Source organism: Rhinatrema bivittatum, chromosome 1, assembly GCF_901001135.1.
Source record: "Rhinatrema bivittatum chromosome 1, aRhiBiv1.1, whole genome shotgun sequence".
Taxonomy (NCBI): Eukaryota; Metazoa; Chordata; class Amphibia; order Gymnophiona; family Rhinatrematidae; genus Rhinatrema; species Rhinatrema bivittatum.
Window position 1 is genome coordinate 58,436,027 of NC_042615.1, and position 1,000,946 is coordinate 59,436,972.

Below are 1,000,946 nucleotides of genomic sequence, written 5' to 3' on the forward strand. Positions count from 1 at the left end.
GGGGGAGCTGCCTGACCCTCACTCCTGACTTCCCCCATGTCCCAGCTAGTGAATGGTGTGTGGGTGAGGGGGGGGGGGGAGGATGGTGAAGTCTGAGACAGCTCCCTCCCTGCATTACTAGTGAGAGGCTGGCTTCACAGACAGGGGGGAGCTGCCTGACCCTCACTCCTGACTTCCCCCATGTCCCAGCTAGTGAATGGTGTGTGGGTGAGGGGGGGGGGGAGGATGGTGAAGTCTGAGACAGCTCCCTCCCTGCATTACTAGTGAGAGGCTGGCTTCACAGACAGGGGGGAGCTGCCTGACCCTCACTCCTGACTTCCCCCATGTCCCAGCTAGTGAATGGTGTGTGGGTGAGGGGGGGGGGGAGGATGGTGAAGTCTGAGACAGCTCCCTCCCTGCATTACTAGTGAGAGGCTGGCTTCACAGACAGGGGGGAGCTGCCTGACCCTCACTCCTGACTTCCCCCATGTCCCAGCTAGTGAATGGTGTGTGGGTGAGGGGGGGGGGAGGATGGTGAAGTCTGAGACAGCTCCCTCCCTGCATTACTAGTGAGGGGCTGGCTTCACAGACAGGGGGGAGCTGCCTGACCCTCACTCCTGACTTCCCCCATGTCCCAGCTAGTGAATGGTGTGTGGGTGAGGGGTGGGGGGAGGATGGTGAAGTCTGAGACAGCTCCCTCCCTGCATTACTAGTGAGAGGCTGGCTTCACAGACAGGGGGGAGCTGCCTGACCCTCACTCCTGACTTCCCCCATGTCCCAGCTAGTGAATGGTGTGTGGGTGAGGGGGGGGGGAGGATGGTGAAGTCTGAGACAGCTCCCTCCCTGCATTACTAGTGAGAGGCTGGCTTCACAGACAGGGGGCAGCTGCCTGACCCTCACTCCTGACTTCCCCCATGTCCCAGCTAGTGAATGGTGTGTGGGTGAGGGGGGGGGGGGGAGGATGGTGAAGTCTGAGACAGCTCCCTCCCTGCATTACTAGTGAGAGTCTGGCTTCACAGACAGGGGGGAGCTGCCTGACCCTCACTCCTGACTTCCCCCATGTCCCAGCTAGTGAATGATGTGTGGGTGAGGGGGGGGGGGGAGGATGGTGAAGTCTGAGACAGCTCCCTCCCTGCATTACTAGTGAGAGGCTGGCTTCACAAACAGGGGGGAGCTGCCTGACCCTCACTCCTGACTTCCCCCATGTCCCAGCTAGTGAATGGTGTGTGGGTGAGGGGGGGGGGGGAGGATGGTGAAGTCTGAGACAGCTCCCTCCCTGCATTACTAGTGAGAGGCTGGCTTCGCAGACAGGGGGGAGCTGCCTGACCCTCACTCCTGACTTCCCCCATGTCCCAGCTAGTGAATGGTGTGTGGGTGAGGGGGGGGGGGTGAGGATGGTGAAGTCTGAGACAGCTCCCTCCCTGCATTACTAGTGAGAGGCTGGCTTCACAGACAGGGGGGAGCTGCCTGACCCTCACTCCTGACTTCCCCCATGTCCCAGCTAGTGAATGGTGTGTGGGTGAGGGGGGGGGGAGGATGGTGAAGTCTGAGACAGCTCCCTCCCTGCATTACTAGTGAGAGGCTGGCTTCGCAGACAGGGGGGAGCTGCCTGACCCTCACTCCTGACTTCCCCCATGTCCCAGCTAGTGAATGGTGTGTGGGTTAAGGGGGGGCAGGGAGGATGGTAAAGTCTGAGACAGCTCCCTCCCTGCATTACTAGTGAGAGGCTGGCTTCACAGACAGGGGGGAGCTGCCTGACCCTCACTCCTGACTTCCCCCATGTCCCAGCTAGTGAATGGTGTATGGGTGAGGGGGGGGGAGGATGGTGAAGTCTGAGACAGCTCCCTCCCTGCATTACTAGTGAGAGGCTGGCTTCACAGACAGGGGGGAGCTGCCTGTCCCTCACTCCTGACTTCCCCCATGTCCCAGCTAGTGAATGGTGTGTGGGTGAGGGGGGGGGGGTGGATGATGAAGTCTGAGACAGCTCCCTCCCTGCATTACTAGTGAGAGGCTGGCTTCACAGACAGGGGGGAGCTGCCTGACCCTCACTCCTGACTTCCCCCATGTCCCAGCTAGTGAATGGTGTGTGGGTAAGGGGGGGGGGGGGAGGATGGTGAAGTCTGAGACAGCTCCCTCCCTGCATTACTAGTGAGAGGCTGGCTTCACAGACAGGGGGGAGCTGCCTGACCCTCACTCCTCCGGGGTATTGTGATCTTCCTGCACACAGTGCCCTATCCCTGATACCAGGGGTGTTGTGATCTTCCTGCATGCAGTGCCCTATCCCTATTAATACCAGGAGTGTTGTGATCTTCCTGCATGCAGTGCCCTATCCCTATTAATACCAGGAGTGTTGTGATCTTCCTGCATGCAGTGCCCTATCCCTGATATCGGGATGTGTGCAAGAAGATCACAACACCCCCGGTATCAGGAATAGGGCACTGTGTGCAGGAAGATCACAACACCCCCAGTATCAGGAATAGGGCACTGTGTGCAGGAAGATCACAACACCCCTGGTATTAGGGATAGGGCACTGTGTGCAGGAAGATCACAACACTCCTGGTATTAATAGGGAGAGGGCACTGTGTGCAGGAAGATCACAATACCCCTGGTATCAGGGTTAGGGCACAAGTTCTAGTCACATTGACTGATCACATTACTTGTTTTGTCAAGCTACCAACTGTTTCCATTTCCCATCCCCCATATACTGTCAGTAGGAAACTTGGTAACATGAATAAATAAGAGGGCAGCCAATAGGAATACATATTCATTCCTAAACTGACCTTAACTGACCTGAAAAGTGTCAAATTGTATCATTTTCAGTTAGTGCGCACTAACTCCCAGTTAGTGCGCACTAATCAGAAAAAACGATTTTTAACGATTTTTTAACTAAAAAATCGTGCCTAAGACGATTTTCTTGCCCTGCCACACGATTTCTATCGTTAAGACGATATGGAAAACGATTCACATCCCTACTTACTATAGATGCATTAACATGAATATAAAAACATAAAAATAGCATTCTATGGATACATGAACCTGTGATCTTAGTATACTCTCCCAAAAAGTGACCATCTCTAAGCACGAACAGACACAGGTATAACTCCACTCATTTGTCTTTATCTAACAATCTGAGGGGAAGGAGAACATGTGTGAGAGGAGCAGGCAAGATCTTAATAACATACAGGCCGATTCAGTAAAGTCCGCGGGAGAGCGAACGAACGCCTGCTCTCCCGGCGCGCGCGATTCAGTATACAAATTAGGTGGTGCGGTAGAAACAGGCAAAAGGAGGCGCTAGGGACACTAGCGCGTCCATAGCGCCTCCTTTTAGCCCGGAGCGGCGGCTGTCAGCGGGTTTGACAGCCGATGCTCAATTTTGCCGGCTTCAGTTCTCGAGCCCGCTGACAGCCATGGGCTCGGAAACCGGACGCCGGCAAAATTGAACGTCCGGTTTTCGGCCCGACAGCCGCCGGCTCATTTTAAATTTTTTTTTTAACTTTTTTTATACTTCGGGACCTCCGACTTAATATCGCCATAGGTCCCGGTGCCGGCAGAAACTAGCGCCTACCTTTGGGTAGGCGCTAATTTCTTAAAGTAAAATCTGCGGCTTGGCTGCACATTTTACTTACTGTATTGTGCAGGCATACCTAATAGGGCCATCAACATGTATTGTATCAGCCTGTAAGTTTGTACTTGAGACAATGGAGGGTAAAGTGACTTACCCAAGGTCACAAGGAGCAACAGCAGGACTCAAACCCTGGTCTCCTAGTTCATAGCCCACTGCTCTAACCACTAGGCTACTCCTCCACTATTACCATTGTTGGTTTTTACCACCCCTTGGTGTTTCAATTCGTGACCCCTAGTTTTACAGCTTTTTTTATTCCATTGGGAGAGATTTGATTTTTTGCACATCATTAATTCCTTTCATGTATTTGAAAGTATGTATGGTATCTCCCCTGTCTCTTTTCTCTTCCAGGATATACATATTAAGTTCCTTCAGCCTCATTTTATACAACTTGCAATACAGACTTCATACCATTATGAGCTTCCATTCTGTTCTTATCTTTCTTGAATTGAGGTCTCACCAGTGATCTGTACAAGGGCATTATCACCTCCTTTTACCTGCTGGTTATGCCTCTTTTGATGCAGCTCAGCAACCCTCTGGCCTTAGCTAACTGCCTTGTCACGTTGTTTCGCCACCTTAGATCATCAGACACTATCACTCCAAGGTATCTCTCCCAGTTCATGCTTTCACCCCCCAACACCTACAACTCCTTCAGACTGCAGTACACCAAATGCATGAATCTGCACTTCTTGGCATTGAATCCCAACTGCTAAACCTTCGACCACTTCGCAAGTTTTCCTAGGACACTTCTCATTCTTTCTACTCCTTCAGATGTGTCCACTTTTTGCAGATCTTAGTGTAATCTACAAAAGGACAAGTTTTACCTTCTAATCCACCTGCATTATCACTCACAAAGATTTTGAACAGAACCGGTCCCAGAACAGATCCTTGAGGAACTACACTTATCACTCTTCTTTCTTCAGAATAGGATCCATTTACCACTTACTCACTGACGACTTGTCAGTCAGCCAATTTGTAATTCTTTCCACCACTTTGGGATCCAGTCCCAGGCTTCTCATTTTATTTATGAGTCTCCTATTCTGGACTGTATCAAAAGCCTTGCCGAAATCCAAGTAAATCACATCGAGCTCTCTTCCTTGAACCAGTTCTTTAGTCAATCAATCAAAGAAATTAATCAGATTCATTTGACAGGATCTTCTCCTGGTAAAACCATGCTGTCTTGGATCCTGTAAACTATTGGATTGTAAATAGCTCATGTTTCTTTCCTTCAGCAGTGTCTCCATTAATTTTCCCATCACCATGGAAAGGCTAACCGGCCTGTAGTTTCCAGCCTCCTCCCTGCTATCACTTTTGTGAAGAGGAACCATCACCACCCTTCTCCAGTCCTAAGGCACTACTCCTGTCTCCAAGGATCTATTGAACAGGTCCTTCAAGGGACCCGCCAGCACTTCTCAGAGCTCCCTAAGTATCCTGGGATGAATATCATCCTGCCCCATGGCCTTGTCCACTTTCAATTTGCCTAGTTCAACCCGAACACTCTCCTCTGTAAATGGGGATGTATCTACCCCACTGTCATCCGTACTCTTGCTAGCCAGCAATCGTCTTTCTCCAATATCATCCTTAGAGAAAACTGAAGAATTTGATTAATATTTCTTGTATTTCTTCGCCTTTCTCCACACCTTGCTCATGTCTCCTTTCAATCTTACAATGCCACCTCTGGCCTTCCTCCTTTCTCTGATATCTGAAAAATCTTTTGTCACCATGCTTTGCCTCTTTGGCAATCTTTGCTTCCACTCAAACTTTGCAATCCTGATTTCTTTCCCCGTTTCCTTCAACTTTACCAGATATTCTTCCTTGTGTTCCTCTTCTTGAGTTCCTTTGTACCTTTTGAATGCCAACCTTTTTGCCTTTATTTTCTCAGCCACCACCTTGGAGTACCATATTGGTTTCCTTTCTCCCTTACTTTTATTTTGTTTTTTAAAATAAATGTTGTTTGCCTTTGTTATAGCTCCTTCAGAACCAATGAAGCTTTTTTGCTGCCCTGTACGAAAAATTACTATGCCAAAATGATAAGACAGATGAAGAATACTAAGAGAAATTAGGGAAGCTATTCAAATTTATAGTGCAACAATAATGGGAGATTTCAATTACCCTAATATTAACTGGGTAAATATGTTATATCAGGACATGCTAGAGAAATAAAGTTCCTAGATGTAATAAATGACAGCTTCATGGAGCAATTGGTTCAGGAACTGTCGAGAGAGGGAGCTATTTTAGAACTATTTCTTAGTGGAGTTTGTGAAAGAGGTAAAGGTGATGGGGCTATTTGGAAATAGTGATCATAACATGATCAAATTTGAATTAATGACTGGAAGGGGGACAATGAGTGAATTCCACGGCTCTAGCACTAAACTGTCTAAAGGGAAACTTTGATAAAATGAGAAAACTAGTTAGAAAATAAACTGAAAGATGCAGCTACAAAAGTTAAGACTGTAAAACTGGCATGGACATTATTAAAAAATAACAACTATATTCCCACAATTCAACTACAATATTATAGACGCACAATTTTGACCGTCATAATAGGCATCATCGTATAGTACTGTTAGACTTTATTACTCTGCCTTATGTATAATCATAGGTCAGTCCTGAGTAATTTTTTCAAAATTTTTGGTGTTTGCGCAATGTGACATCCTTCACCATTTAAAATATCAAAATTGCTCTTCAAGCATTCATTAGTGTAATTACTCTGAACTTTGACTTATCTTTAGTTTGAAGAAATCATTCTTTCGCCCTGATGCGGAGCCGTGTTTCAGACAGCAAATTCCTTACTCGTGAGAAATGTTAAAAAAAAAAACACTGAGAATCGCCATGCTGCTCTAATTAAGTAAGCCCTTGACAAAGGACTTTGCTGTCTGAAACACGGCTCCATGTACGGGCGAAAGAATGAATTCTTTAAACTAAAGATAAGTCGAAGTTCAGTGTAATTACACTAATGAATGCTTGAAGAGCAGTTTTGATATTTTAAATGGTGAAGGATGTCACTTTGCGCAAATACAAAAATTTTTTGAAAAAATTACTCAGGACTGACCTATGATTATACATAAGGCAGAGTAATAAAGTCTAACAGTACTATACAATGATGCCTATTATGACGGTCAAAATTGTGCGTCTATAAAATTGTAGTTGAATTGCAGGAATATAGTTGTGATTTGTTTATCTTGAGGTAGAGATCAGCAATTCCCATAAAAAAAAGGGGTCGTTCAGAGCAAAAATATTTAGTACATTGTTAAAAAATACCATCTTAGAAGTATAGTCCAGATGTATTCCACACATAAGAAAGGTGGATGGAAGGCCAAATAATTGCTGGCATGGTTAAAAAGTGAGGTGAAAGAGAATATTTTAGCCAAATGTTCTTCCTCCAAAAATTAGAAGAAGGATCCATCTGAAGAAAATAGGAAAAATCATTAGCATTGGCAAGTTAAATGTAAGACATTGATAAGACAGGCTAAGAGAGAATTTGAAAAGAAGTTGGCTATAGAGGCAAAAACTCATAATAAAAACTTTTTAAAATATATCCAAAGCAGGAAGCCTGTGAGGGAGTTGGTTGGACCGTTAGATGATCAGGGGGTTAAAGGGGTCCTTAGGGAAGATAAGGCTATCACAGAAAGACTAAATGACTTCTTTGCTTCAGTGTTTACTGATTAGGATGTTGAGGAGATAGCCAGAGTGTTATGGAAGAGGACCCTGCATGTCCCTACTGTCAGCTAGCGAGTTGGATGAGGCAGAAGCCCAGCTGAAGCAGAGGCCCACGTTCCCCATAGGTTGAGCCCTCAGATGCTGGAACCAGCAGGTCTTAGGTAGGGGTCTTTGCCAAGGGAAAGAAGATCCGTGGATCAGGTTGAAGCGAGCAGGAGCGTTCGAAGGCTTAGATCCCCCCACCCCCCCAAAATGAGATTTGTGATAATGAAAAGAAGGCATAGTTAAAATGATAATGTGTTATGCTATCACACACAACATTAAATACCCCTCATTTTCATAAACCACATCCAAACTCCTCCCCCTTGAATAAATTTTCAAACTTTCCATTTGCATCACAAGATGCAAAAAATAACACGTGCGTTATGACGTTAATGTGGGTGTTAGGGCCCTAATGCCCGCGATAATGCCCTAACGTGATTTGAAAAATGACCCTGTAGGTTAGACAAGCTCAATAGCAGGTCTAACGTTATCAAGATATCCGAACAGCTAGAACTTATCTAGTTATATTCAGCATTATAGCTGTGCAGCTGAATATCTCTTCTAAGTTATCCGTAAACATAATATCCGGATAAATAAGATAATCAGATATCTTTGAAAATTAGCCCCATACTGCATTGCTCACACACAAAGCACCCATCCCAACCCTGGCTTCTCAAATCTCCCAACCACTATCTTGACATGGTCAATCATGGCCTACGTTCCTTGGTGCCGCTCTCTTCAGTCAGCCAGCAAAGCATGAGAAACCTCACCAGCTATTCACATTTTTTTGGTAGGACAATGGGATCTCTGAGAGCTCCAACTTGTTCCTAGTTCCTTCCTCTTAATCCTTTAACCATAGATCCAGGCGTGCAGGGCTGTGTTTGGCTCACCACAGCTGATCCCAGCCTTATGCCAAGCAATTTAATATATGCAATTTGAGAAATCTGCATTTCCAAAACTAGAGATGACCTCTTGAATTATACAACACTAATGCCTGGAGATCTCAGCGTAGTGTTGGCATTATTTTAGTCCACAGAACATGCTGGTATAGCTTAGCTCCTGATTACTAATGTCATTTTAGTTCTCCCCAGTTACTCACAAAAGTTTAAACAAGCTGGCAGGTGTCTGAACCCAACTGTAGGGACCCATCAGGTATCTAGCATTTACCGCAGATAATACTGGTTTGGTCCGTGATTCATGCGCGCCTACCAAAGGTGCATTAATGGAATGAGCCAGAGAGTGAAAAGAAGCATCAAGAGGCCGGGAGAACGGAAGCTCTCTGTGCAGGCAAGGAGTGAGGATCCTTTCCCAGAGGGGTATAATAAGGGGAATTCTCCTAAAGGTAGTAGAGGTTAAGAATATAAAATATACCATGCTAGGTCTGAAAGTCCGGGTCCAGCATTCTGGCTACTACGTAATGTTCATGGACTTTTCTTCCAGAGACTTAAATCCCTTTAAAATCCAACTATGCTGGATGCATCCTTTGATGAGAAATTACACGGTTTCATTGTGCAATGCACGAGGAAGCAACTTGCTCTGATTTGCTTTAAATCTGCCTCTCACCAGTTAGTTTCGTGGAGTGTCCCCAGTTACCTGTTTCACCCCACTCTGATTTTATCAACCTGTAGCGTATATCCTCTCTTCTTTCTCTTCTCCAAGCCAAAGAGCCCTAACCTTTTTTTTTTTAACCTTTCTACAATCAGTGAGCCATTCTTTTCCCCCTACCTGCTGCACCTGAATGTAACTCACCTTGAGCTACCAATGAAAGGGTGGGAGGTAAATCTGAAAAATAAAATTTTGTTGCCTTCTCTGTACCTTTTCTAGTGCTGCCATTTCTTTCTTGAGATGGGGCAACCAGAACTGCACACAGTACTCAAAGTGCAGTTGCACCATGGACTGATAAAGAGGCATTATGTTATTCTCTGTTTAATTCTCTATTCCTTTCCAAATAATTCCTAACATTCTATATACTTTTTTTTTTTTTTTACCACTACTGCACTCTGAACTACAGATTTCAAAATATCGTACGCAGTGACTCAAAGATCCTTTCCCTAGGCGCCGACTCCTAATATTGATTCCAGCATTGGGTACCAAGAGTTTGGATTCTTTTTCCCTATGAGCATCACTATTCAGACGCCCAGTCCGCCAGTCTTGTAAGATCCTTCTGTAGTTTTCCTCATTGTCCACTCACATTTTAACAGCTTTGAATAATTTTGTATCATCTGTAAATCTGATCACCTCACTCGTTGCTCCCTTTTCCATATCATTTATCAATATGTTAAACAGCACTGCTAGAGGCAGTCCATTTATTCACCTTATCCCACTGGGAAAACTGACCACTTAGTCCTATTTATTTCCTGTCTTATGGCCAGTTTCCAGTCCACAATAGAATATTGACTCCTATTCCCACAACCTTTTCGATTTCCTGAGGAGTCTATTATGAGGGACTTTGTCAAATACCTTCTGAAAACCCAGTCACAATTGAGGTTGATATTCAGCTGCGGTGCGGCTAAATAAGTTAGACTGATACAGCTATCCGGCTAACTTAACAGTGATACTAAGCCAGCTAGCCATTCAAACAGACAACTTTTCAGTTATCCATCTAAATGGCTTTTGAATATCGATCCCCTTTATTGTTCAGCAGACCCTTATCCACATGTTTTATTTTCACCTTCAAAGAAATCTAATAGATTGATAAGGCAAGACTTCCCTTTACAAAAAAAACCATGTTGACTCTTCCCATTAAGCCACGTCTATCCATACAGCCAGTAATTTTGGGTTCTAAGAATAGTTTCTGCCATTATGCCAACGTCCAGCTCACTGATCTAAAGTTTCCCAGATCACCCTGAAGTCCATTTAAAAATTGGTGTTACATTCGATGATTTTGAACGAACATAGGACTGCAGATAATCTAGCTAAGAAGGATTATTTTACAAAACTTTTAAGAGAGTCTATTAATAGGCCGTTGGAATTATTTTCTTTAGTAAAAAGGGCTATGTCATCAAAGAAAAGGAATAATGTAGTAAGTAGACCAAAATGCACTGAGTGAGGTCATTAAATTTTTTTCTGAGAAGGTACAAAGATTGCGAGTGCAAATTACTGAGAGTAAGGCTGCTAAGAGGGAAGATGTGGAGAGGATACAATGGGATAATTTTATATTGATTAGTGAGATGGTAGGATTGGAAGATATATTTTCTCAGCTTAGAGTTTGTGTTGGTCCTTTGGACTCCTGTACATTTCTATTGACTAAGAATAAATATTCAATATTTCTGGATTGTTTACATAAAATACTGAATTTATCTTTGTCTCATGGAATTGTACCAGGTGCTTTAAAGTAAGCTGTGGCTTGTTCAGAAAATGCCTTGGTTACTCCTCAACTGTTGACACATTATCTCCCAATTGGTACTTTGACTAAGATATTAGAAAAGTAGGTTTTGAAACAGTTGCTAAGGGTATTTACGATAAACAATTTGGTTTCCGGAGAAATCATGGTACCGAGACCCTTTTAGTGTCACTTATGGATGATATTTATTATGTGTTAGAATATAAGAAGTCAGAAATTCTGGTGCAATTAGATATTGCATCAGCTTTCAATTGCATCCGCCTTTTATGATAAGCTGCTAGGTAAATTATATGAGTGTGGAGTACACTGTACTCTCTACCTAGTTTGATTGCAGCTAGGTAGAGAGTGCATCAGAGGTACGAACAGCAAAGTTGACATCAGTGAAGATTTTCTGTCATTTGGAGTGATGAAAGGTAAAAGAAGAGTTGATGTGCACAATGTACTTTGCATTTGTACCTCTGACTGTGTATATAAAACTGCCCCCCCAAACCTACCCCCCCCCACCAAATTACTAGTGCCCTCTCTTACAATAGTATAAATAGTAATCTTATATGTGAATCTCTACAGAGGTGATTTCTCCCTCATGTTCTAGGGCCTTAACACTAGCATTAAGGCCCTAACACAAATTTAGCAGTTATTGAAGGCTGACCTGTTCAGAAAGGCTTAGGTTAGGGGAGAATTTTAAGGTTGCAGATGGTTTGGGAAGTGCAATGAGTTTGTGTATTTGTTTATTTTATGGTTTGTGCTATAAACTACTTATGTTAATTTGTAATCTGCATTAAACAATTTGGCTAACCTGGAATAGAAGATGTTGTAAATAAATAAATTGGCCACCCTCCAGGTTCTATGACTGACAGTGGCATCTAGACTGAGGATAGGGCAGGGAAGTCAAAACCCCAGGCACCGGGCTGTGGGGGTGCCTCTCCCCACCAGCACCTTCCCTGCTGCCTGTGGCACCCTCTTTTTCTTTCTCTCTAGCTGCCGATGGCAGCCAGTGACTCAGGGGCAGGAGGTGGAGAAGCGGCAGAAACCGCACAGGTGCACAATAGCACCTGCTGAGGAGCATGGGAGGCTCATTTTACTGCTACAGAAGAGGTCCTTGTCGCCACACCTATGGAGGTATCAGAATTCAAGAAATCATGGGACTAGCAAAGAGGATATCGGAGGGAGAGGAAGGCACTGTAAAGCTAAGCAGAATATGCAGATGAGTCAAATGGTCCTTAGCTGCTGTCATGTTATCAGGCCAATCTAATAAAGCCATGCGGAAAATGAGCGCTCCATGTTGAGTTGCCCGCTTTCCTAACGCACTCCCAGCCACCTCTCCTGGGCACGCGATAGAATATTAAATGAGGGATCGCACTACCAAGGAGGCGCTGGGGACAAATGTGCACCCCTAGGGCCTCCTCGGCAGCGGGCGCCAAGGAGAGGTGGCTGTCAGTCGATTAGGAAAACGGACGCTCAATTTTACGAGCGTCCATTTTCTTAACCTGTGCACAATTTTTTTAAAATTTTATTTTTAAAACTTTTGGTTCCTCCAACTTAATATCGCCACAATATTACGTCGAGCAGGAATTAATTTCTGAGCATATGATTGTGCGGGTCGGGCGCACAATTGTTTTTGGGATCTGGGGAGAATAGCTAATAGCGTCATCAGCATGTATTTGCATGTGATGAGCGCTATTAGTTTCGCGGGGGGGGGGGGGGTGTTGGACGCACGTTTTGGACGCACTAATCCCCTTATGGAATAACGGGTTGTGGACGCGCGTCCCAAACCTGAATCCAACCGTGGGTTGTGTTTAACTATATTAATTAATTTCAACAGATTTGGTACATATCCCAAATTAATATGTACCATAACACCTCTGTAATTAAGATTGATCCCCAGCCTTGTCCCCCTCCCCCATTTCTTCAAAACAAAACAATAGGGTGTATCTAGATAAGGTACATCTTCCTCCCTATTACTCTGGGCAATTAGAAATATACATGTTATTTAAAATCAAACTTCTAGCTCGTGGAGATAGAGACTGTAAATAAAAATATTTTATGCTTCCTTGTCATATCCACTAGCTCTATATATTTCTCCCAACAGGCATGCACTACGTACTAAATTATGGAGTTGTCCAATTCCAGGCGCCTCTCGCAACAACCAATTGTGCAGGATACATTTTGTAGCCAACAGGAGGAGCTTTCTGCACCAGAGTTTAACGAATCTTGCTTTTAAATTTATACCCTTTCAAATCCTCAACTAGAAAAAAGTTTGCATTTCGCACGCTTCGTATCTCTGCACCCCTATCCAAAACGGTTGTATTCGTGAACACTGCCGCAAACCATGACCCAAGGTCCCCGTCTCCTGACAGCACGTCAGACACATACTAGAATCTGTTAATGCACTATGAAATGCCTGGACTTGGGACCCATATCCTCGTAAAATGAATTTAAATTGGGTTTCCCTCAACTATATATTTGGATGGGCCTGTATATGTTTTATGTATGTGATAGGGGCTTTGCAACCTGCACTAAATATTTTCTATTTTGATATCTTTTGGAGATTTTGCATTTTGAGGATCCCCCCCCAGTTTTTGACCTCCCCTTTTTGGGATGGGCTCAGCCTGTTACAAACAGAGATTTGAGTTCAGTTCTTTACAGTTCTGGGTTCTGTTTGAGCTCTGAGCTATTGGTGTTTGCAGAAGAGTTTGCCTGGAGGTGTGGATTTTTGGCAAGCCTCAAGGATCACCTAGCGATTTGGTGATTTTTTTTCCTAGCTACTGTTGAGAAGGCTGTTTTTCCCCTTTGAAAGGGTGGCTGTCTCTAGTGGTCTCAACGTGCAAGCAGTAAATAGTGGGACAGACTGCTGGAGCAGAAGTTATAAATCCAGTGTAGAAGCTTGGGGGTCTGCCCCCTTTTTGCAATTTTCCCATTTTTTTCCCCTATGATTGTGGAAGAGGAGAACTTTTCTACCCTCTGCGGGAAAAGAGCACAAGACACCGATTCAGGCCAAAGACAAACCTATAGGATAAAGAATACCATGGATCAAGTGCATGTAGCCTTGGGGTGATTATCCTTGTGCTTTTATGGGTTGTTGGTTTTTGGGTTTGTTTGGGTTTTGTTTTGTTTTTTTTTGCAATACTGGCGTGGATTCTGTCTTTCAAGATCAAGTAAATTCTTCTCCATTCTGTTGAACTCCATCCTTTGCCTCTCTGCTGTATTATTTTGTGCCTCCTTGTCTACAGAACGCGTCTATCGTGAGTACCAGCTGGGCAGTGTCTGAGAAGCGGGTGAAACTGAGTGAAGGCACTGAGCATCCCCACCCCACACTAAGGACCCAAGAGGTTAACATTTCCTCCCTGCTGGTGCAACCCCGGCATCCCAGGAGTTACAGGAGTAGAAGATTGGCTGAGTGAAGTAGAGATGTGGGGAGTTGCTAGCATCCTGGGAACTGGCTACTTAAACCAGTCTCCTGAATGGTGAGGGGGGTTACCTGTATATCATGAAGAGATCCCATAGGTCTTCAACATTGTTTGTCCCTAGCTTAGGCCATGGGTTAGGATTTAGGAAGGAGAAGTTGGCAGACCACCCCTCCTGACAAGCACTTCCATTGAGGCTGCTGGAATTGATCAGCCAGTCTGTATAAAAGCAGGGAGATGGGAAATCAAGGTGTGGGAGTTTTCAGTTAAGTTTTAAAGAGGAGTGTGCTGTTTTGGAATTCCCCTGTTAAAAATGTAGGCCCCCACAGCCTGGGACATAATGGAAGGGGGACAGGGACATCCCTATGTCAGTGCCCAACCAGTCTGAAAGGGGTTGTCTCAGAAGAGAGCAGGGGCAGACTGCAGGAAAATATCAGCCCGGGCCATTTTTTTCAAAACCAGCCCATTGGGTATCTGACTGCCTCGTGTGTTCTCTGTGTAGTACATGCTTCAACAGCTTCCAAGCTGACCCCTGAAGGTACATCATGTGACCAGAACCTGATAGAATTCAGCCCCAAATCTGCAACATACATTTCCCCCTTTTTCCTAAATAATTAAGTAGTAGAGCATGCACCCCCTAGACCAGGGATGAATAAACTTGAGCTGCATTCCCCTTCCATCCATGCAAATGTTTGGGACGCCACAAGTCTGGTTACATCTCTAAACTCTGGATTCCTTGTCTGCTGTTAATGTCTCTTACCAATCAATCAGCTTTTGAACAAGTTGCCAAGTAATGAGATAACGACAATGCCAGCCACCAAAAAAAGATACACACACACATACTCTGGACCCTCTATCAGCCACAAAGACACACACACACACATATTCTGGACCCTCTATCAGCCACAAAGACACACACACACATACTCTGGACACTCTTATCAGCCACAAAGACACAAATGCACATACTACACACACACATTTTGCTGTTGTGCTGCTGGTTATGTGCTCACACACTGTGTGCCCCTTGTCCCCTCACTTCTGCATAATTATGTAAAGTTCTTGCTGCCAGCTGGTCCCCATGCTGCAGCAGCCCCTCCCTTTCTCAGCACTCCCACTGTCCACCAGACTCATTGAAACAAAACATGCCAACTTCAGTCTTCAGGTAACTATTTGGCTTACAACATATATATTATTTGGTTCAGGACCATAAAAACCTGTCCACAATTCAGATGAGGGTTATTAGTTTTGGGTAATGGGTAAAAGCAATCCATGGGGGGGGGGGGAGGGAGCCAGAATAATAAAGTGCCCGCTCCTGATTTTCATCCCAATTTCATGGTAAACTAGCCACAAAAAGCATCAGACAGCAGGGCTAGAGTAACCTCTGCAGTTAGTTGCAGCCCTAGTGCCCATCCCCAACAATGAAAGCCTTTGAAGAGACAGGCACTGCTTCCGGCTCTTTCCATCTCTGGCGCAGCCACACCACATCCTGCCATCCTCCCATGAGGCTCATGGCCCGCACCCAGTCCCACGGTGGCGTGACTCTTCTTCCGTGGCCATCTCCCTCTCTCGATTAAGACAGGGACCACAAAGCGGGACTGTATAAGCCGCTCATTGCACAACCCATGCTTGAGTCCTCCTCTGTCTCAATCAAGAGAGGGGGCGCGGCCACAGAAGAAGGCAGGAAACCGGGCCCGGGCTAGAGCCAAGGGACCGGCATCACAACAACAGAGGGGGTTTCCTTCGCCATACCATGTCCCTAGGGCAGCAACGAGCAATAGAAGGCAGGCGCTGAGCTGGCTTAGCAGACACCTGCTGGCTTTAAACTACAGAAGCAAAAGCGAACCAAGAGAAAACTGCATCTGTGAGACTTCCACACTGCAACTCCGCTACTCAGCACTAAAAGCGCGGGACATGGCAGAGAGGAGCAAGGCAAGCTGTGCAGGAACACGTGACCAGCCTGACTGACCCACAGGGGCATGCCCGATCCCCCCCCCCCCCCCCCCCTCCATAGGCCAATCCACCCCTGGAAGACAGAGAGCGTTTTGAGTCTTTTTGGTGTGGATCTCTCGGTTCCTGCCTTCGGGAGGATTTTCCCCCCTGCCTGGAGGAGCTCAGGGCAAAGAGCTGGGTTCCCCTGCCTGCACACCAAGAAGGGACAGAAGTGTCTTGTCAGGGGAGTAGAAAGTGGTATTTTTGGAGAAGAGTTTTGTTCCTTTTGGAAGGAATTTCTCCCCTTTTTCCTATTCCTGGAAGAAGGAGCTTAGCAGGACAGTACTTTTGGTTGTTTTGGGCCTCTGTATGAGAGGAGAGACAGGAGACCGAGTACCCCTGCTAGGGACCTGGCTTCCACCCCCTGAAAGTAAAGGGTATTTGTGCCTTGCCATCCTGTGGGGCATTCACATAGAAGACCTGGAATGAGACTGGTTTTCTCATACTTAGATTTTGCGGATAATATAAGAAGATTCCTGTGATTATTTTTGAACATTTCATTGCAGTAAAGAATTTTTTTTGTTTGGGACGGGGTACACGAGTGTCCTGCAAGAACTCGTGAACTGGGAACCGAGCACTGTGTTGAGAGGAGTATTTAACAGTGAGTTCACCCATGAGAAAGAGAGTGTGCCAAATAAAGAAACCATATTTTTCCCTCTGCTATGCCATGGGCCCTTGAGGTTCAGCTTTCCGCACCCCGACTGAGACAATCCATACCCAGGGTTAAAAGCACTGATGCTTGTGAAACTGGGACTTAGCCCCGGGACTGAGTGTGTCCCTACACATCGAATATTTGGGGACTGCTTATATACAGTATCTTTTCCCTGCTCCCTTTTGAGATGAATCGTGGTATTCAAATAATAGCCTTGAGAATCAGAAAGTTACACAGTTCGTACCTCCAGCAGTCAGCTCTCTGGGGCCGATGCAATACGGTGCCCTGAGCCGAGCGCACTGTTAACCTGCAGTCGGACGCGGGTAGAATAGGCGCTTTTCAATCCCCTAATGCAATAAGGGAATTAGTGCATATTTTACGCGCATCCAAAGCGGAGTTAATCTAATAGCACTCATCACATGCAAATGCATGTGAATGAGGCTAATAGGCATTCACTCCTGATGCCAAAAAAAAAAATGTGCGTCTCGGACACACATTTAACTGTCATCTATTAACACCTGCCAGGAGCAGGCGTTAATAGCTGTGTGCATCAAAAAAAGATGAAAAATAAAAGAAATAAAACAAAAATAAAAATTGACAGTCAAACCCATCACAAACCGTTCGCCGCTGAAAACAGACGCCAATAAACCCGGCATTGGTTTTCATGACCAGCGTACGGCAGTCACGAAAACCGATTGGGTTCACGTTAGCAAAGATGTGCTAGGGTTGTGCAAGCCACTCTAGCGCCTGCTTGCTAACGCGACCCCCCTCGTTTAAATATTACATGGCGCCCACCTTGGGGGCGCGTTAAGAAAGCGGTCGCTGACTGTTCAGCGCCCACTTTCTACGCGAGTTTATTGCATCGGCCCCTCTGTTTTCATCTTTCAGTTTGTGTGTGTTTCATCTTATTTAACTAACTAAGGGTAGTTATGGTTAAGTTATGGTCAAATGAAGGCCATCATTGACCCAATGAACGGTTGCTTTGGCAACACAAGGAGCCTCTGTAATGGTATGGGACACTGTCCTATTATGGGCTTATTATGTCTGTCCTCTGCGAGCTTCAGCCAGCTTCTCCCAGACTGCGTCTGCTGTGGCTGAAGATATCACAGCCACAGCAGACGCAATTTCCCATCGTTTCTCTCTCCTTTGGGTTCAGAAGGCTTGGCAGTAGAACGGTGGAGCGCTTGTAATGTTTGTTTAAATGCGGGTTCATCCTTCTGAGGTTTCTCCTCGAGAGAGAAGGCAGTTTCTGCCGAAATCACTTGGGAGAATCTTTGGCCTGTTATCGCTGACTTAAAGAAGGCTGTGCTTCACCGTGCAGCTTTGCTTAAGGAAAAGGTATTGGGATTAGAGAATAAGACAGCGGTCTGGCAGAAATTCATTGAGACTATTTTGGAAAACGTTTCTCCATTAGAGCAACAACTGGAGGATGTTCAAATTTTCAAGGTTTTTGCGGTCACAAGTAATTTAGCCACCACCAAGAGGTTGGAAGCTGTGCAGAATGTTTCAAGAGTTTAAAAAATGTTTGGCCGATTGACTTTTCCAAGACCAGAGCAGTTTCAGGTATGGAGATTTGTAAGAACTAAAGTTCCATACCCAAAGCTGCTTGAATTCTATCAGGGCCAGTGCAAGGCTATTAGGTTCCCTAGGCGGACATTCAATCTCGTGCCCTCCTTCTTTCAAATTTACTTATTGGTGATAGCTCTGGCACAGCCTACCCCTCTCTCGCCCTGTTCAGCATCCACCTCCCACTCTCTTTTCAGCCTCTGCCAAATCTGTATCTCCATCCCCTGTCCCTCTGTCCAGAGTGCCCAGCATTCCTTCTCTCTGTCCCCCCTGTCCAGCACATCTCTCTTTTTCTCTACACTCCCCTATCCAGCATCCTCCTCTTGACAACCCGCTCGGCACAGCAGCATCAACCCAGTCTCTCTGCCCCTTTTGTGCAGTGCCCATGCCTCTCTCTACCCCGTACCTGCTCAGTATCCTCTCTCTTTCTCTCTCTCCACCCTATTGTCACCTGCCCAGCATCCTCTCTCCATAACTCCCTCACCGCTCACATCTACACAGCATCCATTAAAGTAGGTTGGCAACACCTGGAGTTTCCTGAGGTTTTTGTTTCCCCCACCCCTCCAAAACTTTTGGCATCCAAGGTGACTGTTTAGTTCACCTAATTAAAGAACCAACTCAGCACATAGTTAAGCTCTGGAATTCATTGCCAGAGGATGTGGTTACAGTAGTTAGTGTAACTGGGTTTAAAAAAGGTTTGGATAAATTCCTAGAGGATAAGTCCATAAACTGCTATGACGGTAATTAATAAGCAATAGTAACTTGTGATCTATCTAATGTTTGGGTACTTGCCAGGTTCTTATGACTTGGATTGGCCACTGTTGGAAACAGGATGCTGGACTTGATTGGCCCTTGGTCTGACCCAGTATGGCAATTCTCATGTTCTTATTAGCTATTGAATTTTACTTGCATTCCCAAAGTTTTCCTTCTAGGAGCAGAAAAATCTCTTCCACCAATTCAGATTTTGGAATTTTCTGTGGAAGTAGTCACCCAGAGTAGGGTGATTTTATGCGTCCTGGAATCAGACAAGGACTGACTGATAACTTTCCCAAAATCCAACCAAAATGTTGATGGGAGTGAGTCAGGATTTTTCCTGCTGTTTTGAAGTTAACTCATTAAAATGGAAAAAAAAAAGCAGCTTCAAGGAGTTCGTGTGTGAAACATGGCCATCACTGATGGCAGTGACATTTGTTTCTGATATCTTGGGCCTAATTACAATGCATCTAACTGTTCAAAAATTGGAAGAAGGATCCAACAGAAGAAAATAGGATAACGTATAAGCGTTGGCAAGTTAAATGTAAGACATTGATAAGACAGGCTGAGAGAGAATTTGAAAAGAAGTTGGCCATAGAGGCAAAAACTCATAGTATAAACTTTAAAAAATATATTCGAAGCAGAAAGCCTGCAAGGGAGTCAGTTGGACCGTTCGATGATCGAAGGGTTAAAGGGGCACTTAGAGAAGATAAGGCCATCACGGAAAGATTAAATGATTTCTTTGCTTCGGTATTTGCTGAAGAGGATGTTGGGGAGACACCCTTTCCAGAGAAAGTTTTCATGAGTAATGATTCAGATGGACTGAACCAAATCACGGTGAACCTAGAAGATGTGGTAGGCCTGATTGACAAACTGAAGAGTAGTAAATCACCTGGACCGGATGGTATACATCCCAGGGTTCTGAAGGAACTCAAAAATGAAAATTAAGATCTATTAGTAAAAATTTGTAACCTAAAATCATCCATTGTACCTGAAGACTGAACGGTGGCTAATGTAACCCCAATATTTAAAAAGGGCTCCAGGGGCGATCCAGGAAACTACAGACGTTAGCCTGACTTCAGTGTCAGGAAAAATAGTGGAAAGTGTTTTAAAGATCAAAATCACAGAACATATAGAAAGACATGGTTTAATGGAACAAACTCAGCATGGCTTTACCCAAGGCAAGTCTTGCCTCACAAATTTGCTTCACTTTTTTGAAGGAGTTAATAAACATGTAGATAAAGGTGAACCGATAGATGTAGTGTATTTGGATTTTCAGAAGGCATTTAACAGAGTTCCTCATGAGAGGTTTCTAGGAAAACTAAAAAGTCATGGGATAAGTGGCGATGTCCTTTCATGGATTACAAACTGGCTAAAAGACAGGAAACAGAGAGTAGGATTAAATGGGCAATTTTCTCAGTGGTGGGGAGTGGGCAGTGGAATGCCTCAGGGATCTGTACTGGGACCTGTGCTTTTCAATATATTTATAAATGATCTGGAAAGGAATATGATGAGTGAGGTAATCAAATTTGCAGATGATACAAAATTATTCAGAGTAGTTAATTCACAAGCTGATTGTGATAAATTGCCGGAAGACCTTGTGAGACTGGAAAATTGGGCATCCAAAGGGCAGATGAAATTTAATGTGGATAAGTGCAGGTGATGCATATAGGGAAAAATAACCCATGCTATATTTACATGAGGTTAGGTTCCATATTAAGGGCTACTACCCAAAAAAGAGATCTAGGCGTCATAATGGATAACACATTGAAATCGTCGGTTCATTGTGCTGCGGCATTCAAAATTGCAAACAGAATGTTGGGAATTATTAAAAAGGGAATGGTGAATAAAACGGAAAATGTCATAATGCCTCTGTATCTCTCCATGGTGAGACCGCACCTTGAATATTGTGTACAATTCTGGTCGTCGCATCTCAAAAAAGATATAGTTGCGATGGAGAAGGTACAGAGAAGGGCAACCAAAATGATAAAGGGGATGGAACAACTCCCCTATGAGGAAAGATTAAAGAGGTTAGGACTGTTCAACTTGGAGAAGAGACGGCTGATGGGGGATATGATAGAAGTGTTTAAAATCATGAGAGGTCTAGAACGGGTAAATGTGAAACAGTTATTTACTCTTTCGGATAATAGAAGGACTAAGGTGCACTCCATGAAGTTAGCATGTGGCACATTTAAAACTAATCGGAGAAAGTTCTTTTTCACTCAATGCACAGTTAAACTCTGGAATTTGTTGCCAGGGGATGTGATTAGTGCAGTTAGTGTAGCTGGATTTAAAAAAGGATTGGACAAGTTCTTGGTCACTGTTATTACTAGCATCAGTAGCATGGGATAGTCTTAGAGTTTGAGTACTTTCCAGATACTTGTAGCCTTGATTGGCCATTGTTGGAAACAAGATGCTGGGCTTGATGGACCCTTGGTCTGACCCAGTATGACATGTTCTTATCTTATCTAATTACTGTAATAGCAGTTTATAGATTCTCCTCTAGAAACTTATCCAAACCTTTTTTAAACCCAGTTACACCAACTACGGTAACCACTTCCTCTGGCAATGAATTTCAGAGCTTAACTATGCGCTGAGTGAAAAAGAATTTTCTTCAATTTGTTTTAAATGAGCTACTTGCTAACTTCATGGAGTGCCCCCTGGTCCTGCTATTATATGAGAGAGTAAATAACCAATTTACATTAACTTGTTCAAGTCCTTTCATGATTTTGTAGACTTCTATCATATCCCCCCATCAGTCTCTTCCCCAAACTGAACAGTCCTAACTTCTTTAGCCTTTCCTCATAGGGCAGCCAATCTATGCTCCTTATCATTTTGGTCGCCCTTCTTTGCATGTTCTCCAGTGCAGTTATATCCTTTATGAGATGCAGTGACCAGAACTGCAAATAGTATTCAAGGTGTGGTCTCACCATGGAGCGATACAGAGGCATTATGATGATATCCTCCATTTTATTTGCCATTCCCTTCCTAATAATTCCTTGCTTTTTTGATCACCACAGCATGCAAGGTAATCAAAGTGATGTACAAATATAAATGCAACAAAATGTGTCATAAAAGAAATCCAAATATCCTTCAGATACATACAGAAAATTAAAAGATAAAACAGTGCAATCATATATAATTGAACCAATGTAATACAATAGTTACAATAGAATATTATGCTAAAATTAAGCTGTATTAAATGAGCTCCAAAAATCAGTCAGAGACATTTAGAAAATTAAAAAGATAAAAAAGTACAATAGATAATTGAGCCAACATAATAAAATAAGTAATAGTAGAGTAGTAAGCTGAACTAGGCTTTGTTAAATGAGCATGTTAATTAAAACACAAAAATCAACCAAAAAAAATCAGAGATTGTTCAGTGTTCTATATTTAAAATCTCAGCAAGGATGCGTAAGATGCAGAGTGAAAGTCTTAATTAGGCTGGTAGGCTTTTTGAAAAAGCAATGCTTTGAAGGCTTTACTAAATTTAAGATAATCCTTTTTCCAGTCAAATGGACGTGGAAGAGAGTTCCAGAGCTGGGTGGCAAAAAGGGAAAATGAATTTTTCTTGGACTTTCCAGCCCGATTTCTCTGGGTGAAGAAAAAAGTAAGAATTCTTGCTGAGGTGATCGATGGCAGGGGACAGGACGATGGGAGACAATTGGTCAAGCAAGATATGAAGGGGTTCCCTACCAGAGAGCCGTAAAGGCCAGACAACCTTTTTTAAATTGTGCATGCAGTGAAACTGGGAGCCAGTGTGGGTTTTGCGTTAGTTGTCCTTTCCAAAAAAATTAACTTAGCCGCTATATTTTGAACAAGTTGGACTCTCCTAGTCTGATGGGACGAGAGACTATGAAGTAAGGAGTTTCAATAATCAAGATGACTTAAAATAAGTGAACATGTCGGAGGTCTTCAATCATTAACATCTAAAACAGACCTAAGTCAATGAAGAAATCGTAAGAAAAAGTAAGATGTCTGCACCACATTGGAGAGCTCTGCCGAAAAATGTAATGATGAGTCAAACCTGACTCCTGGTGTGGTGATGGATGGGGTTACCTGCTATCAAAGGACAAGGAAGACAATCCTGAGCATCTTTCCTGCTGGGGTTCTTGCAGATGGGCAACTAGGCAAAGCAATCAGAGCAAGGGATGCCCACGTCCCACCAGCTGGGTACGGTTTCCTTGGATTTTCTTTGCCGTCTCCAGAAGTGTAGGAAATACTACAGCAATGCCTTTGTATAGCCCAGCCTTGCCTCAGCCAATGACTATAGAAAACTCTGCCTCCTAAGGGAAATGTTACTTACCTTGCAATTTGGTTGTTATTAATTTATAATTACACTTTACTTCAGTCATATATTATCCACTCTAACACAATTCTCCCAAGTGTTCCTTTTACTCCGCACAAAGTGCAGTCATATAAATAAGGCTGTGAGCAATAGTAGGTTGCAGGTGTATTATAAAGAGCGGCTTTCTAAAACACTCTTTAAGGCCCAAGAATCACTTAGGAAATTGCATGCCGTTTATACAATATACATTTCTTTTCAGCTGTTCAGTTGCTGCAGCAGTGGTAGCTGATTATCTGGCAGTCCCATTAACATGAATGGGATTACTCGCGAGTACTAGACCCATGGCAGTGTCCATGGTTACTTCTATGAATCCAGCGCTGACAGAAAATATCACCTGGTCTCTGCTGTAGCATTCATTCTCGAATCGCACTGGGGGGCAATGTTCAGTGAGCCAGATAGAGGTGCAAGTTATACATGGGAACTAGCTCTTTGAAAATGCACTTAACATGCTAGTACATGTATGCTTTCCTCTTGGAACATGCCTCGAACCTTTTGTTATAAGCACGAGTGGAAAAGTATTTTAAAATAAAATGAAATAAAGAAATGCATAAGTGCTTGCATTCTTTACACATGTGAAGCAGCAGCCTGATAGAGAAATATCAGCAGTGCTGGAGCCATGAACAGGAAAATACGGTGACTGCAGTAAGAAAGCCTAGACTCCTACGGTAGGCCAGAGCTGCCTTAAAGGGGTAGCGTCCTTTTTAAGAACAGATTCAGCAAAAGAGCTGGATCCCAGGAGAGCAGCCCTCTGCTGTTTCCAAAGAAGCTTTAAAGGTAGATTTCAAGAGTGCGCACATTTGCCGGCGCGCGCACACGGACACGCCAATTTTATAACATGCGCACGTTTATGCACGCATGTTATTAAAATAGGCTAGCCATGCATACATGCGTGCACGATTTTATATCAACACATATGCGCACGAATCCCGTCTCAAGTGCGTAAGGGGGAATTTTAATAGGGTACGCGTGGTGCCCAGTTAAGGAGCGGACTTCCTAAACCCCCTACCTAACTTGCTTCCTTTTTACCCTACTAGACCTGACTCCTAAAACCCCACTGACTACCCTTTTTTTTTTTTTTTATTTCACTACTTACACGTTGTCTATAGCAGAAGCAAGTTACATGGTAGAGGGATCCCGGCACACGCTAGAGCGCGTAAGTGACGTCATGGAGCAGTCGCAGCCCGCCCATGCCTCGCCCAGACCAGGCCCATGTCCTGTCGCTTTTTTGTCAAATCTTTTTTTATCCGCGTACTGGGAGATACGCGCGTGGCCGCGAGCCTTTTAAAATCCGCGCGACCGAGTCACATGCGTATGTCCCGGTTTTGCCACGCGTAGGACTTTTAAAATTCGCCCTTTAGTGCAGCCCAGAGTGGAGTGGCACAGATTAAAAAGAATTTGAGCTGCTAATTTATATATCCTTTGTCCCAAATAATTAGAAAAAAAAAAAGAGAGACTGTTCTTGATTTTTGCATAGGTCTGTGTTTTTATTTCCTAGGTCCTGAGATGTTTCTGTGACCAGGAACCCAGTAGCTGGGATTTTATATTTACAGGTGGTGACCTATCCTGCGCCACTCAGAAGACCTCAAGAAGCTGTGAGTTGGTCACCACGTTTGAGTGTGAACCTACCTTTTGAAAAAAAAAATAAAAATCTGAAAAAAATTGAAAAATTGTTTAAAAATAGCGTCCTTGGTTTCATTTCTGTCACTGCTGTTTCCTTTGTAGGTCGGGCGCAGCTGCCCATCTGGTACGTTATAACCGTTTTGTTACAGAAAGATGCCACAGCGGAAGGTGACCCAGCTGAAATAGCAGACCTAACTCTTTATTCTCTCCCCAGGTTGTGGTAGGGATACCTCCAGTATCTTCTAGCCAAAGCCGTGTAAACAGAGGCTAAGAAATTATCATTCCGCCTCCCAGAGGACAAAGAAAGGGGATTTCCCTCCCTGTGGAGGTGGAGGTTCAATGCACATGTGTTGGTAATCATATTTTTAAAAATGGTGAGTGCATTCTCCTCACAACTGGGGAAATATATTTGCCAGCCCTGCCAGCTGTGGCAGGGCTGGCAAATATATTTCAATTGGGTCACTTTCAATCCATATCTGATGAAATATATGGAAGTGTTTTTCTTACTTCATTTTAAGGTGGAAGTCAGCAGGCCAGCATAATAGTGGCTACACCAGGTGTAGAGCCTGCCTGGACCTTGGGATCAGTCCATACAGACAGGAATGCCTGGCAGTCCATGTACATTACAAGTATGGTGATGATGTATTTTTGGAGGTGTGTATTGCAGTGCAATAATTAAGTTCTGCGTGTACAAAACCACTGTCAAATCAGTGCATAAGTCTTGAGATTTTAACCCTAAGAGGGAGGGGGGTGTAACCTGGGCGACTTTCCGGGTTACTATTAAGCCCTGGTAATAGACTTGCAGTGCAGTTAGAGCAAGGAATTAGGGGGAGGATCCATTCTTTGATAGCCCTCCCAGTGGCAGGGCTGAAATGCAGATCCCTTGCAGGAGGCCTTTTAGCAGAGCTCCGCAAAGGACTCTGGGAGCAGTCTAAGCTGTAAGTTAGTGAGAGAGGTTGTAGTTTTTTTTGGCCTACCTGGAGCCTTGGAAACCCTCTAAGACCCTCCAGGGTGGGTTTGGACTACATTGCTATACTCTCCAAATGAGGTACAGAGTGTTTTGTCCAGGGACTGAGTTGGGTTTTGGACCTTTGAGTAAAAGAGCCCAACTAAAGGTCTGGGCCTTTCCAAGGCTCAGGGATTGGAGAACCCTGAGTCGAAGACACCCAGGTTTAAGGAAGACTGGATCCTGAAGGGGTGACGACCTATTGCAGAGGACATCCGGTGTTATCTATTTTGGGGAACAAAGAAGTTATTTTCAAAACCTGCCTCTCTTCCTACCCCTCCCACCAGGATCCTCATCCAGAGAACGGACAATTAACTGTGAGTAAATATCAGATCTAATGGGAGGACACCCATCTGGAGTCTCCGAAACCCTGGGGAGGTAAAGAGAGATTTTGTTGCCAGCTGAGAGGGATTTCCACCCACAAAAGCGGCCTTAACCAAAGGGGACCGCTGCTCCGCCTAGGCCAGGGGAGTGGTTGGATTCCTGGCACAGATAGAGACTGCAAAAACCGTACCCTAACTAGTGGATTTTAAAAGCACTACGTGCGCCAAAACCATGATACACGCACATGACGCGGCCTGGCGCGCACCACATGAATTATGAAAACCACACGAGGACGCACGTATCTCCCGGTACACGCGCAAATTAAAAAGTTCAAGAAAGGGGAGGGGCATGAGTGGGGTCTGGGAGGTGCTTGGGTGGGCTGAGCCTGTTACTTGAAGTGTGCGTGTAAGGATTTACGCGCACCAGCACACGTCGGGGTCCCCTAGCGAGTAACTTTACTTCTGCTACCGTCAGTGAGTAAGTAATAAAATAACAAACACTAGGCTAGTCAGCGGGGTTTTAACTGGAAGACAGATATCCCTCATGCTACTCTGACATGCTGCCATAACTCTTATCCTACACCTTAGGGGTCTTTATTCCACTAAGTATTGCTGCCATAACCCAGACTCTATACCTTGGGGTGTTCTTGCCACCTCTCATGGTGCCATGGTGTGTTGGTGCCACTCGTTGTGCTGCTTTGTCCCTTTATCAGTGCCTGGGGGTTTTTTTTCCTTCCACGTTTTCTGCTGTACTCCTCCTTCATGGTGCCTTAGGATGTTGATGTCACGCTTGGTACCACTTTACCTCTTCTGCTGCCTTCAAGAATTCATGCCACTGTTGTTGGTGCCCTCTTTTGAAGCTTTGCAATGTTCTTTCCATTCTTGTTGTTTCTTTGCTCCTCTGATGGTACCTTGGCGAACTCCTGCCACTGCGGGTTACCCCTTTGCGCCTTTACGGTGCCTTAGGTGATTCATGCCACTTTGGTGCCACAGTCTCACTACCTTGGAGTTCCTTCCCCCTTCTGATGATTTCTTCCCTCAAGTTTCATTAGAATGGATGAGAAAACCTCCATTTTGGAGCCCAAAATGCACCACAGTGCTACCCTCATTGATTTTAATTGTAAATGAATGAATGAACGAATAAAACAAACAAACTTTTTTTTTTTTTTGGTAATGTAATGTTTATTAACAACCATTAATGAACATTTAAGCAAAGAAACATGGATACATGTACAGCTATCATGTGAAGAACACTCCAGTAATGACAGGTAATAAATTGAAGTCAAGTGATGTAACTATGAAAGCATGAGACACTGAGCAAGACTGGAAAATAATAAAGTTAGTGTAACTGACATCCAGAAGTGCGAATCGTCTTATTAATGAGCTCGATCAGTCCCCCCGCCCCCCTGAACCCATCCAGGATCTAAGAAGTGGCTCCAAGCAATTAAAAGTCAGGAAGGGCCTGTGGAGGACTCTGGTGTTGGTGTAAGGGCTTCTTTCCTTCAGGCAAGATACGGGTGCCGGATTCTGTTGTAGCTAAGTAAGTGCTAGTGCCGTTGAGCTGTGATTTTATACATAGTGCTCAAAGCGTCCAGTTTGTTAAATTTGAAACTAAGGAACCAAATGGAGGTGGCTGTACAAAATGAATGAACAAACCAAAAGAATATTTTTTTTCCTCTGCACATCCCTACTGTCAGCCCTGTTCTGGAGAGCAGTTTTAATGCTACAGCAGGGGTGGGCAGTTCCGGTCCGCGAGGGCCGCAAACCAGTCGGGTTTTCAGGATACCCCTAATGAATATGCATGAGAGACACCTGCATACACACTGCCTCAGTTGTATGCAAATCTCTTTCATGCATATTCATTAGGGGTATCCTGCCCTCGAGGACCGGAATTGACCACCCCTGTGCTAGAGGAATCCATGACTTCTGCTGAAACTGCGGTACCACTAAACTTGCTGGGAGTGTCAGACCTATTTAATCAGCTTCCGCCCACCACCACCTTCACCTAGTTTAAACCCTTATCAATGTATGATTTGAACTGTTCAGCTAGGATCCTGCTTCCTTCTCTCAGATACAGGCCCATTGCTATCCTTCCAAGTATTGCGCCAGAACCCAAAAAAAGTCCCACACCCTCTGCTTTACATCAGTTTTTCAGTGCGACATCACCTGTCCTTCCCTCTATATTGCATAATAATAAACACAGCGAACATTTTGTTGGTGAAAATAGCAGGCAAGCTAGTCTTTCTGTATTGCTAGCACGAAAGATTAATGCTCATGGCAGATGACAGCAGCATCCTCGGAATGAAATTTCAGTTCAGATGGTTCTGGATTTGAATGCCTTTTATACCATGCAGTCAGCCCTGGTACTAGTAATAATAAAAAGTAGGTAGTAAAATGTTGCCTTACTGATAAGAGCCTATTTACAAATGACTCTGTTTATCAAAACAAAAAAACGACATTGAGCACTTTTGGGAAGGGAGTATCGAGCTGTAAAAAGGCCATAATGTGATTTGTATGCTGCACTCCTGAAAATTACTTTGAAAACAGGCATACATCATCCCAAAAATAGGTTGCAAGTGAGCAAACTCTACTCCTTATATGCAGAGCCCATAGATAACAATCCCTATCCTTTCCTTCTGCTAAAATGCTGGTTTAGAGAGTGACTGCAGCTCTCCACTTTCTCCCTCCTGGGCTATGACCACCCAAAACAGTTTCTGTTCTCATATTGTAACTCATTTCTTCTCTTTCTTCTTTTCTCCCTCCAACCTCAACCTGGTACAGAAATTAAAGACTTTCCTTTACCTGTTGTGAGTTTAAATTTGCTACCTTTGGAAATTAAATAGACTAGGATTTTATATATTTTGTTGAGTTCAACCTTATCATTGTGTAGCCCTCTGGGGACCTCCAGGAAATCAGGAGCACACAATAATCCTTAGGGACACTGTCTCTCCTATGTCTCTTTTCTCGCTCTCTCTCTAGCACAGTCCCAAACTCTGCAGTAGACTATTAGGGTGCCAGGAATCTTCCAGCAGGGAGGAGGACAAGTCTCTGGGGCCCTAGGCTCATGGAATGGGGACCTTTCCATGGTCTCTCAAATCTTTCATGAATTAGTACTCTCAGCTCAGATGTCCCAGCTTGTGGGCACTTCCTTGTAGAAAAAAGATGTTGCGAGCAGGCTCAAGGCTTGATCATCAGGAGAGCATGAGCCCTTCGACCATGGCACAACCCCAGGGTGAGGCTGTGGGAGGCAAGCGAATCTGGGCACGGGCTGAACAGAAGCTTGAAAATACTTGGAGACTTGGAATACTCGGAGGCTTGGAACACTTGGAGCTCCGCTGAACCTTCACACACCAGAGATGAGACTCAGCAACACAATGCTGATCTCTGGTGTAGCCCTCCAGCTACTCAAAAGCCCTTTCAGACCTGCCACTTAGGAACAGCGTGTGCGTCAGGACAGATGGAGGTCAAGGAAGGAAGATGATTCTGGAAACAAGAACTAGATGAGGGCACAGAAGACTTGAAACTAGGATGAAGGCACAGAAGACTTGAAACTTAGATGAAGGCACAGAACACTTGAAACTTAGACTGAAGGCACTGAAAACTAGGAACTAGACAAAGACTCGGATACTGGTTCAGGTTCAGGATTCAGACTCAGGCTCAAGTTCAGGTTCAAGATTCAGACTCAGGTTCAGGTTCAAGATTCAGGTGCAGATAGAGTCCTGCACCTCAGTGTGCCCTACACAGCCTGTGGGCTGGTCATGGACCATGCCAAATGCGAAGCAGACTCTGGGCTTGGAACATGACGAAGACTTGGCACTGGAAACATGACAAAGACTCTGGGAGAGTCCTGCATCACTGCATACCCTACACAACCCATGGGCTGGTTGCAGATCATGCCAAAGGCAAGGCAGACATAAGAACATAAGAAATTGCCATGCTGGGTCAGACCATGAGTCCATCAAGCCCAGCATCCTGTTTCCAACAGAGGCCAAACCAGGCCACAAGAACCTGGCAATTACCCAAGCACTAAGAAGATCCCATGCTACTGAAGCAATTAATAGCAGTGGCTATTCCCTAAGTAAACTTCATTAATAGCCATTAATAGACAAGGACAGAAGCTGGACAAGGCACTCTAAAGACCAGAAACAGGATTCAGGAAAAAAGGATTCAGGGACTCAGGAACTCAGAACCAGGGACAGAACACCAACTTTTAAAAACAAGGGACTTCCAGAGATTTGACCAGTGAAGCAGGCAGGCCTTGTGCCACAAGACACCCTACACAACCTGCTGTGGGCTGGTCATGGACCATGATACTGACAACACCTGGAGGAGTGGACAAGAGAGAAAACCAGAAAGACGAAGCTTAGAGATGAGGAATAGAACACCAGAAACGGAAGACGCAGAGACCATCAAGAGACCCGAAACATGGAACAAACAAGGTGCAGCTCCAACAATGAACATGAAAGCCTTGAAGAAGCAAAGACTGGAATGCCAAAGACTCCTGGAGAGAGAGTTGGAATAGGACTCCAGGAGCAAGACAACTCCTTGCAAAGGCAAAGAACAGCAGACTGAAGAGCCCTTTTATAGGGCAAGCAAGCTGATGTCATCAGGAAAGGCCGCAGGGCTTTTCCCGCTGCAGGCCCTTTAAATGTTCAATAAGGGCGCACGCAAGCACCTAGGAGAATATCAGCAGGAACTGGAGATGGTGTCGTCAGGGAAGCTCAGGCCGCATTTGATGGCCTCAGAGCAGTAGATGTTCGGGTCACAAGAAGCCGAGCCAAGACGGTTATGCACAGGGCCACAAAGACAACAGGACAGCATCCAGGAAGCCCGTAGCACTCCAGCCCACATTGAGGGCAAGGCGGCATCAGTCGGCAAGGGAGGTGAGTAAGCTGCTCACAGGCCTGTCCCGTGGCGGTATTTACAACAGAAGAAACAGGCATTGTAGTAATGACGTCATTTCATGGAGAGAGTCTGATTGGTCCGATATTCGTTTAAAAGAAAAGCTAAATGTCATGGACCCACTTAAAATGGCAGCCACTTCAAAGGAATAAGGAATCTTTTGGACAGTAAGTCTTTAAACTGTCAGTGTCTTATTCAATTCCGGCTTAATGGTTTAATACAGCATGTTCTTATATTTAGTAGCAGTGCTCTCCCAAGCCCCCGAAGCAGATGGTAATGTCGAAACACTGTCAGTGTCAGGCATACTGCACTAAGCAGGATGCTGCCACTACAGATATCTGAGAAGCATTTCATCTTAGAAAGTGTTAAACAGTTTTACCAGTTTAGTGGGAGATCGTTGGGGAGTAAGTTTTGGACATTAGATTTTCCACAAAGACTTCACTGAGTGATAGTCATATATTAAGACTTTTTATTTGCATTCATATACAAACTTGAAAAATTTACACTATTCCAACATATTAATACAGTACTTATATAAACAAAAGGTTACACCTGAGAGGTGGGCCGGACCCTAATGCTGACGTACTGAACATTTGAGTAAGCCGAGAGGTTATTATTCCCCGTTTTCTTTATTTATGAAGAAACAGGCTTGACAAATGGAGATGGGTGTTCAAAATAACTTTACTGTAACCAAGAAAAATTGTTCAAAGTCTAATTTGCAAAAATAAAGTTCCAGAATCTCTGTACAAAACACCAAATCCAAAGTGCCCGCTCCTTTGTTATTTCATTCTGAATCAGCGTCCCTATAGGATGGGGACACTTGGAAAACCCACATTCCTGGGTGACCAGAAAGTAGGCTCCTGGAAGATGGTCAGATCTCAGTCTCTCAGCTGGTGCTCTGTAATGCTGGGCTTCAGGTGGCAAAGTTCAAAATACTTCCAAAAATACAAAAGTCCTCTCTCCTTCTTAGGGGTGGGGGCAGGAAATTGGTGTCAAAATGGTTTCCTCCCCGTAAAATTGGAACACAATATATTTCTTCACCCTCAACTCTCTCTTCTGAGCAACTGCAAAACCCCACACAACTACTACAGAAGGGCAACAGAGCACTCTATCCCATTGCCCTCAGACAGGGGTGACCACCCTCCTGAACTGGAACAGGTCAAGAAAAACAAAGCTCTCTCCTAAAAAGGTCAAAACGTCTTCACTTTACTCCTCTCTCCAAAGGACAGTCCCTCCTAGGTCCCTGAGGCACTAGCATGAGAAAGGTCCTCGTCCCTATTACATAGGCCGTGAGGCTTAAAAGGGTCCACTAGCAAAAATCTCCTTCTTCGAAAGCACCCTTCGTATGTTCAGCCCGTGTTTTATAGGGAAGCTTGATCAATCCCATCCATCTGAGATGAGGATTGTCTGGAAAGTGCTAGATGTATGCTCTTGGCTAAGTCATGGAGTAGTCTTACTGGTGAGGGAGAGAAGCACTCCTCGCAGTTGGATTGATTTGGGGTAGTATATAGTGCACCCTAATCAGGCCGAGTGCTTTTTTGGGTTCATGTTTTGGTATCCCCTCCTGGTTTTATGTGGTGTCTTCTGGTCACTCAGTCAATATCTCTGCCCTCACCACAAAAGTCAGCATGACCACCTATGCCTTGTAATCACACGTCTAATGAACCTAATAGTCTGCTCCGTAGGTGTCCATCCTGTGCCTGTTTCAGCAGTCTTCCCTTTTAGCTGACCTCTAGGGGGATAGAAGACTTTATCTTCATGACTTTCTCATATTCCCCTCTCCCAGTTATTGTGAAACTTCTCCAAGTCCTCTTTTAAATGCTACCAATGCACAAGTATTTATACCATCCCTGCATTTCGCCAGCAACTTTGTGCTGTATGCCAGAATTGCCAACTCTTCTTCTTTAAGAAAATAAATCTCCTGTTTTACGACCAAAACCCCTCCCCCCCAATTACTTTGTTTCCATTGGGAAAGCTTCATTCCTGTGATCTATTTCAGTGGAAGAGTAATACAGCTTATGACGGGGCGGAGGGGGGCTCTGAATGACTCTGGGAACTGGAATATGGTTGAAAAGCTTTTCACCTCTTTGGGTTACTGGTCTAGATCTGATTTAGGACCCAGAAGCATTACTATCTGAAAGTCATTTGGAAGCATTGCTGGGTTGCGAAAGGGTTTGGACAAGTTCCTGGAGGAAACATCCCTACACAGTTATTAGCCAGGTAGATATGGGAAATCCATTGCTTATACCTGAGAGTGAGCAATAGAAATGGATCTACTCCTTTTGGGATCTGCCAGACTGGTCACTGTCAAGAGGCAGGATGCTAAGCTCGATGGTCCTGTGCTCTGATTCAGCATGGCACTTCTTATGTTCTTAAAGTTATATCCGGATAACTTAACTAGCCCCTCCGTGGCTGAATATCGACCTCTAGGAAAATATCATTATTATAATTTTCTTTCATCAGATCTCTCTCTTAAGAACTTTCAAGTACTAACTTATGTTGTTTGCTTCCATGTTGGTGACATCTCTCTCTAAAGTAAAGTGAACAGGACAAAGATCGGAGAAAACTTAGGGAGCTGCTGACTAAGCTCATAGGAATAGCTCAAACTACATCCCAATGGGAATGCTAAAGTAGTCCCTGATGCTAGAAAGGTATGGTCAAGTTAGAACATGTAATGTCAATCCTTGGTGTGACCTGGAGCCATTTTTTGTTACCATTAAGCCCTGGGATATGCCATTAGTGCAGTTAGTGAAAGAAATAATTAGGGGAGAATCCATGCAATGCAGCCCCTCCCAATGAGAGTGCTGAGATGGATATCCCCCTCCTGTGAGAATCTATAGCAGCTTTCCGCAGAGAGCTCGGGGGGGGGGGCAGAATAATTTCCACTTCTGGAGGAAGGTTGGAGATTTTTGCTTCAGTTGTATTTTTGGCCTACCTGGGGACCTAGGCTCCATCCTGCCTGGGATCCTTCAGGAAGGGTTGTGGGCTCCACTGCTGTGCTCTTCTCCCGAGGTGCAGAATGGTTGTCCTGGGAATATTTTAGAATTTTTGTACTTTAAATGGTAGGAGCCTTGCTGGACACCAGGGCCTTTCATGGACTCAGGGAATGGCGAACCCTGTGTTTGGGAAACCCAGGGATAGGGAGGACCTGCCAACTGAGGTGGTGACCCATTGCAAGGAATAACTCCGGTGTTAGTATTTTTGGAGGGACAAGAAAGACTTTTGGTTAATTGCCCAGCAGGAAGAATTTTGCCCTCCTTCCTATCTGGAACAGGGAAACAGCCCGAGCTGCTGTTTGGACATTGGATCCCACCCATTTGGGATCCCCACAAGAAAAGATCAAGAGTAGAGATCCTGAAGATCTGCTAATGGTGAGTAAGAGTCTATCTACATCTTTGAGGACACCCATCCAGCGTCTTCATCCCCTGGGGAGAGAGAGAGGATTTACTCTCTGTGAATAGGCAGGATTTTTGCCATCTTTGGAAGGAGTTTTCCCCGACCATCTTAGGGTTATCCTGCCCACTGAGACCGCCACTTTTCCTAATCCAGGAGGATGGATGGATCCCTTGCCTGTTCAAAAGATTCCTGCACAGAGAGAGGATAAAAACTGTAACCAAAAAAAAGAAAATCTGTGGTGCTGGATTTATAGTCATTGTGTCATTATTCACCCAAATCTGAACAGTAACGTTTTATTTTGAACACTAAGCAAGGGCATCTTGCATGGTTTTTTGGTGCAAGGCACACAGTGAAGAAATTATCCCCCTCCCAGGGAAATTTCAGGGCCCTGCACTGGGCTCTGAAAGTAAACCTTTCCCCCTAACCCAAAGGATCCACACCCTGGGGAAAGGGGAACAGAAAAGAACAATCCAGGGCTCCTTCCCCAAAGAGTTTATGAATTCTTTTATGGCCCCACCCATGTAGCACAGGGGTGGAATTTCATTGGACAGACACATTTTTTATGCAGAAATAGTTATTCAAATACCATATGTCCTCTCTTGAGTGCAGTACTATAGGATCCCTGCCAAAAAAAAAAAAGGCATCGGGATCCTGCCAGGTACTTGCAATCTGGATAGACCACTGTTGGAAACAGGATACTGGGCTTGATGGATCATTGGTCTGACCCAGTTTGGCAAGTTGCATGTGCTCATGGCTCTTTTGTCTGTGCTTTTTTCTAAAGCGATAGAGAGTGTCATCCACTAGTGCTAATGCTCCTTATCGCCCACAGTCCACTTAGAAAAACATCTCAGAACATGCTGAAATCGCTGGATCCCTCTTAAAATCCAAATGAAGTTGGCATGTGTTTTGCACATAAGTACAAGTGCACTAAAAATGTTTTAGCAAGATCCTTGTTCTGTCTTCTCATGCTCAAGAATGAGTCATATCTCTACGTGGATTTATATTTGGGCATCTTTGAAGATGAAGTGTTGCCTAAACATATTTACAGCGCACGTCTCATATGATATATCAACTGAAAGCAACATGCCAGTAAGCTGCCAACATTACACAACAGAATAACCAAGGGAACAAGAAGCCCTGTAGCATAAGTACGAAATGATTGGGAATAATGTCTTGTGGGATACAGTACACCTTTAAAAGCCAGGCGTACCTAGAAACTACAAAATAGCTGACCAGTGAAAACAAGATTCCTATACTGTAGAGAGCTGGAAAGATTTAGAAGTCTGTAAGATGAAGACCTAAGCCCTTACACTACAGCTCTAAAATAGGCTGGGGACTATCCCAGGAGTGGAAAAATTGTGGTTGCTTAAAATTTGCCTTCTGCAGCTCTGGCCTAGGGCAGTGCTGAGCTGCTAAGAGGCATCACCACTTCTTTGGCCTGAAGGAAGGTAAAAGATTAGAAAAAAAAAGAGGTGAAGGGAGGATAGGGAGCTGCGGGAAGGGTGGAGGAAAGGGAGAGCAAAGTAAAGCAAAAATAAAAAAATAAGAGCAATAAAAAAATAAAAAATAGAATAAGTGTAACCCCCTCCTTCCACTATCTGTCCTGGATAAGAGGGCACCAGGGATGGTTCATTCCATAGCGGAGGAAAGATTCACCTCTAGGTCCTTTGAGTGTATATGTTGGAACCCACAAAACCCTCCTCACATACAAGGACTGCGTTCCAATGAGGTTTTTAACGCAAATAAATGTCTTCAATGGTAACAATTTAAAAATACAGTGCATTTCTGCAGGGAAGGATCTCCCGACTCTATTTACATATCCACAGCATTCAGCTCTCTCCCTGCCCCTCTGCAGGCAAGACTCCAGTCCTTCTGTGCAGGACCTTTTCGGCATGACTCTCCTCTCCTCTCAGTGTGCAGCACTGTGCTGGAACCGGGTTACAGTGACCGGATAAAGTCCATTCTCTCTTCTTTACTCCTAGGATCACAGCAGATCACTGATAGGATGGTAGAGAACGTCTGGTAATCCTAGTATAGAAATCTCCACATTCAGGATCCCTTATAATTCTGTAGGCAAGAGCTTTCTCCCACCCCTCTGGGAAAACTCCTACTCTTTGTTCCTCTAACTTAAGACACGCAGAAATACTTTATGGCAGAGAGCTTTTGCTCTCACCTCCTCACTGAGTCTTTTCTAGGACTCCCGGAACAAGATTCCTCTTCCCACTATAGGAGAAATTCTGCTCCTCCTTCTACCCTAGAGGAACCTTCTAGAACTCTTACTAAACCAGGTCATGCTAAGATAGACTCCGGCTATAACAGGAACATTCCATTAAGGTACATTCACTAAGCAGTGCTTTTAGAAATGGAAGATACCAAAGTCACTTCTTATTCTGGACAGGTCCTGTATTAAGGACATATATATTTAGTGGGGAATCTAAGGGGTCCCTACATAAACAAAAAGAAACACAAAATACAGCAAACGAAAATAACCTCAGCAAAAAAAAAAAGCACCAAATTATTTAAAAAAAACCACAAAAAAAAACCTTTATAATTTTTCCTGGTGCCTAAAAATTTTGGCTGCTGGCCAAATTTTCTAATGTTTTTCCACTACTGGGTTATCCTTCACTCAGAATATATACTCTTGTACCTCTGTATACTTCTCCTAAGAATTTAATGTAACTATTTGTAACTCATTCTAAAATCCTAGGCAAGTTACAATGGACCATCCGTACAAACAAATAATAAAGCAGATATCATGAAATAAAACATTAACATAGCACCTAAATGTCACGCCTTAACCACGCAAAACAGCCTGACTCCAACATCAGCTCGTAGCACACCCTGACCACCTGGCAAATGTTTCAGCAAAGAGAACTGATTTTAAAGTCTTTCTAAAATATTTCAAATCTGGCTCAGCACACACAGGGGCAGGCAACGCTTTTCACATTGATGGGCTTGCCAGGGCAAAGGAACGGGCTCTTGTTTCACATCAGTCCATGACTCTTAGAGAGGGGTTTTCAAGGGGATTCTTACTCTCAGCGCAAAAAAAAAAAAAAAGTCAAGAGGATGCGCAAGAGATTGTCCCTCATGACCCCAAACCAGTTTCCTTTTAATAATCGGAGGTACTGACTAATAAGACCCTCCAAAGAAAGTCAAGTCAGTCAGTGAATCTGAATGAAAAAAGGGCTAATGATATGTAATCATATGTAGCCCCTGCAGTACAGTCTAGGAAACCCTGTGGGTGTGGACACCCTTAATGGGAAAACCCTTACAGTTTATCTGAGCATTCCCTGAAGAGTTCAGGGGCATTGTGATCCCAGAGGGTGAGCTGGAGAGAAGCCGCAGGAGCTAAGCGGCCAGCTTGGAGAGGGTGCATACCATCCAGTTTCCTAGCTGGGCCATATAGTGCTGCTGAGGAGCTTCATGAAGAATAGCCTTGCTTAGTTTGCCACCTTCAGAGCAATTGCTTTAATGATATCCAGAAGTTTGAGCAGGGCAGGGGCCTTTTCTAACTCTGGTACCCCTGAAATCCATGAGGACCCAATAGAAAGTTGCGTTCCATGAGGCAACCTGTAATATAATAATATATATTTATTAATAGGAATATAAGGACAAACATTCAGCCACAAGCATTGCTAATAGACCTTTAACAGATTATGGAAGATGAGATCCCTAACTGTCCTACGGGAGCAGGCAGAAGTAAGCACAGATAATGCCTGAAGACAATGCTCTGGAATTTATTGTACAGATCACTGCTCAAAACAAAGACTGATAACTGTTACACTTATTTTTCTGTGGGAGTTCAATCTACTCAATCAATTTTCTCTTGTAAAAAAAAAAATAAAAGTCAGACAAGTTTGGGAGCCACATCTGTATTTATTAGAATTAAGGGACAGGATTTTATATGTTTGCCACAGAAAGATTTCTACCCTTTACAGTGAACAAGTTCCACCCACGGTCCACTATATTTCTGATATATCGTATATTATTTCTGATTTATATTTCGCTTTTTGGCACTTCAAAGTGGATTACATTCAGGTACTGTAGGTTATTTCTGATAGACCACTGAATAAAAAAAAATAGAGCTGTACATGGAAAACATTTTGGTTCAGTTCAGATTTTTAGTTCTGTTTTGTTTGGATCAGAAACTCGTTTGTTTAGTTAATTTCCATTAAAGCCAAAGAGGAAACCAATATTTATGACTCTAACTTTGCGGTTTTCCACGCAAGTTTTATGAAACAGTAGAGGCAGCAACATCACACAACACCAAGGGTGGCACGGCATGAACATCTCATGACACTGAGAGGGGCAGAGGGCACCAACAGTGGTATCAACAGCCCAAGTCACTTTAAGAGGGACAAACTGACACAAATAGCTGCCACTGTTTGTAGCAAATAGACCACAAATACCCGTGAACACCAAAAGAGGGCAAAAAAGCAGAAACTATGGAATGAACTCCGCTAAACACCAAAAGTGGAGCACAGTGCACCAACAATGGCATGAAAACCCCAAGGCATAGAGGGAGAGGTATGGCATCAAGCACAGTGACATGAACACTCCAAGGCATAGAGTGAGGGATGTGACAGAAGGTGTGACAGCAACACTCCAAGGCATAGAGGGAGGGGTGTGACAGGAAGAAGAGTGACATCAGCACTCCAAGGCATAGAGGGAGGGGTGTGACAGGAAGAAGAGTGACATCAACACTCCAAGGCATAGAGTGAGGGATATGACAGGAAGAAGAGTGACGTCAACACTTCAAGGCATAGAGTGAGGAGTGTGACAGGAAGAAGAATGACATCAGCACTCCAAGGCATAGAGTGAGGGGTGTGACATCAAGCACAGTGACAACAACCCAGGCATAGAGTGAGGGATGTGACAGGAAGAAGAGTGACATCAACATTCCAATGAATAGAGTGAGGGATGTGACATGAAGAAGTGTGACATCAACACCCCAAGGCACAGAGTGAGGGATGTGACAGGAAGAAGAGTGACATCAACTCTCCAAGGCATAGAGTGAGGGATGTGACAGGAAGAAGTGTGACATCAACACTCCAAGGCATAGAGTGAGGGATATGACAGGAAGAAGAGTGACATCAACACTCCAAGGCACAGAGTGAGGGATATGACAGGAAGAAGGGTGACATCAACACTCCAAGGCATTGAGTAAGGGGTGTGACAGGAAGAAGTGTGACATCAACACTCCAAGGCATAGAGTGAGGGATGTGACAGGATTACAAACTGGCTAAAAGACAGGAAACAGAGAGTAGGATTAAATGGACAATTTTCTCAGTGGAAGGGAGTGGGCAGTGGAGTGCCTCAGGGATCTGTATTAGGACCCTTACTTTTCAATATATTTATAACTGATCTAGAAAGAAATACAAGTGAGGTAATCAAATTTGCAGATGATACAAAATTGTTCAGAGTAGTTAAATCACAAGCAGATTGTGATAAATTGCAGGAAGACCTTGTGAGACTGGAAAATTGGGCACCAAAATGGCAGATGAAATTTAATGTGGATAAGTGCAAGGTGATGCATATAGGGAAAAATAACCCATGCCATAGTTACACAATGTTAGGTTCCATATTAGGTGCTACTACCCAAGAAAGAGATCTAGGCGTCATAGTGGATAACACATTGAAATCGTCAGTTCAGTGTGCTGCGGCAGTCAAAAAAGCAAACAGAATGCTGGGAATTATTAGAAAGGGAATGGTGAATAAAACAGAAAATGTCATAATGCCTCTGTATCGCTCCATGGTGAGACCGCACCTTGAATACTGTGTAGAATGCTGGTCGCCGCATCTCAAAAAAGATATAGTTGCGATGGAGAAGGTACAGAGAAGGGCTACCAAAATGATAAGGGGAATGGAACAGCTCTCCTATGAGGAAAGACTAAAGAGGTTAGGCCTTTTCAGCATGGAGAAGAGACAGCTGAGGGGGGATATGATAGAGGTGTTTAAAATCATGAGAGGTCTAGAACGGGTAGATGTGAATCAATTATTTATGCTTTCGGATAATAGAAAGACTAGGGGACATTCCATGAAGTTAGCATGTGGCACATTTAAAACTAATCGGAGAAAGTTCTTTTTCACTCAACGCACAATTAAACTCTGGAATTTGTTGCCAGAGGATGTGGTTAGTGCAGTTAGTATAGCTGTGTTTAAAAAACGATTGGATATGTTCTTGGAGGAGAAGTCCATTACCTGCTATTAAATAAGTTGACTTAGAAATTAGCCACTGCTATTACTAGCAACAGTAACATGGGATAGACTTAGTTTTTGGGTACTTGCCAGGTTCTTATAGCCTGGATTGGCCACTGTTGGAAACAGGATGCTGGGCTTGATGACCCTTGGTCTGACCCAGTATGGCATGTTCTTATGTTCTTATGTAAGAAGTGTGACATCAGCACTCCAAGGCATAGAGTGAGGGGTGTGACAGGAAAAAGAGTGACATCAACACTCCAAGGCATAGAGTGAGGGGTGTGACATCAAGCACATTGGCATGGATACCCCAAGGCACCAAAAGAGGAGTAAAGGGCACCAACAGAGGTATGAACATCCGAAGGCATATACTGAGGGGTAAGAAAGCAGGAAGTGTGCAACACCACAACAGGGCACTAAACCAAGAGTGGCAAGATTGTGAAGCAGGCCAGGCAGGAGAAAAGAAGAGTGGGGTAGTGGAGGAGAAAGTATATTTTCTTTTTTAAATTTTCTGGTTTTCTATTTGGGGCCAAAACTTCCCAGTGGAACCCAGAGAATAGAAAGGTAAAGAAAGCAGGTTAGACGGCAGCAGTGGCATAAGTCACAACAAAACAGCAGGATGCTGAACCAGAAGAAAGGAAGGGAAAAGCAGGAAGAGGCTGGGAAACTTCAAGAGTGCAACTGATAACAAAAACTGAGGCCAAAACGTGTGGGTATTGGTTCAGTTTAGCTGTGCACACAGTCCTCTTACCACTTGCATGGAAATTCAGGGAAACCCAACACCTCAACGAGCAGTACCACTCCACCACAACAAATGCACACCCAACGAAACCAGTGGAGAGAAAATATTTACACGCACTTTCAAGCAGATACAGAAAAACCCGCGGGAGAGCCGGCGAGCGCCCGCTCTCCCGATGCCCGCCCAGGCCACTCTCCTGGGTGTGCGATTCATTAAACCGAGACATGCAAATGAGGTCCCGCTAGGGACACTAGCACATCTCTAGCACCTCCTTTTTGACAGAAACGGCGGCTGTCAGCGGGTTTGACAGCGACGCTCAATTTTTCCGGCGTCGGTTCTCGAGCCCGCTGATAGCCACGGATTCGGAAACCTGACGCCGGCAAAATTGAGCGTCCGGTTTTCGACCCGCGGGCATATTTAAAAAAATTATTTTTTTTTTTTACTTTTGGGGCTCCAACTTAATATCGCTTTGATATTAAGTCGGAGGTGGTACAGAAAAGCAGTTTTTTCTGCTTTTCTGTACACTCCCCCGGTGCTGGCCGAAATTATATTGTGCGGCTTGGCTGCACGTTTTACTTTCTGGATTGCGCAGGTATGACTAATAGGCCCATCAACATGCATTTGCATGTTGCGGGCGCTATTAGTTTTCGGACGGTTTGGGCGCGCGTTTTTGATGCGCTATTATAAGGGGTAATAGCGAGTCGAAAAAGCGCGGCCAACCCCCCCGCCCCCTCCGAAACTAATAGCGCTCGCAACATGCAAGTGAATTTCCATGCAAGTGTATAAGGGGCAAAAATAGCGCGTCGAAAATGCGCGGCCAAACGCGAGCTAACAGTGCGCTCCACCTTCAGTTTCTTTATTCTGGCAACTCCTTATAAGTTCTGCTCAAAGCTTCACTGTCAGGGTTTCAGCTATTCCTTTTTAAGATACTTGGTTATTTTATGTTAATTTTAGTAAGTCTTCTCAGTTAAGCAAAAGCTCACTGTTGACCCCTCTTTCTTGGCAATACTAGATTACATTCACAGAGCTTTCACAAGTAAATTGGGTTTTTTTTCACAGTGTGCGAGGTTTAATAATTTAGTCACACACTATTAATGTACTCTGTCTGCCACTAAACTGTGCTGCTTTAATATTTGCGATGCAGCAGTAAATTTACTTTAACTTCCCTGTCCTTTTCCTTACCTTGACCAGAAATAGCCCACAACCATACCCTCATTCACACTATTCATTCACCCTTTAAACTCTGTTTTGATTGTTCTTTCCCACTTTCATATGTTATTACATTTTTATAAGACCTGTGTGCAGAGCAATGTAACAACAGCACTTTTACACAGTTAATGCTAAGACTTCTCTCTCTCTAGATTCTAAACCTGTCAGTAGCTTCTCAGCATTTCTGGGATCCTTGCTTGCGATGATGTTATAATACTCTCTGCAGGCCTCCCTTGGAGCCCACTCCAGACCTAAGCACTGGAGTAAGCGCACCAGTCTTAGTCATCCCACAGATCTACTCCACTCAGGGGCCCTCCATCAGCCTGTCCTCCAGTCCAACTGGGAGCCCAGCAGGGACTCCTAGCCAGCCCCAGGTAATCATTTTGTTTTGTTTTTATTTAACTGTAGGCACTCTATTTACATTATCACACACTACAAATGTGAATGAAATTGACATCAGATGTGGAACTCCAGCCTACGTCTAGGCTGGAGGAGAAAACCATTGCATATAACAGAAAAAAAAAAAAGTCCAACAAACCGAAGAGACCCCCAAAATATATCACTATCACAAGTCAATCCAAAATATTCAAAAATTCAAAGTAAAAATAATTTGTAATCAAATACCACAGACCTCATAACTGGTAACAATCATAGCACCCGATTGTTAGAAAAACTGCAGAAGTTTTCAGTATAATCACAAGTCTAACGTGGGTTTTATAAAATTATTTATATCTGGTGTTCATAGTGCTCCAAAATAGCAATTCTAAAAGAATAGTTTGAAATGCCCTTATCTTGTTAAAACACAGTTCTTATCTTCAGTGCAGATCTTCCAATGCATCAATATCGAGCATTTATCACCCCACAGTCTCTTTTCCACAGGGGAATATTCACTCCTTCCCACACCACTGCTCCTGTATCTTCCACTTAGATTGGTGTTTATGTCATCACCTGCCAGATCTCTAAAAGAAAATCGCTCACAAACTACAAAATAATTTGTAAATATTTTCATGTAAATATTCCTTTTTGTGATGTTTTTGCAGATATTCCCTTTTGTAATATATTTTTCAGTTGTCTAAAATATTTCTTAGCACATTAGTCTTTTAATCCAATGAACTGCACTCCAAAGATAAATTATACTTAACTTCAATTCAACACTCGAATCCAGTTCAAAAAAGCAGCAGCAATAATTTTCTCCTGGGGACTCCTCTGATCCCCTGACTTCCATCCCTAAAACTGAGCATTAGACCTGGGCCTACCTGGCTGGGCTGAGCCGGATCCAGTCTCTAGGCCCCTCCCCTTCCGTTAAACATGTGCTGAGTCTGGGTACCTCCATTACCAGCCCTCACTCACTCCCTCTTATGATGAATACAAAGAGTAAGGGCAGAAACCAAGCCTACTTGCTCCTGCTCTGGTGCCTAGATGTACCAAAATGGCACTGGCCACCTAGAGGATGGTTGTCAAAGTGGCATCACTTCGGTGTCTGTTTCTGGTGTGGCCTGCACCATTATGTTGTACGGTCGTTGAACGTAACAGCTCAGGCCACACTGGGCGCCAAAATAATATAAATTCAGAGTAATCCTCCAAGTGACTGGCGCCATTTTTTAAAATCCAGGCACCAGGGCATCGCTCCTGCCCTTATCATTCTTTTTATTCAGATCAGCCATAAGAAGGTAAGGGGAGGTGCTGGGGAGAAAGATCCCTGCCTCTGGCACATGTTTATGGAGGGGAGCAGGAGGGGCCCATGGGAGGCCACGGCTAGGCCTGACTCAGCCCAGCTGGGTAGGCTTGAGGAGATCGGAGAGGTTCGGGGAGGCCCAGGCTGGGCAGACCTGAGTCTCAGGTTGGATTTTAGGAGGTGGGAGGAAGATTGGAGGTCCTTGAAAAGGTCCCTTTCTTTAAAAAGTTTGCAATTAAAATTTTGGGGTATTTTCTTAAGAGGCCGTTTTTGGTTCACTCCATTTCGAAAAAACTGAAAATGGCCTCATTTGTTGCATTTTTATTTTTTATTAAAAATTAAAGCACATTTGTAAAACGTTTCTACCAGCTCTGGTACCAGCTGTGAACAATGCGGACTGACAATGTGCCCTGGTGTTGACAATACCCATGCACTAGACACACTGGGGCTGATGCAATAAAACGGCGCAGAAAACGGACACTCGGTGTTGAGCACCCGCTTTCCTAACACATGCTCGAGATTATTTAAATGAGGGGGTCAGGCTTTCAAGGAGGCGCTAGGGACAAATGTACGACGCTAGCGCCGCCTTGTCATTGGGCACCCAGGAGAGATGGTTGTCAGATGGCTGTCAGCAAGTTAGGAAAACGGACGCTCAATTTTATGAGCATCCATTTTCCTAACCTGTGCACGGCCTGAGATTTTCCTGCACCCCTCTATCAGTTCTTGCAGGACACACCTGCTGTCTTCCTTTCCCCTCAGCCTCAGGCCTGTCCTTACTGCCAGGTACTGCGTGCTCAAAGCATTGGATCCTCCGGCAGCCCGCATTGCCTTGATCATATTGCTGCCACTCTATGTAACAAAAAAACAACATTGCCATACTCACCCACCCCCACGTCAGATAGATAGTCCTGGTCCCCCTTGCTATACCCACCCCCATCCCCCAAGTGTCAAAAAGACACTCGTGGCACCCCCTTGCCTTATCCACCCCTCACCCTCACAGCAAAAAAATTAATTAGGGGCCAGGATCCCACCCCCCATCTCCTGACACCCCCCCCCCCCCAACCTTAAATTATACTACAGGCTCCAGCATCAGGGCCGGGGGTACCCCCTAGCACCCCACCCAGTCAGCACCATTTTCCAAAATGGCGCCAACCTGACCTTGCCCCAGCCATGTGACTGGGTTAAGGTCCAGACAGAGCCATGTGTGAAAACATTCAGAAAAAGTCTTAAGGCATTTTTTTCCCTCAAGCATTTGGTGCTTCATGAATATCACCTGTGTCAGCCATTATTTACATCCATATTTAGTGCATGAAAGGTAGAGTGGGACTGGTTATCGAGTCAGGTTTTATTTTTTTTGTTGTGTCTATCATATTAAGCTGTTTTGCTGTTGTATTTAATTTGTTTTATCGGACACTGTATATATGTTAATTTTATGAGTGTTATCTGTAACCCGCCTAGAATGGTAGATGGGCAGGTAACAAATATTGTAAATAAAGTAATAAAATTCCAAACTTGGAGGCATTAATGGCAGAAGCAGAGCTAGATACTGTAACTATCACAGAAACATGATTAAATGTGTCCCATGACTGGCATGTAGACTTATTCGGCTACAGCCTTTTCAAGAGGGAGAGAAAAATTTATGGGCTTGTATTACGCTAATAAAATTGTAATACAGAGAACGTGACATTATTTGAATTACAATTGCAAACCTTAGATAGGACAATACATTAAAATCCTCAGCTCAATGTAAGGCACTGGTCAAAAAGCAAATAAAATATTAGGAATGATCCGTAAAGGAATGAAGAATAAATCAGAGACTATCAGCAGCTTGAGTATTTGTGTGCACTTCTGGTTACCCCCAACTCAAAAAGACATAACAGACAGAAAAAAGGTGACGAAAAGGACAACAAAAATGATAAAGGGGATGGAACGGCCCTTCTATAAAGAGCTAGGGCTCTTTAGCTTGGAAAAGAGGGGACATGATAGAAGCTTATAAAATCATGAGGGGGGTGGAAGTTACGGGTAAATAAAGGATGGTTATTTAACCTTTCAAATAAAACTAAAACAAGGAGACATTCCATGAAACCAATAAGCAGATTTAAAACAAATTGTAGAAAGGACTTTTTCACTCCAAATGGAATCTGTTGCCTCAGGACGTGTTCAAGGTGAATAGCATAGTTGGGGGTTTAAAAGAGGTTTAGGCAAGATGCTGGATGATAAAGTCCATAGAACATATTAGCCAGGTAAACTAAGAAATGCCATCGCTATCCCTGGGATTAACATGAAATAGATCTACTTTTTGAGATCTGCTGCTTCCATGGGACTTGGATTGGGCAAGTCAGAGATAGGATGCTGGGCTGGATGGACCTTGGTCGGACCCAGAACGGCGCTTCTTATGTTCTTATGTACAAGTAAGAAAAATCAAACACTGCACTAGTTTGGAGGTTGTTAAAACAAGTCTTTAACTTGATGTAGGTGAATGATCTACAGTCCATACAGAAACCAAAATAGAATACAGTCCAAGTATCGCAGTCAATGCAAAATATGCACACACTAGGGATTTCTTCTGCTACACTACCCACTCGCAAAGAAGATACCCTTTGGAGATGGATTCTCTCTAGGTTTGTTCCCCCCCTTCTTAGTACCTAAATCGCTTGATGGACTGGAGCACTCTCCTGAACAGATGCAGATGAAGTTCTACTGATTGGTTTTAATCAGCAACTCAGAAGCAGGCTTCCAAAGCCTTCCTGTGACTCCAGCCTGAAACGTCACTCTTCCAACACTTCAAGGAAGTGCAAAGAGTATGGGACTTACTTTCCTTTCACCACTCTTCACCTTTTTTGGTTCTATCACTCTTAGGATCCCTCCTTGAACACCAAAGAAATCTCATTCCTCCCGAAAAGCCTTAGCCACCTTCCCAGGAGGGAAGACTAGATGAGATATCCTGAGCCAAAGGGCACTCATGACTTTTATAAAGCACACTTCTTGAATAACAATTTCCATAGGGGAGAGTTAGTGAATACTAAACACTCCTACTCTCGGACATCATCATCCAGCGACTATGAAAACTCTGATGCATATAGTGTGGGACACTTTAGTGACCCTCTTACATATATATTTTGCATTTTTATATTATGACTGATTTTAGCTAGTGATACAAGGCACTGATGTACTGTTAACCTAGATCCTAGATTACTTGCTGTTTAGACTTTCTGCAGTTTAATGTTAATCCATTATGTCCCAGTGTTCTATTTATAGAATAGCTTCTTAAAAAAATTGGGACATAATGGGTTAATACTTTGATTGCATTATATGTATTGTTTGTATTGTATTTAAGCTTTTTAACTGTATTATATTTTTAACTCTATTGTATTTATGATTAATTAAAATAGTTACCCGTTTTGAGTAAAAATGTGAAGAAGCAGACAATAAGTTGAAACAATAAGACATGTTCTTGTATGGGAATGCAAAATGCTTAGACTATCATAGATTGCATCTGCTATGTAGGGGATATATCTTCTTTTGAATCTGGGCTATGTGATTGAATGTATTAATGCTAGTTCTTTATGTTTAAATGTAGTTGGGGATTTTTTTTTGTTTTGTTTTGTTTTTTTAACTTTTGCAAGGGGTTCCAAAACTGTCCCTTACTGTCAGACCTCAGAGTCTCAACAGAGCTGAGGGTAAGGTCAGAGGAGAGGAGTGGTAGAAGAGGTAGACCCTCCCCAGTGGGAGATTTCAAGAGTTTAACAAAATTCCTGTGCCCTCGTGGTTCAGGGTTCTTCCTCCAAGGGGAGAGGTCGTCTTCGGGGTGATTCTCTGGCCAAGAGAGGTGCTGGAGGGTGGTCTCTAAAAGGCAACGGGACCACCAGTCTTGCTTCCTATCCTGGGAAGGTGACCGGGGCCCAAGGTCAGAGTGCTCAGGCCTACAGGACAGGGGAGGCTTCATCTTGGGGCCCTCAGGGGCTGCAGTCCATGAAATTTCTGAAGATCTAAGGACAAAATCTTTCTGAGAGGATTTCTTCAGGATTGTCAGAGAAAGAGGATTTAGCTTTGTGGGGGGGGGGGGGGGTCAAAGAAATTGTTTTGTTTTGTTTTTCATCGGAGTCAGAGGAAAGTCAGCCTTAGAAGATGACCCAAGAGCTGCTTCCTAAGGGGAAGCATCAGCTCCAGGGTACCTAACTTCTCAAAGTGAGATCCGGATTCCTACTGGACTACAAAGGGAGCTGCATCAGGGGGACGCGCCCAGGGAGGGTATGCACAGGTGTGTAGCCTTGCTATTGACTGTGACATTTGAGCATGCTTAGAAGCAGTCCTGTACATTTTTCCTAATGACTGATGAACAGTCATTAGGAAAAAAGTCAGGGTCCAGCATTGGCGATCGTCTGAATCCAAATCCTCCTCCCCTTCCCTGTTGTTGAAGTGGAGAGCAATGTTGCAGTTGCATCAAAGGAACCAAGGCTAATTGGTTAAGGATGGCAATCTCCATACCCTTTGCTAGGGGTAGTAACTGCCACTCTGTGTAGGTTACCCCATGCACCTATTTCTTCATTTCCATCCTCTAGCCGTTAAGAATCCAGTGTTTTTTCCATGCTGTTTTAAATTCATTTACTGTTTTTGTCCCCACCACCGTCTCCATGAAGAAATATTTCCTGATGTTGGTTCCGAGTTGTCCCCCTGGAATTTCATTTCATGACCTCTAGTTCTACTCTTTCCTTTCCAACAGAAAAAGGTTCAAAGTTCATGCATCAGTAAAACCTTAAAGGAATCTGAATGTCTGTATCATATCTCTCCTGCACGTCCTCTGCTCCAGAGTATACATATACATCAGCCTCTCTTCATAAGACTTCTAATACAGACCTCACACCAGTTTGGTCACCCTTCTTTGGATTGCCTCCGTCCTGTCTCTATCCTTTTTGAGATACGGTCTCCAAAATTGAACATGGTACTTCAGGTGAGGCCTCACCAAGGACCTGTACAAGTGCATCACCACCTCCATTTTCTTACTGGTTATTCCTCTCTCTATGCAGCCCAGCATTCTTCTGGCTTTAGCTATCGCCTTGTCACATTGCTTTACACCACCAGACACTATCACCCCAAGATCCCTCTCCCAGTCCATGCACATCAGGCTTTCACCCCCAGACGTGTGACTCTGCACTTCTTGCCAAATTACTGACCACTCTTCAAGCTTTCTTAAATCACTTTTCATTCTTTCCACTCCTTCAGGCATATCTACTTTGTTGCAGATCTTAGTGTGGCACATATGCCACAGAAAGAATGTGCTGTACAGATTTTATGGTAAAATGCAGGTTTCCTCTTCATGGGAGCCTTGATTGGTGCTGAATAGGGGGTAAACATCTGCAGGAAGGCACAGGATATGCACGGGGCAAGAGGGCAATCTGCAAGCAGCATAGAAATATTCCAGAGCCCTGAGTCAGCTGTGAGTCAGGAGGTGTAACCTGCCTTCTAGACCGACAAGGGGGTACGTCCCCTGAAAGGTTTGGTTATGCAGCAGAGGCGATAAAAGACCCTGACTTTCCCGAGTTAGGGGCTGTTCCAGATTTCAAGGAAAGAGAGTTGAAAGGGGCTGTGATCCTCACCCATGATCTCAGAAGGGAGCAGCAGGAGTGCAGAGATTTTCTCCTAAAAATCCCTAGAGGCTTGAGAGCAGAGGAGAAGGAGTAAAGAGTGCAATACAGCTTGGAAGAACAGAGAGTAAAAGATAAAAACTGCACTTAACTAAAGCAGGAAGTCACCTGAGCCAAGATGCCAAACTGTGCCATAGGGAACTTGTTTTGGGGCTTGGAGAATCCTGAGGCTGTACCAGAGGGATTTTTTCCTTGAGTTGAGCAGGACATTTTGTGAGTAACTATTTTTGCTAACTAAGGGTACTAAGTGTACCAGGCTAGCTTATGCAACGACTAAGGAAAAGAGAAACAAAGTAACCAGGAACTGCTGTGCTGCTGTAAAAGGGAACTGATACTTAAGGAGAGGAGCTGTAAGGAGAAAAGTTAAGATTTCTGGAACTGTGATTTCTGCATCTACCTGAACTGCCACTGCCATTATGTTTGATTCAGAAGATTCTTCTGTAAACTCTCTTATTATTTGGAGCACAACTCGAGTCTGGAGAGTGGTTTATTTATGTGGAGTGTTCTCAGCCTGGCACCGGCCCTGCAGGTTATCATGCCCCCCGCCCCCCAACCTCACGACCCCAGAGATTTATTTCCCCATCTTGGGACAGTAAGCACAATGCTCCCCGAGGCTGGGAAGGTGACCCCTGCCGTACCGGAGGTTACATTAGTATCATCCGCAAATAGACAAACTTTACCTTCTATCCCTTCCGCAATGTCTCTCAGAAAGATATTGAACAGGACCCGTCCCGACACCGATCCCTGTGGCACTCCACTTAACACCATGCTCTCTCTTCAGAGTAGGTTCCATTTACCATCACCCGCTGTCTCCCGTCAGCCGATCAGTTTGTAATCCACACCACCACGTTGACACCCGCTCCCCCCATGCTTCTCATTATATTTATCAGCCTCCTCTGCGGGACCATAACAAAAACCTTGCTGGAATCCAAGTATAGCGCCTTTTCTAGGGGTAGTAACTCCTTTTTCAGGGCACACAACTAATTTATATCTTCTGGGGCTGCTCAGGCTAGCATGTTACATCCCACTCTCAATCCTGGGGGGGGGGGGGGGGAGGAGCTCTCGCTTATGGCCCAGACAATGACAAAAGGTCGCCGGTGTGTGTGCTCTGTATTTTAGGTGCTTCCCATGAGCTGAGACAGGACCAGGTCTGGGTCTTAAATAAAAGGTTTACCGATTGGTAATAATAAATTAAAGTCCCATTATGCAGAAGTGCGAGTTTACATCTGATTGATGGTACATTGGGGGTTTTTTCCTTTGTAGGTAGGTGTCCTTAACTCAGACCTCTGGGTAGTGCCCGTGGAGATTTTAATTGTGCACAACTCTCCCAGCAGCTGTGCGGGAATCCTACTGGAGGTGACCCCAGGTTTACTGGAAAAATACTACTTCCAGAAATCTTCTTCTCCTTGGACACCCTAGCACCTAGGGAGAACATCCGGATGGGATCTCCCGACTCTTGTTCTTCCTTCCTTTAGTTTAGTTGTTCCTTTCATCTTTGATTGTTCTTTTTTTTCTAGGAACTTTTCTTGGGGAAAAATCAGTGGGGGATGAAGCAAGCTCTCCACTCTGAAATCCCAGTGGGGAAAGGGGGGATCCAAAAACCTCCCCACTCTCTTAAAGTCCAAAAAATACTTAAAATCTTAAACTGGACATCCCTTCTGCCTTCACAGTCTCTTGCATCAGGAGCCATCGCTGGTGCTCGCCCACCTAGGGTTTAGCATAGGCTCACAGGCCTTTGGTCCCCCAGCTGAGAGCCCTTTTTCCCCTAAAGGGTATCAGGCTCCGCTATCTCTCAGTAAAATTATAAGAAGGACCCTCAGGGCAGGGCGTGCACTGGGAGGTGTTTACTTCTAAAATAAACTTCTTTGGGTGAAGCTGGGCAGGCCCACCAGAGTGTGGGAAAAAATATATCTTTACCCTCTGACTTCTTCCTCAGACTGAACGCCAAGAGCATTAGCATGGCTGGGCTAACTAGAACTAAGTCATCCAATCTAGAACCTCCAGCTGGGAGAGACGGAAGGGCATGGATGCCTCCTTACAAGGTATGTTCTAAGACAGGGACAGTGACTTCCGATGGCCAGACTGGGAGGGTCTGCCACACAAGTAAATCACATCGAGCGCTCTTCCTTCATCCAGGTCTCTTGTCACCCAATCAAAAAAAAAGCGATCAGATTTGTCTGACAGGACCTTCCCTAGGTGAATCCATGCTGCCTCGGGTCCAGCAACCCCACCAGACTGGGGATAGTTCACTATCTTTTCCTTCAGCAAAGTCTCACTCTCCACTAATTTTCTCACCACCAAGATGAGGCTGACTGGCCTCTAAGTTTGCAGCCTCCTCTCTGCTGCCGCTCTTGTAAGGGGGACCAAAATCACTATTCTCCAGTTCTGCGGCACCATTCCCATTTCCAGGAATCTATTGAACGAGTCAGCATACTCGCCAGCACATCTCCGAGATCCCCCAATATCCTGGGATGTACCTCATCCGGCCCCATGGCCTTGTCCACTTTCAGTTTTTCTAGCTCCTCCCATACATTCTCTTCTGTAAATGCGGTTGCATCTACCCCACTTCCATCCACTCATCATTCACAAGTCCCAGTTCTGATCCCTGTGATACTCTACTAATGACTATTGGTAAAAATGATCAATTAGTCCTAACCCCTGTTTCTAGCATTTTAACCAGTTTCCAGTCCACAATAGAATAACATTGCTTCCTATCTCATGACTTTTCAATTTCCTGAGTAGTTTCATATGGAGGACTTTGTCAAATGTCTTCTGAAAATCCAAATACACTGTATCAACCAGCTCAGACTTCATGTTTATTTACACCTTCAAAAAAAAAATCTATGCCATGCTGACTCTTACCCATTAAGCCATGTCTATCTATATTGCCAGTAATTTTGTTTTTGAGAACAGCTTCTACCATTTTATCCAGCCCTGACGTAAAGCTCACTAGTCTATATAGTAGAGAGATTTTGGGATCTTTACTAGTTGGCCCTAGTCAAAGACTCAGAGAAAGAATGCAGGAGTGGAACAAACCATTGTTTACTGCACCCCTGTGTTGTGATATCAGTGATAGGCCCCTGCATCAAAGTTAGGTATGGCATTTTTAGTTAACAATCGAAGAAAAAGGAGCTTTTTTGGTTTACTAGTTTCTCTTTCCCTTGAGGCCTAGGCCTTACGTTTGTGACTATCTAGGATTGGAAGAGAGAAGACTATTTTACCATTTCATATCCAGCATTTTGGAGAGAAAATCTGCTGTTCCCTCTCATACCTAGTGGACAGACAATGGTGTTTTCATTTGAGTGGCTGAGTATTTTTGCCTTACCAGCTTATACCTAGCACCCAGAGCAGGAGTCACCCCTATGTAGATGGACCCTGGAAGTTTGTCCTTCCCACCATTAAAAATTTGATTGTCTCTTAAGTTTTACTCCTCATATCTGTTGCGACCATGCTGCACTTCGCCATGTTCCCAGAAGGCCTAGGGGCATGCGCGGCCCCGACTCAAGTACCAGCAGTGGTGCGAACCTCAGGGGCGTCCCCCTGAAATGACGTCATACGCTCCAGATATATAAGGTCTTTGAAATCGCTAACGAATCGAGTTACCAAGGGTTACTCTACCTAAGCTACTCTGCCTCCTCGGACTTACCATGGGTACCCGCTCCTCAGGAGCCTCGCTCTCTCTTTGCTTTTCAGGTTGCAGGTTGGAACCGGTACTCGCTCCTCGAGGGCCCATGTTCCTAGACTTGCTTCTGAATACCTCTTTTGCCTGGAAGTCATCGCTGCCTACAACACCAATGAGTTACCATCTCTCTCTCAGAGCTTTCCCTGGAATCAGGTACTCGTTCCTCGAGGGCCTAATTCATTCCAGCTCCTGGGCTGCTTCTAAGAGACTGTTGTGTGAGTGTTACCATCTAGGTTCTATACCTGAACTGCATATCCTGCCTACTCACAATATTCAGTTTCTCTACAGCTCAGCCATCCTGGGATCGCTGTTCCAGTATCTGAAGGACTACAGCCCAGCCGGGCGCTACCTGCTCACTACTGCCACCTCTAGTGGTTCAATATACTGTTTAATAAAAGAATTAGTGTGTGTTTGTCTCCAACTTCTGAGCCTGACCAGTGGTCCCTCTCGGGATCTTCCCCCAGGGGCATGGTCATCTGCCACCAGCCCAAGGATCCACCCATAACTACTCCAAATAAAAACAATATCTTGTATTTAGTTCAGTGTTCATTCTACTACTTTCATTTCATACACCACCTCCAACCATTCTTAAATTCTTATGAACTAAAAATCCTGAGTCATACACTCATTTTCAGTAAACTTGATTACTGTAATGCTCTCATCCATGGTCTTACTGCCCATTCTATTCATCATCTGTAATTAATACAAATTCTGTTGGGGAGGTACCCGTACCAGAGAAGGTTTTCATGGGTAATGATTCAGATTGGCTGAACCAAATCATGGTGAACCGAGAAGATGTGGTAGACCTGATTGACAAACTGAAGAGTAGTAAATCACCTGGACCGGATGGTATACACCCCAGGGTTCTGAAGGAACTAAAAATGAAATTTCAGACCTATTAGTAAAAAATTGTAACCTATCATTAAAATCATCCATTGTACCTGAAGACTAGAGGGTGGCTAATGAAACCCCAATATTTAAAAAGGGCTCCTGGGGTGATCTGGGAAACTACAGACCAGTTAGCCCTACTTCAGGGCCAGGAAAAATAGTGGAAAGTTTTCTAAATATCAAAATCACAAAACATATAGAAAGACATGGTTTAATGGAACAAAGTCAATATGGCTTTACCCAAGGCAAGTCTTGCCTCACAAATCTGCTTCACTTTTTTGGAGTTAATAAACATGTGGATAAAGGTGAACCGGTAGATGGATTTTCAGAAGGCGTTTGTCAAAGTTCCTCATGAGAGGCTTCTAGGAAAAGTAAAAAGTCATGGGATAGGTGGCAATGTCCTTTCGTGGATTATAAACTGGCTAAAAGACAGGAAACAGAGAGTAGGATTAAATGGACAATTTTCTCAGTGGAAGGGAGTGGGCAGTGGAGTGTCTCAGGCATCTGTATTGGGACCCTTACTTTTCAATATATTTATAAATGATCTGGAAAGAAATACGATGAGTGAGGTAATCAAATTTGCAGATGATACAAAATTGTTCAGAGTAGTTAAATCACAAGCAGATTGTGATAAATTGCAGGAAGACCTTGTGAGACTGGAAAATTGGACATTGAAATGGCAGATGAAATAATAATGTGGATAAGTGCAAGGTGATGCATATAGGGAAAAATAACCCATGCTATAGTTACACAATGTTAGGTTCCATATTAGGTGCTACTACCTAAGAAAGAGATCTAGGTGTCATAAAATTATCAGTTCAGTGTGCTGCAGCAGTCAAAAAAGCAAACAGAATGTTGGGAATTATTAGAAAGGGAATGGTGAATAAAACGGAAAATGTCATAATGCCTCTGTATCGCTCCATGATGAGACAGCACCTTGAATACTGTGTACAATTCTGGTCGCCGCATCTCAAAAAAGATATAGTTGCGATGGAGAAGGTACAGAGAAGGGCGACCAAAAGGATGAAACAACTCCCCTATGAGGAAAGACTAAAGAGGTTAGGACTTTTCAGCTTGGAGAAGAGAAGGCTGAGGGGGGATATGATAGAGGTGTTTAAAATCATGAGAGGTCTAGAACGGGTAGATGTGAATCGGTTATTTATGCTTTCGGATAATAGAAAGACTAGGGGGCACTCCATGAAGTTAGCATGTGGCACATTTAAAACTAATCGGAGAAAGTTCTTTTTCACTCAACGCACAATTAAACTCTGGAATTTGTTGCCAGAGGATGTGGTTAGTGCAGTTAGTGTAGCTGCGTTTAAAAAAGAATTGGATAAGTTCTTGGAGGAGAAGTCCATTACCTGCTATTAATTAAATTGACTTAGAAAATAGCAACTTCTATTACTAGCAACAGTAACATGGAATAGACTTAGTTTTGGGGTACTTGCCAGGTTCTTATGGCCTAGATTGGCCACTGTTGGAAACAGGATGCTGGGCTTGATGGACCCTTGGTCTGACCCAGTATGGCATGTTCTTATTGCTAACCTAATTTTTGGTAAACAGATTTGATCAAGTCAACCTCAGTTACAGAAGCTTCACTGGCTCCCTATTTCCTCTCGTGTTCAATTTAAAATTCTCTGTCTCATGTTTAAAACCCTTTGCCATCTAACTCCTACATATTTATGCAATTTAGTAGTACCAGATCAACCTTCAGGAGCTCTCTGTTCATCCCAATTTTAAAATTGCCCTCTCCAAGAGAGATTGTTTTTTTTAAACCTACACATGAAATGAACTTCTTCCATGTCAATTCCTCATTATGGAATGCTCTGCCTATGCTATTATGATTTCAAAAAACTATTTGAAGTTTAGGAAGTAACTTAAAGCCTGGCCATTCTCTAAGATGGATACGCTGGAATTTTTAATCATTTGTGGAATTGCACATGTATGTTGGAAAATACACCAACTGTGTGTAAATATACTCGAGCCCAACTCGCACCCGTGTGTCTTCCATAGGACGTTGTCTTTTATGCCCATATGTCAGCAGATTTTAAAATATGCTCACGTGGTGTACATTCCCAATTTTCTAATTAGTCCACCGGTCTGTCCAGTTAATATTGAGGTCTTTCAGTCCCCTCTAGATCCTGCTTGCTGCCCACTTGACCTGGACCCCTCACCCTGTTCTCTAAGCCTGAAAACTCAATTATCTACAGACTTGCTCCTCATCAAGGGCAGCAGTAAAGTTATGTGGATATCTAGCATATATATCTTGCAGTTTTCAGTTTTAAAATATGGAGTTATGTAAGTCTTGGCCTCGCCCCTTTTCCATACCCTTATTTCTCATGTGCACACGGGTACATACTTGTGTATTTTGCAGCTTTTTAAAATCTGTGTTGCTCACGTGCAGCCCACATACACACGTATGTGGCCATTTTTGCACAAGGAATGCTTTTAAAATCAACCTGTAAGGTTTTTATCTGATATATCTCCTTGGTTTTATTTGATTATGTGTATATGTTATCCTACATATCCTGCTTTTTTATTGTTTGTTTATGACCTATTCTCTTGTTTTATCTTTTATTATATTTTGTTTTAATTGTGAATGTGAATATTGTGAGTTGCCACAGCTTTGGAATGTGTGACCAACAAGTGTTTATAAATAAATAAATAGATAAATATTATATTCATTTGTTTATTTTTATGTTATAAATTTAACCTGTACTATGTTTTATTTGATTGTACATTGCATTGTTTTTATGTTAAGAAATATGATTCATAAAATTAAGCAAAACTAAACTAATATATTAATAAAATAAATAAAATATAATAAAACAAACATACATACATAAACACCCTATAAAAATCCAGACAGACAACCCATGCCTTCCATTCAAACTACACCCAATTATAAATATAATCAGTGAGCTTTAAACTATATCTTTAAAGGCCTGATCAATAAGCATGGTTTTAGCAGCTTTCAAAACCTAAGGAAAGACCTTTCAGCCTTTAATTTGTCTAGAAATGAATTCCACCTGCATGGGCTGGCCACCCAAACAATTGGTCCCTCAATTCAGCAAGTCAAACCTGCTTAGTGGATGGCATATCAAGCAAATTAGGGCTCAGGTAGGCTGAAAGAGGGATGTCAGGCAGGTTGTAGTGGATCCACTGAAAGATCTGTTCAATAAATATTTGAGGACAGAAATGGTTCCATGGGACTGGAGAAGAATGGATGTTGTCCTTCATAAAAATGGTAATTAAGAGGTGATTACTTTCATGGTAGGACAATTAATGGAGTCTCTGCTGAAGGAAAGGATAATAAAGTATCTAGAATCCAATGTTGTCACAGGACTCAAGACAGCATGGTTTTACCAGAGGGAGATCATGTCAAACAAATCTGATTAATTTCTTTGATTGGGTGACTAGATAATAAAATCAAGGACATGGGCTGGATGGATACTTCAATTACAGCAGAGCTTTTAATAATTTACCAGATAGGAGACTCACAAATTAACTGAACAGTTTTGGAGTGGACCCTCAGGTAGTGGACTTGATTAAAAACTGGTTGAGTGATGGACAACAGAGTAAATTGACTTCACAAAGAAGAAATAAGGGTGATTAGTTGAGTACCTCAGGGATCTGCCCTAAGACCAATTATGTACAGTGAGCAATATTGCAGAGGGGTTAGAAGGAAACATTTGCCTTTTTGCAGATGATGCTAAAATGTGCAACAGAGTGAACACACCTGAAGGAGTAGACAGAATGAAAAGTGATCCAAGAAGGCTCAAGGAATGGTCAAGTGCTTAGCAGCTAAGATTCAATGCAAAAAATTTAAAAAAAAATGTATTTAGAGTGCAGAAATCTGAGGGAGCAGTACCTGATGAGATATGATATTACCGGAAAACACAGGAGTGGATCCAGGAGAGCCTCACACTAGGCCAGGGGTGGCGAACTCCAGTGCTCAAGGGCCACAAACAGGCCAGGTTTTCAGGATAACCACAATGACTATGCATGAGATAGGTTTGCATACATTGGAGGCAGAGCATGCAGATCTATCTCATGCATGTTCATTGTGGATATCCTGAAAACCTGGCCTGTTTGTGGCCCTCGAGGACCGGAGTTTGCCACCTGTGCACTAGGCAGTCATAGAACACAGAGGAGTGTGAGAAAAGTTCAAAATCCAAAGGAAATACACTTAATAATTTTAATGATAATTGAATTTCCAATTTATGATCCACAGAGGAAGAAATGATTAATGCTGCACTGTCCAAAGTTCTCAAATAATGGCTTCACACATCTAGTAAATATATCAGAAAACAGTCCCCCATGTTTCGCCAAGTGCTTCTTCGGGAGGCTCATCACTGTAACAAGGGAAAGATATTTATAATGTAAAAAATATTTTCTCTCTAAAAATCCATGCAATAACCCAAAAATAAACAATGCAGCAATACGTACAAGCAAAACAAGGTAAAAACTAAATAACCCTGTACCTGGGAATCTTAGTTATCAAGTGAAGGCAAGAAAGACAAAATTTCCAATTTTAGAGAAAACTATGGGGCAGATTTTTAAAAAGTACGCGAGCGCGTACTTTTGTTCGCACACCCGGCGCAAACAAGAGTACGCCGGATTTTGATAGATACACGTGTAGCCGCGCGTATCTTTTAAAATCCGGGGTCGGTGTGCGCAAGACTGCGCAAAATCGGCAGCCTGTGCGCGCCGAGCCACGCAGCCTGCCTCCGTTCCTTCCGAGACCGCTCCAAAATCGGAGCAGCCTCAGAGGGAACTTTCTTTCCGGTGCCCCCCACCCTCCCTTTCCTTCCCATAACTAACCCACCCCCCCGGCCCTAATTCCCCCCCCCTACTTTTATTGCATGGCACGCCGGCAGCCGGTGCTCCATGTTCCGGTCCGGGGGCTGCGGCCATGCCCCCCGGAACGCCCCGTTGACGCGCCGGCCACGACATGCCGTCCCGACACGCCCCCCCCAGGAAATCCCTGGGACTTGCGCGCACCGGCAGCCTATGCAACATAGGCTCGGTGCACAGAGGGGGAGCTTGGGGCAGGTTTTCGGGGGGTACGCGCGTAATTTATGAGCGTACCCCTTTGAAAATCTGCCCCTATGTAATCTCCAGCTGATTGATTTAAGAAGAGACAAATGTCACAAACCAGTCATGTGATGAGAGGGACCAATAAAGTAAGTTGTAGAAGGCAAAGGGGATTTAACCCATACTAGTGTGTTTATACAGGAAACGGGGAGCTAAATCAGAAGAAACGAGATCATTTGATCTCAAGATTTAGCCGGATGGGTGAAGGGAATGTAATAGAAAAAATCCAGTGCTGTTCTTTCTGTAAGAGTTTCTGATTTAAATTCCTCCCTCTCCCCACCGTCACCCCACTGAGTGGTGATTGCATCGATGGGGAAAAAAACACAAATTCAAGATCTCATGTTGCAATGCTTGCCAATGGGTTACCAGGGCACATTCTCATTAAGACGGCGAATATTACTACAATGTTTGTATATTCATGTTCTAAGTACTCACGACGTTTTGTCTACATAAAGAAGTTTACATGGGCATTGTATCACATAAAAAATTTGTGCCAGGCCACAGAGTGAGATCTGCAATGATATTTAACATGAGTAGTAAGATGAACAAAACAAAATATAGTTAGTGAAAGGGAATATATTATATACAACAATGTCCACACGGTCGATGGTCCAGCTGGTCCGATGTAAATGTATCCACTGATGGTAGAACAGAAGAGACTAAACAATCCCTCAAATTGCACCCTCGATAGAATGCAAATCTGGGCTTTCTGAAAAAATCTTCAGGAGGAGCAAGTTCCTGCCACTAATGATGAATGTTCTTACAAATAAAGTCAACGTGGTTAGAAAACGGAAGGACATAAGTTAATGGGTTAGAAGTGTCCTTAATTCATGGAACAAATAAAAGACCCCAGTTTATATAAAGTGCATGTTTGTATGCTTGTTTTATCACTCAGCGTGGGTAACTCCATTTCAAGAATTAATCCTTCACCAACTGTGGCCTGGATTTATCAAAATGCACTAAATATTGCATGCAATAGGAAAAGGGGTGTGTTTTATGATTGGGGAACCATGTTTAGTAGTTTTAAGCTCCTGCAGAGCCAGCCCAGTTGTCAGGGCCCTTCTACAACCATGGGGTGGGGGGAGCGAGAGAGAGAGACTAGCCATAATGCCCTCACACTACATAGAAATACCTATCTCTATGGGAGGCCCACGTAGTAACTCGAGGTGAGGTTTAGGTAATAGGTATTAGTGTAGGGGTTAGGAGCCACTTTGACATTCAAAGTGAGACGTATGAACGGAACAGTGCTCTCTTGTGAAGATTTGATGATTATTCGGAGTGAGGAAACTCACCCAAAGATGAGATTTGGGCAATGTTCTCTCAGCCTAGCTTGATCGACTCTTTACCTGGGTAACATCAAGCTAGGTTGAGAGAACATTGCCCAAATCTCATCTTTGGGTGAGTTTCCTCACTCTGAAGGTCATCAAATCTTCACAAGAGATCACTGTTCTGTTCCGTACGTCTCACTTTGAATATCAAAGTGGCCCCTAACCCCTATTCTAATACCTGAACCTCACCTCAAGTTACTAGGTGGGCCTCCCATAGAGATAGAAATACCTATCTAGTGTGAGGGCATTTTGGCTAGTCTCTCTCTCTCTTATAGAAGTGCCCTGACAGCTAGGTTGACTCTCCAGGTACTTCAAAGTACTAAAAATGGCATTTGCAAAATTGTGAACCCAGCCCACTTGGTCACAAATCATGCCCCAAACTCCTCCCTTTTTTCTGATTTGCATTGCACCATGCATTATGGTGCTTTCGTAGGCGTTAAAGGCATTTTTGCATGAATTAAAGGAGCTTAACACATGCAAAAATGCCTTATAGAAATTTGATAAATGACCCTGACAGTTTGTTGAATGAAGTCAGAGTGAGATGAACAAACTCGTCATAATCTAAAAAATTGGCTCACTGGTATGCCATTCTGTAGAGATTGAGGATGATGACTGGAATATAACAGAATAGCATTCTGTTCAGTGTCCTTTTTGTAAAGTGAAATTGTGAGTGTGCCCTTCTCAACCCTTACCAGTACCTCTAAAACAATACCTGGCTAATGCTCAGGTGATGTGTGAAATGGAGGTTATAATTCTGAGTGTTTAACCAGTCCAAAATTAAATAAACCTGAATCTCCGTGCCACACCAAATCGGGAAGACGACATCAATGAATCTGAGCCAAGTAATGATAAAGTAGGGGTATGATATTGACATGCACCAACCAGGATAGAGACCTCAAGATGCAGAATTTCTGGTTTTCCCGTGAACTAGAGTAAATGCTGCATAATGTAAACCTGTGGCAGATGCTGTCAGTGTGCAGAAAAGTAGAAACCAGTTAGTTTTAACATGAAGTATCAGGTGATGGGAAAGTTCCTGTGCACCTGCGCAAACTCCACGCACACCATGGAAGGCAACCCCCATCCTTGGTGGAAATGGCTTTTGTGATTTTTGACATATGGAGCGACCGTCCCTTTTTTCTAAGTGATATAGAGTGGCCCTTAGTATTTATATTAATAATAAGTTGATTGGTGTATTGTAGGTGCACAGGAACTTTTCAGTCTCCCTACATAAGGAAATTGATTTTTTTTCTGGTATAAATTAGTGTTCTTTCCTCAAAGCTTAATTTTATATTTGCAGACATTGCAGTAACACAGTCAGAGCTCAGAGGATGCTGCCAGCATTCATGCTTACAGCACTAGTACTAGCTCAATCTGTCAAAAACATCAACTTGTCTTGATAATTTTTTTTCCCTGCTCTGTTGTGGCCTCTTTCGGTCTTATTTCTACCTTCGTACTTATTTTATCCTGTTTATGCTTTCACACTTCTTGTTTTGCAATGGAACGCATATCTTTTTATTACACTTGCTGGCTGTGTTTTTAAAGACCACTCTAACCTGTAGCAGTCGATTGCTTGAGGCGAATTTAACACCTCACAGCTGCATCATTCAGGATGGGAGAGGCAGCCATCCGACATCGTATCCTGAGCACACAGAATAATTCCCATCAGCGGTAAAGTATGAGGACAACTGCAACTCATTCGGCCACATGATCCTGGATGGGAGACGACCTTTGGGTATCACATCCCGAGTGTGCTGAGTTAAAATGCCAGAGTGAAATGAAGGCGGAGACTGAGGAAACTGAAGGGAAGAAAAGCTGCAACACCCATCAGCTCCAGTGAGCATGATTTGGTTTGGAGTTGCTTGTTACCTCTCAACTTCAAGAAGATGTGGCTTCAGAAAGAGTAACATCTAAAGAGTAGTTTCTATGTATTTTAGCAAACCCCAACATGGATATGGAAATCAAATTTAGGTGAAGTTAAAGACTTTAGTTGGTATATTTTTTCCTAATTAGTATACAGCTAAGATAGAAAATTGCCATTCTGTGTTTGTTTCCCGTTGCAGGCCAGGACAGTGAAACAACATAACAGTTTTATTCCTTTACTAGTGCAGGAAAGAAGCGTTGCTGAGAAATTGAGTGATGTATTCTATTTCTTTTCACTACTGGAGGAAGTGAAGAATGGAAGAGTTGTCTTATTTCATGGAGTCTTTATGTAATGGTTTCATTCTTTTCCTCTTGTAGGGTTGAGAGGTACTATATGAGGGGGTGTTGTTTTATGTGTTAAACTAACCAGTTTATATTGCCGCCATGGTGAGAGTGTTCCACAGCCTTGAACTGTGAGGAAGTTCCTCAACAGCCTTGAAGTGAGAGCACATTGTAATCATTCTGTGCCATGAATTCTCTGGGTCATTCCACCGCAAGAGTCCAGCAGCAGGGGTGGATGGAAATATATATCTAGTATTTTGTGCCATTTTGCATTTTACAGATTGTCCAGTGTCTGCTTGGAGGAGAAACATCCATGTTTCAGCATCTCCACTGGGGGGTAGAAGGCCACGGGTAAGAAAGTATCACGATTGTAGAGACTGAGAAGTAAATCCTTTATAGTGGAATTGAAGCCCGGCTCTATATCTTAAGCTTCAATGATGTATCCAGCTCTTGGAGTATAGTAGAGGGAGTGCTTACCAGGCTTTCCTGGTTCAGGGCCCATTGCTCTGACTCCACTCCAGAATGGATTAAATGGATTTTCTGCTCTGCATTGGTCTTCTGCACATGTACTGTACAGGTTGTGTTTTATGTCACAGAACTTAACACGTTTCCGTTTAAGTAGGATGAAGCAATGCCCAAGAATGTGAATGCCTGTATCAGATGTAGATCCTGTTTTGGTTAAGTGCACAACCATTGCAGTAATGGGTTTTATGCTCTTCTAAAGTATTAATTGTTGTTTCTGACGTTAATGTAATGTCATGCAGTTTAATTTATTGTACGTAAATTTGTGACAGAGCCCCAATTTTCCTTTTAAGGGAGAAAGAGTGTAGAGTCCTATGGGGCTTCTACTAAGAGGATTAGTCCATTAGCATAGGCAGAGGGGTGTATGTCACCTGGTTTATAGCTCCCCTATGTGGGCTGCTGCGGTGGTTGCTGCCTGCCTCTACAAAAGACAGAGACCCCTAGTGAGGGTGAATTTAGTTTTGGTGGAAGCATGAATGTTGCTGTTTAGCTCCTGTTTCTTTTCCTTCTGATTTTATTTGAGACAAATATTTCCCATTTTTTGATTCAGTGAAGGATACTAATGGATTTTGATTGACCAGTCTTACGTTATTGAACGGTTCTGAATCAGTCCCTCTGAGAGATGGAGCTATCCACCCACAGTTTGGAAGGAGGCTTGGACTGCAATTTATTAAAAGTTATTATAGTCCACAGCTATCCAGTGCCCAAAAGGAGAAAAGGAATAGTAAAGGAGAAGAGTGGCAGACCACTTGAGATATCCAGAGGATATTCAGGAAAGGAGCTGGAATGCTACCCATCAGGTACAACAAGGACTGAAAGGAACCAGAAGAGTGTGAGATTTGAATACCAAGATATCTGATCAATGCTATTTGTAAACTGGAAACTGAATTTGATCCATCATCTTGCCAGTTCAGAGAACTCCTAGGGAGAAGCTTTAAAACTTCCCCCTTAAGCTGGAAAGGAACCTGGCTGGGAAGTACATTACAGAAGGAACTGCAGAGTCACAGATTTACCCTCAGTAATGCTCGCGTTATGATCTGCGTAAAAAAAAATAAGGACTTGTAAACAGTACATCTTTCCATGTGGCGCAACCTATCCATAAATTTATGTTGGAACCTTATCCTTGTGTCCAGCGTGATTTTACTGCTTACTGTAGAGACGGCGAAAGAACACCTAGGGATTAGGAGAATGCTCTGCCCCCTACAGGGAATCCTGGAGAACCTGGGACTGATGGACAGTATGGGAAGTGATGATAGCTGGAGCCTTTGGACTCCTAGGGGCCTATGCAATAAGGTCGCGTAGAAAGCGGGCACTGAATAGTCAGCGCCCGCTCTCTTAACGCGCCCCCAAGTGGGGTGCCATGCAATATTTAAATTAGGGGGACGCTCGGCTGAGCGCACTGTATTGCATCGGCCCCCTAGAGAGGACCTTAGCCCAGGGGTTACAGATGCATAAGATAAAATGTGCATATATCGGAGACACAGTATATGCAGATTTATCTCATGCGTATCCACTGTGCATATCTTGAAACACGATTAGCTGTGGGGGGGCGCACCAGGACTGGTTTGGCTAGCTCTGGTATGGGAGCATACAGTTCCCTTGGATTCATAATGAGAGGAGTGGCTGGGCAGGAGAAGATTTCAAAAACATTGGAGACATTTTCTTTTTCCCAGTAGAAAAAAAACTACACTAAAAAGTGTGCTCCTAATAATTGTATCTGAAAAGCTAAATTAATTATTTTAAGAATGGTCTGCTGGTGCCACTGCTTTAAAATGTTACACAGAGATTTCCTTCTTGTAACAGCAAGACCTAATCTGTATTTCTTTAATAATAAATTATCCAGTGTTCGTTCCGTTCCACACCATAAAGTGTATTTTATGAGCAAAGCTGTGGGAAGCACAATTTGATTAGACTTACACAAAAACTAAATCTTTTATGCATCCGTTATTTTAGTGGTGAAATCCTGATAGCAAATTGTGTAGTATATAATTTAGGATCATCTATTTAGATAAAGCTCATCAAAAATGCTCAAAAAAAAAAGAGAGAAAGAAACAGAGCTCACAGCAGCAGCATACAATGACCTCCAAAGCCCATGCACACTACTCATTCTCCCTACCCTACTGCATTACCACAGACCATTTCATCTCTTTTTGTATAATTCTCTTTCTATTAAGGATCTCTGTAATTTGCCCCTGCTTTTCTGAATTCTGTTACTATTTTTGCCATCACCTCTTCAAAATATATGTGCTTTGGCTCCTGCAGCCCTCCACTGTGAATTCTGAGCTCACTCGCTTAACACCTGTCCACATAATGCTACAAAATAATTGAGGGACCTGTGAAACTGAGCTGTTCAGACAAGCAAATGCTCTTACGACTAACAGAAATCTCCAGTCTTTAGCCATTATTAAACAGACTTCAAAAAGGGAAGGAGAAGTGGAATGGATCTCAAAAAGAAGAGAAATCACATTTAAAGATGAATTTTAAAAATTGCAGGTGTGAAAATTAGCACATGTGCATACAAACAGTGCATATTTGCTCAAACATACACGTGCAAGAGTGGTGCCTGAATAAATATGCTTGTATAAAAAAAAGGGGCAGACCAGAAGCGAATCAAGGGTGTTTCAAGACGGAGCCAACATTTAAGTGTATAAGGTGCTATTTTAAAATTTGCTAACTATGGCTATAATGGCTGTTACCTGTGCATATGTACACCTGCTAATTATCAGGTGTAATTCCGAATAGGATTCTTTATAGCCAAATACCGATGAGCGAGGGGTCTGGGTAACCTGGGAGCAGTGCAGGTTGAAGAACCAGGGGGGTATTAATGAGCTAGAAATAGACTGGACAAACTGGTGGACTAATTGGTAAAACTGGCAATTTCCTTCATGTGCGCATAGTATAACATTTGAGAATTTACACATGTAAAAGAGGACAAGTGCTAAGAAAATGTGATTTACATTTCCTCATGTAAATACACTCGCATAGCATAGCACAAATACACTCGCATAGCATAGCACAAATACACTCGCATAGCGAGATAAGTAAGATAGCTGGATAAGTCTTTGAATGCTACTTATCAGTCTATGTTTCTTATCCAACTAAGTAGCATTTTTCTTTTATTTATCCGGCTATCATACTTTTAGCTGGATAAGTCTTAAACAGTACTACTTAGCTGGACTTTTGACATCACTTATGTTTAAAATACATGCTACGTATTTTGGATACGCGAACATGTTCTTGGGTAGATTTACACATATTGGGGCAGATTTTCAAAGGGTTACGCGCGTAACCCCTGAAAAGCTGCCCCTTCCACCCCTGCGCGCGCCGAGCCTATCTTGCATAGGCTCGGCGGCGAGCGCAAACCCCGGGGCTTTCCTGGGGGCGTGTCAGGGGCGTGTCGCAGCCGGCACGTCATCAGGGATGTTCCAGGGGCAGGGCAGTGGGCGTGGTTCCAGCCCAGGGGCATTCTGGGGCGTGGCCACGGCCTCCGGCCCAGCCCCCGGACTGGAACATGGCGCGCCGGCAGCTGGCCAGCAGGCGTAACTTGTAAAATAAAGGTGGGGGGGAATTAGTTAGGGCTGGGTGGTGGGGCTGGAAGGAAAGTTCCCTCCGAGGCCGCTCCGATTTTGGAGCGGCCTCGGAGGGAACGGAGGATGGCTGTGCGGCTCAGCGCTATTAGACATGACACGTGAACGAGCTTTCTCAGTCGCAGGTCCACGTCTCTGGAACTCTATCCCAGAAGAAATCAGACTGACACAAAACACAAAAGAATTCAAAAAACAATTGAAAACGTATCTGTTCACAGCTGCCTTTAATATTAGTTAACTCCTTTTTCAGCCATAACTGATTTAAATAATAAGAACTGCTACTGAAATATAACAAAGTTTGGAGAAATTATCAATACGTTATTTAACTGTGTGTTGCATTATGTATGAATAGTATTGTTTTAACTATGCATGTTTCATTGTAAACCACGTCGGCCAGATCCTGCCCATAATGCGGTATATAAAAATTTTAAATAAAAAAAATAAATAAATACTCCGCAGCGTGATAGTCGCAGAGATGTACTCTCACCAATCGATGATAGTTGTAGATCCGGTAGTGGTCCGCAGAGCAGGGTTCGCCGTGAATCCACACAGTAGATGGTAGGCCAGAGAGGTAGATCTGGTGGTGGTTTGCAGAGCGGGATATGCCGTGAATCCACACTGCAGAAGGTGAGAGAGAGAGAGAGAGACAAGCTGGAAAGCAGAGGTACTCACTCTGTAGTAGCAGGTTGAAGGAGAGAGGGACCTCCAGGGATTGGAGACCTGGGACGAGGCAAGGCCCCCGAGGAGTGGGTACCTTCAGGCGTCCTGAGCTGGAAGCAAGGTTAAAACCGGAACGTGGCAAGGCTCCCGAGGAGCGGGTACCTAGGTCGTCCGAGGCAGGAGTACAGAGCGAAGGCGACTGTGGCATGAGCGAAATCAGCAGGATGGGAAGCCTTGCTAACTCGTAGCTGGGTTAGTGAAAGGAGTTTAAATACCCGTAGGTAGTGACGTCATGCAGAGGGGACGCCCCCGAGGTTCCTGCCATGACGCACGTAAAAGGAGGGCCAGCACGCGCGTGCCCTAGATGGTGCCAGAAGGAAAATGGTGAACGCAATCGCCCATGCTGGTCCGAGGACGCCAGGGAGGTCGATGTGCAGAAGCAGAGGCAGCCATCTTACCCACTGGAGCAGAGAAAGGGAGAAAAGAGGTGAGACAGAGAGGGCGCAGCCGTCTGCGACCGACGGGCGCAACCCTTATCTCACAGAACAGAAAAATATCAGTAAACTTAAGATAATAGACAAAAATAAAAGGGCTGCTGGACAGAGAAAACCAGGACTTCTGGTAGAAGTAAGCAGAATTTAAAGAAAGAAATGGGGGAAAAACACCTTTAAAATTGTTTACTAATGTTTATATAAAAAGGAATAATTATAAAAATTAGGCCAATAGGAAATATATGCTGGCCTTACTTCTAGCTTAGAAAAATATTAGTGATGGGCAAGGCCCCTGTCACAACAGCTGGTTTGATTCTCTATGGTCAGTTAAAGTAGAGATGAGTCATTGGGAGAGAGGTTGTGTTTTTTTTTGCCTTCAATCTATTTTTTGTGGCTCATGATCCAGACAGAACCAGAGCAGCCTACCCTTCACAGAGAAGATCAAAAAGTACACTGATTCAGCTCAAAGTAGGAAGGCAAAAATAAAGGCTATTGTGGATAAAGATGCTGCTTCTTTTTTAGTTATTATTCTTCTCACTATTTTTGCCATCTTGTCCAGAATTTTTCTTTCCAAGCTGCAATAAACCGGTTTAAAGTTGAACACCATCAGAAGTTTTTGGCAGTACTTTTCTTGACCTCAGTGAAGTTGTCGAGCCTCCTTCTGCAATGAGTATTCAGTAACTCAGTGGTTCTCAACCTTTTTTTGGCCGGGACACACCTGACAAATGGTTCTCATATGCGTGACACACTGAACATGTGACCATCACGGGGCTAAGTGTAAACATGAACTCTGCATCCACAGGAATCCCCTCAACCCTCAGCAATGAGTGCAGAGCAGATCTAGGGCATAACCTGTACAACTCACCATACAAAAAAAAGATATTCTGGTTCTGATGACATCTCAGTAAAAGCAAAACAAACTCCCTTTACTACCAGGCACAATAGCCTTCCTTATGAAAAGACAGTAATTTACCACTAATGCATATCCTATTGAGAAAACACATCAAATAAGATTGATACAAATGCCTACATGCTAGTAAAACACCTCACTTTGGTCACACACCCAGAACTGACCTTCACCAAGTACAGAAAAAACACAAATTATAAATATGGAGACAGAAACTGGAACGGAAAACCAAAAAAGCCACTCTGCATACAGTGCGAACCTGGAGAAATGGAAAGAGAAATATAGCACCTAACAGACTCAGGATTTGCAATAATGCACACAAACTAACCTGCACAAAGTTACACCTGTATTACGGAACACACGCAAACAGTAACAACCCTATCTAAGAAATACAACTATTAAACCAGGCCCTAAACACTAAAACATTTCCTATTGGGAAAAGAGAATAAGCCAAGCTGCTACAGAGCCCCACACAGAAATCATTGTAAAGTTATACCAAAAATGTTACAAAGCAGCTGCTGAACAGAATAATATTCAATTAAATACTCATAAAAATTATTAAAACATGTCCAAATATCAATAAAATATTTCAAAACAGCAGACATCGCATAATACCCAATAATTAAAATGGCAGTCAATCAAGAAAAATAAATTTAAAAAGCCACCTTTACTTACCTTCTCCAGCAACTCTCCTACTCCTTTCCCTTCCAGGCCAATAGCACTAACCAGAAGCAGCAAGGGCTGCTGAAGCTCTGTCCTCAATCTTCTTCCTTAGCACCCACAACCAGTCACTCACAACACACACACCCCCAAATAGACCCCACGACCAGTCTCGGTCTCTTTCACACCAGTCATCTTCCTGACCAGTTTCTCTCTCTCACACAGAAACACATCACCTCCCTGACCAGTCTCGCTCTCTCAATCACACTCATGTTCTCTTATATACAAGCTCTCAATCACACACAAAAGCTCTTACACCCATTCACACCAGCTCTCACCCAGGCTTCCATTCACACCCCTACACACAAGCTCTCACCCAAGCACCCATTCACACCCAATGACACAAGCTCTCACCCAGGTACCCATTCACACCCACAGACACAAGCTCTCACCCAAGTACCCATTCACACCCACAGACACAAGCTCTCCCCCAGGCACCCATTCACACCCTCACAAGCTCTCCCCCAGGCACCCATTCACACCCTCAGACACAAGCTCTCCCCTAGGCACCCATTCACACCCTCAGACACAAGCTCTCACCCAGGCACCCATTCACACCCACAGACACAAGCTCTCACCCAGGCACCCATTCACACCCACAGACACAAGCTCTCACCCAGGCACCCATTCACACCCTCAGACACAAGCTTTCACCCAGGCACCCATTCACACCCTCAGACACAAGCTCTCACCCAGGCACCCATTCACACCCTCAGACACAAGCTCTCACCCAGGCATTCATTCACACCCTCAGACACAAGCTCTCACCCAGGCCCCCATTCACACCCTCAGACACAAGCTCTCACCCAGGCCCCCATTCACACACAAGCTCTCACCCAGGCCCCCATTCACACACAAGCTCTCACCCAGGCCCCCATTCACACACAGACACACCAGCTCTCACCAAAAATAACTTCTTCCTTCATTGCAGGGATGGGCTGCGGTTCCGCCTTGGCTTTAATCAGGCGGGCCTTCTTTTTTCGGCGCCACGGGGATGGGCGCCTCAGTCAGAGGTCGGGTTTCCTCTTCGTCGCTAGGGGTCGGGTTTTCCTCTTCACCGCTACGGGGCTGGGCTCCCGTAGTGGCCTTGCACCATCGGGGTTGGGTTTTCTCTTCACCGCTACGGGGCTGGGCTCCCGTAGCGGCCTTGCACCATCGGGGTTGGGTTTTCTCTTCACCGCTACGGGGATGGGCTCCCGTAGCGGCCTTGCACCATCGCGGTCGGGTTTTCTCTTCACCGCTACGGGGCTGGGCTCCCGTAGCGGCCTTGCACCATCGCGGTCGGGTTTTCTCTTCACCGCTACGGGGATGGGCTCCCGTAGCGGCCTTGCACCATCGCGGTCGGGTTTTCTCTTCACCGCTACGGGGATGGGCTCCCGTAGCGGCCTTGCACCGTCGGGGTCGGGTTTTCTCTTCACCGCTACGGGGATGGGCTCCCGTAGCGGCCTTGCTTCGTCGGGGTCGGGTTTTCTCTTCACCGCTACGGGGATGGGCTCCCGTAGCGGCCTTGCACCGTCGGGGTCGGGTTTTCTCTTCACCGCTACGGGGATGGGCTCCCATAGCGGCCTTGCTTCGTCGGGGTCCTACACTGCTATTCCTCCCACCCCACTCCCGGGCAGTGCCATGCCTGCCTCACCGGCCAATCAAAGGCTTCCTCCCTTCTTCCTACTACCACTGGCAGGTGGCAGGGAGGAGGCTTCCGATTGGCCTGCGCGGGGGAAGGCAAAATGAAGGAGGCTTCCCATTGGGCAGTGGGGGTAGGAAGAAAGGAAGCTTTCAATTGGACCGCGGGGGCTGGAAAAAGGGAGAAGGAAAGTACAATGGGGCAGTGGGACACCGGGAGACGCGACACACCTGCCGGTGTTTGGCGACACACTGGTGTGTCGCGACACACCGGTTGAGAAGCGCTGGAGTAACTTATTTGATGGGATCATGGTGAGGGAGATTTTGTTGGACTATTCCATGCTGCATTGAGGGGCCCTAGAGGTTTTACCTCCTCTCTGTCATTAGACCCCTGGCACCTTAGGCTGAAGTCTGGTGTCGCAAGCAGTGAGAGAGATCCGGGAGGAAAAAATGTGGCCCTGGGAATATGTTATAGCCTTTCAATTAGGTGGCCGTAAATCAGGAGGAGGTTACACAAAGATGACGCATCCAGGGCTGGCCTTAACCTCGATGGTACCCTGTGTGGTCGAGAGAAATGAAGCCCTCTGCTGGCAGGGGAAATGTCATTCTGTAAAGACAAGGGCATGGCTAGGGATGCCCCTCTTCCACCCTCTGAGATGTAAAGATCCAGGAACACTCCCTGCCCCCTGGAGAGCCACACCGGAGTCCCTGTGAATTGAATGTAATCTTTAATGTGAACTCCACATTCAGACATACTATTAAAAGCGGAGTCCTTTAAGATTTCCACAAATTTGTAAAATCATCACTACAAAGAAACTGAACTCAGCAAGTTTAAAGCAGAGTGTTCTACATAATGGGGTAGATTTTCAAAGGGATATGCGCGTACCCCCCGAAAACCTACCCCCAAACCCCCCCTGCGCGCCCGAGCCTATTTTGCATAGGCTCGGCGGCGCGCGCAAGCCCCGGGATGCGCGTAAGTCCCAGGGCTCACATGGAGGGGCGTGTCGGGGGGCATGCCAGGAGTGATGCGGCATTTCGGGGGCGTGTCGGGAGTGACGGGCGTTTTGGGGGTGTGTCCGGGGGCGTGGTTCTGGCCCGGGGGGCGTTCCGGGGGCGTGACAGCGGCCCCTGGACCAGCCCCTGGACTGGAACATGGAGCGCGGCAGCCGGCCCAGAAGGCGTAACTTTCAGGATAGAGGTAGGGGGGAGGTTTAGATAGGGCCGGGAGGGTGGGTTAGGTAGGGGAAGGGAGGGGAAGGTGAGGGGAGGGCGAAGGAAAGTTCCCTCCGAGGCCGCTCCGATTTCGGAGCGGCCTCGGAGGGAACGGAGGCAGGCTGCGCGGCTCGGCGCACGCAGGCTGCCGATTTTGGGCAGCCTTGCGCGCGCCGACGCCGGATTTTAATGGATACACGCGTATCTATTGAAATCCCGCGTACTCTTGTTCGTGCCTGGTACGTGAACAAAAGTATGCATGTGCGCAGATTTATAAAATCTGCCTCAATATTTTGTGAAAATAGTTGTTATTCCATGCATATTCATACTAATGTGAAAGTTATTTTTTTTTTATCTGATTGCTTCAGTAAAAACTCATCTGTTGCAATTACTTTACTATGTTGAATTCTTTATTGTTACCAGGTCCCTATTCATTGCATGCTCAGAAATAGCAAACACACGGGAGATAGACTGGGTTTGTTCTCCTGTTGAATTTGCAGAAATCTGCAGCCAAATCCATCTTGAAGAACCCTGGTAAAAGGGAGGAGGGTTGCTGTTTGATCTTATGGGGGTTTTTTTTCTTCCTCTTTCCCCCTGAAGAGCTTGAATTGAGAAGTGAGAGGGGGTTACAACAGCCAGCCTCACAGCCCCAAGATCTGCACTGAAAGCCCCTTATTAAACAAACAATAATATCCAGCCACCAAGCAAAGTGAAAAGATACAAACAAACAAACAAAAACAACCCTTCTCTCATACATGCAAAACTAGTACAGTAAAAGCCAGCATTAAACCAAGCAAAGAAACAGATGAACTGGAAGTAACCTCATCAACTTCTAGATGTCTATCAAACAAGATTGGATTTTATTGGTCGGGGTTGGGAAAAAAAGAAAGGTAAGTGTGACATTTATAGACTGTTCTGCATTTCGGGGGATGTCTTAAAGCAAAGTGGGCACCAATACCTATTACATTTTACCTCATCTTCGCTGTTTGGCCTGAGTAGCCCTTGAGACATCTGGGAATATTTTCATCTGTCATGGAAGAAACAAAGTATTTTGGCTCTGAAAAAAATATTTTAATAATTTCATTTCTAGCAGAGACAATTAATGTAACCCTAGGGAGCAAGAGATGATGAAATTCCTATGCTAAATTTTTATCCCTTGAAGGAATTGGGATATTTTTGTGTACCTTCCAGATTTTCCCCCCTTATTTTATTTACTGCTGAACTGGGTAAATAAAGAGCTTTCAGTTGGGGGGAGGGGGTAATGAACTTCATGCCTCCCTTCTACCTTGGGTTTATCTCTTTGCTGCAGGTAAAAGCATCCAAGACCCTTTAAGACAAGATTTGATTGACTTTTCTGCACTAATACACTGGAATGTTATTCCCCAATTGGCAAAACCCAGCACAGGTGCAGTAGTGAGTTTTGTCTTATAGGCATCAAATGTTTGCTGGCATGTCATTGCCTATCGGCTATCCAAGGAATGTCTGCATAGGAGTATATTTCTTCTTTTCCCTACTGCTGATTATACCTTTCAACAGATCATTCAAAGATCTTGCTACCCAGCTTTACACAAAATGAAGGTAATACTCAACGAATCTAAGAATGGGGTAATGCATAAGAACATAAGATTTACCTTACTGGGTCAGACCAAAGGTCCATCAAGCCCAGTATCCTCTTTCCAACAGTAGTCAATCCAGGTTACAAGTATCTGACAGGTTCCCAAAAGATCAATAGATTCCATGCTGCTTATCCCAGGGATAAGCAGTAGGTTTCCCTAATTCCACCTTAATAATGGTTTATGGACTTTTCTTCCAGGATCTTGACTAAACCTTTTTTAAACCCCACTACACTAACAGCTTTCATCACATCCTGAGGCAATGAAATCCAGAGTTTAATTATGTGTTGAATAAAAAAATGTTCTTCTATTTGTCTTAAATGTACCACCTAGCAATTTCATTGATTGTCTCCTAGTCTTTGTACTTTTTGAAAGAGTAATCAATCGATTCTTGTTTACACTTTCACGCCACTCATTATTTTATAGACCTCTGTCTTATCTCCCCTCAGCCATCTCTTCTCCAAACTGAAGAGCTCTAAACTATTTAGCCTTTCCTCATAGGGGAATCATTTCATCCCCTTTATCATGTTGGTCACCATTCTCTGTACCTTTTCTAATACTGCAATATCTTTTTTGAGATGCGGGCCTAGAACTGCACACAATACTCAAGGTGCAATCGTAACATGGAGTGATATAGTGGCATTATGATATTCTCCATTTTATTCTCCATTCCTTTTCTAATAATTTCTAGCATTCTATTTGCTTTATTGGCTACTGCTGCACATTGAGCAGAGAATTTCAACATATTATCCACAATGATGCCTAGATCCTTTTCCTGGTTAGTGATTCCCAAAGTAGAACCTTGCATTCTGTAGCTAAAATATGGGTCGCTCTTTTCTACATGCTTCGCTTTGCACTTGTCCACATTAAATGTCATCTGCCATTTGGATGCTCAGTCTCCTAGTCTTGCAAGGTGCTCTTGCAATTTCTCACAATCCTCTTGTGATTTAACAACTTTGAATAAGTTTTCTATCATCAGCAATTTTGATCACTTCATTCATCATTCCCATATCAAAGTCATTTATTAGTATGTTAAAAAGTAACGGTCCTAGTACAGATCTCTTGGGCATGCCACTATTCACCTTTCTCCACTAAATAAAATTGAGTATTTAGCCCTACTCTTTTTTTTTCTATCTTTTAACCAATTCTCAATCTACAACAGAACATTGCCTCCTATCCTATGAATTTTTAATTTCCTCAGGAGTCTCTCATTAGGTACTTTGCCAAATACTCTCTGAAAATCCAAATACACTTTATCAGCTGGCTCACCTTTACCCATATTTATTCACACCTTTAAAAAAATGTAGCAAATTGGTGAGACAAGACTTTCCTTGGCTAAATCCATGTTGACTTTGTCCCATTAAATTATATCTACATGTTCAGTAATTTTGTTCTCTAGAATATTTTCAACCATTTTTGCTGGCACTGACATCAGGCTCATCGGTCTGTAGTTTCCCTGACCACTCCTGGAACGCTTTTTAAAAACTAGCGCTACATTAGCCACCCTCTAATTGTCAGGCACTGTAGCTAATTTTAATGATAGTTTACAGATTACCAAAAAAAGGTATGCAAATTAATTTTTCTGTTCATTCATCTCTCTGGGATGTATACTATCTGATTTGCTACTCTTTAGTTTGTCAGGTTGCCCTAGTACATCTTCCAGGTTCACTGAGATTTGTTTCAGTTCCTCTGAATCATCATCTTTAAATATCACGTCTGTCTTACATCTTCCTCAGGAAAGACTGAAGCAAAGAATTAATTTGTTCTCTCCACTATGGCCTTGTCCTTCCTTAGTGCCCCTTTTATCCCTGATCATCAAATAGTCCAACTGACTCTCTTGTAGGCTTTTTGTTTTGAATGTACCTGGAATAGTTTTTATTATGAGTCTTTGCTTCCACAGCAAGCTTATTTTCAAATTATCTCTTTGCCTTTCATATCAGTACTTTTTAAAAGACTGGAAAACCTACCTAAGGAGATGAGGGAGGAAAAGAACATCTGAAACAGAGAATTCCATGTGAAAATCTACTTTTAGAGGTAATGAAGAACAACTATCTGCTTCCCCTTATAATCTAGTTTAAATGCTGCTCCATCTCCTTTTTAAAAGTTAGCACCAGCAGTCTGTTTCCACTCTGGTTAAAGTGAAGTCCATCCCACTGGAATAGGCTCGCTCTTCCCCAGAATGTTCTCCAGTTCCTAACAAATCTAAAACCCTTTTCCCTGCACCTTTGTCTTATCCAGACTCTAGAGCTTAGCCTGCCTTTGGGGTCCTGCGTATAGAACATGGAGCATTTCTAAGAATGCAATCATAGAGGTTCTGGATTTCAGTTTCCTACCTACCAAGTTGATTTTAAAAGCATTGCTCGCACAAAAATGCACACATACACATATATGTGAGCCGTGCGCGAGCAATGTATATTTTAAAACACCGCAAAATACACATGTATCTACCCGTGCATGTGTGAGAAATAAGGGGGCTGAAAAGGGGCAGGGCATGGATGTTTCATGTTGGGGGCCACAATTTATGTATGTAATTCCACATTTTAAAAACAAAACCCGCAGCACCTGTATGCTAGATATCTGTCTAACTTTACTGCTGCTCCTGATGAGGAACAAGTCTGTATATCTCAAGATTTAGAGCTTATAGGACAGGGTGTGGGGTCCGGGTCAAATGGGCAGCATACAGGATAAAGAACCTGAGAGGTCTGAAAGACCTTGCTATTAACTAGACAAACTGGTGGACTAATTGGAAAACTGGGAATGAACCTTGTGTGAGCATGTTTTAAAATTACTGACATACGTGCATAAATCCGACATGGTCCTATTGAAGACATTTGTACTAGCTGTCCTTGAGTAAACTCTTAATATTAGGAGCATACATATGTGCATTTGATGCATTTTAAAACATATAAATGTAAGTGCGTGCATGAATAAAAATTCTAGAGTTATCCTCGCTTGTGTGCTAATATGCGCATGTATGAGTGCTCATGCACTCGTTTTAAAATCGACCTATATGAGCCTAAATTTAGCCTCCAAACCTCCCTCCTGCACTTTCCTATGTCATTAGTACCAACATGTACCACAACAGTTGGCATCTCCCTAGCACTCTCTAAATTCTTATCTAGGTGGTGCATGAGGTCCACTACCTTCACACCAGGCAGGCAAGTTACCAAGCAATCCTCTTGCCCACCAACCACTTTATCTACATTTCTAATGATCGAATCATCCACTATAATATCCATCCTAACCCTTCCTTCCTGAGCATATGACCCTGGAGACACATCCTTGATGTGAGAGGATAAGGCATCACCTGGAGGCAGGTCCTAGCTACAGAATCACTTCCTGCCACACCAAAATGATGGTCTCCTGTCAGCTGACCTTGCTTCTCCAAAGTAGCACAAGGACTGTTTGACTGGAGTTGGTCCACTCTACTATATCCTAGAAGGTCTCCCTCTATATACCTCTCTGTCTGCCTCAGCTCCTCCAGGTGTGCCATTCTAGCCCTCAGAGACTGGACTCATTCTCTGAGAGCCAGGAGTTATTTGCACTGGATGCACACATGCAAAATCTCACCAGCAGGCAGATAATCATACTTGAGGCACTCAGTGCAAAAGACTGGATAGCCCTCAACTGTTAGGATTGTGGGCCCTTGTGTTGGGATGAGGATGGCGCAACCTCTAGGGTAGGCGCTATAAGTCCTGACATTCAATTGGCGGAACAGACTGTGCAGAGACTGAGCTGGAGCATTGCCTATACCAAACCCTTTCTCCTCGGGTTGAGCCTTTGGGTTCCAGGGACCGGCTGGTCTTAGGTGGCAGACTCTGTAAAGCTGGTAGAGAAGATCCGGGGCCAAGCAGAGGCTTAAGGTAGGCATCAGGCAAGGATATTGAGCGTGAATGACACCAAGATAAGGGAAAATAAACACTATACAATATAATAAAATTAATAGAAATAGCTTACAAACAGTTTACAATAGCTTTTATTTATCAAAAGATGTGTGTGTGTGTGTGTGTGTGTGTGTAAGAGAGAGAGGAAACCAATTTGTGTGCATGAGAAAGAAAGTGAGGGAGAGAGCCAGAATTGCAACCGTCACTGCCCGACAGCCCCACTTTGCCCTCTTTACCTCTTGGCAACTCCCTCTCTGCTTGCTGGAAGCTTTGGTTGCTGCGGCGTCATCCTGCCGTTCTCCTCCGGCGTCCCTGGGCCAGCTAGACACTGCACTTTGCCATGTTCCCAGAAGGCCTAGGGGCGCACATGCAGAGTGGCCCCGACTGAAGTACCAGCAGTGGCGCGAACCTCAGAGGTGTCCCCCTGAAATGACGTCATACGCTCCAGATATATAAGGTCTTTGAAATCGCTAACTAATCGAGTTAGCAAAGGTTAAGGTTGCGCTTACCAAGGGTTACACTACCTAAGCTACTCTGCCTTCTCGGACTTACCAGGAGTTGCTAAGTTACCTGCACCTGTTTATTTACTTACAAGTAAATTTTAAAAGGAGCACGAGTGAGCCCATAAATGTGTATTGGGCACACGAGAAATAATACACTCAATTTAATATTGTGTGTGCAAGAACATGCATACCATTTAAAATATCCCTACCATACGAATGTATTGGAGCCTTTACATATGTACTCACAAGTGACCGGGGGGGAGAGAGAGAGACTCTGTTTTAGATAGACAATCTGACACACTATATATCTCCCACTGTATGAGGGGTACTCAGGCTGGGTTGGGGGGAGCAGTGTTACAAGGGTCTATAGAGCCTTGCGCTCTAGGCAGACAATATAACACTGCCCACCCCCACCCCCACCCCCCCAAAACCCACTCGGAGTTGAAAGTGCCCCTCTTAGAGTGGGAGATATGTAGAGCATCAGATTCTCTCTCTCTCTTGCAGGGGTTACACGCTTAAGCCTTGGTACCACCCCAGAACACACATGCCCTGTCTCTTTTCTGCCTCTTTATTCTTGACATGTGCACAGTTATGTGTCACATACTTCCTGGCTTCTTAAAATTTGCAGTGCTCGCTCACGGCCCACGTATGTGTGTGTATGGGGCCGTTTTTGTACGAGCAATGTTTTAAAATCTACCTGTTAGAGCAGAGCCCATAGACTTCAACGGGCCATAGGATTGAATTGGAAACAAACAAATGAGATGATTATTTGTTTCAGTGGTGGGACCCCCTCCATTCATTTTGGGGAACCATGAAAAAACAAATTTGGACTCATATATGTTTTGCCCATTTGTTTCAAATGAATGCACATCCCTAGCATAGCATCTATGATCCTCCCTACCAGCACCTGTTTATTCAGTGAGTTCTGTTGTGTCTTCCTGATTCTCAGACGTGTAATGTGCCACAGCTTTCTGCTTTCTTCCCCTGGCAAACAGCAAAATGTATGCATGAGGCATAGCTCTAGTCTAGGACGCATTCTAGCTTCAAATAAAAGGACAATAAGAAAGTAAAATAAAGTAGTGTGGCTGCTGTATTCTGTTTCGACTTGGTGAAGGGACTGTGTTAGCCCCTGAAAGCTAGCCAAGAAATTTGTTAAATCAGTCCCAAAAAAAAAAAAAAGGTACCAACATATATATTTTTGTTTATTGACCACTATTTCTGCAGAAAGGAATGCAAGAAAGCAGAAACAGAATTCACCCGCTTCCTCCCTCAGAATTAAAGAACAGCGCACTCAAAACTCAAATCAGCAAAAGCAACCGCCTGATTGGACAATAAGCAGACTGTGTGCTAGCCCACTCTGAAGAGACCTCCCTGCTACTGTTTTGAGCATCCATTTTGTACTAAGCCTTCGGAGAGCAGTGATGTCAGAAAACTGTTTCCATTCTGAGAATTAGGAGGTATTTGTGACATCACTGACTGCTCCTGCTGACACAAAAATGAAGGATCTTAGCAGCAGTAGGGAACTCTCTTCATAGTATACTATTTTACAATCTGTTTTGGTCTAAAGCTAATTGTCAACCCGAGGACTGTATGCTTGGGTTTTTTTTTGTCTATGTTTTAACATAGGTGAATGATACACCTACTAAAGATTTGAGCATGGAGTTCCTCTTTATGAATACAAGCAGCATGCTTCCAAGTCGGGTGAAAATCAGACAAAAATAAATAAAAAAACGCCAGAACATTCCTTCCTCAAAACTTAGCATCTAGGGTTAAGAAAGGGGACAAGGGAGTCAGTCTGTGGTAAATACAGCAGCAAGTATTTGGCACATTTAGGCATGCTATCTATACAATGTGTCATTGGGGTGCATCATAAAGCTGTAATTTCCACTATTAAGTTGAACACTAGCCAATGGTTGTAGAGTGGCATTTTAATTGACGGATGGTATTGGAAAGCTACTTTGCTCTGCTCAGATTATAACAGCAAAATAAACCAAATTGAAAATTATAGACTTAATCTCCACATTGGCAGTCGATAGAACAGTTTTACACAAGGTTGCAGAAACCAGAAAAAAAAAATAATGGATTTAATACTGTGTTTCAATTTAAAATGGTGCATTCTCATGTGATCCAGGAGGATAGGTTTTTCCCAGCACTGGGTAAATTGGCATTGTGCTGCATTTGGGTGCCATGTTGTCTACCAATATATTAGAAGTTTCATCATTGCCTGAAACACAAGACAGTTCTTATGTTGTCTTCCAAGAGCAGAGGACTGCTACCCCCTCCCCCCCAAAAAAGAAATTTAGCATCCACTCCAGTATATATCTGGTATCTGTAAGTCAGCATTTATGAACTCATTACGTCATATAGAGTGTTATCTGGGACATCATTATCCCACGATCCTATGCCTGGTTACAAATAAAGAAATAAGCACGGGATGTAACAGAACTTATGCGTGCACTGCAAATATGAAGATAAAATAATCTTGCATTGGTTCTGGTCCAATGGCAGGCTGTGCTTTGCCAGGCAGGGCACCCAGGTTCAATTCTCAGGCATGGCTTCTGCTCATCGGATTAGCAGTGGATACATTTCAGCACCTAAAGGTGGGATGGATTCAATTCAGGGTGCACACATACTGGGTTTCAAAGGAAGCTGTGATCTGTACTCTTCTGCTCTTAACTGTTACTGCAATGGCTAAATCACAGAGGAGGAGAGTGAGGGAATTTAAAAAAGAAAAAAAAAAGGGGGAAAAACATGGGTAAAATTGAAAGAAGGCTCATGGTTTCCTAGCTCCAGCTGAGACGAATCGAGCTGGAAGTCTAAAGCGGAAAGACTGCTGGGCCAAAACATCCTTATATTATGAGAATATTAGGGTATGTGTCCCTTTTCACTTTGCTCATCATCTCTGCTGGTAGACCATCCAATCTGGGGTTCATATTCATAGAAACATAGAAATGACGGCAGAAGAAAACCAAACGGCCCATCCAGTCTGCCCAGCAAGCTACACACTTTATCCTTTTTTTTTTTTTTCCCCCTTTTTCTCTCTCCCACCTGTTACTATTGGCTTCCAGTACCCTCCAGCTCTAATTCCCCTCCACCCCACCACCAATGTAGAGAGCAGCGCCGGATCTGCATCCAAGTGAACATCCAGCTCAATTAGGGGTAGCAACCGCTGCAACAAGCAGGCCACACCCCTGCCCCATACTCTTACCCACCCCTGTTTTGTTTTGGTTTTTTTGGAGATGGCAGCCCTCCATCCTTCCGCTCCATGAAGGTGGAACACCAACCACTGGCATCCCGCTCCGTGAATGCATCTGTGGCTACTGCCGCTCCGTGCAGTGTTTTGCTGCCTCCTCTTTATTCACGTCCTCTAGACTTGATGGATCCACAGTGTTTATCCCACGCCCCTTTGAAGTCCTTCACAGTTTTAGACTTCACCACTTCCTCCGGAAGGGCATTCCAGGCATCCACCACCCTTTCCGTGAAGAAATACTATTCAAAGGCATTTAACTAGATAACTGTAAGGTATATTCAGCCATATTCTGAAAAAGCTAGCCAGATAAGTTTACCTGGCTAACTTTGCAAATCAGCCAGTGGCTAAATATTGCTCCCTCTGTACGCTGTATTCCTGCCTAGTCCTTTATTTACAGGTTCGTATATACCGCCCATATCAGGGTTCCATGCTGGGCGGTTTAAAGTATCAAAATAAAAAGCAAGCAATATGCAAAAACAACAAAGTTTAGCAACACAAGACAAGACAATAACATAAAGCAACAGACAGCATACAATAAACAATATCAGGAGGGATCAGCAAAACATACAAAATCAGCAGTAAGAATTAGACACAGGGAGTAGGCAAAGGTTTAAGTGAGAGCCAGTTGGAAGTAGTGGGCTTTCAAATGCTTCTTGAATGTATGTTAATCAGCAATGTTTCTACCATAACATGTAAAGAATGGTTCCGTGGGATGACTGACTGATAATTTACTGACAGGATGCATGTTAGCTTAATGAAAGGAAAAGTGGGCAAAGAACTATAGAATTGATGACTCTGGCCCTCTTATGTTCCCCTCACCGTGCCCCCCAAAAAAGTAGTTTAAAATTGCATGCTGACTTCAGAGAACACGTTTTATGACTCCATGACTTGCATGTGTTATAGAAGCTCCAGGTGTGTGCATTTGATATACTTGCTCTGTGGGGGTGGAGGAATGGGGGTACATGTCTGCTTGTAGGGAAGGTCTGGATCAATAGACTTGGAGAGAGAGAGTGGGTGGAATACACTCTATCCCCCCCATGCACTCTTCATTGTGTTGCTCTTTCCCTCTCCTCCCCCATAGAGGTGGGAGTAGGGGTGTAGGCAATGAGTAGGGGGGTGGCACTATCATGAGCTGATATAGGTGGGGTGTATGTGTTGGGAGATGGGGTATGTCAGGAGGCAGTGTGAGAGGTATCAGGCATGTGAGTTTGTATGCCAATGTATGCGTCAGGATTTGGGATGTGTGTTTGTGTTGGGAGTGGAGGTGGTTGGGTAGGGTGTGTGTGTAGTGGGGGATGTAGCGATGGAAGGGGCGAGTGTGGTGGGTGAAGGTGGTATAGGGGTGTGTGTGTGGTGAGGAAAGTAGTGGGCATGGTGGGAGGTGGTAGTCTAGGTGTGTGTGTTTGCAGGAGAGTAGGGAAGGTGGGGAGGGTGTAGGGAGGATAAGAAATGGGGTTTGCAGGGGAGTAGTCTGAGTGGTGGGAGGATAATTTTGTATAGGAGGAGAAGGAAGGGGATGGGAAAAGGATTGTAATTGGGAGTGTGTGCACTCTGTCCCATCACCCTTCCTCAGCATCTCTCCTCTACCTCACATCCCCCATCACATCACTCTCACCCATCTCCTCTCGGTCTCCCCTCTTTCTCTTTACTTCATTCCACTCCCCTTCCTGTGTGTGTGGGTGGATGGGGTATGGAGGGGTTTGTGCAGATGATGGGGCTGGGTCTTGTGTGCAAACTCACCTATGCATTCTCCACTTTCTCTCCCTCCCCCTTCACCCTACCCTACACTACTTCCCCCTCTCCTCATCCTCTGCCTGTATGTTTGTATGAGAGGTGGTGGTGATAGCAGTGATAGAGGTGCGAAAGTGTAGGAGTGGGGTTTGTGTGTGGGTCAGAGGGATGGGTTTAGCGGGATAAGTTTGTGTATGTGTATATGTGTCTGGGAGTGTGTGTATATGTTGTGGGTACGTGGATGTGGTGTGCACAGCTTTTCCAAGCACTATCCACTTGTTCCCTTCTTCCCTCTCATTCACATCTACACTTACCTTCACCACCACCCTCCACCTCGACCCCCTCTTACTCTTCCCTTCCCACCTTGTCTTCCTGCTGCTGGTGGGCCCACCAGCCTTCCTACATCCACACACCTCTTTGACTGATGGGGTTTGGGAAACCCCAGCTGCCTGTTGCTGGTCCCACACCACTGCTGCCACAGTTCTGATCCTACACGGTTTGGTTTCCTTTTCCTTCAGTGCCTGATTACGGGCTCCAGGTTTGCGACACTATGTGAGTGCATGCACACATATGCTGCAATGATCACCTGGAGACCTCGCAATCTTAGCATAGAGAGATATGATCTATTAATATGAATATTAAATATATGATACTGTTGATTAGGTGAAATACAGATGCAAAGCATTATGATTAAGAGATGTAAGTGTGGCACACCTACTGGGTTTGGCCACCAGTTGTCACTGTTCCTGCATTAGAACCCACTTTGTAAGAAGCAATCCATACCTCTCAGTCCCTCCCACTTGGAGGCTCTGGATTGGAAGCTTCATTGTTATTTAGCCCAGCCATGTTAACAATCCGCAGTCAGAGAGTAAGGCTGTATTTTTTCCTCACTCTGGTAGGGCCTCCTGGCCTTGGGCTAAGGGGTTTTCATTTAGAAGAGATACCTCAATGTGCACTCCCTGCCAGAGGGTCCTTCTCACTTTAAGTTATAGACAGGTAGATAGTTTAAGCCTGATACTCTTTAGGGGCAAAAATGATCTCACCAGGGGACCAAAGACCCGTGAGCCTACTCTAAACCCTAGGTAGGATCCCTAGGATCCTGCTGCGAGAGACTGTGAAGGCTAGAGGAATCCTGTTTAGAAGGGACTATTTTTCACCCTGTTTCTTTGGGGAAAGTCATCCTTGCTAGCTGTACCTGGAGGACAGGGGCTAAAGACCAATGAGCCTATTCGCAACCAGAATGTGACAAGCACCTGTGACAGCAAGAATGCCAGTCTAGGAAGATCCATCCAGTTAAGTATTTTCTTGGACTTAAGTGGGGAGGTTTTTGGATAACCCCCCCCTCTTTAAGAGAAGTTCCCCGAAACATCAGAGAATAAAGGATGGAAGGATAACTGACTAAAGGAAGGAAGAACAAGATCAGGAGATCCCACTCAGATTTCCACCTGAGGGACCAGGACAGGTTGAAGTCCAGGATGAAGATGACTAAAGGTAGGATTTTGCAGTAAATCTGGGGATACCTTCACTACGATTCCCATACAGGCCTTAAGAGAGTATGCACTTTTAAAATCAGCATGGGATCTACCCAGAGGTCTGAGTTAAGGACACCTACCTACATGAAAAACAAATTCCAATGTTCCATCAATCAGATGTAAACACATTTCAGGCTAATGGTGTTACGAGCGCGCGGGGGCGCGGTCGTCTCGGGCAGGTGGTGAGCCCTTGGGCCACGGCAGGACCCCAGGAGGAGCCCAAGGCCACACCGTGGGAGGTGAGCTGAGCAGGCATGGTGAGCCAGGCAGGCAGGAACAGAAGCAGGGAGTCCGACCCTCAGCCGGACCTGCATGCCCATGGTAGCCAACACGGGGAAGTTGACTAATGAACGGTCCTCCGACTGTTCCCGGCCCTTTCGGACCTGCCGCAGGGAACGGCAATGGGCAGCAGGCCGGACAGAGGCGAGGGCAGACAGAGTCCTTAAACAGCAGACATCAGACGGGGCAGAAGCAGGCTGAAGCAAGACGGAGACATCAGGACAAGGGCTGAAACGAGACACTGGAAAGATCCAGGCGAGCAGGAACTTCGATGCTGGGATACTCACATCCGAAGCCCCCTCGGCTGGCAGAGGAAGACATCCGGGCAAGGGCTGAAGCAGACACTGTAGACAAGGCTGGACGGAAACATTGCACTGTCCATCAGGGCGCCCTACTCAGCCCACCCGTGGGACTGAGTCGCGGACCACCCTGTCCCAGACGCGCCCTACACAGCCCAGGAAGGCTGGTCGCGGACCACGCTGAGAAGGAGGGTGCGGGGAAGACCCAGGCGAAGAGGAACTCCGATGCTGGGATACTCACATCCGAAGTCCTTACGGCTGGCAGGCACAGGAACAAACAACTAGGCACACGTCAAGGCAGACATCAGGAAACACGTCTAGGCAGACATCAGGAAACATGGAGGACCTGGACCGGCAAGGTTACAGACAACTGTAATGCACAATCCGAAGGCCCAGTGCAAGTGAACAGACAGTCCTTAAGTACTGGAGGTGGAAGGCAACTCCCTGGGAGGAGCTTGCCAGGACCGCCCACCGCTGGTCCTATAACTAGGGTAGAGAGCTGCGGGCCAGCCCCTAGGGAAGGGCGTCGCCCAACAGGAAGTCCAAACACTGAGGCATGCAAGCCACAGGCACAGCTAGGCCTCTCAGGCCCTGGAACAAGTCCCGGATGGAACACAGGCGAGGCCCTGGCTTCAAGGCGGCCTCTGGAGGAAGGTAAGAGACCTCCTGTAGCGCAGCAGCAGGGGGGATCGCAACAAATGGGACTTTAGTTTATTATTACCAACCAGTAAACTTTTTATTTAACACCCAGATGTGGTCCTGCCTCAGCTCATGGGAAGCACCTAAAATACAGCACACACACTGGCGACCTTTTGTCATTGTCTGGGCCAAAAGTGAGAGCTTCCCCATCCCGTAAAAAGAATCCCCCCTCCCCCAAGGGACCGAGAGTCAGCGGGGATGGAACTGGTAGCCGGAGCAGCCCCTGAAGGATTGACTAGGAAAACACCACACTGCTTTGTATTTTTTTTGAAATGTGGCCTAGTGAAGGATTAAAAAAAAACATGTTAGAGTGGAGGAGTAGATTAGTGGGTAGAGCAGCAGGCTGAGAACCAGGGTTTGAATCCTGCTTCTTCCACAGATGATACTCATCCTTTCGTCAGTCACTTCGCCCTCCATTGCCTCAGATACAAAACATAAATTGTAATTCCTCTGGGGACAGAGAAATACCTACAGTACATGAATGTAACGAGCTACAAATGAAAAGGCATAAGCTAAATCCAAAATAAAATTAAAATGCATACTGGAATATACAGAGTTGTGGGACAGTAAAATAGTATATGACAGCAGATAACGACCCAAATAGCCCAGCCAGTCTGCTCAGCAAGTTCTTTAGGGTAGTAACTGCAGCTCTGTGCCGGTTACCCCCCACCACAGCACCCTGCGTTAAGGGTAGTAATACAAGGCATTGTGCTTTTTTATGTTTTACACAATACTACGTATGTTGAAGTGTAAGCTGCCTAGACCATTGGATTGTGCATCTTATAAATTTTAAATTAAATTAACTGCTGCTCTGAGTGGGTAACTCCCCCATGCCTTCTGTTAAGTTAGTAACTGTCACTCTGTGCAGGTTACGCCATGCAGAAATATGAACAACATGAATAACCACAAAAAAAGTGAAAGAACCACAGCAGCCACCATTCAATATGAACCTTTATGGTATCAGTAACATTGGTTGCCAAATGCTCAGCCTGCAGTCTTGTGCCCACAAAGGGCTATTCAACATATCTTCCGGTAGCACAAGAGCTTCAATCATGCATCAATAGTGTAAACTACTTTATTCCAAACTACTAAATACTGATACAATGAAGGAAGACACTTATCCAAAAATGTTTGAGCAGCCCGATACTGACAGAATTTTGGCAAATACTAAGCCTGCGTCAGAGGTTCCTCTAATGCTTATGTGTTTTAGTCTTGGATCACATCTCAACATAACTTCCCTAATGTTAAAATAGGTTACTTCGTTTCTTCGTTTCCACCGTTTAGTCACTAGAGTTCCTCTGTGTTTATCCCAGGTCCTTGGGAATTCCATGACTGTTCTCCACCATCTCTTCTGGGATGCGACCACCACCCAATGCGTCCACCACCCTTTCCTTGAAGAAATACTTCCTCATGTCATTCCTGACTCTACCCCTTGGAGTTTCATATCATGACCCCTGGTTTTACAGCTTCCTTTCTACTGGAAAAGGTTTCATTCTTGTGCATCATTTATACCTTTAAGGTATTTAAAGGTGTGCATCATATCTTCCCTGCTGGATATCAACCAATCATCTAAGTAAAGAAACACAAAATCTTGGTTTCTCTTTAGACAGAATGCCATCATTACAAGACACTTTGTGAAATCTTTGGTGCTGAGAAAAGATCGAAAGAGAGCAACGGTGAACTGCAGATATTTCCTGTAATCTTTATGAATGGGAATATACATGTAAGCATCCTTCAAATCTAGAGCGATCAATCAGTTGTTTCTAATAGAGAAACAACTTAAGGAGTCCATCCTGAACTTTTCCTTCTTTAGGTACTTGTTTCCGTTTCTGAGGTCTAAGATGGAACATATTCCCCCCATTTTCTTGGGGATGATGAAGTACTTGGAAAATAATCCTGTGTTTTTCTCCAATCCAGGGACTGGTTCTATAGCTCATGTTACAAGGAAAGCAGAGATTTCTTCTTACAGATGTTGTAGCTGTTGCAGAGAAATGGACTAAATGCTTTGGGAATTTTGAGGAATTCTCATTTTGAAATTCAGACAATAACCTATTTGAATAATTTTTAATACTCATTGGTCTGTTGCAATTAGTGACCATTGGGTGCTGAAAAGCTGAATCCTTCCCCTCAATGGAAGGGCTTCCAAATTTACTGGAGAAAAAAAAAAGATTGTACTGGCAGTCAAAAACTTGGGTTAGGCTTTGCGGAGTTTGTTGATTTGACTTTGCTTGCACTCTGTTGCCCATTGTGCTGCTGCTGCTGCACATGAAGTATGGGTGATACCTTCTGCGAATGTAGAAGGACTGTCTCCTGTAATGCTGAGTTTGACTTCTATTGACAAGGTGTAGTTCTGTTATAACAGCAGATACCATTTGGAGTGTGGAGTTATGATCTTTAATAAGATCTACAATTTGTTTGACCTTATCATCAAATAAGATCTATTGTTCAAGAAGCATCTGTTAACTTTTCATGTACATCTTCTTTAAGACCTGATGCTTCTGGCTCCTATTGCCATGGCCAAGGCCCTAGAAGAAGTATCAGGCATCCTAAGTAGAGCAGATGAGATGTTTTGCACACTCTTCTTTGTATGTCAGGGCTAGAATGGTTCCCATCTCCACTGTAATTAAACAAGCACTAAGACACACAAATACGTCATAATGAGGTTGGCTCCTCTGCCTCCCTCCCACACCCTTACCTGTATATAGTATACTATCTCTGTTCTCCCCTCTTTATTTTCCTATCCCCAGTTTTTGCACCCTTGTTATAATGTAACTTTATGCTTCATCAAATTTTGTCTCTGGTTAACTGGTTACGGTTAACCGCTTAGTTCGATGTAAACCGAGTTGATTTGATTTGTATCAAGAAAGTCGGTATATAAAAGCCTTAAATAAAATAAATAAATAGTTTTCTAGATAATGGCAAAGTGGAAATTGGAGTTTGCCACATTCTTGTTTGTAGCTCCTGCACTGGAATGGCTAGCACACAGTTTGGAAACTATACATACTTTAAAGCTCCAATATATCATCCCTAGGTTTATCTTCTTGTAAAGTAAATGGGATTAGGACAGTCCTTTTGTTTTTTTTTAAGAAAAGCAAAGTAAGCCAAATTTTCCAGTGGGATGGGCTCCCTATTGACCCACATACTAGTGACCTGGATTGGCCACTGTTGGAAACAGGATACTGGGCTTGATGAATATTTGGCTGAACAGTATGGCAAAGCTTATGTTATATTCTTATGGAGAGGGATATGATAGCAAACTATTGGATTCTTCAGCAGAATGATAGGAATAAGAGCAATAAGATGTTACAGATTCCTTTTGCGAGTCCAAAAGAATTAATCAGTGGGTTTTTTAGTTGTTGTCCTATCTTTAGAAGAGATAAGGCTTTCAGATTTGATAAGCTGTGGTAATTCATGCCTTGGTTGGAAAGGTGATATGGAAATCTGAAATTCTATAGGATTAAAGGAGTGTAACAGATTCCATGTAAGCTGGAAGGGGTGAAGAATTTGGCATGTTAGAAAAATATTTGTGTACAAAATCAAGCCACATTTTGCAAACAAATGGGCGATGTTAAACAGAAGGATTAGGAACATCCATCGATAAGCCATCTGACTTTGGAACAAATATTTGTATTAATATATTCATCTGAGTGTCTGTGCTGAGAAGTTGACTGCACTGAGAAAATTGGAAGATCTGGAGAAAATCTCACCTTCAAGAAGTGTTGGCACTATTGATTTTAACATCTAGAAGCAAATGGAAGGTGTTGGAAATGCTTCAGTGTTGGGAAGCAGTGGTGCCATGAAGATCTATGCCTGTTGTGTAGCGTGGCCTCGAAGGCCTTGCATTCTGTTGAGAAGGGGGTGTTTAGTGTGCCCTTGGGCCTCAGCCCGACCCCAGACGGATCCAGGACCAAATCGAGGGTTGGAGACGTGTCCCAGGATGGCAGAACATGGTCTTACCCTCTGCCAGGCCTGCAAGCTCCCAGCACCAACAACATGATGATGTTGGTAGGTGAACGGTCCTCCGACCGTTCTGAGCCCTTTCGGACCTGCTGCTTGGATCGGCATGGAGCAGCAGGCCGGCCTGAGGATGAAGGCAGACCGAGACCTTGACAGGAAGACATGACACCAAGGTTGATGCGACGGCATCACAGACGAGGGTTGAAGCGAAGACATGACACCAAGGCTGATGAAGACATGACACCAGGGCTGTTGAAGACATGACACCAGGGCTGATGCAATGGCATCAGAGACAAGACAAGGAACTTGACGAAGTCCAGACGAGATGAGAAGCTGGGCAGGTGGACATTGGCACTGTCTCTCAGGGCGCCCTACTCAGCCCACCTTCACGGGCGGACCCAATGGGCTGGTCGCGGACCACCCTGTCCCACTATGCGCCCTTCACAGCCCAAGGAGGCTGGTCACAGACCACGAAGAGAGCGGGACAAGCGCAGGGAAGTATCCAGCCAAGGCAGAACTTCGACGACGGATCCAGATGTCATCTAAAGCACCAAAAAGGCTGGCAGGACAAGATGGCTCAGGAGCACAGGACACCAGCCCACTGCCGGCATCTCCCATGACGAAGCTGTGTCACCTGGAGATCCATGGCCGGCAGAACAGAAGGCTTCGGAGCAAGAATGAACACCAAGAAGGGCTAGAACACCAGGAAGCGAGACATCAGGAGATGAGACACCAGGCCACCTGGACGGGGACCTCAGGCAATGAAGACATGGCATGATGAGACGACAAGACGAGGAGCTCCACGAAGAAGACAGAAGACCTGATGGAGCTCTGGCAGGCAGGAGCCTCCAGGACACAAGACACTCCGATGCAAGGCCAAGAACAATGGCAAGACCAGCCCTTTTATAGGGCTGCAACAGGTAACAGTCACTAGGTGGGGCCCAGGGCATGTCCGGCCATGGGCCCTTTAAATTCTGAAGAGAGGCGCGGCTGCGCGCCTAGAGGAAGCAGGAAGGAAGCTGTGCAGGACCATGGACAGCGGTCCTGCACAGACGTCCAGACACAGATGCAGGGCTGGGCCTGAGAAGCAGGCCCCGATGACGGCAGCGGCTCCACTGCGGCAGGAAGCCCCGGGGGCGGCTCCAGCCACCAATCCAGGCCGGGGTTTGTGACCTCTGGCTGCGAAGATGTACAAGACGTCGGTGCGGGCTCCGTGCCGCAAAAATGGTGCTGAAAGTCTGCGGCACTAGCCGCGGTGAAGAGGAGCAAGAAGGGAGGCCTCCAGGCCGCAAATGGGCAGGAAAGTTCACGGCTCCGGCCACATAGGAAGACCCGACAATGGCGGCTTCTGGCCGCGTTGGGGAGAGGCAAAAGCGAGGTGAGGAGCCTGTTTGCAGGGATTAGCTCCGCGGGCAGAGTTCATAACAAAGCCGAAAATTTTTTTGTGGTATTCAGCACTGTGGATTCTGCTGTAGGCACCAATGGCGCTTGTCCAGGCTGCACTTATAGGCTTTTGGTACAAATCTTCTTTGGGTTGGTTTGAATATTTTATTAGGTGCAGAAGAGGGCCTTTTCTTACCCCTGGCATGGTCCTGAGACTTTGGGTAGTATAAGCGCTGGACTAAGAAGTACTCTGACCTACTAGACTTAGGAGGTGGTCCCTCAGCTGAGGAACTCCCTTTCTCTTGTTTCAGAATATTCTGGAGTTTAAATTCTTTACATTCTAAAAGGCTGTAAGTGACATATGGCCACAAGCTGTGCAATTTGAGACAACAAAGGTAAGTGTCATGAAGATCTAGTATAGACTTTTGAAGTTATACTTCGGGTATTTTTTTAAGCCTTTCTTCTTGAAGGTATGACAAAGTGAAGAAACTAAAGCAAACTCTGTTTTTGAAAGTGAAAAAATTAGAAAGGTTAAAAAAAAATTTTTCTTCAGAGACTCATGGAAAAGAGACAAAAGTACAACCTAAATTGGAGGTAAAAGAGGAAAGGTAATGATATTGTATCCCAAAAAAGTCAGTGAGTGGAGAGAGCAGTTACATGCATTCTTTTGCCTTGGCAGAAGTCAAATGGCTGAGGTGACTTGCGCAGGAACTCCAATGCATGCCCTGAAAGATCATCTAGATCTTTCTGGGCTCTAAGAGCATGTTTCTGTGTCAGTGCCAATGGATGACATCATCCACCTGTGTGGCTGATGAAGTCCTGCTTGTCCAGAGAGAACTTATGCTCTGACTTCACAATCACTTCTCAACTAAGGATAGTCATACCTGGAAGCTTTCAAGTTATGGTTCTCCTGAGATTGATTTAGGTTAGCAGGCAGCAGGGGTGAAGTATGAATTTCTCTCATTCCTCCTGACTCAGAATGGCATGGATTTGGATGGGGAAACACACTCTCACCACACAAACAGAAATATTAATTCTTACACCATTTGTCTCCTTTCTCAAAGCCTGATCACCTCATCTCTCACCCCATTAGTTTGGAATCCACTAGTGTCTAATCCTCCAGCCTGTTCAACAGTTGCTGTTTCCACCACTATACGGGTTGACACAAGGGTAACCCTCCTCTGCCTTCTGCCAACATAAGCACAACTTCTTCTTGCAGTTCATGTGTGCCTCTTGCCTGCGTCGGCCGATGCAAACCCCTTCTACGTTTGACTCATGTGGACCAATTCAACAGACATTTGGAGATTTCCAGCATTTCCCTGGAAACCTGGCAATTCATACAAAATGCCAGGCTTTCCTGAAATCCAAAGAGTTCCCAAGTAGGGAAGTTCATTTGTGCTTGCGTCATGTTTTTACTGTTTTTGCCTTCACCGTCACTGGGAGGCCGTTCCCTACATCCACCACTTTTTCTGTGTAGAAATATTTCCTTATTATTCCTGAGTCTGTTCCCATTGAGTCTCATATGACGACTTATTCTAGAAGTACACAACAGAAATGAGACGATCAGGAATTTAAGCTGTTCTTCTGTATGCGTTATCTGAACCTGTAGGTATATTTGAGTGCTTTGTGCAAGTTAGTAGTTTTACTATGATGCGTGTTAGGATGTTAAAATAACATGTTGAAAAACAGAATTTATCAAGGTAGGCGCACTGGCCTTCAGATTCTTGCTTTTGCCTGTACTCTAAATTTTAAAAGGTGCACACACTACCTGGCGCGCACACATGTACGCCCGATTTTATAACATGCATGCGCATGTTATAAAATCCGGGGTCAGTGTGCGCAAGGGGGTGCACAATTGTGCACCTTGCACGCACTGAGCCGCGCTGCCTTCCCCCGTTCCCTCGGAGGGAACTTCCCTACCTCCCCACCTTCCCCTACCTCCCCTGGCCTTTCCCCCCTACCTTTTTTGTTTCAAAACTTATTTCAGCCCTGGGGCTGAAGTAAGTTGCACGCACCGGCCGACTGCTGGCGCGGGATCCCTGGCACAGGGGCAAATGGCCGCTGTGCCTGGAGCCTCTGATCCCACCCCTTTAGTAAAGCCCCAAGACTTACATGCGTCCCGGGGCTTTACATGTGTTGCCGGGCCTTTTGAAAATAGGCCCGGCGCGTGTAGGGCTTTTAAAATCCGGCTCTAAAATGTTATAGTTACCGGCAAACTGCTTTTTAAATTTTTACCTAGAAGTTTCCTCCTGCTTTTTTAGGCTTTCAGCTTAATTGGAACAGGATAGAACTCTGAGGCAATGAACCCTCATTCGCAACTTGGGAATTTTCTCCTATTTTGCAATCTCTCTCCTCCTCCAACTTAGTCCAGTCATTCCAATGATGGTCCTCAGTCCAAGAGTCTGCACCATGGCCCAGTGACTGCAACCCTTTCTTCCCAGGGTCTCTAAATGCTTTCTTCACAGCATCCCCAGTCCTGGCCAAATCAGAAGACCTAATCTGGGACTCTAATCCAGTTTCCGCCTCATGACCTGGAGTCACCAGGCAAACCAATCTATGCTTTTTCATTAAAAAGTTTGATGTAATGTAAAACCGTCTTGACCCAGCATACTTTTAATATATTGCTACAGCCATATATTACAAATCCTGCTATAGCAAATTCTTAAAATTCTGGTTTCAAATGGGTTTTCCAGTTCTTAGAAATCAATGCAAAAGCCATGGAAATGCCTTGAACAGCTCCAGGGATTCCAAACAAATTAACATCAGTTTGCACAAATAATTTCAAAGTTGAAATATTGTGCTTATAACAATGGAACTCTTTCACCTGGCTAATGAACAGGGACCTGATTTTATTACAAATCCTTGCTAAAAATGTCATTGCAGAAGGGGAACATTTTTCTTCCTTCCCTCCCTCCCACCCACCTAAACACCTCTCTTCCCCTTCAATTGATCCCTGGGCCTCCCGCCAGCCAGCAGAAAAGGGGAGTGAGCTTACCTCTGCATCACTCCCTCCATCAGCTAAGCTTCAGTCTTGCCGTTTGAGCCACAATGCTCGCAGATTCTGCGAGACTATGGGGCAGCACCTGGAGCAAGCTGTGAGACGAAAGCTACACAGCAGAGGAGGCAGACAAAAGAAAAGCAAGCTAGCCTCCTCATGGGAGGCAGGTATCCTGGCCAAAGGCTCAATGTGTAGGAGGAGTGGTGGTGGGTTATGGTGAGATAAGTCACAGGACTAATTCTAGGGGCATACATACATATATAAAGGGTATCTACCAGGCAGCCATGCTGCCAGTCAGAGGCTCAAAGTCACTGTTCTCTCTCCAAGTTACTGAAAGGAGTGAACTCACACATACACACACAGAGAGAGGCAGACACTCCACACTAAAAGAAACAGATACCTCGTACCCAGACTGCCAGACACAGAGCAAAACAGAACCCCCTGAAAAATACAGACATCCAGCTATGGACACGCCAGAGAGAAACCCAACACCCAGAAAGGCACGGACTTACCGTATTAAGACAAAATAAAAACACACTCCATATCCAGACCACAGAGGGAGGCACAGACCAACAGATCATATCCCACAGACATAAGCCATACACAGACCACATTCCACACCCAGGTGGATTCAGATCTAGAGAGAAACATCACACACACAGGCCACACACTACAGACAAATGGTAAGGTTGCGAACATTTTTCAAAACTTAGTTGCCAGCCAACATTTTGCAAAGGCCGAGAAAAACTTCCTCCCCAACTTTTTTTTTTAATTTTTACTGTTAATCAGTAATTCTTCCAGTTTTTGTATTTGTCTTAGTTTGCTCATTTTTTTTTTTATATTTTCTGTTTTATTTAACATTTTACACTTTTTGCTTTCATTCTCCCTGCCGCGTTGCCTCCCTCTCTCCCCATCTCCTTAGTTTCTCTAGCCTCTCTGCCCATTTCCCTCCCCTATCTCACCACTTCTCTTCCCCTGGGTGAGGCATTAGCCGTGATTTCTTTTCTTAGCAGCAGGAACTTCTCTCAGGCTGGGGCCCGAGGGTGGCAGCTCTCTTTGGGTTGTGGAACACCACAGTGGCTGCTCTCATGTCCAGCTCTGCACAGGGTAAGCAGCACCCTGCCTTGACCCGCCACAGTGGAAACAGCTCCTCTCCCCGGCCTAACGAAAGAGAGAGGCATGGCTAAGCTATGGCATGCTCTCAATGTCATCACTACACTTTGGAAGCTCCCTCCCCCTTCTGAGCTTCCAGTGCCTCCACAGCACTAAGACTTGACAGCAGATAATTTCTTCTTCCCTGACTGGGCAACCATCGGGACATTTGGGATCATTCACACCCCCATTTGCTCAGCCCTGCGTTAATGAACAGGGTCACCCATCAAAGCATGTTATGGCTTACATACATTTTAATGCACATTAAAACATTAACGGAAGGGCTGCTTTAAACACCTATGAGGCCCTAAAACAAACTTTTCCTACTCTCCCCTCTTAGCTCTGCCCAGCAGGCAGGCATTCCCTTGTCATCCTCAGCTTCTACTCCTTAAGCTTCATTGGGTTGGTAGCAGCAACTTGGCACAATGGTGGGGGGGACTACGGTGGGAGACAAGCTATTGCCGCAACAAGCCTCATTCTGGAAGTAGGTGCATTGGGCCCACAGTGGGAGACTGGTGGCAGGAAATAGTGACAGCTGCAGGATGGCAGCAAGAGGCAGGCATGAGCCAAGTGTCAGGACTGGGAACTAGCAGCAGGAGGAAGTGATTTTGTGTAGGCAGGCAGGCACAGTTCCTTCTGTACGTCTCTCACTCCTCTTCCAAGTTGTTGTTATGTGCCTGTGCTGGGAACGGAACATGAATGTGGGAGCCAACCATGAAGGAGGGAGCCAAGCAGGATCCTATTTGTTGAATGCCTGCCTTGACCCACAACTAGTCAAAGATTAGGAGTGCCATACTCTTTCTTGTGGCTTGCATAGGCCGTCATTCTGCTGTATTTATAGCAGAAGGATGTGTCATGAAAAAAAGGGGCAGGGGGACGCTATCGGGCAGCCCACTGTGGTGCGGCCGCGTTGCACACTATTGCCCCCATAGCGCCATGGGAAAAGGTGTCGTTATTTCCCGCGGTGCTGCCAGCAATAATGTGAAAAACATTATCACCCACAGCGCTGCCGGGAGATAACTGTGCCCAAACCCCGCCCACAGGGGTGGTTCTATAATGAGGCAGGGTGAGGTGGCCACTTCAGGCATCAGAAGTTTGAAGCAACAAAAAGTGCCCCACGCCCTCCTGACTCCCCCAAGACTCACAAAGGCCCCTGTAGTCCACTAGAGTCCTGGGAGCAATCTGCCACTCCTGGGCTGTCAGCTGCCATTAACCAAAATGGTGCCAGTCATCCATTGCCCCTATCATGTGACAGCAGCTGGCCAATGGCACTGATAGCCCGTCACATGGTAGGGGCTAAAGACCACCGGTGCCATTTTATTTAATGGCAGCCGACGGCCTGGGAGCAGATTGCTCCCGGGCCCCCGCTGGACCACCAGGGTCTTGGGGAGGGGGTATTTTATTTAGATTTTGGGGGGGGGGGCGGCGGCAGCATGTAGTCCCCACCTCAGGCAGCACATTGCCTTGAGCTGCCCCCTGCCCGCCCACATTCCTCCCCTTCCCTTAATTAGAATAATACTGCTGCAATGTGGCTCTAACGCACGCAGTAACAGCTCATTGCAGAATAAAAAATGACCCTATCAGTTTGGATAAGTAATGGAACAGGAAGTTCAGAACTGCCAACACTCTTTCCAACTGCAACCACTCACCTATCGTTATTTTGGAGATGCCAGCTAATCTAGGGGTGAGTGCATATGAACTATTGCAAAAAGGGTGGGGGAGCATGTAATCTTTGATATTTATTCTAAATGACATTTTTCTTTTGCCTGTAACTACCATAGCAAAACTGTTCATTAGTTGCATGATTTGGATTGCCAGAAACACTGGTTACCTATAATGGGCCACAATTCAGTTCAACTATAGTAACATTTCATGCAAAATGATGGAGTAAAGAATATCTTTGTTGTACTATGGTATCCAGATCATCTGCAGACCATTTTATTCAGTAAAGAGAAGAGACAATGACGGAAATTTGACTTTCCAACGCAAGCTTGCCAATCTTTTCCTAAACTACATCATGTACCCTTCACTAGTCATTTCTAAAATGTCAACAAGGCTCAGTAATTCTGCAACAAAACCTCATCAACATGGTACAGCATAAGCAGGAGAAAATCTGGGAGCCACTTCCTGCAAGATAAATTCAATCTTTTATTCTTGCTCAGTTAGTTTGGCTCTGAAAGCAAATAGACAATGCAGCCCCTTGAACTAATGCTTTACTATGTGCAATTTGAAGAACAGATATGCCCTGACCCTGTAGATGACATTATTCAAAGAAGCAAGGAGAATAAATAGAGGCAGATATGATAAGGGACATGACAACTGGGTAAAGTCTAATTGACACTGTATGACCATCATTATTGTCATCTGCACAATAAGGTCCAACACCATTTACCCCCACAATTTTGCTGCACTACCCGAAAATACTGAAACCCCCTTCCTAATACCAAACACTGGTTGAGGTTGTGCTAGCATCCTCACAACATCAATAACTCTTACATTTCATTTTCTTAAAAAAAAAAAACAAACCCCAAAAGAAATGTATAGGAGGAGGTGAATTGATGATGTAACCAAGTTTAATGTTGCAGTATTTGTTATCTGTATGTACATGACATGTAAAAAAAACCAGTGAGACTTCATCTTCCTTATATTAAGGAACTAGCTATATGTACTTATGCCTGTTAATGTTATGTTACTCTGTCTTTACAATCTGCGCCTTGTTATCCCCCTTCCCAGTTCACTCTCCCTGTTAATATGTAATTTCATTCCTTCATTGTTCAAATGTAAACCGGTATGATGTCCCCACTAATACCGGTATATAAAAGTTTCTAAATAAATAAATAAATTAATTAATTAAGAGACTTTTAACCTATTGCAGTGTGGGTTCCAGGCATTATTTCTAAGCTTTCATCTAATGCTTCCAGTGCAGTGCATTGTCTCCTGTTTTGAAGTAAAGAGAATTTCAGGAGTTGAAAAGGAAACCGCTTGCGTGTGTCTTCTTTGAAAACAAAATATAAGTACTGCATTATTTATAGAATGACAAGGATTTTCAAATTGCATAACTAGCTAGGTAGCCAGCAAATCATGTTCAGAAATTTTTCTGGTATACTCCTCGAAATCTTCTTTATATTATTGACCTTTAGCAACAGTTTCAGTACTTTTTAATGGATTCTTCTATTTCTGCTTTCAGTGTACATTCACTACACTATAACATCAATTTATATTAATAAAAAATTTAATAAAATAAACATTTCAGACTTGTTAAAAATCAGGCAATTGACATCTTGGAGGTAATTAAGAAAATGATCTCAGAAGCAATTACAAAAGCCTCCAAAGCTCATTCAATATCTTTCTCATCTACCCAGTTCAATTTTCTGACCACCTCCCTCCAGAATGAAAGTTTAACAAATGGGCTCACTGCTGGTGGGAGTATCAGACCATTCATGCCCTCAAATTTATGACACAGCTGAACAGGTCATTTTTAATCCATCTTTGAACATGTAGCAGATGCAGCATAGTTTAGACATTAATAGTGATCTACTGAACAGTCCTCCTTATATTGTAGTATAATAAGAAAACCCTTTTCAAGGAGGAGGAGTGTGCCCGAATAGTTTAACTCTTCAAGCAATCCACACTTCAATTTTTATGATATATAATTTATACTGGCAATCTGATGTGATGTGAACACGTGCACAAAGACTGTTTCTCATGTTTTGTAATGGCTTTTATCCCAACCCTATTTGGAAGCTTTTCCATGCATTCACCACGCTTTCCATGAAGAAATGCTTCCGAGTATAATCCCAACTAGCTTCAGATCATGATGCACGTTTACCTCTTATTTATACATTTGACATATTTAAATGTCCATTATATTCCTTCTGACCTCCAGAATATGCCTATTTATGACCTCAACCCTCCCCTCAAAATATAAGCTACAGACTTTACATCATTTGGGAAGCATTCAACAGAATTACCTCCACTGTCTAACGTTCTGGACATACTGCTCAGAACTGGAGACAGTACTCTAGATGAACTCTTATCAATGATTCATATAATCATTTCTTGTTCTTCTTCTAGTTATACCTCTCCTTGTGCACCCTAGCATTACCACTAGCTCTTCCCACTGTTGGTAAACCGTCAACTCATTAGAAATGTTCCACCTCTAGATCATTTTCCTGCTTGATGGTCGTAAATATGTCACTGATATCGAGCAAATTCCCATGTGGGGTTCTTAGCCTTAATTACATGACTGCATTTTTTTCAAATTAAATCTTCTGACCAATCCCTGAGCTTTTCCACTCTTTTCAATATCAACCTTTTAACAAAACTATATATCACTTTCCCTGCTTATGAAAGCAATAATCAGAACTGGCCTCAGGACTAATCTCTATGGTACATTGCTGGTCACCCTTCTCGCCGCAGAGTGAAATCCATTTGTCAACACCCACATTTGCCTATTACTCAACCAGTTTCTACCTAATTTACCTTTTTAGCATAAAATGAATTATGAAACAATTCTACCGCTCCTAAGTGAACAGTGAGGATAAAAGCCATATCCCATAGATACACATTAGGCATATATAAAAATTACAAAGGTCTTATCAACCAGATTTGTGAATTATTTTTTTTTTTTTAAAGGGACAAAGTTATTGGAAAAAAATGCCAGTTTTCAATACCACCACTACATTTTCTTTGAGTACTTTTCATTATTAATTCCACTGACTTCAGTCTTGCACAAGTGAAGGAAAGCTTGTGTTCCTTGTGCTTTGAACAGAGGTCAGCTTGAAAATATTCCACACCATCTAAAATATTAGGCATGCCATTCTTAAGTGCCTTAGCAAACTTGATTAATGCAGACGTATACCTTTGGGGAGGCGGGGGAACAGAACAAATTTCTCAACTAACCTTTATTTTTTGGAGGGTTTAATAAGGATTCTGATAAGCTTTAGGTACATTATACCCATGGCTTTTTTCCTGTGTCATAAGTGCCAGTACCTTGCACTAGCACCTTTTTAGCACACTGAAAGTGGCAATCACTACCAGTTAAATGGTAAAAAGGTGCCAGTATAAGGTACTAGCACATGCCAGGGGAAAAAAAAGGCCAGATTAAACTATATATAACACAGTCTTACTTTCCTCTTGTTTTTCCATGTAAAGTTTAATCTCAATCATCTTCAGTCAATCGCATCCAACAACATTCAGTTCTCTTCTCACTACTAATATACAAGCTGCAGTTTCTTAAATTAACATTCAAAAAAAATTTTTTTAAATCTTCATGCTGTTTCTTGGTCTCCTTGAGATCACGAAGCTTGTAATGCATTCTTAAGTTCATCAAAAACACAGCAGGCATGTAGGGAGGGAGACGTTTCAAAGTAGAGAAATGAAGTAGTGTGGTTGCTGTGGTAGTCCACTTGGATACATAGAAATAAAAGGTCAAACAAACAAGTTGTAGGTTATAACTTTTACTGGACTAATGATGCATTTGTAATTAGTTTTCAAGAGTAATGGAGAAATTCCTTACCTGATAATTTCCTTAGTGTAGACAGATGGACTCAGGACCAATGGGTATAGTGTACTCCTTATAGCAGTTGGAGACGGATCAGATTTCAATCTGACGTCAGCCCTAGTACATATACCCCTGCAGGAAGTGCAGCTCTTCAGTATTCTCCTTGAAAAGCATTGCGGATATATGCATGACTGAATAATTTGAATAACTTGATTAACTTTATAACTTGGTTAACTTAATTAATTTGAACCGGTTGAATTGGTTATAGCTGGAGACCGCCAGTGCCCTCAACCGAGAAACATCGACACCTGGTAGGATGGGTGTCCTAGCTGAAGGAAAGCATGGCTTACCCATGAATCACTCACTCCCGGGGATGTCCCCCGAGAATTCCATGAGTAATGGCAGCCGTGGGTGGGATGCTGAGTCCATCTGTCTACACTAAGGAAAAAGAAATTATCAGGTAAGTAATTTCTCCATTTCCTAGCATGTAACAGATGGACTCAGGAACAATGGGATGTATAAAAGCTACTCCCAAACCGGGTGGGAGGTTGCCCGTGACCCACTTAGTACTGCCCTTGCAAATGCTGTGTCCTCCCGAGCCTGAACATCCAGGCGGTAAACCTGGAGAAGGTGTGGATGGAGGACCATGTCGCCGCCCTGCAGATCTCGGTGGGTGACAGCATCTTGGTTTCCGCCCAGGACACTGCCTGGGCTCTAGTGGAATGGGCCTTGACTTGTAAAGGTTGTGGCTTGCCTGCTTCTACGTAGGCCACCTTGATGACTTCTTTGATCCAGCGGGCTATGGTTGCTCGCGAGGTTGCTTCCCCTTGCTTCTTCCTGCTGTGAAGGACGAATAGATGGTCAGTCTTTCATACTGATTCCGACCTTTCCGGGTATCAGACTAGGAGTCTACTGACATTGAGATGGCGTAGACTTCGAGCCTCTTCCGAATTCTTATGCTCATCTGGTGAAGGAAGCAAGATGGTTTGGTTGAGATGGAAGTGAGACACCACTTTGGAGAGGAACGATGGAACTGTGCGTAACTGGATGGTTCCCGGGGTGAGTCTGAGGAATGGCTCCCGGCAGGACAGTGCTTGTAGCTCAGATATACGACAGGCCGAACAGACTGCCAGCAGGAAGGCTGTCTTCAATGTTAATAGTCGGAGAGACAGGCCGAGGAGAGGTCTGAAGGAGGTTCCTGCTAGGAAATCTAGGACCAGCTTGAGGTTCCAAAGAGGCACCGGCCACTTTAGGGGTGGTCGGATCTGTTTGACTCCTTTCAGAAAGCGGGAGACATCCGGGTGAGAGGCTATGCTGCTGCTCTCGCTCTTGGTTCCGTAGCATGATAATGCGGCCATTTGTACCTTGATGGAGTTGAGAGACAATCCCTTCTGTAGGCCGTTCTGCAGGAATTCCAAAATCGCAGGAATTTTGACTGAGTGTGGTATGATGTCACAGTCCTCGCACCAGGCTTCGAATACTCTCCAAATCCTTATGAATGTTAGGGATGTGGAGAACTTGAGTACTCAGAGTAGGGTGTCACTTACTGCCCCCGAGTATCCGCTCTTCCTCAGGCGAGTCCTCTCAATGGCCAGACCTTAAGACAGAATCGAGCTGGATCCTCGTAGAGGATTGGTCCCTGTTGGAGCAGGTCTGTGTGGAGGTAGCGGAAGGGGGCTCCCTGTCAGCAGTCTTCATATGTCTGCATACCACGGTCTTCTTGGCCAGTCCAGGGGCCACTAGAAGTACTGGTCCCCTGTGGGGTTCTATCTTGTGGATGATTGTGCCCAATAGGAGCCACGGCGGAAAGGCGTATAACAGAGTCTCCTGTGGCCAGGTCTGTACCAGGGTATCGATTCCCTGGGACTGGGGCTCCCACCTGCAGCTGACGAAACTGGGCACTTGGGCATTATATCGGTTTGCCAGGAAGTCCATGGTTGGTGTTCCCCAACGGTTTACTATCAATTGGAATGCTGTGGTCGACAGCCTCCATTCTCCTGGGTCTAGACTTTCTCTGCTGAGGTAATCCGCAGCCACGTTGTCTGTCCCGGTGATGTGGACGGCCGAGATCTCTTGAAGATTTGCTTCCGCCCATGACATTAGGGGGTCTATTTCCAGAGACACCTGTTGGCTTCTGGTTCCTCCCTGACCGTTGTTGTAGGCCACTGTTGTGGCGTTGTCTGACATTACTCTGACCACTTTGTCTCGGAGTCTGTGACCGAACCGTAGGCAGGCTAGTCTGACTGCCCGGGCTTCTTGGCGATTGATGTTCCATCCCGACTCTTCTTTGTTCCATTGCCCTTGGGCAGTTATCTCCTGGCAGTGTGCTCCCCATCCTCGTAGGCTGGCATCCATGGTGAGCAGGATCCAGGTTGGTGAGGATAATCTCGTCCTCTGGCTCAGCCCGCCTTTTTGTAGCCACCATCATAGTTGGGCCCGAACTCTGTCCGGGAGCTGAAAACGAATGGTGTAGTTCTAGGACACTGGATTCCATCGTGATAGTAGTGAGCGTTGTAGGGATCTCATGTGAGCTCGTGCCCATGGCACTACTTCCAGTGTGGATGCCATGAGACCGAGGACTTGTAGGTAGTCCCATGCTGTGGGGCGAAGTTCGCTCAACAGGGTTCGTAAATGGGTCATCAGTTTTGATCTCCTTGTCTGTGTCAGGATGACCTTGTCTTGTTTGGTGTCGAACCAGACTCCCAAGTATTCTAGAGATTGGGAGGGCTGCAGGCAGCTCTTGCTTGTGTTGACCACCCACCCGAGGCTCTCCAGTAGAGTTTTGACTCTGTTGGTTGCCTGGTAGCTTTGCTCTGGGGATTTTGCCCTGATCAGCCAATCGTCTAGATAAGGCTGCACGCTGATTCCTTCCTTCCTCAGTGTTGCTGCCACCACCACTATGATCTTGGTGAACGTCCGGGGTGCAGTGGCTAACCCGAATGGTAGTGCCGGTCCAGGATCGAGAAGCGTAGAAAACGCTGATGCTCTTGATGGATCAGAATGTGTAGGTAGGCCTCCGACAGATCCAGGGATGTAAGGAACTCTCCCGGTTGTATCGCCCTTATTACTGAGCGTAGGGTTTCCATGTGGAAGTGAGGAATCTTCAGGTGACGGTTGACCGCCTTGAGGTCCAGGATGGGTCTGAACGTTCCTTCTTTCTTGGGGACGATAAAATAGATGGAATAATGTCCAGTATTTATTTGTTGTGGAGGCACCGGTGTTATAGCCTCTAAGGCTAACAATCTGGTCAGTGTAGCTTCCACTGCCATTCTCTTGGAAGGGTCGTGGCAGGGGGATTCCACAAACTTGTCCGGAGGGGGGTGGTGGAAATCCAGGTAATATCCCTCTCGAATGATGGATAGGACCCACTTGTCGAAGTTATCTCAACCCATCTTTGGTAGAATAGGGCAAGTCTGCCCCCTATGGCTTCTTCCTTTGGACGGGTCGGCTGATTTTCATTGCGGGGTGTGGCTTGGGCCTGGGCCTGAGCTGGCTCCCCTTTTGTTGTGCTTGTTCCGAAAGGGCAGGCCGCTTGATATGTGCTTCTATATGAGTTGAAGAGCAGTGATCCTCTGCCCCTGGAGGTTCAGGGGAAGGATCGCTGGTTTCTTTTATTCCTGTCCTCTGGTAGCCGCGGCAGTGGGGACTCGCCCCATTTGTTGGCTAGTTTCTCTAGTTTTCTTCCGAACAGGAGTGTTCCCTTGAAAGGCATCCTTGTGAGTCTCGTTTTGGAAGATGTGTTGGCCGACCAATTTCGGAGCCAGAGTTGTCTTCTGGTTGCCATGGTGGATGACACTCCTCTAGCTGCGGTGCGCACCAGATCAGAAGTGGCATCCGCGAGGAATGATACTGCTGGTTCCAGGACCTCTCCCGGAGTGTTGTTCCTGGTCTGTGATAAGCAGGCATGTGTCACCACGGCACAGCATGCCGCGATCTGTAAAGACATAGCGGAGACGTCAAAGGACTGTTTGAGGATAGATTCCAGACGTCTGTCTTGAGCATCCTTGAGTGCTGCTCCTCCCTCCACCAGGATAGTAGTGCGCTTCGAGACCATGCAGACCATGGCATCCACTTTCGGACACACCAGGAGATCTTTGGTGGCTGGGTCCAGAGGGTACATGGCTGCCAGAGCCCACTCCCTTTGAACGTAGTTTCCGGGGCATCCCATTCCAGGTCAATTAGTTGCTGGACGGCTTGTAACAGTAGGAAATGACAGGAGGTCTGGTGGAGTCCCTCTAGTAGGGGGTTCACCTTAGGTTCCCCCGGGATAGCAAGCAAGCTGTGTGTGACCTGGTCTGGAAGCTCGTCCTTGGTGAAGAAACGTCTCATGGTTCAGTGGGGCTCTGTCCCCGGAGGGAGTTCCCCTTCCTCCAGGGGTTCTGAATCCTCATCCGAGTTGCCCGTGTCCCCAAAGGTGGGGCTTCTGGGTGGTGGGATCACTTCCTTGGGCATAGAGGGTCCCGGGATGTTGAGGACCTCTGGTGGAGCTTGTGGCTGTATCATAGGAGGCCCTGGTTGCATGTGGACGAAGGTATGCAGACCTTTGAAGAATTCCACCAGGAGATAGATGCTGGGTCTAGACTAAGGGGTGCTGTGTCCCTGGGGTGCCCCGTTTGAGGGGGGTCTCGCTGTGCAATGCTAGGTCCAGCATACTGTTCAAGAGGCTGGAACCCGGTACCGGCTGGGGAGAGCCATGAGTGGGATCCCCTAGGGCCTCTTCACACTGTATACACAGGGCCGTGGCCTCCTCCTGCTGTGCAGCTCTAATGTGGCATGCTGGGCAAAGGCCCTGAGCCTTGAGTTTCTTTTCCGGTGGTGCCATGGCTTGTGCGCGTAAAATACAGTTGTGCGCTCCGGTGCGTTGAAGTTGTGCGCGTAGGTTTGGTGCGTGCTCAGGGAGATGTGCGAGCTGTTGTGCGCACAGATTGACGTTATGCACCCGGCACAGTAAGCGCGTCGTTATGCGCGTCGCTTGTGCGCACGGTACTTGGGTGCGCGACCTTGTGCGCACAAGGTATTTGTGCGCACGGCTTGCCTGTGTGCGCACATATCAGAACGGCAGACAGGGTGGCGAACAGATCAAAATGGTGACGGCGACCACGCAGACAATATGGCGACCACCTCGGAGGGTCTCCACGTGGTGGGACCCTCGGATCTGACCAGGGTCTAGCCCTGCTAGGGCAGATCAACCCGGTGGCATTGGTCCCGGCTGGCGACCTGTGCGACTTCTCGAGCTTCTGAGACAGGAGACTTTTAAATAGATTTCTACCTTACCTTGTGTCTTGGCGCTTCTCGGTCTCGTTCCAGGCGGTCTCCGACTGCGGTGGGAGAGGGAAAATACCTTCACCGCCACGCTCAAAGTTGCACCTGCTCCTCTCAGCCTCACCCGATGTCGGGGGCTAGGTCCCCGCCGACGGTCGGCCGCCAGACCAAGGCTTACTTCCGAGGGATTGTGGAAATCACCTCGGGAATTCTCAACTGGGGGAAGGACCCAATGAGTGTCACCGCAGGAGAGCGGGGCTCGTCTGTAGAGGTAAGATTTCTTCTTATTTTGGTTTTCTTTGGTAAAACTACTCTAACACTGTGCGAGCGTGCATTCAGTCCCTAACTGCTATGGAGACGGAAAATACTGAAGAGCTGCACTTCCTGCAGGGGTATATGTACTAGGGCTGACGTCAGATTGAAATCTGATCCGTCTCCAACTGCTATCAGGAGTACACTATACCCATTGGTCCTGAGTTCATCTGCTACATGCTAGGAAATATGCCCTTCATCAAGTTACATATTTAAAAAAAACTTCGGAAAGCTAGGACACCAATATATGATTATGCAAATACAAAGGTTCTCACCTATAATGTGTTTGTTGAATCTTATTTCTATGAAAATAAGAGGATTTGGTTAAGGATGTGTGAGGTTGCATGAACAGCACACTTCTGGAGTACTTACTCTGTCATCAGGATGGGGTCTGATGAGTGAGAGAGTAGAGGAGGCAGCAGTATGGCAGCTTATCAACTAGAATAAATGCTGCCAGAATAATATAATATATTATATGTATACATACACAAGTACATGCACGTAATCCATATACGTATGTATATACACAGGCATCAGTTTAAGCATCTCAGTGCTCTCTGGAATGAGATGAAATATATCACTCAAAAGAAGCAAGTAAAACTTTTTTTTCACAGAACTATAATACAGACTAATGGGACTTTGCACTATGAACTGCCAGGATCAACTCTAAGTCAAATAAACCTTATTTTCTCACTGAGGGAAATCCTTAAAGTGTTTGGGATATTTAGGTCATGAGTTGACAGTGTATAGTAGTATAATGATTAGAGTATAGCATACCAAACCTAAAGACACTGGATTGATTCCCCTCCCTATCACTCATGGCAGTGCTGCGTATACCTATGGTACTTCTTTTTCTTAGAGTTTCTTCATTCCAAATTAGTTCTCAGTCTGTAAGCATATTTCTGTCTCCCTGCCTTATGAATAGAAGACATTAATTTTCAATGTAATATTTTCATAGATTTCATACCATCAAGTCTGTTTAGATATTTAACTCCATAATAGATATTCTGCAAAGATGAAGTGAAAGTCTTATATTAAAAATATATCAAACTAAAAGAGGAGAGAAACAAACTAACATGAAAAAAACCCACATTTTATTGCACTTAAGTTATAAGAAAATAAAATTTCTAAGTGGATCAAACCATAGACACAATCCCTTTAAAACATCGTTTTCCTCCATCATGTCAGGTTGTTACATAACTGTAAAATTAATTAACTGGAATCTGATCATTTTAAAATCAGACTATAAATTAATAGACAAGAAAGAGGAGGAAATAAAAACAAATAAAAAAAAAAGAAATCACCTAGGATACAGTGTTAAATCACTTTCACAGTTCAGCTTGAGTTGTGGCTCTTAGAGTATGAGGCAAATCAAATTACTTGACAGCTTTTTTTTTTTTATCCATGGTTTTGCTTTAGCCTGTGGAACCCACGCTACAAAAACAAAAAAACCTTATGCTTAATTCAGCATCTTACAGCAATATAACTGCAACAGTTTTTTCCTGCCCTCCCCCCCCCCCCAAAAAAAATACTGCAATACACAAGTGACCAGCAACTTTTACTTTCCACTGCAATATATATGTGTATATTTAAAAAATATATATACACACACTGCATATATCATACATATATGTATGTGTGTGTTTATATATAAATATATATATATACACACTGCATATATTATATCACTTTTAGTATATTTTTTTTATCAGCTTTTTAATGCATGTTCATTCCAGTCACAACAGTCCTTACAACAAAAAAGAAACTTCCCCACAGAATGGGCTGTAACAGCTTTTCTCTAAGGAATGTGTTCAAATTTTGAGCAGAAACAAGAAAATTAGCTTTGCACAAACTCTCGCTTCTTTACCTGCAGGCAATCTTCACTCGTAATTGTCCGAAACTCTCCCACTCTCAGCCTCTTAGAGGCACAGTTGGCTCAAGTTTCAGTGGCAAAAGTCTTTTCTTATAATATATTTTTATTTTATTTTCTAATAACCAAACTAGAGCAAATTTGGGATTCTGGGACTAAAACGTCACAGCATTTAAAAAAAACAAAACAAAAAAAAAAAACCCTTAAAAAACCCCAAAAAGAAAAACAATTGCTTTTTTTTCCTCTTTTTCATATAGCAGCATAAATATGTTTGGCCACTGGGAATACAGTACAGCGGTGGGACAACAATCCCATGTTTGAAGACCTACTTCTAGCACCAGCATCAAGAATGAACTCCATTTGAGAAGTCAGGACAGCTTGCCACCTTAGAGCAACACACACACTGAAGAGTGCAGATGGAAGCAGGAGTAAAGAGAACAACAGAGGCTAATACTGGGATTGATTGACATTGGCAATGGTCGGCAAACATGGAAAAGAAAAGGGAGGAAAAGAAGCCTTTTTTTTGTGTGGTAAAACTGTACAAAAACAATTCACAGTAAAAAATATTCTTTTCGCTTTTCCAAGTCAGGAAAGCTCTCTTTGTTACAAATGCTCTCCAGATTCAAAGTTGAGCAGTAATTGTTTTGGTGGTATAGACAGCTCCTTGCTGCAAAACAGTTTAAACAAGACCTGCAACAATTCTTCTGACACGTGCGTTGCCCAGTAACCATTTATGGACAACTGAGAAAAAATTGCACCTGGCTGAGTTTCAAGTGTCTTATTTTTGCTAAGGTGCTGCATGTTGAAAAGGGAAGCCTTTTTCTGGAGTGAGACAGTAAATGCCTCTCATCAGTTATTGTTGGCCACCCTCATCTTGCCACATGCCGTCTGTAGATCACTACGATTTGTTGCCCCAAACCAACCTTCTGTACCACCCAAGGCCAAGGGACTTTTCTTTCTTTTGGGGGGGGGGGGGGCAAGGGAGGGGAGTGGAGGAGAGGTTGAGGGACTTGAGAGCAGGAGGTGGGCGGGCGGAGGGAATTATGTAGTCTACACATTTGGACACATTTATCTTTCAGTGTTCACTTCATATCCACGTCAAAGTCCAGCACCAGAAGCTTCGTTTCCTCAGTTCCATTTCGACTTCCAACTGCACACACTAACTTGGTGTTAGAGGCTCTGATCCGCCAAACCACACCACCACTCCCCCCACTCTCCAGCGTGACCAGATTTCGGATAAATTCACCCGTTTTCAAGTCCCACAGTTTTACAGTTCCATCGTCTGAGCTGGTAATTACAAAGTTTTTGTTAAACTGTAAACAGGTCACAGCACTCTGATGCTTGTTGGGACCTAGGAGAAATTGGAATAGAAAATATGGTTAGGGCTTCACATTAACTAACATTTATCTGAGCCTTTAAAATTTACAATGATTGTGTGGTCAATTTAGAATTTAAAAATAACCCTAGCTGAAGATTTTAAGAAATTTATGGCAGTAATATTAATGGAAAAAGAACAGCCTGTCACTGACATGGTATGATTTCTACAAAAACACATCATTTGGCTTCTTCTGATTTATATCTGTTAGTTGTTGGCAGATTGGTTTAAAATGAGATTGTGTAGTGCCACATTTTAAATGTTCCATCTTCTTTATATCTTTCCTTCTTTAATGGGAAGGAATGACCAACTGAAGGAGACAGACAGATACATTTACAAAAGAATTCCTATGTGCACAGAGTGGAAGGGTTGCAATCCAATTCTAATACAGCATAACTGCATAGGATGAGGGTCAGAGGACAATATGCCGATAAACCCTTCCCCTCCCCACTAAATCTCCAGATTGTATCATATAAAATATTTAGCCTATAAAATGAGACAGATGCTGATCTTGTCTAATACAAAATTGCTAAGGGTATACTGGACTAATGGAACATAAAGAGATGTGAAGTGCCATCTCAACACAGCCAGACGGCATATTTAATTTAGGGGTCATCTGGATGTTTCAAGGCCAACTGGATAATTGGGCCTAGTGGCAGCTTACCTTGCCTGCTGAAATAAATCAAGGAAATAGAATGGCAAGTATTTCCTGCCACTTATAAACAGACAAGATGTCAGTTTTATAATTAGATTGCCACCACACATACTGCACTGTCTCCTGTAACAACTTATCTTTTTGATTAGAAGAGGTTTTCCTTTCGATGAATGCATTTTACTTTTACTTTGTTTGTTCTACAAGTCCTTTTTTGAAATACCAGCATTTTGCACTAATAATTGGTTTACAAGGGAACCAGCTCTTATCAGAAGTAGTTTAGCCCAAAAAGCTTTGCATCTATTTTTCTTTATTAAAATGACAGCCAGCGTTTCACAGCATGCTGCTGAGCAGCTGAAGTGAATTAGGAAGTGATGTTCTTTTGCTGGGGAATGCCTGCTACCCTATCACTTTCCTCCCACTATGAAGACATGCAAAGGATCATCACAGCCATTCTGAAATGGAGAACAACCCTACCTATCCCGCTACGTGACTATGCATGAGCTTCTTACATATTCATGCTTTGCCTGTTAAAAGCAGCCAGGAAGAGGGCCTGGAGGCCGGCAAAAGAACCACCATTAACACTTGAATGTGATGCATGAGCCAGTGCTCCCTGCTCTTCCCTGTGATGTAGAGTAGATGAGCTCTGGTGTCCTGTGAGACTGCATGTAAGGAAGCCTTGCTGTTACCTGGCTTTTCATCTTGAACCTGTCTTTTCTTCTCCAGGGCTCAGACCAGCCTTAGCCTAGCAAGCGGGTGGGGCCAAGAAAGTCTGCTCCCTTCAGCAGAGATTCCCCAGAGAATGCTCCAGGGTGAAATGGAAGGTAATCGAAAGTTATGGCTGTAGATAATTACATTTATTAATATACCCTAAACAAACGAAGGCCTCTCATATGTTAAGTTTACTAATGATGCAGAGCTTTACTCAGTATAAACCTGTGCTAAGGATGATAGATGCATGTGTTTATCTTATTCTAACTGCTAAGCCTGAAATGTCTGAAAATAAAGCAGTCTGATTCTGAGGCAAACAGGTGTCCTTTCCTAGACTTTCTGGATCACAGATAAGGTAACAAGTGTTAGCACAGCCAATATGCTCAAAGAGGAGAGTGAGCAAGCAGTCTCCTCCTGGCTACCTATACCTTTATATTGCTTAAATTCCCTGAAAGGATCCATTCCTTCTACCCCCTCACATTTCTAACACAGAGCTATATGCTTTCTTTAAAAAGGTTGAATATTTAATACTGTAAGTGCAGGGCTTGAAGTCCTTCATTTTTCCACTACCATAGGCAATGGAAATGCAGGTTTTACCAAAATAGCCCTGCCAATGTTCCTCAGTGTCATTCTGGAGGGGCTGGCACCAGATGGTAAGTAGAGTATTTGTTTTTCGTGTCTAAGGACCCTTCATTAGGATGGGACTTGTAATTGGGGCACCTATTTACAGGGAACAGGACAAACTACCTATTCATTTCACAAAGGCCATTAAATAGCTGTTAGATGGTAACAGCTTCTGATCATTACCCATATGGGGCAGATTTAAACTGAAAAGTGTATAAAACACACTAGAGCCATTCACTCCCACCTGGTGAAAATACTGCTTTAAAAACCTTAAAGGAAACTAAAAGCAACTTCCACATACTAATAATTATTATTATAATGCAAAAGGAGCAAGATTAGAAAGCATACAGTTTCTAAAGATGTTATTTGCAATAGCTGAAATGTACTTGCCATATACTTCTATCACAGATTCTCTCCCAAATATTTTTTGGGGAGGGTGGTGTGTGTCAAGAGTATATGATGATTGCACGCTCTTTCCTTGCTAGGTCACTCACTGTTCTGGGTGGGGTGTGTGTTGCTTTACGAAGTAATTGTGTGTGTGTGTGTAGGTGTGTGTGTGTGTGTGTATTGGGTTTGTGAGCAGGGAATATGTGTAGGAGTGATTTGTGATGATTTAGTGTACAGGTTTTGGAGATGCGGTATGCGTAAGGCTTGGTGGGTTGGTTTTTTGGGAAGAAGTGTATGTGCACGTGTGCTGTCCAGAAACTGGTGAGAAGTGTGCATACATGTACACCTGTTCCTGTGCTGCACACATTCCCCTGCTGTCAATTTATATTTGCTTTAGCTACAGAAATTTACACGTAACTTTTCTGTAGTCGGGAAATTTGTGCACTAGATGAAAAAATTACATAGATGAAACATCAGGTCCATAGAGGATTCCTACTGTAAAAATGCCTAAAATCTTGTGTCTCTTTATATCATTAGAGACTAGGATACAGATCACATACGTAATATAAGTCTTTTCCAATATTTTAAACGACAAGGGATTAGGGTACCATGAACCTCACCTTGCAACGTCTGTAAACACTGCCCTGTTTTGATATCCCAGATTTTAACTGTGGAATCTGCGTTTCCAGAGACAAGAATGTTGTCCTTGAGTTCCATTCCACTGGTTAGTGACTGGTGTCCTGTTAATGTGTGAATGCAGTTCCCAGTCTCCACATCCCAAACTCTGATTGAGGTGTCAAGGGATCCACTCACTACATGGATGCCATCAAACTATATATGTATAAAAAAAAACAGACAGTATTAGCACAAACTTCTACTGAAAGCTCGCTCAGCAAGCCACTCACATATTTTCCTTAATCACTTGGAACTTACCTGTGCCAGATTATAAATTTAAAATGTAATTCCTATCAATGGTTAGAATTTCACAAAAGAGGAAAATACCTATTCAGTTACATAATCGCTTAAAAAATTCCTGATATAAGAAATATATAAAACTGTCTTAAAGAATGGGAACACCTTCCCTCCAGGGAAATATTAGATACTGTATTATGCAGAAACTCTTGCCAAAGTATGAAGCAGGAATACTGAATCAATTTACTATGCAACTTAGAAACAGAGAAAATATCAGAAGGACCACTTGGTTCACCACAGTCTGCCTGTGTGTTTTATTATATTACATGCCTGATCGACATATTCCAAACATATCTGTCTTACTCTATCTGTAGATAGAGTAAGACCTCTATCTACAGATAGAGGTCTTACTCTATCTGTAGCATTCTTCTTCCCTCTGCTACCTAGGCATCTATGTATTAAATCGCAGCATGCACTGTTTTGCAGGACTTCCTGAATGATCTTTTCTTAACAGAACCCAAAAGGGCCTGGGGTCTTCAACCCTGGTCCCTGAGAAATGGTTTTCACAAAAACCCAAAATAAGTAAAGTAACAGAATCCTTAGACCAAATGTATGCAAATATATTTTGTGAATATATTGTATTTATTTATTTATATACATACATATATATATATATATTTCTTTTATATCCTGGAAATCAGACCCATTTGTGAACCTCAAGGACCCCGCCCTAGATCAGTGCATCTTAACGCAGTGATCCAGAAATAATTCCAAGCTGCCTTGAAGCAGGGCTCTCTGGGTGCTCATTTCAACAGTTCCTGCTTCTTTAGATCATTGACTGCTACACTACAACTCAGGCAGGCATATTCTAAATACAACTTCCACGCTACTGATCCATATTCAGTACTGCTCCCTCCCCAAATCTTTTTATAAATTATTAATGCCTAATCATTCCCAAATTTAAACTAACATTACTGAAACGGATTAGCAAGATTTTTACACATAGTAGGGACATTCGTTTTCAAATTGTATTTTATTTCTCCCAAGAAATTATCAGCATTTATTGTAATTAACAAAAAGGGGAGAAAATCAATGGAAAATGGCTCATGCTTTTTACATTGATTTTTCTCTCATTTTCGTTTGTTATAATTAACATTGGTAAATCCCTGGGAAAAATACAATAAAAACTGAAAATGAAGGTCCCTACATATTGAGCAGGTGTGGCAATTCTTCTACTTTAAGACCAGTGTTGGGCCCTGCACTTCAAGGAGGACCTGCAGAAAATCCAGAAGTGCAACAAAAATGATAGTGGAGCAGATAATATGAGCTAAAGGGACTGGGTCAATTTAAGTCTGAAAAGAAAAAAAATCGAGGCGTGACTGGTCAGTCTTCAAAGGAATAAAGGGGGTAATTTAATAGCAGTCTTCCTAAATTAGGTGTCAAAAAACCTGCATAAGTTAAACTAATGTTCAAAGCAGACTTAAGCACATAAATCCACTTCTAAAATTATCCCACTGATTTATCTGCACCCAATTACACATGCTATTATGTGCAAAATTTCTGCAAGTAAACCACTGGGCTTACAATATAGCAACATAAGAACATAAGAAATTGCCATGTTGAGTCAAGACCAAGGGTCCATCAAGTCCAGCATCCTGTTTCCAACAGAGGCCAAACCAGGCCACAAGAACCTGGCAATTATCCAAACACTAAGAAGATCCCATGCTACTGATGCAATTAATAGCAGTGGCTATTCCCTAAGTAAACTTGATTAATAGCCGTGAGATTTATATTGTAAATTAGGAAGAACTTAGGGTTATAATACTGAACAAGTTACTAGTGAATTTGAAAAACTTTTGCCTGGAATGGCACAGCTACAGCTCAGGCCCTTCCATTATTTCTTAGGCTGCAGGTTGCAAGTTTTTACTTTTTCAATTCTCTTCAGTTGGTGCTGGAATTTGCTGTGGAAGGCTTTTTGAACTCCACATGCATTTGTAAATACTTTCTGGACCAGAACTCAATCTGCACGCTTACAAGACCCCAGCTGAGTCCCGATCCACTGCTGGCATTGCTTCAGCCTGCCTCCCTTGGTGCTGCGGATAACATCACTGACTGGCCCAACATACTCATAAGGTGACCTGGAGGACCTCTTTGCACTTTACTTGCTCTTCAGGACTAGAATGGAGTCTGCATGCTTGACTCCCATGTACTCCCAATCCGCTGCTGGTACTGCTTCAGTTCACCCCTCCCCCCACCCTGTGGCACTGCTGGATGATGTCACTGACCAGCCCAATACATCTAAAAGAAGGCAGCTCAGAGGTGGGCTTCTGGCCGTTAGGCCTTCGCTGAAAGACTCACCACAGGGCCTGCTCCTTTGAGCAACCCTTTGAATGACATTAAAATTGTGAGTTTCTGGTTTGCAAATTGTTGTTTCTGTTGGGTTTCTGGTTTGCAAATTGTTTCTGTTGGGTTTATTTTGGCTATCATTCCAATAATTATGGATCAAAGTCAATAAGGGCTTAATTTTATACTATCTAAAGAACCCAAACCTAGGACTTCAATTCTTATCTATCCATCTTGTCTGCCTTTTTTAAGGAGCTAGTGACGAAACTGGTGATAATATAAAGTGTGGTTTATTTAATGTATGCTCCTAGTCTTCAAAATGCCTGTTGATTTCCGATGCAATCATGGAAACATGGTTTAAAGAGAGGGATCAATGTTGTCGCCAAACAAGTTTACTCATCTAATTTTTCTTTACTATAATCGGAGAAACAGGAAAGGAGGTGAGGCTGCTTTAATTTATAGACAATCTGAACATCAAGGGTCTGGAGTTAAGTATTATCGTATAGTGAAACTCTTAGTTACAATAGATGCTATGCCCACAATCTGGTTTCTGATAATCTATAATCTCCCAATAAATCTAGGCCATCGTTAAGTGAAACCCTGGAGCTTATTTCAGAATGTGCTGCACATTTTGATCGATTGTTTGTGGTAGGTGATTTCAATATACATGCAGAAAATCCCACTCGATTGATATTCACTTCCTGGAAATGTCATCTTATCTTTGTTTCATACAGCAGATTAATAATCCCATGCATCAAGTGGGTCATATGCTGGATTTAAATCTTCCAGCACCTCTGAAAATTTAGGGTTGTCCCTTGCTTTTTTTCTTTTCCTGGTCTGACCACCGTTTGTTAACTTTCTCTGTTATATGCCAGAATGCAATATGAACTTATAAGCAAGTTCTGACACTGTGACGGAACCTTAAAAGATCTTGATTTGGGTAAGTTAATTGTGGAATGGCAGCATTTCCTTTTAATTTTTCTGATCTTTCTTCCACTTCTCAAGTAGAGATGTGGGATTCTGTGCTAAGAAATTGTCCAATGCCTAAGTTGCTCCTCTTAAAATAATTCAGAAGGAAAACACTAATCATGATGAATTTCATCCAGGTCTAAACCTGCTGGGAAGATAGCTGGGAAAGAAAAAGGAGGAATGAGAGAAGTGATCAGACCAAACTTCAGAATAAATTGGAGATTAAAATGGCTAAATCTGAAGCCATTACCAAGGAAATTGGACAGGCTATAAACTATCCCAAACAATTTTTTAATACGATAGCTCAGCTATCAAGTATAAAAAAGGAAACACCAAATGACAGTTTAACATTATCAGCTAATTACTTTGCTGATTTTTTCAAGGAGAAAATTGATCTTATTCAAGCAGTTTGCTAACTTGACTATACTGTCAAACAGTGGTAATGATAACAACTGACTAATACTGAGTAGAGTCAGAATAAGAGGCCTTACCATCCCCTCCTTCATTGCTTGCTAGGATTGACAAGAGTAGTTGGAAAATAATACTTCTTCAGCAATAGATCCATTACCAACATAACTAGTAAAGAAGCCAGACTATATATTATTAGCTGAACGGTTGACAATTATGATTAATTCTAGTCTAAAGGAAGGGGTATTCCTCAGCTTGCTCAAAACATCTCTTATTCAACTAGTAGTGAAGAAAAACTCCCTAGATCCTGTGGATGTGAGGAACTAATCGGCCAGTATCTAACTTACTGCTTGTAATGAAATTAATTAAGAAGGCTATTGTAGCTCAGTTGACTAATTTTGTGGCAGTCCAGTTTTTGGAAAGACTGGAGTGCAGAAACAGCATTAGCTGCACAAATGAAGTTAGAATGAATCTGGATAAGAGGAAAATGGTTATTATGGTATTTCTAGATATGAGGTCTGATTTCGATACCACAGATCAGCACTTCTCAACCGGTGTGTCACCAAGCACCGGCAGGTGTGTCGCGTGCTCCCGGTCTCTCCCGCTGCTCTTCCTTCATTGCTGCCGGGCTAATAGCACATTCAAGCCCAACGGGAATGGCAGCGTTGTTTGAGGAAGGTGTGGCACCCGTGGCTGGCCTTTTCTTCTTCCAGCGCCTGCCCCGGAACAGGAAGTGATACGCAGTGCAGTGCGCGGGAAGGAGAAAGAGCCGTGCCACGTGGAAAAGTAGCAGCAGCAACAGTATCGGCCCCCGAGCAGTAGCATGGACTGGAGCAATCGAAGCAGCCGGCAATCGGCAAAGGAGATAGCAGTATAAGGCTCCTGCGGCCGATGGGATTCTTCTTTCTTGGCCTGCAGGGGCTTGGGGAGGCTGCTGCAGCTACCATTTGTGCTCGGGGGGGGAGGAGGAAGTGAGAGAGAGAGAAGACAGCCAACCTGTGAGAGAATGTGTGTGTGATTGAGAGAAACTGGTCAGAGAGGTGATGTGTGTATATGTGAGAGACAAGAAAAGCGACTGGTCAGGGAGGTGACTGGAGTGAGTGTGAGAGAAAAAGCATGGAAGTGAGAAATCTGGGTATGTGAGAAAACATGGGAGTAAGAAGCCCGGTGTTGTCGGGGTGTGTGTGAAAGAAAGCATGGGACTGAGAAGCCAGTATATGTGAGAGAGAGCATGGGAGTGAGAAGCCTGTGTGTCTATGCATATGAGAGAGACTGGTTGGTAAGGTGACGGTGTGTGTGAGAGAGAGAGAGACTGGGGTGTGTGTATGTGAAAGAAAGTGATTAAGGGAATGAGAAGCCTGTGAATGTGGAGAGAGTGAGCATGGGAATGAGAAACCTGGGTGTGTGTGAGACACAGTATGGGAGTGAGAAGCCCGTATATGTAAGATAGAACACGAGAGTGGGAAGCCTGTGTGTGTGTACGGCATGAGAGAAACTGTTCAGGAAGGTGACTAGTATGTGTGCCAGGTTGGGAGATGATTGGTGTGCGAGAGTCAGAAACTGGTCATGGGTGTGTGACTGGTATGGTGTGTGTGTGAGAGACAGAGAGACTGATCATGGGCCCTAAGGAAGAGGACTATGAGTATAGAGCTTAGCCAATACTGCTGCTTCTGGTGTGTGCTACGGCTTGCATGGAAGAGGAGCATGGGCATGAGAAGAGCATGTACAATATCTGAGTAATGTCAATCTCAAATAGATCATCTAGAACATGGAAAATATCACAGATGGAGTTATTAAAATGTGAGTTTTAAAATTTCTATTTATTAGTTTTGGTTTTTTTTAAGATGGTATCTTATGATTTTATTATGTAGTATGGTTTATTTATGCTATTTCATATCTGATTTTAAATGTGATATTTATATATTTTTTAGAAAGGTGTATTTTTTTTTTTTACTATATTTGATTGTATTTTATTTTATTTTTCTTTGTACATAGCTTTGATTTTAAGAGACGGTTTATCAAATAAAATTACTATTACATCCTGCCTAGAGACAAGGGATGGGCTAGGTATTTAGGAGGTCTCTTCTAGTAATATTTTATTATCATTCTATAATAGTATTATGGCATTTTCTAGGCATACAAATACATCCCTTTAATATATGCCTGCACATTAAGATTACTCAATGGCATCTTGTGATGTTTTAGCATATGGAGATGTACATGAAAATAAATCACATTACCAAGCAAACATTATCAGTTTTAAGAGTTTTAATACTTGTTTTTACTTTTAGGTTCTAAACTGCATATTCTGTGATTCAGACATCAATTTAATAGATTATGATAAAATAATTAAAAACATTATAACAAAGATTGCTCTCCATTAATTTTCCCATATGCAAATCCTACATATGGGAAACATTTTCTGGATACTAATTAAATCTAGCAGTCTAGCAGACTCTGAGCTTAACTGACCACACTGACTATAATGTAGGATAGTGTCTACATCTCTGCTGGCAAAGTCTGGTTTCTGAACTTCCAGATTTACAAGACATAGTTTTACTCTTCTGAAGGCAGAACCAAAACCGAACCAACTTTTCTTTGTTGGTTACTAAATTAGTGCCTTGCAATGCCGCAACTCAACATCCTACCATATAAAAAGTCTTCAGACTGTTAACATAACCAGGGGGTTATTACTATGCAGCCAGGAAAAAAAGCAAGATGTGCATAAATGTATAGAATCTTGTAATTCTGCTATGTTAAAGCATGATTACTTTTTCCAAAATTCCCCTTCTGCCTTTAAAGAGACTGGGTGGAAAGGAGACTCAGGATACACCCAGAAAGAGCATTAAAAAATGTCATATCTTTCTTTTCCCAAATCTCTCCATTGACTCCTGGTGCTGCTAACAACTTGTAGGCAAACTGTTGGTTGCACCAGGATGCAAAATCAGAAACTCCTTGCAGAGTACCATGGGGGCCATCTCTTGTATGGCTCTGATTCCTTCCAGTAGTGTGTAAACAAGACTAAGAGCATAGAGAAACAATTTAAAAAATAAGTATTAGTGCATATAGTCCTCTTACAATCACCTCTGCATAGCCTCCTAAAAAAAAAAAAAAAGGAGGAGAGGGTCCCCAAGAGAATGAGAGAGAAGATGCTTTTGTTAGTTCCATGCTTTTAAAAACACCCCAAACACAAAAACAACAAAAATATATCACAGTGTAAACAATCACTAGCACAATACTCTGTGACAAGCTATTACTCTGTGACAAGCTGTGACAAGAGGATCCTACAGAGCCAAATTTCTTTTGGCTCTGTAGGATCCTCTTACTCCTTTATACTTCCAGCTCAATCTGAATCAGTGCCGGGCTCCGACAGCATGGACCTTGCATGAAAACTACCTGGGTTCGTCCACCTATTTTTAAAACAGCACATTTTTCTTCTATTTTAACAACTTTGTACACAAGATCTTTAATGGCCAAGGAACGAATGCTAACAAAGAAGACAGACCACCAGCTGGGCCAGCACATAATCCATCCTGCTTGAAAGAAGCTGCTCCATTTAGAGATGGCAGTCCTTAAAACTTGACAGTTATTTCAGACTTTGAAGAAGTGACCAAATCTCTCCCTATAGGAGCCGCCATCACCGGTGCTCCAAGGACTGGGCAAGGCCCACCACCAGGAGACAGGGGTGTGGAGGTTCCAGTCCCACCTTCTCCTCATAACCCAGGTGTGGGAGAGTTAAGACACCTGAGGTGAAGAGGAACCCCCCCCCCCTTATTTTTAAATCCCCTTCCCAACTCAGCCATCATAGCGACAGTCCTTCCATCAGGGTCACAACCCATATCTGCCTCCAGAACCTGATAAACATGGGCTTTAAATCTGGCCACTAGAGTTCCTATTGAGCACCAAGAGTATCTCCCCTCCAGAGGACATAAATGCTGGCTCTGTTACCCGGGAAGAGGCCTAGCTCCGCATAGCAATACACGACCCTTATCATTAAGCCACTTGGCCAACCCAAGAAACAAACATTTAAAAAAAGATGGTTCAGCTTTGTATTTACTTTCTGCCACCTGAGTGCCTGGATTCTGACACACAGTAGCAGGTATGCAATCAGAAAGCTGCTTTTACCGTGCTATGAACTTGCCCCATGGAAATTTCTACATCAGGGTGTGTGCGCTCCATTCCTCTTCTCTGGGACAATGTTTCTTTTTGTGAGTGTTCAATATTTTTGGTAAATATGCTACCTCTGAGCTTTTTCCTAGCTGGCACACTTTAACAAGACAAACAGCAAAATACTACTTCTTCCAAGTACTGAAAGCCTGACAGTACTTAAACTAATGCAAGTAGTCATTGAGTAATGTGGCATACTGCACAGTGAATATCAATGGAGCTTGCATGGGAAGCAGTTGCATGCAATTACATACCTGTAAGGAGTAAACTCTGTTTGTATGTCCTTGAAGCGTGTGTAAACAGGTCTCCGTCTCTGGATCCCACACTTTCACCATAAAATCATAAGCCCCACTAACAACTCTCCTGCCATCATACTGGACACACCGGACAGCTGCTACGTGACCCATTAAAACATGTAAACATTGGCCTGTCTCGATGTCCCAGACTCGAAGAGTGGCGTCTCGAGACCCGCTGACAACTCTGCACCAAACAAAACAAGAGTTTACACTCAAATGGTTTGTAGCAGCATTATTACTTCCACACAGCAGCAGACATCAGTTGGTTGTTAAAAGGATTTCAGCTTGCAAGCTTTATACATGAAGAACTGCAGCATTTCTCTCATTTGAAATGCACAGTAAAGCACCAAAGACTTTGAGAGGAATTTACCTTTCAGTTTTATGAGAATGAACAGTAATAGGATTGCCTCTATACCAAAGGATGCACGAGGAGGGAAGTGATTATACAACTGCTACATCTTTGTGGGCTGATTTATACAAGCTATCCTAATATGCATAAAATGCGAGAAACCCTTTATAAATCAGGCCCTATATCCCCTCAGAGCCTTTCTCCATCTCATCCAATAATCCTTCTCAGGCTTGATATATCATCATCTCACATAGCTCCATTTTGTTAGCAATCTGCAGCCAACCTGCCAAAATGAGGTTTTCCGATCTAGATTATCAAGTAGTCTAAAGGATGAAGGTAGGTAATGGAGGAAGCACCATACGGTATTTCTGGACCCCCTCAAACATGACCTTGCAATTTTCCCAAAGCCTTTTTTAAGCAGTTGATGTGTTGTGGTGGCAGTCTGTACTGAGAAAGCAGCATGCAGTGCTTGCATTTCTTCTAACCAGCTAAATAATGCCAAGATGTTTACCTTTTACACTCTCCCAGCCAGACTGTGAGAGTGCAGCCTCTGCAGAAGTCCCAAGCGTGACCTGCCTAAGCAACAGGAACCCATGCTTGTAACCAAATCTGAATCACTTGCTTAGTACCACGCAGCACTAGTTACAATCAACTGTCCCAAACTACTGCACCGTGAAGTTGGCTTGCAAATTTTTAAAATCACACACGGAACTAGACTATTTTAAATTATTTATATATATATAGGCTTTGTTTACATTAACTAAAAATATAACAGGGACTGATTTTTTAAGGAAAAAACATGAAGCACATAACCTTGGGCAATTCTCACCTTTTTTCATGGAGGTGCATACATCGAACAGTGGAAGTATGACCATATAACGTATGTATACAGTCTCCTGTCTCTGCATTCCATACTTTCAGGGTTCGATCTGTTGATCCACTAATGATGATATTGTCCCTCATCTGGGATGACCATACTCCACCTGTGTGTCCAACTAATGTTCTTAAACACTGGAAAATAGAGAGTTTATTATATTTTATAAGGTTGGGTTTTTTGTTTTTAAATAAAAAGCATAATTAGAATACATCTTCATTCATTAAAACAAATTATTAAAAATAAGCGGAAGCTGGTAAGGCACATGTGTGTGTGTGTATTCATATGAGACATCTAGAATGTCTCAGAATCCGGAGTAAAAAAAAAAAAAAATGCTAAGTTTCAGGTGCAAGTTTACCTAGTCATCAGATTTGTTGTTTCTATCATTCATTAACACAACCAAGCCTTGAATGTACTATCAATTATTTGAACAAAGAGAGACTGGGAAATGGAGCATAAATGTAAGACAAACTGTATTATAATAGTTATAGACTTACATGCATTATCTATTCTTTTTAAAAATAATTTGAGCCTACTTGGTATATTTTAGACATACTGAGATAACATGATGAAACCCCTCAAGTGGATCTGTTTGCAACAGTCCAAAACAGAAAGGTACTAGACTGCCTTCTGATCTATTCTAAAGCAGCAATCTAACAAAATTCACTTTCTCCCTTCACCTAGAGAAAGGCCTCTAATATGCATATCTTTCCCTGTCTCATATAATATATCATACTTGTTAGATTTGCTAATAATTTTTTGAGCTTACTTGGGATATTTTTGAGTTATTTGTAGAAGTCTGAATGCTTCTCTCTTTTTGAACTCAGTATTATCTGTCAGGATGGTCTCCTTTTCTATTTTATGGTACACATTTTGAAAACCCGCTTAGAGCTTTTTTGAATAGGTGTATACAAGTTGAAGAAATAACTAAATAAATGGCAATTAGAGCTATCCTATGAGAGACTGCACTGTTTCACATTCTGATTAAAGTATAGAGTCCCTCCCTCCCCTGCTTGTTCAGGTGAATATATGAGTAACTAAATATCTATCTGTATTAACATGAATGTGTTGGTCAATAAGATTCTGAAGGCCTTCAGAGTAACCCTCATCTGAAGGAGATTGATGCAAACTTTTTTTTCTGCAGGGACTAGGAGTCTTGGATGTGAAATTCCTTTAAGTGGGCTCCTCAGCCCAAATTAAGACATACCCATGGTTAGTATGATTTGAGGCCCAGAACTGAAGAGGGAAATCCCTTAGTCAAAATAGAATAAGACAGCAATACTTGCAATGTGTTTGTGACCTGGATGTAGTACTGTAGTCTTTGGGTAATTTGGAACCATTTTGATTTCAATGTCTATTGGATTTATCCAATATGAAAGAATACTTTGGGAGTAACTTGTACTATTTCTAGTATTTGAATTTGCATTCTCAACATGGCCCATATGGTTATCTGTTGACTAGATCATCTCTCTTGCTCAAGCCATGTCATATTCAGCTAGCTAGTTGGGCCTTTACCTGAGCCATGTCTAGCAGAGCTTCAATAGCTTCCAGTTACAATGAAGTGCAGATACAGGATTTGGCAAAACTACTCACAAACCTTGATGCCAACACTCTGGATGGGGTAAGCAATATTCATGCCAGAGTCCTGTCCTTTATCATCCAGGTAGGGAAAAACTCACAGCCTGTGTAAATATGCTGCAACTACTGCAGCATATTTGCACTGATCACTTTATGGACCAATGTGAAGTTGAAAACAGAACACAGTACTGGAAGTGTGAAGTGTCTACAATGAATATGTCAAAGGAACTACATAGGTGTAGGCCTCTAAGGTTCAAAGAATGCACATCCTCCCAAAGTATCAAAGCAGCTGGAGTGTTTCAATAGGTTCCGACCACCAGTACAACTCGGCACAAAATTCCTTGAGTCCTTTTATTTATTTACTCATATTTGATATCTTGACTTACCATTCAAAAACCTAGAGGCAAGTACCAATATTAAAACCATAAAATAAAAGACAAGTTACAATAAAACACAGGACTAAGCCATTTAAACACAAGACAGGAATTAACATTGCACAGGAGTTAACAAGGCTTTGGAGTACTTTAAACCTGGACTTATCTGAATAGGCTACACTAGCCTTCTGTCAGGCCTGAAATGCTTGAGAAAACATCCTTGAGCAGGTTTGGATATGACATTTTTTTTTTTTTTTACATTTGGCTCTGTTCTGCAGGTTGTTGATGGGTTTGGGTGTAAATTATAGAATTTACACAGATGACATCCAATTTTTCATCCCTATGGATATTTCTGAGTCTACCACATTTAAGCAAGCTGTAATATATCTGTCCACAGTTAAAACAGGGTTGACACACAACAGATTTGACACTGAATGCAGGAAGAACAAATCATAGTTTTAATCTGACATTGGCGGTCAGATATACCTACCTTTCTTGAATTTGATGGGCATAGGCTACCTATTCAGTCTTGTGTACAGGATTTTGGAGTCCTGACTGATTCTGATTTATCAATGAGGGCTTATATTAAGAATATCATAAGGACAGATTATTTAAAGATATGAATGTTGCGCTGATTAAAACCAGAACATTTTTGTACAGCGCTTTAATCTTTGTTTTTTTCAGAGACAGAACTCGCTACTTTAAGATCTCTACAGATACTGCAGAATTCCACTGTACACATATTGACTGGCACTCCTAACAGACCATATTTCACCAGTTTTGCTCTTCCTTCATTGGTTTCCGATTCAAAGGAAAGTTAAATATAAGGTTTTGCTGCCAGTATACAAATTGATCAAGAATATTTTGTCACCATGGATTTCTTCAGTCCTATGGATTTATAAACCATCTCATATCTTAAGATCTATGTAGAAGGATTTATTTGAAGTTTCAGCACCCAGAGTAGTGCATTTAATGGAGACCAGAGAAACAGCATTCTCGGTGAAAGGACTGCTTTTGAGGAACTCTCTGCCTGAGCAGTTTCATATGCTCACAAATACTGATGCATTCAAGAAGGCCCGCAAAACTGTTTTAAGCAAACATCTGAGATAGTTGATTAGCTATATGTCTATCTGGCAATATCTCAGTTTGATTTGTTGCCCATGAAGTGCTGAACTCGGGAGGGTTTTCGTATTGCGGGTTTCTGTTTCAATTATGTATTTTGTCAGGATTTTTTGTTTTGCATCTTTTTAAAATTGTGTATGTATTGTTGTGACCAACTGCAAACTCTGGAGCATAGAAGATATCAATATGTTAACTAAATAAATAAATATTATCACTTCTTGTAATAACCTGTGATAGACATCTTGTAGGTGCATCAGAAACATCTCTTGATGGACATGCTTCAAGGGAAAACACAAATTTAACAGGATAAAGAAAACTGAAATCAAGTAGCAACTAATTTTGTGCTGTGAAGGGACCAAAGCATGTTCAGAATCTTTTTTGTTTTTTTTAAACAAAATCTTCTCAGATGTTGCTCCGATGCAGGCCAAATACATGTGCCTCCATTACCCTCACAAAATTTCAACTTTCATGGTAGCACACAATTTTAAGACTTCAGAAGTGATTAATTATTGCTCATCCAAAATCACTTTTCTTTCAATACAAATTGTGATAATTCCTTATATTTACTGAGAAGTCGTCGAAAATCTTCCAGGTCAATCTTTTGGTTAAGAAATTATACTAAGACCCTGATTTATTACCCCACTGCTTACATTCTTGGAGGCTGTTTGACATTTTTCAAAGCCTTGCCTACTTACACAAAACATTATTTGCAATAATATTTAACTGATATTTTCCCTTTTATTACTATTAAATTGTCAGTGACAATATTAAATTCAATATAGCACTATCGCATTCTAGATCACTATTATCTTATGTAACTGCTTTACTCCTGGGGGAATTCTGTGCAAAGAAAATTAAAATTCTGCACACAAACTTAAATTCTGCATATTTTACATTGGTTAAAGTAGCACAATATACATGACAGACTAAGTAATTTAAAACGTAATACAGAAATAAGTTGTAATTAAAGATAGAGAGTTTTAAATATTTTGAACAGAGGTTCACTGTAAGAGTGTCTCTTCCACTCTCTCTCCCTACTCCCCTGGCCAGTCTCCTTTCACTTTGCCCTCCCAGGCCCCAAACTTCTCCCCCTGCCACTACCTCTCCCCACCCCATCTAGGCTCAACCCTTTCCACTCTCAGAGTTTGACCCCTCTCTCAGTACTGCCCCTCACACAGGCTCCCTCTGTCCCTCTCTCACACACACACACACACACACACACACACACTCATACAGGCTCTCTCTCTCTTGCACTACCCCACTCCACAAACTTCCTTTATCTCACATGCATACACTTTCACACAGGTTACCTATGTGTCTCTCTCACACCCCCTGCAAACTAGCTCCCTCTTTTGCTCACCCCCCTACACATAGGCTCCCCCCCTCTCACACACACACACACATCCCTTCACACAGGCTCTCTCTCTTAAACAAGCAAGCACCCTCACATACACACAATCCCTTTTTCACACACACCAGTTCCCAATCTCTTACACATACACATACTCCTTCACAATCTCCTCACATAGGCTGTCTTTCTCTGGCACCCATACCCATGCACCCTCACACATGCTCTCTCTCTCACACACCCTCAGACTCGCAGTCTTACACACAAAGACTCAGTCTCACCGGGGCCAGCTCCATCTTTGCCATGAGCAGGACGGGCTCCGCTCGCGGCATGCCGGCCAAATTCTGCGCAGAATCTGTGCAGCTGCGCAGGAGGGGAATTCTGTGCAAATTCTGTGCACTGCAGTAGCGCAGAATTCCTCCAGGGCTACTGCTTGCACAAGCAACAGTGTTTAATGCTGGTAATTCTATTCTGTATTTTACAAAATACTAGTTTTCTTTAAACTTACTGTTAAATAATCCTCAGTGAACTAGACATTTACTAGCATTTTTTTGCTTCAGACCTTTAACCCAGTAAATACTTTATGTCTAAATGATATTATTGCTCTGAAAACCTAAAATGTTTAAAGTGGTTGTGTGATTTTTTTTTTTTAAGCAGCTGACTTGAACATTCTAAACACGTAAGTCAGTAAAAAGAGAGCATTACTAAGGGAGCAGTATTCTAAGTTCCAGTAAATTAGATTGCTCAGAATCTAATTAAGTGTTCCATTGGACTTGTAATCCCTAATATTTTGAACTTCTAAAGTCAGGTCTATTTTGGAAGTTAAAATAGCTGCTGTTGTACAACAAATTAGCTTAAGCTTCCACAAGGAAGTAACTGTTCAAGAATATGACGAACTCTAGTTGGAAGATAATACAAAGGTCCAGGCTGGTAACAAGAAGACAAAAGAAGCAACTGACGATGATAAAGCTACACATCTGCCCAAACACTGCAGAAATCCATGTCTCGAGTCCACTAGAACAGTAGCAAAGAGACAAACGTATATGCCAACTGTCTCAAAACAAATTCATGTTAAGGTGACAGTCAAAAAAGCAGGATTCTTTCTGAAATGAGAAAATCCAACCCAAACATTTTTGTACCTGTCTGAATTGTTATAATACATGAACTCAGGCATTATATACATTTTTATTTATAAAGATAAATAAAGCAGTCGCAGTGTATCATAATGGTTAGAACAGAGTTGCAACCCTGGAGACCTTATCCTGACTCCCATATTTATCCCTCACTCAGGGACCTTCAGCAAATAATCTCCCTTTAGGCATATACAGACTGAAAATTCTTTGGGGCAGGGGCACTGTAATTATGGAATTTAACTTGTGTACACACACAAAATGTCAATATATACAAAATAAGTAGCAAAACATTCAGTAGTTTCTTTTTATTTTTTGGCCAGATGAAAATATGCTAACAGGAGAGCATGCAGCTATGAAGTTTTGATATTTGATTTATAGTCTGCCTTTCAGGCACTTCAAAGTGGATTATATTCAGGCGCTGTAGATATGTCCATACCCATAGAGGCTCACAATCTATCGGGCCGATACAGTCACGGGAGAGCCGGCGAGCGCCCGCTCTCCCGACGTGCGCACAGGCCAGAATCCTGGGCGCGCGATTCAGTATCGGCCCATATGCAAATTAGGGCCCACAGTAAAAGGAGGCGCTAGGGACACTAGCACCTCTTTTTTGACAGAAGCGGCGGCTGTCAGCAGGTTTGACAGCCGATGCTCAATTTTACCGACGTCGGTTCTCGAACGCGCTGACAGCCACGGGTTTGGAAAACGGACACCGGCAAAATTGAGCGTCTGTCTTCCAACTCGCAGGCTGTGGCAGATTTTAAATTTTTTTTTAATTTTTGGGGCCTCTGACTTAATATCGCTATGATATTAAGTCAGAGGGTGTACAGAAAAGCAGTTCTGTACACTTTCCTGGTGCTGGCAGAAATTAACGCCTACCTTTGGCTGTATAAGGGGTAAAAATAGTGCGTCGAAAACGCGCAGCCAAATGGGAGCTAACAGTGCGCTCAGCCTGAGCACATTTTACTGCATCGGCCCTTATGTTTGTACCTGAGGCAATGGAGGGTAAAGTGACTGGCCCAAGGACACAAAGAGTGGGATTCAAATCCTGGCTTCCCTTGTTTGCAGCCCACTGATCTTACTACTAGGCTAAGAACAGAAATATCATTGATCTCAGCAGTGAAGACCTGAGACTACTCAATGATAAGATTAAAAGCATTTATCAACACTCAACTAATGGGGTCAACAACAACAAAAAAATACTCATGGCTACCAAGCATGGACTTCAGGAAGAAGTGCTCTTAAACATGGCTGAACTAATATCCAACAGTACTCGGTGAAGCATTGCCACAATGCTCAGAGGCAGCACTGTGCCATGTAGAGATTCTGGGAGAAGGGAGGGAGTCTCAATCATCATACAACAGCAACACCTAGTGGCTAGACTTCACATCCATGCTGAAAGCAGCCCTGGTGCATGGCCCCCAGCCAAGGACTGCCACTATAGTCACTGGGTTAAATGAGTTGGGGGATGATATAAGATAGGAGATAAAATTCCTGGGAAGATTTGAAGCCAAGAAAAATAAATTATGATTTGTTATGGCGTAACCTGCTCTCAAGATCCCCTAGCCGGGTTTTACAGGGCCTCAATGCCGTGTGCACAGAGGTAATATCGTCCACATGCTCATGCACATCATCCTGTGTCTCCAAAATCCACTGTTCCACATTGGACACTTTTAGATAATTCCCCAAAAGTACCAAACATTTCTTCCAGCTTTTCATAGATTTTGTCAAGCTTCTCAAACCAAGGCGCTAAAGCTTGCATCACCACTTGCAGCATCTTGTCTTAGCGATGCTTACAGTGGGAGCCTCCAAGTTCAGGGCCACAATCACCATTTTAGGATCCTGAGGTGATGGCCTTTCTTTTTCTCGCTCCTTCTTAGCACAAATAACTCCCACGGCAAAGCTCCCCTACAGCCCGCCTTGCCCACAGCATCACATGATCTTGAGTGCTCCATGAATTATGCTTTATAGCATTATCAGAAAAGACGTTTTAAGAGCAAAAAGAAAACAAAATGTTTTTCTTTAAAATACTCTCTTTTGGCTGTAGCCTGTACTTGCTCCTTGCCCCCTGAAAGCCAACATATGCTAATTTAGTCACAATGCAGCCAGAGACACATTGTCTCTGCATAAAAGGTAAAGCAATAAACTGAGTATGCTTCTACCATAAACAAAAGTATGATGAACTGATTTTTTGATTGGCATACAAATAACTCTCTACAGAAATTGCCATGAGTGCAGACGATTTCACCACGTACACAGAGTAATGACAATGAGTTGCTTGGCTCCACATCCCTGCTGACATCGGTGCAGGCTGAAAGTTTGGAAGAGAGGACTGCCGTGGGGCAAATAAGAACCAGCTGAGTAAAAGTGGGGGGAGAAGGGAGTAAGTGATGCGCAATATAAACTGCTTCTTTTCTCTCTCTGTGGTCCCATTCCCTGTCCACATCTTTGCCTCCATGCCTGCTTTTACCATCTCCTGTTCTCAGCTCTGTTTCCAGGGCCGGATTTATATTTCTTGCGCCCATAAATTGTGGATGGGGGAGAGGGGTATGGCAGCAGGCACACCCTCAAGATGCAGGGTGAGGAATAAACTCCCAACCCCCCTCATACCCTCCCAGCTTCTCACCTAAACTGGTGCGTGTCTCCATCAAGCAGCAGCAGCGACTTGAAAAAAGTAAATTCAGGCCAGGCCTGCCCTGTAGCTGCCGGTTGCACATGGGCTTCCTGTGCAGGGCCTTGATGTATCAGGCATCTACAGGCTCCACACTAATTTATTTTTTCAAGTTGCTGCTGCCGCAGGATGGGAGTACAGATATTTGAGGCAAGCACCTAGGAGGCAAGGTCAGATTGAGGCATACAAGTAGCAGCACACTCCAGCACCTATCAAAATTTGGCACTGGAGGTAGTTGCTTTTGTCTAAATCTGGGCCTGTCTGCCCCCAACTGATATCAGTGCAGGCTCAGAGCTTGAAGAGGTCTGTTGTGGAGCTGTAGGTTGCTGCCAAAGGGGCTTTTTTCTTTGTGTGCCCCTTAATGGGCCAAGTGAGAGGCTTTGCCCAAACCTTGGTGAGACAGGTTTAAGGTGGATTTCAGTTTTGCAAGTGTGCATTGAGGAAATATTATTTTAAAATGTGTTTGCATTTTTGAAATTTTATAATTTTTTTGAATGCTATTGTTATACCATAACTATATGCTATTTATTATGATAATGCTTGCAAAGCGGCTCAGAGTCTGAGAAGAGCAGGGTTGAAATTTAAAACAGAATAGAAAATAGAGTACAGTTGTATTTGCTGCTTGATTTCACACAGCTGCAGTGGTGAAACTACATTACCATGGCTTGTTATGGTATACAAACCCACTTATAAAACACTATCTGAAAAGAAATTAAAAAAAAAACATACCTTGCCTGTAACTGCCGACCAAACTTTTAATGTGTTGTCATCAGAACCACTAACTATTCGGTTGCCACAGAACTGCAGACATGTGATCACATGATCATCATGACCTTTAAGCACCTGAAGAGAAAAGAAATCACTTATCACAAGTGTTCCCAGTAAAATATCCCCAACTATTATTGGGAAAAAAAAAAATCAAGGAGGAAAACAAGATATTTTCCCTTCTTTGCTGAAAATATTGAGGCAAACCTTCAAAAGTATAAGGATTTGTTCTTCAAAAGAATTAGTTTTCAAAATGGGAATCTTGGCATTGCAACTATTATACTATATGCCATATTTTAAACCATTTAATTTTGTATTGTTTTTTTTCAAGGAGCAATATTGTTCAATGCTTATTTCTATCCTTCCCCCTCCACAAGCCCCCCCCTAAACATATTCTACATAGTTATGCAAGTGAAAAAACTGAAAAAAGTACACATACTTCCTTAAGCAGATATCTCTGATTATTTTCCAGCTTTGCACATGGGATGAATTTAAAGCCCTGTGCGCACCAAAGCTGTGAGATATGCACAGAATTCTGTGCGGATTTTAAAAAGTGCGCGAGCATAAGCATATCTCCCTGGACGAACAACATTTTTTTTGCAATAAAAGGGGCAGGGTATGGGCATTCCTAGATTTCTCAATGAAATCTGCACTTTAGTAATTATATGCACAAGCACGCCGCTGAGGTCCCCTACCACATAAAGCAGAGTTGCTTATCTGTAACAGGTGTTCTCCCAGGACAGCAAGACTTTAGACCTCACAGATAGGTGACATCAACAGATGGGGCCCGGCATGGAAAACTTTTGTCAAACTTTCTAGAACTTTGACTGGCACTCTGAGCATGCCCAGCACGCTACTATCCGTAAAAACATGCAGAGTCCCTCTTCAGTCTCATAATATAGAATTCATGAGCGAAAAACTAAAACAACAAAATAAGAGAACTCAATTCCGCGGGGTGGCAGGCAGGCTTCCTGAGGACTGTTGTCCTAGGAGGACATCTGTTACAGGTAAGCAACTCTGCTTTCTCCTAGGACAAGCAGGTTAGTAGTCTTCACGGATGGGTGAATACCAAGCTACAATCTGCTCCTGGCAACCACCATGACCAACAGACATCGAACCGGGTGCCAACGGGCACAAAAAATAACTGTGGCGCTCTGTTGGTAAAATAGAGAAACAGCCTGAACCTAAACAGTGGGCCTTAGGTAGGGAGAGTTGGGTTTAAGCCTGGAACAGGTTGAGAAGAATAGAATGGCTGAAGTTACTATCTTATTTATTTATTTTAGTATTTTTATATACCGATATCCGTTTGCACATCGTATCGGTTTACATGAAACTTAGAGAGCATCACCATATAAGGTGAAGCCTTTACAAGGAACAAGGAACAACAAATTGGTTATATAAGCCTGTACAAGGAACATGGAACAACAAATTGTTTATATAAAGGAGACGTTATTTACAGTCGACGTTGAGGAGGAGCGGATGAAAGTGGGAAATTTTGAGGAGCAAGAATGTTTAACGTTATGGGATTTTGAAAGGAAAGATAGAGAAAAAAGACAAATTGATTAACTGGATAAATAATAGAGGCAAAAACTGATCAACAAAGTAGATATATACATGAGGACGAACATAGTGGTATCATGGTATTTACAGATCTGAGTATTTACAATTATCAGTGGGAGGAATTTGCGGGAAAGGCTTGTAAAAACAGCCAAGTTTTTAGGGGTTTTTTTTTTAAATTTAGGGGTAGAAGTTTCTGTTCGTAACTCAAGGGGCATAGAGTTCTATAGCATGGGGCCTGCGAGAGAGAAAGCTCTTTTTGTTGTGGACGTGAGCCTGGTGGATTTGATTGAAGGGGGGGGGGGGGGGGGGGCGGCGCGTTCCTTGAAGGGTGGACCGAATTGGTCTTGTGGATGTATATGGTATGAACGAGTAGATGTGACTCAGTTATTTTCACTTTCGAATAATAGAAGGACTAGGGGGCATTCCATGAAGTTAGCAAGTAGCACATTTAAGACTAATCGGAGAAAATTCTTTTTCACTCAACGCACAATAAAGCTCTGGAATTTGTTGCCAGAGGATGTAGTTAGTGCGGTTAGTGTAGCTGGGTTCAAAAAAGGTTTGGATAAGTTCTTGGAGGAGAAGTCCATTAATGGCTATTAATCAATTTTACTTAGGGAATAGCCACTGCTATTAATTGCATCAGTAGCATGGGATCTTCTTAGTGTTTGGGTAATTGCCAGGTTCTTGTGGCCTGGTTTTGGCCTCTGTTGGAAACAGGATGCTGGGCTTGATGGACCCTTGGTCTGACCCAGCATGGCAATTTCTTATGTTCTTATGTAACGGAGGGTTGATCCAGTGGAGGTTTTCATTTAGAATGCTTTTATGAATGAGGGATAAGGTTTTGTATAGGATTCTTGATTTTATTGATAGCCAATGTAAGTCTATAAGCGTGGGTGTGATATGATCTCTTTTTTTTGAATTAGTAAGGATACGGGCTGAGGTAAGTAGTGGACAGCAAACATGTGTAGAGAACTCCACGTCGCAGCCCTACAAATTTCAGCAACAGGAACTGCCCACAAGTGGGCCATCAACGATGTCATCGCTCTCATAGAGTGAGCCTTAACACAGCCTCCAAGATGAAGGCCCGCCTGTGCATAGCAAAAGGCGATAGAATCCGCCAGCCGGTTGGACAGGGTTTGCTTGTCCACTGCAACTCCCAATCTATTCTTGTTGGAAGATAAGAAGAGCTAAGTGTCTGTGGCCTGCTGTGCGGTCCAAATAGAAAGCTAAGGCCCTCTTGCAGTCCAACGTGTGTAGTGCCCGTTTGCCCTGGTGAGAATGGGGCCTTTGAAAAAAGGTGGGCAGAACGATAGACTGATTGAGATGAAAATCAGTCACCACTTTAGATAGAACTTAGGGTACATATGCAGTACCACCCTATCATGAACAAATTTTGTGTAGGGCGGATATGTAACCAAGGCCTGAAGATCTCTAACCTTATGAGCTGAAGTGACCGCCACCAAGAAGAGAACCTTCCAGGTGAGGAACTTCAGATTGCAGGAGCGCATGGGCTCGAAAGTATCTCGCATGAGCTGCGCCAACACCACACTGAGATCCCAGGATACAACAGGAGGCTGGAGAGGGGGCTTCAATTGAAGCAGTCCCACATAAACTATCCCACTATGGGCTAAACAGAGATGGGCAAACCAGCAACACCATGATGGTAAGCGCTAATGGCACTTAGGTGGACCCTGACCGAGGTGGTTTTCAACCCAGTCTTGGAGAGATGCCAAGATAATCCAGTAGCCTCTGAATGGGACAGGAGAAGGGATCGAAGCCAAACCCCTCAAACCAGATGGAGAATCTCCTCCCATTTCAGCTGGTAAGACTTCCTGGTGGAAGGATTCCTAGAAGCCACTAACACCTGAGACACATCGTCAGAGAGTTCCAGGGGCTGTACGACTAAGCCCTCAACATCCAGTCCGTCAACGCTAATGCTCGGAGGTTTGGATGGCGCAGTCTGCCCAGATCCTCTGTTATCAGATCGGGCGAAGTTCCTAGACGGATGGGGCTCTCTGACTGACAGGTCCCAAAGGAGAGGAAACTAGACTTGTCTGGGCCAGTACGTGGCCAAGAGAATTATTTTGCCCTGTTCCTGCTGGAGCTTCAAGAATCTTCATGACCAGAGGAAGAGGAGACGACTTGTACCCCAATGCCAGGCAAAGGTGTCAAAGGCTGCAAGTCCATCCATCCTGAACAGGGTGCATATTTTGCTCACCTTCTAGTTGTAGGGGGAGGCAAATAGATCCATATCCAGAGTTCCCCATAGACGGAAATTCCGGCCCGCCACTGCTGGAATGCACGACTCAAGATGGTCTGCCAGCAGATTTTCTGCTCTGGCTAGGTACATAGCCCTCAGGAGCATACCCTGCAACACAGCCCAGGACCAAATATGCACTGCCTCCTGACAGAGGAGGAATGACCCCGTGCCTCCCTGCTTGTTGATGTACCACATTGCTACTTGATTGTCCATCTGGATCAGGACTGACTTGTGGGACAAGCATCTTGAAACGCCCAAACGGCAAAATGGATTGCACGAAGCTCCAGGAAGCTGATATGACAGACTCCTGAGTCATCCACTGACCCTGTGTGTGGAGGTCATCCACATATGCCCCCAACCAAGGGGGGAGGCATTGGTGGTAAGCACCACTTGAGGCGGGGCAACCTGAAAAGGAACACCCTGCTCCAGGTTGAATAGATTCTCCCACCAAGACAGGGAGCCCTGGAGGGACGGTGTGATTGAGGCACAAACTTTGAGGTCCTGGAACGCTTTCAGCGACTGTGACCACAGGGTCCACTGTGCCCTGTGTATGCACAGGTGGGCCAATGGGGTGACAAACAGACTCAGCCATGTGACCCAAAAGATGAAGCATCAGCCGAGCAGAAACCCATGGGCGGGTGCAGACCCCACTTGCCAGCAAGGACAGGGCAAGCGCCCGATTGCAGGGCAGGAATGCTATGGCCTGAACTGTGTTCAGCCTGGCTCCTATGAAGTCCAGGCAAGCTGATGGGCAGAGGTGGAATTTGGGGTAACTGATGACAAACCCAGAGACTACAGCACCTGGATGGACAGACGTAACTAATAAAGCGCTCCCTGTCGGGTGGTGCTTTTGATTAGCCAGTAGTCCAAGTAAGGGAAGTCCTTGATGCCTGAGATGCGCCCCCACCACTGCCAGGCATTTCGTAAAGACCAGAGGGGCTGACTCAAGGCCAAATGGTAACACCCAATACTGGAAATAGTCCTTTCCCACCACAAAGCGAAGATGCTTTCTGTGACTCGGGAAGATCGCTATATGGGCATAGGTGTCTTTCAAGTCGAGGGAGCAGAGCCAGTCTCCTTTTCTTAGGAGCGGAATCAGAGTGCCCAACAAGACCATCTTGAACTTTTCTCTTTGAAGGAATTTGTTCAAGGATCTCAAATCGAGAATAGGGCAAAGACCCCCAATTCTCTTTGGTATCAGGAAATACTTAAGAGTAGAACCCTCTGCCCTGCTGGTGGCAGGGAATGGGTTCCACCGATCTTGCCATTTACAGGGCAGAGAGCTCTGTCAAAAGTATTTCTTGAGTAGCAGACGAAACACACAATTGACATGGGGGAAAGTCCACCAGGTCATCCCTGAAATTCAGCTGGTATCCTCGGCGAATGATAGAATCCATTGGTCTGATGTAATTAGGGATTAGCTGGGGGCGAAATGCCAAGGGTATGGCAAATCGACTCACACTCTCTCGCCCCCCCAGTCAAAACCCAGAAGTGGGGCTCTGCTGGGGGGCTGGATGAGGCTTGGTGGGCCGCTGATGGTGGAAATAGCCCCTGGAACTGGCGCAGGGGGTATGTGCCTGCAAGGCCGGAGGATAATATTTCCTTTGACGATAGAAGGATTTCCTCGAGCTTTGCCGTGAGGACTTTCCGACCAAGCATGGTGGGTTGGAAGAGCTAGCTGGCAGCTGCTGAAGTGTCTCATGGTGGTCCTTCAATTGAGCCACCGCATCCCTGATTTTATTCCTGAAGAGATTTTCTCCCATGGAGGGCAGGTCTGCCAGCTTCTCCTGGACTTCCGGGCAGAGGTCCGAAGCACGGAACCAGGCCAACCTGTGGGCGCTGCAGCTACTCTCGCGGCCCTTTCAAAAACATTGTAGGTGGATGTCACCTCGTTTCCTGCCTCCAGGCCCTGCTATACCACCTCTGAGAATGCATCCTGCTGCTGTTGTGGCAGGTGTTCTGCTAGATCCTGGACCTGCTTCCACAGGTTGCAGTTGTACTAGGTCATATATGATTGGTAGGAGACAATACGGGTGATGAGCATAGCGCCCTGATACATCTTCCTTCCCAGGGCATCTGGAGGGGCAGAGGCGTGGGTGTGGGAGTGCTTGGCTTTTTTGAGAGTGGATTCCACTACCACAGATTGGTACAGAAGATGGCATCTCTCAAACTCCAATGCATGTTGGACTAGATAGATGGCATCCACCTTCCTATTAATGGGAGGCACGGAAATGGGATGTTCCCAGATTCTAAGGAGGAGGTTCCTTAAAAATATCGTGAAATGGAACAGCCACTATCTCCTTTGGGGCGTCGACAAACTGGAGGACCTCCAGCATTTTATGCCAAGCGTCCTCTTCCGTGAGGAGCTGAAAGGGGATGGCTTCAGCCATGGCTCAGGCAAAGCCTGCAAAGGAGAGTTTCTCTGGGGGCGACAGACGCCTATCATCTGGCGGCGAAGGTTCCAAAAGGACATCATCAAAGTCTCCAGAAGACGACTCCATGGCATCTCCTGGGGGCCGGCATGGATAGCCCCTGTCCAAGCTCCTCGGTTTTAGCACCGAAGGCACAGAGATCCCAGATAGCACATAAATGGGATCAGGAAACTTCGGCACGGGACCAGCGGACCTGAAGGCACCAATGGTCATAGTAAATCTTCCTCCTTGGAGAACCCAAAATGGGAATTGATCCGGAGGAGGGCATCGGTGGCTGCTGAGGAACCAATGGCCCTTCGGGCACAAGGACACCTAACAGGACATCAAAACTCTCTAGCAGGGGTGCCAAGAGAGACAGCACAGGGTCCGGCACTGGTATGGGGATCAGTGCCAGAGGCGGTTAGATACCTCACAGGGCTCGGAGCATTGCCATCTGAACCCTGCGGTCCAACTCCTTCTGAAAGTCTCATGAAGACAGACAGCGGAGGAGGAGGAAGAGGCATCACCAGAGCCTACTTGGAGCCTCAAATGACTATGTTTACGGGACTTCTTGCGATGCTCGACCTGGTCTTTCCCTGGCGTCGAGGAAGCTGAAGAGCCCGATGTCCTAGAGTGCGACGACAGTGGAGATGGCCTATCACTGACCCCCCCCCCCCTCTCGAGATGGGCCTGCTGGCGGCATGGAAAGGGATGGCCTATCCAACAGCTCCCCTCGGCCCCTAGGTGTCAATGCCTCCAATGTCGGAGTGGTTAGAGCAGACTTTTTGGGCCCAAAACGTTTCTCCATCTTACCCAGCTGGGCATGACAGCCCTTGGGGGCCATTTGATCACACAAATGACATCCGTGGACAACATGCAATGCCCCCAGGCAGAGGATACAAACCTCATGTGGGTCAGTAATCAACATGGCTGCGGGCACTGAGGGCATCGCCATAAAAAACAGCTAGCGAGTAGTTGATGGCTGGCAGCCACCAGGGAGTGACACGCTGGGAATCAACTGCAAGGAAGGGGAAAAGAGAGACCTACCTTGCCACTGAACGGGGCACCGACTGGAGACAAGTGACCTGACGCTGACAAGCGAAAAAAAAATGGGTAGAAAGTTTTAGAAGATACTAAGAGCAGTAGCTCCACCAGCGCAAGGCACTTACTTTGCAGCAAAAAAAAAAAAAAAAAAAGAGAGAGACTGAAGAGGGACCCCGCGTAACGCACAGACAGTGGCAATCTGAACATGCTTAATGTACCAGTCAAAATTCTAGAAACTTTGACAAAAGTTTTCCGTGCAGGGCTCCATCTCATGATGTCACGTGTCTGTGAAGACTACCATCCTGCTTGTCCTAGGAGAACTTTACTTCTGCTTTTGATGGCTTATAAGTCCAGGAACAAAAAAATAGTAGGTTTTTAAGGGTAGGGGCTAACAGGGTAAAAGGAGGTTAATTAACCAGGGGAGTTAGGAAGTTCTATCCTTTATCTGGGCTAACTGGGGACGAACTGGGGAAACTGGTAATTGCGTCTGTGTGCATGTCTACTAAAATACCAAACTTACACAGTAGAAGTGGCAATTGCGTGCACGTCCGCGTCCCTATAAAATTGTGCGCACATATACACGCATACAGCCTATTTTATACCATGTATATTATAATATGGTTGCTTCCTTTGGCATGAGCCGGTGTACGCACGAACATGTGTGCCTGTGCAGCTATTTAAAAGTTACTGTCATAATGCAGAGGATGGGCCATCACTACAAAACATACTTCTGTCTTCTTTGCAGTCCTAAAGAAAGTTTAATGCTAACCTTAATCATGACCAACGTGCATATTTTAGAAATAATTACCTTGGGAGATTTAAGTTCTCCTCGTCGCCAGTTTGTATCAATTCTGTGTTGCCTGATGTATGCACTTTTCCAGGGACTGTGTGTGAAACCTGGTTTTATTACTTTCCTTCTCTTGATATGCAATGGTTCATCAATACCTAAATTTAATCACAAAATGATATATTTTTAGCCATTGGAAATCTCCCCAAAAAAAAAAATAAATCCCCATCCACGCAACAAATAAGATTTACATGACGGATACAATGCTATGACAGCATCATATCCGTTTTAAAGGGTAATATCTTTATCAGACCCAAAATGTTCTAGAAGATCTTAACATGCTTTCTCCCTAAAGGAATGGAAACCATGGTTCATTTCATATAAAAAATTTAAAGTGTAACTAATGTCCCGCTCAGCAAAATGTAGGTGTCAAATATAAATTTAAAGGTCAAGATGAAAAATTAGACAAAAATAATTTCAAAATGTTTTCCTCTTCTAGGACTCCCCTCCTTCCCAGCATTCCCAGGGCAATCACAATACTTTAGCCCTGTTTTCAGACTGAGGTATGTTAACGGGCCTGGAAACAATGAGGCTGTTTAAAGAAAAGGGATATTTATTGTATTTATTTACTTTATGTCCCACTTTTCGGTACAGAGCTGTGGGGCAGAATAAAGTACATGAAGACAAGCCCAGTGGCTGAAGTGTGAAAATATAGAAAGTACTTGAGGGAGATGCCACTGAAACAAGAAACAGTGAAAGCAGGACTTTGCATTTGACAAAAACTGTGGTTTGTCTAAATTCCTAAAGTATTTTACTTGCTTGAGGGAATATGATCAAGCTTTGAAGTACCGGTATATTCTTTGCAGTTTGAGAGTGTGATAAAATTTTAAAAGCAGACCATTTGGTTGTTTGATAGTAGGATAGAGTTGTTTCCTTCTTTCTTTTTCTCACCCACGCACTCCAACTCCTCCCTCCTCTGCCTCACATCTACATTTATAGACTACTGCCCAATTAGGGGGCAGGGAAAACATTTACATAACAGGAACCATCTAGTGCTTTGGACAAATAAGGGTTAAAAAACCCTCATTCAAATTTAAAAAGAAACAGCAGTTTAATCATAAGTCTTTGGCTATAATCTGTAAACAAAAAGCAATTATTTATAATAACTTAGAAAAAAAAAAGAATACAGACAGCAGTGAGATAGGGGCTACTGAGCCTTTTGTACCAAGTGCCATATATATATATATATATATATATATAGACATATATAGATATATTATCTATCTGCTGGGGAAATGTTGCATGTTTATGCCCAATACAAAGAGCTCCTAGTTTTCAGAGAACGAGTCTGATCTCTGGAGGTTAGAGTAGCAGACCTGAAGGTCTTAAGGTAGACAGAAGTATATAGAAGAGACCTTCAGAGACATAGTAGAGCAATCCCACTCTCCACTCTGTCAGCCCCTGAGCTGCTTTGGAGAAACAAGATCTCCAGGAACGAGACCATCATCTTGGAATGGCAAGAATCGATCCTGTAGCTAGGACCTTTTTCTAAGTGATAAATTATCCACTTGCACCAAGGATGTCTCTCCAGGGGTGTGTGCCCAGGTGAAAAGGGAAAGGACAGCCATTATTATTGGTGATTTGACCATTACAAATGTAGATAGTTGGGTGGCTGGTGGGCGTAAGGATTACCGTATTTTTCGCACTATAAGACGCACCTGACCATAGGACGCACCTAGGATTTAGAGGAGGAAAATTAAGAAAAAAAAAATTCTGTCCCCATGATGGGCTCTCCCCCCTGGTGGCCGTCGGTGGGATTTTTTTTTTGTTTTGTTTTTTTATAGTAAGGCAGAGAACATCCACACAGGTACTCACACTCACTGGTTTTCTGTCCCTCACATACATACATAGGCTCTTTCACATTCACTAGCTCTCTTCACATATACACATACCCACAGACAATCACACACTCAGACTCTCCCTCATACACATCTCTCTCACACCAGTTATTTTAAACTTTCATGACTGCTCCAGAGTTCAATAATAAATAGTCAGGGCTATATTACATTGATTAGGAGAGCAATTGCTCCTAATATTTCAACAGGTAGTCACTTAATCAGCACAGGCAGTAATTCTATTTGCTGGTCTGTGTCATGTGTCCTCTATCCCAGGCAGTATACCACCCCCATGACCCTCCAATACATCCAAACCACAACGAGTGAAGTTCTTACTTTGGACTGCAAGTGAGAGCCTCCGACGGCAGAGCCCGAGCTCCCCGCCGGTTCCGGGTGCATCTCACTGCGAGGGTCGCCGCGGCGCAGGTCAGTCATCACCTGTTTGAACCGCGTGGGCTACGGAGGCCCCTCCAGTTCAAACAGATCCCTGCCGGTCTGCTGTTCCCGCGGTGCAGCTTGCTGCGAGGGTCGCCGCGGCGCAGGTCAAATGCCAGCCATCTGAACTGGAAGGGCCTCCATAGCCCATGCAGGTCAAACAGGTGATGTCTGACCTGCGCCGCGGCGACCCTCGCAGCAAGATGCACCGCGGGAACAGCAGACCGGCAGGGAGCTCAAGTTCCGCCGGCAGAATACACACGCCTACACCACCATGCTGATTGGGCGGAGTTGGGAGGAGGCGGGGGACGGCGCGCGAGAGGGAGAGCTGCTACATTCGCTCCATAAGACGCACCCACATTTTCTCCCCATTTTTTGGGGAAAAAAAGTGCGTCTTATGGAGCGAAAAATACGGTATTTGGTAACTTGCCTGTCTGATATAAGATAGCACATATCAGTGCCAATTAGATATCATTTTAAAGAGTCCTGGAGAGGAGCTGCTTGTGGTACTATGGGTACCAACAACATAGAAAAGCACAGGAGGGAACCAAATATAGGATTTTAAGTAAAAGATTGAAATCTCAGAGGCAGGCTGAGTTCTGGAGTCTTAACACTTGATTGAGACAATGTAGGGAGGATGGCTTTAGACTTATTTATTTATTTTATTTATTTATTAACTTTTATTTACCGACATTCGTAAAGCACATCATGCCGGTTTTGTAAGGAACTTGGGAACATTATGGGGAATGGGTAGCCTATTCTGACAGGGTGGGCTTCACTTAACCAGAATAGAATCCGGCTGCTGGAACTAACAATTGAAAAGGATATAGAGTAGCTTTTAAACTAGATTTTTAAGGGAAGCAGACAGCTGTTCCTTTTTACCTTTAAAAGTACATTTTTGCATGGAATTCTCTGTTTCAGGTGTTCTTATCCTCCCCCATCTCCTTAGGTAGGTTTTCCAGGCTTTAAAAAAAATGTTTTCTTTATTTTTCCACAACTACATCAACATTGGTATCAGTGCATTGATCAGTATCAGTTGGGTCATTTTTTAAATCAAGTTAAATTTTGCATCAGCTATTTGTCATCTGATGTTGAAACTGATGACCAGTGGCTATTCCAAGTGCAGCCACACCATGCTGGACACAGATACTCATGACAGATCTGTGCTGTGTCTTAGGCACAACTATGATGCTTCACTTAAGGGAAGATGACTCCTAGAGGCTCTTAAACCCAGTTAGATTTTATGGAAGAGCTGTTTGTGTTGGATAAGTCTAAGCTATAGGCATTGAGGGGCCCAAGAACTGTACCAGATCTGATGCATTTGTATAAAGGAAGTATTGTCCATTGACAATGAACACCAATAGAGACCATGGGGACAGCCAAATCTCCAGGTTCTCCCACCCGATGAAAGAGAAGGGTTCTACTTCATCAATATCGACTGTGAGGGAGATTGATGTAGAGCATCGAGTGAATGTGAAGAAGCACAGACACTGGTCTCAGTTGATGCATGGTATGAGCGCAGGGTGATATTGTCAACAGCCATATATCTTCCCAAGCATCCCTGCAGAAAAGGCAGCTCAACTTTGAGAAAGCCTGTAAGAATGCAACAGTCTCCAAGGGTTCAAGTCACAGCCTCTGATATACCTCAGGTGACTTAGGAAGATGTGACTTCTCTTCCTGATCCTTCCCAATCTATACTGGCATCAGGAATTTTTGAGAAGTTGAACAGGAGAATCCAGGAGACAGCGTCAACTTATTTGATTCCCTGCACCAGTACAGACATAGAAGCAACTGACATCCAGCCCATACTGGAATCTCTCAATGCCTGGCAACAATGGCATAGAAACTGACAACTGGAATCGGTATCAATACTATCTGCTCAGTTGTCTATTAACAGTGCATAGAGGAAAGGAAACTTTCCTGGCACACCAGGATACATTGAATCTAAGTCCCCCTTCCCCTACTAGCACAGCTTCTTTCACAGGTGCTGGTGGAAAGACAGATGCACATTCAGGACACATCATTGATTCAACTAGAGGCAGCTATAGGAATCAGCACTTGCAGAATCAAGGATAAAACCTGTCGACCTCAAAACAGATGTGCAGTGCTAGCTTGCTGAAGTGAAAGCAGAGCCTTGAAGCCAGATAGGTTTGGCTTTATTTGCAAAAAATCATTTAAAAATTTTTTGGAAGCAATGATGATACATGGGCTATGACCTATGGTTATTATTAAGGCAATGAAGGCTAGTTAGCTGGTAGAGCCTAGTATGACGGTCATTACTTAATATTGATCTTTATGAATAGAGTTAAAAGTTTATTGGGGGAAATTGTCACAGTTCCTTTTGTTAAAACCATGTTGACTTTTTCACATTAAGCTAGTCTCAGTAATTCTGTTCTTAACTATAGTTTCTACGATTTTTGCTGGCACTGACATCAGGCTCATTCATCAGTAGTTTATTAGATCATCCCTGGAGCCCTTTCTTAAAAATTGGTGTTACAACACTGTACCTAAAGACCTCCAGTCTTTAGGTACAGTGTTGTACAAAGACAATGCATAGTTTAATTTGGTCACAATTTGGAGGCAGAATAGCCTAGTGGTTAGAGCAGTGGGCTACGAACCAGGAGACCAGGGTTTGAGACCCACTGTCACTCCTTGTGACCTTGGGCAAGTCACTTTACCCTCCATTGCCTCAGGTACAAAACTTAGATTGTAAGCCCTCTGGGGATAGAGAAATACCTATATTATCTGAATGTAAACCGATGTGATATCTCAGATCGAATGTCGGTATATAAAAATAAAAAATAATTGTATATTGTCTCTTGTTGTCTTTGTAATTCTGCTTGTATTTCATTTTTTGTTGTCTATCCTCCACATACATAAACAGAATTGTGCTGAATTTATTGTAGTATGATTGTGAACATGGGTTGAGTGGTTTTTTTGGTGGCAATAAAGGTTGCTTCACATGTGGTGTGATAGGCAGTGGTTTTTTGATTGTATGTATTTAAGTTTCTATGTATCAACATTTAGGATCATTTTAATACATGGTAGAGGGATTATGTATCCTATATGTATTGCTCTCTTTTCATGTGTTTTTAATTTTTGTACCCAATGATTGAATAAAAATGTTTTTTCTTTTTTCAAGCTAACTGTGAACATAAGACAATAGTGCTCTTTTCCTGTTTAGGCTGGTAATGCTTATATCTATATCAAGCACTTCCACTGGATTACACTGTCTAGTATCCTTTGGTTCTAAATGTATGTATGTATATAAAATCTGTCACGGTATCTAAAGACTGGAGGGTAGCTAATGTAATACAAATATAAGTTACGTTGTGTGGCATTTTTGTGAAAGCACCGTCTTGAAGCCAGATAAATATATAAACATTTTTTTGGGGGGGGAGAAATGGTAATAAATGGACAATGACCTATAATTATTGGTAAGGTAATGAAGGCTAGTTAGCCAGTAGGGCCTAGTATGACAGTCATTATTTAATACTGATCTTTAATATTGACCTTTACGAAAAAAGTTAAATGGTGATTGGGGGTAACTGCTGTCTCTGTATTTTTGCTCCTCCTCTATAGATATCTATCATATTGGGGCATTTCTAGCAAAGAGAAGTCAAGCCTTACCAGTCTATTAGATTTCTTTAAAGGTGTAAACATGTGGATAAGGGTGAGCCAATAGATACAGTATGCCTGGATATTCAGAAGTTATTTGATAAAGTCCTATACAAGAGATTCCTCAGAAAATTACGAAGTCATGGGAAAGGAGGTAATTGTAACTGGTTAAGAGATAAGTAGGGGCCTTCATTTTCAGTTTTTACTTTATTTTTCCTGGGAAATAGGTGGGCCACCCATATCCAAAGTGCTGGACACAAAAAGAGATGGCGTTCCTGGGGGGGGGGGGGGGGGGGGGGGGGGGGGGGGGGGGGGGGGGGGGGGAGAATGAGTGTAAAGCACGGTGGGACAGGGGCCACGGCTTGCCAGATGCCTCCCCTCCCCTGGCTTGGTACACGTTACCGAGGGAGGAGCTAGGGAGGGGGGGGGGGGAATGCAGAATGGCAGTGCAGGGTAATGACGTCAGCGGCCCTTTAAAGGGCCGCGACAGATGCCATGCGGCCTTCTTTTTGCCTAGCCGGTATCGGAATGGGAACGCATTGTCTCCACCTAGCCAGCCTCCCAACTACTTTCCATGAGCCTCGAGCGACTACCCTCGACGAGACCAGGGCAGTAGGGAGTTTTAAAGATCGCAGGTTCGGGGAGGGGCAGTATGCAATCGCGTGCTGGTAGAGGGGCTAAGACAGGCGAGGCCAGCACACTCACGATCGGGTGATAGCCCAATCTTGCTTAAGAAAGGTGGGGGGGAGGGAGGGAGGGCTAGCCCCCTTGAGGCAGCCTGAGGGTCCCAGTGCAGTCAGAGAGAAGTGCCGGTAGAGAGGGAGCCAGGATCGAGGCAGGCAAACTGGCCAAGGGAACATGTGGCTGCCTTTACAGACCAGCAGGCGGGCACCTCAGATGAGTCACAAATGAGTGATTCGATGTCAGCCATCAGCCACCCTACGGAGACAAAGGCAGAAGGGACCACAGAGTTAGAGCCGCAGCAGCACACCACTGAGAAGGAGACAGCTTCTCACACATCGCAGCAGAGCTCCCACGAAGGTCCACAGCCGCAAGCCAGCCAGAACGAGTACCAAATACATACAAGCATAGAGGGGTACCCGTTTCCAACTAATGTCAAGCCACCCCCCTCTTTCCAAGGATGGATGTAAGGACAGCCCAGACTTGGCAGCCAACCATACCCTGCCCCAAACTCGACATATCAGAACTTCGACAGCGCAAACTGGCATCAGAAATCTCCATGGGGTCCCAACGCACCCGGCCCATTCCCTAGACTGGGCCAATCGGGGTGTCCGTGGGATTATGCAACATATGGCGGGATGAGCAGCCAAACCGGTACATCGAACCTTTTCACAGTTTAATGCAAGTGGAGCGAGAACAGCGGAAGGAGATAATACAAGAGGGTTATCAGAAGTCCACACTAATGCCCCAACAGCAGCGATGACTGGACAAGCCGAAGCAGTTGGGCAAACTGACACAGGAACGTGCCATGAAACGCAAAACCGAGATGAAAGGGCAACCACCAGCCACGCAGAGCAATCAGCATAAATGGGAGACAGCAATGTGGGCGAGTCTCGAGATGAGGATGGGGGGAGAGGGCGGACGTTGGGTGGCACAGATGTTGAAAACACTAATTTGACAGCTGGACAAAAGTGCAAGGCAAAGCGCAAGTGTAGAACAAGTTCCAGCTCAGACAGTTCTTCTTCTGCGCCATCTTCAGACTCCACAGACGACAGCAACCCACAGCCTGCGGCAAAGGCAGCCGACAAGGAGTCGACAGGCCCCTCAGCGCTCATCACCTTAAGAACATAAGAAATTGCCATTCTGGGTCAGACCAAGGGTCCATCAAGCCCAGCATCCTGTTTCCAACAGAGGCCAAACCAGGCCACACCAGGCCACAAAATCCTGGCAATTAGCCAAACACCACTATTAATTACACTGATGTAATTAATAGCAGTGGCTATTCCCTAAGTAAACTTGATTAATAGCAGTTAATGGACTTCTCCTCCAAGAACTTATCCAAACCTTTTTTTGAACCCAGCTACACTAACTGCACAAACCACATCCTCTGGCAACAAATTCCAGAGCTTAATTGTGCATTGAGTGAAAGAATTTTCTGCGATTAGTCAAATGTGCTTCTTGCTAACTTCATGGAATGCCCCCTAGTCCTTCTATTATCTGAAAGTGTAAATAACTGATTCGAATCTACCCATTCAAGACCCCTCATGATCTTAAAGACCTCTATCATATCCCCCCTCAGCCGTCTCTTCTCCAAGCTGAACAGCCCTAACCTCTTCAGCCTTTCCTCATAGGGGAGCAGTTCCATCCCCTTTATCATTTTGGTTGCCCTTCTCTGTACTTTCTCCATCGCAACTATATCTTTTTTGAGATGCGGCTATGCGAAAGCATGCGCAAAGAATTATTCAAAAAAATACGAAAACAGACATATATAGACATATTTAGTATCCTGCAAGGACGGCGAAGGACAGGTAATAAAAAGAAATCTAAGGACGGACCGGCACATCTGGAAAAGAAGAGGGTTCCCAAAAATATCGTTAACTGGATAAGAGCTTTCCTATACATGACAAGCATGGTGGGACATCAGGAACCTTCTCAATACGGTCCCATGTTAAGTTATGCAGAGAATATTCTTGAAGCTTACCAAGAGCATGAAGGTTGGGCCTGGCTCAACTATGATGAGAAATTCTGTGAGAAGATGGAAGAGAATCGCTTCATGACATGGGGAACTCAGGAGGTCAGCCTGTGGGTGAAACAGATGACACAAAAAGCGGGCGATGCAGGTGCACACACAAGGACCACAAGAAGGTCATCGCCCAACAGGTACTCAGTCAGGACGGCGCAGGCACAAGTCAACACATGCTGGCACTATAACAAGGCAACCTGCACATTCCAGAACTGTAAATTCAAACATGTTTGTTCAGCCTGCGCAGCTCCACACCCAGTAACAAAGTGCTCCAAAAAACCTGCAACTGGGAGTAATGTTAAAGCATGTTGAAACTCTGCATTTTGAAAAAGCACCATCACCCATCAAGTTAGAATCAATGATACCATGGTTGGAATGCTACCCCTGTGCAAACACGCACAGAGGATTTGGTGAGGATTTCAGGAAGGATTCAACATTCCATTCCAAGGCCAGATAAAAGGAACAAAAACTAGCAACACAACATCAGTGACACAACATGCAGACATAGTGCAAAAAAGCTCGATATCGAGTAAGCATTCGGAAGGATGGCAGGACCTTTTCCATGTCAACCATTGCAAAACATGTACCTTTCGCCAATGGCAGTGATCCCCAAGAAAGAGAAGGGCAAATTTCATCTCATTCAGAATCTGTCATACCCTCCAGGAGCGTCCGTCAATGACCAGCTGCCCCCAGAGGAGTGCTCTGCTCAGTACGCATCCTTTGATTCGGCAGTGGCGCTACTCAGAACATGCGGTGTGGGCGCGCTAATGGCAAAATTGGACATAGAATCGGCCTTCAGACTACTTCCGGTCCACCCAAGAAGTTTCCCATTATTGGGGTTTACATTCAGGAATCAATATTACTTCGATAAATGTATGCCTATGGGATGTTCAGTCTCATGCGCTTATTTCAAGCTCTTTAGCTCATTCCTGCATTGATTGGCAGCACAGAAGACAGCATCAAGTAACATCATTTACTATTTAGATGATGTTTTGTTTGTGGGTCCAAGAAATTCCAACACCTGCATTCGCTTGCTCTGTGATTTCCAGTCCGTTGCTGAGGATTTCGGCGGGCCTTTGGCACACAGCAAAACAGAAGGTCCGGCAATGATCATTTCGTTCCTCGGCATTGAGCTGGATTCAAACAAGATATTTGCTAGGCTTCAGAGGGAAAAGGTTGAAAAACTACGCATAATGATACAGCAAGTGGCGACGGCGAAGAAAACAACACTATGAGTTGCGCAGTCCATCTTAGGAACATTGAACTTCACATGTCGCGTAATTCCCATGGGAAGAGCTTTTATGAGAAGACTGGCAGCGGCCACAGTCGGGATACAACGTCCCCATCAATTCTTAAGAGTGTCAAAGGCAATACGCGCAGATTTTAATGTGCGGAGCTCATTCCTCAAAAATTTCAATGGCGTTTCCGTCATACAGGGACCCCCGCTTTCTAGCAAAGATCTGGACATTCACACAGATGTGTCAGCTGGTTGGGGTTTTGGGGCATTCTGCCAAGTTGCATGGTGTGTGGAGCCTTGGCCCGTGGAATGGGTCAACATCGGATTCACGAAGAACATAATGTTTATAGAACTCTTCCCTATATGGGTGGCACTAGTATTATGGAGTGACAGACTGAAAAACAAGCACATAATATTTTGGTGTGACAACCAAGCAGTAGATCAGGTATTGAACTCGCAATCGGCGAAGTGCCCAAAGGTTGTCAATCTCCTTAGGGAAGAAGTATTAGCGATTTTGCACACCAATACGACGTTATGAGCTAGGCATGTTCAAGGGGTATGTAACAGTGTTGCTGATGCCCTATCTTGTGCTAAATGGGATTTGTTTCATAAGCAGGTACCTACAGCGGACAAAGTGGGGACACACATGCCAGCAAACTTATGGAAGATTGGTCTGCAACTTCAATTTAGTCCGGCGATCCGTCGCACCATCTACATGGATGTCATAGTGCCGAAGCTAAGACCATGTGACGGAATTCTGAGGAGAAATGGGTGGAGTCAAGGCCCAGTTGCTGACGACCTAATCGTTAAATTTGTCTCCATGGATAAGGAGAAGGGAGCATCCAGAAGTTCCGTGGCCAAACACTTGGCAGGCCTGTCATTCTTTCTAAAGGTGTGCGGATGGGGAGACCCCACCAAGTCCTTCATTCTGAAGAAGATATTGACAGAATGGTCAAAGAAGATGGGGCCAACCATCGACAGACAACACCCCATTACACACAACCTACTGAGGACCCTTTGGACACTATTAGCATCAATCTGCTCATCCAATTTCGAAATAGATTTATTCCGGCTTGCATTTTCACTCGCATTCTTTGGAGCCTTTTGAGTGAGCAAGTTGGCCGCCGCCAACAAAAATGACACGGGCAACAGTGGCATACTTCTAAGGAATGTGTCGTGGACTCCTGGTATGTTAACCATCACGTTACAAAAGTCCAAAACAGACCAGTCCGGAAAAGGGGCCACTTTGTCGCTAAAGCATGTCAAGGCATGTGACACCTGCCCGATACACAATACAAAGAAATACCTGGCAGTGCAGCCAAACCAGGGGGGTGGGGGGTGCACCTTTGGTACACGTTGACAGGACCCCGCTAACCAGATATCAATTTGCCGCAGTACTCAAAACTGCAGTGGCAAAAATGTGTCTGGTCACAAAACAATTAACCACACAATACAAAGAATTGGATGATGGAGATCTGATGCACTAAATACATACGTCCGACTGGACAGAGTGAGTACCTCTAACCAAAAGTCATAATTCTTCTATCTGGCAGATCTGCCTCAGGTGCAATGCTTGGATTATATATTGGTCACTCTTATATATACTGGGCAGCTAGGAGAGCACAGAAACAACCCTATGGGCCACATTTAGGATTGGCACCTCACGGGTGGATCGTCACATTGATTGAAAAGCCTGGCATGCGCTGGGAGCAGTTATTGCCCCTTCTACGGTGCCTGAGAGACTCGATGGCTGCTCCGGATGTCATAATAATACATCTGGGGGCAATGACCTGTGCTAATTGTCATGCAAGCAGCTGATAAAAAAGGCAAAAAGGGACTTCGCCAAGCTATCCGACTGGTACCCGAATGCCGCCCTCTCCTGGTCGGACATTATCCCACGGCCTAAGTGGAAAGACTCCAGACTATGGAGTAGGGGTCGGAAGAAAGCTAACCGGTAGATTGGTGTCTGGATAAAGGAACTTGGCAGTCAACAGATAAGGCACCAGTGGGTGGACGATTTTTGCCAGGGTCTGTTCAGACCGGATAGAGTACACCTGTCTGACATTGATTACGATATCTTTAACAATGCTCTCCAGGATGCCATAGAGGTATGGATTTATGAAAAAAGCCACGGGCCGCAGCTGGTTGGTTAGTGGGGGACACGAGGCAAGGGTCCACCCTACCTCGTGTTCTTGGCAGTTACCTGGGCCAGTGGGGCAACTTGCAAGTGGTGCCGGTGGCATCACAGACTGGCGTGGTAGCCAATCAGCGCCTTGGGCGGTGCGACATGTGCCAATGGTCAGGGCCTTCTTGCTTGGGGACAAGGCTTCCCTGCTTGCTCCTCACGGTGGGCAGCAGCGGAGACACATACCGTCTCAGGTATCAATTGTTAGGTTTTAATCATGTGTTAAATAAAGCTGCAGCCTTATTATTCCAATAATGGTTCTGGTGTTTCTTTGTTAATGGATGATGTATGCATAAATATGCTCAATAAGGTAAAAGAGGTACAGGTGGAAGGGATGCCGGCGACTTGAAGTTATGGTTGCGGCTGCTAGTGCTATTGATAAGTCTATTACAGCAAGAACAAAAGCAGGATAAATCATTTTTATAGGTAAATGTAATTCTTGTTGCAATAAACTATGATAAATTCCCATGAAAAATAAAATAAAAACTGAAAACTAAGGTCCCTAGAGATAAGAAACAGAGTAGGTCTAAATAGTTTTCCTAATGGAGCAAAGTGAATAGTGAGGTGCTGCAGGGATCTGTACTAGAACTAGTGTTTAGCATTCATAAATGGTCTAGTAAAAGGAACAATGAGCAAAGTGATCAAATTGGCAGATGACCCAAAATTATTCAAAGTAGTTAAAAAAAAAAAAAAAGTGGATTGTAAGGAATTTCAGGAAGACACTGCGCAACTGGGAAACTGTATCTAAATGGTAGATGCAATTTAAGCTGGACAAGTGGAAAGTGATACACACAGGGAAAAATAATCTTAATTATAAATACACAATGCTGGGTTCCATATTTTTAGAACAAAGCTGTGCAGTTCAGACTTTGCACTGGAGTTTGAATAGAGAGGAAAAGGAGATTCAGGATTTTGGAGAATATTTTTTGGAACATAGCTCTTTTGGAGGAATGAAGGATGGCTTGCTTGGGGCTGAAGACATGTGGCAGGGGTAGACAAATGGAAACATGTCCCAGTGGCAGTCAGCTATCTGCATCATTTAAGAAGCTACTGGGATCCCATAGCTTGAAATAAATCCTGGGAAAGAGAACCACTAATTTCATTTAGCATCTACGTTTCTTCTGAATACCACCAAAACTAATGATAACAATATTCATTTCCTCAACTACCTCAAAGCAGGAATGCTCCCAAAAGAGATATATAAATCTCTTCCTTTCCACTAAAGCTATCAAAAGAACTTATTAGTTTGTTAATCTGACTGTTTTAGTATATGACATTTTGAAAGGATGCAGTTTGTGCAACATCTTTCAATGATGCGGCTGTAGATATTCCATCATGCAAAAACAGTACTAAAGCATCTCACAAGTATTTGGTTCATATTTCTTACATATCCTGTGGCTAGGTAGGGGAATCCATCTGAAAACACAGAAGTCCTTAAAAAAGAAGGTGGGTAGCTAGCTTCTTTCTTGAACATATATGAAAACACGATTCTTGGGACTATTATATCAACAAAGCTTGTAAAAAAAAAAACCCATTAATATCTGATTCTCACCATCTTCCTTGCATTTCTCCCTCCACAAAAGGTTGTCTTCAGCTAGAATCCTCCAGTAACGGCAAGTCTGTGCTGCTTGCAAAAGGTCCTTGGGTTCCAGGAATGAAAGCACATATAATGCCAGCTACAAAGAAAATCAGAGATAAAACTTATCAAGACATCAATAGTTGCATATTTTACACACAAACATATCATAATTTGTGCTTCAGGTTGCATGAAAAGCTAGCTGTATACAGATATAATGAAAAGTTTAAACTGATGAACAGAAATCTGCAGATTTTATGCATCTAAAATGTAAAAATACTAGAAGAAACTCGAGGTGAAAATGAGAAAAGTCAAAATTTACAAGAAAGTATGAAAACTAATACACAAGGCAATGTCATACTCTGGGACTGTAGTAGTGTTTGAAGGAAAAAGTACTCAACCTTCATAGAAACAAAGAAAATGTCAGAAGATCAGGACTACCCAGTCTGCCTCGATCTATGGTCTTTTCCTTTCAATGTCCTTGGTATGCTTCAATTTTACCAGTTTTGGCTCCTACTACCTATGCTAGAGCCTGTTCCAGGTGTCTACCACACTCTCCTAAAACAAGTATTTACTGATATTCCTTTTTAGGCTGCCTCTTTTCAGTTTCATTTCTTCTGCGTAAACTCAAGCTTTTCATTCTATGGAAAATGCAACTTCTGGTATCTTACTTAAGTCAGCTAAATATTTGAATTTATCTCATATCCCCCTTTGTTGACTTTCTTCTAGAGAATATAATCTTTAGCTTCTTAAATCTCTCTATGCATGGCTTACAGTGGAAATCATGCAGCATTATGGTGGTCCTCTTCTGAACTGCTCTCACCTCAAAAATGTCTTCTTGTAGAAAATCTTCAAAACTGAACACAGCACTAAAGGTGCAGAATCACAACAGAGACCTGCACACAGCTAATATTAAGTCCCCTCTTTCTACTAGGGATGCTTCTTCTTTATGTACCCAACCATACTACGGTATTAACTTTACCAACTGCTTTGTCATACTGAGTGGTTACTTTGATGTTATTGGAGATAATGCCTCCCTCCCCCCCCCCCCCCCCCCCGCAAAGATCTTTCTGGTTTAACAACTGCAAGTTCTACCCCTCCAAAACAATATTTGGCCCATGGATTTCTGTATCTTAAATGCATGACTTTGCATTTTTTGGATTAAAGTATAGTCATACCCTTGTCCATTCTTCTAAGTTTATTTAATTACATTAATGTGTTTTATTTAGATTTTGCTTTTCAGCATTTCAAAGCAGATTACATTCAGGTTCTGAAGTATTTCTCTATCCCAGAGAGTTTATGATCTAATAGGGAGATTTATCAAGCTGAGATAGGCTATAACACACGTTAAACACTGTGTATGACGCGATAAATGCTGTATATCACACAATATAGCCCTACCATGGTGATATCACGCATTATATCTGCATAAAAGCCACCCCCTATTAAAAACTAGCTGCTTTGCATTACTTGTGCATTTATAAAATTGCATAATAAATGCAACGCAGCTAATGCATGGTAAACTCCATGTAAATAAAATAACAGTTGACTTAGATATTTTATCTACGGTTTTTTGGAAAATATTCTACTGCGAGAGTACTGCGACCCTAACACAGATCCCGATGCTCCTGTACTAGAATTAAAGGGCCCGTTTTGACTGACATTCTGTTGTAAAAGTGGAATATAAACCTTTTTAAATAAAATAAGTAAATAAAATAAAGATGGCTATACCCCCAAAGTCGACAAAAAGCCACCAGGGTTCTGTCTAGACCCTCCACCCACTTTGGGGCCGCCATTTGAGGCGACCTCGCAAAAAAAAAAAAAAAAAAAAAAAAGTATAAAAGCAGATAAAATTGGCTGTACAGCAATGATTCACCCCCTGCCAAAACCCATCCCCATTCAATCTCAACTACCCTCTCGGTCCAATAGCTGACTCCTCCCTCCTTTATATACACCCCCACCCCAAGAGCTGCCCCCTCACCCCCTAAAAAATACCCTGGTGAGCTAGTGCCCTCACCCCAGACTTTAAAATTATCATTGATGTTTGGTGGAGGGCCCAGCCCCATTTGGCGCTATTTTCCAAAATGGTGCCGACCAGCCTTTGCCCAAGGATGGCCCCTGGTGGGTCTAGTTAGACTGCTGGTGACTTTTTGCCGAATTTGGGGGGGGGGGGGGGTAAGTTGGTCCACATGGCCCTTTTAAAGCAATGGTGGACCCATACACTGGGGGCCGCTATCTCGTCTTTTCACAGCCCCTGCCACATTCTTTTGTCTCAAGCACTTTTTCTATGAAACAAAAGAATGCAGCAAAACTGCTGTAATATTTTGTCTGGGGAAGTTAAAATATCACAGGACCTCCCTTGCGATATTGGGCCCCTCCCACAATAAAAAAATTCAGTTTTATGAATCTAGGCTTACGTTTGGTACCTGAGGCAAGAGAGGGTGAGATGGTTTGCTCAAAGGGGCAGCAGTGGGATTTAAACCCTGGTTTTCCAGCCCACTGCTCTAATCATTAGGCTACTCCTCAGTATACCTTGATCATAAAACATTAAGTTATTATTATTATTATTTTATTTGTATACTGTCAATCTGGTAAACAATCTTGGTGGTTCACAGAGGATTAAGATACAAGTACATAACATCAAAAAACATCATACATAAAAAAAATTCTCTCTCCCTGACCTTACTCAGGTGAGCACCTTTAACCACTGGTATTTGTAGGAGACCTTTAAATAAATATATCACTTGTACAATTCTATTTATTAATGAAAGCTTTCAGATTATTTAGAGTCATTTAAATTGCTTGTGGAAATGGTCCATTAGAGCATTTATAGACTACAAAGCAAAAGGGTAAGTATATCAAAATATTTTACAAAACACCCCACAATTTTAACAAATATATACAACAAATTTTTATTTCAAATGTACTTCATTATAACAATTTTTACCAGCATTATCAAAATTGTTAATGTACATGTCTTTTTAACATTCCTTTACTAATATTATCAAAATTATTTTTAGTCAATGAATCCCTATTATTAAAAAATAAAATCCAACCTAATCACACTCATATTACCCAATCAATCACCCACACACAACCACAACTCTCCTCTACCCCACACACACATAGGGGTAGATTTTAAAAGGAGCGTGCGCAGCCTATATGTGCCGCACTACCCGGTGCGTGCACATATATGCCCAATTTTATAACATGTGCGCAGGCACGCACGTTATAAAATCCAGGGTCGGCGCATGCAACGGGGTGCACAATTGTGCACCTTGCGCGTGCTGAGCCGGCTTCTTCCGTTCCCTCCCAGGCCGCACTGCCCTTCCCCCAGCCTGACCTTCCCACCCGTTCCCCTAACATTTACCCCCCCCCCCAGCCCTACTCTAAACCCCCCGATCTTTATTTTACCTTTTGCGCCTGCCTCCAGGCAGGTGCAAGTTGCATGCGCCGGCCGACTGCCGGCACACGATCTCTGACACAGCAGCAAATGGCCACTGTGCCAGGAGCAGCTGACCTCGCTCTTTTTTCAAGCCCCGGGACTTACACGTGACCCGGGGCTTTACGTGCGCCGCCAGGCCTTTTGAAAATAGGCCCGGCACGTAGGTCTTTGAAAATCTGCCCCATAACTTATTAAAAACTCAAAATTGGAGAAACAGGCATTGTGTAATATCCCAATAGGAACTTCATAGATTGAAATAACCTGGGAGAAATATCCCTCAAAATAATTATTTTCTGACTACTCTCAACAACCCTCAGGTACCCTCAATGTCTCTTGGATGCACTCCTGATGTTTCCTAAATATACTCCCGATGTCTATAAATTTGGTTTTGGGGAGGTGATCTTGAATATAGCCATTACTTCTGTTGCCATGATAGCATTTAAAACCACCCTAAGTTACTTTTGTGAGGTTCTGCTTATCCCTGATGACCAGACTTCTTCAATTAATAAAGTATTCTTTTTGCCAACTTTGGTTTGCAATGCTTCTCGATCATTAGCCCAACATGGGGGTTCTAGGGATTTATTTAATCTTATCAATTTTTGGAGTAGTCGAGACCAGAAGTAATAGAGTGTAGCACACTGTTAGTTTCTTTTGTAGCTGAGCTAGATATCAGTAAGACCATGACATTTTATTTTAGGCACATGAATTCTCAATTTCATGGTCAATGAATTAAAATATTTCCTGATATTTCTAAAATAACACAAGAGAGGAGGAGAAGGGGTGTGCTTTCATTAAGGCAGGAAACTATTTCTTTAAGTGCCTCTTATTTTAAAATACCCCTGTAAATGTCTTGTTAAATTGAATATTTTCTTTGCCCCTGAACCCTTAAGGGTCTTTTCAGATGCTAGAAATCCTAGATAGAAAAACCTGGGACATCCACCAGTCGGACATAACTCAACTCCTGCCGGATTTACATGCGCAGGGCACTCGCGCGCTGGTGCGCCTATTTTGCATAGGCCGCCGGCGTGCGCAAAGCCCCGGGACGCGCGTAAGTCCCGGGGCTTCGTAAAAGGAGTGGGAGGGGGCGTGGCGACAGTTCGGGGGCAGGCCGGGAGGGCGGTCCCGAGTCCCCTTGCACTGCGGCCTGTGCCGGGGATGCAGAGGCGGCGCGCGCAAGTTACGCCTGCTTCAAGCAGGCGTAACTTGCACAACAAAGGTGGGGGGGGGAGAAGGGGGGGGACGCGGAAGGAAAGTTTCATCCGAGGCCACTCCGATTTCAGAGCGGCCTCGCAGGGAACGGAGGCAGGCTGCGCGGCTCGGTGTGCGCAGGCTGCCGATTTTGAACATAAGAACATAAGAAATTGCCATGCTGGGTCAGACCAAGGGTCCATCAAGCCCAGCATCCTGTTTCCAACAGAGGCCAAAACCAGGCCACAAGAACCTGGCAATTACCCAAACACTAAGAAGAACCCATGCTACTGATGCAATTAATAGCAGTGGCTATTCCCTAAGTAAAATTGATTAATAGCTATTAATGGACTTCTCCGCCAAGAATTTAGCCAAACCTTTTTTGAACCCAGCTACACTAACTGCACTAACCACATCCTCTGGCAACAAATTCCAGAGCTTTATTGTGCGTTGAGTGAAAAAGAATTTTCTCCGATTAGTCTTAAATGTGCTACTTGCTAACTTCATGGAATGCCCCCTAGTCCTTCTATTATTCGAAAGTGTAAATAACCGAGTCACATCTACTCGTTCAAGCCTTGCGCGCGCCGACCCCGGATTTTATAAGATACGCGCAGCTACGCGCGTATCTTATAAAATCCGGCGTACTTTTGTTCACGCGCGTGTACTTATTTAAGATCTACCTCTTAATGTTTAATTTATAATTTCCAATTTTTAGTTCTTATTAATTAAGTTGATCCGTAGGAAATACGCAAGAATCCTTGTTTCATTACTTTTATTGTAAAAAATATGTTCACTGTCAGAAATAAGCACCCCCCGCTTATTTCCTTTACGTTATCTGTAAACCGATGTGACATCTCTGATCTAATGTCGGTATATAAAAACGTATAAACAAATAGAATTCAGTTGCAGGTTTGTGCACTCTTCTAGTTAGTCAACGAGATAGATATTTTTCAGCAGTTTGATTTAAGATTATGCCTTTCCCTGTTATTTTGGTTGCCTTTATATCTCCTTGGAAATATGCTTCCTGTAACTTGTTGGTATGCGATGTGATCTGGTTGCCAAATTTTATATATTATTCAATTGTAATTTCTCTTTTTCCTTTCTTATTAGTTTCTGTTAGCATCCTTAAATGTTACCTGTATAAGGTTTGAATATGCTTAACCATGATTGAAATTAAAAATAAATAGTTTAAAAAATATCAGCCTAATAAGGTACCTCCAAAACTACTTTGTTGGCTTCCCTTTAACAACTTTAAAAAAAAAAAAAAAAAAAGATTATCAATTTGTATCTTTCTGAAATATGTAAGATGCCACAAATTACTGCACACAACTGTAACCTTTTGGGGAAAAAACAAAAAAAAACCCAAAAACCAAAGATGACTAGCTAGACCATAATTTCTTCTTTCCCCAGCAAAGATAAACAAACATTGTCATCAAGAGCTAATTGAGAATCCATTCATTTTTTCTGTTAACACCACGTTCAGCTGTGCTTTAGGACTTCAGAATCAAATCTAATGTTTATACACCACCTTTCTGGTCTATCAAACGACCACTTAATATGGTTTACATCAATAAAAGTACATAATCAAATACAAGATAATCAAATACATAATACAAAGAAATATATTTTAAAAAATCAGTACATAATCAAATATATAAATCAATATTTCTAAAATTATCCGAGTTAATACATTCTAGAACCAATATTTAAAAAATACACAAATCCATTTAATCAGATCATCCCCCCTCTCTCACTAAGGAGCTGAACAGCCAATACCTTATCACTAACAACCACATCACTAACTGCCCAACTGGTGTTTAACTCTGAAGTTGACCGATACTAGAAATCTTCAGGTACAGAAACAGTATCTCGCTTAGTCAATAAATAGGAGAAACAAATGTGCAACTGAATACCCTGAAAAAGGGAGTCATAGAACTGGCCAGGAATAATGAAAACCATTATGAATACAGCAGGCAAAGGGTAAAGAGGTGTAGTTATGAAGAAAAAAGTTGGCGATAACCTTCCCTACTCTGAAAGCTTGCCTCTTTAAACCTTTGCTGGTTTTCTTGTAAGAAATTATATTTTGGAGGGATAATTGACTATCTGGCATCCTGGCCTCAACTTGAAACTACTACAAACTGGAATTGGGGGAAATATTAATGATATGGTTGAATCCATGCATTCATCCATCAGCTGTGAGGTAAAAATAAACAAAAAGCAGACAGGCAGCTTCAGACAGGAGCGAGGAGTATGACAAGGATGTAACCTTTAGAGTCCCACCCTCCCTCTTCAACATCTGCATCAATAATCTCCCCAGAGCTCCTAAGCCCCAGGGCTAAAATCAAAAGAAGTCAAATGTCTGCTATATGCAGATTTGGCTATTCTGTCCCCCACTGCAGAAGGTCTACAAGAGACTTCAAACCTGCTACAGACCTGCAAATCATGGACCCTTACAGGTAAACCTGGAGAAAAAAAAAATTATGGTTTTCCAGAAAAGGCCCAAAATTTCTCCTACACAAATTCACATATTTCCTAAATAAACAAGAAGTTAATCATACCCTATACCAGGGGTAAGCAAATATTGAGCTGCAGCCCCCTTCCATTCATAAAACTAGTTGCCATGCGCCCCCCCCCCCCCAAGAGATGGGGTAATATATACATGTATAAGTGTAGGTGTATTCTTTTGGCTTGCAAAAGTATTTGAACCCCTAAAAGATCAACAGATTTGTGTGGATTGTAAATGATACTTACACAGATTATTCCAGACAGCATGTTTATTGTAAACCAGTATGCTCTTAAAGTCAATTTTCTAAGTCACAATTCATTATTTCTTTGCATTTTATTGTAAAATTAAATAAAATGAAAAATGCTGCTTGCATAAGGTTTCAACCCCTTCAGACTAGAACTTGGCAGAACCACCCCTTTCCTGTAATAAAGAGTCTGTTGGGGTAAGTTTCTACCTGCTTTACACACTGGGGGTGATTTTTGCTCATTCTTCCTGGAAGATTTGCTCAATGTTGTTCAGGTTGGTTGGATGAAGCTTATGGGCAGCAATTTTCAAATAGTGCCACAGATTCTCAATTGGATTGAGATCTGGACTTTGACTTGGCCGTGGTAGAACATTCATCTTTTTGTTCAATCACTGCTGTATTCATTGTCCTGCTGAAAGGTGAACTTTCTCCCAAGTTTTAGTTTTTTTTAGCAGACTAAAGCAGGTCGTCTTTCCCTCTGTATGTTGCACCATCCATTCATCCTTCAATTTTAACAAGATGCCCAGTTCCCGCTGAGGAAAAGCATCCCCATACTTTACTGTTGGAATGGTGTTTGCTGAGGAATGGGCAGTGCTAGGTTTGCACCACACATGGGGTAGATTTTAAAAGCCTTACGCTCGTAGGTGGGGTTACTCGCGTCGGGCCTATTTTAGAAAGGCCCGGCGATGTGCGTATGTCCCGAGGCTTCGAAAAGGGGGCGGGGATGTCCGCTGTGCCAGGGGATCATGTGTTGGCAGGTTGCCGTCAGGCGCAACAGGTAGGACAAAGCTCCGGGGGGGGGGGGGGGGGGCGGGAGGGTTAGGGGAAAGGTTAGGTTAGGTTAGGGGGTTGGGAACTGGGGAAGGCTGCGGGCGCGGGCAAGTTGCACAATTGTGCACCCCCTTGTGTGCGCCGACCCCTGATTTTATAACAGGGGCGCGCTAGCGCATGCATGCTATAAAATCAGGCATCCATGTGCGTGCGCCAGGTAGTTCGCGCGCACACAACCTTTTCAAATCTACCCCATAGCGTTTTCAATTTTGGCCAAAAACTCCTTTTTTGTCTTATATGACCACAAAACTTTACCCCACATTTTAGCTGGGTCACTCTGATGCTTTCTGGAAAACTGTACATGCTTTGATGTGGTTTTCTTCAGTAATGGTTTCTTTCTAGCCACCTTCCCATGCAGGCCAGTTGAATGCAGAGCTCTTGATGTGGTTGACTGGTGCACCTCTGCTCCAGCCTCAGCCACTGAACTCTGTAGCTCCTTCAAAGCGAGTGTTAGCCTCATTGTGGCTTCCCTCACAAGTCTCTTTCTTGCTCTGATGCTGAGTTTTGAGGGATGGCCTTGTCTGGGCAGTATGATGATGTGATCCAACAGTGCTCACTGAGATAGCCAAGCACTTGGATATTATTTTGTAGCCTTTTCCTATTTTGTGCAAGTCTATAACTTTATCTTTAATTTCCTTAGAAGACTCTTTGGTCTTCATTTTCGCAGCTCTCTTTCAAATTCATATTCTGACCAATGGTACTGGAATTAGAGAGTCTTATCCAGAAAAGCTTTTTTTTTTTTTTTTTTAAATGTTTCACAGGTAGAGGCCAATTGTTAGGGCAATATCTTTCATCTGTGTAAACTTGGAGCTTCCAAAGCACAGGGGCTGAATACTTATGCAAGCAGTATTTTTTTCAGTTTTTAAATTTTATTTTACATAAAATGCAGAGAAATAATGAATTGTGACTTAGAAAATTTACTTTAAGAGCATACTGGTTTGCAATAAACATTCTGTCTGGAACAATCTGTGTAAGCGTCATTTGTAATCCACACAAATCTGATGATCTTTTAGGGTTAGGGCACAGGTGGCAAACTCCGGGCCACAAAAGCAGGCCAGGTTTTCAGGATATCCACAATGAATATAAATGAGATAGATCTGCATGCTCTGCCTCCAATGTATGCAAAACTATCTCATGCATATTCATTGTGGTTATCCTGAAAATCTGGCCTGTTTGTGGCCCTCAAGGACTGGAGTTCGCCACCCCTGGGTTAGGGGGTTGAATACTTTTGAAAGCCATTGTGTTTGTGTATATCTATATATGTATGTATTTGTCTGTTTTGCTCTCTGTCTGTCTGGGTGCAGGGTGTCTGCCTTCATGGCCATGTGTATGTGTGAACTTACTCCTTTCAACAACTTGAAGAAAAACAAAATGGGGACTTTGAGCCACTGGTTGGCAGTGTGGCTGTCTGACGAATATCCCTCATGTATGCATGTGTGTGTATACATGAAGGGTATACACAGTATAGCCTAGTAAACAAAATATGATGTAGGGCAGGCAGTATTACTCATTTTTACATTACTTGTCAGAATTTTGAAAGATATTGTAAGAGGAGAAAATGGTGAAAGGCTACTAGAACAAAGTTTATGATAAAAGTTTCTAAATGTTTAAATAAAAACTATATATTTTGCTTTAAAATATTGCAGTTCAATTCTTCAAAATTGCAGTTTTTGTAAAATACAAAAAATTAGACATGAAACCTCTCCAGTTATTCAAACCTATGGCAGCAGTGCCGCATAAACCAGATGCCAACACCAGGCTTAACCACACCCCTTCCCCAATTAGATTATCTGTATTTAAAAAGCAATAAGCATTGTTCAAATAATTTTCCACCTTAGTTTAACACAGGAACTCTTTCCAACATCTCAGTTGCTTTTTAAGGTCATTTAGTGTGCCACCTCTGGCTCCAAGCTACACATACATTTTCTGCCAAGGACCGTACATTGGGTTTCTACTATAAAAAAAACATAGTAGCAGTCTCTTGGTTCCAAAAGCATTAAGTGCAATATACGTATTACAGTAATCACATCTGTGAAACAAAAGTGTTATAAATCATTCCATGGTCTCAAACATTTTATAACCACAATATTTTGATTCTGATCAGTATTCAGACCGTACACCACATCCACTAACACAGAGCTTTTAAGTCCATGAAGGCAGGAACATTGCTTGCTTTTAGGACTCCAGAATTTCAGCTGGATAGGTTTTTGCTCTTTTCCCTGAAGAATGTTCTTTTAGTGTTATGACTACATTGATGTAAGTTATTTTACATTAAATAGACACACAGTATCTGTATTCCAGCACAGTTTGGTGCCAGGTTGCAATTAACAGCTGGATCTACTAAATGAGGCCATCAAATTGGGAAAGAAATTACTTACCTCTAATTGTGACTCTCCAAAGGCAATACCCTTCATGTATACACACATACACCTACGCTGAGCGTATAACAAATATTTTAGACATTTCATACCTACTTCTACAAGGCCATTTGAAACAAGGTTTACTTGGATTTCTTCAGTCTCATTTACTCACAGGAAACTTAGGTTTGTACATAGCAGTGGTATTCATTTCCAGCCTTCAAGATTCACAAACAAGTCAGGTTTTCAGGCTACCCCTAAATAATATGAAAAGGCAATGTGCATGCAATTCTCTCATATGCTGCTGGGGTAGAATCCTTGCTGATTCCTTTCAAGTGAGGTTAATCAAGTCCTGTTTAACACAGTTCTTACTTCCACACAGCAAGGTTAACTAAGCAGCCTCCCAGTCCAAAACTCAATTTGCACGGTAACAAGTCACAGTCCTCCTCCACCCAGGGTTTCAGAACTCCTTGGGCACCATTAAGTCTAACTGAACAACTGTTGCCAAACTGAGTAAAAATAAACTTCTTAGGAAACACACTCTCTCTGTTTCAGGCGGTCTGCCTTTCTTACAACCCAAAACAGCAAACATATCCATGCTATATATTAGAAGAACTGTTCCAGATGACAGAGAACCCATATATCCATCAGTCTCCACACCACAACTTTATCAGTCTAGGTAAACTAAAACACCACCTCCCACGGTAGCCTCAAAAGCCCTTCAAGCTAACAACTTTCCATAGGTGGCTGAGCTATAAGTTCTCGACTTCAAAGATGCATGGAAAACAATCCCGTGTCTTTATTTAGGGATGCCAGTCCCTCAATACATTTCATATCTTTCATTTCTCCATGAGATGGAATATTGGGCAAATCTATTTCCATGCTCTCTTGTCCATTTACCTTGTCTGTATCGGACCTCTGCACTGCGACTGCCTCTGTTTCTTCTTCTGCCCAAGTCCAAGTCTCCTCCAACTGCACATTCAATTTCTCATATGCACCTGGGAGGTGCACTACTCTGCCTCCCCCCAGCCTGCTTACACCACATCAGTTGATCTGGATCCCATTCCCTAATCATCTTGGAAACTGTAGAATGTACCAGAAGACCCAGGTACATCTATTTTCTGTTTGAAAATAGCTTTTCTGTGGTTTCCAATGCTCCCTAGGGAAAATCTGTGATGAGGGCACTGGCACTTCTTCACAACATTCAATAGGGATATGCCAAAAACCCAACTTATTTGTGGTCCCCAGAGTCTGGAAGTGAATACCACTGATTCAAGGCAAAAGAAACAAGCAGCTGAATGGATTTTTACAATGTTAGTTTACTGCAGAAGAAGTTACAAGTTCCCTTACAGTTCAAGGTATGCAGGCAGCTTCTCCATATGAGCATAAAAGCAAGGGAGAAAAGATGGAAGAATTAGGGCTTTCAGATGACTACATCGCCAGGGAGTTACTACCCAGGAAAATGTTCTTTGAAGCCCTTATGGACATATGGTGACATCCTCAGCTCAGTGTGCGGTGGTAGTCAAACAAGAAAACAAAATATATGGATTGATCCAAAAAGGAATGGAGAACAAAAAACAGAAAATATGATATTGCCTATGTATCGAACCATGGTGCGACTATACCTTGAGTATTATGTGTGCAGTCCTGGTCTCCCCCATTTCATGAAAGACATAGTGGAACAAGAAAAGGTGCAGAGAAGGGCGACAAAAATGAAAAGGGGATGGAACAGCTCCCCTATGATGAGAGGCTACATAGGTTATTAGGAAAAAAAGACTTGTTTACCCCTTCAAATAATACAAATACAAGGTGACTCTCCATGAAACTAACCACCAGCAGATTCAAAACAGATTGTAGAAACTATTTTTTTCACGCAGAGCACTGTCAAACTGTGGAATCTTTCGCCAGAGCACACAATCAAGGCAACTAGCATAATGGGGTTTAAGAGAGGTTTGGCCAAGTTACTGGAGGAAAAGTCCATAACACATTATTAGCCTAGTAGACTAAAGATAGCTATTGCTTTTCCTAGGAGTGAGAAACAGGAATTAAATCTACTTTATGGAATCTGGCAGGTACTTGCAACCTGGACTGGCCACGGTCGATGGACCTTGCTCTAACCCAGCATGGCAATAAAATAAATAAATTCTTATCTTATATTCCTGGTTTTGCTTCATTGTGTAGAGATGTAATTCTGCATTAACTAACAAAAGCAGATCACAATACAAAGGGGTAAAACCAGGAATGTATCAAACAGTCCTAGGTTGTATGGATTCATCTGGTAACCCTAGGAAAGAGAATTGCTTGGTTAAGGTGGGACTGCGTTTTCAGAGAGAGCAATTCTTAGAACTCGTATCCATCAATGCAACCTTATCTACAAAAGTAGAAGCAAGATACATTTATAGTATTAGAAAGGAATGACAAGATTTGGCTAGCAATTTGGGGGCTAATTTTTAAACAGACCACACGAGAGAATTGGCAAAAATGGAGTTAGACCAATTTTCAAAGCAGAATGACATACAAGTCTGCTTTGAAAATGATCCCACTAAACCTACCCCATGCGTCCACATTCTCTCTACTTTTTGTAGATTCCGCAGAAGGGATGCTCCAATCCACATCTGGCAGATTAAAATCTCCAACAAGCAAAACTTCTCCTTTCTTTCCCAACTTTTGGATGTCCTCGATCAGTACTCTGTCGGGTTCATCTGTTTGGGTTGGAGGTCTGTAGATCACACCAGTAAACATGGAAGCACCATCTTCTCTTTTTAAGATAGTCCATAAAGCTTCTTCCTTACAACATGTCCCTTGCAATTCAGTTCATTGGATATTGTTTTTGACATGCAGAGCTACTCCACCCCCTTTTCTGTCCTCCTTAAGTTATAGCTTGGGATGGCCGCATACCAATCATGAGTCTCCATGAACCATGTCTCCACTACAGCAAGAATGCCCAAGTCCATCCCCACCATTAGGGCCTGCAGGTCTGGGATTTTATTGCTCAAATTGCGAGCATTTGTAGTCATTGCTTTCCAATTTCTCTCCCTTGATTTTTGTGCTTCCTAGACACCTGTCCTGTTTTTTTTTGAGCTGACTGATTTAGTTATTTTCTCCTCCCACATCTTTTATTGCTTGGGGGTGACATGTCACTTTCATTGGCCATCTCCCACCAGCCCCATTCTTTAGTTTAAATGTCTGGTAATATATGATCTGACTTTTTCACTCAGCATTCTCCTTCCTGTTACAGACAAATGTAGGCCATCTTTACCATATAGCCTTTTACTGCTCTATACACGACCCCAGCCTCCAATGTATCCAAAACCACTTTCTGTACACCACTTTTTGAGCCAGGAATTGAAATTATCTATATTTCATAGCTTCTCATTTCCTTTTCCATGATCAGGTAATACTTCTAAAAAGGCAACAGTCTTTGCAATGTGTCTTATATTTTCTAGATTTTAGAAATCCTTTTGTACTTCATGGATAACATTTCTACTGAGGTCATGATCACCAGATGGATGATAACATTGATATCAAAGTTCCTACTTTCTTCTTCAATGACTCTGGTTTGAATTTCTATTAGCTGAGGATCCTGGAAGACATTTAACTGTTGTACCGCCATCAAAATGTGCTCCCAAATTGGGTCCTCTGATAATACAATCAGCTTTCTTTTATGACATTTGATTCTGTTGAAGCGCTTCTGGGTGCAGTGGGAGACTTTACTTTTAGAAATCACTTCTTGAGGTTTCTTCAATCTCCAATGCAGAAAAGCATTTTTTAGGCATAACAGTGGATAGGGTGGGTGCCTTCATCACAGGCCTTATTCTGCCAGAGCCCACTGTTATCAATTGTTCCTGGGTGTTTGAATCTTGGATTTCTGACATCTCTGTGGGAGTGGGGATTGATGCACAGGATGGTGTAAAGTTTGGTAGAACAAGACATGTGACAGACACCCAAGCCAAGTCCACTGTAAACCATTTTTTCCTGGGTTTCTGAATGAAAGATACTGGATGGTTCAGGGTTAACTGAAACCTGGATAATTCCTCCCTTAGATGAATCAGCTCCATTTTAACTGCAGACAGCTGAAGGCAAAAGGGACAACCTTTGATTTTCCAAATGATAGACCTTGGGACATAAGCACCACAAATATTACTCTGAAAGATGTTGTTAAATTATCACCAATTCCTTAAAATTATATAGATAAAGCAAGGTAAAATTTAGGCTCTAGCAAAGATTTTTAATAGGTATTTGAAATAAAACAAAGTATTATTGTTAGATTAATAGGTAGAATATGGCAACTAATTTTTACAAGTAATATCAGTTTAAGTTACTATTATCTGAGTTGTAAGGAACTACTATGTACTGGGAGATGAAGTAATTGAAGCTAATTACTTAGGAGTCCAGGGAAGACTATATAAGAAAAGTAAACTCAGGGATGGGTGGGTAGAGGAGTAAGGAGAGAGGGAACTAAACAGTTGAGATTACTTGCAGGAAATTTTTTTTCAGATAGCTCATAGCTGCCTCTCACAGGAAATATAATACCACCTAGAAAGCAAGTGTAAGATTCCAGCAACACGCAAGTCAATAAACAGCAGAAATAAAACACTATCTATTAGAGATTTTTTTTTCTTTTTAGCTAAATCAATCAGCCATACACAAGACAAACAGCAATACAGCAGAAATCTACAATCTCTGAGGAGAAAACAATCCAGCCACACACAAGAACACATTCAAAACAGTGAGAAAAAGCAATATATCTTGGGGAAAAATAGAAGAAAGTTAGATTAATTTAGACTTTTAACTCAGCAGAAACAGGACTCAGGTAAATGCTCAGCCTCTCAGCCATGTCATCATGTGCTTTGAAATTCTACCTCTAACTAGATTATAGATATCTCTAGCTGTGCAATAACTTCAAACTACTCCAAGTACCTAGTAGATACTAGTGCTCTGGGTTCCTCTCTTAAACAGCAGCCTTGGAAATTAAAATAACCTAGAAAGCAAGTGTAAGATTCCAACAACACGCAAGACATTCTATTGGAGATTTTTTTTTCTTTTTAGCTAAATCAATCAGCCACACACAAGACAGACAGCAACACAGCAGAAGTCTGCAATCTCTGTTGAGAAAACAGCAATCCAGCCACAGACAAGAACAGATTTAACACACCTGAGACATGTCACATACCAAAGTATTTACCTAAATACAGGTGATTCTATAGCAGAAAAAGGTGTCAGATCAAGGGCAATTCATTCCAGTATAGCTATAATCAACATTTTGTTTTCCTGGTGGCATTTCCAAATTTTCAATTCCAAAAGAATCTTTCACTAAGACTGTTTTTTCTTGTTCCTTTAGTATTTTATTGCAACTATTTCAGTGATGTCTATCCAGATGTCTCTTCTCGCAGAAAGACTTTTCAGTCACCCTGATGTAAACTTTCAAAACACTTAGGAACATTTTATAATTTTCATTTTGCTTTTGCTGTTCCTTCGCTTCAGCTATAATGTCAAAAGAGTGAGCACTGGTTCAACCCCAGGTAATGCCTACTCTAAACAACATAAAACTAACATTTTGCCTCTGGTGTATTTTCCCCACATATCCTGTCACCTGACCTCCTTCCAATCCCCACACATGCTTAAGAATTCAGATTAAGATTATATAATCAACTCTTGAACCAAGATAATGAACGTATCAAAAAGGTTACATTAATAAAATTGTTCTATTCCAAATATCTGGAATGGGGTTTGATTGTTTTGCTCTTATGAAATTAATAATTTTTTCAGTCAACTTTATCAGTATTTTAAGGTAGCTGAGTGGAGCAGCTCCAAAACCTTAGCTTCAAGCTCTAATCTCCAGAGCCATGCTCCATTCTGAGTCCAGCTCAGCAATCCCAACTCCAGCTCCAGAGCATAGCTTAAAAAAAAAAGTGACCAGCTCCAAGTTTTGGAACTGGCTCTAACTACTGGCACTTACAGCACCCCAGTCACTCCAGGCTTTCCCCCCCCATCAACCAGGGACTCAGGCCCTGGGGAAAGAGACCAGTGTGTGAGCTAGCCAGAGTATCTAGCCCTGAAAGAGAAATTCTTTTATGACCACATCGGTGTGTAGTCTGCACGGTGAGATGAGGTTATATTAGCTTGTACTATTTAACAAAAAGGAAAGAAATTAACCCAATACAAACAAAACAGTTCAACATAAGGTGAGGAAGTAATAATTCAAGCAGATCCTACCAAGATACCAAAAAACAAATATACTAACAAAAATAAATTCAAACTATAAAGTAAAATAAAGATCAAATGAAAACTAAAATATGTAAATATCCATGCATACACAGTAACCACCCAGCTCAACAAGTCACACGAAAAGGAATTTGCAAAACTGGGATTCCTCTTCTTTTGGGGGGAGGGGGACGGGGACAGAACAGAAGGCTGTTGGACAACTCTAGTGAGCCCTCTGGTGACATGCACAAACTCTTCACACTCCCTGTCATAGTGCCACCAACATCAAACACAGAGCAATGTGTGTGGTTCTGAAAGTCTCCTTACTGCAGAAGGTTGGCAAGAAACCATCACAAGGGTAGTTCAGGTGGCATTTAGTTGCAGTTTCTTAGCAATAAATCTGTTCCAGCTGCATGTACAATCAAGTACTGTCAAATCTTGCCTCCTCCTGCAGAGCAAATTTCTCCTCTGTTGCTTCAAAAGAGCCTTCAGCCTATAGGGTACTGCTTTGAAGCTAGCGAAGATGGTATTCATACGGGAACTCACACAAGCAGAGATGAGGTTCTGAAGTGTTTTGCTAACAATTTCAGCAATTTTGTTCTTTATGATTTTGCCTGGCACAGACAGACTCATTGGTCTGTAATTTCCTGGATCACCTGTGATCCCTTTTTAAAAATTGGGATTACATTGGCAATCCTCCACTCTTCAGGTACCATAGACGATGTTATTGGTAGTTTATACATTTCCAATAGCAGGTCCGCAATTTTGTTTCTCAGTTCTTTCAGCACTCCGGGATGTATAATATCTGGCCCAGGTGATTTGCTACTCTTTAGTTTGTCAATTTGCCCTAGCACATCTTTCAGAGGAACTGAAACAAATCTCAGTGAACCTGGATCATCACCTCTGAATATCATTTCTGGCATGGATGTTGCGACCGTCGCTGCCCGACGTCTCCACCCACCCATCTTATCTCTGTGGCGACTCCCTCTTTGCTTGTTGGATGTTTGGCTGCCGCAGTGTCATCTTGCCGTCCTCCTCCGGCGTCCTCGGACTGGCAAGACGCTGCACTCCGCCAATTTTTCCAGAAGCCTAAGGGCGCGCGTGCGGTGCGGCCCCGACTCAAATACCAGCAGTGGCACGAACCTCAGGGGCGTCCCCCTGAGATGACGTCATCCGCACCGGATATTTAAGGTCTCTGAATTCGCTAACTAATCAAATCGTCCATTAGCAAGGAAAGGAAAGGAAAGGAAAGTTTTCTTACGCTCCTAGCTACTCTGCCTCCTCGGACTTACCAAGGGTACCCGCTCCTCGGGGGCTTCGTTTCTCTTTTGCCTTTCAGGTCGCAGACTGGATCCGGTACTCACTCCTTGAGGGCCCACGTTCTCTAACCTGCTTCTGAATATCACTTCTGCCAGGAAGTCATCGCTGCCTACAACACCAGTGAGTTACCATCCTTCTCTCAGAGCTTTCCCTGGAACCAGGTACTCACTTCCTTGAGGGCCTAATCCATTCCAGCTCCTGGGCTGCTTCAAGAGACTATTGTGTGAGTGTTACCATCAAGGTTCTATTCCTGAACTCTGCCTACTCTGCCTACTCACTATACTTAGTTTCTCTACAGGTCTGCCATCCTGGGATCGCTGTTCCAGTATCTGAGGGACTACAGCCCAGCTGGGCATTTCCAGCTCACTACTGCCACCTCTGGTGGTTCAAAACTTACGTCACAAGGAAAATAGATGGCGCAAAACCCCCAACTCATCTACCCTTTCAGCACACAAAGGAACTTTGCATCATTATAGGACCTCTATTCTAATAACAAAAAGGGAATACTATGCCAACAAAATCCACCATCTCCAGTATGATGCCCAGGCTCTCTTCTCTTATGTAGCACAAATAACTAAATCAGCCCCCCCGTCTATACCAGACGAACAAGCACTATCCAAGGCTAATGAGCTCGCATCATTTTTCCAACAGAAGATCTCGAATACGCTCGCCCTCCTCCCTTCTATTACTACACCTCTCACTTCAGGCGAAAATCCTCACTCCCCCACAGGAGCCAAGCTCGACAACTTCGAATCAATCTCCCCCAGGAAGATTGAATCCCTCCTAAAAAGACAGAAACCATCTAGCCACTCAGCAGACAATATCCCGTCGAAACTCTTGCTTCTTATCCCAAACACGATTTCTGGACCTCTGACAAGTATTATAAACTGCCTTCTAACTCAAGGGATCTACCCAGACAGATTAAAAACCGCTTCCTTCAAACCCCTCCTTAAGAAACACAATTTAGACCCCAACGAATTAGCCAATTTTCGCCCATCTTTAACCTCCCCTTCTTAGCCAAACTAACGGAGAAATTGGTAAACACCCAGCTTTCAGAGTATCTAGAAGATCACAATATCTTATACCCATCGCAATATGGTTTCCGCAAATCACACAACATGGAAACCCTCCTCATTTCACTTACAGACCATATTATTATGGGATTAGACAAAGGCCATTCCTTTATACTAGTCCTGCTAGACATCTCGGCGGCATTTGACACCGTCAACCATTCCATCCTCCTGGATCGCCTAACAGACATTCGTATCTCCGAATCAGCCCACAGTTGGTTCAAGTCCTTCCTCTGCAATAGAACCTTTAAAGTCAAAATCAATAATAAAGAATCACCCTTGACAAAGTCCCCACTTGGTGTACCACAAGGATCCTCCTTATCTCCCACCCTTTTCAACATCTACCTCCTCCCCCTTTGCCAATTGCTAACTGATCTTAATCTAATTCACTACCTTTACGCAGACGACGTGCAGATTCTGATCCCTATAACAGAATCTATCTCAAAAGCTCTCACCCACTGGAATAACTGCCTATCACCAGCCTTCTCAACAGCTTAAACCTGGTCCTCAATGCCTCGAAGACAGAGCTCCTCCTCATCTCTTCAAACCAAGACAACGTCCTCCCACCGTCCCCCCACAACACCCATCTCACCCATACGCATGTAAGAGACCTCGGGGTAATTCTCGACAATCGCCTAAACCTAAAGAAAATAGTCAACACCACAACCAAAGACTGCTTCTACAGATTCCAGGTTCTAAACTCAAACCACTCCTATTTTTCTACGACTTCAGGACAGTCCTCCAATCCTTGCTGTTTGCCAAAATTGACTACTGCAGCGCCCTCCTCCTAGGCCTCCCCAAATCTACCACCAAGCCACTGCAGATGATACAGAACACCGCAGCGAGACTGCTGACCAACACTAACCGTGGAGAACACATCTCACCCATCCTCAGAAACCTACATTGGTTACCAGTTAATTTCAGAATTCCTGCACAAATCAATCACCTTAATACACAAATCCATCCACAATCAACTCCAACTCGACCTTGAAATCCCCTTCAAACTCCATTCCTCCAACAGACCAACTAGAGAAATTCACAAAGGAACCCTGCAATTTCCCCCAACTAAAGCCACACGCCTCACCTCGACCAAAGACCGAGCTTTCTCGACAGCAGGCCCATCTACTTGGAATAACATCCCCCAAGACCTCAGATTGGAACCCTGCCTCTTAACATTTAGGAAAAAACTCAAGACGTGGCTCTTCCACCAAGCCTTCTCAGACCCTCCAGATACACACTAGTTTGCCCTTATTCTATGCCTGAACGATGGACTCTGGTACTTCTAAGCACATTATGCTTTAACCTGTTTTCTCTATTGTATTATATTTATAATTACTGCTTGCTTTAACCTCTCTTTCCAGCTGATTAAGCTTCCAAGTTCATACCCCCTTGTTGAATGTAACTTTGCTTCTTCCACTTCATTTGTTTATTTACTTTAGTTGTCGTTCCAGTTTTTTTTTTTACCTTGTTCGATGTAAACCGATCCAATATGGTTTTTTACTATGAAGGTCGGTATAGAAAAGTGTTAAATAAATAAATAAATAAAATAAAATATACTGTTTAATAAAAGAACTAGTGTATGTCTGTCTCCAAACCCTGAGCCTAACCGGTGGTCCCTCTCGGGATCTTCCCCCGGGGGCGTGGTCATCTGCCCCCGGCCCAAGGATCCACCCACAACTATCCCAAACAATAACAATGGGTATATCTCTTACATCTTCCTCAGTGAATGCCAAAGCAAAAGAATTCATTTAATCTCTTTGCTATGGCTTTGTCATCCCTAAGTGCCCTTTTACCCCTTGATTATCTAATGGTCCAACTGATTCCCTCGCAGGCTTTTCCCTTCAATGTACCTGAAAAAGTATTTTTTATGAATTTTTGTTTACATGGCAAGCTTCTTTTCAAATTCTCTCTTTAACTTCCTTATCAATGCTTTGAATTTCACATGCTGTGATATGCTGTTTCCTGTTTTCTACATTCAGATGCCTTTTCTATTTCTTGAAAGATGTTTTTAGATATTATAGCCTCTCTCATCTCACCTTTTAACCATGCTGATCATCGTTTAGCCTTCCTTCCACCTTTTCTAATGCATGGAATACATCTGGTCTGGGCTTCCAAGATGGTATTTTTAAACAATGTCTATGCCTAAGCTAAACTCTTAACCTTTGAAGTTATTCCTTTCAGTTTTTTCCTGACCATTTTCCTCATTTTATCATAGTCACCTTTTAGAAAGTTAAAGGTTGTTGCAGTAGATTTCTTTAGTGCGGTCTCTACTCAGCTGGTCCTCCAAACCAGTGCTCCTGAAGTCTTCTCCTTCCTTTGATGGATCTCTCAAACTGGAGAATCCTGCTTCTATAGCTGAGTGAAGGAAGTTCTACTGCTTCATGAACTTCCTCCTGACTCTTAGTAGGGAGGCCAGGGAGATAAACTTCTCCAAGCTATCTACCACCAGCCATCCTCCCTGTACTAGCAAGCTAAGAATCTTGCTTTCTTAACCCTGAAAATGCAAGCTCAAAATTGAAAAACTCCTACAGGGGGCCTGCACTGCCACCTACTCATAGAATACAAACATTACAACTTTCTCTTTGACTGGATCATTAACAGGGAATGTAATCTACGCCCTACTAAGGGAAATCATTCTATATTATGAACCAGGGGACCCTTTACAGAGTTAAATATTAACAATTTCCAACTGGAGGGCGATTAATTCTCTGAAACACACAAATCCCATATACCAAGAAATCATTTGCTGAAACCCAGCAGTGCTGTGCCTACCAAGAATTGTATTTAAAAAGATCAATAAATTATTCTTCTTGGACGTATAGCCCATCAATCTATACCCAACTTTAGCTATCTGGACATAAAAATAGCAGCAATGACAAGACAGACAAACTAGGATATATTTGTATGGAAACAGAAGAATGAAGTAATTTTTTAACACTAACAACTGAGAACACTTAGGCCTACAAATCAACTTTTTTATTCGATGTAGTCACACTATAAATATAAATTATAAAAAAAGTGAAAAACAGCAAGATATTCATAGGTGTTCAACAAAAAAAGATGACAGGATTACTAGGCAAAACAATGATCATGCTTGAAATAGTCAGACCAAATCTAGAATTCCTCATTGCTTCAAGATTTAGTCAACAGACCTCCCATAATCAGGTAATAATCAGAATAAATTACTGTCTTCAAACTCTCAAGAGATTTGAAGCTTCCTGCTATTAATACCACTACTCTGAACAAAAAAAAAAAAGACCTAATTTGATTCGCAAGATAGAAATATACAAAACAAGACCATTACAGAATCTGAATTTAATAAGCAAAATATTCAATATGTGCATGCTCTAATCTGCAAAAAAATAAATTAAATGCTAGTGGAACTATGTTGACAGGTTAGGAAAAGACCTGGGAAAAGTGAAAAAAAAATGTTTTACCCAAAAGTTGATTTTTCTTCTGTGCTGCACTGTTGGACAGATGAAGGTTTTGATCACTTATTCAACATACAATTTATTTTGGATGTGACCAAAGTTATATACAGCTGTGAGCAAAAACTTTCATACACCTGGCAGAATTTGTACGATGTATAGCATTTTAAGAAAACATGAGTTGTTGGGAGAAATCCCATGTTTTACCACTGAAAGCACCTAATAAGAATTATAATAGCCAAAGTAGTATGCAGACAGGCCAAAAACACTGTCACAACTAAAGAAAAGAAACTTTGGCCAGATGAGAACTTTAGACCAACATTGAAGGATGCTTATCAAGAACTACCTGTTTGTAAGAGCCTGGGTAAATAAAACCATGGCAGAGGGACAATGCAGCCACTTAAAGTTCAAAAGCAGGAGTCACAGATCAGAAAAGGGAACTCCAAAGGTCGGAAGGACCCCCACCCCTGAAGGGGAAGCACTCAAATGGAGAAAACACTGACTCTAGCATACCTGGCAGGAAACCCCCTGAAGAAAAGGGGAGGGGGAAAAGACCTGCAATGCGGCAAAGACCCTGCACGCACTACATGATTATACACGAGCTTATGCATATTTATCAGCTGGAAAGTATGAGATGGGGGAAAAAAGGGGAGAGCGGACCCAAAGCAGCCCAGCACCCCCTGCTATCGAGGAGGGAGAAGACTAGGTGTGGCCAGGAGACCATAGAGAGGAGACACCCTGCTTAGGATCAGACAGTGACATGGAGTCTGAGATTGTGAGGGCTGAGAGCAGCCCAGCAGCTCTGCTAGTACCAGAATCGGAAGCAAACCGAGAGGAGCCTTGTAGCTCTGCCAGTACCAGACCCAGAAGCAAGCCTCTTTCCCCGACCGCCCTGCAGATCTTCCAGTACCAGACCAAGAAGAAAGCCATCTTTCCTGCCTTCATTCTCCAGATCCAAGAAACAAATCGGAAGCCGATCCAAATTGCTGGTAAGCGAAGAGACACAAGGTGATCGGTATAAAGCAGCCTTTATTAAAATGAGCCCAACTCTGGCCGAGTTTCGCTCCCAAAGGAGCTGCCTCAGGGGCTATCCTTGGTAAGTATCTTCAATTGTGAACAATGAATGATGTAAAGCAGGCTGAGCAACTTGGTGTTGTGATCTTCAACACCTGCACTGTTGAATTCGCGTCAATAGTTAGATATTTTTACTGCATCGTCTTATTAGCAGACCAGATGAAATGCGAAGCTTTCACAGCATGCATACACTGTATGTGAGGAGAAACAGGCAACTAGAGAGCGCTTCACTTGCACAAAGCTTGGAACTGTTCCATTTCATCTGGTCTGCTAATAAGACGATGCAGTAAAAATATCTAACTATTGATGCGAATTCAACAGGTGTTGAAGGTCACAACACCAAGTTGCTCAGCCTGCTTTACATCATTCATTGTTCACAATTGAAGATACTTACCAAGGATAGCCCCTGAGGCAGCTCCTTTGGGAGCGAAACTCGGCCAGAGTTGGGCTCATTTTAATAAAGGCTGCTTTATACCGATCACCTTGTGTCTCTTCGCTTACATTCTCCAGACCTCCAGCCAGCATCTGTTTCAAAGGTGAACAGAGGGATATCACCTGAATCTGGGACCAGGGGTAAGTAATTTAGCCATAAGTATTAATATATTAAGCAAGCTAAGGTTTATGGCATATTTGAAACCACCCATGGCACAGAAGGTTCTTTAGGGTAAACTGGTGCTTAGTGGCCAGGATGTTAGAGACAGGAATTGTTATCTTCTAAATGCTAAATCCTGCCAAATCTAATAAATAAAAGTCTAATTCTGAGAACATGTTGTCTTTTTCCTAAACTTAGGATCGTGAAGTGGGAGGGGAACTAGAAGTGTAGCAGACAGGTCCCTGTACCCCTAAACTTAGCTACAATCTAATCAGACAGAGAAAACATCTATTATTTTTAATGTGTTTTAAACTATTATGCATCATAAAATAATAAAATCATTAAACAAACCATAGCAATTAAGGAAATAATAAAATGGTCCTGTTAAAAAGTTTGCATATGCTTGAATGTTTGGGCTGATAATATACACTCAAGCTGACACACACAGGTTGAGATGGCAAAGAAGGGTAGGTATTCACACCTGCGCCTTGTTTGATTGTAATTAGTGTCTGTGTATAAAAAGTTTGAGTTTCTTAGCTTTTGAGAAACCCTTGTGCATTTCATCCAGGGCTGCACTGACTTTGTTGGTTACTGACGCATGGGGAAAGCAAAAGAACTGTCGAAGGATCTGCGAGCAAGGGTAGTTCAACTTTATAAGTCAGGAAAAGGATAAAGAAAAAAGATATCCAAACACTGATCAAGAAGTGAAAATTTGAAGTTCTGTAATACCAAGGTAGCCCAAGAAAGATTTTAGACAACTTCCAGAAAAAGTTATCGGGATGCAAAGAAAAACCCACAAGCAACTTCTACCAAAATACAGGCTTCTCTGAAAAAGTGGTGTGGGGGTTTCAGCAAACAAAAATGGGCTGCATGATAGAGTTGCCAGAAAAAAGTCATTGCTGCACCAACACCACAAAACAGCCCGCTTACAATATGCTAAACAGTACCTAGAAAAGCCTCAAAACTTCTGGAACAAATAATTTGGAGTGATGAGACCAAAACTGAACTTTACGGTCACAACCATAAACGCTATGAAGAGAAGCACACCATCCCTACCAAGAAGAATGGAGATAGATCTCTGCTGATTTGGGGGTGTGTGAGCTACAGCAGCATAGGGAATTTAGTCAAAATTGATGGCAGGATGAACACAACATCTTATCAGAAAATATTGGAAGAGAATTTGCATTCATCAGCCAGGAAGCTGCACATAGGGCACACTTGGACTTTCTATCATGTCAATGATCTGAAACATAAGGCCAAGTTGACCCTTTAGTGGCTGCAGCAGAAGAAAGTGAAGGTTCTGGAGAGGCCATCACAGTCCCCTGATCTCATCATTATTGAGCCACTTTGGGGAAAACTCAAACATGCAGTTCATTCTAGACAACCAAAGAATTTACAGGATCTGGCGGCTTTTTGCCGAGAGGAACGGGCAGCTGTATCATATGAGAAAGTAAAGGGCCTTATTCACAAATATCACAGAAGACTGCAAGCCGTCACCGATGCAAAAGGGACAATACATGATATTAAGAACTAAGGGTATTCAAACTTTTGAACATGACCATTTTATTAATTACTTTATTGCTATGGTTTGTTTAATGATTGTGCTATTCTGTGATGCATAATAGTTTAATTTGAAACACATTCAGAATAACAGACGTGTTTTGTCTGATCACTCATGTTGTCTTAAAATGCTACACATCTTACAAATTCTGCCAGGGGTATGTAAACTTATGAGCACAACTATATGTTATTAACAAAAATATGTTTTTACTAAGTAAATGGTATCTGTGCGAACCAAGACTGGAAATGGGTGGATAAACAACTGATATTAAAATATTGGGTAGGCAGGAGAAGGCTATCTACTTAGTATTAAAATAAAGAAAATGTTAAGCATCATTAAGCCATCAAGTGTGTGTGTCATGCTGAAGGAGGATGTCTGAGTTACTGGCTACAGTGCATCTAATCAGTCTATAAGACAAGCCAGCATCTTAGAAAGAATAAAGTTATGGGTAATTTGATGTGAATCCTATTGAGTAAAGCACCTCAGGCAGTGGGAGTGCTGATCTTTTATCTCCCTCACAGAGCCATGGCTTTGATTAACCAATGGGTTAGGTTCCCAGATAGGTATTTTCAGTACCGATGTTTATAACTGTTCTTATTTCCACTCTGGCAGAGGTTAAAAAACTAACCTAACCATGACAACAATAAAAGTTAATCAAGCAGGTAGACAATAAGGAGTTCACAGGAAGATGAATACTGAATGGAATGGATTAGAAGCTTGTCTTGCACTGCGCAACACAAACTTGCTCTCAAACACTGATTTTTTTCTTACAGTAGCACAATTGAAAAGATTCTTCAAAAAAACTCAAAATTGTCAAAAATGGCAACTTTTTTGTCCATTAGCCTCCAAAACAGTCATATTTTAGAAGTTAAACCAAAACAGGAGCATTTAACATGCTTGAAACAAACTCTTCCCACCCCCCTTTTTCCAGGTCTTCAGAAAAATTTAGGACTTTAAAAATGCGAATTCAGTGCATATACAATGAAAATAAATACATAGCATTTTCCAGGGGTGGCTGGAGCACTATTTAAATGGATAGGCAATTTACCTCTGTAATCCAGGAAATAGAGTTACCCCAGCAGTTAAGGTTTCCCCTGCTTCTGCCTTTCCACTTCACTTCACTCCCTTGATGTCACCTACTCTCTCTCTCTTCCGATTCCTTTTACAATATTGACCACGAATATCATGCTTTTACCTCTTCTTCGGCCAGGAATCTGCTCCACTCTTAGTCTAATTTTGCATAAGTAACATAAGGCAACTGGATTTGAATAGGAGACTGACCTAGAGACTGGAATACAGGACCAGACTCAGCAGAGTTGTGAGCACAAAAAGCTGATCACCTGAACAAACTCTCCTCACATGAGAACTCCCAAGTCTTGATGCCTCCAGTTACCCTCCTCTGGTTCGAACATACAGAAATACAGTAGAACATAACAGCAGATAAAAACCACAAGGCTTATTTTCACTTCATGTTGTAATACCCTAACTTGATTCTCCAACTTTCCCTGTTGCAAAGGATTCTCCGGCTTTACCACAGGCCTTCCTAAGAACATGCCATACTGGGTCAGACCAAGGGTCCATCAAGCCCAGCATCCTGTTCCAACAGTGGCCAATCCAGGCCATAAGAACCTGGCAAGTACCCAAAAACTAAGTCTATTCCATGTTACCGTTGCTAGTAATAGCAGTGGCTATTTTCTAAGTCAACTTAATTAATAGCAGGCAATGGACTTCTCCTCCAAGAACTTATCCAATCCTTTTTTAAACACAGCTATACTAACTGCACTAACCACACCCTCTGACAACAAATTCCAGAGTTTAATTGTGCGTTGAGTGAAAAAGAACTTTCTCCGATTAGTTTTAAATGTGCCATGTGCTAACTTCATGGAGTGCCCCCTAGTCTTTCGATTATCCGAAAGAGTAAATAACCGATTCACATCTACCCGTTCTAGATCTCTCATGATTTTAAACACCTCTATCATATTCCCCCTCAGCCGTCTCTTCTCCAAGCTGAAACGTCCTAACCTCTTTAGTCTTTCCTCAGAGGAGCTGTTCCATCCCCTTTATCACTTTGGTTGCCCTTCTCTGTTCCTTCTCCATCGCAATTATATCTTTTTTGAGATGCAGCGACCAGAATTGTACACAGTATTCAAGGTGTGGTCTAACCATGGAGCGATACAGAGGCATTATGACATTTTCCGTTTTATTCACCATTCCCTTTCTAATAATTCCCAACATTCTGTTTGCTTTTTTGACTGCCGCAGCACACTGAACCGACAATTTCAATGTGTTATCTACTATGACGCCTAGATCTCTTTCTTGGGTAGCAGCACCTAATATGGAACCTAACATTGTGTATCTATAGCATGGGTTATTTTTCCCTATATGCATCACCTTGCACTTATCCACATTAAATTTAATCTGCCATTTGGATGCCCAATTTTCCAGTCTCACAAGGTCTTCCTGCACTTTATCACAATCTGCTTGTGATTTAACTACTCTGAACAATTTTGTGTCATCTGCAAATTTGATTACCTCACTCGTCGTATTTCTTTCCAGATCATTTATAAATATATTGAAAAATAAGGGTCCCAATACAGATCCCTGAGGCACTCCACTGCCCACTCCCTTCCACTCCCATTCCTGCATTAGGAAGTTATTCCATCCATTTTCCACCCTTCCTGTGAAGACATATTTCCTGTGTTACTTCAGAGTCCATTCTTTTTCATGCCAAAGCCCCTTGATGTAGAACTTGTTTTTCAATGAAAAATACTTGCTTCTTGCACACTCTCAATGCTTTTAGAAAATCTGGATGCAAACCAACATTTTTTCTTTTTTTTAAAGGAGTCGGGGAAATTCTATTATAATTTGTTATGGCCCATTTTTGGCATATTTGGTTTTCTTGGCTCCCCCTTTTTCTTCCTCTTCCTCCATCTCTCTTCTAGCCTCGCTCACCCCTTTCCCTTTCTGCCTCACCATGCCCCTCTGGCCCACTCTCCTCTTGATCCAAGGTCGGTGGCAGGATCCAAATTTTAAGTGGGCTTGTGTGATTTTTTCACTCATCTTGGGGGTACTTTAATGCCTCTATCCTGTCTCCCTTCTCTTTCTTTTGCTCCAGAGTTTACATATTTAGGTCCTTATGACTCACTTCACAGGACTCATGGTGCAGACTCCACCCTATTTTAGTTGCCTTCCTGTGAACTGTCTCTACTTTATCTATATCCTTTTATAGATAGGACCTTTGGAATTGGATCCAATACATCTGATGCAATTTTCCTAATGATCTGTACAGAGATTTCACCTTTTTCTGTTGCTTATATCTTGCCCTATATATACCTTATCTTACATTGCTCTGGCTCTCAACACTGCCTTATCACACAGATTTTTTTCTGGTGGGGGGTTTAAGCAGAATTTCAGGAGGGAGGACTGCTTTTTCTTGCTCCCTTGGTCTTCAGCTCATTTGAAACTAATCTCTACCTAGACAATGGCACCATGATCTTTCACTCACAACTACCCAGTTTTCAACCCATTCCTGTCTAGCGTTTGTGCCAGGGGCTACAGTTCCTTCTGAAATCCACTACGTGTGCTTCAAGTCTGGTCAATTACACTGACAATCTGGAGGACCAATAGATCTCAGGACAATTATATTCAAATCCTCACCTATCCGTCACCTATTTCTTCCCATTAAACACATGACTGCATGTTTTTACATAAACCTTTGTTGCCAAACCATGAATACCATCATTCAAATTGTTCATCAGTTGCAGATATTTCTGTCATCTGTAAAAATACAAAAATGTTTCAAGATTGCCCATCTGAAAATATTGAACAGAATTGAACCCAGGACTGATTTCTGACAAACCTCACTTCCTTGGAGCAAACTACATTTACTGCTATCCTCTGCTGCTCATCACTTAACCATTTTCCACCTTAGGATCTATCCGAGGGTTGCTTAGCTTGTTTATGAACCACTTACGTGGAACAGTATTTAAAGGATTTCTTGAAATCCAAATACACCATGCACACCCTGATCACAAATTTTCAGTTTAATTTGGCATGACTTGCCTCTGGTAAAACAAAGCTACCTCAGTCTCCTGAGGAAGGTTTATTTTTCTAGACTGAAAAACTGGCATTGGTATAGCAATTATGGAGTTTTTATTTTTGGTTTAAATGGAGAAATTGCCACTTACCTGATAATTTCATTTTCCTTAGTGTACACAGATGGACTCAGGACTAGTGGGTTATATACCTCTGCCAGCAGATGGCGCAAGCTGACGTCACAATATATATACCCCTGCAGCGACATCAGCCCGACAGTACTCTCTTCAAAAGCAACTGTGAACAGACTAGCAAAAAACTTGATTAAAAACAGTTAACCATTACTGTACTCAACCAACAGGAAACATTGAACTCAGGTAATGAATGTATGTACCCCAATCTAGGACTGGATGAATACTTACCAGTAATCCCCTGGAACACAGACCCACAGGAGGACCATTAAACCAAGGACGGGAAGCTGAGTCCATCCGTCTACACTAAGGAACATGAAATTATCAGGTAAGTAGTAATTTCTCCTTTCCTAGCATGTAGACAGATGGACTCACGACCAGTGGCATGTATCCAAGCTACTTCCGACTAGGGTGGGAGGCTGCCTGTGGTCCAGTCAACACCACACATGCAAAGGCTGCGTCCTCCTGGGCCTGCACATCGAGACGATAATACCTAGAAAAAGTGTGTAAGGAGAACCATGTCATAGCTTGGCAAATGTTGACAGGAGATAAGAATCTAACCTCTGCCCGTGACACTGCCTGAGCCCTAACCTGAGTAGGCAATGGCTTTTCAGCCTCCACATACGTGGCCGTGACTACTTCCTTAATCCAGCGAGCTATTGTAGCCCGCAAAGCTGGTTTGCCTTGCTTTCTTCCACCATGAAGAACAAACAGGCGATCCGTCTTTCGGAAAGGTTTAGAAATCTCCAGATACCGCAGGACATGTCTCTTGACAACCAAAGGATGCAACAGGTGATATTCTTCTGCATCTTTTCCCTTATCCAAGGACAGCAAGGAAATGGACTGATTCAAGTGAAAATCAGAGACCACTTTAGGTAAGAAAGAAGGAACAATACACAACTGTAACACTCCGGGAGTCACTCGAAGGAACGGCTCCCAGCAAGACAAGACCTGCAGCTCGGAAATTCGGTATGCAGAACATATCACCACCAGAAACACTGTTTTTAAGGTCAATAGCTACAAGGAAAGGCTATGCAGCAGTTGAAACACAAGGCCCACCAAGAAATCCAACAGGAGATTAAAACTTGACAAGGGAACCTGTTACTGCAAGGGAAGACTAAGATGATTCATTCCCTTCAAGAAACAGGCCACATCAGGATGAGACGTTCAGGATTCACCAGTGGCCTGGCCTCAAACAAGCAAGAGTCGCAGTCTGTACCTTCAATGAATTAAGGACCATCCCCGTATTTATCCCATCCTACAAAAATTCCAAAATGAGTGGTATCTTCACTGAATGAGGAAGAACACCTTGATCCTCACACCAAGCCTCAAACACTCGCCAAACCCACAAATGGGTTAAGGAAATGGAGAACTTTCAAGCTTGTACCAAGGTGGCAATCTCTGCAGAACAACCACCACGCTTCAACAAGCGAGCCCTTTTCAAGGGACATACCGAAATACAAAATTGAGTTGCACCTTCGTGAAGGACAGGCCCCTGCTGCAACTGATTCTTGTGTGGCGGAAGACGAAGGGGGGTCTCTACCACGAGTCTTCGCAGATCCGCATACCATGGTCTTCTGGGCCAATCTGGTGCCACCAGGAGCACCATTCCCCTGTGTCCTTCAATCCTGCAAACTATTCTGCTCAATAGGGGCCATGGGGAAAAGCATATAGCAGCTTCTCTTCTGACCAGATTTGTACGAGAGCATCAATACCCAGGGACTTCGAATCTCTCCTGCGACTGAAGAAGCAAGGAACCTTTGCACTGTGAGAAGCGCCAACAGGTCTAGGAATGGAAGGCTCCAGTGATCAACTGGAGCCTTCCATTCTCCCAGGTTCAGATTCTCCCGGCTAAGAAAGTCTGCTCTTACGTTGTCTTTTCCTGCAATGTGAGAGGCCGAGATCACTTGGAAATGTCCTTCCGCCCATTCCATAAGTTGGTCTATTTCCAGCAACACTTGCTGGTTCTTGGTTCCTCCCCGACAATTGATGTAAGACACTGTCATTGTGCTGTCTGACATTATTCAGACCGCTTGAACCTGCAGTCTGTTACTGAACTGCAAGTACGCCAACTGGACCACCTGGGCTTCCAGGTGATTGATGTTCCAGAGAGACCATGTGCAAACCATGAGCACCCATGTGCCATTAGTTCCTGATAGTGAGCTCCCCAACCCTAGAGACTCGCATCTGTCATGAGTACCAATCAATGAATACTTAACAACTGGATGGAAACCGTGGTAATAATGTAACAATCTTATCTATAATAAACCATGTTTGTTAAATATGCCACATAAATATATATTACTTGCAACAATAACCCTCATATGGGAGCCCACTCTTCGTGCATAAGACGTGTATATTTTCTTTTTCACTTTAAATCCATGGGATTTTTAGCCCAATCCAAAGTGAATAGCTTACCATATATATTGAATAATCATCGGGTTTGCTGCAGTAGTGAACCCTAACCGTTTTTCTTCTTCTTTTACTTTTTTAAGGTTTCTTATAGTTCACAATTTTCTCTTATTTATAGAGTTCACACTTCAATTGATTTTTTATGTTCTTCACACAATACTTTTCACTGAAAAATATATCCACAGATAACAAAAAAACACTTATCGTGATGTTGAATCATATTGTAACTCCATATGCCCTTCTTAAAACGCCCAGTTCTGTGCCACAGTTTCGAGCTTGAACTGCTTTCACCACAGCGCCCGACACAGCGTGTGTTTCGTTTAAAGAACTCGTCAGGGGCTCGGGCTTCAAATCAAATTTTACTCTGCGGATAAACTTCCTCTTGGCGTTTCTGGTATACTTAAAAAAACGGAGCCGCCTGACAAGTTCTTTAAACGAAACACATGCTGTGTCGGGCGCTGTGGTGAAAGCAGTTCAAGTTCGAAACTGCGGCACAGAACCGGGCGTTTTAAGAAGGGCATATGGAGTTGCAATATGATTCAATATCACGATAAGTGTTTTTTGTTATCTGTGGATATATTTTTCAGTGAAAAGTATTGTGGGAAGAACATAAAAAAATCAATTGAAGTGTGAACTCTATAAATAAGAGAAAATTGTGAACCATAAGAAACCTTAAAAAAAAAAAAGAGCAAAAGAAAAAGAAGAAGAAAAAACGGTTAGGGTTCACTACTGCAACAAACCCGATCATTATTCAATATATATGGTGAGCTATTCACTTTGGATTGGGCTAAAAATCCCATGGATTTAAAGTGAAAAAGAAAATATACACGTCTTATGCACGAAGAGTGGGCTCCCATATGAGGCACAAACAGGCCAGGTTTTCAGGATATCCACAATGAGTAAGTGTAAGATACATTTGCATGCACTGCCTCCATTGTAGCAAATATGTCTCATGCATGTTCATTCATTGTGGATATCTTGAAAACCTAGCCTGTTTGTGGCTCTTGAGGACCAAAGTTGGCTACCCCTGATCTAGTCTAATGTAGTTCTCCCTTCTCCTGTTCCTCCAGTATATAATTGTGTGCTATGGGTCTTAGTCTTTCCACATCTGTTTTCTACTGGGAAATGAGGAGTAGTCTAGTATTTAGAGCAGTAGGCTGGGAAGCAAGGGTTCAAATTCCACTGGCACTCCTCGTGATCCTGGGCAAGTCACTTCACTCTTCAATGCCTTAGGTATAAACTTAGATTAAGTCCTCTGTGGACAGGGAAATACCTAGTGCACTTTTAATGCATCTTGCCTTGAGCTACCAATGAAAAGGCATGAGCAAAATCTAAAATAAAATTTAAAATAAATAATCAAGAGCTCCTAATTCCTTCCATCTGCTTCTGCTCTACCAAGCAAAATTCCCCTCAGTCTCATTCCCTTCAGAATTTCCAGGCTTATATCAGATCTCTCCTTCATATATCCTGTTGCTCTTTCTCTGGTTTCTAATTTTGTCCAAAGATTTTTTCTTTGATATACTTCTTCCCTTTTGTTTCCTTCCCAACCACAAACAGTAATGACCCATTTTAATATCTTCACTTGTGTTCATCCTTATTGACAAAGATATTGAACATCTTTATGCCGCCATTGATGGTTTGTTATTCTACAATCATCCTTCAGAATAGCACAGATGATGATGGCTTTATTTGATGTTGGAATCTCTGTGAATACCTTTGCCTCTCAATATTACCAGCATTGAGAGCAGCCCCAATGAGAACCACTGTTAGGGAAACACTGAAAAGGCAGTACAAATGTGGATGTTGCTCCATTTGTGCAGTCAATTTAACAGAAGAGCTTTGTGAATCCTGCTGACCAAGAAGAATATAGTCTAACATTTTACTAATTGCACATCCACCTTTGTGATTTATATGGTACAATGCCCATGTCCTCTCTTTTCTAGAGGGAAGACTAGCAGAACACTCAGAACATGTTTGGTGTAACATAGGAGCTACAAATAAATAAATAAATAAAAATACCCCAAATCACTTAACCCAACATATAATCAACAACAACAAAAGGGTTAGTGAATCAATCAGTAAATTTATAATGGTATCATATCTAACTGTGTAGTAACACTAAAGCAGGCAAGAAGCCTTAAGCAGAAGTTGCCTTCGATTCAACAAAAGCACTGCTCCCTTGTTATCTCATTGCACTCAGTATGTGCACACTTGTGAGCAACTCAGATGTTTCACTATAGAGCTTATTAAAAAATATCCCAGGGGAAGGATTCATGATGCACAGCTATATTGTCTAGAGCCAAAATTGATTTTTCAATTGAAAACCATAAAACTATTTGGTCCGAATGGGGTTTATTTCTGTGAAGCATTTTTTACTGTTAATTTTACTAGGTGATACCTCTCAAGTTGAATTTTTCACAGTTTCATTATGATCAGTTAAGTTATGCGGCAGCTAACCATTCGACAGCTCTTATAAAGGAAAGCTTGTGCCAGGAGCGGGGAATGCATTTTCTAATCATGAAGTAGAGGATGTCACACTGAAGACTTTCAAATTGTCTTTCACATAAGTATTACCTATATTTTCAGTTTTTAGTTGGCGAACAAGTATGTATTGCTCTTGCCTAACTACTGCTACAGAAGAGCGCTGGTGCAGCTTTGTTAGCAAAACACTGGCCATGTAGGCTCCTCTGAAACATTCTTTACAGCATGATTTAAGCATTTGTAGTTTCCTCACAACATAAGAGGGAACAGCGATTCTGATGAAGGTCAGCACAGCAGCACAGTTATTTACTAAGATTCATAATAATTGAATGGGCTTTCAAATCTTGAAAACTAATATTTCCTCAGCATGGAAATAAAAATCAAAATTAAAAGAGATCTTAAAGATGTTTATTGCAAATGCCAACTGAACTAAGCTTTAAAAAAAGTGTGACAGAACATTAGCTGAAACAAGACAAGGTCTTTCTTTAAATTTTTATACCATAACAAAATATGCAAATATTTTATCATCAAAACTAGATAAACTTTATTTAAAAAGAGCAGTTTAAAAAAATCCTAAATAAAGCAGTAGGGTGGGAGGAGAAATTAAGATTGTTGTCATTTTGATTTATAATTCCAAAAAAGTCTACACAGTTTCCTTGGCAAACTACTCTTTTGCTCTGTAATTTCCGCTGCTCTTACGAAACACAGATATCAGACCTTGGCACAGTGTGGAGGTACATACCAATGCAGGTACTTCGAAACAAGATTCAAAGGTTACAACACACTTATGCTCTTCTCATGGATCACAGAAAAAAAAGTTCAACCTATTTCTGGTTTTAAACCATCTTGGTATATTCTAAAGTAACTACAAAACACATTTGAGTACACAATTGGCACATTAAACACACAGTGGAGGCAAGTTTCAGATTGCCTACATTAGGACAAAGTTCAATGGTGCTTTTTACCCGCAAACTTTGCTCCAAGTTTCAAAGTGAAAGCATGCACGTACTTTCTACCCATGACCCTGAAAATCCATGGACACTTACACCTGCCATTTGTGCAGGCACTTTCTGAATGCAACTAACACTTGTAGATTTAAAAATGCACTCGTGGGTCCGATGTAATAAGCAACGCTAAAGCTGCTGCGGGTTTTTGAGTGTACTCGTGCAGGTTTATGCACGCGTTTTTCCCACACTAGTCTTACGCGGGTATTTAATAAAAAATGTTCAGTGAAGAAAAAACGCGCGCATAAATCCACTTTAAAAACCGCATCTGGTTTAGCATGAGTGCATACAAATGAGGCAATTAACTATTTGCAGGTTATGAGGGAGCCGTGCACCGGTTTGTGCAAGTTTTTGAACATGGGTTTTTTAGTGCCTGGGTCAAGGCAGGAGTTAAGTTAAAGCACGTGTTTGCAGACCTGTTTACTGTGGAGTAATCATGGACTACCTTCACTTTTTCCAGAAGTTTGGAACATTTTTGTGGGTCAGATGTACAAATCTCTGGTACAGCTGCAATGTGGTCGGAGAAGGGGGTTAGACATTGTGATATCCACCTTCAGTTCCACTCCTGGACCACTGCCGCCTTCATTGTTTTTTTAAAAAGGGAAGGCTTTCGCCCCAAGAATCACTCGTGGATCACCTTATTAATGCGGGTTTCAGCGCAGGTTTCTGCGTGGTCTATTACATAGGGCCTGGACTGCACGTATTTGTGTGCATTTTGCACCCGTTTTACTTCTGTATGCATCTCATTTGCATACACATCTTTTTTTACATCCCGCGGAGGCACCTGCTTTTGCTGCATGTGTTAAAAAAAAACAAAACGTGAAGACAATTAGTGCCGATTTCACCATGGGTTTTATTACATCAGCTCCTGTGTACACTATTATCCTCCTCCGAAGAAAACATGCTCCTGGGAATACTTCTCTGAATGCGGAACAGTACATACTTTTTAGCAGCATTGAGGGAAAGCAGATTCTAGACAGCAGTATACACAGGAAAAATGGCTTTTACCCATGTAAATGGCTGTGAAAATTGTCCTTAGACTATTTTATACTTAGGGACGGTAATTTTCAAACTGGCATGCGCCCAGGTACGCAGCCATTTTATAACATACGCGCACGTTATAAAGCTGCCTGGCTGCACACATATGTGCACCAAATTTTAAGTGGGTGCGCGCAAATCAAGCTTCTACAGTGTAAATTGGGGAAATTTAAAAGGGAGCATGCTGACACCATTCCCAGTTTTACTAGTTCGACCCCAGTCTAATTGAGATAAGTCCTCCACCCTCCCCCTCCCAGTTTGATAACCTTCACTTCCAGTTAGCTCCAACCCTTAAAACCCCACAGATCTACCTAGTTTTCTTTACATTTTTAACTTACACAGTATCCATAGCAGAAGTAAAGTTACGCAGCAAGGGGCCCTCGGTGCATGCCTGGTCACAATAGTATTTACATGCACATCTTTGGTTCACAACCCGAAACACGCCCCACTTTGAAAACTTCTGAGATGTGTACGCTGCGAAAGATCTGCGTGTATCTCTGTGGCTTTAAAAATTCACCTCAAAGGGAGTAGAATAAGACAATTATCAACATGTGTTATACAGTCTCATATTACCATTTACCATGGCAGTGCACTTACTGGCAAGGATAGTGAGAGGCACCAAACACTATTACTACCTTGTTCTATGTACAACGCTCTGACGTTTTGTTTTCCTGTAAACCGACGCGATATCCTAGGATGAACGGCAGTATATAAAAACCAATAAATAAATAAATAAATAAATGATTTTTTTCTCTATTTTTATAAAAAGTCTAGATAAAGGTTCTCAGTTAGGAAAGCAGCCTAGCATTTCTTCTTAGCCACCAGCAGTGGGCTCTTGATCTCAAGCAGACTGCCAAGTCAGTTGAAAATATCAGAGGCTTCTTTGGTCCAAGGTCCTCCTGAAGTACAAATCTTGTCTGCAGACTTTTCAGCAGCTGCAAAACGTCTGGGCTGGGAGTCTGTTTGAGATCAAGAGCCTCTGCTGCCAGCTCAGAATAAATTCCAAGCTGATATCTCAGCTGTGAACCAATTGTACAAAAGGATAGTTCCTTAGAGAATTCTTACAGTTTTCCCCTTTTTTGTCATGTTACAGAATTCAAGAAGGAAAACCACATACAATATCCATCTAGCCTGCAGCCATTTTGGATCCCCCAAACTTTACTTCTTGCACTATAGATGTTCTAGGTACATGCGATATATTTACATTAATGAGATATATGGATCACATGCTGGTGGATTTTGTGAGCATCGCACTTTGGGTCAGATGCACTAAACCAGGGATGGATAACTATGGTCCTCACTGAACCATAAACACGCCTGGTTTTTCAGTTTGCACATGATGACGATGCATGAGATAGATTTGCACGCATTTCTTCCATTGTATGCAGCTATATCTCATGCATCTTAACTGTGGATATCATGAAAACCAGGCCAGCTGTGCTTCTTGAAGATCGCAATTGTCCACCCCTGGACTAAACCAAACAAAAGTATTTTAGCATTTTTACCCTGGCATTCCCACCACTAAGTATCATCTGTGCTTGTCCCAGCCTTTTTATGAATTCCAATAATGTACCTGCCTCCTAATGGACTAACACAGCAGCCACACATCTTGCCTCCATTGGGAGGTTGTAGCTTATGTCTCAAGCATAATTGGGTGCATGTTCGGTGCCTTTTGTTTCGATTGGCTGATTTACATAGTTAGCTGTCTTACTTTGCTCTGTTTGACCTGAAATGTTTATCAGCTTACATGGTTTATAGTTGTACAATCTGTGCCTCCTGCTGGTTTAATTTTTAATAATTGAGAGATTTTTATTGCTGCTTTGCTCATACAAACCTTTTTTATTTATAAATACTGTGCTATACTTATGGTGTTCTATGAATTCTCACAGCAGTTGGTCACTTCATTTCTGTTACTGTTCCTGTATTCATTGAGAAGTTTATTTATACCCCCATTCTTAGGTGTTGAAATTCTACCTATTTATTTATTTTAAATAAATGGCATATATTCATCAAGACTAGATGATCTTTTTCCTCTCTCATGTAATATTCTAGTTCAAGTAAATAAGCACAAAAAATGTTTCACAGTTCTCTGGGTATAGTCATGTTTTCAGGAAACATGTATGCAACAGAGCTCTGTTTTGCACCATTCAACCTTGTGATGGTATCTATATGCTCACATCATAGCAATGTGATGACATGGAGGTATCCCCCCACAGCAACACTCTGGGACCTAGGGCAAGTCACTATCTCTGCTTCCTCAGGCACCCACTTAAGACTAAATACTTTTGGGCATGGACTTCCAGTACCTGAATTGCTAAATAATGCTGTAAGCTACCTTGGGCATTTTAAAAGGTGGGATAAATATCCATTTTATTTATCTGGAATCTCCACTGCATTCTATAGGCACCCCAATGTCACCACCTTTCATTCCTCTCTGTTCTACTTTCTATCATGACAGCAGCTGTGAGATTCTATGGTTACTTCTTTCGGTTTTACTAAGAAATTATCTTTACAGTGCTTTTTCTCAGATCAGCCCTCATTAAGTGATCTTTCATATTAGTTTCACTCTTTATGTAAATCAGTTCTTGCCAATCTCTGTCACCAGAACTGTAGTAAAATCTTGAGTTGGGGGTCATCCTAGATTTTCCAACTGGGTACATTATACCCAAGGGAGTTTGACTAATAAATTGGATTATCATGTCTGAATAGAAAGTAATTATGATATGTGTGGGTTAGTCTTTCGAGACTGGAGGTTAGGATCATCATTTCTGAGAAACTCCTGATAGAGCATTCTGTATTAATGGTATCATTCCAGCTGACACAAGAGTGTAGGCTGGGTTATTTTTGGCACTGAAACTATTATCAATATAAGCATACATGGGATCACATATACCTCCAAAAGGGGAAGGAAACTGGCCCACATGCCAGTTTTTAGCACTTCTAAAGGAAAGAAGAAGCCTGAGGATATCCAGGTATGTCTAACAAATTTTGTTACCACAGAGCATCACAATCTCCTCTGCTTATAAAAATGATTTTGAAGAATACATTTATCTTGGAAAATAATTAAAATACATTATATAAAGAAGTGACTTGCTGCTGAGTAGCTGCCACTGTCTCATCACTTTTTCATGTATTAGTTACAGAGCTGTTTCTTTTTAATATTCATAGAGACTGGTACTCAAAAAAAAAAAAAAGCTGAGCCCCTAAATGAAGGCACCTAAGTTTTCAGCTGAAAATTCACACAAATTTATGAGCCTAAGCTAGGTGACTAGTGCTAAAAATCAGTGCTAAGCACTTAAGTTAGATTTTCTGATCTGACTCCACCACATGGAATAGACTTAGTTTTTGGGTACTTGCCCGGTTCTTATGGCCTGGATTGGCCAATGTTGGAAACAGGATGCTGGGCTTGATGGACCCTTGGTCTGACCCAGTATGGCATATTCTTATGTTTTTGTAGTCACCCACTTTTTAGAGCTCTAAATTTAGGAACCTACTGAAACTAGGAACGTGAGGGTAGAGGCTAGAATAGGAAGCACACAGAATAAAAGAGAGCGGAGAAGAGCCATCCTGCTCCAGCCCCTTTCTAAGCTCACAGTGCTGCTGGTTACTGCAGAGGCAGATGGGAGGGGACTGGGGCAGGGATAAGAGATTTATCCATCACTCCCCCCACACCCCCTGTAATCAGCAGCAGTGGAGGACAAGAGAGAAGGGAAGAGGGTGAGGTTGGAGCCTACATAATAGCGAGTCACCTCCCTGCTCTAGCCCTCATCATCCTGTCCAATCCCCCACCTCACCTGCTGCCTGGAGAGCTCTTCTCTGGTCTACTGTGTCTAGTGGTGAGGGGCTGGAGTGGACACAGCCCCAGGCCCAGCAGCTCACTATGCTTTCAAGACTTGGGATTCAGTAGAGTGGAGGAGGGAGTCTTCCCAGAGCTCCATTGAGGCCAGAAAACTTTGTGCCAAGAAAAAAGGGGTGAATGAAGTGGAATACTTGGGAAAGCAGCGCATGAGGTGAATGTTAGGGGAGGTGAAGGAGAAGTGGTTTAAGAGGCAGTGAATGCTTCTGGGGGCAGTGACATGAAAAGGGGTGAATGTCACAAGGGGGGGGGGGGCACAGCATAAGGAGGTTCTTAGGCAATGGGGGCATTAATATAGTTTCCCTACCCATCTCCCTTTAAATCAGCAATGCAAACTGATCTGGTACCTTATTCCTCCCCAAAGTCCACACTGCCACCACTTCTGCAATAGGTCTGACAGGACCAGAGTCTGGGTGGGTGAAATAAGGGAGGGAGAGAGGGCAGGATGCAATAGTATATGAAAGCCATGTGGGGGGAATAAAGAAAGAATGAGAGAGTCAGGGATGTGGATTAAAGGGGATTCAAAAGAATGGGAAAAGCAATAGAAAGGTGTGAGAAAGTCAGAGGAGGGTATGTGTGTAAAAAAAGTCAGTGAACGGCGGCAGCAGGGGGTATCAGAATGGGGCAGAGGTGGTGATGAGGTGTACGTGACAAAGCCAAAGGGTGTGAAGGAGGGCGAGACAGCTAGAGGGGTTGAAGGGGCAGAGGGAGGGTAACAAAGCCAGAAGGGATGATGGGGCAGGTAGAAGAATGGAAGCTAGAGGGTTGGAGAATTGAGAGAGAGAGACAGTGATTGGAGGGGAAGAATTTGAGAGAGACACATGCGGGAGAGGGGAGGAGTGCAAGAGGGGGTGAATGCTTCTGGAAGGGAGTCACTTAAAAAAGGGCGATTGCTGAGGAAGATGAAGTGTGTGAAAGCCAGAAGGGGTAATGGTGGAGGCTGTATGTGAGAACCAGAGAAGGTATTAGAAGGTAGGGATCAAAGGGAGAGAAAGCAAGAGGGGTGGGGGCAGAGGAGAGAGCAAATGGTGGTGAAGGAAAGAATATCTTGATGGTGGGCAGAGGGTGAGGGGGGCAGGCAGAGAAGCACAATGGGTGGGAAAGGGAGGTGTTGAAGTTGTTAAGCCACAATCATTGTTCTTGTGAAGTTTGGGGAATGTTATGCTGGGGCTGCTGGGAAAGATCATGGTAGGAACAATGTGCAGGGCTGAGAGCCACTGTTTGGGGGTGGAGTGAGAAAGAGAGAGAGGCAGATGTTGGGCAGAGCATGGTGGGAGGGGAAGAAAGAAGAAGATGCTGATCAGAGACGGGAATGGGAGGATTGAGTGAGAAACTGGTGGGTACAAAGTAAGAGAAATGAAAGATGTTGGAGGGGACAAGGTGAGGGAGTTGAGAGAGAAACTGCTGGGGGACAGGATGGGATCAACAGAGATAGGGACAAGTGAGGGAGTGATACTGCTGGGAACAGGGTGGGAGAATTAAAAGACTTAGGGGGACAAGGAAGAGACAAGAGACTTATGGGGGAATTGAAAGATTAGAGGGAACAGGAGGTTGGAGGATTGAAAGAGAGAGCCTGGTGTATGGATTGTGAGAGACAGTTCACTCTGTTACCAGTGGGGATTGAGATGGGAAGAGATACTGTTGTAGAAGAGGCTATGCTCCCTTTTCCCCAGACCCCTTGACTTTAGAAAACCTGATGTTCTTTGGTACTGTGCATTCCAATTTCTTGGTTCTTGATGTGTGAAAAGCTGGCTAACCCTGTACTAGTAATATAAATTGAGATTTTCATATGTGGAAATAAACTCTTTATTTTGTACTTAATGGGTATTAGTTCATAAGGTTATTATAAAAATTGATTGCAATGCTTATGTTGATGGTTGTCTTTTCAAATTTATATTGAAGGCAAAGATAAATATTCAAGAGGAAGGATATTAAGATCTTTGTGTTGCTGGTGAGTTCTTTAGATTGTCCTAATATGAAGAAAGTACTATCAATGTCATGTGACAGAAGCTCGAACAGATGCACAGATGTCTAACAAGAGTGTCACAGAAATTATGTAGAGATATCAAGGACATCAAGAATCTAGTGATGGGCTACAGATAAAAGGCATATCCATCTAGACAAAAATTCCAAACAGAAGCAATAATTATATCTACAGATCTGATATTCCAATGATGGTCTGGCTTTAGAAATCAATTTAAGTATTTGATGTCATTTATTTCTCTTCTCTCCCAGCATGTTTCATGGTATTTTACTGCAGATCATACCCCCTCTTTCAGTTATGGGAGTATGTCAGAAAATGAATCCTGTATAGGCACGAAACTAAAAATTTCAGTATGTAGAATCTTTCTGAACAGAAATAAGCACCATCTACAGTAGCTTGTAAAAGTATTGAACCCCCTAAAAAGTCAGCAGATTTATGTGGCTTACAGATGACATTTACACAGATTGTTCCAGACAGTATGTTTACTGCAAACCAGTATGCTCAAAGTATAATTTCAAAGTCACGATTCATTATTCCTCTGCATTTTTTATAAATGGAGAAATTACTTACCTGATAATTTTGTTTTCCTTAGTATAGACAGATGGACTCAAGACCAGTGGGTTTATGCTCCCCTGCCAGCAGATGGAGACAGAGCAAGCAGACATTATAGTATACATAACCCTGCAATGACCCCAGCCTGCCAGTATCCTCTTCAAAAAAGCAACTGTGGACAGACTAGCAAACAACTTGATTAAAAGCATGATTAAAAACTCAACCAACCATAAACATGGAACTCAGATAAGATTCTTGGTACCCCAAGCTAGGGACGGGATGAACATTTACCAGTAATCCCTCGGGACCTAGAGCCCCATAGGAGGACTATTGACACACTCATGTGGCAGCTGAGGGCAGGAAGCTGAGTCCATCTGTCTACATTAAGGAAAACGAAATTATCAGGTAAGTAATGTCTCCATTTTCTAGTGTGTAGATAGATGGACTCGGAACCAGTGGGAAGTATCAAAACTACTTTCCAACAGGAAAGCTACCATGACTCTGATGGAGTGAGGTTTGACATAGCCTCTTCTCTGAAAGCCTGTCTGCGCATAGCAGAAGGAAATAAAATCTGCCAGCCAGCTTGACAGTGTTTGCTTGGAACCGCAACTTCCAATCTATTCTTGTCGAAAGAGATGAAGAGCTGCATGGACTGCCTATGGCCTGCTGTCTGCTCCAGGCAGAAAGCTAAGGCCCTCTTTGCAATCCAAACCTTGAATACTGTGTACAATTCTGGTTGTCGCATCTCAAAAAAATATAGTTGTGATGGAGGACGACTAAAATGATAAAGGGGATGGAACAGCTCCCTTATGAGGAAAGACTAAAGAGGTTAGGACTGTTCAGCTTGGAGAAGAAATGGCTGAGGAGGGATATGATAGAGGTGTTTAAAATCATGAGAGGTCTAAAATGGGTAAATGTGAAAATGTGAATCAGTTATCTACTCTTTCAGATAATAGAGGGACTAGGGGACGCTCCATAAAGTTAGCATATAGCACCATTTAAAACTAATCTGAGAAAGTTCTTTTTCACTCAACGCACAATTTAAACTCTGGAATTTGTTGCCAGGGGATGTGGTTAGTGCGGTTAGTGTAGCTGGGTTTAAAAAAGGTTTGGATAAGTTCTTGGAGGAGAAGTCCATTACCTGCTATTAATCAAGTTGACTTAGAAAATAGCCACTGCTACTACTACCATCAGTAGCATGGGATATATTTAGTTTTTGGGTACTTGCCAGATACTTGAAGCCTGGATTGGTTACTGTTGGAAACAGGATGCTGGGCTTGATGGACCCTTGATCTGACCCAGTATGCCATGTTCTTAAGCTGTGCAGAGCCTGTTCGCACTGGTGCAAGTGAGGCCTGGGAAAAAAAGGTGGGCAGAATGATTGACTGATTAAGATGAAAATTAGTCACCACCTTGGATAGGAACTTAGGGTGAGTACAGAGGATCACCCTACTATGAAAGAACTTCGTGTAGGGCAGATACATCACCAAAGCCTGAAGCTCGCTTACCTGTGTGGCGAAGTGATCATAACCAGGAAGATGACCTTCCAGGTCAGGTACTTCAGATAACAGGAGCACAGTGGCTCGAAAGGGTCTGGTATGAACTGAGCCAACACCATGTTGAGGTCCCAGGACACAACAGGAGGCCACAGAGGAGGCTTCAACTGAAGCAAACCCCGCATAAATCGCCCCACCATTGGCTGCACAGAGATGGGCGGACCATCAACATCCTGGTGGTAAGCACCAATGGCACTCAAATGTTCTCTGATCGTGTTAGTCTTCAGACCAGTGTACAAAAGGTGCAGCAAGTAATCAAGCAACCTCAGAGTGGGGCAAGAGAATGGATCCAAGCAATGACTCTCTCACCAGAAGGAAATCTCTTCCACTTCAGGTTTTAAGACTTCCTGGTGGAAGGCTGCCTGGAAGTTACCAGGACTCGAGACACGCTGTCAGAGAGGTTAAGGGGCTGCCAAACTAGCCTTTCGACATCTAGGCTGTCAGAAACAATGCCCTAAGGTTGGGATGGCGCAGCCTGCCTTGATTCTGCATGACCAGGTCCAGGAGGTCCCCAAATTGATCAGTTCTCTGACAAAGAGATCCTGCAGGAGCAGGAACCAAACCTGTCTTTGCCAACGAGGGGCTATGAGAATCATGCTCCCCCTGTCCTTTTGGAGCTTCAAGAGAGCCTTCACCACCAGATGAAGCGGAGGATACGTATACAGAAGGCCTTTGCCCCAATGGTGGGCAAAGGCGTCTGAAGATGGTTTGCCTTCCCCCCTATACAGGGAGCAGAAGTGGCTCACCTTGTTGTTGCAGGGGGATGTGAAGAGGACCATGTCCAGGATCCCTCAAAGGCGGAAGATGCGATCTGCTACTTCTTGATCCAGGGACCACTTGTGGGGTTGGAATGCTCGACTCAGCCGGTCCACCACCACATTCTCCGTCCCGGCCAGGTAGATGGCCCGGAGAAGCATGCCCTGGGATTGTGCCCGGCACCAAATCTGCACAGCCTCCTGCCACAGGAGGAACGACCCCGAACCTCCCTCCTTGTTGATGTACCACATTGCCACTTGGTTGTCGGTCTGTACCAGGACTGCCTAGTTGGACACGTGATCCCGGAACGCCCAGAGCTTCCAAGAATTTGATCTGGCTTTGAGCTTCCTGAGTGGATCAAAGACCTTGTGTGCGGAGGAACCCAGAGTGGAAGCATCTGTGGTAAGCATATCGTGGGTCGGGGGGGAGGAACGCAGAAAAGGAGCTTCCTGCTCCAGATTGGGCAGACTCTACCACCAAGATAAAGAGGTCTGTAGAGACGGCGTGACACGAATGCACACACTGAAGTCCTGGGTGGCCTGTTACCACTGAGACCTCAGGGTCAACTGAGTCCTCTGCATATGCAAGTGAGCCCAGGGAGTAACATAAGAACATGCCATACTGGATCAGACCAATGGTCCAACAAGCTCAGCATCCTGTTTCCAACGTGACCAATCCAGACTACAAGGACCTGGCAAATACCCCAAAATGTTGAGATTACTTACCTGATAATCTCCTTTTCCTTAGTGTAGACAGATGGACTCAGAACAAATGGGTATAGTATGCTCATGCTAGCAGTTGGAGACGGATCTGACGTCAGCACGGGTATATAAACCCCCACAGAAAGTGTAGCAACTTAGTAATCTTCCTTGCAAAAGCTGTTATGGATGTGTGTACTGACGCTCAGTGAAATAGTGAAACAGGATTCCCCTGACCGATTGATAGTAGCTGGAGACCGCCAGCATTCCCAACCGGAAGGCGTTGACACCTGGTAGAGTGTACGCTCTTATGGAAACAGATGACATGGCTTACCTTGAATCGGTGAAACCCATGTACACAGGCAGCTGGGCGGGATGCTGAGTCCATCTGTCTACACTAAGGAAAAGGAGATTATCAGGTAAGTAATCTCAACATTTCCTGTCGTGTAGCCAGATGGACTCAGAACAAATGGGATGTACAAAAGCTTTACTCCCAGCCTGGGCGGGAGGCTGCCTGAGAACCATGTAGGACCGCCCTCGCAAATGCTGTGTCCTCCATGGCCTGGACATCCAGACGGTAGAATCTGGAGAAGGTATGGAGGGAGGACCATGTCGCTGCTTTACATATTTCTGCCGGCGACAGCATCCTGGATTCCGCCCAGGATGCCGCTTGTGCTCTGGTAGAATGAGCCTTGACTTGTAGAGGCGGAGACTTCCCGGCCTCCACGTAAGCTGCTCTGATAACTTCTTTAATCCAGCGGGCGATGGTGGGCCGAGAGGCCGCTTCACCTTGTTTCTTTCTGCTGTGCAGGATGAACAGATGGTCCGTCTTTCGTACTTCTTGTGTCACTTCCAGATATCTGGGCAGCAATCTGCCAATGTCGAGATGGCATGCAGATGTTGCCCTTCTTCAGATTTCTTCAAACCCGCCGTGGTAGGCAAGGATATGGTTTGGTTAAGATGAAACTGTGAAACCACTTTAGGTAGAAAGGAGGGAACCGTCCGAAGATGGATAGCCTCAGGAGTGATTCTGAGAAAGGGATCACGGCAGGACAGTGCCTGTAGCTCTGAGATGCGGCGTGCTGAACATACAGCCAGCAAGAACACCATCTTCAAAGTGAGAGAACGGAGAGACAGGCGCCGAAGGGGTCTGAAGGTGGATCCCGCGAGGAAATCCAAAACAAGGTTGAGGTTTCATAAGGGCACAGGCCACTTCAGTGGCGGACGAATATGCTTGACTCCTTTCAGGAAGCGAGAAACATCTGGGTGCTTGGCAATGGTCTTGCCCTCCCTCCTGGGACCGTAGCAAGACAGCACAGCCACCTGAACCTTGATGGAGCTGAGGGAGAGACCCTTCTGAAGTCCATCTTGCAGGAAATCCAACACAATAGGGATTGTGGTCGCATGTGGATTGGTGCCATGAGTGTCGCACCATGCTTCAAATACTCTCCAGATCCTCAATTAGGTGAGGGATGTGGAAAATTTGCGAGCTCGGAGGAGTGTATCTATCACGGGCTCCGAGTAACCTCTTTTCTTCAGTCTAGCCCTCTCAATGGCCAGACCGTAAGAGAGAATTGAGCTGGATCCTCGTGAAGGATGGGACCTTGACATAGAAGGTCCCGTAGAGGAGGCAGGGGAAGAGGCTCCCCTGCCAGCAGTCTTCTCATGTCCGTGTACCAGGGTCTTCTTGGCCAGTCTGGTGCCACTAGAAGAACTAGGCCCCGGTGTTTCTGAATCTTGTGGATAATGGCGCCCAGCAGAGGCCACGGAGGAAAGGCATATAGCAGAGTCCCTGGAGGCCATGGCTGAACCAGGGCATCGATTCAGTGTGAGAACGGGTCACGCTTGCGGCTGAAGTATCTGGGTACTTGAGCATTGGACTTGTCTGCCAGTAAATCCATGTCCGGAATCCCCCAGTGATCCACAATCATCTGGAAGCTGTGGGTGACAGCTGCCACTCTCCCGGATTTAGGCTTCCTCTGCTGAGGAAGTCTGCCGTGGTGTTGTCCTTCCCAGCAATGTGGATGGCGGAGATGTCCTGAAGATTCGCCTCTGCCCAAGTCATCAGTGGGGCGATCTCCAGAGATACTTGTCGGCTTCTGGTTCCGCCCTGACGGTTGATGTATGCCACCGTGGTGGCGTTGTCTGACATCACTCTGACTGCTCTGTTCTTCAGTCTGTGAGCAAATCGAAGGCATGCCAATCGGACTGCCCGAGCCTCTAGACGGTTGATGTTCCACGCTGACTCTTCTCTGTTCCACCGCCCTTGTGCGGTAAGTCCTTCGCAGTGTGCACCCCAGCCGCTCAGGCTGGCATCTGTGGTGAGCAGAGTCCATGTGGGGGAGGACATCTTCAACCCCCTGCTCATGTGGTTGAACTGCAACCACCACCGTAACTGGGTCCTTACTCTGGCAGGCAGAGGTAGGTGCGTGGAATAGTTCCGTAGACGGGGGCTCCAGCGAGAGAGCAGGGAGTGTTGTAGAGGTCTCATATGGGCCCTTGCCCAAGGTACCACTTCCAGGGTGGATGCCATGAGACCGAGAACCTGCAGATAATCCCAAGCTATGGGCCGACTGGCTCCCATCAAGTACCGGATACGCGTCTGGATTTTTAACCTTCTCTTGGTAGTGAGACTGACTGTGTCTGCCTGGGTGTCGAACTGTACTCCCAGGTATTCCGGCGACTGGGAAGGCTGTAGGTAACTCTTGCTGAGGTTGATTACCCAATCCAAGCTTTCCAGAAGGGCGATCACTCTGTCGGTTGTCCGATGGCTCTCCTCCCGTGATTTCGCCCTGATCAGCCAATCGTCTAGGTAGGGATGGACCAGGATTCCTTCCCGTCTGAGTGCCGCCGCTACCACTACGACCACCTTGGTGAAGGTCCGCGGTGACGTGGCCAACCCGAAGGGCAGAGCCCGGAATTGGAAGTGGCGTCCTAGAACCTTGAAGCGTAGGTAGCGCTGATGATCCGGATGGATCGGGATATGCAGGTAGGCTTCCGATAAGTCTAATGCCGTGAGGAATTCTCCTGGCTGTACTGTGGTCTTGACGGAGCGCAGAGTTTCCATGCGAAACCTCGGGATCCTTAAGTATCCATTGACTGACTTGAGGTCCAGTACGGGCCGAAAGGTGCCCCCCTTTCTTGGGTACCATGAAATAAATGGAATAGTGTCCAGAATTCACTTCCCAGGCAGGTACTGGGATGATGGCTTTCAAGGACAGGAGCCTCGCCAGGGTCGCTTCCAATGCTGCCTTCTTGTATGTGGGACATGAAGATTCCACAAACTTGTCCGGAGGGAGGTGATGAAAGTCCAGATAATACCCCTCTCGGATGATGGCGAGGACCCACTGGTCCGACGTAATCTCGACCCATCTGGGGTAGAAGAGGGTTAACCTGCCCCCTATGGCTCCGTCCCCCAGATGAATCGGCGGATTCTCATTGTGAGGCGTGGCCAGGACCTGAGCCCGGGCCTGCTCCCCTCTTGCGCTGCTTGGTCCGAAAGGACTGGTTCCTGGCCTGAGGACGTGGTGCCTGGTAGCGACTCCTGTAGGGAATGAAGCGCTGGGAGCTTCTACCCCTGGCGGGCCTTGGAAAGGCACGCTGCTTCCTTCTGAACCGATCTTCCGGCAGTCGAGGTACTGGAGAGGCGCCTCATGTGCTGGCCAATTTATCAAGGTCGCTGCCAAACAGGAAAGAGCCCTTAAAGGGCAATCTGGCGAGGCGTGTCTTCGAAGGAGCATCAGCTGACCATTTCCGGATCCAGAGCTGCCTCCTGGCCACTACAGAGGATGAGATCCCCTTGGCTGTTGTCCGGACCAGGTCTGATGCGGCATCCGTGAGTAACGAGAGAGCTGACTCCATGTCAGCTGCTGGAGCATTGTTCCTGACCTGTGACAAACAGGAACGCGTCACCACTGTGCAGCAGGTTGCGATCCGCAAAGATAGTGCTGCCACCTCAAAGGTCTGTTTCAGAATGGCGTCCAGACACCGGTCATGAGGCTCCTTGAGGGCTGCCCCCCCCTCAACTGGAATGGTAGTGCGCTTGACCACAGCGCTAATCAAGGCGTCCACCTGAGGGCACGCCAGCAGCTCCTGGATAGCCGGTGCCAGTGGGTACATGCCTGTCAGGGCCCGACCCCCTTTGAATGCGGCCGCTGGTGCAGCCCATTCCAAATCTATCAGTTGTTGTGCTGCTTGCAAGAATGGAAAATGGCGGGCTGTGGGACGAAGACCTTCCAGCAGGGGGTTCTGCGCGGAGGGTACCGAAGCACTGGGACCCGTAATATCCAACTCCGCCAGGCACTGAGACACCAGGTCCGAGAGATTCTCTTTAGGGAAGAATCGCCTCATGGTTCTATATGGCTCAATCCCTGAGGGAAGTTCCCCTTCATTCGGGAGTTCGGACTTGTCCGGTGAAACCTCCTGGTCCGACTGATCCAGACTGTCCAGCGGCGGGAGGACCCGCTCACGATAGGGGCGTGAGGGTCCAGGAACAGGATCCGCTGGAGCCGCAACCGCAGCAGCAGCAGCCGCAGTCGCAGCCACGGCAGGAACAGCAGGAACCGCAGGGCCTGGACGGGAAGCCGTTTGCATCTGTACAAAGGCATGAATCCCCTTAAAGAGATCCACCCAGGAAATGGAGGCGGTCTCTAATCGCCGGGGCACAAGATCCCCCGGGATTCCAGATTGGTCAAGACTGCCCACTAAATCCGGGGTAGCCCCTGGGGAACTGTCAGCAAATCGTGGCTGAGACTGGTCCTGGCCCGAGGGGTCCCACGGCCTCCTCACATTGGGCACATAGGGAGTCTGGCTCTTCACTGTGCGTGGCTCTAAGCTGGCATTCGGAGCAGAGGCCGAGGGCTTTAATGCCGGAGGCAGGAGGCGCCCCCGCTGAAGACACTGAGGCGTTCTGTTCCATTGAAAAGTATGCGCTTAATGCTATGCGGCAGCAATATGCGCTTAGTAGAACAGGCGCACAATAATATGCGGCAGCAATATACGCTTAATATAACAGGCGCACAATATGCGGCAGCAATATACGCTTAGTAGAACAGGCGCACAATAATATGCGGCAGCAATATACGCTTAATCTAACAGGCGATTAATAATATGCGGGCAGCAATATATGGTCAATGATATTCAATATGCTCTCAGCAATAAGCGGTCAGCAATACACGCTCAATAGTATACAATATGCTCTCAGCAATAAGCAGTCAGCAATACACGCTCAATAGTATACAATATGCTCTCAGCCATAAGCGGTCAGCAATACACGCTCAATGGTATTAAATATGCGCTCAGCAATATGCGGTTAGCAATACACGCTCAATAGTATACAATATGCTCTCAGCAATATGCGGTCAGGAATATGCGCACAATGATGTATATAATATGCGCTTAGTCATAGACATGCGCCTATCACGGGCGCTCAATACCTGAACAAGGCCCACAAAATGGCGCCCTCCACGGCGTGCCACGCCGTCGATCCTCGGAGACCAAAGTAAGAGATGTACGCCTTACCTGATCCTCGGCGCTTCCCGGCTGGAACCCGGGCGGTCTCTGGCTGCGGAGGGAGAGGGCAGGTACCTTCAACGCCGTGTTTGAGGATATGCACCCGCTGCCTCGTCCACGCCGGGACCGAGGCGCCTCGCTCGCCACGCCCGAGCCTCACCCGGGGGCTACGTCCCTGCCGCGATTTGGCCGCTGGACCGAGGTCTTAAACCTCCGGGGGAGGTTTAAGACCTCGGTCCCTCCCCTCTACTGGGGGAGGGACCCCAAGGGTATCACCGCAGGAGTGTGGGGCTCGATGCTGCAGTAGAAATTTAGTAAGAAGAAAGTAGAAAGTAGATTGGAAACACGCTCAGCGAGCGTGCAGGCTCTCCAAACTGCTTTGGAGACGGAAATTACTAAGTTGCTACGCTTCCTGTGGGGGTATATATACCCGTGCTGACGTCAGATCCGTCTCCAACTGCTAGCACGAGCATACTATACCCATTTGTTCTGAGTCCATCTGGCTACACGACAGGACATTAAGTCTGTTCCATGTTACTGTTGCTAGTAATAGCAGTGGCTATTTTCTAAGTCAACTTAATTAATAGCAGGTAATGGACTTCTCCTCCAAGAACTTATCCAATCCTTTTTTAATCACAGCTACACTAACCACATCCTCTGGCAACAAATTCCAGAGTTTAATTGTGCATTGAGTGAAAAAGAACTTTCTCTGATTAGTTTTAAATGTGCCACATGCTAACTTCATGGAGTGCCCCCCAGTCTTTCTATTATCCGAAAGAGTAAATAACCGATTCACATTTACCCGTTATAGACCTCTCATGATTTTAAACACCTCTATCATATCCCCCCTCAGCCGTCTCTTCTCCAAGCTGAAAAGTCGTAAACTATTTAGTCTTTCCTCATAGGGGAGCTGTTCCATTCCCCTTATCATTTTGGTAGGCCTTCTCTGTACCTTCTCCATCGCATCTATATCTTTTTTGAGATGCGGCGACCAGAATTGTACACAGTATTCAAGGTGTGGTCTCACCATGGAGCGCTACAGAGGCATTATGACATTTTCCGTTTTATTCACCATTCCCTTTCTAATAATTCCCAACATTTTTTGCTTTTTTGACTGCCGCAGCACACTGAACCGATGATTTCAACGTGTTATCCACTATGACGCCTAGATCTCTTTCTTGGGTTGTAGCTCCTAATATGGAACCAAACATTGTGTAACTATGGCATGGGTTATTTTTCCCTTTATGCATCACCTTGCACTTATCCACATTAAATTTCATCTGCCATTTCGATGCCCAATTTTCTAGTCTCACAAGTTCTTCCTGCAATTTATCACAATCTGCTTGTGATTTAACTACTCTGAACAAGTTTGTATCATCTGCAAATTTGATTATCTCACTCATCGTATTTCTTTCCAGATTATTTATAAATACATTGAAAAGTACGGGTCCCAATACAGATCCCTGAGGCACTCCACTGTCCACTCCCTTCCACTGAGAAAATTGTCCATTTAATCCTACTCTCTGTTTCCTTTTAGCCAGTTTGTAATCCACGAAAGGACTTCGCCACCTATCCCATGACTTTTTACTTTTCCTAGAAGCCTCTCATGAGGAACTTTGTCAAACATCTTCTGAAAATCCAAATACACTAAATCTACCGGTTCACTTTTATCTACATGTTTATTAACTCCTTCATAAAAGTGAAGCAGATTTGTCAGGCAAGACTTGCCTTGGGTAAAGCCATGCTGACTTGTTCCATTAAACCATGTCTTTCTATATGTTCTGTGATTTAGATATTTAGAACACTTTCCATTATTTTTCCTGGCACTGAAGTCAGGCTAACTGGTCTGTAGTTTCCCTGATCGCCCCTAGAGCCCTTTTTAAATATTGGGGTTACATTAGCCACCCTCCAGTCTTCAGGTACAATGGATAATTTTAATGATAGCTTATAAATTTTTACTAATAGGTCTGAAATTTCATTTTTGTGTTCCTTCAGAACCCTGGAACATGGACAGAGGCGGCCATGTGTACCAGCAAGCAAAGCAGAAGCTAGGCCGATACCTGTCAGCTTCAGAGGACTAGACTTGCCAGAGACACCAGAGCAAGCGCCCAATTGTGAAGAAGAAAGGCCAGGGCCTGTGACATGTCCAGGTGGGCACTGATAAAGTGCAACTGAAGTGATGGGGCGAGATGGGACTTCAGGTAGTTGATGACAAATCCGAGGGACTCCAACACATGAATGGTCAAGCATAGGGAACAAAATGTCCCCTCCTGAATGGCGCTCTTGACTAGCCGTTCAAGTAAGGAAATACATGCACCCTCAGCCAGTGGAGGTGTTCACCCAGTACTGCCAGGCATTTGGTTAAGACCGGAGAAAACGCTGAAGAGAGCAGAGTTCCATAACCGCGAGGCGAAAGCTGCGTGGAAAAGAAGAGACTGAAGGGGAACCCGTGTGGATGCATGTATAGTAGCATGCTAGGCATGTTCAATGTGCCAGTCAAAGTTTCTAGAAGCTTTGACAAATGTTTTCCATGCTGGACGCCATCTAATGATGTCACCCATGAGTGAGGACTACCATCCTGCTTGTCCTAGGAGAAGGGAATATCTTTCCTTTATAGCCTGCCAAGTTACTTGATTTTATTTCAGGACAGAAATATTTATTTTGTTTAGTTCTTTAGTTTGGATGCCAAGGAAAGCACGTAAAAGTATACATTTATTAGAAATAGCTATAGAAAAAGCCAAACTATCCAGCAGGGTCCAAACAACTGAAGGAATTCTTGCAGCAGATAAATAAAACGGAACAGAAATCTTACCATGGTACCTGGAATTTAGTCAGGCAGTGGAGTTTAGAAGCATGCATTAATCCGAGAATTACATAGTCCTGTGGGAATTCTCCTCCTGTACAGTTGTGCAGAATTTGGCAGGCCCCAGTGTGCCACGAGCAGGGTGGACTCTGCTCGCGGCATGCTGGGACCTGCTCCTTCTTTACCATGAGCGGGCCAGCCTCCGTGAGCAGCACTGCTTCCTTCTTCGCCGCGAGTGGAGCAGGTTCAGGCATGCTGCGTGTGGAGGCCGTCCCGCTTGCGGCAAAGATGGAACAGTCTTCGTTGTATGTGTGTGTAAGAATGCGAGCCTGGAGGGTGAGAGAGAGCATGTGTGAGGGTGCGTGGGAGTGGATGCCAGAAAGGAGGAGTATATGTGAGAAGATTGTAAAGGGGTGTGTATGTGTATGAGAGATTGGGAGCTGGTGTATGTGAATAAGGGATTGTGTGTATGTGAGGGTGCTTTTTTTGTGAGAGAGGGATCTGTGTGAAGGGGTGTGTGAGTGTGTGCGAGAGAGAGCCTATATGAGGGGGAGGCGAGTGAGAGAGGGAGCTAGTATGCAGGGGGTATGTGTGAGAGAGAGACATAGGTAGCCTGTGTGAAAGTGTATGCATGAGAAAGGAATCCTGTGTGGGTGTGTGTACAAGAGAAAGGTGGAGTCTGAATGAGGGTATGTGTGTGAGAGTGAGAAAAGGGGACTCTTTATGAGGGTGTGTGCATGAGAGAGAAAGAGTAGGGAGCCTGTAAGAGGGGATGTGTGTGTGTGTGTGCAAGAGAGACTGAGAGAGTGACAGAGGGAGCCCTTGTATGGGGGGGAGGTTGTGAGAGAGAGAGAGAGAGCGAGAAAGGGAATCTCTATGAGGGTCTGTGTGTGTGAGAGAGAGCGTAGGGAGCCTGTATGAGTGTGTGCATGAGACAGAGATAATAGGAAGCCTGTATGAGGGTATGTGTGTGTTCAAGAGAGAGAGCGAGGGGAGCCCATATGAGGGTGTGTGCATGTGCACTAGAGAGAGGGAGTCTGTGTATGAGACAGAGAGAGGAACAGAGGGAGCCTGTGTGAGGGGCAGTATTGAGAGAGGGGTCAAACGCTGGGAGTGGAGATAGAGTGGAAGGGATTGAGCCTAGAAGGGGAGGGGAGAGATAGCAGCAGGTGGAGGAGTTGGGGCCTGAGAGGGCAAAGTGAAAGGAAATTGCCAGGGGGGTAGGGAGATAGGGTGGAAGAGACACTCATACAGTGAACTTCTAGGGAAATTCTGCTCAAAATATTTAAAATGTTGCATCTTTAAGTAATAACTTTTTTTCTGATTTACATTCTAAATTACTTAAAGACTACCATGTATATTTTGTTATTTTGACCAATATAAAATATGCAGGACTTTAAGATTTGTGTGCAGAATTTTAAATTTTTGTGTGCAGAATTCCCCCAGGAGTAATTACATTACTAAATCATGGCAGTGTGTCGACTCGCAGCCCCCTCTAACACACCAATTAAGAGTGCTAAACTGACAGTGCTCAACATGGTAATTAGCAGATGATGCGTTATACAAACTCAATCCAGTGCCCAGTAGAATGGGTAATCCTTACCTCTTTCGGAAGCAGGGAAATGAAATCTCTTTGAAACTGGGGCTCAATCACTTGCATCATATGTTTCACTTGTGTTGGTTCACAGCTATCAATGAGTTCATCTAAAGCAAGCAACTTTTCTGGTCCACTCCAGCTCTGGGAAAGGGAAAACAAACACTCTACATGCTTAAAGTTTGTCTCTCATTTACTCTAAATCACTTCAAACAATTGCTAGCTAAAGGTATCCTTTAAACAAATGAATTTATGAATGCAGCTTTCTAAAGACAAGCAACATATAAAGTAGTAGAACTAACAAAGCAACTGGGTCTTTCAAAAGCTTGAAAAAGTGAACTAAAAGGCCAAGGACAATTACACCAAGAATAAAATTGAGTGGTAGAAAATAGAAATAAAGACACACCAGACAGTCTGTGAGAAAAAGGGCTCTGACAAACTGGAGCAAAAATATAATCATTGGCCCATGACAGAAAAGGCTGAAAAAGAATTTAAAAAACCTGTACTCTAAAAATTTTCAGAATCTCTCTCTAAAATCCTGAAATTATCAAATATTACAGATCACTTAAATACACCATGCCCAGATTTTGGCAAAACCACTTGTGCATCCTTGTTGATTAGCTGCTGAAAGCAAAATGTATTGTTGCTGGGTTTTTACCTTTATGTTCCCATTTTGATTTCGGCATTTTAACATGTTCAGATGTCCCCTTCTCTCCTTGTTTTTACCTTGGGCCAATGATTGTAATATGGGCATTTGCTGCTACAGTTTAGGAGGGTCCAATTTCCCACAGGCAGTTAATGGTAAGTTTTGGTTCTTTGTTATTGTCCTCTATTATTCTCTCATAGGGATATGCATTTGTTTTAAACGAATGGCACATCCAAAACAAAAAAAAGGCCATTTTTTGTTTATTTCAAATGGAATTCAAAAATGGCTTTGCATGAAAATACCAAAAAGTTTCAGATATTTTTGGTTTGATGTTAAAAAACAAACGAATATATAAATAAATAAAAGCGTGACTGGCTGATTCCTGGAGCATCCGCCAAGGCTCTCCAATATCCTGCCACTATTTGCCCTGCAAAGAAAGCTGCAAGACCTGAACCTAGCCAGAGCCTCCCCCAAGTCCACCAATCCACTTCCTGCCCCACAAAGAAAACTGAGGGGCTCTACCTACCTGGATGGGCTGAGCCCAGCCCAGCTAGGGCATGCCCAGACCCTCTAAAACCACCCATCCGTGAAAATTTGCCAGTGTTCGTGACCTTCCCGGCCGCCACTCATCTCTTCCATTGGGGTCCAGCAAAAAAAAGGGAGGAGCCATGCCCACTCAGTCCTGCCCTGAGGCAATCTTTTTTAGAAAAGGCTCCAACTGGCCCTAAGACACTTGCAAAGTAATGCCACTTTGGCGCCTGTCTCAGGGCCACCAGCACCATTTTTAAAAAGGATCGTTATCAGGTTAGGAGTAAATAGGAGCCGAGAAGGTCCCTGATCCTGGTAAAATCTTTGGGGGGGGGGGCAATCAAACATTCCAAGGGAGGCCCAGGCTGGGCCCAAGCCCCACAGTTTACTTGAGAGGGTGGAGGAAGCGGGGGTTGGAGGGATTCAGAGAAAGATGTTTTAATCTTTGTTTATTTTGGTTTTGGAAAGAAACTGAACATAAACAAACATTAGATGTACCAAAAAAATGAATCTACACAAAAAGTTCTTTGGCCTGCACATCCCTATTCTCTATTCAACTTTCAAAAGCTTCACTTGTTTAACCAACTGAAAAACGCACAAATCATAAAGACCACATAAAATCTTGACATTTTTGTTCTAACTTCTAGATTTACCAGAAAAATGTTCTGCCGCTTAGGTTACAAAACTGTGGGTAAGCAGCAGATGAGAATATGTACAGATTGTACTTGGCTTAAGTAGGTGCTGTGCAATCACTTGCACCCTTTTAATCACACAATTAAAACCTTTCATTTATTTTCAAAGAGAAGTTACATTACTTTGGAAACAGGAATTCTGACTGGCAATTTTCTGCATGCCACATTGTTGCCTAATAATCACCATAAATGTAGATGCTTTCAAGGCACTTCGAATACCGCATCATCATTTAGAGAGAAAAATTAATAACTGAATATACTGCACATCTGATGTGCATTCTTTGCTCAAATCCTGCTCTGCTCATCAAAAGGGTTCTGATTTGTTATGCAAACAAGAGATTCAAAGGAAAAGAAAAACAAACATTAAAGAGGACGAGCTGGTTTAGCAGCAGCTTTAAAGCTTGAAAAAGGAAGTTAAGGAACAAATGAAATCAAACAACTAAGCTATTTTTGCTAGCAACTGATTTGTAGGACTCATAACCACATGACTTATAACTACATCAAGAATATAGTAATCCAGCCTATTTTTGCTGCCACAAATTAAATCTGATAAAACAGCAGCTCTCATTGTCCTTAATGCAGAAAAATACATTACAGAAAAAACTCAAGACTCAAAGCAGCATTTCAGGTTGTATTCACTTTTTTATATATTAATGTCATTGGGGTGAGCCAGGGTTCAAATCCCACTGCTGTGCTTTGACCTTGGGCAAGTTACATCACCCTCCAATGCCTCAGGTACAAACAGAGGGCCTGATGCAATAATCTAAGCATTAAGAAACTGTGACCTGGTTTCCACCGCACATTTTTAACACTCAGGTTAATTTTTTTATTTTTTTTTTAACTCCTGATGCAATAAGCTAATGATATGCTAATGCACAGGGAGTTAAAAACAAAAACAAAAAACCCTGTAAAATGTGCTTTTGCCACAGGCCAAATTTTACCACAGGGAGCTAAGTGGCGACAGCGGCCAGCGCTACATAAGCTAGGCAAATACCAACTTATCCGGCTATATGGCAGTGGGGAGCAGTTGCCAGATAGCCGGATAAATTAGTACTTATCCATCTATCTGGTGTGGGCAAAAACTTACTCCCAATGCAGGAAAGAATTTTGCTTGCAGAATATGTGTGCACCTCACATGGAAATCTCAAGCAAATGAGGGCAAAGTATTACTTCCCAATACAGACACGACTGCATCGGGCCAGCACACCTTCTTTAACACTGGAAACTTATCGCCTGGGTCAAGGCTAGAGTTACGTTTCCAGCGCTATAGCAAAACATAATTAAAAAGGGAAAAAAAATGCGTGGGCGGGTAAGTGGCATCAGCCGCTGCTGCCAGCAAGCCAGATAAATACCAACTTAGCCATCTATCTGGCAGTGGGAAGCAGCTGCCAGATATCCGGAAACGTTGGTAGCTATCCGACAATTTGTCACAGTCACCTCTACATGGCTGGATAAGTATTTTATCCGGCAACATGTTTCTGTATCATGAATTACCAAGCTACCCTTGGGTAACAGTGCTACAAAGATGCTGTCAGGATATCCATCTCAGAGGTGGCTGCGTGTATTTTTCTGACATATTAAACTATAAAGCTCACTGGCAACTTGTCTGCATGAAGAGGGGCTTCATAAATCCAAATCATTATTTTGAACAGTAATGCAACTCTGAAAACAGCTTTTATGTTTTCTAATGAAAGGTAAATGAACTGTGTGCTAGCTAATGGTGAATTCAGTTAGATATCCTAAAGAACAATTTCCTCCAAATACCAGAATGCATGTTTTTAATTTGTTTCAATCAAATTAGCATCTTTATACACCAAACACGCAGCCAATAGAAAAAAATGGTGCAGAGCAGGTTTAGCACAATTGGAATGAGTATTTGGAAATCTGTATAGATCTCAGTATTTTACAGTGGAGCTCTCCTCACTCCACCCCACAACTGTTCACTACAGTCAGCTTCATTCTGAGGTTGTATTGAGACCTTGCTGATATTCAGTCCTGTTGAAGGAAAACCCTACACTCATCAGCAATGCGGCTTTTTACGATGGGCAGAAATGCTTTCTCCTGAAGCTAATCTATCTAGACTCCTATGAATTGAATTCTTTGCCAAATCAAAGCTGGTTTTGTCACAAAGTTGACCAGGAAACCAAGGGACTAGAGGAGCTGTATGATCTTCTTGAGGAATTTCACAACTTCTGATGGAGATGGACAAGTGACCAACCAATTGTCCATGTATGGGATCATGCAGATCCCCCTGCTGAAAAAGCTGTGCCACTACTACCATGAGGCTTTGTGTGAACACCCTCAGGGCAACTAAAAGGCCAAAGGGGAGCACCCTGAATTTACTATTTATTATTTGATTTATATTCTGCTTTTTCAGGCACTACAAAGCTTGGTAATGTACATCCTTCACCACAAATGTGAAAAGATTTTGATGGGCAGAATCAATGCGAATGTGTGCTTAAGCATCTTTCAGATCCAGCACACACATCTAATTCCTCAGTTGACTGAAAGGAAGATTAGTTTGCTGCTGGATCTTTGGCTGACACCTTAGTGGGTGCTCAATTATGCAGAAAAAGAGCTTAAAAGATGACTTTGGAAGAATGGATGCTTATACGAAAAATACTGGCATCAGAGAGAAGCAGGCTGGGCCATCACCTCAGCTGATAACCATAAGGTGGCTTGATGCACCTTAATCAGAGCCACCATCTTTTGAACTTTGTTGCAGAATATGTTGCCCCCTGTATAAGGTACATCTGCAAAACAATCATGTTATGTCCTCTCAGAGACCACTTGTTCGTAACTACATGAGCCTTTGGACTCAAAGTCACTGACATCCTGGCCATGGTATCAAAAGTTTCGAAAACAGAACAGATAAGGTGATTTATCTCATTTCTTCACAGCTTGATAGAAGTCCACCTGCTCTGGGTTTGATGATTCCATCAAAGGCGTTAATATTTACACACATTAATGCAGAACTGGTGAGCCATCATCCAAGTACCCACCTCATATCCCTGGAATACTTTTTTCTTATGAATGCATCCAACACTTTTGGATCCTTCCCAGGAAGCGTATTAGAGCGGAGTGATCACAATTACACTTTCTAGGATTCAGCATATGAACATAAGAACTTGCCATTCTGGGTCAGACCAAGGGTCCATCATGCCCAGCATCCTGTTTCCAACAGAGGCCAAACCAGGCCACAAGAACCTGGCAATTACCCAAACACTAAGAAGATCCCATGCTACTGATGCAATTAATAGCAGTGGATATTCCCTAAGTAAACTTGATTAATAGCCGTTAATGGACTTCTCCTCCAAAGAACTTATCCAAACCTTTTTTGAACCCAGCTACACTAACTGCACTAACCACATCCTTTGGCAACAAATTCCAGAGCTTTATTGAGCGTTGAGTGAAAAAGAATTTTCTCCGATTAGTCTTAAATGTGCTACTTGCTAACTTCATGGAATGCCCCCCAGTCCTTCTATTATTCGAAAGTGTAAATAACCGATTCACATCTACTCATTCAAGACCTCTCATGACCTTAAAGACCTCTATCATATCCCCCCTCAGCCGTCTCTTCTCCAAGCTGAACAGCCCTAATCTCTTCAGCCTTTCCTCATAGGGGAGCTGTTCCATCCCCTTTATCATTTTGGTTGCCCTTCTCTGTACCTTCTCCATCGCAACTATATCTTTTTTGAGATGCGGCGACCAGAAATGTACAAAGTATTCAAGGAGTAATATAGAGGTATTGTGACATTTTCCGTTTTCTTAACCATTCCATTTCTTAACCATTCCGTTTTATTAACCATTCCCTTCCTAATAATTCCTAACATTCTGTTTGCTTTTTTGACTGCTGCACCACACTGAGCCGACTATTTTAAAGTAGGCATGATGTGGTAGTTTAAACATCCCAAATGCAGGGGAGGCCTAGATCCTGTACTTTGGATCCAGTTTCTGGGCCACCAGAGGGTACAATGTCAGTATCTGCCACATCCTCATCTGCAGATCTTTATGGAGTTAACAAACCAGGATAACCATGGAGTTCATTAGAGGCTGATAGAACTGAAGAAGCCTGAAGGCATCTGTTCAGATACTTTTCCTTCTTTACACTGATGGACAGAGTCTTTGCCATCTTATTCAAAAACTTGGGAGTAGCAGAGATCCTCCTGAGGAGAGGTATGCAGAGGATCTGAAGGAAATTCTGTGCAATCTTCTTCCTCTTCTAACTATGGGGGAAACACTGAGCCATGACACAGATGAGGGCAACTGAAGAGGAGATAGCCACTGGTCTGAGGGGGGGAAAATCCAGTAAGCACTAAGAATGAACCAATCTCTCTTCTTCCCTTTCTGATTTGTAAAGGGACTTCCCTGCAGGAGAAGAATCGACCAGCTCATATAAGCACTTATTCCCAATACTGGAAGCTCAAGGAGAAATATTCACCAGTATGAGACTTTGGGCAGTCCACTATGTGTGAAAATTTTATCTTAGACAGGAGAGACTAATATCTTCAGAGCTTAACGAGACAAATACACTCTTTCCTAGCTTCGATAGCTGGGCTCCCACTTGTTGGCAGACCCTCTGTGCCACAGAGGTATGGGAGACACTCAGATACCCAGATCAGATCATCACCACTAAGAAATGCCTGATCTTTCACCTTGGTGTGAATGGGGCCTGGGAAAGAATGTTGGCAGGATTATTGACTGGTTGAGAAGGAAATCCATCACTACCTTAGGCAGGAACTTAGGGTGCGTATGTAAGACCTCCCTGTCATGATAAAACTTGGTATAAGGTGGATAAATCATAAAGGCCTGGAGCTCACTGACCCTGCGCACTGAAGTGACTGCCACCAAAAATATGACCTTCCAAGTCAGATACTTTATGTCACAGGTGTGCAGCGGCTCAAAAGGAGCTTTAATCAGCTGAGCTAGCACCATGTTGAGGTCCCAGGACATCGTGGGAAGCCTTAGGAGGGGCTTCACCTGAAACAGGCCCCGCATGAACCGTACAACTATAGGCTGTACAGAGATGGGCGCACCATCTACTCCATGGTGATATGTGCCAATAGCACTAATATGAACTCTTACAGAATTGGTTTTTAGGTCAGCCTCCGAAAGGTGCAGAAGATAATCAAGCAATTTTTGTGTGGGCAGGAGAAAGGATCTAGGGCCTTTTGCTCACAGCACACAGAAAACCTCCTCCACGTCAGTCCACAGGACTTTCTAGTGGAAAGCTTTCCAGAAGCTATTAGGACCAGAGACACATCTTTGGAAAGATCAAGCAGCTACAGAATCAGCCTCTCAACATCCAAGCTGTGATTGACAGGGCCTGGAGGTTGGGACGCTGCAGCCTGCCCTGATCTTGTGTGATGAGATCTGGGGAAGTTCCCAGACTGACTGGTTTCCAGATGGACAACTCCTGAAGGAGTGGAAACCAGACTTGTCTCAGCCAATAAGGGGCTGAGGATCATAGTGCCCCATAGTGCACCTCTCAAAGCTTCAGGAGAGTCTTTAGGAATCGGATGATATGCATACAGAAGACCCTTGCCCCAATGGCAGGCAAAGGCACCCAAGGCTGGTTTGCTGTACAAACTATACAGGGAGCAGAATTGAGTCACTTTCCTGTTGCAGGGGGATGTGAACAAGTCCATGTCTGGGCTTCCCCAGAGTTGGAAGCTATGATTTACCAACCCCTGGTTCAGAGACCATTCGTGAGGCCTGAAGGTTCGACTCAAGTCCAGCCAGATACATGGCCCAGAGCACCATCCTGTGGGACACAACCCATGATCAGATCTGGATTGCTTCCTGACACAGGAGGTACAAACCTGTGCCTCCCTGCTTGTTGATATACCACATTGCTAGTTGGTTGTCTGTCTGGATCAAGACAATTCTGTTGGACAACCGACATCTCAAAGCCCATTACCTGAAGTTGATTTGATATTGTGCTTCCTGGGCAGACAACAGGCCCTCAAGGTCCATTGGGCTCTGCGCATGTGTAAGAGTGCCAAGAAGTAACATGGATGGTTGCGGCCATGTGGCCCAACAGCCTCAATATGTGCCACGCAGATACCTGCTGACTCTGTTGAATCACCTCCACTATGGAGGCCAAAATGAGCACCCTGGAGCGCAGCAGAAAGGTTTTTGTCTGAGCCGTATCTAGCAGAGCTCCTATAAAGTCCAATTGAGGTGATAGACTGAGATGGGATCTTGAGATGGGTAACTGATGACAAACCCTAGTGACTCCAATACCCGGATAGTTAAGCGCAAGGACCAATCTGCCCCGCCTGAGAGGTGCTCTTGACCAGCCAATCGTCCAACTTTGGGGAAAACATGCACTCCCAGCCTGCAGAGGTACGCCCCCACCATGGCCAGACAATTTGTAAAGACACTAGGGGGCCGACACTAGCCCAAATGGCAACACTCTGTCCTGGAAGTGCTGTTTTCCCACCACAAATCTGAGATACTTCTTGTGACCTGGAAAGAACTCAACGTAAGCGTACACGTCCTTTAAATCAAGGGAGAATAGCCCATCCCTTTTTGTAGGAAGAGAATCAGGGTGCACAAGGAAACCATCTTGAACTTTGCCTTTTTCAAAAACTTGTTCAAGTCCCTCAGGTGTAGGATGGGACACAGTCCCTCTGTTCTCTTTGGAATCAGGAAGTACCAGGGTTGAATCCCTGCCTCCTTTGCCTTGGTGGGACAGGCTTGACCGCTCTGGCCATTAAGAGGGTGGAGATCTCCCTTAACAGTACTTTCTAATGCACTAACGGAGAATTTGGCGGGACACCCAATAGATTCAATCTGTACCCTTGGCGGATGATGGACAGAACCTACTGGTCCGAGGTTATACTGGGCCACCAATTTACAAAGAACCATAGCCTGCCCACCCAGCATCTCAGGTATGGGCAAGCTGGCTCATGCTCCCTATGAGCCAGTCAAATCCCATCCAGGATTTGGCTGGGGTGCATGTTGTGGCTTGGGAGCTTGCTGCTGCCTGGGACGGCCACAAGAGCTCACCCTCTGCAAATGGGGGCGAGGGGCCAGAGGATAGTATTTCCTCTGGCAGTAGAAAGATCTCTTCTGAACCAGCCTCGCAGACCTCTTCCCTGAGGAGGGTGGGTCCAAAATGCTGGCAGAGAGATGCTGGAGAGTCTCATGATTATCCCGCAACCGGGCCACTATGTCCCTCAACTTATCTCCGAAGAGATTCTCTCCTGTGTATGGCAAGTCAGCGAGTCTTTCCTGTACTTCTGGTCAGAGATTAGAGGACACAGCCATGCCATTCTACGGGCACAGATTCCCGTTGCAGAGACTCTTGCTGCAGTCTCGAAAACATTGTAGATGGAGTGCACCTCGTGTTTCAAGCACTCCAGACCCTGATGCACCAGCGATAGAAAGGTATCTTGCTGCTGTTGAGGCAGTCGTTCGACTGCCTCCTGCACCTGCTTCCAGAGGTTTCGAGAATAGTGGCTCATGTAGACCTGGTAGGAGGCAATGCAGGCAATGAGCATAGCCCCTGAAAGACCTTCCTTCCAAGAGTGTCCAGTGCTCTGTGATTCCTCCCCAGGGGCACTGAGGCATGGGTCTGAAAGCGCTTGGCCTTCTTGAGAGGGGATTCAACCACTACTGACTGGTGTGCTTTTTGAATCTAGTAGCCTGTTGGACGAGGTAAAACCCGTCCACCTTCCTATTCAAAGGATTTTGAGAGGGTGCTCCAAAATCTTCAACAGCAACTCCTTAAAGATCTCGTGTACTGGGACCGCCATGATCTCCTTAGGAGCCTCCACAAACTGAAGGATTTCCAGCATCTTGTGCCTGGCATCGTTCTCCGTCATCAACTGAAACGGGATGGCCTCCCACCATCGCCCTAACAAAGCCTGTGAAGGTCAGGTTCTCAGGTGGAGACTTCCTTTATTCTTCTGGAGAAAACTGTTCTGAGGAGAGACCTTCAGAGTCCTCTGAGGAGGATTCTGCAGTATCATCCTCCCAGGGATCATAAGGGGCCTCATCCTCGCTATAATCCACAGGAGATAGGGCTCTGGGTGCTCGGTCTTCATCTAGAGGCCTAGGCACCGGTGACAGCCCAGTAAAGCTGAATGGGGGCTGCAGACCGTGGTGACACCACCGGCCTCCATGGGGTTTCCTCCTCAAAGGAACTGGTGAATAGCACATCGGTAGGGGGAAGCATTGGTGCCCACCAGGCATCGATGACTTCCCAGGAACCGGTGCCAACTGGGTTAGTAATGCACTGATGAGCACATCGAGATGCTGCAGTAGCAGTTTCAGCAGGGAGAGTGTGGGCACTGATACAGTCTGTGCCACTGGCTCAATGCCCCGCAGTGCCCAATCAACCGCCAGCTGAACTCTGTGCTCCAGCTCCTTCTTGAAAGTTGCCGATGCCAAAATGGGCTGGGCGGCAGGAGGGGTGGCCAGAAAAATACTTGGATCCCCAAGGTGGCTTGGCGACTGACACCAGGACCGCTGGAGACTATTACGAACCCCCGGCATCAATGGAGTATGGGCACACCTCGCCGCATCACAGCAAGCACCAGCATCAATCCGAACTTGGCATCGTGCATTGAAGGTGACCGATGCTTCCTCAGCTTCGCCTGGTGCCAAAGTCAAAGATGATGAACCCGATGTCCTTAACCAAGAAGAGTAAGTCCAGATGCCCCATCCACCGGCATCAACGGAGCGGATGGCTCTGCCAGTGTTTATGGCTCAGTGTCCATCTGTGCAGCTCCATGGTCATTCGGTGTCGATGCCATCAATGCCAATGTCGATGGCTCAGGCTTTTTCACCCCAAAGAGCTTCTCCATCTTGTCAAGGCGAGCGTGATATCCCTTCGGGGTCATTTGGTCACACAGGCGATATTCCTTCAATGTCGTGCGATGCCCCCAGGCAGAGCATACACATATCATGTGGGTCATAATGGACAGAGTCCTCGGACACTGACAAAAACCCGAGGCCATGATGATATGAATTAAAAGGGGCAAAAAACGACAATAGAGGCAGTGGGCGACTGACACGGAGGCACCGCCGCCATGAGGGGAAGGAAGTGAAAGAAAACTTACAGAACCGCCAAAAAACTTGACTAGAAACAAGAGGGAACCAAGAATGATGCGAGAAAAACCCAAAAACAATTGGTGAAAAGTTTTAACAACTTTCCTAACAAAAAGAGCACGAGCTCAGTAACCATGAGGTGAAAGCTCTGCGGAAAAAAAGACTGAAGAGGGACCCCGTGTGGATGTGTGGTATAGCATGCTCAATATGGCTAGTCAAAGTTCTAGAAACTTTGACATAAGTTTTCCATGCCGGGCGCCATCCAATAATGTCATCCATATGTGAGGACTACCATTCTGCTTGTTCTCGACAAGGCAATGAAGCAATGGAGAGCAATTTTGATAAGGCATTACTGCAGCTAATATGTTTTATGGACCTAGATTTTAATTTCCTACCAGACAGAGTCAACTGAAGGCAACATCCTTGAATAGATATTGTATCCAGATTTATTGTAGACTTCTCCCTAGCAGTAGGAGAAGACTTGATGACATTCTTTCCGTAAAAAGAAAGGAATTGACAGAAAAATACTAAAGAAAAAAGCATAAAAAGGAAAATACATGTAACAGGGTTGACGACAGCTCCACCAAGAACCTGCAGAATGAACACCACAAGAAAGGTAGGCAATTTTCAGCACTTAATATTTATTTTCTTCTTTTAATTATATAAAAATAAATCAAAACAGGAACACAAATGCTGAAAATGAAGTCTAAAAAGGTACTCTCTCCAGCAAATAGCAAAAAGGAATTGAAAGCAGTTTGAATTCAAAATAGCTTTAATGTCATCCAATGGAATGAGAAATTTGGGCAAATTTTATTCTAATCAAAGGTAGAACAGAGTACATAAGCATACAAGCATCATACTCTGAGGTCACTTCTGGAGACACAGGCATACAAAATAACATCTCCTACATACTCACATATGTAAACACTACAGACTGGAGTAGTTTAAGAAACCTATCCTGCTCCCCGTTTACAACAGTAGGTTACAAGTAGATGCCTAACAATCTTCCTTCCCAAGTTTTCCAGTGGTGAACTTGAGATTGAATACTGTGTCTACAAGCACACAGTCTGGATATTCCGGTCAGCAACCTAAAAATACTTTCCTTACTCAGTACTGTAATGCAAGCTTAAATGCACATGAATGTTGACAATTTTATAGCAAGTCTCTGAACATTTACTTTAGATTAAATTGTACAAAAATGGCTGTTTACCCTAATGAAAGAAACCTTCTTCAAGCCCTTATGGGGAAAAAAAAGAAATCTCCTGTTCTTAATTACAAGACAGGAAGCTTAGAGGAAGGATGAGAAACATGGCAAACCAAAAAGGTGTAAAAATTATCAATCTGCAACATGTAAGGCAAGCTGACTCCTTCAAACCCCACTCCATACTCATGTTAAATCTGAGCTGTGCCTCAGGCACACCAGCCTCAACCCCCCCCTTAATTTGTGCTCTGTTTGTATCATGACCTTTGCCTCTGTATCTTCTCCTTCCTTAGAAGTGCTGCATCCTTTGCTCTTATTCAGTGCATAAATGGATGCAGAGATGCTTTGTCAGTTGAGATGCAGGACAAATAAAAGCCCTAATGCTTGTAGGCTCAAAAGCGAGGAGAGAGGAGCATGGGGGAGGGGTGCTTTCCCTTTTAGCCAGTTTCACACATGACAAGTCCACTGTAAAGGGTAATGCGCCCCAGCTGCACTTAAACAGAGAGCAACAAGTTAATGATTACTTCAACACATAGCTTCAAGCTGAGAAACCACCTAAACTTAGAACTTGCTATCAAAACTAATGAAGGTGGTTTTTATAGGTGTTTGGATTATTGTACAAAAAAGGTGAAATACTGGTCTTTTGACTGTTAATAGAAAGACCTTTCAAAAACACAAAACAAATGAAGAAATAGTGATCAGGTAAGGACACAGTACATAGGGGCATGATTTTCTAAGGCATCTGTGCTCATAAGATGCAGTTTTATGAGCATAAATGGCTTTTAGAAAACTATCCCCGGGGGGGGGTTGTGCGCCTAAACGTACGAGCAGAAGCTATTCTGAGTGTACTTTTATGCGCATTGGAAAGAGATGCTCCAAGGGCAGAATCGCGACAGAGATCGCATTTATGTGGTTTTCGAAAGCATGCACATAAATCTACTCACACACATTTACTCCTGCTAGCAAGCAGGCCTATCTTGTGCTCTTTTCCACGTGTATTTTCTTCCTGCAGACTTTTTAAAAAATTACCTGCTTAAGGAGCCAAACCCTTTTATCACCGATTTACAAAATGAATTAGTAAGGACCACTCATTTAGGGGCCAATTTTCAGATTCCCTGGACTACATGCAGGTCTGCCGGTACTTTATATTCGTGACCTTGTACGCCCATTTACAAAGAGAAAGGTCTCGCAGAGTTTGCCTTTGAAGATCTGCCAGCACACTCACTGCGGATATAAAAGTCCCCACAAAATTTGAACCTGCTTTACAGCAAATGGAACATATGCATCAAAAGACACACATAGTGATTTCACGGCATGTGCTTTCCTTCCCCCTTCCATCCACAAGTAAAAATACGCACATGTTTATGTAAAAGCCTTACAAAACTATCCTCCCTTGAATAATTCCACATACACTTTGTAACAATCTGTCACCAAAAAAAAGGCCAGAAATGATTTCATTCACAAAGGCCTGCAGCAGAAGTATCATAAAAACTGCCAGAGGTGAAGAATATCAGAAAAGCATCAATTTATCCAAGATACATGCTGCTCGCTCTCAACAGGCAGCCAGCAAATAGAGTTACTTACAGGGACAGCATGCACAGGCCCAAGGAGGGAGGGAGCAAACGCAGCTGCCACTAGAGAGGCAGTCCCTACTGACCAACCAGCAGTGCTGACAGTGCTCTACTTGCCGAACAGCAGTGTCAAGAGTGCATTTGGTAGGCATCACCTATACAGCTCTGGATCTGGCAAGGGTCACCTGCACTACCTGGGTAGAGCATCTGGGGAGGGTACCAGAGACTACGGACATGTTAAAATGAGGAGAAAAAGGTGGGGATTTGGGGGGGGGGGGGGGGGGGTAGGGCATGGAACAGAAACAATTTTAAATGGAGACCTTATGTGGCCAGTGGAATATGAAAATTCAGGGTGGGAGTGGGAGGTTAGGGAAATCTTGCATGGGATCATAAGCATAATGCATCTTGCAGGAATAGTTAAACACAGATTACCTTTCTGTTCTCTCTTACCAATAAAAAAAAAAGCTTAACCGTACAAATTTAACTCACTAACCATAAAGCCCACTAGTAATCTTCAATTTCAAAAACCTTCTCTTAGTCATCCTTTTTTCTAATCAGATTAATCTCTAGATTATTACAGTAAAAGCCAACACAGAAACAGAACAGCAAGACATCTGCGTAAAATGTGACATTCCTATTACAGGCACACCCACACTCTGAACTACTATAAGAAAAGCACATCTGAACAAGGGATGACATTTCAGCATAGACTAAAGCTATCTGAGATGGTCTGTTTCTTCACTGTGCTGCCCACTCTTTGAAAAACAGGGTAAAAATGCCACACTGCAGCAAAAAAAATGGCATCAACTCATTTTACCAAGCTCTGGGATAATGTGCGTGCAGAAGCTACTTGCAGCTGGCACCAGATTCTTCCTTCTATTCATCTCACAATGGCGCATCCCTTCTTCAACATATTTTCTTTACAATGTTAAAACAATTACACCACAAAGCCCTAGACAGAGATTTTTTGTTTTAAAGATTTAACATAGATAATGGCAGCAAAAATTTGGGAGGATCTGTGAAAAGCAACCAAATTGATTTTTCTTTTCTGAATAGGTTTTTAAATGAACTTATCTAAAATCAGGTAACTTGTGGCAAGTCTCTTGGCCTTGCCTGTTTTAACTGCTGTAATTTGAAGGCCTGTCTATAGGAGACTTAGCAGCCCTGGTGGCACAAAGCAACAGCAACAGGAGAGAATATGGTTGCCACTATTATCCCACAACCAACTTTCAAACCTCTCATAACATTTATTGCCTATTGTTTTTCCAAGACTATAAAATATCCATTTTTAAATGGATTTTCTGAACTATTAAAAAGATAATTCTGTTACTTCCATGGCCCCAAAATGGACTGACACATTATTTTACTAGATGCTTGTCCATTATGTAAAACCAAATATTTAAAATACAGAGGTCTTTGCATAGATATACATTTATAATAGATCTATCATAAAATATTGGGTCAACCTGGGCCCTACTATAATCCTTTCTTTTCTGGGTTTTGGTTCACCATTTCGGTTTGTTCTTGCTTGGGTCTCATAGCATGGATTAGAGAATATACCAAGTTCTATAAAACAGAAGCCAAAGAGACCAGTCATAGTATACACAGAAACTAACCCATTTGGAGACATCACCCTGAGGCAAACATAATTAAATCCTTTAAGAACTTTAAATATCTGAGGAACACAAGCATGCTGTGCAAGACAAGAATCCAGAGGTGAGGGAGAACATGGCCAGAATATGCGCAGCTTCCTATTTACAAACACTGGGGTCCACGCAAATAATTGAGTGTTGATTCCAGAACAAATATTAGGCGGCATTCATTACTTTCCCGTTTCTCATTATGTTGGCACTTTGTACATAAATTTATCCTCAGATTACAAAGAAAGCTCATTAAAATTATCCCTGGTTATGTGCATTAGTCAAGCAAATTCTCTGAAATTTCAAAAACTGGAGGAGAGTCAAGATCCAGTATTAGCTAGCACAGGGTGCAACAGAAATCCTCTGCCCCTTCTTCTGTCATATACTAAGAACCAAAATGCCATTTTGGATAAATATGCATTTTCTATCAATTTAAGATTCTTGAGACAAGTGTAGGAATTAACAGGCTGAGGGCTTTAATCGAAAAAAAGACTTCTCATTTTGTGCCCATGGGGGAAAAAAAAAGGCTATTCAATAAGGCTCTGTCTCAAATGATGGCTACAAAAATATGTAATTCTAAATTAATTTCTTATATCATCAAAATAATTTTCAAATAAAACTATAGCTCCTGACAGTCATGTTTTAAAATCACAGTCACCTGCAGATAAGAAAACAGTAAATAGCAGTAAAGATTATCCTGGGAAACAAAACCAAACAAACCCACATTTTTGGTGAATCTTTAACTAAGTTAAATAGGAGTTAAATAGGAGTACATATGTATTTTCCTCACATCATAAGCTAAAACAAAATTACACTAGAAAATTAAACTGGCTTCTACTTCTAAATATATTTGATTATGTAATCTAATATGCAATGTAATACTGTTTCACAGTGATGTCACTTTTGATATGTACTGTAGTATCAATCCAAGAAAAACCTCACTAATAACTGCCTAACGCCTCATTCTTGCTCATGACCTGGAATGTAAAAAGCAGGAATACGTAATAGCAAAATGTAAACTGCTGCAATTTCAGCAGGTCCATACTAATGTGGGAAAATGTGTCTTGCTGATAAACAAATAGCACCTGCTGGATAGTATAAATAAAAATGAGATGCACACAGAATCCTCACTTACTCAATGTTAGATATTACAATAATATCTAACAAAAACAATGAATGAAAAATAGTTCAACTAAAATTGTGACAACAAACTAGTTTTCTTTCCTTTGGGACTGTACTCTTTGGTGGTCTACTTCAGCTGATTTTCTTCATGGCATCCACTCACAAAGTGGTTAACACACATAAAGTGAGTTATGATTAATCAGCATTATTCTGACTGCTTTTTCCAGTGTTCAGATCTGTTACTTGAGGTGGTTTTGCCATTTGTATTTCTGTGCTAAACATTTCTGCTTACCTGAAACATTTTGAGCCACTCCTGGAGCCCTGTGGGTGGCTGGACAGACGTAATGCGGCGTCGCTGCTGACCTTGCCCATTGGCTGCTCTCAGATCCCCAAAGGTGGTAGGTGTTGCTGAACATGGCACAAGCCCAGTAGTACTGCAACAAGTGAAGAGAGCAATGATAAGCATAGCCAAAGAACAGACTGACTGTACAAAAGGCCAAGGCTACTAAATCTTTACAATGAGAATTGTAATGTCAGCAGCAGGTCAGAAAGAGAAAGGGAGAACTCATTGATAAAGAAAATGGTACAAGAACTCTCTATCCAATGGGGCAACACATTCTCTCTCACTCAAAAGCTACAATCAATGCCTCATTAATTGGTTGGTTGGCAGGAGGTGCAAGTTAAATGCCAGTTTCTGTTTTGACCTCAATAGTGTGATAGTAGCATTGTGCTTTACTGCTTTTGCTGTGTATGCAAGATCTAAATCCAAGTATGGGAGTAAACCCACAAAAAAATTCACATTTCTGGTCAATGGCTCCCAGGATACCTTGCAGAATAGGTAACTATGAAGGGGCAAGAGTGAAGCATGGGTCAGTAAGCAGTACTATTCTATTGCATATTTTACACCTGCATTGCTTAGATGTTACAAGTTATTAGTAAACCAGATTATCTTCTCAATACTGGTTACTAAGCGACTGCTGTGTCAGGAACAAAAAGAAAGATGCAAATTTTTAAACTTCATTACTTGGGTTTTTGTTTTTTTATGGAACAGTCCATTTATATGACAAGGGTTTTATGGACCAATTTATCACAGAGCTCCTCAACTTGCTACTAGAGGCAAGATCTCTTACTGCTGTCATACATAGGAAAGTCAAGTTTTAATCTGTCCATAATATTTGCATAAACTGGTGAAGATAATATAGCTACCCTTCTTTAACATGAGTAATCCATCTGACATTAACTGTAAACAGGCAGTTCACAATGCCCTACTTCTTTCCATGACATCCCATGCAAATAACCTAGCGCATGCAAAACAAGTCTGGCAAAAACTTTACGGGCAGAATTAGACAAAAGAACTGTATATCCTGTAAGGCCACTACTAAACTGGACTGTAGTGGGTCCAAAATATGAAAAAATAAATAAAAGAATGAAATATTTTTAGGAATTCTACCAAAGAAATTAGTCTGTCTATGCAGTCTAAAGTAGTGTTTTTGAGGGTTCTCTAGCTTGAAGTGTTAAAAGTAAACTTGACTGGAAGATATGTTTTAGCAAGTACATGAAATCCCGATTTTAGTGAAAATAAAATTTAAAAACAAGTCAGATTTAAAAAAGTAAAAAAATAAAAAGTCAAGGAACAGAACTGATGTAACTTGGGTACTCAAGTTTTTCAGGACTTCTCTCCTCATACTGATTTTTTCTGCTGCCCATCTGATTCTTTTGTTCTTTCAGGTAGGGAAGAGAACTAATTTTCTAGACAGTCTAGATGCAGAAAACCACTAATGGTTAATTTCGCTCTAGCCCGTTAAAGCTCTTTCCTGTGCTATTTTAATAATTCTTGCCATCTGAACCACATATGGCTCTCAACACTACAGGCTGAGAATTGCTGCATTTCGGACCCCTTGGTACATTCACTACACATGGAAGCGCATTCAATTTAACAGTTATTCTGAACAGGTAACACAAGACTACTGCATCAATCATTCCGATGTCAAAACTAAAATAGGTCTTTGCGTTTGCTTTCTGATGCATGGCCATAAGCACTCTGTGGTTCAGCTCATTTTTAGTTTTTGATTATCACAGAATTCCCTGTGGCCAGATTTGGAAGCACTTTCATTTATTTCTGCACATTAGTTCTTTCCAATTCTTTCAGGTGGTTTTCAGAATTTTTGTTTTTAACAAATAAAATCTTTCCAAAAATGGAGATTAGTGAGGATCTGGAGAGTTTTTTTTTTACTTGTCCTCATTCACTAAGCATGTCCGCAACCTCTCGATTTTCCTAGTCTTACATGTGTTACAAGTTCTGGATCTAACAAAATGCAAAACCATCATGTTGCTTCCTGCCCTGCCTCTCCACACATACAAAAAGAGAACACCATCTCCACTATTTCAAATGCACCTCTCCTCTACTACAACATGTTCTTGTATAGTCTTTCTATCATTATTTTAAATGCGGAGGCCCAGCTGGAAATTACTGCCGGAAGAGATACTACCATAATTTAGCATCCACAAGAAACACATGTTCAAATATACATAAGCTCTGGGGGTCTGATGCTTCTCTCTCTCTATCAACAAAATAGTGGACTCCAAGATGCCATATTCTTGCTTACTATTAAAAAGGGCACTTCTTAAAGGGAAAACAAACAAAAGTGACTTGGTGCCTAGTATCTTCAGCAGATTAAGCCCTCAGAGCAGGAAAAGCTTTGCCAAATAATGAAATTAGAGGACAGACAACAATTTCATGTAAGTTTCATGGCAACTGGAGCCCTCATGTCAAGGTTTGTGAATGTGGAAATAACATGTTTGAAGGAAATGTAAAGCTTATGCAAATAATACAAAACACCAAGAGTCAAGCAAGCAAATATGTATGGTTTAGTTGCTTAGAAACATCTTCACTTACATGTACGTTCAGTTCAGCTCAACTACCCCAGCTGGCATAACTATTTTAAACATTTGTTCTCTTGCAGATTTGATCAGATTCTCAAATGTGCTTCATTAGATTCTGTCTACATTGTTTAACTTTAATACTACACTCATTTTACACATAATTTCTCAAGGGCATTAGGTATCTGCCTCCAGTCTTGAAAATTTTCTTAAAAGGAATCAAACACAATAAGGGGTTTTACTTTTAAAGAACTGCAGTGCACAATAGGCTGAATGCAGTTTTCCAGTCCAAAAAAAGAAAGACATCACTTTCCAGAAGTCTTGAAAAATCAACACGAAGTTACGTCATTTAAGTTGTTCTTATTAAAGACCCTGGCTGCAGCAGTCCTTTACAGCTGAAATGGAAAGTAATGCTGATTTCAAAGTAGACAAGAGGCTCAGCAGCTGGAGATACAGGCTGTACATTAGCATCATGACCAAAGGATCTGTTAATTTAATTACCTTGTATACTCTGAGCCTTTGCAGGGTTTCTTTCCCAAAGAGAAAGAGCGGACCTCAGAGCCATGGTCCAACTTTCTCTTCATCTAAAAGGAGCATAAAAAAGGGGAAAAATAATTATTCATACTGACAGACTAATTCATGTTGATGTTATCTAAAAGGTTAGATCAGTTGTTTTTTTTCTCCATACTTTGATATTATAGCCATCTGCAACTGTAACAGGAAACACCGTCCAAAAGGAGAAATCCTTTCAAAACTTTTTTTTTGTCTTTCTGTTGTATTGAGAACTCTTTTGGGACTAAAGCAAACATTTTTACTAGTACTTTCCCCATCTGAAATGTTTAGATATTTTGTATTCCTATCACATGGTAACCTGATGAGCTCCTTACAGAGCACAGCTTTGGAATATTCAGGGAAGAACATCCATTACGCTTCAATGACCAATCCAAACACTTTAATGAAATGCTAAACTGGGAACTCCAAATACCAGGAGGGCAGAGAAGCAAAGACTCTCTTCTTTTTATGATAAACAAATGACCATTCCCCCTTCTTTCCTCTCTTGAAAGTGCTCTCTAACCCTTCCAAACCTGCCTATGTTTGAGAGCTGCTGTGAGGAAGAGCTGAAGATGCTCTCTCAATCTGCTGTTGAATGTATTGAAGTGCATTTGCTTCTCCTCACTACATGTCAAACATTCTTGATTCTCTATCCAGAACACAACAATTTGAAATTTTGCATTTCATAAAAAGAATGTAATAGAACATTTGCAATTTAATATACTATGGAACAGCAAAGGGTGGTGGCTCTAGTGAATCAAGCTTCTAGTGCTACAAGCTATTAACATGATCAAAGAATCAGTAATTAGCATAAAACTATTAAAGGAGATTCAGAGACCTTCTCTCAGTACCTAAGAGCAGGAAACTAACCATTAGCATTGTTCATGTTGCCAGTCAACTAAAGGCTGCCAACATATGCAGCAAGCAATGGCACATAAGAGGTTTAGTTTTTTACCTTCCGTTCAAGTTATGGCAAAATGCTATGTTTGAAGAGAATAAATGTTTTGAAAAAACAATGCATACTGCACATCATTATTTGGTTTTTTTTCTTCTAAGTTTGTTATTCATTTAAAATTACTATTCATTAAATGCTGTATATATGAAAAGACCTATGGCAATGGTGGTCTCTCCAGGTATAAAATACAGCATCCAGGATTTATTCTGCACAATTCCATATATTTACAACATAAGGAGGATCTTTTTAGACAGGTGTTTAACAGTATCTGTTAGAATCTATTACATGATTTGAGTAGAAAAACAAGCTGAATCTGTACTCCATTTTGGTTTGGTTAAGTTTATAAAGCCCAAACCATTCCCAACTGTGAATCTTCAACAGTTCTGATCTACAAATCCCAGGCAGCATTTTAAATTTTGTTAGATTCTGAATAAAAGAAGACAACTGTGACACTACACAATTTTCTTAATATACACTAATGGTTTATTTGTAGGTAAGGTCAGTCATGTTAAATGATTATGACTTGGCCCCTTTCTTCTTGGTCGATGCTTTACATAACATTATACATTTCTCTTTCTCCCTACACAAACATAATTCCCTTCCTTTCCAATTATCCCCAACCCATAAAAACCACACAGGACACTGTTCACTGAAGAATAAACAGGCCATTTTTTTTTTATTAGGAGGTATAAGTTAGCAAAACCACTACAAATACCTTGCATACTGTACAAAACCTATTTGTTATTTTTTATTTAAATTCCTTTATTAAACCAAAATCTCAGCTGTTTCGTGTCAAAAATTATTAAGACCCTTCATTAGGAAGTTTCTAAACTCGAATAAAATACTTCATATTCTCATTCCATAACCCCGTAAGCGTATGGAAAACAAATTAGGGAGACTACCAAAACCCCTCCTATTAGGCGAGGTGGGAATCACCCTGTTCTTGTGAAGCAATAGGCGGTCATGGTTGTGAAAGAACAAGCTCCCCAAAATTCCTGCTGTATTATTCAGAGGAACTTTCTCCGCTTTTGACTTCGGTTAGTGCATATGTCATGGCTTTTTATCATGTTCCTGCATGCAGAGCAACTACCCTAGCAGAATAGTAAAAGGCAACTTTACACTCAGCTGCCGTCCTGATAGCATGAATCCAGAAGACCGCCCTATATAACGTAAAAACAGATATAGCCTCATAAAAGACAGAGCACAGCTGTACACGGCATAGATTTGCGTGAATTAAGATTAATATTTTACTGAGTACATGCCGCGTATTTTAGGGAAGCCCCAGGTTTCCACAAACGCTTGGCACAGCATATCTAATATGAGATCGACAAAACATGAGGTTATTTACCCCTTGACCACATTCAGTCTAGCAAAGGGCTACCACCCGCTAAGTCAAAACAACAGTATAAGGTATATTTAAGAAAAACCAAGTAGCCGCGAAGTGCTTGCAGGTCACCATATATACTAGCCCTGCGATTCTAAAGTCGAACGCTTCACACCACTCGCTTTCTGCAAAACGTTACATCTGCACCTTGCCCTATTCATTTGCCTTGAAACAGCGTGCAAAATGCCAGGCGGCAGCTCACAGCCAAGAGGAAGCATGCTACAACCATCGCGAACGATTCGCCTTTCCCAGCCAAAAAAAAAAAAAGAAAAGAAGCTGCAGGCACGGCTTACTTACTTTGTAAAAAATCATTTTTAAAGTGCCGTAGAAACCCATGATTTCTGTCTAGTTTGCCTTCAGTGAATCCCAGAGCCCCAGTGCGTCCGCCCGCTCGGTAGTGCACGACGATCAAACCCTCTCTCAGGTAGGTATGTCACAAAGTCTGATGTGGACATGCTCGGGCACGTCACAAATGAAGCTCGGGCGGCAGAAGCGGCGGCGGCGGCAGCAGCAGCCGGGGATCGCTAGCACACTGCTGCTCCGAGCCACACACGCAGGTAGGCAGCAAGCGAGAAAGGGAGAAACCACGACCTCTCCCCGAGCCTTGGCAACGGATTCCTCCCTCTGCAGCCGAGGGATCGGATTACAGCCTCCCTCGCCCGCGGAGGTGAAATGGTGCAGTCCGGGCTTCGGCAACGCAAGCTTCACATCAATTATGGGAGGCTGAGCGCCAGGGAGCCTCCGAGCCGCGAGCGGGGGGAGGGAGGGAGGGAGGGAGGGAGCGGGCGCTCCTGCAACGCCCCCGCCCCCTCCTCTGAGCTGAGGGTTTGGTTTTTTTTTTCATGTTGCTTTTTCGTCACTTTGGAGGCAGGTGGAATGTTCCCAAGGACTTGCTCTGCACTCTCTGGGGATTATCCAACGGCAGGGAGCACACAAACTCGTTTAAAATCTAGACGATTCTTTTTTTTTTTTTTTTTAATAAAAGATCTTTATTAGCATATTTTGTGGAAATATCAATGAACAATTACACCCCACGTCCCTCAAAATTAAAACAAATCCCAGTATCATTTGAAAAATGAAACAAAAAAAACCCCAAACAAACCCGGAATCTCAATTGGCCAAGGAACACCTGTTCAAAACATTCTTTGCTAGCTAAACAGACTACACTGGATTAAAGGATTTATGAGGAGATACTCCTGTTATAATGTTTGAAAACTAAGTTTGTTCTGTTGAGGTACCGTCAGTTTGTCACCATTACGATTCTAGTAAATTAGGGTGCCATTAAACTGTTACTAGATGCACGTTAATACAGATTGCTTCAATATAATACATCCAACGGGGGATTAAAAAAACAAACCCAGAGAGTGGGACCCTGCACACTTGGATGCTTGCACCTTTCCAGCCCTGGCCATCACCCTCCCTTACTCATATCTTTGGTATAAGGGGGTAAAGTGGCTCCCAGCGTTCTGCTACAAAAACCTGGCCACTGGCAGGAGATCACTCCTCGTCCCTAACTGGGCAGCTGCAGCAGATACTTAATAAGTGGCATAGCCAAAACAGATTTTTTGGGTGGGCACAAGTTTAATATGGGTGGGCTGTAGACATGCAGGTCTGAGACTTACTAGTTGTATTCTTATTGATAAATAATGTCATACTATACCCTACAATGGCTTTCTAAGTAGTTTGCATCATGTATGAAACTTTAAAACGTTACCTCAATTATTTCAAGGATTTACCAGAATTAAACATTCATTATGAATCTGTATTAATTTATTTTATATTTATTGCAGTTTATAAATGCACAAGTATATTGTGTAAAAAGCAAACAGATCCAATCAATCATGTAATAAAACTAAAACTAATGTATTCTTTCATGAATCCTCTTTGTAGAAAGCCAGAAATCATCATAACTACAATAAAATATCATTAATCACCAGAACAGGTGCAGAGCAGAGCTAGGAAAATTCACATTACAACCTATATGAAAAAAAATATTCAAACTCTGGTGTCACCTCAACAAAAAAAATATCCCTCCACTGCTATTTTGTGAAGTAACAAACTTCTGCAAAGAAAGACATGTAGAACCTTGCCATAGCATACAGTCACAGCACTGACACTCAGGTCTCAAATAACAGCAACCTTATGAAAAAGCAGCAATGCAAATACTACACCAGGCCCTAGAACATTAATACATCACCTACAGGAAGAACAGAACAAGCTGGACTGTTACAGAGAAATTAAACGCTAGCAGAAAAAATGCACATTCCCAAAGATGGCATTGTCCAATTGCTAAAATCTCAAAATATACATATATATATATATATATATATATACACACACCTTTGTTGTCTCATCTTGTATTTTTCTAATCAGTTGGTCACAGTCTCTTTTTCCCATTTTTCCCTTGATGCTCATTTCTTAATTCATTTTCAGTGTCTCTTCTCCTACTGTCTTCTTCCCTTCTTCCCTCACACACACACTTTCTCTCACAGACTCCCTCACACACACAAGCTCTCACTCTCACCTCCCAGTCTCCCATTCTTATGCACACAGACACACACACATTCAAGCTCCTGTTCTCACCCACATACACGGCCTTTTCATTAGGCACAGCCAAAGTTCTACTTCCGCCGCCACAGGGTTGGGAAGTGATCCCATGACAGCCTTGCCACTCCAGCCCTCCTCTTCGTCGTCACAGGGATGGGATCCTGTGATGACCTTGCTTCTTCTGAGGGATCTCCGTGATGGCATTGCTCCAACAAGCCTCTTACGGTTGGGTGGGCCATGGCCCACCCAGGCCCACCCTTAGCTATGCCACTGTACTCAATTACTATTAAACTAACCAATCTCTAGCCATAAACAGCTAGATGTTTAAATATTTAACCCTGATAACTTCCTTTTCCTATAGTGCAACATCATTAGTTAGCAAGGGAATAAACCTACCCTACACCATTAACTTCATTACTTCTTAGAAATAAAGGGCAGCAAATACATTGTAAGTGATAAAGAACGTAAATGCAGGGCTGGTTGCAAGAGTATTTAGTGCCCTAAGTGAACCTTCAGGCATGCAGCCCCCATCCTCAATGTATCTATTGGTAGAGCTCCAGCAGACTGCTCCCTTCTTTGGCAGTATTGGGTCTCATGCTGGTGGGATTTTGCTGTTTCCCCCCCCCCCCAATGTTTCCTAATGGAAACGTCGGCCCTGCTTAAAAGCTAGTCAAAAAAACACCTTTTATTGGAGGAACATGATGTGTCACCTACAACTTGTTTGCTGCCCTTTATTTCTACATACCAAAGTAGACTAACAGGCAATCACATGACTTCATCTTCTATATTTCATATGTAACACATACATACCCCTCCTGGATGGGGCACATAATATATGAAGGGGTCTGGCACTCTTTATGACTAAGGATCAGTCTCTTGGAGAGAGTTCAAAAAGGAAAAAGGTCAACAGATGGTGTGGTGGACCACTCAGAGGCAGAAAAGGGAATAATACACTCTCCTGAGCTAGAGCAGGGAACCCCATGCCTGGAGGATCCCCATTGTAGACCGTGTCCCCACTATTTCTGTTGAAGGCTGGCCATCTCTGTACCCCAAATAAAATACATACAGGGTTATATATCAATAACAGGTAACAGTTTAATTTCTGGGATAACCAGCAACTATGTACAGGACAGTAAGGACTGACAGCAAAAATGGTTAGAGCCTACAGGTGTTTATGGCTTAAGTACAACTTTAGGTTTACACAATAAAGATCTTCAACCAGCTTGTTGAATTGTTTGTAGGAATTACTCTAACAATATTCATAATACACTTTTCCTCTCACCCAGAAAACATGTTAATCATCACTCAGAACCTTTGCTTTTCTTCAAAACCACCTTAGGACATGGTAATGCCCTGCTTCCCAATTTCCAGTCACAACGTTCCCAGCTTCAAAGCTTCAAGTATTTACACCTGCCCCACCTAAGCACTTCCATCAGTGGTTCTCAGCACCTCCATACCTCTTGAAGTGTGGCCTGGACTTCCCTGGCATCCCAGGTACACTTTTTCCTATTTGCCCTTCTCTTCAACAGCAACCTGTCCCCAGGCAAGGGCCAACTCCACTTGAAACCTTTGCCTTTAAGGTAACGCAGACCAGGTCCCGTGGTACTTCCTGGGGAAATTTAAAAGAAACATTTCCCTGCTGCCTTGGGTCTTTCCCCTTGAAAGGTAAGCCCCTGCAGTGTTCTCGCCAAGTGGAGAGGTCCCAGGGCTTCATCAGCCAAACTGGCTGCTTCTTTCCATCCCTAGACCATGGTGGATTTTTTTTTTCACCAAAATTGGAATCATAATTTATAGTCCTAAAACCACTCGCCAAAGAGGATCTTCTTTCCCATCCTCTTAAACGAAATACTCTTTAGAACTCATTAACCAACTACACCTGAAAACTTCTCTCCATAGACTTCATGGACAGGACATATACATGGTCTTTATAACCACTTACACTGCCATCTGGTGGCAATTTCCCAAACTGGCAGGCCTTCAATGTGTTCACCAAAATATCACAACTTCAAAATCTATACTTCCAGGAACAGGTCAAAAGTCTCCGTCCTTAAACATTTCCGAGGTGGGACCCATCAGATTTATTAGAATATGTTTGTGTCACTTGTGGGCATTGAAGCCACTATACAATTCTAAGCTGGAGTAATTTGGGGGTAGAATTAGGGATGCTGAGCCATAGAGATATGAATCCATATCTTCTGTACACACAGCGTGGTGTGATTGGAGAAAGTCAATAGGTAGGTGGACTGAACCATTTGTTAAACATTCTCCATTAGAGGTGCCAAAATGATTCATTCCTGTTTTTCAATATAGACTAGTTTGTTTTATTGCATGTTATTAGTATGTATATTTTCACAGTTCTTGGTCTTGGATAATGGGTAAAGCAGGTATAAATCTTTATAAATAAATACATTTAAATAAATATCAAGTTTGCTTATGGTAAATGGGGTTCTCCATTGTCAAGAGGATAATTAGCCATGAAACAGGGTAATGTCATCCGACAGCACCAAACGGACCCATCTCTCTAGCTCAGTAAGGGGTAGATTTTATAACATGCTCGCCGGCGCACGCATGTTATAAAATCAGGTGGCCAAGCACACCGGATTTTATAATCCGCGAGCGCAAGTGTGGGTGGCGCACGCAAGGGGGGGTGAATTTATTCAAAATCTGCGTGGTGACGCAATTGGGCCTTCCCCAGTTCCCTCCCAGTCCACTCCAGTTAAGGAGCGGACTGGGAGGGAACTTCCCTAACCCCCTGCCTAACCTTCCTTCCCCTCTCCTCCCCACCCACTAAAGCTAACCTACCTTGCCTGATTTTTTTAATTTTATCACTTGCTGCTCCTTGGAAGCAGAAGTATTTTACGTGCGCCGGCCAGCTGCCAGTACGCACTTCCCTGGGGTAGCGGCTAATGGCCGCTGCCCTGGCAGGCCTCCATCCTACCCCGCCCTGCCCCTTTGTAGAGGTCCGGCACTTCTGCGCGTACTGGGGTTCACACGCATGGCTGGGCCTTGCACACGTCGCACAAATTTTCAAAGGGACCCAGCCACGCGCGTAAACTCTGGATTTTACACATGCAGGCCTGTTAAAATTTGGCCTTAAATTTTTATTTCTGAGCTTGCGTGGGAGTTCATGTACACCAACTGCCTCATGAGCACTTCAGTTGTCTATAGAGCTTAGCTTTAGCTAGCCTACTCTCTAGGGAGGTGAGCGGGTATTAAGCATGGCTAATTCATCCTGCTGTCTATGAAGAGTCCCATTTATGGTAAGCAAACTTGCTTTCTTCATTGAAAGCAGGGTAAATTAGCCATTAGATGTGGAGAGTCTCAAGCTGAGGATTGCATGGTGGATCATTTACTGAAAAATCAAACCAGCTCACCCATGGAAAGGGGATACTAGGTGAACAGGCTGCGCAAAAGTGCTTGTCCAAAGCTACTATCATTTCTGGAGAAATTATCTAGACCATAATGGGACGTGAAAGTGCACACAGGTAACCAAGTTGCAATTTTGCAGATGTCTTCAATGGACACGATTCTTAGGTAATCCACTGAAGTAGCCATGGCTCTCATTTGAGGAGCCTTGTCCAAATCTGGGATCTGGAGGCCAGCTACAGCATAGCAATGTGCGATACAGTTAGTTAGCCAGTTTGATAATATCCGCTTCGCAACAGCTATTCCCAGTTTGCTAGGATCATAGGAGAAAGGCCCAATGATGTGGTTGAGTTCTCTTCAGGTAATAAGCCAAGGCCCTTTTACAGTCCAGTGAATAGAGGACCTTCTCCTCCTTTATGGGCATGAAGTCTGGAAAAACACATGGGTAAAAACAATGGCTTGATCCAAAAAGCAGAAACTTAAGGTGAACATGGAGCATCACCCTGTTGTGGAAAAACTGTAACTATGGAGAACAATGAACAAATACTTGTAACTCACTGACTCTTCTAGTCAAAGTGATGGTGACTAGAAACACCATTTTCCAAGTAAAAACTTTAAGGATGCTGATTCCAACAGTTCTTAGGGAGGCGTAGTCAATTGTGCCAAAACAATATCGAGATCCCATGTCACTTGCTAACCAGAGGTTTTGTATGTCACAAACCCCTCAAGAACTTTGATCCCAGAGGACAGATAGAGATAAAAATTTCCATCCACTTGAGGGTGGTAAATGCAATGTCACTGAGATGCACTTTGACCGATGACATACTAAGGCCTGAAGAGGAGAGGTAAGGGAAGTATTGAAACATCTTTTGGTGCATGGGTGAATGGGTTCCAGTAGACTCCTTGACACCAAGATGAAAAATGCTTCCATTTAAAACTGCATACTCTTCTGATAAATGGCTTACTGGCCAAAATCACAATGTCCTCAACCTCCTTAGATAGCAACAATATCCAGGCTGTCAAGCTGAGGGAGAGGAGGTTCAGGTGACAAAGATGACTCTGCTCCTGAGTTAGTACAGCTAGTTCCCAGAAGAATCAGAGGGTGGGCTGATAAACTGATGACACAAGAGAACCACACTTGCCTAGGCCAAGCTAGAGCAATGATGATAAGATGTATCCAGCCTTTGAATACCTTCTATACTATTCTCACCACCAATGGAAGCAGAGAAAAGGCATACAGCAGACCTGAGCAAAAAAAAGTGTCTGAATTTGCTTTGAAGAATGAAGCAAAATTTGTTGAATTTCCTGTTGTTTTCTATCACAAACAGGTTGATTAATAGGGGAACTCGTTGCATCAAATGCTTCATACACTGACTAGATGAGATGATGCTCACACACATCTGCATCTAGCAGAGCCTGCTGATAGCCTTCCTGCTCCCCAGAGAGAGAGTCTATCAGCGGCTTCAACTTCTCAATGCAGTCGAGTAAGTATTGTACCACATATAGTTGGTAGGCGGCAATACAGCATTGAGCACTGAGCTCCAGAAGACTTTCTTCCCAAAGTTGTCTTACAGCTTAGGGTCCTTACCTTGGGTAAGGGCAGTGGAAAAAAATTCTGGTCTTTTTTTGTTTGTTTGTTTCAGTGCCAACTCCATAACTATTGACTGGTGCTATAACTGAACCACTTCAAACCCTGGAGATTGTTGGACTTTATAATTAAGATCCAATTTCCTGGCTACGAGGGGGCAAAAGGCCAGAGGCCAGATTATCCTACATTTTCATTTTAATTTCCTGCATGATTGAATGAACTAGGATTCCTGCAGGCTCAGATGGCATTTTCAAAATCGGAAGTATCCTGAAGTCCTCTAGGGATGAATCTTTGCTCCTATGGATGTTGACTCCAATCACTTTACTCAGCCTGGAATTTAGAGTACAAGAAGTCTTCCAGCAGAAATAACAGTTCTGGCTGGTCAGGTACAGGGTCTGGGGGATCCCTGTAGATCCTCTCTCTGAACTGAGAGATAAAGAAACTAGCCCATAACCCCCATTAAAGACAATGGTGATGAGAGCAGTGTCCTTGGTCACTTCAGAGGGGAATACATTCTGGACATATTACAACCAGTGGTATTCCATGCTCTATTCTCAGATTGACTGGATTCTTCTGCAGAGAGGGATGGTAGATGAGGGATAGTTGCTACCACTGGGACCTCTAATGAAAGCTCCCAAGGCGAGAGTGATTCATCCTTGTGGTAACAAATCTGATATTCTGGATAGGAGAGGTCAAAAGGTGTCCTACTTGTCACTGGCCATCAAGAAAGTCTTCACCAATTCAGCCACCTGGTCTATGGACTATTGAATCCTTTGACCTGGAGTTGGGAAAGAAACATCTTTTTCTGAAACCAATATAGGGTCACTCTCCTAAGAATCATGTACTACATTCCAGAAAGAGACACCCTTCTGGGTTAATGGCACTGGTGACTGCATAGAGACCAGAAGCGCAATGGAGTATATCAGATCTCCAAACAGAATCCACAGGAGTGAAAGAGGAGGAGCTCCAGAAGATTTGGGATTGGTCCAAGGAGGCAAGACGGAGATAAAGGTGACAACATGGAGGAAGGTAATGGTAAGGAGTCTCCTTCAGGTTCCTCCAACACTTAACAGAGTATGTTGACAGCGCTGAGGCTTGGTAATGCAAGCTTTGGCAGTGCCAACAGCAATGCTAGCTCCAATGAATGGCATTTCTTTTTCTTCTGCACCAACAAAATCTGTTAACAGGGAGAAGCTGGGTGTACAGAGGACCTTGCTTGCTTCTGTACTTGACCTCTGAGGTATGGTGAAACCAGAGTCTGGCGCTGCAGGTGGAGGACAAGCAAAGCTCCTGCTCAACTTGGTGCGGAGGGAGCCCATAGAAGTCCTGCTCTGAGAGGAATAACAGCTCAGAATTTTCACCATCCTGCCAAGTTCTTCCATCTTCTAAGCCTTGTTCCTGTGGGACCTCAGTGACATCACCACCATGTTATCACCGCTGAGCAAGATTTGTTGGAACATCAACTGTTGTGTAAAGAGTAGTCTTTTGAGTGACTGCAAGTTCTGTTCTTTAAGGGCCCAGACACTACTGCTTCACCCCATTCAGAATGAACCAACTGGAGCTGAACTATATTGTATCAAGCCTCAGTGTCACTAAGCATGTATCCCCTCTCCATAATGAGGACACTGTGGGGGGGGGGCACTATATACATTTATTACTTTACGCTCTGGCAAGTTAAGAATACTCCTCATTACCTCAAATCCTCTGTCAAGGCATTAACAATCAGAAAATACCCTTCTACTCAAACAATAATAACCAATGGGTAAGGCATGCACTAGCAGTTAATGCTCAGTCTGGAGGAGAGAGTCTAAGGTAAATTGCCCAAAGGTTCAACTGGGGTATTGCCTTTCCTTGACTGGAGAGGTCATATGGCAGTTGCACTGCACAGTACTAAGGACAGCCCTGCTGTGTAGGCCAGCATCAGGAGGATGGAGCTGATTTTGGCACTTGAGCCCACGTCTTTCCTACACCAACTCTCTCCCAAAGTAGGCAAAGCTGAAACTGCTGAGCCATTCATGGGCCCAGCTGCTAGAAAAGCATGGTGGCTCCAGATTGTCAGCTTGTCAGGGAGCTTTGAAAAGCTATGTATTTCATTACTGCACCAGCCCAGAGACAGTCCTGGTTGTAAACAAACACAATGCCAGGAGCCAATACAGACTGAAGAATAGTAAATCACCTGGACCAGATGGTATAGACACCAGGGTTCTGAAAGAACTAAAAAATGAAATTTTAGACCTATTTCAATTAATTTGTAAACTATCATTAAAATCATCCGTTGTATCCGAAGACTGGAAGGTAGCCAATATAACCCCAATATTTAAAAATGGCTCCAGGAGTGATCCGGTAAACTATGGACTGGTGAGTTTGACTTCAGTGCCGGGAAAAATCATGGAAACTGTTAGAAAGAAAAAAATTACAAAACATTTAGTTAGACATTGTTTAATGGGATACAGCCAGCATGCATTTACCCAAGGGAAGTCTTGCCTCACAAATCTACATTTTTTTGAAGGGGTGAATACACCTGTGGACAAAGGTGAACCAGTAGATGTGATGTATTTGGATTTTCACAAGGCATTCGACAAAGTCTTTCATGAGAGGCTTCTAAGAAAATTAAAAAATCATGGGTTAGGAGGCGATGTCCTTTTGTGGATTGCAAACTGGTCAAAAGACAGGAAACAGTATGATTAAATGGTCTGTTTTCACAACTAAAAAAGATAAACAGTGGAGTACCTCAGGGATCTGTACTTGGACAGGTGCTTTTTATATATTTATAAATGATCTGGAAAGAATATGACAAGTGAGGTGATCAAATTTGCAGATGACACAAAATTATGCAGAATAGTTAAATCTCAAGCTGATTGTGATACATTTCAGGAGTACCTTGTGAGACTGGAGGATTGTGCTTCCAAATGGCAGATGAAATTTAATGTGGACAAGTTCAAGGTGATGCATATAGGGAAAAATAATCCATGCTGTTGTTACATGATGTTAGGTTCCATATTAGGAGTTACCACCCAGGAAAGAGATCTAGGCGTCCTAGGAAATATACATTGAAATAGTCGGCTAAGTGTGCTGTGTGCTGTGGTGGTCAAAAAAGCAAACAGAATGTTAGGAATTAGGAAGGGAATGGCAAATAAATGGTGGATGTCATAATGACTCTTTATTGCTCCATGGTGAGACCACACTTTAAATACTGCGTCCAATTCTGGTCACCACATCTCAAAAAAATATATTGCACTGGAGAAAGTGCAGAGAAGGGTGACCAAATTGATAAGGGGCATAGAATGGCTCCCCTATGAGGAAAGGCTAAACAAGTTAGGGCTGTTTAGTTTGGAGAAGGGACGACTGAGGAGGGATATGGTAGAGGTCTACAAAATCATGAAAGGACTTGAACACGTTAATGTAAATTGGTTATATACTCTCTCAGATAAAAAAAGGATTAGGGGGCACTCTATGAAGTTAGCAAGTAGCTCATTTAAAACAATTCAAAGAAAATTCTTTTTCACTCACCCCATAGTTAAGCTCTAGAATTCATTACTAGAGGATGTGATTATGGCAGTTAGTGCAATTGGGTTTAAAAAAGGTTTGGATAAGTTCCTAGAGGAAAAATCCATAAACTGTATTTAATTAATAAGTAATAGTAGCTTGAGACCTAGTTAATGTTTAGGTACTTGCCAGGTATTTGAGACTTGGATTGGCCACTTTTGGAAACAGGATGCTGGGGCTTGACAGACTCTTGGTCTGACCCCATATAGCATATCTTATTTCAGACTTAAAATCCTTAAATCAAAGAGAAAAGAAAACTAAAGTAGACTTTCAAGGTTCTCCTAGTGTTTTCCTTTACATTTCTTTCAAAAGGAAAAGGGGCTCCCAAGCAGGCAAACCATGTTTTGAGTTAGTGACAGAGAATATTTAGTAATTAATGTTCTATGTCTGAACAAACCAGACTGCTTGGAATTTCACTGAACTTTCTAGTTAACCTACAATGTCACAGATTCTATTTCTTAAAGCACCTTGTACTTAATGAGTTATTCAAAAGCAAGAAACAGTTCTACAGCAAACTGTTATAGTAAGTATGTGGATCATATTGTAAATATTGGCCTTTACTGAGGAGGATATTGGGAACATACCCACAAATGAAACATTCTTTAATAGTGGAAATTCTGAACAACTAAAACAAATATATGTGATAATAGAGGATTAATAGATCAGATTGACATACTAAAGAGTAATAAATCACTGGGACCAGATGGCATCCACCCAAGAGATCTAAAAACAAAAACATGAAATTGCTAACCTGTTACAAGTAATCTGTAATCTATCATTTAAAACAGCCATGATACCTGAAGACTAGAAGATAGACAAAGTGATGCTGATTTTTAAAAAGGTCTCCTGGAGTGATCTGGAAAACTAAAGACCAATTGTTGAGGGTGGCATGGATGTGAGCCCTTTGTGCAGCAGCGTAGTTGACACAGCCTCATAGGCAAACTTATGACGCCTATGCCGGCAGCTGGCAAACGCACCCAGTAATGGGACAATCTGTAGCTTCACCACCTTGCCTGCAGGTTGAGCCCTTAGGTTCTGGTGACCAGCAGGACTTGGATGGGTCCCTAGGGCGGTGAATATAGCAAGATTCCAATGGAATGATGGGGTCAGAGCAGGCAGCAGGCTAAAGGAGTTGGAGACAGGCCGAGGTCAGGGCAAGTGGCAAATAAGGGTAGTCAGGTCCAGGCAAGAGGTCAGATCCAGGGAACAGGCAATCATGGTCAGGTCCAAGCAAGAGGTCAGAATCTGAAAGTCAGGCCAATGGTGGACAAAGACACACACAAGACACTGGATGAAATGGGCAGGACAAGGCAAGGCTGGACGAAGCAAGGATGGACAAGACAAGACTGGAGGAGGAATCAGGAACGCGAGATAAAGAAACTAGGAACTCCAAGGCAATACGAACTTATCAAAACCTTTTTTGAAAGGTGCCATTTTTTGAAAGGTTTGGATAAGTTCTTGGAGGAGAAGTCCATTAACGGCTATTAATCAAGTTTACTCAGGGAGTAGCCACTGCTATTAATTACATCAGTAGCATGGGCTCTTCTTAGTGTTTGGGTAATTGCCAGGTTCTTGTGGCCTGGTTTGGCCTCTGTTGGAAACAGGATGCTGGGCTTGATGGACCCTTGGTCTGACCCAGCATGGCAAGTTCTTATGTTCTTAAAGCATCACCCCTCCAACAAGTTGATCCACCTTATCATTCCCGGATATAGCACCATCCCATTGTTTATCCTCCTTCCACCGTGTCTCTGAGATGCCAATTAAGTCTACCTTTTCCTTCAATGCTATACATTCTACCTCTCACATCTTACTTTTTAGACTTCTGGCATTACCATACTGACATTTCAAAAGTATGTTTTTTATTTGAATATATAACTTTGTACAATTTTTTAAACAGTTGATGGGAATCATTTGAAATCTTTTAATTCAATCTGTTCTTTTCTTGTAGGCTAATGACCTTTCTCCATTTGGAATACTGACCATTTAATCCTACTCTCTGTTTCCTGTCTTTTAACCAGTTACCAGTCCACAAAAGGACATCACCTCCTGTCCCATGACTTTTTAATTTCCTGAGTAGTCTCTCAATTTGGGGGGAGCAGCTTTGTCAAATGACTTCTGAAAATCCATGTTGATTGTATCCTGTTAAGCCATATCTATCTATTTTGCACTAACCACATCCTCCGGCAACAAATTCCAGAGCTTTATTGTGTGTTGAGTGAAAAAGAATTTTCTCTGATTAGTGTTAACTGTGATACTTGCTAACTTCATGGAATGCCCCCTAGTCCTTCTATTATTCAAAAGTGTAAATAACCGATTCACATCTACTCGTTCAAGACCTCTCATGATCTTAAAGACCTCTATCATATCCCCCCTCAGCCGTCTCTTCTCCAAGCTGAACAGCCCTAACCTCTTCAGCCTTTCCTCATAGGGGAGCTGTTAAGGATGACAGAGTCCAACAGGATACAAATCCTGCAGGAGACTAAATGCTCAGAATCTTTATGGGTGGGAATGCCATGTGTGATGGGGAAAGAGTATAATGATGGGGGATACTACCATCCACCAGGCCCAAATTAACAGATGGATGATGAAATGCTAATCAAAATTAGGGAAGCTAACAAATTTGGCAGCACAGTAATAATGGGAGATTTCAATTATCCGAAAATATACAGAAGCAACCTTGCACATAAGCAAATCCACAAAGTCAATAGTGCAAGTAAGAGAGTGAAGTCCCATTCACTAATATCCAAATTTTATTAGACAAAAGTTCATGCTTTATAAATCATTCATATAATACGGCAACTCCATACGGATAACAACAGAGAATTTAAAGTCCCCCGACACGGTCCCGTGTTTCGCGGAGGCTGCATCGGGAGGGACCAGAGAACCGTGTTATTCACATCTGCAATACAATATACAGTAGTAAGGAATGGAACAAGCACTGCCGTAAGATTTATACAGATTCAGTACACATACCTTTCGGAGTTTTCCTCAGGAGTGCAATCGCCCTCTGAATTTCCCAAACTTTTAAAGAGCAAAAAGGCGTGAAGGGCAACTCTCGCGAGATGCTGTAATCAGCAGATATACACCTGTGATGACTAATCTCTACTAGTAAAACTGGTACCATTCGATGTCCTTATTCAGACCGGAGGGGGCAACTGTATTCAGGGTATAAATCCATCGTTGCTCCCTTCGACTCAGCATGCCGGCGAAATCTTCTCCCCGCAAGGGGGGCGAGACCACCTCCAATACTGAGAAGGAGAGAGCATCGATAGGGTGTTCAGCTTGAAGCCAGTGGGACACCAGAGGCTCATCAGTTCTGGAGGACCTAATATTGGAACAGTGCTCTATAATGCGAGTCTTGATCATCTGGGAGGTCTTACCCACATACAATAGTGGGCAGGGGCATTTAATGACGTAAATGACCCCCTTTGTGCAACAATTAGATTGAAAATTGAATTCAAACACTCGTCCAGTCAAGGGATGTGTAAATGCGGTCAGTGATTCCGTGTGGCTGCACATCGTGCAGTGACCACAGGGATTATGTTGACCACTCAGTCACAATGGAGAAAGGAAGAATACAGTTGTGCGTGATGTCATCAGACTGTGTGGGAGGTGCAAAGAGCCACTCGCGGTGTGTATACAGTGCTCGCTTAAAAGCTTTTTTGATAACTCGCGTCGGGTAGCCTCTTTCAATGAACCGATTAATCATGTCCTGAGATTGAAAGAGAAATTCCTGTCTTGTTGAACAAAGACGGCGGAGTCTTAAAAATTGCCCCGTAGGGATATTATCCCGAAGCGCCCTGGGATGACAGCTTTTATAAGCGAGCAAGGTATTGCGGTCAGTCTGTTTTCGAAAGAGAGTAGTCTCAAAGTGGTCCTCCACCCAGTTAATAGTAATGTCCAAAAAAGAGATAGAAGTGGGATGAATGCAATAATTGAATTGAATATGAGGGTTAACTGAGTTAACCCAATCAAGAAACAGAAAGAACTGGATGTTTGTCCCAATCCAGACAATAAAGATGTCATCGATATAGCGTAGCCATACATGGATGAATTGATACCACATAGAGGGATAAATGTTTGTTGTTTCATAATCATCCATGTAAAGGCACGCTAAACTCGGAGCCACCTCCCACACAGTCTGATGACGTCACGCACAACTGTATTCTTCCTTTCTCCATTGTTGGAAGGGCTATAGCGAATATGATTAAACGCCACTGGTCAGCCTTGTCTTTAAATAATTTAATGCATGGTCCCCCACGGTTTACTTTTAAACGGGCTACAAACTTACGAGACCGTCTTGTGCATGCAGCCTCACCTGCACAAATGGCATTACGACTGAGTGGTCAACATAATCCCTGTGGTCACTGCACGATGTGCAGCCACACGGAATCACTGACCGCATTTACACATCCCTTGACTGGACGAGTGTTTGAATTCAATTTTCAATCTAATTGTTGCACAAAGGGGGTCATTTACGTCATTAAATGCCCCTGCCCACTATTGTATGTGGGTAAGACCTCCCGGATGATCAAGACTCGCATTATAGAGCACTGCTCCAATATTAGGTCCTCCAGAACTGATGAGCCTCTGGTGTCCCACTGGCTTCAAGCTGAACACCCTATCGATGCTCTCTCCTTCTCAGTATTGGAGGTGGTCTCGCCCCCCTTGCGGGGAGGAGATTTCGCCGGCATGCTGAGTCGAAGGGAGCAACGATGGATTTATACCCTGAATACAGTTGCCCCCTCCGGTCTGAATAAGGACATCGAATGGTACCAGTTTTACTAGTAGAGATTAGTCATCACAGGTGTATATCTGCTGATTACAGCATCTCGCGAGAGTTGCCCTTCGCGCCTTTTTGCTCTTTAAAAGTTTGGGAAATTCAGAGGGCGATTGCACTCCTGAGGAAAACTCCGAAAGGTATGTGTACTGAATCTGTATAAATCTTACGGCAGTGCTTGTTCCATTCCTTACTACTGTATATTGTATTGCAGATGTGAATAACACGGTTCTCTGGTCCCTCCCGATGCAGCCTCCGCGAAACACGGGACCGTGTCGGGGGACTTTAAATTCTCTGCTGTTATCCGTATGGAGTTGCCGTATTATATGAATGATTTATAAAGCATGAACTTTTGTCTAATAAAATTTGGATATTAGTGAATGGGACTTCACTCTCTTACTTGCACTATTGACTTTGTAGATTTCAATTATCCCAATATTGACTGGGTAAATGTCACATCAGGACATGCTAGGGAGGTAAAGTTTCTAGATTAAATAAATGACTACTCCATGGAACAGCTGGTCCAGGGACTGAGGAAAGGGGGAGACATTTTAGACATAATTCTTAGTGGAATACAAGATTTGGTGCAAGAGGTAAAAGTAGTGTGACCGCTTTGCAACAGTGATCATAATGTGAACAAATATGAGTTAATGACTAGAGAGAGGACATTAAGTACATCTACTGCTTTCTAGTATTTAACCTTTAAAAGGGAGACTTTCTTAAAATGAGGAAAACAGTTAGAAAGAAACCAAAAAGTGCAGTTACAAAGGAAAAGAGTTTACATCAGGCATAGATGTTGTTTAAAAATACCATCTTGTAAGCCTAGACCAGATGTATTCCAGGAATTAGAAATGGCAGAACAAAGGCCAAACAACCGCAGCATGGTAAAAGGTGAGGTAAAAGAGGTTATTTTAGCCAAAAGAACGCTTTTCAAGAATTGGAAAAAGGATCTAACTGAAGAAAATAGGAGAAAGCATAAGCTTTGGCAAGTTAGATGTAAAACACTGATAAGGCACACAAAAAGGACATTTTTAAAAAAACTGTTCCCTAGAGGCAAAAATACATAATAAAACCATTTTTAAATATATTCACAAGAGATAGCCTGTGAGGGAGTCCTGGATAGATAGATAATCAAGAGGTTAAAGGGGTACTTAGGGAACAGAAAGCCATGGCGGAAAAACTAACAGCTGAATTTTAAAACGGCCTCGTGTGCAAATACTGGCACTTTCGCGCGTGGCTGGGCCCTGTGTGCTCCGTGTGCATTTTCAAAAGGGTCTGGCCACACGCATAACTGCTGATATATGCACAAGTGCTAGGCCCTTAAAAAGGTGTGGGGTCTGGGCGGGGCAGAGACCGACCAGGGCAGAGACCGACCAGGACAGCGACCATAATAGCCACTGTCTCGGGAAAGAGTGTGCTGGTAGCTGGCCAGCACACACAAACTACTTCTGCTCTGGAGGAGTAGTAAGTAGTGAAACAAAAAAAATGTAAGTAGGTAGGAAGGGGTTAGGGGTCGGGATGGAGAGGGAAAGGGAAAGGGAAGGAAGGTTAGGCAGGGGGGTAGGGAATGGGGGAAGGTCCGATTGAATCGCTATGCGTAACTTACTAAAATTCCCCCCCCCCATGCGCGCCACCTGCACATGCGTGTGCGGATTTTAAAATGTGGCGTACATGAGCGCACAGCTCATGGATTTTATAACATGCATGCACTGGGAACTGCGCACACATGGACACGCACGCACCTTTTAAAATCTACCCCCAAATGAATTCTATGCTTCAGTGTTTACTGAACAGGATGTTGGAGAGATATCTATATTGGAAACAGTATTTACTGGTGATGATTCAAAAGAAATGAAAAAATCACAGCGAACCTGGATTATGTAATAGGACAGACTGACAAACTAAAGAGTAGAAAATTGCCTAGACCAGATAGTTTATACCTAAAAGTTATGAAAAATAGAATTAAATTGCTGAACTATTAATAGTCATTTGTAACCCATTATTAAAATTGCCTATTGAATCTGAAGATTGGAGGGTGGCCAATGTGACACCAATTTGTAAAAAGGACTCCAAGGATAATGCAGGCAACTACAGACCGGTGAGCCTGACTTCTAAAGAATAAAATCACAGAACATATAGAAAGACATGGTTTAATGGGACACAGCTAACATGTATTTACAAAAGGGAAGTTTGCCTTACCAATCTGCTATATTTTTATTTGAAGGGGGTTAATATAAATGTGGATAATTTATTTGAAGGGGTTAATATACATGTGGATAATGATGATCCGGTGGGTATAGTATATTTGGATTATCAGAAGGATTTTGACAAAGTTCCCCATGAGAGATTCCTGAAAAATAAAGTCATGGGACAGAAGCTAATGTCCTATTGTGGACTGCAAACTAGTTAAAATATATGAAACAGAGAGTTGGATTAAATGGTCAGTTTTCTCATTGGAGAAAGGTAAATAGTGAAATGCCTCATCAGGGATATGTACTGGGCCATGCTTAATATATTTATAAACTAGCTGTTAAGCCCGTAACAACGGGCTACATTTAAAAAAAAGTTTTCAGTCCATTTCTTTCCCACTCCCTCCCCCCTCTATTCTCCCTCCCTCTCACCTCCCCCCTCTAGTCTCCCTCCCCCTCTAGTCTCCCTCCCCTCACTCTCTCTTCCCTCCCCCCAGCTCACTCTCTCCTCCCTCCCCCAGCTCACTCTCTCCTCCCTCCCCTCCCCCTCTCCTCCCTCCCCATCCCCTCACCTCACTCTCTCCTTCCTTCCTCCCCCCTTCCCCTCCCTCTCTCCCCACCTCACTCTCTCCTCCCTCCCCTCAGTCACTCCCCCTCTCTCAATCCCCTCCCCTTTCAGCTCATCCACAACCGGCAGACGGAAGATCTCCGGGGGGGGGGGTGTGTGTGTGTGTGTCTGTCCCTCCCTCCCTCACGCGCGCCATCGCCGCTCCTGTTCCTCCCAGTGCCATTTTTTTTTCGGGCACACTCCACTCTGACCGACGTGCTCGCCTGCGCATGCGCGGTAGAGCTGCTCTCTACTGCGCATTTGCGGGCTGGTCAGAGCCCATTTATAAGGTAGATGATAGGAAAAGGGAACAATGAATGAGGTGATCAAATTTGCAGATGACACAAAATTATTCTGAACACTGAAATCACAAGTGGGTTGTGAGAAATTGCAGGAAGATATTGCAAAATTGGGAGATGGGGTATCCAAATTGTGGATTAAATTTAATGTGGACCAGTGCAAAGTGAAGCACATAGGGAAAAGTAACCCACACTGTAGTTACACAATGTAGGTTCCATATTAGGAGTTATAACCCAGGAAAACAACCTGGGTATCATTATGGACAATACTTTCAAAATCCTTGGATCAGTGTCTGGTGGTGGTCAAAAAAGCAAAGAGAATGTTAGGAATTATTAGGAAAGGAATGGAGAATGTCATAATACCTCTGTATTGCTCCATGATGAGACCACACCTAGAGTACTCTATGCAATTAAGGTCACCATATCTAAAAAAAGATAATAGCTGAACTGGAAAAGATACACAGAGGGAATGGAATGCCTCACCTACAAGGAAAGGTTAAAGAGGTTAGGGCTGTTCAGCTTGAAGAAGAAATGACTAAAATGGGGTATGATAGAGGTCTGTAGAATTAGGACTTGAATAGAATGGGTAAATGTGAATTGGTTATTTACATTTTCAAACAATACAAAATCTAGGCGATACTCCATGAGCTTAGAAAATAGCACATTTAAAACAAATTAGAGAAAATTCTTTTACACTCTTTTGCAGAATTAAGCTCTGGAATTCATTGTCAGAGGATGTGATAAAGGCAGCTAGCAAAGCTAGATTTAAAAAACTGTTTTGGCGACGTTTTGGGAGAAGACCATAAACTATTAACCAGATAGACATGGGAAAAGCCACTACTTATCCCTGGGTGTTAGCAGTATGGGATCTATCTACTGTTTAGGATTCTGCCAGTTACTTGTCACCTTGATTGGCTACTGATAGAAACAGGATACTGGGCTTGATGGACCTTCGGTCTGACCTAGTATGGAAGTTCTTAAGTTAATGTAACACTTGGGACCTGTGTTGTTTAATATATTCATACTGTAAATGATCTGGAAAACGTAATGAGTGATGTGATCAAATTTGTACATGATACAAAATGATTTAAAGTTGTTAAAGCAACTGCGGATTGCGAGGTACTCATAGTGTGAGACTAGAAGACTGGGTAACTGAATGGCAGATGAAATTGAATATGGAAAGTGCAACGTGATGTACATAGGGAAAAATAATCCCAGCTACAGGTACACAATGCTGGGTTCTGTACTGGGAGTCACCACCCAGGAAAAGGACCTTGGAGTCCTTTTGGACAATACATTGAAATCCTTATCTCAGTCTGAGACAGTGGTCAAAAAAGCAAATAGAATGTTAGGAATGATCCAAAAAGGAATGGAGAAAAAAATGGAAAATATTATATTGTCTTTATATCGAGCCATGGTGCAACTGCACCTTGAATACTGATGCAACTGTGGTTGCCCCAGCTCAAAAAAGACATACCGGAAATAGAAAAGGTGTAGAGGATGATGACACAAATGACTGAGGAGACGGAATGAATCTCCTATGATGAGCGGCTACACAGAATAGTTAGTGCTCTTCAGTTTGACAAAGAGATGGCTATGAGGGGACATGATAGAAGTTTATAAAATCAAGAGAGGGTGGGGAAGCCTTGAAGTGAGGAGCTGCCCGAGTGGAGAGGGGCACAAGGGACTGAGCCTGGGCTACCGAGCCGACTTCCGCCTTCCCCCCCGATGTCATCAGGGAGGGACTCCTGCGACTATTTAAATCTAGCCGCAGCGCCAGGTCAGTGGAAGCCTTGAAGTGAGGAGCTGCCCGAGTGGAGAGGGGCACAAGGGACTGAGCCTGGGATACCGAGCCGACTTCCGCCTTCCCCCCCGACGTCATCAGGGAGGGACTCCTGCGACTATTTAAATCTAGCCGCAGCGCCAGGTCAGTGGAAGCCTTGAAGTGAGGAGCTGCCCGAGTGGAGAGGGGCACAAGGGACTGAGCCTGGGATACCGAGTCGACTTCCGCCTTCCCCCCCGACGTCATCAGGGAGGGACTCCTGCAACTATTTAAATCTAGACGCAGCGGCGCGCAGCCGCCGGCGCGCTGCCGAAGCCGCGCGCCAAAGGGGCGCGCCCCTGGGGAAGAAAAGTGCCCGATTGCCATCCACATTAAATCTGAACGGATGGGGAAAAAAAGAAAAATGAAGCTGGCTGCATCTACACCGGTATCAAAAGAAGTAAAGGGCCCTATGGATTTTCATCTTGCGAGAAGGGTGAGTCAGACTTCGAGGGAAGTCGTGTCCGATATTTCCTTTTCGTCGGGTGCGACAGCTAGTCCCCCCCCAGACCAACTATCCAACATACCATCAGTCAGAGAAGGGGTTAGTGATGTTACTACCCCCCCTAGTCTGATTGACTCAAGATCTACTAAGGAAAGTAAGAATGGACCAACTGAGCAGGGTCCTGTTGTTACTGAGGAAGGTGGGAATATTACAGCAGTACATACAATTGATATGTCGACGCCCCCAGTACCGGACCCAGATAATATTACTCTCCTAGATGTATGGAGAGCTGTTACCAAGATAGAGAGGAATCTCTCTCTATCTATGACCCAATCCACAAATTTCTTTGCCCAGACCAAGGAAACGCTGAAGGACTATGGAAATCGCATTGAACAGTTGGAACAAGTTGGCTCTGCCTCAACAGCACAAATTACATCCTTGCAGACAAATGGTGCAACATTTATAAAAGATACTTTGATAATGTATAAACAAATTGAAGGTTTAGAGAACAGTTTGAGAAATAAAAACTTACGGTTCTTAAATTTTCCCCTTACAAGGCTATTGTCAGCATTAGAACTGTTTAAGAAATATACTAAAGAAATTTTGGGTATTTCAAATGATTTACTGATCTCTAAGATATATTATATCTCCAATATGAAAAGAGCAGGGGAAGAACCTGAAGGGGGGATAGATCCATTAACTGCACAAAGTCCAAATTTAACATCTTTTTTGGAGACATCTGAGGATGATATCCAAACAAGAGCCACCTTGATTGTGGCCTTTGGGTTGGAACAAGAGAAAAATTTGGTTATGCAAAAATATTTTAAAAATAGAGGCTTTAAATTCTGTGGCCAAATAGTACAGGTGTTTCCGGACGTCTCAAGGGCTACGCAGTCAAGAAGGAAACAATTCCTAACAATGAGACAGAGGGTGGTTTCTCTTGGAGCCACCATCTTTCTCAAATTTCCTTGCAAATGTATTATCATTTATCAAAAGAATAAGTTTGTCTTTCTTGACCCTGCACATTTGGAAGTTTTTCTTCTAGATAAGGGTGGATGAAGGGAATGTAACAGCTTTAAATGGATAATGTAAAGGTCAAAATGGTAAAATGGCCCTAATTTTCAAAAAGTTTGAATTTTCCTAATTTTTTCTTATATTGGCTTCCCTGTTTGTGGACTTAAAAGTTGGCAAAACATATAATGAAAAAATTTCCTTTATTGATTTGTAAAAGTTTTTGGTTTGTTTTCCAAAATGTTTCCTGTTATTTCTTTTTCATTGAAAATGTATTAAGAAATTGAATAAAGTATAAATTGAAAAAAAAAAAAAAAATCAAGAGAGGGTGGGCCGGTAAATAATGGACAGTTATTTCCCTTTCAAAAAATATTAAAACAAGGGTACACTCCATGAAATTAGCAACAATCAGATTTAAAACAAATAGCGGAAAGTACTTTTTCACTCAGCACACAAATAAGCTGTAGAATCTGCTGCCAGAGGATGTGGTCAAGGCGGCTAGCACATTGAAGTTTAAAAAGGCAGTTTGGGCATGATCCTAGAGGAAACGTCCATAGCATTATTAGCCAGGTAGATTAAGAAAAGTTAGTGCTATCCCTGGGAGTAACAGGAAATAGATCTATTTTATGGAATCTGCTAGGTACTTTTGACCTGGATTGGCCAGCGTCAGAGACAGAATGTTGGACTCATAGACCTTGGTCTGACCCAGCATGACATTTCTTATGTTCTTATTGCATTTGTGGATGTGTCACTGCAACAAAGAAGAATTCTCCTGGTTATTGTTTCAGTTGAATGGATAGTGTTGATGGCAACTTTCCACTAATCTTGAACAACTTAAAAGTCATTCTTGCTTTTATTTTGAAAACTAAATGTAGCCTAACCAGATTAGGTAACAAGGGAAGGGAGGAATAGTTTCTATTTTCCTTCATCTTTTGTGTAATTCTCACGTGGGTTTGCCACACATAAGTACACCAGTTATCCCTAATTCTTGAAAATGCAATCTTTATCCCCTCTCTACCAGTATTCCTTATTTTTCATTTATACCACAACTACATATTTATCACCTAGTAAAACATTTGTGTTGTGGACATGACTCTAAAACTGAAAATATATTTGAGAGACAAATAGTCATTCTTTAAAAATACAAAGCTTAAAATTGGATAAGTATAAAATGAATTCTCTTTCATTTGTACATAATCCAAATGATTTGTAACTCATATCAACCCAATTTTACCGTGTTTTCTATATACTGATACACATGAATACATCCACAAACACGCTGTGACTATTACTTCCATCTCTTCTCCTGGTAGACAGCTGCACTTCGGTCTAATTCTATCAGTAGCAATATGTGATGAGGTCTGGCCATTTCAGTTTGTCTTCCAAGTTTCACACATCCTATGAACTGAAACCAATAATTCAGAACCGCTGCAGCCCCTCCCGAGAGAAACACTTACACATACCACCATCAATATTTTATATTAAGAGAAACAACATTAGCAGTCATGTCAATCTTACTACCTGCCTACAGTACCTGAATGCTTTGAAGTGCTTGTAAGGCAAAATATAAATAAACAGAAATACAGGATTCCTCGATTCCACAAGACCTATAAAAAAATTACACCTAAATGATTTCATCTTGATGAGTTTGTGCCATATAGGTTGTTTCCATATATGCTTCACTCAATACATTTTTATTCAACATATGCACCCAATTTTATAGTACACTGTTAGGATTTCCCACATCCTTTGCAGAATGCAGGCAATAAGGTATATGTATCAAATGTACTGAATTTATGAAGGGCAAAAAACAAAACCCCATATCGTAATTTGACAGTTCATAATACTAGTTAATTAAATACACACAGTCCAGTCCTTTTCCTGTTGGCAACACTTCATTCTGGCACCATCAACAGTTTGTCATGTGGCATGTTGTAATTAAGACTGTCTATTACCTCTAAATGAAAGACTAGATTAAATTACACACATCGCCCACAGAGCTATAAACCCCAGAGGGAGAGATTAAACACAAATATTAAACAAAAATACTTCTGCATAAAATTTTGATTTTTGGTACACTATCATAAGCATGTCTTGTAATCAGGGGTACTATAATAAAATATGCAATGTAAGATTTTTGTCTGATGAAATATAAAAATGTCTCCCTCCTTATTTTGTCTGTAAGACTTAGCTCCAGTACAGTTTATAATCTCTGTGCAACATACACATATACAAAGCAGGGAAAGGTTAAATATTTTCCCAGATAAAAAGGTCTCCTCCGTTCCCTCCCCCTACCTCTTGTTTCAGAGAAATTAGATGCTGCCTCTCTCACTAATTAAGAGACCTATTCAGTAAGGGCTCTCTCTGTGCCTATGGGGAAAAAAAACCCTTCTTTCCTGCCAAGGACTCTAAAGTGTTGGCACTCATGCTTGCATGACAATTGTTTTATAATTTGTATACGGGTCTTATTCCGGGACTACTTCACTTGCCTGCTATCCCCTCTTTCTTAGAAAATGATATGCAGGTACCATGTAGGAGACATGTCATATCTCCTCCTCCATATGTCAGTGGATCCTTCCTCTCTTTTATTGTCATGACAACCAATTCTCTCTCTCTCTCTCTGCTGCAGGAGAGGGGCGGCCACCTACCACACAGTTACATTTCTTGCCCTAAGCATACTCTTAAGGCCTTGTGAAGACAACTCCCAACCTTTACACAGCAGAAAGGAATTCCAAGAATGCTGGGGCCATGCCAAACTCTTTGAAGTTTCTGTAACCCACTGGCATTAACCTTCTGGTGTGCAGTTTCACATCAAGATGGGCTACAATCAAAGCTGGCCAGCTACTGAACCCCTGTCCAATCAAGCTGAACCCTTTACATAGCAAATGTCTCAGGTCAAAATCAATTTCACACAGTTTATTCCTGCTAAAGAGTGAAATCTGTGCACCTTCCAGGGAAAGCATTTCAAATGCATAGGAGGATGGATTGTTCACCATGATAATGAGCTGACGTAAAGATTTAGCATTTGATTTCACCACCCGCTAGTAGCAAAAATGGATGTTTCAAAGAAAAGAGAGAGAAAATAAAGTTAAACAAAAATGCAAAGAATGTGGCAACAACCTGAGAAGTCAAAAAGCAAAATGAGGAAAGTCAAAACCATACGTTTATTTTAAAATGAATACAGGCTAGCAGAAAACTCCTTATTTGGCAACTTTTTTGATGAATAAAAGCAGGAATCCATATTTTCCCAAATAAAACCTTGCAAATGAACAATTTCTTCTTTTTCTTACAAATTGACAAGATCTCTAAAATAATGACATCATAAACTTCAATGAAACACATTTATGAAAACACACATCCATATCCTCTATTGCCCATGAGTGCAAGGCCAGCAAAATCCCAGTCAATCTGTTTCTTTGGACTCTGCCCTTCCTCATTTAAAAATCATACGTAATCATACAGTTCTTTTTGTATACCTCCCCTCCTCCACCAATGTCTTTCCTTGGAGTTGGAAATATATTAATGAAACTTCAAATACAAAGAAACATTTCTAAGCAACGATGGGGCAATGCATAAATCTGCCTGCATAGATTCAAACTTTGTGGATAGTTTTTTTGCGCCTACTGTTTCTTTTGGTCCCTTTTTCCATACAAAATAACATGCATAAGAGGTAATTTTCAAAAAGAATTAAGTGCATAAATAACTGTACTCATGTAATTGCTATTTTAAAAAGTCAAAAGTCTCATATGGACTTTTGTTTTGCACTCACATAAAACAGGGATGGTCTAAAGGCATTCTAGGGAGGGGCCAAACGTTCCGCATGTAATTTGCTATATTAAAAAACACACATGTACATTTGGCAACTTTCTTAATTTTACATTGCTAATTATCTTGCATAATTGATATCAGATTTGTTTTTTGTGTAGTATTGACTCTGTGGGAGGTCTGGATGAGTTGGGTAGAGAGTTCAGGAGGGTCTCAATGACCTAGAGAAGCACTGGGTGAACTGGAGTAATTGCTTAATTTCAATATCTCATGCATATTTTAAAATATACTGAATTATGTGCATAAATTAGATTTTATGCAAGTAAGTTCTACTTTATTTTCACATGTAAAATATATGCATGTATATTTTTAAAACAGGTAGGAAAAGAATGCTTTCATTGATTTGCATGTATTGACACATAAGCATATATATGCTTATTTTATGATACATGTGGGTTATAAATTATCATCATAGATCTACATGTGACCAGATACATGTTTATATGCCGCTACATGTATTTGTTGTCATATGTAGCATGTGATTGTTTGGAAGCTATCCTCAAAGATCTGAAAAGGTAATAATATGCATTATTTTTCTTCCTCAACTTAACATGCCCCTGTGTCTGCCTACGTTTTAGAAAATTACCTGAGTAATTGGCTTTTTGGATTTGGAAACTGCCTTTCTTATCACAAAAAAACAAGGTGAGTGTGGCTTTTAACAGTCGGTGACACAGCGTACTACCAAATTCCTTTACCGATTTAAACCATGTCTAAGATACTTCTTTGTGAAAGGCGTTTTCCCCTCAATGCACACAATGCAATACAGGAAAAGCATATGTGAATCCACAACCTGAGGTAACTGCCTGGTAAACTTGTCTCTCAAGTTATAAAACATGGTTAAACAAGTAAAAGTAGAGGGAACTGTAATCCATATATTTATACAGCACCTTCCTTCTAAACAGAATCCTAAACCATTTCATGGCGATTGCATTTTCAAACCATACGTCTGGATGCAGCCACCTCTGGGTGAATAGCTTGGTAGCACAAATCTGCAGTCTGATCTGCAAGACATCAACAGGGTAAGCAGAACTGATGCTGGATTGTCTTCCCCTGAACAATAATTTTGCATAATGTTGAAAAGATCATGCCAATGCACATCACAGTTTTAGCACTAGAGAAACAAACTTTCTCACAGGACAAGCAGGATGGTAGTCCTCACATATGGGTGACATCATCAGGATGGAGCCCAATCACGGAACACTTTTGTCATAATTTCTAGAACTTTGACTGGCACCTACTGGGCATGCCCAGCAATGCACTGACCCTGCATCCAGCAGGGGTCCCCCTTCAGCCTCTTTTTTTTCTGCGCAGCAGTAGCCACGCGGGTTAAGGAGCTCTCTTGAAATTCCTGACAGGAATTTTCCTCACGGAACGTCTTCAAAAATTTTCAAAATATTCTACCCCCATAGGGGGCCCCCTATCAATATCTCTACTCCACGTTCGAAAGATAAGGTTTTACCCTTGTGGTCGATTCCCGTCTAGTTTCCCTGTTGGGGCCTACCGGCCATTGACCGCACCGCTGCTAAATTTTTGTTGAGGCCATGGCATTGGGTTTTCGTCGGTGCCCTGATTGTCCTCAGACAATGTCCATCACAGACCCGCAAAGAGTTTGTGTATTTTGCCTGAGGCCGACCACTATAACCTCACTTGCACCAAATGTGCCCAAAATACGCAGAAGAGCCGCAAGGCTCGTTTGGAGAAGATGGAGTTTCTTTTTCATTCAAAACTTCCAACTCCATCGACCGCTTCGACTTCGTCTGAGCCGGTTCCATCGACCTCTCACCAGCAATGGGACACCAGTGCTGTTCATCCGGCTTCGACTACTCCTAAGGTGTCAACTTCTTCCTCCTTGCCTCAGGAAAAGAACCAAGGAGAATATCGTGAAAAGCGTCGAGACCGACATAGGAAGACTCGGTCTGCTGAAACAGGCAAGCCCCTGGCATCGGCGTCGACAGACCCACTGACAAAGAAATCACGTCCAGAGAAGGCCCCATCCTCCTCTGCGACTGGGTCACCGAGGCGTTCCCACCTTCATCGGTGCCGGGAGCCGCGATTCCACTTTCACCGGTGGACCCTCCGGGTACGCCAGTGCTGCCTCCTACTCCGGTGCCAGGGTTACACGCCCCAGGCTTCCATGAGGAATTGGATCGGTTGATCCAAGACGCCATGGGTAAAGCACTACAGGGCTTCCAGCCTCCATCGATGCTGATACCGGTGCCCGAGCCGGTCACCGATCCGATTCCCATGGTGCTCGCACCGCTACTGGGTAGATTGGATTCATTGCTCGGTGCCCTTTCACCACTGGAACCGAGAACACCGGTATGTCCTCTTCCCTCGATGTTGATACCTGTGTCATCAGAAGACGAGGAAACACAGATACCCATACCGCCGTCTGGGATCCTGCCACCAACTCGTCCATCGATGTCGCTGGTTCCTTCGATCCTTCCATCAATGCCGTCAGTGCCTCCATCGATGCCTAGGCCTGGCCCTTCGGGATTAACACCATTCCTCCCTTCTGAAGATTCTCAGGGAGCTGGTGATCAACCTTATGATCCATGGTCTGATGATTCTTCCCAGGATACTGATGATCTGCCTTCAGAGCCCTCCCCTCCTGAAGAGAGAAGGCGTTCTCCTCCTGAGTATCTGTCCTTTATCAATTTCATTAAAGAAATGTCAAACAATTCCATTTCAACTTCAGACAGAAGAAGATTCAAGGCACAAAATGCTAGAAGTACTCCAGTTTCTTGATGACCCTAAAGAAATCATGTCAATTCCCATTCATGAAATCCTCATTGACCTGCTGAAGAGGAATTGGGAGCACCCAGGTTTAGTTCCACCTGTCAACTATAAGATAGATGCCACCTATCTTGTGCAGCCAGCTCCTGAGGTTCAAAGATCATGACTTGATCATCACTCTTTGGTTGTAGAATCAGCCCAGCAAAGGCAAGACGTTCCAAACCTCATTCCTCCAGGGAAGGATAAAAAATCCCTGGACGCATTTGGCAGACAGGTCTTCCATGGAGCAATGGTAATATCTCACATTGCTTCTTACCAGTTATACATGACCCAGTATAACAGGAACCTTTTTAAGACGACCCAGGATTTCTCTGAATCTTTGTCTGACCAATTCCAGGATGAGCTTAATGCTCTAGCCCAGAAAGGCCTGGATGCTGGTAAGCAAGAGGTCCGTGCTACATACGACATATTTGACACTGCTTCTAGGGTGTCTGCAGCGGGGATTAGTGCAAGAAGATGGGCCTGGTTGAAATCTTCCGACCTCAGACCAGAGGTACAGGTTGGCTGACCTGCCATGTGTTGGAGATAATCTCTTCGGAGATAAAATTCAGGAGACTGTGGTGCAGCTCAAGGACCACCATGAAACGCTATGTCAACTTTCTTCAGTGCCTGCTGAGTTCTCGTCCACCTCTAAGAGGACTTTCAGGCGAGACATTAAGCGACCAGCCTACAAACCAAGAAGGTATTATCATCCGGCTTCTCAAGGTTGCCCCTCCAAGCCTTATCAAAAAGGACGGTCCAGATAATCCCGTCCTCAGAAGACCCAACCTGCTCCTCAGCCAGGACCAGCATGATGGTTTTGACTCCTTCCTGGAGAGCATAAGCCAACCTCCTCTTCCATCAGTACTGGTCGGCGGTCGGTTGTGCCATTTCACCAACACTTGGCACACAGTCACCACCGATCAGTGGGAACTTGCAGTGGTCACTCAGGGTTACCACCTAAACTTCCTGAGTGTACCGGTGGACTCTCTACCTCGACTGACGTGGGGATCATCCGACCACTCTCTTCTTCTGGAATAGAAGGTTTCAACTCTCCTCCAATCCCGGGCAATAGAAACAGTGCCCCTCTCCCAACAGGGGCAGGGGTTCTATTCCCATTACTTCCTCATCCCAAAAAAGTCAGGTGGCGTTCGTCCCATTTTGGACCTTCGCGCCCTAAACAAGTATCTACAAAGAGAGAAGTTCAAGATGGTAACCTTGGGGTCTCTACTTCTCTTCTGCAAAAGGGAGATTGGCTATCCTCTCTAGATCTCCAGGATGCATACACACACATCTCAATTATTCCATCTTATCGCAAATTCCTGCGATTCCTAGTCGGCCCTCGTCACTTCCAGTACGGTGTACTGCCATTTGGCCTGGCGTCTGCTCCACAGGTATTCACCAAGTGCCTCGTAGTAGTCGCAGCCTTCCTCAGAAGTCAGGGTGTCCATGTCTACCCTTATCTCGACGATTGGTTGATAAGGGCCCCGACTCAGCAAGCCGCATTGGCATCCTTGCGTCTCACTCTCCATACCCTGATGTCCTTAGGGTTTCTAATCAACTATCCCAAATCCAAGATAGTTCCATCCCAAACCCTATCTTTTATAGGAGCCAACCTAGACACTATACAGGCGAAAGCCTTTCTCCCTCAGGATCGAGCTTTCACCCTGGCCTCTCTGGCGCATCTTTTACAGACTCGAGTATCCTCAACTGCTCGTCACTTCCTCATACTGTTGGGTCACATGGCGTCCGCGGTGCATGTCACTCCGATGGCCCGCTTAACCATGAGAGTCATGCAGTGGACCCTAAAATCCCAGTGGGTTCAAGCTTGTCAGCCAATGTCCAGCATTGTTCACGTTACCACACAGCTCAGACTATCGCTGGGCTGGTGGATACAACACTCCAATCTGACCTAAGGCCTTCCATTTCAGGCTATATAACCTCAAATTACCTTGACAATAGATGCCTCCAACCTAGGGTAGGATGCTCATGTAGGCGACCTGCAGACTCAGGGATCCTGGTCTCCAGAGGAAGCCAAACACCAGGTAAATTTCCTGGAGCTTCGGGCAATCAGATATGCCCTCAGAGTACTTCAGGATTGCCTTTCCAACAAGGCCATCCTGATTCAAATTGACAACCAGGTGGCGATGTGGTACATCAACAAGCAGGGTAGAACGGGCTCCTTCCTCCTGTGCCAGGAAGCTGCACAGATATGGGAATGGGCCCTTGCCCACTCAATGTACCTCACAGCCACCTATTTGCCGGGCGAGGACAATGTTCTGGTGGACAGGTTGAGCCGCATGTTTCTTCTGCACGAGTGGTCTCTCAACCCCACAGTAGTGGACTCAATATTCCAACGTTGGGGTTACTCTTACATAGACCTCTTTGTGTCAGTCCACAACCGCAAAGTAGAAAACTTCTGCTCTCTCACTCGCAGCCACCACTCACACCCGAGACACGCTTTTGCCCTATAGTGGGCCAACGGTCGTCTCTATGCATACCCTCCACTTCCACTCATATCGAAGACTCTCGTGAAGTTATGGAAGGACAAAGGCGTAATGATTCTGATAGCCCCTCACTGGCCATGCCAGGTGTGGTTCCCAATCCTCCAGGATTTATCAGTACGCCGCCACATTCCTCTGGGGAAGGATCCGCTTCTAATAACTCAGAACAATGGATACCTGTGTCACCCCAACCTCCAGGCCCTCTCTCTGACTGCCTGGATGTTAAAAGGTCAATACTCCAACCTCTTAACCTTTCTGAGTCAGTGTCTCGAGTCCTAGTAGCTTCACGGAAGCCTTCCACGAGAAGGTCTTACCGCTCCAAATGGAAAAGGTTTACAGTATGGTGCACCTCTATGTCCTTAGACCCCTTCACTTGTTCCACAGTGAAGTTTCTGGACTATCTCTGGCACCTGTCGGAGGCAGGCCTGAAGACTTCCTCCATCAGGGTGCATATCAGCATGGTAGCCGTGTTATATAAAGGTGTAGGGGATGTTCCTATTTCGACACAACCTTTAGTAACGTGATTTATGAGAGGCTTGCTCCACTTAAAACCTCCACTGCGCCCTCCGGCCTCTTCTTGGGACCCTAACATGAGTGTGGCTTTTAACAGTCTGTGACAGAGCGTACCACCAAATTCCTTTACTGATTTAAACCATGTCTAAGATACTTCTTTGTGAAAGATGTTTTCCCCTCAAAGCACACAATGCGATACAGGAAAAGCATGTTTGAATCCACAACCTGAGGTAACTGCCTGGTAAACTTGTCTCTCAAGTTGTAAAACATGGTTAAACAAGTAAAAGTAGAGGAAATTGTAATCCATATATTCATACATTTTATGGCGACTGCATTTTCAAACCATACGTCTGGATGCAGCCACCTCTGGGTGAATAGCTTGGTAGCACAAATCTGCAGTCTGATCTGCAAGACATCAACAGGGTAAGCAGAACTGATGCTGGATTGTCTTCCCCTGAACAATAATTTTGCATAATGTTGAAAAGATCATGCCAATGCACGTCACAGTTTTAGCACTAGAGAAACAAACTTACAGCCCTCTTTAGATTAGCAATGTTTCTGGTGAAAATAACTGTACCACAGGCAAGGAGAATAGGAAAGGAGTCCATCTTTCAGTAAAGTTAAAAACAGAGATCCAAATCAATTAATAAATTAACTGTGCTTTGACAAACTGCTGGGGGAGAGGGGGTGGGGGGGCGAGCACTGTGACATTTACTGTTCCTTCTCTTAAATGGATTTCTGACATTCATATCAAAAATTGAGCAAAGAGGTGAAGAAGGTTGTGGACATGGCTACATAAAGGCAAACGAAATAGACCCATGTCAAATAGGAGCAATGAGAACGTCTTCTTTTGTTTGCATTTTACTGAACCATTAAGTGGGAGATTGGGAAGCAGCACCCATTTCGTAGCTCAGCCTATCAAGAGGCACAGGAAATACTGTGCCACTGGAAAATGGATTCCTTTCCCATTTTCCCTCCCCCCAACAAACCTGCATTTGGTCAGGATTTGATGGTATTGCTGCTGGAAGGTGAATGGTCTCACAGTGCAGTTCTGATGCCTTGGCTATACTGGATTTTCCAAAGGGGAGAAGGAACAATATTATTAATGCTCAACTATCCTTGTCTAAGTTAAGACACGGAGAGAAAATGACAAAGGTCAGTATGGGCCATTAATCAACAATATTTTGCAATCACACTAACCGCCCGCATAGCAATTTGCATGGTTTCAGAAACTGCTGGGAGATATAATCCCTGTTGATGGCAGCAGTACTGCTCCAGTGCTAATGCAAAAGGAGATGTGTCCTGGTAGCAAACACACCACCAATATACTGTATTTAAAGGATGCAGGTGGCACAAGACTGCTAGCATGACCTAGGTGGAAATCCTGACACATCTCACTAGTGGGATCTCTACCAGCTTTAAAACTGTACCTTCACATACTGTCAGTTTTTTTCTAAGTGCAGGCTACTGCTAATCTGAAGTATTACTCCTTGGGGAATTCTGCACACATAAATTTAAAATTCAGCACACAAACATTTACAATTCTGTGCATAAAAAATTTAAACTCTGAAAAATTCTGCATAGTTTATATTAGTCAAAATAACACAATATACATGACAATTAATTACTTTAAAATATAATACAGAAAAAGTTATTACTTAAAGACGCAGAGTTGTAAAACACTATAAGAGTGTCCTTTCCACCCTCTCTCCCTGCTCCCCTGGCCAGTCTCCTTTCACTTTGCCCTCTCAGGCCCTAACTTCTCCAACAACTCTCCCCTCCCCCTCTAGGCTCAACCCCCTTCCACTCTATCTCAACTCCCAGAGTTTGACCCCTCTCTCAGTACTACCCCTCACAAAGGCTCCCTCTGTCCCTCTCACATATACAGGCTCCCTTCTCTCTCTCTCGCACACACACATCCCTTCATACAGGCTCCCTCTCTCTCTTGCAACTCAACCACACAGGCTCTCTCTCTCTCACACGCATACACCTTCATACAGGCTACCTATCTCTTTCTCTCACACACTCCTGCACACTGGCTCCTTCTCACTCTCACACACACAATCCTACACACAGGCTCCCTCTCTCTCACATACACACATCCCTTCACACAGGTACTCTTTCTCACACACACCTTAATACTATACCCATAGTATTAAGGTGTGTGTACCCATATGGGTATAGCAATTCTATACCCATAGTATAGAATTGCTATACCCATAACCAAGATTAACAAATCTATCACCACTGGAATTGTACCTGCACAACTCAAGCATGCTATAATAAAGCCAACGCTGAAGAAACAAGATTTGGACCCGACTGAACCAGCTATCGACCAGTCTCGAACCTCCCTTTCCTATCCAAAATTATAGAGAAAGTCATCAACAAACAACTCACAGAATTCCTAGATGAAAATCAATTACTCTTCCCATCCCAATATAGATTCCGTAAGAACCATAGTACTGAAACCCTTCTCTTAGCTCTCTCTGATACAATACTAAAAACATTAGACACTGGTCGTGCTTACATACTTGCTCTGCTTGACATCTCCTCGGCATTTGACACTGTCAACCACAATACCCTCATTACTTGCCTCGCACAAATTGGCATTACTGGCACTGCACTATGTTGGCTCCAATCTTTTCTGAATGACAGGAAATACAGTGTAAAAATTGGCCTACATGAATCAAAACCCAGAAATCTGATACAAGGTGTACCCCAAGGATCCTCTCTTTCCTCAACACTTTTCAATATATACCTCATTCCACTCTGTCGACTGTTGATGAAACTGGGTCTTCCACACTTCATTTGTGCAGATCCTTATCCCCATCAATGACTCCCTACCCAACGCTCTCAAAATCTGGGAAACTGCACTTGCAGAAATAAAGAATCTACTCACTGAAAACTACTTGGCAATAAATACTAACAAAACAGAGCTCCTCATCATCACGCCACAAAACAACATCCTTTCTAACCCTAATCTTCAATCACCATCTGACCCTCACAATTTACAACAAGTTTGCAGCCTTGGCGTTATCATTGACAAACATTTTACATTAAAAAAATGTATTACTTCCTCCACTATAAATGGTTTCTTTAAACTTCTTTAAACTTCTTTAAACATTAAAAAGAATTAAACCCCTCCTACACCCACATGACTTCCGGACAGTACTACAAGCTATAATATTGTCAAAATTGGACTACTGCAATTCCATCTTACTAGGACTCCCAAAAAATTCACTACAACCACTACAGATGCCACAAAATGCAGCTGCACGATTGCTTACCAACACGCACCGCCACGAACACATCACTCCAGCTCTACAATTCCTCCACTGGCTTCCTGTTGCGTTGAGGATATTATTCAAAGTACTTACCCTTATACACAAGTCAATCTATAACCACGATATGCATTGGTTTTCCGATCATTTTACATTCCATACATCAGACAGACCAACAAGAAAAATACACCAAGCTAAACTTTCTATTCCAACACTCAAACATATAAAACATGTTTCTATGAGAGGTTGATCGTTCACGATAGCTGGAACCAACATCTGGAACAAAATGCCAACAGATCTGCGCCAGGAGCCCTGCCATAGGAAATTGAAACAGAACCTTAAAACCTGGCTGTTTAAACAAGCCTACACTTAATGAACTCCTCCCATTCAGAGATTGCTGAATATATGTTACGCATACAATTATCGTTCTCCCTCCAATCAGATACTTTACAATAACTCCAATCACATTCTTTGATCTAAATATTAGCACTACTTTTACTTTATAAAGACTATTTCTGACCTTCGAATCTGTCCTACAACTCTAGTCTCCCAAGTTATTTACATCTCCGGTTATATTTCCTCCAAATTATATATGATTGTATCGTTATATATCCTTCACATGTTTAGTATGCCTCCAGTGTATTATTTGATTTTAACTGTTTACTGGTTTTAATTTATATTTGTTATGTTCCATTCTAAATTATTTGATTGTAAAGCTTGTTGCTGAATTATTGTTCATTATAAACCGAGGTGATGTTTTTTCAATGTGTCGCGGTATATAAAAAACTATTAAATAAATAAATACATACAGGCTCCCTCTCTCATAAACAAGCACCCACACTCCCTCACATACACACAATCCCCCTTTTTCACACACACCAGCTCCATATCTCTCACACATATACACTCTCCTCACATAGGTTCCCTCTTTTTGGCACACCCACCCAACCACTTGCTATCTCACATACACTCCCCCCTACACACACACAAACTCACTACACACAGACTCACTCTCATCGGGGCCTGCTCCATTTTCACCTTAAGAGGAATGGGCTTCGCTCGCAGTATGCTGATGCCTGCACCATCATAACTGCAAGCAGGATGGGCTCCGTTCGCAGCCGCTGGGACTTGCACCCTCTTCGCTGTGAAGATGGGCTCTGCGTACAGCATGCTGGGGCCTGCTCCAAATTCTGTGCAGAAAACAGAAATTCTGCATAGGAGGGGAATTCTGAACAAATTCTGTGCTCTGCAGTAGCACAGAATTCCCCCAGAAGTAAAGTATGCTGTATTTTGCCTATTAGTCATATCTATTCAGCCATCTACTCTTTCCCTTCTCACCTATGAAGTACTGCTTGAGGAGAACATAAGACAATGAGTGACAGAAAATGAAAATAATTCTCATGACACTTAATACGTGTTCTAACCACAGTTTCCCTTTTCAGAGTTTAAACTCTTATTTTAGTCCAGTATTTTCTGTTTTAAAAATATTCCTCCATCCCTCAAGTCTTTCTAATAGCCAGAAAGTTTTTTTACAAGCCCTCCCATTATTTGAATTTAATTGAGAGTCAAAAAAAAACACAAACCCAGCTATGCACCAAAAGTCAGTGAAACAGCTGCTATGGAGCAGGCTATCTGATTTTTTCTTTTTATTGACAGCTCCTATAAAAGGATCGTGTCAGTTATGAGAATGCCTGAGATGTACCATGAGCTAGAAGTGTGAAAGCTTGAAACAGTCAGCACCTCTTCCCTAGACAATGAGATGCTTCCTGCGGTCTCTTGTCTACTCTGGCCCTCAGCTCAAGTTTCTAGGCAGAGAACAAAACCACAGCTGTTAAATACATTTTTAGACAGTTTTTTTCTGCTCAGGTTGCTTATTGCCTTTAACTACTGTTCAGTACAGTACCATCCCCAAATGATTTTCTACACAGCCTTCTTGATGCTTAACTCGTTAACAATTGTTCAAGATCTGGTTAAATATTCTTATTTATATGGACAAAGAGGAATAGATGGTGCTATCTTCACACACATTGATCTAGCATTTGTATACTTAGATGAGAAGACCAGCATCAGTACTGAAATATAAATTGCCATAATACGATATTCCTGAAAAGCATATCCATAAAATGATCATTAGAAAGCTGTCCTTTACAGATTCCAACTTAAACTAGAAGTTGACATGTTAATTTGAAAGATCATGTATCCATCATCTCTGGATAATTCTTATGCTTGTCTAATTTTATTTATTTATAGCTTTTTTCATACCGGTATTAGTAGATACATCATAGGGTTCACATAATAACTGCAGGTTGAAATTACATTAAACAGGTGCAGGGTATGGGAGTAGAAGGAACAAGAGCGATAGATTGGAGCTAGCAAACAAGAGCAAAAACAAGTGCAAAAAAATAGGTAAACAATATAAAAATGTAACAAGTGGCATAATAAAAGATATCAACCCCACATGAAATCAGCTCTAATTTCTTTGTAAATATTTGCATCAAATGAATGTGCCCAAGACATGTCACTGGACTCAAAAACTAAGTCTTTCCTCTCCAGCTTTCTGTTATCTATTTCTTCCCATCCTTCCACATTATTTTCTTCCCTCCCTCTAAACCATTTCAATTTTAGCTCCCTAGTTCTCTCCTTCCTCTAATTACTAAAACATTCATTTATACACAAGAATAGAAGAATTGCCATATCGGGTCAGACTAAAGGTCCACCAAGCCCAGTATCCTGTTTCCAACAGTGGCCAATCCAGGTCGCAAGTACCTGGTAGGATCCCAAAAGGTTGACAGACTCCATGTTGCTTATCCTGGGGATAAGAAGTGAATTTCCCCAAGTTCATCTTAATAATGGTTTATGGACTTTTCTTCCAGGAACTTGTCCAAACCTTTTTTTTTAAATACAGCTACACTAAGAGCTTTTACCACATTCACTGGCAATGCATTCCAGAGTTTGTTGTTTTCCCTTCTTGTTTTTCTACATTTTGAAAGAATAAATAGATTTGTATTTATCCATTCCATTTCACGCATTATTTTATAAATATCTATCATATTTCCCCCTCAGCCATCTCATCTCCAAGCTGAAGATCCCTAATCTCTTTAGCCTGTTGCGATTCCTCCCGTGGCTGGAGCTGCGGGAGGCCTCTCGCCTTTCTCTGGGGGCCGCTCCGAGGCTGGGGCCTCGCCTGGTCTGGTTGCCAGGGTTTTGCTCTATGGCCTGGGAGGCCTTCGACGTCCTCGGGGCCTGCCTGAGGCCTGCTTCAGTCTTCGCCTAGACTTCCTGGTTTGGGCCCCGCCCTTCTCCCTAGGGGTCGGCCCGCAGCTCTTCTTTCCAGTTATAGGGCCAGCCAGGTGTGGCCCATCTGAACTCCTCCCAGGGAGTTGCTTGTTTCCTGTCCTATAAAAGACTTCCTCTTCTCTCAGTCCTTGCTTCGGCAAGGGGCTAGTCTACCTAGGCTATGTCTTCCTTGGACTTCCTGTGTGTTCCAGTGTTCCTGTTGTGTCCAGTCCAGACGCCAGAATGTGGGACCCGTACCTCCGAGAGTCTTCTCCTGTGTTCTGAGTCTTCAGATTCCTCATTGCCTTGCCTAGTTCCGACTCTGGAGGATCCGAAGGGTTTCCACTACCCTGTGCTAAGTGACTTTCCGAGCTTCTCCCATGTTAGTGTGCGCTAACAACGTGCGCCTATCGCGTGCGCTAACAACGTGCGCCTATCGCGAACAATGTGCGTGTAGCAAGTAAAGCGCTTAATTAGAAAAGAGAAGTAGGCAGGCAAAAAATGGCGACCTCCCAGGCGGGCAGCCTCGTAGGCAGGCCCAGTTAGTCCACACTTCCTCGGAGACCAAGTAAAGATGTACGCCTTACCTTGTCTTCGGCGCTTCCCGGCTGCGACCCGGGCGGTCTCCGGCTGCGGGGGGAGAGGGGAATACCTTCACCGCCGCGCTTAAGGAAGTGCACCCGCTGCCTCTAGGCCGCGCCCGAACCGCTCGGGGGCCAAGCCGCGCCCAAGCCCTTCTCACTTGGGGGCTGGGTCCCTGCCGCGAACCGGCCACTGGACCAAGGCTCTTACCTCCGAGGGACCACAGAAGTCAGCTCGGGAAACTCAACTGGGTGAGTGACCGCCTGGTATCACCACAGGAGTGTGGGGCTCGTCTTCAGTAGGTTTCTTCTATGAATTTAGTTGATAGAATTTGGAAACACGCTCAGCGAGCATGGGGTAGCTCCAAACTGCTTTGGAGACGGAAATTACTGAATTGCTTCACTTCCTGTGGGGGTATATGTACCCGTGCTGACGTCAGATCCGTCTCCAACTGCTAGCACGAGCACACTATACCCGTTTGTTTTGAGTCCATCTGCTACACGCTAGGAAATGGTGAAGTTAAGTAATGTTTCAGTAGCATTATATGACTGACAAGTTTAGCGTTCCCTGTTTACATTTTTAAGGAATAGATTTTTATGTTTGATTTTTTGCATTTCACAATTTTTGACACTTTATTGAAAAAAGAAGCAAATGAAAAAAATTTAAAGGACTGGCAAATGACAGGGGTTGGAGGAGTTCACTTTTCAAAGAACCTCTTGGTGACTTTCCATTATTATTTACAAAAACATTTTATGTTCTGAATTTTTGTTAATTTATGTTCAGTCTGTTTTGGGTATGGATATTTGCCTTACGTCTTTCTCAGTAAAAACTGAAGCAGATAATTTATTTAATCTCTCTCTGCTTTGGCCTTGTTATCTCTTAGTGCCCTTTTTACTCCTCTATCATCTAATGATCCAAATGACTCCCTCGCAGGCTTTTTGCTTCAAACAGACCTGAAAATTTTTATTATGAGTTTTTGCTTCCACAGCAAGCTTCTTTTCAAATTTTGTCTTTATCTTCCTTATGAATGTTTTGCATCTAACTTGTCAGTGCTTATGTTGTTTCCTGTTTTCGTCATTCGGATCCAGTTTCCATTTTTGGAAAGATGATCTTTTGGCTAGAATGTCTTCTCTCACTCACCTTTTAACCATGCTGGCAGCCTTATGGCCGCCTTTCCACCTTTTTTTAATGCATAGAATACATTTGACCTAGGCTTCCAAAATAGTATTTTTAAACATCCATGCCTGATGTACACTCTTTAATCTTTACAGTTGCTCCTTTCAGTTTTTTCCTAACCATTTTTCTCATTTTCTCATAGTCTCTCTTTTGAAAGTTAAATGTTATCGCAATAGATTTCCTCAATCTCTTCCCTCCAGTTATAAAGTCAAATCTGATCATGTTATGAACACTAATGCCAATTAGCCCCAACACTGTTACCTCTCATACCAAATCATGCATGCCATTAAGGATTAGGTCTAAAATAGCTCCCCCCCCCCCCCCTCTTGTCAGCTCTTGTACCAACTGCTCCATGAAGCAGTCATTTATTTCATCTAGGAACTTTACCTCCCTAGCATTTCTTGACATGGCATTTACCCAGTCAATAGTGGGGTAATTGGAATCATCTATTATTATAGTATTACTAATTTTGTTAATGTCTCTAATTTATGTTAGCATTTAATTGCCTGTCTGTTCATTCTGGCTACGTGGATGTTAGTACACCCCTACTACAATTTTATTCCCTTATTCACATGTAATTTCTATCCATAAAGATGTTGTTTCCTGGAGAACTTTTATCCTAGAAACAAACATTAAGGCAGAAAAAGACCATATGGCCCATCTAGTCTGTCCAACCATCCAATTAATTTAGCATTATAATTCCCATCACTTCCTTAAGAGATTCCCTGTATTTATCCAATGCTTTCTTGAATTCAGATACTATTTTTGTCTCTATCACCTCCACTGGGAGGCTGTTCCATGCATCCATCATCCTGTCCGTAAAGAAATATTTCCTAAGGTTACTCCGGAATCTACCCCCTTTCAGCTTCATCACATTACTTTTCATTCCAGAGCTTTTTTCCTTTGAAAGATGCTCAACTCCTGTGCATGGAACCTCTGAGATATTTGAATGTCTCTATCATATCGCCCCTATCTCGCCTTTCCTCCAGGGTGTACATGTTTAGATCCCCGTCATATGCTTTAGAACAAAGATCACTGACCATTTTAGTAACGACCCTCTGGACAGACTCCATCCTGTTTAAATCCTTTTGAAAGTGTGCTCTCCAAAATTGTACACTGTATTCCAAGTGACATCAGGAACTGTACAGGGACAATATCACCTCCCTATTTCTGATGACCTTTCCTCTCCCTATATAGCCAAGCATCTTTCTGGCTTTTATCATTGCTTTATCCATCTATTTGGCCATTTTAAGATCATCAGCTACAGTTACTCCCTGATCCCGTTCTTCCTTTGTGTTTAGAAGAATTTCACCTCCAATACTGTATATTACCCTTGGATTTTTGCATCCTAAATGCATTACTCAGCATTTTTAGCATTAAATCTTAGATGCCAGAACTTAGATCATTCCTTGAGCTTCTCTAGATCCCTCTTGTTTTCCACACCTTCCTGGCTATCCAACCTGTTATAGATTTTGGTATCACTGGCAAAAAGACAAACATTTCCAGATAATCCTTTCATTATGTCACTCATAAAAATGTTGAAAACCAGTCTGTAGTTCCAGGCTTCTCCTTATTTTCACTTTTATGAATAGGAACCACATTTGCCCTTTTTCAGGCCTCCAGAACTACTCCAGACTCTAAGGAAGCAGTGAAAAGGGTCAGCCAGTGGAACTGCCAGGACAACACTAACAGGCCGCCACAGAGCGCACTGTTAACCTGCCATTGGACGCGCATTTTCCCTTACTCCTTATTCAGTAAGGGGCCGAAAACGCGCGTCCAACCTGCCGAACCTAAAATAAAAACTGCTTTTCTGTGCACCCTCCGACTTAATATCATGGCGATATTAAGTCGGAGGTCCCGAAGAGTAAAAAAAGGTTAATAAAAAAAAAATTTGAAGTCAGCCGGTGGCTGACGGGTCAAAAACCGGACGCTCAATTTTGCCAGTGTCCGGTTTCCGAGCCCATGGCTGTCAGCGGGCTCAAGAACCAACGCTGGCAAAATTGAGCGTCGGCTGTCAAACCCGCTGACAGCCGCCGCTCCTGTCAAAAAGGAGGCGCTAGGGACGCGCTAGTGTCCCTAGCGCCTCCTTTTGCCCGTTTCTACCGCCGGGCCTCTTTTGAATACTGTATCGCGCGCACAGGCAAGTGGCCTGTGAGCGCGCTGGGAGAGCGGGTATTCGCCCGCTTTCCCGTGGACTTTACTGAATCAGCCTGTAAGTTTGCTTAATGTGTTTGGATGTATCCCATCTGGCCCCATTGCTTTTTCTACTTTTAAGTTTAGTTAGCAACTCTTGAACACACTATTCCAAAAATCGTTTGAGGTTCACCTCACTTTTTGTGTTCCTGCTCCAGGCCCTTCCATAGTTAACACTGAACAGAAATATCTAAGTAATTTTGCTTTTTCCTCATCAGCCTCTACATATTCCTCCCTTTCACCTGAGTCTCACAATGCCACTTTTGCACTTCCTTCTATCAATAATATACATAAAAAAAGGTCTTGTACCTCCGTTTTACCATATTTGCTTTTTTCTTTTACTGAATTTTCACATTCCTGACTACTTTCCCAGCTTCTCTTCATTTTTCCAGATATTGTCGCCTGTCTTCCACGTTCTGTGATCTCTTGTAGTTTATGAATACTAACCATTTCTCCCTTACCTTTTCAGCTACTTCTTTACAACACCATAAAGGTCTCTTTTTCCTCTTTCCTTTATGTTCCTAAAAAAAAAATAGTTGCCCTTATATCTCCTTTTAGTTTTCCCTACTGCCGTTCTACTGCCCCTAGATTTTCACATCCAGCTAATGACTTCTTGACGTACTTCCTCATTTCGAGAAAGTTAAGTTTACCTGAAGTCTAGGACCCTCTGTTATTGTTTGTAAGGTTTTGGGTGGACCCTTGGGCACTGTGGCAGATATCCACGGGGGGAAGTCCCGTGAGGGGCCACAGGTCAGGCTCAGCTTTAGGATACACAACACAGAATTATCTTTTATTAAACAGAGTTGAAAAGCCACCAGAGGTGGCAGTGGTGAGTAGAGATGAAGCCTGGCTGGGCTTGTAGTCCCTCAGGACACTGAACAGTGATCCCTCAATAGCTGTGCTATAGTGGAGAGAAACTGAGATAGTGAGTACAGTGCAGCATATACAGGGTTCTGGTATAGAGCCTCGTTGGTTGATTACTCACACAGTGGTTTCTCCCGGAAGGTAAAACAGAAGCTGGAATAGAGGCAGGCCCTCGAGGAGCGAGTACCTGGTTCCAGGGAACAGCTCTGAGAGAATTTAGATGGTAACTCACTGATGGTGTAGGCAGCAGGTTCTTCCAAGCAGAAGTGAGCTCAGGCAGCAAGTCCGGGAACATGGGCCCTCGAGGAGCGAGTACCGGTTCCAGACAGCGATCTGAAAGAAAAGAGAGAGGCTCCCGAGGAGCGGGTACCCCAATAGAGTAAGTCCAATTAAGGAGAGGCAGAGTAGCTAGGTTCGGAGAGCGAATCCCATCCGTAAGGAGTCCCTCGCTAACTCGAATAGCTAGCAAACAGAGTAGGCTTTTGTATCCAGGATGCATGATGTCATCACAGGGGGACGTCCCTGAGGTTCGCGCCAAAGAAGGAAGAAGAAACAGGGCCGCGCGGCGCACGCGCCCTATGGAAGCTGAACAACATGGTGGGATGCAGTGCCCAAGCTGGACTGGGGATGCCGGAGAGGAAGGCAGGCAGACGTCGCGGCAGCCAGACGTCCATCAACCGCGGGAGGAGTCGCCAAAGAGGTAAGGAGGGCGGAGTGGAGACGTCTGGCAGCGACAGTCGTAACACCCTCATCTTAGAATGAACTTTCATCTCTTGCGTCCTAATAATGAACCACACCATCCAGTGGTCACTGGATCCCAGATGATCATCCACTACATCAGAAATACTGTCCTCGCTGATGAGCACCAGTCCAGTATCATCCCCTCCCGTGTGGTTTCCATTACCAGCTGACAATACAGTTCTCCTTTCAGAGAATACAGCATCTCTCTGCTTCTAGAAGATACTGTAGATGGGGTCTCCCAATCAACATTTGGCAGACTGAAATCCCCTAATAGTAGCACCTACCGTTTCATAGTAATCCTGTGAATATCCTCCATTAAAATCTCTATCCATCTCCTCTGTCTGTGATGGAGGTCTGTATATTACACCAATATAAACAGATGTTCCATTCCCTCTTTCCAGATTAACCCACAGTGCCTTCCACTTATCTTGTAAGCCCCGCAATTCTGTTGCTTTAATATTCTTCTTTATATATAATGCCACACCTCCTCTCTTCCTTCCTACATGGTCCGTCCTGAATAATTGAATCCCGGTAGAACTATATCCCAGTCATGGTTTTCCACGTACCAGGTCTCTGTGACAGCTACTATATCTAAATAAGCTTCTTGCATGACTGCTTTTAGATCAGGGACTTTATTCGCCATACTATGAGCATTAGTGTACATAGCTTTCCAAATATTACCCTTTTTTCCCCACATTTCCCATTTCTATATGAGTATTTAAGGGTGGATTTTAAAAGGGCCATGCGCACAAATATCGGCACTTGTGTGTGTGGCCGGGCCCTGCAGGCATTGTCAAAAGGGCCCAGCCACGCATGTAAGTGCTGATATGCGCAGAATTGTAGGGCCCTGAAAAAGAGGCGAGCTGGGGTGTGTGGTCTGCACAGGGAGCAACGCTTTTAAAATATACCTATAAGGCTTTTAAAATATACCTATAAGTGTATAAGTAATCTAGAGGGACTGTCATCTTTACAGAAAGGGATAGCCTGTTCATTATAAGAACTCAGGTCTGGTTTCCTTCCAAGCAGAGAGAGCACCTTGTAGAAATCAAAGCTGGTAAGCACCAACTTGCTTGCAATTGTGAACTTAATAAAAGTCACAATTGTATGGGTATATCTATATGTTTTGGTGTGTGTGTGTGTATGTATATATATGGTATATATATATATACACATACACACATATATATATATATATATAAGAACAGAAAGATTCCAAATTATCCCTGTCAACTGATAAGCAGGTTGTTAATACAAATCAAAAATGTACTTTGAAACATCTGTTTACAATGCTAGAAGTCTAAAATATAAGATGAGAGGGTTAGAAAGTATAGCACTGAGATCTGGTGAACGCAGGATAACCAATGGGACACTGTGATACCAGGGTACAAATTATATCACAGTGACAGGATGAATCAAATTGGTGGAGGAGTGGTTCTATATGTTAAAAAGGGCACAGATTCAAATAGGAGCGAGAGCAAGTGAATTAGCTCATTTTGGAGCAGATTCAATAAAGGCTTTTCTCCCATTTTGTGTCTATGGGATAAACCCTTAGTGAATCAAGTACTTTGTGTTTTCTGCAAATTCGGACAAATAGAACAAATTAAGTAAATTTCTTGTGGGCTGATTGGTAGCATATTAGAGCTTGTGGTAATAATTTCTAGCTGCTCTGGTTTACTTTTATACTTTCAGCAACAAAAGTCTACCAAGGAAGCAACCCAAAACTACATACCTCAGAGGTTTATAAATATATTTTGCAGTCTGAAAGAATAAGGTAAGACCCTTAATTCCAATCATCAAGTGAGTTGGTTTGCTTAGGGCGCAAGGGTCTGTAGACCCTTGTAACACCGCCGCCCCCCCCCCCCCCAAACCCACCCTGAGTTGAAAGTGCCCCTCTTACAGTGGGAGATATATAGTGTGTCAGATTGTCTCTCTAACAGAGGCACTCTCTTTCTGTCTCTCCCCCATGACCACTTGTGTGAGTATGCACGTAAAGGCTCCACACAAACACTGGTAGGGATATTTTAAATGATATGTATGTACTTGCACACACAATATAAAACTAAGTGTATTTTTGCCCAATACGCGCGTTTATGGACACACCTGCATTCCTTTTAAAATTTAACTGTAAAAGGACAATATGGAATACTTCTACCTTGATTATGGAATGTTTCTACCCTTTACATTAAGGGGCTGTGATTTGCAGCACTATTTCTGATTCCATGATGCTATTTTTAGAGTATCCTGCCAGAATATTCAAGGATAGTAAAACAAATGTGAAACTCCAATGTTTCCCACCTAAACAAAAATATAGAAAGGATATGCGTAAGTTCCCAGGATTTTTAATACTTCCCACAGGCATGTTTGATGCCAAATGTTTCTCACAGCTGTTGGTGTTTTAGGTTTAGAGTTATATTCCTTGCAAAAGACTTCACACCCTTGTACATATTTAATATTTTACAAAAATACAAAATCAAAATGTATTACAGAAGGAGTTTCACTGATGTACACAACACATTCTATACTTTCATCATGAAAAAGTAATTAAAGAAATGTAATGGGGCTTTGTCAGTCACTAACAGTCACTCCCTAGTAATTTTTCTAGCCATGATCAGTGGGATGGTTTTTGTTTTTGTATATTTGGGATTCCTCCTCTTGCCATAACCCCACCTTTTTTGGGGAAAAGTCTTCAGTGGAGTATAAAATCTCCTGGAGCATGCTCAGCGATTCATTGGATAGGCGACTAGAGAATGGGTCAGGAACTGGCGAGAAGGAGAGAAGCTAGAGATTATCCCTGGATCTCAAGTGAGTGGGAAGGAGTCAATGAATTGGAGAGTTAGAGAAGGAGTAGAAGCTTGGCTATGGATCTTTTCCTTATCCCTGGGGATTTTGATCAACAGTTAGGATTTTTGGAGTAGAGAGCAGAGATATTTTTGAGAAGATTGATTCAGTCTGGAGAGAAGGGCATTCCCTCGGGATCCTGAAAGTCTGCAGTCAAAGACTTTTTGCCTGAGCAAACAAAGAAAGCAAGGGTGAGAAGAAGTTTGGACTCTTGACCAGAGAACTCAAGATGCCTGGAAATTGTGAATTAAATTACAGTTTGAGAGCTTTTGGACTTATTCAATATTTTCGAGCTTCAGGATCTTTTTCCAGCTTTTGACCCATGCATGCTGCAACTTCATTCCAGTTGCCCTACCCTTCAAAGGGAGGTGTTTCTCAACATGAATGGTTGAGGAAATCTGGAATTGACAAGGAAGCGATGGTTTTCATCACTTTAATATTTTTTATGCTATTCTTTTCAATTTTGGCCTGGATACTTATTTCCAAGTTAAAGTTAACTGTTTATTTTGACCATAACTCAGGACTCTGGTTATTTTTACAATATTCCATTGTTGCTTGGTTAGACACTGAGTTGATTTTACTTAACTCTTTTGCTAATTTATGCTTCCTTGCTCCTATTTTGGACCCTTGCGTGCTTGCAGGCCGATGCAATATCAGCGCATAAAAAATGTGCATCCAAACTGGGAGCACTTTTTTGAATGCACACACATCCACCTATCCTGGGTGCTCAATGCAATAGGCAAATGAGCTGCCATGCTAAAAGGGCCGCACAATGGGTAATTTGTGCATCCCTAGCACTCTGCATCGGGCACCCAGGAGAAGTGGCTGTGCATCTAGAACAGCCTGGCCAGAGCTCTCTCCCCACCCCCTGGCAGGGTTGTTCCTAATTGGTCCTTTTCTCTCATACTAGTCCGTGAAAGGACCAATACTCTTTCAGGACAGCCTTCTGAAAGGGGTTTGGTCCTTTCACTGACAAGTAACAATGAATGGACCAATCGGCAGGAAATGAAGGAGTGAATAAATTAATATCAAGTGCTCGACACTTAATATTCATGCATTCACTCCTTCACTCACTGCCGGCAGGGATTCCGATTGGGCCAGACCTTGGGACTGCTGCTTTCTGTGGTTCCCCCTATTTAGTATTGCTAGGATAGGACAAATCACAAAAAGCAGGAGTTTTTGTTTTTTCATCAGCCCTTGAGCGCCGCATGCTTTAACAGTTGCTCCCACGCAGGTGTTAAATTTGCAGCGTTAAAATGAAGCTGTGACGCGGCAATATTTTGCATCAGGATGTAATAGATAATAGCCTCATCAACATGAATTTACATGTGATGAGTGCTATTAGCCAAACGCTAGTTTGGACGTGTGTTTTGGATGCATTAGAGGTTTTGGACACATGTCCAAGCACGTGTAAAGTTGTGCGCTTGGCCAAGTGTACGATGTTGCATCGGCCTGTTGGTGGGCATCATCCAATTGGAGTGTGAATTTCTGTACAAAAGAGCTAGTGACCATGCCAGGGGCCCAAGAAGATAATTTGATAATCCCCCTCCCTCCCCCCCACTGGACTGGAACTCTGGAACCTGTAGCACCTCTGAATGAGGTAAACAGCACAAATGGGGGACCGGCTGCAGAAATATTCCAAAAGTGATTAAGAATAAAAAAACAAAAACATTACTGATTGCACAAGTCTTCACACCCTTTGTCAAGCAAAGCCAAATTAGTCTGTTTTAAAAAGGCCTACAGATTAATTAGAGCCCACCTGTGTCCAATTAGATAAGCTGACTGGAATGCTCCAAATGAATAGTCAAGTTGTATGTTCTATGAAGTGAATTCAAAGCAAAGGCTAAAACATGCCAGACAACATACTGGTAAAAGACCTTTGGGATAATGTTATTCAAAGGGACAGTCTGGGGGAAGGTTAGAAAAACATTTCAATGTGTTTGATTATTCTTTGGGGCTCTGTCCAGTTCATGACTGTAATGTGTGGAAAGTGTGGCATCAACAAGACATTGACACAATTGGGCTTCTCTCCAAAGTCAGAAGCCATGGGTGAAGAAAACTGATGCGGAAGGTCTCTGTGAGGCCTAAGATTACTTTAAAAGGTTTCTAGCTGAGACTGGAAAAAATGTTGACAGTTCAACAATTTCAAGATTACTCCACAAACATGGCCTGTATGAGAGGGTGGCCTGTCTGGCACACATGCTGTGCCACATAGCATTCACACAGAATCACTTAGGGGACACTGCACACATGTGGAAGGTGTTTTGTGGTAGGATAAGACCAAAATGGGACTTTTTGGTTTCAACGCTAAGTGATAGTGTGTGGTGAGAAAAACACAGCACAACATTCTGCTAACACTATCCCTACAATAAAGCACAGTGGTGGCAGCATTATGTTGTGGGACTGCTTTACCGCAGCCAAGACCAGGAGACTTGTGAAGATGGAAGGAAAGACTAAGTATATGCAGATCCTGGAGGAAAACCTGTCTGCCATAGACCTGGGACTAGAGAGATTTATCCTTCAGCAGGACAATGATTCTAAGCACAATGCTGGAGGGGCTCAGCAAGAAGAAAATGAATGTCCTTGTGTGGCCCAGTGAAAGCACTAACCTAAATCCAACATGAAATCTGTGGCAAGACTTAAAGAGACTGCAGTCCACAGACAACTTCCAGCCAACTTGAAAGAGGCTGAGCTCTTTTGTCAAGAAGAATGGGAAAAAACTGTACCATTCTGCTGCACAAATAATAGGAGGAAATAATACAAATCAGGAAATAAAGAAAAAAATTATATCAATCAATAAAACTGTTAAACAGTCCACATATTGGGGGCAGTCTTTACACAAATAACAAGAAAACAGGAAAAGAAGGCAATCTATTTCGAATTGGCCCTATGACACAGAAGATGGAATCTCTCCATTCTGCAAGAAGTCTTCCAAATGACTTGGATCAAAGAAAATGTACATGTTATACCTTGAAGCCTTAGCACACATTTACATGGGAACCTAAGAAGAAAGATTGCCCCAAGGGTAACAACCCCACTGTTTTTTCCTCAAAAAGGCCTTACACCTATGCTGAGTTTCTCTGGTGACACCTGGGAAAAAAGATATTTTCTGTCCTAAGAATTTTTTTTTTTTTTAATAAGGCAGAAAAATAATATTAAGGTCATTTGCTTATCAGTTTCTACACTGAAAGAAAGCAATAAGGTAGCTGTTTCTTCTATTTTAGACTGTGAATGTCTAAAAAAATCAGAGATATCCAAACTCTCTACCATAGGTTCAATTCTACCTAAATTCTCATTAGAAGCAACATTTTTATCTATAAGGTAATAAACTTTAGAGAAAGTAGGAATTGCTTCCTTTGGAATTCATAAAAATTCTAAATAAAATTTCTTTAGCATTTCTGCAGGAGAAATTAACATACAACATGGAAAATTCAGGAATTTCAGATTTAACTGCCTAAATGGATTACCAACATTTTCTAATTTCTGATATAACAATTTATCTTTAACTAACACCAGTTGACAATCATTTAGAACAGAATATTTGTTCCCTAAATCGCTTAATTTCTCAGCCTGATCGTGCATTAATTTAGAATGATGAGCAACATTTAAGACAAAGTTTCAAGAGAATTCAGAGTAGTATCAATACGTGTGAAAATAGACTTCTGCAGAGTAGTTATAGGTGTCCATAATGAATCTAGTGTTACCACTGCAGGTCTTGTTACAAGCTCTTGTTCCAGTTATAAAATGCCTTAGATGAGAAGACGTAACAATCTCACCCACTGCTAGAGACTCCCCAACAGGCCCAGAAAATGGAGCAGACATCTCAGTCTCTACACAATCTAGTCCAGTCCCAGCAGCAGGTACGACATTGTCCTGCAGTGAAAAAAGGCCCTCAGGAGTCAAAGGCACAGATGATGTCATGAGAATGGAGTTGGAAACTCCAAGCTTGAGACTACCTGAAACTTGCTGGAGAAATTGAGATGCCTCTAGAGTCTGTTGCCCAAGAGAGGATGGTATTGAAGGACCAGTGGGGAAAGCACCTTCCTTTTCTTGTCCATTTCCAACTTCTGTGCAAACAACAAAGGAGGTAGGTCGGCAGAAAGGAAAACATTTTCCCTTGAGGGGTGCACTGCAGGGCAGCAGGTTTCATGCAGGTAAGAGTTCCTGCATCACAGTTGCCTTAGCTTCATGGGAACCTAGGGAATCTCTGCCAGCGTTTTCTCTCTCCCCCCCCCCCTTTTTTTTTTTTTAATATTCTTAATTACTTTTGAAGTATTTCTAGGATTGCTCTTTTATGATGAAAATGTAGTGGATGTTGTGTAGATCAGTGAAGCAAACTCCTGCTTCACTGTATTTTGATTTGTACTTTTAGACAGCTGAATGTGAAAAATGTGTGGAGACTTTTGCAAGCAGTTCAAAAGTGCAGCTTTATATTGTATGGAGTTAGTCTTAAGGTAGAAGCTGCATTTGGGATTTTCACAAGTCTTAGTATGAAAAAGTTTTGTAGAAAATGTCTGCAATATTATTTCAAGGTTGCTTGAAACCAAGTCTACCAAGATTTTTTAATGAGGCCTCTCATGCAGCCTGCAATAAGTCTGCAAATGTATATAAAAAGAATCCGAGGGGGATATGTTCAAAAGTACAAAAGGCTACTAAATCAAAGAGTATCAAGAATTTCTGGTCTTTTTGTTCTATTTCTTAAAACTAAAATCCAACAGTTGATATTGTGTTAGCTCAAAGAATGCATTCATTATTAGATTCTCAAATAAGTTCCCTCTGCAGCCCTTTCCAGTGAGGTCATACTGTATGATACTGTACATGAAAAAAATGATGTGCTTCCTAGATCATGTCAGCCTTTGTATTTCTTTAACACACACATCCTAAACAAAAATCTTAAGAAGAAAAATATTTGTTTAGGCTAGCCAAGAAAAGTTCTGCAAACATAAAAATATAAGCTTTGATTATTTTAACAAGAAATGTGGAACACAGTATAAAGAATGCTTTTGTATTGTTGTACATCTAACCACTGTGATGAATCAAATTATCAGTGTAAAACAGTTTGTAATGAGATAAATCTGGAGAACTGGCTACACCTATGAAAAACTGGTATTGTTAAATATATTTGATAATAAGGAACTATTTATTTATTTATTTGATTTTCTATACCGACATTCGATATGTTATGTCATATTGGTTTACATAAAACAGAATGTCAAAGGCTGGCCTTAATGACATGGTACAGTATAACATCATTAAAATACTAAAAAGTAGATAACACAACTCTATATCTGCCAACATTCTTATGATAGCTAAATAGTATTCAAGACAGAGGACCAGAAATTGACAATATCTAGCTCTATGCAGCCTTTGAATATAAAAATTATTTTTCTTGTCACGTGTTTTTGACTACTCAGAGCTTTCCACCCTTGTCCTGCATACTATCATGTTTGATCTTTTCTGCCTTGCTTGATACAGCTGGTTATCCTACAGGCAACACAGAGCTGTGCTTCTGCTGTGATGAGCAGCTAGCTGCAGCGGAAAACCCAATGTTTTGGTTTTAAAAAACAAGTTTCATGTTGTTCTGGAATTTTTTTCTCCCCTTTAGTCCGTTACCACAATTCACTTACTGCAATGAACTCCTCTCAAGCCAGCCAAAATCATACTTAATTTTTGGTCATTACAGTTTACTGACATGGAATCCCTTCCTCTTCAGGACTAGGAGCACTTCCTATGGAGCAGGAGACTGAATCCATTTTGGGATCTCAGCATAACTGCTTGGATACTAAAATGGCACCTAAAATAACTTCTAAATAATACTCATTTCCTCTGATATTTTATCTGATTTCCAGTTCCTGTAATTTTCAACATATGAATCTTGCCGAACCTTATCAGCACTAGCTCCTTGACTGGAGTGATGGGGTAAAGCAGTGTTTTCCAACGGCACACTGGTATGCCTTCAGACCTGTTGAGATGTGCCACAGAAAAGTCACCACTGCCTGATGCTCAAATCCAGACCAGCATCTCACAGCAACAAGAGACAACAGCAATAATTCTTAAATATGTAGAAGCTCCTTTCTTAGATCATGTATAGTCGTGCATGCCTCCTCTTCCTAGCTACAGTATGAGCCCTGGAATATAGTACCATGCAAAGTATGGAGAGCCAGGCCCTGCTTTGTGCAACGAACACAGCATTTCTTAATCATGCCCCTCCTGAGCTTCCTCCTTTGAGTCCTAGCAGCATTTATTTTATCCCTAGCCTGAAAGAGACAGGGAGAGCATGCGCTCTCCCTGTCTCTAGAGGAGACTTATTCTGAATATTGGGAGCAGCAGCAGCAGCAGCAGTGGAGCAGCTCTGGCAGCCGTGTGTGGCAGCCAAGGTAATTAACTTGAGTCGGTTGCCAGTACCACAGCAACTTCTCTTTTCTCTTGCACTTGCATGTAGAGGGAACTGGTACATGGTGATGGGTTCTTGTGCATCTTTGCCCCCTCCCCCCCTTTTTGATTTAAAATTTCAGAGAGAGTCTGGCAGGTCCTTCAGTGCTTCCCTAGTCCTTTTACTGGCCATATGAATCCTCTCCATGTCTGCATTGCTTGTTCTGTGGAGGTTGGTGTGCCACACAAAGTTTTTGTTAATGTAGATGTGCCTCTGACTTGAAAAATTTGGGAAAAACTGGTGTACAGGAAGTGAGAAACCATTCAGAAAAGGGAGATAAATGCTACCTTATGCAAAATTTAGGGCAGATATAATTAAAAAAAAAAAGTTTAAAACAAATCAGGGAAAATTCTTTTTCACTCAACGCAAAATTAAGCTTTAAGATCATGAGAGGTCTTGAACGAGTAGATGTGAATCGGTTATTTACACTTTCGAATAATAGAAGGACTAGGGGGCATTCCATGAAGTTAGCAAGTAGCACATTTAAGACCAATCAGAGAAAATTCTTTTTCACTCAACGCACAATAAAGCTCTGGAATTTGTTGCCAGGGGATGTGGTTAGTGCAGTTAGTGTAGCTGGGTTCAAAAAAGGTTTGGATAAGTTCTTGGAGGAGAAGTCCATTAACTGCTATTAATCAAGTTTACTTAGGGAATAGCCACTGCTATTAATTGCATCAGTAGCATGGGATCTTCTTAGTGCTTGGGTAATTGCCAGGTTCTTGTGGCCTGGTTTGGCCTCTGTTAGAAACAGGATGCTGGGCTTGATGGACCCTTGGTCTGACCCAGCATGGCAATTTCTTATGTTCTTATGTAAGCTCTGGAATTCCTTGCCAGAGGATGTGGTTAAGGCAGTTAGCGTAGCTGGGTTTAAAAGATATTTGGATAAGTTCCTGGAGGAGAAGTCCATAAACTGCTATTAATCAAATTGACTTGGGGAATAGCTACTGCTTATTATTGGCATTTGTACCATGGGATTTATTTACTGTTTAGGTATTTGACAAGTACTTGTATCCTGAATTAGCCACAGCTGGGAACAGGATGTTGGGCTTGATGGACCCTCGGTCTGACCCAGTAGAGCAACTTCTTATGTTCTTATAATGCTGTTTTACACACCACAGCACTTCACCAGACCTTTGCCAATTCATATCTTCAGAATCGTAGACAGCGGGAAAACTCTGGTAGCTGGCAAAGTAAATGGAAAGACCATAACTAAAAATGGTTGAGAGTAAGTTAATGTCTAATTCTGACACAGAAGAACTGTCATGTTTCTTTGATCCTGTTCTAATCATAACACATCACAACCTCTGTACAGCACTGCCTATGTCTACTAGCACTATAGAAATTTTTAGTATTAGTAGTAGAAGAAAATGAATGCAGAATGAATAATGCAGATTCACTAGGTGGTTTTAGATTTACTTAACTACCTCAGGGCACTGAAACCATACTAATGTACCATTATGTTCTTATTGGGACAAAAGTCTGCCAATAATAAAACAATGATAGAGAATATTTATTAAGAGTCATACAGAACAGAATTCTGATAGTTTCAACTTCTGAAAACTTAGGTCATATTTACCCTGACAGTTTCTTACACCCATCCCTGCTTAACTTGCTCCTTTGCAAGGATCCATGATTAACATTATTCCATTTCCAGGCCCCCTACAATTCCTTTGAAACTTCAACATTCTGTACCATGCAGCACAGTGCTTTGCTGTTCTTTCAACAATGCTAGCACATCAGGTTGCTTTGAAATAAGTTACTGTGCAACACATTCAAGGCCTGGATTCCTGGAGACTCTTATTCTTCTGCACTGTATTTTTGCCTCGTTTGCTTTCTTTTTTCAGTTGAATTCCTTTAGTTGCCTTCCCAAGCTGAGGTTTTATTATCCGATTGGTAGCAGCTATGAACTTCAAGTTTCAATAGAAAACAACTTCAAAAGCGTGGCTGAAATGGTAGTTAACAACTATTAATTGTAAAGTAAGCACAAGCAGAAGTCTTCTTATCAATTGCTGGGCTAAAGAGATCCTTCAGTGATGAAAGTTGCTTTGTAAACACAAGCCCTTTTGGGTTGCCCATGTCTGACTACATTATGACAGTCAAGTCACAACTGCTCAGTTTTCAATCACTATTTTAGGCATTGTTATTGCACAGAAACTTAAAAGACGTAGGATATACAAGCCCGAGTTGTACACACTGCTATGCTATAGTGACCTTATGTTAGATCAAGAAACACCTTCACATAGGCCGTGTCACAAATGTGAGTGTTGTACTAGTACAATATTTGGACGTGAGAGGGAGGATCAGGTTACACATTATAAAGTGCGCAGGACATCTACAAATTGTACTTCAGATTGTGTGATCTATGCTATCGTGTGCCCATGCCCTATTGTCTATATAGGTTACACGAAAACAGCAGTGCATAAAAGACTTATAGAACATCACAGCTGTTTACATACAGGGAAAAGCAGCACTCGAATAGTTCAGCACCGCATAGATATTCTCACGCATTTGAACAGATGAAATGGACTATAGTAGCACGGATATTTCTACACCTCTGTGGAGGGGATAGAGATATATATCTTAATTTCTAGGAACAATTTTGGATATTCTTTTTATGGACTGTGACACCCACAGGGTTGAATGAGGAATTAGAATGGCAGTCCTTACTCTAACATTCAGCCAACATTACTTTTGTTTTATATTTATTTTGTATCAGTGTTGTGACGTCCATTTTGGATGTGATCCTTATTTAAGCTCCCATTTTGACGTTTTTATAGGTGACATCATAATAATTCAATATTTTATATGCACCAATGTGACTAACAATTTGATGTACTGTCCATTAAGAGAAGATATTGCTTAGTAGCTCATTAATATTGTATCACTATTTTCCTCACTGATTGGTGGTTTAGGTGACATTATTTATAAAAATCATTATGCTAATACGTGCCGACGTAGACTAATGTGCAGCGTTTACTACGAGAAGAGAGTTTTTAGTAGGCCCTGAAGAAGACAATGCTCAAAACATGGTCTGCAAGTTAAGTTTAAATATTTTATTTGTTTTAAGAAATATATATAAGTTGTTGGACTACATATATAGGTTGAGGGTTATGATGATATTATGACACCACTTTTAACATTAAAAGGAAATTCCAGTAGCCATTTTTTTTTTTAAATGAGTACTTATCCCACGTGTATTTATTTGTTTATAAATTGAATTCCAATGCTACTTGCTTTCTAAGTGATTGTTGGTGAATATCTTTCCCAAGCAGACATCCTCAGACAATATCCTACTTTCATCAGTTCAGGAAACATATCTAAACTTCTCTTTCCATCTTGACAGGGTCATTGAATATGGAAAGATTTTAACTAATCAACTAAGTAGAGACGGCCTAGAAATCAAAGAGAAGTCAGAAACAGGCAATTCAAGGGTCTTCTTTTAACTACTTTAGGGCCATCTAAACTAGTCTTTTTGTATATTTTAACAGACCAACAAAATAATTATCTAAATATTTTGCTGTATGTGAGCTTGCAAGATGTCATAGATCCCTTCTTTAGATACGATAGCAAGGCTCCAAGATAAAGAATCATATACGTCCATGAACAAGTTTTTAATTTAGTTTATTATTTAATAGATTTCTAACCCACGCGCTCCAAGGTTTGGAGTGGGTTACAATTAAATCAAAACCAAAAATCCAAAAAAAAACATTTGCTCTGTAAATATAAAAAACAGAGACACAGAGGTCTAATGAAAGACCAGTCAATCAAATAATATTTATAAATGTTTCCTATATATTTAAGAACATTTTTATACCGATATTTGTCGAAACATCATATCGGTTTACAGTGGAACAAAAGAATGGAAAATACACACACACACACACATATATATATATATATATATATATATATATATAATCTGCTATCATACACTGATGTGACTGCGGGAAATAATCTCTTTGGTCTTGCCAATAAAGGGCTACAGGCACTTCTGAGACTTTACATAAATCACGTCATTTACCAGAAAAAAATTATTTTAAGTGATACTGTGATCTACTACCAAACTTGTGATCAAAAATCAAACTATATAAATTTATTTATTTAGGCATTTTATACACCATCGTTCCAAAAGAAGATCACAAAGGTTTACAAAATCAGCTTTAAAATTCTTGGTCGACGTGTCCAATACTAAGAAACTTATCAAAATTTAGCTTTTACGGACAACTGCAGCTCAATGAAGAAGAAATGTCGATCCCATAACAGCAGTGTCACTCGTAAGTAATATCAGACCAGACGTAGACCACGCTTCGACAAATGAATTGTCTGCTTCAGAGGTTCACTATAAAATACAAAGTTGATTATTTCAATCATCTAAAGTAGAAATGAATTCCTAGCAATAAAGAAGAAAGCTAAATGGCAGCATGTAAAGTTCTTACTAAAGCAATGTATACAAGATATTAAAAAAATGGTGGTGTTTCTAAATTTGTCGCCAATCCCACCCTTTTTAAAATGTGGCATTTTATGACCATCAGCCTATCACCAATGGCTCAATAAAATTGACAAATTCATCAGAAATATGTGATGTCAAGTGTTCACATCTTAAAGAAAAACTGTCCACTCAACATCTTTATTCAGACCTTCAGGTTGAATATGCAATTTGTAGATTAATTTCTGTTCAGTAGCAATATTGCCTCCTCATGTTCTTAAACTAAAATGTGGAAGTACAGAAATACGAAGCTCCTCAAACTTATGAGCTTGCTGAGTGCAATGTTGAACGAGGGGTGCCTTAAATCTTAAACGTGTTAAAGCACTACAATGTTATATGTTACATGTGCATAACTTTCACTTAGTTTTACTCATGTATATTAGCTTAAATGGCACCAAATGAGATACACAACCATTGCCGAATCACAAGTAGTATGATGTTTCATTTTGATTTGAGACAATATAACTAATGGTATTGTATCTCCTGAGTGTGAAAACTGACAAACAGAACAGTTCCCAAATGGATAATGATGTACTGTAATGTTGGGCATATATGGAGACTGTTCTTGATATTCAGAATATACAACAGAATCCCATATGTTCTTGCCTTGATGGAGAGCAAAAAGTGGAGACTGTGAAAAGACCGCATGTAATTTTAAAATATCTCCGTGTTGGCATATACTTTTCTGAATGCAAAAAGTCTGTAAAGTGTATGGTAGTACACAAACAGGACCATCCATATGGACTTGTTGCACCGGTTGAAGTAACTGTGATCTATTGGCCCAACGGGGTCTTGGATATGCTTTCTTTATAACTTTATGTGGGTAACCTTGTGCTAGAAAAATGCACCGCATACCTTCACTCTACTTTTAAATTCTTCAATAGCAGAACACAATCTTTGAAGTCGCAAAAACTGGGCCGATGGTAAATTATATGTCGTTGAGCATGACAGCTTTGATATGATAGGAATGAATTTCTAACTGTAGGTTTCCTATATATTGAAAAAGCAAAGCTATTCTGTTGTAAACACATAGTAATATCTAAAAACGGTAGCGAAGATAGACTAATACTACCCATGAATTATAAGTGTAGATCACACTGATTAAGCCATAACAAATTGAGAAAAGGTAGCCTCATCTCCTGTCCATATCATCAGTAAATGACATGACTTATGCAATGGCTCTGAACTGCCTGTAGCCCTTTGTGGGCAAGAGACAGAGATAATTTCCTACCTGCACACTAGTTTCTGATACCAGATTATATATAGGAAACATTTATAAATATTATTTGTTTGATTGTTCTTTCATTAGACCTGTCTCCTTCTTTTACAATTAAAACATACCTAAAAATATAGCAAACAAAAGGACAAGAAAGAACGTATCACCAAATATATCAAAAACATTCAAACAAAGAATTAAGGGCATTCTTAAAGAGAAACATTTTCGGTGCTTTTTTAAAAGCATGGGCGTCAAAAGGGCCAGGTACAGAGTTCTCAAGCTCAGGTCTGGTGACGGAAAATGCACGGTTGAGTCTCGGCGAGATGTGCAAAATGTATGATTGGTACCGCTAACATGGTACCATGGTTACTAGAACTCTACACGCAATGGTCATTTAAAGAAAACATTAAACCATATGGAAATACACAATCTGCAAAGAGTTTTTGTTCACTATTCACAGTTTCGTTACAGGTGGATGACAAATACTTGTATGTATAAAGAAATAAATTGAGAATTACATTATAAATAGTTTAAATTCTTACTGTTCAATATTTAAGAAGAGGATTATTACTTTTTATGAGGATTTCTCTATTAATACTACAGACTAAAAACCTGTCCAGATTCCAAATATTAGAAAAAATACATTGTATATTTTTCTATAACCATATTAAAACTTGACTTGTTTTCCCTATGTATTCTATTTATATTATTAAAATATGCACAGCACTATATTAATTCAATTTTGTTGCCAAAGGACATTCAAATTATTCTTTTTGAAAGCCATTTCAGCTTGATCACTACTAGAGTCATTCTGATAAATTATAGTTAGGGAGTATGCAATATTATTTATAAAATGTGCTTATTTATATATTGTATGAATAATATAATTTGACTTTCCTGCTAGCATTTTTTATGCTAACAAATTGTAAATACAGGTTGCAGGAAGATTCATTCCTTAATGAAATAGAATTAAGTCATTTAACCTTCTAATAACCTTTTCTGCCATCTCAACCTTTTTAAAAAGTACTATTGCTTATCAATAGGTTTAATCATTTCATTTCTTAATCAGTGAACCACAGCATTTTTCAAACACTTCAGAATCCTTTGTACATGCTGAGATAACCAGGGAATGCCATTTCACAGGTGCCTCCCCAATCACAAGTTTAAGGAAGTCAGACTTGATGGATTTGCAAATAAAACTGCAAGAACTTTGCCTATGCAAGGCAAACACAAGCATTTTTTACTTCAATAGTATGTAAAAGAAGGTCCTCACGTTTTTCTGAAAACGTATAACTGCCTCATGATTTTCCTTGCACTGGAAGACCCTATTTTCATTTGCTACTAAATGAATGAAATATTGGTACTGAATGAGTATAAACTGAACACAGCAAACATTTGTGCAAGCTAACCCACCTCCAGTTCTAGAATATTTCTGCTGGATCACACATCATCAGTAGGAAGCCCAGAAAAACTGCAAAATTTTTGACTACTTAAACCCTTCACAACATTTGGTCTACTTAAACCCTTCACAACATTTTCTTCCTCTTAAAACAACGAAGGTGGTAGTATTGGGGGATGGGGAGTGGAGATGGAAAGAGCTTTTAACATGGGTACCTGCTTAACAGTACTTAGAAATGAATCTCACAACAGTATTGCATTCCAAAGTCCACCTTAATCTTCAGTTCTGTCACCTACATTTTAAAATATGCTTGTGGCAGAAATAGCTGTCCAAGAAAAGGGTCCTTAAACCACATATTGTGTGCCACAGTTCTTGCGCCATAAAGAATCTTTGGAGTTTAAGATTTCAAAGCAGAAGAATGTTTCAATATTTGATGGTAGCATTCGATGAGCTGAGGTTTGATGATGAGCATGCACTTTGAAGTTTTATGAATAGGCAGACATTTTACTTTTATTTATATATGAACATTTGATATTCCGTCTTGACTTTTACATCAGATTTTCAACGATGCCTAGTACAATATGAAACTAGTTGTAACAAGCATACGATATCCTAGTAAAGTTTTATTTCAATGTGTACCGTATATACCTTGTGGTATAAAAATGAATAAAGTGTAATAAAATAACTAGTATGATATCCTTGCATGCAGAAAACATCGTGAGACAGTCAAAGAAACAAATAAGACAAAAACTGCAGGATGGGCTCTACCATTTCAGCTTGGTTGTCACTTTTGTCCAAAAGGGTTAATTAATATTCTATAAAAGTCTTCAAAAAGCTGAATACCTCTCAAGCTCCGAATTCATGGGCTGACCTTAGACTTTCTCAGAATGATTTTTAATGCAGTCTGTTATCAACAAAACCCGCTGAAACACATGCCCCATCTGCCAGGGCCCCATTTGCAAGCAAACTCCTTATACTTGCAGTCAGTGCAGCTTCTGCCTGTTTCTCTCCCCTTTTCCACAGGCCAGCTGTATGGTAATGAGCACAAACAGCTGAAAAATACTGCATAGTAACAAAGCTGGTATGAAATGGGCAGAACAACACTTCCACTCAACAAAGCAATTGCAGCATGAACTTTACAGATTAGCTGTCGAACAGAGGTGGGGGTCGGGTTTGGAATAATAAAGAGGATCTGCAGCAATAGTCAAAGAAGGAAAATTGTAAAAAAAAAATACATACATGTATATGAAAAGGAGTAACTAGATAACTTTGCAAGAAATTCCAAAGTACTTTTGTTAAAATGCATGGACTAATTATTAGAATTTTGTAAGGCCTATTTCTTGAATGCTAATGACATGCCAAATACTATTCTGATGGCAAGATCCATCAATTTTCACAGACGGCTACTTGTTAATGAGCATTTTCTGTTCATTAATAAACCTCTCTAAACTGCAAGGGGAAAAAAAGCCATGAACAATCTACACTACATACATTGTGCCAAGCTGTTTCCTACCCCTTACAATGTTTTTTCCCAGTCCCAAAAGCCTTTTCACTTTGCAAGGCAACATTGCTGTAAGCCATTTAGATAGTAACAGAGTTTAGAATTCTGGAAACCAATAAGGCCACTGTTTTCCATGATGGTGGATTTAAGACTCTTAAAAAAAAAAAGAAAGAAAAAAAAACCTCGTAATAATTTAGATTCAAGCATGATTTTTATTCTAAACAGGAGTGCAACATGCTTTACAAAAAAAGCATTTTAAAAAATGCATGGAGGCACCTTTGTCAATGTCAACATCAGCCATTTCAGCACAAGTACATTGCATGATGGTTCTAATGGGTAAGAGAAGAAATATTTCTTAGTGACTACTGAGTAAAGAGAGCTACTGGTAGGTAAATTGGTTTGCTCATTATGTCACAGAGGGGCCGATGTAATGAGATCGGTGCTAGTTATCTGCGTGTATTTTTTTTTTTAGTGCGCGTGGCAAAAGCAGGCGCCTCTCCACAGGATGTAATAAAAGGATGAGTATGCAAAATTAGATGCATGCAGAAAATTTGCAATAAAGTAAAACAGGGGTGAAACTGTCCACAAGTACACACACTGAAGGCCCTAATGCAACAAAACTGTGCAGAAACCCACATTAATATGGTGACTCACGAGTGATTCTCAGGGGAAAAGCCAGTGAAGTAGTTGGTGGTCTGGGAGTGGGACTAAAGGTGGTAGAGCAATGTCTAATCTCTTCATGTTCCGTCTCCAATTGCGTGGCAGCTGCACCAGCGGATCCCGGTAATCATGGGAAATGCAGCAGAGATTTCTTCAGCTGACCCGCAAAACGTACCATAGAATCCAGAAAAAATGAAGGTAATCCACGGTTACCCCCAAAGCTGCTTGGACAGACAACCACACTAAAGCCAGTAATAGACACATGCTTTAACTCCTGCCCTTGACTCAGGCGCTAAAAAACCAGAGTACAAAAACCGATGCATGGCTCGCTACATAGCCCGTGAATAGTTAATTGTCTCCTTTGCATGCCATTTACATGCACTCGCTCAAAACTAGCCACGGTTTTTTAAGTGGGTTTATGTGCACGTTTTCCCCACACTGAACATGTTATTACATACATGCGTAAGACCAACATGCGCAAGTACATGAAAACCTGCTATAGCTTTAGCACAGCTTATTATATCGGCCCAGAGTCAGCAACAGAAGAGGGACTTTAATTCCATTCATATACTGGACCTATGATTCTAAAATATTTTCCTTCAGGCTTCACACAGAAGTTAAATAACAATCACAGGATCACCACAAAATGTATGCACCTGACTTGTCAAGGATTTACATTTTTTGAGCTGTATTAAAAAGATAACCAAACTTTTGGCCTCTGCACAGTTCCTTTTCTATACCACTACCACCACACATTTGCTACATTTATTATCCTGTGGTGTAGTTTTGCACCTTTTTTTGTTGCCATCACTGCAAAATACTAATCTAGTCTATAACCATGCAACTATTTCCCATTAACCCAATGTTGTTAAAAAGTGTGCTTGGAGAAGACCCAGCTTCTTACAAACTTTGGCCTAGATGTACTTAGCCACGCTAATGGGTGTGGTTTTTGGATCAGCGTGATCCGTGGTAAAATAACACATCGGTTGCACATTATGTTACCAAGTGGCAAATTTTGTTGTGTGTGATATTTTTTAGTTTATACAAACCTATTTCCTGCAGCTGTTCCTTTGAGAGTGTTTTATTTGTCAGTGGAGAGAGGAGTTTGGTGAGAGGTTAGAGGAGTTTGTTGGTGATTTAAAGAGTTGGATTTCAATTATCTGAGTGCCTTATCTGGGTCTTTTGCTTCAGTGTTGACCTTACTCATTGTCTATTGTCTTTTTCTGTGTGCAAAAAAAAAGGGAGATAGTTTGTTTTGTCTTTCTATTCCTTTTTTGTTTAGACAGTGGAAGAGAGAAGTATATGTGGGTGAGAGGTGTGAAGATGGAACATGAAAGGAGTGGGCATGGGTGTGACAGATGGGTGGATAGGATGAGTGCTGACTAGGGCGGTGAGGAGAAGAGGAGGCAGGTCTGGAGAAGAGGGAGGGCTGGGAACAGCATAGGGAGGAGGAAGGCAGGAGTGGTAGAGGGCAGAGTGGTAGGAGAGAGGGGAAGGAGAGATAGGAGGAGGAGAGAGGTAAAGGTGCATAGACAAGAGACTGGAGGGAGAAACTTGGCAGGGGAGGCCCAGAGGGAGTGGCAGCAGCCAACGCAGGAGCAGGAGGTGGAGGAGGAAGGCTGGGGGGCTGGGAGGGAGTAACACAAAATGTGTCAACCCAATCCTCAGGCAGCCAGGCATTGAGCAGGAAGCGGCTTCGAGCATACATTCAGCACAAAGGAAAATGAATAGCTCCATTCAGGGTATCCTAGTGATTTACCCCATGTTATTTGGGAGCCAAATAGCAAAGACATCTAAGGCAACAAAGGGAGTCATCTGGAAGCAAATTGCCCATGGATCTCTAGACGCTGCAGCATAAAGAAGAGCAACTAACAAGTGGCACATAGGTTCCGAAACTTAAAGGTCCTGCTGAAGACTAAAGTGGCAAACAGGAGGAAGTACATGAGGGAGATAGGAGGTGGTTCACCATGCCCTATAGTGCATGCTGTTATGGAGCAGCGATTGATCGAATGGCTGAGGCCTGACTGTGGTGAGGGGAGAGAAAGAGAATCAGTCCTTGCCTTGTCTGTGCTAGGAAGGCTGAACAGGGCTAGGATAAGGTTAGAAAGCCCAAGTTAGGGAAAAAGGCCTTAGAAACTATCTTCCAGAGTGCGTAGTGCTGGGAGGAAGCTCTTGATCCAAGCAGACAGAAGAGCAAAAGGAGGGTGGGATGAAACTGGTCTCCTTCAGGTGATATTGTTTAGGAATAATTAGCACTGCAGCTACGGCAGGACAAGGAGGTCAGAGGGGGCAAATAGTTAACGGCTGAACTCATGGCAGTAGAAATGATGACAGGGCCAGAGGAAGAAGTTTCACCTATGGACACTCCGGAGGATATCCCAGAACCCAGCAAAGTTTGGGCTTAAAGTAGTATCCCAGGTTAGGGTATTTCTTGTGGGTGGGCGGTGGATGAGAAACAGCCATTGGGCTTTTATCATGAGCTAGAGAAGGATCATGGGCTGTTTAACAGGCAGGAGATATTTTCTGGGACTTTGCTATTGAACTGAGGGCTAGGGGACGCTAACAGGAGAGCCTGCAACATCTCTGTGAGCTGGAACAAGCTGGTGTTTTATAGTTTGAAGCCCCACTACCTGACAGATGAGACAAAGGACTAACTGTAACCCTCACTACTGAACTGAGGGGGAGGAGCGTGAACCCAGAAAGGCCTTCCTTGCCTTAAAGAGGGCTTTGAAAATGATTTTTTATTCCGTTTGTTCTGAGGGACTGTATCAATTGTGATCCAGAGCAGAAGGCTGTCTGCATCTTTAATGTTGAGCCTAAAGGGGTTAGTCATTCCCAAAATACAGCGTGGCTGTTCATATCCAGTGATATGAAACTCCAAGAAGCTGCGACTGGATAGAGGCAAGGAAGGAATATAGCCACTGGATACCACGCAGAATCAGTGGATGATCACGACGACACTGACAACTTTGAGGGCATGCAAGAGGCCCTGGACACTAGCTGAGCTAATGCAGGTAAGCTATATCAATAAATACTCTGTTTGCTACATATAAGAAAAGACACTTTACATAGGATAGTCTCATTAGGTTCTATTTGTGAACATCTTATGCAAATAAGTAAAAATAAGTGTTATCCTAGACCTGTATTTGTTTCGATAGATCCCAGCAGGCAGCCCCTAGGTCTCAGCAGCCATCAGGAGCAGGCACCTGAACAACCTGAGGAGGAAAAAGAGCATTAGGTAGCAGATGGCCAGACACAATACATGGAGGAGGCTGAGCCTGAAGCTGGGCTTAAGAATGTGGTGCTAGAGGAGACCATGCCCTTGAACATCTCCTTAAACTTGGTCACCTTTATGGAGGAGAGTAGATTAAGGTGGCCAGATGTGGATGGCTAGGAGTTGCCAGATGGATCCAGCACTCCTTTGGTTTAGCACTCAGACCTCTCTCAGCCAGCAGACGAGCAGCTTGACAGCCTATCTGCACTACCGGACCCTGGACTGCAGAGGCCAAGTCTATCGCTGCCATCACCACCATATACTGGAGCAGAGCTCGAAGTGGATGGAGCAGACATACCCAAACTGCTGGAGAGAATAGAATAGTGGCACAGTGTGCAAATAAGGAAAATCCGGAGAGTTAGTCTACTTGAGGTGGGCCCAGGGACAGCAAAGGCAGGCCATACAATAACTCAACCTTACTATGTCTCAAAGCTTTAACTCCTTGTCAGCAGCCCTGAATAACAATTCAACAGATGTGGAAATTTTCCCAGCATTCAGCTCCAAGATCATCATATTCCCAAACATTGACAATACCTGGAAGCAGTCCCATTCAGGGCAGGCCAGGAGCCATACAAAGGAAGGCATGCCACCACTCAGAAAAAAACCTTGCTATGGCAAATGCACCTAAAAACACCCGATCGTGTCTAACTATAGCGAGTACAGGAAGCCCTCATTCAGCTGGGCCTGTCTTGGCTGAATACTCCTTGTGCTGGCTAGATGAAAAACTGTCTGCTGTGCCTGTTCTGACTGAAGATCCCTAAGCCAGCAAAAGGGGAGACTAGCTGCTGGGTCTGTCCTGGCTGAAAATTCCCTATGCCAGCTAAATGGAAGATGCTGCTGGGCCTATCCTGGCTGAAAAGTCCCTGTGCCAGGCTGCTGACATGTATGGCCTTGTGTCTGCAATAATCGCCCTCCTGCTTCAATTCTATTGTTTACAGTCAATGGACTCTTGCCTCTATTTTGCTGTCTCCATCATCGGTCTCCTGCCTCCTTTCCACTGCCTTCAGTCATTGGCGCCTGCCTCCTGGCACCAATCTGCTGTCTCCAGTCATTGACCTCCTGCTTCCATTGTCACCTACTTTTCAGTTCATTTTTTTTACATGGACAGTCCAGGGCCTTTTTCCTTGTATAATATTTGTTTTTTGCATATGCTGTCCATTTCTGGTGAACTGTTTACTTTGGGTTGCCACTTCTCTTCATACTTGGCCAGTCTGCACAGTTCTCTCCTATAATATGAAAATGCCAAGATCAGGAGTAATCAGGAAAGTAGCATTCAATCTTGCATATCCTGCCAAAGAAATGTAGCCTGAGCCTCTCAGACAGCTAGTAAGTTTTATTTCACAGCCTGCCCACACCATTATAAAAAATGTTTGGTGCTAAGAATTTGCTTTGCAGAGGAAGCATCAATGCCATTTATCCCAAAGGCCCATCAATGAACAATGCAAAAGAAACATGACTTCCCATTCGAAGCCAATCACTTTGATACAACTGATGCATACATCGATAAAAACATTCTCATTCTACAATCTAACTGCATTCCTGCACAGCTATATGCGAACTACTTTGGACCAGATGCTGAAGGGGTCATGCTACCTTTTCCCCCTCCAAATGCTACAGCCCTCATTCCTTCTAGGTCGATAATAGAGGGCTTTCACTTAGAGAAATCTCCTATTGAGCTGCAGGAACTTATCCTTGTCCCTGAAGAGGATGCTCCAACACCTAAACTGGGTCAGAGGACATGTCAGTCCCTCAACCAGACTGCAGATCTAGTGAGAAACTTCTTTACCTCTTTATCTAAACAGTCAGATGGCATAATCCAGCTGCTCCTCTCTAACATTGTTGCACTCAGACTGGAATCTCAGTATTGCCCATTAGGGTGAACACTTCATCAGAACCCATGAGACAGGTTTCTTCTTCTTCTTTTCTTTTCACTCAATGGCAGTAGAGTCAAATCACTCAAAGGTGGTTGACCAGGTTTTTCTCCTTAGAGGCAACTGGAACAGCCCCCAGTTCATCTTTGTTATCACTAGGGTCCTGGGTAGAAAATTCTTACATCCAGAGGGATATACCTTCTGATCCATTTTCCAGATATGCCTGACCATACATCCCCTTGTAACATCTGCCATATTCAACGTTTGTGCAAACAATACGGACATTTGTTGAGCATCAAAGACCCCTCTGCTTAGATGTTTTCAGGTCCCTCCAGATATTAGATGCTCCATCAAATCCAGTAGCTCTTATAGTCCTTAACACATCAACCTGGTTGCAGATGAGAATGTGGGAAACATTGATCTCTGCCATTCCTATGGCTATGAAGCTGGATCTCAAATATAGAATCCAAACATTTTTCAGGGGTTCGGAATTGTCAAACTGCCACATCAGTCAATTACTGAATCTGTCTTGAAAAAGTCTAATGTGCTGTCTTGGCAGGAATATCTTCCAAACCTCTATACGTTTTGGCCATATCTCTATGCACTAGCTCTATATGATACAATATCCTCACAGCAGTTAGGTTTTTCTACTCTATGACCTGTGGAAGGAGGATTTATTACCCACAAGTGCTTTTGAAGGTGGAAGAGTGCATCAGTCACTCTGCTCTGTCTATGAAGTTTTCCAGCTCCATTTTACACACCTCCTCAGCTTCATTTGGAGCTTTGCCTATGATGTGGCTCAGGGCAAGTAGCATCCAACATAATGTCCATGAGAAATTACTGTACCTACCTGGTCTTAAAGACATATTAAGAAACAGAATGAAGTGGTCAACCCTATCAAGGGTCACTGAGCACCTTCTATACTTACAAACAGCTATGCTTTCTCAAGCATGAATTCAGGCTTTTTCAACAGAACCACCTACCTCCTCTTCCAGACTAAAGTCAGCAACCACTTCCAGTTTCTGTCAGCCTAAGGCTACACAACAGGCCCAGCATACACCCAGGCCCAGTATTTGATCCCTACAAACTCCATTCTGATAAGGATCCAAATTTTCTTGGAGATGTGGCGCTAGATAACCATAGACCTCTAGGACCTCCAAATGGTGGAGTCTAGATACTGTTTGCATTTCTCCTGGCTATCATCCCATCCACACTGTCTTACTTGACACAGCTTTACAGATAGGTTCAATTACTTCTTCACCAATGAATGATGAAACCAGTCACAGTATCTCAGCAAGGATGAGGATCGACCTCCTATATTTTCCTCATCCCCCCAAAATTAGGAGGATTGAAGCCCATTCTGGACTTAAACATCTGCTTCAGGAGGAGTTCAAAGTGAATTCCCTCAGCATGATTCTCCTTTACATCGAAATGCAGGACTGGATGTGTGCTCTCATTCTGAAGGATACATATGCTCATATACCCATCCATCCTTCTGTTTGGCACTACCTTCACTTCAAGGTGGATTCTTCCCATTATAAGTATAATGTTTACCTTATTGTCAACTTTGAGAGTCTTTAAGAAATGCCTTGTAGTGGTAGCTATATGCCTATGTCACCAGGAGATTCAAGTTTTTCCCATACGTAGACACCTAGCTAATCACAGTGAGCTCTCAAGAATAAGCATTCTTTTCCTTACACAAGATGCCATCTTCTACAAAATTTGGGCTTTTTCTGTTCCATTTTGAGAAGTCACATCTAGTGTCTACTCAGAGAATGAAATTCATTGAAGCATGAATAAACTCGTTGCAGGAGAGAGTATTTCTGGCAACAGATTAAGCATTAGCGATGTGCATTCATTTTAAACGAAATGGACAATGGCAATGAAATTGTCTATTTCGTCATGTTTCGGGAGTGCCCCGAAATGAAAAAAAAATTGACGAAATTTCATGGAATTTCGTATTAGTGCGCACTAAGAGACAGTAAGTAGAAAACTAAGCCCAAAATTAGGAAAACTGGTTAGTGTGCATTAACTCAGATATGAGGGAAACACAAAATAAATACCTCCCGTTAGTGCGCACTAACTATAGTTTTCTTATTTACAGGCTTAGTGCGCACTAACGGGAGGTATTTATTTCATGTTTTTATGTATTTATTTCAGGTTTCCCTCATTTCGAAGTTAGTGCGCACTAACTTCATGTTATTATCACCATGCCTCCTGTTTGTAAAACTCTTGTGTCCATTCTTCACATTTTCATGCCTTGCATGCCTCAGTGTAATGCCTGCATGAGGTTTTGATAATCAACAAAATCGTGTCCTGATTTCATTAGATTCAGAATAGTAGGGGTGGCCTACAAAGGAGTTTTTCAAAAATATTTCCACCCCGATATGTCCTCAGAATTGTAAAGAAAATATCTTAGCTATAACAATTTATTATCAGTTCTTTCATTTTTTAAAATATTTTATAGTTGTTGATTATGAGCTTCTGGTCAATATGTTGACTAACAACTAAAACAAATCTTTTCTGAAAGCAGATCAACCTTTGCTTTCAAAAATGGTTTTTATTTAGGCATATGTGATATTAGATATCTGATCAGGCCAGAGTCAACTAAAACATGATAAAACAAATGAAAACTGATCTAAAATCTGAGATACATACTTCAAAATAAGCACAAGTGAAAACAAATCTCTCCTACTTTAATGTTCATTGTCAAGCACAGTATATTCTCTCTCTCTCTTTATAGCATTATGCATCAGTGGCATGGTGACATTTATTTAATTAGGAAGAATGTACTTAGAATAAACAAGATAATGAATCTGCTGATTTTTGTTTTTCCCTGTTAATGGAATGTTAATGACCAGGTGTCAATCAACTCTGAAATCCTTTGATCCTCTTAGTATTGACATCTTACCTCACTTTAAACCAATATTTGTCTGAAATTGTGTGTTTGTAAATGAAGCACACAGAAGGACCAAATATAGTATTAAAACAATTTATCCTTCAGAAAAGAAAAAAGGGGAGGAAATTCCAAGAAAGAGAGATTCATTTTACATGCTACACAGGAATGCATGGAGATTGGAGTTACTCTAGATCAATGATTTCCAACCTTTTCTGTGGTGTGGAACACTTGGTACAGCATTCACTTCATTGTGATATACCATCACCTTCACCTTCACCACCTTCTCTTCCCTCTACCCGCACCCTGCAGGCATCATCACTTTCTCTTCCCTTTCCCCTGGCATCATCACCTTCTTCCCTTTCCTCTGCCTCCACCCTCCTTGGCATCATCTTCTTTCCTCTCCTTCCATCTTCCCTGCCATCATCATCATTCCCTTTCCTTATCACTCTGCCCTTCTCCCCCACCTCTTCCCTCTTCTTCCACCCTTTCCCCCCCACTCCTTGGCATCATCAACATCCTCCGTTCCCTCTCTCTCCACCCTAACCCCTGCCATCATAATTACCTTCTTTCTCCCTCTAAACCTTTCCCCATCCCCGGACATCATCACCTTCCCTCTCCTTCTCCACCTTCCCCTTCACCCCCCCCCCCCCCCCCCCCCCCCCCGGCATTATCATCACCTTCCCTCTCCCTCAATTTCCTGTCTGCCAAATCTCTGGCATCACCTTCCCGTTCCCCCATGCCCCTGGCATCATCACCTTCCTTTCCCGCTCCACCCACATCCCATGGCACATTCAGTTGTCTGTTCTTCTGCCCCCCTTCACCCCCCCCCCCCCCCCCCCCCCAATCTTGGAACTGGCAGATGTCTGAGCAGCCCTTATCCCTCCTCCTCTGCTGCCTTCCCTCTACAATCCAAACTGCATGGGCCAGCACGTCTGGCAAGACTACAGAACCCATGCAGTTTCTACACAAGAAACGGCTCCCCTGTGAGGAAAAGCTAAAAAAGTTAGGGCTGTTCAGTTTGGAGAAGAGATGACTGAGTGGGATATGATAGAGGTCTACAAAATCATGAAAGGACTTGAACAGGTTAATTTAAATTGGAAGGACTAGGGGGGCACTCCATGAAGTTAACAAGTACCTCATTTAAAACAAATTGAAGAAAATTATTTTTCACTCAGCACATAGTTAAGCTCTGGAATTCATTGCCAGAGGATGTGGTTATGGCAGTTAGTGTATCTGGGCTTAAAAAAGGTTTGGATAAGTTCCTAGAGGGAAAATCTATAAACTGCTATTAATTAATAAGCAATAGTAGCTTGAGATCTATTTAATATTTGGGTACTTGCCAGGTACTTGTGTCTTGGATTGGCCACTGTTGGAAACAGGATTTTGGGCTTGATGGACCCATGGTTTGACCTGGTATGGCATATCTTATGTTCTAAAGTCAGCAGAGGGGAAAACAGTTGCAGCAGATAAGCAATATTCTCTGAACTCCTCCTGCTAGTGGAAGGACATCCTGCAGGCCAGGAGGGAAAGAAAAAATGAAAACTGCAGCCACAGTACACTTGTTGGGAAATGTTGATCTACAGGGAAGATTTTTTTGAGATACATTCTGCTAGTGACAATGTATTTAGCAGCGACCGTGCTGAGGTCACATGGTCTTTCTTACATCTGAAGCTATTCTTGATCCACTCCAGTCTGTTTTGTTTCCTCTACATTCAACTGAAAAGCACTTGCTAAAGTTTCCAATGACATTTACGGTTAAAGCCTCCTTGACCTATCTGCTGCTTTTGACACTGTTAATCACCACCTACTCCTTGACACTCTGTCTCCATTGGATTTTGGAACTCTGTCCTGTCTTGATTCTCTTTTTACCTCTCCCATTACACTTTTATAGCATACTCTGATGGTTCCTCCTTTACTATCATTCCACTATCAACTGCTGTGCCTCAGAGTTCTGTCCTGGGCACTCTTCTCTTTTCCCTATATACGAACTCTCTTGGTACTCTGATTTCCTTTCATGGCTTTCAAAACCATTTTTATACTGATGACTCCCAGATTTATCTTTCTACACCAGAAATTTCATCAGAAATCCAGTCCTGGATCTTGGCTTACTTGTCTGACATTGCTGCCTGGATGTTCCACCGCCACCTTAAACTCAATGTGGCAAAGACAGAGCTCTTTTCTTTCACTCCAAGCCCACCTCCCCTCTTCCTCCTTTCTCTACTTCTGTGGATAACACTGTCATTCTTCTGGTCCCTTCAGCCCATAACATAGGAGTCATCTTCGACTCCTCTCTCCTTCTCTATGTATATCGAAAACTCTGCTAAAACATGCCATTTCTTTTTCTATAATATTGCCAAAATCCATCCCTTCATTTCTGAACACACTACCAGAACCCTTATTCTCTCTTTTCTTTCTTCCCGCTCAGACTATTGCAACTTGCTCCTCACTAATCTCCTGGCGAGCCATCTCTCTCCACTCTATCCTAAATTCAACTGTGTGACTTATCGTTTGCCAAAATCGCTATACTCACATAATCCCTCTTCTAAATTTACTGCATTGGCTCCTTATCTGCTCCCACAACAGTTTCAAGCTCCTCTTTCTCACCTACAAATACCTTCAATCTGCAGCACCTTACTACCTCTCCTCTCTAAATCCCTCCTCGTATACTTTGCTCATTAGACAAGTCACGCTTATCTCTGCCAATTCCAGACTCTGTGCTTTCCACCTGGTTGCGCCGTGTGCTTGGAATAGTCTACCTGAACTGGCGTGAATGCTCCTGTCACCGTGTTTAAATCCCATCTAAAGACCCACCTTTTTGAGGCTACTTTTAAATCTTAGGACTGATTGTCTGTTTTTAGCTTTATCAACTAACTTTCTTTTTAAAAAAATTTTTAACCATTGTTTTACCTTATGAAATGCTCCAAGTCTCTTGTCCTATATGTTTGTCTTATTAGATTATAAGCTATATTGATCAGAGACTTTCTTTTTTGTGTGTTTGTATAGCGCTGCATATGTTGTATATCACTACAGAAATGATAAGTAGTAGTAGTAGCCTAAGAAATGTCTGATTGGCTATATGGCCAGCACTGTTTCCTACTCCCATATTTCACCTCATCCATTCTATTTTGTCTACACTTCCAGTTTAACCACTCACTCTGTGCCGCCCTGGTTCAAACTAGTTTGTGCTACAAATACTAGTTTTTCTAGTATCTCCCATTACTATCTCTGAATATCACCTTATGTCCAATTTGTGCCAAGCCAACCTTTTTTAACCTCTGTTCCTTTTTTTTCCTCTCTTTCTTCTTTGCTGCCTCTTCTATGACTGTTCTAGCTAGGGCTGTGTCCCCCCTTTTAGGTCTGGACTAGTAGTAACAAGCTCCATAATGCATCACTGGGTATATAAGCATGTGGCCCTTTAATTTCCAAATTTTATATTCTACATTTATAACACTAGGCTAAACAAGGCAGATTACAGCTATGAATTGTAATCAAAATTTACAAAATACTGAATAAAAATAAAATAAAACAAACAATTAAATTGCCCAAGCTGTTGAACTCTGGGCAATTGCTCTACTTGCCTCACCTAATGCTAGCCCTATCACTTCGACTGTCTTGTTTATAAATCCTGTCTGGTTACCCTTTCTTTGTTCATGGTCACACCACTCTCTGATCATTTGCTACTTTTCTTCAATGTCTGCTTACCTTTACCTTCCATTAAATTCACTCCACTCTGCCCACTGTTCTTGCAATAACTTCAACAATATAATATTCAGCAAGTCTATCACTAGTACTAGTAACTTATCTTCCAAAAATCTGTTTTATCTCGAACATTCCTCTCCATCCTCCTTATTCACACCCTTTGCAGCTCATTTCACACTTTTCCCCCTGTTATTTTAACCACTTCTTATAAATGCAGACTGTAAACATGGCTTTCTGAGTCCCTATACTCTCAGCGCTGCCAGCTGCACTGGGCAGAAACGTATTACAAAGCACAAAACCTCTGATATTTCTCTCTTCAGTTAAACACTACCTATACTGATGCTCTCTCCACTGCCAAATCTCTGTTATTTCAATCTCATCTCACAGTTCCTTGACAATTCTAGTTATTTCTTCAAAATTTTCATACCTTCCTTTAATCCTTTCAGCCTCTTCCATTCACCATTTCTTTACTGACAAAACACAATTCATTATGTGTTCCTCTGGATTCAAACACCCAGTCCTATCACCACTTCTTCCTGCAGCAATTCTGTCTTTTGTCTTTGTTTACTTTCATTTAATGACTTTCAAAATCTCATCTCAGCATGGAAACCTCTCTCTTCACCCAGCGACCCCCTTACCTATGATCCATTTTTCTTCCTCATTCAACTCCCTCCTTCCCTATATTCTTGCCATCTTCAATTCCTCTCTTCAGGTACCTTTTGTCTATACTAAAAACATGCTAGTATATGTTCTATCTTGAAAAAACAAAATAATCCTTTCAGCCCATTGTCCCTCTTTCCATTTCTCTCAAAGGTCTTGGAATGGGCTCTGTTTCCAACCCTGTCAATTGGCTTTCTGTCTGCTCCACTCCACTGAAATAGTCTTGGTTCATTTAACTGACCAGTTACTGCATTGAGAGGGGCTCATCTTTTCTTATTATTCTCTACTTCACAGCTGCCTTTGATCATTTCATTTTTCTTTCAAAATTACCATCCACAGGAATTTCAGACAAGGCTTTTCACTGGTCACTTCCCCCATCTATCCATCCATTCCTACTCTGTCATCATGAATACTATTAAATTTGACTCCTTTACCTATCGCTGTTCCCCAAGGCTCAGTCCTCAGTTCTTTACTATTCTTTAAAGTGTTGGCCATAGTGCTCTCATGTTCAGTCATGGGTATTCTTATTGTTTTGCTGATAATACTCTATCTTTCCTTTATGTCACTGTTCCCTACCAACTTTGCTTCTCTTTCCTATCTGCTTGGAAGTGCTTACATTTTTTTTTGCTTGAACTGGCTAAAGTAAGATTCCGTTCTTCCTATCAAAAATGTTACCACTTATTCTCTTCCTGATGTTTTTGTTCACCAATTCCAAATCTCTTCCCCTATTTCACATATTTTTCGAGTTTGTTCCACCCTTTAACACCAATTATTTCGTATCTGCAAAATCCACCATTTCTTCTCCACTAATGCTAGTTCTCTGCTTCAGATTTTGTTCATTCCTCAATTAGATTATTTTAAGACTTTTCTCACACCAGTCTGTCTAAATCCTCTGTCCATGTCAGACTCTACAAAACATAACTGCCTCTCTAATTTTTCACGTTCTAAAATACTCACACTCTTTACCTCTCCTTGCTTTTTGCCACTGGGTTTCCATCAAGTTTCAATGTCAATTGAAGATTCTAACCCTCATTCACATGCCTCAATGGTCTTGCTTATTTATATCTCTCCTCTGTTATTTGTCCCTATGTTCCATCATACTGACTCTTCTTTTCTAATCACAATCTTGTAGCGATTCCTTGTATTTACAATTGAGCATCATTTTTCCATGTTTTCTTTCCCTTGGTACCCTATATGTATAACATTGCCTCATGATATCTAGATGGTTATTCAGCAATCCATCTTTAAATCCAGGCTAAAAACTAAGATTTGTAAACAGTTTTTCCATTAATCCTCTATTTTCTTAATTTCTTTGCATCTATGTAAAATCTTATAGGGATAATATTCAGTAAACCGGCTAAGTGCCCGGTATATGCAATTTATTTTTGAAAATGTACTTAACACTTATGCAGGTTCATAAGCATCTACGCACTTTGCAATTGCTATTTGAATAAGCACAGGAACGGAGTAAAACTATGCACATATATCTGAATATTCAAGTTTATACATGTAATTCACTCCCAGACTTCCATGCCTCTGGTAACACCTCTTTTTAATGAAGCTATAAATATGCATGCTGTGAAAGTACGCATGCACCTTTAGCCTATAGAAGGGGGTTTAAGACCCCTTTGATACTGCAATTGCGGTAAGGCACCCTGAATTATGGTGCCATATAAATACCATAGAAATAAAAAATAAATTGAACTGAATAGAACTCTGAAATAGGTATAGTATTACTAAGCAGAAATAGACTGTTTCGTTTATATCAATGTTTTCAATATTCAATGAAGTTCAGACATTATAGAAGATAATACAATGGGTAACAAGGCCTCATATGTAAGACTATCTCATCAAAAGAAATCAAATGTTAGTTTGCTGTGGCCAGGATAGTCAAGCAAATCAGTTAAACTTACACTTTTTCACCAAACTAGTGCGAAAAGATCATCATCCACTAGGTAATAATTTTCACAACACTTCCTCACATTTCAGAAAGGCAGGCTGGGGACCATCAAATCAAGAAAACAGTAGGTAGTAGAAGCAGACAATGTCTAGTCTTTTTCTTTATTGATTATTCATTTTAAATATTAAAACGGCAAAACACCAATATGTTCTTTTAATACTTAAAAGAAAAACATCAACAATTATTAGGTATATTTGTGAGCAATCTACACATTTGGCATATTTTTCATACAGATTAAATGGAATAGATTGAGTTTATTGATTTAACACAGTAAATGATGACAGGTAAAAACCATCTGGTCTATCCAGTCTGAACAGATATCCTGCGAACACTGCTAAAGATACATCCCAGCTGCCAGCCAGAGTGAAACCACCTGCAAGATTTCTCTTTATCCAGAAGGCACAGTTGCTTACCTGTAACAGGTGTTCTCCTAGGACAGCAGGATGTTAGTCCTCACAGATGGTTGACATCATCAGATGGAGCCTGGCTCGGAAAACTTTTATCAAAGTTTCTAGAAGCTTTGACTGGCACACTGAGCACACCCAGCATGCTACTATCCGCGCGTCCAAGCGGGATCCCCCTTCAATCTCATAACATAGCAAAAAAACGAGCAAAAAAATAAAACAAGAAAATGACTCAGAAAAACTAACTCCATGGTGTGGCGGGTGGGTTTCCAGAGGACTAACATCCTGCTGTCCTAGGAGAACACCTGTTACAGGTAAGTAATTGCGCTTTCTCCTAGGCAAGCAGGATGGTAATCTTCACAGATGGGTGAATACCAAGCTTCTGTTGCGCCAGAGGTGAACCTTTGGGCTGAGGTGGGGTTGACGCAACTCGTAGGTGAGGACCTACAGGTCTCCACCGTCAGCAAGTAGAGCGGGCTGAAGCTAGAGGCTGCTGGAACTTCACCTATACCAGCCCTCATTCTCCTCGGGTTGAGCCTTTGGGTGCCAGGGCCAGCAGGTTGAGGTTAGCTGTGCAGCCCAGCGACAGTAGTCAGTGGATGGAGTAGTTTTATATCCTAGACTGGATTCGGTACAAGGGCTCAGGGGCCAAAGGAACAATATGGAACTGGAAGCACCCAAGCAAAAGAAGGCCTAAGCCTTGAAAGTTCACGTCCAGAGGATAGGCAAGGAGAGACATCACTGACAGGCTGGATTCTGAAACGGTGGTGAATGGAAATTATGGCAAGCAACAAAGAACTCTGGACGAAGGAGAGTTTGTAGCGTAGTCGTGCAAAGCAAGGGTCAGAGCGCGGAGAAGGCAGGTGTAGTCAGGCAGAGCAGTGGTCAGGGCGTGGAGAAGGCAGAGATGGTCAGACATAGCAGAGGTCCGGGGCTGGAGAGAGGCTGAAGAATAGTCGGATGTAGTGGAGGTCTGGGGCTAGAGAGAAACTGAAGAGTAGTCAGGCGTAGCGAAGTTCCGGGGCTGGAGATAAGCTGAAGAGTAGTCAGGCGTAGCGAAGGTCAAGTCCAGAGAGTCAATCTAACACATAGACGAACAGGAACTAGGAGAACAGGAACCGGGAACCACAGGAAGACAGGAACACACAATGAGACGATTCAAGGAATAGCAAGGAGTACGAGGAGACCTGTTGCAAAGGCAATGCTATGGAGTGAGGCATGAGCTTTTATACGCTGAAGGGTCTGACGTCAGCATCCGGGTCTGCGGTCAGGTTCCTGTCGCGGGCCCTTTAAAGGAATCACTGATGCACGCGCCTAGGAAGGGATGCATTGCTGGTGGCGGCGTCTCTCTGCGGGCCATGGGGAGAGGCCCGATGAACAGGAACATCCTGGCTGGCAACACTGGGCAGTGCGGCAGGGCTGGAGGCACCAGAAGGAACCCGAGGTTGGAAATCGGAGCTGGCGGCCCACCAAGATCGGAGCTGGCAGCCCACTGCTGCCAGCGAAGAGGAGCCAGCAGCTGGAGTCCGTCTGAAAAGGTGAGAGGGCCGCACCTCGGGGCTGCTGCAGGCAGCACACGTAACAGCTTCCATTTGTTCCTGGCAACAATCAAGAGCAACAAGTACTGAACAAGATGCCAACGGGCACAAAAACAACTAAGGGTCTGTTGGACGGTAGGGAGACAGCCTGTTCCCAACTAGGGGACTCTAGGTAGGAAGGGTTGGGTTTACGTCTGGAAGAGACTGTGCAGGACAGATTGGCCAAATTTACCATCTTGTCGACCATTCTTGTCCAAGCAGTAATGGTAGGCAAACGTGTGTAGGGGAGCTCCACATCGCAGCCCAACAGATTTCGGTTTCGGGGACCGCCCATAAGTTGGCTACCGATGCCGCCATAGCCCTCACAAAGTAAGCTTTTTCTCGAGCTTTTAGTTGAAGGCCCAATTGCGCATAGCAGAATGAGAAGCAATCGGGTAGCCAGTTGGATAAAGTCTGTTTACCCACCACAACCCCCAGTCTGTTCTTTTTTTTTTTTTGGTTATATCATTTTTATTGAAAGGTTTTGAACACCATAGACATAGCAAGGAAAAATACAAACACATGGGATTCGAAACATCACTAATACATCAGTGTGTGAAATCTAACACTGCATGCAACTGTCAAGAGAATTTACGGACACTGATAAGAACACTGCTACACATGGGGTGTGAGCTTTGCCAAGGCTATGGCTATTTGTGCCTCATTTTCCAAAATCTCCAATTTAACCAACTAACTGAAACCCCCCCTTTCTCTTCTCCTGCCTCCCCCTACCCCTCCCCACTGTTACAAATGCACAAAAGTTAAACATAAGTGCAATTACTTTCGATCCAGGTTCAATAATTATAGTGGTCAATCGGCACACAAAGACGATAACCATTCATCACACTGTTTGGCTATGCTTTGCCCATCAGCCAGATATGGGGATATAGAGAAATATCAGTTCCTGTTAAACTAAAACCCCTCCCTTCTTACTGCTTCCCAAAAGGCTTGTATCCAGAAGCAGGCCCAAAAGCTATGGAAACAGTCATTAGGAGATGCGGAACACTTTTCACAAATTGGGGAGGGACACAATTTGGATTTAAACGCGAGTGTTTGGGGTAGATATATTTGCCAAATGAACTTATATTGTAATTCACGCAATAATGTGTTCTCAGAAGTCTTTGGGATTTGAGTGAAATTACATTTGTTTGTCAGATAACGAGACTGATGTGGTGCACCAGCGAGACCATCGTGAGTGGACCAGTGGCAGGTACAATGTTGAGGTTAGGTCCTGTAACCATTTAGCAAAAACTGCACAAGAGAGTTTTTGGGATTTTGCAAAGTGAAAAATTGAAGACAGAGCCCCGATAGCACCAAAGCTAGTATTTGTTGCCCTTATTGTATTGACATAGTGGCGAACTTGTAAGTAAGCAAAGAAATCCTTGCGAGGTATATGGTAACTAGCTTGCAATTCTTCAAAGCTGGCCACTGTAATTGAGTGGAGCAGAAAAAATTGATCAATGAGGGTGAGATGCAACTTTTGCCACTGGACGAAGACCCCTTGGGAACATCCTGGAGAAAAATCAGGGTTTGAGCATATTTCCAGTAGTGCTGTGCACTTGGATTGGAGATTTAACTTTTTGCACAAAGCAAACCATGCCTTTCTGCAAGAGGCTAGAATGTAGAAGACTGAAGTGAGAGATGAGATAGTTTTGTCATTACATTGGATCAATGCTGTGAGGTAAAAGTCTCCAAGCCAAACTCTAATTAAAACATATGGATAAAATTTAGACGATTTGTGGAGCCAGTCATGAATTATATGCAACATGCATGCTACATTATACTGACTAAGATCTGGGCAGTTTAGGTCACCTTTGGACCATGGAGCTTGTAATATATGAAGAGGAAACCTTGCTCTTTTCCCTTGCCAGATAAAGCGTGAATTCCCTCTCAATTGCTCGTAAATCTTTTTTGGAAAGCCAAATTGGTGCCATTTCTAGCAAATAGAGCCACTTAGGAAGCTCAGTCATTTTTAAGAGATAGATTCTGCCAAAAAGAGAAAGAGGGAGGTTCATCCACCTTTTAACATTTTGACATAGAGCTAAATAAAGTGGTTGGACATTGGCTTTGTAAAATTGCGAAAGATGGGTGGGGATGTGGATACCAAGATATTTCATACTAGCAGAGACCCATTTAAGAGGGAAGGTTCCGGGCCAGGAAGATTGGAGTTTGCTGGTGACATCTAGAGCTTCAGATTTGTCCTGGTTAATTTTCAGACCGGCGAAACAGCCAAATTGCATTTGATGGATTAGTACTTTCTTTAGGGCATAGACGGGGTTCATTAAAAAGATAACATCATCCGCAAATGCGGCTACCTTGAAGGAGGCAAATTCAAACTCTAGTCCTCTGATAGAGGAATCCTCTGCTATTTTCCTGACGAGCGGGTCAATGGAGAGGAGATATAGTAAAGGGGAGAGCAGAAAACCCTGACATACTCCCCGACCCACTGGAAATGGATCTGAATAGTCCCCAATTAGCTAAAATATATGAATTAGGGGATCTGTATAAAAGAGCAATGTTACAGACAAAGTTTCTTGAAAAACCAAATCGGCTGAGTGGAGAACATATAAGGCCAGGAGACCCGATCAAACGCCTTTTCTGAGTCAAAGCTGACCGCTAAGGCTGGGAACCCCCTTTGTGCAGAATATTGCATAGCTGTAATGAGTTTGATAATATGGGAGCCAGCTATCCTACCTTTGAGAAAGCCCCTTGATGTGATGAGATAATTGTAGGTAATACTAGGCTTAGCCTGCTTGCCAGAATTGTGGAGAAAAGCTTTAAGTCACAGTTTAGTAAAGAAATTGGCCTGTAAGAGGCAGGGAGAGCAGAATCTTTTCCAGGTTTTGGAAGAACTGTGATGTGGGCTTCTGTAAAGGCATCAGGGAACCTTCCTATGGAGAGAGCCTCTTGATAAAGGACCTGCAGAGAGTCTGCAACTTTTTCTTTTAACAACTTATAATAGTCAAAAGGGAAGCCATCTGGGCCTGGTGCTTTGCCTAGTTTGCTGTTGGATATGGCTCTCAATATCTCATGTGTCTGAATGGGTCCATTCAAATATTCCAGTTGTTGCGCTGAGATGCGAGGGAGGGTCAGATTTTTAAAGAAGTCTTCCTCATGCTCCTGGGTGCCTATCCTATCCTCCCTGTAAAGTTCAGCGTAGAAGTCTTTAAAGGCGTTACAAATATCTTTAGGTTGGGTGGCCCAGTTACACTGGCGGGTTCGTATTTTCTCAATGTAGGATTTCCTTTGTCTATTCGGAGTATTAGCTAATAATTTACCAGTTTTGTTTCCAAAGCGAAAGAACCGGTATTCATAATGGCGTAGATTAAATTGGGCTCTTTGGTGTAAGTATGTGTTTAAAGAGGTAAGGATGGTGCAGTATGTTCTCTTGGTTTCAGAAGTCAATGTATTTATCATTTTGTGTTTGACTACCTTCAATTGTGCTTCGGGTCTAGAATAGCTTTGTTGATCTTAGAGTTTCGGCCTTTCACATATGCTATAAGTTCCCCTCTAAGCACCGCTTTGCTCGCCTCCCAGAAAAGTGAAGCTTGGGTAACATGGGCCACATTGTGTTGTACATATGCCTCCCATTTTGCTAATAAGAATTGTTTAAGATTTTTATCATTGTATAAAGAGACTAGGAATCTCCATTGTCGGAAAGTTTTCATACTATCGGCTAAGACAGGGGTCGGGAATCCATGGCTCGCGAGCCAGATATGGCTCTTTTGAGGGCTGCATCTGGCTCGCAGACAAGTGTCGCCACACTTTCCAGTCCTCCGCCCGGGCTTAAAATGCTGTCAGCCCGGACGGAACGCGGCAGAATAGCTGGAGTGTGCGGCACCGGCATGCTCTCTTCTTCCCGCCCCCCCCCCCCCCCCGCGGCCCGGAAGAGGAAGTGGAGAGCATCGGGTGCGTGTGCGGGAAGAAGAGGCCACGCTAGTGTGGTCTGCGTCGGTCCGACGAAAAGAAGACTGCAGCACGGCTCGGAGGAAAATGAAGAGCTTCAACTGCGGCCGAGGGCTGAAAATGAAGGAGGTTAGCGTTGGGAGGAGGCTGCTGCTGCCGCGAGTTCCCAGGGTGGGGGTGGGGGAGAGAGAGTGAATGAGCGAGCAAGCATGTGTGTTTGAGATCCTGTGTGTGTGAGTGAGAGATTGCATGTATGTGAATGATTGAGAGCCTGTATATGTGAAAGAGAGTATGTCTGTGATTGAGAGCCTGCCTGTGAGAGAGAGAGCATGAATGTAAGTTTACCATTGGGAACCTGTATGTGTAAGTTTGTGATTGAAAACCTGTTTGTGTGAAAGAGTATGTGTGTATGATTGAGATCCTTTGTGTGTGAGAGAAATCATGTGTATGTATGATTAAGAGCCTGTGTGTATAAGTAAGAGAGAGATCATGTGTGTCTGTGTGTGATTGAGAGCTGGTTTAGGTGATGGAGCATGTGAGTATGTGATTGAGAGCCTGTGTTTAAATGAGAGAAAGAGAGGACATGTTTGTAAGCATGTGAATGAGAGTCTGTGTGTGAGAGAAAAAGACAGCATGTATTTATGTGATTGAAAGCCTGTGTGTGTGTAAGCGTGAAAAGATAGACAGCATGTGTGTAAATGTGTAATTAAGAGCCTATATAAGTGAGAGAGAAAAAACATGTGTATATGTGAGTACTGAGAGCATGTGTGTATAGGTGTGTCATTGAGAGCCAGTGTGAGAGAGAGCGCTGGTATGTGACAGAGAGGAGAATGTTCCAAGCAAACCACCCCGCCTCCTGCTAATTCAGAACAATCTCAGGACACCTGGATATCAAACATTCCCAGGTATGCAGAGCAAAAAAATTTTTGTATCCTTATTATTTTTCATTACTGGGTCTTTGTGTCTGCTATTTTGAAATATTTTGTTGGTATCTGGAAATGTTTTATATGAGTTTTTAATTATTGGATATTCCACTCATCAGCTGTTTCAAAATATGTTCTTTTTGTTAGTACAGTTTTACTGCTGATGATTTTATATTTCTTGATTTGTTTTATAAGGATGGGTGATGTTTCTTTTTTCCTTTGTTACTCTGCATACAGAGACTCTGGCTTGTTGCAGTTTCCAATTCAGTTTTTTCTGCATGCTTCTTGTTATGCGTTTTGGTCTCTTTATTCTATGTTAGGTGAGGGACAGCACGTGATTCAGGTGAGGTTTTCTGCTGGCGTGTAGTTTCTGTGTAGGACTCTATAGCAGCCTGACTTGGTCTGTTTTCCTAATAGGAGATGTATTGGTGTCTTAAGGCCTGGTGTAATATTTTCAGAGACTTATTGTACTTTAAAAGTGTGATCTTACATAAAATGCACACATTTACTTGTATTTAGTTTTAAACATATTGTATGGCTCTCATGGAATTACATTTTAAAATATGTGGCGTTCATGGCTCTCTCAGCCAAAAAGGTTCCTGACCCCTGGGCTAAGATAATGTCTATCCAAATGAGGGAATGGTCTGAAATAGCAGTGGGGCCTATTTCAGCTCTAGTAACATGTTGCAAAAAGCAGCTAGAGCCCAACATGTAAGAGATCTAGGAGTCATCCTTGACAGCGAATTGAACCAACTCTCTAACCCCTCCAAATGCTACAAAACGCCACCGCCAGAGTCCTCACAAACACCTGTACAAGTGATCACATTACACCAATTCTAAAAGACCTCCACTGGCTCCCGATCTACTTCAGAATCCTTTTCAAGAGTCTAACCATAATATACAAGACCTTACACAATCAAAACATTCACTGGCTAAACGCCTCCCTCTACTTCCAAACCCCAAGGAGAGCCACCAAATCTGCTCACAACGGAACTATACCCACACAATCCCCCAAACTAACACACTTCAACTACACCAGAGAACGAACCCTTTCACTTGCCGGCCCCACCATCTGGAACTCAGTGCCGCCAGACCTAAGACTAGAATCCAACACACAAACCTTCAAAAAAAATTTGAAAACCTGGCTATTCCCAAAGGCCATTCCATAGCTCCCCCCACTCCAAACAATCAAACACCCTAATTCTGACTTCTTAAGTTAATAACTCCTATACAAAGTTTTTCTCCAATATTCTTCCCTATGTTAAGACACCATACATATAAAAATGCATTAATGTTATTGCTGGCACCCTGTTACCTATATTTTATCTCCCCTAAAATGTTGTAATTTCTCCTAAAATTGTTAATGTATTTTTCTAATTTCCTATTCTCTTCCAAATCTTCGTTAAGCTATCTGTTTCACTATAAACCGATGTGATGTGCAAACAAATGTCGGTATATAAAAGATTTAAATAAATATATAATCTATTCTCGGCAGCGAACTGTGCGCTCGTGAAGTGTGTGTGTAATCTCTGGAAGTGGGATGTAAACTCCTCCAATAGTCTATCATTTGTAACTGTTTACAAAGAAACGGGATACTTCTAGAGGAGTCAGGAACTTTTGTGGGATTTTGTGAGGGTAGCCGGTCAATTGATGGGTCTGCCACAGAGTTTAGATCACTTGCAAGTAACAACCAACCTTACTGGTAAGTCAAGATCAATTGTGATAGAGGTACAAAAAAGTCCTGTTGATAATTGTTTGGTCCATAGACATTGCATAGTGTAACTGTGCAACCATGAATGGAACCAATCAGTATTAAATAATGACCCTGTGGGTTCTTAATCTCTTGAGAGACCGTGAATGCAAGGGATCTGTGGAAAGAGTAGCTACTCCTGCTTTTTTACCCTATGCATTACAGAAATGACAAGAGCCAACACAATCTCTTAAGTTTTTTATGTTCCAGCTCTGAAAGATGGGTTTCCTGGAGGCAAGCTATATATATTTTGTGTCTTTTTAGAAATTGCAAAATTTGAGCCCTTTTAATTGGTGACCCCAACATTCAAGAAAAGACTCAAGACGTGGCTGTTCACGCAGGCCTTTCCTAACTCAAACATTACTTAACTCCCTTAAATCATCAATCATTAATAGCCACCTCTTATAATGTTTTTGTATATATATATATATATCTGATCTTCATTTCCCTTCTTACCCCAAGTTATTGATTCCCTGTTACATGTAACTGCTTTTCTGCACCATTGTTCAAATTGTAAAGTTTATTTGAGTTTCACCCCTGTTTCTTGTGAACCAGCATGATGGGACTACCGTCTTGAATGTTGGTATATAAAAAAAACTTAAATTAAAAAAAAAATAATTTACATTCAGAGAGGCCACTCTTAGGGGATCACCCATTAACATCAGTAAAAATCCATGGATCAAGCGGAGTACTAACGTAATACCGTCCCTGGGTTTCCCAGCCAGAACTCAGGGAATAGCATGCGGAGCACATGTTAAGAATATACTCAATATTCCAAAGGAGTAACAGTAAAGTATATCAAGAGGTATTGAATGAAATGCCCTCTGTACCATATGAAGAGGTTTGTGTAAGAGTCATTTTACCCCCTCTCCCCCCTTTTCCAATTAAACATTTTCTCCATGAGCTAGAAAGGCTCACAGAGAAGAGAGGTACATTAACAATGTGTGAGCACCAGCAACTCTAAAGATATAGACAGTGTGTCCAGAACAAATGACTCAGGTTGCTTCCTTACACTTATTTTTTTCCTTTCTCTCCCCTCCTTTCCACGCTTTCTTCCTTCCTACCCCCTCCACCACATTTCCGACCCTCTATTATACCTCTGCAGAAATAGATTTAAGTCTTAGCGCTCTTATGTCCCCTGCCCCAGCTCCCATAGAGAGAAAAAAAAGAGGCTAAGTTGAAGATCTGACCCTGGCATCTAGGGCAGGTTAAAGCCCTCACTGAGACTCAAAGTCAGTGATGTGTCAGGGTGTGAAAGTTCTCTGAGGCTTCTCGTTCCAGAGATAATGCTGAGCCAGAAGGCAGGCACTGCGGGAGTACCCGAGCAGTCCAATGTTGGGGAGGTGCCCAGACCACTTCGGGAAAATAAGCAGCAGACTACGGAGAATCCACTTATCCTTTGTAGAGGGGGCTGTCATCACGTAGGCGTTGGATCCGCTGACGATGCCGAGCTCCAAAAGATTTTGGGGAAAGATCCCACACAACCAAAGAGGAAGGGCGAGGGGTGTGGCTCCCTCACGTCAGGCTGCAGCACCGGGATGACATCACTGGGTCACAGGTTGATGCGGCAGAGGGAACATTGGGGTGAGATCGAGAAAAATTTCTTAAAACATTCCTTAACGAAGTTACAGTCTTTGCGTCGGGGTAAAACGAACTCCGTTTTTAAAAAAAAAAAACAGATGAATAACCATATTTCTTATGTCCTTTGAACTTACTGTGGGGCCTGCAAGTGGCTGGGTGTACCAGCAATCTATGATGCATTCCTTTAGGCCAGTCCGTCTAGGAAGGTTTGTGCTTGAGAAGACTCAAAGAAGTGTATCTTGTTTGCATGCCAAACCTTTAATTTAGCCGGTAACTGCAGTGTAAATTTAATTTGTTTAGCCACCAGTGCAGAGCACACTGGGGAGAATAGCTTCCGGCTGCTAGAGACAGTGGCTGAATAATCTTGAAAGAGCCATACTGTGTTGTCCTGGTATTTAAGCTCTCTGTATTGTCTGTAGGATTTCATAATTTCCTGCTTATGAACTCCATTTAAAATTCTGGAGATAACAATCCTGGGCCGGGAGTCGTTGGGCTTTTTGTTGCCTAGTCTGTGGGCTCCCTCAATATGGAAGGAGGTTCCCAGAGAGGTTGGTTCTAAGGCTTCTGGTAGCCATTTTTCAAATTCCATAGCCAGAGCTGCCTTTGTAATAGTCTCCGGGAATCCTGTAAACAAATTATTGCGTCTAGATCTGTTCTCTAAATTGTCAAGTTTTGCATGGCTTGTTTTAAGTTGCTTTTCCAGCACTTCTAGTTGCCTTGCTGTCTTATTAGAGTCATCCTCGAGAACTGAATCTCGGCCTTCCATAGCTTCCATTCTGGGATGTAGTTCATCCAGTGAATTTTGTAAAGTAGTGATCTGAGAGGATAGGTTATCAAATTTGACATTTAAAGCAGCTACTACCGTCAATGTGACTTTCTCTGTGAGAGCATCTTCAGCAGACTGAGAGGGGCCTGCTTCCACGAGGCTGCCTGGCTCCTGGTTTTGTGTGTCTGGTGCAGGCCTCATTTTTTCTTTATCCTTTTTTCCGCCCTTAAGTGCCATGGTGCTTGGCGATTTGTGCATATATTTATCTATGGCCATAAATAAGCGTAACAGAGTCCAATAGAAATTGGAGATGAATTAGCGCTGCTGGCTTTGATAATAGTGGATGAAAGGTTGCTGGTGCTCGGAGCTCAGGAAGACATGTCTTCTTAGCTCATCAAATCATGTGACCTCTCCCCAGTCTATTCTTAACAAAAGATATGAATAGCTGGGTGGAATGTCTATGGGCTGCTGAGCGGTCCAAGAAGAAGGCCAGAGATCTCTTGCAATCCAACGTATGAAAAGCCCGCTCCCCCTGAGGGGAATGGGTACTCGGGAAAAAGGGGGGCAACACAATGGACTGATTAAGGTGAAAATCAGTCACGACCTTAAGCAGGAACTTGGGATGCATACGCAGGACCACATGACCATGAAAGAATTTTATGCAAGGCAGCTACATAACTAAGGACTGAAGCTCGCTTACCCTTTGAGCCGAAGTAACCGCCACCAGGAATAGGACCTTCCAGATGAGGAATTTCAGCTCAAAGGTGCGCATGGGCTCAAAAGGAGGTCACATGAGCCGCGCCAACACAATGTTAAGATCCCAGGATACAACAGGGGGCCATAGAGGAGGTTTTAGCTGAAGCAGGCCCCACATAAAGCAACCTACTATAAGCTGAACTGAAATAGACACATCGGCGACACCCCAAAGGTAAGCACTAACCGCACTCAGATGAACTCTGACTGAGGCAGTTTTAAACCCAGCCTCGGAAAGGTGCCACAAGTATTCCAAGAACCTGGGAAATGGGCACGTAAACGGATCTAATCCATGCCCCTCACACCACACAGAGAACCTCTTCCACTTCAACTTGTAAGACTTCCTAGAGGAAAGCTTTCTAGAAGCTACCAGCACCTGGGAGTCATTTTCTTAGAGATCCAGGAGCTGAAGGACTAGGTACTCAACATCAAGGCCAACACCCGCAGGTTTGGACGGCGCAGAGTAGCCTTATTCTGTGTTATCAGATCATATGTAATCTCCAGGCTGATGGAATCCCTGATTGACAGGTCCTGAAGGAGAGGGAACCAGACCTGCCTGAGCCAGTAGGGCTCCACTAGGATCATAGTCCCCTGGTCCAGCTGGAGCCTCAGGAGAGTTTTCATGAGAAGCGGAAGCGGAGGGTACATGTATGGGAGACCCATGCCCCAATGAAGGACGAAGGCATCAGAAGGTGGATGGCCATCTGTCCTGAATAAGGAGCAAAAATTGCTCAACTTGAAGTTGAATGAGGAGGCAAAGAGGTCCACATCCGGAGTTCCCCGCAGATGGAAAATCCGAGCTGCTACTCTTGAGTTCAGTGACCACTCATGTGGCTGAAAAGAGCGACTTAGACTGTCTGCCAGCACGTTCAGCGTCCCAGGCAGATATGTCGCTCTCAGAAACATCCCCTGTGACAGAGCCCAGGACTAGATCTGCACAGCCTCTTGACAAACAGGAAACAACCCTGTGCCTCCTTGCTTGTTGATGTACCACATCGCGATCTGATTGTCCATTCACATCAGGACCGCTTTGTGGGACAAGTGGTCTCGAAATGCCCAAAGAGTGTAACGAATCACCCGAAGCTCCAAGAAGTTCACTTAGAGAACAGCCACTGCCATTAGCAATGGTAACATGGAATAGACTTAGTTTTTGGGTACTTGCCAGGTTCTTATGGCCTGGATTGGCCACTGTTGGAAACAGGATGCTGGGCTTGATGGACCCTTGGTCTGACCCAGTATGGCATTTTCTTATGTTCTTAAGTTTATCTGGCATAGAACTTCCTGAGCGGTCCATTGACCCTGCGTGTGGAGGTTGTCCATATGGGCCTACCAGCCTTGGGGAGAGGCATTCGTAGTAAGCATTATTTTAGGCGGGGCAGCCTGGAAGGGGATCCCCCACTCCAGATTGGAGAGATTCTCCCACCAGCATAGAGAGACTCTTAGAGATTGCGTGATAGAGACACGGGCCTCGAGGTTCTGAGATGCCTGCTGCCAATGTCCATTGTGCTCTGTGAATGCAGAGGCGGGCTAATGGGGTAACATGAACTGAGGCTGCCATGTGACCCAACAAGCGAAGTAGTAGGTGGGCACTGACATGCTGACTGTTGTGCACTAAGGTTGCCAGCAAGGCAGGGCAAGGGCCTGATTGCGAGGCAAGAATGTGTTTGGCTGAGCTGTGTCCAGCCTGGCTCCTATAAAGACCAGCTGGGGAGACAGGCAGAGATGGGACTTCCGATAGTTGATAACAAATCCCAGAGATTGCAGCAGCACCCCCATCGTCAGGTCCAAAGTGTTTAGCGCTCCCGCTTGGGAATCGCTTTTGACTAACTAGTCATCTAGATAAGGAAAGACATGCACCACACTGCGTCTGAGATGGATGGAGAAAAACAAGAAAAAAGACTCTTGTGAACTGAGCTCCAAAATCGTGAGGCAACTGCACTGTGAAAAAAAAAAAAAAGAGACTGAAGGGGGACCCCACATAGATGCACAGATAGCAGCAAGCTGGAAATGCTCAGCGTGCCAGTCAAAGCTTCTAGAAACTTTGAGAAAAGTTCTCTGTGCCGGGCTCCATCTGATGATGTCACCCATCTCTGAGGACTACCATCCTGCTTTTCTTGTCTTTCTCCTTTGTATGTTACCATCATTGGAAAATAGTATACAATATTCCCAAATAGTTCACACTCTGGCACCTGTCTTTCCCATGCCTAAGCGCAAAGCTCTGTAATAATCTAAATAGTCAGAAACACTGGTATGGCCCTAGGTCCCTGGCGTAGCCTGCCAGACTGGGCTGCGTAAGCGCCTGTGTTACCATTAGGACTTCTAATAATTACAGATCTTGCAGCCCACCAGACATTTCTAACCACATGGATGTCTAAGGTACCGCTAATACTTCATATTAACTAGTTTGCCATATATTTTGGCAGCCCCCAAAACTCATTGATGAATCAGGTGAGCACACCGCTATGAATGCCAAGCCCAGTGCTACCTGTTTTGCTGCCTTGTACAAACAATTACCGTGCTGCCCCTCCCACAGTTTCTAATGAAACCCTTCATGGGCTTTTTTCTCCCCAACAAAAACTTTATAAGTGTCTTAACACAGTTTATATTTGCATTAGGGTTACAATAATGTTATGATATTTCTGATGGATGAATCTGAAACTTGTTCACTCTAGTGCCAATAGTGATTAAGCAATTAATTTGGGGAAGGTGGATAAAGGGGTTGTTGTAGATTGCTAGAATTTTTCATAGGGACAATCGATTCACAAAATATACCAAAAAGCACACACACTAAATTTTGTCAATGAAAAATATTTCAAACCCAGTATAAAAAGCCACAGGGCTGGTAGGTATGTCCTGCATAAAAGAGAATTAATTATGAATCAAATAAAAAACCCTATCAGACAACAAAATCCAGCTGTTCACATTTAAATTCTGTGTGAGAGACATGCCCAGATCAGAGACTTTGAACTTGATCCAAGGATATTTTAAACTATTGATATTCTCTATCAGTTCCTTTCTTCTTTTCTGTTTAAGTTTTTTCCCCTTCAAAATGGATATTTTAATACCTTCTCTTCCTCTTCGGAATATTCTTCTGCCGGCTTGCTTTTCCCCCATTTCTCTTCCTCTCTCTCCTGTTTTTCATATGCTTTCTCCTCTGTTCCCCTTCCCACATTTTATTATTATAGATTTTAAATATTTCTTCCCTTATGTTTTTATTATTAGATTTTATTGTATGTTTTTAGTTCTACCTTTTAATTGTACATTGCTTTGATTTCTGGAACAAAAGCAATTTATCAAATAGCATAAACTAACTAATTATCTTCCTGTATCCCCACCACCCATCAAATCCAGAGCCTCATCATGGGTCCTTAACTCCATCTTCCTCCACACAATAACACCTCTTTCCCTCTCCAGCCTCATTCCTGTCTCCTTCCCATTCCCCCCTAGCCAAGGTACTTTTTCCCTCTGTCCCAAGTTCTTCCTGGCCCCTGCCCCCCCATCCCCAGTCTTTTGTTTCTGTCCCTGGTCCTCTCTCTCTCTCCCTTTCCTTTCATCCTGGGTCCTTTCTCACTCTTCTTAATCCCCATGTCCCTTTTCTTTCCCCCATCCCAAGTTCAATTTTCCCTCTTCTCAATTCCCAGATTGCTCGCTCCATATTCCCTCCCCTTGACACTCTCCCTGCATTCTTCTCCCACTCCTGGAAGACTCTACCCCATGATCCCATTCCACCCCTAGAGACTCGCCCTATGTATCCATCCCATCTTAGAAGATTCTCCCTATATTTATTTATTTATTTATTTTTAATTTTTATATACTGACCTTCCTGCATAAAATGCAAATCAGGCCGGTTTACACTGAAATCTGAACAAGCAGGATTTTAATTATATTTAAGGAAATATAATTCCTTAGTCGAATACATAGAACATCTAGAATTAAAATGTAAAAGCAAAGTTATTAGACAGCTTAATAGAGGTTACTTAAATAACAAACTTAACTAAACTTATTTTACACACAGCACGAAAGTTAGCACGAAGGGGAGCACAAAGGGGAAAGCCCCTTTGTTGCGCCCCTTCGGCGCGCGACGCCCAGCGCGTGACGCCCGATGTAACGGCGTCTTTTACCGGCTCTGCCGTTAGCATGATGATGTCATTTTGTGATGTCATTCTCCTCCTTCCCCTGAAAGTTCTTACTGCATTCAGACTGCTGGCACTAACCTTTAAAAAGGAGATAGAGCAGCTTTTAAACTAGAACAAAGGGGAAAGCCGACAGTCGCTCAGCAGCGCATGGTTCGGAGAGAGGTATCTTTAAAGGATACCAATGATGTATTAGAATCAGGGCATCCCGACAGTGAGGTTCCAATAATTAGAAAAGTAGTCCAAGTGCCTGTAACTAAAAACTCACCTGAGCTAAAAAATTCTAACTTATCCCTATCAATTAAAAAGCAGAATGAAAATACAAACAAAAAACAAACTTTGACATGTTTGTATGCTAATGCCAGAAGTCTAAGAAGTAAGATGGGAGAATTAGAATGTATAGCAGTAAATGATGACATAGACTTAATTGGCATCTCAGAGACCTGGTGGAAAGAGGATAACCAATGGGACAGTGCTATACCGGGGTACAAATTATATCGCAATAACAGAGAGGAGCACTCGGGAGGAGGTGTGGCGTTTTATGTCCGGGATGGCATAGAGTCCAACAGGATAAACATCCTGCATGAGACTAAATACAAAATTGAATCTTTATGGGTAGAAATCCCTTGTGTGTCGGGGAAGACTATAGTGATAGGGGTATACTACCGACCACCTGGTCAAGATGGTGAGACGGACAGTGAAATGCTAAGAGAAATTAGGGAAGCTAACCAAATTGGTAGTGCAGTAATAATGGGAGACTTCAATTACCCCAATATAGACTGGGTAAATATATCATCGGGTCACGCTAGAGAGATAACATTCCTGGATGGAATAAATGATAGCTTTATGGAGCAATTGGTTCAGGAACCGACGACAGAGGGAGCAATTTTAGATCTAATTCTCAGTGGAGCACAGGACTTGGTGAGAGAGGTAACGGTGGTGGGGCCGCTTGGCAATAGTGATCATAATATGATCAAATTTGATTTAATGACTGGAAAAGGAACAGTGTGCAAATCCACGGCTCTCTTGCTAAACTTTCAAAAGGAAACTTTGATAAAATGAGAAAAATTGTTAAAAAAAAAACTGAAAGGAGCAGCTACAAAAGTAAAAAATGTCCAAGAGGCGTGGTCATTGTTAAAAAATACCATTCTAGAAGCACAGTCCAGATGTATTCCACACATTAAGAAAGGTGGAAAGAAGGAAAAACGATTACCGGCATGGTTAAAAGGGGAGGTGAAAGAAGCTATTTTAGCCAAAAGATCTTCATTCAAAAATTGGAAGAAGGATCCAACAGAAGAAAATAGGATAAAGCATAAACATTGTCAAGTTAAATGTAAAAAATTGATAAGACACGCTAAGAGAGAATTTGAAAAGAAGTTGGCTGTAGAGGCAAAAACTCACAGTAAAAACTTTTTAAAATATATCCGAAGCAGAAAGCCTGTGAGGGAGTCAGTTGGACCGTTAGATGATCGAGGGGTTAGAGAAGATAAGGCCATCGCGGAAAGATTAAATGATTTCTGTGCTTCGGTGTTTACTGAAGAGGATGTTGGGGAGGTACCCGTAATGGAGAAGGTTTTCATGGGTAATGATTCAGATGGACTGAATAAATCACGGTGAACCTAGAAGATGTGGTAGGCCTGATTGAGAAACTGAAGAGTAGTAAATCACCTGGACCGGATGGTATACACCCCAGAGTTCTGAAGGAACTAAAAAATGAAATTTCAGCCCTATTAGTAAAAATTTGTAACTTATCATTAAAATCATCCATTGTACCTGAAGACTGGAGGATAGAAAATGTAACCCCAATATTTAAAAAGGGCTCCAGGGGCAATCCAGGAAACTACCGACCGGTTAGCCTGACTTCAGTGCCAGGAAAAATAGTGGAAAGTGTTCTAAACATCAAAATCACAGAACATATAGAAAGACATGGTTTAATGGAACAAAATCAGCATGGCTTTACCCAGGGCAAGTCTTGCCTCACAAATCTGCTTCACTTTTTTGAAGGAGTTAATAAACACGTGGATAAAGGTGAACCGGTAGATATAGTATACTTGGATTTTCAGAAGGCGTTTGACAAAGTTCCTCATGAGAGGCTTCTAGGAAAAGTAAAAAAGTCATGGGATAGGTGGCGATGTCCTTTCGTGGATTGCAAACTGGCTAAAAGACAGGAAACAGAGAGTAGGATTAAATGGGCAATTTTCTCAGTGGAAGGGAGTGGACAGTGGAGTGCCTCAGGGATCTGTATTGGGACCCTTACTTTTCAATATATTTATAAATGATCTGGAAAGAAATACGAGTGAGATAATCAAATTTGCAGATGACACAAAATTGTTCAGAGTAGTTAAATCACAAGCAGATTGTGATAAATTGCAGGAAGACCTTGTGAGACTGGAAAATTGGGCATCCAAATGGCAGATGAAATTTAATGTGGATAAGTGCAAGGTGATGCATATAGGGAAAAATAACCCATGCTATGATTACACAATTTTGGGTTCCATATTAGGTGCTACAACCCAAGAAAGAGATCTAGGTGTCATAGTGGATAACACATTGAAATAGTCAGTACAGTGTGCTGCGGCAGTCAAAAAAGCAAACAGAATGTTGGGAATTATTAGAAAGGGAATGGTGAATAAAACGGAAAATGTCATAATGCCTCTGTATCGCTCCATGGTGAGACCGCACCTTGAATACTGTGTACAATTCTGGTAGCCGCATCTCAAAAAAGATATAATTGCGATGGAGAAGGTACAGAGAAGGGCGACCAAAATGATAAGGGGAATGGAACAACTCCCCTATGAGGAAAGACTAAAAAGGTTAGGACTTTTCAGCTTGGAGAAGAGACGACTGAGGGGGGATATGATAGAGGTGTTTAAAATCATGAGAGTTCTAGAACGGGTAGATGTGAATCGGTTATTTACTCTTTCGGATAGTAGAAAGTCTAGGGGGCACTCCATGAAGTTAGCATGGGGCACATTTAAAACTAATCGGAGAAAGTTCTTTTTTACTCAACGCACAATTAAACTCTGGAATTTGTTGCCAGAGGATGTGGTTAGTGCAGTTAGTATAGCTGTGTTTAAAAAAGGATTGGATACGTTCTTGGAGGAGAAGTCCATTACCTGCTATTAAGTTCACTTAGAGAATAGCCACTGCCATTAGCAATAATAACATGGAATAGACTTAGTTTTTGGGTACTTGCCAGGTTCTTATGGCCTGGACTGGCCACTGTTGGAAACAGGATGCTGGGCTTGATGGACCCCTTGTTCTGACCCAGTATGGCATTTTCTTATGTTCTTATGTTCTCATGGGGCCCCCTGCCCGCCCGCCCAGTTCCTCTGGATCCTTGTTGTCCTGCGATTTGTAGTGTAGCCTGGCCTCCTCCCAATCCTCCCTGCTCGGTATAAAGAGCAGCACTTAACACAGTGTCAACTTCCTGTGATGTATGGGTGTAGTTTAATGGTATAAGCCACATGGATCCCATAGATTTTGTGTTTTATACCACAGGAAGTTGATGCTCTGTTAAGCACCACTCTTACGCCAGGTAGGATGTAGTAGGGAGTGGAGAGGATAAGCCAAATTCTGCGCTGCTTAGACTCCAGGGGCTGGCTCAGCTGTGTGATGTCACCCCCTTTGAGCTGCTGTCCTATGCAATTTTTATTTATTTAGCAGTATTTATGAATCGCTTTACAGATCAGAAATCACCCAAAGCGATGCACAGTTGGTTGTGCCAGCCCTGATGAGTGCTTAAATACATGCTGCTAGGCCATAATTTCTGTTCTCTCCTCTTTTAGCAACAAAGTCTTATGTGCTTATCCTATGGTCTCAAACTCCATTCCTGTTTTCACTGCCTTTCCCCACCACAGGAGGATGTTCCATACTTCTACTACCCTTTCCATGAAAAATATTTCCTGACATTTCTCTTAGGTCTACTCTCTCACAGCCTCATATCATGAACCTTTGTTCCAGAAATAAAGGTTAACCAATAATAATAATAAAGTAATAAAAAAAACAGCAGAGTTTTTAGCTGTAACAGGTACTCTCTGAAGATGGCAAGATGTCCTCACAAGTGGGTGACATCAGATGGAGCCCAGTCCCAGAACTTTATTTCAAATTTTCTAGAACTTTAACTGCCACTTTAACTGTGCCAGAAATTTAGGATGTAATCTGTCAGGCAATTGGAAAGTGTGTGTTTGGCAATGCTAATCCCTAGTTTGTTTGCGTCAAATGAAACAAAAAGCTGGGTAGAATTCCTATGGGCTTCAGTGCACTCCAGGTAGAAGGCCAAGGCTCTTTTGCAGTTCAAACAGTGCAGAGCTTGTTTACCTTGGTGGACATGTGACCCGGGAAGGAATGTTGGAAAGATGACAGACTAGTTCAGATGGAATTCCGACACCACCTTAGGCAGACATTTAGGATGCATGCACAGAATCACTAGAGCATGGAGCTCACCAACTGTGTACTAAAATCATCACCAGCAAAAATATGACCTTCCAGATCATAACTTCAGGTCACAGGAGTGCAGTGGCTCAAAGGGAGCTTTTATCAGCAGGGTCAGCACACAACGAGGTCCCAAGACACAGTAGAAGGCCTAATGGGAGACTTCAAGTGAAGGAGGCCCTGTATAACATTTGGAAAACCAAACGCTATGCAGAGATGAATCTACCTTCTACATGGTGCTCATCAGTGTTCCCTCTAAGCTGTGCGCATGTGTGCCTGTACACAACATTTCCTCTCAGCGCAGGAGGATTGGCAGGGTCATGGTGAAGCCCATCCTGCTGCGATTCAAAGGGAGGAGGCGACGTGTGTGTGTGAGAGAGCCAGTATGTATGTGTGTAAGCTTGTGAGAGCCTATGTGTCACACAGGTTCTCAAATACACACACCATTTATGAGTGTACTGTATATGCTTGCCTGTGAAAGGCTGTGTGTCACATATAGACTCTCACAGGCATGCGCACACACACACACAGGCCTCTTTCCCTCACACGTATGCGAGAGAGAGGGAGTGTGTGTGAGAGCATGGACAAATGAATGAGAGAGGGAGTGAGAGAATGAATGTGCATAAGTACATATGTGAGAGTGAGCGCATGTGTGTGTGTGTGTGTAAAGAAGAGAGAGTGAGTGTGCATGAGAGCATGGGTATGTATATGAGTGAGGGAATGTGTGAGAGAATGAACATGTTAGTGTTTGTGTGTGTGTGTGTGTGTGAGAGAGAGAGAAAGAAGAAAGTTTGTGTAGCCCCACCTCCCCCAATCCACAATAATCTCAGGGTGACTGAAAATCAAAAGATCCCAGGTATGAAGAAAGGAGATTTTTAAAACCTTAGCTTTAATTGAGTGTCATTTGATGTTTCTGCTGTTTTGAAATATTTTATTGATGGTTTGGAAAATGTATAACATTTTTTAATTACTTGATGTTTTCATCAGATGTTTTGAAATATATATATATTTTTATAGTATGGCTTTACTATTATGTTTCATGATTTGTAATTCTTGATTTTTTATTAATCTTTTATTAATTTTCCAACAAACAACATTTTTGCAAACAGTAGTAAACAATATACAAATCAAATATAACTGGTAGAAAATACAGTATTTCTTGATTTTATTATTTGTTTTATGAGGAATGGTCATGCACTGCCTACAATGTCTGGCTTGGTGCGATTTTCAGTTTTTGTTTGTACGTTTTCTATTTATGCTTATCGTTTTTTATTCTGTATTTGTCTCCAACATTTAACTGTCATCTGTGGGTATATTTTATGTAATATATATTGTGTTAAATATTATCTGAATTAGATCTTGTATGCATTTTCTTAAATCATTAATGGAATGCTGTCAAATGATTTTTTTTTTTTTTTCAAAATCATTTTTATTGAGAACGCACAAACACAAGGGGTTAATAAACATGTAGATAAAGGTGAACTGGTAGATATAGTGTATTTGGATTTTCAGAAGGCGTTTGACAAAGTCCTGCATGAGAGGCTTCTAAGAAAACTAAAAAGTCATGTGATAGGAGGTGATGTCCTTTTGTGGATTACAAACTGGTTAAAAGACAGGAAACGGAGAGTAGGATTAAATGGTCAATTTTCTCAGTGGAAAAGGGTAAACAGTGGAGTGCCTCACGGATCTGTACTTGGACCAGTGCTTTTCAATATATATAAATGATCTAGAAAGGAATACGACGAGTGAGGTTATCAAATCTGCGGATGATACAAAATTATTCAGAGTAGTTAAATCACAAGTGGATTGTGATACATTACAGGAGGACCTTGCAAGACTGGAAGATTGCACCCACAAAGCAGTACGGCAAACGGTCTAGAAAAGCCACGGATGTGAAAAAACAAAGTAAGACTGGAGTCTTGGAAAGAAGATTTATTAGTAATTTATGCACAGCCTGACTCTGGCCAAAGTTTCACCTTTTATGGCTGCATCAGGGTCTCTGAAATCACATAAATTTAATATAAATAAATTAAAAACAATTTAAAAACAAAACCCAATATTAATTAGTTAGTAGTAAAGGATAGATTCATTTTTCAAGTATAACAAGAGAGAAGTGATAAGAAAATAAAGTACAGTACAAATAATAAATAATGGGAAAGTAAAGTAAAGTTCAAAATGTAAACACTAAAGGTAACAGTATACCATTTTCTGATACTGGTGCTTAAGGAGCATCCTTTAAGAAGACTCACAAAAGAAGATTTAATTGTTTTAATACATCGTATCCTTATACTTATTTTAACTCACTATTATTTACACATTCATATTTTTTTCATTTTTTTATTTTTTTAACAAAGGCTGCTTTTATTTTCATCACTTATTTTTTAATTTTTTTAATTATTATTTTTAACTGAGGTAGTTTTATATTCCTCTAGTTTTTAAGTTTTAGTAGTAGACATATAAAGAATACCGTGTATAAGTAGTTGTATTATGATACCAAAAATGTTTACCTACTTTTATAGGATTAGACACCCGTGATCAAACAAGGTAAAAGAAATCTTTACTACTTTTATTAATTTAAAATTTTATTTCCTATTTCATGGTGTTTCTTTGTAAAAAAATTTTTTAATTTTATTTTTAGTAAATACATCGTCTAAAATACATATGGTGCCTGGACATACAATCTATAATTTATCACAATTCAGGTAATGCTTTTTTATGCATAATGTAGTCATTCTCTGTTCTTGAGTTTAACATGTATACTGTTACCTTTAGTGTTTACAATTTGAACTTTACTTTCCCATTATTTATAATTTGTACTGTACTTAATTTTCTTATCACTTCTCTGTTATACTTGAAAAATTAATCTATCCTTTACTACTAACTAATTAATATTGGGTTTTGTTTTTAAATTTTTAAATTTATTTATATTAAATGTATGTGATTTCAGAGCCCCTGATGCAGCCATAAAAGGCAAAACTTTGGCCAGAGTCGGGCTGTGCATAAATTACTAATAAATCTTCTTTACAAGGCTCCGGTCTTGCTTTGTTTTTTCACAGACTGGAAGACTGGACATCCAAATGGCAGCTGAAATTTAATGTGGATAAGTGCAAGGTGTTACATATAGGGAAAAATAACCCTTGCTGTAGTTACACAATGTTAGGTTCCATATTAGGAGCTACCACCCAGGAAAAAGATCTAGGCATCATAGTGGATAATACTTTGAAATCATCGGCTCAGTGTGCTGCAGCAGTCAAAAAAACAATGTTAGGAATTAATAGGAATGGAATGGTTAATAAAACAGAAAATGTCATAATGCCTCTGTATCGCTCCATGGTGAGACAGCACCTTGAATACTGTGTACAATTCTGGTTGCTGCATCTCAAAAAAGATATAGTTGCGATGGAGAAGGTAAAGAGAAGGGCAACCAAAATGATAAAGGGGATGGAACAACCCCCCTATGAGGAAAGGCTGAAGAGGCTAGGGCTGTTCAGCTTGGAGAGGAGACGGCTGAGGGGGGATATGATAGAGGTCTTTAAAATCATGAGAGGTATTGAACGGGTAGATGTGAATCGCTTATTTAGTCTTTCAAATAATAGAAAGACTAGGGGGCACTCCATGAAGTTAGCAAGTAGCACATTTAAGACTAATCGGAGAAAGTTCTTCTTCACTCAATGCACAATTAAACTCTGGAATTTGTTGCCAGAGGACGTGGTTAGTTCAGTTAGTATAGCTGTGTTTAAAAAAGGATTGGATAAGTTCTTGGAGGAGATGTCCATTACCTGCTATTAATTAAGTTGACTTAGAAAATAGCCACTGCTATTACTAGCAACAGTAACATGAAATAGACTTAGTTTTTGGGTACTCGCCAGGCTCTTATGGCCTGGATTGGCCACTGTTGGAAACAGGATGCTGCGCTTGATGGACCCTTGGTCTGACCCAGTCTGGCATGTTCTTAAGTGTATCTGCATATTTTGAGCAGTATATTTAGATTTTTCTCTCACTGCAGTTAACAACAGTTTACATGTTTGCAAGGGCTGCTCTGCTCCCTTACAGTATTTTTGCCTTAGTCCAGCTATAGAGAGAAGGTTTTGTAATTTCTAAGACCATCTCTATGATTTTTCCCCACCCAGGTTACTGGGATTGGTCCAACTCAGGCTTTAAAAACTCTTGTCTGAGCATCAAAAATTTGGTTGGAGGTTTTTTTGGTTGGATGTAGATTACTTTTGGGAGAAGTGTTTTTTTCAGTGGATCCTCATAGGTCCCACAGCCTGCACCTTTGGGATATTCAATCATAAAAGTCTGCTAGTGCCTTCACAGACCTGAAGGGTTCTATCTTGGGGAGAAAGAGAAGAACAGAGAAAAACGTTTTGTCTTTAAGAGAGTTGGCTACTTTTTGGACCAGGTCCCAGCTCAGAAGAGCAAACTCCTCTGTTTCAGGGGACTGGATAGTGAACTGCTATGCCCTGCATCCAGTTAACAGTGGGATCTGTGGTTTCACAGAGTAAGAACTCATTATTTATTTTGTTTCTATTCCATATTTCCTTATTTATCAATACAGACTACATGGAATAACTGATTTCTGGGAGAAGTCTGGTTCTTGGAAGGAAGAAGATATTTTTTCCATCACCATCTCCCTGCCTATTTTTGGAGAGGAGAGTTTTCTTTTCCCTATCACAGAGGAAAGGGACTTTGGACATTAGTTCAGAGGATGAACATGGATAGGGAGATTGTAGCACTTGGCGTTCTTTTATTGATGTTGATTTCTGCTATTATTGCCTAAATTCTATTTTTAAAGTTACAGTAAATTTTGTGTTGAACACCACTCCAAGTCTCTGCTTGTTTTCTTTAATCTGACATACTGAGAATTGCTGAGATCTACAAGTGTGAGTACTATTGGAAGAGTGGCTGAAAGGCACAAGAAACTGAACCGGTTATCCACCCCCAAGGGCTTAGGGCCCCGGAGGTTTGTCCTACCTGCCGGTTGGATCTAGCATCTCAGTAGTTGACTACTGAAGAGAAGGGTTAGGAGAGAGAGAGGTCCAGGATAATGAGATCAATGGACTGTGACCTCTATATTAGGGACCTCAAACCAAGAGGAGGTTACATGTTAAACCACTATATTACCTCAAACTGTAAAATGGGGAATTTTGTATTTAATAATATGGCTAAATATAATTGTTAGATTTATTTCAAGAAGTTGACAAATTTACAGGATATAACAGATTTTAGTTTAGGCTGCAAATGTTTGTTTTATTTCCATGTGCCAACAGACATTTGTCCTCTACACAGATAAATATCAAGACCATTCAGGATATTATCCTATTTTGATAAGGATATCTGTAAACTGCTGAATTTTTTTTTAAATAAATCAAAACTACTTTTAACAGAGGATGATGCTATTTAATGTGCAAATTCTTGTGGCCTGATGTCAATGTTCAGCTAATGCTTCCTTCCCTTATACGTACTCAGGACATGAAGTCAGGGATTAAAAATATAAACCAGAGCTGTGTACAGACAAGCCTCCCAAGCAATCTGAATAACAAATGCACTTTAACAACTGCAAGCTGCATACTGAATCCACTGCAAGCTTGTCTTGTGTGCTGCCACACGTACCAGTAACACCCTCAAAGCAAACTCCCATCGAGCTACAAAATTCTCAAAATTAAATTGGAAAATACATAATCACAAAGGCTGATACATGAAAAACATGATCAAATGCATAAAACACTTAAACCATAAGGATTGATATAATTTCTTACACATTTGTTGGCAAGCACATAGTTCCATAAAGAAGTCTTCATCGAATTTGGCAACTATAAATATTTAAGTTAACACTTCAAATTATGTATTTAAAATAATGCCGCTCAGAGCTTTTTATTAAGGGAGCTATTAACAATGATGTTTTGGCATATAAAGTGGAAGGCTATAATAACATTAAGCATTTACTATGGACTCAATTCACCCAAATTGTGTTTGGGCTCTAGTAGATATATATTGTTTGAACACCAAATAGCTACCATTGTAAAAGGGGACATCTAGAAGATACTTGATGGGGTAAAAAAAAAAAAGGCATGGTGAAGAGGGTGGGCACCATACCCATCCAATCTGCTTCCAGAATGGATTCACCCAAATACATGGTTGGCTTTGAGGGCAATTTTCAAAACTGCCCACACTGATACCAAGTCTGGGGGTACTTTTACCACAGGCTTTACACCAATTTCCATGAGCTTGCTTTCCCTTTGAAAACCGTCCCAGGGAAAAAAAAAAATACTCAAACATTTGCACCTGCTTTTTCTGTTGGTACCTTTTCCCCTGAAAATAACATGGTTAGATTGCATGTTATTTTCTCCCCTGACCTAAACAGGCTCCCAGCAATGCCTACTTCTTACCTGCTTGGAAGTATGTGTGCTGTTGCTCCCCATGCACACTTTTAGAGGGGTGAGAGGTAAGGGGTGGGCCGGACAATTTTCAGGCAGCCAATTTATATGGGTAAAAAGACACTGATCTGCTCATTCCAGGTCAGGAGACCTCAGTCCTGAACATATTTACTCCTGTCAGCTCTAGCCAGAGCATTACCACAGCCATGCAGCTCCCAGTCATTATCAATGGGAGCTGTTTAGACACTTGAAAAACATATTTAACTTGTGGAAGAAACAGGAAATCTTGCTTTGTCAAGTTATCCTTAATTCTAGTCAAAATCTTCTCCCCTCTCAAATAAATATTCTTACTTCCTAAAGTTTACCAAGCCAAAGACTCATTTAAAAGAGCAGTATCACTTCTCCTCTGCCATTTAATGATTATCACCAACTTTACTAGAATCTTCTACCAGACATACATAACCTCTCTCTGTTTATTCAAAGCTAAATTTTCCTTTCCTCAACTTTACTCCCTCTCTCTTTCACATGTCACACATTCAAACTTGCACTAATTACTCATTCAATATGGAAGGAATCCCATATTCAATTCTCTCAACTACTCAGACATAATAATCTCAATCTCTCTCTCTCTCTCTATATATATATACACACACACACACACACACATATATCTAAAGGTTTGTGTCAGTTACACTGCCATATGTGTGTGTGGTCACAAGGTGGCACCCTGAATAGTGGAAGATGCATTGTGCAAAGACAATATGCTCTGTCTGCAAAGCTCTGTCTATCGGACACCCATGCACTCTCTTAAGAACATAAGAACTTGCCATGCTGGGTCAGACTAAGGGTCCATCAAGCCCAGCATCCTGGGCTTGATGGACCCTTGCCAGGCCACAAGAACCTGGCAAGTACCCAAAAACTAAGAAGATCCCATGCTACTGATGCAATTAATAGCAGTGGCTATTCCCTAAGTAAACTTGATTAATAGCAGCTAACGGACTTCTCCTCCAAGAACTTATCCAAAACTTTTTTAAACCCAGCTACACTAACTGCACTAACCACATCCTCTGGCAACATATTCCAGAGCTTAATTGTGCATTGAGTGAAATAGAATTTTCTCCGATTAGTCTTAAATGTGCTATTTGCTAACTTCATGGAGTACCCCCTAGTCCTTCTGTTATTCAAAAGTGTAAATAACCGATTCACATCTATTCGTTCAAGACCTCTCATACATCCACACACACAAGCTCTTCTCTTAATTAGTTAATACATTACAAGAATATTTCTCTCCCACTTTTGTTTGGTATTGAAAATTTACATCAGTTGTGAACCAGGTAATCTGAGTAACGCTGTGTACCTTTTGCTAATGTGCTGTCTGGAAAGCCCTCTTTTAGGCTCCCACACATAGGCATAAGCAAGCACACACACACACGCTCCCACTCACATTTACACAAAGATTGTCTTCTTCAGGCACCACCAGATTCACTTCTTCAGCCACCGTGGGATAGAGTCTGTTGCAGCCCTCTCCCTCCTTTGGTCACCACAGGATGTAAACCATGGCAGCCATCCTACAGGCCTCTTTTTCCTATGTTGGGTAGTTCTTATTGTGTGAGCTTGAGCCCTAAATGGTTGGGCCATGGCGCAACCATGACTACACCACTGTTGTGGATTCGGAACTGTTTAAAAGACAGGAAACAGAGTAAAACTAACTGGTTAGTTCTCTCAGTGGAACATGGTAAATACTACAGTGCCTCAGGGATCTGTACTGGAACTGGTGCATTCTAATCTTCTTCTATATCAATTGCTATTTAGTGCTTTCTAAAGGTGGGCAATGAGAAACATCTAATATACTGTCAGTGTAGTTTATGAAGAGGATCCCTAACTTTCTATATGCTTGCTGTTAATTATTTAACAAAATAAAACAATATTTGTTTTCACTTTTGTTCAATTTTAAAATTTATAGCTGTTATGGACCAGACAACCCGAGCAATGCCGGACAGTTTTCACTAGTCCTTGTATCTTATATAGAAACGTGATGGCAGACAAAGCCCAGGCAGCCTATCTAGTCTGCCCACCCACACCAACTATTCAGCTTTTCATTCTCTACCACTCCTTCAGAGATCTTCTGTTTTTATCTTCTGTATGTGCATTATTGCAAGGATTTCCAATTACACTTATAGTACTGCGACATTAGGAATGTTAAGTAGTAGTAGTGACACTGATTCACTCACAGAGAATACTATACCATTATTACTACTACATACTGACATTCCTATTACACATATTTCACTCACACCCATCCTTTACATCACATATACACCACTTCCACTTACAATTCAATACTTATTTTCTAGTTTTGATTGGTCTTCAGTATGCTGTCCATACTGTGTGCATGTAGTGATAGGTTTCAATTATTTTTTATATGATTTCCATGTGTTACTGTGCTGTGGTGTCTTTATTCTACTATTTGAAGATCTGATAGTGTTATCTAAAATGTCTTTATCTTTCTTGTCCCTCTTTGCTATATAGTTAGAAATTATTGGTCACAGTGTTATCACTTTGACAATTGTTCAGATTTCTGCTGTCATTCTGCTACTCATTTCTCTGTTGTTTCCTATCTCCAGAATTGCCATGTTTGTCTCCTTTCTAAACTTCTCAGTAGGTGTGGTGTTTAAGATGCCCATTTTAAGTAGCTAGGAAGAGTTTAAGGCAAGATTTAAATACATTTTTTCATATTGTTTCTCTTCATTAGTAGTCACACAATGACCTAGTGCTCCCGTAGCTCCAGGAACACAGACAGCAGCGGAAGAGACCAGAGAGTGACAACCACAATTCAACTCCCTCATTACCTCCTAAATAGGAGAATGTAAATGGTCTTTGTCCATTTCATATAACTTGTACAGGTGAGGGGATCACAAATTTCAAGGAAGATTTGCCATATGATAAAAACAGACAATGGGACTCAGCTTTGTGTTAATATGGTGTACAAGTGATATACAAGTAACCCTACTTTTTGATGACAACTGTAGGTGACATTCAGCCTAGAAGAGATCTGGAATAGTGGTCATGCATAGTGCGCTTGGTTTTGGCTGATCAAACTCGTCAACTGTGAGCTGTATGAACTGTTGTGTGAATGCCTGGGATTTCCTTATAGGCCATTCTCCCAGCTTTTTTTTTTTTTAGGGTTAATCATGCTGAGAATCTCCATTAACTGGCTAGTGACAGGAAATATAACTTGTATTAGACAATTTTCTGTCTCCACACACAAATTCTTTTTTGGATGTCATGATTGCATTTATTCCTCCAGTATATCTAGATGCCTGTACTGTGCATGACAGACAAAAGGTACTACTGACCTTGTATTAAATAGTTCACTTCCTCAGTATGAAATGAGCCTGAGTATGTCTGTGGTGTCACAGCCAAATGGCCATGTTTCTATCTTATATGTCCATCTGGATAGCTTATATTGTGTAGTTTTTAAATGTCAAGGTATGCTTATCCTGGAATGGATGTAGAGGAGAATGAAGCTTCCTGGCTATGGAGTGCAGAGATATGTTTGTGAGTAAAGGCAAAGCAAGTTTGTAGTGGGAATGATATATGCAGAAGTAGAAATATAGAAAAATAAGGAGAAATTACTACCTACCTGATTAATTTCCTTTTCTTTAACACGGACAGGTAGAGAGTCCATCAAGCTAGGTTGAGAGAACCTTGCACAAATACCATCTTGGAGTGAGTTTCCTCACTCCGAAGGTCATCAGATCTTCACAAGAGACCACTGTTCTGTTCGTACATCTCACGTTGAATGTCAAAGTGGTCCCTAACCCCCCCTACACTAATACCTAAACTTCACCTCGAGTTACTAGGGGGGCCTCCCATAGGGATACAAATACCTATCTAGGGAGAGGACATTATGGCTAGTCTCTCTCCCTCTCTTTGTCTGAGCTCCTTGGGACCATTAACAATGGTCCCTCGGTGGTTGTATGCAGGAAATTCAACAGGTATGGCACTTATCGCAAAGTCTGAAAATGTTATCGCAATTTGCTCTAATGTAGCTCTTCGCATAGGTAATTAGTGCAAATTGTGATAAACTGTATATTAGCATAAAACACACCCCTTTTGCTATCGCATGCGATACTTATCGCATTTTGATAAATCCAGGCCATAGATAGCTTATACTCCTGATCCCCCAAAGTTATACCCTGAATTCCGACGTTATCCCGGATTTAAATGGCCAGGGGTTCCAGATATAGAGCAAAAAGTAATGGCGAAAGTGGGCATCCTTGCCTTGTTCCCCGTCCAATTTGGAAAGCCCCTGAATAACCACCATTTACTCTTATGTGAGCACTAGGGTTACTATAAAGTTTACCAATCCATGTGGAAAAGTTTCCACCCAGCCCCAGTTTTTCCAATAATAGAAATAAATAGTCCCAGTGGCCTATATCAAAGGCTTTCTCTGAGTCCACAGTGAGTAAGGCCGATGAAAGTTTGGGGTTCTGCATCTTCCATATAAGGTTTATCACCCTTTTGACATTATCTGCTGCTAAGCGCCCCAGCATGAACCTTGTTTGATCAGGGTGGATTAACGCACCAACTACTATCCTTAATCTATTAGCTAAAATTTTTGCTAATAATTTGAGGTCCAGATTAATAAAGGAAATTGGTCTGTATGAACCATATAAAGCCACATCACTTCCCGGCTTTGGTAAAACTGTAATACCCGCACAATTAGTGTCAGCGGCAATATTGCCTGAGGTTAATAAATCATTAAAGGCCTGAGAGAGAGGCCTCACAACCAAAGATTGGAGTTTTTTGTAAAAACCAGCTGAGAAGCCATCCAATCCGGATGCCTTGCCCACTTTCAGCTCCTTAATTACATGCAGAACTTCTATCTCTGATATCTCTCCCTATTAAGAGTGTCTTTTTGATTTTGTTGTACTTGGGGAATCTTTAAATCCTTCAGATATTGTTCTATGTCAGTCTGGTGGCATATAACTCCTTGTAAAATTGGGAGAACCTAGTCCGGATTTCCTCGCTGTCTGATAAGGTTTCCCCGTCTACCCTTAATTTTAAATATCTGATTTTGAGTGCATCTTTTCTTTAATTTTCTAGCAAGAATTTTACTGGCCTTATTGTTTTACTCTATCCAACTGGAACACAATATTTTCCATGTCCAGCTCCTTTAATTCATCCCTAAGTTTATCCAATTGGATCCCCACCCGGGTATCCACTTGTCTTTTATGTCTAAGCTCTAACTGCGTTATACTCATCAGGATTTTTGACCTACAGTCTTCCTTAACTTTCTTCAAGTACGAGGCCCTCGCTATTAGTTTGCCTCTGGTGACTGCTATGAAACAATTCCAAAGTACACCTTGTGATACCTCCCCATTATCGTTATCCTTCAAGTATTCTTCCATTTCCCAGACTAGATTTGAGCAATAGGTATCATCATCTAGAATGCTTTCATTCAATCGCCAGGTTCTCTGCCCTGGGGGCCCCCAAGCCAGCCAAGGATACTACTGCATGGTTGGACCAAGTATTCTCATTTATCTCCGAGTCGGAAACTTTGTTAACCAAAGACTTATCAACTAAAAAAAAAATCAAGTTGAGAATAGACATTAGGCGCTTTTGAGAAAAAGGTGTAATTTCTTTCTGTGGGGTGGTACAGCCGCCAAACATCAATAAGGTCACAATCAGCCATAAGAGCCTTCAAAGCCCTCCTGCTTATCTTAGTAGGCCCTCCCGCACTTCCACTGTTATCCAGATATGGGTAATTTGTGATATTGAAATCCCCTGCCAGTATAAGGAAACCGTCCGCCCATTGTTTCAGGACTGACAATTTCTCAAAAAAGGTCCCCTGATTTGTATTAGGTGCATATATGTTTGCTACTGTGTACATGTCCTTTCCCAATTTAAATTTCACCAGTAGGTATCTTCCTTCCTCATCCCGAATTACAGAGCAGACCTCCACTACCACATTTTGTGAGAAAAGTTTCCCCACCTCTATATATTTGGATGATTTAGAGGCAGATGCGAAATATTGTACTGGGAACTGGTGTGATGTCATCAGACTCTCATGTTGTTTTCTTAGGTGGGTTTCTTGACACAGGAGAATATACGCCTTTGCCCTAACCGCATCTTGTAACAATTTCTTACACTTAACATGTGTGTTTAAACTTTTAACATTCCATGACAAGATTTTTAAGGAACCCATCTTATCATTGGCAACCCTTTCTCCCCATCCGTATAGCCCTGGTACAATCCTGTGCCCCTGTTTTGCTGGCAACCCTTTCTCCCCATCCGTATAGCCCTGGTACAATCCTGTGCCCCTGTTTTGCCACCCATCAGGATTACTTTAATAATCTGTGGCCTATTACCTATAGCAGGTTGTCCAATAAGATGTATGGATATAGCGCCCAGCATTTCCTGCTTTACTCCCCCCTCTCCCATTACCCTCCCTCCACTATAGTCTCCACTTAGAGGAATGATGACACCGGTGTACCTCGGCCCACGAAGAGTCCCAGCTCCTCACCCCTTTAGCATGACAACAAAACTTTCCCTCTCTGCAAACAGAATTATATAAATCATATAAACTTTACCGCAATGAACTATAGTTTCACACTGAACTAGTGATTTTCAGTCTTTAAATTGTAAGTTTGCTAGCCTCAATAGAGACAGCTCATTTTCTTCTAGCCTCGAGGACTCAGCTCAGCCTCCCATTGAGGACTCAGGTCTCACTGTCCCTTTGTGTATTGCCTTCATCTGATTGGCTGCGTAGTCTCTTTCCTCCATGGGTGACCCTCTGCCAACGAGCGCTGGGATCATTGTGCGATGAGACACTTGAGGAGCACTTTTTTGTAGTAAGGCCACCTGTAGGCCTGCCGCCCTCATAATTGTCCTCGCTTCTTCCACAGTACGCACTCTTGATGATATTCCATTAATCGTGAAATGTAGTCCAAAGGGGATCCACCACTTATATTTATGGTTCCCGGATCTCAACGCCTGTACCACCTTTCAGAAATTTCTTTTTTTTTTTTTTTTTTTATTGTTACCGGGGATAGATCCTGAAACAGTTCAATTCTGTGACCATGCCATTGTATATCTCTCAGTTGCCACGCCTGAGTCATGATTCATTCCTTCACTGCATACTCATGAAAGCACACCACGATGTCATGGGGTTGTCCATTACACGATTTGGTTAGAGATCTATGAGCCCTTGCCAATTTTATTGTAGCTGGTTCCTCCAATGTCGCATCAGGATTCAATATCTGGCTGCAGATATCTAGGACTACCTTATGGCAATCTGTGTATGCTGGTTCTTCTGGAACCCCTCTCACGTGCAGGTTCCCCCTTCTGGAGAGTTTTCCAAGTCCTCGACCCAGTCCTTCAGCTTGTTGTTCTCATCGTTTAGATTTTGAAGGTCTTGCTGAAATCCCTCAATCACTGTGTCCTGCTCCTCCTGATGGTGTTCAAGTGCTTCCACGCGGTTACCCAGCTCAGTGTATTCAGCTCTCAATTCTGATACTATATCTTTAAGTTCCTGCTTTAGTTGGCCCATATCTGTGCGCAGGACCCCAAACCATTTTTGAAAGTCCTTCCTGGAGAGAGAGTCCTCCGCTCTAAGGTCGTTCACGTGTGGCACTGTGTTTCCTGCTGCCTGAGTTTCTGAAACAGCACCATTTTCTCTATCTGTCCCCTCTTCCATTTCCCCGGGACTTTTCACAGCTGTAAATTCATATGAGAATTGTTTTAAGTCCGGTAGTTTTTTTCTCACAGACATCTTCAGGCTAAGGGTTCTCAGCGGCAGCGATTTAAATGCTTTGTTCCGCGGTCTGCACTGCAGAGAGCTATTTTTAGGGTGATCAGGGCCGGAGATCCTCCCTCGGACCACTATCTGCCTGCGTGACATCAATTCCTCCTTTATTCTCTTTCTTATTGTATCATTTATGGATATCAGAACAAATATTGGCAACCTAACAATTTTTCCCTCTGCCATTTAAGAGCAACAACAGAATTATTTCACTGGTCTAGCAAATCAAACTCTAAATGCAAAATAAGAATATATGACGTGCCATGCTGGGCAGACCAAGGTCCATCGAGCCCAGCATTCTGTCTCTGACAACGGCCAGTCCGGGTCACAAGTACCAGGCAGCTCCCCAACAGTTGATCTATTTCTTGTATCTCACTCCCAGAGATAAGCACTAGCTTACCTAAATCTACCTGGCTAATAACTATTCACATTAAGAACATTTACATGCACAGTCTTAATTAAGGTAGCATAATATTAGGGATAGATCAGACAACTGACATGTAAAACTGAATTCATATCTATAACAATAAACATCACAGCAAATGAGAGGGTAAAATACTGTATCTTTTTATATAACAAAAGGCAAGTTCATGAATATTTAGCACTGGAGGTAAAGCAACAGGTCTGTAGCTTTAAAACTGCTACTCTAAGAGTAAAATACTACCCAGATGTAAGAAAATAATTCTGTATTTTCAGCTGGCTTGTGCTTTGAAAGCCTGACAGAGGATGGTGAGAAGAAAAAACACACTATATATAATAATTTTAATAAATCAGACTGTATGAACAGTCTGATTTATTAAAAGACTAAAGTTCAGAAAACATTACCACCCCAACTCTAAAAGAAAACTAAAACAAAACAAAACACCCCAGATGAAATTTGCCCAAAAAGCTATTTACTGCATTTAAAGTTTGATAATGCCTTTTAAGTTAACTCCTTCTGAACTACAGGTATGCTGGTTTAAAATCGGAAATGTATTTATATGTATAATTTTTTACATATTTCTAGACAGAAGCAAAGAAATGTACACTTGCCTATGAGCCTAATGTAAATAAATTGCACACACTATGGCAAACTATTTTACCCACAGTTGTGTGCACACTTTCAGCCGAATTTTTAAATGGCAGCACACGTAAAAATCAGTGTGCATTTTCAAAAGGGCCTGGCCACGTGCTTAAGTGCCGATACGTGCACAAGTGCTGGGTCCTGAAAAAGGGGCATGTTGGGGGGTGTGGTCTGGGTAGGGAGGGGCGGGACAGAGGCTGGCCAGGACTGTGGCCATTAGCCGCTGTCCTGGGGAAGCGCGGGTTGGCAGTCGGCTGGCGCATGCAAACTACTTCTGCTCCAGGGGAGCAGTACGTAGAGTAAAACAAGAAAAAACATAAGTTGCTGGGATGGGTTTAGGGGGTGGGGAGGAGAGGGGAAGAGGGAGGGGGTTTAGGTAGAGGGATAGGGATAGGGAAGTTCCCTCTCAGTCCCTTAACTGGAGCGGACTGGGAGGGAACTGGGGAAGGCCTGATTGTGTCGCTGTATGTAATTTACTAAATTTCCCCCCCTGCGAGCACCACCCACACATGCGCACAGCCCACAGATTTTATAACATGCATGAGCTGGCGCGTGCTTGTTTTAAAATCCAATCGTCCATGTGCATGCCGGGAACCGCACACACGTGCACCTTTTAAAATCTACCCCTTTGTGTACACATACTTTGCTCCTGATGCAGAAAGAAGTTTTGCACACAAAAAAATGCACGCAAAACTATTAGTTAGCATCATGGTAGGGAATGTGATGCTATTAATCCCCAATGGCATACCATTAGTTTACTGCAATTGGAGTTTAAAAAATAATTTATTGCATGTATTAAACTGTGTGCTGAATTCCGCACACAATTGAAATGAACAGATTATTTTATTTTATCTTATATAGGGGCCGATGTAAGTCTGACTTATTTTGATATAGCTCCAGAATCCTGGTTTCTAAAAAACAAGTCATTCCCTTTCTACATCCTATTAGAGGTGCTAAAAATGACCACTTTTACAAAGACAACAGTATATTGTACATTTTCTGTTGCTCCTGATGTCAGTGGTCACCTGAAGTACTGCAAGCCAAGAGCAGCTGGGAATGCAATATGTCAAAGGCGTGAGAAACCAAATCAAATACATAGTTACAGACATTTTTCCCCTTTGTTATGACAAGGGTCATGCTGTACAAAGCATATAAAAGTGTTCATTGGGTATGAAAGGATAATGTTAATCCTTAAAAGAATGAAAAGGACGGTCATGATAAAAAGGATTAATATATAAAGAATAAAAACCTCTGAGGGCAGTAAGATCCTTGAGAAAAAGCACAAGTATTTGGTGCCAAAAGTAGATGGTACTGCAGAAAATGTAATAGACTTTGCTGGCACGGTTGCCTGTTCTTTCCTGGGAACATGCAGAAAGATAAAGAAACATAATTTGCAGGGGAGGAGAAAACTACAGTACTGAAAGAATTCACAATCACATCAGAACAGATGATAAAGAAATCAAATGGACACTTGGAACGTAGGAGGAAGTATGTGATCCCATGCATTCATAAAAGGAGAAATGTCTTACATTTTGCTCTAAAGTTGTTTCTCATTATTTATCGATCATGTGAATGACATCAAAGTCTGAATGCATTAATGTTAAGGCATAATATTTAATTTGTATGAATTAAGGATGCACAATAATTTATTACACTATACGTTAGCATTACAGTGTACTAGTTACAGAAGGCATTAGAAAGCTAAAGAGTTTATATTACCACAGCTACAAAAAAATATTTTGAAAGAAATATGAGAATGACAGGCTCACACACTTGACACTAATCAGAGAAATATTTAATTACAGACAATCAAAGGAAATTCACACAAAATAAAATGACTTATGCTCAATAAGAACATGTAGCTATAATTTACATGAACTTCAAGAAAATGTTAAAATAGTACTATACAGAAGAGAAATCTACAAGGTTAACATGTGGAACAAGTGGATGTATACTGAGATAAGTGTGTTCAGAGACAGGACATACAACAGAAATCAACCAAGATGAAAAACTTTGTATTTAAACCATGCAGAAATGTAAAAGGATTAAAAAAATTATTTTGCAGCAATATTGCCCTTTGGAGACCATGAATTTTTCACCTCATACAACACAACAGCTTATGTTAAGACCTAGGCACCAACATTATCATGCTTCATGTAGCATAGCTACTGGGTTGCCCATATTGTCTTTTATACTACAAAAGGATGACAATCAAGGAGTCAATAGTTAGCAAGTCATAACCAGGGTTGAAAAATAGTTTAGAAAACTTGAGTCTGGTGATTATTTGAGAAGTTAAGGGAAAAAACATTTTCCCTTACAGTCTACTTGTTTTTCTTTCTTTTGCTTTATTTCCTTTGGTCTATGTTTTTGTGCGTTTTAAAAACATTTATTTTTGCTTTTCTTTGCTCTGCTCCCAATGTCTGTCTTCCTATGCATTAATCCATTCCCCTTCCATCTCTCTTGCCAATCAGCCAGCCTCCTAGCCCCTCTCTCTCTTTCCCCCCCCCCCCCCCTTCACTTCAGTCAGCCACTCTGGTTGCATCTTTCCTGTGTCCTATCCAGTCCTCTCTCTCCCCCCGCTAGTCTGTCTACCTCTCCTCCACTTGACTGTTCAGCAGCAGGATGCAGTCTCACCCACTGTTCTTTTATTTGGATCTGGGCTGGTACCAGCCAACAAATGTTTGGCTGTGGGGATTTTCCAACTCTGATAATAACCTTAGTGATTTCATAATAAACACCCCCCCCCCCAAAAAAAACAAAACAGGTGTCTAAAAAAAAAATAAATCTTGGCACATCAAAGGAACCCAGGAATTTAGTTACACATTATGGATGATAATTAGGTCAGTACTGTTGAAAGACAACAAACTGAAAGCTCAAATTATTGGGATAACCCATAGACACAGAATAGGAGAAAACTCCTGATGAATCAGGCAATAAGAATTGATCCCACTGAAGTATGTAAAATTTTAATGACTACTTAAAACAACAGACTTCTTCATATCATATACAAAACAAGCACAAAGAAGATTAGAAGTAGAGTGAATAGAGAAATACAGGGAAACATTTCTTTACATATGGGGTCTGATTTAAGGTTTTCCTACAACTGAATGTTTATGAGGATTGGAAGATAAAATTATTCTGACCCAAAGCATTGCATACAATTAGTGCTGGCGCCTCTGATTATGCAAGCTATGCACCTGCACAGGGCGGAGGCTCAGAGGTGGTGGTGGCCTGGGGCTATCCGGGGGATCCCAACCTGCTAGTAACCTCAATTAAGAAGTCATGGTGCTGGCCAAGCGGATTCCAGAATGTCAAGAAGGTCGCAGAGCCATCCAATAGTTTCCAATTCACTATGTGGCCAAAGCTAAGAGGGCGGCCCAGGAATGATGCAGACCGCAATCAAAGAAGAGCTGGAGTCTAAAGACACCCAGGTGTATGAGAGAGGGAGCGTGTGTGTGTGTGTGTGAGAGAGTGAGATAGAGCTGTGTGTGTGTGGTGTGTGTATGGATACGTGGGTGTAAGTGAGAGAGAGGGAGTGAGTATATGAACATGTGTGTCTAAAAATGTGTGAGGGAGCGTGTGTGTATATATATATATATATATATGAACGTGTGAGAGAGAGGATGTGTGCGCGAGAGAGGGAGCGTGTTTGTGAACATGTGAGAGGTAGCATGTGTGTATGAGAGAGAGGGGATCATATGTGTGTATGAACATGAGTGTGCGACAGAGGAAGCATGTGTGTATGAATGTGTGAGAGAGGGAACATGCATGCGAATGTGTATGAACAAGTGTGGAGTGTGTATGTATATGAAAATGTGCGCAAGAGGGAGGGAGTGTGTATCTGTGTATGAACATGTGTGTGAGAGGGAGGGAGTGTGTATCGGTGTACGAACATGTGTGTGAGAGGGAGGAAGTGTGGTGTGTATCAACGTGTGTGAGAGCGGGAGCATGCGTGTACATGAGAAAGAGTGAGAGAGAGAGAGATGGAGCATGCATGAGTGTGTATGTGTGTAAATATGAAAAACAGAAAGGAGAAAGTTTGTGCTCCCCACTCCTAATCCATGACAATCTCAGGGTGGCTGGAAATCAAATGTTTCCAAGTATGGAAAGCGTGATTTTATTAGTTTTCATTTTGGGGTATTATTTAATATGTCTGCTGGTTTGAAATGTTTTATTGATATTTGGGTAGATTTTTTTTAAAAACTGTATTTGTTTTTAATTATTGAATATTTTATTCATCTGTTTTTTGAAATATTCTATATTTCCTAATAGGTGGTGTATTGGTGTTTTAGGACCTGGTATAATATTTGCAGTGTTACTTTTCATACATAGGGTTGATACTGTTTGCATGCTGGCTGTTAGTGCTGTTTTGGTATGGCAGGTTTATTATATTTTAATTGTAATTCAGTTTACTCATGCCTTTCTGAGGGTCAAGCACAACCCAATTCACTTTACACTAGACCTAATGCCATATAAGTTCCAAGTGACTTTTTTTTACACGGATTTCTGGTTGGCACCACATCAGTACATGTAAATATGTTAGTGATATTTTTACCTCAGAAGACTGTACTTTGTTCCTTTTCATGTAAATTATATTATAAATGCATAATTATTAATTGTATGTGTGGAGAGGGCCAGGAGAGTGTGTGTGTGTGTGTGTGTGTCACCTAGAGCACCTTTCACCATGGTGGCAAGGATGTGAATACCTGAGGGTGGAGGTGTTAGTTTTTAAAGGTTAGATCACTGAAGGGAGCTGGGTTTTTTTCAGTGACCCTGCTCATTAACAGGGGGAGGGGTGGAGCAGCACAGTAATTGTTTGCACAGGGCAGCAAAAAAGCTTGCACCAGCCCGGTATGCACTGGGTTATTTTCCTCTGCCACTATTGGGGCTCAGCACCTGTGAATCTTGCCAAAACATCTCCAATGTGAGTAACGACACTCCTATTTTTGATTGCCTCTTGCATTTACTATCTGGTGGGTTTGTTAAGAAACTATGCCATGCTATATGAAGTGCAATGCACTTTCAAAATATTTTCAAAGGTTTTCAACTCAGACATCAAACTTTGGGCCTATCACCAAGATTTAAAAAATGCTCATTTTTCATCCTTTTCAGCTCTATCTAGAAGACGTATCCTGGAGAGGCAAAGAAATAAGGGTGCTACCATCATACATCTCAATAAAAACATATCAGACATTGAAAATCTGCTGGGTTGTAGAACACATGAAAGCTACTAATCCTACTCTGGTGTTTATAGAGGTGGCAAAACCTATGCACAATGAGCTAGGATAATGACTGAACAAAGGAACTAGAGCACTAACATCTGGGGCCTTGTCTATAAGATGGATGGTATATGTCAGAGAAGCCAAGACCAATATGACACCAAAGGGAAGCACTGCAGTGCTCACCACAAAACAGAAAGCTTCCTCCTTCAGGAGACAACAGTAAATATACATACTTGATACTGATTTTCTAAAACAAAGAAGTTCTCACCAAATGCGCAGATTGTAATCAAGTAGTAAATTGAGGAAGAGGATGGGGAGTCAGGATAAATTATGTGAACCTCTCCCCCCTTAAAATCTTGTTGGTATTGACTGATGGGCTAACACCTACCTAAACCACTGATCCCTTGTTTCCATAGGAAAGTGGAAAAATTCAAATAATTCTGTCTCAGAATCTTAAATAACCTAGTTTAATATAAAACAAAGTCTATGACTAAATTCAGATGACATAATCTATGCATTAAAATAATCAGCAATGTCTCAGCCACTGATTAAGAGGAATAAAATGTGCATTAGGAGGACGACTTCTAAGCCTGTTTCTCAAGTTGTTCACAATCCCTAAGTCTCCTAAAGCACAGCTCTGTTGCAGATGTGAAATGCATAAACTCGGTCACTGCACAGTATCAGTAAACCTTCAATGAAAGATTAAAACATTACAAATCTGAAAAAGATCAGTGGGATTTCAAATGTGACACTCACAGAAGCCCAGCATCATCATAGTTTATACAGCCTCATTTGGCAACATATTTAACGACAAAGTTCATAATATTATTTTTAGATACTAAGCAATGAGTAATTCATCATATCAACAGCTTCTGCCAATGTGGAGCAGAGTGGAGTAGCAGCTTACTGGTTAGAATAACAGGCTGAAAACCTGGGAAGCCAGCGTTCAAATCGTGTTTCTCCCACAGATCTCCTAATGACCTTGTGCAAGTCACTTAACCCTCTCGCAGGGGTAACCAACTCCAGTCCTCAAGAGCCACAAACAAACCTGGCTTTCAGGATATCCATAATGAATATACATGAAATATGTTTGCATGCAATGGAGCAGTGCATGCAAATCTATCTTATGTATATTCATTGTGGCTATCCTGAAAACCAGACCGGTTTGTGCTCTTGAGGACCAAAGTTTGTCACCTCTACTCTATTGTCTCAGAACAACATAAAGGCTAGAGACAATGAATGGGCAAAAAGCCATGGTAAATCAGGCCCTTAAGATTATAAACCCTCAGGGTATCTTGGCTTGATCTCGGATTTGAAATGGTGGGTAATTAAAGCCAAATCCTTTTTTCTAACTGCTATGGTGCCAGGGGCTGTTGCCCTTATTCTTCTATTTACAGTCTTTAAAGGAACATGTTAAGAATTTTCCATCTTATGGATATTTTTATTCATGCCTTAATTTTCTTTCCTTGGGTCCTGCTAGACTAGTCCAGACAAGTGGGTTTTATTCCACCTCCCAGCTGATGGAGACAAAGGACAAATCTTTACTTCTGTGATATCATCATTGGAAAAATGGAGATGTATTGTGTGTCCTTGATAGTAGCCTTCTGTCAAAAAAATGGAGCAAGCTTCTAAACCAATACTACCTTTACCCTTGTCAACAGAAGGGAACTGCTACCAGTATCCTCTAGTCAGGAGAAGAGAGGTGAGGAGGAGGAAGCAGAACAGGAAACACAAAGTAGGTCCAGCTGCCTCTCTTTTAAGAAGAGGATGGCTATCCCTATGCCTCCCAAAGGATAGGCATGGGGGAAGGGGGAAGGGGGGGGGGGGGGGAGAAAGAGAGAGAGAAATACATATGTGTAGCCGCTGTGCTCCTGAAGAGGTCCTTGACAGGTCTAGCAGGACTCAAAGAAAGAAAATTAACAGGCATGGCTACATTATTCCTTACTTATCCTGCTAGTTCAGTCCAGATACATGGGAATTACTCAAGCTTAGACTAATTTGAGTGATTAGAAGACAGGATAACTGAGAATCTTCCTTAGCTTGTATGTCAGTAATGTTTAAAAAAGGAATGCAAGGACAAAGTCGCTGCTTTAAGGATATCCTCTGGAGTTACTGCAAAGATTCTGCCCATGACTATGCCTGGTCCCTTGTGGAATGAGCATGGAGCACCTCCAGTATCTGTTGGCCCTTCAGCAAGTATGCTGATGCAACTGCCTCCTTGATTTGTCTGGCCAGAACTTCCTTGGAAGCTCCTTCGTCCCTACGGGGACCGACAAATAATATGAATAACCTGTCCATTTTCCAAAAGAGGGTAGTTACCTTCTGATATCTGAGAAGTATGCATCAGATCTAAAAGATGGTGCCTGCTCTCTTTACCATAACATTCGCTCCCCAGAAGACTGGAAGCGAGATAGACTGATTCAAACGAAAGAGCAACACTTTTGGGAGAAAAGGGGTTATCTTTCAGCCGGTTCCATCCTTGGCAGAGAACACCAAGTAGAAGTCTCTACAAGATAAGGATTGATGGTACAGATGGTCATCAGAAAAACCATCTTCAAGGAAAGATCTTTTAGAAAAGCCTGTTTAACATGCTCAAAGGGGTGAATCTACCAGTGCATTGAGGACCAAATTAAAAGTCCCACTGAGGAACCAAGGACTGAAATGGAGTGTGGATATGTTTGACCTTTTAGAGGAAGCAGACTACATCTGAATGTGCATCCACAAAGCAACCTTTGCACCCTTACAGAATTGAGCACTAGTCCCTTATATAGGCCTCTCTGAAGGAAGGCCAAGATGGCAACAATGTCTGCCCTGTAGAGTGAAAGTGACAACTTCTCATAAAAGCTTTGAAAGAGGCACCATATTCAAACATATGCTATGGAAGTTGAGTTGCTATAGGACTTTAGCATCATTGCAATAAAGCAGAGCACCCCTTCCTGCACAAGCAGGCCAGCTGCATCTGTATCTGTCAGGCAACCAAAGAGAGGGTCTGGCTAGCAGTCTTATCAGCTCCATATATCAAAGTCTTCTTGTCAATCTGGAGCTACTAGTATCACTGTTGATGAGTGTTCTCTATATTTTAATGGCTCTGTTTATCAGGGGCCAAGGCAGGAAGACATAAAGAAGCCTGCCCTTTGGGCATGGAGCACACTCCTTCTGACTGAAGAACCTGTCAACCTTGGAATTCCTGCAGGTTGCCATCAGGTTCATAAAAGGAAGGCCCCACTGTTAACTAGAAATTCTCCAGGCTAAGTTCCTACTCCCCGGGATTCAGAATATTTCTGCTGAGAGAGATGGCCTGGACATTTTAGACTCCTGCAATGTAAGCCGTCGAAAGGTGAGCCAAATTCTGCTGTGGCTGTGACAACTTTTTCTTTTGGGCCAACCTGGGACTCCAAGTGACCCCAAGTGACCCCTTGCTTGTTCAAATATGGGCTGCTGTATCATTGTCTGACAGCGCCAAAACTGATCTTCTCTTCACTAATGGAAGGACCTTCCCCTATGAAGAAAGGCTAAAGAGGATAGGGCTATTCAGCTTGGAGAAAAGTCAGCTGAGGGGGAATATGATAGATGTCTATAAAATCATTAGAAGACTAGAATAGGTAAATGTGAATTGGTTATTTATTCTTTCAAATAATACAAAAACTAGGAGGCACTCCATGAAGTTAGCAAGTAGCACATTTAAAATAAATTGGAGAAAATTCTTTTTCACTCAATGCACAATTAAGCTCTGGAATTCATTACCAGAGGATGGGTTTAAGCCAGTTAATGTAGCTGGCGTTAAATTAGGTTTGGACAATTTCCTGGAGAAGTTAATAAATTGCTATTAATCAAGTTGACTTTGGGAACAGCCACTGTTTATTACCTGCATTAGCAGCATGGGATTTATTTACTGTCTTGCCTGATACTTGTATCCTAAATTGGCCACGTTTGGAAACAGGATGCTGGGCTTGATGGACTCTAGGTCTGATCCAGTATGGCAACTTCTTTTGTTCATAACAGTACCACAGCTAGCTTTGATAGCTCTGGTTTCTAGCCTGTTTATGGACCATGAGACTCTGAGTCACCTGACTATGATAGTGAGCCCCTGATCCACTGCATTATTATGAGGTTACTACAAACCAGGAGGGAAACTTCAAATCCATTCCTTTCAACAAATTCCATTGAGTCGCCCACCATTTCCAGCTGTCTTTTACTGGAAGTTGCACAGGCAGATGAATTTCATAGTTTGCAGATTCTATATCTAGCCAAGTTTCCATCTGAAAGCATTCCAAAAATATCACGGTGGATGGCATACATATTCCCATAATCAATCAAGCTCATAACATGGTAGTAAACTATGGATACTACCCTATTGCTATGTCTCCATATTAACCAGATTGTTAGAAGAGCATTCTTTAAACTTCGCATGGTTCGTAGGTTGTGTCCCTTTCTTTTTTTTTTTTGTAATTTGTGTCCCTTTTTGATAGAAAATGATTTGAAGACTGTTGTCCATTATTTAGTAATGTCCTCTATCTTGGCCTGCCCCATACAACCCTCCATGCTCTCCAATATGTACAGAATTCTGCTCTTGAATTGTGTCAGGGACATCAATTCGGCAACATACAGCATATCTTCTAACTTAATTCAATACCATTGGTTATCTATTTCCTGGAAAATAAAGTTTAAGATCCTTCTTCGGGTTTTTAAGGGTTTTTATGGCCTTCTACCTGTATCTGTAATGCTGCTCTGAAGTTGTATCAGCCTTCTAGATTACTGAGATCAGTGTCACAGAACCTTCTTGATGTCCCTTCATTTAGGCAAATTAGACTTGACAAATCGTGTGAATGTCTATTTTGTGTCCAAGGTCTATCATTCTGGAGGACCTTGCAAGACTGGAAGATTGGGCATCCAAATGGCAGATGGAATTTAATGTGGACAAGTGCAAGGTGTTGCATATAGGGAAAAATAACCCTTGCTGTAGTTACATGATGTTAGGTTCCATATTAGGAGCTACCACCCAGGAAAAAGATCTAGGCATCATAGTGGATAATACTTTAAAATCATCAGCTCAGTGTGCTCCAGCAGTCAAAAAAGCAAACAGAATGTTAGGAATTATTAGGAAGGGAATGGTTAATAAAATGGAAAATGTCATAATGCCTCTATAATCACTCCAAGGTGAGACCGCACCTTGAATTCTGTGTACAATTCTGGTCGCCGCATCTCAAAAAAAGATATAGTTGTGATGGAGAAGGTACAGAGAAGGGCAACCAAAATGATAAAGGGGATGGAACAGCTCCCCTATGAGGAAAAGCTGAACGGGTTAGGGCTGTTCAGCTTGGAGAACAGATGGCTGAGGGGGGATATGATAGAGGTTTTTAAGATCATGAGAGGTCTTGAACAAGTAGATGCGAATCAGTTATTTACACTTTCGAATAATAGAAGGACTAGGGCACATTCCATGAAGTTAGCAAGTAGCATATTTATTTATTTAGGTTTTTTTTTATATACCGAAGTATAGCGCTCTGCCTTCCCTCCGGTTTACAGTTGAACAACTCATTACATATAGCGAACGATATAAACGGGAATCGTGTTAACTAAAAACGCAACAAAACATTGTAAAAAATCAAAGAAAACAGGTCATACAGTGTAAAATAATATCTAATCAGAGTAAGAACGAGTACTGCTGCGTAAATTTCGTGAAAAAACAAGATAAAGTCATTGAGTCTCAGGTGTGTTAGATGTAGGCTTAGCCAACACCATCTGTGAATGTTTGTCTGTATATCCAGGTTTTGAGTTCCTTTTTGAACGATTTTATGTCACTGAGTGAGCTTAAGTAATCTGGTAAGGAGTTCCATGCTTTCGGTCCCGCAATGGAGAAGGCTCTGTTCCTAGTGTTGGAGTGCTTGGCTGAAGGAAGAGAGGGTATGGCTAGGTGCAGTTTGCTTGAGGTTCTTGTTGTGCGTTGAGGTTTGTGTGTTTGGATCATGTTATCGAGGGTGGTATTATCAGCTCTGTAAATTGCGTTGTGTAGGATTGTTAAGGTTTTGAACCTGACTCCTCAGAACAGGGGTGATGTGTTCAGAATTTTTCTTGCCTGCTAGAACTCTGACTGAGCATTCTGTAACAGTTGGAGAGGTTTTATGGTAGATTTGGGAAGGCCGATTAGCAGCGAGTTGCAGTAATCGAGGTTGGTAAAGATGAGAGATTGCAGGATGGTTCTGAATTCTTGTTGGTGTAGTAGTGGCTTGAGATGTTTTAGTATATGGAGTTTATGAAAGCCTTCTTTTGTTTTCGTTGTGATGTTTTTTTTGAAGTTTAGTTCGGTGTCGAACCAAATTCCGAGGTCCTTTGTATTATTCTTCAGTTGAATATTAGTGTTACCAATTTGTAAGGCGGGTAATGGGGTCATTTGGCCTGCGTTGTTTCTTTCAATGAGTATGCATTCGGTTTTGTCCATGTTGAGGCAAAGTTTTAGGTGGTTCAGCATGTTTCTAATTGAAATCAGGTGGTTGGCTGTTAGTTTCAGTGTGTCTTCGATCGTGGAGGTTATTGGGATGAGGAGTTGAACATCGTCGGCGTACATATAAAATGTTACGCCTAGACTTGCAATGAGTTGGCAGAGTGGGAGTAGGTATATATTAAAGAGGGTGGCCGAGAGGGCTGACCCTTGAGGAACCCCTGTGTCGAGGGGGAAGGGATCAGAGGAGTTGTTGTTCATGGTGACCTTGAAGTATCTGTCTTTTAGGAATGAAGTAAACCAATCAAAGGTTTTGCCAGTAAGGCCTATGTTTGCAAGTCTTGATATCAGGCTTTTGTGGTCTACGGTGTTGAAGGCCGCAGAGAGATAGAGAACAATTAGAAGGTGGCTTAGTTTATTGTCGAAGCCTCTTATTATTTTGTTTGATATATTGAGTAGCAGGGTTTCTGTGCTGCGATTTTTCCTAAACCCGTGTTGTGATGGATGTAAAATGTTGTTGTTCTCTAGGTGTTCGTTGAGCTGTAGCAGTGCTGCTTTCTTAGTCATCTTTGCTAGTAAGGGAAGGTTAGAGATGGGACGATAGTTGTTCAAATCATCTGGATCAAGGTTCTTTTTTTTTAATATTGGAATGATAGTTGCAATTTTTAATTTAGTTGGAAGCTCACCTTCTTCGAGTGATTTGTTTATGATTGCTGCTAAGGTGGGAGCAATGATGTGCGATATTGCCTTTAACTCTCGGGTTGGGATTATGTCAAGATCATGACGAGCTGGGTTTATTTTTCTTAGCATTTTTTCAGTTTCATTGGGTTGAAATTCGACCATGGTGTTATATTTGTTGTGTCCAGACGTTCTTCTGTTATCGAAGATTTGTTGAAGGTGTTGGCTATTTTGTTTATTTTATTCTTAAAGAACCTGGCAAGGTCTTGGCTTAAATTGTTTGTTTCGGAGGTGGGGGAGTTGTTGTTCTCATATATGAGGTTTCTTACAATGTTGTAGAGGGCGTTGGGTTGATTTGTGGAGTTATTTATCTTTTGACTGTAGTAGTCGCGTTTGGTGTTCAGAATCATTTTTTTTATATGTGGAGAGTTGTGTGCGGTATCTTTGTAGGGATACTGGGCTTTTGGATTTTCGCCATTCTTTTTCCAGTTTTCTGAGGTTGGATTTCATAGATCTAAGGTGAGAGTTGAACCATGGGTTGATTTTTTCTCTGCTTTTTTTAAACAGCTTCACTTTCTCAGGGTTTATGTTGTTAGCAGTTTGTTCAGTAATGTGGAACCAAAATTGAGTGGCGTTATTTATGTTGGAGAGGTCAAGGTTCGCCATTTGTTTTCCTAGTTCTTGTTGGAGTAAGCTGGGTTGGAATGGAGGTCTGTATTTGAATGATGGTGGTTCATTTGTTCTTGTTTTGTGATTGGCTTTCACTTGTGTCCTGCATTGTAATAGGTAGTGAGCAGACCACGGGACTGGTTTGGATGAAATGGTTGTGTCAGAGAAGTGATGGTTGGTGAAGATCAGGTCCAAGGTGTGGCCCGCTTTATGAGTAGGGTTGTTTACAAGTTGGTTCAGATTTAGGCTGGAAAGCATGTCTAGCAGTGTTTGGCAGTTTTGTGATCTGGGGTTGTCATCGGTGTGGAGGTTGAAGTCTCCGAGAATTATAGTAGGTTTTTTCAAACTAATGTTAGTTATTAAGAATTCTAAGATTGGGGAGATCTCATTGTCTAGAAGTTTAGGAGGGCAATAAACTAGACATATTTGTAGAAAATCCGATTCAAACAGTGCGATTTCATAATTCTTAGGAAGGTTGTGAGGTATCAGTTTCATTGAGAGATTTTTTTTTTTTATGATAAGGAGTAGTCCTCCCCCTCTGCAAGACTTGCGTGGGGTAGAAAATAAGTCATAATCATTGTTGGTTTGGTGGTTTGTTAGAACCTGATCGGTATTCTTGAACCAGGTTTCGGTTACGGCGATAAAGTCATGGTTCTTTTCTTGGATTATGTCTGATATTATCATGAATTTTTTGGTTAAGGATTGGGCGTTTATCAGGAAGAAGGTGAGATAAAATAGGTTTTTGATATGCTTCATAAGTGGGATGTTGATCAGGTATCTGTTTTTGTTCTGTTGATGCGTGGTGGGCGGTGATGCCATGATTGAGTTTTAGTGTTTCTTGGGGTGCACCGTTGTCTCACTGGTCTTGGTGTCATGGACTGAGAGTTGTAGATTTAAATAAGAAGTATTTAGGAGGGAGGAGGCTGAAGGGGTGTTGTGGGACAAGGGATGGTGTAGCAGGTCGAAATACAGTGTCAAGGGCGGTTAAGATGATTTCAGAAGAGATACGGATGAGAGAGGTTGTTGTTTGAAGTTGGGTTTGTATGGGTGAAAGCTGGTAGAATTCTGTATGAGTGTTTTTAGTTGAATAGGGAGAATGTTGTATGAGGTTCCTGGATGAGTGCAGGGATGAGGTCAGGAAGAGTGCAGGGATGAGGTCAGGAAGAGTGCAGGGATGAGGTCAGGAAGAGTGCAGGGATGAGGTCGGGAAGAGTGTTGGATGAGGTTGGGAAGAGTGATTGATGGCGTCAGGATGAGTACTAGACGAAGACCATGTGAGTACTGGCTGAAGTCAGTAAGCGTCCTGGGTGAATCAGTATGAGTCCTGGGTGAATCAGTATGAGTCCTGGATGAAGTAAGAATGGGAGCTGGATGAAGTCAGGATGAGAGGATGAAGCTGGATGAAGTCAGGATGAGAGGATGAGAGAGGATGAAGATGGATGAAGACAGGATGAGAGATATTTAAGACTAATCAGAAAAAATTCTTTTTCAGTCAACGCACAATAAAGCCCTGGAATTTGTTGCCAGAGGATGTGGTTAGTGTAGTTAGTGTAGCTGGGTTCAAAAGAGGTTTGGATAAGTTCTTGGAGAAGAAGTCCATTAACTGCTATTAATTAAATTTACTTAGGGAATAGCCACTGCTGTTAATTAAATCAGTAGCATGGGATCTTCTTAGTGTTTGGGTAATTGCCAGGTTCTTGTGGCCTGGTTTGGCCTCTGTTGGAAATATGATGCTGGGCTTGATGGACCCTTGGTCTGATCCAGCATGGCAATTTCTTATGTTCTTAACTCATTCATATTGAAATCAAGATGGAAAGCGCTTCTACTCAGATTTAGGAAGATGATTAAGTCCTTTCTTTTTAGTCAAGCATACAACCTTACTGAGCCAACCAGTAATTGATGATAGAACAAGTAGTATTAAAAGTTCTTGGCTCAGAGGCCTTAATACTTGAGGCCACTATAGCATTCAGTCCTCCAAATTCCATCCATGTTTGCAACATTTATATGATTTTATTTCTGTATGGGTATATTTTTATTTTTTTTGCGTTACTATAATTTTATAAGTGTTTTTATTCATGTTTGTTTTTAACTGATGCTGAATATTAATTAATCTTTTATGAATGTATAATTGTGATAGGCAGTCTATATTTTTTAAATAAATAAATTGAGGAGGACACTTATGAGTCCTGGTTCATTGAAGTCATTCCAAAGTGGCCACCTTAAGCCTCGAAAGTTAGAGATAATCCAACACTTTGGGTACCTTTTGAGACTGAAATGCTTGCACTTGCACCTCTATTTTGTCAACCATTTTTGGACTAGGAAGACATGTCCTATTTTCATATCAAATTGAGTTCCCAAGAACTCTAAGGAATGGGAGGGACTTAGCCCACTCTTTGAATAGTTTACCACCCAATCTAGACATTCAAGACCTGGACATCTGTGGCAGATGCAAATGGTTGTCTTGGAATGACTTGGCCCTGATAAGCCAACCTTGATGAAAGTCCTTGGGGCCATAGAAAGTCTGAACTGGAAATGCTGACCCAGGACAAAATCCGAGAAATCCCTGGTAATCTTCCCAAATAGGAATAAAAAAATAAACCTCTGCCAGGTCAAGGGATGAAAAGATCTCCCCTTTCCTCAAAGCCACTATAACATCAAGAAGAGTCTCTAGTCTGAAACATGGAACCCAGAGATAATTATTGACTCCTTTCAGGTCCAAGATAGGGCAAAAGTATCTTTCCTTGAAGCAACAAAATAAGCAAATGTTGCTTACCTGTAACAGGTGTTCTCACAGGACAGCAGGATGTTAGTCCTCACATATGAGTGACATCAGAGGATGGAGCCCTGTACGGAAAACTTTTCTGTCAAAGTTTCTATAAAGCTTTGACTGACACTGGCACACTGAGTGCACTGAGCATGCTCAGCCTGCAATTATCCCTGTGACCAGAGGTGTCTCCCTCAGTCTCGTCTTATAGCTAAAAGCGCAAGCAAAACTAAAATAAAAGTAAAAATGTATACAGACCCAACTCCGCGAGGTGGCGGGTGGGTTTCGTGAGGACTAACATCCTGCTGTCCTGTGAGAACACTTGTTACAGGTAAGCAACATTTGCTTTCTCACAGGACAAGCAGGATGGTAGTCCTCACATATGGGTGAGTACCCAGCTGAGGATACCCGAGAGTGCACCAAATGCACCCAAGACGTGCAAAAGGCGCAATGATGGGGGTGGAATTTGGAACGGAGGGCATTCTGAAACCCTTAACGGATTGGTGGAAGGATGTTGGGTAGTTAACCCGAAAAGAATAGGAGTAGATGGACTGGCCAAACATGGAGCATGCCAGCTAGTTGAATCTAAGCAATAATGGCTGCGAGGGTATGGAGAAAGCTCCAGGTCGCAGCCAGATAAATATGTACAAGCAGCAGTGGCCGAAGGTAAGAGTGTGGTTACACACAGGGGTAGATTTTAAAAAGCATTTACTCGAGCAAAACTGGTTTTTGCTCGAGTAAATACACTTTACTCAAGTAAGTGGGCTTTTCAAAATTGCTACAATATATGCCATTGAATTGTCCATAGGATTTACTCAAGTAAGTGCACTTTACTCGAGTAAATAGCTTTTGAAAATTGCTACGATAGTATGTCACATTTACATGCGTAACTCCTTTGAAAATGACCCCCACAGTGTTGTAGTGAAATGCCTGCTTGTTGATAGGAAAAAGAGATACAGACCGTCAATTAGGAGGAATAGGTCTGTTTGCCCACTGGAACTCGCAGCTTGGCGCTTGCCACAGAAGGAGAGAGTTAGGTGGAATTCCTGTGGAGTGTAGTGCGGTCTAGATAGAATGCAAGTGCACTATTACAGTCCAAGGAGTGGAAAAAACCCTCTCACTTTGGTGAGAGAGAGGTGTTGGGAAAGTGGGCCGAGTATATTCTGAGTAAGGTGAGATGCAACGTCTACCTTAAGAAGGATATGAAGTTGAAAACGTAAAACCACTCGGTCACGGAGGAACGCAGGGTCGGGTGAGTATGTAACAATGTGTGTAACTCACTGACCCTGTTGGTAGAAGTGATGTCTATGAGGGGAAAAGTTCCCCATGGCAGACTGTTAAGTGAGAGGAATGGAAAGGCTCGAACGGAAAACATATGAGTCTTGTAAGGACGAATTACATGTCCCATTCCGTGACTAGTGAAAACAGAAGCGGCTCAATCAGTGGATAATCCATGGTAAGCTGACTCAGAAGGGGTTGACCGTTAATTAGGTATCCCCACTCCCAAGTGGCACCCCAATTGGATCAGAGGTGTACCCACGTGAAGGATGTCTGGGGAGCAGAATCCGAGGGAGTAAGAAAAAAAGAGTGGTGTAGAAAAAAGAAAAAAGGTAAAACCCTTTTGTAAGCGTCATGTGGTAAATCATGCCATTTTGAATGGTAGGATTTGAGTGTGGAAGGGTTTTTGTGACGCTACCAGTACCTGAGAACATCAGTGAGTCTATGATATGAGACTGACTTTTGAGAAGGTAAATTGGTTACTTGGGTGATAGACTGAAGTATGGGAAGCATACTGGTCTTGGCCAGGATGTGGGTCTGAGGAACAGTGAACCCCGTCCCTTTTCAGCATTAGAAGAGTGCTGGCTATGAGAGGCAGTGGAAGAGACACATATAAGAGGGCCTTGATGGAACAAAGGTGCCTATGGGAACGCATTGGAACCATGTGTAGGGAGGAGAATCCGTGCACCATATGGTTCAATGCGGACATAGAGGGCAAGTTCGGTTGACCTCGGCACTAGTAGATTTCTCTTGCTACCCATGTAGTCCGAAACCATTCGAGAGGATGGAAACCCTATATGGAGAAGATCTGTTAGTGCGTTCAGTAAGTCTGTTAGATAAGTGGCCCAAGGATGCATGGAGCGAGCAAGGGCCATGGGTAGAGCTGCAGAGCTTCCTAGCAGAGCAGCTAAGAGGTTATGCATGCTTGTGTGTTAGAAAAGCACATTGTCCCTATCCTGTCTGTCTGTATGCACAAAGATTTGTTGCAGAGGCAATACTGGAAGGCATAAGGGCATAACTCATGGCTACAAGCTCCAGGAAGTTCATGTGAAACTGTGCCTGGAGCAGAATAGACACATAATGGGTTGAGAAGATGTTAGGTCAAACTTTACAACCTTGAGTAAATGCGAGCATTAGCAGGACCAGACTAGGTTTTGGTTCAAGATCTGCAATATGAATGAGGGACGAAAGCGGTTGAACAGCTTAGACCCACTGATAATGAAATTTCACTGGACCTAACCCATAGCAATTTTGGATCTATGAAGAAAGTGCATAGTGAAAAAACCCCATGGCCCGACAATGAAAGAATTGAGGGGCTGAAGTTATGGAATATGCACGCAGGGACATATAGGAATTTGTTAGAATGTCTGCGCGGTTGCTGGACAGGAAGGTCGTTGTGACTGTGGTGTCCAGAAGTGTTCTATAAGGGATTTATGGCAGTGACAGCAATCCCAGGTAGTAGATTTATAGTGAGTCATGAAGAAGTTAGAGCTCCTTGCTTGGATTTACTGTGGTTATGCAGCTGTCCATGCAAGGAAAAGCGTGAATGATGTTGTACTCCGTAGAGAAACAGCAGTCACCGATAGTGATTTAATGAAATACCCCAGTTGCCGAAGCTGGTGCAACCGGCAGAGCTTGGGATTGTAATATTGTTGACTCACCATGAAGCACATAGAAAGATTAGAGGCAATCTACTTACTGCAATATGGAAGCATAGTGACAAGAGACACCATTTTACCTGTCCCTTCTGAAGAAAGTTGATATTTCTGAGGTCCAGGATGGGCAGAGAGTAACTACTTTCTGTTGAAAGAAAGAATAGTGAGACTAAAACTCCCCCACCCACCCCCACCCCCTCTGCACTTTGAAGCGTCCGAGGGACTGTACCCTGAACCTTGGTACAAAGTGGGGTGGCCGCTCTGATATCCGGCAAGTTGAGAGACCAGGAGGTGTCCAACTGGCGAGGCTGACGTAATCAGGATATCATGTAATCTCCCACAGGAGTGTGAGCGGTAAAAGTCGTACCTGCATTTGTGTATGCTATACAAGAAAACGTCGAGACCTGTTGCCAGGTATCGAGGTGGACTTGCAATTGAGACAGTGTTTGCTGAGTCTCGTGTTTAGCAAATCAGTGAATGCATCTGGAATTTCGGTCCTTAATTAGGAACCAGAAACCAGAGTATTAATCAGTACAGAGTCCCCATTGCTAACCACAGGAGGATGTCCTGATGTAATCCCAAATGATTGGTAGAGAGGTTCTCTTGGTATTGTGTCCAACATAGCTGGCAATAATGATGTGTGACACTAATACGGCTCTTGGAAGGCCAGACAACCTAGAACCTATTGAACCATATGGCCCGGTTTAGAGAACAGGTTTCAATGGGATTGTCACTGAAGCGGGATTAAAGTAGAGCACTTACCATCCGTCGTGGATCGCAGAAGGACGAGCCGGCGAAGATGGATGGTTCCATGGATTTCAGGAGTCATCGAGGGATAGCCTGGTGGACACAGACATCCAACTCGCACTGTGTGGAACAGGGGCAATGGCAGTGGTGATGTTGCTCGGGCCCAGGCATTCTCCAGCACTGAGAAGGATAGCACCGATGTGCTGGATGGCGTCGGTGGCGGACGGTCACCGTGCCGGTGACAATGAGTGCCACGGTGCTCGGCCCGATCTTTCTCCAGTGCCGAGGTGAATGCCCTCACTGTCTTGGATGGCGAATGTTGATGGACTATCAGCATGCCTGCACTGCTCCTGGCACTATGTAGTATCGTAGGCTAATACGGGGCTTTAATAAGAACCCAAAGCATGGAGCACTGTGTTTAGGCGAGGGCATTACGTGGAGGTGCTATGTCGATATTGACAGTGTCGATGGCAGCCGAAGCGGCCTCGAGGGCATTGTCAAAAATATATATATGAAAAACGTCAACAACCCAGGCAGAGCAAGGATAACAGTGACGAAAGCACTGATAGCATCGGCGTAGCTATCTATGGAAAAGATGTGGCATCGAGAAATCGAAAAACATCGTTGGCATCGAGAAAAAGATGCCAGCATCGACTGAGTCAATGACCGCATCGATAGGAATGAAGACATCGATGGAAATGACGTGGGCATCGACGGGATGGAGGCGGGCGCAGACAGCATCGATGGCATTGGCATCGACGGCATCGATGGAATCGACCCGGACATCGACGCCACCGATGGAATCGACCCGGGTATCGACGCCACTGACCTAGGCATCGACGCCACCGATGGAATCGACCCGCCACCGATGGAATCGATGATGGAAGTGCCCTGGGCATCGATGGTATCGATGGAAGTGCCCTGGGCATTGATGGCACCGACAACACAAGGGTGTGCATCAATGGCATCCATCCAGGTAGTAATGGAATCGAAAAAACCCAGGAAAAAATCAGTGCCATGGATGAAAAACATGGATGGCACTGATAGAATCAATGCAGGGATCAATGGCATCAATGTACCACGGGGGAAGGGTACTGATGGCATCGAAGAATGCAGGACGGTCTGGAAGGGGGTACTGATGGTAGCGATGGGGGTAGCGACTGCGCGAGGGTACAGAGGAAATCGAAGGACCTGGATTCGACAGAGGCCCTGGCAGCAACGGAAACTGTGGAAGTCCCTGTCCCACTAGCGCTAATAACCAGGCAGAGTGTCACAGAGGGACACTTGCAATCTCTGTGTGGCTAACTATGACAACATAGGGAGAGGGAAGGCTGCAGTCAGTTGGCAGGCCAGGGAGGAGACAGGAACAGACCGAAAAAACAGGGCATAGTACTCATCGAGCATCGAATAAATGTACGCGAAGGGAGACCAGTGCAGGGGAAAAAGTGTTTGTGAAGTAAATGTTTAAGTGTTTCCGTGAGGAAAAAAGTTTTAGAATTTCTCACAGAGCTCCTAACCGCTATGCTTACTGCAGAGCGGAAAAAAGAAGACTGAGGGAGACAACTGTGGTCACAGGGATAATTGCAGGCTGAGCATGCTCAGTGCACTCAATGTGCCAGTGTCAGTCAAAGCTTTATAGAAACTTTGACAGAAATGTTTTCCGTACAGGGCTCCATCCTGTGATGTCACCCATATGTGAGGACTACCATCCTGCTTGTCCTGTGAGAAAATAGTGTATCTTCCCTGGCCCTAGGCCTTGGTCAGGAATGAAACATAGCTTCCAATCATTGAAGTTTTTTCTAGGGTAGCTCTTACTGCTTTTCTCTTGACAACTGACATGCAGGGGAAAATCATTAATGCATGAGACTTGCAAGCTTCAAGGAACATTCCTTCTGTACATCATCTAGGACCTACTGGTCCAACATGATATGGATCAAGCAGAACCGCTGAAGACAACCACCCACTGGAACTACTTCAGAAGGGACACACTGAATTTCATTAAAACAATTGAAGACCTGCTGATATCTCAGGAGAATCATAGAAACATAGAAACTTGAAGGCAGAAAAAGACCATATGGCACGTTCAGTCTGCCCAGCCAATTAATTTAGCATTATAATTCTCATCACTTCCTTAGAGATTCCCTCTATTTATCCCATACCTTCTTGAATTCAGATACTGTTTTTGTACAGAGGAAATTATTGAAATGTAAATGAAATGTAAACTGCTGTGAAGGCTATCACTGAGATAACGGTATATAAATAATAATAAACCTTAATCCTTTGTCTCCACCACCTCCACTGGGAGGCTATTCCACGCATCCACTACCCTCTCTGTAAATAAATATTTCTAAGACTACTCCTGAATCTAGCCCCCATTCACCCTCATCTCATTACCCCTCGTTCTAGAGCTTCCTTTCCACTGAAAAAGGCTCACCTCCTGAACACATCTTTATCATATCTCCTTTATCTCGCCTTTCCTCTAGGGTATACATACTTAGACATTTAAGTCTATCCCTATATGCTTTGGAATGAAGACCACCGATCATTTTAGTAGCCACCCTCTGGACCAACTCCATCTTGTTTATATCCTTTTGAAGGTGTGGTCTCCATAATTGTACACATTTTTCCAAATGAGGCCTCACCAGGGAACTATACAAGGCAATACCACCTTCATTTTTCTGCTGACCATTTCTCTCCCTATGCAGCCAAGTATCTTTCTGTCTTTTACTGTTACTTTATCCACCTGCTTGGCCACACCTTAATATCGTCAGATACAATTCTGTCAACAGGCATTTGGGATACAGTAATGGTCGAATGTAGAATGTGTAGCAGCTTTAAGATGGGTTATTACTAGATTTAAGAGGAAGCAGGAGATGGTGACACAATGGTAATATCAGCTTAGATTGTTTATTTTAAAATGTATGTAAATGTTATGTTTAGTCTGTGAGGAATTAGCCATATTTGTTATATTTATGGATCTTTTATTTGGAAACCGCTTAGAAATCTTGATATGCGGTTAATAATTTTTTTAAATAAATTAAATAAATAATCCCAGATCGCACTCTTCCTTTGTGCTTAGAAGAATTTCACCTCCAATACTGTACCTTCCGAAATGCATTACTCTGCATTTTTTAGTATTAAAACGTAGCTGCCAGACCTTAGACCATTCCTCAAGCTTCGCTAAGTCCCTCCTCATTTTTCCACACCTTCCTGGCTGTCCACCCTGTTACAGATTTTCATATCAGCAAAACGACAAACCTTTCCTGACACTCCTTCTGTTATGTTGCTCACAAAAATGTTGAAAAGAACCAGTCCAAGAACCGATCTCTGAAGCACACCACTAGTAACAACTCCAGCCTCAGAGAAAACTCCATTTACTACTACCCTTTGTTGCTTCCCACTCAGCCAGTTTCTAACCTAGTCAGTCACTCCAGGATCCATACCAAGGGTGCACAATTTATTTATAAGTCTTCTGTATGGAACCCTGTCAAAGCTGTTACTAAAATCCAAGTACACTTTGTCTAGCGCTCTTCCTTGATCCAACTCTCTGGTCACCCAATGACAGAAATTGATCTGATTCAATTGACAAGATTTACCTCTGGTAAAACCATGCTGCCTCAGATCTTGCAATCCATTGGATTCCAAAAATTGCACTATCCTCTGTTTTAGCAGCGATTCTATTAGTTTGCTCACCACAGAGGTCAGACTAACTGGCCTGTAGTTCCCAGCCTCCTTACTTCCACCTTTATAAATAGGAACCACATATGCCCTTTTCCAGTCCTCCGAAACTACTGCAGACTAAGGAAGCATTGAAAAGGTCAGCCAGCTCTGCTGGCTGACCTTAGGATATCTCTAAGTTCCCTTAGTACCCTTGGATGTATCCCATATGATCCCATTGCATTATCTACTTTAAGTTAAGTTACATCTTCACGAACATGATAGCAATTTAGAATAATTTTATTCTGTGCTTTAACAGCTACTTTAGACTTGTGTGTTATTACAATTCAAAAGCAACACTATACATTTTGCTAAATTATCTGATCATTTACATAATTTAGCCCACAAAGAGAGTGAGTTTCTTCACTGGTTCACAAAAGGTCACATTTTCCTATCAACAGGGCCAGTGCTAGCTTTTTCGCTGCCCTATGCAAAAAAATACTGCACTCCCCCTCCCTGAATCATTCAGTGCCTGTCCCAGGCCCATCAAAGCAAGCCCAGCTCCATCCTGCAATCTATATTTTTAAAAACTGACACCTCCTCCTCCCAGAACCAATGCATATGAAAGGGTATTAGGTACCCTAGGCAAACCTTACAGCCTTGCACACAACCCACCCCACCCCCCACACACTCCCACACCTTTTACAGAAACACAAATTATGCGTTTATACTACATTTTACATTAAAAAGAAATTTAAAAGTACAGTCTTTCGAGGCAAAAATATCACAACATGCATATTATATTTACATGCACTCTTGTAAAACTTTGCAAAAAAGACACTTGGGACTCCTCTGGAATTAGATGTTTTGTAATTCATGCTGGGTGTGGACTTGGCCCTCAGAAAGCAATGAATAAATGGGATTACCATTACAATATAGTAAACGTCCCATACCAAAACAACCCTAACAATCTTATCTATGAAAAGGCAACACTGCACATATTACATCGGGCCTTAGAATACAAATAAAACTCTTATTAGGAAACCAATCTGCTATAGATCCTTACACAGCCATCACATGCCAGCAAAATAACTCACTTCAGTCACATATGCAGAATACAGAGAGACCCTGACCAAATACAGAATAAAGAGATCAGAAAGTATCAACAGAAACGTGCTGAGAAGAACTGAACTGCAACCCACAGCAAGCCAGTCTCTATAAGCAGAGCAACAATGGAAAACAAGAAACATTACCATTCTTCATAAAACATTACCATTCTTCATAAAACATTAAATAATAAAATAATAAAACATAAAACATTAAATAATAAAATCAAGAAATATAAATCATTCATAATAGCAAAATCATAATAGGAATATTTCAAACCAGTTAATGAATAGAATATAAAAAATTTCCCAAACACCAATATTTCAAAACATCTGATGAATAAAAACTCCAATAATTAAAAAATGTTCTATCCCCCCCCCCACCAAAAAAAAATGTAAATATTTCTAAAGAGCAGCACATTCAAATTAAACCCAATAATTAAAATTAATAAGGATTAAAAATCTGCTGTTCATACCTGGGATTTGATTTCCAGTCACCCTGAGACTTGGGGATTGGGGGAAGTAGGGCCGCACAAATTTTATCTTCTCTCTCTCACATACTTGCACAACACCACATTCATTCTCTCACACACTCCCTCTCCCTCAACAATACATTACATGGCTGTGTGTGCGTGCCTGTGAGCTCCTAGTGTGACACACAGGCGCTCACAGGCACATAAACATACATAAACACACAAGCTCTCAACATAGACACACACACACACAAAACATAAGATTTCACACAGACACACATACAAGCTTCACAGATGAACACCCAATGTCTCCTGTTGTCATCGGGCCATGGTGGGATGAGCTCCACTACAGCCCCGTGGGCCTCCGTTATCTTTGGGCCATGGTGGGATGAGCTCCACCACAGCCCTGCAGGGCTCCTGCTGTCTTTGGACTGTAGTGGGATGAGCTCCACCATGGCCCAATCTTCCTGCTTTTGGGGGGGGGGGGGGGGGCGGAGAAGAAGCTGTGCATGGGTGTGAGCGCACAGACAAACTGAATATGGGCCTCTCTTTCTTTGGCTGCTGGCGGGTTGAGCGCCGGAGGACTGCAGCCTCTCTCCTCTCCTTCAGGCGCTGGAGGGTTAGGCTCCGCAGGTGGCCCTGTGGCCTCTCCTGCTGCCACTGTCCCCCGGGGATTGCTGCCCCATGTAAATGCATGGTATGCAAACTCGGTCTCGCTGGGCCTCACTGTCAGTTTTGTTTTCATTTTTAGCATCCTTTCTCAACCATTTCATAAGACAGCCACAAGGTGTTTTTTGGGTTTGTTTTTTTTATTATTATTGGAAATCACTAGTCAAAGCTATCAGGATCCTTTATTTAATATGATTCAATATCCAAAACTCTGTAAAGAAAAACATTCAGCCATATAAAGGGGAAACATTTTAATTTGTAACTTGCATATTTATAGCCTCTTAAAGATAACATGATGCATAGTACCAGTACTGGGTACTGATTAAAGTTCAGTGTAGGAATACTTGAATTTTCTCTTTGAAATATGTAACACCACTGGTCTTTTTACTACGTTTCTAGTTTACAGTATCTATTCTTTAAATACTACTTCCAGCCAGAGAGCAGTAAACAATACTCATCCAAAGGGCAATAGTACTCGTTAGTCATAGTGTCTGTTGCTAGGAGACAGAGTTCAAGGCAAACTAAGAAAAGCAATGTCAGATGGGAGAGCTCAGGAAAAATAAAAACAAGGTTTTACTTAAACTTACAATATTGGTATTATTAGCCAGGTATCACTTATAGGTCCTATACAGTTACTCTGAATTCTGAAAAAAGGGCCTTGGAATGTGCTAATTTTTATTTATTTATTTTTTAAATTTGGAAACTATTTTTTGGGGGGTTTTGTTTATGTTTTGGGTGGCTGAAAAGATGATATGAGAGAAAATAGCACAATATTAACTGTGAACTAGGGTCCACAGTGATAGCTCATGGCCAGCCTTAGCCTGCATCTGTGTCCAATACCAAAACTTATAAACTTATACTATTGAAGTCACTGAAAGGAGGATGACTAAGGAGCAGAGAAGGAAGGGGATTGGGCATTGAACAGGCTGGAAGGAGATTGGCAAGAACAAGACAGTGAAGAGCAAAGTTCTGTAAACACAAATTCCGAAACATTAAAGCAAATTCAGGCTGATTTAGCCACCCAAAATAAGCAAGTATTTACCCTTTGATTAAATCAGATCCTTAGTTGCTATCACCTTAAACCCAATTCACAGCTTTGTCAGTCTATTTTTATTTAGAACTCTTCTTTATTAATTTTCACAAAAAACATGCTGAAAAACAAGAAACTATAGCCAGTACTTCTCACATCAACCCAGCCTCCCCCCAGAGACATCTAAAATACAGCTAAAATATATATACCACGTAAGCCATTAATAAGAATCCAGAGTATAGCGAAGAAAATGTGGCACCATTTTAACAAACAATGATAAACATATCTTAAAATAAATAAATAAAAGTCCCAGATAACTCCTCTGAGAGTTCAGCACTAAGTTATCCGATTATCACACTATGATCACACTAAGTTATCACACTATGATATCCGATTAAACCGAAATGCCATTTAATATCCTACCCCATTTAACTCCCTGCTTCTTGTCCCTACGACCCTATATTCTTTCTATTTTTTTTTTCCCCCTAATTTTAATCCTCCCCCCTTTCTCCCGCCCTATCACTGATTATGATCTTTCAATTAGTTTTAAAATAATAGAATATGCATTTGGTTCAATTTAGTTCCTGTGGTTACAATCAGCTCTATTTTTGACTTTTATGTTCTAAGGTATTGTGTTGGTTCGTAAATGATTTTTAGATACATACGATATCACTATTGTATATAAAACATTATATTAATTTATGGTTTACTGTCTGTTCTGCCTGTTATCATACATACCTGTTATCTGTAAAGCCTGTTGCTAATTATTGTTTATTGTAAACCGCGGTGATGTATCTTTTTACGTACTGCGGTATATAAAAATCCCTAAATAAATAAATAAATAAATAAATAAATAAGTTCCTAGCCTGAGGAGACAGGGCCTGTAGGTATTCTTGCCAGATCTCCAAAGTGTAGTCACATTTTCTCAATGGTAAAGTTTTTGTTGTTAGAATTTCAAAAATCAATCTATCCATGCGTAATTTTCATGGAGTACAAGAGGGTCACTCAGGTACAATCCAACAAGCTAAAAGCCTCATTCTCTAAGCATTTTCCCCATAGACACAGAATGGGAGAAAAGCCTTATTAAATTACACCCTAAAATTGCCTTTTCTGCCAGAAAGAAAGCTTTTCTTTGAAATAATGTATTTCTTTTTTTGAAATCAGGGCCTAATTTCTCAAAGATCTCAAAAAGGCACATCCATTTAGACTTTGGTATTATTTTAGATAATTTTTAAATATTTGATTCTTTTAACAAAATATGGATGTTTGATCAGAGAACTACAATACTTATTGCATTCTTGATGCTTCCTACACCTGTGATGTGACAAACATACTTAAGAATATATAAAAATTCATTTAAAAGAAAACCAACAAATAGTTGATTAGAGAAGATGCCTCTGACTGGCTAGCAAATGCTGAAATGCGGAATATAAATTTTAAAAATACGTTTAAAGATGCAAAGCATCCAGAAGCATCAGACCTGTTCCTCAGTTACCATGCAGGGGAGGTGCCGAGAAGTCCTGAAAACTTGCCCTTTTGAACATTTGTTAGCTGTGTGGATAGCATTATCTCTGTCCACTACCTAGTTGACTCTTTTACATTATTATTATTTGTTTTAATGGGCAAACAGCACTTTTCAAGATAAATACAGCTCTACAAATACATAGTTGGTACCCATTAGATACAGGTTTTACCTTCACTAATCATGAAACACCAAGGTGGTTTAATATACATAATCAACCCACGAAGGTAAGAAGGCCATGAAAATATATGGTTATTGTGACTAAACAATACATATTTTGGCAGCTAAAGACATAATGCTATTTTTTAAAGTCCTCAGATTATATTTCTATAGTAAGGGGCATTTGAAAGTGATCTGTTTTAACACCACTGAGCACATTCCAGCTTTTATTAAAAAATACATTTTCTCACTTTTATTAATTTGGATAAACTGAAATGAAATAATCAACTGTGACGCATTCTAGGTAAAAGACATGTAAAACTCTTCAGAAAAACAAAGGAACTACCTTTTCCTTTTAAGAGATGAGCTGAATTATAACCTGAATTTTCAGAAATCTGCAGTGGGGAGTTCATGTAGGTTGAAAACTAAGCAGCACTGGTGACCCCTAGTGGTCAGATTTTATTCGTATAACGAGCATAGTTGAAAAAGCATAAACAAGCAGTAATGCTGACTATTTTATGTATTGTAATAATGACACAATTAAACTATGCTGAATCCAAAGTTACAAGGAAAGCTTGCTTTCAAGGGCACACTATCAAACATTAACAAAATTTAAAACAAGTTAGTTTAGTTCTATGTGGTTTCTGGTTTAAGTTTGTTACTATTTGAACCTTAAGGTTCAAACCTGTGATAGTCACCTTCCTCCCCATTGTGTTTATCACCTCCTTACAGTTTATTCAAAGAGCAGAGTTTTACACAGATACAGTTTTTGTGGGTACTGGTAGAACTATCAGTGAAATATAATCAAAATCCCTTTCACAGTACATAACTGACCAGAAAATCAGTCCTTTACATCTTCAATGGAAACTATTCTAGTGCGACCCTGATGCATTTTTAAGGCAGTACCATCAGTAAAATTGAGAGCGAAGAATTTCTTCATACATTGTGCACTCATACAAAACACTGCTAGATAATGCCCCTGACAAGAAATACTTTAAGATGGTATTGAATGAAAATATCTTTTCATGATCACATTAACAAAATGGTTAAAGCACTTAACAGTAAATTATATGCCATGCACAGGCACACTAGGCCATCAACAAAGGAAACCAAACTAAGCTGTGACTGAGAAGGTTATTCTTATAAAGCAGAATGTAGAGGCCTCCCCTAAGAATAACTGGATTGGAAAATGTATTCTATAAGCAGAGTGCTCTGAAAGGTGAGTGACATCTTATGGCATGTTACCTTGCACTGATTGCTGAGAGAACAAATAAAGCATCAATTGTAGTTACAATTAGTTTACTACAATTTTCTTACTGGTAGGTATCTGTTTGGGCGGGGAAAAGTGAGAGGGAAATCAGGACTCTAGGAGATTTTCTTTACCTATGGGGGGTGGGGAGGGAGATAGATTGGGACTCTGGGGGGAATATCTTTTACAACAGATTACATTTGGGGGGGGGACGGGACTGGAAGGAAACTGGGACTTTGGGAGACTTTCACAAGGGCAGGCATGGGAGGAACTGGAACACCAGGGAACTGTCTTTTTTTTTTTTCCATAAGGGCTGCAGGACAGGGTTGGGTTCATCATTAGCTGCCTAGGTTCAAGCCTGCTATTGTAAGCATCTAGTTTGGTTGGAATGAAATCACCCAGAATTTGAGTAGCTAAATTTCATGGCTCAGCAGAGGTAGATTTTCTGCTGCTTGAATTTTTTTCTTTCCTGTGCCTTGTGTGTTTCAACTATTGAGCATGTGCCACAGTTCCTTCCTTACATATGCCACAGAAAAACTGCAAACTTTAGTGCCTTTAAGCCAGAGCAAGAGAAGTCTGCCTGGTCAAAACCTAGCTTCCAAGCCTAAGAGTCATATTTCCTTTCTTTTTCTTTGCTGATCTGCCTGGGTAGTAGTCTGAAATACTTTGCTTGTCAGTGTCTGTGATAACCACTTTTTTGTTTTTGACCTAGCATGTTGACTTGGCTTCATGTTGCTCTCACCCAGTGTATGGCAAACAGCAGTAAAAGTGTGGAGTGAAGGAAAAGCCTAGTGATTAGAGTAGTGGGCTACAAACCAGAGAAACCAGTGTTCAAATCCCACTGCTGCTTCTTGTGATCTTGGGCAAGTCACTTGACCCTCTGCTGCCTCAGATACAAACTTACCCCTCGATGCACTAAGCCATGCTGGGTTTTTTGGTAGGAGGGGCCCCACTATCGGGGTGACACTCCCCCACCCCGTGATAGTGGGACTCCTCCCTCCAAAAAAATATTGCGACTCTATGGCACGCTCTTTTGTCTCATGTCTAAACATCACAGGGCAAAATAACACACCAACCTCAAGGGACCGCATCACCTTAAAGGGCAGCTGGGCCCCCCCCACAAAAAAAATGTCACAGCAAACTCAAGACGGCCCTGACTAGCCCCTAAGTTAAAAAAAAAAAAGAGCCCATACAGCGATGGCTCTGGCCCACCATCCCTCCAAGCCTCACAAGAAAAAATAATGCCCACAAGTCCCACAAAAAGAAATAGTGTCCCACTCCCGACCCCAGCCCACCCCAAGTCCCACAAGAAGATATATTGTCTTGGGCCCCACCCACACCCCCCCGAAACTTTAAAATGCGCAGAAGATCCTGCGTTGGGGCTGTCGCTGTTTGGATTCATTTTTAAATTTAACTTTGGGGGGGAGGGGGGGGGAGTCAGGGCCGCCTTGAGTGGCAGCCCTGGATTGAGCTGAAGATCAGCATGAACCCCCGCTCAACCTCTCCGTTTAGTTGTAACTTTTTTTTTATTGCAGGCTCTTTAAAGATGAGGTGGGACCCTCAGGACCCATGTTAGGGTCTCTGTCCTCCTGCCTCACATTTACCACTTTTCAAAAAGGTGTAGATATTTTATCATGGCTTACCACCTTTTCAGTCAGCCACAATAAAATATTTGCATAGGATTGCTTAGTAATGACCTTCTTTGCATGCATTTGTATTTTTCGTGCATGCAAATCGCATGCAAAGAAGGTAATTATAATAGGGAAGGGAACTTGGGCAGGGAGAAACAAAATCACATATTGCATGATATACATTGTTTAACGCGCATTAGAACCAGGGCTTGATGCATCTCCCTGTTAGATTATAAACCCTCTGGGGATAGGGAAATACCTAAAGAACCTAAATATAATCCACTTTGAAGTGCCAAAAAGCAGAATCTAAATAAATATGTAGGGATCCTGTTAGTCCACTACTAGAGTTAGGTAGAAGAATATACCATAGAAACATAGAAAACAGACATTATGGCAGAAAAGGACCAAATGGTCCATCCAGTCTGCCCAGTAAGCTTATGGTAGTATCTGCTGTGCCATGTAGGTTACCCCATGCTTTTCTATTTCCCAGACTATAAAAGTCAGGGCCCTTGTTGATTGCTGTTTGAATACAATTCCCCGTTATGCCTTGCTGTTGAAGCAGAGAGCAAAGATGGAGTTGCATCAAAGTATCAGTCTTATCCATTTAGGGTAGTAACTGCCTCATCAGCAAGTTACCCCCATACTTGTTTCCCCAGATTGAAAAAGTCGGGGCCCTCGGTTGCTGAATGAATCCAATTCCTCTTTTCCTCTGCCATTGAAGCAGAAAGCAATGATGGAGTTGCATCAACAGTATCAAGGCTTATTGGTTAAGGGTAATTACCGCTGCACCATCAAGTTACTCCATGCACTCTTTTCTTCATTTCTATCCTTTAGCCTTTAGGGATCCACAGTATTTATCCCATGACCTTTTGAATTCTTTCACTGTTTTGGTTTTCATCATCTCCTCCGGAAAAGCACGCCAGGCATCCATTACCCTCTGTGAAGAAGTATTTTCTGATGTTGGTTCTGAGGGGTCCTCCTTGGAATTTCATTTCGTGACCCTTCATTCTACTGATTTCTTTCCAATGGAAAAGGTTTGACGTTTGTACATCATTAAAAACTTTTAGGTATCTGAAAGTTTTGTATCTGTATCTGTATCATATCAACCCTGTGCCTCCTCTCCTCCAGGTTATACATACTCATATCCTTCAGTCTCTTCTCATAGGTTTTCTGATACTGACCACACAACATTTTGGTAGCCCTTCTCTGGACTGCCTCCATCCTGTCTCTATTCCTTTTGAGATAAGGGCTCCAGAACTGAACACAATACTCCAGGTGATGTCTCACCAAGGACCTGTCAACCGCATCACCACCTCCATTTTCTTACTGGTTATTCCTCTCTCTATGCTGCCCAGCATTCTTCTGGCTTTAGCTATCACCTTGTCTCATTGCATCACCATCTTCAGATCGCCAGAAACTATCACCCCCAAGATCCTGCTCTTGGACTGTGCACATCAGCCTCCCCCCCCCCCCCCCCTCATCTCATACAGCTCTTTTGGTTTACTGCATCCCAGATGCATGACTCTGCACTTCTTGGCATTGAATCCCAGTTGCCAAATTACTGACTACTCTTCAAGCCTTCTTAAATCACTTTTCGTTCTCTCTACTCCTTCAGGTGTGTTCACTCTGTTGCAGATCTTGGTATCGTCCACAAATAGACAAACTTTACCTTCTATCCCTTCCGCAATGTCGCTCAAAAACATTGAACAGAATCGGTCTCAATACCAATCGCTGTGGCATTCCACTTAACAAGGCTTTCTCGTCAGAGTAGGTTTCATTTACCATTATACGTTGTCTCCTATCAGTCAACCAGTTTGTAATGCACTCCACCACCTTGGCACTCACTCCGAAGCTTCTCATTTTGTTCACAAGCCTATATGGAATGGTATCAAAAGTTTTGCGAAATCCAAATAGATGATACTGAGTGCTCTTCCTTGAACCAATTCTCAAATCACCCAATCTAAAAAATCAATCAGATTTGTCTGACAGGACCTTCCTCTAGTGAATCCATGCTGCCTCGGGTCCATCAACTTTCCACATTGTAAATAGTTCAGTATCCTTTCTTTTAGCAGTGTCTCCATTAATTTTCCCACCAAAGTGAGGCTAACTGGCCTGTAGTTTTCAGCCTCCTCTCTGCTACCACTCTTATGAAGCGGGACTACAACCGCTCATCTCCAATCTTGCGGCACCACTCCCATTTCCATGGATCTACTGAACAGGTCATTTAGCGGACCCGCTAGGGCATCTCTGAGTTCTCGTAGTATCCTGGGATGTACCTCATCCGGCCCCATGGACTTGTCCTCATTCAGTTTTCCTAGCTCTTCCCATACATACTCTTCTGTAAAAGGAGTTCTGTCTAGCCCATTCCCTTCTACAGTCTTGTCAACCATCAATGGTCCTTTCCCAGGGTTTTCTTTAGTGAAAACAGAACTGAAGTATTTGTTTAATATTTACACCATTTCCTTGTTTATCTCGGCACATTGCTCGCCACCTTTCAATTTCAGAATACCACTTCAGGCTTTTCTTCTCTCTCTTATATATTTGAATAATGTTTTATATCTCTCTTTATCTCTTGGGCAATCCTTTCTTCCCCTGACCTTTTGCTTTTCTGATTTCTTTCTTCGTCTCCCTCATTTTCACCAGGTATTGTTCTCTGTGTTTCGCTTTTTGGGATCCTTTATATTTCCTTTATTTTGCCTTTATTTTTGCAGCTACCTCCTTTGAGAACCAAATTAGTTTCTTTTTCCTTGAACTTTTGTTTACTTTACTAACATATAGATTTGTTGCCTTTGTAATAGCTCCTTTAAGTTTAGCCCACTGTTTTTCTACCTCGCCCAACTAATGTGGGAAGAGATCTAAGGATAACATCTTGTGTTTTTATGATTTTACTGTTTTATTGTATTATGTGTTGTAATCCAGTTTTAACACTCTAGCTCGAAGATAGAGGAATAGATGATTTTATATAAATAAAATTATGGGTTTACAGCTCCCCCATGTGGAAACTGATAATGGTAGGTACCTCTAGCACTTAGAGCCAGTGCACCATTTAACTTGTGGATTCCTCTTTGTTAGAAGCCCTGGCCATGGGTGGCCGCAGCCAGCTCCTCTCACCTCCTCTTCTGGCATCGGTACCCACGCGGCAGTGGGGAGTCGCTCCCGCCGCAAGCCTCTGGCCTCCTCCACTCCTGCGGCTGAGTCTGTGCCGCACTCCGTGGTGGGCGGGACGATTCCCGACCTCCTCTTCATGGCATCCAGCCACAGGCCAACTTCCCCAGCAACCCACTTCGGGCAGGGCCCTTCCTAGGGGCGCGGCCGTGCCTCCTGAGAACTTTTAAAGGGTCAGCACAGACTAGAGGCAGTTCAACCCCTGGATGACATCAGGAGCCTGGGACTACTTATAGTAGCCTCTTCTTCCTCGACTTGACAACGAGTCTGCTTCGCCTTGGTGGAGTCTTCTGTGCTTCTTCAGTGCTTCCGAGTCCTGTTCCTGCTCCCATTTCTCGGTTCCCACTGACGGATCTTCTGGCTTCTGACTCTGGACTGGCTATCAGCGACTCTCTGGCTTCCGACCCTGGACTGGCTATCGGCAATTCTACTGCCTTCACAGGGGCCCACCTAAGACCAGCCGGCCCCAAGCACCCAAAGGCTCAACCCGCGGGAACGGGGTTGGTATTGGTGAAGCTCCAGCCAGCCCCTGCATCAGTTCGGCCTTGCCTCCAGAAAGTGGGGACCTGCGGGGGCTCAGGTAGCGCCAACTCCCCCTCGGGCAAGGGGTCCACATTCTCCTTCATCATCACAACAGATTGCCAAGTCCATGGACCCAGCAGAGGCTTCTGCCCTCCAAGCTATTCTGGGCCTAGCTCAAAGGATCCTTGAGCAGCAGAAGGTCCTAAAGACACTCGCTTCCACCGTAGAGAATCTAATTTGGCGATTAAAATCCGCAGCTCCTACGCTCGCCACAACTCCGCCGATGCCTATTGCCTCTCCCTTGGTACCAGGAGCTTGCCCAGTGATTCCCCTATCTGCTCCTCCCCGCTTTGCAGGGGACCCACGAACTTGCAGGGGCTTCCTTGACCAGTGCAGCATGCACTTCAGTCTACAACCAACTCTCTTCCCTGAGGACATCATGAAGACGACTTATATCTTTGTCTCTTCTTGACGTGAAAGCCCTGGTCTGGGCATCTCATGTGGGAACGTGCAGATCCAGTTCTGCAGGATTTGAACGACTTCCTGACACTCTTTCACACCGTGTTCGAAGACTCCACTCGGCAGGCGGCATCCGGGGCAACACTTCTCCACTTACGCCAAGGTTCTCAGACTCTATCAGAGTATGTCATCGAGTTTCGAACCTTGTCCACTGAGCTCCACTGGGACACTAGTTGTCTGAGGGCCATTTTTCTGGAAGGCTTAAGCCCCAGAATCAAAAACGAGCTCACAGCCCATGAGCTACCCAAGTCACTAGACGCCTTGATCGAACTGACTGGGTGCATTGACCGGCATCTCCAAGAATGCTCACGGGAAGTTCAATTTTCAAGGAAAGCCTCAGCTGTTTCCCAACGCCCCCCGGCATTCTCCTTCCCCAAAAGCTGACTCAGGCACCCCAGGAACCGCAGCAGAGGAACCCATGCAATTCGGTCGAGGAAAATTAACCCATAAGGAGCGCATCAGGCGCCGGCAAGGCGGCCTCTGCCTCTACTGCGGCGGAGCAGGATATGTCCTGGCATCATGCCCAGTGCGTCCGGGAAACTCCTGGGTCTAGGACCTGAAGGAGGACTCTTCCTAGGCCTTGCCTCACCCACGCCTCCATTGACATTACCAGTAACCTTGAAGATGGAAGCCTGCGACTTCCATACTCTGGCCCTGGTGGACTTAGGGGCTGGGGGCAACTTCATTATGAAGAGCTTGGGTGGAACATCTTCGACTTCCGCTTCACCGCTCCCCGGTTCCTTCGGTTCTCTCATCTATTCAAGGCGAACCCTTACCGGGTCCAGTCTCCCACATTACCGCTCCCATCCAAATCCATACTGGAGTGCTTCATGTGGAACACCTTGCCTTCTATGTCCTTGATCGGGCCATACATCCTATTGTGTTGGAACTCCCCTGGCTGCAATCATACTCCCCCCAATTCGACTGGAAGACGCTGCAATTGGTCCGCTGGGGACTAGCCTGTTACAGCACCTGTCTCAAACTTGTCTCTCCTCAGCATTGCTTGACCGCAACAACCCTTCCACTCGGTCTGCCACTGCAATATGTCTTGTACGCAGATGTGTTTTCCAAGAAAAGGGCCGAGATCTTACCACATCGGTCCTTTGACTGCACGATCAATCTGCTACCTGGTACCAAGCCACCCCAGGGGCGCACTTATCCTCTCTCACCTACTGAGACCCTGGCCATGTCCCACTACATTCAAGAAAACCTGGACCGAGGATTCATCCGCAGATCCACTTCCCCAGCCGGTGCTGGGTTCTTTTTCGTGGGCTAAAAGGATGGGACGCTCTGCCCTGCATTGACTACCGCGATCTTAATGCTATAACACTTAAGGATCGCTACCCACTTCCCTTAATTTCGGAGCTCTTTGATCAATTCCAGGGGGTGCGGGTCTTCACCAAGCTGGACCTTAGGGGAGCCTACAACTTGATCCGTATCAAGGAAGGCAACGAGTGGAAGACGGCCTTCAATACCAGAGATGTGCATTATGAGTACCTAGTTATGCCTTTCGGTCTTTGAAACGCCCCGGCCGTCTTCCAAAATTACATGAATGAAGTCTTCCGAGATTTACTATACCAATGTGGCGTCATTTACCTCGACGACATCTTAGTCTTCTCCAGGTCTCTGTCTGCCCACCGCCAGGACATCTCCAGGGTTTCCAACGCCTTCAGGAGAATCGGCTCTTTGTCAAACTCGAAAAATGCATCTTCGAGCAAGAAGCTCTCTCGTTCTTGGGGTATATCATCTCTAACCAAGGGTTTCGCATGGATCCTGAGAAGCTAAAAGCCATTCGAGACTGGACTCAGCCTTCCGGACTACGACCTCTACAACGATTTTTTGGGCTTCGAAAACTATTATCATTCATTCATCTTCAACTACGCCTCCCTTGTGGCCCCTCTGACTGCCCTGACTCGTAAGGGGGCCAATCCTAAGCACTGGCCGCCCGATGCGGTCTCTACCTTAAGGAAGCATTCCTCCTCGAGCCCTACCTCCATCACCCAGACCCACAACGCCCTTTTATCATCGAGGTGGATGCTTCCACTGAAGGAGTTGGGGCCGTCCTCAGCCAATACTCCGCCAGCCACACGCTACATCCCTGCTCCTTCCTCTCCTGCCAATTCTCTGCAGCGGAACGTAATTATGCCATTGGCAATAAGGAACTCCTCGCCATCAAGATGGCTTTTGAAGAATGGCGTCCCTGATTGGAAGGGGCTCAACACCAGGTTACGGTCTGCACTGACTATAAAAACCTAGAGTACTTGCATCAATCCCAGCATATCAATCCACGGCAAGCCCGTTGGGCCTTATTCTTTGCAAGATTCGATTTTGTCCTACGATATCATCCAGCCGCCAAGAATTTAAAGGCGGACGCACTCTCTCGAGCCTTCAACACCATAGATACACCGGAACGTCCCAGCTTCATCATTGACCCGTCTCGGATCCTACTGGCCGCTACCATGCCAATTCCATCAGGGAAAACCTTTGTTTCATCACGTCTCTGGAGTCAGATATTAACCTGGGCCCATGATTCTCGCAGCTCTGGTCATCCAGGACAAAACCGGACCCTGCTCGCACTCCGCCAGTTTTACTGGTGGCTAGGGATGGCAAGGGATGCCCGGTCCTACGTTGAATCCTGCCATACGTGTGCCCGTCAGAAGAATCCTACGGGTTTACCATGGGGTCTACTCCACCCACTGCCTGTTCCCAAAGGATCCTTTGGAGATATTTAAAGAAGCCCCTGAAGCAGCCTTTTTAGGCGAAACTCAGGCCTAGAGTCGGGCAACTAATAAAGAACTCTTGAAGGACCTCCGGTCACTTTCTTTTTTGTTCCTCACGGCTTTTCTTGATCGCCTTCCTCTCTGTTTTCTGGGCCCAACCCTGGAATTCATGTCAGCTTATCATCCACAGACCAACGGTCAAGCAGAAAGAACAAACCGGACCCTCAAACAATTTCTACGGGCAATCGTGAATAACAAACAGGATGATTGGGCAGATCTACTTTCCTGGGCAGAATTCGCCCTCAATTCCCACCCATCGGCTGCCACTGGCTCTTCGCCCTTCCAAGTGGTATACAGCAAGCAACCTCTCCCACCTCTGCCCATTCCCGTGACAGTCTCCTCCCCGGCAGTTCAGCTGTCCACCAGGGAACATCATTGACTATGGACTTTCACCCAACAAACTTTGCTCAAAGCTAGCCAGGCAGCCAAAACATTTTCAGACCTCCACCGAAGACCTAGCCCACATCTTAGTCCCGGCTAGAAGGTATGATTGAGTACGCAGTTTATTCACCTGAAACTACCATCTATGCGCCTCACCCCTTGCTTCATCAGTCCTTTTCTGATCCTCCGCCGCATGGGCCCTGTGTCTTCAAAGCTCCAACTCCCGCCTTCTCTTAGAATCCACAACACCTTCCATGTGTCCCTCTGAAGCCAGTGGTGTTGACATGGGCGTCTAAAAAAATGCCCAAACTGCAGCCACTTTCCTCCGAGGATGAATCCACCTACCAAGTATGGGACGTTCTTGATGTCAGGAAACGCGGGAAGAATTGGGAATGCCTGCTAGCTTGGGAGGGGTTCGGCCCTGAAGAAAATAGTTGGGAGCCTATCGCCAATATTTTGGACAGGGACCTCCTCGCTCAATTCCATGGGGCCCATCCTTCCAAACTGAAACCCCCGGGGAGGTGCCCTAAAAAGGGGGGGTTACCGTTAAACGCCCCGGCCACGGGTGGCCACAACCAGCTTCTCTCACCTCTTCTTCTGGCATCGGCTCCCTCCGCAAGCCTCTGGCCTCCTCCACTCCCGCGGCTCCTGCCTCTGAGTCTGTGCCGCACACCGCGGTGGGCGAGATGATTCCCGACCTCCTCTTTGTGATATCCAGCCGCAGGCCAACTTCCCCAGCAACCCACTTCGGGCAGGGCCCTTCCTAGGCGCGAGGCCGCACCTCCTGAGAACATTTAAAGGGCCAGTACAGACTAGAGTCAGTTCAACCCCCCTGGACGATGTCAGGAGCCTGGGACTACTTATAGGAGCCTCCTCTTCCTGTTCCTCGACTTGGCAACGAGTTTGCTTCACCTTGGTGGAGTCTTCTGTGCTTCTTCAGTGCTTCCGAATCCTGTTCCTGCTCCTATTCCTCTGTTCCAATGGACAGATCTTCTGGCTTCTGACTCTGGACTGGCTATCGGCGACTCTGTGGCCTCTGACCCTGGATTGGCTACCGGCGACTCTCTGGCTTCTGACCCTGGACTGGCTATCAGTGACTCTCTGGCTTCCGATTTTGGACTGAATAGCGGCGATTCTACAGTCTTCACAGGAGCCCACCTAAGACCAGCCGGCCCCACGCACCCAAAGGCTCAATCTGCGGGGAACGGGGTTGGTATTGGTGAAGCATCAGCCGGCCCTGCATCAGTTCAGCCTCGTCTCCCGATGGTGGGGACTTGCGGGGGTCCGCTCTCTCCCCCTCGGGCAAGGGGGTCCACATTCTCCTTCGTCATCACAACACTTTTTAATTTTGTAGAGGCAGGCAGATTTGATTTTGTGCTGTTCTCTAATTTTTCTATTGATTAATTTGTCTCTCCATGGAGTGAATTATTTGGATGGAATTCCAATGCACCCTTAAGTCTCTAATTTGTTTAAGTTTGGAGTGTCCAACAACTTGGGACTCAATCAAGCTAATTTAATTTCTACTCTATTATCAACTGGGAGAGGTTTATTTCATGCATGATGGACCTGAGATGACCAAGATCCAAGAAGAGGACAACTTCCAGCCATCCTATGAGGAGGAAGGAGGAGAAAGGGGAGAAACGAGTTGGAGGGGACCACAACCGGGCCCATGTACATCTACAAAAGATAAGAGGAGCTACTGGTATCATCATGATACTGATCTGAGAGAAAAGAGGCAGTTGACATGTGCCTTTTAGGTACAGTGAGGAACCTAAGGAGTTTCAAGGGAAAAACTACAAGAAAAGAGGTAGGAGTTAAAATAACTGTGTAATATAAATTCCTTCAAAGGATACATCACCTACATTGGGAGGGAAGCCATTAATTTGCTCTGTATCCAATGAGGGGGAAGAAATCATTAGGGTAATGACTATCAATTAGCTTTTATCATTATGAGCTAATACACGACTTTAAAGAAGTCACAAACTTACTGAAAAGCACTTGTAACATCTTAAGACAATACATCAGCTGTAAAGAACTTTATTTCATTCATTGCATTTTAGCACTAAAGAAAAAGGCAGGAAACCACCAAAAACTCTCCTTGTGTTTCATTGAGTTTGTAACTTCATTATCCTCTATGCTATGCTATGATTATCAGTGCTATGTGAAAAAATACTTAATACTGGGAAACATTAAGTGCAATGTGAGGACCTTGAAAGGAAACTCCCCCCCTGCACAAGAAACCCTGGAAATTATATATTACGGCATAATCACAGTGTACCACCTAAACTATAAATTTGAAATATGGCCTCTGGAACTATTATCTGGGTTTAACCATCACAGGGGTTACAAATGAAGAGAGAGAGAGAGAGAGAGAGAGAGCTGGGGCAGGCAAGTCTGGCCTAGGTCTGTAAAGGCCAAGCAGGTAGATCCATCCCGCCTTCTTATAACTCCAGTATGTGCTAGACTCCTTGCATACCTTCTGTCTTGAAGACTAGAAATATTGCTCTTTCTTCCTTTCCCTGAGCTTCACTGATTCAGTTCACCATTACACCCTTAAATGTGAGAACAGGTGGCCCCTCCCTAGTTGGGGCCCAAAAGCCACAACTATTCTGGCCCCAGAAGAAGCGGTAGTTAGATCTGCTACTGTACTTGGTTGATCCTGAACCCCTGAAATGTGAGATAGCCTGCCTATGAACCACTAGTCCCTTCCCCTGCCCCACAAACTGAAGAAGTGGCCATGGAGCTGAAACCTCTGCCCTCTGATTCTCTCCCAGAGAGATTCTTTCATCAGTGGAAGAGGCTCATCTGGCAGCAGTACCAACTCCATGGCTACTTCCTCAGCGTGTGGCAGGGAAGGGGACTAGTGGTTCACAGGCAGGACCTCTCATATTTCAGGGGTTCAGGCCCTGCCAGGTACAGTAGCAAATCCAGATACCGTTTTTTCTGGGGCCAGAGAAGGCTTTGTGAAGTTCTCGAGACCCACTAGCTGAACAGGCATGGGTCTCGAGACCCACTAGCTGAACAGGCATGGTTCCTCCTCTTCCCTGCCATGTTGGCAGGGAAGAGGAGGAACCATGCCGGACAGGAAAGGCAGAAAGAACAAAAGAATGAACAGTGGGACAGTTACTCATTATAATTTTTATGCTTTCCTACCCACCCTGTTACACTGCCTACCCAGTTTAATAACTTAGCAGCCGTCCCTGCTTTAAACAGCAAACAAAATCTTCACTATTACAGGACATTCCCAAGGTTAAGGCAAATTTTGGCAAAACAACTATATTACTTTAACAGAAATTAAATCATTAAGCGGTGCAATATATCCCTGAAATTATTTTTCAAAAACATCTTGCATTTTTGCTTTCCAGTTTAAGATATGTGCTGCATTTTAAGAAATACTATTTGTTATATAAAATATTTTTATTGTGCAAACTATTTATAACTTATTCAGCTTTACCCATCATTGCCCCAAATGTGTTTCAAAATATCTCATTGGACCCAGACCTCTTTAGAGGGCCCAAATCACAAACAAGAATCATGACACACCTGAAATGCATATCCTTTGCACTAACCTGAAGAAGAAAGTACAATTCACAAAGGCTATCCACCAATATATTAATTTTAGTCTAATAAAAAGTTACAGTATTATCTGCAGCCTGTTTGCTGACCTTTATTTCAAGACTAAATCAAGACATTTGCTAATGTGTTCACTGTCTATAGTTGCACATGCAACAAAAGAGGTAATGTTTTTATACTGAACATGCACAATATGGGTAGGAATGCAAATGAGTCAATTAGCTTCTTCCATTTAGTCAAATTCATTTATAATTTGCAAACCTAACACATTAATACATTAGCTTTACATTTTATAATCCATCAGACAGCCTCACCCAATTATCAGCACATCTGCAATATGAGTAGCAGCAGCTAAAGAGTAAGCATGTCTGTAACCTTTTGCAACTACAAACTATTCAGTTATTGGCATGTAAATGTGGAAAGCAGTCGGAATTCTAGCAACGCAATGATATGGAGATATTGTTGCCATGAACCCAGACTGCTCAGCTTCTCTGCTGTCTTGTGTCACTCTCACTTTTCAAAAATCTTCAGAGGGATAGCTGTGTTAGTCTGGTGTAACAAAAATGACAGGAGTCGAGTGGCACCTTATAGACTAACCAATTTATTAAAGCATGAGCTTTCAGACACAGAGTCCACTTTGTCAGACTTTTCAAGTCATCTTTCGTTCACAGCTAATGAAGCAATGTTCTATCTATGATAGAAGTCTCCAATTGGTGAAGCAATGCCTTGCTCGCTACATCTTGTGACAGCTATAATACTGCTAAGCATTCCATGAATCTGAAGCATCCACTGGATCTGCAGGAAATGCCAGGCTCTTCCAACAACCTTTGTAAAGTGACTAATCACTGCCAAAGGACCACACAGGGAGCTGCTTGAATTTTATTTGTGGATCAAACAAACCACTTGCAACAGGCAGCCAAATCACTTACAGCCTTTAAGTGCTGCTTCAAACTCCTGACCCACTTCTTTATTTACTTTAGGTATGGTTAGAAAACTTAATGACAGAAAACTTTTACAATAATTCTAGAAAAGCTCTTGAAAAGAACTTCAGACTGAATTTTCTAATATAAAAAGAAAAAATATTAGCGGCAGTATTGGCAATTTTTTTCAAACTGCTGCTTTCAAGCAAAATCAATATGACCTTCCATTTCATTCAGATTTCTATTTTATTCCCAATGAGAGATTTGTGCTTATAAAATAGTCTTATGATACAATGCTTATCCTAATCGGAACCCTTTGAATGCATTATACTGATATATAAATATATATATAAAAAAAGCCGAATCAATCCCACGCTAAATAACAAACGCAAAAAAAGGGAAATGCAGAACAACTTCAAAATATGAATGCCAAAAGATATCTATATTTGTTGAATTTAGTAATTTTTTGAATTTTTTATTTTCTTTAAAAATTATTAATGTTAATGCCGCATCAGCAAGCCTGTCGGCGTGTTTCTGCAATTAAGTCAGAGACCGCCCGGTCTATTCAATCATTTGCGACTTTGGATGGTGTAGTTTATACCTCTTCACAGTTTTTGAAAATTCTTTAAGGCATTAAATGTTTCAATGGAGGAAAACTTAGATAATTCAATGTCCAAAAAATATTTGATCCAGAATAGCTCGACGACGGCCGGAGTTTTGCGTCACCTGCTTCATCAGGAGCCTAAATACAGCGTTTTATAATTAGATACGCGTTTAACCTCCTTTCATGTTCCAACCTTCAAAAAAACATACACAAATTAATAATTTTCAAATACTTAGCTTTTTCTAGGTGGCACGATGTAGTTGAATCCTTACTTGGGACGGTATGCCTCCCGCTTATTTTTCAAAAAAGGAACAGAGCCCATTTAGCCTGTAAGCATCCATTTAAATCTTACCGTGCATCTAAATGGACTAAATGCTAGTCTTGATTTACAAGTTTTTTTTATTAAAAAAAAAAGGTGGGTCTACGTCTGAGCCACGGGATGACATCAGTCACACCATCGGGTCCCATTGGTCACGCTAACTTGCGCGGTAAGATTTAAATGGATGCTTACCGGCTAAATAGTCTGTTCCTTTTTTGAAAAATAAGCGGGAGATTTGTGTACGTTTTTTTGAAGGATGGAACATTAAAGGAGGTTAAACGCGTATCTAATTATAAAATGCTGTATTAGGCTCCTGATAAAGCAGGTAACGCAAAACTTCGGCTGTCGTCGAGCTATTCTGGATCAAATATTTTTTGGACATTGAATTATCTAAGTTTTCCTCCATTGAAACATTTAATGCCTTAAGAAAGAATTTTCAAAAACTGTGAAGAGGTATAAACTACACCATCCAAAGTCGCAAATGATTGAATAGACCGGGCGGTCTCTGACTTAATTGCAGAAACACGCCGACAGGCTTGATGATGTGGCATTAATACTAATAATTTTTAAAGAAAATAAAAAATTCAAAAAATTACAAAATTCAACAAATGTGATATTAGAGATATCTTTTGGTACTCACATTTTGAAGTTGTTCTGCATTTCCCTTTTTTTGCATTTATACTACTGATACATGCACAAAATAAACTGCAGAAGAGCAGAATCAGGAAATGAGAGTATGATCATAATCCTAGAGTGTAAAACTACAGAGCAGTCCTCTGAGCCAGCTGGGGTTGGGTTTCGGGCTGAGGCTGGTGCGAATGCAGCTTTCAAAAGCCTCGGGGGTGGGGGGAGTAAAACCATGATCTAATCTCAATACCTAGTGTCCGGATTTAGGGCCTATGATTGTAGAGTTCCACTGGGAACGCTGGGGGATGGCCCTCAGCCAAGAACTATTGCTGCAGGAGTTGGAAAGGAATAAATCCATGAGTAGCTGCATATTAAGATGCATAGCCTAGATCTCAGCATTGGATATGACTGAGTTCAAAGTCCAAAGGAGCAGAAAAGACTGGTGGACAAAGCAAAGGAAATACAATATATTTCACTGGTGCTCAAACAGTTCCTTAGGCTCCCCCCAACCAGTTGTGTTTTCAGGATATTTCTAATGAATATGCATGATATATATTTACATATACTGGAAGCAGTGCCTGCAGACATCTCTCATACATATTCGTTAGGGATATTCTGAAAACCCAACTGGCTGAGGAAGGACCGAGAAACAGTTTGAGTACCAAAGTAATTCACAGAAATATTAACAGAACAAAGTTACTGGACAACTTGACATTTGAAAAATCTAGTTAGCGATACAGAAACATAGACTGAAGTGACATACAAGGACTAGAAGGCCATCTAGATTGCCCAATTCTTATTAGAATGTCATAGATCAGGGATTTTCACAAATACTTTTGGCAGTACCAGAGTGCAGCCACTGACTCTTGCTGGTGGCCACTTTGAGAATTTCCCCCCACCTTCCGGATGCATTGACCCATCCATTCCCTTGACACCCCCCCCCCCCCCTCAATATCCAATGCACTCAGACACACCACAGAACATCTCCAATGTACTCAGCTTTGCTATCCCACTTTGCCCAACAGAAGAAGAGCAGAGCTACATACTTATCAAATCTTTCTTTTAGTGGATAGCAGGAGAGAGGTATGTTTCTCTGCTCTTATACTTTTCCTTCTGTTGGGGCCTTGCTAACTGCTGGTTTCCTGTCTAGCCACTGTTGCTTAAATGGATTCACATAGCTCACTAAGTTGGAGCTGTACTGTGCCCACACTCACGTGAATATGAGCAACGCATGGCTCAAAATCACGGACAGCCGCAAGGAGTCATTGAAGTAGCAGCAACTGGGTAAGAGAACTGTGAGCTGGTGGATATTTTTGTGGCTAAAGAAAAAAAAGTATTAGCAGCCACATTTGAGATATGTTGCCATAAACCAAACTGATCTCTGGCTTTCTCCTCATTTCTTCCCAACTAAAGAGACACTGCTTATCCTAGGTTTCCTTGCATTATATTATTGTTTTTGTCTATGCCACCAACCCATGCATCCATCATCCTTTACATGAAGAAATATTTTCTAATGTTATTCCCGAGTCTAAACTCTCTACAGTGCCAGGTTTAGTTTTTTTTTTTTAACCAAATTACATCAAAGAACAGACAGAGCAGCAATAGTATCACATCGGGCCGAAGAATACTGTAAGGACTACTTTAAGGGAAACTTTACCCTTTATTATTGATATCCGTGATAAGAAATTTAATTTTATTAGTATGACATTTTTTTCAAAAACACATAGTTCACTTTTGGACCAATGATTATATATGACCTCAAATAGCAGCAAAGAAAATATCTCAAAGCATTTGAGTTGCCGTGGGGTGGTAGAAGGATCTATTAAAGAAAATATAATATTGGTATTTCTAAACAAGAAATATCAGTAACAAAAAAGATTTCTGTTCTTTGATGTTATTTTGATGATTCTATTTGGTGCTTCAATATAGACTGTGGACTATTGGTTAATCAGATTTAGTTTTTTGCTAACTCTAGACACTTAGTGTTGTTGCCCCTACCCCCTCCAGAAAGTCAGAGAGGAGAATGTCTAAGGCACAGCCTCACAGTTTCCTGCAGCAAGATCAGGGTAGATTCTGTAGTAATAATTATAAAATTCTGAACTACAATGGGAAACATTTTCACCTTTTATGTTACATTATGAAAATTAAGTAGTTTTAAATCCTGTCTTGAAACTGTAAAATGTATTTTCCTTTATACAGGGTGAGGAAAAGGGATCTCAGGGATGGAGAGAAGAAGAGAGGATGAGGAAACCATAAAGGTACAACTGGGGATTTAGGAGGAGGAAGACCAGAAAAGGGTGAGAATGTGAAAGGGCTGGGGCTGGAGAAAGAAGAGAGGATTAGGGAGAAAAGGGAGCAAGGATTAGGGAGAAAAGGGAGCAAGGACCAGGGATGGAGAGAATTGCAGGTGGGAAAGATTAAGAAGAAGAGGTTCAGTAACTTAGAATGGAGGAAAAGGGAGGAGGAGGAGATTCTGATATTGAGGAAGGGGAGATGGTATAGGAAGGTAGTCAGAGGAGGGAGGATATTGGATCAGGGATTGGGTTCCAGGATCTGGGGAGAAGTAGGAAGGAAAGGGAGTTTCCAGGATCCGTGAAATAGAGTTTGAGAGGAAGGGATGAGGGATCTGAAATATGGTGGGGGAGAAAGTGGGAGATGTCTCTACCCTACTCCGGTCCTGATCTTCCTTGCATTACCATTCCCTCTGTAACCTCCCACCCAATCTGACATATATGCACACACACAGAACGCCAATCCCTTCTCTCACACATAAACACTGCACCCCTAGGCGATCTCCTTTTATCCCCCAGTCCCTGTCCTCACCCCCAACGATTCATCTTTCAATCCCTCCAAACCTCCTCAAAATTATTTTTGCTTCCCCAACCTATTCCCCTCATCCCCTTTAATGATTTTTCTCAGCCCCTTCTCTTTTCCCACCACAATAATCTCATTCCTTCCTCTCCATTCTCATTCCTGTAATTCCCCTCTTATCCCCAGTTCATACCTCTGTCACTGCAGTTGATCCAGGACAGCAATAGGAGATCAACAGAAGTGACAGGGGGACAGGAGGAGAAGGGCTGATCAGGGAGCAGAGCAGTTTTTCTGTGCTTTGCTCTGCCCTCTCCAGAATCAGCCCTTCCTCTCCTGTTCTCTACCTGTGTACACGCCAACTTCTTTCCAACCTCTCCTCCTGTTGCTGACTTGGAAGGGAGGAGCTGCAGCAGAATTCAGAGGTCTGTTCTCTGCTGAATGAGATTCAGTATAGTTGATATACAGCAAATCTTCAACTAGCCTACTGCCCTCAGATTTCTGCCATCCTAGGCACAGGCCTAGTGTGCCTAATGGCAAATCCAGGCCTGCCATTTTGCGCTTCTTATGACTTGTTTTAGAACTTCCTTTCCACTGAAAATGTTTGATTTTATGAATTATTTATCCCTTTGAGGTATTTAAGACACTATCATATTCACCAGTCTCGGCTAGGGTATACTTATTTAGGTCCTCTTGGAACAGTGATTGCAGTAATTTGGTATCCCTTCTCAGGACTGATGCTTTAATGTAGCGAGTAAAAAAAACCCCAAAAAACAAAAAAACAAATGCACTGGGATAGGCATTTAATACAAACAGAAATTAACATTTCTAAAGCACATCAGTTCTATGTTTCTCTACTTAGAGCTAAAAATGGGGTACTTGGTGCAGAATCACTGTACGATATACCTTGCCTCAATGAGTATCTACATTATATACACTTATGTTTGGGCACCCGATGACCCAAATGCTTTCTCTTCCTCTGCTCCCCTCAGTTCTGTATAGTTGACTATTTAATGTCTTGCTCACATGCATTTCTTTTCCAAAATTATCTCCTATTAATGACTTCAGAGCCTTCTAAACTACAGAAGTCATATCCCTGCCCAAGTTCCTCTGCGCCCCCAAAATTTCAGACCCTATCTGCAGCTGTTTCCAAGTTATAATGGAGGGAGGGAGGCAGGGGAACATTGACAGCTACACAAACTGCAATATACACAGACATCAATACAATCTGATATGCCTCTGGATAGAACCAAGGCAAAAAAACCCACTATTAGACTTTATAACTTTTATGTTGTTTGTGGCCTTGAGCTAGTATGGAAAGGCAGCATACAAATCAAATCAATCAATAAATAAAATGCACTTAGACTGAACAGTGGACAGATCACTGCTTTTTACTGCTTATGACATTTTATATCCTCTCTGGTCTATTTCTGCTATACATGATAGCTTAATTGCACATCAGGAGTAAAAGTCCTCATGCAAATGGTGAAGTCAAATCTGATAAGGAGGAGTAAGCTTCAAATCTGAGATCAGGTGAAAAACTCTGGCTCTTCAAAACAGACTTTCAGAGACTTTCATAAGAAGGAGCTCTCTCCCACAAAGAATTTTCAAAATGTTTTCTCCATGAACAATTATTCTTACAAGTTTCTAACAAAGTAGGAAAAATACACAGAACAGGACATTTTACTGTCGATTGTTTTATTACATTAGGAGCTATTTCCAAAATTAATTTGCTGCTAGTGAGCAACCTCTACTGCCAGGCACAAAGACAAATTCATAATTTAATCATGGATGTCGGTTCATATTAAAGGAATATAAGAAATGCCACACCGGGTCAGACCAAAGGTCCATCAGGCCCAGCATCCTGTCTCCGACAGTGGCCAATCCAGGTCAGAAGTACCCAGTCCCAAAGAATAAGCCAATCTTTCTTGCTCATAACAGTGCATTTCCAAAATCTACATAGCTAATAGTAGTTTATGGCCTTTCCTCCAGGAACTTGTCTAAACCCTTTATAAACTTAGCCATGCTAACTGCTTTCACCATATTCTCTGTCAACAAATTCCACAGTTTAATTGTGTGATGAGTGGAAAAATAATTTGTTTTAAGAGTGCTTCCTAGAGATGGTGAACAGCTAGCAGTGCACTGCATGAGCTCTGTCTGGTTAGTTTGTATTTCTTCAATACCTGATAATGAAGAAATGTAAAGGGAAGACCAAAGTCTTCTTTGTAGCTCCTGGCTTTTAATATTATTGCCTGGCTGACAGACTCTTGCCATATGTAGAGAGAAAACATTGATGGATAATGTGGCTGGACGCTCCTTAGGAGGGAAGAGGGTAATGCTAGGGAAGGCTTTCTGGTGTCCGTCCGTCCCCCCCCCCCCCCGGATCTGAACATCTCTTTAAGCCTCTTTAAGCAGATTTGTCTAGAGCCTCCGACTTCAGCAGGCCTGCAAGGGATCCTAGCAGGACTGATGCCAGATGATGTTGGCAGCTTAGCACCAGTAGGGGCTAGATTCTATGAAACAGCTAAAGTTTGTGCAACATAGGAAGAAACAACAGTCAGACCCCAGAGGGTCACTCAGTGAAGGAGATGGAGCACATGGTGGCAAGTTTTGGTGTGGCAGCTTGTTTCAATGCAGGAAGCATACTGGACAATCGCAGGACAATGGGTGTTGCTGGCTACTATTTAGCCAACACTGATAAGACCTACAGTCTTCAGTTTAGGAAGGTACCTGGAAATCCACTGCTGGATTGGTAAGGTGTCTTTCTGAGCAGAATATGTTATTTGCTCAACTGCAAGATATTTTTGGATGACTAGAGTTCTTGAGACTAAGATGATTGACTGTAAAAAGTGTTTGGATAATTTAGAAGTTAAAATGTAGAAAAATTCTGAGAAGGCATTCTATCTGGTGAATAACAATGTATACAACAAAATGGAGAAATTGGCAATATATAAGAACATAAGAAATTGCCATGCTGGGTCAGACCAAGGGTCAATCAAGCCCAGCATCCTGTTTCCAACAGAGGCCAAACCAGGCCACAAGAACCTGGCAATTACCCAAACACTAAGAAGATCCCATGCTATTCATGCAATTAATAGCAGTGACTATTCCCTAAGTAAACTTGATTAATAGCTATTAATGGACTTCTCCTCCAAGAACTTATCCAAACCTTTTTTTGAACCCAGTTACACTAACTGCACTAACCACATCCTCTGGCAACAAATTCCAGAGCTTTATTGTGCGTTGAGTGAAAAACAATTTTCTCCAATTAGTCTTAAATGTGCTACTTGCTAACTTCATGGAATGCTCCCTAGTCCTTCTATTATTCGAAAGTATAAATAACCGAATCACATCTACTCATTCAAGACCTCTCATGATTTTAAACACCTCTATCATATCCCTCCTCAGCCATCTCTTCTCCAAGCTGAACAGCCCTTACCTCTTCAGCCTTTCCTCATAGGGAGGCTATTCCATCCCCTTTATCCCTTTATAATAAGGCAACAAACATTACAATTTATTAATTTTCCTAAAACCTGATACGGTTACTCCTGTTGATATGTTTAAACATTTTTAAAGATTTTACAAGCTCTGGAGAATCCATGTTCTCCAATTTCTAAAGCTTTTTATCTACCAACTTTCAAGGAAAAAAAAAAAAAGGTGAATTTGTTTAGGTGCTCCAATTATCCTTTGGATTTGACTGGAACTTTGGATAAGACTGGGGAAGCAGCAGTATGTCCAGCAACTTTTATAGACGTGTTTAATTATGTTTTAACATCTTTTAGGATTACCTATTTATGTGATGCTTTTATTTTTTATGAGCACTTTTATTTGTAATGTACACTTGGAAATGTGCATATGTAAGTTTTTCAAATAAAAAACTGATTGTGGATTTTCTACTTGATCCAGAGATTGGGTTATCAGGTTATTCTTCTGTAAGAGAAAAGAGATAATTTGTAAAATTAAAGTAAGGATTTATCCTATGTCGAAAGTGATACAAAAGAAAAGGAAGCAGTTACTTATTATGAGGCTGAGAATCCTGCAACTGGGTGACCAGTTTTGGTATAATTTTCCATGTAAGAGTGTTATTAAATATCGGAATTTAAGATTTTTTTTTTTTTTTTTTAATGAACCTGCACAGTTCACAGTGCTGTTTGTCCACTAAAACTGCTGAGGATGTATCCCTTTCCTCCTTGCCTCTTTCTATAATGTCTCCTGTTAATTGATTTGTATTAGTATTACGTTTTGACCTAACTGCTACCTTTTGAATAGATAATCTATATTTCTTGAAAATGTGTTTTGGATTCTTTGGAATTCTGTGGACTGTATAAGCATTTGAAGAGAAAATGTTTTCCTCTTTTTTCCTTTTGGTATGCATTTTATTCTATTGCTAATTTCTTTAGAAGATGCATTTCTTGGATATTTTCATTAAAATTCATAAATTAAAAAGCCTGTATTACCTATTAGTTTCACTATTCATACTAATGGAAGGGGTAACAAAAAAACATTCCCTATGAACCAATTCAATCCCACTCATGAAGGAGTAGCCTAGTGGTTAGAGAAGCAGGCTACAAACCAAGGTTCAAATCCCACTGCCACTCCCTGTGTCCTTGAGAGCAAGTCATTTTACCCTCTGTTGCCTCAGGTACAAACTTAGTACTTGATTCATAAGGGTTTTTCTCATAGACACAAAATGGGAGAAAAGCTTTATGAATCTGGCTCTTACATTCTAAGTCCTCTGGGGATAGGGAAATACCTACAGTACTGCTTTGAAGTGCCAAAAAGCAGAATAAAATGTGGCCGACCCTTCAATTAGCCACTAGATGGCTCTGGGTCCCATAACATCAGGACCTCTAAGAGCATTGGGATTTTCCATTCTCTTTCAGTCTCTTCATGAGCTGACTGTGACTGGTTATCCTAGGGGCATAAGGCAGAGCATTTTGAGGTAGGTTTTGAAGAGTAAGGAGCTATTTTACTTTCTCCTTGCTGAGTTGGGCCCACTAACCCAGCTTGGTGTTTCTTCTTGTGTTCAAAGGAGATTCCCCTTCAGTACACTCCATGTATGAGAGAGAGAGATTTGTAGATTTTGTTCAGCTTTTGCATTAGTTTTCTTGTTCTGGGGAACACCTTGTGCTTTGGAGAGGGGTAACCCCCCCCCCCCCCCCAATCCTGAGAGCAGGGGCTGTAGACCTATGAGTGACCCCTCTACTCCCTAGAGCCAGCAAGACCAGCACTACCCAGCATGAGATATGTTGGATAGAGACTTTTGGATTTTTCCCCTTTTCGTTAGCGTGGAGGGTTTTTTTTCCCCAACCCTCTGCACACTTGTGGAAGGAGACAGAGAGCTGTAAGCAGAAATGGAAAATCAGGCTTCTGTCCCAGAGAGGTCAATCAAGGTAGTAACATCAAGCCTTGGGAGAATCTCAACCCCAAAGAGATCGGGACACAGGCTGTGGGCATCAGACTGAACTTTGGACTCATGTAGGATCTTTTCATGGACTGGAGCTCCCCCCACCCCTCCAGGATCCCCCTATCTACTGGTCTGGTTGCACAGATGAGGCGACAGTGGCAAGCTTCCTCCCAAGAGCTAGAGAGATGGATACAAGCACTCCAGCAAAAGACTATGTAAATAGCTCAAGTGTACAGCTTCATTTGTGAAATGTTTATGGGACAGTGTTTGAACTTTTGGAAATAAGCTGAATACCCAGTCTGAGTCCAGCCTTTTGTTCCTGAAGAAATTACATCACCAAAGAGATGCACACATCAGAGGAGAGTCTCCATCACCTGGGCCACAAAGGATTTCCTTTCCCCTCACAGAGAGCACTTACTCCCTGGGAGATGCAGGAAGAAAGGGAAGGATGGCTAGAGTAGCCCAGACTAAAATATAATTTTATGGCCCTAGGTGAACCATGAAACCCATGACAAAGGGTTACCTAAAAATCTAAATAAATAAAATGTATAGACTACGATCACATCTCCTCTCAGCCATCTTCTACAGTCTGAAGAGGCCTAACCTGTTTAGCCTTTCCATCCCTTTTATGATTTTGGTCGCTCTTCTCTATACCCTATCTAGTTGCGCTATATGTTTTTTGAGATGGGATGACAAAAATGCACACAACATTCAAAGTGCATTTGCATTATGGATCAACACAGAAGCAATATGATACCTACCATTTAATTTTCCATTCCTTTCCTTATAATACCAAACATTCTATTTGCTTTTTGGACAACTACAGCACACTGGACTGAGGATTTCAAAGTACTGTGCACAGTACTTTGAAATCCTCCAAGAACCTTTTACTGGGTGGTGATGCCTAATACAGAACCTAGCATCGTGTAACTATAGTTCAGATTATTTTTCCCTATATGCATCACTTTGTACTTATCCACATTAAATTTCATCTGTCTTTTAGATGCCAAATCCCCCAGTTTTGAAAGGTCCTCTTGCAAATCCTTACAATTGCTTCTGATTTAACTACTTTGAATACTTTTGTAACTGACAGCCTTTTATTGGGCCTGGGTAAACCCTTAGTTTAGGAGGGGGGAGGAGGGAAGCGAAGGGGGGAAAGCTGGAGGGGAGGAGAGGGGAGAGAGGAGAGGGATTCCTTCCCCAAGGAAAACGAAGGCCGGGTGGCCTCAACATAATACCTCTCACAACAAAAACAATGACCAGGCCTTTCTTCTTGGCCCCCTTTCTCCTCCCCTTCCCCCTCCCCCCTCCATCCAATAAAGACTTTGGGGCGGATTTTAAAAGGCCCGCGCGCATAAATCCTTCTGGATTTACGCACCGGCATGCCTATTTTGCATAGGCCGCCGGCGCGCATAAGTCCCGGGGCTTTCGAAAAGGGGCGGGAGGGTGCGTGTCCGGGTGCGTTCCCGAAACGATGCGGCGTTTCGGGGGCAGGCCCGTGGGCGTGGTCGAGGCCTCCAGACCAGCCCCCGGGACCGGAGGACAGAGCGGGGCTGCTGGCCGGCGCACGCAAAGTTACGCCTGCTTTCAGCAGGCGTAACATTTCCAACAAAGGTAGGAGGGGGGGGTTAGATAGGGGAAGGTGGGGTGAGGGCGAAGGAAAGTTCCCTCCGAGGCCGCTCCGAAATCGGAGCGGCCTCGGAGGGAACAGGCAGCGCGCGCTGGGCTCGGCGCGCGTGCAGGTTGCACAAATGTGCACCCCCTTGCGCGTGCCGACCCCGGATTTTATAAGATACGCGCGTATTTTATAAAATCCAGCGTACTTTTTAAAGATCTACCCCTTTTTGTTTTCCTCCTTTGAATTCCTCCATTTTGGGTAGAACAGCATACGAGAGCCCGATTTTGTTCCTTCCAGTACCCACCTTTCCCCTGTTTAACCACAAAGCTCTATAATAATCTAAACAGTCAGCAATGGTAGCATATCCATTGCCCAGAAATATGGCTTTCTTGGTCACACTTGTGTAGCCTGCCAGACACACTCACTTGCATTCAATTCTACCATTGCAGCCCGTCAGACAACTGGTAGATCTTCTAACATTTTGTATTTTCATACATCACACATCCTGGCAGCCCCAACATATGTTGTGGACTCAGGTGTATAAGGCGTTATGAATACTTATGCACATATTGCTAGGTCATGCTTAAATAATGTTTTCAAATTAGAGGAATTCTTACAGCATCAAAAAGACATATGATGTAAGAAAAATAACTTGTAAAATACTTCATCAACCATCATACACATTATCTTCCCTTTCGCCATTGTACAACAATCTTCTATTAACGGTGCCAATAGTTTTAGATTATTTAAAAAAACGTCATTTGCTAAACTTTCTTCTAAACACAAGATTATATTTACAATTGATCATATTCAAAAAACTCCAAGGATAACTTTCAAACTTGCTCATGCATGTTTTTGGGTGCACGCAAAGTTGCTACAGTATTTTATAACCTGCGCGCAAGCTATATGCACAAGTTATAAAAATATGAGTTCATATGTATGCAAACATGCTCCTGTATATAAAAACTACGAGCCACACTAGTTCACATTTATCTGGAGAAGTTCTGATTTATCCGGTTAAGTAGTGGCACTTAGACGGTTAAGTCGAAATGTAGCTGAATACACGTGCAAATGATATACCTGCGTATTTGTACTTCAAATTTTAACGGGATACGTGAGTAGAGTTTACTCGCATTATATAGAGGCATTTACCTCTCCCCCCACCCCCTCGCCAGTAAGTCAGCTCTTTCTTACAAGCATAAGTCGGGGGATTTTAAGTCTACCAGTTTGCTCAGTCCATCTGCAGCTCCTGAAGATCCTCCTGGCTCTTCAGCCTCTAGTCCCCCCCTTTCACCCAGACCCCCAACTGAGTCATTTTTTCACTTTTAAGATGTTTATGATCATTTACTTCTGAAATTGAGCAGGAGTATGCACAAATAAAGTGCCACATTTACATGCGTAAATTGCTAAGCTGCCTAAGCCCTAGGCAGCATATAATTGAAACATACATAACTTTAATAATAAAACATCATAAAACAAAATGTTAAAAAAAATAGAGTACAGCTGAGAAAAAGCAGTTACAATGCTCAGCAGCCATTATATTGAGGGGAAGGCTTGATGGAAGAAAAAGATCTTGGTCATCTTTTTTTTTTTTTTTTAATTTTTTATTTATTGAATTTTCAAAGTATACAAAGAACAAATGTTCTTAACATTAACTGACATCGATATTCAGAAAAAAGTTTTTAAAACAGAAAATGAAAAACATTTTTCCCATCAAATAGAATATTTCTGTCATTATTTATAAGAAATCAGAGACCAAAATTTTCACACCGAGCAGATGTCTAAGAAATGTCCATATTTTCAAACAAACATTGTCGAATAGTTAACTCATGCAAATACATTTATTTAGCCTTCCTTCCCGTGTATATATTAGGAGTGAGTATCAAGATACACCCTTAGTTGTTCCGGTTCCGCAAAAACATATTTGACATCTTGAAATATAACAATACATTTTACGTTTTCCATGTAAATGTATTTTGCACCTCTTGAAACTACTTCTTCTCTCATATTAATACATTTTTTCCTCTTTATCTGCGAAGATTTTACAATATCTGGAAAGATTCTTAACTGATAACCGTAGAAGTTAACTTTTTGATTTCGGTAATAAAGTCTCAATACCATATCTCTCTCTCTCTCCGATGACAGGGTAAGTCGTTCAAACAATGTTGCTCTCTCTTCAACTGTCATTTCGTGAGATTTCTCCAAAATTGAGGATAAATTTATTGAAGTTTCAGATTGTAATCCTTGTGCCTGATCTTGATTTTCATTTTTTCCATATTGTGGCAGGTAATAAATCTTTATTATAGCAGGTATTAATTGCTCTGGAATTTTCAGAATATTTAACATATAGCTTTTAAGCAATTCTCAAGGAGAAAGTAATTAATCTTAGGAAAATTCAAAATCCTCAGATTATTCCTTCTAAACTGATTTTCAATATTTTCCATTTTTTTTTTATTTAATATTTTTATTAAGTTTCAATATAAAATAACAGAAGACATTTTGATATTGTAAATCAACAATAGGCTAAACATCTTGCTAGGAAAGCAGAAATCAAAATTAGATTATCTTCAACATTCATTGTGCAAAGAAAATAGAAACACACATCAATTTGTGGAGCAACACAACAAGTAATTAACGTAAAAGTAAAGTAACTGTCTAACCCTCTTCGTTAAATTTAACCTCCCTTCCTATGGGGGGGGGGAATTTAGGAGTGTGAATTCAAGTACTCTCTTAACTGTTCTGGATAATTAAAAATGTAACGAGAGTCTTGGAGCGGAGGACACTGTGGGGGGAGGAGAAGGTGCATTTCAAGTAATAGCTGCTAAAGATTTTACTTTAAGAGAAATTGGTGAAATGATTATACAAATGAATAAGTCAATCAATACATTGTCTCATAAAATACAGCAAGCATTACAATTAAATCATGAAGTAGAGCAGAAAGTGGGAAAACTAGATGCAGAAATTAAGGTGGTTAAAGAGAAGTTAGATAAAAATACTGAGATTCAATCAAACCTAATAAGATCAGAGAAATTTTGTTTGGATAGAATAGAGAGTATAGAAAATCAGAATAGAAGTTCAAATTTAAGGTTTCTCAATTTCCCAAAGATAAATCTTATCTCTCCAATTGATTTATTTCGTAGTTATTTAAAAAATATATTGAAATATACAGACTCTTCTATACCTGCCCTATCTAGGATATTCTATCTTCCAACTCAGAGTGGTGAGTTAATAAACGATTCAAAAGAAGAAATTGAAACAGAAATTAATCTATCAGATATATTGGAAAAATCATTTGAGGTGAATATATCATCGAGAGCGACACTAATTGTCCAATTTGTCTTTCTCACAGAGAGAGATTCAATTCTAAAATCATTCTTTAGAAATCAGGATAAAAAGTTCTATGGACAAGGTATAAGAATATTCCCAGACATAGCCCACCCTACACAACTTCGTAGGAAAAAATTCCTAGCGATGAGAGCTGAGGTATTACAGAGAGGGGCTAGGTTTGTCTTAAGATATCCCTGTCGATGTATAATATTTTCCATTTTATTCATCAATATGTTCTCAGATTTCACCAGATTTCCTTGTATTTTTTCCACCTCGACTGTTTTTTGTTCCATTTTTCTCATAGATATTTCCATGTTCTCAGTCTTTTTTTCCAGGTTTTGAGTTTTTGACATACTTTCTTTAACTAAAGTTGTCAGGGAAGTTATTGACTTTTCCATAGACGACAAAACCCGCCAAATCTCTTCTAATGTAACTTTATTAGATTTTAAGATAGGTGGATTGCAAACTATATGTATATCGTGTTTCTCACTTCCTACCTCCACGGGATTAACTCCGTCCGTTGCTTGTAGCTGTGCTCTGATGTTTAACTCCCTGGAGCCCTCCATTGTTAGGCTCTCCGAAGGCAACGGTGTAGTTCCTCCGTCCCTTCTCTGGGTAATTGCGTCAGCGACAGCAGGTCTCAAATCCAGTGCCCCTTCCAAGGGTAGCTCTGACTCCGCTGGAAGCGGAGGGTCCTGAGTTTTGGGCTTGCCGGGGCTTAGCGATGTTTCAGCCTGGGGGCTGAGCATCTGCTCACCGCTATAGCCCCACGCGGCTCCTCCCTCCGGCAACGGCTGCATGAGTCCAGCGAAGATCTACTCTATTCGGGGCTGTCGAGCATCGTGAACCGGCGTGGAGGTAATTTCTTTTATTTTAGCTTTATGCTTAGTGTGTGGCATATTGTATCACACACTCTAAGAAAATAGATGCTTTCCAAAGCAATTTTAATCTGAGAAATTGAAAAACGCCACCGGAGCTCGATCTGCCACTGTGCACTATCCGGCGGCCATTTTGGTCTCTTGGTCATCTTTTTAAATGACTTCGTGATTCAGCTTGCAGTAGTTCCTGTGGTAAAGTATTCCATAAGTATTCCATAAGATGGGGGCAGTAACAGAAAAGGCTGCTCTCTACTGTCCATCAGTCTCGAGCGGCGGATCGAAGGAAGGTCAAGCAGGCCCCTTTTGCGAAGATGCCTGCTGGGGTTATAAATCCGCAGAAGTGCCTTTGCCCACGGTAATTAAGGAGTATTAAGGGAACAACATTGGTTGCTGGTAAAGTTTAGATCAAAATTTAAGGTAATCACTTTAGTACATAAGTTTCTACATACTAAGAATAGTTGCATAATGAGAGAAAAAAAAGTTTGAATGATATACACTGGGCCATATGTTGTGATCAGCAAACAAAATGATCTTAAAGGTTCTGGCAAATAATAATTATTGCTTATAGAAAACTCGAACTAGAGCTTTTTCATATGCCCTAGCAGTAATGTGGAACTCTCTTCCTGATCAACCAAAACACAAATCGATTTAAAGGAGTTTAGAAAGAAGTTATAGACTGTTTTATTCAGGGAAGCATTTGACTGTCAATGATGATATGTTTGTTTTTACTATGTTTTATGTAAATCCATATGTATAATTCTGTGGTCCGCACCAAACTTTTTTTTAAATTAGAGGTTGCGGAATAGAAGCCTCTGGATAAATAATGCATTAAGAGCCAGCAGGACAACTTTACATTTTATTCTCCATTGGATGGGCAATCAGTGGAGGTCAGCCAGTACTGGTGTAATATGTTCCCTTATGGAACAACTGGAAATCAGATGTGCAGCTGTGTTCTGTAGCCATTGAAGCGTTTTTGTTGTCACAGAAAGATTCCAAAATAAAGTGAATTTCAGTAATACTGCATGGGTAATAACATGATGAACAACCGACCGGAAATCAGAAGGTTGCAACACAGATTTAATGCCACACAAGTTTGTAAAAGTCAGATTTAATCATTGTTTTAACATGAGGAACCATGGATAACAGACAACAGTTACCCTTAAGCTTTTGGCATGGGTGGCAATTTTAATCCTTAATCTTTATGGTTAGAGGGGTTTTCAGGTTTTCTTTACTCTTGATGACAATTTCTGTCATCACAAGATTTAACACAAATTTTGTTATGGTGAAGCCACTGACATATATAAACGATTAAAGCAATTGCAGCATTGGTATCAGACCAAGACTCACATAACTGAGTATAAAATTGGATGGCATCCACATACAGTTGGAAGCACTAAAAAGACCAGACAAAAACATACATAACGGTGCTACATAGATGTTAAACAAGAGCACCAATAGGGCTGACCCCTGTGGGATCGTCAACTGCATGGGATAACAGTTAGATAATGACTCTCCAGTTACAACCTGCTGTTTCTGATTAGTGAGATAAGATTAAAACCAATTGAAAACACTGCAGTTATACCAGCCTCCTTGAGCTGAAAACTTTGACCATAAGATTTTGCTGTATCTAACACTGATGAAATATCCAGCATAACAAGAGCAAAGCTTTGGCCATTGTCTAGCTCTCTTCGAATGGAGACAAAGTGAAAGGAGAAAGATCTCTATGCTCAAAGACTTTCTAAAACCAAAAGGTAAAGGGTGCAAAATTTAATGAATTTCCACAAAATCAAATAGCTTTTTAAATACCACAGATTCAATCACCTTTGAGAATGTTTTAAGAGTGGGCTAGATCAGCGCTTCTCAACCGGTATGTCACAACACACCAGTGTGTCGCCAAACACCGGCAGGTGTGTCGCGTCTCCTGGTGTCCCACTGCCCCGTTGAACTTTCCTTCTCCCTTTTTCCAGCCCCCGTGGGCCAATTGAAAGCCTCCTTTCTTCCAACCCCCACTGCCCAATGGGAAGCCTCCTTCATTCTGCCTTCCCTCCCACAGGCCAATCGGAAGCCTCCTCTCTTCTACCTGCCAGTGGGAGTAGGAAGAAAGGAGGAAGCCTTTGATTGGCCGGTGAGGCAGGCACGGCATAGCCCGGGAGTGGGGTGGGAGGAATGGCAATGGAGAACCCCGACGAAGCAAGGCCGCTACGGGAGCCCATCCCCGTAGCGGTGAAGGAGAAAACCCGACCCCGACGGTGCAAGGCCACTATGGGAGCCCATCCCCCTAGCGGTGAAGAGGAAAACCCGACCCCTAGCAGCGAAAAGGAAACCCGACCCCCAACTGAGGCACCCATTCCTGTGGCGCCGAAAAAAGAAGGCCCGCCGGATTAAAGCCGTGGCGGAACTGGAGCCCATCCCTGCAGTGAAGGAAGAAGTTGTTTTTGGTGAGAGCTGGTGTTGTCTGTGTATAAATGAGTGCCTGGGTGAGAGCTTGTGTCTGAGGGTGTGAATGCGTGCCTGGGTGAGAGCTTTAGTCTGTGGGTGTGAATGGATGCATGGGTGAGAGCTTGTGTCTGAGGGTGTGAATGGGTGCCTGGGTGAGAGCTTTAGTCTGTGGGTGTGAATGGATGCATGGGTGAGAGCTTGTGTCTGAGGGTGTGAATGGGTGCCTGGGTGAGAGCTTGTGTCTGTGGGTGTGAATGGGTGAGAGCTTGTGTGTGTGGGTGTGAATGGAAGCCTGGATGAGAGCTGGTGTGAATGGGTGCTTGGGTGAGAGCTTGTGGGTGTGAATGGAAGCTTGGGTGAGAGCTTGTGTCTGTAGGTGTGAATTGAAGCCTGGGTGAGAGCTTGTGGGTGTGAATGGGAGCCTGGGTTAGAGCTAGTGTGTGTGTGTGTGTGTGTGTGTGTGGGGGGGGTATGTGAATGGAAGCCTGGATGAGAGTTGGTGTGAATGGGTGCCTGGGTGAGAGCTTGTGTGTGTGGGTGTGAATGGGTGCCTGGGTGAGAGCTTGTGTGTGTGGGTGTGAATGGAAGCCTGGGTGAGAGCTTGTGTGTGTGGGTGTGAATGGGTGAGAGCTTTTGTGTGTGATTGAGAGAGCGAGACTGGTCAGGAAGGTGATGTGTTTCTGTGTGAGAGAGAGAAACTGGTTAGGAAGATGACTGGTGTGAAAGAGACAGAGACTGGTCATGGGGTCTAATTGGGGGTGTGTGTGTTGTGAGTGACTGGTTGTGGACTCTAAGGAAGAAGATTGAGGACAGAGCTTCAGCAGCCCTTGCTGCTTCTGGTGAGTGCTATTGGCCTGGAAGGGAAAGGAGTAGGAGAGTTGCTGGAGAGGGTAAGTAAAGGTGGCTTTTTAAATTTATTTTTCTTGATTGACTGCAATTTTAATTATTGGGTATTATGCGATGTCTGCTGTTTTGAAATGTTTTATTGATATCTGGACATGTTTTAATAATTTTTAGGAGTGTTTAATTGAATATTATTCTGTTCAGCAGCTATTTTGTAACATTTTTGGTATAACTTTACAATGATTTCTGTGTGGGGCTCTGTAGCAGCTTGGCTTATTCTGTTTTCCCAATAGGAAATGTATTAGTGTTTAGGGCCTGGTTTAATAGTTGTGTTTCTTAGATAGCTAATCTAAGATAGGGTTGTTACTGTTTGCGTGTGTTCCATAATACAGGTGTAACTTTGTGCGGGTTAGTTTGTGTGCATTATTGCAGATCCTGGGATTATGTTAGGTGCTATATTTCTCTTTCCATTTCTTCAGGTTTGCACTGCATGCAGAGTGGCTTTTTTGGTTTTCCATTCCAGTTTCTGTCTCCATATTTATAATTTGTGTTTTTTCTGTACTTGGTGAAGGTCAGTTCTGGGTGTGTGACCGAGGGGAGGTATTTTACTAGCATGGAGGCATTTGTATCAATCTTATTTGTTGTGTTTTCTCAATAGGATATGCATTAGTGGTAAATTACTGTCTTTTCATAAGGAAGGCTATTGTGCCTGGTAGTAAAGGGAGTTTGTTTTGCTTTTACTGAGATGTCATCAGAACCAGAATATCTTTTTTATATGGTGAGTTGTACGGTTAATGCCCTAGATCTGCTCTGCACTCATTGCTAGGGGTTGAGGGGATTTCTGTGGATGCAGAGTGCATGTTTACATTTAGCCCCGTGATAGTCACATGTTCAGTGTGTCACGCATGTGAGAACCATTTGTCAGGTGTGTCCAGGCCAAAAAAAGGTTGAGAACCACTGCTCTAAAAGGTAATCATGGAAAGTATGGCAAAATCTGAAGACTCTATTGACACTGGAGGAGAACTACAGATTTAAATTGTTCAAATTAAGAAATGTTTAATTACAAAATGTCTATCATATCCATGTTAAACTTCATCATAAAACAAAATCCACAATCCTATTACCTAGTGAAAAATAATAAATAGCAACTAAAGGATTTACTAGTAATATGCTTTCTATACACTTTTTTTGTGACCTTCTTATACATATATGCACACAAATTACTTCCCTTCACCAAATTGTCTTCAAATGCACCCTTGATACAATGCCATGGTTCGTAGTCTGCTTCAGATTTGTTATTTATGTGTGCCAGTGATGTGGTGTGTGTATGAAGTGCTCAACTAACAACAGAGAAAAATATCCCAAAAGGATGAGAAAAGTGTACTAATGTTCAACATACATGAATAAAAACCAAATCTTTAATGACACTTCTTGAAAGATAAAATAAATGAGCACCTATAAATATAAATGATTAGCTATATAGAAGTACATCTTTACATTTGAACATGGATCGTATGTACAAAAACAATTATAGCTTCACGTACATCAGATAAAAAAGAGAGACAAAAAAGAGAGAGACAAAAAGAGAAAATGGCGAAAGGACCCAACCCCCCAGCTCTCCTCTATCTTCAAATCTGCGCTACACAGCTTTAGAATCGCCAGCCTACAACATAAAAGAGATTTCTTTGCCAAGAAAATCCACGATTACAGATTTAACCCTAAAGCACTCTTCTCCTACGTCTCAAGCCTCACCAAATCCATCCCCCCCACTATCTCTGACTCCGACGCAGCCTCCAGATGCGAAGAACTTGCCACCTACTTCCAGAGTAAAATCACTAACCTCCTATCAAGATTCCCTGTATCCCCTGACCCATCCCGTCCTTCTCCCCCTTTACCCCCTACACCCTCTCAACCCACCTTGACTGCCCTCGACCTCACCTCATCTAAAGAAGTCGAAAACATCTTGAAAAAACTCAAACCTGCCTCCCACCCCAGTGACACCATTCCCCCTAAAGCCCTCCTGGCAGTCCCTAACACCATAGCCCAAGCAATAGCAGACATCAACTGCTCACTCTCCCATGGAACTGTCCTAGACATTCTCAAACATGCTGTGGTTAAACCCCTCTTAAAGAAGCCCTCCTTAGACCCGAAAGATCCCTCCAATTTCTGTCCGATCTCCAACCTCCCTTTCATTGCTAAACTAATGGAAAGAGTTGTTAATGCACAACTCATGGATTCCATCGAAAACCACACAATCCTCCATGTCTCCCAGTTTGGCATCCGGAAATACTTCAATACTGAATCCCTCCTCCTCACTGTAACTGACCACCTCCTCAGGGACTTGGGCCAAGGCCGCAGCTACCTCCTTGCCCTCCTCAATATCTCCGCGGCCTTCGACACCATCAGCCACAACCACCTCATTACTCGACTAGAAAACATCGGCATCACAGGCCTAGCCCTTGCCTGGTTTAGATCCTATCTCTCCAACAGGAATTTCTCTGTAAAAATCGGTGAATCTATATCCACCCCTCACCCTCTACAACAAGGAATCCCACAAGGTTCATCGTTATCCTCCACCCTCTTTAATATCTATCTTGTACCACTTTGCCATCTCCTCTCCGAACTCAAACTTAACTTCTATCTATATGCCGACGATGTCCAGATCGTCATCCCCATTCAAAGTTCCATTTCTGATGCCTTAAAGCACTGGGAAAATTGTCTCGCTGCCATCAACTCTCTCCTTACCAACCTCCATCTAGCACTCAATGCCAACAAGACAGAGATCCTACTTATTTCCTCACAATCCCCCCTCCCCCCACCACTTGCCAATGATCCTAAGATTAACATCACCACAGCCCAACCATTCGTAAGGGATCTTGGAGTCCTCCTTGATCAACAGTTAAGCATGAAGAAATATATCAACTCCATACTCAAAGAAGGCTTTTACAAACTTAACGTCCTAAAAAAACTTAAACCCCTGCTATACCCCCAAGATCTCCGCACAGTGATCCAGGTCACCACTGCCACCAAACTGGACTACTGTAACGCACTCCTCCTGGGTCTCCCCTACGCCATGATTAAACCACTACAAATGTTGCAAAATGCAACTGCTAGAATCATCTCAAACACACGCAAATATGAGCATATCACCCCGATCCTCAAAAATCTCCACTGGCTCCCAATCCTTTCCCGTATTCACTATAAAGCCCTCACCATTGTACACAAATCCATTTACTCCCACAACTCCGACTGGCTTGATATTCCGTTCAACTTCCACCACTCAACCCGCCCTACTGGAACTGCCAACAGTGGCACACTACTTGTACCCTCTCTAAAGATAGCCCGCCTTTCCATCGCATGTGACCGTGCCTTTTCAATTGCCGGCCCAGCACTCTGGAATACCCTGCCACCCACCCTGTGCCTCGAACCCTGTCCTATCATGTTCAAAAAGAAATTAAAAACTTGGCTATTCAAACGAGCCTACCCTGAATAGCCCCCCTCACCAAATGCCCCCTGATGCGCATCAAATTTCATGGACTTCAATTTCATTCTGCTAAATTCCCAAATGTTCATCTAAGGTTACTGATGTATTTTATGTTACTAGGGTTATTCTAATTTTCATTTAATGTTATTGGTGTATCCTTCTATACTGCGCTATTGTTTTTCCCCATCCCAGTTCCCACGCCCTGTTAAATTGTAATTTTCTAGCCTGTTGTTCATATGTGAACCGATGTGATGTACCCACTAACACCGGTATACAAAAGTTTTAAAATAAATAAATAAATAATGAAATTTTATAAATCAATGTCAAACATGTATCAGGCATTTCTCTCTTGAGGAAACCATGATCGGCGAAACAAGGGTCTTGTCAAGGATTTTACATCATACCCAGGAAATTAATCCCACCAGCTCATAATTAGATATATAATGTTTACAGAGTGCAAGTAAGATATTCGGGATTCCATACCATATCCAAGGATTATATTATATTTACTTATAACTGCTTATTGTTATGATCTGCAAGTAAGGTAATTGATTTATAACCCAAATGTGTTTTGGAAGGCATTCATAGCCAATAAGGGACGTGTACATTAAGCATTGTTCCATTTTATTTGGTACTATATTATTATTTTATGGTACATGATCATAAAATATGTTTGTTAACATGTTTGATGTGGCCTTTGTGTTAAGTATGTTGTATAATGACATTGATTTATAAAATTTCATCTGATGTTATGTATGTGAAGCTATAATGGTTTTTGTACATACTATCCATGTTCAAATGTAAAGATGTACTTGTATATAGCTAATCATTTATATTTATAGGTGCTCATTTATTTTATCTTTCAAGAAGTGTCATTAATGATTTGACTTTTATTAATGTATATTGAACATTAATGCTCTTTTCTCATCCTTTTGGGATAATTCTCTCTCTCTCTCTACATATATATGTAGAGAGAGAGAATGACATCTCTCTCTCTCTCTCGATATATATATATATATATGTATATATATGTAGAGAGAGAGAGAATTAATATATATATAAATGAAGGTCTCAAAAGAAATTGAAAAAGTGGTGGGACTATGATTATAATGAATTGAGGACTATTCAGATTTTTAATTATTCCCAAGATGATTGTCCCATTATTAATATATGTAATCACAGCTGCAATATATATATATATATATATATATATATATCTATAAAAGATGCTACTGGTGAATGTTTTAGTTGAAACTTCACATCATAACATGTTTATGTATATTGTTGTTGTTTCTCTGTCTTCATCCTACTGCCTTCTCTTGCATCTGCACGTTTATATCTTTATTCATATGCCTAAGATGAGTTTAAAACAATCTTCATTAGATCAAAACAAAATTGTTTTGACCTGATGTAGGAAGAGTAGCTTCTGTATGTTAGTCAACAAATGCATTTAGTCCAATAAAAGGATATTACTTTATATTTTTGTTTATTGACCTTCGCTTCCACACATTCTAGGAGACTTACAAGGCAACTGCACTATTTTACTTTAATTATAGAATGTTTGACAGTACGATGGCTGGGGTTAGTCAGTGTCAAAGCTGCAACAAGTTGACTACCGGGGCATTATTATTTTTTTTTTTAGTGCATTCTGGTTGTGTTTTGAGAAGATTACTTTTATTTACCTTTATCATCCCACAGAAAGCAAAGCAAAGGCCTATTTCACACGGAACATAGCTAAGGGAATGTGGTAAATCAATATTTGTTTTGACAGAGAAGGTGCTTTTGAAAACAATAAATTAGATAAGCGAAAATCTATTCTTTGGCTTTTTGAAAAGCAAGCACCTTGGTCTGTTATATTTTACACTGCAAAGTCTAAGGCAGAACACAAGAGAAATATGTCCTACCAAGTTTTAGCCAAAAGTATTACAAAAGTTTAACTGACATTTTTCTTTATGTTCTGGAAGATTTGAATATGTTTATGAATGGGTGTCATCCTATGCTTTTTCTTTTCTTTTTTCAGCTGTCATTACATGCTTTGTTGCCACTGGAAGTATGCAAGATCAAATAGATGTTTGGATTAAAAAAGAAAAAAAAAATATGCCTCGTCTGGAAAGCTATCTGTTCTGCCACATTCATGTTGAGCAACTGGACCTTTCAGGGATGAATTCGCAGTGGTTACACATGTGCTAGATTTTTCCCAAGAGACCCTTTCATTTGCCTCACCCAGTATTTGAGGTATTTTTGTCATTCAAAGACAAGCAAATATTTTGTATGCCCTTCTTCCTAAAGTTATGCTTTTGTTTCTTTTTTGGTCTGGGCCTATAATGCAGTCCTATTGAGAAAAAAAAAAAAAGAAGAATTGGACAAAACATTTGGTCAGTACATTCCTAGAGCACAATCCATGCTGTCAACTATGGACAAGGTTAAGAAATTCTGTAAGTGCCTGCTTTTGCTTGCATATTACATTTGCTTTAAGCTCTTATTTTGTAAAGTGTTCTGTGTTTCCATGGCAAACAGAAAATGGACATGTGTTGCATTTTAGCTGGCAGTCGAGAATTCCTAACACTTAAAATTCTTCCAGATTCAAACTGAATAAAGAAATAATGAAATCTGCTCACAATTGGGGTATTTTTTCTTCATTTATTACAGGGTGGTATTTATGCTGTGGCTTTTCATTTTTATTTGTTACTTTATGTTCTTTTGAATCTGCTGAGAGTTATTAAAATGATCTGGCTTCCGCCTGTATCAGTTTAGCTTCTGATATTCCAATACCAATGAAAAGCTAAAGTCATTAACATTTTTACTTTACAATTGGAGATGCTTAAAAATGCAATGAAAAAAAAGTATACAGCTTCAAAATGGAGTATGTGAAAATAAAACGAAGGAAATTTGCCTGAAAATCACAAGGTTTTAAATATTCCTCTAATGATAAAAATGACTTGGTAAGTCATGAGACTCCTAGTTTGCATACACACATCTCATTTATTTACTCAGACTATTTAGTTAGTTTAAATCATCACCTTGTGACAGCCATAAGCTACTATATGTGAAATATCATGTGATGCTTACCTCAGACTCTCCCTAACTATGGCCTAGATTTATCAAAATGCGGTAAGTACCGCATGCGATAGCAAAAGGGGCGTGTTTTATGCTAATGTAGTATTTACCTGTGCGAAGAGCTAAGTTAGTGCACATTGCGATACCATTTCATATTCTGCGATAAGTGCCAAACCCGATGTATTTCCTGCATTCAACCACTGGGGGACCCGTTTTTCAATGATCCCGAGAGAGAGAGAGAGAGAGAGAGAGAGAGAGAGAGAGAGAGAGAGAGAGAGAGAGAGAGAGAGAGAGAGAGAGACTGGCCATCATAGCATGTCCCATACATAGGTATTTGTATCCCTAGGAAAGGCCAACCTAGTAACTCGAGGTGGGGATTAGGTAAGAGTGTAGGGGGTTAGGGGCCGCTTTCACATTGTACATGAGACGTACGAACAGAACAGTGGTCTCTTGTGAAGATTAGCTGGCCTTCGGAGTGAGGAAACTCACTCCAAGATGAGATTTGGGCAAGGGTCTCTCAACCTAGCTTGATGTCCAAGGCCAGCTAATCTTCACAAGAGACCACTGTTCTGTTCGTACGTCTCATGAACAATGTGAAAGCGGCCCCTAACCCCCTACACTCTTACCTAATCCCCACCTCGAGTTACTAGGTTGGCCTATCCTAGGGATACAAATACCTATGTATGGGACATGCTATGATGGCCAGTCTCTCTCTCTCTCTCCCTCCCTCCCTCCCCCCCCCCCCCTCGGGGCTCTGGAGCCTTCAAATCCTCTGAAATAAGCCTTACGGGACACATTGCAAATGGAGATAAACCCTTTCCGCATGGTCACGGCCGCTATCGCACCGCCTAACGCATTTGAAAAAGGTGTAGTTAAAAATCTGTATTATGGCTGTGCGATACTCTTCGCAGGGAGCCTAACCCAGCCCACTCTCCGCCCCTACTCCTCCCATTTTTGGAATTGCATCGCACCATACGATATGGTGCGATCGCATGCGGTAAACACGTTTTCGCATGCGTTAAAGGCCTATCGCATGCGAAAACGGGGCTTTTCGCATGCGATAAGCCCTTAACGCATGCGAAAACGCCTTACCGCATCTTGAAAAATGACCCCCTATGATTCTAGTGTCTGAATAAAAATCCTATAAAATAAAAATGATTTTCATTTGTCATGCTCCCTCCCATAAAAGGTGTGTGGTGCCCTGCCCCTGGAGTCTCTAATGCCATGTTAGCGCTGCCCTCTGCCAAGAGCTAACCCATAGAAAAATAAATGTCAGTCTTAGCAGTGACTAAGCCTTGGCATTAATCACCACACAACAGGGATTCTCCCTGCCCAAAACCACCACCTCCAGTGTCCTCAGTGCAAAATGCCACAGCTGAAAGCATGGCACAATATCAGGGTCCCCCACACTGCTCCTCCACTAATGCAACTTAACTCGCCCCCCCCCCCCCCCCCCAAGCACATAGTTGCCGTGGTAACTTTTATACATCCACAAGTCTCAATCAAGCAGCAGAACATGTGCCAGGGGTTCTGTCACAGAGACAAGTGTTCGTTACACTGGGGCACTTAGAAGCTAAGGCAGTCAGATTTGCTGTGGTAGTAGTTACAGTATGTCCCACTGATTCTTCATGTACATCTCCCTTTTCCGGTGGCAATGGTGGGGGTCACAGGTTGCTGGCAGCAGGGTAGAGAAGATGCCTGGGATGCTACCCTCCAAAGGAGTAATGGTAGGTGGATACGGCAACAGTGGAGAGTCTGTTTGCCTTTGCAGTATTAGCAAGGCAGCTGAGCAGTCCATGATGCACCTGTGAGGCTGCACTGGAGCTGCTTGCTGATAGAAGAGTTCAAGGCTAAAAAGGGAGGAAAAAGATGATGTTGCTTCCCCCAGGTGGGAAATCAATGGCCCATTGGGCAGGCTGAGAGGTTTGAGGTTGGTGATGGATGAAGGCAGGGATTGAGGCTGATGTGGTAGGGGAGGAGGTTGCTGCTGAGAATTGAAGGGAGGTAATTGAGGCTGATGAGCTGCTGATTAAGAGGAGAGATTAATGCTGGAGTGGAGGTCACTGAGGCTAGGGGATGGGAATTGAGGTAAAGTGGGTCTTGTCAACCCATGCTGCTGAGAGAAGGGAATGAGCTGCTGAGGGGAGAAACTGAGATTGAGATGGGGGATATAACAGGCTTTGGTGGGGCTCTAAGGGAGGCGTGAATTGAGCAGGGGAGGGCAGAAAGGACTGAGCCAGAGCAGGGGAGGGGAAAGAATTGGCCACTAAGCAGACATACAACACAGATGCACACACAATACAAAAAAATCTTTGGGAATTGTGTACACTCCATGACTTCTAAAATGGTCATTGATCTTCATTCTAAAGCCAAAATAGACAAACATTTAAACAAGTATACCCTAGAGCAGGGGTCGCGAGCCAGATATGGCTCTTTTGAGGGCTGCATCTGGCTCGCAGACAAGTGTCCCCACACTTTCCCGCTGACCCAGCTGCTCCCCGGTCCTCCTCCGCCCGGGCTTAAAATGCTGTCAGCCCGGGCGGAACGCGGCAGGACAGCTGGAATCAGCGGCACCGGCGTGCTCTCTTCTTCCCGCCCCCCCCATCCGCGGCCCGGAAGAGGAAGTGGAGAGTATCGGGTGCCTGCGCGGCAAGAAGAGGCCACGCTGGTGCGCTCGGCATCGGCCCGAAGAAAAGAAGACTGCAGCGCGGCTCGGAGGAAAATGAAGAAGTTCAGCCGCGGCCGATGGGACTCCGCCTCCGCGAGGGCTGAAGATGAAGGAGGTTAGCGTTGGGAGGAGGCTGCTGCTCCGCGAGTTCCCGCGGTGGGGGTGGGCGTGAGAGAGAGTGAATGAGCAGCAAACACAGCTTGCTCGCTCATTCACTCTCTCTCTCCCCCACCCCGGGAACTCGCGGAGCAGCAGCCTCCTCCCAACGCTAACCTCCTTCATCTTCAGCCCTCGCGGAGGCGGAGTCCCATCGGCCGCGGCTGAACCTCTTCATTTTCCTCCGAGCCGCGCTGCAGTCTTCTTTTCTTCGGGCCGATGCCGAGCGCACTAGTGTGGCCTGTGCTTGCCGCGCAGGCACCCGATACTCTCCACTTCCTCTTCCGGGCCGCGGGGGGGGGGGGGCGCTGTGTGTGTGTGTGTGTGAGAGATTGCATGTATGTGAATGATTGAGAGCCTGTATGTAAGTTTACCATTGGGAACCTGTATGTGTAAGTTTGTGATTGAAAACCTGTTTGTGTGAAAGAGTATGTGTGTGAGATTGAGATCCTTTATGTGTGAGAGAAATCATGTGTATGTATGATTAAGAGCCTGTGTGTATAAGTAAGAGAGATCATGTGTGTCTGTGTGTGATTGAGAGCTGGTTTAGGTGATGGAGCATGTGAGTATGTGATTGAGAGCCTGTGTGTGAGAGAAAAAGACAGCATGTATTTATGTGATTGAAAGCCTGTGTGTGTGTAAGCGTGAAAAGATAGACAGCATGTGTGTAAATGTGTAATCAAGAGCCTATATAAGTGAGAGAGAAAAAACATGTGTATATGTGAGTACTGAGAGCATGTGTGTATAGGTGTGTCATTGAGAGCCAGTGTGAGAGAGAGAGCGCTGGTATGTGACTGAGAGAGGAGAAAGTTCCAAGCAAACCACCCCACCTCCTGCTAATTCAGAACAATCTCAGGACACCTGGATATCAAACGTTCCCAGGTATGCAGAGCAAAAAAATTTTTGTATCCTTATTATTTTTCATTACTGGGTCTTTGTGTCTGCTATTTTGAAATATTTTGTTGGTATCTGGAAATGTTTTATATGAGTTTTTAATTATTGGATATTCCACTCATCAGCTGTTTTGAAATATGTTCTTTTTGTTAGTACAGTTTTACTGCTGATGATTTTATATTTCTTGATTTGTTTTATAAGGATAGGTGATGTTTCTTTTTTCCTTTGTTACACTGCATACAGAGACTCTGGCTTGTTGCAGTTTCCAATTCAGTTTTTTCTGCATGCTTCTTGTTATGCGTTTTGGTCTCTTTATTCTATGTTAGGTGAGGGACAGCACGTGATTCAGGTGAGGTTTTCTGCTGGCGTGTAGTTTGTGTGTAGGACTCTATAGCAGCCTGACTTGGTCCGTTTTCCTAATAGGAGATGTATTGGTGTCTTAAGGCCTGGTGTAATATTTTCAGAGACTTATTGTACTTTAAAAGTGTGATCTTACATAAAATGCACACATTTACTTGTATTTAGTTTTAAACATATTGTATGGCTCTCATGGAATTACATTTTAAAATATGTGGCGTTTATGGCTCTCTCAGCCAAAAAGGTTCCTGACCCCTGCCCTAGAGGAAAGGCGAGATAGAGTTATAATAGAGACATTCAAATATCTCAAAGGTTTCCTTGCACAGAAGCTGAGCTTTGTTCAATGGAAAGGAGGCTCTAGAACGAGACTGAAAGAGGTTAGACTCAGGAGTAATCTTAGGAAATATTTCTTTACAGAGAAGTAGTGGATGTATGGAACAGCCTCCCAGTGGAGGTGGTGGAGACAAAAACAGTATCTGAATTCAAGAAAGCATGGGATAAATACAGGGGATCTCTAAGGAAGTGATGAGAATTAAAATGCTAAATTAATTGGATGGGCAGACTGGATGTGCCATATGGTCTTTTTTTCTGTCATTTATTTTATTTATTTATTTAGATTCTTTTTTATACCGAAGTATAGCGAGGAGCCTTCACTCCGGTGTACAATGAACAACTTCATACATTAAACATTTTTTTTTTTTTTTTTAACAGAGAATATAAACTTAAACATCAGTGTTATCAATAACATCTCAGCAACAGCAGAGTGATAAGAAACATTATTAGAAAACGTAACTATAGTAAGTATCATGTTTCTATGTTTACAATCTTAAGGGCAAATGGACTGCCAGTGTAATACACTTTAATGTTTCATTTATCAAATGACATAATTTATTTTTAATTGTAAGCTTATTGAATTATCCCAAATATACAAACAAAAATGGATATTCATAAAAATACTAGGTCCAAAGAGAATTTACAGTAGAAGTTTTTCCACATTAACGCAGAGAAATCCAAAGGAAAAAACATATTAATAGAACCAAAGTTTCATAGCTCACTCTAAGAGGCAAGGAAAGAAAATAAGAAAAAGAGTAGCTATAAACATAACTTTCATCACCATAAGCAAATAGAGGTGCAACAACACTCATTAAATCAGCATTACTACTACACTAATAGAGCCACTTAATCAAGGAATAGAACTAATTGCCACAGTAAAAGTTTTATCTTGAAGAAAAGCCTTAAGTGCCTGGGCTTCAAGAAAATGTATCCAACTCCCTGAAACATAACCAAGAATGTACAGGAAATCTTTTAAAAATGGCACTACTGTATCCAAAGCCTCTTGGCACAGCAAAAAGAAAAATTTCCATTTACTCTTGGTTTGCTTGGAAATATCAGGGAAGATAAACATTCTAAGATCCAAAAATAATTTACCCTTATGATGAAAAAATATTTTCAGAAGAATATCTCTATCCATTTCCAGAAAAAATGATACTAACAAATTTGCAGAACATTATCAGATTCAAGTTTGTACTATTTAGCTAACATCTTAGCTATACCTTAGTTAACTATCCACTACGTTATGCCTCTTCTACTTTTTCAGTTTTTTTTGTGCCAAATTGTAAATTTTTGCAATTGGAGGAAACACGTCTGAAGAATTTTTCAAAACTTTCATTAAATACATCCTAAACATTTCTTTAGATCATATAGCTAGATTCTTAGGAAAACTCGAAAGTCTCAAATTCTCTCGCCTTTGGTTATTCTCAAGGTTGTCAACTTTTGACATAAGAATCATATTTCTCTTATCAATTCACTATTTCCTGAATCTTTCATATTTGTGATTAGAAGGACTAACTTTCCAGCATGTTCCAACAATTTTGAATCATAAACCAGACATTTCACTTGAGTTTTCCTAGAGAAGATAGAAACATAATATTTCAAAGCCTCAACTGCCTGGCAGATAAGTCTAGTATCACCACTTTAGATCTTACCAGACCCTGCTGCCACCCCATCAGGGCCAGTGGTACTCATTTTGCTGCCCTGTGCAAAAAATTATTGTGCTGCACTCCACGGTCCTATTGGAGCTTTTCATGGGTTTTAATTTTACGAGTGTCAGAATACCATCTACAGGTGTGGTAAGGTTAGAGAAAAATTACCAGATTTCTGATGGGTTCATCTGGGACATTTGTCCCCAAGAGTACCAGTAGTGAGCAAGCAGTTCATTTGAAAATTGGGGGGAGGTGCATGTTTTCTGGTGGACTGTCTTCCATGGCAAATCTTAATAATCTACTCTCAAAATATACCTGAAAGTCAATTCTATAAATATTATTAGCACAAATAATTTTGAACCCAATACAAAAGCCTCAGAACTGGTCGGTATGTCCTACAAACAAAATTAATTATGCACCAAAAAAAGTCAAATCAGCCAACAAAACCCATTGGTTAACAAATTCTGAGTGGGAGATACATGCAGGTCCTGAGACCTTGAACTGGGTCCCAAGATATTTTATACTGATGAAGTACTAATATTTTCTATTAGATAATGAAATAGTTTCCAATCTTTGGAGTTTCTGGCTTCATTTTCTAGCCAGGTCTCTTCTCATTCTCTGGTCTTGTCTCTCCTCCATTTTTGTTTTTTGTTCTCTCTCTGGTGTCATCCTATTTTTCTCTTCTGTTCTAGTTCTCTCCCTTCTGTCTCTTTCCTTCAGAGTGAATACTTTAACATTTTCTCTCCTTCTGCTCTCCTCCCTCCTCTTCCTAATCTTGTTTTTCCTGCCTCTTGCCTTTCCCATTACTCCCTTCTGTTCTCTTTCTTATGCTCTTTTCCATTCCTCATCCCCTTCCCTACTACATTATCTTCATGGATTCCCCCTCCTCCACAAATCCAGGGTTCTCTTTCTCCACCATTCATGGATCCTCTATCCCTCCCATCCTTGCCTTCTTTCACTGGATTCTGCACCCACATCTACAGTCCTCTCTTCCTCAACATCTGCTCCTCTCTCTCTCTGCTTCTTACTGAACTCCTTTTCCCTCCATCCTGGGTCTTCTCTCCCTCCTCTGTCCCATCTGCCATGCAATCTTCCAGCCTCTCAGCCCCAAAATAGCTCTTTCCAAATTCATCTACCTGTGGAAGGCTCTCCTTGAATCCCCTTCCCCTAACCCCTATCCTCAAAAAGCTTTCCTCACAACCCCCCACTCCCTCCCCTGGTAGGCCCTCTACATCCCCATCACTTCCACAAAGCTCTCCCTGTATCCCTTTCCTACCCTGGGAAGCTCTTTACACATTCTATCTGTGCCCTCCCATAAGCTCTCTCTGCATTTTTCCCTATCTTGAAAGCTTTATGAATTTGTAGGACCATCATCCATGCTGGCAGTATGTTCCAAGAGAACAATGAAGATCTATGGGTCCTCATGGGTTCACATGAGTAAATAGGAAAAAATGTAAACATTTTTATTTACCATTTTGTTGCGGGTAGTGATCCTTAGGTGCTGGTGGCCCCTTTGTTGCAGGACATTCATGGTCCTGATTTGGAAGGAGAGACAGGAGGTAAGTTGTACCACACAGCTGTAAGCACTGCACACCTAGAACTGAAGGCCAGGATGCAGTGAAGCATTCAGCTGATTGTCATGAAGAAGGGAAACTATTTTGGAGCTATGGCTCAAACCCAAAGTAGTTTAGACAGTAATGCGCTGTGGGAGAACTTGTGTAGAACTTTTAGTTTCTTTTTATTACCTAGCTCAGTCATTCCAGCAAAATGTCCTTGGGTCAAAGGCTGTAGACAACAGCTCCTTTCAGCACCTGGTAACATGGACTCTGAATCTGGCCAGAAGATGTCATCATGGAGCAATGGCTCAGGCTTCTTTCCTATGAGCTGTGTACACACAGCATCCCCAACTAGTATGTATAGCAGAGTCCTGGTCAGGGAATCAAAACTAGGCCATGTGTGTATACCCCGTTACGCGCAAAACTACCGGGTCTTTCCAAAGGGGCAGGCCAGGGAGCATGGACTGGGCAGGGAGGGCAGAGGTGGGCCAGGACAGCGCCATTCAATGCTGTTCCAGGGAGCGAGCACCGGTAGGCGCACAGAGATTACTTCTACTCCCGAGAAGCAGTAAGTAATCAACCAAAAAACAAGTAGCTAGGAAGGGGTTGGGGTCGAGGAGGAGAGGAGAGGAGAGGAGAGGGGAAAGGGAAGAAAGGTTAGGTAGGAGTATAGGGAAGGTCCCTCCCAGTCTGCTCCTTAATTGCAGTGGACTGGGAGGGAACTGGGGAAGCCCTACTCCCATCTGCCCGCACATGTGCACACGGATTTTAAAATCGGCACGTCCTTCTGCACACGCTCCTTTTAAAATCAACCCCTAAGTGTAATTATGCAGGTAAATGACTTTTGAAAACTGTAACACACTATCGTAGCATTTACTGTACATATGTAACTGCTTTGAAAATTCACCTGTTGAAGCACATTCACTCATGTAAATCCCAGTTTTAAGTGTGTAAATCATTTTGAAAATTACCACTAAGGGTTTAACTGTTATAAAAATAATTCTAGATCTCTACCAAAAAGAAAAAAGCAAGGCATCTTTGAAATCATGTGGAAAAAAATAGGGAATAATGATCCTCTTTTTAAAAATGACTCGTTTTATCACCGATATCGCTCTATAGTCACTTGTACAAGAAACTAATGACCGAAATATAGGTTTTAATTTTAGTAGCTGGAAACAAAGGTTATAAATTTTTCTGGGCAAATAAAATGAAAATTTTTTCTTGCAACTGACATGTTCAAACCTTTTACATCACAGATTTTGAGTGATGGTTGAGAAAATCCCAACTACTAATGAAAATTACACAAAATTGGTTGGTAGTATCAAATATAAAGGTAGTAGAAGATTGTGAACCTATAGTTTAGAAATGGTGCTGAACAAAATTAAAGAGTTAGCTATTCTGTAAGAATATTGTAAATCTACTCCCCATACTTCAACTTTCAACAAGCAAATATGTTTATGCCCATATTCATCAGATATTTTAGCATATATTATAATCAGAGATCTTAATTTTCAAAAAGGATTCCTCCTATTCTTTGTCTATGGAAAAAGTTTCTGAAAATAGGGCACTGAAAAGTTAAAGTTTCATTGCAAAATCAGAGGGTCTCACACACATCCATAAAGTAATCTTGAGTCATCTTAAGACTACTAATAGAAAGAAGTTAATTAACCTATGTGGCAGTATTATATCTATACTGTACAATAAACATGAACAATTGTTTCCTCCTGTTTTGTTTAAAAAACAAATTATTTTATCCTCTCAATATATTCATGACAATCCTATCATGCAGTTGTAAAATTATATTTTTAAATTTACAAAATAATCAAGTTACACTATCAAAACTAAATTATCCTGCAATTGATAACCTGATTGGTATCCGCTTTGATTCTCTTGTAGTAGATCATCAATTGAGGCAATTTGTTGCATGAAGATAATATAATCGTTCAAGTCCAGATGTATGAAGAAAAAAAAATCAGGCTCTAGAAATGTCAATATCTCCCCATCACCACAGGAGTGTGATAAGAGGTTTATAGTGCCACAAAGCTATCCATCTCTTCTGAGAACTACAATATCTGGATCATATCAATATTAGATAAGATCTAGTTTTCTCCTAAAATTACAGTCTTGTGGTCTTATCTCATAATGCCTTAAACAATTTCCTTTGCTCGGCATGTAGAGAAGAAGGGGAGGACAATGGATTGACAGCGGAAAATGACTGAAAAATGGAAAATTATAAATCAAGTTACAGAGGAATGTAACGTGCTGCTGACCACAAGGTGCTGCACCGTGGTCATCATCCTTTACCTCACGGTTCCGGACCCAGCGCTGTGTCCTGGAACCTGCTGGGACCTCCCCACATGGCTCCCAGCATCTTGCTCCTCTCCTGCATCCTGCAGCTCTGAGCATGGGCCCGTAGCAACTCACCAGCTTTATAGGGCCAGCTCCCAGGTTTTCCTGTGGCATGGAAGATTGACATCAGTACTGCTCTAGCATAAAAAGAAGCTCATTCCTCTGGGCAGGTGCCTGAGAAACATGTCCTTATTCTTTGTTCCTCTGCATCTGGCTGTTCCTACTTCTGACTACAGTTCAGGTCCTGGGTTAGTTCCTGACTTTGCTTCTATCTGCTGGCCTGCCTTGATCCTTGCTTGTCTCTGGCTTCTGAACGGCCTCCGCTTGCCTTGACCTTATTTGCCAGAGCACTTTTTTGCCTCATGATTCCGTACCGTGTCTTGGCCCTGACAGTCAGCAGTTCCAGGGTCCACTCTTCCAAGCCTGTGATGGTGAGGAAGTTAAAAGTTTTATTGTATATCTCTGTTCAACTTAGTGCAATATAGCTCAATTTAGCTAACAATGTTTTTCCTGATGTTATACTTGCTATGAACAAAGATAGAAGCTACTATTCAGATTATATTAAGAATGAAAGATATGTAAACAAATTTATACAAAGTTGTATATCAATAGACTTTTTGGCTCCATGGACAAGATAAAAGTTGATTATAATTGGTAGAAAATAGATATAATAATGTGTGACCTTTTCATATGAGTAATAAAATGTTTTGTGCTTGAAAGTAATTGCAAACAGAACCTAGGTTAGGATGACATGTTGATTAGTCAGGACCTAAAACCTATGATATTTAAATAAATGCAGAGATGTAAATGTAATTGATTAAGTTAAGATAAAATTATTTTAATGTTTTGCCTTATCATGTTGACCTTGTTTTTAGAAACATTATATAAGATTGACTGCAATTTCTAGATTTTGAGACTGCCCACTGAGAGCCTGTTTGAAGTGTGGTTTTCTCCCATGTAATATTTTTCTCTGTAAATATTACATATCAATTAATCTTGGTAGATTTGTAATGCAACAGATTCATTTTGGTCTATTTTAAAGTTGAGAAAAGAATCACTAGGGCCTTTAGTAAATCAGAGAAAAACATTAAAAATCTCCACAATAGTTTGTTCAGGTCATGGATTCGGCTGACGTTCCCCTGCTGGAGTTTCTACAGGACCTCTCACAGACGGTCAAATAACAAAAAAGTCAACATTACATTACTGGTATCCTGCAAGACCTTTCTTTGTGGTTAAATAAATTGCAGTCATCCCTAGCAATGGTTCATTACTCCCAATATCACCACAACCAATCGCTGCCCCTACTTCATTTCTGATTACTCCTTCACTTCTCCTACCTCTGCTAGCTCGGTGTGATGGTAATCCAAAAACCTGCAGAGGCTTCATCAATCAGTACCTGATTTACTTCAAGCTCCAGTCAACCAACTTTGCATCTGAATGAGTGAAAGTGGCCTTTATAATATCTTTGCTGTCTGATCAGACTCATGAAGCCTGTTTGAGCATCTACTAGTGTCTCAGAATTACTTTACCTGAAACAGGGCTCCTTGACCGTTGGGTACTACCTTGTACAATTCCATACCCTGGCTTCTGAACTCTCTTGGAATCTTGCCATATTCCGGCAGGCTCTATTATACATGGTCAAAGATGTACTGGCCGGCCATGACAACCATGCCAAACTGTGCAACCTTGTATCCCTGTGTGTGAAAACTGACATTCAATTTCAAGAGAGGTTCCAAGAACAGAGGTCCCCCACAGAGTGCCCACTTGGCACCCAACTTTCAAAGACCTATGATGTCCTTTGTCCGGCCCCCTTTACAGTCTGCATCCAATGAGAAAACCATTCAGCTAGGCCAATCCAAGTTATCAGAACAGGTGAAGTGCCAGCAAACATTACACAACCTCTGTTTATACAGTGCAGGCAAGGGTCATTACGCCTATGCCAGTCCAGAGAATTTGGGGAGAATCCCATGCTTAGGGTTGATGGGATTCTCCCTTCTCCCCCATATCAAATTGTATTGTCTGTTCAATTGGACTTTGGAAGTAAGAAATTCTTTTCAGACACATTTCTGGATTCCAGCACTGCCACCAATTTCATTGATAAAGCCCTGGTGGAAAATTTCATATACCTCTGATACCATTGAAAAACCCTGTCTGCATTTCTTCAGTCTATGGAGAAATATTGCCAGGAACCAATTGCTAAATTACAGGCACTATGACTTTATGAGTGGTACACTTACATGAAGGAGGCATCTCATTTTTCGTGCTTCGGAAGACTAACTTTGTTCTGCTTAGTCTGCTCTGGTTACGTGACACTGTCCAGTCATGAACTAGTGAAATGGAGATATCCTCTCATGGAGTATCCATTGTTTTCAAAATTGTCTGCTTCCTTATATCTTTCTATGTAATTCTGCTCATTGGGTCTCCTAGTTCTGCCAGGTTTGCAGACATCTTCAGCAAACAAATGGGCCGAGATTCTCCCACCCTATTTTCCATATGATTGCACCATATAATGCCTGGCAAAATAATGCCTTGGGGTAGAGCATTTTGGGGTTCCTATAATGAAAAAGAGTCAACCTGTGTAAGGCCACAGGCAGACCCCACCCCCCCTTGATAGCTACCTTCAGGAGCAGCTTCTGGAAATAAAAGTGGCATTAACAGAATTATTTCACATCAAACTTGCACTTCCTCATTGAGGTTATTGTGAAAGAAAAAATCAGGACAAGCTAATGTCAAAGCTGCTCCGTCTGTCACCAACCCAGTCAGACAATAATATAATTCCCACTTATCATGGGAATCATACAGAACCAATTAACAGGTTGCAATTTGATTATCATTTCCCTTACTCATATCCTTATATCAGTTGCTATATTCTACAGCAGCTTTTCCCAACCAGTGTGCTGTGGCATACTAGCCTGCCGTAGCTGTTTCTCTGGTGTGCTGCCACAATCTTCAATTTCTCTTTCTCCTACAAAAGCTGCAGGATATCCTCCCACTAGCAGGGGGAGTTACAGAGCAGTGCTTAACTGCTGCTGCTTCTGTTTTCCCCTCTGCGGATTTCCTCTCCTCTACAATTGAAATTGCACTGGGCTCTGAAAGCTCACAAGTCCTGCTGACTCCATGCAGTTCCCATTACAGAGGAAAACAAGCAGAGGAGAAAAATGCATCACCAGGTAAGTGCTGCTGGAAGAGGCAGAAAAATTTGCTAGTAAGCCTGGGGTGTTGGGGGAGAGGGAAGGGAAAGTGATGGGATGGGGCGGAGTGAGGGAAGGAAAGAGAAAGTGCTGATGCCAAGGAGGGGAGAGGGTAGGAAAGGGAAGAGGATGGAAGGGGGTGAGGGGAGGAGAGAGAAGGTGATAGAGATGATGTCAGGAGGTGGAGGGAGAAAATAGGAAAATGATGACAACAGGAGGGTGAAGGGAAAGAGCAGGGAGGGGAAATTGATGGTCATGATGTGGGGGGAGGGGAGAAGGGAGGGGAAGGTGATGAAAGAGGGTGGGGAAAGGTGATAATACCAGGGGATAAGGAGAGAGAAAAGGGAAGTGAAGGTGATGATGCCCGGGGGGGGGGGGGTGTAGAGAGAAAGAGAAGAGAAGGTGATGATGCTGGGGATAGGGGGAGAGGAACAGGAGGCGAAGGTAATGATATCAGGGGTAGTGGGGAGAGGGAAGGGAAGAGAAGGGAAGAGAAGAGAAGGTGATGATGCCAAGGGTAGTGGAGAGAAGATGAGGACTGCAGTGAAGTGAAGGGAGAGGGAAGAGAAGGGAAAAGGATGGTGATGATATGAGGAGTGGGAGATTGCTAGAGAGGGAAGGAGAAGAGAAATGGTGATGATGTGGGGGGTGGGAGAGAATGAAGGGAAGGTGATGATGAGAGGGGTTGGGGGAGGAGAAGAAAGAAAAGAAAAAATGATGATGCCAGGGAAATGGGGGATAGGGAACGCGATTGTGTGCCATGATGAAGTGAGCCCAATGGCAAGTGTGCCATGACACAAAAAAGGTTGGGAACCATTGCCCTAGAGCCAATCAAGGGTCAGGTCTACAACCTGACCCAATCATATATTCATAAACTTATATCATAATGCCATAGCCACACCCCTCTTTCCACCATCTTAGGTCTAAGATCAAGTACCCCTTAAGCCTCCATCTTGGAAAGGCAACTCATGATGCTTTCCTTCATTCCAAATAATGATATTTCTTCATTCCCATAAACAGCTAGCCTTGCAGTTTCGTTTTGACTATGTCTCAGAGTGCAAATCTGGTTCCAGAAAACTAATTGCAATACCAAGTCATAAGAGTTAGAGTCATGCAGAAAACAACACACTAAGCTAACATAAAACTTGTTCCACTACGTGATATTCTCTTAGCTGGCCTGCCTGGAGATCTAAAACTGTCAATGGCCCTCAACAGTAGTGGCCATTTTCTATTCAGATACCACAGCGTACACACTATCTATCCCAAGACCGAAGGAGAGTATATCTGGTAGAATCTCGAGAGAAGTTTCATCAGGCCATCCACTTCGTTGCCAAGAAAGATGGTTCTTTGCTACTATATATCAATTAGCAGGGTTTGAATGTCACTATAAAAAACAAATGACCCTTGCCATTGAAACTACTTGCTTCAAGGTGTTTCAATCTTCACCAAGGTAGATCTTCGGAGGGCAATCTCATATGCATAAAAGAAGACGATGAATGGAAAACCGCCTTTAATACTTGAGATGGCCACTACAAATATTTTGGTAATGTCTTTCAGCCTGTGCGATGCTCTGGCGGTCTTCCTGAATTTTGACAATGAAATATTCAGAGACTTTTTGTATACCTGTGTCACAGTATAACTAGATGATATTCTCATCTTCTTGTCCAACCTTCAGTTACACTGTTCCCATGTAAAGACTGTGCTCCAGAGCTAAATCATTCTCTATACATCAAGTTGGAAAAGTGCATTTATGAACAGTCAGAGCTTTCATTCCTGGTGTTATGACAGTCTGTCGCGAGCGGCCGCGACCGACTGAACTCACGTCTTGTATTGCCCTGCTCTCCTCTCCGGGTTAACTCGCGGCTGTGGCTAGCCGCTACCGCCGTGTACCCCCAGATTCTCGAGACTCCTCGTGGTGGAAGGGATGCCGCCGACCTACACACCAACTTTGGGCCTTCCTAAGCGCGCACACACGCCACCGGGCCTTCCTTTAAAGGCCCAATGGCGGGAAACTCAGGGGCGTCCCCGACTGATGACATCACAAGTTTGGGATTTATAAGCACCACCCTTGGCCTATGCTAACCGACTTAGCAACGAGTTCCTTCACCTCACTGGTGCTTGTTCCTGTTTCTCTGGACCGTGGTTCCTGCCTTGGACTCTGGACTCTGGACTCTTGGACTCTGGCTCGGGTACCCGCTCCTCAGGGGCCTACTGGAGCTTCCATCGGGAGACCTGGTCTCCAGGCTTCCCCACTCCTCGGGGTAGCAATTGCGCTCATCACCAGAGGTCCTGCCTGCTCGCTTCTCCGCTCTTTGGTGTTGCCTCTAGCACTGCCTATCAGAGATCCCATCTCTATGCTTCCCTGCTCCGTGGGGCAGTCTACGTCACTACATCAGAGACTTAGACTCTGCGCTTCCCCGCTCCTCGGGGCAGTCTCCGTCACTACATCAGAGACTTAGACTCTGCGCTTTCCTGCTCCTCGGGACAGTCTCCGTCACTACATCAGAGACTTAGACTCTGTGCTTCCCCGCTCCTCGGGGCAGTCTACGTCACTACATCAGAGACTTGACTGTGTTTCTCCACTCCTCGGGGCAGCCCCTAAGTCACCACACCAGTGTCTCTGGTGCTACGCTGTCCTGCCCTTCAGGACAGTCTCTGCATCATCCTTCCAGAAGTTCCTGTCTTGCGCTCCCCGGTCCTCGGGGTCTGGCCAGCGCTCCTGTGACTTGGAGGATCCTGCTCTGGTACACTATCTCCTCTGTCCTGGCTAAGTACTGTGACTCCATAACATTGCTAAAATTTGTCCCTTCCTTTCTGATCATGATACCAAAACACTCATCTGCTCTCTTATCACTTCCTGATTAGACTACAACTTGCTCTTCGTAGTTTCCACTTAACCATCTTTCTCCACTGTAATTTATTCTAGATTTCGTTGCACAACTTATCTTCATTCAACATTGCAATGACCATGTATCCTCTCTTCTCATGTCATTTGTATTGGCTCCCTATACACTTTCATATACAATTCAATGTTCTCTTACTGTATTTTGTCTCTTCCCTACATACTTCCTCATACACGCTGTCATCAGGCAAGTTGTTTTTATCTGTGCCCTTCTCCTCCACCATCAACTGCAGACTCCGTACATTCCACCTTCCTTGTCATTTGCCTGGAGCAGACTCCTGAGTCAGTATGTCATGCTCCCTCTCTGGCTATATTTAAATCCAATCTAAAACTAACCTTTTTGAGACTGCTTTTAAATTCCAACCACTTCTGTACAATAAATACATTTCCCATAGATTCTTGTTCCCTTGGCTGTATTGTGATTGACGCAGCTTAGCAGGCAAACCCACAAGGTCCACCCACTAGGAGTCAGACAAACTGAACGAAATCACTGTCAACCTGGAAGATGTAGTAGGCCAGATTGACAAACTAAAGAATAGCAAATCACCTGGACCGGATGGTATGCATCCTAGGGTACTAAAGGAACTAATAAATGAAATTTCTGATCTATTAGTTAAAATTTGTAACCTATCATTAAAATCATCCATTGTACCTGAAGACTGGAGGGTGGCCAATGTAATCCCGATATTTAAAAAAGGCTCCAGGGGCGATCCGGGTAACTATACAGTGAGCCTGACTTCAGTGCTGGGAAAAATAGTGGAAACTATTCTCAAGATCAAAATTGTAGTGCATATAGAAAGACATGGTTTAATGGAACACAGTCAACATGGATTTACCCAAGGGAAGTCTTGCCTAACAAACCTGTTTCATTTTTTTTGAAGGGGTTAATAAACATGTGGATAAAGGTGAACCGGTAGATGTAGTGTATTTGGATTTTCAGAAGGCGTTTCACAAAATACCTCATGAGAGGCTACTAAGAAAACTAAAAAGTCATGGGATAGGAGGTGATGTCCTTTCGTGGATTACAAACTGGTTAAAAGACAGGAAACAGAGAGTAGGAGTAAATGGTCAATTTTCTCTGTGGAAAAGGGTAAACAATGGAGTACCTCAATATATATATATAAATGATCTGGAAAAGAATACGAGGAGTGAGGTTATCAAATTTGCGGATGATACAAAATTATTCAGAGTAGTTAAATCACAAGCGGATTGTGATACATTTCAGGAGGACCTTGCAAGACTGGAAGATTGGGCATCCAAATGGCAGATGAAATTTAATGTGGACAAGTGCAAGGTGTTGCATATAGGGAAAAATAACCCTTGCTGTAGTTAAATGATGTTAGGTTCCATATTAGGAGCTACCACCCAGGAAAAAGATCTAGGCATCATAGTGGATAATACTTTAAAATCGTTGGCTCAGTGTGCTGCAGCAGTCAAAAAAAACAAACAGAATGTTAGGAACTATTAGGAAGGGAATGGTTAATAAAACAGAAAATGTTATAATGCCTCTATATCGCTCCATGGTGAGACCGCACCTTGAATGCTGTGGTCACCGCATCTCAAAAAAGATATAGTTGCAATGGAGAAGGTACAGAGAAGGGCAACCAAAATGATAAAGGGGATGGAACAGCTCCCCTATGAGGAAAGACTGAAGAAGTTAGGGCTTTTCAGCTTGGAGAAGAGACAGCTGAGGGGGGATATGATAGAGGTCTTTAAGATCATGAGAGGCCTTGAACTATGTGAATCGGTTATTTACAATTTTGAATAATAGAAGGACTAGGGGGCATTCCATGAAGTTAGCAAGTAGCACATTTAAGACTAATCAGAGAAAATTCTTTTTCACTCAATGCACAAAGCTCTGGAATTTGTTGCCAGAGGATGTGGTTAGTGCAGTTAGTGTAGCTGGGTTCAAAAAAGGTTTGGATGGGTTCTTGGAGGAGAAGTCCATTAACGACTTTTAATCAAGTTTACTTAGGGAATAGCCACTGCTATTAATTGCATCAGTAGCATGGGATCTTCTTAGTGCTTGGGTAATTGCCAGATTCTTGTGGCCTGGTTTGGCCTCTGTTGGAAACAGGATGCTTGGCTTGATGGACCCTTGGTCTGACCCAGCATGGCAATTTCTTATGTTCTTAAGTGGCAAAAATGCATGAAGGGACTCAAGTGCTTCCTCAGTCATATGAAACTTGGAATGCCAAAGAGGGGAAACATAGGCTAGTGGTTAAAGAGTGGAGCTAACACTGAATCAGGCTTGGTTAAACTTGGTAAGGCTGCTTTATGCTGCCATGGTTAAACCCTAACTATCCTACAGTAACCTGCATGCAGCAGCGGTTTCAACTCTAACAGTTGTGATACGACTGCATCAGGCTTCCAAGAAGGCTGGAGAAAACTGCAGAAAGAAATCATAATTGCAACTCAAGCATGACTGAGCATGGAGAGGCCATATTTTTGGAGAATGGCTTTACTAGTTTTGGTGGCAGTATTACAAAATTTGATGGTAAGAAAAGGAAGAGAGCCTGGACGTTGAATTAAGAACAGGACTTGTAACGAATAAAAACAAAGCCTGGAATACTCTACCAATGGAGATAGTGGAGGTCAACACTTGAAACAGAATATGACATGCTTGGGTCATATATGGAAGGCAGTGGTAGGTAAACCTAATGATATTACAGACCACAACTACCAAGAAACTAACTCCGTTAGTGCTGGTAGCTTTGTGTTGGCCAGATACTGTTCAGCAACATGCTAAGGAGAAAAGAAAGAGCAGCTAATTTATTTATTTATTTATTTATTTAGCATTTTTATATACCGAAATTCATGTAGCAGAGTTACAAATCAAATCGGTTTACATTTTAACATTAACCTGCATGTAAGAATGCAGTTACATAGAACAAGGAGTATATAACTTGGAACAAATAAACTGGGAGACTGGTATCACCATAAACCATAAACAGTGTGATATTTTTGTGTAACAGGCTAAACAATAGTTAGACATGTAACCATCTAAACAAAAGCTAAATAAGGATCAGACTAGACAAACTGCGAGTAGGAATGCTAACTGGAGTGACAATATCGGTATAGTCTGAAAGGAGTCTTTGTAAATAAGGAAGGAAGTGAATAGTGGGAGATTATTGGCGTAGATTGAAAGCTTGCTCGAACAGCCAAGTTTTGAGTCTCTTTTTGAAGGTGATCGGGCATCAACTATAAATAAAGCATCAACTAGTAGTACTGCATAGGGAAGTTAGGCTGATACTAGCAGGTACACCCCAGGAACCAATCAGGTGAGTGCCAGCAGATTGGTGGCCAGGTACCATCCAACAAGTCCACATGGAGCTAGGCATCCAGAGAGTTGGGCAATGCCTTGTTGGTTTTGGTGGCTGGTTGGTTTGTTGCAGAGCCTGGTGTAGAGATGAAATGGGAAGATCACAAAACCTGACTTGGATAAGAAGCAATATCCCAGGCAAGATTCTCTAATTGGCAGTTGGGAGATATCTTTAGCAATGTGAACTGGAATAAGGGTTAGACTGAGTGGACCAGTTAGTCTTTTTCTGCCATCATTTATTATGTCATCTTTAAGATTTTTCTAAAAGTCTTAACTAAAGGAAAGTATGATATTTTTGAATTTTGACTCATTCAACTTTATAGATCTAATTCCATGTTCTTATAATACAACATTCGCTTTCAAAGCCTGCAGTCAAAACTCTAAGAAGGACAAAAGCATTGACAGGAACAACTTGCCTGCATTGAATACAGAAAATGAATTAGAATGATAATGGAAAGGCTATCATAGTGACAATTATTGCAGTGACTCTATGCTAATATTAAACTCACACCAGCATGCTGTTATATCCTGATATGGGTATAAAGTAATCAGTAGTAGCTAACACCAAGATCTTTTTTTGATAGCATACACAGACATGTTGGAACTTGATCCCATCACATTAGAGTATTTTAATAACTTGATAAGACTAACACTGGCATATAACCTTTTTTTTTTTTACCATGTACATTATGCCCCATATTTTGCTATTGCTGAACAGTCATGTGTCTTTCAAGTGGTATCTGAAAAGATTATTCAATTCCTGGCATAAATGGAGGCACTGGGAATAGTAAATGTGTTAGCAGCAAATTTATATGTCTAAACAGATGAAGTGCTGAAAAAATTATTACCCGTTTCAACCAAGCTGTCCTCCCCTTAGAGAGACAGGGAGTAGTTGTTCACAGTTCACACAGAAACTGGACAAAAGGCTGGCCTAAAACAAGTGGGTATTGACAAGAAGACTGCATGGCATCAATTCTTAAAATTAGAGCTTAAGACTTAGGGAAACTATTTTAAAATAAGAGGTTAAGGACAAAATATATACAAGAATGGGGAAAAAAAAAGAATTATGTTGCAGTAATTTATGCTCAGACTAAAGACAAAGTTCAAAGCTCTTATTATAAATGGTTCATTTATGCAATGAAAACTAATGCAATGCAGCACATTTATGGGTTTATATTTTCAATATACAGTGCTGTGGTAATCCTGAATGTGCTTCTATCTGGCTTAAAGCATGCCCTATAAACCATTAACCCAGAGAACTTCTAAAGGGTGACGCAGCAGTAATGCAATATAACATTTGGCCAGCAGCGGGACGGTCCCATGACCAGCTACACTCACACCCAAGACTCTGACACAGCAAGATGACACCATGATGTTCCTCCTGTGGGTCCCCCCTAGGTGCACGCGCAGTGCAAAAAGGCCCTGCCCCAGAAACGCAGGGCTGCTGGTGCTCACAGATGACATCACACGGCTGGGTATATAAACCCTAGCTGTGCTCCCTAGCCTTGCCTCAGCAACAGGTCCTCCTGCCTCGAGCAATGCATGTTGCTACATCCAGAAGCCTCACTCTAGCTTGCCTTGCCCAGCCTGTCTTTGTCCAGCCTACCTTTCCCAGCCTTTCTCATCACTACTTCCTGTCTTGCCCTGTTCCAGTCCTACACTTGCCTGCCTGGTATTGACCTCTGCTATGGACCCAGACTACTCTTTTGTCTGCCACTTGGTACTGACTTCTGCCTCGAATCCTGACTATGCCTTGCTTGCCGCCTACCTAGACCCTTGGCCTGAATTTGGTAACTCTCTGCCACCACCTCCCTTGACCTTACCTTGCCTTTGGACATTCCTTCTTTGACCATCCACAGAGACATTCGCCTAAGTCCTGCCAGGTCCTGGAACCTAAAGGCTCAACTTGCAGGGAGCGGGGCTGGTACAGATGAAGGTCCAGCTGTTGGCGTGGGCCTAGTAAGTTCGCCTCCTAGGCTGCGTCAACCACGCCACAGCACTAGGGGCTCACTACCATTACATGCAATACCTACTTGAAAAATAATAAAGACATAGAAAACTATGTTTATAGAGGTTGGTAAGATTTAACAATTGATCTATTCAGAACTCTTCTGGGATGCGGTATCATAGCTGGTGCCCAAACTACTGAGGTCCAAGTGCCACAGGGATATATTATTAAGTTGAAGACTGTTGCTGTAATAAGATTAGGTGAGTTGGGAAGAATTATAAGAGGGTAAAAAAAGTCCCCAGGTAGCTATAAATGAAGGCTGATGGTACTGGATCACAGCACCAGTTCTGATTCAGTTAGAAGCCAAAAACAGCAGAACACAAATAGGTCCTCCTCCCCCTCCAAAAGAAAAATGTTTTAAATGCACTTTCGAGTTCTTACAAGCTTCTTCGTATGTGATGGAAGAGGACCAACGAACAAGTCTGTGAAGTCTCAAAGGATTATGTACCACATCATCTTTTTTATGAACCTTTAAAACTGTCACAACCTATAAAAACTCCAGTTTTCACCAAGACCAATACAGCTACACCATTTATTAAGAGTTCTAAAATTAAGCATGCAATATATACTAGGTCGTAGGCAACAAAGCATGGCTGAATTCCAGACAGAATTCACTGCTGCTATAACAAATATGTAAAAATTGCAGGCATTCCTGTCAGCTGCTCCTGTTATAGTCAGAATTAATCTTATGGTAGGGTTTATTATTAGAAACAAGCTTAGGAATAGTCTGCCATCTGCATGCTCTTTCTTAACGCATCAGAGTGACAGTTTAAGCACCATAAAATGTAAAATTGTTTCTCTCTAAATAAGTGCATGAAACTGTATAGGTCTGAATTCTGTCAGCTCCCTCATTCATGGAACTTCTTCTCCAGCCAAATATCAGTGAGGTGTATATTGCATACCAAGACGTGTTAAAAAAGTAACAATTCAGTTATGTGTACTTGCATTTCTACTCAGCAGGCAAGCCTTTTTCCCTTAGAAAAGGAGAGCTCATCTGCAAATGAAACCCCTAGAACTAAGAAATAACCAAATATTCTGTTTATCAAATCACTAGAATTAAATCAAAAGCCTTTCTATTCGAGTACCAAATATTCCAGATTATATGCTAGTAAATACCAAATCACCGCTAAATTAAATAATGATATAGAAAAATGTACATAATACTTTTTCTGTATATCAGCTTGTCCCATACAGAAAGATGCATATTAAGCTTGACTTATCAAATGAGTTTTCCATGGGCAGAGAACAGGAGAAAACCTTTGATAAGTCAGGACAATTGTTGGGTGTAGTGCTTCACTATCATTTTAGTTTCAATGGTTGCGTTAATCAAACAAGCAGCTAATTCATTGAATTCTGTAAGTAACTATATTAGGAACACTTTTAATGCAAATTTAAGAGTCAATAAATTAAACTACAGCCACTTATGATACAGTAACTAGAGAAGTTGTTTTCTGAAATATGATCAAACTCAACCCATGACTACATATTCTGCAATCCTCTTGATCCCTTTACAGAACACTCTTGTGTTGAAATGGGTTGATCAACAGATGTTTAAAGCAACATAACAGTGCTAAATCATAGACTTCATGAAATAACTGATGTTATAAATGGACAAAAACTTGTTTTACTTGAAAATGAAAAAATAATTAATTTTAAAATGAAAAGTACAGCACTAAACTTTTATAAACAAAATTAGTTAAAACAAAATTTTTGATTTGAGGGAATAATTCTGGTCGCCGCATCTCAAAAAAGATCTAGTTGCATTGGAGATAGTACAGAGAAGGGCGACCAAAATGATAAAGAGGATGGAACAGCTCCCCTATGAGAAAAGGCTAAAGAGGTTAGGACTATTCAGCTTGGAGAAGAGACGGCTGAGAGGGGATGTGACAGAGGTCTACAAAATTACGAAAGGACTTGAATAGGTAAATGTAATTCGGTTATATACTCTCTCTGAAATAAAAGGACTAGGAGTACTCCATGAAGTTAGCGAGTAGCTCATTTAAAACAAATCTGAGAAATAGGAGTGGAGGAGTAGCCTAGTGGCTAGAGAGGTGGGCTACTACCCACGAGACCAGGGTTCAAATCCTGCTGTCGCTCCTTGTGACCTTGGGCAAGTAACTTTACCCTCCATTGCCTCAGGTACAAACTTAGATTATAAACCCTCTGGGGATAGGGAAATACCTACAGTACCTGAATGTAATTCACTTTGAAGCACTGGAAAAGTGGAATATAAATCTAAATTTTAAAACAAAATTCTTTTTCACTGAATGCATAAGTAAGCTCTGGAAGTCATTGCCAGAGGATGTGATTACGGCATTTAGTGTAACTGAGTTTTAAAAAAGGTTTGGATAAGTTCCTAGAAGAGAAATCCATAAACTGCTATTAATCAATAAAGAATAGTAGCTTGGGATCTATTTAATATTTGGGTATTTGCAACTTGGATTGGCCACTGTTGGAAACAGGATGCTGAGCTTGTTGGACCCTTGGTCTGACCCATTATAGCATGTCTTATGTTATGTTCTTTATAAGATTAACAAAAGTTTAAATATATGCATTTTCAGGATGACTTTAGGCTCCTTCCTCATGCAGTTTCCATACTACATTTGCAATGACATGAATTACTTTTCAGAAACATGTACCCAAGCAAGCTGTTTCCTGGTTCCATTCATTACACCCCTTTGGTCCAGAGAAACCCGAGCTGAACTCTGATTGTCAGATTGAAAGAAACTATCATATGGCGATGACTTTTTTTGCATGCAGATAGCAGCATTGTCTGACATGAAAACCACTGCAGAAAGTCTGCTCCTTGCTGGAGACTGAAATTTTTATCATTACTTTCAAAATGATCGAATAACATTCTTGCATTTAGAAATAAAAGCATGATAGTTCTCTAAGTGCATGTATTTGGTTTTATGACTCTCAGGCTATGTTCTGATCCTGCAATCTGAAAAACTAAGCAGAGTCCAGGATGGTCAGTACATGGATGGGCACTTCTAGATGCACTGTTGGTGGCTCTGGGTGATGGAAGGTATGGCACTTCCAATTTGAACAGGTACTGAGCTGCTGCACTGGCATAATGAAAATACCCTGTAACAAGACACCACCCCTGGGCTGTGTCCTGTACCTTATGGCCACTGGTCTGGTCTGGTGTCATTTCCTCTGAAGTGATATCTTGGTATGATTTCTGGTGTTCGACTCTGGGCTACATCTTCTGGCCTAGACTAAGGGCACGCAGCACTCACCGGATTTATAGGTCCAGCCTCCAGAACATCACTGCTATTCTAAAATAAAATGAGGCTCAGTTGGTTTAGTGAGTGCCTTAGCACCTGTGCCATTGTGGTTCCTGAATCTGTTCTTCAGTGGTGTTCCAGCCTTCTCTCGCTGCTGCCTCAGTGGTCCAACCTTGCCTTGCTCCTGCCTGTGGACAATTCTGGACCAGCCCTTCCTAGCAGTCAGCTATTGCTTATTGAAACGTACGTAGTGCTGTGTGCTGGCTAGGCTGCATCAATCCAATAATGGCCCCAAGGGTCCTCGCACACAGACATGGCATACCTTCTTCTGTATCAAATGTTTAAATAAGTCCCCGACAACCTTTCTGGACATAAATAGTGTTTAAATGATCTGAGAGACTGTAATGAACCTGAAGCATTCTGCAAAGCATGCTGTGTGTAAATTAAAAAAAAAAAAGGGAGAGTAACACAGTGATAGTTCTTCTGACAGCAGAAGAAAAAGTGGTCTACTCTGTTCCTTATCCTTACAGTATGGACTTCCTGTCCATACTGTAAGGATATATCCCAGCTACACGAGTTAGAAACTTGATCATTTCTAGGATATCACTCCATGTCATTTTATTGTCTTCCTTTACCATCTTGGGTCAGTGAGCATACCAAATCTTCTACTTAATCCGACCCCTAGTTCATTAGATTTTTATTCAATGGAAAATATTTTCTAGCACTCTGTGGAAGGCTGTAAAATATTTGTACAACCGCTGTGATGGTCAAATCCAGATAATAGTTCCGGAGGCCATATTTCACATTTATGTTTTAAATGAAACACTACTATTAAATCTAAAGATGTTATTTCCAGGGATTCCTGCATGGGAGGGGAAGCTTACTTTCAAGGCCCTTAGCACTGCTTAGTTTTCCCACTTTTAAGTATTTCCAAACGGCACCAATAATCACAGTTTAGAAAATAGTGAAATCACTACTCAATGAAATACGAGAGATTTTGATGGTTTCCAATGTTTCTCTTTATAAAATGAAATTGATGAAATAAAGTTCTTTAGAGCTGATGTATTCTCTTTTCAGATGTTACAAGTACTTTTTGTAATTTTGTGACTTTTTAGTCTTTCTTAAATCTGATGTTAAAGTCAATTAATTCAGTTCTTTAAGTTATTTACTTCACATAGTCTCTCTCATATTCAAGATGTTAAAGCAATTTAATTTACTTAAGTTGATTTATATCTTCCCTCCCATTGGATACAGTGCAAGTTAATGGCTTCCCTCCCAATGTAAGTGATGTATCATTTGATGGAATTTATATTAGCACCTACCTTTCCTTATAGTTTCCTACTTGAAAGTCCTTAATTTCATCACTGTACCTGAAAGGCACAAATTCTTCTCTTTTCCTGTTCAGTATCATAATACCAGTTGTTCCTCTTCTCCCTTTCTGTTGTAGATGGAGTGGACCCCAACTGGGCCCATGAACAACTCTTTTCTCCCCTCTCTCCTTCTTCCCCTCCTTAGAATGGCTGACAGTTAATTTTATATTTGAATACATTTGTAACCGAATCATCTGTGGCACGTCTATAACGTTTTTACCTACCTAAATATTTAGTGTTACTATATGTGTCTTTCTTTACTTTCTTCTAGCTACATGAGTATTTAAAGTTCTCTTGTTTTGGATGAGCTTAGTACCTGACATGTTTAAATAATCTCCCCTGATCTTATAAGGCAGAGTTTTACTTTTCCTGTTAAATTTTTTTTTATTTTCTAACATAGTTCTCTGTACCGCCTCACGGCGAAATTGAAGTTAAATGTAAACCGGTATGATTTGTATCTCTATAAGAATGTCGGTATAGAAAAAATAAAAATAAATAAAATAAATGTGCCTTTTTGTAAACCGTTGTGATGGTAAATAATTTAACGACGGCATAGAAAAGATTTTAAATAAACAAACAAACAAACAAACAAATAAATAAATAAATATCCTTTCCTTGGATCTTGATGATCTCAGGTCCATCTTGCGTGAAGTGAACCTCTCCCAGTTGATAGAGCCAAAATGAAATTAGCTTAACTGAGTCCAAAAGTATAGAAACTCCAAAATTAAATAAAGACTTAAGGATGGATTGGGAGGGTGAAAAGAGCTCCCATCCAAATCAAATGCTCCTTGGAGGAAAATAATTATTAAAAAAAAAAAAAAAAAAATTTTAACAGCACAGGACATACTCTGCCTCTGCAAAACAAACATGGAATCTACAAGGTAAAATGGTGCACTGGCTCTAAGTGCCAGAGAGATCTACTATCCACAAGCTTCCACATGGGGGAGTTGTAAACCAACAAATGTCACTACCATACATCTCCCCCCACCCACCAGTGGTATAATCATTTTACCTGAACTCTAGAAGGGGACTAACAGGATCTCTACAAATCTCACAATGCGGTCTCACAAGAATTCTGTAGTGAGGTAACATTACTTCCTTGTCTTCACTAGTCATCCCTCTCTTTTTGCACCCAAGCATACTATTGGCTTTCCCAACTGCTTTGTCAACCTGATTGCTGCTTTGAGGTAATCAGAAATACCAAATAGGAAATAGACCTAGAGGATTGTTAACTGCTAGCTCTTCTCCTCCAAAACAGTATTTTGCCCATGAATTTCTGTATCAAATACATGATTTCAAATTTTTTGGATGAAAGCATAGTTGCCATATGTTTTGCCATTGTTCCAATTTTTTCAAGTTATTTTGAGGGCTCACATTCTCCCATGATTACACAGCAAAGGCAAGGATCATAAAATCCAGCCATTGTAATGCAATTGCTGAATTTACAAGGGGCTGTTTATTAATTCATTTTCATATGCCGCTATTGCCACTAATGTCCAACTCAAATTGTGGGAGATCAGGGATGGGACCCAGGAGGCAGCGGTAAGCCAAGACTGTAGCGTCATACTCAAGAAAACTTTAAGCTGTAATCGCTACAAAAATGCTTCAACAAAGTACTGAGTAAAGGGTCTGATTACTTATGTAAATGCTATAGTTTTTTTAATTTGAATTAATTTGCACAAATTTCTACAAACCTGATTTTGCTTTGTCATTATGGGGTATTGTGTGTAGATTTAGAGGGAAAAATGCACATCATCCATTTTAAAATAAGGCTGTAACATAAAATGTGGAAAAAGTGAAGGGGTCTGAATACTTTCTGAATGCACGGTATATGCTAATTTATGCAACACTGATCGAGAATTGCCATATAATTTTATAAACACTGTTGCAGTATTCTCTAAGTCTTGCTGCAGAATCTAGCCTTGTACTGCTGCAAGAAAATGGGGGCTGTGTTTATATTTCATCTTATCGATCCTTTTCACATATTTACTCTTTTACAAATTTTCATATCATCTGGAAACAGGCAACACTTTCTCTTTCTAACCTTCCCAAATATCATCTATAAAGATACTCAAGACAACTAGTCTTAGCACTAATCCTTGTGGCTACACCAGTTACTTTCCTGTCATCAGAATGAACACCACTGATCCATTTTTTTTTAATCCAGGGCTTTCAAGTTATGGCAGTAATAAGTCCAAAACAAGACTCTCAGCATTTTGGCTAAAATTAAAGTATAGTGTCTGAACTGAGGCCACTTCCTCTTGGCATTATGTAGGAACCTGTTCAATAATGAGTGTGAGAGATGTGAGGGGGACATTAATGCCTTGCCACTCAATTCCAATGGGGATGCAATATTACTACCAGCATTGCCAAACCAGAAGGATTATACCTCCTGCTTAAAAAAAAAAAAAATCACAACCAAAATCTCTCTAAATCCTGCTGCTTATTCAATTTCTTAGCCAGTTTATATAATATATCTTCCAACACCTTTGGCTAGCTTGCTTATCAGTCTTCTACATGGAACAGTGTCAAAGGCTTTACTGAAATCCAGTCAGGGCATATCAACTGCATCCCCAATCCCCAATCCCACTTGAGCTTAGACTTATGAAAGAACTAAAACTCTTCAAAAAGAGCTTAAAAACATGGCTATTCAAAAAAGCATTTCAAAGTGAGGTCACTAAATAACAACAAATACCTACAGCTGAAAGTCACCTACAAAAAGCAGAATGCTACTTTATTGTTTTAATCATAACTAAATTTTAAACTAAAACAGTTATCACACATGGTTACCACAGAATCATATCAACAGTAGCTCCAACACACTTCTCATTTAGAGTATATTTGACCTATGTAACCGTAAAATATTGGCACCCCATCGATAACTTAAAAAGCAAACCAAACCTATTTGTGCCTAAATGTAAACCGTTGTGATGGTGCATCACTAAACGACGGTATAGAAAAGTTTATAAATAAAATTAAATAAATCTACTACTTTGATCATTTCAAATAAATCAGTCAAGTATAGCAAGATCTTATGCTAGTTAAACTATGCTACTTATGATCTTATACTTCACTGGCTTCAAGATACTGAACTAGTTGTCCTTTCCATTCTCTTGCTTAAACTAAAAGGTCTGTAGTTTTTCACTACCAGCAGTGGAAAAGGCACGTTTCTGGATGGAGGGGTGAAGTGAGGATTTAGTAGGAGGTGCGTGAAGAGATCCTTTATATGCCGTTCTAATTGGTCTTGTAGAAGAGTGAAGGCTGAGCGGAAAATTGAGTTGGAGAGGAGATTGAAGGTAGATAGTTTTATGGATAATGGTCAAGGACTTAAATAGGATTCTAAAGTTGATGGGAAGCCAATGTAGGTTTTTGAAGATAGGGGTGATATGGTCTCTTCGTCTTGAATTGGTTAAGATCCTAGCTGCAGCATTTTGTAGCATGTGTAGTGGAGGCAGGGAGGCAGAGGAGTAAAGCGTTGCAGTAGTCAATTTTTGAGAACAGTATGGCTTGAAGGACTGAGCGGTAGTCATGAAAGTGTAGCAGGGGTCTGAGCTGTTTTAGAATGTGTAGCTTATAGAAGCATTCTTTTGTGGTGTTTATGAATTTTTTGAAGTTCATTCGGGTGTCTAGAATGGCTCCTAGGTCTCTCACGTGGTTCACTGATGTTATGTTGAGGTTGTTGATGAGAGGGTTGCAGTCATTGGGAGCGATGACTAGGAGTTCTGTTTTGGAAGCGTTGAGGACAAGTTTGAGACTAGAAAGTAGAAGGTTGATGGAGTTAAGACAGCTGTTCCAGAAATTTAGGGTTTGGAAATGGGCTCTGTGAGTGGTATTAAGATCTGCACATCGTCGGCGTAAATGAAGTGCGTCAGGTTAAGGCTTGCTAGGAGCTGGCATAGGGGTAGCAGATAAATATTGAACAATGTAGGGGAGAGAGACGAACCCTGTGGTTCTCCGTGGGTGGAAGATACTGGGTGGGATTCTTTATTGTTTATTCTGACCTTGAAGGTCCTATTATTGAGGAAGGATTTAAACCAGTTGAGGGCGGTGCCAGAGATGCCAATGTCCGAAAGTCGGTTGATGAGGCTTGAGTGGTTTACGGTGTCAAAAGCTGCTGAGATGTCGAGAAGAGCCAGTAGATAGAATTGGCCTTTGTCTAGGCCCATTAGGATGCTGTCAGTAAGAGAAATTAGGAGGGATTCTGTGTTTAGGCGTTTCCGGAAACTGAACTGGGAAGGGTAGAGAATGTTGTGGAGGTCCAGGTAATCGGATAGTTGGTTGTTGACTAATTTTTCCATTAGTTTAGCGATAAATGGTAAATTGGCGATGGGACGAAAGTTTGCGGCATTAGCTGGGTCCAGGTTGGGTTTCTTGAGTAGAGGTTTGAGCGAGGCGAGTTTCAAGGAGTCAGGAACAGTTCCTTGGGAAAGGGAGCAGTTTATAATTTCTGCTAGGGGCTTGGCTATGGTGTTTGGGATGGTTAGTAAGAGTTTGGTGGATAAGTGGTCGGAAGGATGGGATGAGGGCTTCATGTTCTTGAGTATGGATTCGATTTCGAGGGAAGAAGTGAGTTCGAAGGATTCAAGTGAGGGTTTATGGATAAATAGGGGAGGATTGTACATGGGCGGAGGTTGGTTGTTTGATGCGGTCAGAGGGGCTAGTAAGTTGCTGATTTTCTTCTTGAAGAATATAGCCAGTTCGGTGGATTTATTCTGGGCTTCTTCTTCTGGGATGGTTGATGGGACGGGTTTAGTGAGTACAGAGACGTATGAAAATAGTGTCTTTGGATCATAGAGAAAGCTACAGATTTTTTTGGTGTAGAAGTCTTTCTTGGTGCATTGAGATCCTGTAGTGGTTCATGGATGCTTTGTAGGTGGCCTGTGAGGCGGGTGTGGGATCCTTGCGCCAACGTAGTTCCTTGTGACATAGGTTTTGTTTAAGTTTCTTAAGTTCTGCTGAAAACCAGGGTTTTCTGTTGAGCCGAGCTGGGTTGATTTCCTTAGCTGTCATTGGACATATTTTATTTGCTAGGGAGTTCGTGATGTTGAGCCATGAGGTCATAGCAGCGTCAGCATTGGAGAGGTTTAGGTTAAGCAGATCCGTGGAGAGGCAGGCGTCGAGGTCGTCCCTGTTTTGGGGATGAGTGGAGACAATTTTTTTCTTATAGATAGTTTAGTAGAAATCAACGAATGGTCAAGACCAAGGGATGGGGGTACAGGACGGGCAGTCAGTAGGCAAGATGGATTCATTTATGAAAATGAGGTCCAAGGTGTGGCCGGCTTTGTGAGTGGGATTATCTATAATTTGCTTGAAACCCATGGCCGAGAGGGAAGATAGGAGGGTTCGCAGTTAGTTGTCAGGGTAGGAGAGTCCAAATGGATGTTGAAATCACCTAATATAATAAGCGGGGGAATCCGTATTAATGTGTTTGGCTATGATTTCAATGAGAGGAGAAGGGTCGTACCCTAATAGCCCTGGCGGGGCATAGATTAGGCAGATTTGTAGTTGGTTGGACTTGAACAGGCCAATTTCTAGTTTAGTAGCCGAGTTCACGATTTCAGGAGAAAAAGAAGGTGAAAAAGAATTTCAAGGGGTATAGTTAGGAAGGGAATAGACTATTCAAATTGGAAATATCAAAGGAAAACTAGAAAAGCAGAAATACTTCAAAATGGAAAAGAAGCTGCACATAATAATTTGGAATATTTTGTCCAAAGAGGAGGAGGAGGCAGAATGCAATCAGGGACAGCAAAAGGCATAAAGAAGGAAAACAGGTTAGGTATTATTAGTAAGTTCTGTAAAAAGATATTGCATACAGTGTGAACTGAAAAAAGATAGAGGAAATGGAACAAAAATTAGAAGTAGAAGAAAGGAAGATGACAAAAAGGGTACAGCAAGATGGTTAGCAGCATCTCTGGAACAAACATTTCTTTAATGGATTACTTCTCCTTGAAATGAAGCGACATGGTGATGAGAAAGGGTAAAGATAAAACTTAATGGAGTCATTTGTTGCCTTTTCCCTGCTTCATCAGTTTACTCTACACCACCCAACATTACTCCTGATGGTATCTTTGGAAGAGGCCAACGTAATGATGCAGACTTCTCCATTAGATGGGGAAACCTCTCAAAACCTGAGATTATGGGTTTCTCCTCCAGTTCTTCTGTTGCATTGCCAGGAGAGGAGTGAGAGTTTACCAGTAGCATCAGAGAGTACTACTGCAGGAGGATTCTTAACAGAAGCCATGGCAATAGTTTCAACAGTGAAGTTAACTGGGCCTGTGGTATTGGGGGCTTGAGATTTTGGGATTGCCTCTCACCTTGGCAGCTGGAGGTGGGATGCTCTCCATGGAAGGTGAAACAAGAGCTCTCAGAGACATTGAGGGCAGTGGATCCATTTTGCTAATGCTGGGCGTGGTGGAAAAGTCACAGAATGCTTGTGAAGCCTGGTGTCTGCTTTGGAGGATATCTGGAATATGATTTTAAGCCTGGAACTCTATCAAGTCAGATCACACAAGTGACCACTTCAATTAAAGTGGAACAGCAAAAGGCAAAAAGCAGGGAAAAAAAGTAAAGTATTATTAGAATGTTCTGTTAAAAAATGTTCATTGGTTGCCCTTCTATGAGTGCATTTTATTAAATTGCCCAAAATTGACTCTTACTTGGATTAACCAACAATTGTACATTTATAATCCAACGCAAGGGCTCTGTTCTGCTCAACAATGCCTCCTTGAGATTCCATTGTTCGTCAAGTACGACTTACTACTGGGTAGAGACAGACTTATTTTTTTGTTGCCAGCCACACATTGTGGAATTCACTACCGATGGATCTTCGTATGACTAAGAGCACTCTAAATTTTAAAAAGATGCTGAAGATACATCTTTTTTTGTCTGGCTTTTGATACAAAGGTATCTATTTAAGAGCCGAGAGACTAGAATAGCTTTGAATATTTCAGATCATACTTGACACAGAAAGATCTTTTGTTTATTGTACATGGGCGGAGGTTGTTTATTTTCTTGTATTAACTGACACTATGATGATAACTTTCAAACAGGTGCACATATTCACATGTACACGTTGGTGCGCACCCAGACACAGCCATTTTATAACATGTGTGCATGTTATAAAACAGCCTAGGTGCGCATATGTATGCGCTTAATTTTAAACTTGTGCGTGCCCAGCAGGATAAGTCGGCTTGTGGATGTGCAACTGCCTGTATTTTAAAACAGACACGCATCCAGCCAAGCATCAGTTTCATCAGAGTTCACCCAATGTTCTCCTAGATCCTCCCAAAACCCTTGATTATACAGCCTTGATTACCTACCCCCCAGTTACCCCAGACCCCTCAAACCTCTCACAATGCCTGTATTTTATTATTATTTTTTTATTTTTTTATTTTACTCCTCCTCCATAGCAGAAATAAAGTTATGCGGCACTGGACTTGGGCATGTGCCTAGGCACGTAGGTACTTGTGCGCACAGTTCTTGGCCCCGCCTCAGAACGACCACTCCCTGCCCACACTATGCTCCTTTTTCTTCCGATGCGAGATGTGCATGCATCGGCACTTGTGCATGCATCTACCTGCTTTATAAAATAGGGTGGACAAGCACTAATGCTAGATGTATGCCATTCTCCTGATTTTGGCACATGTCCAGCTTCTAAAATTCACCTTGAGCTGTGAATGAGCAGCATATAAATCGAATAAATAAATAAGTCATTCTTTATATATGCAAGTACTATTATAGTTTGTGCAAGTAAAAAAATTATATACAGAAAAAAAAACAAATTAAGTGCCTGCACATCCCCACATTTCTTTACTCAGGATTGTTTCTTTTTGGGCAAAAAGATGCATGTTTCCCAGATGTGAAACAGAAAAAATTTTGGATTTCCATTTGGAAGACTCTGCCCATAAATTTGAATTTTTTTTTTTGTTTCCTTGCAAATGTTTGGTGAAGTTTCAGGGAAACAATTAACTCTAACTTAGCTCAGCTTCAGTTTTTGTCTTTTTTGTTGTTTAATTAAGGATATTGTTTAATTATTTATTTTATTTAATTTATTGTCCATTTTTCAGGCATTCAGTACTGTGGGTATTTCCCTAAGCCTAAAGGGCTTACAATCTAACAGGAAGTTTTATCAAGCTGCGAAAGGGCTATAACAAGTACTAAACAGCGTGTATTGTGTGATAAACCCTGTATATCACATATCATCAACCTATCAGGGTGATAACGTGCATTGATTTGCATAAGAGCCACCCTCTATTAAAATGAACTGCTTTGCAAGCATAAAAATCACATAATGCATGCAAAGCAGCTAATGTATAGTAAATCCTATGTAAATAAAATAATATGGCTGACTTAGAAATCTTACAGCTATGTTATTTTATATACAGCTTTTGCAAAACTGTATTCTACCACAGGAACACTGAAACTGTAACGTGGGTCCCAATGTACCTTTGCTAGAATTAAAGAACCATGCAGTCCAACACAACCCCCACCCCCAAAGATGACCAAAAGCCACTGGGGTCCTAACTCCTCAATTTTGGGGGGGGGGGGGGGGGTGACACTATATATCATTGCTAGTTCCTTCATTTTTAGTATTGTCGTAACATTACAGTATACTGCAAATAAATTATGTTGGTATACCCAAAACATGGCTTATGATCGGGTAACTTGCATTTGCTAGCTATTCCATCAGGTCGTGATTACAGGCTTCAGCAAACTAGGATAAGAGCTTTTTCATCTGCAGTACCCACTCTTTGGAATAGCCTCCTGAATGAGATTAGGGAAGAAAGATATACACATTTTTAGGAAATCTATTAAAGCCTGGTTTTAAAAGAATATTTTAACAATGTTTTAGTTTAATGTTTGTGTTTTGTGTTGTAGTTTTGAATGATTAATATGTGTACATTATTTTTGTAATCTGCACTAAACAATTGGAATTAGCACAATATAAGAGTTTTTAATAAATAATAATTGAAAAAGTCTGTTAAATAGAAAATTTAAAAAGGCATGAGGGCAGAAACAGTCATAGAAGATAGGCAAGCAAACAGAGCTGAAGAAATGGAGTGAAAATGAAGTAAAACAGATGAGTTTGCATCAAATGCCTAAACTTTTACTACTTAACATTTCTATAGCGCTACTAGGCATATACAGAGCTAAACAGACAACAAAAATTCCTTTTCCACTGAGCTTATAACTTAGTTAACAAGGGAAGCAGTAGTTATGAACCCTGGCTAAATATATGAACTTCAAAATAAGGAAAGAATTACAGCTAAAAATGTAACCATCTTGGGAAACCATAATCTAAAATGGTCTAGTTTTGACTACCGAGCATAAACCCAAAGATATGAGTAACAAAAAATTTATGTTTTATTAGTTATACTGATAATTACTGGAAAATACTTTGCACTAAATGTTAATGTAAATGGAAAATACTTTGCACTAAATGTTATGTGTAGCAAAATGTTTTTATTGATATCTTGTTAGAAATTAATAACAAATGTAAAAAAAGGAGGGAACAGGAAAAACAAGTTGAACTGTATATTAGAACTTTTAAATAAATATATATAGAAATAGAATGAGAAATAAAGGTAAGTGGGAGCCAGACGGAAGACAACTAAGCAAAATATTGTAATAGATGACCTCAAGGTACGAATCAATTTTGTGGCATCAAGTGGTAAGGTAGTAACAGACTGTGTATTGTAGAAATGCAACCAGATTTGGCAACTGATGTAATGTGGGTAGAAAAACTGAAGGCAGGATGGAAAGTGACTCAGACTAAAAGCAGGCAGGATAAGATAAATGCCAAAAAGAATGATTTAACGAAGTGGGAACAGGGATGGAGGAGGAAGCTGAAAATAAAAGTTCAGATGATAGTCAATGTGAGGAAACGTCAGGTTAGGGTCCCTCCCAGACACAAGACACAGTTATCCTTTGTATTCAAATGCCAGAGTTATTTACAGACACAAGTTTCCTTTATAAATACAGAACACAGCTCAGCAATCTATTATTCACAGTGAGCATATTATCTGGGTCTGGTCATATCAGGTTTCTTTGTTGGTATTCCGCGTTCAGAGTCCAGGCCTCCCCTGCAGCAATGGAGCTTTTCCTTCCACCTCCCCTGTACAGCCCTTGAACATCAAGTTGCCCAAATACTGATCCTTTCCCAGCTCCCCCTCCCCAAAAGACCAATCCAGATCCTCGAGAGCAGGGCCATGTCCTGGGCTAACACTCGGTTTAAGTCCTCCTAAGGCCTCACCAGCAGGGCATCAGCCTTTGACCGGTGGAGCCCAGTGAAAGGCCTGCCAAATGACTTTTTGCCCTAAAAGGAAATGAGACAATATTAACTGGGAAACTACACAGAGGTATATAGCAAGAGAACAGAGTTTGGATAGAAGGAATTAAAAAGAAAAGGAAAACTCTGAGTGTTGTAAACATACAGGTGATATCAAATGTCAAACGATGAGCTGAGGATATATAAGGGAAGTGGACAATGGAGAGAGCAAAATTTCATTGCTCAATTTTGTGAGATGTTCATGTCAAGAAAATGAGGGGGTAATTAGGTTTTCCACAGGGTTTTAAAAGAAAGGTCCCATAGATGAGACGTTAATAGAGCTTAGGAGGCAGAAAAGGGAGAGGTCAAAACCAAAGAACAAGAATAAAAAATTGTTATCATACTTTACATACATATAGTAGAAAAACCCCCCAAAACATATCAGTCTTAAAGGAAAACCTAGGATGCACACCAACCACACTGTAATGGATCCAATAGAAAGTGGAGAAAAAACAAGAAGATTTGAGTATAGGCTGCATTTTCTCAAGAATGTTTTAGAGGAAACAATAATTAGTAAAAAATAAATAAATAAAATACAACCCTCTTTAAAACAGAGTATATTATTTGAAGATAGCAGAGAGATTAAAATGTCTTATGCATGGTAACAGACCATTTGAATTTCAGGCTGTTTGGGTTTGTGGACCCTTGGCCCGAGGTGGGATTGACGCTACCTGTGGGGGGTGAGCCCCACAGGTCCCCACCATCAGGAGGTGAGGCCGGACAGGACACAGAGTCTGGGGTTAGGGTTGTGGACCCTTGGCCCGAGGTAGAGTTAGCACAACCTGTGGGGGTGAGCCCCATAGGTCCCCACTGTCGGGAGACGAGGCCGTTCGGGAAGCAGAGAGAGACAGGAGCTTCATCAGTACCAACCCTCGTGCCCCACAGGTTAAGCCCTTGGGTGCTAGGGCCGGCTGGTCCCAAGAGCAGCCGAGGTCAGAGGCGGGTGGCAGAAGTCATTGGTCAGGTCTGGTCTGAGGTCAGAGGCAGGCAGCGGTAGAAGCAGGACCCACAGAGGCTGGAGCCTCCGAGGTAGGCACGTGGAGACCAGGACCTCCGAGGTGGGAAGGCTGAGACCAGGACCTTCGAGGCGGGAACTACAGGCAGGAACGTAGAACAGGAACCTCCAAAGCAGCGACGCTGAAACAGGATCCAATGAACTCGTTGCCAAGACAGTCAGCAGGATCTAGAGGAAGTCTTAAATAGGCTGGGAGGCCTAACGTCATCCCAATGCCCAGATCGCGTTTTCCCGCTGTTGGCCCTTTAAAGGGAGCCAAGGCGGTGCGCGCATGTGCACGAGCATAGGGAGGGCTCAGATTGAAGCAGCGATCGGCGGTGTCCTGGCTGCCATGTGACCTACAGAAGGGTTGAAATGGGACAGGAGCGGCGGCAGGAACACCCTGCAGTTGCAAGGATGCCGGAGGCCAGGGGAAGCAAGAGACTGCGGGTGAGTGGTGCCGGTTGCGGCTTGCCACGGCCGGTGAGTGTAACACAGGCAAATGACCAGTTTCAGAAATTCCCTCTGGGAGAGCTGGTAAGAGGAGAAAAATGAAGGAGAAGAAAGGGACAGAGGAGAGTCTGAGACAAAAAATTATGGAAGTCTATGGAAATAAAAAAGGAAGTGATATCACAAGAAGACATGATCAAAGAAAGTAAGGTAGATAAATGCAGGATACAGTATAAAGTCAAAATGTCTTTTCCTAATTCCTTAAACTGAAGTTATGAAAGAGAAGCATCCAAAGATTATATGACAGCAGAGAATAAAACAATTGATTCAAATAACACATAAGATGAGCCATAGTGAGGATTTTTCAGTCACCTTCCATGATGAAATCAGAGCTACGAAAACTAGTACAAAGCAGGAGTCATGGAGTAGACTGTAAGGTGGAATATAAACCTCAGAATAGAACAGACTAATAGGGAGAACAGAGCGAAGTTTAGAGCCCTCATTGCTGCCTATCCTCTCAAATCACAATACTCCTATATAATATATTTGACATGAACTGTTGTAACTATAAGGCTCAGCATTTCCAAAAAATGGTCGATAAGTGGTGCTGAAAGTGTTGTATTATTACTGCATACTTTCTGTGACTAGAATGTGAATGCATAAACCCTTGATGTCCAGAGAACAAAGAAGCTAATCTCCCTAATTTAGAAGTGGCAGTACAGTACCTAGGGAAATCATTTATTTATTTATTTATTTAACATTTTTCTATACCGAACTTCATGACAAGCTTCATATCAGACCGGTTTACATCAAACTTGGGGATTAACTGAACAAAACCATATAACAGGAAGGCCGAAGCGCAGTTACAAATAACAGGGAGCGTGAACTTGGGGGCTAGTATAGCCAGGAAGTAAAGGACAGAAAAAACTGGAGGATGCGAACGTATGTCTATACAGTGGTTGGGTCAGTCATTCGGTCTATTGGGCTGAATGAAAGTACTATTGCCAAGTTAGGCTTAAGGCCTAACTTGGCAATAGTACTTTCATCTTGAGCTTCTTTCTTCAGGTCTAGTTTCTTCTTTCTTTCTTCTTTCTTTTTCTTGTGGTCTAGTTTCCATGGGACCCAGAAGTAAAATCCTCAAGTAAGATACCCACTTTTTTTTTTTTTTTTTTTTTTTAAATAGTGAAACAGGTTTAATTGCTTGGGTCTGCAAAATGAAGGAGATACCCAAGCTGATAATATCTTAGAATAAAAAGGGCCTGAATATCTGGTTGGGAGGGCAAATGAGGATTTGCAAGTTGCAGCCATTACAGATGGTGTGCAGGACCCTGATATAAAAAATAAGGGGCCAGCAGTATGAGAACATTCTCAGCTTTCCCCCATAGGGAAACATTATAGTGCCTTGACAGGGAGGCCATCTCCTCTGGATCCAGCCAAAATACTAAGCCCATTTTTGACAAGGTGCTATATAAGGATTACAATTCTTCTACTTATGCTAGCAAGCTTTTATGCCCAGTGTTGCCACTTGGAAGCGTCTTCTGTGAGAAAATAGCTGCTGCCACTGAAACCCACCCTGGAACTTGCAAGGCGCAGAAGGTAAGTCTGAAGTTAAAAAGTAAAGGATTGGGGAATGGTTTATTGATCCACAGTTTTCTTCACATTCCCTTCAAAGAGCTTACTGCCTAACTGTACACCCACCAGCTATGCTACTCTAAGGGTGTCGATGACTATAACAGAGGAACTTGCAGCCTGAAATAGGTCATAGGCTGAAATTACCACTCCTGGGGGACTGCTGGCAGAAGAAACTGCATCTGCTGCTAAGTGATCAGTACTTATGAGTATTGGTTTTGCTGGGCAATGTTTGTGTTTTAATCTTGCAGAAGAAATTGTTTGACGGTGCCTCGGTGCCGATAACGCAGCACTCAGCCAGGCAAGAATAGCAACTTAATTCTAAAGAAAAACAGAATTGCGCCGAAATCGCCGAGCCCCGCCCACCCAAACCGTGCCTCCAATCGGGAGCCAGCCTGTGGGGTTTTAAATTTACTCACACCTTCGGCGCCGAGCGCCGCGCGTCGAAGGAGCGTGACAAAGGGGCAGGCCCCTTTGTCTCACCCCTTCGTATAGCCCCGACCCATACCCACGTAAGTGACTTCAGCCATAACAACACTATAGTAACAGACAGTAAAAGTGCTGAAGCCCTACGGAGTTTACTGCCTGCATTACAGCCAAGACCTGTTGTAGCCACCGCAGCATCCAGTCCAGCCACCACAGCTTCCAGCATCCAGTCCAGCATCCAGTCCAGCCACTCCAGCTTCCAGCATCCAGTCCAGCCACTCCAGCTTCCAGCATCCAGTCCAGCATCCAGTCCAGCCACTCCAGCTTCCAGCATCCAGTCCAGCCACTCCAGCTTCCAGCATCCAGTCCAGCATCCAGTCCAGCCACCCCAGCTTCCAGCATCCAGTCCAGCCACTCCAGCTTCCAGCATCCAGTCCAGCATCCAGTCCAGCCACTCCAGCTTCCAGCATCCAGTCCAGCATCCAGTCCAGCCACCCTAGCTTCCAGCATCCAGTCCAGCCACTCCAGCTTCCAGCATCCAGTCCAGCCACTCCAGCTTCCACTCCAACAATCTGAGAAGAATGTCTCCATCCTTTCCAATCCCAATCCTCCCACACTTTCCACCTTCCAAAGGACATTCAACTCGACACGCCAATCACCACAACCTTAAATCCCTCTCTCCAATCATGATCACTCCCATTACCCAACTGCTAGGCCTCTCACTATTTACGTTAACACTATTCAATGCACAATCCCTAACTAAGAAATCAGTAATACTAAACGACTATCTCATCAATGTGAAACCGGATATATGCGCAATTACTGAGACATGGCTCAAACCTTCAGACACTGCAATAATTAACCAATTACCCACAGAGACATACAACTTCTTCCCCATCCCACGTCAGGGAAAAAAAAAAGGAGGAGGAATCCTCCTAGCTACAAAAAAGGACCTCAGATTCACTCAACACTCCTCCTACACCGACTCGAAACTCGAATTTGGCTTCTTCTCGTCAGACAAACTCCAAATTTTACTTCTCTACGCTCCTCCAGGCTTACTGGAAACAGACGCCTCTCCTCTGGTCGAATTAACTACTTCCCTTATCAATCTAGATGCCCCAGCTATAATCTTAGGTGACTTCAACCTGCACGTCGACAACTCCATATTATCACCTAACTGCAAAGCCTTACTCACAGCATACTCCGCTTTAGGTTTCACTCAACTAGTTAACGAACCCACACACAAAGCCGGACACACATTAGACCTTATCTTCGTCAATACAGCAATCAAACTGGTCCAGCACCAAGGTACCATGGTCAGATCACTCCCTCATAACTTCCTCATTCTCAATAAAAGATACCAGTCCATCTCACATACCCTCACATTGCTTCACTTACAGGAAAACATGCACCACAGAAGAACTTAGCAATCACTTATCACATCTCACCCAAGTAGACTTCACCAATCCGAACTCAGCGCTTCGATCTTGGAACAACATCACGGAATCGATAGCCAACAAGCTATGCCCTCTAACAACAAAAAAATCTCACCCCAACTCCTCAAAAAGGCAACCATGGTTTACCCTAGAGCTAAGAAAGCTTAAACTACTGCTAAGACATAATGAGGCTAAATGGCATAAAAACCCATGCACCATCACTCTATCTACCTATAAATTAACTCTTCACCAATACAAATCCAATACATTAAGATCCAAGAGGAACTACTACGCATCCAAGATCCACCACCTAATCTTCGACGCTAAAGCCTTCTTTAGCTACGTCTCTAACCTCACTCAAATAAACCCATCAGAAATCGCTCTCAACTAAGCCAAATCTAAAGCGGAAGAACTAGTGCTATTTTTCAACAACAAAATCAGCAAACTTCTAACTCAACTGCCCCCTAACACCGCATCTACTTCAACACCACCTCAGACCGCCTTCAAAAATACCCGCTTAGAAGAACTGGAACTCACTTCTTCCATTGAGATCCAAGGTATACTACGGAAAATGAAACCATCTTCTCACCCTTCGGACCACATCCCCTCGAAATTGCTTCTATCAATTCCCGACTCCATCTCCAAATCCCTGTCAGACATCATAAATTGCTCAATAACACAAGGATCTTACCCAGATGACCTAAAATTGGCCTCTCTCAAACCACTACTCAAGAAACCTAATCTAGATCCTAATGACCCAAACAACTACCGTCCGATCGCCAACCTCCCCTTCATAGCCAAGATTATGGAGAAATTGGTGAATACCCGACTCTCAAACTACATTGAAGAAAACAACCTCCTATTCCCATCACAATACGGTTTCCGCAAAACACTAAGCACGGAGTCCCTCCTCATTTCCTTAACAGATCACCTCATCCTGGGCCTCAATAAAGGTCAAGCCTTCTTACTGATCCTACTGGACCTTTCTTCAGCCTTTGACACCGTCAATCATTCATTACTCATTAACCAGTTAGCCTCCATAGGTATCTCAGGCACAGCTCTATCTTGGTTCATATCATTTCTCAGCAATAGAAGATACAAGGTCAAGATACAGAACAAAGAATCTTCTCAACACCCGTCGTCAGTAGGAGTCCCACAGGGGTCCTCCCTGTCTCCTACTTTATTTAACATTTACCTTATACCGTTATGCCAACTTCTCACCGACCTCAACCTCAAACACTTCCTTTACGCGGACGATATCCAGGTCCTGATACCCATTAAGGATTCCTTCGCAAAAACTCTGGCTTACTGGGATACATGCCTTCAAAAAATTAAACTCCTCCTCACCAGCCTAAACCTGGTATTAAACTCCGGCAAAACTGAACTCCTGCTCATCGCCTCAGAAAACAACACCATCACCTCTGCACAACAAGCCACGCCAACAATCACACAAGTGAGAGACCTAGGAGTCTTAATTGATAATCGCCTGAATTTCAAAGCCACTATTAACAAAACCACCAAAGACTGTTTCTACCAACTACAAGTGCTGAAAAGAATTAGACCACTTTTCCATGCCCAAGATTTCAGAACCATTCTACAAGCAATCATTTTTTCAAAATTAGACTATTGTAACACCATTCTACTTGGCCTTCCCGCTTCATACACCAAACCGCTTCAGATGGTGCAAAATGCAGCTGCACGAATTCTGACAAATACCAGGAGAAGGGACCACATAACCCCCATTATAAAGAGCCTCCATTGGCTACCTATACACTTTAGAATAATATACAAGGCCATTCTTACCACATACAAAAACATCCACCAATTGGCTCCCATTGACCTACAGATCCCTCTCAGACTACACAATTCGTCAAGACCGACAAGAGATGCATATAGGGGATCGCTACAGGTACCACCGTCCAAATCCACCAGACACTGCACACTAAGAGACCGGGCTTTCTCTACAGCCATTCCACCGTTATGGAACTCCATCCCCTCAAATCTCAGAACAGAACCATGCATCTCAACTTTCAAAAAAAGACTAAAGACCTGGATATTCACACAAGCTTTCCCGGACGCCAATTGATCGAACACCTCCAAGCCACCCCTAATCTCCAACTATACCATGGTTAACTAATCTCCAACATGGTTAACTATCTCCAACTACACCATGGTCATCCTTATCTTCTATCGTTGTACCTGTGTGAATTTAATAACCTTTCCTTTCTCTTCCTTCTCAGCCAAGTTCTTATCACCCTGTTATATGTAACTGCCTTTTCAACACCATTGTTATAGTTATGTTTACTATGCACCCCTGTTTTATGTGAACCAGCACGATGTGACTGCTGTCTCGAATGCCGGTATATAAAAATCTGAAATAAATAAATAAATAAATAAATGTATGAATATTTGGTGCTAGTCATTGCAGGTCATTGACAAGCTAAAATAAAACACAACTAAATGTGATTAATTTTACCTATTACTTAGATAGCTTTAAATAAAACAACCAAGTTGCAAACAGAGGTCAGGCAGAGAGATGGGGGAACTATCTAGTCTTTTCACTGGGTGTCACATGTATGTTTATCTATCTGTCTGCACGAGATCATATGTATATGCTCAGGGCAAAGGGCTCCTGGCTCTCAGACAACAAGTCTGATCTTTGGAGGTCAGAATGGCAGATCGAGAGGAATTGAGGCAGACAGAGAGATAGATAGAGCTTCAGGAACATAATAGAATAGTCCCAACTCTAGTCTGGCAACTCATGTGCTGCTTTGAAGGAACAAGGTCACTAGAAGGAAACCTGATATGGCAGATGTGATCCTATGGCTAAGACTAGCCCACCAGGTGATGCCTTATCTTAAGCTAAGGATGTCTTTCCAGGGGTGTATGCCTAGGAGGGAAAGGTTAGGACTGCTATTCTAGCTGGTGACTTGATCATTAGGCAACTTTGTGGTTGGCAGGCATGACTCACAAGCTACCAAGCTGGGATTTTAAAGAGTGCTGGGGAGGAGCTGGCTGCCTTGATACATGTGAGTACCAATGGCACAGGAAGGTACAGGGAGGCAGACTCTGGAGGCAAAATAAACGTTTTTAAGTAGGAAACTGAAATCCAGAACCTTCAGAGTTGTATCCTCAGAAATGACATCCATTCTACATGCAAGACACCAGAGGCAGGCTGAATGACTTTCTCTCAATGTATGGATGAAATGATGGAATAGAGAAGAGGGCATTAGATTTGTTAGGAATTAGGAAACATTCTGGGGCAGGGAGAGCATGTTCAACCGGGATGGGCTCCACTTAACCAGGGTGTAATCCAGCTGCTGGCTCTAACATTTAAAAAAGAAATAGAGCAGCTTTTAAATTAGATCATAGGGGAAAGCCAATAGTCACTCAGAAGCCCATAGTTTGAAAGGGGTAGCTTCACAGAATACTGGCAAAAAGGGGAAGTAGCTCAGATGGATTTAAAGAGCACACAATGAAAGACTCCAAGCTGCATGTATCATCTGCTAACAAACAAATCGAAACAGAAAAAGCAAATGTTGCTTACCTGTAACAGGTGTTCTCACAGGAAAGCAGGACGTTAGTCCTCACATATGAGTGACATCACAGGATGGAGCCCAATCACGGAACACTTCTGTCAAAGTTTCCAGAACTTTGACTGGCCCCTACTGGGCATGCCCAGCATGGCACTAACCCTGCAGCCAGCAGAGGTCTCCCTTCAGTCTTGTTAAAAAGCTACAGGTAGTGCCGAAAATAAAATAAGAAAACGTTTCGAACCCAACACCGCGGTGGGCGGGTTTCATGAGGACTAACATCCTGCTGTCCTGTGAGAATACCTGTTACAAGTAAGCAACATTTGCTTTCTCACAGGACGGTAGTCCTCACATATGGGTGAGTACCGAGCTGAGGATGTCCGAGTATGCACCAAATGTACCCAAAACTTGCAACAGGCACAACAATTGGGGTGGAATTTGGCCGAGGGCATCCTGAACCCTAACGGGCAGGCAGAAAGGTGTTGTTACATCAAATTGTGAATAGGTTACGCAGGACAGATTGGACGAAGATGGAATCTTGTCTTCCGGCTTTGTCCAAGCAATAGTGGGCTGTAAAAGTATGGAGAGAACTCCAGGAAGCGGCACCGATCGTAGGTGTGCTACTGAAGTCGCCATGGCCCTCACAGCGTGTGCTTTAACACAGTCTTGAAGTGGAATGCCCGCTTGCTGATAGCAAAAGCATATGCAGTCCGCCAACCAGGAGGAGAGAGTCTGTTTACCCACAGGCTGCCCCAATTTGATAGGATGGAAAGAGACAAACAATTGAGTGCTTTGCCTGTGGGCAGCTGTACAGTATAGGTAGAACGCTAGATCCCATTTGCAGACAAGCGTATGCAGAGCCTGCTCTCCTGGATTGGAATGGGGCCTGGGAAAAAAGGTAGGTAGTATAATAGATTGATTGAGATGAAACTCCAAAACTACCTTAGGTAAGAATTTAGGGTGAGTGCGGAGTACTGCCCGGTCCTGCAGAAGTTTAGTGTAAGGCAGATAGGTAACTAGAGTCTGTAATTCACTAACTCTGCGAGGGGAAGTGATTGCCAAAAGGAAAATCACTTTCCATGTAAGATATCGAAGGTCACAGGATTGAAGAGGCTCGAATGGTGGTTTCATGAGCCGACCCAAAACTAGGTTGAGGTCCCAAGAAGGGGCCGGAGGGTGCAGAGGAGGCTTGAGGTGAAGCAAGCCTTTCAAAAAAACCTGTTACAAGGGGGTGTACTGATATGGGAACATCCCGACACCTTTATGGGAGGCGGCTACCGCACTGACATGCATCCTGATGGAGGAAGTTTTGAGACCTGACTCTGACAAGTGCCAAAGATAGTCCAGAAACTTCGTGATTGGACAGGTAAAGGGGTCAAGGGACTGAGAAGAGCACCATGACGTGAACCTGGTCCATTTGTAAGAATACGATTTCCTCATGGAAGGCTTCCGTGAAGCAATCAGGACACTGGAAACTGGTTCAGAAAGGTTAAGTGCCCATAGGATTAACCTTTTAAAATATATTGGCACTTGGTTAGAAAGATTTTTACCAAATATAAATTTACGTGCCTCTCTGTAAACTGTTGTGATGGTGCATTACTAAACGACGGTATAGAAAAGATTTTAAATAAATAAATAAATAAATATTTAATTTCATCTGCCATTTAAGATACCCAGACTCCTAGTCTCACAAGGTCATCTTGCAGTTCCTCACAATCCACTGTTTGAACATCTTTGAATAATTTTGTGTCCTCTGCAAATTGGATTACTTCACTCATTGCTCTTATTTCCCTATGATTTATAAAAATGTTAAACAGTGTTGCTCCTCAATACAGGTCCCTGAGGCACTCCACTATTGATCTTTCTCCATTTGGAAAACTGACTATATAATCTACTCTCTATTTTCTATCCTTTAACCAGTTACCAATCAACAACAGGACACTGCCTCCTGTCCTATGACTTTTAAAATTTCTTGAGGAGTCTTTCATCAGGGAATTCATCCAAAACTTTTTAAAAATCCAGATACACTATATCAACAGGCTCACCTTTATCCACATATTTATTTATATCTTCTAAAAATGTAATAGATTGGTAAGACTACCCTTTGATAAAACCATGTCAAGAAACCCCCCCTAAGTTATGTCTGTCTTTATGGTCAGCAATTTTGTTTTTAAGAATAGCTTATACCGTTTGTCTGGTACCGATGTCAGGCTCACTGATCTATTGTAACCTAGAGTCCTTTTTAAAAATCCATGTTGCATTGGCTGCCTTCTAAGCTTCAGGTACTGTGGCTGTTTTAAAGAATAGGTTATAGGTTATTAGCAAAAGGATTGCAATTTCATGATTAATTTCTTTCAGAATTCTAGGATAAATACTGCCCAGTCCCAGTTTTTTTTAGTCTGTTTGCTCTAATACATATTCCATTTCACAGTGATTTGCTTTAGTAGCTCAGAATCATCACCATCAAAGAATACTGCTTATATGGATATGTCTCCAGTTTCCTCTTCAGTGAAGACCAAGGAGAAGAATGCACTCATTTTTTCTGAGTATCCTTTTTACCCTTTGGTCATCTAGCTGTTGAACAGACTCCTTTCACAGGCTTTTTGCTTTGAATGTACTTGAAAAAGTGTTTATTAGTTTTTACCTCTATGACAGGCTTTTTTTTTTTTTTCCTTTATTTCTCTGCTTGCTTTATATCTAACTTGCAGATGCTTATGCTCTTGCCTGTTTTCCTCATTTGGATCTGCTTTACATTTTTTTTTGAAAGATGCCCTTTTGACTTTGGTTACTTCTTTCACTTCACCATTAAACCATGCTGTCACTTATTTGGTCTTCAATCTATTTTAACGCATAGAAATAATTTTATTTGGGCTTCCGAATGTGTTTTGTCTGGTACCGATGTCAGGCTTACTGATCTATTGTATCCTAGAGTCCTTTTTAAAAATCCATGTTGCACTGGCCACTTTCTAATCTTCAGGTACTGAAGATTAAGAGCTGGTCATGGAATCAACAAAAGGGGAAACTATTTTAAAACTAGTTATTAATAGAATGCAGGACATAGTGCAAGGAGTAAAGATGGTGGATCCACTTGTCAATAGTAATGATAATGCAATAAAATTTGATATAATCACTAAAAGGCAGTTCAACTACTGCAGTAGCATTTAACTTTAAAAAGAGAGATTATGAAAACATGAGGAAATTAATTAGAAAAAACTAAAAGGAGCGGTTGCTTTTCTAATTAATTTCCTCATGTTTTCATAATCTCCCTTTTTAAAGTTAAATGCTACTGCAGTAGTTTAACTGCCTTTTAGCGATTATATAAAATTTTATTGCATTATCATTACTATTGACAAGTGGATCCACCATCTTTACCCCTTGCATTATGACCTGCATTCTACTGAAAACTAGTTTTAAAATAGTTCCCCCTTTTGTTGGTTCCATGACCAGCTCTTAATCTTCAGTACCTGAAGATTAGAAAGTGGCTAATGCAACATGGATTTTTAAAAAGGACTCTAGCATACAATAGATCAGTGAGCCTGACATCGGTACCAGACAAAACGGTATAAGCTATTCTTAAAAACAAAATTGCTGGCCATAAAGGCAGATATGATTTAGTGAGGAAGTCTTGACATGGTTTTAACAAAAGGAAGTCTTACCACAATGTATTACATTTTTTGAAGGTATAAATAAATGTGTGGATAAAGGTGAGCTTGTTGATATAGTGTATCTGGGTTTTCAAAAAGCTTTGGATGAATTCCCTCATGAGAGACTCCTCAAGAAATTTAAAAAAAAATCACAGGACAGGAGGCAGTGTCCTGTTTATTGGTAACTGGTTAAAGGATAGGAAACAGAGTAGATTAAATGGTCAGTTTTCCAAATGGAGAAAAATCAATAGTGGAGTACCTCAGGGACCTGTACTGAGGAGCAGTGCTGTTTAACATATTTGTAAATCATAGGGAAAAAGGGCAATGAGTGAAATAATCCAATTTGCAGAGGACACAAAATTATTCAAAGATGTTCAAACAGTGGATTGTGAGGAACTGCAGGACAACCTTGTGAGACTAGGAGGCTGGGCATCTTAAATGGCAGATGAAATTTATTATAAGCAAATGCAAAATGATACACATACAGTAGGAAACAATAATCCCAACTAAAGTTACACAATGCTTGGTTCTTTATTAGGAATCCGCACCTCGGAAAAGGATCTCAGAGTCCTCGTGGAAAATATGTTGAAATTCCAGTAGCAGTCAAAAAAACAAATAGAATATTAGGGATTATTTGGAAAGGAATGGAGAATAAAACAGAAAATATCATAATGCCTCTGTATTGTTCCATGGCCTGACCCTTCCTTGAATACTGTGTGCAATTCTGGTTGCCTCATCTCAAAAAAGCCATAGCAAACTAGAAAATGTACAGAAAGGGCAACAAAATGACAAAGGGAATGGAAGAGCAGGTTAGAGCCTTCAGATTGGAAAAGACCTGATAGAGGGGATATTTAAAATTCTTATATAAAGATTCAAATCTTTCAATAGGCTGGGCCCTGAATATCTACAAACATGTTTCTTTAGTTATGGTACTTCTCAGGTGTTAAGGTCAACATAAGGAACCTTTGTGTGTTCCCTCAGTATAGCAAATGTTGCTTACCTGATGTAACAGGTGTTTTCACAGGACAGCAGGATGTTAGTCCTCACAAATGGGTGACATCGAGGATGGAGCCCAACCATGGAAAACTTCTGTCAAAGTTTCTGGAACTTTGACTGGCCCCTACTGGGCATGCCCAGCACGGCACCAACCCTGCAGCCAGCAGGGGTCCCCCTTCAGTCTTGTTTCAAAGCTACAGGCAGTGCCGAAAAATAAAATAAGAAAAACGAACCCAACACCGCGGGGAGGTGGGCGGGTTTCGTGAAGACTAACATCCTGCTGTCCTGTGAGAACACCTGTTACATCAGGTAGGCAACATTTGCTTTCTCACAGGTCAAGCAGGATGGTTGTCCTCACAAATGGGTGAGTACCGAGCTGAGGATGTCCGAACGTGCACCAAAAGTACCCAACGGCGTGCAACAGGCACAACAACTGGGGTGAAATTTGGTAGAGGACATCCGCACCCCACTGGGTAGGCGGAAGGGTGTTGGTACGTCATGTTGGAAAAAGGTTACGCAAGACAGATTGGCCGAAGATGGAATCCTGTCTTCCAGCTTTGTCCAAACAGTAGTGGGCTGCAAATGTATGGAGAGAACTCCAGGTAGCAGCCCTGCAGATGTCAGGAAGCGGCACCGATCGAAGGTGTACTACTGAAGTCGCCATGGCCCTCACAGAGTGTGCCTTAACACGGTCTTGAAAGGGAATGCCAGCTTGCTGATAGCAGAAAGAGATGCAGTCCGCCAACCAGGAGGAAAGAGCCTGCTTACCCACAGGTTGCCCTAACTTGTTAGGATGGAAAGAGACGAATAATTGAGTGCTCTTCCTGTGGGCAACTGTACGGTCTAGATAGAAAGCTAGAGCACGTTTACAGTCGAGGGTATGCAGAGTCTGTTCCCCGGAGTTGGAGTGGGGCCTGGGAAAGAAAATAGGTAATATGATGGATTGATTAATATGAAACTCCGAAACTACCTTAGGTAAGAATTTAGGGTGAGTGCGGAGTACCGCCGGTCCTGCAGGAGTTTAGTGTAAGGCGGATAGGTAACTAGGGCCTGTAACTCACTAACCCTGCGAGCTGAAGTGATAGCCAAAAGGAAAATCACTTTCCATGTGAGATATTTAAGGTCACAGGAGTGAAGAGGTTCGAAGGGTGGTTTCATAAGGTGACCAAGAACCAGATTAAGGTCCCAAGATGGGGCCGGAGGACGTAAAGGTGGCTTCAAATGGAGCAAGCCTTTAAGAAAGCGTGTTACAAGGGGTTGTACTGAAATAGGGACACCTTTATGGAAGGTGGCTACCGCACTGACATGCATTCTAATGGAAGAGGTCTTTAGACCTGATTCTGACAAATGCCAAAGATAGTCCAAAAATTTAGGAATTGGATAGGAAAGGGGATCAAGGGACTGAGAAGTGCACCATGATGTGTACCTTTTCCATTTATAGGAGTAAGATTTTCTTGTGGAAGGCTTTCGTGAAGCGATGAGGACACGAGAAACTGAATCCGATAGGTTAAGTGGTTGAAGGACTAACCTTTCAACATCCATGCCATCAGGGACAAGGCTTGGAGATTGGGATGGAGGCGGCATCCGTCGTTTTGAGTGATCAGATGCGGGTCCTTTTCCAAGGGAATGTGCCTGCGGATGGAGAGATCCTGGAGTATGGGAAACCACACTTGGCGTGGCCAGTGAGGTGCGATCAGGATCATGTTTCCCTTGTCCTGACGTAGCTTCACAAGAGTTTTCGACAGAAGAGGAAGTGGAGGGAATGCATAAAGCAGACCGGTTGACCACGGGAGGGAGAATGCATCCCTGGGCCGAGAGTGCTGAGTCCGAATGAGAGAGCAGTAATTGGCCACTTTGTGGTTCTGAGGGGACGCAAAAAGGTCTATGTGGGGATAACCCCATTTCTGGAAAAGAGAGGTCGCTACCAAGGGATTGAGTGACCACTCGTGTGGTTGGAAGACACGGCTCAGCCGGTCTGCCAAGACATTTTCTACCCCCGGCAAGTAGGTGGCCCTGAGGTACATAGAACGGGAGAGGGCTTCTGCCCAAATCTGCGCAGTTTCCTGACAGAGACGGAAGAAGCCTGTGCCTCCCTGCTTGTTGATGTACCACATGGCCACCTGGTTGTCTGTCTGAATCAAGATTATGTGATTTGATAGGCAATCTTGAAAGGCCCGGAGAGCGTATCGGATTGCTCGAAGCTCCAGGAAATTTATCTGGTGTTTGGCTTCCTCTAGAGACCAGAATCCTTGGGTTTGTAAATTGTTTACGTGGGCTCCCCAGCCGACATTGGAAGCGTCGGTGGTGAGAATTATTTGAGGATCTGGTGGATGAAAGGGCAAGCCTTGGAGGAGGTTGGATTGATTTGTCCACCAGGCAAGAGACAGACAGAGTGCATCGGTGATGCGAACAATGGTCGACAGAGGCTGAGTGGCTTGGATCCATTGTGATTTCAGAGTCCACTGCATGACTCTCATGGCTAGACGGGCCATTGGAGTCGCATAAACAAGGGTTTGGACACGTTGATGAGGAAGGAAGGCTTTTGCCTGTAAGGTGTCCAAGTCTGCTCCAATGAAGGATAAGGTTTGAGATGGGAGTAAGTAGGATTTCTCGTAGTTGACAAGAAATCCTAGAGAAATTAGAGTTCGAATTGTCAGGGTCAGGGAAGACCGAACGATTTGCTGGGTTGTGGCCCTGATCAACCAATCGTCCAAGTAGGGGTAGACATGGACGCCTTCCTTCCTGAGGAACGCTGCAACCACTACGAGACATTTGGTGAAAACCCGCGGTGCGGATGCTAGACCAAATGGGAGCACTCGGTATTGATAGTGGTTTTGGCCTACTAGAAATCGGAGGTATTTGCGATGAGACTGAGTTATTGCAATGTGGGTATAAGTGTCTTTAAGGTCTAGAGAGCAGAGCCAGTCCTCTCTTTGCAGCAGAGGGAGAAGCGAGCCCAGGGTTACCATCTTGAACTTTTCTCTGTGAAGGTACTTGTTGAGGGCCCGTAGGTCCAGGATTGGACGAAGTCCTCCTGACTTTTTTGGAATCAGAAAGTACCTGGAATAGAACCCTAGTCCTTGTTGCGAGAGAAGAACGGGTTCTATAGCGTTGGACTGGAGGAGAAGAGAAACTTCCTGCTCTAGAAGAACAGAGTGGTCGGTAAGTCTCCACGCTTGCAGAGGTGGAGAGTCCGTAGGAAGAGTTAGGAAGTTTAGATGGTAACCCTGTGCAATTATCGCTAGCATCCATTGATCTGTGGTGATGTGATGCCATTTTTCTGCAAAGTGGCTTAGTCGACCTCCTACTGGTATGTTTGGTAGAGGGATTAGGCATCTGCTCTCGAAGTGAAAGTCAAAACCCCGACGCAGGGCCTGGTTGCGGAGCTGTTGTGGGCTTTTGCTTTCGAGGTTGACGAGGCTGAGGCTTTTGATACGGCCTCGTTGACCTGGACTTGGTGTGTGGGGGATAATACTTCCGTGGACGGAAGAATGACTTTTTAGGTTCCTTCTTAAATGGATGTTTAGAAGGGAAGTCAGAAGGAATCGATGAGAGCTGTTTAAGGGTCTCATGATGATCCTTTAATTCAGCAACTATTTGTTGAATTTGCTCACCAAACAAATTATCCCCTAAACAGGGCATGTTGGAGAGCCTGTCCTGAACCTCCGGGCGAAGGTCAGAAGACTTAAGCCAAGCCCAGCGTCTTGCCGAGATGGCTGTAGCAGACAGTCTAGTGGAAGCATCGAAGATGTCATAAGATGTCATAAGATGTCACAAAGCCAAATTAGCTGCTCATCCACTCAAACACATCAAGCACGTATCCACAAGAGAACGTTCCTTCTCTATTGCTGGGATCAACTTATGGAACAATATGCCATTGGACTTACGTTGTGAACCCTGCCACAAAACGTTCAAACAAAACCTCAAAACATGGTTGTTTGAACAAGCATACCATAGATGATCAATGTTTAACTTGAAAAAAAAAAAATTAGTTTTAATTGAATATCAGTTTTTCTGTATAAAGTTGTCAACTACTGTTGAAGTTAATTGTTCACATTCCTATTAACTGATGTATGCAAAACCTGTTGCTATTTATTGTTTTCTTACTGTATAACTTGTTACTTGTAAAGCATTGTGCTATGTTATTGTTTTCTGTAAACCGAGGTGATGTAAACCTTTACGTACCGCGGTATATAAAAATCTCCAAATAAATAAATAAATAAAAATGTTCTTATCTCATGCTTTCCAGCTTCAAAACCTTTAAGCACGAGGGTTTGAAGGTGTTGTTGGAATTGTTCTGGTAAGATATCTGAAAATTCTTGTATCCGCTTAAAAATGACCCTGTTGTATTGGGTCATATACAGCTGATAAGAAGCTATTCTGGAAATGAGCATGGCCCCTTGGTAAACTTTTCTGCCTATACTATCTATGAACTTGTTCTCCTTAGTAGGAGGTATGGATGAGTATGGCTTCATTCTTTTAGCTTTCTTTTGAGCTGACTCTACCATAACAGAGTGGTGGTCTAGCTGAAGTTTTTGAAAGCCAGGTGCTGACTGTACCAGGTAAGTAGAGTCGGCTTTTTTGTTTACTGGAGCAACAGATCCAGGAGTTTCCCAATTCTTTTTTAGAAGGTCCAAAAAAACCTGATGAATCGGAATGGAAGTGATGACTTTTGGGGCATCTAGAAATTGGAGTAACTCCATCATTTGGTGCCTGTCATCTTGCTCTGATTGAAGCTGAAAAGGGACCAGGTCCGACATTTCCTTCACAAAATTGGTGAAAGAGGTCCTCGGGAGGAGAACGCTTTCTGCTTTCAGCAGGGGAGGGTGGTGAAGGTAAATCATCGGTATCTGTGGAAGTATCATCACCCCAGGTGTCATAAGGGTCAGGTTGCTGTCCTGTAGGACCCCGAGGGGGTTGGATACCTGAAGTTCCCGGTTGAGACTCCGAGAAACCCGAAGGAATCACCGGGGGCATCGAAAATACCCTTGGAGGCATCGGTGCCGGAATCGAAGGCATTGATGGAGCCGATGTGCGTATCGCCCCGGAGGAATGTATCGGTGGCGAGGGAAGACACGGCATCGATGGAACCACTCCCGAAGGAGGAATTCGATACGGTGTTTCTGCACCCGATGAAGTTGGCATCGGGGAGCGCACCGGTGCTGTCTGTGACCCGGGTATCACCGGTGGAAGGGCGGTCATGAGCGCTTCCATCCGGGCGAGCAGCGGTGCCAGCGCTGCTGGAATCGGGTCGATGACTGGTTCCACTCTCGGTGGCAGAGTCAGTGCCGAAGGAGTCTGGAACCGTTGCATCGCTTTGTCGATGGCCTCCTGGACCAGCCGGTCCAGTTCTTCCCGGAGACCTGGGGTAACAATACCCGGCTCCGCGGAAGAGGGAGGCTGAGGCTGAGCCGGAGGGACCACCGTCACTGGTGGAATCGCGGCTCCCAAACCCCGATGGGGTGAGGGTTGCCTCAATGTCTCAGAAACAGAAGGGGACGGTGCCGCTTCTGATCGAGACTTCTTTGGTGGAGGCTCGGACGGTACCGAGGTCGATGACTTCGATTCCTCGATGGTCCGAGACTTGCGATGTCGATGACGATGCTTTTCCCTCCGATCCCCACGATCCTTGGGGGAAGGGTCGGGAGTCGATAGCCGTGGAGACGTCGATGGCAGACGGTCACCGGGAGGTTGCCGACGATGGAAGGACTTAGACGGTGCCGGTTCCGAGGACGTCAATGCGATGGACGGCGTCGGAGTGTGAGCATGGAACAGGAGTCCCATCTTCTCCATTCTGGCTTTGCGACCTTTTGGTGTCATAAGAGCACATTTGGTGCAAGTCAGGACATCATGCTCACTCCCTAAGCATAAAACAGACTCTGTGAGGGTCTGTGATAGACATGGTGCGCGTACAGTCTGGGCACAGACGGAACCCCGACGCCATGGCCATTGACCAAAAATTTAGCCACGGGACGGTCGACGGCCCACAGGCCACGAGGGCCGAACTCGACGGTAACCGGCGAAAAATGGCAAAAAAAACTTACCGAAGTACCGCAGGCTAAATTTAGATAGAGGGGGGACCCCTGTGGGGCGAATTTTACTTCAAAGAAGTTCGAAAATAAATTCCTGTCAGGAATGTGGAAGAGCTCCTTAACTGCGTGGCTACTGCTGCGCGGAAAAAAGAAGACTGAAGGGGGACCCCTGCTGGCTGCAGGGTTGGTGCCGTGCTGGGCATGCCCAGTAGGGGCCAGAAAAAGTTGAAGAAACTTTGACAGAAGTTTTCAGTGGTTGGGCTCCATCCTCGATGTCACCCATTTGTGAGGACAACCATCCTGCTTGTCCTGTGAGAAAAAAAGCTTGTCTACAAAGAATGAGAAATAGCAAGTTTACGTACCATAAACGGTGTTTTCCATACACAGCAGGATGAATTAGCTATGACATGTATGTGATGTCATCCAACTGTGCCGAATGGACCCTTTTTCTCTAAGCTCATAGAGCCTTTGCTTACTCAGCATGTGCAGGAATTCCCACATGGGCATATTTCGTGAACCCTTCAGTCAATTTTAGAGCTAAAAAAAAATGTAATCTAGCCTAGTACTCTATTCTCCAAGGAAGTGGGCATGTATTTTGCAATGCTAATTCATCCCGCTGTCTACAGAGGACATTTCAGCAAGCAAACTTGCTTTCTCCATTGACAAGCGGCTGAATTAGCCATTATATGTGGGGAGTCCCAAGTGAGAATTGCAATGGAGCATTTAATAATTATGAAACCTAGACCCCACTGTGGAGAGTAGACTGCTGGATGAACAGGCTATATAAAACTGTTTGTCCAAATTTACTGTCACTTCTTGACAGATTGTCCAGACAGTAATTGGATGTGAAGGTGTGCATTGACTACCAAGTTGCAGCTTGCAGATGTCTTCGATAGGTACTGCTGGCAGATGAGCTACTGATTCAGCCATGGCTTTCACCAGATGAGACTTGATAAAGTCCATAATCTGTAGGCCTGTTAGCCCATAGTGGGGCCTATGCAATAAAATGAGCCCAGCCTAGCGCACAGCTTTAACGAGTGGTTGGACGTGCATCCATATCCCCCAATACAAGAAGGGAATCAGCGCTTCCAAAACTCGCATACCTAATAGTGCATATCACATATAAATGCCATGTAGGGGAGGCTCTTAGGTATTACCTTGCAATGCAAAAAATCCACATGCACCCAAGGTGTACTTTTTCACCCATAAAATTTTATGTCTGCCCTGGAGCAGACATAAAGGGCCGGATTTTAAAAGCCCTACGCGCATTGTGTGTGTGTGGGGGGGGGGGGGGGGTACGCATGCCAGGCCTATTTTAAAAAGGCCCGGCAACGCGCATAAAGCTCCAGGACATATGTAAGTCCTGGGGCTTTACTAAAGGGGCAGTCCATGGGTGGGGCGGGGGTGGGGTCAGAAGCCTCCGACACAGCAACCATTGCTGCTGTGTAGAAGGGATTGTGTGCCGGCAGGCTGCCGGAAGGCACAAAAGGTAAGATAATTTGGGGGAGGGTTAGAGTAGGACTGGGGGGGAAGGTTAGGGGGGAGGGAACGGGGAAAGGCAGTGTGGCTTGGCGCGTGCAAGGTGCACAATTGTGCACCCCCTCGCGCGCGCAAGTTATAAAATCAGGCGTACATGTGTGAGCGCCGGGTAGCGTGCACACATGTACACCATGCGCGCTCCTTTTAAAATCTACCCCAAAGTCTTCCCACATGTCAAGGGCTCAACTTAAAAAAATAAAGTTTTTCTGAGGTTCCTCCTACTTAGTAACGTAAGTAGGAAGAACCGCAAAAAAAAAAAAAAGTCTTGACAAAAACAAACCAATTCAGGGCACACAATATATACGCTATGGGCCATGTATATTGTGTGTGTGTATTATGAAGGTAAAATAGCTGCAGTGGAAAAAAACGGACACTAGTAAACTGAACGTCCGTTTCCCTAACCCGCACACAGCCACATCTCCTGGGCACCCTATGCCATGGACAGGCTAGAGACACACAATTTATCCCTAGCGTGTCCATTTTAGCAAAGCAGCTCATTTACATATTGCATTGGGTGCCCAGGAGAGATGGATGTGCATGCGTTAAACGTGTGCCCGGTTTGGACACATGTTTTTTTACATGTACTTTATTGCATCGGCCTGAATGTGTGATATAGTCTTCAGTTATTCCCTTGTTCTATGTAAACCGATCCGATATGGTTATTACTATTAAGGTCGGTATAAAAAAGTGTTAAATAAATAAATAACCAATTGGACAATGTTTGTTTGGCAGCTACTATGTCCAGATAGTTAGGAATGTAAGAGACAAATAGCTGTGAGGCTTGATGATGTGGCTGAGTTATTTTCCTATAGTAAGATAATGCTCTTTTACATTCCAAGGAATGAAGAGCTATCTCTCATAAGCACATAAAATATGTCATACTGGGTCAGACCAAGGCCAATATCCTGTTTCCAACAGTAGCCAATCCAAGTCACAAGTACCTGGAAAGTATCCAAACATTAAAAAGATCTCGTTATTATTGCGGCAACTAGCAGTGGCTATTCCCTATTGATTAATAGCAGTTTATGGACTCTTCCTCCAGGAAAATATCCAAACCTTTTCTAAACTCAGCTATACTAACTGTCTTAACCATCCTCTGGCAATGAATTCCAGAGTTAATTGTGCATTGAGTGTGAAACAATATTTTAAATCTAGTATTTGCTAACTTCATGATGTGCCCCCTAGTCCTTGTATTATCTGAAAGAGTAAATAACTGATTCACATTTACCTGTTCTAGACTTCACATGATCTTAAAGACCTCTATCATATCCCCTTCTCACTATCTCTTCTCCAAACTGAACAGTCCTAACCCTCTTTAGCCTTTCCTCATAGTGAAGCCGTTCCATCCCCTTTATTTTGGTCGATCTTCTCTGTACCTTCTCCAGTGCAACTATCTTTTTTGAGATGTGACAACCAGAATTGCACACAGCATTCAAGGTACAGTCTCACCTTGGAGCAATGCAGAGGCATTATGAAATTCTCCGTTTCATGTCATTCCTTTCCTAATAATTTCTAACATTCTGTTTGCTTTTTTGACCACCACAGCTCATTGAGCCAATGATTTCAATGTAATATCAATTATGACTCCCAGATCTTTTTCCTGGGTGGTAACTCCTAATATGGAATCTAACCATGTGTAACTACAGCATGAGTTATTTCCCTATATGCATCACTTTGCAGTTTGTCGACATTCTATTTCATCTGCAATTTGGATACCCAATCTTCTAGTATCGCAAGGTCCTCCTGCATTTTATCACAATTCACTTGTGATTTAATGGCTCTGAATAATTTTGTGTCATCTGCAAATTTTATCTCCTCACTCATCGTAACCCTTTCCAGTTCATTTATGAATATATTGAAAAGTACCGGTCCAAGTACAGATCCCTGATGCACTCCACTGTTTACCTTTTCCCACTATGAAAATAGAGCATTTAATTCTACTCTGTTTCCTGTCTTTTAACCAGTTTTAATCCACAAAAGGACATCACCACCTATCCCATGATATTTTAGTTTTCTTAGAAACTTCTCATGAGGGACTTTGTCAAATGGCTTCTGAAAATCCAAATAGACCACCATCTACTGATTTACCTTTATCCACATGCATATTCACCCCTTCAAAATTATGCAGCAGATTTGTGAGGCAAAACTTCTCTTAGGTAAATCCATGCTGGCTCTGTCCCATTAAATCATGTCTGTCTATATATTCTGTGATTTTGTTCTTTATAATAAGATTTTCCCAGCACTGAAGTCAGGCTCACCAGTCTATAGTTTCCTGGATCACCTCTGGAGTCCTTTTTATATATAGGTGTTACATTGGCCACTTTCAGGTCTTCAGGTACAATGGATGATTTTAATGATGGGTTACAAATTACTTGTAATAGGTCTGAAATTTCATTTTTGAGTTCTTTCAGAATCCTGGGTTGTATACCATTTGGTCCATGTGATTTGCTACTCTTTAGTTTGTCAATCTGGCCTACTACATCTTCCAGGTTCACCATGATTAGATTCAGTTCATCTGAATTATCTCCCTTGAAAACTGTCTCCAGCTGGCTGCCTACATGTGCGCATACCATCAGTTTTGTGTGCCTACCTTCTGTTTGCGAGATATGTACAACAGCCGAAACAAATAAAACAAATGGATCAACGAATGCACATCCCTAGTTATGATCCCTATTGCCAAGTAGCCCCATCACAGTTACCTCTCTCACCAAATCCTGCACTCCGCTAAGAATTGGATCTAAAAATAGCTCCCTCTCTCGTCAGTTCCTGAACCAATTGCTCCATAAAGCTCCAATTTATTCCATCCAGGAACTTTATCTCTCTAGCAAATCCTGATGTTACACTTACCCAGTCAATTTTGGGGTAATTGAAAAAAGGCGGCCAACCAGCTGGCAAAAAGATTACATTTCTAAACAACTAGAAATATCAATGAATATTCAAGGAAAACTCTTCTAGTTAGTATGAAAACTCTCCAAGCCTGACTCCCAGGCACATATCACTCCAGAGGATCCCATACAAAAAGATGTCACTAAATCCTTCACTGAAAAAATTCAATCAATATGCTCCTCCCTTTGTTGCTTCCCCATCCATCTTACTCCCTTCAGGACCAAAAGACTTAAATATCCCATAAAGTACTCCAGATAGTTGTTCTCCTATCCTAGCCAGAGCAATTCAACACTCCCCAACTGTATCCTACTGTCTGAGTTCAAAACAGACTCCTACCAAGAGGTAGAAAAATTTCTCTAAAGGATCAGACAAATCCATTTGCACGTTAGTTTTCATTCCCCTGAAATTCATCTACAACCTGACAGAAGAGCTAGCCTCCTGGCTAACCAACAAAATTAATGTTATGTTAATGCAAGACTCTTTACCTCTCACTAAAAAAAAATCTATAATCAAACCTATCTTGAAGAAATCAGGCTCTGACCCCAAAATAGGTGACCGCTATCACCCAATTTCCAGCCTCCCTTTCTTATACAAAATAGTGGAAAAAGTAGTCTACTTCCAACTCAGACTCCCTTGAATAGGGCAACAGCCTTTACTCGTACCAATCTGACTTCAGGAAAGATCATAGTACAGAATTCGTCCTGTTAGCCTTAACTAATAGCATCCACCTGAATGCAAACCAAGATGGTAACTCCCTCCTAAGTCCTACTAGATCCTTATACTGCCTTTGACATTGTTGATCATTAGTACCTCAGGGTTCACTACTTTCCCTGATCCTTTTTAACATCTACATTCATCAAGCTTTTCAACACCAAATGCTACCTATTTGTCAATGACAAATAGGTAGCATCAGAATGAAACTGGACCAAGCTGTGACCATCACGAATTTCAATGACTGTCTTTCAGCAGTAGCCCAATAACTTATCAATCACAAAGTCAAACTAAACCCTACAAATCAGAACTTCTCTACCTAAGCCAAAGACATCCCTTGCTATCTCTGTCCTCCCATCAGAAACTACTCTACAACCTAAGGATTCAGTGTACAGTCTTGGGGTACAACTTGACCTTAACCTTACAATGGAAACACATTTCATAGCTGGTAAAGATTTCCATTATGCTTCTGTACCAGATTTTCCAACTGTACAATTACTTTGAGAAATACAGTCTTGCTACTGTAATACACATACTAATCACAGACTATTTATTTATTTATTTTATTTTATTTAACTTCTTTTACTATACCGATACTCAAGACCAGGTCTTATCGTACCAGTTTACATTAGAACATGGGGGAAACCAATTAACATCTAAGTAGAAATGAAAGTTACATTAAAACAGGGAGCGTAAAACATGGATGTTGGAAGATAGGGCAGAATTAAACTATAACATTAATGAGTGATAGCTAATCAACAAAGACAATAAATTAACAAAAACAATAAATTAGTAATACAGAAACATGGATTATAATCAGCGGATATTTACATGGTATGTCCGGTGGGGGGAGTGGCGGGGAGGTGAGGGGGGGGGGAGGGAAAAGGGTGGGTTGAGGGTGAGAGACAGAGTTGGTTGAGATGGGTTCCTTCAGCGGTAGGCTTGTGTAAACAGCCAGGTTTTAAGTTTTTTTCTGAAGGTTAGATGGCATTGTTCCTGGCGTAAGTCTTGAGGAAGCGAATTCCAATGTAGTGGACCTGCTGTCGAAAGTGCTCGCTTGTGAATAGAGTTGTGGACTGATGATTTTTTGGGAGGGGCCTTGAGCGTACTTTTGTAGGCAGTTCTTATTGGCCTTGTGGATGTATGTAGTTCCAGAGGGAAGGTGATTTGGAGAGTGGATTGTTGGTATATAGTTTTGTGGATGATAGTGAGAGCTTTGAACAGTATTCTATATTGAATGGGAAGCCAATGTAGGATTTTTAGGATTGGTGTGATGTGGTCCTTGCGCCGTGTGTTTGTAAGGATCCTGGCCGCTGCGTTTTGCAGCATCTGTAGAGGTTTGGTCGAAGAAGCGGGGAGACCGAGTAGAAGAGCGTTGCAATAGTCGATCTTTGAAAACAGTATTGCTTGAAGCACAGATCGGAAATCCTGGAAGTGTAAGAGCGGTCTTAGATGCTTCAGGACCTGTAGCTTGAAGAAGCATTCTTTGGTTGTAGCGTTAATGAATTTTTTGAAATTCATTCTAGAATCAAGGGTGGCCCCAAGGTCTCTGACCTGGCTTGCTAGTGGGGTTATTGTGTTATTGGTGAAGGGGTGGTTATCGCTAGGGGAGATAACCAGGAGTTCCGTTTTGGACGTATTTAGTACCAGGTTATTTAGTACCAGGACGTATTTAGCAGTATCTCACAATACAACCTCAAACACCTTCAACAGCTTCAGAGCACAGCTGGTAGACATATACCAGATGGAACATATAAGATTAATCTTGTGTCAGTTACCCTGGCTACTGGTCAAAAGTAGGATAAACTTCAAAAATAACTTTTGAAAAAAATAAAATAAAGGCTTGGTTATTTGGCCAAGCCTTCCCCTGGATTCCAAGGCAAAGACTCTTCACTCTACTACCTGAATGCCAGAACTTTCTGATTATGAGTCCACACCTAGTCTACCACTAGACTACTACTACTTTTTATTCTTACTAATTTGGCAAAAAGTGTTTGCCTTATTAAAATATCTATGCCCATCTTTATATTTTTGCTATCCTTTACCTATCATATGCTCTTATTACTTCTTATAATCTAATTTATCTTTAACTATACCTGTATACATACTCTAAATTCACATTTAGTGTCTTTAATTGCAATTTGGACTGTAAATTTAACTTCAACTTTGATTGTAATCTGCTTTGAGACTAGTTTAGGGAAATGTGGAATATCAAACATTTACAAATAAATAAGAAATGACAATCATCCTGAATATTTCATGTATTAATCATTTTCCATTGTTAACAGAACTTTTCCAGCTATTACAATGGGATATTATTTTATATTAAAGCAGAGATTTTTTTGTGCCAGAAATCTTATTCACCAACTGCTTTAAAACAAACAAAAACATAAAACCAAAACACTCTTTAGGAACTAGGTCACTGCAAATCTGTTTATAGCAACAGTTTTTTACAACATTCTTGGAAAACTTAGCATAACTTGCTTTAGAAATTTTTATTATACATAAATCTGAAAAATCAATCTTGTATAAACATTTGGTGTGATTATACCATACAATTTTAATCATTTGAGAAAAGTCCACAATTTTGCTAAAAGCTACATACAAAAATATAGGGATCTCAAATGAAAGTGTGATTACTTTAAATAGGTGATGATACCATTTTTATTGTAAATTCTTTGAGCAGTTAATTCCCTTACATATTGTACCAGGATTATGTACTTCATTCACTAAATCTCATCATTGACATATCTGTGTTTCCCAGTATAGTACTGTACATGCACGTGGTGCTGTCTAAAAGAAATATTTCTCATATACATCTGTGTAAAAATGAAGATCAACAGAAAAATGTAGCAGGTGAATCTTTTAGATTGTTTTAATACATTCTTGATTAGCTTTCAGAACTATACTCCCTCCCTCCCTATAGATTTGGAAGTTTATTCCTTTGTATACAGCTTTATTTTTTCACTAAACTGGACAGGAAGACATATGTTAACCTTAATCTGGCCAAACCAATTAGGCCTATTCATGACTCAGTACATTTAAAGCATTCTGTGTACTCAAGATATATTATTTTGAGCTAGCCTTCAATGAACTCCCAATAAAGTGCAAGCAGAAGAGCCACAATTGGGAAGCACTAACACTCAGAATGAAATACACATCAGAAAAATGTCCTTCAAAGCAAGTAACTGGGGAAAGAGCCAAAACTTGCACCTAAAATATCAATACTTTTAAAACATATTATGAATGACATTTTCAAGTAAGCTTATTGTAATAATTAGTCGCAGTTAAATCCTGACGAATATTTGAGTACCGTCCAACAATTACAGTGAATGACAGAATGAGTACAAGGATTTTATTGCCAACTCATCCCATTTCATATTTTATAATGAGTTCCATTAACAAAACGTTTAGACAAAGTGATGTTTTCAATTAAAGCTGGTATACAGAAAACCACATTAATCTCTTTAATGCCTGACCATAAGCAATAGAAACTTAGTTTTCTGTTTTACTGTGCAAATCCTCTTCTACCAAATCCTTTGCTCTGGCATATTGTTTTCATATACTTCACCAACAATGTTCAATGGAGTGTGGGATCATTATGCTGAAGTTTAGATTGCTATTGAAGGCAGAACTGTTTTAATTCCAGAACACTACTTAACAAAAATGACCTACAAAATAGAGATGAGAGACTGTTATGAATCCCATGACCATTTATAGTCAACTGCTTGATGGAAGCTGAATATAACTAATGCAAGAGACGCAGAAGACATGAACTGTCAGACCTCATAACAGAAGTATTTTAATACTCACGGACCACACCTTAAATTTTCTAGCATGCTTAGCTGTAAATTTTTTAACAAAATTTCGTTTCAATAAAAGTTGTCTGATGTACTGAAATTATCAGTAGTATTTAGCAATAAAGAAGGAAATGTAAACTGTATGTTAACCATGCCATAATTCTACCAAAAGCTTATGGCAAAAGTTTGCAGGCAAAGAGAGGCAGAGATTACATATTTTTCTAAATTATGATTTGAAAGAAGCTCGTTTACTTAAAAGCATTACTGCCTTTGAAGGAACTAAAACAAGTAGAGCTGTATGTCATGGAAGTCCATGCTGCAGAATACTTTAGAACCCAAGATCTCCTTTGGGATCTCAAGAATTTTAACATACAAACCGACGTTATGTCAGGATTTGTTCTGGTTTCTTCAATGCTATGTGACTTGAACTGAGATTCAAAGCCTGAGAAATCTGCACCAGAAATTAAAAATACACACTTTAAACACCAAAACTAAATGGATTTTTAATATTGTTACACTTGCATAAACTTAGAAAATCTTGAGAAGTTACATTTTGACAAACATAAAGGGAAACATTTCTGAAAATGGAGCAGATATTTTCTAGTGCATTGTATATAGCCAGGGTGCCATATTAAAAAGTGTAAAAAAAAAAATAGCATTTACCTGAAATGAACCGATTATAGTAACAATAGTGTGAAAAAGTCAAGCATAAGAGAGAAAAAGAGAGAGCGTCCTATTATGCATATACACAATAAAGGTAATGCATTGTTTGAAAAAGATTGCTTCCTAAATGATCAAGACAAATCATTATGTTAAAACAAAGTTACTAAGCACTAATTTCAGCCTGAATTAGTCCACACAGGTACAAATCTCCAATCACTGGACATTTAATCAACTGCAGAACAGCGCTAATTAATACTTGCTTCTGAAGTTTATGCTGTGCTGAGCTTTATATATTTTTCAATAATAGTTAAATTCCACATAAACTTAATCCAGAGTTTGAGAATAAAGAAAACCAAAATCTGAGCACAGATTACAAATACTTTCATTAAAAAAGTATTAATATATCAAGGAATTTGCATACAATCTTAGCATTGTTAAGATCAGTAACAATTCATCTGGTATATATGCATTTTTACAAATAATTATTTTTTAAATTGAGAGCACATTTTGCAAATGGGAAATTATATAATTGTGTTATAACTATTAAGACAATATCACAAACCCTCAGCCTCAGACATTTTGACAGCCTAGGATTGTCTATATATAAACTATATCTCAACTGCCTCATAGTAACATGCTATTTTTATTTATAGTAATGGCAAAAAATGCTATCTACAGTATTGTTAGGCAATTAATCTACCTAAAGTTTTCATTTAAGCAGTTGGTCTAAACTGAAGCAAAAGTGAAATATGAATATTTTGTACACACTACTTTAAAATATTTTATATACCTTAATTTAGCAACAAACAAGACTGATCACCTAAGATAAAGCAAAAAATACTCAGTGCTAAATTACTGCTCTGAATAATGCTGTTAAAATGTTTCAAAACATTTTAGCAAGTGTTATTTACATGGCATGTTAGTGATTTATAAGTCAAAAATTATGCTGAAAATGAATCTATATCACAGTTAATGGTTGTCATGTAACTTGAATTATACGTGACCTTCCTGGGTATCAACAAAGGCAGCTCTACAAAATTCTGTCCATGTAAGTGAAAAGTCACTTATTAACTGAAACATCATAGGAGAATAAAATAATCTAACAAATTGCATTGTTCTAATGTATTCTGAAATATACAAGTTCATTGACTACGACAACCAAAATTATTATACAAGAAATTCTAAATATTTCTTCAGACTAAAAGTTATGCAGTATAGCATATTTCATACTCAATAATGAAAATGTAGATTCGGAAAGCGTTCCTCACTTACCCGTCTGTGGCAAAATGGGAGACCATGGGCAATGATACTAATGCAAAAAGTCTTCATTACTGTTTGCTGTGAAAGAGGTTCTTTAGTACTATTAAGATCAACAGGAACTAAGCCATGATTAAAAGGAGCTTTCCCAGCTTTCAACATTTTAATCTGTCACAACTTTAAAATAACTTGGGGTTATTTGCAATGCAATAGCACTGCTAAAAAACTATGCAATCAAAATGCAGATATATAAAAAAAACATAATGGGTTACAAACTGAGGAACCCAGTCTACAAGGTCTGCTGCTTTTGTCTTTCAGCCTTCTACCAAATGTCCTGACCTGATCTACTGCTTAGTGAAGTGAAAGCTGTCTTAGTATAGCCAGTAATTATAAACTGCTAACATGAAGGCAGACTGCTCCTGCCAATCAAACAGCTGTGGACCCCCTATGCAAAAATAGGGAAGTGTACACACTAGTTTAACTAGGGTACATAGGGCAGTCTGTTTTCTTAACCAGTAATGTCTGAGCACAGAAGTACGTTTTTTCCTGTTTCCTTAGAAGACAAAAATCTTACTTCAAAACGTAATTTGTGGTTAAAAAGACAAAATTTTAATCCACGTTTTTCTTCCCACAGACTGCTTATTATTTATTATCACCTTTTTGGAAAAATCTTCCACCCAAAGCAGCATACATAGATTGTTGATACATATACCACCTTAGGTCTTAGCCTCTGTCATAAAGAATGGTACAGCAGATATATATTTAATACTGTTACCTATAAAATAAATAGTATATAGATGAATAGCATTCAGCTTTCAAAGACATAGAAACATAGAAATGACGGCAGAAGAAGACCAAACGGCCCATCCAGTCTGCCCAGCAAGCTTCACACATTTTTTCTCTCATACTTATCTGTTTCTCTTAGCTCTTGGTTCTATTTCCCTTCCGCCCCCACCATTAATGTAGAGAGCAGTGATGGAGCTGCATCCAAGTGAAATATCTAGCTTGATTAGTTAGGGGTAGTAGGGGTAGTAACCGCCGCAATAAGCAAGCTACACCCATGCTTATTTGTTTTACCCAGACTATGTTATACAGTCCTTATTGGTTGTTTTTCTTCTCCCCTGCTGTTGAAGCAGGGAGCTATGCTGGAAATGCGTGATGTATCAGTCTTCTCCCATGCCGTTGAAGCAGAGAGCCATGCTGGATATGCATCGAAAGTGAAGTATCAGGCACATTTGGTTTGGGGTAGTAACCGCCGTAACAAGCCAGCTACTCCCCGCTTTGTGAGTGCGAATCCTTTTTTCTTCTCCCCTGCCGTTGATGCTATGCTGGAAATGCGTGATGTATCAGTCTTCTCCCATGCCATTGAAGCAGAGAGCCATTGAAGCAGAGAGCCATGCTGGATATGCATCGAACGTGAAGTATCAGACATTTGGTTTGGGGTAGTAACCGCCGTAACAAGCCAGCTACTCCCCGCTTTGTGAGTGCGAACCCTTTTTTCTTCTCCCCTGCCGTTGAAGCAGAGAACTATGCTGTATATGCATTGAAAGTGAAGTATCAGGCTTAGTTGGTTTGGGGTAGTAACCGCCGTAACAAGCCAGCTACTCCCCTCTTTGTGAGTGTAAATCCTTTTTTCCACATTTCCTCTTGCTGTTGAAGCTTAGAGTGATGTTGGAGTCACAGTAAGCATGTGTATGTTTATTGAATAAGGGTATTGTCTCCAGGAAGTAGCTATCATTCTGGCGAGTCACCCACTCTTCATTGGCGGCCTCTTGGCTTTATGGATCCACAGTGTTTATCCCACGCCCCTTTGAAGTCCTTATAGAGACAATGTATAGGGTGGATAGTGGGCAAGTTAATCCATGCATGGAGTTTGCAAAGTCAGAATTTTGGTATTCTGGCTAATTTCAATCAAAGTGCACTGTATGAGGCAGGTTGTAGCCAAGGGTGTGTGACTTAAGCATAAAGACTGCTTACTAGAGAAAGATATAAATTTGAATTTAATTCACTTGGTATTTGTGCTACTTCTCTGAGAACCCATGTAATCCAAAATTCTGTTACTTTAATTGTGCTGGGAATTTTCCTTAATGTTCATTCCTGCTCTATATTACTTCCTTCAACAGTGGAGACCTGTGGGCACTACTGCTCTCTCTAGGAGTGTAAACCAAGATCTGCATCTTCAAGCAATAATGATAATAAATGTATATAATTACATTCTATTTCCAACTTTGTGTTCAAAGCTTGGTACAAGAGCTGTATAAAAACATACAAATATTACATAATTAATTAAAATTATGTAAGTGAATTTATGAATAAATCTTAAGTTGCATCATATAATTTTCTGATCCACCTTTTGCAGACTTCCCACTCAGTCTGAATATTTCTCTTATATTTCATGATTTGAAATGTACACATTTCAATAAACAGTGTTATTTCGTTCCCCATATCAATCACAGTATCTTAAGTACACTGACCATTAGGTCTTTACAGGCATCCAGCATACATAAAACATTTATGAGAGAGTTGATCCTGTTAAGAACATAAGAACATAAGAAAATGCCATACTGGATCAGACCAAGGGTCCATCAAGCCCAGCATCCTGTTTCCAACAGTGGCCAATCCAGGCCATAAGAACCTGGCAAGTACCCAAACAAAAGCTTGACTAGTACAGGGTTTGCCACTCCTTCCTGCCAGCAGAGGTTTCTGCTCTCCGCCACCCAGGTTTCCCTGTGAGCAGAAATCAAAGGGCTCATCTGAGAGTTGAACCCAGGACCTCTCGCACCCAAAGCGAGAATCATACCCCTAGACCAATGAGCCACTGGATACCAGGAGTTTATATAACAGGAATTAACAATAAAGAAAACATCAAATCTAGTACACTCCCTAGAAATCATAACGTGCAAGATGTAGCATAACTCTACCTCACAGGTGTCAGGGGAAAACATATGTTCTCTGGTTTTGAACCAGAGTCTGCTGGTTCAGGGCCAGGATTTTGTTAGATAGCTTGCTGTGTGTGGCCCCAGCCTCGAGGATCCAGATTGGTCCTCAGGGGACTCAAAAGGAGTGCTAGGACACCTCACAGGTGTTCCCAGCATTTAGCCAGCATGGTGGCCTAAGAGACTTGTGGGATCCCGGAAGAGACCAGTGAGTTTCTACCAAGGTATGTTAATGTGATATTGTATTGTGGCAGTCGTGTCCCTTGTCTACAAACTGTGTTTTGTGCTGTTACAGAAGGACCTACTGTGTTGAGACCTGGACTGGTTATCTTGAAGGAAGTACAAGCCTATTCCTACCTATTACTTCCCATTCAGTACCTGCAGTGCTGTAAGTCAGCAGCTGTTGTGTTTACATCTTTAAATAAACCTTCATTTGCAAATAACCTGTATCCATGTGCTGATGGCCTTCGGGCCTGATCACAGGCTGATATTCAGAGCAGCTTGGAGAACTAATCTCCCAGTACCTAGTTACCTATCCACTCAATGTTTCATGCAGTTATAAATGGAACCCCATGCTGCTCTGTACCTCTCTTTCATGAAGGCTTAAGCCTTTACCACATCTGAGTGCAGATAAGTGCACTCAGAGGAAACTCTATCATGTTTCTTGTAGGACTCAGCGATGCAAGAAATAATTCATCTTGAGACAAATCTTAAAAGCTCTTAGCCCCTTTTTCCAATGCCATATAAGAGAAAAAATGGTTCAGGTTTCATAAAGATGTTCATCTTTCCAGGTAATATTTCAATGCCCCCTCCCCCCTTTTTTTGTTTACACTTTATATTTATTAAATTTTTTAATTATACAAAAGAAACCTTGCACAGGAACATTGAGAGAGACATAAAATACAAATAAATGAAATTATAATGGTAATATATTGTGAAAATCTATTCTCTCCTACTAACAAACACTAATAAGGGAGGGGGAATCAGAAATAGAGGAGAAAGAAAAAAACTTATTTAAAAGGTGATAGGGTGAATGTAATCACAGACATCAAAAAACCAAAAATGCATATCCCTGTAAAGGCTGTGGATTAATATTAGGACTACACCTTCTAGAAGACAAAAATTCCTTCAACTGGTCAGGTTTAAAGAAAATAAAGGTATTAGCACCGAGCTTTACAAAACATTTGGAAGGGTACTTTAAAAGAAAAGAAGCTCCTAAAATCTTTCCCTTCTAATTTGTAAAGGGACTCCCCTGGAGGAGAACCACTATGGGTGGCCCCACTATGTGGAAATATTTCCTCCATCTTGGACAGGAGAGGTTCAAATTTCCTTTTACAAGTCTTCAGGGTTTAAGGAAGCAAAGAAGTTATTCACTAGCTCCAAAGGTTGGGCTTCTGCTGGCTGAGGGAGAGACATCCCCTTCAGAGTCGCAGATCAGCTCATCCTCACTGAAGGCGGTCAGCAAAACTGAGAGGAACTACAAGGCCGCAGCTGGCTCTGAAGTACTCCATGCTGACTGCATTACGAATCCTGTTGAATGGTGTTTTGATCCATGGATGGCACCATCAACTTCCACGCCACTGTGCTAGCAATGGGACTCTTGGGTTTATGAGCCTAGGTGGTTTGTTCTGATACCATTACCAGCACCCTGGCATGCTGCACAACGTTTATAGACTATGCCCTGGAATATAATCATTGTACAAATGACATGGAGGGCATCTTAGTCAGCCCTGGGTCTAAGTAAAATAAATGGCTTGACACCATAGGGATCTACATTGCTAAAAGCAATGATGGGACCTGTGCTCAAGAGTCTATGTCCTGCCTCTGCATTAAGGAGGGGCCCAATCTAGTGGAGCACTGTGCCAACAGCACTGGTCTTTTCTTTGGCTCCAAGAGAAATGTTCATGCTGGTGGTCAAGGAAACGGGCGTGGACAATGGATGTAGATATTGAGTCCATTGAAGTTTGAGACCCCATTGTAGGCGGCGCATATGAAGGCGTGTGTGTGGAACCACATAAATGGCTGCCACCATGTGCCCCAGAACAGTGAGCACTTGGCGAGCTGGTACTGTTGCACTGTGAAATAGCGTCGTAGAGATTGTAGAGAGAGCTAGGGCTCTCGGGTGAGGTAGGAAAGCCTTGTCTTGGATTGTATCGATGTAGGCTCCTATGAATTGTAAAGTTTGAGTGGGTTCAAGTTTCGACTTCTCGTAGTTGATGAGGAGTCCTAGGTTGTCCAGGCAAGAAATCGTGTTGAGAAGATTGTCCCATAGTAGGTTTTGAAATGGATGCTACTAGGAGCCAATCGTCCAGGTAGGGTAAGATTTGCACCTTCTGACGATGAAGGTGCGCCACCACCACTGCCATGCATTTGGTGAAAACTCTGGGGGCTGAAGCCAGGCCGAATGGAAGAACTTTCTACTGGAAATGTTGATTGTCCGCCTGGAAAGAAAGGTAACACCAGGAACTGGGGTGCATTGGTATGTGAGCATAAGCATCTTTCAAGTCCAGTGAGCACATCCAGTCCCCAGGTTGAAGAAACAGTAGAATGGATTTGAGAGAAGTCATTTTGAACTTCTCCTTGTGTAAGTATTTGTTGAGGGAACGAAAGTCCAGAATCGGGCGTAAACCTCCTGTTTTCTTGGGAATTAGGAAATATTGTGAATAGAAGCCCTGATGAAATTCCTGGGGAGGTAGCTTCTGGATGCACTGATTTTGGAAAAGAAGTTGGATTTCTTATAGGATATGTTCCTTCTGAGGCACGAACTTCTGAGGAACCCAGTGTGGGAGGGTTGGGAGGGATGAGAAATTGAGGGCATAGCCCTTCTGTATTATTAATAAAACTCATTGATCTGACGTAACGTGATTCCAGGCTAGAAGATAGTTGGACAACCTTCCTCTGACTGGTGATGACAATGGCATTATCATCTTTAAAAACTCGACTGGGCTTTTGCCGGTTGAGGATCGGATTGTTGCCATGGCTGCCTAGGATTTCAAGTATGCTGGCGTGCAGGCTGCTGTTAAGTCTGTTGCCTTGATGGCTGATTGTACTGAGCCTTATAATAGGTGTAAGGTCTAAAGGTCTCATAGGAAGACCTACGAAAAGAAGTCAAGGCAGAATATTGACGTCGTGAAGTATTGGGACGTTGCGGTGATGTTAAGGAAAGAACTGCCGTTTTTTGCTCCTTGAGTTGTTACAGTATCAGTGAACTGATCTGTTGCGTCCGTTGGTCCTAGACAGCTTCACCCCATTTGCCTCACCTTGTTCACAGCTCCTCCTGCTTACCTTGGGAAAATGGCTACTGCCACATCTGCAAGCCGCCCGTTCCGGCATTCCCGGAACGGCTATGGTGCTGCCTCCCGCCATGCTCCTCCCAAGGGCCTACTAGGGTGCTACCCTCATCTTTATTCCAACATTGTCGCGAACCTTGGGGCGTTCCCCTCAAGTGACGTCACGCCATCCGGGTATTTAGCCTACCCTTTCTTGCTAGCTAGTTGAGTTAGCAACGATTGGTCTCGGCCGGTCAATGCTACTCTGCTGTTTACTTGCTGCCACTGGAAGCTCTCTCTCTGCCCTTCGGGGTACTGACTAATCTGGGTACCCACTCCTCGGGGGCCCTCTGCTTTATTTCAGGTGCCTTACAGGGATCAGGTACTCGCTCCTCGAGGGCCTGCTCTCCCTGTCTCGGTGCCAGTACCATCTACTTCAGCCTGGTGGAATTGCATACCTACAGCTACCATCTAGTGAGTAATCTAACTATCAGTCTGTCTCCTCTACAGCATTGCCTTGCTGGGATACCTACACCGGAATTCCCCTATACCAACAGGGTGAGAAGGGTCCCCTCTGCAGAGGGTCCCGAGACTGCTACATCCAGACTACCTCACTAATGCCATCTCTGGTGGCAGTAGTGAGGTAGTCTAATTCTGTGTTTGTGCGAACTGAGTCCAGCCATGTACTGTGGCTCCCCAAGGGGCCCCTCTCCTTGGGCATGTTCATCTGCCACAGTACTCAAGAATCCACCCAAACACCACTTAACCATGATCTCTGAACAAATTTTCTGGATGACATGGTAAATTAGTCAATTTGTCATGGACATCATCCCTTATGGCACTAGATCGCAACCACATGAGGCGTCTGGCTGCTAAGGCATTTGCTGAAGTTTTAGATGAAACATCAAAACCTTCGTAGATGGATCTCAGTAAATGACGCAAACCTTCCTCAAGGTTATAGTATTGAGGAGGTAAGGAAGTGTCTGCAGAGGATTTCTGAAGATGTGGTTGCAACACTTGCAGACTCTCGAAGAGATATTGTGTTATGTAAAACTGGTGGTTTTGAATGCAGGCATTGAGCATCGCAGATGAATATGCCTTCTTTGCGAAGTCATCCAATATCTTATTATCTTTAGTCAGCGGCTTGTTGGAGTGAATTCTGGATTTGCGAGCCTTTTGCATCGCCGACTCAACTACCACTGACTGGTGTGGAAGTTGAACAGTGGTATAAAAGCAGACTTTTTCATTCTGTATTTCAGCTCAACTTTACGAGATGTTGGAGGAACTGTCAAGGGAGTAGCCCAAGCTTTCTCCAGTAAAGCTGTCAATGCAGTGTGTTGTAGGAGGGCCACTGGCTCAGATGGCATGTCCAAGATCTTTAGGATACCCAGCATTTCTTGACGAGGATCTGGTAACTTCTTGGTCTGTATGTTTAGTAATTGACCCACTTTGTCTATGAACTGAGAATAGATAAGGTCCTCTGGTGGTGACGAAGGCTCTGGAAGTATCTCATCTGGGTCAGAAGGGTAACCAGTGGATGAATCTGAAGAGGGATCCACCAAAGGAAATGCTGGGGAGACTGGGACATCCCGTGGCATTAGAGGAATCTTAGATGGTTGTACCGGATCTGCTTGTGGTATAGAAGGAAGCAGTTTTGGTGGTAAATGAGATTGCTCTATTGACTGTAGAAATTGAGTCAGAAGAGTAGTAATCTGAGAAATAGCTTGGTTTGCAAACCCTAACGTAGACTGATCTGGTAGGTGTCTTAAGTCGTGTGGAAGAGCGGGTGGAAGAGGCTCCTTGGTTGGTGAAGGAGGATCATCAGAACCCTTGGAGTCAATGGAAATATGAGACAGCACCCCAGGTGATGATGGGGACTCGTCTGACATAGAAAGTGGAGATGTGGGTTGAGTGTTACTCATCTCCTGTGTTGGTGAAGCTTCTCTGCATCTTTAGTGATCCGAGTGATGCTTCTTAGGGTGTTTCGGCGTCGAATGCGTTGAGTAAAGGTGTCTGCACCGGTAACATAACCTTTTCCTGCATCGATGCGTTGGTGCTTCATGTCGAGTCTGGCTTCGATGTGTCAACCTCGACGCCTGCATCAATGAAGCATGCAGCCGCGATGCCACCGACACATCCCCCGCGCTGGGAGCCGATTTTTGGCTAGCGCACATTGGTCGCTGGTCTGACCTGGGGGGGGGGGGGGGGGGTTCGACGGAGGAAGCCTCTGCTTCAGGAGGTGCTTTTTCTTCAACATTGGAGCTGGAACTGATCTGACAGAGACTTCTGAAGAGGCATAAGAGCCCAAAGTCCTGGATCTCAGCTCATGATGTTCTCTCTGCCTCCGGTCCTGAGGGGACATTTTTCTGCAGTCCCCACAAGTCGACTGGTCGTGGGTCCCGAGGCAGAAGTGGCAGGAGATGTGGCTATCTGTAGCCAACATTAACTTGCCACAGGAACAGAATTTTATGCCTGGACGAGGCATGTCTTTTGTGGATTTTAAAGTGGTTTTACCTGTGGTAATCGTTTCTTTTAACTTTTTAATTTTTTTTTTTTTAAAGACTTTTTCCTCACAGAATATAACTTTCTCTGGAGAAAGAGCTCCGCGTGCCCTAACGGTCTCGTGGAAAAAACTGACTGAGCAGACTGAGGTAATCCTGTCAGGATATAGGAGGGAGCACCTAGCTGAAAGACTTTGAGAGACTTAAGAGAGCTCTGCCACCTAGTGGCACGGAAGACGTACCCAGACAGCATGGCTAATTCAGCTGCTTATCTACGTGAAAATAAATTATATTTGTAAAAGCGGTATATAAACACTTTTAAATAAATAAATAGAGTCCAACCGGATAAAGAATCTGCATGAGACTAAGGGGTAGATTTTTTAAAAGTGCGCCTTCACGTACTTTTGTTGGCGCATCAGGCGCAAACAAAAGTACGCTGGATTTTAGTAGATACGCGCGTAGCCGTGCGTATCCGCTAAAATCCTGGATCGGCGTGCGCAAGGCTGCCGATTTCGTGTAGCCGGCGCGCACCGAGCCGCGCAGCCTACCTTCGTTCCCTCCGAGGCCGCTCCGAAATCGGAGCGGCCTTGGAGGGAATTCTCTTTCGCCCTCCCCTCACCTTTCCCTCCCTTCCTCTACCTAACCCACCCCCCCGGCCCTGTCTAAACCCCCCCCCCCACCTTTGTCAGGGGATTTACGCCTCCCGGAGGGAGAAGTAAAACCCCGCGCGCCAGTGGGCCGCTAGTGCGCCGAGACACGACCTGGGGGCGGTTCCGGAAGGCGCGGCCACGCCCCCGGACCGCCCCGGGCCGAAACCACGCCCCTGGGCCTGCCCCCGAAACGCCGTGTCCCGCCCCCAAAATGCCACACCGATCGGCCCTGCCCCGACACGCCCCCCTCGAAAAACCTAATTTGTTCATTTACATATCATATACATGCTGGGTGCGGAAAGGGTTATGTGTCTGTTTTAAGAAGCGCTAAGGACGCTTGAAACTGGAGACTGTATCGCAGGATCGCCTTACGCGTCCGAATTGTGCGCCCACAGCATGTTACGGACGGGAAATCTTCAACCGCACGTTACAGTATCGATCTGTAAGAAATGTGGAAGGAAGGTAAAACGATTACCGGCATGGTTAAAAGGTGAGATGAAAGAGGCTAATTTAGCCAAAAGATCTTCATTCAAAAATTGGAGGAGGACCCAACAGAAGAAAATGGGATAAAGCAGAAGCGTTGGCAAGTTAAATGTAAGACATTGATAAGACAGGCTAAGAGAGAATTTGAAAAGAAGTTGGCCGTAGAGGCAAAAACTCACAATAAAAACTTTTTAAAATATATCCGAAGCAAAAAGCCTGCGAGGGAGTCAGTTGGACTGTTAGATGATCGAGGGGTTAAAGGGACACAGAGAAGATAAGGCCATCGCAGAAAGATTAAACTATTTCTTTGCTTGGTGTTTACTGAAGAGGATGTTGGGGAGATACCCGTTCCAGAGAAGGTTTTCATGGGTAATGATTCAGATGGACTGAACCAAATCACAGTAAACCTAGAAGATGTGGTAGGCCTGATTGACAAACTGAAGAGTAGTAAATCACCTGGACCGGATGGTATACACCCAAGGGTTCTGAATGAACTAAAAAATGAAATTTCAGATCTATTAGCTAAAATTTGTAACCTATCATTAAAATCATCCATTGTACATGAAGACTGGAGGGTGGCTAATGTAACCCCAATATTTAAAAAGGGTTCCAGGGGTGATCCGGGAAACTACAGATCAGTTAGCCTGATTTCAGTGCCAGGAAAAATAGTGGAACGTGTTCTAAAGATAGAAATCACAGAACATACAGAAAGGCATTGTTTAAAGGAACAAAGTCAGCATGTCTGCTTCACTTTTTTGAAGGGGTTAATAAACATATAGATGAAGGTGAACCGGTAGATGTCGTGTATTTGGATTTTCAGAAGGCATTTGACAAAGTTTCTCATGAGAGGCTTCTAAGAAAAGTAAAAAGTCATGGGTTAGGGGGCGATGTCCTTGTTGCATCCGTCGGTCGCAGACGGCTATGACCATTCTGCCTCACCTCTCTTTTACCCTTTTCCTCCGCTGCTGTTTGCCGAAACCCTCGGCGTCTCCAAGTCAGCATGGGCATCCCCATCCACCATGCTTCTTCCTGAGGCCTCCTAGGGCACGCGCACGCTGCCTACGTTTTTCAATACATCATGGCGGGAACCTCAGGGGCGGCCCCACCGCATGACGTCAGTGCCTCCGGGTATTTAAACCTCTGCTCCGCCCCAATTGAACGAGTTAGCAAGGACTTCGGTTTTGCTACTCTGACCGCTTCTAAGCTTCTTGCTTGGATTCCTCACTACCCTCCAGGGTATCTCGCTACTACGGAGACTCTGGGTACCCCGCTCCTTGGGGGCCATTCGCTTCTACTTGCCTTCCGGGGTTAATCTGCCTAAACCTTAAGGACACCCAGCCCTCGGGGGTCCTGTCTACTTTCTTTAGGGAACCCTCGGCACTCCTAGGGACTCGTTCCTTGAGGGCCTATTCTGCTCAGGGTATCCTGCACCTTGGGTCCCTCTCTTCATTAAACTACCGAAGGAAGTTATCGACACTGCTACTCTGAGTATCACTACGCTCCAGCTCTCCTCATTCCACCCTTCAGGTTCACGGCCTATCCCGCGCTGCGGAACATTACCGGACCTTTGCTACATTTATTTATTTATTTAAATCTTTTCTATACCGTCATTAAGGTGGGTACCGTCACAACGGTTTACAGTAAGGCACCAAAAATAATGTTATTAAAATTTATCAGTTTACACAGGTGCCGTTAGGTTTGGTAACATAGTTTTTAATCAATGCTAGATTTTAAATGAGTGTGATCACTATTCTGTCCAGGTCAATTCTATAGCAGTTTGAGTCCAGGACTCATTCTATAAATGTAACTTATCCTTTAGTGATGAATTCTATTAAAAACGAACACCCTTATTGATTCCTGTGAGACCTTCATCTACAGAGACTGTCTGAGCTTACTGTGATATCGCTGGACTACAGCATTGTCCATTCCTTGGGCAAGATTCTACTCATCAACTGCAGTATAATAAAGCTTTCTCTCCTCAGTGTCTGCTTACTAAGAGTCTAGACAATCGCTGTGGTTCCCCACGGGGCCCCTCCCCGTGGGAGTAGTCATCACCACTTCGTCCAAGAGCCCACAATATGCCACAAACCCAACAGTCCTTTCATAGATTACAAACTGGTTAAAACACAGGAAACAGAGTAGGATTAAATGGACAATTTTCTTAGAGGAGGGGAGTGGGCAGTGGAGTGCCTCAGGGATCTGTACTGGGACCCATGCTTTTCAATATATTTATAAATGATCTGGAAAGGAATACTATGAATGAGGTAATCAAATTTGCAGATGATACAAAATTATTCAGAGTCGTTAAAACACAAGCAGATTGTGAAAAATTGCAGGAGGACCTTGTGAGACTGGAAAATTGAGCATCGAAATGACAGATTAAATTTAATGTGGAGGGTTTGACAAAGGCACTTCCTTTCTCCTAATACATCTTGACATTTCTGCCGCATTTGACACAGTCAACCATGAGATCTTAATTCACAGACTAAGAGAAATTGGTCTCAATGGCACCATCCTCCAATGGTTTCAATCATTCCTCTCTAACAGATCCTTTAAGGTAACCTACAATAATACAACATCAGAACTAATACCCCTCTCACAGGGAGTCCCACAAGGCTCATCCCTATCCCCTACCCTCTTCAATGTTTATATGCTCCCATTATGCAACTATTTGGACAAAGCAGGCCTTTCCTATTTCCTGTACACCAATGATGTACAGATCCTACTTCCCATCACAGATAGCATCAATAATACACTAAACCGATGGGAAACATACCTTACTGATATAAAATGTATCCTCATCCAAATGGCACTTACGCTCAACCAAAGCAAAACGGAAATTCTTCGCCTTGCAAGCAAAACTGTAACACCCACCACTGACCCTACAACATCGCTCAAATACAAATCTCTCACAACAGTTAGAGACCTTGGAGTCACCTTGGACAAGGAATTACATTTCAAATTTCATAACACACTGATATAAGAAGGTTTCTACAAACTACAAATCCTTAAGAAACTCCAACCCCTGCTATATCCTCCAGATTACCGGACTGTACTACAATCCCTCCTCTTCGCAAAGTTAGATTACAGTAACACCCTCCTAATAGGCCTGCCTGCTGCCACCCTCAAGCCCCTCCAGCTCCTCCAGAATGCAGCTGCAAGATCACTAACAAATAGCAAAAAACAGACCACATCACACCCCTACTCAAACAACTCCACTGGCTACACATCCCATTCAGATCTCAATATAAGATCCTTATGCTCATCCACAAAGCTATCCACAATGACAAGGCCAGATGGTTACAAGGACCACTGCACCCCTGCAACCCTTCAAGGAACCTCCGTTCAACCAACACAGGTTTACTTCCAATTCCCTCCATTAAGGAAGTTCATCGAGTCTCCACAAGAGAACGCGCTGCATCAATAGCAGGCCCCCACAACTGGAACAACCTCCCAGCTCCTCTCAGAACCGACCCCTCTTCGCCTTCCTTCAGAAAGAATCTCAAAACTTAGCTCTTCAGGAAAGCATTCCCTTCAAAGAATTAATCCCCAGCTCCCTATCCCTCCTCCCCCCCACCCTTTCCCCCCACTTTTGGTTACCCTCCTTTGGCACTGCCAGTTCCCTCCCCCCCTCCCCGCCATTGTACATAGTAAGTTAAATTCAGAACATAATGTAAACCGGAGTGATTTGTAGTCCCTACAAGAACTTCGGTATATAAAAATTAAAAATAAATAAATAAATAAATAAATAAGTACTGTTAGTATAGCGATTTTGTAAAACAAGTTTTGTTATATTTACTCGGTTAATCTGTTATACTGTATCATGTCACCCAAAGGCCTGCCTTTGAGACATCCTATTCTATGTAAACCGGTGTGATATTTTGAATCGAATATCGGCATAGAAAAATAAATAAATAAATAAATGCTATATAATGATTTTAACTGCGAACGATGTTCCATTATCCTCAATTTAACCATTCTGCTGGTGCGGCCAACATACACTTTCGGACACGGACATATAATTGCATAAAAAACATGAAATTTGACAGCCCCATTAGTGGCTCATTGTAGTGATTGTCAGCTCACGTTTGAGCAAATAAAATGAACTGTGATTGAACATGTTCAAATTACATCGGGGGATGTGGCATCAAGACAATTATCAAGAGCAATTCTGGATATATAAGTTAAGGACTGAGCAACCGGGTAGGCTGAACGAGCAAGTGAATTGGATGTCTCTGATATAACATTTTCACAGATTGGATGTCTCTGGTATAACGTCTTCGCTGATTGGATCTTCTTGGAAACCCAGGTGACTTTAAAACATTCGCATGAGCATTTTGGCATTAGACCGCCGTTTAACCTACTTGCTGGGGAGGAGGCGTTACAGCACCGATGGATTTTTGATAACAAATTTGATCCCAGCAGTTAATAAACATCCGTTTGGTACTGAAAGGACAACCCTTGAAAAAGAATCATCTTCGAAACTTGTACAAGTCGGGGGTTTTACACATGAACTGAGCTGAGAGCTAAGTACTTTGCGACAGCAGTTGTTATGAAAATTAAGAAGCCTTCTTGGGCTCAACACAGGTGTATTCTTCAAGTATATAGAGATGATATTAGAATTTAGGTAATTTTTGCACATTTGGCACAATGATATATAAACATTTAGGAAGTCAGTTGGTGTGTTAATGATTAAAAACAAAAAAAAGTTTAGCCTGGGTGGCTTTTGCTTTAAATATATGAAACCACCACCTTCATCCCAAAAAAATTAAAAACAAAAAAACAAAAAAAAACATTTTTGGTAAGGAAGCAAAAAAATTGCATGTGCTGTGTGTGTTGAAATTAAATTGAATAGAGTTTGGTTTCACTATTATAATTTTGATATATATGATTGAACCCATACTAATGATCTTTCTATAGTTGGTTTGTCACAGACCAGAAGAGTGGGCATCCAAATGGGAGATGAAATTTAATGTGGACAAGTACAATTTGATATACATAGGGAAAAATAACATGCTATAGTTACACGATGTTAGGTTCCATATTAGGAGTTACCACCCAGGAAATAGATCTAGGCATTATAGTTGACAATATTTTGAAATCATCAGATCAGTGTGCTGCAGCAGTCAAAAGAGCAAACAGAATATTAGGAATTATTAAGATAGGAATGGTGAATAAAACAGAGAATATCATATTGTCTCTGTATCACTCCCTGGTGAGGCCTCACCTTGAGTATTGTGTGCAATTCTGGTTGTGACATCTCAGAAAAGATATAGTTGTACTGGAAAAGATACAGAGAAGGACGACCAAAGCAATAAAGGAAGTGAATGGCTCCCCTATGAGAAAAGGCTAAAGAGATTAGGGCTGTTCAGCTTGGAGAAGAGAAGGCTGAGGGGAAATATGATAAGAGGTCTATAAAATAATGAGAGGATTAGAATGGGTAAATGTGAATCAGTTATTTACTCTTCAGATAATATAAGGACTATGGGGGGCTCTCCATGAAGTTAGCAAGTAGCACATTTAAAACAAATCGGACAATTAAGCTCCGGAATTCTTTGCCAGAAGATGTAGTAAAGACAGTTGGCATAGCTGGGTTTAAAAAATGTTTGGACAAGTTCCTGGAGTTGAAGTCAGTGCTTATTACCAGCATTAGAGGCATGGGATTTATTTAATGTTTAGTTACATGCCAGGTACTTGTATCCTGGATTGGCCACTGACAGAATCAGGATGCTGGGCTTGAACTCTAGGTCTGACCCAGTATTGCAACTTTTTAAGTTCTTATGCTTAGAAAATTATCCCACAAAAACTACCACCACAAGCTTTCTCGTTACTTTGTGCAGGAAATATTTTTGAAGAAATGTAAGTGTGTGAGTGTGTGTGTGTGTGTGTGTGTATATATATATATATATTTCAAAATCCAAAGGTATATATGTAAATGCAAACTGTATTCAGACTCTACCCTTAGAATATTTCAGTCCAATGTGTTTAAAACTAAGTACATACAGGGAGTATGGGAATAACTGTATGCGCATATCAGCTGGGCAATTTTTAAAAGGCCATTTCTGCAAATAAAGTATTGTTTTACCCATAGCAGTCCCTTTGAAAATTACCCTCTCTATGTACCATATAATAATAATTACTATACTTCAAAAGTATACATGGTAAATAGTCTAACCTCTATTTCAAAGGACACTGGAAAATTGGAAACTTTGGAGCAGCTCTAAAAAAAAAAAAAAACAAAACCCCACTAACTAATGACTTTCATGTAACACTTGATCGATATAGGGCCAGTAATCCTACTTGCCATGTGCACTTTTTAAATATTAAACAGCACACAAGGCACATGGTTTGGAAAGTAAATCTTGTTTTTATTTTATTGTGTTGATGTGGAAAACAAATGCTAGCCTAATGTCATACTACATTTTCCACCTATACAAAGATTACTTAATACTTTCTTCACCAATTACCATGTCAATGTAAGACCAGCACCAAATTAGTTTAAATCTTAAATGCAGGGACCAAGGTCAGCATGTACGTACAACACAATTTATTCCACTCTATTTTAGGACAATTGTTCATCAGTGCATTGCAGCTGCTCATAGTTAAAAATGTATAAACCAGAAAATTTTAAGCTGTATGGTTTGTAGCCTGTTTAGTATTAGCAAGACCATGCTGAATCAACCAAATCATGAGGCATATCCTTCAAGAGGAAGACTTTGAAGGAAAAAAGAAAGTGAGACATCTGAAGAGAAGATCTGCAAGGCCATGAATGCTAATGTACAAGAATATCAGTGTAAATATTTTTTTCAGTCCAGTAAAATGTGTTATAACCTTCAAAGGAGTCAAGTCAAACAACAGTTAAGAAACCCCACTGCCACAATCTGAAAGAGGAGGAGTTTGGAGACAGGCTGATGCAGACTCCCCAAGCCCAGTCCAGTCTGTGGTAACAAAATTATATTCTGAATAACAACACTTACAATTTTCTAGCAACCATACTGGTCCTGGTAAAAATTGAACTCTACCCTGTGGTACATTTAATATAGGACCAACATGAAAATTATATAAAGATATTGTATATGATCTCTGAAAGTCACAGGGGCCCCTTTTACAATCACCTATCATAGGTCTATATCTAGTTTTAGGGGATAATTCAATGGATGGAACTGTTTAATAAGTACTTACACTTTAAAACAAGCACATTTTAGCTTTATCCAAGATCAAATTACTTACACAATAGGTCCTGCATTCTATGCATTTTAGAGGCAGCTTTCAGTTTTAAATATTTTTGTATAAAATGTATATGGAAAATACAAGGGTTAATAAGGTGCATTGTGGGAAACTATTGTCCAGGTGAAGACATTAGCAACAGAAAGTAAAGTTGCTTACTTTTAACAAATGTTCTCCATAGGCAGGAGGACAAATCAGCCACACAATTGGATGACGTCATTCCTGTTGCCGACAAAGGACATCGTTTGTGTGGCTGATTATGTCCTGCTTGTCCAGAGGGAAAGAGGATTATACTCTCCTGGTTAAAATATGGTCACCAGATGTTAATATATTTCTGATATTAAAAAAAAACAAACACTGCCAAGTTTTATATTTGTTTCAGCAAATGTTCCTGAAAGCACCAGAAAATGTAATTTCATTATGTCATCACAACTACTGTCCACTATTTTAATTACTGCATGCTTTAGGGGCATAACTCATTCCATTTATGTTACTGTACAATTGTAACTAATAATTTAAGAACTTGTTGAGCAGTAATGCTTTACATATTTAAGACCAGGGCTAGAACAACTAGTGCATTTTAGAGCTGCTGATAGGAAAGAGGTCAATGTGGTCCATCATATTTCATTGTGCCAGGTTAGAGAGGAGGCAAAGCTGTTGCATCCCATATAAGCCCCATCATGCCAAACTGTGGAGCGGGAAAGATGATCAAGATTCATTCAAAGGTTCTAGACTTCAGGACAACTAACTGTTAAAATGGAGGAGTACCTCAAAAAGTCATTATCCTGATGGAAAAATCTAGGGGAAGTAGAAGAGCTGTGGGCAAAACTAAAAGGAGAAACTATAAGGGCAACTAACTTTTTTTGTTAGGAAAGTAAACAAAGGAAAGAGAAAAAGAGCAGCCACTATGGTTTTCTAAAGTAGCAACTGAAATTCATAAACTACAAAAGATCACACAAAGGGGAAGACAGGTGACAATATCTGGAAAAGCTGGGAAAGTAGTCAGGAATGCATAGATGGGAATGGAAGAAAAAATAACATATGGTAAAATGGGGGGGACAAGACTTCTTAAAAAATATGTTAGTAATAGGAGGAAGTGCAAAAGTGACTTTTTGAGACTCAGAGATATAAGGGAGGAATATGTAGGGGCTGACAAGGAAAACAAAAAATTGCTTAATGAATATTTGTATTCTGTGTTCACTGTGAAAAGGCCAAGAGCAGGACCATATAAAAAGAACACATATAGGATTGGAAGTTAAATTAATAGTGTGTTCATGAAGAACAAACTAAACTTAAATGGCTCGATATACAAATATCTAGCTAACTCACATGGTATATTCAGCGGCACATCTATGTTGCTGAATACCCCCAGCTAGTTAGCCGTATAAGTCTTATCCAGCTAACTTTAGACCTGCTATTGAGCATATCTAACTTATCCAGTTAACATAGCCAGATAAGTAGCAATATTCAAACTTATCTGGCTATATAACCAGCTCCTCCCTGAAATGCCCACTTCCCGCTCCCCCACTCAGCTGAATAAGTACTCAGCTGGATAAATGGCAGCCACTAAACGCAATCACAACTACAGAGGAACCTCGGCAATATAAAATGCCACAATTTTATTACATATACAACATTTTAATACATACATTGTATACATCCAACTTTGTGAGGAAATCTTATACACCTATAATTAAAGTTAAGACAACACATACATTTCTTAACCACTATACATACATACATACTACCATTCACACATAAAACCTTGATGCATATATACTCATGTGACGTTATACATTATCTAATTCATAATCACATACATGACATAAATTTTCATCAAATCAATATCTTTTGTATATCCTATTCACTATACAGTATTCACCAGAAACCCACTAATATAATTTGCAATACTCCGACGAGATTTCTCGTTTCGCCTGATTACCAGGCTTCCTCAGGGAAACTCAATGGTTCAAACAATGTGGTATTTTATGCTGTTACTCCTGATATTTGAAAATTTGCTTCTTAGATACTATATTCATTATCTTTCAGCATGTCATCATTGGGTTGATGGCGTTTCTCCCGCTGATTATATACCATGTTTAACGGCACATCTTCAAAGAATTGAACCAAACGCCTCTCAATTGTATAGACGTCCCCACAAAGCATCGGACTGATCTTTAAAACTTTAAACATGCAATATGATACCAAAATCGGACATCCATATCACGATTTTACATCAGTATCGGGAATTTGCATCAATATCAAACATGTCTCTTCATCATATTTAAATGACACTCCAAATCTGGAGACTCTCATTAATCTTAAGCACCAATCATAAAAGTACATATCTTAACAAAATTTCCCGCATCCTTGCCGGCTTCAGTACCTCTTCTCCAACTTCCCGAATAACCAAGGTTATTACCTTCCCTGAGGAAGCCTGGTAATTCAATTCTTTGAAGATGTGCCGTTAAACATGGTATATAATCAGCGGGAGAAACTCCATCAACCCAATGATGACATGCTGAAAGATAATGAATATAGTATCTAAGAAGCAAATTTTCAAATATCAGGAGTAACAGCATAAAATACCACAGTGTTTGAACCATTGAGTTTCCCTGAGGAAGCCTGGTAATCAGGCGAAACGAGAAATCTCGTCGGAGTATTGCAAATTATATTAGTGGGTTTCTGGTGAATACTGTTTAGTGAATAGGATATACAAAAGATATTGATTTGATGAAAATTTATGTATCATGTATGTGATTATGAATTAGATAATGTATAACGTCACATGAGTATATATGCATCAAGGTTTTGTGTGTGAATGGTAGTATGTATGTATAGTGGTTAAGAAATGTATGTGTTGTCTTAACTTTAATTAATTATAGGTGTATAAGATTTCCTCACAAAGTTGGATGTATACAATGTATGTATTAAAATGTTGTATATGTAATAAAATTGTGGCATTTTATATTGCCGAGGTTCCTCTGTAGTTGTGATTTAGTTTAGAGATTAGACAGAGGTATTGCACGAGTATTGTGTAGCCACTAAATGCAGCCAGATATTCAGCCTCCACCACTTAGATAAAGCTTACTTATTAACTAAATGGTGCTGAATATTGGCCTCCATATAGATAAAGTGATGGGGCTGAACAGGATCCATCCGAGTGTATTTAAGAAACTTCGTTAAGTTCTGGGAGCTCCGCTGGCCTACATTTTCAATGCTTCTTTAGAGTCAGGAGTAGTTCTGGAGGACTGCAGACAGGCAGATGTGGTTCCTATTCACAAAAGTAGAGGTTATGAGGAGGCCGGGAACTACAGGTTGGTTAGTCTGACTTCTATGATAAGCAAATTAATGGAACATTTGTTAAATTAGATTGTAATCCCTCTGGAGATAGGGAAATACCTACAGTAACTGAATATATCTTGCTTTGAAGTGCCTGAAAAGCAGAATATAAATCAAATAAATAAACAGAGGAAGGTGCAGTTTCTGGAATCCAATAATTAAATGATCTGAGGCAGCACAAGATAGGTCTTGTCAGAAGAATCTGATCACTTTCTTTCACTGGGTGACCAGAGAGTTGGATCAGGGGAGAGCAACAGATGTAGTACACCTGGATTTTAGTAAGGGCTATGACACATTTCCACATAAGTGACTTATAGAGCACTCTCAGTATGGGCACTAAAAACTGACTGGTTTAGAAATTGGTAGCATGGGAGATGACAAAGGGTATGAGTAAATGGAGTTCACTCCAAGGAGAGGGATATTACTAACAGTGTGCCACAGGGATCAATCCTTGGGCTGGTTCTTTTCAACATTTTTGTGAGCAACATTGTAGAAGCATTATTAGGAAAGGTTTTTCTTTTTGTAGATGATTCCAAAATCTGCAACAAGGCAGAGAGCTAGGAAGGTTTGGAAAACATGAGGAGATATATAGCGAAAATTGAGGAATGGTCTAGGGTTTCGCAGCTAAGAATTTATGCTAAGAAAATGCAAAATTCACACGTAGGAAACAAAAACCCAAGGGAGAGGTACAGTATAGGGGTGAAATTCTTCTAAGCATGAAAAAACAGCAGGATCTGGGGTTGATCATATCTGGTAATAAGGTGGCCTAACAGGTAGAAACAGTTACAGCAAAAGCCAGAAAGATGCTTAGCTGTGTAATGAGAGGAATGGTCAGCAGAAAATAGAGGAAATATTGCCTCATTATAAGTCCCTGGTGAGACCTCATTTAAAATACTGTGTACAGTTCTGGAGACCTGTCTAGAGAGTGGCTAATAAAATGATCAGAGGTCTTTATTCAAAAGCATATGAAGATAGACTTAACGATCTAAACATGTATATCCTGGAGGAAAGGCAGGCTAGGGGATAGACATTTATATATTTCCAAGGCTTCTATGAATGGTTGACTAGCCTCTTTCAAAGGAAAGGAAGGGGTTAGGAGTAAGCAAACTATTTGTTTACAGAGAGGGTAGCGGATGCATGAAACATCTTCCCTGTGGAAGTGATAAAAACAAGGATAGTATCAGAATTCAAGAAAGCATGGAATAAATGCAGAGGATCTCTGAGAGAGTGGTAGGCAATTATGAAGCTGAATAGTTGGTTTGGATGACTAGACAACATAAGCCATATGGTCTTTTCTGCCATCATGTTTCTATGAAAGAAGCCAGCTCCACAATTAGAAGAATGGAGTCATGCGGAGGAAGCATAGAATGGATACAGGAGGATGAACAGAAGAGACACAGGAAGAGGGATAGGCAAGGCCATAACTAGAGTTAAGTGAGGGGGAAGGCACCCAGGGCACAAAAATGACTGGTGGCAGATGAAAAAAAGGAGGAAGAATGCCTCTCACCTCCTACTCTCCTGTGTAGGAGGAAAAGAGGACTGGGGATCACAGTAGAGGGGGTGGAGGAATAGAGAAGCAGGGATCAGAATAAAAGCAGGAGGGTGCAAATCTGATTGCCTACCCTGGGTGCTAAAATGCTTAGTTATAGTTCTGGGGATAGGGACACAAAGGGAAACTAAGACAAATATAGAACAAACAAGGAGTCGTGTAAATATTTAATGACACCTATTTTCCTTTTCTAATTCTGCATCTACGAGAAAAAAACTTTGTAAATCTTGTTTGAGGGATATAGTGGTCCAGTTTTTAATATTGAGGAGGTTATAGAAGAGGCATGGGAGAGACAGAGTTCAGTCATGTAAAAACAAAATAGCAGCACAGCATGAGAGTTCCTTCTACACTGCTGCAAGAATCACTCAGGCCTGTTGGCCTGGTGAGTCCTCACATTCAAGTTGTGAAATGTTTTTGTTTGCTAATAATAAAAACCCAGAAGTTGCTGGATTTAATAAAGGACCAAAATTAGATTGTACTTTTTTTTTCAGAAGCTTAGATTAAAGAGGGAGATAGTTTAATTCACCTTTTACTCTGTCCCCAAGGATACGTGTCATTGGATTAATCTCATGGCAAAAACCCCAAGGGAAAGGGATAGGCAGTAATTTTTCGGGCTGTAATTTTTCAGGCAAGTCTATCAGTTAAGCAATGAGAGGCTGTGCATCCAAAAACGGAGGAGGAGTGTTTATGGTTTGTGATTGAGAGCAACCCATATATAGCAATTTTCTTAATTTATCAAGCTCCTCCCTCATTCACCTGTTTCACTGAATTCCTTATTGGATTTAATGGTGATGATGGAATATCAGTATGTAATTGTAGGTGATTTTAATCTACATTGGAAATCGAATAATTAGGAAAGGCTACTTAGATTTAAAGAATGTACTAGAATGTTAGGATTTAAACCAGTCTATTGTGGAACCAACACATGAGAAGGGACATACACTGGATTTATGGTTTTGCTTCTCCAACTGTGTCAGAAAACAACAGGTTAAAGAAATTAGGGTTACACCCACATCTTGGTCAGACTTTTTGACATTTACTGTGAAAAATGCTTTTCTTCAAATGTCTATTCTGCTGGTCAGCAAAAAATCATTCAAAGTTTTACCAAGGTATCAGTTGAAATATTCTTTGAAATATGTTGCTTTTTGCCAAAATCTGCAGGGACATAGGGAGAAGGGTCAGCTGAATATGCCATGGGGTGCGGGGGAAGACGGAAGATGATGATGTCAGGAGGTGGGGGAAAGGGGTGGAAGGAGAGGGAAAGGGACAGTGTTGATGATGCCAGGGGGGTGAGGGAGAAAGAGGGATAGGTAAGGTGATAATGGAGGGGATGAGGGAGAAGGGTAGGGAGAAGGAAGATTATGATAATGACAGAGGTGGGTGGGGGGAGAGAAATGGAAGGAGAGGGAGTATGATGACATTGATGATGCCTGGGAGGTGGGAGAGAGTAAAGGGCGAGAAAGGTGATGGTAATGATGATGCCAGGGGAGTGGGGGAGAATAAAGGGAAGAGAAGATGATGATACTGGAGAGGGTGAGAAGGAAGGGAAGAAAAGGTAATGATGATGATAGGGGTGTGAAGTAGGGAAAGGAATGTGATGATGCTAGGGGGACAAGGGAGAAGGAAAAGAGGAATAAGTGATGATGGTGAAGGTGTGTCACAATGAAGTGAACCCTGTGCCAGGTCTTTGTATCTTTTACAGCTAGTTCAGAATGTTGCGGCTTGGTTTCTGACTGGGTTGGGTATTAGGGAACATTTGTGTTAGAAAGCGTACATTGGTTGCCAGTGGGCCGGTGTGCTAAGTTTAAGGTGCTTTGTTTGCCTTATAAGACCTTGAAGGAGATTTGCCCCAGGTATTTCCAGGACAAGCTGTATCCTATGTCCCACTAAACAGGTTTTATGCTCACAGAACAAAGGCTTATTGGCAATCCCTTCAGCGAGGGAAGCTTGGTTGGTGACCATCATAAAAGAACATTTTCATTTTCAGTGCCTTTGTTTTGGAACAAACCACATAGAGTGTCATATCTATCTCAGGATTTGTTGGCATTCTGTAGCACTTAAAAACCTGGATTTTTGCCCAGGCTTTCAGATTATTTGATTCTCAAGTAGACTGCATTTAATTTAAAAAAGGGATTGGGAAATGAAATTGGTTAAAGGGGTTGTATTGTGGCACCAGTGGATTTTGTTTAATGGTTATTTCATTATTTGAAGAAAGTATTTTGTTGGTGTTTTATTGAGGATGTGCACTAAATGGTATTGGGGAGCCATGTTTTGGGAATTTTATACTTACATTTTTTCTCCTGTAACTCACTTTGAATTTTGTGAAATAAGTGTGTAATAAGTTTGTTTTGGGGTTTTTTTTAATTAATTTATTTATTTATGGATTTTATATACCGGGAGTTCCTGTATACAATACATATCACTCCGGTTCACAGTTAAACGGTAATAACTACTGCCGTGTGGCAGTTTACATGGAACAAATCAGAACTTGATCTAATAAGAATAAGCGAACCAACTAACTAGTTTCAACTTTAAACAAATAAAAAATAAAAAATAAATAAAAAAGGCAATATAAATCTTAATTAAAATAAATAGTGCAGAGAATAATACATTAGAACCAAAGGACAGGGTTGTTATGGGTTGTTATATAAGGTAGTTCTTAGCTCTCTGGGAATGCTTGCAGGAAGAGCCAAGTCTTTAATTTCGCCTTAAAAGTGGTATGGCACGGCTCCAGGCGGAGGTCTGGTGGTAGGGAATTCCAGAGGGACGGGCCCGCGGTTGATAGAGCGCGTTTTCTCAGCGAGGATTTTGCGGATTTTAATCAATCAAGCCCTACACGTCAGGGGTATCAATGATACATAAAAGCATGAGCCGGGGATCATAGGGTGCTCTTCTGTGGCAGAAATTTGAATGAAATCAGATGATCAGTTCAAAAGTTACAGGGGGGTGGGGGGGAGGCATAGACAGAATGATTTTATAAGACCAGCTGCTCGGTAAGAAACTAGGCTAAAAAGCAAACAGAATAAAAACACACAAAAATCCATCAGTGGCAAATAGAATAAAAAGCATCTTTTCTTCTAGAATATAAAAATTCTGCTTAGCAGCAAGTTTTCAGAATATTCTCTACTCCTATATTGAACACTATCTATCATAAGTTATATTTCAGCCACATAAACACATCTTATTACAAATATCCTTCATGTGTCACGGCACTTTTATCTTATTAGTTTATTACAAAAACTGAGCTAGTATCAAAAAAAGATGCCTCTGAATGAGTTCTACTCCTGCCCAGAGCAATGCCACCAGGAGTGAGGAGAAACAAAAAGTTTTCTCCTCTTACCTAACTTAATAAAAAAAAACTTACGAGACAGATCAGTCCAGTGGCAGTACGGCACACTGCCATGCGGAATGAGTAAGGGGTTTTTGTTCCCCTGGCTGGCTGGGACTGCAGAGGTGGTGTTCAAAGGCCATGGGGGTGGGGGGGGGTTGTAGGGGTGGGGAAGAGGCAATCTCCATCATCAAGCAACCGTGATGCAGAGTGGCTAGATTTAGGAGGCAATATGAACAATTACCAACAAGCAAAGAAATGAAATATGTTTTGATGCAGGTGACCTACTTTTGTCTTTAATTCCATTTTTATTTTTGAAATGCAAAACACACAGAGCAAGGAAAATAAAATTAGAAAAATGGGTCCTCAAGGGAAGGAAATGGTGTACTCTGCAAATAGGTCTTAAAAAATTAACAATCCAAACCTTGCATTGTGACAGTTATAAGTACCCAGTACCCTCATTGGAAGAGCCTAAGCAGGTGGACCACCTCTTACCTTCACCCAAGGAGAAGCAGAAGTGGAGGCACCTTCCTGGTGCCTCCACCAGTTCCATGGTCTCAGCAACTGCCAGTTCCATGGTCTCAGCAACCTATAACGAGCTCGGTATTGGTGGGTAGTTCTGTGGCGTGGTTGGCGCTGCCTAGTGGGAGAGCCTGCTAGGCCCATGTCAATAGCTATCAGACACGCCTTGTGGTGGGACAGGCTGGAGCTTCACCCATACCAGTCGCTTCCCCTGCAGGTTGAGCCCTTGGTTCTGGTGGCCAGCAGAAATTAGGTAGTCCCTAGAGCAGTCAGGCAAACGAGATTCCAGAGACAGACAGAGGTCAGGATTGGCAGTAGACTGGACATACCAGAAACAGGCCAAATATTGAGACAGGCAACAGAAAACAGAAAACATAAACAGGATAGATGTTGGGGCAGGCAGCAGACAAGGCGTAGTCAGATCCAAGGCAGGTAGTCAGGTCCAGATGGCAATCAAGGAAGGTCAAGGTCAAAAGCAGAGTGGTCAGGGTCTATAGCAGATGTCAGTACCAAGTGGTAGGCAAGAGAATGGTCCAGGTCTGTAGCAGAGGTCAGTACCAGGAGGCAGACAAGAGGACAAGGACAGGTTGGATTAGGAGGTCCAAGAAACAGAAAGGTGGACCAGGAGAAGACACAGCAGAGCCAATCAAGGAGGTTGGGAGACAAGCAGGGCAAGGCAACAGAGAGGCACAAAGACAAGGCAGAAGGTGGCACAAGGCATGGCCAAACAAGGAGACGAGATGAAAACAACTCACTCTGCAGACAATGCAGGGATCTGTTGCTGATGTGAGAAAGGGAGCATGGTGGGGATAAAAATACCCTACTGGGTGATGTCATCAGGAGGTGCCTCAGCTGGGGATTCCTGCCATGGGTCCTTTAAAGAGTGCGGGCTCCCCGTGCACACAGATGCCAGGCTGGCAGGAGCATAGAATGGCATAATTTGAGCTGCAGCAACATTTGGCAACATGCTTGGTGAGTGAGGCCACTTGTCCCACAGCCAGTCAAACGTTACAGTGACATCAATGTGCCTGTGTTATTATCGCTGAAACTGGATCACTTTACTACTACTAAACACTTATACAGCATTACTAGATGTACACTCCCAATACACTCATTGGTGACGTGCCTAAAGCCTGTGATGTGGAACATCTGAAGTGCCAGTTGAATTCCAAGGACATATCATCTATCTCTGCTAGAAACAATGCAAGGAACAAGACCAAGATAAGCTTTAGAAGGGGCTGCACATCTTTGAAGACCTGCTGAAAATCTGTTGGATGGCCTTTGGGATTCTGGCACAGCTCAGCCTAAGAGTGGGAAGAAAAAGGTCCTACAGATGAGGCCACTTTGGAGTATAAACAACCTCAACAATATCCAAGCCTGCTGAGCTGTGCAATAAGGAATATCAACATGCCAAAGCTATGCTTGCCCACTTCCACTTATGTAGAGCCCTTGTGAAGACTTGTGTGTCTAATCCTTTAAACCCTTGTGATGACTTGATGCAAGGGAAGCAGGATATGCCCCAGCTGCATTGAATAAATTAAGCAACTGAGGGTCTTTTCAGCGTGGTTTAGCCACCAGTTTGATCTTGGTCAACTCCCTAGGCTTACACCTTAGGCTTCAAGGGCAACTGAGTTGAACTTACTTGTACTGGACAAGTACGCAAAGTCTCTTCTGCTTTGCCCAAACCACTTTTGACATCTTGGCGGAAGCCACATAAAGAGATGATGTTGCTTGTGCTCATGAGCTAGTAGTTCTATACACTATGATCTTCCAGGGACAAAGTATATGAGAACTTCAGAGATCTCTTAAAATCACTGCCTTACTTCTTGGCCATGAGGAAGGAAATTGATGGCAAAATCAAGCAGCAGAAACATTTTCGCAAGTAAATACACATTAACAATTATATGTAGAATATATCAAGAAAACAAATTTGCAATCAGAATACTAGCATGAAATGTGGCTCACAGGATAGGATTGCTACTCTTGCGATAGTGTCAAAGAAATAAGAAAAGATTTGTAATAAAGTTAAAAACTTAACTCTGGCAACTATCTGGGAAAAAGTAGAATATAAGCAGAAGAAAAAAAAAACTATGAAGCTTTAAAAAGCCAAAACTGACTTTTGCCAAATAGTCATGAGAGTTGTCCAATAGAACATCTTCCTCCCTTGACAGACAAGAGCAAAACTGAGCAGCTGTGGGTCCAGTAGCATTTTAAAAAAATCACCATACATGCCTAGAAAGCTTTCTTTGAAAGCTCTGGAACAGTTCTCTGTGTCAGCTCAGAGTCATGTGACCAATGTGTATGGCTCCACTGCACCTGCTAGTCAGAAAATAATAATAGTAATAACAACTTGCAGTTATTTTTTTCCAGTCAGTTTCAGCCAACATATGTTCCATCTCTGCAAACTAAAAGAAACAAGTTCTGTTTCAATTTAAGCATTTGAGTTTTGGCATTAATGGTCTTGCCAATTTAGTCAAGCATACAGACATGTATCTATACACAAAATAATATATATATACACACAGGAAGCAACTTATATGGAATTCTGTATACTACAAACAAGATGTAAATTCTTTGTATTCTATTTATTTAGATTTAACTCATGCCTTTTCATTGGTAGCTGAAGGTAATTTACACTGAAGTATAGTAGGTATTTCTCTGCCCTTGGCAGGCTTACAATCTAAGGGCCTGATTTATTAAGGCTTTTGTCCTATTCTGTGTCTATGGGAAAAATGCTTAGTAAATGAGGCCATAATTTTGTACTCGAGGCAACAGAGACTGAAATGACTTGTCCAAAATCAGAAACAGCATTTTATCTACAACACAATAATATAAAAATCAGATGCCCAATAGAAACAAAGATGGTACTTATAGCCATTTATACCTACATTACTACTTTTTGAATTTATACTCCTGTATTCAGGGGCTAACGAGAAGCTTTCACTTTTTCTTCAACTTTGCTGGCATCAAAAGCCAAACAAAATAAAAGGGATGCATTCATTTATATAAACTATTAATATACATTTCTAACTAGGTTTTACAGAGAGACAAGGCAAATGACAGGCAGCTCAAGTATAGGAAAGCTTTAGAAAAATCTGCTGCCCTCATGACTATAACTGATATGCAGGTGCCCTCAACTGGAATAAAGGGAAAACTGCATCACTTATAATATTGTAAATGTAAAGGAGGAAATACAAAAAGACCAATTTATTCTTTATTTATAATAAAGGAGCTATGCAAGCACTAACTGCAACTAAAATCATTTTGCAAAATCCATTACATATACCTTATAAAAGCCCCAAAAGAGGGAGCGCATTACTTTACAAGAAATAAGCATATATTCCATCATCAACAATTATTTGGAAAGAAAAAAAAAAGGATTATCATTCAATCACAGCATCAGTAATTCAAAAAAATCCATCTTATACTTTGGAAACCTCATGCATGAAGGAGAAAAACCCCAAACACAAGAGGGGAAATCTCCCTCAGAAGTAGCCAGAAAATAAGCTTATAAAGCGTCCCATTTAAGTGTCAAATTCAAAAGAACATCAGAAAAAATAAAGTATATATATTCACAGTAACATTTCCTTGAGGAGGGGGAAGGAAAGGAGTAAAGGAGATTATTTTTCTCAGCTTGATTTTGTTTTTTTGTTTTGTAGTCTATTTTTAGTAGGAAGGCTGCACTTATTTTGCTGTCTTTTTTATTTTTTTTTTACTTGCCTTTTTTACTTTCTTTGCTCTTTCCTTCCCTCTGGTTTCTTATCTTCTTTCAACCTCCATTCTTTCTCCAGCAGGTCTCCTCCCTAGGCTTCTTCCCTCCTCCTAGTCATTCCCCTACTTAATTCCCAGTGGTATTTAGAAGACCTCTACTGCAGCATCTCCACTGGGACCAGATTGGAATACCTGTTCACCATAATGACATCTTTCCTAGGCTAGGGCCTTGCAGAGTTACCACATCTCCTGCTGAACTGGTACAACTCACATCTCTTCCTGGACCAGAGGTTGCCTGAAGTGGCCACATCTCTTCCCAGGCAACAAGCTGGAATGCCTGAAGCAGTCACAACTCTTTCCAAGCCCAACCTTGACACCCAGGTTCTCTGAGGCTGAGTTTCAGTGATGCCACTTAGTTTTGCAATCTTGATCCTATGCGATGCCAAGGCCATAGTTAATGGACCTGTTTGCTGGGCAAGGGTCGCCTTCCTTGTGTTTATCCTGTTCACTTCTAGAGTGCTGCCGACTGGGCATTCTCCCACATTATGTTATCTGTGTTGTGGAGGTGTCTCTTTTCCAAATGTTTAACATTCCAGAAAGATGTTTTCTTTTACCTCTTCCAGGCTTTTGGCAGCTTCTTTCTGTAGCCTCAGTTTTTAATTTTATTATCTCTGACTAGCGAGCTGGCTATAATTGCATTTCCAGAGAAAGCTCTGCTTACATTTGTAGTTCCTAGATAGCTTTATCTAAACTTCCAGTGACCAGTTGGTCTCTGATGTATTCAGCTTTTAGGTCTTTAAACTCACAAGAGCCTGAAGTTCACACAGAGACTGGATGCAGGCCTCTGCTGTCTCCCCTTGTTTCTATGACTGCTAATAGAAACATTCATATTCATGGATGATGTTGCCTTTTGGAATGAAATATTTAGACTTCATATCATACTTATTTCTCTCTGCCTCTACAGCAAAAATAAATGAGTTGTAAATGCTCTCAACCTCTCTGCTCTTTATATCAATCAAAGAACAAACCTGAATTTTTGGTAATTTTGCATTCAGTTTTGTGGCAATCTCAAAACATGTAAAGTGCCATTTCCAATCAGGCCAACCCACTAGCCTATCAAAGCGAAAGCTCTTTGAAGAGTTGAATTTTAACAGTACACACTTATTACACTTCTGTCACCATGTCATAAGTATCGGCTATTCATCCACAAATGAGACAGAAGGCAGCTTAATAAAACAGGAAATTTTACTGTTAACACCAGTACTCAACAGCAGCTTGGCTCTGGTAGCTTCTCCCAATAATCTTTTTTTCTTCCAGGGTCATTCCCACTATACCATCTAATAGTGACCCTTTGTATAGCATAGCATCCGCTTATTTCTTGAGAAATGCCTTGTTCCATCTCATCAAATTGCTCAAACTCCACATTCAATTTATCTTATAATGAACCCACAGTCAATTACTATAAGTTTGGTGACCTTTCTGGAGAACTAATCTACAGAGTGTTACTAATTACTAATAAAAACCCTGATAAAAGATGACTACTTTTATTTTAAGTTTACCCTTTATTCTGCTTTAGGGCATTTAAAAGATATTTTCAAGGTATTCTTAAAAAATGAATAGCTGGCATTAACATTTTGAATTAGGACAGAACATCAGGATAATTTAGGTGTTGGGTTTCACCAGTCAAGAAGTACACAATCTAATCATTCTATGTTGCTTACACAATCTTACACTATTTAAAACACTAATTAGGAATCCAAAGTCAGCCATAAAACAAAAATGTTTTAAAAATAAAAATCCATGGTCATTTATTTCACTTCTCTTCATTTCCAATAAAATTTGAACAAGGTGGATAACAAAACATAATACATATGAGTATAATCAGAATCCATAAAATCAGAATAAGTAAAATATACAATAAGGCATAATAAATATGCATCAAATCAATTAATGCATCTATTATGTCAGTTGAACAACCAGAAGGACAGAGGCATTTCTGTAACAGGTCACTTTTAAAGTATTATTCTTCATTTTCTGAACTTGCAATTCCAGTATCAATTCTCTGAAAACATTTGCCTTCATTTTTTAAATGAACATTTAAGAAAGTATTTAAGTTATGCAATTTAAATCCAACAGTTTCATCTTGCATTTTATAGACATTCCTGAAATGTTTGCTCAATCCTTATTGGCTATCTCATGATTCAGTTTAACTCCTTAAACTATGCAGAGTGGCACCAGCTGTTGAAAAACAAATCCTGCCACAGTTGGTCCTCTAGAATGTTGCTAGCCATTAGTTATTTATGCTGTGGTTGCACCTTTAAATCCAACTATGGTAAGAATCTGCATAGAACAGGTAGGTAAGCAATTGTAGGAACTGCACATTAATGTTGGCTAGTATAAAACGTCTGGAAAAAATAAGCAATGCAACTCCCTGGTGAAAATCCTAACTGAAAATAAATTTAAAAACAAAAAAAACCAACAACTTTGCATAGACAGGATAATCTTTTCAAAAATAAAGTAAGACATCTGCTCTAGACCGAAGATCATAATTCAAATAATGTAATGTAATTGGTATGTTGAAAAAAACCCCCCCAAAAACTAAAGATTCAAGACATCTACAAATATAAAGAGTTAATTTGATAGTGATACATTTATTTCCATTTGCTATTCTTTTCCTAGGAAAGACAAGACAGATTACAAAGAAAGATATGAATTGCAATATATATGTCTGGTGATGAGGGGGGAGAGAACATAAAACTGGGAATTGCATAATGCAAAACTATATAGGTAGCAGTGCATAGTGTTCACTAATTTCATAGCATGGGAAGAATACCTAGGAATAGCAGAACTATGGTACATAAAAGCATAATATTGTTTTCATAGTTAAAAGAGGATACCTAGCAGTAAGATGGGTGGAAATGCAAAGTTGAGAAGGCTTAGCTGAATGGCCAGGTTTTGATTCCTTTTCTAAGGAGAGTGTAACAGGTTTCTTTGCATGAGCCTTATGGGATATTGTTCCATAGGCTGGGTGTGAAGCAACAATTCACAAAGCCACATGCATGCTAGCCTTGCTGTAACTAGTGAAAGGGTGGATAAAAGGGCCTGCTGGGAGGACTGAAGTTCCTTTGTTGAGTGTATGTAGATAGGAAATAAAACAAGTATGCTGGTGTTGTTTGTATACAGGATAGGCTTCACATGGTTCCTGCAGTTGAATCCTGCAAAAGCCTCACAGCTGTGTTTTGCAATAGTTGGAGACATCTGAGACAGTTTTGCAACAGTTGAAAGCTATGGAATACAGTGGTATAGTTATATTTTCTAATATATATTTTGTTCCTGTATGCTTATTCTATTGACATAGCAAGGTGTACTTGTTGATTAAATATAAATGTTTATAAATAGAAAATTAAAAAAAAAAAGTCTAAAGGAAACTCTTTGGAAAATGTCAGAGGATGTGTTTCAACTGTGTAAAAAGAAAATTACTTCTTACCTGCTAATTTTCGTTCCTGTAGTACTAGGATCAGTCCAGACGGTGGGTTATGTCCCCCGTCCAGCAGATGGAGTCAGAGTAAAACTTCGAGGGTGCTGGTATATAAACTGGTGCACCCTCCTAGATCCTCAGTATCGAGAATATCAAAGCCAAGCCAGAAAACTGGACAGACCAAGGATGATGGATCAAGCATAAACTCAACCAAAGATTGAAACTGTGAACAAATTTATGCAACATGCAATAAGAACTGTTAAACATAACAACACACAGAAGACCACTACCCCCGAGAGGGAAGGAGCAGCGAGCAGAAGGACAGTAGAGAATAGTCGAGCAGGTTCATACCGGGTGGGCGTCTGGACTGATCCTAGTACTACAGGAACGAAAATTAGCAGGTAAGAAGTAATTTTCTTTTCCCTGTACGTACAGGATCAGTCCAGACGGTGGGATGTACCAAAGCTTCCCTACACCGGGTGGGTCCCTGAGAACCCTGCTCGAAGTACCCTGTCCCCAAATGAACCAGACTCCGTCATCGGTACGTGGAGACGGTAGTGTCTGGCAAAAGTGTGGAGAGACTTCCAAGTCGCCGCCCGGCAGATTTCTTGTATGGAGACGAGCTGAGACTCTGCATGGGAAGTTGCCTGAGCTCGCAACGAATGCGCCTTGATACCCACCGGAGGATCCTTCCCGGAACCAATGGAAGCAGCAGCCACCGCCTCTTTAAGCCAGCGTGCGATGGTAGTCTTGGACGCCTGCCGGCCCTTTCTAGCACCCGACCAGAGTACAAAGAGATGGTCGGAGAGTCGAAAGTCATTCGTCACCTCCAAATAGCGAAGAAGCGCTCGTTTGACGTCCAGGCACCGAAGCGCCGCCGGGGCGTCCCCTGTGAAGGCTGGAAGTTCCACCACCTGGTTCATGTGAAACGATGAGACCACCTTAGGCAAGAACGAAGGAACCGTCCGCAGGGAAACCCCGGAGTCCGTGAACCGCAGGAAGGGCTCCCTGCACGACAGCGCCTGTAGTTCCGAGATACGCCTTGCCGAAGCTATTGCAACCAGGAAAATCGTCTTTAGGGTGACGTCTTTGATGGAAGCGTGACGCAAGGGCTCGAAGGGGAGCCCCCCCAGGGCTCTCAGCACCAAGTTGAGATTCCAGGAGGAACAAAGAGGACGCACCGGCGGCCGCAAGTGCTTAACTCCCCTAAGGAACCGGGATATATCCGGATGAGACGATGGGTCCGGTCTACCGGAGGCGCGAGCCAAGGACGCGAGGGCCGACATCTGTACTCGGAGCGAATTGTAGGAAAGACCCTTTTCCAGCCCATCCTGCAAAAACGCCAAGATGTGATGGCGGGAAACTGCGGTCGCGAGGGCCCCCCCGCGCCGAGCACCAGACCTCAAAGACCTTCCAGACCCTTACGTAGGCGATCGACGTTGAAGCCTTACGCGCCTTGAGGAGGGTGTCCACCACAGAAACAGCGTAGCCCCTGTTCAGAAGCGCCCTCCTCTCAAAAGCCACGCCGCAAGACAGAAGGGTTCCGCCTGTTCCAAAAATACTGGGCCCTGATGCAGGAGCCGTGGAAGGTGCGCGAGTCGGAGGGGCCCGTCCACGACACGCCGAGCAGATCCGCAAACCACGGACGCCGCGGCCATTCCGGAGCCACTATGATGACCTGGCCGTGGTGCCGTTCCACCCTCCGAATCACCTTTCCCACCAGTGGCCAGGGGGGAAAAACATACAGTAGAATCTGAGTGGGCCAGGGGAGAGCCAGAGCATCGACGCCTTCCGCGCCTCGCTCTCGTCTTCGGCTGAAGAACCGAGGAGCTTTTGCGTTGGCGGCGGACGCCATGAGATCCATCGCCGGCGTCCCCCACCTGCGGGAGATCAGCGACATCGCCTCGTCGGAGAGAGACCACTCCCCCGGATCCAACGCTTGACGACTCAGAAAGTCTGCTTGAATGTTGTCCACCCCAGCAATGTGGGATGCCGCCAGCTGGTCCAGGAAACGTTCCGCCCACGCCATCAGGCGCGCGGCCTCCCCTGCGACAAGACGACTCCTGGTGCCCCCCTGCCGGTTGATGTATGCCACCGTCGTCGCATTGTCCGAGAGGACCCGAACCGCTCGTCCCCTGATCAGAGGCAGGAACTGTACCAGGGCTAGCCGAACCGCCCTTGTCTCCAGGCAGTTGATTGACCAGGTAGACTGCTCCACCGTCCACCTGCCCTGAGCCGAGCTCCGGAGACACACTGCCCCCCAACCGGACAAGCTTGCATAGGTAGTGACCACTACCCAGTCCGGCGTTTCCAGGGAACATCCTTGAGCTAGGTTCCTGGGGTCCAGCCACCACCTCAGACTGGACCGGGCGGCCGGGGGAAGAGGGAGAATCGCCTGGTAGTCCTGGGAAACTGGTTTCCATCTCGATAGCAAGGACATTTGCAGAGGCCGCAGGTGTGCAAAGGCCCAGGGCACCAAGCTGATCGCAAACGCCATGGAACCCAGAACTTGGAGATAGTCCCACGCCGTGTGTGTCTGAAGAGACGCAAACCGGACGATTAGATCCCGCAGCGCTTGAGCCTTGTCCGGACGCAGGAATACCTTGCCCAGAGCCGTGTCGAACCGCGCTCCCAGAAAATCCAACTGTTGGGCTGGCTTCAGGCTGCTCTTGCTGAAGTTCACCACCCAGCCAAGGGACTGAAGGAAAGACACCACCCTGTCGACTGCCGCCCGTCCCTGCGACAGAGACTTCGCACGAATGAGCCAGTCGTCCAAGTACGGGTGAACCAGGACGCCTTCTTTCCGGAGCGCGGCCGCTACCACCACCATAATCTTCGTAAGGTTCTGGGCGCGGTCGCCAGGCCGAAAGGCAGCGCCTGAAACTGAAAATGTTGACCCAAGATTTTGAAACGAAGGAATCTGTGATGGGCCGGATGAATAGGGATATGTAGATATGCTTCCGTGAGGTCGAGGGAAGCTAAGAACTCCCCTTGATGAACCGCCGCAATGACCGAGCGGAGTGTTTCCATGCGAAACTTGGAGACACGGAGCACCTTGTTGATTTCCTTGAGGTCCAGAATGGGACGAAAGGCTCCGTCCTTCTTGGGGACCACGAAGCAAATCGAATAATGCCCCGAGCCCACCTCTCCGAAGGGGACGGGCGAGATGGCTCCCAGGGTCAGCAGCCTGTCCAGAGTGTGCTGCACCCCCTGTCTCTTGATACTTGACCCGCAGGGGGAGAAGACGAACCGATCCCTGGGGGCCCGCACAAATTCCAACGAGTAACCTTCTCTTACAATATCCAGGACCCATTGGTCCGTGGTGATGTTGGTCCATTCCTCGCGAAACAAAGCAATGCGACCTCCAATCCGGGGCAGCGAGGAGTGGACTGGCCTGACATCATTGGGAAGGCTTGCCTGAGGCTCCCTGAGCCGAGGAGTCCCTGGCCGGTCTGCGACCTCGAAAGGGCCGCGTCCACGTTTGCGACCTGGTGGAAGGTGTCCTAGGGCTCTGTGTTCTGGAGCCTCGGTAACGCCTCTGGGGGCGGTAGCGGTTCCTGGAAGTTCCAGTGTACGAACGAAAACCACGCTGCCGGTCCTCAGGCAACCTGTGGACCGAATTTTCCCCCAGGGTCTTGATGATCTGATCAAGGTCTTCACCAAAGAGAAACCTGCCCTTGAAGGGCAGAGCTCCCAGACTCGCCTTAGAGGAGGCGTCCGCCGCCCAATTCCTGAGCCACAGGAGTCTTCTGGCAGAGACGGCTGATGCCATGGTCCTTGCCAGGACCCTCAGCAGGTCGTGCAGAGAATCCGCCCCGTAAGCAATGACCGCCTCCAGGCGGTCAGCCTGGGCTGCCTCCTCGGGCGGTAACTGTTGAGAGGTGAGGAGCTGTTGAACCCATCTAAGCCCGGCTCTCTGAGTCAGCGAACCGCAGATAGCCGCCCGGACCCCCAGCGCCGAGACTTCGAAGATCTTCTTGAGGGCGACCTCCAGCTTTCTATCCGAAATATCTCGCAGCGCGGTGCCCCCTGTGACCGGGATGGTAGTTCTCTTGGTGACGGCGGACACCGCTGAATCAACCTTGGGGACCCTGAGTAGGTCCAGAAAGTCCCCCGGAAGAGGGTAGAGCTTGTCCATCGCCCTGCCAACCCGAAGGGATGCCTCCGGGTTATCCCACTCCCGCACCAGAAGATGGAGAAACGAATCATGAATGGGAAAGGTCTTCGCTACGGGACGCAGACCTGCTAAGACAGGGTCACCCTTGGAGGTAGCTGAGGCTACGGAGGGAGCCGGGGGTCCCGGGGGTTCCACGGGAGGGTCGAGGTCCAACTCCTTGAGAACGTGGGGAATGAGCTCCGCCAATTCTTCCTTGCGAAAGATGCGAAGGACCCGCGGATCATCGCATTCCAGGTGCGCTGCTAGGGCCAAATCGTCATCCACTTGTGACACTGGATCGCCCCCCAGGTTCGGGGCGGGTGACGGGCCCCCCAGGGAGAGTGGTATACTCAGGGGCAACCTGGTGCCGCCCCCTCCGGTCCCCGGTAGCGCAGCCGCAACACCCGAGGGCCTGGGGACCTTGGCGGGAGGAGGAGAGAAAGCTGTCCCCCCCTGAGGGCTCAGGCTCTGCAAATACGCCTGGTGCATAAGCACCACAAAGTCCGCTGAAAAACTGAGCGGGCCCGTCGAGGGAGAGGGCAGCGGGTCCCTGGGGAGTCCAGATGTGGAAGGCAGAGGCCCTGAATCCGAGGTCGGGGGGGCGGACGGCAAAAAATCTTCAGCGGGCTCCTCCGTGTCCGAGTCCGCGCTGCATTCTAGGTCCAAGATGGCCGCCGCTCCCGCCAAAGACGGGGGCGGGGCTAGCCCTCGAGGCCCGCTGCGCTCCTGGCGCGGCGGCGAAACTGTCGGCGGGGCGCCGCTCGTCTCCCCCCCGGGGAGACAACGACCGCATGGCCCGTCCCTCGAGGCGCCCTGACCCGGGCCGCCGCAGGACGGACAGCGCGCGCGTTGCATCGCGCCGAAGGGACGCCTCCGAGTGCCGCACGCCGGGAGAAGCCCCCCCCCGGGAAAGCCTGAGATCGCGGCGCGGGAAGAGCGGGCTCGCCGTGCCTGCCCACACCCGCCCAAACACCCTCAACCCCGGGGACGGCAAGGGAATGGGACCTCCGTGCCGTCTGCGGCCCTGGGGAATAAAGCGTCGCAGGGCCGCGGGGGAGGTGAGACGCCGCAACGGTAAGGAGGGGAGAGGCTGGCCCTACCAGCATCCACCTCAAAACGCGCCCAAACCTGCGCTGAAAGAAAAAGGAACACAAGACAATAAAAACTACCCCCAAGCTTACCCCTGCAGATCCCAAGAAGAGAAGAATAAACGAGGTAAGAGGCAGTCCTGATGGCAGGCTGATCAGGGGAGCCCAGAAACCCCGGCTCCCTGCTGACCGAAACAAAATACTTTTTTTTTTTTTTTTTTTTTTTCAAAGAACTTGATCCATCAACAAAAGAAAGAATAATATATATATAGAGTAATAAACCCTAAATTTGGGGAAACAACGAGATCCCCTCCTCACATCTGCTGGAGTCAGAGAGATACTGAGGATCTAGGAGGGTGCACCAGTTTATATACCAGCACCCTCGAAGTTTTACTCTGACTCCATCTGCTGGACGGGGGACATAACCCACCGTCTGGACTGATCCTGTACGTACAGGGAACTTTGCTTTTCCAAACATGTTCCCTTTAACTTGCTTTATAACACTTCCCTTGTGGCCACAGTATAAAAACATATATGTCATGTGTTGTTCATTGCTTCTAAAAGTTAGCATGGCCATAGCAACAAGTGTCAATGCTAGGCTGGCATTCTTCCAAATTGTGTTCTTGGATGTATACTGGGACCTCAGTATACATGAGCAAATCTGGGTTTGAATAATGTGTGTAGGAAGTATAGGGTTCTCACACATTGCTGTGTCCACTGTGCACTGAGAAGATGACAGTGCCAGAAAGAGTGCACTTTTCTGTCACCTTGGGTAGGCTGTGAGCTTAAGTGATTTTTTGTGTGTGTCTTTCAGACTGATCAGAACTAGCAGACATGCTGTTCCTGGTGAGGAGGTGGCAGTTGGCCACCCTCTTTCCCCACTATGCTCAGGAGCAGATCATGGTCACAAGGGTGCCTAAATAGTTGGAGAAGAGCTCCAAAAGGTATCTCACTTAGAGGCAAACTGTGGTAAGTGATCTTCACTCATCTTTGAGTATTTATTTTGTACCGTGCTAAGAAAAAAAAGTTTGTGAATTCCAAGTATAATAATGAGAATTACAAGTTCTTACCATAATACCCTTAATTAATTAATTAATTAAAACCAATCTATTCTTATGCAATAAAAAGGGTATAAATAAAATATTTGTGTGTTTCTTGAGACACAATAATGTACAAAGTAGGAATAAGACGACTAATTCAGAATCAGTGTAGTTTCCTTTGGACAATTAATTGGCTAATGAAAATAGGGTGCTTAAATAATTGGGTAGCAACTAAACCACTGGTAGAGTAAATCTACAAGACTGAGTTTGGGCATCCCATCCTATAGAAAGGTCCAAAAGGTTTTGAGTTTGGTCTTCACCATAAAAATGTTTGTTTCTCAGATAAGGTATTAAATTATTATATGTCGGATATCTTTATAAAAATAGTTTTTTTTAATTCCTTGGTGCCACTGCTCTAACCCAGTAGTCCTCTGAACCCTGGTGGTCTACCAGGCCACTTCAAAGAGTTACAAGGAATAAGTCTCTTTATATAGCTCCATTCCTGAGGAATCGGCACTGGCATGTGCAGGCTGGGAGATCAATGGGAGCATTGGTTGCTTTGGATTCAGTCATCTGGGGAACGGAAGCAGCTCATGAAGACCAGAAGATTGGTGGATCAATGGCAGTCCTAGGCCTGCATGGGAGTTAGATCAACAGTGGCTCAAAATTCAGCCAGGGCAGTAGCATTAAAGAAAGGTGAGGGAAGAATAGTGAGCATGGTGGGGGCTGGGCTTGGAGAGCAAAATTAGAGAGAGAGAGAGTGGTGGGGATTGGAGAGAGAGAAAGGCTAGTGGGAGGGGCTGGGAGATAGGGAGAAATTGATGGGGAGGATCAGGGTGTTAAAAGACTGGGTGGACAGAAAGAAGGAGAGACAGACCTATGAAGAGGAATTGGATGCAGAGAGGGGTTAATGAATGGCTGGATGGGACAGAGAGAAGCAAACCAGGCAAAGAACAATGATATTACCTAGTGGATACAGCCTTTAATGGAAAGTCAAGAAAGAATTCCTGGGGATGGAAGTTCAAATCCTGTTTCATTTTATAAGTCACTTTCTCCTTCTGTGAATCTGTATACCCAGCAATAACATTGTTCCTTCTCCTGTCATCCCTCTGGAAGTCTGCAGTTAGGCAACAGAAATATGGTGATAGGTCAACCTCATTAGTGGTGTCTGCAAATACAGAATGTTTTTGAATTACTGAACTGTAAAGTAAATCAGGATGTGTTTGGATGACAAATACTTTATCAGTGCCAAAGGTACTATTACTAACAGAATAGAGAATAGAAAGAAAATCAAAATGGCTCATGCCAGGTTAGGGGCTGCTCATGGTCATTCCCTGCAAACTGCAGCCCACTGGAGCCAAGAAGATGAGAGGCAGTGGGACCAGTGGTCAGCTCTTCCAGTCCACTCTTGCTTCTGGCTCCTCTCCCTTCCATGCCTGTCAAACAGCTAATATGAACTTCAGAACGGCGAGGGACTAGCAACAGGAGGTGATTAGAAGTGCTGGTTGCAAGCCCCCTTCTACCAGTTGGGTTGCAAAAGCGAAAGGGAGGTGAGGGAGACAGAGGAAGGGAGAACCTTGTCAAGTAGGAGCAGCAGTCTTCCAGCTGATGGGGTGCAAGAGAGGGGACTAGGAATTAAAGGAGAGGGACTAGGGACTCAAAGAGTAGGTGCAGTGGAGGGAAGGAAGGAGGACTCTGGGATTAGGTATGTCAAGGGAGAGAGGACAGAAAGGCATGAGTGCCTCGGGGAAGGGAGAATAAAAAGCCAAGTGTATTTCGGGGATAGGGGAGAAAGGCACAAGTGAACAAAACATGTTGAGAGGGGTCCCTCACCAGCTGACCTACCCTAGGCTATGTCTTTGTACCCCCTAGGTTGAACTCTGGTTGAAGAAGAGAGAGAGAGGCCCCTTGATAGGAGGCAGAAGGAATAGGCTGTAAGCTCCAGAGGTCAGCAGAAACTGAGGGGTTAGATGGGGACTTTGGAGATGAGGGGAAAAACAGCCTCTGATTTCTCCCCTCTGTGTTCATCCCTTGCCCAGCAGTCATCTAGTTTCCTCTACCTCTTTTCTTTCACTAGCCCCAGTTCCTTCCCTGTCACTCATCCCATCTCTGGTTTCCACAATCTTTCTTCTATCATTTACTACCTTCCCAGCCTCCCATACCTCCTCTCCAACTCCCCCATTTCCACCCCATCACTCCCTTAAGAACATAAGAAATTGCCATGCTGGGTCAGACCAAGGGTCCATCAAGCCCAGCATCCTGTTTCCAACAGAGGCCAAACCAGGCCACAAGAACCTGGCAATTACCCAAACACTAAGAAGATCCCATGCCACTGATGCAATTAATAGCAGTGGCTATTCCCTAAGTAAATTTGATTAATAGCCGTTAATGTACTTCTCCGCCAAGAACTTATCCAAACCTTTTATGAACCCAGCTACACTAACTGCACTAACCACATTCTCTGGCAACAAATTCCAGAGCTTTATTGTGCGTTGAGTGAAAAATAATTTTCTCCAATTAGTCTCAAACGTGCTACTTGCTAACTTCATGGAATGCCCTCTAGTCCTTCTATTATTCGAAAGATTCACATTTACTCGTTCAAGATCTCTCATGATCTTAAAGAACTCTATTATATCCCCCCTCAGCCATCTTTCTCCAAGCTGAACAGCCCTAACCTCTTCAGCCTTTCCTCATAGGGGAGCTGTTCCATCCCCTTTATCATTTTGGTTGCCCTTCTCTGTACCTTCTCCATCGCAACTATATCTTTTTTGAGATACGGCAACCAGAATTGTTCACAGTATTCCAGGTGCGGCCTTCACCATGGAGCGATGTAGAGGCATTATGACATTTTCTGTTTTATTAACCATTCCCTTCCTAATAATTCCTAACATTCTGTTTGCTTTTTTGACTGCTGCAGCACACTGAGCCAACGATTTTAAAGTATTATCCAATATGATGCCTAGATCTTTTTCCTGGGTGGTAGTTCCTAATATGGAACCTAACATCGTGTAACTACAGCAAGGGTTATTTTTCCCTATATGCAACACCTTGCACTTATCCACATTGAATTTCATCTGCCATTTGGATGCCCAATCTTCCAGTCTTCCAAGGTCTTCCTATAATGTATCACAATCCGCTTGTGATTTAACTACTCTGAATAATTTTGTATCATCCGCAAATTTGATAAACTCACTCATCGTATTCCTTTCCAGATCATTTATATATATATTGAAAAGCACCGGTCCAAGTACAGATCCCTGAGGCACTCCACTCTTTACCCTTTTCCACTGAGAAAATTGACCATTTAATCCTACTCTATGTTTCCTGTCTTTTAACCAGTTTGTAATCCACGAAAGGACATCGCCTCCTATCCCATGACTTTTTAGTTTTCGTAGAAGCCTCTCATGATGGATTTTGTCAAACGCCTTCTGAAAATCCAAATACACTACATCTACCGGTTCACCTTTATCCACATGTTTATTAACCCCTTCAAAAAAACGAAGCAGATTTGTTAGGCAAGACTTCCCTTGGGTAAATCCATGTTGACTGTGTTCCATTAAACCATGTCTTTCCATATGCTCTACGATTTTGATCTTGAGAATAGTTTCCACTATTTTTCCCAGCACTGAAGTCAGGCTCACTGGTCTATAGTTACCCAGATCACCCCTGGAGCCTTTTTTAAATATTGGAGTTACATTGGCCACCCTCCAGTCTTCAGGTACAATGGATGATTTTAATGATGGGTTACAAATTTTAACTAATAGATCAGAAATTTCATTTTTGAGTTCCTGCAGTACCCTAGGATGCATACCATCCGGTCCAGGTGATTTGCTACTCTTTAGTTTGTCAATCTGGCCTACTACATCTTCCAGGGTCACAGTGATTTTGTTCAGTTCATCTGACTCATCACCCTTGAAAGCCATCTCCGGAATTGGTATCTCCCCAACATCCCCTTCACAGCCCTGTCCCTTTCCACTACTTCTCAACCTGGGCAAGTACTCCAGAATTTGGAAAGAAAGCAGAAGAGCATGGATTCGTATTGGTAGGCATTGAGTGGAGAATGAGTGGGGACTGAAGGATGGCTAAGAATGGAGACAGAGATTGAGCAGGGACTCAGTGTAGAGTGAGAAATATGAGTGGGAATGTGTTAATCAGGCTGGGGTTGTGCAACAGAGTGAAGAAGGGTGGGTAGGCTTGGAGAAATGGTGTGAAGTGAACGGCGGAGAAGTAGTGGAAAGGGACAGGGCTCTAAAGGGAATGACTAAGTGGAAATGGGGGAGTTAGAGAGTAGGTATGCGAGGCTGGGAAGGAAGTAAATGAGAAGTAAGATTGTGGAAATTAGGGATGGGATAAGTGGCAGGGAAGGAGCTGGGGCTAGTAAAAGAACAAGAGGTAGAGGAAACAAGATGAAGTTGGGGAAGAGGGAACACAGAGGGTAGATAAACTACAGTGTAAGTGAAAGTCAGAAGTAGAATAGGAAACTGGAGGAAGAGGACAAGAGAAAGGAGGAAATGAGAGGGCTGAGAAGGCAACAATAGTAGGAGTGCAAAGCTGGAAAATAGGAGAGAGGTGAGAAGGGGTGGAAATCTATCTAGAGTGGATAGAGACAGGCAAAGAAGAAAAATTGACAAGAGGGATGAAAAGGAAAGACAGACAAATGAAGAAAGGGAAGAAGCCAGGAGGGGAGAGAAGAAATGGGATATGGAAAAGAGACTAGGGAAAAGGACTTAAGTTCAACAAGAGGAAAGACTGGAACCAACATGATTAGAAAATTAAAATGTCCAGGCAACAAAAATACAGGGAGAGGGGAGAAATTGTATTTTTAGTAATTGAACTATGTAAGCTTTGGAAATGTACATTTCTTATATCTTTGTATTTTGCTCAGAATAAGAGGAAATACATTTATGTTTCTCTTTCTCCAGTGTTACACTGCATGCAGAGTCTGACTTCTTAGGATTTCCATTTCTGTCTGTGTGTTTCCATTTCTAATTTTGGTCCCTTATTCTGTATTAGATAATGGTCAGTCTGTGTTCTACATTTGCGACAGAAGCAAGGGATTCAGCTAGCAAATATTGTTTATAGCAGTCAGGTTTCTTCCGTTTTTAATATTGGAGGTGTACTTATGTCCCAGGGTCTATAGTAATATTTGCAGTGCTGCCTTTTCATAGTTAGGATTACATATGAACATAATAATTGCCATACTGGGTCAGACCAAGGGAACAACAAGCCCAGTATCTTATTTCCAACACTGGCCAATGCGAGATCACAAATAATAAATATATTCCATGCTGCCAACACTCAGATATTAGGAGTGGATTTCCTCAAGTCTATTTGGTTAATGTTTTATGAACTTTTCCTCCAGGAGTTTGTCCAAAACTTTTTAAAAACCCACTATGCTAAATGCCTTTACTGCATCATTTGGCAATAAATTCTAGAGCTTAATTATGCATTGTGTGAAAAATATTTTCTCCAATTTGTTTTAAAGGTGCTACATATAAACTTCATGGAATATCCTTAATTTGTTTTTTGGAAGAATAAATAATTGATTCACATTTATCTGTTCTACTCTACTCATAATTTTATAGACTTCTATTATATCCCACCTCAGCTGCCTTTGTTCCAAGCTGAAGAGCCCTAAACTCTAACTTTTCCTCAAAGAGGAGCTGTTGCATCCTCTATCATTTTAGTCACCCTTCTCTATATTTCCATTTCAGCTATGCCTTTTTTGAGATCTGGCAACCAGAATTGTACACGGTACTCTAGGTGTGGTAACACCATAGAATGATACACAGGTATTATGAAATTATCTGTTTTATTCTCCATTCCTTTCCTATTGAACTCTAATATTTTCTTTTTTTGACTGCCTATGTACACTAAGCCAAGGATTTCTAAGTATTGTCCATGATGATGCCTAGATCTTTTTCCTGGGAGGACCCTTTTAATATGGAACCTACCTGACATCATGTAACTACAGTTTGGATTACTTTTCCCCATCACTTTGCACTTATCCACATTAAATTTCATCTGCCATTTGAATGCCCAGTCTTCCAGCCTTGCAAGTTCCTCCTTCAATTTCTCAAAATCTGCTTGTGATTTAACAACTCTGAATAATTTTGTGTCACCTGCAAATCTGATCTCCTTGCTCATTGTTCTCTTTTTCAGATCATTTATAAATATATTAAAAAGCTTTAGTCTCAATACAGATCCCTGGGGTTCACCACTGTTTAATCTTCCTCCTATTCTCTATAGCTTATCTTTTAACTGGTTCTCAATCCAAAAGAGGACATTGACTCCCAACCCATGACTTGTTAATTTTATCAGGAGTCTCTCATGAGAGACTTTGTCAAATGCCTTGTGAAAATCCAAATACACTATTATCCACTGGCTCACCATTATCCACATTTATTAACCCCTGTGGCACTGTGGGCGGTCTCAGAGTAACCAGAGGATAAATTCAGGCTGCAGTCTGGTAGAAATGTACATAAACTCTTTTTAATGACAAAAATTAACAAAAAGCAGTTCTGCTATTCTCTGCAGTTCAGCAACAAAAAAATAGTATCACAACTTACAGTTCAGTACTGTGTTCTCTCTCTAGGCTTCCTTCTCTCCTGTGGGCCTCCTGTTCCCTCCTGGCCTGGTTAGATATACCCCTTCCCATGGGCATCTGCTCGGTCAGGATTCCCTGTTACCTGAGGCTTAAGATGGACTGGGCCAGATCTTTGGATCAGGTCCTTTAAGGTATTCTGGGGCTTTCTTGTATATACTCCTTCACATATCTTCTCCCTCAGCTCAAACTTTTTAGGCTGAGCACTTGCCCTTAATTAAAGGTATTCACCTAAGACCCCTCCTGTTTGCCTCTTCATTTCCTGCCCTATGCTGGGATGCTTAACTCATTTAAGGTTTCCCTTCCCCAAGTCATTTGTGAAACTGCTCCAGGGTTTGTGGGATGCATTCCATACTATAGAGAATCCAGACTTCACTTCTTTATAGAAGAATTGATTGAATGGTACTATCAAATAATTTTAATGGGTAATTGAAACTGGCCAAGAGCTTCTTTATTACATAGAAAGTCTTTGAAACTTTCTTTTAGTGCCTTTTATAGCCAATTTAAAGGCAGAGGGCATGCTGTGGTGGTAGGCATGATGTGTGGAAATGCCACTTTGGCTTGCCCTTCTCCATAGGTAGCTTACCCCTCTGTTGCTCTCCCAAATACTTCTGCCTAGAGATAGCACTGAGCAGGAGGTAGAAGATGGGGAGGGTGGTTAATAAGCAGGAGACAGATGCTGGGAAAGGAGAAGAGGAAAGAGGAAAGGGAAGGGTAGAAGAGGCAGGGAGCAGATGCTGGAGAAGTGTTTAAAGAGGCGGGGTAGATGCTAGCAGAGGAGTAAAGCAGACAGGGAAGATGCTACTGGGGAAGGGGTAGAAAAGGCAGTGGAGACAATACAGCTTTAGAAAGCACTTCAGCACCGAAACTCTACTGATCTCCCTCGCTGACCTCGTCATCAGAGGCTTTGACAAAGGTCACACATTTATTCTAGCCCTATTAGACATCTCCGCAGCCTTCGACACTATCAACCACTCTATATTACTCGACAGACTAGCTGATATTGGCATCTCTGGGACCCCTCTTCGCTGGTTCAATTCATACATCAGTGACAGACACTTCAAGGTAAAAATTGAAAACCACGAATCCGAGCCAATCAATATCACAAGGGGCGTACCCCAAGGCTCCTCCTTATCATCTACACTCTTTAACATATACCTCCTCCCCCTCTGCCATCTACTCTCAAATCTTGATCTCCCACACTTTGTCCACGCTGACGACGTGCAAGTTCTTATACCCATCACTGACACCATCTCCAACGCCCTAAAAAGATGGGAAAGTGCTCTCTCTTCCATCAACAGTCTACTTACCCAACTCAACCTAGCCCTAAATGCTAACAAAACTGAACTTATGATCATTACACCCCAACACATCAACCCATTACCCAACTCCACAACCAGCTCACCCCTTGCCCCCCCCAGTCTTCTCGCAAATCATAAGAGACCTAGGTGTCATACTCGACCCACAATTCAGCTTACAGAAATTTATCTCCTCCACTATCAAGGACTGTTACCATAAACTACACACCCTCAAAAAACTTAAACCTATCCTGCACTTCAGCGACTTTAGAACAGTCCTACAAGCCCTCATCTTATCTAAGATAAACTACTCAAACACTCTACTCCTAGGTCTTCCGAAGAATAGCATTGCCCCCCTGCAGCTACTACAAAACGCAGCTGCACGAATATTAACAGGCACAAGCAGAAAAGAACACATCACACCTATTCTCAAACAATTCCATTGGCTCCCCATTACAGCCAGAATTCAATTTAAAACCCTCACCCTTATACACAAAGCCATCCACAATCTGGACATGCTCTGGTTCACAGACTTTTTACACATCCGTTCCTCTTCCAGACTTACCAGAACGCCATACACAGCAACCATACACACACCTTCTCCCAAACTCTTTCAACTAACGGCCACCAAACAACGCGCCTTATCCCTAGCTGGACCCTCCTTCTGGAACTCAATGCCCACCCAGCTACGCCTCAAGACCTGCCCTAAGAAATTCAGACAGAATCTCAAGACTTGGCTGTTCACACACGCCTACGCATGAACCCCCCCCCCTCCTTCTTGCCATGCCTATACTCCCACGCCCGTCCCGCCTCCTCCCCTCCCCCCCCATCGCCCTCCACGCCTATGACCCATTACTCGTCCACTTAACTCACCCCCCCTTGTATTATTATTGTATATATTCTATATTTTTGTACTTAATTATGTTTCGCGTTTACTGATTGTACAGCAAAGACCCTGGTTACCTCCCTCCCGCCCCTCCTCCTCCCGCTCCTCCTCCTCCCCCCCCCTCCCCCTGTTCTAATATCAGTTTCATTGTAAAGCCCTGTTGGCTACTTTCTTGTTCCATGGAAACCGATGTGATGTTTTCTTAACGAATGTCGGTATACAAAAACTTCAAATAAAATAAGTAAATAAATAATACAGAGGAAGGGGGCAGGAGAACAGAGAAGTGAATGGCTATTGATGGCAAGGGGTAAGAATGGAAGAGGAAGCATGATATGGATGAGAGATGGATGTGGAGATGGAGGAACAGGGTAAGGAAGCAAAAGAGATGAGAAAAAGAAAAGAAATGGAAGGCTAGAACTGAAGTCCATAGAGGATGATGGAATTTGTAGTCTTGGCATACTGAGCTAAGGAAGCAGCAGAAGCTGATTAAAAAATGCTTAACAATTAAAAACAGTTAAAGAACAGCAGCAGGGTTGGATCATCATCTTACAGCCAGAACCCTGAGTGAGACCAGGAGTGTTTAAAGGTTGGTTTTTTTTTAACCAACAAGGTTTGTTTGTATAAAGGGAGCTACAGACCCTGAGAGAGTGGCTTTGCTTCATGGCTAGAAGCCAGGTTAACCTGTGCTTATAACTGTTGGAATGCCTCCTGACCTATGCCACTGAATTGAACAGATTATTGTGAAGTCTGAATATTAAAGTTAGAACAAAGAGGCTAACCTATAACTATTATAATATTAAGTATTTTTATAGCACTGTCTTATAGGTTAAATAATAACCATATGTAATTTGTATATGATACTAAAGAGAGAAATGTTTTTTTAAACTCTGGGCTAGTACTATACAGAACTCAAGCCTAATATCCATCATATTCAAGGCACAAATATATTATTTTCATTATGTTGATGCTTTGGACCTTGTAGATGATTTTAATTCTCACTGAGTTTGAATTCTGAAAGCTACTAATGTTACACCTTGGATGGAATGCTTGCTAGACTATTTGAAAAGCTTGAAAATTATAGCACTATCAGTCAAATCAAACTCAATAAAATGAGAATGCTTATGGATTACACATTCCATAAAATGACAGCAATGAAAACCAACTCAACCTTTTGATGTAATCATGATGGAATATTTTAATGGACTTCTTTCCTCGGCGATCATCCTATACAGAATAAGCAAGTAGAAATGATAATGTAAACAGAATGAAGAGAGATATGTAAAAAGTGAAGAATGCAGACATACCTATTTTACCATAATGTAAATAACCAGAAATAACCTGCCCAGATTTCCCTGTATCATATTTTCCTTTTGTCCTTTAGACAAAAATACAGTGATAATGGGTCATTTTTGTCTATGAATTGCTCTACCTTGAACTCAATAACTGGCAAAAACAAAATGTCAATTCGCTTGTATGAAGGCTGGGATTCCCTCTTTACCAGTGGCTGTAAATGCTACTTTCACAGCACTTCCAGGCCCTGCTAGTCCAGTGAATATAAACTTGGGTCCAGTACTACTTATTTTATTTTACTTAAGACCACCTTCTTTATTTAAAAAGTTACCCAAAGCACTGTAAAGATAGTAATTGCAAATACAATAATTTATATTGCAAATAATAAACTAAAACAAACCAAACTAATAAGTTAGGGCTATTCAGTTTGGACAAAAGAAAACTGAGGGGGGATATGATAGAAGTCTATAAAATCATGAAAGGACTTGAACAAGTTAATGTAAATCGGTTATTTACTCTCTCAGATAACAGAAGGACCAAGGGGCACTCAATGAAATTAGCAAGTAGTTCATTTAAAACAAACTGAAGAAAATTCTTTTTCACTTAGCACATAGTTAAGCTCTGGAATTCATTGCCAGAAGATGTGGTTACAGCAGTTAATGTAACTGGGTTTATAAAAGATTTGGATAAGTTCCTAGAGAATAAATCCATAAACTCCAACGACAGTAATTAATAAGCAATAGTAGCTTGTGATCTATCTAATGTTTGGATACTTCCCAGGTACTTGTGACTTGGATTGGCCACTGTTGGAAACAGGATACTGGGCTTGATGGACTGACCCAGTATGGCATATCTTATGTCCTTATGTTCCATGTCCAAACCCAGGCCTTCTGCATGGCAAGACTACATTATGGTATCTAGCCAGCCCAATAACGAGGAATTTCTAAGTATGTTGGCTGTTAAACCCAAGGTGAATTCATTACTGAGAAAAGAAAATATAGTTTACACGGGAAAATATCAGAGATTAATTACCTTCAAATATACATATTAGATACATTGACAGAGAGCTTTCCAAGATGGCGACCTGAATGGTCATGGAGTGAGGAGCTCCTGATTCATTACCTTTTTTCTCGTTTCTACTATACCCCATACAAAGCGTAAAGCCCGGGTGTGGGGTGGAGAGAGTACCTCCATGCCTCTGGAATCATTGCAACCCAGGATTGGAAGTTTCTTGCCTGCTGTCCCTCCGCTTACACCGGGTGAGTGGGTCGCAGGAAAACGAGATCCGGAGCGAGAGCGTACTTCCCCAAACGAGACATCTTTAAGCCCCGGATCACAGATAAGACCTGCGCCGCCAGGACGCGACGGGGAAAGGAGTCTGTGGAGTGCCGCGAGCTCAAAGGAGACAATCCGGGGAGAAGTCAGAGCACCCGAACAAGCTGGAGTTGTGGAAGGACTTACCATGCAAGTGCAAGAAGACAAGGTAGAATCCGGAGGTGCAGAAGGAGGTGTGGGATTAGACTTTGCCGCAGGGATAAGAGCCGTTGGTCTTGGAAATGGCGTCGGCCTAGCAGTGGGCATGGGCAAAGAAGCGAGTCAGGCACCCTCACAGCAGTTAAAGATATCTTCTGTACCCGAGCTATCATTAAACGTAATTTGGGAAGCTCTCCAGTCACTAGAAAAAGTGATTTTGGGATTAACAAAAGAAGTTATTGAAGTTAAACAACAAGTTATGGATAATGCTCTGGAAATAACAACACAGAAAAATAAGTGAGAGAATGGAAGAAAGAGTAATAGAAGTTGAGAAATCAAATACTGCATTGGTTCAAAACGATATGGAAGTTAATAAAAGGCTTGGAAAAATTGAAAATGCATTGAAAGCTCACAACCTAAGATTTCTGAACTTTCCAGTCTTAAAGAATATTTCTCCTATAGATTTATTTAGGCTGTATGTCTCTCAAATTTAAAAAATCCCAGAAGAACTCAAGCCAGTGATTGCAAAGGCTTATTTGAGTGTCACTGAAGAAAAATTTGATAATGAAGTGGAACAAGAAATACCTGATTTAACAACTCTTTTGAATTCATCTCAGGACTTGAATGTATCATATCGTAGACCTCTGTTGGTTACATCTACATTTCTAATGGATAAAAATAATATCTTTAAGCGATATTTCAGAAATAATCAAACATTTTTTGGGCAAAAAGTTTGGTGTTACCAAGATCTTGTAAAGCAAACGCAGTTGAGAAGGAAAACTTTTCTGGATTTAAGGAGAGTAGCAGTCCAGAAGGGAGCAACTTTTAAACTGCAATTTCCTTGTAAATGTTGTTTAATGATTCAGGGTCAGCGTTATGTTTTCTTCGACCCAATTCAATTGAGAGAGTTCCTGGACTCCATTCTAGTCCCACATAAGCACGCTGTTTGGTGAATTTAGATATATAGTGGGGGAGTTGTTTCAGGTAACCATATATTTTCCTTTTGACAAATTTTATTGCTTGGTAATCGCTCTATTAAAGCTCTCCAGTTTTCTTCTATTTGACTACATTACAGATGTTTACGATGAAGTAAAAATAATGTATTCTTTGTTATGAATTACTAAGCCTGTACTGTAGGATAATTCTCAAACAAGTGGATGCTTTTAAAATTATATAATGCATAAATTAAAAAAAAATTAAATACACATATTAAGCCTTCTAATTTTTTCATTTCTTACCTGTTCATATATAACAGCATATTTCCTGTTTTAAGACTATTACACAAATTGTAGGAAGAAATAGTAATAGCAAAGTTATAAATCATATCCTAACTTCAGACAATTTTATTAAGATCTTGTCAATAATAAGAGTATGTTAAAATTAAATTTGTATTTACTAATACAAGTTTGACTAGATTTGCTTCCTTATTCAGTCAATATTCTTCACTTTCTAAACTGAAAATAAATCAAAATTAACAATTCACAGGCCAATATTTTTACATTTACACCCCACTCTTCTCCTAAACAGTCCCAAAGTGGCTTATAACATTCAAAACATAATATCATAAAATAACAATTCTATAATAAATACAATTTCACATCAATATAATCCCAGAAGGAATATAAGAACATAAGAAATTGCCATACTAGGTCAGACCAATGGTCTATCAAGCCCAGCATCCTGTTTCCAACAGTGGCCAATCCAGACTACAAGCACCTGGCAAGCACCCACTTAATATATCCCATGCTACTGATGCCAGTAATACCAGTAGCTATTCCCTAAGTCAACTTGATTAATAGCAGTTGAAGGACTTCTCCAAGAACTTATCCAAACCTTTTTTAAACCCAGCTACACTAACTGCACTAATCAAATTCTCTGGCAACAAATTCCAGAGCTTAATTGTACATTGAGTGAAAAAACATTTTCTCCAATTAGGTTTAAATGTGCTACTTGCTAACTTCGTGCAACTACAGCATGGGTTATTTTTCCCTATATGCCACACCTTGCACTTGTCCACATTGAATTTCATCTGCCATTTGGATGCCCAATCTTCCAGTCTCACAAGGTCTTCCTGCAATGTATCACAATCTGCTTATGATTTAACTACTCTGAATAATTTTCTATCATCTGCAAATTTGATTACCTCACTTGTTGTATTCCTTTCCAGGTCATTTATAAATATATTGAAAAGCACCGGTCCAAGTACAGATCCCTGAGGCACTCCACTCTTTACCCTTTTTTTCTCTGTTTCCTCTCTTTTAACCAGTAATCCATGAAAGAACATTGCCTCCTAGCCCATGACTTTTTAGTTTTCTTAGAAGCCTCTCAAGAGGGACTTTGATGCCTTCTGAAAATCCAAATACACTACATCTACTGGTTCACATTTACCCACACATTAACCCCTTCAAAAAAAATGAAGCAAATTTGTGAGGCAAGACTTCTCATGGGTAAATCCATGCTGACTGTGTTCCATTAAACCATGTATTTCTATATGCTATGCCAATTTCATAGAAACACAGAATATGATGACAGATAAAGACCATCAAGACACATCTAGTCTTCCCATTACCCTTCCCATTGAGCTACACAAAGCCTGCTTAATCACGGATTTTACTGTAACATCCACTTTTTATATTGGTCTCACAGTTTCCTGCTGCTCCTTTTGGGCTTCCAGTTCACATCAGAACTGTTATGGTTAACGGACTGAACAGTAACCCCCCCTTCAAAGGGCATCCACGCTGTTTCCTACCAGGTCTTGGTTTCTGAGGATGCAATCTAAAGAAGTCCTGTAGCATCTCTTTATCCAGTATATTAGCCAAAGGAGTCCAAGAGTTTTCTTCAGGTCTATATAGCCCTCCCATGATAGGAGGTATTCCCATACTCTGCCTCTTTTTCCTCACATCGAGAATAGCATCTACCTTGTATTCAATGTCTTCTTCTGCATCTATAGGTGTAGCTTCAGGTGTCTTGTTGGAGAACTCACTAAGGATCAATGGCTTCAATAGTGAGACGTGGTACGCATTGTGGATCTTCAATGTAGATGCTAGCTTCAGACTATAGATGAGATTGCCTAATTGTCGGAGAATGGGAAATGGTCCAACGAAGCGTAGAGCGAAGCGAGCTGAAAGTAGTTTAAGTCTTATGTGCTTAGTGGATAGCCAGACTTTGTCACCAGGCTGGAAATCTGGAGCTTTGCAGTGGTGAGCATCATATCCTTTTTTTAGCTCGAAGTCCTGCTAAAGAAGCATCTCTTTTGTCTGAGTCCAAAGTTGTTGAATATCTTTGGCAGTAGACTGAGCTGCCGGGGACGATATTGATAAAGGAAGTGGCAGTGGTAGTTGTCCGTAAACCACTTCGAATGGTATTGATCCTGTGGAATGCTTGATGAGAATTGATGGCGAATTCAGCCCAGGGCAACAGTTCACTCCAATCATTCTGGCGAGTGTTCATGTAGGCACGAATGAACTGCTTGAGTGTCCTGTTCATTCTCTCTGTTTGCCTGTTAGATAGTGGATGGTATGCTGAGGTGAAGTCGAGAGAAATATCAAACTTCTTGCATATTGCCTTCCAGAACTTAGCTGTGAATTGGGCTCCTCGATCGGAGACTATGTGCTTAGGCATGCCATGTAGGCGGAAGTTGTGTGTGATGAAGAGCTTGGTGAGCTCCATGGCGGTGGGTAAGCCAGGGAGAGCCACAAAGTGAGCCATCTTTGAGAACCAATCTACAGTTACCCAAATCGTGTTGTTTCCTCCTGAAATTGGTAGGTCTACCACAAAGTCTGTAGCGATGTGCGTCCATGGTTCATCTGGTACTGGCAAGGGTTGAAGTAGGCCCCAAGGACGACCGGGTGGCATTTTCTGTCTTGCACAATTTGCGCAGGAAGCAACGAAGGAGAATGTGTCTTCCTTCATTGTGGGCCACCGATAAAAGAGTTGTAGCTTAGACAGAGTTCTGCATTGGCCAGGGTGTCATGCCAGTTTAGAGTCATGAGCCCATGCTAACAACTTCTTTCTGAGGTTCTTGGGTATGATGGTTTTTTCTGCAGGTACTGGAGTAAGTAGCTGCCAAAATAACCCTTTCTGGGTCAATGATGTGTTGCGGTTCTTCTGGAATGTCCTCTGAGAGGAATGAGCGAGATAAGAATTTCATAGCAGATGCCCTATCTCCAGGGCAGTATTTTAGCACAAAGTTGAATCTGTTGAAAAACAGAGACCATCTCGTTTGTCTATGATTTAGGCACTGTGTGTGGTGGAGGTACTCCAGATTCTTATGGTCTGTAAAGACAGTGACTTAATGTTGTGCTCCTTCGAGCCAAGGGCGCTATTCTTTGAATGCCATCTTTATAGCCAGGAGCTGTTTATCTCTTATTCCGTAATTTTTCTCTGCTGGAGAGAAATGACGGGAGAAGAATGAGCATGGTTATAAAGCCTTCGAATCAACGGCCTGGCTTAGTACAGCCCCTACGCCAACGTCTGAGGCATCGACCTCAATGATGAAGGGCTTGGTGGGATCCGGGTGTCGGAGACACGGCTTGCTCGAAAAGACATCTTTTAATTTCTGGAATGCAGCTAATGCCACCGGAGACCAATTTGCAACACTGGCACCTTTCTTTGCCATAGCTGTAAGCGGAATGGTAAGTGAGAAGTAGTTCTTGATGAAAGTCCTGTAATGGTTGGTGAAACCTAAGAAACGTCAGAGCCTTTACCGGTGGGTTGTGCCCATTTCTTAATGCTCTCCAGCTTCTGTGGATCCATTTGAAAGCCTTGGTTGGAAACGATGTAGCCCAAAAAAGGCACTGATTCCTTGTGGAATTCACCCTTGGATAGCTTGGCATATGGATGATTCTCATGGAGTCTTTGCAGCACTCTTTTGACATCCTCAAAATGAGTGGTCATGTCTTGAGAGAATATCAAGATGTCATCTAGGTAGATAGCGACACTCTTATAGAAGAGATCCCGGAAAATGTTGTTCATAAATTTTGAAAGACAGCCGGGGCGTTGCACAGGCCAAAGGGCATCACTAAATATTCAAAGTGACCATCCCAGGTGTTGAAGGCCATTTTCCACTCATCGCCAGCGCGAATGCGAACTAAGTTGTAGGCTCCTTTCAGATCAAGCTTGGAGAATATCTTGGCTCCCTGTAGTCTGTTGAATGGCTCTGAGATCAGACGCAGGGGATAACGATCTTTCTCTTTTATCTCATTGAGACCCTTGTAATCTATACATGGACGCAATGTTTCGTCCCTCTTCCCCACAAAGAAGAAACCTGTGCCAGCAGGAGACTTGGAGGGTCTTATGAAGCCCTTTTGGAGGTTTTCCTGAATATATTCGGACATTGCTTTATTCTCTGCCACGGAGAGGGGGTAACCCGTCCCTTGGGTGGTTCAGTGTTAGGCTTCAGATTAATAGCACAGTCATAAGGTCTGTGAGGCGGTAGTACGTCCGCAGCTTCTTTTGAAAAGACATCTTGGAATGATGCATATTGAGGCAGCAACCCCAGCATTACTGGGGTGGTTGGCATGCAGGATATAGGAGCGACCTCCATTAGGCATTTCCCATGGCAGTCTGGACCCCAATGTGAAAGTTCCAGTGTAGCCCAATTGAATTGAGGCATATGCTGCTGCAGCCACGGTAATCCCAGTACTATAGGGTGCATGGCCTTCTCTAAAACAAAGAAGGAGATAGTTTCAGAATGGAGAGCACCGGTCTGTAGACATACTGGTTCGGTGAGTTGGGTTACTTCACCCGGTAAGGGCTCTCCATGAATGGACGACAGAAGTAGTGGAGACTTCATATGGTAGTGGTAATCCGTAGGTGCTCCACTAATCGTTGTAGATTGAAATTGCCTCCTGCCCCTGAGTCCACTAGGGCAAGAGTCTGATACTCTAAGGGTCCGCAGATCAAGGATACAGGAAGAGAGAGCGGAGGAGAAGGAGCAGCAAGACCTAAGAAGAGTCCTCCCACAGGACTTAGGTCTGCCAGTTTCCTGGACATATAGGGCATGTTTAGACAACATGGCCAGCTTGTCCAAAGTACATGCACAGCCCCAGTTCTTCTCTCTTTTGATGTCAGATGGCTGTGGCCTAATTGCATAGGTTCTTCTTCGCCAGCAACTGGGACCGAGGGAACAGGCCTGGGTGTGGACTTAACTCGAGCTTCACCCTGAAAGGATTTTCTGAGAGTCTTGGTCTCTTGAACCTGGTCACGAAGTTGGCAATCAATCCTTGTTGCCAACTTCACTACTTCAGCCAAGGTCTCAGGCATCTCACGAGCGGCGAGCTCGTCCTTCAGACGAGAGTTCAGTCCTTCAAAGAAGAGGGTCTTCAGGCATTTCGGGTCCCAAGATAATTCAGACGCCAGTGTCTTGAATTCGATAGCAAAGTCAGCTAATGGTTTATTACCTTGCTTCAGGTGAACCAAGGAAGATCTTGCAGTGGTATACCGGGCAGGGTCATCGAAAACTAACTTAAACAGTTCGAGGAATCCTTCAAGGTCATGAAGAATCGGATCCTCGCGCTCCCACAGTGAAGAGGCCCAAGACAATGCTCGTCCGTCTAGATACAACAAGATATAGGTGGTCTTGGCATAAGCTGTGGGAAAATGGCTGGGTTGCAGGGAAAAGTGCATGCAGCACTGGTTAATGAAACCTCTGCATCTCCAAACTTCCCCCGAGAAGTGGGTAGGAGCAGATAGAGGTACAATAGTCTTGACCGTCACTTCAGACGGAGTAGATTCTTTACCTGTGGTGGTAGGTAAGTTCAACTGTGTGTGCAGTAGGTTGAATGCAGCGGTCAAACCTTCCAGCGCATTCTGCTGTTCGGAGATTTGCTGGGCCAGGCCTGGAATGGCCTGCAATGCGGTGAGCTGAGCTGGATTCATGGAGTTAGTAATCTGTTATGGTTAAGCGATGTTTGGGTAGATCCTTGGGTACCGTGTTTGGGTGGATCCTTGGGTACCGTGAGGAGCCACAGTACTAGGCTAGACTCAGAACGCACAAACAGTTAGTTCTTTATTATACAGCTTGAAGAATACCACCAGAGGTGGCAGTAGTGAGGCAGTCTGGTAGTTGCAGTCTCAGGGGCCTCGGCAGAGGGAGCCCTTCTCACCCCGTTGGCATAGGAAGGATCCAAAGTAGGTTTGCCAGCAAGGTAATACTGTGGATGAGACAGACAGAGTTAGAGTACTCACTAGGTGTTTGCTGTAGGTATTCGATTCCACCAGGTTGAAGAAGAAAAGTGCAGGCACCGAGGCAGGGAGAGCAGGCCCTCGAGGAGAGAGTACCTGTTCCCTGTAAGGCACCTGAAATAAACCAGAGGGCCCCCGAGAAGCGGGTACCCAGGTTAGCAGTTACCCCGAAGGGCAGAGAGAGAGCTTCCAGCGGCAGCATGGAAGCGGCAGAGTAGCATAGACAGGAACGGATTCGAGTCCTTGCTAACTCAACGAGCTAGCAAATTAGAATAGGTTATATACCCAGATGGCGTGACATCAGCAACGGGGAACGCCCCCGAGGTTTGCGCCAAGGTTGGAATAAAAACGTGGGTGACGCACGCACCCTAGTAGGTACCTGGGAGGAGCATGGCTGGAGGCTGCACCATAGCCGTTCCGGGGACAACAGAGAGGTCAGCTTATAAACGCGGCGGTAGCCATCTTTCCTAGGTAAGCGGGAGGAGCTGTGAACAAGGTGAGGCAAACGGGGCAAAGCCGTCTAGCACCAACGGACGCAACAAGAACCAGCCTCTGTTGGGCAACAGCATGATGATCCTTCATTCACAACTACCCAGAAATCTTTTCCCTTATTTTTATATCCCCCCTCGCAATCTAGCCTAGCCATCTCAACGACAAACAGCCCTGTTTGTAGTTTTGGTTTTCGCTACCTCCACTGGGAGGCTGTTCCATTCATCTGTTATTCCCTCTATGAAGAAATATATCCTTATGTTACTCCCATGATCTCTTCTAGAACTTCCATTCCATTGAAAAATGCTGTTTTCTTCTGCATTTATTATAATTGTGCAACAGGATATGGGTGACAAGAAGCCAGATCATCTTAAGTTGTCATTTTGAACTGCACTAATACACCTCCAGAGAAGAAACTCAGGAACTGAGCTGACTCACTGTGTGGGGTTCCTCTACAAGATAAAACTCAAGAGGAAGGAGGAACCAGGAGAACAGGCCACAGCAGGCCTGTGCATTTACTGGAGAAACCCCAGAGATAGGGACTTTTGTATTCAGTTTTTATTTTTCTTGGAAATTTATCAGTGTTTATAAGAAAAACAAAAATTATACTTACCTGGAAAAATGGCAAGTAATTTTCTTCCACTGATTTTTCTCATTTTTGTTCTTATTGTAATAAACACTGATATATTTCTGGGGAAAAATAAAATAAAAACTGAAAACGAAGGTCCTTTCCCACAAAAAAAGCAATCCTGAATCCAGACTAAGGAGCTGGAAATTAAGAAGATTGAGAATAACACCTGCAGGCTGGCAGAAACAGTGACTAGCCAGCAGAACTAGAGCTCTTAATGAGGGCTTTTTTCCTTTACTTTTGTTTATGCAATGAGGAAGTGGCCCCAGGATGCCTGTTTGTTTATCCTGCGGGACTATCCTGCGGGATTTCCTGAATTTGATCAGCATCTAACCCTTTCCTGAGAAAAAAAATGTCTCCTTTTCACTCTGAAACAGAGAGAGTAAGTCAACATGTTAGCACAATTTGGGGACTATGGAATACAATGCGCTCAGCTGAGTGCACTGTATAACCCGCAGTCAAACGCGGGTTAAATAGGCGCTAATCCACCCCCCTAATGCAATAGGGGGATTAGCGACTATTTAACGTGCGCCCGAGTGGAGTGAATGGGATAGCACTCATCACATGTAAATGCATGTGAATGAGGCTATTACTCATTCACTCCAATGCAAAAAAATAAATGTGTGTCTCAGATACACATTTATCACTCAGCTATCAACGCCTGCCTGGAGCAGGCATTAATAGCTGAGCGCATTGAAAAGAAGTACAGAGGAGAAAAAACTGCTTTTCTGTACTTCTTTTTAAAAGTTAAAAAAAAAAATCCCTCAGCTGGCCGCATTGAAAACAGACGCCGATATGCTCGGCGTCTGTTTTCATAACCAGCCAGCTGCATTATGAAAACCGATGCCGATAAACTCGGCATCAGTGTTCATAACCGGCAGAACACCGGTAACCGCGGGGTCACGTTAGCAAGGAGGTGCTAAGGTCGCCTTCTTACTAACGTGACCCCCTAATTACAATATAGCATGGCGCCCCCCTTGCGGGCGCAATGCACACATTAAGAAAGTGGGCGCTGACTTTTCAGCGCCCGCTTTCCACGCTTTTTATTGCATCGGCCCCTTTGAGGTACTTGAATATCTCAATCATATCCCCCTCACTCATGCCTGTCATCTATGGCAGTGGTTATCAATTCAGTCCTTAGGGACTGCCTGGTCAGTCTGGTTTTCAAGATACCCTTAATATATATGCATGAGATATATTTGTATGCACTACATCCAATGTATGTAAATATCTCATATGCATATTCGTTAGGGATATTCTGAAAATCAGAGTGGCATGGCACTCCCTGATGATCAGTTCAAGAACCACTACTTTACAGCACTGGTCCTCAACCTGGTTCTTGAAACACATCCAACGAGTATGGTTTTCAAGAGGCAATGCATGCAAATCTCTCTCATCAATTTCAGTGTGGATATCCTGAAATCCTGTACAATTTCTTATTAGTCTAATAAGCCTCTTTATGCACAGTGTTTTTTGGATGCAGTCAATAGTATAATCCATTTCTAAGAGCATGCCTTCGTGAGGTTGATAGAATGAATGGTGTTGAGACCACTGTAGAGACCCCTGTAGTTTTCTAGAGTGTTCAAAGTAGAACAGAATTTACTTTCTCGTTATGTAAATTTGATTTATGAAATGAAGATTCACTATAATGGAACTGAAACTTGATAGAATTCTGAAGAAAAAAACATTAAAACGTAGGAAAAGTAGCAAAAAGAATCAACATTGACTGATAAATAATTGAAAATAATGTTCTACATTAATTTATATCCTGTGGAAGTACTTTTTGTTCAACAGAAGCATCATAGATATATCTCTCCCTGGATGCACTCAGGAACACATTTCCAAGTTTTTAATTAAAGTGAGTGGGAAAACAGGATTCAATATACGGAATTTCAAAACACAGGAAAAAATGTTTAGGAATGTATTTATTCCATATGCGGAGGGATTGCTTAGAGTATAAACTTGAGGATTTCATTTACATATGTGCCAAAGTAGCAGAAGGTGGCATAAGTTACCTTAAATATATTTTCATACAATTCTAAAAAAAAAACAAAAACGGACAAAAGTCTAACTCTAACTAATGGCTGCAGTTCTGCAACACAAGCCCTAGAGGGCCTCATTGTTGTTATAAAATGGCTGGCTACTAACTTCTTGCTAGAATTTATTATATGTTTTCTGACAAACTTTGGAAAGTTCCACAGAAGAAATAAATTAAGGAGCTGTAACATATTTATAGCTTTTAAAACTACAAGGTCATAACCAACTATCAGCTAAGCAAATCTTTGTATTGGAAAGCCTCATTTTATAATAAAACAGCTGAAATTAAACAACGACAGTCTATACAGATGAATACTGAAGGCAGGAGAAAGAGGAACCTACACTGTACTACAAGAATGAAAGACTGTTTTAGGCATCTTGGAATCATCACAGGTCTTTGGGTCCCCTTTTTCTACTTAAAACTCAATTACGTAAGACAGATACTATAAATTCTTACCTGCTCAGAGACTCTTTCGTTATAAGAGCAACTGCTATGCCTTCTTGTGATTCAGGAACCGAAAAATAAATCCTGGCAGTTTTGATATCAAAAGACCACAAATACGCCAACACCATTTTTACAACAATGAGGATGCACTGCTTATTCATTAGGTTAATTGTGATGTGAGACTTGAAAGTGAAATCCTTCCATAAGAATAAAATGGTTTCACACTCAAAGTGAAGACAGTTGATTGGCTCATGCCTTCACTACAATCTATGTATTATAGAATAAATATGATCAAAAAAATGTTGATAATAAAATAATCAGAAACAAGTGGAAGATTAAGTTCTTACAAATATGATTCAAATTCAGGAAGAAAACTATTTCCTTTTAAAGTATAACCTTCTCTGACTATCTTCATTCTGCTATATCCTAGTTTCTGTCAGTAATGTACACACAGCATTCTATTTAAAACATAGCTAGGAAGGTACAATGTTTTTTTGTGATAAGGTAACTGTAATCCATCATAAAAACTCCTAAAGAGCAGTACATTTGTAGCCTGCTTTATAAGACAAGGTTGCACATAATAACAGAGGATGGAAATACTAGGACTATATGAGACTCTCTACCCTCTTTCCTCTATCATAAGTGTACTATAGTTAACTATACAACAACCTCCTCACTACAAAGTAACTACTTGTGACTGCAATTTTGTTTTAGTTGAAAAACATATTTTTGGTAAGTTTGATTTGTTAAGAGCGTATTATGAGATTATAAATGCTTATATCATCCACAAACCACCAGTCTTCACTGTTTCTCACTTTATGATGCCAGCTAGTACATTATGAATTATAGTGAAGCAGAGTGGTGGCAACACTCGCCAAGGTCATATTATTCTTCAGCATGCTAATAAATGCTCTTTTTTTGCAGAATAGCATACACTGTTTCAAGGTCTGTAACAGAAAATACAGTCTTTAAATAAACAAGAAACCTGGATGAAGTTGCAGTCTGGAATGTGCCCATTTATCTAAGTGACATAATAAGCATACTTTAAAAGCTGGATAAATACACAGAGGCAGGTTTTTATAGAAGTGAAACAAGTCATTAACTGCCACTTACAACTTTTTCTCTAATCATTTTTTTTCCACTGTCAGTAATAAGTATATTATTTTATCCTGTTGATATTACCACTAGTTTTCTAAAAACTCACCAGCAAAAGTCTTACTTTCTTGATACTTCTGTTTCCCATTAGTTATATTTCATCAAAGGGGACAAACACAAGCTACGCTAAATAAGAAAAAGTCAAGAAGTTTAAGTTCTGCAATCTTCTCACTGCAAACATCCAGGAATAAACTATTCAGGAGCTGCTCCAGCCTGTGTTAGCAATCATACCCGTCAACAGCACCTGCCACATAGCAAAGCACAACATAAGGAACAAATGGCATCCTTAAGTGGGATGGCACTACTAAATGCCCAACAGAGATATAGGAGGCTGTCTTGCTATATAATTCTCCAATCAGCCAAACTATCTATTGAAGGATGGAAATCCATACATTGCTTCTATGGCTTATACATGTTACATAGAAACTTTTTTAAATGTTCACAATTATATTTAAATATCACGCACATTTTAAGCCTAACATTTAGGCTTGAAACCATGTATAGGGCAAATGCATATGCTTTGCAGGAGGCTCTTGAATGAGATCTAGAAGAGGATTTGATACTAATTACCAAACGAATCAATGATATTTGAATTACTGAAGTCTTAACAAAACAAAAAAAATGTATGTCTGGCATGACTGTATTTGAGTGAAATTCCTATACACTAGCCCTGAAATGTTATAGATAGAGAAGCTCTGGCTTACTACATGTATATTTTGATTTAGGTTAAAAAAACAGCCTGAAGTTAAAATTTGTTTCTCCAGCTTACTTTGATGATATGAACACAAACATTGCAGAGCTTATTGACTGATTAAGAATTCTGCGAATGATTCAACCAAATTTGGGAGTTAAAATATTTCCCACAGAAAGTTATGTATTGACTTTAGCAAATACAGATAATTACATCCTATATTGCAAAGCCAGGAGTCATAAGTCTAAATTAGGAATGAAAATATCCCCAAAACTCCTTTACATGTGCAGCTCCTTCTCTATTAGCAACTACAGCAGGGGAGAGAGTCTTCTGGGAACAGGATGGAAGTGAGAAAGAGTCTGTGGGGACAATTTGAGTGGACTGCAAGAGAGAGAGAGACTGTTGGAAAGGGGGCATCAAACCCCCGTCCCCTGTCGTCGTCCCCGTCCCCCCCACCACCTTTCGTCTTTTGAAAGTGTGAGGCTCATAGCTGCATGAAAGCTTGGCTACACCTCAACTACAGCATTCAGGACTTATGAGTATTACTGCTGGGAACGTGTCATTAAGCCTAGCAGTTTCCAACCAGAAGCTGCAATATAGTATTTCCTCTCCTACCTGCTCCTGCAGCTGTTCTTCCTGCTCAGTCTCAGCACTTCTCAGTACCATTTTATTAGTCTGTAGACGATATAGAAACAGTGCCTAAAACATTCTTGGGATAGCCAGTCCCAATCATGGCAGTCATGACCTATGGGATTGGCAGTGGCTCAGTGTGGGATACATAGCAGCTTGGAGAAGTTATCTTCAAAACACACAGCATCAGATGGATTTGCTGCTTTGCAATTTTATTCCATGGAGGAGAAGCCTTCTCTACATAAGAAAAAGAGTAGCTCTAGTTGAATGTGCTCTGAACAAAACTCAAGAAGTTATACAAATGTGGAAGTCAAGAAGCTAATAGACATTTCTTATCAGCATCATACAAGATGAATATTTATTCAGATTTCCTGAAAAATTTTATTTTTTTCCCAATAATCCTGTTTAGCCTAGTTCACTGGAACAGAGAGGCTTATGAGGTTATATCATTGTTGTGTGTGTCTGTGTTCACTCCTTCTAACTTTGGATTGAATACATCTAGGTGCACTAAATTTAGTGTGGAGTTAGTTGACTGAGGAGAGTATTATAATTTTCACATTTTGAAAATTGACGAGTGCTTTGCAGTTATGAGAAAGGACAGACAGCAAAGTTGGCACATTTGCAATAGGAAAAGGATGGTAATTGAACCAAGGCTACTTAGAATGTCAGACCTTCTACTGATTAATACATGTTAAGATCAAAAAAATTAAGTATCTCCTCGATAAGATTTGGAAACAAAATGGACACAAATGTTTTTGTTACTGTGAAAAATGAGAATTAACCTTTCGGTCTGGAGCTTGAACAACACTTAACATGCCTGGAAAAAAATTACAGAATATACTAAGAACTGTTTTCAATTTGCTCATATTTGTGACTGATCAATTTGCAACCAAAAAAAAATTATGATAATAGAATAAAGAGGTTGAATCCATATGATCAAATGGGGACACCACAGCAGTATTCAACATAACATCCAAACTTTGAAGAGCGTAGTGGTCCCAATATCACAGACCTAGGCAAATACACCACGCTGAAAATTCTTACCATGCCCAGGGGAAATGCTATAAATCAAACTTCTTATATTATAATTAGAAGCTACATGAATTCTCAGAGTACTAACATTAAGACCTAAAGTCTAGGACCCGAAACAAAAAAAACTTAAACCGGACTAAGCAAGTTTTTTGAGGCACTAGCTTACTTGTTTTTGCTCTACAGGGCAATGCATCTATAAACAGCATGACACTCGCCCTTTAGGGGAGTGTATAAGAATGTCCTCAGAACTCCTTAAGGGACTAGCCACAACTATCTGGCCCAGTTCTCCTTAAGAACTAGCCCCACAAGGGATTCTGGGTGAAGGGAGAATCCCCTCAAAATAGTATAATGATTTAGGGCCCAGAAGAGTTAGAGTGGCCTTGGGGAACAGGAAGGAAGGCAGTATACCACCAGATGACTTATGTTTGATGTGTGTGGAATTGAATTTAAGGACTGCTGAGGTAAGCAGCCTATTGACCGTCTTTTTTCTGTCTATTTTGTGAAAATAAATTTTGTGTGTGTGAACCAGCCAGAGTCTGCTTCTTTGCATCCTCCTGGCTGTTTCACAAGCTGCATATGTTCCTACCTACCACAGCCTAATATTCAAAGTTATCAGGCTATTTAATTTAGCCAAATATAATTTATCTGTTTAACTTGGAAGGTATATTCAGTGGCATGGCTATGCTGCCTGCTGGCTAACACTTAAGGTGTGTTAGAAGGGAGGGCTACTTCTGGGCCAATGAGCTGCCTGGCTGGACACTGCCCAGCTCACCATACCTGAATAACAATAGTACTACTGCTGCCCATCTTTCAACCATTAGCATAGCTCACCCAGGAGAGCTCCAGCCTCCCAAATCCAAGATCCCTGGGGTGCCTCACAGACATTTGAGAGAAGCAGACTCCAGTGGTTCAAACGGTGGCTTCATTAGTTGTGTCAGAATGCTATTCAGGCTTCATGAGACTGGAGGTTTGACCTCTGGCAGTTTAGTATGCCACAAGCCTTTGATGAGCTTGGATACCGAAGGATGAGTAGAGATTGGTCTACTTTCAGTCTGAAAATGGTATGCCACATGACACTGAAATGAAATCTCATGGATCAGGTACTGAGTCCTGAGGAAGACAGAGAAAGCAAGCACTTAAGTAGGTCTTTTGGTTTGCATGCAAACAGGTCTAAGGAAATATATTGACATCAAGATGAGAACAGTTTAAATTAAAAGCTGTAAGCTCTTCTGGTAGATGGCTTCTTTACAGACAGTACAATATACTCAACCTCTTTAGGTAAGAAAAGTTGGCAATCAGTAAGCATTCAGATGGACCCTTTGATTTCAACATATTATCCACGATCCTTTTCCTGAGTGGTGACTCCTAATGTGGAACCTTGGATCTGTATAGCTATAATTTGGGATGCTCTACCCTACATGCATCACTTTGCACCTGTATACATTAATTTCATCTGCTATTTGAATGCCCAGTCTTCCAGTCTTGTAAGATCCTCTTGAAAATGTTCACAAGTTTCATGTGATTTAACAAATTTGAATAATTTTACATCAACAGCAAATTTGATCACCTCACTTGTCATTCCTATCTCTAGGTCATTAATGAATATGTTAAAAAGCAGCAGTCCCAGTAGAGATCACTGGGAAACCACTATTCACTTCTCTCCGTTGATAAAACTGACCATTTAGCCCTATGCTCTTTTTTTCTGCTCTATGCTCTTTTAACTAGTTCATAATCCACAAGAAAACATTGACATCTATACCATGACTAATTTCCTCAAGAGTCTCTCATGAGGTACTTTGTTTAACACTTAAAATCCAGATACACTATATCAACTGCCTCTCCTTTATCCCCATGTTTATTCACGCCTACAAAAAATATAGCAAATTGGTGAGGAAAGATTCCCTTTGCTAAATCCATGTTGGCTTTGTCCCATTAAACTATGCCTATCTATAAATTCAGTAATTTTGTTCTTCAGAATAGTTTCAACCATTTTTCCCAGCACAGACATTAGGCTCACTGGTCTATAGTTTCCCAGATCACCGCGTAACTAAAAATCGACATTACATTTGCCACGCTCCAATTTTCAGGTACAGTAGCTGATTTTAATGATTGTTTACAGATTACTAATAGTAGGGTCTACAATTCCATTTTTTAGCACTCTGGGATGTATATTATCTGGGCCAGAGGATTTGCTGCTTATTTTTGCTTTTTTTTTTTTTTTTTGCTTTTTTGTCAGTTTGCCCTAATGTATCTTCCAGGTTCACTGAAATTTTTTTCAAATCCTTTGAATCACCTTTAAATATCTCTTCTGGCATAGGTATCTGCTTTACATCTTCCTGGGTAAAGACTAAAGTAAAGAGTTCATGTAATCTCTCCACCATGGCCTTCTCCCCTTTTACCCCCTTGATCAGCTATTGGTCCAACCGACTCCCTTGCAGGCTTTTTGCTTCAAATATAACTGAAAATGTTTTTATTTTGAGTTTTTACTTTCACAGCAAGCTTCTTTTCAAATTCTGTCTTTGCCTTTCTTATCAAAGCTTTACATCTAACTTGCCAGTGCTTATGCTTTTTCTGTTTTCTTCATTTAGATCCTGTTTCGATTTTTTGAAAGCTGTTCTTTTGGCCAGAATATCCTCTCATTCCACCTTTTAAGCCTCTCTCATCTCATCTTTTAAGCATGCTGGCAAATCATTTGGCCTTCCTGTCACCTTTTTTTAATGCATGGAATACATCTGTCTGGGCTTCCAAGATGATATTTTTAAACAACATTCATGTGTGCTGTAAATTCCTGACCCTTGCACTACTCCTTTCAGTTTTTTCCAAACCATTTTTCTCATATATTCCCTTTTGAAAGTTAATTGCTATTACAGGTTAGTTCCTTAGTGTCATCCCTCCAGTTATCAAGTCAGATTTAATCATGTTATGATCACTATTGCCAAGTGGCTTTAACACAGTTACCTCTTGCACCAAATCATGCATTCCACTAAGGATAAAACTTAAAATAGCTCTTCACCTTGCTGGTTCTTGTATCAGCTGCACCATGAAGCAGTCACTTATTTCATCTAAAAACTTTACCTCCTTAGCATTCCTGATGTGACATGCACCCAGTCAATACTGGAGTAATTGTAATCACCCATTTTTACTGTGCTACTAATTTTGTTAGCTTCCCTAATTTCTGTTAGAATTTCATCATCTGCACTCTTTTGCATGTAGAAATTGTTATGGACATGCCAAACTGATATCACCTGATGGGAGAAATGGCTTCAGGTTTTGCATGCAGTTAAGTAAGAACTAAACCATGAAAAATTGGCAAGCAGAAATATGTGCATTGAGGATGGAATTTTGGAAAGCAGAGTGGCTTACCTGTAACAGGTGTTCTCCCAGGACAGCAGGATGTAAGTCCTCACATATGGGTGACATCATCAGGATGGAGCCCAATCACGGAACACTTCTTGTCAAAGTCTCTAGAACTTTGACTGGCACACTGAGCATGCCCAGCATGCCACCAACCCCGTATCCAGTAGGGGTCCCCCCCTCAGTCTAGTTTGTAGCAAAAATTATGAGTGAAAAAATAAAATAATAAAACGTAAGCGAACCCAACTCCACAGGGTGGTGGGCAAGTTTCGTGAGAAGTAACATCCTGCTGCCCTGGGAGAACACCTGTTACAAGTAAGCTACTCTGCTTTCTCCCAGGACAAGCAAGATGGTAGTCCTCACATATGGGTGAATAGCAAGCTACAGGATGCCGGAATAGAGTGAACCAAAAGCACCCAACGACGTGCAACAAGCACAACAGGGATGGTTTTGGGTAGGAGGGCAGCCTGAGTTTCACAGTGGGTCACAGAAAGGAAGTTAGGTTGTTAAACTGGAAACAAATTACGTAGGACAGACTGGCCAAAGATGGAATCCTGTCTGCAAGCCTTGTTGAGACAATAATGAGCTGCAAAGGTGTGGAAGGAACTCAATGTGGCAGCTCTGCAGATGTCAGCAAGAGGTACAGAACGGAGGTGTGCTACTGACGTTGTCATGGCTCTTACTGAATGCACTTTTACGTGTTCTTGTAGCAGAAGGCCTGCTTGTTGGTAGCAGGAAGAAATGCAGTCCGCCAGCCAGGTGGACAGGGTCTGTTTGTCCACCAGAGCTCCCAATCTGGTTTTATCGAAGGAGACAAACAGTTGGGTGGATTTCCTATGGGCTGCAGTGCGGTCTAAATAAAAGGCGAGTGCACATTTACATTCCAAGGAATGCAGAGCCCGCTCACCTGGTTGTGAGTGAGGCCCTGGAAAAAAGGTAGGAAATATTATGGACTGATTTAAATGGAAATCAGAATCTACCTTTGGTAGAAATTTAGGGACGATCGTGAAGAAATTTGGTATATGGTGGGTATGTTACCAGCACTTGTAGCTCACTGACTCTGCGAGCTGATGTTATAGCAACTAGAAAGATCACTTTCCACGTGAGATGTTGTAGCCCGCAGGAGTGTAGGGGCTCGAACGGAGGTCTCATGAGGCATGCCAGCACAACATTAAGGTCCCATGCTGGAACTGGAGGACGAAATGGAGACTTCAGTTGAAATTTACAGTGTCACAGAATTGAAAGTTAAATACAGTGTCCTTTTGTTGTTTTTGTGTTTATTGCTGAAAGGACTGTTTGTTTGGGTTCTTTATTTTTTCAGGCTGCTATTTGTGCCATCAACACAGAACCTGGAAATACTTTTCATCCAAAGGCGTCCAGGGATTTCTGCTCTTTGCCTGGCGGGGCAGAAGAATGAGGCCGGGATCTCTCTGCTTTCTTCTGAGCAGATTCTACCTTACAGAGTGGTGGGGGAAGCTGGTTTATCTGGAAACCTGGAGCTGATTAGACTAGGTAAGTAGCATCAGTTTTTCTATTTACCTGTGGAACTGTAGCTGGGTGTTCCCAGGTACAATGCAATAGGTCAAGGAGGACCTTGTGAACTGGAATTGCCATGACTTCTTTTGGGGCATCCACGAATTGGAGAACCTCCAACATCCTGTGTCTGGCATCCTGTTTAGTTTGCAGCTTAAAGGGAATGGTTTCAGACATTTCCTTTATAAAGCTTGCAAAGGAATTATCTTCTTGGAGGGGAGCATCATCTCTCCTCAGGATGTGAAGGTTCTGATGGGTTGTCCTCAGAATCCTAGGAGTCAGAGGAATCATCGGTCCAAGGATCATAAGGCTGGTTTCCTGCACCTTGCAGTTCCTCTCATGATGGAAGAAGTCCTAATCCAGTCGGTTCTGGAGGTGGCACTGAAGGAACATATGGAGGAGGTACCGAGGTCGGTGGAGGCACAAAAGGTATTGGTGCTTTGGAAGGATGTAGGGATGGTAGAACACCGGATGGATCCGGTATCAGGTCCCGGTCTTCATCGTCCAATGAGAGAGGAATTGGTGTCGATGGTGGAGGAGGAACCGGTGGCATCGAGGGAATCGTTGGTCCGGAGGGTGGGGGCACCGGTGGAAGAGCGCCAATAAGGGTATCTAAGCGTTCCAGTAATGGAGCCAGCATAGAAGGCATCAGGTCGAGCCTCAGCATGGGAGTCTGTGCCAGTGGCGACTGGAATCCTTTGATAGCTTGGAGAACTGCCTCTTGAACCATCTGGTTCAATTCCTGCTAGAAAGCTGGTGTAGGTAATACCGCTTCCGGGGTTGGAGGCTCCAGAGGTGTCGCCAGAGGGTCCAAAGTATGTGGAATCTCGGCTCCCGGCACCATTGCTGGTGGGGATCAATTCTGTGTCCCAGGTCCAGAGGAGGATGGGGGCTCCTCTCCCCGGGACTTCTTCATCGGTGGTTCCATCAAAGCCGATGCCTTGTCGGTACCGGCACTGAAGGAAGTATCTTTCCGATGCCGATGCTTCTCTCGGAGCTCGGCGCGGTCTTTTTTCGGCATCAAAGATAAAGAAGTTGATGCTTTTGAACAGGAGGAACTCTGATTGGCGGTCACCGGTGCCTCAATGGTGCTGAGAAGTGGAAGGTGACGGAGTCAAGGACGAGGACGTCTTCCGAGCCGGTGTACTCTTAGCTGGAGTAGACGGGGCAGAACACTTAGATTGGAACAAATGTTCCATTTTTTCTAAGCGGATCCGGCGGCCCTTCGGTGTCATTTGGGCACAACTGGTACACATTTGAAGGTCATGGGAAGGTCCCAAACATAAAACGCATACATCATGCGGGTCCATAATGGACATAGTCCTCTGACATTCGGGGCACTTCCCGAAGCCAGTCACCATTTTAAAAAATAAACCCAGCACGCGGTCGTTGGACTTCGAGCACCGGTGAGAGTACCGTCGGATACCAACTGCAAGCAAGCAGGTAAAAACAGACGCTAACGACCTTCTATGTTCGACTAGGGGGAACCCCTGATAGGGTAATTTTTTAGAAAAAGTTTTGAAAAGTTCCGTGAGGAAAGTTGTGAGAAAAATCTCACAGGGCTCCTGATAACCGCGAGGCAACTGCTGCACAGAAAAAAAAAAAAAAAAAGAGACTGAGGGGAGGGGACCTCTATTGGATACAGGGTTTGTGGCATGCTGGGCATGCTCAGTGTGCCAGTCAAAGTTCTAGAAACTTTGACAAGACGTGTTCTGTGATTGGGCTCCATCCTGATGATGTCACCAATATGTGAGGACTACCATCCTGCTTGTCCTGAGAGAATACATTTTTACCAAAATTATCTAGTAACCTGGGATTCTTTCCTGGAGGCATTTTGGATGATTTTTTTGTTTTCTTGGCTTTTTTAAGAGCTGAATCCACTACTACTGATTGTTGAGGTAACTGTACTATTACGTAACTCAGAGATTTTTGTACTCTGTATTTGAGGTTTAGTTTCCTTGCTACTGGGGCATAGGAAATTGGGTTCTCCTACATTTTGATAAGTAACTCTTACACAATGCCATGGATTGGAATGACTGCTGGCTCAGATGGGATCTCCTTAATTTGCAGAATACCAATTTGGTAAAACGGGGACATAACTTGAGGAAGAGCTAGAAGACTAGGAGAAGATAGGTGAGATGGAACAACAGTGGGTCAAATTAAAAGAGGCTTTAATAAAGGCAACAAACCTTTATGTCAGAAAAGTAAACAAAAGTAAGAGAAAAAAGAAACCAATCTGGTTCTCACAGGAGATGGCTAATCAAATATAGAGAAAAAGAATAGCGTTCAAGAAGTACAAAGTTTCCCAAAAAGAGGAATACAAACATTACCTTCTGTGCAGGAGCATATAAGGAACTCCCTCAGAATACCTTAAAGGACCAGTATAGCTATCTTTACTGGTCCTCCTTAACTCTCAAGCCCGCAAGGGATTCTGGGACATAGTGGAGATCTGCAGGCAGGGATAAACAACCAAGGCTAGAGGGATGGAGGCAGCCCAGGGAGAGAGATAAAAGTCTCATGAATACGAACTGTAAGCTGCAATTGTTTTTGCTGAAGCGTTCAAACCAGCTAACTTTTGTTTACTATTGCTTAACAATAAAGATTATTGTCAGAGTCCAACCTGGAGTCTGTTCTCTGGTAGTCCTGACCACTTGGCATCATACTCCCTCTTTGAGGTGTTTTTGTTCTCTGCCATAGCTCTCTTTCCTGAGGAAGTTTGGTCTGTGTGGAGACACACAAAGATCTAACCATTAGGTGAGACCTAGGTGATCCTGCGGTACTTCAAACTTTCAGATGTCAACTGAGATATGGGTCTGTATAGCCTGTCCTGAACCCTAGGACCCAAAGTCAACAGGCTGCTCACCTCAGGGATCCTGCCCAAATAAGGCAATGCCCTAGGACTCTAAGCCCTAAGGTAGCACACTCCACAGTACAGACCTTGTTATCTAGGCTCCTCTCAGTTAACCCTACCCTTAAAGAAAGTCCAAGACAGTCAAATATGACAGACAATTTTCATAGACCAAAAGATCTAAACAGGAATAAAACCCTGGAAAACGTTGGATCTGGGGCCTCGGCTTCTCTCCCCCACCAACTTCCTCCCAACATACATACCATAAACGATAGTGAGTGAAGTTGTGGTAGGCTCTAACTCAGTTGGAAACTCAGTTGTGGAGAAAGGCATGCCAGGCCATAAAATGGTACACATCTTTAACTCCAAAAATTTGTAAGCATACAAAATTACAATAGGAAAAAAAGGAAAGAAGATCTAGAATGAAGGACAAAATTGGAAACAAAAGAGTCAAGAAACAAGCAAGTTGAATTCTTGAGCAAAGTAGACAGTGCCACTGCTTTAATTGGTCAAAGCAAAAGGGCAAATAATTTACTGGATAGGACAGAGGAATAACATATTGGTATAAGTTTCCAATTGCCTCCTAATATATAAACTGACCTGAAAGATGTCCATATCAAGCATAAAATAATTTCAAAGTTTCTCATATTACAAACATGGAAAAATGCCTTATTTGTGACATTTTTTGATAGTAATGATAAAGTAGTATGCAAGCTATTTTAGGAATGCAAGGATACATCAGCATTTTTATATAAACTACAAAAAACAAACAATGCCACCTCTTCCCTATGAACAAAATCACAAAAAAACAACAAATGGTGGGGTATGAACGCCTCGTGGACTCTCTCTAGAATCCGGTATTTCCAAGTAAGCCAACCACTATTTTTATGGCTGTACCTAGAAAACTTTGTATATCGTTTTATTATGCAGGACATACATTGTTTTAGAGATATGTTTTACAATTTTTTAATTTTATATGCAAATAAAAAGGTGTCTCAGTTTACTTCTTAAATTTTCAAGTTTCCTTTTACAAGAACCACTCTTTTTTAATGTCATTATTTTCAAGACAGGGAACCAAAAGAAGCACTTATCTGAAGCTGGAAAGAAAGCCCCTCTCATTTCTTTCATGTTCCTTGCTTGGTTTCAGATTCTTGGTGCCCGATTCTTGATGCCCACCACTCTCAATGTCATTATTTTCAAGGCAGGAAATCAAAACAAGCACTTATCTAAAGCTGGAAAGAAAGCCGCCTCTCATTTCTTTCATGTTTCCTGCTTGGTTTGAGGTTCTTGATTAAAGGAAAAAAACACTGACATACTCTCTCTCTAGCCCCTGACGCAGACATTTCATGTCAAACGCTGGCAGTGTTGGGCATCAAGAATCAAGTAGTAACTGCCACACCAGCAAGTTACCCCCATGCCCCATTCGCTTCATTTCTGTCTTCTAGCCTTAAGGGATTCAGAGTGTTTATCCCATGCCAATTTGAATTCTTTAAACCGTTTTCATCTTTACCACCTCCTCTGGAAAGGCATTCCAGGCATCCACCACCCTTTTCCATGAAGAGATATTTTCTGGTGTTTGTTCTGAGTCATCCCCTCAGGAGTTCCCATTTTATGACCCCTAATTCTACTGATTTCTTTCCAATGGAAAAGATATGAAGTTCGAGTATCATTAAAACCTTTCAGGTATCTGAAGGTCTATCATGAGAGGTCTAGAACGAGTAGATGTGAATCGGTTATTTACTATTTCGGATAGTAGAAAGACTAGGGGGAACTCCATGAAGTTAGTATGGGGCACATTTAAACTAATTGGAGAAAGTTCTTTTTTACTCAACGCACAATTAAACGCTGGAATTTGTTGCCAAAGGATGTGGTTAGTGCAGTTAGTATAGCTGTGTTTAAAAAAGGATTGGATAAGTTCTTGGAGAAGTCCATTACCTGCTATTAAGTTCACTTAGAGAATAGCCACTGCCATTAGCAATGGTAACATGGAATAGACTTAGTTTTTGGGTACTTGCCAGGTTCTTATGGCCTGGATTGGCCACTGTTGGAAACAGGCAGCTGGGCTTGATGGACCCCTGGTCTGACCCAGTATGGCATTTTCTTATGTTCTTATCTTATTTCCCCTGCACCTCATCTCTTCCAGGGTATACATATTTGGATCCTTCAGCCACTCTTCATAAGTCTTCCGATACTGACCTAGCACCATTTTGATCACCCTTCTCTGGACTGCCTCCACCATGCTGTCTCTATCCTTTTTGACAAATGGGCTCCAGAACTGAACATAGTAATCCAGAGGAGGCCTCTCCAAGGACCTTTTCAAGGGCATTTTCACCTTTTTCTTATTGGTTATTCCTCCCTCTATGCAACCCAGCATTCTTCTGGCTTTATCTTTTGCCAGATCACATTGCTTCAAATTGCCAGACACCATCACCCCAAGATCCCTCTCTTAGTCCATGAACATCAGTCTTACATCGCCTATCACATAGCTCTTTTGAATTACCGCATCCCAAATGCATGACTGCACTTCTTGGCATTGAATCCCAGCTGTCAAATCTTCAACCACTCTTCAAGCTTTCTTAAATCACTTTTCATTCTCTCTAATCCTTCAGGCCTGTCCACTCTGTTGCAGATCTTAATATCATCTGCAAATAGACAAATCCATCTAAATGGCTTACAGGCTATATTCAGCCTTTATCCAGCTAAATTCCAGCTGGCTAATAAGTTAGAGCTGTCTTAAAATTAGCCGGCTAACTATTTAAGATAACCAGCTATAATCAATAGTGTGGTTGCTCTGTTGAATATGCTTCCAAAGTTAACGGGATAAGTTTATCTGGCTAACTTTGCTATCCCGACTGTGTCTGAATATAGACCTCAATATGTTTGCTCACATCAAGTCTAATCAGATTTACATATTCAGGAATTGAACATTAACTAATTTTAGTTAAAAAAAAAAAACTGCTGTGTTTTGCTCTGTGTTTAAATTATACCTTTCTATAGGTCTGGTTATAGTATATTATTTGTTTGGATCCTTGCTAATTGTTTACTTTAAGATTCAGTATACCTGCATTTCTCTTATTGTATAGCTGTCTTTAATAATCTGTTTAATATTGGCACATAAGTGCTGTGGGATCATTTAATAGCTAAAGGACTAGAAAGTACCTCAAGGTGTCCAGATATAGCCAGATTGGGTGTGGCAAACTCAGAGGTTTGGGGGAAGCGAAATTGAGAGCCGGTTGGAACAATACAGACTGCTTAGTGCACAGCCCAAGAGAGGATTCATCTGTTTCCAGTGCAGATAAGCCAGAGTGTTAAATTTGAAATTATTATATAGTAGAAGATTCTGTGCATAAAAAGTACTCTGTGCTTTTCCTTATCTCTTCTACTAGTGCTCTGCTCTGTTTCATAGTTTCTCTTCTAGAGCTCTGTTTCATAATTTCTGTGCTCTCTCTGTGGGGGGGGGGGGGGGGGGGGGGGGGAACCCCAAAAAACTGCTGTGTTTTGCTCTGTGTTTAAATTATACCTTTCTATAGGTCTGGTTATTGTATATTATTTGTTTGGATCCTTGCTAATTGTTTGCTTTAAGATTCAGTATACCTGCATTTCTCTTATTGTATAGCTGTCTTTAATAATCTGTTTGATATTGGCACATAAGTGTTATGGGATCATTTAATAGCTAAAGGACTATTAAAGTTCCAGGAAGTGTCCTGCTCTACCCAGCTTGTCCTAGGTTAAACTGTTTGACTCCCTCCCTCCCACCCTACCCCTATACCCACCCACTCCTGGGTTTGTTTTCTAATATAGACTGCCTAACTTAACATTAGCAACAAGATAAATTAGTAAATTGTTAACAGAAAAGGAAACACCAATCAAATAAATTTACCAAAATGAGGACTATCCAATGTAACTTGTGGAGCCTTTCTTCTGAGGGAAAGCATCTGGAAACTTGCTTGCCCCATTTGTGAACAACTCTCTTCCTTGAAAAAGGAGCTGACTGAGGTTAAAGCTCAATTAGCTTCAATTAAGAGAATTACACCCACATTACATTACTCAGAAAATAATTCCCCAATACCACAGAAAAACCAGGAGTCAAGAAAAAGAGATACAGTAGGCTCATGTAGGATAACACATGTGACCCACAGTCACCCATTCTTGACAGATGGGCAGCCAACAAGTATACCCCCCACCCCCACTCAAACAGGACATTAAGGAATTCATTAAAAACCAGGATTACAGTGGGCTCTGGTAGAATTAGACCTGTGATGAGGAGACACACACTGTATCAAGTGCAACAAGAACAAAAAGCATTCTCTATATTAAACACTGAAGTTCTTGAGAAAAACATTGAAGTGTTACCAGAAAAGAGAAAAAGAAAACAATGCATGCAGAAATTCAAGATCCATAACCAAAAGAAAAAGCTCATTGAGATGGAAGACTCTGTCATCAGTGGCACAACTGCAAAAGGAAAGAGTGAAGTGAATAACAAATCTCAACTAAAGTCTCATAAGGAGTCCAGGAAAACAATAACCTTAATGAGAGAACCTGGAAAGCTATGACCACAAATGCTCATAGTTTGGGAAATAAAATCCCAGATCTGCAAGCCCTAATGGTGGAGGCGGACTTGGACATTGTTGCTATCACAGAGACATGGTTCACAGAATCTCATGATTGGGATACAGCAATACCAGGCTATAACTTGTTAAGGAAGGACAGAGTGGATAGAAAAAGGGGAAGTGTGGCTCTATGTCAGAAACAATATCCAAGCATCTGAGTGCAAGGAAATTGGGGCAATGAAGAAGCTCTATGGGTCAACTTAAAAAAAGATGACGGAGCATCCATTTATATTGGAATGGTTTACAGGCCTCCAAATCAAAACGAAGAACTGGACAGAGATCTGGTTGAAGACATCCAAAAGATAGGAAAGAAGGGAGAAGTGGTGATCGTTGGAGACTTTAATATGCCAGATGTTGACTGGAAAATCCCATCTGCAGAATCTAAAAATAGTAGAGCGATAGTGGATGCCATGCAAGTAACTTTGTTCAAACAAATGGTAATGGAACCCACTAGAGAAGGGACTATACTCGACTTAGTGCTATGGAGATGTTTCTGATGTCCAAGTGGGCGCCCACCTCAGCACCAGTGATCATCAAACGGTATGGTCTAATATCACTAAAATAATATGGAAAAGAAGCACAAAGACCCGAGTTTTACAGTTCAAAAACATGGACTTTGAGGAAATGGGGAAGTACCTGGAGGAAGAACTAAAAGGCTGGGTGAACGAGAGAGATGTGGATCAGCAGTGGACCAATCTAAAAGGAGCAATTACCAAGGCAACTACTCTATATGTTAGAAATGTAAAGAAAAGCAAAAGAAAAATGAAACCTATCTGGTTCTCAAAGGAGGTGGCTGACAAAATTAAGGCTAAAAGAACAGCATTCAAGAAATATAAAATATCCCAAAGGGAGGAGCACAAAGAAGAATATTTGATTCAACTGAGGGAGACAAAGAAATTAATCAAGTCGGCAAAAAGTCAAGCAGAAGAGAGGATTGCCAAGGAGATAAAGAATGGTGACAAAACATTTTTCAGATACATCAGTGAAAAGAGAAAAGTTCAAAGTGGTATAGTGAAATTGAAAGGTGGAAATGATCAATGTGTGGAGAGAGACGAAGAGATGGCAGAAATATTAAACGAATACTTCAGTTCTGTGTTCACTAAAGAAGACCCTGGAGAAGGACCATCTCTACACAACAAGAAACTGGAGGGGAGTGGAGTAGATGAAAATCCTTTTACAGTAGAAAATGTATGGGAAGAGCTAAAGAATCTGAAAGTGGACAAAGCTATGGGGATTCATCCAAGGATACTGAGGGAGCTCAGAGATGTGCTGGCAGGTCCACTGTGTGACCTGTTCAATAGATCCCTAGAAACGGGAGTGGTGCCAAGAGATTGGAGAAGAGCGGTGGTGGTCCCGCTTCACAAGAGTGGGAACAGAGAGGAGGCTGGTAACTACAGACCGGTTAGCCTCACTTCAGTGGTGGGAAAAGTAATGGAGTCACTGTTGAAAGAGAGAATTGTGAACTATCTACAGTCTGGAGATTTGCTGGACCAGGGGAAGATCCTGTCAGACAAATCTGATTGACTTTTTTGACTGGGTAACCAAGGAATTGGATCAAAGAACAGCGCTCAATGTCATCTACTTGGATTTCAGCAAAGCTTTTGATACGGTTCCACATAGGAGACTGGTGAATAAAACAAGAAGCTTAGGAGTGAGTGCCAAGGTGGTGGCCTGGATTGCAAACTGGTTGACGGACAGAAGACAATGTGTGATGGTAAATGGAACTTTCTCTGAAGAGAGAGCGGTTTAAAGCGGTGTACCGCAAGGATCGGTGTTGGGACCGGTCCTGTTCAATATCTTTGTGAGCGACATTGCGGACGGGATAGAAGGTAAGATTTGTCTTTTTGCGGACAACACTAAGATCTGCAACAGAGTGGACATGCCGAAAGGAGTGGAGAGAATGAGACGGGATTTAAGGAAACTGGAAGAGTGGTTGAAGATATGGCAGCTGAGATTCAATGCCAAGAAGTGCAAAGTCATGCATATGGGGAGTGGAAATCCGAATGAACTGTATTCGATTGGGGTGGGGGGGAAGGCTGATGTGCACGGAGCAGGAAAGAGACCTTGGGGTGATAGTGTCTAATGATATGAAGTCTGTGAAACAATGCGACAAGGCGATAGCAAAAGCCAGAAGAATGCTGGGCTGCATAGAGAGAGGAATATCGAGTAAGAAAAGGGAAGTGATTATGCCCTTGTACAGGTCCTTGGTGAGGCCTCACCTGGAGTACTGTGTTCAGTTCTGGAGACCGTATCTACAAAGAGACAGAGACAAGATGGAAGCGGTACAGAGAAGGGCAACCTCTGGTTCACCCTAGAGCAGTGGTTCACCCTAGAGCAGTGGTTCTCAAGATGGAAGCGGTACAGAGAAGGGCAACCTCTGGTTCACCCTAGAGCAGTGGTTCTCAACCTTTTTTCTGTCGGGACACACCTGACAGATGGTTCTCACATGCGTGACACACTGACCTATGATCGTCATGGGGCTAGATGTAAAAGTACAGTTTGCATCCACGGGAACGACCCTGACCCACAATAATGGATGTAAAGCAAAATTATGACATTCCCCATACAACTCACCCTACAAAAAAGATATTCTGGTTCTGGTGTCATCGCAGTAACAGCAACTCAAACTCCTTCTACTTCCAGGCTCAATAGCCCTACTTATGAAAAGACAGCAGTTTACCACCAATGCATGTCCTCTTGAGAAAACACAACAAAGACTGATAAAACGCTTACATGCTAGTAAAATATCTCATCTCGGTAACAGACACAGAACTGACCTAACATACTCCCAGGATCTGTAGTAATGCACATAAACTAATCCGCACACAGTTACACCTGTATTATGGAATACACTTAAACAGGAGCAACCCTATCTATGAAAAGGCAACACTACAAATATTAAATCAGGCCCTAAAAACCAATACACCTCTTATTAGGAAAACAGAACTAGCAGGCAGCTATAGATCCCCACACAGAAATAATTGTAAACTATACTAATAAGCAGAATAAATGTTTCAAAACAGCTATGAACAGAATAACATCCAACAATTAAAAACCCATAAAAACTATTAAAAATTCTCCAAACACCAATAAAATATTTAAAAAAAAGCAGACACATCACATAATATTAAATAATTAAAATGGCAGTCAATCAAGAAAAATAAACTTTAAAAGCCACCTTTACTTACCCCCTCCAGCAGCTCTCCTATTCCTCTTCCATGCAGGCCATAGCACACAGCAGAAGCAGCAGTAGAGGCTAAGCTCTATACTCATGGTCCTCTTCCTTAGTCCCATGTCTCTCACACATACACCATACTAGTCATGCCCCCATGACCAGTTTCTGTCTCTCACACACCAATCATCTCCCAAACAGTCTTTGACACACACACCAGTCACCTTCCTGAACAGTTTCTCTCATGCCATACACACACACAGGCTTCCCACTCCTGTGTTCTACTTACATATACGGGCTTATCACTCTCATAATCACTTTCTCTTTCTCACACACACACACACACACACACACACACTCACCAGTCTCTCACTCCCATGCTTGTTCTCTCCACATGCACAGGCTTCTCATTCCCATAATCACTTTCTTTCTCTCACAGACACACACAAACACACACCAGTCACCTGATCTTTCTCATGCATACACACACACAGGCTTCCCACTCCCATGTTCTCTTTCAGATATACAGGCTTCTCACTCCCATGCTGTGTCTCACACACACCCAGGTTTCTCACTCCTATGCTCACTCTTCACATGCACAGGCTTCTCATTCCCATAATCACTTTCTCTCTGTTACACACACATACACACACACACCAGTCTCTCTCTCATTTCCATTCTCACTCTCCACTGCATAGGCTTCTCATTCCCTGAATCACATTCTTTCTCTCACATTCACACACCAGTCTCTTTCTCTCACACACACAGTCACCTTACCAACCAGTCTCTCGCTCATGCATGCACACACACACAGGCTTCCCACTCCCATGCTCTCTCTCACATAATCAGGCTTCTCACTCCCATGCTTTCTCACATACCCAGATTTCTCACTTCCATGCTTTTTCTCTCACACACACACACACACACACACATCAGTCACATCCCTGACTGTCTCACACTCTCACATACACATCAGTCATCTCCTTGAGCAGTCACTTTCATTGTCTCTCACATATGCACACACATCAGCTCTCTGACTAGTTTCTCTCAATCACACACATGCTCTCAATCAAATACATTCTCTCACTTACACACAAGCTGGCTGGCTACTTCTCTCTTTCACTTCCTCCTCCCCCCCCCCCCCCGAGCACAAATGGTAGCTGCAGCAGCCTCCTCCTCCAGCCCCCGCAAGCCAAGAAAGAAGAATCCCATCGGCCGCGGGAGGCTCATGTCTCCTTTCCGGCTGCTTCAATTGCTCGGGGGCCGATGCTGCTGCCGCTGCTACTTTTCCACGCGGCACGGGCCGGCTCTTTCACCTTCCCGCGCACCGCGTATCACTTCCTGTTCCGGGTCACGGGGGGGGGGGGGGGGCGCGGGAAGAAAAAAAGGCCAGCCACGGGTGCCAGAGCTTCTTCTAGCGCCGCTGCCGTTCCCGCTGGGCTTGAACGTTTTGATAGCCCGGCGGCAACGGCAGCAGGGAAGAAAGAGCAGCGGGAGAGACTGGGAGCATGCGACACACCAGCCGGTGCTTGGCGACACACCGGTTGAGAATCGCTGCCCTAGAGGAAAGGAGGAGCAGGGGTGATATGATTCAGACTTTCAGATACTTGAAAGGCTTTAACGATCCTAAGACAATGACAAACCTTTTCCATCAGAAAAAAATCAGCAGAACCAGAGGTCACGAGCTGAGGCTCCAGGGGGGAAGACTAAGAACCAATGTCAGGAAGTATTTCTTCACAGAGAGAGTGGTGGATGCCTGGAATGCCCTTCCGGAGGAAGTGGTGAAGTCAAAAACTGCGAAGGACTTCAAAGGGGCATGGGATAAAAACTGTGGATCCATCAAGTCTAGAGGACGTGAATAAAGAGAATACAGAATGCTGAACAAGCAACAGCCCTCAAGATAGAAGGGCTCAGAATAGAAGAACAGGAAGCCACTGCTGCCACAGCCGCCGCCACCGCCGAAGTGCGCAGAAAGGCTGAGCTAGAGATCACCTCAGACCTGTTGCAGTAAAAAGGAGAAACAGCAGCCCTTGAAGCCCTAATTAAAGGTCTTGTTGTTGGGGGGGGTGGGGGGGGGGGGGGGAGTTGTCACAGCCACGAAAAGTAGCAGACACAGGGATCAACAACTGGGGCCCGCAAGCCCAAGGGTGGAAGGAGGCGGCAGAACACTGCACGGAGCGGCAGTAGCCACTGAGGCATTCACGGAGCGGGATGCCAGTGGCCAGTGGTCGGTGTTCCACCTTCACGGAGCAGAAGGATGGAGTGGCATTCACGGAGCGGGATGCCAATGGTATACCACCTTCACGGAGCGGAAGGATGGAGGGCTGCCATCTCCCAAATAATAAAAAAAACCAAAAAAACGGGTGGGTAAGAGTATGTAAAATTACCGGTGAGGTCATAGGCTATAGGTATTGCCAATTACTAGGCTTGTTCAATATTTGTTTGTTAATGTGGCTCACGGAAATGGGGGCTACTACCTGGAGATAATATCCTTGTTCAGTGTACATACACACGGTTGTGACTCCATCATTGCTCTGGGCTTCAACGGCAAGAGGTAATGTGGAAGTAAAATAAAAAAAAAAAAATTGTATTCACAGGGAAGCGAGGTGTAGCTGGGCAGATACTTTACTTTCAATGCATGTCCAGCGTAGCTCTCTGCTTCAACGGCAGGGGGAATGAGGAAGGGAGGATCTGTATGTGGATTGCATAGTCTGAGTGGACAGGGGCAGGGGTGTGGCCTGCTTATTGCGACGGTTACTACCCCTAATTGAGCCGGATATTCACTTGATGCAGTTCCAGCGCTGCTCTCTACATTGATAGTGGAGTGGAGGGGAAATAGAACTAGAGAGTACTAGAAGCCAAGCGTAACAAGTATGAGAGAGAGAGGAAAGGAAAAAAAATTAAAAAAATACATGGCTTGCTGGGCAGACTGGATGGGCCGTTTGGTCTTCTTCTGCCGTCATTTCTATGTTTCTATGTTTAATTTACATTAAACTGTTTAATCTCATAAGAATAATGTAACAGCTGGCCATACACAGAAAAAGTAATTTTCAAAACATTTTACGCACATAAATGGGATTTTGAAAATTGCTACTTTTCACGTGCAAGTCCTTTGAAAATTCATTCCATAAGGCTGAATTGTCAAAATGATTTATGTGCATAAATGGGCTTTTGAAAATTGCTACTATATATGTTACTATTACATATATAACTCCTTTGAAAATTATCTCTAGAGGGAGAAGACTAAACCACCTCTTTCCTAGCACCAGAATGGCAAAGGATAACCATACACAAAATGGAGAAATTACTACTTACCTAATAATTTCCTTTTCTTTAGTGAGGACAGGTTAATCCACATCTCTACCAGCAGATGCAGAAAAGCTGACTACACTGGCATCAGCCCACTAATATTCTCTGCAAAAGCCAGTTCTTGACAACTAAAGAATACATGATCATTAGCATTAAAACAATCATTCAAACACTCAGTTAACAGGAAAACACTGAGGTCAGACAAGGAGTGTATTATCACTAACCTAGGGACTGGATCTGACCCTTGCCAGTAATCCTCTGAGACGCAGGCACTCAAGAGGACAATAAATAGCACCACCATCCAGCAGCCATGGGCAGGAAGGTGGATTCACTTGTTTTCACTAAAGAAAAGGAAATTTTCAGGTAAGTAGTAATTTCTCCTTTCTTAGCATTTGGACAAATTAATCCACACTAGTGGGATGAACCAAAGCTTACTCCTGAATTGGGTGGGAGGCTGCCCACAGTCTGATCAACATCGCCATACAAAGGCTGCGTCCTCCCAGGCTTGCACATCCAGGCGATAATGCCTGGAAGTTGTATAAGAAAAAAACCACATCGCAGCTCAGAAAATTTCAACAGGAGACAACCATCTGATTTCCACCTATGACACTGCCTGAGCCCTAGTAGAATGAAGGCTAACTTGACTAGGGAACAGCTGCTCAGCATCCACATACATGACCATGATAACCATCTTAACCCAGCAGACTATTATAGCTTGCGATGCCGGCTCACCCTGTTTACTCCCACCATGGAGTATTAAACAGCAGTCCGTCTTCCTGAGAGGTTTAGAAACCTCCAATGCCTCAAGATATGCTGCTTGATACTCAAGGTTCATAACTGGCGATATTCAGCCACTTCTCTCTCTCCCTGCCCAGAGTCAGCAGGGACTGATTGATTCTAGTGAAAATCCAAAACCACCTTTCGCCAAAAAGACTGAATAGTTCGCATCTGGACCGCTTCTGGAGATACCTTCAAGATAGTTCCTGGCAAGTCAGAGCCTGCAGTTCAGAAATGCTATGCGCAGAACATCGTCCTCTAGTAAGTAACCTCAGGAAGAGGCTAGCAGTGGTCAAAAGGTGGGACCTACCAGAATTCCAGAACCAGATTAAGACACCACAAGGGCACCGCCAACTGTAATGGGGCACAAAGATGCTTCATCCCCTTTCAAGGCTGTGCCACAACCGGATGGGCCGACAAGGGTTCACCATTCACTGGGCCTAGGAATAGGCCAGAGCTGGAATTAAGGGCCAAATCCTTACACAACCCATTCTGCAAAAAAACAAATTGAGCAGAATTTTAACCAAACAAGGATGAACCCCTCATTCCTCACACCAAGCCTAAAACATTCGCCAAACGTTAACATAGGCTAAGCAAGTAAATAATTGTCGTGCTCGAAGCACTGTGGAGAACACAGTAGTGGCCTTCCCATGCTTCAGCAATCGAGCCTTGTCAAGGGCCACACTGTAAGACAAAAATCAAAGTCGGACCTTTGAGAAGAATAGGCCTCTGATGTAGCAGATCCCTGTAGACCAGTAATCGGAGAGGATATTTCCCCCAGAAGTCTTCATAGATCTGCATACCACAACCTCCTGGGCCAATCTGGTGCCACCAGAAGTACCAACCCTGTGAGAGTCTTGAATCCTCAAATCATTCTGCCCAACTTGGGCCATGGGGAAAAGGCATATAGAAGCTTGCCTACCAGCCCCTCCTGCATGAGGGCATCAATGCCCGAAACTTCAGATCTCTCCTGGAACTAAAGAAGCGAGGACCTTTTGCATTATACTACATAAGATACTGTGATGATGTTTTTACAACCTGCTCCATGATTCTGTAAACCGTTCTGATGGTGAACCCGAATGACTGTATACAAAACACGATAAATAAATAAAAATAAATTACGTGATATCGCCATCAAGTCTAGCAATGGGAGGTCCCAGCGGTCTACTATGAGTTAGAACACTTCGCTGTACCATTCCCTTTCTCCTGGATTCTGCTGAGAAAGTCGTCTCTTACATTGTCTATTCTTGCAATGTTTGAGGCTGAGATCTTCTGAAGATGTACTTTCGCTCATTCCATGAGTTGGGCTATTTCCTGTGATACTTGTTGGCTCTTGGTTCCTCCCTGTTGATTGATGTAAGCCACTGTGATCACATTGACCCTGCAAGCAACCACCAAATTGCCAGCATGTCAATTAAACTGCATGGGCTTCCAGCAGATTGATGTTCCAGAGATACTCCTCTGTACTGCAGCGCCCCTGTGCTTCCAACTCCTGACAGTGAGCCTTCCAACCAGTCTGGTGTTCACAGGGGAACGCCCCTCAGATGATCTGCTTGCAACTACCATTGCAGCTGGATGCTGATCTCCACCGATAACTAAAACCGTATCAAGGAGTTCTGAGACTGAGACTCCAAAGCATGAGCAGTGTGCACCAAAGAGGACGCAAATGCACCCTTGCCCATGGAACCACCTCTCAAGTGGCTGCCATCAACCTGCACACCTGTAGATAACAGCATATCGCCGGGCGTATTACTTCTGTCAGTAGTCACACCTGCACCATCAGTTCTAAATGCAGACCCCCGACAGGGACACCTGTCTTGCTTTGTGTCGAAAACGAACACCTAGATACTCCAGTGTCTGGGATGGCTGCAGATAACTCTTGGCCAAGGTCACCACCCAACCTAGCTCCTGCAGCAAGGAGATCACCTTGCGTGGGGCCTGAAAATTTTCTTTCATAGCTCTTGGCCTGAATTAGCAAATCAATGAAATACGGGTGGATCAACATGCCATCCTTTCTCAACACTGCCGCTACCAGCACCCTGACCTTAGAGAAGGTTCTGGGCATGGTATCCAAACCAAAGAGTAGCACTCAAGAAGTCATGTCGTCCCAAAACAGCAAAATGCAGAAAACTGCTGTTGCTCAAGTTGAATGGGAATATGCAGATACTCCTCTGACAACCCAGAGATTTAAACTCTCCCGACTGTACTGCTATTATCAGTACAGTCTGTTTCCAAGCAGGAATGAGACGCTTGCAAAAGCAGATTGACTCCCTTGAAATCCAGGATGAGGTGAAAGAATATTGGCCTGAATTATCTTGAGACAAGGGTCCTGGATCACAGCCTGCAGGCTGAGGAGTTCTGACATCATACACTCCTGTCTGTCTCTTCTGCGGAGAGCTGCAGGGAGACACCATGAAAAACTCCAGAATATAGCCATCTCTTATCTCCAAACCCCACTGGTCTAACGTGATCTTGATTCACTTCAGAGAAAGGGAGAGACAGGAAACCCCCTACCTCCTGTGTCTGGGAGTGGGTCGGCACACCCTCATTGAGGGATTGGGGGGCACCGCCACTCGAGCCTGCACACCATCTGGGCTGCCTGGAACTAAGGACTGAACCTACCCAAAAAATCGAGCCCTAAGAAAATTTGCTCCTCTGTAGGGTCAAAAACGTTTGAAAACCCCAACACGATGTATTGTGCCAAACAAGCGTGGTGCCTGCTTTTAATCCTCTAGTAACTGAGGAACCTGGAACTCACTCCACTTATTGGCCATTCCTTTTTTTTTTTTCCACTCCCAAAACAGAGTGATCTTTAAAAGGCCATTATGACTGAGTAGGCTGTGGATTGTCTCGGCATCAATTTGGCTGCCATAGCTGACTCTCAACTCTGCTTAGCTTCCAAGATCAGATGAGATCGGGCTTATCCAGGGTGGAGAGGCCATAGGGCACTGACCTGCATTCAAATCAGACTCATCAACTTCATGAGAATGAGGCACAGCGTTCTACCAGGGAGCAGCAAGAGGCCACCTGCAATTCAGTGCCACTGCCCAGAGGTCTGTTTAAAGATAGCCTCAACTCTCCTATCCTGTGCCTCCTTCAAGCCGCTCACCTTTCTACAGGCCACTTGGTGATGGCACACACCAGCGCAAACGCTTTCAGAAAGCGCAACTCTCTCTCTCGTTCTGCCGGATCCAGGGAGTACAGCATTACCAAGGTTCGTACCCCTGTAAAAATAGCATCCGAGGCGCCCCATTCAAAATCAATCAATTTTTTAATACCATCCATAATGCTTCACGTAAGGAATCTAAATGGGACTCTAGTTTGGCTTCAGCACCCGGCACCCCCAGCATCTCCAGTGCCTGGGCAATCTGAGCTGGCAACCCATCTCTATGAAAAAAAAAATGCAACATTGTGCTATACAGTTCCAACCCCGGAGGATTTTCCCATCCTTCAGGGGGTAAGAGCCACTTCCATCTGTGCCACCAGGGTCCTTGTCAGCGTGACCCATAGCAGATGTAAACACACTCTGACTCTTACCTGTGGCACCAGGTGTGCGGGGATCTGCAGACTGCAATCCTAAACTCTTAGGCCTATCACTTCAGTGACTGAACAAAAACCTATGAGCGAGGCCTAGCCAAACAGCTGCTCAACCCGCCAAGCTGTTTCACAGCAGACTTGCACATGGAAAGTGCATGAACGCTGCCACGGCCCATACTAAAACCAGGGGGTGTCTGTCCTGCATCCACTGAGAAGCCTTCCCCTGCTGACGATCCAGTTGGGGGGGGGGGGCCCAAAAACCAGGACACTCCTCTGACTGGACCCCTTCTGGACCCATTCCCGCATCATGCTGGAAAGGGCAGGCTCAGCAAAAGCAACCAGAGAACATTCTTCTTGAGCCTCCGGGTAGCACTGAAAGAAGTTAGGCGGGGGGAAGGGAAATGCAAACTGAGGTCCCTCAATATGGCAAACAGCACAAAAAGAAACAACCGCTAGCAGAATGCCCCAAAAGCGTCTGATAAGTGTGTGCCCAGCTATGCGCCCGCACAAGCGAGCGTGAATAGGGCAACCAAAAACAAGACCTGTCCAATAAGAGCCCAAAACTTACAGGTGTGTATCAAGCGGTCCAGGTAGGCATCACTGGAGAGCCCACCTGAGCACCCCTTCGAGTGTCTCCCCTGAGCATCCCTCCGAGTGTCCACACCTAGCTGCACACCTGGGCATGCAAGCGCAAGCCTACATCTGACTATTTCGCAGTAGACTTGCGTGCAGAAAAGTGTGCGAATGCCGCATCGGCCTACCACGCGGTGTCTAAGCATAGCCTGAGAGTGAAGCCTAGACAAAAAGGCTGCTCAACCCAAGCTGCCATGACTCCTCCAGCACCCTTGGAGGTGGGAATGGACGTCAGATTGTGCCCCAAGGCTCAGAGACCAGAAGGAGAATAGAAACACTCACTCCTCCTTTCCCCCCCCCTTTTTTTTTTTTTTAAAACTCCTCCTTACCTGAACTCAGCCCATCCCAGCCAAGTATAGAGTCAGTTCTCCAGCTGTGAGAGGAGAGGGCAAAGGCCTTCACCACTGTGCTTGGCTTCCTGCACCTGCTAGCCTCTCAGCTGCTTTTTTTTTTTACAGCTAAGTTCATGCCGGAAAACCAGCTACTGGACTGAGGCATTCGTCTGAGGCAGGGATCCACAGATATCATCTCAGAAACTCAATTGAGGGAGGGACCGTAAAGCATCACCACAGGAGAGTGTGGCAAATCAATTTTCTTCTTCATTTCTCCTTCATTATCTATCTATATATATCTATATCTATTTTTTAAAGTAATCCTCAGTAAGGAGCTGCACGTCCACCATCTGCTGGAGACAGAATACTGGTGGCCTGATGCCAATGCAGGGGTATATATACCGTGACATCAGCTTTGCTCCATCTCCATCTGCTGGTAGAGGTGCATAACCCACTGGTGTGGATTAACGAGTCCGAATGCTAAGATATATTCCTGAACAGCAAAAGCCAAAGAATGGTTAAGGGAGTACTCACTGTTATGAGACCTTGGATGTTATGCAGATGTTGGCCCATGCCATGCAATTAAATATAAGGGATAAAAGCAGTGGAAAGTTTCTTCACTATCATAAGGGGTAATAGGATAAAAAGATGCATCCATGGAAGAATATGGATGGGAAAAAACAACAGAGAGAGAAAAAGAGAGCATATAATATTTTTGAGGAACGTGGACAATGAATTTGTACAGGCATTCCCCGAATAGTTTGCATATTACAATTTTTTGTCAATAATTATGTGCCACACCAAGGTTGGTGGATGGCTATGAAGGACTACTATCCAGTAATATAGTAGCCCTATTACAAATCAGGAGGTTAATCATTTAACCAGTTCAAAGTAGCCATTCCACACACAATCATAGCACTGTACTGAAGAATTTTTGCATTCCTTTATTCTTCATAAAGGAAATTAAAGCCAGACACTAATTCTTTAATAGAACAAATAAATAAATTGTCCTATTTAATGCTTAAAGTATGGTTACTGCATTTTGGATCTACCACAGTGTTGTTCTTTTGCTGCAGGAGGTGTTTACAGCTTACTACTTTGAGTACAACACCTAAGGAAAAATCTATCTGTATACTATGGAACAACTGTCCACAAGAAACTACAACTCACTACATGGCTCAAGAGGGCAGTTTTTCATTACCGGTACCCAAATATACACAAACAAATTATAAAGAAATCTATTAATAGTAGGGCTGGAACATTATTAAAAATTAGTATATTCAATTTTACATGTCTACAGCACTCTACAAGAAAAGGACCCTCTGTACTGTGAAAATTATGCTTTAAAACTTTCAAATACAAAACTTTACAAGATTGCTTTGTTTATATATGCTGTGATTCAGTGACTCTATACTAACAGTATTTTCCACCTTCTTCAGTTAGTACTATGCGCTTTATAGTGATTTTTTATTTTAAAAATAGTCCACGGTGCCTTACAATAATTAAATGATAGCAATAATGAAAACAATTACAAACCTTTGTCTTAGTGTAGAAAGGAGGTGACTGCTGGTGAATGGATAAGTCCATGATGCTACTTGAATTTGAAACACTATTACTAATAGTGTGTTCATCTTCCCTACCGCTGTCATCAGATTGGTCAAAATCATCGCTGTCCTGGTCCATGTCTTCTTCATCCTCTTCATCTGCTTCTTCTTGGTTACCAAGCGAGTCTTCATCCATTACAACAAACCTGTTGTTATTTTCTTCCATTGGTTCCTGTTGGATTTCACTGTTCTCTCGAAGTTCAGGATCTGACCCAACCACTTCTCCATTCCTTCTAATGTGTTCCTCCTCTTGTTGTCTTAACCGCTGATGCTCATCATCATCCTCCACAACCCTGTTCATCTGCTCCTCATCTAGATGACTTGAGGAAGCGTTACCTCGGACAGACCCTCCAGTTCGTCGCCTCTTGCTGCCTACAGACAGCAGTTCTTGATTCATTTCCAAAAGCCAGCTTGCTACTTCTTGGACCTTAGCTAGACTGTCTGAAGATGCAAATGCTTTCACATTCTGAGGAGGGGAAAAAAAGTAACATTAATACACAAGTAATTGGAACCTTGACAATTCTAATGTATTTACATTGTTCTTGACAGAAAAAAATAGTAATCTGTCAGTAATTTGATAATGCTAAACATACATTTCAGTAGAAGAGTGTACACGCATGTATGTGAATCATGATTTTTTGGACAACTACTATGTTACAATTTACATATGCACAAAATCAAACAAGAATCAAGGAGAATAAACTGCTATATAGCAACTAAAGAATGGGTACTAGTGAAGTAGTTCATTTAGTACAAGACCATAAAAATCTGTAGATTTCTCTCTCTTTTTCCTTTTCTAGTATAACCGAACCAACTTCATTCACTTCACACATTCCATGGAGGATTCCTTGTGCAAGCTGCTGCTTCCAATCTTCCAATTTATTTTCCACAAATAACATTCTTCACTGTAGTCTACCATAAGCATTTCAATACATTAATCAGTGTTCCCAGCAAGTAAAACCAACCTCAAATGAATGTCCAAAAATGTTTGCAACCATCACCCCTATTTGAGTTCCTGAATTAAACAGATCCAGGTTAACCATAGTCTGATTTGGATGCAGTGGCAGAAGTAAATTTTAAATTTCACATTCTACAGATGCCAGTTCAAATTAGGCCAGAAGAAAAAAGAAATCCTACTCCTCGTACTACCATATCTAACAATGTAACAATGTAATTCTATTGTTCAATAAGAAGAAAATCACTAAACCAGGGCAGAGAAATAAAAACTGGCCCAAGTAAAAATATTTATCTGTTTACTGCAAAAATAATCTCAACTAAGAGGAGAAAAATGCAGTCATTTTTTTAGAATTTCAATAAAAAACTTTATTTTTCAGATTGAAGTACACAAACAATCACCATGATACAAACATTATTCCAGCAATGCATTGCTTCTTAGCAGCATAGCAAACTTGCTTACCAGTAACAAATATTCTCTGAGGATAGCAGGATATCAATTCTCACAGATGGGTGATGTCATCCAATGCAGCCTTGGTCAGCATAGTGACTATAAAATTACTAGAACTTTGCAGAGTGCTCAGCTAAGCATGTGCGGTTTGTCCTGCATTACAACGTTCGTGCAAGGCCCCCCTCATTCCCGTTTATATTTACAATTAGGAGAAACCAACTTCTTTGGGAAGATGGCAGGTTATGTAAGGACAAATATCCTGCTGTCCTCACAGAAAATCTGTTACAGGTAAGCAACGTTGCTTTTTCTGAGGACAAGTGAGATAAGCAGTCTTCATCGATGGGAATCCCTAGCTGTCCACTATATCTCATATATATACATACACACGCTCATTCTCACACACACACACACGCTTATTCTTATTCCCCTCCTGAATACATAAGCAGCAGCCTCCACCTTCAGCCCACAAAGCTAACTGGACTCCTCCTCCTTCCTTCTGGGGCATGCGCCAACGCTGCTCCTGCTCCTTCTCGTCACGGTGACTGCACCTCAGTCTTCCCACCTGCACAGGCCCATGTGACAAAACTTTCTCTTCTGGACCAATACAGGAGGAAAGAACAAGGAGTCACAATCGTTGCAATTTTGCCATTGCTGTGCCACCTCCAAAACTAGCAGCTGCCTAGTGCTTCCACTGGCCCGACACTCTCTCCAACTCACACCACCCCCCTCCCAACAAAATAATATCATTCCCTCTCTACTTCCATTTAAAAAGGGCTCCAAGGGTGATCCAGGAAAATATAGATCGGTGAGCCTGACTTCAGTGTCGTGGAAACTGTTATAAAGAATAAAATCACAAAACATTTAGATAGACATGGTTTGATGGGACACAGACACCATACATTTACCCAAGGGAAGTCTTGCCTCACAAATCTCCTACATTTTTATGAAGGTGAACCAGTAGATGTGGTGTATTTGGATTTTCAGAAGGTTTTTGACAAAGTCCCTCATGAGAGGCTTTTAAGAAAACTAAAAAGTCATGGGATAGGAGGCAATGTTTTTTCATGGATTACAAACTGGTTAAGAGACAGGAAACAGAGAGTAGGATTAAATGGTCTATTTTCACAGTGAAAAAAAGTAAACAGTGGAGTGCCTCAGGGATCTGTACTTGGACCAGTGCTTTTTAATATATTTATAAATGATCTGGAAAGGGGTAATACGAGTGAGATGATTAAATTTGTGGATGACACAAAATTATGCACAGTAGATTAATCTCAAGCGGGCTGTGATAAATTGCAGGAGGACCTTGCTAAACTAGAAGATTGGGCTTCCAAATGGCAGATGAAATTTAACGTGGATAAGTACAAAGTGATGCATATAGGGAAAAATAACCCTTGCTGTAGTTAGGTTCTACCTTAGGAATTACTACCCAGGAAAGAGATCTAGGCATCATAGCGGATATTGAAATAGTCAGCTCAATGTGCTGTGGCAATCAAAAAAGTAAACAATGTTAGGAATTCTTAGGAAGGGAATGGCAAGTAAAACTATGGATGTCATAAAGCCTCTGTATTGCTCCATGATGAGACCTCATTTAGAATATTGTGTGCAATTCTGGTCACCGCATCTCAAAAAAAGATATAGTTGCACTGACTAAAGTGCAGAGAAGGGCATCTAAAATAATAAGAGGCTTGGAACGGCTGCCCTATGAGGAAAGGCTAAGGAAGTTAGGACTGTTCAGTTGCCTCTCATTCACTCACTCCTTCTCTTCTCTCCTCTCATTCATCCTCTCTCCTCTATCCCATCTCACATTCTCCCATCTCCTCACTCCCTTCCAATCTCATTCCCTCTCCACACATTCTTATTCTCTCTTATCCACTGACCCCCCTCCAATCTCATCCCTTCTCCATAAATTCTCATTCTTTCAATGACTCCCCTCTAATCCCATCCCCTCTCTACACACACATTCTCATTCTCTCTCACTCCTTCCCTTCTTTTCCTTTGCACCTCACCTACAAGATCTGCTCACGGGTGCCTCAGTCTGCACCATCATGGGTCCTCTTCCTGCCCACGAGGGGTGGGAACATGTGGGTACCTCACTATTCCATGATGCTCTGGGCCTTTTTCCTACCTGTACAGCCTGAAATTTGGGAGGCTATGGCCCCTGTACCTCTCCCCCATTCTGACGCCTATGCTGGGCTTGATGGATCCTTGTCTGACCCATACTGGGTCAGTACTACATTGAGGTCGCAATATACAGCAAGAGGCTTGATGGAGGCTTCAAATGAAACAAGCCCCAAATGAATTGGACATCTAAAGGTTGTACAGAGATGGACCTATTCTCTACATCGTAGTGATAGGCACCAATTGTGCCAAGATGAACTCTTGCCAGAGGATGTGGTTAGTGCAGTTAGTGTAGCTGGGTTCAAAAAAGGTTTGGATAAGCTCTTGGAGGAGAAGTATATTAATGGCTATTAATCAAGTTTACTTAGGGAATAGCCACTGCTATTAATTGCATCAGTAGCATGGGATCTTCTTAGTGTTTGGGTAATTGCCAGGTTCTTGTGGCCTGGTTTGGCCTCTGTTGGAAACAGGATGCTGGGCTTGATGGACCCTTGGTCTGACCCAGCAGGGCAATTTCTTATATTCTTATGGTCTTGACACCAGCCTCTGAAAGATATACAAGGCAATCAAGCAGTTGTGTGTGGAGCAGGAAAAACATTCTAGGGCTTTATACTCACACCACAAAGCAATTTTTCACATGGATTTAATTATAGAATATTATATTTTTCAGCTTCACTTCAAAAGACAAAAGAACCTAGGACACATTTCTCAAAGAATTAGGGGTTGCTGAGCTACACGCTCAATATACAGGCTGAAAGAGCCAAAACTGGAATCTGGGATAGTGCAAGAACCCCTGAACTTCAGTGATGAGGATTGAGAATTCCCCAGCCTGACTGGATCCTTGATAGATCCACATCTCCCACAAGAGAGGAAATCAAATCTGTCTCAGCCAAAAGTGTGCTAAGAGAATCATAGTCTCTCAATCTTTTCTGAGTTTCAACAAGGTCCTCGTGATGAGGATAATTGAAGGATACATATACAGCAGGCCCTGGCCTCAATTCAAGGCAAAAGTGTCTGAAGATACTTTGCTGTGAGCCCCTTTCTTGAAAAAAAGAGCTGAACCTTCTTGTAAAGAGGGGATACAAACAGATCCATCATGGGTGAGCCCCACTCATGGAATAACTGGTTTGCTACTCCCTCTCCTCCCCCCTACCCCAAGTCCAGTGACCATTTGTGGGGTTCCAGGACCCAACTCATTTTGTATTCCAAAACATTCTCTTCACCTTCCAGATACATGGTGCTGTTGACCATCCCCTGAGAATGGCTCAGTCTCACATCTGGAATGTCTCCTGATACCTGAGGTACAATTTCATTCTTCCCTGCTGGTTGATGTAAATCATCACCACGTGACTGTCCGCATGGAAGAGAATTACTTTGTGGCCAGCTGATCTGAAAGCCTTCAGAGCATACCAAACCACTCTTAGCTCTAGGAAGTTTATTTAATGAAATAGGCTCCCTACACCAGGTTGGACATATCCATGGTCAGAACAATTTGGACTAGAGAAATCAGGAAATGTATACCCCTGATTAGGCTGAAATGGATCAACCACCAGGACAGGAAGTCTTTCAACAGTTGGATAATATGGATATTGTTTCATAGAGACTGAGTTGCTTGATCCCACTGCAATCAGAGGGTTTGTTAGACTTGAACCTAATGCGATTGGAGGGTCTGTTGAGCTCTCTTCATATGAAGACCTGCCAAAGACAATTGGTTGATGACCTCAGCAGTCCAAAATGTCCAATGCCGAATCTTGCTGACTCACTTGAACCCTCAATTTGATACTCCTTTGCTGTGGAAGGAAGATTCTTGCCTGAGTCATGTCCAGTAGTTGAGAAGACAGGTTAAAGAAGGACTTGAGGTAGTTGATAACTAACCTTAGTAATTCCATTACTTGGATGGTTCTGCGGCCCCTGCCTGAGATGTGCTCCTGACTAACCAATCATCCAGGTAGGATGATTGGTTAGTCAGGAAGAGGTTGGAGTACCCTTCCTCCCCAACCACCAGGTTGTTTTTATATGGCTGGGGTGACATTAGACTCCAGGAATGATTGTCTATTTGTTGCATTTGTACCGTGCGAAGAAAAGCTGCTGGCATGACAATAAAAATCGCCTTGCAGTAATCTAAAAGTGGCAAAATCATGAACTGGACCACAGAATGAAACTCAGTCTCTTAATGATTTTAATTCCTGAAAAAGTCATAGTTTATAAAACCCAGATTTTATCATTGACTTAATATATTGAGAGAAAATTAAGTCAGAATTAAATTTAATACCCAAGCTCTTCACGCAGGATTGAATAGGCAAGATAACATTATCAACATGAAGAGTGGATGAACGGATAAACATTTGACTTATACAATACCAACACTTCTTTTTTAGCTAGATTCAAAACCAATTTATTATGGGAAAGCCATTTTTGTATCGTGGATAAGCAGTTGGAAATCATGTCACTAGTATCTGCCCAAGTGGACTGGATGGGGATATAGAATTGTATGTCTTCAGCATACAGACCAGCCAATAATTTACAAATTGGGGAAAAGAAAATGTTGAATAAGAGGGCAGTTCGGACTAGCCCTTGGGGCACCCCTCTAAGGATGGAGTACCAAGCTGAATATTCTTTACCAAATCAAATTTGTTGAGATGTGTCTGACAGGTAAGATTCAAAGTATTCATAGACAGTATTGGCAATACCAAGCTCTCTTAAACGAAGCAAAAGACTATCATGATCAATAGTATCACACACATATACAGTATGCATGCAAATATATACAAATTTACATATATACCTTCACTGCCATATAAGCTCAAAACCTATTATTCAATTTTCTAACCTGGAACTGTGTCTGTGTTCTAAATTGACTTTTGTGCTGTTCTACTAAGAAACAAATCCGGTCAAATACCTTTTCAGTAATAAACGAATTTCACTACCATTGCGTCTTATCACACAGTTCATTTTAAGCACACCTCACTAAACACTAGAAGTAACAGAGTAAAAGTTGATTTTCTAACTGGCATGTACTGCAAATTTCAGGACAAGAAAATCAACTGTAACTCATCCTATCTAGCTTTGTTGTCATATGTTTTCTAATTTTAAACCTTGCTTTTCTATAAGCTATTATATACATAAACATTTCCTCTTCTATAACCTGAAAGCAAAAGCTAAAATAAGATAAATGATCCAAATGTATAGTATCCTAGGACGTCTGACAATATAACTGATGGTAGACAAACAGAAACTATTACAGAGGAACCTGCTGAGCAGACTGAATGTGCAGCTGAGAATGCTGATGACAATGATCATGAAAATGACCTTCCACCTCCATCCGGAGCGGATGCCAGCAATGCAATCAAGACATTGATCAGATTACTGGAATCCAATGAACCTGCAGATGAAACCACCATCAGCATGTATCTCAAACAAAACAGAATGCATGGATGAAATTACTTAATTGAAACTAAAGAAATAGCAAGATTGGCTATTTGATGGCTTGAAACCATGAATAATCACATTATTTGTTCATGTTTTAACACACTACTTAGATTACTTTTTTTTTTTTTTAACAATCACAAACATGAGATGTATGAGTTGGATATGTATTTCTTAACAGAATTCAACAGATCTGGCTTATAGGCCAATTTTATTAAGGTAGTAGTTTTGTGATTCTGTAGTAGTAGGTACAAAATTAAATCTGTCCTCTCTGACCTTCAATATCTGTTGCTTGCTTCATGCTGTCTCTTCTATCTCAACAAATGTTACAGCCTCCTAGCTGGTCCTCTGGCATGCTCACATCGCCCTCTGCTGCTGTTTCAAAACTTTGCCACCAAGTTTCCCTATCAGCGGCCAATGTACTCCCCCTGTACTATACACTTATAAGCTCCCTTCATTAGCTTTTTCCCAGGTTTCACTCAGAGCCCGAAATAACAAGATGTGCTCAGTAGAGCGCATGGTATTACCTTCAGTTATGCACACATTTTTTGTGCACAAACTATACTCCCCATGCAGCAAGGAGTTTTGCAGACAAAAATGTGCACATAAAACTGAGTGTGTTTATTTAATTATTTTTTAAAAACTTGTATACCGCAAATCAAAATTTCTAAGCGGTGTCCTTACATGGAAATCCCATACTAATGAAAGCATTAGCTATTACCCCCCAGTACAGAGAGGTTCACTGGCTTAACTCAATTTTTCTTAGCGCTGGAAATTTTACTTGTAGTAAGAAATGGAGTAAATTTCCAGTGCTAGTGTTCACCTATGGGCAGAAGCAGGAATTTGGTGCCAGGCCAAGTAGTCCGGATTTATGTGAAGAAAATGTGTTTTGCCCACCAAAAAATATTTTCTGTGATGAAAGCATTTTGGTGCACATAAATCATATTTTATGCACACAAAACAAGCATAATTCATGTTGAGTTCGATGAAATAAGGTGCTCTGAAGCTGCCATGGGTTTGTACGTGCGTTTTTCCACACAAAGCCCTATACTGGGATGTAATAAGAGTTTTGTATGCAGAAAAAAAGCACATATGAACACGCTTACTGACCTGTGTTTTCTTCAGCACGAGTGCATGCTAACGGCATGCAAAGGGGGCGATTATCTAATCATGAGCAATGCAGGGAGCCGCGCTAATGCTAGTGTGGGTTTTTTAATGCAGATTTTTTATTTTTTTTTTTTTTACAGCCACAGTCAGAGCATGAGTTAAGTGAAAGCGCGTCTCGGAGGCTATTTTATTCCATTGCTTGCATTGATGCGGTGTGGTTGTGTGTCCGTGTAGCTCTGGTGCGATTTCGAGGATGGAGATTTCTGATTGTGTCCAGCTATTCCTGGTGCTGTGGTATATCCTGTGGCTTTACCAATGGATGACAGCAGCAGAAGGTTTGGCAAGTGACAGAGGTCGTGGCAGGAGAGAAAGGATCTGGAGGAAGCAGGAGTAGAGGAGGGATCGTGGGCGCCCAAGCAACCCGATTCATGCCCAGCTGAGCGCTTATCTCAGTGACTGAGCAGCCAGATTCATGAATAGCTAGGCGCCTTTCTGGGTGCCCGAGCATCCTAATTCAAATCCAGCTGAGCGCTGTCTCGGCCACAGAGCAGCCAGATTTGAGCTTAGCTAGGTGCCTTTCTGGGCTCTTGAGTGTCCAGATTCATGCCCAGCTGAGTGCCAATCTCGGCGCCTGAGCACCCATGAAAATATTTGCCATGTTTTCTGTAGCACAGTTATTCAAATTATTAAAAATACATTCCAGGGTCATACTTTCACTGAATAGGGAGACCTGTTCACTCGCTCACTTTTATGCATGTATTATCGGCGTGGCTTTTCTACATGGATGTGGCCACTTATTACATAGAGGCCTTACTGCACTTAGGTGTGCATTTTTTCTTGTGTGCATGGTTTTCTGCGTGCAAATAATTTGTTTGTTTTTTTTTTTTTTTTTTACAGCCCGTGGACGTGCAAACTTTAGCCGCACGCAGTGATCAAACCCCGTGCTCATAACTAGCACCTGCTTTGTTGCAGCTGGAGGTACATCGGCCCCGTTGTATGTGCACAAAAGTCTTATATTCACATAAAACAGGATTTTTCAGCACATAAATCCTATCCGAGAGACTCTCTCCGCCACCCAAGTTAAAAGGTGCAATCAGTCTGTGCTTAGCACACCTTTTTAACTCAGGTTTTTACGCATAATTTTGTGTTTGCACACATTTTTAACTCTCAGTGCATTAGCATACCATTTGCTTACTGCGTCAAGAGTTAATTTTTTTTTTTTTTTTTTAGAACCTGCTTTAAGAAACTGTGCACTGAACGTCAGCACACTTAACGGAGGGCTTATTATATCAGCCCCCTCAGTAGTAAAACTTCTGGTCTTCACCTAAAAAGATTATCCTGGTCACTCCCTATCTCTTCTTTCATTCACTATTCTTCTCCTTCTTATGCTTTTTGGTCCCAGTTGTACAAAATTATCAACATCCTACACATCAAGCAGGCCTTTACCTTACATTTTCATGCATTCTTCTATCTTCATATTGCCTTTTGATAACTACACTTTGACATCATTTTGCAAAGATTTCACTTTGGAGGGCCAGGAATGAATGTGATGGATTTATTTTTAAAAATGACAGACATGGGAGTAATCCAGTAAGTTGCAAGTTAGAAGATCAGAAGAACCCAGCCACAGAACACCACACTACTGTACTTCTGTGGCTTCAGGAGCTTTATCAGTAGCAGGAGAAGGAGTGCAAGACACTCCCAGTTCTAGAAGGCCCTTGAAGGTATAATAGAGACCCAATCACTTGACACTATTTCTATAATTCTGATGTATTAGTTTAATGAGGTCTTGCTATTTATTTATTTTCATGTTTTATGAACCACTTTAAGTTGGACTATATTTAAAGAGGGCAGGATACAAATATAAAACACTATGCACCAGGGTTAAAATAAAAATCTTTTCAGATTTGCCTATATAAATACATAACTCCTTACTACTGTTCTACTAGTTACCATGTTCCTTCTCTAACTTTGTACAGTTAATATTACTTTGCATTGCCTTTCTAAATTATGATGAGGCACCCTGGAAAGGCACCATGAACAAAATGAAAATATACCAATAGGAAAATGCTACACAAACATACCTGCAATAGAAAAACTTGATTTTGTGCAAGAAAAAAAAATTCAACTCAAATTTGAATTGGTAAAAGATTTTGGGGGGGGGGGGGGGGGGGGGCAATGTAATAAGATGCACTGAAACTGCCGCACGTTTGTGCACACCTATACACGCATTTGTTCGCGTGTTTTCCCGCTCAAAGCCCTATATGTGTACGTAATAAGGGTTATAGACCTGCGGTTCTTCTGCGCGAGTGCATGCTAATGGCATGCAAAAGATGCGATTATCTATTCATGGGCAATGCAGGAAGCCACGATAGCAGGGAGATCAGGTTAGTGCAGGTTTCTAAATGTGGATTTTAGCACCTGGGACAGGGCAGGTGGTAAGTGAAAGCGCCGGTGTGGAGACCAGCTTTTTGATGCTTTTGCTGGTCAGCCAAGCAGCAGACGGAAAGGGTAGAGAGAAGGCAGCTTCTCAATGAGGCAGAATCGCCGATCTGCATTTCTCGCTCGCACCGGCGGTTGGCGTCCAATCTTCTAAGGGTTAGATATTGCTCTACCCACCTTCACGTCAACTTCTGGACCACTAATGTATTCTTTTTTTTTTTTTTTTTTTTTAAGGCTTTCACCCCGAGAATCAATCACAGGCGTTCACAAGCCAATGAGTGTCTGCGTGGGTTTCTGTACTGATGTCTGCGCATTTTCCTATATAGGGCCATTAGCACACATTACTGCACACATTATGGCATGTATATTTGGTGTGTGCGGATTTTATGCGCATATAAGCAAGTTTGCTTACCGTAAACGGTGTTTCCGTAGATAGCAGGATGAATTAGCCATGCTGTCCGGGAGAGCATCGCAATCCCGAGTAGGCGGAATTTCCTCAGCTGAGCACAGAGTTTTGACTCTGTGCGTCTGCGCGGTAGTGTTCCCGCACGGTTCCTTCACCTCTTCAGTTTCTTTGTAGCCAAGCGAGAGGTAAGTTAGGTAGATATGTATGTCTCTTTGTGACTGTCTAGGGAGGAGGGAGGGAGGGAACACATGGCTAATTCATCTGCTATCTACGGAAACGCCATTTACGGTAAGCAAACTTGCTTTTTCCCGTCGATAGCAGGGCTGAATTAGCCATGCTGTCTGGGAGTCCCAAGTTCCCGGGTTGTGTCCAGACCTGGAAGATAAGTTGTCTGAATTGATACTTGGGCTTTTATTGTCCAATGTAGAATTCATGTTGCTTCCTGACAGAGTCCAGTAACCGGACCCTCCTTCCTTGTTTATAAAACATGGCTACCTGGTTGTCGGTATATACCATGAGACTTGATCCCCGTATCTGAGCCGAGAACGTCTGAAGTGCCATCCAAATGGCTCGCAGTTCTAAGAGATTGATTTGGTATGTAGATTCCTGGGGGGGTCCACAGACCCTGAATTTTTAGGTCGCCAAGATGGGCTCCCCAACCTTTGTTGGAGGCATCTGTGGTCAGAGTGATCTGATGAGGAGGTAAACGGAATGGGGCTCCCGATGAAAGGTTTTTGGGAAAGAGTCACCATCGAATGTCTTCTTTCATTGCATTTGTAATTTGAATTCTGGAGCTGAGTGATTGTATGAATTGAGACCACTGAGCCTTTAAACCCCATTGTAAGCGGCGCATTTGAAGTCTGGTGTGAGGAACCACATAGATCGTTGCTGCCATATGACCCAGAAGTTGGAGAACCTGGCGTGCTGATGCCTGGTTTCTGTAAAGAAGACTGTGGGCCAACGATTGTATGTTCTGCATCCTGTCTAGAGGAAGGTACACTCTCTGTTTCACCGTATTTATGAAAGCGCCTATGAACTGAAGTAGTTGAGTAGATTGTAGGTGAGATTTCTCAAAATTGATAAGAAATCCCAACCTCTGAAGGCATTCGATCGTGCATAACGCATGATCTTTCAGTGTAGACTGATCTGATGCTACTATTAACCAATCATCCAGATAAGGAAAAATTTGGATCGAAAGTTTCCTGAGGTGAGCCACCATCACTGCTAGACATTTGGTGAATACTCTTGGGGCTGAAGATAGGCCAAATGGGAGAACCTTGTATTGGTAATGTATATTCTGAACTTGGAAACATAGGTAACGCCAAGAAGACGGGTGAATTGGAATATGGGAATATGCATCCTTCAGGTCGATAGAACATAGCCAATCGTTGGGCTGAATCAGTGGTAGGATATTTTTGAGAGAAGTCATTTTGAATTTCTCTCTGTATGTGTTTCTTGAGTAGTCGTAAATCCAGAATGGGACGTAGACCTCCTGACTTCTTTGGAATAAGGAAGTATTGGGAATAAAAACCCTGATGATGTTGATGAAGAGGGATGATCTGTATAGATTGTTGAATTTGTAGGTTGTTCAATTCCGCTGTGAGGCATGTGGAGTGGGATTGTATCATCCTCTTCGGAGGAATATGAAGAAGAGAAGGAGTGGATTGAAAGTTTAGAGAGTAACCGTTTTTTATAATGTTTAGTACCCACTGGTCTGATGTGATGGATTCCCAATTGTGAAGAAAAAATTGAAGGCGTCCTCCTATGAATACTGGTAGTGGTGGTGGCTGTATTAATTTCAAAAAGAGGAAGCTTGTTTTTGTTGAGGGGTCGGCGTTTGCTTTAATTGCCTTTGTTGTCTGGCATGACCCCTAGAAACAGGTGGAGCTGTGTTCCTCGGTGGGACATATGGTTGAGGTCTGTACTGGGAATATGGTCTATTGTATGGTCTTGAATAATACAGACGACGGTAAGGATAAAATTGATGTTGAGATTTGTGAGGCTCTGCCGGTGTTGTAAGGGAAAGTACAGCTGCACTTTGTTCCTTCAAATGGGAGACTGTGTAAATTTATCTCCAAAGAGATTGTCTCCTGTGCATGGAATATCAGCGAGTTTCTCATGGACATCAGGGCGGATTGCGCTGGCTCTGAGCCAAGCGATCCATCTGGCCGCTATAGCCAAAGCGGACGCTCTTGCCGAAGATTCGAATGACTCGTAAATGGACCGTAGTAAATGTCTGAGACGTTCTTCAATATCCAAGAAAGACTGTGGAAGCGTGTTGTCCTCCGATCGACAGATTAGATGCAGCTTTTGGAGTGATTCAAAGAGGTACTGCGTAGTGTAAAATTGATGATGATGTATTCTGTTTGTGAGCATGGAGGAGTGGTATACCTTCTTTCCAAAGTCATCCAGACATTTATTCTCTCAGCTCAGTGGTGTGTTCGAATGTAACTTAGTACGCTTAGCTTTGGATAAGGCTGATTCAACTACAATAGACTGATGGGGAAGTTGGGCAGACTCATAAATTGTAGAATTACGCATCTTATACTTAATATCAATTTTTCTGGAAGTAGCGGTTGTTGAGAATGGAGTTTTCCAGATTTTGAATAGAAGGTTTTCCAACACGGAGTGTATAGGTAGAGCAGTGGGCTCGGGAGGAGATTCAAATATTTTTAAGATCCCCAGCATTTCAGCCCCGGGATCAGGTACTCTTCCGGTTTCTACCCAGAGAAGACTGCTTACTTTCTCAATGAATTTTGCATAAGTCAAGTCCTCCGGAGGAGGATAAGGCTCAGGTAGACCTTCCGGAGGATCAGATGGCATCCCCATTGAAGAATTCAAAGAATGAACCGATTCCGGAGAACCTGGGCTAAGTGGTTGGACTGGTGTATGTTCCTTGTCCGGCTCCAGAGGTTCAACATATGAAGGTGAAGCAGGAGCACCATCAGGGGAATCCCGTGGTGGTATTTGTTGAGCTTTTTCCAGTTCTTGGAAAAAAGAACTGAGAATATCAGATTTTCGTCATTGTAGATGCCACCAGAGTTCCTTGTGGAGGAATATGTAATCGTTGCTTTGGGGCTTTTGTCGAATTGCTGCAAGCAAAATGTCCTCAGGCAATTTTCCTTTTTGTTGGTCCTGAGGAGGAATAATTGGAGAAAGGCGAATACATTTTGATAACTGAATTTGCAAAGTAGGAGAGAGTCTCTTAGCTCTAGATACAGATGAGAGACTGGCCAAGGAACTTTCACTGAGTGGAGTGTGACCTGATGATGGAGAATCAGATACAGATAGACCATCAACATCAGAACTTATAGTGCAGATTCTTTGTGAATCTCAAGAGTGCCGTCTCCTTGCTGAAGTTTCTTTTGTCATATGCTTCGATGAACCTGTATGGTGCAATTTATGATGATGTTTGCCCGATCTACTGTGGTCTGGTGACTCCACCTGCATTCTTTTTGCACCATGTATCTTAGGTGCGTTATGCAATGGTCTGTGCGCCGTAGATGCGCCGTGTGGTTGGCCATGCGCCGTGGATGCTCCGTGCGCCATAGGGTGCGTCGAGGATGCGTTACAGATGTGCCGTGCGTCGTTCGAGCGTCGTCTGTTTTTGTTGCATCATGCCTCCTTTTCAACAACGCTGACGGCGCAGTTTCTAACGACGCATTCCCCGGTTCTTTTTGCCGAAGTACCGCTGCCAGATCCCCGGCTTTACTATGAGGCCTTGAGAGCGTGTGAGACCCTGGCCTGGTACTTGGGATGGCTCTTTCCAATCCTTGTGGTCCCAGACGCCCGCTTTGAGTGGGCCTTACCAGACTCCGCCGGTCCCGGCGAAGAAGGTACCGAGGGTGGTGGGGCCGAAGTGCCCATCCGTAGTCTTTTCATCCTTGCGGCCCGGTGCCGCTGGACTGGCGGAGACATCCTTCCGCAGTCCCGACACGACTTTTGGTCGTGGTCGGGGCCTAAGCAGATGTAGCAATTATGTCCATCCGTGATGGACATAATTTTGCCACACTGACAATATTTAAACCCAGAGGGCTTCGAAGCCATCTGGGAAGAGAAATCCTGAGAAAAACCGCGAAAAAATTTGACGAAAAAATGTCCTGTCAGGAAAAAACAGCTAGGGCGTTCCGGTGATAATGTCACCGGGAGCGGACGTGGAGGTCTGAGCTCCGCGGCCCTTTGCGTCTTCTCCCCCCCCCCCCCCCCCCCCCCATTGCCCTAAAATGGATGGCGTATCGAGCGGCATTTGGTTCGAGAGTTCCTGTGAGTCGATGGGACCCCGAAGCTGTCAATTCTAACTACCCAGGAGGCGGATGCCGGCAGATTTAAGCTGGGACCGGAGCGACTGCGGCACATCCAAGATGGCGGCCGCCATGTGGTGCGGCCAGTTCATCTTTTAGCTCTACCGAAGCCATACAGCAGCGTTTTCCCTTCAGAGGCAAGGGATCATTCTCTGGAGGGTTGGGGGACCTGATCCTATGCTTGATGGAACTTGGGTGCGATGTGATTTGAAGGAGCAGCTCCCGAGCAGAGACTGCACTCTCATTCAGAGGTACTATAATCGAACGGGGAACAGGGGCTGGAGCCTTGGGACTGTCTTCATTGCTACAAATTCTGGATCTCCTTGCATCTTGGGCCCAGCCTTTTTTGAGTGCAGCAGAGCTGAACTGTGTTAGTTACAGGCTCCATGGATGAAGCGTGGCTTTGAAAGGCTGCTGCAATAAAGGTGGTGGCTGCTTGCAATCCCAGACGTCGCTGTTGCATCTTACTGGCTAATTAGAACTCTCTTTATTAGATGTCTCATACTGCAATCTCCGGTCTCACTGACACATTTTGCTGATTACTTGGAACACCTCTTCTTAGATATCCCATACTAAGCTTTTGGGCTTAGCTATTCTACTCCACTGGCAACTTGGACTTTTTTTTTCTCAAGATATCTCATATTGTATTTCCAGGTTTTGATGCTACTTGCCTACTTGGAACACTCCCTTTACGATATCTCATACTGCACTCTTGGGTTGTGCTGTTGCAGTCCGCAGGCTATTTGGAATTCTCACTTTCAGCTCTTTCATAAGTGTACGTCCTCCACTCAGTGTGGGTACTGTTGCCCGGGGGGGGGGGGGGGGGGGGGGGGGGGGGGGGCCTCTTGCTGTTTGAAGGAGGAGGCGATGCGACAGAGGAGCACGCAAAAGTTGTCTGTCGGTCTCGTATCCCTGCTGTCAAGATGGCAAAGGCCCCTGCCGGCGCAAAGGTTCTTGATTCGCTGTCTGCAGATGCACTTCTTCAAATCTCTCAAAGTGTCACAGCAGCCTTAGACCTTTGCCTCACTAAAATACAGGCATCTATGGTCGACATCAAATCGGTATTGGAAGGTCAGACGAAATGGTTGGATGAAGCGGAACATGTTCTGTCAGACCATGGAGACCGGCTGGGCGAGTCGGAGCGCAGTGTGGAAGCACTACAAGCTACCCAACAAGACTTGCTGGCCAAAATTGAGGATCTAGAAGACAGAAGTCGGAGGAACAACATCCGTATTATCGGGGTTCCAGAGTCAGTCAAGGACAGTGGGTTGTCTGAATTTGTGGAATCTTGGTTGCCGGGACAACTGGGTCTGAGGTTTTTTGTGACGCTGCTGGTCTGTGAACTGGTTCACCGAATTGGAATCTTACGGGAAGGAGCAAACAGGCCCAGACCGGTGCTAGCGAATATACTGAACTGGGCACATAAAACACTGATTATGCGAGCTTCCAAACAGACGTCTATGGAATTTCAAGGCCATAAGATACTTCTATTCAATGATTTTTCAGCGGCGACGGCGGCACAACGAAAGAGCATGTCCCCGGCGTGTACTGAGTTACATAAGCGAGGCATCAAATTTGGGCTGTTTTATCCAGCCAAGCTGCGAGTTTTCCATGATAACAAGGTTCTCTTTTTCACCTCCAGAGACGCTGCGGACAGGTTTATAGCTACCTTGCCAGCCGCAGGGGAAGAATAAACACTGATTGTTGTAGGGAGCCTTCTTTGTTGCAGAACAGAGAGAGGCTGGCTGAGAATCCCGGTTCCTGTTATGTAGCTCTTTTTCTAAACTTGAGGATCAACGGGACATATCACGAATTTTTGTAGCTGAGATACGATCTAGTCTGACTTAGCTACGATGCCAGAGGCCTTGGAGTGTAGCTGGAGTGTCGGGGCCTCCTTGATTGGGGGGCCTCGTGGCTCCATCATGATCCTAAAATGCTGTTAATTTTGCTTGATACTTTGTAACAGTTCTGTTGTTGTTTCAGGGGGGGGGGGCATAGGGGGCCTTTCTCCCTATTGTTTCCAGGAGTGGGGGAGGGGGGAATGGCTCTGAGCCTCTTGGGGCAGATGCTTGTATTGTGGGTTATGTGGGTATGCGAGTTGCTATGGCTGTGGTATGTTTGGTGTGAATGGTGTGCTTGGGTTGAGAAGTTCAGTCAGCTGGGGTTGGGGTGGGAACACTGGGAGACATCCCTCTCTCATCTTGGTACTAAGGCAGTTTTTTATGGCTAATGGCCTATGTCTTTGGTGGTTATTTCCCTATGATCCTGGTGGCTTAGGCTGGGGAGCCCTGGGATTTCTTTTTGTTGCCATAGTTACTTTGCCGCATCCTATTGGTAATGTTTTTTAAGTAACTTCGATTATGGCTACAGTAAAATGCACATCTCTTAATGTAGATGGCATACATTCCCCAATCAAACAGAAGAAATTATTAATGGCTTTCAAACGCATGGGGTCGCAGGTGGTGTTCCTTCAAGAGACTCACTTGTCAGCGAAAGAGCATCTCAAATTACAAAGAGAGTGGGTGGGGCAGGGTTTTTTCTCCTCATACCCATCCAGAAAACGAGGCTATCCTTGTTCATAAACAACTGCCTTTTCAATCCGAAAGGGTATGGCAAGACCCTGAGGGTCGATATGTCATAGTCCAGGGAATGTGTAATCAGCAAAGAGTGGCCCTATGTAATGTATATGCATCTAATGTATATCAGCATGCGTTTTTTACCCATCTTCTGGGGATCCTTGGTGAACTTTCTGATTGTGCGCTTTTGGTGGGAGGGGATTTTAATATGGTACTCAACAAGCTGGAAGACTGCAAACCTCCTAAACCTGTAGAACCTAGTGATACCCATAAGGGCCCTAATTTTCTGTGCCATGAATTGTGCTTGCTGGACATTTGGAGGGTGTTGCACCCTGGAGAGCAGGACTACACATTTTTTTCTCATCCTCATGTGTCTTATTCCCGTTTGGATTATTTTTTGATCTCGGACTTCCTGTTCCCCAGGGTGACAACCGCTACCATAGGCACCTTTGCCCTGTCGGATCATGCGCCAATTTCAGTTACAGTAACATTTGGACATACTCCTAAACCCCCGTTTTCTTGGCGCATGTCTCCGGGGTTGTTCTTGGATAAGGAGTTCACTCGCTTCCTTACTGACCATTGGGGAGAATATATGCTTATGAATAATACTTCTGGTATTGCACCCCAGGTTCTATGGGAGGCTGGAAAGGCAGTTTTGCAGGGACACATTATAGCCTATGTTGCTACCCAGAATAAGAAGTGTAACGCTGCGATTCTTAAGCTAACCGAGGAATTAAAACAAGCGCAGCTCCGGCATATTAATGCAATGTCGGAGTCTAGCAAGCGTGAAGTAGACGAACTGAGGGAAAGTCTGCAAGCGCTATTGTTTCAGCGAGCATCCAAGTCTATGAGATATTACAAATATCAGCTGTATCGCTATGGTAATCGGCCCAGTAAATTGTTGGCAAACTTGGTTAGAGCGCGTGGCCCCAAATCTCTCATCACTAGTATTAAAGATAGAACTGGGACCAGTCAGACAGCTTCGGCAGCTATTGCAGATCGGTTCCTGGAATACTATAGAGGCTTTACGGGAAAAAGACTAGTCATCTCCCCTCAAGAGAGTCTTTCTTTTCTGATCTTCCTTGGCCGCAACTTACTGGGGCGCAGCTCCTCTCGTTAAATGTGCCTATAACTGATTCTGAAATTCATGCCATTATACATGGCCTTAAGTTGGGAAAGGCGGCTGGCCCAGACGGCCTTGGGCCAGAGTTTTATAAGATTTTGAAATTCCCCATTTTACCTGTGCTGCGGACATACTATAATAGTTTAGTCCAGGGGACTTCGGTTACACCTATGGAAAATCAATCCACTATAATGTACTCCCCAAACCTGGGAAGGACTTACAGAACGTGGGCTCATATAGGCCTATCTCTCTTATAAATGGGGACTTAAAAATATTGGCAGCAGTGTTGGCGGCCAGATTGAGTCTCCTTTTGCCCTCTATGATCCATGGCGACCAAACAGGCTTTATTAAGGGGCGCCAAGGCATTAAAAATGTGAGGCGCTTGATTGGCCTTTTAAATTTTCACCCTAAGACGGAGGCCCTGGTGCTGAGCTTGGATGCAGAAAAGGCCTTTGATTCCCTTTCATGGGACTATATGTTCTGGGCTCTGCAAGCGTATGGTATTATTGGGCTCCTTTTTATCTTGGCTGCGTGCCCTCTATGCTAGTCCTAGTGCCAGGTTACTTATCAATGGTGCCCTGTTGGAATCTTTCCCTATTTTATGTGGGGTACGCCAGGGATGCCCTCTGTCTCCACTTTTATTTGTTTTAGCTTTGGAGCCCCTGGCTATTAAGTTGCGCTTGGAGGATGGGTTTCGGGGCCTTTGCTAACTTCATCTGATGACGACCGATGCGATGTTCGCCGATCACATCTTGCTGTTTGTGGGGCAACCTCGGACTAGCATTCCTGTTATTATTCAATGTTTTACGGTTTTTCAATCTATTTTGGGCTTGACCATCAATTTTTCCAAATCAGAAGCGCTTGCCCTTGACCCCGGAGTGCAACAACATTGGCCAGGAGGGTTCCCGTTCAAGTGGGCTCAGAATAAAATGAAATACCTGGGGGTTTGGATCTCCCGCGACCCTCTGGACCTTTATGCCCTGAATATAAAAACCACGCTCATAGAATTGGATGCTGAACTTAAGGCTTGGCGCTCTTTGCCCCTTTCCCTTTTTGGTAGCAGCGCTCTCCTTAAGATGGTCCTCATGCCTAAGCTACTTTACAAATTGCATATGTTGCCCTGTTGGCTTACTAGTAGAGATGTAAAATGGTTGCAGTCTTCCTTTCAAAAATTTATTGGGCGGGGAAAAAAGCGAGGTTACGTTATCAGGTGCTGATGTCTCAGAGAGGGGAGGGGGGCCTTGGTCTGCCGGATGTTCGGTTATATAATGCGGCATGCCAACTCCGATATGTGGGGGAATGGATCCTTGATGAATATGCATACTGTGAAGATGGACTGGTTATTAGCATGGTTGCACCTTGGTCTCCTCTGTACCTGATCCAGGCCAGTCCTGGGGCTTACCGGACCTTAAATATCCCTCGCAGTTTGGTACAGGCCTGGCGATGGATACGGTCCCGCGGAGGACTGGCTGGTCTTTCATCTCTCTTCATGCCATTAATGGGTAATTTATAAAACTTTAGACGATGGCTTTAGAAAACTTAAGACGTGGCTTTTCCTCCAAACCTTCCCCTAAGTCAAAATTTCATGTCAGACTCAGCACGTCGGACTCAGCCCAAGAAATGGAATGTTCACTAATCTCTTAACCCGTCTCATTCTATTTATATGTTGTTAATTTCCGATCTGCCTACTTCCTGGCTACTATAGCCCCCAAGTTCTATGTCCTTGTTATATGTAACTTTGCTTGCTTCGGCCTTCTTGTTTGGTTACACTTGTTAATCCCAAATTCCATGTAAACCGGCCTGATGTGAATTTTATTCATAAGTCCGGTATAGAAATATATATTAAATAAATAAATAAATAATTTGGACTTTCCTCCAGGCCGAGCCAACCATTTTCTTTTTGATGCCTGGCTACAGAAAGGTTTAGCGTTCATTTTTCACTTCTATGTCACTGACTCACCAGTAGTGCATGATTTTGCATCTTTGGCCCAAGATTATGACTTACCTGCTAAACACTTTTATGCCTATTTGCAGACCCGTCATTATCTCCAATCCTTTCATTGGACTGCGGAGACCCATCGTCGGGAGTCAGCTTTTACACAGCGTTTTTTTGATGGGGCTTTAAAGTGTAACTCCATTAAAGGTTGGTGTGCGTTTGGTAGAACGTATCGCTCTGTGCTGCATGTGGCCTCTTTAGCTCGATATTGGACTGAGGCGTGTGCTATGGATATTCCTACTCCATACTTGCTTTCCTGTTTTAAGCTCATGCCTAAAAGCCTACCAGATCTTTCCCTTCAAGAGTTACAATTTAAGATTTTACACCATATTTTTTGTGACTATGTTCGCCGCTGTCGGATGAGACGGTTATCCTCACCTAAATGTATAAAATGTCATCAAGTGACGGGTACTTTGGCACACAGGTTGTTTCTTTGCCCTGTTCTAAGACCATTTTGGATGCAGGTGCTTGCAGTAGTAGCTCAATGTACCGGCTCCTCTATTGGTTGGACGGGCAAGTTGCTTCTCTCTGGTTTACAAGGAGCCCTTCCCTTTTACAAGTTGTCCTTGGATATATTTGGCCATACTGCAATATTGCTGGCATGCCGCACTATCTTAGCTGACTGGATAACGGCACCCAACCTGCGGGCCTGGTTTGGGCGGCTGGCATTTTCCATGCAAATGGAACGGCTGGTTGCCATGAACAGTGAGAGAGAAAGGGATCTGCTATACCAGTCTTGTTGGTCAACCTGTTATGGCCTGTTACCGTCGGATCTTCAATCTACTTTAACTGCAGCTGGATATCAGTCCTCTTGGAAGTGATTGGAACTTTTACGTCACCTGGTTTGTCTTGTGACATGAACCTTGATCTGTGGTCATTGCCTATTACGGGGGGGCTGCATTTTGTAAGGACGGTTGATGTCTCTTCATTGCAAATGTTGGGTAATACTAGTCATGGAGGGGGTCATCTCCCAGGGTGGGGGGGGGGGGGGGGGGGGGGGTTGTATGTAATGTGTGGAGTGCTTGTGGTTGTCTGTGTTGTGACTGGGTGGTGGGATATGATTGGGGTTTTCTTTGGTTCTCTTGGCCCGGAGGACCTCAAAAGGAGAGTACACGGAGTGTTGTTCTAGTTGACCCTGTTATGTTGGGGAATTGCTCTTGTAATGTGCTCTGCTGCTACTCTTTGATTCGTATTGTGCTCTTTTTGTCAGAGTTTGGTTCTTGAATGTACCTGTGTTGCTCTTTAATAAAAATGATTTTGACAAAAAAAAGGAAAAAACAGCTAGAGGAAAAAACCCCGCGGGCGAACGGCTCACGGAAAAAAAGAAACTGAAGAGGTGAGGGAACCGCGTGGGAACACTACCGCGCAGACGCACAGAGTCAAAACTCTGTGCTCAGCTGAGGAAACTCCGCCTACTCGGGATTGCGACGCTCTCCCAAACAGCATGGCTAATTCAGCCCTGCTATCGACGGGAAACGAATTAGCATAGCAGCTGTTATTACATCATGGAATTCCGCTGGTTTTCGCCAAAAAGAAAAAATACACTCTGAGAAATCAGCGCTTTTTTTTTTTTTAATTCTTTATTTATCATTTTCAAAATACAAACTAAATCATCAGTTTGCAACAGAAAAAACATGGTTTTGGTTATTACATCGATACATATAATAAATATAATATTGTTTTAAATCATTTCTTAATACCAATTCCATTTTTGTATCAAACAAAAAAAGTAGAAATTCCAAAAAGGGGCAGAAATCTAAGGGAGAACAATAACCTCATACTAATACAAAAGTAAAGGCATTAACATAGCACTCCTGTACAAATCTTGGTATTTACTAACTAGACACTGGGGAAGAAGTGGCTAGTCTCCTTTGTTCAACCAAATTTTTCAGCTGGTCAAGTATGAAGAAAATATACAACTCATCCTGTTTCTTAATCAAACACTTACAAGGGAAACGAAGTGTAAAGAGAATCCCACTGAAATTACTTCTTGGCGGAATGCTAAAAAGCCTTTCCGGCTTACCTGTGTGGATATTGCTAGGTCTCGGAAGATCTTAACTACTTTCTCAAAAAACATGATGGGATATTTATTGAAATATTTTTTCGTTATTTGATTTAAATCATTTATACAGGAAAAAGTAACTAATAAAGTACCCCAGTCAATAACTTTGCCGCAGAATCTTCTAAGAAATTGGTAAGATCTCCCTGAAACATCATTTCAGTCCTATTATTTAAATTCCTTGGTTTCGGAAGAAAATAGCAATGATTCACCAACGGAGAACGTCCCACAGTAAAGCCAAGCTTTTCTATTAGAAACTTTTTAACTGTAATTAAAGGTGCTTCTCTGACCAATCTGGGGAAGTTAAGGAATCTTAAATTGAATCGCTTGGCATTATTTTCGAGAGATTCTATTCTTCTTGATAAAATCCCTATCCTTAACCACGGCCACATTAAACTCTTGAGACTTTTTCTCTCATTCTTCAAGGCACTTAATTCTGTCCACAAAATCTTTTATTTGCTTTTGGGTTTGAAGAAAATCCTATTGGTTCCTAGCGCGTGCTATGTCCAATTTTCCTTCCAGCCCTTTTAATATTATTCAGCATCCCAGCCATCATTTCCCACAGTATGTCTAGTGTACCCACAGCAGGATGAACAAGGGTTCCCAGGGACTCACCGCTGGCAAGTTGTTCTTCCTTCCCGCTCAGGGGTTTCAATGAAACCAGTCTTCCAGCTTCCCTCTCTGGAATCAAGCCGGCGGCAGCAGCAGCTTCTTCTCCTAGTCCCTCATCGCGGGTTTGAAAAACACTCCCGCCTCGGGACCGGAACTGGTGACCTCCAACGAAGCACCTCCGGGGCTTCCCTCGCTAATTCTCTGAGCTGGTGGTGGTTGGGTGTTAGGACTTAGGAAAGCCTCCTCTGCCAGCAGGGCAGCTTTCCCATGCTGCTCGGCACATCAGTATCCTCAGTGCCTAGACTCTTTTGTACAGGCAAGAGCATAAAGCAGCTTATCTCCTGCTGAATGGGTGAAGGTAATTGCAGGGAAGGGTAAACCCTCACCTTTCCCTTTCGTTTCACCGGCATTGTACTTAATAGAAATTCACTCTAGCCCACACACTAGGAGTAGCTCTGCTCCGACCTCAGGCTATGCCGCCATCTTGCCCCTGAAATCAGCGCTCTTATTACATCGGCCTCATGGGGTGGCAAGAAGACCCTGTGGCTCAGAACCACAGCACTGTCGAAAGGAGGTAGTGTTAGGTCAAGCACACTACACAGGTGGCATGCTCATGCCCAGGGAAGGAGGGAAGATAGATAATGCTGTGGCAGTCGCTACTACCCAACATGATGCTGAGGGTGTATCTTGGAATAGAATCACTTCCGGCCTTTGGTAGAGACCACGGTGGGGAGAAAATGAGGGTTAAAAAGAAAATAAAGGAAAGAAGTAGGGCTTCAGACTGCTTATCCTGGCAATCAATGAGGAAACTACTCATGAATATATTTCAAGGCCGAATTCAGTATGGGAGTTGTTCTTTTTCACAAACTACCAGTCATACAATTAAGCTGGGGCAGAGTTGCTCCTGGTGTTGGCAAAGGAGCTATATAGTATGCACTTGGGCTATTATCTAGCATTGAAGAGTGTTATTGTTTGTAAGGGTTTGGGTGGACTCTTGGACACTGTGGCTGCTGACCACGCCCACAGGGGGGAAGTCCCTTGAGGGGCCACAGGTCAGGCTCAGCTTTAGGACACACAACACAGATAGATCTTTTATTAACAGTATTGAGGAGCCACCAGAGGTGGCAGTAGTGAGCAGAGATGAAGCCTAGCTGGGCTTGTAGTCCCTCAGGGCTCTGGAACAGCGATCCCACAATGGCTGTGCTGTAGTGAAGAGAAACTGAGATAGTGAGTACAATGAAGTATATGCAGGGTTCTGGAATAGAGCCTCGTTGGTTGAGTACTCACACAGTGGTTTCTCTCGGTAGGGAACACAGGAGCTGGAGTAGAGGCAGGCCCTCGAGGAGCGAGTACCTGGTTCCAGGGAACAGCTCTAAGAGAAGTAGATGGTAACTCACTGATGGTGTAGGCAGCGGTATCTCCCAGGCAGTAGTGAAGTCCAGGCAGCAAGTCCGGGAACATGGGCCCTCGAGGAGCAAGTACCGGTTCCAGACAGCGACCTTCAAGAGAAGAGAGAGGCCCCTGAGGAGCGGGTACCCCAAATAGAGTAAGTCCAAATAATGGAGAGGAAGAGTAGCTAAGTACAGAGAGCGAATCCCATCCGTAAGGAGTTCACCAGTACGAATACCTGGTCCTCGCTAACTCGATTAGCTAGCAGTCGTGTAGGCTTTTTGTATCCAGGATGCGTGACATCATCACAGGGGGACGCCCCTGAGGTTCGTGCCAAAGAAAGTATTTGAAGCAGGGCTACGCGGCGCATGCGCCCTAAGGCAGCTGGACAGCATGGCGGGAGGCAGCGCCCAAGCTGGACCGGGGACACCTGAGAGGACGGCAGGCAGACGCCGCAGCAGCCAAACGTCCGTCAACCGCGGGAGGAGTCGCCAGAGAGGTAAGGAGGGTGGAGTGGAGACGTCGGGCAGCGACAGTCATAACAAAGAGTGTCTGTGTTGGTGACTGAGGGCAGCCTAGAGAGTCAAAACTTGGGGAAAACATAATATGTCAAATGGCTTGAAGAAAAGTGTTGTCATTCTCATGCCTGTTCACTCTTCGACAGGCCAACTGCAACTGAGGAGAGGAAACTTATGCACTCACTCCATTTATCAGTTAAGGAGGAGGTGAATCCTAAACTAGAAAGCTTTTTTTCTGTCCAAAATAGGACCCAATTTTCAGATCATCTGCCTCAGCGAGTTTGCAAAAATCCCAGACTGACTGACAGATCAACCAATAGGCGTACAAAAGAACAGCATCAGACAAGGTAAGATTGGATGGTATGTCAGCCAGTAAGAGGGAAAAAGGCAACACTGTACAGGGAGCCAAAAAGGAAAACCAATAGTAACTACTGGTGAAATATTGCTGCAGGCATTAGATTTAAAAAATATCTCTCATAACACTATATATGGTTTTATTGGTTTTGTGTTCAGAAAACCTACCCAAATATATACCGGTAATCTAAGTCAGAGATGCACAACCCTAATCCTTCAAGATAAAAAACAAGCCAGGTTTTCAGGATAGCCACCGTGAATATTGATCTTGTGTATCTACATATATTTGAGCTGAAAACCATACAAATTTGTGCAACTTGGTTACCCAGAAAACCAGAGAGTTTGATTGCCTAGTTACCTATACTAAGAATTTTTTTTAATTATTTATTTTTTTCTATTTATGCATTTCCAAAAATAATTACAAGACATAATTTTTGAAAGAAAATAGGTAATTGAGAGACACAAATATTATAAGAAAAATGAAGTCGTACACCATACAATCATTTAAATTTCCAAATTAAGTCCTCAAAATAGGGAGATCCAACCCAAGGTTATAAGTACATTTAAAAAGAGAAAAGATCAATATTTAAGCAGCCCTACTACATAATAGAACACGTTACTAGAGACTCAGGTCTGAGAGATTTGGGGGGATCCGAGAATTGCAATTTTATCACTTAAAAATTGAGTCAATTGTAGGGGATCATAAAAAATATAAGAATTATTCTGGTACTTGACTAAACATTTACAAGGGAACTTAAGAAAAAAAAAAAGACACCCTCCACTTGTTGAACCCTAGCACACAAGAAAAATTGCTTTTTTTTTTCTGAATCTGTCTCGAGACATCAGGGAAAACCTTCACTTTGAATTGCAAAAAGGTTTCAGATCTATGTTGAACAAAAACTATAAGCATTGCCGGAACAGCCGATTCAGTATCCAAAGTCTCAAGCAAAGCAAATACATCCAAACTGGGACTTCAGAAGCTTCATATGATCTCCTATTAAAAGATGGAAGATAGAAAATCTTAGAAACAGGAGGAATAGCATTCTCAAAAACATGTAAATCTCAAAGAAATTCCTCCTAAACATCTCTTTTGGCGATACTAAGGTCAATTTAGGAAAATGTATAAATCTGAGATTTTTATTCCCTACTATATTTTCAAATTTTTCCATTTTTAAGGCGACATTTAAATTTTCTTTAGTAATTGCCTCTTGGGTTGATTTAACAGCATTCATATCTGAATGAATTGACACAAGATACTGGCCCATATTCATTGTAGTATTAGTCAATACTTGAACTCGCCTATCCAAATCAATACAGTTCTTAACTAAAGGGGATAGCTGCTGAGAAATAGAACTCCCAAGGTCCACTATGGCATCCCATATAGATTCCAATGCAAAGGAAGGTCTCTTCACCGACAAAGATGGCTGAGGTAACAATTGTAACTCACTTAACACACCAACGTTGGGTCCTCAGTCTCTCCCCAGTCTTTCAGCTCCAGCCATCACTTCACCTGGGTGTCCAGAGACGATCACAGGACTGACCACTGCAGGGCCTTCCACACTATTCCCCGCTAAGGTCGCCGCACCGGCTTCATCATCCAGCGGTGATCCCAATGGCACTTGGGAGGCTCTAACAGCAGCAGAGTTGCTGGGTGGGGTTCTCTCCACCAGACTCAAAGGTGAAAGAGCCAGGGAGAAAAGGGAGTTCAACTTCCCCTCCTCTCTCTCTCCAGCGGCTGACTTCCTGGCAATGGTTGCTGCTGACAACGAGGGCGTCCATAGGGCCCATCAAGGGAGGCGTCGGGTGGACCACAGGGAGAAACCCAAGCTTCAGCTTCCTCTGTCTGCCCATTGCAGGTTAAAAAAAAAAAAAGAGGCAAAAATAATAAGACAAAACGCCTGAGAGAGATCCCATCTACTGATCGACCATCTTGGATCCCATCAGCCATCTTGGATTCCAGAATTTATTTATTATTTTAATGATGTATCTTCTGACTTGTGTTTGGCTCTCTCTTGAATCACTGCTTGGATCCTATAATCAACACAATTATAGTGACTCTTTAATGGTAACTCAGGTCATTTTATACACACTTTTCATTATCTCATTCTTCAAAAATGAACCAATGCCTCAATGTTACATTATGAAATAAAATACCATATGCTTTCTGGAAAAAGGAAAGTAGTAGAGACTGCTGAGGAAAATGGGAGGGGAGGACTTCAGTTATTCAGAACACTGTAGCATTACCTAATAGTATTCTAAACCCATTAAACTTCAACATTTTATCCAAGTTAATCTTCTAATCACTGACAGCTATTAAATAAAATTGAGGTGCATATTACTTCACAAAATATATACTTTGGCAAAACAAATAGAATATTATTTTTGACTATTGAAAAATCTCAAGTTTGAATAGTTTGCCTGATTTCCAAATTCTCGGAAGGAACTACATCATCTTCTAACTGTACTGCTCATGAAATAGTTAATACTCTGTGATATGGGAGAGCACAGTAAACAGATGATAACAAAAAGACAAAAAATGACTGGGAAAGAAATTGCTTTTGTTACTCTTCTAAACAGATGCAGGAAAAATCCAACAAACTGACATTTTTTTTAAATCATGCCAGCAATATCAGTGTCTACCTACATGCTTTCTAGTTAACACTGAAATTTTATCTGCAGAATTTACAAAGTTTGACACTCTCACTAATGGGCATTAAATGTATACAGTACTAATAACTTATGAGCCTTACCTATTCCTAAATGCTCAATTTAATAGTAAAAATCCCCCCAAATGTTAAATTAACAGGATCAGTAACTTCTAAAAGCATGCAAAAAAGGTTTGCAAAATAGGAACAGCTCATTGCTATTGTTTATTTTTATGTTTTCTAACATATGGAATGTTGGAAAGAATTATGTATAAAGGGTCAATTTCTGTCTGCCCAGGGCAAAATACATTTCCAAAGAAGGGACCAAAATTGTACTGCTAGACGATAATGGCAATATCTCAGACAAGCTTGAAAACCAGAAACACTGGGTCAGTATTTATAAAGAACATTTCCACCCAAAAAATCCACACTGCTTTACTAAGGAAAGCAGTTCAAAGATATGGAATGCTGAAGAGCATTTCCTCAAAAGATTTTCCCTGCCCTTTCCAAGCAGCTTGACCCAGAACAAGATCAGCAGAGAAGACAGGGAGAAAAAAAATAAAGCAAATGTCAAAAGATGGCACCAGCAGGACCCTTCCAAGCCACTTCCTCACACATACACACTGCACTCCTGCATTCCCCTCCTCCCCAACTCACACACACTCCACGTACAACCCTATACTGTGATGCTGGATTATAAATAGTTGTTCATCTTGTAGAAACGTGAGACCGAACCTTTTCTGTAGCCGCCCAACACATGTATGTAAACAATGAAAAAGGCCTTGAAAACCTGGCTTTTTAAGCAAGCCTTTGAATCCAACACACAGTCATAGAATATTTATCTCTTGCAATAGCCAGCATCACTCTGTAAGCAATATTAGTGTGCCAGCCTGATACTTGATAGTTCAGATTTATGTGTTTTTAAGTTTATATTTAGCTCTCGTTTTGTTTGGTATACATCTATTGTTTTTGCTTAGGGTGGACATTTCTGTTTTTATGCTGATTTTATGTATAATTGTTTTATGTTGTATCTTTTTTATTAGTTTTCAAGCAGTTACATGTTAAAACAACACAACATTTAGATGAAACAGAGTCGTCTAGAAACATAGTTTTCGGAACAATATATAGTAACAGTGGTGATTGGTCAAAGTGTTTTGGCTGTGGGAAACCCATGCAAAAGAAAACATACAGAAGATGAAAATATACTGATGTTCGTTAGAGTGTACAAACAGGTGTCAGCCGTCCAGTTGGCCGTAAAACATATCATTCTATCAACATATGTTAGAAAAGTAGTCGCCTCATACAGACTGATTAATAGACCCTACAATATACCGAGAGAGCCAGGAAAATAGCATTGTATCAAACAAGGTGACATGTAACAAAGCATATAACAATAAACAGAAAGCAAATGTTGCTTACCTGATGTAACAGGTGTTCTCACAGGACAGCAGGATGTTAGTCCTCACAAATGGGTGACATCGAGGATGGAGCCCACCACGGAAAACTTCTGTCAAAGTTTAACAGAACTTTGACTGGCCCCTACTGGGCATGCCCAGCAAGGCACTGACCCTGCAGCCAGCAGGGGTCTCCCTTCAGTCTGATTTTCAAAGCTACAGGCAGTGCCTAGAAAGTAAAAATAAAACGAACCCAACACCGCGGGGTGGCGGGCGGGTTTCGTGAGGACTAACATCCTGCTGTCCTGTGAGAACACCTGTTACATCAGGTAAGCAACATTTGCTTTCTCACAGGACAAGCAGGATGGTTGTCCTCACAAATGGGTGAGTACCGAGCTGAGGATGTCCTGACCTGCACCAATTGTACCCAACGATGTGCAACAGGCACAACAACTGGGGTGGAATTTGGGAAAGGGCATCCGCACCCTACTTGGAAGGTGGAAGGGTGTTGGTACATCATGTTGGAAAAAGGTTACGCAAGACAGATTGGCCGAAGATGGAGTCTTGTCTTCCAGCTTTGTCCAAACAATAGTGGGCTGCAAAGGTATGGAGAGAACTCCAGGTTGCAGCCTTACAGATGTCAGGAAGCGGCACCGATCGAAGGTGTGCCACTGAAGTCGCCATGGCCCTCACAGAGTGTGCTTTGACACGGTCTTGGAAAGGAATGCCAGCTTGCTGATAACAGAAGGAAATGCAGTCCGCCAACCAGGAGGAAAGAGCCTGCTTACCCACAGGTTGTCCTAACTTGTTAGGATGGAAGGAGACAAACAATTGAGTACTCTTTCTGTGAGCAACTGTACGGTCTAGATAAAACGCTAGAGCTCGTTTACAGTCTAGGGTATGCAGAGTCTGTTCCCCAGAGTTGGAATGGGGCCTGGGAAAAAGATAGGTAGTATGATGGATTGATTGATATGAAATTCAGAAACTACCTTGGGTAAAAATTTAGGGTGAGTGCGGAAGTACCGCCCTGTCCTGCAGGAGTTTAGTGTAAGGCGGATAGGTGACTAAGGCCTGTAACTCACTAACCCTGCGAGCTGAAGTAATAGCCAACAGGAATAATACTTTCCATGTGAGATACTTCAATTCACAGGAGTGCAGAGGTTCGAAAGGAGGTTTCATAAGACGACCAAGAACCAGATTAAGGTCCCAAGATGGGGCCGGAGGACGTAAGGGTGGCTTCAGATGGAGCAAGCCTTTAAGAAAGCGTGTCACCAGGGGTTGTACTGAAATAGGGACACCCTCTATACCTTTATGGAAGGCGGCTACCGCACTGACATGCATCCTAATGGAAGAGGTCTTTAGACCGGATTCTGATAGGTGCCATAAATAGTCCAAGAACTTAGAGATTGGACAGGAAAGGGGATCAAGGCACTGAGAAGTGCACCATGATGTGTACCTTTTCCATTTGTATGAGTAAGACTTTCTTGTGGAAGGCTTTCGTGAAGCTATCAGGACCCGAGAAACTGAATCTGAAAGGTTAAATGGTTTGAAGGACTAACCTTTCAACATCCATGCCGTCAGGGACAAGGCTTGGAGGTTGGGATGGAGGAGGCATCCGTCGTTTTGAGTGAGAAGATGCGGGGTCCATTCCCAGAGGAATGTGCCTGCGGATGGAGAGATCCTGGAGTATTGGAAACCATACTTGGCGTGGCCAGTAAGGTGCTATCAGGATCATGGTTCCTCCGTCCTGGCGTAGCTTCACGAGAGTCTTTGACACAAGAGGAAGTGGAGGGAATGCATAGAGCAGACCGGTTGTCCACTTGAGGGAGAATGCATCCCTCGGCCGAGAGTGCTGGCTCCGAATGAGAGAGCAGTAATCGTCCACTTTGTGGTTCTGAGGGGACGCAAAGAGGTCTATGCGGGGAAAACCCCCACTTGTGAAACAGAGTGGTCGCTACAAGAGGATCGAGTGACCACTCGTGTGGTTGGAAGACACGGCTCAGCTGGTCTGCCAATACATTGTCTACTCCCGGCAGGTAAGTGGCCCTGAGGTACATGGAGTGGGAGAGGGCTTCCGCCCAGATCTGCGCAGCTTCCTGACACAGAAGGAAGGAGCCTGTGCCTCCCTGCTTGTTTATGTACCACATGGCCACTTGGTTGTCCGTCTGGATTAAGATTATCTGATGGAATAGATGATCTTTGAAAGTTCGGAGCGCATAGCGGATTGCTCGAAGTTCCAGGAAATTTATCTGGTGTTCGGCTTCCTCTTTGGACCATAATCCTTGGGTTTGGAAGTCGTCCACATGGGCTCCCCAACCGATGTGAGAAGCGTCGGTGGTTAGGATTACTTGCGGATCCGGTGGAAGAAAGGGTAAGCCCTGAAGGAGGTTGACCTGAGTCGTCCACCAGGTTAAGGATAGGCGTAGCGCCTGTGTGACTGTGATAATGGAGGACAGAGGCTGAAAAGCTTGAATCCATTGGTGTCGTAGAGTCCATTGTGTTACTCTCATGGCTAGTCGGGTCATGGGAGTGACTTGAACCGAGGATGCCATGTGTCCTAGGAGAATGAGGAACTGGCGAGCCGTGGCAGTGTGTTGCGACTGGAGCTGGCGAGCTAAGGACATGAGAGTGTGGACTCGTTGAATTGGAAGGTAGGCTTTGCCTGTAAGGTGTCCAAGTCTGCCCCAATGAAGGATAAGGTCTGAGATGGGACCAAGCAGGATTCTCGTAATTGACAAGAAACCCCAAGGAAGGAGTGTGTGAATTGTTAATTTTAGGGAGGATTGAGCAAACTGAGGGGTAGAGGCCCTGATGAGCCAATCGTCCAGATAGGGGTAGACGTGGACACCTTCCTTCCTGAGAAATGCTGCTACTACTATGAGACACTTGGTAAAGACTCGTGGAGCAGATGCCAGACCGAAAGGTAGTACCCGGTATTGATAATGGTCGTGGCCTATCAGAAAACGCAAATACTTGCGATGAGATTGTGTTATCGCAATGTGGGTATAAGCGTCCTTGAGGTCGAGAGAGCACAGCCAATCCCCCTTTTGCAACAGAGGGAGCAAGGCGCCCAGGGTTACCATCTTGAACTTTTCTTTTGCAGATTACTTGTTGAGGGCCCGAAGGTCCAGAATTGGACGAAGCCCTCCTGATTTCTTTGGTATTAGGAAGTACCTGGAATAGAATCCTTTCCCTTGTTGACAAGGAGGGACGGGTTCTATAGCATTTGATTGTAGAAGAAGGAATACTTCTTGTTGTAATTGAGTCAAATGGCTGGTTAGACTCCATGCCTGAAGGGGCGGGGAGTCTGGCGGAAGTGTTATAAAAGTTGAGGTGGTAACCCTGTGCGATAATTGCTAGCACCCACTGATCTGAGGTGATCTGTTTCCAACGGTGTAAGAAGTGGTACAGACGACCTCCCACAGGGATGTGTGGAAGAGGGAGTTGGCTTGTGCTCAATACAGGGAAGTCAAAGGCCCGCCGCAGGCCCAGGAGGTGGGGCTACAGTAGGCCTTTGCTTTCTCGGCTGACGAGTCTGAGGCCTGTTAGAGGACCGTGCAGGACGAGCCCTAGTTGACGGAGGGTAGTAGCGGCGTGGTCGAAAGAACGACTTTTTAGAGTCCTTCTTTTGCGGTTGCTTGGAGATCACCTCAGGTGGGATAGACGAGAGTTGTTTTCAACGTCTCATGGTGGTCTTTTAACTCTGCCACTATCTGTTGATTTGTTCTCCAAACAAATTGTCGCCTAAGCAGGGTAAATCAGCAAGACGATCTTGGACCTCTGGGCGAAGGTTGGATGACTTTAACCAAGCCCAACGTCTAGCTGAGATGGCTGTGGCTGAAACCTTCGTGGAAGCATCGAATATATCGTAGGCAGTCCTAATCTCGTGCTTCCCTGCTTCAAATCCCTTGTGAAGAAGGGCTTGAAGTTGCGGTTGGTACTGGTCCGGCAACGTGTCAGCGTAGTCTTGCATCTGCTTAAGGATAGCTCTGTTGTATTGAGTCATATAGAGTTGATATGAAGCTATGCGTGAAATCAACATAGCTCCATGGTACACTTTTCGTCCCACACTATCCAGGAATTTGTTGTCCCTGGTAGGTGGGGTAGAAGAGTGCGGCTTAAGACGCTTGGCCTTCTTCTGTGCAGACTCAACTACAACAGAGCGATGATCCAGTTGAGGCTTTTGGAAACCTGGTGCTGACTGGACAAGGTATGTGGAGTCAGCTTTCTTATTAACTGGAGACACCGATGAAGGAGATTCCCAGTTTTTCTTGAGCAGATCCAAAAACACCTGGTGTATAGGGATGGAAGCGATGATTTTTGGCGCATCCAGAAATTGAAGGAGTTCCATCATTTGGTGTCTATCATCGGCTTCAGATTGTAACTGAAAAGGTACAACTTCTGACATCTCTTTTACAAAATTAATAAAAGAGAGATCCTCAGGAGGAGATCTTTTTCTACTCTCTGTAGGAGATGGCGGCGAAGGCAAATCTGTGTCAGAAGATGTATCATCATCATCACCCCAGGTATCGTAGGGATCGTGTGGGGCTTGTAGCCCTGATGGACCTGGCTGAGGTTCTGAGGGTATCGATGGAAACCGAGGTGGAATCGGTGCCGTAGGTGGAATCAGAAATGGCATCGATGGCTTCGGTGCTGCCGATGGAATCGGTGTCTGGCGCGGAATCGATGGAGCCGAAGGATATATCGGTGGAGATATGCCAGGAGGTACCGATGGAACCACCCCGGAAGGGGGAATCCGAAACGGTGTTTCTCCTGCCGATGAGAATCCAGTCGGAGACGGTGGTGTTGTCGATGGCACTGGAATCACCGATGGAAGGGCCATCATGAGCGCCTCCATACGGCTGAGTAGCGGTGCTAACGCTTGTATCAACGGCTCGGTGGTCGGTTCCCTCCTCGGTGGCGAAGCCGGTGCCGGTGTCGGTGCTGAGGGCGGCACTGGAACCGGTGCCGGAGACGGTGCCGATGGAGGTTGTAATTTCTTCATTGCTTTCTCGATGGCCTCCTGGACCAGCCGGTCCAGTTCTGCCCGGAGACCAGGGGTAACCATACCCGGCTCGACGGGAGAGGGAGGCTGAGGCAGGGCCGGAAGTACCACCGTAACCGGTGGGATCACGGCCCCCGCACCCCGGGAGGGTGAGGGTTTCCTCGATGCCAACGAACAAGACGTGGAGGATGTCCGGTCTGTTCGCGGCTTCTTTGTCGGTGGCTCGGCTTGAACAGAGGTCGATGGCTGTGGATCCTCGACAGGCCGAGACTTGTGCCGTCGATGGCGATGCTTTTCTGTCCGGTCCCCTCGCCCATCCGGGGAAAGGAACGGGAGTCGATGGCCGAGAAGCGATCGATGGCGGACGGTCACCGGAGGGTTGGCGATGATGGTACAACTTCGACGGTTGCCGGTTCCGATGACGTCGATGCTATCGATGGCGTTGGGGTGGGTGCATGGAAGAGGAGCCCCATCTTCTCCATCCTGGCTTTGCGACCCTTGGGTGTCATTAAGGCACATTTGGTGCAAGTCAGGACATCATGCTCACTACCCAAACACATTACACAAACCCTATGGGGGTCTGTGATGGACATAGTCCGGGTACAATCCGGACAACAGCGGAACCCCGTTGCCATGGCTGGAAGCCAAAATTTAGGCTGGGGATCGGTAAGTGCCAACAGGCCTCAAGGGCCAAAATCGACGGCAGTCGATGGAAGAAGGCAAAAAACTTACCGGGTTCCGAAAGATGACTAAAAAATTTGTCGAAGGGAGACCCCTGAGGGGCAAATTTTCTTAGGAAATTAATTTCCAAATTCCTGTCAGGAACGTGGTGGTTAGAGAGCTCCTTTCACCGCGTGGCAACTGCTGCGCGGAAAAAAGAAGACTGAAGGGAGACCCCTGCTGGCTGCAGGGTCAGTGCCTTGCTGGGCATGCCCAGTAGGGGCCAGTCAAAGTTCTGTTAAACTTTGACAGAAGTTTTCCGTGGTGGGCTCCATCCTCGATGTCACCCATTTGTGAGGACAACCATCCTGCTTGTCCTGTGAGAACAAATATAACAAAACTTTCCCAATCCCCCCCCCCCCTCCCTTCCCCTCCCAATTTCACAGCAATGGAAATATAGTATTAAAACTTAGAAATAGAGGCAATGAACGGATGGGACACAAATAGGACAAAATATTACATCCGAGAAGATCATATCAATGGAGAAACAGGACCCACTAAACCCTTCAATAGAACGCTCTTAATACTTGTGTTAATTCTTATGGGAGATACCAGGTAGTAGTCGTCTAGGCTGGCAAGTGTCTACGATAACATACAGGTATTCATGAAGGACCCTTGAGTGTGATAAGTCAGGAACGGCTGCCAGAGAGCCGCTACGGATCTCTTTCGTCCCTCATTGTGTTGAGCAGCCGTCATCTGTTCGAAGGTTGCTAATTTGATCATTTTTTGTACCCAGTGGTTATAGTGCGGGGGAGTAGTCGAGGTCCAAGTTGCCAGAATGACTTGCTTGGCAAGAAGACCTGCCTTATCTACCAGCTGAGCTGTGGTAGGTGTCAGGTTAATGGGTGCAAACAGCTCACTTCCCAGTAGCCACAGTGCGGGGTGCAGAGGTTAAGTCGACCTCTAACAGTTTAGAGCAGTGGTATTGGATATTAGACCAGAACAGTTGGATCTGTGCACAAGACCAGAAACTGTGAAAGTAGTTTCCGTTTTCCAAACCACACTTTAAGCACAGCGGGGTGGTACTGATTCCTATTTGAAAGGCCTGTTCATTCGTACAATAGAGTTTCCAGATAAATTTAAACTGCATTTCTCGGAGCGTCACATTCTCAGAAATAGTTTTAATTTGAAGAAGATATCTTTTAATTGCATCTGGGGTTATTTTCAGATCAGGGTCATTTTTCCAACGGTCACTAATAGTCTGTCTAGTGGATAAAGTCTGGTGACCTCTTAGTAATCTGGAGAAAATAGAGCAGGAAACTCGCCCGGAATACCCAATGCCTAAGACAGACTCTGCTCTTGTCCTGTGTACCGCTAAGAATCCCTTGGAGCCCAGTGAGCCAATATAATGCCTAAGCTGTAAATAGGCATAGAAGTCGTGCTTCGATAGGTGATATTTATCCTGCAGATCTGAAAAACTGTAGAGTTGGTCAGACGCGGGCATAATCACCTGAGAAACCAATCTCAGACCCCTGGAAGCCCAATTTCGAAAGACAGAGTGGCCTTGCCCCGGAAAAAAGTTAGGATTTTCGCTAATGGGTATAACCAAGGTGTCAGTGTGTGGGAGCCCAAGAGCCTGACACAAATATGCCCAAGCTTTCCTGCCAGATTGTATCAGAAGATATTTTTTATACTCCATTGGTATATGATTCGAATCAATCTGTATCATCGCAGCCAGCGACACGCTAGGTAGGCTACCCTGCAAAAAAGCTGTCGGAGAAAAATATTCCGTGCCCATCAACCAGTCTCGGACATGGCGTAGCATACAGACCAAATTATACCTGCGAAAATCTGGGCATGCTAAACCGCCCGCCCCAGTCAGTGCCGTAAGGTGATTTAGTGCTAACCTGGACCTTTTGCCCTTCTATAAAAACTTTCGGATATCCCTGTTCAGTTGCGACAAGTCATGCCGGGTGAGCCAAATGGGCAACATTTGAAATACATACACCCATTTTGGGAGTTCCATCATCTTCAACAATTGAACCCGTCCCGTCAATGAAAGAGGGAGGCCCTGCCATTGTTGAAGTTTTTGCTTCGTCTTTTTAAGCATGGGGAGTACATTTAAACTGTATATGGACTCCAACCTGTGAAAAATCATTACCCCCAAGTATTTTATAGGACCCGTGGCCCACTTAAGCGGAAAGGACGGGCCCCAAGTCTGCCGGAGATTGCCATAAATTTCCAAGGCCTCAGATTTATCTTTATTTATTTTTAGACCTGAGAAACTACCATAAGAGAGTTGGTGGGACAGGACCCTTGGCAGGCCTTGCTGTGGGTTCGTGAGGAAGATCAATATATCATCTGCAAAAGCAGCAGTTTTAAAAATGTGGCCAGTGCACTCCAGTCCTGGAATCAAAGGGTCTGCAGTAATCTTTCGCAACAGGGGGTCAATCGCTAGTATATACAAATAGTGATAGAGGGCATCCTTGACGTACCCCTCTTTGCGGGGTAAACGCTTGGAGATATGGCCGTTCGCTACGATGTGAGAGGTAGGTTGACTATAAAGGAGTGAGATATAAGATAATATAGATCCTTTAAAGCCATATCTGTGTAGAACCGAAAAATAAGTAATCCAGGAGACCCTGTCAAAAGCTCTCTCAGAGTCGAAACTCACAGCCATAGCCGGAATGGAGTGCAATTGACAATATTGGATAGCAGTGAGCAATTTGCTATGTGTGAGCTTGAGGAGCGCCCCTTAACAAAACCCACCTGGGGTAAGGAAATAAGGCCCGGCATAACCACACTCAGCCTGCATGCCAACAAGTTAGCAAGCAGCTTGAGGTCACAGTTCAAAAGAGATATGGGTCGATAAGAAGCGGGTAGACCAGGATCCTTACCCGGTTTAAGAAGCACAGTAATATAGGCCTTGTTGAAATCAGCGGGGAAGGAATCCAGAGATAGGGCGTTGCAGTAAAAAGATTGTAAAGCGTCCACTATCTCAGGACCCAGCATTTTGAAAAAGTCATATGCAAATCCGTCCGGGCCAGGCACCTTTCCGGACTTATTTTTTTGAATTACCGACAAAATTTCTGATTGTATAATAGGGGCATTTAGTTTTTCACATTGAAGGTCGGTAAGCGTGGGGAGATGGAGGGACCGGAAAAAAATCGTCTTCCTCCTTGGGGCCACCTGTACGATCTTCAGTGTATAGGTGCTGATAAAACTTTTGCATTATGTCCGCTATCTCCTCCCCTCTATGTACCCAAGTGTCCTCCGAAGATTTCAATTTTTCAATATAAGTTTTGGATTGTCGTAATCGTACCAAGTTTGCCAATGTCTTCCCTGCTTTATTTCCAAATCGGAAAAAGGAATGTTCTTTAAAGTGCATAGATTTAACAGCTCTTTGGTGGATCAAGGCCTGTAACTTTCCTAGGGTGTCATGGTATTGCACCCACTGTGCCTGGGTGTGCGTACGGGACATTAGTAATTTTTCCTTTTTAAGTTGCTTATCCAGATGTAGTATATCTGCATTCAAAACCTTATTTCTGTGTCGAAGAAAGGATATTATCTCCCCTCTCATAACAGTTTTGCCGGTTTGCCAAAATAATTCAGGGTCATCCCTGTGTTGGGAGTTAAACTCCTGGAATTGTGCCCACTTAGACTTCAGATAGTCCTGAAAGGGTTTATCAGCTTTCATATAAGAGGGGAATTTCCACCACGTAGATCGGGGAACCGTGGTATCCCAGTTAATGTCCACCCAGATTAAGGCATGGTCCGACACCCCTTGTGTGCCTATATTTGCAGAGGTAATAAAGGGGAACAGGCGTTCGGATCCCAGTATGTAGTCTATAGGAGATAGTGTGCAGTAGGCTTTAGACACATGAGTATAGTCCCTTTCCTCGAGATGGAGTACCCTCCAATAATCCAACAGATTTAAAGAGTGGCATACCCGTGTTATACTAGTCTTTTGAGATGTTTGGTGTTGAGCGCCCTTTGGGCTAGAACGGTCTATAGAAGGATCATGGACGGTGTTGAAGTCTCCCACTAACAGTAGTTCTCCCTCTTTGTGAGTAAGGAGAAGATTGATAATATTTGTGAAAAATAAAGTGGAGGGGGAGTTCGGACCATAAATATTAGCAATCGTTATTTCTCTCCCATTTAACTTTCCTATTATAACTATGAATCTGCCTTCAGGGTCTACAAGCTCATGTTTTAATTGGAAGGAGAGGTTTTTATGTAGGAGGATTGCCACACCAGCTTTTTTCCCCACCGCCGGTGAATAAAAACATTGGCCGATCCAGTCCCTTTTAAGTTTCACACTTTCTATTGCTGTTAAGTGTGTTTCCTGTATACAGGCAATCTGTACCTTCGACTTCCTGAGGTATTGAATGACTTTAGTTCTTTTGATGGGGTGGCCCAACCCATTAACATTGAGGCTCGCTAATTTTACCACTGGCCTAGCCATTGATATATAATAAAGATGATATGTAAGGTGAATATCCAGAGAGTAATGGAGGGCTCCCCAGCCTGAGCCCACCATCGGAAGTAAGAAAAACCAAGTGTAGTCCACGGTCCTCACCCAAGACCTCCCCATGCAATGTTAGAGAGTTCATATGCATTCAAAACTCCTACGCTGTGAAATATATCCCCGTCCCTAAACCCCCCCACCCCGTCCCTTTTCCCATTCCTTCGGTTTCTTTCGCACCACATTCGTCCCCTTAATCTCTCCAGGGGCACAAATGCGTGGGGGTACGTTGAGATGCGACGCGCCCCACCCTCCCAGCAACAACCAAATGTAGAACACACATAGACAGTGAAAGTATAGACCTCAAAGAGTAAATAGTGGAACAACAGTTTGAAGTTTAAAGTGAATGCATCAACTGTCTCTTATATTCTGCCGCTGCTGCACTGCTCGAACAAACGAACAAACAAACCTGGAGGACTGACCCGTGATCACTTCACACAGCTGGGACGCATCAGTTAGGAGACACCCATTCAGGAACATAAACGGGGCGTGCAAAAGTCAGTTCGGGAGAGTCCTTTGAAAGAGTCATCCCCGAAGCGGCCCAGCGCTGGTTCGACCAGGTACAGGGTACGTCGGTCGAGCACCTGTTATAGTTCGCCTCCGTAGAGCAGGTCACGTGGCATATTCATGTCGCTGTTGTCTCGCGAGTCATGTGGTAGCAGCCAGTCTCCTTGTCATTATTGCGAAACGGTAAGTTGGCCGACGGCAGGTCAGCGGACAAAATTTTGAAGATCCCAGGCAGGTATCAAGGTCCGATAGTAGCAACGTACTGTTTTGCTGGCGCCACTTCTGTAAAAACGTGGTCTTGGCCGCCGTGTTTAAAACGCAGGGTTGCCGGATAAACGAGCTGAAACCTAATATTTCTGTTGTATAGGTCAGTACATATAGGGCTGAACAGCTTCCTTTTCTGAGCCAGAGCCGCAGAGAAATTCTGGAAAAGACTAATGTCAGCTCCTTTGTATTTCAGTGCCGGTTGATTCCTGTAGGCCTGCATGATTTTTTGTTTTTGGGCCCAATTAAGTAGTCTAGCGATGATGAGTCAGGGCCGTTGGTCTCAGTCTCTCCGTCTCCCTAATCTGTGCGCTCTTTCAATGTGGAAGGAGGGCCTCATGTCTGAGAGCCCCAAGGCCTCCAGGAGCCAGGTTTCTAACATCCCTTCCAGATTCTGTTTCCCCTGCCTCTTCCGGGAAGCCCGCTAGATGTATATTATTGCGGCGTGCTCTGTTCTCCAGGTCGTCTATTTTGTCGGCCTGACTTAAGACAACTTGTTCCAGCTCTTTTAACTTGTTTTGGGTGATGAGCTGGTCGTCCTCTGCCGCGGAGACCCTCTCCTCCACCGCTGTGATCCGTGGTAAAATCTCGGAGAAGGAGTCTTAATTCTTTAAATTGCGTGGACAGCTCGTTAAATCTACCGTCCAGAGCTGCGACAACCGCATTGGTGACCGTTATAGTGAGGTCATTTGGCGGGGAGGTAGTCGCCGGAGAGCCCGGTGTTGCAGGCCGCGAAGGCCCGTCCACCATCTTGGGACCTACGGTGTTGGGTTTGTCTTTTTTCCCTCCTTTCAGAGGCATGGTGCTCGTCCCTTTCAGCATAAAGTGATCAATAGACATTTGTTCTGAAGTGCCTTCGAGTGGAATTAGCGATCACTGGCGTGATGGCAGAGATTTTGGTAGATACAGGGAGGGCGAGGCGCAGAGCTCAGAGCAGGAGCGTCCGCTCGGCGTCACCGCATCACGTGACCCCTGTATAATTGTTTTAATATAATTTTATGTATGTTTCTTTGTACTCCTTCCATGACTGTTTGGACATGGTGTTTGGGTTGGCTACAGAAAAAGCTCGCTCCCGCACTTGTACAAGATGAGCAACCTTCGAAGAAGTAACTTCAAGTAATCCCTTATTTGCTGACCTTAGTGACCAAGTTGGAATATAAATGTGTAAAACAGTGGTTATTCATAGAGAGGAGATGTTATTTAAGAGTTTCTGGATTAAAACTGATCGCTTAAATTTGATCGCCAATGGATAGGGAGTCAGCGAAGGGCTTTAGAGCCATGGGCTGGCACAGCTTCAAAAGACCCTCAGTGTGGCAATCTGTCTATGGGCATTGCAAATTTGGGCTGTCTAAGGTGATGACAGAACCAGGGTATGGGGGTACATGAGAATCATGTGGGAGGAGGGGATGTGTGAGGGAGAGTGTAGGGACATAATACATGCAGGAGGGGTGCAAAAGAGCTGGTGGTAATGAGTGAAAGAAAGCTGGGGGGGGGGTGGAATTGGTATGAAAGAAAGCCAGAGATGGTGATGGAGGTAAAGGAGCCAGAAGTATGATGGGGGAAGTTAGAGCGTGCCAGAAATATGATTGAGGTGGAATGGGTGAGAGGTAAAAAGAAGGGTGATTGGGAGGGAGGGTTGGTGTGCAAGAGCCATAAGAGGTGATGAGTAGGCATGCATGATAGAGAGCTGGATAGGATACTGGGAGGTGAGAGAAGAGTATGACAGAATATGATTTGGGGGAGGGGGTTGAGAGTGATTCAGAAAGAGGGTGAAGGGAAGAGGTAGGAGAGTGCATAATTGGGAGTAAGGGAATCAGAGCATGGATGATGAGGTCAGGGAGACAAACCAGAGGGGATGAGAGAAAGAGGAAATGAGTAAAATGAAATGGTTAAAAGAGGATGAGGAAATCAATGTGGCGATAATGGGGAGTGGTGGAAGAGGGGCGGAAGAAAACCAAATAGCAGGAGATTGATAGGGGAAGCAACCCGGTAAGGAGCAGATGGAGGGTTAGAGGAACAATAGAGAGCACAGCTGAGAAAGCGAAGTGTTAGGACAGAAAGAACTGGAGGGTGAGAGATGCAGAATAGGCATGAAGGAAAAGAAAGGATGAAATTCAGATGAGAGGATTAGAGCGAAGTGATGCTGACATAAGGAAGAGATTTAGAGCTAAGAAGAGAAATAAAGGAATGGCAGATGTTGGGAAGGGAAGGAAGTGTGTGAAGGAGTGTATGGTAGACCCTCCTTAAAAGCCCAGCACAAAGCATTTAGGCTGGTCCACTTTAACCCACGGACAGGAAGGGAGATCCACTCTGAGGGCATTCTGCTTAGAAGCGGATAAAAAGCTAGGCCCATGGAGAGCAAGAGGGGCCTCAGGAAAAAAACGGAGCCTAGAGAAAGCCAATACTGCTGCCTTTGTTTTGAGAACTGCTAAAAGAAGCAGAGCTGCTTTTGTTCTGTTTTTCTATGATTAATAAAAAGCTTTAAACGCAGATATTCTAACTGCCTTAACCACATTGTTGCCAGGGGATGTGGTTAACCAGTTAAAGTAGCTGGGTTTAAAAAAAGGTTTGTATAAGTTCCTGGAGGAGAAATCCATAAACTGCTTTTAATCAATAGGGAATAGCCACTGCTGTTGCTAGCCTTAGTAGCCTTGGATCTATTTAAAGTTTGGTCCTTGCCAGATACTTGTGACTTGGATTGGCAACTGTTGGAAACAGGATGCTGGGCTTGATGGACCCTTGGTCTGAACCAGTACGGCATGTTCTTATGTTCTTAAACAGCCATAATTTTGAGGGTAAGAGAGAAAATAGACAAAATAATGGAAACCAGTCAAATGACAACTCTTATTCACTCTAGCTTCCTCAGCCCCCATAATTTATGGATAGTTCAGTGCATAAAATATAATTATCCCATTCATGCTTTTATATTCATTATTTTAGAATACAGACCAGACATATTCCACGCATTAGAAAAGATGGAAGGAAGGCTATACAACTTCCGGCATGGTTAAAAGGTAAGGTGAGAGGCTATATCATCTAAAAGAACATCTTTCATGAAATGGAAAAAGGATCCGAATGAACAAAACAGGAAACAGCATAAGCACTGGCAAGTCAGATGGAAAGCATTGATAAGGAAGGCAAAGAGAGAATTTGAAAAAAAGCTTGCCGTGGAAGCTAAAAATCATAAAACCTTTTTCAGGTACATTAAAGGTAAAAAGCCTCGAGGAAGTCAGTTGGACTATAAGATGATCAAGGGGTAAAAGGAGCACTTAGGGATAACAAAGTCATAGCAGAGAGACTAAATTAATTCTTGCTTCGGTATTCACAGAGGAAGATGTAAGAATATACCCAGAAATAATATTCAAAGGTGGTGATTCAGAGGAACTAAAACAAATCTCAGTAAACCTGGAAGGTGTACTAGGGCAAATTGATAAACTAAAGAGTAGCAAATCATCTAGATCAGATGGTATATATCCCAGAGTGCTGAAAGAACCAAGAAATGAAGTTGTGGACCTTCTTACTGGAAATTTGTCAACAATCAGTAACATTGTCTATGTTACCTGAAAACTAGAGGATTGCCAATGTGACACTTATTTTAAACATGGATCAAGAGTGATCCATGAAGCTATAGATCAGTGAGTTTGATGTCTGTGCCAAGCAGAATGGTAGAAACTATCATAAAGAACAAAACTGATGAACATAAATAAATATAGCTTAATGGGACAAAGCCAACATGGATTTAGCCAAGGGAAGTCTTGCCTCACAAATCTGTTACTTTTTTTTTTGAGGACGTAAACTGTGAGCCAGTTGATATTGTGTATCTGGATTTCCAGAAAGCATTTGACAAAGTCTCTCACGAGAGACTTCTTAGGAAATTAAAAAGTCTTGGGATAAAAAGCAGTGTTCTATTGTGGATTGCTAACTGATTAAAAGATAGAAAACAGAGAGTAGGGCTAAATAGTAAATTTTCACAATGGAGAAAGCTGAATAGTGGAATGCCCCAGGGATCTGTTCTGAAACTACTGCTCTTTAATATATTTATAAATGACCTGCAAATGGGAACAAGTGAGGTGATCAAATTTGCCGATGACACAAAATTATTCAAAGTTGTTAAATCACAAGAAGCTTGTGAGAAATTGCAAGAAAACATTGCAAAACTGGGAGACTGGACATACAAATGAATTTTAATTTGGATAAATGCAAAGTGATGATTTAGGGAAGAAAAACCCAAATTGTGCAAGGTTCCACATTAGGAGTCACCACTCAGGAAAAGGATCTAAGTATCATCATTGCAAATATTTTAAAATCTTCTGTTCAGTGTGCTGCGGCAGCCAAGGAAGCAAATATAATGCTAGAAATTATTAGAAAAGGAATGGAGAATAAACAGAGAATATGATAATGCCTCTGTATCACTCCATGGTGCAACCTCATCTTGAATATTATGTTCAGTTCTGGTCACCACATCTCAAGAAAGATATAGCAGAATTAGAAAAGGTACAGAGAAGGGCAACCAAGATGATAAAGGGGATGGAACAATTCCCCTATGATGAAAGGCTAAAGATATTAGGACTCTTCAGCTAGGAGAAGAGAGGACTGAGGGGAGATATGATAGAGGTCTATAAAATAATGTGCAGAATGGAACAAGTAAATGTTAATCAGTTGTTTCTCCTTTTGAAAAGTACAAAGACCAGGGGACCCACAATATGGAACAAGTAAATGTTAATCAGTTGTTTCTCCTTTTGAAAAGTACAAAGACCAGGGGACCCACAATGAAGTTACCAGGTACTACATTTAAAACTAATTAAGCTCTGCAATTCATTGCCAGAGGATGTGGTGAAAGCTATTAGTATAGCTGCATTTATATAAGGTTTAGACAAGTTCCTGGAGGAAAAGTTCATTAAACAATTAAGGGAGAGTTGCAGAAATCCACAGCTTATTCTTGGGATAAGCAGTTTGGAATATATCTACCCCTTGAGATCCTGCCAGGCGTTTTTGTATGTTCTATGTAAAATGTATTTTTTGTTCTATGGAGAAAGGTGCTGGAGGGCTAAATTTTGTGAAAACAAGGCGTGCCTCAATAAAGTGGAACTGAACTGGTGAGAACCCTTTGATAAGAAACTGACAGCACATTACCGATCATATAAGTACAATAGCTCTTTCATTGTGGTTGGTCAGTAACACTAGCATCCTGTGTTTTTACAGGGCAATTCTCAGTTTCAGGGGGAGGGACGATTGTGATTGCTGAATTTAATTATTAAAATCTCAGGGAGAAATCGTATGGACCTGAGTCCCATAGGTCTGTGCCTGAGTCTTTTTAAGTATTTAGCAGCACCTCTGGTTAAGCAATTTAGAGGGAATTTTCATCGCCCTCCTTTGTGCCCTTAGGAACTGTGGAAGAGAGCAAGCTGTGAGCTGGGGGAAGGGGTTGTTCTGGAATAGAGTGCTGTTTTCATTCCAAGATTACCAACTGCAGGCAAAAACCCACAATTCATGCAAAAGTAAGAATCCTCTATTCTGATCAAGTTCTAATGACCCAGTTATAAAGCCTAGTTATTAAATAGTCAAGACCACTCCATCCAATAACAGAATCCACTTGGAAAATTAATTCATATAAATGAGTTTCTCAAATGAATAACCAAGGAGCTTGATAAATGTAAATGTAGGAATCGTACGCACCCTTTAATAAATCAGTGTTAGAAAGCATTCCTGAAGCCATGCTTTTGCATGCTTTTTTTTTTTTTTTTACTTTTTAAAAGCAAAATATTTAAAATTATTTACACACAAGCATGAATACGATAGTTACATTTTATGTACTGTACTATCTCTCCATGAATTATGGGGGCTGAATAAGCTAGAGGGTATAAGAGTTATTTGACTAGCTTCCATTATTTTCACTCTCACTCTCAAAATACTACAGTAAATGCCTACATCAGAAAGTAAAATATAACCCTTCATTGAACCACATGCAATGCTAACTGCCCAGAAACCAAAAAAGTTGGTGTCCGCAGGTTGATGGCGACCAGGAACCATCCAATAAGTTCATAGGGACTTAAGAGGTCAGCTGTTAGGGCCACAGCCTTGCTTTTGTAATAGCCTTTTAGACTATTACAAAGCTTGGCTGTAAGACATGGCGAATGGGTGTGGGGTGGAAGGGCTAACCATGTGATTAAGTATCATATCTTGTACACCCAACTACCCAGGATAGTGGATAAATACTGGGGTAACCTGCACAGAATGGAATAACTGCATCAAGCTTTCAAGAAGGCATTAGAGGAACTTGCCTGGTGCAGCACTTGCAGTGAAACAGTTGCATTGGATTTTCAAGAAGGCCAGGATAACCTGCATGGAGTGACCATGGTTAAAATCGGAATACAAATGAGCATGGAGACCCCGGATGCTTTGAACAGTTGCCTTACTAATTTTGGAGGTAGCGGATTATTACAAAACTTGGCAAGACCTGGAAAGGAACCTAGGTATTAGCTTAAGTATTGGTCTTTTAAAATCAGAGGAAGATCAGGCCTGCAGTGGACTGCAAATGAGGTGATGGAGGTCATCACTGTGGCAGATTATGGACATGTTTGGAACATATATTATTTTTAATATTCCGTACTGGGGTTTTTTTCATGAATATTCTTGTGAAATCCACATTAAACAAATGGAATTTGCGGAATATAAGAAAATGTAAATACATCTTAAAAAATGTATACGTTGTGGAGGGTGGGGGAACTCTGCTGTTGGTTTGAGTATAGGAATTTTTATGCTTATCTATCCAAGATGGAGGAAAACTAGAGGAAGAATCTCAACTGGGCAGAATGGATGGCCCAACTGGTCTTTATCTGCAGTCATTTACTATTCATCAATCAGCTTATGTTAACTATTCATTCAATCAGCTTATGTTAACTTGAGTACAGAAGTCTAAAAAAGGCTTTTTCATTTTTTAATAAAATGTAAGTACGATACTGCTACAGCAAATAAAGGATCAAAAGTCAAACATCTTTTCTTTATGTTAACTGGACCAAGGAATCCTGCTTTAGCATGCAGAATAAGAAGTTAATTATTACAGTTCTCATACTGAACTCTGTTGGTTGTTCAAAAGCAGCACTACAACCAAACAGGCATGATGCCATCCTTCCACCACTGGGATTACCAAAATTCATAACTACTGGTGAATCTAACACAATCTCTGCCGAGGCTGACAAAGTTTAAGCATGTCAGAGGTAACATTTGAGCCTGAAGGGAGGAGGGACATTGTCTAATGTAGGAGGAAGTGGTACGAATGGCATTGAAGGATTCAGCCTCCAAGGATTACTTCCCTCCAATCTAAGTCAAAAAGGGGCCTGCATCATTAAGCATAACTGTATTATAGAGAGAGAAAGAGACAGAGGGAACATAGGGTCAAACTCTTAAGCAAGAGAGAAGCTACAGGCAGTCCAGAGAGCAAGCAAAATGGTGTGGGGTCTGCATTAAAAGCCTTATGACAGGAGACTTAACAACTTAAATACATATACTCTATAGCAAAGGCGAGACAGGGTGGACAGAATAGCGAGATTTAAAACCTGAAAAGTATTAATATATAAGAAGCAAACCTTTTTCAATGGAAATGACGTTATAGAACTAGAAGTCACGATATTAAGTTCAAGGACACTCAGAAATGATAGACAATATTTTTCATAGAAAAGAGTGGAGAATACTTAGAATGTCCTCCTGGAATTTGTGGAAAAAAATACAGAATTTTAATTTTTAAAAAAGAATAGGATAAACAGACAATCCCAGTACGTCATTTCCATCCTAGTGGCAAGAGATTGGAAATGAATCTCCGGTATAACATGCAGAAAGCAACAGTTTAGCTCAAAAGAGCAGAACTATGACTACATTGTACTTCTAAGAATGCACTGGAGAAACCCACACAGAGCAGAAAGTTACAAGAGCAGGGGTATGATTGTACAGGGGGCTACAATAAAACCTAAGGCTAAGCTACATTGAGCTAAACATTAGTTATACAACAATATCAGGCTTTCAAGAAGGATGGGGTGATCTACTGGGAAGGACTATGGTTACATTGCAAACAAACATGGAGAGGCTGGATCATTTTTTTTTTTTTACAACAGCCTCAATAACCTTGGTAACTGTGGGGATTAATATAAAACTTGTAATAAGACACAAAGGGTCTTGGCTTAAGTATCGGTCTTATAAAAGGCAAATTAAAATGGCAAGGTTTGAAATGGCCTACTAGCAGAGATAAGTACATATAGGTACATAAGATTTGTCATACTGGGTCAAACCAAAGGTCCGTCAAGCCCAGTATCCTGTTTCCAACAGTGGCAAATCCAGGTCATAAGTACCTGGCAGGATGCTAAAGGGGTAGATAGATTCCATGCTGTTTATCTCAGGAATAAGAAATGATTTTCTGCAACTCTACCTTAATGGTTTTAGGACTTTTCCTCCAGGCGCTTGTCTAAACCTGTTTTAAATACAGCTACACTAATAGCATTCACCACATCCTCTGGCAATGAATTCCAGAGCTTAATTATGTATTGAGTAAAAAAATGTCTTCTCTTAATTAATGTTAAATGTATCACCTAGTAACTTCAGTGTGTGACCCCTAGTCTTTAAACTCTTTCAAAGAGTAAACAATCAGTTAACATTTACTTGATCCTCTCCCCTCATTTTACAGACCTCCATTATATCTCCCCTTAGCCACCTCTTCTTCAGGCTGAAAAGTCCTAACCTCTTAAGCCTTTCCTCACATTGGTTGCCCTTCTCTATACTCTATTTTTGCATATCTTTTTTGAGATGAGAACTGCATACAATACTCAAGATGAGGTCGCACCATGGAGCAATACAGAGGCATTATAAGAACATGCTATACTGGATCAGACCAAGGGTCCATCAAGCCCAGCATCCTGTTTCCAACAGTGGCCAATCCAGGCCATAAGAACCTGGCAAGTACCCAAAAACTAAGTCTATTCCATGTTACGTTGCTAGTAATAGCGGTGGTTATTATCTAAGTCAACTTAATTAATAGCCGGTAATGGACTTCTCGTCCAAGAACTTATCCAATCCTTTTTTAAACACAGCTATACTAACTGCACTAACCACATCCTCTGGCAACAAATTCCAGAGTTTAACTGTGCGTTGAGTGAAAAAGAACTTTCTCCAATTAGTTTTAAAATGTGCCACATGCTAACTTCATGGAGTGCCCCCTAGTCTTTCTATTATCCGAAAGAGTAAAAAAACGATTCACATCTACCCGTTCTAGACCTCTCATGATTTTAAACACCTCTATCATATCCCCCCTCAGCCGTCTCTTCTCCAAGCTGAAAAGTCCTAACCTCTTTAGTCTTTCCTCATAGGGGAGCTGTTCCATTCCCTTTATCATTTTGGTAGCCCTTCTCTGTACCTTCACCATTGCAATTATATCTTTTTTGAGATGCGGCAACCAGAATTGTACACAATATTCAAGGTGCGGTCTCACCATGGAGCGATACAGAGACATTATGATATTTTCTGTTTTATTCACCATTCCCTTTCTAATAATTCCCAACATTCTGTTTGCTTTTTTGACTGCCGCAGCACACTGAACCGACGATTTCAATGTGTTATCCACTATGACACCTAGATCTCTTTCTTGGGTTGTAGCACCTAATATGGAACCTAACATTGTGTAACTATAGCATGGGTTATTTTTCCCTATATGCATCACCTTGCACTTGTCCACATTAAATTTCATCTGCCATTTAGATGCCCAATGTTCCAGCCTCACAAGGTCTTCCTGCAATTTATCACAATCTGCTTGTGATTTAACTACTCAGAACAATTTTGTATCATCTGCAAATTTGATTACCTCACTCGTCGTATTTCTTTCCAGATCATTTATAAATATATTGAAAAGTAAGGGTCCCAGTACAGATCCCTGAGGCACTCCACTGCCCATTCCCTTCCACTGAGAAAATTGTACATTTAATCCTACTCTCTATTTAGCCAGTTTGTAATCCACGAAAGGACATCGCCACCTATCCCATGACTTTTTACTTTTCCTAGAAGACTCTCAAGAGGAACTTTGTCAAATACCTTCTGAAAATCCAAGTACACTACATCTACCGGTTCACCTTTATCCACATGTTTATTAACTCCTTCAAAAAAGTGAAGCAGATTTGTGAGGCAAGACTTGCCCTGGGTAAAGCCATGCTGACTTTGTTCCATTAAACCATGTCTTTCTATATGTTCTGTGATTTTGATGTTTAGAACACTTTCCACTATTTTTCCTGGCACTGAAGTCAGACTAACGTCTGTAGTTTCCCGGATCGCCCCTGGAGCCCTTTTTAAATATTAAGGTTACATTTGCCACCCTCCAGTCTTCAGGTACAACGGATGATTTTAATGATAGGTTACAAATTTTTACTAATAGGTCTGAAATTTCATTTTTTAGTTCCTTCAGAACCCTGGGGTGTATAGCATCCGGTCCAGGTGATTTACTACTCTTCAGTTTGTCAATCAGGCCTACCACATCTTCTAGGTTCACCATAATTTGGTTCAGTCCATCTGAATCATTACCCATGAAAACCTTCTCCAGTACGGGTATCTCCCCAACATCCTTTTCAGTAAACACCGAAGCAAAGAAATCATTTAATCTTTCCGTGATGGCCTTATCTTCTCTAAGTGCCCCTTTAACCCCTCGATCATCTAACGGTCCACCTGACTCCCTCACAGGCTTTCTGCTTCGGATATATTTTTAAAAGTTTTTACTGTGAGTTTTTGCCTCTGTGGCCAACTTCTTTTCAAATTCTCTCTTAGCCTGTCTTATCAATGTCTTACATTTAACTTGCCAATGCTTATGCATTATCCCATTTTCTTCTGTTGGATCCTTCTTCCAATTTCTGAATGAAGATCTTTTGGCTAAAATAGGTTCTTTCACCTCACCTTTTAACTATGCCGGTAATCGTTTTGCCTTCCTTCCATCTTTCTTAATGTGTGGAATACATCTGGACTGTGCTTCTAGGATGGTTTTTTGTTTGTTTTTTTTACAATGACCTCGCCTCTTGCACACTTTTTACCTTTGTAGCTGCTCTTTCAGTTTTTTTCTAACTATTTTTCTCATTTTATCAAAATTTCCCTTTTGAAAGTTTAGCACGAGAGCCGTGGATTTGCTTACTGTCCCCCTTCCAGTCATTAATTCAAATCTGAGATATCTGAATGTCTCTATCATATCTCCCTATCTTGCTATGATCACTATTGCCAAGCGGCACTACCATTCCCTCTCTCCAGATTAACCCTCAGTGCCTCCCTCCTTACCTTACCAGGCGATCCTCATGTCCAATAGCCATCCAGTTATCTTCCTAATAATCGAATCACCAACTCCTACTGCCATCCTAACCCTTCCCTCCTGGGCACATGCCCCTGGAGACATAGCCTTGGTGCAAGTGGATTCTACATCAACTTTAGCGCAGGCCTTAGCTATAGACTTGCTTCCTACCTCACCAAGGTGATGCTCTCCTTCCAGGTGATCTCTCATGTCCAAGGCAGCACAGAGGCTGACAGATTGCAAGTGGGACTTCTCTACTATGTCCCTGAAAGTCTGTTCTATATACCTCTGTCTTCCTTTGCTCCTCCAGGACTGCCATTCCAGTCTCCAGAGATTAAACACATTCTCTGAGGGCGGTTAGGAGCTCTTTGAACCTAGTGCACACATACAACCTTTAACCATACATAATCATACATTTGATACTCAGAACAAAAGACTGGAAAGACTCCTGCTTGCTGCTGGACTATCTCCATTTTAATTTTGTTGATTTGTTATACAGTTAAATTTTCTAAGGGAATAGGGATATAAAGGTAATTTAAAGTACTTTTAGTCTATTGATTTATTTTATATTTGTCAATGACCCTCAAAACACTACAATACTACAATTAATCAACTTATAACTACCTAGTTACCCACTTTGACTCTTGTTATGAATTAAATTCCTGCTGTTTAAGATCTATATTCAATTTATAGTAAGGATATTTGAGTTACGCATGCTGACCGGTCTTCTTTTGTGGCAAGGGGTGCAGGACCTCTGGAAGCTGGGGATGTGGAGCCTCAAGTCTAGATCCCTCATAGTGACCTCTGGAATCCTCTCCCAGGGGCTGTTGGGTAATGTATGCAAATGAACATTCTTGTCCTCTTCTGCTACAAGGGGTGAGGGGCCTCTGGAAGCTGAGGCTATCGAGCCTGGTGTCTGAAACCCTCGCAGTGATCTCTGGAGTCTTTTTCCAGGGACTGCTAGGTAATGTATGCAGTTGAGCCTTCTGGTCCTCTTCTGATGGTAGAGGTTATCACTGTAACAGAATTTGGCCATGCTTGGGACAGTATAGAGGGCAATGGTAGGGAAAGTATTGAGAAGTCAGGTAAAAGACATAGGGGAGGAAAGAGTTGGTGTTGGGTTGCCAATGGGAATTGATATGTGCATCTACCCAAAGTAGACAAATATCAACTGGGTAGAATCAATGAAGCGAATTTTCAAAAAAAAAAAGAGTTCCATATGTAAAAAATAGCATGTGTGTCCATTTATACTATGTTATAAATGTTTAGAGTATGTGTATATTTTCAGTTTTGCATGTATGTTTTACCAAGGGGTAAAAACTGGCTGACTAGTGGTGATCCATGGCGGTGTATAAAAGCATGTGCAATAATTGCTTTTTTTTTTTTTTTTTTTTTTTTTAAGTGATACACATATACATTACCAAACCTATACATGCACTTTTACATTTGCTATTGCACAAATAAACTCAGACTTGCCTGAAAGTTTGGGATGGGATTTCTGAGCAAACCAGTGGTGGTTCAGGGTGAGTTGCTAGAGGGTCTAGGTGACTAGGAGAAGGACTGGTGGAGGTATCAGCAAACTGGTGATTCCAAGTATGCACACAATTTTTTAAAAAATGATATACATACATACTGTCTAAAATACCTGCTTCCATGTTTAATTCTGGAGGTATATTCCCAAGATATCATGATTATTTTGCACATTTATTTATTTTATTTATTTAGATTTATATTCCACTTTTCACACTTTTTTCAGCGTTTCAAAGTGGATCACATTCAGGCACTGTAGGTGTTTCCCTATCCCCAGAGGGCTTACAATCTAAGGGGGTCATTTACCAGACGGATCGCACGTGAAAATTCCCTTATCGAGTGCGATACCAAGATGGGGGAGGTGACGCCCCGACTCCTCCTCTTCCGGGGCTGACTCCGCGAAGACACCGCGGACGACGAAAAGGTAAGGGCTTTTTCGCGTCCTATTTCGCGCCCAATAGCTACACCTTCTATGGTGGCGCTATTGGATGCGAAACCGGCAGCGATCACACCGCGGCGGTGCGATCGCTGCCGGCTAGCACAGGACCGCCCCCCCCCCCGTTTTGGCCCCCCGCCCCTCATTACCTAAAGTATCGCAGGCCTGCGATACTTTAGAAAATGAGGCCCTAAGTTTGTACCTGAGGCAATGGAGGGTAAAGTGACTTGCCCAAGGTCACAAGGAGCGACAGCGGGACTACTTTCTATGAAAAAAATATAAACATGTATGTTTCTAAAATGGATAAGAGAAAGTAAGTGTTTTTTTGCTTTTGAAATACATGTGCATACTTTTAAAGCAGAAATGTGGTATTTTATAAACTGTGCATCTCTCTCTGCACAGTTTATAAAATATCACATTACTAGCATTAATCTCCACACATCTATTTATGCATGCAAATGCTGTACTGTAGATAGATTTGAAAGTTGAACTTGAGTCATTTTATTTTTTTATGTCATTTACCATGTTACTATGATTTTCAGGTGAGAAATATCATACCAGAGTTTGTTTACAATCTCTGTCTTAAGAATCACATATTTAAATGGTGATAATACTCTATTATCTAGCTAACGTTTCCAAACTACTTATCTTGTCAACATATATTTTTGTCTATTGACAGAACACAGAAAAAAAAAAGAATTTATATACTCTCCAAAGGAGAAAATAAAAATAAAAAAAATAAAAAGATTCATTATCAGATACATCCCTCAAAGATTTTTCAACCACACTAAAAACCAGCACAAGAGAAAAAAAAATCTAATAATAGAATCTAAATGACAATTGCTTCTAAGAGTTAAGCCTTAAATTTTTTTTTGTTCGCATTACACATTCTCTAATTCATGCTATGACTTTTTAAAATGTAGTTTATGGCTATTTTCTATATTAAAAGTCTTATAACCAGTGCTGCCCTTAAAAACCTATGAGAAAAACAGCAGTTATAGTGAAGAGCCAAAGTCATGCATGCTACCAACCACACAAAGGCTTCCCTGAGTGTGCCACATTTTTCTAGGTGAAGTTGCAAAGAGGCACACCATGCAACAAGGTGAAATGAAGAAAAAAAGTGCATGGAGGTAACTTGCTGGTGCGGTGGTTACTACTCTTAACCAATAAGCCTTTACACTGCTGATGCAACTATCGTTGTTCTCTGCTTCAATGGCAGGGGGAAAAGGGGAACAGGGGAACTGGATTCAGACAGCAACCAACAAGGGCCTGACTTTTACAGTCTGGGAAACTGATAAGTATAGGGGTGATCTGGCAGATACTACCATAAGCTTCCTAGGCAGACTGGATGAACCATTTGGTCTTTTTCTGACATCATTTCTATGTTTATATGGTTTTCTTAATACTTTAAGGCAATGCTAGTTTGACGGTAGTTAAAAACAGGAGAGGAAAAAATCACAGCAATTTTTCCAGGGATTTTTGTGCGTTTAATTAGACCTTAAAGTCGGGGTTGTATTCGACATTTTTACATGCCCATTTGTTATTACATACATAAATAAAAGATGGCCCTTAGGTTTGAAATCTAGTAAAATGGACAAGTCATATATAGCTAATAGCAAGCAAGCATAAATATACTATTCACGTGTGCTTGATTTAACATACATTAGAGATCACTGCAATTTAAAACTCTGTGCAATAAACCTGGATATTCAATGCAACAAGGAGCCAATATTTTAGGTTTATAATGTCTGTCAAAGCAATAAGTTACAATTGGTGAAGAAAATCAAGTTATATTTTCTCATAAACCAGCAATATCCTTTCAAGAGTGGAAATATATGAGTCAAGTCAAAAATATTTACTACCTGGCATCTCAAAACTAGATTAGTGCAAGCTGAATTAACTTCTAAGGTAGAATAAAGAAAATATTCAATTGGAAAAATACTGTTTTTATCTTATGCCATTTTAATTAAAAAATGGATATCTCTTATTAAATGTTACAACATAACCATAAAATTGATTTGAAGAATTTACCAGACCAGAACATAATCATAAGGACCCTAACTTTCTTGGAGCAGTATGGGTATTTGTGTAAAGGGGAGTACTAAAGAGAGATTTAAAAAAGCCAATTGTCAGATCTAATGCCTCTCATTTAGGAGCAGATACTGATTAACTCCCTTCTGAACTGAATGAGATGTGTTGCCGCCTCAGGATTATTTTTATATGGCACTGACAGTGTATGCAGCGCTGTCCATAATATACTTAAATTAGTAAGATACAGCCAGACATGCTAAAGGGGTTTTCCCTTTGTGTCTTAAGGGAAAATGCTTAGTACATCTGGCCCATAGAGATTGTAAAGTTTCTTATCTGTAACAAATGGTCAAGGACAGCAGGATGACAATCCACAAATTAGGTGATGTCACTGACAGCAGCCTGGATCAGAGACTTTTCCAGAATCTGTAAATACTCACAGGTTGATACAATAAAGTATGTTCAGCTGAATTTTACCCACACAAACCCATATTTTGTAGGGGTCAACATCAAGGGTGTAGGGAGAATGCTAAAGTTGGTGGCACATCAGAAAATTTGCTGCTGCCATGTGACCAATTCTCAGAGCTGCCTCCCCTGCCTGACATCATCAATAAAGGCCAGGCTCAAAATGTCTCCTTTGACTGCTAACATGTGCGACATTGAGTCAGACTTTGATGATGATGTCTGGCTGTGGTAGGCAGCCCAGAGCAGGACCCGCACTGATGCCAGTAGTTAGAACAGCTTATAGCAATCTGCTGCCTGAGACGAGGATTGGGACAGGATGAGATGCCTCCTGCCCGCTGCCACTCCTGTTAAGGTATCCAAAAGGGATACACTCTCCAAGAGACAGACCCACACCAACTGACCATACAAAAGAAAAATCAAATTCTGGTGTTACCTCAGTAATAGTCACATAAGCACCTTTCACTGCCAGAAAATTTCTTAAATAATACCCAGAACTTTTGATTTTCAGTCATCCTGAAATTGTCATGGATTAGTGGAGAAGAAGTGGAGGGGAGCAGGGAACATGCAAACTTTCTCCTCTCTCACAAAGTCTTTCTACCTGCTCTTCTTCTTACTTCCCTCTTCCAATTCTTCATTCCCTCTTCCCTCTCTTTCACTCACTCAACCCTTCCCTTCTCTCTCAAACACACACACACACACATACTGGCTCCTTCCCTTCCCTCTCAGTCACTTACCCCTTTCTTTCCTTTCAACACTAACCCCTCCCTGCCACTCACCCCATACCTTCCCTCTCAGTCACACAACCATCTCTCCTATTCACTACCACATGGGGTCTCTTTTCACTGGGGAAGGGGATTGCCTGGCTCCTACCAGGAGTACTAGGTCGGAGAAGGTGGGTTCAGGTCTCGAACAGATTGCACAGGACGGATTGACCAAAGGAAATGTCCTGACGCCCATCCTTGTCCAAGCAGTAGTGAGCCGCAAATGTGTGAAGAGAACGCCACGTTGTGGCCCGGCAAATTTTGATGACTGGGACTGCTCGCAGATAAGCCACAGACATCACCATGGCCCGTACAGAGTGAGCTTCAACTCTGCCGGCCAGTGGAAGGCCAACTTGCACATAGCAGAAGGCGATGCAAACCGCCAGCCAATTGGATAAGGTCTGTTTACCCACTGCTACTCCCAAACTGTGTGTATCAAATGACACAAAGAGCTGAGTGGACTGCCTGTGACTGGCTGTGCGATCTAGATAGAAAGCCAAGGCCCTCTTGCAGTCCAAATGATGAAGAGCCCGTTCCCCTGGATGGGAATGAGGCCTGGGAAAGAAGGTGGGTAATGACAGACTGATTAAGGTGGAAATCAGTCACAACCTTAGTCCGAAACTTAGGGTGCATATGCAAGACCACAATAGTGAAAAAACCTTATGTATGGCAGGTATGTAACCAAGGCCTGAAGCTCACTGACCTTACGAGCTGAAGTAATTGCCACAAGGAATATAACTTTCCAGGTGAGGAACTTCATGTCGCTGGAATGCAGCGGCTCAAAGGGAGGATGAATGAGCCACACCAGGACAATGTAGAGGTCCTAGGACCAAACAAGAGGCCGAAGAGGGAACTTCAGCTGAAGCAGGCCAGTCATGAAGTGACCTACTAAAGGCTGCACCAAATGGGCGTATCAGCAAGGCCTTGATGGTATGCACTCATAGTGCTGAGATGGATCTTCACTGAGATGGTTTGAAGCCCAGACTCGGAAAGGTGCCACAAGTAGTCCATCAGCCAGGGAAGAGGGCATGTGAATGGATCCAAGCTCTGCCCCACACACCAGATGGCGAATCTTCACCATTTCAAGGTGTAGGACTTTCTGATGAAAGATTTCCTAGAAACCATCAACACCTGGGAGACCTTATCCAAGAGGGCCAAGGGTTGAAGACCTAGGCATTCAACATCCAAGCCATCAGGACTAATGCTCGGAGGTTCGATGGCGTAGGGTGCCTTGATTTCTGAGTGAGCACATCAGGCGCCAGACCCCAGTTGGATGGGGAAGCCTGATCTTCAAGTCCCGCAGGAGAGGGAACCAGGCCTTTCGGGGCCAAAAAAGGCACCATAAGGATCATGGTCCCTCTGTCCTGTTCAAGTTTCAGCAGGGTCTTCAGGAGGAGCGGGAGAGAGGGTGTGCATACAGCAGACCTCTCCCCCAGTGGAGGGAGAAGACATCGCAGGCAAGATGCCCACCCCCTGACGAAAGGGAGCAGAACCTGCTCACCTTGTCATTGTGTGGGGAGGCGAAGAGGTCCACATCTGATGTACCCCACCGACGAAACAGTTTGTCCGCACCTCCAGGTTGAAGGACCAATTGAGCGGCTGAAGGAGCAACCCAGTCGGTCTGCAGCACATTCACAATCCCAGGCAGGTACGTCACGCGCAACAACATCCACCTGCAACAGGGCCCAGGTCCATACCTGCATGCCTCGTGACAGAAGAGGAACGAGCCCGAGCCCCCACTGTTTGTTGATATACCCACATTGCCACCTGGTTGTCTGTCCGGATCAGGACTGCTTTTGTGTGACTAATGATCTCTGAACGCCCAGAAGGTGTAACGGATCACCTGAAGCTCCAGACAAGTTTACTTTGACAGCGGATTTCGTGAGTGCTCTAAAGACCCTGCTTGTTGAAGCCATCCACATAGGCTCCCCAGCCCTGAGAAGAGACATCAGTAGTGATGATCACTTGAGGAGCAGCAGTTTGGAAGGGAATCCCCTGCTCCAAATAGGAGAAGTGTACCCACCAGGACAGGGATGCCTGCAGAGGTTCCATAGAAACATAGAAATGACGGCAGAAGAAGACCAAATGGCCCATCTAGTCTGCCCAGCAAGCTTCACACATTTTTTTTTCTCTCATACTTATCTTTTTCTCTTAACTCTTGGTTCCTATTTCCCTTCCACCCCCACCATTAATGTAGAGAGCAGTGATGGAGCTGCATCCAAGTGAAATACCTAGCTTGATTAGTTAGGGGTAGTAGTGGGTAGTAACCGCTGCAATAAGCAAGCTACACCCATGTTTATTCCCTTTACCCAGACTATGTCATACAGCCCCTATTGGTTGTTTTTCTTCTCTCCCTGCCGTTGAAGCGGAGAGCCATGCTGGTTATGCATTGAAGTGAAGTATCAGGCCCTTTGGTTTAGGGTAGTAACCGCCGTAACAAGCCAGCTACTCCCTGCTTTGTGAGTGCGAATCTTTTTTTTTTTTTCTTCTCCCCTGCAGTTGAAGCTATTCTGGATATGCGTGAAGCCTCAGCTTTTCTTATTCCCCTGCTGTTGAAGCAGAGAGCTATGCTGGAAATGCTTGATGTATCAGCCTTTCTCCCATGCCATGAAGCAGAGAGCCATGCTGGATATGCATCGAAAGCGAAGTATCAGGCACATTTGGTTTGGGGTAGTAACCGCCGTAATACGCCAGCTACTCCCCGCTTTGTGAGTGCGAACCCTCTTTTCTTCTCCCCTGCCGTTGAAGCAGAGAACTATGCTGTATATGCTTGGAAAGTGAAGTATTAGGCTTATTTGGTTTGGGGTAGTAACCGCCGTAACAAGCCAGCTACTCCCCTCTTTGTGATTGCAAATCCTTTTTTCCACATTTCCTCTTGCCGTTGAAGCTTAGAGCGATGTTGGAGTCACAGTAAGCATCTGTATGTTTATTTAATAAGGGTATTGTCTCCGGGCAGTAGCCATCGTTCTGGTGAGCCACCCACTCTACATTGGCGGTCTCTTGACTTTATGGATCCACAGTGTTTATCCCATGCCCCTTTGAAGTCCCTCACAGTTCTGGTCTTCACCACTTCCTCCGGAAGGGCATTCCAGGCATCCACCACCCCTCTCTGTGAAGAAATACTTCCTGACATTGGTTCTGAATCTTCCTCCCTGGAGCTTCAAATCGTGACCCCTGGTTCTGCTGATTTTCTTCCTACGGAAAAGGTTTGTCGTTGTCTTTGGATCATTAAAACCTTTCAAGTATCTGAAAGTCTGTATCATATCACCTCTGCTTCCTCCTCCTCCAGGGGTGTACATATTTAGATTCTTCAATCTCTCCTCGTAGTCATCCGATGAAGATCCTCCACCTTCCTGGTCGCCCTTCTCTGTTACCGCTTCCATCTTGTCTTTGTCTTTTTGAAGATACGGTCTCCAGAAACTGAACACAGTACTCCAGGTGAGGCCTCACCAAGGACCTGTACAGGGGAATAATCACTTCCCTTTTCTTACTCGATATTCCTCTCTCTATGCATCCCAGCATTCTTCTGGCTTTTGCTATCGCCTTGTCGCATTGTTTCACAGACTTCATATCATTAGATACTATCACCCCAAGGTCCCTCTCCTGCTCCGTGCACATCAGCCTCCCCCCCCCCATCGAATACATTTCATTCGGATTTCCACTCCCCATATGCATGACTTTGCATTTCTTTGCATTGAATCTCAGCTGCCATGTCTTCGACCACTCTTCCAGTTTCCTTAGATCCCGTCTCATTCTCTCCACTCCTTCCGGCGTGTCCACTCTGTTGCAGATCTTAGTGTCATCCGCAAAAAGACAAACCTTACCTTCAATCCCGTCCGCAATGTCGCTCACAAAGATATTGAACAGGACCGGTCCCAACACCGATCCTTGCGGTACACCACTTATAACCGCTCTCTCCTCAGAGAAGGTTCCATTTACCATCACACATTGTCGTCTGTCCGTCAACCAATTTGCAATCCAGGTCACCACATCGGCACTCACTCCCAAGCTTCTCGTTTTATTCACCAGTTCCATGACTGCAACGCAAACCTCGAGGTCCTGAGAGGCTTGTCGCCACTGTGACCACAAGGTCCACTGAACCCTCAGCATGCACAAAAGGGCGAGAGCGGTGACATGGACGGAAGCCGCCATATGGCCCAGCAAATGGAGTAGAAGGCAGGCAGTTACCTGCCAGCTGCTGCAGACAGAGGCCACCAGCGAGGTGAGTACAAGAGCCCGATTGCATGGCAAAAACGCCTTTGCCTGCACCATGTCTAGTCTGATGCCTATGAAGACCAGCTGAGGAGACGGGAAGAGGTGAGACTTTGGGTAGTTAATCATGAACCCAAGGCTTGAAAAACCCACACTGTCAAAGCTAATGTACTCAGCACCCCTACATGAGAGTCGCTCTTGATTAACCAGTCATCTAGGTACAGGAAGACATGCATCACACAATGTCTGAGATACACAGCCACCACTGCCAGGCATTTGGTGAAGGCACGAGGGGCTGAGGCCAACCCAAAAGGCAGCACCTTGTACTATTAGTGAGCCTTCCCCACCACGAAATGGAGGTATTTTCTATGGCCGGGGAAAATGGCTATGTGAGCGCAAGCTTCCTTGAGATCGAGGGAGCAGAGCCAGTCTCCTCTTCTGAGGAGGGGAATCAGTGTACCCAGAGATACTATCTTGAATTTTTCTCTTGAGAGAAACTTGTTCAACGCCCTGAGGTCGAGGATGGGGTGCAAGCCACCGTTCCTTTTCGGAATTAGGAAATACCTCGAATAGAACCCTCAGCCCTGTTGGGAGTGAGGGATCGGCTCTACCGCACCTGCTGAGAGAAGGGAGGAGAGTTCCATTTGAAGTATGACCTGCTGGGCAGACAAACCCTAATGATGGACATGGAGGAGAGGTCCCTGGGAGCTGTCAAAAGTTGAGAAAGTACCCCTGACTGATTATGGTAAGGACCCATCAGTCCGAGGTAACATCCTCTCAGTGATGGGCGAAGCCAACGAGCCTGGCTCCCACTGGGGAATCTGGCATCAAGGGTGTGTTCAACTGACTTGTGCTCCCTCACCACCAATCAAAATTCTGTAGCTGGGGTGCTGGCTGGGGCCTGGGTGCTCGCTGATGGGAGGAGCAGCCCCTGGAACTAGCGCATGGTGGGTGAGCCTGGGGGGCTGGAGGAAAAAACTTCCTCTGCCTATAGAAGGACTTCCAAGATCCTGGCTGGAAGATTTCCTGGCTGAGGAAGGGGTGTCAGAAGCACTAGCAGAAAGCTGTTGAAGGGTGTCATGGTGGTCCTTCAACTGCACTACCATATCCTGGACCTTATCCCCAAAGAGGTTGTCACCTGTGCAAGGGAGATCAGCTAGCTTCTCCTGTACCTCTGAGTGGGGGTCAGAAGCCCTGAGCCAGGCCATCTTAGGGTGCCAATGCCCACCGCGGTTACACGGGCCGCCTTTTCAAAGACATCTTAGGTGGATTGCAACCTCATGCTTGCCAGCCTCTAAACCCAGCAGGTTGATAGCCGACAGCGCTTCTTGTTGCTTGAAGGTTTTTTTGTTTTTTTTTTACCAGCAAACAGGTGGAACTGCCATGGGTGCCACAATGGCACCAAGTGTAGCAGGTTTATATGTTGGACAGATTGAAAATAAATGGATACAGAGTTCCCCATATGTACAACATATATTATGTTGGCGGAGATTTATAGATGACATCATCATATTTTGGGACTGGGGGGGGAGAGAATTGTTTTGAACAATTCATGGTGTGGTTAAATTTTTGTGATCCCTGTCTACAATTTCCATCTCACTTTGGGGATACTGCGGTGCCGTTTTTGGATATAAAATTTTCAATATGTGAAAATTGCTTCTTTTTCACAATTTATCGAAAACCAACAGATCGCAACACCTTGTTGAATTATGCCAGTTACCATCCGCAGTATTTAAGGAATAGCATTCCGTTTGGACAGTTTTTACTTTTAAGATGATTGTGCTCCACAACACAAGAATATAAAGAAAGGGCATGGAGATGTGCTTAAGCTGTGCTTAAGATTTGTTCAGAGGGGTTACCCATTAAGGGTAGTAAACAGAGCCATGAAGAGAGCACGTTGGAATAACAGAGATCTTCTTTTGAATAATGTGCGGAAGGAGAGCTCACAGCGTTTGACTTGTGTATTACCATATTCCCTGTCCATTCATGGTGTAGTGAAGAGTATCAAGAGACACTAGCATGTACTACAGTTATATTCGGTATTCAAAGAGAAACCAATTTATAAGGGGAACACAGCCATTGTATCTGAGCAGGTAAGCCATTATCCCTGTAATTTGTGTTCCATCTGTACACAAGCGCATTCTAAAATTGACTTACCCTTACAGAAATTGTGGGGGTATAGACCAATAGTGAGAATGACATGTATGTCGAGTAAACTTTTGCATGCAGTGTGGTGCCCATGTAAGTTGTTGTATATAGGGAAAATGATAAAGAAATTAAAAACACGTCTAATCGAACATAAGAGCGCTTTTAAAATGTATGAAGATGGAGGCACCATTGGTACAGCACTGTTTGGCTATGGGCCATCAGTTTGACGATTTACTCTGCACAGTTTTGGAGGTGTTGTACTGTGATGCTAGATTTTCAAGTTGAGAACAGTCCATCCCGAAGGATTGAATAAAGAAGTTGATTAGTCTGTTTTCATGTAGTTGAAATTAAGTTCTTTTGATTGGTCTTTAGAGAGGCAGGGAGCCGTCTTTAAAAATGCACTTCTGGTTTTATTGAATGAGCGTTTGTCGCCATTTGTGAGCTGCGATGTGGAGCCAGGTTTGGCCGTGAAAGAGGGTATGTATCATAGTGGTAGTTTTAAATTATAAAGTGAACAAAATAGAAAAAAGTTGTTGTTTGATGTGTTCTTTCTTTGTGGAGAGAATTTGGATCCCTGAAGAAGGCATAAATTAATGCCGAAACATTGGCAATGTCGGGTGTATAAAGTTGAGGTACCGCAGCGGGCTGAAAAGAAGTTGAATGTTTACAAGTAAATTGTGTTGTAGAATTAAAAGTGAAAAGATAAGTGAAATTAGTATGAGTAATTTAAATAAAAATAATAGAAACAATTAAGTATGGGAAAAAGTAAATGTCGTGAACTTCAGTGCTCGTTTATGATACTGGTTGTAGCCCACTGAGGGCAAGAGCCTAGAGATTGTATTGAAAAGAGCACTTTAATTTCTGATACTAATTCCCACAATTATTTTTAAATGTTTTTCCTCATGATTAGTTGGTATGTGGGGGTTTGGGTTTTTTTTGTATCTTATGTTCTTACATACAGTTTTCAATGAATGCAGTTATGAAAAGTTTTATTTTCATTACTAAAACATTTTCACATCAGTCTATTGGTCCAATAAATGACTTCCACATGTCAACAAACTACATTCCAAAGGAGTCATTTTATATTTGAAAAATTCACATAGAGCAGGTTCTAATTAATATAGGAAAATGTCAGCAAGTTTGACAAAATGTTGCTTTTCCACCAGGTCTATCCCTAGGGAAGGGTGAATTGGGACCATTGCCCTAGAGCATGTGCACCTACATCCCCAGGTACAATCCTCCTGCTAACTCCTCCTGGTGTAAAACTTCTCTTCTCTCTTTACTGCTAGCATGAGAAGTGTCTGCCTCATCTTCTGTCAGCTTCTGAAGTCTGATTGCATTTTTCTGTTGAGTACCTTGAGACTACAGAGACCCACATTTTCAGACTTCAGATTGAAGTGAGCAGAGGAAGCAGCAGAGGAAGCAGCAGAGGCAAGTTAGAAGCCCTGCTCGCCTACTGTTGGCAGGAAAGGCTAGAAGGTAAAGGATCATACCAAGGGGTGAGAAGGTGGGGTTTGGTGCTATAGGGAAAAAAAAAAAAAAAAACAACCATGAATTTGGAGGGACAGAGGGGCCCCTACTTCTTGCTAAGGTTAGTCCTGTCCTCACTTCAAGTTTAATTACTCTGTCAGAATAGAAACCCATGTCACTAGTTTCACAGGATAGGACAGCACTATTAGACTAATGATGATACTCAAACCTGTGCCTCATTTTCACAGAGAAGTTTTTGAATAATCACAAAATCAAGTAAAACAAATACTAGGCAACAATGAATTTGGCTCTAGTAAACTTAGTCTGCTGCTGAAGTACTTCACTGACAAACAAATAGCTTTCCATCACATCAAGTTATGAACCTTCATTACATTAAAGTATAAACCAAAATTAAAAAAAAAAACCTAACAAATCACAAGCACAAACACTTACAAGTTGACGTGAATTTTAAGTAACAGGAGAAGGCACCAAACAGAGGCCAATAGGCAGATTCACTGGATTCTGATGAAACATGATGAAATATGGTAGAATTGTTTTAAAACTGGAAATTTGACACTGGTGATAAATGAATATATAAAAATGAGACTTTTGATCTGCCTGTATGGCACTGCTCCAAATCCATCAGCTTACATCTGCTCATTTGCCGGTAAAAGTTTAATTTTCACACATTTAGTCATAGACAGGAAATAGAAAATGAAGTTCATGTTGTGATTTCTATAGCTGATATCAACCACTAGGACAGTCATTGTCTAATGATATCAGCTATAGAAATCACAATCCAGTTTATTATACTATTCAATATGAAATCTTTTAGAACAAAATATGACAAAAAAAATCAACTATGTGCAACCTCAGGACTGGGGTCCTATCTTAGGAGTCCACAGACAGACACATCCCTGGGGCTAAAGTTCTCCTCATATCCCATACCATTCAAATACCTCCAGGCCTACAGGATTGTTCCATTTGGAAGGGGGCGGGTGTCTGTGTGGAGGATAACCTCCTGGGCCCTGGCATTTACTTAGAGTCTCAACAGATGCCAGTAATAATCACACTGGAAACAAATGAATGTTCCAATACAACTAGTCCTGGAGAGGTTGCAAGCCATCTGCGTAATTCTCCCAGCTGCCTCAGAAGACACAAATTCCCTTGGCTTCTACCAGTGTCCAATTGGTATATATCATAGCATTACTTGAATAGATTCTTCCCTCTATTTCCTATCTCTCCACTATATTTACTCCTCCTGATGCTAATCATCCCCAATCTTATGCCCTGCTGAAAACCATTAACATAAAAAGGTGAATTTTAAAAGCCTTACGCATGCCAAAGCCAGGAGATACGCGCATGTCTAGGGCCAGCGCACACTGCACGGATCTTAAGAAGCATGAGTATGCATGTATTTCCCAGTATGTACACAAATCAGAAAGTTAAAAAAGGGGTGAGGTGCAGGTGTGGTCTGGGCGGAGCATGGGCAGGACATGGGTGTTCCGAGAATGTCACTTGATGCCGTGTAAGTTTTAAAATAAATCAGTGCTAGTCAGTGGGATTTGAAGGTCTGGGGCTAATAGAGTAAAAGAGAGACTATCTAGCTAGGGGGGGTTAGGAAGTCCTACCCTTTACCAGGGCGAACTGGGAACAAACTGGAGAAATGGGTATAATGTCGGCACACATGCCTAGCAAAATCCCCCACTTATACAGTAGAAGTTGCATTTGGTGCATGTGCGCGCATCCTGTAAAATTGTATGTATATATATGCGCATACTGCCGATTTTATACCATTTATGCATATATGCATGTATGGTACAAAATGACCATGCCCATTCGTGCAAGTCGGCATACACGCATACATGTACGCCTGCATAGCTGTTGAAAAGTTACCATCTAACTCTACTGTTCCAATTCTCTACATTCTTTATCTTACCTGCTATTTCATCATCTGCTCTTCAGATTCAAAGTTTTCATCTTCTAATGCAGCCATCTCCACTCTCCCTGACAGCATCTCATCACAGTTTTCTGCCGATACTTTCTAAGAACTTACTCTCCTTGGTAGGAGGTATGGATGAGTATGGCTTCATTCTTTTAGCTTTCTTTTGAGCGGATTCTACCACCACTGAGTGGTGGTCTAGCTGTGGTTTTTGAAACCCAGGTGCTGACTGTACCAAGTAAGTAGAGTCAGCCTTTTTATTTACTGGAGCAACAGATCCAGGAGTTTCCCAATTCTTTTTAAGAAGGTCTAGAAAAACCTGATGAATTGGTATGGAAGTGATGACTTTTGGGGCATCCAAATATTGGAGTAATTCCATCATTTGGTGCCTGTCATCTTGCTCCGATTGAAGCTGAAAAGGGACCAACTCCGACATGTCCTTCACAAAATTTGTGAAAGAGAGGTCCTCAGGGGGAGAACACTTTCTGCTTTCAGCAGGAGAAGGTGGTGAAGGTAAATCATCGGTGTCTGTGGAAGTATCATCACCCCAGGTGTCATAAGGGTCAGTATGTTGAGCTGGAGGACCACGAGGGGGTTGGATACCTGAAGGTCCCGGCTGAGGCTCCGAAAATCCCGAAGGAATCACCGGAGGCATCGAGAATACCTTTGGAGGCATCGGTGTGGGCATCGAAGGCATCGATGGAGCCAATGTGCGTATCGCCCCGGAGGAATGTATCGGTGGCGATGGACGACACGGCATCGATGGGACTACTCCCGAAGGAGGAATTTGATACAGTGTTTCCGTACCCGATGAATTTGGCATTGGGGAGCGCACCGGTGCTGTCGGTGACCCAGGTATTACCGGTGGAAGGGCGGTCATTAGCGCTTCCATCCGGGTAAGCAGCGGTGCCAGTGCTGCTGGAATCGGGTCAGTGACTGGTTCCACTCTCGGTGGCGGAGTCGGAGCCGAAGGAGTCTGGAACCATTGCATCGCTTTATCGATGGCCTCCTGGACCAGCCGGTCCAGTTCTTCCCGGAGACCTGGGGTAACAATACCCGGCTCCGTGGAAGAGGGAGGCTGAGGCTGAGCCGGAGGGACCACCGTCACCGGTGGAATCGCGGCTCCCAAACCCCGATGGGGAGAGGGTTGCCTCAGTGTCTCAGAAACAGAGGTGGACGGTGCCACTTCTGATCGAGATTTCTTCGGTGGCGGCTCGGACGGTACCGAGGTTGATGACTTCGATTCCTCGATGGTCCGAGACTTGCGATGTCGATGACGATGCTTTTCCCTCCGATCTCCACGATCCTCGGGGGAAGGGACGGGAGTCGATGGCCGTGGAGACGCCGATGGCAGCCAGTCACCGGGAGGTTGCCGCCGATGGAAGGACTTCGACAGTGCCGGTTCCGAAGACATCGATGCGATGGACGGCGTCGGAGTGTGAGCATGGAACAGGAGTCCCATCTTCTCCATTCTGGCTTTGCGACCTTTTGGTGTCATAAGGGCACATTTGGTGCAAGTCAGGACATCATGCTCACTCCCTAAACATAATACACAGACTCTGTGTGGGTCTGTGATAGACATGGTGCGCGTACAGTCTGGGCACCGACGGAACCCCGACGCCATGGCCATTAGTCAAAAAATTTAGCCGCGGGACGGTCGACGGCCAGCAGGCCGCGAAGGCCAAACTCGACGGAAGTCGGCGAAACCGGCCAAAAACTTACCGAAACACCGCGGACTAAATTAGATAGAAGAGGGACCCCTGTGGGGCGATTTTTACTTCAAAGAAGTTCAAGAAGAATTTCCTGTCAGGAATGTGGTAAGAGCTCCTTAACCGCGTGGCTACTGCTGCGCGGAAAAAAGAAGACTGAAGGGGGACCCCTGCTGGCTGCAGGGTTGGTGCCGTGCTGGGCATGCCCAGTAGGGGCCAGTCAAAGTTCTAGAAACTTTGACAGAAATTTTCCGTGGTTGGGCTCCATCCTCGATGTCACCCATTTGTGAGGACAACCATCCTGCTTGTCCTGTGAGAAAGAATTGTACACTAATTGGGGCTGCTAGTAAATTTATATTCAGAAAAAACCTTTGATAGAGTGAATTGGTCTTATACGTGGTGGGTGCTAGAGAAATATGGTTTGGGAGTCAGTTTTTGCAATGGGCCAAACTGTTATACAAGTCACCTATGGCACAAATTTGTGTGAATGGTGCGCTCCCTAATGAGTTCCAATTGTATAGAGATACCAAGCAGGGGTGCCCCACTCTCTCCACTGTTGTATATTTTAACTGTGGAACCCATTGTCCAATATTTACGCAACATGACACACTTCAACAGCATTGCTATTGGTCAGAGGAGAGTTAAATAATCCTTTTTGCTGATGACACATTCCTATAAATCTAAATAAATAATAAATAAATATTCATCAGAAATCCTAAGAAGTATCTGGGAGACACAATTGCAACTCTGGAGAGGTTTGGAACTTTTTCAGATCTTAAAATTAATACTAAATCAGAGGCTCTCTCCATTGACCCATCTTTATCCCAGGATTGGGGATATTCCTTTCCTCTCCAGTGAAATGATGGTAAAATGAAATATTTAGGGGTTTGGCTGGCTCGCACAGAGAAAGAATTATACACATATAATATTCTTAATGTCTTGGAAACCATGGACACCCTTCCTTGGTAGGTGGATGTCCTAACCTTTATCTTTGATGGGTAGATGTGTTTTGTTCAAAAAGGTTATACTTCCAAAGATTCAATATAGTGTACAAATGCTCCTTTGTGGATTAGGAATAGGGAGATCCACAAATTAAAAGTTAATAACCTCTTTTATTTGGAAGCAAGATGGAGCAAGAATTAGTTACATGTCTCTCTCTAAGGCGAAATGTCAAGGAAGTCTTGCTCTTCCAGATTTAAGAGCATATAATGTTGCATCCCTATTATGTTATAAATAGAACTGGGTGGCATCATGGACAAATTTGATCCAGACAAGCTACTGAAGGAGTTAGCCAAGCCACTCACCCTGTGAATATTTTGCACTTTGCACAGTCTAAACTGCCAACAAAAGGGGCATGGGGAATTTGGTTCCCAGCACTAAGGTTGTCAGCAGCGCAGCAGCAGTATTATTCCATTCATTTTTTTAGTAGTAATCCTGCTTTCCCAGGGAGTAAAGAGTATGCTGTGTTCACAGCATGGAAGCATCAGGGACTTTACTGTATAGATCAATTTACTGATTCAGAACTCAAGCAAGTTTATACATTTCATTAATTGCAAGATGACTGAACCCTCCCCAGACAAAGTCTTTTTGCATGCTTCCAAGCCAGGCACTACTGTTTGCATTGTGGTATGAGTAACTAATGATCTTGCACTTAACTGACAAAGGAGGAAATGTTTAACGATACTATACCTAGATTCAACAAAATAAGAATATGGATTGAACATACTTGACAACACCAAAGTAATGAACAGCTACTAATCCGCATCATTCTTCAAAATGCGCTATGGCGTTAACGCATGCGATATAGTGTTAACGAATGAATTAACGCCATAACACATGTGATAAATACTGTAGCGCACAGTGCAAATAAACATTTTTTGGGGGGGCGGGATCGGGAAGGAGTTTTGGGCGGCAGTTACCGTATTTTTCACTCCATAAGACGTACTTTTTTTCCCCCAAAAGTGGGGGGAAAATGTATGTGCGTCTTATGGAGCGAATATATAAAAAAAAACAAAAACCTAAAAATCTAACAACCCCCCCGCCCCTCCTGACTCCCCCAAGACCTGCCAACTTAATTTACTATAACCCCCACCCGCCTGACCCCCCCCCCCCCCAAGACCTGCCAAAAGTCCATGGTGGTCCAGCGGGGGTCCAGGAGCGGTCCTGGAACGATATCCTGGGCTTGGGCCGTCGGCTGCCAGTAATCAAAATGGCGCCGACAGCCCTTTGCCCTTACTATGTCACTGGGGCCGACCAATGGCAGCGGTAGCCCCTGTGACATAGAAAGGCAAAGAGCCATCTGTGCCATTTTGATTACTGGCAGCCAACGGCCTAAGCCCAGGAGATCGCTCCCGGACCCCCGCTGGACCAGCAGGAACTTTTGGCAGGAGGGTTGGGGGTTGTTAATTAATTTAAAGGGTTGGGATGGGGGTTTTTTTGGGGGGGAGGGGGTTCCAAGAGAAAGAAAAAGTTTTCTGATCTGGGGAGTGGACCGAAATGGCCCTCCCCAGACCCGAAAACAAAATGGGGAGAAAAAAAAAAGTTATGCACTCTCCTAATTTGCTCCATAACACGCACAGACGCCCGGGGACAGAGCCGGTTTAGCACAAAAATTTTTTTTTTAATTTTCTCCCTCTGAATCCTAGGTGCGTCTTATGGTCAGGTGCGTCTTATGGAGCGAAAAATACGGTAGTTAAATTAGGGGAAACATCACACCGTTTGATAGCATAACGCATGTTATCGCATGGTCTTAAAGCTAGAAATATCCACAGCTTTTTCCCTGGCGTTAAGCTGTGCGATATGCCCAAAATGGCCATAACGCAATTTGCGATAAATTTTTGAATTGCATTTTGGCCATTTCTGGGCTTGGGGAGTGGGAGAGAGAGGAGAGAGAGAGTCCTCCTATAAAGATTTAAATACTTAAATATTATGAGGGCCTTGTAGATAGTCTCTCTCTCTCTCCTCTTGCGCAGGATGCAAAAAGTAGGGTTTATCACACAGCGCAGTAAACATAAGAACATAAGAAAATGCCATACTGGGTCAGACCAAGGGTCCATCAAGCCCAGCATCCTGTTTCCAACAGTGGCCAATCCAGGCCATAAGAACCTGGCAAGTACCCAAACACTAAGTCTATTCCATGTTACCGTTTCTAGTAATAGCAGTGGCTATTCTCTAAGTGAACTTAATAGCAGGTAATGGACTTCTCCTCCAAGAACTTATCCAATCCTTTTTTAAACACAGCTATACTAACTGCACTAACCACATTCTCTGGCAACAAATTCCAGAGTTTAATTGTGCGTTGAGTAAAAAAGAACTTTCTCCGATTAGTTTTAAATGTGCCCCATGCTAACTTCATGGAGTGCCCCCTAGTCTTTCTACTATCCGAAAGAGTAAATAACCGATTCACATCTACCCGTTCTAGACCTCTCATGATTTTAAACACCTCTATCATATCCCCCCTCAGCCGTCTCTTCTCCAAGCTGAAAAGTCCTAACCTCTTTAGTCTTTCCTCATAGGGGAGTTGTTCCATTCCCCTTATCATTTTGGTAGCCCTTCTCTGTACCTTCTCCATCGCAATTATATCTTTTCTGAGATGCGGCGACCAGAATTGTACACAGTATTCAAGGTGCGGTCTCACCATGGAGCGATACAGAGGCATTATGACATTTTCCGTTTTATTCATCATTCCTTTTCTAATAATTCCCAACATTCTGTTTGCTTTTTTGACTGCCGCAGCACACTGCACCGACGATTTCAATGTGTTATCCACTATGACACCTAGATCTCTTTCTTGGGTTGTAGCACCTAATATGGAACCCAACATTGTGTAATTATAGCATGGGTTATTTTTCCCTATATGCATCACCTTGCACTTATCCACATTAAATTTCATCTGCCATTTGGATGCCCAATTTTCCAGTCTCACAAGGTCTTCCTGCAATTTATCACAATCTGCTTGTGATTTAACTACTCTGAACAATTTTGTGTCATCTGCAAATTTGATTATCTCACTCGTCGTATTTCTTTCCAGATCATTTATAAATATATTGAACAGTAAGGGTCCCAATACAGATCCCTGAGGCACTCCACTGTCCACTCCCTTCCACTGAGAAAATTGCCCATTTAATCCTACTCTCTGTTTCCTGTCTTTTAGCCAGTTTGCAATCCACGAAAGGACATCGCCACCTATCCCATGACTTTTTACTTTTCCTAGAAGCCTCTCATGAGGAACTTTGTCAAACGCCTTCTGAAAATCCAAGTATACTATATCTACCGGTTCACCTTTATCCACATGTTTATTAACTCCTTCAAAAAAGTGAAGCAGATTTGTGAGGCAAGACTTGCCCTGGGTAAAGCCATGCTGACTTTGTTCCATTAAACCATGTCTTTCTATATGTTCTGTGATTTTGATGTTTAGAACACTTTCCACTATTTTTCCTGGCACTGAAGTCAGGCTAACCGGTCTGTAGTTTCCCGGATCGCCCCTGGAGCCCTTTTTAAATATTGGGGTTACATTTGCTATCCTTTTCAACTGTAGCTCCAACAACAATGTGACATATGCTGCTTTTATGGCTGCATTAGGAGCAGGGCTATTAGAAATTCAGAACATTACTGAAGACTGAACTGTTTAGAAAGGCATATGGTGAGGGAGAGTATTAAATTTTGTAGATGGCTTGGGAAGTGCAATGAGTTTATGTTTTTATTATGTGTTTACTGTTTATTGTCTGTTTTAATATTTGTGATTGTGAATTTGTAATCCTCGTTGAATAAATTGGATGCTTTAAATAAAAAACAAAGACTTTAAAATACACCAAATAATTTAAAATCCCTTAAATTGAGAAACATATCTTCTCCTTAATCAGCTTTTAAAAAATTTAGCTACTTATTAAAATTAAGATGTAGACAGAAATCCAGCAGCAACTTAGGGGCTATCTAGTTTTTGGCAGAGTGCCACATATAGGACTATCTACCTGTTGGTGAGGTATTGTATCTGTGCACACCCAGTGCAAAGAGTTCCTGGCTCTCAGATAATGAATCCGATCTCTGGAGGACAGAGTGGCAGACAGGCATGTATATAGAGGAGACATAGTAAAGTGATCTCAACTTCAGTCAAGTAGCACTTGTGCTGCTTTATAGGTACAAGGCTGCCAAATAGGAGACCATCACACTTTGGTGTGGCAGGAATTGATCCTGTAGTTAGGACCCGCCCTCCAGGATGTGCCTCCAAGTGCGAACGGTTAGTGATTCGATCATTAGAAATATAGATTGCTAGGTGGTAGGTGGGCATGAGGATCGTTTAGTAACTTGCCTGCCTGGTGCGAAGCTAGCAGACCTCATGTGCTACCTAGATAAGATTTTATAGAGAGCTGGGGAGGAGCAGACTGTCATTGTACATGTGAATATCATTGACAAAGGAAGGTACACGAGGGAAGTGCTGGAGGCTAAATTTAAGCTCTTAGGTAGAAAACAAATCCAGAATCTTCAGGGTTGCATTTTCAGAAATGTTCCCTATTCCATGCACAGAACCCCAGAGGCAGGCTGAGCTCCAGAGTCCATGGGTGGCATAATGGTGCAGGAAAGAGAGTTTTAGATTTGTTAGGAACTGGAGAACATTCTGGGTGGGGGGGAACCCTTTTCTGATAGGATGGGCTCCACAAAACCAACATAGAACCAGATTGCTGGCACTTACCTTTAAAAAGGTAAGTGCCAGCACACAGCACCATTCTCAAAATGAGCATGATAGTACTAATAACTATTTCACAACTAACGTAGTAGTAAAATACAGACTGTGAATTTTTACCTGTGATTAGTACCTTACAGGTACACAAGGTCAGGACCTAAATCACTAATCGATTGTCTTTTATGATATATTGTAACCGAATCTATTTGGCACCTGTTAGAATGTTCTAGTGTACGCATTCACCTACTTTATGTGCCTACCTGTAAACCGTTGCGATGGTATATATTTAAGCGACGGTATAGAAAATATTTTAAATAAATAAAATAAAAAGGAGATAAAACAACTTTTAAACTAGATGATGGGGGGGGGGGGGGAGGGAAAGCAGACTGTCACTTAGGAATACATGGTTCAGAATGATATATCTTTAAAGGATATTAACAAAACAGAGATGTTAGGGCTTCCTGATAGAGAGGTTGCATTAAATCTAAAATAATCCAGAGGACTTTAGCAGACAGAGCAAAAAGATCCCAAATTAACCCTGTCAACTGAGAAACAGATTGTTAATGCAAACAAAAAACATACTTCGAAATGTCTGTATGCAAATGCTATAAATCTGAAAAATAAGATGGGAGAATTAGAATATATAGCACTAAATGAAGAGGTAGATATTGTCATCTCAGACTTGGTGTAAGGATAACCAATGGGACACTGATACCAGGATACTAATTATATCACAATGACAGGATGTTTCAAACTGGGGGATGCGTGGCACTAAATTTTAAAGAGGGCATAGCATCAAATAGTATAAAAGTTCTGCAATAACCAAAATGTAGTGTGGAATACTTATAGATTGAAATTCCATGTGACAAGGGGAATAAAAAAGCAATGAGAGTATACTACCGTCCACGTGAGCAGAATGGATAGAAAACGAAATACTAACAGAAATTAGAGAAGCTATCAAAAGTAGCAACAGTGTAATAATGGGTGATTTCAATTACCCTGGCATTGACTGGGTAAATATTGTTGAGGTTCCCGGTTGCGGGCGGCCGCAACCGGAACCCCAACCTTGCCTCCCGACGTTGGGGCCGCTGCCACAGCCACTGCCGCGGTCGGGAAACGTGCCGGGGTCGGCCCCCGGCATGCTCCTTCCTCCCAAAACCTGGGCGCGAGGTTCCGCGGGGATTCAGGCGGGGGAAACGCTCCCCGGGCCTCCTCCCGTGGCGTCTGACCACTCTGCAAGGCTCTTCCGGGCGCAGTTTGCCGGCTCTCCCCTTAGGCGCAAGGCCACGCCTCCCGGGGAGATTTAAAGGGTCCTTGTCCCCTAAATTACTATCACCTGCTCCTAATGGGCTAGGCACAGAATACTACTTAAGGAGACTGCCCCAGACTTGGCAACGAGTCTGCTCGCCCCAGTGAGTCTCTCCTGGTGCCTTAGGTCCCTGGTTCCTGCTTCTACCTGATCGATTCCTTGGTGTGTGACCTCGGACTGGAAAGCGGTGATTCTTCGGTGTGTGACTTTGGACTGGAAAGCAGTGATTCTTCGGTGTGTGACTTTGGACTGGAAAGCAGTGATTCTTCGGTGTGTGACTTCGGACTGGAAAGCGGCGACTCTCTGGTACTCAACCTCGGACTTCTTTGACGGACCGTTCATCTCCAAGGGCCCACCTAAGTCCCAGTGGCCCGGGTCCCTATGACCTCCTCCTGGGAGGACCGCGGGCTTCCAGCGGCGAAGATCGGCCAGCTCCTACCTTGATTCCGCCTCGCCACCCGACAGGGGAACCCGAGGAGCCATCTCCTCAGGTCGTACCAACTCCCCATCGGTCCAAGGGTTCACTTACCTCCTGATCATAACAGATTGCCAAGTCCATGAAGCCGGCAGAGGCATCTGCCCGCCAGGCCATCCCCGGAATGGCGCAATGTATGATGGACCAGCAAAAAACCCTGGATGCCCTTGTCTCCGCAGTGGAGAACCTGAATCAATGCTTCGAAGCGCTAGGGCCCATGAACCCTATCCTGCCATCGCCGGCTATGGCTCCCGGGGCCCGCTCGGTGATTCGCCTGCCTACACCACCACGCTTTTCCGGGGAACCCCGGTCTTGTAGGGGGTTTCATCAACCAGTGCAATATGCATTTTCGCCTGCAGCCGACCCTCTTTCCCGATGACGCTACTAAGACAACCTTCATTCTCTCTCTCCTCGAAGGGAAGGCCCTAGAATGGGCTTCCCCCCTGTGGGAACGGGATGACCCCGTTCTGAGTAATTTGAGAGAGTTCTGGGAGCTTTTCTGAATGAGTTTCGGTGACCCCACCCAGGAGGTATCTACCGGGCTCAAACTTCTCCAACTGCGTCAGGGTTCGAGAACGCTTGCTGAGTTTGCCATTGAGTTCCGGACCCTTTCTTCAGAGCTTGGTTGGGGCCCAGACTGCTTATGAACCATCGTCCTACAGGGACTCAGTCCAAGAATCAAAGGGGAGCTCGCGGGTCGGGAGCTACCTAGGTCCTTGAAAGCCCTCATTGACCTGGCGGGGCGTATTGATAGACGCCATCAAGAACGCTGTCAAGAGGCCCAGATGGCCAAGAAAACCTCAACCCCCTCTAGACACCCTCGACGCTCACCTTCTCCCAAAGGTGAATCAGGAGTCTCCCGAGCACCAGCAGAAGAGCCCATGCAACTGGGCCGAGGGAGGCTCTCCACTCAGGAGCACCGAAGGCGAATAAAAGATGGACTCTGTCTCTACTGCGGCGCGGCGGGTCACCAATTAGCTGCATGCCCAGTGCGGCCGGGAAACTCCTGGGCCTAGGACCTGAAGGAGGACTACTCCTGGGCCTAACATCACCTGCACCTCCACTAACCCTACCAGTCACACTGACATCTGGGGACAGCGAATTCCATACTTTTCCCCTGGTGGACTCAGGAGCAACTTTATCATGAGGAGTTTAGTGGATCACTTAAAAATTCCACAACTTCGCGCCCAGGGTCCATTGGTCCTTTCGTCCATCCAGGGCAAGCCCCTCCCGGGGCGGATGACACACCTAACGGAAGCCGTCCAACTTCGTGCTGGGCTTCTTCACTTCTAGCGGATTTCTTTCCATATCACTGGACTAGTTGACATCCTACCTTAACAATAGATTTTTTCAAGTACAGATAAAAAACACATAATCATATAAAATAAAACTAAAGACAGGAGTGCCTCAGGGCTCTGCACTATCAGCAACACTGTTTAACATCTATTTGTTACCCATATGCCACCTCCTAGCAGGACTCGGTATAACACACTACATCTATTCAACTAATCTTACCCATACACTAAACAATTGAAAAAACACTAAACTTAGCAATGATGTACCTTGACATAATTAGGCAATAACTAAACAAAATGGAGCTAGTGATAAACACTGAAAAAACGGAATTTATACACCTAGAAAGAAAAAACATGGAACTAATTCAAAATCCTATCAAACTCAAAAATGCTCAGGAAGTAGATAGAGCTGAGAAAGCTCGAAACCTAGGAGTCATAATTGACACAGAAATTAGCCTTAAACAACACATATCACTGAAAGTCAGAGAAGGCTACGCCAAACTCATGATCCTCAGGAGGCTGAAACCGTTATTAACCCAGAACACTTCAGGACAGTCCTCCAAACACTTATCTTCTCAAGTACTGACAACTGTAACACACTATTTCTGGGATTACCGTACTCCACAATAAGACCTCTACAAGCCCTTCAAAACACTGCCGCCAGAATACTCACTGGCAAAAGCAAAAGAGACCACATCACTCAAAGACTGGCCGAACTACACTGGCTACCAATAGAACAGAGAGTGCAATTTAAAACACTTTGCATAATTCACAAACTAATCAATGAAGATAATGCTGACTGGTTAAACACAGCGCTACGCTTACATGTACCACAAAGAAATTGGAGATCAGCAAACAAAGCACTACTAACAATCCCATCGGTAAAAACAGCGCAATTAACAGAAGTTAGAGAAAGAGCACTATCCTTGGCCGGGCCAACATTATGGAACACACTGCCACTAGAGACAAGATTACAGAGTGACCCAAAAATGTTCAAAAAAAAGTCTAAAAACCTGGCTATTCAGAAAAGCATTTCAGAATGAGAACAGAGAATGAAAAAACTCAGGACAAGGTTACCTAGATGAGTGGTCCCACAACCTTTATGTTATTTTATACTGAATAATTAAGTTAGAGAACTCCAGCTTAAGCATAACCCTTGTATGATTGCCATATTAATCATATACATGGACTAGATCCATGCCACATTTCTTATACATTTTTTTGATATGAGCATATACCGACATTGTAATGGCACTTTTGTAAATTTCATTTGTAACCAAACCAAATATATGTGCCCATATGTAAACCGTTGTGATGGTGCATTACTAAACGACGGTATATAAAAGATTTTAAATAAATAAATAAACATCCTGGAACGCTCCATACACCCCATCGTCCTGGGACTCCCCTGGCTTCAAAAACATTGTCCCCAATTCGACTGGAAAAACTTACAGCCAACCCAATGGGGGCCAACTTGTAATGACACTTGCCTCCAACCGGTAGTTCCAGTGCAATGCTCAACCGTACTTGCCAGCCTCCAAGGTCTGCCGACGCCCTATGCAACTTACACTGAGGTTTTTTCCAAGCAGATGGCCAAGACGCTCCCGCCTCACCAGCCATTTGACTGTGCCATTAAACTTCTTCCAGACACAGAACCCCCTCAGGGATGCACCTATGCCCTTTCACCCTCAGAGACTCAAGCCATGTCTCGCTACATCAAGGAAAATCTGGATAGGGGATTCATCCACAAATCGACATCTCCGGCGGGGGCTGGTTTCTTCTTCGAAGGAAAAAAGGATGGAACACTTCGCCCTTGCATCGACTACCGGGGCCTGAATGCCATAACCTTCAAGGACCGGTATCCATTGCCCCTAATCTCCGAGCTTTTTGATCACCTTCAATCCGCTAAAATCTTTACCAAACTGGACCTCCGGGGAGCCTACAACCTGATCCGTATTAAAGAGGGGGACGAATGGAAAACGGCCTTCAATACCAGAGATGGCCACTACGAGTATCTAGTAATGCCATTCGGGCTCTGCAACGCCCCAGTGGTGTTTCAAAATACTATGAATGAAATCTTCCAAGACTTGCTATACCGCTGTGTGGTCGTGTACCTCAATGACATCTTAATATTCTCCAAATCCCTCGCCGCTCACCACCAACACATCACCCAGGTACTACAACGACTAAGAGAAAACCAACTCTACGCCAAGCTCGAGAAGTGCCTCTTCGAGCGGGAAGCTCTCCCCTTCTTGGGATACATTGTCTCCAGCGAAGGATTCCGCATGGACCCCCAGAAACTAAAGGCTATTCGAGAATGGCCTCAACCCTCTGGCTTCAAACCGCTTCAGCGATTTTTGGGTTTCGCTAATTATTACCGTTCATTCATCACCAATTATGCTTCTATTGTCGCACACCTCACGGCCTTAACTCGGAAAGGCGCTGACTCCAAGCACTGGCCCTCCGGAGCTGTAGCCGCCTTTACCCGCCTTAAAGAGGCGCTCCTCCGCCAGTCGTGCCTTCATCATCTTGACCCGCAACGTCCATTCGTCATTGAGGTGGACGCATCCTCCGAGGGCGTAGGAGCCGTTCTTAGTCAAAACTCAAACCACCACATGTTACATCCTTGCTCCTTCCTCTCCCACCAATTCTCCCCGCAGAACAAAACTACACCATCAGGGATAAGGAGCTGCTGGCCATCAAATGGCCTTTGAAGAATGGCGCGCTTGGTTGGAGGGAGCCCAACATCAGATCACGGTCTATATGGACCATAAAAATCTAGAATACTTGCATCAGGCGCAACGTCTCAACCCCCTCGCCAGGCCCAATGGGCACTATTCTTTACTAGATTTATTTTTGTCCTGCGTTATCGACCAGCCGCCAAAAATCTAAAGGCCGATGCGCTGTCTCGAGTCTTCGAGACCACGGATACTCCAGACTCCTCCCAATTCATCATCGAGCCATCACGAATCCTGCTCTCCACTACCACGACCATTCCTCCCGGAAAGACCTTTGTACCACCGCACCTGCGGAAACAGATTCTGGCATGGGACCATGACTCCCGCTGTTCAGGTCATCCAGGTCAACATCGAAACTTGCATGCCATTCGTCGATACTATTGGTGGCCCAAGGTCAATAGAGACGTGCAATCTTATGTGAAATCTTGCCATCTGTGTGCCCGTCACAAGAGAACCCCAGGAGTGTCTCCAGGGTTACTCCAGCCCCTGCCGGTGCCCACCGAACCCTGGACTCATATCTCGACGGATTTCGTGGTCAATCTACCCTCGTCCAGTGGCAACACAGTCATCTGGGTAGTCAACAGATTCAGCAAAATGGCACACTTCGTACCACTCCCAGGGTTGCCTTCCACACCCCAGTTAGCCCAGTTATTTGTCCAGCATGTTTTCAAACTTCATGGTTTACCCAAAAATATCCTCTCCAACCAAGGACCCCAATTCACTGCAAGATTCTGGAGGGCACTCTGCCAGAAATTCGATGTCACCTTGGATTATACCTTGGCATACCACCCACAAACTAGTGGTCTAGCGGAGAGAACAAATCAAATGCTCAAGCAATTCCTTCGCATCTATGTTAATCCTAAACAAGATGACTGGGCAAACCTGCTCCCGTGAGCTGAGTTTGCCCTTAAATCACATCCTTCCACTGCCACCGGTTCATCTCCATTCCAGTTGGTCTATGGGAAGCAACCTCATCCGCCACTGCCTGTTCCCATTATCATGACGTCTCCGGTGGCCCAACTCTCCGCGGATGAACTACATCATCTCTGGATCTCCACCCAACATGCCCTGCTCTAAGCCAATCAGATGGCGAAGAAATACTCTGATCGAAGACGACCTTGCCCTCCTCTGCGAACTGGTCAAAAGGTATGGCTAAGCACACGATTCATCCAGCTCAAATTACCTTTGGCACGACTAGCCCCTCGGTTCATTGGGCCATTTCCCATCCTCCGTCAAATTGGTGCGGTGTCCTAACAGCTTCAACTACCACCGTCACTCAAAATCCATAACATTTTCCACGCCTCTCTTCTGAAACCCGTGGTGCTGTCTTGGCCTTCTAGCACACCTCCAGCACCCCAAACCATCACTTCTGAAGACGACACCACTTACCAGGTCCGAGAGGTGCTGGACGTTTGGAAACATAGGAAGAGATGGGAATATTTACTGGCCTGGGAGGGCTTTGGCCCCGAAGAGAATACGTGGGAACCTCTAGCCAACATCCTAGATTGGAACCTTCTTGCTCAGTTCCACGCCGACCATCGACCAAACCCAAACCTCCGGGGAGGCGCCCTAAAAAGAGGGGGTACTGTTGTGGTTCCCGGTTGCGCGCGGCCACAACCGGAACCCCTACCTTGCCTCCTGACATCGGGGCCACCGCCGCAGTGGTCAGGAGATGCACCAGGGTTGGCCCCTGGCGTGCTCCTTCCTCCCAAAACCTGGGCGCGAGGTTCCACGGGAATTCCGGCAGGGAAAACGCTCCCCGGGCCTCCGCCCACAGCGTCTGGCCGCTCTGCAAGGCTCTTCCGGGCGCAGCTTGCCAGCTCTCCCCTTAGGCGCGAGGCCGCGCCTCCCGGGGAGATTTAAAGGGGCTTCTTCCCTAAATTACTATCACCTGCTCCTAATGGACTAGGCACAGAATACTACTTAAGGAGACTTCCCCAGTCACTCCTTGACTTGGCAACAAGTCTGCTCGCCCTGGTGAGTCTCTCCTGGTGCCTTAGGTCCCTGGTTCCTGCTTCTACCTGATTGATTCCTTGGTGTGTGACCTCAGACTGGAAAGCGGTGATTCTTTGGTGTGTGACTTCGGACTGGAAAGCGGTGATTCTTTGGTGTGTGACTTCGGACTGGCAAGCGGCGACTCTCTGGTACTCGACCTCGGACTTCTTCGACGGACCGTTCATCTCCAAGGGCCCACCTAAGTTCCAGCGGCCGGGGTCCCTACGGACTCCTCCTGGGGGGACCGCTGGCTTCCAGCGGCGAAGATCCGGCCAGCTCCTACCTTGATTCCGCCTCGCCACCCGACAGGGGAACCCGAGGAGCCATCTCCTCAGGTCGTACCAAGGGTTGGTCCAAGGGTTCACTTCCCTCCTGGTCATAACAAATATCACATCAGGACATGCAAGGAAGTAAACTTTCTATATGAAATAAATAACTGCTTTATAGAGCAGCTAGTACAAGAACAAACAAGAGGGGGAGTTATTTTAGATCTAATCCTTAGTGGAACACATGATTTGATGCGAGATATAATAATGTTGGGGCCACTTGGCAATAGTGATAATAACATGATCAAATTTGACTTGATAATTGGATGGAGAACATTAAGAAAATCTACTGCAATAGCACTTAATTTTCAAATGGAAGATTATTTGAAAATGAGAAAAATAGGTAGGAAAAAATTAAAAGGAGCAACTGCAAAGGTTAAGACGTTACCATCAGGCATGGATGCTGTTCAAGAATACCATCTTGGAAGCCCAGACCAGATATATTCCATACATTAAAAAAGGTGAAAAGAAGACCAAACGACTGCTGGCATGGTTTAAAGCTGATGTGAGAGGCTATTATAGCAAAAAGAACATCTTTCAAAAAATGGAAAAGGGATCCAAATGAAGAAAACAGGTAACAGCATAAACACAGTCACGTCAGATGCAAAGCTTTGATAAGGAAGGTTAAAACAGAATTTGAAAAGAAGCTTGTTGAAGAAGCAAAAATTCATAATAAAAGCTTTTTCAGATACATTCAAAGCAAAAAGCCTGCAAAGGAATCAGTTGGACCATCAGATGATCAAGGAATAAAAGGTGCATAAACAGAGGACAAGGCTATAGCAGAGAGATTACATTTATTTGTTATTTTATTTAGAATTATATTCCACTTTTCACACTTTTTTCAGCGATTCAAAGTGGATTACATTCAGGTACTGTAGGTATTTCCCTATCCCTAAAGAGCTTACAATCTAAGTTTGTACCTGATTTCTTTTCTTCAGTTTTTACTGAAGAGGATTGTAAGGCCTATCCAGTCTGTCCATCCATCCAATTAATTTAGCATTATAATTCTCATCACTTCCTTAGAGATCCACTTTAATTATTCCATGCTTTCTTGAATTCAGATAGGGGGTAGATTTTAAAAGGAGTGCGCAAGCATTTTATAAAATCTGGGGTCGGCACGCACAAGGGGGTGCACAATTGTGCATGCCGAGCCGTGCTGGCAACTTCCGTTCCCTTCCCCCTAGCCTGACCTTCCCACCCCTTCCCCTAGCCTTCCACCCCCCCAGCCCTACTCTAACCCCCCCCTCCAATCTTTATTTTACCTTTTGCGCCTGCCTCCAGGCCGATTGCCGGCACACGATCTCTGACACAGCAGCAAATGGCTGCTGTGCCAGGAGCTGCTGACCCCGCTCCTGCCCCTTTTTTCAAGCCCCAAGATTTACACTCATCCCAGAGCTTTATGCGTACTGCCAAGACTTTTGAAAATGGGCCCGGCACGCGTAGGTCTTTGAAAATCTGCCCCATACTGTTTTGGTCTCTATTTCCACTGGGAGGCTGCTACACATATCCACCACCCTCTCTGTAAAGAAATATTTCTTAAGATAACTCCTGAATCTACCCCCCCTTTCAACCTCATCTCATGACCTCTTGTTCTAGAGCTTCTTTTCTGTTGAAAAAGGCTTACCTCCTATGCATGGAAACCTTTGAATGTCTATAATTCCCCTATCTGGCCTTACCTCTAGGACATACATGTTTAAAGCTTTATGTCCATCCCCATATGCTTTAGAACGAAGACCATTGATCATTTTAGTAGCCATCCTCTGGATAGACTCCATCCGTTTATATCCTTTTAAAGGCGCAGTCTCCAATACTGTACACACTATTCCAAGTAGGATTTCACCAGAGATCTATACAGGGGTAATATCACCTCCCTTTTTCTGCTGAACATTCTGGTTTTTACCATCGCTTTATCCATCTATTTGGCAACCTCAACATCATCAGATACAATTACCCCCAGATCCTGCTCTTCCTGGAAGAACTTCACCTCCAATACTGTACCTTTCCCTTGGATTTTTGCATCTTAAATGCATTTTTTTTTTAGCATTAAATCTTAGCTGCCAGACCTTAGACCATTCCTCGAGCTTCGCTAGATTCCTCTTCATGTTTTCCACTCCTTGTTGGCTAGAGATGTTGGTATCTCCAGCAAAAAACAAACCTCTCCTGACAACGCTTCCTCTGACTTATCACCCCTAAAGGTAATAATTCAGAGGAAATTCAGAGGAACTAAAATTAATTCAATGAACCTGGAAGATGTAATAGGATGTAATAGGGCAAATTGACAAACTAAAGATTAGCAAATTTAACTCTTTTTTATATACTGACATTCATGAAAAAGTATCATATCACATCTGTTTACAGGGAACTGGGGTATTATAACATTAATGGTAACGAGAAGAGAGAAAATACAAACAACAAGGTGTTATGGTAACTTGGGAAACTGAGATCGAAGACAGCAGATGTTTAAATAATTATAAGTTTAACAAGTAAATTACTGTATGTGCAAGGGTCACATATAGCGCACTCTGTAAAATACAGAAATAGATACCTAACTAAATACAATAGAACTTATATAGAGGAAGGATGGGTGTCGATGGAGCAGTGCCATGGCAGTACTGGAGGAGGTTTAAACAAGGATAGGGTTGTGACTTTCCAGTCCCAGGGGCTTAGGGGGGGAGGGGATTAAGAGGAAGCGTATAAGGTTATGAGAAGGCTTGATGGAACAGCCATGTCTTGAGTTTTTTTCTGATGGTCAACAGGCAGGGTTCCTGTCTGAGGTCCGGAGGCATGGTATTCCAGATGGAAGGCCCCGCTGTGGAGAAGGCACGTTCCCTAGTGAATATACGAAGGGTGGATTTGGTAGTAGGGGCATGGAGGGTTTCTTTATAGGCTTCTCTAATAGGTCTTTTGGACGTGTGTAAACATAACGGGATATGAAGGTCTAGTGAGTGCTGATAGTGTATGGTCCTGTGAATAATGGTGAGGGATTTATGCAGGATTCTGAAGCTTATAGGGAGCCAATGGAGATTCCTGAGTATGGGCGTGATGTGGTCTCCGTGGTTGGAGTTTGTCAGAATTCTGGCAGCAGCATTCTGAAGCATCTGAAGAGGTTTGGTGGTAGAAGCAGGGAGTCCCAGAAGGAGGGCATTACAGTAGTCTATCTTGGAAAATAGGGTAGCCTGGAGAACCGTCCTAAAGTCATGTAAGTGGAGGAGTGGTTTAAGTCTTTTTAGAACTAGTAATTTGTAGAAACAGTCCTTGGTTCTGTTATTGACAAATTTCTTTAAGTTTAGACGGTTGTCTAGGATCACTCCAAGATCTCTAGCATGAGTCACCATTTATTTATTTATTTAAATTAATTTATATACCGGAGGTTCCTGTATAATATACATATCACCCCGGTTCACAAAGAACAGTAACTATCGCTACAAATAGCGGTTTACATAGAACAGAATAAAAGAAGTTTTACATTGAACAAAAACAAAGTAATAAGTTTTACATTGAAGTCAGCATGTGTAAATTTCTGATTAACAAAGGAAGAAAAAAATAGATCTGAATAACTCGTTGTGGGCTTGAAAAGACTTTTCTTCGTGTTCTTGGCTCTAGGGGAAAGCTTGTTTGAAAAGCCAAGTCTTAAGTTTCCCTTTAAATGTAGAGTGGCATGGTTCTAAACGAAGGTCTGGAGGGAGCGAGTTCCAAAGTGAAGGGCCTGCTGTGGATAATGCACGTTTCCTCAGAACGGATTTCATAGGTTGTGTGATTAGTCTGTTCTGATAGGCGCTTCTGGTTGGTTTCACAGATGTGTGTAATTGAATTTGGAATGTTAGGTTGAGAGGTGCGATGTTGTGTAAGGCCTTATGTATCATCATTAAAGACTTGAACTGGATCCTGTATTTAATTGGAAGCCAGTGGAGATGGTGGAGAATTGGGGTGATATGATCTCTCTTTTTGGCATTTGATAGAATTCTTGCAGAGGCGTTCAGGACCATCTGAAGTGGTTTGATGGTACATGCTGGAAGGCCTAGGAGGAGAGAGTTACAATAATCCAGCTTTGGGAGTATGATGGCTTGTAAAACCATGCGGAAGTCTCTGTATAGGAGGAGAGGTTTGAGTTTCTTTAATGTTTGAAGTTTAAAGAAACATTCTTTTGTTGTGTTGTTGACGAATTTGTTGAGACTGAGTCTGTTGTCTATGATGACTCCCAGATCTCTAACTTGTTGTGTGGTGGAGAGCCCTGTGGTGACCGGATGTTGATTAGTGTTAGAATGTGAGGAAGGGGTATAGTTTTCCGGAGTTATAATGAGGATTTCAGTTTTGTTTTTATTTAGAACCAAGTTGAGGCTGGTGAGTAGATTGTTGATAGCTGACAGACATTTATTCCAGAATGATATGGCTTTGTATATGGAATCTTCTATAGGGATGAGGATTTGAATATCATCCGCGTATAGGTAATGTCTTAGCATAAGGTTAGTGAGAAGTTGACAAAGTGGGAGTAGATAAATATTGAAAAGAGTCGGGGAGAGGGATGATCCTTGTGGTACCCCCCTTTTGGATTCGATGGTGTGGGACTCTTTGTTATTTATCTTGACCTTGTATGTTCTGTTCTCCAAAAATGATTTGAACCAGTTAAAAACTACTCCTGTAACGCCAATGTCTATTAGGCGTTGCAGGAGGCATGAGTGGTTAACGGTATCAAACGCTGATGAAAGATCAAGGAGAGCGAGGAGGCAAGGTTGGCCCTTTTCTAGGTTGAAAATGATAGTGTCTGATAATGATGTTAATAATGATTCGGTATTCATAGACTTGCGAAAGCCAAATTGGTTTGAGGTGAGGATGTTGTTTTCGTCAAGATATTCTGTAAGTTGTTTGTTTACAACTTTCTCCATAACTCTGGCAATCAACGGGAGGTTTGCTATGGGTCTAAAGTTTGCTGGGTCTGAGGTGGGTAAGTTAGGTTTTTTGAGGAGCGGCTTGAGCATGGCTAACTTGAGTTGGTTCGGGACATGTCCTTGAGAGAAGGAGCAGTTAATAATGTCTGCTAAAGGTTTGGCTATGGTGTTGGAGATCAGACACAGTTTGTTGTATGGAATGTGGTCTGATGGATGAGAGGATGGTTTTATCTTCTTGAGAATATTCTCTATTTCTAGAGTGGATGTGAGCTCAAAAGTGTTGAGTAGTGTTAGTGAAGTGTTAGTGTTAGGTTGTTTAACATTTGGGTGCGATGGTTGTTGATCTGTTGGGAGTGGTGGTTGAGCGGTTGAATGAGGTGTTTGTTGAGCGGGTGATTGCGAAGATTGGGGGGTGAGGTTGATTACGTGTTTTGGATGTGTAGATGGTCCCTTGAGGGGAGCTAGAAGTGAAGTGATTTTGTTGTCGAAAAAGTCTGCTAGTTCGTTCGCTTTAGTGAGTGCTTGATCATCTGGAATGGTCGGTGCCAGGGGTTTTGTGAGGGTTGATACATAGGAGAAAAGAGCTCTTGAATCAAAGATGAGGTGGTGGATTTTTTTGGAGAAGAATATTCTCTTTGTTGTGTTGATGTTGTTTCTGTATGAGTTAAGGCATGATTTGTAGATGAGGAGGGTGGTTGTAGATGGGTTTTTTCGCCAATTTTGTTCCTTGCATCTCAACTCGTGTTTATGATTTTTTAGCTCTGGTGTGAACCAGGGTCTCCTGTTGTCTTTGTTTGGAATGATAGATTTAGTTGTCATGGGGCAAATTTGACCTGCAACCTTTTTAGTGATGTTGGTCCATGATGAAGTTGCTGAGTTTACGTCGGATAGGTCTAGGTGCTCAAGTTCCTTGGCTAGGTGTTCACCGAGTTGGTCTCCTGAGCACTGTTTCCTAAGCGATATAGTTATAGGTTGTGTGGATTGTGGTGGAAGTTCTTTTATTTTTAAACCGATGATATAATTCGATGGTCTGACCAAGGTATTGGAGTGCAAGTTGGAGTGGTGTGGGTTGTGATACCTTCATTTATAAAGATAAGGTCCAGCGTATGTCCTGCTTTGTGGGTTGGTTCAGTCACTATTTGTCTGAAACCCATATTGTTGAGAGAGGAGAGAAAAGTTTTACAGTTGGTAGAATGAGGTTGGATATCTACTTGTAGATTAAAATCTCCCATGAGGATGGTAGGTTTCGTGGAATTTAGGTGTTTTGCTGTAAGTTCTATGATGGAAGATGGGTCAGCTTCCAGTATTCCGGGGGGGAGCATAGATTAGGCCGATAGTCAGATGTTTTGAGTTGAATAGGGCAAATTCAATCTTTGATATGTTATTGGAAGTCTGCAAAGTCAGACCCAGCGTTTTTTTGGCTGCGAGGAGAAGTCCACCTCCTCTTTTTTTAGGTCTGGGAATAGAGAGAACATCATAATCCTGTATGGGTAACTGATTTATTAGTGCAGTGTCGGTGGGTTTTAGCCAGGTTTCTGTGATAGCACAGATGTCAGGTTTTGTATCGGATAGGTAGTCGTTGAATATATGACTTTTCTTAGCGATCGATTGCGCATTAATCAATGTGAGTGAGAAGAGAGTTAGTCCAAGGAATTGAGTGAGTGGTGTCAGTAAGATGGGCCTGAGCCTCTGTTGACGATTGTGATGGGGGAGGGAAGGGGGCTTTGGTGTTCTCCATTTGGGATTGTGGATGATGGGAATTGTGAGGGGGTGCATGTTGGGATGTAAGTGGCTGAAGTGGAAGACTGTGGGAATTGTTACGGTTAACAGGAGTGCTAGGCGAATGCTGTCTGAAGAGAGCTGGACGAATGTGGTTTGAAGAGTGCTGGGTGGATAATGTTAGAAGAGTGCTGTATGTATGATGGGGTATGTTGGGTGAGTGCAGTCCGGAGAAAGATGGGTGAATGTTAAGTGGAAGCTTAAGGAAGACCTGGTGGTATTGGGTGGTCGTATAATGAGATATTACAAATCTTCTGAGGGGTCTGCTGGTAGATCTGGAAGTTCTGCGAGCTTTCTTTGTGAAGTTTGTTTGGGTTATGTAGATCAGTGGCTTGGAGTCTCTGGTGCCACTATCTACCTGTATGTGGTTTGGTTTACCAGTTCTTTTGTAGATAGATGGGGCTGGACAGTTTTAAAGCCGTTCTTTAGTGATGTTTGTGCTTGTTTGTTGGTGCTGATATGTTGAATGAGCTGGTAGGAGGGCGGACAGAGATAGAATGGAATTATAAACTCAAACCAAAGACCAGGATGTAGACTCAGGGCTTCCTCGGGGCCGCGCCGAAGGGGCGCGACAAAGGGGCAGGCCCCTTTGTCGCGCGACGCCGGAGTGTGAAGAATTTTAAAAGTCCCTCTGCAGCTTGATTGGCTGTTCGCGTTGGTGGGCGGGTCTTAGTATCGTGGGGCTGCCGCTGAGCCGCGGGATCGACGGTCAGGCTCGCCGGGGGGAAGGGAATTTAAAAGGCCTTACCCCGACGGGTCTGGGCGCCGACCGCGCAGGCCTCCCTTCGTGATCGCTGCAGCTTTAGGTAAGTAGGGGCAGCAGGAAATAGAGACGCCGCCGGAGGGTGAAGAATTTTAAAAGTCCCTCTGCAGCTTGATGTGGCGGGGGTGGTCTGCTGAGAGAAGTCGTTGTGCTCTGGGGAAATGAGGAGGAGTTCAGTCTTGGCTAAGTTAAGGACTAGATTTAGGCTGGTGAGGAGGGTTTATAGAGTGCAGGCAGCCATCCCAGAAATTGAGAGTTTTGGGTAGGTATTCTGTCATGGGGATTAAAATCTGCACATCATCAGCGTATAGGAAATGCTTTAGTTTCAAATTTGCTAGAAGCTGGCAGAGGGGCAGTAAGCAGATATTAAAGAGTGTGGGGGAGAGGGAAGAGCCTTGAGGTACTCCTAAGGAGGATTTGATGCTGGGGGATTCTTTGTTGTTTATTCTAACTTTATAGTGTCTGTTACTGAGGAATAACTCAAACCATCTGAAGACTGTTCCAGAAATACCAATGTCTGATAGGCGATTTAGTAGAATAGAGTGATTCACAGTATCGAAGGCAGCAGATATATCAAGTAGAATTAGTAGGGATGACTTTCCTTTGTCTAGGCCCATAACGAGATAATCTGTGAGTGAGATTAGGAGGGATTCGGTGTTTAAAGATTTGCGGAAAACAAATTGACTCTGATAGAGAATTTTGTGATTGTCCAGGTAGTCGGAGAGTTGGGATTTGACCAGTCTCTCCATAATTTTAGCGATGAACGGCAAGTTGGAAATGGGACGGAAGTTGGAAAGGTCTCCTGGGTTTAGGTTGGTTTTCTTCAGAAGGGGTTTAAGGGTAGCTAGTTTTAGGGCGCCTGGGATGATTCCTTGCGATAAGGAACAGTTTATGATTTCCGCCAGCGGCTTGGATATAGTGTCCGGAATAGAAATCAGAAGTTTTGATGGGATGTGATCTGAAGGGTGTGTGGAGGGTTTCATTTTCTTAAGAATGGACTCAATCTCCAGGGAGGATGTAGGTTCGAAGCTGGCTCCCGGTTAAGACGGGGTGGTGAATTTGGGGGGGGGGGGGGAGGAAGGTACTGTTGGGAGAGAGAAGTGATAAGAGGTTGGAAATCTTTTTCTGAAAGAAGGCTGCGAGTTCATTGGACTTAGTTTGGGCTTGGTCATCGGGGATGGCCGGGGCAGATAATTTTGAGAGTTCTGAGACGTACAAAAACAGAGCCTTGGCATCGAATTAGAAGTCATGGATTCTGCGGGCGTAGAAGTCTCTTTTTGTTTGTAGAATGGAGCTCCTACAGCAGTAAAGGGAGGCTTTGTAAGCAGTCAGAGTGTCCGGGCAAGGGTCCTTGCGCCATTTGAATTCTTGTGTTTAAGTTCTCATTTTTGTAATTCTGGAGAGAACCACGGAAGTTTTTTCTTAAGGGCTGGGTTGATTACTTTCACTGACAGGGGGCATATTTTGTTGGCTATCGAGTTTATGATATTGTACCAGGAGGCGAGGGCTGAGTTGGGGTTGGAGAAGCAAAGGTTATGAAGTTCTTCAGAGAGATGGGCATTGAGGTCATCCAATGAGCATGTTTTCCTGAAGTGGATGGTGGTTTGGGGGGGGGGGGGGGGGGGGAGGCCTTTCTTTCACCGAGAGGGTAGTGGAAATCATGGTGTGGTCAGACCAGGGGACTAGGGTACAGTCCGGGGGAGTTGTGAGAGTGAGGCCAGAGTTTATGAAGGTAAGGTCTAGGGCAGGGGTCAGGAACCTTTTTGGCTGAGAGAGCCATAAACGCCACATATTTTAAAATGTAATTCCATGAGAGCCATACAATATGTTTAAAACTAAATACAAGTAAATGTGTGCATTTTATGTAAGATCACACTTTTAAAGTACAATAAGTCTCTGAAAATATTACACCAGGCCTTAAGACACCAATACATCTCCTATTAGGAAAACGGACCAAGTCAGGCTGCTATAGAGTCCTACACAGAAACTACATGCCAGCAGAAAACCTCACCTGAATCACGTGCTGTCCCTCACCTAACATAGAATAAAGAGACCAAAACGCATAACAAGAAGCATGCAGAAAAAACTGAATTGGAAACTGCAACAAGCCAGAGTCTCTGTATGCAGTGTAACAAAGGAAAAAAGAAACATCACCCATCCTTATAAAACAAATCAAGAAATATAAAATCATCAGCAGTAAAACTGTACTAACAAAAAGAACATATTTCGAAACAGCTGAGTGGAATATCCAATAATTAAAAACTCATATAAAACATTTCCAGATACCAACAAAATATTTCAAAATAGCAGACACAAAGACCCAGTAATGAAAAATAATGATACAAAAATTTTTTTGCTCTGCATACCTGGGAATGTTTGATATCCAGGTGTCCTGAGATTGTTCTGAAGTAGCAGGAGGTGGGGTGGTTTGCTTGGAACTTTCTCCTCTCTCAGTCACATACCAGCGCTCTCTCTCACACTGGCTCTCAATGACACACCTATACACACATGCTCTCAGTACTCACATATACACATGTTTTTTCTCTCTCACTTATATAGGCTCTTAATTACACATTTACACACATGCTGTCTATCTTTTCACGCTTACACGCACACACAGGCTTTCAATCACATAAATACATGCTGTCTTTTTCTCTCACACAGACTCTCATGCACATGCTTACAAACATGTCCTCTCTTTCTCTCATTTACACACAGGCTTTCAATCACATACTCACATGCTCCCTCACCTAAATAAGCTCTCAATCACACACAGACACACATGCTCTCTCTTACTTATACACACAGGCTCTTAATCATACATACACATGATTTCTCTCACACACAAAGGATCTCAATCATACACACATACTCTTTCACACAAACAGGTTTTCAATCACAAACTTACACATACAGGTTCCCAATGGTAAACTTACATTCATGCTCTCTCTCTCTCTCACAGGCAGGCTCTCAATCACAGACATACTCTCTTTCACATGTACAGGCTCTCAATCATTCACATACATGCGATCTCTCACTCACACACACACACACGCCCGCCCCCCCCGCGGCCCGGAAGAGGACGTGGAGAGTATCGGGTGCGTGCGCGGCAAGAAGAGGCCACGCTAGTGCGCTCGGCATCGGCCCGAAGAAAAGAAGACTGCAGCGCGGCTCGGAGGAAGAGCTTCAACCGCGGCCGATGGGACTCCGCCTCCGCGAGGGCTGAAAATGAAGAGGTTAGCGTTGGGAGGAGGCTGCTGCTGCCGCGAGTTCCCGGGGTGGGGGTGGGGGAGAGAGAGAGTGAGCGATTCACTTTCTCTCTCCCCCACCCCGGGAACTCGCGGCAGCAGCAGCCTCCTCCCAACGCTAACCTCTTCATTTTCAGCCCTCACAGAGGCGGAGTCCCATCGGCCGCGGTTGAAGCTTTTCCTCCGAGCCGCGCTGCAGTCTTCTTTTCTTCGGGCCGATGCCGAGCGCACTAGTGTGGCCTCTTCTTGCCGCGCACACACCCGATACTCTCCACTTCCTCTTCCGGGCCGCAGGGGGGGGGGGGCGGGAAGAAGAGAGCACGCCGGTGCCGCTGACTCCAGCTGTCCTGCCGCGTTCCGCCCGGGCTGACAGCATTTTAAGCCCGGGCGGAGGAGTACCGGGGAGCAGCTGGGTCAGCGGGAAAGTGTGGCAACACTTGTCTGCGAGCCAGATGCAGCCCTCAAAAGAGCCATATCTGGCTCGCGAGCCATGGGTTCCCGACCCCTGGTCTAGGGTATAGCCCGCCTTATGGGTGGGTTTGTTAATGATTTGTTTGAAATCCATGGCCCTAAGGGAGGTCAGAATGGCTTCGCAGTTGAGGGATGGCGGTGTCACATCCACGTGGATGTTAAAGTCCCCCATGATCATGGCTGGGGGAGTCAGTGTTTGTGTTTCGCTATGGATTCTATGAGCGGGGAGGCATCTGTGTCTAGTATCCCAGGAGGAGAATAGATGACCATGATTTGTAACTGATTGGATTTGAAGAGGCCTATTTCTAATTTTGAGGCAGTCTCCAGAGACTGAGGATTTAGTCTAAACTCTTTTTTGGCAGCTAGTAGAAGGCCACCTCCTTTTTTTTTGTCTGGGGAGTGAAAACATTTCGTAAAGCTGTAGCGGTAATTGGTTTATCAGTGCTATGTCCGAGTGTTTCAGCCAGGTTTCCGTGATAGCACAAATGTCTGGCATGGTGTCAAGTAAGTAATCATTGAGGATGTGTGTTTTTTTTTTTGTGAGGGATTGTGCATTGAAGAGTGTTAGCGTGAAGACTGTGAGTCCCAGAAGTTGAGTAAGGGGGGGGGGGGGGGGGGGGAGTCATTATGGGGATGAGATTTCTTGTGGGATGGGTCTGAGAATGAGTGAGTGTTTTGGGAATGCGGCCAGGGTGATTCGTGATGGGGATAGGGTAGAATTGCATCTTGCCGCAATTGTTAGTGGCGCTGGTGTGTAGTAACCTGGATGCATGATCTACATCCCAGAGTACCGAATGAATTGGAGAATGAAATTGCAGACATATTAATCCGGAATCTGCTATTAAAATCAGCTATAGTACCTGGTGCCAGTTTTCAAAAAGGTGTGATCCAGAAAACTACAGACTGGTAAGCCAGTGCTGGGAAAAAATAATTGAAACTATTAAAGAAAAAATGACTGACCATATTGATAGTTATAGTTTAAGGAGTCAAGCCCAACATGGGTTTAGCCAAGGAAAGTCTTGCCTCACAAATTTGTTACATTATTTTGAAGGTGTGAACAAACATGTGGATAAAGATGAGCCAGTTGTTATAGTGAATCTCGACTTTCAGAAATCATTTGACAAAGTACCTCATGAGAGACTCTTGAGGAAATTAAAGTCATGGGATAGGAGACAACGATCTATTATGGATTGAGAACTGGTTAAAAGATAGAAAACAGAGTAGGGCTAAATGGTCAATTTTCTCATTTGAGAAAGGTGAATAGTAGAGTGCCCCAGGGACCATTGCTCTTTAACATATTTGGAAGTGACCTAGAGATTGGAACAAGTGAAATGGTCAAATATGCTAATGATACAAAATTATTCAAAGTTGTTAAATCACAAGAAGACTGTGAGAAATTGCAAGAGGACCTTGTGAGACGAAGATTTGGCATTCAAATGGCAGAAGGCATTTAATATGCACAAGTGCAAAGAAATGAACAAAGGGAAGAGGAACCCAAATTATGGTTACACGATGCAAGGGTCCACATTGGCAGTTACCACCAAGAAAAAGATCTAGATGTCATCATGGATAATATGTTGAAATCCTCTGTCCAGTTTGTGGTAGCGGCCAAGAAAGCAAATAGAAGGCTAGGAATTATTAGGAAAGGAATGGAGAATAAAAAAAGAGAACAACATAATGGCTCTACATCAATCCATGGCTCAGCAGTATCTTGAATACTACATGCAGTTCTAGTCACCTCTTCTGAAAAACGATATAGCAGAATTAGAAAACGTACAAAGAGTGACCAAAGGGATGGAACGATTCCCCTATGAGGAAAGGCTAAAGAGGTTAGGGCAGGACTCCAACATATGCTCAGTAGAACAAAAGCCCTATGATCTATGAAAGAAAAGTACATTCAACACCATTAGATGATATCATCCATGTGTCATGGCTAATTCAGCCCTGCTTGTTGACAAAACTCTGAATATCTGCCACAGGTGTGAAAAATATAAAAAAGCTGGTCCTGCCTTTGGTTCTCTCTGCTGAATGGTGCATTTCAAAGCAAAAGACCCAACAATGGGCAGCAGGGAGCTGTCAAAAGAACTCCAGGACAAAACTGTGGAAAGGTATAGATGTCGAGATGGGCATGAAATAACTGAACCACCCTCAGAGCATGGTTAACATGATTATTAAGTAGAAAGTGTATGGCACCATCAAGTCCTGCCTAGATCAGGCCATCCCTCCAAATTGGATAACTCAGCAAGAAGACAACTGATCAGGGAGACAACCAGCCATGGATGTCAATAGGTACTCATTATGCCTGTGTCTAGAACAGCAAACATTTAAGGGAAGACCATATCGCCGAAGGGACAGAGACAGGATGGAGGTGGTCCAGAGAAGAGCGACCAAAAAGGTCGCTCTTCTCTGGACCTTTTTGCTTCATCGAATGACTTATGAGGAGAGATTGAAGAATCTAAATATGTATACCCTGGAGGAAAGGAGGAGCAGGGGTGATATGATACAGACGTTCAGATACTTGAAAGGTTTTAATGATCCAAAGTCAACGACAAATCTTTTCCGTTGCAATAAAAAAATCAGCAGAACCATGAGTCACAATTTAAAACTCCAGGGAGAAGACTCAGAACCAATGTCAGGAAGTATTTCTTCACGGAGAGGTTGGTGGATGCCTGGAACGCCCTTCCGAAGGAAGTGGTGAAGACCAACACTGTGAAGGATTTCTTTTTTTTTTTTTTATTATTTTTTTGAATTTTCAATACAAATAAAGTATTCATTTATAACAGAATAGAAACTTGATTAGTCATTAAAGGTAACATTCTTACAAAGCATAGAAACCATAAAGTTATTCCATAATGGCTAAACTATAATCTCAAACTTCTCTCGTTGGGGGGGGGGGGGGGAATTAGATTTGAGGAATAACAACAAATTGAAAGAAGAAATGGTATAGCCCTGAAAAACAACAGTTAATTTTCTTTAACAATTCTCTATGAGGCACCATTGGAAGAAAAAGAATCAATAAAATCTCTTAAATGCTCAGGTGCAAAGAAAATGTAACAATCACTCCCCTTCCTTACAATACATTTGCAGGGGTAGCGCAACATAAAAGTTGCTCCTAAAGAAACTGTCTCCTGCCTCATACTTAAAAAGGCTTTACGCCTTTCTTGAGTGATCTTTGAGATGTCTGGGAAATACGTATAGTTATACCATGAAAGGGGGTGTTTAAATGCTGAAAATACTTAGACATGATTTTGCTAACATCCTGTTCTGCAATTAGTGTAACAATCAATGTAGCACATTCAATAATTTCTATTGCAGAGGATTCAAGAAACATAGTAAGATTATCTACATCAAATTGATTTTGCTCTTGCGGAACATTTTCCCCTCTTTCAGCACTGGTTCTGGGAATGAAATAAACCTTATTTATCACAGGCATATCAGAGTCCAACATCTGAAGAGTCTCCCGGAGATATCTTTTAAAAGTTATTATGGGAAGCTCACCCATAATTTTAGGAAATTTGATCAATCTCACATTAAATCTCTGGTTCCAGTTTTCTACTAATTCCAATCTTCTGGACAATGCAGTTCTATCTTTTATTGTTGCCTGATTGAAAGCTTGTATATTTCCTATTTCTGTTTCCATTCCATCCACTTTTTCTTTCAAAACTGTGAAGGATTTCAAAGGGGCGTGGGATAAACATTGTGGATCCAAAAAGCCTGGAGGATGGGAATGAAAAGAAGAGGTATGGGGGTGGCTCGCGGGAATAACAGCTACTACCGGGTGATTAATACCCTTATTCAATAAACGTTCACACGGTTAATGTGACTCCAACATTGCTCAATGCTTCAACATCAAGAGGAAATGTGGAAAAGAGGAATTGCATTCAGGCAACAACCAACAAGGTAGCACAGTCTGGGTAAGCAAATAAGTGTGGGAGTAGCTTGCTTGTTGTGGCGGTTACTACCCCAAACCAATTAAGCCTGATACTTCACTTTCAATGCATATCCAGCGTAGATCTCTGCTTCAACAGCAGGGGGGAATGAAGAAAAGATGATTTACATTCAGACAACAATCAGCAAGGACAGAATTGCATAGTTTGGGTAAACAAATAAGTGCGGGAGTAGCTTGCTTATTGCGGCGGTTACTACCCCTAACAAATTAAGCCTGATACTTCACTTTGAATGCATATCCAGCGCAGCTCATTGCTTCAACGGCAGGGGGGGATGAAGAAATAGGATTTACATCCAGACAACATCTAACAAGGCATTGATCTGAGCAGTATGAGTATACAAACTTCGGGGTAACTTGCTCGATACGACTGTTACTACCCTCAAACATAAAGCCTTATACTTCACTTTGATGCAGTTCCAACACTGCTCTCTGCATCAATGGCAGGAGTGGAAGGAAATTAGAATTAAAAAGTTACCAATAACGGCCCTGAACTCAGCGATTGGAGTAACAGATAAGTATGAGAAAATAAGTGTGAAAGCTTGCTGGGCAGACTGGATGGGCCTATTGTTCTTCTTCTGCCATCATTTCTATGTTTCTATGGAAGCAGACTGGCTAAGATTTGCTGTCTGAGCTCTACTGAATGAAATTCAGCAGAGCACAGCCCTCTGCTACCCTGTAACAGACCCTTAAGGTAGGTTTGGGGGTGAAAGCACCAAAAGTTCTTAAGAGTGCAAAATCCTAAATCATCCATAGAGGCAACCAAGAGTTCAGTGGAAAGTTTGAAAGAGCTACAGGCTTCCATGGCCAAAACTGGTCTAAGTATGCATGTGACAACAATATCCCAAGTACTCCACATATTTGACTTGTATGGTAGGATGGCAAGGAAGCTATAACTCAAGAAAGTCCACCTTGAATCCCATTTGAATAATGCAAAGAGGATATGTAGCCATGTGACAAAAGGTTTTGTGGTCTGATAAAACTAAACTAGAACACCTGAACCTGAATGCAAACAATTACATTTAACAAACGCAATACAGCACATCACCCAGAAAGCACCTTACCACTTTGAAGCATGACTTTGTCAGCGTTGTTATGAGGATGTTTCTCATTGGCAGGTACTGGGGCACTTTTGTGATGATAGAAGGAATAATGAAAGGAGAAAAGTACAGAAAAGTCCTTGAGGAAAATCTTCTGCCTTCTGCAAGAAAACAGAAACTGGGCCATACATTCAACTTTCAGTATGACAACGACCCGAACTACACAATCAAAGCTACATCAGAATGGCTAAGGAACAAAAGACTAAATGTCCTAGAGTGGTCCATTCAGAACCCTTTAGCATGACGAAGATTCTTGTCCATCAACACTCACCAATGAATATGACAGAACTTGAACAGTTTAATAAAGAAGAATGATCTAATATTGACAAATCTAGGTATGTAAAAAGTTGGTGGAAACCTATTCTAACAGCCTCACAACTGTAATTGCTGCCAAAGGTACTCACACCAAGTATTGACTCAAGGGGTTAAGACATATCCAATTGTTTGATTTCAGTTTTATTTGCACATATATGCTTTCTCTCCTAATAAAAATGGTTTGACATGCCTCACTGGAACTGTTTGGAACAGGCATTGATTGACAGGTCTTTTCCTGCACTTATCTCTTTAAAATGGCATCTTACTGCATTTGTTTCTTCTGTCAAAAAATGCCGCATGAACAAGCGCTTCTCTGATATACTCCATCTAGATTTACAAACAGTAAATTTTGATCAGATTATTTAAGCTGCTTTATCATGTGGATTCGGCTGCATATACATTAAGTTTTCTTCTTGCATGAAATGACATCTTTTCAAGGTATTTTTTCATCTCAATTAAATTAGTAAATGCTGCTGATTTTTACATTTTGGACTAGGATGTAATTTTGAGCTTTGACTCTGGTCCATTACCATGTGCTAATTTCTGACCCCTAACGAAGAAGAAATCAAAACGCTGCTGCGTCGGGTTACATAAGAGATAGCACTTCAGTTTGGCTGGTTCCAATGGACTTTAAGAGTGACTCTACAAGCTTGTGTTAATGTTCCTTTCTTTGGAGATTTAAGCTAAGTTTTATTGGATTTATTATACTTACTTTACCTCTAATATAAATTTTTTTATTTGCCACCAAAAACATCGAAAAATATACAAACCTGGGATTCTTGGACACTGGGTTTATCCTGGGCCGATGATCATAAAATACACAGGCACTGTTACATTCATATGACACAGGACACCTCATTCGATGGTGCAGTCTAAGTGGCTACTATATATGAGGTCCTTTAGTGTTAAGTATTTCCATACAGAAAGTATTTGCACAGCATTACTATTATTGGTGAAATCTTGAGTTTGTTGGCTGCAGGTTTGGGCCTTGCTGGAGCCGGAACATCCCCCCCAACCAGGATGCCACAACGCAGGTGGGAGGAGCCCCAACGCGATTAAAAACCGGCGGAGAAGCGGTGGAGATCGCTGCAGGTTTGGGCCTTGCTGGAGCCGGAACATCCCCCCCAACCAGGACGCCACGACGCAGGTGGGAGGAGCCCCAACGCGATTAAAAACCGGCGGAGAAGCGGCGGAGATCGCTGCAGGTTTGGGCCTTGCTGGAGCCGAACATCCCCCCCAACCAGGACGCCACGACGCAGGTGGGAGGAGCCCCAACGTGATTAAAAACCGGCGGAGAAGCGGCGCGCGGCTTGGTCCGGCTTAGTCCGGAGAAGAACGGAGGAGGCTTAGAAGCTTTGGTATCCCGGATCTCCAGCCAAGAGGGGGCGGACTTAAGAAGACGTTCTGAGAGATTGCAACTTCTCCTGTTCTGCTTACCAAGATTCTAAACGGAGCTTTGGCAATATTTTGTGTTTCAAAATGCCCCATAAGAGGAAAGGAAAGGTACAAGTATATCCACCTGACTCGGACCTTTCAACAGGACAGCGACTAATATCGGAGTTTGCTTCTTCCTTACCCACATCGAGTGTCTCAACCCCCGCTGGAGAGCAGGCGAGAGGAGCGCTTTACTCTCCTGGGGAACGTTCGTTGAGCCCTCCAACTCCTAAAACACCGCTGAGAGCTTTGCCGCAAGACAGAGTCAGAGGAGCCGAGGCAGTATCGGATGTTACCGGTAATGTCGGGCTGGGTGGCCCAAAAGACCCTGTCCTGCTTGGGGATGATCCGATAACCCAGAAAGCTGCTCCGCTGAGAGGCGAAGTAAGTGAAGCAGGAGCTATTACCCCTTCAACATCGGGAGAAAGTAGCTGGACTGCTGAAAGTGGGGTAAGGAAATCATTCTCACAGCAATGTATTAAACCAGCAGTTGTTACCCTAGATACAATCTGGGATTTCATGGTGAGGATGTCTAACCAACTAGACAATCAGGCCTTAAAATTGGACGAGATTGTTGCTAAAAGTGGGACACAAGAACGGGAAAATCAGAAAAAATTTCAGGAGTATGAAGAGTCATTAGAGAAAGTTAATGGAGAAATAAATAGTCTCCAAAGTATTAATGCCACTATATTAGTAGAAAGGGCAAATACGTCGAGGAGACTGGAATCTATAGAGAACTACATGAGGCACCTAAATATAAGGTTATTAAATTTTCCAATTGTTATGGGAGAGATTCCCTTATTGACCTTTAAGAAATACGTAATGGAGACTTTAAAGATTTCGCAAGATGAGATTCCAGCTGTTAAAAAATTATTTTTTCTACCGAAAAGAAACAACTCTGTCTCTGGGACATTAAATGTTCAAAGATTGGATTTGCAAAATCTAACTGATTACTTAGAAAACTCGACCCCTGAAATTGTGGACAGAGCTGTACTTTTTGTTACTTTTTATGATGAAGCTAGTGTTTCAAAGATAATGAGAAATTACTTTAAAAATATGAGTGAATTATATTGTGGTGGCCCTGTTCGTGTTTACCCAGATTTAGCTAAAGCTATGCAGCAGCGTAGAAAGGCTTTTTTGTTAATTTATTTATTTATTTATTTATTAACTTTTATTTACCGACATTCGTGAAACACATCATGCCGGTTTACAAAAAACTCAAAGGGGGAAAGTTACAATATAACAATAACACAGTAAAACTGATAAATAGGTAAAACAATAGCGTAGTAGAGCAATAGTAGAGGGGAGGGGAGTGGGAAAGGGAGGATACCGGGGAGTGGGAGAGGGGAGGCTAAGGGAAGGGCAAAGGCTGGACAGAAAGGAGTGAAAGAACACAAATAGCTGCAACTATATACAGTTGATGATAAGTACAGTCATAATCAAAATTGTAGAGCTAAGGAGGTAATGAGAGACATTTACTTAAAGTATTCACTTAAATATGAAATAAGAAGGGGGTTAGGATGATTTAAGGGCGGTATAGAAGGGAAAAGGGGTTAATGGGTTAGCAAAAGGGTATTGGAGGGGCAGGGTGAGTAGGGCGGGAAAGGGGTACAGAGATTTAAATATACAAGGATCTCTTTACCTACGTAGGGATACGGAGGGGTTGAGGGAAGGTAATCACTGGGAATCACCAGGGAATGCGTTTTTAGAAGGTATAAAGGGAAGTAGCGGGGAGGGGGAATGCTAAGGGTGGAGGGTCGGCCAGGGTGACAAGGAAAAGGGGGGAGAGGCTGGGGGGAGGAGACGAGGGAAAGGTCGGGCGGAGGGTAGGGTGAAACGTGGGAGGCCGAGTAGGGAGGAGCTGAGAAGGGGGTAGGGGGGTACAAGGTTGAGCAGGGGGAGCTGAGGGGGGAGAGGTTAGGTTTGGTTTGTGTCGGGATAGGCCTGTCGGAAGAGCCATGTCTTGACTCCTTTCTTGAAATTGTGAAAAGATGTCTCTTGGCGTAGGAGGGTGGGGAGGGAGTTCCAGAGGGTGGGACCAGCAACGGAGAAAGCTCTTCCTCTGGTGTGGGTTGAGTGCGCTACTTTGAGGGTTGGGATGTGAAGGGTGTCTGTAAGGGTTGTTCTTGTGGGGCGGTCGGAGGAGCGGTAGCGAGGCATTTCATCGAGCCAGGTGTGATTGTGTTTATGTAGGGAGTTGTGAAGGATGGTGAGTGTTTTGTATTGAGAGCGGTAGGATATTGGCAACCAATGTAGGTCCTTTAGTATGGGGGTAATGTGGTCCCTTTTGCGTGTGCCGGTTATGATTCTAGCCATGGAGTTTTGTAGAATCTGAAGGGGTCTGACGGTGGATGCAGGAAGTCCTAGTAGCAGGGAGTTACAGTAGTCTAGTTTCGTGAGCATGGTGGTCTGTACGACTGTACGGAAATCGCGGGTGTGGAGGAGGGGTTTGAGTTTTTTTAAGATGTTGAGTTTATAGAAACCCCCCTTTAGGAGAGATTTGATGTGGGGTTTAAAGCTCAGGTGTTGATCTATGAAGACGCCCAGGTCTCTTACAAACTGGGTCTGAGAGAGGGCTGTAGTAGAAGTGTGGGGGGTGTCCTGTTGCAAGGGGATCGTGAAACGTTCAGGCTGATTAGAGATGACGAGTACTTCTGTTTTGGAAGTATTTAGAGCTAGATGGAGCTTGGATAGTAGGGCACTTATAGTGGTGAGGCAGGATTCCCAGCGTTGCAAAGGTTCGTTTATGGACCCTTGAAACGGGATGAGGATCTGCACGTCATCCGCATAAAGGAAGAATTTTAGGCCTAGGTCGGAGAGGAGGTGGCATAGAGGTAGGAGGTAAATATTAAAGAGGGTGGAGGATAGGGATGAGCCTTGGGGTACACCTTGCGTGATAGGTATGCGTGAGGATTCGTGCTTGTCGAGTTTTACTATGTATTCTCTGTGTGTGAGGTAGGAAGAGAGCCATGAAAGGGCTGTACCGGCGATACCTATTTCTGCTAGGCGGGTCATAAGTATTTGATGGTTGACTGTGTCATAGGCAGCTGAAATGTCTAGTAGGGCGAGTAGGTACGAGTTTCCATGGTCCATACCTTTGAGTATGGTGTCTGTCATGGCTAGTAGTAAGGTTTCGGTATTACGGGCTTTACGGAAACCGAACTGACGAGTGTGGAGGATATTGTGGTCTTCTAAAAAATCCGTCAATTGTTTGTTAACAACCCTTTCTAGGACTTTGGATAAGAAAGGGAGATTGGAGATCGGGCGGTAGTTGGCAGGATCGGTGGGGTCGAGGGTGGGTTTCTTTAGGAGGGGCTTAACTATGGCCAGCTTGAGTGGGTCTGGGACACTGCCTGCGGTGATAGAGCAGTTGATGAGGTCCTTAATAGGTTTGGTGATGGCGGGTGTAATGGAGAGGAGTGTTTTTGAGGGGATGGTGTCAGAGGAGTGTGTGGCGGGTTTCATCTTCTTTAGGATAGTTTCTACTTCTATGTTGGTGGTGATATCAAAGGCTCTAAGAATGACCTTATTGTCATTGGGAATGGGGGTGAGGGGGGTGGTGTTGGCAGGGAAGCGAAGTAGAATATTGTCGATTTTGTTTTTGAAAAAGATGGCTAGTTCTTCGCATCTATTTTTGGAGATGGTTTCATTGAGGGTAGGTGTATTAGGATTGGTGAGTTCTGCAATGTAAGTGAATAAGGTATTTGCATTGAATTGGTAGTCATGGATCTTTGCTGCGTGGAAATCACGCTTGGTTTGGGTGATCGCATGACGGTATGCGTGCAATGAGTTGTAGTAGGTAGCTTTTAGAGTGGCGGATGGTTGTTTGCGCCAGGCGCGTTCTTTAGCTCTTAGGTCTTGTTTCATGGTTTTTAACTTGGTAGAAAACCATGGTTTCCTTTTCTCACAGTGTGCAAGGTGTTGCGATCCCGGGGCGCCCCCGGGACCGACACTCACCCCGCGGCGGTAGCGTCGCTGGCTCCGGCCTCCCAGGCCTGCAGGGACCGCGGGCGCTGCGCCCCCGGCCTGTCCCGACCTCACTCGGGCCTGCAGGGCCCTCTGGCATCGCGTCCCGGCCTCTCCCGATCCGCCGGCGTTCCTCGGCGGCTGGCCCCGCCCCCTAGACGCACGCGCGCGTCTCTCAGCTGGCTTTAAAGGGCCAGCACAGGAAATTGGCAGGGGAAGCTCCCGGGTGACGTCAGACGCTGCAGGGTATAAAAACCCTGCAGTACAGCCAAGCCATTGCCTTGCAACGAGGTTCCCAGGTTCGTCCTGCTCCCAGTTGCTGTGTTCCTGCTCGTCACTTTGATCTTCTGGTTTTCGACTTCAGATTGGCTTGTGGTTCTTCTTGGCTTCTGACCCTGGTTCGGCTTCGGTATCTTCTGGCTCTCGACTCGGCTTGGCTTACGATACTTCTCTGGATCTCGACTTGGACTGGCTGACAACGACTTCTCTGGCTCTAGACGCGGACCGGCTGACAGCGATTCTCCGACACCTGACCCGGGCTTGGTGAGCTACTACTCCATCGATAGGGATCTCCTAAGTCCCAGCGGCCGGGTTCCTACGGGCTCCTCCCGGGGGGACACCGGCTTCCAGGGTGAACCGCCTAAGTCCCAGCGGCCGGACTCCTACGAGCTCCTCTCGGGGGAGTACCGGCTTCCAGGGCGAAGCACCTCTCCCACCGGGTCAGCTTCATCTCCTGGTCCTTGGTCGCATAGGGCCCTTCGTGTCTTTCTCCCGGTAGTCCGCGAGCCTGCTTTCGCCGCCTCCCGTTTGGAACCGGTGCCCCTACCTCTCTAAGGTATTCCATCTCCTGGTTCCGATCGGCCCAAGGGTCCACGAAGCTAACACAAGGGGTACTTCTTTGTGGATCGTGGGGCAAAGGTCGTTGGCTATGGTCGTTGTAAGGTTGTTCCAGGAGTGAAGTGCGGTGTCTGGATTGGTGAGGTCGATGTTGTTGGTTATTTTGTCGAAAGCTAGGGTAAGCTCTTCTGTACTACAGTGTTTACGGAAGGAGATGGTTTTGTGGAGTTTTTGTGTGGAAGGAGTGGGGGATTTGGTTTCGAGGGTGGCATTAATAAGGAAGTGGTCGGACCACGGTACCGGGGTGACTACAGGAGGGGTGGCAATGGTTATTTTTGAGTTCACAAAGATTAGGTCAAGTGTGTGGCCTGCTTTGTGTGTGGGTTCGGTGATGATTTGATTGAGACCCAGGGCTTTGAGGGTGTCCAGTAGAATCTCGCAGGCAGGGGTGGTGGGGTGGGAATCCACATGGAGATTGAAATCCCCTAGTATAATGGTGGGAAGGTCTGTTTTGATGTTGACTGTGAGATATTCGGTGATGGGTGAGGGATCTGAAACCCAAGCACTAGGAGCCAGTTTTATACTGCGCTACCCGTGTAAGTGCATAATAAAACTGTCTAGGAATACTTATATTTTCTTTTTTCCTGACCAACTTAGGACCTTTTTGGATGGGAGGAGACAACCTAGTGTATCATGAAAGGAGTAATTAGTATTTAGGGTAAGGATACAGAACGCCAAGAATGATTAATATTAACAATTTCTTTTTATCTCCTTGTATTCATTAAACCCCCTCTATTGTTTCCTATGTAACAAGAGAAGTTTCTAGATTATTCAATAATAATAATATTCCTATGTTTTGAAGAGTAATATCTACTTATTTCTTTGAATTCTCTGTATTTCAAAGCAAAAGTTTATTTTGTATATTATTAAAAGATGAATAAATAAATAAATAAATTAAAAAAATCTTGAGTTTGTTGCTTCAGTGTTTTTTCACCGTTTGGGTTTTTGTTTTTTGTATTGTTTTATTTATTTATTTTATTTATTTTACAGCTTTTATATACCGGTATTTGTAGCAACATCATATCGGTTTACAGTGGAACATAACGAAATACATGGAACAGGGAAAATAGCAACTTGGAAGGGTTGTCAACTGAGAAAAGAAAAACTGAGCAGGAACATTGTAGCAGTTATAAAATAGATTATTATAATGGCTCTATAGGTATAATACAATAATACAGTATTGTCTCCTAATACAACATTTTTGGCCTTGAAAGGTATGGAGTATGGCATAATAAGAGGAAAAATTCCTCATCTGAATGCATACAAGTCTGATGCACTGATATAAAATGAGAAAAATTTTCAGTGGGATGTAGACTTTCTATAGCTACTGTACCTTCCCCTTCTAGTCCCTTTGCAATATTACTTATGAAAGTACTGAATAAAACTAGCCCCAGGACTGATCTCTAACCTATTAGTCACTCTTCTGCCCTCAGAGTGAGCTCAGCATATCACCACAATGTTGCCTGCCTAGGTAGACCATATCAAGTGCCCTCCTGAGATCACAGTAGATCAGGTGTTCCCTCACTGTGAAACCCATAACAATTTCCCTATTTATGACTATTGGGTCCAATATCACCCTCTCATTTGTGAATTCTCTTAATTACCCATGATTTAGCCCCTGAAGGAAGTCAAGGTTCATCCCCCTTTTCATAGCAGTTGCATTCAAAATTCTCCAAACAGCTGGTAGATTGAAATTCCCAATAATTGCATCTCCTCCTTAGTTGCTATTTTATGGATAGCTTTGGCCAAATCTCTCTCTAGCTTTTTTCCTATGATCTGTAGATCACACCAATGTGAATGACAGTTTCAGTTCTCATCTCTAGATAACCTACATCTCATCCCCTTCTTGTATTCCTCTTAATTTTATGTTATCTTTCATGGAAAGTGCCACTCCTCATTCAGTTTTATCTTACCTATCCTTTCTGAACAAAGTATAGTCTGATTTTTTTTTATTTCATTTTTTTGCTGATATCAGTAGGGTTCTCTCATTTGTTTTGCTGTTGATAAGCAGGCAGCCACCAGTAACAATGTACCACAAACACCTTTTCATGACAAATGTTCAGGTGGGCTAAGATAGGGCACTGGGAAACGTTATCTGATGCCAAAGGGGTCCTTGCAAGATAAAAGTTTGGGAAATATTGCTCTGTTAGGTCATTAGAATTAGGCTGCACTTAAACTATCTTCTTATTTCGACCTAATCAATTACTTAACTGTATAATTTCCTTCATACACCCTTTGTACCAATATATAGCGAACTATGTAGAGATTAATAAATTATGGAATGCAAGTCCTAGCCATAATCTGGAGCTAGTACTTCATGCAAAATTATATTCTAGTCTTTTCTGTATAACTGAACTCAAGTCTATTTTTTTCTCAAGACAGCTAATACAGTGCTATGCTCAAAATGAATGCACAGAGCCACAAAACATAATTGAGCCTTTTTCGATTTTGCTGACTTCACATATGTTCAATGTGAACAGCAATATATATACTCAATGGGGTGATCTGAGGATACCACTGCAACAGTGAGATATAATTTCCTCTCTTATCTGTTTATATCTCATCATTTTAAGCAATATCTTTTTAGCAAAGTTTTGTATTTAACATATTACTGTCAGGAGCATCTGCCTTTGCTGCTTGACTGACCACATTTAGAGCTGTATAAAAATTCTCTCAATTCTTAATTATTATTTTCAAGTTTTTGGACATACTGCTATTGAATTTTGCAAACAGCAGAATAATTTGCTACTTGCAATATGAATAAGTATAAGTCTATGTATCTCATAGTAGAAGAAAAAGTATTTTAGCAGCTTTGTACAAAAATGTAATTTGAGTATATACATTTTTGTATATTTTCCATGATGCAAAACAACGCACCATTCGCATTCATCTGCATATGTTTGTGTTATAATCTATGGCCAAACATCACTTTCCATAAAGAAAATATCTACATTGCCTCACTCTACCCATGCTGATAAACAGAAAAACAGCTTTACCAGCATTAAGAAAAGTATAAGCTGAAAAAAACAGAATAGTTCAAAGAAGTGAACAGAGTTAGCTGACTAGTTTAATAACAGTTTTAGTTGTTGATGTGATATGAGACATGGAAAAAGCAAGTTTACTTACCTGCAAACAGGGTTCTCCATTGACAGCAGGATGGATTAGCCATCCAAAAGCACCAACACAGACTTATAGAAACATAGAAATGACAGCAGAAAAGGACCAAATGATCCACCCAGTCTGCCCAGCAAGCTTATGCCAGTATCTGCTGCACTGTGCAGGTTACTCTCATGCTTATCAGTTACCCAGACCATAAAAGTAAAGGCCTTGGAATGCTGTTTGAATCCAATTTCCCTTAACCCTTGCTGTGGAAGCAGTTGCATCAAAAGTATCAGGCTTGGTGATTAAGGGTAATAAGTGACGAATCAGCAAGTTACCCTCATGTTTATTTGTTCTCCAAAATATAAAAGTCGAGGCCCTTATTGGTTGCTATCTGAATCCAATTCCCCTTTTCCCACTGCTGTAGAAGCAGAGAGCAATGATGGAGTTCCATTAACAGTATCAAGGCTTATTTGTTAAGGGTAGCAACTGCCACACCAGCAAGTTATCCCCGGTTACCCCCGTGCACTCTTTTCTTTATATCCATCCTCTAGCCTTTAGGGATCCACAGTGTTTATCCCATGCCGCTTTGAATTCTTCACTATTTTCGTCTTCTCCACCTCCTCTGGAAGGGCATTCCAGGGATTCACCACCCTCTCCGTGAAGAAATATTTCCTGATGTTGGTTTTGAGTCATCCTCCATGCAGTTTCATTTCATGACCCCTAGTTCTATTGATTTCTTTCCAACGTAAAAGGTTTGGCAATTGTGCATCATTAAAACTTTTTGTTATGACCGGTCGCAGACTGCTGCGACCAATTCAACTCACATCATGTGTTGCCCTGCTCTCCTCTCTGGTTCAACTCGCGGCTGGGGCTAGCCGCCGCATACCTCCAGGTTGTCAAGGCTCCTCATGGCGGCCGGGACGCCACCACCACCCACGCAGATTCCGGGCCTTCCTAGGCACGTGCACCACCAGGCCTCCCTTTAAAAGCCCAATGGCGGGAACCTTAGGGGAGTCCCCGACTGATGACATCACAAGGTTGGGATTCATAAGCACCTCCCTCGCCCTTTGCTAGTTGACTTGGCAATAAGTTCCTTTGCCTGGTGCTTGCTCCTGTCTCCTCGGACCCATGGTTCCTGTACCAGATCTATCTGCGGCTCTGGACCCTGGCTCGGGTACCCGCTCCTCGGGGGCCTGCTCGTGCTCCAGTTGGAGACCTGGTCTCCAAGCTTCAATGCTCCTTGGGGTAGTCCCTGCACCTTTCAGAGTTCCTGCCTGCTGGCTTCTCTACTCCTCGGGGTTGTCCCTCGAACTACCTTACTACTTGGAGACTCAACTCTGTACTCCCTCGCTCCTCGGGACAGTGCCTATGTTCTATAACAGTGACTTTACCCTGCGCTTCCCGCTCCTCGGGGCAGTGCCTTCATTCTCTAACCAGAGATTCCACTGTGCGCAGCCCGGCTCCTTGGGACGGCTTACGTCACTGCTTCGGAGATTCGACTTGGGCTTCCCCGCTCCTCGGGTCAGCCTACGTCATCACACCAGAGTCTCTCTTGCTGCGCTGCCCCGCCCCTTGGGACAGTCTCCGCTGCATTCCTCCAGTAGTTTCTCTCTCGCACTCCCTGCTCCTCAGGGCCTGCCTAGCGCTCCTCTGTCGGAGGCTCCTGCTCTGGCACCTGCATCTCCAACTCACCTGAGTACTGTGGGGTTCCCTCTGAACTGTGTCTCTTACCCCACTCCACGTGACACTCCACAGTACCTTCTCTACAGGCTCCTCCAATCACGTGGCTGTAACTCAGGACATCATACTTCTCTACCACTACCAGCGTATCTCCTGCCGCAGCTGACCTTGCCTCCCGACGGTGAGGACCTGTGGGGCTCCTCCCTGCAGGTGGTATCAACCCTCACCTCAGGCCAAGGGTCCCCAAAACCCACAAATTCTAACACCTTTCAGGTATCTGAAGGTTTGTATCATATCTCCCCTGTACCTCTTCTCTTCCAGGGTATATATAATCAGATCCTTCAGCCTCTCCTCATAAGTCTTCCAATGCTGACCCCTCACCATTTTGGTTGCTCTTCTTTGAACTGCCTCTATCCTGTTTTTATCCTTTTTGAGATATGGGCACCAGTACTGAACGCAGTAGTCCAGATGAGGCCTCACCAAGGACCTGTACAAGGGCATTATCATCTCTTTTTTCTTACTGGTTATTCCTCTCTCTATGCAGCCCAGCATTCTTCTGGCTTTAACTATCGCCTTGTCACATTGATGATCTTAAGGAGGCAAAGCAGACACTATCACATCAAGGTTCCTCTCCCAGTCCGTGCGCATTAGTCTTTCACCACCCATCACACACAGCTCTTTTAGATTGCCGCTCCCCAAATGCATGACTCTGCACTTCTTGGCATTGAGTCCCAGATGAAAAATCTTTGACCACTCTTCAAGCTTTCTTAAATCACTTTTCATTCTCTCTACTCCTTCAGGCATGTCCACTCTCTTGCAAATAGATAAGCATTACCTTCTATCCCTTCTGCCAGGTTGCTCACAAAGATATTGAACAGAACTCGTCCCATAATTGATCCCTGTGGCACTCTACTTAACACCACTCATTCTTCAGAATAGGTTCCATTTACCATTGCATGCTGTCTCCTGTCAGTCAACCAGTTTTCAATCCATGCTACTACCTTGGCACCCACTCCCAAGCTTCTCATTTTGTTCACAATTCTGTTTGGGACCGTATCAAAAGCTTTACTAAAATCCAAGTAAATCACATCAAGCATTCTTCCCTGATCCAATTCTCTAGTCATCCAATCAAAAGAATTAATCAGATTTGTCTGACAGGACCTTCCCTTGGTGAATCCATGCTGCCTTGGGTTGAGCAACCCACTGGATTGTAGATAGTTCACTATCCTTTCCTTCAGCAGAGTCTCCATTCATTTTCCCACCACCAAGGTGAGGCTAACCAGCATGTAGTTTCCAGCCTCCTCTCTGCTCCCAATCTTGTGAAGCGAGACCACCACCGCTCTTCTCCAATCTTGCGGCACCATTCCTATTTCCAGGGATCTATTGAACAAGTCCTTCAGCAGACCCACCAGCACATCTCTGAGCTCCCTCAGTATCCTGGGATGTACCTCATCCAGCCCTGTGGTTTTGTCCACTTTCAGTTTTCCTAGCTCTTCCCCTTTATTCACTTCTATAAACAGAATTTCATCTACTCCACTCCCACAGTCTTGTCAACTAGCGACGGTCCTTCGCCAGGGTCTTCTTTAGTGAACACTGAACTGAAGTATTTGTTTAATGTTACAGCCATTTCTTCGTCTCTCTCCTCACATTGATCTTTGTCACCTTTCAATATCACTAAACTCAGCTTTCACAGCTCAGTAAAGATTTTACTGAGCATTTACAGATGTTCCTGCACATAAACACTGTGTTTCAAACCCATCAGTTTCTTCTACAGCTTACACTTTAGTGAGGTAATCAACTCTCCAAGGAGATGGGCAAGTATTAAGCATGGCTAATTCATCCTGCTGTCTATGAAGAACCTCATTTACAGGTAAGCAAACTTGATTTTCCTGCTGACAAGCATGAGTTGGCCAAAATGCTTGGGGAGTCCCAAGCTAAAGGTTACATTATGGTGCCAAACTTAAAAGGCAACCCAAACCCCTGAACTACTGGGTGAACAGACTGCACATAACTGCTTCTCCAAAGTTACCCTCTCCTCATTAAGGCCTCCATCTTCCAGGCATATATATATATATATATATATATATATATATATATATATATATATATATATATATATATATTAAGAACTTAAAAAGTTCTGCTTGAGGGGCTACCAAAACAGCATCAAAATAATTTTGAAAAAAAAAAAATCTACAAGGCAGTAAAATAAGGCGCAAGGTCAAAAACTGAAAACATTTAAGAGACTGGGATACATCCATGCAGAAGCTCAGATGAAGAAAGGCTGAGATGCTCATGAGGCAGCATGCATATAGGAGACCTCCTGCACATGTTCAGTAAAATCTTTACTGAGATTCTGAGAACTGTGTTTGTGTTGGCGCCGTAGGATGACATTACTCAGGTGTTATGGCTAATTAATGCTTGCTTATCAGAGAATGGAAATAGGACAGTAAAAATTGTAATAAATGAGGTCATAGAAGTGGAGTAGCAGCATGTGACCAGTATAGATATTAGAACTATGCTGATTGTCCCCTGCAACAATTGTTCCTCCTCTTCAACTTGCAGCACACGCTGAAGGTTTACGAGGGAAGCATACCTTAAGGAAAAGGAATAAGAGTAGGGGCAGTAGTGAAGCAGCATTCAGTGCTATTACTATCCACAGGTATACACTGATGAGAAAGAGAAAGAAAAAGAAAGAAAGAAAGAGAGAGACTGCAGCACCGAAAGAAGGGTTATGGAGGAGGAGCTGAAGAGGTGAGAGCAACCAAATAGGCACAGAGAGTAATGTAGAAAGAGAAGATAATGTGACAAATGAAAACTGAGGCAAGGGTTGAAAAATTAAGAGTGAATGAGAATGAACAAGGGAGAAAGCTGAAGCAGGGAGATGAAAGGAGAAGAGTTGGAGGGTCCCCAAGAGTGACAGAAAGGGAACTGAGAGTACTGAAACTGATAGAGAGAAGGGGTCAAGACATGGAGAGGAAAACTGAAAACTATGACTGAAAAGGAGCTGAGGTGCTGAGAGACAGAAAGGTGGACCAAATGTCAAAAAGGAGTGGCTAGGAGTGACACTGGGGAGCTGAGAAAGCCAAGAAACAAAGAAGAAGCTGGATGAGAGAAAGAAGATATGGAGGGCTAGAAGACAGGGAGTTTGAAAAGAGTAACAGATGAAGAGATGGTGATGGAGGAGAGTTGGAAAGAAGTGAAATTAAAAAGATGGAGAAAAAAAGATGAAATTGCAAGGAAATACAAGAAAAGCATAAGAATATCAGACAGAAAAAGTACTTTCAATTAATTATTAGAATGAGGCTTTTTTAAAAGTATAAAAATGTTTTATTTTAAATAGGTAATTTTAGGCTCTGGATGTAATATTTAAGAATTAATATTTGGTGAAATTTATCTGTAATCACTTTGTCATGATTTTTCAGGAGGAAAGCGGGCAATATTTGCTGGGGAGAAGGAGACAGGTGAGAGCAGAGCAACAGGTACATAAAGATAGAGGAGAGAGAAACAGGCCAAGTAAAAGACTGAAGAAATAATAGGGAACAAAAAACTCTAAAGAGGATATGAAGAAACAGTAGTAATAAGATGGAAGATGCCTCCGTTTATTCTTTAACATAGAAATGAGGGCAGAAGAAGACCAAACGGCCCATCCAGTCTGCCCAGCAAGCTTTCACACTTATTTTTTTTTCTCATACTTATCTGTTACTCTTAGCCCTTAGTAACTTTTTGTTCTATTTCACATCCACCCCCGCCATTGCTGTAGAGAGTAGTGCTGGAGCTGCATCTAAGTGAAGTATCTAGCTTAATTGGTTAGGGGTAGTAACTGCTGCAATAAGCAAGCTACTCCCACGCTTATTTGTTTACCCAGCCTGTGCAATTCAGTCCTTGTTGGTTATCTGAGTATAATGCCTCTTTACTTCATTCCCCCCTGCCGTTGAAGCAGTGAGCTGCGCTGGATATGTATTCCAAGGGGTAGATTTTATAATTTTGTGTGAGCGCGGACAAGAGTACGCGGGATTTCAATAGATACGCGCGTAAGCGCGCGTATCCATTAAAATCTGGGATTGGCGCATGCAAGGCTGCCGATTTTGGGCAGCCTGCGTGCGCCGAGCCGCGCAGCCTGCCTCCGTTCCTTCCGAGGCCGCTCCGAAATCGGAGCGGCCTCGGAGGGAACTTTCTTTCGCCCTCCCCTCACCTTCCCCTCCCTTCCCCTACCTAACCCACCTCCCCTGCCCTATCTAAACCCCCCCCCCCAACCTTTATCGCCGGATTTACGCCTGCCAGAGGCAGATGTAAATCTGTGCGCGCCATCACCCGACCCGGGGGCTGTTCCGGAGGGTGCGGCCACGCCCCCGGAACACCCCGGGCCGAAACCACGCCTGCGGCGCCGCCCCCGAAACGTCGAGTCACCCGCGCCATGCCCCCGAAACGCACGTCTCGACCGCCTCGCCCCCCGGCACACCTCTCCATGCAAGCCCCGGGACTTACGCGCGTCCCGGGGCTTGCGTGCGCCGCCGAGCCTATACAAAATAGGCACGACGTGCGCAGGGGGGGTTTGGGGTAGGTTTTCGTAGGATACGCGCGTACCCCTTTGAAAATCTACCCCCAAATGAAGTATCATGCTTAATTAATTCGGGATAGTAACCGCCGTAACAAGCAAGCTACACCCATGCTTATTTGCTTATTCAGACTATGTAATTCAGTCCTTGTTGGTTGTTGTCTGAATATAAATCATCTTTTCTTCATTTCCCCCTGCGGTTGAAGCAGTGAACTATGCTGGATATGCAGTGAAAGTGAAATATCAGGCATTATTTGGTTTGGGGTAGTAACCGCCGTAACAAGCAAGCTACTCCCCTCTTTTTTGTGAATGCAAATCCTATTTTCCACATTTCCTCTTGCCATTGAAGCATAGAGCAATGTTGGAGTCGCATTAACCCTATGTATGTTTATTGAATAAAGGTATTATCTCCAGGTAGTAGCCGTCATTCCCGCAAGCCACCACCATGCCTCTTCTCTTCATTCACATCATCTAGACTTTATGGATCCACAGTATTTATCCCACGCCCCTTTGAAATCCTTCACAGTTTTAGTCTTCACCACTTCCTCCAGAAGGGCATTCCCGGCATCCACCACCCTCTCCGTGAAGAAATACTTCCTGACATTTGTTCTGAGTCTTCCTCCCTGGAGTTTTAAATCATGACCCCTAGTTCTGCTGATTTTTTTGCAACGGAAAAGGTTTGTCGTTGACATTGGATCATTAAAACCTTTCAAGTATCTGAAGGTCTGTATCATATCCCCCCTGCTCCTCCTTTCCTCCAGGGTATACATATTTAGATTCTCCTCATAAGGCATTTGATGATAGGGATGTGAATCGGACTTCGGACGATTGAAAATATCATACGATACTTTCAAAATTGTCAGAAATCGGGGGCTCCCACAAAACAATAGGAAAACCCCACAAAATTGTTCGTGGGGTTTCTCTTATCATTTTGGGGTACGGTGGGAAAAACGGCACACAAAAATAACCCCTAAACCCACCCTGACCCTTTAAAACCCTTTGCCCTTACCATGTGACAGGGTATCCGTGCCATTGGCCGGCCCCTGTCACATGGTAGGAGCACTGGATGGCCGGCGGCAAAGGGCCATCGGTGCCATTGTGATTAGTGGCAGCCGACGGCCCGGGAGATCGCTCCCGGGCCCCCCCCCCCACTGGACCACCAGGTACCTGTAAAAAGTTTTTTGGGGGGGGGGGGGGAAGCTAAGGGATTAGTTTTAAAGGGTCAGGATGGGTTTTTTGTTTATCGGCTCGGGCGCAGCCGATAAACAAAACCGCGATCGGGCCGGACGAAAAAAAAACCACGATGTGAATCGGAACCAGAACCGATTCCGGTTCACATCTCTATTCGATGAAAACCATCCACCTTTTTGGTCGCCCTTCTCTGGACCACCTCCATCCTGTTCTCTGTCCCTTCGGAGATACGGTCTCCAGAACCAAGCACAGTACTCTAGGTGAGGCCTCACACCAAGGACCTGTACAAGGGGATAATCACTTCCCTTTTCTTACTTGATATAGTATGAAGTTCCAGGAAGTTTATTTGATACCTCGCTTCCTGTATGGACCATCAACCCTGGGTGTGGAGACCCTCCACATGGACACCCCAACTCAGGCTGAAGGCATCCTTGGTAAACACAATTTGAGGAGGGGAAGCCTGGAAGGGTACCCCCCATCAGCAAACTGGCTGGATTCTCCCACCACGACAAGAAGTCCCAAAGTGGTGGAATAACACGGATGACTGCCCGAAGGTCCTGAGAGGCCTGGCACCACTGGGACCACAGAGTCCACTAAGCCCTGTGAATATGTAGATGCGCAAAGGGAGTGACATGGACGGTTGCAGCCAAGTGTCCCAACAGACAGAGCATATGGTACGCCGACACCTGGTGACGTTGAAAGATCACTCTTGCCAGGGACACTATGGTGAGTGCTCGATCCCAGGGCAGAAACACCCTGGCTTGAGCTATGTCGAACCTGGCACCAATAAAGTCCAGCTGAGGCAATGGGACGAGCTGTGACTTTGGGTAGTTGGCCAGAAACCCCAAGTTCTCCAACACCCATATAGTGTAGTGCAGCGACTGCAGTGCTCCCTCCTGGGTGGTGTTCTTGATAAGTCCAAGTAGGGAAAAACTTGCACTTGCAGCCGCCGCAGGTAAGCCCTTACCATGGCCAGGCACTTGGTGAATAGGGCAGAGTGCAGCGCCAGGCCCAAAGGCAGCACCCTGTACAGGAAGCATTCCTCACCCACCATGAACTGAAGATATTGCCTATGAGCTCGGGAAATCTCGATGTGGGTGTAGGTATCTTTTAGATCGAGGGAGCAAAGCCAGTCCCCCCCCTTCGCAGGAGCAGAATCAAGGTGCCCATCGAGACCATCTTCAACTTTTCCCGCTTCAGGAATTTATTCAAGGCTCTCAGGTCCAGAATGGGCCAGAGTCCCCCTGTTCCCTTTGGAATCAGGAAATACCTGGAGTAGAACCCGTTTCCCTGTTTCTGTGGCAGGATGGGCTTGATGACCCTGGCCCATTATGAGTTCAGAGAGCTCTGTCAGGAATACCTCCTGATTCACTTAAGCTCCCGAAAAGGGACATGGGGGAGAGTCCAGAGGGATGCCCCGAAAGTTCAACCTGTACCCGCAATGAATGATGGACAGGACCACAGGTCCAAGGTGACGGATGGCCAGCAACCCACAAAGAGCCGCTGTCTACCTCCAATCAGAGGGCCTCCCTTCGAGGGCACAGGTGGCTGGCTTACACTCCCTCTCAGCCAGTCAAAACCCCATGGCAGGGCTTTGCTGGGGCACCAGTTGAGTCCTAGGGGCTCGTTGCTGCCTCTGCCGAGCCCTGGGGCTGGCCTGCTGAGACCTTACCCTGGTTGCCAGCGGATAGTACCTGCGCGGCTGGTCCAAGATGTTGGCCGAAAGATGCTACGGGGTCTCATGATGATCCTTCAGCTGTGCTACTGCCTCCTTAATCTTGTCCCCGAAGAAATTCCTTTTGGTACAGGGCAAGGCCGCGAGGCGCTCCTGAACCTCTGGACAAAGGTTGGAGGCTCGGAGCCAGGCCATGCGTCGGGCTCCAATGCCCACTGCTGCCAACCTTGCTGACGTCTCAAAAACGTCATATGTGGACCGGATCTCATGCTTACCACATTCCAAGCCCTGCTGAACCACTTTTATTTATTTATTTATTTATTTATTTTTTATTTATTATTTTTATTATACCGAGTTTCATGATATGAATCACATCAACCCGGTTTACAATTAACAATGTGAATAACTGCAGAGAGTAACATGATAGAAACATTTCCCACTTTTTAGAAGTCTTCTTGCAGTTGCTGAGGCAGGCGCTCGGTCAGACTTTGAACCTGCTTCCAGAGGTTCCTGGAATACTGGCTCATATATAACTGGTAGAAGGCAATGCGCGCCACCAGCATGACCCCCTGGAAGACTTTCCTTCCCAAGGCATCCAGAGCTCTGTGTTCTCAGCCTGGGGAAGCAGAGGCATGGGTGCGAGAACACTTTGCCTTCCATAGTGCAGACTCTACCACCATGGATTGGAGCGATAGCTGGCGGTATTCAAACCCCGTGGTAGGCTGAACGAGATATACCGCATCGGTCTTTTTATTCACAGGAGGTACCGAACGGGGTGCTCCCAGAGCCAGACAAACAATGGACTGGGATAGCTACCACCTCCTTGGGCGCGTCCGCAAACTGGAGGACTTCCAGCATCTTATGCCTGGAGTCCACCTCAGTGAGGAGCTGGAATTGGACAGATCCTGCCATGGCCCGCACAAAACCTGCAAACATCAAATCTTCTGGAGGAGATTTGCACCTCTCCTCCAGAGGAGATGGTTTGGAGGGTAGATCTCTGAGTCAGCAGAAGACGACTTGGAGGCATTATCGCCCCATGGGTTGTATGGGGCGTGTTCCTCACTGAGGTTCCCCAGGGACACCGGTGGAGGAGCTATCATTACAGTGAGGTGCAGGGCACAGAGGGCAGCAATGGCACCACAGGCATCTGAGGCCCATGGGCTTCGATGGCCCCAGTAGGAGCTCAGGTATTTCCGGCTGTGGGGTCTGCCACGGGAGAGGTGCCATCGAGCCCGACTGTTCTCCCTCATCCGAAGAATCAACGATGGGGGTGGTCTCTGTTGGAGGCAGCGTTGGTGCCCCCCCAGGCATCAAGAGTGCCTGGGGCACCGGCAGACCACAGAGGAACATATCCAGGCACTCCAGCAATGATGCCAGCATCGCTGGCGCAGGCTCCAATATCAATGGAGGCCCCAACGGGCCAGTCAACTCAAGGCCTTGTAAGGCTCGGCAGACTGCCAACCGCATCCTGCGTTCTAACTCCTCCTCGAACACCAATGAGAGGTCTGTTGGAGAAGAAGGAGGCGCTATCTGGTCTCCCTTAGGGCCCTGAGGGAAACCAATGTCCGGCACTAGTATCAGTGGGGACCGCCTCAGGCCCTCAGCCTCTATGAAGGGCGACACCTTCTCGGCCCAAGGCCTCTTTGTGGGCATCTTGGCCACTGCCAGTGCCTTCCCGAGGTTAGTCTCATGCGAAGATGGAGACCAATGACTGCTTCTTTGCCTTTCCACGGTGCTCGGCCCAGTCTTTCCCCAACGCTGAGGGAGACTATGACGATCCAGACCAGGAAAGAGAGGAAAGAGAAGTAGGCTGGTCCCCAGCCCCCAATTCAAACTGAAGACCTGACAGTGAAGAAGATAGCACGGCCCTGGCAGTCACTGGATCCTCCTTCCCCAGGGGTGATGACTCCTGTCGCGGAGGCCGAAGGACTGGACTTCCATTTTGTCAAGGCATGCAGTGACCCTTGGGAGTCATCTGGGCACAGAGGAGGCACTCCCTAACATTGTGCCCTTCCCCCAGGCACAAGACACAGACCCCATGGGGGTCGATGATAGACATCATCCAGTGGAACTGGAGGCAGCGGTGAAAACCCGACACCTCCATGCCAAAAATTAACCGATGAGCGGTCGATGGTCGGCGGTCATCGTAGAATGGCACTGTCAGGGATCGACCGCGAAGAACTCACTGCAATGCTCACTAACTGGGGCTGGGAGATGTCAAGAGACCTGGCGCAGGAACAAAACCGAGACAAAAAACTCAAACATGGAAGTTTTCCAAGAAACAGCGCAAGCTCCACATCCTTGAAACAATAGCTCCGCGGAAAAAAATTAGACTGAAGAGGGATCTCATGTGGACGCATGGTTAGTGGCATGCGGGGCATGCTCAGTGTGCCAGCAAAAGTTTCTAGAAACTTTGACAAATGTTTTCTGTGCTGGGCTCCATCTGATGTCACCCACTTGTGACAACTACCATCCTGCTTGTCCTAGGAGAAAACAGAATACAACAAATATCCCTAATACTATGATATTGACCGAATCCCCACTCTCATTAGGGACTAAGCCATTGCATAATTGCTAAAAATAAACAAATACACTCACCCTAAAATGACATAAAATAGTAATAAAATAAAACAGTATACTTAAATAAATGCTATCACAATATTTAAACTTTATTTAACTCTTTTCTATACCGACATTCATGATACAAATCATATCATATCAGTTCACAAGGAACAGGGAGTTGTAACAATAATATTGAAGAGGAAGAAAAGTTACAATAAAACAAGGCTATGTGAACTTGGAAGCAGAAATGTGCCGGAGACAGAGGAATAACGTTGTAAACTTAACAAGGCTTAACTTAACTTTCCTCTAGTTCCTACTTGCATGCTTTGTAACTAAGTTTTGTATTTCCCCAACACAGAAGAACAGCGCAAATCAGTTGATCTAAGTATACAGGTTAGTCTTTCCCCAGTGTGTATCTGTCCCTATGCAAAATATACACATCTATGTCCATGGGTAAAGACTGAACTGAGTCCAGTTTGGATAAACATGCCTGTGATATTTCTGAAGCCTAAGTTTGTGTGTTCAGAACCAGGACTAGGGTACCTTGATCTTTCATCCCTTCAAAGTAGACAACATTAAAACCAAAAGTAATTTGACCCTGACCCAAACTTTCTGATAACTCTATCTTGTATTGACTTTTGTTTCTGAATGCTTCCAAGTGACAAGCATATGCATTGAAATGTGGGATAAAATGTTTATTAGAGCACTTGTGCTTGAAAACTTCAAACTTCAGTTAGTTTAAATACTTTTTTTCTGGTTTTACTTCCATCCCATATGAGCTACATTTTCTTTCTATGTAAATTACACCAAGACGAATCTGGCATAATTACAAATGAGACTTTCTACAGATCAATGAATAAGGAAACCTTTTAGTTCAAATCCTCACTTAGCTGCGAGTTATCTGGAAGAGTTCCTAACTGTAATTACATATATAAAGCCATAAACAGAGGGACCACGTGATCTGATGCACTGGTAGGTCGCATGCCTAGCCCGCTCCTGGTCCTCCCCCCCCCAAATGGAGCCGTTCCGCGTTATGCCTCCGAGATTTTTCAGCACCGGAGACCAAGCCTTACCTCTCTCGTGGCTTCCCAAAGGCAGCTTGCTGACTTTTGGCCCGGCCATAGCACAATACCTGGAAAGCAGCAGCGGGAAAAAAAGCTGCGGGGGAAGGCAGCTGAATCCAAAATGGCCAACAGGCCACCAAGCCCGAGTCAGCCCGGACCCACCCCCATCGGAGCACTGGTGGAGGAGGTCACTGCCCCTGTGGTACAAGCCATGGTTGCTAGGTTTGTGGCTCTCTCCCAGCAAATAACATCGGGGAATGAAACTTTGGCAGAAATAAAAAAACAGGTAGAGGGGACACAGACTAGGATAGTGGGCCTAGAGACCGACTCAAACCCTGCATCAACACCAGAACATCTTGGAACAGCAAGTAAGAGCGCTGGAAGCGAAGGTGGAGCAACTGGAGAACTGGTCCCGCAGAAACAACCTCAGGTTTGTGGGCTTCCCAGAGTCTTTCGGACAAGGACCTAGCTCCCCTCCTGGAGGGTTGGCTGCTGGAAACGCTGGGACCGCAGAATCTTCTAGGCCAATGCATGATTAAAAGGGCGCAACGTCTGGGGGCCCGCCAGTCAGGTAAAGTCAGACCAAGGGTGGTTATAGCCAGTTTCCTGAATTATACTCATAAGATGGTTATCCTTCAGGCGTACAGGAAAGCAACTACGCTGGAATACGAGGGGGAGAAAATCTTAATATTTCAGGACATCTCTGCAGTAGTCTCCGCGAAACGCAGATAATTTTCTGCAATCTGTAATCTCCTGTTTAAGAAACGCATTAAGTTTTCCCTGCAATACCCAGCTACCCTATGGATGGAGCATAACGGAGTCTGGCGCATGTTTGACACAGCCAGTGGAGCCCAGAAATTTATGGACTCCACTCTGGAGCCTGCGGCTACATCAGAGACTCTGCAGGGGTTGATCTTTGGAACTGGAACCACAGCAATGTTATAGTGTTTACAGCACTCAGTAGCCTCAAATCCCTGGCGAGCGATGTTAGTCCTCACATATGGGTGACATCACAGGACGGAGCCCAATCACAGAACACTTCTGTCAAAGTTTCCAGAACTTTGACTGGCCCCTACTGGGCATGCCCAGCATGGCATTAACCCTGCAGCTAGCAGAGGTCCCCCTTCAGTCTTATTTGAAAGCTACAGGCAGTGCCGAAAATAAAATAAGAAAACGTTACGAACCCAACACCGCGGGGCGGCGGGCGGGTTTCGTGAGGACTAACATCTTGCTGTCCTGTGAGAACACCTGTTGCAGGTAAGCAACATTTGCTTTCTCACAGGACAAGCAGGATGGTAGCCCTCACATGTGGTGAGTACCGAGCTGAGGATGTCCGAGCATGTACCAAATGTACACAGGAGTGCAAGTCACTAGGCCTGGGATGAAATTTGGCCGAGGACATCCTGAACCCCACCGGGCAGACGGAAGGGAGTTGGTACGTCACATTGTAAATAGGTTGCGCAAGACAGACTGGCTGAAGATGGAATTTTGTCTTCCGGCTTTGTCTAAGCAATAATGGGCTGTAAAAGTATGAAGAGAACTCATGGTGGCAGTCCTACAAATGTCAGGAAGCAGCATCGATCGTAGGTGTGCTACTGAAGTCGCCATGGCCCTCACAGAGTGTGCTTTAACACGGTCTTGAAGTGGAATGCCTGCTTGCTGATAGCAAAAGGATATGCAGTCCGCCAACCAGGAGGAGAGAGTCTGCTTACCCACAGGCTGCCCCAATTTGATGGAATGGAAAGAGACAAACAATTGAGTGCTTTTCCTGTGGGCAGCTGTACGGTCTAGGCAGAATGCTAGAACCCGTTTGCAGTCAAGGGTATGCAGAGCCTGCTCTCCTGGATTGGAATGGGGCCTGGGAAAAAAGGTAGGTAGTATAATGGATTGATTGAGATGAAACTCCGAAACTACCTTAGGTAAGAAATTAGGGTGAGTGAGGAGTACTACCCAGTCCTGCAGAAGTTTAGTGTAAGGCGGGTAGGTACCTAGAGCCTGTAATTCACTAACTCTGCGAGCGGAAGTGATTGCCAAAAGGAAAATCACTTTCCAAGTGAGATATCGAAGATCACAGGATTGAAGAGACTCGAATGGTGGTTTCATGAGCCGACCCAAAACTAGGTTGAGGTCCCAAGAAGGGGCAGGAGAACGCAAAGGAGGCTTGAGGTGAAGCAAGCCCTTCAAAAAACGTGTTACAAGGGGTTGTACTGAAATACGTCCCCGACACCTTTATGGAAATACGTCCCCGACACCTTTATGGAAGGCGGCAATCGCACTGACACATTTTGATGGAGGAAGTTTTTAGACCTGACTCTGCCAAGTGCCAGAGATAGTCCAGAACAGGTAAAGGGGTCAAGGGATTGAGAAGAGCACCATGACATAAACCTGTTCCATTTGTAAGAATACGATTTTCTCGTAGAAGGCTTCTGTGAAGCAATCAGGACACGGGAAACTGGTTCAGAAAGGTTAAGTGGCTGAAGGATTAACCTTTCAACAACCATGCCATCAGGGCCAAGGCTTGACGGTTGGGGTGGTGTAGGCACCTGTTGTTTTGAGTGATTAGAAGCAGGTCCTTTCCCAAGGGAATGTGCCTGCGAATGGAGAGATCCTGAAGTATTGGAAACCACACTTGGCGCGGCCAGTGGGGTGCTATCAGGATCATGGTTCCCTTGTCCTGACGTAACTTCACGAGAGTCTTCGAGAGAAGTGGAAGTGGAGGGAATGCATATAGGAGACCGGTTGCCCATGAGAGGGAGAACGCATCTCTTGGCTGATAGTGTTGGCAGCAAGTGAGAGAGCAGAAGTTGTCTACTTTGCGATTTTGAGATGAACCAAAGAGGTCTATTTGAGGATAACCCCATTGGTGGGGTTATCGCTACTGAGGGGTTGAGAGACCACTCGTGCAGTTGAAAGGTGCGACTCAACTTGTCTGCCAACACATTGTCCACTCCTGGCAAGTAGGTGGCCCTGAGGTACATCGAGTGGGAGAGGGCATCCGCCCATATCTGTGCAGCTTCCTGACACAGAAGGTAGGAGCCCGTCCCTCCCTGTTTGTTGATGTATCACATAGCCACCTGGTTGTCAGTCTGGATCAGGATGACTTGATTGGAGAGGCGATCCTGAAATACCCTGAGAGCATATCTGATTGCTCGCAGCTCCAGGAAATTTATTTGGTGTTTGGCTTCCTCTGGAGACCAAGATCCTTGTGTCTGCAGATCGGCCACGTGGGCTCCCCATCCGAGGTTGGAAGCATCGGTGGTGAGAGTTATTTGAGGATCTGGAGCCTGGAAGGGCAAGCATTGGAGGAGATTGACCTGATTTTTCCACCAGGTGAGAGACAGACGGAGCGAGTCAGTTATGTGGACAATGGTCGACAGGGGCTGAATGGTTTGAGTCCTTTGTGACCTTGGAGTCCACTGCATGACTCATGGCCAAACGGGCCATTGGGGTGACCTGAACTGAGGACGCCATGTGTCCCAGGAGGATGAGAAAGCAGTGTGCAGTCGTGGAGTGTTGAGACTGCAGCTGGTGTGCGAGAGACACGAGAGTGAGAGCTCGCTGTCGAGGCAGAAAAGCCTTTGCTGGCAAGGTGTCCGAGTCTGCCCCAATGAACGATAAGGTTTGAGATGGGACTAAGCAGGATTTGTCGTAGTTGACGAGAAATCAGAGTGAAATTAGAGTGTGTAAATTAAGATGTAGGGACGACAGAGCAGCTTGCTGATTGGGAGCTCTGATTAACAAATCCATCTAGATAGGGGTAGACATGAACACCTTGAGTTCTGAGGAAGGCTGCAACTACGAGGCATTTTGTGAAGACTCGTGGTGCAGACGCAAGGCCGAATGGAAGCACTCAGTACTGATAGTGCTTGGGGCCTACTAAAAACCTCAGGTATTTGCAATGAGATGGAATTATCGCAATATGTAATCTATTTATTGTAATTAATTATCGAAAGCAATAAATAAAGAATTATAAAAAAAGAAGAAGGAGGCAGAGGCATAGCCGGAGGGACAACCGTTAAAGGCGGAGTCGCGACTCCCAATACCCTGTCGGGTGAGGGTTGCCTCTGTGACCCGGTCGCCGAAAAGGTCGGTGCCTTTTCTGGACGGGGTTTCTTCGACGGCAACTTTGACGATGGAGAGGTCGATGATTTCGCTCCCTCGATGGTCCGAGAGACTTTCGATGCTGGTGGCGATGTTTATCTCTATGATCCCCTCGATCCTGAGGGGGAGTAGAGGGTGACAAAGGCCAAGAAGTCGTCTATGCCAGACGGTCACCGGACGGAGGTCAATGCTGGCGCGAAGTTGACTGTGCCGGTTCTGACGACGTCGAGGCAATGGATGGCGTCAGGGTTTGAGCACGGAAGATAAGCTCCATCTTCTCCATTCTAGCCTTGCGACCTTTTGGTGTTATAAGGGCACATTTGGTACAGGTTAGGACATCGTGCTCACTTCCGAGATACATTACACAGACTTTGTGAGGGTCTGTGATGGACAAGGTGCGATTACAGTCCAGGCAGCGGTGGAACCCCGACGCCATAGCCATGAAAAATTGAGCTGTGGTACGGTCGACTGCCAGTAGGCCGCAAGGGTCAAACTAGACGGTAATCGACGGAAAACTGGTAAAAAAAAACTTACCGGAGTACCACGGCTTTAAAAAAGTTGAAGGAGGGACCCCTGTGGGGTAAATTAAATTTTAGTAATTCCGTGAGGAAAATTCCTGTCAGGAATCTCTACAGAGCTCCTTAACCGTGTGGCTACTGCTGCACAGAAAAAAGAAGACTGAAGGGGGACTCCTACTGGCTGCAGGGTTAGTGCCATGCTGGGCATGCCCAGTAGGGGCCAGTCAAAGTTCTGGAAACTTTGACAGAAGTGTTCCGTGATTGGGTCCCATCCTGTGATGTGACCCATATGTGAGGACTACCATCCTGCTTGTCCTGTGAGAATAAGGGGATCTCCTTTTTGTGCACTCACCTGCAGCTCCTGGATGTGTGGAGGACCCTGCAATCCAAGGAGGCAGATTACACACAAGTGTCCCGGGCCCACATGACTATGTCTAGGATAAGAACATAAGAACATAAGAAAATGCCATACTGGGTCAGACCAAGGGTCCATCAAGCCCAGCATCCTGTTTCCAACAGTGGCCAATCCAGGCCATAAGAACCTGGCAAGTACCCAAAAACTAAGTCTATTCCATGTAACCATTGCTAATGGCAGTGGCTATTCTCTAAGTGAACTTAATAGCAGGTAATGGACTTCTCCTCCAAGAACTTATCCAATCCTTTTTTAAACACAGCTATACTAACTGCACGAACCACATTCTCTGGCAACAAATTCCAGAGTTTAATTGTGCATTGAGTAAAAAAGAACTTTCTCCGAGTAGTTTTAAATGTGCCCCATGCTAACTTCATGGATAGACTACATTCTCTTCTCCAGGGGGAATTTTGCACAGGTGCAGTGGGCACCTATCACCAGGTTGCCCGAATTCTCCGACCATTCCATGCTGTGGATTTGGAAGTGACCTGGGAGATGGGGACGAGCAGGCCTCGCAGGTTGCGATTTCCCTCCCATTTAGCTAAGGACCCGGACTTCCAAGCGTACCTTAGAGAGAAGTGGGAAGCCCTGAGCTGCAGGGGAAGGCTGAGATGAGGGGGAAAATTACCGCGTATGTGATTCGGAAAGCCAAAATGCTAAATCAGCATATTTTGGAGCTGGAGAAAGAACTGCAGAAGGCAAAGGTACGCTTAATTCATACCCCTTCGGCCCACAATAAAATGCTCTACAGGGAGTTATTAGTCTCACTGAATAGTTATATCCATCAAAAAACGGAAAGAACCATGCTGTTAGCTTCCCACGGTCTATATCGTTTTGGTAACAAAGCAGGAAAACTACTAGCCACCCTAGTTCGGGCTCAATGGGGACAAACGTACACTAATGCGTTATTAGACCCTAAAGGGACCAAACACAGTTCCGCAGTGGCAATCTGCAGCATCCTTAGGGGGTTTTATAGGTATCTATATACAGCAGAAGACATAGAAGACTCTGTAGTACAGGAAGAGACTTTTTCCATGGGTTGACCTTACCCAGGCTTTCCCCACAGCAGCTGTAATGGCTCAATAGGCCCATTGGCATCCAGGAAATAGAATTCGGGATTAAGACCAGCCAAACTCATAAGGCCCCGGGTCCCGATGGGTTTAACACTGAGTACTATAAGATACTCTACAAAGACCTGGGAGCCGGCCTATAGGAATACTTTAGGGCAGCATATGATCAAGGGGCCTTCCCGAAAGCTTATATTACTCTCCTCCCCAAGGGGGGTAAGGATCCCTTACAGCCTTGCGTCTTACCACCCCATCTCTCTTCTGAAGTTCAATACTAAGCTCTTTGCTAAGATTATAGCCACCAGGTTACATGTAGTTCTTCCCTACTTAATTACAGAGGAGCAAGTGGGGTTTGTCCAGGGTAGGACGTCCAGGAAACATATTATACGCCTATGGCTGGCAATAGAACATTGTAGAGTTAAGAAACTATCGGCGTTGGTTGTGGGCTTCGACACTGAAAAGGCGTTTGATAGGGTGGCCTGGCCGTATTTATTTTCTGTCTTGAAACAATTTGGGCTTGAGGGTGACATAATGCGCAATATCTCTTTACTTTATCAGGCGCCATCTTCCTGTATTCTAGCGAATGGGGACATGTCTAGCAGCTTTGATGTCCAGCGAGGGACCCGACAAGACTGCCCACTTTCCCCGCTGCTTTACATTTTATCCCTGGACCCTCTAATTAGGAAAATCACCACGAACCCACAAATTGGGGGCCTTATGTTGCAGGGGGAAACATTTAAAATTGCAGCATTTGCTGATGATGTCCTGGTTTTCCTGACCTCCCCCCTGCGCTCCCTTCCCAGGGTGATGGACCACCAATGGCATTTTGGCTCCTTTTCCGGCCTCAAAATAAATTTAGACAAGTCTGAGGTTCTGGATGTAATAGACATGCTAAAATGTAAGTGGCCTGACCCCTTCCCACTTCGGTGGGTAGACAAAGAGATGAGATACTTGGGCATTAAGATCCTCACTAACATTACTAATATATATAAATGTAATATTATGCCTCTGCTTCACAAGACAAAGGAAAGACTAGAACATTGGGGGTAGCTCCCGCTATCCATCAGTGGCAGAATTCAACTTTTCAAAATGATGGAGCTCTCGCATTGGCTCTACACCATCCAGATGTTACCGGTCTGACTCTTAAGGAAACACGGAAGAGCTCTCGAGCGGAGCTTAGGCGCATTTCTGTGGAGGGGCAAGCAGGCTCGGATTGTGTTGTCCACACTGCAAACTCCCTGGGAGAAGGGGGTATGGACTGCCTGAACATACAGGATTACAACTTGGCATGCCTTCTTCGGCCCATATCTGACTGTCTCTTGGGATCTGACAAGTATACACCAATGTTGAGATTACTACCTGATAATCTCCTTTTCCTTAGTGTAGACAGATGGACTCAGAACAAATGGGATAGTATCCGCGTGCTAGCAGTTGGAGACGGATCTGACGTCAGCACGGGGGTGTATATATCCCCACAGGAAGCATAGCTATTCAGTAATCTTCCTTGCAAAAGCTGTTATAGATGTGTGTACTGACGCTCAGTGAAAAAGTGAAACAGGATTCCCCTGACCGATTGATAGTAGCTGGAGACCGCCAGCATTCCCAACCGGAAGGCATGGACACCTGGTAGAGTGTACGCTCTTATGGAAACAGATGACATGGCTTACCTTGAATCGGTGATACCCATGTACGCAGGCAGCTGGGCGGGATGCTGAGTCCATCTGTCTACACTAAGGAAAAGGAGATTATCAGGTAGTAATCTCAACATTTCCTGGCGTGTAGCCAGATGGACTCAGAACAAATGGGATGTACAAAAGCTTTACTCCCAGCCTGGGCGGGAGGCTGCCTGAGGCCCATGTAGTACCGCCTTCGCAAATGCTGAGTCCTCCCTGGCCTGGACATCCAGACGGTAGAACCTGGAGAAGGTATGGAGGGAGGACCACGTCGCCGCTTTACAGATTTCCGCAGGCGATAGCATCCTGGATTCTGCCCAAGATGCTGCTTGTGCTCTGGTAGAATGAGCCTTGACCTGTAGAGGCGGAGACTTCCCAGCCTCTACGTACGCTGCTCTGACAACTTCTTTAATCCAGCGGGCGATGGTGGGCCGCGAGGCCCTTCACCTTGCTTCTTCCCGCTGTGCAGGACGAACAGATGGTCCGTCTTTCGTAGGTCTTGTGTAAGTTCCAAATATCTGGGCAGCAATCTGCCAATGTCGAGATGGCGTAATAAACGCCCTTCTTCAGATTTCTTCAGACCCGCCGTGGTAGGCAAGGATATGGTTTGATTAAGATGAAACTGTGAAACCACCTTAGGTAGAAAGGAGGGAACCATACGAAGATGGATAGCCTCCGGAGTGATTCTGAGAAAGGGATCACGGCAGGACAATGCTTGGAGCTCTGAGATGCGGCGGGCTGAACATACAGCCAGCAAGAACACCATCTTCAAGGTTAGAGAACGAAGAGACAGGCCCCGAAGGGGTCTGAAGGTGGATCCTGCGAGGAAATCCAAAACAAGGTTGAGGTTCCACAAAGGCACAGGCCACTTCAGTGGCGGACGAATATGCTTGACTCCTTGCAGGAAGCGAGAAACATCTGGGTGCTTGGCGATGGTCTTGCAATCCCTCCTGGGACCATAGCAAGACAGCGCAGCCACCTGCACCTTGATGGAGCTGAGGGAGAGACCCTTCTGAAGTCCATCCTGCAGGAAATCCAACACAATAGGGATTGTGGTTGCATGTGGATTGGTGCCGTGAGTGTCGCACCATGCTTCAAATACTCTCCAGATCCGGATGTATGTGAAGGATGTGGAAAACTTGTGAGCTCGGAGGAGAGTATCAATCACGGGCTCCGAGTAACCCCTCTTCTTTAATCTAGCCCTCTCAAGGGCCATACCGTAAGAGAGAATTGAGCCGGATCCTCGTGAAGAATGGGACCTTGATGTAGAAGGTCCCGGAGAGGAGGCAGGGGAAGAGGCTCCCCTGCCAGTAGTCTTCTCATGTCCACGTACCAGGGTCTTCTTGGCCAGTCTGGCGCCACTAGAAGAACTAGGCCCCGGTGTCTCTGAATCTTGCGGATGACCGCGCCCAGCAGAGGCCACGGAAGAAAGGCGTACAGTAGAGTCCCTGGAGACCATGGCTGAACCAGGGCATCGATTCCGTGTGAGAACGGGTCGCGCTTGCGGCTGAAGTGTCTGGGTACTTGAGCGTTGGACTTGTCTGCCAGTAAATCCATGTCCGGAATCCCCCAATGATCCACAATCATCTGGAAGGCCGTGGGGGAGAGCTGCCACTCTCCCGGATTTAGGCTCTCTCTGCTGAGGAAGTCTGCTGTGGTATTGTCCTTCCCGGCAATGTGGACGGCGGAGATGTCCTGAAGATTCACCTCTGCCCAAGTCATCAGAGGGGCGATCTCCAGAGATACCTGTCGGCTTCTGGTTCCGCCCTGACGGTTGATGTATGCCACCGTGGTGGCGTTGTCGGACATCACTCTGACTGCTCTGTTCTTCAGTCTGGGAGCAAATCGAAGGCATGCCAATCGGACTGCCCGGGCCTCTAGACGGTTGGTGTTCCACGCTGACTCTTCTTTGTTCCACCGCCCTTGTGCGGTGAGTTCTTCGCAGTGCGCTCCCCAGCCGCTCAGGCTGGCATCTGTGGTGAGCAAGATCCACGTGGGTGAGGACATCTTCGACCCCCTGTTCATGTGGTTGGACTGCAACCACCACTGCAACTGGGTCCACACTCTGGCTGGTAGAGGTAGGTGCGTGTTGTAGAGGTCTCATATGGGCCCTCGCCCAAGGTACCACTTCCAGGGTGGATGCCATGAGACCAAGAACCTGCGGATAATCCCAGGCTGTGGGCCGACTGGCTCCCATCAGATACTGGATACGCTGCTGAAGTTTCAACTTTCTCTTGGTTGTGAGACTGACCGTGTCTGCCCGGGTGTCGAACTGTACTCCCAGGTATTCCAGTGACTGGGAAGGCTGTAAGCAGCTCTTGCTGAGGTTGATTACCCAGCCCAAGCTTTCCAGAAGGGCTATCACTCTATCGGTTGTCCGAAGGCTCTCCTCTCGTGATTTTGCCCTGATCAGCCAGTCGTCTAGGTAGGGATGGACCAGTATTCCTTCCCGCCTGAGTGCCGCCGCTACCACTACTACCACCTTGGTGAATGTCCGTGGTGATATTGCCAACCCGAAGGGCAGAGCCCGAAACTGGAAGTGGCGGCCTAGAACCTTGAAGCGTAGGTAGCGCTGATGATCCGGATGATCGGGACATGCAGGTATGCCTCTGACAGGTCTAATGCCGTGAGGAATTCTCCTGGCTGTACTGCGGCCTTGACGAAGCGTAGAGTTTCCATGCGAAACCTCGGTACCCGTAAGTATTGATTGACCGACTTGAGGTCCAGGACAGGCCGAAAGCTACCCCCTTTCTTGGGTACCATGAAATAAATGGAATAATGTCCAGAATTCACCTCCCAGGCAGGTACTGGGATGATGGCTTTCAAGGACAGGAGCCTCGCCAGGGTAGCTTCCAATGCTGCCTTCTTGTGTATGGGACATGCAGATTCCACAAACTTGTCCGGAGGGAGATGATGAAAGTCCAGATAATATCCCTCCCGGATAACGGCGAGGACCCACTGGTCCGATGTAATCTCGACCCATCTGGGGTAGAAGAGGGTTAACCTGCCCCCTATGGCTCCGTCCCCCAGATGAATCGGCGGATTCTCATTGGGAGGCGCGGCCGGGACCCGAGCCCGGGCCCGCTCCCCTCTTGCGCTGCTTGGTCCGAAAGGACTGATTCCTGGCCGGAGGATGTGGTGCCTGGTAGCGGCCCCTGTAAGGAACGAAATGCTGGGAACTCCTGCCCCTGGAGGGCCTTGGAAAGGCGCGCTGGCCCCTTCTGAACTGATCTTCCGGCAATCTGGGCACTGGAGAGGCACCCCATGCACTGGCCAGTTTATCAAGGTCGCTGCCAAATAGAAAAGAGCCCTTAAAGGGCAATCTGGTGAGGCGTGTCTTAGAAGGCGCATCAGCTGACCATTTCCGGATCCAGAGCTGCCTCCTGGCAGCTACGGAGGATGAAATCCCTTTAGCTGTTGTCCGGACCAGGTCAGATGCCGCATCTGTAAGGAACGAAAGAGCGGATTCCATGTCCGCCGCTGGAGCGTTGTTTCTAACCTGTGACAAACAGGCACGCGTCACCACCGTGCAGCAGGTGGCGATCCGCAAAGATAAAGCTGCCAGCTCAAAGGCCTGCCTCAGAATGGCGTCCAGCCGCCGGTCATGAGGCTCCCTGAGGGCCGTCCCCCCTTCAACTGGAATGGTAGTGTGCTTGACCACAGCGCTAATCAAGGCGTCCACCTGAGGGCACGCCAGTAGGTCCTGGATAGCCGGTGCCAATGGGTACAAGCTCTTCAGGGCCCGACCCCCTTTGAAGGCAGCTGCTGGTGCCGCCCATTCTAAATCGATCAGCTGTTGTGCCGCTTGTAAGAATGGAAAATGGCGGGCTGTAGGACGAAGACCTTCCAGCAGGGGGTTCTGCGCAGAGGGTATCGAAGCGCTAGGACCTGTAATATCCAATTCCGCCAAGCACTGAGACACCAGGTCGGAGAGATCCTCTTTAGGGAAGAACCGCCTCATGGTTCTATATGGCTCAGTCCCTGGGGGAAGGTCCCCCTCGTCCGGGAGTTCGGACTCGTCCTGTGAGACCTCCTGGTCTGACTGATCCGGACTGTCCAGCTGCGGGAAGTCCTGCTCGCGATAAGGGCGTGAGGGTCCAGGAACCGGATCCGCGGGAGCCGCCACTGCAGCAGCAGTTGCCGCAGCCGCCGCAGGCGCAGCCACCGCAGGAACCACAGGAACAGCAGGAACCGCAGGGCCTGGACGAGAAGCCGTTTGCATCTGTACGAAGGCATGAATCCCTTTAAAGAGATCCACCCAGGAAATGGAAGCAGCCTCTAATCGCCGGGGTACAAGCTCCCCCGGGATTCCTGATAGGTCGAGACTGCCCCCTAACTACGGGGTAGCCCCTGGGGAACTGTCCACAAATCGTGGCTGAGACCGGTCCTGGCCTGAGGGCCGCACGGCCTCCTGACATTGGGCACATAGAGAGTCTGGCCCATCACTGCGCGTGGCCCTAAGGTGGCATGCAGAGCAGAGGCTAAGGGCTGCTATGCCTGAAGCAGGCGGCGCCGTCGCTGAAGACTCTGCAGTGTTCTGATCCATTGAACAATATGCACTGAATGCGACAGGCGCTCAATAAAAGGATGCGGCAGCAACCGGCGCTTAATACAACAGGCGCCCAACAATAATATGCGGTAGCAAGAGGCGCTTAATGCAACAGGCGCCCAACAATAACATGCGGTAGCAAGAGGCGCTTAATGCAACAGGCGCTCAATAATAACATGCGGCAGCAATAGGCGCGTAATACAACAGGCGCTGAATAATAATATGCGGCAGCAATAGGCGCGTAATACAACAGGCGCTGAATAATAATATGCGGCAGCAATAGGCGCGTAATACAACAGGCGCTCAATAATAATATGCGGCAGCAATAGGCGCTTAATACAGCAGGCGCACAGCAACAATATGCGGCAGCAATAGGCGCTGAATACAACCGGCGCTCAATGTGTGCACAGCAATAGGCGGCCAAGAAACCAGCTCAATGGTATGCAATAGGCACTCAGCAATATGCAGTTAGCAATATACACTCAATGGCCTTCGATAGGCTGTCAGCAAGAAGCGGTTAATCATATACGCTCAATTTGCATTCAATAGGCTTTCAGCAATAAGCGGTCAGCAATATACGCTCAATTGGCATTCAATAGGCTTTCAGCAATAAGCTGTCAGTAATATACGCTCAATTGGCATTCAATAGGCTTTCAGCAATAAACGCTCAATTGACATTCAATAGGCTTTCAGTAATAAGCGGTCAGCAACATATGCTCAATTGGCAATCAATAGGATTTCAGTAAGGCTTTCAACAATAAGCGGTTAGCCATATACTCTCAAATTGCATTCAACAGGCTCTCAGCAATATGCGGCTAGCGATATATGCTCAGTGGCATTCAATAGGCACTCAGCACTTCACCGAAACAAAGCCATATACGCCCAAGGAGGAAGAAAGCCACGCCTTTTACGGGCGCGGAGTACCTGAGCAAGGCCCCACAATGGCGCCCTCCACGGCGTGCCACGCCGCCGATCCTCTGCGCTTCGGAGACCCGTAGGAAGAGATGTACTCCTTACCAGCTTCGGCGCTTCCCGGCTGGAACACAGGCGGTCTCCGGCTGCGGGGGAAGGGACCACCTCACCGCCGCAATTGAGGATATGCACCTGCTACCTCGTCCACGCCAGGACTGAGGGCCTCTTATGCCTCACCTGAACCTCGCCCGGGGGCTGCGTCACTGCCACGCTTCGGCAGGACCGAGGACTTCCACCGCCGGGGGAGCACGGCAATCACCCCGGGAGCTCAACTGGGGGAGGAGCCCTTGGGTATCTACCGCCGGAGCGCGGGGCTCTAAAGTCGAATAGACAGGAATCTAGAATGATAAGAAAAGAGAAAAATTAAAGTAGTCTAGCGTGCAGGCACTCCAAACTGCTTTGGAGACGGAAATTACTGAATAGCTACGCTTCCTGTGGGGATATATACACCCCCGTGCTGACGTCAGATCCGTCTCCAACTGCTAGCACGCGGATACTATCCCATTTGTTCTGAGTCCATCTGGCTACACGCCAGGAAATTGGGTTAATACAGGCTTGTTGTGGCCCTGTCCGACTTCGGAACCTCATGCATGTTCCAGGCACTGCTCTCCCCAGGGAGCTTTCCTAAAACCCTTTCCTTTCCAGCTGCAGGCTCACGTGGCATGGACTATGTTGCCGACTTGGAGTCTCGTGGGAAATCTCACCTTTCCTCTCGATCAGCGGCCATCCCAGATTCCCCTCGGGACTTGGTCCATCGGTTCTTACAGCCTGGGCAGCTGAAGGTCTGGAATTTTTACCTCAATTTCTGCACCAAGACACGGGGGCAGTACTCGCCTTTGCGGCTCTTAAGCAAGATTATGGCCTGTCCAACAAGAAATTTTATATGTACTTACAGGTTCGACATTTCATAGAATATGATTTGCTACAGAGGTTGGCCACACCGAATGGACCAGTTTTTGTCAAATTCTTTTCTACACCACATGGGAAACTGTTCACATGCGCTACTTTGAGAAGAGCAATAGTAGGCTTGGCGGCCACTGGGCCACTGTTGGGACTAGCAGAGTACTGGTCTAAAGAGCTGGGCTGTCATGTCACCCTGGGATCCCTGGAGCGCTGTTTTGGTAGTCTTAAACACATCTCTGAAAATGTTATTGAGAGAAACACAATACAAGTTTCTTCGCCGGGCATTCATGTCTCGCCTTCGAGCTCACAAACTTCATTTGACCACTAGTGCCACTTGCATCAAATGCCAAGCTGAGGACGGTACCCTAAACCACCTATTTTGGAGCTGTAATAAAGTGCAGGTCTACTGGCGCTGTGTCTTGAACTTTCTCAACAACATCTTAGCCACGACTCTACCAATGGACCCAGCTTTCTGCCTTTTTGAGGTGATAGATGTTCTGCTGGATTCCATCTCCAGCAAACAGAGGATGTTTCTGCAGCAAGCCTTTTGGCTGGTGAAACAAGTGACACTGGACATGTGGTTAAAGGAAGACCCAACTTCCATGATGTCCTGGAGAGCGAAATTACATCGCGTAGCGATATATGAACATTATCACAGCACAACGGCCAACCCCTGCCAAATATAAGGAGTTCATGGATAAATGGTCGGCGTTTCTCCTGTCTAAGCGTCAAAGCCCGGAGCAGGTTATTTGCGATATCGTAAAGCCTACCACATACACCCCAAATGACACCGGGTCTATGATGCATTTCTGCTTTATATGCCACATAATGTCCAGGGGGTGTACCCCACTCCGGAGGTTAATACAAGTCAATGTAACACCATGATGCCCACCACTTTCCACCAGGACATTGTTACTTATCCCACTAACTATGTTATAGCGAATGGTATGATACTGTATTTAACAATGAGGCTGGGGGGGGGGTAGGGGGGATCCAGATGTTTTCTCAATGTTTCTCAATGTTGTGTTCTGCTTTGCAGTGTGGTTATTACATTAAAAAATTGAAAAATAAAGGATTAAAAAAAAAGCCATAAACAATTAGCATTTTTTAAAAATTTCTACAGAGGTAAAAAGAATAATAGAATCAATTCCAATGTAGATGGACAGAGATGACGGCTTTATAAGGTAACATTTTAAGATAAAAGCATCCAGAATTGCTATTTATTTATTTAAAAGTATTTCTATACCGTCTTTACAAACAATGTTTAGTCAAAACGGTTTACATGTATTGAATAAAATAAAAATAAAATAGACAAAGGATAATTGAGAGCAAATTGAACTTAAAAGAACATAAAAATTATATAGAATATAAAATTACAAAAATTTCATCAATATAAAATAATAAATTGTTTAAAATAAAATAGTTAATATAAACAGATCATGATCCTTTCCTCATGCCAGGTCACATACTGCCTTTCATCTTTAAACATTTGTTAGTCTAATAAACGGTATAATCTCTAGCAAATCACTTCATTTTCCTTTAACAAATTTTGTTTTTGGTTAGCTAACAAGGAAGGTCTTTTCTTGTTCCTATATGCAATATTTTGTCACCTCTTGCCAGGTTTCTGCATCTGAGTTCTCAGAGTCTCTAAGTTGACTGTGTTGTTTAAAAGCTCGTGAAAGGCATGGGACTTGAAAACAGAGGAAAGCTGAAACTTTAAGCAAGGCATTACTGCTCAGAAGATTCAAACTTAAGACAATTCAAGCTACTCAGTTACCTTTCTCAATACCTTATCCGCAATAGATACTATGCACTTTCTATGCAATTTTTACTGTGTATACTACAGATTGTGTAACTTATCTGTAAACCTGTGTGAGATCTTGAGACATGGGAAAAGCACTATTAGAGCACAATAAGAACTTCAGTTCTAGAGTTCTTGTTTTTTATCAGCTATGTGACAGCTTTTAAGGAAAGATTCGTGATCTGTGCATTCATTTATAGTCTATGAAAGCAATAAAACACAGCACTGTTATGCTCCAAGGAACGAGGAGAAGTCAAGTTCTTTTGCCGGAAAGGCCAAGAGAAATGAAAATATGATTTGTTACACATGACCACATTAAACAAACAACATGACAACGTGTATTAAAGGATTTTGCTGCCTGCCCCAAAATGCTCGTGAGGCAGGCAGTCAAAAAGTGAGTAGCACTGAAAAAAAATATGACATTTTCAGGAGGAGGAGGGGGGAAGAAGTATTACTTTTTAAAATATAATTTAATACATTTTCAAGAACTGCTCATCCTCTTTTAATAAGAAACAGTAAAATGACTTGGACTCAACAGTAGATCTATGAGCTTCTGAATTCAAGCAAGAGCTTCAGGATACTTTCATCTTCTCATTAAATCCAGTCCAGCCTTACATTTGATTTTGATTACACAGGATTCTTATTCCAAGAAATTGAGTGTTAAGATGTACCAATTAAATACAACTGTCACAATGCCACATTGTGCATGTTATACAAGATAAAATAAATTTTTGCAATCAGATTTGTAGTAAATAAAGCAAATGCTGTATAATTTAATCCGTTCATATTGAACATGCTACCATTTGGCTTTCTTCATGTTTGTAAAAGCATCTCCCTACAGTCATTTCAAATACATTAATTTGGAGAACCAATGAGAATAATTTAAATTTAAACAGTTATCTTCATTCAAAGAGACCCAAAATGCTTTACAATCTAATACATTAGAAATATGTATACCCCTACCAGTGTGGCTACCAATTTTACTGTCTGACCTGCAGGACAACATCCCAATGGAAAAAAAAAAGAGAAGGAAAAATATTACCCAAATATAGCTGGGAAAACTAAGGCATAGGTAGAGTGGCCAAGTTTCATGAAGATATCCAAGAAAGAACAGGATCTCAACTCACAACTCAAAGAAATTCTCCTGGCTCACAGGTCATCATTCTAATCCATTTAACCACACTATTTACCTATTTCAAAAAAATATTTTTAAAAATGTGAATTTCCATTGCTTTTCTCTCTGTTGAAAGAAGCTGTTCTCTCCTACTCTCATATAACATGAAAAAATTAAATATAATTATCCTGTCTGAAAAAGGATGCACTGCATCTTTAAGTACCCAGCAGTTTCAGAGCAACTCCAGGCTGCAATCACAACATCCATTAGAGTGCTCCAGGATTCAGAGCAAGCAAGCAGTTGTCAGTGCAGCCAGTAAATCACCTGATCCTATTACAAAATCAATTACTGAAGCACATTTCCATTGCTACACAACCTGAGGATTGCAAAATGATACTGGATAGCTACTGCAAGGTCAAAAATCTGCTAATAACCTCTTTTATACATCTTTTATCATTAACCCTAAATTACATCAAAATATATCTAGTAATTGTGGCTTTTATTTTAAATAAATCTATATGGTTACCTTTGGTTGACTGGGGCATTCGATGGATAGTCTCTGCAACTGGTCTGATGTATGGCTGCAAGACAGCAGATTGGAGCAGCAGGTCGAACGGCCCAGCCTCTTCATTAAAGAAGAAATAATGCTGCAGCCACAGCCACACATTGACTTGCTCATCAGAAGAGTTTTTTCCTTAAGAAATCAGAAGCCGTACCATCCCATAAACACTCAAAATTAACCAGGGTTTCATTCCGCAGCTCCCTGGCTGAAATTAGCCCTGAGAAAACAAAAAAGGACAATACTGCGCTCCTGGAGAAAATACCAACCACAACCTCATCACCAAGTAAATTCTCAGGACTGGAGAAAAAGAAAAAGAAGCTTTGTGAACTACTGTACAAAAAAGGTAAGATGCTGTTTTCAAGCTTGCTTTTTTTTTTATCAGCTTAGTAATGGTGGTAAGGCATCTAATAGAAGACTGAAATCAAGGTGACGGACATTCTACATTTCACTTTCTTTGACCACTGCTTCTATGCTCTGTCACTTCAGGTCCGTTTGCCTGCTCCATGAGCTGAGCCTATTCAACCTGTTCCCTCTGCAACTGCACTGTGTTCTAAGAGCCAACAGGAATGAACCACGCCCCTCCTCACAGACCCCACCATCCTGTTCAAGAACAGCTCAATAACTGGAAAGGAACCACTGCTACTGCAGCAGCATTCAGCACTGCTGACCTGATATAGCAGTTGAAGGAAACATTACTGGATATATCCTTCCACTTGCTAATCAGAGCTGCTGACCTTTTACAACTCTAGTGCTCAAAAAGACCAGTCAGTTTCACACAGCAAGCACAATAAACTAACCTAGCTATTATATTCTGTACTAATGTACTATAATAATTTAACAAGAAAATCTGCATCAATCACACTTGTTTCAAACAGGATTATAATATAATTCATCCTACCAATAAGATGCAGTGGGTTCAGAGTCCTCTGTGAATTAATCCATGATCTAACCAGATACTATACTCATATCATTACAAAGTAAAGTACTATGTAACATCACCTATCTCCTACAAATACATGTAAAAACATGCCACCCTTAATGAAAGCTAGGTTTTCCAAAATCTTAGCATGCTGCTTATTTTAAGCATTTGTTTCAACATGCATTGAAATGCTTAACCTGATCCCTGGATAATCTGACTTTAACAATTACCAATCACTAGAACCTTTCTTGCACTATCTTGCCCTAGTGCAACAGCATCACTGTCAAAGGTTTAAAAACAGCAGGTGATATGAAAGCAGATTAGAAATATACTAGAACAATTTACTCCCCTGCTATACAGTATCATAAAAGCTTGCTCCGTTGCTAGCTCAACTGAGCTAGCACTGCCTCTCCTTTCATCTTGTTCTGCTCCACTGGTAGTCATATTTCTGTTTCATCAATTTCCAGTCATATCTAAATGCAAGCATGCAGCATAAAGTGAAAGAAAAAAAAAAAGCTTTGCAGATTAAAAACTATGGATGCAAACAAGCAAAATAATGCAGTAACCTTTTACTCGCCTGCTGGAGGTACTGTCTGCTGCACAGAATTTTAAATCCTCATCTGCAGATGCAACAGAGCTGGTATTGCCAAGGACTTTGCTTGCCTTCCGTGCTGCTTCTACATAGCTGCTCATCGAAAGGGCAGATTATGTGGGAAATTTTAAGCAATATCAGGTGAAATGACAAAATTGAGAAAGAAAGTAAACCAGCTTCTAGGAAGCAGGAATGGTTCTGTTTATTCCCATTTGAAAGACTGATGTCAGACATGTCTGGATAGGAAATACTCTTCTTGCTGATGCATTCTACTTTGCTCTGTACTACCATGGAACCTCAGAAAACTCAGGAAAAAAAATATGGTGCTGAAGTGCCAGGGTCAGATACTCAACACAAAAACAGGAAACCTCTGGACTATAGAAATACATTGCAGAGGACAATGTCATGGCATTTAGAGCTGAAGGCTGAATGTTTCAGAAAGCAAAACCTTCACCCCATTAACAGAAAAACAAAATAAAAACAAAAAAAAAACCCCTTTGTAAACAGAAAATGTTTGCATAACTTTATTAGTAATAAAACTAGGTACACCTGTGAAAATAAAATACCGGCGTGCCTGGTCACACATTTACATGAAATGCTTTGCTTCTAGCACTGAAAGAACCAGAAATGAGTAATGCCCATTCTTCATTATTTATAGTTTGTTTCCTCAGGTCAGCTTCTTTAACGTACTATTGATTTGAAGGATGTACATAGATGGGAATAATGACAGACAAACCCAAGAGGCAGGTTAACAACTACCTAAATGAGAAAGAGGAAGAGTGAATTTAAATACCCTTCTGAACTGGTTACACCGTTCAATCTTTCTATTATGAAGCATGCAAGATAAAAGGATGCTACCAATCATTTGGTGACATACCTTGGGAAATCTTTAGTCTGTAAGAAGAAAAGTCTCATTTGAGCACTTGACTCAAGTCCCTGTCCTCTTGACCCCTCCTGTAATTTTGATTCAGCTAAGCCCCATGCACAGGATCATAATTAATAAGGAAAGTTGAAGCAGGAGTTGGGGAAGTGAATCAGAGACCACAATGCTTACAAACTGAGGAGGGGGAAGAGAAAGCTCATGTTTTTTGTGTGTGTTTGTTTTTGAAGTTTTAAGTATTATTTTAAATGTTGACTGCTGTTATCAATGTATATTTACATTGTAATATGTACTGAACTATATTTAGGAAATTATAGTATATAAGCATACTTAAAAACAAATTATCCACATGCAGTGCTGACAAATTAAGGTGACTATACCTCTTATTTTCAAAAAAATGCACACAAAGAATTAAATTAAAAGGGCTGGCAATATAACAAACCAACAGGAACTAGCTGAATTAATTGGACAACTATGATCACAAATTAATTACATTTCATCTTTTGATAATCAATTGTACTATTATTTTTAATAATAGTTCACTTTTACAACCTAGCAGTAAAAATGAGTGCAATCCACACAATTTCCAGCTTGATTATTGCTGCTGCCCTTGTTGGGAGATTGTCAATGCAGTTTACAAGAGACTGAGAGATATCTGGGAGCGACCAATGTGAGAGGGCCTTGAAGCTGAGCTTCCCCCCCACAAGAGATCCTGGACTCTCAGAGTGGTGTTTTGGTTTGTGAAAACTGTGCAATTAGGGTCCAAAAACTGATAAGTGAGTCTTTAGGACCAAAATCAGCTATTTCAAAGCGGATTACATTCAGGTACTATAGGTTATTTCCCTATCCCCAGAGGACTCACAATCTAAATTTGTACCTGGGACAAGAGGGTGAAGTTACTTGCCCAAAGTCACAAGCAGCAGCAGTCCGTGAAATGCAACAGTTTGCTAGTCTATATATGTTTTCATTGATGCTGTCTGTGATTGCGTTTTTATGATTATGTACATTGTATTGTAAGCCACCTAGAGCCTAGGTGGCTTACAATACAATGTACAATGTCTTTTCCCTTGGAGTTTCATGACATGAAACTCCAAGGGAAAAGACTCAGGAACAATATTAGAAAATATTTCTCGACAGAGATGGGTGGATGCATGGAATGCCACCCAGAAAGATGTGGTGAAGACCAGAACAGTAATGAAATTCAAAAGTGTAGTATCCCTAATGGCTAGAGAATTGAAATTAAAAAATGGGGTAACCTCTGTTATACTTAAATTTAACATTGCTGCATGGAGTGCCTGCATGGAAAAACAGTTACTACCCTTCAGAAGGCATGGGGTAACTTGCACAGAGCAAATAGTTATTACTTTAAGCAACTTGCTGGGCAGACTGAAAGGACCATTTTGTTCTTTAGCTGCCACTGTTAACTACATTGGAGAAATTACTTACCTGATAATTTCGTTTTCCTTAGTGTAGACAGATGGACTCAGGACCAATGGGTATAGTGTACTCCTGCTAGCAGTTGGAGACGGATCAGATTTCAATCTGATGTCAGCCCCTAGTACATATACCCCTGCAGGAAGTGTAGCTCTTCAGTATTCTCCTCGAAAAGCATTGCGGATATATGTGTGACTGACTGATTGAATAACTTAATAATTTGATTAACTTGAATAACTTCATAACTTGGTTAAACGTTCAAACTTGATTAACTTGAACTGGTTGATTGACTATAGCTGGAGACCGCCAGTGTACTCAACCAGAAAGCATCGACACCCGGCAGGGTGGATGCCCTAGGTAAGTGAAAACGTGGCTTACCCTTGAATCATTTGAAAGACCATGCGTAACAGCAGCCAAGGATGGGATGCTGAGTCCATCTGTCTACACTAAGGAAAATGAAATTATCAGGTAAGTAATTTCTCCATTTCCTAGCGTGTAGCAGATGGACTCAGGACCAATGGGATGTATAAAAGCTACTCCCGAACCGGGTGGGAGGCTGCCCATGATCCACTTAGTATTGCCCTTGCAAATGCCGTGTCCTCCCGAGCCTGAACATCCAGACGGTAGAATCTGGAGAAGGTATGGATGGAAGACCATGTAGCCGTCCTGCAGATCTCGGCAGGTGACAGGATTCTAGTTTCTGCCCAGGATACTGCCTGGGCTCTGGTAGAATGGGCCTTGACCTGTAGAGGTGGTGGCTTGCCAGCTTCTATGTAGGCCGCCTTGATGACTTCCTGGATCCAGCGGGCGATGGTTGCCCGTGAGGCTGCTTCCCCTTGTCTCTTTCCGCTGTGAAGGACGAAAAGGTGGTCCATTTTTCGTACTGGTTCCGACATTTCCAGGTATCTGGATAGGAGTCTGCCGATGTTGAGGTGGCGTAGACTACGGGCTTCTTCCGAATTCTTCAGGCCATCCGTCGTTGGTAGCGAGATGGTCTGGTTAAGGTGGAAGTATGAGACCACTTTGGGGAGGAAGGAGGGAACCGTGCGTAGCTGGATGGACCCCGGGGTGAGCCTGAGGAATGGCTCATGGCAGGACAGTGCTTGTAGTTCTGAAATGCGGCGGGCTGAACACACTGCTATCAAAAACACCGTCTTTAATTTTAACAGGTGGAGGGACAGGCCTCAGAGGGGTCTGAAGGCGGTTCCCGCTAGGAAATCTAAAACGAGATTGAGATTCCACAGAGATACCGGCCACTTTAGTGATGGGCGAATGTGTTTGACTCCTTTCAGGAAGCATAACACGTCCAGGTGAGAAGCTATGCTGTCGCCCTCGCTCTTGGAGCCGTAGCATGACAATGCGGCCACCTGTACCTTGATGGAGTTGAGGGACAGACCCTTCTGTAGTCCATTCTGTAAGAATTCCAGGATCACGGGAACTTTAAATGAGCGTGGCTTGATGTTGTGGTCTTCGCACCAGGCTTCAAATACTCTCCAGATCCTTATGTACGTTAATGATGTGGAGAACTTACGTGCTCGGAGGAGAGTGTCGATTACCGCCCCCGAGTATCCGCTCTTTTTCAGGCGGGCCCTCTCAATGGCCAGACCGTAAGAGAATTGAGCTGGGTCCTCATGGAGAATCGGACCTTGTTGTAGCAAGTCCCTGTGTGGGGGCAGGGGTAGGGGGTTCCCTGCCAGCAGTCTTCTCATGTCTGCGTACCAGGGTCTTTTTGGCCAATCCAGAGCCACCAGAAGAACTAGCCCCCTGTGTAGTTGTATCTTGTGAATGATTGCCCAATAGGGGCCATGGTGGGAAGGCGTATAGTAGGGTCCCCGGTGGCCAGGTCTGTAGCAGGGCATCGATCCCTTGGGACTGCGGTGTTGGATCTGTTTGCCAGAAGGTCCATACCCGGTGTCCCCCACCGATTCACTATCATTTTGAAGGCTGCGGATGACAGCCTCCATTCTCCTGGGTCTAGACATTCCCTGCTGAGGAAGTCTGCCGTGATGTTGTCTTTCCCAGCGATGTGGATGGCAGAGATCTCCTGGAGGTTTGCTTCCGCCCACGCCATCAGGAGGTTTATTTCTAGGGACACCTGTTGGCTTCTGGTTCCCCCCTGTCGGTTCATGTAGGCCACTGTCGTGGCGTTGTCCAACATTACTCTGACTGCTTTGTCTTGAAGTCTGTGAGCGAACTGCAGACAGGCTAGACTGACTGCCCGCGCTTCTAGGCGGTTGATGTTCCATCCCGCCTCTTCTCCATTCCACTGCCCTTGAGCGGTTAACTCCTCGTAGTGTGCTCCCCATCCTCGTAGACTGGCATCTGTGGTGAGTAGGGTCCAGGTTGGGGAGGATAGTCTTGATCCCTGGCTCATGTGGCTGGCCTGCAGCCACCACTGTAGCTGGGTCCGGACTCTGCCCGGGAGTGATAGACGTACGGTGTAGTTCTGTGACCGTGGGCTCCACCGTGATAGAAATGAGCGCTGTAGGGGCCTCATGTGGGCTCGCGCCCATGGCACAACTTCCAGTGTGGATGCCATCAGCCCGAGGACTTGCAGGTAATCCCATACTGTGGGACGAGGATCGTTCAACAAGGTTTGCAGCCGGTTCCACAGTTCTGATCTCCTTGTGGGGGTCAGGCTGACCTTGTCTTCTTTGGTGTCGAATCGGACTCCTAGATATTCCAGCGACTGTGAGGGCTGTAGGGAGCTTTTGTTTGTGTTGACCACCTATCCTAGGCTCTCCAGTAGAGTTATGACTCTGCTGGCTGCTTGGTGGCTTTCCTCCAGTGACTTTGCCCTGATCAGCCAATCGTCTAGGTAAGGGTGAACAAGGATTCCTTCCTTCCTCAGTGTTGCCGCCTCCACTACTATTACCTTGGTGAACGTCCGGGGTGCTGTGGCTAACCCGAAAGGTAGTGCCCGGAACTGGTAGTAACTGTTCAGGACTTTGAAGCGCAGGTAGTGCTGGTGTTCCTGATGAATTGGGATGTGTAGGTAGGCCTCCGAAAGATCCAGGGATGTGAGAAACTCTCCCGGTTGTATCGCCCTTAATACGGATCCTAGGGTTTCCATGAGGAAGCGGGGAATCCTCAGGTGGCGGTTGACAGACTTGAGGTCCAGGATGGGCCTGAATGTTCCCTCTTTCTTGGGGACGATAAAATAAATGGAATAATGTCCAGTATTTATTTCTTGTGGAGGCTCTGGGGTTATGGCCTCGAGGGCCAGTAGTCTGGACAGTGTAGCTTCCATTGCCACCCTCTTGAAGAGGTTGTGGTAGGGAGACTTGTCCGGAGGGGTTCGTAGAAAATCCAGGTAGTATCCCTCCCGAATGATGGCTAGGACCCACTTGTCCGAAGTTATCGCGACCCATCTGCGGTAGAATAGGGCTAGTCTGCCCCATATGGCTTCTTCCCTTGGACGGGTCGGCTGAATCTCATTGTGGGGTGCGGCTGAGGCCTGTACCAGAGCTGGTTCCCCTCTTGTTGTGCTTGTTCCGAAAGAACTGGTTCCTGCCTGTAGGGCGGGGCACTTGATAGTTGCTCCTGTAAGTATTGAAGCACTGTGAACTTCTGCCCCTGGAGGACATGGGGAAGGGTCGCTGGTTTCTCTTCATCTTATCCTCCGGCAAGCGCAGCAATGGGGACTCGCCCCATTTGTCGGCCAGTTTGTCTAGTTCGCTGCTGAACAGGAGGGATCCTTTGAAGGGCAATCTTGTGAGGCGCGTTTTGGAAGATGCATCGGCCGACCAGCTTCGGAGCCAGAGTTGCCTCCTGGCCGCCACCGCAGATGACACTCCTCTGGCTGCTGTGCGCACTAGGTCAGAGGCAGCGTCCGCAAGGAATGATACTGCTGGTTCCATGTCTTCTCCCGGGGTGTTGTTCCTGGCTTATGATAAGCAGGTGCGTGTCACCACAGTGCAGCAGACCGCAATTTCTAGAGACATAGCGGCTACGTCAAATGACTGTTTGAGGATGGATTCCAGACGTCGGTCATGTGCATCCTTGAGCGCTGCTCCTCCCTCCACTGGGATAGTGGTGCGCTTAGAGACCGTGCAGACCATAGCATCAACTATTGGGCATGCAAGAAGATCTTTGGTTGCCGGGTCCAGGGGGTACATGGCTGCCAAAGCTCGTCCCCCCTTTGAATGTGGACTCCGGAGCATTCCATTCCGGGTCAATCAGCTGATGTGCCATGGCGAGAAGTCTGGCAAAGACCCTCCAGCAGGGGGTTCGGTTTAGGGTCCCCCGAAGTACCTGGGCCCGGGATAGCGAGCTCCGTCAGACATTGGGTGACCAGGTCCGAGAGCTCGTCCTTTGTGAAGAAGCGTCTCATGGTTTGGTGAGGCTCTATCCCCGGGGGGGGGGGGGCTCCCCCTCTTCTAGGGGCTTAGCTTCCTCTTCAGATATGTCCGTGTCCCCATAGGTGGGGTTTCTGGGTAGTGGAAGCCTGTGCCTAGGCCTTGAAGGGCCTGGGGCATGAGGGTCCTCCGGTAGAGCATGTGGCTGATCAGCCAGAGGTTCAGTTTGCATTTGAACAAAGGTGTGAATCCCCTTGAAGAACTCCACCCACGAGATGGATGCTGGGTCCAAGCTGAGGGGCGCTGGTTCCCTGGGGGTCCCCGTCTGTGGGGAGGTCCCACTGGGATCTGCAAGGTCCGGGCTACCCCCTGAGGAGCTAGTACTCGGCCCTGGGTGGGACTGGCCCTGAACTGGATCTCCCAGGGCCTCCTCACACTGCGTGCTCAGGGCGTCTGCCTCCTCGCTTTGTGCGGCTCTGATGTGACATGCTGGGCAGAGGCCTTATTTATTTATTTATTTTTAGATTTTTATATACCGGTGTTCCTATATGAAATAAAGATCACATCGGTTTACATTGAAACAGAACATGAAAATTGCCAAAAGGCATTACATAGAACAAGGTTATGAAACTTGGAACAGTGTACATAAGTTCAAAATTTAACAATAACGTTGTAACATTGATGACCAAAAGATAAAGGAGAAAAAAAAAAAAAAAAAGACTTAAACAATTAAGTTGACAGGTCTTATTGAGCATAAAAATTATAACGTATAAGTGAGAACCTTTATCTTGAACCTTTATCTTTATCTTGATCTTTATCTTGAACCTTTATCCCTGTTGTTGGTGGTGCCATGGCTGTCGGCGCGTAAACTCTTATGCGTTCCGGTGCGCTTAAGATGAGCTTATGAGTTGTGCATGCAGCTATGCGTCCAGCCGTAGATATGCGCCCGGCTCTGTGCATGCAACTTATGCGCACAAGGTTTTATGTGCGTGTAAGTCTATGTGCACAAGTGCTTTGTGCGCCTAACTCGGTTTTGTGTGCTCGGGCCGAACGGCGGACGGCGCAGCAAATAGGGCCAAGATGGCGACGGCGAGCACGTGGGCAATATGGCGACCCCCTCGGATGGTCTCCACGTGGGTAGACCCTTGGAAATAGCCGGGGCCTAGCCCTGCTAGGGCGGATCAACCCGGTGGCACTGGTCCCAGCCGGTGACCTGTGCACCTCCTTGATCCTCGGAAACCAGATTCAAGCAGAAGATTTCTACCTTACCTTGTCTTCGGCGCTTCCCGGTTTCGTCCCGCGGTCTCTGGCTGCGGGCGGAGAGGGCAAATACCTTCACCGCCGCGCTCGAGGATGCACCCGCTGCCTCTCAGCCACGCCCAAGGATCGTGGGCTAGGTCCTCGCCGTGATTCGGCCGCCGGTCCAAGGCTTACCTCCGAGGGACCACGGAAATCACCATGGGAATCTCAACTGGGGGAGGGACCCGAGGGTATCACCACAGGAGAGTGGGGCTCGTCTTCAGGTAGGTTTCTCCTTTAAAATTTGGATTTTCTTCTTTGAATTTGGTTCTAACGCTGTAAAAGAGCGTGCAGATAGTCCCTAACTGCTATGGAGACGGAAAATACTGAAGAGCTGCACTTCCTGCAGGGGTATATGTACTAGGGGCTGATGTCAGATTGAAATCTGATCCGTCTCCAACTGCTAGCAAGAGTACACTATACCCATTGGTCCTGAGTCCATCTGCTACACGCTAGGAAATATTATGTTATGTGAAAGAGAGGGTGATTTTCAAACTGCTTACATAGGCTAATGCGAATCCCACTCCCGACTGACTAACTTCTTCACCTTCTTGGGCAATGGGAAAGCCTTAGGTGGACCCTGCAGTCCATCCAGAACCAGGTTCACCCCTTCATTATCAGAGTCTTCTTAAGTCACCTTAATCCCTAATTTGTCCAGGACTTGCGGAATAAAAGGTGGCAACTTCTCATTCCTGAACAAACGGACAATCCTCTGATCATCTCCTTTCTGCCGCCGGAATCTCCTCTGGATCCGTATCTGGATCACCAGTTGGATTGACATCCATGGGACTCTTATTCACCGGATCCTCCTGTAGGTCATCAGAGTTGGTGACATCTCTAGAATCACCCTTGCCCGGTATCGAAGACCATCCAAGGCCCAGGTATCTAAGCAAACCCCCAGACCCCCTAGCTGGGACCATCTTTGCCCTCTTGGAAGGGCGGTGCAGCTGCTGGTCCAGGGGCCGCTCCCCGCCCCCGCTCCCTTTCTAGCCACATATATTTATGAGAAGTTAATTGTTAAGATAGGATATGTTACAGTTTACAATATGTTAAGTTAAAATACATTTCATATTTTTATGCCTTCCTTGTTCTATGTAACGCTCCTAAGCCACATCCTCTGGCAACAAATTCCAGAGTTTAATTGTGCGTTGAGTGAAAAAGAACTTTCTCCGATTAGTTTTAAATGTGCCACATGCTAACTTCATGGAGTGCCCCCTAGTCTTTCTATTATCCGAAAGAGTAAAAAAACGATTCTCATCTACCCATTCTAGACCTCTCATGATTTTAAACACCTCTATCATATCCCCCCTCAGCCGTCTCTTCTCCAAGCTGAAAAGTCCTATCCTCTTTAGTCTTTCCTCATAGGGGAGCTGTTCCATTCCCTTTATCATTTTGGTAGCCCTTCTCTGTACCTTCTCCATCGCAATTATAACTTTTTTGAGATGCGGCAACCAGAATTGTACACAATATTTAAGGTGCGGTCTCACCATGGAGCAATACAGAGGCAATATGACATTTTCCCTTTTATTCACCATTCCCTTTCTAATAATTCCCAACATTCTGTTTGCTTATTGCGGCGGTTACTACCCCAAACCAAATAGCTCTCTGCTTCAACGGGAGGGGGGAAAGAGGAAGAGAGGATTTATATTCAGGCAACCAACAAGGAATGAATTACATAGTCTGGGCAAACAAATAATTATGGGAGTAGCTTGCTTGTTACGGCGGTTACTACCCTGAATCAATTAAGCCTGATACTTCACTGGGAATACGTATCCAGTGCAACACACTGCTTCAATGGCAGGGGGAATAAAGAAAAGAGGAATTATATTCAGACAACAACTAACAAGGACTGAATGGCACAAGCTGGGTAAACAAATAAGCATGGGAGTAACTTGCTTATTGCAGCAGTTGCTACCCCTGACCAATTGGGCTGGATGCTTCACTTGGATGTAGCTCCAGCAATGCTCTCTACATCGATGTTGGGGGTGGAGGGAAACTGGAACCAGGGGGTTGCTGATGGGGGCCAAGAGTAACAGATAAGTATGAGAAAAAAAAAGTGTGAAAGCTTGCTGGGCAGACTGGATGGGCCGTTTGGTCTTCTTCTGCTGTCATGTCTATGTTTCTATGAGTTAAGCAACATAAGTTGGATGCTGCAGCACTGCCAATTCTTCAATAAACATGACATTCAGGCTGATACAGTAAAGCGCGGCTGCGCTACCGCGTCTTTTAACCCGCATTGGACACGCGTTTTAGGCGCGTAAGCCAGGCGCGCGATTCAGTATAGTCTTTTACGCGTCCTTACCGCGTGCCAAAAAAGTTGCGCTGCCATTAGCACCCACCGCATGTATATGGTATGTTAATGATCGGATTAGCTATTCCCCTCGATACAGTAACGCGCGCCCAAAGTAGCGCGTCTTTAACCAGTATTTTTACCATGTCTTTAACATCTATATTTACCACCTACCATGACCCTGGCGTTAGTTTGGTGTTGTGCTCTGTGACAGTCAGCATCAGACCGCACAGTGTCAGGGACAACATTTATATATTGGCTTTGGCGATCTTTTTCATTCGGATGAGAACCAGAATAAGAAATGCTCGGCGAGGGAATTTTAGGCGGCAGATTAGAGACAACAGCCAACAGGAGAACTCAGCTGCAAGACCAGAGAAGGTATGTTTGTGTTCTATTTTGTGAGTATCCAACGGTACTCTCGGCATCTCTGAGGCTCCGCGGGTCGAGCAGAGACATGGACGCCTCTACGGACGCCGGAGAGAAGGAAGCCGCGGAAGGCCTTCCTCCAGTGCCTAGAATTAGGCGTCCGTGCCGCTCCACGGGTCCAGAGACATGGACACCTGGACGGACGTGTCCCAACCTTGAATGTCCGGCCAGGCGCTCAAGGCAGCGGCCATGGACATTGGAAGGCAGCATTCCCGTCTCTTTCCGGGCATCCATTCTCGGAGGCCCCGACCTTGGACGTCCGGCCGGGCGCTCAAGGCAGCGGCCATGGACGTTGGAAGGCAGCAGGGCCTCCGATCATGGACGCCCGGCCTGGAAAGAGGTGGGAACATCCATGAACGGAAGCCCCGATCTTGGACGTCTGGGCGGGTGCTCAAGGCAGCGGCCATGGACGTTGGAAGGCAGCATTCCCGTCTCTTTCCGGGCGTCCATGCTCGGAGGCCCCGACCTTCACAGACGCCCGGACGTCCTTGCACGTCCTTAAGCGCCCAGACGTGGAAGGTTGGGGGTCGCCTCCAATCAAGGACGTCCGGATGCTCAGGGCAGCGGCCCTGGTGTCCATGCGGGGTCTGTAGAAAAGAACCATCCACTTACCTGCTGGAATGACATTTGAAATGACAAGTATGGCGCCAGCGCACCCTGGATACTGTATAGGTGCTGTATACTGCTCTATACAGTAAAATGGATTGCGAACACCTACCGCTTCATAGGCGCGCTTTGGACGCTCCTTTGCCGCTGCTTGGATTTGCGTCTAATTTGAATACTGGATCGAGCGGCTTGCAAACCAAAATGTGCGCGCGTCAAACGCGAGGGCGCCCGGCACTGCCGCACTTCTTTTTACGCGTCGGTACTGTATCAGCCTGATTGTCTGCACAGCTGAAATTAGCTGACACAGCTGGAAACACATTTGTTGAAGCTGCTATGACTTTGACAGATATTGTATTCATCAAAGCAGCATATGCTAGTCAACAAATTGTCTCTGCCAGCACATAATCCAGGTACGAGCAACATCAACAAACCACATAAGGTCCATCCTTTAGAGATTACACTGGCTACCAACGTAAACCAGGATTAAATTCAAAACTTAGGGCTTAGTCTTCAAATGTGTGTGTCACAGAAGTGAGCATTTGGGCTGTGATGTGGTTGATGCAGCCTAGATACAGTCATGAAAACTGGATCTAGGGCTTCACCTATGCCAGCCCTGCTCCCTGCAGGTTATGCCCTTCGGTTCCAGTGGCCAGCAGAGTTTAGGTGAGGGTCCTGTAATGAGCGATCAGGTGAAGTTGAGAAACAGGCTAAGGTCAGGGCAGATAGCGAGCAAGTGGTGTTGAGTTCCAGGCCGAAGTCATGGCAGGTGGTATATTCAATCAGATGGCCTATTTTGATTGCTGGGCATTCAGGTGAAGTTACTGATAAGAGGAACCAAATTAAAAGGAGCTATTACAAAGGCAACAAATCTATATGTTAGAAAAGTAAACAAAAGGAAAAGGAAAAAGAAACAGATCTGGTTCTCAAAGAAAGTGGTTCAAAAAATAAAGGCAAAAAGAACAGCATTCAAGAAATATAAAGGATCCCAAAAATAGGAACTGAGGGAAGAATACCTGAAGTGGAAAGAGACTAGTAAAGAAATCAGAAAAACAAAAAGGTCAAGCGGAAGAAATGATTGCCAAAGAGGTAAAGTAAGGTGACAAAACATTTTTCAGATACAGTGGACCCTTGACTTACAAACTCAATTGGTTCCAGAAGGCTGGTTGTAACTCAAGTTGGTTGTAAGTCAAGACTATGTTTTACATAGGAAATAATGGAAATACCTATAATGCGTTCCAAACCTCCCAAAAGCGCCCCTTACCTAACCATTTCTATAATAAAAAATGGTTGTATAATGTCTGTAATTACTAGAAACACCAATAATTTCCTAGTGTACTCACCAAAAAGTTATAAAATGTGCCTAGCCTACCAGACTGCCATTCTCTCTTGCTCAGCCAGAAGTTGCTGAAGTTCCTCTGTAGACAATTCCTCCGAGTGTTCCTCCACCAGTTCCTTTACGATATCTGTATATGGACTCTCTACCTGGTAACATCAAGCTAGGTTGAGAGAACATTACACAAATCTCATCTTTGGGTGAGTTTCCTCACTCCGAAGGTCATCAAATCTTCACAAGAGTACACTGTTCTGTTCGTACGTCACACTCTGCATGTCAAAGTGGCCCCTAACCCCTACACCTCACCTCGAGTAACTAGGTGGGCCCCATATAGGGGTATAAATACCTACCTAGTGTGAGGGCATTATGGCTAGTCTCTCTCCAATATTTTGGTCATAACTCGAAATTTCTTCGTAACTCAAAACCGGAAAAGTTGGTCGTAACCCGAGTTGGTCGTAACTCGAGCCAGTCGTAACTTGAGGATCCACTGTATATTAAAGAAAAGAGGAAGCACCAAGGTAGTATAGTATAATTGAAAGGTGACAAAGAACAATGTGTGGAGAAAGACTAAGAAATAGCAGAAATATTAAACAAATATTTCAGTTTGGTGTTCTTAAAAGAAGACCCTGAAGAAGGACCATTGCTAGTTGACAAGGCCATGGATGGGAATGGGATAGATGAAACCCCACTTACAGAAGAGAATGCATGGGAAGAGCTAGGAAAACAAAGTGGATAAGGCCATGGGGCCAGATAAGGTACATCCTAGAATACTAATGGAGCTCAGTTGTGTTACCAGGTCCACTGAAAGACCTGTTCAATAGATCCCTAGAAACAGGAGTGGTGCTGTAAGTCTGGAGAAGCATTCTGGTCCCGCTTTTTAAGAGTGGTACCAGAGAAAAGGCTGGAAACTACAAGCCGGTTAGCATCACCTCATTGATGGAAAAATTAATGGAGATTCTGTTGAAGGAAAGGATAGTAAACTATCTACAATCTGGTGGATGGCTGGAACCGAGGTAGAATGGATTTACCAGGGGAAAGACCTGTAAGTACAAATCAGATTCATTTTTTTGATCGGGTGAATAGAGAACTGGATCAAGAAAGAGTACTTGATGCAATTTATTTGGATTTCAGCAAAGCTTTTGACATGGACCTGCATAGGAACAAAATGAGAACTTGGGAGTGGGAGCCAAGGTGGTGAAGTGGATTACAAACTGGTTGACTAACAGGAAACAGTGAGTAATGATAAATGGAACCTACTCTGAAGAGAGAACAGTATTAAGTGGAGCGCCTCAAGGATTGGTATTGGTACCAGTGTTGCTCAATATTTTCGTGAGTAATGTTGCAAAGGTGATAAAAGATATAGTTTATCTTTTTGCAGATGATACTAAGATTTGCAATAGGGTATATATGCCTGAAGGAGTGGAGAGAATGAAAAGCAATTTAAGAAAGCTTCAAGAGTGGTTGAAGATTCAGCAGTTGGGATTCAATGCTAAGAAGTAGAGTATGCATCTGGGGTGCAATAACACTGGGGAACAATTTTTAACATAATTCCTGTTGAGTTTGATTTTTCAGCTGTTTTAGACTTAAATAGGCATGCTGATTTCAAAACTGCAGTTAGTTTTCTTCTATCACATCAATTTTTTTCTCTACAGCCTATCTTAGGCCTGGATTTATCAAAATGCACTAAATATGAAGCAATTTGTTAAAGCTTTGCCAACTGTAGGAGACTGTTTCAAGCAACTCATTTTGGCATTTCCTAGCCTGTCGTTTAAAAAGATAAAGGCCGGTGTTTGACGTTCCACAGATTCGGCAGCTCATTAAAGTTGAACATTTCATCGGGACAATGTCAGAACTCCAAAAGAATGCTTGGTTGTCATTCAAAAACCTTGTCAAGGACTTTCTTGGAAATACATGAGCACAGAACTACACCAAAATTGTCCAGAAACTCTTGGAGAGCTTCAAAATGCTTCATTGCAACATGAGCATCCAGGTGCATTTTCTGCATAGCCATCTTGCTGACTTCTCGAAAAACCTTGGTGCAGTCAGTGATGAGCATGGTGAACAATTCCACCAAGATTTGAAGGTCATGGAGGCACAGTATATCAGAGTAGATGGGATGTACATATGATGGCTGACTATTGTTGGAGCATCAGGCAAGATTGTCCACTGACTGAACACTGCCAGAAAAGCTATAAACGTAAATTTCTATCTTAATATGTATGTTTGGTAGCAGAACTTTACTACTTGTACACAATTTGACTTACAGTAACAATATATAGCCTTTGTATGGATAAATAACTAAATAAACAGTATATTCAGGTAATTTTTTCTTTTACTTCCTTTGTATGTACCTTTTGTATGATTTTTGGGTCAAAGGGAGGGTATCCTGTACCTTAAAAAGTTGACATGATAGAGAAAAACAGGGGCCATTTTTTGATTCAGATGTCAAAAGTTAGTCAAAAACAAGTGTCAGATTAACTCAACGAAAATTGTGTTCCCCAGTAATCCAAATGACCTGCACACAATTGGGGGCGAAAGACTAATGTGCACGGACCAGAAGACGGACCATGGGGTAATAATGTCTGGTGATCTAAAAGAAGCAAAGCAATGTGACAACGCAATGGCTAAAGCCAAGATGCTGGGCTTCATAGAGAAAGAAAGAACAATAAGAAAAGGGAGGTGATAACGGCCTTGTATATGTCCTTGGTGAGGTCTACAAGAGTATTGTGTTCAGTTCTGAAGACCATATGTCATAAAGGACAGAAAAAGGAAGAAAAATGTTGAGAGAAAGGCAACCAAAATAGTGTGGGAGTCTATATCAAAACACTCAAGGAAAGCAGTGGGAGCACTGAGAGGAGAAGATCATCTTGTTGGTGGCTGAAGAGGATCGGTTAGTATTGCTTTGGGAAATTTTAGGAATTAAAAAGTTTGGTGGAGAGGTGAAATAGTGGGGTATAATCTTTGTGTGTGTTGGATATAAAAAGTAAACCAAAAGTTAGGTAATTCTAGTGTCTGTCTTTTCCTCCCACCCACCACCCACACCTAGCTCATCCTTGGATTCCTAAGCAAGAGAAACTTTCACATTAAAAATCATTTAGGCTGCTATGTAAAACATATCATTTCCCCTGCCCTTATCAATAGTTTAATATCCTTTTGCAGGTCACTACCAGTAAATTTAAAAGGACTCTAATTTACGCATTCCTACTCCATTAGCAACTAAACTTAACTAAGAACTCAAAAAAATTAAGATGAAGGCAGCAATCCAGCAGCAAAGGGGGGGGGGGGGAGAGGGGGGAGGGCCTTCCAGTCTTTTGCATCGAGTGTCACAAATATGATTTTTTTCCCACCGGTCAGAGGTTGTAAGTGTGCACCCGGTACAAAGAGCTCCTGGCTCTCTGAGAACGAATCCAATCTCTGGAGGCTAGAGGGGAAGACCTGGAGGAGCAGAGACAGACAGAAAAGTATATAGAGGAGACATCATAGCCAAGTCCCAACTCCAGTCTAGCAGCCCCGGTGCTGCTTCGGAGGAAGGCCTCCTGATCGAAGATATCACTGTGGTGTTAAGTGTTCCTGAAGCAAGAACTGGCTCTCCAGGTGATGCATTGTCCTCTCGCACCAAGGACAAGTGTCCCAAGGCTACTGCCCAGGAGAGAAGGGTTAGATCAGCAGTCATAGTTGGTGATTTGATTATTAGGAATGTAGATAGCTAGATGGCATGTCACCAGGATAGGATTTTAAACAGTGCTGGGGAGGAGCCTGCTCTTGTGGTATTAGTGGGCACCAACATAGGAAAATGTTGGAGAGAAGTTCTAGAAACCAAATTTAGGCTTTTAGGTAGAAAGCTGAAATCCAGAAACCCCAGGGCAGCATTCTCTGAAATGCTTCCTGTTGCAAGCACAGGTCCCCAGAGGAAAGCAGAGCACAGAAGTCTCAATGTGTAGATAAGATGATGGTACAGGGAAGAGGGATTTAGTTTTATAAGGAGCTGGCCAACCTTTTGGGGAAGGGGGAGTCTCTTCCAAAAGGATGGGCTCAACCTTAGCCAAGGTGGAACCAGGTTGCTAATGCTAATCTTTAAATATTTATTTTATTTATTTAAGGTTTCTATATACCGGCATTCATGAAATGATCACATCATGCTGGTTTACAAATAAACAGGGGTGCAATAAATACATCAAAAACAGAAATAACGTGTCGAAGAAAGCAGTTACAATTAACAAGGACTATTGAACTGGGATCAGAGGAAATAAAGATAGTTTAGCAGAGACTAAATTATATACAAGGAGAAGAGGTACAGCTGCTGTGTTGGATATGTTGATGGCGAGGTGCATTAATTTAAGTCCGGGAAAGCTTGCATAAACAGCCAAGTCTTGAGTCTTTTTCTAATAGATGTCTCACGGCCGAGCGAGTTGTCTCCAGTTCAGCATCGTCAAAGTCAGTACTGTGTGAGGAACAGGTACCTACACACGGCATAAGATTTATGTTCACAGCTCTATTATCACAGACTGCATCTTGTTGTACTTTCAGAGCTATATTGAGACGCTATCGATGCTGCCGCACTAATAATCATTCTTGCATCAGTAAGTGTTCCTCCTTACCTCCGCGCCATTTCTTAAATTTGAGTGGTATTACTTATGCACATTGTCTCTTGCACTTATTTCATCCTCAGCATGTAAAGTTTTTCCGGATAGCAACAGAGCCGTTTTCAGTGGTACCTGGCCCCCTGAAGGAGGTTCACTCCGAAACACTTGGTGTCGGGGCAACGTCGGAGTTCACCATTATCTCAACATCACCTTAAGGCTTACCGACGGACATTACATGGCAAGATAAGTACATTTTTTGGATTTAAGCTTATGAGCAATCCGTTTTGGAAGTACTTACAGATTCAATGTGCATAAAAGGGCAGCTTTTTCGGTAAAGCACCCCTTACATCCAGCCCATAGAGACCAATGATTAAAAAATAATTTAATGCTATCAAAAGCTTACATTAGCTTAGCCTGTTGGCATTCAAATATGAGGTCTCTCTGAGCTTAGCCACTCACCATATTGTTTCAGGATCTATATTTACGTAGTTTTCTGATATCTTGCTGCAGCAGATTACTATACCTTTCTTTTCAGGACTGTCTCAAACAGATCTATATTGGGTAAGAGAGACCTGAGGAAGATTGTGTTGCTATTTTGTAATTCAATGACCACTCATGTCGATCCAGCATGTCCCAAATGAATCTGTCTCCTAGAACATTTTTTCAATACTCTGTATCCAACAGTTAGGACTATCCCACAAGAGTTTACTCAAGTCCATAATCAGATGGTTTAGAAAAGTACATGAATACCCAATCATTTAAATTAACATTTTGTTGGTAATGTGATTTCTGAAAGCCTTTAGAGATGGATGATAAGTGACACCGTTAAGGAGATGTTGAACACCACTGAAGTACAGTACATAGGACCTACGGGTGTGAATAGACAAACAAATGCCACAAGGGATGGAATAAGAGACAAGCTGCAAGGGAAGTGGAGGACAGGAGAAAGCAGAACCTTTCAAAAGAAGGGAGAGGAAAGAGGTTGGAAGATAAACTAGACTTAAGAAGGAAACAAAGGGGTTGTACACCTGGGTTGGGTAAACAGAGGGAGAGATGTTTAAAGATGACAGGCTAAGAAACAGGCAAGTGGGTGGTTATGCGCGCCGAGCCTATTTTGCATAGGCCCGGCGATGCACGCAAGCCCCAGGATGTGTGTATGTCCCGGGGCTTTGAAAAAGGGGTGGGAAGTGGGCGGGGCAGGACCAAGGCCTCCGGTACAGCAGCCATGCCGGGGGATCGCATGTCGACAGCTGACCGGCGTGCTCAAGTTACGCCTTCCACAGGCAGGCGTAAACAGCAAAATAAAGGTGGGGGGGATTTAGGTAGGGCTGGGGGGGAGCGGAAAGAAAGTTCCCTCCGAGGCCGCTCCAATTTCGGAGCAGCCTCGGAGGGAACAGGGAAAGCCATCGGGGCTCCCCTAGGGCTCGGCGCGCGCAAGGTGCACAAGTGTCCAACACCTTGCGCGCGCTGACCCGGATTTTATAACATGCACGTGGCTGCGCACGCATGTTATAAAATTGGGTGTAGATTTGTGTGCGCCAGGTTGCACGCACAAATCTACACCCGTGCGTAGCTATTAAAATCTGGCCCTTAGTGAAGTTGAGGATATGAACAATGATAAAGGCTAAAGGTTCTATGAGAAAGGAGACAGATCAGGGAGGAAAAACTACAGTTATATAGAAGAAAGGAAGATGGAAAGGATGAGGACTATATTAAGAGACGAAAGAGAAAGTTAATGGAGAAGAGGTCTCGGGCAGAAAGACTGAAGCGAGAAGGAAATAAACAGAAATTGAATGAAAGAGAAGCTTGAGGGAGAAGGCAGAGGCACTGGAAAACAGCAAAACAGACAATAGAAGAGAGACACAGACTGGAAGAGATGCAGGTTGAAGTGAGACAGGACACAGGGAGGGTAATTTTCAAAGTATAGAAAGTGTGCAAATATTTTTAACCCACAGACTTTCCACTAATTTTCTAGGTGAAAGCATAGTTTCACTTTGAAAATTAGCCATCAGTAGATGCACATATGCACTTGCACAAATTACACATGGTACTGGTAAAACTTGTACAAGTGGATTTATGCACAGACTTTTGAAAATCAGAAGCATGTGCATAAATCAAATTCCACACAGAACACTTCTTTTTTGGCACATAAAGGTATGCACAAAACTGATTTACACACATTCTTTTTGTGTGCAAAGACCAGCACATTTTCTGTCAAGACAGTTATGTGCATAAACCCGGTCCCAAAGACTGTAATGAGAAAGATCCTTGAAACAGAAAATGTTGAAAGCCTGTACAAAGAAAGTATGTATTCTGCAAAGGGCCAGATTAAGCTTCTGACACCCACAGGCAGTGCAATGGGTACACCTTTGAAGCTGTGCTGGCACATAGCAGTATAGCAAGCAGAAGCTGAATTCTCTTTGGCCTGGATAGTTGGTGCCTCCAAAATTTGGCACCCTAGGCAACTGCCAATGTTGGCTATGCCTAAATCCAGGCCTGACTCTGCAATGCCATGTGGAATGTCCTCAGTCTGAACCCCAAGTTGGGTCTTCTGTCCTCGAGCTGGCTAGAATACTGTAGAGGCAGCATTCACAGCCACTGGGAGGGGTAGGCAGATGGAAAGAATCAAGGCCATCACTTTAGGGTGCCACCTAATGGCTGGAATTAGAGACCATTCCAGAGGGAACTTTGGTGAATGGAATCTGGCCAAGATCTGTCATTACAATGACCAACAAGGTATATTTCGGGTGGGGAGTGAAGGTTTTTAAAATAAGGGAAAATAGATACCCAGGTAATTACAAGTTTTACGAGTTTAAATCCTTTTGAAAATTACCCCCAAAAAGTAGAAGAGGAGAGTAAAAGAAAAATACAAGATGAAATAATCAAAGCGTCGTGCAAAGCCAGAACTGCAGTAGCTATAAAACAGGATTTTATTTTGTGAACAATTTTGTATCACTTTTAGGTAGTCTATTTCCAATTATGTTGAGCGGCATTTTGAATGTAGAGAAATAAGGACATGTCTAAAGGACATGTTTAAATACATTGAACTGGAAACATTTTTATTTTTGGAACAAAATTAGGACTTGTCAATCCAAAAGAAATACAATTGGTATCCCGTATATCATCAATTATAACCATATGTTTTGTGCGATTTTGTAGCATGTAATTTTTAAAATCAAGCTTGAGACTACAGGAAATGCCTTACACTTTGAGGCAAACTTTATAGCATTTTCACAGAAACAATCCCACAAGACCCCACATAAATTGTTTCCTTGCTTCATTTGCTCATTGAAATGCTATCCCTGTACTTTCATTTTAGCAATTCTTTTTTACAGTCATACAATGTTAGCAAACATTCCTCCTGACATACGCATGCTTAAAAATTAATCATTCAAAGTATGCCTATGAAATCTTGTTCTTTATAGTGATTTAATTACTAATATATAATTGTTTATTGCTTTCTATACATAAATGTGATTAAAAATAACGGATCACTATGGATATGAAATACACCAGAAATCTGTTTAGACTGCATATCAGAACCTGAAAACCTGCAAATTGCCAGGGACCTAGGCAGCCTCCAGAATACTAGGTTTTTACTTCCCGTTCTATTTTCCAGTCTCCCCCCCCCACCCCCCCCAAGAAATAATCCAATAATTGAGCCCATTTCCTTTGAGCAATCAATTAATAATTCAGGTCTGAACAAGATTATTAAAGATTATTAAATAGAAATATTTATACTTGTTTTTAATTTTTTTCTACACTTTTAAGAACATAAGAATTGCCAAACTGGGTCAGACCAAGGGTCCATCAAGCCCAGTATCGTGTTTTCAACAGTGGCCAATCGAAGTCACAAGTACCTGACAAGTACCCAAACATTAAATAAATCTCAAGCTACAATTGCTTATTAACAGCAGTTCATGGATTTTTCCTCTAGGAACTTATCCAAACCTTTTTTAAACCCAGATACACAAACTGCTGTAACCACTTCCTCTGGCAATGAATTCCAGAGCTTAACTATGCACTGAGTGAAATAGAAATTTCTTCGATTTGTTTTAAATGAGCTACTTGCTAACTTAATGGACTGCCCCCTTGTCCTGAGAAAGTAAATAACCGATTTACATTAACTTATTCATGTCCTTTCATGATTTTGTAGACTTCTATCATATCCCCCCCCCCCGTCATCTCTTCTCCAAACTGAATAGCCCTAACTTTGTTAGCCTTACCTCACAGGGCAGCTGTTCCATGCCACTTATTTTGGTCACCCTTCTCTGCACTTTCTCCAGTGCAACTATATCTTTTTTGAGATGTAGCAACCAGAATTACACACAGTATTCAAGATGATGTCTCACCATGGAGCAATACAGAAGCATTATGACATCCATCGTTTTATTTGCCATTCCCTTCTTAATAATTTCTAACTCTTTGCTTTTTTGATCACCACAGCACACTGAGCCAATGATTTCAATGTATTATGCACTAAGACGCTTAGATCTCTTTCCTGGGTGGTAACTCCTAAGATAGAACCTAACATTGTGTAACCAGAGCAAGGATTTTTTCCCTATATGCATCACTTTGCACTTGTCCACGTTAAATTTCATCCACCATTTGGAAGCCCAATCTTCCAGTTTCACAAGGTCCTCCTTCAATTTATCACTATCCGCTTGAGATTTAGCAAATGTTGCTTATCTGTAACAGGTCTTCTCACAGGACAGCAGGATGTTAGTCCTCACATATGGGTGACATCATCAGGATAGAGCCCAATCACAGAAAATTTCTGTCAAAGTTTCCAGAACTTTGACTGGCCCCTACTGGGCATACCCAGCATGGCACTAACCCTGCAGCCAGCAGGGATCCCCCTTCGGTCTTTTTTGAAAGCTACAGGCAGTGCCAAAAACTAAAACAACCCAACACCGTGGGGCGGGTCTCGTGAGTACTAACATCCTGCTGTCCTGTGAGAACACCTGTTACAGGTAAGCAACATTTCCTTTCTCACAGGACAAGCAGGATGGTAGTCTTCACATATGGGTGAGTACCGAGCTGAGGATGACCGAACATGCACCAAATGTACCCAACGGCGTGCAAAAGGCACAACAACTGGGGTGGAATTTGGTAGAGGGCATCCTGAACCCCACCGGGCAGACGGAAGGGTGTAGGTACGTCATGTTGGAAATAGGTTACGCAGGACAGACTGGCCGAAGATGGAATCTTGTCTTACGGCTTTGTCCAAGCAATAGTGGGCTGCGAAAGTATGGAGGGAACTCCAGGTAGCAGCCCTGCAAATATCAGGAAGCTGCACTGATCGAAGGTGTGCTACTGAAGTCGCCATGACCCTCACAGAGTGTGCTTTAAAACGGTCTTGAAAAGGAATGCCTGCTTGCTGATAGCAAAAAGATATGCAGTCCGCTAACCAGGAGGAAAGAGTCTGCTTACCCACAGGTTGCCCTAATTTGTTGGGGTGGAACGAGACGAATAACTGAGTACTCTTCCTGTGGGCAACTGTACGGTCTAGATAAAAAGCTAGAGCCCGTTTGCAGTCAAGGGTATGCAGAGCCTGTTCCCATGGATTGGAATGGGGCCTGGGAAAGAAGGTAGGTAATATGATGGATTGATTAATGTGAAACTCCGAAACTACCTTAGGTAAAAATTTAGGGTGAGTGCGGAGTACCGCCCGGTCCTGCAGGAGTTTAGTGTAAGACGGATAGGTAACTAAGGCCTGTAACTCACTAATCCTGCGAGCTGAAGTGATAGCCAAAAGGAAAATCACTTTCAATGTAAGATGTTTTAGGTCACAGGAGCGAAGAGGCTCGAATGGTGGTTTCATGAGCCGACCGAGAACAAGATTAAGATCCCAAGAAGGGGCCGGAGGACGTAAAGGCGGCTTGATGTGGAGCAAGCCCTTCAAAAAGCGTGTTACGAGGGGTTGTACCAAAATAGGGACATCCCTGACACCTTTATGGAAGGCGGCTACTGCACTGACATGCATTCTGATGGAAGAGGTCTTTAGACCTGACTCTGACACATGCCAGAGATAGTCCAAAAAGCTTGGAATTGGACAGGAAAAAGGATCAAGGGACTGAGAGGTGCACCATGATGTGTACCTTTTCCATTTATAGAAGTAAGATTTTCTCGTGGAAGGCTTCCGTGAAGCAATCAAGACACGTGAAACTGGATCTGAAAGGTTAAGTGGCTGAAGTATTAACCTTTCAACATCCATGCCATCAGAGACAAGGCCTGAAGATTGGAATAGTGCAGGCACCCGTCGTTCTGAGTTATCAGGAGCGGGTCCTTTCCCAAGGGAATGTGCCTGCGAATGGAGAGATCCTGGAGTATGGGAAACCACACTTGGCGTGACCAGTGAGGTGCTATCAGGATCATGGTTCCCTTGTCCTGACGTAGCTTCACTAGGGTCTTCGCGAGAAGAGGAAGTGGAGAGAATGCATAGAGTAGACCGGTTGCCCACGAGAGGGAGAATGCATCTCTGGGCTGAGAACCTTGGCTGTGAATGAGAGAGCAGTAGTTGTCCACTTTGTAGTTCTGAGGGGACGCAAAGAGATCCGTCTGAAGATATCCCCATTGCTGGAATATTGAGGCCGCTACCAAGGGGTTGAGAGACCACTCGTGCGGTTGGAAGACGCGACTTAGCTTGTCTGCCAGTACATTGTCCACTCCCAACACGTAGGTGGCCTTGAGGTACATCGAGTGGGAGAGAGCTTCCTCCCAAATCCGCGCAGCCTCCTGACACAGAAGGAAGGAGCCTGTACCTCCCTGTTTGTTGATGTACCACATGGCCACCTGGTTGTCCATCTGAATCAGGATGACCTGATTTGATAGGCAATCCTGAAAAGCCCTGAGAGCATATCGCATTGCTCGAAGCTCCAGGAAATGTATTTGGTGTTTGGCTTCCTCTGTAGACCAAGACCCTTGTGTCTGCAAATCGTCCACATGGGCTCCCAACCAGAGGTTGGAAGCATCGGTGGTGAGAATGACTTGAGCATCTGGTAATTGAAAGGGCAGTCCCCGGAGGAGATTGAACTGATCTTGCCACCAGGCCAGAGACAGACGGAGTGGGTTGGTGATGTGGACAATGGTCGTCAGAGGCTGAACAGCTTGAATCCATTGTGACCTCAGAGCCCAATGCATGAGTCTCATGGCCAGGCGGGCCATTGGAATAACATGTACTGAGGACGCCATGTGTCCGAGAAGGACAAGGAATTGGCGAGCTGTTGCTGTTTGCTGAGACTGCAACTGGTAAGCTAGAGATAAGAGTGTCAGCGCTCGTTGTTGCGGCAGAAAGGCTTTTGCCTGCAAGGTGTCCAAGTCTGCCCCAATGAACGACAAGGTTTGAGATGGGACTAAAAAGGATTTTTCGTAATTGACAAGAAATCCTAGAGAAATCAGAGTGCGTAAAGTCAAATCGAGGGACGACTGAGCAGCTTGCTGGGTTGGAGCCCTGATTAACCAGTTGTCTAGATAGGGGTAGATGTGAAAACCTTCTTTCCTGAGGAAAGCTGCGACAACCACGAGACATTTGGTAAATACTCGTGATGCAGACGCAAGGCCGAATGGGAGCACTTGGTATTGCTAGTGCTTGAGGCCTACTAAAAACCTCAGGTACTTGCGGTGAGATGGAGTTATCGCAATGTGTGTGTATGCGTCCTGGAGGTCCAGAGAGCAGAGCCAGTCTCCTCTTTGTAGAAGAGGTAAAAGCGATCCCAAGGTTACCATCTTGAACTTTTCCCGCTGGATGTACTTGTTGAGAGCACATAGGTCCAGAATTGGACATACTCCTCCCGATTTTTGGGGGATCAGAAAGTACCGGGAATAGAACCCTAGGTCTTGCTGTGAATGCGAAACGGGTTCTATTGCTCGACTGGAGAAGGAGGGAGACCTCTTGATCCAGAAGAATGGAGTGTTCGGAGGTTCTCCACGTCTGTAGAGGTGGGGAGTCCAGTGGCAGGGCGAGAAAGTTCAGGTGGTAACCCTGAGCAATGATTGCCAGTACCCATTGGTCGGTTGTGACTGACTGCCACATGTTGTGAAAGTGGCACAGTCGACCTCCCACTGGTATGCTTGGCAGAGGAATCCGGCTGCTGCTGCTCTCCAAGCAGAAGTCAAAAACCGGAAGCAGGTCCTGGCTGGGGAGCAGCTTGTGGCTTTTGCTTTCGGGCTTGACGAGGTTGACGCTTTTGATAAGGTCTCGTAGTACAGGACCTTGCTGGTGGTGGATAGGCCTTCCTTGGACGGTAGAACGACTTCTTAGAGTCCTTCCTGAAGGGCTGTCTTAAGGAGAAGTCTGAAGGCATTGAGGAGAGCTGTTTAAGGGTCTCATGATGGTCTTTTAATTCAGCCACCATTCGTGTATCTGTTCACCAAACAGATTGTCTCCTACACATGGTAGGTTAGACAGTCTGTCTTGTACTTCTGGGCGAAGGTCAGAAGATTTGAGTCAGGCCCACTGTCTTGCCGAAATGGCAGCTGCAGAGAACTCTGGTAGAGGTGTCAAATATATCATAAGATGTTCGAATCTCATGTTTTCCCGCCTCAAATCCTTTGTTGACAAGGGTTTGTAGCTGGTGGTCTTGGAATTGTTCAGGGAGGGACTCAGAAAGGTCCTGTATCTGCTTGAAGATGACCCTATTTTATTGGGTCATATAAACCTGGTAAGCAGCAATTAGGGAGATGAGCATGGCCTCTTGGAACACTCTTCGACCAATGTTGTCTAGGAACTTTTGTTCCTTAGCAGGTGGGGTAGATGAGTGAGGTTTCGACCTTTTTGCCCTCTTTTGAGTCGACTCTACCACAACTGAGTGATGGTCGAGCTGGGATTTTTGAAAACCTGGGGCTGATTGCACTAAGTAAGTAGTGTCAGCCTTTCTGTGTACAGGAGCAATTGATCCAGGATTTCCCCACTTCTTTTTGAGGAGATCCATAAGAACTTGGTGAATGGGTATAGAGGTAATCACCTTGGGGGCATCCAGGAATTGGAGTAACTCCATCATCTAGTGCCTGTCATCCTGTCCCGTCTGAAGTTGAAAGGGAACCAACTCAGACATTTTCTTCACAAAATTTATGAAAGAGAGGTCCTCTGGAGGAGAACGCTTCCTAAGTTCAGCGGGAGAAGGAGGTGAAGGTAAGTCATCGGTGTCTGTTGAAGTATCATTAACCCAAGTGTCATAAGGGTCAGTAGACTGACCTGTAGGATGAGAAGGAGGTTGGATACCTGAAGGCCCAGGGCGAGGCTCCAAGAAAATCGAAGGAATCCCCAGGGGCACCAATGATGACATGGAAGGCATCGGCATCGAAGGCGCCGATGGACGAATCGGCAAAGATGGAGGAATCGGTGGTGAGGGACGAATTGGCATCGATGGCTGAGGCAAAACTCCCGATGGAGGAATGCGAAACAGTGTTTCTCCCCCTGATGAAGCTGTCAACAGGGAGGGCACCCGAGCCATCAGAGACCAGGGATCCACTGGTGGAAAGGCTGCCATCAGCGCCTCCATCCGGGATAGCAACGGTGCAAGCACTGCGGGAATCGGGTCGATGACTGGTTCCACAGGGGTGCTGGAGGAACCTGGAGACATTGCATCGCCTTGTCGATGGCCTCCTGAACCAGACGGTCCAGTTCTTCTCGGAGTCCTGGAGCAAGCAGCCCCGGCTCCGGAACAGAAGAGGGAGGCAGAGGCACAGTTGGAGGGACCACCTTTACAGGCGCAATTCTCGACTCCCAAACCCTGAACGGGTGAGGGTGGCCTCGATGACATGGTTGCAGGAAGGGTCGGTGCCTTTCCTGGAAGGGGCTTCTTTGACAGTGGTTCGGACGGTGACGAGGTTGATGATTTCGCTCCCTCAAAGGTCCGAGTCTTACGATGCAGATAGCGATGTTTTTCCCTGCGATCCCCTCGATCTTGAGGGGGAGTAGAGGGTGTCGACGGCCGTGAAGACATCGATGGCGGTCGGTCACCGTTCGGTGGTTGATGCTGGCGCGAAGTAGACAGTGCCGATTCCGAAGACGTCGATGCAATGGACGGTGTCGGGGTTTGAGCACGGAAGAGGAGTTCCATTTTCTCCATTCTGGCCTTGCAACCCTTAGGTGTCATAAGGGCACATTTAGTGCAAGTCAGGACATCATGCTCATGGCCTAAACACATTACACAGACTCCATGGGGGTCTGTGATAGACATGGTGCGAGTACAGTCTGGGCACTGATGGAACCCCGACGCCATGGCCATAGAAAAGGTTGAGCTGCGGTTCGGTCGACGGCCAGTAGGCCGCAAGGGCCAAACTCGACGGTAATTGATGGAAAACGGTCAAAAAACTTACCGAAGTACCACGGCTAGAGAAAAGTGAGAGGAAGGACCCCTGTGGGGCAAATTAACTTTAGATAATTCCGTGAGGAAAATTCCTGTCAGGAATCTCTTCAGAGCTCCTAAACCGCAAGGCTACTGCTGGGTGGAAAAAAGAAGACTGAAGGGGGACCCCTGCTGGTTGCAGGGTTAGTGCCATGCTGGGCATGCCCAGTAGGGGCCAGTCAAAGTTCTGGAAACTTTGACAGAAGTTTTCCGTGATTGGGCTCCATCCTGATGATGTCACCCATATGTGAGGACTACCATCCTGCTTGTCCTGTGAGAAAACTACTCTACATAATTTTGTGTCATCTGCAAATTTGATCACCTCACCCCTTTCCAGATCATTTATAAATAAATTAAAAAGCACTGGTCCAAGAACAGATCCCTGAGGCACTCCACTGTTTACCTTTTTCTACTGTGAAAACAGACCATTTAATCCTACTTTGTTTCCTGTATTTTAACCAGTTCGCAATCCACAAAAGAACATCGCCTCCTTTCCCATGACTTTTTAGTTTTCTTAGAAGCCTCTCATGCGGGACTTTGTCAAACGCCTTCTGAAAATCCAAATACACCACATCTACCAGTTCACCTTTGTCTACATGTATATTCACCCCTTTAAGAAAATGAAGGAGGTTTGTGAGGCAAGACTTTCCTTGGCTAAATCCATGTTGGTTTTGTGATTTTATTCTTTATAACAGTTTCCATTATTTTTCCCCGGAACTGAAGTCAGGCTCATCAGTCTGTAGTTTCCCGGATCACCCCAGGAGTCCTTTTTAAATAACAGGGTTACATTGACCATCTTCCAATCTTTAGGTACAACAGATTATTTAATGATAGTTTACAAATTAATTGAAATAGGTCTGAAATTTCATTTTTTAGTTCTTTCAGAACCCTGGTCGGTATGCCATCCGGTCCAGGTGATTTACTACTCTTCATTTTGTCAATCTGGCTTACCACATCTTCCAGGTTCACCATGATTTATTTCAGTTTATTTGAAACATCACCCTTGAAAACCATCTCCGGAACAGGTATCTCCCCAACATCCTCTTCAGTAAATGCTGAAGCAAAGAAATTTTTTAATCTTTCCGTGATGGCCTTATCTTCCCTAAGTGCCTCTTTAACCCCTCGATCATCTAATGGTCCAACCAACTCCTTCGCAGTTATTTAAAAATATTTTTCTGAGATTTTGCCTCTATGGCCAATTTCTTTTCAAATTCTCTCTTAGTCTGTCTTATCAACGTCTTACATTTAACTTACCAATGCTTACTCTTAATCCTATTTTTTTTTTTTTTGATGGATCCTTCTTCCAATTTTTGAATGAAAATCTTTTGGGTAAAATAGCCTCTTTCACTTCACTTTTTAGCCATGCTAGCAACAGTTTGACCTTCCTTCCACCTTTGTTAAATCAAGGAATACATATGGACTGTGGTTTTAGGTTGTTTTGTTTTGTTTTTAACAATTTCCACACCTGTTGCAGACTTTTTACCTTTGTAGCTACACCTTTCAATTTTTTATTTTTATTTATTTTTGCTATTTTTCTCATTTTATCAAAGTTTCCCTTTTGAAAGTTTATTGCTACAGTCATGGATTTACTTACTGTCCCCCTTCCAGTCATTAATTCAAATTTGATCATTAGTGCCAAGCAGCCTCACTACCGTTACCTCTCTCACCAAATCCTGCGCTCCACTAAGAATTAGATCTAAAATTGCTCCCTCTCTCATTGGTTCCTGAACCAATTGCTCCAAAATACTGTCATTTATTCCATCCAGGAACTTTCTCTCTCTCGCATGCCCTGATGTTTCATTTACCCAGTCAATATTGGGGTAATTGAAATCTCCTATTAATACTGCACTACCAATTTGGTTAGCTTCCCTAATTTCTCTTAGCATTTCACTGACCATCTCACCATCTTGGCCAGGTGGACAGTAGTATACTCCTATCACTATACTCTTCCCCAACAAGTAAGGGATTTCTACCCATAAAGATTTGATTGTGTATTTAGTTTCATGCAGGATCTTTAACCTGTTGGACTCTTCCATCCTAGACATAAAGCTCCACCAAGATGCTCCTCTCTTTCATTGCGATATAATTTGTACCCTGGTATAGCACTATCCCATTGGTTATCCTCTTTCCACCTTGTCTCTGAGATGCCAATTTGGGGGCCTGAGAAGGCAAAATGAAAGAAGACTGGCCAGGGGAGCAGGGAGAGAGGAAGGAAGGGACATTCTTGCAATGTACTTCTAGGGAAATTCTGCTCAAAATATTTAAAACTCTACATCTTTAACTAATAAATTTTTTCTATATTATATTTTAAATGAATTACTTAAAGATTGTCATGTATATTGTGCTATTTTAACCAATATAAAGTATGCGGAATTTTGCAGAATTTTCAATTTATTTGCGCAGAATTCCCCCAGCCAGAGATAAGAGCTCATTTATGTACTTTATTTAAGTGTGATAATTTTGGTGATGGAATTGCTAGTTGTCCTTGGTAATTTGCTCTTAAACTACGTTGTGTTGTCTGCAGCCAAAGTAAGGCATTAAACCATTCATTTTTATCATTAAAAATAGCTTTATGAATTAAACATAGGCACTTAAACTGAACTCTAAAAGATACTGGGAGCCAATGTAAATATTTTAAGACCCGTGTAATATGATCATACTTTTTCAAACCCAATAAAACCCTTGCAGCTGCATTTTACAATAGTTGCAATGGATGGAGAGCGCATTGTGGGAGACCTACAAAGAGAGCATTGCGGTAGTCTATTTTGCAAACAGTAAGGACTGCAGGACAGCGGACAGGCCAGAGAGGATAACTTTGTACTGGTAGTGGGTAGAATGCACCTTAAAACGATGATAGCACTAATAGGAACAATGGATGGGTATGTGCAGGTAAACATCTTGTAAGTAAGTTTAGGGGTGCAGAGACCTGTCTGCAACAGGACACTTCCAGTTTCCCTCCCACTTCACGATCCTATGTTCAGGAAAAAGACATGTTCTCAGAATTAAACTTATTTATCAGATTTGGCAGGATTTATAATTTATAAGATAACAATTCCTGTCTCTAACATCCTAGCCACTAAGTACCAGTTTACCCTAAAGAAAGTTCTGCACCATGTGTGGTTTCAAACATGCCATAAGTCTTAGCCTGCTTAATATATTAATACCTATGGCTAGCATACTTACCCCCTGGTCCCAACTTCAGGCGATATCCCTCTGTTCACCTCTGAAGCAGATGCTGGTTGGAGGTCTGGAGAATGTGGGCAGGGGAGAAGGCTTGCATCTGGGTCTGGGGCGGGCAGAGCTACTGGGCTGCTTTCGGCTTGCTTCCAAGTTCTGGTACTAGCAAAGCTGCTGGGCTGCTCTCGGCCTCTCACCATTTCAGACTCTGTGTCACTGTCCAAACCTAAAAGCAGGGTGTCTCTTCTCTCCAGTCTCCTGGCAATACCTAGTCTTCTCCCTCCTCAATAGCAGGTGGTGCTGGGCTGCTTTGGGTTTGCTCCATTTCTCCTTATTTGCCCCACCGTCTTATACTATCCAGCTGATAAATATGCATAAGAATATAGTACGTGGTGGGTCTTTGCTCATTGCAGGTCTTTTCTCCCCTATTATTTTCTTCGGTAGGGGGGGCGTGCCACATATGCCTCAATCAGCGTTTTCTCAGTTTCAAAGTGCTCTCCCTTCATCCAAGGGTTTGGGGGGGGGGGTCCCTTCTGACCCTTGGAGTTCCCTTGGCCAGTCCGTGACTCCTGCTTATGAGCTTAAGTAGCTGCATTGACCCTCTGCCTTGGTTTTATTTACACATGCTCTTACAAACAAGCAAATCTTGATAAGCATCCTTCACAGTGTTGGTCTAAAGTTCTCATCTAGGAAAAGTTTCTTTCTTTTGGCTGTGACTGTTTTTTGGCCTGTCAGTATATTTGTCTGCATACTTCTTGGCTATTATGATTCATATTTGGTGCTTTCAGTGGTAAAACATGGGATATCTCCCTACAATCCTTGGAGGTCCAAAGCACACAACCAATTTGTTCTTCTGAATGTATGATAGAATTGTGCTGAGGGCAACCATTTTGCATCTCTCCCAACATATGTGCTTATTCAGATAATTGAGATCTAGAATAGGCCACAATCCCCCCAATTTCTTGAGGATAAGTAAGTATCTGGAGTAAAAACCCCAGGTATGCTAAGACACCATCATCTATCGCTGCAGGAGTGATTGAACTTCTAGGCAAAGCTGCAGCAAGTACGATGGATCTGGCTGAAGCAGTAAATAATGTAGAAGAGATGATAGCAAACAGAAATGCAAGTAGTACCCATACTGCATTTTGTGCAGGACTCAAAGGTCAATGATTATTTGGCACCATTTGTTCTAGAAAAATTGGGCCAGAAGTAATAGATGTGGATTAGTCGAGGGGATAAAAAAGTTGGTCCAGCCTTAAACTGGGCCAGTTGATTGGTTTTTGGTTGACTGTATTCCCTTTGTCTAGACCTAATAGAAAGAGGTTATTAACGCTGAGCTGGGAGAGCTTGCAGATGGCTTTGCTGGTAAGACCGGAATGGTCATCTGTGGAAATAAGGTCATTTATAGTGCTAGAACAGCCAACTCGGAGCAGATGGTTGGCCGAGGCCTGTCTAGAGGGATTGAACTGTCACATTTTGGTCCTTTATCTACCCAACCATCTCATAGCTTTTCTCCAAAAAGATTGCCTCTGAGAAAGAGATGGTCCACAAGCTTTTCATGTAATTCCTTTCTAATGCTGCTGGCCCGAAGCCATGCATCACATTTTAATAGATAATGCAGAGATTCATGAGACGGAATCATAAGCTTCATAGACTGAACGGAAGAAGTGTCTGATGCCCTCTTCCACATGCAAGAATGGTTAAGAGTAGTGTAAGAAGTCTTCATCTTTTTGGAGGACAGGTGTTATGAACCCTCTTGTAGCGGTGCTACAGGAGGCTCCTTACCGCTTCCTGGAGGCCGCTCCAAGCCAGGGTCTCGCTTGCGAACTGTCCAGGATTTGCTCCAGGGCCTGGGAGGCCTCAATGTCCGTGGGGCCTGCCTGAGGCTGCTTGGGCTTGCATGGACTTCCTGGTTTGGGCCGGCCCGCAGCACTTCTCCGTAGTTATAGGGCCAGCTAGGTGTGGGCCTGCCAAACTCCTCCCAGGGAGTTGGCCGGTCTGCAGCCCTATAAAAGGACTTCAACTTCAGTCTGTCTTTGCCTTGCATCGTCGTGACTTCCCTCTGGAGGCTCCTGCCTGCCAGAGCCTTGTAAGGTCTTCTGTTCTTCGTGGAGCTCCTCGTCTCATCTGCTTTTATACCACGTCTTCGTGTCTTGATGTTTTGCCTGAGGTCCCTGACCATGTCCTGATGTTCCGCCATGATCTTCCTCATCCTATTGTGTCTGCCTGCCAGGATGTTCTTCCCTGCGTCTTCGTCATGAGCTCCGGGCCTTCTGATCTGTTGGGCCTAGGAGTGGCCAACAGGTGGGACCCATCCCTGCGCCCTGGAGCGTATGTTCCCGCCAGCCTTGGGGGAAGCTTCAGATGACACCGGCTTTGTCATTGGAGTTCCTCCTTGTCTGGGTCTGCCCTGTGCTCGTCCCGTTCCCAGTAGTGGGACAGCCCATTGGGTCCGCCTGTGAAGGTGGGCTGCGTAGGGCGCCCTGAGAGACAGTGCCAATGTCCTCCTGCCTTATGTCTTGTCTTGTTTGGATTAAGTTCCTCGTCATGCTTGTGATGCTGTCACATCAGCCCAGTCTTGTCTGAGATGCCGTCGCATCAATCATAGTCCTGTCTACGTGTCAAGGCCTCCGTCTGCCCTCAACCTCAGGCCAGGCCTGCTACTCCAATGCCGATCAAGCGGCAGGTCCGAAAGGGCTCTGAACAGTCGGAGGACCGTTCCCTTACCAACATCACATGTTGTTGGCTCTGGGAGCTTGCAGGCCTGGCAGAGGGTAAGACTGTGTTCAGCCATGCGGGAGCATGCCGTCAACCCTCGGCCCGGCCCTGAAGGTCTGGGCCTGGGCTGAGGCCCAAGGACACACTAAACACCCCCTACGTAACAATAGGTTTCAATTTTTGGAGAGAGTCGAGGATATATTGGACCATATAAAATTGATGAATGGTGATGTGTGCAGTCAGCATGAAAGACAGATATACTTCCTCGCCAAAGTAGTCTACAAATCTGTGGTCCTTCCCTGGTAGGGAACTGGAATGGATTTGCATTCTCTTTGTTGGGATTTTTTTTGTTTGTTTTTTTAAATCGCTGACTCAAACCACCACCAATGTGTGCAGTAATTGCATCACACTAAACACAGGAGATTGTTGTATCCTGTACTTCAGGTCCAACTTTCTTGCAATTGGTGTGACAGAGATAGGCATTTCCCACATTCTGATTTGCAGGCTATTTTGAATAGCGTGTATAGGTAAAGCTACTTGTTCAGACAGACATCAAGAATTTGCAGCAGCCTTAGTATTTTAAAGCAGGGTTCTATATCCTTATGAACATGAGCACAGATGTTTGCTCCCATTTTCTCAATGAACTTTGAGCATGTAAGGGCTTCTGAAGGAGATGTATATTCTGGCAGCTCTGGCTGAGGGTAAGCTGTTGAGTCCGTATCTGAACCCAAAGTTACTAGGTCACTCGCCCAGAAAGCACAGTTGCTTACCTGTAACAGGTGTTCTCCCAGGACAGCAGGATGTAGTCCTTACATATGGGTGACGTCACTGGACGGAGCCCTATCACAGAAAACTTTTCTGTCAAAGTTTCTAGAACTTTGACTGGCATACTGAGCATGCCCAGCATGCCATGATCCCTGCAGCCACAGGGGTCTCCCTTCAGTCTCGTTTGTAGCAAAAGGTGCGAGCAAAAAATAAAATAATAAAATGTTTCGGACCCAACTCCGCAGGGTGGCGGGTGGGTTTCGTGAGGACTACATCCTGCTGTCCTGGGAGAACACCTGTTACAGGTAAGCAACTCTGCTTTCTCCCAGGACAAGCAGAATGGTAGTCCTCACATATGGGTGATTAGCAAGCTACAGGCTGACTCATATTTAATTTGGACCAACAGCGTACAACTTCAGCAAGAGGCACAACAACTGGCGTACTGTTGGGAAAAATGAGGCAGCCTGAAAATCACAGCAGATTGGATGTGGAAGGAGTTGGGATTATACTGAAAATATGTTCTTCAAGACGGATTGGCTAAAGGCAGAGTCTTGATGTCCTTTAGCCAATCCGTCTTTAGCCAATCCTTTAGCCAATCCTTTAGCCAATCCGTCTTGAAGAACATATTTTCAGTATAATCCCAACTCCTTCCACATCCAATCTGCTGTGATTTTCAGGCTGCCTCATTTTTCCCAACAGTACGCCAGTTGTTGTGCCTCTTGCTGAAGTTGTACGCTGTTGGTCCAAATTAAATATGAGTCAGCCTGTAGCTTGCTAATCACCCATATGTGAGGACTACCATTCTGCTTGTCCTGGGAGAAAGCAGAGTTGCTTACCTGTAACAGGTGTTCTCCCAGGACAGTAATGTGCTGCAAATGTGTGAAGAGAGCTCCATGTTGCAGCTTTGCAGATGTCAGCAATCGGTACTGAACGATAGTGTGCTACTGAGGTTGCCATTGCTCTTACTGAATGTGCCTTCACTCGTCCTTGGAGAGGAAGGCCTGCTTTTTCATAGCAGAATTCGATACAGTCTGCTAGCCAGTTGGAGAGAGTTTGTTTGCCCACTGCAACTCCTAGTCTGTTTTTGTCAAAAGAAACAAAGAGTTGGGTGGATTTCCTATGGACTGCAGTGTGGTCTAGGTAAAATGCAAGTGCACGTTTACAATCCAAAGTATGTAAAACTCTCTCGCCCTGGTGAGAGTGAGGCCTTGGGAAAAAGGTGGGCAAGACTATAGACAGATTCAAGTGGAAGGCAGTAATCACCTTTGGAAGGAATTTAGGGTGAGTACGTAGGACCACTCAGTCATGTGGGAACCTGGTATAGGATGAGTATGTAACAAGTGCTTGTAACTCACTAACCCTTCGAACAGATGTAATGGCTACTAGGAAGAGAACTTTTCATGTAAGAAATGTAACATCGCGGGAGTGCAAAGGCTCAAACGGGGAGCGCATGAGCCTTGTAAGTACTACATTTAGGTCCCATTCAGTGACTGGTGGCCGTAGAAGAGGCTTAAGCTGTAGTAGGCCCATAAACCTACTCACAAGGAGTTGTGCTGTTACCAGGGCATCCCAAACTCCTTTGTGGTATGCTGACATAGCACTCGGGTGTACCCTCACCGAAGAAGTCTGGAGACCAGAGTCTGAAAGGTGCCAGAGATAGTCTAATAGAGATGGCGTGGGGCAGAAAAAGGGGTCAATACCTTTCTGCGTGCACCATGTGGTGAATCTTTTCCACTCAGAATAATAGGATTTTCGTGTGGAAGGCTTTCGTGAGGCTACAAGCACTTGAGAGACATCAGTTGAAAGGTTGAGTGGTTTGAGGATCAAGCTTTCAACATCCATGATAAAAAATTTGAACCCCGCTCCACATAAGAATGACACCATTCCCACCATGGACATCAAAAAACTAGCTGATATAACCTCCTATACTATAGCAAAAATAATTAACCTATCACTTAGTGAAGGACTAATGCCAGAATCTCTTAAAGGTGCAATAATTAAACCAATACTGAAGAAAAAGAACAGTGACACAAATGTCTTAAGTAACTATAGACCTGTTTCAAACTTACCCATGCTTGCTAAATTAATAGAAAAAATAGTACAAAAACAACTGGCAGAACATCTAGACAACAATAACATACTTTACCCCTCACAACACGGCTTCAGAAAACACTATAGAAACATAGAAACATGTGTCTAATAGAGATGGCGTGGGCACTGAAACATTACTAATCTCACTAACAGATAATGTACTACGAGGGTTTGACAGCGGAAAACACTACATTATGATATTACTAGACCTATCAGCAGCATTTGACACAGTAAATCACAGCATACTAATAAAAAGGCTTGAAGAAATAGGACTACAAAACAAAACAATTGAATGGTTCTGCTCCTACCTACACAATAGATTTTTTCAGGTGCAGATAAAAAACACAATATCAGACAAAATCAAGCTAATGACTGGGGTCCCTCAGGGATCAGCACTTTCGGCAACTCTATTTAATATCTACATGCTGCCTCTATGCCACCTCTTTATCATACATTACATATACGCTGACGACATTCAGCTTATCCTACCAGTAGAGGAAACAATTGAAAAAACACTAAACTTAGCAATGTTGTACCTAGATATAATAAAACAACTATTAAGCCAAATGGAACTGGTAATTAATATTGAAAAGACAGAATTCATACACCTTGAAAGAAAAACCACTGAATTAATACAGAATCCCATCAAACTTAAAAAGGATCAGATAGTCGAACTAAATGAAAAAGCCAGAAACCTAGGTGTAATAATTGACAATAAACTCAATCTTAAGCAACACATATCAGTGAAAGTTAGGGAAGGTTATGCCAAACTTATGGTGCTTAGAAGGCTAAAACCCCTATTAACCCAAGCGAACTTTAGAACCGTTCTTCAAGCACTTATATTCGCGAGCACAGACTATTGTAACACACTCTTCCTTGGATTACCATATACAACACTAAGACCACTACAAATCTTACAGAACTCTGCAGCCAGAATTCTAACTGGAAAAAGCAAAAGAGATCACATCACTCAAACACTCACTGAATTACACTGGCTGCCAACTGAACAAAGAGTGCAATTTAAAACACTATGCACAATCCACAAACTAATCTATGAGGAAAATACTGACTGGCTAAACACTGCACTATGACTACATGTCCCCCAGAGAAATCTAAGATCAGCCAATAAAGCTCTACTAACCATCCCCTCTGTAAAGACAGTAAAACTGACACAGGTAAGAGAGAGAGCACTATCCCTGGCCGGTCCAATATTATGGAACACACTACCACTCGAAATAAGATTAATGAAAGATCTAAAACTCATTAAAAAAAGTTTAAAAACATGGCTCTTCAAAAAAGCTTTTCACAATGAGAGTGGGGAGTAAGGAATACTAACGGACAAGAAAGAGAACTCCGGCACACTGTTAAAAGTCAACAAATAGTTATCCCTCCTTTATTATTTTATCTCATACCTAAAGATTAATTTAAGAGTACAGTATTCTCGTATATGGATATCCTATTATTCATATAAATGGAATTTCCAATCCACAATCCAAATAGCGTATATTATTTGAATTATGTAACCGAAACTTTATTGGCACCTTCTAGCTAATTTATAATCCTAACCAGACTTATTTATGTGCCTATCTGTAAACCGTTGTGATGGTATACTACTAAACGACGGTATAGAAAAGTTTTTAAATAAATAAATCCAGGCTGAGAAGGATAGGGTCTGACGGTTCAGATGGTGTAACATGCTTTGGTTTTGAGTTATGAGAGTGGGTGCTGTGCCCAGGCGAATGGGTTCTCTGATCGAGAGGTCGAGAAGCATGGGAAACCATACTTGTCGAGGCCAATATGGGGCTATGAGTATCATTGACCCTTTGTCCTGTTGTAGCTTCACGAGAGTTTTGGCTATCAGCGGTATCAGGGGATACGCGTATAGGAGGCCTGTGTTCCAGGGGCGAGCGAAGGCGTCCATTGTTAACTTGTTTTGTTGCCTGTACAGGGAGCAGAATCTGTACACTTTGTGATTCAGTTGGTTGACCCCAGCATTGGAAGATTCTGGTCGTTACCACAGGATCCAGAGACCACTCGTGGGGATGGAACTGTCGGCTGAGGCGATTTGCTAATACGTTCTGCATGCCTGCCAGATAAGTGGCCCGTATATACATGGAGTGTGCAAGGGCCCAGTCCCAGATCTGCGCGGCTTCTTGGCAGAGGAGATAAGAGCCTGTGCCACCCTGCTTGTTAAAGTACCACATTGCAACTGTGTTGTCTGTTTGTATGAGAACAGTCTTGTATGAAAGGCAGTCCTTGCACGCATATAGAGCATAACGTATAGCTCTATGCTCTAGCAAGTTGATCTGAAACGTTGTTTCGAGCTGTGTCCAAGTACCTTGAGTTTGAAGATTGTTCAAATGATCTCCCCAACCCAAGGTGGATGAGACTGTGGTCAAAGTTATCTGTGGAACTAGTTGCTGAAAAGGCAGACCTGTTAGCAAGTTGACTTTGTTCATCCACCAGAGAAGCGAGAAACGTAAAGGTGGGATGAAAGTGGTTGAATGGCTTGGAGCCATTGAGATTTCAAAGTACATTGAGTTATTCTCATGGCCAGTCTGGCAATAGGAGTGACGTGATCCGTGGAAGCCATGTGTCCCAGCAACTTTAAGAATTGATGGGCTGAGGCTGTTTTCTTTGTGCGCAGAGAAACAGCTAGTCTGGAGAGTGCGTCTGCGCAGTCGTTGGACAGGAAGGCCTTTACTACTGTGATGTCCAAATCTGCTCCAATGAAAGTCAGGAGGTGAGATGGAGTCAGTTGGGATTTTTGATAGTTGATGAGAAATCCCAGAGAGAGTGTAGCAGATTGATAGTGAGCTTGACAGCGTTGAGAGCTCCTTGTTTGGATTGGCTCTTAATGAGCCAGTCGTCCAGGTAAGGAAAGACGTGTATGCTTTTCTTGCATAGACGGGCCACAGCCTCTGCTAGGCACTTTGTAAATACACGGGGTGCCGAGGCAAGTCCAAAAGGCAGGACCCGGTACTAAAGTGTTGATGTCCCACTAGGAAACGCAGGTACTTGCGGTGATGTGGGGATATTGGAATGTGGACGTAAGCGACTTGAAGATCCAGAGAACAGAGCCAATCTCCTTTTTGCAGAAGGGAAAGCATGATATCCAAGGACACCATTCTGAATTTTTCTTTTCATAGAAATTTGTTGAGATTGGGAGGTCTAAGATGGGGTGGAGGCCGCCTGATTTCTTTGGAATGAGAAAATAGCGGGAGTAGAACCCTCTGTCCTGCTGTGCCCGGGGAACAGGTTCCACGGCCCTGGTGCCCAGAAGGGTGGACAGTTCTGACTCTAGACCTTTGTGATCTTCTTGCATCCACAGAGGATTTAGTGGTAAGTCTGGGGGTACCATGAGGAAGTTTAGATGGTATCCTGGGTTATGGTGGATATAACCCTTTGGTCTGTGGTTATGTTGAGCCAGTTGGTCAAGAAGTGGCAAATTCGACCTCCTACTGGCAAATCTGGTTTTGGATTTATGGAGGGACTGCTGTTCTCTGGATATGCCTCAAAATCCAGAGGCCTGGCCTGTTTGTGGTGGTGGCTGAGGCCTGGATGTCTTGGGCTGTTGAGTATGTGTTTTCTGAGACAGTCTGATTGGCCTCATGCGAGATGCAGGTGGGTGGTATCTGCGTGGGCGATAAAATTGTTTCCTAGGGTCCCTTCTAGTGGATCTTCGTGCCGAAGAACGGGATTTAGTAGTCACTGTGGATAATTGTCGCAGGGTCTCATTATGGTCTTAATTGAGCCACTGTATCTTGTATCTCATCACCGAACAGGTTTTCACCAGTACATGGCAAATCGGCAAGTTTGTCTTGAACTTCAGGTCTCAATTTAGAGGCTTTTAGCCAGGCCCACCTCCTGGCGCTGATTCCTGTCGCTGACATGCGAGAAGCTGTTTCAAAGGAGTCATACGCAGCACGAACCTCATATTTGCCAGCCTCAAGGCCTTTATGTAGTATGGCATTGAGACTATCTTGTTGTTGTTTGGGAAGAGAGAGTCGGCTATTCCCTGAACCTACTTCCAGAGATTTCTTTGATACTGTGTCATGTAAAGTTGGCATGCAGCTATGTGTGACACTAGCATAGAATCTTGAAACATCTTGCAACCTAAGATATCAAGGAATTTTTGGTCCTTGCCAGGAGGTGCTGAAGAGTGTGGTCGCAGTCTTCTGGCATTCTTTTGTGCAGACTCAACTACCACCGACTGATGGGGCAGTTGTGGTTTTTGGAAACCAGGAATATGTTGGACAAGATAAGTCGCATCTGTCCTCTTATTCACAGGTTGAACAGTACAAGGATGTCCCCAGAGACTATGTTGCAGATCTACTAGCACTTCATGTACTGGTATAGCCATCACTTCTTTTGGTGCATCCACGAATTGGAGAACCTCTAATGTTTTGTGGCGTGTAGCCTCTTCTGTAATAAGTTCAAAGGGAATTGTTTCTAACATTTCCCTATTAAAATTGGCAAAGGAGAGATCCTCTGGGGGAGACTTTCTTCTGGAGGAGATGGTTCTGATAAGATATCCTCCGTGGAAGTGTCGGTGTCAACATCTTCCCATGTGTCAGAAAAGGTCTCTTGTCGAGATCCTGAAGGAGAGAAGAAGATTGGTATGGTAGGACGGGTTGGCACCGATGGATCCTTCGATGGCCTCGATGGAAGACATGGTGGCACAGATGCGGGTTTCAGCGGCACCGGAGGCATCGATGGAAAACAAGGGCCTCTTGGTCCAGAGAGCCCTGATGGACCAAGCATCTGTTCTGGCATCGGTGACAAAGGACTGGAATCCGTACCTTCATCACCTGTGGACCCCGGAATGGGAATCGGGGATGTCAGAGGCTTTGCCGGTTGCTTTGGCATTGGTGGCCTGGGTTGTATTGGAAGGGCACAGATGAGTGTATCCAGTCTGGTTAGCAACGGTGCAAATATCGATGGCTCCGGTGTCTGTGCCGGTATCGATGGCTATAGGTCTCTGAGAGCATCGAGCACTGCCTGGTGGATGAAACCGTCCAGTTCCTCCCTGAAAGCTGTTGTACATATCGCAGCCACAGGGGGCGGCAGGCTAGGCACTACTGGCACCTCCACAGGGACCTGTGGGGGCTCAGTACCCGGCACTGATATCGGTGGGAATCGCCTTGGTTTTTTGGGTGGAGAGGGTGTTAGAGGCTCCTCTACCAGTGTCTTCTTTGCAAGTGGCTCAATAGCCATCAAAGCCGATGCGAGGTCGGTGCCAGCACTGGGAGGCAACTCACGTTGGTGCCAGTGTTTCCCCAGCACAGAGGTAGATGTGGATGCCATAGATGGAGTCTGTGATGGATGGTCACCGCTGCCCTGGTGCTCCCGGCGAGGTTTTATGACTAACTTTTTCGATGGTTCTGCCGGTGACGATTGGGTGGACATCGATGGAGTCAACTTGATTTTGAACAGAGTCTCCATCTTGTCGAGGCGAGCCCGCCTACCCTTTCAGAGTCATCTGGGCACAACTTGGGCAGTCAGACACATCGTGTGATGAGCCAAGGCACAGCACACAGACATCATGTGGGTAAGTAATTGACATGGTTCAGGGGCACTACGGACATTTTCGGAAACCTGTTGCCATAATGGCAGAGGCTGAGGCCCAAAAATGGTCGATGGCCTGCAGACACCGAAAAAGGTGGGAGCAGGAATCGACCGGGAATAGTGAAATTACTCACCGAACGATGGGAAAACACTATCCCGATGGGATATTCCTATGAGGGAATTTTTTTTTTTTTTTTTTTAAGTAAATACTAAATTTTTCCATGAGGAAAACTGTGTGAGAAATTCTCACAGAGCTCCTAATCGCAAGCCAAACTGCAGCACGGAAAAAAAAAGATTGAAGGGAGACCCCTGTGGCTGCAGGGATCATGGCATGCTGGGCATGCTCAGTGTGCCAGTCAAAGTTCTAGAAACTTTGACAGAAAAGTTTTCCGTGATAGGGCTCCGTCCAGTGATGTCACCCATATGTGAGGACTACCATCCTGCTTGTCCTGGGAGAAGTATAACAAACATGAAGACAAGTAAGGAGGTTGCTCCACTAGGAAGGGAGGTAGCCACCTCCAATCTGCTAGACTCCACTGTTATGGAATGGGAAGAAGAAGAAGCTTGAATAATCAATTTTGAAGAAGTGTCTAGCCCTATGGGCAACACCAGGATGCCATTAAGTGGAATTGCTGATGGTAGTGACTGAAGAACAGGCTGAAGAGATTCATCAGGATACTTGAAAAGGCAAAGAAGAAACTTTTTACCAGAATGGGTCTTGTTTCACTGACTGGTATGGTATCTGGCCCACAGTAGGCTAGGGTAGATCTTCCTCTGATACCAGGATGGGTTCTTGTATTTCAGATTGTGATTGGCCAGAAGTAAATTGAAATATGAAGCACATGGGCGCAGGCAGTTCAAGATGGAATCCTTCCACCATTAAGGGAGGCAGTGAAAGCACTCTAATGATTGGAGGTGGAAAGTCAACCTCACTCACTTTCCAGTTGACCTAGGATGGGTCATATACAATTGCGATGGTAAAGTCACTTGAAGGATCTGGAGCTCTGACATAGTTGAATGCTTTAAAGACTTTAAAAACAGACTTGGTCTGCTTTGATACAAGATGCTTTGCTTGCGTCGAGGAATCTGGAGTAGTGCATAAATGAAGCTCCGATGGAAACATCAGTTGCATCCTGGCTGCACCATGTGCTCCAGTCTCTAAGCCAGAGCCTTACGTGCATCACTGAGCTGGAACGCCATTACATCTGAATGCAATGGGGTGCAATGCTTCTCCTTCTATATACCATGCACCCGATGCTGGCTGTGTAAAGAGTCCAGTCAGCACCAAATTCTTCAATGCATCCTGTTTCATGCGATAAGATGCACCGTGCATTGATCGCTTTGATGCATCAAGCCTCTCGATGAATCCTGTGGCCAGGTTGGTCATGCGCCATGTGCTTCAACAACGCAAGTGCCGAGAGCATTAATTATTCTTGATTTGTACATTGTGAATCATATAGCATGGGCTTTGATGCAAATTGCACAGACTGCACTGATAAGAGCTGCTTTGATAACAATGGTGCCAATGCGCTGCACTTTGAATATTTATTTTTTTGGAGGCAGGCTCCTGAAGCTCTAGCAACTGGTGGCGCTTTATTTTCAACCCATGACTGTGGGAATTTAACCCCACAGCTCCTGCTAGCACCAATGGGGAGAGTTTTGGGGGAGCTGCTGCTCCAGTCTTTACCCACTGAGGCAGACAAAGCTGCACTGCAAGAGGTTCTGCTGCAACTTCTCAGAGATTTATGCAGCTCCTGGACTGTTGCGAACTTGGGGACATCCTACTGCAGGCATAAGAGTTTTTCTGGTCATGTTCAGTGGCCAAGTAGATGTAGCACAGCTCATAGCCATTGGTGAAACCATTCATGATTGGCTCATTTTTCTAGGACATATTGAGGCTGCTAAGCCTCTTGGTAAGGACCATGGTTTTTCTTCTGTGGCAATTTTTTTTCTCTGTTTAGCACTGAAAAGTGCTATTGGGGGGGACTGTTGAGGCAGCGAAAAAAAGACCAATTGGTCAGACAAAAATAAAGTTTGAGAAAAAATTCTGAGGAGAAAGTATACATGTCCATTCTAGTGCTTGAACAAAGAATGAGTGAGGCAGCTCACAAGATAATGCCCAAGTGGAAACTCCTATACATGCTCAGTAGAACACAAAGCTCTACTATCTTGGAGAGATGAGTCCATTTGGTGTCGCTGGATGACATCATCCACATGTAATAGCTAATTCAGTCTGTTTATCAATGGAAAAAGAAAACATTCCCAGGATCCTCTTTCTGTGAAACCATTTGAATCCTTCTAAAATCATACACAAGAGAAACAGAGGGGGTGGAAGGAGGAAAGCAGATGGATGGCTTGGCACAAGGTCAATGGCAGATGAAATGGTTGCACCAGTGGTGTGACTTAGTGACAAGTGCTGCCATGCAAAGGTCCTGGGTTAAATTCCCAGGTCAGATCTCTACTTCCAGGGCTGGGAATGCTACAGAGGTAATATTCATAGCCTCTGGGAAGAAGGAAAGATATCCTAATCATCCAATTATTGCACACCGCAACACCTGGTAGTACCTTATGGCTCACTATTGTAGAATCTTTAACAATAAATAATTCAAATTTATATACTTACACATCAACTTTAAAGGAGGACCATCATATGTTAGACCCAAGCACTTAGACAAAACTTGAAGGGCTCAGAACTGTTGTACTTGGCATAAATTCCAAAGTCCAACTTTAAAGGTACTTAAGGGAACTCAATGTTGTACAAAGTTCACTGCACAACATATTTGACATGCTAATGTGTGTCCATCTAAGCTCAAAAGGTGTAAAAAAAAAAAATCTAACAGCATTAATACAACTCATTACTTATCTCACACAAAGAAGATGAATTTATGTTTCAAAGATTCTGCTTCAGGGGAGCTGCTGGTATCCTTGATCTCTAAATGCAACTGATATGGTGTTGAAAATTAAAACACAGTAGTGGCATTCGGAGACCAAGATTCCCCTGAAGCAGATCAGGCACACAACCCCACCTCTTCCCTATACCACTTCTCTCCTAAAGTGGGAGAAACTGAGGAACCATTCATGGGTTCAGCTGCCAAAAAAGCATGGTGGTAACAGATTATCTGTGAGAGAAGGGCTTATAAAAAGCCCTAAATTTAATCATCACATAAAGGCCCTGCTCCACACAAAACATGGCTTTGGGAAAGCGAAAACAGAATAGGGGATAAATCCCTGGATAGCTGTGAATGAGAAATCATAGTACCATAGCTCAATGGAGACCAGTTTCATTTGACCTAGAACCTTAAAGCAGTAGGAGGATGCTGTCAAGTCAAACAATTTATATTCCACCTTTTTAACAAAGTTATTGCAAGGAAGATTACAATGTAAAGTCAGAAAAATGTGTTTACCCTCCACCCATTTTCCAAATTCCCATCCCACTTCAAAGGGAGTGACCAAATCATCTAACTGAAAAAAAAAATATTCATCATAGTGAAGGAAGAAAGAATTAAATAAGTCCTTTTTGGCAGTTCTTTCACAATGCAAGAAAATCTTATAGCAGAGATGGTGACAATCTGCTATATGTTTTTATTTTCTGTATGGCAAAAAGAGGGCAATAAACTGACTTGAACCAAATAATCGGGCCGATACAGTAAGGACTCGTAAGAAAGAGTGCGGCAGTGCCAGGGGCACCCTCGTTTGCCGCGCGCATATTTTGGTTCACATACCACTCGATTCAGTATTCAAATTAGACACAAATCCAAGTGGTGTTCAAAGCGCGTCAATGAAGCGGTAGGAATGCGCAATCCATCTTACAGTATACAGTGGTATACAGCACCTATACAGTATCCAGGGTGCACTGGTACCTGTCATTTCAAATGTCATTTGAAATGTCATTCTACCAAGTAAGTGGATGGTTCTTTCCTACAGACCCCGCTGCCTTGAGCGGCTGGGTGGACATCCAAGCCGGACATCCGAGGTCACGGCTTGGACGTCCAGCCAGGCGCTCAAGGCAGCGGGAAGGTCCATGAACGTTTGTCTGCACTGAAGCAAGTACCACACACTAGTTACTCACCGAAATACTCTTTCTTCATGTGCAGCTCCAGCTCCTTCTCCAGTTCCAGGGTCAAGGCTTCCAACCTCCTCTCTGCCTGGGTCCGCTCTCTCCGCACGGAGTCACCTGGTAGGGGAGCTGGAACTTGTGCAGCGTGGCCGATCCTTGGTCGGGATGGGGGGCAGCGGCGGCTGCACCGGCCGGGGCGACGACTTGTGCCAGCACGCGTCCCCGAAGTCGGGCGGGACGGGCTCCTCCGGCAACCCAGAAGAGCCCCATGGACAGGCTGGGGGAGGGGGTCCTTAATCCAGGCGCCAGCGGGAAGCTCAGCAGAGGGGTTCCATTCCCGGGCAAAGTTAGTTCAGAGCCGCGATCCTCCGCCCGCCGCGGCCCCTTCCCTCCCCCTGCCAGAAGCGATCGCACGTGCGGCTCTCTCTCTCCCGCCAGGGGCTCTCCTTCCGTGCTGGGCTGGCGCAGCGACAGCAGCATGGTCAGGCCGAGGGGCCAGCCCGCTCCCCGGCCCCTCAGAACACGCATCGCACCTCCAAAAAAAAAAAAAAAGAGCCCAAGATTGTTTTTTTTTTTTTGTTTGGGTTTTTTTTTTTTTTGCAGTCCAGGGCCTGAGCCTCCCCCTCCTGCCACCAACTCAGATCCACCAGCCACGCCGTGCCGCTGGTCGTAACCCATGCTGACACCGCTGGTCCGGTTGCTGCTGGGCTTGCTGCCGCTGTCGTAGCTGGTCAGGTCGCTGCGACCGTTCATGGACCTTCCCGCTGCCTTGAGCGCCTGGCTGGACGTCCAACCGGGCGCTCAAGGCAGCGGGAAGGTCCATGAACGTCTGGGTGGGTCCACTCTCCCTGCACGGAGTCATCTGGTAGGGGAGGTGGAACTTGTGCAGCGTGGCCGATCCTCGGTCAGGATTGGGGCGGCGGGCAGCAGCGGCTGCTCCAGCCAGGGCGGTGACTTGTGCCGGCATGCGTCCCCGAAGTCGGGCGGGACGGGCTCCTCCGGCAACCCGGAGCCCAGCAGGGAGGCATGGGGCGAGGACAGCGGCGGCTCCGGGTATGCGCTCAGGGAGCCCCTGGAGCTGCGGGAGTTGTAGCTGGAGATGCTGGAACGCGGGCTCAGCACACAGGGGTTGCCGGACGTCTGAGGTCGCGGCTTGGACGTACAGCAGGGTGCTCAAGGCAGCGGGAAGCTGACTGAACACCACACTAATGCCAGGGTCAGGGTAGGCGGTAAATATGCAGGTTAAAGACACGGCAAATAAGCTGGTTAAAAAGGCGATAATCTGGGTACACGTTACTGTATCGGAAGGATTAGCTAAATCAATCATTAACATATCATATACATGCGGCAGGCGGAGACGGATACGCGTCCATTTCGGCAAGCGGTAAGGACGCGTAAAACCGGATACTGAATCGCAGGTTCGCCTTACGCGTCCAAATTGTGCGTCCAAAGCGGGTTAGAAACAGGGTAACTGCGGCCGCGCTTTACTGTATCGGCCCGAATGAAAACAAACATCTGGTAGCAATCATTTTCACTAAATCAAATGATTTATCTACCTGTGCTCATGGGCATTGAAGGCATGTAGATTTCTTCTTAACAATATAACTCACAAACTTAAGTGTATGAATTTAAATTTTTAGGGCCCTATTTACTAAACATTTTTTTCATAGACACAACATGGGAGAAAGCCTTTAATAAATAGGTCTCTAAAATATATGATGAAACACTTTGGTGATCAATACACCAAACAAAACCATCCTACACAGTGGCTTTTCATGCACAGAAATTCAAACAAATAGAATTAACAATAAAAGCACAAACCTTGCATATGCATGAATTTGGAATACTTTTCAAATTTTACCCTATTGAAAAATGACCTTGCCCTTACAGATCAAGGTCATTTTGAACAAAGTAAATGTCAGGGACTTGGGTCACCTTTCACTAAAAGTGCAGCCTGATTATTCCACCAGCAGGCGAGTTATCATGCCTCTGGATGGAGAGATTTAACTAGCCCATTCATGCTTTCCAGTCTTTGTTGAAAAGCACTAAATATGTAAGAGAAAAAATGTTCCATGTAGTGTTGATAGCAGCCTTGGGGACAGATATGCTGCCTGCATTTTCAACCAGCTGCTGAAGATGCATAAATAATACAAGAGAACATGCAACAGAAAGGATAGAGTTGTTGCGACTAATAGGACAGCTATATGTAATAAAGCCGCTGCCTCTGCATACAAAGACACATCATTCCCATTCAGAATGCAAGCAAGTAGCAAAGTTCTTAGTTATGCAACACACTACAAATGTGCCTCCTCAAAAAATGTTTAATGTAAAATATATGTTTCAGGTCATCTATAAATAATCCTGGCAGTGAAGGCAATGGAATTGTGAAAACATTACTCACCACATGCAAAGTCAGCCCTAAGATCCTTCGTGCTACCTAACACCTATTACCCAAAGCCTTACTATATTCTAAATTGTCCCAAATAAATTTAAAATTTAACATATATATGCTATTAAGTGTAAATCCTCCTTAGGTGTTTCTGTTGGCATATTTGATGTTGAAAAGGAAGGGCGAGATGAAAGAACTTTCCCTCTGAAGATTCTTCGGGGGGGGAGGGCCGTCATCAAATATTGGCTTTTACAAGTGAAGATATCTGGCAATACCTGCTATTCGCCAAAAGGTGGTTCAAAATATCATGGATGACTCAACCCCTAAATGTTTTATTTTTTAAACTAGAAAATATTAAGAACATGTCTGGATCAGACCAAAGGTCCATCAAGCCCAGTATCCTGTTATCAGCAGTGGCCAATCCAGGTCACACGTATCTGGCAGGATCTCAAATAGATAGATTCCATGCTGCTTATGCCCAGGGATAAGCAGTATCTTTCGTCAAGTCTACCTGATTAGATTAATAACAATGTATGGTTATTTATTTATTTATTTATTTTTGGTTTTTATATACCGGAAGTTCCTGTATACAATACATATCACTCCGGTTCACATTTAACAGAGATAACTATCGCATGCTAACTGCCACTACTTTATCCTCCAGCAATGAATTCTAGACCTTCATTGTGCAAATTATCAAGTTTGGCATTTTTCTTGCAAAAATGAGCACTACGCTCTGGAAAAAGCTGAGTCAGTCAATTAAATCCAGCATTTTCAGGAACTCAGACTCTTTCTACAGTAGATACAAACAAGCTACAATACTTCTCATGAGGTCCCAGGATATTTGATGTTAAGTCAGTTTTCTCTTAGTCAATAAAAATCAACTGCTGCTCATTTCTCTCTCTTGCTTTCTTTCACTTGTCTTTTCTCTGGTTTCTGTCTTCCTTGTTTTCTGTTTCAGCTGTCTCTTCATTCTCTTTTTTTTTTCCTTGAGCAGAGTTTTCATTCTTGTTTTGAAAGTGTCTTTCAACTATCTCTCACCTCCTGTTTTTGCTGTTTTCCTTGCCATTCTTCTTCCATCTTCCTTCTGCACTCTTACACATGTGCATGCACTGCCTTCAAACTCTGCTTTTCTTCTATGCTCTCCTCCTGCACTCGCTTCCTTTCATTCATGCTCTCCATTTCCTCCTGTGCTCACTTTCCCCCACTTCAGTTTTCTCTTCCACACTCATCAGCTTCTGTTCTCTTTCCCCTTCTCCTGTATACCCTTCCCTTGCAGTTTTCTCAAGCCTTATTGTCCTGTCACATATAAAGCAAGGGGAGGGGGACAGTAAATCAGAGGAGAGATTAAGGGGAAGCAGAGACAGGTTGGGTTTGTGAGACATGGCCATAAAATGAGAACTGCATCAACGCTAGTGGGGAGCGGGGAGAGACCTCCAACATGGGTTGACATTGCTTTGCAGCACTTATCCCTTCAAAAGCATCCAGATCCCACAGAAAAAACTGCCTCTGAAACTGAGAAGAGATTTCTGTGGGGAAAGCCATGATTCTGAGACCCGCCCCCTCCCCTGACATCATCGCAAACGGATCCGGGCAGTTTGAAAGGCGCCAAACCAGCAGGCACCACGCGCCGAAGGGGTGCGACAAAGGGGCACTCCCCTTTGTGTTATTTGTTTAATATGCTCCTTGTTATACCTTTTGCTTAATTGTTAAGAACTTTGATTTTGATGATTTTATTTTTGTAATCTCTTAGCCTCAGGTACAAAAATTTTAGATTGTAAGCCCTTTTAGGGGATAGTGAATTACCTATTGTACCTTATTGTAAACCGATGTGATATCTCTTTTTGAGATGAACATCGGTATATAAAAATCGTAAATAAATAAATAAAGATGCTACAGAAACTCTCTCAACTGCTGCTCCTAGTAATCCAGTTCTATCCTTTTTTCCTTCAACCACATTTTATGGCGGGATTAGCCATAAACAAAGGAAAGGAGAGAGAGAGAAAGAAAAAAAAACACTCCCTTCTCCCAGAGGGCTCAACCAAGCTGAAATGCCTGGGAATCGCCTAAAATGGGAAATCAACTAGGACCACCAAGGACCCTGAGATTAACCCAGATACTTTTTCAACAAGGAAAAAAACAAACAAAAAGCCCTGGGAAGTAAAACTGGTCAACAGGTGGAGTCATCCCAAAGGAGGACTATTATCAAAGGAGCAATCCAGTCTCTGTTCAAACAGGCCAAAGCATGAGGCAAGGACTCTGGAATCTTGTTACACCAATCCACACACATGTCCACTATCTGCTGAAAACAGATTACTGACAAGGGCACACAAGCTGTAACCTCCCTTAATCCAGGTATGTTGCCATGAAGAAAAAGATGTTCTCTGTCTCCATAAACAGAGACTGAGTAAAACTCACTTGTCTGGGCTAGTTTAGCAGGATAAAGAAATTCCAATTGAGAGAATGGGTTCATGTGGTGCTTGAGGTATTTGATGAACCCTAGAAACTTCTACAGTACCTCCTTAAGATATGCTCTTGACCAACCAATCACTCAAAGAGGGGAATAAATACCTCGCCAACCTGTGCAAATGGACTGCCGCTACTGCCAAACATTTTGTGAAAACACATGGGTCCTGCATCAGCCTGAAAGACAGCACATGATATTTGGTGGTGGTGTCCTCTACTATGAATCTGAGATATTTTCTGTGATCTGAAAATAACCTTATGTGGGTGTAAGCATCCTTAAGATGTAGAGAGCACAGCCAGTCCCCTTTTTTATAGAAAAGCAAAGTGCCAAGAGAAACCATGTTGAACTTTTCCCTTTTCAGAAATTTGTTCAAAAAGTCTTTATGTTTAGGATGAGATAGAGTCCTCCTGTTTTCTTTGGTATCAGGAAGCACTTGGAGTAAAATCCTCATCCACTTTCCCCTAGTGGAATGTACTCAACAGCATAGGGTCTTCAAGAGCGAGGAAAACTATATTTGCAGCAGTTCCTGAAGCCGAGTTACCCCTCAAGCGGGTTTGGCAATTACAGCAAAATCATATATCCATTAATTGTATGACCTTCATATACAGGCACTAGGACTGTTCAAAATTCATCTTATAAAACTTATGCCTTTCTTAATGGTCACATGGTTATAATCACTGGTCACTGAGTCATCTGAGAAAAATTTCATTTTGGGTGGATTTTCAGTGTTGCATTTAAAATCTCAATTATAGTCTGCAGAGAGAACATAACTTCTCCCACAATGCAGAAACTTGTATAAAAGCTCTCATCTAAAATATCTTACATATATGTATTCTAGATAAAAATACTTATCTTAAATAGAGTTTGTACGGTCAGGGATTCCTCTAGCAAATGGAGACAGGAACTGAGATATTCAAACAAATGCCTGACACTGCAGCATTTCAAATGATGTATTCTTCAGGGGTACCGAGCAGTTGGAATATGGCTCACTCACAGGGTCCTTCCGACCAGAAAAACTTCTACTTTAAACTGGAAAATCCTTGTGGGGGAAAAGAGACAGATCCAAGTTAGAGTCTATTGTTTTCTCTGTCTCTCCCACTCTCTATCTGTTCAACTCCTACTTTTCCAATGGTTTATGTAAAACTTCAGCCTGCCTCTGGAAGGAAGGTCCTCTAGCACAGGTACTGGGATCTTAACTGTGTTCTCCAGGATACATTTAAACCCCATCTTTGGTTTTGGCTAATGCACTGGCATGGTTTTGGTGCCCTCTGTTGCCAAGGTAGAGCACAAGGATTCTGTTGCCAAGGTAGAGCACAAGGATGCTGCTGCTGTCAGGACGAAGGGGTAGAGGTAAACATCTCCTCTATTGATAAAAATGTTTCCTCAATGTCCCACTCTGGTATCTCCTGGCTGAGGCGGGCAGATCTGAAGTGGCACTGGAGAGGATATGAAGCATCAGACAGTGGTCTTTAATCTGAGCCACCACATCTTTGACCTTATCTTCAAAGAGATTATCTCCAGTGCACAAAATGTCTAAGAGTCTTTCCTGGACATTCAATTGAATGTCTGAAGCCATCAGTCAAATGAGTCTTCAGGCACTAATACTCACTACACGGACACTCAATGCCTTCTTGAAAACATCAAAGGTCAACTGGACCATGTGTTTTGCACAAGCCACCAGCGCTTAGAAGTTGTCATGCTGCTTTCAAGGAAGCTGTTCTATCACTTTTCACCTTTTTAAGACTGTCCCATGTATACTACCTCATGAAGAGTTGAAAGGATGCTATGCAGACATTGAGTATAGCTCCTTGGAAAAGCTTTCTTCCTAAGCGATTCCAGGATATGAAAATCTTTCCCCCAAAGGCACTATAGAATGAATTCTGAACCTATTAGCCTTCTTGAAAACAGATTAAATCACCACCAACTGGTATGCCAGCTGCTACTTCTCAAATCTGGGAGCTTTCTTGACACTGATAGCCTAATATCGGTGCCATGCAAAATGGTAGAAACCATTCTTACAAAAAAAAAAAAAAAAAAATCACTTGCCGCTTAATGGGGGACGAGTCAACATGTTTTAGCAAAGGGGAGGCTTGCCTTACCAATCTTTTAGATTTTTTTGTTGAAGGTTTGATATACATGTAGGTATATGTGAGCAAGTTGATATATATGTGTGTATAAATATACTGGATTTTCAGGAAGCATTTTACAAACTCCCCCATGAGATATTCTTCAGGAAGTTAAAAAATAATGGAATAGGAGGCAATTTCTATTGTGGTAACTGGTTAAAAGACAGGAAACAGAGGGTATAACTAAATAGTCAGTTTTCCAAATGGAGACAGGTTATTAGTGGAGAACCACAGGGATCAATACTGGGACCTTTACTATTTAAAATATTCATAAATGATCAGGAAAAGGGAATGACAAATGAGATTTTCAAGTTTACAGTTGACAAATTTATTCAAAGTTGTTAAAACAGCAATGAATTGTGAGGTACTGCAGAAGAACCTTTTGAGACTATTTATTGATTTATTGATTTTTATATACCGACATTCGTGGGAACATCATGCCGGTTTGCATGATGTTCCCACAACTAGTAAACTGAGCAACTGATTGGCAGATTAAATTTAATGTGGAAACATACAAAGTAATGTATGTAGGAAAAAATCATCTCAGTTACATGTACTTGATGCTGAGTTCTGTATTGGGAGTCACTACCCAGGAAAGAGGACCTTCAAGTCCATGTGGACATTACATTAAAATCTTCAACAGAATGTTATGAATGGTCTGAAAAATAATGGAAATAAAAAAAATACATCATGCCTCTGTTCTGAGCCATGGTGCAACCTCACCTCGAGTACTGTTTCATTTCTATTTGCCCCCATCTCAAAAAAGATATAACGAACTAGAAGAGGTGCAGAGGAAGATGATAAACATGATAAATTACAGAACTACTACTACTAATATATACTCTTCAAATGGACAGAGGAAACAGGGATTGATATAGATCTATGGTAAAAATTAATTTTGGAGATTTTTCAATTTGAAAAATTGATATGTCAACAGGAAACTGTTGATTTTTTAAAATGTATTACCCTTTGAAAGCCTTTTATTATGAGCTTGCGTGGACTCTTGAGTCATATCACAAATTCAAATGGTCTCAAAGATGTCGATTTTGGGCCCAATTTTAAAAAGCATTTACATGCTTAAAATTGGGTTTAACACGAGTAAGTGGACTTTTGAAAACTGCTACAATATATGCCATGGGATATTCATGTGTATGTGCACTTTACCTGTGTAAATGGCTTTTTAAAATGTTTATGATAGCATGTTACATTTACATGTGTAACTCCTTTTAAAATTACCTCCTTAATGACTTATTTGCTAGAGAATGTCAAGATGCAGCAGGCTACATGATTAATATACTCAACTTTTTTGACTTTGGGTTAAATGTAGTATATTTGGAAATCTTGTAAGCAGTGGTACAGTGGAGTGGTGCTATGTATGAGTGAGATATGATAGAGACATTCAAATATCTCAAAGTTTTCCATGCACAAGTGGTGAGCCTTTTTCAATGGAAAGGAGGCTCTAGAACGAGGGGGTCATGAGATGAGAGAGAAAAGGGGTAGATTCAGGAGTAATCTTAGGAAATATTTCTTTATAGAAAGGGTGGTGATTTATGGAACAGTCTCCCAGTGGAGGTGGTAGAGACAAAAACAGTATCTGAATTCAAGAAAGCATGGTATAAATACAGGGGGATCTCTAAGGAAATGATAATTATAATGCTAAATTAACTGGATAGATGGGCCATATGATCTTTTTCTGCTGTCATGATTCTATGTTTCTAGTATAGATGTGTATCAGTGGGGAGGGGAGAGCACAGAGGCACATACTACCATGGTTTTACAATATCTTAAAGCTATGTAGGTGAGATTAGTAAATTAACACAACGTTGTTCTACTATGTGTACAATTTGTTGTAATAATCTCCTCTGATGTCAAAATAAACATTTAAAAGAGAACTATTACAGATATGATGGTTCTGAGATCATTAGATATATTTACTTTCATGAAACTGCAATCTAAGTTAATATTTCCCAGACAATTTTTTGCATGTCTGCAGGTAAGGCACGACATAAAAGCTACACTAAGGAAAGTGATGGATTTTTTAAATTATTTCATATTCAGCAAGAAGACTGAAATGGCAATAAAAAGAAAAAAAAAGTGTCTTGTATAAAATATTAGAAAGAGAGAAACAGAGATAGAACATGATTTTGAGTACAGATTTATTTATTTTTTTTGGCAAAGCAGATACAAGAGTGAAAAACAGTACAAATTATACAAATATGCTTTATAGATCAAAACAGATTTAAAATGGGATAGCTAAACTTAGATAAGTGTGTGAAGGGAAATAGGCACATTTTTCACAATATTCTTGGATACACAAGGATTAAGACATTTTGGGGTAATATACAGTAGTAACATAGTTAATGGCAGCAGACAGACCAAAATGGTCCATCCAGTATGTCCAGCAAGTTGCTTAGGGTAATAATTACCACTCCATGCATATATCCTATGCCTTCTGTTAAGGATAGTAAACTGCCAGTCCATGCAGATTACCCTCATGCATAGATCTTAAATTTAGGTGTAACAGATTTCTTCATTTCCATTCTCTAACCACTAGAGATCCTCTATGTCCCACATGCTTTTGAATTCCATTACAGTTTTTGTCTTCACTACCTCTTTTGGAAGGGCATTCCATGCATCTACCACCCTTTCTGTGATATTTCCCATTATTAAATCTATCACATACAAAGTGAAATGCAATATACTACCCAACAATAATCACTTTGATACTATACAATTGCAAAAAGAAAATTCCCAACCATAGAACCAAAATTAGTGAAATTATGAGAGGAGATCTTCATAAATGGCTATCAGTTACAACCAGGCTGATGCACTACGATGCCCATTTTCCTAACATGCACACACCCACAACCCCAGGGCACCCGATGCAGTATTTAAATGAGGAGCTGCATAAAAAAGGACACATAGGAGAATTGTGCATCCCTAGAGCTCAAATGCATCAGGCACCCACAATTGTAACAGGTGCTCAACATAAGCATCTGTTTTTATCCCACTTCTGGCCGATTTTGCTGAGGTTGCTGAAGACAACTATAGCTAAGCATCCCTTGCTATGGGTACCTAAATTGTGCATCTAGAAGATTTTTTTTTTTTTTTTTTTTTTTTTTTTTTTTAACTCAAGCCAATATACATTTATTTTTCAACACCATAAGCAGTAAATTTAAGTGTCACAAAACTACTAGGTAGGAGGAACCACAAAGGACCATATTTTTTAATTTCTCATCAGCCCTTCACTTACAGATTGACTTTGTGTCACCTCCAGGGCTGGAGTTAAATTTTCCGCTTTAAAAAGTGTGCATTGGGCGCCTGGTGATTTTCTGCATCAGGGGATAATAGCTAATAGCCTCATCTACATGGAATTTACATGTGATGGGCACTATAGGCTATGCATTTGTTTGGGTGTGAGTTTTGGATGCACTCTTTACTGCATGGGGTGCTAGTCTAGCACATCCAGAACATGCATCCAACCATGTATAAACCTGTGCATTAGGCTTGGCGCATTTTATTGCATCGGCCCCAACATATTTATGTTGGCAATGCCCCAATATAATCATCACGTGCCTCCATATATAGTTTGATGACTAAAATTCAGTTTCTTTTCAAGAATTAATCATACTGCAGATAAAAACATATCTTAATAGCAGCCAATGTCAGATTTCTGGCTGGAATTGTGGACCAGGTTATTTGCTAAGGTAAGTTTATCTGCAATATGATAAATTAATTCTTGAAAAAAAAAGTGACTTCTATTCACTACACTATGTAAAGGAGGAGAGAGTAATGACTATACTGGGGCACCATCAATATAAACATATTATGACTGGTAGACAATTCTAAAGATCTCCCTTTAAGAACATAAGAACATGCCATACTGGGTCAGACCAAGGGTCCATCAAGCCCAGCATCCTGTTTCCAACAGTGGCCAATCCAGGCCATAAGAACCTGGCAAGTACCCGAAAACTAAGTCTATTCCATGTTACTGTTGCTGGTAATAGCAGTGGCTATTTTCTAAGTCATAAGAACATAAGAAGTTGCCATACTGGGTCAGACCAAAGGTCCATCAAGCTCAGCATCCTGTTTCCAACAGTGGCCAATCCAGGATATACAAGTATCTGTCAAGTACCCAAACATTAAATAGATCCTATGCTACTAATGCTGGCAATAAACAGTGGCTATTCCCTAAGTCAACTTGACTAATAGCAGTCCATAAACTGCTCTAGGAACTTGTCCAAACCTTTTTTTTTTTTTTTTTTTTTTTTACACTTTATTAATTTTTTCAATTGAAACAAGCACAAAAAACGTACTTCACAGAAAACAGAAAGATGATGAAACATCAGAAATAAACAAAAATCTATTACAGGCAATTTGCAAAGTACATCACTTTTCAAATCAGGCAAAATTAAAATGGGGCCCAGCATTTATGAGAGTCAAAGGAAATTACCAAGCCATTTGACTTAACATGCCAGTGGTGCAACATTTATTACTGATTGTCAATCTCCAGGAATAGATCTTACAGTCCTGGCATTCAGGAAGGATTTCAGCTGTTCTGGAAATACGAATGTAAAACTACTCTCATTATCTCTAATTTATCTACAGGGATACTTTAACACAAATGTATACCCTAAGGATAACACTTGAGGTCTCATTGTTAATAACAGGTAATGGACTTCTCCTCCAAGAACTTATCCAATCCTTTTTTTTTTTTTTTTTTTTTTTTTTTTTTTTTAAACACAGCTACATTCTTACTAGTTTTACAAATTCTTTCCATTGAAAGGTTCGACTTTTATGCATCATTTCTTCTTTTCAGGTATCTTATACATTAAGGACATGATCCTGGGTAATAAATTTAATTACATTAAATTAAATTTATTTAATTAAATAAATGTAATTTCTCTATTTATTTATTTATTTAATTAAATTTGATGTAATTGAATTAAATTTAATTACATTAAATTAAATTTTGTAGGGATTAAAGAATCCCTACAAAAAACACTAGAATTTTGGAACAACTGCCTTATATCCATCAACAACCTGCTCTCAAGCCTTAACCTAATCCTCAATTCCAATAAAACGGAAATACTCCTCATCTCTCAAGACGGTAAATACGCTATGCCAAACTCAAACCTTATAAGTCTACCAACCTTTTCTTCTCAAGTGAGAAACCTCGGAGTCATCATGGATGATCAATTAAACCTAAAGAGATTCATCAATAACACTGCTAAGGAGGGCTTCTTTAAATTGCAAGTCCTTAAACGACTCAGACCACTCCTACACTTCCAAGACTACCGATCAGTACTCCAAGCAATCATTTTCTCAAAAATCGATTATTGCACTTCTCTGCTAATCGGCCTTCCAGCTAACACCATTAAACCCCTACAAATGCTGCAAAACGCCTCAGCCAGGATTCTGACTAAGACCAATAAGAGAGACCATATTACCCCCATCTTAAGGAACCTACATTGGCTTCCAATCAAGTACAGAATCTTATACAAAACACTAACAATCATACACAAAACCATCCACAAGCTCATTCCACTGGAACTCAACATTCCACTTTGACCACATCTACCAGCCAGAACGACGAGAACTACGTACAAACACACTCTCCTAACACCATACATCAAAACCTCTCTAAGCCAAACGAGCCATGTCCGCAGCAGGTCCTGCACAATGGAACTCTCTACTGCCACAACTCCAGTCAGAACAATGCCCAATCAACTTTAAAAAGAGACTAAAAACCTGGCTATTTGAGCAAGCTTTCCAATTATGATATTGACATACCTCGGCATCACCATACTAGCCAACTGGCTAAATTACAGACTATCCATTCATGCCACCCTTACAATTTAGCAACCCTTCTCTACAGCAGATCACTCCAAAGTTTTCTCAGAATACCCGGTCACTAAATAATTTCAGTATGTACATAGATCCTCATAATTTCAGTATGTACATGGATCCTGGTTCATAAACATGTCCTCTTTCATGTCTCTAATAATATAATTTATGCTTCTTTATAATATAAATATGCGTTTTCCCCTATTATTCAGATCCAAGTTTTATGCCCTGTTCTATGTAATGGCATTCTTACATGTTTGTTTTCAGTTACAATGTAAACCGAGATTATATTTAAATTTTACTTGAATCCCGGTATATAAAAATGTTAAATAAATAATAAATACATATTTTTAGAGGCTGCCACAAAAGTTATATTGATTAAAATGGGTTGATAAGCATCCAATAGATTTGGCCTTATAGATATCAATCATGACTAATCTTTTAAAAATGGATAATATTTATTTATTTATTTTTAATTTTTATATATAGACCTTCTTGCATAAAATGCAAATCAGGCCGGTTTACACTGAAAACTGAACAAGCAGGAAATATAATTCCTTAGTCGAATACATAGAACATCTAGAATTAAAAATGTAAAAGCAAAATTTTTAGACAGCTTAATAGAGGTTAATTAAATAACAAACATAACTAAACTTATTTTACACACAGCACGAAAGTTAGCACGAAGGGGAGCACAAAGGGGAAAGCCCCTTTGTCACGCCCCTTCGGCGCGCGACGCCCGATGGAACGGCGTCTTTTACCGGCTCTGCCGTTAGCATGATGATGTCATTTTGTGGGCGGGTCTCATTCTCTCTGAGGACTCCCTCCGTTGTCAGTCTCAGTTTCATGGTGATTTTTTTCATTTTTTTTATGTTTTCTTCAGCCCGGGATTGTCTCTCAGGGTACCTGATGTTAGTGGGTTGCCCCTCACCTTCGTTGCCCGATGGAACGGCGTCTTTTACCGGCTCTGCTGTTAGCATGATGATGTCATTTTGTGGGCGGGTCTCATTCTCTCTGAGGACTCCCTCCGTTGTCAGTTTCAGTTTCATGGCGATTTTTTTCATTTTTTTAATGTTTTCTTCAGCCCGGGATTGTCTCTCAGGGTACCTGATGTTAGTGGGTTGCCCCTCACCTTCGTTGCCCGATGGAACGGCGTCTTTTACCGGCTCTGCTGTTAGCATGATGATGTCATTTTGTGGGCGGGTCTCATTCTCTCTGAGGACTCCCTCCGTTGTCAGTTTCAGTTTCATGGCGATTTTTTTCATTTTTTTTATGTTTTCTTCAGCCCGGGATTGTCTAATTCTAATACTAATATATAGGCAACTAAGGAAAGTAAGTCTGAGTATATGCCATCTGTGGGGATTCCTTGATAAGCTGCTGCCTGAAAGAAAACATCTTTTCATAATATGAGGGTAAGTCAGTAAGTAAGTCACAAATCTCTCTACTAAGGTAATAAAACATATCTGTAATGTTGTCATATTCCATAGATGGCAGCACCTTAGAAGTGCTTATGTACATAAATAGTTATTTAAACTGTGCATGCGCAGGGGCTGTGTACATAAGGAAAATGGCTGCCGTGTTGACAGATTGTACGGTCGAAGAACAACGTGCTGTTGTCAGATTTTTATGGGCTAAGGGCTTAGTGGCAAAAGACATTCATAAAGAAATGTATCCAGTATATGGAGAGAAATGTCTCTCACGTAAAACAATTTATAACTGGACCGATAAATTTGCACAAGGACATGCCAACGTGAACGATGAAACCAGACCTGGTCGACCTGTAGAGATCGCGACAGAGGCAACTGTGAAGCAGGTTGAAGAGATGGTTCGCGCTAACCGGAGGGTAACAATTGACGAAGTTGCCAAAGAAATTCGGTGTTCTCACGGATTAGCATATTCCTTAGTGCACGATGCATTGAACTTTCGCAAAGTCTGTGCAAGATGGGTTCCCAAACAGCTGACCAAAGACAATAAGAACAACCGGATGGGTGTCTGTTTGGAAAATCTCTGCCGTTATGCAAACGAAGGTGAATCAATGATGGCACGTATTGTTACTAGTGACGAGTCGTGGGTGCAGCACTATCAACCAGAAGCGAAACACGATTCCATGCAGTGGAAGCATCCACTATCACCGACACCGAGGAAGTTCAAGCTTGTGCCTTCTGCAGGAAAGGTGATGTTGACTGTGTTTTGGGACCGAGATGGGATACTCTTAACCAGTTTTCAGAAGCGTGGTGAATCTGTTAATTCGGCTTCCTACTGTGCTACTCTATTAAAGCTTAAAGGAGCTATTCGTAGAAAACGCCCAGATATGGAAAAAAGAGGAGTGCTGATTCTTCACGATAATGCCAGACCACACTTCGACTGAGACTCGTCAGACGATTGCAAACCTGCACTGGGAAGTTCTTGAACATCCACCATACAGTCCGGATTTGGCACCCAGCAATTTTCACTTGTTTGACAAACTGAAAAGCCATCTCGGTGGTAAACATTTCACCAGCGGTGAAGAAGTGGAACAAGAGGTGAAGAAGTGGAACAAGAGGTGAAGCACTGGTTACGATGCCAGCCAAAAGACTTTTATGCAGAAGGTTTTGATGGACTTTTCAAATGCTGGGACAAATGTATAAATGTTTGCGGTGATTATGTTGAAAAGTAGTTGGTTTTTCCAGAAAAACTGTTTTTGTGACTATATTCTGTATATTTCACAGTAAATAATTCATCTTTTGCATTTAAATACATTTCATGAATATTAATCCCATGTATGTTTGTGACTTACTTACTGACTTACCCTCATATATTTGCATGACCAGAGTGGAATGAGATATTGTCTATATGCTTTAATAAGAAAATGGATACGGGTCAGTAAGGAAACAGTATATAGACCAATGTTGCCCAACCCTCTCCTGAAGTCACACCTAGCCAATTGGGTTTTCAGGATTGCCACAATGAATATGCATGAGATTATTTGCATACATTGGAGACCAAGGGCATACAAATCTATCTCATGCATATTTATTATGGATATCCTGAAAACCTGACTGGTTAGGTCTGCCTCCAAGAGAGGATTGAGAAACACTGCTATAGACTCAGCATGTAATGGTTGGAGGATGGGGTTATGGGAAAGAGAATGTTCTTTAGGTTGTTAGAAGGTTGAATGCACATAATGGAAAATACTAATGTTGGCTATGTCTAAACATGTTGAAGAGATGTATTCATGTCTGAAATAACAGAGTGTCTTATTTGATTGTCTTATTTGTTTTGTATAATTTGTGGAGTAATACAAAGAGAAGTTAAAAGCATATCCCAGAAAAGCCTGACTTGCCAACTAGCAAATAAAGTTCAAATATATATCCACATAACAGTTTAAATTGTTTCAACTAACATGGAGGCGTGTGCCTGGGGAAAAGTAGATGGCAACATGACAGCAGTTCTGAATCACGCTTAATGAATTGGAGCCCCTGAAGCACTGTATTATCCACAAGCTGCAAAACCATGTGGGGCAATCTGTATTATAAAAGGGAAGTACTTTCATTCTAAAATGCAACATTTGAAAATTTAAAAAAATATAAAATTGGACTTATGATTACACAAGTATAACTAGCAGCTATACAAAGCTAAACTACACAGTGGCAAAAGCCATTATAGATTATACAGCTTATTATCCTCACTAGTATTTTGAGGCCCTAAATATATACTGCAGTAAAGTATTAAGTGTTAATGATATTTAGAGAACTTCAATGAAATGCATTGAGAATGTGCATTCTAAGATGAAGGACTGATAATATTAAGCGATTCTATTAATGACCACAGTAGAATGGATATGTGGGCGCTACTGCAAATTTAATTGAAACCAGCAGCTTCAAACCAGAAGTTACATCATTCCTGCCCCTGCAGTGGGGTCCTTCCCACCCCATCTGAGGGCTTCTCCTCCAATTCATAATCTGAAGAGCATATCTTAATAGATTTCTCTAGCATCACAAGGAACTCAGACATTATTACTGAGAACTGATTATGCAAAATTAGGCAGTTTCCAAGGTGCTCTGTGGGGGGAAAGCGGAGTTGCTTACCTGTAACAGGTGTTCTCTGAGGAAAGATGTTAGCCCTCACACATGGGTGACATCATCAGATGGAGCCCAGCACGGAAAACTTCTGTCAAAGTTTCCAGAACTTTGACTTGGCATACTGAGCATGCCCAGCAGGCCCTAAACTATGCACCCACACGGGGTACCTCTTCAGTTTTATAACATAGAATTTGATTCAAAACAACAAAAATAGGAGAAACCCAGCTCCACGGGGTAGCAGACAGGTTTTGTGAGGGCCAACATCCTGCTGTCCTCAGAGAACACCTGTTACAGGGAAACAACTCTGCTTTCTCCAAGGACAAGCAGGATGATAGTCCTCACACATGGTTGAATCCCTAGCTACAGGCTGCTCCACAATAAAAAAAGGGGACCAACAGGCACTAACCAGGTGCGAATGGGCAAAACAACAGCAGTGCTGTTGGAAACAGAGGAGGAGACAGCCTGAACCCAAACAAAGGGCCCTAGGGAGGGAGGGTTGGGTTCTTTACCTCAGAGAGATTCCGAAGTACAGATTGGCCAAACCTACTGTCAGATCAGCCATCCCTATTCAGACAATAGTGATATGCGAATGTGTGATGTCTGTGTCTGTTTAACAGCAATTCCCAACCTATTGCTATTTAAAAATAAATAAATAAATAAAAGTTGGGTGGACTGTCTATGGCCTTCTGTCTGCTCCAGACAAAAGGCTAAGGCTCGCTTGCAGTCCAAACTGTACAGTGCTTGTTCGCCTTATTTATTTTATTTATTTATTTAGTGAGAATGGGGTCTGGGAAAGAAAGTTGGCAGGACAATAGACTAGGTAAGATGGAAGCCCGTCACCACCTTACAGGAACTTAGGGTGTGTGTGCGCAAGATCACCCTGTCATGATAAAACTTAGTGTAAAGTGGATAAGTCACTAAGGCCTGGAATTTGCTGACCCTGCAAGCTGAAGTGATCGCCACCAAAAATATGACTTGCCAGGTCAGGTATTTCAGGTCACAGATGCACAGCGGCTCAAAAGGAGCTTTCATCAGCTGAGCTATTACTACATTGAGGTTCCAAGACACAGCAGGAGGTCTTAAGGGAGACTTCAACTGAGGTAAGGCCCCACATGAAACAGGCACTTATAGGCTGTATAAAAATAGGCGCACCTTCCATTTCCTGGTGGTACTCACCAATAGCACTCAGGTGAACTCTAACAGAATTGGTCTTTAAGCCAGCTTCCGAGAGGTGCAGAAGGTAGTCAAGCAGTTTTTGTGTGGGGCAAGAGAATGAATGTAGGGCCTTCTGCTCACACCACAAAAAACCTCCTCCAATTCAATCCATAGGACTTTCTTGTGAAAGGCTTTCTAGAAGCCACCGGGACCAGAGACACATCATCAGAAAGATCAAGTGGCCGCAGGATTAACCTCTCAACATCCAGGCTGTGAGCAACAGGGCCTGGAGGTTGGGATGCCATAGCCTGCCCTGTTCTTGCATGATGAGATCTGGAGAAGTCCCCAGACTGATTGGTTTCCGGATGGACAACTCCTGTAGGAGTCTTCGCCAGCAAGGGAATCAGAGGATACGCAGTGAAGGGCAAGGTCATCCAAAGGCTGGTTGGCCATCTGTCCAGTACAGGGAGCAAAACAGAGTTACCTTCCTGTTCCAGGGGACGCAAAAAGATCTACGTCTGGCTTCCCCAGAGGTGAAAGATCTGATTTGCTACCTCCTAGGTTCAGAGACCACTTGTGGGGTCTGAAGGTATGACTCAGTCTGTCCGCCACCACGTTCTCCATACCTGCCAGATACATTATCCTGAGCACCATCCCGTGGGACAGGGCCAATGACCAAATCTGGACTGCTTCCTGACACAGGAGGTACAATCCCATACCTCCCTGCTCGACAACATACCACATCTGGACAACTTTGTTGGACAGTCTCTCTGAAAGCTCATAGCGTGTATCTGATCACCCAGAACTCCAGGAAGTTGTTCTGGCAACAGCTTTCCTGAGCGGACCAAAGGCCCCGTGTGTGCGGAGCCCCTCTACATGAGCGCCCCAGCCTAGGGTGAATGCATCCTTGGTTAGGACAATTTGCGTAGGAGGACTGAGGAAAGAGACCTCCCCCCCGGTTCCAGATTGGAGAGTACCCACCACCAGGACAAAGAGTCCCACAGAGATGGGGTGACTCGGATGCAAGTCTGGAGGCACTGCGTCTCCTGGCAACACTGCAATCCCAAGGTCAATTGGGATCTGCACATATGTAAATGTGACAAGGGAGTGACATGGATGGTTGCGGCCATGTCACTCCCAACATGTTGAGGCCCAACAACCTTAATGTGTGCTGCACTGATACCTCCTGGCTCTCCTGGATCTCAAAGCTATGGATGGCAGGGTGGCAGCCCATGAACAAGGCAGGAAGGCTTTTGCCTGAGCCGTGTCTAGCAGGGCTCCTATAAAGTCCAATTGAGGTGATAAACTGAGATGGGATTTCCAATAGTTGATGACGAACCCTAGTGACTAACACCTGAATGGTCAAATGCATGGACCTGACAGCCCCTGCCTGAGATGTGCTCTTAACCAGCCAGCCAATCACACAGTTAGGGGAAAACATGCACTCCCAACCTACAGAGGTGCGTCCCCACAATGGCCAGGCATTTTGTGAAGATACGTGGGGCTGATGCTAGCCGAAACGGCAACACTCTGTACTGGAAGTGTTGTTTTCCTGCCACAAATCTGAGATACTTCCTGTCACTTGGGAAGATCTCGACATGGTTGTACGCATCCTTTAGATCGAGAAAGCATAGCCAGTCTCCACTCTGTAGAAGGGGGATCAATGTGCCCAAGAAAACCATCCTGAACTTTTCTTTTTTAGAAATGTGTTCAAGGCCCTTAGGTCTAGGATGGAATGGAGTCCTCTGTTCTCTTTGGAATCAGGAAATACCTGGAGTAGAATCCCCACCCTCTCTGCCTTGGTGGAACAGGCTCAACCGCCCTGGCCATTAAGAGGGTGGAGAGCTCCACAAGCAATACTTCCTGACGCTTTACCGGCCGCCAAAACAGGTACAGGGGAAGTAATTTAGCAGGCACATCATACGTTTAATTGGTGCCCTTTACGGACAATGAACAGAACCCACTGGTCCGAGGATATACTGGGCCACACTTGTTCATGAAGAACCGCAGGCTGATCCATCCTGGGTGTTGACTGAGGCTCCGGCTGGGGCTTGGGAGCTCTCTGCTGCCTGGGACAGCCATGGGAGCTCACATGCTGCTGATGGGGGCAAGGAGGCTGAGGATATTACATCCTCTGGCAATAAAAAGACTTCCTCTGCCCCTGCCTTGCCAGTCTCTTGGATGAAGACGGGTCTGGAGTGCCAGTGGAGAGCTGTTGGAGGGTTTCATGGTTGTCCCGTAACTGGGCCACCACATCCCTCACCCTATCTCCAAAGAAATTCTTCCCAGTACACGGTATATCAGCAAGCCATTCTTGAACCTCTGGACGGAGATCTGAGGCCTGCAGCCATGCCATTCTGCGGGCGCAGATTCCCACTGCAGAGGTTCTCTCTGCCATTTCTAAACATCATAGATCGTACGGACCTTGTGTTTTCTGCACTCCAGACCCTTATGCATCAGCAACTGGAGATAGGACTATCTCCTGCACCTGCTTCCAGAGGTTCTGCGAGTATTGGCTCATGTAGAGCTGGTAGGAGGTGATGCGGGCAATAAGCATGGCTGCCTAGAACACTTTCCTCTCAAGAGCATCTAACGTCCTGTGGTCCTTCCCCAAGGGCGCTGAGGAATGGGTCCGAGAGTACTTGGTGCTCTTGAGGGTGGATTTGACGACAGATTGGTGGGGCAGCTGAAGCTTATCGAACCTGGTAGCCTTCTGGTCTAGGTAGACCCCATCTGCCTGCCTGGTAACCGGAGGTACTGTGAGGGAGTGTTCCCAAATCCTCAACTTCAGCTCCTTAAGGATATCTAGCACTGGGACTGCCATGATCTCCTTAGGAGGCTCCACAAACTGGAGGATCTCCAGCATCTTGGCATCTTCCTCCATCAACAGCTGAAACGGAATGTCTACCGCCATTACCTGCACAAAACCTGTGAAGGATAAGTCCTTGGGCGGGGACCTCCTTTGCTCTTCTAGAGGAGATGGTCCTGAGGGGAGACACTCAGAGCCCTCGGAAGAGGACTCAGAGATATCATCTTCCCAGGGTTCATAGGAACCCTCATTCTCACTGTTAGCCACAGAGGATGGGCCCTAGGCGCTCAGCCTTCATCCAGAGGCGCTGAGGAATGGGTCCCTATGGCAAAGCTGGGCGGGGAGCAAAAGACCTCTGCATCTCTGCTGGCCTAGGTGCAGCTTCCTCTGAGGAGCTGGCAATGACCACCATAACGGTAGAGGGAGGCATTAGTGCTCCGCCAGGCAGCAGTGCTGTCCCGGGAACAGATACTAGCTGAGTCAGTAATGTACCGATGAGCGCATTGAGCTTCTCCGGCAGTAGTTCCAGGATGGATGGTGCAGCTACGTCGGGGACACAGAACAGATACCCTGCAGCACCTGTTCCAGCTGGATTCACCAATCCAGCTCCTTCTCGAACGTTGCAGATGCCAGTACCTGGAAGGAAGGAGGGATGGACATATTCTCTTCGGACCTGTGAGGTGGATCAGCGACTTGCATCAGGACCAATGGAGACCGTTGCAGACCCCCGGCACTGATGAAGGGCTCTTCACCACGGGGTTAACTCCAGGGGCATTGTGACTTGAGCTGGTGAAACCACATGCCCGGCACCATGCACTGACAGGGACCGGTGCCAATGCTTGGGTTGGGCCTTCCCCAGTGCCAAGGCAAATGACGAAGAACCCAATGTGCTTGGCCTGGAGGAGGTAGTCTGTGACCAGTATCTGGCACCCCTATCCACCAATGACACTGATGGAACCAACAATCCCACTGATGTTGATGACACTGTGTACATCAGTGCAGCTCCAAGGTCCATCATGCCAGTGCCACCGATGCCAATGCCGATGGCTCAGTTTTCTTCAGCTACTCCATCTTATTGAGCAGAAGAGACGTCCCTTCGAGGTCATTTGTGCGCATAAGCAGCAACCCCAGACATCATCAATGGTGGCTAGTTTCAATGGCCGGCAGGTACCAAAGCACCGCCGCCGCCACGAGAGAAAAGACCACAAAAGGAAACTTACTGGAAGTTTCAAAATCCCCAACAAGGAACACTACAGGGAAGCACAGAGGGACCCGGCGTTGAGTACCAAAAGAAAAAAACCTGCAAAGAGCAAGAAATTTGAGAAAATGAGAAGTTTTCCAAAATGCCCAAAGAGAAGCCAAAGTGAGCACACTCACACCATGATGCTTACAACTCAGCGGAAAAAGAGACCTGAGGTGGCCCCCACGTGGACGCATGGTATAGAGCATGCTGGGCATGCTCAGTATGCCAAGTCAAAGTTCTAGAAACTTTAACATAAGTTTTCCGTGTCTGGGTTCCATCTGATGATGTCACCCATATATGACAACTACCATCCTGCTTGCCCTCTGAGAAAATCATTTGGAAAAAATGGCTCATTATTTTTGCGGGTAAATATTGGAGTTTATTTTGGTAGACAGAATCCAGGCTAATAAAACATTATCAGATTCTCCTAACCACCCACTCATCAACATCCCCATCTCTACCCCCATCCCCTGCCTAACATGCCCCTCTATTTCTCCAACCTCCTCATTTCGTATCTCCCTCCCCCAATTTCCTCTTCACACACACTAACAACATTCATCCTTACTGGTGGCGACTCCAGGCGTCTTCTCTACCTCAGCAGCATGCTTACTGAGGCTGCTTCACTCTGCAACACATTTCTGCTTTAATGTAGGGGCACGGAGCATGCCGGAAAGTGTTTCTGGTGGACAGGGCCTATTTAAAATGCATTCATAGCACCAGACAGCAGGCACTTTGGCTGCTTGGGGGGTGAGGAGATGGGACTTGAAGCATGGTATGAATGGCACTGGAGGGTGAGCACTTTAACTGGTGGAGGGTGAGACCTGAGACAGCATACACTTTGGCCCACACTGCCTTTTAGCAGTGGCTGGGGGCCTTGAAATGCTACATCTGCAGTTCTGAAGCAGTATTTTTAAATCAGCCTAAAATTAGGGTAAATAACAGTTTAAACAGATTGCCACCTGTGGAAAAATCTAGGAATTTATGGGTGAAAAACGGTTTAAACTGAAAATGAAGAACCTTGGTTATATGTTCCATCCCGGTGACTACATTCTCAGGATGATTTTTTATTGGTTGTCCCTTCCCATAAATATGCTCTGCTGGCTGACATTCAGGCAAGGGCATCTCTGCCAGTTGCTTTTACTATCTGTTATTAAAAGCTTCTTTAAAAAAACAATATTTATTTCATAAAGCTTTTAGTACCATTCTATAAGTATTTTGTTATGTTTTGTGTAATTTTTATTTTTTTTTATAATTGTTTAACTGTACATGTCTGATCAAATGATTTTTGTAATTTTGTTCATCATCTAGATCATCTGATTTGTAATAAGCAGTTTATAAGAATTCTTAAAGAAAGAAAAGAAAGAAAGAAGGTTGTGAGTATAGCTGTCCAAAAGACAAATCTTTTGTATAGAACTATAATAATAACTATAACAACATCTAATGATGTTCCTTATCACTCTGCTTTAGCCGAGATGTTAATTATAATACTAATGTTTTTATGTTTATATTCTATATTATTAAATGTTTCATGTATGAAGTTGTTCAATGTAAACCGGAGTGAAGGCTTCTCGCTATACTTTGGTATAAAAAAAGAATCTAAATAAATAAATAAATAAATAAATAATGATGCCATGACCTCTTTACTGGAACTGACCAACATTTGGAGCCCCTTCCCACACATCCCTTGCTACTACTTAAAAAAAAAAAAGTATCTGTATCATTAAGACCCTACAATTTTTTGGTATCCATTTGCTTGTTTTTAAACTTACTGATCTTATTTCATGCAAGTCCTATCCATTACATAATTCAACTTTAACCAGTCTTATTCTGCATGATTCCTTAAAAGAGACCACAATTATACAATCTACATAAGAACATGCCATACTGGGTCAGACCAAGGGTCCATCAAGCCCAGCATCCTGTTTCCAACAGTGGCCAATCCAGGCCATAAGAATCTGGCAAGTACCCAAAAACCAAGTCTATTCCATGCTACTGTTGCTAGTAATAGCAGTGGCTATTTTCTAAGTCAACTTAATTAATAGCAGGTAATGGACTTCTCCTCCAAGAACTTATCCAATCCTTTTTTAAACACAGCTACACTAACTGCACTAACCACATCCTCTGGCAACAAATTCCAGAGTTTAATTGTGCGTTGAGTGAAAAAGAGCTTTCTTTGATTAGTTTTAAATGTGCCACATGCTAACTTCATGGAGTGCTCCCTAGTCTTTCCATTATCCGAAAGACGGCTCGATACAGTAAGGCCGCGGTAAAAACAGTGCGGCAGTGTCAGGCGCACCCTTCCTCCCCGCACGCACAGTTCTCCTGACCTAACGCCTGATTCTCTCTTCTAATCACATGCAATTGCATGCCACGGCTGTGAAGCGTTAGGGAAGGGTTATGCCCGCGCAACCCATTTTACTGTATAGGCGCTGTAACAGCGCCTATACAGTAACCTGGGTGCGCTGGTACCTGTCATTTCAAATGACATTTGAAATGACAGGCACCAGGAAGTGTAAAAAAGTGTAAAAAGTGTAAAAAACAAAAAACCTGTGTGTTATATAAAAAAATAAAAAAATTTTAAATACCTGTCGGAGGGCCGTGGGTCCAGGCGGCCGGTGGGCGGCGGGCAGCCATCAGCGGCATCCGGTAGTCCCTTCTCCCAAAATCGCCCGGGCGGGTCGGCAGCGGGGGGGCGGCAGCAGGATCCGGGAGCGGCGGGTAGGCAGCAGCGGGGTCCGGGGGGGCAGCGGCAGCAGGATCCAGGGGCGGCAGCGAGATCCGGGGAGCGAGTAGCGGCAGCGTGTTCGATCGGGCAGGCAGGTAGGTGGCAAAAAAAAGATGGCCGCCTGCACGGGAAAAGCGTGCAATTGGCCGCTGAAGACGTGACGTCACGACGTTTGGCGTCACAGGGTGTGACGTCACGTCTTCAGCGGCCAATTGCAGCTTTCCCCCGTGCAGGCGGCCATCTTTTTTTCCCACCTACCTGCCCGATCAAACACGCTGCCGCTACTCGCCCCCCGGATCTCGCTGCCACTGCCGCCCCTGGATCCTGCTGCCGCTGCCCCCCGGACCCCGCTGCTGCCTACCCGCCGCTCCCGGATCCTGCTGCCGCCCCCCCGCTGCCGCTGCCGCACCACCCCCCCCCCCCCCCCGCTGCCGACCCGCCCGTGCGATTTTGGCGCTCATCCAGGCAGGGGGAGCCGGAGGTCGTTCGCCGTCGGCTCCCTCTGCCTGGATGAATGCCCGTGTGAAATCGGGAGGAAGGGAGAAGGGACTACCGGATGCCGCTGATGGCTGCCCGTCGCCCACCGGCCGCCTGGACCCACGGCCCTCCGACAGGTATTTAAAATTGTTTTATTTTTTTATATAACACAGGTTTTTTGTTTTTTACACTTTTTACACTTTTTACACTTACCGTAGCAGGCCCGAGCCTTGCTACTTTTTCGTTTGGTTTTTTTTTGCTTCGGGAGGAGGGGACCGGACGGAGCTGCAGGAGACCGGACGGGACCAGGGCGGGTAAGCAATGTTTTTACACTACACTACACTAACTCCTACTAGGGAGAGGCGGTAAACTAGCAGGTTAAGGCCGCGGCAGAACAGCGGGTTATGGAGGAGATAATATCAGCGCCCGTTACAGTATCGCAGGGGAATAGCTAATTCCTTCATTATACAGCTTTTTCGTTCATTTACATGCTGGGTGCGGAAAGGGTTTAGGAAAGGGTTTAGGAAGCGCTAAGGACGCGTGAAACTGGAGACTGTATCGCTGGATGGCCTTACTCGTCTGTATTGTGCGCTCCCAGCACGTTACAGACGGGGAATCTTTAACTCAACGTTACTGTATCGACCTGAGAGTAAATAAACTGATTCACATTAACTCGTTCTAGACCTCTCATGATTTTAAACATTTTGAATACAAAGCAAAAGTTACAGAAGAATGAACGCAAGTCTGTTAAAAACTAAAATTACAGACCCATAAGTCAGGAGAGGCATTCCAGAGGTAGGACTTGGACCTACATGGAGTTTTCATTTATGTGCACACTTTTTGATTTTAAAAAATATGCCTGCAAATTTTCACAGTAAAACGACCCATACTAAATAGGCAGATGCAACTGTATGTAGGTAGTTTTATTGGGAGTAACTTTCAAAGCAAATATGAGTAAATTTGCTTAGAAAATTTGGTGTATATTTGTGTGGGCTTTCATAAAATTACCCCCCAAAAGAAAGCAAAATTGCTTACCTTGTAATAGGTGTTATCCCAGGACAGCAGGATGTAGTCCTCACATATAGGTGATGTCACTCACGGAGCCCTAATGCGGGAAAACTTCTGGCAAAGTTTCTAGAAGCTTTTAACTGGCAGCCTGGGGCTTCTGAGCATGCCATGATATTCCCTGCCACAGGGGTCTCACTTCAGTCTGGTATGTAGCAATAAGCGTTAGCAAAGTAAAATAATAAAAGTCTGAGGCCCAACTCCGCGGGGTGGCGGGTGGGTTCTGTGAGGATTACATCCTGCTGTCCTGGGATAACACCTATTACAAGGTAAGCAATTTTGCTTTATCCCAGGACAAGCAGGATGCTAGTCCTCACATATGGGTGAATAGCAAGCTAGAGGCTGAGTCATTGTCCATGTAGTTAGCAGTGATGCGTTGTTGAGGAAATGAGGCAGCCGAAGATCACAGCAGGTTGGTTGTAGAAGGAGTTGGGATCAAGCTGGAAACAAGTTCTGTAAGACAGATTGTCCATAGGCTGAATCTTGTCGTCCTTGTTTATCCAGACAGTAATGAGCTGCAAAGGTGTGAAGAGAACTCCATGTTGCTGCTTTACATATGTCAATGATTGGCACTGAACGAAAATGTGCTACTGAAGTTGACATTGCTCTCACTGAATGTGCCTTTACTCGCCCTTGGAGAGGAAGGCCTGCTTTTTCATAGCAAAACTGTATGCAATCTGCTAACCAGTTTGATATAGTATGCTTACCCACTGCGTTACCCGGCTTATTTGGATCATAAGAGACAAAATGTTGATTGGATTTTCTGAGGGACATAGTGCGATTCAGATAAAAGGACAACGTACGTTTGCAGTCCAAAGTGTGCAAAGCTCTTTCTCCTTAGTGAGAATGAGGCCGTGGAAAGAATGTGGGTATGGTTTGATTTAAGTGGAACTCTGTAACTACCTTTGGAAGGAATTTTGGGTGTGTTCGTAGAACCACTCTGTCATGGAGAAACTTTGTATAAGGTTCATACGTGACAAGTGCTTGTAACTCACTAACCCTTCTAGCTGATGTGATGGCTATAAGGAAGATAGTTTTCCATGTGAGAAATTTGAGATCGCAAGAATGAATGGGTTCAAAGGGAGAACGCATTAATGCTGTTAAAACCAGATTCAGGTCCCATCGTGTGACTGGAGGCCGAATTGGTGGTTTAAGGTGAGTTAGACCTCTCATAAACCTACTGACAAGAGGATTTATGGATATAGGTGCATCTCCCATCTTGTTATGATAAGCTGAGATTGCGCTCAAATGTACTCTGATTGATGAGGTCTGAAGACCAGAGTCTGAAAGATGGTACAAATAGTCTAGAAGAGAAGTAGTGGGGCAAGTGAAAGGATCAATATTGTTTTGTCTGCACCACAAAGTGAATCTTTTCCATTTGAAAGAATAATTCTTTCTTGTGGAAGGTTTGCGTGAAGCTATAAGCACTTGAGAAACATTTGTTGAAAGATTGAGTGGTTGTAATATCAAGCTTTCAACATCCACGCTGTCAGGGATAGGGATTGAAGGTTGGGATGGCGCAACCGACCCTGATCCTGAGTTATGAGATTGGGAGCTACTCCCAGGCGTATTGGATCCCTGACTGAAAGGTCTAGTAGTGTGGGAAACCATACTTGTCGAGGCCAGTATGGGCTATGAGTATCATGGTTCCCTTGTCTTGTAGCTTCACTAGAGTTTTCGTTATAAGCGGTATTGGAGGATACGCATATAGCAGGCCGGAGTTCCAAGGGCGAGCAAAAGCATCCTTGGCTAGCTAGTTCTTCTGTTTGTGTAGAGAACAGAAGTTGTCTACTTTATAATTCAGAGGTGAGGCAAAGAGGTCCGTTGTTGGTTGTCCCCAATGTTGGAATATCTTGGCGGCTACTGAGGGATTCAGGGACCACTCGTGTGGTTGGAATTGACGACTGAGTCGGTCTGCTAGCACATTTTGAATTCCTGCTAGATAAGTGGCCTGTAGGAACATTGAGTGGTTCAAGGCCCAGTCCCAAATTTGTGCAGCTTCTTTACAAAGGAGATACGAGCCCGTACCTCCCTGTTTGTTGATGTACCACATGGCTACGGTATTGTCCATTTGGATCAGAACAGTCTTGTGTGAAAGGCAGTCCTTGAACGCATGCAGCACATAACGTATAGCTCGAAGTTCCAGAAAGTTGATTTGATATGTGGCTTCGAGTTTTGTCCAAGTTCCTTGAGTTTGAAGAGAGTGTATGTGAGCTCCCCACCCAAAGGTGGACGCATCTGTAGTTAATGTTATCTGAGGGACCGGTTTCTGGAAGGGTAGGCCCTTGCGTAAATTGTCCCTGACTGTCCACCATTGCAGCGAGGAGCGTAGTTGGTGGGTTACTTGGATTGGATAATGTAATGGTTGGATGGCTTGGATCCATTGTGATCGTAGAGTCCATTGGGTTACTCTCATGGCGAGTCGTGCCATAGGAGTGACATGAACCGTGGAGGCCATGTGGCCTAGTAAGGTAAGGAACTGATGAGCTGTCGCTTGTTGTTGCATGGAAATTGAGTGTGCCAACAGGGACAGTGTGACTGCACGATCTTCTGGTAGAAAAGCGTGTGCAATGTCTGTGTTTAACTCTGCTCCTATGAATTGGAGTAGATGAGAAGGGTTCATGTGGAATTTCTGATAATTGATGAGGAATCCCAGTTTGTGAAGTATAGCTATGGTGTAATTCAGTGAAGTTATTGCTCCTTGTTGTGATTGACTTTTGATGAGCCAATCGTCGAGATAAGGAAAAACATGAACACCTTGTTTGTGTAAGTGTGCTGCTATCACTGCCAGGCATTTGGTGAATACCCTGGGAGCTGAAGCGAGGCCGAATGGTAACACTCGGTATTGGAAATGCCGACGTCCTACTGTGAATTGCAGGTACTTGCGATGAGGCGGGAATATAGGATTGTGTGTGTAAGCATCTTGAAGATCCAGAGAACAAAGCCAATCTCCCTTTTGTAGAAGTGGAAGCATGGTTCCTAGTGAAACCATTCTGAACTTTTCTTTTTTTAAGAATTTGTTGAGATTTCTGAGATCTAGAATGGGACGTAGGCCTCCGGTTTTCTTTGGAATGAGGAAATACCGGGAATAGAATCCTCTGCCCTTCTGACTGTGTGGTACTTGTTCCACAGCTTTTGCTTTCAGAAGAGCGGATAATTCTGTTTGTAATTGAGGTATGTAATTGAGATGGGAGTTTTGTGGTGGAAACTCCTGAGGGAGAGATGTAAAGTCTAGGCGGTAGCCTTGATGAATTATGGACAGGACCCAATGATCGGTTGTTATTGTTGTCCATTCCTTGTAGAAATGGGATATTCTCCCTCCAACTGGCAAGGTGGCATAGGGATTGGGATATTGGCCTTGTGCTCTGAAATTTGTTTCAAAAGCCTGAGGTAGATCCTGTTTGAGGAGGTGGTTGGGGCCTCGCAGACCGTTGTTGTCTTTGTTGTGGTCTTTGAGACCTTGGAGGTCTTGACCTAGAAGCGGGAGAATAGTACCTCTTTGGGCGATAGAAGGGACGTTTCGCTTCTCTACGCAGTGGTCTGCGAGTTGTGTGGGTTGCAGGGTCATGAGGTAGCATAGAGAGTTGTTTTAGTGTCTCTGAATGCTCTCGAAGTTGGGCGACGGCATCCTACACTTTGGTGCCAAACAAATTATCTCCCCGACAGGGAAGGTCTACTAATTTGTCCTGGACTTCTGGGCGTACATCAGAAGCCTTTAGCCAGGCCCATCTTCTGGCACTGATGCCGGATGCTGCTGTTCTAGAGGATGTTTCAAAAGCATCGTAGGCTGCCCTTACCTCATGCTTTCCTGCATCCAAGCCCTTTTGGATAATGATTTGTGCTGCCTCCTGGTGTTGTTGAGGCAGAGAGGGTAGAAACTCTTCAATCTGCTTCCAGAGATTTCTCTGGTGCTGCGTCATGTAAAGCTGATATGCAGCAATTTTGGAGTTGAGCATGGCTCCTTGGTAGATTTTTCTTCCCATCAGATCTAAAAATCTACTGTCCTTTCCTGGAGGGATTGAGGCATGAGTCCTGGTTCTGCGAGATTTTTTCTGAGCAGATTCCACCACAAGGGAATTGTGAGGAAGTTGAGGTTTCTCAAATCCTGGGGCTGCTTGAACAAGATAGGTAGAGTCTACCCTCTTATTTACAGCAGGGGTTGTACATGGATGTTCCCATATCCTCTGCTGAAGCTGTAATAGCACTTCATGTACCGGGATGGCCAGATTGTGCTTAGGAGGATACACAAACTGTAAAATTTCAAGCGTCTGTTGCCTCTCATCCTTTTCAGCTTGGAGTTGGAAGGGTATGGACTCAGACATTTCTTGAATAAAAGATGAAAATGAAAGGTCCTCTGGAGGTGACTGCTTTTTGGCTTGAGGTGGAGAGGCCTCAGACAAGAAATCTTCTGATGAAGGCTCAGATTCTGTATCTGACCAAGTATCATAAGTAGGTATGTGATATTGAGGAGGTTCAGGCCTTTGAGGTGGAGGTATCCCTGAAGGGCCTTGCAAGGGATCTTGTGGGTCCGGTGAAGTCTCTCGATCCTCTTCTTCTTGCCCAGGTATTATGGGCAATGAAGCCAGAAGGTCCTGATACCTCTTAGTGAGGATGCTGTGTAACTGTGCTTCAGAACTAGAAGTGTCTGGAAATGTGGGAGTAGGCTTCAGTGAAGAATGTTTAAATTTCCTCGATGACTTTTGTGTGGAAGATGTTCTTCTTGGCAAAGGTGGCTTAGACGGTGCCATGGTGTAGAGAGACATCGATTGTGTAATCGGTGGCATCGATGAAGTAGTGAAGGTAAACATCGATATTGGAATCATCGATGGTATAGGTCTGGCTGGCATCAAAGGCATCGGGAATTGTAAAGGAACCGATGGTATCGATGGTATGTATGTTGGAACTGGATCCATCATCGAAGAAGTTATCAGCGGAATCGATGAAGACATCGCTGACATCGGCGTATATGCCGGCATCGACTGAGACGTCGGCATCATCGGCGGAGTCGCCGGCATCGGCTGTGAAGCCGGTATCGAAGGAGTGGTTAACCTCGGCGATCCCGCCGGCATCGACACGGTGGTCGGCATCGACATTGTTGTCGGCATCGGCGATGACGCCGGAATTTGATGCTGTAAGGCATCAGTGACTATTTGTTTAATTAAAGCAGTCAAGTCAGTAATCGAAGTCGATACTTGCTGTGATGTCGATGGTATCGATTCTGGAACCGATGGAACCGTAGTTGAGGAAGACTTTTGCCTCTTAGCGGTCGGTTCCTCCGGCGGTGGGAGCGGCGGGATAGACCGATGCCGTCGGTGCTTGTGCTTCGATCGTGGTTCGGATACCGACCTTGTCGATGACGTGGAGGGTGTTGGAGAAGAGGCATCCCCCGAACCCTCCGGAAGTCTTTTCTTGATCAGGATCTTTTTTGTAAGGCCTACCGGCGATGATTGTGTAGAAGTCATCGGTGAAGGCCCCGAATGAATTTGAAAAATCTGTGCCATTTTTTCTTGGCGGAGTTTTCTGCCTTTTGCAGTCATCTCTTGGCATTTTGGACAGGCAGCGATGTCATGCTGTCCCCCAAGGCATCGAACGCATTCGGTATGCGGGTCCGTTATGGACATTGTTCGGTTGCAGGCTGGGCACTTCTTGAAGCCTGATGACATTTTGACTCGACATCCGATGGAAAAAACTCTGAATTTGTTAGCGAAAGCTAAATTGTTTGTCACCGGCCGGTGACAAACGGTATGAGACCCGAAATGGGCAAATTTGGTAAAGAAAATTTTTAACTTTCTCTGTCAAGTTGTGAGGAGAACCTTGCAGGGCTCCTGTGACCGTGATGTCAAAGGCAGCGCGGAAAAAAGAAGACTGAAGTGAGACCCCTGTGGCAGGGAATATCATGGCATGCCAGGCATGCTCAGTAGCCCCGGGCTGCCAGTTAAAAGCTTCTAGAAACTTTGCCAGAAGTTTTCCTGCATTAGGGCTCCGTGAGTGACGTCACCCATATGTGAGGACTAGCATCCTGCTTGTCCTGGGATAACAAACTTTATAAATGACAGCACAAAGATCAAATGGCTATCCAGTCTGCCCAGTAAGGTGTTCAGAGTTGAAACTGTACTCCGTGCAGATTACCCACATTCAAAAAGGTTACATTTTACCCCAATGCTTTATTTCTATCCTCATACCACCAGCGATTCTACGTTTCTCTCATACCCTTTTGAATTTTTGTCATTATTTTTATTTATTTAGATTTATATTCCACTTTTCACACTTTTTTCAGCATTTCAAAGTGGATTACATTCAGGCACTGTAGGTGTTTCCCTATCCCCCAGAGGGCTTACAATCTAAGGGGGTCATTTACCAGACGGATCGCACGTGAAAAGTCCCTTATCGCGTGCGATACCAAGATGGGGGCGGTGACGCCCCGACTCCTCCTCTTCCGGGGCTGACTCCGTGAAGACACCGCGGACGACGAAAAGGTAAGGGCCTTTTCGCATCCTATTTCGTCCCCAATAGCTACACCTTCTATGGTGGCGCTATTGGGTGCGAAACTGGTAGCGATCGCACCGCCGCGGTGCGATCGCTGCCGGCTAGCGCAGGACTGCCCCCCGTTTTGGCCCCCCGCCCCTCATTACCTAAAGTATCGCAGGCCTGCGATACTTTAGAACAGTAGTCCCCAACCTTTTTTGCACCAGGGACCGGCTTCAAGCAAGACCATTTTTCAATGGCCCGGCAGGGTGGGGCAGGGGGCGGGGCTTTGGTCATATGAAGGCGGGGTTATGGAGGGGGGTTGGATTTTAGTGCACACTTATCATTTAATTATGACATTTATAATGTGAATGTGACTCAGCTCACCATAGGTTCTCATATGCATGGCACACTGACCCATGATCGTCATGGGGCTAGATGTAAAAGTACAGTTTGTATCCACGGGAACCCCCCTGACCCACAATAATGGATGTAAAGCAGAATTATGGCATTCCCCATACAACTCACCCTACAAAAAAGATATTCTGGTTCTGGTGACATCTCAGTAACAGTAACTCAAACTCCTTCTTCTTCCAGGCTCAATAGCCCTACTTATGAAAAGACAGCAGTTTACCACCAATGCATGTCCTCTTGAGAAAACACAACAAATAAGACCGATACAAACGCTTACATGCTAGCAAAATATTTCATCTCGGTAACAGACACAGAACCAACCTAACATACTCTCAGGATCTGTAGTAATGCACATAAACTAATCTGCACACAGTTACACCTGTATTATGGAATACACTCAAACAGCAGCAACCCTATCTATGAAATGGCAACACTACAAATATTAAATCAGGTCCTAAAAACCAATACACCTCTTATTAGGTTATTAGGAAAACAGAGCTAGCAAGCAGCTATAGATCCCCACACAGAAATAATTGTAAAACTATACTAATAAGCAGAATAAATGTTTCTAAACAGCTATGAACAGAATAACATCCAACAATTAAAAACTCATAAAAACTATTAAACATTCTCCAAACACCAATAAAATATTTCAAAAAAGCAGACATCACACAATTAAAATGGCAGTCAAGAAAAATAAACTTAAAAAGCCACTTTTACTTACCCCCTCCAGCAGCTGTCCTACTCCCCTTCCCTGGAGGCCGTGGCACACACCAGAAGCAGCAGTAAAAGCTAAGCTCTATACTTATGGTCCTCTTCCTTAGTGCCCATGACTCACACACACACCATACCAGTCATGCCCCCATGACCAGTTTCTGTCTCTCACACACCAATCATCTCCCAAACAGTCTTTGGCACACACACACCAGTCACCTTCCTGAACAGTTTCTCTCATGCCATACACACACACACACACACACACACAGGCTTCCCACTCCTGTGTTCTACTTACATATATGGGCTTCTCACTCTCATAATCACTTTCTCTGTCTCTCTCTCTCACACACACACACTCACCAGTCTCTCACTCCCATGTTCTCTTTCAGATATACAGGCTTCTCCCTCCCATGATGTATCTCACACACACCCAGGTTTCTCACTCCCATGCTCACTCTTCACATGCACAGGCTTCTCATTCCCATAATCACTTTATTTCTCTCTCTCTCTCTCACACATACACACACCAGTCACCTGATCTCGCTCATGCATACACACACACACAGGCTTCACACTCCCATGTTCTCTTTCAGATATACAGGCTTCTCCCTCCTATGCTGTGTCTCACACACACCCAGGTTTCTCACTCCCATGCTCACTTCTCTTCACATGCACAGGCTTCTCATTCCCATAATCACTTTCTCTCTGTTACACACACACCAGTTTCTCTCATTTCCATGCTCACTCTCCACGTGCACAGGCTTCTCATTCCCTGAATCACATTCTCTCACATTCACACACACCAGTCTTTTTCTCTCACACACACCGTCACCTTACCAAGCAGTCTCTCTCTCTCTCATGCATGCACACTCACCCAGGTTTCTCACTCCCATGCTTTCTTTCACCCCCACAACACCAGGCTTCTTACGCCCATGCTTTCTCACATACCCAGACTTCTCACTTCCATGCTTTTTCTCTCTCTCACACACACATCAGTCACCTCCCTGACTAATGTCTCACACTCTCACATACACATCAGTCATCTCCCTGAGCAATCACTTTCATTGTCTCTCACATACATACACACACACACACACATCAGCTCCCTGACCAGTCAATCACACACATGCTGGCTGCCTGCTTCTCTCTCTTTCTTTCTCTCACTCACTCCCCCCCCCCCCCCGAGCACAAACGGTAGCTGCACCACCTCCTCCTCCAGCCCCCACAGGCCAAGAAAGAAGAATCCCATCGGCCGCGGGAGGCTCACGCTGCTGTCTCCTTTACCTATTATCAGCTGCTTCGATTGCTCGGGGGCCGATGCTGCTGTCGCCGCTGCTATTTTGTCATGCGGCACGGCTCTTTCTCCTTCCCGCGCACCGCGTATCACTTCCTGTTCCGGGTCAGAGGGAGGGGGCGGGAAGAAGAAAAGGCCAGCCACGGATGCCACAGCTTTTTTTTTTTTTTTTTGCACCGCTGCCGTTCCCGCTGGGCTTGAACGTGCTGATAGCCCAGTGGCAACGGCAGCAGGGAAAGAGCAGCGGGAGAGACCGGGAGCGCGCGACACACCTGCCGGTGCTTGGCGGCGCCGCGGACCGGCAAGAAACTCCCACGGCCCGGTCCCGGTCCGGTGGTTGGGGACCCCTGCTTTAGAAAATGAGGCCCTAAGTTTGTACCTGAGGCAATGGAGGGTAAAGTGACTTGCCCAAGGTCACAAGGAGCGACAGCTACTTTCTATGAAAAAAATATTTCTTCATGTTTCTCAATCTACCACGCTGTACTGTGGAAACTATTCCAGTGAACACTAAACATTTTCAACAGCTCATTTGCAGTGAATATGAATTCCACTTTACAGATCTGACCTGTTTTCAGGCAGTTTATCAGATTTTTCTTGGTCTTCCACATCTTGCCCAGACTCAACAATTTCATATAACATCCATTTCTTAACCATCTTTCTGACAGGTGAAATTGCTAGCCAGAAGTGTTTAGAGAGTGTTTTCATAACCTTCCCCTACTTTGTAAGAGTTAATTATCTTAATTTTCAAGTGCTCAGACAGCTGCTTAGAGGAACCTATTGTTGTTGACAGACATAATAATCAGTATTTGCTAAACTGTGGAATTGTCTTCACCTGGATAATTGAAGGCCTAATGAGACGCTCAATGTTTTGGGCCTTAAAAAAAAAAAAAAAAAAGGTAATAATGATTCAACTGGAAGGGCATCCAAACTTTTGCACGTGCCATATTCACTGTTTTATGAGGCGATGTTTGAAAGGGATGTAGTCACTCCATGTACCCAGAAACCCTTAAACATCAAAGGTCATAAAAGGAAGCTTCTTCTGCTGGGAGACTCAGTCAGAGGAACCAATTGGGGTAAAATTTTGCTGGGGATGCAACAGTTTAAATGCCTTCCAGGATCCCCAGTTAGTAAAAATTCCAACCAGATAGTCAAAGCAATTACAGAAGAAAGTAGAGACACCAGTATCAATGTTATCCATCCATCTGGGGACCTACAACCTTGCTAGACATGATATCCTTGCAGTACAGAAAGATTTTCAAAACCTAGGGACTAAAGATTAGACTAATGGCAAAGACCATTGCCTTTTCAGAAGGTTTTGGTTACATTGGTGGATGGGGCCATGAATGGAACACTAAGGATGGTCTACATTGGTTCTTGGCCGGAAAGAGAATGCCAAGTAAGAAATTCAGAGCATATACTATGAAGCATTTAAACTAGAATGCAGGGGTGGTAGGAGGTGGCCAATGAAACTGCCATGTCACCCCCAAGAAAAACAAGAATTGGAGAAGAAAACAAAAAACAATCAGCTCAAAATAGCAGAAAAGATGAATAAGAGCAGCAATCCTAGGGAGATGAGCTGGAAAGCTAGGACTACAAATGCTCATAGTCTGGGCAATAAAATCCCAGACCTGCAGACCTTAATGGTGGAAGCAGACTTGGACATAGTTGCTGTTAGAGAGACCTGGTTCACTGAGTTTCATGATTGGGATATGGCCATACTGGGCTATAACTTGTTAAGGAAGGACAGGCAGGACAGAAAAGGGATAGGAGCAGCTCTTTATGTCAAAAACAATATCCAAGCAACTGAACTGCAAGGAATGTGGGGTAGAGAAGCAGCAGTATGAGCAGTACTCAAAAATGATGGTGCATCCATTTTTACTGACGTGGTTTACAGGCCTCTGACTCAAATGGAAGAACTAGACAAAGATCTGGTTGAAAACATCCAAAAGGTGGGAAAGAAGGTAGAAGTGTTGATTGATGGAGATTTTAATTTGCAGAATCCCTTATGTGGAATCTACCAGAAGTAGAGAGATCATAGATGCCCTTCAAGGGGCTCTGTTCAAATAAATGGAAATGGATCCCATAAGGGAGGGGAGTTTTACGCGACCTACTGCTCACTAATGGGGATAATGTCTCTAATGGCTGGGTGGGTGCCCACCTGAGCACCAGTGATCATCAAATGGTATGATTTGATATTACAAATAGGATACAGAGAGGTCACACCATCCAATCTTTCTTCATTAGGGTTTTTCTTGTAAAGGTTTTAATAGGTTGTCTGAAGTCTCAGCACAACCTCTCTCTCTAGGGGTTGACTGACTTGGAATTGTAGTTGCTCTTGCAGAGAAGTACACAGCAATCATCCTCCATTTCTCTCATGTGGGCAGCAAAGGTTTTCAAGCTGCTCGAGTTGTTCCCTAATTAGAGAAGTTCTCTCATGAGGCCATAGCTAGTTACTGGGCGAAGGCAAAGGCATTAGCAGCAGGAATACAGTGGCAGTACATTCAGCCTCACCCCCATCAGGGGTTCTTTTCACATTAATAGTATTACTCTTTTAGAGGATAATGTAATAAGATGCACTCACCACAGCACATGTTAAGCTTCAGTTGTGCACACTGTTTCTGTGCAAATTTTACTGTTGATTCAGTAAGGAGTTTTGCGCACAAAAAAAAGTTAGCACTCTCAGGGCTAAACATCCTGCATGAGACTAAATACAAAATTGAATCTTTATGGGTAGAAATCCCTTGTTTGTCGGGGAAGACTATAGTGATAGGGGTATACTACCGTCCACCTGGTCAAGATGGTGAGACTGACAGTGAAATGCTAAGAGAAATTAGGGAAGCTAACCAAATTGGTAGTGCGGTAATAATGGGAGACTTCAATTACCCCAATATTGACTGGGTAAATGTATCATCGGGACATGCTAGAGAGATAACGTTCCTGGATGGAATAAATGATGGCTTTATGGAGCAATTGGTTCAGGAACCGAGAGAGGGAGCAATTTTAGATCTAATTCTCAATGAAGCACAGGACTTTGTGAGAGAGGTAATGGTGGTGGGGCCGCTTGGCAATAGTGTTCATAATATGATCAAATTTGATTTAATGACTGGAAGAGGAACAGTGTGCAAATCCAAGGCTCTCGTGCTAAACTTTCAAAAGGGAAACTTTGATAAAATGAGAAAAATTGTTAGAAAAAAACTGAAAGGAGCAGCTACAAAAGTAAAAAAAAGTCCAAGAGGCATGGTCATTGTTAAAAAATATCATTCTAGAAGCACAGTCTAGATGTATTCCACACATTAAGAAAGGTGGAAAGAAGGCAAAACAATTACCGGCATGGTTAAAAGGGGAGGTGAAAGAAGCTATTTTAGCCAAAAGATCTTCATTCAAAAATAGGAAGAAGGATCCAACAGAAGAAAATAGGATAAAGCATAAACGTTGGCAAGTTAAATGTAAGACATTGATAAGACAGGCTAAGAGAGAATTTGAAAAGAAGTTGGCTGTAGAGGCAAAAACTCACATTAAAAACTTTTTTAAATATATCCGAAGCAGAAAGCCTGTGAGGGAGTCAGTTGGACCGTTAGATGATCGAGGGGTTAAAGGGGCACTTAGAGAAGATAAGGCCATCGCAGAAAGATTAAAAGATTTCTTTGCTTCGGTGTTTACTGAAGAGGATGTTGGGGAGGTACCCGTAATGGAGAAGGTTTTCATGGATAATGATTCAGATGGACTGAATCAAATCACGATGAACCTAGAAGATGTGGTAGGCCTGATTGACAAACTGAAGAGTAGTAAATCACCTGGACTGGATGGTATACACCCCAGAGTTCTGAAGGAACTAAAAAATGAAATTTCAGACCTATTCGTAAAAATTTGTAACCTATCTTTAAAATCATCTATTGTACCTGAAGACTGGAGGATAGCAAATGTAACCCCAATATTTAAAAAGGGCTCCAGGGGCGATCCGGGAAACTACAGACCGGTTAGCCTGACTTCAGTGTCAGGAAAAATAGTGGAAAGTGTTCTAAACATCAAAATCACAGAACATATAGAAAGACATAGTTTAATGGAACAAAGTCAGCATGGTTTTACCCAGGGCAAGTCTTGCCTCACAAATATGCTTCACTTTTTTGAAGGAGTTAATAAACACATGGATAAAGGTGAAACGGTAGATGTAGTATACTTGGATTTTCAGAAGGCGTTTGACAAAGTTCCTCATGAGAGGCTTCTAGGAAAAGTAAAAAGTCATGGGATAGGTGGCGATGTCCTTTCGTGGATTGCAAACTGGCTAAAAGACAGGAAACAGAGAGTAGGATTAAATGGACAATTTTCTCAGTGGAAGGGAGTGGATAGTGGAGTGCCTCAGGGATCTATATTGGAACCCTTACTTTTCAATATATTTACAAATGATCTGGAGAGAAATACGAGTGAGATAATCAAATTTGCAGATGACACAAAATTGTTCAGAGTAGTTAAATCACAAGCAGATTGTGATAAATTGCAGGAAGACCTTGTGAGACTGGAAAATTGGGCATCCAAATGGCAGGTGAAATTTAATGTGGATAAGTGCAAGGTGATGCATATAGGGAAAAATAACCCATGCTATAATTACACAATGTTGGGTTCCATATTAGGTGCTACAACCCAAGAAAGAGATCTGGGCGTCATAGTGGATAACACATTGAAATCGCCGGTTCAGTGTGCTGCGGCAGTCAAAAAAGCAAACAGAATGTTGGGAATTATTAGAAAAGGAATGGTGAATAAAACGGAAAATGTCATAATGCCTCTGTATCGCTCCATGGTGAGACCGCACCTTGAATACTGTGTACAATTCTGGTCGCCGCATCTCAAAAAAGATATAATTGCGATGGAGAAGGTACAGAGAAGGGCTACCAAAATCATAAGGGGAATGGAACAGCTCCCCTATGAGGAAAGACTAAAGAGGTTAGGACTTTTCAGCTTGGAGAAGAAATGGCTGAGGGGGGATATGTTAGAGATGTTTAAAATTATGAGACGGGTAGATGTGAATCGGTTATTTACTCTTTCGGATAGTAGAAAGACTAGGGGGCACGCCATGAAGTTAGCATGGGGCACATTTAAAACTAATCGGAGAAAGTTCTTTTTTACTCAACGCACAATTACACTCTGGAATTTGTTGCCAGAGGATGTGGTTAGTGCAGTTAGTATAGCGGTGTTTAAAAAAGGATTGGATAAGTTCACTTAGAGAATAGCCACTGCCATTAGCAATGGTAACATGGGATAGACTTAGTTTTTGGGTGCTTGCCAGGTTCTTATGGCCTGGATTGGCCACTGTTGGAAACAGGATGCTGGGCTTGATGGACCCTTGGTCTGACCCAGTATGGCATTTTCTTATGTTCTTATGGTGCAAGATTATTAGATACCCTAGGTGAAGCTTACACCGTGCTGCCCCCCCCCCCCCCACCCCACATACAAATAAAATTATGCATTTATAATAATTTAACAGAAACAATAAAATAAAAAATATGTTATCAATAGAGTAAACAAGCCAAAATCCAAAGAACCACAGCACTTAACAATCAAACTGTATGCAACCAAAAAGATCAAATATATATGTCTCTTTATATTCCTTTTGCTGTTGTTGACAGAAATATTTTATCAAGAAATATTCTTTACGATGATACCGCATCAGCAAGCCAGACAACGGCAGTGAACCCACTTGCTGTCCGGACTACTCGTCATTTGCGGTGTGATGTTATCTGTAATGTTTTTACAACTAAATGTCCATTTAAATTTCATCTGTATCCCGCATTTAAATAAACTCCATCTGTACCCCAAAACTCAATATGAAGTATTGCACCCGACAACAGCCGGTGTTTCGCGATATGTCAATCGCTTCTTCAGGAGTATTTTATCGATAAATTTGTCAGGACAGATGCTTTTTGACGGACCCGAGCGTCTCTTGTGTTTTCAAGGTCCCGTTTGGTTGAAAACATAAGAGACGCTCGGGTCCATCAGAAAGCATCTGTCCTGACATATTTATTTATCGATAAAATACTCCTGAAGAAGAGATTGACATATCACGAAACACCGGCCGTTGTCGGGTGCAATCCTTCATATTGAGTTTTGGGTTACAGATGGAGTTTATTTAATTGCGGGATACAGATGAAATTTAAATGGACATTTAGTTGTAAAAACATTACAGATAACATCACACCGCAAATGACGAGTAGTCCGGACGGCAAGTGGGTTCACTGCCGTTGTCTGGCTTGCTGATGCGGTATCATCGTAAAGAATATTTCTTGATAAAATATTTCTGTCAACAACAGCAAAAGGAATATAGAGAGACATATATACTTGATCTTTTTGGTTGCATACAATCAATAGAGTAAAACCATACTAATAAAAATAATAAAATATTTTATAACAGCTGATGAACAGAATTTAAAAGTTATACAAATTTTCCAAATACCAATAAACTGTTTAAAAATAGACAGAGAGCAGCCAATATTTAACATTAATAAAGATTAAACAAAAAATCCCTTGTTATCCATACCTAGGATCTTTTAAATTCCAGTTGCCCTGAGATTGTTATGGATAAGCAGTGGGAGAAGAGAGGGGTTGTTGCTCAAACTTTATTCTCTCTCTTTCATAAATACACTCATATGATCTCTCATATATGCTCACACACAGACTTGCCCACACACATCCTCTCTCAAACATGCATACACACACACACACACACACACACACATGTGCACACACGAACCTGCTCTTTCACTCACTTCTCCTCCCCTGGAAGCACAAGGCCAACAGCCTTGTCCTTCAGCCCCCGCAGCCCACAGTGCTCTTCCTCTTTCTTCAGGCCTGCAGGGGCTGATGCTTCTCTGCCTCCTGAGCAGCTTTCTACACCCGAGCAGGAACTGGGATCGACGTTACGGCTTCCTGAGTAGGAGGGACTATGTTGGTTGGCTGCTGCTGCTCTTCACTGCAGCACAGTCTGGGCCAGTACCGCATCTTCTTGCAGCAAGGATGCATTCTTCTTTTTCACACCTACATTGGCATCAGCATGCTCTGTCCCTCTTCTTGCCCATGTAGGACGGCACCATGGTGCAATCACTTCCAGCCATGCGAGTGGGAAGAGGGAGAGACCATGCTAATGCCGCCCCCAACCAATAGCGCTCTAGGCAGTCACCTAATCCATCTAAGTGCTTCCACCGGCCCTGCTCGGGAAATTCTATGCTACTGATGGAATTAGCTATTACTCCCAAACGCAGAGAGGTGTGCTGGCTTACTTCATGTTTTCTCAGTGCGGGAAACTTAAATCCTAGTCTGAGGTGGAATAAAGTTTCTAGGACTGATAGTCTACAAGTGGAAGCTGGAGTTCCAGTGCTGGGACCTGCAGTCTGTATTTTATGTTCAAGAAGTTAAGCTTTAAAAAACTGTGCTCTGAAATTCAGCACACAGTTTAACACAAGCTAATTTTCTTTTAAACTCCCTATGCAGTTAGCTAATGTTATGCAGAAAAGGGGCACAAAGAAAAGGTTTAGTAAAACATGGATTTATACACAAAATTTTATGAACAGAAACCATGGTTGATGTGCACAAAAACATGTTTTGCATGTACAAAGTATGAGTTATACACACAAAAAAATGTTTTTAGTGCAGAAAGAATTTTTGTTCATATAAATATTTTATGCATAAAAAGCAAGTTTTTTTATGCACAAAGCATATTCTTTTTGATCTGTCCCTATTGCTATAGATTTTTATAGCAGCTTTACAAATTACTGGCTGCTTAGTGGAAAACCTGACCTGGAATACAAGAAAGACTGAAATCCAGTTTAATCAGTTTTCATCCTGTTACAAGGTACTACTTAATGTGCTAACAGAACTAACATAGTGAATGATAGTTAAACAAAACCCACCATTCAGCCCCTCCAGTCTTCCCAATCATTTGTCCTGCTATTAAGGATATATCCCACCCTCTAGCCACAGAGTATGACCACTTGCAAGAGTTCTCCTTATCCAGGACAATGTAAGGAGAGTCTTTGACTTCCTTCTTTGTACTCTGCCAACTTTGGTAGAAGAACAGAAAACAGTGAAAGGCAACTCCGTTCCTGGAGTACCACAAACAGGCCTAGTTTTCAGCCTGGACTCTCTACAATATAATGTGTACCTTAGCAGGTGGATACTAAGACACCAGACAATTCACTAGACAGAGATTTCTATATATGGTTGAATAAGTACTAGGTATGATATTACATCTATGAATTCTACAGGACAGAACAGAGAAATTTAAAACTTTTCAAAAAAAGTTTAAAAACCTGGCTTTTCAAACAAGCATTTTGTAATGAGAACAGAGAATAGGAAAATGAATAAAGCAGGCAGCAGAACATCAACACACAGCACGTAGTCAAATATGTGCGTATTTTATTATTTTATTTCTAACTGCTAATATTAGATAAAAGACAGTATAAAGTACTATACATGTATAGTTAATCTATTACTCATATAAATGGACAAGATCCATGTCACTTATCAAGTAGCTTTTATTTTTTAAACTATGTAACCGGCACCTTATTGGCACTTTGATAGAAAGTATTACTCAATTTTAACATTACTATACATGCCTATCTGTAAACCGTTGTGATGGTGTATAACTAAACGACGGCACAGAAAAGATTTTAAATAAATAAATACAATTTTTTTATATTTATTTTTTTCATGTGTATTTTTTTTTTTATTTTACTTTTCTGGTTTTATTGAACATGCATGAAGTATATTAGCAAGTTTGCATGGTTTTCCATAGATAGCAGGATAAATTAGTCATTACATGTGAGTGACATCATCCAGAGTTATAAACAGATTCACCTCTCCAAATTAGTAGAGCTTTGAGCTCTACTGTATAATTGCGGGCATTCCCATGTGGGCATTGCCTCATGAGTTTCTAGTCTACACCAGAACTAATCTAGCTAAGTATCGATTCTCCAGGCAGGCATGTGGCTAATTCATCCTGCTATCTATGAAAAACACCATTTTCAGTCAGCAAACTTTTATCAATAAGCAAACTGAATTACCCATTATAGCTGAAGAGTCCCAAGCTGAGGCCCACAGTGAGCGTTTTCTTAGTAAGCAATCTGGCCCTCACCATGGAAAGGGGACTACAGCAGGACCAGACTTTGCAAAACAACCTCTCCAAGACTGACAGTAAATTTGGAGACGTAATCAAGATAGTAGTGAGACGTAAAGGTATTAACAGAAGAACAAATTGCAGCTTTGTAGATATCTTCAATAGGTACTTCTCAAACATGCACTACAGAAGCAGCCAGGGCTCTCATTTCATGAGCCTTCACAGAATCTGTGACTTACAGTCCTACTAAGGTGAGTGACGAATGCACTCAGCCAGCCAGTTGGACATAGTATACTTGGCTACCGCTACTTCTAGTCTTTTATCTTTTATTAAAATTTGTTAATCGCTTATGCAAAAATCCTAAGCAATATACAAATAAAACATTCATAAAATGTGTAATAAAAAAAACACAAAAATATCATAACATATAAATAAGTAATCTTACTACATAGAATCCAGAGAAATTAAAGGAAACATTTAAAATTATCCTTAAAAGTAAGCCTGCCTGAACAAGAATATTTTCAACATGGTCTTAAAAGATTTTATACAATCTGCTAGCCTTATAGCCTCCGGCAGGGAATTCCAAAGTATGGGGCCTGCAATAGAAAAAGCACAGTCTCTCGTGGAGGCAAGATGAGCATGTTCAAAAGTTGATACATATAAAAGCCCTTTTTTAGATCTCCGATGATGTAAAGGACAATACATACGTACAAAAGCATTGCATCATGGTGAGTCTGGATTTTAAATCAGTTTAAAGACTGTTATGCCAATTATATACGAAACTCACTGATTAATACAAAGTCATTGAAAATCTATTAGAATTGGTGAAATATGGTCTCTTCTCTTAGTTCCTGATATTAAACATGCTGCTGAGTTAAGCAGTAATTATAATGGTTTCATTGTAACATAAGAGACAAATACAGATAGAGTTGCAATAGTCCACCAATGGCAAAATGCATATTTGTAATACTGTGCAAATCTCTCTTATCCAGCAGATGTTTTACACCACATTAAATTTGTAGCTTGTAATAACCAGATTTAATAACGGTCTTAATTTGAGGATGAAAAGAAAGACAAAAATCTATCATGATGCTAAAATTCTTTATGTTTGAACAAAGAAAATGTGGTGCAATCAATGGTTATAGATGTATACTGAACTTGTGTGTGTGGATTATGGATCAACACAAACAGTCTTTGCGAGGTTTAAGGATAGCTTGTTAAAAAAAAAACAAAAAAAAAACCATAGCCATCTTTGGATGGCTGACAAACAGATATCACTGTTTCAACTGTATCAGACCAAGATGGTAATACTCACACTTCTTGTATGTTGTCTGCATATAACTTATAACCATTTTACACAGTGGTGCCAGATAAATATTAAAAAGCATCAAAGACAAGGCTGATCCTTCCAGGACACCTGTGGTGATAGCGTACCATTTTAAACAATTACCACCAATTTTTACATATAGTGTGTACACTGTGAGAGAAAAAGATTCAAACCAAAGCAAGACAGTTCCAGTTATGTCACGTTCTTTTAGGCAGAAAAGAAGTATTGAATGGTCAGCTGTATCAAATGTAGACAAGATACCTAGGAAAACTAGAATATAGCTAATGTCACTATCCAGACCTCTTCATACAGAAGAGACAGAATTAAAAGCTCAGCACTGCATGGTTTCCTAAGCCCAAATGGATGGGAGTCAAGGAGCTGGTTTTCCTCTATAAAATCAGTAAGCTGCTTTAGGACAACGATTTCTAGTAGTTTGGCTATAAAAGGCAAAGATGAAACAGAGTCTTTTTAAGAAGAGGTTTTAGGGAAGCTCTCTTTAAATCTGGAGGAATTACTCCTTGAGTAAGTGACAAATTAGTGAACAGTTAATCATGGTGCAATAATATCTTTAGTGACCTTTAAAACAGGAACATTACAGGAATTCAGAGAACAATAGGATGAATTCATCTTTGATATAATTTGGGTAATCTTGCTGACAGAAACAAGTTGAAAAGAATCCCAGGTGAAGTCTAAAGGGGACCATGAAACAGAGTACCCAATGGGAACTGAAGAAAAAGTTGTGGACAGTTTAGTGACTTTAGAACAGAAATGAACAGAAATGTCAGCTTGGAGAAGAGACGACTGAGGGGGGATATGATAGAGGTGTTTAAAATCATGAGAGGTCTAGAACGGGTAGATGTGAATCGGTTATTTACTCTTTCGGATAGTAGAAAGACTAGGGGACACTCCATGAAGTTAGCATGGGGCACATTTAAAACTAATCGGAGAAAGTTCTTTTTTACTCATCGCACAATTAAACTCTGGAATTTGTTGCCAGAGAATGTGGTTAGTGCAGTTAGTATAGCTGTGTTTAAAAAAGGATTGGATAAGTTCTTGGAGGAGAAGTCCATTACCTGCTATTAAGTTCACTTAGAGAATAGCCACTGCCATTAGCAATGGTTACATGGAATAGATTTAGTTTTTGGGTACTTGCCAGGTTCTTATGGCCTGGATTGGCCACTGTTGGAAACAGGATGCTGGGCTTGATGGACCCTTGGTCTGACCCAGTATGGCATTTTCTTATGTTCTTATGTTCTTAATCAATCGCATTCAAAAAAAGTAGCTGTTTCAGAGGGACCCACTGCAGGTTCTTTCAGGGCAGTTGTGAATTTTTTTTAAATCCTAAAGAGCTCTTTTGGATTGTAACCTATTTCTCGAATACTTTTAGAGAAATAAAAACGCTTAAATTCATTGATCAATGAATTATAAGTGCTAAGGAGTGCTTTTGTACTCTGCTAATAACACTAGTGCGATATTTGCGCCATTTGCATTCATGACAACTGAAAACTTGTCTATGAGCTCTAATGGTGGGAGTAAGCCAAAGAGATTGTACCTCCCTTTTCAGGAAGTTGTCCACATCTGGTCCTGGGCCCTGTCCCATGGGATGAAGCTTATATTTCTTTGCAAGGGGAGTAATTTTGTCAACAACTGAATGTGCAATAGATTTCCAGGGTAACCCCAAATTCAATATTGTCAGATTCAAAAGAACTGAGCCCAGCTGTAATTAAATCTGAAATTCTTGGCTATCAACATAACCTCTTTTTAGAATATAATCATTAGGGGAGCATTTAGAGGCTTCCTTTAAAGTAGAACAAGGCATGCAAAGACTAATCAAAAAAATAATCAGATCATGATAGAGCATGTACTCCAAGTTGGCAGAACAGGAGATGGCAAGAAATGCATTAACAAACACTAGATCTAACTAACATATGTCATGTTTGTGTGTTGCTTGTTTTACTAATGCCAATCCAGAGAAGCAAGTATATCCAACATTAAGGAGCAGTAAGTAGATAATGGAACAAGGCCAGCATGAAGGTCAAAGTCTCCTGAAATCACCATGCTATTCAAAATTTTCTTTAGAAGAGATCAGCTGTTCAAAGAAAGGAGAAAGATTTTGTTGTAACGAAGTAGGAGGGCAATAAATGAGACAAAAGCTTGGGGGGTCAGAATTAAGAAGTAAAGATTCATAAGGTGAAGCACCATTTAGATCCTCGACCGCAATGTTGCAATGATCTTTATAGATAATCTAAAACAACCAGCCAACCTTGTTTCTTTGTTTGTGAAATAAAAAGATAGACCGGAGCACAGATTTAGATTAAGATTTTGTTCTACTTAATCAAAAGTCATGTTTCAGTGATACAAATGAAGTCCGGTTTTCTTTCTAAAATCAAATCATGAATAATATAATATTTTTTTTTTTAGCCTGTGCATTTATTAACATAATGAAAATGTCAGGGGTAGGTGGGATAGGGCCTTTTAAAATCAGGTTGAATAGAAACTAAGCAAAATGGCCATCGAAGATCTTTAGTTTGGTGTCAACCTTTAAGTTCACCATACTTGCCCTGGTACAGAACAGGAATTAAGAAAGGAACATTCTGGGTAGGTTCAGCCAAAGGAACAGAATATTTGGCCTCAGTGCTTCTCAACACATGAAGGAGTGTGACAAATGAGCAACTTTGTTACACTCCGTGCGCACAACAGAGCACACACACCACCAGCGCACAGAACCTCCGGCATCAAGAACTGGCTCTTGACCCCCATCGCACAGAAGACAGTGTAGGGGGAGGGGGGAAGACAGGGCTTCGGCCCGATGACAGCTGAGCCGGCAGGAGATGAGCGCTATGGTGGCAGTCTCTCCCGTTACAGGGGCAGAAAGGCTGAGCCCAGATGTTCCAGAGAGGTTAGACACATCCAGACAGGCAGTCTTTTCAGCTCAAGCAGGCTTCTTCTCAGTGTTGAGCCCTGACCACCACCTTCCATGTCAAGTACTTTAGAAAAGCTGACTCCAATGGCTCAAAGGGAGGCTTCATTAATTGGAAAAGGACTACATTCAGGTCCCTCAGAACAGGTGTTTTTGGTACCAGGGGTTTGACACACCATAGGCCTTTTATGAAACGAGATATTAACAAATGGGTAGAGACTGACTTGCTGTGTACTTGAATACTGTAAGCCACTACAATGTAAGATGCACTCATACGGAAGAGGTGATGAGGCCCAAGTCAGAAAGTTGGAGCAAGAATTTCGGCTGTAGGATCAGCCTTTCAACATCTAGGTTGTGAACTACAGGGCCTGGAGATTGGGATGCCAAAGCCTGCCTTGATCCTGCATGATGAGATCTGGGGAACTCCCCAGACTGATCGGTTTTCGGAAGGACAACTCCTGAAGAAGTGGAAACCAGACCTGTCTCGGTCAATAAGAAGCTATGTGGATCATAGTCCCCCGGTCCTTTCAAAGCTTCAGGAGAGTCTTCAAGCCTAGAGGAAAAGCAAATGTTGCTTACCTGATGTAACAGGTGTTCTCACAGGACAGCAGGATGTTAGTCCTCACAAATGGGTGACATCGAGGATGGAGCCCACCACGGAAAACTTCTGTCAAAGTTTAAACAGAACTTTGACTGGCCCCTACTGGGCATGCCCAGCAAGGCACTGACCCTGCAGCCAGCAGGGGTCTCCCTCCAGTCTGATTTTCAAAGCTACAGGCAGTGCCTAAAAAGTAAAAACAAAACGAACCCAACACCGCGGGGTGGCGGGCGGGTTTCGTGAGGACTAACATCCTGCTGTCCTGTGAGAACACCTGTTACATCAGGTAAGCAACATTTGCTTTCTCACAGGACAAGCAGGATGGTTGTCCTCACAAATGGGTGAGTACCGAGCTGAGGATGTCCTGACTTGCACCAAATGCACCCAACGACGTGCAAGAGGCACAACAACTGGGGTGGAATTTGGTAAGGGCATCCGCACCCTACCGGGAAGGTGGAAGGGTGTTGGTACATCATGTTGGAAAAAGGTTACGCAAGACAGATTGGCCGAAGATGGACTCCTGTCTTCCAGCTTTGTCCAAACAATAGTGGGCTGCAAAAGTATGGAGAGAACTCCAGGTTGCAGCTTTGCAGATGTCAGGAAGCGGCACCGATCGAAGGTGTGCCACCGAAGTCGCCATGGCCCTCACAGAGTGTGCTTTTACACGGTCTTGAAAAGGAATGCCAGCTTGCTGATAGCAAAAAGAAATGCAGTCCGCCAACCAGGAGGAAAGAGCCTGCTTACCCACAGGTTGTCCTAACTTGTTAGGATGGAAAGAGACGAATAATTGAGTGCTCTTCCTGTGAGAAACTGTACGGTCTAGATAAAAGCTAGAGCCCGTTTACAGTCTAGGGTATGCAGAGTCTGTTCCCCGGAGTTGGAGTGGGGCCTGGGAAAAAAGATAGGTAGTATGATGGATTGATTAATATGAAACTCAGAAACTACCTTAGGTAAAAATTTAGGGTGAGTGCGGAGTACCGCCCGGTCCTGCAGGAGTTTAGTGTAAGGCGGATAGGTGACTAAGGCCTGTAACTCACTAACCCTGCGAGCTGAAGTGACAGCTAAAAGGAATAATACCTTCCATGTGAGATACTTTAATTCACAGGAGTGTAGAGGTTCGAAAGGTGGTTTCATTAGCCGACCAAGAACCAGATTAAGATCCCAAGATGGGGCCGGAGGACGTAAGGGTGGCTTCAGATGGAGCAAGCCTTTAAGAAAACGTGTTACCAGGGGTTGTACTGAAATAGGGACACCCTGTATGCCTTTATGGAAAGCGGCTACTGCACTGACATGCATCCTAATGGAAGAGGTTTTAAGACCCGATTCCGATAGATGCCATAAATAGTCCAAGAACTTAGAGATTGGACAGGAAAGGGGATCAAGGGACTGGGAAGTGCACCAAGATGTGTACCTTTTCCATTTATACGAATAGGATCTTCTGGTGGAGGGCTTTCGTGAAGCTATCAGGACACGAGAAACCGAATCCGAAAGGTTAAAAGGCTGAAGGACTAACCTTTCAACATCCATGCCGTCAGGGACAAGGCTTGGAGGTTGGGATGTAGGAGGCATCCGTCGTTCTGAGTGAGCAGATGCGGATCCGTTCCCAGAGGGATGTGCCTGCGGATGGAGAGATCCTGAAGAATGGGAAACCACACCTGGCGTGGCCAGTGGGGTGCTATCAGGATCATGGTTCCTCCGTCCTGGCGAAGCTTCACGAGAGTCCTTGACAGAAGAGGAAGTGGAGGGAATGCATAGAGCAGACCTGATGTCCACTTGAGGGAGAAGGCATCCCTCGGCCGAGAGTGGTGGCTCCGAATGAGAGAACAGTAATTGTCTACTTTGTGGTTCTGAGGGGATGCAAAGAGATCTATGTGGGGAGAACCCCACATGTGAAAAAGAGAGGTCGCTACCAGAGGATCGAGTGACCACTCGTGTGGTTGGAAGACCCGGCTCAGCTGATCTGCCAATACATTGTCTACTCCCGGCAGGTAAGTGGCCCTGAGGTACATGGAGTGGGAGAGGGCTTCTGCCCAAATCTGCACAGCTTCCTGACACAGAAGGAAAGAGCCTGTGCCTCCCTGCTTGTTTATGTACCACATGGCCACTTGGTTGTCTGTCTGGATTAAGATTATCTGATTCGAAAGACGATCTTTGAACGTTCTGAGCGCGTAACGGATTGCTCAAAGTTCCAAAAAATTTATCTGGTGTTCGGCTTCCTCTGGTGACCATAACCCTTGGGTTTGGAAATCGTCCACATGAGCCCCCCCAACCGATGTGGGAAGCGTCGGTGGTCAGGATTACTTGTGGATCTGGTAGGAGAAAAGGTAAGCCCTGAAGGAGATTGATTTGAGTCGTCCACCAGGTTAAAGACAGGCGAAGCGCTTGTGTAACTGCGACTATGGAGGACAGGCGCTGAGAAGCTTGAATCCATTGGTGTCGCAGAGTCCATTGTGTTACTCTCATGGCTAGTCGGGTCATGGGAGTGACTTGAACTGAGGATGCCATGTGTCCTAGGAGAATGAGGAATTGGCGAGCCGTGGCCGTGTCTTGAGACTGGAGCTGGCGAGCTAGGGACATGAGAGTTTGGACCCGCTGCAGCGGAAGGTAGGCCTTTGCCTGTAAGGTGTCCAAGTCTGCCCCAATGAAAGATAAGGTTTGAGATGGGACTAAGCAAGATTTCTCGTAATTGACAAGAAACCCTAAGGAAAGGAGTGTGTTGATTGTCAATTTTAGGGAGGAGTGGGCAATCTGAGGGGTGGAGGCCCTGATTAGCCAATCGTCCAGATAGGGGTAGACGAGGACACCTTCCTTCCTGAGGAATGCTGCTACCACTACGAGGCATTTGGTGAAGACTCGTGGAGCAGATGCCAGACCGAAAGGTAGTACTCGGTATTGATAATGGTCGCGGCCTACCAGAAACCGCAGATACTTGCGATGGGATTGTGTTATCGCAATGTGGGTATAAGCATCCTTTAGGTCGAGGGAGCACAGCCAATCCCCCCTTTGCAGCAGAGGGAGTAGCGCGCCCAGGGTTACCATCTTGAACTTTTCTTTTTGAAGGTACTTGTTGAGGGCTCGAAGGTCCAAAATGGGACGTAGCCCCCCTGACTTCTTTGGAATTAGGAAGTACCTGGAGTAGAATCCCTTGCCTCGTTGAGAGGGAGGGACGGGTTCTATAGCATTTGATTGCAAAAGAAGGGATACTTCCTGTTGTAATTGAGTCAAGTGGCTGGATAGACTCCATGCTTGAAGAGGCGGGGAGTCTGCCGGAAGAGTTATGAAGTTGAGGTGGTAACCCTGTGTGATAATTGCCAGCACCCACTGATCTGAGGTAATCTGTATCCAATGCTGTAAAAAGTGGCACAGACGACCCCCCACAGGGATGTCGGGAAGTGGGATGTGGCATGTGCTCCGTACCGGGAAGTCAAAGGCCTGCCGCAGGCCCAGGAGGTGGGGCCACAGCAGGTCTTTGTTTTCGAGGTTGGCGTGGCTGAGGTCTAGTGGAGGATCGAGCCGGACGAGGCCTAGCCGACGGAGGATAATAACGACGTGGCCGAAAGAAAGACTTTTTAGAGTCCTTCTTAGGTGGTGGTTTGGAGGATACCTCAGATGGAACAGACGAAAGTTGCTTCAACGTCTCGTGGTGATCCTTCAATTCTGCCACAATTTGTTGAATCTGTTCTCCAAACAGATTGTCCCCTAAGCAGGGTAAATCGGCTAGACGATCCTGGACCTCTGGGCGAAGGTTAGATGACTTCAACCAAGCCCAACGTCTGGCTGAGATGGCAGTAGCTGAGACTTTTGTGGAAGCATCGAAGATATCGTAGGCCATTCTGATCTCGTGCTTCCCAGCCTCAAATCCTTTGTGAAGAAGGGCTTGAAGCTGTGGCTGGTATTGGTCCGGTAACGTGTCAGCGTAGTCCTGCATCTGTTTAAGGATGGCTCTGTTGTATTGAGTCATGTAAAGTTGGTATGAAGCTATGCGAGATATCAACATGGCCCCATGATACACTTTCCGTCCCACACTATCTAGGAATTTGTTGTCCTTGATAGGGGGAGTGGAAGAGTGTGGTTTTAGGCGCTTGGCCTTCTTTTGTGCAGACTCAACTACAACAGAGCGATGATCCAGTTGAGGCTTCTGAAATCCTGGTGCTGACTGAACGAGGTATGTGGAGTCAGCTTTCTTATTAACTGGTGACACAGATGAAGGAGATTCCCAGTTTTTCTTTAAAAGATCCAGAAATACCTGGTGAATGGGGATGGAAGCGATGATTTTTGGGGCATCCAGAAATTGGAGCAGTTCCATCATTTGGTGCCTGTCATCGGTCTCAGATTGCAACTGAAAAGGTACAATTTCTGACATCTCCTTTACAAAATTAATAAAGGAGAGATCTTCAGGAGGAGATCGTTTTCTACTCTCTGTAGGAGATGGTGGGGATGGCAAATCTGTATCAGAAGATGTATCATCACCCCAGGTATCATAAGGATCATGTGGGGCTTGCAGACCTGAAGGACCTGGTTGAGGATCCAAAGGCATCGATGGAAATCTGGATGGAATCGGTGCTGCAAGCGGAACTGTAAACGGCATCGAGGGCTTCGGGGCTGCCGATGGAATCGGTGCCGGTCTTGGAATCGATGGAGCCGAGGGATAAATCGGTGGAGAGGTATGCGAAGGCACCGATGGGACTACTCCGGACGGGGGAATCCGAAACGGTGTTTCTCCTGCCGATGAGAATCCTGCCGGAGACGATGGTGTAGTCGGTGCTACTGGAATCACCGATGGAAGGGCCCGCATGAGTGCCTCCATACGATTCAGCAGCGGTGCCAGCGCTTCCACTAGAGGCTCGGTGATCGGTTCCCTCCTCGGTGGCGGAGTCGGTGCCGAGGTCGGTGCCGGAGGCGGTGCCAGAATCGGTGCCGGAGACGGTGCCGGTGGAGGCTGGAACCTTTGCATTGCTTTCTCGATGGCCTCCTGGACCAGCCGGTCCAGTTCTGCCCGGAGACCAGGGGTAACGATACCCGGCTCGACGGGAGAGGGAGGCTGAGGCAGAGCCAGAGGGACCACCGTAACCGGTGGGATCATGGCTCCCACACCCCGAGAGGGGTGTGGGAGCCGTGATCCCGGTCCGTGAAGGAACCATCTTCGGACCCGAGTAGGAGCTGGGAGAGAGGCCCGCGCAGCCGGCGCTCAAGCCCATCGGGGTAAGGCCCTTAACTCTCGCCCTACCACCGTGGGCCCCGCCCCGGCCACGCGGGGATCTTACCTTTGCGCTGCCCTTTTCTTCTCGGACAGCAGCTTACAGCCGCTCCTCGCTGCCTCAATCCAGCCCCTCCGGCCGAGCGACTCGATCCGGGGAGGAGTCCACCAGGGTTGGGCCTAGTCCTGCAGACCGACCGACGCCGCCTCTGCCTCCGATCATCGAAGTCGCGCCGCTGACGTCACCCGAGCGCGCCGGCAGAGGATTTAAAGGGCCGACACGCTACCAGGCGCCCTTTTCTCACAACACGACCGGTCCGTGAAGGAACCATCTTCGGACCCGAGTAGGAGCTGGGAGAGAGGCCCGCGCAGCCGGCGCTCGAGCCCATCGGGGTAGGGCCCTTAACTCTCGCCCTACCACTGTGGGCCCCGCCCCGGCCACGCGGGGATCTTACCTTTGCGCTGCCCTTTTCTTCTCGGACAGCAGCTTACAGCCGCTCCTCGCTGCCTCAATCCAGCCCCTCCGGCCGAGCGACTCGATCCGGGGAGGAGTCCACCAGGGTTGGGCCTAGTCCTGCAGACCGACCGACGCCGCCTCTGCCTCCGATCATCAAAGTCGCGCCGCTGACGTCACCCGAGCGCGCCGGCAGAGGATTTAAAGGGCCGACACGCTACCAGGCGCCCTTTTCTCACAACACGACCGGTCCGTGAAGGAACCATCTTCGGACCCGAGTAGGAGCTGGGAGAGAGGCCCGCGCAGCCGGCGCTCGAGCCCATCGGGGTAAGGCCCTTAACTCTCGCCCTACCACCGTGGGCCCCGCCCCGGCCACGCGGGGATCTTACCTTTGCGCTGCCCTTTTCTTCTCGGACAGCAGCTTACAGCCGCTCCTCGCTGCCTCAATCCAGCCCCTCCGGCCGAGCGACTCGATCCGGGGAGGAGTCCACCAGGGTTGGGCCTAGTCCTGCAGACCGACCGACGCCGCCTCTGCCTCCGATCATCGAAGTCGCGCCGCTGACGTCACCCGAGCGCGCCGGCACACGTTTAAAAAGACAAGACACCAGGCGCCGCGCGCCGAAGGAGCGCGACAAAGGGGCCTGCCCCTTTGTGCGCCCCTTAGTGCGGACCCTAAGAGCGGAGCTGTACCCCACAGAGGCAACCTAATTCACAGCACAACATTACCAAACAAACAGTTAGCATTCAGACTACCAATCCTACAAGCAAGCCCTTTACAACACAGACAACCCTATGAGACGCCGCAGTCTGCACTAACGACACAGCGTCAAAAATAATTCTTCACTGCTCAGACAACCGGACTCCACATTTGCAGACGAACAGACAGCACCGACTGAAAATAGACTTCACAGGACTTCACAAAAAACAAAACTAACTAAACTAACAAACACTACCACCAGACAACTCAACTACTACCCAGACTACCAAACGCCACCACCAGACAACTCAACTACTACCCAGACTACCAAACGCCACCACCAGACAACTCAACTCTACCCAGACTACCTAACGCCACCACCAGACAACTCAACTACTACCCAGACTACCAAACGCCACCACCAGACAACTCAACTCTACCCAGACTACCAGACGCCACCACCAGACAACTCAACTACTACCCAGACTACCAGACGCCAACACCAGACAACGCAACTACTACCCAGACTACCAGACGCCAACACCAGACAACTCAAATACCACTCAAACAACCATCTATTGTGAACTCAGACAACCCAACAAATACCTAGACAACTAAACGCCACCAACTAATCAACTCAGCTACTGATCTAACATCCAGTCGCCACATCACTGACAACTCAGCCAATCACTGACAACTCAGCCAATACTCACTAACACCACTTTCGCTCCTAACAATGCAAACAATGTACCACGGTCTCCCTATACCGATTCTCCATCATAGAACACTACTCTCAGGAAAACCAAACATACTCTACAATCAACGAACCTACAAATCCCTCATCCCCATCATGATTACTCCAATCACACAACTTCTAGGATTCACTCTGTTCTCACTGATTCTATTTAATGCTCAATCACTATCCAAGAAATCTCTGATTTTAAATGATCTTCTCCTAGATGCAAACCCAGACCTATGTGCTATAACAGAAACATGGTTTAAATCTACAGATATAGCATTAATTAACCAACTACCAACTCAGACTTACGACTTTTTCTCTATCCCACGACAGAAAAAAAGGGGTGGGGGCATTCTCTTAGCAGCTAAGAAAGATCTTAGATTCTCTCAGCACCCAATCAAATCTGACTCGAAATTGGAAACAGGTCTTTTCAAATCAGACTCTCTACTAATCCTTCTAGTATATGCCCCCCCAGGACTTCTAGAAGCAGATCCATCACCATTCCTAGAAATCTTAGCTTCATATCTAAAACCAGACTTCCCAACGATAATCCTAGGAGATTTCAACCTGCACGTTGATAACCCCACACTCTCAACCAGCTGCGAAACCATTCTTACAGCCATGTCTGCAATGGGATTCAAACAAATAATCAATGAACCCACCCACAAAGCTGGTCACACACTGGACCTAATCTTTGTGAACCCAGGTATTACACATACAGTACAACCCACATGCCAAAAAGTTCCCTGGTCAGACCATTCTTTAATCTCCACCACCTTCTCAATGACCCAAACGAACAATAAACACTCCCCTCAACACTCATTTCTTTACAGAAAAGTATGCCCCTCGGATGAACTCAGCAATCATCTAATCACGGAACTCTCACACATAGATGTCACATCACCTAATACAGCCGTAAATTCCTGGTCCAACATAACAGAATCTGTGGCAAACAAACTGTGTCCATGGATAACAAAAAAAGTCAAACAAGGTGCATCAAAAAGGCAGCCATGGTTTTCTAACGAACTCAAAAGCCTTAAACTTAACCTACGTCAAAAAGAAAGTAAATGGCGGAAAGCTCCTTCCCCCACTACACTTTCTACATACAAACTCGCCCTCCATTCATACAAGAGCTCCACTCTAAAAACAAAAAGGGACTTCTACGCTCAAAAGATTCATAACATTATATTCGACTCTAAAGCGCTATTCACATTTGTCTCCAATCTAACTCATGAAAACCCTTCTGACATACCACCTAACCAAGCTCAAACAAAAGCTGATGAGCTGGCACTCTTCTTCAGTAAGAAAATCACGAACCTGCTATCACAATTAAAGTCTAATACAGGCTCACCAGCTAGCAATTACGTACTCCATAATAAAGACATTTCCCTCCAATCTCTTGAACTCACCACTTCCTCAGAGATCCAAACACTTCTTAAAAAAATGAAACCCTCATCGCATCCATTAGACCAGATCCCGTCAAAATTACTACTGCTAATCCCGGACACCATAACCAAAACCCTAGCAGACATCATAAACTGCTCATTCACCCAGGGTTTCTATCCAGACAACCTCAAACTAGCATCCATCAAACCGCTCCTTAAGAAGCCTAACTTGGACCCCAATGATCCCAACAGCTTCCGTCCAATCTCAAATCTGCCTTTCATTGCCAAGGTGATGGAGAAACTAGTCAACACACAACTATCGGATTACATAGAGGAACACGGAATTCTATTCCCTACTCAATTTGGTTTCAGAAAGGCATCAAGCACCGAATCCCTTCTCATTTCACTGACTGACTACATTATATTGGGCCTAGACAAAGGACAGGCCTTCCTTCTGATTCTATTGGACCTATCTGCAGCGTTCGATACTGTCAACCACGCCATATTACTAAAACAACTGGCGAACATCGGTATTGCAGGATCAGCACTAACATGGTTCAAGACATTCTTAGAAAACAGAGGTTTCAAGGTTAAAATTCACAACAAAGAATCCCCCAGATACCCATCTTCGCAAGGAGTTCCTCAGGGTTCCTCCCTTTCACCGACACTTTTCAACTTATACCTTCTCCCGCTTTGCCAATTGCTAAACAAATTGAACCTTAAACACTTCATATTTGCCGACGATGTCCAGATTCTGATCCCCATTAAAGAATCCATCACTAAAGCTCTAGAACTTTGGGAAAATTGTTCTCATGAAATAAACGATCTCTTATCCAGCTTAAATTTAATTCTAAACCAATCAAAAAGCGAATTCATTCTAATCTCTCCAGACAATTGCAAAATCACTACAAACCCTCCAGCCAACTTGCAAACCTCAAAAGTAAGAGATTTAGGAGTTTCCATAGACAACCGATTAAATTTTAAATCATTTATCAACCAAACAACCAAAGACTGCTTCCACAAACTGCACGTATTAAAAAGGATAAAACCCCTATTTCACTTCCATGACTATAGAACAGTGCTCCAAGCAATAATATTTGCTAAAATTGATTACTGCAACTCGATTCTTCTAGGCCTCCCATCAGCACATACTAAACCTCTCCAATTGATACAGAACACGGCAGCAAGAATACTAACAAACAAAAGGAGAAGAGATCACATTACACCAGTCCTCAAAGACCTTCACTGGTTACCAATCCATTATAGAATAATTCATAAGTCCCTCACCACAATCTACAAGAATATCCATGGGCTGGCTCCACTCGATCTACAAATAGCTCTCAAAAAACACTCCTCCAATAGACCCATCAGAGAAGCTTATAGAGAATATCTACAGGTACCACACAACAATACCACCCAACATATAACATTGAGAGATCGGGCCTTCTCCACAGCAGGTCCCCCACTATGGAACTCAATCCCCTTAGAATTAAGACAGGAACCATGTCTCCTAACCTTCAGAAAGAGACTGAAAACATGGCTGTTCATGAAGCATTTCCAGACCCTTAAGGATTCACTTCCAGCAATTGCAGCAAAATCTAATACAGCAATACTGAACATTTTCTATCAAATAAAATATTTATTTAAAAGAACAATTACTTAATTGAACATTCCCTTCCAAACGGAATCAATCACTACAAACCAATCACTACAATGTTTTAATTCTTATTAAACTTGTTTATCTTTCCTTTAACTCTAATCCCAGTTAGAATAACCCCTGTTTATTGTAACTTTCTCTTCCGTGCACTTGTTTTATACTACTGTAATGTATACTCTTATGTTTTAGTTATGTATGTTATAATGTATTGATCACCCCTTGTTTTATGTAAACCGACATGATACGTACTCCCGTGAATGCCGGTATAGAAAAACACAAATAAATAAATAAAATAAGGGTTTCCTCAATGCCTGCGAACGAGACGTGGACGGTGCCAGGTCTGACCGAGGCTTTTTTGTCGGTGGCTCGGCCTGTTCAGAGGTCGATGGCTGTGGATCCTCGATGGGCCGAGACTTGTGCCGCCGATGGCGATGCTTGTCCTTCCGATCTCCTCGCCCATCCGGGGAGGGGACAGGAGTCGACGGCCGAGAAGTCATCGGTGGTGGACGGTCACCGGAGGGTTGACGGTGGTGGTGCAACTTCGACGGTGCCGGTTCCGATGACGTCGATGCTATCGATGGTGTTGGGGTGGGTGCATGGAAGAGGAGCCCCATCTTCTCCATCCTGGCTTTACGACCCTTAGGTGTCATTAGGGCACATTTAGTGCAAGTCAGGACATCATGCTCACTTCCCAAACACAGAACACAGACCCTATGGGGGTCTGTGATGGACATAGTCCGGGTGCAATCCGGACAACGACGGAACCCCGTCGCCATGGCCTAGGGCCAAATTTAGCCGCGGGATCGGTAAGTGCCAACAGGCCTCAAGGGCCAAAATCGACGGCAGTCGATGAAAATCGGAAAAAACTTACCGGATTCCGCGAAGGTGACAAAAATTTGTCGAAGGGAGACCCCTGAGGGGCAAATTTTCTTCGGAAAGAAAAAACCGAATTCCTGTCAGGAACGTGGTAAGAGAGCTCCTTTCACCGCGTGGCAGCTGCTGCGCGGAAAAAAGAAGACTGGAGGGAGACCCCTGCTGGCTGCAGGGTCAGTGCCTTGCTGGGCATGCCCAGTAGGGGCCAGTCAAAGTTCTGTTTAAACTTTGACAGAAGTTTTCCGTGGTGGGCTCCATCCTCGATGTCACCCATTTGTGAGGACAACCATCCTGCTTGTCCTGTGAGAATGGAAGATACACGTACGGAAGATCCTCGCCCCAATGGCGAGCAAAGGTGTCAGAGGCTGGTTCGCCATCTGACCTAAACAGGAAGTAGAACTGAGTCACCTTCCTGTTGAAGGAGGACACAAACAGGTCCACATCTGGGAGTCTCCAGAGGCAAAAGAGCCAGTTCAACTCCCTGGTCTAGTGACCATTCATGAGGTCTGAAAGCTCGACTCAGTCTGTCCGCTATCACGTTCTCCATTCCAGATAGACAGTGACTCCCTAGAGCGCGACAGGAAGGCCTTGGCCTGAGCCATGTCTAGCAGGGCTCCTATAAAGTCCAAATGAGGTGACAGACTGAGGTGAGACTTCAGGTAGTTGATTATAAACCCTAGTGACTCCAGCACCCAGACGGTCAAGCACCAGGACCAATCTGCCTCTGCCAAGAGGTGTTCTTGACCAGCCAATTGTCCAGATAAGGGAAAAACATGCACTCCCAGTCTACGGAGGCCCCCACCATGACCAGATACTTTGTAAAGATACGTGGGGCCGATGCTAGCCTGAACGGCAACACACTGTACTGGAAGTGCTGTTTTCCCCACCACAAATCGAAGATACTTCCTGTGATCTGAAGAGATCTCGATGTGAGTGTATGCATCCTTTAAATCAAGAGAGCATAGCCAGTCCCCTTTTTGCAGGAGGGGAATCAGGGTGCCCAGGGAAACCATCTTGAACTTTTCTCTTTTCAGAAACCTGTTCAAGGCCCTTAGGTCTAGGATGGGTCGGAGTCCCCCTGCTCTCTTTGGAATCAGGAAGTACCGGGAGTAGAATCCTCGTACTCTTTGCCTTGGTGAGACAAGCTCGACTGCTCTGGCCATTAAGAGGGTGGAGAGCTCCCTTATCAGTACCTCCTAATACACTACTGGGCCCCAAGACAGGCACGGAGGAAAATTTGGAGGGACACCCAATAGGCTCAATCGGTACTCCTGGCGGATGAAGGATAATACCCACTGGTCTGAGGTTACACTGGGTCACCGGTCCACGAAAAACCATAGCCTGCCCCCAACCAGGAGCCCAGCATCTCGGGTACAGGTGGCTAGCTTATGCTCCCCACAATCCAGTCAAAAATCTATCCTGGGATTTGACTGGGGCACTGGTTGGGGCTTGGGAGCTCACTGCTACCTGGGATGGCCACAGGAGCTCACCCTCCGGGAATGGGAGCGAGTGGGCTTAGTATAGTACTTCCTTTAGCGGTAGAAAGACTTCCTCTGCCCTTGCCAACCTCCTGGCTGAGAAGCACGGATGTGAAGTGCTTGCGGACAGTTGCTTGAGAGTCTCATAGCAATCCCGCTACTGGGCCACCATGTTCCTCAACTTGTCTCTGAAGAGATTCTCTCCAGTACATGGCAGGTCAGCAAGGCTTTCCTGTACCTCTGGTCAGAGATCTGAGGCCCACAGCCATGCCATTCTGCAAGTGCCAATTCCCGCCACAGAGACTCTCACTGCCATCTCAAAAACATCGTAGGTGGAGTACACTTCATGTTTTCCGCACTCCAGGCCCTGACGTACCAGTGACAAAAAGGTGTCTTGCTGCTGATGAGGCAGCCACTCAGCCACCTCCTGCACCTGCTTCCAGAGGTTGCGAGAGTATTAGCTCATGTAGAGCTAATAGGAGGCAATGCTGAAAATGAGCATAGTCCCCTGAAAAGCTTTCCTCCCAAGGGCATCCAGCACTCTGTGATCCCGTCCTGGGGGTGCCAAGGCATGGGTCTGAGAACGCTTGGCCTTCTTGAGAGCGGATTCGACCACTACCGATTGGTATGCCAACTGACATTTCTCAAATCTGGTAGCCTGTTGGACGAGGTAAACCCCGTCCGCCTTCCAGTTGACAGGAGGAACTGTGAGGGGGTGTTCCCAAATCCTCAACAGCAACTCAAAGATTTCGTACATCAGGACCGCCACAAACTGAAGCATCTCAGCATCTTGTGCCGGGCATCCTCCTCAGTCATCAATTGAAATGGGATGGCCTCCGCCATCGCCCACACAAAACTGCAAAGGTCAGGTCCTCAGGGGGAAGATCTCTTTCACTCTTCTGGAAGAGATGGCTGCTAGGGGAGAGCCTCCAAGTCCTCCATGGAGGACCCCAGTGTCATTCCCCCCCCCCCCCCCCAGGGATCATAAGGTGCATCATCCTCGCTGTAATCTATAGGGGATGAGACCCTAGGTGGTCTGCCTTCATCAAGGGGTGTGGGCACCGATGGCACTGCTGCTGGCCCCAGCAAAGCTGGATGGGAGGCTACAGGCCATGGTAACGCCGTTGGTACTGACAAGGCTTCCTCCTTGGAGGAACCAGTGACGACCACCTCATCGGTCAGGAGCAGCATTGGTACCCCACCAAGCACCAATTGCTGCCCAGGAACAGATGCAAGCTGGGTCGGTAAGAAACCAATGAGTACTTTGAGACACTACAGCAGCAGTTCCAGCAGGGAAAGCCTGGGCACAGATACTGTCGGTGCCACTGGCTCGATGCCCCGCAGCACCCTATTGACCGCCAGCTGGATTCTGCACTAACTCCTCCTCAAAGGTTGCCAATACCAAAATGGACTGGAACGCAGGCCAGATCTTCCTCAGAACCTCGAGGTGGATCAGCAACTCACATCAGGACTAATGGAGACCATCGCAGACCCCCGGCATCGATGGAGAATAGGCTCTCCTCGCCACAGGGTCACTTTGGTGGCATCACGGCAAGCACCGGAGCCAACCTGAGAATCAAGGGCAACTGGTGCCAATGCTTCCTTGGCTTCCCTTGCTGCGAAGCCTGTTCTTTCCCCAGTGCAGAGTTTGACAATGACGAACCCAACTTCCTCGACCTGGAGGAGACCAACAGCAGTTGGTCCCCGGCACCGCTATCCACCAGCGGCACAGACAGAATGGAGGGCCCTGCCAGTGTCAAGGGCAAGCAAGGGGAACTGAAGAGGGACCCGATTCGAGAAAAACCAAGAAAAACACTGATGAATTGGCAAAAGTTTTCCACTCTTAGGTGTTTTTTTTAGCTTAAAGAGCATGAGCTCACAAACCGCGAAGCAAAAGCTCCGCAGAAAATAAAGAGTCTGAAGAGGGATCCCGCATGGCCGCGTGGATTAGGGTATGCTGGGCATGCTCAGAGTGCGTAGTCAAAGTTCTAGAAACTTTGACATAAGTTTTCCATGCTGGGCTCCATCTGATGATGTCATCCGTGTGTGAGGACTACCATCTTGCTTGTCTTAGGAGAAAAAACAAAACCAAAATCCAACAACTGGATAAGTCTGCACTCCCTAGAGTCAATACTTGGTGGAAGCACCTAAGGCAGCAATTACTGCTGTGACAGGTCTCCACCAACCTTTCATACCTAGGATTTGTCAATGTTAGACCATTCTTTGTTACAGAACTGTTCAAGCTCTGTCAATTTCTTGGTGGAGCTCTGATGGATAGCAATCTTCAAATCATGCCACAGATGTTCAACTGGATTGAGTTAGTGACTAATGGGGTCACTGCAGGATATTTACTTTTTCATACCTTTGCCACTCCAGTGTAGCTTTGGCTGTGGTCTTTGGCTCACTGTCATGCTGAAAGGTGAACTTACATCCCAGTTTCAGCTTTCTTGCAGAAGGCAGGTTTTCCTCACAAACTTTTCTGTTCTTTTCTCCATTAATTGTCCTTTCTGTCCCAACTTGTGCTGCACACCCTGCCAATGAGAAACATCCCCATAACATCATGCGGATACACCATGCTTAACCATAGGGATGGTGTTCTCTGGATTATGTGCTGTGTTGGATGTGCACCAAACATAATAATGCTTTGTATTCAGGCCCAAAGGTTCTAGTTTATTTTCATCACATCACAAAATATTTTGCCACATGGTTGCAGAACTCCCAAGTGTTAAGAACATAAGAACATAAGAAAATGCCATACTGGGTCAGACCAAGGGTCCATCAAGCCCAGCATCCTGTTTCCAACAGTGGCCAATCCAGGCCATAAGAACCTGGCAAGTACCCAAAAACTAAGTCTATTCCATGTAACCATTGCTAATGGCAGTGGCTATTCTCTAAGTGAACTTAATAGCAGGTAATGGACTTCTCCTCCAAGAACTTATCCAATCCTTTTTTAAACACAGCTATACTAACTGCACGAACCACATTCTCTGGCAACAAATTCCAGAGTTTAATTGTGCGTTGAGTAAAAAAGAACTTTCTCCGATTAGTTTTAAATGTGCCCCATGCTAACTTCATGGAGTGTCCCCTAGTCCTTCTACTATCCGAAAGAGTAAATAACAGATTCACATCTACCCGTTCTAGACCTCTCATGATTTTAAACACCTCTATCATATCCCCCCTCAGTCGTCTCTTCTCCAAGCTGAAAAGTCCTAACCTCTTTAGTCTTTCCTCATAGGGGAGTTGTTCCATTCCCCTTATCATTTTGGTAGCCCTTCTCTGTACCTTCTCCATCGCAATTATATCTTTTTTGAGATGCGGCGACCAGAATTGTACACAGTATTCAAGGTGCGGTCTCACCATGGAGCGATACAGAGGCATTATGACATTTTCCGTTTTATTCATCATTCCTTTTCTAATAATTCCCAACATTCTGTTTGCTTTTTTGACTGCCGCAGCACACTGAACCGACGATTTCAATGTGTTATCCACTATGACACCTAGATCTCTTTCTTGGGTTGTAGCACCTAATATGGAACCCAACATCGTGTAATTATAGCATGGGTTATTTTTCCCTATATGCATCACCTTGCACTTATCCACATTAAATTTCATCTGCCATTTGGATGCCCAATTTTCCAGTCTCACAAGGTCTTCCTGCAATTTATCACAATCTGCTTGTGATTTAACTACTCTGCACAATTTTGTGTCATCTGCAAATTTGATTATCTCACTCGTCGTATTTCTTTCCAGATCATTTATAAATATATTGAACAGTAAGGGTCCCAACACAGAACCCTGAGGTACTCCACTGTCCACTCCCTTCCACTGAGAAAATTGCCCATTTAATCCTACTCTCTGTTTCCTGTCTTTTAGCCAGTTTGCAATCCACGAAAGGACATCGCCACCTATCCCATGACTTTTTACTTTTCCTAGAAGCCTCTCATGAGGAACTTTGTCAAACGCCTTCTGAAAATCCAAGTATACTATATCTACCGGTTCACCTTTATCCACATGTTTATTAACTCCTTCAAAAAAGTGAAGCAGATTTGTGAGGCAAGACTTGCCCTGGGTAAAGCCATGCTGACTTTGTTCCATTAAACCATGTCTTTCTATATGTTCTGTGATTTTGATGTTTATAACACTTTCCACTATTTTTCCTGGCACTGAAGTCAGGCTAACCGGTCTGTAGTTTCCCGGATCGCCCCTGGAGCCCTTTTTAAATATTGGGGTTACATTTGCTATCCTCCAGTCTTCAGGTACAATGGATGATTTTAATGATAAGTTACAAATTTTTACTAATAGGTCTGAAATTTCATTTTTTAGTTCCTTCAGAACTCTGGGGTGTATACCATCCGGTCCAGGTGATTTACTACTCTTCAGTTTGTCAATCAGGCCTACCACATCTTCTAGGTTCACCGTGATTTGATTCAGTCCATCTGAATCATTACCCATGAAAACCTTCTCCATTACGGGTACCTCCCCAACATCCTCTTCAGTAAACACCGAAGCAAAGAAATCATTTAATCTTTCCGCGATGGCCTTATCTTCTCTAAGTTTCTTTGCATACTTTTAAAAAACAGGATTCAAGGTCAGGTATTTTTATGTTATTTATTGAAGTATACCCAAAAAATAATTTTGAACATGAGGGAAACTGTAAGATACAATAATGGATTATTAATTGATTGTTAAAATCCCGGGAGTCGGTATCAGAGTATTCAGTGCTTTAATCTCCTGGGCTCCTGCCCACAAAGGGCTACAGCCCCTCTCATTTACTTGCACTTTGTTAACGTCATTTACTTCTTCCTGTTCATTATTTTTTGTGGGTAGGAGCCCAGGAGATTGAAGCACTGAATACTCTGATACCGACTCCTGGGATTTTAAGAATCAATTAATAATCCATTACTGTATCTTACAGTTTCCCTCACATGTTCAAAATTATTTTTTGGGTATTGTAAATTGAGGGGTATTGCCATTGATTTTTGAAGATTTATTGAACTATAAAATTTCATGCTAGCATCACCCTGCAAAGAAAAAAGTACTCATTTGGAAAATACTAATAATTTAAAAATAATAATAATATTAATATACTCCGTATTTTCAGAAGGCCAAAATCAGAAGGAAGGGTAGGGCAAAGAAAACAAAACAAAACAGGGAGTAATATAAGAAAACAAATTAAGAGAAAATCTATTCAAGAGAGCATACCTCCATTCAAATCAAAAATGGCTGACCATACCAAATCCACCCTCCTCAAGCCCATCTTCTTAACACATCAGGAAGCAAGGATCCCAACACGTCTGCATTCTTAAAATCTATGAAAGACTACAACTGAGAGAGATCAAACAATATCTATTTGACATTAGATATTGTTTGTAAACTTTTACACACAAAAAAAAACAACCTTGCATCAAGAGCTATGGCCTCATGATGCATAGCTAGACATTTTTATCTACGGTCCTGCACATATCTAGAAATATCCATATTTTATGACCCATGAATAATGCCCAAGCTTTCTGGAAAAAAAGACACAGGATTAAAGGTTGACTTTTTTTGAGTAATGGATTCTTTCTTGCCACTCTTCCACATAGGCCAGATTTGTGGAGTGCTTGGGATATTGCACATAAAATATAAAGTCCAACTTTACTATTTCTATACTCCAGTTCTGCGTTCTTAATTTTAAACAAACCATGCAGTAAGTGACAAGCTCCTCATCTGGACAACTGGCACACTGCACAAGTCCAGGAGAGGAGCAGGACAAGCTTCGGGGGCTGGTTCTCGTCCAATGACATAGCAAGTCAGAGTGGGTCCATCATCAAAGGAGGAACCAGCTCCCATAACTTGCCCCACCCTCTCCCCTGGACTTGCATGGTGCGCTGATTGCCTGACAAGGAGCCTATAATAGCGTGGTTTGTTCAAATGCAGAAACACTACTGGAGCAAATTTCCCTGAAGCAGAGATGCCATATTTTTTGAAACATTGACAGTGTCAGTAATATAGAAATACAAAGAGTCAAAATGACTTGGACCTTATATTTTATGTACATAAATTCAAACATATGATATACAGAGACCTGATCATAAGGAGGAACAAAACCAAGTAAATCTTTTAAGTCAGTAAAGCGATTCATAAATATTATTAAATAAATGTATGGGGTTCCATATATTTTTCAGTGAAAATTCATAGAAACTAGTTGGTACACACAAGATTCTTTAATAGTGGATATTAATTATTCTACTAGTGGTGGCTCAATTTCTTGACAGCTTATATGTGGGAACAACCAATACCATCTACTTTACTGACTGCACTTAAATTTAAACAACAGATTTAAAATGGAAAAGGCTCACAAGTCAACTGATTAAGTCTAGACTAACAGCACAAATAATGGTGCCTCTCAAACAAACCAAGATTGCCATATTTCCCCATGTACTCAATTCTTGGACTTTTCTTTTAAAGCTTCTTCCCCCTACTTTTGAGCAGCAAAAGTAGTTTCAAATGACCTTTTCATGTTTTTGCTTAAAATCTACAACAATATATTCCTAAATAAGAAGTTATGACCCTCTTAGAGCTCTCAGTTAATTCATCTGATGTCACTGGGGACCATATAAAAGCAACCTAATTCCTGGTTTCTGAAATTCTATAGCCGGTTTTAACACTCAGGATCATTTGCTGTACAGTTACAAAAATAAAAAGCCGTTGGTTTATAAAAATCCATACAAGGCATGAAAATGCTGTTGGACAAGATTAAAAATTCATTCAATGAACTGTTACTTATTCAAAAAATTCCAAAAATATGGGATAGGATCCAGCAATAATAGACTAAGTTAGCGTACATTCTTTTCATACATGCAGTTTTTGAGCCAGCAGGACTGAAAATTAAAAGGCATCTGTCTTCATACATACTAGAAAAATAAACCAGTAGTATTGCTGTAAGAGCAGAACTACTAGAAAAGTGGAGGGAGATCAGACTGGAACATTGTCAACCTATGAAAATAATAACAAAGACCAAAGGCTTTTCTCTATTAAACTGTGGCATAGTAACTGAAAGTACATAACAAAAACCCCATCCCTTCCAGATGCTAAATTTCATAAACTATGGGACTAAGCTTCTATGTCCTAACCATCCTTATTAAATACAGGTAAATCTGCAAAGCTTACCTTGTTATACTACAAAGGCAGAGAACAGAAAGCAGCACATCCAGTCTTGACTCTTTTAAAAATCAGTCATTGTACGTATACGAAGCCATTACCAACACTTAAGGGGAAAAACTAATAATTACCAAGTCACCATTAGATGTTTCTTCAGCAATAGTCATCCTGTGTTTTTCTCTTTTCCACTGTACGATGAGAGTTGGTGGCAGGTATGTAGAGAGAAACCCAAACAGCTCTGCTCAGAATTGAAAAATGATTCTGCATCATATAGCAGTGTTACTCCCTGAATATGTGCCAAAATATGTCTGAAAATAGATTGTCACCTCTAGAGATCAGAAACTTTTACCAAAGGTGAATGATAAAAATCTATTTTATAAGGGAAGTGCCAAACAAATATTTGACTTCACAGGCAGCAGCTTAAAGAAATTAGAGGAAACCTTGGCTCTATCCATCTTATCAGCTCCACCTCGAGGGAGGTAGTGCTACTGTACCTTAGCACCTGTTCAAAGGGTATTTAGGATACAAAAAGCTTTAAGTTACTTTTGTTCCTTGGCTATGCTATACAACAATGGTTGAGAGCTAAAAAAAAACTTGATGTGCCTAACTTTCACAAAGATTTTGTCTGCAATTAGACAAAAATCCTTTTGAATATATAATTCTAGAATATCATGCATTGCAGCTGTGGTAGCTACTGCTTTTCACAGTTTATCTGGGCACTCACTCTTTTCCCTAGGGAGAAAAAAAAAATTTACAAACATCATTTGAGACACCAACTCTGTTAAAGCCAGCTACAGAAATGAAGTTCCCACTATAGTGGCATAAATACTATGACAAAAAAAAAGAAGCAACCATTCTACCATCAACTTGCTTCCTAACAAATATAATATCTGATTCAAATCAATCAGGTAATCAACATTTTGAACTTAAAACAATCACTGAATCTAACATGCATTTAAAAAATACAAAATCTGCTAAGCAAAGGCAACATTGCAAGTACAATCAATAAGTATGCTCTTAAGTTCCAACTTATTATATCAAAGAAGAGAGTAAGTTTAGGATTTTCTTACTTAAGATTATGGGTAAACAGCAGTTGGGACAATAGGACAGTAAAGTGAAGCGAAAAAAATATGTACACAGATCTAGTGAGATGACATCTCTTACATCACAGGAGAAACAGAATTTGCTGCATCTATTACATTTTTTACATTTTGATAATGTTCCCTTCTGTCAAGAGACTAGAGAAAACTTTTGAACTAAAGTACCCATGGACTAATATTTAATTCTCTTTTTTCTCTCTCAAAAAGTAAAAACCAGACGAGGGGAAAAACTCCTCTACAGAAATGCATATAGGAGGTTCATTTCCTTCTCTTGTTATAAGCACTCTGCTCACAAAACAAGGAATGTACAGTTAATCTGGACATCTGATTGTACAAGTTCTCTGGTGTCTGATAATCCTAGTAATAAGAAGGCAAAAGCACAATACTGTAAATGTCAATACAGTTAGGAGACCACTATACAGGGCCAATGGACTGGTGACAGCTTGCAGACAGATAAAACGCTTTATCTCCATGGTGCTAAATCCTCAAATCATCCTTGTCACAGTACCTGACTGCTGGGCTGGTGCAGGAAAGACAAGCCAGGGCTCAGGAGTAACCAGCTGTTCTAAACAGCTCACGACAGACTCGAGAGTTGAGAAAGAGAATGTCACCTGGAAAAATGGATGCCTTGCAGCTCTATTGCTCGTGAAGCATACGAGTTGGTAGTAAAATTGCTTTCAAATGAGAGTTACAAGACTTCGTGCACCTCAAATCAACAGTCATGTGGCATCCAGACAGCAGATACGAAACAAAAAAAAAAAAAAAGGATAGAAAGCCAGTGACTAGAGTTGGAGAGAAAGAAAAGGTCAGCAAACAGGATGGGCAAGGAGGAAGTCTGTGTCCAGGGGGAGAAAAGGAGGCGGTTAACAACTGTGTGGAAAATAGGAGAAGAGAAAATCAAAGGAGACACCAGAGGTATGTGCTGATAAGTAGAAGAAAAAAGGGAAAGGAAGGAAGGAAGGCAATAAAGAATTAGACAGCTGGAGGGGGAGAAAAAAAGAAGAGATTGGGGTAGTGATGAATACTGTTGCCGATTGGCTCCATTTTTTCAATACAGGTAATCCACACTTGGTTTTATACCACTGCGTGCATGGACTTGTAGTAAGTAAAGGGTGAGGTAAGAGAGGAAGACAGAGGAGAAAGGAAGGAAGTAGGAGATAAAAAATAAGGAAGAATTGAAAGAGAAAAGAAAAAATGAACAAAAAATATTCACTCACATAACTAAATTTAGTTTTCTAATATTAGTTACTTAAGGAAGTATTTAAAAAGTAAGATTTCCAATAACATTGACATTGTGCATATTAAATAATGAACAGTTACATTTAAATACACCACAGATTTTTAACTGCCATCTATTTTTAAATCTACCTGCAAAATTTAATCTGAACTGTCACAGGAAACCAGGAGCTGTGGGTAAGGGCGGCCTTGTCTAACAATTACTGGGTGACAGAATAGGAAACAGGATGGCATGTCTTATGCTTACCACATCACAAAACTGGTTTGAAACATGAACAGAATGTAAGCAATGTAAGAGCATTCCATCTATCTGAGCATCCTAGGACAACCAACCAACATAGATCTCACTTATGTTCATCAGTTTCCTGAATATGGAATGGAATTTTATATAAAAAGTTTTAAGAACACAGAAAAAAACAAACCACAGCAACCTTTAAATGTTCACTTCCCACCAGCCACCAAGAGTATGTGAGAGCATGAGTGTGTGAGTACGTGTGTTAGATCACTGCACTTTTAAATAGAAACATTTTGTTTAAATTGAATTAAAAAAAACAAAAAAAAAAAAAAAAACAATGCAGATGATCATATAATTTGTTTATTTTGACTTTTCTCCTGCCAAAACACATTGAAAAAGCACTTTCGGTGGGATACAACAGTTTAAAACATCACATGAAGCAAAATTCATAATACAAGCAAATGCACAAAATTCACACAAAATTAATATAAATACAATGAATATAAACAAAAAAAAAAAGAATATATAAAATACAACAGTTGCCTAAATTGAATACTACTCCCAAAAACACACCTGGCATATATGAATTTTTTAGGCACTCTCTGTTGCTCACTTCAAATAATTGTACCATCGGCACACCAAAAGAAAATTTTTTGAGAGGAAAGAGGCTGGTTTCATACGTTTGTCAATAGGCAACCCTCCTTCGGTGCCTTCCTTTTTAATCATTAACTCACCCTCTGTCCTCCCTTTCTTTTATCGAAAATATGAATTTAAAAAAATTTTTTGAAAGTGGGCAACAGGTTACCTCTGTTAAGAACATAAGAACATAAGAAAATGCCATACTAGGTCAGACCAAGGGTCCATCAAGCCCAGCACCTGTTTCCAACAGTGGCCAATCCAGGCCATAAGAACCTGGCAAGTACCCAAAAACTAAGTCTATTCCATGTTACCATTGCTAATGGTTCTTTTTATTTTTTTATTTTAACTTATTTTGACTTATGTCCATGTAATATCTTCACGTGAAGCCACACTTCTTACTTGTATATTAAACCATCAGACAAATAGCTGAATTTTACTTAGCTTTGAACTGTCTCAATGTCTATTGCTTCGTAAAGAATCCCGAAGGAGGGTTGCCTATTGACAAACGTATGAAACCATCCTCTTTCCTCTCAAAAATTTTTCTTTTGGTGTGCCAATGGTACAATTATTTGAAGTGAGCAACAGAGAGTGCCTAAAAAATTCATATATGCCAGGTGTGTTTTTGGGAGTATTACTAGGGTAACACTTGGGGAGATCTCTATTTGATTAGTATTGTTATATAAATTGAATACTAAGCAAGTCACTAAATATTTTTTTAAAAAGCAAGAAATCTAACACAAATACCTCTAAAAAGGGCATAACCAACCTCATGCTTGATTAAAATCTAATAAAATCAGATGTAAAATTCACAATTGGAGAAATTACTTACCTGATAATTTCGTTTTCCTTAGTGTAGACAGATGGACTCAGGACCAATGGGTATAGTGTACTCCTGTTAGCAGTTGGAGACGGATCAGATTTCAATCTGACGTCAGCCCCTAGTACATATACCCCTGCAGGAAGTGAAGTGCTTCAGTATTCTTCCTTGAAAAGCATTGTGGATATATGTGTGACTGACTGATTGATTAACTTAATATGGATAACTTAAATAACTTTGTTAGAACGTTAAAAACTTGATTAACTTGATTAACTTGAACTGGTTGATTGACTATAGCTGCAGACCGCCAGTGTACTCAACTGGAAAGCGTTGACACCCGGCAGGGTGGATGCCCTAGGTAAATGAAAACATGGCTTACCCTTGATTCGTTGAAAAACCATGCATAACGGCAGCCAAGGGTGGGATGCTGAGTCCATCTGTCTACACTAAGGAAAACGAAATTATCAGGTAAGTAATTTCTCCATTTCCTAGCGTGTAGCAGATGGACTCAGGACCAATGGGATGTATAAAAGCTACTCCCGAACTGGGTGGGAGGCTGCCCGTGGCCCACTTAGGATTGCCCTTGCAAATGTTGTGTCCTCCCGAGCCTGAACATCCAGATGGTAGAATCTGGAGAAGGTATGGATGGAGGACCATGTTGCCGCCCTGCAGATCTCGGCAGGTGACAGCATTCTAGTTTCTGCCCAGGAAACCGCCTGGGCTCTGGTAGAATGGGCCTTGACCTGTAGAGATGGTGGTTTTCCTGCTTCTACGTAGGCCGCCTTGATGACTTCCTTGATCCAGCGGGAAATGGTTGCCCATGAGGCCGCTTCCCCTTGCCTCTTCCCGCTGTGAAGGACGAAAAGGTGGTCCGTCTTTCGTACTGGTTCCGACATTTCCAGGTATCTGGATAGGAGCCTGCCGATGTTGAGATGGCGTAGACTACGGGCTTCTTCCGACTTCTTCAAACCATCCATCGTAGGTAGTGAGATGGTTTGGTTAAGGTGAAAGTGTGAGACCACTTTGGGGAGGAAGGAGGGAACCGTGCATAGCTGAATGGTCCCCGGGGTGAGTCTGAGGAACGGCTCACGGCAGGACAATGCCTGTAGCTCTGAGATGCGGCGAGCCGAACACACGGCCAGCAAGAACACAGTCTTCAAGGTTAACAGACGGAGGGACAGGCCTCTGAGGGGTCTGAAGGCGGGTCCCGCTAGGAACTCCAAGACGAGGTTGAGGTTCCACAGGGGCACTGGCCACTTTAGTGGTGGGCAAATGTGTTTGACTCCTTTCAGGAAGCGTGATACATCTGGGTGCGAGGCTATGCTGTCGTCCTCGCTCCTGGAGCCGTAGCATGACAATGCGGCTACCTGTACCTTGATGGAGTTGAGGGACAGACCCTTCTGTAGTCCATTCTGTAGGAATTCCAGAATCACAGGAACTTTAGAGGAGCGTGGTTTGACATTGTGGTCTTCGCACCAGGCCTCAAAGACTCTCCAGATCCTTATGTATGTTAGAGATGTGGAGAATTTGCATGCTCGGAGGAGGGTATCTATTACTGCCCCCGAGTATCCCCTTTTTCCCAGGCGGGCCCTCTCAATGGCCAGACCGTAAGAGAGAATTGAGCTGGATCCTCGTGGAGGATGGGACCTTGTTGTAGCAGGTCTCTGTGTGGAGGCAGGGATAGTGGATTCCCTGCCAGTAGTCTTCTCATGTCTGCATACCAAAGTCTTCTTGGCCAGTCCGGGTCCACCAGAAAAACTAGCCCCCTGTGCCGCTGGATCTTGTGAATGATTGCGCCCAGCAAGGGCCACAGAGGGAAGGCGTACAGCAGGGTCCCCGATGGCCAGGCCTGTACCAGGGCGTCGATCCCCTGGGCCTGCGGATCCCGCCTGCGGCTGAAGTATCTGGGTACTTGAGCATTGGATCTGCTTGCTAGAAGGTCCATGTCTGGAGTCCCCCACCGATTCACTATCATCTTGAAGGCTGTGGGTGATAGCTTCCATTCTCCTGGGTTTAGACTTTCCCTGCTGAGGAAGTCTGCCGTGGTGTTGTTCTTCCGGGCGATGTGGACGGCAGAGATGTCCTGGAGATTTGCTTCCGCCCAAGCCATCAGAGGGTCTATTTCTAAGGACACCTGTTGGCTTCTGGTTCCGCCCTGCCGGTTGATATAGGCCACCGTCGTGGCGTTGTCCGACATCACTCTGACTGCTTTGTCTCGAAGTCTGTGGGCGAACCGCAGGCTGGCTAATCTGACCGCCCGTGTTTCTAGGCGGTTGATGTTCCACCCCGCCTCTTCTTCGTTCCACCGCCCTTGGGCGGTTAGCTCTTCACAGTGTGCTCCCCACCCGTGTAGACTGGCATCTGTGGTGAGCAGGGTCCAAGTTGGGGAGGATAGTCTTGATCCCCGGCTCATGTGGCTGATCTGTAGCCACCACCGTAGATGGGTCCGGACTCCGACCGGTAGTGATAGACGTACGGTGTAGTTCTGGGATCATGGACTCCACTGTGATAGAAGTGAGCGTTGCAGGGGACTCATGTGGGCTCGCGCCCATGGCACCACTTCCAGTGTGGATGCCATTAGTCCGAGGACTTGCAGGTAATCCCATGCTGTGGGACGGGAGGCGCTCAGCAAGGTCTGGAGCCGGTTCCACAGCTTTGATCTCCTCATAGGGGTTAGACTGACTTTGTCTTCCTTGGTGTCGAATCGGACTCCTAGGTATTCCAGCGACTGTAAGGGCTGTAGGGAGCTCTTTTTGTGTTGACTACCCAACCTAGGCTTTCCAGTAGAGTTATGACTCTGCTGGTTGCTTGACGGCTTTCCTCCGGTGATTTTGCTCTGATCAGCCAATCGTCCAGGTAGGGATGAACGAGGATTCCTTCCTTTCTGAGTGTTGCCGCCACCACTACTATTACCTTGGTGAACGTCCGGGGTGCGGTGGCTAACCCGAAGGGTAGTGCCCGGAACTGGTAGTGACAATTCAGGACCTTGAAGCATAGGTAGCGCTGGTGTTCCTGATGAATAGGGATGTGTAGGTAGGCCTCTGACAGGTCCAGGGATGTGAGGAAGTCTCCTGGTTAGGTTGCACGTATGACTGATCGTAGGGTTTCCCTACGGAAGCGTGGGATCCTTAGGTGTCGGTTGACCGACTTGAGGTCCAGGATGGGTCTGAATGTACCCTCTTTCTTGGGTACAATAAAGTAGATCAAGTAATGTCCAGTATTCCCGTGTAGGTACCGGGGTTATGGCCTCAAGAGCCAGAAGTCTGGTCAGTGTAGTTTCCACTGCCGCCCGCTTGCGGGGGTCGTGGCAGGGAGATTCCACGAACATGTCCGGAGGGGTTTGAAGGAAGTCCAGGTAGTACCCCCCTCTCGGATGATGGCTAGGACCCACTTGTCCGAAGTTATCTCGACCCATCTGCGGTAGAATAGGGTTAGTCTGCCCCCTATGGCTTCTTCCCTTGGATGGGTCGGCTGAATCTCATTGTGTGGTGCGGCTGGGGCCTGGACCCGAGCTGGCTCCCCTCTTGCTGTGCTTGTTTCGAAAGGACTGGTTCCTGCCTGTAGGGCGGGGCGCTTGATAGTTGCGCTCTTGTAAGGGTTGAAGCGCTGTGAGCTTCTGCCTCTGGAGGACCTGGGGAAGGGTCGCTGGTTTCTCTTAGTCTTGTCTTCCGACAGGCGAGGTAATGGGGAGTCGCCCCATTTGTTAGCCAGTTTTTCTAGTTCGCTGCCAAAGAGGAGGGATCCTTTGAATGGCAGTCTTGTGAGGTGTGTCTTGGAGGAGGCGTCAGCCGACCAATTTCGAAGCCAGAGTTGTCTCCTGGCTGCCACTGTGGATGACACTCCTCTGGCTGCTGTGTGCACTAGATCGGAAGCCGCGTCAGTGAGGAATGATAGTGCTGATTCCATGTCTTCTCCCGGGGTGTTGTTTCTGGCTTGGGATAAACAGGAACGTGTCACCACGGTACAGCAGGCCACAATCTGCAGGGACATGGCCACCACCTCAAATGATTGTTTTAGTATGGCTTCCAGGCACCGGTCGTGTGCATCCTTGAGCATCGCTCCTCCCTCCACTGGGATGGTAGTGCGCTTAGCGACCGCGCAGATTATGGCGTCTACTCTAGGGCACGCCAGAGGTTCCTTGGTCGCTGGGTCCAGGGGGTACGTGGCCAACAAGGCTCGACCTCCTTTGAATGAGGACTCCGGTGCATTCCATTCCAGGTCAATTAGCTGTTGTGCCGCCTGTAAGAGAGGAAAATGGCGAGACGTCTGTCGAAGGCCCTCCAGCAGGGGGTTCATTCTAGGTTCCCCCGGGGTGCCTTGGCCCGGGATAGCGAGCTCCGATAGGCATTGGGATACCAGGTCTGGAAGCTCATCCTTTCTGAAGAAGCGTCTCATGGTTCGGTGTGGCTCCATCCCCAAGGGGAGTTCCCCCTCCTCAAGGGGCTCGACTTCCTCTTCGGAGAAATCCGTGTCCCCGTAGGTGGGGCTTCTGGGTGGTGGGAGCCTATACCTAGGCCTTCAGGGTCCTGGGGTATGAGGGTCTTCCGGTGGCGCATATGGCTGGTCCGCCTGGGGTTCAGTTTGCGTTTTGACAAAGGCGTGAATCCCCTTAAACAACTCCACCCAAGAGATCAACGCTGGGTCTAAGTTGAGGGGCGCCGGTTCCTGGGGGTCCCCTTCTGTGGAGTGGATTCACTGGGGCCTGCTAGGTCCGGGGTGCCCCCTGAGGAGCTAGCACTGGGCCCTGGGTGGGGCTGGCCCCGACCTGGATCTCCCAGGGCCTCCTCACAGTGTGCGCATAGCGCGTCGGCTTCCTCGCTCTGTGCCGCTCTGATGTGGCATGCTGGGCAGAGGCCTTGAGCTTTTATTCCTGTTTCTGGAGGTGCCCTTTCTGTGGACGCATAAGCTCTTATGCGCTCCATTGCGTCTGATATGTGCGCGCAGAAGTGCGCCTTGTTATGTGCGCGTAACTTATGCACATAAGGTTTTATGTGCGCCTAAGATTATGCGCACAAGTAATTTTGTGCGCTTAGCTTAATTTGTGCGCTCGGATCCGACGGCGGGCGGCGCGGTGAACAGGGCCAAGATGGCGACGGGGAGCATGCGGGCAATATGGCGACCTCCTCGGAGGGTCTCCACGTGGGCAGACCCTGGAACAGCCGGGGCCGAGCCCTGCTAGGGCGGATCAACCCGGTGTCACAGGTTCCGATCGCCGACCTGTGCTCCTCCTCGATCTTCGGAGACCGGCTTCAAGTAAAAGATTTCCACCTTACCTTGTCTTCGGCACTTCCCGGTTTCTCCCCGGGCGGTCTCCAGCTGCGGGGGGAGAGGGCAAATACCTTCACCGCCGCGCTAGAGGGCTGCACCCGCTGCCTCTCAGCCGCGCCCGAGATCGGGGGCTAAGTCCTTGCCGCAATTCGACCGCCGGACCAAGGCTGCCTCTACGCCGCGCCCGAGGATTCGGGGGCTAGGTCCCTGCCGCGAATCGGCCACCGGACTGAGGCTCACCTCCGAGGGACCACGGAAATCACCTCGGGAAACTCAACTGGGGGAGGGACCCGAGGGTATCACCGCAGGAGTAAGGGGCTCGTCTTCAGGTAGGTCTCTTCTTTAAATTTCAGGTTTTGTTCTTTAATTTTGGTCTAACGCTCTGAGAGCGTGCAGATAGTCCCTAACTGCTATGGAGACTGAAAATACTGAAGCACTGCACTTCCTGCAGGGGTATATGTACTAGGGGCTGACGTCAGATTGAAATCTGATCCGTCTCCAACTGCTAACAGGAGTACACTATACCCATTGGTCCTGAGTCCATCTGCTACACACTAGGAAATGTGTTATTAATTTCCCCATACTGAGCTTGGGGACAGTTTTGGTTTGATAATTAGCAAAGGGGATTAAACATTGGCCTATAAAGATAGATAGGATGCCAGGGGTTGCTTAGACTGAGGCAGTAAATTCCAAATTCTTGAAGTAGAGGAGCTAAAAACCCTTTTATGGAAGGCATGCTGCCATTAAGAGAGAAGAAGAAAAGAGAAACCCTTGACTACCTCAGATATTGATTTGGGAACATGTAAGGTACAATCATTAAGATCATTTGGTTCCAAAGAATACCCCTGCACTCACCCCTCCCCTGAGTTACCTAAAGGTTAAAAATGCCACTTTAAAAGGTATTGCATGTGTTAACTGGTAACCAATAAAGCTCTTATAAATTAGGGGATAATATGATCTCAATCTCACTCCAGAAATGATATAAGCTGCATCATTCTGGTCTAGCTGAAGACAGTGCAAGTCCTTTTTCAGCAACCTCAGACTACTGTAATATAGCCTTGCTAGTACTAACTGTTCTGTCCCCAGCAGCACACTAATCTTGCGATACTGTCACCAGCTGGTCCGAGTTATCAAGGCATAGTTAGGCAAAGCAATTGCCACAGATCCTAAAGAATATTCTAAAATATGGTTAAATTATTATCCATCTTAACACCTAAGCTCTAGACCTGAAGATTCAAAAGAACCACAGTCAGAACCCAGACTGGTATGGATCAAAACCATTTCTGTCCTCTCTTAAACAAATAAATAAATTAAATTAAATTAAATTAAATTAAAAAAGCAGTGATAAACCAGTTTTGGGTTTTTTGGTTTTTTTTTTATTTTCCCTAGGAATAGAACATTATTAAAAAGTCTATAGCTAATGCAATTTTATATGTTAAAATTAGACACTTTTGTCAGCAAAGGACACATAACAGCTAATCTTAAAGCACTAAGAAGAAACACCCTGTTCAAAAGAGGTATTTATACAGTTTTAGTCAAAACATAGAAACATATAGAAGCATAGAAATGACGGCAGAAAAAGACCAATCTGCCCATCCAGCCTGCCCAGCAAGCTCCCACATTTATTTTCCCAAACATATCTGTTTCACCAACCACCAAGTTCAGGGCCCTTGTTGGTAACTGTTTGATTCAAATTTCCTGCCATCCCCTGCCACTGATGCAGAGAGTAATGTTGGAGTTTCATCAAATGTGAGCATAAGGCTTAATGGTTAAAGACAGACAAACCCTCTCTACCTACAGCTGTATGCAAAAGTTTAGACATCCCTGGCCAAATTGTATATTTCAATGGATCTCTAAATGAACAGAAGTTGACATAACCTCTATGTGGTACAAAGTTAAACATGACAGCTTCCTGCAATTTTTAATGCCAAATTACTATTTTGCTGATTTTAACAGACTAATAAATAAATACAATTTATTTTCAAAACAATTTCTACCTAACCAATGCAGGCTGCCCAAAGCAATATACAATAAAAAGAATAAAATCCAACAATAGAAATTAAACAAATTAAAATAAAATACCACTGCCATATTTATTTATTAAATTTAAAAAAAATATTGCATGTATAAAAGTTTAGACACTCTTCCAATTGATTCATTACTTGTTTTTTTTAAGTTGTTAATAAGGCTCTAAATGTTGATTGACTTGTTAGACCTTCCAACTAGTCAAGTGAGGACAATTCCATGGCTGAACAAATACTCCGATCCTTCTAGCCTCTCAGGTTTCAATTGTTGTTCTAGACTACTTTCAATAACCAAGGCCTACTCAAAGCAGCTGTCTGAGCATTTGAAAACAAAGACAATTCACTCTTAAAAATCAGGAGATGGCTACTTAAAAAATAAATCTCCAAACACTTCCAGCTAATAATTTCAACAGTCAGAAACATTGTTAAGAAATGGAAGTTACATAGAACTGAAGCCAAGGCAAGATCTGGTAGACCAACAAAAATCTGATAAAACTGTTCTGCAAAACAGGATCCACAGATTACTGTAAACAACCTGATGAAAAGTTTAACTGATATCAGAGTAGTTGCCCACAGGTTCACATTTATTTATTTATTTTATTTATTTAAGAATTTTTTATATACCGGGGCACGTTAAAAACATCACCCCGGTTCACAATGTAACGTAACGTAGCAACAGGCTTTACAATAATTTAGAATAGATAAGCATAGATAAACATTATTTAGCTTTACTATAGATTAGAATAGATAAACATTATGACAGCTGTTCAACTTGGGATAGGTGGTTTATCAGGTGTTACGTGATAAACTCATTAGGAGAGTAGAAGAGAAAAGGTGATTGGAATATGGGCGGGTAAGGAGAGGTAATTCTTAGGAGGGTAGAAGAAAAATAGGTTCTTTAACTATTCACAAAGTGACAGGTAAGAGGGCGGATATGGAGGGGTAGGAGGAGAATGGGGCTGTTGAAATGGGAAGAGGAGGAGGGGTGGGGTGGGAGGAAGGGGAACAGGGATGTGGGAGGGGGCGGGGATGAGGGGGGGGGTCATGGTTGTTAAGTTCAGTAGAGGCGTGTCAGTCGGGAGGGGCGGGTATGTAGATTTGGGCGTGGTTGGTTAGTCGGGGTATGCTAGTTTGAAGAGCCAGGTTTTCAGATTCTGTTTGAATTTTTTATGGCAGGGTTCCTGGCGTAGATGGGGTGGCATTTTGTTCCAGTGGGACGTGCCTGCTATAATAAATGATCTTTCTCTGATCGTGGCATGCTTGATGACTTTGGGGGAGGGTGTCAGGAGTTTGGCTTGGTGCTGTTTTCTAGTTGGTCTGGTTGTGTTGTGGATGTGGAGATGTTCAGGGAACCAGTGCATGTTTTGGTTGTGAATGGCTTTGTGTATGAGGGTGAGGGATTTATAGATTATCCTGGAGTTTACTGGGAGCCAGTGTAGGGATTGAAGAACTGGGGTGATGTGTTCGTGATGGTGAGTATTTGTGAGAATGCGGGCGGCAGCATTCTGTAGGAGCTGTAACGGTTGAAGGGTATTTTTTGGGAGGCCTAGTAGGATAGCGTTGCAGTAGTCCAGTTTGGATAGGATCATGGCCTGCAGTACTGTTTGGAAGTCAGAAGTGTGTAAGAGTGGTTTGATTCTCTTCAAGGTGTGGAGTTTGAATTTTTTTTGAGGTTAAAGTGGTTGTCTATCCATATGCCTAGGCTGCGGACGAATTGGGTGGGGGGGCAGCCTGGTGGCGAGGGGGAAGAAAGGCTGAGTGTGGGAATGCTGGGGGGAGAGAGGATGAGTAGTTCGGTTTTGTTGGTGTTGAGTGCCAGAAAGTTGTCAGTGAGTAATTTGTTTATGTCAGACAAAGCAGATTTCCAAGTCTTCATTGCGTTGGTGATAGAGTCTGTTATAGGTATGAGTATCTGTACGTCGTCTGCATATATGAAGTGCTGGATGCCCAGTTTGGAGAGCAGTATGCAGAGGGGTATGAGGTATATATTAAAAAGGGTTGATGATAGGGATGAGCCTTGTGGAACTCCTTGTGATAGCTTGACCGGTTTGGATTCATTGCGGCCGATTTTTACTCTATAGCTCCTGTCCTTTAGGTAAGACTGCAACCAGAGAAGGGCGTTGTCTGTGATGCCAATTTCCTTGAGGCGTTTAATGAGTATGTTGTGATTAACTGTGTCGAATGCCGCCGATATATCTAGAAGTGCGAGTATGTGGGGCTGTCCTTTGTCCAGGGCTTTGAGTATGGTTTCCGAGAGGGAGATAAGTAGGGTTTCTGTGCTATGGTGTTTACGGAAACCAAACTGTGAAGATGAGAGAATGTTGTGGTCTTCTATGTATTCTGTAATTTGTTTATTAATTATTTTTTCTAGTATTTTGGAGAGGAACGGGAGGTTTGACACTGGGCGATAGTTGGCTGGATCAGTGGTGTCTAAGTCCGGTTTTTTGAGGATGGGTTTTATAATGGCTTGCTTCAGTTGTGTTGGGACCTGTCCCAGTGAGATAGATTTATTGAGGATATTTGGATTGTGTTTGGCAATTGATGTAGGGTTTGAGATTAGTGTTATGGTGGGCAGGTTGTCTGAGGGATGATAGGCGGGTTTGAGTTTTTTGATAATATTTTCAGTTTCTAGTGTAGATGTGTTTTCAAAATTTGAGAGGGTAGTGTTTGAGTTATGTATGGGTGTTATGGGATTGTAGTGATCATTGGAAGTATTGCTAGGAGTTGTTAGGTTCGGGAGATTGGGGTGAGGTGAGAAACGAGCCATAATGGTCTGTACCTTAGTGTTGAAGTATGATGCTAATTTTTCACACTTTGTTTCATCGTCGTGGTTAAGGTTGTGTCTGTCTGGTGCTGTGATAAGGCTGGTTACGTATTGGAAGAGGGCTTGTGGGTTGAACTGGAACTGATGGATTCTTGCAGCATAGAAGTCTTTCTTTGTTTTTTCAGTGGCTTTTCTGTAGGTGTGTAGAAGGGCGCGAAACTGTGCTAGGATGGTGGGTGTTTGGTTCCTCCGCCAGGATTTTTCAGCTTTACGAAGGTCGAGTTTCATGGTTTTAAGTTCATTTGTATACCATGGCTTCTTATTATTTTTGTTTGCTTTGATTTCTTTGGTGTGGGATGGGCAGAGTTTATCTGCTTTGTCTGTGATGATTTGAAACCATGAAGCTGTGGCTGTGTTTGCGTCAGTGAGGTCTATGTTGGGGAGTTCTTTTGAGAGGGCCTCAAGGATGATTTCAGTCTTGCCTTTTTTGCGAAATGTTATTGTTTTTTTGGGTTGCGAGGGGGGGGGGTGTCTTTGATTGTGCAGCGTGTGTCTATTCGGAAGTGGTCTGACCAGGGGATGGGTGTGCATCTGGGTTGGTCAGTTTGGATTGAGGAGTTGGTAAAGATGAGGTCGAGTGTATGCCCAGCCTTGTGCGTGGGTTCTGAGACATTTTGTTTGAAACCAAGTGCTGTCATAGCTGTTAAGATAGCTTCAGAAGAAGGGGAGAGGGGGTTGCGGTCTACATGAATATTCAGGTCTCCCAGAATTATGGCAGGCTTGGTATTGTTTATGTATAGTTAATGATGGCAAAAAAGGACCCAAGTGGTCCATCCAGTCTGCCCTCCAAGCTTTATTTATTCTCTCTTCATTTATTTAATTGTATTTGGTTAATTTAGTAACTTCCACAACAAAGTATAGCATTGCTTACATAACAAATGCTATGCAGGGAGAGTTGTTAGAAGAGAACCTTTACTATTGCTCCATCATAAAAATCATCTCACATCAGGAAAACAAACCCTTGATAAGCCTGAAACTTTCTGGAACATATCCTAGAAGGTAATGAACCACAGTCAGTGAAGAAACTGAAGCTGAAAAGAGGTTGGATATTTCAGCAAGACAATGATTCAAAACATACCTCAAAAATCAACTATGACATACTTACAGAAAAGAAAGATGAAAATCTGTAGGGAGTGTATGCGAGGAATTCTAAGAATACATCTGAGCTAGAAGAGTTCTGCAAGGAAGAGTGGAAAAAAATTCCAAAAGCAAGAACAGAAGAATTCTTAGCTGGCTACAGGAAATGTTTGGAAACTGTTATTTCTATCAACAGAGGAGTTACAAAGTATGGACTAAAAGGATGCACAAACATTTAAGAACATAAGAACATGCCATACTGGGTCAGACCAAGGGTCCATCAAGCCCAGCATCCTGTTTCCAACAGTGGCCAATCCAGGCCATAAGAACCTGGCATTGAAAATTATATAATGATGATGTATTTAACTTCATAACATGCAGAGGTTGTGTCAGTTTCTGTTCACTTACAGATTCATTGAAACATACAATTTGAGCAGGGTTACCTACATTTTTATATATAACTATATCTTGATCAAGGAAGAGGTAATGAGTCCTGCAGACGTGATAGGATGCATATTAGCTTAAAAAAAAAAAAAGTCTTAGATCTCTGACATTAAGTAAAAGTGATCCCAAATGATAACCCTTTTTACCTGATTTGAAATTGTGTGTAAATGATTTCATAAAATTAAAGCTTTAATTCCTCCCTAATTTTAATTCTTTTCAAAAAGGCTAAATAAAAGCTTCACAGCACTCAACCGAAGGAGGACTTTATCACATCATGGGCAAGGAATTAAGAACAGAAAAAGTTTCTTTTAGGTCTATTAATGAATTTCTCATTCTTGCCCAAAAAAATTCTCAGCTGATCTAATTTTATTTTTGAAGAGTACCTGAAGACTGGAGGATAGCAAATGTAACCCCAATATTTAAAGGGGGCTCCAGGGGCAATCCGGGAAACTACAGACCGGTTAGCCTGACTTCAGTGCCAGGAAAAATAGTGGAAAGTGTTCTAAACATCAAAATCACAGAACATATAGAAAGACATGGTTTAATGGAACAAAGTCAGCATGGCTTTACCCAGGGCAAGTCTTGCCTCACAAATCTGCTTCACCTTTTTGAAGGAGTTAATAAACATGTGGATAAAGGTGAACCGGTAGATGTAGTATACTTGAATTTTCAGAAGGCGTTTGATAAAGTTCCTCATGAGAGGCTTCTAGGGAAAGTAAAAAGTCATGGGATAGGTGGCAATGTCCTTTCGTGGATTGCAAACTGGCTAAAAGACAGGAAACAGGGAGTAGGATTAAATGGACAATTTTCTCAGTGGAAGGGAGTGGACAGTGGAGTGCCTCAGGGATCTGTATTGGGACCCTTACTTTTCAATATATTTATAAATGATCTGGAAAGAAATATGATGAGTGAGATAATCAAATTTGCAGATGATACAAAATTGTTCAGAGTAGTTAAATCACAAGCAGATTGTGATAAATTGCAGGAAGACCTTGTGAGACTGGAAAATTGGGCATCCAAACGGCAGATGAAATTGAATGTGGATAAGTGCAAGGTGATGCATATAGAGAAAAATAACCCATGCTATAATTACACAATGTTGGGCTCCATATTAGGTGCTACAACCCAAGAAAGAGATCTAGGTGTCATAGTGGATTTATTTATTTTTATTTATTTATTTAAGGTTTTTTTATACCGGCATTCATGAACTCGTTCACATCATGTCGGTTTACAGAAAACAGGGGTGCGGATAATACAACCAAAAAACATAAATAACGTGATGAAGAGAAGCAGTTACAATTAACAAGGGCTAATGAACTGGGAGTGTAAGAAATAGAAAGAGATAGCGGAGAATAATTATGTACAAAAGTTCAATATAAATATGGTGTCTCATATGTACAGTCTCTGAGTAGAGAGTTTGTTTATGGTGCATATTAGGTAGAGTTCGAGAAGGCTTGCCTGAAAAGCCATGTCTTGAGTCTTTTCCTAAAGGTTAGGAGACATGGTTCGTTTCTGAGTTCTGGAGGGATGGAGTTCCATAACTGTGGGCCTGCGGTGGAAAGGGCTCGGTCTCTTAAGGTGCTGTGATTAGTGGTTTTCGTGGGTGGAACAATGAGGCATCCTCTGTAGGCTTCCCTGGTCGGTCTTGTGGATTTGTGGAAGCGGGGAGGAATTTGTAGATCGATTGTGGTATGTTGGTGAATGATTTTGTATATCAAGGTGATGGATTTATAAATGACTCTGAAATGAATTGGTAACCAGTGGACGTCTTGTAGCACTGGGGAGATATGGTCTCTTTTCTTAGTGTTTGTCAGTAGACGGGCTGCTGCGTTTTGGACCATTTGGAGCGGTTTTGTGTATGAGGAGGGGAGGCCAAGTAAAGTGGAGCAGCAGTAGTCCAATTTTGAGAAAATGAGGGCTTGGAGGATGGTTCTGAAGTCTTTGGCATGGAAGAGTGGTCTTATCCTTTTTAAAACTTGCAGTTTATAGAAACAGTCTTTGGTGGTTTTATTGATGTGGGCTTTGAAGTTTAGTTATTGTCGATTAGCACACCTAGATCTCTTACATGAGTGGTTTGTAGGTTGTTTGGCAGAGAGGTTGTGAGATTGTTATCAGGAGTTATGAGTAATACTTCAGTTTTGGCGGAGTTTAGTACCAGATTGAGGCTGTTGAGGAGGTTTTTGATTTCTAGGTGACAGGATTCCCAGTATTCAAGGGTTTTTGAGTATGATTCTTTGATGGGGATCAGGATCTGGATGTCATCTGCATAGAGAAAGTGTATTAACTTGAGGTTGATGAGGAGTTGACATAGTGGTAGGAGGTAAATATTAAAGAGTGTAGGGGATAAAGAGGAACCTTGTGGGACTCCGATGGTCGAGTCGTGGCGTGATGATTCTTTATTCTGGATTTTTACCTTATAGCCTCTGTTGGTTAGGAACGATTTGAACCAGGAGAGCGCTAAACCAGAGATTCCTATCGCAGCTAGCAGTTTGATGAGGATAGCGTGATTTACGGTATCGAAAGCTGCTGAGAGGTCCAAAAGGATCAATAGAAAGGATTGACCTTTGTCTGTACCTAATGCGGCAGTCAAAAAAGCAAACAGAATGTTGGGAATTATTAGAAAGGGAATGGTGAATAAAACGGAAAATGTTATAATGCCTCTGTATCGCTCCATGGTGAGACCGCACCTTGAATACTGTGTACAATTCTGGTCGCCGCATCTCAAAAAAGATATAATTCCAATGGAGAAGGTACAGAGAAGGGCTATCAAAATGATAAGGGGAATGGAACAGCTCCTCTATGAGAAAAGACTAAAGAGGTTAGGACTTTTCAGCTTGGAGAAGAGACGGCTGAGGGGGGAAATGATAGAGATGTTTAAAATCATGAGAGGTCTAGAACGGGTAATGTGAATTGGTTATTTACTCTTTCGGATAGTAGAAAGACTAGGGGGCACTCCCTGAAGTTAGCATGGGGCACATTTAAAACTAAATCGGAGAAAGTTCTTTTTTACTCAACGCACAATTAAACTCTGGAATTTGTTGCCAGAGGATGTGGTTAGTGCAGTTAGTATAGCGGTGTTTAAAAAAGGATTGGATAAGTTCTTGGAGGAGAAGTCCAATATCTGCTATTAAGTCCACTTAGAGAATAGCCACTGCCATTAGCAATGGTAACATGGAATAGACTTAGTTTTTGGGTACTTGCCAGGTTCTTATGGCCTGGATTGGCCACTGTTGGAAACAGGATGCTGGGCTTGATGGACCCTTGGTCTGACCCAGTATGGCATTTTCTTATGTTTCTTATGTAACTAATTCCCCTCGCCAAAAAGCTCTATTACATTCATCATCTTTCTCTGTAATCTTCTATTTTCCCTCTATTTTCCTTAACTCATTTGCAAATTAAGGGGATCTATGACAAATTGCAGTGATTTTTTTTTTTTTTAACAGGTACAGTGAAATTAAATGTATTAAGCAGTTCTGATTTCCATAATGTTACTGTCTCATTGATGGAAAATAAATCTGTGATCCCTATCTAAAAGTTAAGCTAAAATTACCTGAATTCATTTCTCTTTTTCACAGAATTATCTCATTTTATTTTCTTTCATTTTAACCCAATGCCAGTTATAATTAAACATAATCAGAAAATGATCTGTCCATTGGATGGGTAAAATAAATTTTCAAGCAACACCCATCTCATATCCTCTGATAAAAAGACCTACAATATATATATACACTTCTCAGGACCATCACCTGTATAACCGCCACCTTGGGTGGCCCGAGGGAGAGCAGGTAGACCCCTTCTGATGTTGTGGCCAGCCTGGAGGGATCCCTCTTTAATTTCGCCAGCCTGTGGGAAAGGGGGGGGGGGGGGGAGGAAGGTGAACAGAGGTTCCACTTCAATAACACAAACGTAGTGGCATAATGCACTTGCACTCCTCCTCCCCCCCCCCCAGTCTTGCCCACCCCTTCTAACTGCCCTGTACTTCTATGCTGCACTGCTCAACTGTTTAGAGCTTACACACCTTTGATATTATAAAAAGTCGTTTTTTCTTCTGTGATTCTCAGCATACTACAAATGATTTATCCATTCTCCTCTGAGTTTCTGACCCCTGAGAGCAATAGAGTAGGCTCTGTGACATGATCTAAGATTGAGATATACCATCAGAAAATATTTCTTCACAAAAAGGGTGGTGGATGCGTGAACAGCCTCCCAGGGAAGGGTACACACAAAAAACAGTAAATATTCAATAAAGTCTGGGATAAGCACAGAGGATCTCCAGTTGTGAAGGGAAAGCCAGAAATCTACTGGGACCTATGGCATGCCCTAGGAAACAAATTAAGAAGAACAGATGGGCCTTACAGTCCTTACATTTTGACAAAACTGAGAAGGCAAGGAACAACTGACTCCAAACTTTGCACAGCATTGATTACTGCAAAAATAAGCATGTGTATCAGTGGGTGGAATTTGTGTAACAAATTTAAAATAAGAGTGGCAAATTATTATCCAGTCTGCTTGCTTCAGGTTATTTTCATCTTGATTCACCCTTCTCTTGTCTGCAATGTTGTATTGTTATTAATTCATCTTCTCTCACCACATTTCTCTTTATATTTGCTCAATTTCCATGTCTCTTTGCATCTCCCTTTTCTCTCCTTCTCTGCCATCATCCCTTCTCCATTTTACTTCTTTCCTCTATGGGAGTAAACAGCCACATTAGGCTGCCAGGGTATGCAGGCTAGGATGCCTCTCTCCAGCTGCAAACAGCATGCCTCCACAGCAATATCACATGTTCCAGCAGCATCTTCTACTGCTCTGATACATCATGAACACTGAATTACTTACCTTAATACAGCGCACCATTCTTGTTTCAACCAGGAGATTGCATGGCCAGTTTTTCTATATTTATTCCATATTACTTTTTCTGTGTTTTGCAGATTTTTGTTTTGTTCTTTCCAGCTTTGCCATTTTGTTATTCATTAGTTTAGGTCACATGACCTTTGGCACCAGGTTTTAAAATTTCTCTATACTAGTCTTCCTACCAGATACAAAATGACATTCTGTTAATTGCTGAAAATCTGAGGTGACAATTTGCACTTTTGTAGTGTCTGGTCTTTCCTTTTCATATATTATGTTTATTTCACTTGCATTCTGCAGATGTCACATACATGCCGCTTTGAGACAGATAGTGCAAAACATGGCCTATGTCAGGGGACTTTCTGCCTTTTTAATCTTTACAGATCCATATTCAGCGCCATCTGCCCGACTAAGTTTGGACTTTGCCAAACAAATAGCACAGTTTGAATATCCAACCAAACTCAGCAGCTGGCACGTAACCAGCAATCTTTTAATCGGGCTAAAAAGATAGCAGTGGAGTGCGGTGATATTTATAGCAGGGGGGGGGGGGGGGGTTCAGCCTCTCCTCCTCAGAGTCCTCCTCATTCTTGCTCGTTCAATTCCTTCTCACTTCCCACACCACCTCTCCCAGGTCTCCTGAAGATTCACTCCCTCAACCCCTCTTCCCCAAGAAGCAAAAGATATTTGGATCCCATATGGCATTAGGCCATTTTAACATGTATAGGGTGTGGGCTTAGCACTCAGAATGGCATGAATAGAGAAATTACTTACCTGATAATTTCGATGGACTCAGGACCAGTGGGTTTATGCTCCTCTGCTAGCAGATGGAGATTGAGCAAGCTGACGTCACAGCACATATAACCCTGCAGTGACCCCAGCCTGCTAGTATTCGCTTCAAAAGCAACTGTGGACAGACTAGCAAAAAACGATTAGAAACAGATAACTAGAACTGTACTCAACCAACCATAAACACTGAACTCACGTAAGATTCAAGGTACCCCAAAGCTAGGGACTGGATGAACACTTACCAGTAATCACTTGGGACCCAGAGCCCCACAGGAGAACTATTGACACACTCAGATGGACTCAGCTTCCTGCCCTCCGCTGCCACATATCTACACTAAGGAAAACGAAATGATCAGGTAAGTAATTTCTCCATTTCCTAGCATGTAGACAGACTCAGGACCAGTGGGATGTACCAAAGCTACTCCCCAACAAGGTGGGAGGGTGCCCGCAATCCAGTCAACACCGCATATGCAAAGGCTGCATCCTTCCGGGCCTGCACATCCAGACAACAAAACCTGGAAAAAGTGTGTGTAAGGAGGACCACGTTGCAACTTGGCAGATATTAACGGAAGGCAGACTAACCTCCGCCCATGACACTGCCTGAGCCCTAGTGGAATAAGCCCTAACCTGAGTAGGCAACAGCTTTCCAGCATAAACATAAATGGCCATGACCACCTCCTTAATCCAACGAGCTATGGTAGCCCGCAAACCTAGAGCACCCTGCTTACTCCCGCCATGGAGAACAAACAGGCAATCTGTCTTTCATAAAGACTCAGCTACCTCCAGATACTGCACAACAGGATGCTTAACATCCAAGGAGCGCAAAAGGCAAAACTCCTCTGCATCCCTGACCTTATCCAGTGTTGGCAAGGAGATGGATTGATTTAAATGAAAATCCGCAAATACCTTGGGCAAGAAGGATGGAACAGTACGCAGCTGTAATGCCCCCGGAGTCACCCAAAGGAACGGCTCCTGGCAAGACAAGGCCTGCAGCTCAGAAATCAAACACGCAGAACATAACACCACCAGGAACACAGTCTTCAAAGTCAACAATCGTAAATAAAGGCTATGCAGTGGTCGGTACGTAGAGCCGCCAAAAAGTTCAGCACCAAATTAAGACTCCACAATGGAACCAGTAGCCTCAAGGGAGGTCTAAGGTGCTTCACTTCCTTCAAAAAACAGGTCACATCAGGATGAGATGACAAGGAAACACCATTCACCAGGTCTCTGAAACAGGCAAGAGCTGTAATCTGCACCTTCAAAGAATTAAAGGCCAAGCTTTTATTCAATCCACCCTGCAAAAAATCCAGAATGAGAGGGATCTTAACTGAACGAGGAAGAACACCCAATTCCTCACACCAAGCCTCAAAACACTCTCCAAACCTGCAAAAAAGCCAAGGAAGTAACAAAGTAGTAATCACCACCTATGAATAACCACGCTTTAACAGGTGAGCCCCCTCAAGGGACAAACCGTAAGACAGAATAGAGTCAGATCCTCATGAATAACCGGTCCCTGCTGAAGCAGATTCATGTGCAGCGGAAGACGAAGAGGGGCCGCCACCAGGAGTTGTCACAAATCCACATACCACGAATGCCTGGGCCAGTCCAGCGTCACCAGAAGTACTAGCCCCCTGTGGCCTTCGATCTTGTGAATTATCCTGCCCAACAAGGGCCACGGAGGAAACACATAAAGCAATGTCTTCCTGCCAAACCTGTATGAGAGCGACTATTTCCAGGGACCATGGATCTCTCCTGTAGAAGCAAGGAACCTTCACATTTTGAGAAGTCACCGGCAGGTTTAGGAATGGAAGGCCTCGGCGATCCACAGTCAGCTGAAACGCCTCGGCTGACAACGCTCCCTCTCCTGGGTCCAGACTCTCCCTGCTGAGAAAGTCCGCTCTTATGTTGTCTTTTCCTGTAATATGAGAGGCAGAGATCACCTGCAGATGACCTTCTGCCCATACCATCAGCTGGTCTATTTCCTGCAACACTTGCTGGCTCTTGGATCCTCCCTAGCGATTGATAAAGGCCACCATCATCACGTTGTCAGACATCATGTGAACCACTTGATTCCACAGCCTGTGGCTGAATTGCAAGCATGCCAGCCATACTGCCTGGGCTTCCAGGTGATTGATGCTCCAACGGGACTCTTCGGCATTCCAGCACCCCTGGGCCGTTAACTCCAGACAGTGAGCCCCCCCAAACGTGGAGACTCGCATCTGTCATGACTACCAACCAGGCCTGAGAGGACACGGGAACTTCCCTTTCTCAGATGATCTTCTTGCAACCACTACTGGAGACGGGACCAGATTTCCATCGGTAAGTGGAGCTTAACCGCATAATCCTGAGACTGCAGGTTCCTGCGAGATAGCAAAGAGCGCTGAAGAGGACACATATGCACCCTTGCCCATGGCATCACTTCCAGGGTAGCTGCCAACAAGTGGAGTACCTGTAGGTAGGATCAGATCATCAGGCGTATGGTGTTCATCAACTGACGCACTTGAGACATCAATCTCTGGATCTGAACTTCCAGTAGAAAAACTCTGTCCTGTCCCATGTCGAACCAGACCCCCCAGATACTCCAATGACTGGGATGGTTGAAGATTGCTCTTGGTCAAGTTCACCATCCAACTGAGCTCCTGCAATAAGGAGATCACCTTATGTGTCACCAGGTGGCTCTCTTCCTGAGACTTGGCTCAAATCAACCAGTCTTCCAAATATGGTGCACCAGGATTCCTTCTTTTCACAAGGCTACCGCTACCACCACCATAATCTTGGAAAATGTTCTGGGAGCGGTGGCTAGGCCAAAAGGCAGCGCCCGAAACTGATAATGGCGCCTCAACAACGCAAAGTGTAGAAAGCGTTGGTGTTCCAATCAGATGGGAATATGAAGGTTAGCCTCTGACAGATCCAAGGAGGTCAGAAATTCCCCCGACTGCATTGCCATTATTACAGAGCATAAGGTTCCAATTCAAAAATGAGTCACCTTCAAGTGACAGTTGACCCTCTTGAGATATAGGATGGGACGAAAGGAGCCCTCCTTCTTGGGCACAATAAAATAAATGGAATATCACCCCATACTTTGAGACATGGACACTGGAAACACAGCCCTCAGTCTGAGGAGCCTTTGAAGCGTGAACTCCACTGCCTGCTTAAGTGGCAAGGGGGTACCATGAGTACATCCCAAGGAATAACCGCCAGGACCCACTGGTCTGACGAAATCTCAATCCACCTCCGATAAAAGAGAGAGAGATGTCCCCCTATTTCCTGGTCCGGAAGGAGGGTCAGCAAACCTTCATTGGGAAGCTCAGGAAGGTCCACCACCCGAGCCCTCTCCTCTCTTGGGCTGCCGGGGATGAAAGGACTGAGACCTACTGAAAAGCCGTCCCGCTGTAGGGACGAAAACGACCCCTCATACCAAAGAGGCACTGTAACTGTTTCTTATCCTCCGGCAACAGAGGCACCGGAGACTCGCCCCACTTACTGGCCAGTTTCTCCAACTTGCTCCCAAACAAAAGCGAATTTTTAAAGGACATCTTGGTAAGACTGGCTTTGGAAGCTGTGTCAGCTGACCAATTTCACAACCAGAGTTGATGTCTGGCCGTTATCACCGAAGCCACTCCTTTGGCTGATGTCTGGATCAAATCACAGCCTGCATCTGCTAAAAAGGTGGCGGCAGCTCCATTACCGCTCCGGAATTCCCTCCAGACTCAACCTCCTGAGAGAGAAGTAGACAAGATCTCGCCACTAGGGTGCAACAGGAGGCAATCTGAGGAGCATCCACTTTGGAGAAACGCAAGTGTTCTCTCACTGCCGGATCCAGGGGGTACAGACCTTCCAATGTTAGACCCCCCCCCCCCCTTTAAAATTTGTCTTTGGGGCATCCCATTCCAGATCAATCAATTCCTGGATGGCATCCATCACAGAGAAAAAACAGGAGACTTTACGAAAGGAAATCAAAATGGGATTCTTCCTCTGCTCTGACATAGCATCCGAAGCAAGAACACCCAGCTGTTTCAAGGTCTGGGAAATCAGGGCCGGCATTTCATCTCTATGTAAGAATCGCAACATGGTTCCAGCCCTGGAGGAATTTCCCCATCTTCCAGGGAATCAGGATCAACCTCATCATCAGTGCCATCCGGATTCTTTTCAGGAACACCCGCAGGGAGCAGAGTCGAGCCCCAGCGCTTAAGCATAAGACTGGAAGAGTGACTGGACAGAAATGGAGGAAAAGGAGGACTGCACCTGAAGAAAGGCTTGTAAGCCTTGAAAAAATTCCACCCAAGAAAGAGCAGCCGGGTCCAGACCAAGCCCTAAAAGAACTGGAGTTGATCCCACAGAACTGCCCTCGCCAGTGGAGGAGCCAGTCAAGGGAGAACCAAGAGCTGACATCCCCCCAGTCAAAGCCGTGATCAATCCACCATCAGAATGAGAAGAGCCAGGCTTAGCAAAATCCGAGGAAGACAACTCTCCCTGAGCGTCTGAGCAATGCCAAGATAGGATAGAAGCCAGTTCAGGATGAGAAGCCCTAATATGACAGGCAACATAAATAGGAAGATGCTTAGGCTTCTTGCTTACCGGCGCCATCGCTGCAGTAAACGTGCGTTGGAACGGCTTACGCTCGAAATTGAAAATGCGCCCAAAAAATAAGTGCAGCAAGGGACATGCACAATCTGTGTGCCAAGTTAAGCACAAACTTTGTGCATGTAAAATGTGCGCCCAAAAACAGAGCACACAACGCATGTGCAGAGCAGACTCACTGCGCATACCACAGCCTATGTAGGGTAGAACATGCACAACATGCGGCAGAACATGCGGCATGCAAGATAAAAGCCTAAATATGGGGCCTAGCCTACCAGAGGCCATTCAACCTGCCAGGCTGCCCAGTTCCCCAACCCAACGGGTGTGGGAACAAACGTTAGCATGGCGTGCCAAGAACGGAGACAATCCTGAAATCCCTCTAGCTGTCTCTGATTCAGATAAAACTTTTTTATTTAAACAAACAAAACAAAACAAAAACAAAAAAAACTTACTTGAGCTCAGTGCTTACCAGCTGAGTACAGAGACGGTCTCCAGCTGCAGGGGGGGGAGGGGGGGGTATCTGCCATCACCACTGCACTTGACCTCCTGAACTAGCAGCTAAATTCACGCTGGGAAACTCAGCTACTGGACCAAGGCACACCTCAGAGACCACAGAAATCGACTCACGAATTCTCAACTGAAGGAGGGACCTTCAGGGATCACTGCAGGAGAGCGGGGCCCTCTTTTCCTGAATTTAGAATTTAAATTTCTCCATTCGAAAAGCTCAAAGCAATCCCCATAGAGAGAAGCACGTCCACCATCTGCTGGAGACGAAGAATACTGGCAGGCTGGGTCACTGCAGAGTTATATATACTGTGACGTCAGCTTGCTCTGTCTCCATCTGCTGGCAGGGGAGCATAAACCCACTGGTCCTGAGTCCATCTGTCTACACACTGGAAAAAAGGAATTACAATATAATAAACCTTCCATAGCATAACAGTGCTCAAGCAACAACAACCATATCGCTGAACAGGCAACACCTCAAATATTACACTAGGCACTAAACACCAATATGCCTCCTATTAGGAAAACAGAACATCAGGCTTCCTAAAAATATCTGTAAAATAAAAATACATGTATCTAAAAATACTGTAAAAAAGCTTTTAAAACCACAAAGATCCCTTATTCAGATGCCAGATCAGAGAATTCACAAGACAGGTCCTACATTGTCTCAACAGCTCACATACAGCATTTTTAGATCATACTTAAACACAGCCTGAAAAAGAGTTATCATAGCGTGCCAAGACTTCAGTTTACCCCAAGAAACAAGCATTTTTTTGATATGGCAGGTTAACTCCCAGGACTCAAACAGTTACCACCATACCCAGGAAAAGAGCTGTACTGCAAATATTACAACAGGTTTTTGAAAACCAATACGCCTCCTATTGAAAACAGTACAAGCCAGACTGCTATAGACCCAGACTCAGAAACTACTCACTAGCAGAATTCTTCCCCTTGGTCGCACTGGAAAATCAAGAAATATAAAACATCAATCATAACAGTAAAAACTATACTAATAAAAAGAATAAATATTTCAAGGCAGCTGATGAATAGAACATTAAATTTAACCTCAAAAATGTTTATAAACTTCCCAAAACACCAATATAAAATTTCAAAAAAGCAGATGCAAACATCAAATAATAAAATTTATAAGATTTAAAAAAAAAAAAAAACCCCCCCAACAATAAACCTCCTGCTCTCCATACATGGGATTTTCGATTCCCAGTCACTCTGAAATTATCATGGATTGGGGGGAAGAAGGCCATAAACTTTACCCTCTCTCACACATGCATGCTCACATGATTTCACTCACACTCCCTTTCTTTCTCACACACAAATGCCTACAGGGGCGCATCCCCCTTCCCAGCTCCCATACACAAGCTCCTCTCCCCACCCAGTCCCCAGCTGTCTTGCTCCTCAGCACCCTCTCCTCAGCCAGAACCCCCAGTTCCCCAGCCCTCTTTCTCCATTGACCTCCTCACAGCAGTTATGCTCCACAGTCCCCTCTCACCATTCAGACCCTACAGACCCCAGCAGTCATGCTTCCCAGCCCCCTCGCCTCACCCAGTCCTCTAGTCCCCAGCAGTCTTGTTCCACAGCCCCTCCCCCAGTCATGCTCCCCATCCCTTCTCCCTACCCAAACCCCCCGTAGTCATGTTCCCTAGCCCCTTCTCCCCACCTATACTCCTCCACAGTCCCCATTCTCCAGCCCCCTCTCCCCAGTAGTTTTGCTTCCCAGCCCTCCCCCTCTCATTCTTTAGTCATCTTGTTCTCCAGCCTCCCCTCCCCTCTCACTGTCACTAATAGCTCACTGAACTTTTTCTCTGCTGAGTTCAAACACCAGCAGTGAGATCCTAGAAGAAATAGCAACACAGCATTTACTTATGCTCCTGCCGCCACCCCTTGGATCCACATGGGCACAAAAGCTTGCTCAGGGTTGTCTCACACTCCCTGCTGGCCTCTTTTTCACATGGAGTAGAAGGCAGGACCTCCTGCTACCTCCTGCTTCAATCAGTGCTTGAGCTGCCACTTGCCTGTATCCAGTACCCGCAATTGGTCCTACCCTATCTGCTCTGCAGACCATGAACCTTTTTATTGGCTCTCTTTGAGGTGCAGGCTGCTGTTTCTACTGGCCGCACAGACTTACAGCTGGAAAAAAAAAATGTTCCCGCTTCCCCCCCCCCCCCCCCAAATCCCTTGAAGACCCTGACCGCACACCAGATAAGTCAGAGGCAGGGTGCTCCAGGGCAGAGTCAGCTATCCGGCTAACTTAGCCAGATAAAAATGTAGATATTCAGAGTTATTCAGCTAAGTTTGCTGAATAACTTTAGGATTGAATGATAGCATCCTGAAGTTAGCCAGATAAACTTATCTTTGAAATAACATGGATATTCAGCAGCACAGCCACCCCACTGAATATCCAAATAAAGTTAGCCAGATAATTTTACCTGGCTAAATATACAATCCATTCAGCAGTTGAATATGGACCTCCATGTATGGCTTGCCTCATGAGATGCGATTCTTCTTACCTAAAAGCTAGTTCTCCACATTTGGTGATCACGTTTTATTTAGTGGCACACTTTTTATTAAATACACTGAAATATTTTTTCAAACAGTATCATTTTACTACCTTCCTTATGCATATGAATTTTGTCCTTTTGTGGTTGGTAGTCCTGTACCTCAATTTTGTATTTTTACATATACAGTGCTATCATAAAATGTGATTTTTCAGCACAGCACTCTCTTCCTGACAATAGAGGGCACCAGTGGGCAGATGTACTAAAGCAAGGTGGCTATCCTTTCACAGAACAAGAGTCAAAAAAATATATATATCACAATGCACGGTGCCAAAAAGCCACACATTTTAAAAATATGTTTAAAAACTATAAAAAGGCCATTAACATTACCTTTACTTTCTTAGCATACTCTGCCTTTCTCCATTGCTGGGAGTCTAGCAATCCCATCCTCCCAGGCCACCCCTTCCTACGATGGAGACCTTCAAGCACAGCTATAGCACAGGAAATCAGTATGGGGGACCTGCGCAGCTGCATGTGCTCAAAGACCATGCAGTGGCCCTACTCCTCACACAAATTTCCTGTTTAACAGAAAGCCTGTTCAGAAGAAAGGAGCAGGACTGTGTCAGGGCCTGCGAGTGCAGGTCAGCCACATGCCCCATGCTAATTTCCTGTGCTGTATCTGCATCTGAAATTCTCCATTGTTTACTCCTGGGGGAATTCTGCGCTACTGCGGAATGCAGAATTTGCGCAGAATTGCCAGAGGAGAGCCCGGCATGCCGCGAACGGTGTGTGTCCCACGACACATGCTCCATTCGCGGCGAAGATGAAAGCTCGGTGCGCCATTCACGGCGAAAAGAGAAGGCCCCCGTGTGCCGTGCTCCGTTCGCGGTGAAGATGAAGGCCTGGCGCGCTGTTCGCGGCACCAGGGCCTTCCCTTTTTGCCGCGAACAGCGCACCGGGCCTTCGTCTTCATTGCGAACGGAGTGGGTCCCGTGGCATGCCGGTGACAGAGAATGTATGTCGGGGAGGCTGAGAGAGAGCAGGAGGGTGTGAGAAAGAGCATGGGGGGGATGCCGGTGAGAGAGAGAATGTGTGTGTGAGAGAGGGGAGGGTGACAGAGAGCATGGTTGGTAAGAGGGGGGTGGGGAGGTTGAGAGAGAGCAGGAGGGTGTGAGAGAGAGCATGGTTGGTAAGAGAGGGTGGGGGGGATGCTTGAGTGTGGGTTTCAGAGAGAGGGAGCCTATATGAGGGGAGGGGGATGCCGGTGAGAGAGAATGTTGTGTGAGAAAAGAGAGGGGGTGTGGGGGAGGGTGAGAGACAGCTTGGTTGGTAAGAGGGGGAGTGGGGGGGTTGCAGAGAGGGAGCCTATATGAGGGGAGGGTGACAGAGCATGAGGGTGTGAAAGAGAGTATGGGAGGTAAGAGAGGGTGGGTGGGGGGGATGTTTCAGTGTGGGTTTCTGAGAGAGGGAGCCTATATGAGGAGATTGTGAAGGAGTGTGTATGTGTGTGAGAGATTGGGAGCTCATGTGTATGAAAAAGGAGTCGTGTGGATGTGAGGGTGCTAGCCTGTGTGAAGGGATTGTGTATGTGTGAGCCAGAGCCTGTGTGAAGGGCTGCGTGAGAGAGAGATATAGGTAGCCTGTGTGCGGATGTATGTGTGAGAGAGAGAAAGGGAGATTTTGTGGGTGTGTATGCAAGAGAGAGGGCCCTGTATGTGGGGATGTGCGTGTGCGAGAGAGTGAGGGAGCCTGTATGAGGATGTGTGTATGTGGAAGGGACACTCTTACAGTGAAATTCTAGGGAAATTCTGCTCAAAATATTTAAAATTCTGCAACTTTAAGTAATAACTTTTTTCTGTAATAATTTAAAATGTAATTACTTAAAGAATAAATGCTAAATTTATAAACCCAAACAATATAACATGAAAAAATTATGAATTCAAAAAAAGACCTGTTATATGGATGTCAATAATCTGAGTGTACCTTCATACGATGCTGTAAAAAAATACGGCTATCGTGACTGTGAAGCCTATGTGTAGGCTTTAAAAATCATTAGGTACCCCAGTGTTGGAATGCAAACTTTTGTAGTGCTCACTGTCCACTGTGCAATTGTTGCTAAAATGATCACGTGGATACTGTTGCAATATTCACTTATCTCAAAATTGTAGTCGGTCTTGCCTCAGCCGACATCCTGATGTTTCGGAGGCTGGCTCCTTCTTCAAGGGCTGGATATGCGCAAGAGAGACCGGTATTCCAGTGAAACATTAGATGTTGTGACAGTGAATTTGATTACTGTGCCAGCAATGTTCAACTTGTTAAGTTTGTTTAGCGGTCTGTGAAGCTCCGTGAAAAACAAGCGGCTGCTCCCACGACTCTGTGCTGGCGCGAGTGTCGCGCCAGCACAGAGTCGTGGGAGCAGCCGCTTGTTTTTCACGGAGCTTCACAGACCGCTAAACAAACTTAACAAGTTGAACATTGCTGGCACAGTAATCAAATTCACTGTCACAACATCTAATGTTTCACTGGAATACCGGTCTCTCTTGCGCATATCCAGCCCTTGAAGAAGGAGCCAGCCTCCGAAACATCAGGATGTCGGCTGAGGCAAGACCGACTACAATTTTGAGATAAGTGAATATTGCAACAGTATCCACGTGATCATTTTAGCAACAATTGCACAGTGGACAGTGAGCACTACAAAAGTTTGCATTCCAACACTGGGGTACCTAATGATTTTTAAAGCCTACACATAGGCTTCACAGTCACGATAGCCGTATTTTTTTACAGCATCGTATGAAGGTACACTCAGATTATTGACATCCATATAACAGGTCTTTTTTTGAATTACTTAAAGAATGCCATGTAAATTGTGTTATTTTGACCAATATAAAGTTTGCAGAAATTTGCAGAATCTTCTGTTTTTGTGCACAGAATTTTAAATTTTTTTGTGCAGAATTCCCCCAGGAGTAATTGTTCTGCATGTTTCAAGTGGGCAATGTGCTCCAAGTGGCATGGGGGTCCAGGGCAACTGTCCCAGCTACCTCCCCCTAATACCAACCTTGCCTCTCTCTCACCCCACACTTTCAGTGTCTTCTTTCCCTCCCTCACACTCTGCCCAATGCTTTCCTCTTTATCGCCCCCCCCCCCTCCTATTTGCTTCCTTTCCCTTAACCCACCCTCCAAGTGGCTGAACTAGTTTTAAGGTACCTTTCTCCTACCACGGAACTTTCTGAGTCAGACAACCTAAATGCCAGCAGAGGCAGTTATTCCCAGATGTGGCAAAGCTCCTCAGTTCCTTCTTCACTTTTTCAGTGACAAGGGGAAGAAACTAGCGGTGAAAACAGTGGAAGCAAACAAAAGGAGCTCATGATTCTGTGTGTGGCACTCCTTCCCCTTCACAGCACCCAGCTCATGGGCAGAGGTTGTAGGTCATAATTTCCGATGCATGCTAGAGGCCAAGAAAAATGATACCCGTGTACAAAACCTGTGAACTCGGGATAGCATATCTGTGCCTGGTCCTGCCTACTGGAGAGCATGGCACAGGTGAGAGGTGGGGTTCCAGGGAGGGGAAGGACTTTTATTTGCTGTCAGCCTGCTGTAACTGACCAGTTCCAGAGCCCACTGAAAAAGTCGCATTTTGGTCTTCAAAAAGCTGTATGCAGCTCACTAGCCATTAATTGGCCACTCTTGTTCTAAGCAAATTTTCCCCATAAGTAGAAAATGGATAACACGCTTTAGTTTGTGAGAGAGAGAGGGTGAGTAAACATTTGGGACCAAGTGCAATCTTCTTGGGCCCAGTCCAGAATCCAAATCTAAGTCTAAGGAGTGTGTGTAGGGTGTCTGATGGGCAGGATCACTTCCAGCTGGATGTAGAAAATGGGACTTTTTTTTTTATAAGATAAGTGACTTCATATTAGTTTTATTAGGGTTGGTTTCTACATCCTTAGAGAGACTTTCACTTCATGGCAATCTTCAACATATAATGGTTTCACTTTTTGTATTCACATTAATTTTCAGCATTACACGTGTATCACTTGGGTGGTTTTAATTGGAACTTTAAAAAGGAAAAAAACCAAACAAACTTGTATTAGTACACTTTGGGACCAATGATTAAATTGTAAGGCTAGTGACTGGGTGATTTAGAGCTCTCAGCAATGTAAGGAGCCCATTCCTGTGAAGGTCCCATTTAATTTTTAAACTGGACTTGAGTGATTGTGAGCATATAGATCATGATTTGTGACATCAGAATTAGTGAGTTATAATATAAGAGGAGTTACTTTTTTGGTTTGTTGATATTTTTTTCACTCTTTCTTGGACTTCATTAGCTGTTCCTGCCCTACTAATTCACACAAGCAACTTTTCTAGGAAGAGCAGAGGTCAAGAAGGACACACAAAAAAAACACTAGAAGACAAGTAACTACGGTACGTGTCCAGACTAAAACCTTTCAACATCTTGCACGATTCAAGTACATAGGAACCTTTTTTTTTAGGCTGTAGAATAATGAATTTTCTACAACTTTCAATCAGCTGAATACAACACCCCTTTCAAACTGAGAAACTTAATTCTACTATTCTTGAAAGAAAACCTAACTGTATTCTAAGAACTGTTCCAACACTTAAATCTTCCAACAAAAAAAAAAAAAAAAGTATGAAACAAAGTTCAGTATGATCTGTTCTTCTAAAACAAAAGTAGATCTTTGTACTGTTCAGCAGACACTTACAAAGTCTAAACCCACAAATCGTGAACATAATGCTGGTACTGTATCAGTTACTAGCTGAGCTTTGCCTGCCTCTCCCCAGGCATTTTAATAAGAGAAGTGCCAAAGCCTACCTAGATAATGAAGCATTGCAGAAAAACATATTATATACCAACTAGCAATAGTTCTACTCACTAATAATTTCTAAAGCCTAGATTTCTCTTCCCTCTCCCAGAACCCAATACAGAACCATGGAACTGCGTTCAACACCTATTTTGGCTTACACAAAATATTCTCTCCCCTTTGTCTGAAGACAAACTTTAATAGGATTTTAAAATAGAATACCCTAACACAAAGCAGGAGTGAAACAATACTATCAGGCAGATCTAGATTCCTGTGGGGGACAATTAGTACAGGCAAAGATATTTTATTATTGACTCCACTTAATTTTTCTGACTGCAAGAAATCTGGGTGTTTTATGCTTATTTGTGTATTTTATATTCCATCATTCCATGTGAGAATCACTAGTTCATAACAGTATACAGGTTTTACATTCATAAATAAATAATGAAAAACTGAGGTAGGCATACATACAGGAGGGAAACTGGAGAAACATTTAGAGACAGAGGGTTAAAAAGACAGATCGTATTTTTCGCTCCATAAGACGCACCTGACCATAAGACGCACCTAGGATTCAGAGGGGGAAAATAAAAAAAAAAAAAAATTGTGCTAAACCGGCTCTGCGTCTGGGCGTCTTATGGAGCAAATTAGGGGAGTGCATAGCTTTTTTTTTCCTCCCCATTTTGTTTTCGGGTCTGGGGAGGGCCATTTCGGTCCACTCCCCAGATCAGAAAACTTTTTTCTCTGGGAACCCCTCCCCCCCCCAAAAAAAACCCCCATCCCAACCCTTTAAATTAACAACCCCCACCCTCCTGACTCCCCCAAGACCTGCCGACTTAAAGGGCAAAGGGCCGTCGGCGCCATTTTGATTACTGGCAGCCGACGGCCCACGCTCAGGAGATCGTTCCCGGACCGCTCCTGGACCCCCGCTGGACCACCAGGGACGTTTGGCAGGTCTTGGGGGGGTCAGGAGGGTGGGGGGTTGCGGTAAATTAAGTCGGCAGGTCTTGGGGGGGGGGGTCAGGAGGGTGGGGAGTTGCGGTAAATTAAGTCGGCAGGTCTTGGGGGGGTTGCGGTAAACTAAGTCGGCAGGTCTTGGGGGAGTCAGGGGGGGGGGTTGTTAGATTTTTGTTTGTTTTTTTTTATATTCGCTCCATAAGACGCACATACATTTTCCCCCCACTTTTGGGGGAAAAAAAGTGCGTCTTATGGAGCGAAAAATACGGTAATTTAGGAAAGACATAGCTGGGCAATGGAAGGGTTAAGGGTAGGGGGAATTGGACATGACAGTTCTGGTTACCAGACTTATGACGAACTGGAGCTTTCTGTCAGACAGTAGGCATTTGTGAATAGCCGTTTTTAATGGAGAATTTACTTACCTGATAATTTTGTTTTCCTTAGTGTAGACAGATGGACTCAGGACCAATGGGTATAGTGTACTCCTGATAGCAGTTGGAGAGGGATCAGATTTAAATCTGACGTCAGCCCTAGTATATATACCCCTGCAGGAAGTGCAGCTCTTCAGTATTCTCCTCGAAAAGCAATTGTGGATATATGCATGGCTGAATAACTTGGATAACTTGATTAACTTGAACTGGTTAAATTGGCTATAGCTGGAGACTGCCAGTGCCCTCAACCAGGAAACATTGACACCCAGCAGGATAGGTGTCCTAATTGGAGGGAAAGCTTGGCTTACCCGTGAATAACTCGCTCTCGGGAATGTTGCCTGAGGATTCCATGAATGACGGTAGCAGTGGGTGGGATGCTGAGTTCATCTGTCTACACTAAGGAAAACGAAATTATCAGGTAAGTAATTTCTCCATTTCCTAGCACAGTGGTTTTCAACCTTTTTTCTGTCAGGACACATCTGACAGATGGTTCTCACATGCGTGACACACTGACCCATGATCGTCAAGGGCTAGATGTAAAAGTACAGTTTGCATCCACGGGAACCCCCCTGAACCACAATAATGGATGTAAAGCAGAATTATGACATTCCCCATACAACTCACCCTATAAAAAAGATATTCTGGTTCTGGTGTCATCTCAGTAACAGCAACTCAAACTCCTTCTACTTCCAGGCTCAATAGCCCTACTTATGAAAAGACAGCAGTTTACCACCAATGCATGTCCTCTTGAGAAAAGACAACAAATAAGACTGATAAAACGCTTACATGTTAGTAAAATATCTCATCTCGGTAACAGACACAGAACTGACCTAACATACTCCCAGGATCTGTAGTAATGCACATAAACTAATCCACACACAGTTACACCTGTATTATGGAATACACTCAAACAGGAGCAACCCTATCTATGAAAAGGCACCACTACAAATATTAAATCAGGCCCTAAAAACCAATACACCTCTTATTAGGAAAACAGAACTAGCAAGCAACTATAGAGCCCCACACAGAAATAATTGTAAACTATACTAATAAGCAGAATAAATGTTTCAAAACAGCTATGAACAGAATAACATCCAACAATTTAAAACTCATAAAAACTATTAAAAATTCTCCAAACACCAATAAAATATTTCAAAAAAAGCAGACACATCACATAATATTAAATAATTAAAATGGCAGTCAATCAAGAAAAATAAACTTAAAAAGCCACCTTTACTTACCCCCTCCAGCAGCTCTCCTACTCCTCTTCCATGCAGGCCGTAGCACACAGCAGAAGCAGCAGTAGAGGCTAAGCTCTATACTCATGGTCCTCTTCCTTAGTTCCCATGTCTCTCACACACACACACACACACCATACCAGTCATGCCCCCATGACCAGTTTCTGTCTCTCACACACCAATCATCTCCCAAACAGTCTTTGACACAGACACACCAGTCACCTTCCTGAACAGTTTCTCTCATGCCATACACACACACAGGCTTCCCACTCCCATTTTCTACTTACATATATGGGCTTCTCACTCTCATAATCACTTTCTCTGTCTCACACACACTCACCAGTCTCTCACTCCCATGCTTATTCTCTCCACATGCACAGGTTTCTCATTCCCATAATCACTTTCTCTCTCTCTCACACACACACACACACACACACACACACACACACACACACAAGTCACCTGATCTGTCTCATGCATACACACACACAGGCTTCCCACTCCCATGTTCTCTTTCAGATATACAGGCTTCTCACTCCCATGCTGTGTCTCACACACCCCCAAATTTCTCACCCCCATGCTCACTCTTCACATGCACAGGCTTCTCATTCCCATAATCACTTTCTCTCTGTTACACACACATACACACACACACACACTAGTCTCTCTCTCTCATTTCCATGCTCGCTCTCCACTGCCCAGGCTTCTCATTCCCTGAATCACATTCTCTCTCTCACATTCACACACACCAGTCTCTTTCTCTCACACACACAGTCACCTTACCAACCAGTCTCTCTCTCATGCATGCACACACACACACACACACACACAGGCTTCCCACTCCTATGCTCTCTCTCACATAATCAGGCTTCTCACTCCCATGCTTTCTTTCACACACACCCCCACAACACCAGGCTTCTTACTCCCATGCTTTCTCACATACCCAGATTTCTCACTTCCATGCTTTTTCTCTCTTTCACACACACTCACAAACACACACACACACCAGTCACATCCCTGACTGTCTCACACTCTCACATACACATCAGTCATCTCCTTGAGCAGTCACTTTCATTGTCTCTCACATATACACATACATCAGCTCTCGGACCAGTTTCTCTCAATCACACACATGCTCTCAATCAAATACATTCTCTCACTTACACACTGGCTGGCTGGCTGCTTCTCTTTCTCTCACTCACTTCCTCTCCCCCCGCCCTTCCCCGAGCACAAATGGTAGCTGCAGCAGCCTCCTCCTCCAGCCCCCGCAAGCCAAGAAAGTAGAATCCCATCGGCCGCGGGAGGATCATGCTGCTGTCTCCTTTCCCAATTACCGTCTGCTTCAATTGCTCGGGGGCCGATGCTGCAGCCGCCGCTGCTACTTTATCACGAGGCACGGCTCTTTCTCCTTCCTGCGCACCATGTATCACTTCCTGTTCCGGGTTACGCCCCCCCCCCATGACCCGAGGGGGGGGGGGGGAGAAAAAAAGGCCAGCCACGGGTGCCACAGCTTCTTTTAGCACTGCTGCCGTTCCCACTGGGCTTGAACGTGCTGATAGCCCGGCAGCAACAGCAGCAGGGAAGGAAGAGCAACGGGAGAGACCGGGAGCACGCGACATACCTGCCGGTGCTTGGCGACACACTGGTGTGTCACGACACACCGGTTGAGAAGCGCTGTCCTAGTGTGTAGCAGATGGACTCAGGACCAATGGGATGTATAAAAGCTACTCCCGAACCGGGTGGGAGGCTGCTCGAGGCCCACTTAGTACTACCCTTGCAAATGCTGTGTCCTCTCGAGCCTGAATCTGTTGGTTGCCTGGTGACTTTCCTCTGGGGATTTCGCCCGGATCAGCCAATCATCCAGATAAGGGTGTATGAGGATTCCTTCCTTCCTCGGTGTTGCTGCCACTACCACCATGATTTTGGTGAACCTGGAGAAGGTGTGGATGGAAGACATGTCGCTGCCCTGCAGATCTCGGCAGGTGACAGCATCTTAGTTTCCGCCCAGGACACTGCCTGGGCTCTAGTGGAATGGGCCTTGACTTGCAAAGGCGGCGGTTTGCCTGCTTCTATGTAAGCCGCCTTGATAACGTCTTTGATCCAGTGGGCTATGGTTGCCCGCGAGGCTGCTTCCCCTTCCTTCTTCCTGCTGTGAAGGACGAATAGATGGTCCGTCTTTCATACGGATTCCGACCTTGCCAGGTATCGGACTAGGAGTCTGCCGACGTTGAGGTGGCGCAGGTGGCGAGTTTCATCAGAGTCCTTATGCTCATCTGGCGATGGTAGCGAGATGGTTTGGTTGAGATGGAAGTGAGAAATCACATTGGGGAGGAAGGACGGGACCGTACGTAACTGGATGGTTTCCGGAGTGAGTCTGAGAAACGGCTCCTAGCAGGACAGTGCTTGTAGCTCGGAGATATGACGGGCCGAACAGATTGCCACCAGGAAGGCTGTTTTCAATGTTAACAGTCAGAGAGACAGACCGCGAAGAGGTCTGAAGGAGGGTCCTGCTAAGAAGTCTAGGACCAGGTTGAGGTTTCCTTAGGGGCACCGGCTACTTTAGGGGTGGTCTGATCTGCTTGACTCCTTTCAGGAAGCGGGAGACATCCGGATGAGAGGCCAGGCTACCGACCTCACTCTGTTCTGTAGCATGACAATGCGGCCACCTGTATCTTGATGGAGTTGAGAGACAATTCCTTCTGTAGGCCGTTCTGCAGGAATTCCAAAAATCGTGGGAATTTTGACTGAGCGTGGGATGAAGTCGCGGTCCTCACACCAGGCTTCGAATACTCTCCAAATCCTTATATATGTTAGGGATGTGGAGAACTTGCGTGCGGAGCAGGGTGTCAATTACTGCCCCCGAGTATCCGCTCTTCCTTAGGCGAGTTCTCTCAATGGCCAGGCCGTAAGAGAGAATAGAGCTGGATCCTCATAGAGGATCGGCCCTTGCTGGAGCAGATCCCTGTGTGGCGGTAACGGGAGAGGGCTCCCTGTCAATAGCCTTCGCATGTCTGTGTACCACAGCCTTCTTGGCCAGACCAGGGCCACTAGAAATACTGGTCCCTTGTGGTGTTCTATCTTGTGAATGATTGCACCCAATAGGAGCCACGGTGGGAAGGCGTATAAAAGAGTTTCCTGTGTCCAGGTCTGTACCAAGGCATCGATTCCCTGGGACTGAGGTTCCAGTCTGTGACTGAAGAAGCTCGGCACTTGGGCGTTGGACCGGCTTGCCGGGAGGTCCATGGTTGGTGTTCCCTAACGGTTTACTATCAACTGGAATGCTGTGGTCGACAGTCTCCATTCTCCTGGGTCTAGACTTTCTCTGCTGAGGTAATCCTCAGCGACGTTGTCTTTCCCCATGATGTGGACGGCCGAGATGTCTTGAAGGTTTGCTTCCGCCCATGACATTAGGGGATCTATTTCCAGAGACACCTGTTGGCTTCTGGGGCCTCTCTGATGGTTGATGTAGGCCACTGTTGTGGCGTTGTCCAATATGACTGACTGATTTGCCCTGGAGTCTGTGACCGAACTGTAAGCAGGCTAGTCTGTATGCCCGTGTTTCTAGGCGGTTGATGTTCCATCCTGATTCTTCTTTGTTCCATTGCCCCTGGGCAGTCAGCTCCTGGCAGTATGCTCCCCATCCTAGTAGGCTGGCGTCTGTGGTGAGCAGGAATCAGGTTGGTGAGGATAGCCTCACTCCCTTGCTCAGTTGGCCTTCTTGTAACCACCATTGTAGTTGGGTCCGAACTTTGTTCGGGAGCTGGAGACAAACGGTGTAGTTCTGGGACAGCGGGTTCCATCGTGACAGTAGGGAGTGCTGTAGGGGTCTCATGTGAGCTCTTGCCCATGGCACTACTTCCAGTGTGGACGCCATGAGGCCAAGGACTTGGAGGTAGTCCCAATCTGTGGGACAAAGCTTGCTCAACAGGGTTCGCAACTGGGTCATCAGTGTTGCGACCGTCGCTGCTCGACGTCCTCACTCTGCCCTCTTTACCTCTGTGGCGACTCCCTCTGGGTCTGATGGATGGCTGGCTGCCGCGGCGTCTCCATGCAGTCTCCCTCCGGCGTCCCCGGACTGGCTCGACGTTGTAGATCCGCCATGTTGCCTGAAGACCTAGGGCACGCGCACGCGCTCTGACAGAAGTACCAGCAAGAGCGCGAACCTCAGGGGCGTCCCTCTGAGATGACATCATCTGCTTCCAATATTTAAAGGTCTTTGTTATCGCTAACAAACTGAGTTAGCAAAGGACTCGCTTCGGCTATCCTAGCTACTCTGCCTCCTTGGACTTACCAGGGGTACCCGCTCCTCAGGGGCCTCGCTTTCTTTACTTTCAGATTACAGATAGGAACCAGTACTCGCTCCTCAAGGATCCATGGAAGCTATCGCAGATATAGGCATTTGTGAGTTACCATTGCTTTCTCAGGGCTTTCCCTGCAACCAGGTACTTGCTCCTCGAGGGCCTAAACCTTTCCAGCTCCTGAGCTTCCTTGAGACTTTATGTGAGTTTTGTCATCTAGTTCTGTTCATGAACTCTGCCTACTCACTTTCTACAGTTTCTCAACAGCTCAGCCATCCTGGGATCGCTGTTCCAGTACCTGAAGGACTACAGCCCTGCCTGGCATATCAGCTCACTACTGCCACCTCTGATGGTTTCAAAAACCTGTTTAATAAAAGAACTAATGTGTGTTTGTCTCCATACTCAAGCCTAGCTGGTGGTCCCGCTCAGGATATCCTCCCGGGGGCATGGTCACCTGCCACCGGCCCAGGGATCCACCCACAACTATATCAGATTCATTACAGATTGCTACTCCTTAGCAAGATGATATCTGAGACACTACAAGACTGCTGACTCCTCCTTCTTTAGGAGCCAATAAGAACAGATTACTATCTCCGCAGTCTAATACAGAGCTTTCCTATCAGATCGCTAACTCCTATCTGATTGCTCCTCCCATCAGATAGCGGAACATTACAGGATATAACAATCAGTCTTGATCTCCTTGTCTGTGTCAGGATGACCTTGTCTTGTTTGGTGTCGAATCGAACTCCCAGGTATTCTAGAGATTGAGAGGGTTGCAGACAGCTCGTTTGTGTTGACCGCCCACCTGAGGCTCTCCAGTAGAGTTGTGACTCTGTTGGATGCCTGGTGACTTTCCTCTGGGAATTTCGCCCGGTTCAGCCAATCATCCAGATAAGGGTGTACGAGGAATCCTTCCTTCCTCAGTATTGCTGCCACTACCACCATGATTTTGGTGAACGTCCGGGGTGCTGTGGCTAACCCAAATGGTAGTGCCCTGAACTGGTAGTGGTAGTCCAGGATCGTGAAGTGTAGAAAACGCTGATGCTCTTGATGGACCGGAATGTGTAGGTAGGCTCCTGACAGATCCAGGGATGTAAGGAACTCTCCCGGTTGTATCGCCCTTATTATCGAGCATAGGGTATCCATGCGGAAGCGAGGAATCTTCAGGTGGCGGTTGATCGACTTAAGGTCCAATATGGGCCGGAATGTTCCTTCTTTCTTGGGAATGATAAAATAGATGGAATAATGTCCAGTATTTATTTGTTGTGCGGGCACCAGTGTTATAGCCTCTAAGGCTAGTAATCTGGTCAGCGTTGCTTCCACTGCGAAGGATCGTGGCAGTAGGAAACCACAAACTTGTCCGGAGGGAGGTGGTGGAAATCCAGTTAATATCCCTCTCGAACGATGGCTAGGACCCACTTGTCCGAAGTTCTCGACCCATTTTTGGTAGAATAGGGCAAGTCTGCCCCCTATGACTTCTTCCTTTGGACGGGTCAGCTGATTTTCATTGTGGGGTGCAGCTGGGACCTGGGCCCGAGCCGGCTCCCCTTTTGTTGTGCTTGTTCCGAAAGGACTGGCTCCTGCCTGCGGGGAGAGCCGCTTGATATGTGCTCCTGTATGGGTTGAAGCGCTGTGATCCTCTGCCCCTAGAAGTTCGGGGGAAGGGTCGCTGGTTTCTCTTATTCCTGTCCTCCGGTAGCCGCGGCAGTGAGGATTCACCCCATTTGTTGGTTAGCTTCTCTAGTTCGCTTCCAAACAGGAGGGTTCCCTTGAAGGGCATCTTTGTGAGTCTCGTTTTGGACGATGCGTTGGCTGACCAGCTTCGGAGCCCGAGTTGTCTTCTGGCCACCATGGCGGATGACACGCCTCTAGCTCCGGTGCGCACCAGATCCGAAGCAGCATCCGTGAGGAATGACACTGCTGGTTCCAGGCCTTCCCCGGGAGTGTTGTTCCTGGTCTGTGATAAGCAGACGTGTGTCACCACAGCATAGCAGGCCGCGATCTGCAGAGACATAGCGGAGATGTCAAAGGACTGTTTAAGGATGGATTCCAGACGTCTGTCTTGAACATCCTTGAGTGCTGCTCCTCCCTCAACTGGGATAGTAGTGCGCTTCGAGACCACGCAGACCATGGCATCCACTTTCGGACATGCCAGGAGATCTTTGGCCGTGGGATCCAGAGGGTACATGGCTGCCAGGGCACGTCCCCCTTTGAACGTGGTCTCCGGGGCTTCCCATTCCAGGTCAATTAGCTGCTTGTAACAGTGGGAAATGACGGGAGGTCTGACTGAGTCCCTCTAGGAGGAGATTCGTCTTAGGTTCCCACGAGGCACTTGTGCCCGGGATAGCAAGCTCTTTCAAGCTGTGTGTGAACAGGTCTGGAAGTTTGTCCTTGGTGAAGAAGCGCTTCATGGTTCGGTGGGGTTCGGTCCCTGGGGGGAGTTCCCCTTCCTCCAGGGGTTCTGAATCCTCATCTGAGTTGTCCGTGTCCCCGAAGGTGGGGCTTCTGGGCGGTGGAGGTACTTCTCTGGGCATAGAGGGTCCCGGGATGTTGAGGTCCTCTGGCGGAGGCTGTGGCTGTATTATCGCAGGTCCCAGCTGCATGTGGATGAAGTTATGCATGCCTTTGAAGAATTCCACCCAGGAGATAGATGCTAGGTCTAAATTGAGAGGCGCTGTGTCCCTAGGGAGCCCCACATGAGGGAGGCTCCCGCTGGGGGACGCTAGGTCTGATGTACTGTTCGAGAAGCTGGAACCCGGTGCCAGCTGGGGAAGACCATGGGCTGGGTCCCCCAGGGTCTCCTCGCACTGTATACACAGGGCCATGGCCTCCTCATGCTGCACTGCTCTGATGTGGCATGCTGGGCAAAGGCCCTGAACTTCTTCTCCGGTGGTGTCATGACTTGTGTGCGTAAAATACAGGGTCTAGGTGGCTTAGTTATGCGCTCCGGCATGTCGAAGTTGTGCGCGTAGGTTTGGTACGCGCTCAGAGAGATGTGCGCCCTGTTGTGCGCACAGACAAAGGTTATGTGCCCGGCACAGAAAGCGTGTGGCCATGCGCGTCGCTTGTGCGCGCGACGTTGTCCGCACAAGGTATTTGTGCGCATGGCTCACCTCTGTGCGCACGGGTCAGGGCGGCACACAGGTCAAGATATTTATTTATTTTATTTAAGGTTTTTTTATACCGGCATTCAAGAACTCGTTCTCATCATGTCGGTTTACAGAAAACAGGGGTGCAAAAATATAACCAAAAACATAAATAAACATGGAGAAGAGAAGCAGTTACAATTAACAAGGGTTCATGAACTGGGACTATAAGAAATAAAAGAGATAGATGAGGATAATTATATACAAGTGTACAATGTAAATAAGGAGTCCTCTATAAATACAAGAGAACAAAATAAATATGGAGTCCACTATATACAGCTACTTAGCATAGGAGTCATTGATGGATCTTGTTAGGTGGAGTTCGGGAAGGCTTGCCTGAAAAGCCATGTCTTCAGTCTTTTCCTAAACGTTAAGAGGCACGGTTCGTTTCTTTAGATAGTGACAGCGACCATGCGGACAAGATGGCGACCACCTCGGAGGGTCTCCACATGGGAAGACCCTCTGATCTGACCGGGGTCTAGCCCTGCTAGGGCTGATCAACCTGGTGGCACTGGTACCGGCTGGCGACCTATGCGACTCTTCGAGCTTCGGAGACCGGAGACTTTTAAATAGATTTCTACCTTACCTTGTCCCGGCGCTTCCCGGTCTCGTTCCAGGCGGTCTCCGGCCGTGGGGGGGGGGGAGGGAAAATACCTTCACTGCCGTGCTCGAATTTGCACCCGCTGCCTCTCAGCCTCACCCGTTGCCGGGGGCTAAGTCCACGCCAAGGGTCAGCTGCCGGCCCGAGGCATCGCGAAAATCACCTCGGGAATTCTCAACTGGGGCAGGGACCCAAGGGGTGTCACCGCATGAGAGCGGGGCTCGTCTGCAGAAGTAAGTTTTCTTCTTGTTTTGGGTTTCTTTGGTAAATTACTCTAATGCTGTGCTAGCGTGCATAGAGTCCCGAACTGCTATGGAGACGGAAAATACTGAAGAGCTGCACTTGCTACAGGGATATATGTACTAGGGCTGACGTCAGATTGAAATCTGATCCGAATCCAACTGCTATCAGGAGTACACTATGCCCGAGTCCATCTGCTAAACACTAGGAAACGTCTGTTATTGTTCGCAGGTCCTCTGGCATGGAGTTCCATATAGTGTTGGTCTAGTGACAAAATCGCTCTCTCTCGTTTGTGTTAGATGAGAATTTCTTATGGTCGGGATTTCAAGGAGGCCTTTGTTTTGTGATCTGAGCATTTGTGGTGGAATATGTGGTTTAAATGTTATGCCCATCAGATCGTTGCTCTGATAAATGTTATTGAATATTATTGTAAGTACTTTGTAGATTATTCTTGATTGAACAGGTAGCCAATACAGAGTGATCAGAGTTGGGGTGATGTGGTTGTATTTTTCAGTTCCAGTCAGTAGTCTAACTGCAGCATTTTGCTGTAGTTACAGAGGTTTTGTGCGACTAGTTGGAAGTTCCAGAAGTAGGGAATTACAGTAATCAAGGTTTGAGAATATTAGAGATTGTAATACCGTTCTGAAATCTGCGTTAAGTAGCGGTTTCAATATGCTCAAGATTCGCAACTTGTAGAAACCAGATTTGATTAGTTTGCTAATGTGGGCTTTCATCGTTAAGTTTTCATCAATTTGAACTTCTGATCACTCACTTGAGTTGCTGGGATTAACTGGCAATGTCCAAGATCTATACCTGGTGGAGTAGATTTTGGAGGGTTACGGTTCAGCCAAATTATTTTTGGGGGTTTCATCAATAGTTTCATTTGTGCAAGAATTTATTTTATTGTGACCATATATTCAAAGATAAGTAATGCTGTTTTATCAAATGATTTTGCTAGTGAGATTCAGAATTGCAGACCATCAGCATATAGAAATAATTTTATTCCTAGGTCTATTATTAATTTGCACAAAGGCAGCATGTAAATATTAAATAGGGTTGCAGAAAGTTCTGATCCTTGCAGAATATGCCTGTTGAGCATTGGAATGTGTCTGATAAGTGATTGTTGAGTTTAATTTGGAAAGATCTGTTTGTGAGGAATGAGGTGAACCATTTAAGTACATCTCCTTCGATCTCTATGTTTCTAAACTGTCAGCAAAGTATATTATTGGTCAATGGTATCAAAGGCTGCTATGAAATCAATCAGCATTAGGCAGTAAGATTTATTAGAGTCAAAGTCCTGTAATACAAGGTCAGTTAGGGATTGTAGAAGAGTTTCTTTTGAGCAATTCTTCCAAAATCCAATTTGGTTAGGATACAGGATTTTATTGTCTTCTAGATAAGCCTCTAATTGGGTAAGTTCCGCTTTTTCAAGAATTTTTGTGAAGGTTAAGTTGGAGATTGGTCGGTAGTTGTCCCAGTGGTCAGATATTTATTCTTTAAGATTGGTTTTATGACTGCCTGTTTTAGACCATGGAGCATATGACCTTCGCAAGGGCAAGGTTGACTATTGTTGTGATTGTAGGGACTATGGTTTGGTTTACTTGTTTCAGCGAGGAGGCAAATTATCAGGTCAAGTGGATGAGAAACTAGTTTTAGTTTAATTATGATTTTGTTTATCTCCAGCTTCAAGACTGTGTCAAATGATAACAAATTAACATGTGCATTAAAGTCATCCGATGTGTTAATAGGGTAGGTATAGGTGATTTGCTGTTTCAACCTCTGGAATTTTTCAGTTAATTACATGAAGTTCTTGAGAAGTTGTTCAAGGTTTGGCATGTAGAAGGGTCTTTTATTGGAGAAATTACTTACCTGATAATTTTGTTTTCCTTAGTGTAGACCGATAGATTCAGGACCAATGGGCGGTCAGTTCCTGGCAGTGGGCTCCCCACCCTTGTAGGCTCGCATTCATGGTGAGCAAGACCGAAGTTGGTGGAGATAGTCTTACTCCCTTGCTTAGATGATCTTCTTGTAGACACCATTGGAGCTGGTTCCGCACTTCCTCCGGGAGCTGGAAGCGAACGGAGTAGTCCTGGGACATTGCGTTCTATCGTGACCGTAAAGAGCGCTGCAGCGGTCGCATGTGGGCTCTTTCCCATGGGACCACTTCCAGGGTTGATGTCATGAGGCCGAGGACTTGGAGGTAGTCCCATACTTTGGGGCAGGGACCCCCTAGCAGGTTTCGCAATTGGTTCATCAGTTTTCTTCTCTTAGTAGGGAGAAGAACGATCTTGTCTTGTTGTGTCAAACCAGACTCCCAGGTATTCTAGAGATTGGGAGGGCTGCTGACAGCTCGTTTGTGTTGACCACCCACCCGAGGCTCTCCAGTAGAGTCTTGACTCTGGTGGTCGCCTGGTGACTTTCGTTTGGAGATTTCACCCTCATCAGCCACGAGGATTCCTTCTTTCCTCAGCGTCGCCGCCACTACCACCATGATTTTGGTGGGCATGCGCGGGGGGGGGGGGGGGGGGGGGGGGGGGGTACTGTGGCTAGCCCAAAGAGTAGCGCCCGGAACTGACAGTTGTGGTCCAGGATCGTGAACCTTAGGAATCGCTGATGCTCGTGATGGACTAGAATATGCAGGTAGGCTTCTGACAGGTCCAGGGATGTAAGGAATTCTCCCAGTTGTATTGCCCTTATGACCGAGCACAGGGTTTCCATGCAGAAATGTAGTACCCTCAGGTAGCGGTTGACAGACTTGAGGTCCAGGATGGGCCGGAACGTTCCCTCTTTCTTGGGGACGATAAAATAGATGGAATAATGCCCAGTATTTTGTTGTTGCATGGGCATCGATGTTATGGCCTTTAGGGCGAGCAATTTGGCCAGTGTGGTTTCCACTGCCGTCCTCTTGGAGGTTGCGTGGCAAGAAGATTTCACGAACTTGTTTGGAGGGAAGTTGTGGAAGACCAGGTAGTATCCCTCTCGAATGATGGTTAGGACCCACTTGTCCGCTGTTATCTCGACCCATCTTTGGTAGAATAGGGCAAGCTTGCCCCCTATGGCTTTTTCCTGTGGATGGGTCAGCTGATTCTCATTGTGGGGTGTGGCTGGGGCCTGTGCCAGAGCCTGCTCCCCTCTTGTTGTGTTTGTTCTGAAAGGACTGGCCCCTGCCTGCGGGGCTTGGTATGTACTCTTCTAGGGTCTGAAGCGCTGTGATCCTCTGCCCCTAGGTAATCGGGGGAGAGGGGTGTTGGTTTCTTTTGTTCTTGTCCTCCAGTAGCCGAGGTAGTGGGGATTCACCCCATTTGTCGGCTAGCTTCTCCAGTTCGCTTCCAAACAGGAGGGCTCCTTTAAAGGGCATTCTCGTGAGTTTCGTCTTGGAAGTCGTGTCGGCTGACCAACTTCAGAGCCAGAGTTGCCTTCTGGCTGCCACTATGGATGAGACGCCCTTGGCTGAGGTGCGTATCAGATCAGAAGTCGCATCTGTGAGGAAGGATACCGCTGGTTCTAGTGCTTCACCTGGCGTGGCGGTGTTCCTGGTTATGGATAAGCAGGCGCGTGTTACCATGGCACAGCAATCTGTAGTGACATAGCTGATACGTCGAATGACTGTTTAAGGATGGATTCCAGACGTCTGTCCTGGGCATCCTTGAGTGCCACTCCTCCCTCAACTGGAATGGTAGTGCTCTTTGTGACCACGCAGACCATGGCATCCACTTTGGGGAACACTAGTAGATCTTTGGCTGAGGGATCCAGTCGATATAGGGCTTCCAGGGCCCGCCCCCCTTTGAAACTGGCCTCCGGGGCCTCCCATTCCAAGTTGATCAGCTGTTGTACGACTTGCAGCAAGGGGAAATGGCGGGAGGCCTGACAGAGCCCTTCTAGGAGAGGGTTCGTCTTTGGTGCCTCTGTGACACTTGTGCCTGGAATGGCGAGCTCCTTCAAGCCGAGAGCCATGAGATCTGCTATCTCGTTTTTGGAGAAAAAGTGCCTCATGGTTCGGTAAGGTTCCGTTCCTAGAGGTATTTTCCCCTTCCTCCGGGGGTCTTGATCCTCGTCCGAGGTATCTGTGTCCCCTATAGTGAGGCTTTTGACCGGGGAGGGGAAGGAGGGGAAGGGGGGGCGGGACACATCACTGGAAGGCCTGGAGGGCCCTGGGAGGCAAGGGTCCTCTGGTGGCGGATGTGCCTGTGCTGTCGGTGGCGGCTGCATGTGGACAAATTGTGTAGACCCTTAAAGAATTCTACCCAGGAGAAGGATCCTGGGTCTAGATTAAAGGTCGCTGCGTTCCCTGGGGATCCCGTTTGGGGGAGGGTCGAGCTGGGGAGGGCCTTGTCCTTGTCCTGGTTCTCCCAGGGCTGCCTCGCATTGTAGACACAGAGCCGTGGCCGCCTCGTGCTGCGCTGCTCTTATGTGGCAGGCTGGGCAGAGGGCTAGTGCCTTGGTTTTCTTGGCCGGTGGTGCCATGTTTTTGTGCACGCAAGTCATTGAAAACCCCGGTATGTGTGTTTAATGTACACGCCGAGAGGCTTAGCTATGCGCTCCGAGTGTGCCCAAGATGTGCATGTAGGCCGGGATGCGTGCTCACTGAGATGCGCGCGCCGCTGTGCTCACAACCTTAACTTGTGCACCCGGAACAGTTGTGTGCATAGCTGTGCGTAAGGCACCTATGCGCGCGCCCCTGTGTGCACAAGAAATGTGTGCGCCCAGCTCATCCCTGTGCTCACGGTTCAGTTAGGCGGACAGGGCGGCAAAATGGCATCGGCAACCACACCAGCAAGATGGAGCCACCTCAGAGGGTCCCCACATGGGAGGACCCTTGTATCCGATCAGGATCTAGCCCGGCCTGATCAACCCAATGGTACAGACGCCAGCAGGCGATCTGTGCAGCTATCCGAGCCTCGGAGACTTAGAAAAAAATTTTCTATCTTACCTTGTCTCGGCGTTTGCTGATTTCGTTCCGGCCGGTCTCCGACTGTGGGGAGAGAGGGAAGTACCTTCACTGCCACACTCAGTATTGCACCCGCTGCCTCTCAGCCACTCCTGTTGCCGGGCTAAGTCCACACTGGAAACCAGCTACCAGACAGAGGCCTACCTCTGAGGGATCTCGGAAATCACCTCAGGAAATCTCAACTGGGGGAGGGACCCTTAGGTATCACCGCAGGAGAGTGGGGCTCGTCTGGAGAGGTAAGATTTCTTTTTTTGTTTGGAATTTTCTCTCTTCTTTGGTTTGAATACTCTAACGCTGAGCAAGCGTATATAGATTCCCGAACTGCTATGGAGACAGAAAATACTGAAGAGCAGAGCTTCCTGCACGGGTATATGTACTGGTGCTGACGTCAGATTGAAATCTGACTCAGTCTCCAACTGCTATCAGGAGCACACTATATCTATTGGCCCTGAATCCATCTGCTACACGCTAGGAAATAGACTTGTTTCGAATAGAAGTTTTAAGTTGAAAACAACTCCGTGTATTTGTTTTGCATAGTCTTTTTTGGATTTATTTGTGTTCCGTAGAATGATAGGTATAATTTGAATCTTCTTAGGGATTCATCTGTAGATTCTTTTCTCCAGAGTTTTTCAAGCTTTCTGAGGTTTTTTGTTTCTTTCAGTTCTTCATTGTACCAGGGGCTCATTTTTTTGAGATTATCGTAATTATTTTGGTTTGACATTTTTGTTTGGAGTGGGCTATACTTGTCTGCTATTTCCTTGATCATTTTTTCCCACGAATCAAGTACCTCATTGCAGTTGTTTAGATTTAGGTTATTTTGTTTACTTTGGTTTCTAATGCATTAGATAGTGTTTCAGTTTTTATTTTCCTTCTGTATGTTTGAGAGGTTTTGATTTCAGAATTAACTGTTGAATATTTTCTGTATATTAGATCTGTTTTAATTAGATGGTGGTCGGACCAAGGAATTATTTTGCGATTATTTATATTGAAATTAGAATTTGTGAATATGAGGTCAAGAGTATTTCCTGCTTTGAGGGTGGCCTTAGAGACGGGTTGAGTTCATCCTAGGGCTTCCATTGCTTCTAGAAACATGTTGCAAGAGATGGATCTTTGAGAATCATTTACACGAAGATTAAAGCCTCCTAGTATTATCCTATTGGTGTAGGAAATTCTTTTGTGAAAAGTTCGACTAAGGGTGAGCAGTCCTTTTGGAGTAGGCCAGGAGTGCAGTATACCAATCCAATGTTAATTTGTTTTGATTTTAAAATAGCTACTTCATTGGGAGGGTAGATTTCAGTTTTAAGTGTTAATTTGAGTTCCTTTCTGAAGATTATTAGCAAGCTACCTCCTTTTCTTTTTTGTTGTGGTAGATGGAATAGATTGTAATTTGGATGTTATAACTGGTTTAGTAGTACATTGTCTGTCATTTAGCCAGGTTTCAATTTTGCAGAATATTGTTGGTCATTGATAATATCATTGTTAGAGGGATTTTCTTGAAATGGACTGCACATTCATTAGAAGTAGGGTGAACAGAAGGCATGTTTTGATGTTAAGGTTTTTAGTGCTTGCTACACGTTGTAGAGTTTTTTTCAGTTGTTTTTGGATTTTTGTTTTCCTTGTTTATAAGTTCACTATTTTTCCCTTGTCTTGTTATTGGTTGTATCCTGTTTTTTTAATTCCATGTCTGGTTGTGATATTTGGAGCAAATGGCAGAGCACTGTAGGTCGATAGGGTGGTTATGGTAGGCACTTGACACAGGTAGTACTGAGGGAGAGTTCTTAGGAGGTGGTGTTAGGTTGTGTGTCCTCGTACACTGGGGTCTTCTGGGTCCTCGGTGGTCCACTGGGGACTTCTTCTGGGGTCTTCTGAATTCCTGTGGGGTCTTCTGTCTTCTATCATCTGGGACTCTGTATAGTTTTGTTTCTATTACAGCCATCAGCAGTCAGAGGGTCCTGACTTTGTTCGCCCTGTGTGTTCAGCCCATCATGGGAGCCAGTGCAGGGGACCACACGTGAGCCGGCAAAGGTGCCAATGCAAGAGACCACATAGAAGCCAGCCCGGGAGCCAGTAGGGGGGCAGGCATAACACAGCACTTCACTCGGGAGATCGGGCAGCCCCGATCCTAGTGTCCCGACCTACCTCCGAAGGGCCAGACACCAGGCCGGCAACAAGGGGCCGAAGCCGGGGGCCATACACCTTGAATACCATGAATGCTGGATGGAAGCAGCTCGCTTCCAAAGGGCCCAACTCCAAGCCGTCAGCGTGACAGCTTGCCGGAACTTCCTTACCTGATGCCGACAGACTATCAGTAGCTGGCAAGCGGGCAGGGCAGGTCGAGCAGTCCTGGTAGTAGTTTGGGCAGGTGGGAGGGAGGTAGAGGGTCTCATGCCGGGGATGCCGGCGACTGGGTGGGGGCCAACCGCACTGACCTGGCAAGAGGTCGGGCGGGTGGGAGGCTGATCGAAGGTTTTAAGCCAGTGGGAGAGGTATCGCCAGCAGAGGGAGGTGGACAGGCACTGAGTTACCAGTCACTCACTGCTCTCAGATAGCGGTCGCCATGTTGGATTATCCTTTACTGTTGTTATTTCACTGTTTTACACCTATCTTAGTTACTAATTATATAAAATATGTAAAATCCACACAAACTTTAATCGCTTGCCACTCACTCCTGTATGCTCCTCTATCAGTAAGTTTAACTACTGCAATAGGTCAATGGTTGGCCTGACTCTACCCTGCCTCAGGTTCTTTAAAACTCTGCAGTACATCTTTATCGATATCCCAGCTATTTTTCTACCTCAACTCTGCTCATTAACTTGCCTTGTTTCCCCAATAAATTCCGTTGCCAATTCAAGATACTTGTTTTGGCTTAAAAGGTTATACAGGATTCTACTCGTCTGTTCATTCTTCTCTCTATTCATTCTCTCAAAACGTTTCTCTGTGCGCCTTGCATCAAGTGGGCTTCTTAATTTCAAGTCTTAACCATTCTTACAACTTTTCTGAGGAACAAGTTTCAGATTCCTTTACTGGCATGAGAATATTACGTTTCTAAAATAGTACATAAAATAAGGAAAATTATAAAACAACAGGAAAAATAAAACAAAGTCAGAGTACTGAAAGAACAAGGACAATTCCATGGTTTTGGTGCTTGTTCATATTGACCCCTGGCAGATTACATTGCTGGTCTGGTGGCAAATTAGAACTTATTTTGCAGCTATAGCAACTGTTTCTCCTGTTTCCCCCCAGATTTATGCAGTATTTTTCCTGCATATTCTGTGGAAAATCTGATTTTCTATTCGTTTTGGGAAATGTGCATCCCAATATCTTTGTATTTTGCACTCGAAAGGCATTTCTGTTTCTATTTCTCTGGTGTGGCACTGCATACAAAATCTAGCTTCTCAGAGGTTTCCAGTTCAGTTTCTGTCTGCATATTTTTATTAAATAGTCTGTGGTCACTTATTCTGTATTTGGTGAGGATTTGTCTGTGATTTACATATGTGAACCAGCTGAGGTAGTCTGCTAGCATGTAGTTTCTGTAAAAGAATCCGTTTTCAAATCTACACCTCCTTAAAAGGAGGTGTACTGGTGTTCCAGGGCACATTGCAACATTTGCATTGTTGTCTTTTCACAGACTGAGTTGTATCTGTTTTCGTATGGCAGGTTTGCTATGTGTGTTGAGTGTGGGGGGTTTGGTTTGGGTTTTTTTGTTTGGTTTTTTTTTTTTTTTTTGCAGAGTTTGGTATTATTTCATAGAATGCCTGGTAGTGGAGGGAGTCTGTGTTGCAGTTATTGAGATGACACCTAAATTTAAACTTTTTTTTCTAGGATGAGCAATAAGGGCCAGTGTTCATATTCTGTTCTGCATCAGTTACTAGGGGTGTGGACACAATTTGTATAAGTAGAGGTACAGGATTTCTATTGGGGTTTTGTCCCATTCTGAATAATTTGTGTTTAATAAGAGCCCCCCCCCTAAAATCTCATTGTCATAAGAGGATTGGTTGAATGATATCAAATAATTTTCAATTATTGTTTTACTGGGGGGGCTGTATTTGTCCAGTAGTTCAACGTTGATTACATTTAAATTTGTGTTAACAGTCCATTATTTTCAAACTCCTTTTGGCAATTTCATTACTTAATATTTCAGCCACCAGTTCTGTTCATATATACTTTGTCTGTCTTGCAAGGAAATATGATTAAGGGCACCTACTAAACATAGAAGGGAAAAAAAGAAGGGAAAAAAAAAAAAGGATGAAATTAATCTGTGAAATGACACCGAAATCCAGTCTGGAAGAACACAGAGCCCCTTACATCAAGCAGGACTTCATTACAGAGGTGGCCAGTAAATTCAAGCATAAGCAAACATGGATAACAATGTCTTACTTTTTATACAGTGGTTCCTCTTTATCACAACATTTATTTTAAAAAAGTCATCATCTTGGTCATGAACAGAAGCTTTGTGCTCCAAAGTAATTCTTGCACACTGTTTAGAACAGTTAAGTCCTGCTACAACAAATTCCTCTATTACAAAAAAAAATTCATTGGCTCTCAGCCTGTTCATTATGAAGAGGAACCAATGCAATTATACTACAGCAAAAGAGTACTGTGCAGGCAATGCAAATCACTATATAACCAAACATCTTTTTTCACAAATCTGTTTAACAAAATTTCAACTACACAGCCTTGCATAAAAGTCATGAAGTTAACAGATTTTTTACAGAAATGTCAAGAAAACCCAATCCCGCACCCCCACCCAAAACATAACTCCTTTAGTAACAGTCCAGACCACTACAGTAAAAGTTAAATCCACTCATTTTTAACCCTAAAGTTATAGCTTAGGATTGCTACCTGTCCAGCTTTCAACCGAAGAGATGGGTATAGCTGCCATCTCCCACATGTCCCATATTAAAATGAGAAGGCAAGGAGGGGAGGGGAGAAAATCTAGGTACCATGGTAGCAGAAAGAAGTCTGTACATGCTGCTGCTTATCTCCTGCCTCCTGTAGTTGACAGCAGCAAAGTGAGCCAGAGAAAATCTGTAACCTATCATTAAAAAACAGCCTTGATACCAAGCCTGGAGGGTAACCAATGTGTCAAAAATCTTTTTAAAAGGTCTCTAGAGGTGACCTGGAAAGCTGTACGACCAATAGCCTAACACTGGTGCCAGGAAAAATCACTGGCCATATAGATCAACATGGCTCAATTAGAAGTGAACAAGTAGCCTAGTGTTTAGAGGAGCGGGCTATGAACCAGGAAAGCCAGGGTTCGAAATTGCACTGCCGCTCCTTGTGACCGTGGGCAAGTCAATTCACTCTCCATTGCCTCATGTACAAACAGATTGGGAGGGGAAATAACGTGAATGAGGCTAAAAGGCAGAATATAAATATAAAAATAAATAATTAAGAAGAGTCAACATGGTTTTATTAAAGGGAAGTCCTGCCTTATCAATCTTTTTTGAAAGTCTAAATAAAGGTGAACTGGTTGATATATGTATTTTGATTTTCAAAAGACATTTCAAAGTCTCCCACGCAAGACTTCTCAGGATATTACAAAGTCATAGGATAGGTGGCAGTGTCCTATTGTGCATTGGTAACTGGTTAAAAGAAAGGAAACAGGGGGTCACGTGGGATGATCTGCTAGGGAGGACGCGTTCTCCCTGAGCTCCGGGAGCCACGGACATTAATCTACCGATATCATCTCCCTGAAGCGGCGACCTGGTGTGTGACTAGCTATTCCTGGTACAGCTCATGTCGATCGTGCATTACATGAGCAAATCCCCACAACCGATGGCCTCACGAGGAGGAAAACGTGATAAAGAAAAAGACAAGCTGAAAGTTATGAATCCCAAAATGGCTGCGGGCCCAGGAGACACAGGCCCTTCGCAGGCGACGCCACTCACGGTAGAAACTCTGAAAGCTACGTTAGATGCCATGCTGGATGTAAAATTAGCCAGGATTACTCACCAATTAGAGGAGGTAAAATCCTCGCTAGCGGACCTACACCCGCGGCTCGACGGCTTAGAGGAGAGGTTCGTCGGGTTGGAGGAGGGGCTCACCGTCAACGTGGAGAAAGTTAGCGCGCAAGACACGGCCCTCAAAGAATGTTTGCAGAAGATGGACGACCTGGAGAATCGGCTACGTCGGGACAATTTAAGATTTCTGGGGTTGCCAGAGGCCGTAGATGACCAAGGTTTGGTTGACTTTTTAAGAGGATTGGTTGCCAGCGGCGGTGGGCCTCCCTGACCTGCAGGGCACTCTTAAAGTTGAAAGGGCGCACAGATTGGGGAAACGCCGAGACTCGGACAAGCAACCCCATATAGCAATTGTGAAGATCCTTAATTCAGCCATTAAACAGAAAATTTGGCTAGCTTATCAGCGAAATATAAAAGCCACAGCATGAGGATCACACAGGACTACTCAGTTCATGTTTCACAACAACGGAAAAAATTTTCGATTTGTTCACAGCTCTTTGAGAAGCGAATAAAATTTGCCCTCCTTTACCCAGCTACATTAAAAGTATGGTGGAAAGGAAAAACCCACCTATTTAAAATTCCGGAGGAGGCGCAGAAATTTTTGAGCACCTGAACAAAGGACATGCAACGACTATGATCGGACATTGTCTCACACCCTGATATCATTCACATTGAGACTGTGGCGAGCCCAGTCGTAGTGGGCATAGCTCTAATGGTACCAGACGTTGCACTCCTCTCCAACTTGGGTACAGCTGGTCCAACCGGAGTGGGCTTCAGCTGTTTCTTGTTTGCAGAATCTTTTGAGAGTTTATTTCCCTTGGAGCCAGGAAAACTCTGCCCTACCTGAGTGATGCAGCCCGTTAAGCTACGCAACTATTGTTTTTGGAAGTTAATGTTTGACTTTTGTTTGGACGCTGCCCCCATCAAGGGGCTGCTTAAGTTTCACCATTGTCCATGGCACCCAGACATCCTAAGCGGACCCTCCTAATCGGATATACCTTTGAGTGCCCGATTGGTATAATATCCTTGAGTTCTAGAGGAGTAAGGGGGAGGGGGGAGGGATGGGAGTATGCTTGGGTGTTGCAACATAATGAGCGTGTGCTGGGATGTGTGAATGGGGAAGGTATGAATGTATCACATGTACATAGTATCAGAGGTCGGCTTTTAAGGAGAATGCTTGGACGGGGCCTACATGAGGCAGAGGGCAGCTGGGACCCTCTACCCCAGTTTTTGTTTTGGATCTCAAAGGCAATGCTGTTTTCTACCTCTGTAGGCTAATGCTGAAACTGATTTCGTGGAATGTACATGGTATGGGGTCTCCCATTAAGTGTAAGAAAATTTTATCTCATTTAAAAAGATTGCATGGGGATATTGCTTGTTTACAGGAAACCCATCTCACCACCGCTGAAAGCCAAAAGTTGAAAAAGGAATGGGTACAGGATTGCTTTTATGCGGCGGCCAATCGCCGTAAGGCGGGAGTGGCCATATTAAATAGCAAGACTACAGATTTTGTATTGGAACGTACTATCGCTGATCCTGATGGCCATTATGTGCTGGTAATAGGGAGATGGAAAGGCCAGATGGTCACTATTGGCAATGTATACAAACCCACTGATAATCCACAGCAATATCTACGAAAATTTGCGGAAGTCATATCATCTCACCGAGAAGGCCTCTTGTTTGTGGCGGGTGACCTCAATTGTGTGATGGACAATATGTTAGACAGATCTACACAAGGAAGGTCCGACTTGGGAAACGGGGGGGGGGGGGGGGGGGAATGTGGGGGGGTTCTGTAACATGATAGGAGTACTAGATATCTGGCGAGTAATGCACCCCACGGACAGGGAATATACTTTCTATTAGAACCCCCATCAGACCTTCTCCCGGATAGACCATATACTACTTGCTCAGGAAGCCTTTGGAAAAAGTAGTCCGGACGGATATTGAAAACCCAGTAATTTCTAACCACTACCCTATTTCGGTGTCCATAAACCTAGGACCTAAATTGGGAGGTGCCAACTGGTGGCGGTTCCCAAATAATTTGAAAGGGGATAAGGAGTTTCAAAAGTTTTTGACGGATAAGTGGGTAGACTACACGAAGAATAATGCACAACATGTTAATGACCCCCAGTTGTTTTGGGAAGCAGGTAAAGCTGTTTTACGTGGCAAAATAATCTGCTTTACTAGCACCCATTACAAATGCCTTACTAAGGACATTATTCAACTAGACGCTCAAACAAAACAGGCAAGGAAGGCACTCCTCACCAACCCGTCGGAAACACACCGTCAGGCTTACTTTCATCTCCTCCATAGACTTAACACGGCGTTACACATTCGCACCAGTAACACATTACAGGTGGCCCAACATAACTTTTTTTGCTATGGTAACAAAGTGAGAAAACCCTTGGCTAATTTGGTGCGAGTGTCAAAAGCCCGCACCGCGATACAGGCAATGATAAATATATAAGGACAAAAAGTCGAAGATCTCAAATCCATTGGGAACGTTTTTCACTCCTTTTATACTACTCTCTATGCAGCCGACCCGGCTCCTTCCAGGGTTGAAGAACAGGCATTTTCCTCTGATCTGCACCTCCCCTGTTTGTCTACCTCTCAAAGAGAATTCCTTAACCGCCCCATTCAAGCTTACGAAGTACTAAAAGTTATCAACACCATGGCTTTGGGTAAATCACCAGGGCCAGATGGCTTTTCGTACGATTTTTATAAGATGCTGAAGGTCCATTTGACGGCCCCTCTGACCAACTTCTATGTAGACGGTCTCACCAAACACAGCTTTCCACCGGCCTTTAATACTGCACACATTATAGTCTTGCCAAAACCGGGAAAAGATCCGCAAAAAACAGAATCGTACTGGCCCATATCCCTGTTGAACAGCGACTTAAAGATCTTGATGAAAGTCTTGGCGGACAGGCTTGCATTGATGATGGCTCACTTAATTACAGAACAACAAGTGGGCTTTGTTAAGGGTCGCTCTGCCACCGGGCATATTGTCAAATTACTATCAGTGATAAGGCTATGCCAGCAGCATGATCTGTCTGCGTTAGTCATTGGTTTTGATAGTGAAAAGGCCTTTGATAGGGTGGCATGGCAGTATATGTTCTCTGTGTTAGCTCGCTATGGCGTGACGGGGGAATTTGTGACTTATTTACAACTTCTGTATCACAATCCACAATCTCATATCATGACCAATGGCTCGCAGTCTGACCCGGTGGATATCCGGAGGGGGGGTACGTCAAGGCTGTCAGTTGTCCCCTCTCCTGTACATCCTCACTATTGACCCCTTGTTTCGCAAAATAATGTCCCACCCTGACATTCATGGGTTCGACAAACAAGGTCAGAATTTTAAAGTGGCGGCCTTCGCTGACGATGTACTGGTGTTCCTGACCCGTCCACAGGTCTCCTTACGGCACCTGTTACAAGTGCAAGAACAGTTCGGTTTCTTTGCAGGTCTCAAAATCAACAGGGACAAATCAGAAGCACTGGATGTAGGGCAAACTTTACGTTTGGGCTGGGCATAAGCATTTCCGTTAAAATGGGCACCTGACGCTCTGAAGTCCTTGGGGATTATCATACCCAGTAAATTGGACTCCATTTATCAATTAAATATCCACCCGAAATTGCAATATACGGTCGATACATTAAATAAATGGAAGAGTTTGCCTTTATCATTAAGGGGTCGAGTACGTCTCTACCAAATAGTGATTGTGCCAAAATGGCTCTACACCCTTCAAATGCTCCCGAACGGGCTCTCAGTAGTTTCCTATGGGGGGGGGGGGGGGCAAACGGGCTCGCATACCACTAAAAATGTTATACCTTCCACCACAGAAGGGCGGAGTGGGATGTCCCAATCTCAAAACTTATAATTTAGCATGTAACTTGCGATATGTCCGTGACTGGATTTTTGGCTCTTCCTTTTATCTCCCCAACACTGTACTACAGCTGTGGTATGAAGTGCCATCTTTAAATTTTCTGATTCATGCGAAGAGAGCGGATGTCCTGCCGCACCTCAAGACTCATCTCTTAGTATCTATGTGTAGATCAGCTTGGGCAATCCTATGTAAAATGACCCGCCAACCACAGAGAATTACACCTTTCTCAGTCACACAACAGGTATTTCCTGCCTGGTGTTGGGGACACTCCCTTTAGGCGTCGGCATGCAGAGGGTTTAAAATTTCTTTTTCAACTGCTCGCTCCGCTCACTGGAAAATTATACAGTTTTACAGAACTTCAACAACAATTCCGTATTCCACATACGGATTTTTACACCTTCTTGCAGGTTCGCCATTTCATGCAATCCTGTATGACAAACTGGCACAATACATCTAGTACCGAAGCACTACAGAAAATCCTTAATACTGGGCCCCATAAACGACCCAAGATCTCCGTCTTCTATAAGGAACTAGCTCAACCGACGGGAAACACCACCTACAATCCCTATATCAAAAATGGTCTGGTTGGAGTGAGTTTGCCATTGCCTATGATAATTTTTTACGCTGCTTTGCATCAATTCCTGATATCTCCTTTAACGAGGACATGCAGGAGACCCAATATAAATTTTATGGCAAGGGCTTATAACTCCTATCCAAACTTTTAAATCAAAACTCTGTGACTCCCCCATCTGTAAAAAATGTGGGGTCCTCCCAGGTACATATTTTCATGTCTTTTGGACATGTCCGACTGTTCAAACCCTATGGCTGATGATTAGCTCTTTTTTGTATGCGCATATGGCATTGCAAGCTCCCTCTGACACTTGAACTTTGGTTGTTTGGGGTTTTGGGACGAGATGTTCTCTCCGGCCCTCGTCGAAAACCATTAAAAGCCTTTTTGACTAAAGCGGCTATAGATGGGAAAAAAGCGATCCTTACTAAGTGGCTGGAGAGTTCTGCCCCAACATGGGACCTATGGTTTAAAATGTTCCTCCGGCTCTATACACACGAAATGTACGCTTATCATCATCAATACTCTTCTCAGCAACTTGATACTGAACAAGTTTGGGAACCATTTCTTATCTATCTCCAACCTAAAACACTGTTTACTGATATCCCTATACGCGGTAGAGTCATGGAAAACTCACCCAAGCGGGGGGGGGGGGAGGGGGACGAGGTTAAAACAACAGTGGTACCTACAGGATGACTATGAGAATAAATGTTATTGTGGGCCCCTAGGGGCTAAAGAAGGTCATAATTGATGTTGTATATCATTGACCCTTGTTGTAATGTTTTCCTTTTCAATTATGCATTGTCTGATATCTCATACCATTCTGCTGTTGTATATTTATGGTTAATAATGAAAAAAACCCAATAAACAGTTAAAAAAAAAAGAAAAGAAAGGAAACAGACTAAATGATCAGTTTTCCAAATGGAGAAAGGTCATTGGTGGAGTATCACAGAGATCAGTACTGGGACCTGTGCTATTTAACATTTTCATAAACAATCTAGAAAAAGGGATGACAAATGAGGTGATCAAATCTTCAGATGACAAAGTTGTTAAAATCAAACCAAAACCTTTTTTTTTTTTTTTTTTTTTTTTTTTTTTTTTTAAAACACTGCAGATAAAATCTCAGTCGTTCCAAATGACAAACTTTAGGGGTAGATTTTCAAAGGGATACGCACGTAACCCCCGAAAACCTACCCCTGCGCACGCCGAGCCTATTTTGCATAGGCTCAGCGGCGCACACAAGCCCCGGGACGTGCATATGTCCCGGGGCTTTCAAAACTGAGTGGTCCGGGGGTGTTCCCGAGTCCTCCAACATGGCGCAGCCAGCCTGCACAAGTTACACCTGAGGGGGGGGGGAATGGGAGCTAAAAAAAAAAGTTCCCTCCAAGGTCGCTCTGATTTCAGAGCGGCCTTGGAGGGAATGGGGAAAACCATCGGGGCTCCCCTTGGGCTCGGCGCCTGCAAGGTGCACAAGTGTGCACCCCCTTGCGCGCGCCGACCCTGGATTTTATAACGTGAGCGTGGCAGCACGCACATGTTATAAACTCGGGTGTACATTTGTGCGTGCCAGGTAGCGCACACAAATGTACCCCACGTGCTTAATATTAAAAATTAAATGTAAAAATCTGCCCCTTAGTGTTTAAATAGGAAACAGGAGTGCCACAAAGGTCGGCTCTATCAGCCATACTCTTCAACATTTACCTACTACCCCTTTGCCAACTCCTATCAAGCCTAGGAATAACTTACTACATGTATGCCGACGACATTCAACTCCTCATCCCAATCACTTCCACCTTAGAAGACGCATTGTCGACAGCAGTCACACACCTTGATACAATTCGAAATATGCTAAACCACCTAAAACTATGCCTAAACATGAACAAAACCGAATGCATGCTAATCAGAAGAAAAATCTCAGGATCATTAACCACACACCCTTCCAAATTGACAACCTCAGCATATAACTCAAGGATAACATAAAAGACCTTGGCATTTGGATTGACAGCGAACTAAACTATAAAAAACACATTGCATCAAAAACAAAAGAAGGCTTCCGTAAACTCCAAATACTCAAACACCTAAAACCATTGCTTCACCATCATGAATTCAGAACCATCTTACAAGCCCTCATCTTCAACAGCCTAGACTACTGCAACTCACTCTTAATAGGTCTACCTAAAACAGCCTTAAAACCGCTTCAGTTACTACAGAATGCCGCAGCCAGAGTCCTAACTGGGAAAAAGAGATCCAACCACATCACCCCCATACTCAACAATCTACACTGGCTTCCGGTTGACAAAAGAATAGAATTCAAAGTTCTAACAACTCTACACAATGCAATTCATAAGGCCGACAACACAGCTCTGGACAACATCATACATGTACACAGGTCACTACGCACGACCAGGTCAACAAGTCACCTACATCTAGAAGTGCCACCACTACCGCTAGCCAAACTGTCCTCCACAAGAAACAGAGCCATTTCCATTGCTGGCCCGAATCTATGGAACTCCTTACCACAACACCTGAGCTCACAAGAAAACTTTAAAGCTTTTAAAAAAGAACTCAAAACATGGCTTTTCAACCAAACACTCAAGGATGGCATAGGATAGCACAACAGACCACACCTACTGCATCTCATCTCCAAGTTTGCAATATCATTCCATTGACTTTCTCTCTGACTCACCGAATCCTCACCTATCATCTCCCTCTAACAATTCCTCCCCATACATAATTTGAGCACAGCTATATACCTAGTTATATGATTTATATCGTTTGTTTGGTTTTCTATCTATTGTACTAAGTTATTGTTCAGTACCAGTTCATGTTACTGTTTAAATGCGTTAGATGTAACAGGTTGTTATAAATGTAAACCGGAGTGACGGCATTTTTTTGCTATACCTCGGTGTATAAAAAACTCCTAAATAAATAAATAAATAGATAAATAAATAAAATCATGGCACTTATTTTGCTCAAAACAGTATAGACTAAGTGCTAAGTGTATTATTTGTAAAGTTTGAGATCTCTCCAAATCCATTATGATCCTGATTGTCAAATTCATCAAAAATCAAGCCACCAAAGTTGTTAAAAACAGCAGCACACTGCGAGGAACTGCAGAAGAATTTTGAGACAAGGAGGTTGTGCATCTGAATGGAGGATGAAATTTAATGTAGAAAACTGCCAAGTGATGCACACAGGGAAAAATAACCTCAACTACAGAAACACAATGCTGGGTTCTGCATTGACAGTCACCAAGCAGAAAAAAGGACCTTAGAGTCCTTGTGGACAATACAATGAAATCCTCAGCTCAAGGTGCAGTGGTGGTCAAAAAAAGCAAATAGAATGTTAGGAATTTGTTTGTTTTTTTATATAGCAACATTCAACATAAGTCACCACATCTGTTTACATATAACAAATTAAAAAAGAAAAGGCTACATTGTAATAAATAGTAGAGAGAGTAGACAGATAAAATAGTAGAGGGAGAATTAATTAATGAGGAGGGAAATTATTTAATATTTGCAAATCATACTTTGAGAGGTGATGATGATGATTCTTCTTCTTATGTTGGGTATGCTTTCTCAAAGAGCCATGTTTTTAATTTTTTTTTTTTTTAAATGTTTGTGATGATGGCTCAATTCTTAGTTCAGTGGGGAGGGTGTTCCATAAAACAGGTTCAGCCAGCGAGAAAGCGCATTCTCTTGTTGAGGCGGGTTAATTTTGGGGAGATAGTTGCAAGGAGACCAGTGTTAGTGGAGCGCAGATTTCTCTTTGGGACTTTGAAATGAGGTATCGTATCCACCCATTTTGTCTCGTTATTGTATAAGGCCTTATGAATAAGGGATAAAGTTTTATACTGAATTCTATATGTAATTGGCAGCCAATGCAGTTCTATGAGAACTGGGGTGATATGATCTGATCTTCTGCTATTGCTGAGTGATCTTGCTGCAGCATGTTGTAGAAGTTGAAGAGGTTTGATGGTGGAAGCGGGTAAGCCAATGAGTATTGCATTGCAATAATCTAACTTGGAAAATATGAAGGATTGTAAGGCTGTACAATAATCTTTATGGTGAAGGAGAGGTTTGATCCTTTTTAGTACTTGAAGTTGGTAGAATCCCTCTTTTATTATGTTGTTAATGTGTTTCTTAAAGTTTAGTTCAGAGTCCAAATTAATTCCTAGGTATCTTACATTTTGTCAGTTATGTAATTGTTAAGATGGATGTCAAATACAGGTGATTTGTTGCATATATAGAGAATTTCTGTTTTATTGGGATTTAGAGTGAGAGCCATTGGGACTAATAACTGTTGGATTGCAGTGAGGTGAGTGTTCCAAAGGTTTAGTGTACTAGTTAAGTTATCATTAAACAGGATAAGAATTTGAACATCATCGGCCTAAATGTAATGAGAAAATTCAATGTTGAAAAGCAGTTAGTGCAGTTAGTATAGCAGTGTTTAAAAAGGACTGGATAAGTTCTTGGAGGAGAAGTCCATTACCTGCTATTAATTAAGTTGACTTAGAAAATAGCCACTGATATTACTAGCAACGATAACATGGAATAGACTTAGTTTTTGGGTACTTGCCAGGTTCTTATGGCCTGGATTGGCGACTCTTGGAAACAGGATGCTGGGCTTGATGGACCCTTGGTCTGTCCCAGTATGGCATGTTCTTATAGCGTAGATGATAATGAGGATCCTTGAGGAACTCCATGTGGAAGTGATATTGGTCTAGATTCTTTGTAATTAATTCTTACCATGTATGACCTGTTGGATAGGTATGAAGTAAACCAACTGATGGTAATGTCACATAGACCAATTTCCTTTCATCTTTTCAGTAGGATCTTGTAATTTATGGTATCAAATGCTGCCAATATATCAAGGAGTATCAGGATGAATTTTTGGCCATTATCTAGTCCTCTTAAGATTGCATTGGAGAGAGATATTAAAAGAGTTTCTGTGCTAAGAATACTTCTAAATCCATGCTGTACCGGGAAAAATATATTATGTTTTTCTAAATGTTCTGAAAGTTGTTGATTGACAATTTTTTCAAGTATTTTAGCTATGAAAGGGAGGTTGGAAATAGGTCTAAAGTTGGTGATGTCAGATTGATCCAGGTGTGATTTCTTGAGCGTTGGCTTAATCACAGCACATTTTAATTTGTCAGGGAAAATGTCTTCATTTAAAGAGAGATTTATTATGTTTGCAATTAGCCTAGCGATGATGTTGGAGGTTAGTTTGAGTATTTTTATTGGGATGGCATCAATTGGATGTGATGGGGGATTCATTTTTTGGATGATATTTTGAACTTCAGTAGAAGATATAGTATCAAAATGTGACCATTTTGAATTGGGTATGTTTGGAAGGGATGTAGTATCTTCATTAATTGTTGGTATGTTCATGATGAGGTTGAGTATTTTATCTCTGAAGAAAATGGCAAAGTCATCAGATGTGATTAATTGTTGGTCTTTAGGTAAAGGGGATTTGTTGTGTTGAGTAAGTTCTTTGATGGATGTGAAGAGTTCTCTGGGATTAAATTGGTAATTGTGTATTCTTTCAGCATAGAAATCTTTTTTGGCTTTGTTGATATCTGATTTGTAAATGATCAAAAAAGAAATATAGTAACAATAAATGACAGCAGATAAAGTCCAAGTAGTCCATCCTGTCTGCCTGGCAAGGTGTTCAGGATTGTAACTACAGCTTGAAGAATAAAAAATAAAAATTTATATTGCCTCTGTCGATATATGCCAATGCAACCTTGAGTACTGTGTGTAGTTCAGGTCACCCACATCTTAGAAAAAAAAAAAAAAAAGACACAGATCTAGAAAAGGTGCAGAGGAAAGAAACAAAAATTATTAAAAAAAAAATAGAAGAAATGTCACCTTTGAGAGGCTGTTCTTCAGCTTGGGAAAGACATGATAGAAGTTTATAAAATCATGAGTGGGGCAGAGCAGGTAAATTGTTTTTTACCCTTTCAAATAATACTAAAATAAGGGGACATTCCATTAAACAACCACAGATTTAAAACAAATTACAGAAAGTACTTTTTTTTTTTTTTTTTTTTTACACAGCACACAATCAAGCTGTTGAATCTTGTTTCCAGAGTACATAGTCAAGGTGACTAGCACTGCATGGTTTAAAGGGGAAATAGAGGGGGGGGAGGAGTTTCAAGATGGCCGCCTGCTAGCTGCGCGCTTCAGGGCTCCCGCGGTTTGCTTTATTGAAACTTTTCCTAAGGTTTGATCATGTCCCCAAAACGGATAGGTAAAGTGAGGGGTTTTCCCTCAACCCCCTCACTACCAGCGGGACATCGGTCAATCAGCGAGAGCGCGCAACTTTACCTGAGAGGAGAAGCTGACCCCAACTGACGAGACTGGAGAGGAAGCTGCCGCTGCGTCGGAGGAACTCTCACTCAGCCCTCCAATGCTAAGGAGTCCCCAGGCAATTTCGTCCCACATACCGCCAGACGCTGCATTGGGAGCCCTGGGACTACAGACCTCGGTGGAGACCATGGAGGGAGCAGTGGCGTTAGTGGAAGCGGAAGCTGGAACATCAAGACTTGGAGGCAACCTAACTCGAGGTGCGGCTGGAGGATCGGAGATAGAACAGCGTGATGGCAGTAAGACTGTTCGTATTATGAATATAAATGAAGAACTAACGCCTTCAGACCGAGAGAGCCGACCAGAGATTGTGAAGCCGTCCAAGCCGCCTGTGGTTATTTTGGGAATTAATGGCCCAGCAAAATGTGGCCCTTCAGTTATGTACGGTGCAAATTGCCCAAATTTCTTCTAGAATTGACAGTGTGACTCTGGACCACAATAGTAAAATGAATGAGCATGGAAATAAGATCCAAATAATTGAGAGTCATCCCCTGCAAAGTCAAGACTCTCCCAGCCTTTCTCCCCTCCCCCTTTCCAGCGCCCCGTAGCCTCCCCTACCCGCCCTTTCACCCCTTAGCAATTTTTCCTCTAAAGTACCCCTGACTTAAAGTACCCTTTTCCCTTTGCCCCACCCTCATCCCCCCCACTTATCCCCCCCTTTCCACCCTTTTCCTCCTCGCTCCCTCCCTCTCTGCCCCCCTCCCCTTTATTCAATTGGAAAGTAGTGCACATAATTTCTTTATATTGTTCATAGTTCATATGCTAAGCTCATAAGTGCACACGCCTCCCTAACATTGTATATAAGTTCACTTGTATATCTAATTTTAATATGGATAATCAAAATCCATTTCGTTCTACCAAGTTGTATTTCTGTTCGCTGACTCTCCTTCCTTGCACTGTCATATATTATCTATTTAGCCCTCTTTCATCGTTCATTGTAATTTCCTTTCTCAGTTACCTGTAAACCGACATGATGTGTCCTACGAATGCCGGTATATAAAAAGCGTTAAATAAAATAAAATAAATAAATGGGGAATTTAACAGATTTTCTGGAGTCTTCAAATACTGAAACTGTGGAGAGAGCCACATTGTTAATCTCCTTTATTTATGAAAATGATGTGGGGTTAATTATGAGGAAATACTTCCAGAATATGAGGGCCCATTTTATGGGCCAATTTGTTCAGATTTTTCCCGATCTGGCAAAGGCCACACAGGTACGCAGGAAAGCTTTCCTATCACTCAGACAGGAAACAAGAGCATTGGGAGCTAACTACCAACTAAGATACCCGTGCAGATGTATCATTAAGTTTAACAATAATACATATATTTTCCTGACTCCAGAACAGCTAAAGTTGTGGCTTAATTCCCAAAAAAGGGTGGTGAATGTTTCATTACCCCTAGTAAGTCCTATAACTTAGGACTAATGTAAGAGGTAAAGTTTAGCAGGCTATTGGTATTTTCCTGTATTCTTTTTTTTTTTCTTTCTTAAGAAGAGGCTTCCTATATTTCTTACTCCGTCCCCATTTGAAACTAGTGGACTAATTTAAAATGGTTATTTTTTCTCTCTAATGTGTGATGATTGGTGTAATGATGTCAAAATATATATTTTGAAAATTACTGAAGATTTCTGTGCAAAGATTATAAATGCTTTGTAATTATTTGAAAATTCAATAAAAAGAAAATTAAAAAAAAAAAAAGAGGATTAGATAAGTTCCTGAATGAAAAGGCTGTAAATTATTATTAGACAGGTAGGCTGAAGAAAGCTATTACTATCTCTGGGAGATATCTATTTTATAGGATCTGCCAGGCGCTTGTGACCCAGACTGGCCACTGTCAGAGGCAGGATGCTGGGCTTGATGGACCTTGGTCTGACCCAGTATGCCATTTCTTATGTTGTGGAGAAAAAAGTTAAGCAATGAAGTGTGCGAAGCACTTTTCAAATATATGGAAGAAGAGAAAGCAACTGAGCAAGAGGAGGAAAGAGACTAAAATAAGAAGGGAGAGAGAACAGAGGAAAAGGGACTAAACAGAAAGCAGCAGAGACAAAGAAAAGGGGGAAGAGGAGGAGGAGAAAGCAGCAGAGAGAAGGATGAGGATGGAAGCACAAATAAAAGGGGGACAACAGAAGCCTTGAGTTTGAAGCAGAAGGAGATCACCGGAAGAGATCAGTGGGACTCTTAAGGAACTGTGCTACTAACAAGAAGGAAACCTGGAGGAACTGCAGGAGTGGCACTGCAGAGCAAACTAAAGTAAGAAGAGAGCAGTAGGAACTCCAAAGAAGCAGGACTTGTGCAACAGAAGAGGAGCTGGCTTCTGGACAGAGACAGAGTTTCTGCATCAGGATTTGGGGGAATGTGCTAAGAGGGAAGGAAGATGGCTGGCGTTCAACATAGGCTAAACAGAGAAATAGGTTTGATTTGGTTTGTAGAAAGAAGTGCAATTCTTAAATTTTTTTTTTTAATGTATTGCATTTTAACAATATTACAAGTATCCATTTGTTAAAGAAATCTCTTAAATATAGAAATTGGTTAAATTATTTCAATTGCCCTACAAAATAATAAACTCTCTGTACTTAAAAAAATAGAAGAAATACAGGAGAGCTATGAAATACAAAGCGCTAATGTAGAAACATATACAAACATTTATGGATGGCCAAAATATATCCTATTACACCAGACAACAGGTTTAACTTGGTGTGGTGTGGACATCCAAGAAGGACCTTAAATGTTGAGGTTCAAAAAACACATATCTTTGCCCTTGGTATAGTAAACAGCATTTACATGGGTATTGTAATTTGAAAGTTGCACCCTTTTGGAGCGCTTCAACTCTCATATTAAGAAAAATTTTCCTTCTGATTTGCGTTTGCTTTACCAGGTCAGGGTAGCACCATATTTTTTATATGTTTCCTATACAAGCATGTAATATGAAGTGTATGAGACATATGAAATGAATGCACATCTAATTGACATGTAATGCGAAACGTATGAAATGAATTATTTATTTATTTAAATTTTTTTTTGGTTTTTATATACCGGGAGTTCCTGTATACAATACATATCACTCCGGTTCACATTTAACAGAGTTAACTATCGCCGGGGAGGTGGTTTACATGGAACATATCGAATAAAACGGATAATCTATAGTAAAGTACAAACTATTATGAAACACAACTTAGAACACAACTTTGAACATATAACTGATGCAATATAAACAATAGATTATTGCTGTGAGAAGTTTTTAGCTCTCTGGGAAGGCTTGACGGAAGAGCCAAGTCTTGAGTTTCGCTTTAAAAGTAGTATGGCACTGCTCCAGGCGGAGGTCCGGTGGTAGGGAGTTCCAGAGAGACGGGCCCGCTGTGGATAGAGCGCGTTTCCTCAGGGTAGATTTTGCAGGTTGGGTGCTCATTCTGTTTTGGTATGCCCTTCTGGTTGGTTTTTTAGAAGAGTGTAGTTGAAGCTGGAAGGTTAGGTTGAGTGGAGAGATGTTATGTAGGGCCTTGTGGATCATCATGCAAGTTTTGAACTGAATCCTGTATTTGATGGGCAGCCAATGGAGATGCTGGAGGATCGGGGTGATATGGTCCCTTTTTTTGGCGTTGGTAAGGATCCTTGCAGTGGCATTCAGTACCATCTGGAGTGGTTTGGTGGTGTATGTGGGAAGGCCCTGCAGGAGTGAATTGCAGTAATCTAATTTAGTGAGAATGATGGCTTGAAGTACTGTGCGGAAATCCCTATAGAGTAGAAGGGGCTTTAGTTTCTTTAGCACTTGTAACTTAAAGAAGCATTCTTTTGTAGTGTTATTTATGAATTTATTGAGGCTGAGTCTGTTGTCTAGTTGTACTCCCAGATCTCTGACTTGAGGTGCGGTGGCATATCCTGAGGTGTCTGGAGAGTCGCTGGATGTTGGTGGGGCAGATTGATCCGGTGCTATTATAAGGATTTCCGTTTTGTTGGTGTTTAGAACCAGGTTGAGGCTGGTTAGAAGATCGTTGATGGATGAGAGGCATTTTTCCCAGTAGGCCATGGTTTTATGTATGGTCTCCGTAATAGGGATGAGTATTTGTATGTCATCCGCGTATAAGAAGTGAGTGAGCTTGAGGTTAGTAAGTAGCTGACAGAGTGGGAGAAGGTAAATGTTGAAGAGGGTGGGGGAGAGTGATGATCCTTGTGGAACCCCCATCTTGGCTTGGATGGGGTGAGATTCCTTGTTGTTTATCTTAACTTTGTATGTTCTGTTCTCTAGGAATGACTTAAACCAGTTAAAAGCTGCTCCTGTGATGCCAATGTCTGTTAGTCGTTGTAGTAGGCTAGAGTGTTTCACGGTGTCGAACGCTGAGGAGAGATCCAGAAGCGCGAGGAGACAAGGTTGGCCTTTTTCAAGATTGAAGATAATGGTGTCCGTTAGTGTGGCTAATAAAGATTCGGTGCTCTTTTTCTTCCGGAATCCATATTGGTTAGTGGTGAGGATATTGTTGTCGTCAAGGAATTCAGAAAGTTGTCTGTTGACAATTTTCTCCATAATTTTAGCTAGCATAGGGAGGTTAGCTATAGGTCTGTAGTTAGCCGGATCTGTAGTGGGAAGGTTGGGTTTTTTGAGGAGAGGTTTGAGTAGTGCTAACTTGAGTTCATCAGGAACTTGGCCTTGGGCGAGGGAGCAGTTAATGATATCTGCAACTGGCTTGGCAATGATGTCAGCGATTGAACTAAGCAGGTTTGCTGGTATATGGTCTAAGGGGTGAGAGGACGGTTTTATCTTCTTCAGTATATTTGCTATTTCTAAGGTGGACGTCGGTTCAAGAGTTTCGAGTGCTGCTGTGTATGTGTTGGGTTGAAGAGCGGTTGCTGTAGTTGATTGCGAGCTGTGGTTGCTTGCGTGGCTTGTGTACGGCGTTGGCCCTTTTAGGGGGGCTACGAGTGCGGTGATTTTGTTGTCGAAAAAAAGTCGGCAAGTTCACTTGCTTTTTTAAGAGCTTGTTCATCTGGGATGTTTGGTCCGGGAGGTTTAGTAAGGGCTGAGACATAAGAGAAGAGGGCTCTTGAATCAAATGAGAAGTGGTGTATTTTTTTGGAATTAAACGAATGAAATGAATGCACATCCCTACTAGCAACGTTAACATGGAATAGACTTAGTTTTTGGGTACTTGCCAGGTTCTTATGGCCTGGATTGGCCACTGTTGGAAACAGGATGCTGGGCTTGATGGACCCTTGGTCTGACCCAGTATGGCATGTTCTTATGTTCTAAAGTATTGCTTAAAGATGTTATTTCTGTCCATTAGAAAAGCGAACGAAACTAATAATGGTCTCCGCTGAGTAACCAACAATTCTTGTGATGAGTCTAGAAGTGTCGTTAGATCAGGTGGTATTTCATCTTGATGAATATCCTGGTTTCTATCAGTTGGATAAAGATAGTATGCCTTAGTAATTACAGGCTTTATTTCTTCTGGTATTTTCAATACCTGAGAGACATGCAACTTGAAAATATCCAAAGATGTTATATTTCTTAATACAGGAAAGTTTATAAACCTTAGATTGTGTGATCTAAGGCTGTTCTCCATTCTTTCCAATCTTTTATCCAGTTCTCCATCTTTCTGTATTATTACTGTTTGTGTTCTTTCCATTTCTAGCATCTGAGCTTCGATTTTTTTCTATTTTTTTATTCTGAGAGACAATTTCATTAGTATTTGAATTTACTTGCTTTTTCACTTCAATTACTTCTTTTGAAAGTCCATTTATAGCCTTTTCAATTGACTGCAGGGCTATCCAAATCGTAGATAGATTTATTTCTACAGGCATTTGCAATTTTAACTGCATTGGGGCTTCACGAGTCCCATCACCACCTCCTCCACCCGCTGTTAGGCCTATGCCATTGCCGACGCCCATATGCTCCAGCAAAGTCCAGCCCCTCTCCTCCAACTCCCCCATGAGGCTTTACCTTCATTGGCTGCTCTGAGATGGTAAGTCCAAAAGATGTTTCACTCTGCCCGGCCGCTTTTGCCTCTCCTCGGAATCCTTCCAATGGGGCCGCGGTCTCCTGCTGCAAATACTCTCCTCCATGGGCCGGCGGCTCCGGTCTTTCTGGTGACCCGGGGGTTAAAGATATCCCGGTCAGTGAGGACGGCTCGCGCTCTGAAGTCGACCCCTCAGCGACCTGCGCACCCGGAGATAATGGTGGTATCGGAGCAAAGAAGCTTCCTATCAGAGGTTGTGTGACTTCTAACGATGTGGAGGAACTTCCCCATGCTGTACCTTGGCCTTAATTTTGGTGTGAGGCATGGTTTAAAGAGGTAAAGAAAAATTTTGGGGAGCCTCTTTCATGCAAGTCTGCTTAGGTCGCCATCTTGAAAGCTCTCCCTAAATCATCACAATTCTTAAATCTAAGATCTGCCAATGTTCTGCAGCAGCAGAAAAAAAGTCATACTTTACTCATGCACAAACTGTCTGCCATACAAATCACTGAAAGAAAGAGAATATATACTTAAAAGGGAAGTACCAGCTACATATTTGGAAATTTTGCTAAGGTAAGGAGAACAACAGCAATGCTTTGTTTAAAGGTGGGAGAGGGAAGGATGTTTGCCGGGCAAATTTTTTATTAAGTCACTCTATGTGTTAAGCCAGGAGGGGGAAGGGCGGGGGGGGGGGGGAAAATCAGCATGCTCAGAGATTTCTTGCCTCCTCCTCTACAGATGCTAAGATGTATCTGGAGGTGGACCTCGCTCAGTGATGTCAGGGTTTAGTTTCCTCTGCAGTCATCAGAAAGCATCGCTGGTCTAGTAGTTGCCTCCAGCCACTTCTCCTCCTGCTCCTCCAAACTCAGGACCAGATGTAAGAAGCAGCGCAGTAAAACTGTGCCCTGGAATTCAGTACACTCTTCAACCCACGTAATAAAAAGAAAATAATTTAAACTCCCAATGCAGTATGCAAATGATATGTTAATGCATCAGGAATTTAAAAGCATGCAAACGATTTAAAATGTGCACTCAGCCTTTTGCACATTTTAATTCCGGCAGAAATAAGGAGTCTTTTAGCCTCATTATTTGAGCGCACAAGAACCAAACACTTGTGTGTGTATAAAAAAAATGTAAAAAAAAAAAAAAAGTCTTATGCACAGAAAACATGCTGGATGTGTGCAAAGCGTGTTTTCTGCACATAAACCCCAACTACAGGTCCCAGCACTGGAATTCCAGCTTCTGCTCATAAGCTAACATTAGCCCTGGAAACCTTACTCCACCTCAGATTAGGAGTTACGTTTCCAGTGCTAAGGAAAAACATTTTTTAAAACCCTCAGGTTAAGTCAGTGCACCTCTCTGCATCAAGCGGTAATAGCTAATGTCACATTAGTATGGGATTTGCATGAGATGGTACTAACCTGAACAAACCCTGATGTGCAAAGGTCCTTGCTGTATCAGCAATAAAGTTTGTGCACAAAAACTGCACACAACTGCAGGTTAAACTGCGCTCTGCCAAGCGCACTTTATTATATCAGCCCCTCGGTTGGCTGTCACGGTTCCTCAGGTCCTCCATCCTGCTCATCATACCATCACTGCTGCTCCTCAGGTCTCCTCTGCACCTGACAAAGCACTCAGCTTTCCTTACCTGCTACTGCTGCCTACTTACAGGCTGATGCAATATCGGGCACGCAGGTCAGCGTGTCATTTAACACGCGGTTGGACGCATGTTTTGGACATGCTAGACTTATGCCCGATGCAACGTGGGGATTATTGAGTCCAAAACACGCATCGCTAACAGCACTCATCACTTGCAAATTCCATGTAGATGAGGATATTGAGTATTACCATGCAATGCCAAAAAATTGTCAAGGTGCCCATTTTAATGCAGTAAATTTAACGCCTGCCTGGGAGCAGGCGTTAAAGCAAACCATGCTCAAGGGCTCACGATAAAAAACAAAAAAATACTTCTTTTTCCTATTAGTATTGTCGCGATACATTAGGAGGAGCCACAGAAAGCAGCATCCCCAAGATTTGGCCCAATTGAAGGAGTAAATAAATTAATTGTGTCAGGCACTTAATATTAATTTATTCTCTCCTTCGCTTACTCCCGATTGGTCCATTCAGAATGCGGTCCTAAAAGCGGATTGGTCCTTTTACATACAAGTGTCAGTGAAAAGGACCAAATCGGGAATTGGGGGGGGGGGGGGGGAGGGGGGAGCTCTGACCAGGCTGTTGTGGACACACAGCCACTCTCCTTGGCACCCGATGCAGAACGCCAGGGATGCACAAATTATCCATTGCGTGTACCTTTTAGCGCAACAGCTCATTTGCCTATTGCATCGAGCGCCCAGGAGAGGTGGATGTGCACATGTTCAAAAACAATGTGCGCCCAGTTTGCATGCACGTTTTTTTTGTGTGATAATACTGCATCGGCCTGTTAATGTACACTTTAGTCTTTGATTTTGGCCCCTGCCGGTACACCAGCTTCCTCTTCAAATTTGCTCCTCTCTTCCTGCAAAAGGCTTCCCAATTAGAACCAAAACAAGAGTTCATACATGTACATAAACTCTCCAGAGCACTGACAGTTTTATTCAACAACTCATGCACAGGAAACCCCAAAAAACAGAAAATTACTCCGGAAACATGTTTCTAAGTAGACACTAGCAAAAACACAAGAGGCAGACTCCAGACAAGCCAACAAGGAACTTAAATCTTTAAAAAAAAAAAAAAAAAAAAAAGATTATTTCCCCATTACACTGATCTATAAAAAGAAATGTTATATACTGTATATAATTTTATCATCTCCCAATACTTTCCTTTGGGACATCAGCAGAGAACCACACACACATTTCTGTGAAATGATAGGTGAAATCTCTTCTTTCATTTTTATGTCATTATGATGAAAGCAAAGGAATGCAGAGCTAGGCTGAAGGAACATGTTTCTCTCCCTCTCCAAAGGGGAAAAAACTTTTTTATTGTGCTTTAACAGAAGGTCAATGGCTATCACGTCTCTTCACCAACACAATAGTGAATTGAAACAAGAACTCATTGCAGTTGGGGCCTACAAAGCTACCAGTATGTCTAAGCCAATAAAGCGATTTGTTCATTAAAGCTACTAATAAAGCAACCTTTTGTTAGTCTATGAAACATCAGAAAACCCACAGAATAGATCTAACGTAAGAGATTTCTGTTGCTGCCATTTCCTCTGAAAAGCTCTCATAAAATCAACTTACTTTCTTAAGTTCCTAATAAAACAGGATTATTCTAAAGACAAAAATATCTGACAGTGAAGCATGAATCCACAAGCTTACTAAGTGCAACCAGCCAATTCTGCCTCAAGAAAGAGAGCCTTAAAAAAATGAAAGCAAGATATTTATAAAGTGCACACACACACACACAGATCATAAAATTCCTCCCTTAAGATGTACCATGCTGAGTCAAACCAAAGTTCAATGAGCCTAGCATCCTGACTCTGACAGCAGCCAATCCAGCTCACTAGGAAGCACTCAGCAGATTCGAAAGACTAGATCCAGTTCCTTGTTCTTCACACCCAGGGATAAACGATGGCTTTCCGAGGCTGCCTGGCCAATAATTTATGGATTTTTCCTCCTGGAAGCTGTCCAAACCCCTTGTAAACTCATTTATGTTAGATGGCTTGACCACATTCTCCAGCAACAAATTCCACAACTTAATTGTATTTTGAATGGAAAAAAAAACAAAAAATCCCTTTCCAATTTGTTCTAAATCTATTGCCTGCTAGTTGAATATTAAGTCCTCTAGTCTTAGTACTACTTAAAAGTGTAAACCACCATTCCCTTGGTCTGACCCAGTATGACATATCTTATGTTTATTTATGCTTTTTATATACATCATTCCAAAAGTATATCACAACGGTTTACATATATAGCATTGAATTACACTGTAAAACTAAGGTAATAGTAGTTTCTAACAGCATTAGTATAAATGGGTAGGTAACAATTATAGAAAAAATAGTAATTACATCAACAATGAATTAGAAATTCCAGGAATTGATTCAAATAGGAGTTGAAATAAATATTCTTATGTTCTTGTTCACCCCACTCAATTTTAAAAACATTTCTCATATTCCCTCTCAACCATCTCTTCTCCAAGTTGAATAGTCCTAACTTTAGCATTTCTTTATAAGGGAGTCAGTACATCCCACTTACCATTTTTTTGTCCTGATCTAAACATTTTCTAAATTTGCTAGATTTTTTTTTATATGGATGACCAAACTTCACACAATACATCTAGCCACAGGGGCATTATGATATTCTCAGTTTATTCTCCATTCTTTTTCAAATAACAAACATTTTATTTGCTTTTTTGACTGCCACCACTCACTAGGCAGTCAAGAACCTTTTCCCCAATATAAAGCCATGTTGTACTACCCACATTTAATTTTATCTGCCATTTAGATGCCCAGATCCCCAGTCTTGCACAGTCCTGCTGCAGTTCCTCCAATCTTACTACCCCGAATATTTTAGGCCATCTACAAATCCAATTACTTTACTTGTTGCTCCCTCTTCCAGATCATTAATGAATAAGTTAAATACTGGTCTCAGAACAGATCCACTATTGACTCTTCTTCACCGAGAGCCCTATCCTTTGTTTCCTATCTATTCCATGACTTTTCTTGTTCTCTAGGGAGGGCTTAAATACCTTCTGTAAAACCAAATAAACTATATCAATTGGATTATCTTTATCCATATGGTTATTTACACCCTCAAACAAGTCTAAAAGGTTAGTAAAGCACAACTTCCATTTGCTGAATCCATGCTGGATCTTCCCCCATTAAGCCAGGTTTATCCATAATTTTGTTTTTAATAGCTTTCAACATTGTAACTGGAACTCCCAGGCTCATTGTCTATAGTTACTTAGGTCACACCTGAAGCCTGTTTTAAAAACTGGTGATAGATTTGCTACCCCCCCAGGTTACAGATTATCAGTAGCAAGTCTGAAATTTCATATTTGAGTTCCTTAAGAACTCTGGAGTGAATATCATCAGGTCCTAGTAATTTACTATGATCTCCTCTGAATGATCGCCTATTATATATGTTGTATTGCACCCTGCTCTGAACTATGGAAGACATATTTTAAAGAAAGAAAGAAAGAATGAAAGAACGAACAGTTCACGCATGTGATTCTCCCCAACATCCTTCTCAGTAAAGGCCAAAGTAAATTTAATCTCCCCCTTCGTGGAGTGCATCAAGTTTATGGGGTCACAAATGTTCCCCAGGCAGTTCTTCCATATCACAGACCTCTCTTCCTCTCATACACACCTCACAAATGCCCCTGGGATTCATCTGCAGGGGGGGGGGGGGAGTTTAAACTCTTAGTCCCTGTACAGTCATGGATATTTATTATTTAACATTTTTATATACCGAAATTCATGTAGCAAAGTTACATATCAATTCGGTTTACATTATAACATTAAACAGGCATGACCGAATGCAGTTTATGAATGCAGATACAGTCATCAAAAGTGACACTCACTCCACTCTTCCTTGACATTGGTCAGTAGTATGCACAAACAGGAGATCTTCCATTTAGGAGGCAGATAGCAATAAATCACTGAATCAGAGTATGATGCTCAAATGAAAAAATGTACTTAAAAGTTTAAAAAGTAAATTCCATGCCAGTATGGCAAAAGTTTAAAAACATCAGGATAATCATAATCAAAAAAGCCAGTATCTCCTTATCCATGGTACATCCCCAAGTTATTCTTCCAACTGAAGAAGTGTCCACTTAAAAAATGCCTTACCCCTGGAGAGAAGGGAATTCTCTTTAGCAACCTGCATAAGATAAGGGCTGTGATGACAAAATATCCCTTGCAGGTTAACTCCAGTAGTGTCTCACCAAAAATCTCTTCAAAACAGCAATAAATTCCCAGGTCTTCACCTCTGCTGTAATCTGCGCACAATGTTGGGGGGAAACCTCTAAGACTCAGCTCTTCAAGATGCCGGGGGTTTGCCCTTCTCTCAGGAACTGACTGAAATGTCTAAAAATTTAACAATCTTCCAAAAAATAAAACCAGTTCATTCTCCTTAAGAATAATCCATCAGGGAAGCAGAAAGACCCCTCTGGATCAATCCTCTTAGGGAGAGACAATGACCCTCATCACTTACTCAGGAGGAAATTTATATCCCTGAGTAACAGCCCATAAAAAAGTGGAGATATCGCAGGGGAGGACCCAAAAATTCACAAAGATGCTGAAAAAAATAGGGCAATTTAAACCAGTAGGTGCTACATCAAGAACTCATTTAGAATTTCTGGTATGGCTTACCCTCCTTAAATGACCCTTTTACCACCTTTCCCCCCTCCCCCAAGCATCTTATAGCCCAAATGATTCCCTTACAGGTTTCTTCTTTGTAATACACTTGAAAAGATTTTATTTATTAGCTTTTGCCTTTTTGACAAGTCTCTCCTCAAATTCTCTACTGTCCAGCTTTATTAATTAAATGTTATACATGTAATTTTCCAGTACTTAAGTGCCTTCCTAATTTCCTCATTAGGAGCCTATTTCCATATAACATGCTTTTTTGACTGTAATGGCCTCTTTTGTAACATCATTTAGCCATGCTTATTCTTCTTTTGAACTTTTTTTAATCTGGGCTTCCAAGATGGTGTTTTTAAATAGTATCCATGCCTCATGCAGACTTAACCTTTGTAACTGCTCTATCTAGTCTTCTTCTCAATAGTTTCCTCATCTTATCATAGTCTCTCTTTTTTAAATAATATGTTATTGTGGTAGTTTTATTTCCCTCCAAAAATGATCTCAAATTTGATTGTATTATTGCCAAGCAGCTCCACCACCAATACCCCTTGCACCACCAAATTCTGCATTCCAGTGAGAATTAGATCTAAAACAATGAAGCAGTTATTTATGGTATCTAGAAACTTAACTTCCCTGATCTGACAAGACATTCATGCAATCAATTTGGGTAATTTAAATCTCCATTATTGCATTTCCATTCTTAGTAGCCTGTCTGATCTCTGAGATTTCTCAAGCCGTTTCACCATCCTGGTTGGGAAGACTGTAGTAAATCTCCACTGCTATGCTACTCCTCATCCTCTTCATCCTTTAAAATTTGATCAACTTCTCTCTTTGTTCAAGAAATAACAGTAAATGGCTAAAATCATTTGTCCAGAAATGTTATTGCAAAAACGTTTAACTGGGATGATGTCCTTTAAAACAAACTGGGCGTGCCTCTACATGCTGTTGTGGAGTAAACTGTGTTGCATTTTATTCACAAAAAATAAAAAGAACTAAACAAATTGGGCCTGATTTTCAAAAGCATTTATATGCTTAAAAATGGGTTTTACATGTGTATATGCACTTTTCCTGTGTAAGTGGGCTTTTGAAAATTGCTATAATATATGCCATAGAATTGTCCATAGGATTTACCTGTGTAAGTGCACTTTACACAGGTAGATGGCTTTTGAAAATTGCTACAAATATTAGTTACATTTACACACAACTCCTTTTGAAAATTACACAATTGTCTACTTTGCAAGAGGATTTTTTTTAAGGTGTAGGGAAAAGCAATCATCCATAGCAAATTATACATAATATACTGACATCATTTATCGTCAGGCCTTAAATTCAGAGATAAATTTACAAGATGTTAAATCTGTTAAAATAATAATCATCTTTCCCCAAAACAGTCAAAAAGCCAGGCCTTATCTATGCTTTAGAAAACTAGCTAATTTAATTCATCTCAAAGTTCCTAGTGGGTTGAACTCCAGATAGTTTTCACTTACATTGCTCAAGTTAACTATTTAGAGGAAACAAAACAAATGAGTCCTTTATAACAATGAAGTCATAAAAATATATATCTTCTAGAAAATGTATATACAAAAAATAAATTCACAGCCAATGCATAGAGAAGATTTTTTTGACACTTTGAAATTTATATTATTTGTAAATGATAAGTGGAAGACAAAGCTTTAATATTATATATGCCATTTTGATGCTGTCAGAGAAAAGTGAAGAATCAAATTCAAATAAATGTAAATGACTGGTAATACTATCAAAAGTGGATCCTGAAAATTGCTTAAGGTCACTATATATTTCAGGCATGCAATCTTCTGTGACCCAATGACAAGTACTTTTACAAATCTAAGATTTCATAAAATGAACCTTTACAGGCACAGCAAATGGCAGCTTTAAAGTATGAAACCACAACTTATTTTGTGCATTAGTTCAAATGTATCAAAAGTACAGACATAATTTTACTTATAAATTAAACAATACTGGTTATTGAGGCATATAGTATAGTGACAGCAGATAAAAAAAACAAATCAGTTTATCCAGTCTGTCCAGTTGAGATACTTATACTTTGGACAAATTAACATATCAATTCATTTATGCAACCTAAAATCATTTCCACCTCCTATCTTTTCTTTTACTACTACCCTCCATATCCATCAAGAACATGACCAAAATGTGCTACAAAATGCTGTCCTCTACCACCTCCACTGGTAGGCCATTTCAGATTTCTCATTTTCAACTTTGATTTTTACAAGAACCAGGCCCTTTCCACAGTTAACTATGATCCCTCCATGCAGGTTACTCAGCCTGATGTAGTCATACCATTGCTGTTTAAGACTGCCATCACTGCTCTGTGAAGTGCTTCTTCACCATTATCTTTCACTAGGGATTGTCTCTTTTTACGGCATGTTTTTTTGAATTTCATTATTTTTAAATCTCCACCACCTCATTTGGGGATGATTCTATGCATCCACCACTCTTTCCATGAAGAAAAAATTTCAAAATGTTACTCTTGTGACGTCACCCCTTTAAAGCCTCATAATATAACCTCTTGTTATGGAGCAGAAATGGGCAATGCCGGTCCTCATGAGCCACCAACATTTCAGGTTCTCAGGATATCCCTAATGAATATGCATAAGGCATATTGGAATACAATTGAGGCAGTGTGCATGAAAATCTCTTTTATGCACATTCAATAGGGATATCCTGAAAATTTTATGGTTGGTGGCCCTCAAAGACCAGAACTGCCACCCCATTATAGAGCATTCTTTCCTCTGAAAAAGGTTTGCTTCTTTTGCCTGGTTTTTGCTTTCGAGATATTTAAATATTATTATATCACCACTGTCACTTCTTGCCTTTAGGGTATACCTATTTAGATCACCAAGTCTCTTGTCATGTGGCATTGATTACATAAAAAAAATATAGTGACCTATGATTAAATAGAAGATGGAGTATTAAAGCGTAAAAAAGGCTATACGATGACACCTATTAGGATGGTCAATTTAGTTTAAAGGATATATGTATTTTAGAGGTTCATGGTAAATGAAATAGTTTTGGACACTATTGGTACACTTCAGTGTATGATGTTGATTACATAAGAACATAAGATATGCTATACTGGGTCCATCAAGCCAAGCATCCTGTTTACAACAGTGGCCAATCCAAGTCACAAGTACCTGGAACCCAAACATTAGATAGATCACAAGCTACTACTGCTTATTAATTACAGTCATAGCAGTTTACGGATTTATTCTCTAGGAACTTATCCAAAACTTTTTTAAACCCAGTTACACTAACTGCTGTAACCACATCCTCTGGCAACGAATTCCAGAGCTTAACTATGCACCGAGTGAAAAAGAATTTTCTTCGATTTGTTTTAAATGAGCTACTTGCTAACGTCATGGAGTGCCCCCTGGTCATAAGAACATAAAAACATACCATACTGGGTCAGACCAAGGGTCCATCAAGCTCAGTGGCCAATCCAGGCCATAAGAATCTGGCAAGTACCCAAAAACCAAGTCTATTCCATGCTACTGTTAATAGTAATAGCATTGGCTATTTTCTAAGTCAACTTAATTAATAGCAGGTAATGGACTTCTCCTCCAAGAACTTACCAATCCTTTTTTAAACACAGCTACACTAACTGCACTAACTGGTCCTATTATCTGAGAGAGTAAATAACTGATTTACATTAACTTGTTAAAGTTCTTTCATGATTTTGTAGACCTCCATCATATCCGCCCCCCCCCGTCAGTCATCTCTTCTCCAAACTGAACAGCCCTAACTTCTTTAGCCTTTCCTCATAGGGCTGCCGTTCCATGCCCCTTATTTTGGTTGCCCTTCTCTGCAGTTTCTCCAGTGCAGCAATCTCTTTTTTGAGATGTAGTGACCAGAACTGCACACAGTATTCAAGGTGCTGTCTTCACAATGGAGCGATACAGAGGTATTATGCATCCTCTGTTTTAGTTTTCCATTCCCTTCTTAATAATCCCTAGCATTCTGTTTGCTTTTTTGATCGCCACAGCACACTGAGTCAACGATTTCAATGTATTATCCACTATGACACCTAGATCTCTTTCCTGGGTGGCAGCTCCTAAGAAAGAACCTAACATTGTGTAACTACAGCAAGGGTTATTTTTCCCTATTTGCATCACTTTGCATTTGTCCACGTTAAATTTCATCTGCCATTTGGAAGCCCAATCTTCCAGTCTCACAAGATCCTCCTGCAATTCGTCACAATCCGCTTGAGATTTAAATACTCTGCATCATTTTGTGTCATCCGCAAATTTGATCACCTCACTCATTGTACCCCTTTCCAGATCATTTATAAATATATTAAAGAGCACCGGTCCAAGTAAAGATCCCTGAGGTACCTTTTCCCACTGTGAAAAAAATGACCATTTAATCCTGTTTCCTGTCTTTTAACCAACTTGCAGCCACAAAAGAACATCACATCCTATCCCATGCCTTTTCAGTTTTCTTAGAAGCCTCTCATGCGGGACTGCATCATTTTGGTATCCTTCCTCTGAGCCACTTGCAGCCTGTGGAAGAACAGCCTCTAGAACTGTACACAGCATTCTAATTGTGGTCCCATCAACTGCCTGTACAGAAGCATTACCACCATTTTTCTGCTGGTTATGCTTCTTCCTATGCACTCTACATCCCTCAGGCTCTGGCTACCACCTTAGCTTATTTATTTCTTCCATTTATCAATCATACCACAGAGCCAATGTATATATTAAACATCACACAGTTAATATACAAAACATTCACAGTTTCCTTATCAATTCTTTTTCTGCTACCTTTACATCAGACACCATCAACCCAAGATATCTCTCCAGGTCAGTCCACCTCATTCCCTACAGTGTATTTCTCCCTTGGATTTATGCATTTGTTTGCATTATATCTTAACTGTCAAGCTTTAAGCTGCTCCTCATTTTGTCTACTCCCTCAGAAGCATTCACTCTTGTGCATATCAGTGGCATCCGCAAAAAGACAAAATGTTTTCTATAAATCCCTCCACAAGATCACTCAAAGATTTTGAACAGAACTGATCACAGGACAGATACCTGAGTTACTCCACTAATCACCTCACTACTATTTTTGCTATATTGAACCCGTTTCTAATCCAGTCTACCACCTTAGTATCCACTCCCAGGCTGCTTATTTATGAGCCTCTTATTTAAGACAGTATCAAAAAGGTTTTGCTGAAATCCTGGTAAATCACATCCAGCACATGCCCTGATCTAATTTTCTAGTCACCAATCAAAGAAATCTATCAGATTCTCTACTAGTAAATCCATGCTGCTTCGGATCCTGCAACCTATTGTATTTTAGATACTTCATTATTTTTACATTAACCAACCATCGAGGTAAGGTTAACTGGCCTGTAGTTTCCAATCTCTTCCCTGTTACCACTATGATAAAAAGAGAGATATCTGCTCATTCCAGACTGGTGGAACCATTCCCATCCCCATAGATCTCTAGTGAATGTGACCTTCAGCAGACCCAGAAGAATCTTTCTGAGGTACCTTAATATCCAAGAATGATCCCATCCAGCCCCATGGATTTGTTCACAACTTCTTCTGTAAATAAAAAGTTAACTATCCCACTCACATATGTACCCCTAACAAGCAGCAGTCTCTCTCCATTCCTTTCTTCAGTGAATACCACAACAGACATATTTGTTTAGCACTTCTGCATTTTCTTTGTCCCTTCACAATTTTCTCCTCCTCTTTTCTCATTCTAACAGTTGCATCTCTGGCCTTCCTCCTTTCATTGACATACCTGAAAATAGTCGTCACTTCGCTTTACCTCTATAGCTAACCTTTTATTCCCCACTTTGTTCAACTTTACCAGATATCCTTTCCTGTGTTCTTTTTGAATACTAATCTTTTTACGCTTAATTTTTCAGCCACTTCTTTGGAAAACCATAGTGGTTTCTTTTCTCATAGACACAAAATGAGAGAAAACCCTTTAGTACAGCTGGCCCATTGTAAGGGAAGCTTCAACTCAAGAGGCAATATATTTTAGGCTTCAGCTGTGCTACTGTATCCTTGGCAGTCACTGCTCCAATATTCACAGCCAACATTTCCACTGCTATCCTCACTAGTAGTCCATAATTACAATCTGTAAACACACCTGCAGCTAAATAAAATCTGTCAACTTTTCTCTAGACAGTCAATATTAGAAATGGAGGATCTGCATATGGTATTGAAGAACACAAAAAAATAAGTGGAATGAAACCGGAGTCTCATATACATATATAAATTTAGCACTATAAAAGGGAATCTTCTCATTACATAACATGAAGTGCAATGCTAAAATTTTATCCTGCTTAATCTTTAAGTGAGTTCAGGGCTTTGCTTACTCAAGTTTATTGCTCTGCACTACTGTGCTGGGTGGTTGAGAGATATGGGTTTGAATCCTCCCAACAGACAGGGCCAGTCAGGCCTGGGCACATCTCAGAGGCAGCATGCATATACCTGGGGGGGGGGGCCAAAAAAAAAAAGCAGCTACCACTATAGTAATGACCTTTACCAACCAAATAATGGGACCAAGGGTGCACTTCAGAAGATACACCCCTCCAGCCCTGGGGTTGGCAAAAGGTGACCTTCACTGCCTGGTTATTCTGTCTGACACGGTGCTAAAAAGGAGAAAAAAAAATTAAAATGTATTTATGGCAAAAAGCATGAAGTACAAACCAAGGAACAAGTGTTTTAGATTGAGCAAAATAAAGACTCTGAGGATGTTTAACTTATTCTGGAAAACTGAAGATGTACAATGAGATGAGAGCCATGGAAGACATGATAATACATTTTGAGCCTCTACAACTGTAAGACACAATGTATAGAGTTCAAGCTGGGTTTTATTTATTCTGGTAATATATTATTGGCAATCCATCTTACAGATCACAGATTTAAACATAAGAACAGAACCTTTAAACTTCAAGGGAGGTTTGTACCACAAAAGTTTAAAGCTCAAAGCAGTTGCATGCAAGTTCAGTCAGCATTACTCCTGTCAGGTTCAATCCAGAAAATTAATCCAACACAGACAACTTGCTACTCCAAGAGCTGACGGCTCTCTCACTGGGTCCTTCCACATAAAACTTAAGAGCCACAAATTGCTGGGAACAAAGAATTGTTCTCAATGTCCCTTTTATGAGCCCCATGGACCAATCCATTTTCTCAGGAGGTGAGGTTGCAGGTTGGCTTCAGGCTGCATTCAAGCCCTTCTAGCTCATAAAGCAAGCCTCAGGCAGTTCAAGGCGAGATAAAACATTTTTGCCTTTATACTTTTCAAAATAGTGATTATTTTTACCACATAATTCTCATAAGTAACTATAATGGAGCATAACAGAATAAAATCAAAGCTGCTCAAAGACTGAATAAAATCTAAATGGAACAAATCCATCCTGAACAAGGCAGCAAGGGGGTAACCTGCATGGAGTGGCAGTTACAATCCTGAACACCTTACTGGGCAGACTGAATGGACCACTTTGGTCTTTATCTGCAATCATTTACTATCTTACTATACAGAGAGTGGAATGCAAAGCATATAGACATAGCAGAAGGGACCAGCTGTTTCTACAGTTACATTTTAGTTTTCTATATCATTTCTGGGGGAAGGGGGAGGGGTGTTAATCACAATTCCAGTGTAGGATTTTTGTTTCCACTGTTGATATTTTCCAAACTGAATTTAGACTATATAAAAAGCAATATCCTTTCATATTGCAGACAATGATCAGATTATAGTGTGCATAAACATTACATCTTACAATTAAAAAAGCCACAAGAAAGACAAGTTACACCCAAAAGATTTCAACTGTACAGTTCCCAGCCTGCCAAACAGCATTAGCACCAAGAAAGACCTGGAACCTGAGGCTTCAGACCCATGTGCATGCTCTTCACCGCAGCAGTTTCTAAGAAGTCAAGGTGCCTGTGCTACTACATAGTCTGCACCACCATCAGCCACAAAAGACAGGCTGTCTTAGCTTCATGTCTGCCTGTGTTTATGAAAGGACTCCAAAACAAATAAAACATGTCGCTGGTTAAATCATAACTCACAGTACGGTGGGCAGGGCATATGGAAGGATGGCAATGGCTCTAGGTATCATAATCCTGTCATACAGGAACACTGAATGTAAACAAAGTACACAATGTAAACCTGGCAGATATACATGCAATAAAAATTGCACTTCTTCAGATAATGTCCATAGATCTTCCTATTTAGTCACTTTCACTACCTTGAATCTAAGTAAATCAAGGTGCTGCTGTGCCAATCATCAACCCATCACTATGCAAACATGACACTGCATAAAACAGCTGAGGAGTTGACTTTTTTTTTGTTTGAGTATGCACATCTTATTCCAAAAGTGTAAAAATATAAATGCAACACAAGAAAAAAAAGGTGACTAAGAGAAAATAGAACTAAGAATCTAGCAGGTTGATATTAATATACAAACATGAAAGGAAGCAAGATCATAAATATAGTTGCATATTATCAACATTTAACACATCAACTAAACTTATATTTTTCACTTGCAATGGCAAGGCCAGAAAAACAAAGGGAAAATATTTTAAAAGACAGCTTGTAAGGGAGTCAGTTGGACCAATAGATGATCGAGGAGTAAAACGGGCACTTAGGGAAGATGAGACCACAGCAGAAAGACTAAATATTTTTTGCTTTGATGTTTATGGAGGAGGATGTTGGGGAGATACCCATGCCAGAAACAGCATTTAATGGCGATGATTTGGTGGAACTGAAAAATCACAGTGAACCTGGAAGACATATTAGGGCAAACACAAAACGAAAGAGCAGCAAATCACTTGAACCAGATAATATAATCTGCAGAGGAGTGAAATACCTCAAAATGATAGGTTACATATTTCTAGTAACCTATCATTAAAATAGTCTATTGTACCTGAAGATTGGTCAATGTAATGCCAATCTTTAAAAAGAGGCTCCAGTGGTGATGCAGGAAACTATAGACCAGTGAGCCAGACGTCCATGCCAGGAAAAAAAATCATAGAAACTATTCTAAAGAACAAAATTACAGAAAATAAAAACAGGCCTAATGCACACCTTGCCACGGGGTTGGAGGCACATTTTGGACTTGCTACAACAACGGGATTAGAGTATCCAAAATGCATGTCCAAACCAGTGCGTAGATAACAGCGCTCATCAAATGTAAATGCTATATAGAAACACAGAAACATAATAATGACGGCAGAAAATGACCAAATAATCCACCCACTCTGCCCAGCAAGCTTATGCTAGTATCTGCTGCACTGTGCAGGTTATCCTCATGCTTATCAGTTTCTTAGACTGTAAAAGTCAAGGCCCTCGGGATCCAATTTTCCCTAACCCTTGCCATGAAAGCAGAGAGCAATGATGGAGCCACATCAAAAGTATAAGGCTTAATGATTAAGACACATTAGCAAGTTACCCCCATATTTATTTATTCCCCAAACCGTAAAAGTCAGGTCCCTTATTGGTTGCTGTCTGAATCAAATTCCCTTTTTCCCACGGCCATTGAAGCAGAGAGCAATGATGGAGTTGCATTAAGCCTTGATAGTGTTATTTGTTAAGAGTCGCAAACCGCCACACCAGTCAAGTTACCCCCATGCACTCTTTTCTTAAATTCTTGACTCCGTTTTTTTTTTTTTTGTTTTGTTTTTTTTTAACTATTAGCCTGAAAGTGCAAACTTGTTTAAACTAAAAAACCAAGACAAGACCTAGAATAAATAACATTAACACAAAATCACACAGGTTTCCACACAAACAACTAGGCCAACCATTTATTTTATCCAGACTCTCAACCCTGCCATTTGTATCGTCCCGAGCACACAAATTCTGTTACAGTATTTATTTTCACCTTTGCTGGCAGTTAATTCCAGGCCTACACTATCCTCTCAGTAAGGAAGTATTTCCTCTGAGCCTTCATCCCAGCAACTTCAGAACATGTCCCCAACTATTTATCTACAGAAAATTGCACTCTCCTGCACTTTATTGAAGCCTTCCTAAATATTTAAATGGCTCTATCATATCCCTCCCTCCTTTTCCTTTCTTTCCTCTAGCAAGTACATTTTGAGTGTCTGTAAAGGGTTTGTGTTGCAGGCCCTGTATTATCTGAACTTCTTCCATTTTCTGGCCATGGCTCTCTGTTCTCACTGGCTACGTTGACAGCCCACACAAAAATAGCAACATATAGAACTGTTGGTCACAGAGAACACCAGAGCAATCTTCCCCAAATAATAACCTATAAGGAAAAAGAAATCACTACAGAGCCAACAATTCCTTGAATCTGATGAGTCTCATCACTGTGCTTTCAGCAACTTGTAAATAAACAGAAGGCAAGAGCAGGAAGCAAAGGCCATTACTGAAAAAGCGAAATTCTTCACGGTATCAACTAACTTGCCTGTTCCTTGAGCCTACTACTGTTTATTTTGGTCTTACTTCTAAACCTTCTTTCTTTTTCTGTCAAAATATATTTTATATCCTAAAGGGTGGATTTTCAGAAGGCCATGCGTAAAATCCGCCCTTTACGCACGTGGCCGAAACTAGCGCACGCCAAGCCTATTTTCAAAAAGGCCTGGCCAAACGCATAAAAGTCACCACGCATAAGTGCGGGCCTTTCTGAAGGGGGCAGGCCGGAGGGTGGTTTCTGGGCGGGGCGGTCCGGGGCTAAAAGTGCACAGTACAGCGGCCATTTCCTGCTGTGCCGGCACGCGCAACTTGCTCCTGCTCCTTTGCAGGAGCAAAAGGTTAGTTAAAAAAATTAGAGGTAGTTAGGATAGGGAAAGGGAGGTTAGGGTAGGGGGTTGGGAAGTTCCCTCCCAGTCCACTCCTTAATTGGAGTGGACTGGGAGGGAACTGGGGAAGGCCCGATGCGTTGCCACACGTATTTGGAAATGTATAACCCCCCTTGTGTGAGCATGTTATAAAATTGCGCGTCCATGTGTGCACGCCGGTTAGAGTGTGCACCTGGACGCAAGCTCGTACATTTCAAAAATCTACCCCTAAATGTTACACTTTTTCAGAACAAAGTAAAGAGTCACCTCCTGTTTCCCCCCACATCTTTCTTCAGACGTTTTATGCTCTTTTATGTTTTAGATGTATCAAAGTACACCAAGCCTTACAAGTACCGCAATTTGATGCTCAAGAGCAATGAAAACCTTATTTCATTTACATTTCTGTTTTGTTGTCTTCTCATCAGAAAAAAAAAAAAAAATCAAAATGTTTGCATCCATCCAAACTCTTAGATGGTAAAATACGTAAGGATCCAATCCCTATTCCTTTTCCTTCTACCTTACTTTGGTGGGAAAATTAAATAGCACTAAACTGAAAAATGAATTATTTTACCTATGTGCAAGACCTGTGACTCTGTGTCCCCTCTCCTAGCAGTCACTGAATGCTTTGTAAACTACTTCCCAATACATCACAGGATTTCCTGCACTGCTCTCACTGACAGCATCTTATTACAAGCCCTACCTAGCCTGTTTCAACAAACCAAACTTTGCATGCAATCTGAAACATCCTGTCAGCCCCCAGCTGAGGTTAACCTGGTTCAGCAGGCAATACCACAATGAGGGACTTTCACATTGTTTATCTTCATCCCCTGCAAACCTGTACACATGGAGATGGAGAGACTGCCAGTAGATCTCCAGGAAACTAAGTAGCAAAGGTGCTTCAAGTTCTGAGCATGTGCCAGGGATCTCACAAAAACAATAGAAAAAAAAAAAAGGGATACCTTTCAGTATTTGCATGGTATCATGCAGCTACTTAAAAGATGAATAGGGTCGCTAACACTTACCTGGCTCCTGCCAGGGAGGTTTCTTTTGCCCCTGAGCAGCAGACTAGGACAAAGACCCAGCAATCTCTTCTCCAGGTTTCCACCCTTTGTATTTTCTTGTCCAGGCAGACAGTTTCTCAATCTTTCTTCTTGATTTCATATAACACAAGTCTAATAGTGTCAGGATATAAAAAAAAAAAAAAAGATGATTATAATCACTTTATGCTCTCTTGTCATCTTCACATACAAACAATATACTAGCAGATAAGGAAACAGCAAGGCCATTTAGTCCATTTCTAATGCAATTATTCCACAGAATTTGACTGATCTCAAGCTTTTTACTTTCACAACTGAAATATTTTTATTATTTTTTATTTCTCTGCGCCTAATTTCAGGACTTCCCCAGAAAGAATAATGAAAAGAGAAAGGGGGAGGTTGAGACCAAGTGAAGATGCAGGGTATACAGAAGGGGAGCGTCTCCAAGGAACCATTACTCACCATGACTTATTAATGCAAGAACTTGCAGGGACCCTATGAAACTATCAAGTAGCAGACGTCCAACAGATCAAAGAACATACATCCTCACACCACAAACTGTGGGGCTCATTCTCTCAAGACTTGGTGGAAGAAAACCGCATAACGAGATTCAAAAAACGGTTCGGCTAATATCTGGAAGACGAGCTCGATCTCAGGCTAGTTAACATTAAGAGTTGAGTCAGGGATGTCAACCCGGACGCATGGAAGGGAGTGAAAGAAAACTTCCTCGCAGCACCTGCGCCAGGAGCTGCCACACGCCCCTCTGGCTCCAGTCATGTCCTCGGGCTCAGGGACTGGAAGTTTTATGGCTTGCGGATTTCGTAAAGCTTCTTACTTTTTCCACCCACCCCGAACTTTTTCTTACCCAGAGTATTCCCCACTCCGGCCACCGCCCCCTTCTTCTCGCCAGGGAGGAGGGGAGCGGAGCAGGGGGGAGTGGAGGATCAGCAGCGAGGCGAAGCGAAACCCGGCGGCTACCGCCCCAGGCCGGCGGCATCTGCGGCCAGGGGACGGGCTCTAGAGAAGGTGCTGCCAGACATGAGGGCTTCCCCCATCCGCCCACCGCCGGTGGGGGCGGAGAAGGGTGAAGAGAAGTACCGCGGCACACGCTCCGGGACGAACTCCGACGACGTCTGGGACTTTCCTTGCCGAGGGCGTTGGGGGGGTAGTAGCCGGTGAGTTGTGGTGGGGTTGGCGGGGGAGGGGGGGGAAGAAGAATGAGGTGGTGAGCGCGCGCGCAGAGCTCTCGCTTCTCCACTTGGACCGTCTCGTGCTGTGCGCCGGTGGCAGCACGCGCTCCTTCCACCTCACTGCCGCACACTGTATACACACTGCCAGCGAGGAGAAGGGCTGTTGGTGGGAATTTTTTTCCCTTTTTTTTTTTTTTAAAGGCATGGCGCGCGGAGATGATGCCAGTCGCCCGGCAACCACTTCTGTCGCCTTTCTTCGTCGCTTGCTGATGACGTTTAGTGTGTTCGCTTCCGCTGTGTTATTAGGCTTGAAGTGTGGGCACGCGGCAGGGGATGTGCAGGTAAGAGGGAAGTAAAGTATCCCCATCACAATTGTTTGCCTTTATTTGTTTAAACTGGAGCCCTTGAAGTTCTACTCTGTAAAGGGGAATTACGCTTCGACTTACACTATTATCTCTTTTTGTTGTGCCACACCAGTAGGTATTTGTCCCTCTCCTTTCAGGAAAGAGCTAAAAGATAATGTTTTAACATGAACAAAAACAGATGGTAAAGTGCATACAAATAAAAAGAAGCAAAGTCGTATATAGTGGTAAAATGAAATGCGGAAGTACAGCCTAAAATCCAAAGAGAACTGAGAACATTATTCTGTGCCCACTGATCAGTATTTATTTATTTATTTATTTAAGCTCTTATATACCGTAGTCCAGACTGGCCATCACAACGGTTTCCATGAAGAAAACATAAATAACAATAAATTAAATAAAAGCAAAAGTAGCGATACTGGGTAACTTTCAAAATGATTTACATGCATAAAGCTGGGTTTTACATGTGTAAATGCATTTTACCCATTAAGTGAGCTTTTGAAAATAGCTACAATAAATGCCATTGAATTGTTCATAGATTATACACATGTAAGTGCACTTTACATGTCTATGTTGCTTTTGGAAATTGCTATAATAGTATGTTACATATACACATGTAATTCCTCTTTAAAATTAACTCCTGTGTGAGTATGTAATAGCCACATAAGGATACAAACTAAGACACATTCCCCACCCAAATACTAATATCCTAGGCTTACACTCGGGACCATTTTAAGCCTCTATGAGGCACTGGGCAAACCTCACTAGGATGGGCCCCTCCCCACTCCTTCCATACAAAATATTTTGCTCCATGGACTCAGCTGATCCTTAAGACCTAAAGAAGATAATGACATGTTAATTATCTTATTTTACCTTTTTTATTTTATCCATTCTGTCTTCATGGTTTGTTTGTTTTTTTTGGATCAAGCTGGACCCTTCTAAGGCTTTGGGCCCTGGGCAAGTGCCCTATTTGCACTATGGATAAAACTGCCCTGCTTGCACATATTTTAGACTGATAATTATTATTGTACTTAATATACTTCCTAAATTCTTCACTAAGCAGTAAAATCAAAACTCATATTTGACCTGGTGGAATCCACATGTATGGGGGACTCCAAGAATGGCAGCATCAATTTTAGCCCTTGGCTGTTTAGTACAGTGTGACTTTATCTGAGGCTCAGGGTCTACATTTGTAGGGTTCTCTAAATTTACAAGTGCTATAAAAGAGCTAGAAATTAAATTCTAATATTTTATGTATAGTTACTTTGAAAAATGTCCATACTGTATGATTTCCAGATTATATCTTTGTAGTTTCCTAACTATTTAGCTACCCTCTTGTTTTGATACTGTACTGTGGGAATGGATTATAATCCTGTGGAGCAGTATAGGCCTGCAAGGCAATTAGGCTAAAATGTTGTTTTAAAGTGTGTCTCATATTTGGAACCTTCTTTGATTTTCAAAGAAAATCAAGTGGAACAGATGCAAAGGAGAAAGGAAGTTAGGTAACAAAAAATGGGTGCAGAACTGGAGACTTTGAGACTTATTTTAAGAATTGAAAAACATATGCCTGTCTTTCCAGAAGGTAAGAAGGACTTGCATAGAGCAGCAGTATTGCTGCATCAAGCTCCCAAGGTGAGGTAGAAAGATCAACCACAATAGGGCTTTGTTATACTTTTGGATATAATTGGTGGGAGACAGTAGCTTGGCTTTACTATGCACCCTAATGAATAGCTAGATCATCTACTTAGCATATAGAGTGGTAGTAAGAGTAAGGAAGGATAATTACCAAAGTTAGTGTCAGTAGAGTCAACTGGTCAGACTGGATGGGTCAAATAGTCTTTACCTACCAATATCTACTGTGTTACTGTTTCATTTTGGGGGGGGGGGTTACAGGGTGTGACCAAAAAAGGCCTTTTCAGTCCTTGCCATTGTCAGTTTTAGAACATAAGATATGCCATGTTGGGTCATACCAAGGTGCATTGAGCCCAGTATCCTTTCTCCAACAGTGGCCAGGCCAGGTCATGAGTTCCCAGCAAATCCCAAAAAGCAGATGCTTCATATTATTCACTCTCAGGGATAGTAATGGCTTTCCCTAGTCTAGCTGGCTAATAATGTTATATGGACATTTTATCCAGAAACTTGTCTAAACCTCTTTTAAGTCTCACTATGCTAGTACCTTGACCAGATCTTCTGGCAACAGATTCCACAGCTTGATTGTGAGTTGAGTGAAAAAGTGTTTTCTACAGTTTATTTTAAATCTGCTAATTGTTAGTGTCATGGAGTGTCCCATTGTTTTAATATTATTTGAAAGGGTAAATAACCATCCTTTATTTACCTGTTCCACCTATGATTTTATAAAATTCTAGCATGTCCCCCCTCAGCTGTTTCTTTTCCAAGCTGAAGAACCCCAATTTGCATAGCCTCACATCAAAGGGAACCATTCCATCCCCTTTATCATTTTATTGCTTTTGTCTGCACCTTTTCTAGTTCCACTGTGTTTTATTTTGAAATGGGATAACCAGAATTGCACACAATGTTGAAGGTGTGGTCACACCATTTATTGATACAGAGGCAATACAATATTCTCTGTTTGATTCTCCATTCCTATCATTTTGTTGGCTTTTTTTGACTTCTGCCACACACTGAGCTGAAGATTTCACTGTATTGTCTACAAGGATGCCAAGGTTCTTTTCCTGGGTGGTGTCTCCTAATACAGAGCTCAGCATGGTGTATCTGTGATTGGGATTATTTTTCCCTATGTCCATTGCTTTGCATTTTTCCACATTAAATTTCATCTGCCGTTCATTTGCTCTGTTACCTTGTCTTGCAAGGTCCTTCTTCAGTTCACAATCCAGTGCTGTTGAATAATTTTGTCATCTGCAGATTTGCTCATCTCATGGTTGCTCACTTTTCCAAATCATTTATCAATATGTTAAACAGTTCAGGTCCCAGTACAGAACCCTGGGGAACCTTTTATCTTTTTGGAAAACAGACCATTTAGTTCTGCTGTCGATTTCCTGGCTTTTAAACCAGTAATTAAGCCACAATAGGACACTACCTCCTATCCCATGATTTTTTATTTTTCTGAGGCACCTTTCATGTGGTACTTTGTCAAATGCCTTCTGAAAATCCAAATAAACTACATCAATGGGCTAGCCTTTATCTACATGTTTATTTACCCCTTCAAAAAATTTAGTTTTTAAAAATATCTTCTACTTTTTTGCCTGGCACTGACATCAAGCTCACCAGTCCTTATTTTCTTAGATTACCCCTGGAGCCCTTTTTAAAAATTGGTGTTACATTGACCACCCTACTGTCTACAAGAACTATTGCAGTTTTAAATGATAGGTTGCTGATTACTGCAATTTCATTTTTGAGTTGTGGTCCTAGATTTATAGCAACATTTTGCCCTTAGAATATGGATATTGTATGTCTTTGTATTTAATGGTACCAAGGCCTGGTATACCTTTAAATTATCAATGGGCTCACTGTAATCCATCACACTAATCCCTGGGCCCAGTAATATTGTGATGTAGTAGAGACTTCACACAGGCAGAAGCAGCCTGAAGACAATGGACAATTAGATACTCCAGAAGGTAGAGGAGCTCTAAAGGGTGGTCCAGGGGTACACTGTTTCAAAGCAGAAAAGAAAAAGTAAACAAGAGTTGGTTAGGGGATTGTAAAGCCTAAAGGAATAGGAAACACGAGGCTACTGGAAAATGTACTTTTGAGATTCTTGGCAAATAATTATTTAGAATTAAGGTAACAGCCATGTACAGATGTGTTACCAATTGAGAGCCATAGTTGAGAATAATTACAGAGCTACTGCACACATTCAGCATCTCTCTTAAACCAGAGAGAAAATTGCCTTTCTGCCAACTATAGAAGAGTCAGACCCAGAGGCAGAGATACCCAGAGTCTGCAGTTAGAGATTTTGAACTGCAGTAACAAACAGTTGGGAAGTCTGTTTTATATGGTCCTAGCAAATTGGGCTACCTGCTGCTGCTTACCCAAAATATTTTAATGTTGAAATCCTGGAGTCTCAGGAAAGGAACTGAAAGTTACAAATGTGAAGTGAACACTGCTGTCTGAAATAAAGTTGTTTTGCTGCAAGTGGCCTGCTCCGAGCAGCGTATTTCAAAGAACTGTCAGCAGGTTCAGCAGCACCTAGGCAGCAATCTGTGACAAACACGCATGCACCAACAAATACAATTGTCCCCCAGCCCTCAGTAGGTATTTGCTGCAATACTTAACGTTCCTTAACCCATTGGGGTGAGCAGCCATGAGATGTGCCCTTGGCCTTCTGAGGATGACAAGAGAGTATTGAAGCACAACACTGGTTCAATTGGGATGAGCACAAAAAATGTTCCTTCTATCTCTGGGGTATGGTGATGGGACTGGGAACTCAAGGGTTAATGTTGAAACAACACAGAACTTAGATTTACATGTAATCCACAGGCTTACAGGTGGTGCAGGTGGATTAACTATTTTTAAGGTAGTAGTGAATGTCACTATAGTGAATTGACAGCTCAGAAGTCAGCCTGGAGCCTTGTACCCAAAGTCTATCTCCCTGTGTGTGACTGTGAAAAGTTCTTACTCTCCCAACAGCTACTGGATAGCTTTCTTTTCTTCACTCCAGGAGACTTTATCCCAACTCTCCTGTCCAGAACTGCAGCAATCAAAAAGCAGCTTTCAGCAAATGCAGCAATACCCTGCAATTCCTTGTGCAGTTCATCCTAAGCTGTCTGTCTTTTGCTGCCAAGCCTAAGCAGGATACTCGCTGAAAATCCTTGCAGGGAACAACAGACCTATTGAAGCTGAGTCAGAATTAGCACATCTGCTGTTTACCCTCTCCCTAACTGTTCTCTTTCTAAAAGCTGGGGCTGACTTGAAAAATCCTCCTCCTCTGCTCAGTGGCTCTTAGAGTCATGTGTTCTGAAGCATAGTGCATGTTGCACTGACAACTGAAAAAGCCATGGTGTGGTTGTCTGCAGGAGGTCTTGGGAGCATTACATTACTAGGGACTCTGTTGTTTCTTTTTGACAGGCACAAGAGCAAGGTAAGAGAGCACTGCATAAAGTTATTTGTAGGGACCTTTTTCCATTTTTATTTTTTCCTGAGAATGTATCAGTGTTAGAACAAACAAAAACAGCAGATTAATTAATGGAAAAAGTCTCCCACTGAATTTCTGCCATAAGGACTCAACAGTGCATTTTGTTTCCTGCAGGACTTTTGTCCTGCTTGACTTTACATATAGTGCCAACCCTCCTCCAGTTTGATCTGCCCTATCGTGTTAATATAATTTATACCCTGATATTTGTGTTCCATCTTATCTCTGAAATGCCTCTTAAGTCTGTATTCTCATATAATGCCACACATTCTAACTCGCCAATCATTTTTTAGACTTCTCGCATTTGAATAAAGACATTTTAAAATGTTTTGTTTGTTTTCTAATTTTACAAGATCAAGAAAAACTGCTTTTCTGTACTTCTTTTTTTAAAGTAAAAATAAATAACTCGGCAGACCGCCGCCAGTAATATTTAAGCCTACATCTAGGCCCTTTTCTATGTCTTATTACCAAGTAATTTCCACAGCCATCAAGGTTAGGTAGGCTGTTGAGAAAAATCCAGCCTTCCCATGCTCATGGTCCCTTCATACAGGTCTCCCAAGTCTTCTTGGAAGCCCATGCTGTTGTATGACTGTTTAGGAATGTTTCAGCCATTTTGTGCAGGTCATCTCACTGTTTCTTTATTATGCTCTTTGTCATGAGGCGCTTTGCATCTTCTAAGATTTTTAAAATTCTGTTACTGTTTTTTCTCCACTTTCTCCTCTGGGATTCCATTCTAGGCATCTACCATTCTTTCTATGGAAAAATATATTTGGATTTTGCCTCTGTCTACCCCATAGAGCCTCCTACTATATCTTCTAGGACCTTTTTTTCTGTCAAATAGGTTTGCTTCTTTTGCCTGATTTATATATTTAACATATTTAAATGTCTCTCTATCATATCACTTCGTCTCTTCTTTATGCTAGGGAGCCTTGAATCCTCCAAACATTTCCCATAGTAAGGAGAGCTCATCCTTAATGCAATGAGGATCATATGAGCCTCCAAGAATCCAGGCATCAGCCATCACTACACCTCTGGAATCCCAGGAAGACATAGTATCCCAGGCATCGAGGAGAAACTAGATAGGAAGATCCAGGTGGTCTTGGCTCAGAAGACGCAGAGCATCAATGCACCAGCATCAGAGGATTCTATGTCCCTTCAGACACATCCAGCAATACTGGAATCTTTTCTGAAGCCATACAGAATGGCACCGAAACTGGTTTCTGGAAAGAAATTTACTTCAATTATCAATAGTTTATTTCCAGTTCATTGGAGAAGGAAATTTCCTTGAGGCACAGGAGCTCATCTAGGTCTAGGGTCTAAGAGACAAGAGCTCCCCTCTCCAATACCTCGTCTGCTAGCTATACAAGATCCAGGTCCATGTCCCTAACCTACCAGTCAGGCTCAGACTCAAATATTCCTGTGGGTACAATTATTGATATGAGGACTTCTCTGATCAAAAGGGATCAACAGATCTATCTTCCAAGAAGAAAGTCTACTGCCAAGAAATTCTCCTTTGCAAGCTTTATTCAGAGAATGGTGGATGCCATTCCATTCACATTGCAGAAAGAGGAAGAGTCCCTAACAAACATGCTGGACATCCTCCAATTTGTGGAGTCCCCTATGGATATTGTGGCAGTTCCTAGTACATGAGATCCTTCAGAAGGTACAGATGAGAATGTGGGAGAGTCACCCCTCTGTGACTGCAGTGAATAATGAGCAGGCTATAGAAGGCTCCAGGATTTGAGAAGCAGCAGCTACCTCACCATATTGGTGTAGTCAAATCTGCTCTCAAGAAAGCCAAGAGGTTCAGAATTCATTCCTCTGTGCTCCTGGGGAAAGGATTCTTGTACCCTGGATTTGCTTAAGCAAAAAGTTTCTCAGCACCTTGTCAGCACTTCATGAGACAGTATGTGTGGGATATTCTGAAAAGCATGAAAGAAATGGCGAGCAGCTTCATCAAAAGCAGCGTGATAACCCCAAAGCACTGGTGGATAAAGGCAAGGAATGTAGAAAACAATTGATCCTGTTGACCTTTGATGTTTTTGAGACAGCATCAATAATTTCTACAGTAGGTACTGATGCCTGCAGACTTACCTAGCTGTTTGCTTCAGATCTTCGATCTAATGTCCAAGAAAGACTCGCAATGGAGAGAATGTCTTTGGAGATTAGGTCAAGGAAGTGACGGCTTAGATTAAAGACCACTGTATGGGACTTCTAGTTATGCAGGCAAGCTGAGATGTCGCAGAAGGGAGAGCTCCGGGAGGGCCTAACGGTTTTTGCTTCTCAAAGGCTGATTTATCTGCTAAATGGAGGGCATATAATTTGCCTTTAGTACCTAACTGCATGCAATTTGCACTATTCGGAATGTCAGTGCAAGCACTGCATACTCCTAAAGATAAAGTTAAACCTTTTGAGGCTAAAATGTTGACTGTGACAGAAAAGTCACTACTGGAACTTAAGGAAGAAATAATGTGATTGCTGCACTAATAGATCAACTCAGTAAATTAAGTCCTTGATGGGTGAAATACATGATAAAATTGAGAGGAATTCAGAGCATATGTCAGATCTGGATAATAGGGTGCAAGAGGTTATGTCAAACCAGTTTTCTGTCCAGATGTCCGAGCCCTGAATAAAAAAATATGCAGCCTTACTTGCTTGAGTGGAAGAAGACCAGGAAAATAGTGCGCAGGAATAACATTTGATCTTTTGGTCTTCCTAAGTCAGTCAAGGTCAAGATCTGATGCTAATCTTTCAAGTATGGCTACCTGAAGCATTAGGTTTATCCCTTGAGATAGAATCCATTCCATTAGAACGGGCTCATCACTTGGGAGTGCAGAACTGGATGGTATACACCCCAGAGTTCTGAAAGAACTAAAAAATGAAATTTCAGACCTATTAGTAAAAATTTGTAACCTATCATTAAAATCATCCATTGTACCTGAAGACTGGAGGATAGCAAATGTAACCCCAATATTTAAAAAGGGCTCCAGGGGTGATCCGGGAAACTACAGACCGGTTAGCCTGACTTCAGTGCCAGGAAAAATAGTGGAAAGTGTTCTAAACATCAAAATCACAGAACATATAGAAAGACATGGTTTAATGGAACAAAGTCAGCATGGCTTTACCCAAGGCAAGTCTTGCCTCACAAATCTGCTTCACTTTTTTGAAGGAGTTAATAAACATGTGGATAAAGGTGAACCGGTAGATGTAGTGTATTTGAATTTTCAGAAGACGTTTGACAAAGTTCCTCATGAGAGGCTTCTAGGAAAAGTAAAAAGTCATGGGATAGGTGGTGATGTCCTTTCGTGGATTGCAAACTGGCTAAAAGACAAGAAACAGAGAGTAGGATTAAATGGACAATTTTCTCAGTGGAAGGGAGTGGGCAGTGGAGTGCCTCAGGGATCTGTATTGGGACCCTTAATTTTCAATATATTTATAAATGATCTGGAAAGAAATACGACGAGTGAGATAATCAAATTTGCAGATGATACATAGTGGATAACACATTGAAATCGTCGGTTCAGTGTGCTGCGGCAGTCAAAAAAGCAAACAGAATGTTGGGAATTATTAGAAAGGGAATGGTGAATAAAACGGAAAATGTCATAATGCCTCTGTATCGCTCCATGGTGAGACCGCACCTTGAATACTGTGTACAATTCTGGTCGCCGCATCTCAAAAAAGATATAATTGCGATGGAGAAGATACAGAGAAGGGCTAACAAAATGATAAGGGGAATGGAACAGCTCCCCTATGAGGAAAGACTAAAGAGGTTAGGGCTTTTCAGCTTGGAGAAGAGACGGCTGAGGGGGGATATGATAGAGGTGTCTAAAATCATGAGAGGTCTAGAACGGGTAGATGTGAATCGGTTATTTACTCTTTCAGATAATAGACTAGGGGGCACTCCATGAAGTTAGCATGTGGCACATTTAAAACGAATCGGAGAAAGTTCTTTTTTACTCAATGCACAATTAAACTCTGGAATTTGTTGCCAGAGGATGTGGTTAGTGCAGTTAGTATAGCTGTGTTTAAAAAAGGATTGGATAAGTTCTTGGAGGAGAAGTCCATTACCTGCTATTAATTAAGTTGACTTAGAAAATAGCCACCGCTATTACTAGCAGCGGTAACATGGAATAGACTTAGTTTTTGGGTACTTGCCAGGTTCTTATGGCCTGGATTGGCCACTGTTGGAAACAGGATGCTGGGCTTGATGGACCCTTGGTCTGACCCAGTATGGCATGTTCTTATGTTCTTACCCTAGACCTCCAACTGGTAATAGGTCACATTCTAAATTTCTCTGATTAAAGTGAAAATAATGCACTTACCGGAAATGTACTGGTAAATTAGAATACAAGGGGCACCATCTATTACTTTTTAATATTTTTTCAGCTGGAGTGTCAGAAGCACGTATGAAGATGGTGCCAATCTGCACCGCTTTGTTATGCAAAGGGTTGAAATTTTCACCTCAATATCCCGCGAAAATATGAGTTTTCTCTGATGGGAAGGCTATACTGTTGCATACTAAAGACCAAGCTCAGCAGTACCTGGATACAATATAAGAAATGATGTATTCCTCTGACTTGAGCAATAATATTTTCTGGAATTGCATTCCCTCATATTGAAGTGTGCTGTGAAGTGATGCAGGAAGGAGGCCTGCAATGTTACAGTCGCACTTTAACTGCTTTGACCTGTTTGGGGTTTTTTTTTTCCTTTTCCTTTTTTTTTCCTAGACATTTATCTTTGGGATTATTTTTCCTGCTTAAATGATGCATTCTTTTTGAGTTATGAGCAGGTCCTAAAGTGAGAATATGGATATTTTTCTTTCCTGAAGCCTAGGCGTTATTAAATTGGGCACTCTATTGTGACGCACATATATTTTGGAAGGCTTACTGCGTACAAATTTTCTGACTTTGCTTTATGGTAACACTTTTTATGTACTTTATTCTGTTTTGCATATTCTAAGATGGGTTTAGACTAGTTCTACCTGCATATATTTTGTCTGAAGTTGAATTTGATTTTTTCCTGATAGGATCCAATTTGAGCTGACTTGCAGTATCTCAATGATTTCTTTTACGCTATGTGAGATTCTAGACATGAGAGCATGGCATATTTTTCTTTCTTTTTTCCTCTTTGGAACCAGAATTTTAATGCTTCAGATACTCAATTACTGTGACACGTGTTTCTTTTGAGCAGCTTACTGCGTCTATATTTTCACAGATAAGCTTACTGCGTCTATATTTTCACAGATAAGCCTTATAGTGACCTTTGCCATGCAATTTATTTTCTTCAGCATATTTTAAGATGGCTTCTTAGATTTGCTGTTTCTGTCCATATTTTGTTTGCTTTGTGTACTTTATTTTATGCTGTTTGAGAGTTGCTTTTAGTATACTCTGTTTGTTAACTGCTGAATATTCATAATTCCTGTGGGAATACTTACTGTTTTAAGGTTGTTGCGACACTGATTGAGAATAATTTGTCAAGGACGTTTCGTATTAGTTTTTGTTTTATTTTTGTTTGTGTGTTTTTTTCTTTTATTTATTTATTTATTTATTTATTTATTGTTTTTGTTATACCGAGTTTCATGATAGGCATCACATCAACCCGGTTTACAAATAACAAGGAGTGTAAAGCATAACGTAACGTAAAAAACAATATTTTCAATAAGAACCTTGAACTTTAAATACAGTGAATCAGAAAAAGGGAGAGGGAAAGTTACAAAAAACAAGGAAAATAAACTTGGGATGGAAGGGGAGAAATTGAACAGCACAATATTTTCCAACTGTCGCTTTGGTAATCCATTGTAATGACAGTTAATTTATACCCTATTCCAAGTTGGGAGATTTTTTTTCCTTCAGTTTTCAAGCACCATAAGTACGTGGGCCCTCTAGGATGCATCTTTGGATGAAGATAAGGTGAAGAAGAAGCTAAACATTACAGTTTTGTTTTTTGTTTTGTTTTGTTTTTAGGAGACCCATTTAACTTTAATAGAACATAAGAAATTACAATCAAATTGGGTTGGGCAAGTATATTTTCTTCTTTTAATAGAAGACAGCGAAGGGTAGCTTTATTTCATAAGCATCTCCCTTTTCAATTGGAAAGGAAGATTTATTTTGGTTAGTGGCTGATTATAAGTTCTCTTTTTGCAATGTGTATGCCCCTAATGTATACACACGTTTTTTTTACACAACTTGTTACATTACTAAATTTTCTGATCATATGATTATTTTTGGTGGGGGGGAGGTGGGTAGTGATTTCAATCTTATAGCTGATCCTAGTGTTGATGTTAAACCACTATGAAGCAAACTCTCTTGTACAAATGATATTCCCTTTCATATGAAAGAAATGCAATTGCTACATATACAGCGGACGCTGCATCCAGGAGAATAAGATTTTTCTTTTTATTCTGACCTTTATGGATGATTCCGTATTAATTACTTTTTGTCAACTGATCGTTTGTGTTTTCTAAAGTTACAAGGGCCGATATTGGTGTATCATCTTTCTGACCATGCTCCTCTGTCCTTCCAAATACCTTTGAGAGCCCCTTTTTCAAGGGCTTTTCATTGGAAATTGAGTCCCCATCTTTATTTTGATGATTTTAAATTGTTTTTAACTGACAAACGGCGAGATTATTTAGAGATTAATACTTCCTCAGAAATTTCTCTGGTTAAACTATGGAAACCGGAGAAAACAGTCTTGAGAGGAGAAATATCATATCAAGCCAATAAGGCTAAACAATGTGATGCAGAAATTTTACGTTTTGAATGCTGAATTGTCAGCTCTCGAGGCACCACATATAAGAAATATGCAACCAGAGGTTAAGTCTTAAATGTTGCTATTAAGGGCACTTTGAATCATTTACTTCATCAAAGAATACTTAGATCTCATCATTTTTGTAGTAAAATGTTTGCTATGTTAATAAATCCTGGTAAATTATAGGCACGACTCGTACATGGCATCAAACCCAAACACTATATATGTGCCTTAAGAAGTGCTCAAGGCAGCATTATGTCTAATGTTGAACAGCTTACTGAAGTGTTTCTTCATTTTTACTCACAATTCTAGTCATCTTCCCCAGCATCTAAGGATGTTCAATCTGTCTTTCTTGTTTGAAGGTCTTCTCATGCCACAGATTACAGACCAATAGCTTCAACTTTTAAATGCTCCCCTTACTATTTTAGAAATTGTCTAATATTGGGGCCCTAAAATTAGCTAGAACACGTGGGCTTCATGGTTTTGGCTCGGAATTTTATAAACGCTTATCCTCCTTGGTTTCCAAGCCTGTATTGGACATGTTTTATGAAGGGTGATTTTCTGTTTGGTGCTAATCATTCTCTTATTACTGTTTTTCCTAAACCAGGCAAAGATCCTGTTGATCCTGGGTCTTATAGACCAATATCTTTGATTAATGTGGACATAGATATTGGCGTCTGTTTTGGCTAAACATTTAAGCATGGTTCTTCATTTTTAAATTTCAGAATATCAAACAGGAATTGTTAAGGGAAGACGTGTTTGTAATGTCTGGAAGTTATTGGGTGCCTTATATACTACCTGCTTAATGCTGAAAAAGCTTTTGATAAAGTACACTGGCATTACATGTTTTGAGTTTTGGAAAGATATGGGATCTCGGGCTCTTCTTTTTTTTTTTTTTTCATCAGATAACACCTGTTATATATTTCTCCTCAAGCTCGACTACGTGTCATTTGCTTGATTTCTATCTCCTTTCCTCTTTTTGTGGCACAAGACAAGGATGCTCTCTATCTCCTCTTTTGTATTTATTTATGGTAGAACCATTAGCACTTAAAATTAGTGTCCTCTTGGTTAGAGGGTTGAAACTGGGATTTGCGGAATATTGTATTTGCCTGTTAGCTAATTAAGCACTTTTGTTTTTGGGGAATCTTCAAATACCTTTATTACATATTTTAGACATTTCTATTATTGATGAATTTGCAAGTTTGAAGATAAAATTTTCAAAGCAATGGCACTTAATGATGTTACTATCACAACATGGCAAGGTGGCTTTCCTCTTAAGTTGGGCAATGAATAGGCTTAAGTATCTGGGGATTATTTTGGTTCCTCGGGACAAGTCGCTGTTAAATCACTTGAATATAAGATCTTTACATGTAGATTTTCAATTACAGTCGCAGGCCTGGATTGATCTACCCACTATCATTGTTTAGTAGATATGCATTATTTAAAATGGCACTTTTTTCCCAAAATTGTTCTATAGGCTGTAAATGATGCCTTGTTGGCTGCCTAATAAAGATTTGGTATTTTAAAAATCTATGCTGGTACATTTTTTTTGTGATGTGGGAAAGTGGCCCAGGTGAGATATGAAAAGCTGTTACATCGTAGAAGATATTTATTTATTTATTTGTTTATTTTTAATTTTTATATACAGACATTCTTGTATAATATACAAATTATACCGGTTTACATTAAAAGAGAAGATGCAGGCAAAATGTTTCCTTTGTCTAATATATTGAACATTTTATAACAAGGGATAAAAACTAAGAAAAACATGGAGAAAGATAAAACAAAAGAGGAAGAAACATAGAAGTTTAAAAATGAAAAGGAGGCACAATGGGTTGTACGAAGGGGTGCACAAAGGGGAGTGCCCCTTCGGCGCGCGACGCCGGGTGGAATGGCGCCGTTTACCGGCTCGACGCTAGGCGGGATGACGATATGATGATATGGGGGACTCATACGCCTTTTGTGGAAATATGTTACTTCATCCTGCACTTTCTATGCACCTAATTTGGTAACTGCTAAAGTAGTTCCTTCCTCCTTATTAGGGTTGCTACATGCACCAAATAATATCCTACCTGACTTAAGAAATTGATCGCTGTTCACACCAGTCTTGTTAGCGTGGCAATATCTATGTAAATGGTGGGGAGGGTCCCCTGAAATTTTGGGGCTACTCCTGCTAGTTGGAAATTTATACATTTTTTCCAGGGTGGGGTGTTTAATGAATGGCAGTCAAAAGGTATAATAGACATATATTTTTATTGTTCTGGAACCAAAACTTTGTTTTCTTTTGAACACATTTGTGAACAGTATTGTATTCCTCATTCTCAAATCTATGCATGTTTGCAGGAACGTCATTATTATTGCTAGTTTGTTTCATCTGGCTTCCCTGGTTGAAGCACTGTGATCTGTGGGGAGAAAAAAAAATTATATAAGTGGCATAAAATACATTTGTTCAAAATTAATTCTGCGGTGTTAACTACTATCACACAATATTGGTCACAATATATTGGAATTACAGTCTCTACAATACTTTAATCAATGTAATAAGATTGCTTTGGATGCAACATTTTAGGAAATGTTCTTTAAATTATTACATCATAGTTATATAGCCAACATTAAGGCTTGTAAATTTGGTCTTTCTCCCTTGGATTTATGTACCAGATGTAAAACTGAGAAGGGCTTTCTCATACATGGATTTCTTCTTTGTCATAACGTATTTTATGATATTTTTTAGGTTCTTCACAAAGTGACTCGGGTTCGGCCTTCTTTTGATGGTCACCTGCTTGTTTTCATTGCCACTATCTAAAGGTTATATGAGATTTATATATGTGGCTTTATTGATAGCTTTTTTTTTTTTTTTTGTATTTTTTAAATTTTGACTACACCCTGAGCCTCCTAGTTTCAGGTTATAGCAGATTGGATACACATTGAAAAGTTAGATGCCTTGTTTAAGCATGGGTCTTTGCCCATGGATTACAAATAAGCTTGGATGCTTTTTCATTCTTTCTTGCCTTTATCTGTACAGGATCATTTACAATGATTAGGATTTACCACTTGGAGCTGAGCTTAGATGTTTAGATATTGTCTGTCTTTTGTGTTGGAGTAAGTGAATGGTATGCATGATTGTCTTGTCTGTATGTTATGAATGTTCACATTCTTATCTGTTTTATGAAAAAATTAGTTATGGGATACTAAAATTTGAATATGTAGTGCTTTAAGTTATTGTTTTTAGTTGGCATGATAATTAAATATGGCTGATTTTTTATTTTTTATTTTTGTATTCCATGGTTTTCAAAATTAAAATAAGTAAAGACAACCACTGTACGATACTTCAGACCCCCCTCCAGGGAGGCATTTCTATCAACCAAGGAGATGTTTTTCTCCACCCCCTCAATCCTGTCAACAGCAGGTCCTCATGTTCACCTTTAGCAGCAGAGGGCCCTAAGTCTACATCCAGCACTTCAGCCAGAACTTGGGCCAGGGTTTTGATTGGATCATTGAGAGCACAGCAGAGATCCCAGTATCTGTGCCAGAAGTCATTCCTGTCTGAGGCAGTTTAAGGCTTTACATTGGCCCAGTGTAACTTCAGACACTTTGATACTCAGGATAATGCATAATGGGTACAGACTACCTTTTCTGGACATTCCTCCAAATTGCCCACCAAAGCCTACTTAGTCAATATCTCAGCATCAGGAAGAGCTACAGAGCTCACTCCCCTCCTTAGAGACCAATGCAGCCAAGCCATTCCACCAGGGAAACGAGGATGGGGATTTTACTCCAAGTAATTCTTGATCCCAAAGAAATAAGGGGAACTTTGCCCCATTTTAGACCTAAGGGTGTTGAACAAATTTCCAAAAAGGGAAAAGTTCAAGATGGTTTCCCTAAGCACCTTGATATCCTTTCTTGAAAAAGGGACCTGGTTATGCTTTCTAGATTTAAATGATGCAAACTACCACATAGAGAGATATCACAGATATGTGGTAGGGTAACACCACCTTCAGTGTCATGAACTACCATTCAGTGGTGGCAGTGCATCTATGCATATTGGAGGTGCATATGTTCCCCTATCTTGATAATTGTCTGGTCAACACCACTTTGAGATGTGTTTTTGGAGTGACTAGGTTTGTCATCAACTTCCCCAAATCCCACTTAAGCATTTCATTTCAATTAAAATTTATAGGGGCACTGCTAGACATGACTTGAGTAAGCGTTCCTCCCTGAGAAGAGGATTATCTCATTGATATCTACAGTGGAGAAGATATGAACCAGTCAGTGAGCATCAGCATGGGACATGTTGAGGATGTCTGACTTCATGGCATCAACAGTCTATGTTGCTCCCTTGGCACTTCTTCACATGAGAAGAGTCCACTGGACCTTCTTATCGCAGTGGGATCAGGCCATGTAAGATCTTTGGAACTGCATCTGAACCACCTAGCCTCTGAAGGATTCTCTATCCTGGTGGCTGATCCATTACTATCTGGCCAGTGGTATACACAGTAACATAACATGGTAGATGAAGATCCAAATGGTTCATCCAGTCTGGCCAGCAAGTTGTTTCGAGTTTGTAACTGCTTCCGTATGCAGGTTACCCCCATTCAGAAATGTTACACCTCATGTTACTACAGGTTTCTCTCTTTCATTTCCAGCCTGTAGCCATAGGTATCCTCTGTGCAGGGCTCCCAGTCTCCTGTGATTCCGCAACTTGCCTTGAAATTGGGCAGTCCTGGCCAAGTTGCTGCAGGAAACCAAGGCCCAACCTTACCCAGAAGAGAAGGTCATTGGCTTCGGTGGGACAGCGCGTTCCTCTGCCTCCCTTTTCAGAAAAGATGAGCCATTGTTGATAGGTGGGAAGGCATGTTACTTCCCTTCCTGTGTCTCCTCCCCCACCACCCCAATTCCCCATTCACCCTCCATGTCAGGAAAGAGGAAGAGAACCACGGACTTTGTAGCACCTCTGTCCACATCCTCTTCCTCAGTTGTAGGAGCCTGAATGACACGCTATGGGGTAGATTTTTAAAAAGTGCGCGCGCTACCCTGCGCGCGCACATGTACACCTGATTTTATAACTTGGAGGCGCACGCAAGTTATAAAATCAAGGGTCAGCGAGTGCAAGGGGGATCACAATTGTGCACCTTGCGTGTGCCGAGCCACACTGCCTTCCCCCGTTCCCTCCCAGGCCACTCCAATTTCAGAGCGGCCTGTGAGGGAACTTCCCTTGCCCCTAACCTGACCTTCCCACGCCCTACTCTAACCCCCCCCCCCCCCCCCCCCAACATTTTTATTTTATGTTTTGTGCATGCCAGCAGGCTGCCAGCACAATCCCTCGACACAGCGTCTCTTCCTCTGCATTTATCACACACCCTTTTGAATTCCATTACTGTTTTTTGTCTTTCAGCATCTCTTCCAGGAGGGCATTCTGTGCATCTACCACCTCTTCAGTGAAGAAATATAAACCTTTCCAAATTCCTGCAGTTCAAATTGTCCTGACTACAGATGCAACCAACCTGGGATGGGGAAGCCATGTTGCAGGGCTCTTCACCCAGGGCGTTTGTTCGGCTCAGAAAAAGCATTATCAAATAAACTTCCTAGACCTACAGGCTTGGAACGTTCTAAAGACTTTCAGAGATTGGCTGGCCAACAAAATTATTCTTGTCCAGACAGAAAATCAAGTGAACAATGTTCTACATCAACAAGTAAGGGAGAATGGGGGTTGTACCTCCTGTGCCAGGAAACTGTCCAGATATAGGGTTGAGCATCTCTCCGGGAATGGTCCTCAGAGCCACATATCTGGCAGGCAAGGAGAATATCCTAGCAGAGAAGGTAAGTCAGATTCTGGAACCCCCACAAATGGTCCCTGGATAAGAGTGTAGCAAACCAGATATTTTGAGAATGGAGCACTCCCATGGTAGCTATGTTTCTGTCCGCTCTGAGCAGAAAGGTCCCGCTCTTCACTTGAAGCTTCCTATCAAGCCTCACACTGTGTCATGGGACCTCTGTGTGATTCTCAGCTGATGAAAGCTCCCTTTGAGCCTATAGATTCTTGTAAGCTGATGTACCTGACCTAGAAGGTCGTATGTTTAGTGCTGATCATTTCCTTTCATAGTCCGTGAGCTCCAGGCCCTAGTGACTTAACGACCTTATACCACGTTTTATCATAATAGTGATTTTCATGTAGTTAAGCAGCTGAATTAGCCATGCTGTCTGGGTACATCTTCCGTGCCACTAGGTGGCAGAGCTCTCTAAGATTAGTAAAGTCTTTCAGCTAGGAGCTCCCTCTTGTATCTTCCCGCGTTTGCCTGAGGGCTCCTCAGTCTGTTTTTTTCTGCGTGACTGATCGCACGCGGAGCTCTGTCTTCTCAGACTTTTTCAAGTTTTGTGAGGTAAAAAAAAAACCTTCAAAATCAAAGGAAAAAGCTTTAATAACATCATGCCTCGACCAGGATTTAAATTCTGCACCTGTGGAAAAATTATATCTGTAACCAATGGACATAAGTCCTGTTACCTTTGCCTAGGTCCTGATCATGAAGAGGCAAGTTGCGGGGACTGTGGCGGTATGTCCCCAAGAGCACAGTGCCAGCGCGTTGCCAGAATTCAACAACTAAAAGCAGCACCATCGGGCTCTTATGCCCCTTCAGAAGCCTCAACAAGATCTTCCCCAGGCCCAAAACGTAAGAAGAAGTCCCCCTCTCATCGAAGGGCCTCTTCTGTGGACCCCCACCGTCAAGAATCTGCGCACGGGGGATGCGTCGGAACCATTGCAGCTGCATGCCGCTTCTACGCCATCGGCTCACTGACGCACTGAACAACATCAGTCCGGATCGCGTTTAAAGCATTGACGCACCAACGCATCTCCGGTGTATCGGCACACTGAAAAGATGGCGTCGCAACTACGTCGATCCAGCGCACCACCGATGCATTCGAAGCAAATCGACACAATCTCTCAGGGCCCAACGCTGCCGAAGCCAAAGAAACACACAACAGGCCATAAAAGACCCAGGGAGCCATCACCACTCCTAGTGGTCGACTCTGATCAGGATGTCTCTCCACCTCGATTCTCAGGCAGCTGATCATCTTCTTCGGAGTACCTTTCAGAACTATCACCACTGTCTTTACGCCGCACTACTGCTGGCCTACATCCTCATAAGGTTGTCTCACCTCCACCAGTTATGGTACAGCCTATGAGCCCAAGTACAACTTCAGCTCCAGCTGCCCCACCAACTGTTGAAGCCTTACCTTCTACACCTTCCACTTCAGGATTGGCTTCACAAGCTATTTCCCAGATAACAAGTATATTATCACAATTTCTGCAGTCGGTAGAACAGAGGCATCCGCTCCCACCGCCTGTTCCAACGGAGACACCAAAGGTTATGGAGGACCTTGCTATCCCTGGACCATCACCAAAAGTCCAGCCACAGAGACCTTCAACGCCTATGGAAGATTTTTTTGAAACATTTTCCTCAGAAGACTCATCCACGGGTTCCCCATCAGACCTAGCTGAAGTCCTGCCCGAACCTGCCTCTCCGCCAGAAGACCTTACTTATTCCCAATTCTTAGAAAAAGTAGGTCTGCTGCTTAACGTACAGATGAGGAAACTCCAAGACCCCCGTCAGGAAATGTTGGGGATCTTAAAGATTTGTGACACTCCCACTGATCCCATAGCACTTCCTCAACACTAGGTGCTGAATACAGTGATGGAGAAAGCATGGGACACCCCTCTCTACTCCACCAACATCAACAAAAACAGACCTCAAGTATTGCATGAAGGACTCCCCCTTCTACTCCTCAGTTCAGCTACCACATCAATCTGTAGTAGTAGAACCTGCGATGCAAATAGTGAAAAGATCTAGGCTGCACTCAAACATTCCACCATCTTGAGATGCAAAATTCCTCGATGATTTCACAAAGAGATCATACCAATCCAACATGCTTAATGCGAAAATTCAAAACCATCAGTTTTTCATCGCACAATACCTCTTTTAAAACCTGCAACCTCTGAAACCTCATCTGAAACGAGGATCCTCAGACTCCAGCCTACCCATAGAATAACATAATATGGAAGAAAGTCTCAGACACCTTCTGCCCTCCATTTATGAGGGGTTCGAGATTTCTTCCATGACTTTGGCAAATTCGATAGCAGCCAGAATATTGGCATGGCTCAGGTCAAGCGCCATCAGGGACGATGTCCATGACAGACTAGCCAATTTGCCATGCCAACCTGATAACCTGTTTGGTGACATTCACCGAAACAGTCACCAAGCTCAAAGAGCAAAAGGCAGAAGTGTTATCTCTGTCTCTCCATCAGCCTATGTCATTTAGGCGACAATACTTACAGGAAGCCTATCATAGGACCTACAAGCAATACACCTATTATAGACATCCAGCTGGCCAGACAGCAATCTTACCAGTCACAAGGTCCGCGACAGAGAACAAGAGCCCTTTGACAGACCCGTCCACCAGCAGATTCCCAGCCCCCAAAGACCCAGCAGGGTTTTTAGAGCTAATTCCACCACCAGCTCAGACATCGGTAGTAGGAGGCAGGTTATCCAGATTCTTCCCAGCTTGGTCCAATATCACGTCCGATCAGTGGGTCCTGACGATAATAAAGGAAGGTTACTCTCTCCACTTTACATCCTTCCCGACCCTACCACATTTAGTTCCCCAGAAACATCAAACAGCATACGGGGCCCTCTCCTTCGGGAAATCAAGATGCTCCTCCAACAAAAGTGCATTGAGGAACTACCTCCTTTGAAACCTCATCTCAGTTTCTATTCACAATACTTCCTTATTCCCAAGTCAGGAGGCCTACGTCCAATCCTGGACCTAAGTGCGCTCAACAAATACGTCCACAAGGAGAATTTCAAGATGACTTCTCTCAAGTCCATTCTTCCCTTCCTTCAACCCAACGATTGGATGTGTTCTCTGGACTTGAAGGATGCATATGCCCACATACCAATGCATCCAAATTCCTGGTGTTACCTCTGCTTCCAAATGGACAACAAACACTTCCAGTACAAAGTACTTCCATTTGGCCTCTCCTCTGCCCCCAGAGTATTTACCAAATGTCCTAGCTGTAGCGGTGGCACACCTCCGTCATCAGGGGGTGCATATATTTCCTTACTTGGACGACTGGCTTCTACTAGCACCCAACCAGTCTCTCCTACGAACCAATCTACTTCATACCATTTCTTGCCTCGACAATCTGGGTCTCCTTATCAACTACGAAAAGTCAAACCTACATCCAACACAAACCTTACAGTTCATCGGAGCCTATATAGACACCATTCAAGACAAGGCCTTTCTGCCTCACCCGCGAGCACTAGCTCTCCGCACACTGTCTTTAGTCCTTCTGCACACCACGACTGTTCCGGCTCATCAAATCATGACCATTCTGGGACACATGGCAGCATCTATCTATGTAGTCCCACACACACGTCTACACATGCGTCGCTTACAATGGGGCCTCAAACATCAATGGACTCAGTTCCTTCATCCACCTTCGACCCCCACCCCCCATCACAGTAATGGTCAGTATGAAAAGAGACCTACAATGGTGGCTACTCCCATCAACACTAACGACGGGATCACCCCTATGACCCCCTCGACATCAGATAATACTCACCACAGATGCCTCTCCCAAAGGCTGGGGAACTCACCTGGACCACTTTCAAACTCAGGAATTATGGTCCTCGATGGAACGCAATCAACACATAAACCTTCTGGAACTTCGAGCGGTACGAAACGCCCTTCGAGCCTTCATAGAATCTCTGCAAGGGAAGACTGTAATGATTCACACAGGCAACCAAGTCACAATGTTTTACATAAAGAAGGAGGGTCAGGTTCTTGGAATCACTGCAGAGAACAGTCCAGATCCTGGAATGGGCTCACAGCAGATCTATCTCCCTACAAGCAACTTATTTACCCGAATCAGCAATTCCAGAGCAGACAAACTAAGCAGAATATTTCACCTCCATGAATGGGAACTAAGCCAGGAAACAGCTCATCGCATTTTCTCCACTTGGTGTCTTCCCTGCATCGATCTGTTCGTGACAGAACACAACAGGAAAGTCAAGAATTTTTGCTCAGTGTATCCAAGCCTACACCCGCTGGCTCAGGACACGTCCCTCATAAACTGGTCTCAGGGTCTTCTGTATGCGTTCCCTCCGATACCACTCATATTTCGCAGTCCAAAGATGCATCGAAGACCAGGCAGATTTAATTCTCATTGCACCAGCGTAGCCAAGACAACTGTGGTACAGCTACCTGATATAACTATCAATATACAACCCAATTCCTCTGGGCAACAGCTCTCAGCTTCTTACCCAGGAGAATGGATCCCTACTTCATCCTCTTCATTCCTCTCTGCACCTCACAGCATGGAGATTGAAAGGCTCGTGATCCACAACTTAAACATTAATTCTCCTCTCCAGGACATACTAGTTTCCTCAAGAAAACCATCGACCAGACTAAACTACCAAAGAAAGTGGTCACGCTACTCTTCCTGGTGCTCAACTGCAGGTATGGACCCACTCACCTGCCCACCAGAACGCCCTCTGACCTACCTCCATCTAATCCTTACAGAAGGCCTAGCTATGGCCTCTCTCTGAGTACACTTAACTGCCATAGCAGCTTACCATAGTCCCTTAAACGGAGAACCTATATCATGTCATTCTCTCATATTCAGATTCATGAAAGGGGTCTTGTGCTCACGTCCCCCGAAAAGAAAACCACCAGTGCCCTGGGATATAAATATCCCCCTCGAGCAACTCATGATACTGCCTTTCGAACCATTGGACACTTGTCATCTACGATATCTCTCCTGGAAAGTACTCTTCTTGACTGCCCTCACATCAGCAAGGCGGGTTAGTGAGCTTCAAGCCTTGGTTCACTACCCTCCTTATTTACAATTCTACCATGACAAAGTGACGTTGCGCGCACACCCAAATTTTCTACCAAAGGTGGTTTCCAGTTTTCACATTAACCAAACTATCACTTTACCCACTTTTTCATCCAAGACCTAATGACAATGAGCAGAAACTTCACACTCTAGATTGTAAGCGTGCGCTTACGTATTACAAACAACGCACCCATTCGCCCAACAGACCCTCACAACTCTTTCTCTCCTTCAGTCCAATCGCTCCAGGATATCCAGTGACAAAAAGAACTTTATCCTCCTGGATATCCAACTGCATACAATTCTGCTATCAAAAGCATTCAGAACATCTATCTGCGACACCAAAAGTGCATCAAGTTCGTGCAATGGCTGCTTCAGTTGCCCACCTCCATGAAGTGTCTCTCATAGACATCTGTAAAGCGGCAACGTGGTCATCACTACATACCTTCACATCTCATTACTGTTTGGACAAACAAGCTGCGGATGATGCACGCAAGGGCGGACTATACTACAACATAGCACATGTTCAAAACATAAAATGCCTTCATAAGAACTGTCCGCCTATAATTCCCGTATTGAGTAAAATAAAACAGTCTATGCTCATATCAATAAGCTCAATACAACAGCTGGGGACTCCGAGACAACATGGCTAATTCAACTGCTTATCTATGTGAAAAAAGAAAGTTTGCTTACCGTAAATGGTGTTTTCCGTAGATAGCAGATGAATTAGCCATGCTGACCCGCCCACCTTCCTGGACAGTTCCGACAAGGCATACGAACCTGCTTTTGATACGGACTGAGGAGCCTCAGGCAAACACGGGAAGATACAAGAGGGAGCACCTAGCTGAAAGACTTTACTAATCTTAGAGAGCTCAGCCACCTAGTGGCACGGAAGACGTACCCAGACAGCAAGGCTAATTCATCTGCTATCTACGGAAAACACCATTTACGGTAAGCAAACTTCTTTTCTACGCATTTTTCCAAATATTTCTGCCTAAGGTAATGTTGGATTTAACTGGTTAAGTGAAATCATCCTTCCAACATTCTTTCCCAGGTCACATGACCACAAAGGGGAGCAAGCACTACACAGTTTTTAGACTGCAAGAGTCTTTGCTTTTATTTTGGAGCAGACCAAAAGCCCTTAAAGTCCACTCAACTTTTTGGTTGTTGCTTATCTGTAAGGGTGCTTATCTTTTGCTTACCTGTAACAGGTGTTATCCTGTTGTCCTTGGACGTCAGTGCTCACAAAACCTGCCCACCTCCCTTTGGAGATGATTTCTCCAAATTTAAACAAAATTTTAGACTGAAGGGGCCTCCGCATGGACATGTGGCAATATGGCATGCTCAAATTTTCTAGAAACTTTGAAATAATACTTCCATGCTGAGCTCTATCTGATACTGTCACACCATAATATGTAAGGACTGACAACCTGCTGTCCTCAGAACACCTGTTACAGGAAAGTAACTTTTGCTTTTGTGCACCCCAAATGCATGACTGCACTTTTTTGCATTGAATTTCAACTGTCAAGCTTTATACCACTCTTGAGTTTTCTTAATTACTTCTCATTTTGTCTACTCCCTCATGTGTGTCCACTCTGCTGCATATTTTTGTGTCATCAGCAAAAAGGCAAACTTTATCTAAATCCTCTGTAATATCACTCACAAAGATACTCAATAAAACGGATCCCAGAAGCATGCCACTAATCACCTTTGTTTTCTTAGAGTGAATACGATTTACTATTATCCTCTGTTTTCTATCACTCCACTAGTTTCTAATGCAGTTCACCAACTTAGTACCCACTCTGAGGCTGCTCAGTTTATAAGCCTCCTATGCAGGAGATACTGAAATCAAGATAAACCACATCCAGCATACACCCTTGATCTAATTTTTTAGTCATCCATTTAAAGAAATCAATCAGATTCATTTGATACAATCTCCTTCTGGTAAAACCATGCTGCCTTGGTCCTGCAACCCACTGAATTCTAAATATTTTTTGCTGCCATTTCCTTCAATAGAGTCTCCATTATTTTTCAACCACCACAATAAGACTTTAAATCCAAAAGCCTGCAAATTTGCTTAATTTATGCATCCCCTGGTATACTAGAAAAGAATCCATCAACACTTACGGAATACATTACAAAACACATTGACATCAATATGCCAGCCATCATACTTGGAGATCTTAATCTCCATTTTGACCGATCCCCCCTCACATCTGCATGTGATGCCACACTTGCGACCCTTAACGCTATCAGATTTAAACAAATTGTCTCAGGTACAACACACAAGGCTGGACATACACTGGATGTGATTTTTACTAACTCTCTCATACAACCTGACCACCCCCAATGTACACCTATACCATGGTCAGACCACTACCGAGTAGACACGCACTGCTCCATTAACTGCAACCCCCAAGCAACACACTCAAAGAAAAGAACCATTGAGTACAGAAAAAAATGCCAAATAGACGATATTATCGAAGCCATTACAGAAGATATCCATAAATTAGACCTCTCTGATGCCAATACTGCGTGCACCTCTTGGCATCAACTCACCAGCAGCATTTCTGATCGACTCTGTCCACTACTAACGAAAGAAATCAGCACAGATAAAAAAGATAAAAAACCATGGTACAACACAGACCTTAGACTGATGAAACGCGAACTATGTAAATTGGAAAAGAAATGGCGTAGAAATCAAGATCAAACACATCTACAGAAATTTAAATCCCTTCTCCATAAGTATCATAAAACAACAGATGAAGCCAAGAAAAATTACTACACAACAAAAATTCATCAGTACCAGTTCAACCCGCGTGCTTTATTCCAATATGTTGCTAACATTATTACCCCACCTTCAAACAGCAATCCAGAAAATGACGATAAAAACAAATGTGAGAAGCTAGCTACCTACTTTTATGACAAGGTCTCTAATATTATGGCACGCTTTACTGCACATGCTCCACTGGTATCCCTTCTACCCAGAAGCACCATGATCACCTCACCATCACTCACTAATTTTGAAATCACAACCACTTCAGAAATTGAAGCCATTCTAAAAAAGATAAAACCTGCATTGCACCCTATAGATATTATGCCTACTAAAACACTCCTCTCCATCCCCACTAGGATTGCCCCTCCCATCTCCAACATCATCAACAAATCTATATCGACTGGTGTTTTTCCTATGCAACTTAAGCATGCAATTATAAAGCCGACTCTCAAAAAACCAGACCTGGATCCATCTGAACCGGCCAATTATCGTCCTGTCTCGAACCTCCCATTCTTGTCAAAAATCATAGAAAAAGTAATTAACAAACAACTCACGGACTATCTAGACGATAACCGATTATTATTCCTGTCACAATACGGTTTTCGTAAGTTCCATAGTACTGAAACGCTGCTAGTATCCCTCTCAGACTCTATTCTAAAAACACTAGATTCTGGTCATTCATACATTCTTGCCCTACTCGATATTTCATCGGCATTTGACACGGTCAATCATAATATCCTTCTAGCCCTCCTCTCTCAAATCGGCATCACTGGCACTGCACTAAACTGGATCCAATCTTTTCTGAAAGACAGGACATACAGTGTCAAGTTGGGATCCCAAATATCTAAACCAAGAAATCTGCTACAAGGTGTACCACAAGGCTCTTCGCTATCATCAACACTGTTTAACATTTACTTAGCACCTCTCTGTCGACTCCTAGCAAAACTGAAACTCCATCACTTCATATATGCCGATGACGTACAGATTCTTATCCCTATTAATGATTCCCTCTCTAATGCTCTGAAAACCTGGGAATCAGCCCTGGCTGAAATAAAAAAGCTTCTCACAGAAAACTTCTTAGCTATAAACACTACCAAAACTGAACTCATCATCATCACGCCACACAATAACATCCCCTCCAACACATCCCACCATTCTACTTCAGTTCTTCCCCTACTACAGCAAGTCCGCATTCTTGGCGTCATAATTGACAACCATTTCACTTTAAAGAAATTCATCTCAGCTACAATAAAAAATGGTTTTTTCAAACTTCACACACTAAAAAGAATTAAACCTCTTCTACATCCACAAGATTTCCGGACGGTATTGCAAGCTACCATACTACCAAAAATTGACTACTGTAACGCAATACTCTTAGGTCTCCCTAAAAACTCAATTCAACCTTTACAGATGTTACAGAATGCAGCAGCTCGATTAATCACCAATACCCATCTCCATGATCACATTACACCTGCTCTCATGTTCTTGCATTGGCTCCCAGTAGCTTCTAGAATTACCTTTAAAGTTCTCTCCCTCATACATAAGTCGATCTATAACCAAGAGATGCAATGGTTCTCGGAGCCGTTTGTGTTCCATACCTCCAAGAGACCCATAAGATATATCCATCAAGCTAAATTGGCAGCCCCGCCAACAAAAAACATCAAACACGTGACCACAAGAGACCGTGCTATCTCCATAGCGGGAATCAACTTATGGAACAAGATGCCCACTAACCTATGTCTGGAACCCTGCCATAAGAAATTCAAACAAGGACTCAAAACGTGGTTATTTGAACTAGCATTCACACAATGATAGCCAAATAACTGAAATGCCATTCAAGTTGCTACCCTCTCTCCCCATGCTCCGTTCCCATCCTACCCTCTTTCCCTCCTCAATCTCCTTCTTCACCTTACCTGCCCACCCATCCCCATCATGATTTTAATTAGCTTTAAATAACAGAAATGTCTTCGGTGCAATATAGAACTTGTATCCACTCTCAGAACCGGTATTGTATTAGATGCTATTTAGTTTTAGTGTTGGTTCGTAAAGGTTTAATAGTTACATCAATATTTTAATTGTATGTTATACATTATTGGATGGTCCACAGTCTGTACAGCCTGTTTTCCTTCAATACTGTTATATGGAATTTATTTTATTTAATACCTATTAATAATGTCAATTGTAAAGCCTGTTGCTAAGTTATTGTTAAATGTAAACCGCGGTGATGTATTTCTTTACATACTGCGGTATATAAAAACCCTTAAATAAATAAATAAATAACCAGCCTGCAGCTTCCAACCTCTTCTCTGTTTCCACTTTTATAAAGAAGGACAATATTTTCCCTTCTGCAATTCTGCGAGATAACTCCTGTCCCTAAAGTCCTATTGAACGCAGCCTCTAGTGGATGCACTAGATCTTCTTTGAGCTCTCTTAATATCCTAGGATATGGTTGGGTAAAAATAAAATGGCCTTTTAAAATCTGAGGTGATTCTCGAAGGGACAGCACTTCTGTTTTACTGTAAAGTCCGTAGCCTGGGTTTTGTACTGGCTTCTAAGCTCACCATCAAAGCTCAGATCCTAGCAGCATTTTTTTCAACTAGGTTATCTCCTCCCCTTTCTTTGATGGTCCTGCCTTTGCCTCAGTTATTCAGACCTGCATAATCTTCTGCCTTGACTGTTGTAACTCGCTTTACATTTGGGTTCCAAAAAATCTCACCCGGTGCCTGCAACTCATACAGAAAGATGCAGCTCAAATGATGTTAGGTATATTCCTCTCCAAACAGTTTTACATTCATCATAAAACTCCTGAATTAGCTTCTGACAGACTGAATCAAGTTTAAAATCTTGGTTCTAACCTTTCACGCCTTCAAAGATTGTGTTCTGATCTACCTGAGCCATCATCTGAATTCATGTGTGTCTTGCTGTTTGCACTCAGTGCTATAAGCATGCCTAGTTATTCCACCACATAAAAGAATTGTGCCTCATAGGTATCCGCGAGAGGGCCTTCTCAGGATCCATTTCAGCTATTAACATTAGATTAGTATCATATCTTCTAGTTTTCAGAAAAATGACTTTTTGAAACTGTCTTCCAAACATAAGATGTAATGCAATTTACCTCTGAGCTGTGCTTTCTTGTAAGCTAGTCTCTGGTCTTTAGAATAGTCCCATAGCAAGGGTACTATAAATTGTATCCTGTAATAATTACGCTGTTTATTTTAAGTGCCATACCAGATGTATATTGTGATTTATTGTAACACTCCCTGAGCGTACTATAAATGTAACCCTGCCTTTATTTATGCTATTATTTTATGTGCCTACTTTGAATTATATTCTGACTTGCTCTGAGTTCTCTTGATGGAAAAGCATGGAATGAATAAATTATGATTATTATGCATCCCTTCTGTAGGGGCCTTCGTTTTCAGTTTTTATTTTCTTTTCCTTGAAAATTTGTGTTATAACAAAAAAAAAAGTGGAAAAATGACTGTTATAATGAACAAGAGAAAAATCAGTGGGAAAGTCATTTTCTACTGATTTTTTTTGTTGTTGTTATAACATTGAAATGCCCAAAGGAAAAAAAAATGAAAATGAAGGTCCCTACCCATCTGGTCCCATGACTTTGTCCAGTTTCTGCTTTGCTAGTTCCATACAAACTTGCTGTTCTATAAATGTAGTGATATCTACCCCACTCCTAGATGTGCTCTTGCCAACATTCAGCAATACTTCTCCAGTCCTGTTTTCAGAAGTATTTGTCTAGCATTTCTCCTTTTTTCTTGGCGCGCCCCCCCCCCCCCCCCCCAAATACATTTCTCCTCATCTCCTCTGTCTAATAATGCCACCATAGTCTTCCTCCTTTCACTGACATTCCTGAAAATGAACATAAGTTTCCTAGCATGTAGCCAGATGGATTCAGAACCAATGGTTACGTGCTCCCCTGCTAAAAGAAGGAGATGGAGTTAGATTTCAAAGCTGACGTCACCCCAGGTATACTCCTGCAGTGACCTCAGCCATTCAGTATCTCTCCGTTTCCTAGCAGATGTGGACTGTCTCCCCCTATCGGGAACACAATACGCCTTAGAATTGGAAAATGTACCTCCTAAATTTGAGAAATATCGAACCCCGCTCTCCTGCGGTGATACCTAATGGTCCCTTCCCCAGTTGAGAATTCCTGAGGCAATTTTCGAGATCCCTCAGAGGTGAGTCTTGGTCCGGTAGCCGGTTCCCGGCATGGACTTGCTATGGAAGCAGTGGAAAGGCAGCGGGTGCAGGAAGCCGAGCACGGCAGTGATGGCCTAAGACCTCCTCCACCCCCACCCCCCCACAGCCGGAGACTGTCTCTGGACTCAGCCAGTAAGCACTGAATTCAGGTAAGCAAGGAAGAATTCCTCCGATCCAGAGACAAGGAAGGGCTTTGTTAAGTCTTTCCTCCAGTCTCTTTGCTTGGTGAGCCATACCGCTGACGTCCCTGATCCCGCCATGGCAAAGGAAGGGGATTTCTGAGCGGGTTGAGCGGCCCCACTTCAGATTCAGTGGACACTCCACATGGTAGGCACCATCTTGCGTGTGGTTTTTGCTGTGCCATCTTCCCCTCCATCCATCGGTACATGTGGTGCAGGCCGGCCCTGTTGTGCACCTACTACACACATAGGGGCGCGCTTAGTGGCCATCACGTGCAAAGGTACGTGCATCCCGAGGCACCTGAAGCGCCTGTGCGCCTTTCATGTCTGGAGGTACGCGCCTTCCTGTGCACCTTTCACACGCGAACGGGTGCACAATCCTGTGCGCCTAACACGCCTGGAGGTGCAGGCGGTCCTACGCGCATAGTGCACCCAGAGTTGAGTGCACTCCTACGCACGTAGCTGAGTGCACTCCTAAGCGCGTAATTGTGCGCCCAACTGGACGCTTAACTGAGCGCATAACCGAGCGCTCCACGGGTCGCTCAGCTGAACGCATAACTGAGCACAGGCACCTGCACACAACCTGTCACCCTACTTGCATGGGTCAGGACAGAACTGTGCCGCTTGAGCTCGGCGCTAACTGACTGAATGCACAAGTCGCAGGAACTATGGTTCTAGCAACTAAGAAGCACAAGTGCTACTCCCTTTGTGCCACCTGCCATATTAGGGCTGCACAACCTGACCTTGAATCAGTCGGTGTCAGCACTGTGAGGAGGCCCAGGGGGGGCTGGACTCAGCGCTTCTCCAGGTCTGACCCCTCTATATCTGAGGATGGACCGGCCATGACTTCCGGTAGCATCCTGGACCTAAGCAACCCTGGGTGTGCGTCATCCCCTGGAGAGGGCAGTTCAGCAGCCCCTACCCCAGTTCTCCCTGGGCTAGGTATGGACCCGACGACCTCTTCTTGGTTGCAATTCTTCCAGGGCCTTCAAGCCTTTGCTCAGGCGCAGTTGGCTGCTGCCCCTACCCGGTCTAAGCCCCAGTTGGGAGGGCCTCGTCTCCCCATCCCTACCAGCATATCTCAGGACATGCCTCATCTCACCAAGGGCATCCCTGACAATGACCCAGACACCACGGACAACAATAGGGATACAAATTCATTGGAGGATGGGGAAATCCCACCAGGCCTGGAACCTTACTGGACCATGCTAAGGTTCTTCCACAGAGATGAATTGCCAGCCCTAGTCTCCTAGACCCTCAAGACTCTGGGAGTGTCTGGCACAGACTCTATATTGGAACCAAAAAGGAACGTGATACACTACTCACACAAGGGAGTCAGCGGTTAACCACAACACAAAATCAAATAACCAAAAATGTGGAACCCAAAATAACAATTCAATTAATGGCCTATGAAGGTGTCAGCAAGCCTTGACGTTATATGTCACTTTCAAGTAGACACTAACCGGTCTTATCTATCATCCACCTTCATCATTACTTTAATGCAACAAAAAAATTTTTTTTTTCTCTTTTTTCTTTTTTCATTTTTCATTAAATTAAAACAGTCCTCCATTCATGTAAGCAGAAATGACTCTTTCATATATAGTTAGTCAAATAGCCCTACACTGGCCGGTGTTTCGCTGGGTAAGCTTCCTCAGGGGCATATAGAAATGATTCTAACAAGAGCCACATATCTTCTTAGACGGGACCAGACGTCTCAACCATCTTGTAAAGGAAACAAATGGAGGCCTCCATTTGTTTCCTTTACAAGCTTCCTGAGGAAGCTTACCCAGCGAAACACCGGCCAGTGTAGGGCTATTTGACTAACTATATATGAAAGAGTCATTTCTGCTTACATGGATGGAGGTCTGTTTTAATTTAATGAAAAAAGAGAAAAAAGAAAAAATATTTTGTTGCATTAAAGTAATGATGAAGGTGGATGATAGATAAGACCGGTTAGTGTCTACTTGAAAGTGACATATAACGTCAAGGCTTGCTGACACCTTCATAGGCCATTAATTGAATTGTTATTTTGGGTTCCACATTTTTGGTTATTTAACCAAAAAGGAACCCCATCTTGATGTTTCTACGGAAATCCTCTTACTATTTCCCAATGTTGGAAGCCATTCAAGAGTTGATTGACCTGGAGTGGGACGCCCCGGAGGCCAGTTTTAAAGGAGGTCGAGCCTTAAGAGGCCCTGTACCCACTGGACCCGGCGGCCAAGGAACACCTGCACTTCCTGAAAGCGGACTCCCTAGTCTGCACCTTCTCCAAGCAGACAACTATCCTAGTAGAGGGAGAAGCGGCCTTAAGGATGCACATGACATGAGGTTGGAGTCCATCCTTAAACAAGCCTTTGACATGACAGCAATGACACTGCAGATCACTTCCTGTTATGCCCTGGTGGACAGACCCCTCCAACTCCTAGTAGATTGCTGGGGCCTTCCTCCTATTGGCCATATCCCTCAATACGAAGGTTCACTGATTCTTCAGTCGCAGGAGAGATCAATACTCCAAAGGAATCAACACCCTGGTTCAGACCTGGCCAGAGGAGGGCCTACTTATGTCTTCCCTCTGTGGCCTCTACTGGGCAAGGTCATCCGCAAGATCGAATGACACAGATGGTTAGTCCTCTTGGTGGCCCCAGATTGGCCCAGACACCCGTGGTATGTGGACCTGTGGAGGCTTCTGCTGCAGAGCCTCCTACACCTCCTCCAACAAGGGCCGATCCTCCACGAGGACCCGTCTCGATTTAGTCTTACTGTCTGTCCTTTAAGAGGGCTCACCTGAAGAAGCATGGATACTCAGCAGGCGTAATCGCCACCTTGCTCCGCACACAAAACTTCTCGACATCCCTGGCGTAAATGAGGATCTGGGGAGTTTTTGAGGCCTGGTGTAACGAATGCGGGGTGCCCCCTCAGACAACTAAGATTCCCATGATACTGGAATTCTTATAGGATGGTGTAAACAAAGGGCTGTCCCTCAAATCCTTGAAGGTTCAGGTTGTGGCTCTCCTGTTTCAGAGGCGAGGTGAATGGAGCCCGCTTAGCTACACATCCAGACTTGAACCATTTCCTGAAAGGGGTTAAACACCTTCGACCGCCCTTAAGGTGGCCGGTCCCCTTATGGAATCTCAACCTTGTATTGGACATCCTGCAGGGACTTCATTCTGGCCGCTGTGAGCTCTGTCCCTACGCCTACTAACGCTGAAGACCGTATTTTTGGTGGCGATATGCTTTGCTCGTCTCATCTCTGAACTACAGGCTCTGACATGTTGGGAGCTGTTCCTCTGGCTGACTCCAGTAACGTTGCAGCTCCCCACCGTCCCTTCCTTTTTACCAAAGGTAGTCTCGGAGTTCCACCTGAACCAGTCCATTTCCTTTCTGTCTCTAGATAGATGCAAAGTTTAAGTGGTATAGGAGGTGGTAGTCTTCCACCTCCTATGCCACTTAAACATTGGCAAGCTCTTGGTACGGTACCTAGAACATACAGAACCGGTGCGCAAGATGGACCCTCTGTTTGTCCTTCGGTGGAAAGAAATAAGGCGAGGCAGCTTCGCGAGCTACCATAGCCTGCTGGATCAAGGAAGTAATCATAGGAGCCTATATAGAGGCAGGGAAGCCTCTATCCCTTCAGATGTAAGCTCACTCCACTAGGTCCCAGGCGGTATCCTGGGCGGAAGCTAAGCTACTGTCTCCCGACGACATTTGCCAAGCAGCGACATAGTCTTCCTTGCACACCTTCTCTAGGTTCTACCGCTTGGACGTCCAAGCCCGAGAGGACACAGCCTTTGCAAGGGCAGTGCTAACTGGACCAAGGGCAGCCTCCCGCACCGTCCGGGAGTAGATTTTGTACATCCTATTGGTCCTGAGTCCATCTGGCTACATGCTAGGAAATGGAGAAATTGCTTATCTGATAATTTCATTTTCCTTAGGGTACACAGATGGAGTCAGCATCCCGCCCACGGCTGCCCATGAATAGTGCCGGGTAAGCCATCTCCCTATCCCTGGATTAGGACTTCTACGAATTAGCTGGGATTCAGCGCTTATGTCTGAGTGCGGCTACGGTCTCCGGCCTTCACGTTTTTTTTTCAATCACATTTCTCAGTGTTTAGTCCACAGTGGCTTTTGAAGAGAATACTGAATAGCTGAGGTCACTGCAGGGGAGTATACCTAGGGTGACGTCAGCTTTAAAATCTGACTCCGTCTCCATCTGCTAGCAGGGGAGCAGATAACCATTGGTCCTGAGTCCATCTGTCTACACTATGGAAAACAAAATTATCAGGTAAGTAATTTCTCCAATATGCCATACTGGGTCAAACCAAGGGTCCATCAAGCCCAGTATCCTGTTTCCAATAGTGGCCAATCCAAGTCACAAGTACCTGGCAAGTACCCAAAAATCAGATAGATGATTTTTTTATAGTCAATAATCAGGGCTGAATTAGCCATTACATGTGGGTGATGTCAACCATAGCACCGAATGAACCTCTCTTTCACTTAGTAGAACTTTTGCTCTACTGAACATGTTTGGGAATTCCTGCTTGGGTGTTGCCTCATAAACCCCCTCAGTCCCTCTTTTTATCTGAGCACCAGCATCAACATGAACCTATCTCTCTATTTCTGATTTTTCTGTGAAAATACAATATCTTTTTTTCCTTTAAAGTTGCCTTTCTGCCTCAGCACCCTCAAACAACTTTTTTTTTTCTCTTTTCTGTGCTACCAAAAAAAAGGGGGGGAAATGATTTTTTTGTTCCTCACCATGTTCGGTAAAAAGAAGTCCACAGTTGGTGAGTTCAAGGACTGAATTTGTGGTAGAAGAATGTCCATTGAAAATGGACATGAACTCTGCTACAGCTGCCTTGGACCAGACCACGACTAGGACAACTGTTACCATTGTGGACAGATGTCCCTTCATACTCAGAAAACAAGATCCTGAAAAATGGAAGACCTGTATGCAGGCCTGGGCAGAAGGGATATGATATTCCTTCCCCCTCAAATACCAGACTACACCAATAAAATTGATGGAGCCAGGACAGTACCTGTAGATTCCAAATGCCATTTGTTCTCTGGGGTACCCCTAAACATCCAATTCATGTTTTGCAGAGCTCAGAGGATGTGCAAGATTCCATGCTGGTATCAGAAGATAGTCCCTTGACCAGATAGCAGAGTTGATAAAAGATTTCTTTACCTCTCTAGTGACTAAGGATAGTGAGGGTACCTTCCAATCTGTCCTTTCCAAGATATCAGATTTACTCCCAAGAGAAGGAGCCCTAGTATCCTCAATTAGGGTGAATATTCATTAGAAGCTCCATGCAGTGCTTCTAGTACAAGAAATTCACTTACAGCAGAGTCCAGCCAGTCAGAGGATGTCAATCAAGTATATCAATCAAGTCACTTTAGTGACTTCCGTCTAGTAGTCCAGTCTATAATTCTGTCTAAGTTAGACTACTGCAACTCTTTACTGCTAGGTCTTCCGCTCTTATCTACAAAACCCTTACAGATGGTGCAGAACGCTGCGGCGAGGTTACTCACCAACACAAATAAAAGAGCCCACATCACACCAATTCTTCACAGCCTTCACTGGCTTCCTATAAAAGCCAGAATTACCTTCAAGACACTATCAATGATCCACAAGGATATTATGGGCATCGCCCACCTAAATCTAAACTCGCAACTCCGCCCTCACACATCACAAAGACCTATCAGATACAACTACAAAGGTTCCTTATATGCTCCCCCAATGAAAACTTCACTAACAAAACGAGCACTCTCCACAGCCGGGCCCACCCTCTGGAACTCATTACCGCCGGATCTACGCCAAGAGACTTGTCATCTAACTTTTAAGAAAAACCTAAAAACGTGGCTCTTCCGGCAAGCCTATCCAGAATCGCAGGAACATTCTGACACCGGTCAAAGAGCAAAATAGTCCACTATAAGCTCCTCGACCGCCCATACCCCCTCAAGGCCCAATCACGCCTGATCTGGACAGCCCACTTGTTTTGAAAATACTCTTTTGTTGATGCATTAGTTCTTTGAGCTCTTGCATTACTCATGTTTTTGCCCAGCAACACAGTTTTCTGTTAACTGTATATCCCAAGTTACACTACCCCTTTTTTAGCCATTCCCTATATTTATTCACGTTATTTTGATGAGTTATTGTTGTCTATGTAATATTTATTTATGTTCTTATGTGCAGAAACTCTGTTTATTGTAACGCCTTAACCGCGACAGTTTTGTTCTATGGAAACCGACCTGATTTGATACTTGTATTGAGAAGGTCGGTATATAAAAATCCTAAATAAATAAATAAAGTATATATCCCTCTGAAGCGACAAAGAACGACAGCTCAGTCACCTTCATCATTGAAGTCCTGGATCAGTGTTCCCATTCCTCTCTGAAGAGGAATAAATAGGGTTCTCTTCTGACCTTCTGGACCATCCAGAACTCTTGTATCCACTGGAAGACCTTTCTTACTCCATATTTTTGAACAAGCTGGGGAAAACACTCGTCTTTGGCTTCCTCAAGATTCTAGAAACACCAGCAGAGCCAACAGCTATCCCAATCCATAATATCCTGCATGAATAACAAATCAGAATTTGGGAATATCCTGTTTCCTATGTCCCAATAGCAAGAAAACTAGACTTCAAGTATACAGTACAAAAATCTCTGGGGTTTGAAATAGTACAATTACCCTACCAATCAGTTGTGGTGGAATTGGCTCTGAAATGAGCAAACAAGTCATGGATATACTCAATTCCCCACCATGGAAGGATCCCAGGCTACTGGATATCGTTGGCAAAAGATTTCCAAAGTTCTATGCTTAATGCATGCATCTTAACTCACCAATTCTACATGGTTCAAAACTTACATGTAGTTAAGTGAAGGCAGAGTTGCATACCCTCTGCCACTCTTAGATGCAGAAGAGTGTGTACACCATTTTCTTTGTTCTCCTAGGACAAGCAGGATGGTAGTCCTCACAGATGGGTGTCGTCATCAGATGGAGCATACCCTATCCCGCGCATTCACACTCCCTTCCACAGATGCCTTCCCCTCAACATTCACTACCCCCCACCCCCACCTCGCAAATCCCTAATCCCAATTCTAATCTCTCCTCTGACTCAACTCCTCGGCCTCACCACCCTCTCCATAATACTCTTCAATGCACAATCCCTATCCAAAAAGACACCCATTCTTAATGACCTTCTCATCGACTGCAAGCCCGACATCTGTGCTGTTACGGAGACTTGGCTTAAAGACTCCGATACTGTCCTCATTAACCAACTCCCCACCTCCTCATACGAATTCTTCTCAATCCACAGACCCAAAAAAAGAGGAGGAGGCCTCCTGCTAGCGGCCAAGAAATGTCTAAACCTCAAACCCATCCCCATAGCCACCCCGCCCAGGTTAGAAATAGGCCTCTTCAGGTCAGCCACCTTGCAAATCTGTTTGATATATGCCCCCCCCCCCCCCTACTTACCTAGAAGCTAACCCTTCTCCCCTAATCGAATTCATCGTAGATTGGATAAAACCTGACATCCCCGCCTTCATCCTTGGAGATTTTAACCTCCATGTTGACTCCCTCCCTCAAACCACCTCATGCGAATCCTTACTACAATCCCTACATGCTTTAGGATTCCGGCAAATCATAACATCCCCCACACACAAAGCCGGACACACTTTAGACTTAATGTTTATCAATTCTGCTATCCGAGCCACCAACCATCCTACTTCCACCCCTATACCATGGTCTGACCACTTCCTGATAGAAGGCCTTTTCTCCATCAACACCCCTCTCCCTAGCAACAACAATAACAGTAAGACCATAATATTCAGAAAATTCGCCCCTAGTACCGACCTAGCGAATGCACTAACCACCTCACTACCCAACTTAAATTGCTCAGATCCAGATACAGCACTTGCATCCTGGAATAACCTCACAGGAGACATCGCCAATAAACTCTGCCCAGTCTCCAAAAAAAGTTATAAGGAACTCCTCAAAACCCACCAACCCATGGTACACTCCAGAACTCAGAAGCTTAAAAACTACTCTAAGGCAAAAGGAGAGACAATGGCGCAAAGAACAGACCTCTCAAAACTCCGCCATCTTCAAATCAGCTCTCCACAGCTACAGAATCTCCACCCAAAAACATAAACGAGATTACTACACTAAAAAAATCCATGACTTCAGATTCAACCCCAAAATACTCTTTTCCTACGTATCAAGTCTTACCACTCCTTTCCCTCCTACCACACCTGACTATGATGCCCCAGCCAAATGCGAGGAACTAGCCAACTACTTCTTCAACAAAATCGCAACCCTCCTAAAGAGATTCCCCCCTCTTCGAACAGTCCCTTACCCATCCTGCCTGCTCCTCCCACCCCCACCCAACCTTCAATGCCCGCTCTTGACTTTACCTCCACCATAGAAATCCAATCTATCCTCAAAAAGCTCAAACCCTCCTCCCATCCTGAAGACCTTATACCCTCCAAAGCACTACTAGCCATTCCTGACGCTATAGTCAAAGCCATAGCAGACATCATCAACTGCTCTATTGCGCACGGGTCCGTCCCAGATGCACTCAAGCACGCAGTAGTCAGACCCCTTCTCAAGAAACCCTCACTTGACCCTAAAGATCCCTCCAACTTCCGCCCAATCTTCAACCTCCCCTTCATTGCCAAACTATTGGAAAGAGTTGTCAACTCACAACTCATGGATTATCTTGAAGACCATCTGATCCTCCACCCATCACAATTTGGATTCCAGAAACACTTTAACACTGAATCCTTACTTCTCTCCCTTTCCGACCATCTCCTCCGAGGCATGGGTCAAGGCCACAGCTACCTCCTTGCCCTCCTCGATATTTCATCAGCCTTCGACACCATTAGCCACCATCATCTTCTAACACGCCTGGAAAACATTGGCATCTCAGATCTGGCTCTTGCCTGGTTTAAATCCTTCCTCTCTAACAGAAAGTTCTCCGTTAAAATCGGGAACTCCACATCCACCCCACAGACCCTCCAGCAGGGAGTCCCCCAAGGCTCTTCACTTTCTTCCACCCTCTTCAACATTTACATCACCCCTCTATGCCACCTTCTCTCTGACCTTAAACTTAAGTTCTACCTTTACCCTGATGACGTTCAGATCATCATCCCCATACAGAACTCTATCGCTGATGCCCTAGAACACTGGGAGAAATGCCTCACAGCCATTAACTCCCTTCTCACTAATCTCCATCTTGCCATCAATACGAACAAAACTGAGCTTCTACTCATCTCCCCCCACTCATCATCTTCCCCTCCTCTGTCTAATACTACCAAACTCAACCTCCCCTCAACTCAACCCTTTGTGAGGGACCTTGGAGTCATCCTTGACCATCAATTAAGTATGAGGAACTACGTAAACTCCATACTCAAAGCCTGCTTTTTCAAACTTAATGTGCTCAAAAAACTTAGACCTCTCCTACACACCCAAGATTTCCGTACAGTTATCCAGGCTACCATCACATCCAAATTAGACTACTGCAATGCTTTACTCATTGGGCTCCCCTACTCTACCATTAAACCTCTACAAATGCTACAACATGCGGCAGCGAGACTCATTGCAAACTCCCGCAAATATGATCACATCACCCCCATCCTCAGAGACTTACACTGGCTCCCCATAGCATCACGCATTATCTACAAAACACTCACCATAATTCACAAAGCAATCCACACGCACAACTCCAACTGGTTAGACCTCCCTTTTACAACTCCTAAGTCCAATCGACCCACCAGAACAGCAAAATCTGGCACCCTACTTGTGCCCTCCTTGAAAACAGCCCATCTCTCCTCCACACGCGACCGTGCTCTCTCGATTGCCGGTCCCACTCACTGGAACACATTACCGCCTGACATACGCCTCGAACCATGTATGAACAACTTCAAAAAGAAATTGAAAACATGGTTGTTCAACCAAGCTTACCCAGAATAAAAAGCCATCAATCCGTGCCAAAGTAGACTACATTACGTCTACTCCTTTTCCTCATATTGAGGAGCTATGTTTTGTTATACTCCCTCTCCTCACTTCGAGGAACCTCGTTTTGTTATCCTGTCTTTTCTCAGCTGCCTTTCGTTACCCCCTCTCCCAGTTTTGACTTCCCTGTTAAAATGTAATTTTCCAAACTTAACCTGTTTACTGTAAACCGACATGATGTCCACAACTAATGCCGGTATATAAAAATGTTTAAATAAATAAATAAAATGGAGCTTGGCATGGAAAATTTTTGTCAAAGTTTCTAGAACTTTGGCTGGCACACTCAGCATGCCCAGCATGCCACTATCCGAACATCCACTCGGGGTTACCTTTCAGCCTTTTTTTTTTTCTGCGATCATGGAACTCTGCTCTAGTTATTTTCAAATGCAATTTTTTCCCGGTCGCTTTTCAACTATCTCTGCGCTAGATCCCTCTTCTAGGTCAATGGTGTCCAGCGTGCGGTACATGTTTGAAACTTTTCTCTCAATGCTGTCGATTCCAGACGAGCCACCTCTTGGTGGATGAAGGCCATTGACCGCTTGCCTGCGGACCATGTCGATTACTGATCCACATGAGGTCTGTATCCTCTGTTGGGGGTGTCGCACGACACTCGAGGGTGCTGTCTGTGGACCAGATGACCCCCAAAGGCCGTTGTGCCTGGCTGGATAAGATGGAAAAGCTTTTTGCCTGAAAGTCTGATCCATCTACTCCAGCATTGGGTGAATCGACACCTAGGGGCCGCAGGGAGCTGTTAGATACGCCATCCCTCTCTACCCTGCCGGCAATTCCCTCATGAGAAAGGAGCCGGAGATAGGCTGTCTCCAGTGTCATCGCACTCAAGGACGTCGGGATTTTCACCTTCTTTGGCTCCAGGGAAAGACCAGGTCGAGCACCAAGGGAAGTCCTGCAAGCACCATTACCAGTCACCTTCTGTGCATGGCTCCGGAATCGGTGTGGCATCGGCACCCACTGTGCTGCCACTGAAGCGACCCTGTGGAGAAGAGGCACTGACCTCTATCAGACCCGGGAGTCCAAGGTGTTCTCCACCAATTTCTGTGCTGGGCACCAAGCCTCCTCGGAGCTCTGAGGAGGCTCTGGTGACACCTCCTCCTCCATCCATCCAGATTACAGCAGGCTTTCAAGAGGAGTTGGACCGCAGGGTTCAGCAGGCGGTGCTTCATCCAGGCTGTGGTGGAGGCCATCCCATTCCAGCTCCTCACTGAAGTGGATGCTCGGCAAAATATGCTTGAGGTCCTCCAGTTCATCGATGCCCCAAAAGAGAAAGTGGCTGTCCCAGTCCATGAGATGTTTAAAGAACTCCTCCTTAGGATCTGGGAGCACCTGGTGTCCATTTCTCCAGTCATTCGGAAGGCAGACGACATTTTCTTGGTGCAACAAGCCCTGGGCTTTAAGAGGCATCACCTCCCACACCAATCCGTGATGGAGGATTCTGCTAAGCATTCTCACAACCAAGCCTCTGCCCCGCCAGGTAAGGAACACAGGGTCTTGGATGCCCTAGGTAGGAAGGTTTTTCAGGGCACTATGCTCATTGCTCATATCACGTCCTACCAGCTGTATATGACCCAATACCACAGGAACCTTCTGAAAAAGGTCCAGGAGTTGTCGGAGTACCTGCCCCAGCAGCAGCAGGACACTTTTATGGTGGTGGTGCCTGGAGACGGGTAAACACAAGGTGTGGTCCACCTAAGACGTGGTTGAAACAGCAGTGAGGGTGGCTGCAGTGGGCCTTGGACCTTCGTCCAGAGGTCCAGGAGAAGCTGGCGAATTTGCTCTGCGTGGGAGAGAATCTCTTTAAAAGGTTAGGGACACAGTGGTCCAATTAAAAGAGCACCACGAAACCCTACAACAGCTCTCAGCGGGTACTTCAGACCCTCCATCCTCGCGACAGGGCTCCAGAAAGTCCTTCTACCACCAGAGAAAGTACTGCCCTCCTGCCTCCCAGGCACGTACTTCACGTGCCAGCTCTCAGGATCGCTCTTGTCAACGGCGAACCCCCAAGCCTCAGCCAGCCCCCCAGCAAAGCCCCGCTATGGGATTCTGACTGCGGGCAAGAGAGCATGAGCCAGATTACTGTACCCTCGGGCCCCTACTCCCCTAGTCGGGGGCCGGCTATGTCTGTTTGCGGACCTCTGGCCCAGCATTACATTGGACCAGTAAGTTTTCACCATCGTTCGCCAAGGGTACCAGCTGAACTTCAGGGACATCCCCGAGGACTCTCCCACGTGTCCATCATGGGGTCTCTCTTCTCATCAGGAAGTGCTTATGGCAGAGCTCTCCGCCCTACTAATGGTAGGAGGGGTTGAAACAGTCGCCCTTCCCCAGCAGGACTGGGGGTTCTACTGTTGGTACTTCTTGATACCAAAAGAAAACAGGGGGCCTGCACCCTATTCTCAACCCGAGGGCCTTGAACAATTTTCTGCAAAGAGAAAAGTTCAAGATGATCTCGTTGGTCACCCTGATCCCTCTCCTGCAAAAAGGAGACTGGCTCTGCTCCCTAGACCAGGGCTTCCCAAACCTGTCCTGGGGACCCCACAGCCAGTCGGGTTTTCAGGATATCCACAACGAACATGCATGAGATACATTTGCATACCTTGGAGACTCAGTATATGCGTATTCATTGTGGATATCCTGAAAACCCGACTGGCTGTGGGGTCCCCAGGACAGGTTTGGGAAGCCCTGCCCTAGACATAAAGATGCCTACACCCACATTGAGATCTTCCCCGGCCACAGGAAGTATCTCCACTTTCTAGTGGGCAAGGAGCATTTCCAATACCATGTGTTGCCCTTCGCCATCACTTTGGCCCCACGGGTCTTCACCAAATGCCTGGTAGTTGTGGGGGCACATCTGCGCCGGCAGGGAGTACGTGTGTTCCCCTAACTGGACGATTGGTTAATCAGAAGCAACACCCAGCAGGGGGCGCTCTGCTCCCTGACTATCACTGCGCGTGTGCTGCAGTATCCGGGGTTTGTTATCAACTACCCTAAGTCTCATCATCCCATCTCCACATCTGGGCTTTATTGGGGCCAGACTGGACACGATTCAGGCCAAAGCATTTCTGCCCCACGACCGAGCGCATGTCCTGACATCACTGACGAGTTCGATCTGTCGCAGTCAGGTTTCTGCTCGCTCATTGCACCAGCTCCTGGGTCACATGGTTGCATCTGTTCATGTTACCCCATTCGCCTGCTTGTATATGCGCAGTGCTCAAAGAAACCTGTGCTTTGTGGTTGCAGGCAACCCAGAACTTCAATGCACGTGTCTGCATCACGCAGCCTCTTCAAGCCTCCCTGTCCTGATGGGAAAATCTCTCCATTGTGGAGTGGGGACTTCCGTTTCAAGCTCCCCTGTACCAGATTGTGCTCACCACCAAAGCTTCCACCCTAGGTTGGGCGCATGTGGACTGCCTCCATACTCGGGGTCGATGGACGGAACAGGAAGCTCGCTGCCAGATCAACTTCCTGGAGCTCCAAGCAATCTGCTATGCTCTCTGGGTTTTTCGGGATTGTTTGTCCCACAAAGCTGTCCTTATCCAAACGAACAATCAAGTTGCAATGTGGTACATTTAACAAACAGAGAGACACGAGCTCCTTCCTCCTTTGTTAGGAGGCAGTGCAGATATGGTCCTGGGCCCTATCTCAGGGCATGCTCTTGCGAGCGATTTACCTAGCAGGGATGGAGAATGTGGTGGAGGACCGCCTGAGTCGGGCGGTCAGTCCACACAAGTGGTTACTGGACTCCTCAGTAGCAGGCCAGATCTTCCACCTGTGGGGAACCCCAGATATGGATCTCTTTGTCTCCCTTTACAACAGCAAAGTCAGCCACTTCTGCTCCCTGTACAGGAGTGACATAAAACCAGCCTCAGATGCCTTTGCCTACCACTGGGGAAGGGTCTTCTGTATGCGTATCCTCCGCTTCCGCTGGGAATGAGGACTCTCATAAAGCTCCAACAGGACAAGGGGACCATGATCCTGGTAGCCCTGTACTGGCTGAGGTAAGTCTGGTTTCCAATCCTGCAGGACCTGTCTGTCTGAGAGCCCATCCATCTGGGGACCTCCCCCGATCTAATCACGCAGGTTCGGGGCAGGCTGAGCCATCCAAATCTCAGGTCGTTAGCCTGGATGTTGGTAGCCTCAAGAAAGCCTTCCACCAGGAAGTCTTACAGGCTCAAGTGGAGGAGGTTCTCCATCTGGTGTGGAGGTCATGGCTTGGATCCATTTGCTTGCCCCACACCACAGTTGCTGGACTACCTGTGGCACCTCTCTGAGGCGGGCCTAAAGACCAACTCAATCAGGGTCCACCCGAGTGCTATCAGTGCTTACCATCAAGGTATTGGTGGTGTGCCCATCTCTGTGCAGCCCATAGTAGGGCGATTTTATGCAGAGGTTGCTTCAGATGAAGCATCCCATGCGCCCTCCTGTTGTGTCTTGGGACATCAACTTGATGCTAGCATGGCTCAAGTGTGACCCTTTCAAGCCTATGCGTTCCTGTATGCTGAGGTTCCTAACCTGGAAGGTTCTCTTCCTCGTGGCGGTCACTTAGGCTCGCAGAGTTAGTGAGTTTCAGGCATTGGTGACATATAGAAGAGGCACATTCCTCAGAGGTTTGATTTAATTAACCCTGCTTCTTTAGATTCTATCTTCTCCTGAATGACATGGTGCCCAGGGACACTCTCATTTAATGTAGTAGCAGAGCAAATCAGGTTTGCATCTATTTGGCCATTAATACAGATTCTCCCTGCTGCAGATTCATCTAATTTTGCATTATTTAAATTTGGGTGAATTTTAAATTTAGGGAATTCTTCCAGTGAGCTGTTCTAAGTGATGGGCGGATTCTGCCTAGGACCCATTGTTTCGGTTCATGCTGTCTCCCTGTGTTACCAACAGCACTGCAGTTATGTTTGTGCCTTTTGGCACGTGGTTTGTTGCCTGTTGGTCATAAGCTTTACCGAGAGCAGCCTGTAGCTTGGCACTCACCCATATGTGAGAAACAGAATGTGGCAGTCTATTTCTTCTCTACAGGACAAGAACAGTCTTTTGTAAGGTTCCTTTACTTTCCTTTTAAAAGGCCATTCTTCCAGAAATGCCCCTTCTAGCAATTTCAACAATACCGGAAGCCACTTCTGCTTCTGCAATAGTAACAAATTCCAGCTTGCACTCAACATCATGAGTTCCATCAACCAAAAACAACAGAAGTCTAGCCAAAGCTGGATCGAATTTTTGATCACCTTTCAAATCCAGCACTCATCCTTACCAGTAGGGAAGAGAATCCACCATTATCTGGAGGAGTGAGACAAAATCACCAAAGATCGCTGGGTTCTCAAAATTGTGGAGTCTGGATATTGCTTATGTTTTTCCTGACTTCCCACACTTCCTCATTACTTATTTTTCTATCTGGATCCATGTCACATGATGCAACTCCGCCTGGAAATGGAGTTGCTCCTCGAGCAGCAGGTGATAGAACCTGTTCCTCCCCATCATCATGGCCAGAGATTCTACTCCTGGTACTTCCTGATCCCCAAGAAATCAGGAGACTGAGACCCATCCTGGATTTAAGAAGCCTGAACAAGCATATACTTGGGGAGAAATTCAAAATGAATTCCCTCCACGCAATTCTACCCTTCATCCAAAAGGGGGAGTGGAAATGCCCTTTGGATCTAAAGGATGTTTAGGTGCATATTCCCATCTATCCCTCCAACTTGCATTACCTGTGATTTATGGTGCACACTTCCCATTATCAGTACAGAGTGCTCCTCTTCGGCCCTTCAGAAGCACCAAGGACTTCACCAAGTGCTTGGCTATAGTAGCAGCATAATTGTAGCATCAGGGCATCCAAGTCTTCCTTTACTTGACTTGTAAAGGCAAACTTCAAGAAAGGTGTGCTAACCTTCCTGCAAAAGGCAGTACAACTGCAACAATCACTAGGATACCTAGTGAATTTCAAGAAATCAACCCTGATTCCCTCCTGAAAAATCAAATTCATTTGAGCATGGATAGATTTTCTAACAGGAGAGAACTTTCCTTTAGTCAGATCGGGTGCATAGTTTCAGATCCCTTGTATACGAACTATTGACTATGGATCAGTCAACAGCCAGAGAAGTTCTAGTTCTAGTCTGGGCCACATACCAACAATGATTGACATGGTTTTATGGACTAGCTTTCACATAGGGCTTTTGCACTGGGGGTTCTGCTCCCAGTGGGATCAGTTCACTCAACCCTTGACAACCAAAGTGAGAATTTCACAGCAAATGAATCAGCATCTACGCTAATAGCTAGTTCCCTACATCCTTCAGAAGGGATCTCCACTCCATCTACTTCCTCACCATGTTACATTGGCCATGGATGCCTCCACAAAAGGTTGGGGTGCCCACAAAGGGCCCTTTCAAACTTAAGGAACGTGGTCATGCGTGGAAAGACAGTTTCAAATGAACATCCTAGAAATGAAAGTGATTGGATATGCTCTAACATTGATTCACTTTCTCCAGGGGAAGAGAATTCTGATTCAAACAGACAATCATGTTTTATGTGAACAAACAAGGAGGCAAAGGATCATGGACCCTTTGCCACAAAGTGAAAAAGATATGAGAATGGGCACGCAAATATCAAACTGTCTTGCAAGCAACCTCCCTTCAGGGAATCTCCAACATGTCAGCAAATCTCAGCAGAGTTTTTTTGACCACACAAGTGGTCTCTACATCAGTCAACAGCCAAAGGACTATTGAGTCTATGGAGTCTCCCAGCAATCAACTTATTTGTGTCAGAGCAAAACAGGGCATGGCAAAGGTTTTATTCCATTTTTCCCAGCAGACTCAGATCAGCTCAGAACGCTTTTCTGCTTGACTGGAATGCAGATATCATATATACCTTTCCACCAGCTCCTCTGATAGCCCAAACAGTTAAAGTACTCAAAGACCAGACACATCTGATCCTCATGGCTCCAGCATGGCCCAGGCAAGTTTGGTCCACAATTTTCTACAGCTGTCAAACAGTCCTCTCATTTCTCTTGGGTAGACCAATCCTTGTTAACTCAAGAAGAGGGAAGCCTGTTTCCTCCAAACCTTCTCTCCCTTAGTTTGATGGCTTGGATGTTGAGCACTCAATCGCTGAATTGTTTTTACCCAAAGAAGTTGAGGACATATTAGTGTCTGCCCGAAAACTCTCAACTAGAAGAGCTTATGGTTTTTAAATGGAAAAGGTTTTTCACATGGTGTCAGCACAATTCCCTGGATCTGTTCATATGCAAAACTGAAGAGTTGCTGAACTATTTGCTCACTCTTTTTGCTTCAGGTCTCAACACCTCATCAGTGAGAGTACATCTCTGTGCCATAGCAGCTGCTTATATTACCTACAAGCTTCCCGAGACCACACGCACATGAAAGTCTTGGGAAGCTTAGCCATGTCCTGGGCCAAGGTCAGGTCAGAGAACAGTCTGACAAATACCAAGAGAAGGCAAGAGGTCAAGGCAGGCAGCAAGCAAGGCAAAGCGGGGAGTAGCTGGCTTGTTACAGCGGTTACTACCCCAAACCAAATGTGCCTGATACTTCACTTTCGATGCACATCCAGCATGGCTCTCTGCTTCAACAGCATGGGAGAAGACTGATACTTCACGCATATCCAGCATAGCTCCCTGCTTCAACGGCAGGGGAGAAGAAAAACAACCAATAAGGGCTGTATAACATAGTCTGGGTAAAACAAATAAGCATGGGTGTAGCTTGCTTATTGCGGCGGCTACTACCCCTAACTAATCAAGCTAGATATTTCACTTGGATGCAGCTCCATCACTGCTCTCTACATTAAAGGTGGGGGTGGAAGGGAAATAGAACCAAGAGCTAAGAGAAACAGATAAGTGTGAGAGAAAAAATGTGTGAAGCTTGCTGGGCAGACTGGATGGGCCATTTGGTCGTCTTCTGCCGTCATTTCTATGTTTCTATATGAGGTCCGTAGCAAAGATAAATGGCAAGCAAGAGAGTATTCTGAGTCTGTGGTAGGCAAAAGAGTAGTCCGGGTCCATAGTGGAGGTCAATACCAGGCAGACAGGAGAGGGATCAGGACGAAGGAAGACTGGACATGGGACAGGGCTGGCTGGGTGAAGCAAGGCAGGATCAGGAATGCAGGAGCTCTTCATTCCTTAGACTGTAAAAGGACCTTGGCGTACTACAAGAGAAATCAGCCACACCAGACTTCTCAAATATTCATCTGTTTTGATCCCAATAGACTGGGCATAGCAGTAGCCATTGTACATTGTCCAACTAGCTAACAAAGCATTTCGCACTGCTATAGACTAGCAGTCCTACAAATTATGGACACCATTATAGCTCATAAAATTAGAACATTGGCTGCATCAGTGGGACTTCTATGAGCTGTTCCACTTGAAGACATCGGTAAAGCTGCAATGTGGGTTTGCGACCCATTACTGTCTGGATAATCTCTCAAAGAGTGACAGTAAATTCGGACAAGCAGTTTTGCATAGCCTGTTCACTCAGTAGTCTACTCTGCATGGTGGGGTCCAGGTTGCTTGTTCAGTAAACGCTCCACTGCAACCCTCCGCTTGAGACTCCTCATATGTTATGACTTATTCAGCTCTGCTTATTGATGGAAAAAGCAAGTTTGCTTACCATAAATGGTTTTTTCCATAGATAGGATGTATTAGCCATAATAAATACCCATCCACTTCCCTAGAAAGTTGACTACCTAGCTAAAATTAGCTTTAAAATCGACTGAGGGGGCTCACGAGATAACTCCCAAGCGGGAATTTCCACACATGTTCAGTAGAGCAAAAGCTTTACTAATTAAGAAAGAGAGGCCCATTTGGTGCCACCGGATGACATCACCCTTATGTAATGGCTAATTCATCCTGTTATCTATGGAAAACACAATTTACAGTAAACAAACCTGCTTACCTTATTAGCTGTCTTTTCTTTCACTTGTATTTTTGCCATCCTAACTTCTTCCTCTCTCTTTCAGCTTTATCATATATTATTTCCTTTGTTCTTCTTTTTGAAATCATTTGTACTTTTTGAATGATAATCTTTTTGCCCTTACGTTTTTTTTGTTATCCCTTTGGAAAATCTGGGCAGTTTTTTTTTGTTTCATGTTACTTTTATTTACATTCCTGACATGAAGATTTGTTGTTCTAGGTATGACTTTTTAGTTAATCCATTGTTTTTCCACTTCTTCAACATCCTCCCAACCTGCCAGTGCCTCTTTAAGGCATTTGCCCACTTTACCAAAGCTGATATTTTGAAACTCAGGATTTCGATTTTGATGTGATACTTTTCTGTCTTGGCAGTTATATTAAATAATATTGTTTGATCACCAGTGCTCAGGTGATCACTTAATTGGATATTAGAGATGCTTTTTCCATTCATAAATGCCAGGTCCAGTATCACTTCTTTTCTCCATTAACATTTGTCTGAGGAGAGCCCCTTGAAGGGCGTCTAGGCTCTCGCTCTGCCTAACCAGGACCACTGATGGAATACTCAAATCTACATTCAGCAGGCTAAAATCTCCTATCACCACTTAGCCACCTTTCCTATCTTTTGGATGTCTTCTAACATATCTTGGTCTAGTTCTTTTACCTGAGTCAGAAGTCTCCCTTTTCCAAGATGACCCACAGCGCTGCTTCTTTTCCCCACATCCAGATTATAGCTGGATTATGGCCATACCTTATTCATGAGACTCATTGGGCCAAGTCTCCATGATAGCAACAGTATCAGGTCTGCCTCTACCATGTGTTCATGCAAATCAAGAATTATGTTGTTTAGATTCTAAGCATTTGTGGTCATAGTCTTCCATCTCCTTGTCTTGCCTTGTCATACCTGCTACCCTTATCCACCCTTATTTACCCTTTACCTCAAGAGTGAATTAGTGAGCATCTCCCACAATCTTCATTTGTTTGTTGGAGTGACGGTCTGAATCAATTAGCTTCCATCCACCACCTCCCTCTTCTAGCTTCAACACCTTTCAGCATATGATGTGAACTTCTCACTTAGGACTTGTAAAAATAGTAGACCCTTGTGCTATGGCATGGTTAAACTACCCTAGTAGCGAACCCACTAAACTCACGCTGACAGCTGGCAAACATGCCTTGAACACGGACTAGACTGGATCTTCACCTATACCAGCTCCGTTCCCTGCAGGTTGAGCCTTTGGGTTCCAGAGGCCAGCAGAACTTAGGAGAGAGTCCCACAAGGCAGACAGATTAAGAGGGGCTGGGCCAAGGTCAGAACAGGGAGCAGTCTGACACATACCAAGAGAAGGCTAGTGATCAAAGAAGGTAGCAAGCAAGGCATAGATGAGGTCCTTAGCAAAGGTCAATGGCAGGCAGCCAGCAAGAGAGTATGCTGAGTCTGTGACAGAGGTCAGTGGCAGGTGGTAGGCAAGAGAGTAGTCCAGGTCCGTAACGGAAACAGGAAAGGGACCAGGACGAAGGAAGATTCGGCTGGAACAGTAACCAAAGAGTAAGGTAGGATCAGGAATGCAGGAGCAACACACACTGCAATCACACAGGAGAACCTGTTGCTGAGGCAAGGTTATGGAGCATGGCTTGGGCCTTTATTCCCAGCCGTGTGATGTCATCAAAGCATGCCAGCCAGGCTGTTTCCCACCACGGGGTCTGCATAGGATGCCGCACCACATGCACACACTCCTAGGGGAGCCTAGGAAGCAGTGACCCTGGTGGTGGCATTCTTACCACTTTGGAGGCAGTCTGTGGCCTGGGGTGAGTGCTGCCGGTCGTGGGACAACCCCTTGATCGGCAAACATTACAGGACTTTTTTTTTTTTCTTCTCACAGAAAGATGTAGGCTGTTGCTACTGTATAGCCTTTTATTGTTCCATATAAAGCCTCAGCCTTCAATAGATCTAAAACCATTCTACCAGGTTTTGAGTGGTATGGCTAAGCCTTTCTGTCATGCTCTGAAGTTTGCAAAATAATAACCTCTGAAAAATGCAAGATCTTTCCTTAGATTAGATGAAGTATATGAAGAGAGAATTTTTATCAAAGTATTACTTCTAATGGTGGCTCCAGTGTTCCTGGGGGTGTCAGACGATCTTCATCTAGATCAGCGGTTCTCAACCTGTGGGTCGCGACCCCTTTGGGGGTCAAATGACGATTTGCTAGGGGTCGCCTAAGAGACCATTGGAAATATGGGTTTTTTGTCGCTCCTCGAGTCACTCCCTCCCCTCACCGGATGCAGTAAAAAAGTTAATTCTGCGTGCCCTCACTCCTCGAGTCACTCCCTCCTGCTGTAAATGTTGGAATGCGTTGGAAGAGGGGTAGTCTTATACGGCAAGTATATCCCAAACTCTATATTTTAACTGTAAAAGTTGGGGGTCGTCTTATACGCCGGAAAATACGGTATATACAGTACAGTTACTTAGGCCTATGAACAAAAATAATTTTATGGTTGGGGTCGCCACATAGTGGGGAATTGTATTAAAAGGGTCGCAGAAATATAAAGGTTGAGAATCGCTGATCTAGATGGATGCCTCAGAATTGCACTGACTTCCCATGGCAGCCCAAGCCCAGTGTAAAATATTGATTCTAGTGTTTAGGGTGATGAGAGATAATGGGCCCTGTACACGTTCAATAAACTTGAATGGTGCACCCCTGGCCATAACCTTAGTTCTCAGCAGGGAAACTTTTAAAGTAGTGTGGTGTACATTCAGGGCAAGGGTGATTTCAGTGGTGGCCCCTATGCTTTGGAATAAATTATTGGCAAGTATTAGACTAGAGACGAATTTTTTAATGTTTAGGAAGCAAAAGAATGGTGTGGTTTTTCCTGGGGATGGTTGGTAGGCAATGAGGCAGCCACTTTTTGTGAGAAGCATAAAATGTTTGGGTGAAGGCTTATTTTTCTGTGGCGTTTTATTGTTTTAATATATTTTATTTATTTATTTATTTATTTTTTAATTTTTATATACCGGAATTCCTGTATGCAATACAAATCAGTCCGGTTTACAAGTAACGGAAAGGTTGCCCTGATCTGGGAGGTTAGACTGGGGTTTTTTACATAGAACATAGAACATTAACAATCAACTATTGAACATTATTACAAGGAACAGTGAAAGTAACAATAGTATTTAACAAACAGATAATATTATTATAACATTATTTGTGTTCACATTTTACAAGGAACTTTAGTAGTGTATATAGTCTGCAAGTAATCGGTTAAATAATATAATATGAGAAGGATGACTTAAATAAATAGATATTGAGAATAATCAAGTCCGTGTATGAAATTGAGTGTCAATGTGTTTGTGACACCTTGCAATGGTTGGATCTGAAAGACAGGAGGAGGTGCCTAGTTACACTCTGGGAATTGGAACGCTTGCCTGAAGAGCCAGGTTTTTAACCTTTTTTTGAACTCTGGTAGGTTGGGTTCGAGTCTTATGTCTGGTGGGAGCGCATTCCATTGATGTGGTCCCGCAGTGGATAGTGCTCTTTTTCTTAGCGTTGATTTGGCGGGAGCTGCGACTAATGTGCCTTTGTAGGCGCTTCTGATGGGTCTGGCCGATGAGTGTAGGCGAAGTTGAGTTTGTAGAGATATAGGTGCGACGTTATGAATTGTTTTATGGATAATGGTTAAGGTTTTATATATGATTCTCTGTTTGATGGGTAGCCAGTGGAGGTAGCTCAAGATGGGGGTAATATGGTCTCTTCTATTAGTGTTAGTTAGGATTCTGGCTGCGGCGTTTTGTACCATCTGTAGGGGTTTGATGCTGTTGGAGGGGAGGCCCAGTAAGATTGAGTTGCAGTAATCAAGTTTCGAAAAAATAATGGATTGAAGAACGAGGCGAAAGTCATTGAAGTGAAGGAGTGGCTTTAGTTTCTTTAGGACCTGTAGTTTAAAGAAGCAGTCCTTGGTGGTTGTGTTTATGAATTTTTTAAGGTTAAGTTGATTGTCAAGCCAAGTTCCTAAATTCCTGACGTCTGCAGAGAGCTCCATGTTTAAAGATGTGGTTTGTGCCAGACTAGGTGGGTGGTTGTTCGGGTTGTGTGAGATTAGTAGCAGCTCTGTTTTGCTGGAGTTTAGAATCAGGTTTAGGCTGGAGAGTAGTTGTTTAATTGGTTTAAGACAATTCTCCCAGTAGACGAAGGTTTTTTGAATTGATTCTGTGATGGGGATTAGGATCTGGATGTCGTCTGCATAGAGGTAATGAGTAAGCTTGAGCTGAGATAGCAAATGGCAGAGGGGGAGGAGGTAAATGTTGAACAGGGTAGGGGAGAGGGATGAACCTTGTGGTACGCCTTGGTCTGATAGGATGGGGTCAGATTCCTTGTTGTTGATTCTGACCTTGTAAAACCTGTTGGATAGGAACGATTTGAACCAACAGAGGGCTGTGCCTTTGATTCCTATGTTTGATAGTTGTTCTAGGAGTTGTGAGTGATTTACCGTGTCGAACGCTGAAGATAGGTCTAGAAGGACCAGTAAGAATGACTGTTTTTTCTCCAGGTTCAAAAGTAAATTATCAGTGAGGGAAAGCAGAAGGGACTCTGTGCTTCGAGATTTGCGAAAACCATATTGTGCCGGGGAAAGAATGCTGTGCTCCTCGAGGTATTCGGAAAGTTGTTTATTTACCGCTTTTTCCATCAGTTTGGAGATCAGGGGCAGGTTTGCAATGGGTCTGTAGTTGGCTGGGTCCATGGGTGATGCAGTTGGTTTTTTCAGTAGGGGTTTGAGGATTGCAAGTTTTAGCTGATTAGGAACTGTGCCCATGGCTAAGGAGGTATTGATGATTTCTGCAATAGGTTTTGCGACGGTGCTAGAGATGGCAGTGAGCAAATTAGTAGGGAGTGGGTCCGAGGGATGTGCCGATGGTTTAATTTTTTTAAGTAAATTTTCAATCTCCATGGCTGATGTGGGCTCGAATGACTCTAGTCTAGAATTCAGAGTGAGTTGGTATGTGCTATGAGGTGTTGGAAGCGTTTGGTGGGTTGTAAGGGAGAGGGTGAGGTTTGAGATTTTTGTTTTGAAGTAGGTGGTAGGTGGCTGTACTTCGCTCAGAATAATTTTTAATCAAGAAGTGGAATAAAAATAGTTTTAAATAAATAAATGTATCAGCCTTGAACTTTAATGTACTGGGCCCTGTAGCATATGATATGAGTAGAGGAACTTGTAAGGTCCCACAGAGGAGTCCTTTGCCAGAAAATACAGAAGCTGGTTAAGATCAGGGATGCTATTTTGCTGATGTTTCTCATGCATTTATTTTCTATGAACTATGAAGATTTCCAAGGGATGATCAGCCGGCAGTTGAAAGCTGGAAGCTACGTTAATTTTCTTTGGTTCCTGCCCCATTTGTTGTCATTACAATGTATTCTGTAAAGTATATGTGAATTTTCTAAGTGACCCTTTTTTTCCTTTCCAGAATATGGAGAAAAACGAAATGAAGATCCTCTAAAGAAGAATTGTTACAAAAAGACCCACACTTTTCCTCTTTCTGCTGCCTCTGTGACATTTTGACAGCATTTCTGAGCAGATATTTTCACCAGTTCATATCTTTTAAGACATGTCATCTTGAAAGGAAGAATAACACCGCACAGCACTGGCATTATCCTGCTGATCTCAGGGACCCTCTTGTTTTCTGACCTGCTGTTCTGGATTACATTTTTTTTTTTTTTTTTTACTCATAGCTCATCATAAGGTATTTTTGCAGTTTGAATTTTTTACTCTGAAAAACTTTTAACTGCTGGATCTAGTTGTACTTTCAGGTGGACTTTAAAAATAAGCTTCATATTTTTTAGCTTTACAATATCATGCTCGGAGCTAGTGCTTTGTCATATTTTTGTTTTGACAGCTTATTCTCATCTTGGAGATTTCAAGTTTGATTGGATAACATGGTAAATCTTTTGGTAATCCCAGCTATGTATTTATTTGGGCTCAGTGTTGGTTAGACACAGATTTTCAAAGATGTTGGGTTTTCTTTCATCTCGCCAGTCTGGTTTAGATGACCCACTTCGTCTCAGGCGAGCAGAGACCACAAGAAGGGTGCTAAGCTTGGAACTAAATAAAGACAGAGATGTTGAAAGAATCCACGGAAGTGGTGTTAACACCCTTGATATTGAACCGGTTGAGGGAAGATATATGCTATCAGGGGGGTCTGATGGTGTTATTGTACTCTATGACCTTGCCAACTATAGCAGAAAGCCAAATTACACTTGTAAAGCAGTTTGCACTGTAGGCAAGAGTCATCCTGATGTTCATAAATTTAGTGTGGAGACAGTTCAGTGGTATCCCCATGACACTGGTATTTTCATATCAAGTTCTTTTGATAAGACACTGAAGATTTGGGACACAAATACATTACAACCTGCAGATGTCTTTCATTTTGAAGGCACAGTCTACAGCCATCACATGTCTCCTGTTGCTACTAAGCACTGCTTGATAGCGGTTGGTACAAAGAGCCCCAAAGTTCAGCTTTGTGATCTGAAATCTGGATCCTGTTCTCACATTTTGCAAGGTCACAAGGGTGAAGTGCTGGCAGTGTCTTGGTCTCCACGCCATGAGTATATCCTGGCAACAGCAAGCGCTGACAGCACAGTGAAACTGTGGGATGTTCGGAGAGCATCTGGCTGCCTAATTACTCTTGATCAACACAACGGTGAGAAGTCCAAAGCATCTTCTGAAGCAGCAAACACTGCTCACAATGGGAGAGTTAATGGATTATGCTTTACAACTGATGGATTGCACCTTCTGACCACTGGCACTGATGATCGCATGAGGCTCTGGAACAGCTCCAGTGGGGAAAACACCCTTGTAAACTATGGGAAAGTATGTAATGAGAGTCGAAAGGGACTTAAGTTCACTGTATCTGACGGGTGTAGTCCAGACTTTGTTTTTGTGCCTTATGACAGCACCATTGCAGTTTATACCCTTTATGCAGGAGAGTTGATAACTATGCTGAGAGGACATTACAACAATGTTGACTGCTGCGTATTTCGGTCTAACTTCCAGGAGCTATATAGTGGTGGCAGAGACTGCAATATTCTTGCTTGGGTACCAGCTGTGACAGACCCAGCTCCTGATGAGGAATCTGAAAAAACAGGTCCTCTGTCTCATTTGAATCCAGCATTTGAAGATGCATGGAGCAGCAGTGATGAGGAAGGATGAAATCCAACCAGGTCATAATAATCATGCCATTCTTAGCCATGCTGTGCGCACAGCAGAGGGCATAAACCAAATTAGACTGGCAGTAATTTTGTCAGTTGTTACCTGCTACATGTATATTGTGTGAAGATTTTGTGATCTCTTGACTTTGCTGAATTTAATTAAACATACAAATACCTCAAAAGAAGCTGCTTTTTTTGTTTTAGTATCTGACACTGTAGAAATGTAACAGGAGTATTTTTAAATTAGTAATACTTGCTAACTAAAACATTTTTGTAGGCTAACAAGTCAATAACTTTATGTATCTGCCAGCAGTTTTGCTGTACAGTTTTATATAAATACTGAACCTTTTGTGCACCTGGGCTGGAGACCCGAACTCGGGCTTCCTGCTCTGCAGTGCTTTGCTCTTTTACTCCCCTCCCCAGGAGAAATAATATTTATTTAGAACTTGAAAGGAAGTGAGGTGCTTATTCCCTTTTCTTCCATTCTACAGAAACAGCTGGGCTAGCAGCTTGTCCCTAGGTCTACAAGGAATAGAAAAGGTAAACAGAGAAGGCTGCTTCATGTAATTACAACACATGAAGCCTTCATTCCTGTGCAGGATACAAAACATTCAAATATAGGTGTAATGTTCATGATGTAATATAGATCTATACAAAAATTTCTAAATTATATATTGTCTGTATCGAAGGTGCCGCAAACAGGCCAGATTTTCAGGATATCCACATTGAATATGCATGAGAGAGACAGTGCATGCAGATGTACCTCATGCATGTTCTTGTGGATGTTCTGAACACTAGACCTGTTTGCAGCGTTTGAGGACCAGCGTTGGCTAACTCGGATCTATATATTGGAGTTGGGGATGCTGGTTATGATGAAACAGCCTTCAGAGGAGGACACATTTATGTCAAGCCAGATCCAGTGCCTTTTGTAACCAGAATCTGCCTGTTTTGAGTCAGCTCAGATCTGCTGGTTTAATTTTTCACAACAAAAAAAAATCCGCCCAGTTTTAGTTCAGATAACTTGGAATACATACCTGAGGAAATGTGAGCCTTCATTCTGATTCTTTAAGGTAGCCTGAGTTGTATAAAGTTAAAGTCCAACTATAGGAGTGGGATTATTTTATCCTTGTTTTCTAAAATGACATTAAAATATCCAGCCATAGTGATCATTCCTCTCCTGAGTTCTCAGTTAGTAGCTCTTGCATAAAGAATATGCTAACTAGGAGGAGTGCATATACAGATATTGGGGGTTGTCATTTTCATATTAAAGCTGCTCCCAAGTAGCACATGCATTCCCTGATGTCTATTTTTTTATCTCTTCAATAATATATACCTGTCTTTTGGTATATTACTATAACTGTTCCTGTACAGCAGTCGTGGCCATCTCTGCTCTTTGAGAGCCACAAGCAGGCCAGGTTTTCAGGATATCCACAATGGCTATGCATGAGAGAGATTTGCGATCGCTACCTCCAATGTATGCAAATCTATCTTTCATGCATAATCATGTATATCCTGAAACCCTATCATGTTGACGGCTCTCAAACTGGAGTAGGTCACCCCTGCTCTAGAGCGCTCAGTAAATTCTGAGTGATATACAGATCAAGCTTCACCTATTTCAAGTTAAACTTCTATCAATTGTATAACCTGCAGCATTTATATTGAGGTTTTGCGTCGCATACTCTTCTTAACTTTTATCATTAAGCTCCTTTAACATTCTAAAACAATTTCTTCACTTTTTATATATATATCAAACAATTGTGTAAGTATTTTTGTCATCCAAATTCTAACTATGAAGTATTCATGCCTAATTAGTAGATGCAAAAACTATTTTCCAGGAGTTTCTGTACCTCTGACCTCTCTGTGAGTCAGATGTGCTAAACTTTATTTTCCCATAGAAACAAGATGGGAAGAATACTTTATTTATTTTTAACTTTTATATACCGATCTTCTTGCATGGGATACAAATCAAACCGGTTTACAGTGAAACAATAACCTCGCATGAGAGCGTTACATAGAACATGAAACATTGAATAAACTTTGAATAAAACATTAGGAATATAGAACATTAGGTAGCATTACATGACTCTTGAAACACCTTAAGTTTGTCACCTTAAGTTTGTCACTATTCCAGTGTGATAATTTTCTAAAAAAAAAAAAAGTATTAGGTCAGAGTCAGCAGCAGCCTCCACCTTCTACTTTTTGCACAATTGGAAGCAAGTTCAAATAAAAAAGGTTCTGGGTTGGTGAGCTGGCATGACCTGGCCGAAAATCACTTAACTATCCCCCCTCATGAAACTTTGCATATTTCCCTCAAACATAACAACAAATCTGTTTCCTACAATGATGATTCTATTTATTGGGTATAACTACCACTGCAGCAAACAAAAAGGGCTTTCTCGATTATTTCAATAAATCTGTGCCAGTGCTCTCACATTATTATTATTATTATTATTATTATAGAAGTATAATAGCTGTCATCATGCCCTTCATATTTCAGTAAGAATGCCTGGTCTCTTTGCGCTCAGCCAAGATGATGCCTTGTTCTGTGGAAGTGGTAAATACTTACCTCCCCATTATATTCAAGCTTCAGCGTTACTGGAAAGAATATCACACAGTTAAGGCTCCTTGGTCAGAGTTTTCTTTTGGCCCCCATCAAAGCCTTTTAGTTTGTATTGTACTTCCACAGAAGAAATGCCATTTTAACTTGAATTCAAAGTGCCTTGCCCTATTTATTTCTTGCCAGCCAAATTATTTTATCTTTTTCTCTGAAACAGCCTTTTCATAATAATTGATCGAGATGCTGCACCCAAGAGAGGTTGTCACAGTAATAGAGGTACAGGAGTCTTTCTGTTCTTCTTCTTTAGTCATTCTTCTTTGAATTCCTTCAGATGAGTTTTCTAAACTCTCCAGTAATCTTAGTATCCACATATTGCTGCTCCTTGACCTCTTTTCCAGCTCTTCCTGTTTCTATTGAAGCATCTGAACTTGTTTTAGCAAAATGTATTAACCTGTTACTATTTTTTACCTTATCCTATTTCCATCCTCATCCCTAAAGCCTAGAGAATGGAAATAAAGAAAAGAATGCATGGGGGTAATGTGCTGCTGTGGCGCTTGCTACCCGTAACAAATAAATAAGCCTGGATACTGTTAAGGCAACTCCATCATTGCTCTCTGCTTCAGCAGCAGTGGAGAAAAGGGGAATTGGATTCACACAGCAACCAAGGAGGGCCCCCGACTTTTATGGTTTAGGGAACAAATAAACATGAGGGTAACTTGCTGATGCGGCTTTTACTACCCTTAAACACTAAACCTGATTAAGAGAAATTGGATTCAAACATCATCCAAGAACACTGACTTTTATGGTGTGGGGGAAAATAAGCCGGAGGGTAACCTGCACAGTGCAGCGGATAGTGGCATAAGCTTGCTGGGCAGACTGGGTGGTCTCTCATTCCCTCTGTAGCGACCTCTCTCTTCCAGCAATGGGGTCATCCCCAAATAGACCTCTTTGCGTCCCCCCAGAACCACAAGGTGGACCATTACTGCTCCCTCATTCGGAGCGAGCGCTCTCAGCCCAGAGATGCATTCTCCCTCTCGTGGGCAGCCGGTCTGCTTTATGCATTCCCTCCACTTCCTCTTCTCTCGAAGACTCTCGTGAAGCTCCATCAGGACAAGGGAACCATGATCCTGATAGCACCTCACTGGCCACGCCAAGTGTGGTTTCCCATTCTCCAGGATCTCTCCATCCGCAGGCACATTCCCTTGGGAACGCACCCACTTCTGATCACTCAGAACGACGGATGTCTACGCCATCCCAATCTTCAGGCCTTGTTCCTGACGGCATGGATGTTGAAAGGTTAATTCTTCAACCACTTAACCTTTCAGATTCGGTTTCTCGTGTCCTGATTGCTTCACGAAAGCCTTCCACAAGAAAATCTTATTCCTATAAATGGAAAAGGTACACATCATTGTGTTCTTCACAATCCCTTGATCCCTTTTCCTGTCCAATCCCAAGGTTTTTGGACTATCTCTGGCATTTATCGGAATCAGGTCTAAAGACCTCTCCCATCAGAATGCATGTCAGTGCGTTAGCCGCCTTCCATAAAGGTGTCGGGGATGTCCCTACATCGGTACAACCCCTCGTAACACGTTTTCTTAAAGGCTTGCTCCATATCAAGCCACCTTTACGTCCTCCGGCCCCTTCTTGGGACCTTAATCTGGTTCTCGGGTGGCTCATGAAACCCCCCTTTGAACCTCTTCACTCCTGTGACCTAAAATATCTCACATGGAAAGTGATTTTCCTTTTGGCTATCACTTCAACTCGCAGGGTTAGTGAGTTACAGGCCCTAGTTACCTATCCGCCTTACACTAAACTCCTGCAGGACCGGGCGGTACTCCGCACTCACCCTAAGTTTTTGCCTAAGGTAGTTTCGGAGTTTCACATTAATCAATCCATCATACTACCTATCTTCTTTCCCAGGCCCCACTCCAACCCAGGGGAACAGGTTGTGCATACCCTTGACTGTAAACGGGCTCTAGCGTTCTACCTAGACCGTACAGTTGCCCACAGGAAGAGCACTCAGTTATTCGTCTCTTTCCATCCCAACAAATTAGGGCAACCTGTGGGTAAGCAGACTCTCTCCTCCTGGTTGGCGGACTGCATATCTTTTTGCTATCAGCAAGCAGGCATTCCTTTTCAAGACCGTGTTAAAGCACACTCTGTGAGGGTCATGGCGACTTCAGTAGCACACCTACGATCGGTGCCGCTTCCTGACATTTGCAGGGCTGCCACCTGTAGTTCTCTCCACACTTTCACAGCCCACTATTGCTTAGACAAAGCCGGAAGTCAAGATTCCATCTTTGGCCAATCTGTCCTGTGTAACTTATTTCCAACGTGACGTACCAACACCCTTCCCCCTGCCCGGTGGGGTTCAGGATGCCCTCCTCCAAATTCCACCCCAGTTGTTGTGCCTGTTGCATGCCGTTGGGTACATTTGGTGCATGTTCGGACATCCTCAGCTCGGTACTCACCCATATGTGAGGACTACCATCCTGCTTGTCCTGTGAGAAAGCAAATGTTGCTTACCTGTAACAGATGTTCTCACAGGACAGCAGGATGTTAGTCCTCACAAAACCCGCCCGCCGCCCCGCGGTGTTGGGTTTGTAACTTTTGTTGTTTTATTTTTTCGGCACTGCCTGTAGCTATCAAATAAGACTGAAGGGGGACCCCTGCTGGCTGCAGGGTTAGTGCCATGCTGGGCATGCCCAGTAGGGGCCAGTCAAAGTTCTGGAAACTTTGACAGAAGTTTTTCGTGATTGGGCTCCATCCTGATGATGTCACCCATATGTGAGGACTAACATCCTGCTGTCCTGTGAGAACACCTGTTACAGGTAAGCAACATTTGCTTTATGTTTATCTAGATTTATTAAGAATTATCAATTAATTGATTAATGATAACAAGATATTCAGGATTGTCACAAGATAGAAACAAAAAACATGTCAGATCAAATTCAGTGTTTTAAAGCTCTATGTCAATATTTATTGATCAAATTAGCCAAATCTGGCACAAATTGCTATTTACAAAGAGCTAAATAATGCCCCAGATTATTTTAATTAGAATATTCTAGAAATAGGTGAACCTTGGAATAGAGAACTGTCAATCCAGAAGCATAAGAACATAAGAAATGTCATATTCGGACAGGCCAAAGGTCCATCAAGCCAGAATCCTAGAAGATGTGGTAGGCCTGATTGACAAACTGAAGAGTAGTAAATCACCTGGACCGGATGGTATACACCCCAGAGTTCTGAAGGAACTAAAAAATGAAATTTCAGACCTATTAGTAAAAATTTGTAACTTATCATTAAAATCATCCATTGTACCTGAAGACTGGAGGATAGCAAATGTAACCCCAATATTTAAAAAGGGCTCCAGGGACGATCCGGGAAACTACAGACCGGTTAGCCTGACTTCAGTGCCAGGAAAAATAGTGGAAAGTGTTCTAAATATGAAAATCACAGAACATATAGAAAGACATGGTTTAATGGAACAAAGTCAGCATGGCTTTACCCAGGGCAAGTCTTGCCTCACAAATCTACTTCACTTTTTTGAAGGAGTTAATAAACATGTGGATAAAGGTGAACCGGTAGATATAGTATACTTGGATTTTCAGAAGGCGTTTGACAAAGTTCCTCATGAGAGGCTTCTAGGAAAAGTAAAAAGTCATGGGATAGGTGGCGATGTTTCATGAGGAATGGTGACATTTTTGTTTTTCATTGTTGCACTGTATAGAGTCTGGCATGATACGTTTTACAGTTTAGTTTTTGTCTGCACATTTCTATTTATACTTTATTCTGTATTTGGTGAGAGTTTGTGTTCTGCATGCAAAGACTGAGAGGAAGCATTCTTTTAGCATGTGGTTTCTCTCTAGGGATCTGTAGTAGCTTGGCCTGTTCTGTTTTCCTGATAGGAGGTGTATTGATATTTTAGATTCTGGTGTAATATTTGTAGTATTCTTTTTCATAGGTGGGGTTGTTATTCTTTGAGTTTTGGCAAATAGTACTGTGTTGATACAGGAGGACCATGCTGAAATATAGGGGTGTGTACATATATATGTAAATTAAATATGTTAATCATATATGTAAATTATTTTGTATATGTAATTGGGTACCCATGGGCCAGTATGGAGAAAAATCCCCCGGGCCACTATTTTCCCTCAATCCGCCCCTGGTTTCCACTCCCTGCCAGCAAAAGAAAGGTCCTGTGGCAGTGCAGAATTGTGACGTGCTGGCAGGGTTCCCACTCCCCCGCCAGCAAAAAGATGGTCCAGTGGCCAAAAAAGATTTTCTATGGTGCCGCCAGCGTTTCCCCTGCAGCCGGCGGCAGAAGAGGCCTTACTGTGCAGCCAGAGAAAAGGTCCAAAATGTATGTGTAAAACAGACTTGCCATGTGAGAGTGAATGCCTGTGTGAGAGAGACTTTGTTAGTGTGTATGAGAGGGTCTGTGTATGCATATAAGAGGGTGGGGATGTGTATGTGTGTGTGTGTGTATATATGAAAGGGTGGGTGTGGATGGATGTCTTTTTGTGGGGGTTTTTGTCTATATGAGAGGGAAGGTAGGAGTGTCTGTATGAGAGGGTATGTAGGGGTGAGTTTGTGTGTGTATATGAGAGGGTGGTGGGGTGTGTGTGTATATATGAGAGGGTATATGTGTATATATGAGAAGGGTGTTTGTGTGTGTGTGTGTGTGCGTGTATGTACATATGTGTGTGTATATATGAGAGGGTTTTTGTGTGTGTATGTGTGTGTCTTTGAGGGAGAGTGCCTGTGCACATGTGTGTGCAAGTGTGAGAGTACCTGTATATATGTGTGTGAGAGAGGTTAAAGTTTGTGACCCTCCTCCAATCTACGATAATCTCAGGAGGACTGGAAATCTAAAATTCCCAGGTATGGAGAGTGGGAGATTTTTTTTTTATCCTTGTTAGTTTTAATTATTGGATGTGATGTATCTGCTGTTTTGAAATATTTTATTGGTTTTTAGTAATATTTTAAACATTTTTATACGTTTTTAATTGGCTGAATTTATCAGCAGATTTTACATTCTTTTGATTGGTATGTGTAATATTTTATTTTTCTTGATTGTGTTTGCATTGCTTAGAGAATTTGGCTTCCTGTGATTTCCAGTTCAGTTTTTGTCTGCACGTTACAATTTATATTTTATGATCTCTTTATTGTGTATTTGGTGGGAGTCTATCTGTGTTCTGCTTGTGTGACTGAGGCTTTAGGTATTCTGCTAGCATGTAGTTTCCTGGTAGAGATTTACAACAACCTGACTTTAATCTGTTTTCCGAATAGGAGGTGCATTGGTGTTTAGGGCCTGGTGTAATATTTGCAGTATGGCTTCTTCATAGGTTGAGTGCTGGCAGTTATGATATGGAAGGCTTACTATATTGGAATTGTAGTTCAGTTTATTCCTGGCTTTCTGTGGGCCAAATCCACACCCAGTGCACTTTACCATAGGCCTAATACCATATGGGATCCAGTAAACCACCTTGATTACTATGAGAGAGGTAATTTATTAAGTCTATTAAACTATTATTCTTGAAAGTGTGGGTTTTCTTGCAGTGTATGCCTATATAATACATACATTGTTGTAAGTGATATTTTTACTTCAGAAGATTGTACTTTGAATGTTTATTTTCCTTATGCAATCTGCCTTTTTAGGTTGGGGAAGTTAATACATTTTAAAATGGAAAATAATGCATAAGTTTTATGTGGGGAGGAAAGGGAAGGGGGGAATTAAAGGCTGTAAGGTTTGTCTAGGGCATCTAATACCCTGTATCAGCCGTAAGAAAGAGTGTGTCACACACATAGACTCCCCCCATTCACCAACCCCTCACACCCCTAAGGGACAGATCCCGGAGAAGGGTGGGAGGCAGGCAATAGGGAATGGAGAAGTTCTATTTCTGGACCCAGTAGGTAGGGTGGCCAAAGGCCGTCCCACCCCATTAAACATTTCTCCAGCACCCCCTATTGCAGACACCAAAGACAGAACAAAAAAATAACAGGCCCAAAAACTGAGTGGTTAGAGCAGTGAGCTGCAAACAAGAGAAGCCAGCGTTCAAATCCTATTGCCATTCTTTGTGATCTTGGGCAGGTCACTTCACCCTCCACTGCCTTCCCCCTGCCCTGGCCCCCGGTGATTTCACCTGCATTGAGCCGGGGGGGAGGGCACCATTTCATCCTTCTCCTCAGGCAGCAGATTGTCTTAAACTGCCCCGAGTACAAGACAGAAAGTGGCAGGATCTGTTTTCCATCATTTTTTCCATGGGAAGAAAAGAAAGTAATTTGAACACATTTTCTCTCAGAGTACATAATGGGATTGGTGTGGCAAAAGGGAGACCCAACCAGGCATATGTGCCTTCCAAGGGGCCTTGCTAGCCATGGACACACAGGACTCATCAATCCCAAACAGTTGTTCTGCTCACTTCTCTGTGGGGATCAGGAGCAGAGGGGCTGGAAAAGAGAGCAGAGCAATTCCTACAGGAGGGATAGGGATTAGATTGAGCAGACATTGCAGGCAGCATGTGGGGAGAAAAAGAAGCAGAGGGAGCAAAGCAATTTGGTGTTTTGTTCTGCTGTGTCCTGTGCTGTCCCCTTGTTTCAACAGGAGGGCTGAGGCTGGACTAGATACGTATACAGTCACAGCCTGTGAACTCGGGACTAAGGAGTCAACTGAAGGCAGAGTAGGGGAGGAGAAGGAGGCATCCTAGAGCACAATCAGAGATCTATAGGTGATTGATTGGGACGAAAGAGAAGGTAAATACTGAAAGGGGGTGAGGTGAAGAGAGGTTAAATGCTGGTGGTATAAGAGGATGTGATGGGAGAGGATAAATGTTGAGGAGGAATTAATACCTGGGAGATGGTATGAGGGGGATGAATGTTGTGGAGGCGAGGAGAGGTGAATACCTAGGGGAGGGTGAAAGGGATGAATGTTGGGGAGGTACAGAGGCGGTTGAATGCCAGGGAGAGCACAAGAAGGAAGGTGAATGCAATATCCAGCCACATCTCCCTGGAATCAGCAATGCAAACTTGGTTTGTTTGAGATGTGGTGAGAACCAGGGTATGGAAGTGCATGAGAATCATGAGAATGGGATATGTGTGGGGGAGTGCAGGGGCAGAATACATGGGTAGGGGGTGCAAAAGAGATGGTGGAAGAGAGCCAGATGGGGAGGGTCTTTATGAAAGAAAGCCAGTAGTGGTGATGGGTATGAAGAGAGCCAGAGATTGGATGGGGCTGGAGCAGAGGTTGTAAGGTAGGTGTGTTTGAGACAGAGCCAGAGTTAGTGATGGGGAGGAGAGCCAGAGGTGGGGTGAGGATATGGAAGATGAGAAAAAACCAGAGGTGTATTGGGGTGGAAGGTGAGGGAAAGCCAGATGCAGAGATTGGGAGGAGGAAGGGTTTAAGAGAGTGAAAGAGTGATTGGGGGATTGGTGTGTGAGAACCATAAGGGGTAATGGGGGAGTGTGTATGATAGAGAGCCAGAGAGGATATTAGAGGTGGGGCTGGGAATGGAGATTATGCAAGTGGATAACTGTGTTGAGAGTGAAGAAGGGAGATGGTGGTGGTGAGAAGTATGAGAATGGATAATTGGGGGGTAACAGAGTCAGAGTGGGAACAATGGGGTGAGAGAGGCAAACTGGAAGGGATAGGAGAATGTGAGAGGAGGTGAGCAAAATGAAATGCTTGAAAGCAGGGAAGAAATGTAATGTGGGATGATGGTGAGTAGCTGTTGGGGAGATGGGTGTCAGATAGTAGAAGATTGATGGGAAGCGCAACCCAGTGGGTGGGAGATTATGGGTAAGTGAATCAATAGAGGAAAGACTTGTGGAAGTGCAGTGTTGAAAACAGGAGGGTGAGGGAGGAGGAGAGATAAGAACATAATATAAGAACATAAGATATGCCATACTGGGTCAGACCAAATGTCCATCAAGCCCAATATCCTGTCTCCAACAGTGGCCAATCCAAGTCACAAGTGCCTGGCAAGTAGCCAGACATTAAATAGATCCCATGCTACTAATGCCAGCAACAAGCAGTGGACTTCTCCAGAAACTTATCCAAACCTTTTTTAAACCCAGCTATACTAACTGCCTTAACCACAACCTCTGACAATGAATTCCAGAGCTTAATTGTGCATTGAGTGAAAAAGAATTTTCTCTGATTTGTTTTAAATTTGCTACTTGCTAACTTCATGGAGTGCCCTCTAGTCCTTTTATTATTCTAAAGAACATTTACCTGTTCAAATCCAGATGTGAGAGAATAGAGAAAGTGAAGTGATGCTGATGTAAGGGAGAGATTTAAAGGCAAAGAAGAGAGAAATTAAAGAAATTGAGCTGAAAATTAAAGACAGATGGGAGAGGAGGAAGCAATGAAAACAGGACAGAGAGAATAAAATGAAATGGAAAGGAGAATCTGGAAAAGGAATTAAGTGAAGACAAATGAAGACATAAGGAAAAAGAGACAGAGACTAATGCAAAAGAAACCCCATCCAGATAACAAAGATGTTGCGGAGGTGGACCCTTGGCCTGAGATGGCGTTGGTGCCACCTGTGGGGGAAACTCACACAGGTCCCCACCATCGGGAGGCGAGGCCAAGCGGGAAGCAGAGGCCGACTGGAGCTTCGCCAATACCAGCCCTCGTTCCCCGCGTGGATGATCCCGAGAGAGGTGTCCAAAGGGCAGAATGCAGCAGAGTCGGAGGGTCCCAGCAAGACAAGATGAGGGCCATGGTAGTATCCAGGCAGATAGTCGAGGGCAAGAGGCTAAAGACAAGGTCAGGTACAGGCAGAAGGGTCGGAGTCAGGTTACAGGCTGAAGGTTGGTGGCAGGCAGCAAGCTTCGAAGTCAGGTTCAAATCCAGGTCAAGCCAAGGAGGTCCGTCTGAAGGGACAGGAACTGGAGCAGGTACTTGAACAGGAACTGGAACTGGAGCAACAACAAAGCACACAGCTGAGAAGCATGGAGACCTTTTGCCAAGGTAGGCTCTGAGCGTCTGAACCTACCTTATATAGTGAAGCCAGTTGACATCATCACCTAGGGCCACGGGAAACTTTTCCTGCCATGGCCCCTTAAAAACCCCAGAGAGGTGCACACCTAGGGCCGACAGGCTGCAAAGGAGGAGATGGTGGCGTCTCCCTATGTCGCACACGGGGAGGCCTGGTCGGCCCCGGAGGTACTCGTCATGCCACAGGAGTGTCCCAGGAGAAGGGAACAGCATGGGTACAGAGGTGACCTCCCACCACTACCAAGGAGGTAGGGCCAGCTCTCTACTCAGTTTGTATGGCTTCTTTCAGAACTCACACAGTTTTGTCTCAGCTCAATCTTTGGACAGTATTATGTTACTGGAGCTGCCTTCCTCCTGGAGACCCTGGCCTGGTCTGGTTATCACCACCTAGATCCCAGCTGTTATTCCACAGTCTCTGGTTACACCCTCTGAGCTCCACCTGCCCCGCAGAATCCCACCCATTGAGCATACTCTCCATAGCGTCTCCTTAGATGCCTGGTACTGAACAAGTAAATAGGAGAACACTAGGTGCACTATCTCACAGTTCCCTATTAACACTGGTGTCCCCCAAGGTTCTGTCTTATTTGCAGTATTATTCAATATCTATTTCATACTGCTCTGTCTACTTGAGGATTGGGGTATCTTACAGAATATATGTGGTTGACATTGAGTTCTTTTTTTCCTATGAAATCTACTTAGTCCAGCACTTTCAAATTCTCATCACTCTGTTTATCCCGTTGTAAAAGGTTGGCTGCACTATTTATTTTTTATTATATTTTATTTTAAAGCATTTCTTACCTGCCCTTCCTATGTTCAGGGCAGGGAACAGCATCACACTCATAGTTAATTAACATAAAAAAAATAAATAAAAATGTCAAATGCAAGTAAAAGTTACATAGCAAATTATAAGAGCACATTAAAACATCATGAGCAATCATAAAAACAAACAACAAAATAAAACAGAATAAGAACATAAGATCAAGTTAGCCTTCATAGGCTTGTTTAAAGAGGTGGGTCTTTAGGGCAGTGGTTCTCAACACTGTCCTGGGGACCCCCCCAGCCAGTCGGGTTTTCAGGATATCCACAATGAATATGCATGAGAGAAAATTTGCATGTTATGGAGGCAGTGTATGCAAATTCGTGCACACCCCCTCGCGGGAGAGTCGGGATCCTGGCTTCCCGCATGCCGAACAGTGCTGCGAGCGCAGCATCCTCGCTATGGAGAGAGAGTGAAAGGAAGGGGGGGTGGCGCCGCGAGGGATCCTGAGCCGCGGCAGCGGGAAAACGACGCGTCCGCTGCAACTTCAACCCTGAGCTGAGCAAAAGTGCTCTAAGCAGCAGGCAGCCCCGAGGAATATGCGTCCTGGGGCTGCGGGACGGGACGTGGCGGGGGGGGGGGGGCTGAACACTGCAGCAGTCACCCCTAAAGAAGTCCGGAGCAGCTAGAATCTGCAAACCAAAAGGAAAACACCCAAAACTTACCCCACAGACCGTGCTGAGGAGAGAAGGGAGAGACAGGCTAGCCCCAAACCACAGAACTGCTTGCAAGCTCAGGGAGGGAAGTGCCTGTCCATAGGCTATTAAGCCCTCTGAAACTACCAGACCCATCTCCCTCTTGAGATCTGGTGAGACTGTGGAACTGCCTTTTCCACCCTGCAACCTACAGATAGAACATTGCCATCTGGTTCCTCATCTCCTGGCTGGAATCATCAACCGTTCTTTGGGTCACCATCTACGTTGCAGTACAATAAAGCTAATTCTCTGTGTCTATCTCTGCCTTGAGCTAGTGTATCGCTGCAAGTCCCCACAGAGCCCCACCCTGTGGGAGGTGGCATTTCTTATAGTGACCAAGGGCCCACGCTTCAATGTCCAAAACACAACAGGTGCAAGATTGATCTTGTGTTAAATAAATAAGTGTTAAATAAATCTTACTGGTTCACATAAAAATATTAACAAATCATCTGCGAATGCAGCATATTTAAAAGATGTGGGCCCCATGAATAAGTCCCTTGATTTTTGGATTTTATTGTATAGCTCATAGGCAATGATTCTAGTGCCAACAAAAACAGCAACGGAGCTAATGCACAGCCCTGGCGCGTCTCTCTATCAACGACAAAAGTTGAAGAATGTTCTCTATTTACCATCAACTCAACCACAGGGTTAATGTATAACATCTTAATCCCATATAAGAAAAGACCCTCTAACTGAATATGCCATTCCACCAATATTGCCATTCCACTCTGTCAAACGCTTTTTCAGCATTAAAGCCAACCACCTTAAAAGTGTATTTTTACTGGTACCTAGAGAAATGGCCGCCAGTAGCCTTCATACATTCAAAGAAGCATATCTGCTTCTAACAAAGCCAACTTGTTTCAGACCAATAAATTCAGACAGTGCCAATGCTAAATGGTCAGCCAAGATTTTGGCTAATATCTTTTGATCAAAATTTAAGAGAGAGATCAGGCGGTATGAAAACACAGAAGTAGAATCTTTCCCAGGCTTTGGGATAACTATTATTACTGCTTTATTAGCATCATTAGGATAACAGCCCCCCATCAATCGATGCTGCAAATGTTTTACTAAGCAAGGAAGCCAGCTGTTCTGATAACATTTTTTAAATTCAGCATTAAACCCATATGGCCCTGGAGCTTTCAACATTTTGGCCTTCTGGATGCCTACCAATATTTCTCCAGCACTAATAGATCTAGTTAGCTTTTGTAGATGTCTATCATCAAAGGTTTTCAATCCCAAATTTTTTTTAAAAATACAGACATTTGACTTTATCAAACCCACCAGTGGTATAAGTGTGCATAATAGTCCACAAATGATGTCAAAATATCACTATTAGAGCGGACTATTTTTCCTTCTTTCCCTTGTAAATGGGAAACAAATTTGGGGCCTGAATCAGATCTAATCAAGCATGTTAAAAATTTGCCTGCCTATGTTGATATAATTTAAATTCATAATATAAAATACTCTTTTTAACTCTTTGATGTAAAAGTGTATTTAAGGCTACCTGTGCTGAAAGAAACACCTCTATATTTGTCACTGTATTGGTTTCAGCCAAGCAAATCTAACATGGATTCCAAAACTAATAATTGCTTATCCATAGCCCATTTTCTGCAAATTAAAAAAATATATTATGTCCCCCTTTAGACAACTTTAGCCGAGTACCAGGCAAGAACTGGTGCCTCTTCAGACTGTATACCATTATTAGCCGCATAGTCTCACCATCTATGCTTCAGAGATTCTTGAAAAAAAGTGTTAGTAGCCAAATAATAAGGGAATTTCCAAGCAAGATTAGAAGGCATCTCTTCCCCCCCCCCCCCCCAAACCACTCAGTTAATCCAAATAAGAGAGGATTACAAATTTTAATTGCACCAATGCCAGTTTCTTCTACATTGGAAAGACTACTTTGCGAAATCAGAAAATGATCCAGTCTCGAGAATGTGGCATGTGTCTGGACATGTGAGTATAATTTCATTCCAATGGATGAAGAGTGCACCAAGGGTCCAATAGTTGTAACTCTGAATTTAAAAATGAAACACCTTTTTTTTGTCACTGGACTAACCCCTAGAGAGGTGAGATTTATCTAAGTCTGGGTCTGCTACAACATTGAAATCACCTCCCACCATTACCACCTCCTCCAGACTGGGTATCAACAATGGTACCACTTGTGTAAAGAAAGTGTGATCATATTTATTAGGTGCATGTGTTACAAAGAGCTACATGCTTTCATCCCAATTCTGCTAATACTATTATATAATGTCCTTGGGGGTCTTAAATTTCCCTTTCACTCTTCAAGAAAAAATGTTTATGAATTAGAATTGCTACACCTGCAGATTTCGTGGTAGCTGAGGCACAATGAAACTGTCCCACCTGTTCCCTTCCAAGTTTCTGGTGTTCTAAATCATGAGTTTCCTAGAGAAATACTATATCAGAGGCTAATCTTTTTAATGCTGTAAAAATGTTTGCACGCTTAACTGATATATGTATACCGCACACATTCAAAGACACCAATATCAGAGTTGGTTTACTCATTACAATATCTGTATGGCAAAAAACATTCAAAATAGATCCACAATCGAAGTAGGCACCTCATACCCTATCCAATCTTCAACAAAAAAGAGATCATGACATATACCCATAACCTCCCTGACCTGCCACTATTACTTCTTTATAACCCCACAGGCTTAATATAAACCAACAACATTACCTTTCAGCCAAACCTCCCCGTCAAAGAAACATTCATGTCTTTAAAAAATATGCAATCCCCACCCTGTATTCAGCTTTCCAGAATTTATAACAAGGCCTGATTACCAGTGTGGAAAATAACTCTGTGTTCCCAGTATAGATCCCCCTCCTTTTTCCAAAGCACGAAGAGAAAGTACCAGCAGGCAGTGAAGGTAGTTCCCATTTGACTCAGACCATCAAGAGCCTGCATCCAAGGAAGAAAGAAAAAAAACCCCTCTTTTGCGTTCCCAGTGCAAAGTCCATAAAAATCTTAAAGGCATAAATCTCTCTAAAGAAATCAGAGTTAATTATCACAATGCACTAATAAACAAATCATGTAGGTGCTCCCATCTCAGAGTAATCTTTCATTCTCGGAGCAAAAAGATTACTAAGTCTAACCGAAAAACTGAACAATTCTGGCCTGGCTTCTTAACCTGTCCATAACAGGCCGAATAACAAAAGACCAATTTTTGCCAATTTCGCAGCCTCCTCCACTGATTGAAACAGCTGTACGCCATCATGAAGATTGACACGAAGCTTAGCAGGATACATTAGGGTGAACTACAAGCCCAAATCGTGAGCACACTGGTGAAAATTCTTTGTACTGGGCAGACAATTTAAATGAATAGTCCTGAAACACCAAAAGGTTTTTATTGTCGTAGGACAGCTTTTTGCCAGACCTTAATGCCTGAAGGATTTCTGCTTTGCAGGCAAAATCCAAAAATCTGGTGATGATCACCCTTGGCCTCTTCGAAAGTTCTTGCCTAGCCCCTAGGTGATGTGTGCGCTCAATACACAAAGGGGCAGATTTTAAATGCTTGCGCGAGCGCGTACTTTTGTTCGCGCAGCAGCTGCGAACAAATGTACGCTGGATTTTATAAGATACGCGCGTATCTTATAAAATCCGGGTTCGGCGCGCGCAAGGGGGTGCACATTTGTGCAACCTACGCGCGCCGAGCCCAGCGCGCGCTGCCTGTTCCCTTCCCCTACCTAACCCCCCCCCCTTACCTTTGCACGCGTCGGCCGGCTGCCCTGCTCCGTGGTCCGGTCCCAGAGGCTGTTCCGGAGGCCGCGGCCACGCCCCCGGAACGCCCCCGGGCCGAAACCACGCCCATGTCGCCGCCCCGAAACACCCCGCCCCCTAAACGCCACGTCATCCCAACACGCCCCCCTGACACGCCCCCAACACACCCCCGCCTATGCAAAATAGGCGCACCGGTGCACGAGGGGTTTTAAAATCCGCCCCAAAGGGTCCTGTGTCGAGGCAAGGCCCAACTCACTCACCAGGCAAGATTTATTTAGTAATTTTTCTATACTGTCATTAAATAATTTTACCATCGTAACGGTTTACATCAAGGCACATACAATTACATTAAATATCTAAAATAAACTAAAATATTTAAAGTGCCAATGTATTAAAATCAGTAACAAAGATTAAAATCATAAAATCTAATTTCAGTAATTCAAATCTCAGCTTAAAATTACATGTAATTTTCCTAAAATCTTTAAAATTTGTTTCATATAGAAATAAAAAATAAAATGTAAAATAATAAAACAATAATTGTACTGCAGAAAATGTCAAGGAAAATTGTACCCATCTTAATATGTCTAAAATGCTAAATTTGCAGATAATCACCAAGATTCTAATATACACTGCCTTTCTCTTGCTCTCTTCGTTCACATTGCCAAAAGCCACTTTTTTAACATTCCTTTAAACAATTTGCAGTTTCTTTGTAATCTTAATTCTAATGGGAGTTAAATCTTTTTCAGCCAAGGTATCAGAGAGACCTCCAAAGTGTAGGTTATTATGCCTGGAACGGTTTTCAAGTTCTTCAAGCCTTTTTTTCCTGCTTTTGAACCACCGCTTTTAAACTATGCAAATCTTCCCCGACTGCAAGAATATCATCCTGATTAGTAGAGACCCTCTGTTCAATCTCTCCAGAGAGGGTTTCGTAAGTAGCCATACACAAGTTCACCTCATCCAGATTATCTGCTATTTTTTAAAATTCCAGTTCCAAAGCTGCAACTACCACTTGTTTTAACTCAATGATCCTCGCCTCAGAAAGTGATAGCTTTTCAAGGGCCTTCTGTGCATCTGCCATCTTCCCATATCCCAGCCAAGATTTCTCTTTTTCTGCTAACCGAGCCGACATACCTCGAATATCCTCCAAAAGTGATGATATAATTTTCAGCTCACTTTCTCAGCAAAAGGTAAGCCTAGGGAGGAGGATGGAGGCAGATGTGGCAGAAGGTTGAGGAGAGCGAAGGGAATTACATCTCGCCCAGCTCAAGGCATCACGTGATTTGCGATATGCTTTACAGCATGGACAGTTCAAATATGATCATTTGGGGTATGTTCCTTGATTATTGCCAGTCTCAGGAGAATGCTTGAAGTTATTCTTTTTTATTATCTGCCATGAGTCCATATTATGTATATCCACTGTCTGCATCTTTTAGCTCAATGATGTTTTGCATACTTAAATGCGTTGCATTTAATGGAGAACTCTGTGCCTGATGTGTTCCTGTATCTTGTTTCATGTATGCCTTGAAAACTTACAAATAAAGAGTTTAAAAAAAAAAAAGATGAGACGTGTTTTTGGACTCTTGTATTAGAGACATCTGAGAAGTAAGGTTGGATGCTTGTATTGGAGACAACTGGATATTTTTCCATTTGGACTACAGTTTAAGAGTTATTGACCCAAGTTTGGGATTTAGACATCTTTCTATAGTTGTGCTTGGGAATACTTTTTTCCAATCTGACCAGCCTAAGCTGGAACTACTACACTCTAGTTATCCTACCCTACACAGGGAAGGTTTTTGGCTATCGATGAAGGTGCAAGATGCAAGGGAAAGGAGAACATTGAGAAGATCTAAAATGGACAAGGAAATCATTATTTTCATTGTAATAATCTTTTTGATGCTAATTTTTGTGATTTTGGCCTGGATACTTCTATTTAACAGGCCGATACAGAAAAACGTGCGGGAGAGTGGGCGAGCGCACAGGCCACTCTCCACGATTCAGGAGGGTGGCCTATGCAAATTAGGGTTCGTGGTAAAAGGAGGCGCTAGGGACACTAGCGCGTCCCTAGCGCCTCCTTTTTGACAGGAGTGGCGGCTGTCAGCGGGTTTGACAGCTGACGCTCAATTTTTACGGCGTCGGTTCTCAAACCCACTGACAGCCATGGGTTCGGAAAATGGACGCCGGCAAAATTGAGCGTCTGTCTTCCAACCTGCGGGCCGATTTTTTATTTTTTTATTTTTTACTTTTTTTTTGTACTTTTGGGGCCTCCGACTTAATATCGCTATGATATTAAGTCAGAGGGTGTACTGAAAAGCAGTTTTTTCTGCTTTTCTGTACACTTCCCCAGTGCCGGCCAAAATTAACGCCTACCTTGGGTAGGCGCTAATTTCTGAAAGTAAAATATGTGGCTTGGCTTCACATTTTACTTTCTGTATCGCGCGGGAATAACTAATAGGGCGATCAACATGCATTTGCATGTTGCGGGCGCTATTAGTTTCGGGGGGGGAGGGTTTTGGATGCACGTTTTCGACGCACTGTTACCCCTTATTGAATAAGGTGTAAAGCTAGCGCATCAAAAACGCGCATCCAAACCTGGGCTAACAGTGTGCTCTACCAGTGTGAGTTTTCCCTTTTTTTCTTCTGGCTTCCTGGTTTTTCTATTGAACGCTCTTGCAACTGGTGGAGATTGTCAAACTAGGGTGTGAGCCTCTGATAATAATTGTGACTGACCGTACCAGAGGCCCCGAAAGAATTTCTTTCTCCCCATCCAGACTTGGACCCAGACCCGTAGCACTCCTGGATGAGGCAATACCACCCAAACAGGGGACCTGCTACACATATGCAGTTATCTTTTTAGCACTTTTCATGCAGGACTGAAAGTGCTATAACTGCGATTCAATCCATTTGTCTGGGAAGCACAATAACTTTCATAAAAGATGATCAATTGACTTTTAACTTTGCCTGAAGGTCAACAATAGTCCTGTGACTTTACGCAAGTACAGACGGGCAATGTCGGATGAGTGGCACCAACATAATAAAACCAAATGTTGTAAAACACCAGAAATTCATAAGTGTGCATAATTTTCACTACTTTGTTTTTATTTTAATAGCAATAGAATTGTAGAAGACATGAAATGAAAAATAGGTACTGTGAAAAGACAATTGACACTTCAAATTAATTCTTAGCACAGTACTACTTTCCTTCTAACCCCCCCCCCCCCCTCCAAAAAAGTAGAAAAACTCATCATTTGATGGTGCAATCTAATGAGCAGAGAGTGCCTGCTTGAAAGAAATGGGTTTTATCCAGAAACTCAGCTATCCAATAGTAAAAGGTTCCACAGCGATAAGCTCGGGCCTAATTGTAAATGCCAGCAAAAACATTTAATGCAACAACAGAACGTAGATATCAGAAAGGCTTGGGATCTATGTGTTTAGCCTTGGATACAAGAAAAAAAATTGCCGTCCTGCAATTCCTTTTATAATATACATTGAATTAAGTATTTTTCAAATATATTTTCTTTCATATGGTTGATGTAGATACAGCAGCTATAATTTTACATTTAGTTAGGTGAGCCAGACAATTATATCAGGATTTGCAGAGTGTGCTGCTGTGATATCTCCTTGGCACTAAATCATAAAACTTTCAGTGCATGTTATTCTGCAGTGTTGTGTTCAGCAGACTACATCAGCAGGCACCCCAGACAGAAAATATCAGAATAAACATCCATAAATGTAACTCTTCAATGGCCCCGGCTATTTACTCATTTCATCTTTTATATTACCCAGTCAGAAAATATTAAATGGAATTAGTCTAACCTGCCCTCCAGGCACTTCTTGAAAATTGCCTAAGCTCTTTAGGAATGGACTTCATATTTCCAGTTTATCTAATATTTTTGCCTTTAAGATAATGTCCCATGCTTTACTGAGTTTAATCATTTGGACTTGAGCCAACAGGGATTCCTCTACTTTACTGCTACCAGCATTCTGGTAGCCACCAGCAAACATGTGATAAATTAGTCTTTCAACAAGTAAACTCCCTTGAGTGGCAGTTCCAATAACAATACAAGCAGAGACCAGGCTATAGGTTCCTACATCCAGGGATGTGAGACTGTCTCATACCCAAAATCAGACTTGCTTATGCATCGTTCCATTTCTTTGGAATAAATTCTCTGGTATTTATGTCAATTAGGACACTTGAAGGCAGATATTCAAAAACAATTCAGAAAGAAAACTTAAAGCTGTCCATCTAATTGGAAGGTATTGATATATTCAGCTTCTTACTAGCTAGATTATAGCTAGTTAAGTCATTGTCCAGCTAAAATCTAGGCCAGGGGTGGGCAATTCCGGTCCTCGAGGGCTGCAAACCAGTCGGGTTTTCAGGATATCCTTAATGAATATGCATGAGAGAGACCTGCATACACACTGCCTCAGTTGTATGCAAATCTATTTCATACATATTCATTAGGGGTATCCTGAAAACCCGACTGGTTTGCAGCCCTCGAGGACCGGACTTGCCCACCCCTGATCTAGGCGGATGAAAGAGGGAATCTGGGGGCATAATCAAAAGGAGTTGCTTTTCTGGCTAAGTAGTGATGTTCAAACTTATCAGACTAAGGGGTCTGTCTAACTTTACTTAGCTATGTCTGAATATTGATCTCTTGATGTCTTTTAGACACAAGTTGAAAACTCAGTTGTTTGCTAATTAAGTGGAATTTTGCTGTTAGTTTTGTACATACTTTGGGGTAAAGAGAATTTTACTGGTAGTCTTTCTTTTTTGTGGGTTTTTGTTGGTTGCAAGGATGACCTGGATGGAGGAGGTTAACCTGGTTACGTCTGTAGATTGATGTCTATGCTTGTTTCATGAGTCTATTTGTTATTGTATTCTTTTGCTTGTTTTGTATTTTACTGATTCTTGAAACTTGTTCTAGGTGCTGTCCAAAAGGGCAAGTAAGAAAATTTTTAAAAAATGAAGGGGCAAAGTATATCCAGCTAATTTTAGGATAGTCCTACAGCGTGAATAGAGTTATGCGGCTAACTCTGCTCCTCCCAGAAATGCCTTTTGACCGCCTCCGGCTCGCCCCCAATTTCTGCATTTCTACATTTCTAGCCGTATAACTTGTTATGTGGCCAGAATGTAGCTGCAGACAGTGATGAATATTGCCATTTTGCCATTTAGATGGATAACTTTTCAGTTATTCATCTAAATGGCTTTTGAATATTGAACTCAAAATAATTACTAGAAGCTTCTTGGAAATAATCTGTTTAATTTTCATTTTCTTTCAGTTCCTGTACCACTGGACATGACCCCCAGCATGTGAATATAGAGATCCTCTTGTCTGCAGTTTCTCCAGTATTTCTACAATCTTAAGGAATATATTAAATAGAATGTAACAGAGTCAATAATGAGAATAATGTAAATACCAATGCAACATTTTAACAAGCAGTCTCTTTGGTGCTTATAGAGAAAACGGGAGCAAAGGATAGACAAAAATAATGCATAAAATGTCTCTCTCTATATCAATATGCTTGATTTTTATTTTGGAAAGGATGGTCATTGCCCTTTTAAGATAGAACTAGGTCTCTTATACATTCGTCTTAAAACTGCGCTCTGTATTTATATATTACATCCTCCCTCCAGGCTTATAAAATATCTATATATAATACAGAATGCCTCAGACAGGAAAGAGTCTGGAATCTAATCACTGAATCATCAGAGCCTGTTCTTTTATCTATTCATTAGTCCTTATAATGAGGACCTCCTACAATACATTCCCTAGACAATGTTAATTGTGTGGTATTCCCCACCTTTGGAGAATATACAGTATATTTCCCTAAACCAATCAACTTGTTGGAATGGGTGTGAAGTAGAGTTCAGTTATGTGAATTTGAGTGCAGGAGGACTGTGCAGAAATAATGCCCATCTTTCAGTCCTCTGGACTTTTATCATTTCTCTTGGCAACAAAAAGCCCTGCTCTTCTGTGCATGAATGTATGAAACAGCTACTGAAATTTCTCTCATCACTCTGTTCTCTGAGGCTTCCAGGTGATACAGCTTGGACGATACAGTTCTTCCTGGCCTTAAACCAGAAGTTCTCAACATTTATCACATTAAGACCTCCAATAATTCACATAGGGCTTGAGTCCCCATTCCTCATAGTTTGATTTTCAAAACTTAATTTCAACTACCCTGCTTAACTCATCTTAACCACTGAAAGGAATACAGTTGTAACCCTGTTTCAGGGTAGCTGCTCCCTACCAACGTGGCCAATGTGGGTGATGTCATCTATCAATAACACACAGGAAACTCTGATTTTGAATGTCCAAAATAAATTCTTTACTGAAGGTGAATTGGATAATTAATTCTGACAGTTGTTAGCACTACAGCTTTTATCTTTTCTGTTCACCAGTCCTTCCTCTATCTGTGCAAGGGTCTTTTAATACCAGGGCCAGGGAAACACTCACATTCCAGGGTATGGACAATGAGGTTCCTAAGTGGGCAGGGTATCCTTATGTGGGCAGGAAAAAACCCTCTAAATCTGGTAAAAATGGTAATAGTCTAATACACAGAGTCCCAATTTCCTCTCTCCCCAGGGGTGAAGACTCCAAGTAGGGGTCCTCAATAGATCTCAATTTGGTCTTACAGTTTTCCAATGTTGCAATTGAATTCTCCCTCTCTCTCCAAATCCCAAGTTGCAAGGGATCCATACAGAACATCTAGCTCTTAATGTTCCTTCTGACAGAGTAGGAAGGGGGCAACAAAACTCTTCCTCTTGTTTCTTCTAACCAAAAAGTCCTTTCCCAAAACTGAGTCCAAAACACAAGAGGTTATCTGCAGTGGATCACTACCATACTTCTGTCCTCCAGGAAGTTGCAGAGGGGCAGGTTTTCCCTGTCCTGAGCTCCCCAGGGAAAGGTTTCCCCATGACCTCTCTCCAGTCAACACCCAGGGGTCTCACAGGCTTCCAACCAAGAAAAATGGAAAAACCCAAAATAACCCTGGAAACAAACCCAGCCAGTTGGTGAGTGAAATGGAAGGGCAGCTTCCAAAACTTTCTTAGGGACACCAGGCAGGGATTGCCTGAGTCCTTAGAGTAGACCTAAAAATCCAATGAATGAAAACCTCCTGCGCTTCCACCTAACTCAACAACTCAAAAACACTGTCTCCCCTTGCACTGCTGTAATCTGCTTTTATTTCTTCACCAGAGGGACAGCCATCCCAGCACCCTCAAAGGGAAGGGCTGTACTGAATGGTGCCTCCCTTAATCTAACCACTCTGACCCTAGCTAAAGGAGTTAAACTAAGGGCACTACTGGGAATAAACCCCAATGGGTCATTACACAGCATCTATTATCAAGCATTTAAAGCAGAGAATGGTGGTGGCAGGAGGTGGCCAATGAAATTGGCATGTCATCCCCAAGCAACATAGGAAGTGAGAAGAGAAAATGACAAAAGCAATCAGATCAAAAAAAGCAGAAAAGGTGACTAAGAAGTGCAGCAAATCAAGGGAGAAATGGAAAGCTATGATTAAAAAGGTTCATAGTTTGGGCAATAAAATTCTAGACTTGCAGGCCCTAATGGTGCAGACAGACTTGAACATTGTTGCTGTTATGGAAACATGGTTCACAGATTAACATGATTGGGATACGGTCATCCAATGCTATAACTTTTTAAGGAAGGACAGAAAAGGGTGAGGAGTAGTTCTTTATGTCATAAACAATATCCAAGCAACTGAACTGCAAGGGATGTGGGGTAGCGAAGAAGCATTCTGGACTGTCCTAAAAGAATAAAAGATGGTGCATCCATTTTTACTGGTATGGTCCACAGGCATCCAACTCAAACAGCAGAACTGGTCAGAGATGTGATCAAAGACATTTGAAAGGTGGGAAAGAAGGGAGAAGTGTTGCTCATTGGAGATTTTAATCTGCCAAATGTAGACTGGAGAATCCCGTCTGTGGAATCTATGAGAAGTAGAGAGGTAGTGGATGCCCTTTATAAAGGCTGGGGTAAGTCCTTGGTGCTGCGGTGTAGTTGATGTAGTCTCGTAGGTGAACCTACGAGGCCTACGCCGACAGCTGGTGAATGAACCCTATAGCAGGACTGACTGGAGCTTCACCTATACCAGCAGCCTCTCCCGCAAGTTGAGCCCTTGGATTCTGGAGGCCAGCAGGTCTTAAGCGAGTCCCTAGGGTGGAGGCAAGTGCAAGAGTCCAGTAGTACACCAGGGTCAGGACAGGTAGCGGGCAGACAGAGTCAGAGACAGGCCAAGTTCGGGGAAGGCTGGAAACGGACTTGGTCAGGTCCAGGCAGCAGACAAATCTAGTCAAGTCTAGGTAGATGTTCAGGTCCAGGCAGCAGATAAAGCATGGTCAGATCCAGGCAGAAGGGCAAGATCTGAAGAGTCAGGCCAAAGGAGGACAAAGACACACTGAAGATATTGGATGAGATGAACAAGACGAAGCCGGTCAAGGCAAGCTGGATGAAGAAAGCAGGAGAAGGCAAGGAGAGCGGAACAAGGCAAGGTGAGGCATGGCTGAATGAGGAGAGGCAAGGCTGGATGAGGCAAGGCAAGACTGGAGAACATAAGGCAAAGCAGGAGAAGAGAAGCTGAAGATGCAGGAATTCAGGAACACTGGCCACACGCACTGAAAATCAGAAGACCCGTTGCTGAGGTAAAGGTGAGCTATCCAATAAGCCCTTATATAGGAAGGGCTGGCTGATGTCATCAGAGGGCACCGTAGGGACTTTCCCACTTTGAGCCCTTTAAGACTGGCTATTGCATACATGCAAGCGCCTAAGGAGAAGTCGGATCATGGTGCATGGTAGTGTGAGAGACTGGATCCAGCGGCGTTCCTACTGTGCTAAGACTGGGTGGCATTGGGGGGTGAGTGCTGCAGCTTGTGAGGCTACCCTTGGGCCTCGAATTCTAACACACTTCAAAGGGCTCTGCTCGAACAAATGTAATGGAACCCATGAGGGAGAGTGTAATATTTGACCTGGTGCTCACTAATGGGGATGTCTCTAATGTCCTTTGGGTGCCCACCTGAGTACCAGTGATTATCAAACCGTATGGTTTGATACTGCAAACAGGATATAGAGATGTCACATGAAGAACTGAGTTTTGAATTTCAAAAATACAGACTTTGTCAAAATGGGGACATACCTGGAGGAAGAACTAGAAGACTGGGAGAAAATGGGGGAGTTGGAACAACTGTTGGCCAAATTAAAAGGAGCTATTACAAAGGCAATAAATCTATATGTTACAAAAGTAAACAAGAGTAAGAGGAATAAGATATCAATCTGGTTCTCAAAGGAGGTAGCTGAAAAAATAAAGGCGAAAAGAGCATTGTTCAAGAAGTATAAAGGATTCTAGAAAGAAGAACACAGTGAAACTGAGGGAGATGAAGAAAGAAACCAGGAAAGCAAAAGGTCAAGTGGATTGCCAAAGAGGTAAATTGAGGTGAAAAAACATTCTTCAGATATATCAAAGAAAGGAGGAAAGCCCAAAGTGATATAGTGAAATTGAAAGGTGACAAAGAGCAATGTTTAGAGAGAAATGAAAAAATGGAAGAAATATTAAACAAATACTTCAGTTCAGGGTTCACTAAAGAAGACCCTGGAGAACAACCATTAGTGGTTGACAAGACCATAGATGGGGATGGGGTAGATGAAACTCCATTTACATAAGAGAATGTATGAGAAGAACCAAAAATACTGAAAGTGGACAAGGCCATGGGTCCAGAACATCCCAGGATATTGAGGGAGCTCAGAGATGTGGTGACTGAAAGACTTATTCAATAGATCCCTGAAAACTAGCATGATCACGCGAGATTGGAGAAGAGTAATGGTGGTCCTGCAACACATGAGTGGGAGCCAGAGAGGAGGCTGGAAACTACATGCTGGTTAGCCTCATCTTGGTGGTGGGAAAGGAAACTTCTGCTGAAGGAACTATTTACAATCTGGTGGGCTGCTGGACCCGAAGCAGCATGGATTCACAAGGGGAAGGTTCTGTCAGACAAATTTGATTGATTTGTTTTGATTGAGTGACTAGAGAATTGGATTGAACAAAAGCGCTAGGGTGTGATTTACTTGGATTTCAGTAAAGCTTTTGATATGGTCCTTCATAAGAGACTAGTGAATAAAATGAGAAGCTTGGAAGTGGGTGCCAAGCTAGTAGCGTGGATTGCAAACTGGTTGACTGAGAGGAGACAGCGTGTAATGGTAAATGGAACCTACTCTGAAGGGAGATTGGTATTAAGTGGTGTGCCACAGGGATCGGTTTTGGAATCTACCTTATAAATGGGCTCTGACCGACGGCCCGCAAATGCGCAGTAGAGAGCAGCTCTACCGTGCATGCGCGGGCGAGCACGTCAGTCAGAGCCGAGCATGCCCGAAAAAAAAAATGGCGCTGGGGCCGCAGTAGCGGCAGCGGTGAGAAGGAGGAGCGGCAGCGGCAGCGGTGAGGAGCAGGAGCGGCGGCGGCGGCGAGAAGCAGGAGTGGGAGGAGCAGTAGCGGCGGCAGCAATGAAAAAAATGGCGCTGGGGCAGCAGGAGCGGCGGCGGTGAGAAGCAGGAGTTGGAGGAGCAGTAGCAGCGCCGTGCGCGCGCGGGAGGGCCCCCCCCCCCCCCCGAGATCTTCCGTCTGCCGGTTGTGGATGATCTGAAAGGGGAGGGGATTGAGAGGGGGGAGTGACTGAGGAGAGAGAGTGGGAGGGGGGAGGAAAGAGAGGGGGGGGAAGGGGAGAGTGAGGGGGAAAGTAG

At 43.3% G+C, this 1,000,946-nt stretch overlaps 2 protein-coding genes and 1 non-coding gene across 13 annotated transcripts; 1 reads left to right on the top strand and 2 right to left on the bottom strand.

Annotated features, from left to right (window-relative positions):
* Nucleotides 1-108,422: 108,422 nt before the first annotated feature.
* On the bottom strand, nucleotides 108,423-916,774 carry FBXW7 (F-box and WD repeat domain containing 7). Of its 8 annotated transcripts, none has more exons than XM_029607232.1 (14): nucleotides 916,636-916,774; nucleotides 915,756-915,905; nucleotides 709,095-709,347; nucleotides 570,101-570,634; nucleotides 230,120-230,202; nucleotides 227,031-227,172; nucleotides 210,288-210,422; nucleotides 153,964-154,087; nucleotides 140,359-140,495; nucleotides 132,240-132,353; nucleotides 123,243-123,424; nucleotides 122,023-122,248; nucleotides 113,590-113,800; nucleotides 108,423-110,571 (listed from the first exon to the last, which is right to left on the bottom strand). In XM_029607232.1, the coding sequence occupies exons 3-14, from the start codon at nucleotides 709,245-709,247 to the stop codon at nucleotides 110,303-110,305; spliced, it is 2,310 nt and encodes a 769-aa protein (XP_029463092.1). In that variant the 5' UTR covers nucleotides 709,248-709,347; nucleotides 915,756-915,905; nucleotides 916,636-916,774; the 3' UTR covers nucleotides 108,423-110,302. The 8 variants fall into 8 exon arrangements, with proteins under 8 accessions (XP_029463092.1, XP_029463259.1, XP_029463176.1 ...); XM_029607399.1 differs by lacking the exon at nucleotides 709,095-709,347 and adding an exon at nucleotides 820,563-820,731; XM_029607316.1 differs by lacking the exon at nucleotides 709,095-709,347.
* Nucleotides 482,082-482,153, bottom strand: TRNAP-UGG. Its single transcript has one exon. It is a non-coding gene; the product is annotated as a tRNA-Pro (tRNA).
* A 48-nt stretch (nucleotides 916,775-916,822) lies between the features above and the next one.
* On the top strand, nucleotides 916,823-973,556 carry ERCC8 (ERCC excision repair 8, CSA ubiquitin ligase complex subunit). 4 transcript variants are annotated; one of them, XM_029607911.1, is made up of 4 exons: nucleotides 916,829-916,945; nucleotides 917,162-917,301; nucleotides 934,572-934,996; nucleotides 971,637-973,556. In XM_029607911.1, the coding sequence occupies exon 4, from the start codon at nucleotides 972,179-972,181 to the stop codon at nucleotides 973,376-973,378; it is 1,200 nt and encodes a 399-aa protein (XP_029463771.1). In that variant the 5' UTR covers nucleotides 916,829-916,945; nucleotides 917,162-917,301; nucleotides 934,572-934,996; nucleotides 971,637-972,178; the 3' UTR covers nucleotides 973,379-973,556. The 4 variants fall into 4 exon arrangements, with proteins under 4 accessions (XP_029463826.1, XP_029463771.1, XP_029463863.1 ...); XM_029607966.1 differs by lacking the exon at nucleotides 917,162-917,301 and having other exon boundaries at nucleotides 916,823-916,945; XM_029608003.1 differs by lacking the exon at nucleotides 934,572-934,996.
* Nucleotides 973,557-1,000,946: the final 27,390 nt, after the last annotated feature.

Coding starts and splice junctions, on each gene's coding strand:
- FBXW7 (XM_029607232.1), bottom strand. CDS start 709,247: ATGAGCAAGTCAATGTGTGGCTGTGGCTGCAGCATTATTTCTTCTTTA. Junction 227,173..230,119: donor AAAGGCTCAGAGTATACAAG/GTAATTAAATTA, acceptor CACTTGTTGCAG/TACTACTGGGCTTGTGCCAT. Junction 113,801..122,022: donor ACAGAGTTTACTCCTTACAG/GTATGTAATTGC, acceptor ATACATATATAG/TTTGATGGCATCCATGTAGT.
- ERCC8 (XM_029607966.1), top strand. CDS start 972,179: ATGTTGGGTTTTCTTTCATCTCGCCAGTCTGGTTTAGATGACCCACTT.